General features: G+C 40.6%; 2 protein-coding genes, 2 long non-coding RNA genes and 1 pseudogene across 12 annotated transcripts; 3 read left to right on the forward strand and 2 right to left on the reverse strand.

Moving 5' to 3' along the window:
* Window positions 1–242,241: 242,241 nt before the first annotated feature.
* Grin2b (glutamate ionotropic receptor NMDA type subunit 2B) lies at window positions 242,242–703,437 on the forward strand. 6 transcript variants are annotated; one of them, XM_021259153.2, is made up of 16 exons: window positions 242,361–242,445; window positions 242,778–243,022; window positions 243,985–244,175; window positions 244,336–244,415; window positions 367,184–367,612; window positions 488,591–489,189; window positions 564,865–564,979; window positions 633,380–633,582; window positions 634,332–634,503; window positions 634,727–634,880; window positions 638,035–638,160; window positions 640,681–640,910; window positions 672,831–672,991; window positions 674,828–675,015; window positions 677,462–677,700; window positions 680,013–703,437. In XM_021259153.2, the coding sequence occupies exons 5-16, from the start codon at window positions 367,202–367,204 to the stop codon at window positions 681,864–681,866; spliced, it is 4,452 nt and encodes a 1,483-aa protein (XP_021114812.1). In that variant the 5' UTR covers window positions 242,361–242,445; window positions 242,778–243,022; window positions 243,985–244,175; window positions 244,336–244,415; window positions 367,184–367,201; the 3' UTR covers window positions 681,867–703,437. The 6 variants fall into 6 exon arrangements, with proteins under 6 accessions (XP_004845900.1, XP_087070196.1, XP_021114812.1 ...); XM_004845843.3 differs by having other exon boundaries at window positions 242,242–242,445; window positions 243,985–244,415; XM_004845844.3 differs by lacking the exon at window positions 242,778–243,022 and having other exon boundaries at window positions 243,985–244,415.
* On the forward strand, window positions 314,071–331,127 carry LOC147827509 (tudor domain-containing protein 3 pseudogene; annotated as a pseudogene). Its single transcript, XR_015452340.1, has one exon. The product of XR_015452340.1 is annotated as a tudor domain-containing protein 3 pseudogene (transcript).
* Window positions 703,438–998,110: 294,673 nt separating the features above from the next.
* Window positions 998,111–1,000,280, forward strand: LOC110349430 (uncharacterized). 2 transcript variants are annotated; one of them, XR_015452341.1, is made up of 3 exons: window positions 998,111–998,218; window positions 998,940–999,133; window positions 999,832–1,000,280. It is a non-coding gene; the product is annotated as an uncharacterized LOC110349430 (long non-coding RNA). The 2 variants fall into 2 exon arrangements; XR_015452342.1 differs by lacking the exon at window positions 999,832–1,000,280 and adding an exon at window positions 999,252–999,630.
* A 961-nt stretch (window positions 1,000,281–1,001,241) lies between these two features.
* Window positions 1,001,242–1,020,036, reverse strand: Emp1 (epithelial membrane protein 1). Of its 2 annotated transcripts, none has more exons than XM_004845847.4 (5): window positions 1,019,859–1,020,036; window positions 1,006,388–1,006,501; window positions 1,004,437–1,004,530; window positions 1,004,205–1,004,345; window positions 1,001,242–1,003,489 (listed from the first exon to the last, which is right to left on the reverse strand). In XM_004845847.4, the coding sequence occupies exons 2-5, from the start codon at window positions 1,006,463–1,006,465 to the stop codon at window positions 1,003,323–1,003,325; spliced, it is 480 nt and encodes a 159-aa protein (XP_004845904.2). In that variant the 5' UTR covers window positions 1,006,466–1,006,501; window positions 1,019,859–1,020,036; the 3' UTR covers window positions 1,001,242–1,003,322. The 2 variants fall into 2 exon arrangements, with proteins under 2 accessions (XP_004845904.2, XP_087070197.1); XM_087214071.1 differs by lacking the exon at window positions 1,019,859–1,020,036 and adding an exon at window positions 1,015,412–1,019,831.
* Window positions 1,020,037–1,053,796: 33,760 nt separating this feature from the next.
* On the reverse strand, window positions 1,053,797–1,086,433 carry LOC110349431 (uncharacterized). The gene is made up of 4 exons (XR_002395378.2): window positions 1,084,957–1,086,433; window positions 1,074,832–1,074,955; window positions 1,074,100–1,074,183; window positions 1,053,797–1,057,543 (listed from the first exon to the last, which is right to left on the reverse strand). It is a non-coding gene; the product is annotated as an uncharacterized LOC110349431 (long non-coding RNA).
* Between the last annotated feature and the right edge of the window lie 27,619 nt (window positions 1,086,434–1,114,052).

A 1,114,052-nucleotide genomic window follows, 5' to 3' on the forward strand; every position in this document is an offset into this window, starting at 1 on the left:
TGGTAATTGGCAGACTTAATATTGTGTGGTAATTGCATATTGTGTGGTAATTGTATTGAAATGAATTATGATAATGTAAGATAAGTGTGTGAACTGCCATCTGAGTCCGAGTCCTCTTTACCCATGGTACCTGCTCGTGACACCTTGTTCTTTCTGTAAGACCGAAGGCCTTACCAAACGCTCCGAGGAGCTGACTACAGTGAAGAACACCCGGGAAGGAACACACCGAGGAGCTGACTACAGCGATGAACACCCGGGAAGGAACACACCGGAAGGAACACACCAGAAGGAACACACCAGAAGGAACACACTGGACAAGTTGGAAAGTAAAACAGACCTTAGTCTGGCCAGATGGCACTCCCAAAGCAAAGTAGCTTAGAGAGGCGACTAGTCCAGAGTCCGAGGCTCTTTTTATAGGGGGTTGCAAGGGAAGTTAACAGGTGAAATTTACAGAAGAGGAACAAAGGTTAGTGGTCAGCTGACACATACTGATGGTCAGCAGATGTTTGTAGATTGTTCTATAGATAGTGGTGTCAGAACATCAGTTTTGAAGAAAGAGTTGAGTAATTTACTTTGGGACCTTATGGCCGATATCACTTATCTAGTGATCTTATCTAGTGTCCCTGAACTAACAAGCATCTTTATCTATTTACTCACATTCACAGTTGGGGCTAGGGGAGTTTTATGATTACAGAGTTATGCAGTCCCACATTTCATCCATGTTTGTTACATGACTCACTTCCCAATTGGACCACCATTACCTAAGTGACTGTCCTTGTAACCTTATTGGATGCTCATGGCTGTGGCCCATGTTGTACCCATGTGGGTTTCACCCTATAAAACTTCTCTGTAAAGTGGAGTCCTTGGGCTCCCCACTCAGGACCCCTCTTGCCCCTCAGGAGCTTTCCTATCAATAAATATCTTCCTACTTTTAACCTCTGTCATTCCTAGGACTCATTCTTTGATTTCTAGAGAACAAGAACTCAGCATATCATACAGTTAACAGGTTGGGAGATATAGTATTTCATATTACCCCTGACATTATATTTGTCACCCAGTGCTGTTTGCAAACAAGATAAAAGTCTGCCAAATGCTCCTGTTTGCAAACCAAATTGTTTGCAAACAAAAGCATTCATGAACCAAGGTATTACTGTACATATTTATAAACCTGTAGTGAGGTGGGAGTAGGCTAAAGGTGATGAGAAGGTCAGGGTAGGAGATCCAACATGCATGTGCTCTCACCTACAGCATTGGCAATCTAGGTTGTTATTTTATTTTCTGCCCCTCTTAGCGATAGGTCTCCCACCACCTCAGCAGCTATTATGTATAGTAGCTGCCCTCTTCCTATTGTGCCTTGCCCCTCCCCTGTGTGACATCATGTCAAGATGGTTGCTCCCACCAAAGAATAAACCCTTCTTCCCAGTATGCCCCTGTTCCTGCCTAGAAAGTAACCTAATACTCGCTCACCTCCTACCACCTAGTGACATCACCGGCTCCTCCATTCCCTAGTCACTACCTCACTCAACCCCACCTCTGCCCCTACAAACCCCACCCCAGTCTCAGGACTCTCCCTGCCCTGGCCATATTGCTTTTGTCTCTCCTTTGTTCAGAGACAGCCCAGCAGATCTATTCCCCTAATAAAGGCTTGTTGTGGCCTGGTCTGGTCTTGGTCTTTGGCCCTTTTACCTGACAACTATATTTGTTATAATCTTATTGGCTGACCATAGTTTTGTACCACTTCATGATTTCCCATTGGATCAATATTACCTAAGGGACTATAGTTATAATCTTATTAGTTGACTGTATTTTTGTCCTACCTTGTACCCACCTTGCCTCATGTCTTTGCTCAATAAAATACCTTTGAGAAGTGGGGTGGGTGGGCAACCCACTTTCAGGTCCCCCTTCTATCTCTCTTAGACAGAAGCTATCTTTCTCTCAATAAATTCTTCCTACACTTAACCTCCATGGTTCTAGAATTTATTCTTTGATTTTAGAAAGCACAAACTTGATGTTTCAGATATCTAGCAGGTTGGGAGTTAATATTTCCCTCATTGGATTATTTATATTATTTGGATTACTTGGTGCCCTGTATCAGTACCTGCCTCACCACTGTGTCTTTGAACCATGTAACTTTTTTTTAAAGAAAGGGTCTAACTTAGTTCAGGCTATTCTTGAACTCATTGTGTAGCTCAAGCTGGTCTCAAACTCCTGTCAATCCTCCCCTCAGCCTCCTGAGTGCTAGGATTATAGGCTTATGCCACCATGCCTGGCAGCAACTTGTAATTAAAAAAAACTTTCTTACATGGCCTCAGCATTAAATTTGCCTTGAAACTTGGAGGAGATTTCAGATATATCTATATCTATATCTATAATCTATCTATCTATCTATCTATCTATCTATCTATCTATCTATCTATCATCTATTAACACATGCTTGCAGTACATAATGATTACATTCATCATGGGGAACTGGTACATGTACATAACACATCTTAATTCTAAGATCCTTTTCTCTTCTCTACTTCCCCCTTCTATCTCTTGGTCCCTTTTCATTTGCAAAGGACCTATGGTCATTCCCTGTTTCCAATTATCTATCTTTTATTTATTTATACTTTGGGTTTTTCATATTAGAGAAACCATGAGATATTTAATGTGTCTGACTTATTTTACTTAACATGGTGCACCCATTTTCCTACAAATGACTCAAATTTACCCTTCCATAGGGTGGAGTAGTACTTAATTGTGTATAAATACTGCATTTAAAAAATTCATTTATCTATTGATGAACATACAGGCTGCTTCCAAGATTTAGCTATTATGAATTATGCCGCTATAAGCATGGGCATGCATATATCATTGTAATATTATGTCTTTAACTCTTTTGGGAAGATAAGTAGAAGGGGAATAGCTAGGTTGAATGAAATTTCTATTTTGATTTTTTTGAGGAATCTCCATAATGATTTTCATATTGGTTGGTGTATCAGAGATATGGAAAGAATTTAACTGGGAAAGGCTTGTGTAGCAAATGTAGTGGTTTATTCAGCAAAAGTAGGTGGATGGGCTCTGATCAGAACCAGCCACAAGCAACAAGAGGGCAAAGTTTTTAAAGGAGGAAATGGTTGCCAGGTGTGGCGATAATTTCTGGGTGCTGGTCTGAGATGTCACTGCCTTAAGGAATCTAGGGGGCAGAGGTAACATGGTCAGGGCCAGCAGTGTAGATTTCCTGGAACTGAGGGCAGTTTTATTTGGACTTCCTGGAACTCTGGAATGGAAAGAGTTCTGCAATGGGCCTTTGTTGGGGGACAGAACCCCATAATGGCTCTTCCTGTGGGCAGGCTTGTAACAGTCCTCCTGCTGGGCATGATATTCCTGTCTCTTTGTTGTTCTAAAGAGAAAAGAGTAGGAGGAGGTGGATGCTGTTTCTTAGGACTACTTAATGTGGGATGTGTGGAGGGTGTGGACTCCTTAATTGAGAGAGAGAGAGAGAGAGAGAGAGAGATGAGATAGTATGGGATGGCCAGAGCAATTGCTTGTCTCATTGACTGATTGGTTATAGCCTTAACTTGATTGTGGAGGAATCTTGGGAGGACCTTGAGGAAGCATGGCCTAAGGAGGAGAATACAGATGAGAGGGCTAGTTAATGGAAGGAGCCATGTGATCCAGCTCTAAATACCTATTCAAGAGTCAGATATACATTGTCCAATTTCTGCAGCTCTATCAGCCTTTTTTGTTGCACTTGTACTATGCCTGCCTGATTTGTATAAAAACAACAGTCTTTTCCTAAAAAGATGCATAAGCCTCCCTTCTCAGCTGTGAGAAGGTCCTGACCTCTGCAGTTCTGAAGAGTCACCATTGCCAGGGATTCTAACTAGTTCTGTAGGATAAGAATGGACTCGGCTATTTCTTTGAGGCATTAGAAAGATTTTGCAATAGGGAATGATAGATTAGTGAGGTAACTAATCTTACTATTTTGGTCCCCATGGCTGTGGCATTACCTAGACTGACCAGCAGGGTTACTATTATTAGGTCCCTATCTTGTCAGATGGGGGCTCTGATGGCAACAGGTAGGCCCTGGTTTCCCAGGACAATATCTATCTTTGTGCTGAGGTATGTTAGGATGCAGGTGCTAGTCCAGTTAGTGGGGAAGCATAAATAGGTGATGTCTCACAAAGCCAGAAAATGCTTTGGTTGGATAAGCAGAATTGGTTATTGATGCTAAAAAAAGTGTGAGAGTTTTTGTTTTCATTTTCTCAGACACCAAGAGTACTTGACAGGACAGCTCCCGTTGGAGGCTGGAAGGGTCCCTAGTGGGGGATGTTGCTGGTGTTTACTGTTCTGTTCTCCCAATGGAAGAAAAATCTTTTGGTATCTATTAAAAACCATTGTGAGGAGTAGGTAAAGGTAGGCAAGAGAAAGCAATCTGAGCAAGTGGGAGAATGGTTATAGGGGGACCATGGATATATTATCATGCATGGGAAGTGGCAGCCATTACAGAAATCTGACTGTTAAACAATGATGTGATTATAATTTTAGGAGAGCCAGAAAAATGAACAAGCTGAGTGAATGGGGCATCTTGAGCAACCTAGTAATTGATATGGTTAGCTGGGGCCAGTAATTGTAATGTATAGTTACATTGGTGGGGGAGTAGATGTCCTAGTGGTGTACAGATAGGTTACACTGAATTCAGGCAGGGGCTTAGAAGGTCAGACTGGTATCAGTAGTTATGGGGCCATGTATGGGCTTTGTTGAGCTCTTGTATATGGAGAGGTTAGTGATATAAGACTGAATGAGTCAGGCCACACATCCCATCTTTTTTTTTTTTTTTTTTTTTTTTTTTTTTTTTTTTTTTTTTGATAATTTCATTAATGGGAAAATCAAGTAAGGAGTTGGAATGGGCTTTTTATTTCATATTGGGGATGGTATGTATGGTTAGAGTGGCCATATAGGTGGCTGAAGACATGGAGATACAAAGCCAGTGATTTTTGGGTAAGGAAGAATTGGACTGCTTCAACAAGGAATGAGTTAACTGCAGGGTCCTGAGGAGATAATTAGGAACAGTTGGGAGAAGTAGTGGGGGGTGCAGCTATAAGGCACCATGAAAGGAACAGGAGGGTTAGGCAGATAAAGGAGCAGAGAGAAGAACCTAGTTGGGACAAGAATGAACATGAGCATAAAAAATGATTCCATCCCTGGGGCAAAAGACAATTGAGTTGAAGCCATAACAGGATCATAAGTAGAATCTACAGGAGAATGAATAGTAGAAACAGAGGATGTTTTAGGTCCTTGTTATGAAACATTGAACAGGAGAAAGGTGAGAAGGAAGGAAAACAATTCAAACTCCTTTGGGGAGAAGTCACACAGAGTGACCTGAAAAAGGAGATCTTCTATCCACATAAGAAATGACTCAAATGTGGGGGCTGCAGGGTGAAGCCAAGAAAGATCAAGGCAAACTGAATGAAGGAAGTAGGTGAAGCAGCAGGATAGGCAAGGCATTTAAGTGTCTTCTGGAATTTGGGTCAGCCTGAGAAAAGTTGGGGCGATTACTTATGATTTTCATAAGGAAGTCAGGTGAGTCATCAGCTGGACACAGCTTCACTCAGGAGTGATATGCCCACTGGGGAAGGTGTCGTAGATGGACGGTGGTCAGAGTGCTATAGATGACCAGGAAGGGTTCTGTCCACTTGTGCTGCAGGGACCAGAGGTTTAAATCTTTAACTAGGAGGGATGGGGATTTATCTCAGTGGTTACTCCACCTGCTTCTCAAGTGCAAGGTCCTGAGTTTGATCTCCAGTACCAAATAAATAAATAAATCTTTTAACTAGGACCAATTTATTACCCAGGCTATCTTCATAAGGCGGAGTGTCAGGAGAAGGGAAGAGAAGGCTAGCAGCCTGTCAGATCTCTTTTCAGGCTTGTAGAAATAGGAAATAGTCTCCACTGGGGCTGGCCTCTGGGCTGAGCTTTGGTCCAAACAGAAAGGTGTAGCCATATAAAAGTCAAAGGGGCTGTATCCTGTGGGCTCTCAGGGTGGCTTGGATGTGAAGGAGAATGATTGGGAGCAGGGAAACCCAGTCCTTATGTAGCTGGAGTGTAAGTTTAATGAGATAGGCCTTGAGGAGGCTGTTAGCCCTTTCTGTCTTTTCAGATGATTGAGGTCAGTAGCAGATGTGGAGGTTCTATTGGATACCAAGCGATTTGGACACCTCCTGTGTAATTTGACTAATGAAAGATGGGCCATTGTCTGAATGGATGTGGGAAGGCCAAACTGGGAGATAATATTAGCTAGGAGGAAATTAATAATGGCTGAGTTCTTCTCTGAGCCAGTGAGGGAAGGTCTCTCCCCACCCCCCCCCCCACCCCAGTGAATGTACCAACTCAGAACAGAAGGTATCTCAGCTTCTGTACTCACTGGGATGTTAGTGAAATCAATTTGCCAGTCTTGAGTTTGGGGAAAGCCCAATGCTTGATAGGAAGGGAAAGGAGGGGGCCTCATGGAACCCTGAGATGTGGTCACATGGCAAACAGAATTGAGCAGTGAAGGTTTTTCCAGGAGTGAAAGTGGATAAGAGGCTCAAGCAGTCAGGTTAAGGGTTTATAGGCTGTGTGGAAATTGTCATGAAAGGATGAAAAAATAGCATGGGCCTGTTATGCAGGAAGAAGGGACTTTCCCTAACTCAGAAACCATCTATCTTTGGTGGAAGATCCTGATATTGTTGGCATTCAGAGGAAGAATAGGCTGGAAAGGGCAAAATATTGACTCTTGGGGCTGTGAAGAGGGAGATTGGCTGCTTCTTTTTCAGTTTTGTCTGGAAAGGTGTTTCCAGCAGGTATGGAGTCTGAAAGTCTCTGGTGTCCTTGCAGTGAAGTACAGCTGCCCAGATCAGCAAGAGGGCAGCCTGGAGAAGAAATTTAAAGAGTGGGGCACTAATGATTCAATACCCTTGAGAAGTAAGAAATCCTCTTTCTACCCAGATGGAAGCATGATTGTGAATATATGGAATGTATACTTGGAGTCTGTATAGATGTTAACTTGTAAGCCCTTAGGTAGTGTTAAAGCATGGATCAGAGTGATTAGTTCAGCCTGTTGAGAGGTATTGGATGGAGGAAGAGTTCTAGCTTCTATGATAGAATCATGGGAGATGATAGTAATCCTGCACTGGCAGGGGAATTGAGGTGGCCTTGTATGAACTCCTGTCAATGAAGCAGGTGTTGTTAAGGTTGGGAAGAGGGAAGGTAGAAAAGTGAGAGAAAAGGGAGCTTGCTAGGTGTATCGGAGACAAGCAGTCACATGATTCAGGCTTTTTAGAAAGAGGTGATGTGCTGATAAAGTGAGAAGCTGGGTTGAAATTGGGGCCTAAGGCAATGGTAACCATGGGAGTTTCCATGAAAAGTGTATAGAACTGGAGAAAGTGAAGGATACAGAGAAAGTGTGAGGGTTGGGATGAAGACATGGGTCCCTGGAGGTTTGGGGAAGAGTGAAGAGTGACAGGTGCATGTTTAGTGATTTTGAGTGTTTCTAAGAATAACAGAGCTGCTGTGGTAGCCACTTGCAGGTATGGTGGCCAGTCTGAGATGGTGGGGTTGAGCTGTTTGGACAAGAATGTGATTGAATGTGGGTTGGGACCCTGTGTCAGAACTGCGGCACATCCTGCCTATTTTACTGTACAGAGGCTGAAAGGTTGGGTGAGGTATGGAAAGGCCAAGGAGGGGGCTGTCTATAGGGCCTCTTTTAAGGATTGAAAGGATGGATGAGGGAAGGTCTTGTAATCTAAGGGCTCAGGGGGATCTCCCTTTATAAGTTTGTAGAGGGGTTTAGTGAGGAGGGCAAAGCCAGGAACCCAGAGGCAGAGGTATCCTATTATGCAGAGAGAGGAAAGGAGCTGTTGTTTGGTTGTGGGAGTTGGGATTTGGGATATCAAGTGGATGTGATCTGGGGGCAGGGCTCGGGTATGTTTACAAAGAATGATGCCCAGATAGGTGACAGGTGGAGAACAGATTTGGGCCTTAGACTAGGATAAATGGTATCCCTTTGAATCTAGACGTAATAATAAGAAGGTGTTTTGGGCTGGGGATTTAGCTCAGTGGTTCTACTACCTGCCTTGCAAGCACAAGGTCCTGAGTTCGATCCCTGGTACAAAAAAAAAACAAACAAAAAAAGAGGGTGTTTTAATGGGATGTCTCATAGGAGGGGCTGCAGAGGAGGAGATCATCTAAAGACTATGAAATGAGGAGGAGGGGTGAAAGGAAAGCAAATCATGACCAAAGTAGTGGGGGCTATCCTGAAACCCAGTGGCAAGACAGGTTAGCTGTTGGGACTGAGTGTTAGGGTCTGTCAAGGTGAAGGTAGAGAGGCTTCTAGGATGGGTGCAGAAGAACAGTGAAAAAATATTTTAGATCTAAGAGTAATGAGTGGTAGATGGAGGGATGGAGGACAAGAGTGTGTAGGGGTTAGCCACCATGGGGTGTGTGAGAAAGACAATCTGATTGATAGTGTGGAGATCTTGAACCAGCCTATAAGAGCCATCTGCCTTTTGTACCACAGGAATGGGGGTGTTGTAAGGGGAGATGATGGGGATTAAGAGACCATGTTACCATGGGTGAGAGATGATAGATTGTAAGTCCCATAAAGCCAGGTCAAGGGTGGGATACTGTCATTGGGCAGGGTAGGGGTGGTTAGGCTTGAGAGAGATGAAGAGCGGTTGTTGGGATGAAGCTAGGAGTGGGGTTGAAGTCTTCCAGGCCCTGGGGTTGAGGTGAGAGAAGATGATGGGAGCTTTAGGGGGGTGCAGAGAAGGAGGCTGTAGAGCAGCTATAAGTGTTGGCTGTGTCCCAGTGATGGTCAGAGAGTAGCTGACAATGTGGTAAAGATGTCTCACCCTAAAAGGGGAACAGGCCAGGTGGGAATGACTAGGAATGAGTGTGGGAAAAGTTGATGACCCAATTGACACCAGATTGGGGGAGTTTTTAAAGGTCTGGAGACTTTGCTGTCAATGCCCACAACAGTAGTTGGGGCCAGAGAAACCAGTTCTTGGAAAGAAGGAAGGGTGGAATGGCTGGCACCCATATCAATCAGAAATGAAATGGGCTTCGGCCAGGGGTTTAGTTCAGTGGTTCCATTGCCTGGCTTGCAAGCTCAAGGACCCGAGTTTGATCCCTGGTACCAAAAAAAAAAAGAGAGAGAGAAAGAAACCAGATGGGATTATGTAAGAGTTATCCAGACTCCAGCATCTGAGATAGTCCAGGGAATCTCTGAGGCCTCTGGGTGGCATCAGTCATTGGTGGCCAAGCCAAGAAGGTCTGGTAAAGAACCAGTCAGTAGCCCCTGGGGTTGTTACCTGGTGGCAGCTGCTAGTTCTGGGCAGTCTGACTTCCAGTGGGGACTTCCACAGGAAGGACATGGCTTGGAAGGAATCCCAGGCTGTGGGCATTCCTTAGCCCAGTGACCATTCTGGAGGTATTTGAAGCATGGCCCTGGAGGGGTGCCTTGAGTCAGGGGCACCTTTGATCCCTTTGTGGTCAAGTAGGTGGTTGACTTTCGGGGGTTTCTTATGATGGAGGCCAGGGTCTGTAGCTCAGAAATGTGCTGCTTGTGAGCACTTTCATCCCTGTTATTAAAAAGGTTAAAAGCTAAATGGATTAGCTCCTGCTGTGGGGTTTGAGGGCCAGCTCCAGTTTCTGTAGTTCTTTACAAATGTCTGGGGCAGACTGAGTAATGAAGTGAATCTTAAGGAAGAGTTGTCCATCTGGTTTTTCTGGGTCTAATGCTGTGCACCGCCTAAGGGAAGTGGCCAGGTGAGTCATAAACAGGGCTGGATTTTCATCTCTGGCCAGTGTGGTCTCTTTGAGCTTTTCAAAATTAACTGCCTAATGGGCTTTCCTGCAAAGCCCCTCTACTAGGTATTCAACCATGTGATCTCGGTAGGCTATGTTCCTAGATACTGTCTGATAGTTCCAGTTTGGGTCCTCCCAGGGGACAGCTGCAATGCCTGACAGAAGGGTGGCCTGAGCAAGTTGGCATTTGTCCCCATTAGTTTGGGTCAGGGAGATTACTCATTCTTGCTCATCTGGGAAGAGCATGGAGGTAAGGATAATGTTTAAATCAGCCCAGGTGAAGTTATGTGATAAAGATAGGTATTGAAACTTTTGGATATATTGAGTAGGGTGTGAAGAGAAGGAGCTCAGATGCTGGTTAATTTGGGAAAGGTCTTTCAGAGAAAAAGGAACATGAACCCTGACTGTTTCATCTTTCCCTGCCACCTCATGGAGCAGGAACTGAGGACTAGAGGTTAAGGGTTTGGAGTCAAAGTGAGGGGTGAGGGGCAAGTGGCCAAACCATATTCTGGATCAGGTATGCGATAGAGTAGGGTTGGATGCAGTGTATGGAGGAGGGATAGAGTGAAGAGGTAGTGTCAGGTAAACAGGAGCCCTGGTGGGTGGCTGTCAGGGGAGAGTGGCAGAATGCTTGGCTAGGGGATGACTGGGAGTGGCAGGAGGCTCTGAGAGTGGAGGGGAGAAGGTTGCAGCATCTACAGCAGGAGGCTCAGGGAGCTGCCATGGGACAGTGAGGTCAGTTGGATTCTAGTCAGGGAGGAGTCAGCATTGGATGAGACCAGAGGGGATGTGGACAGGAGGGAGAGAAGGAGGATTTGAGAGGAGTCACTGAAGAGCACAGGGAGGGAAGGCTGCAGAGTGTAAAGAATGGCTGGACATAGAGTATCTTAGACCATATACCCAGTCTTTAGTAATAATTATCTAAGTCTTGCAAGATGGAAACATCAAAAATGCTGCTTTCTGACCATTGAGAACCATTTTAAAGTTTATATTGTGGCCAGGCAGTATTATTAAAAAATATCAGGCATTTGGGTTCAGATCAGGGTAGAGATGGAGAGGTTTTAGGTATTTTAGGAGATAGGCTAAGGGAGAGGAAGAGGGAATAGAGGGAAAGAGATTCTCCATGGAGAGCAGAGAGAGGTAATGAGAGCAGCAACCAAGTCAATAGCAGTCATCTCAGCTGGAACTCAGGGCTATACTGTAATGTGGTGGATGACCAAGGCAGTCATCACTACAGTTGGTCAAACACCAAGGGATGACAGTCTTCCTGGAGAGTGTCTGTGGCCAGCACCAGATTTAAGGAACATGGAAGGTAAAATGAGCCTCTCTCTATCTTGTTGGGTGAAGGGTTAAGGAGAGAGAAGTCTTGGCAGGTGAGGGTTAGAGAGAGAAGTCTTGGTAAGTGAAGGATAAAGGAGAGAAAAGCCTTGGCAGGTGAAGGGTTAAAAAAGAGGAGTCTTGGGGCCAGGGATTTAGCTCAGTGGTTCTGCTGCCTGCCTCACAAGTGCAAGGACCCAAGTTAGATCCTTGTTACAAAAAAAAAAAAAAGAGTAGTCTTAGTGAGTGAAGGAAAGTGGAAGGAGGAAGGTTGTGGGGCAGCCGTACCTCAGCAGGGAGGCAATAGTGAGAAGTGTCTCATCTGATCTGAGTCAGCTGTCTGAAATGTGGTCTGAGAGGCAGTCTGAGAAACAGATGTCACCGGGTGGTCTTGTCAAGGAAAAGGCTCGGGATAGGGCTAGAAAGCTCTCCAGGGGGGTAACCCTATCCATGGTATGGGTACCAGATAGATCGGAGATGTGGAGAGAACCTATCTGGGATAGTCTTGAGTGAGTAAATGCAGTTGTTTATTCATCATAAGTAGGTGGATTGGCTCTGATCAGAAACAGCCACAAGCAAGAAAAGGGAAAAAAATTTTTTTGTATATCCTTTTAGGTACATTTTAGGTATACAATATAATGACATTCATCATTGGAGATATGCACCTTTATATAATCTCTCTTGGTTCTTATTTTTAACCCCCTTCCCCTGCCCTCCCTTCAACTCCTCCATCCCTCCCTATTTACAAAGACTTTGTTTCCTTTTTTCATTTTCTCATATTAATTCCATTCCCTTCTTTCCTTTCCCCTACCCCTCCCACTTCCCCTTCCCCTTTGACCCTTTTCTTCCTATTTCACATTATCTATTATAACTTTTCATCCTTATTTACACTTTCAGCTTCTCACACTAGAGAAACTATTTGGTATTTACACATGTGTGTCCTATTTATTTCACTAAAGAGTATCACCTCAATGTGCATCCATTTAGCAATAAATGTCTCTAATTTCTCATTTTTGATGGCTGAATAGTACTCCATTTTACAAAAAAAACCATTTTCTTTATCCAGTCTCCAGTTGATAGGCATTTGGGCTGTTTCCAAGTTTTAGCTATTACAAACTGCGCTGCTATGAACATGGGTGCACATATATCACTGTGGTATGATTCTTTTAATTCTTTGGGGAAGATCCCCAGCAGGGGAATAGCTGGGTCAAATGGGACTTTCAGTTCTAGTTCTTTGAAGTACCTCCATACTGATTTCCACAGTGGTTGCACCAATCTACACTCCCACCAGCAGTGGAGCAGGGTTCCTCTTTCCTCACAGCCCCGCCAGCATTTGTTATTGGTTGATTTTATGATAGCAGCCATTCTCTTTGGAGGTGGAATCTCAGAGTTGTTTTCATTTGCATCTCTCGAATGACCAGGGATGTTGAACATTTTTTCATATGATTAGTTGCTATTTCTAGTTCTTTGTGTGAGAAATGTCTGTTCATTTCAGATGCCCATTTTTGGATTGGGTCTTTAAATTTGGGAGGTCTGATTTTTTTTAAGTTCTTTATAGGTTCAAGATAGTAGTACTTTGTCTGAGGGACCGCTCGTAAAAATTTTTTCCCACATTATGGGTTATCTCTTCACACTGCTGGTGGTTTCTCTTGCTGTGCAGAAGCTTTTTAGTAAGAAGAGATCCCACTTGCTGATTGTGCTAGTTCACAGGCAACTGAGGTTTTGTTCATAAAGTCCTTTCCTACACCAATGTCTTCAAGAGTTCTACCTAACCTCTGTTCCAGCCAGTTCAGCATTTCTGTTTTATTATTTAGATCTTTGATCCATTTTGATTTTAGTTTAGTGCATGGTGAGAGATATAGGTCTAGTTTTAGTCTTTGGCAAGTTGAAACCCAGTTTTTCCAGCACCATTTCTTAAAGAGGCTATCTTTCCTCCAGTGAGGGTGTTTGGCTCCTTTGTCAAAGATGAGGTGGCTGAGTGTGTCTGGCATTGTTTCTGCATCTTCTAATCTGTTCCACAGGTCCTCAAGTCTGTTTCTTTGCCAGTACCATGCTGTTTATTTTATCACAGTAGCTTTGTAGTATAGTTGCAGGTTGAGGATTGTGATACCCCCTGCCATGTCTCTGTTACCTAGAATTGCTTTTGCTATTCTGGGTCTCTTCTTGTTCCAAATGAATTTTTGGATTGTTTTCTCAAGGTCCATGAAGTATGCTGCTGGGGTTTCAATTGGGATTGCATTGAATCTATACAGCAATTTTGAAAGTATGGCCATTTTCACTATGTTGATCCTTCCTACCCAGGAGCAAGGGATGTCTTTCCATTTTCTGATATCATCTTTAGTCTTTCCTTTCAGAGTGCTCTAGTTTTCAGAGAAGAGGTCTTTGATTTCTTTCATTAGGATGATTCCTAGGCATTTCAGTTTTTTGGATGCTATTGTGAAAACAATTATTTGCTCTATTTCTGTCTCAGTGAGTCTATTGTTCACGTAGAGGAAAGCTACTGATTTTTTGTATTGACCTTGCATCCAGCTACTCTACTGAATTTGATTATTAAGTCTAGACTTTTGGTGGAGATCTTGCAGTCTTTGATATAGAGTATCATGTCATCTGCAAATAATGACAATTTGACTTCTTCATTTCCTATCTTTATTCCTTTTATTTCTTTCTCTTGTCTAATTGCCGTGGCTAATGTTTCCAGAACTATATTGAACAAGAGTGGTGATAGTGGACATCCTTGTCTTGTTCCTGATTTTAGTATGAAGGACTTCAGCTTTTGACCATTTAGTATGATATTGGCTGTTGGTTTTTCATAGATAGCTTTTATCAGATTGAGGTAGAGACCATCTATTCCAATTTTTTGTAGGGTTTTTATCATAAATGCATGTTGGATTTTGTCAAATGCTCTTCCTGCATCTATTGAGATGATCATATGGCTTTTGTCCTTTGCTCTATTGATATAGTGTATTACATTGATTGATTTGCCTATCCTAAACCATCCCTGCATCCCTGAGATGAATCCCACTTGGTCAGGGTGTATGATCTTCTGGATGACCTTCTCCCTTCTATTTGCCAGTATCTTATTAAGGATTTTTGCATCTATGTTCATTAGTGAGATTGGCCTATAGTTCTCTTTTTCAGTTGGGTCTTTCTCTGCTTTTGGGATTAAGGTGATGGTTGCTTCCAGGAATGAATTCGGGAGTATTGCTTCCCTTTCAATTTCGTTGAAGAGTTTAAACAGTAGTGGTAGTAGTTCCTCCCTAAATATCTTGTAGAATTCAACGGTGAAGCCATCAGGACCTGGGCTTTTCTTGGTTGGTAAGTTTTTAATTACGTTTTCAAATTCATTGATTGATATTGGGCTGTTTAGAATCTTTAGGTCTTCTTCATTCAGCTTTGGTAATTCATACATGTCTAGGAATCTGTCCATTTCTTCTGTGTTGTCCATCTTATTGGAGTATAGGTGCTTGAAGTAGATATTGATGATCCTCTGGATTTCTGCTAGGTCTGTTGTAATTTCACCCTTTTCATTCCTAATTGCATGGATGTGGGCCTTTTCTTTACTTTTTCTGATAAGGTTGGCTAAGGGTTTGTCAATTTCATTTATCCTTTCGACAAACCAACTCTTGGATTCATTGACTTTTTGTATTGTTGTCTTAGTCTCCATTGCATTGATTTCTGCCCTGATCTTTATGATTTCTTCCTTTTATGGGCTTTGGGTTTGTCCTGCTCTTCTTTTTCTAGAAGCTTGAGGTTCAGCACCAGGTTGTTTAATTGGGCTTGCTGTTTTCCTAATATGATTATTCACTGCTATGAATTTCCCTCATAAGACTGCTTACATTGTGTCCCATAGATTCTGATATGTTGTATTGTCATTGTCATTTAATTGAAGGAACTGTCTGATTTCTTCTTTAATTTCCTCTGTGACCCATTGGTTATTCAGAAGTGTGTTGTTCAATTTCCATGTGTTTATGAAGTTTTTACAGTTTCTTTTAGTATGGATCTCCAATGTCATTGCACTATGGTCTGATAATATACACGAGATAATTTCAATTCCTTTGCACTTACCTAAATATGTTCTATGAGTGAGTATGTGGTCTGTTTTGGAGAACAACCCCTTTGCAGCTGGAAAGAATGTGTATTCTGATTTTGTGGGGTGAAACACTCTGTAAACATCTGTTAAGTTCATTTGTTCAAGAGTTTGACTGAGTTCTAGTATTTCATTGCTTGTTTTTTGTCTAGTTAATCTTTCTATTTTGACAATGGGGTATTGAGGTCCCCCACTACTATTGTATCAGTGCTTATATGGTTTTTCATGTCTGTTAGTATTTGTTTTGTATAGTTGGGTGCACTAGTGTTTGGTGCATAGATATTTATGATTGTCATCTCTTCCTCTTGGATTGTTCCCTTTACAAGGATATAGTGTCCTTCTTTGTCTCTCTTAATCAGTGCTGGTTTGAAATCTACTTGGTCTGCAAAGAGGATAGCTACTCCTGCTTTTTTTTTGGTTCCCGTCTCATGGAGTATTGTTTTCTACTGTTTAACTTTCAGTCTATGAGTTTCTTTTTGGATTAAGTGTGTTTCTTATATGCAAAATATTGTTGAATCTTGCTTCTTGACCCATTCTGCCAGTCTATTTCTTTTAATTGTTGAATTGAGACCATTAACATTGATGGTTATAACTGATACGTATTGACTTATCATTGTCATGACATTTTCTTTTTGTTTGATTCTCCCTCTTTGCTTTTAATTTCTTGTCATGCCCAGTGGATTCATTCTGGTGGGCTTCCTAGTGTTGTGCTCCTCATTGTCTTTTCCTAGGATATTGTCTAAAATTTTTTGGAGTGCTAGTTTGGTATTCATGAAATTCCTAAGGTGCTCTTTGTCATGAAAGTACCTTATTTCACCATCAATTTTGAAAGATAGTTTTGTAGAGTACATCAATCTGGGTTGGAGGCTGTTTTCCTTTAGGGCTTGAAATACATCACTCCAAGCTCTTCTTACCTTGAGGGTTTGCATTGAGAAGTCTGTTGTGATTCTGATGGGCTTTCCTTTGTGTGTGATTTGTTTCTTTTCTCTAACTGCTTGTAGAATTTTGTTCTTCTGTTGTGTTTCTGGAATCTTAACAATTATATGCCTATGTGTAGATTTTTTTTTACCAAGGCTAAAAGTCCTATATGCCTCGCTTATCTGTATGTCAAGTTCTTTCCCTCTCCTTGGAACTTTCCGCCATCACTTCTGTGAGCAGGTTTTTTTTTTTTTTTTTTTTTTTTAGTTCTTTTATTGGTACATTTTAGGTATACAATTTGTTTACATTTATCATTGGGTGTTTGTACCTGTACATGATATGTCTTGGTTCTTTTTTCCCCCCCATTACCTGTGCACCCTTCACCCCCTCCACCCTTCCCTATTTACATAGATTTCATTTCCATTTTTTTTCTTTTCTCATAGCTTTTCCTTTCCCTCTTTTCCTTTCCCCTTCCTCTCGCTTCACTCCTTCATCTTTGGACCTTTTTTCCTATTTCAAATTATCAATTATTCATTTTAATCATTTTAACCCTTGTTTACACTATCAGTTTCTCACATTAGTGAAACTATTCAGTATTAACACATGTGTGTCCTATTTATTTCACTTAAGAGTATGGCCTCAATATGCATCTATTTAGCTATAAATGACTTTAGTTTCTCATTCTTTGTGGGTGAGTAGTACTCTATTTTATTAAAAAACCGCATTTTCTTTATCCAGTTTCCAGTTGATAGGCACTTGGCTGCTTCCAAGCTTTAGCTATTACAAACTGTGCCACTATGAACATGGGTGCACATATATCACTGTGGTATGATTCTTTTAATTCTTTTGGGAAGATACCCAGCAGAGGAATAGCTGGATCAAATGGGACCTCTAGTCCTAGTTCTTTGAGGTATCTCCATAGAGATTTCCACAGTGGTTGCACCAGTCTGCACTCCCACCAGCAATGAAGAAGGGTTCCTTTCTCCCCACAACCCCACCAGCATTTGTTATTTGTTGATTTCTTGATAGCAGCCATTCTTTCTGTTGTGAGGTGGAATCTCAGTGTTGTTTTCATCTGCATCTCTCGAATGACCAGTGATGTTGAACATTTTTTCCTATATTTGTTTGCTGCTTTTACTTCCTTGTCTGAGAAATGTCTGTTCATTTCAGATGCCCATTTTTGAATTGGGTCTTTGAATTTGTGGGGTCTGATTTTTTTCAATTCTTTATATATTCTAGATAGTAGTCTTTTGTCTGCGGTACAGCTGCTAAAATTTTTTTCCCATATTGTAGGTTGTCTGTTAGCTCTGTTGGTGGTTTCTTTTGCAGCGCAGAAGCTTTTTAATAAGATGAGATCCTAGTTGTTGATTCTTTCTGCTAGTTCCCGTGCTGCTGAGGTTTTGTTCATGAAGTCTTTTCCTATGCCAATGTCTTCAAGAGTTCTCCCTAACTTATCTTCCAGCAAGTTTAGTGTTTCTGTCTTAATATTTATATCTTTAATCCACTTCAATCTTAGTTTAGTGCATGGTGATAGGTATGGGTCTAGTTTTAATCTTTGGCAGGTTGAAATCCAGTTTTTCCAACACCATTTATTAAAGAGGCTATATTTCCTCCAATGATGGTGATTGGCTCCTTTGTCAAAAATGAGGTGGCTGAGCATGTCTGGAGTTGTTTCTGCATTTTCTAATCTATTCCACTGATCCTCAGGTCTGTTCCTTTGCCAGTACCATGCTGATTTTATCACAGTAGATTTGTAGTATAGTTTCAAGTTGGGGATTGTGGTACCCCCCCAGCCATGTGTCTGTTGCTTAGAATTTCTTTAGCTATTCTAGGTCTCTTATGGTTCCAAATGAATTTTTGGATGTTTTCTCTAGTTCTGTGAAGTATATTGTTGGAATTTCAATTGGCATTGCATTGAATCTATATAGTAGTTTTGGAAGTATGGCCATTTTCACTGTATTGGTTCTTCCTACCTAGGAACAAGGGATGTCTTTCCATTTTCTTGTATCCTCTTTGATCTCTTTTTTCAGAGTGCTGTAGTTTTCAGTGTAGAGGTCTTTTGCTTCCTTTGTTAGATTATTTCCTAGATATTTCATTTTTTTGGATGCTATTGTAAAAGGAATTGTTTCCCTAATTTCTCTCTCATTGAGTCTGTTATTTGTGTACAAGAAGGGTATTGTTTTTTGAGTGTTGACCTTGTATCCAGCTACTCTACTGAATCTCTCAATTAAGTCTAGAAGTCTTTTGGTGGAGTTTTTTGGGTCTTCTATGTAAAGTATCATATTATCAGCACATAATGACAGTTTAACTTCTTCTTTTCCTATCTTTATTCCTTTTATTTCTTTCTCTTTTCTAATTGCTGTGGCTAATGTGTGAACAGTTTTTTTTTATGTCATCTGCACTCTCTCCTTTTTCCTCATTGACTCCAATCAGTCTTATGTTATTCTTGTTTGCATCATCTAGCAGCTCCTGGATTGATTTCTCATGGTCCCTTACAATTTTAAAGAATTTTTTCTTTTCCTGGTCACTAACTGCAATCTTATCTTCTATATCTGAAATTCTGTCTTCACATTGGCTCATTCTGCTCCATAGACTTTCAGTGGAGTTTTTAATTTCCTGGAAATCTGTTTGCATCTGTTTTATGGATTCAATTTGTTTCCTATGTTGGGAAGGGGACAGGTTTTTAAAGGAGGAAATGGTTGCCATGTGTGGAGGTAATTGCTGGGCTTTGGTCTGAGATGTTGCCACCTTAAGAATTCTAGGTCTGTGGAGATAACATGGCCATGGGCAGTGGTGCATATTTCCAGGAACTTAGGGTAGTACAGTTGTATTCAGACTTCCTGGAGCTCTCCAATGGAGGGAGCTCTGCAGTGGAACCCCGTTATGGCTTTTGGGTGGGAGCTTCACAAGGGCTTTTTCTGCAGGCAGGACCTCTGTAATGGCTTTTCCCACCAGTAGACTTGTAAGGGCCCTCCCATTGAGCATGACAGTTTTACCAGTGTACCTTCCAACCAGCAATGTAGAAGGATTCCATTTTCCCCACAGCCTCTCCAGCATTTGTTATTTGATTTCTTGATGATGACTATTCTTTCTGGAATAGGATGGAATCTCAGTGTTGTTTTACTTTACATTTCTCTAATGGACAATAATGTTGAACATTTTTTCAAGTATTTATTGGCCATTTGTACTTCTGAGAAGTGTCTGTTCATTTCAGGTGCCTATTTTTTGGTTGAGTCTTTTATTTTGGGAAGTCTAACTTTTTTAAGGTTTTCATATATTGTATATATTAGTCTTCTGTGGAGTAGCTGGGAAAACTTTTTTCCTCCATTCTGTAGGTTGTTTCTTCACTTTGTTGGTTGTTTCTTTTGCTGTGCAGAAGATTTTAAATTTGATATAATCTCATTTATTGATCCTTAATGTTATTTCTTATGCAATTAGGGCTCTGTTCAGAAAGTCATTGGCTATGCCTATGAGTTTAAGAATTTTACCTATTTTATGTTTCAGCAGGTTAAGTGTTTCTGTTTTAATATGAAGATCTTTGATCTATTTTAGTATATGGTGAGAAATATGGATTTAGCTTTAATTTACTGCATGTGAATTACCAGTTTTCCCAGCACCATTTGCTAAAGAGGCTATATTTCCTTCAGCATATGTTTTTGAACCCTTTGTCAAAGATCAGGTGACTGTATGTGTCTGGAGTTATTCCTGCATCCTCTGTTCTGTTCCATTGATCCACATATCTGTTGTTGTGCCAGTATCATGATGTTTTTTAAATCACTGTAACTTTGTAATATAACTTGAAGTCCAGATGCCTCCTGCTTTGTTCTTTTTGCCCAGGATTGCTTTTGGTATCCTGGGTCTCTTCTGGTTCCATGTGCTTTTTAGGATTGTTTTTCCTATTTCTGTGAAGAATGCTATTGCCATTTTGATTGAGATTGCATTAAACCTATATATCAGGGTTTTTTCCCCCTTTGGTATGACTATTTTGACAATATTGGTTTAGCTTATCCAGGAATGGGAATATCTTTCCATTTTCTGATTTCCTGTTCAATCTCCTTTTTCAGAGTACTGTAGTATTCATTGTAGAGGTCTTTCACTTCTGTAGTGAGGTTAATTCATGGTAATGTTATTGGGTAGCCTATTTCTAAAAGTGGCTCACCAATTAAATATTACTGGGTTCTGGGTTGCTTTCCTCTTTCTGGAGTTAGAGTCCAGGGTCTTTTCATCTCAAACGAAGAATTGGATGAGATAAACCAAAAATGATGCCAAAAGTTTATCTGGAAAGTGAGGAGTGAAGGAGTATGGAGGAAACCAGCTCTGCAGAGCAAATTTGGGCAGAACAAGAGAAAAAGAAGATAAAAGCAAAAATAAAAGTACATGCTGCATCTGGTAAATGCAGCATGGACTATCATGATAAGTCACAATAGCAAGATCTTCTTGGCATCTGTGTCCTTTATATTATCCAAATCTTGAGGAAATTCATGAGAACTACATACAGGTCCTGAGAGGTGGTGCTGTGATCCCACATATCAGGCTGATGTCAAGTCTAGGCTATCCTATTGAAAACTTGCTTGAATTCTCTTGAGAAGGCCTTTGGGAACTATTCTGCACATGTGTCTGGGATCTTGTAATTAACAGGTCACATCTACTTCCCAGCCAACTTTGCCACACTCTAATCTCTTTTCTCACTATTGTAAATGTTATTTTTCTAATTTCTTCCTTGGTGGGTTCAATATTGGTATATAGATACATTATTGATTTTTCTATATTGATTTTCTGTCCTGCTATTTGTTGAATTTGGTTATTAATTCCAGAAGTCTTTTTGGTGGGATGTTTTGGATCAATGTGTAGGATGTATAGGATCACATCACCTGCAGATAATGATAATTTGGCTTCTTTATTTCCTATACATATCTCTTTTATTTCTTTCTCTTGCTTGATTGCTGTGGATAATGTTTTGAGTATTGTATTGAACAGGAGTGGTGATACTGGACATCCTTTTCTTGTTACTAATTTTATTTAATTTTAATTTTGTTTTTTTGAGATAGGGTCTCACTATGTAGTTCAGATTGGCCTTGAACTCACTATGTAGCCCAGGCTGGCCTCATATTCATGCCAATCCTCCTGCCTCAGCCTCCCAAGTGCTGAAATTACAGACATGCACCACCACACCAGGCTTGTTACTCATTTTAGAGAGAAAATGTTCAGCTTTTCTTCATTTAATACCATATTGGCAGTAGATTTGTTATATATGGCTTTCATCAGGTTGAGATAATGTCCTTCTATACATATTTTCTGCAGGATTTTGGGGTTTTTTTGTTATGAATGTATGCCAGATTTTGCCAAAGGCTTTTTCATCATTTATTGAGATGATCATGTGATTTTTGTTCTTGGTTCTGTTTAAGTGACATTACTTTTATTGATTTGCATATATTGAACCATCCTTGCATGACTAGGATGAGCCTACTTATTTATGATTTCTGATCATTTTTTGGCGGGGGGGCGAGTACCAGGTATTGAACTCAGGATCTTGTGCTTGCCAGGCAGATGTTTTTGCCACTGAGCTGCATCCTTGGCCTGATTTCTGATCTTTTTGATAATTTATTGCATTCTGTTTGCTAGTATCTTGTTCAGAATTTTCACATCTATATTCACGAAAGAGATTAGCTTGTACTTTTCTTTTTAAATTGGATCCTTTTCTGGTTTTGGAAGCAAGGTAATACTAGCTTCCACTAATGAGTTTGGAAGTACTCTTTCCCTTTCAATTTCACTGAAGAGTTTGTGGGGTATTGGGATTATACTCTGCCTCAAGTTCTTGTAGAATTCAGTGTTGAATCCATCAATTCTGGGCTTTTTATAGTTCATAGGTTTTTAAAAATTGCCTTGACTTCATTGAGTGTTATTAAATTATTTGTGTTCTTTTATGTCTTCATGGCTCAGCTTTGGTAATTCATATGTGTCTAGGAATCTGTCCATTTCTCCTAGATTCTCCAATTTGTTGGAGTACAATTTTTCATAGTAGTTACTAATGATCTTCTGGATTTTAGTGGTCTGTTGTGATTTTGTCTATTTCATTTTTAATTGCATTGATATGGGTCTTTTTTCTCCTTCTTTTACTAAGTTTGTCTAACGGTTTGTCTATTTTGTTTATTCTTTCAAAGAAGTAGCTCTTTGATTTATTGATTCTTTGTATATTTTTTGTCTCAATTTCATTAATTTATGCTCTAATCTTTATGCTTTTATCCTTGAAATGGATTTGCATTGTTCTTGTTTTTCTAGAATATTTAAGTGAATCATTAGGATGTTATTATTTTTTATCTCTATTTTTCTTCTTATTTTTTTGTGTCACTAGAGATTGAACTCAGGACCTTGTGCTTGCAAGGCAGGTGTGGTGCCACTGAGCTAAATCCCTGGCCTATCTCTGCTTTTCTAATGAAAGCATTCACAGCAATAAACTTCTTGAGATTGATTTCATTGTGTCCCATATGTTCTAGTATGTTGTGCTAGTATTATTGTTTGATTCTAGAAATTGTTTAATTTCCCCCTTCATTTCTTCCATGACTCATTGAGTGTTCAGGAGTGTGTTATTCAATGGGCAAATGTTTGTAAATTTTGGTGTTTTTTGTGATTGATTTCTAGCTTAGGACACTATGATCTGGTAGTATACATGGGTGATTTTGATCCTTTTACATTTATTGAACCAGGCTTTATGGAGTAGTATGTGGTCTATTTTGGAGAAAGTTTTGTATGCTTCTTTTTAACAAAATAATTTTAAAAAACAAAACCCCCCGCATATAAACAAGAAAGTAAATAAAGTTAGATGACATTATTATGTACATTCAAGAATCAGAACATGTTCTGGGTTAACATTTCATAATCCTGTACAATGTTTTCACTTATCACTGCTCAAGACAATTGAGAATTCTTTAAGACTATCAATAATGAATCCTAATTTTTAAAGATAAAATGATCTATGAATTCTCAACTAAATGGCTTAGTTTTACCTTCCCCCATCAATTTATATGTCACATGTAAATTTGTCCTAAAATTTAGTTAAATGTGTCAATATCAGGCCGAAATGTCCATCATTCCAAATTAAGCATGTTACACATATTTGATCTCTTCCAAGATTTTTATGATAGGATGTTTCAGAACTCAGGTATCACAACAGCATCATTTTTCAAAGCTAACCTAATTCTAAATTCTAACTAAGGTAGCACTCCTTCATTTTCTTCTTGCTCTCTCTATACGTAAAATACCATAGCAACTTAACCTAAAATATATTGCTAACACAGTAATACACATTTAGGCAGTAATTTCTGACAAAAGTGTAGTTTACCAAAAATGTTAAACTTTTATTTAAAAATTTAGCTCAAGTATTGTCATAGTGGTAGTACTTAAAATAATGTCTTCAATTTAGAGTTCAATGTATGAATTAAAACAATTCTAAATTAAATAGAAATTAAGTTATAGTCATATGGAGAAAAATCTCAGTTCTTGATAGATCAAAATACACTGTTTTATTACAATAAGTGTTATTACTTCAGTCTCTTTTTTGCTAATTAAATTCAGTTCACTTCTGTAAGATATATAAGACAGCCAGAATAGTTGTACACAATCTCAATTTTTATTTAAAACTAATTCTTTTCTGCCATTGCGTGCTTCTTAGAAGGATGTCTATTCTGTTGTAGTATGATAGAACACTGTACATATGTACTAATTATATTTGTGTGAAGGTGTGGTTAAGCTTTGATATTTCTTTGTTATTTTTTTGCTCAGTTTATCTATTTGTGAAAGCTGCGTATTGTAGGCCCCCAGTATAATTGTTTTGATATTTATTTGATCTTTTATGTCCAGTGGCATTTGTTTTATGAAGTTGAGCACACTGATATCCAGTACATGTATATTTAAAATTGTTATATCTTTTAGCTGAATCACTCTCTTAACTAATGAGTAGTGACTTTTGTTGCCTATTCTGATCAGTTGTAGCTTAAACTTTACTTTGTTTGAGAATAAAATTGTTACTCTTGCTTACTTCTGGGATCTTGATGCATGGAATGTTTTCCATTCCTTTGGTTTTTAGTCTATGAATTTTTTTTTTGGATTTGAATGCAACAAACAATTACAGTTATTTTTTGATCCAGACTGACAATCTGTATCTTTTAATTAGGGAGTTGAGGCCATTTACATTGAGAGTTATTACTGAAAGTAATTTACTTTTGTTATTGAATTGTTTCTGATGTTGATTCCTTTATTTTCCCCTTTTCATTTAGTTACCTTGTTTGTTTGTTTTTTTGGTACCAGGGATCAAACTTGGGTCCTTGCACTTGGAAGGCAGTTGGCTGAACCACTGAGCTAAATCCCTGGCCCAAGTTACCTTGTTTGATGTATTTATTCTATAAGATTTTCAGGTTTGTTGACTTCATTGTCTCTGTCTAGAACACACTTGAATTTTTTTGTAGTACTGGTTTGGTGTTCAAGAATTTCTTAAGAGTTCTGTATCATAAAATGTTCTTATTTCCTATTTATTTACTTATTTGATTTTTTTTTTTTGAGACAAGGTCTTGCTATGCTGTTCAGGCTGGCCTTGAACTTGTGGTGATTCTCCTGTGTTAGCCTCCTGGGTACTGGGATTAGAGTCAGGTAACACCATGCCAGGGTTTTCCATCAATTTTGAAAGATACTTTTTGCACACTGTATTAGTCTGGGTTGTAAGTTCTTTTCTTTTAGGGTTTGAAACAATTCACCCCTGGCTTTTAAAGTTTGGTCAGAAAGTCTGCTGTAATCCTAATATATTTACATTTATAAGTGATTTTTTGCTTTTCTCTCACAGCTTTTTTTGTCTCTCACAACTTTTAAGGTTATGTCCTTGGGTTAGACTCCTGGGATTTTGACTATGATGTACCATGGGGAGCTTATTCATTCATTATAATCATTTGGTGTTCCACAAGTCTCACCTGTATGTTGAGTTCCTTCCCTATACTTGTAAAGTTTTCTGCTACTATTTTTGTAAACAGATTTTTTTCATTCCATTTGTACTGTCCTGTAGTTTCTTTCTGTTTGTAATTAGACTTAGGTTAGTATTAGTGTCATCTAGTAGCTGTTGGATGAATTTTTGTTGATCTCCTATAGTCTTTAAGGTTTCTCTGAGTATATCATCATGTATTTCCATTTTTTTCCTTGAGATCTGAGACTCTTTCCTCAAATCAGTCATTTCTGCTCTTTATGTGTTCAATGGAGTTCTTTATCCCTTGGATTTCTGTTTGGCATCTTTTCATGGAGTCTATTTCCTTATAAATTTGTCACTCATGTTTTGAATAGTTTCATTCAGCTCTTTGAATTTTTTATTTGTTTCCTCAATAACCACATTCATCAGTTTGTTCTTAGTTCCACTGTGTTGTAGGTTGTATCATCTTGAGCTTGTCCAGTTTCCTTACCTCTTCTTCAATAATTTCATGCAGCTCAGGTATTTGATGGTTGATTTCCTCTCCATTAATTCCCCTAGGCTGTGCTTTGTGAGAGTTGAGAGGTTTTGGAGGCATTTTGTTGCTTTGTTTCTACATGTTCTCTCTCTCTCTCTCTCTCTCTCTCTTTCTCTCTCTCTCTCTCTCTCTCTCTCTCTCTCTCTCTCTCTCTCTCTCTCTCTCTCTCTCTCTCTCCCTGTTGTATGCATGCTGAGGATTGAGGTCAAATAGAGTGAAGAGAATTTGCTGTTTGTATGAAGGTCTTTTTAGTTAGGTTCTTCTTTCCTGTGATGTGATTTTGGCTTTGTTTGTCAAGAAGTACTGTTTTAACTTCAACCTATTTAATTTTATTAGGCTGGATCCAGTCACTATCGTGTAAGGAGAGAGAATTAATATTGGTTATAACATCATCAACAGATCCAACTATACACTAATCATAAACATTAAAAGTTGTTTTGATAATTTCACCTCTTATCAGTACTCTTTACAAGCTATATGATGCTGCTACTGTATTTGTAGTTTGTCTAGCATGTAGAAGGTGAGGGGAAGGAGAGAAGAAAAGAGGAAGGGGCCCTATCAGTAGGAAGAGAGGGAAGTAAGAGAAATGTGAATAGGTGAAAAATAGACAGGCTGTTGGACTCTATTGGAATTATTTTAATTGCTGGGGTAAAGGGGAGAAGGAGGTTTGGGAGAATATTTGTGTAGGCAAGAGGAGGTAAGGGGCTGGGGATTTAGCTCAGTGGTTATGTCGCCTACCTCGCAAGCTCAAGGCCCCGGGTTTGATCCCTGGTACCAAAAAAAAAGAAAAAGAGGAGGTGGGATGATGGGTGGAAATGTATTAGGAGATTGAAGGAGGCTGTGAGATTGTCGAAACCTTTTAATATATTTGTAGTTAGTTTTGTTTGGATTCTCTAAGCCCAGTTTTGTTAAAGATTACCCTGACGTGCCCTTGAACAGTATTGTTTAAATTGTAGCACTGGCTAATTCTTATTCTCTAGTGTATATATACAGGTGGAGAGGTGGAGAGTATGAGAGAGAAGGTAAGGAGGTGAGAAAATGAGGAAGAGAGGAAAATAAAAGAATAGGGAGGGAAAAAGTTTTTAAAAAGAGGACTGAAAGAGAGAACAGAACATAGGGAAAAACCTTATTGAAGAAAGTAAAATAATGGAACAATAACAATAAAGAACCAAGAACCAAAAGAAAAGAAAAGAAAAGAAAAGAAAAACCCAAGGTATTCCAGAACAAATAAACAAGGGAAAAAACAACAACCTTCACGCAGTTCTTATAATATTAACCCAGGATGTCCACATAGCTTCCTGGACAAATTCTGATTGCAAGCAGCCAAGTAGTTTCTCCTTGTGGATCACTCAGTTTCCTAATCAAAGTGGTGAGGGCTGTTACTTCTTCCAGACCTGTCTCCTGGATGCAAGCTATGCCCTGGGCATAGCCACTTGCAGGCCTCTGTGATGGTCTCAAGATCCTATTGTCTCAATTGATTTGGGAGGAAGCAAACATGGTATAGTTTGCCTGACTCCTGGTTCTCTGTCAATTTCCACCAGAAACCTTACACTTTTGTTCCTTTTGCTGCCTGGCAAATATCCTGGTTATCTCTGTATTTTCCCTCTGTAGGTTTTCCCAGAAGACTTCTGGCACTGGTCATTCTCCTTTTCTCTGCCTGCAGTCATATGTCTCTTGTCTCAAGAGCTTGCAGGACTTAGTACAGCCTCCAGGCTCTGCAGAGGGTCCACTTTGCCAACTAAGGGGAGCGGGAAGGGCTTCCTGCCATCTCAGGCCTTTCTAGTGTTTGGGAGAAGCAATAGGAGAGTGCATATTCTGTTCTGGCTTTGCTGAGTCACCTTCTGACCTAGGCACCAGTCTCCAGCTCTCCTCTCACAGTTCTCCCTTGCTCTACTTTCTGTCTGTGCACTTGTGGCAGTCACAAGTCTCCCTGTGCTCTGCAGTCCCTAAGTAGGAGCACTCTCCCCTGCAACACCCATGGGAGCCTGAGAGCAGTTGTGGGTACCACACCAAATGACCCAGAAGAACAGCATTACTGTTGTATGGGGGGAGGGGGGGAGCACTTCACTTTTTCTGTGTTGGGCAAAGCTTCTCTCTCCCCACAGTCCCACTGCTCTCAGGCACTGCAGCACCATTGTTCCCAAGACCCAGATATATGGCCTTGTCCTACGTCATTCTGCTTTGGGCTTCTTTTGGTACCTGGCTGGCATGTATCTCACTCTCTGTGCCTGGTAGGGAGGTTAGAGTGATCATGAATATATTTCTTTAGCCAGGTCCTGGAATTAGACTTTTGAGCAATTCTGGAAGAGATAAGACTTCAGATCAGCCTGCTGCAGACAGGCAGGTTTCCCCACACCCTACCAAAGTCCCCAGTCACACAGAATATGCTGAATCAGCCCGCTGCACACAGGAAGGTCTATGCACGCCCTACTGAGGTCCTGAGTTGCGTGGAAGACACCAAATCACCCTGCTGCAGACAAGCAGCCACCTGGTTCCACACTACAAAGACATAGAGGACACCAGACCACCAGACCAAGGTACTGAGCCGCGCTGTTCCCGGCCCAGAGGTAGGGGCTTCTGAGCCGTCGACCCACTGCTCCTGGCCCAGAGGAAGGGGCTTCCGGGCCACCATCCCTCCCACCACTCCCAGCCCAGAGGGAGGGGCTTCTGAGCCACCATCCCACTGCTCCTGGTCCAGAGGAAGAGGCTTCCTGGCCACCATCCCTCCCGCTGCTCCCAGCCCACAGGAAAGGGCTTTTGGGTCACCATCCCTACCGCTGCTCCCCACCCCTGGCCCACCTCACCCAGCTCAGAGGAGGTAATCCGTGCAGGCGCTAACAGCCCCCCACCCCAGTTGAAATGAGAAAACAGTCTCAAAACCAGACTTCCAGATCACCTACAGCAACCCCAAAGGGAAATGAGATGGAACCCTCTGATACTCAACCACCTGGACCCACTGAACTGGCAACAAAAGGGGATCTGGAAAAAATGAAATCAGAAATAACTTCTCAGATAACAGGAGAAATTGTGCCCTTAGTGCAAGACATGATTAATAAATCTAGAGAGGAGCTGAGGAACATGATGGAATCCCAACATAAGAAACAAATGGAATCCATAAAACAGATGCAAATAGATTTCCAGGACATGAAAAACTCCATTGAAAGTCTACACAGCAGAATGAGCCAATGTGAGGACAGAATTTCAGATAGAGAAAACAAGATTGCAATTAGTGACCAGGAAAAGAAAAATTGCTTCAAAATTATAAGGGAACATGAGAAATCAATCCAGCAGCTGCTAGATGATTCAAAGAAGAATAACATAAGACTGATTGGGCTCAATGAAGAAACAGGAGAGAGTGGAGATGACATAAAAATCTCTTCACAGAAATAATGGCAGAAAACTTCCCAAGCAGGGGAAAAGAGCTTGACATACAGATAAGTGAGACATATAGGACTCCAAATAGCCCTGATCAAAAAAAAAATCTACACATAGGCATATAATTGTTAAGATTCCAGATACACAACAGAAGAACAAAGTTCTCCAAGCAGTCAGAGAAAAGAAACAAATCACATACAAAGGAAAGCCCATCAGAATCACAGCAGACTTCTCAACACAAACCATCAAGGCAAGAAGAGCTTGGAGTGACATATTCCAAGCCCTAAAAGAAAACAGCCTCCAACTCAGATTGATGTACCCTGCAAAACTATCTTTCAAAATGGATGGAGAAATAAGATACTTTCATGACAAAGAGCACCTTAGGAACTTCGTGAATACCAAACCAGCACTCCAAAGAATTTTACACAATAGCCTAGGAACAGACATTGAGGATCACAACCCCAGGAAGCAAAGCAGAATGAACCCATCTGGCATGACAAGAAATTAAATGTAAATGGGGAGAACCCAACAAAAAGAAAAAAATCATGGCAATGACAAGTCAATACATTTCAGTTATAACCATCAATGTTAATGGTCTCAATTCACCAATCAAAAGAAATAGACTGGCAGAATGGGTCAAGAAGCAAAATCCAACAATATGCTGCATACAAGAAACACACTTAATTCAAAAGGAAACTCATAGACTGAAAGTTAAAGGGTGGAAAACAATACTGCATGTGACAGGAACCCAAAAAAAAGCAGGAGTAGCTATCCTCTTGGCAGATCAAGTAGATTTCAAACCAACACTGATTAAGAGAGACAAAGAAGGACACTACATCCTTGTAAAGGGAAGAATCCAAGAAGAAGAGATGACAATCATAAATATCTATGCACCAAACACTAGTGTGCCCAACTATATAAAACAAATATTAACAGACATGAAAAGTCATATAGGCATTAATACAATTGTAGTGGGGGACCTCAACATCCCACTGTCACAAATAGATAGATCAACTAGACGAAAAATAAGTAATGAAATACTAGAACTCAATCGAACTCTTGAACAAATGAATTTAACAGATGTTTACAGAGTCTTCCACCCCACAAAATCAGAATACACATTCTTCTCAGCTGCACATGGGTCATTCTCCAAAATAGACCACATACTCACACATAGAACATGTTCAAGTAAGTGCAAAGGAATCGAAGTTATCCCCTGTATATTATCAGACCATAGTGTGACGAAATTGGAGATCCATAGCAAAAGAAACTCAAAAAATTTCATAAACACGTGGAAATTGAACAACACACTTCTGAATAACCAATGGGTCACAGCGGAAATTAAAGAAGAAATCAGACAGTTCCTTCAATTAAATGACAATGACAATACAACATATCCGAATCTATGGGACACAATGAAAGCAGTCTTATGAGGGAAATTCATAGCAGTGAATATACATATTAGGAAAACAGAATGAGCCCAATTAAACAACCTGATGCTGAACCTCAAGCTTCTAGAAAAAGAAGAGCAGGACAACCCCAAAGCTCGTACAAGGAAGGAAATTATAAAGATCAGAGGAGAAATCAATGCAATGGAGACTAAGAGAATGATACAAAAAAATCAATGAAGCCATGAGTTGGTTCTTTGAAAGAATCAACAAAATTGACAAACCTTTAGCCAACCTTGTCAGAAAAAGGAAAGAAAAGGCCCAAATCCATGCAATTAGGAATGAAAAGGGTGAAACTACAACAGACCCAGCAGAAATCCAGATGATCATCAATACCTACTTCCAGAACCTGTACGACAATAAGATGGAAAACACAGAAGAAATGGACAAATTCCTAGATACATATGAATTACCAAAGTTGAACGAAGAAGACCTAAATATTCTGAACAACCCAATATCAACCAATGAAATTGAAAATGTAATTAAAAACTTATCAACTAAGAAAAGCCTGGGCCCTGATGGCTTCACTGCTGAATTCTACAAGACATTTAGAGAGGAACTGCTGCCACTACTGTTTAACTTCTTCAATGAAATTGAAAGGGAAGCAATACTCCCAAATTCATTCTTGGAAGTAAGCATCACCTTGATCCCCAAAGCAGAGAAAGACCCAACTGAAAAAGAGAACTATAGGCCAATCTCACTAATGAACATAGATGTAAAAATCCTTAATAAGATAATGGCAAACGGTATGCAGAAGATCATCAAGAAGATCATACACCCTGATCAAGTGGGATTCATCCCAGGGATGCAGGGATGGTTCAATATATGAAAATCAATTAATGTAATATACTATATCAATAGAGCCAAGGACAAAAATCATATGATTATCTCCATAGACGCAGAAAAAGCATTTGACAAAATCCAACATGCATTTATGATAAAAACCCTACAAAAAATGGAATAGATGGTCTGTACGTCAAACTGATAAAAGCCATCTATGAAAAACCAACAGCCAAAATCATACTAAATGGTCAAAAACTGAAATCCTTCACACTCAAATCAGGAACAAGACAAGGATGTCCACTATCACCACTCTTGTTCAATATAGTTCTGGAAACATTAGCCACGGCAATTAGACAAGAGAAAGAAATAAAAGGAATAAAGATAGGAAATGAAGAAGTCAAATTGTCATTATTTGCAGATGACATGATACTCTATATAGAAGACCCCAAGAACTCCACCAAAAGTCTTCTAGACTTAATAAACAAATTCAGTCAAGTAGCTGGTTACAAGGTCAACACACAAAAATCAATAGCTTTCCTCTACACCAATGACAGACTCACTGAGAGAGAAATAGGGCAAACAGTTCCTTTCACAATAGCATCCAAAAAACTGAAATACCTAGGAATCATCCTAACGAAAGAAATCAAAGACCTCTTCTCTGAAAACTATGGCACTCTGAAAAGAGAGATTGAAGATGATATCAGAAAATGGACAGACATCCCCTGCTCCTGGGTAGGAAGGATTAATATAGTGAAAATGGCCATACTTCCAAAACTGCTATATAGATTTAATGCAATTCCAATTGAGATCCCAGCAGCATACTTCATAGACCTCGAGAAAACAATCCAAAAATTCCTTTGGAACAAGAAGAGACCCAGAATAGCAAAAGCAATTCTAGGTAACAGAGACATGGCAGGGGGTATCACAATCCCCAACCTGCAACTCTACTACAAAGCTACTGTGATGAAAACAGCATGGTACTGGCAAAGAAACAGACCTGAGGACCAGTGGAACAGATTAGAAGATGCAGAAACAACGCCAGACACACTCAGCCATCTCATCTTCGACAAAGGAGCCAAACACCCTCACTGGAGGAAAGATAGCCTCTTTAAGAAATGGTGCTGGAAAAATTGGGTTCCAACTTTCCAAAGATTAAAACTAGACTTGTATCTCTCACCATGCACTAAACTAAAATCAAAATGGATTAAAGATCTAAATATTAAAATAGAAATGCTGAACCAGTTGGAACAGAGGTTAGGTATAACTCTTGAAGACATTGGTGTAGGAAAAGATTTTATGAACAAAACCTCAGTTGCCCATAAACTAGCACAAACAATCAACAAGTGGGATCTCTTCTTATTAAAAGCTTCTACACAGGAAGAGAAACCACCAGCAGTGTGAAGAGACAACCCACAATGTGGGAAAAAATCTTCACCTGCTCTTCCTCAGACAAAGGTCTACTATCTTGAATCTATAAAGAACTTAAAAAAATCAGACCTCCCACATTTAAAGACCCAATCCAAAAATGGGCATCTGAAATGAACAGACATTTCTCACACAAAGAACTAGAAATAGCAAATAAATACATGAAAAAATGTTCAGTGTCACTGGTCATTCGAGAGATGCAAATGAAAACAATGCTGAGATTCCACTTCACTCCAGAAAGAATGGCTGTTATCATGAAATCAACCAATAACAAATGCTGGCGGGGCTGTGGGGAAAGAGGAACCCTGCTCCACTGCTGGGGGGAGTGTAGGCTGGTGCAAGCACTGTGGAAATCAGTATGGAGATACCTCAAAGAACTAGGACTGGAAGTCCCATTTGATCCCACTATTCCACTGCTGGGGATCTTCCCCAAAGAATTAAAAGAATCATACCACAGTGATATATGTGCACTCATGTTCATAGCAGCACAGTTTGTAATAGCTAAAACTTGGAAGCAGCCCAAATGCCCATCAACTGGAGACTGGATAAAGAAAATGTGGGTTTTTTTTATAAAATGTAGTACTACTCAGCCATAAAAAGTGAGAAATTAGAGACATTTATAGCTAAGTGGATGTACATTGAGGCAATACTCTTAAGTGAAATAAATAGGACACACATGTATAAAAACTGAATAGTTTCTCTAGTGTGAGAAACTGAAAGTGTAAATAAGGACTAAATGTATAATAGGTAATGTGAAATAGGAAGAAAAGGGGCAAAGGGGAAGGAAGTGGGAGGGCTAGGGGAAAGGATAGAAGGGAATGTTATTAATATGAGAAAATGGAAAAATAGGAACAAAATTTTTGTAAATAGGGAGGGCTGGAGGGGTTGAAGGGAGGGCTGGGCAAGGGTGAAAAACAAGAACCAAGAGAGACTATGTAAAGGTGCAAATTTCCAATGATGAATGTCATTATACTGTATACCTACAATGTACCAATGATTAGAATGAATAATCGATAATGTAAAATAGGAAGAAAAGGTCCAAAGGGGTAAGGGTAGTGGGAGGGGTAGGGGAAAGGAAAGAAGGAAAAGGAAAAATGATGAGAAATGGAAATAAAGTCTTTGTAAATAGGGAAGGGTGGAGGGCATGAAGGGAGGGCTAGGAATGGGGAAAAAATAAGAACCAAGATGCATTATGTAAAGGTACAATTCCCAATGAAAAATGTAATTGTGTTGTATACCTATGATGTACCAATAAAAGAATTTAATACAAAAAATAAGAGATAAGACTTGAGAATTCTTGGGAAGGGACTGAATGCATTTTGCATTGTGAGATAGACATGAACCTTTAGTGGCTGGAAGTGGGATGTTGTGGTTTGCATGAGTGTCTCTCAAAGATCCATATATTAAAGGCTTGCTTCCCAGTGGGGTGCCTACTGGAATGTGCTAGATGCTTTAAGAGGTGGGTCCTACAGACAAGTCCTAAGTCTCTTTAGGTATGCTCCCAAAGAGCACTGTGGGACTCAATATCTCCCTCTTGCTCTCTTCTGTTTATTAGCTCATAAAGCTAGTAGTTTGCTCTGCCATGTGTTCCCACCATGATGTCCTGCCTCATCAGAGGACCAAAGCAATGGGGTCATTTAATTCTGAACTGAAACCTGTAGGGGACAGGGGAAGGGGACGTTACCAGAACCTCTGCAGTGAGTCCTGGTCTCCTGCGAGCCACGGCAGCACACGGCGAATTACAGGAAAGGTAGAAAAATGAGACTGAGAAGAAGCTGAGCTTTGGGTCTGATCAGTGCTGCTCTGGGCAGCAAAGACAAAAACCCCTAGCTTGCAGCACCTTTTATTTAGTACATCCAAAGAAACAAATGTAACAAATGAATAATGTAGATTTCAGTATCATATTGGGATGAACAAGGTGTAACAAAAGACTGGGCGGGGGGGAATCTAAGAACAATGAGGAACTATGCAGATGAAGATTTAGTTCCTCCCAGGAACTACACAGATGAAGATTTGGTTCCTCCCAGGGCGTCTCCCACAGGTGTGGTCTTGTCCTGGAGCATTACAGCATCATGGGATCATTGAAATCTTCCTTGTGACCTGAGGCCAAAATGGAAGTATGTCTTGGAGTGTTATTGCTGGCCTGTAAGCAGGAGAACTAGGCCTACTCAAATGATTTTTCCCTAGAATTATGTAGCATTGCTCCCAACAGAAACCCCCAAAACTATAAACCAAAACAAAGTTTATTTTCATAAATTAATTGCCTCAGCTAAAGCCGTTTCATTATATTAACACAAAGCTGACCAATATAGTGCTTGTGTTTCCTAAACTTGTTAATAATGTATATAATAACAGCATAATGCTAAACTAACTAGAGAATTCAGAAATCCTATATTCAATGACATAGCAAAAAAGAAGATGCTTTGCCACTGTTTCGATGTGGTGAAGACTTACTGACTACTGCCTCTAGAAACCTGGACATATATCTTAGCCCTACCACTGTTTAGAGTTATTTGTAAAAAGAAGATAAAAGATCATTAATGTCTATTTTTCCTAAGTTTTCTTAAGCCTCTTTTTTCAGAGACTTTAAAATTCTGAGCATGGAAATCACAGTTCATTCATGGAATCTTGGTGATTTTATTGCTGATCAGAATAGGAAATTTAAAGGCAAAAGTATAAAGGCTTGTAGATCTTTTTTTCCCCCATTGTTTATTGGTACATTTTAGGTATAAAATACAGTTAAATTCATCATTGGGATCTTGTAGCATTACATGAGTATCTTGGTTTTTATTTTTTTCCCCATTCCCCTGCCCTCCCTTCACCCCCTCCACCCTTCCCTATTTGCAAAGACTTTGTTTCCATGTTTTTCCTTTTCTCATATTTTTTCTTTTCCCTTCTTTCCTTTCCCCTACCCCTCCCACTTCCCCTGCTCCTTTAGACCTTTTCTTCCAATTACACAATATCAATTATACATTTTTAAAATTACAATATCAAGATCTAGGAGACATTACCACAGATTTTACAGAATTTAAAAGGATATATGTCCCGGCCCGCGGGTAAGTCAACGGAGACCCTAGAGGGGGAGCGAGGATGAGAGGGGACAGGGGACACGAGAGATGGAGACAAGACAGGTTTCTGATCAAGTCTCGTTTATTGCAGAAGCTGTTACAACATATATACCGTAGGGCTAGAGGGGAGGAGCAAGAGGAGAGTACTGGGGCTACTTCCTTGTTGCCGGGTAGATTTGCAGCAGGCCCGGATATGTCCGTAAAAGGCACTCAAGAGTTCTAGCGGGGGGGCAAGGCCCCCCACAGGTCCTCCCTTTAAAATTATAATTTTAGAAAGGCGTCAGGAGAGCCAAGCCTGCGGGGGCTGAGCCTGTCTTGGGTCAGAGCAACACACGTGTCTGCACCGTGCACCTTATCCGTCATCGGTTAACCAGAGAAGGCTCTGGCACCTGTCTTAGGCGGCACACGAGGGCTCTCTCATTGCATGGCACGCTTGCTCAGTTGCCCGTCATTGGCTTGCCAGCCCACTCACCAGGTGGGGCGAGAACACTTCGCCACGGCAAGGACCTAATCGATGGTCTGACATTCGTCCTGGTCAGCCATTGCCAATCTATTATAGTAGACCTGTATGGGCGCTGTTTTTATTGCCTCTATCTGGGCTCTAAGAAAGGCCATGATTTTGTTATAAAGTACGGGCCCTAAAGAAATGAGCAAGAGTAGACCCAATAAGGGTCCCAGCAAAGGGAGGAGATAAGGGAGGAAACCATTGAGGCCAGTCCAGAGGGGATTTTGAGTGAATTTTTGTCGTCATCTGTTTAAATCTTCCTGAAGTTCACAAATTTTTCCCCTGACGATCCCAGATTTGTTGGCATAAAAACAGCAATGTTCATTTAAGGCTAGACTGTGAATAAGAGAGTTAAGCTACCCTGATTAAGCTTTTGAAGATAACCAATGTGGACATGCTACAATAACATATTCAGAACTTAACCAATATGAACGTTTTGTAACAACATATTTAGTGCTTAAATATCAAGGACAACCAATACAATCAATTTATAACATATTTAGATAATATTCATTGTGATATGTCTCCCATAAGATTATATAATATAAAATTTACTAGGGGGTCCCTTTAATGAATTAAGACCAGAATAATCATTTTCTGGGTGGCCACTTCTATATTCATCAAAGGGAGTTCCCATCTATAATCGTTTTGACAAACAATTAAGAATATATATCTTTTTATTTTATAACTGTTAATTGTAATTTGATTGTTGCGTGTGGGTAACAATGCACGTCACTTTCATAAAATAAATTTCAGTGGTACTTTGATCAATTAACAACCTGGGAAGAAAAGCATGTCTTTAGTTTAATAATATTATCTATAAGTCAATTTAACAATAGGCGAATATCCTTTGAAGAGGAAGGAACATATTGAGCTCAACTGTACAAACACAAACAACAGACAATAGACAAACATATAAGACAGTGTGTAAAATTAGGGTGCACCCAAATATAACTAGCCAAATTGAATTATACTATACTCTTGATGATTATTAGATTGTAATTGTAGGTGCCATTGTTAACTGGTTAAGATTGGACAACGTCAGGTCATCGGCATCATCAGCACACCTATCAACTTGTTTTACTAGGCGTTCTGGGAGCCACCTGGCTGACTTCATTTCCTTGGAGTAAATACACACCGATCCTCAGCCCCAGATAAGTACAGGATCCGGCCCGTGCCATGAGTGGTCCAGGGGGTCTTTCCACATCACCGAGGCAAATTGTCGTTGCATCTCTGGTTGCCAGAAACGATTGGCTGCAGATAAACCTTTGGCATCCAAATTTAAGAAGTTAAGAATAAATAGTGCATGTGATATCAGATTTCTAGGAGACCCCTTAGTAGGATACCATTCCCCCTTTTTTATTTTGTCTAAAGTAATTTTAAGTGTGAGATTAGCCCTTTCTATAATGCCTTGTCCCTGTGGATTATATGGGATTCCCGTTATATGTGTTATTGTAAATTGTTTGTAAAATTTGGAGAAGCCAGAGCTGATATAGCCAGGACCATTATCTGTTTTAATTTGTTGTGGGCAGCCAAGCACTGAGAAGGCAGTGAGGAGATGAGCAATGATGTGTTTAGTAGCTTCCCCAGATTGCAGGGTGGCAAATATGAATCCACTATATGTATTAATGTTGACATGTATATATTTAAGATTTCCAAATTTAGGGTAATGTGTGATGTCCATTTGCCATAGGGCATTTGGAATCAAGCCACGAGGATTAACTCCCAGATGAGGTGTAGGAAGGTGCAGAGTGCACGTAGGGCAGGCCTTAACAATTTGTCTAGCTTGTTCTCTAGTAAGCTTATACATAAGGCGAAGCGTGTGAGCATTAAGATGATGGAATTGGTGTGCCTTCTGTGCTTGGTCAATCGGACTGGGGGCATCAGTATTTATTGAATAGGCAAAAGCCTGAGGTCTTGTGGCTAGGTCTGCTAAGCGGTTGCCCTCTGCAAGTGGGCCGGGTAGGTTAGAGTGGGCGCGAAGGTGCCCAATGAAAAAGGATTTGGATCGTTTTCTGATTAGATCTTGTAATTGGAGGAAAAGACCACCAGTCTGAGAGGCAAGTTTGATCAGTCCACATGTTTCTAATAAGGGAACAGATTGGGCAATGTAAGCACTGTCAGTAAAGAGATTAAAAGCTCGGGCAGGAAATGCGGTAAAGACCACTATGACTGCCTGGAGCTCGGTTAACTGGGCCGAAGAGTGGGCGGTTTGGAACTGGACAATGTTATCATCCCACACATAGGCAGCCATTCCAGTGGAAGAACCGTCTGTAAAAACGGGTAGAGCCTCTGGCAGAGGAAAGCAAGAAGTGATCTTCGGGAAAATGAAGTCATGTCTGTTGGCAAAGTCAATAAGTTTGCTGGGAGGATAGTGGTTGTCCAATAACCCTGAATAAGAAGCAAGAGCAATTGGGCAGGAATCGGTGGTTTGTATAAGCCAATCGACCTGGTCCTTAGGGTAGGGTTGGATAATGACATCAGGTTTTTTTCCAAAGTACATCTTTCCATGGTTTCTGCCCAAGATAACTAGGTCTGCAACTGCAACATAATAGGGGTAAAAGACCCGCTTAGGGGAAACTGGGAGATGAACCCACAAAAGGGGAGCGGTTTGCCAAAAGACAGCAGTGGGAGAGAGGGAGGTTTTGCAGATGATATACTGTAAAGGAGAGTTATAATCCATAAAAGTAATTGTTTGATTTTGAATGGCTTGTTCCACTGTACTGATGGCTTTGCGCCCCTCGGCAGTGAGCTGTCGAGGTGAAGTAGGGTGGTTATCACCTTGTAGGGTATCATAGAGAGGCTTCAGGTCATGTTTAGTGAGCTTTAAATAGGGCATAAGCCAATTAATGTCTCCTAGCAATTTTTGGAAGTCATTTAAAGTCTTAAGACCGTCCAGCCGCAAGGTAAGCTTTTGGGAGGAAATGTGACGTCCCTTCATCTGAAATCCAAGGTAGTTATAAGGGTCTTTTAGTTGAACCTTATCAGGGGCAATCTGGAGGCCATGAGATTCAAGTGCCCATCGAAGGTCAGCATAACAAGCTAAAACCTCACTTCCTAATTGCCCCGCTACAAGGATATCATCCATGTAATGGATAATATACATTTGAGGCCAATTGTCTCGGGTGGATTGGAGTGCCGCGGCTACAAATGACTGGCACAGGGTGGGACTATTGGCCATGCCTTGGGGCAGAACCAGCCACTGAAAGCGCTGCATTGGGGTACAGAAATTGGTCGCTGGAAGGCTAAATGCGAAGCGTTTTTGATCAGCAGGATGTAAGGGAATGGTGAAAAAGCAATCCTTTAAATCAATAATAATCTTGTAATACCCAAGGGGAATGGCTACCGGCGAAGGGAGACCAGGTTGTAAAGCTCCCATGAGTACCATGGTTTTATTAACTGCTCTAAGATCTTGTAAGAGTCTCCATTTTTCCGACCGTTTTTTAATGACAAAAATGGGAGTATTCCAAGGGGAGTGGCTAGGAATAATATGGCCAGCATGAAGCTGTTCCTGTACCAACTGTTGAGCTGTTGACAATTTCTCCTTAGAGAGGGGCCACTGATCGACCCACACTGGATCATCTGAGAGCCAGGTAATCTTTTCAGCATGGGCCGCAGGAGTGTCAATGGCCCCTATGGAAAATGGCCTAGCCCTGCCCGAGGGGGCCGAGGGACAGGCTCAATGGGGTGAGTAAGGTTTGTAGGGTGTTTCCCCAGTCCCGTTCCTGGAATGTACCCATTTTTAAACATCTGCATAGTGACAATTTCATTGGGGCTGGAAATAATTATCCCCATTTGTGATAGTAAGTCTCTTCCCCATAGATTAATAGGTAACCCTGAAATGATATAAGGTTGAATGGTGCCCTGATTACCATCTTGGTCTCTCCAGGTCAGATCTTTGGCACTTTGTTTAGGATTTTTACTCTGACCTATACCCCCGAGATGGGTGAGGGTGTCTTTTAATGGCCATGCCTGAGGCCAATCCTCTCCCTTTATGATAGTTACATCGGCACCAGTGTCAACCAGCCCAGAAAATTGTCTCCCATCTAACCACAAGGTCACGAGAGGCTTTTGTGCTGAAAGTATCTCTGACCAGTAAACATCAGATGAGCCGAATCCCTGGCTGCCTCGGGCGTTGTTTAGAGCCTTATTAGAGGTAGAGAGAAGGGGAAGGAGTAGCAATTGAGCAAATCTTTGGCCTGATTGAATGGTATTAATAACTTTGGGAGAAGAAACCATAACTTTAATTTCCCCAGAGTAGTCATTATCTATCACTCCTGGGTAAACCAACAGCCCATTTATGGTACTACTGCTTTGGCCTATTACGAGGCCAAAAGTCTCTCTAGGTAAGGGTCCAAAGACTCCTGTGGCGAGGGCCTGGACTCCCATTTCTGGGGTCAATACTGTGTGGGTGGTGGCACTGAGGTCCAATCCGGCACTTCCTTTTGTGGCTCTGATGAGGTCTGAAATGGATTGCTGTTTATTGGAGCAAAATTGAGCGCCCCGTAAATTTGTTTGGAGTTGGGGGCCTGGGGCTGGCCCCCTTTCCCGTTTCCCGAATTCGAATCCTTAAGAGGGGGAAGGGGTCGGCCCTGGGCATCAGTTTTGGATCGGCACTCACTCGCCCAATGCCTCCCCCGATTACATCGGGGGCAGGGCCCGGGGGGCGGAGCATTGGGGCCCTGCATTTTAGTGGTCGGGCATTCTCTAGCAAAATGGCCGGTGGCCCCACACCGGAAACACTTATTGCCGACGTGGCGTTGCAAAAATTGTTTGACTGTGAAGCCTTGCATGGTGGCCGCCATGGCAAGGCCCTGTTGGTAGGCGGCCCCAATCTCAGAACAAAGGCGAATGTAGCCGGAAAGGTCAGTTTTCTTTTTATAGGGGCGGATAGCGGCCTGACAGGCGGCATTGGCGTTCTCAAAAGCAAGCTGTTTAACAAAATCTGTCCCTGTCTCCGCGCTCCCAAAAATCCGGCCTGCCGCCGTGAGAAGGCGGTGGACAAAGTCCGCAAATGGCTCGTCTGGGCCCTGCCGAATGTTAGTGAGGGAGGCACTCACGTCTCCTTTGGAGGGGAGCTTTTTCCAGGCCCTAGTGGCGGCGGTCTGAATCTGGGCATATAACCCCGCATCAAATTGTATTTGTTGGTCGTTGGCGGCGTAGGCCCCCTCCCCAAGGAGCATGTCAAGCACCCATCCATTCCCCGCCTGAGCATTGCGCCTAGCAGTTTCTCGGCAATTTTTAACATATTTAGATTTCCATAATAAATAATCACCTCCTGTAAGGGTGGCGCGGGCCAGAGTCTGCCAATCAATTGGGGTGAGCCAATTTTCTGCCACCAATTCTAAAATAGCCATGGTGTAAGGTGCAGTGGCCCCATATTGAGCTGCAGCCGTTTTAAATTTTTTAATGACCTTAAAATCAAAACCACTGTGGTGTCTTCACGCCTGTCTCTGTGCGTCAGTAGTTTTAGTTACGGGAAAGGCTTCCGCATTTTTAAGTTTCAGGGATAGTCCCGACCCGGATGGCACCCTAGGGGCCGCCCCTCTAACGGGGGGTCGTGGCTTAAGTTTGTCTTCTCTACGGACATTTTTATGGGCTTTGCCTGTTCTTAAGCCTTCAAGCTGGGTAATAAGTTCTTGGTGTTCCTTTTCTAACCTTATCTGTTCTTTTAGAAATTCTATTTTGTCCCGGAGTTCCTTTTGGGGATCAACAACAGGACATGCCAGAGTGGGAGTGTCGGGGCCTGAAGAGATATAAGGAGGGGGATATCCGGAGTCGCCCCACAATGCTCCCCCCGCGGGCTCCTCCGACCCGGAGCCCTCTTGGGGCGGATCTGGGGGCGGAGGCGGGCCACGATAGGCTTGAAGGGAGGGATATAGGGGCGGAACCTTCCGCGAGGGTGGGGCTGTCCTAGAGGCGGTGGCGGAAAGCAAGGAAGCAGGGGTTCGGCGAGGCCCTGCCCTACAGGGCTTGGCAGGGTTCGTGGCCGTTTGGGGTTGGTCCGAAGGGACGTCATGTCCGTCGGGGGCGGGATCGTTGTCACTGTCAAAGGACATCAAGTCCTCTTCTTTGTCTGACAAAGAAGTCGTGGTCTCAACGGGCCTGGGCCCCGGCGCCATATTGGCCCGGGAGACTGCGTCAGAATCACTGGCGGGTGTCAGCCCCTTACCATCTCGGAGAGCTACCTCCCCAGCCTGTATAGCCTGTGCCACCAGTGGATCCCTCGCTTTATGAGAAATGATATCATTAATCAAATTCCAATATGAGAACGCCGCAATAGGGACCTTCCCGGGTCCGCAAGTGGCATAATAATCCTGGAGAGCTTCCCCCACCTTTTTCCATCTCTGTTCGTCAATGGTTCCCTCAGCAGGGAACCAGGGACAGAGATCTTTAATATAATCAAAAAATCTTAACAACTGTTTGACTGTAACCTTTACCCCTCGTGCCTGTAATGTCTTCTTGAGACCTTGCACAAACAATTCGTGCTGACTAATGCCCTGTCCCATAATCGCTGTTTAACTTACCGAGGTGCAAAAAGACGGCAGGTCCACGTCAATTGCAAGCCTCTCCCGTGTCGAGTGTGCTCTTTGTTCCTCAATCTTAATCTTAGGGCCCCTGAGCAGCGTCCTTCACTGGATCCCCCGTTCTCTGGCCCCACGTTGGGCGCCACTTGTCCCGGCCCGCGGGTAAGTCAACGGAGACCCTAGAGGGGGAGCGAGGATGAGAGGGGACAGGGGACACGAGAGATGGAGACAAGACAGGTTTCTGATCAAGTCTCGTTTATTGCAGAAGCTGTTACAACATATATACCGTAGGGCTAGAGGGGAGGAGCAAGAGGAGGGTACTGGGGCTACTTCCTTGTTGCCGGGTAGATTTGCAGCAGGCCCGGATATGTCCGTAAAAGGCACTCAAGAGTTCTAGCGGGGGGGCAAGGCCCCCCACAGATATAGAAAGCATATTACAAAAATCTGTTTTGAAATTAATTTGACAACTTCTAAGAAGTACCTTGGAAGACAAATTAATGAAACTAACTCTAGAGGAAATAAAATATTTGAATAGCACCTATTAAAGAAAGTATATTCCTAGCTTGAAAACCTACCTATATGACAACAGCAGGCTCATATACATTTTAACTGATAAATTATATCAAACAATTAAAGCAGAAAAAAGAAGGAACACTTCTCCCCTCATTTTAGGAAATCAACATTTTTCTAATCCTAATACTGGATAAAGAGAATAGAAGAAAAAAGTATGAACACAGAAATTTGTTTAACAAAACAAACTATTAGAAGTCAGATCTGGCAGGATGTAGAAAATGGTTTTGTTATAGGGATGGCAGTGTTGTTTCAGCATTGGAAGATCCACCCCCCAAAGTCATCATTTGAACAGAGGAAAGGAAAAAGCCATATGATCCTGTCACTAGTTGGAGAAAAAGTATTGGACTAAATTCTACAGCTGTTCATGGTAAAAGCTATCAGGAGACTAGTAGAACAGAACCTTCTCAACAGATTAAAGACATGTACTCCATACTTCCAGTGAGAACACCTTATATGAATGGAGAAGATACAATGCTTTCTCCTTAAGGTGAGGAACAAGGGCAGATATGCTTACTCTTTATCTGTCCATTAAACTTTGAAATCTAGGCCCAACCAAAATAGTCTGGCAATAAAATGACACAATTATGATAGGATTGGCAAGGTAGAAGTAAAATCTTTATATATAGATGAGATGATCATCTACAGAGAAAATACTAAGAAATCTCTAGGAGCCCCTAGAACTTGTATTTGAATTTAGCAGGATTAGAAAACACAAGGTATATATAAAAATTCAAGTCTGTGTATATGTGCTATAAATGAAGAATTGGATACTGAAATTTAAAAGTTATGTAGGAGTTCAAAGGACCTAGAAAAGTTTTAAAAAAGTGTTGGAAGATGTTTAGTACCTAATTTTAGGACTTTTTCTAAAGCTACAGTAATCAAGGCAGTGTTGGTGTAAGGAAAGACATATAGATCATTTGAATAAAACAGAGAATCTAGACATAGAACCACACATTTATGGTCCACTGAGTTTCGAAAGATTATTTAACATTAGCATTTTATAGAATATAAACTCAATTCAAGAGCTGAGGAAGAGATAGTGTTTTCAGCAAATGGCACTAGAACACCTGGTATCCATATATAAAAGATTAACCTCAACCCTTTATTTCCATACATGAAAATAATTTGAAGGGATCTATGAACCTAAATACGAAAGCCTAAAAGTGTAAAACTTTAAGAAGAAATTATAAGGGAAAATGTTTATGAATTTAGGGTAGGCAAGAACTTCCTAGGATACAAAAACCATGATGTAGAAAAGAAACAAATTAATAAATGAGAGTCCATCAAAATTTAGAACTTTAAATGACATCATTAAAATGAAAAGTAGTCCTTAAACAGACTATATTTACAATGCATATAACCTATGACTAGAATATATAAAGAACTCTTACAGCTCATTAATAGACAACCCAATTAAAAAGTAGACATAAGAAGATGATTAATAGCCAGTACAGCACAAGGAAAGGTGTGCCACTCTAGAATCAGAAAAATACTAATCAGTACAATAACAAGATTGACTTATACACTCATTAGGGAGATGAAGTTAAAAGTTTTAAAAGCCTTGTCATGACTTTTTCTCTTTGCTGGATTCTTCCCCTTTGCATTTAATTTGTCACGCCCAGTGGATTCATTCTGCTGGGTTTCCTGGGGTTTGGATACTCATTGTCTTTTCCTAGGGTATTGTCTAAAAGTTTTTGTAGTGCCGGTTTGGTATTCATGAAGTTCCTGAGGTGCTCTTTATCATGAAAGTATCTTATTTCTTCATCAATTTTGAAAGATAGTTTTGCAGGGTACATCAATCGGAGTTGGAGGCTGTTTTCATTTAGGGCTTGAAATACATCACTCCAAGCTCTTCTTGCCTTGAGGGTTTGCATTGAGAAGTCTGCTGTGATTCTGATGGGCTTTCCTTTGTATGCAATTTGTTTCTTTTCTCTAACTGCTTGTAGAATTTTGTTCTTCTGTTGTGTGTCTGGAATCCTAACCATTGTATGCCTATGTGTAGGTTTTTTTTGATTAAGGCTAGCTGGAGTCCTATCGGCCTCACTTATCTGTATGTCAAGTTCTTTTCCCCTCCTTGGGAAGTTTTCTGCCATCACTTCTGTGAACAGGTTTTTTTTTTTATGTCATCTTCACTCTCTCCTGTTTCTTCATTGACTCCAATCAGTCTTATGTTATTCTTCTTTGCATGGTCTAGCTGCTGCTGGATTGATTTCTCGTGTTCCCTTACAATTTTAAAGCAATTTTTCTTTTCCTGGTCACTAATTGCAATCTTATCTTCTATATCTGAAATTCCAACCTCACATTGGTTCATTCTGCTGTGCAGACTCTCTATGGAGTTTTTAATCTCCTGGAAATCTATTTGCATCTGTTTTATGGATTCTATTTGTTTCCTATGTTGACATTCCATCATGTTCCTCAGATCCTCTATTTTTTTATCTGTGTCCTCTCTAGATTTATTAATCATGTCTTGCACCATAAGAACAATCTTTGCTGTTATCTGAGTAATTATTTCTGATTTCATTTTTCCCAGATCCTCTTTTGTTGCCAGTTCAGAGAGTCCAGGTGGTTGAGTATCAGAGTGTTCCATCTCGTTTCCCTTTGGGGTTGCTCTAGGTGATCCAGAAGTCTGTTTTTGAGGCTTGTTTATGTGTCTTCTCATTTCCAAGGGGGATGGGGTGCTTCTGGCACCCATGCGGCTCACCTTCTCTGCCCTAGGAGCGTGGAATGGTGGTGGGGGAGCTTCCTTCTGGGTGCTGGGACCAGGTCATCTTCTGTTCCCTAGGAGCATTGAATGGAGGCTGCGGAGCTTCCTTCTGGGTGCTGGGACCGGCTCAGCTTCTCTCTAAAGGCTTCTAACTTGTACTTTCTTCAAGCACATGTGTTGGGAGTTTTTTCTTATTTGGATATATTAACTCTTTCATATCTGGAATGAAAGTAAGTGTGTTGGGAAAGACTAATTCAGGGAAAGACTTTGACCATCTGCCAATGACCGAGCTGTAGATGCAAGTTGTATGACTTAAGTCACAACCCCTTCCACACAGTCCCTTTTTTTTTGGAGAAAGTGTGTGAAATAAGGGAGCACTGAGCTGGATTTCAGTTAGACTAATACATAGATGTATGACTTTGAGTTAGCACTTCACATCATCTTGCATCAAGTTTTCTATGTGAAAAAGATGAGATGAATTAAATGCTCTCTAGGGCCTTTCAGCACTTATATTCTCCATCATCCTTCTTCTGAACTCCTGCCTGGGGTTCACCTCTCTTTCACACTACCCATGCTCTGTTCAGATTAGTGATATCCTGATTGGCACCTGCACCCCATACTTCTCAAAACCTGCCCCATCAAACTGTAAGCTGCTTGAGGTCAGATCATTTATTTTCTTCTCTTTCTTCCTTCCTTCCTTCCTTCCTTCCTTCCTTCCTTCCTTCCTTCCTTCCTTCCTTCCTTCCTTCTATACTGGGATTGAACCCAGTGCCTCACATTTGGGGCAAGGACTGTACAACTGAGGTACATCTTCAGCCCTTTTTATTTTGAGACAGGATCTTGTTTAGTTGTCGAGTTGCCCAGAGTGGCCTTGAAGTTGTGATCTTCCTGTCTCAACTTCTCAGAGTGCTGGGATTACAGGTGTGCATCACTACAATTTGGCTTTATTTTTTATTTTGAGACAAGATCCCACTAAGTTGCCCAGGCTGGCCTAGAAGCTGTGATGGGATGACTTAAATCAGCCCCTTGCATCAGCCTCTGGAGTAGGTGGGATTACATATATGTGGCACTGCACCTGGCTTATAATTAACTTCTATTACCACCATTGGATAACTTACATAAACAGGCCATGTGAAAATGCACTTATATAAATGAGGGACTGGTGAGGACAATAGTCTTTGGGGAATGTAGTTATACATTTTCCTGAGCAGTGGGGATAATTGGCAAAATAGGAAGAAAGGGAACACTTTTAGTGGGATCCTATATTTAACCATTAAATATTTTCATTTAGTACACTTGAGATATGAGATGGGTATAATGATTTTAATTCACAGTACATAACATTTACAAGTTTTTTCATTAATTTTATTGGTACATTTTAGTTATACAATATGCTGACATTCATTATTGGGAATTTGTACCTTCACATAATGTATCTTAGTTCTTATTTTTTTCCCATTCCCCTGCCCTTCCTTCAACCCTTCTACCCCTCTCTATTTACAAAGATTTTATTTCCATTTTTTCCTTTTCTCATATTTATTCCTTTCCTTTCTTTCCTCTCCTCTACCCCTTCCACTTCTCCTCCTTTGGACCTTTTCTTCCTATTTCACATTATCTATTATACACTTTGATCCTTATTTACACTTTCAGTTTCTCACATCAGAGAAAATATTGAATATTTACACATGGGTATAAATTATTTTAGAGCATGGCCTCAATGTGCATTCATTTAGCTATAAATGTCTCTAGTTTCTCATTCTTTATGGCTGAGTAGTATTCCATTTAATAAATGAAACACATCTTCTTTATCCAGTCTCCAGTTGATGGGCAATTGTGCTGTTTTCAAGTTTTAGTTATTACAAACTGTGCAGCTATGAACATGGGTGCACATGTATCAGTGTGGTATGATTCTTTTAATTCTTTTGGGAAGATACCTATCAGGGGAATAGCAGAGTCAAATGGGACCTCTAATCCTAGGGTTTTTTTTCTTTTTTTTTTGGTACTGGGGATTGGGATCTTGTGCTTGTGAGGCAGGCAGCAGAACCACTGAGCTAAATGCCTGGCCCTTTTTTTTGGTACTGGGGATCCAACTTGGGACCTTGGGCTTGCTAAGCAGGCTCAGAGCCACTGAGGTAAATCCCCAGCCCTAATTCTAGTTTTTTGAGGTATCTCCACACTGATTTCCAACAGTGGTTGCACCAGTCTATACTCCCACCAACAGTGGAGAAGTGTTCCTTTTTCCCCACAGCCCTGCAAGCATTTGTTATTGGTTGACTTCTTGATAGCAGCTATTCTTTCTAGGGTGAGGTGGAATCTCAGCGTTGTTTATTTTCATTTCCATCTCTTGAATGACCAGTGATGTTGAACATTTTTTTTGTATGTTTATTTGCTATTTCCACTTCTTTGTCTGAGAATTGTCTGTTCATTTCAGGTGCCCATTTTTGGATTGGATCTTTAAATTTGGGAGGTCTGATTTTTTATAATTCTTTACAGATTCTAGATAGTAGACCTTTCTCTGACAAACAGCTGGTAAAAAATTTTTCCCACCTTATAGGTTGTCTCTTTACAGGTTCTCTTGCTGTGCAGTTTTTTTCTTTTAATAAGAAGAGATCTCTCTTGTTAATTCTTTGTGGTAGTTCACGTGTGACTGAGGTGTTGTTCATGAAATCTTTTCCCACACCAATGTCTTCAAGAGTTCTATATAACCTCTCTTCCAGCCGGTTTAGTGTTTCTCTTTTAATATTTAGATCTTTAATCCATTTCACTTTTAATTTAGTGCATGGTGAGAGATATAGGTCTAGTTTTAATCTTTGGCAAGTTGAAACCCAATTCTTTCAGCACCATTTATTAAAGTGGCTATCATTCCTCCAGTGAGGGTGTTTGGCTCCTTTGTCAAAGATGAGATGGCTGAGTGTGTCTGGCATTGTTTCTTCATCTTCTAATTGGTTCCACTGATCCTTGGGTCTGTTTTTTTGCCAGTACCATGCTGTTTTTATCACAGTAGCTTTTTAGTATAGTTTCAAGTTGGGAGTTGTGATACCTCCTGCCATGTTTCTGTTGCCTAGAATTGCTATTGCTATTCTAGGTCTCTTCTTGTTCCAAATGAATTTTTGGATTGTTTTCTCAAGGTCTGTGAAGCATGCTGCTGGGATTTCAATTGGGATTGCATTGAATCTACATAGCAGTTTTGGAAATATGGCCATTTTCACTATATTTGTTCTTGTTACCAAGGAGCAAGGGATGTCTTTCCATTTTCTGATATACTCTTCAATCTCTTTTTAAAGAGTGGTATAGTTTCTGAGTAGAGGTCTTTGATTTCTTTTATTAGGTTGATTCCTAGTTATTTCATTTTTGGGGGTGCTGTTGTGAAGGAAGTTGTTTCTCCAGTTTCTCTTTTAGAGAATCTGTTTGTGTAGGGGAAAGGTATTGATTTTTGTGTGTTGACCTTGTATCCAGCTAGTCTACTGAATTTGGTTATTAAGTCTAGAAGACTTTTGGTGGCGTTCTTAAGGTCTTCTATATAGAGTATCATTTCATCTGCAAATAATGACAGTTTAACTTGTTTGTTTTCTATCTTTATTCCTTTTATTTCTTTCTCTTGTCTAATTGCTGTGGCTAATGTTTCCAAAAGTATATTGAACAGGAGTGGTGATAGTGGACATCCTTTTCTTGTTCCTAATTTTAGTATGAAGTATTTCAGCTTTTGACCATTTAGTTTGATATTGGCTGTTGGTTTTTTCACAGATGGTTATTCTCAGGTTGAGATAGAGACTGCATATTCCAATTGTCTGTTGTGTGTTTTTTTTTTTATCGTGAATGAGTGTTGGATTTTGTTGAATTCTTTTTCTGCATCTATTGAGATGATCATATGGTTTTTGTCCTTGGCCCTGTTAATATAGTGTATTACATTTTTTGATTTGCAATGTTGAACCATCCCTGCATCCTTGGGATAAATCCCACTTGGTCAGGGTGTATGATCTTCTTGATGGTCTTCTGCATTCTGTTTGCCAGTGTCTTATTGAGAATTTTTGCATCTACTTTCATGATTGAGGTTGGCTTATAGTTCTCTTTTTCAGTTGGGTCTTTTTGCTTTTGGGATCAAGGTGATGCTTACTTCCAGGAATGAACTTGGGAGTATTGCTTCCCTTTCAATTTCATTGAAGAATTTAAACAGTAGTGGCAATAGTTCTTCTCTAAATGTCTTGTAGAATTCAGCAGAGAAGCCATCAAGACCCAGGCTTTTCTTCTTTGGTAAGTTTTTAATTATGTTTTCAATTTTCTTGATTGATATTGGGTTATCTAGAATTTTTAGTTCTTCTTCATTTAACTTTGGTATTTCATATGTATCTAGAAATTTGTCCATTTCTTCTGTGTTTTCCATCTTATTGGGGTATAGGTATTGATGATCCTCTGAATTTCTGCTGGGAATATTGTAATTTCACCCTTTTCATTCCTAATTGTATGGATTTGGGTCTCTTCTTTCCTGTTTTTTTTTTTCCTGTTTTGACAAGGTTGGCTAAGGGTTTGTCAATTTTGTTTATTCTTTCAAAGACCCAACTCTTCATTGATTTTTTTGTATCATTGTCTTAGTCTCCATTGCATTGATTTCTGTCCTGATCTTTATAATTTCCTCTCTTGAATGAGCTTTGGGTTTGTCCTGCTCTTCTTTTTCTAGAAGTTTGAGGTTCAGCATTAGGTTGTTTATTTGCACTCATTCTGTTTTCCTAATAGGAATATTCACTGCTATGAATTTCCCTCATATGACTTATTTCATTGTGTCCCATAGATTCTGATATGTTGTATTGGCATTGTCATTTAATTGTAGGGACTGTCTGATTTTGTTCTTTAATTTCCTCTGTGACCCATTGGTTATTCAGAAGGGTGTTGTTCAATTTCCATGTTTATGAAATTCTTGCAGTTTCTTTTGCTATTGATCTCCAATTTCGTTGAACTACGGTCTGATAATATACAGGGGATAACTTCAATTTCTTTACACTTCCTTTAACATGTTATATGAGCAAGTATGTGGTCTATTTTGGAGACAGACAGGCAAAAAGTATGTGTATTCTGATTTTGTGGAGTGGAACACTCTGTAAACATCTGTTAAGTCCATTTGCTCAAGAGTTTGATTGAGTTCTGGTATTTTGCTGTTTATTTTTGTCTAATTGATCTAACTATTTGTGACAGTGGGGTATTGAGGTCCCCCACTACTATTGTTTTAGTGCTTATTTGATTTTACATGTCCATTAGCATTTGTTTTATATAGTTGGGTGCACTAGTGTTTGGTGCATATATATTTATGATTGCCATCTCTTCCTCTTGGATTGTTCCCTTTACAAGGATGTAGTGTCCTTGTTTGTCTCTCTTAATTAGTGTTGGTTTGAAATACATTTGATCTGCAAAGAGGTTAGCTACTCCTCCTTTTTTTTTGGTTCCTGTCACATGGAGTATTGTTTTCCAACCTTTAACTTTCAGTCTCTGAGTTGCTTTTTGAATTAAATGTGTTTTTGAATTAAATATACAGCGTATTGTTGGATTTTGCTTCTTGATCCATTCTGCCACTCTATTTCTTTTGATTCGTGAATTGAGACCATTAACATTTATGGTTATAACTGATATGTATTGACTTATCCTTGTCATGACCTTTTTTTGTTGTTGGAGTCTCTCCCTTTGCATTTAATTTCTTGTCTTGCCTGATGGATTCATTCTGCTAGGCTTGCTGACATTGTGATCCTCATTGTCTTTTCCTAGGATATTGTCTAAAATTTTTTAGAGTGCTGGTTTGGTATTCATGAAGTTCCGCAGGTGCTCTTTGTCATGGAAGTATCTTATTTCTCTATCAGTTTTAAAAGATAGTTTTGCAGGGTACGTCAATCTGGGTTGGACGTTGTTTTCTTTTAGGGCTTGAAATCACTTCAGACTCTTCTTGACTTGAGAGTTTGTGTTGAGAAGTCTATTGTGGTTCTGATGGGCTTTCCTTTGTATGTGATTTGTTTCTTTTCTCTAACTGATTTTAGGATTTTGTTCTTCTGTTGGGTTTCTGGAATCCTAACTATTATATGCCTAGGTGTAGATTTTTTTTTGATCATGGCTAGTGGGAGTCCTATATGCTTCTCTTACCTGTATGTCAAATTCTTTTTTTCCTACTTGGGAATTTTTCTGTCATTACTTCTGTGAACAGTTTTTATACGTTGTTTGCACTCTGTTTCTTCATTGACTCTGATCAGTCTTATGTTATTCTTTTTTGCATCATCTAGCAGCTGCTGGATTGATTTCTCATGGTCCCTTACAATTTTAAAGAAATTTTTCTTTTTGTGGTCATTAATTGCAATCCTATCTTCTGTATCTGAAATTCTGTCCTCACATTGGCTCATTCTGTTGGGTAAACTTTGAATGGAGTTTTTAATCTCCTGGATATCTGTTTGGACCTATTTTATGGATTCCATTTGTTTCCTATGCTGGGATTCCATCATGTTCCTCAGCTCCTCTATTTTTTTTTTAATCTGTGTGCACTAGTTATTAATCATGTCTTTCACTATGGACACAATCTCTGTTGTTATCTGAGAAGTTATTTCTGATTTCATTTTTTTCCAGATCCTCTTTCACTGCCAGTTCAGGGAGTCCAGGTGGTGGAGTATCAGATTGTTCCATCTCATTGGCCCTTAGGTTTGCCTTTGGTGGTCAGGAAGTTTGGTTTTGAGGCTTGTTTATGTGTCTTATTTCAACAGATGCAGCCTGCTGTGCCTTTGTTGAGGTGACTTTTCGCTTGTCCAGTGGGCTTCAATTCTGTGCAAGTCTCAGAGAGGCCTTCTCTCTGCTGCTTACCCCTGCACCAATTCCTGGGTTTAGAATGTTGGGCTTCTGGATCCTTGTGCTGCCCTGTTGTCTGGGCTGGCAGGGTTCTGGCTGGGGCCTGTGCACACTTTGAATGGTATCTGGGTGTGCCTCTAGCTGGGGCCTGCCCACCTGCATAGATGTTGTCTGGGAGGGCCTTTGGCTGGGGACTGTGCACCTGAGTCACTGGTGTCTGAGCGGGCTTCTGGCTGGGGTCTGTGTGTTCTTACTGATGGTATCTGGGTGGACCTCTGGTTATTGCCTGCATCCCTGGGCAGCTCTTTTTCAGGCAGGCCTTTGGGTGGGGCCTGCAGGCCAAAGCTGCTGGTGTTTGGGCAGGGCCCTGGCTGGGACCTGCACACCTGAGCTGCTCTGGTCCACACAGGCTTCTTGCTGGGATCTGTGCACATTTACCCAACATTTACAATTTCGTTCAGCAAGTGACCAACTGTGAAAATTATACCTAGGTTTCTCTTTGATTTCACAGTCCTGGTTCCCTTCATTGTAATATACCTTTAGTGGCAGTAATTGGTGGCATGGAATAAGGTTCTTGTTACAAATTTGGGAAAATAGAACCTGGGGTGTTTGAACTAGAGAAAGACTTTTTGAGATTTTGTTTGTTTAGAGATTATTTCAGCAGATTCTCTATTTCTAGGATTTATTCAAACAGCTTCAGAGATGAGATTGATACAGGGGTTGGAGGGATGACAGAGAATAAAGTTAATGTATGAAATATGATAAAAAAAAATACAGTGAATGTTTGTCTTAGTTACTTTTCTGTCATTGCCAAGACAAAATACCTGACACCCAAATGTTAAAGGGAGAAGGTTTGTTTCAGCTCACAGTTTATGGAGGTTTTAGTCCATAATTGACTGGTTCTAAGGCAGCGTGGAATGGCAGAGGGGCACCACAGAAGAGAAACAGTTCATGGCAAGCAGATGATAGCAAAAGCAAGGAAGGGGTAGTAACAGCATCTTTCTACTCTTTTATCTTATCCAGACTACTTAGGGCAGGTAGCAATCACATCCTTAATCCTAGTGCCCTTGAGCCTAGCATTGCACTATGAATCAATTTCAGTGTCATACATTCTAGATCCAGCCCTCTTGATAAATTCCCATTTATGACCACATGAGGCCTTAGGGGGGACATGTAAACACAAGCCATAACAATGTTTAAATTTTAAAAAATATTACAGTAAAATACACATTGCCATTAATCTCCCTTTGTCTTAGTTACTTTCTTGTTACTGAGGCAAAATATTTGACCCCCACAAGTTAAAGGAGGAGAGGTTTATTTTGGCTCACAGTTTGTAGAGGTTTCAGTCTATAGTCAGCTGGCTCCAAGGCAAGATGGCATGGCAGAGGAGTATCACAGGGGAGAAATAATTAATAGCATGGCAGGCAGCAGGCAGTGAGCCTTCCTTCTTTCCCTTTTTATTCCATCCAGGCTACACCCCTATTGGTTGGTGCCACTCACACCCAGAGTGGGTCTTCCCTCCTCAATAAGACCATCATTCAACTATGTTAAACCAATCAATGGACTAACCCAGTATCACACACCCATGATCCACACTTGATCTTAGCCAAAACGCCAACAAGTGATAAGCCCATAATCCAGTTACTCCCCAAAAAGCCCCACTTCTGAGTGCATGAGGCTTTGGGGGATATTTTATTTGAAGATTTCAGTGATAACTAAAACACCTATACAGTCTCTAGACAGTATTAGTATATTCTTTAAGTCAGATATTTCAAACTGGAAGTCCATTTCCCATGGAAACCATTTCATATAATCATAATTTTTTAAAAGTTTGTTTTGTTAATATTGTACTTGACATATGATCTTGCACTATTGCTAATACAGATGAACATGGATTCTATGTAAAACACCGTTTTCTGATGTAGTCTGAGGAGTTCCTTTGAGACCCTTTGCTTCATGATAGGAAACTCTCCCTAAGTCTAGTTCCCTGGGGTAGATCTTATGGCTGTAACAGGGCAAGTGATGAGTGTGGTGAGTTCTAGGGATGAGAAGAGATGTTATATCTGTGAGGATGTCTTCAGAAGTCTTGAATCATGAGAAATTTTAGTCCAGGCTGGCCTTGAACCTGCAGTGATCCTCCCAAGTGAGACTCCCAAGAGCTGGGATTACAGACATGTGCCATCACGCCTGACACTAGTGTCTTAATTATGTTAACAAGTATGTAGACTCTCAAATTTTATGCTCATCTAGCCCACAAATTGACTTAATTTCCAATTTAATAGCAAGAAAAACTTCCCTCTCATGTTTCATTGGCCAGAATGTAGTTACCTGTTCATTTCTGAGTCAACCAGTAGCAAAGAGGATAAAATTATGATTTATAATACTAAAATCTGGTATATAATGGATAGAACAGTCAATCTTAAATCCTATTTTAGTCCAGTTGCTGGTACAGTGCCTAATTATGGCTTTCAATCTATAACTTTCTTTTGAGGCTCCAGGATGGCCCACTTGTTTTCTTCTTCCACTAATATTGCATTTTGTACTTGCTCACTTCTATAGGAAGGGTCTTGCTGAACTGATAAATTGCCCAAGCTGGGCTTGAACACGTGATCCTTATACCTCAAGCTCCTAGAATGCTGGGATTACAGGTGTATGCCACCATATCCAGTTAGTATGGGAGTTCCAAGTGTGACTCTTTGGGTATAGAAAAGACCACAACATTTATTTGCACTTAGAGGACAGCCAGACCTAGAGATTCTCTTGGGTGTCCAAGGGTCAGGCATGAGGCACTACTGAGTATATTATAGTTATGTAGGGCATATGATGTGGACGTGGGTAGTGGCACAGGAGTCAGGAGTGGAGAAGAAAGTACTGGGAACTCAATCCTAGTTTCCCCTTTCCTATTGTTCTCGTTGGTTTCTAAATAGCAAAAACCTGCTCTGGTTAAGAAGCCGAACAGGGCATTGGCTTCACTGAGGTGGAAGTAAAAGTAATAGATGGAATTTTTAGGCAAAGGATATGGAAAGAAAGGAATTTCTGGAATAGTAATCAGGGGCTGCTACATGAGAACCTAAATAGCGTTTCAAGAGGCTCTATTGAGGTCACTGGGAAACTGCAGAGCAACTTGACTCTTTAAGAATGAAGACATTTCTACTGACCCAGTTTAAAGCCAATGACTGGTTTTTCCATTCTCATCCAAACTCATTTCTGTCAGTCCTTCAAGACCACACCCATGCACCTGGCACAAAGTAAGGTAATCTCAGATATTTGCAAATTCCCATCTGCCAGTGGCGCTCTCCTTCCATGATTACCCTAGTAAGTATACAAAGGATGCATTTTACTGCCACCATTGCTCAGAAAAGAACAAAACCTTTTAGACTGTGTACATGCAAAAGTAATCTGAAAAATTAATCTTTAGCCAGTACCTGAAAACAATGTGGAGAATTCTTCTCATATACACAGATTCAGGGATTATTGTAGTTTTCACCCAGGAAGGAAAAGAAACATTTCTAAATTTAATGGTATGTGATATCAGAGAAAGACTTACTTTTAAATGTTTCTTTTTTTGGTACTGGGGAATAAACTCAGGACCTTGCTGTTGTGAGTCAGGTGGTGGAACCACTGAGCTAAATCCTCAGCCCTTAAATGTTAATATTTTCAGTATAAATATACTGCAGTTGCCATTAGTAGTCACCTTTAAATGACAAAGGGGAATAACAAACCTGATACCAAGAGAATCAGAGCAGAAACAGCATCTGAGACCTGTTTTACTTACAGCAGAGGCAGAATCATCTTGACACAGGATATTCATATTCATGGTCTCCTTTCCTTGTTCCTTTCTGCAAATCTATGCTGCTCTTTCACTTGTTTTCTCTGTTTCTCAGAGTAAAAGAGCCAGTTAGGTCTGCTGCAGTGTTGGCTTTATGTGAGGTTTCTATTAAAACAAATTTTAAAAGACTGATTTAGGTCCATATGTGCAGTTACAAAATCCCAGGAGAGAATATCCCAGGAGATTAGTGCTTCTGGGGCCAAGAGGATGAGAGATATGTGGCAGCTGAACACTTAGAAAGGATTGTGTGAGCAGTCAGAGAAAGCAGGAAAATACTTTTAAGTGACATGGAAATGGAGAAAATAATGGGCATTTTGAATATAGAAATCTTATGGATCGTTATCTTCCTAGTGCCTGCAACATGTAGTCATGCCAAGCAAAGCTGAGTTGAGCTAAAGAGTAAAAGATAGGCAGTATATGGAGTGAACTTTGGATCCATCTTTGCTTAGCTTGTATAGTGGAAGCTGTGGTGTACAGCTCAGAAACCACTTCCTGTCCAAGAATTCTTCCAGCTGCTGGGAATACTGGTAGTTAGTAGCTCTCATCTGAGTCTCTGTTTTAGCATTGTCATTGGCTAAAGACAGTTCTCTAGCATAAGGTCATAACTCCTTCCTGAAGGCCATTCACATCCTAAAGCTTATAAATACCAGGACAAAAAGACCTAGTCCTACCTATTAATTCCAATTTGGAGTAATTCTGCAGGATCATTCCAATTCCAGAGCTCTAGGCTGGACCTTTGTTTTTGTCCACAGGGAGCCCAGCCCACAACAATTGATTCTAAGAATCCAGAGTCCAAGGCAGAATTTTGGAAATGGACCGCTCACAGGACAAAGGTCAATGGAAACTCCATCAATGGTGATAGGGAGGAAGAACACAGATGGCACATGTAGTAGTAGTGCAATATTTAGAACTCTCATTAGTGGCAGACTTAGATAGTATACCCATGGAAAGAATATACTGATGGATGCAATTTATGCATCATTTTAGAACAGAATAAATAGTAAATGTAAAGAGTATGAAATTGGATAACTTTTGTTGAGAGCCATTGAAATTCTGAAAAGACAATGACAAGGATCATTAATTGCCAGTTAATTAAAGGCTAAATGTGAAAACCAGAGGGCCTCCTTGGAAACATAAAAGAGACTCTCATATCCTACAGAATAAGAGTAGCAAAGTTCCAGGATTTTCTGCCCTGATTGGGAGCCCTCTTTGGGAAAGAGTGAAGCAGAGAATGGAACTATCTGGGCCATTTGAACATTTGAACATCTTGAGTCCTCAGATTCTTCTGGAAAGGTAATCCATTCCTCCCTTATAAAGATGAATTCTCCCCTTTCAGGTAAGCAGACAATGTTCCCCCTAAATAAACAAGTAGATAATAACTGAGCCATTTGATGTCAGGCAGTCTCTGTCATCAGCTACTTCAGTACTGATTCACTGGGTCCATGAATAAGTAGCCATGGTGGCAGGGATAAAGCAGAATGAGTTGCCACTTACCTAGGCTGATGTAGATATTGTTGCTGCTAGATGCTGTTCATATCAACCCTTTGCCCTGGTATAGCATATTCCTGAAGGTCAACAGTAAGCTGCATCATGACACATTAACTCTGTTGGATTCTGCTATGGTGTATTAGTCAGCTTTCCTGTTGCTGGACACAATCACCAACACCCACACCTTAAAGGAGGATGGGTTTTACTTGGCTCATGTTTTAAGGAGATTCAGTCTATGGTTGGCTGGCTCCAAGGCAGAAACATCATGACTGAAGAATGTGGTGGAACAACGTTGCTTAGTTCATGCCGATCAGGAAACAGAGCAGGTGAACAGTGCCAGAGAGGAAGGGGTGATATAGACCCCAAGTTCACACCTTCATAATCCAGATACACCCAGAAGTGTGCATCACCGATTCCCCAAGGCAAATCCACAGCCAATCAAGTCGACATGTCACCCTAATTACCACATCACGGTTGAATGTTATGTCCCCCCCAAATTTGTATGTTGAAATCCCAATTCTCAAGATGTGTTATGGATTGTATCTAGATGCCCCCCCTAGCCTCATTCAGTCATGGGTGGGGATTTTTGGAGGTGGCTGGATGTAGGGTGTGTGATGCTGGGATCAAGGATGTGATGCCCTAACTGTGGGTAGCCTGATAGGATATAAGGGACAGGACGGTCTCTCGTCACTTGCTGCTTGCTACTTGCTGCCTTGTTGCTTTCTGATTGCTATGAACTGCTTCTCCTCTGCGATGCCCCTCTGCCATGCCACCCGGCCTTGGAGTCAGCCAACTATGAACTGAAACCTCTACAAACTGTGAGCTAAATACACTTTCCTCCTTTAACTTTGGGTGTCGGGTATTTTGTCTCAGCAATGAGAAAAGTAACTAAGACAAGATAATGGTATTAGGAGATGGGGACTTTGGGAGGCTATCAGGTCATAAAGGCTGGGATCTCATGAATGGGATTAGTGCTCTTATAAAAGAGGTGTTGGAAAGCTTGTTTGCTCCTTCTCCCTTGAGAAGTAATTAAAAAGCCAGGAAGCAGGCCCTCACCAGACACCGACTCTTCCACAATCTTGATCTTAGGTTTCCCAGTTTCCAGAACTGTAGGAAATACATTTCTGTTGTTTACAAGTCACCTAGTCTGTGGCAGTCTGTTATGGTAGCCCAAATGGACCAAACTGATTCCTTTTCAGAAACTTGTCTGGATTGGAATTGTCACATACTCTGGGTATGCGTTAACTTTCCTGCTTGCAAGGGCTCACCTAGGATCACTATCTGAGGGCTTACACAATGTTTGATCCAGAGTCACGGGATCCTGGATGACATCTCATCTCACTGGAATCAGGGACCCAGTTAGTGGCACTAGAAGTATAGCAATTCCCACATACCCTTAATATCCACTGGTTCTGTCACGTGCCTTTCTACCCAGAGGTGCTGGTCAGTTGATGATGGAACAGCTTGGATGAAAATACTGTGGTGAAACCTGTTAAGTTACCAGCTTAAAGGCAAAACTTGGAGAGGAAGGTGCACCCTTCTCCAGAATCAGCATACATCTTAAATCAACAAGCGCTATACGGTGTTGTATCTCCAATAAGTAGGTATGCTAGATAAAACTGATTTATAACTGGACGGGAAAAGCTTTGTCTTTGTCTCTGTGGATGCCTGGATGTCTGAATTTTGATTATCAAAGATAAGAGCAGTGGAATTTTTGATGTGCCCTTTGAAGACTGAAACACCTCTCTTTACTGCTAGGGCCAGTTTCTGTACTGATGGTCTCCAACCTGGCTAACTGGTTTGACCAGTGTGGCTGAAGGTTCCTAAGAACTCCACTGGGAACTAATTCATTGAACTTTCCCCAAAACTAAGGTTTTGTTGCACAAATCTTGGTGGTTTGACCTAGACGCAGAGTGTGGTTGTGTGCAAATAAGGGCCCTGGGGAACTGTGCATGAGCTATATCTCAGACCTCCAGTGCTTGCCTGTTCTCTCCCTCTTGCTGCAGTGAATCATTTGCCTATAAATAGAAGGCTTAATTGAATCTGGTAAGTCCCTTCAAATATCTGAAATGGAGAAATCTTTGTGGTAGAATTGGGTTTGAGAACCAATGGATGGAAGAAGGAGCAGCTCCACTAACAGAGTCCCCAGTAACTCCCCGGGGAAGTAGTGATCACTAACTCTGCAAATCTGCAGATTTAGAAATACTGATCCCAAAGAGAGGATTTCCTCCAGAGGATGGAGCAAGTGTTGGCATTAAATCTCAGGCCATGGCTGCCATCCGGTTCCTTTGGATTCATTATGCCAAAACACCAGCAGGCAAGGAGAAGATTTACCATCATGGAAGAAGTAATTACTCTGATTGTCAATCAACAAAGAATATATTTGGCACCCATGCGATCCACTTCGTTTCTTGGCATAACTCCCTTGCTCAACTTAATGATAAATGAACAAGTACAACAGGCACATCCTGAGAAGGGGATGAGATCATTGTCTTAGGCCTCTCAGAGGTGGGGGTCTGGGTTACCCTACCTAGGTAACCACTGAGGCCAGAAGAGGTAAAGGGAATCTAGAAGGGCTGCAGAGGAGAATGTGGAGTATCCTTTATGGCCTTTAGCCTTGCTGCATGGCAGGTGCTAGAACTTTTTCACTAACCTTTCTAAGTCTCTCCAACTCCTCTCCCCTCTCTCCTGCAGATGCCCTGATAAAATCCTAGGGGAGCTAGTCTCAGAATAAGAATGAAGCACATGGACCCAGGAGGCTCAGGACTGGTCTATAATGAGTTCTATAATACACACCCAGCTCTCACAACCCCCAGACTCCAGAACTGAAATCCTTGTTTGCCAGCTGTTAAGAGATAGTCTGTGGCTCTCAGCTGAGTTTTTCAGGCCTTGGCTTTGGTTGAGTAGAGCTACCTTGCCTTTTCTCCAGGACTAGCTAAAAACCAATGTCTGGTTGTTGTGATAAAGATCCTATCCTCTTACCTGAATTTTGGAGCAACTCTGAAGTGTCATCCTGTCTCCGGAGCTTCCTTTAAGATTACCTGAAGTCTTTGTTAGGATTGTTATCAACTTCTCTGCTGCTAAACTGTGCTTCCTCACATCCTGATAGGTATTGCTCTAGAGACTATTCCCCAAAAACACTGTGTTCTCAATCTGTGTCTTAGAATTTGCTCTTCAGGGACCTCATTTTGTGACCATCTGAATACATCTTTCCAAATCCCAGTGTAATCTCCAAGTAGTCAGTAATTGCTTGCTTGACTTTTGGTCTAAAGTTGCAATGATTTACACATTGTGTTCCAAGGAACCCTTCTGTGGAGCAGCTATTGCAAATAACGCATTTGAAGGGCCAGGGCTGTAGCTCAGTGCTGCCATGCCTGCCTGGCAAGCACAAGGTTCTGAGTTTAATTCCTGGTACTGGAAAAAAAATTCATTTGAATTCAGTGCCTTTTCTTTTTCTTTCCTTTCCTTTTTTCCCTTTTCCCCAACCCTTTCCTCCTCCCCCCATCTTCCTCCTCTCTTTTCTCTTATTCTCTCTCCCTCTCTTTTCCCTCCCTCTCTCCTCCGCCCCTCTTCCCCTTCTCCTGTCTCTCTTCCTCTTTATTGCCATCTCCTCTTTCTGCCACTAGGGATTGAACCCAGGGGTGTTCTACAGCTGAGCTACATCCTCACACCTTTTTATTTTTTCTTGGAGACAGGATCTTGCTAAGTTGTCCAAGTGGGTCTCAACCATGGAATCTTCCTGCTTCAGCCTTCCAGAATGTTAGGATTACAGGTGTGTGCCACCACACCTATCTTAAATTTCATTTTGAAAATACGATTTTAAGCCAGGTGTGGTGGCACATGCCTGTTATGCCAGCACTCAGGCTGCTGAGGCAGGAGGATTAATTTGAGTTCAAACAATCAAACAATCAAACAAAAAAACTAACAATTTAAGAAATACTAAAACCAATAATACAAACTAACAAAACATGTGAATGTAGAAATGTAAATGTGAGAGCTGGGAATGTAGCTCAGTGGTGCAGCATCTGCCTGGCAAGTGTGAGACCCTGAGTTCAATTCCGGGTACCAAAAAAAGAAAAAGAAATGTAAATGTGTTATATCCTAATGTTGATATATTTTTAACAATGTACTCATTTGTGGTGCCAGTTTATATAATTTTTGTGTATAGAACCCAAGAGAAAATTTCACTTCATTTTGTGCATATATATCTCAACTTTTCTTTTTGCTTAAATTCTTTTACTGGTACATTTTAGGTATACAGTACATTTACATTTATCATTGGGTGCTTGTACCTGTACATGATGTATCTTGGTTCTTATTTTTTCCCCATTACCTGTGTGCCCTTCACCCCCTCCACCCTTCCCTATTTACATAGACTTTGTTTCCATTTGTTTCTTATAATTTTTCCTTTCCCTTCTTTCCTTTCCCCTTCCCTTCCCACTTTCCCCCTATCCCTTTGGACCTTTTTTTCCTATTTCAAATTGTCAATTATTCATTTTAATCCTTATTTACACTTTCAGTATCTCACACTAGCGAAACCATTCGATATTTACACATTTGTGTCCTATTTATTTCACTTAAGAGTATGGCCTCAATATGCATCCATTTAGCTATAAATGTCTTTAGTTTCTCATTCTTTATGGCTGAGTAGTACTCCATTTTATAAAAAGCCCACATCTTCTTTATCCAGTTTCCAGTTGTTGGGTTCTTGGGCTGTTTCCAAGCTTTAGCTATTATGAACTGTGCCGCTATAAACATATATCACTGTGGTATGATTCTTTTAATTCTTTGGGGAAGATGCCCAGCAGGGGAATAGCTAGGTCAAATGGGACCTCTAGCCCTAATTCTTTGAGGTATGTCCATACTGATTTCCACAGTGGTTGCACCAGTCTGCACTCCCTCCAACAATGGAGAAGGGTTCCTTTCTCCCCACATCCCTACCAGCATTTGTTATTGGTTGATTTCTTGATAGCAGCCATTCTTTCTGGGGTGAGGTGGAATCTCAGTGCTGTTTTCATCTACATCTCTCGAATGACCAGTGATGTTGAACATTTTTCATATATTTATTTGCTGCTTTTACTTGTTTGAGAAATGTCTGTTCATTTCAGATGCCCATTTTAGAATTGGGTCTTTGAATTTGGGGGCTCTGATTCTTTTCAGTTCTTTATATATTCTAGATAGTAGTCCTTTGTCTGAGGTACAGCTGCTAAAAATTTTTTCCCAGATGGTTGGTTGTCTCTTAGCTCTGTTGGTGGTTTCTCTTGCAGTGCAGAAGCTTTTTAATAAGATGAGATCCCAGTTGTTGATTCTTTGTGCAAGTTCCCATGATACTGAGGATTTGTTCATAAAATCTTTTCCCATGCCAATGTCTTCAAGAGTTCTACCTAACTTATCATCCAGCAAGTTTAGTGTTTCTGTTTTAATATTTAAATCTTTAATCCACTTTGATTTTAGTTTAGTGCTTGGTGAAAGAAGTAGGGGTCTAGTTTTAATCTTTGGCAGGTTGAATTCGTTTTTCCAACACCATTTATTAAACAGGTTATCTTTCCTCCAGTGAGGATGGTTGGCTCCTTTGTCAAAGATGAGGTAGCTGAGTGTGTCTGGAGTTATTTCTGTATCTTCTAATCTATTTCACTGATCCTCAGTCTGTTTCTTTGCCAGTACCATGCTGTTTTTATCACAGTAGTTTTGTAGTATACTTTCAAGTTGGGGATTGTGATACGCCCTGTCATGTCTCTGTTGCCTAGAATTGCTTTTGCTATTCTAGGTCTCTTGTGGTTTCAAATGAATTTTTGGATTGTTTTCTCTAGTACTGTGAAATATACTGTTGGGATTTCAATCAGGATTGCAATGAATCTATATAGCAGTTTTGGAAGAATGGCCATTTTCACTATGTTGGTTCTTCCTACCCAGGAACAAGGGATATCTTTCCATTTTCTTATATCTTCTTCAATCTCTTTTTTCAAAGTGCTGTAGTTTTCAGTGCAGAGGTCTTTTGTCTCCTTTGTTAGATTGATTCCTAGATATTTCTTTTTATTTTATTTTATTTTTTGAGGGTTTTTTCTATTTTTCTTTTTTCTTTTTTGGTTGTTTTGGATTTTTCTCTTAGATATTTCATTTTTTGGATGCTATTGTAAAAGGACTTATTTCCCTAATTTCTCTCTTAGTGAGGCTGTTATTTGTATACAAGAAGGCTATTGTTTTTTGAGTGTTGACCTTATATCCAGCTACTCTACTGAATCTTTCAATTAAGTCTAGAAGTTTTTTTGGCAGAGTTTTTTGGGTCTTCTATCATATCGTCAGCAAATAATGACAGTTTAACTTCTTCCTTTACTATCTTAATTCCTTTTATTTCTTTCTCTTTTCTAATTGCTGTGGCTAATGTTTCCAGAACTATATTGAACGGGAGTGGTGATAGTGGGCATCCTTGTCTTGTTCCTGATTTTAGTGTGAAAGTTTTCAATTTTTGACCATTTAGTATGATGTTGGCTGCTGGTTTTTGATAGATAGCCTTAATCAGGTTGAGATAAAGACCTTCTATTCCAATTTTCTGTACTTTTTTTTTTAAACATGAATGAGTGTTGGATTTCCTCAAATGCTTTTTCTGCATCTATTGAGATGATCATATGGTTTTTGTCCTTGGCTCTGTTAATATAGTGTATTACATTTGTTGATTTACACATGTTGAACCATCCCTGCATCCCTGAGATAAATCTGACTTGGTCAGGGTATGTGATCTTGATGACCCTCTGTGTTCTGTTTGCCAGTATCTTGTTGAGGATTTTTGCATCTGTGTTCGTTAGAGAGATTGGCCTGTATTTTTCTTTTTTGGTTTGGTCTTTCCCTCATTTTGGAATCAAAATAACACTTGCTTCCAGGAATGAATTTTGAAGTATTGCTTCCCTTTCAATTTAACTGATGAGTTTAAAGAGTAATGGTGATAGTTCTTCTTTAAATGTCTTGTAGAATTCAGCAGTGAAGCCTTCAGGACCTGGGCTTTTCTTTGTTGCTACATTTTTAAATTACATTTTCATTTTCACTCATTGTAATTGGGGTGTTTAGAATTTCTATATCTTCTTCATTTAACTTTGGCAATTTGTATGTATCTAGGAATCTGTCTGTTTCTTCTGTGTTTTCCATTTTATTAGAGTACAGGTTCTCAATGTAGGTATTGATGATCCTCTGAATTTCTGCTGGGTCTGTTATGACTTCACCTTTTTCATTCTTAATTGCATGGATTTGAGCCTTTTCTTGATAAGGTTGGCTAATAGTTTATCTATTTTATTTATTCCTTCAAAAAATCAACTCTTTGATTCATTGATTTTTTGCATCATTCTCTTAGTCTCCATTGCATTGATTTCTGCTCTGATCTTTATAATTTCCTGTCTTATACGAGCTTTGGGTTTGTTATGCTCTTCTTTTTCTAGGAGCTTGAGGTTCTGCATTAGGTTATTTATTTGAGTTCTCTCTGTTTTCCTAATATGGGCATTCATTGCTATGAATTTCCCATGTAGAACTGCTTTCATTGTGTCCCATAGATTCCTATATGTTGTACTGGCATTATCATTTACTTGTAGAAACTGTCTAATTTCTTCTTTAATTTCCTCTGTGACCCATTGGTTGTTCAGGAGGGTGTTATTCAATGTCCATGTGTTTGTGGGGGTTTACATTTCAACTTTTAAAGCTTATTTTTAATATATAATATAAATATATGATACAGAATTCAAAAGGCACAAAGGAGCATATGTGTACATATATGTAAATATACATATATATGTACAAGCACAAGCACACTTTTGCTTCCCATATTTACTGTAGCATATGTTACACTGTAAATAGTTTTTTTTGTTTTTTTCTAGCTTACTATGTCTTCAATATTTTTCTTCATGGAACAGGTCTTTTTATCCTTTTTCAGTACTGGGGATTGAGCCCAAAGCCTTTGCACTGAGCTATATCCTCAGCCTTTTTGAAATTTGTTTCAAGACAGCACCTGGCTAACTCACTAACTGGCTCAGGCTGGGTTCAAACTTGCAGTCCTCTGGCTTCAGCCTCCCAGAGTGTTGGGTTTACAGGCATCATCACCACACCCATCTTGGAACAGCTCTCAAATCTGTCAGTTTATTTACAACTTGCTGCTTTGCCTTGGTCTCTTATAAATATTTGTCTTTTAGATAGATAAATAAATAAATAAATATAATATAATATATACGTCTAATAATATATATAATATATAATATAATAAATTTGTGTATTTTAAAGAAAAGGTTCCAAATCTGTGTATGGATAGCATGGGTGGACTGAAGTTAGTAGCAGTTGGTAAGGCACTAAAGAAAGAAATGAGCTTAGAAAAAAAAAATAGCCTGTTTACAAGCAGAGCTGAATAGGAAGAAAGAATCCCGGAACTCCAGAATCCAGGAACTGTATTGAAAGATACTACTCTTTCTCCCTTTCAAGTACCACAAACTAGGAGAAATTATATTATCTGGAGATGTTAATTCAGCCTCAGGACAAAGACTAAATCCATGACATAGCTATCACACTAAACAAAACAGGTCCTGAGAAAGTTCTAAGGGCAAGGTCCTGTCGAAGCCTGATAAATCCAAGGACTTATAATTAAGTTGAAAAAGAAATTCATGTCTCAAAAAGAATTGTTTGTGCAATTTTTGGCAAGGCAGCTTACTAGAGTCATACAAATATACACATTTTGGAATGAGATGTCTTGCCAAAAGTGCCAAAAGCTTGTCTCAAAAGAGGAACTGCTTGCTTAGGATATAAAAAATCTTTGGTCGCCCAGATTTCCATAAGCAGAAGCAGGCTGGGAAATGTACCCATCTGCCAAAGAGGGCAAATTCTCCATTACCTTCTTCAAATGTGCCCAAAGCAGAAAACAGAAAAGGAAAGATCTCCTGCAAAGCGCATCTAGGAACCACAGAGAAAAGTGAACTGGGGGGAATGGAGTTTGAGGATAAGTTCAGGGCTTCCCCGAAACTGCAGGTGGGATCGGAAGGAGAGATGCCTGGGCCGGGGAGTAGCAGAGACTCAGCCTTCCTGGCAGCTTCCTTAGGAGCAGATGACCCCAGAGAGAATACTTGGTGTTTCCAGAGGGGAGACCACGGGGCTGGATGGGTCCTTAATTCCCCGTGGGGCCACGGTGACAGTAGTGGTGTACATCTGAGCTGCACCCTGTGCAGAGAGACTGATTAGAGTTAGAGAGCTAGAGTGGTTGAGGTTTAATTTTCATTTCTTGGGAAAGAGATCAAATAGTTTTGTCCCAAGCAGAAACAAGAGGATTTTATGCGTCAGCTTCCCCACTCAACTAGTTAACCAGACATTACACAGAAAATATCCCTCTATCTTATATTTAAATTGAGCCAGTAGTACTAACAGAGTTTTTGTTATATGCTCTCCCTTAAAAAATGAACAATCAAGCCGGGATTTAGCTCAGCGGTTTCGCCGCCTGCCTCAAAAGTGCAAGGACCCGAGTTCGATCCCTGGTACAAAAAACAAAACAAAACAAAACAAAAAAAATGAACAATCAGCACGCTGTAGGCTGAAGCAGGGAGACTGTGAATTCGAGGCCAGAAGGTTCCATGCCAGCCTGGATTACATAGTGAGACTGTCTCAAAAACAAACAAACAAACCGCACACACAAACAAAGTCTAAGTAAAACAAATAAAGTAATTACACAAAGTGTAGTGTGGTAATAACTTCACATTTAGATTGCAATTTTTTTTTCTTAATTCAACGAGATTATTTATTTGTTTATTATTTATTGTTAGTATATGTTTGTGATACATTATAATTGTAATCGCATCTTGATCATCTTTACTCTCCCTTCTACCCTCTGTCCTTCTCCAGACCCCTTCCCATCCCCACAAAATCTCCCTCACTGTTCTTACACATCTTTTATTATTATTTTTTATTAGTACACATTTGCAGTACATAATGTTTGCATTCCTTGTGTGATTTGGTACATGCACATAACACATCCTAGTTCCCTTTTCTCATTTCCTTCTCCTCCTTTCCCTTCTTCTTCCTCCATGTCTTGCTCCTCTTCTCATTTGAGAAAGATCTATCTCCATACTTTCTGTTATCTATCTTTATTTTGGTTTTTATTTATAATTTGGGTTTCTTATATAAAAGAAACCATCCAGTATTTAAACTTGCATCTCTGATTTATTTCACTTAACATTATGGTCTCAAGGTACATCCATTTTCCTATCAATGACTCAAGTTTATCTTTTGGCAGAACAGTACTGTGTTGTATAAATACTATATTTACTGTGTAAATACTACATTTTAAAAAATCATTCATCTATTGATATAGGCACTTCCAAGAGTTAGCTATTATGGGTTGTGCTGCTATAACATGGGTATGCATATGATACAATGTGATGCAATGTCTTTAATTCTTTCAGGAAGATGCCTAGAAAGGGAATAGCTGGGTGAAATGCAATTTATAGTTTTAGATTTTTGGGAATCTCCATACTGCTTTCCACAATGGTTGTACTAGTTTACATTCACACCAGCAATATACAAGGGCTCCTTTTTTCCCACAGCCTTTCTAGCATTTGTCATTATTTGATTTCTTGATGATAGCCATTCTTTGTGGAATAAGAAGGAGTCTCAGTGTCATTTTAATGTGCATTTCTTTAATGTTCAGTGATGCTGAAATTTCCTCAAGTATCTATTGGCCATTTGTACTCATATCTAGAATATATAAAGACTTCAAAATAATTAGAGTCCCCCCAAATAGAAGAAACAAAAGTAAATTGCAATTCTAGTCTTTCCTTTTCTCAAGTTTAGTGGTACTACAATTAATTAGAGGAATATTAGGCAGAGCAAAAAAAAACAAAATAAAAACCAAAAATCCTTTTCTTTTCCTCAGAGGATTGGGGAAAGTGAAAAAAGAGGAGAGAATATATGAATAAATATAGTCAGCCTAAAATAGAGTTAATATGACTACACATCTAAAATTACTTACTCAGACTGCTTTTTTTGATGAAGAACTCCAATAATTATCAGTATTTGGCAACAAGGATTGCAGATTGCTTTGTGTGAGGTTAATATTTAATTTTAATTTTCCTTAGAAATGATTTCTGAACAGAATGTCTATTTGTATGTTCTTGAGGGTATTGTACTGCTCATCTCTTTTATTAAAACTATTTTTGAGGAAAGCTGGAATTGTTCTTATTTATTTTTGTTTCTTTCTGCCGTGAATTTGATTGTGCTTTACTGTGTAATTTAATTGCTTTATTATAATATAATATTAGTAAGCAAATTTTTCACAATGGAAGCCTAAGTAAAACAAAAATTGGGGAACTATAGGTCATGGAAATGTAGCAAAATCCAGGGGCTTGAGAACAATGATTCATTGATTTAATAATAATCTCTTTTTTTTGGTACCAGGGATCTAATAATAATCTTTATAACCAAGTTCCAATGGTTGGGTCTAATCTCTTATCAATATGGCTTGGTTAATTAAATAATTCCAGGGTTTTCATAGTGAAATTGATTTACATTTTTGAAAAGACTCAACTAAATTTGGCTACTTGGATTAATAAACATGCTTTCTTACCTTCTACTTTATTCACTGAGTCATAACTGAGAGAATGTTTTTGTGTTTATTTTCCATTCATTCTACCCACCAGCTTCCTGGGACTCCAGCAATTTATGTTAATTGTCCCTTCTGTTGTTTTTAGTGTTTTGGTTTTTCCCTCAAAATCTCTGGCATTTATGAGGTCAATTTTATCAGCTCTCAAAGGTGTCTGGATTTCCGGGTCACAATTTCTGACCTACAAGTTTTTATTTTGGTTCCTAGGAAATGGGAGTTTGCCCATCTAGATATCACAAGACACCAAGAAACATTGCCAACACCAAGAAACATTGCCAACTCATAGTGTATGTTCTGCTTAATTTTTAAAATAAATAATAAATCCATGTGGTTTAAGAACCAAAAGATTTGTGCCGGGTGTGGTGACACATGCTTAGAATCTGGGTACCCTGGGAGGCTGAGGCAGGAGCATCATGTGCTTGAGCTCAGCCTGGGCCATTGAGTGATTTAGCAAGGTCTGATCCCAAAATAAAAAATAAACATAAAGGAATTGAGTATGTAGTTCAGTGTGGGGTTCAGTCGCCAACAATGGGGAAAAAAAAGGTACATAGTAAATGTCTCCTTTCTCATCTATCTCTGTTCCAGGTTTTATTTTCTTCTAGAGTTTTTATGCATATGCAAGTGCTATACAGATCAGGTGAGAGGTCTCCAATTTTTCCACATTCAAATTTCTTGTAATTCTATATATGGTTATGATTTCTTATCATCTCCCATTAAATATATGTATTTTTGGTGGTGCTAGTGATTGAACCCCGGGCCTTGCACATGCTAGGTGAGTGTTCCACCGATCCTTTTCTTAAATTTTATTTTGAGACGGTGTCTGGCTACATAACTAAGTTGACATCAGACTTGCAGTCCTCTTGCTTCAGCCTTCCAAGTTTCTGCTATTACAGACATATACCACCACACCCAGCAAAAACTAGTCTTTTTTAAAAAGATCATTTTAGATTTACAGCAAGATTGAGCACAAGTTACGGAGATTCTCAAATAATATAACCTCTGACTCACCATGTATATAGCCTCCCCTACTATCAAAATCCTGTGCTAAGGAGGCATAGTTAATGAACCCACATTGGTACATCATTATCATCCAAAGTCCATCGTTTACATTTGGAATTTGTTCTTGGTGCTCTACATTATGTGGCTTTTGACAAATGCATAATGACATGTATTCATTACTACAGTACCATACAGAGTATTTTTCTGTGCTCTTCTTATTTATCCCTCACTACAATCTGGCACTCCTAATTCTTTTAATATCCATAGTTTTGCCTTGTCCAGAGTTTCATATCATTGGAATCATACAGTATGTAGCCTTTTGAGACTGGCCTTTTTCACTTAGTAATACACATTTAAGATTCCTCTGTGTCTTTTCATAGCTGATGGCTCATTTCTTTTTAGTACTGAATAATGTTCCATTGTCTGGATGTATTGCAGTGTATCCATTCACCTACTGAAGGACATCTTGGTTGCTTCCAAGTTTTGAAAATTATGAAGAAAGCTGCTACACAAGTTGTTTTTCAGGTTTTTGCGCAGGTGTGAATTTTCAATCATTTGGGTAAATATCAAGGAGCTTGATGCTAGAGCATGTGATAAGAGCAAGCTTAGTGTTGTAAGTAAAAGGTAAACTGTTTTCCAGAGTGGCTGTACCATTTTGTATTCCCACACTTTAATGAATGAGGGTTTGTCACTTCTCAACAAATTAATGACACTTTCCCACTTCTGCCACCCAACCAAACTTCTTTTGCTGAGATCATCAATAGCTTCCTACTTGCAATCAATATCCACTTTTTAAGGCTTTACTTACCCTGTCTGTTGACCACTTATATCACTTAACTCATTCCTTGACCTCCAATGCTCATTTTTCTTGGTTTCTCTTGTACCATTTAGATGGGTCCTTCTGCTTGTCTTTCTCATTTGTGCATAGTTTTTTTTGGGGGGGGGCACAGTTTATCTCTAAGTGTTGATATTTTAAAATTTTCTTCTTCATTCTTTTTCTCACTCTGCAGGGGTAATTTTCAAAATGTCAGCTGCTTGTAGGTCATCTCTGCCTGGATGTTTCTTTGACTGGTAAAATTCGTGTATTATTCCATTCCTGACCACTAAACATATGGAAATAGCTGTCCTTCATTTTCAGTTATGCAAAATAGCCCTGCTGTCCAACTGTTCACATCTTAGATCTGAAAACTTTCTGTGAAAGTTGTCAGAAGATGGAGTCACTTGTATCAACCCCAACAAAGAAGTAAAGCTAGGAGGTGGCAAAGGAAGAGCTCTCATCTGTAACTGTTTGACGATGCCTATCCCAAAAGACTCTGATAGAACCACACCCCTCCCAAAGGCCACCCCAGCCTTACAGAGGAAATACTTCCCTCAGGACATCTGCCCAGTAACTGTCTGTCCAACTTTGAATTGTCACCACCCTTGTTGTTAATCCTCATAGCCAAGGATTATTGTTTCAAAGCATCCTGTGCAATCTTTCTCATTTTTGCCATTGAAAACTTCCCCTTGCCCCAACCTCTTTGAATATGCACATAGTTTACTATGGCATGTGTATTCCCATTATAATACTCTAAATATCAGTTAGTTGGAGCATCTCCCTCCTGTTATTATTTAGGTTGACACTTCTTAGATGCCTTATTCTTACTTGGAGCTCCACATGAATGAAACTGATTTGACCTCCAGTCTTCCCTTTGTTCTTATTGCTGCACACACTGCCTTAGATCAGCCCTCTTCAGTCATTTCCTGTAGTGATACAATAGCCTCCTGATTATTTTCCCTACTTCCTTTCTATTCTTTTCTCTCTGGTTTGGCCACACCAGTGTCTGGGTAATCACTTTTATAAATCAGCCCTTTACAAAGGGCATTATTTCTCAGCAGTTCTTGTAGACTTGAGAAAAAAATCTGCAGTCATGAGTGTGTTTTGCAAGGCCCTTCAGGATTGGGCCTGCTGTTCTTCTGATCTCGCTTCTCACTGTACTTCTGACACTTTCTGTGCCTTTTCAGGCTCCCATGGGATGTCATATCTGTCTTTGCTGAAATCTCTCTCTCTTGTTTGCATGGCCACTGTCTTTATTGTACAGGAACTCTTTTGTTTGTGATTTCTCCCTTTCTCATACCACTCTGATTTTTCCATCACAATGTCTTACGAATATCTCAGCAGTAACTTCTACGCCCAGCATTGTTCTCTCTCTAGTTTCTTATTCTAGATCAGTGGATTCTCTCTACCCCCAATTCCATGGACTTTATGACCATAGTGTTTGCTTAAGCACTTACACATGGCTTTCCTATATCCTATTTCATTTGCTCTTGAAAATATTCTTCTTGTGTTTCTTTTCTTTGCTTTATTTTTTTTTTAAAGATAGGATTTTGCTATGCAGTTTAGGCTCATCTTGAACTCCTTTTGTAGGCCAGGCTGGCTTTGAACTCATGGATATTCTCCTGCCAAGTGCTAGATTACAGGCATCTGCCACCATGCCTGGCTTCTTTGGTCTTTGAATTTTGAAAAAACAAAACCAAAAAAACCTCCCAAACTAGAGCTGAGACAAAGTTCATGTGCCATTGCTTTATTTATATTAGTGGACTTCCTGTTTAGCAAGAGTGAGGATGAAGGGTAATAAAGCGGGGAGAGACAGTTGGTGAATACAACACTGTGTATTACCAGGTGGGTCACTGCTTCAGAGACATAGTCAGTTACTCATCACATGGGCCATCTCTGAGAGGCAGTGAAGATCCATCACGTCTCAGTACAAACCATTAGGTGTAGGAGGGAGGGAGAGCAAGAAACGTGTCAAGTAGTTTCTGGTTTCCTGCTTCTCACTGGCCCAAATTCATCCAAGTATTTTTAAGTTTCCCTGACTTGGCCTCTGAGCAGCTGTTTGGGAAGCCAATAGCTCAGTCTGGCCAGGTGGGACTTGGGGACTGGAGCCCACGACTCCCGAGGGGCCTGGATGGTGGAGCCATGTAGGGAGCTGGTAGTGTGAGGAGCGGAAGCACCGTTCATGTTGCTGGCCCTCTGGTAAGCAGGCTGAGTCCTGCAAATTTGACACAGCACACAAAATGGGTCCAATTCATCCTGCTTTCCTCGTATTGCCGATGAAGAAACAGATTGGAGAAACAAAATTGGTCAAAGTTTCACAACTGTTATGGTTGAGCTGAAGGTATTTCAGGACATTTTCCCTTTGCACTGAACACATGTACTTGTCAAGTTTCTGTCATTTCTTTTTCTTTCTCTCCTTCTTCAAACGCTGATGGCTTTTGATTGAGTCAGCCAAATACTTGCCGAGCCTGATCTGTTCAAGTGAGCGAGGAAGGATGGCTTAGTGGCAGCTGATCACACAAGGCAGAATTTTGAGGGTGAGTAAATTGCTTGGTGATGTCCTATTCTAATACTTATTTGTACCTCTAGTCACTAAGTCCTCTGCAAGATAGTTTAAAGCAGGGGAGGTGGAGGGAAGTTGGGTTCTGGGTATAGGTCAGGGCCAGAGTGCTTGCCAACCATGTGGGATGCCCTATGTTTGATCCCTGGCACTATACAATTAAGGAAACAAACAAACAAAATAAAATCAGGGAGTTTCTTCTAGATTTTAGGTTATCCTTGCCCAGGATCCATGGAAAGTAGCTCCATGATTAAACAGTGATTAAAGATTAAAGATTAAGCAGTGATTAAACCCATAGAAACTAAATTCTAGACCTCTTAGTGGCTTATTTGATTGGTAATTACCTAGTCTACAAGTGCTCAGGCGAAACATCCATTTAGAGCAACTGGGACACTATTGCATTGTCTTGATTGGCTTTTGGATAGGATGGTTTTTACAGGTGGAAGGGAGGCTCTATCAGAGGAAAGTTAGAGGCAGGACAAATCGCAGGGAAACCCTGTTCAAACTGATGACAAGAGCCCATTCATCATCAACAGCTGAGCAAGACCTGAATCTTTAGAACTGTTTGTCTTTGTGACCGCTTCATCACTCACTCACAACAGATCTGCTTGGGTTTGTGAGTAAACAGAAAGGGGACTTCTGGGGGGAGCTGAGTCTTCCATATACAAGCCTGGTGGGCATGGAAATTCCAGGTGGTGGCAGCTGTGAAATAAGTGCTGGAAAATCCACAACTCTGGTGTCTGTGGCTGAGAAAGAAAGGAGGTGAGGGGGGCCTGCCGGCCTGAATGGGGGTAAACAGTGGTCAGGGTTATGCAGGGCTTCTTGATGCAGTGTCTTCATCCCCCCAGTTTTTCTTTCCTCAAAAGTATCAGTGCTAAATATAAAATACAACTGCATTAAGCCAGGTCCACTTGTAAGCCCAGGAGAGTGGGAACATTTCCCCATCCTATTACCGGTTTTCATTCTTATTCCTGCCCACTTCCATATAGAAAGCCTATATACTACCAGGAATGAAATAATAAAAGCTAGTCTTTGTTGCTGGCTCTGTGCAAGTGGACAAGGAGTTATTTGCAAGACAGCTGTTAGTGTGCTAGTGGGGACCCTGAAGGTGTCTAGTAATATAACCTAATCTCATATGGTGATTTAGGGAGACTGCAGAAGTGTGAGGCTTCGCAGTGTAAAATGCAATTCTACTGTCCTTGGGCAGTTATCTGCCTTCCTTGTCTGTTCTTCCTTTTCCTTGAGCCTGTCCTGAGGTCCCACCCAGTGTTTTCACACGGAAACACTTAGATGATGACACACAAAGATTACCTGCTTAGTCTGTTGAAATGTCCGACACTAGAAAGCCTCACAGCAGGGGTGGGCACCCAGTGGGACACCCATCTATTTTAAAAGCTAAGCTGGAAGCCAAGCTTAAAGTTTCATCTTGCAATAGGGTTTAAGTCATGTAGAAACTTTTAAAGCAATTCAATACTACTTTTATGTTTGTTGAATCTAATAGAAGACTTGGGCTTGTATTTCCTGTCTCATTTTTCATTTTCTTTTCCTATTGACTTATTTTTAGTGTATTTCATTAAAGTGTAGCAGGGCTGGAAACAATGTAAACTTAAAAGAAATAAAGGATAAAAAGAAACAACTGGTCCATAGATATTTGAGAGGCTATGGTCAAAGTTATACTATCTCTTCACATATTGACCCAGGGCTGTCCCGAATAAGGAATGGAGCGAGGACCCTTCAGTCCCCAGTGTCCCCTCTCTGCCTATCAACTCACTCCCAGGAAACTGGATACGTATGAAGAGCAGTGCCATGCTACTTTGGTTTCTTTCTTCCTCCCTTCCTTCCCATCCCACACTCCCTTAGGCCAGGAAGGGGAAAATGTTTCTTTAGCTTCCATTCCACCTAACTGATATAGTCCATTGAGTCTGGCCCTTGACATATTTAATGGGAGCTAAAACTTTAGAGAATCTTTTCTTTCTCAGCTGTGCCCATTTTCTAGTCTGTAATGCTATGACATTCTCTTGAATGATAACTCCTGCTTTTTTCATTTCTTCTTCCGCAGTCCCAATCTATATTTTTGTCTCCTCCAGGATACTTGAGGTTTTCTAGAGAGAAAGTCATGTTTCCAAAAAGGTTAAAGGTAAAGTTGCTTTTGTAGTTTGTAGTTTTCAAAGTGTTATTTTTCCTTGTGCAGCTTTATGTATCAGTTATGGCAACTCTGTCACTTCTGCCCTCATAGAGCCACCATTCATCCCATACAGCACCCTAATAACAGAAATATACAGCATGATTATTTTTATTGGGTTACTTGTAGTGTAGTGAACACAGGGTAGAGTCATTCTCACCTTTCAAATCTTAGCCTAAATGCTACTTCCTCAGCAATGCGTTCCTTGATGAGAGTCCTTTCACAGTTAACTTCCTCATTCTGTTTATTTTATCCAGAATTTTATCACAGCATATGTATTATGTTTGTTTGCTTTCTAACTGTCCTTATGGCAGTTAGGCTAGAGTGTGAACTTGATCGGCTTTGGGTCCATCTGTGGGGTTGGTGGAGCGTACTTCTGGGTGTGCCCTGGGGTCTATGCCTGGTGCTTTGCTTCTTCCTCTGTGGCACTGTTTCCCTGGTCTGCTTCCCTGCTACCAGGATTTGAGGACCTTTGCTCTGCCAGCCCCTTCTACCATGACGTTCCTTCCTTGGAGCCAGCTGACTAGGGACTGAATCCTCTGAAACTGTGAGACATGAAACCTCTCCTCCTTTAAGTTGTGGGTGTCAGCTATCGCGTCTCGGCAATGAAAAAGCTAAAAATACAGTCCTCACTATAGAAATATAAGATTTATGAGTCCAGGAATCCTTTGTTTTTATTCATAATTGTATCCCCAACATTGAGCACCGATACTGGCCTGTAACAAGTGTTTAAAAATCTTTATTGAATAAGTAAAGCGGCACTAGGAGCTCCTTGTGGACCCTGCAGTGGTAGAGACACAGATAAAACACAGCACCACTCTTGCCTTTGGCCCTTTGCATTTGTTTTTTTTTTTTTTTTTTTGGCCTTTTGCATTTGGAGGATGCATATTCTTCAGAAAAGGGCTCTAATTTCAGTTCAGAATGTTCAAGTGTCATAAAAGAAGCTGATAGGTGGTGGGGGTTTCCCATCACAGCTGAGGAGTAAGGTGAAGAAAGGGATGAATCACCATTCTGGGCTTGGAAACATAAAGGGAGCTAATGGAACCCAGAGAGAAGATAGGAGAGAGGAAAACTGTCATGACTCAGAGGTCCTCACTGTCTCTATTGTGTCAATAGCCTAATTGGAGGATGATTTTACAGTTCAGGAGCTGTCTGGGAAAGTGATCAAGGGAAATGGACATTGGCAGTGGACATTATGCTGGTGCTCAGGGCAGTGGCTACAGGGGAGGACCCAGAAAGTGCCACATTCCAGGGTACACTGACCCAGGCAGGCCACCGCTGTCTGGACTGCATGCCACTTTATGGCTGCAGTTAACTGTGACATCTGCTGCTTCCTCAGGGTATTTTGTGAGTCAAAGCCTGAAGCCAGCACAGCTGCTGCACTTCAGGGCTCGCCTTTCACTGCTTCAGCCAAAAGTCTGGGAGGAGCCCTGGTCTCTTCCCTCCTTTCTCTTCTACATTTGTCAGCAGCCAATTATATGGATTTAATCTTCCAACCGCATCTTGGCTATAACTTGCTTTTCTCTTCTCCATTGCCTGAGATCTGTCATTTTTTTTTTTTTTTGCCTAAGTGATTTGCAAGAGCTTCCTGTGAGTTTATTCCAGATCAAATTTAATTGTTTCTATTTTACTTTTTACATTTTAGTCAGCATGATCTCGATCAAGTCCCTCCTCAAATTAAATTCTACAGTGCATGCTCTGTTCTTCCACTGCTCAAAGATCCCCATCTTTCTCTCTAGCTTCATCTTATTTATTACACTTTCTTCTCTCTACTCAATACTTTAAAAAATTTACCTATTTTCAGTCCTAGAATTTATAGTGCTTTTTAAAAATAAAAGTATAATAAAAATAACACCATAGGAACATATAGTGCTTTTTAAAACTAAAATAAAACATGTGGATATTTACATTCTGAAAGCTTTCTAGTCTCACTTCTGTTTCAGAAAGCTTTATTTGAAAGATTCCATAGTATTTTCCATAGTATTTCATATGATATTTTCCATAATCATATTGCCTACAAACAAAGACAATTTTTCCTCTTTCTTTCAAGATTGTATACATTTTGCTTCTTTTTCTTGTCTTATTGTTCTAGCTGGAATCTCAAGTATAGCATTAAAGGTGAAAAAAAAGAATGTCCTTCCTGACCTTAGAGGGAAAAATTCAGTCCTTCACCATTAAGTGATGTCCTTTATTGAAAACATGTCAAGAAAACATTGTATTATTAGTTTGTTGAAAGTTTTGGGTGTTTTAAGAATCAGAAATTGGTGATGAATTTTGTCAAAATCTCTTTTTGCAGCTATTAAGATAGTCACATGATTTTACTTTTTTACATGGATTTATTTATTTATTTATTTTTTGGAGACAAGGTCTTTCTATGTAGTTCAGACTGATCCTGAACACATGGAAATCCTCTTGCTCAGCCTGCCTGAGTACTAGGATTACAGAAGTATGCCACCACACCTGGCCATGGATTGTTTTTCAAATGTGGAACTAACCTTGGATTCCAAGATAAACTACTTGGTAATTCTTTTTAAATACTGCCAGATTTGTTTTGCTGATGTGTTGTTATGGATTTTGCCTCAGTGTTCATAAAAGATAATGACACGTACTTTTTTTTGGTAATGTCATAGTCTGCTTTTGCTGTTAGGTTTGTGATGGCCTGATAAAATCACCTGGGAAGTTGTCTTGACTGTAGCCCAGGTATGCTGGGTCAGCGGGCCAGGTTGCCAAGAGACCAAACCAAATACCCAGAGATAGCATGTGAGATATAAAGTTTATTAAGACTTAGTAACAGGTACTAATAGGGGAGGGTATTAATACAGGGAAAAGTTTACTAAACATTTAGGTGTCCAACAGCACTACTCAGAAAGTCCACCTGTCGTGAGTATTCTTTAACGTGGCCAATTGGCAAAATCTCATAAGGTGTGTACTTAAAACAGCACTGCTCAGCAAAATCCACGAGGGTCATGCACTCTACAATACATTGTCCGGCAAATCTGTGAGGAGTGTGTATGTAATTACAGCACCGCTCAGTGGGTCCAGTGGTGGTGGGCTGGACACATACTTTGCGGAAAGTACTCACCCTCTCCAGTGGCAGCTGTCAGGACTATAGCACTTCACAGTGTTCTCTTCCACACCTCGTTATTCCTGGGAGCAGATTTTATAAACTGCATGTCAACGACATCATTACCTTGCTTTGTTCCACTATATGGCCAGTATTCCAAGGACCAGCTAACTTAGCAGATGGGCAGAAAGGCAGTTTCTGCAGACAGCACTACTTTGCCCAGTTCCCAGGGTCCTTTCCACAGTGCTTCTCCAGACACTTCTGCCCCTGTCAGCGTACAGCGTCCCCTAGACTTGGAAAGTCAAGGAACACAAAGAGGCATTTAAGGGATGACACAGAAGTGTTCCTTCATCTTCTGCTTTCTGTAAGAGTTTGTGTAGAATTGGCCTTCTTTTGTTTAAATGTTTCATAGCTTTCACTCCTATAGCCATCTGTACCTCAACATTTTTCTGTGGAAAGGTTTGCAGCTAGACTTAATAATGGACAGAGGAATGTTTAGTTATTAACTTCTTGAATGAGAGATGGCAATTTTAGTTTTTAAAGGAATTTGTACATTTCATGTAAGTCATTTAATTTATTGGTGTAAAGTTATTCATAATATTTCCTTATTATATCTCTAAGATCTACAGTGATGTCCTCTCTTTCATTCCTGATATTGGTAAGTCATAAAATTGTTTTCTTATGTCTGGCTAGAGGCCTATCAACTTTATTAAACTTGAAAGAAACAGCTTTTGGTTTTATTGGTTTTCTGTACTGTTTTTCTGTTTTCCATTTCATTGACTTTTATGTATTATTTATTTCCTCTTGTTCTGGGTTTACTTTTTTCTAGTTTCTTTTTAAGTATATGAGCATGTAATTTCTTTCTCTCTCTCTCTCTCTCTCTCTCTCTCTCTCTCTGTCTCTCTCTCTCTCTCTCTCTCTCTCTCTCTGAGACAGGGTCTTGCTGTGTAGCTCAGGCTGGCCTTGAACACACTATGTAGCACAGGCTGGTCTTGAACTCATGAAGATCCTCCTGCCTCAGCCTCCCAAGATCCTCTTGCCTCAGCCTGGGCATGCACCACCATGCCCAGCAGCAATCTACTTTTCTCTTTAAGCAGTGTTGTAGCTGCATCCTATAATTGAAACACTGTTTTTCACTCTTATTTACTTCAAAATATCTTCCAGTTTCTTTTGTGGTTTTATTCTTTGATCCTTGGATTATTTAGAATTTTGTTTGTTTGTTTTGTAGACAGAGTCTCCTTGTGTAGTTCAGGCTGGCCTTGAACTCAGTATATAGTTCAGGCTGGTTTTGAACTCTCAGCAATCCTCCTGCCTCCGCCTCCTAAGTGCAGGGATTATAGGTATACACTATCATACTTGGCTAGAATTATGTTTGTAAATTTTCAAATATTTGATAATTTTCCAGAGAGTATTCTGTTACTCATTTTTGGCATTATTCAGGTGTTGCCCAAGAAATAATCTGTGATTTTAATTACTCTAAATTTATTGAAATTTGTTTTATAGTAAAAAATAAGGTCCATTTTGGTAGATATTCCACTTATACTTGAAAGAAATGTGTTTTCTGCCATTGTTAAGTATCATGGTATACGCAAGTCAATTAAGTCAAATTGGTTGATAGAGTTGTTTAGGTCTTTTATGCCTATTTCCCTCCACTTACCAGTTACTAAAAGAGGCATACTGAGCTCTCTAAGGTTTCTCTGATTCTCTATAAATTATATAGACTTGTTTTATGCATTTTCAGGCACTGTAACTTGCTGTGTATACTTTAGAATTGTTACATTTTCTTACTAAACTGGCTCTGTATCTATAGAAATATTCTTTATCTTTGATAACACTTTCTGTTCTAAAATCTACTTAATCTAACATTAATAGAGACACTTCAACTTTCTTCTTTTGAGTAGCTTGTCTGTTATAACTTTTTTCTACTTTTTAATTTAAACTTCTGTGTCTTTATATTTAAAGTAATTTTCCTCTTGGTCCCCCCCTCCCCCCTTTGGTAGCAGGGATCGAACTTAGGACCTTGCGCTTGCCGGGCAGTCTCAGCACCACTGAGTTACATCCCTGCCCCTAGTAATTCTCCTCTTGTAGACAGTGTATAGTTGTCTTTTGAAAAATTCAACCTGGCAATACCCACTTTTAAATTATTCATATCATTTATATTTAATATGTTTATCTATATGGTTAGGTTTAAATGTCCTATTTTACTATTTGTTTCTATTTTTTTCCTTTTTAATTTTCCTGACCTATTTTGGATTGAGCATTTTTTAAAATTTCATTTTATCTCACTTCAATTTATTTAGGCTTATAGCACTTTTTTATTGGTCCACGGTTGCAATTCATGCAGTTTACAATCATCTTGGGGACTGGTTACATGTAGATATTACAGCCTGTTTCTTTTTAAAAATCCCCTTCCCTCCCCCTCCTCCTCCTTCCTCTATTTCCCCCTTTTCATATGGCTTATAGCACTTTAAAAATTTTTTTTTGAAGAGCTGGGTGTGGTGGCCTATGCCTGTAATTCCAGCACTCAGGAGGCTGAGGCGGGAGGATTGCCACGAGTTTGAGGACAGCCTTGACTATATAGTGAGTTCAAGGCCAGCCTGAACTGCATAGTGAGACACTGTCTCAAAACAAACAAATAAATGAACAAAAGTTTATTGATTGTCCTAGGAGAGACAATATATTTTTACAGCCTATTTGCAAATATGCTATTTCTCATATATGTAGCTTGGTCTGTTTTGTGTTTCTGTATGAGAATACCAAAGATTGGGTGATTCATAAAGAAAAGAAATGTATTTCTCACAGTTCTGGAGGCTGGGGAGTTCACTATCAAGTTCAAAATCTTGAAGTCCTTATCAGCACCAGACAGATGCCAGGGCCAAGGGCTAGGCCAGGGGTGGAGAAGCTTTCAGAGTACCCGAACTGCAACCCTAAACCCACTTAACACAAAGCGCCAACACTGCAATTAAAACTGGATACTGAGGTTTCAGTTTAGAAAAAAACAATTTATATATTAACATCTTTTGTCTTAAAAGGAAAACAGTAACAGCTTTCAGCTTTTTGCTGGAAGGTAGAAGTTTGTATTTGGTGTGCTTTTGCATAATTGATGTGATCTTCCCTGTTGTATGCACGCCGATAATTTATTAAACCTGGGCTGGGGTGACTTGGCTTGCACTGCAGCCCATGCGCCACAGGTCCGCACCCCTGGGCGGCGAGGGGATTAGAGAGCAAGGGATGAAATGCGTATTCTCAACCCTTTACAGCCAACATTGATGCATCCATGGAAGTGGAGGCCACACCTTCTGACACCGTTGTGTTGGGGATTAAATTCTCAACGTGCACTTTCAGGACACACGTCAGACCACACAGACACCGCGCAGATACCATGAGGTACTCCCATCCTTTCCTTTCCTTTCTGCTACCATGTCATCTATTTTATATTGACTTCTGTATATGCTACAAATCCACAATAAGTATTATTCTTAGTAGAACCAGTTATCCTTTTAAAATACAACTTTATTGAAATGTAATTCACATTGAGTAAAATACCCATATTCAAAGCATATAATTTACTAAGTCTTGACATAAGTTTACACCTGTGAAGATACCACAGTGACCACAGCGAACATATTCATCACCCCAAAAGTCCCTTTGTAGTATTTCACTCGTTCATATCACCCCTGTTAACATAGCTTTTCTTAAAGTTCATAAAATGAATTGCAGCTTTACTCCCCACACCTTCCTTATAGGTCTTTTCCCGGCTGTGGGTAGTTTTCTCTCACACATGCCTATCAGCGCCCCCTGAATACTCGAAGGACCATCTCCAGATCGCTGGCATTCTTTTGTGCTTTGGCTCTCTTCTCTCCAAGGCTCTTCCCTGTGTGTGTTAGCCACTGTGACCTTCATGGACAGCCCGCCCCATCTCCCAGTTTCGGCACATTACCAGGCCTTGCTTGTGTTTCTCTCCCAAGCACCGCAGCCGCAGCCTGGAGGCCGAAGGTTCTTCTCCACACTTCGATGAAGTAGGCAGAGTTGTCTGGCTGAGGCAGTGAGAATGGGTGGGGCAGCAAAGAAAGGAAGGACAGTGGATGTGGAGAGATGTGTCACGAGGTCCAGGACAGTTATTTGGAAAAGGAGATTGGATCCTGTGTACGGACCTTAGGGAAAGGAGCAGATTCTGAGACACGGGATTAAGGAAACAAGATGTTCAGTATTTACTGAGTGTGACACTGGCTGCACAGGCTGACGTGCATGCAGTCCTTTAGCCAGCCCAATAATTGCTTTGTCCTTAAACCCACTCTAGGCAATCTGAACTAGGTGTCCCTCTCCACCCCTTCTTTCTCTTCATGAAACTGTGAGTGACTGTGAGTGGCTCCTTAAAGCTCACTCTGCTGGTGTCTGGGAGGGAGACTGAGTTAATGCTCCAGAGGACCCTGATCCACTTAGGATTAAACTTATTATATATTTTTTTGGTGCTGGGGATCGAACTCAGGACCTTGTGCTTGCAAGGCAGGCACCAGAACCACTGAGCTAAATCCCCGGCAGGATTAAACTTCTTTAAGGACTCCGGGACCCTCTGGAATTGATTAGGAAGCCACACTCCTCAGGCTTGGCAGCTGTACATGAGTAGCCTGACTCTTTTTGCTTTTACTTCTCTAGAGAATCCTATTTTTATACCAGAATATTAACATTCCAATTTTCTCCTAGCAGAGCAGAGACTTGAGGGAATATTCTGCTGCAGGAGAGAGGAAAAAGGCTAAGCCGACAAGCAAGCATGGTCTTTGGTGGATGGTGCAGATGGGACACAGCAAGTTAGGCAGATGGCTATGCCGTAGACATCCAACAAGGAGTAACAAGTGGAACCCTGGCAACAAGTGGGGCCCCCGAGGGCCATCCAGAGTGCTGCAGATCCAGACGGCAGGCAGCAGCAAGGCTTACCAACAACACAGAAGAAATAAAGATCAGTCACTCTTGTGGGCAGAACATCACCTCTCCCAGGTGCCCTGCCTATGGTCTGCTCTGTGGACCCAGGGTTTTGAAACACAGGCTCACTGACAGTTGGCAGAGCCTAAATTATTCATGCATTCTTTGATTTAACAGCTTGTAGAAACTGCAATTTCATTCTTTGCACTTTTTATTGGAGTTCTGCTTGCATTTGACAGGGACTTTCACTGATGAAGGTTAAAACTAGGAACAGTAGGAGATTTGAGGAGGAGGACATAAGTCCTCCCTCTGCATTATGAACTTAAGATATTATGTTCAGGGGTAAATAATGAAGCAAGAAATGGATGTATAAACAGATTCGTTTTCCTGGAGTAAGCATGTGCTTTTCCTAGTGTCAGCATTTGATTGTTTTGGGGATTGTGCATAATACTCTGCGTACATCACCATCGGTGCATTCCCATATTATCTAATAAACATCCACTTATGCATTTGTCCTCCAGCCAGACTGAGCTCTTTGTGGATAGGAACTGAGTCTTATTAGTCTCTGTATCCCTGGCACCTCGCAGTGACGAATGATAAAGCTTTATTCTTTTCTTACCATGTACCTTTCTGTCTCTCTGTCTGTCTCTCTCTGTCTCTCTCTCTCTCCCTCCCTCCCTTCTTCCTTCCTTCCTTTCTTCCTTTCTTTCTTCCATTTTATTTGAGACAGAGTCTCACTATGTAGCCCAGGCTGGCCTTGAACTTGTGGCAATCCTCCTGCCTCAGCCTCCCAAGGGCTGGGATCACAGGTGTGCACCACCATGCTGGCTATTCTAGTAGTCTTTTACATTAGAATTCTTTTTTTTTTTTGGTACTGAGGTTCAAACTCTGGACTTTGCACTTGCGAGGCAGGCAGCAGAATCACTGAGCTAAATCCCCGGCCCTAAATTAGAATTCTTTCATAGCAAACACCATGTCTTTCTTTTCTAGTGTAAGTAGAAAGTAATTCAGAATAGCACCAACAGGCATTTAGTAACTGTTGATGATGCTAATGATGACATCTAGTTTCCATGGCAACAGGCACATCCTTCCAGTGTGTCTTGGACTATGAAATATGGAAAAAATATATATTTCTTCTCACGTTGTGAGAAAATCTTTTGTATTCTGGTATTTCCATTCTAATCTTTCCCCCTAAATATGTGTATTCTAAACTGTTGAATCTATTATCTCTATACTGTGGATTATAACAATGTTAAGTTTAGAAATGATTTTGGGTTTTAGGAATGGTATAGGAGAGGGTAAGAAGCAGAAAATAAAACCAATCTCTTTATATATCTGTTTCCTGTTTCACTATTTATCCCTGATCATAATGTCTTAGTTTTAGAATACAGAGGGGAGAGACTACTTATCTCTTCCCTCTAAATCTCCCTTGCTGCTCCTAGCAAGGTGGCTTGTTAAAAATATACATATGGGGGCCAGGGATTTAGCTCAGTGGTTCCAGAGCCTGCCTTGCAAGTGCAAGGTCCCAAGTTTGATCCCTGGTACCAAAAAAAAATATATATATACGTATGGCAGGGCCGGGGATTTAGCTCAGTGCTTTCGCCACCTGCTGCACAAGCACAAGGACCCGAGTTTGATCCCCAGTACCAAAAAAAAAATATATATATATATACACGTATGGCAAACCTGTTTTGGGGACCCTTTTTGTCTCTTCATTTTCCCACTCTGGTCCTCATCAATTTGATGAAACCTAGCTCTCTTTAGACCTTGAAATTTCTACTTCAGTTGTCATACAGGCCACACTAAACAGAGCAGAGCATCTGAGCCATTTCTGGAATATGTCCAGTGCTCAGTTGGCTGCACCACGGCAGCCCACGTTGGTAAATGCTGAAGTTCTGTGGTCGGTCACTTTCACAGTGGCCCTCAAGTCAGTCAGGGCTCTTCTCTGGAGACAATCTCAGTTAAGAGCTTGTGTTTTTTTCACTTTTTTGAGACAGGGTATGGCTATGTGGTCCAGGCTGGCCTCGAACTCACAGTGACCCTCTTGTCTCAGCCTCCCAAGTGCTGAGATTACAGGTGTGGGCCACCATGCCCGGCTAGTTAATAGCTTACAGCATTTTATGCATCCTTTTAGAGACAGTTTAGAATTGTTCAAACAAATATAGAAACATGTTCTTTTTCTTCCCCACAAATGAGATCATATTTTGCATACTGTTTTCTACTTTGGTATTTTTATTTAATAATATAGCCTAAAGATCTTTCTATATCAATTCATCAAGATCTGTCTTGTTTAATGGCTAGAGAATCCATGACAGTGGTACATCAGTTCACAGACTTGATTCTCTCCAGGATTCTGGTTGCAGACTGAATTGGACGAGAACCAAGTCAAATTCAATGGTGAGGTTTGATGTTGACCTTGTGGGGAAATTTGATTTGGTTCTTGACCAGTTTGGTTTGTGACCCAAATCCTGGAGAGAATTGAATTCATGAACCGAGGTACCACTATATATGGAAAGTCTACGTACCCAGCTTTTGCTGGGTAGCAATCCATCAGACAATATCAATAGCATATAAAAATAAGCATTTATTTTTCTCCCATACACCTATGAGGAGACTGGGGTGTCTCTGCTTTAGACTCCAGGTTTAGTGATCACTCAGGCAGATCATGGAGAGGCAGCAGTGCTAGTCTCGTGTTGATGCCAGATGCACACGTATTTATTTATTTCCTTATTGGTACCAGAGATCGAACTCAGGACCTTGCACTTGTGAGGGAGGTGGCAGCACCACTGAGCTACATCCTGGCCCCAGATGCACATTTAAATGATTAAGTCTGTGCTCAAATCACACCTACTAACATCTAATTGGCCAAAGCAATTTACATGGTTGAACCCATGGACAAAAAGTGTTTTTACCTGACCTACCTCAAGGTCATGTCCAGGTCATGGATGTATATTACCACAGGTAACAATTATACCAGTAATTCAGTCTTCCATAACTCTTGTTTTATTTTACCAACTATCTATTAATGGAAATTCATTTTGTTTTTACTTTTAGCATATTTATATATACTTTAATCCAACTTTTCCTTTAAAGTTGATCCAAATTTAAACTCCCATTCTACCAAGATAATAGGAATTCACTCCATCATTGCTAAGATTTTCCTTTGCTTCCACATGGTGCCCTGATGCCAGGATGATATGCAAGTCAAATACAGTATTAGAGAAGGCCCTATGAGTCTCTGTTATTGGTCCTACTGGGTACATGAAGGCAGAATCCAAGCGACATGATCTTTTTAGGACCTGTGACACTACTATTTCCATACTGGGGCCTGGTTAGCTCAGTGGTTTGGCTGCCTGCTGTGCAAGCGCAAGGACCCTGAGTTCGATCCCTGGTACCAAAAAACAAAAACAAAAACAAAAAACCCTCCATACCATGGTACTCTTTGGAAAGGCTTGAATCCTATGCCAATCTACAAGAATAGCCACTCCTTCTACAACTGCCTTGATATTACTTAGATGCAGATTAGCAAAAGTGGAATCTTTTGGGACAGGTGTTTTACAGAAAAAGGGAAGTATAAGCATGTATTTGGGCTCCTTTAAATTTTTTTTTTTTTTGCAACAGAGCACATTAGATAGCTTTACTGATGCAAAAATATTCAGATGGGATTATATAAAAAGAAGGTAAGGTTATATACATTTGCTCTGGGTGTATGCATTTTTATAGACCAGGTGAGTTTCTGGATGTATGAAGAAACTATCACTACACAGAATATGTTCATTCATGCATTCCCAAGACTGTATAGTCTTCATAAAAGAGAAACTGAAGGGTACAAATATAAAGAAATTGACTGCAATATTCTGCTATAGTAACAAAAATAATTTTAGACTTTGTCAAGTATATGGAAGCACACTTAGAATTCAGGAGATCATTCTGCCCTGATAGTCTGGGGCTACCTCTCTTTTAACTCTGAGGTTGTACATTCATTCATTTTAGGCATAAATTCTTTCTTAGAACTTGGAGCAGGGGAAATAACATGAATGATTGTGTTTTGAAAAGACCACTCTGAAAAATGTGGATGATAGGTTCGATGAACAGGAGGCTAAGATTGGCAGGAGACTATGGCATGAGACTATGCTAATCTCCTCACGTCAGTAGGTATAAGGGGAGCCAGGCATGCTGGTGTGCTTTTATGGGCTCAGCTACCTGGGAGGCTGAGGCAGGAGACTGCTTGAACCTAGGAGTTTGAGGCCAGCCTGGACAACATAGTGAGACTATGCTCAAAAACAAAGTTTTAGAGGAAATGAGCCTCATAATGATCAATCTTAATGTTTTGGACAAATACCATCATATTGCTCTCCCAAGTAAAGTTCTTAGGAGCTCTCATTGTCTTCAGGACACAATACAGGCTCATTTTGGGGGACATAACAAGTTCCTTTTGTTAAGGGGCTCCAGCCACTCTTCCTCCTATCTCCCAGCTCCCCTATTTTCATCTTATGCTCAGGCTCTCTTTGAGTCTCTGAACCTTGCTGGTCAACCTGCAGTAGGTTACATGATGAATTTATGTGTCTGTTTTCTTTAGACATCATCTTTCCTGGAGAATCACTTTGGATTCCTACTCATCCCTGGTTTCAGTGCTGACCCAGATGTTCCAGCACAGCCCTGTTAATTTTCACTGAATTTGGACCACCATACTGTTAACAGAATTTCTGTGAGCACAGTGGACACTTTGAGGGCAGGAGCTGTGTTTTTAATCTCTAAATCTCTATCCCTAATAACTCATGGCTAATTGAGTAGGCTCTCAATTAATGCTTCTGAGTGGGTTTGTGAAGAAGGCCAGTAATGCCTAGGACTCCTTATGCTCGAGTTCTACCTCTTCTGGAGTTGTTCTGATACAGTAGAGGAATGTGATGTTAAGATTCAAATCTGAGGAAAAGAGTCAGAACATGTAGGATTGCTAATAGGTCCAAATCTAAGAGGCAGCATCTGCCTCAGGTCTTGGCAGAATTCCTTGCCTCCCTCTAATCTGTTCTTTTATCCAACAGATGTCTGAGAACAGTAACCTGAGGATAATTAATAACTCAAGGATTGGAGAAGGGAGTATTTTTGTACTTCTGCCAGTACTTTGGACTCAAATCTTTCCATCCCCATGTGTGACATCAATTTTGTTTTCTTTTATTGAGGTGTATGCCTAAATAGGTTTAACTATGAATAACTTAGAATTTATACCTCCTAGTTATAGAAGGAATGACAGATGAGAAGAAAGCAGCAGAGAAGAAGGGGGACAAGGAGTCAGAATCAGTGATAGAGGACATCTAGGACGTGAAGGTAGTTGGTTTAGAGAAATCTGACAAGAAGAAGAAAGCAGCATAATGTGTTGAGGTGGCTTCTGATTAATCTCTTTATTGACTTGGGCAGTGGTTCTACATGTCTGACCATGATCCTCTAGGAAGCTTGGAATTACTGTACAGGACTTGAAATCCAAATGAAAACTTCCATTAACCAATAGGCAGTAAAACATAATTCCTGGCATATGAGGGTTTCTACACTTAAAAGATCGGGAATGGATCTTATTGACCTGGAAACTCTAATTTTATATTTGTATATTATCTCACATTATATCAAGATCTTTTACTTATCTGATTTATTATATTTACCATCAGTGGTGTATGATGGGGGAAATATCCTTATTTTTCAGATGCAAAAATGAAACTTCAGCTGTGACTTGCATGTCGTCGCTTGTAGTCGATTCAATTTAGATGAACTTGCAATTCCATGGGTCTTAATCCAGTATTTTCTTCTCTGCACCACAAAAGATCTCTATGGAAAGAAAACACATCCAGAACAAAGGCTAGAGAAAGATGGGATATTAGATATAATATACACTTCTTAGGAACTAAAGAAAAGGAAAAACAGGGCCAAGAGTGAGACTGGATCCTTTTGCTTAACACTAGTGTTAAAATAAAGGGATTTGGGAAGTAAGACTTGGTTAGGAACCTGAATAAAGGCACCTTAATGGTCAACCATAAATAGTACTGCTTTCACATCAAACAAATCCTTCACATTCATTAAAAAGGGCTTTCTTTTTTCTTTCAAAACAGACCCAAAATTATGTTGTTGAAAATGTATTTAAGAGAGTGGACACAGGAGATAATTGGAAAGGTAACATTTCCAAGATTGTAGATATAAGGATGAACTTCAGACTTAATTTAAGTGACAAAGGAAGGAGCAGATGCAACACATATTTAATAACAAATTTAGCACTCTTCTTGAATCTTTAGGATACTTATTTTAGGCAGTAATACAGTAAAAAATGGCAAAATTCCAGTAGGGAAAAATCTGCAACTATCAGAACTAAATTGTGTTAATATAAGCTTTAAAAATTGATTATCATCTTTTATTTATATCTGTTAGCGATGTAGGGAACCCGAGAGAAATGGATATTCTATGGAAGTCCTTCAGTAGAAATAACTATAATTTTTCTTATTATGGGCTATGTTAAGCACTCTATCTATCTATATTCATCATTAGAAAATTTCTATTAAGTATTCAAATTAACCATTTTTTACAAATAAGTGCCTTAAAGCTTAAAGGTAAATGACTTGTCCAAAGCTACATAGGAAAAATAGAAAATTAGAATAGAGATATTTGAACTCAAACTTTATAATCTTGACCTTATACTAGGTACTCTTTTTTTGTTTTTGTACCGGGGATCGAACTCTGTACCTTGCGCTTGTGAGACAGGCAGCGGAACCACTGAGCTAAATCCTCGGCCCTGGTAGATACTTTAAACATGAGCAAAGTACAGTGTTCCCTGCACTTCTCTGAAATTCAGACCTAGGTCTAGCTGTTTTTAGTGTACATTATCTGATTTGTAGCTGTCGATTCAAACAATCCAAATCTGTGAAAGTTTGGGTGCATTCTCTCCAAATGTCACTAGGTGGAGTCGGTGCACCAAAAAGCCACAGGGATTTTTGGAGACCAGAGAGGATTTATTCTAGGAAGTCAGGCAAAGTCGGGAAAGACTGATTTTGATTAGAAAAGTGCTAAAAAGCTCACTCCCTCTGACAGCTGGCTTTATTTCTTTTCTGGATAATGTAGATGAAGAAGAAGATGAGAGGCCTCTGGAGGTGTGGAGCATCGCTAGATGCCACGAGCTATGTGGGATGAATGCATAATCAGTGAATTCTGTTCTTTCCCAGGAGTGGTTTTAATAATCTGATGTGTGGCTGGGCTGTGAGTTGTGGAACCAAAACACACTAGAAACCTGCCCCGTGTGTCTGCCTTTCCTTAAAGACGCCAGCCTTTCACATCACATAACCGAGCGTAACCTACCTGGCGCATATCTACAGTTTCAAATGGAATAACTAACATGGCGATGAAGATGATAATTGCTATTATGGTGACATGCAGGTGCATGGTGCTTTATAGTGTATGGAGGTATTTCACTTGAGTTCTTTTTTTTCTTTTGGTACCGGGGATCGAATTCGGGTCCTTGCGCTTGCGCAGCAGGCGGCGAAACCACTGAGCTAAATCCCCGGCCTTCTTTGTTTTTTGTGGTTTTTTGTTTTATTTTTTTGGTACGGGGGATCAAACTTGGGACCTTGCGCTTGCGAGGCAGGCGGTGGCACCACTGAGCTAAATCCTCGGCCCTCACTTCCATCCATTTTTGAGGTAGATGGGTCCTGTGACTATGTAAGACCTTCCTGAATCAGAGGCCAGGAAGAAGTGAAAGACTGGGGAGAATGAGGTGGGGGTGACTCTTCCTCTACGTCCGGGAAAGACTTCTATAGAAGCCAGGGTTCTCTAGGGAAACAGAACCAAAAGGGTCTCTGTCTCTCTTCCCTCTGTGTCGCTGCTGGTCTCACTGCGTCTATCTCTATCTATCCGCCTATCATCGTTCATGTGAATGTGGAGACTGGCAAGTCAAAGCTAGCAGGGTGGAGACTCAGAAGAGCTGGCACTCCACAGGAGGATTCTCTCTGCTTCGAGGGGACTCGGTCTTTTGCTTAAAGCCCTCACCTAATTAGATAGGGCCTGTGCATATCACGGAGGGTAATCTGTTTCACTCAATAGCTACTGATTTAAGCTAATCTCATTTGAAAATACCTTCACAGAAGCATACAGATAGGCTTGACCAAAAAGCTGGGTCCTGTGGCCTGGGTGAGTAGAATCATAAGATTAACGATCACAGGTGTGTAACAGAGTCTCTCCTGGGCTTGACAGGAAATGGTATTTCTTTTTCCATTTTTTGCTAGCTTGCGGACTTGTTCATCTCAGCAATCTACTATCTTTCAGGCCGCTGAAATTGATGAATCGATACATGTTTTATAATTGTATAACATTTTTAATGTGCAACAATTCAAAATCAACAATTCCATAAAGGATGACTTCCAACCATATCATTCCATGTTATGATTATAAGGTGGTTTGAGATTTCTTTTCTGTAAAAGTATGTAAGAAGTCACATAATAAATAAAAGTACCTTCCAGTAAAGTAGAAGCATCAAATGTTTGCTTATTTATTTATTTGTACTAATGATTGAACTCAGGGATTTTGCACTGAGTTACTTCCCCAACTTCCCCCCCAGCCCCCTGCTATTATTACTTTTTTATTTTGAAATAAGTTCTTGCTAAGTTGTCAAGTTTTCCAGGGTGGGCTTCAGCTTTCCAGCCTTCTCCCTCAGCTTCCCAGGGTACTGGAATTTTAGGTGTCTGCCACCACACCCATCTTCAAATGTTCTTTTTGAGTTCCTAGTCCCTAGGCAGTTTTGAGTCCTGGGAGATGATGCGTATGGATTTCCTCATTTTTACAGATAAATGGAGACATAGATAAATGGAATGACTTGTCTCATAGATATTTAATGAGCAAACTGGGGTGAGAACCTAGGCCTATGACTTCCAGTTTTGCTGTTCTTCCTATATTACACCTTGCTTGCCCTCATGTACAGGTGTAGAGATAATCAGTGGGCTACAGATGGCCAACCATAGCTGTGCTGTGCAACAGGTGACTAAACAGGCCCAACAGGCATAGGAAGAGCCAGTGTCAAGTGGGCCAATGGTTAGTGAGAGAGGAAAGCATGAAAATGTCAAGGCCTAACCCTTCCATGTGAGGTAGCAATGGATAATCCTTACTAGACAGTGTGTCAGAGTTTGGGGGGAAAATCATGAAGGCTAGGATCCCATGGACTTTAGTTTTAGTAATGTTACTGTACTTTCTGAGCATGGCCCTAGAAAGTCCTAGCAAATGGCTCTGTGCTCTTTGCAGACTGAGATGTCTTAGGTGTATACTACTGTAGAAATCATATATATATGAAAGCATTTCTGTAATTCTACAAATATATCTACCTAAGGCTTCTAATTGAAGGCAATGGGGGGCAGCTGGTCAGTTAATTCAGCTATGGAATTTTGGTGTTCCATGCTAGCCACCAGAAATCCTATTTAGCTCATCATATCAGTTGGGGGAAATGATAAAGGTGACTTTGAAACTAATACTTGGGCTCTTGAAGAAAATGTTGTACCAGTCAAATATTTTACAACTTAGCCCCAAGAGAACTCATTTTGAAAATACCATGAGAAAATTGAAGGAGACTGAGAGAAAAGACACATTTTAACAGAGTTGAAATAGTAGTGAGGAAAGAGTAGCTCCCCATGAGAAATTAAGCATTTTGTTGGATGGAAGGGAGAGCAGGCTCAGGTTGATGAGTAGAGCCATGAGGTTAATGCAAACATTGTGGGATGGAACAACAGAATTAATGGGAGTGGTAATGGCAAGGCCACTCAGTATCAGTGTGACTGATAAGTACAATGCCAGCTGCATAATTTTGTTCATCAGTGAAATTCAATTTAATTCAGTAGGAAAATATTTACTGAGCTCCTGGTATATGCCAAATGCAGAATGCAATGTTTTCAGTGAAATCACAGATATTTAAGATACATAGAAGCTACCCAAAGAAAGGACATTAAGTTCACTGGATGATGAGGGAATAAGAGTAGACAATCCAGAAGAGATGCTATTGGTCTAGGCTTTGAAGAATGAAGAAGAATTTTCCAAGTTGACAAGGAGAAAATGAGTATTTGTAACAATGAAAACAGTAGAGGTATTTTTATACATATTGTTGTATAACAAACCATCAACTTTATGATGGTTAATGGACAGCAGCAATATTTTGTTTATGATCTTCAAGGAGCAGCTATACCACCTCTTACAATGCAGCCTAAGAAGTTATGGAGATCACTTCTACCACAGTCTTTTTCTTTTTTTTCCATTAACTTTATTGGTACATTTAGGTATACAATACAGTTACATTCGTCATTGGGATCTTGTACCTTTACATGAGTATCTTGGTTCTTATTTTTTTCCCCTTCCCCTGCCCTCCCTTTACCCCCTCTGCCCTTCCCTATTTGCAAAGGCTTTGCTTGAAATTTTTTCCTTTTCTCATATTTTTTCTTTTCCCTTCTTTCCTTTCCCCTACCCCTCCCACTTCCCCTGCTCCTTTAGACCTTTACTTCCTATTACACAATATCAATTATACATTTTTAAAATTATAATATCAAGATCTAGGAGACATTACCACAGATTTTACAGAATTTAAAAGGATATAGAAAGCATATTACAGAAATCTGTTTTGAAATAAATTTGACAACTTCTAAGAAGTACCTTGGAAGACAAATTAATGAAACTAACTCTGGAGGAAATATAAAATTTGAATAGCACCTGTTAAAGAAAGTATATTCCTAGCTTGAAAACCTACCTATATGACAGCAGCAGGCTCATACACATTTTAATTGATAAATTATATCAAACATTTAAAGCAGAAAAGAAAAGGAACACTTCTCCCCTCATTGTAGGAAATCAACATTGCGCTAATCCTAAAACTGGATAAAGATAATAAAAGAAAATTGTATGAACTTAGATAGAAATTTGTTTAACAAAACAAACTATTAGAAGTCAGATCTGGCAGGATGTAGAAAGTGGTTTTGTTATAGGGATGGTAGTGTTGGTTCACCATTGGAAGATCCACCCACAAAAGGCATCATTTTAACAGAGGAAAGGAAAAAGCCATGTGATCCTGTCACTAGTTGGAGAAAAAGTATTGGACTAAATTCTACAGCTGCTCATGGTAAAAGCTATCAGGAGACTAGAAATAGAACAGAGCCTTCTCAACAGATTAAAGACATGTGCTCCATACTTCCAGTGAGAATGCCTTATATGAATGGAGAAGATGCAATGCTTTCTCCCTAAGGTGGGGAACAAGGGCAGATATGCCTACTCTTCATCTGTACGTTAAACTTTGAAACATAGGCCCAAACCAAAATAGTCTGGCAATAAAATGACACAATTGAGATAGGATTGGCAAGGTAGAAGTAAAATCTTTATATGTAGATGAGATTATCATCTACAGAGAAAATACTAAGGAATCTCTAGGAGCCCCTAGAACTTGTATTTGAATTTAGCAGGATTAGAAAACACAAGGTATATATAAAAATTCAGGTCTATGAATACTTGCTTTAAATAAAGAATTGGATACTGACGTTTAAAAGTTATGTAGTAGTACAAAGGACCTAGAAAAGTAAAAAGAAAAGAAAAGAAAAAGGAACAGTGTTGTAAGACGTTTAGTACCTAATTTTAAGACTTCTTCTAAAGTTACAGTAATCAAGGCAGTGTTGGTGTAAGAAAAGATCATTGGAATAAAACAGAGACTCTAGAAATAGAACCACATATTTATGGTCCACTGAGCTTTGAAAGATTATTTAATATTAATATTTTATAGAATATAAACTCAATTCAAGAGCCAAGAAAAAGATAGCGTTTTCAGCAAATGGCACTAGAACACCTGGTATCCATATATAAAAAATTAACCTCAACCCTTTATTTCCATACATAAAAATAACTTGAAAGAAGTTATGAACCTAAATATGAAAGCCTAAAAGTGTAAAACATTAAGAAGAAATTATAAGGGAAAATGTTTATGAATTTAGGGTAGGCAAGAACTTCCTAGGATACAAAAGACAAGATGTATAAAAGAAAAAAATTGATAAATGAGATTCCATCAAAATGTAGAACTTTAAATGACATTGTTAAAGTGAAAAGTAGTCCTTAGATCGCATTTACATTGCATATGACCTATGACCAGAATGTATGAAGAACTCTTACAGCTCATTATATAGACAACCCAATTAAAAAGTAGACATAAGAAGATGATAAATAGCCAGAACAGCACAAGGAAAGGTGTGCAACACTAGAATCAGAAAAATACTAATCAGTACAATAACAAGATTGACTTATTCACTCATTAGGGAGATGAAGTTAAAAGTTTTAAAAGCATTGTCATGACTTTTTCTTTTTGTTGGTTTCTCTCCCTTTGCATTTAATTTGTCATGCCCAATGGATTCATTCTGCTGGTCTTCCTGGGGTTGTGATTCTCATTGTCTTTTCCTAGGATATTGTCTAAAACTTTTTGGAGTGCTGGTTTGATATTCATGAAGTTCCTGAGGTGCTCTTTATCATCAAAGTATCTTATTTCTCCATCAATTTTGAAAGATAGTTTTGCAGGGTACATCAATCTGAGTTGGAGGCTGTTTTCCTTTAGGGCTTGAAATACATCACTCCAAGCTCTTCTTGCCTTGAGGGTTTGCACTGAGAAGTCTGCTGTGATTCTGATAGGCTTTCCTTTGTATGTGATTTGTTTCTTTTCTACCACTGCTTGCAGAATTTTGTTTGTCTATTAGGTTTCTGGAACTTAATTATTATATGCATATGTGTAGATTTTTTTTGATCAAAGCTAGTTGGAGTCCTATTGTCCTCACTTATCTGTATGTCAAGTTCTTTTCCCCTGCTTGGGAAGTTTTCTAACATTACTTCTGTGAACAGTTTTTTATGTCATCTGCACTCTCTCCTGTTTCTTCATTGACTCCAATCAGTCTTATGTTATTCTTCTTTGCATGGTCTAGCAGCTGCTGGATTGATTTCTCATGTTCCCTTACAATTTTGAAGCAATTTTTCTTTTCCTGGTCACTAATTGCAATCTTTTCTTCTATATCTGAAATTCTGTCCTCATATTTGCTTATTCTGCTACCTTGAGTTTCAGTGGAGTTTTTAATCTCCTGGAAATCTGTTTGCATCTGTTTTATGGATTCCATTTGTTTCCTATGTTGGGATTCCATCATGTCCCTCAGTTGCTCTATTTTTTAATCTGTGTCTTCTCTAGATTTATTAATCATGTCTTGCACTATGAGCACAATCTTTGCTGTTATCTAAGAAATTATTTCTGATTTCATTTTTTGCAGATCCTCTTTTGTTGACAGTTCAGGGAGTCCAGGTGGTTAAGTATCAGATTGTTCCATCTTGTTTCCCTTTGGGGTTGATGTAGGTGATCTGGAAGTCTGATTTTGAGGCTTGTTTATGTGTCTTCTCATTTCCATGGGAAGGGCGGGGTGGGTGCTGCTGGCGCCCACAGAGCTCACCTCTCTGTCCTTAGGAGCAGTGGAATGGCAGAGGGGGAGCCTCCTCCTGGGCACTGGGATTGCCTCACCTCCTCTGTCCTAGAAGCAGTGGAATGGCGGTGGGGGAGCCTCCTGCTGATCATTAGGATTGGCTCCCCTCCTCTGTCCTAGGAGCAGTAGAGTGGCAGTGCGGAGCCTTCTCCTGGGTGCTGGGATTGGCTTGCCTCCTCTGCCCCTAAAGTTTTAAACTAATCTAGATTCAAGGGTTGAGAGCATAGACTCTACATGTCAATGGGAAGAATGTTGAATCTCATTGTAAGAAGATGTTACTGTGATCATCTTTGCAAAAATACAGTCAGCTAAGGGCATGGAGTGGTGAGACATCTTGATTCATTCAAGGAATGGTTGAATGTGTGTGTGTGTGTGTGTGTGTGTGTGTGTGTGTATTTCTGGTACCAGGGATCAAATTCAGGACCTTGCACTTGTGAGGCAGATGTGGCACCACTGAGCTAAATCCATGGCCCTCAAGGAATAGTTCTTAACATAGATATTTCTTCCTTCTCCAAACAGCAATATGCTTTTATGTTTATGGGGGTAAGGATTCCCATAGTAAGTCCATGTAGGTAAGTTTCTCAAAATCTTTGCACCTCAGTTTTTGTTTTTTAAACAAGTAAAATAATACTTTATCTATGATGCTTTTGAGATAAACCTGTAGAAATTATTTGAAAGTAGAAGCACCCATTCATGTTCATTTATTCACCCATCCATCCCCTCATTTGCCTAACTGCCACCAACCCCCTTCCATCTATCAGTTCTTTCACTTATATAACATTTACTACCCATCTATAATATTACAGGCCTTGTATTATGGAATGGGCCCAATATAAACAATTATTAGTTCTCAGATTTTTATTCCCAGATACTGTTTTCTGAAGTAATGTTAGATAATTAGAATTTCACTCTCAAACAACTGTTTAATTGGTATACTAGCTATTAACTGGCCAACAAAGATAACTGTAAAATTTTAATGTTCAAATTTTGTTTGTTTCAGCTTCTTTATCAAATGTAAAAATCTTTCTTGAATATATTCTCAGGGCAATTCTACCTTCTACAATAGCAACATAAACAAGCTCCAATAACCTGCTTTATTAGATTTATCACAAATAGCAACTCATCTGCTCTCTTTTTGGCCAAAATAATGGCTTTGTTATCACAGCATTTCTCAAGGCTATAAATCTTTCAGTGGCTCTTTCCCAACATATTCTTGAGTTCATGTTATAGTACAATATTATTCAATTTGTAAGCAAACAGAATTATTTACATCTTATTAAAAACATTATTATAGACCTATAGCACAAGTTGTAGTAGCCAAGATAGCAAATTCTACAGCATTCTGTTGTCTCGTTCATTACCAGATATAATTTATGCCCCAAACCAAACAAATCCATCCTCTATACATTATAAAACACTTAAGAAATTATATTTCAGTCCAGTCTGTCTTACAAATGGGTCTTTGCAAGAAGAACTGTAAAGAGATGTAACGTGTAGTGGTTAAGAATATGGTTTGGAGCTATGGTGATAAAAACAGCATGGTACTGGCAAAAGAACAGGCCTGAGGATCAATGAAACAGACTAGAGGATGCAGAAACAATTCCAGACATACTCAACCACCTTATCTTTGACAAGGGAGCCAAACACCTGCACTGGGAGAAAGATAGCCTCTTTCATTAATGATGCTGGAAAAACTGGCTTTCCACATGCCCAAGATTGAAACTAGGTCCATATCTTTCACCATGCACTAACCTAAAATTGAAATGGAACAAAGATGTAAATATTAAAACAGAAACACTAAATCTCCTGGAAGAGAGAATAGGTAGAATGCTTTAGGACACAGGAGTAGGGAAAAACTTTATAAACAAAACCCAGACCACATGGGAAGTACTACAAAGAGTAAACAACTGGGACCTCATCTTATTAAAAAGCTTTTGTACAGCAAGAGAAACCACCAAAAGAGTGAAGAGAGAACCCACAGAGTGGGAAAAAACTTTTACTAGCTATTCCAATAAAGGACTATTATCTAGAATATATAAAGAACTAAAAAAAGCCCAGCCCCCCACCCCCAAATTTAAAGAGCAGTGCAAAAATGGACATCTGAAATAAAAAGACAGTTCTCAGATGAAGAATTAGAAACAGCAAATAAATATATGAAAAAAATGTTCAACATCACTGGTCATTTGAGAAATGCAAATTATAACAGTGCTGAGATTCCATCTCACTCCAGAAAGAATGGCTGATATCAAGAAATTAACCAATAACAAATGCTGGAGGATAAAGGAACCCTTCTCCAGTGCTAGTGATTGGTGCAACCACTGTAGAAATCAGTATGAAGATACCTCAAAAAACTAGGATTAGAGATCCCATTTGACCCAGCTATTCCCCTGCCAGGTATCTTCCCAAAGGAATTAAAAGAATCATATGACAGCAATATATGTGCATCCATGTTCATAACAGCACAGTTTGTAATAGCTAAAACTTGGAAACAGCCCAAATGCCCATCAACTGCTGAGTGGATAAAGAAGGTTTTTTTTTTAATACAATGGAGAACTATTCTGCCATAAAGAAGGATGAGCTTCAGACATTTATAGCTAAATGGATGGACCTTGAGATGCTCTTAAGTGAAATAAATCCTACACATATGTTTAAATACCACATTGTTTCTCTGGTGTGAGAAACTGAATGTGGAAATAAGGACTGAGATGTGTAATGGATGTTGTGAATTGGGAAGAAAGTGTTCAAATGGGAAGGGGAACGAGGGAGGGTGGTGGGAGAAAGGAAGGAAGTAACAAGAAAAAAAGTGAAAAGAGAAGGGAAAAAATGGAAACAAAGCTTTGGTACATAGGGAGGGGAAGGGGCTTGAGGGAAGAATGGGATAAAATAAAATAAAATTTATAAAAACAAAAAATGGCTTGGAGAAAGACAGAAGAGGTTTGTCAAATACAAGCACTATCTGTTTGACATTGGACAAGTTACTTCTGTGAATCTCAGTTTCTCTAAGATGTACAGTGTTGCCTACTTGCAGGGCTGTTGAGCAAACAGAAAAAATAATGCATACACAGCTCTTAGTAAAATTTCCTGCATAAGATCTCCTTCCATAAATGTTGGTTTTAATATTTATGTTATTGTAACAAAGTTGAGATGAAGCAGTACCATATAGTTCCTTTTATGTTGCATTTAAACTTACAATTACTTGCGATTATATAATTTGTATATGTTTCATATAAAATTAAGTTCAGCTGTGAGTTACAGATGCTAAATGTAACAGTGGCTTTAAAAATAGGGACTTTTCCCCTTTGCCAAATCAAAGCTGGGAGGTGGGCTGTCCAAGGCTATTGTGACTTCTCTGAAAAGTCTTCAGGAATTCAGAATCCTTGGTTTGCCCTTCTATCATCTTGAAGCTATGAGGCTTATCCTCATGCTCCATAGCTTTAGCCCCTGTCATCAAGTTTACATCTGAAGAAGCAGAATGGAGAAATGCTTGACAAAGAAAGTGGATGGAGGAAACAAGGGACATCAGACAGCAGCTTTTAGGGAAGTCTCCAAAAGCTGCCACTCATTTCCATATCTAGTTGATTGTCTAGAATTTAGGCCCATGTTCAAACCTAGCTGCAATGGGAAACAGAAAATACGTTCTTCATCTGAGTAGACATTTGGGTAGCTGAGCACTGCAAGTCTTATTACTAGAAAAGAATTGGAAGAATGGATACTGGGGACATCGACACACATCTTTTTCCAGTGTTCAGCTTGTTTATTAAGTGGACTCAACTCATTATGTTATAAATATGAGTGATTTATTATTCAATAACATCCACCATCTTTTCTCTGCCAAACTTGCATTTCCTCTCAAGAACCAGCTCCCCTGATATTTCAGTTCTGATTCCTTTTATGGACTGTATTCAGCATGGTCTTTTTAACAGTTTTGAGCTCTAGTCTTATTCATTTTAAAACAATATATTGGTTTGTTCCTAGTGCTATAGCAAAATGCCTGAGACTGGGTAACTTTTTTTTTTTTTGGTATCAGAGATCGAACTCAGGACCTTGAGCTTGTGAGGCAGATGGCAGAACCCCTGAGCTAAATCCCTGGCCCCGAGACTGGCTAACTTTTAAAGAACAGAAATTTATTTCTCACTACTACAGAGGCTGGAAGTCTAGGACCAAAGTGTCAGTAGATATGGTGCCTGGTAAAGGCTCCCTCTCTGCTTCCAAGATGGCACCAAGATTTAAAGATGGGAAGATGGGAGATGGAAGATTCCAAGATGGGAAGCAATAAATTTCTAGGAAGCCATGGGAGAAATGAATGAGTTGAGGTATATAAAATTCCTAGCAAAAACACCTGTCAGTTCCCTTCCCTCCCCTCCTAAATTTCATTCAACATTTGCTGAGTGGCTACAGTGGTCTATTTATTCAACTTAGATCACCTATGAATCAAGAAAATGTAATATACATTTATATGCTGGATTAAAAATATTTGCCACACCCTTGGGCCATCTTGTCACTATGTCTTTTAAAGGGGGACAAATACTGTATCCTCACATGACTGAGGAGATAGAAGAAGGAGACTCACTCCCTCAAGCTTGCCTGTGTGTGTATGCATGTGTGTATGTATGTATGTATGTATTTGTAGTACTGATGATTGAACCCAGGGTCTTTCTATTGAGCTACATTCCAAGACCTTCTTGATTTTTTATTTTGAGACAGGGTCTTATGAAATTGCTACGTCTCCTAGTCTGGGCTCAAACTTGTGATCCTCAGACTGGATTAGTGGTTCCCTGAGTCCAGGGGGCAGGGGTAACTGTCATGTCTGGCTGTTTCCCATCCTCCTCTCTCCTGCTGGCCTCCCCAGACCGAGTCAGAGATGAGGCCGAGGGAAATATGGTGCCATCTCCCCACTTTCCTCTGGGCATTCTCCCTGCTTTTGATAGTTGCTTGAAAGGCCAGTGGGAGTAGTGGGGATTCCTCTAGGTGCTGTTGCCGAGACTCTGTCCCACTGCTGGTCCTTCGCAGCCTCTGTGGCCATCTCCCTCCCAGACTCCTGCTCTGGGTGTGCAGCCCACCTGGAACCTATTTTCAGAATACCTCAGCAAGCAGGGGCTCAAGGGTGCCCTCTGTGCCCTCTCCCATCTCCCTGCGCCTCTGTCTCCTGCTCCCTGGTGCCCTTTTCTGCTGTGCTGGGAGCAGTTTAAGTTCAGTGGCTTTAGACTTCATGAACACAGCTAGGGCAAACTCTGCCCCTTCCCCTTTCTTATTGTGGCAAAATATATATAAATAAAATTTGCCAAATGAAATACTCTTGAGTGTTATACATCCTGTGGCTGTTTATTGTTGAATTCTCTATGTCCTCTTGTCCCCGAGGATGGGGAACAACGATGTGAGGCGCAGAGCAGGAAATAAGCTCTAAAAACTGTGTCCTCAGTGATTGCCCTTGGAGGCTCCAAAAGATCTTAATCAGATTTTACATGAACCCATTTCATGTGTACACAGAATACTTCACTGGTAGAGTAGAAAGGAACCATAACGTTCATCAGGTGCAGCTCCATTGTTTTACAGATGAGTCCTCTCAGATGCTATAAGGTAAAGTCACTGTGCTCTTTCATTTGCTAGCTTAAAACTATATTTTTAAACATACTTGGTTTATGTGTCACTATGACAGGCTGCAAAAATATGACTTTAATTTTTTTTTTTGTAATCCGGAAGAGGAACACATTAGAGATAAGACCCATTTTTGTTTTTCCCTCTCCCAGTGATAGTGGTAAATTCCAGGTGAAAATTTTTTTCATCAACTTTAATATACGGATGGTTTCTGGGCTTTTGGGGGATCAGGCAACAATATTGCATGAATATAGATGAGCATCAAGCTTGTCCAGTGCCCTGTACTTTGCAAAACAACACAGTCTTACAACATTCTGACCACTGATGATCAGGTGTCACTATTCCTATTGGATGGACACATAGGTAGCCAGGGCCCTCAGGAAACTCCTGGCACATTTTGGTGTAGAATCCAGTGTAGGTAATCTGGCTGTGATACTGGTCACTGCTGATTACCAGAAGGATGTAGTGGAAAGAACATCAGGATGTAGAGAAGCAAGATTCATTTCCCAACTCCGCCCATGATGATACTTTCTTAGTCATGTTTCTTTACCTTTCTGAGTCTCAGTTTCCTTATCTGTAAAATGGAGACAAAAACAGTATCAGTCTATCCAGTTTTTATGGGAATCAAGGCAAAGTATGGCATAAAAGTCCTTTGTAAATATAGAGAATTGTACAAATGTTAGTGATTGCTATTATCTGGCTGATGAGGTAGGGGGTCACTCTGTGTATTATAAATATGACTCTGTAAGGTTTAAGGATGGTAGAAGCTTACCCAGAGCTTCAAAGGGCTGCTGAGGAGTAAAAGATGTTGCACTGTTCATCCTTGTCTTATCCTAACCCATAACCATTGTTATTTAGAATTCAACAGACGGAACAAGCTAGGTCTTCTTGAAATATTCCCAGCTTTGTAAATATAGCTTAGCTTGTACAGTTCTCTCAGCCAGGAAAAGATGCAATATTTACTTGTTTTACCTAGCATTTGAAGGGTCAGTCGTGAAAATCAGAAAATCTTTCCAACACACAGTATAGTCACAATGTTTCTATTATTAAAACCGTGTTACTCCCTGTGGCTTGGAGGATAAAAGGCCAAATGCCACAGCTACAAATCTTTTTCTCCTCCAATTGGACTATAAATATGCAAATGAATTTTTATTAGTCAAATCCCTGTCATTGACGGCCCAGGCCCTCACTCCTGCCTGCTCCTGTCCTAACCTCCTGCCTCCCTTTTCCATAGGCTCCTGCTCCAGGGCGCTGCACACCTGCTGGCTGGGGCTTTCTGTTCCCGTGGCTGCTGTTGCTGCACTGCAAGCCTGCTCCCTCCTCTGCTGCTTGCTTTGTCCACATTTACGTTTTAAGGCTGTGCTCAAAAGCCTCCTCCTCAGCAAGACCAGCTCTGACCTCTTCTTCCTCCTGGGAGGATTAATCATTCTTTCTCTCTGTGTGTCTGTGTGTGTGTTGGGGGCACAATCCACATGATTCTGCCTCTGTTCCATGAGAGATTTTGTCCAGCCAGTCATCCGCAAGCATTTGAGAGCTGGGGAGAATCATGCTCCCCACATGTCCGCACCCCAGTGGCCAGTGACAAGTGCCATACGTGGAAATGGCAGATGCTCAACATGTGTAGCTACAGGAATGTTTGTGGAAAACCAAAGGGCAAGAAACTCTGGTCAGGGGAACAGGGACCTGTTTATACTGTCTGCTTCCAGGCAAGTTTTAAATTCACCCACGATCCTTGTACCCTGAAACTAGGCTCATTATTGCTTTGGGTCTTCCTTCCCGTCTCTCCGAGATGAAAATATTTCACCATCGTTTAGTCCTATATCAGATAGAATTAGACAGTTAAACAGGCCTTGCTTTAGGGTTCCACCCCCTGGCCTCTGTTCGCTAATTAGCTCTTGAGCAGGAGATCCATAGTGTACCTGACATGCTGTGTGACTTCAGGCAGTCTCTCCTGTCTCTGGGTTGCAGGCTTTGGAACATCTGAGAATTAGAGTAAATGTTCTGCAGTTCATCTTAGTTCTCAGCCCTTCTCTTGATCGTGGGAAAGCTGAGTGGGGAAGATCCGAAGCAAATGCATTTCAGAAGGTCAGAGAGTAGAAACACTGGCAGGAGGCAGGCGGAGGGCTGGGCAGCAGAAGAGGGCTGCGTGCAGAGAGCCACACCACAGTGATCCATTGTTGCTTAAGCATTTCTCAAGCCCAGAACAAGTCCTCCTGTCCACAACACACCCTTCCAGAATGTGTCTCCTTGCCCAGTGATGTTATCTAATCTCCGAGCCTTTCCCTCAGACCTGAGCACACAATGCTTTGAATTCTTTACGCTCTTTCCCCACCTCCCAGAATGTCAACATGTTACTGCCAGTGAGCTTGGATGGGAAACTGCAGAGGGGGTAGATGAATTGAGCATGCGCTTGGCTGAAAGTAGAAGAGCCTATCAGGAGAGCTACAAAGCAAAGAGCCAGTTAGAGCTGTGGATCAAAGAGGGGACATGGGCAAAGAGGGCAATTTAGGAGCAGGACACATTTAGGAGTTTTACTGCAGCCTTTTTTTCTTGTACAGTGCTGTGGATTGAACACTGGGCCTCATGTGTGCCAAGGAAGCATTCTATCACTGAGTCACATCCCCAGCCCTCCTGAGGATCCCTTTACCTTTTTGTGCTGAGAGAAGATAAGATGTACAAGGGTTGCATACAGAACCCAAGTGAGGACAGAATAATTCAGGAGCATAAACTTAAATACTTTGCACTGTACTGACCTTGTTATGTCTTTTGTTAAGGATGACTAACGATGAATACAATTTTTAGATAAATTTTTTTTGGTACCAGGGATCGAACTCGGGACCTTGCGCTTGTGAGGCAGGCGCTGGAACCACTGAGCTTAATCCCTGGCTTTTAGATAAATCTTTATGTTTGTTGTTTCAAAAGGAGTAAAGTTCATGTTCCAGCCAGAACAGAGAAGAGCACCATCAAGGAAAGTGTTAAAAGAAAGAGTATTTTCTTTTAGAAATGATTATTACTAAAGTGAAGAAAATGGGGAGAAAAATAGATAAAGGAAAAAGAAGAAAAAATGAAAATAGGACACAAAAAACCCTACACTGAGGTGACCAGGGAGCAGCCGTTAGGCAGTGAACCTCAGGCAGGACTTTCTCCCAGATCTCCCATCTCAACTGTGTCTTTACATAATGAGAACAGGATAATGCACGGTAGTCAGAAAAATATCACTCAAAATTCAACTAAAGATAAGTAACAGCAAAGATATATCCAGTCCCTCAGCAAACTACTGATGTTGCGTAGCAACAACTGCCGGGTTTTATTTCTGTCACAGGATTGCCATAAGGAAGCTTTGAAATTAAGCTTTTTTTTTTTTTTCAAACAAACAAGGTAGTGTGCCTCACTGTACCCATCCTCATCACCTGTCTCCTTTTAAAATTAGAAAGCTAACCTCTCAACAGAAGAGATAATTAAGGGAGTAGAAAGGAAAACAGAAATTTATTAGGTCTCTACTAATCTCTTTCCCAGGATATCTCATTTAATCTTGGCAATAGCTTTGGGAGGCAGGATTTACTCCCATTTTGCAGATGAGGAAGCAAATTTCAAGGCATTGAGTGGCTTGGCCAAGGTGACATAAGAGGTAGAGTTAGTGTTTGAGACATTCCCCTACTCTCTTTTGGTTTCAATCCAGTGCCTCTTCCCTTTAGCTACACAGCAGTGAGCTCTGTGGAAATGTGTCTGGCTGGAGCAGTAACTCTCACCCTTTCTAAAGACATCCGGGGGCCACGTCTATAACAGGCTAGTTGTGCTTCTAGAAGACTTTTTGGAAGAATCTGGCCCCATCTAACCTCCTGGGCTGATTTTTTCATAGCGCAGATTTACCTAGGACAATATGAACTTGTGATCAGTCTAGTTCAAGAGACTCAGCGAAAGCCAAAGGCTGGAACCTGTGGAAACACAGCAGCTCCTCAGGATGAGTGTGTGCTGATCTATTTGAGGGGAGTCCTCACCATAGGTACTGGTCTTAGATATTTAGGAGCTATTTGAGAAACAAATTCTCAATGAATTGAGGCTTCTACTTTAATCCTTCTTGTCTTTTCTGATCAGTTGCTTCAGTGTCTATACGTGGGAATAATAGAACCACACAAAATGAGCCCATATAACAGGTATTTTGGGTATCCTCTGCTCATATCTTAGGGGTGGGCCATGGAAGGATCCCACCTCTAATTGCTCATCAGCTCTGTGGTTCTTATATGGAAGAGGGATTGAAATCTACAGATATTCACTGTGCATGTATTGTGTGCTGGGTATTGAGCCAGATAAAAGGGATAGAGAATTGTATTACATATGACCCCAAATGTCAAGAAATTCTTCAGCCTAATTGTGGAGACAAATGCCAAGCATATTATTCAAAGAGTTAATACTGCATGATAAACAGTAGAGACTTAAAGTAAGGCAATGGCACAAAGAGAGGTATTATCTAGCCTGGTTAATCAGAAAAGATTTTTATGAAGAGGGTCCACTTGATCATATTAGTTCAGGCCTTGGGATCATTGGGGCATTCCAGATAGAAGGGCAGCATGGAATCATGAAATACGGAACTCAGGGAGATCAGTGAGCCTGGAGTCTACATGCCAGAGAGGAAGGTGATACAGGCATGGTCTGTGTGGTATGGTGGGTGTGTGAGTGTTGTGTTGGAGCAGGTGATGGTCTGAGCACTAGGGAGTGATGTGCCTTCTATGGGTGATGGGGAACCATTGACAGATTTATCAGCAAGGAAGTAGGTTATGAAGTTTTGTGCTTTAGGAAGTTATATCTGCATCTCCTTCCAATTAGGAAGTAGATGCAGCTGGGCAAGATTAAATTCAGGAAGATCAGGAGAACACTGAGTAACAAATCGAAAGACGTTTCTTTGCCAGAGGTCTCTTAACAGTATTTTAATGTGCAAATAAGAACTGTGAAATGTCACAGTATTCTCCTTTTGCCTCTCCAGATCTAATCTACTCCTTTGCCCCAGAAAGCTGATCTTTTGGAACCATCCCAACCCAACTCTCTTGCCTCCTGTTTCTCATTAAGAAGCCAACGGGGGACACCAGCAGATCAGAGGGCGACAAGAGGGGACAGGAAATCCACACCCTTCTCACTGGGCCTCACTTTGTTGGTGACTCTACCTGAGATCATGGTTCTTGATGGGAGGTCCCTTCTCTTTTCTTCTTCTTCTTCTTTTTTTTTTTTTTGAGACAGGGTCTCACTATGTAGCCCAGACTGGCTTCAAACTCATGACGGTCCTCCTGCCTCAGCCTCCCGAATGATGGGATCACAGGCATGCGCCACCACACCCAGTGGGAGGTCCCTTTTCTTATTTACTTATTATTAAAGTTTTAAATTGACAAGTATTTATCTAATTTTCATACACAATGTGTTATTTTGAAATATGTGTACATTGCATCAATCAAGCTGGTTAATATAGTTATTATTTTGTGTTGGGAACAGGTGGTCCATTTTTTGTGGCTATAGCTCACTTTGGGTTCCACAGCTACAGTCATCCCACGGCCCCCATGCCTAGACATGGCAGTGACTGTCTTCTACTGCCAGGCTCAGAAGCAACCTCATTCCTTGCTGGCTCCCTCAGCCTGCTCATACCTGCATTGAGAGTCCTGTCGTCAAAGCGGGTTCAGTAAGTCCTTTGGAGCTGGACACCCAGCTTCCTGCCAGGACCCTGATCGACAGAGTCTTGGAACACTTGCCTTGAGAGACATTTGTCAGTTTAGAGGAACATGGTTGATGTAGGGGAGAGATAATGATAATTTAGATCACAACTGGCCTTGGAAATGTGAAGGGGAAGACACAGATTGGTGAGCTATTCAGGAGGAAGAACAGAAAATATAGCGCTCAACTCGGGGGTAGGAAAGGAGAAAAGGGGAGTCAGAGGTGGCTCCACATCTTTGGGCATAAGTGGGTAAATGGTGGTGTTATGTGTCAATCACTGAATATATCAGGAAGGACAGGTATGAAGGAGAACACAAGCAACAGCATTCGGAGCCCAGTAAGGCCAAGGTGCCTTGGGGCCGATAGGGGTAGAGACAGGCTGTTGACAACTTAATGGCTGGGACATGCATAGCTCAAATTCTTTTTTGCCTTGCTCCTTACAGTTTACTCTTTTTACTTCTGCTGGTCATTGTCTCACAATCCTCTTTGAAAAAAATATGCTTGGATGGAAAAATATGTAGTTTCTTATATATTTATTGTGACTTTATAACCACAAGACCAGATAGCTAGAAATAGTGAAAACATAGGGCTATACTGATCTTCATACAATGTCCACATTTATCTCTACCATCTCTTCACCACGTTAAAACAGGGGCCCTATAAGTTAGCGCTGTGGCTTGAGTGTGATTTGTCCTCCTGAGCCATGCAGGAGCCCCAGAGTCACAGGTTAAAGGTGCTGAGAGAGTTGAAACTTAATGCAGCTTTGGTGTTCAGCAGTGGAGCCTGTGGGAATTGGCTGGGTGAGATTAGGTCATTCAGGAGGAGCCCCCACAACCGAGTGCTTCTGGCTCTATAAGGAGAGGGAGAGCGACCACACAGAGGGATGCATGCACGTGTGCTCCTGCCATGATGTGATACAGGTGGGTAGGCGTGCTTGTCAGAGCCTGCATCACGCTGTTCAGACTTCCATCCACCCAGACCGTGAGCTAAATAAATCTGCTTCCTACAAAGTCAGCTGCCTCAGGTATTTTGTTATAATAGCAAAAAGATGACTTACATAGGAATGAAAACACTTAATTACCAGACAGTCAAGCACTGCTAAGCTCCCATTATTTCCTTTTTAAGCCAAGAACCTGGTATCCCTTGGCAGTCTGCTGGCCCAGTACTAGCCAGCCTTACGATTTTGGGCACATTCAGGGTAGTATGGCCACTGACCCATACATAACCCCTTCCAGTCTCAGCCTCCCACTTCAGAGGGCCTGCTGTCCATGCCTGTCACAAGGTGGCAGTCCTGCTCAACTGACACGAGACAAACCAGCAAGTGTCCAGATTAACACTCCTGCCTCAGTTCTTATCTTTGATATAAGCTTAGCTCAAAAACTTTCAACAATTATAACAATAGATTTCAAATTTCTTTGCCTGACAACCGCATCCCACCCAAAACAATAAAGGAGAAAGCAGTGTCTCCTGGGGTCTGGTAGTACTTGCAGTGGTAATGAATGGGATAACCCTGGGGGAAAAAGCTACTTTTAGGGAATGAGTAGGAGTTTCTAGGTCTCAATTCCATTGTCCGAGGGTGGGGTATGATTTTACTAGAGAACAGTGGATTTCCTTCATTCTTTCAGATTTTGGAGTCTATGATTCTTTTAAATATTTGTATAGACCCCGTCCCCCTTCAGTAGGTAGACATACACTGATTTCATTGTAACTAGTCATCATATTTGTTTTTTGTTTCTGATAAGATTACTAAATCCAAGCACTTTGTATTTCATATAACCCCCATATTTTGCTTAAATAGTTGTCAAAAAAGAAAAACAGCTTGTTGAGTAAATGGAAGACTACTTACCTAAGTACAGACCACCAATACAGAGCTCACCTAGAATGGAAAGGCCTGAGGCAAACACCCCAGTTTAGCTTTCAAGGACAGCTCTGGTTTCTTTTAATTTTCACTCAGCTAATTGTCTCAAGGTCAGTGAAGCCTGAGAGTAGGGAAAAGATTATTATGAAGAATCATATTCGATAGGTTAGTGCAAAGGCTCAGCGACTTGCTTGTTGTAGAATCTTAAGAAAATTACTTAATCTATTTGGACTTTATCTCTTTATCTATGAAATTACTCCATAATGGGAAGTCAGTGTAGTAGAGGGAGAAAAGCATTGGACATTAAGTCTGAAGATGTTGGTTCTACTCCTAGCTCTATTGAGTGGCATCTTAACTTCTGTCAGCCTCAGTTCTCTGTATATTAACCCTTAAACATCTCAAACAATAAAGTTCATATGTGTGGGGATACTTGCATTCATTACTTTTTGCTGTGTGATAGATTACTTTGAATTCAGCTGCTTAAAAGCACAGATCCTCATGATTTCATACAGTTCCTGAAAGTCGGGAATGGGAGTGGCATCTGGCTGGGCACTTTCCCAACGTTGCAGTCAAGCTGCTGAGCCAGGGCTGCACTCACTTTGAGATTCCATTGGGGCAGGAAAATCTGAGTTTTTAAGTGTATGATTTGTGGTAGGCCCCATTTCCCAGTGGCTGATTGCTGGAGGCCTCAGATCTTTTCCATAGGGATGCTCACCCATAGGAGCTGGTGTCCCCAGAGCAAGAGCAAGAGCAAGAGAAGACACTGGAATACTGACGTGGGTGCTGATGGATGGAGGGAGTTACCCAAGACTGAAGCTGCAATAGTTTATAACCTAATAATCTTGGAAGTGATTTACCATCATTTCTATCATATACTATTGGTCAAGTAGACCAAGGCTGGTTCAGTAGGGGAGAAAAATCACAGAAAGATGTGAACACCCAAGACAGGAATCAAAGGGGTCCGTCTTGAACTGCTACAGTGCTCAAAGCCAAATTAACAGCAACCCCAAGTGCTATTTCTGCCCTTTGTCATCTCATCTGACTGTCTTACCTGCTAGAGTGTAAGCTCCTTATTCTCATATTCCCACATGCCTGGTACATGTGCTGTGTGTATTCAATATCTTGAAATGAAATGAATGGATGAGTATTTTATCCACGCCTCAGCTATACCGTATTTTTTTTAATGAGGTGGAAGGAAACTTAAAGAGCCTCATGCATACCTCACCTCTTCACAGATGAGGTCCATAGAGGTCTCTTTATTTGTTAGCAGTGCAGCCGTACCTAGAATGTAGTCTCTAAACTCCTCATTCTCTGTGCTTTCTACTTTACTCTCTAAATTTCAGTCTTCGTACCTCAGAATTATCCTTGACACAGAATTTAGTAGCTCTGTTAATAAATCATCTACTTCTGCAGCTCTGCCTTTTGTGCTATTGCCTTAGTTTCTCTTCTGTTGAAATATTCAGTCATGCTTTCATCTGATTTTCCTTCTATCTAGTAATTTTCTTTTCCCATTCACCTTCTGTTTCCTTGGTCCTTACCCTAAATGTATTGAATGACCAGGGTTTCATTGATAGTAAGTTCTAATATTAACATACACAATCATCTTCCATGCTGTGTTTATTTTTATTCTTGTGATACAGTTAATAATTCTGCATCTGTCTGAAATGGCTTGTAGTTTAAAAGGCAAAGCAAAAATCTTTTGCCACAGAACACACTTAAATTACACAACTAATTTTTGCTTCCTTTCTCCATTTCTTTTCCTCCTTTAGTACTAGTCTCATTATGTTTTTTTAATTAAATTTTTTATATGAAAAGGATTAGGGAATAGGAAATAGGGAGATAGATCTTTTGCAAATGGGAAGGGGACCAAGAGATGTTGGGAAAATGGGAGGAGGAAGAGAGAAAGAGGATCTGAAAAGAATTAAGATGTGTCATGTACACGTGCCAACTACCTGCAATGAATGTATTCATTATGTACTGCAAACATGTACTAATTACATTTTTTATATGAAACCTCAACATTTCTGGAGTAAAGATGTCTCTTCTATACCTTCAGATATTTGAAGTGTCTTTCTCCACTCTTTAGTCTTTGATGATTTTACTTTGCCTAAAATCTGTTAAAGCATAGGCTATATTGAATGAATTATTACTTATGTGTTTATTTCCCCAGCTAGACTGGGCACCTTTAGGGTAGGCATTATGTCTTACTTATTTTCTGTACACTCTGGTATATCACGGTAAAGGTCCTAAGAGAATCTCCTTGGATATTTCTCATAATGAATCAACCAATTCTTGACGTCATTTCAAATATTAGATGAAAGCATTTTCTTCCTAATAGTGATAATTCTCACATAAGGCCTTTTTGTTTTGCTCACAGTTAGACATAAGGATTCCCCCACCCCAGATTATCATTTGCTATGCCTTGAGTAGTCTATATCCTGAAGCCTGACCTGAGCAGAGCTATTTGAAAGCCTTTCTACTCTAGACAATATCATTTGAGGTGTGTCTAGAAAAACCTCTCTCTCACAGGTGAGAGATAAATACTTTTTCAAATAAATCCAAACTTTGCTCATTTAGGGGGTTAGAAGTTTTTTAGTTTACAAGAGGCTTCTTTGGAAATCCAGATATCTCCAGGAAAAAGGCTGTAACCTGTCTTTCATCAGCAGACACCTTTGCAGGATTACCATTTCAGGAGAAGGATCTGGAAGACTATGCAAATTTCTGTTAGAGTGAAGCTCTGTGTTTGGAGTAGAGGTGGTGTGGTGAAAGGGGAGGTGAGAGGAGCAAAGACAACCAGCTCCCCACTAACCCAGTGCTGTGAGCAGCAGGTGATGCAACGCACTTGCTTTAGCTTTCCAGGCTTCTCTTTCTCTCATATGTGTTTCTCAAGCTCATACCCAAAGCTGGAAAATTAGCAATGAAGCTGCCTCTGTCTACTCTGCTTTAGTCACCAAAGCAGCCTAGAGGGTCACTGTTGCACACAGCAGTGCTTGAAAGGTGGTAGAGACTTTGCTCACCAGAGGGAGCTATGTAGGCAGCCTCCCTCAGGGCAAAGGATTGCTCAACCGTTCTCAAGTTAGCTGCTGGTTTTTAAATTTTGTTTTTCTGGTTTGCCACACATTATTGCTTATATACTGGGTGACAAATGTTTACTTTTTAAATTAAAGGTTAAAATGATTAAAGTTATTTTTGAGAATTTTTCTACTGTAAATCCTTGAATGGAATTAAAGGCTCAGATGATGGCAGGAAAGAGGATTGGATGTTGACAGCTTTCCTTTTGTTGTAGAAGGTGTGTTTGTTGTCCTTTATTAGGGTGCATAAGTCTTTACCCTCATGTAGACCACCCATAGAGCAGGGATGAATCTGGGTCCTAGGGTGTGTGGGTCTTTGAGGATTTGAGTATTCTCAGAGCACATTCAGGTTGCCCATGTCTGTCTTCAGGATGAGCCTCACTCAAGAAGAGTTGGGTGAGAAGTCTTTGTTGCTCTCCATGGGGGCCTCCGTGGCCCACATCTGCAGTTCCAGGCCCATTCAGATGACAAGTGTGCCTGTGTTAGTGCTGGCCTGTGACTGACCCCTGGTCACTGATGCGCCCTGGACAAACCCAGTGGCACAGCCAGCACCATGGCCTTCAGACATTGTTTCACTTGTACCTTGGAATTTCTGCCCTCCTATTCCCAGGAACTGCCTTGAGGTGGACACCAAGATCTTTACCCACTTGGCTTCTCAGAAATTTTTTTCCAGTTTTGTTTAGACTTCAAGAAACAGGAACTGGCAGAGCTGCCTAATGCTTCTTAGCATTCAGTGTTATTACATTTATAATGTTATTCAATTTAAAAATAAATGTATTTTCTACTTTGCAACCCTCTGTTCTCTTTCATTCAGCTGTTTAATAATGTCAAATGCTTAGAACCCAGATTAGAAACTCTTACAATGGTCTCTGATTAAACCCCCCATAAAAGCACAGTCAGGAAAATTCATAATATATGGGATGCTAACTAACTCTTGGCAGCTCGATTTGTATTTTGTAAGTCTAAAACTAATTTGAGGATTACATCTTAAACTAAAAAGCTTTATGGGTACTTTGGCAAAATATTAAAAATAAATGAATTAAAAACAAAATCTTGGTAGATTTGTTCATTCATTTACAGTATTTCCTTTTACCTTGTCTACTTTGAAAACATGATTTGTGATAATGTACCATAATTCTCTAAAATCAGTGAAATAAAAATGCAAGGAAAAGATCTGGCAATGAAAGGCATTGAATAATTACTCCAGAAAATCCAGGTTGAGGATAATATCTACTTTTAACTAGAAGACTTAGTAGTTAGGGCACAAAGGGAAGCAGGTTGGATTATGTAGCTCTCAGATATAATATAATAAATATATTGGACAAGAGTCTTCTTGGAGCTGAACTCTAAAAAATATTTATGCTGTGAATCTTTGGGATGTTGGTCATGATAGTAGATATATCTTTACAAAATAAGATGTTCTCTAGTATGTATTAGCTATACAATTTTTTGATATAAAAATGGGGTCATGGGATTAAATTATAATTTGTGAGGCTATTTCTCTAAAGAACCAGAGCAATATTCAGGTATATAACTTTCTGGTGAGAAGACATGACATTGCTTAGAATTCTAAAGAAATACAAGGTTAAAAATTTAAAATTGTTAGAGTCTATCATAAGTGTTAATGATCAGAACTGGGTTTCTGTTAGGAGTTGATAAAAAATACTCCTGAATTAAGGTTACTGGTGGGAATCTAAACTCCAGATATCCTGTGTTGTTGGAAATAATATTTATGTAATTTAGAGATGTGGTGAGTGCATGCTTTATGATTCCCTAAAACCTCAACTTCCTAGCCTGGTGGAAGACCACTCCAACTCTGAGTAAATGAAAAAAGATACCTGCAAAAATATAATAATCAATAAAGCACCTAGCAGATTGCTTAGGACTGAGAAGGCACACGACACATATAAGTGCCCCTCGGGGAGGCCATGTGGTAAGGGCTCTGGGCATTCCTACACAATCTTGCTAACAACCATACACAAGGCCTATCTATCTCCTGATACTGAATAATTTCATAACCAGTCACAGGCAGCTATGTGATTGTTTGCTTTTCAAGGGGGAAAGGGATTAACTTAATTTTTCCTTGGTACGAAATTGGCTTCTTTATCAAAAGTTCTGGCCTGAAGGACTTAGTTCCCTCTCTTCTAAAGCAACTTACTGTGTGTGCAGGTATCATGGGCTCCATCGAGTTACCCCTGTTGGACTTGGGGTTTTAGGGAGCTGGTAGAGTAAGCTGATGTTGCCCACTGAGTAATAGGGTCCTGTGTCTCTTACCCACACATCTTTTCTCTTCTGCCCATGGAACTGTAATAAATTACCTTGTTAGCTTTCAAGGAGGGTAAAAATCTCTGACCCTTAACAGCTTTTGACAGGCTTCTCATAATAAATCTTCATGTCCAAATCTTCCATTTTGTTCAGACTGCCCCTTTAAGGCAAATTAATTATTATCATTAGTTCTAAGAATGTTTCCTCCAATTAGTAAGTTTATTTTACCACTACTTCCCTTCCTCTCCCTCCTCCCCCTCCTCCTCTTCCTCCTCCTCTCCTCCTTCTTCTTCCTTGGTACTGTCCTCACTCACCTCTATCTGAATCTCCTTCAACTGGCTTTGGGCTGATCTAATCCAGTAATAGAGGAACAAAGGAAATTCTAGTACTACTACTTGGGAATCTACCAGCAGCAAGGGAATCCTTAGCGTTTACTCAATGAACAATGAGGGTTTTTTTTTTTTTTTTCCTTTTTAAAGAAATAGGTTTATTTGGCTCAAAAGTTCTGGAAATTTAAGAGCATCTGTTCAGGTCTGGTGAGGGCTTTGTGACCATAACACAACATGGTGGATGGCACCATGATGGGGAGTGTGTAAAAGAAGGAGAGTTCATGTGGTTTAAGACAGGAAGCCAGAGAGATTTAAAGATCAGGCCCAAATTCAGGGGCCAAATAAGAGCTATGTATTTTAAATATGTTTTTATTTTTAAATGGTGCATAATAATTGTATATATTTATGGGGTTTAAATGTGTTTATGATACTTTCAACACTAACTTCAACATACTAATTGCTGCTTCTCTTATTTTTAATTTCTTGTATCTATCTGAGTTTTTGGTCTGCACACTCAATGTTAAAACAGTTCTGTTGATGGTTGAAAGATGAGTCCCTTTATCTTTATCTTTTTTTGTGATATCGGGAGAGGTCACTTAGCTGCCCATATGGTAAATCTGATGTTTGTCAAGGGAAGGGTGGATTCCTCACTGTTGCATTTGGACTAATACCTTTAACTCTAAACAGAAAATAGAACTCTTCATCATTGTCCTACTTTCCCCTTTGAAATAATTCACAGCCACATGTTGATCAAGTCTCCTATCTCCAAGTATCCTAGATTCCTACCTTCAGATGTCCTAGACATCTTAGAAGTTACTAAGATTACTTAGAAGTTCCTAAGTATTGGTGCAAATTCAATCATTTCATATGTCCTGATTGCAAAATAATAACAATATCAATAATGATGATTATGATTATTACTATCACTATCACCATGACTTATTGAATAATGACTGTTTACAAGGGTTAATGCTAAGGTTTACATTATTCCCTTAGTCATTTCATTGGTGTATTGAAAGTGTATTATATTATTATTATTATTTATTTATTTTTATGTTTTTGATTTTTTGAGACAGGGTCTCACTAAGTGGCTTAGGCTAGCCTTGAACTCACTATGTAGCCCAGGCTGGCTTTGAACTTGAAGTGATCCTCCTGCTGAGAGCTGGGATTACAGGCCTGTACCACCACATCAAGCTATATTATTATTCATCCTATTTTATTGATGAGGAAATTGACTTAGAGCTCAAAGCTGTTCATTTAGCATGTGGCAAAACCAAAATTCCATCTGAGGTATTCTAATGTCAGAGCTTCTCTCTAAGCCACTGTGTTCTAAAATAATGGTTCATAAAGTACAGATCCAAGCACATTACATCAGTGTCATCTGAGAGCTGTTATTAATGCAAATTCTTGGACCTTATCTCATATCTGCTAAATCAAAAACTCTGGGTGTGGGGCCTAGCAATCTGGTTAAATAAGTCTCCCCAGTTAATTCTGATGTATGCTAGGACTTATAACCACCAACTCTAAAAATTTCCTCTCTCCATATAAATAGTGTAAAATTTCATTAACTTTGATAATAAGAGAGAACTTACTTTAAAAAAGTATATATGTTGACTATGAATTTGTTAAAATTCAGGTTGCCATACACAGCCATCAGTGGAATATTCTTAGAAAAATAAAACCAAACCTCTCTACCCTTCAGCAGAAAACAAAGTCCGAGTCAAATGAAACCTGTAGTTGTATCTGCCAGTTTTTAAGCAAGACAGGTTCTTGGTATCTTCCTGAAAGAGTAAAAACCATGATACCATGGCGATATATGCACAGCTATGTTTATAGCAGCATAATTTGTAATAGATCAATCTTAGAAACAGCCCAGGTGACCACCAATGGATTAATGGATAAAGAAAATGTGGTTTTTATATACAATGGAGTACTACTCTGCCATAAAGAAGGATGAATTTGAGATATTTTTAGGTAAATGGATGCACCTTGAGACCATACTTTTAAGTGAAATAAATTGGACACAAGTGTTTAAATATCACATTGTTTCTCTTATGTGAGAAACCAAAAGGGTAAATAAGGACCAAAATGTAAAATCAATATTGGGAAATAGGAAGAAAATGTTCAAATGAGAAGGGGAACAAGAGAGGGGGGAAAGAGGGAAGGGAAAGAAGGGAAAGAAAAGGAAACAAAAGAGAATAAAAGGAAAAAATAGAAACAAAGCTTTTGTAAATGGAGTGGGAGAAAAGGATTGCAGGGAGGGGAAGGGAATGGAAAAAAAAATCAAGATGTGTTGTGTACAGGTACAAATTCTCTATGATGAATATGACCATTATGTATATCAAAAGTGTATCAATAAAATTAATAAAGAAAAATAAGCAAGACAGGAGACAGAGGAACATGTTAAATACCAGGGGAATGCAGTCATCAAGATCCATACTGAGAAAGTCTATAGATTAAATGAGCTGGTTTCTTTGACAAATAAATTGCAATGAAAAAAGATATAGAGGACAAACATACACATTAAATAAGACCTAAGAGACATCTACCAAATATAGTGTAGCAAAATAAAACAATAAACAAAACAATATCAAAATTTTATAGGAAAATCAGGTATTGAGGGCTGTGTAAATGCTGATTGGACATTTGGTGATGATAACAAATTAATATTCATTTTAAAGCCATAATAATGGTATCGTGATTGCTATTTTTAAAAAATCCTTATTTTTTCAACAAATATACTGGAATGTCTATTGAAATAAAAGTTCCCAGGATCAAGTTGTTTGATTTAGTGAACGTTATGTTATGGTTGCTCATCTCAGCACCTTCTCCCTTCTAGAATCTACCCATCTATTCTGTGTAGCCCAAATACTGGGGTATGTAGTTTATACTTATTTTAGCCCAATCTTGAGCTCTAGTGACAATTTCTGTTTGAAGATGGGCCAGTTGGTAGAAAGAAAGTTTTCTGGAGACTTCTAGGAGCAAAGTTTCCTTGTGCATCTGAGAAAAGTACAGGAAGCCAAACAAAGTTGCTTCTTTATGACACAAATGAAGCAGCCAGTACCTAAGATGGTCTTGGTGTCCATGGCCTGTGTAGTCTTCTATGTTGACAAAGCTGGTTTGTGTGAGCAGCAGAATCCTGTGGATGTGATGATATGTGATTTTGTGGATTTCCTGGATTTCTTGCTCTGGTGAAACCCAAATATCAAGTCATAAAGACCTTTGAGGCCTTGTAGAGAAACCCCCAGTGACAGGAACCAACTTGCCAGTATCCATCTGTGGGTGAATCACCTTGGAAGGAGATTCTCCAGCATTGGAAATTTTTAGTAGCTGAAACTCAACTGACATTTGGTTGTAGCCTCCTGAGAGAAAATCTAGCTAGAATGCCATAAGCAAACGAGTCAAGAATTCTATATCAACTGTGAAAGAAAATAGGTGATTATTGTTGTCTTAAGGCCCTGTATTTGGTGTTGTTTGTTGTACAGAAATAAACAATGACTACAGTAGATCACCAAAATTATAGCCAAGAGAGTTATGGGTAGGCATCTTGTGATTATGGGAGGAGCCAACCTGGGGTAAAGCTTATATTCTGGAAGGCAAAGCAGAGAGAAGGGAAAGAAATTGATTCTTCGCTTGTTATCAATGAAACCTATTTCACTTCTGTGCTTTCCAGGTCTTAAGAAATGGATCTCGTTTACTGTTAAGGCCTACTTGGGTTTATATTACTTTTAACTGCCTGATTAAGGTACGAAATAGAATTTTCGTGGTATGCCTGGACTATAGAGTATGAGAAAAAACCAAAAGGGGTAATATATGGAAAGAAGAGTGATCCTGAACAGGTAGGTTATTGTATTAATTTCCTGGGGCTGCTGTGAAAGATTACTACAAACCGGACAACTTAATACAACAGGAATTTGTATTCTTACAATTAAGAAAGTCAGAAGAACAAAAATCACAATATTAGTAAGGTTGGTCCTTTACAGAGACAGAGCCTTGCTTGTCTACTAGCCTTTCATGGTTGCCAGTGCACCTTGGAGCTCTTCTGATTATAGATGGACCATTCCAGCCTCTGTCTCTTTTACCCATATGATCTTCCCTGTGTGTCTTCACACAGCTTTCTTGTAGTGGCACCAATCACTGAATTTAGAACTCACTCTAATCCAGCATGACTTCATCTTAACTAACTGGGAATACTCTATTTCCAAATAAGGTCATATTCTGATGTTCTTTGTGGATGTGAATTTTGGGGACACTGCTTAACTTAGTAGAATTATATTTTATAGTATTCTTTCACTCAGTGGGCCCTTTGAGGGCTAAAATCGTATAATGATAATTAGGAATGGAGTGATAAATAAGTCAGGTGCCACTTATGTCCTGTATGGGGTTTACATTCTATAAAGTCCAGTCTGGAAGGCATTGAAATGGTTGCATATATAGGGTGTGATTACAGTGACTGCTTAAATAAAAAAAATTATTATGGAAAAAGATACATTACTATTCATCCTCCTCAGAATACTCACACTCACTTGAAATACACATCCCATTTTTCTTGCCACTTTCTGAAGCTGCTCTGGAAGTCCTCTTTTTATATATTTTCCTGGCTGCCTCAATGTCCTGAATTAATTCAAAATGTTGAAGGTAATTTCTGTCAAATAAAAACATTACAATGTGTCCTTATCTACTTTATTCTACCTTATCTACCTTATTCACTAGATTTGGCATTATGAGACTTCTTCAAAATAATCATGAAAGGCAAAAGTTTTGAATCAGTTAAGGACATTAAGGCAGGCAGATGGCACAACTAAAGATAATCATGAAAGAAGACTTCCAGAACTTCTTCAGAAAGTGACAAGAATAATGGGATAAGTGTGTTTGGAGTGAGACAGGGTACTTGTTTGTTTGTTTGTTTGTTTTTTGGTACTGAACTCGGTCTTTGCGCTTGCGAGGCAGGCGGTGGAACCACTGAGCTAAATCCCCGGCCCTGAGACAGGGTATTCTGAGGGGGTTAGTGGCAATGTGTCTCTTACTATAATAAAAGCATAAAAGTTAAATCTCACCATATGTTTTCACTACGCTTCATATACCAGAAATCATGAAAGAGGAAGAACCAGATGTGATGGTATCATATGAAAAGAGATCTAAACAACCTGCGGTAGGAAGTGATCAGAAAGACTTCCTTCTGGAAGGGACATCGAAGTTTAAACAAAACAGCAAGTAGGTGTTAGTTGGGCGGAGAGTCCAAAGATCAGATTATTACAAACTAGTCTGGTATATAAGGATTTTCATTTTTACCAAGTGCTTCAATAATGCCCTTTCATGCTGGACTTTGGGAACCATTCCAAGACCTCCTCTCATCTAAACCGTACCCCAGTCTTTGCATCAAGTGTCTACAGGAGAAATTGTCCTCTTACTCAATCCTGTGAACAGGGACAGGGTGGACAGCCTCCTCAGAACAGAGCCCCCCTAACCCTGTGGACACACAGCCCCCTTTTCACTGTGGTGCTGTATCTACTAAAGAAAACACGTGGCTTTTTATCTGGTTTAGATTTTTCTCCTCCCACAGTGAGCATTCTCCAACTCCTCCCTGCCTCCAGCTCTGTTCTATTTTCTGCCACCTAGCAAACCTATTGCTTTGCATTTCAGTTGACAATTTCTTTTTCATTGAATTTCAGAAGCCCACCTTTCTCTTGAAAACATCTTAAGTGCATGCTGCATTCATTCAGTGTTTTATAAGAGGAAAAGACATTGACAATTTTTCATTTCTCATCTTCATCAGCAAAGAAAAAAATTTTTTAAAATATTTTATTTTAATTGACACATAATAATTGTGCATATTTATGAAATACAGTGTGACATTTCAATACATTTATAAAATGTGTAATGATCAGATCAAGGTAATTGGCAGATCTATCACTTCAAACATATATCATTTCTTTGTGTTGGGAACATTCAAAATCCAGCAGAGGAAAATTTAAAAAAACAATATCTTTTCTGTAGAAAACAGATAGAGATGGTTTGTGATAAAATTCCCAAATACCATAATTGAAAAAAAATTATAACAAGATTTGGGATTCCAGAAAACTCACCATTTGGCTCCTTTGCAAGGTTGGTGAAACAAACATTTAAAGTGATGTGGTCAGAGATTTTAGAGCTTTAAAGAGTCTTGAAGGTCACTGAAGTTTTGAAAGACCATTATCCCCTCCATTTTATAGATGGGAAAAATTGAAGCACGAAGGGATGAGTTACATAGTCATTCTTACCACAGAATTCAAAACTCTTATTCCTTTCCAATTCCTGTTATTTTATTTACTTTTAATGACCTTGGCTCTCTGTCTTATTTTGCGTGTGTAGCCACACTCCCCAGGCCTCGTCCAAGCTCCCCACGTTTCTCTTCCTTGTTCATTGCCACTTAACTTGTCAGAAACCCGGGTCTCAAAGCAGTGAGGGTCTGTCTCCTTATTGCTTCCTAAGGAACTGACCGTGACACCCCAGCTCTGGCTTCTGAGTCTTTTTCGAAAGGTTATGCATGTCTTAATCACATAGAAAAGAAAAAAAAAATGTTTTAAAGCCATTTTCATTCGTTGTCTCCAGTCTAAAAATAGGGTGACAGAGGGATCGTGGGATAAGCAGCCGGAGCAGGGAAGAGTCGGTTGCCACAGTAACCAATGAGCCATTTAGCTGCATTTGCCTTGACTGTGATTTCTGGGAGGTTTTTCCCCCCTTTCCTTCTCCTGTGCGTGGGGGTGGGGGTAGGTGTGGGGGCATTTTTAGATTATGTAATATGGAACTAGATTCCCTACTTCCGGAGGTAACTAGTTTTCCCGAAATTGCTGTTCTCTACTTTCCCCTCCACTGCAAACAGCCTGGGACCTGTTGACTTTGCTGGGGGCCAAGAGAAAAGACCATGACCACACCCATGTCTGCTCACAAAAGTACTTTTGGGCAACACGAGTTTTTGACAAGCTAGATTTACAGGAATATTTCCTCCCTCTCTGATCAAGTGCCCAAATGCCCCAGACCCCAGTAACCCACCAGGAATTTGCTGGGCCTTTCCTCCTCCCTAGAACAGAGAGGCAGCCGCATGTGTGGGCGGAGCCAGAGAAGTCACTCTGAAGCTGCCTTGGTTCTGAGGCCGCCACCTCAAGCTTCACCCTCTCCTTTCCTGCAGATCCTGGATCTGATGCAGGCCCACATTACTGTGTAAAGAGAGCTCCTTTTGGAGGCAAACAGACTTGTATTTGAATTCTGAACCCATCGCCACCTTGGGCTAATAATTACTTAATACTTTTGAGCTTGCTGTGTGGTTTTAAGAGATGAAGTACAAAAAGCAGCCAGTACAGTTTCTGGCATGTATTAGGTACTGAATAAATGTCAACCCAGTCCCCAGTTTCCCTGTCTGTCACCTCCTTCCTATTACAGGCCTTTGGTGGGGCACCCAAGGATCACTTCTAGGCAACATTTTGAAAGGGCCACCTATATTTTAGGGGTCACCCCTCTTGTCTTTTGATCTCTTTTTCGCCCCACAGGCCTCCTCCTCTCCTAACTGGCTGCCTTATGTCTTCACACAGCAACTCTCCTCACTTCTCACCTTCCCTGGCTCCTTCACATCCAAAGCCATCTACTCTCCAACCCATTCATGAAGAGCTCAGTGGGTGCCTGGATACCTAATAGGTTAAAATCAAAAGTAAAAATGTGCCCAGTGGATCCAAATGGATAAAATGATGCATGGCAAGCTTCAGCTTTACTGCTCATTAGGGTGAAGACGTATGAATGAAAACCTGAATGAGAGTGTATTAGTGACAAATAATTTTTAGTTACAGTGACAGAAATCCACCCTGAACTCAACTAAGCAAAAAAGTAAACAGAAAGTCCAGGATTGGAGCCATCCACAGGGATCCCAGACATTCAGCTACTTCACAACTGTTTCTGCCCCTAAACTTTTCTTTTCTCTAAGTGGATTCTCAGATGGGTAATGGGGGTCTCAGAGTTATATCTGTCCAGCTTCTATGACCCAAGAGACAAGACTCCTCTCTTCCAATGCTAAACTGGAAAACTCCAGAGAAGGGCTTTGATGGGCCTGGTTTAAATCTCATACTGACCTTGGGCCAATCACTTTGGCTAGGAGAACAGTTATGTTTCAGATCACGGTCCATGACAGATTGAAGTTAGGGACAGTCAGTTCCCCAAGGGAAGTCGGAATGCTGGTGGAAGGAGAAATAACAGGCTCACTTTGGGAGAAGACTGACTGAAAACAGTGCTGCTTGGTCACTTAGACGAGCACCTGAGGAGACACAGAGGCCAGCACAAAGCAAGGTTGGTCAGCTGAGGAAGAGGACAAGATTTTTGCCCTTGAGGAGCTCCTGAATTCAGTGCAGGGGAAAGACAGGTGGAATCTCAGATATACAGCGATATAGTTAGAGGGGAATTAAGAGAAGACTGAAAATGAAAATCTAAAACTGTGTACCACATCAAAAGAGTTCACAGAATTTCTTTTGCTTTATTTTTTGTTTCTTCTTTGTTTATTTTTTTAGACAGGATCTTGCTAAGTTGCCCAGGTTGGCCTGAAACTTTCAATTCTCCTGCCTTAGCCTCACAGAGTGCTGGAATTCCAGCATGTAGCATGGGCTAACTTCCTTCAAAACATCATCTCTCAAGCTGGGTTTCGTAGAACACTAGTGTTCCATTCGATCCTCCTGTGGGCTGAATGTTTATGTTGTCCTAAATTTATACGTTGAAATCTTACTCCTCCAGGTGAGAGTATTAGGAGGTGAGGCCTCTGGAAGGTGACTAGGTCATGGCGGTAGAGCCCTCATGATGGGATTAGTGCCCTTATAAAAGAGACAAAGAGGTCCCCTACCCTTTCTGCCACACGAGGACACAGAAAAAGCACTGACCAGACATCAAACCTGCCAGTGCCTTGTTCTTGGGTTTCTCAGCCTCCAGTAGAGTAAGGAATAAATTCTATTTTTTAAATAAGTTATTCAATCTATGGTATCTTATTAGAATAGCCCTGAAAGAACTAAGACAGGTGCTAACAGGTGTTATCAGAATAAAAGAAAAGAAAAGCTAAGAAAGAAAAGGAAAGGAAAAAAGAAAAAAAGCGGAAAAAGGACTCTGTGCCATGTTTTAGAAATGATGGGTCAAAGTTAACTAAATTTTAGCATTTTTGTTTTCCTTGTTATTATAATGCTTGTTTCACATGTATTTGACCCTAGAACCAGCCCTCTTAACCATAGATCCCTTACTAGCATCTCAGGTGGACCTGCTGTCCACAGATGATATTCTGGTAAATATTACCATGCAGGAATCTGCATAAATCACAGTGACAACTAGAATGTCAGATTCAGAAAGATCTTTAGAGACTGAACATCTGATGTTCTTTCTTTTTGGTACTGGGGATTAAACCCAGGGAGTGTTGTGCTATATCCCCAGCTCTTTATACTTTTTTTATTTTGAGGCAGGGTCTTGCTAAATTGCTCAAGCTGGCCTTGAACATGCAATTCTCTTGCCTCAGCCTCCTTAGTAGCTGGGATGACAGGCATATGCCACCATGTATATCGGGAATACTCTTTTAAAAAATTAAACCTTTTATTTAAAGATTATTATAGATTCACAGGTAGCCTATAATAAATTGCAAGAAATAATACAGAGAAATTCTGTGTAATCTTTCCTTGGTTTTCCCTAGTGGTAACATCTTGTAAAACAATGGTACAGTGTGACTACCGGGACACTAGCAGACACAATCACAATGCAGAACATTTGCATTTTCACAAGATCTTTATTCTGCCCTTTTATGACTGCACTTTCTTCCTTCCTCCTCCATTACCTCCTTGATTCCCGAAAACCACTAATCTATCCTGCATTTCTATAACCCTATCATTTCAAGGCTGTTGTATGCATGGAATCATATAGTGTGTAACCTCTTGGGATTGGCCTTCTTCTCTCAGCATGATTGTCTAGAATTATGTAAATCAAAAGTTCATTCCTTTGTGTTCCGTGGTAGGGATGGAACACAGTTTTAGAAGACATTTTTATACTGAAGACTATGGCAGCTATTTCTAGTTTGGGACTCTTATAAATAAAGCTGTAATAAATGTTCATATTCCAGTTTTTGTGTGCATATATGTTAATTCTCTGGTCTAGATATCTGGAATTGTACTTGTTTGGGTCATATGGTACTTGCATATATATATTTTGGGAGTTCTTTATGTTGTTTTAGATACCTGTCCTCTGTTGGATGTGCAGTTTGCAAATATTTTTATCCGGTCTGTATAGATTTTATTTCATCCTCTTAATAAGGTCTTTCATGGGAGCAAATATTTTTAATTGTGAGGAAATCAAATTTATCAATTTTTTCTCTTATGTATTGTGCTTCTGGTGTCAAGCATAAGAACTCTTTGCCTAACTGTAGATCCTGAAGATTCTCTCATATGATTTTACCTGAAATTTTTATAGTTCTATGTTTTACATTTAATTCTATTATCTATTTGGATTTCTTCTTATATGAGGAGTAAGTTTGAGTCAAAGTTTATAATAATTTTTTTGGTCTGTTGATATCTAAATAGCAGGTGGCTCCAATGCTGTTGTTGAAAAAGCCATCTTTCCTCCATCAGCATTGCATTTTCACCTTTGTTAAAAAGACGCTGGGCATGCTTGTTTGGGTCTATTCTGCTCCTCTGATTTATATATCTATCTCTATGCCAATAGCACCTCATTTTGATTACTATATCTATGTAATAAATATGAAATCAGAATAGTTGACCTCTCCCACTTTTTTCTTCCTTTCCAAAACTATTTTAACTACTCTAGATTCTATGTCTTTCCAGATGCATTTGGAATAATCTTATCTCCACCTACAAAAAACTTGGTAACATTTGGTAGAAATACTATTAATCTTGAATATTAATTTGGAGATAAGTTAACATGTTTACTATGTTCAGTCTTTCAAATCAGGAACAAAGTATGTCTCTCTGTTTATTTAGGTCTTTGATTTATTTCACTGATATTTTGTAGGTTTCAACACACATATCCTGCATTTGTTTTGTTAGAGCTACACTTAAGCATTTCTTTTCTTTTTAAAGCAATTATAAATGGTATTTTATTTTTAATTTGGGTGTCCATGTATTCATTGTTAGCATATATAAATATAATTTCATTTTGTGTATTTATTTTATACCCTATTACCTTAGTGAACTCACTTATTAGTTCTACGTGGTTGTTTTGTAAATTCCTCCGCATACAATTATGTCATCTGCCACAATGGATAGTTTTATTTTATTTTTTTCTGATCTGTATGCCTTTTGTGATTATTATTTGTTTTATTTTTGGCCTTACTCCATAGGTCAAGCATTATGTTGAATAAAAGCAGCAAAGCTAGGTATCATTACTTTGCTCTTGATCTTAAGCTTAAGGCATTTAGCTTTACTATAAAATCTAGTGTTAGTTGAAGGGTTTTTTTGGTAAACATTCTTTCTCAAGTTGAATAAGATTTCTACTCATCTCCATTTCTGTGAGTTTTTAAAAAATCATGAATGGGTGTTGAGTTTGTGAAATGTTTCTGCATTGAGTGATACACTACATAAATTTTCTTCTGTAGCCTAATTAATGAATTATATTTATTGACTTTCAAGTATTGAATTCATCTTGCAACCCTAGAATAAACCCCACTTGGTAATGATGCATAATTCTTTCCCCACTTGGTAATGGTGTATTTCTTTTATAGACATATTTTCTTGCTGCTTGGTAACATTTTGTCAAGTGTTTCAACGTCTATATTTATGAGAGTCATTGGTCTTTAATTTACTTTTAAAAACTGTTTTCTGGGCCAGGGATTTAGCTCAGTGGTGCCTCATCTGCCTGGCAAGTGCAGGGTCCTAAGTTTGATTCCTGGTACCTAAAAAAAAAGGAAAACTAACTGTGTTTTCTGGTTTTGTTTTTAAGCTAATAATAACTTCATAAAATGATTTTCAAGATAAACTGGGAAATGTTTCATCCTTTTGTATTTTATGGAAGAAATGCTATAGAATCAGTGTTATTCTTGAATGAAACCATGTGAGCCGAGAGATTTTGAGAGGTGGAGTTTTTCAAATTATGCATTCAATTTTCTTAATACTTATAGGTCTAATCACATTATTTTAATATCTATTTTGAGTTTTGGTAGTTTGTGGGTGTTTTTTTGGAGGGGTTGGGAATTGGTCCATTCCATCTCAGTCATCAAATTTGTGTTTAAAATTCTTTGCAGTATTCCTTTATTATCCTTGTAATGTCTATAGAATCTACTGTAACAGCACATTTTTTCTACTCCTGATATTTCTAGTTTATGTCTTCTCCCTTTTCTTCTTCATCAGCCTGGCTCAATATTTGTCAATTTTATTTTATTGCCATTTCAAAAAATCAAGTATTTTTAATTGATTTCCTGTATTGTTTTTCTGTCTTTAAATTCAGTGATTTCTGTTTGTGTTTGCTGTGCATATGGGGGATTGAACCCCAGTCCTTGTGTATGCCAGGTAAGTGCGTTACCACTAAGCTACATCCCAGGACCAAATTTCTGTACTTCTTTTTAACTTTTGCTTTTTTATAGTACATGCTTGTAGTACATAATGATCATATTGCATGTTGGGGAGTTGGGGAGTTGACATGTGTACATAACACATCTCAATCCTTTTTCACCCCTTCCTTTCCTCTGCATCCCCCCTCCCTCTATCTCCTGGCTTCCTTCCCATTTGCAAAAGATCTAACTCCATGTTTCCTATTATCTGTCTTTTATTGTGTGTTTCATTTATATTTTGGGTTTCTCACATAAGAAATACCATACAATATGTAAGCTTGTGTGTCAGATGTATTTCATTTAACTTTATGGTCTCAGGGTGCACCCATTTTCCTACAAATGACTCAAGTTTATCTTTCCTTATGCCACTGTCCACTCTATATAAATACTGCATGTTCTTTACCTATTCATCTGTTGGTGGACATATAGGTTACTTCCAAGATTTAGCTATTATGAGTTGTGCTGCTATAGATATAGGTATGAATGTCTCATTGTAATATAATATCTTTAACTCAGGAAGATAACTGGAAGAGGAATAGCTGGGTTGAATGGAGTTTCTAGTTTTAGTTTTTGAGAAATCTCCATGCTAATTTCCGTAATGGTTATAGTAGTTTGCATTCCTACCAACATCTTATAAGGGTTCCCTTTTCCCTGTAGCCTCTCCAGCATTTATTATCATTCGATTGCTTGATGATAGCCATTCTTTCAGGAGTAAGAAGGAGTCTCAGTGTTGTTTTAATTTACGTTTCTCTAGTGGCCAGATACGTTGAGCATTTTTCATCTATTTATTGGCCATTTAAACTTCTCAGAAGTGTCTGCTTATTTCAGTTGCCCATTTTGTAATTGGGTTTTTAATTTTGGGAGTTCTAATCTTTTTATGGTCTTTATATATTCTAGATATGAGTCCTCTGAGGAATAGCTGGCAAAATATTTTTCCTATTCTGTAGGTTGTCTGTTCACTCTGTTTGTTTTTCCTTTGCTGTGCAGCATTTTAATTTGATGTGATCCCATATGTTGATTTTTTTTTTTTGGTATCAAACTTAGGATCTTGTGCTTGCAAGACAGGCGGCAGAACCACTGATCTAAATCCCCAGCCCCCCATCTGTTGATTCTTAGTGTTGTTTCTTGTGCAACTGAGGCTCCATTTAGAAAGTCCTTACTTACACATATATCTTGAAGAGTTTTACCTGTCCTATCTTCCACTGCCAAGTGGAGGAGTTTTCCAGGCTCTTGTAATTTCTGCTGACACCAGAAAGGGTGATTTTCTATCTCGAAGCAGAGATGAAAGGGGTTTCTGTTTGGTCTTCTCTGGGATACAGCCTGATAGAGATGCTGGAATGCATCATTCCAGCCTGGAGATGGCAGAACTGTAGGTCTCTTAGTCTTCCCTGGCATGGCTGAGAGGTAGCTACAGCTTCTGTGCTGTCTGCTATAGTTGAACAGGGCCAGGGATTTAGCTCGGTGGTTTTGCCGCCTGCTGCGCAAGCGCAAAGACCCAAGTTCGATCCCCTGTATCAAAAAAACACCAAAAAACAAAACTGCTATAGTTGAACAGTACTGTCTTAAAGGCTCATGTTTTGCTTGCCCACCCCTTCCTGGCCCTTCACCTAGAGAAAGCAGGCTTCTGTTGGAGCTCATTTTATCAGAATCCATTGATGTTTCAAGGATTCCAGCCTTTTCAGCTTCATGTCCTGAAATTACTCACTGATCTTGCTTCTTCTATCCACTTTTTCTTCTTACATAGGTTTTACATATCAGGTAGAGTTTTTAGTTATACTTTGCTGAAGAGATAAGGAAAAGTATGCATTCTTCATCTCAGAAGCAGAAGTCCTCGACACCTTGATAGGTAAAATAATTAGGGGTAAGAAAGATTGACTGATCTAATCTGACAGCTACGTTCACACCCAACATAGATTAAATACTGGACCTCCTATTCCTTTCTTTGTTTTTATTTTCTGCATCACTTGAATTTCCCCCTTCAATAAATACAGGTGTAATACTTCTCTAATTCTAATACTGTTCACCAAACTCAGCTTCTTAAGGTGCCTGGATGATGAAATGATATAACTTGCAATTTAAAGCACCAACTAATCTCCACTTAGATAAGTATAATGGTGGTCAGTAAGCTTACTATTCATTTAAATAGAAGGAACATTTGAGAATAAAGTTACAATGTTGTGACCAAAAAAATACACTTTTTTTTTTACAGATTTGATTTCAGACTCACCCCCTTGAAGGAGTGTTTTCAGACTGTCGCTTTCTTTAGCCCATCCACTAATCCCTTTCACCTTTCTCATACTTCTGATCTCACTGAACTTCTATGAAACATCTTTTGTTCTCTACCCATCCTTCCCCGGCACCCTACTTCCCCTGCCCTCTTACCTAGATGGAACATTATAAGGTCCTTGGATATTTGGGCCTTGTTGGACCCAGCACATTCAGGAAGGCAACAGTGTCTTCCTTGTTTCCTAGGCAGGGAGGATTGTGGGTCCCCCACATCCATAGGATTGTGGGTCCATGTAACTGTAGTTGGTGCAAATGTTTCTTGCTTTTGTATTTAGATGAAAATTTGTTCCTTAAGAGCAGAGCCCCTAGTGACTTTTAAAAAAGTTTTGAGAAGAGCATGAAATTGTAGCCATCCCCAACTTGGTTTATGGGTAACCCGTATGAACAAATACAGCAGTATTTACCCAAGGAAGATGGTCCCAGCTGGTGGCCTGAATATTCTTGCCTTTCTTCTTCATTTAGAATTTCTGTACCTTGGTTATTTGCCTTTCTTTTGATATAACAATTCACTGTGCCTCAAATTTAGCTATAAAACCTGGAGAGACCACGAGTTTGGTTCTAGACTTTTTTTTCCCTGGTACCGGGGATCAAACTCAGGACCTTGCACTTGGTGGGGAGGTGTGGCACCACTGAGGTACATCCTTTTAGACTCTTGACTGTCCTCTATTTATACATTCTTCTTATCTGACCAAATCTAATTTAGTTGCTTTATATTCATTAATATTACATCTACATGCTGATGACTTGTACATTTATATCTCTATCCCTGATGTCTTTGTTGAGCTCCATTCTCATTCCCACCTTCCATAGCCTAACCATTAGCAAGTCTTGTTGCCTCTACCACAAGGAATATCTGAGTTCATCTTCTTTCCCAAGTTGACCACTATTACTACAGTCAAATCCAACATTTTCTTTGGCACAAAAAGTTTCAATGGCTTCCTAAGTCATCTTTTTGCTGCTCTGTTCTTGTATGCCTATAATCAATATTGTACTGGCAATCAGAGTGGTCTGTAAAATAGAAGCTAGAGGTCACTTCTCTTCCTGTTGTATTTAGAATAAAATACAATTTTAAAATAATGTACTACAAGGCCCTCCATGAAATAGCCTCTTCTTGCTTCTCTTATTCATCTCTGCCTCCTGGGCCAGTACCACTTTGTCATGTGGATCTTGCATTTGCTCCTTGATGCTCTAAGGTCCTGTTGGCCTTGGATCTTCACACTGGTTCTTCCTTCTGCCTGACATGTTCCAACCCCACATCCTGGCTCTGCCTTGTCATTGAGATCTCAGTCTAATTTGCACTTCCTCAGCTGATAGCTAGCTTATGTGTCTACTTAGCCAGGATATAGTGCTTAGTTATTTAATCAAACATGAATATAGGTCATTACTGTTGTAAAGGTATTTTGTAGATGTAATTAATGATTACAACATTTGACTTTAATTAAACATTTACAACATTTGACATTTCCCCCCTCCACAATGTAAGAGGACCTCATCAAATCAAAAACTTTCAGAACTTTTTGGAAGGCTTTCCTCAAATTACCAGGAGGAAGAAAAAGTTCTGCCTCAAGACTTCAGGGATAGCTCTTAACTGAGAGTTCATCTGCTGTATGGATTTTGGACTTGCTTGCCCTGTAGTCACGTCAATTTCTTGAAAATAAATCTCTTTGTGTTTAAGTATGTATGTATGTATGCAAAGATATAGACATACACACACATATATGTGCATATTTTCTATAATAAATGTATATGTTGTATAACATAACATACCTCCTTGGTCTGTTTTTCTGAAGCACCCTGATGGAAGCACTCAGTGACAGGTCATCCTGCTTCCTGTTTAGTTTGACTTTTGAATCTCCCCAAAGGCTGATGTGGGTTCCCAGAGTGGTGCTATGGGGAGTGGTGAAGCTTTAGGAGGAGAAACTTTGTGGGAGGTCTTTAGGTCATTGGGGAGTGTACCCCAAAAGTGACTGTGGGACCCCAGTTTCTTCCTTTTCCTCTTTTGCTTTCCTGTCATACACTGGCTGCCATGGCCATACAGCATCTCAACCAGAGGCCTAACACCAGTGGCTCTGCCTGATCACAGACTGCAAACTCTGAGCCAAAATAAACCTTTCATCTGTACAAGTTAATTATTGCAGGTATTTTGTTATAGTGATGGAAATTTGCCTAATACACTCCTGTTCTCTGTTCATCCCTCCTCATGACATTGCTTTTTATATCACCAATGTCTCTCCCAATCTCTTTTGATAATTTGATTATCTTTGGATCATCTCTCACACTTCCTGACACAGAACGTGGAAACAGTGGCACCTTGTCAGCTTTATTCATCCTTTTGTACCCAGCACCCTTCTCAATAAATGTTATTGACTGAATAGATGAATGCTGTGCTGCTCTCTTCCTAGAAGTTCTGGTCTCCTTTTTTGCCTTGATCTAGTGCCAACCCAGGGAAGGCCATTCTAGACCACCCTAGTGTATCAGGGTATAAACTAGGACTCATATCATTTAAAAATTTTATTTATTTATTTATTTATTTATTTATTTACAGTTATCTATTTATCTACTCTTTGGTGCTGGGGATTAAATCCAGGGCCTCATGTGTGCTAAGCATGTGCTCTGTCACTGAGCTACTCACATCAACCCTATTTTAATTTTGATTGGCACATAATAATTTTATATATACCTTGGACTGGGCAAGGATGTTTTTGGATGAAACTTTAAAAGCACAAGCAACAAAAGTAAAAATAGACAAATGGGATTGCATCAAACTAAAAATCTCCTATGTAGCTAAAGAAACAATCAGCAGAGTGAAGAAACAATCTGCAGAATGAGAGAAAATATTTGCAAACTATGTACCTGACAAGGGAATAATAAATATCCAGACTACCTAAAGAACTCAGCCCAGCCTAATAGCAAAGAAACAAAGAAAAAGCAAAGCAGGGCTGGCGATTTAGCTCAGTGGTGCCGCCGCCACCTGCCTCTCAAGTGCAAGGTCCTGAGTTTGATCCCCATTACAAAAAAAAAAAAAGCAAAGCAAAGCAACCCCCCCCACAAATAATCTGATTAAAAATGGGTGCATAGATATTTCTCAAAAGAAGACATACGAATGGCCAAATAGTGTGTGTGTGTGTGTGTGTGTGTGTGTGTGTATATATATATATATATATATATATATATGAAGCTCAACATCCTTATCATCAGGGAAAAGCAAATCAAATCCACAGTAAGATATCACCGTATCCCAGATGAGTGAGTACTAGCAAAAAGACAAAGACAGCAAATACTGGTGTGGATGTCTAAAAAGGAAAACTTATACACTGTTGATGGAAATCCAAACTAGTACAGCCATTATAGAAAATAAAGGAATTCTGAAAATCTGTTTTGGCTGAGGCCTGAAAAACTAGGTCAGTAAAGTGCTTTGAAAGCAGTAAGTCAAATGTTATCTCTGTATTCTAAAATGAAATGCTCAGCCACCTGTGCAGAGTTTCAGATGAGGTGTTCTCTACCTTATCCAGTCCCACCTTCCCAGTGAGGAGGAGTAAGGATGCTTCCTGTACACTGGAGGGTAGTTAAGGGCTTCAGGGTCCCTTCTGCTGGAGAAAAATAAAGGTCAGTGGCTGTGATGGGAGTTGCTGGGGAGGCTGGCAGTGCAAGGAGAAATGGTTCACGGGAGGCTGGTGTGTGCACAGAAATTTGCCAGAATAAAAGGATGAGAGTGTTTTCTACAGATTGTGCATGTAGCAGATGTTGGCCTTGCTGAGAGAGAAAACTGCCTGATGTGTTTGTTTATTTTCCTGCAAATTACTTTTACAGAATAGTGAGCTTTGTTTAGCATCCTCGTACATGCGTGTAGATATGTTGGTTCTATTTACCCCTATTATCCTCCTCCTTTCCTTCATCCTCTTCCCTTTCTCTAATAGTCTCCTTTCTACTTTCTTATCATCTCTCTTCCTGTGTTCTCTTTTCATTTTCTATTCCTTTTTCTTTTAGATTCCACATATAAGTGAAAACATGTATTTGCTTAATGTGGTGGTCTCCTGTTCTATCCATTTTCCTTTAAATGACATTGATCACCTTCTTCTTTATGGCAAGGAAAGAAGGGAAAAAGGAACCTTTCTACATTGCAGGTGGGAATGTAAACTAGTAGAGTCACTATGGAAAGGAGCATAGGGGGTCGCTCAAAAACTAAAAACAGATACCATTTGATTCTACTATAGCACTCTTCAGTATATTTCTGAACAAATTCAAGTCAGCATATTACAGTCATATGTGTATACCCATCTTCATTATGTTGCTAGTCACAATAGCTAAGCTATGGAATTAGGCTAGGTACCCATCAACAGATGAGTGGATAAAGAAAATGTGATATATATATACATAATGGAGTATTATTCAGCCATAAAGAGGGTTTTGTTTTATACTCTGAGTGGATCATGTGCATGGGGCAGAAAATCATAGCAGAAAGTGAGACATCAGTTGTTGAAACACCACTGAAGGGGAAAGGTTAGTGACCCATCAGAGGAGATACATACATCTAGCTAGGCTGGTTCTGACAATATGATCCCCCCATCCCAGTGGCTTATGACAGTAACACCTCTGTGTTTACATGAAGTCTATGCAGGTAAAGTTTCCCCCTTCATACCATGGTAGGGGAAGATGGAGAAGAAATAGTTACACAGTCTCTTAACTGCCTTGACCCAGAAGTGACATGTCCTTTCTACAGTTTACTAGGAATTAAGTCATAAGGCACAAATCTGTTAGGAAGATGGGAAATGAAGAGGAGAGAACACCTGGAATATTTGGTGAGCACAATCCCAGCCTTGCCCTCCCCCTCCCCCTTACTTTCCATTCCTCATCCTTTCACCAGGACATCAGGCCAATATTTAGCCTGTGCACACCAGGTAGCCACACTGGTTGTTAAATTCTTATTAGCTAGGTGATAAATGTGTGATGGTCATTGTCCCAGTCTTTCTACTTTCATATATGTTTGAAGAGTAGAATTTTGACAATTACACAGGATTAGTTTTCTTTAAAAATTGTTTATTAACTTATTATATTCTGAGGCCTTTACAAATTTTTTTTTCTTTCTTTCTTTTTTTTTTTTGATACTGGGGATCAAACTCAGGTCCTTGCGCTTGCGAGGCAGGCGGTGAAACCACTGAGCTAAATCCCCAGCCCTACAAATATTTTCTTTTGAGGCAGGTAGCAGAACCACTGAGCTAAATCCCCAGCCCAATATTTTCTTTATAAATTTTCACAAGCACAGAAATGTGAAGTAACTTGGCCATGAAGGTAGGTATGGTTTAATTGAAATTGAAATTGTGTATTACTTGTTTGTCAATTAGAATTTGGGCGAAGAGATAATTTTTTATTCATGTTAGTACCTGTAGCATCCATCCTAGGGCATGCTACAAAATAAATATGTAATCACTGGTAGGAGTGTAGTAATTTTAATGACTAAGACAGGAGTATAGTGTGACTTAAAAGTAACTTGAGTGACTGAAGATGTTTTAATTGGGTGGAATTGGAAAAGTCACAGAGCATGTTCTAGATTCCCCAAGGGGCAGATTTGAGTGGAATGAGGGCGTATTTTCTAGTTTACCATTTAGGCCCCAGGTAAACCCCATCCAGGTGACATTCAGTTGGGAGATAACTTTGAAGGACTCAGCTTGAATGCCACTGCCTCACAAGGGCCTTTCCTGAACACTACAGTTCAAGTTGTCACTTTAAAACTCAGGCCCAGCCCTTTGCTACACTCCTTTGTAGCTTTTACCACAACTTGAAGCTTTTCCACTTACTGAAGAAGAAGAGGAAGAGGAATAAGAAGAAGAAGAAGAACAACAACAACAACAATAACAAAAACAACAACAACACAACAACAACACAACAACAAAAGCCTCCTCCACTAGAATGTGCGCTCCATGGATGGGAAACCATGTCTCTTTCATTTACTATTCTATCCCAACCACAAGAGTGATGAACATGTATCATGGACTCAAGAATGTCTGTTAGGTGAATAACTGAATGTATCAGTCAGTGCTCACTAGAGAAACAGATTTAATGCAAGATATACAAATATATAAGAATTTACAAGATTGGCTTGCAGTGGCTGCCCGCAGAGTCAGGTGTGGAAGAGTTCAAAAGGGCTGTCTGTGTGCTGGGGATCTGAAGGACCCAGTCAAAGGTCTGGAGCCCACTGTAGTGTCCTGTGTGAGTCCACATCAGGAGGCCAAAGGGTCTGCGATGGCAGCCAGGAGACTATGTCCAAGGTGAAGGCAAAGACAGGAGCTCTTCTGAAGAAACAGAAGTGAGCCTGCCTTCTTCATCTCCTTTTTATACCATTTAGGCTACAAGACTGCCCAGTGAGTCTTCTGTCTTCAGCAGATCCCCTCAGCCACCCCCAGAACTATGTTGATCCAATTTAGTTGGGCATTTCTTACTCAGACTGACACAATCAGTTGACTGCCACACTAAAAGATGAATGAGGCCCAGTCCCCATGCTATCTTCCTGTCCTATACTTACACCTGGGCCTAGTAAGAGTGCCTCAGATTTAGCAAAGTCCTGGGAAGGGAGAGTGGCAGGGAAGCATATGACCCACATGCTAGCAGAGTCGCTAGTGCTTGCGTGGGTGGGTTACATGGTGCTCCATGTCCCAACCTGGGTGTGCTACATCTGCATTAATGGTCCTTTTCTTGGAGGTAGAGTGGGAAAGTCTAGCTTAGGAAACAGTATCAATTATAGTCATGTTTCTTTGGCAAAATGTGTTCAGAGTTTTAAACCAGAGATGTTAAATAGGACCTTTAAAACAGCTAATTTATAAATTAGGACCTGCCACTATATAATATTAATCTCATTAGAAACTTGTATATTGTTCACATTAGGCACTGTGGGAAATTGGAAATACAGAATAAAAGCCAAAGTTCTCTCTCTTAAGGCATGTACAATCTAGGGGGAAAGAAAGGTTTAGTTTGCCTATCCCTCTCTTGAAAAACTGAAAGGAAATTATTCCTTACCCACAAATGTATGTAATTCCATTGTTGAGAGACTGACACATGAAAATAATGATAATTTAAAGTTATTATTAATACTTTATATTTTACTTTTATAGAGAGTATAGAATACACAATGCAGTGGAAAATTAGGTGGTCATTTATGCAAAAATTTAAAATACTTTTTTTACCTCCTCCTAATATCTGCATAATTTGGCTGGGTGTTCTATATGTTCCACAGTTTATAACTCAATAAAATACTTGTTGCATTCAACCTTGTGCTATAGCTGGGGCTTACATGTCTGTCTTCCCCCAAAAAGTGAGCATTCTCTTGCTTTAAAATATAGCTTGCTGATCTTTATGCCCTCCATCTCACATACTAACTACTTCATGCATGAGCTATGGCAGACTTCCAGTCACCATTAATCAAAACATGAAGGCTTTGTTTTCTTTTCTCCAAAAGGTCCTTCACATACTTTGCGGTTATTCTTATTGTTGTTGAAAAAAAGAAAAGGAAAAGTATGTCCCGCAGGCTCTTTGATTGACATCAAAGGAAGCAGCTGTCACCCAAACAGAAGATGTTCCCATGCCTTATCTTTGAGAACCTGCTGGTAATTCCACATCCAATTATGCTTTTACAAAAGAATTACATATAATTTTTAGGCAGAGATAATTTCTTTTCATTTTTTAAAGGATGAAATACGAATCTAATCCAAGGAACTAAACTTTAGTGACAACAGTGGATACTTATCCTCATACCTTCAGTTTTGTTTTAACTCAGGAAGTATAAGGCAGTGGGAAAGTGGCATAGTTACATAGATTTGTTTCACAGAATTTTTATTATTTTGATTTGCATTTACCTTAGAACTTCTGATTGTTACCAAGTTTGGCTGGGGACCTACTTTGTGCTCTGAAGGCCTCTGTTACTGACTGTTTCTCCCCCCCACTCCCTTTCATATTGTGAAGCCCTAATGTGATGGTATTTGGAAGTGATGGGGCTTTTGGGGGGTAATTAGGTCCAGATCAGGTTGTGGTTGTGGGGTCCTCATGAGGGCATTAGTGCCCCTATTAAAGGAGATGGGAGATCTTGTTCTCTTTCTCTCCATACCATGTGAGGCTACAGCAAGAAAGCAGGTGGCTGAAGTCCAGGTGGAGGGGCCTCACCAGAACCACTGTTGGCTTTGTGACCTCAGAATTCCTAGCCTTCAGAACTGTGAAACATAAATGTCTGTGTGTAAGCCAATCAGTGTATGCTATTTTGTTTTAGAAGACAGAGCTGCAGCAGCCTTCACATACCACATACTGACTAACTGAACACTGACCCTGGGATAAACAATAGTTTCTTCTCTGTGAGAGTCTGTCTGTACCTATTGCCATAATGACAAACTACTGCTAGAGTGATTCTACTTCTACTACCCCCAAAATCAGTGGCTTAAAACAATGATCATTCACTTAATGAGCCTTTAGGTCAGAGACTGTTTGTCAGGCAGTTTCACTCACACATCTGCTCACCTGACTGTTCATTGAGGCGCCTTGGCCACCAGATCATGTCTAGGCCACATGCTCCAGCTGCTAAGTCAGTCATGCTCTCAAAGCAACAGTTGAAGTACAAGAGCAGGAGGACTTTTTCAACTTACCGTGGACTTCACATCTCATTAGTTAAAACAAGTCACATGGCCCAAGCAGTTACCTGGCAAAGCAGCAAAGCACAGAGGAAGTAAGGAATTGAGACAATCAAGGGCATTTATCTGTTGAACTCCTCTCAGTCATCCTCACATCTCTTTCATTGAAAAAAAACAAAAACAAAAACAAAAGAACCAAACCAATCAGTCAGGACACTGGCTGGATTTTACTGTGGAGGTTTGGGGAACATTTTCTTAGGTCCCTTAAGAAATCCTGTGCAGCCCAGGACCTGGAAGGAAGCTCCTCTGCCGCCATCCCATGCTCCTAGGGCAGAGAAGCCACTCGGGCACCAGAAGCAGCCCCCCCACCCCCCCACCCCCCACTGTGGAAATGAGAAGACACATAAATAAGCCTCAAAAACAGACTTCTGGATCACCTACAGCAAACCCAAAGGGAAACGAGATGGAGCAACCTGATACTCAACCACCTGGACTCTCTGAACTGGCAACAAAAGAGGATCTGGGAAAAATGAAATCAGAAATAATTACTCAGATAACAGCAAAGATTGTGCTCATGGTGCAAGACATGACTAATAAATCTACAGAGGACACAGATAAAAAAAATTAGAGGATCTGAGGAACATGATGGAATCCCAACATACAAAACAAATGGAATCCATAAAACAGATGCAAATAGATTTCCAGGCGATTAAAAACTCCATCAAAAGTCTGTGCAGCAGAATGAACCAATATGAGGATAGAATTTCAGATATAGAAGATAAGATTGCAATTAGTGACCAGGAAAAGAAAAATTGCTTTAAAATTGTAAGGGAACATGAGAAATCAATCCAGCAGCTGCTAGGCCATGCAAAGAAGAATAACATAAGACTGACTGGAGTCAATGAAGAAAGAGGAGAGAGTGCAGATGACATAAAAAAACTGTTCACAGAAGTGATGGCAGAAAACTTCCCAAGGAGGGGAAAAGAACTTGACATACAGATAAGTGAGACATATAGGACTCCAACTAGCCTTGATCAAAAAAAATCTACACATAGGTATACAATGGTTAGGATTCCAGAAATCCAACAGAAGAACAAAATTCTACAAGCAGCGAGAGAAAAGAAACAAATCACATACAAAGGAAAGCCCATCAGAATCACAGCAGACTTCTCAATGCAAACCCTCAAGGCAAGAAGAGATTGGAGTGATGTATTTCAAGCCCTAAAGGAAAACAGCCTCCAACCCAGATTGATGTACCCTGCAAAACTATCTTTCAAAATTGATGAAGAAATAAGATACTTTCATGATAAAGAGCACCTCAGGAACTTCATGAATACCAAACCAGCACTCCAAAAAATTTTAGACAATACCCTAGGAAAAGACAATGAGGATCACAACCCCAGGAAACCCAGCAGAATGAATTCATTGGGTGTGACCAATTAAATGCAAAGGGGGAGAATCCAACAAAAAGAAAATGTCATGACAAGGCTTTTAAAACTTTTAACTTCATCTCCCTAATGAGTGTATAAGTCAATCTTGTTATTGTACTGATTAGTATTTTTCCTGATTCTAGAGTTGCACACCTTTCCTTGTGCTGTACTGCCTATTTATCATCTTCTTATGTCTACTTGTTCATTGGGTTGTCTATTAATGAGCCATATGAGTTCTTTATATGTTCTGGTCATAGGTTATATGCATAGTAAATATGTTCTGTTTAAGGACTACTTTTCATTTTAATGATGTCATTTAAAGTTCTAAATTTTGATGGAATCTCATTTATCAATTTTTTTCTCATACATCATGTTTTTTGTATGCTAGGTAGTTCTTGCCTACCCTAAATTCATAAACATTTTCCCTTATAATTTCTTCTTAAAGTTTTACACTTTTAGGTTTTCATATTTAGGTTCATAGATCCCTTCCAGTTATCTTCATGTGTGGAAATAAAGGGTTGAGGTTAATTTTTTATATACAGATACCAGGTGTTCTAGTGCTGTTTGCTGAAAACACTATCTCTTTCTTGGCTCTTGAATTGAGTATATATTCTATAAAATGCTAATGTTAAATAATCTTTCAAAACTCAGTGGACCATATATGTGTGGTTCTATTTCTAGATTCTCTGTTTTATTCAAATGATCTATATGTCTTTCCTTACACCAACACTGCCTTGATTACTGTAGCTTTAGAAAAAGTCCTAAAATTAGGTACTAAACATCTTCCAACACTTTTTTAAAACTTTTCTAGGTCCTTTGAACTCCTACATAACTTTTAAATTTCAGTATCCAATTCTTCATTTATAGCACATATACACAGACTTGAATTTTTATATATACCTTGTGTTTTCTAATCCTGCTAAATTCAAATACAAGTTCTAGGGGCTGCTAGAGATTTCTTAGTATTTTCTCTGTAGATGATCATCTCATCTACACATAAAGATTTTACTTCTACCTTGCCAATCCTATCCTAATTATGTCATTTTATTGCCAGATTATTTTAGTTGGGCCTAGATTTCAAAGTTTAATAGACAGATAAAGAGTAAGCATGTCTGCCCTTGTTCCCCACCTTAAGGAGAAAGCATTGTATCTTCTCCATTCAAATAAGGCATTCTCACTGGAAGTATGGAGTACATGTCTTTAATCTGTTGAGAAGGTTCTGTTCTATTTCTAGTCTCCTGATAGCTTTTACCATGAGCAGCTGTAGAATTTAGTCCAATACTTTTTCTCCAACTAGTGACAGGATCATATGGCTTTTTCCTTTCCTCTGTTAAAATGATGACTTTTGGGGGTGGATCTCCAATGCTGAACCAACACTGCCATCCCTATAACAAACCACTTTCTACATACTGCCAGATCTGACTTCCAATAGTTTGTTTTGTTAAACAAATTTCTATCTATGTTCATACTTTTTTCTTCTGTTCTCTTCATCCAGTTTTAGGATTAGCACAATGTTGATTTCCTAAAATGAAGGGAGAAGTGTTCCTTCTTTTTTCTGCTTTAATTGTTTGATATAATTTATCAGTTAAAATGTATATGAGCCTGCTGTTGTCATATAGGTAGGTTTTCAAGCTAGGAATATACTTTCTTTAATAGATGCTATTCAAATTTTTCATTTCCTCCAGAGTTAGTTTCATTAATTTGTCTTCCAAGGTACTTCTTAGAAGTTGTCAAATTAATTTCAAAACAGATTTTTGTAATATGCTTTCTATATCCTTTTAAATTCTGTAAAATCTGTGGTAATGTCTCCTAGATTTTGATATTGTATTTTAAAAAATGTATAATTGATATTGTGTAATAGGAAGAAAGGTCTAAAGAAGAAGGGGAAGTGGGAGGGGTAGGGGAAAGGAAAAAAGGGAAAAGAAAAAATATGAGAAAAGGAAAAAATGGGAACAAAGTTTTTGCAAATAGCGAAGGGTGGAGGGGGTGAAGGGAGGGCCGAGGAAAGGGAAAAAAATAAGAACCAAGATACTCATGTAATGGTACAAGGTCCAAATGATGAATGTAACTGTATTTTATCCTGAAAATGTGCCAATAAACTTAATGGGAAAAACAAAAGAAATCCTGTGCAATATGCTAGGAAGAATGGAAACTGGAATTTGGGTTGGAATTCAGACTTACATTTTTGTTCCTTTGCTTAACTCATTTCACCTCCATGAATCCCTCTGTAAATGAGTTAATAATACTTACAATGGCTGATTTTAGTGTCAACTTTTCTGGTATCAAAGAGCACACATTACACATTATTTCTGGGTGTGTCTAGATGAGATTAGCATTTGACTGAGCAAAGTGGACTGCTCTCCTCTGAGTGTTAGGATCATCCAGTTTGTTCAGGGCTTGAATAAGGACAAAATGGCAGAGGGAGGAGGAATTCGTTCCTTTTGCTTTCTGTCTGTCTGCTTGTGCTGGAACATCTGTCATCTTTTCTTCCACTGGGATGTATACTGTACTTTTGGCCCCTTTGGTTGTTAGATTTAAACTCAGACTGAAATTTTACCACCTGCTTTCTTGGATCTCCAGCTTGTAGACAGTAAATGGTGGTCCATCTCAGTCTTTATAATCACATGAGCCAATTCCTCATAATAAATCACTTAATGTATATGTGTCTGTATACATATACACATACATTCACGCATATGTGTGTGTATGTGCTGCTTGCTTCTCTGGAGAACCCTCATACAGGTTTTGAAACCAAGTGTGATTCTAGAGAAACAGAATTGTAAGGATGACTCTTTTTCATATTGGTTTTGGGGCTTCTGGAATTAGCTTTCTAATCTGGTTAGATTTAATGATGCTAATGATTCTGTTTTCCAAGTAAAAAGAAGAGTGAAAGTCCAGAGTCTGAACTCTCTATAAACAAAATATCTTTATTGGATACTCTTAACTACTTAGAGAGGCAAGGAGCTAAGGGGTTTCATAAAAATGCTTTAGAACATTTTTGGAAAACTAAGGAACATAACATTGTTTGTTGGTTACTCTTAATATTCTTGAGCAAAATAGTAAAGAAAAAAAGATGAATCCAGGGTTTTAAATTCCCTGACTAATAAATACCTATTGCAAAGCATTTAGAGGATCAAATTTGATGATTAGCATATGTAGAGTGTTTGGTATAGCATCAGCTCAGTAAGTGCCAAAGATTAGCTAGGCTTTTATGTACACATGGTAAAGAACTCCTCTTTTACTTTTGCCTTTTACTTGTAAGACCAAATTATTCCTCATTTTAATCAAGTGGAGGGTACAGCCCTGTGTAATATTCATGCATATGCCATATTCAAAACATGTGACAAATGGTTTGGGAGCAGTAGTAAATTCATATCATCACAGAGCATTCAATATTATTATATTATTCTAACCCCTAAAACACAATGCTTATGAATTAAATTATTTTTCCAACTTAATACATTCATAATTTTTAAAATTTATATTATCTCAAAATAATTCACTGCAGCCAACCAAATGATTGTGGGATGATTCTTGCTCATATTTTAAGGTCCCAATTAAGGACACAGATGTCACAGTTTCTTCACTGCACAGGCAGGATCAAGACTAATCATCAGAGAAATTTAAACTTCATTAATTGCCCAGATACGTAAGAGGCTGCATAAAGAACAAACATGTTACATAAGTGAATATGTGTTCTCCAATAATTTGCACCAGATCCATTAAGGAAAATAATCAGGGATAGCTTTTTGAAATTTAATTTTAATTTTAGTGAAACTGTGGTAGGAACATTAAAAGTCATTTAGTTATAGTGCTTACAGATGAACACATTTTATCAGCCTCTTATAAAATATTCTTTAATGTAGTCTTGTCTGTAATTTTGAAGTTAACAGCAATGTCTAAATTTAAGTTGGTTTTTTACTAGCACTGCAAACCCCATCTGTGAGGTGTCGCAGCAGCTGCCCTTCCTGTTTCTTCATGGATGTGTCAGTGGGGCCCATTAATCAGGTGATAGGGGTAAATGGGGAAAGCTAAGTATTACTGTCAATTTTATTTTGCAGTGAAATAGGAATTTAATGTTATAGATGTTTCAAGTTAAATAGTCTAAGAAGGAATGAGATCTTTTACATTGTCACCAAAATCCCATTTAGATTTCTTGACAGCGCCCCCCCCCCCCATATTCCTGAGATGAGAAATAGAAATTGTGGTTGTTTTGCTGTCTGATTTAGTCCTTACTTCATTGATTGAAGTTTTTCATCCCAAGATTTCTGTTGGGTTCTTTTTTTGATTTCTCTTTGGTGAATTTCTCATTCCTATTCTGCATTGCTTCTTTCATTTTTTTGTATTGTTTGTCTGCATTCTTTTGGATCTCACTGAGTTTCCTTAGATCCATTATTTTAAATTCCTTTTCAGAGGGGCAAAGGGGAAGGAAGTGGGAGGGCTAAGGGAAAGGATAGAAGGGAATGGGATTAATATGAGAAAATGGAAAAATAGGAACAAAATCTTTGTAAATAGGGAGGGCTGGAGGGGTTGAAGGGAGGGCTGGGCAAAGGTGAAAAACAAGAACCAAGAGAGACTATGGAAAGGTGCAAATTTCCAAAGATGAATGTCATTATATTGTATACCTAAAATGTACCAATGATTAGAATGAATAATCGATAATGTAAAATAGGAAGAAAAGGTCCAAAGGGGTAGGGGTAGTGGGAGGCACAGGGGAAAGGAAAGAAAGGAAAGGAAAAAATGATGAAAAATGGAAAAAATGGAAATAAAGTCTTTGTAAATAGGGAAGGGTGGAGGGCGTGAAGGGAGGGCTAGGAATGGGGAAAAAATAAGAACCAAGATGCATAATGTAAAGTTACAATTCCCAATGAGAAATGTAATTGTGTTGTATACCTACAATGTACCAATAAAAGAATTTAATACAAAAATAAATAAATAAATAAATAAATTCCTTTTCGGGTATCTCATAGATTTCCTTCACACTGACATCTGTTTCTAGAGAATTGCTGTTTTCCTTTGGTGCTGTCATGTCTCCTTTCATGTTTCTTCTGTCCTTCCATTAAAGTGTGCACATCCAGTGGGGCTTTCCATTCTTCCAATTTCTTGGAGTCTGGGAGCTGAGGAACAGGGATGGGACAAGCTTGAGCAATGTTCAGGCTTTTTCCACCAGCAACTGGAGTCCCAAGGTTGAGAGCTGGGAAGGAGCCCTTCCCCAGGTTCCAGCAGGCATGTGCAGGTATTGGGCGGGGTTGTGGCCCTTGGTGGCCATGTTTGTAAAGCTGCAGGTCTCAGCCAAGAGCTCTCTCAGCTTCTGATGCACAGGTGTGAGTGAAAATGGGACTTTGCTCCAGTATCCATCATCCGGAGGCTGTGGAGGGGGTAGAAGACCTCCCCCAGATTGTGCTGGGGTGGGGAGTACAGGTATCTGGAGAGGCTGGAGCTGTAGGGCTTGAGCTGGGACTTTTTCCAGCTCTGGATGCATAGGCGGTTAGAACCAGGGCCTTTCCTCTCTATCCTCCATCCAGAGGCTGTTGCAGGGGATGACTTCTATTTCTAGACTCTGCAAGGTGAGTTCTGGAGCTACCAGGGCTAGAGCTGTAGGGCTTGGCAGGGCCATTTCCCAGCATGGGTGCACAGCCAGGGGTACTCCTGCAGATTCATTGCATCACGATTCACAGTAGTTAGAATATAGAACCAACACAGATGTCCTTCAGCAATGAATGGATAGAGAAACTGTGACATTTTTATTCAATGGAGTACTACTCACTCATAAAGAGAATGATACTCTGTCATTTGCAACAACATTGCTAGACCTGTAGAAGAGTGTGTTGAGTGAAACAAGCCAGGCACAGAACACAAGTGCCACATATTTGGAAACCAGTAAGTCAACCATGGACAAGTATGGAATGGAATTGGGTCATCAAGAAGGAGGAAAGGTAGTGGGGAGGAGGAAGAGAACCTGAGAGGAATATCTTGGGACTGGGAAGGATGCTGGGGAGAAGGGAGAGAGAAGAAAAGGTTGGCAGGTAGAAGTATGGATGGACATGATCAACGTATGAGGTGAGCATGTATGGAAATACCACAGTGAATCCCACTAAGTTATATAATTAGTATGTGTTAATGATTATAATAATAAAAATACATTTAGCTTTACCATATCACACTTGCTTACCAATCATAAAAGTTCATGTTTTCTTTTTAATCTTTAAATAGCTAATATAAAAGAAAGAAATAGATAACATAAAATCTAGGCTACTTCCAAATCTTGCCTCTCTAAGTATATATACAATTTCAAACAATGGATTTGCTTTCTATTATATGTCTTGTTACCTTAAATCCCTTGCTCCTTGTCCTACAATGGTCCACATGAAGTCCTTAGAAAGTATGGCTTTTATTGCTAAAACCTTCCTGTCGAGATGCTTGGGTAATACGTTATGCTGAGTTTCGGAGGTGATGTCAAACCTTTTATCATAGCAGCCACAGAAGTGCACAATTTTCTCCGCAGTGACAGCCTCAGTTGTCTATGTCCATGCTAACACTTTGGTACTGAAAGACTCTTAGTTTTAGTCACTCTAGTGGAGGCATAGGAACACCTTGTAGATTTAAGTTACATTTTTCTGATGACTAACAATTTGAACATATTTTTATGTATTTATGGACCATTTGGATATTTTTATGAAGTCTTTTTTCCACTAGGTGATCTTTTCTTTTCCTTTTTAATTAATTTTATTGCTATATTTTAGATATACATGATGATCACATTCATCAAGGGAATTTGTACCTGTACATAATATATCTTATTCTTTTTGCCCAGTCCCCTCCCCTCCCTTCAACCATCTTTCCTTCCCTATTTACAAAAGCTTTGTTTTCATTTTTCTTTTATTCTCTCCTTTTCTTTTTCCTTTCTTCCTTCTGCCCTCCCTTCCTTGTTCTCCTTCCAATTTGAACATTTTTGTTCTATTTCCCAATATCAATAATATATATTTGGCCCTTATTTACACTTTGGTTTCTCACACCAAAGAAACAATATGATATTTAAACATGTGTGTGCAATTTATTTCACTTAAAAGTATGGTTTTAAGGTGCATCCATTTATCTAGAAATGTCTCAAGTTTATCCTTCTTTATGGCAGAGTAGTACTCCATTATATAAAAAAAACACTTTATCCTTCAGCTATGTGATCTTTTCTCTTACTGAGTTTATAGGAGTTCACATAAATTTTAGATGTATGCCCTTTGTCTCTTATATGTGATATCATTTTCACTTTGGGTTTTTTTTTACACTCTCTTAATGGTTCATTTAAAAAACAGAAATATAAAAAATTAGCCAAGCATGGTGGCATATACCTGTAATCCCAGCACTTAGGAGGCAAAGACAGGAGGATTGCCTTGAGTTCTGGGCTAATAAACAAAACAAAACAACCCCAAAATTATATTGGGTGCATATATATTTCTAGTTGTTTTATTTTCTTGGTGGATTGACACTTTTATTATTATCATATAATGTTTTTCTTTATCTCTTGTGCAGTTTTTGGCTTAACATCTATTTTCTCTGATATAATCATAGCCACTTCTATTCTCTTTTGGTTACTATTTGCACGGAGTATTCTTCTCCATCCTGTTACTTCCAGCATATGTCTGTCTTTAAACCTAAAATGAGTCTCCTATCGGGAGCATATTTTTGGTTCTTCTTTTTATCCATTTAGACACTCTGTGTATTTTTATTGAAGTGTTTAATACACTTATATTTGAAGTTACTATAGGGAAGGATTTGCTATTTTATTAACTGTTTTCTGCTTGTCCTGTAGGTTTTTGGTCCTCTTTGTTTCTCTTGCTGCCTTGCTTTATGTTTCTTTGTATTGATATCTTTGATTCCTTTCTTGTTTTCTTTTGCATAACTTCTCTAGGTGTGTTCTTTGTGGTGCCCATGGGGCTTCCAGAAAGTATGATATAGTTATACCTAACCATTTGAAGCTGATAATATCCTTGCATCAAACTGCACTTTTACTGCTCTCCCAACATTATATATTATAGATTTCATATTTTGCACCTATTTTTGTATACTCATTAATGAATTTATTATAGTTATTTTTAGTGCTTTTGTCTTTTAACTTTTATACTAGAAGTGACTTACCACCATTAGAGTAATAGAATTCTCTGTATGTGTCCAAATATTTACTTCTACCAATGAGTTTATACTTTCTTATCTTACTGTATTGCTATTCAACACTTTTTGTTTCAAACTGGAGAACTTGCTTTAGTATTTCTTGTAAGAAGGTTTAGTGGTTATGACTGCCTCCACTTTTGCTTTTTTAGGGGAAGTCTTGATCTTTCCTTCATTTCTGAAATATAATTTTGCTGGGTGTAATATTTTAGGTTGGCATATTTTTTTTCTTTCAACGTGTTGAGTCTGTTGTTCCACTTCTGTATGGCATGCAAAGCTTCTACTGAAAAATCTGCTTGTCACCTCATACACACTCCCTTAGATGTGGTAATCACTTATCTCTTGCTGATTTCAAAATTGTCTTATTTTAACAGTTTGATTATAATATGTCTTGGTGTGGGTTTCTTTTAGTTCAACTTATTCAGCATCTTTTGGGCTCCTGGCTCTGGTCCCCATTTTCTTCCCCAGATTTGGAAAGTTTTCAATCATAACTTCTTTTTAAAAATTTATTTTAGGGGCTGGGAATTTAGCTCAGTGGTTTCATCACCTGACCCACAAGTACAAGGACCCAAGTTCGATCCCTGGTACCAAAAAAAAAAAAAAAAAGAAAGCAAATAAAATTTATTTTAAAAATTAGTATATGTATGTCATACATAATGATTACATTCATCATAGGGAATTTGTACCTGTACATAATATATCTTGATTCTTTTTTCCCCAGTCTCCTCCCCTCCTTCAATCCCTCTTTCCCACCTTATTTACAAAAGCTCAAAAGCTTGGTTTTCTTTTTTCTTCCATTCTCTTTTTTCTTTTCTCTTCCCCCTCCCTCTCCCTTTGTTCTCCTTCCCATTTGAACATTTTCTTCCCATTTCCCAATATCTATCCTCCATTATCTTCTTTATTTACACTTTGGGTTTCTCACACCAGAGAAACAATGCTATATTTAAACTTGTGTGTCCAATTTATTTCACTTAAGATTATGGTTTTGAGGTGTGTGCATTCATTTCCCTAAAAATAACTCAAGTTCATCCTTTATGGCAGAGTAGTACTCCATTGTATAGAAATACCACACTGTCTTTATCCATTCATTGGATGATAGGCATATGGGCGGTTTCTAAGATTTAGCTATTATAAATTGTGCTACTATAAACATGGACATGTATATGTCATTGTGGTATGACGCTTTTAACATTTTCAGGAAGATACTTAGGAGCCATTACTTCTTTGAAAAAACTTTCAACCCTTTTCTTGTTCTCTTTTGTCACTCTCATCATGCATACATTGGTGTCTCACAGTCCTTTAAATTATCTTTTTTTTTTTGGAGACAGGGTCTTGGTACTTCAGGCTGGTCTTGAACTCATGATGTAGCTCAGGTTGGCCTCGAACTCACAGTGCTCTTTCTACCTCAGCCTTCCGCTTCAGTTTGAAACATAGTTCTTTCTTTTTTCCCATTAAGTTTATTGGTACATTTTCGGTATAAAATACAGTTACACTCATCATTGGGATCTTGTACCATTATATGAGTATCTTGATTCTCATTTTTTTCCCTTCCCCTGCCCTCCCTTCACCCCCTCCACCCTTCCCTATTTACAAAGACTTTGTTTCCATTTTTTCCTTTTCTCATATTTTTTCTTTTCCCTTCTTTCCTTTCCCTTACCCCTCCCACTTCCCCTGCACCTTTAGACCTTTTCTTCCTGTTACACAATATCAAGTATACATTTTTTTAAATTACAATATCAAGATCTAGGAGACATTACCACAGATTTTTACAGAATTTAAAAGGATATAGAAAGCATATTACAAAAATCTGTTTTGAAATTAATTTGACAACTTCTAAGAAGTACCTTGGAAGACAAATTAATGAAACTAACTCTGTAGGAAATGAAAAATTTGAATAGCACCTATTAAAGAACGTATATTCCTAGCTTGAAAACCTACCTATATGACAACAGCAGGCTCATATACATTTTAACTGATAAATTATATCAAACAATTAAAGCAGAAAAAAGAAGGAACACTTCTCCCTTCATTTTAGGAAATCAACATTGTGCTAATCCTAAAACTGGATGAAGAGAACAGAAGAAAAAAGTATGAACATAGATAGAAATTTGTTTAACAAAACAAACTATTGGAAGTCAGATCTGGCAGTATGTAGAAAGTGGTTTGTTATAGGGATGGCAGTGTTGGTTCAGCATTGGAAGATCCACCCCCAAAAGTCATCATTTTAACAGAGGAAAGGAAAAAGCCATATGATCCTGTCACTAGTTGGAGAAAAAGTATTGGACTAAATTCTACAGCTGCTCATGGTAAAAGCTATCAGGAGACTAGAAATAGAACAGAACCTTCTCAACAGATTAAAGACATGTACTCCATACTTCCAGTGAGAATGCCTTATTTGAATGGAGAAGATACAATGCTTTCTCCTTAAGGTGGGGAACAAGGGCAGACATGCTTACTCTTTATCTGTCTATTAAACTTTGAAATCTAGGCCCAACTAAAATAATCTGGCAATAAAATGACATAATTAGGATAGGATTGGCAAGGTAGAAGTAAAATTTTTATGTGTAGATGAGATGATCATCTACAGAGAAAATACTAAGAAATCTCTAGCAGCCCCTAGAACTTGTATTTGAATTTAGCAGGATTAGAAAACACAAGGTATATATAAAAATTCAAGTCTGTGTATATGTGCTATAAATGAAGAATTGGATACTGAAATTTAAAAGTTATGTAGGAGTTCAAAGGACCTAGAAAAGTTTTAAAAAAGTGTTGGAAGATGTTTAGTACCTAATTTTAGGACTTTTTCTAAAGCTACAGTAATCAAGGCAGTGTTGGTGTAAGGAAAGACATATAGATCATTTGAATAAAACAGAGAATCTAGAAATAGAACCACACATATATGGTCCACTGAGTTTTGAAAGATTATTTAACATTAGCATTTTATAGAATATATACTCAATTCAAGAGCCAAGAAAGAGATAGTGTTTTCAGCAAACAGCACTAGAACACCTGGTATCTGTATATAAAAAATTAACCTCAACCTTTTATTTCCATACATAAAAATAACTTGAAGGGATCTATGAACCTAAATATGAAAACCTAAAAGTGTAAAACTTTAAGAAGAAATTATAAGGGAAAATGTTTATGAATTTAGGGTAGGCAAGAACTACCTAGCATACAAAAAACATGATGTATGAGAAAAAAATCGATAAATGAGATTCCATCAAAATTTAAAACTTTAAATGACATCATTAAAATGAAAAGTAGTCCTTAAACAGAACACATTTACTATGCATATAACCTATGACCAGAACATATAAAGAACTCATATGGCTCATTAATAGACAACCCAATGAACAAGTAGACATAAGAAGATGATAAATAGGCAGTACAGCACAAGGAAAGGTGTGCAACTCTAGAATCAGGAAAAATACTAATCAGTACAATAACAAGATTGACTTATACACTCATTAGGGAGATGAAGTTAAAAGTTTTAAAAGCCTTGTCATGACATTTTCTTTTTGTTGGATTCTCCCCCTTTGCATTTAATTGGTCACACCCAATGAATTCATTCTGCTGGGTTTCCTGGGGTTGTGATCCTCATTGTCTTTTCCTAGGGTATTGTCTAAAATTTTTTGGAGTGCTGGTTTGGTATTCATGAAGTTCCTGAGGTGCTCTTTATCATGAAAGTATCTTATTTCTTCATCAATTTTGAAAGATAGTTTTGCAGGGTACATCAATCTGGGTTGGAGGCTGTTTTCCTTTAGGGCTTGAAATACATCACTCCAATCTCTTCTTGCCTTGAGGGTTTGCATTGAGAAGTCTGCTGTGATTCTGATGGGCTTTCCTTTGTATGTGATTTGTTTCTTTTCTCTCGCTGCTTGTAGAATTTTGTTCTTCTGTTGGATTTCTGGAATCCTAACCATTGTATACCTATGTGTAGATTTTTTTTGATCAAGGCTAGTTGGAGTCCTATATGTCTCACTTATCTGTATGTCAAGTTCTTTTCCCCTCCTTGGGAAGTTTTCTGCCATCACTTCTGTGAACAGTTTTTTTATGTCATCTGCACTCTCTCCTCTTTCTTCATTGACTCCAGTCAGTCTTATGTTATTCTTCTTTGCATGGCCTAGCAGCTGCTGGATTGATTTCTCATGTTCCCTTACAATTTTAAAGCAATTTTTCTTTTCCTGGTCACTAATTGCAATCTTATCTTCTATATCTGAAATTCTATCCTCATATTGGTTCATTCTGCTGCACAGACTTTTGATGGAGTTTTTAATCGCCTGGAAATCTATTTGCATCTGTTTTATGGATTCCATTTGTTTTGTATGTTGGGATTCCATCATGTTCCTCAGATCCTCTAATTTTTTTTATCTGTGTCCTCTGTAGATTTATTAATCATGTCTTGCACCATGAGCACAATCTTTGCTGTTATCTGAGTAATTATTTCTGATTTCATTTTTCCCAGATCCTCTTTTGTTGCTAGTTCAGAGAGTCCAGGTGGTTGAGTATCAGATTGTTCCATCTCGTTTCCCTTTGGGGTTGCTCTAGGTGATCCAGAAGTCTGTTTTTGAGGCTTGTTTATGTGTCTTCTCATTTCCATGGGGCGGGGGTGTGTGCTTCTGGCACCCACGCAGCTCACCTTGTCTGCCCTAGGAGCTTGGGATGGCAGTGGGGCAGCTTCTTTCCAGGTGTTGGGACCAGCTCAGCTTCTCTGCCCTAGGAGCTTGGGATGGCAGCGGGGGAGCTTCCCTCTGGGTTCTGGGACCAGATCACCTTCTCTGCCCTAGGAGCCTGGGATGGCGGCACGGGAGCTTCCTTCCAGGTGTTGGGACTGGCTCCTGAAACATAGTTCTTTATCTTTTAATTTTCCATTGCTCTCTGTGTCAGTTTGTACACTAGAAAACATAGTCTCCTCTTGCAGTCCACAAAAGTGTCATACAGGTGAAGAACATCCTTAATCATGCTGGCCAGATTCTGGGTGCCTCTCAAATGCTTGTCAGTTCAAATGGGTCTCTTTGTTCTTAGAAACCCCCAAGAGTCCAGAGTATTTCAGTTCCCATCAGCATCCTAAGACAGGTGAGACAGAAGCTAACACCTTAGGTAGCAGTCAGAAACCCCGTGGGGGGATGTTGATTAGATATGTAGTTCAATTTCTTCATTGCATGAAGAGACACTTCGAGTTGGGACTCATTGCTTTCTCACTCTGTACTGAGCCAGGAGAGGAACTGTGGCAAGTACCCACCTGTATGCTCAAACTGCACACTTTTTCAAACTGACACTTTGCTGTCTGTCACTCTCATGGTACCAGTGAATGCCAGTCTCCATTAGCTCCCAGAGTCAGGCAAGTTTGAAGCCATTCCCTTTGGTCTCAGCCAGAAAAGTTGGAGTGCTACTTAGGTAGTTCAGCTCCTTCCACTGAGAAGCTGGGAGCTTGGTTTTATTGCCAGAATGAACCAGAGAAGGCACTATGGGAAGAGCCTCCTTGCCTGTTCAAAACCACTGCATTATTCTCTGCACCACCATGTGACTAGAGAATGTTAGGCCCTGCCAGCTCCCATAGAGGGGAAAGGTGAGGGATTTACAATTGCTTCCCATGATTATGAAAGCCGAGAACATCCTAAGATTTGTAGTTGGCCAGCAGGAGACCCAGAAGAGCTGATGCTGTAAGTTTCAGTCTGAATCCAAGTCTGAATGCAGCAGAATATCAGTCATCCAGGTTAAAGACAGAACAGACAGAGAATTCTCTCATTCAGACTTCCTGCTCTTTCGAGCCTTTCACAGACTGGATGGGAGCCACTAACATTCGAGAATTCACCAGTGCAAATGCTAATCTCATCCAGAAACACCTTTGCTGCCACATCCAAAAAATATTTAACTAAATATCAGGGCACTCTGTGGGCCAGTCAAGTTGATACACAAAGTTAACCATCACACTAGTGTGTAAGCACACTTGTTTTTTTCTTTCTTGCCCCTGTATTCAGTAACTCTGTTATACCCACTTAGTGATTCAATAATTTATCTGTAAATCTTTTGGGTTTTCTAGGTACACATCATGTTGTCTGCAAGTAATAATTTATTTTTCTTTCCCCACCTTTATGTTTTATTTATTTCACTGTACAATCTAAATGCAATGTTTATTAAAAATGATGAGAGCAGACATTATTGTCTTGTTTTAACCTCAGAGGGACAACATTTGCATTTTACCATTTACTAAAATGTTTGCTATGAATTTTTTAAGGTACACTTTATCACAAGAAAATTCTATTTTATTACTGGTACGCTGAGTATATTTGTTATTGATATTTGTTAAAATAGATACATTGGTTTGTTTTCATTTAGTGCGATGACTGTAATTTTTTTTCTTATTACTGTATTATTTATTTTAAAAATATTTTAACAAATAATAAACATTGAGTTTTGCATTTCTGGAAAAAGAACTATTTGTTATTATTGCTTTTGTATATTGCAGATTTGCTTGGCTTGCTCTTTTCAGATCTATGCATTCATGTTAATATATAATATTGGCTTATGCTTTTTCTTACAATATCTTTATTAAATTTTGATATCAAGATTATGTGGATCTGAAATGAGTTGAAAAGTATTTTTTCTCTATTTTCTAAGAAAAGGATGTGTAAACTTGCAAAATTTTCCTCTTATGTATTAATTTAAATTCATTTTCAAGAGTTTTTTATGGAAAGGTTTTAAGTTATAGAAATGAAAAATTTAAAGCATCATAAAATTAGTTAGATTTTCTTATTACCACTCTGGATAAGACTGTTTTCTTGTAGGTATTGGTGTATTTCATTAAAATTTAAAAATTTATTACCACAAAGTTTTTATGACATCTCATTTCATTATGTTTTTAATATCTCCAGGATATATTATAGTGTTCCTGATTTTATTAGCATTATTTGTCCATCATTTTTACTTTTTGTCTTAATTAGTCTTTCTTTTTTAATAACCACTTTATTGAGATAACATTAACAGGCCATAAAATTTACATTCCATAAAGTTGTAAAATGTACAATCCAGTGTTGTTTGGTATATTCCCCAAGCTTCCAACTATCACTGCTATCTAATTTCAGAATAATATTTGTATTACCCTAAAAGAAACTACCTTTTAGAAGTCAAGACACTCCATTTCCCTCTACTTCACTCCTAAGCAACCACTAATCTACTTTTCTTCCCTGAAATATTGGCTCTTCTGGACATTTTATATGGATGGAATCATATAAAATGTGGCTTTTCATGACTAGAGTTTCTCAGTTAACATGTGTTCTAGATTCATCCATGTTGTAACATGTACCAGTAGTTGCCAAATCATACTCCATTATGTGGATACTACACATTTTGTTTCTTCACCAATTGATACATAGTTGATATATATTTTCTTGTTTATTAAAATTAGGACTAGAATTGCTGGCCTGTCTGATAAGTCTAGATTTAACATTTGAAATTTTTCCTAAGTGGAGGCATCATGTTATAATCCCACTAGCATTGTTTGACAATTCCAATTTCTACACAAACTTGTTATTGTCTTTTTATTTTAGCCATGCTAGTGGATGTGAAGTCATATTTCACTGTGTTTTGATTTGAACTTCCTCAATCATCAGTAGCATTAAGCGTCTTTTCATGTGCTTATTGGCCATCTTAATGTCTTCTATGGAAAACAAGAAGATCCTTTCTTATTTTTAATTGGATTATTTGTGTTTTTATTGTTGAGTCATAAGGGTTTCTTAAATATTCAATAAACAAGAGGAGGCTTCTGGGCAGAAGTACCACACCCTCCTCCAGTGCACAAGAGGTGAGCCACACGGACATCAGCAATCCCCCCCATCAAAATGAGAACACACGTAAACAAGCTTCAAAATTAGACTTCCAGATCACCTACATCAACCCCAAAGGGAAACATGGAACACTCTGATACTCAACCACCTGGACTCCCTGAACTGGCAACAAAAGAGGATCTGGGAAAAATGAAATCAGAAATAATTTCTCAGATAACAGCAGGGTTTGTGCCCATAGTACAAGACATGATTACTAAATCTAGAGAAGACACAGATAAAAAAAAAATAGAGCAACTGAGGAACATGATGGAATCCCAACATACAAAACAAATGGAATCCATAAAACAGATACAAACAGATTTCCAGGAGAATAAAAACTCCATTGAAAGCTTACTCAGCAGAATGAGCCAATGTGAGGACAGAATTTCAGACATAGAAGATAAGATTGCAATTAGTGACCACTAAAAGAAAAATTGCTTTAAAATTGAAAGGGACCATGAGAAATCAATCCAGCAGCTGCTAGATGATGCAAAGAAGAATAACATAAGACTGATTGGAGTCAATGAAGAAAGAGGAGAGAGTGCAGATGACATAAAAAAACTGTTCACAGAAGTGATGGCAGAAAACTTCTCAAGCAGGGGAAAAGAACTTGACATACAGATAAGTGAGACATATAGGACTCCAACTAGCCTTGATCAAAAAAAATCTACACATAGGCATATAATTGTTAAGATTCCAGAAACCCAACAGAAGAATAAAATTCTACAAGCAGTGATAGAAAAGAAACAAATCACATACAAAGGAAAGCCCATCAGAATCACAGCAGACTTCTCAATGCAAACCCTCAAGGCAAGAAGAGCTTGGAATGATGTATTTCAAGCCCTAAAGGAAAACAGCCTCCAACCCAGATTGATGTACCCTGCAAAACTATCTTTCAAAATTGATGGAGAAATAAGATACATTCATGACAAAGAGCACCTTAGAAACTTCGTGAGTACCAAACCAGCACTCCAAAAAATTTTAGACAATACCCTAGGAAAAGACAATGAAGATCACAACCCCAGAAAGCCCAGCAGAATTAATCTGTTGGGTGCAACAAGAAATTAATTACAAAGGGGGAGAATCCAACAAAAAGAAAACGTCATGACAATGATAAGCCAATACGTATCTGTACTGGCTATTTATCATCTTCTTCTGTCTACTTTTCAATTGGGTTGTCTATTAATAAGCTGTAAAAATTCTATATATATTCTGGTCATAGGTTATATGTATTATAAATATGGTCTGTTTAAGGACTACTTTTCATTTTCTTAGTGGTGTCATTTAAAGTACTAAATTTTGATGGACTCTCATTGATCAATTTCTTTCTTTTATAAATCATGATTTTTATATCCTAGGAAATTTTTGCCTACTCTAAATTCATGAACATTTCCCCTTGTAATTTCTTCTTAAAGTTTTATAGTTTTAATCTTTCATATTTAGGTTCATAGATCCTTTCAAGTTATTTTTATGTATGGAAATAAAGGGTTGAGGTTAACTTTTTACATATGGATACCAGGTGTTCTAGTACCATTTGCTGAAAACACTATCTTTTCCTCTGCTCTTGAATTGAGTTTATGTTCTATAAAATGTTAACGTTAAATAATCTTTCAAAACTCAGTGGACCATATATGTGTAGTTCTATTTCTAGATTCTCGGTTTTATTCCACTGATCTATATGTCTTTCCTTACGCCAACACTACCTTGATTACTGCAGCTTTAGAGGAAGTCTTCAAATTAGGTACTAAATGTCTTCCAACACTTTTTTTTTCTTTTTACTTTTCTAGGTCCTTTGTACTCCTACATAACTTTTAAATTTCTAATTCTTCATTTATAGCAAGTATACATAAACCTGAATTTTTATATATACCTTGTGTTTTCTAATCCTGCTAAATTCAAATACAAGTTCTAAGGGCTCCTAGAGATTTCTTAGTATTTTTCTCTGTAGATAATCATTTCATATACATATAAAGCTTTTACTTCTACCTTGCCAATCGTACACTAATTGTGTCTTTTTATTGCCAGACTATTTTGGTTTGGGCCTATGTTTCAAAGTTTAATGGACAGATGAAGAGTAGGCATATCTGCCCTTGTTCCCCACCTTAGGGAGAAAGCATTGTATCTTCTCCAGTCATATAAGGTGTTTTTGCTGGAAGTTTGGAGTACATGTCTTTGATCTGTTGAGAAGGTTCTGTTCTACTTCTAGTCTCCTGATAGCTTTTACCATGAGCAGCTGTAGAACTTAGTCCAATACTTTTTCTGCAACTAGTGACAGGATCATATGGCTTTTTCCTTTCCTCTGTTAAAATGATGCCTTTTGTGGGTGGATCTTCCAATGCTGAACCAACACTACCATCCCTATAACAAAACCACTTTCTACATCCTGCCAGATCTGACTTCCAATACTTTGTTTTGTTAAACAAATTTCTATCTAAGTTCATACATTTTTCTTTTATTATCTTTATCCAGTTTTAGGATTAGTGCAATGTTGATTTCCTACAATGAGGGGAGAAGTGTTCCTTTTCTTTTCTGCTTTAAATGTTTGATATAATTTATCAGTTAAAATGTGTACAAGCCTGATGCTGTCATATAGGTAGGTTTTCAAGCTAGCAATATACTTTCTTTAATAGGTGCTATTCAAATTTTATATTTCCTCCAGAGTTAGTTTCATTAATTTGTCTTCCAAGGTACTTCTTAGAAGTTGTCAAATTAATTCCAAAAAGATTTCTGTAATATGCTTTCTATATCCTTTTAAGTTCTGCAAAATCTGTGGTAATGTCTCCTAGATCTTGATATTGTAATCTTAAAAATGTATACTTGATATTGTGTAACAGGAAGAAAAGGTCTAAAGGAGCAGGGGAAGTGGGAGGGGTAGGGGAAAGGAAAAAAGGGAAAAGAAAAAATATGAGGAAAGAAAAACTGGAAACAAAGTCCTTGTAAAAGGGAATGGTGGAGGGGGTGAAGGGAGGGCAGGGGAAGGGGGGGACAAAAAAGAACCAAGATACATCATGTAAAGGTACAAGATCCCAATGATGAATGTAACTGTATTTTATACTGAAAATGTACCAATAAACTTAGTGGAAAAAAATATTCTGTAAACATATCCTTTATCAGATACATGATTTGTAATTATTCTCTCTCAATCTGTTGGTTGTCCTTTTACTTTCTTGATGGTGTCTTTCAAAACACAAAGCTTTTCAAATGTGATAAAATTTCATTTGTCTTTATTTTCCTTTGGAACTTGTAATTTTTTGGTGCTATATCTGAGAAACGATTGCTTAATCTATGGTCATGAAGATTTACTTTTTTAAATATTTAATAGTTTTAGCTGATATAGTTAGATGTATGGTTCATTTGGATTTAATTTTTATATATAGTTTGAGGGAGGTGTATGGTTCTTTCTTTTGGACATGGACATCTACTTGTCCCAGCATTATTTGTTGAAAAGAATAGTCATTTCTCTTTAAGTTTTCCTGACAGCCTGCACATCAATTCACCATATATGTGGGGGTTAATTTCTAGACTCTCAGCAGGATTTCATTAATTTATGTGTCTCTCCTCATGGTGTTACCACGTTGTCTTGTTATTGCAACTCTGTAGTAAGTTTGAAATTGAGAAATAGGTGTCCTCCAACTTTTTTCCTTGTTTTAGAAAGAGTATTTGGCTGGCTGGAGATTTAGCTCAGTAGTTCCGCCACCTGCCTCGCAAGCAGAAGGTCCTGAGTTCGATCCCCAGTACCAAAAAAAAAAAAAGAGTATTTGGCTATTCTGGAGTATTTGCATTTACATGTGAATTTTAGGATCAGCTTTTTAACTTGGGCAAAAAAAGTCAGATGGGATTTTGGGGAGGTTGCATTGGATCTATACATTTGTTTGCATAACATTGTCATCCTAATAATATTATCTTTAAGCCTATGATCATAGGATATCCTGTCACTTATTCAAGTCATTCATTCATTCATTCATTTATTTTCAGTAATGTCTTGTAGTTTTCATGTTTGTCTACACAGGATTGTTAAATTTATTTCTAACTATTTTATTCTTTTTGGTGTCCCTGTCAATATTTTTTTTTTTTTGAGACAAGATCTCACTATGTAGTTCAGGCTGGCCTTCAACTCACTTTGTAGCCCAGGCTGGCTTCAAACTTGGAGTGATCCTCCTGCCTCAGCCTCCTGAGTGCTGGGATCACAGGTGTGCGCCACCACGCCCTGCCAATAATTTTTTTTCTTAATTTGATTTTCAGAATATGCATAGCTAGTTTACAGAACTACAATTAATTTTTGTATATTGATCTAGTATCTTGCAATCTTGCTGATCTTGCAAGGTTTTAAATCAAATTTTAGTAGAGTTTTCTTAAAACAGTTTCTTGTGTTAGTTCATTATTATACATTTTAAATTTATTTAATTGACCTCTTATTGTCCTAATTGTTTCTATCCTGCTGTGTTTTACATTTTATGTTCAAGAATTTCTTTTTTAAATTTTTAATTTTTATTAGTACATGTTTGTAGTACATGCATTGTGGGGAATTGGTACCTGGATATAACATACCTCGATTCTTTTTATCACCTTCCCTTCTCCTAAAAGAAATTACTTTGGACCAGCATCAAATTCATTTATTTATTTTAATAAGTCCTTATCAAGTTAATTATCATAAATACAGATTAACAGCCAGATGAACAAGCCAAAAAACAAAAAACATGCAAGACAGCTGTACTAAATAAGGTACACTTTTTGAAACATAGACCATGCTGTATTACAGTAATATTTCTCTCTCTCTCTTTTCTATTGTCTGTCTCATACCTTGCACTTTATTTGTTTGTTTATTTATTTATTTATTTTTTAATCTTTTATTTTTTTGGTACCAGGGATCGAACCTGGGTCCTTGTGCTTGTGCAGCAGGCAGCAAAACCACTGAGCTAAACCCCCAGCCCAGCACTTTATTTTTATATTGGGCTTGTAATGTAAGAGAAATCATGTGATATTCAAACCTGTGTGTTTGATTTACTTCACTTAACATTATGGTCTCAAAATGTATTCATTTTTCTACAGATGACTAGAGTTTATCTTTTTTTATGGTAGAGTAGTACTCCATTGCATATACATACTGCATTTTCTTCATTTATTTATCTGCTGATGAAGATATAGGCTGCTTCCAAGATTTAGCTATTATAAATTGTACTCCTATAAACATGGGTATGCATGTATTCTTGTGATATGACATCTTTAACTCTTTCAGGAAAGTACATACGAGGTGAATACCTGGGTCAAATGGAATTTCTATTTTTCTTTTCTTTTTCTTTTTTTTTTTTTTGGTACTGGGGATCGAACTCAGGTCCTTGCACTTGCAAGGTAGGCGGCAGAACCACTGAGCTAAATCCCCAGCCCTATTTTTACTTTTTTGAGGAATCTCCATACTGATTTCCATAGTGGTTGCAATTGAATTTTGGAGGGAATATTTTTTTGCTGTAGAATTTTTGGCTGCTGTTTATTTCTTTCAGCATTTTGAGGATGCAAGTCTATTGCATCCTAGAATCTACTAACTCTATTAGGAAGTCAGGTGTCAGTCCAATTGTAGGTCCTTTGTAGTGTTAGTTGTCCCTTATGGTTTTTCTTTTCATCAGATTAATTACTATGTACTTGGGTATGAGTTTCTTTCTGTTTACTTTGTTTGGTATTCATAAGTCTTTTAATTTTGTGGCTACATATTTTTAATGTTTGGGAAAATTGTCACCGATGTTTCTTCACATACTGCTTCTTTCTCAATGACTAAGTCCAAGAAATGTGACCCCAACATATTTCTTGAGCACGGTCTTCCTATAGGGGTAGAAATATAAATTTAAGGCACAGCAGATATTTTGGTTAGAGAATGTTCTTATGTTTTTTAGTGGCTTTATAGTATTCAGTTGCACTATTATTATAATTTATTTTAAAAGCTCCTTATTGATGAAAATGTATATAAACAACATTTCTTTGAATATATTTCTTTTGCTTTTTCCCCTTTTTATTTCTCCTTGATAATTTATCCCATCATTTATGACTAAGCTTAAATATGGGGCCCTAAAAATACTCCCTCAAAGGATTTGTTCTCTTCAGTGTTAATTTTGCAAACCCCTCTTTTGGCAGTTATTGCAGTAGGTTGTGATCTTTTGTTTGCATGTCTATATATTTTTCCTCACAATGTGAACATCTTATGATCAAGGGTCATGTCTGAGTTATTTTTGTCTGGCAGTTGCTTAGTGAGATTTTTGAAACCAGTAAACACTCAATGAAGGCCGAATAAATAAATAAGTGTCCTCAGAGATCTTCTATCCTTCCTACCCTGCAAGCTCTGTGCATTAATTAAATCAATTACCTTAAGTGTTCCATTACTGCTTGCTGAAACAACTCACAGGATTCAAATAATTTAACTCATGGAATAGTTATATTACAAGCAACAACATTAGAGAAAGTGTATGTATTTAAAATATCTGCAGATTTCACGTCCAGCTCTCTTTGTCCTTCCATTGCTGGGTCAGACAAGACGTGCTTTGTCTCCAGGCCTTAAACCATCAATGGTGTGCGGAAAACCACACCATTACTACCAGGAGGCCCATGGTCTGCTTCTGGTCCAAGTCATTTATAACAAGCTGGTCATATAAGGCCAGCTTAGTTATGTGACCAGACTTAACTGTCAAAGTTCCCTGACTCCACTAAAATCAAATACAGTTGGGCTTCCACATCCATGAATTCCTCAACCATGAATTCAGCCAATCAGAAAAAGAAAATGCAGTGGCACCTTGATTTAAAAACGTAATTTGTTTTCTGACTTTGGAGAAGATGGCTGCATTTGTGTTTGTGTGGGGGAAATGGCTATGTTCATGTTTGTCAGCCAATGTGGAGTTTGCAAAGAGAAGCAAAATGTTGCGAAATGTTTTGAATACCAAATTGTTTTCAAACAGAAGCATTCCTGAACCGAAGTATTACTGTATTTGAAAAAATGCTTCTATACTGAATATTTATAGACGTTTTTCTTGTCATTCCTTAAACAATACAGTGTAACAATCATTTGCGTAGCATTTGCATTCGTTAGATATTATAAGTAATACAGAGATAAGTGAAAGCATATGGGACAAGGTGCACAGGTTATATGCAAATACTACTTCATTTTATTTGAGACTTAGGCATCCTTGGATTTTGCTTTCCATGAGCCATTGTGGACTTAATCTCTCAATGATACCAAGGAGTGACTACATAAGTCATTATTATTACCAAGAAATGCAGACAGGCTGTGTGTCCTGCCCCCATACAGCCCACAGACTCATGATTATAGAACATCATTTGTTTTCAGTCAATATGATATAATGTGGAACAAAGGTCACTATTTTGCACCAAGAAAATTCAGAGATAAGCATCCCAGAAGAGCTGAGATTATTTTAAAAAACTGACAAGAAGCATAATGTCAGGATAGTTCTCCTCAGTTTTAGAGCACCACAGATTCTTTTAAACCCTAGACACATGAAATATCAGTTTTCAGCTAGGCTAAACGTAATCTTCCTTACAAAGAAATCCAGCCAAGCCTTTTTTTTTTTTTCAAGCAGCACCGGGGATTGAACCCAGGGCTTTCACACTGAGCTATATTCTTATCTCTTTTTTGGTTTTGGTACTGGGGATCGAACTCAGGACCTTGCACTTGCGAGGCAGGTGCAGTGCCACTGAGCTAAATCCCCGGCCCCTTATCCGTTTTTATTTTGAGACAAGGTCTCACTAAATTGTCAAGACTGAGCTTGAATTTGGGGTCTTTTTGCCTCAGCCTCCCCGAATGTTGGGATTACAAGTATGCCCCACCATACCTGACCAGGCCAACTTTGAAATGTTTTTGGGAAATAACTGCCTATTCTTGAAATCATAGCTAGCTATGATCATCAAACTGACTAGATGTTAAGTGGCTTGAAGGAAAGTAAGTCAGAACCAGAGGAAGTTAAAACTTAATTTGACCAAACTCCAGGTGTTACTCAGTTATAATCTCCTAGTTACCATCACCCTCCCTCTCACCTCTTTTCAGGTCTTGTCTAATAGTAGAATCTCAGGACTATAGGGAGCCTTAATTTATCTGAGTCTTACTTTCTTTTAACTGCTATACTTGTATCATTTGAATGCAATTACTAAAAGGCAGATCAATTTCATTTCCACTGTAAAAAAACTTCTCAAAATTTTCTCAAACCCTTTATATTTCAGTATACTTCTATATTCAGTTATATATCATTCTCTTTCACTCCATTATGCATAGTTCTGGCTTACAGTAGATATTTAATGTTTGCTAAACGAATTAAGAAATGTACAAGTAATTGTCATGCTAGATAAAATTCAGATCTTTCCCACTGTTAAATTTCCAACTTTGTTCTCCAAACTGGTAAACATTGCTAGAGGATGTGATCCAACTGAGCTGATATGGCTGTTCCCAAATGGATGGTATGTAATCCAGCTGGGTCCTTATTGCTATTGAATAATCTTTTTAGTGATATTTTGTCATTTCTGAGAACATTAACTGTAATACTTTATTCATCAAAACCCACGTCCATCCTGACCTTCCTTATTCTCAGTAGCAAAACTTTTTTTTTTTTTTTTGGTACCGGGGATTGAACTCAGGTCCTTGGCTTGCGAGGCAGGTGGCGGAACCACTGAGCTATATCCCTGGCCCAGAAACCTTTAAGAAAATTCTTTTTTTTTTTTTTTTTTTGAGACAGGATCTCTCTATGTAGTTCAGGCTGGCGTTGAGCTCACTATGTAGCCCAGCCTGGTCTCAAACTCTTGGCAATCCTCTGGCCTCAGCTTCCTGAGTGCTGGGATTACCCAGCACGCACCACCTTTCCCCGGCTACCAACTCTCTGACTTGTTGGGTGGTTTGCATGGCCATGTATGGTTGCACGACATGCCTAATTTTGCCTTCCGAAGAAGCAGTAAACTACTGCTTCTCCCAGCCTGCCTCAGAACCTAGTAAATATAGAGCAGTGGTTTTCCAATAAACTAAGGAAGTTTGTTCTGGTTATTTCTCATAACAAACCATTCAAAAGTTAGTGGTGTAAAATAGCAGCCTGTTCATCTTTTGTGAGTCAGGAATTTGGAAAGGGCACAGTGAGTGATTTGCCTCTGCTTCACAATATCCATATATCTCAGATGGGAAGACTCAGAGGCTGGAATCATTGCAAGAGTCATTAACTCAAGCCTGGTGTATGAGACAGAAGAACCAGGACAAGTACTGTGGACTGGAGGACCACATGTACCTTTTCCATGAAGATTGGCTTTCTTGTAAGCTGCTAGAGTCCAAGCCTTTGGACTTCTTGAATAGTGTGGGCTTAGGGCTTTGAGTGTGAGTGTTCCAGTAAGCAAAGAAGAAGCTGCATTTCCTTTTATAGGCTAGCTTCTCTCCTAGCTTTCATATGTGGTATACTGTATTGGTTGAAATACTCACAAACCTCACTCAAATTCAAGGGAAAAGGGCTATAGCTCCTACCTTTCAAAGAGAGGAACGTCAAAAATGAAATTGCAAGAAAAACATGTGGTGGATATTGTTGCAGCCACCTGAAGAAAATACAATCTGCACTATCATATACATTTCCTCTTCGTCACCTTGACCACAGTGTTAAAGGCAGCACTGTGTCCTCTCTTTGCTAAGCCTCCCTCTTTATTCTCATTCTCTTATTACTCTTGTTTTACCAGAGCCTCTTTAATATTTTTCTTCCCTTCTTTTCCACTTGCTCATATTTCCTTTTGTTTGAAACATGATTATTATCCATTATCATAAACATAGTTACGAAACTTAGTTACCCTTGTAACTAAGTTCTCTCCTTAATACTATTTTCCCTTTAAATTACTTGGTTGTAAATTTCTTTCTCATTCAAAGCAGATTCCCCTGTCTTATTTACATATAATTCATTCATTCATTCTTTTTTTTTTCTTTTGGTACTAGGGATCAAACTCAGGACCTTGTGCTTACGAGGCAAGTGCGGTGCTACTGAGTTAAATCCCTGACCCCATTCATTCATTCATTCATTCATTCTTTAAACTCCTGCATTTTAGCTTCTGTCCCCTCTACTTCCTCTGAAATTCCTTTGAAGCTCATTGACGTGTTCCCAATGATCAAACCACATGCAACCTTTTCAAAGCTCTCATGCTCTGCACCATGGTGGCATCATCTTGTATACTAATTCTGTTTGTATCTATACAATCGATCTAACTTATCTGGACCATTCTGAAGCTTTATTTGTTTCCTGCTCCTATCCGTGCTTAAGATGTTCTTTTAGAAAATGCTCTGCCATCATTTCTACCTATAACATTCTTCCTGTCCTTTAAAGTGTGTCTCCCTGCAGCCTTTGCAGTCATCCAGTCTTCCTTGTCTGACTTTGGAGTTCATTGCCTATGGTTATTGAAAACCATCAGGCATGTTAGAACCCTTTTTGATTCTATATCCTTTGTCCCTTTGTGATCTTAGACAAGGCAGTGTTGTTGGGTCTCAGTTTTTCTTATCATACAAATTCTAATTTAAATAATTAACAAAAGTTTATAAAAACATTGTAATGAATAAAATAAAAATTTAAAATTTCACTCTCGCAAAACTTCACTTCTGTTCTGAGTTTCCTTTGAATCGTTTAAGATATTTACAAAAAAAGATATTTTTATATTCCTACATACCTACAAACACATAAACATATATGTATTTCCCCCCTTATGATAATGAATTTATACTATATAACTTTTGTGACTTTTTAATAGTAAGCAATATATATTATAAATCTTTCCTCATTTTTATAGTGTTTATTACTTTAAAAAATTATACATATTGAATTTTCTGACATAGTTCTGAGTTTAAACATGTATAGGTTTGTGAACTTGTACAAATATATTCACAAATATTATATAATGTGAAACAATACATGTTCAAAATAGAGAACATTTACTTGATACCAAAAATTCCTTTGTGAAATTCCTTTTTAGAGTGAAAACTTCTCAACATCTATAACCTCGAGCCTTTTTCAGACTGTCATATGAATGGAATCATATAGTGCGTAATATTTGGAAATCAGGTTCATTTACTCAATATGATATATCTACATAGAAAATTGTAAGAGCTCTACTAGAACTAATATATGAATTTAATAAGACTATAGAATATAACATGAACATAAAAATCAATAACACTTTAATATACTGGTAATGAGCATTTGGAAAATGAAATAAAAAGACAATTTCCAATAGTTACATAAAAATGAAATATAGGTATAAACCTAGTATCTGCCAACTCTTTAAAGTTGGGTTGTTCATTTCCTATTGTTGATTAGCTCATCTTTTATGAATTGTTTTATTAACTGATACATGAAAACATAAAAATTGTACATATTAATAGGTCACCATGCTTTGTACTGGGCAGCTTTTTGTTGCTGGGACAAAATACCTGACACTCACAATTTAAGGAAGAGAGGTTTATGTTGGCTCATTGTTTCAGAGGCTTTAGTCCATGGTTGGATGGCTCCAAGGCAGAAAAAGCATGGGAGAAGGGCATGGCAGAGAAAAGCTGCTCAACTCATGGTGGCCAGGAAGTACAGTAAGTTTGAAAGAGCCAGAGAAATGGGCCAGGGATCAGATTCATTCTCCAAGGGCACATCCCCATGACCCACTTCTTCCAACTAGGTCCCACCTCCTAATATCCATTCAGCTAATAACCCATAGGTGAGGGTCATGCCCTCAAAATTCTATCACCTCTGGGCTAGGGATTTAGCTCAGTGGTTCCGCCGCCTGCCTCGCAAGTGCAAGGACCCAAGTTCGATCCCCTGTACCAAAAAAAAAAAAAAAAAGATTATGGGCTGGGGATTTAGCTCAGTGGTTCCGGCGCCTGCCTCGCAAGCGCAAGGTCCCAAGTTTGATCCCCGGTACCACCCCCCCCCAAAAAAATTCTATCACCTCTCCATGAGTCTGTTAATCCAGGGAAGTTGACAATCAATATTAACCAGTACATGCTTAAATCAGGTTAAATATAGGTATCTCCTTGTGATGGTTAAACCTAATTGCCAACTTGATTGGCTTGGGAGCTGCCTATGGATAAATAAAACACACTTCTGGATATGTCTGGGTGGGTCATGGAGGTGCAACCTTGGGTTCCATTTCTGGTCTTTGACCTCTTCTCTGGCCCCCTTTCTAACCTGATCCATTTTCTGGCTGTCATAAACTGAGCAACTTTGCTCTGCCACACTATTTGGCCCTGATATTTCTCCCTTGGAGTCAGATGACCAGGGACTGAACTCTTTGAAACTGTAAGCCAAATTATATCTCTCTCATTTAAGTTGTGAGCATTATGTAGTTTGTCCCAGAAGTGGACAAGCTGACCTTTACACAATATTGGTACTGAGATGTGGAGCCATTGTTGTGACCATGTTTGGCCATGTGGTTCAGAAGCTTTTGGAACTGGTTTGTGAAAAGAACTTGGAAAAGTTTGGAGATGTGGGCTAGAGAAGACACAGAATGCTGTAAGAACAACTGATTTTAGTTGGGAATGATGACTCTATTGGGAATTGGACTATAGATCATGTGTGTTACACTCTGGGAAAAATTTTTCTGCATTTTTCACATGGCCTGAGATTTTGCTGGAAGATGAAATTAAGGGTGACAGGCTATTGATCTGGAAGAGGAAATTTCAAGTATCTCAGTGTTCAGGCTGTGGCATGGGTATTGCTGGCTGGTATTAGACAGATAAGCAGTGAGAAATTGTAGCAAAAAGCAGAGCAGAAAAAATTGAAAAAATTAAATTTAGGCCCCCATGTGTGAAGTTGGGGACAAAGAAGATGTGGTTGCTAAGAGATTAGTGCCACTAAAAAGAAGCCAGGTATTTTGAACTAGATAAGAAGAAAGATGCCTTGAGGGTATCTTAGGAATTAGCAAGACCCCCACCCCACAGGATCAAATGTATAAAAATATAAATCTTTCATTTGACAAGAGAGACCCTGAGACTCCTGCTTAAGAAGGGCCTCCTAGGGAATCAGTTCCTTGGGATTCATTTCACCATACTCAGCCATCCAGACACCTCATAAGCTGCTGCAGCTTTGACCAAAGGGGGACAGTCTACTGCTTGATGCAGTGGTAGTCTTTGGCATGGTCTTTATAGACAGTTGTTCAGACATGCAGAATGCAAGAGTTGAGGCTCATGGAGGCTTCTGCCTAGATTTCAAAAGAAGATCTGGGAGGTTTGGCAAGGAGCCCCTGAGAATTGGGTGCATGGAGCTGGGGGAATGAAGCTGAAAGTGCAGTGGAGGTCCCAGGAAGTAGGAGATGTCAGGAATATGGAATGTCTGCTGAGGAAAGCTTCAGGCAGCAAGCACAGCCAGCCAAAGAGAGGTCATGTGGGCTGCAACCAGGAAGGACATGGGGTGGGGCCACCCAAGCCACTGGAACTCGCATCATACCATCATGTGCCCCAAGGCCGAATATGGGATGACAGGACTTAATTTTTACCATGCTGGTGTTTGGTCTTGCTTTGACCCTTTGCTCAGGGGATTGAACTCAGGACCTTGCACTTGCCAGGCAGGCGCAGCACCACTGAGCTACATCCCTGGCCCCCATCTTGTGCTTTTTCTTTCTATTCTTTCAGTTTGGAAGGGGAATGTTTACCCTGAGCCATTGCATATTGTGATTATGTAACTTGTTTTTGATTTTTGCTACTTTCTGTGGACTGTGTGTACAACTCATCTGAATTTTCAAAGCTTTTGGAACATTGCTTGAATCCTCCCCATGTATGCGGCACCCTGTGAGAAACCTGGAACCTGGGTGGTATTCTGCTTTGTAGTTTATTTCTTAAACTTTAAAATACTATTTAGGATCATTTCAATACATGCACATCTCAAGAGTGACCCCAGAATTTCATCATGTTATGTGTGATTTTTTTAACAGCTTCTCTTCAATCTCCCAACACTCTCTGCCATCAAAGAGTGCCTGTTTCTAATTCTTTGACTACTCGACTGGGAAGCAGAGGATTTGTTCTCCCTACGTGACCACACAATTCCTTCATCCAGGTCTGCCTCCACACCTGAGTGATGTATCCTCCACAGTCTTCAGATCACAGTTACTCTCAATCTCATATATATGCTGCTTTGCAGCTTTGGCACTGTGGCTTGCTTTGTGTCATGATTAGAAAAGAGGAAAAATAGGAGAAGGAAGGAATGGTAGAAAGAAAGTAGGAAGGAAGGAAAAACGAACAAATGAACCAGGAAGCTGCTCCCATTGGCTCTGCCCTACACAGGACCTCCTTTCTCACCCCGCAGAGCAGAGGGGACGACTTGGACTTCTTTCTCTCTGTACTGGGTCTGCAGCTCTAGGGCTTGGGTTAATTTTCAGTCCGGGTCTAGAAATAAGAAAAGAAAAACAAAAACGAAACAAAAAAAACAACCGAACAAAAAGACCCAAGAAATTTATCAGGTTCTTCCAAATTCTCGTCCTCCTTCCTGAATGTCTGTGATTCTTCTCCATGCATGTTGTTTATAATTTTACTTGTATTCAGTTTAGGGTTTTCAGATAAAATAGAAGACAACTTGTATACTTTTTTGGTGTAAGTTTATGTTAAATGCTTCACAGGACATACGCTAAAAAAAAAAATTCATTGTTTACCTCAAAATAAAATTTAAGTGGGAAACTTGCATGTGTTGGATAAATCTGGCAACCCTAATTCAGTGGTAAACGGGATGGCGAGTAATTACTCCCTTTTACCCAGAACAGAAACTTCACCTCATTATTTTAACAGCTGCCTATGATTTTCTTTTAGGCAGGAACGAAATGTATTTAGCCACTTCACTATTGATAGATGTGTAAGCAGTTTTCAGTTTTCTCCTCTTTTAAGTAATGCCATAGTGACATTCATTTACATTTATCTTTGCACACTTTTAATCTCAGTTTCTTTATGCCAAATAAGGAAGTGCAACTGCCTATCCCAAAGGGTTGTTGTGCGAATCAAATGCTATGAGTGTGAATATGCTTAGTAAGCTGTTAAACCCTATAGAAAGTATTTCTCAGCACTTGCTTTTTAGTTGCAACAAACTTACAAGCATATATGCTTAGCTTCCTATCAGATAAAAAAATTCCTTAAGCGGATATATTTTGTACCATACTGCCTTGCAATCAGTTCTACTATGTTCTATCACAGTATTTTATTTTTAGATGACTCTAAGTAAATAAGAGTTGAATATGAGGAGTAAACTTTTCTTCTTAATTTGTCTTCAGCTTCTAACATTTCCTTCTTTCTTAGATATAGCTCATTACGTTTATCTTAGATCCCTTTCTCAAATCACCTATGTTTTTGTTAAAGTAATTTCCTAAAGTCATTGATCTTCATATTTGACGTATAACTTTACCAAGTTTCCAAGTGACTCAACCAGGCCCAGGAACCTCTGATCTAAAACACTATACAATGCAGCCATTGACATTTTTTTCTACTGACTCCCATATCAGCAGCCATCTGATTTTACCTCACTATAGCCAGGATTTTAGGGGTTGCAAGTGACAGAACACAACAGCAATTAGCTAAGGTGTAAAGGTGTGTAGGCATGGCTGAAAAATCCAGAGGTATTGCCTAGCTTGTCCTAACAGCTCAAATGATGTCACCCAAGAGATAACGAACACTTGGTATCTCCCTCGATTGTAAAATCACTAAGGTACCTCTAGATCTCACATCTTCAAGCCATGCATTCCAGGAATATAAAGTCTCTTTAAGTTGCCCCTAAAGAGGAAAGTGACTTTCTTCTTCATAGAAGTTCCAGCAAATCACTCACTGACTCTGACTCCTAATCAAATTGCCATTGCCAGGGGATTGGAATATGCTCATTGATTTAAGTTTGGAAGACAGTGCTTGGGTGTGGGGGAAGTATGCAGAAAAGGTGCTGGGAGTCAAACAGTGCCAAATGTTCTCTCTAAGGAACCTTCTGTGTTTCAGTATTGTTTCGAAGATCCACTGAAAACATCCTTTTTTCCCTTTTCATTTCCATTACTCTATTTCCTTGTGTCAATACCAAATCCACTTGCCAGAAGCCTGCCTAATGGTAGATTCTGTTTCATGAAAATGTTTTTCTAAGGGTCAAGGAACTTCCTTTCAGGCACATGTAAATAGTAATTAATCATGTTAAGAAAGAGGTAAATCCCTTTAACTATTAACATTGAAAATCTCCTATCATTAAATGCTTTTGCATTTAATACAAAGTGAAAATACCAACTTCCTTATACAAAGGCAGGTTTAGCATATGTTTCCTGGTGGAGTCTCACTTTTAAACTGAATTTAATTATAACAATTTGCCTGGGCAACAATTATCTCAACTGAATGGGGAGAGGATAATACTTTTCATTAAGAAGAAGAATCAATTGGGCAACTGAAAGCAGCAGTCTTCGATAGGGGCAGATGAAATATCTTAGATTTTAGAATGGCCAAAAGCCAAGAATATGAAGTAAATAGTTCTCTCACTCCTTCTTAGCAACATCTTGAAAAATACTTAAAAATAAACAAATAGACAAACAAGCAGCAACAGCAGCAGGGATTTGCAGATCAGAAAAAGGATGGCCTGTGTCAGTATATGGACAGGTTCGCGGGCTCAGCAAGAGGGAGAATGAGCTACTGATAAGAAAATTGATGCAAATTAAAAGCATGGAAGTTCAAATGCTAACCTATGATTTTTCCCTTCATCCCATTTTTGTTATTCCTCAGATCCATTGGATCTCCTAAGGAGGCAGACCTACTCTCTCTATTTATTACAGAAAATGTCATTGTATCTGACAAAGAGCAAGTAACTACGGGTAAGTCAGTCCTCCTTAGAGTGTGTTCACTGAAGCATGTTGGCAAGTAGCCCTTGTTTCCAATGGAATATAGACTGAATAACTTCCAGGTTGTTGCTCTCTGGTTACTGAGCAACTCTGTCCCCCACCCATTAATTTTCTTGCATAATATCAAGTGATCTAACCATTCGGTCCTTCTGCTCCCTTCTTGGGTGTCCTATTTTCATAGCCACTCACTCTCATCTGCCACCCAGCCCTCCAGTGCTCCTCTCACTCCTGCTCTCATCTTCCATCTTCTCATTCTCCCACTTTATCTCCCTGCTTCTGTCCCCCTACAGTTTTCTCTTTCCCTTGCTGCACAATCAAAATTGTGCTTGAACCTTTGCAAAGGGCACAAGCATTCTGATGAAAAGAGTTGGTTTCTCTGAGTTGGGACTGAATATGGGTGGAGAGAGGTGACTGTTTCTTGTGAAAGAAGCAAGAAGAAAGGAAAAGTTCAAATAGAAATTCTTTCACCTATCCCAGCATCCTCCTGAATTACTACCTTGTTTCTTTGATCTCCCTTGTTTACCAAAAATATAGCTAAGATATTTGTGAACACATGTGTGCTGAAACTTCCTCTGAAGTGGAAAATTTTCAGTGTGTTGATGTTAGTCTTGGTTTCTGCCTCCTATGTGGATTTTTTTTTTTGGTACCAGGGATCGAACTCAGGTCCTTGAGCTTGCAGGGCAGGTGGCAGCACCACTGAGATAAATGCCCAGCCCTCATGTGGATGTTGTAAGGGGTTTGCTAAAGTGCAAATGTAAATCAATCCAAACATCAGATTGGTTGAAGTCATTTATAACATTGGGTTCATAATCATATAATGAATTTAGTAGTCTGTGGTCACCATTTTTGCTCCTTTTCTGTTTCCCCTCTCTGTTAAAATTTTCCATGTTGTGTTAATCAGAATTTCAGTGGAAAGAGACACCGTCAAATTAGGAAAATTGGAGGAGAGATTAATAAAGGGACTATTTACAAAGGTGTTGGAAGGTGTAGGGAACCAAATGGAAGACACAGGTGTTAGGGGAACCTTTACTAGCCCCAGGTTGGGGGAGGGAAGAACAGTAAGCAGTTACTAGAACTTTCAGGGAGATAATCACATAGAAAGAAGGCCTTTTGTGGGCATTGTGGCCTTCTATTGAGGGATTCAGCTTACTCCCTAGTCTCTTTTCTTTCCTGGGTCTTCTGCTAGCTCTCCCCATTGGCTGAGCCCAATTAAGAGCTGGAGGTGCCCAATTATGCAGCTCATACAAGTCTGTCTCTCCAAAGCACAGGTGAGGTTGGAGAAGGGGGAATAGCAGATCTGGAGGGTGGCACAAAAGAGACACGACATATAGGTACACCCTTTATGTGAGAGGAAGGCAAACTGAAAATACATAGAAATTGTATAGAACATTTATATAAATTTATCAGTTTAACATTTCATAACTTAGGAGACAATCTGATACAGAAATAGAAGAATTTTTGGTTGTGGCTTTTGATTTTTTTTGTTGCCGGGTTTTGAACTCAGGACCTTGCACTTGCAAGGCAGGCAGCAGCACCACTGAGCTAAATCCCTGGCCCTTTGGTTTTTGATTTTAATGTTAGACATATATAATTTTGAAAGCTATTTTTATATCAGTGGGCACGCAATTTTTTAAAATACATGCCAAGGTTTAGGTCATACATTTATGGGGAGAAAAGGTTAACTAAAAGTATACTCATGATTAAACATTGTATGTGTCAGCACTGAATAATTTTAGTAAATGAATGCAAGTACTTTAAATGCTATAGAGAACATCTATTGTTTTTAGGCCTTGTTATGATTTAGATCTAAAATGTTCCCCAAAGTCTCGTATGTTCATAGGTGGAGCTTTTAAAAGGTAGTTGGACCATGGGAGTGCTATATTAATCAGTGGATTAAAGTATTGATGAATTTACTGCTGAATATGCTGGGGAGGTGGGGCCTGGTCAAAAGAGGTGGATCACTGGGGTTGTGACTGAGAGGGATATATTCTTATCTCTGGCTCTTCCTTCATTCTTTGCTTTCTGACCACCACAAGTTGAGCAGCTTTCTTTTGCCATGCTCTTCCATCATGATGTTTCTGATTGGAGCCAGGTGACCATATGTGACATGCAATAAAACCATGAGCCAAAAATAAACTTATTCTTTAATTTGTGAGTATCAGATATTTTATCCAAGTATAAAACAGTGACTTATACATAAAATTGTTACTGGAAATGAGGCCATTTCTGTTATTGTACCTGACCATATCTTTCAGAAGCCTTTGGAACTGATTTGCAGGAAAGGTTTGGAAAGATTTAGAAATACAGACTAAAGAAGCTCTAGAGTGCTGTAGGTAAGCTTGATGGGGGATTCTTGGTAGAGCTCAGAAAACCAAAATGTTGATAGGAATGTGGGCAGTATTGGCCAGGCTCATAAACTTTTACAATGGTACCTCAGTTCATGAACTTAATTTGTTCTATGATTTTGGGAAAATGACCATGTTTGTGTTTGTGTGGGAAAGATGGCCATGGTCATGTTTGTCAACCAATGCAGAATATGCAAACAAGAACAAAATTTTGCAAAACACTTCTGTTTGTGAACCAAATTGTTTGCAAACAAAAGCATTCATGAATCAAGGTACCATTGTAGTTGGGAATGAGGATTCTACTGGAAACTGGACTAGAGATCATGTATGTTTCATTTTAACAAAATGTTATCTATGTTTTGCCCATGTTCTAAGATTGAGTGAGGCTAAATTTAAAAGTGATGAATTAATTGGCAAAAATTTTTTTCAATGAAGTCCAGTATTGAGGCTGTGGCATGGATACTGCTGGCTGCTATAGTGAGAATCAGGAGCAAAAAGCAGAGCTAAATGATTCAAAATTTTTATAGCTTGGCCCAAAAGGAAATGCTATTATGTTGGGGTCAAGGAGAGTATAGTTACTCAAAAGATTACAGCATTTTTATAATGCCAAATATTTTATGTTAAAAAAATAGGAAAGATGTTTTGAGGGCATCTCAGTAATTGGCCAAACCACATCCATTATGAGCTCAAGGCTGTAAAACGGTAAACTCCTTTAAACACTTTAGTTTAAAAAGAGAGTCCCAGGGCATCCTGCTCACCCAGGGGAGCCTAGGTGGTGCAGGGTTTTTTTTTGTTTTTTTGGTATGGGGATTGAACTTGGGACCTTACGCTTGCAAGGCAGTTGCCAGAACCACTGAGCTAAATTCCCGGCCTTGAGCCTAGGCAAGTTCAGCCATTCGGACACTCAGAGGCCAACATGGTCCCAGGGACCCTGGCTACTGTTTGAACTGGTGACAGACTTTGGTGTCATCCACATGGTTCTAGTTTTTTAGAAATACTGATTGCAAGAGTCATGAGATCATGGAGGGTTCCACTCATATCTCAAAGGAAGACCCAGAAGGCCAGGCAAGAATCCCCTGAAAGGCAATGTGTAAGGCTTGAGAGTAAAGCCAAGAGTACAGGGGAGACCCCAGAATTTTTGAGATGCCAGGAAAGTGAAATGTCTCCTGAGAAAATCCTTAGGCAGTGAGCAGAACTAGCCCAAGAGAGAAGCCATGTGGGCTGTCACTGGTAAGGCAGTAGGGATGAATCTTCCTAGATCTTTAGAGCTCACGTATTTCCACAGTCTACCCCATGTGAAGGACATGCAGTTACAGGGCTTAATGTTTGCCTTGTTGAATTTTGGTTTTCCTTTGGTCCAATTCCTTTCTATCCCCCTGATTCCTACCTTTTCAAATGAAAATGTTTACCTTATACCAAAGTATGTTGAAAAGATTTCACTGTATTTTTAATTTTTACAGGGTTTCATAGCTAAGAGATTGCCTTGAGTCTTAGAGAAGACTTTAAACTTGAAGTTTTCAACAATGACAAAACTGTTAAAACTTTGGTGCTTCTTAGAGATGAATTAAACATATTTTACATAATGAGATAGACATAAGCCTTTCATGGGCCAGGGATAAAACATTATGGTTTAGATCCAAAATGTTCCCCCAAAGGCTGGGCGAGATGGTACATGCCTGTAATCTCAGCACTTGGGAGGCTGAGGCAGGAGGATCACCATGAGTTTGAGGCCAGGCTGAACTACAAAGTGAGACCCTGTCTCAAAAAATGTATTCCAAAAGTCTCATGTATTCAGAGATGGGGGCTTTTGAAAGGTGATTGGATCATGTGGTGAATAATCTGTGGCTTAGTCATTGGTGAGTTCATAGCTAAATATATTGTTGGGAGTGGGTCTTAGTTGGAAGAGGTGAGTCACTGCAGGTGTGACCTAGAAAAGAATACTCCTGTGCTTGGCTCCTCCCTTTGCTCTCTGGTTCCTGGCTACCATCAGTTGAGCAGCTTTCCTCTGCCAGGCCCTTCCACCATTCTGTTTCTGCTTTGGAGCCAGTTGACCATGGACTGAATCTATTAAAACTATGAACCAAAATAAATGTTTCCTCCTTTAACTTGGATATCAGGTACTTGTACCAGTCATGAAAACCTACCTATTATAGGCCTCTTTCTCTATTCTTTTGGATGTCATTTCTTAAATTTCCATCAAGACCTTTCCTGTCTTGGACCTTGTGGCTTATAGGTGGACACATGGTTCAGTTTGGCCAAAAAGTGTATTCAGTCCCCTGGGTCACAGGGAAGTGATCAAGGATGAGCACCTAAAACAATTTAGGCCAATTGCGATGGAGCCCAGAACGTTGATTCTTACTCCACCTGAACTTCAGGGAGAATTAGGACAGGAGCTGCTGACAGTCATTTCTGCTGCCAAGTGGACATTGGCCATGACAGAGACATGAGGTGAGAAGAACCCAGATATATAGAGATATATGGTAGTAGAGTTTGGGTTCTTGAGTTAGTCTGTGTCAGGAGCCAGCTCTAAGGATGTTCCCTTTTTACTCATACTAGTTTGGGTTGGAGCTTTTGTCACTTGGAACTGAAAGTTTCTTAAACTCATACAAAATACTCTAGCAAAGTTACTGATGGGAGAATTTTCCTGAAAGGAAAAACTGTGTCCCATTAACTTCTATTATGCAGTTATGATTTTTTCTTCTCAAAAACAGTATCTCTGCAGTCTATCGGAAATCTCACATCCTAGTGCCCAGCAGTCTGTCAACAAGCATGCCTCCTCAGCTCAGTTTCTTAGATATCTCTTCCTTTAGAATGGTAAGTTGTCCACTTAGTCCTATGCTTGATATTTAACTTGGCTTTTATCTTGTTTTAGTGTGGATTTTTACAATGATTAACAATGGTGTTCTAGTCACAGATATTGCCACATACAGGTACATTTTAGACAGTAATATCTGATCACATAATGGGCAGTGAATTTGCTCCTCCCTTCATGGATCCTGTAGACTCGGCCTTTGGTGTAGTTTATATGAATGAAGCCTGTTTGTGTTCAGATACATACTTAATGAACTTGAATCTGGCCACTGTGTAACTTAAGGGCCGGCGAAGGAAAGAAAGAGTTTTGAAGAGCCGTGAAAGTGACCCTCAGATCCAATGTGCTTCTTGGATGATGGCAAGAGTTGGGAGAAGAGTAGGACCTGAATGGCTGCTTCTCAGTAGTCTAATCGGCAAAGGGAAGAGAGAGTCTGCCATGATGCTCTGGTCAGGACTCAGTTAGACAGGGCTCCCCGGGGAACTGCTCCAGGAGTGGTGCAGAGGCCGTGGCACTGCTCCTTCTGGCTCATCTGAGACAACTCTGCTTGCATGAGTAACCTGTTCTCAGTGACAAATGTGTAGCTTAGTGAAGGTGGTAGGGGATGAATCTTTTTTTCAAGCAACTTACAAAAAGTAGAAGGGTGTGCTATCCTTTCTTCAGCTAGAACAGCACAGTGATTTGGCTCTAAGATTCAGAGAGACTGGGTTCAAAGTCTAGCTCCATCTTTACAAGCTCCAAGATTTCTGTAAAGGAGGAGCAATTATAGTATCTATTTCACAAAGTCATTATAATTAAATGACGTACTTCTCACTAGAGTGATTAACATAGTACCTGGAACTCGATAAGTCATCAGTTGATGTTAGCAAGAAAAGGATAACAGGACACACAGTAGTTTTTTTTTTTTTTTAAGTAAAATATCTTTCTGAGATCAACTTCCCTCAACTCTCCTTTATGAACAAGCTCCACAGCATGATATTTCTTGTCACACAGTTGAAAAATGACTGTAGATCACATTGCATTTTAAATAATCCAAGAATTGTGCAACAAGCCTAGGATCTGAAATTAACTTTGCACTTATATTGTTCACGCTAGCTGCTCTTCAAGCATAATTATAATCAGAAAGCTGGTGCTAAAAATAGTACTGATTCTCATTGTTCCCCCTGAGTTATCTGCTGCCACTGTGTGTCCCAGGCATGTTTATTTACTTGACTCACAATGGCAAATCTTTTCTCCTATTAGCCTGCCAGCCATGAGTTGAATTTCACAGCCAATGCTTAGTTTAGGTAAAATCTCTATTACTGATGCCATCAGTATTTTTCCTTGAGAATCTCAGGGCAAGTGTAGGTTTACATGAGAGTTGAGAGATGTGGAAAACATAAGACCAACATGCATAGAACCTTCACTTGGGTAGGTCTGGAACTTTTCTCACTCTGCGAAGGATGATGTCCCCTTCTTCCTTCCTCTCTGCTCATATGTGCTTGGTGTACATGTGCAAATTTAGTGCTAGGCAGAGGGGCCAGATTGATAGCTTTCTGTGTGTCTCGCTCCCTCTCTGATGTCTCTCACTCACAATTTGGCAGTAAACTCTGAGGTGTAACTTGAGAATGCCATTTCTAATCTTTTTGATTGTTAGATGCCACTGTTAGATGTTTGACTGGCTAGGTAGAACAAAATGCTATAACACTAGAAGCATTTTACCCTGAGGTATTTGTGCCTAATTTGTCCATCATAAATTTAAAGAATTAGAATGATCCTGTTTAGAGTTCTAATAGAGATACTAGGTGAGAACCAGTGACTGTTAGTTCTAAAATTATTCAGTTCTTTCCCTCTCCCTCTCTAATACCTTTCCTCCATTAAAGAGAAGAGACAAGAAAGAAAAAGGAAGGAAGAAAGAAAAAGAAAGAAAGAAAGACTCCAAATGTCATCCGTGCAGCCAGCAGTCTTCCAGCCAAATCTACCAGTGAAGTAGCATCTGAAACAAGCTAGAAGTCAGGATGTGTGGGGAGGAGGGCAGAGGCCAGTGAGGTGGGAGGGAAGGGATATAAAGTGAACAAAGGGAAACAGGAGTAGAAGCAAAAAAATAAAATAAAATAAAATAAAACAAAACAAAGCAAAAACATGAAAAAGTCAGCCAAACCAAAGCAAGTATTTTTCTATTACAACTCTTTCAGTCTTGGGAAAGAACCCTGTGCAGGGCTAGAGGAAATGGAGAGGCGGAGAAGCTCTTACCTGGCACTAACAATCACTTCCTGTGAGAAGTGCACTGCACTATGGGCTGTGTTTACCAAATGGAGGATATTACAGCTGCCCAGGCCACCTCCCTGCATGGGTAGAAGCCGAAATAACTTGAAATTTATGAAATGGCTAGTACCAAGGGTAATGTATTATATGTTCTTTTCCTTTTTGAAAGAATGTGCATCAACGTACTCAAGCTTTTCTAAAGCTTGAAATTCCCTTCCTCAGAAAACATAGTGCTTACTTTAAGCCATTTTGGGCTCTGTCCAGAATCTTCCACTGTCAAGTTATATGCCATTTTAATCTTAGCAAAGAAGTAAAGGTATGGACCTTTCTCTGCCTCCAATTCCCAAAGATAAGGATAGCGTCAAGCATTTGGTACCATTTTGCCTCTGGCCAGGCTTTCCCACTAATCAGCTAGATGGCTATAGGTTATTATCCCATTGTCAGACACTCTCCGCCAACCTCCACAGAGGGCACATAAGGTAGTCATCCTTTTCTGTCATGTGCTGACATGGGGTCAGTATGGAGGGACATGGTTAGCATGTTGTAGAGCTTTGTGGTTCTGGAGAAATCCAAGTGGCTTAGATTGGAGCTATAATTAAAATCATTTCTTGCATTTTGACTACTGAGTAGGAGTCCTTAGCATACCCAACTACCTAGTTACAACCAGACTGTGTTGAAGTCAAAGGTTTAGAAAGTCTACCATTTTTATTCCAGAACCTGGTAAGATTTGGAGGCTAAAGTAACACTTTGCTCTTATTGAGACTGATGAATAGAGCAGGGACTTTTATAATCTTTCTTGGTATAAATACCTGGGGAAGATTTGGGCTTCTATAACTCCTTGGGAGTTTCTGTTCTCAATGGCATTCTGGGAAAGAAAGATACAGCATCTCAGATACCAACTTTTTTCACTAATCGTGGCAAGAGAATGTTATGTGCATTATAACTGCCTCAATAATCATGGTCTTCCTGCATTGTTTTATGTTTAAATGCTTCATTCACTCACATAACATTAATTTATTGATTGCCTATGGCACAAATAGCAACAAAAAACCCCAAAACAAAACATCCAACCCAACAAATATTTATAAAGTATCTGTAAGAACTACTAAAGGAGTGCCCTCAGGAGATTTTCATTGTCAGACCTGCAGCATATATTTCCATGAAGAATATGGTACAGAGAATCTCCCAGTGCCAAATGAGTGGTGGAGAAAATAAGCAGTATAGGAATTCAGAGGAGGAGAAGCCCCTACACACCAGAGTGGAATAGGAAGAGTCCACAGAGGAGGGGGACTTAAGCTGGCTTTGAGGGAGTACGAGGAGAAATTAGAAGACCTGGGGGAAGTGAAGGATAACTGCACTGGGATCCCAGCAGGAGCAAAGATTGCCCAAAGGCAGTTTTTACAGGGTGGAGACTGACTCAAGAGCAGAATGGCATTGCAGGGTGGTGACTAAGAGTAGAGGCTTCGATGTAAGCTGGTTGCCTCCATCTGGGACCTGGGAAAGTTATTGATCACCTCTTAGCTTCAATTTGTCACTTATAAAATGAAGATGATCATTCTTACCTTCAAGAATTGTCATGATGAGTAAATGGAATAATACATATAAAGTGCTTTGCACAGTGCCTGGCTCCATAGTAAGCCCTCAATTAATGGTAGCAATTATTAGAAATTCTGATAACAGGCACTGAATTGTGGAACTTGCCTTTGTTTTGGGGGAAAATGAGGGGCTGCTGAAGATTTTTGTGCAAAGATGTGCAAGACCAAAGCAATCTTTTTGAAAGACAAATGATGCAATGGTGTAAAGAATTGGTGGAGAAGGAAAGGATAGAAGACAGCTTCATTCATTCAACTGTGAAGTCATGACCCTGATCATGGTGGCGGCAAGGAGGATACAGGGACAAAAGGCCTTCACATCAATTCTCTTGACTGAGTGTGGGGGGATAAAAGAGTGGAAAAGTTCCAAGGTCAAAGTGTAAGCTTCCTGAGGACAAAACTGTGTTTTAATTCTCTTCATCCCCAATGCTTAGCACACTCCTAGTATACTGTAGTCATCAGTAAGTGTTTCTGAATGAGTATGTGTGAATGAAAGAAAAATGCTTCATGGGTTGTTGAAGGAATGCCAGTTGCCAGTGACCAAACTCAATCCTTTCTTGGAACATTTCTGGCACCTATGTACACTTTAGCCATCACACCTAAGCATGGTTTACAAACTACATACACAGAGCTCTAATATCCATGTGTAATCATTCCTTTTTAAGGAAATAGTTCTAACTTTAGTGTAGCTGGCTGAGAATAATAATTAGTCTAGAGCTTTTTTTTTTTTTTTTTTAATACTGGTGATTGAACCTAGGGCCTTTGTATTGAGTGACTTCCCTAGCCCTTTCTTTCTTTTTTATTTTGTCTAAATTGCCCAGGCTGGGCTCTAAATTGATCCTCCTGCCTCAGCCTCCCAGAGTGCTGTGATTATAGGTGTGTGCCACCATACCTGGCTACTGCAGAGATTTGTGTTTGATTTATATGTTTTAACTTGCTTAGTGATATTACATATGAAACGTGTTCTCTTTAGTATTACTAGAAATAAAACCATGCATGTTTATATGCAATTCCAAGAATCTCATTCAAGCTTCAAGATTTGTAAAGTGGAATTAAGAGATTTTCACATTTTTATATTTATACAGTTTTGCCCCCTCTAAATTATTTCTTTAGGGCAATAACTTGAGGAAAACTTGACTGAAAAATGGAAGAATTTCTACTATGATCAGAGCCAGGAATTTTGCCTTTATCCAAAGGTAAATATTTACTATCAATCTCTGGGTCACAGCTAGAAACCATTAATTAAAAGACACCAACTCCCTTAAGTTGTAAATGGACTTTACAGCTTTGTACATACTTGTTAAAGTATCAGTGAGACCTAAGCACACTGACACCTGGCACAGGACACTTGGTTTTGTTCTGGATTCATAGATTGCAAAAATGACCATGACATTGTGAAGTTCTATAAGTCACTGGCTGGACATTTACTAAGATCATTTCTCCTTTTCAGTTACAAAACCAAAGCAGTTCCGAGCCTTGTACTGAATGAAATAGGTGGAATTTCACCATGTGATTGTGTGAGCTCTTACTGAAAACAAGATGCCCTCAGGAGCTGTTTCAGCAGTATCCACCTTTCTGTGCACAAATGTAATAGAAAATGATTTAGTTACATGCAGTCTTTTTTTCTGGGATCTGAATTGTGATAATTATGTAAGATTCCAGGTCCTTTATCTCTTGTATAAATTAGGATAATATAGTCATTTGTAGAGGAATATAGATTTTTTTTTAATATGGTAGGAGACAAGGTTATATAATGGTCACACCTGTCCTTGTAGGAAGTGGGGAAAAGACCTTGCACAAAGGGCCACAGATCACCGAATACCTAATTTCCTGAGAAATCTATTACAGGTCTCATCGTCTTCATCATCTCTTCCTCCTACTGCCACAACCAAGTTGATCCTGACAGTGCAGGTCTGATATCATGTGATAAGAGCATGCAGCGGGAGGGATAGGAAGAGCTTGCATCAGTTAAGCCAGTATTGACAGAGGCTTAGTTTATATCTGATGTTAGCACTGATCTGGGCAGTAGATGAAGCATGAAAAAAACCTTGATATATCAGCTTCCCTGATCTCACTGTAAAATGAGACTATCATCTGAACAACTACATCCTTCTGGTCCCTGTCAGGTAGAAGATCAGGGGCCACTATCTCTTGAGGAATCTTTAGGGAGCCATTGTCTAGCCACCAGAAGGAAGCTAGCATGTCTGCTCGTAATTTAGATTTTTTAAGCAGCTAGGAACAAAATCAACTCAAGGTAACTTATGCAAGAAAGGGATTTTATTGGGAGAATATTAGACTATTCCACATAATTTAAGGAAGAGTTGAAATTCACTCTCCAAGAAAGGTAGATACAGGACAGCTCTGGGGACATCAGTGTAATGACAGCTTTCTTTTCAGGGCATTGTTGTTAAGTAGGGTGAGTTCTCAGAGGTTTCAGTCTCTGGGTCTCCATTCATATTTCAAATTCACCACAGACAGACTGCAACTGCCCAAATGGTACTAGGTTTGTCTATTCTTAGGCTAATTTGTTGTGTCGACTCAGATAAAGTAACAGAAAGATGGCTATCAGAAAAATCAACCCTATGCACAGTTAGAACAATTTGGTGAGAGGTTAACATAAGTTTACATTACCGGGTTACTATTATGTTGCAATAAATCTGGGGAACTGAAATAAAATTCCTCAAAAGTGAAGGAAAACGTATTATTTCCTGAGGCACTAAAAATGGCTTCTGATCTTCAGGTAATCTCTAGTGTTCCCACAAAATGAGGGACCATGCAATCCCTTATCATTAATGCATTGCTGTGTAACAAATCACCCCAAAACATAATGGCTTAAAATAATTATTGCTACTTGCTTATATTCTGTGTGTCAGCAATTGGGGATGACCTTAGCTGGACAATTCTGCCAGTGTCATATAGAATCTCTCATGTGGCTCAGAATCACTCTAATGGCATAACTGAATAGTCCACTTACCTGGAGTTAGGTGTTGCATGCAAATGGGCCACTTCACAGCTCCTCCATCCTCAACCAGGACAGCCCAGGTTTCCTCACATGACATCTGACATCACTGCATTTCAGAGGCATTCGGAGGGTAGGCTTGGTTCACTGTCACATCTACTGCATTTAGGATGAAAGAAACAAGATCTCTCTTGAGGATGAAAGAAAGAAGCTCTTTCTTTCTTCCTCTCTCTCTCTCTCTCTCTCTCTCTCTCTCTCTCTCTGGATATACATATATATAAATCGCAAAGCCTCAAACATATAGGGGTGGAAGGGATTGTTATAGACATCTTTGCAAACAGTATATCATGTCTGAATTTACCTGCATTAAAAAAAATTCTATCATTTAGAGCAATCATCCAGCCACTAATAAAACTGGATGGCCTGGCAGTACAAAATTCATGTGAGATGTTAGTAGCCAAAAAATGTCCCTTAAAATTTCTATAATTCACAGGACAGCTGGAAATAAGGCTCATCAGAAAGCATGGTGCATTGAGGTACAGAGGGATTATATTACAGACCTTCTCTTATTACCAATTTTCTCTATTTCATAAAACATTTAACATCTAAGGCTTAGATTCCTTGTAGATCAAATAAGGAAATATATGTCACATGACCATCATGTAGAGAGTTCTGAGAACTATAAAGATACTATACAAATAAAAAGTCATTAAAAATAACACAAATCATGAAATCTTGTTTTCCTCCTTTCCTCTAGTTACGTGGTTTAAGACAAGAAATAATCTCAGGCTTATGTATGTTTTCACAGAAATTTTCTTTCATCTAAACGGTTTTTGATGATTTGCCTGTGAATGCGGTGCAATCTATGGTTTTTCTAAGTGTACAAAAATATGTGGAATTAAAATACCCAAAGAGGAGAGTAATTGCATGTATCCATTGGGTGGGTGTGGGGGGGAAAGTGTGCAGAAAAGAAAATGAGCTTAAAAGCATAACAGAGACTGTGTCTGTTAGACTGCGTATGAATAATTAGGTGAGATTTCTCAGTGTGGCCAGTTGTAGGAGGAAATGACTTGAAATGGGAGTGTGTGACAAGCTTGGTATGAGTGCTGAATACATGGCTAACTTTGAAGAAGTGAAAGAAAAATAATTCTCTAAAATGCAATAACTAATTTCATTAGGGAATGAGTCATAACAAATAAAACTACCAGATTTTCATATTTCCAGAGTAAAAAGTGGAATTGGCAGAAAGTGTGAGGGTTTAGGACTGATTTGTGTGGTCATTTCAGTAAATAAACGAGGACATGAATCTATTGCCCAGAATTTCGTGATCTCAATCAGCCCCTTGCAGGAGATATCTGTGACTCACTGACCACATCTCCTTGCCCTCCCTGACTCAAGCTCACCTTGCTGTGTCCTAGGCAACCACTGTCCTACTGTCAAGCACATGTTGGGCATCCATTTGTACTTTCTCAGTGTCTATGAACATCCCAAACAAGGCACAGGCATTTCTATGAAGACAGCAGTGCCCCAACATCCCGGTGCTCTAGGGCAGGGGTTGGCAAATGGGCTGTGGGCCAAATTCAGCCCCCCCCATCTTGTAAATAAAATTTCATTGGAGCTCAATCATGTCCAATCATTTACTTATTGTCTATAGTTACTTTCATATGCCAAGGGCAGAATTGAATGGTTACTGCAAAGACTGCCCAGCTTGCAAAGTGGAAAATATTTAATATTTGGCCTTCTATAGAAAACATTTGCCAACTTCTGCTCTCGTGGGCAATTTTGAGGCACATACTGTATAGTTCCTTGGAGGATTCCCAGCAAGACTGAGACCCAGTGTCCACAGGGGTAGGTAGCACTTTAGTGCACATTATCTTGGCTTCTGGCTCTATGTTCTCTCTTGTTCCTCACACCCTCACATCTGTTTCTTAGGATCATGTTGTGGATAAGCTACCTGTATGTGAGATCTTGTCTACTATGGGGGAAATAAAAACTAAGACAGAATTCAATTCCCCTTGGAAGATCTTGTTTTATTATTTACATTATGACTCATCAGACATAGCATGCATAAAACTGGAACACACTTATGATCTATCACTGAAAGAATGTTCTATGAAATTAATTTACCTTTTCGTATATTTTCTATTTCATTTTACTCTTGTATTTCATTTAAAAAATTAGTCCAGTAATGATCACGTAAACTGATTTAACACAGCCCTAGTGGACTATTTACCAGCTTTTGGATTCATAGGTCTCTCAGTGACCTAAAGCTAAGATTGCTTGAGCTTGGGGTCTGCAGGCCTTGATCAGATTGTCTGGCTGAGGAAAGGCAGCCATTGAGTAGCAGCACTAATTTGTAAAAGATTCACTTTAGCTCCATCCTGAGAACACAGTGTGTAAAACGAGGGAATAAAGGAGTGAGGAAACAGAAAATTGCCCTTAGGATGAAGGAATAATTCAAAGGACAAGATAAAATCTGGTGAGAAAGTAAAGCTGAGCATCTCTTCATTCCCACAATGCATAAAACAGACACACCTGTAAAAGCAACAGATAATAATATTTGAAGAATATCAGTAGTCAGCTGCTGTCCTTTTTGTATTTGAAATTGATATCCTGTATCAATTATAATTTATACCACTGTCCTCTCTTTTCTCATGATTTCCTTCTGCTCAATACTATTCTGTCTGGATTCTTCTACCACTCTGATTACTCCTTGGTATCTTTTGCTGGGTTATCGTCTCTTATGGTCTTTGTTCTTAACTGTTATTTTCTAGGGCTCATTACTTTTTTTCTCATGCCACACACTTTCTTTTATGAAGTCTACCCACTCTCATGGTTTAATGACCACATCTATGTTCCCAGTGTACAAAATAAATGCCTCCAGCCTAAATCCCCCACTTTCAGATTTATTTAGCCAACTGCCTGCTTAATATCTAGACCAGAAAATTAACACATCCTACATTGAACTCATCATCTGTGACGCCTGCCAAGACTTCTCCTCCTCCTCTTCCTTGTTCCGTTCCCCATCTTCCCACCATCAGTGCAATCACCCAGACCAAGCCAGAGGATCTCCTAAGTCCCTTTCATTCTACTCCTCCATTTAAATGATCGTGTGTCCTACATATCTTTATCATTCTGCCTTTCTGTTTCTATTGCCATTGTCCTAAATTTGAGCTTCATCACTTAGCCTTTGTATTATTTATTGAAATAATCCATCTATTTATCTACCTGTCCTCTTCCATTTAATTCTTTCTTCACAAAGCTACCAGGACCAGTCTTCTAAAATGCTCCAGTCAGAGTCTGAATAGGAGAAACAGAAATCATGTGAAATATTTCAGCAGGGTTGCATTTAATACTGCTAACTGGTGCTTATGAAATATTGGAAAGGCTGGAAGATTGTAGGTCACAAAAAGCTGATGGTGACTCTGAAATTTCCAGTTGACTAAAGCATGGTAGTAGCTTTCTGGGAATAAAAGAAGCAGTTGTTATTGCCCAGGATAAGGACTCTAGAAAACCACTACTGATATTTACTTGTCTATTGCCCCAAAGTGGATGATGCTCCACATACAGCAGGATGAGAAAACTCTAATATCTGGCAATGCTCACAAGTCTGCCTGCCACTGTTGGGGGAAAAATTGAGACCTTTGAATTTTTTCTACCTTCTGAATATGGCAAGATTCCAAATTGATAGATTTTTAAATTGGGGTAAAGCTGACAAAGCATCTGAAAAATGTATTTCTAGATTTGCAGCTTATGCTGTGTGGAAGGGTGAGAATGGCTCTGAGGACCATGGATAATCTGACTACTTGTAGGATAAAACCCAAACTGCTCAACACAGATAAGCCATATCCTACACGAGCCAAAGCCTTCCTCCTCCAACCACCACTCTCACTCTTCTTTCTCCCTTGGTGCTGACCTCACTGAATGACTCACTTGCAGTCACATGACTATACTCTGCAGTTTCATGCCCCTGGACCTCTGCATATGCTTTTTCCCAGGTGTGGAGGTCCTCTTCCACCTCTACCAGTGGTCTTCTTGAAAAACTTCTACCTATTCTTTAGATCCCAATGCAAAGATTTCCTCTTCTTTAATGTTTCCTTGATTATCTGCAGTGGAGCTGGCCCTCCCTTCGGGCCTCGTTGTGCTTTGGGCTCACCTCTTTATTTAGTAGATGCGGTATTCATTTCTGTGCCTGTCTGCCACACTGTGAACTCCTTGTTTCTTCCTTACCTTTAGCCCCTAGTGCCCGGCCTAATGTTTGGCCTATAATAAGTACCCAATTCACATGGAACCAATGAATAGTTGAGTTTGTTTGGGTTTCTTTTTTGGTACCAGGGATTGAACTCAGGACCTTGAGGTTGTGAGCCCGGTGGCGGAACCACTGAGCTAAATCCCTGGCCCTTGTGAATAGTTGAAAGCTTCTATAAAGCGCTGTGCCTCAAGGTCAAAGTATCAGTAAAAATTGCTTGTAAGAGATATAAGAAACCAGACTCATTGTAATAGAGATGCATCTGCTATACTCACCCTATGGAAAACAGTGTTAATAAGGTAGGTTCCAGCTGTCTTCCTATAACAGCCTGTATTCCGTGTCATATTTAAATGATTATTCAGCAGCTCTCTGTATTTCTATGTTCCAATATCTTTTCAAACGGTTATAAATTTGGAAGTACTTTTGGACCCTGGCTGGATACTATTTGGCTTTAAAAAATTACAGTCACCTAGAATGCCTGCTTCCTTTGTTAGACTGTGAGATTTTTGAAGAAGGAAATGGTAATGGGGTTGGGGATGGGAAAAGGGAAAGCTGGCCATCTTTTTGAGCAGAGAATGAGGAGGAGTGAACTGGTTTCCTAGGAGATAAGGCTCTTTTTTATTTAAAGTTTTCCCACAGAAAGGTTTCCGTACTGGTGCCTTCTTGTTACTCATAAGGAGTAGGCCAACAAAAATGTGGCTCAGAATTGCATTCTGTCAGGAGCTATCAAAGGTGAACCTGATCATCTGGTCTTTGGTTCTTCACTTTTTCTGTTGTATCTAATAAAGGTAACTGTAGTACTAACTGCAGTAGATACTTTAGTTACTCAGTATCTCAATCACTAGCAAAGGAAACTTTAACATTTGATGTACTGGTAGAACATGAAGTTATCTCTCCTCCAAGCAATCTCTAAAACAGCCTCTCCCCCACTGCCTTTGAGACATTTCTTCCTAACTAGATTTTCTCAGATTCCCCAAAGGGAAGGGAGCACACAATACTCAGTCCAAGAACCTTCTGTATTATAGCACTTCCTTTCCAAGGGACTTCTTGGCTTCAGGGGAATGAACAGTAGCCCTTATTAAAAAGAGAGACTCTGTCTCCCTGTATGCATGTGGTCAGACAGAGCCAGATTCCTTTGTCCACAGATTTTATTTCTCTTGGTTAGTTGGGACTCTCAGACAGTCTTAGGTAAAACCATGCAGAACCTGGAGGTCACCCCAGCCCCTGTTTCTGCATTTTCCCCACCTTCAATGATGATTGCTTTCCCCCAAGGCCAAAGAAAGTCTATGTAGACAGCACTGAAATATTTCTTGGCAGTGAACATGTTTCCAAGTGTCTGTCCTCTTCATATTTCTCTTCCTGAGGACTGTCATCCTCCTTGGCCTACCAGGTGCCCTTTCCTTCACTGTTCATCTTTGTTCTATGAGTGCCTGGGATTCAACCGGGGCTTGAGTCTAACTAAAGGTAGGCTAGGTAATTCCCCCTCCCAGTGAGGTAAGTTGAGAAGTGCTAGTTTCTGTCTGAGCTGGCTCTGTGAGGGGGAACGGTGTGGAGAGATTTACAGCAGCCATGCAGTGGGTTGCGAGAGGGGAGATCAGAGGTACAGAGGACTGAGGTGCTAAGATCCTGAGGCAGCACCATGCTTGGGTTCCTGGCTTCTTCTGGTTCCGATCCCTCCCTATCTCAGAACAGCTGAGTTGCCTGGCTTGCTATTTTAAGCCAAGTTAAAGTTGCATTTTGTCATTTGCAATCCAAAGTTTAAGAAAGCCATGCACAAAGGAGAGGAGCTGTTCAAGTATTTAGTAGCTCATCTTCTGTATCAAGCCATTGAGGTAAGGAAGGCAACTGAGGAGAGTTCCAGAAAAGGATGATGTAATTGTCAAGTCTGAGATTCAGAGAAGCTGCCTGAGCTTTGATGGGAGATTGCTATGGTGTGTGTGTGTGTGTGTGTGTGTGTGTGTGTGTGTGTGTGTGAAAGATACACATGGAGGAGAGTGAAGACATTTACTGCTGCTTATTCAGATTCCTCAGGGAAGTGGTTTGTTGTTGTTACTGCTATTTCATTTCAGAGTCACACTGCAAACTGTGAAGATAGAGAGGTTCCTTGCAGAGAAAAGGACTATGGTTAGTACAAACCCTTCCAAGCCTCCCCCACTGCCCTTATTTTCTTTGGCCCTGGAATAACAAAGCAGAATTTGACACCTTCCATCTTAGAAAAAGTATAGCTTAAGCAGTCTGCCTGGACCCTATCTGTGGAAAACTTGATGAGGAAGCTACACCACTTAGTGATCCTCTAGGTCTTTCCTTGGAAATGTCATTTTGCCTGTATGGACAGCCCACGTGGGACTGAGGAGTACACAGCACAGCACACGCCGCGGAGAGTACTATTTCCTGCACATGCGGAAGGCTACTGTGGCCTTTCTTTTCACTGGGGGCTTCCGGCCTTCCCGTGGACTCTATCCTCTCTATTTTCAGGTATCTATTGTCTGTGCTTCTCCTCTCATCTTTCAGTACATCAAAGACCACAGTGAGGTTAGTTTTGTTCGTCAGTGTGAAATCTTCGTCAGTGCTAGAGCCATTGGAAGCACATTCCCAAGGACTGCTCAGCATAGCACCTGTGCTCAGAGGGGAGTGCTTCTAGCAGGTGGGACTTCAAGACTAGGATCTCATTCTGCAAGAGTGGTGCTCCTCTCATCACCTCCTACTCTCCCTTCTTTTACATCATCCCACTCCTCTTTTCCCCCAAGCTGCTATCTGAATCCATCTTAAACACATCCTCTGGGTTCTCCAAAGGCTGCTTTTGCCTAGCAGTCAACTTCCTCCCTAATCTTTCTCCTTTCTCCCTTCCGCACTGCTTTGTTTGATGAGTGGTGATCAAGTAGCACTGCCCATCCCAACTTGCTTCAGAGTTTCTGCCACTGGCCTCTGCCGAGCAGAAACTTTAAGAGGGAGCTGTGATCATTGATCTGCTCGGCAAGAAGTCAAAGATGGGACAGAAAGTGGTAGAACTCAGCAGTGTGGCCAGGAACAGCAAACACCTCAGCCTTGGGTCGGGTTGGGTTGACTTGGGTGGGGAAAGAGTGCTGGGACAGAACAGCTTCTGGCAGTTGTTTTGGAGCAAGGATTCTAATCTTTTAATGTTGCTAATGTGGACAATGTATGACATTTACAAAGAATTCAAAGCTAGGAATATTGGTGCAGCTTGTTAATACCAAATAATAAGCAGTGCAAAAGTTATGCTAATTTTAGAAATTTATGAGAATGATTTAACCTTTATAACTAACTAATTATTGCATACGTGGTAGCTATTATGCACATCATTAATAGATGTCATATTAGTTTTATCTTAAGTTTTGTTTAATCACAATGCTACATCCCACAGATGTGCATTCAGTCTTCTTGTCTTATGTAAGCTTCTGCTACAACTCTGAACAATGAATAGAAGAACTATTGGAGACTGAGTTAGGACCATGACCTCAATCTGTGCTTACTAAGGTCAGGTGAACATGGTTCTACCGTTATTGGTTTATTTAGCAATGGATATATATTGGAAAACAATACAGATGCAATTACTATATGTTTTTCCAATTCACTGACAAGATTGGACTTGACCTCTGTTCCAGTCCTCTGGAGCTGTGCTTCCTCTAGTAGCTAGCTGTGGTGGTTTACATCTGATTAATGTAAATATAGTAACTAAGTTAATTCCTCTGTACTAGGGATATTTCAAGGGCTAAATAGCCAATGTATACAGATAGTTCTCAACTTACTATGATTTGACCTTACAATGGGGCTAAAGCCATAAGCCTTAGTAGAAATCATACTTCAAATTTTGAATTTTGATCTTTTCCTTGACTAGTGATGTGCCAGACAGTATTCTCCTGGTGCCCAACCTGCCCTTCCCCATCAGCCACATGATCACAAGGGGACAACAACTAATGCTATGTCTAATGCTGTGTTGCTAAGCTATAATATATTAAATGCAGTTTTAACATATAATACATTCATATGTTGAACACATGATACTTTCATATGTTAAACATATGATACTTAGAATGCGTTTATCAGGATGTAACTTCATCATGCAGTGGAGGAAATCTGGATATAGACTGTTTTGTCCAATGCACAAAGTTCCGTTGGACATTGCAGTCAGAGTAAGAGTCCAGTTAGTGGTAAAAGTTTGGTCTATCATGTGATGACTATCAACTGGCTCTAGAATTTTCTGCATAGAGCTAGAAGTTGATTATCCTCAGAACCCCAGCTGTGGGGAATGGTAATGAGCAGTAATGAGATGTGTAGATTCTCACAGGAGAAAACTGTGATAGCATGTGAGGGCAATCAGACAGGAATTGAAGAGGAGCCACTATATAGGATATGGATCCCGTACTGTTCAGGGTAGCAAGCTACTACTTTTTACTCTTGCCTTGTCCAGTGGGATACAGATCCATCCTATCCAGATCAGCATGACTAATGGTCTTACAGTAGCTGGGTGAGTGTTGTTCAGTTAACTGTAGAGTGAATGAATGAATGAATGAGATGGTTAACTACACAGCAGATTTTTATAATGTCAGCAACTTCCAAACATACAGTTTATATAGGATTTTAACACATTTTCTCTTCTGCTCCTCATAACCATGCAAAATAGGCAAGAAACCCATTATGCTTCTCTTGCTGATGAGAAAGTCTGCTCAGACAATTTAAGATGTTTTCTCAGGGTCACTGAGCCAGCAAGTGACACGATTGTGACTCAAAATCTGAGTTTAGGATTTCAACTGTCATATTCTATGGCATTGCATGGTCTCCTAGGTGCTTTTCCAATAAGAGTATTTCCAGAATCAGATTGCTGATGTCAATGGATGCCTTTGACATTTAGGGTTTTCCAGAGACCAGCCACTTCAACTTTGGTAGATTTTTTTCAAGTTCTCTGCACGATGCATGGTTTTTATTTTTCATAAATTGTGCTTTCAGGCTTTCACACACAGATTGCCTGGCATTCTGAAGCAGTGGCTTTCACACTGTGTCCCACCAATCCCAATAGCACCACAGAGAGTTTGCAGAGGCTGCCAAGGGGGTGGGCCACAGTAGGGGGACCATGTGTTTGAGCTCTTCAGGGCTGATAGGCTTTCAACTATTTTTATATATTGACATTCCTCAAAAAATTACTTGAAAAAAAGATTCTTTTGCTAGCCATTTCAAAAAGAATCACTGTTCTGAGGATTTTTATGGCAGCTTGCTTCCTGGGACAAGAAAGTGGGGCAAGCTGAACTCTGCCCAGGCCTCATCCAGGAACAACATTCATCTGCAGAGCAGCTCTTTCTCTCTAGTCAGAAGCAACCCCTTGAAGTTCAGAGATTCCTACACTCTGTGTAGCCACCCCGAAGCAGGACAGAGGTAAAGGCCACTGTGCTGGGATCAGAGCCCTTATGGTTGTTTGATGGTGCTTCCCCACTGCCTTACTGTACCATTGTGCTCTCATTCTCCTCTTGGGGAGAGTCCCTCTTCATTGTCTGAGCCCCCTACATCTGCTGAGTCCTTCCCCTGTGACTGCACATTTCTGGCTTTAGCCAGAAGCATCTGCTGGATTGCTTCAACTCAGTGACCAGCACTCCTGGCCTCATCTGGCCTACTGCATATTGCTCACCTATTGGCAAGGCCAGGATTTTTAAGGAGGTTATAGAATTTCTTGACATCACCCTTTTGGATTTCCTGTTACTTCTTTGAATGTAAATATACCAAATTTGATGGAATAAGCCTGAATTTTTACATTATAATTCTGCCTCTGCTTGAAGTTTACTGTGTAATTAATCTTAAAGCTCTTATTTTTTCATTAATAGGTTTGAATAAGCATGACACTATTGTCAGCACAAAAAGAGGAAATGAAGTATGTCACATGGGAACTGGAAAATAGTGTTAACTTGTGACAGTAATCCTCAAAACCCTCACACATAATGGACGCTTCAGCCATCCTTAAAATGTACACATCTTGAGGGATAATCAAGAAATTGGGATCTATGGGACATCTGTGTGGAGACTGGTATTATATATAGCGAGGTGAAGAGTCTCAAGAAGACAACATGGTACCATAATTTTTTTCTGCTTTAAAATTTTTAATTGTGGCATCTATATCTGTATCTATATCTATATGTGTGTGTGTGTGTGTGTGTGTGTGTGTAATTTCTTTCTACTCTTGGCTACTTTTAAAGTACACTTCAGTAGTGTTAAGTACATTCACAATATTGTGTAGATAGTCTCTAGAACTCTTGTCATCTTGCAAAACTGGAAAACTACCCATTGATTAATACCTCCTCTTTTCTTCTTCCTTGGTCCCTGGCAGCTGGCCTTCTACTTTCTATCTCTGTGAATTTGATTTCTCTAGATACATTATATAAATGGAATGATCTAGCATTTGGATTTTTGTCTGATTTCATGGAACATCCTTGTCTTAATTACTTTTTTCTCCTTGCTGAGACAAAATAATGGACACCCAAAGTTAAAGGGGAAAGGGATTATTTAGCTTAGAGTTCATAGAAGTTTCAGTCCATAATTGGCTGGGCCCAAGACAGGGTGGCAGAGGGCAACAGTTCATGGTGGCAGAAGACAGCAAAAGCAACAGGAGACCTTAACAATGTCTTCTGCCTCTTTTATCCCATCTAGACTATTGGGATTAGGGTGGAGCCAAACGAGTCAGTCACTCAAGTGTAGTGGCTTAGTAATCACAGGTCCTTAATCCTAGCATCACACATTCCAGATTTAGCCACCTCTGGAAAAGAAAGTCCCACCTCATCTGCATGAGGCTTTGAGGGGACATCCAAACATAAACCATAACAATCCTCAAATTTCATTCAAGTTATAGCACTTTTCAGAATTTCCTCTCTTTAAGGCTGTACATATTCCATTGGCTATATATACCACAATTTTTATTCATTCATCCATTATCAATGAATACTTGAATTGCTTCTACTATTCAAGAAAAAAATCTACAAATAAGGAAAATTGAAAACTGAAAAAATTTTGAATCTTCTTTGAAGGGTAGTAAAATTGCCAGTCACCTAGTAGATCTGACCAGTCAGATATTGTGGGTCAGAGTATTAGTCAAGGTTCATCCTAAAGCATCATAGGTTTGATGTGGGTGCAAAAGACCAGGTGGACAAGGAGCAAATATCTCCCAAAGTTTTGTTTTTTGTATTCATTACCTATTGTTCCTTCAAGAAATTATGAATTAATGTCTTAAAACAACAGTACATTATTTCTCATAATTATCCTACTACCTTTGTTCTGATTCATACTCATCAAGTAGTTTTAGGCTTATTTAATTAAATCTACCAGATGATCTGTTACTAAGAAGGCTTCCTGTCTTGTAGACATGGATACTTTAATCATGGGAGAAAATGTCCCCAATTTACATTAACAGATTGACATTTTGATTTATATCAGGTCTCTCATGAATCTGTTTAACATAGGTCAGCTCTCCTGAATTCATTCTACTCCAGGGGTTCCAAAAACTCAATTAGTTATCATCTTCAGTTAATATTTTTCCTCTTCTTACTAACTACTGAGATATTCAATGATTTATTTAATGTTTATTGAAGGCTCTTACGATTCTTAAAGTTTCCCTAGCTCTGTAAAGGCAGAGTCATACAAATCTTCATACAGGGTTTTAAAGATAGACACTGTGCCTCAGAGTATTATTCAGGGTGGACGGTAAAAGGCCATATGTTGGATGTGGATGCAAAAGACTAGGTGCACAAGGAGCAGATATCTTCAAAAGTTTTGGTTTTTATATTTATTTTCTATTGTTGCTTTAAGAAAGAAATTCTTGACTTATGAATGCAATTCATTCAGGAGGGCTGGTTGTAATTCAAGTTGGTTGTAAGTCAAGACTATATGTCCCATAAGAAATAATGGAAATACCCTTAATACATTCAGAACCTCCCAAAGCACCCCTTAACTAACCTTTTCATAATAAAAGCATTGAATAATGTGCATAATTTACCAGAAACACCAATAATTTTCCTAGTGTATTCACCAAAATGTTATAAAATGTTCCTAGTTTACCAGAAACAACAATTTCATGCTGTACTCACCATTCAAGTTGACACTTTTGTCTTCCAGGAAGGGAGGATGAAATGGAAGGTGATTATTCTTTGAGAAGAGAGTCCTCTTCCATAAGAACATCAGGAATCTGGCTCTCTGGTGTCCTTTCTCTTCTAGGGAGAGTCTGTAGCCCACTAGGAGCTGCTTCTGGCTCATTAGGTCTCAAACTTTTCAGAACCAAAACTTGGTCTAAGGTTGTCTGTTTCTGTGTTTTCTTTCTTTGTTCATTTCTTCTTTCTTTTTCTTTTTTCTGGTACTGGGAAACAAATTTAGGACCTTGGGCTTCCCAGGCAGGTGCAGTGCCACTGAGCTACATCCCTGGCCCTCTGCCTTTTCTTTAACACTCTTCTGTAGTATGACATGACACTGTCATTAAGTAAATGATTGCAATGATTGACTTTTTCCCTGACTGGGTGGGTCTTCTCTATAAATGTTTATAGCTCTGTCCATTTTTTCAGGATTTCTTTTATTTCAGAAGAAAAACTCTGTGCACTGATTGTTGATACTCCCCCTCCCTTTCAGAAAGCTCTTCAGCTGCCATTCTCTGTTGCTCAACTAGAAGTTGCTGAAGTTCCTCTGTAGACAATTTCTTTGAGTTTTTCTCCACCAGTTTCTCAACATCACCACTATGTACCTGCAACCCTATGGACTCTGCTATAGTTACAATGTCATCAATCACAGGGTCAATTGAAGACCCAGGCTCCTCCACACAGCCTTTAAAGTCTCTTTCCTGTATAATTTTAGGCCATACTTTCTTCCAGGCAAATCTCAGTGATTGTAGAGAAATATTGACCCAAAATTTCTCAACCCCACCCAGGAAAGGATGTAATATTCTTTCCAGAACTCTAAGGGTTAAATCTGTATGTAAGACCATCTGGAAGCACTTCAAGAATAGTTCCTTGGTGTGTAGCTTCTTAAAGTTAGCCATAACCTGCTGGTCCATAGGCTGTTGTAGAGGGGTTGTATTAGGTGGGGGGAATTCAACTGAGAGCCATAGGAATTCTGCAGCCAATTATTATTCCAAATCTTGTGGGTGAGCAGGAGCATTGGCCATGATCAGGAGAACCTTGAGTGCTAAACCTTTGTTCTCTAGGTACTTCTTAACAGTAAGACAGAAAGCCTCTCTGATCCACTCAAGAAAAAGTACTTATTACCTAGGCTTTTGTGTTACATCTCCACATGACCCCTAGCCTATTCTTCATGACTCTATGTTTTCTGAACACTCTAGGGGTCTTAGAGTGATAAACTAAGAAAAGCTTTATCTTGAGGTCACACTCACACCGGCACATAGCAATAAGATTAGCCTAACCTTCATAGGCTTGTAGTCTGGCATTTCTTCTCTTCCTGGGTGATATATGTTCTCCTGGGCATTTTCACTGAAAGAAAATGCCAGTTTCATCACAGTTGAAAACTTGATGAGAGCAAAAGCCATTTTTCTGTGCCATCATTTTGAAGTAGTGTATGTAATTTTCAGCAGTCCTTTAATCAGCACTGGCTGCTCCACCATGCCTAGTTATGCTATGAAGCCAGTTCTCGCTTTAAAATTGTGAAACCACCCCTTACTCACACAAAATGTTTCACCATTATCACTCATTGATGGATTATCCTTTACAATATCTGCATTGATAGCCCTAGCTTTTTCACAAATTATAGACTCAGATAGGCTCTAACCTGCCATCTGCCTTTCATTTATTCACACTAATAGACTTTCTTCCTCATCTAACACTGTTGATTGTGACTTACTAATTTGAGTAACATCTTTAGCAACACTAGCTTCCTTGTATAAATCTTTTCTCTGTAAGATTGTCAAGATGGTGGATTTCAGCATGCTGTACATATTAGTGAGATTGGTCACATGAATGCCACTCTCATATTTCTCTACATTTCCTTCTTTTTGATTGTGATTGCTTTCTTTACTTTCCCTTCCTTCCTTAGCTTAATTTCTAGCTTTTGGGGGGCCATTTTGATAGCAGTGATTGCAGCAATTATATAAAGCACTAACCAAAATTATTTCCACAAACATGCACATGTGTGCTCAGACTGATGCTTACATATGCCTACATATGCTTTTCTGGCATCACAAATCTTGGTTTACAACTGCCCAAGTGGCCGGCATTTGGGTAGTAACTCAAGAGTTTGGTTGTAAGTTAAAACAAACTAAAATTGTTTGTATGTGAGGCTGATCATTACTTGAGGGTCCACTGTACCTTATAACAACACAGATTTATTATCTTACAATTCTGAAGGTCAGAAGTCTGAAATGGGTTTCCTGGATTTCAAATCAAGGTATCAGTAGGAATGCATTCCTTCTGGAGGAACTAGGGAAAAATCCCTTTCCTTTACTTTCTCAGCCTTTAGATACTGTTATATTCCTTGATTCAGGGCCCACTGTCAACTAGCACCTGCATCGCAAGTAGGTATATCCCTAGTGCAAATGATGCAGAGCCATATCCTTGCGCTTCAAGTATGCTAGACCCATTGGCAAGTCCATCCCCATGGTGAAGATTATATACTGGGCTAAAGGGTTTGGTCAGTGACCGTGAAGATGTATCTGCAGAGTGCTATTGTTTCATGAGATATTGGGAAGTATTCTATAAAGACGGGAGTCATAAACTGTGTTTTTGGAAAGCTGCTTACTTGAGTTCTAGGGGATTCATAGTGTACATCTGCAGGCCAAGGGAAATATGTGATGAAAGCTACCAATCTTGGCTTAATCCAGCATTTCTCAAATCTATTTAATTACTAAACCCTTTGTTGTTGTTGAAAGAGCTATTAAAACATCTCGTGGAACATAACACATTTTGGGAAACAATGGATTAAAGATTTGATTTATCTATACTGTGCTCACAAAGTCACTTTTGGATTTCCATATGGTTGGGCCACAAATTTAAAAAAATGTTTTGATTAGGCCAATGGGATAGTTTTCATACATGTGGTGTCATATTTCTCACTGTGCATTAATACAACTACCTTTTGATATCTACTTTTTTCTCATGTGCCTCTTACTGTGAGTCAATCTTTTTTGTCACCTGCCTTCCACTTACTTTCAAATGCCTGACTACTCACCATTATCTACAAAAGGAAAGGTAGGCCTAGCTTTATGCACTACCAAAGTAATGGGTGAGAAATTATAATGAGTTTTGCACTCTGAAAGCTTGTCCTGGTGGCCTGACATGATTGGAATTGCCTGGACTACTTTCGGAAATGACTGGATCTTGAATCTGGAAATCAAAAAGAAGCCCTAATATTACCATTTTTTTTGCCCTTAGGCAGTCACTTCAAGTTTTTCCTTATCAGCTGATGGGTAACAGCATCAATCTATTATTCATGGTTACTATGAAGTATATTCATACTACTGATCATAAAAGGGTCTTACAAAGCTTTGACAGAATGTACTTTCAAAGAGGGCCCAAAACAGGTCAAGACTAGCATGTAGTTTTGTTTGAAAAATCAATCTGTATCACCAAGAAATTGTTATTATTTTTACAGTAGCAAGTTAAAGTTTAAACTTTTGGATATTTCTCTTATTGTTCTTAGCTGTGTCTAGACTCTCATATATACTGTGACTTGTGCTAAAATCCTCAACAACACAGAAGAGAAAGAAAGCTTAGAGAAACTCAGATGAGAGTAATCAAATATTTGATTGAGAGTCATGGAGAAAGATGAAAAGACATAGTATAATTTAATCTTTAAAAAACAAAAGTTGTAGTAACTAAAATATATAACATGCTTTCATAATTCATTAAAATTAGTAAATTTAAAAGGACTAAATTCATGGTAAATTATACTTAATAATAGCCCTGAACATTTCCTTCTTGTTGTTCCTCCTTTTCTGAGTCCTTTATTTACCCAGCAATGATTTTTCCTCTCCAAAATACTGTACATCCAAATCCTGCCTTCTAACCTCACCCATCCTTCAAAGGTTCTTTTTTTAAATTCATTTTTTCTTTTTAAGACAATACATAATAATAGTATATATTTATGGGGTACAATGTGGTATGTCAATAAATGTATGCAATATGCAATGATCAAATCAGGGTAATTAGCATTTCTGCCTCATCATTTTGTTATGTTTAGAGACTTCAAGCTTCTTTCCTCTAGCTCCTCATAAAATATATAATTTTATATGTAACACTAGAATTTATTCTTCCATCTTATTTTATATTGGTACTCATTATCCAGCCTTCTTCTATCCCCACTTACACCTACATTTGTTAGCCTCAAGTAATAGCTATTATGTTCTCTTCTATTTTAAAATACATTTTTTAGCATCCACATATGAGAGAGAATATTCTGTATGTCTTTCTGTGTCTGGATTATTTTACTTAACATTAATATCTTCTAGTTCCATCTATTTTGCTACAAATAGTAGGATTTCATTCCCTTTTAAAGGCTGAGTAACACTCTTCTGTGTGTATATACCCCAAATTGTCCATTTGTTTGTTAATGGACATTTGGATTATTCCATATCCTGGCCATTGTGAATAGTGCTGGGATAAACATGGGAATTTCAGTATCTCTTTTATATACTAATTTTATTTTCTTTGAATATACACCCAGAAAGGGGACAGCTGGATCATATGGTAGGTCTCTTTTTACTTCTGAGGAATCTCCATACTGTTCTCCATATGGTTGTACTAATTTACATTCCTATCAGCAGTGGATAAAAATTCCTTTTTCTCTGCATCTTCACCAGCATTTGTTATTTTTGCTGTTGTTGTTTTGATAATAGCCATGTTGATTCTTCCAATGGGGTTGAATTACCACTGCATGGATTAAGATCTTAGACATGTTCTTTATCTGTTCCTTAGGAAACTTGAGAATTTCCTTTTTTACCAATCTATACTGGCCTAAGCTTACATTTTCTTTTTGTTTACTGCTTTGGTAAATTTTGTCCTGGTTTTCATCCAATGAGATAAAAAGTTTCTCACTTAAAAAAATTGTCATAAAAAGGAAGTTGAGCAGAGAATTCTACAAAGCACAGTTCTCAGCAAGACCAAGATATATAGAAAATAATGTAATGACACAAAGTCAAAGGAATACTTCTCTCATAAGTACTTTCCTATCTTTTGTATTTCCTATCTTTTGTGCATAGTTTAATTTTAATGCTGCATTAATAAGTGTTCTCATTTAATCTGTTTAGAAAATGTACAAACATAGGGAAATCTACAAGTGATTTTAGTCTCATGGCTCCAAATTTTAAAATAATTGTTAAATATTAATGTCAAGTTTCACAACATTTGAAAATCATAAAAGCAATCTAATGACCCTAAATTAATAGAAATTCAAAACAAGTTCAAAAACTTGAAAAAGCTGTACTTTGAATTTTTTGTTTTTTGGTACCAGGGATCAAACTAAGGACCTTGAGCTTGCAAGGCAGGCGATGGCACCACTGAGCTAAATCCCTGGCCCTGTACTTGAAAGTTTAAAAAAAAGATTTATTTGGTGGGTTCTTTCTGTGATCTAGACATAGATCCAATCTTAAATCTCTAAAAGTTCAGTTATTTTAGATTTACAACTTTAAAGGTTGAACTTCCTCTCTTGCAAAACTCAGAAGTAACTATATAAATGGTTTTAAGTGTTCACAATTCTTGTCTTCCTCCCCAATTATGAAAGAACTATACTATCAAAGATGATACTTAATTTCTGAGAGCTCAAGAAAATTCTATAGAGAAAGTTTCTTTATAAATATAGAATTCTAAGAGTTTAGAATACATTTCCCCTAATCAGGAATTAATACTAAATTTGTTTTCTTGGAAATGGCTTTCTTTTCAGATGTGTATTAAATTTTTTCATCCTTGCCTACAAAGCTTTTGAAGAAAATTCTGGAAATCTCTGTGGCTTGATGCCTGCATTTCTTTTAGTGGTTCTGAATATTGGATTGGAATGTTGGGGTTGTGTGTTGCATAAATTTTAATTTTCAGTAAAGCTTTGCTTTTGGTAGTTGTGCTGTCCAATACGGTAGCCATTAGTCAAATGTGTCTGTTGAGTACTTGGATATGTCAAGCACATATTGAGATGTGCTTTAATATAAGACACATACCAGATGTCATCCAGTTTGTATCAATAAAATAATATAACGAAATTGTATTGATAATTTATGTTGATTACAGTGAACATAATATTTTGTCTATATTGGGTTAAGTGATATTTATTAGTTGAATTAATTTTATTCTTTTAAGCTCTCTACTCAAATGTGGCTACTTTAGAAAGCTTAAGAGTACATATGTTCTTTCTATTTCTGTCTTGCATTTATATTTTGATGAGACAGTAGTGATCTACAGCCATTATGCAATGAAGTATTTTACATGTTTATATTTTCCAGATATATTTAAACATTAAAATGTTCACTGTGTATTTTGGTGGAAGCCACCTTAAATGTACTGTATTTCTTCATCCTTTTAATCAGAGAAAGCAGCTTCATATAGCACTTTTTGTTAAGCAAGTGTCAAAATTATAAAGCTGCATTTTTTATATTGTGTTTTATTGATGCCCTATGTAGTAATGAATCTTATAAGGCTACTGCTCTCACATAAAATGGCCTCAGGCTGATGTGTGATTATAATTGTGATAATTTGACTATGTTTTCCTCAGTGCTTATAATTATGTCTTAGGGATACCTTTATGCCCTTTACAGTGCAATATGGATGCCCCTTCCTTATAAATTAGGAAAACCTGATCATTTTCTAGAGAAAGCATACAAGCAGTTTATGAAGTCTGTAAGCGTTTGCAAAATTGTAGGTCACATGGTCCAAGGCAGGCTTTGCTTCTTCTTTAGATAAAGTTTGTGGGCTTTATTGTAGCTGGTTTCCTTGCAGGGCAGAGATCTTTTTTGGCTTCTGGATTAGTGGTTATGGATAAGATATCTATGGCTGCCAGAAGTCTTCTTACTAATCTATTATCTGCAGTGTGTGGTATTTTCAAAGGACATTAGAATTTATAATAAAATTGTTGAGAAAAGTCACATTATATATATAGGATTAATAGGTTACCACTGGAATTATTCTGTTGGCTTCTGTTTTTTAGGACGATGCTGTGGGTACAAGCCATGATTGCTATGCTCAAGTGTGGTTAAGTAGGGAAATATAGTGTGAACTATGAACATATGAAATTTGATTCTGGGTTAGCAGGTATATCCTTTTTTTGCTTCATTATTCACCTGAAGGCTTTTTTCACATTTTATTTTATTTTTTACAGTTGTATCCAGGGCTATGTGTACTGCTGCTATTTCCCAGCAGTCTACAGCTCTGTTGTATTGCTTGATGCTGGGCTCTGATATGTTCTTATAGCATTTATCCTACTCTCCTTGCTTGTGATTTTTCTGACTTATACAATAGCTCCTTGAGTGTCCTGCTGTCTTTCATTCTCTGCATACACACATTCCAAGGGTACATCAATACAAGGACTACCTCAATGCTAAGACTGACAATACTCCTTATGATGCTGGTGAGATCTGATTCTCAAGTTAACATTCTTCGATATGAGGTGGTATTGCTCTCCACCACAAAAATGTTTATTTAGGCTCACATTACATTGCATTATAAACAGCTATTTATTGATAAATTCTATCATTCAAATGAGGAATTCTAAGGTGCTTTTTGCCACTTTGTAATGTTGTGGGTATTCTGTTTTAGATATTACTGAATTGTGCTAAATTAATGAAACTTCTCAAGAAGATCTGTGTGGTTTGTCCAAAAGGTACAGGTCTTGCAACAAAATGGGAGTTTAGAATGCCTTCTTGCTAATGGAGCTTCAGTGTGTAATGTTAGAGTAATAGGTGCTTAGTTAGATAGAATGTGGTCTATCAGCCTCACAAAACACAGAATTAAAAATTTTTGTTTATTTTCTATTTTAGTGTCAATAACTCTTAGAAACAAATAGGTTTTTTAAGGCTCTTCTCAGTCCATTGCCCTCTTTTGAAAAAGACTTTTCATGATAAATCCATGCTACTTGGTTTTTATTCTCAAGACATTTGATGATGCTTATAACCTAGACATTACCCTTCAGCCTAGATCTATTGAAAAGGTTGTACAAAGCAGGTCATGCTACTACCTTGTTTGATTACTGATGCAGATCAGATTAGATAGACCACAATTTATTATTTAAATGACTGCATAGATCAACATTGCTGCATAACAAACAATGGTAAAAGTCTCAGTTGCTTGTAATAATAAATACTTTTTTTCTTATTCCTGTATCTGTCGGAGTAGGGTTGCAGCTAGGGTTTGGCTGAACTTGACTGAGCTCAGCTGGGCTTGTCTTGCTGAATACTGGATATAGATTTGGTTCATACTCCTTTATTTAGGATCTGTGTTTATCCAAGGTATGTTCTTCTGATGATCAATCAAAGGGGTGCAAGAGCCAAGCCAGAGCATGAAACTACACTTAAAGTCTCTGGTAATGTATCAATGGATAAAGTTAGTCATATGGCCAAGCCCAGTGCCAATAGGATAAAGAAAGTATATGCTTGCTAGTCTAGGGAGAGGTACTACAAAACCACACACAGAGGTAATTTTACCTATGATATTGTGAAGAAGTTAGTGAATCTTTTCTGCAAAAAGTCAAATATAAAACTGAACAAAATTTTCAATAATAAACATTTCGGGGGTATGGAAATTGACCAAAGGTAGATAATAATTGCAAAATACTCTTGAAAAATGACAAGGAGGAGTTTGAGTAAGAATTGTGGGAATGTGTCTTTTTTACTTGAGGCTGCTCCCTTACTCAGGCTGGTTGGTGAAGCTATGGTTTTACCATAGTAGCACTGGCTATGAATATAAGTAGGTTTACTTCCTCAGAAGCAAGACTCAACTTGGCAGGAAAACCCCTAAGTTCTTTGTATAAAAGTGGCAAACTCAGTCAAAACAAATGTAAAATCCGGGCTTTGGTAGCTTGGGTTCCATTTCTAGTTGAGGAAATGGTGGACCACCCAATAACATAACAGAGAGATCTTAGAAAAGAGAGAGACATAAAAAGGCTCAAGAATTTTTCCACACATTTCTGGCCAGGTGGGAAACTATGAACTATCCATATGCATGGGGGCTCAAAAAAGAATTTAGCAGAAAGTAAATGCCAAAGCATACTTGAGAACTCACTGAGCTTTGAATATATTTCCTAATATACAAACAGATTGATTGGCAAAGTATGGAAGTGCTTTTGGGTTTGAGGTGCTTAAGTAAACCTCTGCCTAAATCATGAGCTAACTATTGCTGAGGTATTAGTGACATGTGAGTGAACTCTAATATGGCAGGTTGAAAATAATTTAAAAGACACAATTTCATACCTGAGCAAAAATATGAGCAGCTGTATCCAATGTAGGAGACAAATTTTTCAGTTTAAGTTCATCAAAGTTACAAGAAAGGCCTTCAAAAAATAAAGCAATAAATAAAGAAATCTCTAAATTGCTAAAATATGCTACATAACAGTTTTCAATACAAATATGAAACTTGAAAAAAAAACAAGGAAGGTGATAAATATATTTTTTTTTCAGGAAAACAAATAAAAGAAACTGAATCTAAGTGGGCAAATTTTGAATTTTTCAGAGAAAAACACTAAAGCGTCTATTCTAAATAAATTTGAATTGAAAGAAACCATGTTCAAAGGAGTGAAAGAAAACATGGTGATAATGATTCAATGGATAGGATATATAAATAGAGAATAGCAACTATTTAAAAAGAGACCAAGAAAATTCTAGATTTGGAAAATACAATAATCAAAACAGAAATTTTACTAGATGGGTTTAACAGAAAATTTGAGAAGGCAAGAGAAGCAATCAGTGTACTTGAAGATGATAAATAGAAATCATCCAATCTGAAGTACAAAAAGAAAATAAGATTATGGGAAAATGAAGAGACTCAAAGTCCTATAGGATAATGTTAAAGCTACCTACAGTCTTGTAATGAGAAGTCCGAGAACAATGGGTAGAAAGAAGGGGGATAAATATTTAAGAATTAATGGGGCTGGAGATTTAGCTCAGTGGTTCTGCTGCCTACCTTGCAAGCACAAGGTCTCAAGTTTGATCCCTGGTATCAAAAAAAAAAAAAGAATTAATAGCTATAAGCCGGGTGTGGTGGTGCATGCCCATAATCCCAGCACTCAGGAGGCTGAAGAAGGAGGATTGTTATGAGTTTGAGGCCAGCTTGGGTTACACAGTGAGTACAAGGGCAGCCTGAACTACACAGAGAGATCCTGTCTCAAAAAAACAAAGAAACAGACCAACAAAAAAGAAAAAAAATATTAATAGCTACAAACTCCCCAAATTTCCTGAAAAACTTCAATTTTCATATGTAGAAAGATCAATAAAAATAAGTAGGATAAGCATGAAGGTACCCATTCCTAGACCCATTATAATAAAAACTTGGCCATGATGTATGATCTTTTAAAAATCAAATCATACTGGATAAAAGATCTAGATATAAAAACAGAAATGCTGAATCTGCTGAAAGATAAAATAGGTAAAACCCTTGAAGTCATAGTCAGTCATAGGCAAGGACTCTTCTAGACTCCCTGTTACATAAGAAATAATACCAGGAACCAACAAAAGGGATTATATCAAATTAAAAGGCAAAAGAAACAGCTAGCAGAGTGAAGAAAGAGACCAACTATAAATGGGAAAATTATTTTTTTAGTTACACCTTGGACACAAGACTAATATCCAGAATATATAAATAATTTTAAAAAATTAGAACCATAAAAATAAAACATTCAGTAAAAAAATGGACAATTGAAATGCGTGGCCACTTGTCAAAAGAAGTACAAATGGGCAATAAGTACATGAAAAAATGTTGGGCATCTATAGTCATTAGAGACATCCAAATCAAAACAGCACTGAGATTCCATCTTGCTCCAGAAAGAATGGCCATCATCAAAAACTCAGAAGACAACAAATGTTGGCAAATCTGTGGCAAAAAGGAACTTTTCTACACTGTTGATGGGAATGTAAACTAGCACAGCCAGTATGGTGATTTCACAAAAAAACTAAAAATAGAAATTCCATTTGATCTAGCTATACCTCTTTGGAGTATCTTCTCCAAGATTTAAAGACATCATATTACAGTGATACATGCATGCCCATGTTCATAGCAGCCCAATTTATAATAGCTAAATTAGGGAAACAGTTATAAGCCCATCAAAAAGTGCATGGATTGAGGGAATGTGGTGTATATATACACGATGGAGTACTGTTATAAAGCTATAAAGCTATAAAAAAGGGTAAATTTGAGTCATTCATAGGAAAATGGATGGATCTTGAAAATGTCAGGTGAAATAAATCAGACAGAAGGTTAAATAGCATGTATTTTCTCTTACATGAGAAACTCAAAGTATAGATAATTTAAAGAGCAAGATAAAAGGGATGATAGGAAACAAGGAGGTTGACTTTGTGGAGATGGAAGGGGATCTGGGAAGAGAAGAAAAAGGAGAATGGGAAGAGGAAGGGTAAATAGAAATGATTAAGATGTGATATATAATGTCCCAGTTCCCCAAAGTGAATGTAATTATTATTCATCATCAACAAATACCAATAAAAATGAAAAATAAAACTGAAGGTAAAAGAGATTTCCTTAGATAAACAAAAATGGATCTGCCCTACAAGAAATCTAAATCTAAACACAGTCCTTCAGACTGAAAGGAAATGAGGCAGGATAGTAACTTAACTCCACAGGAAGGAACTGGAAGTAATAAAAATGTTAAATTTATGGGTAAATGTAAAAGATTGCCCATTATTTTCTCTTCTCTTAGTTTCCCTAAAGACAAAGACTAATTGAAGCAGTAATTATAATGTCATGTTTTGGTGGGTGTATTGCATGCACAGATGCAGTATGTATGATGATACCAGCACTAAAGTGAGAGGGGAAAGTGGAAATATATTGCAGCAAAATTATTGATTTTTATTATCATAATGAATCAGATTATCATAAATTAATGACATATAATCTTTAGCCAAACTATTACAAAAATAAAATTTAAAATATAGTTAAAATACTAACAGAAGAAAAACTAAGATCCAGCTACATGCTACCAAAAAGACATGCTTTGTATTTAAAAACACAAATCTGTTGCAGTAAAAGAACTGAAAAAGTAAATCATAACTATTAATGAGCAGGATTGCTTTGCTAACACAAAAAATAAATTTTTATTACAAAAATGTACTTCAAGACAAAAAACACTGGAGGAAAAGAGAAAAAATTCATATGTTAAAGTTTTCAGTACATTAGGAAGAAAATCAATTATAAATGCATAAACACTAATAGCAAAATCCCAGAATACTGATAGAATTAAAGGATAGCAAATTCGATATTGCATTAGTTGGAAATTTCTATATTCTTCTCTTACTAATTGATAGAAGAACTAGACAGAATATCAGTAACAATACTCAAGACATGGACAACACTACCAACCAATTGACAAAATAACATATAGAATGGTCCATCCAAAAACAGAATACACATTTTTTTCAAGTGTATAGGAGGGATTGTCTACTATATATTATGACCCATAAACCTAGTCTCAAAGTATGTTTTCTAGCTGTAAAAGGAAAGGAAGAAAGGAAGAAAAGAAACCAATAACACAAAGCTATTTAGGATTGCCCAAATGTTTAAAATTTCACCAACATGCTTTTTGAAAAATGAGTCAAAAATGAAAATCAACAGAAAATATGCTCAACTGAATAAAAATTAAAACCCAACTCATCAAAATGCATAAGATATAGTAAAATCAATGCTTAGAGGGGAACTTACAACTTTTTTATTGCTTGAGTAAGTGATTTCTTTTTAACACAGGGACTCACTATGCAGTCTAGGCTGGCCTTGAACTTACTATTACCCCAAGCTGGTCTCCAACTCACAATGATGCTTCTGCCTTGGCTTTCTGAGTGCTAGGATTATAGGCATGCACCACCATGCCTGGCTGGAATTTATAATTTTAAATGCTTATATTACAAAGGAAATAATTTGGAGAGAAATGATCAAGTTTCTACTTCAAGAAGCTAGACAACAGCAAATCAAACCTCAAATAAACAGAAAGAAGGAAATAATAAGACAAGAGGAGAAACAAATAAAATAGAATTCAGATAAACCATAGATAAAAGTCACAAGAACAAAAGTTGATTCTTTTGAAAGAGTGACAAAATTGATAAACATTCAGTTATATTTACAAAGGAGAAAAAGAGCGAGGAAGGCAGAGTGAGAGGAAGAGGGAGAGAGAAAAAGGGAGGGGTAAGAAAGAGAGATTATAAAAGGAGAGAGGCAGATTAATAAAATGTAGAATAAAAGACAAAACACACAGAAATTAAAAGGATTATAGAGAACTATTATGAGCAACTTTATGCCAACAAACTAGACAATTTAGATGAAATGGTTAATAATCTGGAAGGATACAAATTGCCAAAATGATCTCCAGAAGAAATATAAATAGATCAGAATTAATAATTTAAAATCTTCCTACAGTGAATACCCCGGCCTAGATGGCATCATAGTAAGTTTTGTCATTCAGAGAAGAAATAATAACAATCCTATGCAAATGTTTTCAGAAAAGAAGATGAGAACACATCCCATCTTGTCAGTATAGTGAATATCAAAGGCAGACGGAAGTATCACAAGAAATCTTAACTACAAGAAATTATTCCTAATGAACATGGATGAACATAAAATGCCTGATAATATCATATTTGGGTAAGGATATGGACAAACTGAAAGTCTTATACAATGCTAATTGGAATGTAAAATTGAATATTGGCTTAAGAAAAATAGTCTCTTGACAAGTTATGCATATATTTGGCATGCTACCTAGTATTTCCACTCCTCAGTGTCTACTCAGGTAAAATAATAGCATGCAAAATACTTGGAGATGGCTAGCCATAGAAATGTTATTTCTAGTGGTCAATTCTAAAAGTCACTGGAAAAAGCCTATTTGATATATAATTATTTAAGAAGGAAGTGAAAAAATTGGAACAGTTATCCAATGTGCTATGGTAACTAAACATACTGTTAAAAGCATAGTAAATTTAATGTGGTGATGAATCTCTTGGGACAAACTTGAATGATTAGTTTCTACAGCTAAATCTGATATTACCTTCAGATTGCATTCATCTTCATCTAATTTACATTTTCATGATTCGTCATTGTATTTGTAGCAATTGGCATGTAGTATATAGTAGGTACTTAATAAAAATTTTTGAATGACTAAAGTAAGGATATCTTGATACTTTTACAGCATGCACTGCACAAAGATCTTTCAATTCATGATGGATTGCATCTATGACAATGGTCCCATTATACTATAATGGAGCTGAAAATTTTCTAGTGACATCATAGTTACAACAAGTGTCAACACATTACTCATTTGTTTGTGGTGATGTTAGCATAAACTGCTCTGCCAGTGATCTAAAAATACAACACATACAAATATGTACTATACATAATGCTTGATACTGATAAGAAATGACTATGCTAATGGTTTACATATTTACCATACTACATCTTTAATCATTAGAGTGTGCTTTTACACATAAAAATTAAATTTACAGTAAAACAATACAGCATGTTACACCAGCCGTAGTCTCCTATATCTGAAGATTACCACATCTCCTGATGGTATCAAGAGGCCATGACAATGGATTGACCCACATCGTTCAGGGTTATGTAAGTAAATTCTCTGATGTTCACCAACTATATTCCTGTGGGTAAACGATACATGAGTAGAAGATTTGATATCTTCTATGCAGCACAAACTATATTCCTCTTTCTTAGTAATACTTAGAGTTGCATCACAATTTCGTATTTTCTAACTTTTTTTTTCAGTTTTGATCTAGGCATAGTTCTTTCCAGGAAAGTTATGTATATAATTCAAATTATCCCAACTATGAACCACTAACCATGTAAGTATTTGGATCCATATAAAGTCCTGCCAGCAGTCTCTCACCCTATGTCAATTTCCAGCAGCCCAGAGGATTTGTCATGTAGTTTTCTACCTTGATATCCTCATTACTCTTCTGTAGAGTAGCTTCCCCATTTGGAGCATTTTCACTTTTCCAGGTACAGCCGATTGTGCTGCTTCTCAGTCGCCTCTTTGCTGCTCTGAAATGGTCACATGCCTGTTTAGTCAAGTCGCTGGGCCTGGCAGAGTGGCACCAAGCAGGTACTATGTTTGTCTAGATTGTTCCACCACTGGATGTTGTATACAGGGGCCATCCAAGCTTTCAATGCAATAGTGCTTTGAAGTGGCTGCTGTGGGATTGGAGAAGGTGCCTTCCTACAATAAGGTTGCCTGTAGTAGATTCTAAAGCAGTGTTTGTTCAATTTATTTAGTTTAGAGAGAGATTATCAATTTTTACTCATAGCTTTCTTTCTCCTTAGGATCCACCAAACAGTGTTGGGGGACAGATTACTTTGGTTCCAAACACGCTGTTTTCAGAATCCCTAGTCTCGTGTGTCATCATAGGTCAGTCCCATCATACTCATCTCCATCCTTGCCACTAAGGACTTCAGACCCCTTGAAAATAGTTATTTTTTTTTTGGTCAGGCTACTCCATCAGCATGACAAACCATCCAGACATGGCTCAAAACAGCAATGAATGACGGCTCATTATTGATCTTCACTACTTTTGGAGCTTTACCATTATTATTATTATGAAAGCCCATTGGCCATGGTGGTGCTGACCTGAAATTCTAGCTCCTTGGGAGGCTGAGGCTGGAATATTGAGAGTCCAAGCCCAGTCTTAGTAACACAGAGAGATCCAAAATAAATGGCCCTAAGACAGCACTTTGAACCATAAACATCCTTTAGTTCATTAGAATTGTCTTTATTTAAATGATTTATAATTTCTGTAGTAGAAGAGTTTCTTTACATTTTTGGATTGTGGATACTGAAGATGATGAATAGTGTCACAGTGAGAGGTATGTCTTGCATAATTACCGAGACCCTAAGCCTGACTTTCCTCAGATCTTGACCTATGGCATGTGTAGAACCTGCTGTGTCACAGGTTGATAATTGTTCTCTAAAATCTGTTCTCCTTTTGTTTCTTACTAAATCCTTGAAATGGGCTCAGCTGAAAACACCATTTCCCAGCCTTGCTTGGAGATTGGTGTGGCCAATAAGATGTTTGCAAGACCTATGAAGGCTCCTTAAAAGAACGGTGATTAACATTCTTCTTTCTTCATGGAGATGTGATAATGGGAATTGATCAACTGTATTAGAACAAGGAATAAATCTTGACAATGGGATCCATGCTTTGGAAGAGTTGAGAAGAAAGGTACAATGAACTTGGACCCTGAAGATATTGAGGAGCGATCATGGTAGCTTGGTCTGTCCCAGGAGATTTCTTTTCAGGCTTAATGGTTAATGGAGATAAAATTCTATTGTTTAAAATATTCTTTGTTTTTTTCCTGCAATACACAGCCAAGTATTATCTCTAAAGAATACACCTGTTAAGCATAAGCAAAAGATGAACTATCTCTAGTATCAGAAAAATAAAGGATCTCACTATCATCTATCGATTCAGGAATTGTTCTCATTATGGAATGACATTCAGAAGAGCAGCTGTTACAGGATTCAGTCTATCTGAAGCATTTCAGATATTAGTTAAAAATAAATATTTATGTTTATGAGTCACAGAATCATAAATGGCTCTAAAATGAAGCTGGGCTAAGTACCAAATTTCTGAGATTAAAGTCCAAGAGGACAATTCTGTTTCTCATGTTGTGTCTCCTGGGAGCTTTGTTGAATACTATGGTAAATAAACCACAATTCTGATCCATGAAATGGATCCTGTATTACCATGTGTCATGTATAATAATTGCCTTAATTCTTTTGCTTCTAAGGGAAGGCTATTTATGAAAAGCAATATGCCCATATAATAAGAAATTTGTACTGATAAAGGATAAGAAGGTATTCTTTAAACTGGGTGTCTTCAACACTTGGGCCATGGACTGCTACCAGTCTGTGGCTTGTTAGGAACTGGGCTGCACAGCAGGTGAGTGGTGGGTGGGTTAGCAAAGCTTCATCTGTATTTACATCCACTCCCTACTACTTGCATTACTACTTGATCTCCACCTCTTGTCAGATCAGCAGTGGCATTAGCTTCCTACAGGAGTGTAAACCCTACTGTGAACTGCACGCATGAGGGATCTAGTTTGTGCTCTCTTTAGGATAATCTAATGTAATAATAATAAAAGTAAAGTGCATAATGCAATAATAATAATGTAAATAAAGTGCACAATAAATGTAATATGTGTGAATCATCCTGAAACCATCCACACATGGGAAAATCATCTTCCACGAAACCAGTTCCTGGTGTCAAAAAGGTTGAAGATGACTGTTTTAAACTACAAAGACCTCTATATATTCTGTTCTGATAGATCCTAACCAAGATGATTGTGTGTGTGTGTGTGTGTGTGCTGTGTATGTGCCTAATAGAATGCCTAGTAAATTTTAGCCTATTAATTAATAAATTTAAATGCAAATAATGATGATAACACCTAATATTCCAACTAGATTATAATTCCCAAAAGACAAGAGCTATATCTGAAGTTTACATCTCAAACCACTGGCCTCTAAAAGTCATCTTAATAATATGTCAAACATAAATTAAAGCACAATTATAATTAAAGGCCCTCATAATGATCTAACAGGGTATTTTGGAATTCTGATATTGTGGGGTTTGGAAAAGTTGCATCCATTTATTTGGGTTGGAATACTCTGGCACCTAGAACTAGTGCATCCTGCCCAACAGGACTCTTTCGAATCTGTAAGTTTACAGAGGAGTGGAGTATTCTCCTGGGGGAAAATGAGTGGCACCTGAGCACCCTCTTTTTACAGAGCTTCACATGTGTGTAGTGAAATCATGTGTGCTCCGTAGGGTGGCTCTTGCTGAAGCTGGTTGCAAGAAAGGACAAGGGGACAATTGAGAATAAATTATCCACAAAGAAGAGGCCAGGCTGGGACAGGGGATTGGATTTGGGATGTAGATGTGAATGATTAAAGAGGCCTGACGGCTCTCGGAAAGAGTGTAGACTGGCAGCAGAACTCATTTTTGCCCAGGCTATTAGTTTCTTAAGGATGCTGAAACAAATTACCTCAGACTTGGTGGCTTAAAGCAATAGAATTTATTCTGGCCCAGTTATGGAGGCAGGAGTCTGAAGTCAAACTGTTGCAGAGCATGGCTCCTCTGCAGGATGCAGGGGGATCCTGACCGCCTCCAACTTTTGGTGACTTCCGCCTCTACGGTCCTGGCAGTGTAACTCTGCATCTGTCTATCCTCGAACAGCCTTTCCTCTGAATCTCTGTGTCTGTTTCTCTGTCACTTCTAAGAATTTCTTATTGGATTTGAGGCCTGCTCTAATCCAGAAGGATCTTGTCTCAAGATGATTTAAGTACCTCAGCAAAGACCCTTTCTCCAAACACTGTCAAATTCACAGGTCCTAGGTAAAGATATCTTTTGGGAGGCCACAATTCAACTCATTATAACTCACTCTCTGCTGGCTTCTTGGACAATTCATTTTTCTCATGCAAAATGTATTTGTCTTATCTCACCATTCCCCCAAATCTATTTTTTTGGTACTGAGGATCGAACTCGGGTCCTTATGCTTGCGAGACAGGCAGCAGAACCACTGAGCTAAATCCTCGGCCCTCCCCAAAATCTTAAGTCATTAAGCATCAACTTTTGGTAAAGTTTTATTATATAAACCAGGTACAAACAAAACTCTGGGTATGATCTGTCTGAGGACAAAATTTCTTTCCATGTGTGGACCTGTGAACCTAGAAAACAAGTTTTCTTCCAAAACAAGCGATGGGATGGCTATAGTATAGGTATCTCTGTACAAAAGAGAAAATCTGGGCGAAATTAAAGAGTCAACCATGCCAAACAAGTTTGAATTCTGGCAGAGCCAATGCCACCAGATTTCAAGGCAGGAAGATGACTTTCTGTGGCTTGTAGCTCTACACTCTGGCTCTGGCTCAGTCACCCTTTGTGTCCCGAGACAGCTCCATTGTGCTTTGTGCCCTTGGCAGTAGCTCCATTATCCTCAACCTCTGGGTCAACAGCAGTTTGGCACTCTGAGTCATTCTTTATTTCTTGAATTGAACATGTTTGCACCCAAAAGCACTGTAAGCTCATTTCCTGCTTGTAGAGTTTTAGGAGTTCAGTAAACTTCTCTTATTTTGTCCAGTCTTAATCTATTTCAGTCTAAACTGGTAATGTTTCTGCTGATACAATATTCTCAAATATCTTGTGACCTCTCAATATATGTAAAGGGATCCACACCATAGGTAAGAGGTTTCTTTAAAGATCCTTTGTGCTTAACCTAAAATGTTTAATGAGATTAATGAGTCACAGCCTTAATTTCTCTAGCAAATGGTTATCCAACTACACCCTGGGCTTTCTCTTCCAAAGAGGCTTTCTAGACAATGGAGTTCCAAATTTTATCCTTTTCCGTATGGGTAGGCTGAGAACCAACCAAATCATCAAGAGCTAGTTTATTTTTGCTTAACTTTTTGCTTCCTTGATTCCTTTTCTTCTTTCCTTCTTTCCCTTCCCTTTCCTTACCCACTCCCCTTTCTTCCTTTTTGGTGGCACTGAGAATTGAACCAAGGGCTTTGGCACTAAGCTAATCCTTAGCCCTTTTTAAATTCTTCTTTTTTTTTTTTTTTTGAGACAGTATCTTACTAAGCCCCCAAGTTTTACAACATAGGTTTGAACTTTCTATCCTTCAGCTTCAGCTTTCCAGAGTGGTGGGATTACAGTCATGCACCATCATGCCCAGATTTTCTTCTATTTTTGTAAGCAATGTGGATAAACAAGGCAGCACTTTCAACATTTTTCCTGAAGATGTCCTCAAGCTAAATATTCAGGTTTATGTTTTACAAGTTCTACTTTTCCAAAGTAGGACACAGTTCAATTTCTGCCACTTTTAACAAGGATCATCTTTCCTCTAGGTTTCAGTAACATGTTCCTCATTTCCTTTTAAGATCTCACTGGAATTACCTTTAGCATCCACATTTCCAATCATCTCTGCTAAGTAATCTAGGATTTTCTATCAAGCATGTCAAAATTCATTCAGACTCTACCCATAACTCAATTCCAGTCATTACCACATTTTTAGGTATTTATTATAGCAGCGCACCTCTTCCCAATCCCAAAATCTGTTTTAGTCAGGGTTCTCCCAGTGAAACAGAACTTGTAGGAAATGTAAAAATCTGCTTATCTATCTACCCAGCTATCTATTTCGAAGAATTGGCTTACATGGTTCTAAAATGTTTCAACAGGAGCTGAAGCTGTTGTCCACAGGCCTATTTTCTTCTTTCATTTTGACTCAATTTAACTTCTTTTTTTTCTTTAAAGCAGGTTCATTAAGATTTAACTCATATGCCACATAATTTTACCCACTTTAAAGTGCGCAATTGAGTGGTTTTTGGTATATTCACAGATGCACGCATCTATCACTATGTTCGATTCTGTGATTTTTATCACCACAGGAAGAAACCTTGTATCTGCTACCTATCATTCCCTGTCTCTCCATCCCCTGCATCTCTCCTACCAGCCTCAAGCAACCACTAATCTACTTCATTTCTCTACAAATCTCTGTATTTTGGGCATCTGGTCTCAATTCATGGCATCAGCAAGCAGTTGGCCTCTTCAGTCAGCACATGTGGTCATCCTCATTTGATTAATATTAAGTCCTGGAGACTCTTTCTCTCATTTTCTTTTGGACTAACTACCCTATTGTCGATTCTTGTCATTATTGTTTTAAGCCAGCCCCCAAATGGTCCTTTCTGCATAGGGTCCTATTTACCCTCTGGTGGATCCTTCACCCTGATGGGAGAATGATTTCTCTAAATCTTAATCTGACCAGCCACCATGCTTAGAAGCCATCATTCTCTACCCATTGCCTGGGGGCAAAGCTTCACATCTCATAGCCTGATGGACCAGGCCTCCACCGCTTCTATAGCTGCTTCTCTTTCTACTTTCTCAGCATCGTGTCCCTGTCTTCACCACTTCTGTCCTGCACAAGCTTCAGCACTTCAGCCCACCCGAATATTTGCGCTCCCCTGAACACTGAACACTGATTCATTTCCTGTTGTTTTTGCCTCTGGCTTTTCCTTCTTTTTAAACGCTCTCCCCTCCCACTGTATTTCTCTATTCACATAGGAGTGCATTTGCTATCTTTAAAAGATTATCTATCTAAAACAAAAAGAAGGAGAATCCTTCCAAGATGATTGAAGAAAAATTATGTATGAGATTATTTAAGAGAAAGTACCATGTCCTGGATAGTTGAGGAAAATTACATGGTTACTTAAAAAAATGATTGAGACATAAAACAAAACATTCTCTTGGGACTCTCAGAATTTGTTGAACTTTTATTTGCTTTGAGGCTTGTCCTTTATATGAGTATATTCTTATATACAAAGATATACACATACTTCATAATGCCCAGCTATAGATTTTGAAAGTTTAATAACTTGAGTTGTAGTGATGAGAGAAGCAGTGTATGCAGGTGTGTATTATATAAAGTCAAAAGAAATTTTCTTCTAAAAAGCAATATGGAATTAAATACCACAGCCAAAGTTATTTATTATCTTGTCTGTGATGGCCATTTGTGTTATTTGTCACAAAGCCTGCAAAGAGTGTCTATTATTCTAACTGCATAATATGGTTTTCCTGGAGTTTAATAAATTCACTTCTGAATTTCTATGTAGGTGATTTCTATCACAACCTCAAAGTAAGTCATTAAGGAAGCAGAATAGCACACATAAAGGGCTTTGTAAGACCCTGTGTGTATTTATGTGTCAATATGTGCATGCTCCACATGTATCTGTGCATGTAATTATCTACGCATACATAACACTTTATTTTCTGGTACAGTTTCAAGTCCATCTTTTTCCACCCATTACTGAGTAGAATGTAGTTAAGCTTGTCATCAACTTTCTTGGACTAAACATTTATACCCTTGAACACTGTTGGTAAGCCATCTCTTGCCTATTCACTGTGAAAGAAATATGTAATTCTTTTCATTTGTCTTCATTCTAGTTCCCAAATGGAAACTCATTCCCTTCTAGGGCATGCTGTCAAATTCATGGCACACCAAAATGGGGTTCTCAGGAAATAGCACTGAAAGGAACAACAGTGTAGGAGGATTATTTTCCCCAGGGTTTTCTAGGAGGTACTTGTATTTATCCAAATATTAAAATGATTTCAGCAATAATAGCACCATTTTTCATGTCAGATGTCTTTTGAGGAATTTTAAAACACTTAAAAATTCTTTGAACAGCACAATAAGGTCTAGTTACTTTGCAGTGCAGAAAACTGCAAACTGTAAACCTAAAAATTCTTCAATCCTTGTTTTTATTTTCTTTTTGAAGTGGGAAGTGGCCTGTGGCTTCAACAGTGTGTAGGAGGTAGTGTTTACTGATAAGCAAGCCAGACCGTAGGACCTATTATCATGTAAGATTGAATTTCAGGTGCTGCTCAAGTATATTTTTTATTATACAAACGTGCTTGTGTGATTTGTATTTTTTGACTAGTTTTAATATTGGAAGTACTTTACCCCAAAGATTTTAGTTTCTGGAGGACTTTCTTAAAAGAGGGGATATTTAAATGACAGAAAGGTCCCCTTAAGTCTGTGTCGAAATGAACAGACTTCAAGTGTAGCTCTGTACAATTACTGTGTACCAGGAAGTGGAAAGAAGGACCTGATACTCTGGTGTGACTTGTCAAGAATCAGTCCACAGTACAGATTTGAAACTTCTCTGTGGATGTACAACAAAATCAAAGTAACCTACAGAGAAATTGCCTTATATCCCAATCCCAGTTGGATCTACTCTGCCCATTGGTAGACTGAGGTATGTCTGGACATGGACTGAGAAGCACAGGAGGAAGAGAAAGAGAAACAGCTGTGTGTTTTCACACTTTGCGACCTACCTGGTTTCTAACATGCTACTTGGCCATAATAAGTGACCCTTGCCCCACCCCATACTTATAGCACAGAGATTTTGCTAAAGAGAAGGGCAGTGTATGGAAGAGTGATGTAAGGACACATGTCTGACAAATAGCTGTGAATATACTGGTGCACTCATCTTTCTTCCAAAAAGAATGTGAGGAAGTTGACATAAACAGTAGGCAAGGAAAACTAACCCGCTTTCCATGACTATCAAATGCCTAGCCTCAAACTCCTTATGATGAAAGTAGTCTTTGCCTTCCTATCCCATTTGAATATTCTACCAGCTTTCTTTGTAGTTCAAAAAAGATCACTAAAACCTATAGTACCATAAAACTATTGAAGCTCCCTTTTGCTCTTACAAAATCAGATTAAAACAAAAATGACGTTTCTCATTTCCACTTTTATACCACCCACTCTTAACTAGCATTGCTGCTATTGTGCCTGTAACTGACTTGATTTTCTTCTCAGCAAAGTTTTACCGAATGGCTCAGGAATGCTTCACACATGCAAGAGCAAGGGTAGCAACCCATTGGATTTCCTAACTTTTAAAATTATTACAGATTTTTAAGCCATACTACTAAACAAGAGTGCTATTCTCCCAGGCAAAAAAAAAAAAAAAAATCCAACCAGTATTTTTGTGAAATGTATGTGTACAGCTCAGAACTTTTGTATATTCAATAACAATGGATAGGATTTGAGGGGGCAAACAGTATTAAAGCAATGAATTATTTCAAAGATCTTACCCGATTTACCCTATTCTATGTCTCTTTTATATTGCCCAAAACTAATGTGACCTGACTTACATAAGCAAAGCATGGAAAAATAAATCAGATGGAAAACAATTGAGCTTACTTTACAGCTTTCAGGATTAAACATCCTTTTTAAAAAATTAATTTTATTGGTACATTTTCAGTATACAATATAATGACATTCATCAATGGAAATTTGCACCTTTACATAATCTCTCTTGGTTCTTATTTTTTCCCCATTCCCCTGCCCTCCCTTCAACCCCTCCATCCCTCCCTATTTACAAAGACTTTGTTTCCATTTTTTCTTTTTCTCATATTAATTCCATTCCCTTCTTTCCTTTCCCCTACCCCTCCCACTTCCCCTTCCCCTTTGCCCCTTTTCTTCCTATTTCACATTATCTTTTATACCTTTTAGTCCTTATTTACACTTTCAGTTTCTCACACTAGAGAAACTATTTGGTATTTATACATGTGTTTCATATTTATTTCATAGTATCACCTCCATGTGCATCCACTTAGCTATAAATGTCACTAGTTTCTCATTTTTATGGCTGAGTAGTACACCATTTTATTTAAAAAAACACATTTTCTTTATCCAGTCTCCAGTTGATGGGCATTTGGGCTGCTTCCAAGTTTTAATTATTACAAATTGCGCTGCTATGAACATGGGTGCACATATATTGCTGTGGTATGATTCTTTAAATTCTTTGGGGAAGATACCCAACAGGGGAATAGCTGGGTCAAATGGGGCTTCCAGTCCTAGTTCTTTGAGGTATATCCATACTGATTTCCACAGTGCTTGCACCAGTCTACACTCCCACCAGCAGTGGAGCAGGGTTCCTCTCTCCCCACAGCCCTGCCAGCATTTGTTATTGGTGGATTTCATGATAGCAGCCATTCTTGTTGGGGTGAGGTGGAATCTCAGCATTGTTTTCATTTGCATCTCTCGAAGGACCAGTGATGTTGAACATTTTTTCATATTAAATATCCTTTAAAAAATCTTTATTTCTTTTGTCAAAGAGAGACATTAGATACGTACTAGGAGAGATTATTTTAGGAAATATAGCGCTGAGTTTCATGTGTTTTTAACCTGGGAGTTTTTATAGGAATGATTATTAATTCCACTCATCTAAGAATAGGGAGGAAGTAATATGGGGATATGGTTTTGATGTAGGTTGGATGCCTGGAAGGTAAGGGTAGAGCACACAGCATCAGAGAACTATTCCTTTTGCTAAAAGCAAATCATCTTTTCACCTGGAACTGATCGAATCTCTGACTGCGGCCAGTCCAGGGTACTTAGACCCACAAATAAGAATGCTGATAAAGGTAAGGGACTAAAAGGCACTTATACCACTCAGTAGGGATTTGAAGCTCCCAGTTCAAAGTTAAATTGATAACAGAATTTTGCTTTTGTACTTTTCTCAACAAAACTAAGAGCCCAGCAAATACCTATCTTTTGTAATGAATTAAATAAAATAATGAACACGGGGCTGTTGAATTCTTTTCTTTCTTTCTAGTGTTTCTCTTGGGAACTGTGTGGCTTTGTTATACCCAGAACTTCTTTTGAGGGTAGAAAGGTAGAGGAATTACATAGGTGAATGAAGCTCAGAAAGGGAGGTAGGGCCTTGAAGCTGATGTACAAAAACTTCTTTTTTGCTTCCTTTACCTTCTCCAGAGTCATGCTGATTTGGGCACAAGAGAATAGAGGAAAAACTTCTGTTGATATACTTTTCTTGTTAGGAAGAGACCCAAGTGACTGTTCAATTTTTCCTTTAAAAAAATTCAAAAAGGTAACAGTAAGAAAAATGGCTTCTACCAAACCATTGACCAAGACAGTACCAGAACCAGACTCTCCATCAATTCTTTTGGAGCAATTGCATCCACTGTTCTTTTATTAAAAGTTCTTCTGTGTTTGTATTCAAATACAGCCTCGGTATTCAAACATGAGTAACAATTTCACATTTGCACACTTTTGGAAGACCTTGCTGAAATCTTGGGATTTAGTTTTACAAGCCCAGAGCTGTTCTTTTTTGTTAGCTGTTTTATTTTTGTCACTTGTGTGTTTTTCATTAACTTTGAAAAAATATCATATCGACATGTACTGTTAAATCCAGAAGTGAACAAGGAAATATTATAGTGGGTTGATTTATAAAATAATATTTCAGGTACAATTAGCTTTCAAAGTTCGGTGTGGCACTGAAGCATTAGAGTTTCATTTCTCTTTATAAACTTTTACTCAGAAGTTGATGCTAAAATTATTGAACAAATGTCAAACATGCAATAATTTTTAATTTTTAGTTTTATTAGTACACGTTTGTGGTTCATGCCATTTACAGTCATCTTGGGGAGTGGTTACGTGCACATATCACAGCTTGCTTATTTTTAAAATCCCCTTCCCCTACCCCCCTCCAATTCTCCTATCCCATTTTTCACTCTTGTTGATATTATTATCCTTAGCTCATGTTATGACATATAATGTTCACATTAACTGGGATTATTAGGTTCCTGTATGTGCGTATCTTTATTCTACTTATTTCCCCTTCCCCTCCACCTCTCCCTTGTTCTTTTTCAGCAGACCACTTCCTTATTGCAAGAGATCCATCTCCTTGTCCTCTTCTATCCATCCTTCATTAGTCTCTTTGTTTGGACTTTACCTCAATAAAAAAGTGCAATTATTGTAGAAGACTTTATAACTCCAGCTTTGGATAAACTTTGTAATTACATCTTTATAAAAATTGAGCCTCAAATCCCCATTTGGAGAATAAAATAAGGCTTGGTTTAGAGAAAATATTTTTGAAAGTTTTTCTGTCCTGTGAATTCTTTGCAGGGAGAACATCAGTCTAATGGTTAGCATCTCTGCATGCATTTCCTTGTCCAGCTCCTCTGCCACCTGATTTGTTAAAAGGAGCACAAGGAAAGAAAAGTTAAAGGGCAAGAAAAAAGGAAACCCTACAAAATTTAGAATTAGCCTCCATCATGGTCTTTCTCTGGTGCACGTTCAGGAGGAAGGAGTCATCCTAAAGATGCCACTGAATATTCAAAAGGTTAAAAACAAGAAGAGGTTTTATCGTATTCTGTTCCCTGAATATGACGGTTCTTTGCATATGTTTTATTTAAGCTAAAAAATACTAAAATGGAAAATCATTGCACTGTGGAAGGAAGAGAATAGGTCTTTGGAGTGATTTTGGAACATAATTTCATGAAGGTGAAGGATGTTTTGCTATTCAGTAATTAATAGCATTTGAAAGAAAAATGTTATGTGTGTAATTATTAATACATTTTGAAGGACCTCATTAAAATATGAAGAAGTCAACAAGACACTCAATTCACCAGTTGTTTCAGACTTTATTCCTCTTCCAAGCTTCAATGGTGATCGAGACATTGATTTTTCGTGTCATTGGAAATAATACAATTTTTGTGACATGTGATTTTACTATAATCCATATGTTACTGTGAGATAGATTTAACGCATCTTTTAGCATCTATAACATATTTCATGGCCACAGGATTAAAAGCATTAAAGTCTAATGTGTTGCTAAAAACAATGCACTATGGAGTTAATAAAAATCATCATAACTTATATAAATTTTGTAAGTTGCTCTCCAAAAAATATAGAAATTGGATTAGAGAACATAATTATTTCTGAGGTGAAAGCACAGAGAAATTCGGTACATAGTTATAAACTATATTACTATTTCCACTTAGACTATGTTATTAACCATAGGACAACTCACATGAGGGTGTGATTGATACAGTAAATTCACTATTGCAGAATCAACAATCCAAGTGCCTATTGGTAGGACTTTGGAAATAGTAAACATCCTACATATGTTAATCCAGTAAGTGACAAGAGAGAGTTAAAGGATTTTTTTCCCTGGTACCGGGGATCAAACTCAGGACCTTGCACTTGCCAGGCAGGCGTGGCACCACTGAGCTACATCTCTGGCCCTTGAGTTAAAGGATTTTTAAATGAGTGGTGGTATAATCAATGTATGTTCTTGTAAAGATCCCTCTAGTGTATTGTGCCCTCTGGGTGGGGGTCAAGTCTGGAAGATGGAAGAACAATTAGAAGTCTATTGTTATTTTAATCTCAAAAATATATAAGGAACTCTTGAAACAAAAAATGATTTTTGGAAATTATTGTACAGTGGCATCTGAAGCCATAACAGTAGATGAGATCAATTAGGAAATAAATTCCACAGAAGTGTTAGTATTGTTTCAGGGAGCTCCTTAAGGCAGAATTCTTCCTATAACAAGGAGCTTCAGAAGGCAACAGGAAATTCTTAAAGATGAAAATATATTGTTCCTAATGCTGGGCCGGAGATTTAGCTCAGTGGTTTCGCCACCTGCTGCGCAAGCGCAAGGACCCGAGTTTGATCCTCGGTACCCCAAAAAAAAAAGAAAATATATTGTTCCTTTAGCTTGGAAGGGGTGGCTGCCCTTTGCTGTTAGAGAAACAAGAGAAAGTTAACAAGAATATAGGCCTTTTTCAACAGTACTCAGTCTGAGTGGGTTATTATTTATCTCTACTTCCAGTGAGATGTTGGCCGGGTGCTTCTGGAAAGCTTCTGAAAAGTCCGGCCCACTAACGTGTCCTTGGAATAGTAGTGAGACTTTTGGTTGCCATGTGGTACCACAAATTATGTGATCCCTGCTCCATGGAAAGTCGCCACCCATGTTTGCCATGTCCACTCACGTTATTAAAGCATAAGCCCTGGTTGTACTTCAAACCTAACCTTGCTTGTCATCCATAATACTGGCTTTTTGGGCAATTCATGAAGTGTAAGTGCTACAGCTGCATTGTGAGGAAAGATAAACTTAATCAAAATTCCACAACTACTTTGAGGCTAATTTAGAGTATGGTAGGGACTTCTGTAATAAGTACTTTAAAATATTTTTATGGAAAAATCTCAAAATTAAAATATGATACTAGAGAACATATATGAAATGTAATAGATATAATTTTAATGTACAATGTAACAATGGTTATAGGTACATACATTAATATTTTTTTTTCCTCACAAAACAACTGGGTAAGGAAAAGGAGAAAACCATTTGTGTAGAAGAAAGAATGAATGGTAAGTCAATATGCTTGGTGGTAGCTAAGAAAAGTACATGAAGGGTCATAGGAAATGTTCTTCCTTGCATCTTATATAAACAAATATAAGTAAAATAATAAAACCAAGTTGTGGAGCAGAAGGAAAAGAGATACATATAAGATGTTGTAAACTCCTAAAATCTTCCTAGAGAAAATTGGAAATGAAGGCAATACATAGGGTAGGGTAGTACTTGGTGATCAATAATCCCACTTTGGGGAATGCATCCCACATAAATACTTCTAAGAGAAATATATATTTTTGTGTCCATATGTTCACATCAAATTATTCATCATATTTAAACACTGGAAACAAAACTCGAAGGATAGTTAGCAAATTTCAGCTTTTGATAAATATGTAACCTATGCAGATAACTAGATAATTATACAAAAAGTAAATTTAAACAAAAAAAGCAAAATGAATATAACCATACATATTACAATGACATACACATTTAAATATATACATATATACCTGTAAATATGAAAACAAATGGTATAAATGGGTAATGTTTTAAGGTTGAGGTCTAAAGTACTAATATGGAAGAAATATTTTTAAATTTTTATTAATAGTTGTAAATTTAATTTCCTTTCGAATAACATGTGGTCAGTCATTTTTAAGGATCAAAGGATAAGGTAAGACATGAAAATGAATGTTCTGCTTAACCAAATTTTAAGACACTTGTTGCCAGCAGTAAACTCTTTAAAACTCTAGAAAATCTATAGCATGACAGCGTCTCTGGAAGGTCTTAATTAAACCAATCTATTGTTCCTTCTGCAATCACGTTAGTTAATTGTTCTGCCCTCCTCTCTTTTCCTTTAGATGTTGACATTATTAGAGAGTTGTTTTTAGTTCTAACATTTATCATGCCATCAAATATGACTTCAAAGCATAGAAAGGCTCATTAATTTTTACCTCTGCCTTAGTCACTTTCTTGTCAGCAGGACACCATACTTGACACCCACAACTTAAAGGTAGAGAGGTTTATTTTACCTCATATTTTAGAGGTCTCAGTCCATGCATAGTTGACTGACTCCAATGCAGAGAGGGCATGGTGGAAGGCCTTGGGTAGAGGAAAGCTGCTCACATCATGGTGGCCAGGAAACAGTGAATGAAGGGAGGAGTCAGAGCAGGAGATCCACCCTTCTAGGTCATGCCTCCAGTGACCCATCTTTCTGCCCAGGTCCCAGCTCCCAACATCACATTTAATTATTGCATCCCCATAATCCAATCATTTTCCCAAATCCCTGCCTCTGAGCACATGAGGCTTTGGAGAAACATTATGGATCTAAACCATAAGAACCTCCTTAAATTGAAATGTGTGGTTATTTATGTAAAATACATTTTAGTAATCAACGTTGCATCATACTGAGTAGTTGTACTAGTAAACAGTCTCCTGACAAGATTTCTCAGAGATAGTAGAGAGACCCAAATCCACCCTCTCCAATGCCCCCCATCATTGTCTGTTTTTATGAACTGCCACTGCCAGAAATGTACCTTTTTAATATAAGGCTTTATCAATTAACATAGAACTCTCCCCAGTGAAGCACATTCAACCTGTGGTCATCATCCAGATACGGCCAAAGAGCATGTTTCATTTTCCCCAACTGGTCCCAGAACTTGAAAGCATTTTGACTGACCATATGCTTTTCAGTTCAACACATTCCCCATCATACCTACACCAGCTACTTCCTCACTTTTTTTTTTTTTTTTTTTTTTTTGGTGCTGGGGATCGAACTCGGGTCCTTGCACTTGCCAGGCGGGCGGCGGAACCACTGAGCTAAATCCCTGGCCCCAAACACCAACTACTTCATACACTCGGGTTTGCTCCTAGCTTTTAACATACTCTCATAAAACATTTCTGCGATAATCTATACCTTTTTTTCCCTGCAGTGATCGCAGGTATAGTATTTCCCATCAGAAACGCCAAGGTCACATATTTTCTGCTGATTTGCTTTTGTTTATTAACATCTCCTGAGCATAGCTTGGTTTCTTAATTAGACTATAACTTGTTGAGGGTAGGGACAGGCCTTAAATAATTTTCCACAGAGCTAGTAGAATGCGTTTCATCCAGATGCTCCATGACTGTTAAATGACTGACTAATGTGCAACTGAGGATAAACTAAAGATTAGACAGAACAATACTACCCATGTTGTACTTTGTAGTTTACAAAGCATAGGTATTATGTCATTTGATCTTTTCAATCTCTGAACAGCAGTACGGATAGGGAAAGGGAACAGAGTATGAACACCCCGGATCTTGAGAAGAGAGGAGAAAATTAGGATTGATAAGTATATGGGTATCCAAATATATTTCACATTAGTGAAGTAGATTGGGCTTGGTTGGAGTGACTCAGTTTTGTTCTGCATGATTCTTTCTCCTAGTGAAGCCAAGCATTAAGGACATTTTCTTTCATTTCTGTGAGTTTGATGGTCAGCAAGTGGGCTTTGAGGCAGCTACCCCCTCTAGCCTTTCCATTGTAGAATTTATTAGAAACTGCATGTGGGAAAACTCATCAGTGACAAGAATAGCCTGAAGAAATAAGGATATTTGTTCTTGAGGTTTGCAGAACTGAAAAGTATTTCATGACCAGGTGATTGGGATCAGCTGTGTATCATTTGGCCCACCTACTACGAGAAGGCACCCACCAGTCTGGAAATGCCCACCAACCACTTATAAAAGGCTCTGGGTTCAATCCCCAGTAACACACACACACACACACACACACACACACACACACACCTCCTAAACTGAGTATGGTGGCACACGTCTGTGATTCCAGCACTCTGGGAGGCTGAGGTAGGAGAATTACAAGTTCAAACCCAGCCTGGACAAATTAGCGAGATCTTGTCTCAAAATAAAAAATAAAAAAAGGGCTGGAAATGTAGCTTAGTGTTAAGGTCCTCTATTCAATCTCCAGTACTGCAAAACAAATGAACAAACAAACACTCCTAAACCAGCATCTTGGCAAGATGGGCTTTGAACAAGAGTCCTCCATCTTCTCACTGACTTGGATTCAAATAAAGTCACCTTCCTTGCCTCATCTTGGGTCTGGTAATGCTACAGGGCAAGCAGGATAGTCTAGACCTGCTCTTCTTGTGGTAATGACATAGATGTGAGAGATGAAGCAAAAACACACAGGTTCTCTAGACCTACAAGTGGAACTGGCACTTCATCTGTTTTGCCTTATTGTATTGGTTAAAGCAAATTGTATTGCCAAACCTAAAGTCAAGGTGTAGGGAAATATGTCCCTCTCCAAGTAGGAGAGCATTAAAGAGTTGTGTGCAAATAGGTGTGGCTATAGGAACAGAATTGGGACAAATAAAGCAGTCTTCCAACCTCTAGTTGGAAGGAATGGATCTTCTGGAGTCTTAAAAATTCACTCCTATCTCTATTATAGGCACTACATTTCTCTGCATTTTATTGCAGTTTTGTATAGATACTGGTTTTTTTTCTTTAGATTAAGCTATGGTCTGAATATTTGTGTGTCCTCCAAATTTGTATGTTGAAATCCTAACCCCTAAGATGGTGGTATTAGGAGATGAGAACTTTGGCAGGAGATTAGGTCCTGGGGGAAGAGTCAGTGCCCTTATAGAAGTTTGAGAGGGACCACTTGACCCTTCTACCATGTAAGGACACAGCTGGAAAGCATCATCTATGAGTCAGAAAGTGGCTCTCACCAGACACTGAATCTTCTGGGACCTTGACCTTGAACTTTCCAGCTTCCAGAACTGTCAGAAATGAATTTCTTTTGTTTATAAGCCACCTAGTTTATGCTATTTTGTTATAGCAGCCTGGGTAGACTAAAAGACTATAAACTTCTGGAGGGCAGGGAGGTGTTTTGGAATAAATTAGTTAATAACTTAGAGATGTGTTTTACCATTTTGTAAAAGGAAGTTGGTGAAATGTTTTTGCACAAATAAATTCATAAATTGCTTCCAAATAGTGGTTAAAGGATTTTTCTCTACAGAGTCACTAAATTATTTATGCACTGGTGCTCACAGGAATCAACCAATGGATAAGAGAGAAATTTTGCAAGAAGAAAATGTGGAAGGATTCATGAAATGCCTTAGTAAACATAGATGAAGGGGGAAGAGTATTTGTATTTGTAAGATATGAGAGAATACACATTTTGAAATTTTAGAGAAGGGCATAAATCTTGTACGTTAACAATAACTGCCTTATGTAATTATGTCTTGCCAAAGGTCATCATCAAGAAAGCATTTATTACCTTTTATTATTGATCAGTTATTACATGGGCAGCTGTGTAGTGATTTTCTAATTCTATCCTTACTTCAATGTTTAATAACTGGAATATTTGTAAAGAAGAGATTTTCTTCCCTTTGTTTTGCACTGTTTGAATATCACTATGGACTAGTAGGTTCCTTTTTTAGTCAGTGTATCATAATCTATAATAATAGTCATTTTTATGTTAAAATTCATTATGTTGAAATAGTTCCCAGTTTGACCAGTTGGACATACTTTTGACTGGCTCCTTTGTCCTTTTCCTATGTCTCCACTCATCCAAGAATATTCCCCTGCTTTTGAGCCAAAGAAGGTGATCAGGTGGTCAACTTTCCAGTGACCCTAAAATCTGGAACTTCTCTAAGGGTCTCTGGTTCTTTCTCATGGAAATGGTATTTAGAAACCAGGATCTGGGTGGTAGGAGTGAGTATTCACTGATACAGGAATGTTGTTAGCTCATTGCTGCACAAGTACAGCTGTCAACAACAGACATGATACCTGAAGTTTAAGAGCTATGTTCGATACTCTTTGCTGCAAGTTATTAAGAAACAGGAACATGGAGTCTCATCTCAAACTATCATCCAGTGGATTATTTGTTAATGAAAAAAGGAAAATTGTACTTTTTACAGTTCAGAAATCTGGTAGATACCTCCAAAGCAATAATCAAATTTGGACTCATCAATCGTAGGGCAAATAGCATTATGTGAGACCAGATATAATCCAACAGAGAAGTTTGCAGTATCACCTTCCCAAAAATGTTTGTCTTTAATCTGTTCATGAGAAAAAAAATCAGATAAAACCAAGTTGTGAAATAGTGCATAAGACAGCTGGCCTAGACTATCAAAAAATGTCAGTGTCATAATAAGACAAAATAAGTTGGAGAAACTATTTTATTGAGACAGGATAGCCAACTACGATACATGATAAAAGATATTAATGGGATGGTTTTGAACTCTAGGTATTTATTTAAGTATAATTGTGTTTTATATGTATTAGAGTATATAAGGATAAGAAATGTGTATATGTGTGGTACTTTAGAGCATTTTCTTTTTCATTTCCCATTAAGTTTATTGGTACATTTTAGGTATAAAATACAGTTACATTCATCATTGGGATCTTGTACCATTACATGAGTATCTTGGTTCTTATCTTTTTCCCCATTCCTCTGCCTCCCTTTACCCCCTCCACCCTTCCCTATTTGCAAAGACTTTGTTTCCATTTTTTCCTTTTCTCATATTTTTTCTTTTCCCTTTTTTCCTTTCCCCTACCCCTCCCACTTCCCCTGCTCCTTTAGACCTTTCTTCCTATTACACAATATCAATTATATACCTTTTTAAAATTACAATATCAAGATCTAGGAGACATTACCACAGATTTTACAGAATTTAAAAGGATATAGAAAGCATATTACAAAAATCTGTTTTGAAATTAATTTGACAACTTCTAAGAAGTACCTTGGAAGACACATTAATGAAACTAACTCTGGAGGAAATATAAAATTTGAATAGCACCTATTAAAGAAAGTATATTCCTAGCTTGAAAACCTACCTATATGACAACAGCAGGCTCATAAACATTTTAACTGATAAATTATATCAAACATTTAAAGCAGAAAAAAGAAGGAACACTTCTCCCTTCATTTTAGGAAATCAACATTGTGCTAATCCTAAAACTGGATAAAGAGAATAGAAGAAAAAAGTATGAACATAGATAGAAATTTGTTTAACAAAACAAACCATTAGAAGTCAGATCTGGCAGTATGTAGAAAGTGGTTTTGTTATAGGGATGGTGGTGTTGGTTCAGCATTGGAAGATCCACCCCAAAAGTCATCATTTTAACAGAGGAAAGGAAAAAGCCATATGATCCTGTCACTAGTTGGAGAAAAAGTATTGGACTAAATTCCACAGCTGTTCATGGTAAAAGCTATCAGGAGACTAGAAGTACAACAGAACCTTCTCAACAGATTAAAGACATGTACTCCATACTTTCAGTGAGAACGCCTTATGTGGATGGAGAAGATACAATGCTTTCTCCTTAAGGTGGGGAACAAGGTGGGGAACAGATACGTTTACTCTTTATCTGTCCATTAAACTTTGAAACCTAAGCCCAACCAAAATAGTCTGGCAATAAAATGACACAATTAGGATAGGGTTGGCAAGGTAGAAGCAAAATCTTTATATGTAGATGAAATGATCATCTACAGAGAAAATACTAAAAAATCTCTAGGAGCCTCTAGAACTTGTATTTGAATTTAGCAGGATTAGAAAACACAAGGTATGTAGAAAAATTCAGATCTATGTATACTTGCTATAAATGAGGAATTGGATATTGAAATTTAAAAGTTATGTAGGAGTACAAAGGACCTAGAAAAGTTAATAAAAGGACAAAAAACAGTATTGGAAGACATTTAGTACTTAATTTTAAGACTTCTTCTAAAGCTACAGTAATCAAGGCAGTGTTGGTGTAAGGAAAGACATATAGATCATTTGAATAAAACAGAGAATCTAGAAATAGAACCACACATATATGGTCCACTGAGTTTTGAAAGATTATTTAACATTAACATTTTATAGAATATAAACTTAATGCAAGAGCTGAGGAAGAGACAGTGTTTTCAGCAAACGGCACTAGAGCACCTGGTATCCGTATATAAAAAATTAACCTCAACCCTTATTTTCCATACATGAAAATAACTTGAAGGGATCTATGAACCTAAATAAGAAAACCTAAGAGTATAAAACTTTAAGAAGAAATTATAGGGGAAAATATTTATGAATTTAGGTTAGGCAAGAACTACCTAGGATACAAAAAACATGATGTAGAAAAGAAAAAAATTGATAAGTGAGATTCCATCAAAATTTAGAACTTTAAATGACATCATTAAAATGAAAAGTAGTCCTTAAACAGACCATATTTACAATGCATATAACCTATGACCAGAATATATAAAGAACTCTTTCAGCTCATTAATAGACAACCCAATGAACAAGTAGACATAAGAAGATGATAAATAGCCAGTATAGCACAAGGAAAAGTGTGCAACTCTAGAATCAGAAAAAATACTAATCAGTACAATAACAAGATTGAATTGTACACTCATTAGGGAGATGAAGTTAAAAGTTTTAAAAGCCTTGTCATGACATTTTCTTTTTGTTGGATTCTCCCCCTTTGCATTTAATTGGTCACACCCAATGAATTCATTCTGCTGGGTTTCCTGGGGTTGTGATCCTCATTGTCTTTTCCTAGGGTATTGTCTAAAATTTTTTGGAGCGCTGGTTTGGTATTCATGAAGTTCCTGAGGTGCTCTTTATCATGAAAGTATCTTATTTCTCCATCAATTTTGAAAGATAGCTTTGCAGGGTACATCAATCTGGGTTGGAGGCTGTTTTCCTTTAGGGCTTGAAATACATCACTCCAAGCTCTTCTTGCCTTGAGGCTTTGCATTGAGAAGTCTGCTGTGATTCTGATAGGCTTTCCTTTGTATGTGATTTGTTTCTTTTCTCCCACTGCTTCTCAAATTTTGTTCTTCTGTTGGATTTCTGGTATCCCACGTTCCTAGGGCAGAGAAGGTGGGCCAGTCCCAGCACCCAGAAGGAACCTTCTCCGCCCCCACCCCACGCTCCTAGGGCAGAGAAGCTGAGCTGCGCGGGAGTCAGAAGCACAACGCCCCCTCCCATGGAAATGAGAAGACATGTAAACAAGCCTCAAAAACAGCCTTCCGGATCACCTACAGCAATCCCAAAGGGAAAGGAGATGGAACAATCTGATACTCAACCACCTGGACTCTCTGAACTGGCAACAAAAGAGGATCTGGGAAAAATGAAATCAGAAATAATTACTCAGATAACAGCAAAGATTGTGCTCATGGTGCAAGACATGATTAATAAATCTACAGAGGACACAGATAAAAAAAATTAGAGGATCTGAGGAACATGATGGAATCCCAACATACAAAACAAATGGAATCCATAAAACAGATGCAAATAGATTTCCAGGAGATTAAAAACTCCATGGAAAGTCTGTGCAGCAGAATGAACCAATATGAGGATAGAATTTCAGATATAGAAGATAAGATTGCAATTAGTGACCAGGAAAAGAAAAATTGCTTTAAAATTGTAAGGGAACATGAGAAATCATCCAGCAGCTGCTAGACCATGCAAAGAAGAATAACATAAGACTGATTGGAGTCAATGAAGAAACAGGAGAGAGTGCAGATGACATTAAAAAACTCTTCACAGAAGTGATGGCAGAAAACTTCCCAAGGAGGGGAAAAGAACTTGACATACAGATAAGTGAGGCATATAGGACTCCAGCTAGCCTTGATCAAAAAAAATCTACACATAGGCATATAATAGTTAGGATTTTGGAGCATTTTCTTTTTGTTGAAATTGGACACAATTGTAGGCTATCAACAGATAATGATGAGCTAAAAATTAAAGGAGTAGCAATGTATGTCATTTTGAATTGTGAAGGTAAATGCCAAAAATTTCAACAAAAAGAACCAAAAATACTGGTCTTTAGTGAGTGAAAAATGGTGGTGTCCAGGAGATTAGAGGTACTGAGCTGCTTGATATTTTAAACTCTTTGTTTATGGAACTTTGATAAAACTGAAAAGTAAACTTAAAATAAACCTTAATTTAGAAACAAAATATCAAATGGATGCACTTTATGAAGAGATGCAGAGAGGAGGTGAGTTGAGAGCAGACTGGGAAGGGCCCAGCAGGTCAGTGAGAGTGTGGACCAAATCCCAGGGGTGGGTGGGGAGTCTGTTGAGCAGTTCAAGTAGGGTCACCACTGTGCAGCCACTGCAGAGCCATCGAGAACCCTTCTTCTCATGTTTACTGACCTCCTCCCTCTGGTCCTCTTACCAGGCTTTCATTTATTCAGTCAGATTCTGCTTGAGGTGCTGGAAATGCAGTACTGCGCAGAACAGCTCAGACTCCTGCCCTGGTGGGGTTTACCTTCCACAGCTCTTAGGGCTCCAGGCCTTTCCTAAAGTGAGCAGATGCCACCACCAACAACAGCTATTCTGGGGGATGGAAGGATTCGCTGGAGGGGGGTGAAAAAGAGATGGGGTCTCCCTGTAATCCCAGCACTCAGGAGGCTGAAGGAGGAGGATCATGAGTTTGAGGCCAGCCTGAGTTACATAGTGAGACCCTTTCTCAAAAAAACAAAAAATAAAAATGAGTAAATAAAAATGTACAGAATGAAGTGACATGACAAAAGGGAACTAGGGAAAGGAGAGCTATAACTCATCTTCATTTTGTTTTATCATTTGCATCCTTATTCAACTACCTTTGGTCATAAAGTGTTTCAAAATGCCTTTTGCTACACATGGAGTAGCTCACCCATATTGTCTGTAGTAAAAAAAAATGAGATATATTTCTTAAGAAACTTGAATTATTTGATAGTAAAGTACCAGAAGAATATGCCTTCCTTATATGATAGCTTTTTCTAAAGTGGTTTAATGGGGAAAAAAAGGAAGACTTATTCAGATAAAAATTAAGATTCTAAGGGATTTCTTTAGAAACACACACACAGCTGGATCAGATACAGTGTTATATCTTTGCTATGTGCGAGGGGTGAAAAATAAGACAGTGCCAACTCCAACTGTGCTTAATAGGGGGTTATTTCCATTCAGGGTGTGTTCCTGCAGAAGTTGAGTGATGCTAGAAATAGCAACACAAATTCTTCCCCTTCTCCAGTACAGAGAACACTTACTATCACATCGCATCCTGTATCTCCTCCTTCCTGGACTCCATCATTCTCTCTGAAACAGTCTTCTTTATTCCTCCCTTCTGCACTCCCTTCTATACTTTCCAAAAGAAAAGAACACATTTAACGAAAGAAGTTTCCTTGCGTACACAATGTAAATGTCTAGAAGTGTTTTGTCAAAAGTACACAACAAGCTCACTAAAATATACTGGATAATAAATAATTGTTCATTGTTGGAGGACAAGCAGGTCTTCAGACAAAGGGCCGAAGGTTTTTCAACTATCCCTTTGAAAAAAGGCTGCCTGACTTGAATAATTAATATCATTATGATAAGAACAAAATACACATTCTTTTAGAAGAGGAATGATGGCAGAGGCAGGATCTTAGTATGCTTGTGAGAGGTGTTAAAATTGCATCCCCTGCCTATGTTTCCTGTACACTCCAAGAATTGCAAACAAACGAAGATGGATTGGATTTAGCAGAAAACATTAACATGCCTGGTGTCAACTGAGCCTTTAATGAATTGTTTTTTCAAAGATAAAAATCACTCGAATATTTTCTCTAGAAACCAGAAACCTGCTTTACATTAGGTAAAGAGCTGAGGCAGACTGACTTTGAAGCTAATGCAGCTTCACATTCACAGCCCCTCACTTGGGGCCCCTTCTAAGGCTGTGTGAGAGAGCTTAATAATGTGTCCAAATGTTTTAGTGAAATTTGTACAAGTACTATATTTTAATTGCAATCTTTTAAATTACTATACTTTTACTGGATTGTTGTTAGAGTGGTGGTGAGCATTTCTGAGATGAAGCTGACTGGAAGAGGATGTTGAATTGGGACTACTTTAATTTGGGTTTAGTGAGATATGTTTATGAGACTTGCTGTCAGTTCCCTATAGTTAAACTATCATTAGCTCTCCCAGTGAAGGAAAGGCTGCCAGGTGTTACTCAAAGAGAAAGTCACAGACTGGTGCTCTATGGGTCTTCTTAGTCTTAGGGAAATAAGTTGTTGGCCTCTTTGGTATTATCTAACATCCTTTTTCCCTTTCAGATCTGTCTCACAAATAGCATATTTTAAACACACACGACGAGTTAGAATTATCTTTAAAGAAGCCTAGTGTAATTTTTCCCATTAGAAAATTGCTCAAGTCTTGCAACACAAGCCCATCCACATTGGGTTTCTAAAACTTTCTGTAGGCTGGAAAAAGTAAACTGAACACAGAGATGAAAAAAGTTTATTTAAAAAGTCTATGAAGATTGTTGTGGTACTTCAAGTGCAATCTAGAAAGACATTCTGGAACATTTTAATAAAACAAGTGAGAAATAACAGACTGTTGTTTAGAACATATTAGAAGAGTTCTTTCTTTTATTATCGACATTTATTTATTAAAGAACCAAGAGAAAACTCAGATGAAAAGTAATGAAATATTAGGGCTGGGGATTTAGCTCAGTGGTTCTGCCACCTGCTTCGCAAGCGCAAGGACCCGAATTCGATCCCTGGCACCAAAAAAAAAAAAAAAAAAGAAAAGAAAAGTAATGAAATATGAAACAAAAGAGATAAAGATGGGCACTGACATCAATAGAATTAACCTGACATGAAGGAATGAATTAACGTTTTTCCCAAAATCATATCAAAACTATTTTTTTAAGAAGAAAAGAGAAATTTTAAATAGAAGTAATGAAAAGGTTTCTAATTATTTGATAATTTAATGAAGAGGAGTGAATCATAGGAACACATAGGAAAAAATTTAAATTTCTGGCTGATTTGAGATACAATACTGACATTGATGAAGATAATGTAAAACTTATATTACATAGAAACTAGTTAATGAGGGTCATCAATTCAGGAGTCATTTAAAGTTAGTCACTGTATAAGAAAACTTGAAATATCTGTAACCTTATAGCTTATATTTAAAACAAATTTGAAAAGGATTTCCCCAAGTTTGACAACAATCCAAAAAATGTACGTTGCATTACTACCAATGCACTGCCAATAAGTAAGACATCATTCTAAATCATCTACACTGCAGAACTATCCTAAACAGCCCTGTTGAAGCACTCACTCGATTTCTTTTTTAATTCTATTACCATCACAGAAAATGATACTTTAAATCAACATGTGAAGAGGTGCTAAAAGATACTAGTTTAAAAACATACAAAAACAAATATTTCAGAAATGTTAGCCAATTAAATAGTAAAATTGTTGTTTAAATTTTTTGGTCTTTGCGTTTGGGAGTCAGTAAAGAATTTTTGAACTGTTGTGATTTATTTTCTCATTTTAAGTATTTACTTTCACACACATTTTAAAATTCTTTTTCTTAAAGAGGTATCCCAAATTGTACAAGCTTTAGGCCCTGCCCTTTGTTGTGTGTTTGATCTGAAAGAGGTGTCAGATAATATTTTTTATTTTTGCTGGGCCAGGCATGGACTTTGCCTCTGCCAATTGGGCAAAGGACAGGAGCTTGCATTTCCTGGGATCCTCTCTTTGGGTCAAGGGAGCTGGCAGAATACCTCCAACTGTGTCATTAGCAGCCTCAGGTAAGAGCTTTCCCTCAATGAACAATGCTGTGAAATATAATCCAACATCTTGTCTTGTTAGAACATTGCTTTCTGTACTGGCTGACTAGGAGTTAGGAAATGTATTATTTGTAACATCAAGAAATGGTGTTTTGAATTTCGTGAATCTGGGTGGTCCTTGAAATAGTTTTATTGAAAAGTTTGTACCCCATGGATGCAAAGGTTGTTTGTAAGAAGTGCAGAAGTGAGTGAGAAGTAATCAGAGAACTAAGAAGGGAGGTCTTGGTCCCACTGAATGCCTAAGGCAACAAACACAATGAGGAAGGAAGGATATCACTTTCTACATCACAAGCTGCATGGTTCCTAGAATTAGCTATCCCATAGTCAGAAAAACTGCTTGGGAAAGTGGTTTCAAACAGTAATTAGGAAAGCATTAATATTTACTGAACCCTTCTACTAAGAAGATAGACAGTGACTTGGGAAGACACACACACACACACACACACATATATATATATATATATATATATATATATATGAATACAATTTTTAAGTTGAACTGTATGAACTTTTTTACCATAGGTCAGTCAGTAATGGTTAATTCATATGATTGGCAATATCAAATGTCTGAATTATCAATAGTTTGATATGATTCAACATGACTAGCTAAGGAAGTATTACTGTTTCTTTTGCTGGCCAGTTCTTCATAATGCAGGACCAAATGTCCAATTTGGTATATTTAGTATGTCTGATACCTGGATAACACATGCAAGAAATATCACCCAGTCATTGTGATAGCTGATCAAACTCTTCTATATATTTCTCCCTGCAGGGAGTGAAGGTTGGAGTATGATAATGAGGTGCCATCCCTCATTTCAAAATTCTCAACATTGTTAAAGAAATCAATTCAGTCTTGATTAACTAAAAACTATAGCAAGAGGAAGTGGGACTTGATCAGGTACTGGGAATATGAGAGTTCATTTTGCCCTCTACACTTGCGAAAGTGAACAAGCTGGAAAGAAATTGGTGGGTTTGGAATTTGCAGGGAGGAAAAGAGCAGAAAACAAAAAAGAATACTGCACAATTTCAGTGAATGGGGTTGGCAATAGGTTGGCCATATATAAAAATACAATGTAGAAATGTAGGTTAAAGGTCAACCCATGAGGTGGTCCAGTGGGTTTGGATCTTGCTTTGAAGGTAAAGGCCTTTTCTGGAAAACCCAAAGAAGAAGGTTTCAGGGGAGCTCACAGAGCCCCGGTGCCTGCATCCTGTAATCCTCCTCCTGAAATCTGTGTTCCAGTGGTTGGACTGGAAAGCTGCTCTCAGAAGGGTGTGAGCTGGCTGTAGTGTAGGGAGAGGCACAGCAGCAGTGGGAGGTCATGTAGTCCTCCAAAGGGGCAGAAGGTCAGCCCCGGCCTGTCCTGGGAAACAGAGGCACTTTACTGAAGAAGAATGATTGGCATGTGGACACAATGTTTCGTAATGATATGTGTTTGTGTGTGCATCTTAAAAATCTTGGATGCCAAGAATAAGCCTAACAATAAGCAAGAAATATGAAAGGATTTGTTCAGATGTATTATGAATACTATCCGGTCTACAGGACAGCACAACATAAGATGTCCTTTGGAGAGAACAAAGCGCCAAGCTACTGGGTGTAACCACTTCACACACCATCGTTTTCAGTGTTTGTGTGGCTACTTCTCAAGACTGAGAAGCCCATATTATAACCAATATAAAAATGCTCCATTATTTTCGTCTTCTGGGTCGTTGAGAAGAAACTCGATGTGAATAAAAATGATGTACATATGACAGTGCTAGTATTAAAAATAAATAACCCTGCAGGCGATGATAGGCGCTATTACAACATAAAACGGTAAAAGGAAAGAAATGAATGCATGTTTGCCCTTTACAGGGTGGCTTTGCGAATGCTATGAAATCTAGTTTCTTATGGGGGATGTTCAGTTGTTTCCTTATCTTGTCAAAATCTTTAAATAACAAGATCCACCTTTAAAAAAATCCAAACTCCTCTAAGCATCACTACGAGTCAGAAAAGCACACATACAGCGTCTTCTGTACCACTTAGCCTTTAATTACTTTTACCTTGCCTTATTTTCTATTGTGTACTGGTCAACCTGGAACGCTCAAAATAGATCTGAAGCTCCTTGAAGGCAAGAACCCGGCACACAGAATGCGCGGACGAAGGAGGCTGATTTATGGAAAATAAAGCGAAGGTCTTCAATGTCAGCCTCGGCTGCGCCTGGCAGGTGCTGTCCGCGGAGCACGGCCCCCGCCCAGGCCCCTCTCGCTCCCCACGCGAGCAGCCCTCCCTCCTTGCTGTTCCCCGCTGCGGCCAGGAGGAGGCGCCACGGACACGGGCTAAGCCTTTCCCCTTCCTACCCCGCTTCCCCGCACATGACGTGGGAAGCTGCCTCCGCCAGAGTCTTAGCAATAGGAGTGAGGGGGTGAAGGGGTTTGGGGGTGGGCAGGGGTGGGGGGTTGGAGAAAGAGGACGCGCACAGTCTGGGAGCAGAAGCATCTTCCTTGTTCGCGGGTTTCTCCTCCCTCCACAGTCCGCGTGTGCGAGGTAGGGCGTGCGTGTGTGTGTGTGTGTGTGTGCGCGCGCGCGTGTGTGTGGCACGTTTCTGGGTGTGAGACGCCAGTCCAGACCTGGCAACCTGTGCGGTCCCGCCCTGCCCCCGTGGCCGTTGATTAATACCCATTTTTCCTACTCTCCCTTCCTCCCCTCCTCTTCCTCTCCTCTGCTCCCGCCCGCTTCCCCTCCCCCGGCTCCTCCCAGAACCACCAACTGGAATCTGGGCTCCTGCCTCTCCACCCCCCCCCCCCCCCCCGTTTTTTGAGAAAGGAAGGTCCCCCACCCCCTTGCAAAAACCACTTCCTTCGCTTCTTCACCTCTAGGAAATCTCGGGGCTCCGCTCTATCGAAAGTGCTCTCTGGGTGATTCTCGATCACCGCAACCCAGAAGTGCTGGCGTCCGAATGCATTTTCCTTTTGCTTTGCAAAGAAGAGCCGTGAACTTCAAAACCTCCGAGACGGGGAGACGGGTCATTAATCCTGCTTTGCAGAGGAAGAAAACCCTCAATCCCCCCGCCACCGGCCACCGCTCCCCGGAGACTCTGCCCCGGCGGAGGCGCTCCGAGCCGGTGCGTAAATCCTCGCCGTGGAGTCTCCTCTCGATTTGGGGGTTTGGGGGTGTCGAGCAGATAGAGTCGGAGCAGTGAAGCCGTTAACCAGCCAGGTGTTGGGTAAAGCTCTAATCCAGCGGAACACGGCGCTTGCTAATTTGGACGTGGCTTTTTGTTCTTAAGGCTTGGGGGGCGGGGGCAGGGCTGGCTTTGGTCTTTTGGAGGGGGTGAACCCCTCACCTAGCAGAGGCTGGGCGGCGGGCCCGGGGCCGGAGCCACGCGCCGCGACCATCCGTGCAATCGACACGTTGCAGGTGAAGCCGGAGCGCGGCACAGCAGCGCGGCGGCGGCGGCGTGAGTGTGCGCGGGGGCGAGTGTGAGTGCGCGCGGGGGCGCGTGCGCGTCGGGGGCGTGTGTGCGCGCGCGTGTCAGTGTGCCCCTTCCAAGAAATGCCCAGCGTGCACCCCGTGCACAATCGGAACCCATTCAGCACGAGCCCAAGGTGGGAGGAGGCGCTGCTGCTGGAGGCGCCGGGCAGAAAGACGGGTCAGCAGCAATGCAGATGGGGCTGGGGGCCGCACTTGCTGGCGAGTTCAGTGGGGATTGTGTTTCTGCGTGCGTGTGCGTGTGCGCGTGTGTGCGCGCGTGTGTTGCTGTGCGGTGTCTCTTCTCCGCTCTCCCTCCCTCCTTCCTTCCCACTTGCCTCCTTGGCTCGCTCCCTCCCTTTCTCCTCTTCCATTCAGGTTGGTTTCCCCACCTCTCATCCACGCCGGTCCCAGGAATGGTATAACCAGACCTTTTCGGAATTATTTATAGACCGGTGCCAGCTGTTTGCAATTCCTCTCGTGTGCACTCTGTGGGAAATGCGGGCTTTCCACCCCCTTTCCCATATAAAGAATTGATATCTTTTTCGGAATGCATTTTTCTCACCCTCCGGGGGACACTCGAGCCTAGCCTGACCGCCTCTTTTTTCCCCTTAGGAAGGGGACGCTTTGGGAATGACCATGCTCCAAGAAGGGACGGAGCCGGCCCCCAGCTTCTCTACACAGAGCCTTCTCTACTAAAGCTCCAAAAACCAAAACCCGTAATTGCCTGAAGAATCCTTAAAATATATACAGTACCAGCCACTAACCTCACATGCAAACGGAATAATTACTCTGGATTCTGCATGGTGAGCTGCTCTCCATACCCTGAATTACCTTTGAATTAAATCCTTTTTATTTGAATTTGCATCCTTCAAGACACAAGATTAAAACAAAATTTACGCTAAATTGGATTTTAAATTATCTTCCGTTCATTTATCCTTCATCTCTCCTATGTGGATATGCAAGCGAGAAGAGGAGACTGGACATTCCCAACATGCTCACTCCCTTAATCTGTCCGTCTAGAGGTTTGGCTTCTACAAACCAAGGTAGGGCAAATTCTGTTTTAATGTTTCCTCACCTGGGGTAGGGATCCCTTGTTTTGTCTCTTCCAGTCCCTCAAGTGGATGTTTTTGGGAGAAAAGATAACAAGATATCAAAATAATGCTGTCTTGGGAAAAAAGCTTATTACAATGAGGGAAACCTCCCATGACATTTCTTTCCTTTCTCTCATCAAACAGGTTTTGGGTTTTGGGGGGGGTTGTATGCAAGCACAGAGATGTTGAGGGCATAGGGGTGTCTCTATACAGACACAGCTGGCCAGGAAACCTGTGTGATCTTCTAGTTAAATAGCATTGTATTCATCCAGAGCAAAAGCTATGATTTTTATGGGATCTAGAATTATGTTTTTCCTTCTTGCCATCTTCATGTTTCTGTCTCTATTTTCTGACTCTGCCTTTCTAGGCATCCCTATGTCCTTTAAAAAAATAAAAATAATGATGGAGATTACTGTGGTTGTTGCCCCCAACCAAATCTGCTTGCTGTCTAAAGGGCCGACACTGGGCCCAGAGATCCCGGGAGGCCTATTGCAGAGGGGCAGGGCTGTGCAGGGAATGGGGCTGGTCTGAGAACACCTGGAACCGAAGGGTGCTGCAGATTAGGAGGACTTAACCCTTGGGCTTGGAAGGAAGGAATTCTGCCAATATTCTACATTTCATTTGTGTTTTTTTCCTGTGTGCTATTATTTTTGAGCTGTAAATTTCTCCTTCTGTCTACACATCTATTTATACCCGCAAATCCTCCAAGCAAACTGTTACTTCCACACTCTTGCAAAATGGCTATCTTGCAGAGTTCTAAAATGCTGTGTGTGTGGACGGGGTGCAGAATCTGACACGTGAGTCTTTGTGTTGAACAAAGAGATGTGCTGTGTGCATGTGTTAGTCTTGTACCCCCAAAACCAGAAGTAATACTTTAATTTTTGCCCTCTCAATAGTTTTTACACTATGTGAAGTGTGGTTAGGTAGTATTTTAATGTACTTACAAAGAAAAATAGCTGTAGAAATGGAAAAGACTTAGCTAATGACTCTTCTGCTAGTCATTCAGGCAACCCAAGGCAACTCTTGAGAAAATCAGACCATCTACGGGCTGGAGGGCCATGATAATGAGTAGGCTGCTCATCCTCCTGCTCAGCTGCCTGTAAATCCCCAAACTCTAAAGGCACTGAGTTGTTGGGCTGGAATAAAAGTCTTCATAAAGATATAGCAAAACCATTAGCATCAATAATCTTCCTAACAGTATTCCCTTTTCCCACAAAATGTTCTTCCCCCTGGCACTTATAAAATGACAATCTTTTGAAACAATCCTAAAATACTAACAGGATGTGAGGGAAGTGTTGGAAGATCCTTGTCACCCAACATCACAGTGGATGATAGTTCTTTATTGTCCAGAAAGGATGGATGTCAGCCAGATTCAAGGTCCCTCTCCCCAGGCTTCATTCTCTTGAGCTTTTATTGCTGAAATACTAATCTGTAACCATGGTGTAATCAAAGAGAGAGGGGTGGGGGATCTCGATTTGAACCATGTTCTCACCATGTCTACAAATGGCTGAGGTTATCTGGTGTGTGCTCACCTTAGAGACACCTGAGCTGGCTCCCCATCTGCTTTTACTTCTTCAAGTGGGAGGATGAACCCTTAATTTCACTTCAAAATAGAACAGAGGGATGGGTGGGAGAGGCAGCTCCTTGTGCAATGATTTCATACATGCAGATGGGAAAGAGAGATGAATATCCACAGGGCGCATGGCCCTTTTCATGTGCCTGGTGCCTGTGAAGTACTTGGCACCAGATAGGTCCTTCAAAAGGTTCGTTGGTGATGAGATCAACAAGAAGGCCTTTTGACAGGGTCTCATTCACTTCATTTGTCTTGACTATCAGTGGGATTAAGCCCAGTTCCAGGCTCTCATTAGTTGGCTCAAAGACTAAGCAAAGGAGGAGCTGTTGAATGCAGAGGTTACTGGTAAAAGAAGGATAAGGGGTGAGATGGCCATAAAGAAAGGTAGTCCAATAGGAACAAGCTCTTTTAGATGTGGAGAGGAATTGCCACAGGTGGTTTGTACCCTTTTGGCATCCAAAGCCATTCTGTGGAACCTGGCGGGGAGGCAGGTGTCCTCCATCCTCGTCAGCAATGTCCAGAAGATTGGGACTCAGTGGCCTTCTAGGCCATCCCTGGACCATTGTTCTCGCCCTCTTTTCTCCTCGCAGAGCAAAGAGCTGATGAGGTTCTATTCTGTCTCCCCTCCTCTAGCCACCCCCTTATAGTGTGGGGTACATGGGAAAGTAATGAGGCTTCATTTGAGGAGCCTCGGTGGTGTGCAAATAAAGACTTCTTGGGAAAACATGGTGACAGATGCTAAAGGGGTGATTTTCAAGGGAAGCAGAGCCACGTGGTTCTCTTCTGAGTCTGTTTCAGGTGAGGCATGGTGGACCTGTGCTCACAGCAGGATGTGGCAGTGCAGGCACAGGTGCTGGTGTGCAGGAGGGGTGAAGGGTGTGCTAAGAAATTGTTCAATTCCCTCACCTATTGCTTCAGCTTTAGGAAGCCTGTCTGCCTGCACACTCTTGTTCTGCTGTTGTATACCTGTGATTTTTGTCAAGGATGGTTCAGGTGGAGAGAATAAAGAGAGAAAATGACAGGACAAATGGAAAAGGGAAGAATTCCTCTAGTCACCACTTGCATCACAGGAACCCTTTTATTAAGGGTGATTGGAAGGGGCAACTTCTTTTGGAGGAGGGATGAACAGCAGCGACTTTGATTTTTGTGTTCCTGCTTTACCTCCTCTGAGATGGCTTCGGAACCTTACCTGTGTTTCTTGATGTTCACCTGCCTGTACCTAGCCTTGTGCCGAGAGGGAGGGGTGGTGGCCACCTGGAAGAAAGATCAGAGACTGAAATTGGTTGGTGGAGTGAGAGGTGTCTGACAGGGCGAAATGGGGTTGAGCGGGCCTAGCCGGTGGATGCATTGTTCTTCCTATTCCCTCACGACGATGATGAGCCCCAAGGAGCAGAATGCCCCTTTTCTTATTTAAGAATCAAATGAAAGTGATATATCCATTAGTATTAACAGGTGGGATGTCAAATTAGTATTTATGGACTATGAAATAAAGGAGGCAGGAGATAGGACAAGTTGTATGTGAAGAAACTATAGCCAAAAACTGCTATCTAGAAGCCAGGGGAGGGAAAGAAGCCAGGCTTGACTTCACCATTGTACAGGTTGGAAAGTGGCTGTTTTGATGGACCACCTTCTCTTTTCAGTACCGAAGACAGGGCTGATAAAACCGCTCATCTCCAGTGACAGAACATCTCATCTTGATGGGTTCAAGAGTGGATAAGCTGGAAAATTTAAACTTTTCCTTTTCCTCAGTGCCATTCTATACCCTCCTTAATAATTCTAGAGAGTTCTTCCTTTCCATGAACTATATTTTCAGCTTCTGCTACTGTACCCATGATTGGATACTAGTATAGTCTTTCTCTGTAAATAAATATAGATCAAATGAGTTACTGGTCTAATGAATTGCTCACATTTATTAAAGTGCATCTCCTCTTTCAACCACAAGAAGAAGTCTCCAGGGAGAGTGGATTAGTGGTTGAATTGATATTATCATCCAGAAGGAGGCCAAAAATGGAAGAACAGAATATAGTCAGTAGAGGGAGCACATGTAACTCAGAGGAGTGGGTTTCCCAGGGCCACCTGTGTCTGTATATCTGTGACCTTTGCACAAAACTCATTGGTTGGATGAAATGGTGGGGATTTGTGAACCAGAGGTGTGTTCAGGGCCTTTGGTTGTTTTCTTGATGTTCTCCCACCATCTTACTTTTCCCTTTTCACTTTCTAGCACTGTCAGCCACGGTTGGCAGAAAAGGGGGCCCATGTGTTGTCCCCGTGTTGAAATTCTCCACGACCGGCCCAAGCAGGGAGATTGCTCTGCCTTCTTTGTTATACCAGCATGTGTTCCTGCTTCTCAGTGCACTAATTTTATTGGTGTGCATTGTTTCCCCAAGAAGTTCATGAGCTCCTCAAAGGCAGGGAGAGATGTTTCATTCATCTTAGAATCATTTCTAAGTGACTGGCACATAATAGATACTTAGAAAATATTAAGTAAATGAACAGAGAGAGGAAGTGCGATATTCATTAGTCAATGATATTGTTTGGTGACTATGAGAAGGGTTGAAATTATGCTGTTAAATGAGATCCAGAGCATCAAGCTCTGTGATCCTTTAGAAGGCATCTACTCTGACCTTCTCATTTAATAGATGGAAAACTGAGAACCAGGGATAATAAGAGACTTCCTCGAGGTTGTGTGGCTCCAGTGCCAGTGCTTTGTGTAATATACCATTGATTGGAATGAATGTGGAGGTTATCTGTGGATTTCAGATAGCTACATCAGTACTTCTCAAACTTTGTTATATAAAAGAATCATCGGGGGATCTTGTTAAAATGCACACTCAGATTCAGTAGGACCAGGGTGGGGCCCAATATTCTGCATTTCTAATAAGCTACCAGGTAATGCCACAGCTTCTGTACTACACATCAGGAATCTACACCAACCCTGCACCTGACAATATACCATGGTTAGCATCAGCAATTCTGCATCTTTTCTACTTCCAGGTCTTCTAGAACCTCTGCTTTGTTCTTGACAAAGATCGGAAGGGAACCTGTGTGTTTAAATTTACTTTTCTCTTTTTTTCCCCTTCAACCCATATGCATCTTTTGCCTCTTTTCTATCCTTTGCTTTCATATTCTGTATATTTCTCATAGTTAATTCATTTCCTTCTTATGTTTCTTTTTATGTTCTCCTGCTTCTTAATTTATTTCTTTATTAATATCTCCTAACCTTTCACACTGTGCTCTTCTTTTAACTTACTTTTATGTCTTTTGCTTTATTCAATTATTTAATAAATATTTGTGAAGAACCAATATTCGTCAAGAATTGGGTTACACAAGAGCTGGCTCTGCTCCGTGCCTTCTAGTGGCTGGTGACATAGGGGAGAAGATGTGTGGGGAAATCATCACAGCCTTGGGTCAGTCACATATCAAGGACAGCAGCTGGGGCGGGTCGAGGGGGGACTCACAGAGAGGTTGACCTTTAAGCTTTGTCTTGAAGAATAAATAGGAGTCTTGTAGGAGAGGAGAGAAAGGCCATTTTACGAGGACCTCGAACACTTGGAGAGGGAGGTTGGTGTAGAAGGACAAGCCTCTTTCTCTTTTCTGTATCCTTAACTCAGGGAAAAGAGCAATGCAGGAATGTGCTGGTTCTTCACTTAGGAGCTTCAGATTCCAACTAATGAGGCCAGAGAATAAAGTCAGGGTCTTCATACAAAGAGAGCAAAAAAGCTCTAATTTCTGCTTTGGTGATGCTGTAGTTAAGAATCCTAGCCCTGATTATTAGATTTGCCTTGAGAATGAGCAAATGATACAGTTTACATTTGAGACCACTCTTTTGCAACTAACTTTATTGGTGGCCACTACAAAGAAAGGAACAGCTGTTAGTTGATTTGTGTGCAAGGAGCAAGCTGGATCCTAGCCCAGGCCAAGCTACTTGGAATGAAGGACCAGTCTGGCCCCTTGTGTTTCTAGAGTAGTGAGGTAGATGGTTACTGTGACATTGGGCCACTAGCTGCTTTCTGTAATGGCAAAGAGGAGCAATGGATGAAGGGACACTCAGTTATTCCCAGGTTATTTTCAAAGTGACCTTTTCTGTTGCCTTATTTGAGTGGCCTGATATTTTAGAAGATTTTACTTGTGGGGATGCCCAGGTGGAGAGATAGCAAGGAGACACCTTCAGTCGCTCGATTAAACTGTAACATTGGTGCCTAAAGGAAGAAGGGTGTGCATGGCTGTTCCCTTACATTTTCTTTGCATCCTTTTCTGCTCCCCATCCTCCTAGCTCTCTTTCTCCTCCTTCAGGATTCTTCTGTACATTGTGGCTTGTACTCATCCTGTTAGCAAAAGGAATCTAAGCTCAGCCTGGAGGAGTTTTAAAGTCCCATTACACATACAGAGAGCTGTGTGTCTGAAGACGTGGGGAAGTCAATGCTCAGCACTGGCTCATTGCAAGGTGACCTGAGGGCTGAGGCCATGGAGGCAGTGACAGGGCTGTTTGGTGGGGGCCAGAGGGGAGGGGAGAGGAGGGAGGCCAGACTGAACCTGTAAAATTTCAGCCCTAGAAAGAGAGACAAACTGTAGGTCGTATCTTCCCTTGGAGTGCAGTGTTTTAGGGATGGGAAAGCCAGACTCAGGGAGTGTCCTGGATGGGGCCCGTTTAGGGTTCCCTTTAGTTAACTCCTGCCCTACTAAGTCACCTCACGAAAGGCACACCTAGGTATTGGATGGCTTATACCTGCGTCCATTGACTCGCCAGGACTGATTTTTTTTCTTCAGAAGGGAACGTCAAGTTTAAAGTTCTCATTAATCTTTATATAGGTCCTTTCACAGCTTCAGCTGTTTAGATTTTCTTAGGAAATCAGATCTCCTTTATTTTTGAGAGGGTTGACTTGAAAATACAATGGCTGTATGAAAGCACTACATTGTTCGGGGAAGGGAGAAGAGAATCTGGGAAGAAACCTTCTCCTTCTGCCCATAGCTAATTGTCCTCTGAGAAAATGTCCAGACATTCTGAAGCAATGCTCCACACCTCTAGGTCTGGTCACACTGATACCACTACAGTTCGTGGGTCAGAGATCAGTGTATTCTGTGTGTATGGAAATATACGCACACCTATACACACTACACTCATGTATATATAATATGTTAGCAGTGATTCACCTACAAAAAACAGTAGTCCAAATAATCTCAACAGCATTAAATTTATAATTTAGGTACAGTAACTAATGTGTGTGTGTTTGAGTGTGTGTATGAGAGTGTATGTCTGTGTGTGTGTGATGGGATAATAAACATTAATACTGACAGTTACCTTGGAGACTATTTTATCCCCCCTTCAAAACCACCATTTTGAAACTGAAAATAGTCCTAACATCACACATGTGGGGTAAAGCCACGCACACATAACAAAATCACATCTCTGTGTCTACTGAATCACATTTCTGTGCTTTCCCTGCCTACCCCGTCCCTTGGGTCACCTTAGAATCCATGTCCCTTAAGTGAGCCAGGCCTGGCCTTTCCCTCATCCATGCATCTTCAGAGCCCAGGATGCTCCCTTTGTAAGTAGTGGGTCTTTAAACCCTTCTGTTTTCTGGTTACCAAGCAGCCATTCACCTGCCATTGGAAGAGGTGGTGGTCTTGGAAGTCAAAGCTGATATGCGATTCTGCTTTGCTTACTGTGTGCAAACCTTTGACCCTGAGCCTTGGTTTTCCTCATTTCTTTAACAGTGATGATGGTCTTTACCATGCTCCTTACCCGCAGTTCAGTGACAGAGTCATCTGCAGAACTTAAACAAAAACAAAATTCACAAAGCTAGACAGCAGCAATAAAAAACCAACAAGGCCCATGTCAGGCCAAAACAATTAAATTAAAATCTTTCAGGGAAGGATCCACACAGTGGTCATTTAAAAAAGTCTCCTCAAGGGCTTCTAATGTGTGGCCACATTTGAGAAACACTGGGCAAAAAAAGGACAAGGAACCTGTTAGCTCTAAACCTGACGTGTCCTAGCATTTTGAAATGTAAAGGGAGACACTATCACCGTTGCACTGTTGGAAGACTGGCAGGAGGTCTTGTGCCAGAGAGCAGACATCGAGATGGGGATAGGAGGGGATTTAGTCTACACAGTGTGGCCATAGGAGGGGAACACGTGGCTGAGTTAAGAGCAGGGTGTTTATCCAGCTCCTGGGCTCTGCCAACACTGAATGTTCGGGATGTCAGGAAGTGTAGGAAGAATTCCTTCCCGGGCCCTCTTGAAACAGGTGTGGCTATGAAATAGGGCAAGTGGCAAACACCATGTGTTCTATTTAATCTTTATTGAGGGCACCTCACTTCTTGTTTGGGAGAGAAAGCCTCATTTTCCTCCTTGGTAACACTGTAAATGTAGGAAAACTATTAATAAATGGGGCTGGATGAGCAGAGCCTGATTGACTGCTGAGGGGTGTGAATGGTGCAATTATCTTAGTGCTGGTTGGAATTCACTAGCCCCATTGCCCTCCCTCCCAGTGCCTGAAGTGGAATATTAAAGGCATGAAGAGGAGGAAGAGGGTAGGAGGCAGTAAGATGTCGCTCTTCCCTGACTGTAACTTGAATCACTGATTATTAGGCTGGCTGGGTTAACAGTTTTCTCATATCCTTCCTTTTGGGTTTCCTCCCTTCCCTGTTCTAAAATAAAATTGAAACCAAATGTACAGAGGCAAGAAACACCCCTCCCAGATTTATAGATCTGTGTGCTTTTAAAAAGACAGCCATTGTTCTTTTTTGGACATTTGCAAATGGTCCCTGGAGACGAGACAGAAGGGCTGTGAGTGCCGTTTGGATTCTCAGTGGTGTTCGGTGGGCCCTACATATTTAGGTGAAAGCCAAGAAATGGCCTCCTTGTTCTGAGCTTCCAAATCTGGGTGGGTTGGCCCTGGGTAGGCAGAGTGACAGTGTCTCAGAGCTTCTGCAGCTTCTGCCCTGGGGTTTGTTGTGCGTAGAGCAGGTCTACACTTGAGCTCTGTGGGGCCAGGATGGTGCTTGCAGGGCTGTGGCTCTTCCTCTTGTCACTTTGTTAGAGATTCCAGGATTGTTTCTGAGCATCAGGGAGGGGGGGAGAAAATTTTAGTCCTTACCTACTTTTGTTTACCTCTGTATCCTGGTTTTTCCTTCAACTCACATAAGAAGAAAAATTGCAAGAAAATTCTACTCCAGCCAAATACATGTGCTCAGTCTTGGGAGATCTTCCTTGGGTAGGAGAATGTTCTCTCTTTGGATTTTTGAAGACAGATGGGTTTTCTCAGAGCCTGTATGTAGAAGAAAACACTTTTTTTGCTTGATTAATCTGTCATTTTTCCATGAGCATGCAAGTGATGCTTTATGTCACTTTGCATCCTCAGTGCTTAGGAAAGCCCTCTCTGCCACGGTCAGCATGCACACAGTGATAAAGATGGTGGCGGGACGGCACTGTGCCCTGAGGATGAAGTGGTCACATTCTTTTATGTTTTCATTTTCTTGCCACTCAAGCACCTCTTGATGCTCTGGGTGAGATTTGCTAGAGCTGAATGGACGCAATTATCTTTAGATGCTGGCTGATAAAATGCAAGTGTCCCCATTCCTGGTGCCTCACCTCACTGCCCAGCTTCATTCCTCCTTGTGTTCGATGTGGACGTTTTCTTAAAAAGCTCCCTCTCATCACTACTTGCGCTGTTCTTTTTCCCTTCAAATTCCACGTCAATGCTGTTCCTTCCCCAAGGTCCATCTCAGAGGCCGGCTTCTCCGTGAAATCTTGCTCAGTCTCGCCAACTAGAAATAAGCTCTCCTGAGTCATCTGTTCACATACTCCTTTCTCTTCCCTTTCTAGCACACTTCTCATGAGGGCTTTGGGGACAAATCCCTTGAGGGCTTTTTCATCTCTTACCTCCAATCACTCTCTTTTTATTCCAGCTTTCTCAAATAAATGGGATCGTGATTACTCACCCTCCCAACCTCTGCTTTTTATTCTGTACCTATTTACAAAGATGCTGTGATTTCAACATGAAATTCAAGGCCGGCACTGAAACTTATTGAATGATCTTGCAAGAACCATTGCAAGGAATCTATTGTATTGATGAACCTGCATTTACACAACCGAGATGGAGATTAACAAGAAGCATGAGAAGGTCCTGAATTAGGTAGTCAAAATTCGTAGGCTGTTTCAAAGATAAATGATGGAAGGAAGATGCTAAGAATTATCACCGTTAGTCCAAATACAATAGTTACCTCGCCTCTGCTTGTGACGACTTTCCATTGAAATGGGGCTGTGAGTTGGCACAGTGGTGTGCTGGTTGTATTCTGGGTTATGTTAACATGTGTTATCTCATTTAATTCTCACTGCAAGGCTGACATTATTCTGTTTGTCAGAGTGAGGATTAGAGAGCTCAAGCTTATGCAGCTGTAAGCAGCAAGCTAGGTTTCCAAATTACACCTTTCACATCCAACCCTTGGCTCTTTAAGTGTAATAACAGATAAAGGTTCAGGTTGTATGTAGAGGAGCTCATGAACAACCTAGACTTTAAAACTTTAGCTGAAATGACTTTCTTTTAGACTCCTTCTCTCTGGGCTTTGCTCTTGGCAAAAGGTAAAGTTGTTTTAAAGTGGAAAAAAGGATTCCTACAAAACAGCTGATTTCTAGACCTGAATTTAATTTGATAAGGATGAAAGGTGAGAAATTCACGGCATTAGCAATGAGCATCTCCTTTACTTCACACGTGGCCGAGGCTTGGGGTCCACGTTCTTAGCCTACTCCTTGCATTCTGCAAATATACTTTACTTTTGAACTTGCAGACTCCAGTTTCCTAAGAGGAAACAGTCTACTCCTCACTGCTCATTTAACCTTGGGCATTTTGAAGATTGTGCATTTTCTTATATCTGTTTCTTATTCAACCCTTTGGTAAACTGCTCCTGGGGTCGAGACTAATGGGCAGAACTGGAGAACAGCAGTCAGGAATGCTGCTGCATTGCTGTGTTGTACCTTCCATTCAAAAGCATCATCCAAAAAAGACATCTGTGCCAGCCATTAACTCAGAGGGTAGTTGAATATGTAATAAACTTATAATACTAACATTCAATTCCTGATGATTTATTTTCCCACTAAGACAGAGGGTGTCTGCTGGTGCCTCACAGGGTCCTGGTTCCTTCGTTTTACCCCATGCATATTTTAAACTTCTTTTCAGTCATTTGAAGGAACATGATATTAAGGAAGGAACCCTGGCCTAGGTGCCAGCAGCTCAGGTCCCACCTGCTCTGTGTGATCCCAGCAGTTGTACAAACTTTCAGGGCCGGGGATTTAGCTCAGTGGTTCTGGCACCTGCCTCACAAGCACAAGGTCCTGAGTTCAATCCCCGGTACCAAAAAAAAAAGAACCTTGCGGAGCCTGCTGCTTCTTATGTAAAATGACATCTTCAGGGCAGGCAATTGTGTTCTGGATCGGAGGAGAAATGTGAAAATTCCCCTCAAACCATAAGTTTAATATATACACATAGGATATTATTATTAATAACTCCAGCCTGCTCCAGGTTTTCAATGTATTCTGAGGCCTTCAGCACAGCACGTCCACTCCCAGTGGCCAGGAGACTGGGACGTATTTAATGGGAAGACAGGGAGCAGTGGCAAAGCAATGGGCGTTCTGAACGCCATGTGGTGCTTAGGCATGGTGACCTGAGGTTTTTAATCTTGGCTCTGTGTCTCCTTTCCATGTTCTTTTTCACAGTATTTATCTATCTAGAAAACTAGGTAAACGCTTGTCAGAAAGGAAAGCATGACTAATCTTTCTAGCTTTATGTATGGAACTATTTTTTCCTGGGTTTATCTTTTACCTTTACATGATCCAAGAAGGGAGAGGCCTGGGGAGAGGAAGACATGGGTGGTAAATCGTACCCCAGCCCTCTCACTCTGTCTGCAGTGCCCTCCCTTCTCCCCTCCTGTGGGTCACACCCCACCAGCCTTTACACCCTCTGTTCCAGGTCCTCCAGTCCCCACGGCCCAGAACACTATCCTCTTCCTGTTCCAGATCCCCATCTGGATGCAGAGGACTGTGGGCATCTGCATCCCATTCATGGGAATTTCTCAAGGGCAAAGGCAGCTTTCGCCCTGTGACCTTGTGTGTGCCTCGCCCAGTGCTGGCACACTGTAGTCATTTGGTGAGTGGCTACTGACATGTCATGAGCACTTACCGCCCAGCGCTCAGTGCTCAACATACATCCCTGAATTCTACCCTTCAGCCACTCTAGGAAGTGTGTAGAACTATTACACTTTACAGATGAAGTTATTTAGACTCAATGTTAAAACCTAACAGCATATGTGGCAGAGCCAGGATTTGAGCTGGTGCTCATACTCTTCAGTTCTTTACTATACAGCTTTGTAGTAAAAGTTTATGGGCGACTTAGAGTCAAGGCTTCGAGGGAACATAATGTGTCCTTAGTTCTACCTAATAAGGAGAATGGGGAATGAGAAGAGGGTGCACAGTAGAATCTGAAGGGTGGTTAGGACCTGGATTTGCATGAATATGTGTGGACCTTGTTTTCTCAGTACATTCATTAGCGATGGGAGACACCCAGGAGAGTCTTCCAGAAATGCCTAGGAATATTACTAATGTAATTATTGTTGAGCTATGCAGAGGATGAAGTGGGTTGTATCTCTAGCATGCATAGTTCTTAGCTGCTTGCTGTCACCTTTATGCTTCTTAAGTTTTCCTAGCTACTGTCTCCTCCATCCTTTCTTATTGCAGTGTAACACAGTGGCAGTGCAGAAAACAGAAGTTGAGAACAGGAACTTGGGATTCAGATGACCAGTGTTTATGTTCTGGTGCTCATTGGTTCACTAGAAAAATGTCTGCACTTCTCTGAGTCCAGATTCCTTCTCTGTTAGGAGGTCTTAACAATTTCTGGCTCCTTAGAGTTGCTATGAGAATCAAGTGAGTTATTTCACTTCGAAAAGTCCTTGTTACAGAGGAAGCACTCTGCAGATATTCATTGCTCTGACTGCCCCTGCTCCCCACCCAGTAGTGGCTCAAATTGGAGCTGGTTTGGGTGGTGGAGGAGGGTTGCGCAATGGCCCCATGTATGGGGCCTACAGTCCTTACTGATAAGGAGGAGGCTGCCAGATCAAGACTAGCATCGACTTCTTTCAGTGTCTCACTGAATCACGCCTGGCAAGAGAAGAAAATATGGCTATGAGGTGACATGTTTTGGGAATATTTAGAGAATATGTTCTTAGCACCAAATAAATGCAGATGATACCCACAAATGAGGAACCAATTAATGGAGGATTTTAAGTTTAAAGTGAACCTGGGGCAAAATAACCATGAACTGATCAAACAGAATATAATGAAGAGCTGTAAGGAAAACTGAAAACATACACAATTTGAGAAAGGGAGGCTTTCAATGAAAGATGTTAAGAGACAGAAACAAAATGGGATACGGTGGTAACAATTGCTGGAGTGCTTCGTAGTTTATCAAGAGGGTTCTTATATATTTTCTCCCCTACGCATTATTGATCTCTCCAAGAACCTATCAGGAGCAATTCTGAATATGAACTATGATTCCCATTTTACAGTTGAGGAAATCCAGATACACAACGTTCTAAGGATTGTTTAACATTATATAATTAAGAAGACGGAGCTAGAGGCAGTAGCACGTGTCTGTAATCTCAGCACTCTGGGAGGCCGAGGCAGGCAGATCACAAGTATGAGCCCAACACGCACAACTTAGATACTTAGTGAAATTTTGGTTTGAAATAAAAAATAAAAAAGAGCTGTGGATATGTTAGGGTGAAGATCTTAGGTTCAATCTTCAGTATCACAAGGAAATAATAAAAGAAGGAAGAAGAGCAGGTCTGGAAGTCAAGGTGTCCTGGACTCTTTCTACTCTTGCTCTGCCTCAAGCTGCTTTTGGAGAGCAGCTCGGTACCTTTGGGGAAAAGCTCAGAAAGGACATCCAAGGGGCTGGGGATTTAGCTCAGCGGTTATGCCGCCTGTCCCTAGAAAGGACATCCAGTCTGGTTAAGAGAGCTTACTCTCCACAGAAAAGCATGTCAGGGGAAGGCAGGCGTATTCCAAACAGTGAACCTTGTGAAACCTGAAAAGGCAAAGTAGACCTATCATGCAAAAGATGTAAGTGTTAGGAGCAAGAGAATTATATTCCTTATATTTTGCTTTACTTTCCAAAATCTCCACAATAAGTTATATTTTCATATTCATAAGAGGTGTTTAGGAACTAAAAGTAACTCTATATTAGGAACTAAACAAAGATAAAGGAGTAAAAGCCAGTGCCATAAGGGCAAGAGATATATGATCTTCAATTTATGTAACAGGAACCTGGTTACTAATGTATGATCACACCCATGTGTGTTTATGTGTGTGCATTATGTGTGTATAATCTGGATTCTTGTAGGAGTTAAAGTACACAAAACAATTTAAAATTAGAGAGGATTTTAAAACAATAATTATGGAGAAAATAATAAAAACAACCTCAGGTCTTAATGACAGATTCTAAAATGTCTTTAACAAAGAAGTGGTCACTGCAGGGCTAAAGCTGCCTTTTGAGGAAACCATGAAGGTCTGGAAAGATATTGGAGGGCCAGGTCATAGCCTTTTCAGATAAAGAGTTAGTGGCTGGGGGTTACAAAGTCGTAAGCGTAAGTGGTAGGTTGGGAAAACACTGAGTCAAACAGTCGGTTACCAACACCGTGAAGAGACCAGGGCATAGTAACCATCATGCTGGCTTTTAAAAGGTGAAATCCTGTTAGATCTGAGGTTCTGTGAGAAAGACAGGCTTGGTAGGCAACAGAAAATGGGTCTGTGTAATTAAGGAAGAAGTAAGGACAGTTTTATATCTGCCTTCCGCAGTCTACCTCTGTCTACAGTGACAATGGGGTGGGTTAAATAGACGGTGGTCACAGGTGCCAGTGAGGGAGGGCATCCCAGAGGTGGGAGATTGTTCTCACCCGGCGGAAGCTTGGACCCAGCCAAGGGTGGGGACAGTGCAGTACTGGGCCTGCTTCTCATTTTGGAACCAGAGAAGGCTGGAGAGGACTGACGTGTTCAGTTGGGTCAGCACTGCAGCTCTGGCGCCTGGCACAGCCTCTGCAGGCCGTGCTGCCCCCCTGAGCCCCACCACCCACTGTGTCTTTGCCCCTCTCACTTCTATCCTTTCCTCCCTCCACACATCACTTGGTCAGGAGTGTGTGCCCTGGGTCTTTTTCTTAGGAAAATCTACTTTCGTACAGACTCCCCAGTTGCACACTGGAGTATTAAGGGAGTTTGCACCCATCCGTGGAAGTTGGGTTATTAGGCCCGACTTTGTGTCTCCTCTGTTTTTTTGTCTCCAGAAGGTGGAGGCTTCGGGGACACAATTTCCCTTGAGACCTCAACTCCTTTGTTCTTCCAGGACTGACCAGCTCATGGATTCATTCCTAAAATGTCTGTGAAGGTTGGCAGCCAGGCACTGGGGCTCTGCAGTGGGGTCAGGCTCAGTCCCTGTCCTCTAGGAGCCCACACATCAGGAGGTGCACCTGGACAGAAATGTCTAAAGAAGGAGGCAGAACAGGAAGTGGTGTAAGCCAGGTGGTGCAGGGGCCCTGACACGGGCATCGTCACATGGGCGGGGGTACAAGGGTTTTGGAAGGAGCAAATATAATTCAATAACAGGGAATAAAGGATTATTAGCTTTATTTATTGCCTTTACTAGTCAAGCACTTCTCAGCACACCCTGACAGATTTTGTGACTCTTGTCTGAGGGTCCAAGAATAAATTCTAGTCATTGCTCAGGATTCATTCTCCTTTGGGACCCCAGAGTAAGGAATTGTTAAGATTTCTGATAAGATCTTCCTCCCCTCCCTAAAATGCTGAGATTCAGTGGAGAGAACCTTTTCAGGCTTCTTGCTGCCCTCCCCGAAGCAGGAGATGCTTCTCTGTCCTGCCAGGAGCAGGCAGTGCCTACCCAGGGTGGCTCAGTCCCCGGAGCCCCAGGATTTCTGGGCTGGCACTGCTATGGCTTTTACACCAGGGCGAACCCAGATTTTGAGTAGTTCATCCTGGAGGTGAAGACTGAAGCCTTGTACCACTCTCCAGCCCTTGAGAATCAGAGGCAGATCTTTGACGTCAAAGGGCCTGAGGTCAGAATCCTGGATTTGCCACTGGTCGCTGAATGACTAAGGCACTTTAATTTTTGGCCTTCAGCTTTGTCTCTTCCGTCAAACCCAGGTTAGGCAAAGGTTAGGCGAGGTCAAGTATGTAAAGCACTGGGAACTCAGCTCTGTTGTCTGTCCTGTCCAGGTCCTGTGAGTGACACTGGCGATTTCTTGGTAGGGCAGGAAAGAGGAGCAGCAATGGTCCCTGCTGGCCTTCTCCATCTTCCTCTCTTTTCCTTTCTGCCCCTGTCTGTTCCTCAGGGATCCTCTGCTATGGCTCTCACTCACAGAGGAGAAGCACAGAGGTTGGGTGCTCTGGCTTCTGTGTATGAGCAGGGGAGAGCAAAGTGAATGAAACCCAGTGCCTGGGGTGACTTCAGAAAATTGGGAGTCCTCTGAAGTCAGGCATGTCTAGTGGGGTGGTGCAGAGACTTGGGGGCTGGCAGGAGTTATTAGAGGGAATGGCAAGGCCAGAGAGAGAGAGAGAGGGAGAGGAAGGAGAGAGGGGGGAGGGAGAGGAAGGAGGGAGAGGAAGTAGAGAGAGAGAGAAGAGAGAGAGAGAGAGAGAGAGAGAAGAGAGAGAGAAGTTTACGAAAGGAAAGAGGAACGTGCCCTATCCAAGATACTAGCTTCAGTCAGGTTCTTTGTCTTTTCTTCTACTTTGTGTGTTAAAAACCAGGGAGGGGTTGAAAAAAGGAAGAGAAAGGGTAAGGAAGGAAAAAAATGGCCAGGGAAGGGGGGAAGCAAGAGGTGAGTGGGCCGTGAGCCCAATGTCTTTGCAGGAGAGGTGGGAACAGAGTGCCTGTGCACCCGTCATCCCCAGGGAGGGACAGCGCCCCGCCCCTCCCTCCCTCTCAGTCTGGCTGCTGACGGAGTCAGAGGCAGTTTTGGCACTCTTCTAGGGGACAGTCAGAAGCGACAGCTGCTCTGCCACCCTGGGAAGTTCAGTCTGGACTCCAGGGAGCTTCTGTAACCTCTCTGTGGAGGTCAGCCAGCCTGCCTGCCTGCCTGCCAGCCCCTCACGGGCTCACTCGGTGGCATAGCCACCGTGACAGTCCAGCCCTCCGCCCTGCAGATAGTTGCTCCATGGACATCTCTTTGTCTTACTCCTGCCTGTAAATGGTGGCAAACAGACATTTTGGGAAGGAACGAAACATTGATCTTACAGAATGTCGAGCATTGAAATGGCAAATGTAGATCAATTTTGAATTTTTTCCTGGCTTTAGTCTATTTGTACCATGGTGCCTACTAATAGCATAGACAATTCAGGGTTAACTCTACAAAAACGAATGCAGTTTGCTAAAATCTGAGTGTAATAACTGCAGGTCGGTGGAAATACTGTTCTTGATGAAACCCTTTTGTTACTGTAGCAGTATAGGAGAAGGGACGGTGTGTATTTAAGGCACTGGGTCCTGATCCCCCTTAGGTATGTGAAGTCAGGGATGGAAACGAGGGAGGTGTGGAGACAAGAAAAGCCTTCCTCTGCTCCTGCCTGATTCCTTCGTGCATTGGGCTCAAACCCAGATGCAGCTGGAGGGCGAAGCTGCTGCCAAGTAAAGCCATGTTCCCTGCCACTCGCTGCATGAAGGAGCCAGCTCCATGCATGTGTGTGAATATGTGTGTGTGTGTGTGAGAGAGACAGAGACAGAGGAGACAGAGACAGAGAGACAATGGGAGAATATGTCTGGGAAGCCTTCTTCGCAGGGTGGGAGAAACTTTACAGAATGTTCCTAAGGGCATGACTCAGATCTCCTACTTGGCCACCAGCATCCTTGCTATGCTGCCCAGGTGGTTCTAACGCACAGCCAGCTTGAGTCTTGTGCTTGCTGACCCTCTCTGCTGGCTCTCCCACACCCCCTCTTTTGTCTTGTGTGTCACTCACCCTTCATCATCTCAGGCCATGCTGCCTGCAGCGTCGTCCACTCCAAAGGAAGAAGACAGCCCCCCCCCCCCCCCGCCGCCCCCGACTTCCTGAAACCCCTGGCCATTCTTGTCTGTCCTCCTGATCGGACTCATGTTTCTACACGATGTGGTGGATTGATTAAATAAATGCGCTTAACCCTGTAATTTTGTGCACATAGCCTCTCATGCTGTGGAAATAGCTGTTCTTAGATTTTTCATTGTAAGTGGATTGCCCAGATTGCCCAGAGGGAAAGAACTTTGTCTAATTTTAATAGAACAAGTGCTTATTTAGTTATTTGGTTAAAATGGTCGACAGTGCTGTTCTTCATCCCATTTTCTTACGTATATCTCGCGGTACACACCAAAGACACTTTTAATGTGTTTGATTCATGGGGTTTTCATTGCATGTTTCCATTGTAATCAACCACTTACCCCCAAGAAGTGCACTCTTCTTCATCTCTGCTGCACCTCCTCCAGGTAATCCTTCCCTAAATTACAGTGCCTTGCTCACCCCTTGCCCAAAACCTGGATTCTGGCTCCTGTGCCATCATACTTTGCTTCTTCCTCTTCACCAGAACTGCTGACCTTTGGCTCATCAGGGTGACATCTCAACTGTGAGAGCTCCCTGTGCCTTCCTCCCTCCACTCCCACCACTGTTTTGTTTTCTTAGTTGCGAATTCAGATGGTTCCCATTATGGATCCACCTATTTGCATTCGTATCTGCTTTGTCACTCATCTTGCTAAAGATAGATAAAGAAAGTTGTAGAAGTGAGTTCACCTGGCCTGCTTTAGGTTCTGTCCTTCAGGAACCTATTGCCTCTGTTGGCCTTTGATTATGAATCACATATATCTTTACCGAGGTCTTAAGATATCATCTCTCTAGGTATTTTCTCTGTTATATTCCTTCTCACAACAGATGGTCTCATTGCACCTTGAGGACAAGATCAACACTCTCTGATGTAAATGTCCACACCTCGTGTCTTTTGTTTGCTGGCAGCTTCTCTGTTCCAGATCAGCTCTTCTGTGCATTGGGGATTGGGTTCCCACATTCAATGCTTCCTACTTTCCCTGACATTATGAAATCTAGTCTCACCACTTGGTGAAGTGGTTTTCAAGGTGGTCACTCTAAAATCTTATTCAATCCCAAACAAAATTCATTCTTTTCCCCCATCCCAGGCCTTATTTCTGAGGCCCTTGTTTCATTGTCCTGGTGCCTCAGGCTGATTCCTCTCGGGGCTCCTGTGTCCTCCTAATATTCTTTCCCCAGCTCCTGTCTTCACAGTGCTTTTGTATGACTTCTATTTTCCACAGGAAGGCAGTAGTATCTTCTGGTAAAAAGCATGGGCCTTATGGCCAAACTGCCTGGTGTTGTCGGTTCCTAGTGATGGGAACTTTGATAATTATATAATCCTGGAGTCTTGGATTCATTATTTGGGAATAATGGGGAATAGCAATAGTGCAGCTCTTTCAAAATTTTGTTTTGAGAATTAAATAAATGAATACTTATAAACTACTTAGAACAGTGCTTGGCATGTTGTAAGTGTTCAGCAAATGCATATTGTTATAGTTACCTCTATATCGGTCCTCAGTTGGGGGCCTTTTATGGGGACTGGGCATTTGGCAATGTCTGGAGATATTTTTGATCATCATGGCTAGGGAAGAGGAAGACTCATGTCATTTAGTGGGTGGAGGTCAGGGATGCTGCCAAACATCTTACCATACACAGGATGATCTCCTGCCATAGAGAACCAACCAGCCCCAAATGCCCATCACTGTCTTTGTTGGCTCCAAATAGCCAGCATTTTCTCAAGGCTTAAACCAGTGTCCATTTCTGGCTTTCCTCAGTCCTCCACTACTTTGAAGGCTCATTTTCTCACATGGTTTCAGTTGCAAATGGATTTTGATGGCTCTGAAATCTACATTTCTGGCATTCTGATTATGTCTCCAGTGCTTTATAGAAAAATCTCCCCTGGCACCTTCTCCCAATATTGGAAAATGTTAAAGACACAAAAAGACCCAGTGTTCCTTGTCTCCATTTAAATGGCCACCCTTCTCCAACATTTCTATTGTTGCCTGGCTCCCATTTTCACTCTCTCCCTCTCCCAAAGCCCCCACTTCCTATCTATAGCAATTTCTGCCAGTTCTTCCTCTCTGTTTCACCCTGATCCTCATTTCCATTTCTATGACTCCTGCTTAGTGCAGGCCTCTAGCTGGCTTCCCATCCTCCACACAGCTGCTGGAATTGTCTTCATTAAACACTGTTTTCCTCTGCTCAAGAATCCATAGTGGCTCTCCATTACTGCTTATTAGCAAAAGGAAATCCCCCATGAGGCCCTTTTCTGCCTGACCTTCCTCCTACCTCTCCTGGGCCTCATCGCAGCAGCCTCCTGCCTGCCTGCCTCTGCTACTCCTCATGAAGGCCGGGCACTCACCTATCTGAGCTCCTCTTTTCCCTGTCCTGAGGCCTTCCAGTGTTACATTTCCTTTCTTGGAAAGCCTTCTCTCCTTTTTGGCCCTGCCATGCCTAGCATTTCTGTCAAACTCTCACTCAGTTTTGAACTTCCCTAGACAACCCTTTTGAATAATCCACCAGATTCTCCTTGTCCTATTATACAGTCTCATTTTGGACTTAAGTATTTATTAAGCTCAGGCTACTATAATTTACACTTGCTGATGTCTTTGAAGAATCCTTAAGTATTTTTCAAGCTTTTCCAAATGTGTATGATTTATTCCTTCTCTTCCTCTTCTTTGCTAGCACTTCTCTTCTTTTTAAAACTAATTCCCATGGCCCAAATAAAGTGCTCTGAATATACCAGAACTTCAATAAACAGTGCCTCTGTGACTGTCTTTTTTCTCCCTTCAAAGTCAAGGAGGAACTCCAAGAGCATATTTTATGGGTGACTTTAAAATAACTGACTCTTTTCATTGTGGATGTGTTGGTGGTGGTGCTGGTGGAGGAGGAGGAGGAGGAGAAAAAGCAGGAGGAGGAAGAGAAGGAAGAGGAGGAGGAAGAGGGGAAGGAGGAGGAGGAAGAGGAAGAAGAAGAGGAGGATCTAGGTTTGCCACGCACAGGCAACAAAAGACCAGTCAAAGTGCTGCAGCAGGGGAAGAGATGTGTTATAAGCAAAACATGCCAGTGCCATGTGCTGGGTACCTGTGATGGAGACCTTCGCAGGGCTAAAGGAGGAAGGGAGGAGCTCTCAAATACTGCCCACTCTGGATGTATGAGGGTAACACCTCATTTTGCTGTAGCATTTTGCCATGAATAGCAATTTTAAGTATATTTTAAATGTATTAGTTGTTTTATGAGTCTGATTGGTGGTATGATTGGGCTGTACGTCTGAAGAAAGGAAAGCTTCCTACTGGGTTAGGGAAGGCTTTAGGGATTGCCTGTCCAGTTCCATGTCCTTTTTAAAAACAAATTGAGTTGCCATTACAGGCCCTTATTAGTAAAGCTGGGACTAGAATTAATCAAAATTACTGCTCTTTTCACTTTATCACAATCACTACATTTTATTCCCAATCTAAGGTGAAAACAGACCTCTTTCTAGTAACCCAGAGACCAGCTTTGTCCAATAGAGTTTCTGCCATGATGGAAATGTTCTATATCTTTCCACTCTGATGCAGCAGCCACCAGCTACATGTCTCTGGTGAGACTAGAGAAATTAAATTAATTTAAAAATTTAAATTTAAACAGTCAGATGTGCCTGATAGCTTCCATGTTGAACATAGCAGTTCTAGACTCATTATATTCTGTGAAATGCTGTTTAGTGGTACTAATTTGCCCAAGCTGGGTTTTCACATAGCCCCTTTTTACTTGCTGAGAGGTTACCATATACAGTACCATACAGTACCATGAGGATTTAGAATGTGGGCTCTTGCTGGAGATGGCATCCACAGAGCCTGGGTCATCATCAAGAAAGATGAGAAAGATTTCCATGTTATTACAAATGATAGAATTTCCTTCTTTATTTGAGTATGTGTGTATGGGTGTGCATTTTCATGTTGTTATAGATGACAGGATTGAGTGACTGATTGATAGTAGTAGTGGAGATTGAACCCAGGGCCTTGAGCAAGCTAGGCTAGGCGAGTGCTCTAACACTGAGCTATCCCCCAAGCCCTGATTTAAAACAATGGCTGATTAGTACCCCATTGTGTGTGTTAGATGAAATATAGCAAGATAAATACTTCGTGATTTCACTCATATATGGAGTCCTGATCTGTAGAAGTGGAAGATAGAATTCTGGTTACCAGATTTTGGGTGGTTGGGGTGAGAATTTGGGAGATATTAGTCTAAAGATACATAGTTTTGGTTAAATAAGAAGAATAAATTCAGAAGATTCATTGTAAACATGATTACTGTAGTTCATATTATATTGTGTTCCTAAAAAATGGGAAATGTGGATATTTTAAGTGTTCTCATCACAAAAATGCTAACTATCTGAGGTAATTCATATGTTCATTAGCTGGAGTTAGTCATTCCAGCGTCTATGTACTTCAAAACAGCCTGTTGCTCACAACAATATATACAATTTTGTCAATTTAAAAATAAAATTTTAAAAAGAGAGATGAGTGAGCTGGCTGCTGTTTTGAAAAGTCCCCCAGGCGGGAAGCGTCTGAGGAGAAGACCCTGCCGGCTCCAGGTCTCTTCCCTGTGGGGCTCAACACCCACACCGGTGGGGGTTGCACCTCTTGCTTCCACAGGGAGACAGGGCTGGGAGGAGCAAGAGGCTGGTGCTGAGGAGCCCCACTGTTGCTCAGGGTGGTGTGGAGAAGGCTTTAAATTGGTGATGTCAGGGCCTGTGAAGTAGCTCAGTGGCGCCGCACCTGCCTGGCACAGGCAAGGTCCTGAGTTCAATCCCTGGTACCAAAAAAAAAGATGACGATGTTCCAATTTAGCTAGCCTTTGCCATGAAGCCCAGTGGAAAGTTATTAGTGAGGCATTGGTGAGTTCGTTGGATTCATTTGTCTTTAATTTCCGGTGAGAGACAACTCAGAAGTACCTTGTTTTTGAAGCCTCTCTCTCTCTCTCATTTGTGTGTCAGTGTGTATACACATCACACATGTCTTTTACACATTCTACTTGTTCTAAGTGTCTTTCTTCCCATATCTTGCCTTACTTTACAGTACTAGTTGTAGTATTGACTGGGGCTGGCCCTCCAGGATAGACTCCCCAAATAGGTGACTTGTTGCTGTGACAGAAAATGGCAGAAGCCCAAGAAAATAGCTAATGAAAGTGGTAGGTTGATGGTATGGCGTGGTGTGGTCTGACCTTGTCTTTGCTGGTTTCTTTTAGCTTTCCTTTCTTGTTCATATTCTCAGCTCAACTTGAATTTTAATCTAATCCATTTCTTCGCCTATAAGAAAAAAGATGCTGAACTCTCTTTAACTTATGGTATGTAAGGTATTAGAATTCTCACTCTAGGTAAATTGAGGCTGTTTCACATGGACATATATGGGTAGAGGAGGAAAGTACTTTCCTTACGAATTCAGTCTTTACTTACAGGACCAAGGTGAGGATTTTGATCTCTGAGTTTGAGGCCAGAGATATTCTGGAATATGATAACCTTGAGATGAGCTGTTTAAGGAACATAGATGGTCTTCTTCCACATCAGCACATATGCTTTTGGCCTTCATTGCCATGTATGTCTATGGGAAGTAGGTTTCATTCTGTGGCTCAGGGTCGCTGGTCCGTCCTCGGGAGACGCTCCAGGCTTGCTCCCGATGTTGAAGCTTGTTGCTGGGCAGGCAGATGTGATAGCACACGGGGCATCTGGAGTCCATAAGGAACAAACAGTTGGAGGCAGCGACTTGGAGAATGAGACACTTGTTTTCCCAGGCAGGTTTTAACAGAATGGGGGTAGGAGCATTCAGGGCCACTGTGACAGAGAGAAAGGTATTGCCCTGATAAGAGATTTTTACAAAATTTTCTCTGAGGAATATGGATTTGAAGAATAGAAATTACTATGAATTGTCTTTTAAATCAGAGATCTAATCATTCCTGCCTCCTTGCAAACTTTTAATGGCTCATTAGTGCATGCAGAATGAAATCTTGCTTCCTTCTCCAAAGGACCTGGGCCCATCCCTTTGGCTCTCCCCAGCCTCTGCAGCTTCCTTGGCTTCACTCAAGCTCTTCCTCTGGTCAGGTGCAGCCCTACCCAGCTCAGTCAAAGTGCTAGCCATTCGATAAGGTCCATTAGAATCTCACCACCTATGAAAAGCTTTCCCATGTCCTTCAAGCAGGGGACACATTTTCCTTTCCTGCAGTCTTATGTAGCACTTTATTCCCACTGGCACTTGTCACCACTAAGTCTTGCTTCAGATTATTATTAATATGTGTATCTGACAGCACCACACAGCTGTGGGCCCCTGGAGGGGCAAGCTGCATCTTGTTCATCTACACATCCTGCACAGAGTCTGGAGAAGTGCATTGTATACAGTAGGCATATTGAATGGAATTATTCTAATTGAAACTGCTGGCTGCTTACTTCTGAGTCTCCACTGGCCTTTCACACCTGTTCCATAGTTTCAGGGTATCATGTACTACGTACAGGCTCAAATACAGAACTTAGTGCAGAAAGCTGCTCCAGTGTATAAGATGGATTCTGTCCTGCTTGTCTCAATACCATTCAGATGCATATCTAAATTTAGCTAAGTAGAATAAGTACATTTTGCTTCAGTTAAAACTGATTCGGCTTGTTTCTCACTCTTTGAAAGCATCAAAGTAACATTTTGTATTTGAATGCCCTATAGGTTTGACTGAGTTCAAATAGAATGAAGGTGACGTAGGGAAGACCCTAAGCTGGCTGTAGGCAGGCCCGTGGAGAGACTTCGGTCCTTTTTGTTAATTTTTCAGCATCTTTAATGTTACTTCAAGGCACTGGTTTTGAAATACTATTTTACCAAATTTTGTTTTTGAATACTACTCAGGATTATTTACAGATCAAATCTTCAAACAAGATATAGCTTGAAAATCTCTGTACTACCAATGAATGCTAAATCTAAACATGTAATCCATTAGTCTGAAATAATATTCAATTGAATAGAATGTTTGGATTTAAAAATATATGGTCAAACTATTGACAGTTTTTTGTAATATTTAATTATTTTTGATTACCTTGAAGATATATTGTCAAAATCCACAATCAATTTTATTAATTTTTTTTTTTTTTTTTTTTTTTTTTGGTTTTCTTGAGACAGGATGTCGCCTGGGAGCTGGGATTACAAGTGTGTGACACTGTGCCTGGCAAATTTTCTTCTCTTGGAGTAGGAAGGAGACAAAAGCTCTTTGGGTTTAGGTGGTTTGGGCTTAAGTGCTTTGGGCAAAGGATCATGTATATGCACCTAGAAGTGTACCAAGATGAATTTGTATCTCTTTCTGTCTGCTTTGTCATGAAGTCATTTCTCTAAAGTGAGGTTGTCTTCCATGATGATATAAATGGCAGGCTCAGTTGCACAATTTTCCTTCACTTTTTAAATAAGCTATTCTCCTTTTGTGTCATAAGATATTTTTCCTTCAAAGAAGAAAAAATCCTTTACTGATATGGTTGTGAATGCCCCCAGTGTTCCCCTGGAACTTGGATAGGACTTAGTCTGCAGATGGCCACATGTACTTGTATGACAAGGGTCCAATTACAATGATTTCCATGCTTTTATCTAGAGCTGAGAAAGCAGAGCACTCATGCTAACCTGATGTGCTGGCCCTGTCCTCTCTGTTTCCACCCCAGGTGAGACATCAGGGGCCAGCATTGCCATGGACCTGGCTCCAGCACTGTCTAGCTTTGCCAGCATCCTTTGTTTTATCATTTAGCAAATTATGTTTTGTTGTTTGTGCTGAATATTTTTTTAGGGTCGAGTTGAGATGTTCAGAAATAAGGTCAGAGTGAATTAGGCCTGGATCTCATGGACAGATGATATCTGAAAGATACAATAATAAAATATTAGTGCCCAGAGGAACAATTCCATGTGTGGTTGAGGACACAATGGTGTGTTGGCTAAGTAAATATCAAAGAATAAATTTAGTATCTGGTCCAGGGCCAGACCTCAAGCAACCTGACTCCCATTCCAGGGTCTTTCAAACAACATCAATGGTCCACATATTTCTTGAATTCCCCATTTTGATCAGTAGAACATTTTGGGATATTTATCCTTAGTCTTTGTAATTTTTTATACACTCAGGAAAACAAAACCCAACTAGGTTGTTCAAAAGGGAGGATTAAATGTTGGGAATTCATTAGAAAGGGATCAGAAAACTAAAAAGCTGAACCGGGCATGGCCAACCTCATATGAAATTGCAGACCAGTGAGGCAGGAAAACAGTAGGAGCTTTTGGGTCAGGGGACAGGAGGTGGAAGTTGCCCACTGGGACCTGGGACAGGTGATGGTTACCTAGCAGGGAACTGAAATCATGAGGAGATCCAGCCACTGGGAAGATGTTAGATGACTAAACCAAGAGAAGGGGAGAATATTCTAGTTTCTCCTCTCTTCAGCATCTCCATCTCTTGGCAGTACGTGAATTGTTTAAAATTAGCCAGGATCCATTTGGCAAGGGAGCCTGGGAAATGTGGTTTGCAAGGCTTTTGCCCCCTTTGATGCCCAGCAGTGAAAAGAAAGGGGGTGGGGAACAGATCTCAGAGCAGACAGGCTAATTGGGGCAGATTATTTTCTGTAGGTGATGGTAACTACATCTCTTCCCACATCCTCTTCTGCAGGGTGACCTGATACTCCTCACCACAGGGTGGAAAATCTAGTTCCTTCCTCTTGTATATGGGTGGCTTATAATTACTTTGACCCATTAATATGGAGAAAGTGAGGCAAGGTGACTTCTGAGCCTCTGTCAGAAAAGGCTGTGCAGTTTCTACCTGGTTCTCTTGGTTCACTTGCCTTCTGGATATTCCAGGTGGCGTGCCAGGACAGGTCACAGTGGATTCCAGCAGTTCTGGCTGAGCCCAGGTGCCAGCCACATAAGTTAAGATGTTCCAGATGAGTCCAGCATCCATTCCTCAGGGTCAGTTCACAGATAATTGCTTCTTCCCAAAAGTCATGGAACTCACTCAAGTATCCCGGCTGTGCCTTATCCAAACTTCTAATCCTCAGACTCTGTAAGCATAATACATTTAATTTATGCTGCTAAGTTGTGAGGAAATTTGATAAACAGCCCTCAGAATTAGAACACCAATGATCAGGACTTTTTAAAAAGCTTTTAATTATATGTGTATACTCTCTAATAAGTTGTATTTGTTATAAATGCATCCACAAAACTAGAAATTAAAAATAAGTGAAATAAAATTAACTGTAAATAGAAATTCTAACATGTTTTTCACCCAGGCCTAGCTAATAGGAAGCTGGAGACCACACCTTATTATATACATTAAATGCATGGTCATAAAGGATGGACTATGATATGCATAGCCCCCCCCATCTCTTTCTTTTGATATTGAGGATCAAACTCAGGGCCTTGTGCATGCTAAGCAAGTGCTCTACCATGACTACTTCAGTGACGTCTGAGGAAAAAAATGTGGTGACAGGTATAGGACAAGGGCATCTTGGGGATATGCTCGGGGACGAATGCATCAGGAGGGTTAGGAAGATGCTGTTGAAGGGGAGGTCTGTGACACCTGGCTCTTAGGGATATAGGAGGTGTTCCTGCAGTACAATCAGGCTTTTCAGTTTTATTTCTGCAGTGTCACTCATGAGAGCCTTACGATAGAGGTGTTGTGATACAGTTTCATCGACCTGTCAGAAACTGTCATTGACAGCTGATTCTGGGATCGAGTGCCTCTTTGATCTGAATATTTTAAAGAAGAGATCAAACTGAGGTCCCACCCCTCCCCTGAATATTCTCCCTGCTTTTGAGGAAGCTCTAGTGTATTCCATGCGCATGCCTGACATGTGCATATCTGCACATATATGAAACTTTTACATAGGCTTTTATTTTTTATGTTGTTATATACATGTAGACCTCTTCCTTCACCCAACCCTCCAAAATTCAACAAAAATCTTTGATGGTTTTCTTTCTCACTGCTAGATGTACACACAGACCTACTGTTGACATAAAGTGTGCTTTTGTATAAAACTTACACAGATAAGCGTGTTTCATCTATTGAGAGAAATTAATAGAAATGGATTTCTTTCTTTTTTCCTCCCTTTTTCTTTTCCAACCTAGTCCCACTAAAGCCTATTTAGCATCTTCTTACTATGAATTCCCTTCCAGATGCCAACAGGTTAAACAGCTGTATTGTGTGGTAGCCAGATACTGTTAAGGGTGTGGTTTCACAGATAAACTAGACTCTGTCTCTGCTTTTGAGCAGCTCACAGTAGGGGGAGCAGAGAGACTGGTATTTATATTTTGGGCGATGAGGCTGGGATGGTATAGTGTACTTGGGAACACGTGGTCTGGACACTTGCTTTCCACGAAGCCTTCCTGGGGTTTTGACAAGTGGAGGCAATTATTCAGCTCTACCAACCATGCTTTGCTTGTGCTTGCTTTTTGAATACAGTGAGCTTTCTACAAACAGACTGGATTATTTGATTTGAATGTCCTGTTAACAAGACAAGCTAATTTTCCCAAGGAGACCTCGTCACCCCGTACAGTTAGGCTAAATGTTTTTTACATTGGATTGTCTTATTTGGGCTCCAAGGTTCCCATCTTCCCCTGAAACAAATTCTTTCTAGGCTGTCTACCAGGTCTAGACTGTTTGGGATCACTTTGACCACTCCGGTTTTCTCAGTATTTCTAGTTATTTGCCAGCTGTAATCAGTCTGCCTTCAGGAGGTTCCTGTGTAATGCCCAGGGTTAACAGGTTTAGCAAAGTAGAACACTCAGTTATATTTGAATTTCAACTAAACAGCAATGCATTTTTAGTGTATGTTCCAAATATGTGCATATTTAGCCTAACAATACTCATCGCCAGTCTCGAAATTCAAGTTCAGCTGGGTGTCCTGTGTTTTTACCTGGGAAGCCCTGTCACTCTCCTGTGACCTTGCTCTTCTTGGAATGTTCATAAAGGAGAGGCAAGCATTTGAAACTATCTCTAGAAGCACCACTTCTGGAGTGGAGATTTTGTCCTTCATTTTTTTCTTCCCTGGTCAAGCTTAGCTTTTTTCTGTTTCACGTGTGACCAGACCTGTCAGTCATGACTGAGCTAAGCTCGTTTGCGATATGGACAATGGTGATATTAAACATCTGGCCTTCGGTTGAGCTGCTTCCACCAAAGTGATGTTGTGCCTGAAACTTACTTTGATCTATAAACTTGAAGGGGAAACTGTAAGGAATCGTGCTTGAAGCATGAGTCAGAGTTATGAGTGTAGGCTCCGGGGCAAAGGGTATTTACTGTCGTGCAGGGAAATGAGACACCTCAGCAATCCTTTTCGTTTATGTCTTCATTGTTGTCTGCAACTGGGTAAACTAGATCCCTAAGTTTTAGGTAGGCAAGGAGTCAAACATATAAACAACAATAGCAATGATTATTGAGCGGGTCCCATGTGCCGGTGCTGGGCTCAGTGCTTAACACACATGTCCTTATTTCATCGTCACAATAATTAAATGAGGGAAGTGCTTTTTTCCATTTTCCGGAGGGGGAAACAAGCTTAAAGAGGTTAAATAACTGCCTACCCTGCTTTGGGTTGGGCCTGGACCGGCATCTCAGAAAATACACATGGGTTAGTTTAACTACTCTGTTTTATTTAATGATTTCTAACAAGGAGAGATACTTTTAAACCTTTTAATAACATCTTGTCGTGTTACACCCCGTTTTGACAGTCCACTTTTCCATATAGTAATGTAATATTTTTCCTCTGCAGCGTAAACAATTCCTTAGCCTCAGTGGAAGCAGCAAATTGACCAGTGCTTTCCCTTTAAAATGATAATTGTTGTCCTCCATCCATCTCTCAATTTCCCTGTAGGTTCTATAATCAAATCATGGTCAGAGTGCCAATTGAAGTTCCTTTGCTTCTGTCTTGAATTTCTATTCAATTAATGTAATATATAGGAGAATCATATGCCTTACATGTAGAAAATTCATAACAGATATGAATTTGATTTGTTTGGCTCTTGCAGACTTTTGTACTCAAGCACAGTGTAGCCGAGTACATATCTAAGGTGGGTGTCATTTTGTTGATTTTCTTCAAACTGTACTAGCTCTTGTTTGTCACATCGTCTGTCAATATGTACTGTATTGAATGCAGCTTTGGGTACTGTGGTTTGTGGTCTTACTCTACAGTATCAGGACATGCACATGTCCTGTGTCTACTGTGGGATGCCGAAGCCTCTGATGTAAAGGCCAATGAAGTATACAGATGGCAGTATAAGATGCGATCTTAAGACCCCAGACCTCCTCACAGCGGAAGCACCCCACGTCAAAGGCTTTCAGCTGACTGCGGAATGTCCCTGCAGCATCTGCATCTTAGGGACCTTAGCACCCCGTCTTGAGCTTCTGGTTAAGCATTCAGATTGAGATGCTCAGAAACCTGCAGCAGCCCTGGAAAACAGGGGCAGGAAGCAAGCAAAGTTTCTCCTGTTCATCTCGCAGGGTCTGGAGGATGTGGGAGAGCTTAGGATTGGATCAATTGGGCCTCTGTGAGATTTCTCCATAGCAGACAGGAGCTTCAGAGAGCTCTCTGACAACTCTTCCACCTACCTGAGATTTGCTTGCTGTCGAAATACAAACTACCATCTCCTGTTTCCCCTGATTTTTCTCCAGAAACTTGGAGATCTTTGGCGAATGGAAAGTCTGCATTTGTGTGCCAGAGGACTTTTAGGGGTGAAGCAAGAATCCTACAAAGTCCAGCAACCACACAGATTTTTCTGCCATCATCTGCAGCAGAAACTAATGACCTGCTCCCTGCTTTTGACCTGAGATTTTGGGAAAGTACTAGAGCCCTGGGAGTACTTTCTAAAGAGTGAGTTCACCAAACTCTCCTTTTTCTTCTAAAGAAAAGATGGTCTACAGCCATCTGGTAAGTTTGTGGTCCCTGGATTTCCTGAGTGGTTGCTCATCAGTTTAAAGGGACCAAAGTGCTGGTGGCTGTAGGTAGCCCGCCTGTCCACAGAACTCCCGTTAGTTACCAGCTGCTTTCCTTACAGTCAGAGTGTCTGTCTGAGTGCCACAGCTTTTGAGACTTCACTCAAAAGTAAATCAAGACATCATCATTTTGGGCTGGGGATTTAGCTCAGTGGCAGTGTGCCTGCCTCGAAAGTGCAAGGTCCTGAGTTGGATCCCCAGTACCAGAAGGAGGGGGGGAAGGAAAGGAAAGAAAAAAAAAAGAAGTAAAGAATTAAAAAAAATAAAAAAGACACATGATCTTTGGTACACTAATGGGAGCGATGCAACCTACATCCAGGGGAATTTCAGAAATTTTGTAACCGGAGGTACTGTTGCTCCTTGCAGAATCAAGGTCTCTCCCCTTTGGAAATGCAGCTTTTGAATGAGCAGTCTGTGTTAAGTCACCAGTGTTGGCTTTGCTACCACCAACCGTGTTAAGATCTTTGGCATCAGAGCAAAACCGGATGACTCTGGCAAAAATGAATTTGAGAGGATGTATAAAAAACACTAAGGCCCAAATCTGTAAGACTGGACTTTGTGTATAAAGAAAAACAGGGCTTCTTTGCTATTTACGGTGCTGTCTCAGCAAGGCACACATTTCCACATCTTTAGCTCCCCCGGAAGGCTAATAAAGGCCTTTTGTTCTTTCATCGGTTCATCTTTCTTTGGATTTAGCATTTAAACGTATGGGGCAGGGTTGGATTGATCCTTATGAAAGGAAAGCATTTTCCCCAAGGATCCCCCCTGGCAGGGACTTTCTTTAGGTTTTGTCTGTGAGGCAGTGTGGGTGTATTTGCCCCAGAACATTCTTTTTTTGTTTCCACTCAACAGCAGTTTGGCATTTTGCATTGTATTTGCCCATGTGCTAGTTTTAAATATCATCTTGTCCTTCTCTAGTAGTACTTTATTTTTAACAACTGGAAATCAGTTTATTCAGATAGTTGACTTAACCATCTGAAGGAGTGACCTCAACATTAGCTCTCAGCTCAGTTCTGATGGAAGTAACCTGCTGGACCATCGCTAGGACATGCAGGCTGGTGAGTCAGTCGCTCTGGGTTCTCATCTGGAAGCACCCCCCATCCTAGAATCTTCACCACAAGATGTTTTTCTTGTAGTGATTTTCGGAGTGTTGGTGGCATCTGAGCTGGCCCTTCTCTTTGAGGTTCTTTTCCCCTTTCTCCTCAGGTCAAGCTCACACCGTTGCCAGGGATTTTGCCTTGGCTGGGTAGGGCAATTCTAACCCAGGGAGTAGCCACCTCTGTGTCCCAGATGGTTAACCTTTTTGCTTGTTCATTTTATTATAGTACTGGCAGCTGAACCCAGGGCCTTTGCATTGAGTTACATCCCCACTCCTTTTCATTTTTCACTTTGAGACAGAGTCTTGCTCAGTTGCTAAGTTATGTGGGTTGGGTTTGAACTTTCAATCCTCCCGCCTGAGCCTCCTAGAGTGCTGTGATTAAAGCTGTGCGCCACCATGCCTTGCTGAAAACCATAGGTGTTTTTTGTGGAGAGGTCCCGAGGAGCATGAAGAACAACTTCAGTCTGAAAATAATCTCTGTCCTTGATTCTGGGATAGTCAGGAAGCCTACAGTGAGGTAGATTTCATGCATTTACAATTATAGAAGTGATTTGAATGATTCATGTTTCATCCTTACATTTTCACTATACGCCAATGATGGCACCATCACCATGGCAATATTTTGGTGTCATCAGCAGAGGATTTGGGCTGCAGCTGGGAAATGGACCATAGACCCACATATGTCCTGTTAGACAGACGGCCATTTTTTAATGCTTGGGTTTCATGTTGAAAGGGGGAAAATAGGTTATTGAAAAGATAAGATGCAAGATGGAAGATGTTGGTGAAGGAGCTGCAAAATCATGCTGCAGAATCTGGCTGGGACTGGTGTTGGATGTGTGGGGAAACCATGTGTAGGCTGCAGCTGTCTTTGTTCCATTCATGGGCCGGCCACAGTCTTCCAGTGAGGTGAGCATGATTCCTTGAACTGTATTGCAACTGTCCTGATAAAGGCTGGTTCACGGGTTTTGCTGCTCGCTGGGCCAAGCTGGTGCCTCTCCGCTGTTGGAAGATAAGGAGAAGAAAGCCAGCTTGCAGCCTCAGTTAGCATAACCTGGGACAGTTCCACAGTGAGCCTCAGGCTTTCCCTATCGTGGAGATGTTGACAGTGGGCGATATGTACATGTAACTGCAGTATTTGTTAGGTGCACTGACCAGATCAGATGTACAAAGTTCCAGAAGTTCTCAAACCCTGCAACTTTTGAACTGGAGAGCAGACACCCTGTCTGTACACGAGGGGGTTTGTAAGGAACATGAGGCATGGATAGTCTTACAACACTTAATTTCCAGGTATTCACTTTCTCATTTTCTCCTTTCCTAACATTGGTCTGCTAGAGAAAGTGCAACCTCCTCTTTCACAGTTGCCCATTTGTCACTTTACCAAAGAAAAGCATCTCTCTGATTTCATCAGAATGTTACTATATACATGGCCCTAAGGTATCAACACTTCCAGGGGGCCATATATATAAGGATAATAAGAAATACTAATGTTATGGGCAATATCTTTTAATCAAAACCGTTAACCACCCCTGTATTCAGCTTACTAAAAGATACATTTCTAATATTTTAATGTATGGTAGCCATAGTAAAATACACATAAAATACCTAATAAGATTTTACCACATATGTATAATAGTTATCTATCAAAATTTGTAATGTATTTATGTTTTTACAAAATGTTTACAAATAATAATTGTAGTGATATCTCAATCCAGAAAAAAAGCAGTTGAATACTTAGAGTTGTGTGATTACAGGAAATACAAAATAGTCATAATCTCCAATTTATATACACATAGAGGTTGCAAATAAGTGTGGTAGAATGTGATCAGTAAAATGCTTTCAAGCATCTTATATTACATTATGATAAAATTTTGTGGGGGGAAATGGGAGAGAAATACAATGTCAGGAAAATAAGTAATTATATCAAATTTATGACCAAAAGAGCTTAGTGTTATGTTTTAACAGTCGATGATGGTGGATATCAAGTTATGGTACTTTCATTCCATGGAATAATTTAAAAGAGTAATGGAGCAATTTTATTTTAAAATGTCAATATTTACTATATGCTAGAAATGTATATAGTCTGTAACCAGTTAGATTATGATGACAAAAATTTGGATGTCAGCCTAAAAATGGGCACAAGTGTCCATAGCTTTTAAGAACTTTTTCAGTGTGTAACACCAAATTTTTGAAGACATTATTCACCCTTCTCCTGCACACATAAGATTTACATATTTATACCAGTTTCAACCTATGTTCCCTTGTTTCCTCTTTTCATCAGTCAGTATTTGAGTGGTCTCCAGCATCAGTATCTCACAGAAGGTTGCCGTGGTTCCCAAATGAGGTTTGTTTATCTCCCTCCTTACATTGCTGCATTATGGCATGGTGTCCTAGGTTGCCATGTCTGTCACCTGTACAGTCGTTCCTTGGAATTCAATGTAGTGGTAGTGATTTATAAGGTGTGATCAAAATATATGATGAATGTTTCAATTTAAAAAAAATATAAATGACATATTGCATTAATCTCCCTCAAATTACTCTCCATTCGCTTTAAACATACTTATTCCATAGTTCTTGCCACTTGCCAAAGCAGTTCTGAAAGTCCTCTTTCATGAGGTCTGATTTAAAAAATACAGTAAATGATGCTACTGAGTGCCATCCAATGGAACTGGATGGTAAAAATATTACAGTGTGTCTTCATCCACCCAATCTGGCACCATGTGAGTTCTGGCTCATCCCTAAAGTCAAAATATCCATGAAAGGTCAACATTTTGAATTCATTCAGGACATCAAGGCAACCATGACAATGCAACTGAAGACCCTCAGGAAAGAGGATTTCCAGTGTTGCTTCAGAAAGTGGCAAAAACAATAGGATAAATATATTTGAAGGAGGAGCAGTATTTTGATGTGGATTAATGGCATGTATCTTTTACTATAATAAATTTAAAAATTTTTAAACACTCCCCATATTTTTGATCACCCCTCCTATGTCCATGTGTGGATGCATCCTACTATGTTTTGCTTTTTTTTTTTTTTTTGGTACCGGAGATCAAACTCGGGACCTTGCGCTTGCAAGGCAGGCGCTGAAACCACTGAGCTAAATCCCCGGCCCCATGGATGCATCCTACTATGATTCTGCAATGAAGTTAAATGAAGAACTAATTTTTTCTGTTCCCTGGAACTTACCATCTTCAGAGGTGGTGACTGAGCTGATTTGGCTTCCTCCTTTCTGCCGCTGCCTTCGAAGCTGGAGTTCAGTCCTCTTCGCTCTCACACATTCCTTCTTGCTGTTAGGAGCCCTCATGGAGGTACCTGTCCTGCCCCCGGGGCTCTGCGAAAAGCCTAGTTCAGGGAGGGAAAAGCAGCGGTGGTGTAGAGAAAAGCTGCTACCATCACGTTGTAGGAACTCATCCTTGTTCTATCGGGTAATGCAGTGGTGCTAGTGTGAGCAACTGTAGCTAATTCCTACAGAAGCTTTCTCCAGGATCACACAGGCAGAGCCTGACTCAAGCAGTAACACCCAGGAGTGTAATGGGAATCTGCAAACACAGCCTTCCGCAGGCAGTGTAGGTTAGTTAAAATATTGTAACACCTCATAAAAAATGCTTACCTCCCTTCCACTTCTCACTCTCCTTATGTCATAACAATGATACAATCAAAGGATTAAGAAACTGGAACAAGAAGAGTAGCAGGTGCCTAGCTGTATTTTGCTTTGTGAGTCCATAGTTTGTTTGGTTTTGTTGCTTTGATTTTTGCCCTGGCCCAATTTGTTTAAGACCCCAGACCTCCAGCCACTTCTTATCCATGCATTAGACTTAGGAACTTGAATCACTTTATTGCTAAAAAGAATCTATTACATGTTAAAAAGCACATAACACTCTTAGCACTCTGGGAGGCTAAGGCAGGAGGACCACAAGTTCAAGAACAGCCTGGACAACCTAGTGACTTAATGAGATCCTGTCTAAAAATTAAAAAAAAAAAGAAAAAAAAGAAAGAAGGGGATGTAGCTCAGTGCTAAGGCCCTTGGTTCAATCCTCAGTACCACAAGAACAAAACAAGACAAAATGAACAAACAAAAAAACCGCATAATACTAGAAAATAATTTACTTGTATAGTTGGTATTTATTTTGTATAGTCATCTGAGAAGTGAAGTGATTTTTGATAAACAACTCAACAGTTTACAGGCACCACACAAATGAATTTAACCCATAGTCCAGAGCTCAGGGAAAATTAAAACTGTGAGTGTGTAAGAAAACAGGTCACTGAAGTGATGCCCACAGTTTTCCCTCCTGTACATCTCATCAATATTCTAGATCACCTGTCATGATGCCAGATGTACAGTAACTCCATGGAAAAATACTTGATCACTTAGGAGAAAGCCTACCTCTTAAAGCTACAAGAAATGTTTCCTTCTTGGTCTCAAGTCAGATTTGAGTTCATGTCACTGGCCCTAAGTAACTTAAAGGCCTTGGGCAAGTTACTTGACTTTTCTGATTCTCAGTTTTATCATTTGTGTAGTAAGAAGTATGAAGCTTACCTTGTGAACTTCTGGGTGTACGAAAGCAACTGGATATAGAGTGCAAAGTGGGTGCTTAACAGCTGGAGCTGTTATCATCCCTTTCCTCAAAGGCATCTAAGCAAGTCTTTCTGGGTTCATGGAGCCATGCTAAAGTCTAGACATAGAAACAAGAGGTGGACCCCAGAGCATATAGGTGTGGGGAAGCTTCACAGTGGACATACTCAGACAGCTCTACTGCCAGGAAGCTCTTTCAGGGAAGGAGCAAGCATTTTGCCTGGAGCAACTCACTCTGGTCATCTGGTTATTTAGGTTATGAAATGCTGGGTTATATGACTGAGTTGGTGGCCTTGAAGTAGTCACCTTTCCCCAGCAGTATGTGGTTAGAGAGGGTTTTGGAAACTCACTGAGGGCACTTATAGGAAGAGCGCATGTGGCAGCCCAGAGCACAGCATCTGGTTTGATAGAAGACCTGGATGGGAATGGAGAAAATTAAAGTGGGTGATGAATAGGCCTCTTTACATACATTTGAGGTTGCCCTTTCTAGATTTATTTTATAAATGAAAGCTAAAGTGGGCAAATGAGGATATATTGATGAAGAAATTCGTGTTTGTTCATTTATTCATTAATTCTGCAGATATGTATAGAATGCCTACTGTGTGTCATGACCTTTTAGAGTACTAAGGATCTGGCTGAGAGGAGGGGGAGACTGGGTCTCTGTCCTCAGGGAGCTTTTGTTGTAACAGGAGAGACAACAAATGAACAGCTGTGAATGTAGTGAGAGCAGAGAACAATAGTCTGTGAGTAAAACTGAAGACTGGCAAGGGGATAGACAGTGATGAAGTTTTTATTTTAGCTAAGTGGGCAAGAAAAGGCCTTTTGGTAAGATGGCATGGAGTGAAGAGGCATGAATGAGGTGAGGCGGTAGATCAGGTAGATACTTGGGTAAGAACATCTTGGACACAGGGAACAGCACATGCAAAGGTCCTGAGGCAGGCATATGCATTTTTGTTTGAGAACTAGCAGGGAGGCCATGCATACGGAGTAAAAAGAGGAGCAGAAATGGGGGAGATGAAGTCACAGAGGGAGTCAATTCATAGAGGATTTGTAGGCCATGGCAAAAACTTGGGATTGTATTCTAAATTCAAGGGAACCAGTGGAGAATTTTGAGTAGGGGTCTTACATAATCTGATTTAATGACCCTTTATGTAATCAAATTATCATCCAGAAATTGCCTTCTTGCAAATTGCCAATCAATTGGTCTAGCCAGGCCAGTTGGCAGATTCCATTTCAAACACAAAGACAGCAACAGTTGGTAGCCTGATCTTACAACCCAGAGGGACTTGCATTTGAATCTTGACTTTACTTCTTTAGGTTTTGTAACTTTGGGCAAAATATTTACTTTTCATTTTGTTCTCTTTCCTCATCCTTAAAATGGTGGAATAGTAAGATCTAGCCACAGGATGTTTTTCAGGACTGAATGAGATCATAGTCCTGAAGTGCTGGCACATTGGTTGGCAAGCACATCCATGCTTAGTGCTCCATGAATGGCGGCCACTGCTCTTCTTGCCAGGGAGAAGTCAGGCCCCCTTCTTCCCTGCCACATCCCACCTTCCACCACCTGCCACAGGGAGAAGTGTTCTCCCAGGAACTGTGACCGGGAGAGGGCCTGTGTGGGGACCGAAGAGGTTGGGGAAATGGTCAGAGTGCAAGCCAACCAAGGTGACTTTGGCAGCAGCTTTCAAGATTCTCTGTGATTTATCCTTGAGGTGAGACAATGGTAATGAGATTGTGTCCAATCCCAAGTCTAGCGCTGCATACACAGCAGGTCCTGGATAAATATTTGTTGAGGATGAAAATCCTTTCAAGTGATTATCATCTGTATTGAAAGACACTGTATTATAACTTCCCATTAATTTGGATCCCTTTAAATTTTACAAATCTGGACCTGATCGTTGTACTTTGTGTTAAATGAAGAGTTGGAAACAAGTAACTTACTTGAGGATTTATTAAAAAAATAGATTATGACCTAATTTAGGCCTATCCGGACATTGTTAATTAATCGGTGTCATTTATTTTACTTATTATTCATATGTTTCTTTGTTTAAAGTGCTATTTGTACAGCAATTAAAAAAATTATCAAATAATTATTTCCAGAATATTTGAGTTTTCATTAATTTTGATAAGCTATTCTAGCATTTACAAATTATAAGTAACATAGATTTAATTACATTGTTCAGTTATAGAAGTTAGGTTCCGAAACAGTCAGGTCTTAGGCCTGTGGCTGAAGAGTTGAGGTAGCACCATATGCGGTGGGCTGAGATTGGAGGGATTTTTCTGAGACCTGGATGAACAATTACAGGATGATATGCAGCAGAGGGGAGTTGATATTTAAAGAGTGGGTCAGGGTACATTTGGAAGTTCTGGACTGTTTGCCCCTTGGCTCCCAGCATCCCAACCATTCCAGTGAATAACTCTGGCCCCTTCCCGACCGCCCCGAGGAAGGCTGTGGTGTCAGAAGCCTTTGGTTCCAGTGGGTAAGGTAAAGTGGTGGCGGTCCTGGGAGAGGGATTTGAGCCTGAAAGATGTCTGAGACAGGCTTTTCAGAGGTCTGTGAAAGAGGGAATTAGCGATTGACTGCCACAGGGCTGGAGAACTGGATCCAGCCCTCACTCACGCATCTGTGCCAGCCCTGACCTCTCGCCCAGGAGAGGGCAGTAACGGGCTAACATTTAAGCTTCGCCAGGAGTCCTTAACAGACTGCACTGCGTGAGCCAGCAGAGGATTAGTCACAGCTGGTCCTCATTTTCACTCTCACCTGATCAGAGCACAATCCCATGGTTAGTTGTTTTCAGTCCTTGGCTGCCACGGTCTGCACACGTGTAGATGAGAAGCGACGCTTTTTGTCTGTTCATAGGATAATAACAGGCTGAAATCTGCTGTGATCCTCTGCTGCCCGGTGCTGTGAGTAATGCATACCTTGGGGACAGCATCCGAATGGGTCAATTCGTTTCAGCTTCAGAGGTGGCTGTCCTACCCCTGACTTTCCTAGACTCACAGATCACTCTCCCAGAGTTGACATCCTCCACCCTACTGTAGGGCTTTCTGTGTTGGACCTAGAAACAAAAGGTCATGCCCAATTTGGTGTCATAGGTGGATTTGCATGAGAACTGCTTGTCTTACTTGTCCCTTTGTGCCCCTTCACAGCATGAAAAGCCTTGCCGTGCATGTGACTGGGTGTCAGCTGCTTTTTTGGAGAACTCCGTGGCCCTGGCCCCAGTGGTTGTGAAGAGTTACACACTAGTTGTGGGCATTTGTGTCTTTTTACCAGGCTGAATGTAGGAACCTACTCTAGTCCCAAAGTACTAAAACTAGGAGGAGGTGCCGAATCTAAGATAGTCAATATCTGGCGGTACTCTTTTGATCATTCCTGGTAATTGGCTTTGCTTTAACCAAGAGCCACAGAAAATTGAAATTCTGCCTACCCACTTAGCTTCTGCCCTCAGCCCACTGTGATGTGTGTCTGCTCCCCTCGGCAGTGCTGCCCACAGAGGGGCACCAGCATGAACACAATAGTCAGCGAAAGAAAATTTGGGGAATGAAGGGAAACTGAGAGAGAAGGAGGACAAGCAGGGTGGGAGAGGTGGGGAAGGCTGTGAGGTGGTGAATGTTTGGGACAGAGGAATTGAGGTGACTTGGACCCCGGAAGACTACGAGGTGCACGGGAGTCACTTAGCTCGCGTCCTGGTGTCAGAAGATGTGGAGGTGTTCATGGCTGTGAGATGGGCGAGAGGGGGAGAGAGACAGAGTGTGAGAATGAATACAGGACAGAAGCACTTGTCCTTTGAAGAAGAGGGGTCATTGAGCAAAGCGGTGCTAGGGTTTCAGTGAAATGGAAATGCCAACTCTGTTCCTTCTCCCCATCTAACCAGACCACAATCCCTGATTTCCTCCTGTTGAGCGGTTCATGGTTTCCAGCTGTAGGGTTTCTTGGGCTTCTCCTGAGAGCTGGCCGCACAATGTGTTGATTTTGAATGTTCCCTCATGCTCAGCCTACACTTCCCCTTGCTCGATTTCACCCCATTATCTTCTCTTCATACCCCTTGTGTCACCCTCATAAATCAATCTCTTCTCCCACTTTGTCGCGGTGGTAGTTTTGAGCCTGATCTTTCTGTGTGTGTGTGGGGGGGGGATAAGTTGTGAGGCAAATGGGAGGGTAAGAAGGAAGATGAGTAGGAATGCCTGCTGGCTGTGCTACATGGGGTCCTTTAAAGGTGAGGGGTTTCCTTCATTCATCCATAAATCACCAAGCAGATGAGCCTTGTGACGTCACCCTCCCAGCAGGGTGAGTGGGTCCAGGGCATCCGGGAGCTGAGGTGACTTATCTGAAAGGCGGGCCTGCTGGACCTCACTTATGTCTTGGTCTCCTTTATACTGGTGAAACTGTACATGGCTCAGGGACTGGTAAAATTTAGAAATAGAATGTGTAAATTTCTGCACAGGTTCATACATGCACAACGAACACCTGGGCTTTCTGGCTACGGTAGCTTCCCCCCTTTCCTGCCTTGAGGCTGCACCCAGCACAAAGGCTCAGCCAACCCTTTCTACTTTTGTACATCCCAGTGGGGTGGGAGTGTTTCTTGGATTAAGAGCACATTGTGTGGTTTTGAACTTCCCTGGATCTAATAGAATTTTAGAAACTAGATTTTTGGATAATTAAGCTCCATCAAAGATTAATAAAATTGACGAATGACCACAATAATAATGTTGGATGGTAACTCAAATGAAGACTGCAGTCAGGATAGGCTAGACAAGGGTAGGGACTGTTAAATTCTTTTGAGATGGGCTTTTAAAAATCTATTTATCATAATCATTATCACATATTAATTGAACACTCTAATGGGTTTCTTTGAGACATTTTCACCAAAACAAATAATGTATTTTAGAGAATAACGTACTTTGATCATATCCATCTTCCGTATTACCCATCCCCCTCCCCTGGTCGCCTTCCCCTCCCCTAATCTAGAAATGCCTCCTTTACCCATATTATCTCCTCTACTTACATGTCCTCTTTCTTCCCCCCATGGATTCCATACACAAGAGAAAATGTGGTACAAAAATGTGATACTTGTCTTTCTGAATCTGGTTCTTATTTTATTTGAGTCCTTGAGTTCTTGCTTCTTTCTTTTGTAAATGCGCATGAGTTGGTTACATTTGATGTGGATGGCAAAAAACAGGAGAGAAACATTTAATTGTTTGTATTTAAGAAATTAAACTTATTAAGATAAAATGTACACAAAACAAAAATGACATATTTTAAGTGTCCAGGTCAATGACTTTTGACAAATCTATGCAGTGATGTAACCGCCACTCTAATCAGGACCTAGGACATTTCCATCTCCTCAGAAAGTTGCCCTGTGGCCCTGTGAGGTCACTTTTACTCTCTGACTCCCCACTCTGGGCAACCTGTAGGCTAATCTTTATCTTTACAGATTAGTTTCGTCTGTTCTAGAATTTCATATAAATGGAATCACACTATATAATCTTTTGGATCTGTAAGATTTGTCCACATGATCGCACACATCATAGTTTGCTCCTTTTTATTGAATACTGCATTTATGAAATATCAAGATTTGTGTATTTGTTCACCTGCTTGTGGATATATGGGTTGTTTCCAGTTTGGGATTATTCTGAATATTGTGAAGAACATTCATCTCCAAATATTTATATGGACACATATCTGAGAGTACAATTGCTGGGTTATATAGTTGTATGGTATAACTTTTCCATCCTTTTACTTTCAATTCATCTATTCCTTTATATTTAAAATGCTACCTTGATAAACAACATATGATTGGGTCTTGCTTTTTTATTTAGCATGGTAATCTCTGCCCTTTAATTGGAAGATTGATATATTCTGTTTAATGTAGTTATTGATGTGGTTGGATTTATGTCTGTTGTATTTATTTGGATTTTATTTGCCTTTTCTGTCTGTACTTTTTGGTTGTGTTTTCTTCTTATAGATTAATAAAATTTTGTTCAGTACTTTCTATTTTGTTTATAACTCTGCTAATTATTTGGTTAGTGGTTGCTTTAGGGCTAACAAAGTGCAGACTTCATTATGGTAGTCTATCTGGGGTTGACATTTTATCTCTTTATACCTCATATATGATGGTGTATACTTTCTATTTACCGCTTCCTAGACTCCCAGTTTCCAATTCCTACTTTCTGTTTCCTGATTCCTCATTTTCCTATACAATAGTAACAACCTCATTGCAAAATAATTCCATTTAATTGTCTATTTTGACCTTTGCATGATTACTGTCCTATCTTTTACTTATATATATATGCCAGAAATTTCTTATACTATAATCATCTTTGCTTTAATGAAGTATTGCTCTATGTAAATTATAAGAATGCCAGGATCTTTTATAATTACTCATTTATTTTTCATTTTTTTATGCTTTTCAGTTCTTCTTGTATACTTGAGTTTTCAACTAGTATTATTTCCCATCAAGCCGAAGGCCATTCTTATACTAACATTTTATTTATCTTAAAATGTTCTTATTCTACTTTCATTCTTAAAGGATTTTGTTTAGCAATGGAATTCTGGGTTGATAGTGCTTTCGTTACTTTTTATTTTAGCATGTTAGAGATATTGTTCCATTGTCTTCTGGTCAGCAGCCATTTTTAGCTTTCCTGTGCTTTCTTTTTTTTTTGTTGGCTGCTCCTATGACTGTTTTATTAGTGACGTGTTTATAATTTTATGATGTAAATAGATGTAATTCCCTTTATATAAATACTTCTTGGAGTTTGCTAAGCTTCTTGAACCTGTACATCTGTGTTGTTCATTGTATTGCAGGAGTTTTTGGCTGTTATTTCTTCACAGTTTTTTTTTTTTTTTGCCTGCTTCAATCACACTTTCTTCCTCTTTTGGAATTCTATTTTATGTATGTTAGATGATTTGATATTGTGCCCAATATCAATATGCAGCTTTTTAATTTTTCTTCATTTCTCCTCCCCCTTTATTTCTCTGCTGTGCTTGAACTCTAGATCTTTTTACTGCAGTCTGGAAATTCTCTCTAGGCAGAGAGCCAGGGTATAAAAATAAAAGAATAGATCAATGATATTATTAATCTGTCTTCAAGTTCACCAACTCTCTGTCATCTCCAATTTGCTATTAAGCCCATACAGAGATTTTTTTAAATTTCAGTTATCTCACATTTTCATTCTAGAACTTTTATTTGTATCTTTTTTGTAATGTCTGATTTTCTGCTGAGATTTCCTCTCTGTTCTCACATTACGACCATAATTTCCTTTAATTATTTGGATGTATTTTCCTTTACTTATTTTATTATACTTATGGCTGTTAATAGCTTCTTTAAAGTTTTCACATGCTAAGTCAAAATTTGGGTCTTATTTCCCATTTTTTGTGTGTGCATGATTTTTTTAGTTGAATACTGGTATATATATACATATTTTTTGTACCAGGGATCAAACTCGGGTCCTTGCACTTGCGCAGCACGTGGAGAAACCACTGAGCTAAATCCCCGGCCCCAATTGGTACATTTTTAATATATGTGGTAGAGACTCTGGAGTCTGTTGTTTTCCTTGGGGAAGTGTTAATTCTTGATTTGTGTTACAGTTTAAATACTGGATGATTAACCTGAACTTGTGCAGGCTTGGTTTTATGCTTTGTTAATGTTTATTTACGGAGAACCCATGGAACAAGTCCCTCTACCTTGGTACTCAATGTCTAAATTCTGTCTCATAGCTATTTTTGGAGTTTGGATTTAGCCTTTGTTAGGATGAGACTACCATGGGTCTTAACCATAATGTGTAGTTCTTAATTGTAAAGTGTAGCATTTCTGGAATCTTAGATTGATGTTAGAGATAGTGAACTTGCCAGTCCAATTATTTAAATACAGGATGACCAAAATTGCTTATTTTTTCATTAATTTTTGTAAGATAATATAACAGGAAATGTAAAGATGCCAATTTTATTGAATTTATTCAATACAAGAATAGACTGGTTGAAGTGACACCTGCTGGAGTGACACTTGGGAGAGTCAGTGCAGCCCAAGTGATACTCAGGGTAAAATGTTGAGTGATTCACAAGATTTGAAAAAGACTGCTCTACTTTGGCAGGGTAGGGATTCCAAGTTCTAGCACTTTCTTTCTTCACCAGTGTCCAACACATGCTTTCTGCTTTACTTCCAACCAAATATGGGCCACTGTCTAGAAAATCTTGGGTGTTTGACCCCGAGTACAACCTGGACCTCAGTAAGAGGTTCATAGCAAACCTCTCTGATAATCCATCTCAAGGGTTCCAGCCTCTTGAGCTTCCAGGAACCTGACCTCTGGCTCCTCAGCATGTGACCACTGTGCTGGGTGTGGACTCCATCTAACTATTCCAGTCAGGAGGTTGTCTCTTGGCAAAGAACCAGGGTGATCCTAGGCTTATTTCATGAGTTTCAGTGCTTTTCGGACTCAAAGCCTTATGTTGCTTGTCGTTCACTGTCTGGAACTGTCCAGTATTATTTGTTTGCAGTAGGAGGATTGAAAGTAGCATTGCATCATGGCAGAAAGCAGAAGCTCCCACTAAGCTTTGTCTTTGGTAACAGCTAGTACTTACCAAATATTTACCTTGTGCAGGATATGTTTCTATTTATTTTGTATGTATAATTTGTTTTAATTCTCATGATACTGTAATATAGATATCATCATCATCATCGCCACAATTTTATAAGTGGGGAAACTGATATGCAATTCAGACCCAAACAGTTTGACTCAAGATTTCATGCTTTTAAGCCATGTACTCCTTGACTTGACAATAACTAGTGCTCTGGGACTATCATTCAGTGCATTATCATGGGTAAAGTGCTTTTCTCTTCTAAGGAAGAGATGAAGTGTTTTGTAAATGCAAGAATGATTACTGGGGTCCGGGGATTTAGCTCAGTGGTTTCGCCACCTGCTGCACAAGTGCAAGGACCCGAGTTTGATCCTCAGTACAAAAAAAAAATGATTACTGGTATGGGATTCCCAAAGGGTGGGCCATATTATGTTGTGAAATTGATGTGAAGTCAACTAATTTAGTGGGTTGGTTTTAGTGTAACAGTTGCGAACTATTTTTTACATTCAAGATGTGTATGATAAAGGGGTTGACAAGTTCTTAGGTGGTCCACGGGTGAGTGTTTTTAGCTGAGCCAAAGCCAAGCTCATTCTGCTGTGGCTATTCAAAACCCCGACTGTATCTTATGTTTTTGTATACTTTCCTATCTGTGTAGTACGTGTGCCTGCTGTCATTTCTCTATTAAGGGACTAGGACTTCCTGGCTGTCCATTCAGGTGAGGGAAGGACAGGAGAAATAAGACCTCAAACTGCTGATTTTGCTTGGGATTTTATCTGATTTTTACCAGAGCAGACACTGATTTCTGGCTGCTGTTCACAGCTGCTTTGACAGATGAGCAGGAGATGGGAATGTGTGAGCACAAGAGACTTTGGTTATATCAGAAGGGAGAGCCATGCTTTCCATATAGTGCCAATGGGTACTCCTGAGTGTGTGCAGCAGCCAGTGGATTCGGGATTCAGTCATGTGCACTGGAGTCTCGGCTCCACACCAGTGATAAGGTTGTGGTTTATGGCCAAGATACCCTGCCATGACTTCCCAGCATGTCATGCCATTCAGTAGCCTGTAGAGGAAAGAGTGTTAAACTCAGGGCTGGAGGAAAGATATGCCAATGGAGAAGCTCTGTGGGGTGGCCGACAGACACTTGGGTTTCAGCCTGAGTTACAGTCATTTACCAGGTCTGTAGTCTTGGGTAAATTACCTAACTCTTCTGAGCCTTTATTTCATTAATTCTAAAATGAGAGAAGGGTCATAGTGCCTACCAAATCCAACCTTAAGGATTATTGTGAGAATATAAATAATGTATATGAAAACTATGTTTTCTGGCCTTGTTTCCAAATAGTTTTCTGAAAGCAAGAGAATCAGTAGTGTGCAGATTCTGGCAATTTAATTAAGTGTAGTTTCTGATTTTGGAAAAAAATATAAATGAAACAGTTGCCTACGAGATTTAGACACTTACAGAGGAAGAACCTTGGCAGTGCTGTGGTTTGAATATAGTTTGTCCCCTTTGAAACTCATGTTGGAACTTAATCCCTGTGATGTTCAGAGATGTGCCAGAGAGGACCTTTAAGAGATGAATAGGCCTCTGCCCTTGTGACTGGATTAACCCATTAATCTATTAAAACCAGTTTCTCTCCCAACCCGGCCTTTATCAATGCAGGCAGCTCTGTCTCATCCAGCTTGTGGGATCTGGTACATGTCAGAGTGCTTCAGACTTGAGGTCTAGCAACCCCACTGGACTTGGGCTACACACCTGCAGATGCCCCTTCAGCCACTCTGGGGCTTATACTTTACTTTCCAATTCCTCTGCAGAGCCAGGGGCTCATTTCAGAGCCTTAGTCGCCTTGGCTAGTGCCTGATACCCCTTCTGCAGAGGTACTAGCAACACCTGGCTATGCTAGGGAATGGTTGCATTTGGGAAAGCAGGGTAAGTGGAGAGTGCAGTTAGGACAGGATTACAATAGAATTTTAAGTGTAAGCACATTCAGATGGGGGCTACCAACTAGATGTCTAGGGGAATGGCAATTTAATGGATAGTTAGCTAGAAACAAAAACAGATTATTGTTAAATAAATCTGCTGGTTTTGGAGTTCAAGTAGTGACCAATAAAGGAGATATAGGACAGAGACTTTAAACTGATTGGATAGAAAGTGCTGCCCCTGGGAAGGAGCCGTCTTTTAGGTCTTACTTAGCATTTCAGTCAGGGCTCTGGCAAGAAGTTAATAAGGGACTCAATATGAGCAGAGGACCAGTAGGCCAGAGACTAGCCATAGCTAGAAGCCATCATCACCCCTGGCTGAAGACCTAGGGGAGGAAAAGTGTCTCAGGAGTCTGGAGAGAGCTGAAGCCAGGAGAGAGGGGCTGCTCAACGGAGGTGCCCCTCCCAGCTCTTTTGAATGCAAACATTTACTGACTTCTTGGAATCTGAACAAAGGTTATTGTTCTCAACACAGACTTTCTCTTCATCTGATGCACAAAAAGGGTAGCACAGAAATTAGACTCTTATAGTCTAAGGGTTGACTGCTTCCTACTTCATCCTGGGTTTCACTGCTAGGTCTAAATCCAGAGTGCCTCTAACCCATTGGATTTTGACTAGCATTTCTCTGGATCTGTCCCAGTTCTGAAGACCTCCCTGAGCCAGTCTGACTCGTTCTGGTTGAAGGGTCAGAGACCCATTCTAGAAAGATGTCCCTGCCTTCCCTACCTCAGAACTTCTCTCCCATGTTCCCATCCAGTTTTTTTTTTTTAAGTGTAATACATCTAAAAGATGAACTTTCTTTAAACCCAAACAAAATAAACTCTTTGCTAGAGCTTTCCATCTTTTTCCTAGTTCAGCTCATACCTTCCCTGGAAATCTTGGTCTCAGAGTCTAGGCTTCTCTGGACCAATTCTGCTGCTGGGGATCAGTAATGGTCCCCAATCCTCAGCCCAAACTTCTGGCTGCCTCTCCTCTGCTGCTTCAGAACATGTCAAGTCTTCTTCTAAAGCCCTCCTTGACACCTGATCTTACCCTTTGAGCTAATAACTATATGGACCACTTTTTTCACCAACAGATGTCTACTTTGGCTGCATGTATTACCTCAGCACCCACTCAATGATTAATCAAGCCAGCTTCTGCTCCTGTCCATTTATTGAAAACTGAAATCATTGTCACTGGTTTCCTCTTCTCCAAATTTCAGTGACATTTTCTTCTAGTTCCCTTTCACCTCTCTGCATCCCATGGAGCATTAAGGAAGGTCAGCTTGGATGTTAGAGCTCATCTAGTCCCACGTCTCCTCTGATGCAGGAGCCCTTTGAATGTACCTCTCACAGACGAACATTCTCCGTACGCTTCAGTACTTTAAGAGATGGCAAGATCACTACCTGATGAAAGAGTAGTAATTGTTTGAATATTCTTTCTTAGAATATTCCTCTTTCCAACTTCTATGTTCCTTAGTTCTGGTTCTGTTTTTGCTCTCTATATTGAATGAATTATTCAGTTCAATTCAGTGCCCTTTTAACAGCCAACAAAAGGCTGCAGTGTACAGTGTGTTACGTTGCAGAATAATCATAGACACTAAGACTCCCAAGAGGACTTCTTAGACTATGAGAAGGAAGACATATAAGGAAACAGTTGGCTCAAAGTTTGGGCAAGATGATAGAAAGTTATCACACAGGTGAATTTGGCCCTTGAGTTTGGGGGCCAGTGTGATTCCCCTTTAACGAAGTGGAGGCACTTCATTAAATGGATATTTATTGCTGCCTACTAAAGGTAGGCATTGTTCTAGGCACTGGGCACATAGTGATGACAAAGCTGTGTTGTCGAACCAACTTGCTAATGAAGGACATAGATATTAAGCATGTGAAAAACATGGAATATCTTTAAATAAGTTTCTTAAATAAAATAAAGGGCTTTCTGAGCTCTTTTGAATAATCTAATCATGGGAGACTTCTTGGAGGAAGTAGTGTTTGCATAAATACCTGATAGATCAAAAATAGTGGGCCCTGAGGGAGCATGCAAGCACAGCATATGCTTTAAGATGGGAATAAATTGATATATTTGAGTAGCAATACAAAGGTTGGATGACTGAAGTATAATGAACATTAAGGATATTAAAAGGGTTAGAGACCAAACCAGATGACACCTAGGATGTGAAAGGAGGCTTGGCTTTTTATCCTAAGTGTGATGGAGAGAGCACTGGGGGATATGCTCTGATCTGTGTTTTAATCTAACTAGAGTGTGTCTAGTCTGAAGGGTACAAGCAACATTTAGGTGGCTGCTTTATAATCAGGGGAGACACGGTGGGGGTCAAGGAAGTAGCAGTCGGGGTGGGGCAGAGTTGGATTCTCCATAGACGTTCATTACCCAGCCAACCTCACTGGTGCGTGATTGCATGTGGCAGGGTGGCAGAGAGAGGGGAATCAAGGATGACGGTGTAGTTCGCTACACGGTGGCTCTGGTAGTGGACAGGGAAGACTTTGGGAGATGTCAGTTTGGTACAGAAAAACATGAAGTGTTTGTGATTTGAACTAGTTTCAGGTATTTCTGATTTAGAAATCTGTTTGATCCTTGATGTTTGAAGCGATGAAAATTTGGGAGCCATCAGCATAGACATGGTATCTAAAGCTCTGAATTTAGATGTTATCACTCAGGGAGTGAGCCTGGGTAGCTAAAAAAACTCAGGCACATAGTGAGCGCTCAAGCATTCCTCTTTTAGAAGTTGTGAAAAGGAGGAGAGACAGAGAAAACTGACCTTGGGTGTAGGAAGAAGCCAGGGGACCACAGTGCCATTGAAACTCCCCAAAACAAAACAAAACTATCAGGGGACAATGCAGATGATAGAGGGAAACGAGATGGTGAACTGACCATTGGATTCTGGGATCTGGGATCTCTGGTGACTTTTGTACCATGGTTCCCGTAGAAAGTGAATGAGAATGGAGTCCGAGTACATAATGGTCTGCTAGTGTTAGGAGGCAAATGCTAGAGTCCTCGGCAGCTGTGTACACTGGACATACTACTTCTTTCAACTCTTCCTAACATGCCATAATTTAAAATTTTTAGTTTATTTTTCATTTTTTCTGGTTAAGCCACCTCTAAGCAACCCCACGTTTCTGTTAATGCCCAGAACTGAACATACTACTCCACATGTGATCTGTTCCATGTAGACTAAGTACTCTATGCCTATTATTGTAACCCCAGGGAGATTGTATTTCTTTCTTTGACAAGCAAAGCACTTGGGGCTTCTGATTGATATTATCATCTAAGAGCTCTAAATCTTTAACACACATGCTATTTCAAAACAGTTTCTCTATCTTGGTATTAACAGAGGGTATCTTTTAGGGGGGTGGTATTTTTTTCCGTTTTTATTTTTTGTACCTAAGTGCTGGTTTGGGTGCTTGTCACTGTTGTAGTTCATCTTTTTTTTTTTTTTTTCAATTTATTTTTTATTTCAGCTGTGCAAAAACTGTTAAGCATTTTATATGTATTATTTTATTTCATCCTTTAATGTTTAAGAGAAGGTGTACAATGGGAAAGACAATATTTTTTAATCAGTAAGTGTTTATTGACCACTTCTGTGCCAGCAACAATGGCTATGGAATTCACCAGCCACAACTCCTGCTCTATAAAATCTCAGAGGGGAGACTACCATTATATAAATGGAAAAAAAAGTAGCTTATAATAAGTGAAGTACAAATAATCAAAGAGGGATCAGTATTGATTTCTAATCATAACTGATTTGTAGATAGGCATATTTTAAAACATTCACTATCTTACTTTGCAATTGGAAGATTTCTCAGGATTGAAAGTGTATAGGGCAGGGATGATTCACACCTCATGTGCAATCAAGACCTATTGATAATTGCTGAGAGAGGAGATGTGAGTGTTTCTCTCTCTCTTTCTTTTCTTAGTCACTAAAATAATCTTAGGAATTTCAGATAACTAAATTTTTTGGGGGAAGCAATTTTTGTACATGCAGAATAATAACATGCTTCATTTTTCTGTAAATAACTCTATTGGCTGGATTTTTTGTTTCACAGAAACAAAAAAAATGTTTAAAGCATAGATCATTGCATTTATATTTACAAAAAATCCATAGACAAACATGGATTTTTCCTTTCTGAGTGTTCTCACTACAAAAAATTAGTGTGTGAGGCAATGCATATATTAAATGGCTTGATTTAGCCACATTGTGTACAAATATCAAAACATCGTTTTACACACCATATATACTTATCAATTAAAACATAAATAAAACTATATTTTAGTCCAAAAATAACCTTATTGAATACAGACTACACATTTGGGCAAGTTATGCCAAGGCATGTGGTGTGCACAGCCATGCCCAAGAAGAGACATTCTGGAAGGGCCAGTGGCCTGGAAGGAAGCACATGTAGTACCTAGTTCTGCCTCTGTGAAGTCCCCTACTCCTCAGGACTCGCCTTCTACACACCAGTGGAGCCTAGAGGATGTGTTTCTGGTGGTGAGATTTCCTCAGAAGTGTCTGGGAGGGAGCAGGGGCCAGGGATTAAATTATCTGGGGTGATGGCCCAAGCCTATCCTCTGCCACAGACAGGGGGCGATCTCAGCAGAGAGCTGCTACTGAGGCTGCTGGTGCTTGGGATGGACTTCCTCACTGTTAGCTCTGCCCAGAGCTGGAGAGTGGCTCTTCGCGGGACTCAATTTGCCGCTTTCCCTAGAGAGAGCCCGTTTTCCCCTGACAACCTAATGGAGTGCTCTGGTCTGTTGTAGTTCATCTTTAATTTGGGTTGCTAGGGTCTACTTTGGGTCCAAGTTCTGTCACTCAGGGATTGAAGTCACCTTTTTATAAGCAAATGCTTTTATAGGCAATGCCTTTATCCAAGTCATTAATACACATGTTGGTGCCGGCTGCTTCATGTATTTTGTGGGAGTAGGCAGGCATAAATTATAAACTGGTACATAAATATAAATGTGGACAACTCAAAGGCTGTTTGTGAACAAAAGTCAACAGTGGGAAGGCCCCAGAGTCAGAAGGTCTTGTTCATAGTGGATCGGGGGCGTTGGATGCTGCTATTGCCAGGATACATCTGGACCAGTTCACCAAAGTCTCCTTCCAAGTAGTACTGGTTGTTCCTCTGATCTAGCTGCGAGCTTTCCTGCTTGCACCATTATTCTGCCCACCATTCTCTGTCATAGTCTCAAAGATCTCATGGGAAACCTGGCCAAGTATCCCATTGAAACCAAAATTTCATATATGTGCAAGATTTCTCTGGGTAAGCAATCTAGTAATCTTATCAGCAAAGACTGATAGAATGTATTGCAAAATGAGACTGATAATAATTTGCTAACATTTGTTTAGCATATGTGGCATTAAGATTCATTTTTCTCACTTAACCAAGTGTGTTCTAGGGTGCTTTATTTAGCAGATGAGGAAATTGATCAAAGAAGTTAAGTAGCTTACCCTGCGTTTCACAATTGTGTATTACAGCAGAAGTCAGATTCAAACGACTGACATGGGGTTTGGAAGTAGGACCTGGGCAGGTCACTGAGGCAGACTGTTCACAGGTGGGAGGGTATGGAAAAAAGCTGAAGCTTGATGTTTCACTGGACAGTTGGACACCCAGGCTTCCTTCAGACCTAGCATGGTGGCACCAGGCATAAAAATGTATTTGCAGATGACGGTTTTCAGATATCCAGCAATAATGGAAAAGCTCTTCTTTAGCATAAGGTGGAGCCTGCATTTCCCAGACTCAGGGTCAGAGCTGGGCCGAGACTATGTCATTAGGACACCACTAGTACTGGCAGCAGGGCAGGCTGGGGCAGAAATGGACCAATGGTGAACCTATGTTGATCCTTCGTGATCACATTTTTCTATTCTTCTTAAAACAGCCACATTTATTCAGTTTCATTTTTTTAGAGAGTTTCTGAATCTGTACAAATTAGAACTGGTCATATTTTTTGGATTTCATCATTTTTACTTGTGTAAAAATTATAATATATCCAGATCTCAACTGAGGGCACCTTTTTATTCAACATGATTTCTTAATGATTATTGATAGTGATTCTTGAGGTTGTTTAACATCTTAAAAGCAAGACTTTTGTGGTTGACATACTTGAATTCAAGACCTAGCTCTGTACTTATTAAATGCAGATGTGGACAAGTACTTTAATCCTTTGGTTATGTATCCATAAACGGGTAAATGATAATACATACAATATACAGTGTTGATTTGGGACTAAATTAATGAATGTATATGAAATGTTTAGCACAATGCCTTGTATGTCATAAGAACTCAGTAAAACCCTCCATTGCTAAATTATCATCACTGTCTTGGGTCAGTGTTTGATGTGTTTAAGTGATTTATTTTTTACTATTCTTTCCCCATATGGGATTTCAGTTTTATCTTAACCATGTTTTCTTCACCCTTTTCAATTCTCCTTGGTGGAAAAGATGAAAAGGAAGATAAAAGTTGAGTAGCATTGCCTTCTCTGTCATCTTTTAACTTTATATCATTATTCAAAGCTGTTTCTATTACTTCCTGTGTCATTTTCTTTTGAACATAGCTTTAACTAGTCCTTTACCACTTTCTCCTAAGCTTCAGCCACTTTTTTTTTTACAAGCTTATCCTTATATTTTTATAACTGTTTTTATATATTATGAATGCATCCTTATCATTTATATATTTGGTTATATAATCTGATTTTATCACAAAACTTTCTGGGTATCCATATTGTCTCCTTTAAATATCTTCTGTGTTAAGATAGCTATTACATAACATTTAAAGTTGTGCTTCTCTTTTGAATCACTTTGCCTTTTAAGAAGTATTCACAGATTTCAAATTTACTTTTTATTTTCTTTCAGAAGTCATCTTACTAAATTATACACCTGATTCTCCACAGCAGCCACTTTTATAGTTACTACAAACTCCAGGAAGATGTGATCATTTCCTCATGGGAATATCATTCCTTTCGTGTATCTATCTAGGGCAGGAGTTTACTAACTACCCTGCCGATGAATCTGGTTGGCTCTTTATTTTTGTAAATAAAGTTTTATTGGAACATTAGCATGTTCATTTGTTTACATGTTCTCTGTGGCTGCTTTTGCACTGTGGAGACAAAGGTGAATAGCTGTGACAGAGGCACAGACCATATGGCTCACAAATGTAAAATATTTACTGCCTACCACTTTATGGGAAACAATGCTAGTTCATTATTATTATTATTATTATTATTATTATTTTTTTTTTTTTTTTGGTACCAGGGATCGAACTCGAGTCCTTATGTTTTCGAGGCAGGCGGCAGAACCATTGAGCTAAATCTCTGGCCCGGTAGTTCATTATTAAGGCTTCCTTAAGATGCAAAATTAAGCCCCAGACAGCAGCTCTCCTTGAAGATTTCCGAACCTTCTGAGAAATACTGCTGTCAGAAGGCTAAAATCAGATGCCTTGTTTTAAAACAATTAAATTCTAGCATGTCTCAATAATTGAAATCTCATATTGCTAACATATTTTACCTTTCTGCCAGTTTTGTGGTTTCTTTCAGGAAATATTTTCAATGTCCTGTGTCAGCCTGAGATGCTTGGTGGTTTGTACTCTTACTGTGAGATTATTTTCTGTCTTTTTTATCTTTCACCCAAATGCTCTCAGCCATGTATCCTGGCCCATGAGTTTCCATAAACTTTTATGCCTCCTTAAATGCCTTCTTTATGAGTTTCTTAAAAATACGGGCAGAGCCAAGTAGGAGGTAAAGTCTCTGATATTGGTCATTTGCATAGGGTCGATCTGCTCCTTCTGCTGTTAACTGTTGGAATCCTTCCCTGGTGTCACCCCAGTTCTACTCATGGGGTGGAATGGTGTCAGGGTCCGCCTGGAGCGGGAGGGTCACTGTGTGAGGTATGAGTACATGCTTTCAGCTGGAGAAGGATCAGACTAACCAGGTAAGAAAAGGACGCACAGTGTTTAGGGGGTGTGGATGGTCGCTTGAGGTTATTAAAACAGGGAAGGGTCTGTTGCCTAGAGATTGAGCAGGGAATACAACTAGGAAGACCAACTTGGAGATGACATCTACAAACCAGAGCTGGCCGTTGCACTTTGTACTTGAGTGTTTCTTGCTGAAGTGGGAGTGGCATCTTAGAGAGGTTAGGTCATTCCACCTGTCTCTACCACCTTCTCATCATCTGCCTTCTGAATCTACATCTTCTTGGCCTTGTCCCTGATTGAAGTGTGCTCCTGCTAGATTTGTTTCCTTTCTAAACCACAGCTTCATAGAAACAAATTTTGGCCTTTACTCAGAATCTCTTGCTTATTCTCGCCTCTTTCCTTTGCCTCCTCTGCTTATTGGTCACTAAAATGTAGTCTTCAGATTGAGAGGAAAAATATTTTAATTTGGAAAGAATTATGAGAAAAGAAGAGTTAATGGATTAATGTAAAAGCAAGTCATCCTCTGTTTTAACAATAGGTCATTCACAGTATGCATTGCAAGAACCATTAAAATCATCAACAAGTCATTAGTGCTGACTTTGGACTAGCTCATCAAAATCTCACTATTAATAGCTTTAAAAACTATTTCAGAATGCTTGCATTTTAACAGTCAGTAATTAAAGGTTGAGCAAGATGGCTATTGGGCTGTGTTGGTTTAAGGTCCCAGGAGATAGATGTTCAAGGCACTGGGGATCCTTCCCAAGGTGTGAGGGAATTGTGGTGCTAATGTGGTAAAGAGGTGGTGAATGAGTTCTCCCATAAAACATATCCCGGTGCCACTGTCAGGGCAAAGACAAAGTGGAAGAAAGATCAGTCTGACCTGCTGAGCCAGACACATGTTCCTTTTCAAAATGGTGGAAATCAGAAGATGAAGTCATGCTTTGAAGATTCTGCCAGCAAACGTCTCAGAAATGACAGCTGTCCTACTTTCTTTTGCAGTCCTTTCATGACATAACCACTCTCATTTTGTTAGAGCTTCTTCCAACGCTGTGTTCCTAAATTACTCCTCAACGTCTTCCTGTTCTTCCTTCCAAAACCCGTATAATAGGATTTTTCAGAAACCCGCATCCGGGGCCAAGCTTCTACAGGAGGGTTTGGACTTAGTCTCTCACCAGAGCCTGGCAGGGGCAAAGCAGTCCCCAAGGTGGAGCCAGGCAAAGTGGTGGTCAGTGACAGTCAAGGGCAGTGCTGCTGCCTCAGCCATCTTTAAAAAAATTATCGTCACAGTGTCCGGATGGTTTTTGTTTCAGGCACACATTAAAAGGGTGCTTGGATGCTGCTCTTCATTTGTTGTTAAAGCACAAACTTCCTTTGTCCTCTGAGGTATTTGCAGGCAGTTAACATTTGTGACATTGCCTTCATTTTCCTTTGATATTATAGATTTAAGGAAGGTTTGGTGCATGTCTGTGCCTGAGTGTGGGTGGTGGGAAACTGGAAAACACCACGTTTGCACCCTACACCCTGATTGTACAACTGGAAATTAAGGAAAATGTAGCATAACATTTAGAGAGGGTAAGAAGAACAGCCATAGAAATGGAGGAGTTAAAAAGAGCATTGTTCTTTGGAGGACTATGTGGAAAGTTGTCATTGTGTGAGCAATACAGGTGTAGATGACACAGGTACAGACATGTATCTGTTTACCATTTCAGACCTTCTTCCCATTCCTTTCAGACCTTCTTCCCATTCCTTTCACTCTGCTTTGAACATCATGAGGCTGAACCCCAAAGACCTTGCCACTGACTGGATTCCCTACCCATCTGGTTGGCATTGGCCATACATGCAGTCGGGAGAGGGTGGTCAGGAGGAGAGGTTCATGGCTGTGCCCCAAGCCTCCTCCCTGCTGTGCTGTGGGCCAGGAATGGCTGCCTTCTTCTCCCAAAGGCCATAGACCCTTTGCAGGTGACCCCCTCACAGGCCTAGCTCCTGCTGGGTTGTATATTTCACCTTTCCTCTTCGGGGTGCCACCACTGGTAACAGCTCCTCTGACGGTTGCCAGATTGTGCCAATTGTGTCCTTGAAGTGCTTTTGCTTTTCTCCGTACTCCCTCAGTGAACTCCGCTCAGTCTCCGTTTGGAGTCGCCATTTCTCTCTGTTGGGACCATGATGGACCCTATACTAGACATCTTGTCTCTGTATATAATATATCTGCTTCCATGTACCCTTTTTCTGTGTACCCTGATCTTTCAGAGCGCCGGCCAGGATATGGCACTGACTAATTTCCTAGAGGCATTATTTGTATGTTCTGGGGGCGGGGGAAGAACAATAGGGCTGGGGCTCCTTGTAGGCTAGGAAATGGATTTTTGACTCTCTCCAGTGTGGAGGGAAAATGCCTTCTGTCCATGTGCTCCCTGCAAACAGAGTGGCCTTTTCAGTTGGGCAGCTTCCTTCTCCCGATCTCAAAGCAGTGTAAATGAGCTGTCAAGGAGACAGTGTAAAATGGGGGTTTTGGTTTTTTTTTGACAGGGTCTCACTATGTATTCTAGGCTGCCCTTGAAATTACTGTGTCACCCAGGCTGTCCTTGAACCTGTGGTGATCCTCCTGCCACAGCCTCCCCAGTACTGGGATTACAGGCATGCACTACTGTGCCCAGCTAGGACACTTTTTGAGTAGGCTGAGGGTGCCCTCACCTCTCCCTTAGTGTTCACCGCCCCTTTTGCACCTGAGTAGCTGAGTTTTTCTAATCAACAAATATGGCCATGCAGCATGGTACAGCTCTTAGCCTCAAAGAAAGACAGAGGCTCCTTCATCTGCTTTCCACCCAGGAAGGCAGGGCTGTTAGAAAAACAAAGAAACAAACAAACAAACAAAACAACAACAAAAAACTAGTGTGCCCTGAGCATCATCCCTTTGCCCTAGATGGCCTGATTCATTTTTAGTCCATTTCTCTGCTCAAAGAAAGCATGTACCTAAAAACTCAGTGTACCGTAGAGGTCATCTGTACCCTGTGAATGTCTGATGTATTTGCACTTTACCAATATGGAACTCTGGTGCCATGTAAAAGTGCTCATCTTGGTGCATGTCCGTAGTCCCAGCTACTTGGGAGGCTGAGGCTGGAGGACTGCTCGAGGCCAGGGGCTTGAGGCCAATCTAGAAAAAATAGTGAACCCCAACTAAAACACACACACACACACACACACACACACACACACACACACACACACACAAAAGACCAAAAAGAGAAGAGGGTAAAAAGTAAAAGTGTCTCATCTCATTGCGGTCTTTTGTTGAATTCTCTGCCTTCATTTCTGTTCTAAGATTAGGTGGTTTGTTCTGTTGTGTGAATATTAGGATACATTTCTTTTTCCTGGAAAAATGTCAGTGTGAATTTTCTTCAAGGTGAATCTAAACACTATGATTTTTAAATATCTTGCTTTGTCTATAGTAGTGTTTCTCACACTAATGTCTGAAACATATTTTGAGAATTGCTGAAGGGTCAGATAAATAGAATGCATACTCCTAATTTAGTAGAAGCTGCATCTCTATTGTAGCGTTTGTGTTTCTGTTTCTGTTTTTGTAGTCCAGGAAAACTGGCACTGACTATTTTCCAGGTTGGTGGTGGGGGAGGAGAATAGATTTAAAGAGAAAGAAAAGGAAAAAGCCAGGATACTTCCAAGAATCTAGATTGCGGGGGATATCTATCTATCTGTCTATATCATCTATATATGATGGGTTTTTTTCAGAGATAGGCTACTGGAATAAATAATGCTCCATTATTCAATGCCTTTTTGATGAAAATTTTTGTGATTCTCTGCTTAAGATTCCAATGCAGGAAGAGAGTGTCTTTTTGGCCCAGCGTGGGCCACCTGCCCTTCCTTTGCAATGGAGTTGGGTCTCCTCAGTGTCGCCTGGACTTCATCCGCTAGGGGAGGGCTTATTTCCCAAAGCACAACTTGGGTGTTGTTCCCACTGACAGAGATAAAGCACCTGGCAAGCAAAGCCAACAGCTGTCCACTCCGGCATCTCTCTTTAGTCTTCTGTTTATCTGTCTTCCAGATCATTAACTAAGATGTTAAATAAAACTGGACTTAGCACTGGTGCCACAGGCTGCCCACCAGGTGTTCCTCTGCCTCTGTACATTATCATTGATATTTGTTCATTCACCTTTAGTCAGGTTTTAGCCTCTATGATGGGCTTCACACTCCTGCCAGTTTGCATTTCATGTGAGGGGTAAAATTTCATGAGCTGTTGTATCAGTTTCTTTTTTAAGAGTCAGAATGTATTATTTCATTGACTGTGTGCTCCTCTCTACTAATCTTGTAATCCTAACCCAAATAACAATTCAGGTTGGAAGACTGCCATGTGGCCCAAATATCAGCTTTTCCCAGCCAACTTCCTTTGTGCCTGCACAGGGACAACCAGGGCACCCTGCTATCTGCTGTTGTGGCTAATGAACTGGGGACGAAATTTCTATTGCAAATGACCTACTGAAGTACCTCAGTGCTCTCTGGACCATTGAGGAAAGATTGAATTATACTCAGACTAGTTGTATAACCTAAGCATAGTTTAGGCCATTCAAATCCAGTGAACACTGCCAATGATAATAGCTGATAGGTAGCTGATAGGTAAAGGGAGACTTACTATGTCCTGGGCACTTTGGCAAGGGCTTTGCCTATACCATATCTTTTGGTACACCCCAAATCCTAACAACCCTATGAAATAAGTCCAGTTATTATTCTCAGATTCCTAATGCTGAACCTAAAGCTTACAAGCAAAACAACTCGGCACCCTTACATTTACATGTTCTTATTTTTTCATGCTTCCCATTCCTCTTTATTAATTTTATTGGTACATTTAAGGTATACAGTATAATGACATTCATCATTGGAAATTTACACCTTTACATAATCTCTCTTGGTTCTTATTTTTTCCCCATTCCCCTGCCCTCCCTGTCTACAAAGACTTTGTTTCCATTTTTTCTTTTTCTCATATTAATCCCATTCCCTTCTTTCTTTTCCCCTACCCCTCCCATTTCCCCTTCCCCTTTGCCCCTTTTCTTCCTATTTCACATTATCTATTATACATTTTAGTCCTTATTTACACTTTCAATTTCTCACACTAGAGAAACTATTCAGTATTTACATATGTGTGTCCTATTTATTTCACTTAACAGTATCACCTCAATGTTTAATAATAAATATTTCGTACATGTTAAGTCCTAGTCTATGTAAAAGCAAATAATTCAATGTGCTTTGACATGTGTGTTGCTGCTTGTGCTTGACCAGTACTTATCTACCTATCCATCTATCCACTAATTTGTCTATTCAGCAAGTAAGACCCATTGCAAGTCTTACTATGGACTAGACACTGTTGGAAGCTGCCACTGCAGAGTGCATGACTGATTAGAAGCGGAGTCTTCTCTGGCATTCTGAGAGATTAAGAGTGCAGAGCAAAGCAGGCTTCTGCAAAGTTGTTTTCTATTAAATGTTATATTTTATCGTATAAACTTATTTTAAATGCTTTCCCCCATATTTTAATGATTATTTTAATATAAGAATAGATCCCTAAAAGTAAAGTGCCTCAAGAATATGTTTCTACTTCTAGTTTCTCTTGGTTCATTGAAAAGAAAGTTTTGTGCTCTCATCTGTTTGTTTCTTTTTTGTAAGCGAGAATATTTTCTGTCCGTGTCTTGTATTCTGAGTAACTAATTTGAAGATAATGATACACTGTGTATTAATTATTGCTATTCTCTTATTATTTTGTTATGAAGTTTTGTTTTAATTTTCACATAAAAAGAATATGTACCCTGTTCTGTTATGGTTTTACATAGTCCTGGTGCCCTCAGGGGTAGGCACATAACCTAATTTGAGAAATACAGGATAGATTAATATATTAGGATTGGCAGAAGCCACCATGGGTATTTTGAATAGAAAATGGTTTAATACAGGGAATTTGAGGCTTACGCCTTTGGAAGGCTGGGAGAGTAAAGGTCCTTTCAGGAAGAATGTAAGTGAGTGATTACAGTGACCCAAGTGGGTGACTCCCAGGAGGTGTCTAATGTCCCAGGAAACCCCACCTTTGCCACGTGCTGACGCCCAGGTTCGGCCCTCCAGGTACACCTGGAACACAGTGGCGTTGCTTTCTCTTTTGCCTTTTCCATGTCATATTCATGCCCTTCCTGGCGTAATCTAGTCAGATACATGAGCTTCATAGATCTAGCACGCAAGAGAGAGCCCTGAGAGGTGAGAATAGTGTCAAAGACCAACAATGGCCCACACAATCATGAGGTGACGTTTTGTCCTAGGTTAAGGCAATATTATCCATTCCTTTTTTTCCCTACCTAGATTATGTGCTTTTAAACTTTCTTCTTCAGGAACTAAAAAGTACCTAGGAATAATATTTTCTGTGAGAAGCATAATAGAATTATGGAAATTTGGTTCTGTTGAATCTCTTTTTTACTTTACCTTCCCATTTTTCACCTGCTTGGCTCAGCTCTTCCAATCCCATCTCAATGAGGAGAAGGGCCTTCAGACCCAGGGCTGTGATTAAATTCCCCTGGGGGCTTTTTATCCGCTGAGTCCTCTGGAGAGATAAGCTCTTTAGAGGCAATGTGGGGAAGAAAATCTGAATTGAATGAAAGGATTTGTGTGGTGTTCCTTAGCGGGGATGTGAACTTCCTCCAGTGGCAAAGAGTGAGAGGTTTCCGCCCCTCACCTGCCCTCAGTTGAAAGGTGATTCTGATGTGAACTCAAGAAGGGGCACTGTTTTCCTTTTCACCTTTGGGCTCCCATCCGTCCTCAGAACGGGGAGCCACAGACTCATTCTAAGAAGCCCTTCCCTGTCCCTTCCCAGTATGCAAGCAAGATCTTGGCCCACAGCTTTATTGGGCTCATTTTGATGCTTCTTCACCTTCTTGTACATGGATATCACCATTTCTCAGTAGTAAATCAAAGGAATTAGTTTAAGGTGGTGGATTGTCTTTTAAAAACTGCTTCACATGTTTTTTGTTATTTTTAGGGTTGTCATTAAACCTGTAAGAAAAAATTTCCCTAGCCTCTATCTGGGATTTTTTGATGTCATACAGGTGGATTGTTTACAAAACATTAGAGCTGTTTCAAGTGTATATTAAGGAATGTTTTCAGAGTTTGAATTTTATTTTATTTATTTTTTGGTACTGGGGATCGAACTCGTGTCCTTGTGCTTGTGAAGCAGGCGGTGGAACCACTGAGCTAAATCCCCGGCCCATAGAGTTTGAATTTTAGAAAAATTCTGAGACAAATGATTTAATTTTTGTGTCTGAGTGTTTCACTGGAGTAATTAGAATAGGTTCCCTGAAGAATAGGTTGTTTTAGTCCTTCATTCTCCTTGTTTGCTTTCTGTGTGGATTGTATGTGGTGTAATAAAGAAATATGGTGTATTTAACTAAAAACCAATTTTATTACTGTAAAAGATGCATTGCCATTAATCTCCTTCAAAATACTCCCCCTCACCTTGAACATATTTATCCTATAGTTCTGGCTACTTTCTTAATCAGTTCTGGGAGTCCTTTTTTTTTTTTTTTTTAAGTGTTTTTACTTGTGCTGTCATGGCTGCCTTGCTGTCCAGAATTGATTCAAAATATTTAACTGTCATGGTCATTTTGACTGAGGAAAAGCCAGAAGTTGCACAGTGACAGATCTGGTGAACGAGGGAGATGAACGTAAACCATACTGTTTTTATGGCCTTTCCATTGGATGGTACTCAGCAGCAGCACTCACCACATCTTTTAATCACACTTCCTAAATGTAATAAAGAGCTGGTTTGGATGTCTGATGGTGAGTCCAGTGCTTTTTTCTTCAGAGGGTTGCCCTACTTGGTTCCGGTTTCTGAGGATCTGAATTCTAACACTGATACTGCCAGCTGACCACTGTGATGTCTTCATTTGGAAAAAAATCCACCCACTAGGTCCAAATATCCATCCAGCATGACCTAATTTGTCAGAAGTTGGGGGAAAAAATTCCTACAAAAAAATCTGATATGTTTCTAGCACACAGAGTAATCAGAAAAAAAAGGAGCACTTCTGTGTATAAATTATGAGCTGGTTTTGAATATGTAGTTATCAGTCATATTAAACATTTTTCTGTGAATATTCTCACTTTTGTTTGTACTTTGGGGTAAGTATGCCTTCTTAGGTTTTGATTTTCTAAGGCATAACTTAGAAAATCAATCTTAAACTCTCATAGTATGCCAGAAAAGTTTCCAGCTCATCTGTGTTGACCTTGGCCATTGCTGTCCCTTTTCTCTTTTTCTGCATCACTATTGTGCTGTACTCAATGGTACCTTGTTAGTCTTGGCCTTTTTCTCATTAAATTGTCATTAAGGGTCTCATCTCTTTTCTAAGAAATGTGATGTTCCATGACCCAGCCATCCCACCCTAACGGTCGGTCTCTACTCCCTTTGCAGTCTTTGGCTCATTGTTGTTTGGATACCTGGCTCCCTACAGCAGCAATGTGTGGTCTTTTTCAGGAAATAGCAAGCATGGTTCACTTAAGTGGTGGGTTCCTGAGGCTTTGCAAAAGAACAGGCAATCTCATGGGAGGGAGTATCACCATCCCCAACTTGAAACTATACTACAAAGCCACTGTGATAAAAACAGCATGGTACTGGCAAAGAAACAGACCTGAGTATCAGTGGAATAGACTAGAAGATACAGAAACAACTCTAGACACACTCAGCTACCCCATCTTTGACAAAGGAGCCAACCATTCTCACTGGAGGGAAGATAGTCTCTTTAATAAATGGTGCTGGAAAGACTGGATTTCGACTTGCCAAAGATTAAAACTAGACCTCTGTCTTTCACCATGTACTAAACTAAAATCAAAGTGGATTAAAGATCTAAATATTAAAACAGAAACACTAAACTTGCTGGAAGATAAGTTAGGTAGAACTCTTGAAGACATTGGCACAGGAAAAACTTTACGAACAAATCCTCAGTAGCATGGGAATCAACAATTGGGATCTTGTCTTATTAAAAAGCTTCTGCACTGCAAGAGAAACCATCAACAGAGCTAGGAGACAACTTACAATGTGGGCAAAAATTTTTACCAGCTCTTCCTCAGACAATTGTCTACTATTTAGAATATATAAAGAATTTAAAAAAAATCAGACCCACTAAATATAAAGACCCAATTCAAAAATGGGGATCTGAAAGGAACAGACATTTCTCAGACAAAGAAGTAAAAGCAGCAAATAAACATATGAAAAAAATGTTCAACATCACTGGTCATTCAAGAGATACAGATGAAAACGACGCTGAGATTCCACTTCACCCCAGAAAGAATGGCTGCTATCAAGAAATCAACCAATAGCAAATGCTGGCGGGGCTGTGGGGAGAAAGGAACCCTTCTTCATTGTTGGTGGGAGTGCAGACTGGTGCAACCACTGTGGAAATCTCTATGGAGATACCTCAAATAATTAGGATTAGAAGTCCCATTTGACCCAGCTATTCCTCTGCTGGGTATCTTCCCCAAAGAATTAAAAGAATCATACTATAGTGATATATGTTCACCCATATTTATAGTGGCACAGTTTGTAATACCTAAAACTTGGAAACAGCCCAAATGCCTATCAACTGGAGATTGGATAAAGAGAATGTGGTTTTTCTATAAAATGGAGTACTACTCAACCATAAAGAATGAGAAACTGGAGACATTTATAGCAAAGTGGATGCACATTGAGGTGATACTCTTAAGTGAAATAAATAGGACACACGTGTAAATACCAAATAGTTTCTCTGGTGTGAAAAATTAAAAGTGTAAATAAGGATCAAAATGTATAATTGATAATGTGAAATAGGAAGAAAATGTTTAAAGGAGTAGGGGAAGTGAAAGGGTTAGGGGAAAGGAAAGAAGGGAAAAGAAAAATACAAAAAAAGGAAAAAAAAGGAAACAGTCTTTGTAAATAGGGAAGGGAGGAGGGGGTGAAGGGAGGGCAGGGGAAGTGGGAAAAATAAGAACCAAGATATGTCATGTAAAGGTACAAGATCCCAATGATGAATGTAACTGTATTGTATACCTACAATGTGTCAATGAACTTAATAAAAAAAAAATAACAGGCAGTCTTGATGAGCAGAGTAATTGGCCTTTGTTAGTGAGATCTGATTTGGAGACTTCTCATAACAAGGTGTGACCAAAGGACCATGATGTGCATGAATTTGGAAGAGGGCCAAGGGACCAATGAAGGACTGGGAACACCGAGAGCTTCAAAATGAAGATGAGGCCAGTGTTTGGGGTTGCTTCCTAGTATACAATACTCATTCCTCCTCTTTACTTTCACCTTCTTCCTGTGATATTTTCTGGAAATCCTTGTCTGGGAAATAGAAATATTTCTATTTCCTCAAGTCCCAATCTGCAGGACACCACTTGGAAAAGACTTTCTTGACTTTTCTTCGTGGCAGGTATTGCTCTATTGTCTGTTTCCAGACACCTTGTTCCACGAATCTTACACGTGGTGGTAATTGCTATAAATTTGTCTCTGCCTGAGCTTGAACCCACACTGCCTTTGTGCCATTCTAGCACATAGTAAGGATGTGAGTGATGTTTATCAAATGAACAGATGAATCTTCCCTTCCATTCCCAACTTTCTCTTCCTTGGGCCAAGCTATATTGATTTGCTTTGCTTTTGTTCATGACAACCGGCTGATGACAATCTGCGCAACAAGCTTGAAGCCCCGGAGTAAAGGTTGTGAAACTATATGTGTCTCCTTCCTTTCAAAGGAGAGGGTGCATCTTTTCTCTCTTAGGGCCAATCTCCATTTGGCAAAGGTGATAATTTGTTTATGATTTCAAACCTAACAAACTTACTGATTTAAAATGAGAGGTAACAATATTCTATATTGCTTCTTGGAATCTGATCTTGGCAAGATTAACGTGAAATATTATAAAATAAGATAATTCTTGTGGAAGTTTTGACTGAGTGAAATTGAAATGCCAAGCATCTAATCTTCAAAAAGGTTCCCAGCTTTTTGACCCTTATCTACAGTCAGTGTTTAGGCTTTTAGTTACTGGCCCTTGGAGAGGCACCCTTCAGAGAAATCCCACTGCATGGGACTGTTAAAAGGATAATTCTGATTTATGTGCATTTCCCAAATATAACAAATGGAGGAGAAATATTGATTCAACTTGCATTTTAAAAGCAAGTCTTCTAGTTGCCTAGTGACTGAAGGGTCATTGGAAATAGCCATGGAGTGATATCATTTTCCTGCATCACCACGCCAGCCTTGATGGAAGTCGGAAAGTCCAAATGGAGATGTCAGTCATGTAAGTCAAAGATTCAGATGTCTTGCTTGGGAGAGTGACTGCTGTTGACACTTTGGCAATAACTGGACATGGCCATGAGGCTGTGGTATCCATTACAGTAGGTCATACGTGGCAATTAATATTTAAATTCATTAAAATTAAATGAATTTAAAAATTCAATTTCTCTGTCACAAAGCCACATTTCCAGTGCTCCATGGCCACATGTGGCTGCTGCATTGGATGCTGCAGCAGCAGGTATAAATTTGCATTGCTGCAGAAAGTCTTGTTGAACAGCACTGTTCCAGGGTATTGGAGGCCTAAGTGTCACCACTTCTGCAGTATGCCTGACTTTTCCAGAACAGTGAGGAGCAGTTCCAGAGGTGCAGCTTAAAATAGAGAGGGAGATGGGCAAACAGTTCTGAACTGCTTGTGGCTAGGGCTTGGGTGATGTCCATGGGTACGAACAGCAGCTTTGAAATGCAGTGGAGAGGGAGGAAAGAAGATGGCTTAGACTCAACTAAACATCGTGCAACAAACATATGTCGGGAACTACGTTGGCTGCTTTTGCCTTCGTTATCTTATTTCAGCCTCTAAGACAGTGGCCTCATTTTTACAAGTTAGGAAGTGGAGGTTCAGAGGAATAAAGTAGCCTGTAAAAGATCACAGGAATAGAGTCAAAGTTGGAATCTGGTGCAGCTAAATCTTAAATTCAGTCCTCTTTTGGTGTTAAAGATGGGGACATGAAGTGGGGAGCAGGTGGGAAAAGGACCAGTAGTTGCAGGCTGCCGCTGTGTGGAGCCTGGTTAGTGCTGAATCACCTTCTCAGGGTCTGTTGTCAAGAGCTGATGCTGAAGTGGGTTATTCTTCCATGGAAAGTTTATTCCATAGGATGAGCATCTGCTGAATCTAGAATCAAATATGAAAATAATTATGTTAGCAGGTGCTATTCTAAGCAGTTTTTATGTTAAGCCATATAATACTCATAAGTAACTTATGAGGTATAGATACTGTTATTATTCCTGGTTTATAGATGAGGAAGCTGAGATTTGGAAGATAAGGTTAGAGAAAAGTCAACTTTCTTGTTGCTGGAACAAAATATTTGACACCTACAAATTAAAGGAGGAGAGCTGTAATTAATTTGGCTCATGGTTTCAGAAGTTTCCGTCCATAGTCGGCTGGCTCCAAGGCAGGAACATCATGGCAGAAGGGCCTGGTGGAGCAAAGCTGCTCACCTCATGGTGGCCAGGAAGAAGCGCACAGGGAAGAGCACCAGTGATCTGAGGATGCACCCTCCAAGGCTGGCGCCAGTGACCTCCCTCTTCCGACTGGGTCCTTCTTCCAACAGCACATTCATTTGTGAACATCAGTGGGCTCATCTGCTGGTGAATGTAGCAGCCCCATGGCACAGCCACCTCTCTGGGAATCTCAGTCCCGTCAAGGTGACCATTAATCTTAACTGGCACACTGTCTAAGTTCATGCAGCAAGGAAGTGGCCCCTGAGGTATCTGTCTTACATGGCCGTGGGACTAAGTAGGTGATATAAATGCTTAAAGTCCTCGAATGTCTGAGAGAATGGAATATAGGAGAGTTAGAGCATGTATCCAGGCTATTGTTTAGTGTTCACACTAAACAGTAGCATTGGCTCATTGAGGACCAGACCAGATTTAGTTGCAAATGGCTTATTGCTGCCCAGCAGAGTATGCAGCTGTTCACTTTTCAAATGTGGACCCAGAGGCCTGAAGGAGTGAAGTGACACCCAGTGCCTGGAGACAGCAGCCTCAACAGCCCAGTGACCTTTCCCACCTCCATTATCACAGCTCTACCCTTCTTGGGATAGCTGCCTCTCAAAGGGACACTGCTTCTACATTTCTGGAGGCTTTCTTGTGTGAGACAGCATAGAAGAACTCTTTTCTCCCATGTGTGCCTTGTGTTGTACACAAGTAGAGTTCTACAGGGGAGGCATCAGAGGTGGAAGATTCTGGCTTTTGAAACCATGTTTCAATGCTGATTGCTTCAGAAGCCCTCTGTTTGAGACAAAGAAAAGGAAATGGTGTCTGTGGCTCCAACAGCAGTTAGGATACATGTGAAATCTTCCAGCCAGGACATGTGGCCTCTGGATATTGAGTTTGAGTCCTATTTACATGGAACTGTGGCGCTCTACTTCACTCCCGGCTCAGGTGGAATGCCAAGGGCCTGTTTGTTTGGAGAGCTCACTCGTTCATTTCGGACACCTGATAGGTGTGAGCAGACCCACCGAGGCATGGGTTACGGTTCTAGCCGGGAAGACCATCAGCCTGCCCACTTTCTCTTCTAGGCAGGGGCAAAGATGGAGCCGGGGCTTTGGAATGTGCATCCTGACTTCTGCACTTCTTTGGCCCCTTACCTCTCCATGTTGGAAGGTTCCAAAAGCTGATGCTTAGATTGTGCTTCACCAATGCCACCTGCATCAACTTCTCCCAAAGCAATTTATGAAAGATATTAAATTTATCCCCATTTCATAGATGAAGAAACTGAGACTCTTAGATGCTGTTTCACACAGAAAAATCTAATTTCAACTCAGTACCTCGAAATCCTGATGCCCTGCTCCAGCCACGCTGCTTTTGCCTTGACTCCTGTGGAGGGGGCTCAAAGTCAGACAGTCGGGTCACGTCCTCACCCTGTGCAGGAGGTGCGGTGGATCTGTTGCTCTCTCAGACCTGTGTCCTCTCTGGAAGCTCAACGGTGGGTTCCTGACTGACATATTAAATATGCAGCATCGACAGGAATATTCATTGTTTGTAGTATTGTTTATGCATCATTTCCCCCAAAGGCTAAACATTTGAAAAGTAATTCACTTTCCCTCTCACTTCATATATTGCTCATTTCCTCCTTTCTTCTTCTTTAACCTCCGCCTGCCTCCTGTCTTTCACACTTCTCTTTCTCCTGTTTCTCTGAGTGGTGAGAGACCTGATTGGTTATTATTCACTGCATACAGTGGTTAAATTGCGACCAGAGTGAATGTCAGCCTGTGATGGAAGAGCTGCTGCATCAGCTTCACCCTAATGAGGCCACACTGCGCTTCCTGGGCTGGGAAGTGCCCAAGGGCTGTCCCGGCCAAGTGGGATTTTAGAGCAGCGGCCCCTCTTTATGTGACGAGTGAGGGCTGAAAGGCGAGGTGGGCAGTGGGTGCCGTGGATTTGGTTAATTCCTGCTTCTTCACACAAACCCCCTGGCCCTGCCCTGGGGCGCTGCTTTCATCTCTGCCTCCTGCAGTGCCCGCCCATGTGGGAGAGCTCCGCCACAGCCACACTGAGAGCATGGGCAGTCAAGCCTGCCGTTTTTCAGCTAAAAGCTTTTTTTTTTTCATGCAAGATACAGTGTGGGGAGTTGGAAAAAAACAGAGAAGGCAGAGAATGAAAGAGCCTGACATGAACAGTTCTTGGATACCTTTCAGTGGGTGTCTGGGGTTCAGGCACTCCTGCAAGGACAGACCCCAGTGACTGACTGTCAGCGTCCCAGAGAAAATTCTTCATGCCATCCTGTCACTGTGGGGGTGCTTGTGTGTGTGCCTGGGTGGAGGCGAGAGTCTGATTGAGATTCGTGACATTTAAGTGTGGAAGGACCTAAGTCAGAGCCACAGCAGTTTCATCAGGGACACCACAGAATGTCAAATAATGAACAGAATGGAGCAAAAGATAATAGTCAACCAAGACATCTTCCTTGTAATAATACCGGGCAGCCAAGTAATGAAAAACCTCCTCGTTTTCAAAGACACATCCAAAATTCAAAGTCAATTTTGGATGGCAGTGGATTGCCTAGAAATAGAGTTTCTGAAAGACCAAGTATTTCTTCAGGATTTGAAGTATGGGCTGAGGAGAGAATCAAATGTGATAGACCATATTCTAGATATGACAGACCTAAAGATACTTCGTATCCTCTAAGTTGTCAGCACAGTGATAGTGCTTTTAACAAAAGAGATAATGCTATGCAAAACAGATCAGGAAAAGGTCCAGCCTATGCAGAGGCAAAAGAAAATCCACTTCCTCAAGAATTCATAGATTATAATAATCAAAAATGTGGGAAAAGAGAAAGCCAAACAGGTAATCCTGATCATTTTTATGACAGGAAATCATGAACAATAAATAATGAAGCTTTCAGTGGTGTAAAAATTGAAAAATGTTTTCATGTAAATACTGATTACCAGAATCCTGTCCGAAGTAATAGTTTCATTGGCATTCGAAATGGAGAGACAGAAATGCCACTGAAAGGGAGAATAGTAGGACCGATTAAGTCAGCAGGACCTGTCACAGCTATACCCTATGAAGATAAAATATTTTACAGTAGTGGGCCCAAAAGAAGATCTGGGCCAATTAAGCCAGAAAAAGTGCTGGAATCATCTATTCTTGTGGAGTACGCAAAAATGTGGAAACCTGGAGATGAATGTTTTGCACTTTATTGGGAAGGCAACAAGTTTTACCGAGCAGAAGTTGAAGCTCTCCATTCTTCTGGTATGACTGCAGTTGTTAATTTATTGATTACGGGAACTATGAGAGGTGCTATTAGGCAATGTCAAGCCCATTCAGACAGAGGTATGGGAAGAAGAAGGCACCTGTGACCAAGCTCTTGAGTTCCGTAGAGGAGGTGATGGCCGGCCAAGACGATCTACTCGGCCAACCCAACAGTTTCACCAACCTCCCCGGGCTCAAAACTAATATGAAAAGGGTCCTTGTGAAGAAAGGAGCTGTGGAAACCTCCTGGTCAAAACTTCTTGATAGACCTTCAACTTTCCCTTCAGAGTAAAATACAGCCATGGTGGATATTGTTATTTAAAGAACAAAAAGCAAATTTTTAGGGGGGAAAATTCAAGAATGGGAAAAAATGAGTTAAGCCTTTTTACAAGTGAAAGGAAGATTTTTTCTTCTGCCATCAATAAAACCATTGTGCTATTAAAAAAAAGATTCATGGGCTGGGGATTTACCTCAGTGGTTTCGTCGCCTGCTGCACAAGCGCAAGGACCCAAGTTCGATCCCTGGTACCCGCCCCCCCCAAAAGATTCATAACCAAAGAGGGGCCGTCATCCTCTCTCACAGCCATGGAAGACAAGGGACCCTCCAGAAAGCCAGGTTTTTGATTTATTGTCCGGGGTGAGCTAGTAGCCAAAGAGAATTGTGTGGAGAAGCATAAATATTGACACAAACTGCACAAAGGTTGGGGTTGACTCCTGTTTCCACCTTCTGAGCTCCTCTGCTTTCTTTGGCAGCAGCCTCCCCTTGCTTACTGCCCTGGTCTCCTCCTCCCACCCTCTAACAAGGTGTTGTTGTCCAGACTCTGGCATCATTTCTTTCTTAGCAACCCCCCCCCCCCCCCGCCACCAGGCTGAACTACCCAGCTGGTCATTCATTCACCCATTCTTTTATTCAAAAAGATCATCCAATTCTCACCAGGGCTCATTAGCCCTTATTTATTTTTTCTGTATAATTCTGCACTAAATGTTAGAGATACAAAAGTGAATGTGACGCAGCTGTTCTTCAGAAGAGTTCATGGTCTATTTGAGGAGACAGACAAGACTCGACCTGGTGCTAAGTGCCACAGTAAAGATGTAGGTAGGGTCTCACTGTGGAGCAGAAGGGGGCCCGGAGGAGGGGCCGGCCAGGGAAATGCCCTTTCAGTGAAGGTGATGCTTAAACTGGGATTTGAGGGCGAAATAAGGAGGGAAGGGAAGGGTGTCTCAGTTACCCCTTGGCACGAGAGCCATGTCATGGAGAAGTGAACAAGCAGGGCGAATTTAGGGGACCGGCGAGTGAACAGCAATATGTTTGGTGTGAATGGGCTCCTCAGGAATGCCATGAGTTGATAGTAAAAATCTATGAAAGGTGCAAAGCACAAAGATCATTGTACATCATGCTAAGAGGTTGATTTGGACCATATCTTGAGAGCTGCAGGAATATGCTAAGGAATCATTAAACGGAGGGGTGACATAGTGAGAAAACATTTCCTTGGGAAATGGTATGCAGGAGGGATATTCCGAGTGGCCGAAAACGGTGGCAGAGTTTATTCAAAGGCCCTTGCAGTAATCCTAGCCAGAAGAAATGGAGGCCTGAGCCACAGCAGTGGCAGAGAGCACAGACGGACAAGGCCTGAGTGGAGGGATGGGCTGTGGACAGGAAGGGCTGTGTGTTCTCTGGGAGAGAACAGGCTCCCCCTGGTAGCTCTGCTATAGTCATGCCCACGTGTTTTCCTCATTTCATAGAAGACTAGCTCAATTTTCCTCTTGCAAATAACACCAAGACATTATAAGCTGTGATGCTTGTAAATATTCTCTGGAAGAAATTTGGAGGTGTTTATGTGGGTCCTATCAGTTTTACAAGACACAAAGCTCTTCAAGGGAGGGCATACAACCTATTTATCCATTTACAATGTACAGAATTCAGCACACTAGGAATACTTAATAAGAATAAGATCTGAGCCCCGGGAGCATTATTACACTTGTCAGTAATGGAATAACCAGGTTTGAAATCAGTTTGTCTATGTTTAAATTTTATAAGGAAAAATAATCTCAGTTATTTGAACTTTTGAACATAGTGAAACCTGTTTCTGAAATATAACATAAAAGTGGCTTCTGCTCTCAGGTTTCCTAAGTAAATGTTTGAATTGGTCATAATTGGACATTGTTTCTCAATATCTAAATTTGTGGTTCAGTAATATCTGACAATTAGTCATTAGAAACAGGAGCTTCTTACATCCATGATTGGCATTTTCAAATTCTGGTCTCTTTTCTCTTTTCTCATATTTATATAAATCAGAATAACTACCATAGTCTGGCTGTTATTTGCTGTAACCTTTTCTCTCTGCTATTTACATCCCGGTCACATTTATATTTATACTTCAAGGTGTTTGTCTATACCTTGAGGCCTTTTCTTTTTCTTCCTAAATCTTTCTAGTCTGTTTCCCAATTTCAGGACAAGTAAAGTATCAGCTGTCAGACTCCTGGATGCAATATGTTTTCACAGAGCATTAGCGCTGGGCACCAGACCATGCCGTCCCCATCTATGTCTGTTATGTTGATATCTTTTCCTCAGATTTAGGTGAGCCTGACTGGAAAGTTTCACTGGACCTAAAAACAAACCTCATTATTTTCTGCCCTCTCCCTACATTTGGCTCTCAGTCACTAGGACACATGGGATATCTCTAGTGGCACTCACCTGAGGATACTGTTTTTATTAAGCATTTCCACTGGATTTTTACTTTCCTGGGATGAATCCAGGTAGTCTTTCTCAAAGTGAGTAGTGTTCAGTTTAATCTATTTTACTTGTTCTCAGAGAAGGTCTTGGGCTCCCATATGGATTTCTGTACATATTACATATTAAGTCAACTTTAAACAAAGCCCTAGTTAACATAGCCTGCTTAGGCCATGAAATTGAAGCTACACACTGCTATCTTTTGTGTTCCAAAATGTTGCCCTGGGATCAAAGACTCTGATGGGCTTGAGGAAGGCAAAGGGGAGATGGAAATTAGCCATGTTGCATTTTGGAGACTGCCCTCATTACGGAGTGTGAGCCAGGGGCCTTTAGTCCTGAGTGTGCTGTGTACCAGATCCCAAGGCTCCTCCTCCTCCTCACTTTTGCTGCTTCCCAGACAGTTCTAGAGTCCACTAAAGTGGCTCTTCTCTTCTGGAGCAGGGCAGTAGTAGTGGGCCTTGTTGTGCACTTATCAGGGCACTTTGGAATATGCTTCCATCAATTCTAAGCAATCATTGATACACTGGAGTGCATTTTGTGAAGTCTTAAGCAAGAGATGATGACTTGAAACAAGTAATAGAGAAAAATTTGGTAAGAGAAATGGTGTTATTTAACGTTTAGATGACAAGTTCAGGGCAGGACATGACAGTTGTCTTTAAGCATTTGAAATGCTGCCAGAGGGGAATGGATTAAATTGTTTCATGCCTCCCTATGGAGCAGAACTAGGTGCAAGGTAAAGGATGTCAGAGTTCAATTCATTATAAGGAAGGACTTTAGAGTGTGAGGGTTAAACATTTTTGCTTTGGGATCAGACTTCTTGAGTTTAAATCTACCATCTGCCAGTTACTAGCTATATCAGCTTGGATACATTTTTTAACTCTTCTAATCTTTAGCTTTCTCACCTGTAAAATGGGGATAATATTAGTATCCATCTAATTGCTATGTAGTTGAGTTGTTTCATCTGCTGGCATGAAGCCAGTTAGAGCTCTTACCATGATTTATACAGTGATAATGCTGGCAGTTAGCGGCAGTCTCACCTGTCTCAAGATAGTGTACATGTTTAGCAGCAGTTTCCAGAATTTCCTGCTATAACTGAGCACTGTAAGATGCTTTCCCCCCCGCCATTTGGAATATTTATGTATGATTTTCTTATTTTCCTCCCTTGAACAGGGAAGGCTGGTGAAAATCTAGGACAAAATATTTTAGTTTCCAGAATTATTTAAATGATATAAATATTCTTGTGATGAAAAGGAAAAGGAGGGGCATTATGAGTTCAAAAAGCTGGAACATCGGGTAGGATGGGTCAGGATACCATGCTGACTTGGTGAAAAGTTGAATTAGGATTTTTAAAAAAGTGATGAGATACTGTCCTAGGATTTTAAAATATTGTACTTATTTACAACAAAGGCATTCATGGACAGGAATAGATCAAATGCAATTCATGTACACTCTTTTCAAGAGGATGAATTATTTTATGCTGAATTTTAAGAAACATTGAAATATCTAAATAATACTTCTCAATTTCTCAAATCTTTATAATTTTTAAAAGAAATTGAGGTATAACACACAAAGGAGGTGTACAAATCTCAAGGGTGCAGATCAGTGAATTATTACATATGTATATGTGCATGTAGCCATACAGATAAAGATGTAAAACATTTCCAACAAGCCAGAGAATCCCTTCATGCCTCTTTGCAGGTAATGTTTTATAGCCCACCATGCGGGCTTCTGGCAACTGTAGACAAGTTTGCTTGTTCTTGAGCTTTATAGAAAGGGAGTTAGGCAGTAGTTCTGTTATGTCTGGAAGCTTTTACTTAACATGTCTGAGATTATTGCACATGATTAGTTTATACAGAAAGCTTCTTATTTCTAAATGATTTCCATTTAGAATAAATGGCTTTATTATAGATAAATCCTTGGTAGAAATGTAAGGCTAGGAAGAATCTTATACGATTTGTGTCCATGCCCTTGGATTGACAAACAAAGTACACGACACCGACAGATATTAAGTAACTTGCACAGTTCACTAGTAGCTAACATGATATGCTGTATTTTTACAAAGACAGATCAACTGGGAACATTCACATATATAGTGCCTGAATTATACATCAGAAGTCTGAATTATTTAAAATTACAAATTACCATGATACAAATTAATCCTGTTCACTGTTGGACTGGCTTCTTGCATTGTATACACATTTTGAAATGACATTATTATAACAGTTTGTTCTGATTGTCTGGATACAGAAATCATTGTTCTCATGCCCATTCCCACAAGTCATAAAACCATGTAAACAACAAAATGCAATGACTTAGACTATATTTTTTAGTGCTTCTCTCTCTCTCTTTCACACACACACACACACACACACACACACTCCCCTCCTCTTAAGCACACACATGCCACATAACAGCAGGCCATGTAAAAACCAACATTTCCTAGGATTTAACAATTCATCTCTATATCCTCAAGTGGTTAATAGTCTTTCCACAACCCTATTGTTTCTGAAACTCAAAAAATTGTTCTTGTAATTGATTGAATGTAGCATAGAAAGAGATGGAAGGGTCCTCTCCAGTCACCAGTGCCATTTAGGCTTTGACACTGCAAGGCAGGAGTTTAGTCTGTCAAAGTCATTGCATTTTGTTGTATACACAGTTTTATGACTTGTATACATGGCCACAATTGCCTGTGGATTTGTGAAGTTTTTTTTTTGTAGTTAGGAGGCCCGGTTCAAAATGGAATATATTAAGTGATTTAAGTATAAAAAAAGGCCATGCCATTTCTGGGAATATTGTAGTGTGGCTATTCAGTCCAATTCTCTGCTAAAACAAATGAAAATATTGGATAAAAAAGGATGTTGTCTTAAAAGCATCTAATTGCTATAAGAAAAACGAAGAATTATAAGGCTGAAATCCAAGTGAGAGGAAGGCATTGTGAGCTCCATTTACCCAGTGGTATTTTCTGATATTAGAAACTGAGCTTCAGTTTCGATGACCTGGCTGAAGAGGGCAGAAACAAAGCATGGAACTCAGCCTAAGTAGGGAGCCTAAAGAACTTCACTCCCCTTCATATTCGCTGGACTCTGAACCAGAACTAAACTGTGGTCACATCCCCAGGCAGTTCTATGGAGAGCTGTCTTGAGATTGAGCAGAAGGGTACTGAGAATGAAGTGAAAGAAAACCTGCCCCTGATAAGTGGTAACAGCTGGCTCCCCACTCATTGGAATACTTGCTACCTGTATTTGCATCTGTGGATTGTGGAGAACTTTGGAGCAGTGAATTTAGTTGGAGGCACTTGTATGTTAGTAGTTCTCCTACCCACCTGTTATGAGCAAATGCAGAACTTCTTTGGAGGAAGACACTCTCCCCTTAAACTTCTGGGAACTCCCTCCCACCCCTCCACTCTCAAGGGCAGTGAGCAGTCAGGAGTCAGTCCTTTGAGATAACTCTCAAGCCACAAAACCAGCAAGAACCAGGAGAAATGACAAGTGCAGAAACAGATCAGCAAACTCTTCAGACTGAATCATCAGGCATACATTATGAAACTATTCCTACCATATTCAAAGAAATAAAAGAGAAGCTTAAAAATATCTCCAGGCACTAGGAAAATATAAAAATATTCTATTTTACATGTATATCTCAAAAATATAAATTTAAATTAAATATTATAACATATTACAGCAGAAAATCAACTAAATAGACAATATCTTAAGAGAAGTTATAGAAAAATGAAAGATCAATATAAAGAAATAACAGGTCCACTAACTTCTACCTTCTCAGTTGCAATAATAGAAGCCAAATGATCATAAAAACTTTTTGGGTGGGAAGACAATAACTGGTACCTTAGAGTTCTATATCAGTGTAAACATTAGGCAAAGAGGTTAAGTAATTAAAGTGATCCTAAGACATTTATATTTTCTGAGAAAAAGGTAAAGACATTGATTAATTTTAAACTTTGAGAAATTAAGTACAAATGCTATAATTTTTTGGATAATCCCCAAAACAGTTAGAAACCAAGTATCTAATTTACAAGTAGAAGATGAGAAGTAAACATGATAAAAATATTCAGTCAAAGGGGTGAAGGGAGGGGAAGGGGAAAGGAAAGGAGGGAGGGGAAAAACTATGAGAAAAGAAAAAAAAACTGTAGATGATGTGTGTGTAAATAGGGAAGAGTAGACGGGGTGAAGGGCACACAGGGAATGGGGAAAAAACAAGAACCAAGATACATCATGTACAGGTACAAGCACCCCCTGATAAATGTAAACGTATTGTTTACCTAAAATGTACCAATAAAAGAATTTAGAAAGAAAAAAAAAATTCAGTCATCCAAATGAAGGCCAAAAAAAAAAAGAAAAAAAGAAGTACAGGAAGGAGAAGGAGGAAAAAGAGAGGAAAGGTGGCTCAAATAGAAAACACAAAAATAAATGATAAATATAAGTCCGGTAATCACAATAAAAATATTCTAAGTAAAAAATTATCAGATTGGCTTTAAAAAATAGTGTTAGGCTGTTCATAAGTAACATATCCAAATCATAAGAATACTGAAAAAATGAATATAAACAGTTGAAAAAACATATAGTGTGCAAACATTCATAAAGATTATATTGATATAGCTATATTAGTGTCAGAGAAAATGGAATTTAGATATCACTTCAGTTGATTAAAGTTCAAATATACTAGGAAGGTATAAGCATTTAATTAATTTGTTTATTTATTTATTTTGCCTGTCTCATTTCATTTATTTTTAAAATTAACTTTATTGATATCATTTAGATATACATAATGATTACATTCATCATAGGGAATTTTACCTGTATATAATATGTCTTGATTCTTCTTTTTTCCCTAATCCCTTTTCCTCCCTTCAACCCCTCTTTTCTTCAGAAGGTATAAACATTTTAGATTACATAATACTAGTAGCAAACTTGAAAATGTATGGCATCAAAATTAATAGTTGCATAGGAGAAGTGTAAAGTATTCATAGTTATATAGAAGATTTAAAAAATACTCTTGCCAGCCACTGATAAAATAGCCCAACAAAATATCAGTGTGCATATGAAAATTTAATGAATATTACTAGCAAACTTGATATAGGGATATAAACAAAACAGAAAAACTCCTAAATACAATTTTTTTCAAGCATACATAGAACATTTGAGAAATTTATCACTTATCAGAATTTAAATTATTTCTCAGTAAGTTTCAAAGGACTGAAATTAAGGTTAAAAAAAGACCTTGTTCTTTTTGATTATGGTGCACTGAAGTTAGAAATTTAAAAAAAAGGATTCTCCCTTCATACTTTTGCTGCCTTGTGCTCCCCATGTTGTTTCTCCTCTATGAGGCCTGTTTGCCATCCCTGCCTTGGTGCCAATTGAGTATGGACTGAAACCTCTCTGAACTGTAGCTTTCTTTTAGCAATTGTACATGTACTAAGATTTGGGCTCAAATCAAAGAAGCCAAAATAAGGAAAAGAGCTGAGGGAAGAGGCTTCACCTGTTGACTTAGCCAAAGCAGCTCTAATTTGATTGGATTCACCTTTTACATCTTGGTATCTGATATTGTCACAGCTGATATGAGGGTCAGTTCAAGTCTCCTTGAAAACATACATCAGGCCATTCCACCGCTCCCAGCCGGAGGTAGGGGCTTCTGGGCCACCGTTCCATGGCTCCCAGCCCAGAGGAAGGGGCTTCCAGGCTGCTCTTCTACCACTCCCAGCACAGAGGAGGTGAGCCTTGAGGGCGCCAAGAGCAAGACCCCCATTGAAATGAGAAGACACATAAACGAGTCTCAAAATCAGACTTCGAGATCACTTAAAGCAACCCCAAAGGGAAAGGAGATGGAACACTCTGATATGGAACCAACTGGAGTCCCTGCACTGGCAACAAAAGAGGATCTGGGAAAAATGAAATCAGAAATAATTACTCAGATAACAGCAAAGATTGTGCTCATGGTGCAAGACATGATTAATAAATCTAGAGAGGACACAGATTAAAAAAATAGAGGATCTGAGGAACATGATCGAATCCCAACATAGGAAACAAATGGAATCCATAAAACAGATACAAACAGACCTCCAGAAGGTTAAAAACTCCACTGAAAGTCTACACAGCAGAAGGAGCCAATGTGAGGACAGAATTTCAAATATAAAAGACAAGGTTGCAATTAGTGACCAGGAAAAGAAAAATTTCTTCAAAATTGTAAGGGACTATGAGAAATCAATCCAGCAGCAGAAAATTTCCAAAGCGGGGGAAAAGAACTTGACATACAGATAAGTGAGGCATATAGAACTCCAAAGAGCCTTGATCAAAAAAAAAATCTACACATAGGTATATAATTGTTAAGATTCCAGAAACCCAACAGAAGAACAAAGTTCTGCAAGCAGTTAGAGAAAAGAAACAAATCACATACAAAGGAAAGCTCATCAGAATCCCACCAGACTTCTCAACGCAAACCCTCGAGGCAAGAAGAGCTTGGAGTGACGTATTCTAAGCCCTAAATGAAAACAGCCTCCAACTCAGATTGATGTATCCTGCAAAACTATCTTTCAATATTGATGGGGAAATAAGATACTTTCATGACAAAGAGCACCTTAGGAACTTCATGAATACCAAACCAGCACTCCAAAAAATTTTAGATAATATTCTAGGAAAAGACAATGAGGATCAGAACGCCAGGAAGCACAGCAGAATGAATCTATCAGGTGCGACAAGAAATTAAATATAAAGGGAAAGAATCCAACAAAAAGAAAAAGTCATGACAATGATAAGTCAATACGTATCAGTTATAACCATCAATGTTAATGTTCTCAATTCACCAGTCAAAAGAATTAGACTGGCAGAATGGGTCAAGAAGCAAAATCCAACAATAAGCTGCATACAAGAAACATAATTAAAAAAGGAACTCATAGATTGAAAGTTAAAGGCTGGAAAACAATATTCCATGCAAGGGGAAGCCGATAAAAAGCAGGACTAGCTATCCTCTTTGCAGATCAAGTGAATTTCAAACCAACACTGATTAAGAGAGACAAAGAAGGACACTACATCCTTGTAAAGGGAACAATCCAAGAGGAAGAGGTGACAATCATAAATATCTATGCACCAAACACTAGTGCACCCAACTATATAAAACAAATACTAATGGATATGAAAAGTCATATATGCACTAATACAATTGTAGTGGGGGACCTCAACACCCCACTGTCACAAATAGATAGATCAACTAGACTAAAAATAAGTAATGAAAGACTAGAACTCAATTGAACTCTTGAAAAAATGAATGTAACAGATGTTTACAGTGTGTTCCACACCACAGAATCAGAATACACATTCTTTTCAGCTGCACACGGGTCGTTCTCCAAAATAGACTACATACTCATAGAATGTGTTTAAGTAAGTGCAAAGGAATTGAAGTTATCCCCTGTATATTATCAGACCATAGTGTGATGAAATTGGAGATGCATAGCAAAAGAAACTTCAAGAATTTCATAAACACATGGAAATTGAATAATACACTTCTGAATAACCAATGGGTCACAGAGGAAATTAAAGATAAAATCAGACAGTTCCTACAATTAAATGATAATGACAATACAACATATAGGAATCTATGGGACATAATGAAAGCAGTCTTATGAGGGAAATTCATAGCAGTGAATACACATATTAGGAAAACAGAGCAAGCCCAATTAAATAACCTGATGCTGAACCTGAAGCTTCTAGAAAAAGAAGAGCAGGACAACCCCAAAGCTCATACAAGGGAGGAAATTATAAAGATCAGAGCAGAAATCAATTCAATGGAGATGAAGAGAATGATATAAAAAAATTAATGAAGCCAAGAGTTGGTTCTTCGAAAGAATAAACAAAATTGACAAACCCTTAGCCAACCTTATCAGAAAAAGGGAAGGAAAGGCCCAAATCCATGCAATTAAGAATGAAATGGATGAAATTACAATAGACCCAGCAGAAATCCAGAGGATCATCAATACCTACTTCCAGAACCTATACGCCAATAAGATGGAAAACACAGGAGAAATGGACAGATTCCTAGATAGGTATGAATTACCAAAGTTGAATGAAGAAGACCTAAAAACTCTAAACAACCCAACATCAACCAATGAAATTGAAAATGTAATTAAAAACTTACCAACTAAGAAAAGCCCAGGTCTTGATGGCTTCACTGCTGAATTCTACAAGACATTTAGAGAGGAACTGCCAGTACTGTTTAAATTCTTCAGTGAAATTGAAAGGGAAGCAATACTCCACTGCCACTACTGTTTAAACTCTTCAATGAAATTGAAAGGGAAGCAATACTCCCAAATTCATTCCTGGAAGCAAGCATCACCTTGATCCCCAAAGCAGAGAAAGGCCCAATGGAAAAAGAGAACTTATAGGCCAATCTCACTAATGAACATAGATGCAAAAATCCTTGCTAAGATATTGGCGAATAGAATGCAGAAGATCATCAAGAAGATCATACACACTGACCAAGTGGGATTCATCCCAGAGATGCAGGGATGGTTTAAGATACTCAAATTAATCAATGTAATACACTGTATCAATAGAGCCAAGGACAAAAACCATATGATTATCTCCATAGATGCAGAAAAAGCATTTGAAAAAATCCAACATGCATTTATGATAAAAACCCAACAAAAAATTGGAATTGATGGTCTCTACCTCAATCTGAGAAGAGCAATCTATGAAAAACCAGCCAATATCATACTAAATGGTCGAAAACTGAAATCCTTCACACTAAAATCAGGAACAAGACAAGGATGTCCACTATCACCACTCTTGTTCAATATAGTTTTGGAAATATTAGCCACAGCAATTAGACAAAAGAAAGAAATAAAAGGAATAAAGATAGGAAATGAAGAAGTCAAATTGTCATTATTTTCAGATGACATGATACTCTATATAGATGACCACAAGAAGTCTTCCACCAAAAGTCTTCTAGTCTTAATATCCAAATTCAGTAAAGTAGCTTGATATGACGTCAACACAAAAAAATCAATAGCTTTCCTCTACATGAACAATAGACTCACTCAGACAGAAATAGGGCAAACAATTCCTTACACAATGGGATCCAAAAAATTGAAATATCTAGGAATCAACCTAACAAAAGTTATCAAAGACCTCTTCTCTGAAAACTATAGGATTCTGAAAAGAGAGATTGAAGATGATATCAGAAAATGGAAAGACATCCCTTGCTCCTGGGTAGGAAGGATCAATACAGTGAAAATGGCCATACTTCCAAAACTGCTATATAGATTCAATGCAATCCCAATTGAGATCTCAGGACCATACTTCACAGACCTTGAGAAAACAATTCAAAAATTCATTTGGAACAAGAAGAGACCCAGAATAGCAAAAGCGATTCTAGGTAACAGAGACATGCCAGGGGGTATCACCATCCCCAACTTGAAACTATACTACAAAGCTACTGTGATAAAAACAGCATGGTACTGGCAAAGAAACAGACCTGAGGACTAGTTGAACAGATTAGAAGATGCTGAAACAACTCCAGACACACTCAGTCATCTTATCTTTGACAAAGGAGCCCAACACCCTCACTGGAGGAAAGATAGCCTCTTTAATAAATGGTGCTGGAAAAATTGGGTTTCATCTTGCCAAAGATTAAAACTGGAACTATATCTGTCACCATGCACTCAACTAAAATTGAAATGGATTAAGGATCTAAATATTAAAATAGAAATGCTGAATCTCCTGGAACAGAAGTTAGGTAGAACTCTTGAAGACATTGGTGTAGGAAAAGACTTTATGGACAAAACCTCAGTTGCCTGTGAAGTAGCACAAACAATCAACAAGTGGGATCTCTTATTAAAAAGTTTCTGCACAGCAAGAGAGACCACCAACAGTGTGAAGAGACAACCCACAATGTGGGAAAAAATCTTCACTTGCTGTTCCTCAGACAAAGGTCTACTATCTAGAATCTATAAAGAACTTAAAAAAATCAGACCTCCCAAATTTAAAGACCCAATCGAAAAATGGGCATCTGAAATGAACAGACATTTCTCAGACAAAGAACTAGAAATAGCAAATAAATGTATGAAAAAGTGTTCAACATCACTAGTCATTGGAGAGATGCAAATGAAAACAACACTGAGGTTCCACCTCACTCCAGAAAGAATGGCTGCTATCCTGAAATCAACCAATAACAAATGCTGGCTGGGCTGTGGGGAAAGAAGAACCCTGCTCCACTGCTGTTGGGAGTGTCGACTGGTGCAACCACTGTGGAAATCAGTATGGAGATACCTCAAAGAACTAGGACTGGAAGTCCCATTTGACCCAGCTATTCCCCTGCTGGGTATCTTCCCCAAAGAATTAAAAGAATCATACCACAGTGATATATGTGTACCCATGTTAATAGCAGCACAATTTGTAATAGCTAAAACTTGGAAGCAGCCCAAATGCCCATCAACTGGAGACTGGAGAAAGAAAATGTAGGTTTTTTTAAAAAAATAAAATGTAGTATTACTCAGCCATAAAAAATGAGAAATTAGAGACATTTATAGCTAAATGGATGCACATTGCAGCCATACTCTTAAGTGAAATAAATAGGACACACATGTAAATACCAAATAGTTTCCCTAGTGTGAGAAACAGAAAGAGTAAATAAGGACTAAAAGTTATAATAGATAATGTGAAATAGGAAGAAAAAGGGCAAATGGGAAGGGGAATTGGGAGGGGTAAGTAAAAACAGAAGAGAATGGAATTAATATGAGAAAATGAAAAAATGGAAACAAATAGGGAGAGATGGAGGGGTTGAAGGGAGGGCAGGGGAAGGGGGAAAAATAAGAACCAAGAGAGATTATGTAAAGGTGCAAATTTCCATTGATGAATGTCATTATATTGTATACCTAAATTGTACCAATAAAATAAAATTTTAAGAAAAGGATTACTAGAAAATCTCATATATTTGTGTTAAATAACTTGCATGTTAAAGGAAAAAATAGAAGTTTAGAAATTATTTTAAATTGAACAATAACTATAATAGTGCAGCTCAGGGCTGGGGACCTAGCTCAGTGATCCTGATTCCTGCTTCACAAGTGCAAGATCCCAAGTTCGATCCCCAGTACCAAAAACAACAACAACAACAAAAACAACAACAACAACATCAATATAAATAGTGCAACTCATTATATGGAAGATACAGATGAAATAGTCCTTAGAAGGAAATCTTTGCTCTTTGTAGCTTATACTTTAAAAAGTCTTAACCCTGATAAACTAGGTGTCTCTCTCATCAAATTAGGAGGGAAATAAAGTAACCTAAAAATGCAAAAAAAAAAAATCAAGATATGAGTAGAAAGTAAATTGATGGTGAACACACAGCATAAAGTATTTAAAAAAATCTAAAAACTTTTTTGGATAAAAATGAAAAATAATGTTTACCAACTTTGCACAAGTATGGCCAACAAAATGTAATATGAAGCCCAAATGCTGTAAGCAATAGAAAAGAAGTTATCAGTATAAGTGCTGTATGAAATGAGGAGATAAATTATAAAATTTTATGCTGATGAATTAAAAATTTAGTTGAAATAGAAAAATTATTAGGAAATATGATTCACCAATACTGATTCATAAATAAATAGAAAACTCAAAGATTATGATTATTAAAGCATTTAATTGGTAGCAAAAAAATCTTCCTTTTAAAAAAGTAATAGACTTAAATGGCTTCATCGATAAGTTTTGTCAACCATTAAGGAAAAGACAGATTTCAGTCTTATACAGACTATTTCATAGAATAAAAAAAGGGATGATAAGCGCTAAGATTTTTGTTTTGTTTTGTTCTGGTTTTTTAAAAGGATTTTTTTTTTGTTACCGGGGATTGAACTAGGGTCCTTAGCTTGCAAGGCAGGAGGTGGAACCACTGAGCTAAATCCCTTTAAAAGGATTTAAATAATCTCAGTACCAAAACTCAGCAAGAGCACTATGAGAATGATAAATTACAGACCAGTCTCCTTCATGAATATAGCTGCAAAATTTCTTATGAAAATGTGCTATCAGAGGAAACAATCATATCATGACCAGCAATCTCCCTAGGAATTCATAGTTGGTTTAACATTTTAAAATCAGTTAACATAATTCATCACATTAACAGATTAAAAGAGGAAGTTATTTCAATAGATGACTGAAATATATTTGAAGTTCAATGTCCATTTATGATGATAAACTTTTTTTTTTTAAATACGGGGCATCGAACTCGGGTCCTTGTGCTTGCAAAGCAGGCGGCAAATGATGATAAACTATTTTTTTTCCCCATTAACTTTATTGGTACATTTTAGGTATAAAATACAGTTACATTCATCATTGGGACCTTGTACCATTACATGAGTATCTTGGTTCTTATTTTTTTTCCCCTTCTCTTGCCCTCCCTTCACCCTCTCCACCCTTCCCTATTTGCAAAGACCTTTTTCCTCTTCTATTTTTTCCTTTCCCTTTTTTCCCTTCCCCTACCCCTCCCAATTCCCCTGCTCTTTTAGACCTTTTCTTCCTGTTACACAATATCAGTTATACATTTTTTAAATTACAATATTAAGATCTAGGAGACATTACCACAGATTTTACAGAATTTAAAAGGATATAGAAAGCATATTACAAAAATCTGTTTTGAAATAAATTTGACAACTTCTAAGAAGTAACTTGGAAGACAAATTAATGAACTAACTCTGGAGGAAATATAAAATTTGAATAGCACCTATTAAAGAAAGTATATTCCCAGCTTGAAAACCTACCTATATGACAACAGCAGGCTCATAAACATTTTAACTGATAAATTATATCAAACAATTAAAGTAGAAAAAAGAAGGAACACTTCTCCCCTCATTTTAGGAACTCAACATTGTGCTAATACTAAAACTGGATAAAGAGAATAGAAGAAAAAGTATGAACATAGATAGAAATTTGTTTAACAAAACAAACAGAAGTCAGATCTGGCAGGATGTAGAAAGTGGTTTTCTTATAGGGATGGCAGTGTTGGTTCAGCATTGGAAGATCCACCCCCAAAAGTCATCATTTTAACAGAGGAAAGGAAAAAGCCATATGATCCTGTCACTAGTTGGAGAAAAAGTGTTGGACTAAATTCTACAGCTGTTCATGGTAAAAGCTATCAGGAGACTAGAAGTACAACAGAACCTTCTCAACAGATTAAAGACATGTACTCCATACTTCCAGTGAGAATGCCTTATATGAATGGAGAAGATACAATGCTTTCTCCCTAAGGTGGGGAACAAGGGCAGATATGCTTACTCTTTATCTGTCTATTAAACTTTGAAACCTAGGCCCCACCAAAATAGTCTGGCAATAAAATGACACAACTAGGATAGGATTGGCACAGCAGAAGCAAAATCTTTATATGTAGATGAAATGATCATCTATAGAGAAAATACTAAGAAATCTCTAGGAGCCCCTAGAACTTGTACTTGAATTTAGCAGGATTAGAAAACACAAGGTATATATAAAAATTCAGGTCTATGTATACTTGTTATAAATGAAGAATTGGATATTGCAATTTAAAAGTTATGTAGGAGTACAAAGGACCTAGAAAAGTTAAAAACAAAACAAAAACAAAAAGTGTTGGAAGACGTTTAGTATCTAATTTTAGGACATCTTCTAAAGCTATAGTAATCAAGGCAGTGTTGGTGTAAGGAAAGACATATAGATCATTGGAATAAAACAGAGCATCTAGAAATAGAACCACACATATATGGTCCACTGAGTTTTGAAAGATTATTTAACATTAGCATTTTATAGAATATAAACTCAATTCAAGAGCTGAGGAAGAGATGATGTTTTCAGCAAATGACACTAGAACACCTGGTATCTGTATATAAAAAATTAACCTCAACCCTTTTTTTCCATACATGAAAATAACTTGAAGGGATCTGTGAACCTAAATAAGAAAGCCTAAGAGTATAAAACTTTAAGAAGAAATTATAAGGGAAAATATTTATGAATTCAAGGTAGGCAAGAACTACCTAGGATACAAAAGACATGATGTATAAAAGGAAAAAATTGATAAATGAGATTCCATCAAAATTTAGAACTTTAAATGACATCATTAAAATGAAAAGTAGTCCTTAAACAGACCATATTTACAATGCATATAACCTATGACCAGAATATATAAAGAATTCTTAGAACTCATTAATAGACAACCCAATGAACAAGTAGACATAAGAAGATGATAAATAGCCAGTATAGCACAAGGAAAAGTGTGCAACTCTAGAATCAGAAAAATACTAATCAGTACAATAACAAGATTAAATTATACACTCATTAGGGAGATGAAGTTAAAAGTTTGAAAAGCCTTGTCATGACTTTTTCTTTTTGTTGGATTCTCCCCCTTTGTGTTTAATTTGTCATGCCTAATGGATTCATTCTGCTGGGCTTCCTGGGGTTGTGATCCTCATTGTCTTTTCCTAGGGTATTGTCTAAAATATTTTGTAGTGCTGGTTTGGTATTCATGAAGTTCCTGAGGTGCTCTTTATGATGAAAGTATCTTATTTCTCCATCAATTTTGAAAGATAGTTTTGCAGGGTACATCAGTCTGAGTTGGAGGCTGTTTTCCTTTAGGGCTTGAAATATATCACTCCAAGCTCTTCTTGCCTTGAGGCTTTGCATTGAGAAGTCTGCTGTGATTCTGATGGGCTTTCCTTTGTATGTGATTTGTTTCTTTTCTCTCACTGCTTGTAGAATTTTGTTCTTCTGTTGGATTTCTTGAATCTTAACTATTGTATGCCTATGTGTAGATTTTTTTTTGATTAAGGCTCTTTGGAGTCCTATATGCCTCACTTATCTGTAGGTCAAGTTCTTTTCCCCTCCTTGGGAAGTTTTCTGCCATCACTTCTGTGAAGAGTTTTTTAATGTCATCTGCACTCTCTCCTGTTTCTTCATTGACTCCAATCAGTCTTATGTTATTCTTCTTTGCATGATCTAGCAGCTGCTGGACTGATTTCTCGTGTTCCCTTACAATTTTAAAGCAATTTTTCTTTTCCTCCTCACTAATTGTAATCCTATCTTCTATATGTGAAATTCTATCCTCACATTGGTTCATTCTGCTATGCAGACTTTCGATGGAGTTTTTAATCTCTTGGAAATCTGTTTGTATCTGTTTTATGGATTCCATTTGTTTCGTATGTTGGGATTCCATCATGTTCCTCAGATCCTCTGTTTTTTTTATCTGTGTCCTCTCTAGATTGTCTTGCACCATGAGCACAATCTTTGCTGTTATCTGAGTAATTATTTCTGATTTCATTTTTCCCAGATCCTCTTTTGTTGCTAGTTCAGAGTCCAGGTGGCTGAATATCAGATTGTTCCATCTTGTTTCCCTTTGGGGTTGCTGTAGGTGATCTGGAAGTCTGTTTTTGAGACTTGTTTATGTGTCTTCTCATTTCCACGGGGGCGGTGGGAGGTGCTTCTGGGGCTCATGCTGCTCAGCATCTCTGCCCTAGGAGCTTGGGATGGCAGTGGGAGAGCTTCCTTCCGGGTGCTGGTACTGGCTCACCTTCCCTGCCCTAGGAGCCTGGAATGGAGGCAGGGGAGCTTCCTTCCAGCTGCTGCTGATAAACTCTTAATAAACCAGAGAGATATTTTTATTCTGATAGAGTACAAGAATTGCACATGATAATTAATTGTGATATGTGGAAGGCATTAACAATATGACAAGCTGGGTGTGGTGGTACATGTGCATAACCCAGCACTTTTAGAGGCTGAGGCCAGAGGATGGCAAGTTCGAGGCCAACCTAGGGAACTTAGTGACTTAGTGAAACCCTGTCAAAATAAAAAATACCAAAGGGCTGGGAGTATAGCTCAGTGAGAAGGCCCTGGATTCCATCCCCAATACTAGAAAAAGTAAGATACAGATGCATCACATTTTCACTTTAATTTAGCATCATATGGCAGTAAGGCAAGAATTAAAACAATAAAGAAATAAGCAATGCAGATACAAAACTGTGTCTCAAAAATCACAGAGAATAATTTGAAACATTTAATGTAATAGGATGATAGATACACTGTGTTCTCATATTGAAAGATTCTATATTTTAAACTCAGTTCAAAATAATGTAGGATGAAATTTAATCCAAATAAAAATTGAGACTTTTGGGGAAGACTTCAGCAAATATATTCTATAATTTACTTGCAAGTCCAAATAGCTAAATAGAGTCTTTACCATCTTGAAGAACACCAAAATGGGAGAACCCTCTCTACCAGACATCAAGGCTGATTTCAAAGTGTCATGGTGTTTAGCAAGGGTATACTAATATATCAATGGAATGGGATGCAAAGTTTCTGAAACAGAGCCCCATTTTGTGGATACTAGATAAATGATAGAAGTGGGAGGCAATTTGTTGAGGAAAAGATATACTTATTAATAATCAGTGCTGTAAAAATTTGGTATTCGTCTACCCAAAATGAAATAGATTCTTCACTACATAATGTATACAAAAATAAATTACAGATACCCTCAAAATGCAATTGTGCAAGGTAAAAACACTCATAGAATCTGGAAGAATATCTCATGAAATTGGAGTAGGAAAAAGTTTTTATGTAAAATACTCCTAATTGTTAAGGATAAATTTGATGCATTTAATGACATTAAATTTAAGAACTTTTGTTTATCAAACCACACCACAAAGATAATGGAAAGACAGAGCACAGAGTGGGAAAATGTATTTATTAAATATATAGCTGACAAAAGACTCATGCAGTGTTTTTCTGTTCAATATGGTAGCTAGTAGCCACATGTGGCTATTTAAGTTTAAATAAATTTAACTTAAAAAGCAGATCTTTCCCCTCACTTGTCATGTTCCAAGTGGTTAATAGCCATGTGTGGCTACTGGCTAGCATATTAGATTAACACTGATTTAGATTTGATAAAGAATGTATAAATGTCACATATTTATATCCATGTAACATAATAATAATTTATAAAGGAATGAATATTCTTGTATAATTTCTAACAGTAAAGAGGATATTCAGTAATAAAATAGTCAACTAGGCCCTTCCCAAAAGAGGGTATCTAATTGGCCAATAAATATGGAAGAGATACTCAGTCTCATAAGCAAGCAGAAAAATGCAAATTAAAACCACTCTACATTGCCCCAATATACTCAACTGGTTGATTAAACACTGTTTTGCAACTTGATAATACCAAGTGTTGGTGAAAATGTAGAATAAAAGAACTATTTCTATACTACTTGTGGAAACATGACTGGCTCAACTTGGGAAAATATTGACATTATCCACTGAATTTGAATCTTAGAGAAACACATGTATCATTGTACCAGGGTTCTTAAATAAGAATTGAGGTGGCAGAATGGCACCAAACCTGAATCCACCAAAAAGTCTTATCTGCACTTCAATATATATATATTAAGAAATTAAAGTAAAACTATGAAATGGAACAGTATATATCAATTAAGGTAACTCAGCCATAGCTGCACCCAACAACATAACCAAATCTCAGAAGGAAAAGAAGTGAAATAATACAAATAGCATGATTCTATTCATGTTACATTATAAGACAAAAATTGGAATATACTATTTAGCTATGTGTCATTAAGTGAAAATTACAAAGAAAAGTAAGAAAATAATTATGATAATATTCAGTAGGATTGGAGTTTTATTGAAAAGAGTATGGAGTGGTAAGGTATGTCCTTTGAAGTCCTAGAAGTAGTATGTAGGTACCCTTTTGGGGAATTGGTGCAAAATAAGGCTGGTAACTGGCTTAGGAATTGCCTTAATCACTTTCTTGACACTAGAACAAAATACCCAATACCCACAACTTAAAGGAGAGGTTTACTTTGGCTTGTGGTTTTTGGAGGATTCAGTTCATAGTTGGGTGGCTCCAAGACAAGAAGGACATGGTGGAAGGGCCAAGTGGAGGAAAGCTGCTCACATCATGGTGGCCAGGAATCCAAGAGAGAGAAGGGAGGAGCTGAGGAGGGAGATACAACCTCCTGGTTCATCCGTTCTGACTAGGCCCTATCTCTTAACAGCATATTCAGCTATAGACTAATCAGTAGATTAATCCACTAATTAGTACAGTGCCTCCATGATCTAGTCACCTTCCACATGCATGAGAATTTTGAGAGACCTTTTAGATCTAATCATGACAGGGATATATGGTGAGATTTTCAAAAACTTGAAGACAACCATGAAGTTATTCTTCAATTAAAAAAAAATCTCGTTACTTACATTGTCTTCCACAAAGTATGGCTGTGGATTCTTGAAGGAAAGCATGGCCATAGTTATATCTCCTTAGAGAGGTTTTAGCATCAGACAAAATAAGAAAAGTTTTCAACATCTTAACATGCCATTTTTTGTTTATGCTACCTAACAGGAAGTGGATAGTTGGCAATTTCTCCTTTTGACTTATTTAATTACAGATGGATCATTTGATTCAACTTATCATTTTGACATATGAAATAATCAAATCTAATATTTATAGATTCCTTAATGTGTGTCTGGCACTTCTAACCACTATGCTATATGCCTGGCAAGAATGCTTGGGGCAAAAGAGACACCCCTCTGGACACTCCTGCCTGTTTTCATTTTCATTGGTATTGAAAGTGGCTTATTAAGGCACCTCCTCGATTGCCCTGCAACTACTCTTCAACTTGGCACTGACCCACCTACTTTTGCCAGATCATGGTGTCTTGTCTTATTTCTGTTAAACATTACAAAGTGTCTTTTCTCCTTTTTTAGGACTGTTTTGCTAATTTGAAGGAAGCTACTTTAAAAGGATTTTCTTTTGCATTGAATTCGCAGGGTTCCTCCACAAGTTAATCTTGTAGATCAATTTGATTAATGTGGTCTTGATTTTAGCGTCCAAATTTGTCTTCGTGTATTTTGAATTGAGTCTATATTGGGTTCTAACTTTGTCTCTACTTTCTAAGCCAGTGCGACCTGAGGCAAGTTATTGGCTTTTTTGAATTTGAAATTTTCTCTTCTGAAAAAAATGGGAAAAATGATTTTGACCTAAACTGAGTACTGTCTCTACTAAGACATAATTCTCAGAAAGTGGTAGTAATAATAGTAGTAGTAGCAATAATAGCAATAATAGTAGTAGTTTTTCTTATTATTTGCCCCGGGGAATATTGCAGAAAATGAAAAAGATAGCCAAGGAAGGACCACATTTGTGCTCTACCTCTTGCATTCTCCCCACATCCATCAGGGAGGATGATCTGGCCTCATAGTGGCTATAGAATAGCACACAAGGGGCATGCTCTGCCCTGTGACCAAAACACCAAATTGGGAACTGGACAAGCCTAGGTGCAAATCCTTACTCTGCTCTTTATGAACGATATGGTTTTGACAAGTACCCTAGCTCTGATAATCTTTTGATTATTTATGCAATTATATGCATAAAAAGCATAGCATAGCGGCTGGCACGTCATTAAGTTTTCAGCAAGTGGTATTATATTCCTAAGTTTTATTACTCAGGAATATAAGGAGCTAGATAGAAATAATAATGTGGAAAATCCCCCTGTGCCAGGGTCTCATTTGTAGCTTGTAGGTTTGCAAAATCAATCCTCAAAAAGGAGAGGAGAAAAACACACTCAACCGCTGTGTGTGTTCATTGTCATTGTTCTTTTCCCATCTCTCTTTTTTTACTTGTAAAAGCAAGCCTTGTTGATAGAACCAATGCTGGCTTTGGTAGCCCCTTTCTTTATCATAAAGATGGCAGTGGGAAGTGGGAGGTAGGAGAGGTGACAATAAGGACTAAGTTATTAAAATTATCTGAACCCAGGACATAATTCCTCAGTAAAACTGAATAACGGAGTCATATTCATTTATTGTAATTTTCCCCCAACAAAACATGCTTTTATTACATGTCTGTCATCTATTGATTGTCTATCTAAAAAATATCTACCTATTAGCTCTTCCTGTTTTATTGATGTAATTTTAAAAGAGGCATTGATCACTCATAGAATGTTATTCCTGGGAAGGACCTTTAAGATTACCTAATACAACATCTGTGTTTTCTAGGCAGAGAACCCAAAGCTCAAAGAGTGTCTCACTTGAGATCACACAGTTATGTACTTCCTCGGTCCTAGGGCTCTGGATTCCGTGAGAGAGCCCACATTTTCTAGGGAATGAAACAGAATGTAAATGGCTTCAGTAGATCTTTCCTGTGAAGTGACAGATAAAGTGGTTAATATATTAATCAGTACTCTTATTAAATATTAAAGACTGGGGAGTCTCTTAGCCGATCATCTCCTGCAGTCTTTATTACACAGCAGTGTTTTCTCCCCTGTTCCTGCTCATTGGAAGCTTTTGGCTTTACCAATGCAATGGAAGTGGGTTTTATTTACAGAGTATGCTAGCATAGATCAGGAAATTCATTTAGACAAGTTTTGCCAGAGCTTTTCACTCTGCTGGGGCCATGGTTTCCCTGCCTGTGAGAGAGAGGCACGACTGAGGCTGACTAATGTAAGAAACAGAAAATTGCTTAGAAACTTTTCTAACACATCAGGCTTTCCCGTAGTCCTTGTCCATTTTTCAGAGGGTTGTGGCTAGGAGGGAAGGCCATGGAATGATTCTTCCCTTTTAGGGCAATGGAAAGGGTGAAGCAAGAGGACATTTACATATTTTAGGTAAGTAACATCGCATCATCATAATCATTATCATAACAAGTGTCTGTTATGGGGCAGATGTTCCAGGCATTTTTCTGCCTACATTGCATACATTATCTCACCTAATATCTCACTAATTCTGCAGGGTAGGTATGATTACTTTCATTTCACAGAAGGAGATGATGGCTCAGCAAGTTCAAACTGCTTATTCAAAGTTACCCTGCTAGTGTATGTCAAAGCCATAACTCTGTCAGCAGTCTTTGCTAGAGAGTGACCTATCCTATATGTGTGTTTGTGTGTATGAAGCTAACTTGCTCATAAAGTGATGATCATCTTTATGTTTTTAAAGATTGAAGGTTCTAGCCCCCAATATATTTTATATTCTAACCCTTTCCAAGGACTTCATTTGTCCACAGAGCCTTGAGATCACCATGTGATTATAATAGAGTAATGGAATGGATTTGTTTAAATATGACTTATGGAAGTCATTGCCATGTATAAATACATTGTATTTATTTTGGGGACATGTTTCAAATTTTTCAAACACTACTATAAATTTAATGATTTCTGTCCTGAACTGTCCATATTTTCAGAAGTCTGTATTCTTTGCATGCCCTCACTGGCCAGTGGTGATGCTGCAGGACTTTGTTCTTTTTGTGGGACACTTTATCCTGCTTCTTGATTCCACTCCAAATGTCTGTCTTGATCTTTAATTACAGTCCTCCATGCACTTGTCATAGCCGAGCTCATTCTGCACCTTAGCTTCATCAGCTCTGCACTCCTGTCCGAATCTTCCTCACTGTTACTCATTTCCCCTGGCACTATCTCGCTGTTCTCAGCTCTGAGTTTATTGCCAATTAAAGGAGCCTCCTTATTGGCAGGGCCTTGTACTATGCCTTACCTCTCCTTTGAAATCACTCAATCATCTCCGATTTGCATACTTCATTTTTATTTTATCGCCAACATTAAGTTTCTATAAGCAGAAAATATTTGTATATGGAGTATGGATGTAATAGAAAATATAGATAATATAGCACACACATCCACAGTGAAGGGCATCTGGTAAAGGGAGTTTAGATATTTGGCCAAAGTGGTCTAAGTTATGACTTCACCAACCTTTGCTGTATATAATAGATCCCTGATTATAGGCACAAGGACTCATAAGCCGAGACACCCCTTTTGACCCCAAAGTTAGAGGAATTGGCAAAACATGAAAAGATCCAAAGTTCTACACTAAAGAAACCTTTTCTGAAGTCATTGTAATAAAAAATTACCCTGGATAACTTTACATATGTTAATCATAGAGGATACTTAGTTTAGTGGTGTAGAAGAAAAATATTATCTAAGAGTTCAGTTTAACTCACTTTTTGGTCATTTCTCAGGAACTTCTGAAATTCTTGAACTTGCAAATTTTGGAAGGAGTTATTTTGATCTTAGAACACCAACTCAATAGATACTGCCATAGGTCTTGCTTTTATTTGCTTCTCCTAATTGAGATTACTTGTGACAACTCAAGAAAGTTAGTTACACACTTCCAGAAGTGCTCAGCCACATAACTTTTCAAGTTTCTTTAATGAAGGGACGTAGGAAATAGTTAAAATGAAAGTCAGCATTTCTTGGCTATGGTAAGAGTTGGATATTACTGCAACTGTATCTCAACTTTCCAGTTTTTATGGTCATCACACTCAGGTTTAAAAATACAACATAAATCAGTGAGAAATAACCAAGTGAGTTTCCACTGGCAAGGGATCTTAAGAAGACTCGTAATTCCTGTGGGTCTCATTTTCTTCATATAGTGAGGGGGGAGGTTGAGTTAAATTCTGGTACAATTCTCAGTGCTTTAATCTTCTTGGGTGTGTGTCCACACAATGCCTACATATTCATATTTATGTAGAGTACGGGACACAAAACACACCTGCACACAAAAGAATGTGCAGCACTTTAAACTTGATAACTCAAAATTAGATCATGACTTTCACTTGACAGAAAAATTCCTTTCTGAAATGATTCATTATGTGATTCCTTTAAATTAGGAGTAGGAAATATATGACCCCAGACAGATTTATGCACTTATCTTTATCCAATTAATGGGGTAAATATTTCATATGCTTGCAATTGCTAAATCAAAACATGGCCTTAAAAATTTAGTAGTACTATCAAAGGGGGCAGGAAGAGGCTGGTACTTCTTAATCTGATTCTTTGCTTCATTTCAGTTTCATTCTTCCTCTGTTCTCTATCCTTTTTTTATTAAATGACTGATATAAATACTTGAAATGTGCATAATATATAACTTTAACATTTTTTCTGATTATGAAAGTCACATGTCTATTGTGAATATTTGGGATAAAATTAAAAACCTTGGCTAAAAGAAAAAAAGTCACTCAAATGCCAACAGAGACAATTGCTGTTAACATCGTGATATTTTTTCAGCATTTTCTATGCATTTTTAAATACATGGAACCATAGCATCTCTTGTGCTGCTTTTTCGATTTAACATCACAGCATAAGCATAAGGATATTTCTATGTTATTAAAAACTCTTTGTAAACATAATTTTTTAGGCTCTTTAGCATTCTGTCATAAAGCTATAGCATAATTTACTTAACCACCTTCTTACTGTCAGCCATTTAATTACTTTCAATTTTTCACTATTATAAATGATGCTGCGATGAACATTTTGGCGTACATAGCTTTTCTGTCTGTATTTTACATTATTTCCTTAGGATAGATTCCCAGAAATTGAATTACAAGGTCAAAGGTATAAGCATTTTTAAGGCTCTTGCTCCATAATGCCAAATGGCTTTTCCAAAATGGTTTCTTTCAGTTTACATTCCCCATAGCAACATGTGAGTGTTGTGTGCCGTCATGTTCTTCTCTACTCTCCTTTAAAAATTACATAAAAATCTTTGTGATTTGGTAGGTAAAATTGTATTCTACTGCATGTTAGTTTATTTCTCTAATTACAGGTGATATTGAACAATGTCATATTGTTGTATTTTTTTGTTGTTCTTGGCTGATTTTTTCTAAGCCTTTACTTCCTCAACATCATAGCTTTAAATATTAGCTATCACAATGTGCTTCTGAATAGACATCTTTCAACTATCTCTAGAATAAATTTATGGAATTGAGTTTTCAAAAAGCATGGTAAATGTTTAAACTTTAAACATTTATTACAGTAAAGGACATATTGCCATACTCCCCCTCATTTTGAACACACTTATCCCATCATTCTGGCTACTTCTGAAACAGTTCTACAGTCCTTTTTTGTCAGTGTCTTAATTGTGCTGCCCTGGTTGCCTCAGTGTCCCGAATGGATTCAAAACATTTACTTTTCATGGTCATTTTAACTTTGGGGAAGAGTCAGAAGTTGCACAGTGCCAGATACAGTTAGGTGTGTAAGAACACACCATCATGTTTTTATAAGCCGGTCTTCCCATTGAATGACAATTAGCAGTTGCTTTCACTGTATTTTGGCCACACCTCAAAAAGATGCCTATAAAAGAGAACTACCAGAACTGCTTCAGAGAGTGGCAAGAATGCTGGGAAAAGTGTGTTTGAAGTGGTAGGGAATATTTTAAGAGGGATTAAAATCCATTACAATGTCTTTTACTGTAATAAACTTTTTAAAAAATTTAAAGATTCACTGTGTATTTTGATCACAGCTCAGATGTAGCTTTTCAGGTGTACATCTATTGAATAAAGTGAAATATGCTCATGCATGTTTTTTCACAGATTTCTGGGTAGCTGATGGAGGATATGCAATTTTCTTAAATTTTTGCATTAGTTTGGCATCAGTTAATAGTGATTAAATGATGAATTTTGAATAGTTGCTCTCCAGTATTTTGGTATATTTCTTGCCACCTTTCTTCCTAAGAATTCTTTGATTTGGAGTCACGGCTTTTTATGTAGTTCTTTTCTTCTGATATTGCAATTGCAGGGTTTCTCTGTTTCTAAAAACTTTTCTGGGAATATCACTGTAAAGATTTCTGCTTTCCTCTCCCCTCCACCTTCTGCTTCTTTCTTCGCCTCCACAAGAGAAGCTGCAGGAGCAGATGCATCTTTAGCTGTGGGTCATATGATTAGAAATCAATGTGTGCACAGGTCCTATGAATATTATATTGATAACAGTGGTGTAATAGTGTTTACTATTTTAAAATACAACTGTTTAGATGTAATTCAAAAGTTGTTCAAAACGATTTAATCAACTCTGTCCAAAAGCACTTAGATAGGGGTCAAGTGCTAGTCATTGATCAGGGTTGACCAAGTCAATTGGAATTTTGAGCAAAGCCCAGAAACAGCTGAATGGTTATCTAGGGAGGCAGAGATATTTTTTGGTCAGGTCATAAATCAGCTCTGATGACAGGTTTTCCTCCTACTCTGAGCCTTGAATCCTCTAGTTCTAGGAAAGAGTATGTCGCACAAATTCAAATTTAGAGCAAGCTTTAGAATTCATTCTCTAAAATTCCAGACATGTTTTATCTTTCTGGTGTGTGAACTAGATAATCTCCACTCCCCAAAGTGCTCAAGAAAACTCTGAGATTCGTGTGTGCCACTTTGGCCCTTGGGGAGCCTACTGCAAGCTTGGGGCACTGTATACCACAAGCCTTTCGGGAATGTTTTGTCTTCATAGAAAAGGTGCCTCTATCCAGGGTGACACTCTGCCTGGCCTGCACTGCTGCTTTGGGGCTAAGAGGGATAATGAAGTTGTTGGACCCTGGAGAGAGTGAGAGGTTTAGTTCTACTCTGCGCACTGCCTCAGCTCCCCATGCCTGGTAATCTGTGCCCTGACCATTCCCCGGGTCACTTAGGGACTCTCATTTATTCCACTCCCTACATAGGGAAGATAAGTCTATCCCGTATGATATTTCATTATGAAAATTTAACGTAGTTTAAAAAAATAATATTCTTTACAAAGAGAGCTGGACCAGAGAACTGTGAGGACGTTTTATTGAATTTGACCTATAGGCATGAAATACAAATTTGAAATGGGCCACTGGGAGATGAAACTTCTGATTTCTTTCTTCGCTTCTGTCATTATAACTTTGAATGAAAGACTTCTCTGAGAATTAATTTAAGGATCTCACCTTGGTTCTTTGGGACAGTTGTGTTTAGCCTATGAGATTATAATTCAATTCATTTCAATACTTATTTATATATGAGTCACAGGATAGTTTCTTTGGGTTTGAATCTAGCCTCTATCATTTATCAACTGTAAGAACTTGGTAGTAGTATGGTTGTCATAAAGATCAAATGACTCACCGAGTGTATTGTCTGGTGTAAAATAAGTGCTAAGTGTGTATTGGGTGTCATTGTTTTTAGACTGTCTACCTCTGTTTCTAGACTGTCATACCTTATCTTATGTTTATATTTTTAACAACTTAGGAAAATGCTTTTTACTTAGTGGATAAATAATTGTTGAATGTCATTAGCTTCTTCAGTAGCTTCACTTGGATCTAAATGCCTCTTGAACTCTATATAGCTTTGGTGGTGGTGGTGCTGGTGAATGTGCAAGACACATGAAATTCACTATTCTGAGGCAAAATGAGGATTCAATTTTGCAGTTGCCAGTCTGACACTTTTTTTACCAGCACCATTGTAAATTTCACTCTAAAAAGCTTTGTAAACTGCATTTTTTCCTTTAGAAAGGTTGTATGGCTGCATCTGTACAGTAGGTAAGAACATTTAAATTTAGAATTACTAAGAAGACTGTGAGATTCTATGAGGTTAAGAATAAAATTCCCAATTGGCATGGAAGTAATGTGAACCTCATTGCATTTGTAGCACACCTATTGAAAGGCAGTAAATAATGTCTTGGAATGACCATTATCATTTTTAATGTAATTCAGTGGAGCCTGTAATTTTCTCAGGGCTTTGAAGTTACAAGCTGGTCAGGACCTTGATGGAAGGAGGGGAAAGGCATTGATGCAGGAGGATGCAAGGAAGTTGCTCTTTCTTCTTGAATAGGAATCACAGTCCCATCACAAGAAAAATGCCAGAGTCTTGGCGGAAAAAACAGATTTGCATATTGTTCACATGTATTTGCATATTGAGTTCAAGAGGCTCTATCTTCAAGTATGTAAAATAGAGTAATCTACTGCAATTGTGTTCCAATCCAGTATCCAGGGCATTGCACAAATGAAATACATAACACATTTAAAAATCACATTCCAGAAGACGAAAGATGGCAATGAGCTGAAGGTGGCCATGCATCAGTAATACTCACAAAGAGACTGTCTGGCATGGCTGGAGTGTAAGATGGAAAAGCAACTGCCTTGAGTGACCTCATCCTCAGAGGAAGCCTGCTTAGGTGGGTAGGTCCTAGACCCACTGGACTTTATAGCTTCAGAGTTCATGGTGCCTGAGGTACCACCTCTCCCAAAGTGGAATGTCCCCACAGTACCCAAATGATACTGCCTTCTCTCCAATATTTACTGGGCTGGGCAGAGGGCCACTCTGTTTGTAGGGTATTGACCAGACACCCACCATCCATTCCATCACACAAGTTCCTCCATATTTGAGGCCAAATACCTAAGCTGGTACAGCAGAGAGTTAAGGGGTGACTGGGGTGAACATATTATTCTATGACATCTACAAGACTTAATAAACCACACCTTTTCCTCTGTAAACATATAAAGTAAATAAAAACAGTGTTGGTATGTAAATAGTGCTTTATAGCAAGCCTCCCGGGTTCCTCCTCCAACCAGATTGCTATCCCTTGACCTATTGTAAATAAAAATTCTAGTGCTGATCCTGGGCAAGTTGATGGGGGAAGTGGAAGGACCAATCCTCCAGTTAGCTCCAGACAGTCAAGTTTTGAGGCCCAGTTTAGGCTCTGCCATTTACAAATCTCCAATATGGGTTTTGGAAACTGTAGAGTAATTGGCAAGAGATTCAGGGTATAGGAATCCTTGATGTGGTTTGCTTCCTAGAGGTAATAATTAGGTGGGCAAGTTTCACAGGATGTAAAGACCAAAAGGGTCTGAAGGACAGACAGATAGGGGAAGAGAAAATTACTAGAGTGGCCTGTGATGCACTGGTAGCAAGAGATGACAAAACATCCAGGAAAGAGGAATACCCAGTCTGCACCAGCACTGAAATGGTGTTTGGAAGATTTACGTCCGTAGACCATAAAGGACAACTTCAAAGTGGCACTGAATCTTAACTGTAGGCATTGTGGAAAATGGGCCTGAAGGTACTGGATGGGACAAGTTGATGGCGTAGAGGCTGTACCAATTCTCAGGGTCCAGATGGGCACAAAGAACTCAGGGCAGGGTCATCTATTACTGGTAAGTGTAGAATCCCATGTTGCTTAGAAGGAAGAAACTGCCTATAGCAAAGCAAAGGGTAAGCACTCTGAGTGGGCTAGAGTTCAAGGCCAACTTCTAGCTGAAGTAGGGGATTGTAACAGTTGAGGAGACAAGGTAAGTCAGCCCTATGTGTAGTCAGGATCAGCCCAAAGAGGCTGGTGGAGCAGGATCTCAGTTCCTCTGGACACAGGGAGACAGAATGAGGGTAGAAAGACCATTTCAGTCCCTGTTAACTGCAGGGCCCCAACCTATTGCTGTGATCAAGCTTTACTTAATGACCTAGAGAAGATCAAGCAAAGCCGGGGGACAGCAATAACTGACGATGGGTTTCATTGTGCTGAGTGTACATCTGCCTACCTTTCCCCACTGAGTATTTCAGCTTCCTGGACTTGAGACTACTTATTGGAAATCCACTTCTTTTTTTCATAAAGTCAGGTGTATGCCAATTTTATTAGTACGGAAATCTACCTTCAGTGCCATTCCACAGCAGCTAGGAGGTTGAGAACATAACTTGATGGGAAAACATGTATCTGGCGTGGTCTTGGGGAACAGAGATGTTTGCTGCTGTTTACATTCTGATTTCACACACTAGCCTCTCTCTTCATTACTAGATTAGTCACTTAACCTCTTGCTCTTGGTTTTTCCATTTACAAATGGGTGTTTAATGCATGCATGCCTTGCAGAGGTTTTGTGAAAATTAATCAGGTAAAGATTATAAAGTAGTTGGAAAATGAACCATAAATGTTATTAAGTTGGGAAATTTATACTGTGCTTACCTAAAATTCCCTCAGCAGACTTGGATATAAAAGCATTTCTCAATACCAGTTTGGCTGTTTCATTGCTTTCTCACTGACTTTGATTTTTTTTGTGGTTCTGAGAATCAAACCCGATGAATGTCATTATATTGTATACCTAAAATGTACCAATTATTAGAATGAATAATCGATAATGTAAAATAGGAAGAAAAGGTCCAAAGGGGTAGGGGTAGTGGGAGGGGCAGGGGAAAGGAAAGAAGGGAAAGGAAAAATGATGAGAAATGGAAAAAATGGAAATAAAGTCTTTGTAAATAGGGAAGGGTGGAGGGCGTGAAGGGAGGGCTAGGAATGGGGAAAAAATAAGAACCAAGATGCATTATATAAAGGTACAATTCCCAATGAAAAGTGTAATTGTGTTGTATACCTACAATGTACCAATAAAAGAATTTAATATAAAAAAAAAAACCTAGGGCCTTGTTTATGCTAGGCAAGTGGTGTACCACTGAGCTACACCCCCAGTCCTCAACTGACTCGGATTTGGGACAAAGTAGCCAACAGCCTTATAGAATGGATGAAGGTGACCGCATCAGGCTTGAGGCTAAGTCTACTGCTACTAAGGCAGAGATATTGTCACTAGACAGTTCTGGGGCTAAGTCCATGCTGCTAGGAGCCATTACCACCATAAGTTTGAAGAGATGATACTGTGAAGGTACGCTGCAAATGTACTTCCTGGTCACAAACCAAGCTTCAGAACTAAATGCCTAAGAGACAGGCACAGTGATGTGTGCCAATAATCCCAGCTACTTGGGACATGGGAGGATTGCTTGAGTCCAGGAGTTCAAGACCAGCCTGGGCAACATAGCAAGACCCTTGTCAAAGAAGTAATGTCTAAAAGATACAGCCCTGGAAGCATTTATTGGTCTGCTTTTCTTTTCAAGATTGCTCCAAAGAAATAAAGTTCTATATATCAGATCCTCAGTCTCCCAGCCTTCATTACTCATTTTCCATAATTATTACTTGTCCTGGATGAGTAGATCAGTGTAACTAAGACTGAAATAAATCCCCAAAGTGTTTTGAAAGCAGGTCACTTTAAGTGAGAATTGATTTGTTCTTTTAGGCATTTGGATTTCTTTTTATTTACTTATTTTTCTGCTTCTATTCATATTATCTTTTGAAATCTTTCTGTAAGAGTTGTATTGAATTCTGTGCCTTTCCCTCCCATCCCTACATATTATTTTTTTCAGTTCTAAGGTAGAACATTCTTATTCTATGAAGATTTCTCTATACAGTACTTAATTAGAAGGTATTTAAAAACATCAGTGGTGGTTTGTTTTATAAACATTCATTGAACTGTATGTATACTTACAATGTATGTATGTGTTTGTGTAAATGTTACCTATGAAGGAAATATTTTTAAGTCACTTATGATATTCAAATTTTATAGTGTTTTCTGTGTTTTTGTTTCTTTTCTGTAACCTTGGAATTTTTTTCAAAAGGTTTTCAACTTTTTATTTTTAGCTTGATTGTTAATTCATTTTCCTGTGCTGCCATTGGAAAGGATCTATAGGGTAGTGATTCAGAGCATAAATGCCAGAAATAACTGCCTGGATTTGTGCCCCAGCTCCTCCATTTAGTAGCCCTATCATCTAGGGTTATACTTGACTCCTCTGTACTCAGTTTATTCATCCATTAAATGGGACTAATAATAGCATCTGCCTCCTAGGACTATGTGAAGAACAAGTGAATTGCTATATAGAGCACTTAGAGCATGTATATCATATAATGCATACTCAATAGGTATTTATGAGAGTGGACTTATTTTGTGGACCTCTACTGTGGAACTGTCATACTCTAAATCATTTGCTTAAGAAATGCATAAGCCCTTGGAGCTGGCCTGGGATGGGGACTACTGTAGGGTAAGGAATATGGAACCTCAGAGGAAACTGAGTGAGGTAGGAATGAGTGCCCTGAAGCCTGTAGAAACCAAGCAGCTGCTCTCTTGCCTCCTTCCCCGCTGGCTGTGGGAACTCCTGAAACCCTGTTGCTGTTTCTCCTTGTCACCTGGTTCTCTCTGCCTGTTCAAAAGTGCTCCTCTGTTCAAAGTCAGTCACCCCACATGAGCCCCTCAGGCAGCAAGTCTGGTTAGCCTTGCGAGTCCACTGCCCACCGCTAGCTTACCTGGCTTATCTGCATTCACATTCCAGTTTCCCTAAGTGGTTGAGTGTGGTGAATAGTTTGTCTTCTGAGCAAATTATACTGCAAAAGTCAGTTTCTGAGACTCTTGTTTGAAAATGAAGAATACTGCTACTTTTAGGAAGGTTGGTAGATTCCTAAACCAACACATAAAAGCCTAGGAAAACTTTCCTTTAGGTCTTGCCACCAGGACTTCTCAGATCCTATTGCTGGCAACACTGGACAAATGAAGTGGGGATGAGGATGTGGATTATGGGCAAGTGGGGAGGCCTTGTTCAAGGGAAGAACATTTATGTAGAAGGTAAAAAGGAAGGAAGAGAGTTCTCACACTGATGGGAGAAAAGGTTTTGTGTGTACGTGTGTGTGTGTGTGTGTGTGTGTGTTGGGGGCAGCTGGTAGGAAGTTCTCTTGGGAATGTATATTTGTGCTCTTGATTTAGAGACAGATGCCCTTCACACACTATCTTCATTTGGTTCACACTTAAGTCACTTTTTTTTGGCTCTGACTGCTCTGTTTCTGTAACTTAGTGTTTGTCTTTTATTGTCTACAGCATTCTCTACAATTTCACATATTTCTAACACCTGGGAATTGATATCAAATGCACAGAATTTATTCTCTAAATTGTCTCTCATCACTGACTTCTCCCTTCCCCACAGGAGATGATTTTAATACTTAATTCGTACTATCATCTTCTTACTATGTTTTATTCCTCATCAATTTCCGATCTATTATCTCCTCTTCTCCTTTGTTATGGCCTGATTGTCTTCTACATGAAGAGCTGTAACTCTTTTGGGGGGCTTCTTACCTTTTTTTGTCTTTCAGTTGAAAATCTCACAAACTCTAACCACAGCAATACACTGTGCATGCTAATTTAAATTCACCATTCTTTTCTCGAGTCTTTATAAGCAACCTTATAGAAGTGATCTTGAAGCATGTGCGAAAAGAGACTATTTCCAGTAAAAGAAACACACAACAACCTTTATATGTACACATTTATGATTTGGAAAATTTTATCAAACTAGAAATAGAAGGGAATTTCCTCAGCCTGACAAAGGTTGCAGAAACTCTGCAGATAATATCCCACTGAATAGGAAAGGCTGAATGCTCTACCTCTAAGATTAGGATCAGGACAAGGATGTTCACTGTTCTACTTTTGTGAAAAATTGTATTGGCGATTCTTGCCAGTGTTATAAGATTAAAAAAAAAGTGAATGAAAAAATATAAAGCTATTTTTATGCATGGACAACCTGATTCTCTGAAGAAATTAACAAATAATATGCTAAAAAAGCTACTAAAATAAATGTCAGTTTAGTAAGGTAACAGGGCATAAATCCCTATAAAAATTTTGAATTTACATACACTGCCAATGAAAAGTTAGAAACTCAAATGTAAAAAAAAAATCAAAACTATATTTTATGGATAAATTTTATAAGATATCTGACTCAAAATTAAGAATGTTTATTTTTTTCAAATATTTGTACAGATTGAACACAAGCACAATCAATATCCTGATAGACTTATTTTGTAGAAATTGACAGCTGGTTCTAAAATTTAATGGAAAAGCCAAAAAGCCAAAACAATATTAAATAAAAGAATAAAGGTGAAGGCTGGATGTCTGACTATGACATTTACTATAAAGCAAGAGTAATTAAAATGCTATGGTAATAGCATAAAGAGAAACACAGGGATCAGTCAGGTTGAAAAGACCACAATAGCACCACACACATATAGTTAATTGATTCTGTAAAGGTGACAGGTAGTAGAAAAGGGATAATGCTTTTGGGACATTTTTATGTCCATACACAAGACCCACATAGACACAAACACAAATGAACTTCAACTCATACCATGTAAAAAAAAAGTTAACTTAAAATATTTTATAGAAGTATAACTATAAAATTCTGAAACTAAAAAACTTTTAGAAGAAAACAGGAGAAAATATTTACGAAAAACAGGAGAAAATATTTGGTTTAGGCAAAGATTGCCTTGATATCCAAAGAGCATGAACCATAAAAACATTGGTAAACTGGACTTCATAAAAAAATCAAACTTCTCTCCTTAGAAAAACATTGCTAAGGAAATGGTATATATATATATAAAAAAAACCAAATGGGAGAGAAATTTATAAAATACAAATTTTAAAGGAATATGTTTTATAAAGGAATTATGTTTAGAATATATAAATAACCCTCACAACTCAATATTAAGACCCAGTTAAAAAATGAACAGAAAATATTAACAGACATTTTACCAAAGTAAAGATACAGATGGTAAATAAGCTCTTGAAATGATCCTCAGCATCATTAGTTGGCAGGAAATTCAAATCAGGAGCTCAGTGTGATACCATAAATATCCAGCAGAATAGATAAAATTAACCAAAAAAAAAATGGGAGAAGGAAAGAAAGGAGGGTGGGAAGGAAAGCAATCAAGAAGGAAAGAAAACTCACAAGACCTTGGTAAGAATTGGATGATAAGAATGTTGATAAAAATTATGGGAACTGTTGGTGTTAATTCAAGATGGTGTAACCACTTTGGAACAGTTTGGTCATTTCTTACAAGGTAATACTCTAACCAATAATTAATGTTTTCACCAATAATCCAGAAGACACCTACCTAAGATAAATGAAAACATATATCCACACTGAGAACTGTGAATGAATGTTATAGCTGCTTCATTCATGATTTTTAAACTCCCTAAAAGTCTATGAATAGTGAATCCATCAACATTTGTGGTACAGCTATAAAAAGGAATAGTATTTGACAATAAAAAGGATGAAGTTTTGACGTGTAAAAAAATATTGAGGAATATCAAAAGCCATTGTGTCAAGTGATGGACATAAAAGACTGCACACAGTGTGATCCATTTGTAGGACAGTCTGGAAATGGCAAAATTTTAGAGACAAAATCAGGTCAGTAGTTGCGAGGACAGCAGAGTGGTAAGGGGTTGATTACAAAGGAGCGCAGGAAACTTTTGAAGGGATGAAAATAGTCTATATCTTAATTATGATGATGTAAGAACTGTATAGATTTGTCAAAAACTTATTGAATTATAAACCTAAAAGCACGAATTTTAATATGTACAAATTATAATAACCTCCATTAACTGGACCTAAAAAGATTTTTGTTATTAGTTAAAATTAACATTCTGATGTATGCATGCATGAATAATTTATTTGTCAGATCCTTTTAGCAATAATGAATCTCCACATTTGCATAGTACTTTTCACTTTATAAACTACTTTCCTACCTATTTTCTCATGTAAGTCCTACAACCCTGCCAAACAGGCATTATATTCACATTTTAATGATGAGCCATTTCTGTGAGGTTCAGAGGCTAGCTAAGTGATGTGCAGAAATTTTCCACTATTTCTCAATGCTTCTCAAAAAACATAGCTCTGGACTGTGAATATAGCTCAGTGGTAAAATGCTTACCTACCATGCACAAGGCCCTGGGTCCAATCTCCAGCATGGGAAAAAAAATTAAATAAATAAAAAATAGATAATATTGGCTTGTTTTGAAGAAAAGAGTTGTTTGGGGTATGGTTGGTTTGGTTGCTGTTTTCTGTCCTTGATTGTCTGCAAATTCGTATTTTGAAGCCTTGTACTTATTCTTTCTTCCAATTTAATTCCAATGAGCTTTCTGGTAGTCTACTCAGCCCTCCATTGGAGTCCTTCTATTTTCTCCAAAGTAGATATTTCCTGGACAAACTCTTTATAAATACAGAATCACCTAACCCTCAAAAGGATGCTAGAACACACATCTTGTCCTGTTACTTTTGGTCATATTGCAGTTTTATTATATGTAATTAGTTAATGTCTACATTATTTCTGCATCTATCTCCTGGAGCTATTTGTAAGAAAGAGATAGATGGTAGTTGGAGCAATGGTGTGGGAAGAGACAAGTGCATGGGATGATAGAAGAATGAGTGAATTGAAATGCATGGATGATTCATTAGATGCAGGGGTAAAGGCTTAGGAGTTCCTTTCATTAAGCTCTGCGGAGCGCACACCGACTCAGTTACATTTCCGTTAAGGTTCGTCACTACATCTCTATGTAGATTCTTGAGAGAAGAGAATAGAAGAGAAAATGTCAGATTTTAAAGGGAAAAAAAGCAGGAGGAGTAAATGATTCTGATGAGAACATTTTGATGCAGAATGCGAGGAGAAGCCAGAAGAAGGATGGTTGTAGGAAAACCTCAGGGTATTGCATCACGTGATAAAGGAAGAATCTGGTGCTAATGTAGAGAAAGTAGCAGGGTTTGACTTAGACTTGAATATAAATTAGACAAAGGAAAATGACAAGGGCATGTGAAGAACTTGTTGAAACATTTTAAACGTTTAGCCTTGAAGTGAGGTCAAGCTCTAGACACATGGATAAAAGTATGAAGCCAAGTCTTTCTTCGTCAGTTAAGTATAAGTAAGGTTTGATTCAGTAACTCGGGTGGGGGAGGGGAGGGAGTAGGGACCATGATTACATCCTAGGTAGAAAGCAGGCCCTGAGGAGACAGGAAGAAGAGATACAGTGTGGCACACAGAGGGTTAAGAGAATAGAGGAAAGGGTGCCCAAGGAGATCTTTAGGTGCAAGCAGACCAGAAACACTGAGAGGTTAAATACTGAGAGAGATGGTAATACGTGGAGGAAGTGGGTGCCACATCTTGTCACACACAGCAGGGGAACTTAGAACAGCAGAGAAAAGAAGCAACTGGAGTTGAAGGTGAACATATTGTTAGTGACTTGTGTCAGGGTGGTTTTGGTAAATGGGAGGGATGAAAGTGTGAAGGCACTCAACGAAAAAACTGGAAGAGGAAATTTCAAGAAATAGAGAAGACAGATATAGGATGCAAGGTGAGGAATAAAACAGAAAGAGTGGAGTAGAAGAGGCAAAGTGAATGAAAATGAAACTCATTTTAGGGAAACCCACACAACACACACAACACACACACACACACTCTCTCCCTTCTTCAGATGCATTGAGCCTAGCAAACTCAAAAGCTGAACAAGGGCCACCTAAGGATGGAGGGTCGAGGCTGTGGGACAACCCTTGCATGAGTAGTAAAGAAAGGAGAAAAGCGAAGTCTTCAAATACAGGAACAGTTTGAGTCGGTGGCCCAGGGTCATTGTATTTAAGTTCATTTTACCACAGGGAAATGTTCATATGGAGATGAAAATTGTTCCCATGAATATTATTTCAATCAAAAACACTTTGGTGAATATGCTCTCACAAGCACTTAGGTTTCTTAATCATTATAAAATCGAGGTCTTAGCATCTCAATAGCAGTGGCATCTTTGCTATTATTGGGAGGCAGGGAAGGAATTTCTGTGCTGAAATAAACCAGTCCCAGTGACTTCCCAAACAGCTCTCCAAGGCAGCTACAGTTCCGTTCACCCTGGAAGTTGAGAATAAAGTGGATTTAGTGATCAGAGATCTATTCCTTCCCCTGACTTTCTTCCACTACTTCTTGTCGCGTCCCTAGCATTAAATCTAAGCGCCTTAGATGAGCACCCAGACTCCTCCGCATGCCTTTGCAGCTTTATCTCACTGCTCCTTGTTCTACAGACTCCTGCTTCGGCCCAGGCATCCCTGATGAGCTCTGTGCCTGGCTGCCTTTCTGACTTAGCACAGCCTCACTACTGTGCTTTTGCTCAAGCTGGGTTCCTCACCTCAGATAACCTCAGAGCCTCTTAGCCTGGCTTGAAAGCCCCTTTCCACTACAGCTGTCCTCAGGCCCCTAGCCCTCAGTGCTCTCCCCGTCCTGTCCTAATGCTGCACGCCCCACGAGCACCTCTTGAGAGTTCTGCCGGTCCCGGGTCACTCCTGTGCAGGGTGTCCGACCCTTGTGGTAGACGCTGAGTCTTGACTCTGATCCCCTTTGTGGAGATTCTCACAATGGGCACACAATTAGGATTTGTTGATTCATTGAACTTTTGTCATCTGAAGCTGCAATTCAGGTTTTCTGCTTTCAAAGTCTAATGGAGACCAAAAGTTGCAGATACCCTGTTCATACTCCTTGAATCCAGCTGGGGAGACTCTGCCCACAGTCTCTGTCCTGCTCACTAGGGTCTGGCGAGTGAGGGGAGCTTTGTGCAACCTCAGCAGGGTACAAGAGGCAGGCAGCATGGGCTGTGCCAGCCTATCCCCCTCATTTCTATGGTGATGGTGGACATGGTAATCCAGGCTTCATGTACACACTGTTCGAATGCTGTCAAAACATGGGAGTCAGAGACAGCAGTTATTTGCTTTAAAAAAACAATATAAACTGTGACGGATGATCAAATTCCAACTATAGTATTACTGTTAAAGGAAAGGATTCACAAACGTTTTCTCTGTTTTCACCAATTTAAATTTCTTTACTGCTTGTAAGAGAAAAAAGTTAACTCATGTATTTCCTTGATATATCACCTTTATGTTTTCTTGTGTTATTATATTTCTTTATGTTTTGGTTTGTAATGTGTATAGTCAGTGAAAATCAATTCTAAAACTCGGTGTTTTTCATGAAGCAGATTCTAACCTAATCAAAAAGAAGAGAAACAGGAAGGTAGGGCTCCATTAATGGGTTTGTTTCTTCAACAGTGTATTCAGTGACTATATTTTCTGTATTGAAAATGCTCTGCCTTTCTCTGAATTTTGTTTTGTACACAGTCTGATAATTGCTTGGTGTATTTTTTGACTCCTAGTGCTTTTCCGTCTCTCCTCAACAAAATGCAGGCTCTCAAGGCTGTTTCTGGAAGTTACTCTGTGGCTCTTTATCCTTTCTTTGGAGAGGGCCAGCACTTCGAGGCATTGCTACCTGCAGCCCTGCTAACCAGGGCTGAGGACACAGTGTGGGCAGAATCAGGAGCAGCCTTCCCTGTTCAGAGGCTGGTGGTTGCAGAACTCAGGTCTTGCTTTTGCCACTTTGAAACAGAGATGCAGTGGAGTGGGCAGGGGAGTGGAACTCAGGAGGAATTTGTAGTATTTATTTGTAGTCAGAGCAGGAAACAGATGGCACTCTCAACTGGTTCAACTGTGAAAGTGTTTGATGAAAGGACTGTCTGCTAGGGTTGGGACAGTGCACAGAGGCCACAGGCACAGTCATGTCCCCAGAGTCAGCAGCAGCTGGAGTAATGGCAGTCCCTGTCCCCAGTCCTGAGGGAGGAGGGTGGGAGCAAGCTTTGGAATCTGGAGGGAGAGGCAGAGTCGGGAGAGGATCTCTTAAGGGAGCTGTGACCTTTAGTTAGGGATAGAGCCAGTCCTCAGGAAGCCCAGCGGAGGAAGCCTATAGCCCTGCCTTCGTGTCCCTGTCCCCTGTCATCTCTCGCTGCCCTTCTCTGTGGGCTACGCCCAGCTGGAAGCCCTGGCACTGGGAAGCTTCTTGATAGAATCCACACAGATCAGCTGCCCAGGGCTCAGAGCACAGTGGAGAGTAGATCTGGAGCGGGAAATGGAAGACAGGAGCGCACAGCATTTTAACCAGTCCATTTCTCTTATTCCACAGTTAAGGAAATACAGCCACAGGTTTATTGGTACCAGACTCGTAATAGGGCCTACACATTTCCTGATCCTCAGTTCTGTGTGCCTTCTATGACACCATTCTGCTCAGACAGTAATTTGGGAGAAAGGAGGGAGAAGAGGAAGGGCAAGGAAAATTAAAGTGAAGTAGCAACTTACCATTAATGCCGTGAATACACTCTGAATTCCACATGTGATATCGGAGACATTCAAGAAGTTTAGAATTTAATTATGATTAGCTGTGTGGTTAACAAATAATACATTGGTGGGAATAATAAGGACAGCATTGAATAGTAGGCAATGTACAATTGCACTTAGGGTTGGCCTGATAAACAGCCAGCTTGGATAATACAGTTTTGTTCCCTATTGATTCTGGCCTGGCTGTCGGGCTGTGTTTGAAATGTGGTCTCAAAGGTTTTTAAAATTTAAACCTAGGCTTAACCTAGTAAAGGTTAAGTCATTTTTGGGTGCCATGTTTCAGCAGCAGAACCTTGTAGAACTCAGAGCCCAAGGGAAAGAGGGCTAATTTGCACATACATGTCTACTTCACACATATAGGCATTGATTTACACACACATGCACACAGGCAAATAAACACTAGCTATTTAGACAATTACCAATGAAGAAGGTTGACTCAGAATGATTCCCATGTAATATAAAGAAGTTGGAAATGGTATCGGTGTTTGTGGTGATAACCCTTGGGAAATGAAGGATTCAGAATAGTATTTATGTATCAGTAAAGGTAAAGTGGCAAGTCATCATTGGTATTGTTCATTTATTAATGCCATTAACAAATGTTTATCGAATCTCGACCAGGGTTAGTGACAGGGATAGATAAGGAAGACAGATGTAGTCCCTGCCTCACTTTATTAGGATTTGCAAGAAAAGCCATTTTACTAGCAAAAGTAGTGAGCATTGGGTTCTGCTTTTCCTATGCTCATGTCTTCTCATACAAGTGGGCAAAGACATGGATTCCAAATATAATGGATGATATTTTGATACAGTTGAAGAGGTCTTGTTACTTTTTATAAAATTTGGTAGCTGTTCAGTGGCTGGTGGAGTCGGGTAGGGATGGAGTAGGTCCCGTCTGGTTTTGGGATTAAAAATCTATTTTAAATATGGTTTGTTTCAGATATCAGATTATTACTTAGAGATTTTTTAAAAACAACCTATTTGTAAGATTAGTAGAAATTGCACTAAAGCTAGAGAGGGAGGTGGGAAGGAAGAAGCTCTTTGACTCCTTTCCAAGTAATTGAGTCAAAAGCAGCTCCTTATCTGCCTCTAAACAGAGTATATTCACTTTCAATGAATAAATATTAGGTACCTGTTATTTGCTAGATGCTTTCAAGTAAGTTGTTTAATATTAACAACAACTCTGTGAGGTGAGGATATAATACTCATTTTATAAGAAGGGAAATGAGATCCAAGTGTTGTAAGTTACTCTCTCCCTTCTCCCCAAGATAAGTAAGTGTCAAAGCCAAGGTCAATGCCAGCACTTTTGACTTAGGCTCTTCTTCACTATATGAACAGGCCCTCCTGGAAAATATTTTATCATTTTCATAATTTCAATTATTTTCATTTCCTGCTGTTTCCTATTCATCTCAAAGTGCTTAGGTGTTACCCTCTTGATCTAGCCCAGGTAGGGTTAGGTGATCCTAGACATACTGGGCATGCTCTGTTATAGCTCTTACTGTGTGATACCCCAGTTTCCTGTTTATTTTCCTGTCTTGCCTGCTAGACTACAAGCTCCTTGTAGACTAGATCCATCTCTTAGAACATTCTCACCACATGGAAAATGATCAATTGATCTTCACGGTAATTCTAAGAAGGCAGCTATCTCACATTTTACAGGTGAAGGAACTGAGGGTCAGAGAGGTGAAGAAACTAATCCAGGATCACACAGCAAGTTAAGAATAAATGTTAAACACATACATACTCATTAACTCTAAAGCTTCACTTTTTTCACAACAACACAGCATTGTTAATATTGTTGTTGGATCCTGCACTTTGCAGAGGAGACTTGTTGATGGTTGTAGTGGCTTAGAATGTGTGAGGGCTGTAGAACCCAGTCATTTTTGGGGGGAAAATTGAAAATAGCCTTCTTCAATACCCACTGTTTAAATCTACCTTAGTAGAGGCTGTTTTCCTGCAGATCAGAGCACCAGTCTTGTCCAGGTAGATTCCTATAGGCTTGGTGGTCCACTTCCTGCCCCTGTTCTCTGTTGTCCTTCCAGTATCTTCCCTTAACCTCCTTCTCAGTTGAAATTTTCCTGCTGCCCTGCTACTGTGCTTCTTCCTTTACCATCCCACCAATTTTCACTGTCCTTTTCCCCTCCTAATAGTCAGCAACAAGCCAATAATTTTTATTAACACTTGAAAATGCTATTTTGATGTTAAACCAATACACACAATTGCCCTAATCTGCTGCCAAATGGTAATAATCAGAATCAGGTTTCAAAAGGTTTGGATTTCAGCAGGGCTGCCTACACTGTCCTTGGAGGCATAAAAATTAATTATAATTAAGAACCGTTTGCAGATGTTAGAAGAGAAACTTTGAGCAGCTTTGCTGTCTGCTATGGCAGAATATTAAAGGAAATTAAAAAAAACATGAGTGGTTGCTGCTGGTGAGAGTTCAGATAATCGTCTACGTCGATATTACAAATGTCTATTAAATTTACAAAAGTAAAGTGAATCATAATCCTTTATTACTTATCTGCAGAAATCCTTGTGTCAAGAACTTGGGTGACAATAGAAGTGATACTTCTTTTTGTGCATGTGGTAGGAAAGAGCTGTTCAGATCAAGCAAACAAACAAACAAACACCTGGGTTTAGTCACTGGAAGTATGGTAGAACAAGGCAAGAGCTTAGATGACAGATCTGGTTGCTCAAGTGTGAACAAGAAGGGGCTGTTACTCAGTAGAAGTCCTAGAAAAGAGAAGTAACCCTGCAAATGAGTTCAAAATCGCCTTTGCCCTGGGCAGTGATGACAGCATCTTTTCCTGGGGCGAAGGGGAGCTTAGGTAGGGTGTTCTTCCCTACCTTATGTAGGAGGTCTTGATGGTTCATCGGCTGGGTCAAGAGTTTGGATAATTTTCGCCTGTATCTTCCCCACGTCTCCCTGCTTTCTTGCTCTTCTCCGGTCAAACATTTTCCCAGAAGCAACTTAACTTAGGGTCTTTTTTCTTTGATTTTCTATTTATATCATGTGTTGTGGCTATGATATGTTGAAGTGTATTTAAGATCGGCTGCCCACAAGAGTGTATTTAGTTAAGCAAATACCCTAACAGGATCAAGGAGCCTTGTTTGCTGCCATATAAGTTACCAAATTAAAACTAGATTTGGAATGCTTGTGGCATGTACAGGCACACACTTCTTTCTTCACTGGTTTCATAGGTTTCTTAACCTGGGGCTTCATCTCTGAAGAAAGAGCAGGGCCAAAGGAACTCAGGATCTCTAAAAGAGGAATGGGTGACAATCACAGAGTGAGAAGGAAGAGATCACAGCGCTCAGAAGTGCTAAGATCGAAGTCAACCAAAATCAAAGGTTATCATTTTTATGCATTGTTTCTGCGGATTTGGATGATATTTAGTAGTTTAGAAGACTGAATGCATTTAGAAGATTGAAATCGGGTTTTCAGATGTCCAGAATGTAATAAATAGATGCCCTTAAATTTTACGTTATGGAAATAAATATTAGCCTTGGACTTCATAATGACATTAGATAGTGGATATCTAATGACATTAGATATTAGATATTAGATAGTGGATATCTAATGACATTAGATAGTGGACATTAGATAGTGGATTTGGCCTTTGTGATACCCACATTCCCTGCTTCAGATTGCTGATTTTCACGTTCATTGCCTAGGTTAAGCATTCTGATTCCAGAGCATCTTTTTTGTTCTTGTTCCAAATATTTGGTATGGCTTAAAACCCGGAATTGATTTGGAACTTAAAATTTAAAAAAATATGTTAATGAAAAATTAGTTAGGTTCTCTTCAGCAAAGTTGAGTTAATCAGACTTCTTGGATAGTGGCATGTTTTCACTACTAGTTCAGGTAAGTACATCTCCTTTCATCTCCTGTAGCAGAGTTTTAAAATTTTCTCTGTGGATGTCTTGTTAAGACCTTTCTTTGTTAATTCCAAAATAGTTTACAGTTGCTTTTACTCATGAATATTATATTTTCTGGTTGGTTATAAAAAAGATATTGATCTTTTCTAAGAGCATCATTTATTTAGAAACCTTGCTGAGCTATATTAATTCAAGTAATTCTTAAATTCTGTTTGATTTTCTGTGTAGATAACTGCATTATCTTCATATACTACCACTTCATTCTTTCCTTCCTATTCTTAAAACATTCGTTTTCTTGACTTTTTTTTATCAGAATTTCCCATAGTATAATAAAATTAACCTGGCACTTTCTCAACATCAAAGGATATGAGATAACAGTTCCTAGTATGTAACCTTACCAGGCTGATGATCTCTATTATCTATCATCAAAGAGTTTTTCTCTTTAATTTTACCATTTCTATTTTGAATGAGTATTTCCATTAATCAAATGTATTTTATTCATTTTTGAGATTATTCATGTAAATATTTCCTTTAGTCCTTTAATGTGGTGAATTATTTTGATAGGTATATTTCAAAGTTCAGTCATCCTTGCATTTATGGTGTAAGGCACATCAATCAATATTATTTTAAAATATACACTGTGTATTTTGGTTAACTAATATTTTGTTTAGGTATTTTAAATTTGGCCTTATGTTCATAAGTGAAAGGGACCTATAATAGTCTTTTACTGTACTATTCTTACATGGATTTATAATCAAATTTCCTTCTCATTCTCTTTTGCTTAACTTGTATGAACAAGGCTCATTTCTTCCTTAAATTTGTTAATTCTATCTAAAACCACCTGTACCTGTTTTACTATCTTTTTTCCTGTTTTCCCACTCTTTTTTAATTGGTTCTACAGATTAATGGGTTCTATTTTGGCAGATCTGTACATGCACATAACATACTTTGGTGATTATGTTTCCCATCACTTCCCTTGCCCCATACTCCCCACTAATTCCACGTTCGGGGGAAGGGGTTTCAATGCATATATTTTGCTCATATTTACCCTCCAACTACGTAACGCCCCCCCCCCCCCATCTCCGCTCTCATTCCCTTTGTTTCTCTTTTTGTTGTTGTTTGTTTTACTGAGTCCTATATTTAGAGTGGCGGATCTCATGCTGCAGAGCTGGAGGGGTGACCCAGCAGTGCGGAGGGGATCCCCTGGAGCAGGGGCTAGGGCAGTGTGCTCTGCTCAGAACAGATCTCACCCTCTGATCAGCTTGAGTTTTTGAGATTGCAGTGTAGACAGTGGAATGAGGGGGGAAGGCGTTGGGGATTATGTTGTTAGATTAGGGGTGGGGTTTTGATACCATTTTACACTCTTTAGTGGTTACTATATTCACATTTTCTACGTTCTTTTGCCCCTTTTCCATTTGTTATTGTTATTATTTGTTGGTCCCGGAGATTGAACTCAGGACCTTGCACTTTCCAGGCAGGCGTGGCACCACTGAGCTAAATCCCCAGCCCCTCCATCTGTTATTTTTTAGATATTATACATTCAATTTAAAGCAACTATTTTCATGATATTCTTTTATTATTTTAAAATTTTCTTTATATGTGTCATTATTTTCTCCTTTTAATTATACATTCAACTTGAATTTTCTGTTTTTTTCCTAATTGGTCTTGTCAGAACTTTGTCTGTCTTTTAAAGGATTAGTTTTGTTTTGTTTTTTCTTTGTCTCGTGTTTCATTCATTTATTTATTGTTTTTGTCCTCCTTAGGGTCAACTCTGTTAAGTGTTCAGTAAGTGAAAATGTAATTATAATTAATTGTATTTTATTTTCTTATAAATGTGTCCAGAGGTGTAGTTTTCTCTACACTCAAACTAAAGTTATGATCTAGAAATTTTGATATTTAGTGTTTTTGTTGCTATTCTGTCAAAGGATTTGTTAGTGTTCTTTATGATTTCCTCTTTAAAGTTGGAGTTATTTAATAATAAGTTTTTGTTTTAAAATTTTTAGATATATGATATTTTAAAGCAACTTTTAAGAATGTATTTAATCTTGTTACTGGAAAATGATGGTCATAATGATTTTTAAAATTTATTGATGAAATTTTGTAGATTTAATATTTATATCTGCTTATAAAGATGTGTGTTCTCTGTAATATATGCATTTCTAAATATCTGAATTAGTTTAAGCTTATAACTCATGCTTTGCTTTAAAGTCCTTTATGTCTTAGTTAATTAGATATTTTATCTCCTCAATTTATGCCTCCCCCCATCATGGAAAGTTTAGCTGTTGCTTTAAAGATGTCAAGCCTGTAGTTTTTAGATTCACCTATGTTCATAGTTACTGTATCATCTTGGTACCAGTATGTGACATCCTCATTCTTCATTTTGATGTTTTTACTTTTGAATTTTATTTTGTCTTGATACTGAAATTTTGATAGATATTCTCACATTGACCACCAAAAAGGCCACACTCACATACTTCACTTGACTTATACTTGGCTTATGAAATTGTTTCCCCACACCCTCTTAATGTGACACATTTTAAGGCCCATATTCTAGATTTCTTTCTTTATTTGTAGTTTTGGAAATTGGACCTGAAACGCACCTGAAGTATATTCTGGCACTTTTAATTCGAATTTTGCTGCCTGTCATATTCCAACCACAGTGTCCTTAATTGAGTCACTCTGGGTAGCATCCTGACTACACTGAAGGATGGTGCTTGAGAATTTTGACTTAAAATTATTCATGTAGTCACATTTTACTCTTCCTGTTGGGGTTGCCCCAGGACCGTCATCTCTGATGACAGGGTTGGCCCATCCTCTCACATGGATGTGTGTCGCTTGGAGTCTGCTGTGAGAAGTGTGTAGACTCTTTCCTGCTGCAGTTACCCCTAACCATTTAAAGACCTGAGGATGGGCAGCTGTGGTCTTCTGCTTGCTGGATATCCAAGGGTCACTGAGCCCAAGCTTCAAGGAAGCAGAGGGCCAAATAGGTGAGCAGTGGTCAGTCTAATCCTGCTGCCCTGTTGCGGGTTCTATTTTTTGCACCTAGGTGCCTGAATTCATAGCATGATAGGAGAAGCTGTGCTCCACTGATTCCCAGTGCTGACCCTGGCCTGAATGACTCTTGAGTTCTGCTACATGTCTTGTGAGCTGTCAGTGGAGTCTGCTGTTACCCTGAGGCCATGATGTGACATCTTTTTCAGAAAGTTATATCGCTGAGGGAACTAATATCTCTTGCCCCCCATGAGGTTCCTCTTAACATTCCTCTCAGCCTCTGTCTGACATTCTTTCACTCCCACCTCCCACATGCTCACTTTGTGCTTTCATAAATAGCTAGGCTCCTTGAAAAGCTTCTAAAAGCTTAAAGGTAACATCCTTCGCTTCTGTAGAGTATTTTATATTCTTCAAAGCACTTCCATGTACATATTATCATTTGATCTTCACAAAACCTTTCATTTATGTAGGTTAGGTATATTATCCTGGTTTCACCGATGATGAAATACATTCCGTAATTAGGTGAATTGCCCAACCTCAGATACCTTGTTAATGTGAGACTGGTTGAAAGCCCAGTTTGGTGATTTTGTTCATTCATTATTTCTTAATTCGTTTATCCACTCATATTGAGAAGTGGTCCCAAAATAGAAAAAGAAAAAAGTTGAAGTCAGACAAGCTTGGATTTGAAACTTGATACAATTCTCCTACTTGTTATATAATGTTGATCATGTACTCAACTTCTTAGATCAGTTGCCTCATTTGTAACACAGGGAAAATGACTTATGATCCTTTAATCAAGACCAAATAATGCAAGAAAATTACCTGGCAATAATAGTACGTGGGACACAAGAAGTTGAACTGTTATAAATAAAAATGGTCCAATATCAGCAGTTTTATATATGGTCTAACTGAGTTGTAGAAACTTAATATTGTGCATCTTTTATTGAATAATTCTCTATTTATTACATGTGAGGTACTACTAGATCCCAAGAATGTGAATAGAAATGAGACAAGATATTCCGTGTGTATCTTCTGAAAGACCTTAGCCCCCAGGGTAGAGCCTGTATCTGCTGCACCCTCAGCACCAAAAACAACATCTTGAAGGTAGCGGATGCTTGATGGATAAATAATAAATGCTTCCTGAATTAAGAAGGTCCTTGCCCACGAGGATGTTACCAACCAGTTAAGATAGGCAGACACATGATCATATAATTCCAATAAACTGCCCACAAGGATGGTCAGCCATTTAAGATGGGCAGACACATAATCATACAGTATACTGGTGCTGTTATTTATTAGACATTTGCAGGCTTTTGTGTGAGTGCAAAGGAAGCCACGCTCAGCTCTACTGGGGGAGGATGAAATGCAGTGAAAAGGGGGGTCTGCAGCTTCAGAGAGCAGGTGCATTAAGACTTGTTGTGGTCCATTTGAGGAGGGGACCAACACCACTTTGCTTATCTTGGACTACGTGCTTTCTCTCAACCACTCCCTTTCTAATGTCTGAAATTGAGTTTGTATTCAAAGCAGCCTCTTTGTCTCACAGTCCCTCTGTTACTGGTATCTTCCATAATGTATTGCTTTGTAAAGTGCTTTGCGTCATCCTGAGTAGAAAAGAGATGCTCTGTAAAATCAGTCTCTTCTTTGAGTGTCACACTAGCCATTGCATAACAAAGTGTAATATATTGTGTGAGAAGCAATAGAGGAACACAAGAGATATTTTAAGGGAGCAAATAAAACCTCAAAGTTGGAGAGTGTAGAGTGCATTAAAGTTAATAAACTGTCATGGCAGACAAGACCAGTTTTAAATGTGAAGGAATCTAATTTAAGGATTTGTAACTGTAGGATTAGAATCCTACTGGAATGAAGTTAGCTGCTAGTTTTGCCAAATTCTACATCTTTTGGTTCTCCTGGAGAACCAGTCCTCAGTCCTTGGAATTGAACAGTATATATGTGTGTGTGTGTGTGTGTGTGTGTGTGTGTGTGTGTGTATATATATTCTCCAGCTCTTTGAGGTGCTAAATCTAACTCTTTTCCAGAATATTCAGTCTGCTCAACTCTCTCCATACGGTTGCTTTTCTTTAAACTCTGGGAGGATGAATTTAAGTCCTGGTTCTTCTGCTACATGGAGTGCAGACCATCAGCCTGAATTTTCAGAGCTCATGGAGTTATTTCCTCTTTCCATAGTGACATGGGGACCTGGGAACTGACAGGAGTCAGCTTTCACCAGGCGTGCACCACTGAGCTACTGGTCTGTCTTTTTACAAAAGTGAGACAAGGCAATCGATACAGGTCTCCTTCTTGGCAGTAGTGAAGGATGACTACAACCCCAAGGCTTCCAAAATGTTTTCTGCCAAGAACTGGATTGGATTTTGTGCTTCTTCAGCCACAAAATGTCCCCATCATCTCACTCCCGATTTATTAATGCTTTTTGTGGTCCGTGTCCTCAGCATGAATACTTCCTTATCCTTCTTTAACACCTTCATTTTTTTTTCGTTAGCCAAACTCACAATTTTTTGTTCTTCTAATATCTCACATTTTTATTGTTCAAACAAATGGGAGATATTAATGAGCATCTTCATCTTTGATTTCTTGCTCTCTTGATTTCTTGTGGAAGAAGAAAAATCCCCGATTCTGGTTCTGAATGCAGTTTGTAGCATGCTTCTTTGATGTATAAGAATGATTTGTTTCTATAGTGGCATTCTGACCCTGAACAATTACATAACTGTTTTGAGGTTCAGTTTCTACATTTGGGAAATGGGAATAAAATGTCTAATTTACAGGGTTCCCATGAGGACCAAAGAGAGTGCATATAAGAGGTACCTAATGCAGTGTGTATCACATGACAGGTGTATAATAAATGACTATTTAAAACAAAGCAACACATGCAAGACTCATTCTGTTAAAATAAGAGTGGCTTCTGGAGAATGATGAGAAACATAAAGAGAAGTGACTAGTGCTTAAATTCTGCAGAGCTCTTTATCTAGTACCTAGGTAAGATTTAGGGTCATGTGTGGAAGTAAAGAAGCAGGAATTCTTTGTAGGGAAAAGGTGGTAAGGTGTATGAAAATATAGAGTCAGTCATTTTAGGGAAGTCACTGCCATGAGATCTCATTAAAAAAAAATGGAAATTTTTCAAAGGTGGTTCTAACGTTACTTCATCTATTAATAATATTTGTCTAAGTTACCATATTTTCAAGTATAAAGAGATCATAATAATGCTTTTCCTTATAATACTGTACTTGATGATATAAAAGGAAATGTGATATAATGCAATGGAATACAAACTGTAAGACAAAAGTCAGAAGCTCTGAGTTCAAGTTTGTTTTGCTTAATTGGCTCATGGTCTTGAACAGGTCAGTCAGTTTTTTTGAACCTTGGCATGAATATCTATAAAATGAGGGTAATGATATTCTTATTTTTTCCCCACTAACTTTTTATAGGGACCAATTATAAGGTTCACTTGAAAATACTTGCCCACATATTGGCTGTTCTTGTTATTTGGTATCAGGGACCAGACGCTGGAAGTGTTCCTAAGCTTTTGCCAGCTATTGTCCTCTGCGAGGCAAACACAAGGAAAAGGCAGAAAGAATGAGGAGCTTCCCCACATGTGGCCCCTGTGTGCAGCTTTTCTGGGTCATGTTTTGTTGTGGTCTCTGCTGAGCCCCTTTTGCTGCTCACCGGGCCAGGAGCAGGTTCAGGGTGTGTTCTAACCACAGTTCGGGGGTCAGCAGCAGCGGCTGGGTGCTTCCCACAGACTCCAGGTGTGTGCTTGGCAGAACCTTCTCAGATCCTTGCATCCTCTTGTCCTTGTGTGTCTCTGTCCATTTGCTGCTGATGGCCGTTGTAGTAGCATCATTTATTGTCTTGCTCAAAGACATCTGGGACTTTGGAAAGTTTCTTTTTCTCCCATTCTGCTGAGCAAACACTAGCTATTAGAGACTGGGTTAGTTGATAGAAGGTGGGTTGGATAATCAGTAGAAGAAGATAAGGCCCTTGACTCGCAGTATTCACCCTCTTCAAAGACAGGTCATAGAGTGTGGGTCATATTTTAACCATTCTCTCTCTTTGTCTTTCCAGGGAGTCGACAAGTTAAAGATGAAGCCCAGAGCAGAGTGCTGTTCTCCCAAGTTCTGGTTGGTGTTGGCCGTCCTGGTCGTGTCAGGCAGCAGAGCCCGTTCTCAGAAGAGCCCCCCGAGCATTGGCATTGCTGTCATCCTCGTGGGCACTTCAGACGAGGTGGCCATCAAAGATGCCCACGAGAAAGATGATTTCCACCATCTCTCCGTGGTGCCCCGAGTGGAGCTGGTAGCCATGAATGAGACCGACCCAAAGAGCATCATCACCCGCATCTGTGATCTCATGTCTGACCGGAAGATCCAGGGTGTGGTCTTTGCTGATGACACAGACCAGGAAGCCATAGCCCAGATCCTTGATTTCATCTCTGCTCAGACTCTGACCCCTATCCTGGGCATCCACGGGGGCTCCTCCATGATAATGGCAGATAAGGTAAAGGGGGGGCTGCAGCAAGAAGAGCTGGGAGGGAGGCTTGTGTTGAAGATCAAATGATACCGTTATTTTAGGGTAAAAGTAGGTTGTTAAAAATAGAAATTAACTGGGATGCATTGAGTGAGTGGATCGGCCAGGTTGTTTTGAGATGAAAGAGAGAGAAACACATGGGTATATAGAGGCTTCTATAGTTTAGAACTGGTTGTGTCTCCTTTTGTTTATAAATGGACTTGCTGAAGTGATTGAGAGATGTTGAAGCTTGTAATTCTGATACATTTTCTTCAATTAGGTGTCTGAATAGGTCTCTCAATACTTTAAAAGAAAGCATGCTTATTTTCCTTATTTTCCCCACCGTAATGGTTTTGTGAAAATAAAAAGGCAGATAATTGCTTTCCACAAAGACACAGATGTCATAGGCAAGGGACAGCATCCGCATTCATCACTCACACTGGGCTATACATTCAAATGGACTGGAATCCCTGGAGCTGTCACTGCCACGTTTTCCCTATGCGTAGATCTGCAGGCAATGATTCCCAACCTCGGTTGCACACTGGAATCCCTGAGGAGCTTTCAGCACTACTGATGTCTGCTTCCCGCCCCCAGACACTCTGATTATTGGCCTGGGCTTCAGGGCTGTCAAAAGCTTCTTGGGTGATCCTAGCATGTAGTTAAGGTCAGGAATCATTGCGTTCAAGTCCCAGCTAAATCCCGGTCTCTCCTACATTAATATCCGATTGTCTACTGACAGACCAATTATCTTCTGAAATTCGTGCTTAGTCTCCAACTGCAGAGGAAGTGTATTGTTTTGTTTTTACATCTTTAGTCATTTGTTATTTTTCCTTGCCTTATTGATTAGTGGGCGCAGCACTTCTCACATATATACTGTCCTCTGAGTACATTTATATCCTACAATGATTCACTGCAACACAGGCCTCCGTTTTCACTTTTTATCTCTTTGTATTTTTAAACTTGTCTCTACTTAGCATTGACATCTTAAACTTCTTATTGTCACTTTCAAAACTGCCTTTAGTTTTGTACTGAAAAGACATGCTGTGGGGTTAATGATTCCCTGAACACCTCAAAACCAGAACAGATACCGCAAGTAAGTGTGCCTCTTGGCCACAGTGCCGCAGCTTGGCCTTGCGTGTCCACTGTCGCCATCTGTCGGCGGCAGGCAGAGATGACCAATTTGTGGCTCAGCTTTCCTTTATTCAGTCTAGGAGAGATCAAGTTCAAAGTATGGAGGATGGAAGGGAAGGGAGGGGAAGGAGAAAATAATTAGGATATATTATGTACAGGTACAAATTCCCTGTGATGAATGCGGTCATTATGTATGTCAAAAGTGTACTAATAAATTAATTTTAAAAAACAAAGCATGCAATGGAAAAATTTCAGAATCATATGAGAAAGATAATCTTCCATTCATGTGGGCACGGATATAGATGTTAGAGAACACGTGCAGGATAAGGAGCCCATGCTATGGGAAGAGGGATAAACTCTACCTGGAAAATGCCCTGACTGTAATTTTTGCTTCAGGTAGATATTGCTCTAAAATATTATTGTCCTTAGTAAATCATATTCTATTTTAGTAGTGGGATTTTGACAACATAATATTGCATTGAAATAATGTTGATATGGATAAGATTCAAATATTTAAATCCTAAATAAGTGCATACTTCTTTTGAGAGTACTAGAGGTAAAAATGATTTTTTCAAATACGGGCTATTGTACAATCTGTTTTATTTCCTCCCAGAAGAAAAGATTATGCCTAAACTGGTTGAATGTGTCTCTCTGGTACCTCTTACGAATTTATAATAAGAATATAAAAATATGAGCTAAAATGAAACCCACACAGAGAGGTCGGACTTTTGTTCTCTGGTGTAACCTAGGTGCTTTGAGAGTATTCACCACATGCTAGTCATTTTATGAGCTAAAACATTATTTCATCTGTCTCTTACAGTTAGGGAAACTGAGGCTCTGAGAGGTGAAATAACACATCCAAAATGATATATTGAAAGTGGCAGCCACACTTAACATTTGCTCCTGGCTTCAAAGGCCATGTGTTCTATTGTCCCTTAGAAAGTGGGACCTGAATTCACCAAGTCTCATCGACCTTTCTACCCTCTCCCTCCTCTGTATGTGACCTTGTGGGGGATGTCATGTGACCGGAAATTGATTCATAACCAGGCAGACAGGAGGGGGCTGATGAGAGCATGACATGGCACAGTGCCTAGTGTGGCACAGTCCACAGAAGGCCTGTTACCTCTAGGGGCAAAAGGCAGAACTGAATTCAGTGGTGGGTCTTCCAGGTCACTGTAATGAGACCTCATTCTTGTCACTTCTCCCTTCTTCCTCTCCCCATTGCTACTACACCCCTGCTTTTGTCCTATCTTTTTCTCTCTCCGTTAATAAAAGGAGGTGGACAATGAGTTTTAGATAATTTCTTAAAATAATCTACATTATATCTAGCTAGCATTAGATCCAAAAAGAAGCATTTCTAAAAGGTAGGCAGCAAGAGGAAAAAGAAGAAGGAAGTCTTGACAGCTAGAAAGTTGGATGCCTGCATGGTGGCTGCAGAGGAAACTACTGCCAGAGTCACAGGCAACAGGAGGGTTCAGCACCAAGATTCCCAGGAGCCACACAGAAGAGTGTTCACAGGGTCGAAGAATTTGCATGAAGGCCAAAACAGGGTCCCTCGGCAAGCTATGGTAACAATGTCTATAATCCCATCTGTTCTGGAGGCTGAGACAGGAAGATTGAAACTTCGAGGCCTGTCTGGGCAACTTATAGAGATCCTGTCTCAAAATAAAACTGTTAATGAGTCCTGGGGGTGTAAGTTAGTGCTAGACCCTTGCAAAGAATGTGCAAGGCCCTAGGTAAACCCCCAGTGCTAGGGGGAAGAAGAGTCTCCCAGATCTTAGAGAAAGCTTAGGAACAAATTTCAAAACTAAACCACCTCAAAATCTAAAGGCAGTTTTTTTAAAAAAAACTAGAAATGTGTTTTTATGTACCTTGACCATGACTTGTAAACATAGAATGGGGTCATACAGCTTGACAGCTGTTAATCGACAATGGATCAGTGGGACAAACATTTGAAAGCAGAGATAGCTTGGCTGTGTTTGGGACATACAGTGACCATCTGAAGAGTGCTAAATAAACCTTCCATTTCACTTCCTCTTTTAAGAGACAAGTAATTGCCACTTCATTAACATTTTTTTGTTGTTAGTTTGTTTAGCATAAAACCCACTTATTAAGTGCTCTTGTCACAGATTGCATAACAGGGATAAAGTCCCTCTTTTGAAAGAGTTTTTGATGTAGAGAAGACAGCACTGTTGTAAAAGACTTTTGATGAAATAATAGAGACACAGTTCAGCACTTCAGCATCTGGTCACATAGCATGTGTTCACTTTTTTGCTTGTGCTAATTAATCAGTAAAAACATTAATTGGTGCTCTGCTTTCTAGATGAAGAAATATACATTATACTGTGCCAGAAAGCAGTAGGGGAGGAGAGTAAAGCGGGTGTAAGGGCTCTCAATTTAGAGGCAGAGCTAATTTCAACCATCACTTCCTAGATGTGGGGCTCTAGCTGGCCACCAACTCCTTACTCACAGTCTTGGTTTCCTGGCTGCATAGTGGGGATAATAATGGAGCCATTATTGGGTTGTTGAGGATTAAATGCCTCACAAAGTCTTCAGCGTAGCACTCAGCAGCGTAAGCGAAGGCTATATGGAGCAGTTTGGAGAAAGTGAGATAGTTTCATGGTTCAGGAAAAGAATGAGAATCGAATAGTGCCTCAGACAGTTCTGAATTGGAGAATGCTAAGTCTGGGAAAGGGCTCTGAATTGTGGAGCTGAGTTCTTGGTCTTGTCCCACAAGAGAAGCTGAGGCTCGTTAGAAAATAGAAACTGCTATGACCAAAAACGACACATTCAGGAAAGCTGTAAAGCAGTGAACCAAGGGGTGCTTGTAACAGAAGACTGTTTACAGTACTAACGGAGAGGATGTTTAAAAATGTATGAGGTGCTTTTTGGCAGTTCCTCACCTGAGTATAAAGAACCTATTTTATTTTGCTTTGTTATAATTGCTTTTAGTCTCTCTGAGATCTTGGATTTAGGATGCCCATCTGAATTCAAATAATGAACTAAAACTAGATGTATTTCCACTTCTTTCTAGGGATATTCTCTATTCATTTGCTGAAATCTTTCTTGGATTTTCACAATTTAACTCAGAGAAGTTAAGTAACGAATCCAGGAGATCACAGCTCATAATTAGCAATGGGACTGGGATTCAAACCCCAGAAATACTTGTCTTGGAGCCCGTCCTTTCTATTATACAATTCTGCCTCATGAGATACTGAACTAAGAATTGTAGCTCTCTAGTTTTAATCTCCATTCTGATGAGCTTTGGAAATTTGGGCAATCAGATCATTTAAGCTACATGATAGAGTATGGTTTGTAAGATATAATTTTTGTTTTCATCCTACCCAATCTACAACATTTTGGAGATAAGATGAAATAAAATATGTGGGAAACGTTGGGAGAGCACTGTGCAAACAGACACTTTAGGTGAGGAAAATAGGGAGAGGTGGTAGGAAAGGAGAGTCCCTGACAATTGTTCTGTCACTGGCATCAGGACTAGATGCAGATGGCTTGGGCAGGAGGTGGGAAGGAAAATGGAAAGATGGAAGCTACAGTAAGATCAGGCAAGGGTATCCAGGATACAATCTAGTACTGCAAAAACGGAAGAGAAAATCGTGTGCTGGGTCAGAGTTGGAGTCTGGAAACGGATTAATCAGAGTGAAAGACTGTGGCTAAGTCATCAGCCTGTATGGTTCTCCCCATTAAAGGGTATGCACAGATATTCTTAGCATGGAATCTGTTGCTATGATTCTTTCCTTTCTAAGGTGCTTGATTAGAACTTGTTGTTTTGAAGAATACACTCATTTTCTGTGGAGAAAACCACATTTTGTAATGTAACTGGGTTTGGGAAGATGGTCGCTACTCTTTCTTTGTCCCTGTCTTATTTCCCCTTTCCTGCTACCTCGTATATCCCTTTCCTGAACTAGCAGCCTTTCATTTGGAGAGAGGGGAGGTGGTGTGTGGCACTATTGCCTTTCATTTATCAATGTGAATTAACATACCCAACATCATCTTGAAACCAAGATGGCTGTGTGTTACTCACACCTCTTCCGTGTGCTTCTTCCTGAGTCTCTAATGTGTCCTGGTGTGTTACTTTGCTTTTCTCGTCTTTGAAGTGGAATTTCTTGGGACAGACCTCAGGAGCAAACTCTGGTGTAACAGCCTTTCTTGGATGAGGAGAGTTTGATGTAGAGGTAAGAAAAGTGAGAGGGGAAATGTTCATAGAGTAGGCCAATCTTGTTGCAAGCATCATGTCCATGAGCATCCTAATTTTTCAGCAATCCTGTGAGCAATTAGTAGTGTTTCCTTTCTGTTGATGGAGAAATTAATCAGAGAGCTTATGTACATTGGTGAAAGTCACATAGCGACAACAATAGTAGCACTGGAATCTGAATCCAGGTATACCTGACCTTAAAACTTTTGCCCAGTTGATGCTCTGAGGAAGTAAGAACAAAAACCAGGATGGATTTGCCTGTACAGAGGTCAGTTTCCTCTACTGGCTGGAACTCTATGGTCAGCTCTTTCTCAACACTCTAAGCAGCAGTGACACAGCCCTTAAACCTGTGTGCTTTCCAGGTGCTCCACCTGCGTGTGGAATATGCTTCTTGTTGCCCAGCAATCCTCTCTTTTTAAATTGGGCTTTAAAGAGACTGGCCACCTGGAGTTCAGGTACAGTTTTAATGCTGTACAAACTGAAGGCCTAGAAATCGCATTAGCATTCACAGACTTCTTGGACTTCTCCAGGAAAATGATGGTGTGTTGGCAAAAGGGCAGCGACACAACCAGGACAGAACACAGGCTTGGGAGCCAATGGAATTGGGCTCTGCTCATTTTCCTCTCAGACTTGACACCTTAGCCATACTGGAGAAGCTTGCTGAGCCTCATAAGATTCAAATGGGACAAAACCAACACCAGGTTCGTAGTGGGTAGTGAGTCTTATGAGGCAAGGAAGCTACATAAGACAGACTTCATAAGACTTCTCCTTTGAGGAAAAAGGATCCTATTTTTTCCTATAAGGAGAAGAGTTTGAGATGTGGTACCCTTCACTGTAGACCTGGTGGATGAGCAGCAGCTCAGTGGGCTTGTCTGCATGGTAATTCAGCTGCTGTTTGTGGCATGATCAGAACTTACTCAGATTTGCAAAGACGTGTGGTGATCTCCATAAACTGATACACGTGGGATATTAGCAAAGAAGATAAGTCAAAAACATTTTTAAAAAGGCATAGCAGAGTAAGAGTGTTTGAATTCACAGTTATAGATTCAAAAGTGTTGATAAATAATAAAAAATTACTAGGTGGGTGAAATATTAAAGATATTAGGTAGGAAGGAGCAGTATGTTATAGACACAGGAGGACAGTTACTTTTCAACATATCACCAGCCACTTTTTAATAGATAACAGTAACAGAGCTGAAAACTTCTGGATTATGATTTCTGTGTGATAAGTATATTTTTATTCCTTTTACTGAGACTTCTGTGATTCTTTTTGTCTTATTCTTAAAGGCTAGACCTACATTTCATTCAAAATTATATTTTGACTGTGTAGTTTAAGAGTCCAGAATGCTGGATAGTAACATTAAAGGCTCTTTTTATTCTACTTTTCTGAGAATAAGAAAAATTTCCTGCCGTAACTATTTTTCACAGATAAAGAAGACCTGGTTATCTTAAGTCATCATGTAGTTGTGATGAGAAAGACTATATTGATGATATTTATTTTTGTCAGACTTTGAGCTAGTCACCTGTACAAGCTTGTCACTTTATACATATTATTTTAGGTTTTCATTGAATTTGTGAGGCATGTATTTTGTCTCCATTGTGCAGATGAGAAAACTGAAAGTCAAAGAGATTAACTACATTTCCAAGACCTTCTAATAATGATTTTCTCACAGTGACTTCCTCAAGTCAGTGTTGGTGTCTCAGAGCACGCAACCTGGAGGCAGAGCTTGTTGGAGGTCGTTCAGGGTTCAGGGTCTCAGTGATCTCAGGGCTGACTGATGTGCGGGGTTCTCCTGGCATTGGCATGTCTATAGTCAAAGAAGGACAAGGTGCATATCCTGATCTCAGGAGCCCAAACAAAGTCATGGGGCCAACTCTCTGGAGGTTGCCAGAGAGGGTGGCAAGGGGTTAGGGACGGGAATGCTTTGACAGCGTCTCTGAAAAGAAGTAAGTGACAGCCTGAGAATTCAACTAATGCATTTCTCATTTCTCCTGGCTCACATCCAATACTGCTTTTGTTTCCTTATTCTCATCTCCTCAATGTGTCCTCTAGGCAGGCATCTTGGTTCATCAGTTATTACTTATTTCTCTTTAATTATTAATTTATCCCTCTTTCCTGGCATTTTCCTTTTTAGGGCTTCTTAGGAGATGTTTGGATATGTAGTGCAGGGATTTTTTTAAAAGGTCAAAAGGACTGGTATGTGTGCATATATGCATATGTGTGCATTTATTTGTGTGCACCATAAGGCACTTGAAACATAAGAGCAAGCATGTTAACTGTCCTGCTATATGTGTTAGAACTCTATAGTCAAGAATAGTCTTACCCAAAATATTAACTGTACCTGCACTGAAAAATATCTCTGTGGCCCAGAAACCTATTCAGGTCACTCTAATATTAATAAACAAGCAAACATGAAAGCGTTCCTTGATCATCATTCTCCCCTCCCTCCTGTTTTAAAAAGTAGTCTGAAATTACAGTTTTCATTTTCATCTTTCACTTTCTTCAAAATGCAAAATTCGATGGATTTTCAAGTTATTCTTAACCTTCTGTAGGGAACACTATTGACCTTTTTAATGTTAGTTGCCAAATTTATGATATGAGTAATTAGACTTGTCATAGATTTGGTGACATTGGGAATGGGAATGAATAGACTTTAGGATAGGGGGTCCTATAAGTGGAAATGTCTAGTGAACAGTTGAGTTTGAGGTTGGAGGTAAAGACAGTGATTTGGGCTGGACATATAGATTATTATGTTTGTGTAGGCTATTATTATCTCTTCATCTATAATGACAGGGCAGTTGGCTGGATGAGATGACTCAGAGTCCCAGTGGAATGAGGATAGAGGTGGGTCATGGGCAGAATCTGGAGATGCACCATCATTTGAAGGTGGCCAGAGGGGCAGAGATGATAAAGGAGCTAAGACAATATAGAGGGGCAACACAGAAACCAAGAGAGCTCTCGGAAGGAAGTAGTTACCAGTCTGGGACCATTCCTTTCTCTCAAGCAATAATTAAGCTTTGTTAGTTTCACATCTTAGGATTGCCCTGGTCTGTGTCCACACTTTGCCTGCTGATATGACCTAAGGGTTGGGTCTCTTGCCCTTTTGTCTCCATAGCCAAGTCAAAGCTCACCTGGGTTTCTTTAGAGATTCAAATCAGATGTTTACATTTTCCCTTAAAACAGCCGCCCTGGTTCCCCACAGCTTGGAATATGATGTCCTCTTTGATCAGGTCCCAGGATGCCTCCCCAGGATTTCTCTTTACCTCCTTGCCCTTAAACTGCAATATCAAACCATGCTAAATTATTCACTGTTCCTTGAATGGTCCTGGCTGGTTCCCATCTTTGTGCCTTTGCTTGTGCTACTCCCACTCCTGAGACTGTCCTCTTCTTTGTTTTTATGATTTAAATCTAAAACGTTCCCCAAAAGTCTCATGTGTTCAGAAATGGAGCTTTTGGAAGGTGATTTCATCATGGGGGTGCTATACTTACAGTGGATTCATCCACTGATGAAATTCATTAGTTGAATGTGCTCTTAGGAGGTGGGTCCTGGTTGCAGAAGGTGAGTCACTAGTGGTGTGACCTAGAAGAGGGTATTCTTGTCCTTCACTATTCCCTTCTCTCTCTGCTTCCTGGCTGCCACGGGCTGAGCAGCTTTTCCTTACTGTGCCCTTCTGCCATCCCATTTTTGTCTTAGAACCAGTGACCATGAACTGAATCCTCTGAAATTGTGAGCCAAATAAACCTCTTCTTTAAGCTTCTCACATCAAGTATTTTGTTCCAGCCTCAGAAAGTGACTAATGCATTTGTCCACCCAGAAGCACCACTTCATTTTTCAGGAGAAGTCATGCCATTTCCTCTTGTCTTGTACCATCTTCATAGAATTTACCATTTCTTTCTTCATGCACCACCTGTGCCCTCTTTATGCTCTGTTGTGACTGGTCTTGTTTATATGTCCATCTCTTTTGTGCCTATTCTGAGACTGGACCATGCCTTATCCATTTTTGTATTCCTAGCACATACCATGGTGTCTGATGTACAACAACAGCTAACTTTATTTAAAACTTAACATCCACTGAATTGTGCACTCCATATGCATTGTAGAGGGCTGAAAGGTGACTCTCAAAAAGATATGTCCATGTCCTAACCCATGGATCATGTAACTATGAACTTATTTGGAAAAAAGATCTTTGCAAATATCATTAAGGATCTCATAATAAGATCACTTTGAATTATTTGGGTACCCCCTAAATTCAAGGCCAAATGGCTTTCTAAGAGACAAAGAGAGGAAGACACAGGCACAGAGGAGAAGCCTGTATAAAAGGAGGGGCAGGTGAGAGTTACTGGACCCCAGGCCAACAGAGCCACCTGAAGCTGAAAGAGGCACTGGAAGCACATCCCCTGTATCCCTGAGAGGAGTGAGACCCTGCTAACACCCCGCTTTGAGACTCTGGACCCCAGAAATGTATGAGAAAATACATTTCTGTTGCTGTGTCACCCAATGTGGTGATTTGTTAGGACAGACCTAGGGAAGTTATGTGCACACCACAGTTAAAAGGAAGAACAGCAGAGTTTCACAGCCTAGGTTCTTTCCTGACACTACTCTCCATTTAGTGACTGACCTTGGGCAAATTACTGTATTTCTCCAAGCTTCCATTTCCTGATAAAAGAGTAATGCAGAGAGGCCCTATTTCTAAAGATTATGAAGTGTTGTTAAAGGGCTGACAAATAGGAAATGGTAGGTGTTCAGGCTGTGATTGGTATTTAGTATACTTCACTGAATAAACAAGAGGCAAACAGACATGACACGGGCCACCACCGATGTGACCTGAGCTCACCTAGCTCTGTGGTAATGGAGCACTTGGGTTGCTCTATCTCAAAGCAATGCTCTGGGGTCCCCTTTGCTAGGGACAATGCTGAAAAAGTGATGTGTTGGCGATCTGCTTAGCTGTGGAGGCCACTGGTGAAGCTGTGGGAGTGACTTCTATCTTTTAGCCTAGGTCCTCCTCTCCCCCTACACTCATCTTTTCTTATTCTGCCTTTGTTCTTTTGCTTTTCTGTACATGCACAAGTGCTTGAAGGTAGGGGTGTGTGTGTGTGTGTGTGTGTGAGTGTGTTAAATGTAAATGTAGATGTCTTTGTATTTACCAGAGCCTGGATGGTAACCATCCCTCCAAGGCCTCCCTCTTGACCCAAGGTCCCCTTGTCTTCAGATGTTTCTTCCTCTCCACCTTCAAATCAAAACTCTGCTCCTTTTCCTCTTTATTCCCTTCCACTTTATGCTCATATAATCACAACTATGATTAGTCATAGTTATTTTAGCTCTCTTTCCTGCTAGACTACAAGCTTCCCAAGGGAAGGGACTATGACTTTTTCTTTTGTATGTTCCCAGAACCTAACTTATAGGGGTTGGCATATAGTAAGCCTTTAATACATATTTAGTAAATGTATGGATGAATTATTTTAGGGCAGCAGATGTCAGTTGCAATTAAGAGAAATGAAAATGGCTAATAGGATTAATCTCTCTAGTTACTGGCAAATACTTTCTTGATCTCTCTGTAGGCTGCTATCTCCATTACCCTGCCCTTCTTCACATCTGGCCAGATACCACCAATCAGCTTGGCATTGGCATCTGGGATTGTAACCTTCATGTCCATTTTATTTCTTCCAGACAGACATTGCCAAAGAGCTGTCTTGGGTTGACAAGTGGGGCCTGAGAGAGCAGAGCAAATCTTTTATTATTATGCAAAGCATTTGGGTACAGGGATGGTCTTGCCTTTTATCAACTCTCTTTCCAAAGAGAAACATTTTTAAAATGTTTGAAAGATAAACATGTAATTCATGTGCTAATCAACTAGGTATCACTCAACTTTACTTAATCAACACAATTAATTTGCCAAAGCTAATAGCAGGAGGTTTTGAGAACTTCCTTTAGCAAACAGTATCCTTTCTCACTTATTATGTCTGCTGGTGCCAGGAGCTGTCCCAGGTCCTGGAGAGTCAATAAGAGAGACAAGTCCTTATGAAGCATTGGCTGACAATTAGTAGACACATCATTGAACACAAACCACCACCACTATGACCTGAACTCACCCAGCTCTGTGGTAACTGGGGATGCACTTTGGTTTTCTGTGCATGCAGAAAGGTAGGGGTGTACATGGTTTTTAGGTAATGGTAAGTGCTTTAATGTAAATATTAGGAAAGGATATCCTGGGCTCTTTTGGTTGGGAATGGTCTTGGAGAAAAGAGCACTTGATATTTGGATGATGAGAAAAATCAAAGCATGTGAAGATCTCAGGGGCAGCACTGTGGCAGAGAGAACAGCAAGTGTGAAGGCATTGAAGTGGGAATGTATTCTATTGTTTTTGCTGGTTTGTTTGTTTTTTGTTGTTTCTAAGTAGTAGGATGGCAAGTTTAGTGGAGATGGAATAGGTACTCTGGGGCCAGATCAAGGTGGGCATGAGAGGCTTGCCATGGGGTCAGGTATTTTTGGACTCCTTCTGGGTATGAGTAGGAAGCGATGCGAGCTGATTTGCTGTTTCTGCAGATGGAGTCAGTGTCATCTGGGAATGGGCATAGACCTTAGGTCCATGTTGAGTTCCACTTTTCAGAAGCTGGGTGACTCTTGCCATGTGTGTCTTCTGTGCTTTATTTTTCTTATCTCTATTGTGGTTCAAACTCAAACTCAAAGAACGTTTATAAGGATTGAATGAAGTTACTTTTATATCATTCATGTTACTCTGCCAGGTACACATCTGGTTTTGAATAAATGGCTGCTGTTGTCATTTCTATTAGTATTTAAATACAAACTCCTCTTGGATCAGGCAACCTTCTCTTTTGGTTTATCTATGGGTTATGCAGTTTTTGTTTTGTTTACAAAATTTTCTTACAAACTTGTGAACACACTAATACAACAATGTAGAAAATTAGAAGCATGATGATTGGCTTTCCTGTAACTAAATAGCCTCCCTTCCTTTTACATCCTTGGAGTTCCTTGTACCAGGGTCCTTTGGCCAATCCTTTGGCTTGTGTCTACAGCTGCAGCCTGAAGTCATTTCCCCTCTTCCTAATGGGGTGATGCACTCGAAAGAGCACCACAGCAAATGGAGCAGCAGGGTGAGATTTTTCAGTGAGGTTGTGGGCATTAAGAGTGGGAGGTGTGGCATGGCTGGTCAACTGGAGTGGCCTGCCTTGAACTGAGGATTCCTAGCACACCCCCAAGTCCTCATGGCCTGCCACCATGTGTCTTGGATGCATTCTGTTGTCTTGGCAACATGTTGTCCAGAGTTGTAGGGAGCAGCAGCCTTTAACCTTTCAGTATCATGTTGCCAGGACAACAGACTTCATGGGAAGCCGGGCTTCACTCTCAGTGCATGTTGCTGCCACCTACCCCCCTCCTACTCTTACTGCCTACTCTTGTTTCCTCTGCCTTCCATCTGTATCTCTCTACTTTTTTTGGCTTCATAGGTCCACTGTCTGCATATTCCTTCCAGCTCCCTCTAGCCCCTATGCCTCTTATTTTCTAACCATCCCTGCGTTCTCAGTGCTTGTACAAAAGCAAATACTGTAAATTCTCAAAAAATAAACCTACATGGCATCATCAGTTGAGAGAATGAGGGGAATGAGGGGGTTTAAGAAACAGCAAAAAAAGGGGAGAAAAGAACTTAATACAGTTTATATTAGCTTAGTTTAGAATTTGGTAGTGATTCCTAAACTGACTAGACCATATACCAAACAGAGGAGTTTCTAATTTTATCATTATTATTTTAGTACAGATTCTCTGGCTTTATACTCAAGGATTCTGATTTTTAGACTTTTGGGAAAAACCCCATTGATAGCTATTTTTATAAGTTTCCTCCAAGGGATCCTAAGATACAGCCAATTTGGGGAACCAGTGGTGAGTGGAATGTGTCATGTTATTTTGATTATAAACTTTTGTGATGGGTCACAATCTTTGTTGAGCTTTACATTTGTGTGGCTGCTTAATAAAGATAAAGAAGGAGCAAGAAGAACTGGAGGAAGGTGTAAAGAAGCTAAAATAGATGAAAAATATAGAAAAGGAAGACAGGGGAGAGAACACGGTAAAAATGTTCAGAGGCAGTGGAATTGGAGAGGATGAAAAATCACATAAGATGTTGAGTTCCACAACTCTCTTGTCTTGCGTTTTCAGTTGGGGTACAGGGTACTAAGAGTCTTGGTCTGGAATTGATTAACATGCTCCTTGGAAAGATTTTGAATCTTGGATGCCATGCTTAATATGAGCCTGAGGAGGATCAGATCTGGAGTTTCAGAAGAGATCAGCTTCATTCTCTTTCCCTTTAAAAAAACAAGTGCCTCCAAATGTCAGGTGTTACACATTACGCAAGATAGTGCTTTGCCTGCATTTAGCAGTAGACCTAGCATTTAAGCAGTAGTTGTATTCTTCATTTCCAGATGATGAAACAGGATTAGAAAGGAAAAAGACTGGCCCATGGTCTACCACTAGCAGCAGCAGTGTGGAAACTGGAACCTTACCTGAATGACAGTAAAGCCCACAGATTTCATTAGGATGCTTCTCTTTTGCTTAAGCACTTTCATTTACTTGGTCTTCTTGGGCCATGTAGCATTTAGTGTGGGAGGAGGATATCCCAGTTGCTCAGACAACTTGGGCAAAGTTCATTCCACCTTTCCCAGTCAATCTTGATTGAGACCTAAATGTCCAGAACAAGAGAACAGCTGAAGGAGAGAAGAGAGAGAGATAAGATGAGAAAGTGGGATAAAAGACAACAGGAAAAAGAGAAAGTAAGGGGAGAACAGATGTGGGGTTGATAAGACTTTAGGGTCCATTTCAGTCTGACAAAACCTGTGCCTTCAGCTACACCAGAGGTCTACTTCCCTCCAAATTCTGGAGACCCTCAAGCCTAGAAAACTTGCAAGTGAATTCTCCAGGATTTGGCTCCTGGATCAGATCTAACTCTTCACTGACATTTCTGGGGTTTAGGGATATTTATTTCCACCATAGTATATATCAGGAGAAAATGAACTCAGATGCATGTTAATCCAAAGTCTAGGAGTCCATCTCATAAATGAGATGTAGACAAAAAGGAGTAATATTTTTGCCTCATTGTCCTGGATGGTTATAGGTCCTGGCTATAGGCTTGTGCTCCCTACTTCTTGAATAGTCTTAAAGAATCAGCTATAAATGTTGTTATCAAAGTCCTTCCCAGCTTCTAGAGGTGGCATGCAAAGGCAGCTTCTCTGTCCCCCTCCTCAGCACCTCTGTCCTTCCTGGGCTTTCAGGACTTATTCTCCTATTGTTTTCCTGATGATCAGAGCCCGGTTTAATACATACATGTACTACATACATGGTGGTGTTCGGGTGTGTGAAAGATACCTGTGACGAGATGGTGAGACCCACATTGAGGCATGCTCAGGCAATGCATGAGAGGTAAATTTATCACACCGTGAGAGCCCTTTCTAGAGGAAGAGAGCCTCTTCATGTCCTCCCCATGTGATTGAGGCAAGGTAGAATATACAAGGTGCGCTCAGTATGCATTTGTTGGTAATGATAGTTGCTTTGAAATCAGATGGGAACAGGCCATATGCTCTTGGAAAAGGGCCTACATGGCTAGGTGGGATGGATGAGTGAGATATGTTTTTGCAAGTTCTTGTTATCTCTAACATCTGTGATCCTGTGAATAATTCTCTTCCCCTTGGCCCTGCTGACTGCTTGCCTGGAGCCTCTGCCAGACCCTTCCCTCCACCACTCCTCGCAGTGAAGACCACAGGGGTTCTCCTGTTCTGGAAGGACAGTTCTGGAACCCCAGCTTTGTACTCAGAGCATGGAAAAAGATCTGCATTCTGGAGTCAGATGGAGCCTAGAAATAGTGGAATAGTGGATATTCCAGCCCCCAGAACCAGGCAGAAGAGGAGTGAGGAATGAATTGATGGCATAGCATCTCCAGCAGCAACCCTAGGTAAGCCATGCAGGGCCTTTGAATGGGCACAAGCTGAGCAGTAGGACGCACTGCAGGGCTTGGGTCCCAGTTCTTGTCCTGTCTACTTTCCTACAATGTCATTTTTTCCAGAGACATATAGCTATCTGTCAGAAACTACTTGTATTATGAAAGCCCTGGTCTTTGATCACTGTTGTTCTCTAAGATTAAATTGGTACCTAATTTTTGCCAAAGAAAATTATATAGCATTGCGGGGCCTGGGAGTTCTCCTATTGGGCCCTGCAATTTCTGTGCACAAGGGTAAGTCTGACTGGTTAGTGAAAAGGAAGAATCAATAACCCTGTAAGAAATGACTCATGTCATTTCTGTTTTTCCTGAGGGGAGACCAGTTCGATGATTATGATAAAAACTAGTCTGTAAGGCACAGAGGGGCTAAGGATGCAGATTCCTTCTATGGATGCTCTGGAGATGGATGCTTTTTCTCTCTTTGGTATATTCTGCTCTTGTGTTCCCTTAGACTCAAAAGATGTACCTTGTCATTGTGGTTGGAGGGATACTTCTAAAGGGCTAATCGTTACAAGTATCTGGGAGTTGGTTTCTTGTTTACTAGGAGACAGCATTAGGACTTGAGCAAGATTATGTTTTATGTTCCTGGAACTTCCAAGTAGCAACCACAACAACCTTTGTCACCCAGAACTTGAGAGTTAGCCTTGGAAAAAGTTATGCATCTGAAAAAAAACCCTTTTTTTTAGTCTATTTTGTCTCTTTTACTTCCTTGCCCCATGTCATGATTACTTTCTTGTTGCTGAAACAAAATACCCAACATCTCCAAGTTAAAGAGGAAAGGTTTATTTTGGCTCACAGTTTGTAGAAATTTCAGTTCATAGTCAGCTGGCTCCAAGGCAGGGCAGTATGGTAGAAGATGTGGCACAAAAGAAAGAGTCCATGGCAGGTTAGGGAGGAGACAGGAAGCAGCAACCCTGCCTTTGTATTCCATCCAGGCTAGGAGCCTATTGGTTGGTGTCATCCATACCCAGGGTTGGACTTCCCTCTTCAGTAATGCCATCACCACAATTATGCCAAACCAATCAGTGGTCTAATCCATATCACACACCCATGATCCAGCCACATCCTAAAAGCCCCACCTATGAGCACATGAGGACATCTAGCTATAAATCATAACATCCCATTTTCCTTGATTCATTTTTGATAACTCCTAGCTCCCTTTGGTCATTTAGTGCCCTTATTCTGCGTCTTGGTTATCTAGAGGACCCCTTTCCCCTTCTTCCAGCTTCCTGCATTGTCCACTGATGGAGTCCCCCAGAAAGCACCACTTGAGCTAGTCCTGGGTCTGTCCTCCATGCATCCCCACAGGTCCCTGTTTCATTTCAAACTGGGGTGACAATCTGTAAAACTAAGTCCTTGTCAGAGTCTAAGTAAATAGGAACGATGGATACATGACCCTTCTGTGGGCATTTTAACTTAGTGAAAGACATTTGTAATAGTGGGATTATAGATACATTATGGGACCATAAAGGAAATATATATTTTGAACAAAAAGAACTTTCCTGACTACCACAAATCATGTGATTCACAGGGAGCCTTTCAATCCTACCATAAGGCTTGGCTCAGCTGGGAGGCTTTGCTCTGGACAGAAAAACTAACAGGAAGCCACTTGAGAAGGATGTCAGTTGTCCTCCACTGAGCAGCAGATGGTCTAGAACCTCCTCTGGAGCCTTGGAGAGCAATGGGCCTATTACAGCACCAGGATTTCTGGAGCTCCCTGTGGGAAGCAGGAGAGAACAGAGGAGAAATAGGAATGCCACATTAGTTAGTGAATTCTAGACTGCTTTAATTTTCCACACTGTCGAAGAGGCTCAAATCCTGCTTTGTGCACTAAGAATCCCCAACTGGCTTTCAATATCCGCAGACTAAACTCCTAACCTGCCTGTACGGGTCCTCCTTTGGGTCTTCCTTTCTTGGATCCTCTTATTCCTTCTCTCTCTCCTCCTTTTCATTCTTAACCCCCTCTGCTCTCTCATCATCTCATTTCTGGTTCCTGTTTCTCTTCCTCCTCTCACCTTGTCTGGCCCTGCCTCCTGTGACCCACTCTTCCACGTGATGTCCGCTTTATGTGGTGCACACGGCCATCTTCATGCTTCATCCTGTCAGCGCTGAGGTCCTCAATGGCCTACCTTTGGACCTGGCATACTTACAAGTTCCCAGGTGGTCTGTGCCTGGTTTTTGGAGCTGTCACACATTAGTTTTATAGTCTGGAGCAAGTTGCTTCAGTTGGTTAGAACTTGACATTTAATGAGGCCAGCCAAGGACATGTGTCCTATCTAGGTAGAACCCTGCTAGTTCATCCCCATGCTGTGGCAGTGATGACCTCCAGCAGCTACCACTCATATTCACAACCTGGTCACAGTGGGTGTCTGGATAAGGAGCCTGGATTGGGTCAATGCTCATTTTTTGATATCTGTAATAATAATTTCATGCATATATATATATTCTGGTTCTCTTTCTCATTAGTTTTGAAATCTTCACCTCCTTAACCTTTGAGTTCATCAGTTTTCTTAGTTGTGCAGTCAGGAAAATAACAACAAATCCAGGCTATGTTTGGCTTCCTTCAGCCTCCCTCTGCCTGTATGCCTTTCTCTCCTGCTGCTAGGTCTATTTTGTGACACTGTCTTCTGTCTTGATGTCCTTTTATTTTTACCAGTACCACTAAGAATTGCCCTGCTCTTTCCTTCTCCCAGTTTTGTGCTTTTGTTTTTATTTTCTTAGCTTGTTCCTCTTTCTCAGGTTTTTTCTTTCTCCTTCATCATACCCTCATTGAATTTTTACTTCCTTTGCAAATGTGTTTCCTGATCCCCCCCTCCCCCCACCATTTACTATTTCTGGGCCCTTAGTGACTTCCAGGAGAATGTATGTTTCTTAATTATTTATAAGCATGGGAGAATAATTAAAGAAATGATTTAATTACTTTTCACATAGATCCTAATAACATTGTCTGGGCTAGATGATGGTGGAACTAGGGCATATGTGCAGCACACTGGATATGAGAATGGTTGACTTGGGTGGGTTTAATGTGAGATGGAACTGTCAAGAGTTTATAGAAATTTTGCTCTCATTTTTCAAAGACTGGGAAAAAATAGTCAATGGTACAGTGCTAGAATCACTTAAAATTGGAAGTCTGTGCTACCAATTTAAATAGAAAGGAGATGGAATAGGTTAACTATTATTATTTTAAAATAATGTAGGTCATATTTTGGCCTGTGCCAAAGGGCTGAATGGAAATATTAATTTAATGGCAGTAGACATTACACTGAGAAGAGCCTAAACTGAGCTATCAAGTCAGGAGCACTCCTTCTCGTCCTTACTTTACACCCAACTATAGCTATTTGAGCAAGCCCCTTACTCTATTGGCCTTTTTTTTAATATAAGAAACTGAAGAGCTTGGGTTTTGTAATCCACTCAAACAGTGTCTGATACATCATCTAAGAAAAAAGGACGTTGAGTAAAGGAAAGATGACAAAAGTATAGGAGGGAAGCCACCAAAAATTTACAGGGGTCAGAGTGAGGAGATTATAACTAAACAGAGTAAATGAAGAACTGTGGTGAGGTTTGAGGTTGTGTGGTCAAGTTCTGAGTCTTGTAGCTATATCTTGGGTAACAAATTTTAAGAGTAGACATGTGAAGAGTTATCTACAGCAGGGAAAGGACAGGGGTTCCTGGGAGGGGTAGCCTATTCCATCCCACCCCATCCCCTTCTCACCCCTGCACAGACATCTTGGTAAGCATGAAGTCTTGCTCTCCTGCATCAAAGATGATTCAACCTGGAAAGGGTTCAGAGACTCATCTAATGCCCTTATTTCATGGTAGAGGACACTAAGGCTGAGAAAGATGAAGTGGCTTGCCTGAGGCCACACCTCAGCTCTCCCACGGAGTTGGCCTACTTTTCTAGATTACCAGGTCAGACTCAGATAGGGCTTTAAACTCAACAAAATTTCTATCCTTTTTAGTAGTTCACAGGCAAGCAGATAATATGACATAATGAATTATCCTCTGTCCTGACTAGAGGTGAGAACAAGGGCACATTGAAAGTAGGATTGTTGGCTGCCGTACCACCCCTGCCAGCACACAGGAGGTGAGCTGCTCCCAGTGCACAAGAGGAGGCTTCTAGGCCACCATACCACCCTCACCAGCACACAGGAGGTGAGCCGTGCAGGTGCCAGCAGCACTCCCCCCCCCATTGAAATGAGAAGACATGTAAACCAGTTTCAAAACCAGACTTCCAGATCACCTACAGCAACCACAAAGGGAAACAAGATGGAACACTCTGATGGTCAACCAACTGGACTCCCTGAACTGGCAACAAAAAAAGATCTGGAAAAAGTGAAATCAGAAATAATTTCTCAGATAACAGCAGAGATTGTGCTCATAGTGCAAGACATGATTAATAAATCTAGAGAGGAGATCAGGAACACGATGGAATCCCAACATTGGAAACAAATGGAATCCATAAAACAGACACAAACAGATTTCCAGGAGATTAAAAACTCCATTGAAAGTCTATGCAGCAGAATGAGCCAATATGAGCACAGAATTTCACATATAGAAGATAAGATTGCAATTAGTGACCAGGAAAAGAAAAATTGCTTTAAAATTGTAAGGGACCACAAGCAGTCAATCCAGCAGCTGCTAGACAATGCAAAGAAGAATAACATAAGACTGATCAGAGTCAATGAAGAAACAGGAGAGTGTGCAGATGACATAAAAAAACTGTTCACAGAAGTGATGGCAGAAAACTTTCTGACCAGGGGAAAAGAAATTGACACACAGATAAGCGAGGCATATAGGACTCCAAAGAGCCTTGATCAAAAAAAATCTACACATAGGGATATAATAGTTAAGATTCCAGAAACGCAACAGAAGAACAAAATTCTACAAGCTGTTAGAGAAAAGAAACAAATCACATACAAAGGAAAGCCCATCAGAATCACAGCAGACTTCTCAACGCAAATCCTCAAGGCAAGAAGAGCTTGGAGTGATGTATTCTAAGCCCTAAAAGAAAACAGCCTCCAACCCAGATTGATGTACCCTGCAAAATTCTCTTTCAAAATTGATGAAGAAATAAGATACTTTCATGACAAAGAGCACCTGAGGAACTTCATGAATACCAAACCAGCACTCCAAAAATTTTAGACAATACCCTAGGAAAAGACAATGAGGATCACAACCCCAGGAAGCCCAGCAGAAGGGATCCGTCAGGCGCGACAAGAAATTAAACGCAAAGGGGGAGAATCCAACAAAAAGAAAAAATCATGACAAAGATAAGTCAATATGTGTGAGTTATAACCATCAATGTTAATGGTCTCAATTTACCAATCAAAAGAAATAGACTGGCAGAATGGGTCAAGAAGCAATATCCAACAATATGCTGCATACAAGAAGTACATTCAATTCAAAAAGAAACTCATAGTGTGAAAGTTAAAGGGTGGAAAACAATACTCCATGTGACAGGAACCTGAAAAAAAAAGCAGGAGTAGCTATCCTCTTTGCAGATCAAGTGGACTTTAAATGAAAATCTGAAACACTCTGATCCCAAGAATTTCAGATAAGGGATAGTCAACTTGTATGTACAAATCTATTGTGAACATGTGCTTTCATTTCTCTCGAGTGAAAACTTAAGAACAGGACTGTCGGTTCTTAAACAGTAATACAAAAAATTTCTATATATTGTTTCAAAAATGGTTTTATCATTTTACATTCACATTAGCAGTATTAGAAAGTTCTAACTGGTTCACACCTAGGCTGACATTTGTTCTTTTAACTTCGTCTCCCTAATGAGTGTATAATTCAATCTTGTTATTGTACTGATTAGTATTTTTCTGATTCTAGTGTTGCACACCTTTCCTTGTGCTGTACCGGCTATTTATCATTTTCTTGTGTCTACTTTTTAATTGGGTTGTCTATTAATGAGCTGTAAGAGTTCTTTATATATTCTGGTCACAGGTTATATGCATTATAAAGATGGTTTGTTTAAGGACTACTTTTCATTTTCTTAACAATGTCATTTAAAGTTCTAAATTTTGATGGAATCTCATTTATCAATTTTTTTCTTTTATACATCATGGTTTTTATATCCTTGGAAATTCTTGCCTACCCTAAATTCATAAACATTTTCTCTTATAACTTCTTCTTAAAGTTTTATAGATTTAGTCTTTCATATTTTAGGTTCATAGATCCTTTCAAGTTATTTTTATGTGTGGAAATAAAGGATTGAGGTTAATTTTTTTTATACGGATAAAAGGTGTTCTAGTGCCATTTGCTGAAAACACTATCTTTTCCTCTGCTCTTGAATTGAGTTTATGTTCTATAAAATGTTAATGTTAAATAATCTTTCAAAACTCAGTGGACCATATATGTGTGGTTCTATTTCTAGATTCTCTGTTTTATTCCAGTGATCCATATATCTTTCCTTATACCAACACTGCCTTGATTACTGTAGAGGAAGTCTTAAAATTAGGTACTAAATGTCTCCCAACACATTTTTTTTCTTTTTCTTTTTACTTTTCTAGGTCCTTTGTACTCCTACATAACTTTTAAATTGCAATATCCAATTCTTCATTTATAACAAGTATACCTAGACCTGAATTTTTATATATACCTTGTGTTTTCTCATCCTGCTAAATTCAAATACAAGTTCTAGGGCTCCTATTTTCTCTGTAGATGATCCTTTCATCTACATATAAAAATTTTACTTCTACCTTGCTAATCCTATGCTATTTGTTTCTTCTTATTGCCAGACTATTTTGGTTTGGGCTTATGTTTCAAAGTTTAATGGACAGATGAAGAGTAGACATGTCTGCCCTTGTTCCCCACCTTAGGGAGAAAGCATTGTATCTTCTCCATTCATATAAGGTGTTTTTGCTGGAAGTATGGAGTACATGTCTTTGATCTGTTGAGAAGGTTCTGTTCTACTTCTAGTCTCCTGATAGCTTTTACCATGAACAGCTGTAGAATTTAGTCCAATACTTTTTCTCCAACTAGTGACAGGATCATATGGCTTTTTCCTTTCCTCTGTTAAAATGATGACTTTTGGGGATGGATCTTCCAATACAGAACCAACACTGCCATCTTTATAATAAAACCAATTTCTATATACTGCCAGATCTGACTTCTAATAGTTTGTTTTGTTAAACAAATTTTTATCTATGTTCATACTTTTTTCTTCTATTATCTTTATTCAGTTTTAGTTATTAGCGCAATGTCGATTTCCTAAAATGAGGGGAGAAGTGTTCCTTCTTTTTTCTGCTTTAAATGTTTGATATAATTTATCAGTTAAAATGTATATGAGCCTGTTGTTGTCACATAGGTAGGTTTTCAAGCTGGGAATATACTTTCTTTAATAGGTGCTAGTCAAATTTTATATTGCCTCCAGAGTTAGTTCATTAATTTGTCTTCCAAGGTACTTCTTAGAAGTTGTCAAATTTATTTCAAAACAGATTTTTGTAATATGCTTTCTGTATCCTTTTAAATTCTGTAAAATCTGTGGTAATGTCTCCTAGATCTTGATATTGTAATTTAAAAAATGTATAATTGATATTGTGTAATAGGAAGAAAAGGTCTAAAGGTGCAGGGGAAGTGGGAGGGGTAGGGGAAAGGAAAGAAGGGAAAAGAAAAAATATGAGAAAAGGAAAAAAATGGAAACAAAGTCTTTGCAAATAGGGAAGGGTGGAGGGGTTGAAGGGAGGGCAGGGGAAGGGGAAAAAAATAAGAACCAAAATAATCACGGAAAGGTACAAGATTCCAATGATGAATTTAACTGTATTTTATACCTAAAATGTACCAATAAACTTAATGGAAAAAAAAAGTAAGTAAGATTTTTGTGAGGGGAAGGATAGGACATTTAAACAGAGTCTGAGATAAATGATAAAAAGACATTAACAAATATACCAGTTATTGATAAAAGTATCATTTAATAAATTTTTGAACTACATATAGTAGGAAACCTATGTGTTGCTTTTATGAGTTTATAGTAATAAAAAGAAGGCAGATGGAAAGGAAATTTAAATGAAGTAGATTTATGTAGGTCAGACTCTTCAGCAACCAGAGAACTTCCCAAACTAATGTGTCACACTGCTCCCAGGCCTGTGGTACCCTGAGGTTATCCCTTCCACTTCCATTTCAAAGCATTCCTCCTATGGAGATGCTTAGAAAAGATGGACTCAAATTTGCTGGGAAATGTACTTGCAGTTGAGGGATTGTGCTGAAACAGTAGAGAGCCTTCCAAAAAGAAAAGAGAAGGAAAGCAGAAGAGAGATCTGGAAGAAACTTCATATGTGGTTCGTGATGGGAGATTCAAAAGACAAGTCTTATATTTTATGATACTTTACAGTTATCAAAGTGAGCTTACGTACTTTGTCTTGACATAACATTCATCACAACTGTGCAAATTAGGAAATTGGGTTTCAGATTTTCTCTCTGAGAAGTGAGTATAACTATTATTATCTCAATCAATTTCCTAAGATGCTGAAAAATTAAATGATATATCAAAGATGGAGAAATTTTAATTTTAAGGAATAAGGAATAGATTATAGTCTTCTGGCCTTTAATACCTGGAAGGGAAGAGAACCAACCACCTGAGCTATGCTGCCCTGCACTCGTTGGTGATGTGTGGTGGACGATGTCAGGTCCAAACAGCGGAGCCACCCATATGCAGAGTTTGGTCGTACAAATGCTCCCTAGACCTTCGTCGATGGCATTTCAGTTAAATCAAGGCTTACCTGAGACTGGAGAGGATCAAGAAGTTACTTCTAGGGAAGAGAAAGAAGCTATGGACATGATTTTATGTGCATAAGATATTGGAAAGGTTTGTCAAATATCTAGGATGGAAATTCATAGATAACGGCCCACACAGTGGAATTTAAAAATAAAGACAACAAGGGTTAAACCTCAATTTGGTGAACAAAAGGGAACGCTATTCAAGCAAAGGATGACAAATCCAAGGCTACAACCTCTCACAAAATAAAGTCCTCTCCTAGGGAAAATAAGAACCACTATGAAAGTGGTTTACTGGGGTGCACTTGAACTTGTTCCAAACATAGCCCACAATGGTCTGGGACATTTTCCCTTCATTAACACTTCATTAAGCCTTGTCAGATAGACGCTTCCTAGCCAGATCCTGGTAAGGGACTCTTACCGAGGTGTTAATAAGGAGAAAATGTACTAGGTTTTTGACCTACTCCAGAGTTACTGGATGTAGACTACAATATATTGTGATAATATTGGCTTTAAAATGGGTATTAAGCACCACTTTGCACTGGGTGGTGTAAATAAAATACATAGGCACAAACAGAAAGATACGTGCTTGCCAATACAACATGACGCATTTCAGACAGATTTGATGATTTGTTGCAAACAAATTATAAAAATGTAAGTTGTGTTGGACTTTGAAAATGATGGGATCTTGATAGATTTGCAACTTGTACCTATTATTTTGAAAATGCCTTTTTCAAAAACAGACATAACAATTTTGTATGAGTCTTGAGTTGTTGGCATTTTTAGCTCTAATTGATGTCTTCTGGCTATTTAATATTTATCACCTACTCGGTGTTCTTACAGTTAAATAGTGCTCACTTCCTACCAGCTTTTCTAGTGTTCCTAAAAGTTTCATCACATAGATTTAATATTTTGTGAATGCCTGAAGGTGCAGACATTTTAAGAAGAAATATGTGGGGTAGGGGAAGGGAAAGGAATAAATTTAATCTTTACTTTGAAGAAGGTTTTGATTTGATCATCCATAAACAATTGGAAAAATATTAAAACTGGATCAAATGTGAATAGACCCTAGAAGTGGTTGATGTAGACACAGTGACCTGGAAGATCATACTCATAGTAGTCATCAATCTGATGTCAACTAAAATTTTGGAAGTGTGTGTGTATGCATGTATTTATGTAGTTTGTATGCATTGTATATATGTTTCTGGAGAACATAAAACAATGACAAAATGGAATTTCAAGGTGTTTTTCCTGGGAAAAGAATTGATATTACAGATTTTTAGAGATAGTATTAATGTATCAATAAAATAGATTTCCTTAAATAGAAAAAGATCAAGAGATAAAGACATATTACAGTGATACATGCATTCCTGTGTTTACAGCAGCACAACTCATAATAGCTAAAATTTGGAAATGGCCTGTAAGTCCATCAATAGAAGAATGGATAAAGAAAATATGGTATATAAATATGCAATGGAGTACCACTCAGCCATACAGAATGATAAGTATGAGTGATTTGTAGAAAAATGCTTGTACCTTGGGAACATAATGTTAAGTGAAATAAATCAGACACATGAGCTTAAATGTTGCATGATCTCGCTTATTTGAGAAACCCAATGTATAAATAATTTAGAGAGAAAAATAAAAGATAAACATTACAAAATAGGGAGATAGCTTTTCTGTAAATGGGAAGGGAGGTGAGGTGGAGGGAGAGAGAAGGGAGAACAAAAGAGGTGAAAAGAATTTAGATGTGCTATGTACATGTATTGATTCCCCATGATGAATGTAAACATTATGTACAGCAAACGTACTAATAAGCATACAAACATAAAACTAATAATCATAAAAAGAACAAATCACCCCAACATTCCAATAAGTAACTGATCATAAGAGAAGTTGAAAAGGGAAGGAGAACATGTCTGAAACACCTGCTATGTGTTAAGAGCTTTATATGTGTTACCTCATTATAATTCTCTTAATTATTTTTGTTAGCAAAAATCCTTCACTTCCTTGAATCTCACTGTTACCCTATTTCCATAATGAGCTTTAGAAGGCAGCTTTCTTTTCAGGCCCATTTTCACGGAAATGTCAATATTTGGATTAATTTCATCAAATTATCTTATGATTAACTCCTTGGAAAGTGCCCTAGAATTAGTCCATTCATGCTGTAGTATAATTGAGTGTCCGTTATGTGTTAGACATGGTGTAGGTCACTGAAGGTACAATAGTGAAGTTGGAGAAAGATAGATGTAAATAGGGTTTTAGTCAATGGCAGTGTGTAGAATACTTCACAGGAGAAAATGACACACAAATCAGATGAGGAAGGCTGGATTTGATAAGCCAAGATCTGGGAGGCTGTCATAAAGCCTTTGCATCAGCAGGCTACAAAAGCAGGCATGATCCTTTCAAACACCTTTAAAGGCTTGTCTCACCGGGCTATGAAAAATAATGCATATGGAAAGTCCTGATGACACTGACACTTAGTACATGGTTACCCATGATGCTAATTGAATGTGAAAAGTAGAAGCAAAGAAATTTAAACCAAAACACCATCACACAATGAAAAACCCATGAGTGGGGTGTCATATTGGATCATGCTTTTACAGAGCCCCTCCCCTCCTCCAAGTCCCTTGACTGCAGGCAGTGACAGTCCCTTGGAGCCTCCTCGTCTTCTGGGAGTGCTTCAGTCTAGTGGGGACTTTGGCACTTCCAAGAACACAGCCTCTGTTGCCCATTTCTTGTAAGAGCTGTTTCCTGGTTTCTTAATTCACAGACGGATTATTTTACAATGATGGTGGCAGTGTTCGCATGATGTACCATCATTAATCTTTATTTTCCCCATCATGGATTTGAAAAAATCCTATACCACATTACTTTTTTAAAGAAAGGATACTGAAAATAGAAATAAAACAAAACTAGAAAGTACATGATCTCAGAATAAAGGTCAGTCCTTTAAATTGAATACATTTAGTCATATCAACAACTCAATACATGGTTCTTATCATTTCTTCCTCTGTGGGACAGTGATAACTATTGTGGGGTGGTCATTGATCCTCTGGCCAGTGTTTGGGAAGCACTGCTCTGGATGTTATTGCTAGAGTCAGGATTTCCAAGGGAATTACTTGTAAGAGCTGTGGGGGCAGATGTGTCCTCTGAACTGTTGGTATGGCGCCTGACGGGTGGAGGGCTCTGCTTCTCCACCAGAAATTGCAGCAAGCACAAGCATGTTGCATGGAGGTTCTGTGGTATATCATAATCTCCTCCAGTGACAGCCTGATGAGGCTCAGGGATGGAGGGGAAGTGATCAATGTACTCTGTCTTGGTTTAGCAAGCCTTTTATTTCTGTCCTGTGTGACATAGTCATCAATAATCTGAGAAGGTTGGAAGGTTATTTCAAAAGTGCCCTATAGGGGAGAGAGGGCTTACTTGAGAGTTAGAGATGCTGGGTTAGACATCTGGCCCCAGCATGACTACTTGAATGAACTTGGACAAATAATTTCATCTATTGGGTCTCAGTTTCCTCATCCATAAGAAGGGAATGGTATGCCCTGCAGCATATTCAGTGGTCTTCTGGGTTAAACAATCCCACAGTAACTTTACATTTACCCACAAATAGGTTGCTTAGGCTAAGAGAAACGATATGTTTCTTTGCTTTGAGTTAATATTGTAACAGCTCATTGATGTACAGTTATCTCACACTGCTGCAATATCTATTTATAAAAGGAAGAAAGCTATGATTACTTAATAGACACTTGAATATGGGGCATTATTCATACTCATAATGGCGAGTGATTTTTCCTTACTTCTTGCTTCTGGCCCCTTGAGAATCAAGCTGAAGAAGTTCTTCCATTTGCTTTTTTTTTTTTTTTTTGTGATACTAAAAAAACTTTATTTTGCATAACAAGTTTATTTTTTTCAAGGCATATAGACCATACAAAGTAAACATTTAAACAGATTTTAACTTCTGCCCTAAAATTGTTCCATTAAGTGTCAGTCTCTAAACATTTTTAGTTCAGTAATCATCATCTTCATCAGAGTCCATTACTTTTCTTCTGTTGAATTTAACTGTTGTTTTCTTTTCTGTTTGTTGACTTACTTTTTCAAGGATTTCTATTAAATCTTGTTCTAAGACCTTCCCACTTTGCCATCCATATAAGGTAATTCTCTACTGCTTTCGTTTTTCAGGCTTTACAAGTGCTAAGTTACTTAACCTGGCCCCGGGCTGATTGATCCAGAACTTGCGCTAAAATACTGTTTCTCATTTCTGCTTCCCTGTGCTTTGCTTCCTGTTGTGCCACATCATTAGGATCTTTTTGGACCCCCAACTCCCACAGTAAACTCCGTCGGGGCGGAGGCGGCTCTCCCCGCGGTACCCACAGCACTTGGAGCTCAGCAGATCTTAAAATAAATGCTGCCTGCTTGGGACAGAGCAGCTCAATTCTACACCCTGGCGGCCAGCTCCGAGATTTGGTCTAGGGGTGCAGCCGGCCAGGCAGGCAGCCAGCAGAACCCCTGACCGAGCACGGGCTCCACAAGTGCCCGGCCCATTTGCCTTTTAGAAATACAAAAAAAGGGCCGGGGACTTAGCTGAGTGGTTTTGTCGCCTGCTGCACAAGCGCAAGGACCCGAGTTCAATCCCGGTACCAAAAAAAAAACCAAAAACAAAATCAGAGAGAGGTGAATTAATATCTTGGGCCGGGGATTTAGCTCAGTGGTTTTGCTGCCTGCTGCGCAAGCTCAAGGACCTGAGTTCGATCCCCGGTACCAAAAACAATAATAATAATAAAAAAAAAGAAATACGAAAAAAAAAAAAAAAAGGCAAGCCAAGCAATTTAAAGCTCAGAGAAGGGGGAAATGCCAAAGTAGCATATCAGCAACATGGTATTATTTAAAAAATAAATCAATCAAGGAACATCCAGTGATTTTTTTGACATATAAAAGGTAGAAAGCCATCTAACTTGTTCTGAACAAGTATTTTATTGTGTGCTTTGTATTATATTACATAGATTATATTATTTAGTTGCATTATATTAATAATATTACATCAATGAGGTTGTTTAACCCTATGAAGTATTATCCCCATTTTATATAGGAGAAAACTGAGGTCTGGAACTACTGAGTAGCTGTGAAGTTGGCATATCAGGTGAGAGGTGCATCCAAGACTTAATGGGTATCTTTGGCTCCAAATCTCAAGATTCTTTTTGCACTGACACATTTACCTTTTCCTCGTGTACATTAAGAGTCCAAGGCACTTTTCTCAGCCCTGGAATTTTTACTTCTCTTATTCTGCTGCTTTTCTTTTCCAACAAGATGACCTTGAATTCCATTCCAGCTATATGTTTCTGGAATGCTTGGATTCTTACTGAATGAACAGGTTCCAGAGGGAGTGAAAACTGGGCCCAGTGATATGGAAGGATGCAGCAGGGCAGAACTGAGAGGTACAGAATGAAATAGAGCAGTGTGTTATGCACTGTGGCAGCATGCATAATGTCCTCTTCAAAATGAGGGGAGCATACCGTACCATTTGAAATACAAGTGGTTTGGTCTTTAATTAGAGGCTAAGCTCATTTTCTTTTATCTAGAGGAGAAGAAACCAGCATATTTTATATTTAAATATTCAAGTATAAAACTATTCTATGGTTTCTGTACTATAAATCTATGGTTCTATAATATAATTATATAGTTTTCATAATATAAATAAATATACATATGCCGACTTTTCTGTTATGGAGATTTTTATGTTCCATAAAAATGTACTGATCCTTTCAAAAGAGTTCAGGCTCAACCTGGTTATTAATCACTAAAGGTGAATTTTTACCTAATCGATGCTTTGGGGTAGCTTTTAGTATACACATTATTCTCAGTTCTTTGGGCTTTTCTTGTGCCTATCTTTGTTTCTAAGAGGACTGTGGACAACAGCGGCATAAATCTGAGGCATAGAGTCACAAGACCTTTGTCTGACACCTGGGTCTTTTGTTTGGCTCAGCTCCTTGGGCAAATTCACTGGACCTCTCTGAGCCAAAGTTTCTTTGTCCATAAAATGATAATGGATGATGTGATGATTAAAATGAGGTGCAAAAGAGCACTTTATTAAGCTATAAGCACTGTCAGCCCTAGGTATTATTATTATTACTCTAGTTAGAAGGAACTGTAAAAAAAATCCAGGGATTTCATCATGGTGATTATGTGTGGTTACATTTCATCTGATTGAGCCACTTTCAAATTATCTTCATTTAGAAAAAATTCTAGCCTGAACATTTCCTCCAGATAAGTAAATCCTGGATAAGCCATTTCCGGGCTCCATCACCCTTTCTCAGTTGCTTTTCTACTCTTGTCCAACCTTTCTCTTTGTTCTGTGAATATCTGTGCACATTATGTCACACAATTAATTTTAAATGGTGGAAAATCTGCCTGCCAGGCTACTGTAGAGACCTCTGAATTCTCTGATGTTTCTCTCCCAGCTTCATTCACCTTTTTTGCTCAGATATGCTTCCCCTTGCTGCAGCTGACCTCACCCCAGAGTGTGATCACTAAGTGTTACAAACAAATGAGTTCTCGGTGGCACCTTCCTTGCCACATATTGGGAGAGTGAATGGCTGGAAGGACTGGTAGAAAGTGGTCTGGGTGCCGAGTCTCTCACTAAGTGACTGCCAACTTTCTGTGCTTTCCATAGCAGTGCTCTGAGTGGGCCAGGTTTTCAGTGAAGGTGAGTCTGTGAGTGCTGAGCACCTGCCTAGCACTGCAAGGAGGAAAGAAACAGGTTTTGTGTTATTGTGCATCAGTGGGATGCCAAGAGCAAGCTGGCAGTTCCCCCTGAGCCGCTGCTCTGAAATACGCTCCTCTCTTGAGCAAAACATCTGGCTCCTCCAATACAACCCTTCCCTGCTTCTTTCCTGGTGGAAAGCTTTGAGATTCTAGATTTATCAGGTGACGACCAGCAAGTGGAGTGAATGTTCTGACCCAAGGAGTGTTAATCTTTTAAGGGGTGACAGGAGAGGGAGTAGGTAAGATTGGAATAGAAGAGACAGACATTGCAGGAGGTGGAGGCCAAAAGGCTGACACTGTGATCACAAGAGGCCATTTTCTGTAATGTGATGAAACAATGCATGGACAATTCAATTATTTTTAAAATGTGGGTTAATTCAATGGAGGAATAAAGAAAGAACTAGGCAGGAAGAAAGAAAGGGCAGAGCTTAGCAGAAAAAACAGTCCTGGAGTCTTTGAGTTCTGAGGGGGTGGGGTGCTTCAGATATGAAAGTTTGTTTGGGAACAGGGTGATGTAAACCAAGAGCTTTCCCTCAGGGAATGAGGCATCCTGGGGAATTTTAGGGGCCTAAAAGGTGGAAAGTGGACCAAACAGGTACTTTGAGCTGTGTTTGGCTACGTTCCAGGCCTTGTCCTGAATAGAATTTTAAGTAGACAGGTTTATTGAACACTTCCCACTCTCTTCTCTCCTTTTCCCCACTCACCATTTATCTGTTACTCTTTCCATCCTCACCCCTCTGGTATACAGCCTTTCACTCATTTAATTTTGCTAAAAATAAATAGTTTCACTTTTCTTCTTATAACTCCCTCCTAAGTTTTTAAATCCATGGAGATCCAGCTACAGAAGAAGCAGAACTGCAATCAAGGAACACATGCTATGATATTTTCCATTAAACAAATATTTGATGCCCTTTATTAGAAAGTCAGTGTACCCATGGCAGCTGCAAGAAAGGCTGGCAAGGGAGCCTTTACCCTGTTCACAGGTTGCCACCAGCAGCTGAGCCACTCCGCCAACAGCACCATAGCCACCCAAAATAATGTGATTGACGCAGGCACTGTGCTCACTGCTGTGGATTGTGATCTCAACACAACTCCGAGAGCCCCACCTTCCAAGCAGACAGCCAACCCTAGGCCCTCTCCTGGGAAATTCCAAGGCATCATTGAGAGGAGGGTGGAGTTAAGAGTGGAGAATCTAAAAATCAAAATTGGACTTTGCTGGCTCCCACCTGTTTCAACTTAAGCAATTATTTAACCTTTGACAAGTGCAAGCTTCTCACTGATAAATCAGAGTGACAATAGCAACCTTGTGGGGTCCACCGAGAAGCAAGTGCCTCATCTCACCCAACACTGAGTGCAAGCATGGTGGGGAAAGGAGCCTTTCTCCTGGGAGCTGCAGATGGGTCAGGCACCACACCTCACTTCATCCTCACATCATCCCATCAGGGTCAGGGAGTTATGGTTTGAGCCAGACTGTGTGTGTGTGAAGTGGTGGAGGAGACACAGCTCAAAAATATCTATTCTCGTTTGGAGGGCACAGGGCAGGGACAGGGGGATGCGTAGTGGGAGAGTCCAATTTCCTTTATCTTGGGATCCATTGAGGTCTTCTGTGGACCCCAAGGACTCTGTCTGGAGACCTGAACAGGAGAGAAGTAATTTGAGCCCCTTCTGGGCCCTGGGGTGTTTATGGAATGAACACTTCCTGATGGAGCACAGCAGAGCAAATAGAAATTTCAGTGTCATATGCTAAGAATAAATCTATAGACAATTTGATGTAAGTGATGAACAGAAAGGGAGAGAGTGTAGGCCTGGGAATAGCAAGCCCATCTGCTTCTGTGACTGCTGTGGAGCTAACAGGAGCATGCGCTCTCCAATCCCCACATCTTGTGGAGTGTCAGGTTGCCTGGACACCTGTGACACCCTTGGCTACCCCTTCAGTGGTGTCTGAGTGGGCGTGAGGCATGGAGCCCCTCACCATTTCTCCTTCTCTGCCTTGCTCCTACCTGCTTGGAACTACATAGCTCACTCCTTGGCCTTATCAGAGGAGAAAAGGGAGAGGGCAGGGTGGGCAAAGAGGCCTGAAGGGACACAGGGAGAGACTTCGTGAAAGAAAAGGGTCCGTCCAAAGGGATGTGGCAGGCAGTGTGGTTGCAAACTATTTGTAAGGTAGAATGAATGCTGAACATTAAGTGCCTAATTTGGGTAATTAATGTTCCAGATGGGAGAACAGTTTTATATTCTTATTCATATTTTCCAAAGATTCGCAGCCACTCAGTAAACTGTTTCCTGATTGCTGTCATCACTGGCATGATCCCAAAGGGCCACACACGACATAATTTTATTTAGGTGTGGTTTCCAGATGGTTTTTAATTTTTGAAATAAATACAATTTCCCCTCCTTAAGCAAGAATTCCCTACTAGTGTGCCATGAATGGGTTACAGGTGTGGCCAAATTATTGCTCTTCACAACCTCTGTGCTCTCCAGTCCCCTCACCTCTGCCAAGAGGGTACAGGCCCTGTGAGGCTCCTGGGAGGAGGGAGCATCTGTTCACAGGGCAGGCTTGAGGTTGGGCTAGAAGTTCTGAGGATATTCTGGTATCAAAAAGGTTGAAAAGTAGTGGGTTAGCATCTATGTGTCTTGGAGAACATCTTTCTTAAGATACAGGTTAACTATATGCAAATACAGTCTCCAATGTGCCAGAATCAGAGAGACAAGATCCAGTTCAGAACCTGCAGCTTCACTGGTTGAAATTTCCCTTGAAGAATGGCCAGGCCTCAGGCAGCATCTCTCTCTGGCCCTCGGCAGGCTTCAGGCTTCTTCTTTCTCTCTCAAACCCCCTACATTCTTTCCTTTCTTCTTCTTCATAGTTGAACTATTTAACACGATGTTTAAAGGCATGCCTGGCTGCCTTGTGGAGATTCAGAGTTGCCATGGCAATGTGGCCTGTTTCTCCAAATTAGGACATATTCCTGCTGCCTTTAAAAAAATGCGGTATGCTTTCTCTCACTCATAACTCCTTTGCTTCCTTAAATCCTTCCCTGCCTTTCTCCCCCAGAGTGCTAATTTAAGTACCTGTCCCCAAAACTGGGTAGGTCCACTGGCCTAGGAGACACCTTCCTGATGCCCCACCCACCATCCTTGCTCTCTCCCCTCTCCCTGTGGGTCTGGCTCTGGATGGGGCCATTTAGTGGCCTTCAGAGAGTCCTTTCTGCTAGGTTTGCTCCTGATGCCTGTTGACCTGGGCTGGATTAATAGCACAGGAATTTCTGTGTTTCTACAAAACGTTTTTGTGCAGCTGGATGTGGCAAAGCATGCCTGTAGTCCCAGCACTCATAAGCCAGAGGTAGGAGGATCGCTGTGAGTTCAAGGCCAGCCTGGGCTACATAGTGAGTTCAGAACCAGCCTGAACTACACAGTGAGACCCTGTCTCAAAAAAAATTTTTAAATTAAAAATAAAGTTTTTGTTACTGGAAAGAGGTAAGGAAGGGACAGCTTGGGTTTTAAGTATTTCTCAGCAACTTCTTCCCAGCCCATGATTATTGCAGAATATCCTGACATGATCAATGAAGTCCAGATAAACAAGGGTGCAGGCACCTTGTCTCTTCCCATGTAACTTATTTAGAGTCCCAGGAAAATATGTACATCAAGAAAGTTTTATAATCTAAGGGTACAGAAAGTGGTCAATGCTAAAAATGAAGAAGGAAGTGAGAAAAGGAGGATGCAATAGAGGGAAGGAGGAGGGAATCAGAGAAGGTCAGGGACAGAGGACTTCCTTTTTTTGAAGGATTATGTCTATTCCGATGATTTTAGTTAGTCTTTAGCCACTTGAATTAGAGTCTGTGATGAAAATGAAAGAAGAAAGAGAATGAGAAGAGCAAGACAGATTTAACTTTCCTTTCTTTCATTTTCGTGCCTGTGGCTCTGACCTTGGCACGTGGAAGCCAGTTAGAAAAGGCTCCTTTGGCTCATACTCACAGCAGAGGCACATAAACATGGATGCACTTTGGAATAACCTGGGGAATTAAAAAAAAACACAGATGCCTAGGTTGCTGCCACAGAATCTGATATAATCCTTTTGGAGTGCAGCTTGGGCACCACAATTATTTTGAATGTTTTCCCATTGATTCTGATATCCAGCAGAGGCTGAGATTTACTGGCTTGCTTAGAGTCTGGTTTTGGAAGGTGGTAATCATGGCTTCTACCCATCTGACTATAAAGAAGCCATCTCTGAAATGGACAAAAGGCACATCATTCTCACACCTACTTAGCTTCAATCTCCCTTTCCTGCATATCATTTTTAGAAAATCCAAGGTCACCATTCGAACTTGATGAGACTTCACTGTTCTTTGCCCTGTGAAAGGGGTGAAGGGAGAACTCCAGTGCCATCAGCTAGGTTCACCGAGCTGGGCGCTGACACAGGCTGAGTTCCAACAGCAGGCAGGAGCAGAGGTTGCTGATGCGGTCGCACTTAAGTTGGAAGGTGACACTCTTAGTCGTGAACCTGAAGGAAGCATGCCCTGGTGACTTGATTTGCTTCTGAAGGCTGACCTACAGCTGTGGATGGAGCTCCCCATGGAGGACTCCTCTAATTCTAGAAGTTAGCAAGCGGCAGCTGTGTTTTCATCCTGTGCCTTTTTCTTGCAGTTGCCTATACATGGGGTGTAAGTTAGCTTTCAATTTGCAGAATTTTTACCATATTCAGAAACATCTAAAATGACCATTGATTTTGTCTTTTGCTCTATGATTTCCATTAGAGAGGAATCCAGGGGTGGTTGGGAGGGCCTGTCACTTGCTTTGCCATTAGCAACCCATGACACAGTGGAGAACTTCCTTGTCCTCTGAAACTTCTTTTCCTTATCTGTAAGATGAGGAGGCAATGCGAGTGAGGCAGGGGCTGCCAGGCCTCCTTAGTCAGAAGGGCATTGTTTCTATCGGTCTGCATGTTTGTGCCTGCCATTTATTTGTTGAAAGTTACTTGGCCTGCGCTAGGCTGGGATGGTAGATAAGGCGGAGGGAAGGACTTCCAGGTTTGGAGTATGTTAGACTGGGGTTATTTAGGAAAACCAATCAGAACACACCTGAATTTGTAACAAGACACATTCTCAATTAGCTTAAAGAATCAGACTTGAGAATCAGAGGAAAGCTAGAGAGCAAAACTAAAATAACCATAAAGGACAAAGGTCTATGTCAACAGAGGAAAATGGCTCCCATGCCCATGTTGATTGTAACTAAGGAAGGATTTGGGGTCCACCTATGAAGGCCAGGCCTGGACAGTGACCTGACAATTCTCATATTTGAGTACCTACAATGCTGAATAGATTGAATGAAAATGTGGGATGTCCCTAGTGTGGTGGGACACGCCTGTAATCCTGGCACTCTGAGAGGCTTAGGAAGAAGAATCATGAGTTTGAGCCAAGCCTGGGCAGCTTAGTGACTTTGTGAGGCCCTGTCTCAAAAAAAAAATTTAAAAAGGCCTAGAGGTGTCAGTGAGAAGGTCCTGGGTTCAATCCCCAGTACTGCAAAAAAAGAAAAAAAAAAAAAAGTGAAAAAAACCTGGGACATCTCAGCTGTCAGACATCTTCCTTCCAATTTCAAATTGGTGATAAGCTCATGGATTAAGGCAATCTACATCTTCTGTCTACTTTAGTTTAAGGGACAATAATTTTTACTATTTCATCATATACTGAGTACTGTCCTAGGTGCTGTTCTTATAAGAATATTCTTGAGACCATACTCTTAAGTGAAATAAATCTGAAACACGTGTGTAAACATCACCTCGTTTCTCTGTTGTGAGAAACTGAAAGCACAAATAAGGGCCAAAATGTATAGTAGATAATGTGAAATAGGAAGAAAATGTTCAATGGGAAGAGGCACTAGGGAGGAGGGAGGAGGAAAGGAAGGAAAAGAAAAGGGAAAAAATGAGAAAAGAAAGATAAAATGGAAACAAAGCTTTTGTAAGTAAGGAAGGGGAGAAGGGTTGAAGGAAGGGGAAGGGAATGGGAAAAAATAAGAATCAGTATATATCATGTACAGGTAAAAATTCCACATGATGAATGTGATCAATGTGTATACCTAAATTGTACCAATAAACTCAATTAATAAAAGAGGAATCTTATAACCCTAGTAATTACTACTTTATCCACTGCTATGTGTGTGCCATAAGTATGCCGAGCCATTTTCACATTATCCCCCTTGTCCCTCATGCCATTTATTCATGATATATTTTATCCATCAGAGTGACAATTTTTCAAAGAGTTAAAATATTTAGTGTCAGTGAGAATGTGGAGAAATAGATACTTTCATAAAAGCATGGTAAAAATATAAATTGGAATGGCCTTTGTAGGAGACAGTTTGGCAATAATATGTATACCCATTATAGCTATTCAGCTCAGAGAAATTGATCCTATGACAATGCAAACATATTTATTTGAGAAATAGTCATGACAGAATTATTTATCGAAGTGAATAATTTGAAGCATTCAAATTCAGTGATGAAAGGCTGTTTAAATTAAATTATGGTATAGATGCTAAGCAACCATTAAAAATTACATTTTAGAAGAAGAGAATATTAATGGGATGGGGAAATGTCATTTCTATAAATACATGAAAAACCACAGGCTGTCATAATAATCAACAAATGCTTATTGAAAGTACAGTAGTAAGTAAGACAGGCAGATCCCAGACTGTAGAAGGTTACATGTAACAGGGTGGAAGGCTTTGTCCAGCAGTGGTGGGATAGTGTGAAGGTGCACACTCGAGAAGACTGTGTCCAGTGTGGTGTGTATTCCTGAGGATGGGAGTCTGGTTAGGGAGCACATGTCTGTAGAAGTAAATACACTATGAAGATCTGAACACTTAAAAAAGGTTGACATATAGACACCAAAATGATGTTATCACTGAATGAAAATAGCACACCTGATTTAAATGTTCTTCGGGATGCTTTTTGTAATTTTTAAATTTCCTTCCATTAGTATGTATCATAATCCCCTTACAGTGAGAATATATATAGAAAAGGAACATACAGGTCTTAGGAAAGTTGGACTCCATTTTTATTCATGGATTTAATTTTTATTTCACATTTTTTCTTTACATTTGTCCCCCTGCTTCTACTGGCCAGCACCAATAAACAAAATAAACCGGTGAAAAAAGCATGTCTCCACCACTGTCAGGGAAAAATAAGACTCTGCATAGAGAAGCCTGTATTTTGGAACTGATATGTGACGTCTTCTCTTGTGGAGACTATTCTCTGGACAAGGTTATAGAACACGAATGAAAAGTGAAGTGCTGCTTATTGTATTTATTTGGGGCCTGCTGATTTCTTCTCTTAAACCCAGTCAGATTAATTTTTCTTTCTGGATATGTCAGCACACAGTCTTTTATAAGGTTGAAATAGAAAAGAGACTAAAAATATTTCGTGAAGGAGGCAGCATGGACTGTGTAGACTCAAGGCCTGTAACTGGTAATTCTAGAGGGAATTGTGAGTGGCAGTCCCTGAGCACCCACAGAAACTCCCTTTTCTCTTCTCTGTCCTCACTTATTGCTAGGGTGTTCCCATTCTCCTATTCAGTTGCAACCCCTTTGAGCCCATCTTGCTTATTAACTGCTGCTATACACTGGCATGGTGCTGCTCTCACCCCCTGTGTCCTTTGGTTCTGGTGACTCTGCTGTGCCTTCCTGCTGTTGGGCCTGAGTGGCACCTCCAGTGGCCAGTAAGGGTGCTGGCTCCTGACCTAGAAGAGAGGATCACTAGTAGTTAGGAGACACTGAATTCTCCCAGCTCTTTCATTGTCATTGGAAGCAACTTAAACTTGACTTGCACTAGTTTGATAAAGAAGCAGAAAATTAACTTACTTACCTGTATTTTTCACTGTATAGCTGTGATAGTGGTGGAAAGAGGGATAATCATGATGTTACATACATTGGGACTTCCTTACTAGGCCTTGTTTCCTCTCATCTTGTAAAAATGATTTTCTAACAAGGGACATTCAGGTTGGAATGTACCTGTGATTTAAACCTGCTTTGACAGAGAACAGAGATTTTGATCTGTTTTGTCATGTGCTGTTCCATGGTTTATTAGCTGGTGTGTGAGTGTATGTGTGTGTGCACATGCACGTGCTCACATGTGCAAATGAAAGGTAATCAGTATATCTAGGGTGCTTGTACATCATCATAAAGCTGGAAGTCATATATTGAAAAAGACCTATTCTTCAAAGTAGAAGCTTGAATAACTTAACTTTGTGCCAGGTTTTGTAACACTAACAGCTTTCTTATCTGAGAGTGCTGATGCATTATAATCCAAGTCACAAAATGAGGACTATTTAGTCATAACACAAGGTAAAAGAAAGACCTTCCTATCTTGATCTGGCTTTTGTTTTGAACCTCTCCCCGAGAAGTGTTGAATATCAATAATTCTATATTGGTTTAACATTTGAAAGTCAAGCAACGTAATTTATCATATTAACAAGAAAAAGAGAGAGAAAGAATAAAAACTATATGACCATCTTATAAAATATTCAACCCTCAGTTATCTTAAATACCTCCCTCTGCAAAGTCCCCTGTGTTTGTCAAATGTCTTGCTTGTGAGAGTCTAGATGTCTTCTCTCCACACAGTGACAGATAGTGGGGACCAGTACTTTGCAGAGTGAATTGAATCAGACACACTGGCTCTTTTCTTTGGTCACTCACCAGCTCACTGTACCACTTTACTCTTTTACCTTCTGTACATTGGGAAGGAGCAGAAAGGCTCTTTCTTTGAAGTGGATCCTTTCCTCAAGACAGCTGTCACAGGCACTCCACAGTAAGAGCATAGGTCAACTACGTGGATCAGAGACAATGTTCAGGGTCATGAAACAAGTTTTAGAAATTTATGCTGGTTGAAATCTTACAAACTACCTTCTGTGACCACCTCAGAATTAAACAGAATTGTATCTGGAAAATACCCAAAGTTTTTAAATTAAGCAATTAATTTCTAAACAATACATGGGTCAAAAGGAAAGCACAAAGGTCATTAGGAAATATTTTGGACTGATTTAAAATAAGAAGCAACATATTAAAATTTGTATAATACAGCTAATACAGTACTTAGGGAACATTTGTAGAATTAAAAGCTTATATTTAAAAAGACAAAAGGTCTGCAGTCAATGATCTAAACTTTCATATTAAGGATTTAGAAAAAAGAAGAGCAATATAAACCAAGAATAACCAGAAGAAAGAAAATTATAAGGTAAGGGGAAATCAATGAAGTGGAATATCAATAAAGGAAGGAGAAAATCAATAAAATCCAATGCTGAAACTTTGAAAAGATCAATAAAATTGATGAACATTATGCAAAAGTGACTAAAACTTAAAGGGGTAAAATATAAATTACCAATAACAACATGAAAAAGGGACACTACTATTGATTATACATAAATTAAAAAACCAATAAAAGAATATTAGAAACACCTTTTTCCCAATACATTTGACAACTTAGGTAAGTGGACAAATTCCTTGAAAAATAAAAACCTAATAAGCTTACTCATGCAAAAAAGATCACCTGAATGACTAGAAATCTATCAAAGAAATGGGATTCCTGGGTATAAATTTCCAAATGTAATGTTAGTCCCAGATGGCTTCACTGATGAATTCTATCAAATGTATGAAGGATCCTACACAAAAATTTCCAGAAGATAGAACAAAATGGAACATTTTCTAACTCATAGTTAGTATTTCCTTGGAACAAAGATGAGACAGAATATTACAAAACATCTATATACTGTTATTCCTCATGAACATGGAAGGAAAAATCTTCAACAAAGTATTAGTGTATAGAAATCCAACAAGATATAAAAGAGATCCAACATTATGTCCAAGAAGTGTTGAATATCAGTAATTCTATATTGGTTTAACATATGAAAGTCAATCAACGTAATTCACCATATTAATAAGAAAAAGAGAGAGTCTAAAACCTATTATCATCTTATTAAAAAATTCAACACTCCGTCATAATAAGGATTCTTAACAGACTGAAAAATAGAGGGGAGTGTCTTCAATTTCATATCTCTGAGAAGCCTATACCTGACATCATGCTTAATGGTGGAAGACTGAATACCCCAAGAATGTGAACAAGACAAGGATGCTGTCTTTACTACTTTACTCAGCATTGCATCAGGGATTGTAGCATGTGGAATAAGACATGAAAAGGAAATAGAAAGCTACTGATGGGAAAGGAAGAAATAAAACTATCTTCTCTCATATATGACATGATATTTTATGTAGACCATACTAAGGAAGTTGTATAAATCGCTAGAATTTACATGAATTAGGAAGGTCACAGAGTACAAAGTGAAAATATGAAAATCTATCATATTTTATATACTATGAGAGAATGATTATAAATTTAACAAACTTAAACAGAATACTATTTACTTGTACAGTAGCATCAAAACCAGAAAACATATATGGATAAATATAACAAAATACATGCAAAATCTCTACACACACCAAAAAAAACAAAACCAAACCAGAAAAACCTATGAAGCATTTTTAAGAAAAATTAGGGCCAGAGATTTAGCTCAGTGGTTCCATCGCCTGCCTCACAAGCACAAGGTCCCGAGTTTGATCCCCAGTACCAAAAAAAAAAAAAGACTTAAGTAAATAGAAAGATGTACTGTGTTCTTCTTATGGATCAAACAAGTTACCATTTAAGATTTCAGTTCCCTTCACCTTATTGTTTACATTCATCTTAACCTCAGTAAAAATCTCAATGGGACTTTATCTCAGTGAAGTATTTTTTGGTAGAAATTGATGTTATTATAAAAAGTTGATAGAAATACAAAGAACCTATAATATAATCAATGTATTTTTAAAAAACAGAAGTTGGAGAACATACATTACTTTATTTAAAACTTACTGTTAAAAAAAACTTACTGTTGAGTTACAGTAATAAGGACAGTGTGGTACTGGACTAAAGATAGACCTAAAGCTCCATGGGTTGGAAAGTAGTTTAAAAAGGGATCTCATAAGTTGTGATAAAAAAAGCACAGTGAATGTTTAATTTTTTTAAAAAGTTATTACAATAAAAGACACATTTCTAGTAATACTCCTTAAAGTACTCCCCCTTACTTCAAACACACGTATCCCATCACTCTTGCCACTTTCTGAAGCAGTTCTGGAAGTCCTCTTTTTTGAGTGTCTTTAGTTGCACTGTTGTGGCTGCTTTGATGTCCTGAATTGATTCAAAACATTTACCTTTCATAGTCTTCCCTAAAGTCACATGGTGCCAGATACAGTGAATAAAATGGACAGGGACACACCATGATGTTTTTATGGGCCTGCTTGTCCATTGGATGGCACTTGGCAATGGCATTCACTTTATTTTTGATCAAACCTATTAAAGACGCTCACAAAAGAGGACTTCCAGAGCTGCTTTAGGAGGTGGCAAGGATGATCTGATAAATGTGCTTGAAGTGAGGGGAAGTATACTGAGGGAGGTTAATGGCAATGTGTCTTTTGTTATAATATTTTTTTCTTTAAACTCATGCTGTATATTTTGATCAGCCCTTGTACTTATATGTTCAATTAATTTTCAGTGAAGATACCAGGGTAATTCAAGGGAGAAAGAAGGCTATTCAACAGGTGGTCCTAAAACAATTGGATACCCATATGGAAAAAAAAGATCTTCAACCCTTGAAAGTACCTTTAAGGAATCGAAACTAGGAATTATAGGTTGTGCCTTTTGGGTGTTATTCAGATAAGAAAGATTTAAACTTTAGTCACTAAATCAATAATCAAAGAAAACACTTTGTCCCTACATCAAAAGATGAATAAATGTATGCATATTTACATATTTTAATTTAAAATAAAATGCAAAAAGAATAAATATTTCTTACTTTAACAGAAGTTTTCTATTTGTCCCATCATGTTAGATAAGAGGACTTCTATCATAGTGCTTCTGTATAGTTATGAGACTTAATGGTGGTGTTATAAACTCCTTGGCATGTAGAATCTTCTCAAAAAAATTTAAGATGTTTTTAGTATTGTCACAGGTTTAAATTTCTTTTCTTTCTTAAATGGGGGTCTCACTAGGATAGTATTTGTAATCCTCCTGACTCAGCATCCCATATAACAAGGATTACAGTGTGCAACACCACATCTGGCACATGTTTTCATTTCGTGATGTTTATCCTTCTCAGCCTTTTAATATTTGGTCCTATCTGAATGGCTTTTCTCAGTGGGCATGCTGCATCTTACCAGATAGATCATAAGTGCATAGATTGTGTCCTGTATTTAGGTATTACCCCCAAGGTTACATTCCAGTGCTGACAGGTTTAAATCTTTGACTACTGCTTAACTAAGAGAGTGGAACTACTTACAGGTGCTTTAAAAAATCCATTAGATTATATGACTCCCTTTGATCAAATATTAGAACAGTGGTACCATTTTTAATCAAATGTGTTACAAATATGATTTCATCAATTTTATAAAATCTTCTGCCTCTCTTTTTGTACATCTAGATTCTTCTTGATGCTCCTGTGTTGAAAATTTATGAGATTTATTGGATTTAAAATTTTAAATCCAATGTTTTAGTAAATACTTATAATACAGAAAGCAGAATAGAGAGACTGAGAAAATTAAATTGTTTTTGAAACAAATTTAATTGTTGTGATTTTTTAAAATTGTTACCTTATATATGATACACTCAGGACATAGCTCATGGATAGGTTTGAGAATATTTGTAGCCAGCTGCACAAGTATTCATTGCTTTCCATACTTATTCTTCTTTTCTTTCATTTCTTTCTTTTTTTTTTTCTGGTACCAGGAATCGAACTCAGGACCTTGTGCTTGTCAGGCAGGAGCGGCGCCACTGATCTACATCCCTGGCTCTGCTCCTGTACTTATTCTTGTAATGGGAAAAGTTATTAATGTTTAGAAGTCTTAAATGATCTAAGGAAGACTTTTTTAGTTTTAAGTTTGGTTGGTAGAAAAAAATCTGACCCAAGATAGAATGATATGTTTGAAATTCCAGTAATTCATTAGTTCACTAGATTGTAAACTATTTCATCATAGTGGCTGGTTCTCATTGAGTCATATATGGCCTCAGAGGAATATTTCATGATGCAAGGCTCTAAATTTTTCCCAAATGATCATGTAATTCAGGTTACTACCTTGGACCAGGACTGGTCCCAGGCAGAAAGGAAAATTGTTGCATGTCCTTTCTACTTCCTTTTCCAAAGCACTTTTCTGCCTTCTGCCCTCTTCCCTGGTACCAGGCCCTTTCTATTGCTCAGCTAGCCATGAAGTAGCTCCTGATAACAATTAACTTAGCCTTTGCATAGGATGCATTTGTTTGATATTTGGACTTTAACAACAGCCACTTAAATGGAGAAGGATGTACTTCATAGTTCAAATTTGTGGCCAGGAATCACCTCTCCAAGTGTTTGGTGTACACAAAGTGTATGATGTACATAAACTGTACCATGTATGAAAGTGTGCAGAGCTTTATCCTGGGACTGGCCATTACTCTATTACTTGGTTTCAGGGGACCATAATTAGATTGCCTAAAGTGCTAGAAAAGCTCCATGTAAGAAATGCATTTGAGTTGGGCCCTGAACAATAAACAATGAGGTTATTTCCAGTTGGGAGGTGATTCAGGGTAGGTGACAGCAAGAGAAAGAGGAGAAACAAGAAAGCATTACAGAAAAATGGAACAACAGTATGGGAAGAAGTATAGAGATGAAACAGTTGGGTGTATTTTAGGAACATCAAGTATTTCTGGGTAAATGGGGCAACATTACAGAGCAGAAAGTGAAAGGAGATTAGAAAGGAATGCAAGAAAAAATCCATTTGGGGCAGATTGTGAAGAGCCATATATGTGATGCAAAGGAGCTTCATCCTTGTCCTGTGGGCAGTGGAATTTAAGAGGGGATTAGATATCTCTCCTTGGCAGTGGTGAGGAAGGTGAATTTTTGTGAGCAAGGAGGTCAGTTACATGACTGGTACAGCAATCCAGCCAGAAGATAGTAAAGGCGAGCCAGAGAGGTAAGGAGAAATAGCTAAAAGATGGGATTGATGGCATTTAGAGATCAAACTGTCTCTCACCCAGTTCATTTATGTATTAATCCAATCAGCTTTTCTCTGAGCCCCTAATGTAGGCCATACATTGTGATAAATGCTAGAAAAATAAATAGGACATTACTCCTTCCCATAACAAGCTCAAAGTTGAGTAAGACAGGTGGACATTTCACAATCAAAACACAGTAAGATGCTCACTGTAAGGGGGAGCAAATAGCACTGTCGGAATGAGAAGGAAAAGATTTCTAAGCCAAATTAGGGTAACTCAGTATTCCACTCATACTTGTACCCCTCGCACTTGGTTGAATTGGGGGAAACTACTAAGTGCTTAATAAATATTTATTGAATAAGTGAATGAGCTTTAGTCAGTGGGTATATGGTTAAGGGATGAAAATTTCTTTGCACTTTATTGTAGGATGAAGAAAGGAACTTTCTCTTGGTTTTATAGATGGGAAGATCAAAATATATAGGGTTGTATCCCTAGATAGTGGAAGGTATTCCACTCACTGTTTGGCTGTAGATCTAGTCTCTTCTCTCAGTAGGGTTGATGGGGACTTATTGAGGGTTGTAAGCCCCTGAGAGCTAGCTAGAAAGAGTAGGATCAGAACAGCTGTTTGTTTTCCCTTTGATATCCCTTAGAATTAAGCAATGTCTTTTGGAAAATCCAGGTTTATTTGATTGAAAATGAGGTAAACTAAGAGAGAGGCTTTGTCTAACCTAGAGATCCAAGGACAGTGGTATCCATCCAGGATCAGGAAACAAGGGGGAAGATCTGGTGTAAGGTGGAAACTCTCTGCAGTGAGTTTAGCTTGCTTATTACTGACCTTAAATGTTCTAGATTTCATTTTTAAAAATTAATTTTAGGGCCAGAGATTTAGCTCAGTGGTTCTGCTGCCTGCCTCGCAAGCACAAGGTCCTGAGTTTGATCTCTGGTACAAAAAAAAATTAATTTTATTGGTACATTTAAGGTATACAATATAATGACATTCATCATTGGAAATTTTCACCTTTACATAATCCATCTTGGTTCTTATTTTTCCCCCTTCCCCTGTCCTCCCTTCAACCCCTCCAGCCCTCCCTATTTACAAAGACTTTGTTTCCATTTTTCCATTTTCTCATATTAATTCCATTCCCTTCTTTCCTTTCCCCTACCCCTCCCACTTCTCCTTCCCCTTTGCCCCTTTTCTTCCTATTTCACATTATCTATTATACCTTTTAGTCCTTATTTACACTTTCAGTTTCTTGCATTAGAGATTTCATTTTATTAAGGGAAGTGGACCAAAAACACATTCTGAATCCCAAAGGATTTTTTTGGCAGTTCTTTTAGTGTTAAAACCTAACCTTATATAAAAATTTATTTGGCAACAAAATCTGATGTGGAAATACTCACAATCCTAACTTAATCTTAAAGGTACTCGTATTTTTATGCTTTGTGGGAGAAACATTTATATGCTAAGTTACAGTATAGTGTTTTGCCTCAGACACACATTGGATAGTATTAGGTAATTCTTGGTAAATATACCCTAATTACTGTTTTAAAATCTGAAAATTTTTGAAGTACTAAACACATCTTGCTCCTATGATCTTACTTGAAGGGCTATGGATTTATAATTCCTTTCTTAGATTAGTAAAAGCTTTGGGACAAGATGTGTGTTGATCCTTTGAGGTGCGTAGAACCTTGTCCTGGGTCTCAGTGGAAGGTGGTACTGTCTCCTGCATTAGTTTGCCAGACTGCTGTATCAAAATATCTCAAACTGAGTGACTTAAACAATAGAAATTTAGTGTCTCAAGTGCAGGAGTCTAGAAGTCCACAATCAGGACAGCTTTGGTTTCTCTGCAGGCCTCTAGTCTTGGCTTGCTGATGGCTACCTTCCCACTGTGTCCTCATGTAGTCTTTCCTCTGTGTGATCACATCCCTGGCATCTCTTTGTATGTCTACATTTTTTCTTTTTATAAAGATGTCAGTCAGATTAGATATGGCCCATCCTAATAGCCTCATTGTAAGGTAAAGGCCCTAAATCCAAATACAGTCACATTTGGAGGTACTGAGACTTAAGCTTTCAATGTACCAATTTCGGAGGGATACAATTCAGCCTCAAACTCCCATGAGGTGTTGGGAAATGTGTGTATGTATTCTTTAGAGGTTACAACGGCTATGGAATATTTCTCTCACTTAATGGGTAGGCCATGGCTGTTGCACCCTATAGCAGTGGTGGCAAACCTATGCCACACATGTTATTGTGTTTCTCTTTTAAAACAAAAGATGTTAATGAATGAGTTATTTTTCTAAACGAAAACATCAGTGTTCAGGTTTAATTGTAGTGTTGGCACTTTGCAATGCATAAGTGGGTTTGGGGTTGCAGTTTGAGCACTCATCTCTAAAAGGTTTGCCATGCCTAGGACCTGTAGTGTAAGATAGAGCCTTACTTCATGAATTGTGTGCTTCAAAGGCCAACAGTGTCAGTGTTGGTTGGGACAGTCCCTGAGATAGGATCTACCATGATGATTCTGTCTCATTTGGAAAGTTGAGGGCTAGAAATCTTCAGGGTCAGTGTTCTCCCCCTGAACAGACTTTCTAACTCTCCCCTCTTCACTCACCCTTTAGTTGGTTCCTTCAAGCAGAGTTCCACAACCCTGTGAAGCAGGTAATATAATAAACCTGCCATATAAGGGGGGAAATGGAATGTTGTCTCTTCAGTCTCTAGGAAGAATGAGAAATTTGTGCTTCATTTGTTTCCTGTAACTCTTACACTGAAATAACACCCCTTTTAGAAATAAATCCTGCCTTGCCTCTAGGCTTGTGGTGGTATGAAATGAAATTGCACACAGGGTTTAGCAACAGTGCTCAGACAGCCAGTGCATGAGTTAGAAGCCAGGAAGGTGCCTCTGGCTAGGGTGGGCTCTGGTGTCTTCCTGGAGAGCCCTTTGATTCCAGCATGCCCCCCTTTTCCCACTGGGTCCTTTGCTTCTTGCTGCCCTTTGGTAAAAATGATGGGGGCCGGACCATTCAAATCCCTTCACTTTTAGAATATTGAGATGTTTAGCAAATATTGTATTAATCATTAATGCCATCATAGGGTATTCATTAAATTGCAAACCAATGTTTCATGCATCACTCCAGTGATAGGAGGAATGGCAAAATGAGCCTAATTCTGCAGGCATTCACTGCTGAGACAGTGCTCCATTTAAGATTTCTTGAGTCATGCTGAATTATTCAGGCTTGTTTTTACAATTTCAACATACAGGAGAAACAGAAAAAAAAAACAGTAACAATTGCCACTACAATGCATAAATAAAAATGAATAATTCAGAACTCCTGTCTTATTTTACTTCCCCCTAGTCTAAGTCTGTCTGATCTTGACTGTGCTTTCCATTGCACAGTACTCAGTGAAGTAGGCAGAGGAAAATTCTCAGAGGAAATAGAGACATAGAACATTTTAGTGGTTTGCCCCCAAAAGACCCAGAAGAACCATCCTTGAACTACTGTAAACCCATGGTCTGGAGATCTCAAAACATTTCTTCCAATCAGCAATTTCCAAAGCTGTCCTTTCTTGTGGTCCTTTTCAACAAGTTCGCCAGCAACTGTATCCAGGTTGTTCTCAGATGCAATGCTTTTGTGCATCACACATGTGCTCGGGCCAGTGTCCCAGATTCATTTGAAATTAGGTTGGGAAAGAACTGAAAACAGGACTGGGAGTCTGGAGTTCCAGCTGCAATCCCCTGGCTGGTGTACAGGCATGCTGCTGGGCCTAGAGAATTTTGCTATGCCTTGTCAAGTTCCCAAGCATCTGCTGGCTAACAGGCTTCCTGACCTTTGGTTTGCTCCTGGTCAGTGGGCATTGCTCCAGCCCAGCTAGAGTGCATACTGCACAGCCAGATTCCAGACCAGTGCACTGCTGGCTGATTGTCACTCTCTCCCTTAGAGCAATCCAAAAAAAAGCAGGGGATGCAAAGCTTGCTAAAGAGTCCATGGTCTCTTCTGTAGGATTCCACCCCCCCCACCCCCCCCCCCAATTCTAGAAGGTCAATTCCTAACTTTTGCTCTTCTTTCACAATCATGACCAAGGGATAGAAGTGGAAAAAACCTTCAATTGCTACCAAACCTTCAATTGGCCATCAGTGGTAAAGCCTGTGGGAGAGCCTCTTAGATGGTCTAATGGCTAATTAAATCTTTTACATTTATTTGCTGGCATTTCAGGCAGATAAGAGAAGATACAGAGCCCAATGAATGAGATTAGTAGCTTCATCTTTTTAATATGTTACTTGGCAAGATTTTTTGATTTTGCAATTTAAGTGTTGGCTGTTAGTTCTTTGAGTTTTTATTTTTCCTTTCTTTACCCCCCCCCCATAAAAGAGGAAGAAACAGATTATTTTCACTTCTTTTAAGGACATTAATGTATATAATGATAACGGATTAATTGTTGGTTAGGACCTCACTTTCTCAACATAGTGTTTTATCATTTTTGAGAGATCTGGGGGCATTGTGATGTGGAGGTGGGTGTTGGAGAAAAAAGGGAGAGATACTTCAGCTTCAGAAGGGCCTGACAGCACAGAGTAGCTGAGAGCTGTTTCCATGGTAGTGCTATGGAAACCAGGTTCTGGTGCTCACTCCTTCTCAGGGTGGAATTACCATGCTTCATATAGCATGGCTCCAAAAAAGCCTCCTGACATCCTATCCAAACTGGGACTTTATCACTGCAACCTCACTGTAAGCTACTGTTCCAGCCTCTTAGAGGTGGTTTGGGGGGAGCAGAAAAATAGGACTCTACTCCAAAAAACTGAGAAAGACATAACCTTAGATTTTCTACATTCTTCTAATAGGATGGAGAGGAAAGTTAGTTGTACTCTATATCTGTTGTCATTTTCATAAACATCCACTTTTCTGGGTTCCCTTTTGTATCTATTGTTAAATCTGATAGTATTGTAGGGGTCAGTTCTCTGCACCTACATTTTCTTAGTCTGTTAACCTGGGGGTACAGGATCTTCTCCCTGAGAGCCTGTCATCTCTTATATGTAGCCACATATGGTGCACTCATCTTTCAGGTGAACATGTGTGGCAGTTTCCACAAGTAGGGACCAGATGAAAGATCATGGGTTAATCACTATAAATTCTTCTTTACTCTGCAAATGGCTCTCAAGTGTGTACCTGCTGGCAGCGGGATTGTGGAATCATTTCATACATTGAGAGGTTTAGGTGTGTGTGTGTGTGTCACTGTGTGAGTGTGTGTACATGTGCACAACATTAGGTTTCTTGACATAGGAGGTTGATTACTCTTGTAATTATCACCTACTTGTGTTCTTTTAATGGAAAGATTATTGTGTAAGGAGTGACGTCAAATGAAGCTCAGGAATACAAATACTAGAAGAAAAAAATGCTAAAGTCTACTGGCACAATTTTTAGCATGGGAGAAAAAAAACACATGAGTTTTTTAACCTTACCTTTTCACTTCAAAAATAAGCATCATGGGCATTCATGAAGAACATTGGGCAAGATTTTTTTTTACAGTGAGAGCTTATTTTGTTAAACTTTAAAAACTGACAATATTGCTTTTCCTCTGGTTTTCATATTACACAGGAACAACCCCAGAGGGCCTTTATTAGAATGTGAATGCATCTTTTCTACAGTCCATTCTAACCTAGTGTCTCTCTTTCTCTCTCTCTCTCTCTCTCTCTTTCTCTCTCTCTCTGTATAATAGGTACTTCTTTACGTCCTCATTTCCCTTCATGATATCCAACCTGCCCTTAATTATTTTTAATAATTTTCTGCTCAAGGAATTTGTGAATCCCTGACTATTCAGTGATTGTTTTACAGTTACAATGTGAGGAGTTCCTATATGGAGTTCTATCATCTGTTTACATAACGTTGTACTGTAGTTCTCTCTTTGATGTTTGAATGGTACCTGTACTGAATTCAGCACTGATCCATATTCCTATTGTGAGTGTCCGTACATGCACGCACATGTGTGTGTGTTTATTTGAGAGGTTGTTGCCTTGTGGTTTAATCTCAATGCTAATACACCAATTTGATCCAAGGAAAGGTACCTTAACCATTACTTAAACATTTGCTGCCAACCTGACTTTCTCATTCATTTATTCAACCAATATTTAGTCATCTATTCTTTCATTCTTGTAGCACAGGAAATATATATGGGTCATGTCAGAGAAACTTAGGATACATTATACAAAGTTGAACCATAGATAGTTGCTGATATTGTACTGTTTTTGACCTATAAAAGGTCAAATTTTATAAGATTTAACCTGAGATAAAAGTACAGTATAAACAAAATCTAGAAACACAAGGTTGACCTTTACAGATAGATTAACAAAATCAAAGAGATGGAAGTTAAGGGAAAAGTTGAAAATAATATTCACAGACAGGAAGGACTAGAAAGTAAGAATCCAGGGCTCTTGATGCTCTGAAGCTGCTGCAGTGACCAATCCAGTGGCCAGTGGTAACATGTGGAATTAATTAAATTCTCAGGTATATGGACCAAAGTTGAAATCCTCAATACTCATGTGTGACATTGGCTATGATACTGGACTGCATAAGTATAGAACATTTCTGTCATCACTGGAAGTTCTATATTGCATAGTCTAGGAGAACTTTATCCTGGAAAAAACAGGTGAAGGGAACTTAAACTTCTTTATGAAAATCTGCAGTGCTAAAGAAGAAGTTGCTTTAGTGGCTTGAAGGAGGCTTTGGTTAGTCACAGAAACTCAGTGGGTATCTTCTTAGCTACTGAGTCTTGTGGCTGTTTTGTAACTGGTAGTGGTTACAACAATTTGGATTTGGAATGTCCCCCATATGCAAGTGTGTTAAAGGCTTGGTCTCTACCCCATGGTGCTGTTAGGAAGTTAAGGAACCTATAAGAGGTGGAAAGTAGTAACAGGAACATATGTTATCAGGGCCATGTGCTCGGAGGAAATATTGAGCTCCTGGCCTCTTCCTGTCTCTGTTTCCTTCATGTGAATGGCTTCCAGGAAACGCATATTATGATGTGCTGCCTCACCACAAGTCCGAAAGCAATAGGCCAACAAACAGTGGACTGACACTGTGAGCAAAAACAAAACTTTCCTCTTTTTAATTTGATTGTTTCAAGTTTGTTACAGTAATAGAAAACTGACTAACACAGTGACCCAGTGAAATTTTTCACAAATCCTATAATATATAACATAAGAATCACATTGGGGAAAAAAAACATGCCTTGCAGTGATTTTTGTCCTTCACTCACCATCTTAGCCAACCCTAAAGACTTAATCTTACCTAGCCCTTTTCTCTCAGTCCCTCTCACTGAGAATTAGTGCACACCAAGAAACTCATAAATGAAGTTATTTGACTCTATGTTTGCATCTTTTGAAAGATTTTGTATGAAATATCAAGTTCCTGAGTCCAGACACTCCAGTTTCCCTGAAAACACTAACTCTAAATATCTGCTATTTCCGTTCTTAGGACTACTTGTCAATGGTAACTTTTCTATTTCATCTAAAAGGAGCCATTTTGGGGAATCTTGAAGTGGTGAAAGATGATCATTTTTACCTTTGATTCATTGTCTATGTTGTCCTAAAAACTCAGCCCTTTGTGCATCACAACCCACAGGCACAGAAATATGCACACTGAATCTTGTGGTTGTCATGCTTCTCAAAAGGGAAGGGTGCTCAGCTTAATTGGAGCAAAGAAAATTTCTTGAGAAAGGTACATTTTTTTCTCTGTTTTGTGAGATTGAATATGTTTGTTCATATGGATATAATCACTTCAAAAAAGAAATGTATTATAACTTGTTCACTTCTTTTACTCTACATCTTTCTGAATGAATTAGCACTTGGGAGTTAGGCAGACTCAAGTCTACCTCCTATATGAATGAACTTTGGCAAGTGTCTTCACCTTTCTGATCTTCAGCTTCTTCCTATGCTTGTAGTGTGTCCATTAAATGAAAAGAGAATATTTGTAAATCCTTGGCACATAGTAGGTGTTCAATAGTTAAGCTATTATGTAATTTTGTTGCTGCTGCTACTGCTGCTGGTATTGTTATTACTGATACCAAATATTTTATCCTCATCCCAGTTTCCTGTTCCTAGCATCTACAGTTCCAGAAGTGTAGGAATGTTTGGGATTTAAACCATTCTCACATAACTCCTTTGCCATCTGGTTCTCATTTTTGCCGCATTCTTATTCTACCCTTATATCACCATTCTAGTATTCAGTATTAAAATGGATAACTCTATGTAGCATTCTTGCTTAACTTTCACTTTTCATGATTTCCAGTTTTAAATAAAATCTTCCCAAGCTTCCCAACTCCTTGCCTCATTGTAGTAACCTGGATACCAGTTAACTAGCCATACTTCATGCAGTGCAATTACTGATGTTTATCCTTGTTACTTTAAGGGAGAGTCCATTATCTTTTCATTTCCAATGCAAATGGTTTCATAGTTTTAAAAATCGTTTCTATGGGAGGAGATGAACCTTCTGGAATGCAGTAGCACTGGCACAAGTGCAGAGAAGCAGAGCTGCCCCCAGGACAGAGGAGGTGAACCTTCTGGGCCACCATACCACTGCTCCAAGCATGGAGGAGGTGAGCCCTGCAGATGCCAGAACACATATCCTACCCCTCCTTGAAATGAGAAGACACATAAACAAGTTGAAAAACCAGACTTCCAGATCAACTACAGCAACACCAAAGGGAAACGAGATGGACCAGTCTTATACTCAACCACCTGGACTGCCTGAACTGGCAACAAAAGAGGATCTGGAAAAAATGAAATCAGAAATAATTTCTCAGATAACAGCAGAGATTGTGTCCATAGTGCAAGACATGATTAATAAATCTAGAGAGGACACAGATTAAAAAAAAAAATAGAGAAGCTGAGGAACATGATGGAATCCCAACATAGGAAACAATGGAATCCATAAAACAGATGCAAACAGATTTCCAGGAGACTAAAAACTACTTTGAAAGTTTATGCAGCTGAATGAGCCAATGTGAGGACAGAATTTCAGATATAGAAGATAAGATTGCAATTAGTGACCAGGAAAAGAAAAATTGCTTTAAAATTGTAAGGGACCACAAGCAGTCAATCCAGCAGCTGCTAGAAAAGGCAAAGAAGAATAACATAAGACTGATCAGAGTCAATGAAGAAACAGGAGAGTATGCAGATGACATAAAAAAACTGTTCACAGAAGAAATGTCAGAAAACTTCCCAAGCAGGAGAAAAGAACTTGACATACAGATAAGTGAGACATACAGGACTCCAACTAGCCTTGATCAAAAACAATCTACACATAGGCATATAATTGTTAAGAGTCCAGAAACCCAACAGAAGAATAAAATTCTACAAGCAGTTAGAGAAAAGAAACAAATCACATACAAAGGAAATCCCATCAGAATCACAGCAGACTTCTCAACACAAACCATCAAGGCAAGAAGAACTTGGAGTGATGTATTCCAAGCCCTAAAGGCAAACAGCCTCCAACTCAGATTGATGTAACCTGCAAAATTCTCTTTCAAAGTTAATGGAAAAATAAGATACTTTCATGACAAAGAGCACCTTAGGAACATCATGAATACAAAACCAGCACTCCAAAAAATTTTAGGCAATATCCCAGGAAAAGACAATGAGGATCACAACCAAGGAAGCACAGCAGAATGAATCCATCAGGCGCAACAAGAAATTAAACACAAAGGGGAGAATCCAACAAAAAGGAAAAGTCATAACAAAGATAAATCAATATGTATCAGTTATAACCATCAATGTCAATGTTCTCAAATCACCAATCAAAAAAATAGACTCACAGAATGGGTCAAGAAGCAAGATCCAATGATATGCTACATACAAGAAACACACTTAATTAAAAAAGAAACTCAGACTGAAAGTTAAAGGGCAGAAAACAATATTCCATGTGACAGCAACCAGAAAAAAAGCAGGAGTAGTTATCCTCCTTGCAGATCAAGTAGATTTCAAACCAACACTAATTAAGAGAGACAAAGAAGGACACTACATCCTTGTAAAGGGAACAATCCAAGAGGAAGAGATGACAATCATAAACATATATGCACTAAACACTAGTGCACTCAATGATATAAAACAAATACTAACAGACATGAAAAATCAAATAAGCACTAATACAACAGCAGTGGGGGACCTCAATATGCCACTGTCACAAATAGATAGATTAACTAGACAAAAAAATAACAATGAAATATTACAGCTCAATCAAACTCTTGAACAAATGAGCTTAATAGAAGTTTACAGAGTGTTCCACCCCACAAAATGAGAATACACAGTCTTTTCAACTACATATGGGTCGTTCTCCAAAATAGACCACATACTAGTTCATAGAACTTGTTTAGAAGTGCAAATAAACTGAAGTTATCCCCTGTATATTATCAGACCATAGTGCAGTGAAAGTGGAGATCAATAGCAAAAGAAACCACAAGAATTTCTTAAACACATGGAAGCTGCACATCACACTTCTGAATAACTAGTGGGTCACAGAGGAAATTAAAGAAGAAATCAGACAGTCCCTACAATTAAATGACAATGACAATACAACATATTGGAATGTATGGGACACAATGGAAGCAGTCTTATGAGGGAAATTCATACCAGTGAATACTCATATTAGGAAAACAGAGCAAGCCCAATTAAACAACCTGATGCTGAACCTCAAGCTTCTAGAAAAAGAAAGAGGAAGACAAACTCAAAGCTCATACAAGGGAGAAAATTTTAAAGATCAGAGCAGAAATCAATGCAATAGAGACTAAGAGAATGATATAAAAAAATCAATGAAGCCAAGAGTTGGCTTGAAAGAATAAACAAAATTGACAAACCCTTAGCCAACCTTATGAGAAAAAGGAAAGAAAAGGCCCAAATCCATGCAATTAGGAATGAAAAGGAGGAAATTACAACAGACCCAGCAGAAATCCAGAGGACCATCAATACCTACTTCCAGAACCTATACACCAATAAGATGGACAACACAGAAGAAATGGACAGATTCCTAGATACATATGAATTACCAAAGTTGAATGAAGAAGACCTAAAAATTCTAAACAACCCAATATCAACCAATGAAATTGAAAATGTAATTAAAAACTTACCAACTAAGAAAAGCCTGGGCCCTGATGGCTTCACTGCTGAATTCTACAAGACATTTAGAGAGGAACTACTGCCACTACTGTTTAAACTCTTCAATGAAATTGAAAGGAGAGCAATACTCTCAAATTCATTCCTGGAAGCAAGCATCACCTTGATCCCCAAAGCAGAGAAAGACTGAACCAAAAAAGAGAACTATAGGCCAATCTCACTAATGAACATAGATGCAAAAATCCTTGATAAGACACTGGCAAATAGAATGCAGAAGATCATCAAGAAGATCATACACCCTGATCAAGTGGGATTCATCCCAGGGATGCAGGGATGGTTCAACATATGTAAATCAATCAATGTAGTACACTATATCAATAGATCCAAGGACAAAAATCACATGATCATCTCCATAGATGCAGAAAAAGCATTTGACAAAATACAGCATGCATTTATAAAAACCCTACAAAAAATTGGACTAGACAGTCTCTTCCTCAATCTGAGAAGACCCTTCTATGAAAAACCAACAGCCAGTATCATACTAAATGGTCAAAAACTGAAATCCTTCACACTAAAATCAGGAACAAAACAAGGACGTCCACTATCAACACTCCTGTTCAATATAGTTTTGGAAACATTAGCCACAACAATGAGACAAGAGAAAGAAATAAAAGGAATAAAGATAGGAAATGAAGAAGTCAAATTGTCATTATTTGCAGATGACATAATACTTTATGTAGAAGACCCCAAGAACTCCACCAAAAGTCTTCTCGACTTAATAACCAAATTCAGTAAAGTAGCTGGATACAAGGTCAACACACAAAAATCAGTAGCTTTTCTCTACACGAACAACAGACTCACTGAGGGAGAAATAGGGCAAATAGTTCCTTTCACAATAGCATCCAAGAAACTGAAATACATAGGAATCAACCTAACAAAAGAAATCAAAAATCTCTTCTCTGAAACCTATAGCACTCTGAACAGAGAGATTGAAGATGATATCAGAGGTAGGATATCTCCTGGGTATGAATGATCAACATAGTGAAAATGGCCATACTTCCAAAACTGCTATATAGATTCCATGCAATACCAATTGAAATCCCAGCAGCATACTTCACAGACCTTGAAAAAACAATCCAAAAATTCATTTGGAACAAGAAGAGACCCAGAATAGCAAAAGCAGTTCTAGGCAACAGAGACACGGCAGGGGGTATCACAACCCCCAACTTGAAAATGTAGTACAAAGCTACTGTGATAAAAACGGCATGGTATTGGCAGAGAAACAGACCTGAGGACCAGTGGAACACATTAGAAGATGCAGAAACAACTCCAGACACACTCTGCCAACTCATCTTTGACAAAGGAGCAAACACCCTCACTGGAGGAAAGATAGCCTCTTTAAGAAATGGTGCTGGAAAAATTGGGTTTCAACTTGCCAAAAATTTAAACTAGACCTATATCTCTCACCATGCACTAAATTAAAATTGAAATGGATGAAAGATCTAAATATTAAAACAGAAACGCTGAACTGGCTGGAAGAGAGGTTAGGTAGAACTCTTGAATACACTGGCGTAGGAAAAGATCTTATGAACAAAACCTCATTTGCCCATGAACTAGCACAAACAATCAACAAGTGGGATCTCTTCTTATTAAAAAGCCTCTGCACAGCAATAGAAACGACCAACAGTGTGAAGAGACAACCCACAATGTGGGAAAAAATTTTCACCTGATGTTCCTCAGAGAAAGGTCTACTATCTAGAATCTATAAAGAACTTAAAAAGATCAGACCTCCCAAATTTAAGGATCCAATCCAAAAATGGTCATCTGAAATGAACAGACATTTCTCACACAAAGAAGTAGAAATAGCAAATAAACACAAGAAAAAATGTTCAACATCACTGGTCATTGGAGAGATGCAAATGAAAAAAACACTGAGATTCCACCTCACTCCAGAAAGAATGGCTGCTATCATGAAATCAACCAATAACAAATGCTGGCTGGGCTGTGGGGAAAGAGGAACACTGCTCTGCTGCTGATAGGAGTGTAAACTGGTGCAACCACTGTGGAAATCAGTATGAAGATACCTCAGAGCACTAAGACTGGAAGTCCCATTTGACCCAGCTATTCCCCTGCTGGGTATCTTCCCCAAAGAATTAAAAGAAGCACACCACAGTAATATATGTGCACCCATGTTCATAGCAGCACAATTTGTAATAACTAAAACTTGCAAGCAGCCCAAATGCCCATTAACTGGAGACTGGAGAAAGAAAATGTGTTTTTTTTTATAAAGTGGAGTACTGCTCAGCCATAAAAAATGAGAAATTAGAGACATTTGTAGCTAAATGGATGCACATTGAGGTGATACTCTTTTTTGTTTTTTGGTACCGGGGATCGAACTTGGGACCTTGCACTTGCAAGGCAGGCAGTGAAACCACTGAGCCAAATCCCTGGCTGAGGTGATACTCTTAAGTGAATTAAATAGGACACACATGTGTAAATACCAAATAGTTTCTCTAGTGTGGGAAACTGACAATGTAAATCAGGATTTAAAGGTATAAATGATAATGTGAAATAGGAAGAAAAGGGGCAAAGGGGAAGGGGAAGTGGGAGGGGTAGGGGAAAGGAAAGAAGGGAATGGAATTAATATGAGAAAATGAAAAAAGGAAACAAAGTCTTTGTAAATAGGGAGGGATGGAGGGGTTGAAGGGAGGGCAGGGGAAGGGGGAAAAATAAGAACCAAGAGAGATTATGTAAAGGTGCAAATTTCCAATGATGAATGTCATTATATTGTATACCTAAAATGTACCAATAAAATTAATTAAAAAATAAGTTTAAAAAAATCTTGTCTAAAACAGACCCTCTCATCAACTTATCTGATGTTATTACTCATTATCTTACTTTTTTTCTCACTTCCATTTTTTGCAGATATTATTATCTAATCTCTCATTGCTTCCTCAGACTTAATACAGTAAAAAAATATGAATTTTTTATTTATTGCATTTTTATTTTTGTTAGCTAGATTTTATGCTAGTCTTCCTTTATTGATTGCAATGCACTGTGGCAAAATTTTGTTCATGGAAATTGTTCAAAGCTGAAATAGGTTTAGTAGAAGACAAGAAGTCGGAAAATGAAAAAAAAGTTTTATGTACAGATGAAAATAGAGGTCAGGGAGAATATGTAATGGGAAATGCTAATATGAAAAGCAAATAATATTCAGTCAAGATGCCTGATCCAGAAGTTATTTTGGTGAACATTTTGCTAAGAATTTTGTTTTCACAGTAGAAGAAAAGCGCCTCAGCATCTTCTGGTCATTTCTTCCCTTGGGTATGCATCTAGAAGTGGTGCTGCATAGTGGCTTCTGTACCTTTGGGGCTTTGTAAATGTTTGTTGAATTGATTTTTATTGAGGTTAAACTGAATAGTTAACTGAAAACTCTAACCCTAAGCCTATGAACACTATTTTAGTTTAAGAGTCATAGAACATAGGTAATTTTTTGAGATTTCTAAGAAACAGTTGCACAAATCATTGCTCTTTGATAATCTAAAGGAAGATATAGAAGTCTCTTAAAGAAAAATATCCCTTACCGAATTCTGCAGTGTGAGAGTATTTGGAGATCTCATAAGGGCCATTCATAAACTCCAGGTTTAGTATCCCTGCTCCACCTGTGTTTTTCCCTGATGTTTCCTTAATTCCTTACCTCCATTAAAAGATGACTTCTCTGCCCAGTTGTACACAAGAAGCCTTAATGTCCTTTCCATTCTCTGCTTTCCAATCAGTTTAGTATGTTAATTGGCAGATCCCACAGCTTCATATATTAAATTCAGAGAATTCTACTGGAATCTAAGAGGGAAAATGCCTATTGTATCCCTCAGATAAGTAACATTGTACCGAATGTTATTGTTCAGGCATGGGGACAATGCTTCTTGATGTTTCTGTGGCAATAGTGATCATATTTTTTACAACATTAGGTCATTTGTAAATAGGACTGGTCCTTGCAGAATGGGAATAGGGAAAAAGAGAGTTCAGCTTTTATACTGCCAACTCTCTTTTGGCATCTTCCATATTATCCCTTTCTCAAATATTTATGTATGCTCAATGTCCATTTCAGTGAAGTTAGTCCTATGTTTTTGGCTAGTTAGCATTGGTGGTAATAGCTGATTATCAGATAAATCTTGTTATTTGGTCCAATAAAGTAATCTTCCTTCATGTAATATACAGCTTCTGTCCTATTGCTCACTGGTACTTTAATCTAATTTATAGTCAGACATTCAGACCAAGTGGTATACTGTTATTTGTGGAGACATGTTACATGTGTTGGGAAGGAAGTGAAGACAGGCTTTCTGTGACCTTCAATGTGAGCAGCTGGCCCAGAATTTGAGTATGTTGACAGAAGCAAAGAGTATTATTTCTTATTCCTTTGATTCATTTGACAATCAAGAGAAATCAACATTTTTTGAGTGCATATTGTGTGCCAGACAGTATATAGGCAGTGGAATTGCAAAAACAACTACTCAGAAGAAGAGTCTGGCTCCAGTTCATTTTTCATCTGGAACGGAACGTAGACATACAAACCAATTGTTCGTTCAGTAGTAACGGAAGCTCTTACTTCTCAGGGGCCTGTGCTAAGATAGTCAGGCTGCTGGAAAAATATCCAGGCTTCTTTCACCAATAATAAAACTCTTTCAAATGGACATGTATTTATTCAGCTGCATTTACTCAACAAATACTCGTTGAGTGCCTATTAGCAGATAGGTGTTAGGGCTCCTTAGTGGGCAAGAAAGAATCTCTGCTTTTATAAAACTTATTTTTTAGTTGGAGAGACACGAAAAATGGAATATCCAGAAAACATGACTTGAGATAGAATGACGTAGTAAATGGATTAAGAGGATTAAAGGAAAGAAGGGAAAGGAAAAAATATGAGAAAAGGAAAAAATGGAAACAAAGTCTTTGTAAATAGGGAAGGGTGGAGGGGGTGAAGGGAGGGCAGGGAAATGGGGAAAAATAAGAACCAAGATACATCATGTAAGGGTACAAATTCCCAATGATGAATGTCATCATATTGTATACTTAAAATGTACCAATAAAATTAATGAATTTTTAAAAAAGAAGATGAAGGATAATGGAAGTTTGGGAGGAAGTTCATTTCAGTAGGATGGTAGGGAAGATCTCTCAGAAGAGATGGCATGGAGCAAAGATCTGAAAGTGGAAGAAACAAGAAACTTTCTAGGCTCCAAGAACAACAAGCAGAGAAGCCTGGAAGGTGGAGTGAGAAGGGTGAGAAGAGCCCTGGCCAGCACAGACACATGGGGAAGATGGTGAGAACTGAGGCTGGGGAGGCGCACTGGGTCCCATTTGTCAGGCTGAGAGTCCTGGATCTCATTAGAAGTGTGGAGAGAAGCGATGAAGGGCTTTATGTTTACAAGAGTACTCTGCATGCCAAATGAAGACAGAGTGGTGAACGTGAGGGCCCCAAAGTGGAACAAAAGGCCAGGTTAGGTAGGTTTACTCACTCATTCCATATTCATATAGTTCCCCTATGTCACAGTTTATTCCTACTTTTGGGGGACTCATCTTCCCAGAGGCCTCACTTATTTCTCTCTTCCTTTCCCTCCGTGAGCCTAATTAAATCAAACCTTCTTGGTGGCTATATCAGAGGCTAATATTTCATTTTACGAGGTTTTTTGGGGAAGTGTTTCTCTGTCTTAGATTAGGACTTTAGGATTTTAACTATTTTTTAAACTTCTCCTATATAGCCAGATACCAGGAACTCATTATCTCTTGTAATTGTCATAAAAATCTTGCAATCAGTTTATTATTATTCTTATCTTACAAATGAGAACACTGAAGTACAGAGTCATGGCCATCCACTTCGAACATCATTACTAAAACTGTGTTCTTTCTGCAATACTACACTGGAAGGGAAAAAGGTGAGCTTATGTGGAAAGTTAGGAAATTGGTTTTTCTGAGACTGGCATTTTTCAGGAATAGCAGCTGACAATGGAGAGATGGCTTTGCCTCCATAAGACAGTTGGTGATGTCTGGTACTATTTTTTAATAATCACAACTTGAGATGGAGGTGCTACTGGAATCCATAGATTAAAAACCAGCGATGCTGTTCAGCATCTTACAGAACACAAGGCAGGCCTTCCACATCAAAGAATTAGCTTGCTCAAACTTTCAGTGAGGCTGAGATTGAGAAATCCTGTTACAGGTGTATTTTTCTGCATTCCTAATCATTCCACAATTTTAATTAATATATATTTCCTGTGTGCTCTAGATCATTGTCCTGCTTATGTTTCTTTGCTTTTATTCTAAGGGGAATTTAGGAACCAATGAAAGAAAATGGGCTGTGTTGTTAAGCTGCTTGTGTGTGTGTGTGTTTTGTTTTTGTTAACAGCTGGTTGTCTCCTTGCACTATTTTATCCATGAGTTGATGGTAGCCTGAATTCTGAGCTCTGGGGCTTAGGAGCCGCTCAGGCTTTTGGAGCCATTCTGGTGACTGCTGGGGCTTCAGGACTGAATGTCTTTGTTGCTCCATGCTGGGCTTCTGCTGGAGTGGTGTAGGTCAGGCTTTCAGCACTGAAAAAGCACTCCTTCTAGAATGTTCTGTGATCTGGGAGCAGGTCATTCTCAAGTCCTGACTGGGAAACTCAGTGAGGTCCCAACAGCTCTAAGATTGGGAAGCAAATTACCCCTGCCAGACGCACCCCTTCAAAGTTTAAATGTACTAATGCACACTAATGGGAAAGGGAATGACCCCTGTCCCTCTCTCCTACGCAGAGCACACATATAATCTTTGTAAAATTTCAATAGCTTTTGTACACACTAACATCACTCTGAGCTGCCAGAGTGTGTGACCCTAAAGAGATAGCAGATTTGCACATTTGCATTCAATTTACAGGATATGATGTTATCCATAATCCACTTTGTCTTGAGGTCAGGGGGCTCATGTCATTACTAGAAGAATAACAGGTTGTGCATTATCTTTCTGATTCTTAAACTTCCCATCAGAGGAGCAATCTGCAGCTACATGGGACAGCTGAAGTCGTGATTCCATCACACTCTTGTTCTAGAAGGATACGAACTCAGAAGCAGAGTGAGGATCCTGCAATTGGCACCCTTATTTCAGATGTTTCTTAATACCTTTACTTTCCCTCAGACTTGCCTGACTACAAAAAAAAAAAAAAATGCCTTCTGCCTAATAAACGTCTGCTTGTAATATTCTGAAACAAGGAGGCTAATCAAAGGCCCTGTTCTGCAGAACAGGGACGCTAAATGACAAGATTAATTTTTGTAATCAAGCAGCTTAATTTGGACATTTTTCCCCTCTCTGTTGCTGATTGAAATTGAGGCAAATTTCCCTGTGGTGAGATTCTGTCCTCGCCTAGGAAAGCTCACTTACTAGTTCAAGAAGAGGAAAGGCAAGGTGACTGTGGTCAGAGACATGAGCGGAGGTGAAAGGGAGGAGAAGGCCATCCCATGAGGTGAAATGAGCATAAAGGAGCTAAGGCAGAAGTCACTGGAAATTTTCTAGGGCCTCTTATATGAAATGATGTGAAGGACTTTATGTAATTTCCACCCAGTGACTACTCACTATCCTGAAATGTTCCCATTTGGGGAATTAGAGCACTGGAGCCACTCAGATAGCTGTGACATGTTCAGTCAGAAAGACACCACAGCAATCTTCCCATGCAGCTACTCTTTTCATAATCCAGCCCAAGAATACCAAGAAAAATTTCAAGACTGAAAGCCTAGAAAGTTAAGTGATCTAGTGAGATTTTCAGGAAAACAAGCAGTGATACAGTGATGGACGTTACCTTTGCATAAAGTATTATAATTTACAAGGCACTTTTAGTGCATTTAACTGACAGGCACTATTTCTTAAATTAGAATTTGAACTAAATATTTTTAATATTGATATCTCCCCCCATATCAAAATCAGATCCAGTGGATTAAAGATTTAAATGGAAAACCTGAAACTAAAAATACTAGAATAAAACATAAGTCAAAGATTTTTTTAAAAAATTATAACCTCAAAATTATAAGCCACCAAAGCAACAGTAGACAAATGGGATTACATCAAACTGAGAAGCTTCTACAATAAAGGAAGTAATCAACAGAGAGCATAGACAACTTACAGAATAGAAGAAAATGTTTACAAACTAGATGTCGGGTAAGGAGTTAATTATTAAACATATGTAAGGAACTCAAGCAGGTCAATATACAAGAATATGACCTGATTAAAAAATGGACCTTAAAATATTTTGCAAAAGAATATATATAAATAGAGATGAATGAATGGTTAACACTTCTAGCATCAGGAAAAAGCAGACTACAATGAGATATCACCCAATACCTGTTAGAGAGACTATTACCAAAAGACAAGAGTAAGTGCTGCAGGGAGTGTGTAGAAAAGTGAATCCTTGCACACTATTGTTGGGAATGCAAATTAATATAGAAATTTTGAAAAGCAATCTGGAGTATCCTCGAGGAAAAAAAAACTAAAAAATGGAATTACCACTTGATCTAGCAATCCTCTTTCTGGGTATAAAGGAAACAAAACCAATATGACAAAGAGATGACTGTGCTTCCTTGATTGTTGTTACTGCTGTTCACAGTAGCTGAGAGCTGGAAGCCATGGAAGTGTCCATCACAGATGAAGCGATAAAGAAAATTGGCATATACTATACAATTAATTGAATAATACTCAACCTTTAAAAAGAAAGTAAATCCTGTCCCTTGTGAAAACATGGGTGAACCTGGAGGACATGATCCTAAGTGAAGTCAGCCAAGCACAGATGGACATACACTCCATGATTTCACTTCTGCATGGGATCTAAAACAATTGAACTCATAGAAACAGAGTAGAATGGTGGTTACTGGGTCTTAGGGTGGGGATATTGGGCAGATGTTGGTCAAATAACATGAAATTTCAGCTAGACTGGTGTAATAAGCTGAAGAGAACTACTGTATAACATGGTGACTATAGTTAATAGCAATGTAGTATCCACTTGAAAATTGCTTTAAAAATTAGATTTTAAATATTCTTACCCCATTCAACAAAACAAGTACATGAGGGAATACATATACTCGCTGGTTTTAGACATTCTACAATGCATACATATATCAAATATCATATTGCACGTCATATGTATATATAATTTTTATTTCTCAATTAATGGAATAATCTAAACTGAACATTTTGTACTTTTAATAATGTTAATGATAATAACTCATGTACTTATTGTTCTTAGAAAAGCAAACACTTCACTGTGGGAGATTCAAGTGTTTTTCTTTCTTTGCCATAGTTGGCTTTGAACATTACTTTCAAGGAAAAACACAGTAACACTTTTTCAGTTTGAGATAAATATTTCAAGTTTTCCAAGATCCAACCTCACTCAGGTTATGTGGTTGTCTTATGCCGATCCAGGAGCCCTGATTTCTGGTAGGGACTGCAGTGAGATAGAGCCATCTGTGGGCATGAAACCGAGTAGCTGTAGGTTGTAACATTGGCCTCTACCCTCAGTTGCTGAACCTTGCTGGGTTCTGTTTCTTAATCATAAAACAGCAATGACAGTACTGATCTGCTCCACAGAGGACTAGTCAACGATAGCAAAGCTTTGGCCAAGCATAAAATACAGAATAAAGACTAAAAGATGAAATGAATTGAACCCTAAATAAACCATATAAAGGGAAAATTAAATCCAGGCTGAATCAGACTGAAATTAGAAATAAGGCACCTGAAGCTTTATGTGTGCCTGTGTGTGTTGGGGATAAAACTGGGGACAGCTTATTGCCCAGAAGATCCATACATTCTGGGTGAGCGAGAGAGGGACACATGCATGGGGACACCACTGTGTAGTGTCCATGACCCTCAGGACCAGTATCATCATGAAACCTGGTTGGAATCATTTTTAAAATATTCAGTAAGTCCCTACTATGAGCATTATTGCTACTAGATGCTCTTCCAGACCTTGTGGAGTTTAGAATTTATTGGAGGAGATAAGACATAACCAAGTGTACATAATATAAATCTCTAGGAGAGCCACAGCAGGAGCTGTAAAACTAAGTGTTATATATGACTTTGGAGGGAAGTTTTAATTAGTTTGACCAGAGAAAGTACACTGGAGGAGATGGCATTTGAATTCCATGGATTTCACAGGCAAGGACAAGGGCGAAGTTGGAGGGCAGAGTAGACAGGTGGATGTGCTCGACCGAGTATGAGAGGGTCATAATTTTCAAGAATGAGTTCAGATGTTTTGGTTTTGGGTTTGTATTGAAGACATGTAAAAGGGAGGACTAAATATAGGATAGATTATGAAAAGCCCTAAACAATGGTGGAAAATCCAAAAAGCATGAGTCTATATGAAAGTAAAACTTTGAGGAATAACAACCTGAAACACGAACAAAGCACTGATCTTCTTGGGATTTTGAAAAGAGCAGAGAGTGAAAATCTATGTAATACAATGTGAGCAATACACAGTGTAGGGTAATAAAAACCCAGCCGTAGAGAAGCAGAGCAACATTGAAAAGATTTCTCATCTAAAATAATATCTCACTAACAAAAAGAAGGGAACTGCTAAAACCACAAAAAACAGTGAGATCATAAAGAAGAGGCAAAAGTTTGTCAGGTTTAAACTTGACCACCCGGGAATGGACATTCCAGCAAAAAAGATGCAATTTGGCAGGTTCAGAGAAAGATAAAAATAGGTAAACAAGGAATAAGGCATATAGTGAAGTGACAATTCATATCAAGCACAGTGTAATTCCGTGTCCTATTCTTTAAATAGAAGCAGAAAGGGCTTAAGATAGCAAGCTGGTCCAGGCCAAGGTAAGTGGAGATTCACAGGCACCAAAGCAAATGCCTGTCTGGCTTGACTTCCTGTATCAGTTTAGACTGACTGACGTTGGCCTCATGTGAGGCTTATAACATGTGTCATAGGAGAATCACAAGTTCAGGCCCAGCCTGGGAATTTTGATGAGACCCTGTCTCAAAATAAAAGGGCTGGGGATTTACTTTAGTGCCAAAGCCCTGGGTTCAATCCCTAGTACTGAAGAAAGTGACATCCCAGGGAACAAGTATTTGGAGCAAGCATGATGGAGTAAGGGACAAGGGTTTTGTACGCAGCCTCACATCTCTACCCTGCTAGTTACCCAGTGTGTGGACGTGGTGAGCCACTGCATCTCAGCAGTGCTTGACAGGAACATGAATTACAGATCCTGTGTGCACAGATTGAGCCCAGTGTCTGGCATGACACATCATCTGTTTTCTTTTAAAGTTAAGTACAATTTTAGTTATTTTTTTTTTCATGTCACAAAGGCAATGCAAAACTAAAAGTGAAGAAACAATTAACCCAGCTATAACCCATCTCACCAGATACTACTTAGAACTCCAAACATCTCTCAAAGTGTGTTATTTAAAATAAAAATCAAGTCATATGGCACATATTGTTTCGTTATCCATCTTTTTCTATTTTGCAATACATAATGTTACTCTTTTCTATCAAAAACATCTTTCTACATCATTTCTAGTGGCTCCATAGAGTTCTGCAAATTAACTTTAGCCAATTTCCTATCATTCAGCAATTTATATTGTTTTTAAATTAGGGGATTTTACAAATAATAGAATGTTGGACATAAATCTTTTTGTCTGTCCTTTGGCATTTCTTTAGCATAAATTTGTGGAACTGAACTTGCTTGGTCTAATGATATCAATATTTTATAGCTTTGGATATATATCATCAAATTGATCTCTAGAAATTTTAAACTAGCATGTGTGCTTATGATTATTGTATGTTGGTACCCACTTTCCTTACTTTTGCAATAATGAAAAAAATCTTTACATATTTAAGAAGGTAAAATATCACTGTTTAGATTTCTATTTAGTTGATTTATGAATGAGATTGAACTTTAAAATATACTTACTAGCCACTTGATTTTTATTTTGCTTTTATGAATTGTGTGTTACTCGTGTAGGTACTTGCAAACAGAAGCTATATTTGTGTGTGTGTCTGTCTTTATGATTTCATTGAGTAAAGCATTATGGTACCCTTTGTTTACAAATATTTTTCTTTGGCTGGACTTCAGACTCCTTCAGGGCAGGATCATATCTTCTTCCTTTTGTATCCCAAGCATCCAACACAGGGTAAGGACTGAGTAAGCGTCTAGTAGGAGTGTGAATGCTTGGGTACCAAACAAATGGAAGGGTGTGTGTGTGTAGACCTACAGCAGTCTGGAGTGCAGGCCACAGCTCAGAGCACCACCTAAGCCTAGATTGAAGGGTTCAATCCAACAAAGTTCAGTGACAGGGAAGCTAGTGAAGGAAGCAGGAACTCTGGTAATGAGCAAAGTGCTCAGCAAAAGTTCATGTGAAGTCTGAATTATGGACAGGTCCAAACAGGGTTTGTTTTGTCAAGGTTTTATCAGTCTGATACCTTGGAATTGTTATGTCTGATTTCCTAAACTGATGGCCTCACCCTGAAAGAATTCTTTGAATTCTTTGCTATATTGATTATTGAGAAAGTAATTTTAATTTGGCCAAGACCATTTGTTCTCATCTTGGATGGTGGATTCATTTCTCCAGGCCTAACTGGGATGTCACCACAAGGTTCTCTGTTACTTCAGTCTTTTGGGAAGCAGGGCAGTGCATCCTGGAGGAATTCCCTTGATCTTGTGCTGTTTTTGGCAGTCTAATCTTTGAGGGTCCCAATATTTACAGGGGAAAATATAGGAATGAAAAAGAAGGAAAGACATTGATAGTAGGTAACAAGGGATTTATAGATTTTTTTTTTCAGCACTAGGGATCAAACTCAGGAGCTTCCCTTTTGAGGCAAGTGCAGCGCCACTAAGCTAATTCCCCGACCCCAGATTCATAGATTTATTTTTTTATTATTCATTAAGTTTATGGTACATTTTAGGAATACAGTACAGTTAGATTCATCATCGAGATCTTGTACCTTTACATGATGTATCTTGGTTCTTATTTTTTCCCCATTCTCCTACCCTCCCTTCAACCCCTCCACCCCTCCCTGTTTACAAAGACTTTCTTTCCATTTTTTCCTTTCCCTTCTTTCCTTTCCTCTACCCCTCTCAGTTCCTCTTCCTCTTTAGACCTTTTCTTCCTATTTCACATTATCTATTATACATTTTGATCCTTATTTAAACTTTCAGTTTTTCACACCAGAGAAACTATTTGGTATTTACACATCTGCGTCCTATTTATTTCACTTAAGAGTATGGCCTCAGTGTGCATCCATTTAGCTATAAAGGTCTCTAGTTTCTCATTCTTTATGGCTGAGTAGTACTCCATTTTATCAAAAAAACACATCTTCTTTATCCAGTCTCCAGTTTTAGCTATTACAAACTGTGCTGCTATGAACATGGGTGCATATATATCGCTGTGGAATGATTCTTTTAATTCTTTTGGGAAGATACCCAGCAGAGGAATCGCTGGGTCAAATGGGACCTCTAATCCTAGTGTTTTGAGGCATCTCCATATTGATTTCCACAGTGGTTGCACCAGTCTGCACTCCCACCTACAATGGAGAAGGGTTCCTTTCTCCCTACAACCCTGCCAGCATCTGTTGTTGACTGATTTCTTAATAGCAGCCATTCTTTCTGAGGTGAGGTGGAATGTCAGTGTTATTTTCATCTGCATCTCTTGAATGACCAGTGATGTTGAACATGTTTTCATATGTTTATTTGCTGCTTTCACTTGTTTGTCTGAGAAATGTCTGTTCATTTCAGATGCCCATTTTTGAATTAGGTCTTTAAATTTGGGGGGCAGGGTCTGATTTTTTAAAAATTCTTTATATATTCTAGATAGTAGTCCTTTTTCTGAGGAACAGCTGGTAAAAATTTTTTCCCACATTGTAGGTTGTCATAGATTTTTGATATGAGGGTACAGATGTGATCTGAACATAAGCAGAGTGCTTTGTATATTTAATGTATGTTGGAGATATTTGTACAATATGCTCTGCATAGTGTGCTTAATACGCATTTACTATTCTTTTACAGTCAACAAGTGTGATGATATGGGGGAGTTTGACTTAATATAAATTCTATGCATTGTTTGCCCACTGTTCCTTTGGTAGGGACAGTTTTATAAATCTCTCACTCATTAGACATTCAACCAGAAACAAAGATGAAAATAAAGCTCCTTAGAATTTAACCTTATTTGTATAAAATGCTAATATTTGCTGATCTACTAGAATATTCTCTTTGAGGATATATTTATATCGCATCTGATGTCATATGTCATTTATTCACATACTTACACCAGAATATGGCATGATATTTAAAATACATTTATGCAATTGAAGGTTAATTTTTTGATATTTATTTGGTTTATTGGGTCATTGTAGACATCCTAATTTTATGACTTACGATCATGGTAAATTTGTTAATGTGTGACATTCATTTGATCAACCATAGAAGCAAAATTAATCAACTAATAACTTGTTTCATTTTAATAATATCCCACACAGGGACACCAAGTTCATTTCATTTTGTAATTACCGTGCTTATGAGTTCAGAGATATAAATGTTATATGGAAGCCCCATGGAATAGATATAAAATGATAGTTTGAACAATTAATAGAAATTTAAATAATGGATAATAACTAAGTATAACTAAATTTGTATATGAAAAAAATTCAGAAGAAATACTAATAATTTTGAAGCAACTGTAAGGGTGATAAAATGGTCAAGAGTTTGGATAACGTGAGTCAGTTTGACACATTAACAAATATTGCCAATGAAGGTGGGGCTGGATAAAAATGGCCCATAAATGTGGCCCCAGCTGAGAGCACACATTGTGAATATTGCACAGTGCCCTGAAGGGTTGCATGGGATGAGGAAAGTAGAGACTGAAAAAAACTCACCTCCAAATCTAGTAAAGACAGCAAGAACAGGGTGGGCCTTCAAATCAAAATTGAGCTCACCCATAGGCGAGTCATCTGGTGTAAGATTGTTGCCATAGGGAATAATTTTTAAGGGAGCATGACGTGGATCTTCTGCTGGAGGAATTACAGGACACCCGGGATGACCTGCATTTGGTTGGGTTGGAGGGAGCTGGTTTGTATTCCTCTCATCAGATCCCTTTATTTTCTTTTTCTTTTTTGGTATCGGATATCGAACTCAGGACCTTGTGTTTGTGAGGCAGGAGAGGTACCACTGAACTAAATCTCCCGCCAGATCCCTGTATTTTCTAAGGCTGATCTTTCATCAACTCCAAAAGGATGGTTTGTTCAGTAGGGGCCCCTGGGAGAAATAGAGTAGTATAGAGCTGTGACATCTTCCAGGCAGGCAGGAAGGTCTGGAGAGTTTCATGTTAGAAGCCGAAGTTCTCTGTTCAGTGCATCCTCCTAAGGTGCCCCCTTCCTCACTCGCACCCCAGGTGGCGTCTTTAACTCACTGTATCCTTGCTGTCTTTTGACAGTCAGTTCTTCACAGAAACAATCCAGGATGCTCCTGACCAGCTCCCCTCCTCCTTCCCTTCTCCTTTTCCTCCCTCTCTCCTGCTGATTTGTTATTGTGTACTGCAGCTGCCCGGAGGATTTTAAATAGACCCATAATGGCACAGCAGCGCCTCTTGGAAGTTTAAATATAACCTTCTTGTTAATCTTGTCTGTGGCTGCAGCAGGAACAGCACCTGGAGAAGAAGGCAGTGGGCAAGAGAGGCTCTGGGGTTCCACACCGGGTCACTGCCTAGGACCTGAAGGCGTGTGGATGCAGCCTTCTACGGCTCTGCCTCAGCCTAAGTGGATGCGGTGGTGGACTGATGGCCTCTAGGGGTGTGAGCATAATGTAATACTAGAGCAAAGAGGTCGCAGAGAACAGCAGGGAATCCCTGAACTTCCTCTCTACTGTCCTTCACTGTCGCTCACCCTCTGCCACCCTCAGAGGCAGTGTGTTTGGTCTCATTTAGCCTTTGGCCCTGTGTGGGAGTCGGGGCTGGGAAGGGTGAATTAGTGTCAGCTCCATCAGTGCTGCGATTCTTAAAAAACAAGGGTAGAAATTCCAAGTCCTTCCAAGTGCAACACAAGACCTCAGAACAGCATCCGGGGGCTGTGATGGGTAGCTGTTCATGAAGGGAAGACAGGCTACAGATTCTAGCCCCAGTTCCCCAACTTGTCAATATTTTTTTAGATTTAGTAAATGTCGAACCATAATAGTAACTCAGTCACTCGGTGACTATTTATTGAGCACTGGTGACTATGGGAAGTATGTTGAGATCAGTGGAAGAGTGGGGCCACAGGGAAATGAAGTAGTTTGTTAAATTCAAGGACATCTTTAACATGGGAATGATAAGCCATTCAGATCAGTGATTTTCAGGAAGATGTGTCTCAGCATGGAAATATTCTGGGATGTACTGCTTATTCAAGAATGGGAATAAAAGTGATAACACACATAAAAATTTGTTGGTTTTTTTTTGGTACCGGGTTTCAAACTCAGGACCTTGCACTTGCAAGGCAGGTGGCAGAGACACTGAGCTACATCCCCGGCCTACACATAAAAATTTGAATTCCGTAGAGTTGAATGCTAAACTGAGTTTTGGTAGAAGGAACATAGGTAATATCATTTCTATCTTAAGGCAGTTTACATATGAGAGGAGCCCAAACAGATAATAATAAATATCAAATAGTTTGATAAATATCAAATAATAAAATATCAGATATTTTGCAGTATGTTTTGCAGTATGCCATGAGTTCATGTACATAGTTCTATTTTATACTCATGCTACCCTGTGAAGTGAATGTTGTTATCCTCATTTTACAGAAGAAAAAACTAGCACAAATGGATAGGATGGTTTCCTAAAGGTTAGTCAACTAGTGAATTTGGGACTGAGGCATCAAACTTCCCATAAGATTATGTTATTCACTTTGTATCCTGAAAGGCTGGTAAGATACATTACAAAAGGGCCACTTTCTTTTTCCTTAGTGATTAAATGAATGATACTGGATGCTCTTTTTCATAATTCTCTAATAATGTATTCATTTAAAAATAAACACACAAAAGCCATTTAAGCATTTTAGTAAAAAGGTTACTGAGGAAGGGGAATGAGTCGAAAATGGTTCTGATGAAGTAAGGCTTGGTGGTGTGCTTCTGTAATCCCAGCATTCTGGGAGACTGAGGCAAAAGGTTCACAAGTTTCAGGCCAGCCCGGGCAAGTTAGCAAGACCTTGTCTCAGAATCAGCCAGTCAGTCAATCAGTGGGCTGGGAGGTAGCTCAGCAGGCCCTGGTTTTAGTCCTCAGTACTGCCAAAAGAAAAAGAAAAAGAGCAGTTCTGATGGGTTGAGTATATAGTGCATGGGATGCATTCTAGAGGTTTCGTATTCAAAACATGGTCTGAGGACCAGTGGCATCTGTGTTATTGGGGACAGTGAAATGAGGAATTGTGGGCACTACCTCAGACCTTCTGTATCACAGCTGTAATTTGAAAGAAAGGTGAATGTGATTGATTAAGTAAGGAAGCTTTCTACAAATTGGCATCTGTAGGAGTTAGAAGTAGGACATGTGATGATAGTGAAGAATTAACTATTGCTAGAACATCTGTAATAAAACAGCAAAAGTAAGAAAGAACAGAAAGGGTCACTGAAAGGTATCTGTCCACCTTGTGTTTTCATGCAAGAGAATAGCTGAGCCACTCAGGGTGGGCTGTGTTATTTTTATAAGATTTCTAAGGATAATGATTATGGAAAGTCTGCTTACAGAAGTCATACCTGTTGAATAAGAACATTACTTCTGTTTTATGGACCATAAAATTCTTTCAATTTGTTTATGTAACAGTTCTTAATCTTATATGGTAATGGGAGACGAATTGGCTTTTACTTGACTCAGAATATGTAGCTTTCTACCCACTTGCATGAAACTGAGCCCATTTGAAAATGATTAGATAGCTCCTACCCATATTCTAAGAACTATTTGCAAATTTTCAGAAGTGTTACCGTAAGTTATGTCTAACTTGAGTGAAACAGAATAAGCCAATCTCTGCCCAAATAGAAACTGGAGTTTTCTACTTTCCAACATCATATTAGTAAAGGGACAACTGTTATTATTGCTATGGTCTGAATATTTATGATGCTCTAAAATTCATATTTTGAAGTTCTAGCCCTGAAGGTGATAGTGTTAGGAGGCAGGACCTTTGGGAGGTATTAGGCCATGGACGCAGAGCTCTCACAAATGGGACTCATAGAACGGTCCTGAGAGAAACCTTCTTGCCTCTTCCACCACATGAGGAAGTCACCATGTCAGAACCGGGCACCATGTCCTCAGCAGACATCAGATCTGCCAGTACCTTAATCTCAGACTTCCTAGCATCCAATAATAAATCTGTTGTTCATAAGCTACTAAGCATATTTTAATAAAAGCCTGAATGGACTAAAACAATATTTTTATCACCTAACTATTGGTTTGAGTGAGAAATACAAAAGCTAGATACTTTAACCTCTTTCAAGGGGCTGATAGTGTAATAAACAGAAGTAGAGGAATCATAATTCCATATCCTCATTAAGTCTGGAGGTATGGTAGGTAATTAGGAAAACCAGGAACAAAAGCTTTGCCACCAAGTTTCAGTTCTTGCATAATACCTTAATTTCTTCAGGTCTCAATCCCCATCTGTTTAAATGAGAAGCTTGGACTGGGCAGACTTCAGAGTCTTCCAGTTCTTGCTCCCAAACCTGCGGGAAAATGGCAAATCAAGTGGTGGAATGATGGATGGGAAGGTTTGGCTGGCCAGATGGGAGACAGTAGATGTGCTACAGAAAGAAGGTTTATCTCACAGAGGTTTCCAAAATGAGCTGATCTTTTTCTTTTTCTTTTATAAGGTGACTTAAGATTTGCATTACCAAGTGTCTGCCTTCAAGGTTAATGGACATTTTATTTTCAAAAGGTCTTAAAAGCTTTTCTGAACTGGGGAAAGGCTTGTTGTTGATTTTGAAGCCCAAGTGCAGTTGATCATGCCTGCGTCCTCTGGACACACTTGTGTTTCCCTCTACTCACAAAGTGAGGTGAAGACAGAAATACCAAGGGGTCTGGCTGCTTACCCAGGCTGAGCTTCAAAACGGGGTCAAGGCCTAGTCCACAGGTTATGGGTTTTCTGTTGGCCAAGTTTTCAGAAGAGTACACATTTTACAACATTTAATATAGCTATCACTCTCCAGAAGCCTTCTACATTTCCCCTTAGTGTTTTTGGTAATATCAAATGGAGATATCCCATTAATGGCTAACATTTATTGGGCTCTTACTGCTTACCACACACTGTGACAACACAATTATGTATTAGTTTTATGCCCATATTATAGGTGAGAAAACAGAAGTTCAGAGAGTTTATGCTAAGAGGCACAGAAGTACCCGGCCTTGTCAAGTCCAGTTCTTCCAAGTGTAAAACCTTATTTTCCTATTTTTGTACAGCAGCAACCTTACTTCCTTCTCTAGAAAAGATGTGATCCGTGTTTTGATAATGATAAACACTTTCCTAGAATTGCTTTGCTGTCTGAAATTGAGATTATCTCAATATAATAGCTTTTCCTTGTCTTATTACATTATAAACTTATTGTCCGCTAAATGTTCTTAGTTTTTTTTCCCAGTGCTCAAGGTACATTATCACAGCTTCTTTTGCCTAAGCATATTTGTCCTTGCTAAACATTTTGTTGCTGTTGTTTGGTTCTGATCATAACACAATTATGTATTCTAGTCATTCAGAATTCCAGTGAGTGAGCAGGGTTGAGCTCTGCTGCACTTTTAAATCCTGAAACACACAGTGACCCAATGAATCCTAGAGCTAATGGCCCTACCCAGCCACCCAGGAGCTGGCTCCAGGCATGTGACAGCTCCTTTCCTGGCCAGGCTAGCTGGCTGGAGAGAAACGGAGCTGAATTTCAGCACACACCTGCAGTGCAGTCTGGCCTTGATGCCCAGGAAGACGAGGTGCCTTGGTGTCCATCTGGCCTCGGTGGTTACCTCCTGGGAGAACCAAACCTGAATTAGATTGTCATGGCTGAACAGAAAGGGGCATTGTGTATTTCCGAGGGTTGGTGAGTGGAAAGCACTTGCCAGCATTTGGCTGAGTTATATCTTCCCACTTCATGTCTAACGTTATTTGTTTTTAGCTTCATTTCTTCTGATTACTCAATTGTCTTGAACAACTTTGTGAGAAAAAAAATGATACCTCTGTCAGACAATTGTAAAGGGATTTCTTACTGGAGTTATTGATATAAAAATATTTTCCTGGATGCTGTTGAATCTTCATGTGCCCTTAGAGGTTTTGTTTGTTTTTTGGAGGGGAGAAGAGTGTCACAGTAATGTAATTGACTGAGGGTGGACAATCGTGTTTTCTGGTGCTAGCTCATCCTAGTTGAACATTTAATTTAGTAGCTGGGTGCATTTGCAGATGTATCACCATGAAGGTAGTTACTGGCCTCTTGGCATAGAAATAGAAGTAGTCCTTACTCAAGAGCTTAGAAGGATGGGAACGACACACCTTTCATTGTGCTTTTTCACAGTGACTTTGAAGCCACTCCTCCCATCCTGTGACTTTACCTCTGGTAGTGGTTGGAGCTTATTTAATTTCTTCATTGTTTAAGGTCAGCTCTTCCCCCAGGGAGCTCCTCTATTTTGTACAAAAATGGACCTCTGGAGATCCCACCCCTCCACTTTCCAAGAGAAGCCCAAACATTGAGAATGCCAGTGCTGGCTCATGCTGAAACTTGACCTTCTTCAGGAAGCAAGGGACTGTGCCACCAGACCTGGCAAGCCACCGAGGCTTACTGAAGAGTGTGGCTGTAGAGTCTGTGAATGATGTAATCCTAACTTCCCTGCTAGCTCCGTAGTCTTCAGCCAGTCCTTAGTGTCTCTGAGGTTCAGTTTTCTCATCTTGACATTTGGGCTAAAAATTCTTACCTCCTAAAGATGTTAAAAAAAAAATGGAAAAGCAACAGAAGGTGGTATTCTTTTTTTTTGTTCCATTAAGTTTATTGGTACATTTTAGGTATAAAATACAGTTACATTCATCATTGGGATCTTGTACTTTTACATGATGTATCTTGGTTCTTATTTTTCTCCCCATTCCCCTGCCCTCCCTTCACCCCCTCCACCTTTCCATTATTTACAAAGACTGCTTCCATTTTTTTCCTTTTCTTGTATTTTTCCTTTTCCTTTCTTTCCTTTCCCCTACCCCTCCCATTTCCCCTGCTCCTTTTTTAGAGGACATTACCACAGATTTTACAGAATTTAAAAGGATATAGAAAGCATATTACAAAAAACTTCTTTGAGATAAATTTGAGAATTTCTATGAAGTACCTTGGAAGACAAATTTATGAAACTAACTCTGGAGGAAATATAAAATTTGAATAACACCTATTAAAGAAGGTATATTCCTAGCTTGAAAACCTACCTGTATGACAACAACAGGCTCATATACATTTTAACTGATGAATTATATCAACATTTAAAGCAGAATAAAAAGGAACACTTCTCCCCTCATTTTAGGAAATTGACATTGTGCTAATACTAAAACTGGATAAAGATAATAGAAGAAGAAAGTATGAACACAAATAAAAATTTGTTTAATAAAACAAACTTTAGAAGTCAGATCTGGCAGTATGTAGAAAGTGGTTTTATTATAGGGATGGCAGTGTTGGTTCAGCATTGAAAGATCCACCCTCATAAGTCATCATTTTAACAGAGGAAAGGAAAAAGCCATATGATCCTGTCACTAGTTGAAGAAAAATTATTGGGCTAAATTCTACAGCTGTTCATGGTAAAAGCTATCAAGAGACTAGAAGTAGAACAGAACCTTCTCAACAGATTAAAGACATGTACTCCATACTTCCGGCAAAAATGCTTTATATGAATGGAAAAGATACAATACTTTCTCCCTAAGGTAGGGAACAAGGGGAGATATGCCTACTCTTCATCTGTCCATTAAACTTTGAAACATAGGTCCAAACCAAAATAGTCTGGCAATAAGAAGAAACAAATAGCATAGGATTGGCAAGGTAGAAGCAAAATCTTTATATGTAGATGAAATGATCATCTACAGAGAAAATACTAAGAAATCTCTAGGAGCCTCTAGAACTTGTATTTAAATTTAGCAAGATTAGAAAACACAAGGTATATATAAAAATTCAGTTCTATATACTTGCAATAAATGAAGAATTGGATATTGAAATTTAAAAGTTATGTAGGAGTACAGAGGACCTAGAAAAGTTAAAAGAAAAAAAATAACAGTGTTGGAAGACATTTATTACCTAGTTTTAAGATTTCCTCTAGAGCTACAGTAATCAAGGCAATGTTGGCATAAGGAAAGACATATAGATCAATGGAATAATACAGAGAATCTAGAAATAGAACCATATATATATGGTCCACTGATTTTTGAAAGATTGTTTAATATTAACATTTTATAGAACATGAACTCAACTCAAGAACAGAGGAAAAGATAGTGATTTCAACAAGTGGTACTGGAACACCTGGTATTCGAATGTAAAAAATTAACCTCAACCCTCTATTTCCATACATAAAAATAACTTGAAAGGATCTATGAACCTAAATATGAAAGACTAAAACTATGAAACTTTAAGAAGAAATTATAAGGGAAAATGCTTGTGAATTTAGGGTAGGCAAGAACTTCCTAGGATACAAAAACATGATGTATAAAAGAAAAAAATTGATGAACGAGAGTCCATCAAAATTTAGAAATTTAAAAGACATCATTAAATAGATGAAGAGTAGTCCTTAAACAGAACATATTTATACATATAACCTATTACCAGAATATATAAAGAACTCTTACAGCTCATTAATAGACAACCCAATTAAAAAGTAGACACAAGAAGATGATAGCCAGTTCAGCACAAGAAAATGTGTGCAACACTAGAATCAGAAAAATACTAATCAGTTCAATAACAAGATCATATTATACACTCATTAGGGAGGTTAAGTTAAAAGTTTTTTTTTTTTGGTACTGGGAATCGAACTCGGGTCCTTGTGCTTACACAGCAGGTGATGAAACCACTGAGCTAAATCCCTGGCCCTTGTTAAAAGTTTTAAAAGAAGAAATGTCAGCTTAGGTGTGAACCAGTTAGAACTTTCCAGTAGTGCTAATGTGAATGAAAAATGATGAAACCGTTTTGGAAAACAATAAAGAAATTTCTTGTAGTACTGTTAAGAACCAGCAGTTCTGTTTTTAAGATTTTACTTAAAAGAAATGAAAACACATGTTCACAATAGATTTGTACACACAAGTTGACTATCCCTTATCTGATATTCTTGGGACCAGAAGTGTTTCAGATTTTGGTTTGAAATCTACTTGATCCCCAAAGAGGATAGCTATTCCTGCTTTTTTTCGGGTTGCTGTCACATGGAGTATTGTTTTCCGCCCTTTATTTTTCAGTCTATGAGTTTCTTTTTGAATTAAGTGTATTTCTTGTATGCAGCATATTGTTGGATCTTGCTTCTTGACCCATTCTGCCAGTCTATTTCTTTTGATTGGTGAATTGAGAACATTAGCATTGATGGTTATAACTGATATGTACTGACTTATCATTGTCATGACTTTTTATTTGTTGGATTCTCCCCATTTGCATTTAATTTCATGTCGTGCCCAATGGATTCATTCTTCTGGGCTTCCTGGGGTTGTGATCCTCATTGTCTTTTCCTAGGATATTGTCTAAAATTTTTTGTAGTGCTGTTTTGGTATTCATGAAGTTCCTAAGGTGCTCTTTGTTATGAAGGTATCTTATTTCTCCATCAATTTTGAAAGATAATTTTGCAGGGTACATCAGTCTGGGTTGGAGGCTGTTTTCCATTAGGGCTTGAAATACATCACTCCAAGCTCTTCTTGCCTTGAGGATTTGCATTGAGAAGTCTGCTGTGATTCTGATAGGCTTTCCTTTGTATGTGATTTGTTTCTTTTCTCTAACTGCTTGTAGAATTTTGTTCATCTATTGGGTTTCTGGAATCTTAACTATTATATCCCTATGTGTAGATTTTTTTTGGAGTCCTATATTCCTCACTTATCTGTATGTCAAGTTCTTTTCCCCTGCTTGGAAAGTTTTCTGCCATCACTTCTGTGAACAGTTGTTTTTTTTTTTATGTCATCTGCACTCTCTCCTGTTTCTTCACTGACTCCGATCAGTCTTATGTTATTCTTTTTTGCATTGTTTAGCCACTGCTGGATTGATTTCTCATGGTCCCTTACAATTTTAAAGAAATTTTTCTTTTCCTGGTCACTAATTGCAATCTTATCTTCTGTGTCTGAAATTCTGTCCTCACATTGGCTCATTCTGCTGCTTAAACTTTCAGTGGCATTTTTAATCTCCTGGAAATCTGTTTGCATCTGTTTTATGGATTCCATTTGTTTCCAATGTTGGGATTCCATCATGTTCCCCAGTTCCTCTATTTTTTTAATCTGTGTCTTCTCTAGATTTATTAATCATGTCTTGCACTATGGGCACAATCTGCTGTTATCTGACAGTTCAGGGAGTCCAGGTGGTTGAATATCAGAGTGTTCCACCTCATTTCCCTTTGCTGTTGCCTTAGGTGATCTGAAAGTCTGGTTTTGAAACTTGTTTATGTGTCTTCTCATTTTGACAGAGTGTGTGTGTGTGTGTGTGTGTGTGTGTGTGCTGCTGGCGCCCACACAGCTCACCTCCTCAGCACTGGGTGTGGTGGTATGGTGGCCTGGAATCCTCCTCCTGGGCTCTGGGGGCGGCTCACCTCCTCCAGAATGTGGTATTCTTATGGTTGACTCAAAAGACTGTAAGAAAACTGTACACCCCCTGATAAGAAATAAAACACAGTATATAAGAAATAAAGCACAGTATACTGTCCATGGTGCAGTCTTGCGGCTTTTTTTGTCATTAAAAATTCTGTGAACCTTTCACAAGAGTTGGAGTATTGACCCTGTTCTCATGAATAGTTTTCACATAAGCTCCTTAATTCTCTTTGCACTGTTATTTCTTTTTTCTATAGCTGTTACCTTGTGATCTGTGCCAAAACGAGAAAGAGCCACTCAGGGGGCTCCTCTGAGCCACCTTTTCCTCTCCGTATCTATGTTCTAACCCCTGTACCCTTGGGGACTTGGCATTCTATCTCTGGGGCAAGGTGCCAGCCTTGTTTCTCCTGCTGGAAAATCAGCCCTTGGCCTGGTCTGCCTCTCGTTCCTGGCTTCCCACTTTCAGTCCTTAGTTCAACCTCAGTCTGCTCATTTTGGGCCTTGCCTTCTATCCTGGCTTGGGTTTAAATAATGGTCTTAATTTCACCTTAATGGCCTGAACAAGAGCAAATGTCTTCTTTAGGTCTTAAGTTTCTACTCTATGTTTTATAAAATCACCGCTTGGGACCAATACCAGTGACCACATCCCTTCAAAAAAAATTCAACAGTTTTCCAGGTGATTCATGGGAGACAATTATTATGAAATGTAATTGCCCTAAAAGTCATGAAAAAATATAATGAGGGGCCTTGACAGGCTTCTTGGTGCTGTCTGTAGTTTTTAGTTATCTATTTAGATTCTCCAAAGGGGAAATCAAAACATTCTCATTTGGGTCAAGGAGATTTATGATTAGGAAACAGTGTTTTGAAAATGTAAGGTATTGTTTTCTTGTTTTTATTAATTGTATCTAATGTACAAGGAAAGCCCGAGATGATGAGCTCAGAGAGAGGTGACTCAGATTGGAAAGACCTGGGGATAATTTGGACAGGGAGGCTAGCGGAGCCAGAAAAGGAGAAGAAGGGAGTATACAGAAGAGTTAAAAGTCAGTGCATAAATATTGGGGTGCTGCTAAGGAGGTGAGTCCCTGCAGGGGCACAATGAGAGAGACTGGCTGAGATTAGAGAGATTTACAGCAGAGAAGCTGAGCCCGTGATAGGCAGGCAGGAGGAGGCAGAAGAGTTGAGGATAGATTCAGGTCTGAGTTGGACAATATTTTGCATCCTCCAGTGTTGTCAATGAGAACTGAGAAAACTAGGCTGATGTCTCAAAATTGGATCAGCCTCCAGCTGAGATGTCAAGAATCAGGTTCTATGTGGGGAGAGTGATGATAGTATGTTCATGCTTTAAACCCTTACCAGGATAAGTAACATAAAACTCTTCCTCTGACTCATATCATCTCTATTCATGGGTTCCTGGGGACCTTTTGCCCTTTAGCAAAGACCAGTTGTGCCTGTAAATACATTGCATCAGAAACTCTGTGATCTGAAGAGGGAAAGAGGGTTGTGAAAAGCAAAAGATTGTTTCTCCCATTTATAGTCTTCCCAACACCATCAAAACCCTCCTCCCAATGTACTTGTGGATGATAGCAATAGCAAGTTTAATCTCAATTGATACCAGCGGTATTGGGGAACTCTGAAAGACATCATATTCAATCAAATTTTTAAAAAGTAATAGCTAATCCTCATTGAATACTGCCTTGAACTTATAAATTTGCTAATTTCTAATATATAACCCTGAATCTTTTAATCATCACAACAAACATTGTACAGGGCACAATTATTGTTACCAGATTACATCTGAAGAAACTAAAACTGGTAATGGTTAGCTGATTTCTCCAAATATTTAGTTGTGCGGGCCTCCTGAAGATGGCCCTTCTTCTAATCCCTACTCCCTTTCTCCTCCATAGACTAGATAGGCAAACAGACTGTGTCTCCTCCATAGACTAGATAGGCAAACAGACTGTGTCTATTCGACTAAAATTGTAGAGACCTGGATGGCACAGCCCCAGGACACAGTTACATTATGTGTCCTTGTTCCTTAACTGCACATGCCCCAATCATGAGATAATCACATTCAGCCCAGGCCATGTGGGCTACATGGCACTAGTCACCCCACCTTCCTACACTATAAATAAAGAGCACACTGGATGCCAGGTGGCCATTAGCTCATCAGGCTATGGTTCCACCTGGTCCCAGCTATCAAGAATAATCAAGAATAATCTTTGTTGTCTTTTCTTCATCTCCCACCACTCTCCCCGGCTATGGACCCTACCGCTGTGCAGGTCATGGGAGTTTAGAGTCCCAAAAAACCGATGTTTTTGTTTTAGTTGACACTAAGGTACTTGCCAGCAAAATAGTCTTAGCCCAGGGGACACAAGGAAGTGGGGCACCCTCGGTTTTATCACCTTTTTTCCTCATCCAGCCAGTGTAAGCAGCTGCTATCTTTGAAACCCTTTTGTAGGAATGTAGAAAGCACATACACTTAGTATAATGGTAACATCTTTTGCAGTTATTGCCACTTATGGTATGGATTGCAAATGGAGTACTATTATTGCACTGTTGTCAGTGGTTTTTCATGTCATTCTGATCCTATGGAACGCGTCCTATAGAGTCTGTTGTTGAATGTAAGAGTTTATAACTTCCAACACTCCAAGTCTATGGATAAAACACTATTTGACTACTTTAAAAAATACTCTCTCGTTTAATGAGGTTTCTAAGTGTCGATAGGAAAAAAATTGAGACTTTTTAAGAAGTCTTTGGCAAGAAATTCCAGAGGTTTAGCTGGGGCTGACTTGGAATGTACAGATAAACTATTAATCAGATGCTCAGCAAATTAAGTGAGTTCTGCATTTGTAGAAGAGTTCTTGCTGTATTGCCAATTTTGTGTTCCAGTTGCTTAGAGGCAGTAAATGCTGAAGGTGTGATGATCAGGGCCAGCGATGGCCTTCCTTGGAGGAAAAGGAAGTGGTCTCTCTAGGAGCAGAGATGGGTGTAGCAGGTTTCTCAGAGTTCAAATAGAAATGCTTAGGCAGAAGCTGTTAATTCCCTCTCTCAGATAAACAGTTTCTGGCTGCAACCAGGTCTTCACCCTCATGAGAAACATCAATATAGAGAAATTCTTGGAAGGAGGGGAGGCAAAGTTTATAGAAAAAGCCCGTGAAATAATGTCCCCAATGGCCACCAGGAGACTTCTGTGTCTCAGTGACTAGAAATCACTTAATTTTTCCCTCCCTAGGTGACCTTATTTTTAATACAAAGGTGTTGGGATAGATGACTTCCAAGTCTCTCTTTAGTGGCCAAATTCTATCATTCTAGCAAATATATAAATATATTGGTAAGACCTTTCATCCTAGATTTTTAGAATATATTTTTCTGTAATTAGTATATGACAGTTATGACCATTAGAAATGAGAGAAATGTGTTACAGTTTTAATGATTGTATTTGTTGAAAACTTAATATACTCTGTCGAACACCAGAGGGACCTCTCTAATTTCCAAAGAGTTCAATTTTGTCCCTAAATTCAGAATCCCTAAATTCAGAATCTTTTTTTTTGTTACTGGGGATCGAACTGAGGACCTTGCACTTGCGAGGCAGGCACTGGAACCACTGAGCTAAATCCCTAGCCTAGAATCTTTTCTTATGAACAAAGTAGAAAGCTTCATCATACACCATCTTTTTCCTCTGATATTTGCCTGGTTTAGGAAGAAATATTACATCTTTCCACCTGTGCCTCCTAACAGCTGTTACAGAGACTACCCAGGCAGTCCCTCATATTTTTCCTTCCCTCGTCTCTCTTGGTTGTGTGGTATCAGGATACCAGTCCCAAAGGGGTTTGCCATTCAAGGGGGCTTCTTTGGCTTATGGGCCAGAGAGGCTGGGCTTATTATGGAGATGATTTCTGGTGTATGTGACATAAGTTGTATTTGTTTGTCACACTGAAATTGCAATCACCACTTACCAGGGATCATGGATCTGTGATGGATCACTTATCATGGATCAATGGAATTTCTAAGCAAATTTGAATTTTAAAATGACTAACTTAATAGTGAATGTTTAGAATGTGACACATTGGTAGACTGGAGACTTGGCCCACCTTATCACTGAGATAAACAAGTTGAAATCTTTATTTTTAGAAAGGTTTAATGAAAGATTGCTCCTGTATAAGTAGAATGGTGTGATATCTTTCCTCAGTCACCGTTAGGTTCATGGTCAACACTCCTATAACAAAAAACAGGTTTACAAAAGATAAGCATGACAACACATTTATGTTCATCAGTGTTTTAGTGACACGAAGTGTTCAGAATAAAGACCCAAAGACAACTCTGCATTTTTTTTGCTTAGATTTGATGAAGAATGGCTAACATATAGAAATATGATTGGACAAAAAAGTGTGATCTAATGTAATAGGTGGGAGGGGGAAACCCTGGCAAAGCCAGTTTGCCCAGTTTCTCCTTGGCCTCTCTGGATAATGTTCCTTTCTCCTAGATAATGTGCAGAACCTGAGGGATGAGGGTCTTAGCTATACTCTCATAAATTTCTTTATGGCCAGCTCTTACACGGAAAGGCAGGGGACCATTAGGGGAATTTCTAAGTTACGGTTGCTTTGCGAAGAGAGGGATTCTAGTTTCAATGACCTTTTAGGGGAAAAGGGATTCTTTATTTCTGCCGCCATCCTTGAGGGTGACAAGGGATCAAGAAAAAGGACAGGAGAAGGTCAAAGAGAGACTGTGCTTGCGAGGCCCTTCTAATGCTGTTGGTTTGAAGTAGTTAGTATGCTAAAGTGCTACACTGCAGAGTGTCACTTTCCGAGTCCCCAAACTCTGATTGTAGCTTCAGATTTGCTGATGGTCTTTTACATGTGTCGATGTTAGTAGTCTCAGTTACATGCCCAAAGGAGGCTAATAGATACCTGAAATCCTGGGATAATTTGGAAATCTCATGAACATTCAATTCTAGCTCTTTTCCTCATAAGATCTTTCTGTACCAAACTGGCTATTGTTTGTGTTTGACTGCCCTTGTACTTTGTGCCCTTTGGCAGAAGTGCTGATATCTCTGACATTGCACAGGGGAGAGAAGCAGTGGCTCTGTTAAGTCAAACTTTGAAGGAAAGAACTTTTGAAGTAATGCAGATGGTTCTGACGGGCAGTTGAACACCCCTAGAGTTTGGATTTCTTCAGCAGCAAAGACCCATTTTAAACCTGCCATTTCTTTCCTGTCTCCTCTACTGTGTAAAACACAATCTTCACCTCTTCTGATGCTACATGTGTGATAAGCAGTGAACATTTGAAGAGCTCAGGTATTCAGCTCCAGCTCATCTGCTTTGGAGCAGGGGCTTCTAATAAACTTATGCAAGTTTTTCAAATAATATTCAATGGATATTTTCCCTGGCCTAGGCTAAGCCTGACCCTGCATATCATCCTGTAACCTGTTTTGTCTGTTTTTATAGGTCTTAAGAAAAAAAATGCTTTAACTGCTTCTTAGGTGAGTGTTGGGAGGTGGAGGAAGCACATAAAACAGCAGGTGAGAAGTGTCTATCAGAGGCTCCTTGGAGGAGATGGATCACTGTACACAGTTTCTTTTCTCCTTTGAAGCCTGCATTTGTTGTCTCTCTTTGGTGGAGAGTCTCAAACTGGGAGGACTGAGCGCTCTTAAATAGCCCCTCTCCCTGTGCCTCTGAGGCCCCTGCTGGTCTCCATGGCAGCCCCACCCACTGTGAAAGCTGCATTGACAAAGAAAGGAATGGACAACAGGCTGCGGCAGCAAAACAAGCTGTCAGTTTCTCTTTATTTTCCTTCTAGTTGGTAAAAGAACTGTTTCTAAGCTTACACGGTTCACCGGGGTTTGCATTCAACCCAGGCTTTTTACTCTTTTTTCATTTTTTATTTTCCTCCAGCTCTGATACTTGTGGGCAAAATGTGGTCTATTGCTGGCTCCCAGGCCTGTATTTGCAGCCAGCTTAGAAGACTCGTCCCCACCGGCCAGCAGCAGACCCACTTCGTGAAGTGTGTAAATGCATCTATCACAACTAGGGGCTGTTCTGGTTGCCATTTTATGTGATTAAAAGGGCATACAGTTCTTGAAACACAAGCCAGTTCAGCTATGTGATGCTCTTTGAGCAATGAATACATAAAGCAGGATGGAATGAGATGAGCATGTTTAAGTCATCTGAGCTACATACAAAGTGTGATTGAAAAATATGGCAAATGTTTAAATTTACAAAATTCATTACAGTAGGACATTACCATTGATTTCCCTCAAAATACTCTCCCTTGCTTTAGGGCATTTATCCCATCATTTCTTGCCACTTTATGAAGCAGTTCAGGAGTCCTCTTTCATGATTTTCTTTAGTTGTGCTGTCGTGATTGCCTTGATATCCTGAATCGATTCAAAATATTTATTTTCATGGTTATTTTAACTTTGGGGAAGAGACAGAAGTTGCATGGTGCCAGATCCAGTGAATAAGGTGGATGAGTACACAGCATGTTTTCATGAGCCTGTCTTTCAGAATTTTTGATCACACCTAGTAAAGACCCTCACAAAAGAGGACTTCCAGAACTGCTGGAAAAAGTGGCAAGAATGATGGGATAAGTGTGTTTGGTGCGGGAAGGAGTATTTTGAGGGTGATTTATGGTGATTATTTATTGTAAAATTTTTTTTAAATTAAGCATCAACCTTATATGTGGTCCCAATGGAATCAGACACAATTGAGAATATGGGAAATTTAGTTCAGTTGTATATTTACAGGATTAATTAATTGGTAAACTTTTTCTGATGGTTTGAATCAAATTAAGCACCAAATTATTTTAATTTGGTTATAGACTATTTCCTCTTCTAGCTTTGGACCTCTGGCTGAAAAGCTATGAATGACTAGAGTAGTAGGAGAAAATGAAATTTACCTGCTCAATTCAGTTTAGGCACTCTTACTGGAAAAAATGGGCAAAAGAAAACTCTCAAGCTCTGCTGGAGTAATTATGTTTTCCTGGGTAGCAGAAAGTTAGCATGAAATTGAGAGATTCAAAATATTTTGACTCATGGTCTAGTCTTTGTCACCTTGGACAAGTCACTTAACTCCTTGGTGGTTTAGTTTAATATACTACAATAACCATAGGAGTTCAAGTGAAAACATGGCATTACACAGTGCATCCTCTCCTGGAATCCTAGATTCACATTTTAGCCCTGCAGCTTAATAGGTAATCATGCTGGATTGGTTAAACTTTTAAGTCTCAGTTTGCTCATCTATCCTATGTAGAAAATGATAATAGGAACTATGTCCCATGATTAATATGATCATTAAGAAATAGTGCACGTAGAAAGCCTTAAACAGTGCCAGCTCATAGCTCATGCTTGATAAACATGGTTGGTGTTATTATTATATCTTTTTATTACACAGAGATCTAGTGGAAAATTAAGATAGCTTCTCAGAGTGGGAGGCTTTGAATGGGATTTGGGTTAGTGGGAAATTGCAAATGCATAAAACAAGTTGAACAAAAATATGAAGGTGGAGAAGTAGAAGGTATGTTTGGTGAATGGTGGAGGCTGTAACATAAGGCATGTGGGAGTCATGGTGTGAGACTAGAATGGAGAAGGGTGGTTAGGCAAAAATCTGAGTGCTGACTGACCATATGAGTCGTTCACACTGTATTATGTGCACTATGTGAAAGGTTTAAACTTTCTGAGGAAGTGAGTGACACAATCACTCACACATTTTATGATGACAACCCAAACACATGGTGCAGACAGGGTTAAGACAAGGATGCACGCCAGGAAATTAACCAGGAACAGCTTAACAGAAAAAACTGAGAAGTAAGAGCAGATTTTATTAAGTAGTGGGAAGTAGAGAGAAAAAAGTGAGAACATAAAGAGACACAGTTATTACTGAATTAATGATGATTTTTTTTGCTGTTTCTTTGGGATTAAATTATTAGAAGCTAAAATAGATCATATGCAGTAAAAAATAAAGGTCAGTAATAAAAAAACATAAAAGCAATATTCAGTGGGATGTGTCCACTTGCTATTGTTGTATAATAAACTATCCAAAACTTAGTGGCCTAAAGCAGCAACCACTTATTTCTTATGGTTAGGAGTCCAGGGCATGGTTCTGTTCTCAGCTGGCTTCCCTTCCGGTCAGCTCTGGGTTGGGTCATCTTCTCTGCTCCTCTTGACTGTGTTCTCTCATGTGTCCCTGTGGGCTGGTGATAGGCTGGCTGAAAATAACTTCAATTGGGGCAAACTGGGCTCTTTGCCTTGTGCTCTCTCAGCCTCCCTCAGGATAACCCAGGATCACTGCCACATCAGGGCAGGTTTCTAAGAGAAAAGACAAAGGTATGCAAAGCTTCTTAAGGCTTAAGCTTTGAGCTAGAGCAAGGAAAATTTTATCATACATCTTTGGTTAAAATAAGTCATTAGGCTAGCTCATTTTAAGGTGTGAGGAAATAGACTATCTCTCTGAATGGGAGGAACTGCAAAGTCACATTGCAAAGGGGTAGATACAGGCAGGCCATTGAAGGGGACCATTGGTCCATTAAGCCTGTCAGATGTGGACAGCTCAAATTGAGCTATTGCACTTACATAAGAAATGTTTGTTGAGTACCTGCCATATTTTAGCACTATTCTGGGTCTTTCCTGCCTTCAGAAGGCTTCCTGTTAGGCAGGAAGATAAACATCTGCATAATTAATTATGACACAAAAAGTTATGTTCCATGTCAGGTATCCACTCATTCTTGCTTTCTGGAGACTACTAAGGTAAAAATTCTTAAAATGTAGATCCCTTGGGCTCTGCCTTTCCTAATTCCTACCAAGTCTGGCCAACAGGTAGACTCTAGAGTTTGGCTAATTGGAATGAGCCTTTTATTTAAAGTGATTCCATTTTACCCTTTTCCTCTGATTAGTTGTTGCATTACAATGAAACATATTTTTGTCCCATGGAAAATCCCATGGACCTTTTGGACCATTTCTTGGGAAATTCACAGACCTCAGTCAGCTCCTTTTATCCAGGTGCCCCAGATTCTTGTACCTAGATCATGGTGTCCTTATTACTGTGGTTTTCAGTTTTTGAAATATTTCTCTGTTAACACCCACCTACCTCTGCCTATTGCTTGGAACAAAGGCCTGCATTTCACCCTACTGCCCAGCTGTGGTTTTCTAAAGATTCATTGCTGTTAGGAATCCTCTTGTCCTATATTCTGGAGATCAATAGCATGTCTGTAGCTCATTACATATTAGGGAATCCTGTTGCCTGTAAAGCAGAAAGTAGACAGAATCACTGATTTTCTCTCTTCTTTTTCTCTGGTGTATAAGTCCTTATGTTTTTTTGGTGTCCTCTTCCTCAATGATTGGGATGGGAAAGAGAAGAATTTACCTGGAAGAGATTTGAATGAATTCTCAATAAAAGCTTTAAGTAAAATGAAACTTTTACTGTTTTATGGTAGCATATTATAAAATTGCTTAATCTTTACATTATTTAAATTTGACATTGAGTATGCAAATTAAGGGTTTCTTCATTAATAGAAGTTTTCCATTCAGCACTTGCAAAGTATTGTTTCTTTTTGACATGACAGTGCCCTAAAGTCCGAGCTTTGGGATTCTTTAGGTGTGGGCTAGTTCAGGTTCGCACACAGTGCAGGCTCTTCCCCCCAAACTGCATGGGTGCATCTTCCCCATCACTGTAGACTGAAGATTATACTCCTCCTGTGTCTCTGCCTTCACGGCCCCTGAGCAACAGCAGCTTTGACCATTAGTGAGGAGGTAAGGTGAGGTAACAATGTGATAGGAAGATGAGAATATATGGGTGACCTAAATCTAGAACAAAGAGTCCCCCCAAATTTGATTCACTAAAGTGAAAGGCATCTCAAGAATGTCAGCAGACTTGTCCTATAAATCAGTGAGAGTCCTTTCCTTAATATCTGCAAGAAATGGGTCTCATTATCCTGTGAGAAAGGGAACTATGTTGGGCCAGGGATGTAGCTCACCAACACAGCACCTGGCTGGCAAGTAGGAGGTCCCGAGTTCGATTCCCAGTACCAAAAAAGAAAAAACTTAAAAAGCCACTGAAAAAGAAAAAGAACTATGTTGAGTCATTGATCTTAAAATCAGAAGAGCCAAAAATTAACTTAGAATTCATTGTGTATTTTATTGTAGTGTCAACCCAAAGATAAAAGTGATATCTTACAGTCTGACAAATTTATCCCTTGAAAGGAGCAAAATATAAAGCTCTTCTTAACCTGTGGCAAAGATCATCTGGGTATAAAAGAGGAGGGTTTCCTCACAGCTAGTTGGAAATGTTGACAGTCACAGAAGCCTGTTCTCTGGTTATTGTTAGGTATCCACACACAGAAGTGTGTGTGTGTGTGCGCGCGCACACACGTGCGTGTGTCCCTTACCCTCCTGTCCCCTATGTGACTCACATAAGAAGGAGAACTAAAAACTTCATTTTTCTTCTGTAGCCTGTTTCCTTCCTTAAATAAATCTACTGATTGACTTGTGCTTTCTAATTGTGGTGAAAGTAAAGCCTGTTTCATCAAGATGAATAAAGTCTGACCCTGTTTTAGGTTCAGCCTCACCAGCTCAAAGTGTGGCACATAATGGTGTTGACATAATTGATCTACAGACACAAGAGCTAAGATTTCTCTCTAGTGATAGCACTCATACTCTGTATGTGTAATTGCCTCACATTATAGTTTCAGACAAAACTGACTTGATTTGTTTTGTTTTGTTTTGGTACTGGGGATCGATCTTGGGTCCTTGCGCTTGCGCACCCGCCCCGGCTTGATTTGTTTATATTTTATTACATACATACTATATTAATAGAGTATCCAAAAGAACCTTAAAGGTCACTTAGTTGAACTCCTCATTCAGTGCAAGAGTCTTTGACAGGTGGCCCTGTGAATGTTTCTTAGAACATTTCTTATGGCAGAGAACACACTTGAATGATCAAAAGAATTCATTCCATTCAGATTGTGGAGGTTTTTTATATTAAGGCAAAATCTACTGTACTGTAACTGCTATTTTGGGGGTCACATTCTATTCCATGGAGTTATTTTTAACCATCTTTCCATGCAGCTGCCTCCAAGTATGTTAGAACTCCCAGGCAGTTCTTGAGTTTTCTCTTCTTCAAACTGGAGTCGAAATTTCTTCTGCTTATTCTCAGGTTAAATAATTTTCAGATATCTCAAGCTGGACATTCCATCGAGGTACCAATGATCAGTCTCTGCACATTCTGTTTACTGTCGAATACAATAGTCACCATCTTCCTTGTTTGGTTTGCTGTCCTTTTATTAATGTGGTTTAAGGTAGTGCAAGTAGAAAGCAACAAGATGTGATATGTCTATGTACCAATTCACCACCATGAATGTATTTATTACGTATCATATACTAATAAAAAAGAGAAAAAAGGAAGAATCTGATAAAACAGAGATAGCATTAGCTATTTGGACAGCCTGATTTCCCAAATTTATGATGATCTGAAAGCCAAAGTAAGCTAAGCTTTTCTCATGTTCTCTTGATGCATTTGGTTTTAAATTTAACCCAGTTGAATACCATTTAATTAGATTGACCTTATCTTTCTAATCTGCCCATATAATTTTGAAGTTTGATTTTGCTATGTGATACCTCTGTTAGTCTTTTCATCTTCTTTTCATGTGCATATTTTGTAAATTAGTCAAAATATTTTTCTCTCAAGTTGTTGATTAAAGTGCAGAATAAAATAGGATTAGGTCAGGATCTTCCTCTACATTCCTTCTCTATCTTTTCACCAGAATTTCACAAGGGTCTTGTTGAGTGTTCTGCTGAAGTGTTTGACATCTGTAATTGGAAAATAGTCCTTCTTAGAAAAAAAAATATATAATTTTATACAATGTGTTAGAAATTGCTTCCATAGCTTTTCTCCTTTTCCTATTAAATATGCCTCTTACTTATGCACATATCTCTCATATTTCTTGGCAAAACTTGCCCTTATCTTTCTGAGCCCTTCAAAGAATCCATTTTCCTCTACAAATAATATCAGACAACCTACCTCTGCAAACAGGTTTGCTCTTGCATTATCTGACTCTTGTTTTTTGGCCTTCTTCTCTCCAAATTCTCCTGCTCTCTAGCTTTATAAACCTTTGCTCTCGGTTAATGATTTGATCCTCAGTAGAACTAATTTAATTCCTTTCAGACTACTCTGCACTCATTTCTTAATGGCTAATTCTCCAGTCACTAATGTCACTGTACTCCTGGCATCTACAAGCTTGTTTTTAAGGGAATTTTGGGAAACATAGGGTATCTCCTATTCTTGTGGTTGAAATGACGAAATGGCCAGGGATGGACATAGAGCCTGCATGAAGGCCAAATACATAACACCCTGTAATATTTGGGTGGGTAAATTATGGCGAGTGCTTCTTTCTGACCAAGCCTTCGTGACTGAGCTCAGGCATAGAGATAGAAGTGATTTGTGTAGGGACTTTTAAAACAGCTTTATGGCAAATATAACTCTTACTTCTCAGCATCCCTATAATTAGACTGTACTCAGCCAACTTCACTTTTGGGTGAACTTTGGTCTGTCTAGGCTGGGACCGACATTCTCTAATTAATAAAGATCTGGCACTGTTCTCATTTCTCCAACTAGAAAAAGTAATGGCTGGGAAATAAGTTCCAGGAGAGAATGTTCTTGATATGGTGACACCAGTTCTTTTGGATTTTGAGTATTAAAGTTGAAAAACTGGAAAGTAATATTGGGAGAGGAAATCACAAAATGACAACAACGATGATGATAGCTAATAATAGCTAGGTATGATGCCACATGCCTGTAATCCCAGCACTCTAGAAGGCTGAGGCAGGAGAATCACAAGTTAGAGATCATATTGGGCAACTTAGTGACTTACCAAGACCCTATCTCAAAATAAAAAATAGAAAAGGGCTAGGGATGTAGCTCAATGTGAAGGCCCTGCGTTCAGTCCCCAGTACTGCCCTGCCCCGCCATTTGACGTCTTATTTTGTTCCAGAAATTGAACTTTCTCATTCCTTTTTCATAATAGTCTCGTTGTGTGTGCATTCTATCATCACCCTTTGACAGATGAGAAAACTGAGGCACAGAGAGATCTTATTTGCCCAAAATCAAACAGCTAAAAAGTGACAGAGTTAGATGTGCCTGGGTTAGGTGATCTGGCTCCAGTTGCTGTGTTCCATATGGTAGCAACTGCTCACAAGTGGGAACTGAGCACATGAAATGTGGCTGCCCTGAATTGAGATGTGTGGTAAGAATGAAGTACACACTTGGAACTTATTTTCATGTGTCTACCAAATAATTTAAGGTTATCTATATGGCCAACATTGTATTTTTGTTGGAGCACTTACTCCTTTAAGACCATTGTTTAGCAAAAGCTCAAAAACAAAACAAACACAATCAAAAATTGGGGGTTTGGTAACATTTGTAGAACTAAAAAGGAATGCAGAAAGCTTCAGGACAAGGCAGCATGGCAAGTTGAGTAGCATCTTGCAAGGAACAGAGCCTGTTCCTAGGACATATTACATCTGGAACTTAGGCCAGTGTCCATTTTGAGTAACTTTGAATGAATTAATTTCTCCCTGAAATTAAAGGAAAACATTTAGGCAAAATGAATTTGTTTCCTAATACCCAAACACATCGCAGAGCACTGACCTTGACCAAAATATAAAACCCAAAGTGAACGATCAAGTTAAGGGCAAGATTACTTAATCAATTTCAGGTTTTACAACACAGCTGACTGAGGAGAGATGGAGTGATATTTTAGCCCAATAAAACAAGATCATTCTTGTTGAGCCACTGGACTCAAGTTCAACTGCTAAGCACTTGTGTGATTATGCTGATGTTACAATATGGAATTACACTCTGTTCTCTGTACCTCTAGTTCTACATCCATAGATTTAACCAACCATAGATCAAAAATGTTTTTTTAAAAAATTGCATCTTGAGCTAGGCATGATGGCACACACCTGTAATCTCTGTACTCAGGAGGCTTAGGCAGGAGAAGTGCTGTGAGGCCATCCTGGGCTACATAATGAGTTCAAGGCCAGTCTGAACTACATAGTGAAACCTTGACTCAAACAAACAAAAAATGCATCTGTACTGAATATGTATAAACTCATACACAATACAACATAACTATTTATATAACTTCTCCATTGTATTAGATATTGTAAGTAATCTAGAGATAATTTAAAATCTACCAGAGGATGGCCATGTTTTATAGACTATGAGAGACTTGAGTGTTCTTTTAATCACTTTGCCATCACTGAGACAAAGTACCTAGCACCCATAACTTAGGCAGGGGAGGTTTATTTTGGCTCACAGTTTCAATCTGTGGTTGGCTGGCTCCAAGGCAGAAATAGCAAGGTGGAAGAGCACAGAGAAAGAAAGCTATTCAACCCATGGCAGCCAGGAAGCAGAGAGGGAAGGAGCCCAAAAGAAGGACCCATTCTTTCAGAGCATACCCCCAGTGACCTAGCTCTAACCAGGCCCTCCTCCTAACAACAGGTCAGCAATGAATTCCTCAGGGAACTAGTCCACTGATGAATATAGTCCTCCCACGATCCAATCACCTGCCAAACACATGAGGCTTTGGGGGACATTTTAGATCCAATTCATAACAGGCATCTTCAGATTTTGTTATCTGTGGGGAGTCCTGGAATCAAGCACCCCGAGATACTGAGGGATGACCATAGTTCTGTACTAGCCGGTACTTGTCAGCTACGCTGAAGCCTGTAGTGCCCCTGGGTCTTTTCCCAGGATTTCCCACAAGGTAGCACCCACAGGGCTAATACTTGTCCAAGCCAGAGCCTAAGGCCCTGCCCCATCCCTACATCTGGCTTCAGTGCTGTTGGCTACTGAAGGTGCCATGCCAGTTGTTAAATATTTTTAATATTATCCATGCTTATGGGAAACTATACCCTGCACCTTCTTGAATTTTATATCATTTGAACCATTGTGTAAATATGATTGGAGAAAGTTGTATTCTCTAGAATATCTCTCAAGGATAGTAATATATTCTTTAGAAGAAATAATTTGAAAAATCCCCTTGGGGTAGAAGCTGAGAGTTAGAGGGTCTTCGGTATTGGAAAAGGTGTTCTGCTTGACATAGAAAAGCACTAGATGAATAAGAAAATAAAAGCATATACCTGATGCCCAGGAGTAGCAGGATGACAGAGGAAGACGGGAGACTGGGAGGGTGGTTCAGCTGTAGCAGTGGCGGAAGTCACTTTGTCAACACTGTGGCCCTTCCGGGTCCACCGAAGTCTGTGAAATGCCTAAGCTCAAAGGGGGATGAAATAAGTGGATTTCCACACTTTATATAGAAACTGCTTAATGCTTTACTTTGAATTTTAAAAGGACTGGGTTGAACAGCAGCAAACAATTGGGACAGACATAGGAACTCACAGAGAGACTGACAAAGAGTAAGCCACACCAGTTGTAAAAAGTTCAGGGGAACATTTTGACCGCGCCAGTCTCAGGTATGATGTTTGGACCCAAATCAGTAAGACTGCCAAGAATAAGGGCCACCACCTGACACATGTGGGCTATAAGCAAGTGTACAACACCTAAAATACAGGATCCATATTTTGAATGTCAGTGTTTTGTTGGGAAGACACCAAAGGAGAACAGCTGACGAACCCTAAGATGTTGGAGGAGAAAACGCCCATGTTCTGCCAGTGCTGGTGGTGGAAAGGCACCAATCAATGTGGTCCCTTCTCCTGTTTAGAAGCCTTTCATCCCAACCCTCATGAACCTTGCTACCACTTTATGGGTCTGCCCTCACCTGGCTTCTTTTTCTATAGAAGGATATTGCAGAATCCTTCAAGAGTGGGGACAATGACTCCCTTTAATTCTTCCTCCATGTCCTTTCTCTTGTTCAGCTTGAATTGCCTCAGTGCAGATTCCTAGTGGTGGACTGAAACTGACATGAAAGAAGAGAGTCCAAAGGAGGCTGGAAACTGTTGAGTGGTCAGGATGTAAATGAGAGTTTGGCCGGGTGATTGGGCAGCCATCTTGAAAAAGAGAGGAGTTCTCAAGAAGTTGGTGAAAGGAAGAAGCCCTTGGCTCCAGGATATATTGTTCTTGGCCCCATTGTTAACTTGGTGTTCCCTATGTTGTCCTTCTGTTCTTGGAGCCAGAAAGGGACATTCCAAAGGTGACTCGGTCTGGGTCTGAGGCATCCATATTCAGATGCTATTCTGTTTGCCCTTAGGTCAGGACAGGGGCAGGGCCACCAGGTTAATGGAATAGGGCTTGGGATTACCTTGGCTGCATATGTCTGAGACTCCCATTAGCATGCCCTTGTTCCCCCCTGCTTCATCATCACCCTACTGCCACCCACATCACTGCACATTTTGCAGTTCAGCAGTGTAGCTAAAGCCACATTTAGGTGCAGAAGTAGATGCAGTTAAAAAATAACTGGATATGTTATTTTAAAAGTTTTAAGGATTCATGTCTTATATCCCATTTTCTTTACCTGGCTTTGATGAACATTTTAACCAAAAAAGGGGCACGGTTTGAATAGTGTCACATTTCTTTCTGTCTTTTCATTTTTTTCTTTATTTTATTGCCCATATTATCATTCTGTTTTAAAGCTTTCTGTTTATTCTCTTGTCTCTGGTCTAATTCATATTGACTCGTGCTCTAAAAACCCCCCCAAACTTTCATTTGTGCTACTCTAGTTGATTTATATTCTTTCCCTAGAATAGAGATAAAAGTTATACTAGGTTATATACATAACCTAGTATGTATATACTGTAATCTAAGATTATGTTAATTTGTTGTTCTGTTTAGTAATTTTTAAAGACACCACATTTCCTGATTTGTTAAGTCCAAACCAGAAATCCAAGTTTCCCCATTTGTAAAATGGGAATATCATTAGATGAAGGAAAATATATGCGGCTAGCAAAAAGCCTTCCTCTAATCAAATATATGAAAATTAAGACATCAGTGACATATCATTTTTTACCTATCAATTTAACAAAAATTTTAAAGAACATACTAAGTATGTGAGATGAACTCTTTTTTATATTGCTTAACAGAGTGTGAAGCAATCTGACATTTTTGGAAAACATGTAAAAATATATTAATGACTTTGGAAAGTTAATGTCCTTGACTGATTCTTCCCTAATTCTACTTCTAGGAAATTATGATGTCAGATATAGGCTGAAACACAAACAAAGTATGTACCTCACAGTGCTTAGTAGGTGCCAGCCACAGGGTTGAGTACCTCATTGGCTCCATCTCATTTACCTATGAGGTAGATGCATTCCCAACCTATTTTACAGATAAGAAAATCTTTGCGTGAGAGACTAAGTAACTTGCCCGAGGTAACAGCTTGTAGACAGTAGAGTCCACTTCCAACCTAGACGTTCTTGCCATGGAGCCGATTATAACTTCCATGCTGTAATACTGTATTACACAGTATTTACTAATGGCATTACTTTTCTATTTTCCCCTTACTCCCTCACTCAAATGTGAAAGCTTAGGTAGGAAGCTCCTGTCTTCATCTTTAGCCCTCAAATCAGTGTCTGGTGTTTCTTAGGCAATTAATAAATATCTGCCAAAGAGACATACTAATTGAGCCTTCATGGTCCTCAGAACCAATCCCTGGGAACCACTTCAGTTGTTCCTATCAGTAGAATGGGCCTCTGAGCTTATTAGTAACCAGTGATCACCTGTACGCCCACTCTTACTTTTCTAAACCCTTAACATCTGTTTCTGATAATTACATTGCCCTTTGTTTTACTGTTACTTGTGTATTCCAGCTATCAGTACCTTAGCTCTATTAGATCAAGAGTATTCTCCCTTTGCATCTCCCATACTCCTTTGTACCTAGAACGGAGCCTTTTATGCAGTACGTATGTGCGCAGGAGAGACTGAAAGCATGTGATGTCTTTTGAAGTAATTATATAAGGGCAAGCAGCTTGTGAAACATGTCCCCCAAATATATATAGCTCTTCAGAAAATGACCTTATCAAAGCCTTGCACATATTATGGTACTATCTTTTTAAAAAGTATATTTACTCTTTGCACATTTGACTTTGCAAGATTAGTAACTCAGTGGAGTTAACAATTTCTGCTAGGCCCTGTGTCCTGCTCAAAACCTGTAAGATGAGATCAAATGCCTGTTTGACACTTAATGTTTCTACTATTTTCATGCATGGCATCCCTAGTTTCCACAAAGGGATGAGTTTTCTTTGATAAATCTAGCATGTAGCCACATTGATTTCTGAGTATTGGGACAATAATAATCAACTAGATGTTCACTTTCTCCACACTGCACCTCTATTTTTTCATGTCTTTATGAAAAATCTAGTAGCACAATTATCTAAACTGGACCCAAATTGCTTTCATCTTTGTCACCTGTGTACCTGATTTTGTACCCATCTGTATCAGTTATCATCTTGGAGTATAAAGAGGAGTCATGCCTTTTATTTTTCAATTTATTACTAAAACTCCTTCTTTTCCATAATAGCAAGGGGAAAATGTCACCCTTCCAAAGTCACCAGATTGCTCAAGAACACCAGGAGTTTACTCAGGTCATGGGTCAACCTGATTCAGATGGAGAGACATCTAGACAGTCTGAGAAATCTATTAGTCGACCTCATGCTAATGTTTGCATGTGGCTTGTCCCCCAAAGGTTCATGGGCTGGAAGCTTAGTCACCAATGTGGCCATGATTCTAAGTGGTGAGAACTTTGAGGTGGGGCCTAGTGGGAATTGACTGAGTCATTAAGTCACTGGAAGTGTGGCCTCATGAGGAAGTGATGCAATTCTAGGGTGACCCTGAGTTAGTTCTCCAAGAGAGTTGTTATAAAAGACCAAGCCAGTCTCCTCCCAATGCTCTGGCTTCCTGGCTTTCCATGTGACTCCTCTCCCCCATACATATAGATATAGGTATACACAGATATAGCTATTCTTGTCATTGTGATGTGTTCTATCATGAAGTCAGCATAGACACCATACTACTTGGACTTTCCACTTCCAAAATGGTGAGCTGCATAACCTCTTTTCTTTATAACTTCTTCAGCCTCAGGTATTTTGTTATAATAGCAGAATATAGGCTGATACACTATGCTTGATTTATTTTTTGCCTTTGCCTAGGCTTTGCAGTGCTTCAAGTTAATTAATTTTCTCATCTGCTGTTCCCTAGACAGGACCATTTTCCAGGGTACACATGTCTGATAGGATTTCCAGATTCAGCCTATGGTGGTCTAGGCTGGTCTTCTTCTATAAACCCTATGTTGAGCTGGATTCACTCACAGAATTTTTAGTGTCTCATAGAGAGCTCTAACTTTTTCCTGTGCTATTAGGGGTCTCTACATGAAAATGTGTATTTCATATATATATATATATATATATATATATATATACACACACACATACAGCAGAAGAGTGTCTAGTAAGTTTGAAAGAGAAACTTCTGTCCCAAGGTGATCTTCTGTGCCCACCTTATCAAAGAGGTGCTAGCAACTTCCCTTACCAAACACTCCTAAGTCCCATTGTGCCACAAACCCACCTCATTGTATGTTACAGATGTGTGGTCTAAAGAAAAGTCTTTCTGTGATGACTCCCTTCTTTTTTTGTGCATATACACAAATTATTGTGCAGTTCTGTGCATACACAAACTCACAGCTAATGACACACTAGCAAGTTTAGATAATGTAAAAATTGAATTTGAAAAAAAAGCAAAGAAAGTATAGACCTTTAGGGAAAATTTTCTCTTTCATAGACTCTCATAGTTTTTTTTCTTTTTTGGTACCAGGGATCGAACTCGGAACCTTGCGCTTGCACAGCAGGCATTGGAACCATTGAGCTAAATCCCTCGCCTGACCCTCATAATTTTGATGTGGATGGATGGGAAGGGACATGCCAAGCATGAATCTGTTAGTCCCTGGTTGGGAATACACAAAGACCAGTCACCTTTGCAATATTAATCATCCCCTCCAACCTGACACCCCCAGAAAATTAATATTATTCACGTTCCTACTCTCTTTGTGTTACAATGTGAAGTTCACCCATGACCACCATCAGTGACATCACTGGACCTTCCTGGATGACACATTGTAGAATATTATTTTACCAGTAATATTATAAAAAAAAAAAACAGAGATTGAGATTTTCCCAACAAAAATACATTCATATAGAGCAAGGAATCTTTGAAGTGAAGACAAATAGCATTGGAAAGTATGATTATTTTGTGCATCTGTGAAGATATTTAGAAATTAGATAATTTCTCAAAGAAAAAAAAATCTGTTAACAAGGGTGTTATGCTGCCTGTGTCAGAACTGTGTCTTAAAGTGATTCAGATATTTACAACCTCAATTTCTATTCTATATTTTATCTTCTTCTTAGTCTAGCTATATGCTCTGTTCAGGCATGACTTAAATGCTGCTTCTTTTTTAGTAGGTATTATTTTGCATTACTCTATGGGTGCCCTTGGAGAATTTTACTGTAAAACTTTGGTTAGATGGATATTCCAGGGCATATACCCTGCCTGACGAGTCATCAAGAGAATCAGAAGTAGGTGGAGCTGGTGGCTTAACCAGGGGACATGTATGAGCATAAGTGGCTCAGTTTAGACCTCCTTTATCCTCAGAATAAACAAGTCTGCAAATGGGCCAAAAACTGGTGACAGTCCTTAAATTGGGGGAAGAACTAAAATTGGGACAAACATAGAAAAAAGGTCTTGATTTTCACATGTGAAGAAAAAACGGTTTTCCTTGAGATAGTGAAGAGGAATTGTGTTTGGCAAAGGAAGGCAGCCTGATGGCAAAGAGCTATGAAAATGACACCTGCCAAGCCTACCCAGTGGAAGCTGTTCCATCTGAGACCAGGAGACCAGATGGTAGCTGGAAACAATAGCTGAAGAAGATGACCTTTAGGGAACAGTAGAACCAGTGTTGTCAGTGGGTTGTTGAATGTTCTACAGAACAGCAAGAAGCAGGAAAGAGCCAAAAGTGTGTCCCTTGGGCTGAAAATCATAGAAATCATCCAGCTAGTGCATGGCCTCAAGTCATGGAAAGAATCAGTGGGACCTCTGCTAAGCCTGTGACGTGCAGGTTCTTGCATATTAGAAGAAAACAACTCAGAAGCCCATGCTGCTCTGGGTTATAGCAAAGTCCAGTCAAACTTGGAAGCTGTATTTTATCCAATATGACTGATGCTCAGATGATGAGGACAATAAATGATGATGAGACTTAGCAACTTAACAAGCTTGTAGACCAGTGTGCTTTAATACTCTTCCTTTCTTGTAGTTTTGGCCATTGCATGTGATCAATACACTCGTAGTTACTGAACCAGAGAACCTACTGTGTGTCAGGTACTATACCAAGAAGTTTGGTGTCATTTAATCCTCTTTACAATTCTACAAATTAAGAACTAGCACTTTCACTTTCCAGAGGAAGTTGAGGCTTGGATAAGTTAAATAACTTGTCTAAAGTCACATTGTTAAGAAGTATTCAGATTTGAATTCAATTTTCTGATTCTAAATTGAGTTCTATAGCAGCAATATGCTTACCCCCCTTTTTTGTACTTACTGCTTTGTTATCTTGGCTTCTTAGTACATAATTCTTTCTTTTAAAACCATGTAGGTTTATAAGGAGGAAAATCTAAATTTCAGATTTTTCTCTTGTGGGGCCATTATGAAATGATGGTTACAGGAAATGAGCTATCAAAATCACCACAAAGGCTGAGGATTGGGGATGAAACAGGGACTGAATGTGTAGGGATATCTGGAGGTCTGCACCTCTTTTTTCTTGTAGGACAGAATCCATCACAGGACATCTTTAGATCATTACTCTCAGAATGAATAGGATACATTTACCTCCCTGTGTGATTAAAATAGGGGTTTGTGGCTTGTGGTGAGATTGTAATCCGAAGGGGTAAATTAGTGTTTTACTTTAATCTCAGCACTAACAAATAACTCTGTAACCTCTTCTCACATAACAAATTTCAGTGAACTCTATTAAATATTTCAGAAACTAGTGTTTGGACAGCTGTTCAGCCATCATTTTACAGAGGATAAACTTAATATTTTATCTGGTTATATTCTGATACTCTTAGAGTGAACCAAATTTGGTCAACATCGATGAAAATTAAACTCTTTTGAAATGATCATGAGAAGATAGGTTATTGTAAATTGCCTAATGATTCAGAAGAAACTGAGATCTAACTTTGGTGGCCAGAGCAAGTTTTTCCATCCTACACTCATGGAGACATGGGGAAATGACATGATTTGGACATGCAGACATGATTTGAACATTACAATTTTATATGCACCAAGGAAAAGCTGAACACTGGAGTGAATTTGACTCCATTAAGGGCCTATCAATAAAGTACTTGAGAAAGGTAGACTATGAAGAATGAGATGTAGTTAAAATTTTAGAAACCAAGAACCATATTCAGATGAGCAAATATCCAAATAAAATAGAAATTCAGATAAAATAAATATCTCACTTTCTGAAATGATTAACATTTGCCTGATGTTGCGTGGATATCCCTCTTTACGCCCTGATTGAGTTTTATGTGGGCCCCAGTGGCTCTGTACATCATGGGGTATCACGAGACTCTGCTCCTCATCTTTCATTAGACTGGTTCAGTCCCACCTTCAGTGGGGTTACTTATTTAACTCAGGGCAGATTTGGTTTGGAAACAACTTCTGATTAACCCTTTCAATGTTGTGAAAGGGAGGCGGTTTTGTTAGTGTCTGTTACTTAGCTTCCTGAAGCAAGCAATCTTATCTCCCAGAAAACTGCAAATCTTCAAGTGTATGATTTGACTTTATCTCCCAGTAAATTGTACCTACTTGCTGTGCCCAGTTCTATGTTAGCCATATGTCACAGACTGAATAAATACCAGTGGCTGGGGAGATAAAAGAACAGACGGAGGAAGGCTGCCAATGTGTATCTTGCACCTTCAGGGATGTGTCTGAGTCTTGGGAATGTGTGCACAAGACTTGGGTATGAATGTGGCAAGCTCACCATACATCTTTACTCCCATGTGATGAAAAGCCACACTTGAATGAATATTACAACCAGCCACTGGATTGAAGGCAAAGAGGGAAATAAGAAAAGGGCGTTGGCTGGAGGTGGAAGGATCTTATGTGAATGACCTTGTGCTACTGAAGGAACTCTGTCCAGCCACTATTTTTGCTCAACAGTCTGCCAGGAATGAGGCCTGGCCCTCACTATATCTCTACTCTATTGAATTCTGAACAAGGTGAAATTCTAGGCAAACATCTGCCTCATGAAAATGGAAAGCTGTAGAATAAATTCCAAAGATGATATTATAAAGTAAAAAATTAACACTAGTAGTGGCCTTTTTGTTTTGAGTTAGGTTCTTTTAATTAGCAAGAGTAAAGATCATGTAAATTATTAGAAACAAAAAACACAACAAAAACAAAATATCAGGCAATATATTATGAGGCTATATATGAAAAGAGTTGGAAAACTATGAAGATGAAGAACCCCCCACCAGTTTGTGTACTCTTTCCCCAGGAAAAGTATTTTAAAGTTATCTCTGCTTCTCCAATATGTCTGATCTACTTCCTTTTCTACTTTAGTCTTCCTCTGCTATCCCAAAGCTTTTGTTTCCTGTTATTTCCTAGTGCTCATGATCTTGGTTTGCCAAGGTCCTCACTCTGTTTCATGTCACTGGGGAAATATCAGCCATTCATTGATGGGTTTTGGTTTTGGTCTGATGGCCTGGGCTTCTTCTCCAGCCAGGCATAGACTGTAGGCCCTGGCAGCTGAGAGGTGAGCTGCTTCGGTCAGGCCCCCTCCTGCTATTGTCAGTACCTGTGCTATGCAAAGAGCAGCCAAGGCTGTGAGCAAAGGAAGCTAAGCCAAAAGGAAAATGGAGTATGATTACTCAACCACCAGAGAGGGAGGCTTATCTAACTAATTCTGATTCTAGAAACCCTTCACTGAGCAAAGTGGATAGAAATCCTCTTCTGGTACATATTTAATAAATAAAGCCAGTGAGGTATTCAAAAGGTTTTATTGTGGTCAAAGCAAGAGAAGCTTTGCCTTTATAGGAAGGGACAGAGATGGGAATCTGGGAATTGTTCTACCTTGCAGTAAAAAAGAATTAAGAAATTGATGGGCTGGGGATCTAGCCCAGTGGTTCTGCTGCCTGCCTCACAAGCATAAGGACCCAAGTTCGATCCCCGGTACCAAAAAACAAAAAACAACAAAAAAAAGAATTAAGAAATTGAGAGGATTAAGGAGAGATGAACTAACCCTTCATTTCCAAAGACTTCAATATTAAGAACTTACCACAACTAGGTTATTGGTCTGGTGGAGTTTCTGACTAGGTCTTTCGGGGGCTCTTGTGTAGATAATTTTGTTTATCTTTGTACCATTGTGGAACTCATAGATATAAATGAAAGGAAATATTTACTTATGAGCCAAACTGTCCTTTCTCTTTGTGTGAAGCATAACTTGGAAACCAAACCCATGATTTTTGGTAACTAACTGATGAAATATTGCTACATATATAACCAGTATAAACACTACCATACAGACAAGAACTTGTACCCCACTCAGTTTGCACTAGGCAGCATCTCTCACTCAGACTGTGGCATGCTTTTTTGGCAAAAAGTGAGGAACTGTTACCATGTTATTACCCAGGGATGGTAATACTACTATATATTCATTTAATTTCATGAGACTAAGAGTTAAAGTAGTTCTTAAAATTTACCCTTGATTAATCACCAAAAAGATAAAGAATCATATTTTTTAATAGACAAGGGGCAGTTTTGAGAACTAATAGCATTTAGATAGTCATCTATATATATTTTTAAGTACACAGAAACTAATAAATTGACGTGAAGAAAGAAAATTTGCTATCAGGCTACTTTTGTGAGATTCTGGAATACAAATTTGTAACCCAGGTTATTTTTACACAAAGAACATTTAAACAGTTGATGGATCTACTGACCAATGTGTCTGATTGAAAACTAATAGAAGGCCAGAGGAAAGAAGTCTAATGTAAAGAAATCAAATATATTGAGGGAAAAGAAGAGACTCAAAATGTTCACTCCCTTAGCTTTTCTGAAGGAATACTGAAAAGAAATCTTAACAAAATCAATTTGCAGTCATTGGAAGAGAAGAAGGATTTTAAACCAGGGAGCCTGACTTCATAAAGGACAAAACCTGTCATAGTAATCTAATCTTCCGAGATGAAAATGAAAGACTGAGTAGATCAAGAAAAAGCACTTATATATAATTCATTTAGACCCTGGATACTATTTGGATATGATGCTATGTGATGTGTCCATCAGCCCTGTCTTGCTGCCAGAGATAGTAGATATCAGAGGCTTCTTGTCCACTTGAGGACAAACTGAAAGTTGAGCTCAAGGCCCAGTGTTACTGGTGTCTCTACTGGTTACTGGTTACTGGTTACTGGTTACTGGTGTCTGGCATTTGGACTGAAATGAAAATGGATGTTTAGTTTGTTCACTATACAGAACTGGTGGAAAAGCAGGCAGAGACGAATAAGTAGGAAGAAGCTTCAAAAATAATGCTGTCCAGAATGCTGTCCTTTTCCCCTTATCATTCTGGTGGCACTTACATTCTAAACTTCGTTATAATTTAAATTAGCAAAATCATCAGTTATTTTGTATATTTTGATCCTACCTTCCCATCAACTCACCTCAAGATGAGAATCAGGATTTCTACTTCATTTCGACGTCCTCCAGTAGTACCAGATAAGCATTTAATAAAAATGTATTTGATAAGCAAGTGATAAGATTATAAAAAACCAATTGAATGTATGTCCAATAGAACGTGCTACAGGGCTGACACATGTAAAAGGCCATCACTAGTTAGCAGCACCAGTGTGCCAGTGGGAGGATGGATGCCTGGGAATGAAGCTTAAGGATTTTATGAAAATAATCTTTGTACTGCAATGGGCAGGTGCTAGACTTATACCAGACTTATACCAGAGAGCTGTGGTTGTTCTGTACTTCTCAATTAAGTGAGGATATGTGGACAATTTTAATGGGAGCTCCCAGAATTTAATGAAGGACACTTGAACGCTGTGTGGTACAGTGGTCGAGAATGTACGCCTTGAATCAGATTTGTTTAAAGCTTTCTCACCGGCAGTGACCTTGGAAAAGTGCTCAACTACTCTAAAATTCACTGTCTCTATTAGTAAAATGGAGGGCTGGGGTGTAGCTTAGTGGTATGGTGTGTACTCAGCATGCCCTGGATTCAATCCCCAGTGCCATACAAATGCAAAAAAACTCTACTGTTAAAATGAAAAGAGTAGATAATGGAGCTTTCTTTTTCATAAGGATATGGGAATTAATTTGCATTATGTATGGATGGCACCAAGAACACCATAAACAACTCAGTATATATTATTGACTTGGGAGTGTAGCTCAGAACTAGAATGTTTATCTAGTACATGCAAGCCCTGAGTTGGATCCTTAGCACTGGAACGAGGAGAAGGAGATAGAGGAGGAGGAAGAAGTTGGGGGGAGGGATTGTGGAAAGAACTATAAAAAAATGAAAAAGAAAGAAGATTGTTTATGTCTAGAAAGAAAAAGCTGAAATTAGGTTTAATAATAATCTTTGCACAAAACTATTGCAAACCATCATCCATCTTATCATCAGTTTGATAAAATTTTTGATGGCCTGTTCTGTACCTTTTACCAAAGAAAGCATGATACCCAAAGGTCTTCATCTGCAGTGAGATGGAATCAACAGTGGTTCACCTAACTGTGGAATTGTGGAATTTTGGACATTTGGAATTGTGGAATTTTCTTTGAAGACTTGGGGGATAATCTGATTCCACTTTACATTCCCCTAAACTGGCTTAGTGGTGGTCCTAGTCTGAGCTGGACTAGTGACTGCTCAAGCCACTCTGTTCTTTGAGGACTTGGACTAGTGTTACTTAACAGAGAGTTTCATCTGAGCTTATAAAAGATGAATATATTGGTAGCTTTCATCAGCACCAAATTAACATCATAATGTCACTGGTGAGCCATAAGGATGCCCCATTTTGTTTTGCTAGCACAGATCAGCATTCCCAGCCAGCTGATGTGAGCCTGATAGCTTCAGGTGGGTTGCCTGACAGTCAGTTCTAGAGATAATAAGACTGCATGTGAAGCTCACACTTGTCTGGGATGATTCAGAGGCCCCACTGTGAGGATCCAGATGAACTGTTAATAAATGCTAGTATCAGATTATAACAATGGCTGTGTAGAGAGTCTGACAAAGATGGGTGAGAAAAACCAGTCCTGACTTTTTGTTTGAAATAATAATTGGCATTTTCTTTGGAAGAGTCCCTTTCTCTGCTTACATACTTCTATCAGAGGAAAAGTATTCAGGTGAAATGATATGAACTATAAAAGTGCTGAACATCACTGGTGGTTTGAAAGCAAGAAAATAAGCAAATTTCAAAGTAAGAGTTAAGTAGACTATTCTTTTACTTGTCAAATTCTTATTTCTGGGAAAGATTTACCAATGTTGGTATTTTTCTTACGTGATTACAGCCTCTTGTGCCTGCTTGAATCTCCAGAGTCAGGTTGAGACATTTGACAGTGTTTCAGCTCTTCAAGGTCCCAAAGGGGAGAATGGTCCACTGGTTGGGCTGGGATTGGGGGTCAATTAGGACATTCCCATGGGAATGGTATCTAGAAACAATGCTGTGGGCAAAGGAGACAGAAAAGGAAAACATCTCAGGCCCAGTTGTAGTGCTGATTATAGCAACGAGGAGTTCCAGGGATGTTGGCAGGGTTTGTACTGGTAAATCAGAGGGGACTGGCTGGGTCAGAGAGAGTGACTGTTTTGGAAGCTCAATCCACAACATTTATACATTCTAAGTAGAACATTATTTTTTTGTGTGGATAAAGAAATGGGTAGGCTTTTTCTTAGGACTATGGATAAGAATGTGTGGCTAGAAAATTAGTATGGGTGCGATTCTCCATTAGTATGAGTGTGATTCTCTGCCAGTCTCCATTAAGGACTTGTATTTGTTCTAGAATGTTGTATTTTATTCTCCATGAGATTTTATATGTCTGTTCCCACCAGAGTTAAAGGGAAAGAGAAGGAAGCATAAGCAATTAGGAATTCTGAACTCTTAAAGATCCATTTTTTAAGTGCTAAAAGTCAGCAGGTTTACATGAGTCATAGACAGTAGAAGTTGAACAACTCTGGAAAAGGACAGCAATTTTCAGTATAAAGTAAACAAAACAAATCTCAGACTTGGATGCAACTAATCAAATATTAGATGCCATTTCCACTCCATTGTAGGCTATGCAGAAGCTAAATGATAAGCCTAGGGAGAGGCAGAGAGCTGAAAAAGATTGGACCTAACCCTTCCCTGGGCTTGCTTGCCACAGAGTGGAGGTCAGGAATCCCTGGTTGCTGTTTATGATCTAGCAACCTCCTCAGTGTGATTCATGAAGGTGGGGATACTCAGGGGGTCGATATAGAAGTAGACAAAACAACAAAAACATGTTGCTAATATTAATTTCCTAGCCACCTCACTGTATAGAACAAGGAAGATGGTGTCGGACCTCATCTGGAATCTGCAGATACAGGGAGCAAGGCCCTGCATCAAGAATTCAGGAAGTTAGTGATCAGCAGTTCAAAGTCACTGGAGGTCCTGAGTAGGACTCCTCATACAGTAGAGACTGGAATAAATGCCAGGACGAGGAAGCAGCTTTGTCCATTGATTGGTCACATCGCTTCACCTAGAGGCTGTGTCTGTACCCAGGTAGAGTCACAGCGGGTGAATCAGGTACTGGGCTTAGAGTGGCCCAGCCAACTTTGGAAGAAGGTGTTGGTGAGGGCAGTACTTGGTCAATCCTAGTTTTAAGATTAGAAGGCAGTGCCTGGTGGCTAAAATTCAAACTCCTATGATTCACTGAGGCTAGGACAGGCAGGTGCTGATAAGATGTCACAGATATATATATATATATATATATATATATATATATATATATATATATGTATATATGTATGTATGTATATTTTTTAAATCTTCCTTTATGCAATTTTATTTTTATTTCTGGAACCCTTCAAAATGCTTGCCACTTTTAGACAGATGACCAAATAGGCTTTGGAAATGTAAATATATTCAAAGCTGCTTTGCTTATGTGTGAGAAACTAGCGATTAGCTTTCCAATCTAGAGACCTAGGAAAACTGATCACTAGCTGTTTGGTGAAACAAACTTTCTCAGGAAATGTTTTTCTGGATTTAGCCATTGGAAACAATAGCTTGTTAATCTGCCAAAAGAGGGTGACTGATCCACATTCAAAATTCAGCTATGCTCAGTCCTCTTCACATGGAGCAGGGACATGAGGACAAAGAGCTCTTTGTTTTCCAGGGATCTTTTGAAGAGAGCCATGTAGACAAACATAGTCCCTGTCTCTAGCACTGATGCTTTTGCTATTTTTGGGAAGTGAGGGACTAGCACTCCTGGCTTAATCAAATATAAAATGTCTTTTCTACCCTTCTGCTCCCACGGGCATCTCTTCTCTTTCCTGCTTCCCTCAGTATATGAACATGATGTTCTGATCAAATGTGAATGAGGAGATGGAAACGTTAATTTATTTGAGACAAATGTCAACATCTTTACTCTGAAAAATGCTACTAGAACGTCAAGTACATCACTGGTTTGTACTTAACCCTGCTCTTTAATATTATTCACAATTCTGTAGCCTCTACCCTTCCAGCATAAGTTAAATGGAGAGATTTCAATGGCATAAGGTAATTTTGGATTTAGTATCTCATACTTAATTAGAAGTGATCTGTTTTCTCTTTAATTATTTAGTTTTATGATGCCTTTCTTTTTATGCTATAGATGTCTACATATATATTGGTGTTGAATACACATGATTTTGTAAATTTGTCTAAATAAACTGATTATTGATAACCCTCCTACTTAACTAACAATGTTATTTTAATATTTTCACTATTTTTCTCTACCTATTTCAATTTTCGAAAACTTCTCGTATTCCCCTACCTTATTTCCTTGCATTTTTAAGAGTGTATCTATTCAGTCACAGAACTGTATTGTTGCTGAACTTGTCAGCTTGCTCTTTTATAGAAAAGAATCTCTTAATAAAAATACAAGTCAATCCATCTGAGGGTTGTTTTGATCTGTATAATGGAGCGGGCCATAGAGAGGAATTTTAATTTAAGATGAGATGAAATAACCTTGTTAAGATTTTGGCAGTCTGGATACCTTACAGAGGACCACAAGCACACCCTACAAGTGCTCTTAGTGTTCCCTAGCCCTTTGCTCCCTTATTTAATTCTGTAATTCAGGTGGGTATCCTAGTGGAAAAGAATCTGCCTTTCTATTCTTTTCTTACCCTTCCTGTTGCTTATAAGCTTTCTTCTTGCTGTGTAATCATCTCTGAGACCTAAAATACGAAGAATTTTGTAAACATTCTCAAACTGAATGCCTTTAGTTTGTTTCTCAACTGTGGCTTTAATATGGGAATGAAGCATGTCCCAGAGGGAGAATCAGCCAGGAGAAGAGAATGGAGCTAAATTCAAGGAGAAAGCAAAATTATCTTCTGAAAGAATAAATAAGAAAAAGAATAATGGCTTCTGAGGGAGTCATTTAGTTATCGAGAGTGGCTCTTAAACTGGCCCAGGCTCCTCAAATTTCTGTTCTTGGGCTGTAGACTACCCAGTATTCTTTCTTTGTCATGTGCAAGGGTCTAAAGGAAAGAATGATTCTGGCATTTAACAAATGGGAGCGGGCCAGGGATTTAGCTCAGTGGTTCCACCACCTGCCTCACAAGCACAAGGACTGGAGTTTGATTCCCAGTACCCCAAAAAACAAAAACCAAAACAGACGGCAGCGATCATGAATATCCATCAGTGAGCTTCCTTGTGTGTTTCACTCATGATATTTATGATTAATGGTGATGAGATGCCTCCCATCTTGCAAGTCATTGTTCCCTCAAACACCCCTATTTAATCCTATCCCAAAGGTATGCAGTCCCAGCCTTCATCATCCGAAAACACAGTGGTGTGATCTGAAGTTGGATGGGTGGAGGAAACTCCTTTCCCTTATTCTGGAAGAAGAAAAAGATTTTGCGCCCCTCCCCAGTTGTTTCTACTCTGTACTAAATGTAGAAGAAATAAAGAAAGAATACCCAGAATTTCTCCCAGGGGAGTGGGGGTGGCCCTGGCCTGTCAGCTTACCATTTCTACACTTGTCTCGTGAATCTGGTGGCAGTGAAGAAAGTTTTCAGTGAAAGCCTGGTGGTTTGGGGCTTTTATGAGATATAGATTCCCCTCAAGAACTTAATGTGGAACAAAGGAGAATTTTCTTTGTGCATTTAATATGAAAAAAACTTCAGACTTACTTTATCTGAAATTACACAGATGTTTTAACAGGACCATAATGCCTAAGATGTTATAAAGTACTACAATTTTAATAATGTAAAAGACATTAGGATGTCGTAGTGTATAGTCACAAACACATAGCTAACAGAGATTTGAGAATTATCTGGCTGCAGCATCAGTTACCTCATTTGTTAAATTCAGCAAATATTTGCCAAGAGCCCGCTATGAACCAGGCCATATGCTAGGTTCTAGGTTACAACACTGAATAAACAACCATTCCCCTGTCCTCATGGAGTTCACATTCTAGCTGGGAAGCAACAGTGAGTTCATAATAAGTACATCAAATAAGGAATCCTTATTTGTAGACTGTTAGATGGGAATAAATAGAGTGATAAAAAGAGAGAGTTGAGCTGATTAAGAGGACCAGACCTGCCCATGACAAGGAAGGACAGGCTGTAGCACACCTTCGGGTGGTCAGCCCTGAGAGGGCTTTGTCAAGAAAGTGAAATCTAGCAGACTCGAAGAACATACACGTGTTTACCCTGTGCACACCTGGTAGCTGGAGGAGGAGTGTTTCAGGCAGAGGAAGTAGTTAGAAGAAAGTCTGGAGCAAGAATGTGCAGGTGTGCTCAGGAGAGTGCAGAGTGCACGGAGCAGAGTGGGGAAGAGGGAGGCTGCAGACCTGGGGCCTGAGGGGCAATGCAGGGTCTACATCATGAACATTAGCTGTTCCTTTTTAGCAAATCAGGAAGCCCCGTTGAGGGTTTTTGGGCAGAGAGTAACATCCTACAATTTAAGTTTTAAGAAGATATTCTTGCTTCTTTGTTGAGCATAGACTGGAGGAGATAGGGCAGAAGTCACCGCTGCTTTCACAAAAGAGACTTCAGTTGAGCAGTGGGGCTGAAAGTCTGATTGGAGTCTGTTTAAAGAGTGAACCGGAGAAAAGAGATTGGATTGGGTGAGTACAGTTGATGTTTTTAAGAGGTTTACTGCAAAGGGAGTAAATAACTGTCAGGAACATTTTCTGCCACCCTGGCTGGCTACAACAAGGATCCCCTCACATTTTATGAAAGTGTAGCTTACATATAATTTTCAATGGATCTTATTTCCACAAGGTGGACATGTATCATCAGCAAAGAAATTTGGAGCTGGATGAGATCATCAATGTCATTTCAGTTAATTTCCCACTTAATAAAAAAACTTCCCTATAATATTAATACAATAAACACTTTTTAAAAATCATGCACAGCCTAGGGATTCAAATATGAATAAGGTATAGCTACTGTTCTTGAGAAACAAATTTTTCATGAGGGGAGGCAAACACAAATGTATGAAAAGATGCTATGGTAGAAGCACATACACAATGTTGTAAAAACACTACCTTCACTGGGGTATTAGAAAAGGTGGCATTTACCAAAGAGCTGATATTTGAACTACAAGGTGAACCTAGGATTTTCTGGAGTCTTAGGGAGAAAACCTTTGTCTGATAAGTGGCTTCCACTTGAATGTCACAGTGACAGAGAGCTCACTACATTCTGAGGTACATTCTATTTTAAAAAGCTGTGATTGTTGCAAATGCATTATACATATTGATCCAAATAATGCCTCTCAGTTCTGCTCCTTGGTTCTAGTTCTCTCCCCTGGAGCTAATGGGGAAAAGACTTATCTTTCTACTGTTTTGGTATTTGAAAATAGATGTAATGTTCTCTTTTAAGCTACCTCCTTTGCATGTTGGAAAGGGAAGTAGAGTCAGATTCCCTGGCAAGCAGATTTCAAAACTGAGGTATGCAGGCTTATTAGGACTGTTTTTGAGATTAACCCCATGAAAGGGAAGGAAGATCAGGCACGACTGGGCAGAGAGAGAAATACAAAGCGATATAATTTAATCTCCACCTGATCTTATGGAGGACTCTGACGATAAGTTGATCCTTCAGAGTTGTCCTAAGTTAGAGCAGAAAGACCAGGTCTTTATATACCTGTTGAAATCCAGTTATTCAACTTTGTTTACCCCATGACTTTGGGCAAATGGCACTTTTTAGCTGACAATCCCAAGTCGGGGACTGAATTAAAGATTATTCCCAAGGGCATTTTCAGTAACTGGTGGACTTAATCCTTTATTTCAGAAGTGAATCAGTAGGAAATCTGGATGATGCAGAAGGAAAATTTCATGTACTGCTAATTCTTTAGGCAATTATTTTCTTTTTTTAAAATTTTTATTAAACTCTTTTATTGGTACATTGTAGGTATACAACACAATTACATTTCTCATTGGGAATTGTACCTTTACATAATGCATCTTGGTCCTTATTTTTTCCCCATTCCTAGCCCTCCCTTCATGCCCTCCACCCTTCCCTATTTACAAAGACTTTATTTCCATTTTTTCCATTTCTCATCATTTTTCCTTTCCCTTCTTTCCTTTCCCCTGCCCCTCCCACTACCCCTACCCCTTTGGACCTTTTCTTCCTAATTTACATTTTCGATTATTCATTCTAATCATTGGTACATTTTAGGTATACAATATAATGACATTCATCATTGGAAATTTGCACCTTTACATAGTCTCTCTTGGTTCTTATTTTTCACCCTTGCCCAGCCCTCCCTTCAACCCCTTCAGTCCTCCCTATTTACAAAGATTTTGTTCCTATTTTTACATTTTCTCATATTAATCCCATTCCCTTCTATCCTTTCCCTTAGCCCTCCCACTTCCTTCCCCTTTGCCCCTTTTCTTCCTATTTCACATTACCTATTATACATTTAGTCCTTATTTACACTTTCAGTTTCTCACACCAGAGAAACTATTCGGAATTTATTCATGTGTGTCCTATTTATTTCACTGAAGAGTATCGCCTCAATGTGCATCCACTTAGCTATAAATGTCTCTAATTTCTCATTTTTTATGGCTGAGTAGTACTCCATTTTATAAAAAACCACATTTCCTTTATCCAGTCTCCAGTTGATGGGCATTTGGGCTGTTTCCAAGTTTTAGCTATTACAAACTGTGCTGCTATGAACATAGGTGCACATATATCACTGTGGTATGATCCTTTTAATTCTTTGGGGAAGATCCCCAGCAGTGGAATAGAGGGGTCAAATGGGACTTCCAGTCCTAGTTCTTTGAGGTATCTCCATACTGATTTCCACAGTGGTTGCATCAGTCTACACTCCCACCAGCAGTGGAGCAGGGTTCCTCTTTCCCCACAGCCCCACCAGCATTTGTTATTGGTTGATTTCATGATAGGAGCCATTCTTTCTGGAGTGAAGTGGAATCTCAGCATTGTTTTCATTTGCATCTCTCAAATGACCAGTGATGTTGAACATTTTTTCATGTATTTATTTGCTATTTCTACTTCTTTGTCTGAGAAATGTTTGTTCATTTCAGATGCCCATTTTTGGGTTGGGTCTTTAAATTTGGGAGGTCTGATGTTTTTAAGTTCTTTATACATTCGAGATAGTAGACCTTTGTCTGAGGAAGAGCAGGTGAAGATTTTTTCCCACATTGTGGGTTGTGTCTTCACACTGCTGGTGGTTTCTCTTGCTATGCAGAAGCCTTTTAATAAGAAGAGATCCCACTTGTTGACTGTTTGTGCTAGTTCACGGGCAACTGAGGTTTTGTTCATAAAATCTTTTCCTACACCGATGTCTTCAAGGGTTCTACCTAACCTCTGTTCCAACTGGTTCAGAGTTTCTATTTTAATATTTAGATCTTTAATCCATTTTGATTTTAGTTTAGTGCATGGTGAGAGATATAGGTCTAGTTTTAATCTTTGGCAAGTTGAAGCCCAATTTTTCCAGCACCATTTATTCAAGAGGCTATCTTTCCTCCAGTGAGGGTGTTTGGCTCCTTTATCGAAGATGAGATGGCTGAGTGTGTCTGGTGTTGTTTCTGCATCTTCTAATGTGTTCCACTGGTCCTCAAGTCTGTTTCTTTGCCAGTACCATGCTGTTTTTATCACGGTAGCTGTGTAGTATAGTTGCAGGTTGGAGATTGTGATACCCCCTGCCATGTCTCTGTTACCTAGAATTGCTTTTGCTATTCTGGATCTCTTCTTGCTCCAAATGAATTTTTGGATTGTTTTCTCAAGGTCCATGAAGTATGCTGCTGGGATCTCAATTGGAATTGCATTAAATCTATATAGCAGTTTTGGAAGTATGGCCATTTTCACTATATTAATCCTTCCTACCCAGGAGCAGGGGATGTCTGTCCATTTTCTGATATCATCTTTAATCTCTCTTTTCAGAGTACCATAGTTTTCAGAGAAGAGGTCTTTGATTTCTTTTGTTAGGATGATTCCTAGGTATTTCAGTTTTTTGGATGCTATTATGAAAGGAATTGTTTGCCCTATTTCTCTCTCGGTGAGTCTGTCATTCACGTAGAGGAAAGCTATTGATTTTTGTGTGTTAACCTTGTAACCAGCTACTTGACTGAATTTGGATATTAAGTCTAGAAGACTTTTGGTGGAGTTCTTGGGGTCTTCTATATAGAGTATCATGTCATCTGCAAATAATGACAATTTGACTTCTTCATTTCCTATCTTTATTCCTTTTATTTCTTTCTCTTGTCTAATTCCCATGGCTAATGTTTCCAGAACTATATTGAACAAGAGTGGTGATAGTGGATGTCCTTGTCTCGTTCCTGATTTTAGTGTGAAGGATTTCAGTTTTTGACCATTTAGTATGATATTGGCTGTTGGTTTTTCATAGATGGCTTCTATCATTTTGAGGTAGAGACCATCTATTCCAGTTTTTTGTAGAGTTTTTATCATAAATGCACGTTGGATTTTGTCAAGTGGTTTTTCTGCATCTATGGAGATAATCATATGGTTTTTGTCCTTGACTCTATTGATATAGTGTATTACATTGTATTGATTTTCATACATTGAACCATCCCTGCATCCCTGGGATGAATCCCACTTGATCAAGGTGTATGATCTTCTTGATGATCTTCTGCATTCTGTTTGCCAGTATCTTATTAAGGATTTTTGCATCTATGTTCATTAGTGAGATTGGCCTATAGTTCTCCTTTTCAGTTGGGTCTTTCTCTGCTTTGGGAATCAAGGTGATGCTTGCTTCCAGGAATGAATTTGGGAGTATTGCTTCCCTTTCAATTTCACTGAAGAGTTTAAGCAGTAGTGGCAGCAGTTCCTCTCTAAATGTCTTGTAGAATTCAGCAGTGAAGCCATCAGGGCCCGGGCTTTTCTTGGTTGATAAGTTTTTAATTACATTTTCAATTTCATTGGTTGATATTGGGTTGTTCAGAATTTTTAGGTCTTCTTCATTCAACTTTGATAATTCATATGTATCTAGGAATCTGTCCATTTCTTCTGTGTTGTCCATCTTATTGGCGTATAGGTTCTGGAAGTAGGTATTGATGATCCTCTGTATTTCTGCTGGGTCTGTTGTCATTTCACCCTTTTCATTCCTAATTAGGCAATTATTTTTGGAGGCAGATAATAGCATGAAAAACTACTGGTTTTTGTTTCTTCTTATTAGCAAATAAACACTGTGAACATCAAAGTAATGAGAGTACAACATAAAGGCTGTGGACAGATTGAGTCTAATGTACAATTCTACCTTCCCCATGCTAATTGCTCATCTCAGTTAAGGTGGCATCTTACTCAGGAATACTTTAAAGATTCTCTCAAGACAAGTTGAAGAAGTACATTCATGCAATAAATTTGACTGGGAATCTTCAGTAGGAGGTGGAGGCTATTCCAAGGACCCCTGCATGTCAGTGTTTTGTAATGACATTAGGAGATAAAAATGTAAGTGACGAGGCACAGTGAGCTGCAAACAGAATTATGTCTCTGTCCTTCATCCTTGATCACTTATGGGTGATCACAGTGCATGCCGGGCGCTTGCAAAGATGGATGCAGGGCCACTAGTCCTTTCCACTCCATGCACACATGAAGATTGCACTTTGATTTGTGGCTGTAGCCATAATTTGCAAAGCCTGTCACCATTTGCCACTTATAGTTAGCCCAAAGCTTTGTTGAGAAAGAGCTGTCCATTCCCGACCACTATACACCAGATTGATGTGTCAACTAAATTAATAACACTGGACTACTCATTATGCCAGGAAACATTTGCCCAATCTATAGCTGTCTCTTGATTTCTGTTTGCCTTCAGTATCTTCCTCTTGGTGCCAGGTAAAATGGCCATGGAAAGCACACTTATTTAATGGAGGATTGGCAAGATAAGCTGCATGTGGATGGAGGCAGAGGAGTCAAAACCAGGATGAAGTTGTGCAGGACAATAGAATCAGAAGGAAGGATCTGAGAGTGGTCGGGGTATGATAGAGCTATGTTAATTTTCTCTTTTGTTACTTTCACCATGCATTGACTTTGCATAATAGCTGGTGATGTGTTTACAAGTTCATTTGTAAATTTGAGAGAGTATTTAAATTTAATCCCATTATCATGTGAGTATCTGCTAGGTACCCTCGTTGGTTTTGCTGAAAGCTAATTCTTGCTGTGTGTTTGAGCCACTGATAGTTTCACTGTATATGGAACTGTATATGGAGTCAAGAACCTTCTTATGATAATACCTGCTTATCTGTCACAGAATAGGTAGACTAACTTTATTTGCAGCTGGGAGCCCTTTCATCCCAAGCCCTGTATACCCTAAGGTATATTTGAAAGCTTTTGTGCTTTGCTATAACCACTGGGCTTGTAGAAACTCGTGGGATAATATTTCCCATTGGAGAATAACCCAAATTCCCTTAGCTAGAAGTAATAACAAGAAAAATTAAACAGATATTTCTTTAAAGCAATAGCTATTTGAAGTGAATTATTCTGTCACTGGACTTCTTTTACTGTTTCTGTAGTTTTGTGTGAGCTGCTGGTAAATCTTGGAATAATTAATCTTTTTGTTGTCTCATGTTCCCACTCATTTTAATCCTTTTGGGCTGCTAGAAGAAAACACTATAAACTAGGTACCTCACAAACAATATAAATTTGGTTTTCACAGTTGTAGAGGCTGGGAAGTCCAAGACCAACGTGTCAGAAGATTTGCCGGTTGGCAATGGATTATTCTGGTTCATAGGTGGCCCTTTCTGGTCCCACATAAGATAGGAGGGTCAAGGCAACACTTTGACCCTTTTTTTAAAAGATGGGCACTAATCCCATTCATGAGGGTTCCACCCTTGTAACCTAATCACCTCCCATAAGAACCTACTGCCTAATAACATCACCTTAGGGAGTTAGAATTTCAACATATGATTTTAGTGGAAACCCAGATATTTAGATCATAACATGACCATAGTATAAAGACAGGTCTGAACAACAGTTCTTATGTTATAGGAGAAGTCCACAAAGAGGGGTTTATCCTGATCAGGGCCTGCAATGAGCACACATGATATAATTACTCTATCTATAAATTAATTTCTTCCCCCTTACCTGTTTATTCTTGGGGCCCCAACCTCCCTACTTTTCTGAATTCCATGGTTCTTAGAACAACTGTGTGTTCTAGCCAGTGGGGGGGGGCAGGATCAGTGCCACTTCACCCTTAGTAGAAAGAATCACCGCAAATAAGTGTGCATCTACTCCTTCCTTTTGAGTAGCCTGTGGGAAATGTGACAAGTTCAAGCCATAGGGACAAACAGCTCTGGCATAGCCAATGAACTGCAGCTCACCTCTCTGAATCAGGAGCTTTCACACCAGCTGGATGTTTCCCACCTGGTATTTTTTTCAGTAGTGGCTGCCCAAGAAATACTCAGCAATTTCTCAGCTATACAACAATATGTTCCTGAACCAAGAAATCACTATATAATTTTGTCTAAATGCCCAGTTTCCTTGTCTCATGTCACTGTATTTTGAAGCTTTAGCTGGGGGATAAAAAGGAACTGCCCCTTGGAGAGAGACACAATTTTATTAGCCTGGATTGTTATAAAATGGAAATGAATCATTGGTTAAGAGAGGTGGGCACAGATCAAGAAAAGAGATGCCATTACCCAGGAGGAAATCAGGGGGAAATGGACTGAGAGAAAGACAAGGCTGAGAGGGTGTTCATTTTGCAGTTTCAGATTCTTGTAGCTATAAGGTGGAAATAAAATATGGAGCTTGACATTTCAGAATGGCAGGTGGAATGCAGCTTAAAATGGGGGAAACTTGAAATGGCTTCTCCCTTGAAAGGAAGGAAAAAACAGAAGAGGCTCAAAATCACTAGAAGGGTGAAAGTTTAGTGCTTAGCCCAGTCCAACACCTGTGGCATTATGGGTAGGAGAGAAAGAACAATATTCTGTTTCTCTAGAATAAAGAATCACCTCTGTACTTAAATACCAGCAGTTTTAACATGTAGCTTAGATATACTCTTTGAGCCTTATTCTAACTTTCATATCTTATTATCAGAGCAAAAGTGACAGGAAAAACTAAATTGATAGACAGCGGCACTAATTAACAGTTACACATTTACATATGCTTCTTCCTTAAGGTGTCCACACTTTAGTGTCGCCCATCTTGAGGCCAGATAGGTGGCATTTTAGATTATTCACTCATACTGAATGATCCACATCCGCAACCAAGACATTCCAACCTTCTCCAACAATGGGAAGTGCACAGGCGGCACCGTGCGAGCACGTGCATGTGTTTGGCTACTCTGATAACAAAACCTAACTGCAACTGGCATGAGCCTGTGAGAATCTTGATTCTACTTTATGTGGCTCTTCACATGCTTTGCTGTAGAAATAGTAACATATTTCATTTTGAGGAGCTGTTTTAGGCTCTAGCCTTAAGGATTTCAGACAAGGAGAGTGCAAACCTGTGTTGACTTTCTCTGAATTCTAGGAGATTCTTTTAGAAAGTTGTTATAAATGTTTGCAATTCAGGTTTTTAAAATACATTTTATTGAAAATAAAAATATCTATAGGTACTATATGAAAAGATAAATAATGGACACAAACCTTTATATCCAGTTGGCTCAAAATCTCCACTACCATCTTTGGTTTGATTTCTCTCTCTCTCTTTTCTTTTACACCCTTACTGTTCTAGGACGAATCCTCTATGTTCTTCCAGTTTGGCCCATCAATTGAACAGCAAGCTTCTGTAATGCTCAACATCATGGAAGAATACGACTGGTACATCTTTTCTATTGTCACCACCTACTTCCCTGGCTACCAGGACTTTGTAAACAAGATCCGCAGTACCATTGAGAACAGCTTCGTGGGCTGGGAGCTAGAGGAAGTCCTCCTACTGGACATGTCCCTGGATGATGGAGATTCTAAGATCCAGAACCAGCTCAAGAAACTTCAGAGCCCCATCATTCTTCTTTACTGTACCAAGGAAGAAGCTACCTACATCTTTGAAGTGGCTAACTCAGTAGGGCTGACTGGCTATGGCTACACATGGATTGTGCCTAGTCTGGTGGCAGGGGATACAGACACAGTGCCCTCAGAGTTCCCTACTGGGCTCATCTCTGTATCATATGATGAATGGGACTATGGCCTGCCCGCCAGAGTGAGAGACGGGATTGCCATCATCACCACCGCTGCTTCCGACATGCTGTCTGAGCACAGCTTCATCCCTGAACCCAAAAGCAGTTGTTACAACACCCACGAGAAGAGAATCTACCAGTCAAATATGCTCAATAGGTGAGTGTGGAGCAGGGAGCCTGTGGTGATGAAGACCAGGGGACACCTTCACAGAGCAGGGTTGGGGGTTTGGAGACTGTGAAGAGCCTTTCAGGATGCAGCTGGTGGAGGGGTGGCCTTGGGCATGGCAGTTGGTCACGATGTCGGGAGCATTGCATTTCCAAACCTTGCTGTCTTGTGCTCTTGTCTACACAGCTCCCGGTTATTGAGCACTTATTACTCTAAGAGCTTGGCATGATTGACTTCATTTACTCCTCAAAAACCTCTATTAGTTGGGTTTAAAATTTGTTTCAGCTTCGCAATATAAGAGAACAAGGCTGTAAATTGTCCACAGTCCTGCTTGGAGTTGCACCTGGGCCTCTCTGATTCCTAAGCACTTGATCACCAGGAGAAGTATACTAGGCTTAAGGATGAGAGGGTGCAGTCCTCTTTCCTCGGGAATATTGCTGCATTGGGAGGGAAGAACAGATTACATGGACCTGTTAGCCTATGAAGAATGTTTTTCCCTTAAAGGAACAGACTTTATTTTTTATCTCCTTTGCTTCTCTATTCTCCATCTTTAAGAGTAAGACTACTGCTCTTTGTCTGGTTTGGTTAGCAAAGCCTCATATAATCCAGCCAGGGTAGGAGCGCATCCTCCTAGATGCATTAATTGACTGTGTGAGGTAGAAAATCCTATACTGTGTTTTTATGGTTTTATTATTTGTAGAAAATGGCTGTGTAGGCACACTGTAAAAACTCAAACAAAACAGAACACAAAGAAGAAAATTAAAATGACCTTAAATCCAGCTAACCACAGATAATGATTATTGAAATTTTTAGTGAATATCTTTCTAGACATCTCGCTGTGTATATAGTATGTCCATTCTGATCTCAATCTAATATTTCACATAAATGAAAATACCTGCATTTCAATACCAGACTTTCTTTTACTCAACAATATGTTCTGGGCATTCATTTTAAGTTTATTTTGAATTATATCAGAGAGAGAAAAAACTATTCAGAAAAACAATGCATACTCAGGTACCCTACACCTAGCTTCTGGGATTCTGAGAATGTTAAAATACATTTGTTGGGGCTGGGGATTTAGCTCAGTGGGTCTGCCGCCTGCCTTGCAAGCGCAAGGACCCAAGTTTGATCCCCAGTACCAAAAGAAATAATAAAAAATTAAAAAATAAAATAAAATACATTTGTTGGAGGTTTCAGTGGGTACCTGTGTGTACTTTTTAGCTCTGGGAGGGAGCTGGACTGCAGTCTCTAGACCTAGCTCTTTTTTTTTTTCTAAGTTCTTTTATTGGTACATTTTAGGTATACAATTCATTTACATTTATCATTGGGTGCTTGCACCTGTACGTGATGTATCTTGGTTCTTATTTTTTCCCCATTACCTGTGCGCCCTTCACCCCCTCCTCCCTTCTCTATTTACACACACATCATTCACAGTTTTTTTCTTTTCTCATAGTTTTTCCTTTCCCTCCTTTCCTTTCCCCTTCCCCTCCCTTCACCCCTTTGTCTTCGGACCTTTTTTCCTATTTCAAATTATCAGTTATTCATTTTAATCCTTTTAACTCTTGTTTACACTATCAGTTTCTCACACTAGTGAAACTATTCAGTATTTACACATGTCTGTCCTATTTATTTCACTTAAGAGTATGGCCTCGATATGCATCCATTTAGCTATAAATAACTCTAGTTTTTCATTCTTTATGTCTGAGTAATACTCCATTTTATAAAAAAACCACATCTTCTTTATCCAGTCTCCAGTTGATGGGTACTTGGGCTGTTTCCAAGCTTTAGCTATTACAAACTGTGCCACTATAAACATGGGTGCACATATATCACAGTGATATGATTCTTTTAATTCTTTTGGGAAGATACCCAGCAGGGGAATAGCTGGGTCAAATGGGACCTCTAGCCCTAGTTCTTTGAGGTATCTCCATACTGATTTCCACAGTGGTTACACCAGTCTCCACTCGCACCAACAATGCAGAAGGGTTCCTTTCTCCCCACAGCCCTGCCAGCATTTGTTATTGGTTGATTTCTTGGTAGCAGCCACTCTTTCTGGGGTGAGGTGGAATCTCAGTGTTGTTTTCATCTGCATCTCTTGAATGACCAGTGATGTTGAACATTTTTTCATATGTTTATTTGCTGCTTTTACTTGTTTGTCTGAGAAATGTCTGTTCATTTAAGATGCTCATTTTTGAATTGTCTAGACCCAGCTCTTAATGTAGGGTTGAAACTAAAACCAGCTTCAGTGTGGCTGTATCTGTGATCTGATCCCAATACTCTCCTGCCTTGAGCTTTCTGCTCTTCCACCATTCCCAGCTGTCACCCCTTGTTTGGTGCAGACTCTGGATTTTCCTTCTTCCTGTCCAGTAGCTCCATCTCAGGCTTCCTAGAACACTCCTCTTTTTTGCACATCCCTTAATTGTTGATGCTTCTCAGGGTTCTTGCCTAGACCCCCTTCTTCTCACATCCATTTTCAAGGGTATGATTAATGCCTATATATTGCTTAAGTTCATATCTCTGGCCAGACTCCCTTCTTGGGGCCTCACGTTTGTACTTTTCACCGTGACTAGGTATGCTTCCTTGGGTGCCACAGTCCCCTAGAACTTAGCATACCTAAAGCTGAACTGCTTATCCTTTCTTCTAAGACTTTTCCACCTTCTCCTGGCCAAATAGACACTGCCTGTAATGGATACATCCTATTTCCAGGTTGCCTGAAACAAAAATTCCCGAGATGTCCTGGATTCTGTATCCCTGGGACCTCATAGTCAGCTGTGCCGTTTTCTATGGACTTTAATCTCCCAATAGCAATGCTTTGGCTTGTTTTCATCTCTTCTGCCCTATCTACCTCAGTCCATCTCTTCCTACCTGCATTGCTGCAGGGCCTCTTAAATTACCTCCTGCCCTCAGCTCTGCTTCTTTCCAATCTACATTGCAGCCAGAGTGATCTAAAATGAAAATGTGATTTCATCATTTGCCTGCTTAATATCTTTCAGTGGCTTTTCATTGTTCCCATCATAAAGGCCAATCTCTTTAACATGGTTATTAAAGTCTTCCACATCATGGGCCCCGTCTGCCTTTCCAAAATTACCTGGTGCTAGTCTCTCATTTGAACATCATCTTCCTGCAGTACTGAACTGACTGTAGTATTTTGAAGATTCTATTCTCTCTCATTTCCAGCTCTTTCCTTTGTCTGTCTTGAATGTGTTCCCCAGCACACCCCTTCTCACCACTAGACACATGCCGGTGGTCCTTTACCTGGCTCATGTTGTTCCTCCTCAGGCTTCTGTCTTCGCATCACTTCTAATGAAGTCTTTGCTGAGCCTTGGACTAACAGTAGCCTGTTATATGCCTTCAATGCATCTTGTACTTTTCCAATAAAACCACTCCTCAAGCTATGATAATTTTGTGCTGTATTATCTCCCTTTCCTGCAAGTTCTGGGAGAGCAGTGGGCTTCCTGCCTTTCTCATTTCTCTGTCCTTATTCCCAGCACAGTGTGTAGCACAGAGAAGTGAATGAATGATATTCTCCGAGACTCAGTACACACCTGATCCACAGAAGGGACCCAAAGGGTCCCATTGAAAATTTACTGTTGCTTCAGTTCTGTAGATGCCTGCTTTCTTCCATTGCTGTTAGTGTTAAATTCAAATCTGATTTAGATTATTTCCTCAAGCATTGCTATTTAAAACCAAAGCTAACTATGAAGGAATGAATACTGGGACTAAAACACCTTCCAAACAACACAAATCAAAGGACTGTTACATTAAAGCCCTTGTATATGGTACAGGAATGCCTTTTTTTGTTTTATCTTAAAGCATCTTCTGGGTCAATAGCAATTGGAGGTATTATTATTATTATTATTATTATTATTATTATTGATCAGAGTGTCATGTTATCTCTGAAGCCTGGTTTCTAATCACATGCCTCTGAAACCGCCATAGGTTTTAACCTTTATTCCCATCTCTCTGAGGCCTGAGAGGCACTCAGTGGCAGTGGCCCATCAGCTAAGTACCTCTCTTCAGTGCTCTGAACCCTTTCCATAGAAATTACTGTCAAGAGGACCACACATGCCCAGCTCCGTCTACTCAAGTGTAGCCGCCCCAGAAGCAATAAGGACTGTGCATGGCAGAGTATCCATCCATCCTTAGGGACCAGTGTAGCTAGCCAGAGCAGGAGTCCAGCTATCCTTGATTTCTCCTCTGACTTCTCCACTAGACAAGAGATTTCTGTTGCAAATTCCTCTCCTGCTCAGTTCCCTGATTTCCTGGGGCATCTACCTGCCTTCGGGACACCTTCTTTTGAAGGTGTCCCCTCTCCCTGTGCTGTACCTGCATTCCTCACTCATCTCCATTGTAGCTTTCTTCTGCTTCTCCCCACTGCATCTTCCAATGGCTCTGAACTCCAATCCTTAGCTTCTCTTGGGGATTTCTAATATATTATTTTCTCAGGATACTGTTGGGCTTTGGGTTACTTATGGGGGTTCTGAAGAGGTACCCCAGGCTGGAGGTGTCATCAGTGGCACTCTACTCTGGGGACATTTGTGGAATTCAGTTAGACACTCTCCCAGCTCCTCCTGCTTATGATCCTCTGAAATCAGATTCTTTCTTCTTCAGAGCTCTGGTCACACCAGGGTCACTCTTTTAAATAACAAACCAAGCAACCACACCATTTAGCCACGGCAGGGAGTCTTTGCAAATAAAATTGCTGCAAATGGTTGGTTGTTCTATGAGGAAGACTTTTCCTTGGGATCTCTCAGCAACAGCAGAGGGAGGAAGGCTCCTAGGAGAAGCCGCCCAACCCCAGGAGGACAGTAGGGATACAGAGTCAGGAAAGAGGCTTCTCCTCTCATTATGAGGGGAGGTAGGATTCGCATTTGTATCTGACCAGATTGTGGATTTCTTTCCATACATGAGAAGTTCGTAAGTCTAGATTTTGGGGAAAAGAATAAGAGGTTATATGATATCCCTGAATCTCAAAGACACACATGTATTTGAAGTGACTCACTTTTAGCAACCAAAGCAATATTTTAAAAAATAAATTACATACATACAGTCTGAGTGGACCCTTAAAACACACTGTTTCAGATCATTGTTAAATGAGCATTATTTATGAAGTATTAATCCAAATTCCCTACTGATAACTTCCTCACTCTTTGAAGCTCGGCCAGCTGGAGACGTAGTGATTATTTCCAGATAGGCTTGGAGGTTGCTGGAGAAAGGAATTTACCATGAATGCACAAAAGGTATAACTCAGTTATATTTGAATTTCAGATAAACTAGGAGTATTTTTTAGTGTAAGTCCATCCCAAATATCGGGACATACTGGTTCAAAAAGAACTATTCTTTATCTGAAATATAAATTTAACAGAGCTTCTGTCTTTTTATTTGCTAAATCTGCCCATTCTAGTTTGTACATTAATAAGAAGTAATTTTCTGTTGCAAGTTTGTTATATTCATTTATTCCTTATTAGTAAATACAGTTAAATGCCCTACCATAGCGCAAGGCATGCTGAGAGAGATTTATTCCAACTGGGAACTTTATTTGATTGAAAGAGCTACAGAATTTCTTATGCCATATATCCCCTAAGTGAAAGATCTTTGTTCCTGAGAAAAATCTAAAAGTCTCTTGGTACCAAATGATCTAAAAATGTTTAGAAAGTGATCAAATCAGTTGTCCAAATCCATCTTTATGCTCATGAATGAGGGAGATGTTAGCTATTAGCACATGTCTATGTTTTTCCTGTATCACTTCCCTGGGAAGCAGCTAATGGTTATTTTCCTTCTCAATGTGCTCTCTGAAATTCTGATGGCCTGTTTCTGTCCCTCAGGTGATGGCACACCTGCCATGTATTTCTGGGTTCCTTTTCTGTCCTGAGAACCCAATGAGGCTGCTCTGTATTCAGAGCTACTTACGGAACTTGTAGGAAGAGCAGATGCTATTTGAAATAGATGGGTCTTAATATAGTCATCCTCCATGAATCTTGCCTAATTATTTTTCCCCAGTGTCCTCAGTTTTCCTACTCAACATTTGTTTTGCTTCCTCCTCCCACATGCTTCCTTCCCAGTGAAAAGCACCAGCTCAAAAGGCTGGAGCCCTCCTTCTGGCCCAGCTATTGAGGGACAGGGATCAAATAGTGGCTTTGAATAGGTGATGTGAAGAAAGGTGCTTAGCTGGGTTGTTCTTAGCATAGCTGTGATGAACATGATCTTGCTGCAATCTTGAGGCCAATTCTCTGTCCTTGGAACCACTGTGTTAGTTGTATTGTCCCCCGGGGATGCCCACTTGACTCATTTGGCCTAGAAAGTGCTGAGAGGTTAAGAATTATATGAAGAATTGAGTCAATTAGTTTTTAGACATGATGGGCAAGAGCTACTTGGTCATTATCCATGTCTCAGCCGTTATAAAATACTCAGAGTCCCAAGCATAGGCAGATTTATGGTAAGACAAATGTGCATGATAGGCTCACAAAACTTAATCGCATTTACATGTGAACCAGTCAAAAAGTTACCTGAATGCATAGTTACAAGTAGAATAGTTGGCATAGTTGCCCTTCACTTTGTTAAAGAAATGCACTGCAATCTAAGGAATGCTACATTTTCATACAGAATATTTCATAAAGCAAGACACACCTGTTTATGCAGGAAGGGAGAGACTGTATCTGTTCAGGACATATACACTGGGACAAATGAAGAATCCAACAACTATCCTAAAAGACACATTTAATGTTTATAATGCAAGCATAACAAAGCAGGCCTTGCCTGTGGGAGAATGATTGAGTATAAGGATTATTTGAACTCTTGTTTCCTCCAGGCTTTCACACTCATTTCAGCAAGTGATCATTGCTATTTCCCTTAAACTCAGACTTCGGATAGGCATTCACTAATGCTAAACACTGAGACCTCGATATGATTCTATCCTTGATTGCTATTTAATTCTAGGGGTGACTCACGAGCGATAAGCTTACCCATGGCATAACTTGTGTTTCTTCTTTCTTTTCTTTTTGCCTTGTCCTCCTTTTCTTTCTCTACCCCATTTGATGTTTCTGTTTTCCTTCTTCCTCCTTATATGATGGTTTATGGCTGGAGTAGAGGGCCAGGTAAAGAAAGAGCGAGTGGGCTGCAGAGTGCAGAGGGTGCACATCTGGGCTGGGGGAGATCACAGTGGTTCACGGCCTCAAAGAGGAAAGAAGCAAAATCAGAGCAGGGCAGTGTCCCTCCGCGGAGAAACCTGACAGACCTCATTTGGAGGAAGAGACTGCCTCAGAAAAGATGTGGTTTGGTGCAATGATGGGGGTTGAGAAGGGATCATGGAGTCTGTTCTCAGGAAACATACCCTGTTCACCCTGTTTAAGAGGGCAGCTTGTCCTTTCCACCCTCCCAAATTCTCGTGTGCCCTGTCTTGCTTTGCTTTTCTCTGTGACACTTACTTGACATATTGTCTGTGTTTTTAAATGTTTTGTTGCCTTTTTTCCTCTCAGTTGAATTCAAATTCCGTGAGGGTTTTAAAAAATTACTGTATTTCAAGCACAGTATCTGATAAGTAGGCACTTGATATATATTCAATGGATAAAAGCATGAGTGAAAAGACAAGAATCACTATTCACACTTTATGATTTAGGACACTAGAGGTCCAGGGGTCCCCAGCTTAGCTATGTGATGATAAGGTCTGCACTGCCTCTGCCTTGGGGTTCTGGATTTCAGCCCCTAACTGTGCAGCTCATTAACGAAGATTCAGAGAAAGCTCTCCCTCCCTTAGTGACAGAACACTGGGATCGGGAGAGTCTTCAGTGCTCACCTAAACTAGTGCTTTCAGTCTGCATCTTCTTAGTAAAGAGACAGTGGGATGAGGGGTCATACATACATGAAAACGCAAGCTCAGGATCACTCATCACAGAGCCAGGCAGGCACTGGCCCCAGATATCCTGATGGGGGTAGCAGAGGTTCCCCCTAAAGCACACTGCTTCTCGGCTACTGACCACATTCTCAGAAGGGTTGGTAAGCAGCTATGTCTCTGTGGTTAACCTTCGCCCTGGCCTAGCAATGTCCCCACGACTTCTGCTCCCTTGGTTCTTACTCAGACAAGGGTGCAAATTCACAGTTGATGGGAATCAAAGCTGATATTATTTAGGAATTGAGTGGGAGTCATTTCTCCATCTGCTCTCTCTTCCCACCAGAGGATAAAGGCTAGCTGAGAGGGGGGAAGGATGGAGGCGAGCTGCCAGAGAGCTAGAATGCTGTCTTTTATGCTTACAGGCCTGGGCTGAAGCCTCAGTGAGGGCTGGACCACAGCTTACCAAGGTCAGCTTAACAGACATGGACCTCTGGAGGGCAGAGATGCTTGGGTGGCTTCTGCATCTATGTGAGATCCTGCAGCCATTATAGATAGATGGTGGTTTGAAACCTTCTCTTGGCTTCCTCTCCACTGGCTCTTTCAGGGAATGCATAGGAGTCCATGTCCTGGAAAACATTCTCCAGGACCAGATGTGGCCAGTGAGGATTTGGAGAGAGTGGGACATTCAGGATGACTGCTAAAATGTTTGAAACGGCACTGCAGATGGGACCTGGGTAGAAGCCAGGGGAAAGCAAGGGCAGGACCTGGGGATGAGGACCCTTCTCTCACCTTTCAGGGTTTTATTGTGGTCAGTCCTCTTCCTGGAGGGTCTGGGGTGGGGGTGGGAGTTAGCTCAACCAGACTGGCACCAGTGCCCTAGCTGGTTTGGCTGGTCACACATGAAGGAACTGCCGCTGACAGATTAGAGCGCCCTGCTGCTCCAATCTGTTCCCTCTTGTCCAGCTTCCAGCAGCAGCAGCCGGCCGGGGGCTGCCTACAGCCTGCCTCACTGCTCAGGCTGCTTCTGTTCTTCATTCATTACTGCTTCACACCCACCCCCTTTCTTTCTCTATTCTTTTCCATCTCTATAGAGTGTTCTGTTCATTGATCTTTTGCTGCCCCTCTCTTCTTTAAGCCAGCTTCCACTTAAAAGTTTTAAAGCTTTTCCTGCCTTTGGCTTTCTATGTACATAAGTGACCATATGTGTAAGTCTTACATGCACACACCCAGATTCACGGTGCATGTATTACACATGCAGACAGCACCTGTGTTTGTATGTGAATTTACATATGTCAAACAAAGTAGAACATTATTAAGAAAACTGGATAAAACAGTTTGCATGTTATATTTCCCCACTTTTTCCTATGGCCAAGAACATTCAGGTGTTTACTTGGGAAGGATCTAATACAAGATAGAAGTTGTGATGAGCCCTTTAAAACTAATTATCTAGAATTGATTCTGATGAAGATCAAGCTATTTCCTTCTGATGTAATTCTAGTTTTTAAAGTCTTGATGGCTGTAAGGAAGGTAGATGTATAACCTCAGCCCATCTATTGTTTGGATTTAGTAGTCAAGTGTCTGTATTTATTTCAGAGAAATCACTCTGTGACAATATCATACTCATTCTAAGTGGTCCTTTCCACAGTTGCCTGAAAGAGATTACAGACAGAACCCGGATGAGGTTATGTGTCAAGATACATTTAATGTTGGACATAAAACCTGGTGGTCAAAAAACTTCAGGTTGTTCATTATTTCGGCTAATTGTGATAATAATTAAAGTGAGCAATTCTTACAGATGATCTTCATGTATATTATCTCACTAAATCAATAAAACAAATCTCAGAGAGCTTTTTATTCATGGCATGGATGGGCTGTGGACATCAACAGAGAAAACTCAGGTACTGGTTTTTTACTCATTTTCCCAGCAGCATTTCCAGACACTCTCACCTACAAGTTTTGTTCCTCCTTGAACAAAAACCTACCAAGGACTTTTACTGAGACATGAATAGCACAATAGAAAGCTGTTGTAATATAGTTAATTATTACACTGATTTTACAAATGCATAGAATTTCCCTCATTATTGTCCATGTAGAGGAAAAGGCATGTGTGCGTATGAGTGTGAGTGTGTGCACATGTGTGGGAGTGTATTATAGACCATGACTGAAAATACGGGCCCAGAGGGTACACAGGGCCATGATTCGCATTCCTGTATCACCACATCTCATATGTGATGAGTCACACACGGACCCTGGCTTTTACCTGGGGAACGGTCGCACAGTCAACTACCCGATCTTCCTAGCACGTGACCAGCAATGAAGAAAGCAGGAAACAGCTCTGAGCTGAGATCACTCCCGCAAAATTCGTGCCCTGAAATGAAAGTGGTTTAACTTAGAACTCAGTTACTTCTGTTTTTCTTTTATTTATTTATTTTTTTGTTTGTTTGTTTGTTTGGTACCGGGGATAGAACTTGGGACCTTGTGCTTGCAAGGCAAGCACCAGAACCACTGAGCTAAATCCCCGGCCCTACTTCTTTTTTATACATACTTCTAGGTAGCATTTGGGGCAGTGGCACTCTATGGTGAAGAGCACCAGTTGCCCAATTTAAACAAAATACATAAGCGTATTTAGGGCAATCTGTCCCAAGACGGTATGGTCTCTGAATGATTCCTGGGCTCAGATTCCTGCTAGCTTTCTATTCCTTTATTCTTGGATGTGGTCTTCATCTCTGTGACCAAGATGGATGCTGTAACTCCAGTTTCAAGCAGATTGGTGTTAGAAAGGGGGAAAGGCCCAGTCCTTTGTTTTAAGATGATTCCCCAGAAGTGTTACACTTTCATTCAAGGCCATTGGTCAGGAATTAGTTGATGGCCACAGCTTGCTGCCAGGGAAATGCAGAAGTTTAGTTTATTTTTTAACCTGGGCAATATGCCCAATTAAAAAATCAGAGTTCTGTTCACTCAGGGGATCATCAAGCCATATTTCTGGTAAGTAATGAACACTCTCTAATGTACATGTTTGATTTCCCAGGAAACAATAGTTTAGAAATGACAAAATGGTTATGGAAATCAGGTAGACAGGTTGACAGTATTAGTAAACGACAACTAGAGTGGAGACAGGTAGATATCAGAAAAACCCAGTTGAAGACCTTGAAGAGCACGGTGCTCTAAGACCATTTGGGTGAAAACTGTCATATACTCCCAGGAAGTGTAAACCTCTTTAAAGAATCCTTGCCTGGCAAAATAGCATGGACATTGTTAAGTCATCAGTAAAAGTTTAAATTATATTGATTATCCTTGGTTTAAGAACCAGAGATCTCTATAATACCTTTTGAAATTTTCCACTAGAAGGCTCCCTATAGTAATAATAAAAAGGGGCTTGGTATTTAGAAATGGTAAGCTTCAGCAATTTAGAAAGCTTATTTGAATAAGGGTTATTGAATATATAACATATGGCAAATGCTTTATGTAGCAACATTAATCTTAAAAGTAATGGAGAAGGTTGTTATTGTCTCCATTTTTCAGATAAAGAAACTGAGACACAGAAAATTTAAGGCATTTCCCCACTTGCTGCACAGATGAATTTGGGTTTCAAACTCAAATCTTTATGCAGTTCAGGTGCATTCAGGTGCCCACCCTGAGAACTGTCTGCTGTGTGGAAGAGGCGGAGTTAATTAGGCATGAACACATTATTACACACAGGACAGAGTGGCTTTGTAATAAAGAGTTTTCTTGTTTGGATTCTCTGCTCAATTCTTGCCCATGTTAACCTCAGACCAACCTATGTTAAACTCAGAGTCAGCCTGGGAGAGCACGCAGCGCGCGCGCACACACACACACACACACACATTGAGGATGTCCGCACTGAGCCTGCTAATTTCACTGTCTGTCACCAACTGTGTCTTGCTATGATTTTGCTGATGCCTTCCTTTTCCCATTGGAAAGGGTGGTTTATTTTTCGTTATCCTATTCCTGTATATATGATGTCTGTATCCCATATGTGGAAAACCATGTGTAGTTTTCTCATACCTGAAAGTCATGGAACCAAAGTGGATGTGGCAATTCTGTTCTAAAATCTTCCAAGGTTCAGTGAGGTTACAAGCACACTGAAAATCCTGTCAGGGACATGCGGTAAAACAAAGCAAGACCTTGGCCTCTGTCATGAGTTACAAATGTCCTCCAGGGCCACTCTTCAGGTTTGACAGGTTAGGTAAGTTTGGATTTGTTTAAAGCCTATACTCAGCCAGAGATTGGAGAAAATAAGAAAATATTTTTAAAATGTTGCTGGGAGTGAAAGAAATGTGACTTCTGGGGGCCACTTTTCTATAGCTCACAAAACTACACTCATTCTCAGTTCACTTGGTGACACTTCCAGTCGGTGTTTGGACTCCCTGCTCTGTACTGAGCACTGTGTGAGGCACGGGGACACCGCAGTGCACAGCATCCCTTTTATTGGCCTCACAGGGGCAGGGCATCCGCAGAAAGGCTCCTTTACTTTGCACGTTTGGACTTATTTTTCTTAAAACATGAAGTGAATTGCCTAAGAGGCTGGTGCCGAAGCTTAAGGAACAAGTATGAGAATTTCAGAATATAGTGGCTAAGTGAAGCATGGTGGTGCACGCCTGTAATCACCTGTAATCTCAGCACTCTGAGAGGCTCAGGCAGGAGGTTCACAAGCTGGAGTACAGTCTGGGGAACTCAGGGAGACCTTGCATCAAAATTAAAAACAAATGAAAAGGGGCTGGTAATACAGCTCAGTGGGAAGGCTGTTGAGTTCACTTCCCAGTACCCCCCCCCCAAAAAAAGTTGGCTAAAACTATCAAGCATTTCCTGGTACTTCTGACAGAGGCCAGAAAGAATCGTTTCTGATTGAGACAAAGGTGTGGAGTGAAAGAAGAGGAAAGAATCATTCCCATACCTCTGATTGTAGTTTATTCTTTGATCTCATTGTCACAGATTATTAGCCACCTGCAAACTCAAAACTTGGTGAAAGAACGTTTTCCCGGGATACATTAGAGTTCCCTCCCCCATGCACACACGCACTCTGTGTGCTCGCTCACCACGAGCTTAAAAATAGGAGCGCTGGGGTTGCCATGACTACCAGTGCTACTCAGCAGCCTTCCTCTTCCCTTTGATGTGATTTCTCTTTAGAACAGGATTTAGTGAGAATCTGGCTCAGAGCGGCCTCTAGCGGCTCAATTCTTTGGGGTGCGCTTCCTTCCTTCCTTAAACCACCAAAGCCAGACTGAAAGCTTGCATGCTGTGGATCATTCTCCAGGTGATCAGCTGTTCCCAGCACGTTTCTCATCGGCCGCACGCGATTGGTAGCTACTATGTGCATGAAGCCATGGGGACAGTCCAGGTGCTCAGCAGCTCGCTGGCAGAGGGGACTCGATCCCACAAACCTTTACAGGGCAGTAGGAGAGACTGGGTGATGGCGGTAAGAGTGGTCACTGAAGTAACCAGATGAAACGGCTTTTTTCTATGATCATCAGAAGTTAACGTTCTTTGTTTTTCGATGTCTTCTACAATGTTGTCACCTGCTAATGCTGTCCCCAGCAGCTCAGGGGAGTATTGACATGCTGACTTCTTTCATGCTGCCATCAAGGTCTTCCGTTCTCTGTTTTCAGTTCCTGTGTCATTGCTTCTCGGTCCCAACTATGTGGTCGAGTCTCCAGGGAAGCTTTGTGAAGAGCCTAAGGCCCCACCCAGTACTCTTTCTGATTTAGTTGGACTGGAAGGGAGTAAGGGCTGGGAGTGGATGTGGAGACATATTAAAACCTCCTTAGTTGAGAGTAAAGGGTGGTGAGGGGTTGCAAGTCACTGTTGTCAACTCTGCTACACTTTGTGTAGCTCCAGTGAAGAAACTAGGATAAAGCCAGCACGTAATAGCATTCACATAAGTTTAAACACAGTGCTCCTGAAAGTACTCCTCCAATCCGTTCTCTCCTGATGACCAGTTTAAAAATTGTGAGCCCTGTAAGTGCTATGAGCTTCAGATCCTGGGAAGGGTATAGTAAAGGAACATTTCATCAGCCCCGATCCTCTTGTAGGCAGGTGGTTATGCTTTCCTCATATGGTTTTTACCTTCTCGTGCTGACACTTCTGTGTCTGTTTTATACAGAGAGATGAGTTTCTATCACTAAAGCTGGCAACATGAGCATCAAAACAAATTTGACTTTAAATGACATTTCAATTCCCCTGCACATAGATTACAAACCCAAAAGAAACAGAACTTTAAAGCTTCTGATTTGATGTGTGCTGGCCTTGATAAGAAATTGATGCTTTACTAAATTTTGGAACACACAAGTGGTTTTAAAGTGAAAGTTATTAGCCCTAGAAAATGATGTTCTTTGTATTACTACACTGTTATTATATTTAATGGAATTGCTCCCCAAAGTACTACAGAATGAAAGGGAAAACAGTGTTTAGAATGAGGAAGAAACAGGAGGGTGAGGGCTAAGGTAAGAAAAGAAATGTTGGGCTGTCCTTATTTTATATCTCCTCTCCTGGAGACAGGCAGGTCCTCTGTCGGGAGTCAGTTGAGTTGAGTCGGTCTTGGTAATGTTCTGGCAGAGGCTTCTAGGTACTTTTATAATGTATGGCATTTTTACAGTTCTGACTTGGCAATGTCAGCTATGAGCAAGCAAGGCTGTGGCTCAGATTTGGAACTGTACTAAGGAATACAATTAAGGAATATTGTATTTTCCAGAATAGGATAATGTAATCTATCTGAATCAAGACAGGAAACTTTATGTTTGTCCAAAGGAATAAGGAGAGAAAGAAATGCCACATTATTGTTAAAGTTGTTAGTGATTCGTAGCAGAGAAGCATGGCAGAGCCCCCAGTCACACTTACCAAGGAGGTGGTTATTAGGTCATTGCTATCATTGCTTTACCTAGTCTTCCACCCACCTCGCCATTTCTCCCACACATAGTACATCACAAAGGCACCTGGATGAACAGGCAGCGTTTTGCATCAAATCCCTAAGGCCATCAGATTTTGGCTTTGTGAAACGAGCAGGAGGGAATGACTCCAGATTCCACTTAAGCTTTCTGGCATCCTTCACCAATAGCATGAGAAGAGGGAAGAATTAATTACTCTTAAGTAAGATTTATTAATTGCTACACAATGCATGTTCTTCCTTTGGACTCAACCAGGCATTTCTTGTATAGCATATTGTACTATTGAGCTGGCTCTTCAGGATTTTATTGAAAATATCTCACACAGGCCTTCACCCTCATTTGACATGGGCCCAATGACTGGTGCTGTAAACAGAATTATGCATTTAGCCATTTAATTTTAAGTATATAGAAGTTTTTTTGAATTTATATCAGGGACACACAAGGCAATCCCGACTCCTGTACTAGAGGTTAAGGATAGTTGAAAGGGGACATGGTAACTACGTTGTACTCTCAAACAATTATAGACCTGGGAATTTTAGAGGCCAGAAGCCTGTGGTCATTCTTAATGCTCCTTACGCTTTACAGGGATTTCCTTTCCCTTGCTGGCATTATTTTCATTTTGACTGAAATGATGTCACCCTCACTATAACCTGGCCAATTGGTGTTGTCCTGAAAGTCAGGCAGGATGGAGAAGAGGCACAGTAGTTAATCTGAGCAGAGCAGGGCCCTCATGGGCCATCGTACTTGCAGGTTGAATCAAAGGGATGACCTCAAAATGCCATCTGTCCTCCTGAAGGAGCAGAGGGGACATCCAAGTATTGTGTGGTCACCTGGTATTTCTTTTCTTTCTTTTCTGTGGGAAATGGTAGCTATGTGCTTCAGTGTGAGGGAAACTGAGAAATGCTTCTTTTTCTATTGCAAAAGTGCAATTGAGATGTTGAAAAGACACCAAGTACTGCATTTGATTCCAGCTTGGAGATCTTTCGGGTCTTGTCTAAGGTACACAAATGCTAAGTCTGTCAGTCTGTCACTCCTGTCAGTGACACGTGCTTCAGATTGAGGTGATATTTTCCAAAAAAAAAAAAAAGAAAGAAAGAAAGAAAAGAATTCTATGCCTTCCATTTCTTCTGAGCCCTGGGAAAGCATCCTACTTCTCCGTACTTGGTTTTACCAGCTGTTATTCTGGTTATTAGTAAGCAGCAGGGAAATATGCCTATAAAAAACCAGAAATAGACAGGAGGCAAAGGAACAGGACATATCTGAGAGGAAGCAGACACTCCAGAAATGGATAAGATCTGGGTGAGGTGCTGCAGTGCCTAGGTGACGAGCCCCTGACGAGAGTCCCACAACATGCCCTTGGTCCAGCCTACACCAGCCCATTCTCATGCAACAGAGATGCTGCTGGAGAAGGAACAGCCTAGTGGCAGGAGAGCAGGCTGCCTTGGCTTTTGTGAGTTTAATTTAAGTATCAGAAGGTTGTCTCTTTGAAGGAATGCATTCAAAATTCCTCAAACATAGGACTAAGAACCATGGCCTGAGCAGACATCAGTTCCAAAAGCCCCAACAAGCACCTTCTAGGAAACTGATATCTGATAGTTGCATTAGAGGATGGACACCCCATTATGTTGACACCTGTATTTTTCTTGATGGACACATTGTCGCTGCAGACCTCAAAGTGGCAAAAGGAGTCTTTCTCAAATCAAGTTGGATATGAGGAAGAAATTTCAGTCTGTGCCTTCGAATCAAATGCAATTTGAGTATGCTACAAATAATAAAGAATTTGTTATGTATATCTGAAAACTAATTTTTCCACAAATCTCTCATGGCTCCTTTTAATTCACTGGCTGAGTTCCACACTCCTTAGGAAAGCATGCTTGGATATCTGGTCCTACTCTTCATGACCAGGCTTATCTTATCTAACTGGCACTTTCTTAAAACTCCCCACCTTACAGCCGCACATGTACCTTGTGATGTTGCAACATCAAATGACACGACTGAGCACTCTTTAAACATGACTGTCTTTTAGCACTCCTTGTGTTGGTTTGCGTGGGCTATTTTCTATCACAGTGTTCCTCTCTTTCAATTCCTGGGGAAGGACATGGATGTCCTTTAAGATCTATCTCAAGTGTCACCTCCTCCGTGAAGCCTTCTCTGACAATACTTGCCAGACTTCCTCAGCACTCCTTTTGGGCTCCCACAGACCTTTGTTCATACCTCTGATATAGCACATAGATGTCCAAATGGTTCAAAAACTATATATCTGGGAAGATTTAAGGCTTGGAACATCTCATTCATATTTGTAGCCACCCTAGAACTCAGTCCACAGTAGACACAGCTATTTTTTATTGAATGAAAATGTGAATGTATCAATAAAGACATGAAAAGTAGGGTTTGTACATGTGGAATGAGAAGCTTATCACTCTTTTTAAAGACTAAATAAGCTGTCTTTCCTGTATGAAGGTGATTTTTCAGACTCTTTGGCAGAAATATGTAAACTTTGAATTAATTCTCAACGTTTACTTTATGTGTGTTGAGTGTTTTCATGGTCCTATAATTTATAATTAGCAGTGCATATTTGAAATTGATTCCTCACCGCTTTTCATGCAATCTGTAAATGCAAGCAGTCAGACTCCCTGCACTCCTGCGTGATGCTCCTGTGTTAGGTCATTCTCTACTCTTCACTTCCATAATCAGCACCCTCATTAGATTTCAATAACAAGCTAATCTGGATTCCCTATCTGTACTATCACAAAAATCATTTTATCCACTATCAGTTTGACACTTTTCAAAATATCATTTGAATCATTTTACTCAAATGATTAAGGACCTACAGGGACTTCATTTAACAAATTGAAACTTAGCATGGCAATCATCCTTTCTGGATATCATCAACTGGGGCTCAAATTGCTTTCCAAACAAAACACTTCTAGGCACATTCCCTCTTTATTTACCATCCAGCCAAAGCAGTTGGGAAGAGCATTCTGCTGGAAGGTAGGAGAGCATAGCATTTGCTATTCCCAGGTTTGTTACTAATTAGCTGAGTTACCTTGGGCAGGCAAGTCATTTACCTATTTTCAGACTCTGACTTTGTCTTTCAGACTTTATTTGTCAAATAATGTCAGGAGACATGCTTGCGTGGAAAAAAGAAATTTGGAAGAAATGAGTCCTACTTTGCTTCTGATTCTGAAGCTCTTTGATTATATAAAGGATTGAACTTGAGTTTCCTTGCAACCCTGCTATCAATGAAATCAATAGGCTTGAATCCAGAACCTCAGCCTCATTCATACTGCACCATTATACTGCAGCCCCCCACACCCTGAAAGGGCAATGGAGATTAAGGGCCCCAGTGTCTGTCTGCTTCTTACATGGGTATGTACAACACCAGGCACAGTATTTTTGGATTGGTTTTAGTTTTTCATTCAGCCAAGCTTTTGATTCACTTGATAAAGAAAACTAAATAGGCTAGATTTGATTTTCTTTGATTGAAAAGATTTATTTTATATTCTTCCTGCCTCAGCGAATGCTAACATGCAGTTATTCACAGTCTAGTTACTCAATTCTGGGCTGTCTGAATTCTTGATTCTGCCTTCCTTTCCTTGGGCCTAATTTTCATCAGAGTTGTGACTTTTTAAAAAACACCACCTCAAGGTGACACGGGGTGAAAGTCAGGACATGGAGCTCAAACCACAGTATGTCATATCTGCTAGGTTCTGCTGACTGAGCTGTGCAGCATGCTCAAGGTTGGATTTTCATGATAGACTCCCATAAACACGTCCTCCACCACTCTTCTCCACTGCACAAGGTGGGAGGAAGGGCAGAGCTATCCATCCAGTTGTTACAGTTGTTCATCATTTTTATTGTTTCCTTTCCTTCATCCCCTTCATGTCTTTGTCACTATCTCATCACTGACACCCACAGCATAGAGGAGGAGAGATTGATTTTGGCTCACTGTTACAGTTCCTGGTCTGCTGGCTCCAAGGCAGAAAATGCTTGATGGAAGGGATGGGGCGGGGGGTGGGGGTGGGGAGGAAAGCTGCTTTCACACGGGGTGGCCAAGAAGCAGAGAGAGAGAGAAGGGAGGACCCAGGGAGGGAGATAGGCAGCTCCCAGTCATGTCTTTGGTGACTCACCTCTCCCAATCAGACCCCTCTTCCTAACAGCAGGCTTAGCTATGGATTCATCCATGGAATAAACCACCAGGGAGTACATTGCCCTGAGATCCAATTGACTTTCATACACCTGAGAATTTCGAGGATCATTTTAGATCTAAACCATAACACTTCACTTAATTTTCTAATATTACTACTTCTATAGCAAAATACACCCCAGATCTGCCCACTTCTTTCCATTTTCCCTATGGTTCTTGTTAAATCTCAGGTGTGTGTCTTCTCTGACTGGACTGTGATCTCCATGTTGGCAGGGTTTGTCTGTTTCACTCCTTTTAGTTGCATTTTCAGTGCTTAGAGCTGTCATTGGCTCAGTAAAGGCAACATATCTGTTTGGTGAGTGAATGAAATAACTTAAGCTATTGTGAAATTAAGATCGGCTGACCTACAGACTTGATGTCCTCTGTGATTTGGGGTTATCTGTTCTTTAAGACTTTGCACCAGGTTCTGTTCTTATATTCTTTACATTTCCAGAAAAGAGCACAGTAACGTAGTGTGCACAGAGCTGTATTCAGTAGGAAGGATAACATAACAGGAGAGACACAATGTGATTTCCTTCGCGGGTTTAGAGCGAGAAACAAAACCTGCCTATACAAATCTGTTGGGTAAAAGTAAAAGCTAGAATATAACTGAAGGTTTCAAATGAGTAGTACAATTCATATGCTACAGTACAGGGGCATAGTCTGTCTAGGCTGAAACAGCCCTGAAACATCTTAGAGAAATTTGAAGACAGTGGTACTTGACCTAGATTTTGGAGAATATAAAATATACAGGTCTGAGAGAAGGTGGTATGTCTCCGTGTGGGAATAATAGCATGAACAAAGACTTGGACTTGAAATTTGACACTAAATCATCATGGGAAAGTTATATTGGGATTAAGTTACCTGAATGGAATTGTGGACAATAACGGGAGATAAGTGCTTGGGTTACAGTGGGGACAAAGTCTTTTTTTTCAAAGGTAGCATCTTATAGTTGGAAGGGTACCATATTGGGAGTGGCATCTAATTGCATGACCTCAATCAAGTCACTTACTCTGTCTCAGATCTCTTTTTCACAAAAAATGGTGTAAGGAGCATGCATCAATACAGAATAGGGCTGTGTCAGCTATTATACATTATGTAAACAATTTGAAACAGAAACCAGGAATGTGTTTTTCTGCTTTAAAAATCTTCATTAGAGGGCCGGGGATTTAGCTCAGTGGTTTTGCCACCTGCTGTGTAAGCAAAAGGACCCGAGTTTGATCCCTGATACCAAAAAAGAAAAAAAGAAAAAAATCTTCATTAGAGGAAATCACCTATTTAATTTTTGAATTCCTGGTTTGCAATGAGTGAGTGTCACTACTGACTAGTAGGTCATGGAAAACACTGGAAAGCAGATTAATGTCATTTAACTTTATTCTGGAGGTGACCATAGAAAGTACTTGATGGAATGGTTACTTTTATTTTTTGGAATACTTTTTTTTTTTTTTAAAGAACATTAATCTTGCATCACTCTGGAGACAAAGCAGCAGGAATTAACCAAAATGGGGAGACAAGTAATCAACCTTTTAAAAATACACCAAATGTGAAATGACAAGGGCCAGAATGTTGATGGCCACAGGCATTACCACAGAATTTTGAGGCCTATTTCCTCTTTTTTTTTTTTTTGATGTAATCAAGTTTGTGTTTTATTTATTTTTTAAAAATTAATGTTATTGGTGCATTTTAGGTATACAATACAATGACATTCATCATTGGAAATTTGCACCTTCACATAATCTCTCTTGGTTCTTATTTTTCCCATTCCCCTGCCCTCCCATCACCCCTCCATCCCTCCCTATTTACAAAGACTTTGTTTCCTTTTTGCATTTTCTCATATTAATCCCATTCCTTTCTTTCCTTTCCCCTACCCTTCCCACTTCCCCTTCCCCTTTGTCCCTTTTCTTCCTATTCCATATTACCTATTATACCTTTTAGTCCTTATTTACACTTTCAGTTTCTCACACTAGAGAAACTATTTGGTATTCACATATGTGTGTCTTATTTATTTCACTTAAGAATATCGCCTCAATGTGCATCCATTTAGCTATAAATGTCTCTAATTTCTCATTTTTTATGGCTGAGTAGTATTCCATTTTATTTTTTAAAACCCCCACATTTTCTTTATCCAGTCTCCAGTTGATGGGCATTTGGGGTGTTTCCAAGTTTTAGCTATTACAAACTGTGCTGCTATGAACATAGGTGCACATATATCACTGTGGTATGATTCTTTTCATGCTTTGGGGAAGATCCCCAGCAGTGGAATAGCGGGGTCAAATGGAACTTCCAGTCCTAGTTCTTTGAGGTAACTCCATACTGATTTCCACAGTGGTTACACCAGTCTACACTCCCACCAGCAGTGGAGCAGGGTTCCTCTTTCCCCACAGCCCCACCAGCATTTGTTATTGGTTGATTTCATGATAGCAGCCATTCTTTCTGGAGTGAGGTGGAATCTCAGCATTGTTTTCATTTGAATCTCTTGAATGACTAGTGATGTTGAACATTTTTTCATGTATTTATTTGCTATTTCTACTTCTTTGTCTGAGAAATGTCTGTTCATTTCAGATACCCATTTTTGGATCGGGTCTTTACATTTGAGAGGTCTGATTTTTTAAAAGTTCTTTATAGATTCTAGATAGTAGACCTTTGTCTGAGGAATATCAGGTGAAAATTTTTTCCCTGGTGGGTTGTCTCTTCACTCTGTTGGTGGTTTTTCTTGCTTTGCAGAAGCTTTTTAGTAAGAAGAGATCCCACTTGTTGATTGTTTGTGCTACTTCATGGACAACTGAGGTTTTGTTCATAAAATCTTTTCCTACACCAAGGGCTTCAAGAGTTCTACCTAAGCTCTATTCCAGCCAGTTCAGCATTTCTGTTTTAATATTTAAATCTTTTATCCACTTTGATTTTAGTTTAATCCATGGTGAGACATATAGGTCTCGTTTTCATCTTTTGCAAGTTGAAACCCAATTTTTCCAGCACCATTTATTAAAGAGGCTATCTTTCCTCCAGTGAGAATGTTTGGCTCCTTTGTCAAAGATGAGGTGGATGAGTATGTCTGGAGTTGTTTCTTCATCTTCTAATCTGTTCCACTGGTCCTCGGGTCTGTTTCTTTGCCAGTACCATGCTGTTTTTATCACAGTAGCTGTGTAGCATAGTTTCAAGTTAGGGATTGTAATACCCCCTGCCATTTTCTCTGTTACCTAGAATTGCTTTTGCTATTCTGGGTCTCTTCTTGTTCCAAATGAATTTTTGGATTGTTTTCTCAAGGTCCATGAAGTATGCTGCTGGGATTTCAATTGGTATTGCATGGAATCTATATAGCAGTTTTGGAAGTATGACCATTTTCACTATATTGATCTTTCCTACCCAGGAGCAGGGGATGTATTTCCATTTTCTGATATCATCTTCAATCTCTCTTTTCAGAATGCTATAGTTTTCAAAGAAGAGGTCTTTGATTTCTTTTGTTAGGATGATTCCTAGGTATTTCAGTTTTTTGGATGCTATTGTGAAAGGAATTGTTTGCCCTATTTCTCTCTCAGTGGGTCTGTCATTTGTGTAGAGGAAAGCTATTGATTTTTGTGTGTTGACCTTGAATCCAGCAAATTTACTGAATTTGGTTATTGAGTCTAGAAGACTTTTGGTGGAGTTTTTGTGGTCTTCTTTATAGAGTATCATGTCATCTGCAAATAATGGCAATTTGATTTCTTCATTTCCTATCTTTATTCCTTTTATTTCTTTCTCTTGTCTCATTGCTGTGGCTGATGTTTCCAAAACTATATTGAACAGGAGTGGTGATAGTAGACATCCTTGTCTTGTTCCTGATTTTAGTGTGAAGGATTTCAGTTTTTGACCATTTAGTATGATTTGCCTGTTGGTTTTTCATAGATGGCTTTTTTTTTTTTTTTTTGGTACCAGGGATCGAACTCAGGTCCTTGTGCCTGCAAGGCAGGTGGCAGAACCACTGAGATAAATCCCCGGCCCTATAGATAGCTTTTATCAGATTGAGGTACACACCGTCTATTCCAATTTTTTGTAGGGATTTTATAAATGCATGTTGGATTTTGTCCAATGCTCTTTCTGCATCTATTGATACAGTCATGTTTTTTGTCCTTGGCCCTATTGATATAGTGTACTACATTTACAGATTTGCATATGTTAAACCATCCCTGCATCCCTGGGATGAATCCCACTTGGTCAGGATGTATGATCTTCTTAATGATCTTCTGGATTCTATTTGCCAGTATCTTATGAAGGATTTTTGCATCTATGTTCATTAGTGAGATTGGCCTATAGTTCTCTTTTTTGGTGTCTTTTTCGGGTTTTTTCTTTTTTCAGTCTGTTTCTTTTTTTGGGTCTTTCTCTGCTTTGGGGATCAAAGTGATGCTTACTTTCAGGAATGAATTTGGGAGTATTGCTTCCCTTTCAGTTTCATTGAAGAGTTTAAACAGTCTTGGCAGTAGTTCCTCTCTAAATGTCTTGTAGAATTCAGCAGGGAAGCCAGCAGGACCCAGGCTTTTCTTAGTTGATAAGTTTTTAATTATGTTTTCAATTTCATTGATTGATATTGGATTGTTTAGAATTTTTAGGTCTTCTTTGTTCAACTTTGGTAATTCATACATATCTAGGAGTCTGTCCATTTCTTCTGTGTTTTCCATCTTATTGGCGTATAGGTTATCAAAGTAGGTATTGATGATCCTCTAGATTTCTGCTAGGTCCATTGTAATTTCATCCTTTTCATTCCTAATTGCATGGATTTGGGCCTTTTCTTTCCTTTTCCTGATAAGGTTGGCTAAGTGTTTGTCAATGTTGTTTATTCTTTTGCAGAAGCAACTCTTGGCTTCATTGATTTTTTGTATCATTCTCTTCGTCTCCATTGCATTGATTTCTGCTCTGATCTTTCTAATTTCCTCCTTTGTGTGAGCTTGGGGTTTGTCCCGCTCTTCTTTTTCTAGAAGCTTGTTTAGCATCAGGTTGTTTAATTGGGCTCACTCTGTTTTCCTAATATGAGTATTCACTGCTATGAATTTCCCTAGTAAGACTGCTTTCACCCTGTCCCATACATTCCAATATGTTGTATTGTCATTGTCATTTAATTGTAGGAACTAATTTCTTCTTTAATTTCCTCTGTGACCCATTGGTTATTCAGAAGTGTGTTGTGCAGTTTCCATGTGTTTATGAAATTCTTGTGGTTTCCTTTGCTATCCATCTCCAATTTTATCGCACTACGGTCTGATAATATACAGGGGATAACTTCAATTCCTTTGCACTTAAACATGTTCTATAAGCGAATATGTGGTCTAGTTTGGAAAACGACCCGTGTGCAGCTGAAAAGAATGTGTGTTCTGATTTTGTGGGGTGGAACACTCTGGAAACATCTGTTAAGTTCATTTGTTCAAGAGTTTGATTGAGTTCTATTATTTTGTTGCTTATTTTTTGTCTAGTTGTTCTATTTGTGACAGTGGGGTTTTGAGGTCCCCCACTACTATTGTGTTAGTACTTATATGATTTTTCATGTCCGTTAGTATTTATATAGTTGGGCACACTAGTGTTTGGTGCATATATATTTATTATTCTTATCTCTTCTTTTTGGATTGTTAGGACGTAGTGTCCTTCTTTGTCTCTCTTAATCAGTGTTGGTTTGAAATCCACTTGATCTGCAAAGATGTTAGCTACTCTTGGGTTTTTTTGGGTTGCTGTCACATCAGTATTGTTTTCCACCCTTTAACTTTCAGTCTATGGGTTTCTTTTCGAATTAAGTGTGTTTCTTGTATGCAGCATATCATTGAATCTTGCTTCTTGACCCATTCTGCCAGTCTATTTCTTTTGATTGGTGAATTGAGACCATTAACATTGATGGTTAGAACTGATATGTATTGACTTATCCTTGTCATGACTTTTTCTTTTTGTTGGATTCTCCCCTTTTGCATTTAATTTTTTGTTGTGTCCAATGGATTCATTCTGCTGGGCTTCCTGGAGTTGTGATCCTCATTGTCTTTTCCTAGGATATTGTCTAAAATTTTTTGGAGTGCTGGTTTGGTATTCATAAGTTCCTAAGGTGCTCCTTGTCATGAAAGTATCTTATTTCTCCATCAATTTTGAACAATAGTTTTGCAAGGTACATCAATCTGGGTTGGAGGCTGTTTTCCTTTAGGGCTTCAAATACCTTACTCCAAGCTCTACTTGCCTTGAGAATTTGCATTGAGAAGTCTGCTGTGATTCTGATAGATTTGTTTCTTTTCTCTCACTGCTTGTAGAGTTTTGTTCTTCTGTTGGGTTTCTGGAATCTTAACCATTATATGCCCATGTGTAGATTTTTTTGGATCAAGGCTAGTTGGAGTCCTATAGGCCTCACTTATCTGTATGTCAAGTTCTTTTCCCCTGCTTGGGAAGTTTTCTGCCATCACTTCTGTGAACAGGTTTTTTTTTTATGTCATCTTTGCTCTCTCCTATTTCTTCTTTGACTCCGATCAGTCTTATGTTCTTCTTTGCATCATCTAGCAGCTGCTGGATTGATTTCTTGTGGCCCCTTACAATTTTAAAGAAATTTTTCTTTTCCTGGTCACTAATTGCAATCTTATCTTCTGTGTCTGAAATTCTGTCCTCACATTGGCTCTTTCTGCTGCATAGATGGAGTTTTTAATGTCCTGAAAATCTGTTTGCATCTGTTTTATGGATTCCATTTGTTTCCTATGTTGGGATTCTATCATGTTCCTCAGCTCCTCTATTTTTTTATCTGTGTCCTCTCTAGATTTATTAATTGTCTTGCCCTATGGACACAATCTCTGCTGTTATGTGAGAAATTATTTCTGATTTTATTTTTTCCAGATCCTCTTTTGTTGCCAGTTCAGGGAGTCCAGGTGGTTGAGTATCAGAGTGTTCCATCTTGTTTCCCTTTGGGGTTGCTGTAGGTGATTTGGTAGTCTGGTTTTGAGGCTTGTTTACATGTCTTCTCATTTCGAAGGGGGAGGGTGTGTGGCTGGCGCCCATGCAGCTCACCTCCTCTTCGCTGTGAGTGGTGCTTTGGTGGCCTGGAAGTCTCCTCCTCTCTGCTGGGCATGGTGCTATGGTGGCCTGGAAGCTTCCTTCTCTGCCTGAACATTTTTCTATGGGATCTGGAGGTGCCTTTTATACATAGGGATAAGACAGGTAAAATAATAAAAGCTGGCTTTCAGTTGTATGATTGAAAGGATAGTGGTGGTCCAGTGGATTCAGAAGTTGAAATGAAAGCTTGTTTTTCCAAATGTGTCAAGTCCTGAGCTGAGGCTGGACATGTTGGTAAAGGACACCTTGTAGTGCCTACAGCTGTGTGGTCTAGAATGTGGACCTGCAGACTTGAATTCCACCAGCACAGACTTAACATAAGTGTCAAGGATCTGCCTAAGAGACATGTTTCCTCAAAAGAGTCTATGGAGAAAAGGAAAGTGCAAATTGGCCTGAGCCTTGAACACCCATGATAGCTGGAGGAGCAGAGAAGGGACAGTATTCAGTGAGGGCACAGCCCTGGTAGAAACAGGAAGAACAGTTTTGGTGGCAGCTACATCCAGGCTTTTGCATACAGTAAGGAAAAAGAGTCAGTAGTGTCCAATGTGGTAGAGCACGTAGGAATATTTGGGTCACATGTATCTTTTCTTTCTTCTCTTTTATACAATTAACTACCATCAATCAGGAGTTGGTAATTTGGGATTTTTTTTATTCAAGTCACTTGCCCAAGTTTTGATCATTTTATTATATTTTTAAAAGCATAGGGTAGAATTGAATGGAAGGGAAGGATTCACAGCATTACCACCACCACTTCCCCCATACCAAGTAAAGAAAAGGTTAGTTGGGAAGAAATTAGTACTTACTATTGGCTACAACAAGCCTGGGCACTTATGAAGAGAAATGGAAGCCAGAGGGATCTATCTGCTTGGAATCCAGAGCCTCCTGCCCCATACTTGCTAGCTGAGTGGTTGTGGCCAGTCACCTAACCTTTCAGAGTTTGCGTCTTTATCTGCAAAATCAGATGTAACACTAAAAACCTACTATTTCTGTACTAACAAAGTGAAGATGAATGTAAAGTGATTAGCAGACAGCCTGCTAAGAGAGTACTCAAAAAACATAGTCATTTTTTATGATTATCTAATTTTGCATATTTTATTGGACTATCCCTGTTCATATTGACACTAATGACTTAGAATTGAATGAAAAATTTTATTTAGAACATATAATCATTAAAGATGATATTTTCCTCGTTTTCCAAGACAAATGAGCTTCTTTCATTATAGTTTTCCAAGACATAAATTTATATGAAATCTAGACAATTTTGTGTTCCTGAATTTTTCTTACCCTGCAATCCCAGCAGAGAAACAGCACATCTATAAAGATCACTGGGAAAGGGGCCTGGGAATGCTACACGCTGGAAGAATAAAGTCATTGCAATCCTCCAGTTTGAAGTGTTTCACTGGTGTTGGAATGGGGAATCATCCTGAAAGCAGAAAAAAAGGTGTATATTTCTCAGAGCAAAGATACATGTGCTGACAATTTAGATTTTTGCCCAGGGATGCTGGCATTTTGTTTCTGGGGGTGGTTCTTATGTTTCCAACAGTGTTCCCACTGCATACCATGTTCTCTCCTCCTCGCTTTTCTCCTCCCACCTCCCTCCCCATATGTCTTCCTCTTTGTCTCGCCCACCCTACTCCTGGTTTCTTTCTGTCTCTCTCTCTCTTCACTTGTAGGTTATTTCCCTTCAGCAGCAAAATCAATCCTGTCACCAAATAGAGTATTAGTTTCCCCAAACTCATTCTCTATCTCTTTAGCTACTTCTTTTCGGGAAGTTACCAAATGAACAAGAAACCTGAGAAACAGATCTGTGTATTTTATTACACTTACATATTATTCTCCCTAATGCTCTTTCTTCCCTCCACCCCAAGACTCTCTCTGTGAAAAGGTTACTCTCAGCCTAAGAATTACCTGGTTTTGAAAATCTTCATCATTATCCAAGTCTAGAACAGGCAGACAACCACACAAAACCTAGAGGAACAAAGAGAGGAATGGACCACCCTGAGAACGAGTTTGAACATAGCTAATGATAACCCAGACAGCAAGTATCACTGTAGAAATGACAGTGAGTGATTTGGGAGGAGGGATTATGTTATGTAGCTTGACCTCCATGGACCATTCTACCTAACCCCCACCCTATGCCAGAATGAATATTAGGTTATTGTTAACATGTTTTCCTTTCTTTTTGGAGCAAAAGGTAGTTAGTGCCAAATAAGGGACAGAACAGCAACAACAACAAAAACCCATCTGTCTTAGACTTTAACTATGTCTCTGATTTTTTTCTCTTACTCAGAAGGAGACATAGTACCTTAAATGAGAAAACCATTGTATTATATCGTGTGACTTGTTTGAGAAGATACTTGTGTATGTAGAGGGTTTTACTGCTGGGTAATGAGGAGAGGCAGGGGTTTATTTTCAATGATTGAATAAAGAACAGATAATAAATAGATACCAGTTCTGTGAAAAGTGAAGTCCAGAGAGGGAATTAATAGGTAAGAAAATGATTCTCAAGTCGGTAGTTTATGTGGGTTTTCTGTTCCAAGTTACACAGCTTATGGTGGCTCTTGATAATATGGGCAATAGCAAATCCTATTCCATATCCACATTCATCTATTTATTCAATTTTTATTGAGCATTGGCTTTGGGCATAGCTAGTACTAGGTGATATGGGCGATCTACCAAGTTTCTACCTGCTTCCGTCTATTAAAGAGCCCTCAATACTGAAGTACAAATGGGAAATGTATAACTTGGCATCTCTTTTCTCTGGGCCTTTTGTCTACACTTCCTCTCTTCCAGGATTTAAAAACATGTTTGAAGCTAAAAACTACAGCATTTTGAGTATCTCCTGAGAGATTAAAGTGCCTATAAGACAAAATGCTGGCACAGATTTCTAAAAATTGGTTGTAGTTTTTTTATTTTTGATATGTTTAAGGAAAATATTTTTATGCATAGTTAATGTTAGGTACCCTTTGGTGGTTAGGGGATGAAAAATTAGAAAACTAATGGACAGTAGTTCTTAAAAACTGTTTATAAAAGGTTTTCAGCCTCCAGTATAACTTTCCATTCTTCCTAAAAACTGCATCGACTCTCACATTTTGATATTAGTCCTACCCGACACAATCCCAGGAGGGCTACTCAGCGTATTGTTCTTAGAGAATATTCAGCAGTCAGGGACTACTGAATGAAAGCAAAATGATTACAATTCAAAGAGATCCAAAACTCATTCCTTCATTGATGATTCAGCTACATGAGTACCAGCCATATCACTGTCCATATTTTGTAAACAGAGATAAAAGACAAATTCCTGCCCTTGAAGAGCTTGTAATCTCCAGTAATAGAGGTGACTGAGAAAGCATCCTATACACAAAATGTGATCAGTTTTACATGAGGTTAATGATGCTACAGTAAGAGCTGATATAAAACAGTTAGCAGAACATTCTACCCATGCCCAGGGAGAAGGAAACATGCAGAGGTAGTTTCTGTGATCCCAGGATCCTCCATTATTACAGCTTTACATTTTGCCCCACAAAACTGTGACCCAAGGCCACTAATAACTAGGAACTTGGTTTGTATTTCTTTGCCTTTTACTTACTGCCTCCTCTGTCCCTAGCAATGATCACAGCACCAGGTCCTCCTACCTTGAGAAACAATGATCATCTGAGCCGATATCCTTGTTACTCTGCAGAAAGAATGAAAGAAGCATTGTCCTTTAAACAGTACTAATCATCATCACTACTGTAATAACAAGATTTATATACTTCTTACAGCTTACATGGTACTCTCAGATATAAGAACTAGACTTTCCAGAGAGTTGAAGGAATGTCCTGCTGTTTCACAGCTAGTAAGGGAAGAGATGAAACTCAGATCCCTACATTCGAAAGTCCCAAGTGACCAGGTGCAAATCCTTACAGTTCCAAATGATTTTTCTCCACAATCTCAATAAAGTGATGATCCGCTATGAAATCATGAATCTACAGATCAACTGAAGACATGAGGGAACCACCACTGAAACAGATTAGAGATGGAAACAGCTTCTGGAGCCAAGGCCATGTTGTATAGCAACAGAAACTGAGCTGGAAGTCCTGTCATTCTATACCCTACCTTGTCCCCACACAGGTCTTTGTGTTTTTATACTTCTCATGTGCAAAATGAAGGGAATAGGCTAAATCAACAATGGCAAACCTTTTAGAGATTGAGTGCCAAACTCCTACCACAAACCCACGTATTTATTGCAAAGTGCCAATGCTGCAATTAAACCTGAATACTGAGGTTTTAGTTTAGAAAAAAACAATTCATGTTTAGCATCTTTTTGTCTTAAAATGAAAAATACAATAACATCTGCACCATAGATTCAGCACCACTAGGCTAAACGATCCCTAAGGTTTAGGGCACAGAGTTTGGAGCCAGATTGCCTATCTTTAAACCCTGGCTCTGCCACTTACTAGTTGTTCTACTCATATTTTGCACTCAACTTGATGAAATAACTGAAAAGACTTAATCTCTGAGCCTCAGTTTTCTCATCTGAAATGGGGGATGAAAACTATACCTACCTGATAGGATTGCTGTGAATATTAAATTTAAAAAGTTAATAGTTTTAAGTAATTGCACAGAATATAGCTTAGGGTCAATGCTTTATAATTGTTTCTTCAACTTAAAAAATGATCTTTTCAGCTTTGTGATACTCTTTGAAGCTTGTTATTACTGGAAATGGAGAAAGAGTGTAAAATTTAACAAATGAACTGGTTTAAAAGAAGAATGCTGAAATGACAAAGAATTGTGGTGACTTCAGCAGGAAACCTGAGAAGGGACATAGTATAATAACAAATTCACTATTTCATAGTTGCTGGTGGAAATTCATGGGAAAAATCTTAGTAGGGAAACATACCAGAGCATTTGAAGATTCTCAAAATACTCAGTCTGGTAAAATTACCAGGGGAGCCATTGTTAAATTCATTTGGTAGTTAACAAGCTGGCTCACTCCTCTGCCCAGTCCTGCTTCCTGCCCTGGTCTCAGGGCTCCTTTCCAGCAATGTCACAACTTAGGGTATAGTGATGTTTGTGCATCTCCTCATAAAATTGGGTCAAATTCCATGGGAATTGTTTGATATGTATTTCTAGTCACCATTGTTTATTAACTAGAGGGAAATGAAAATATTCTGGTTGTCTGCATTCTAGTTCTAGAATGTTTTCCCATAAATTGGTATAGCCAAATAAATTCAGGCTTTCAGGAGGCAGAAGTTTAAAGAGATCTGTGTATCTGATCTGCTTTTTTCCTTCATTTTTGGTCGAAGCCCATGTCTTGCTCATACTATGGTTCCTGTAACTCCTAGTTGCCAGTGTAACTTAAGAATAAGTTGTTCATGTTGGAGCCATTCTACATAATTTTGGGGAAAAAATCATTTCACAATCAAATTAGGATTAGGGATGTATGAGGCCTAGTCTTCTTGCCTGCAGGCCAGCTATGGCATGCTGAAACATAACTCCATTTTGCCTCTGATCACAGCTGAGGCCTCAATGGTCCTGTGATGCTGTGATGCTCAAGGGCAAGAGTACATCAGCTGAAGACATCTTGGTTCTTTAAGAACCAAGTAGTAATACAAAAAGAGAAAGATTTCATCTGGGGAGGGACAAATTCCTTATCACCTTAACTCATTGCACCTACTGTTATAATAATATTTTTGCTCATCTTACTGTCCTAATTAACATAAGCTTAGGGCCAGGGATTTAGCTCAGTGGTTTCACTGCTTGCTGCGCAAGCACAAGGACCGGAGTTCGATCCCCAGTACCAAAAAAATAAAAAAGAAAACATAAGCTCCTCACCGACCTAAGATCTTCATCAGCATAAGATCCTCATCGTCACTGGATTACCACCACCCTCTGAGTCATCTGACATGTCCTCTTAGTATAAGATTCTCATCAATTTAAGATTATTGCTGCCTTCTGAGTCATCTGACAATCCCTTTGAACACAATAAATAGTGGCAAGCTTGGAGTGCCTTTGTTTTTGTGGTCTAGAACAGCACTGATCAGGCCCAAGACCCACCCTTTTCTCTAAGTCTCATTTCCAATCTTCATTCTTTAACTACCCTTGTGCTGTCATGGCTCACAGGAGACCAGGGCCCACTGCAGGGGTTCTGGTAATGTCCCCTTTCCCTTTCCCTATGTATATACATAATGAATATATTCATTATATATCACAAACACATGGTAATACAAATTTAAAAATAAAATATCTTCTTTGAAAAGAAAGAAGAGTCATTTGTTTAAAATAGGGACCATAAGCCTTTACTTCCTTGTGTAAATAACTAGACAATCACTTTACAAATGTGTTAGCATGATAAGCAAAATAAATTAAAGCATGTGCACTCATCAAATACAGTACTGGTGCTCTACTGCCTTACTCTTCTTCCTTCTACCTGCCTACCCTTCTCAGCCCCTTCCCACCCACATTCTTTCCTCTCTTTCCTTTCTTTCTTGTGTTCAAAGTGACACAGTCTGTTGACTAATTTCTAGTCTGTTCTTTGATTTTCCCAAAAGGTGATTTGATTCTTCCAGGGGACACAGCTATCCTGAGGCTAGGTGGTGACCACGGAGGAAAACTGAGTATATTGGAAATGAGGAGCTGAGCCAGGGCCAAGGAAGAGTGGGTTCAGAAGGGGCTTTTGGTAAATGCAGAGCAAGTTTGCAATTGCTATATTTGCATTCTTGTTCTGAATCAAGAAGTTGTTTGCTGTTAACTACTTTCTGGATTTACAGATGCAGGTGAAGAGGAAGAAGAGGAGGAAGAAATCATTTTCTCTTGAGGATCCAATGTGTCCTAGACACTATAGCAGAATGTATTATGTAGTAATTTTTGGAGGCAGTAGGGCCTAGAGCAATCTCGGGATTCTTTATTCTGCTTGAATTTTTGCTCCTGAGAAGCAACTTGTCTTAGTCTTTGTGTGAGGACTTTGTATACAAGGACAATCTTAGGGAGCAGAAGTGGGTGAGACTGGGAAGGAGGGAAAGCCTTGATGAGAGCTTTATTGAACTGGTCACCCTTGTTGATTAGCAGTGCTTGATTCCACCAGGCCTTCCTAGGAAAGCCTTACCTCAGGCATCTAGAACAATCAGGTAATGACTTGTCAGTCTCACATAGCACTTCTGTTCTAATATTCCCTCCTCCCTAATCTTCTGACCCCCTTTGCCAAAGTCATTCCATCATTTATCACCTCATTCACCATACCATCAACTCAGGAACATACCAGGAGTTCCCCTAGGAGTGTTTGCAAAGCATTTCATGAGAAAGTGCTTCCATGCTAACAGACTCTACCTCTTACTCTGCTTCCAATCTAACTTCCTCAAAATCCACTCCTGGGTAAGCTTCCTAATTGCTGTAATTAGGAAGCAATTAGCCAGGTCTTTCTATTGCAGTTCCTTTAACAGGTAAGCTATGCCTCCTCTTTGAAGGAACTGTATTTTCCAGCTTGACTCTAGTTATTGGCCTGGAGGAACATAAGGGAGACAAGGGCACTATCTGTGAGGACAGGAGCTATACTGAGAATCTCTAAGTAAGGGAAGGTTTCTTTCCTCTGGCAATAGGGGAAGAATTGTTCTTATAGAAGATTTCAGGAAAATCCTTTCTTCATGTCCACCTTCACATCCCCTTGTGGTCTCAGGGCTCCATTCTTTTCCTACTAGGATTTTCATATAGGAGGAATTCCAAGACTGAATTTAATCTCTTTGGTAGTATCACTATTACAGTTCATTCCTAGGTATTATTTGTAGCAGATTTCCCAGAGTTGATAGTTGTTTGACTTGACCCTTGCAGTTTCTTATTTCAGGGCTTGCAAATATATTGACAAAGTCAGCTACCTGCATGGATGTTGTTCAAATAATAGGAGTTCCACCCAATCCAATGCCTGATCTTTCTACCTCTATTTCATCCCATCCCATCTCAGGAGATAATTGAATATTTATAGTATTACTACATTGCCATGGGTTTCCATTACTGCATTTAACCTCAGCAGTGGGTCTTCATGGTACTCCACAGTCTCATATAGAGGGGCCTCCTGATACCAATGATCTTAATCTGAGTACCCTTGAAAACAGAGCATGAGGCAACGATTGATATATAAGATTTTTTTAAAAAAGTAATTTCAGGGAGCAGGATTTAGGGACTAGAAAAGTGAGACAAGGAAAAAGAGAAGGTTGATACTATGATACATTATCAGGTTGTACATTGCTAAGTTCAAGTGGTTCTTCATCCTGCCAGAATGCCTAAAGAGCCTTAAAAATTGTGTCTTAGAACTGTGTACTGAAAGTTGAAAGAGGAAAGCATTTATTCATGGGCTCCCATTTATTCTCCCACACTTCTGGGCTGCATACGTACACATATCTAACAGATGCTTCACCTGTGTCCCACATCTTGGTGACAAAGAAGCCCCAGGGCAGGAAGCTAAAGCTGAACAGTGTACACATAGATGTGATATTATGTGAAATTGGCTGAAACCTGAGTGGAAAGTTAGCAAGTCCATAACTGGAAGAGCAGGGGTGGCGAGATGATTTAAAAGGGTGCATGTTGGTGCCAGATACATAGGGTGGTTCAGCTAAATGTCCATTTCATGCCTACTCTGAAGCAACTGAACAAGTCCAGTTTCTCTTCCATGCTGGAGAAAAACAGCTATGATGACAGAGTCATCCAGTCCTCACCAGCACTCCTGCTACAATTCCTACCACGTTGCCTTCTCCCAGTCCAAAATAAATTCTTACTCTCTTGTCACCTTGAAACTATTATGTCTCTTGTCTTTCTAACTAGCATTCTTTGTAAGTCTGCCTCATAATTCATCAAAGAAATGGAGTTACTCTACCAGGAATGTCCTCATGTTCATACTGGTAGACCTATTAGCCTTCCAGCATTAGTTCCTCTGGCTTCTGCCTACACTCCTAGTGCTGTGGATAAAGTACCCCTGCTTCTACCAGAGAATAACCCTTTACAAATGGCAAATTTTGAATCTAGAGGAGGCAGATCTTGAATCCAGACCTTCTGAACACTTACATCTTTGAGCCCAGCCTTTTTTTTCCTTTTGAAGGTCTAGTGTTGTTTTCCTCTCTCCACTATATCATTCTGACCAGCCAAAAATTAGTTTTAGTATCTCCTATATTACAAATAAAAAACCCCAAATCCCCGATTACCTACCTGCTTTGCCACCTCCTAATGTTTCTGGTCTCTTCAATGGCAAAACTTGAGAGTTGCCTGTGTTCACTTTAGAGATCTCCTTGCTCATCTCTCATGTTTTCCCAAGCCTATTTGGATTTCATTCATACCACGAATGGAATGGCTCTGCAGGCCTCACCAAAGTCATCAGTGATCCCTGTGTGACAAATCCAGTGGTTGAGCCATTGTCTTCTTGTCATCTCTACAGCATTTGACACACCTGACAATTTTCTCATTGAAATGTTTTGTTTTCTTGGTCTTCATGAAACCGCACTCTGTAATTTAACTCTCACTTTATGGCCAAGTTTCTTCCAATCTTCTTTGCCAGCTCTGTTTTTATCTCTACCTCTGAATGTTGCTGCCCAGAGTGTTCTATCTTGGGTCCCCTTATTTATTATTTAATTTACATAAATTTCTTAAGTGACTTGATCCAGTCCATGGCTGTACATGTCCTTATGTGCAGTGACTCTAAAATATGCATTTCCAACTCAGACTACTCCTCAGAGTAGCTCCAGAAAGTGTCTAGTAGGCACCCGAATCATGGCAAAATAGAACTTCTCTTCTTTTCAAATTGTTCTATTTTCACCATTCCCATCTCAGCAAATGATAAACCAAAGTCACCTAGTTGTTCATATTTTCCTCAGATTACTTATTTGCCCACTCCCATATCCAAGACCCACGCCAATACTGTCGAGCCTGTCTTTTCATCATATCATCTATGCGCCTTTCCACTGAGCACCTAGCCCCAGGTACCACCGGCGTCCTCTTCCACAAATGCAAGCTTCTCTTAGTCACTCACCCTCTCCACACCACAACCACAATGAATTTTAAAAAAGCACCACACAATCAAAACCCCAAACAAAACCAACCAAGAAGCAAAACTAACCCAGGAAATTAGATGACATCACTTCAAATCTTCCAGTAGCCTCTTGTCATTTTTGGAATAAAATCCAACACCTCGCTTTATCTGTTGCCTTCTTTCCTCGGCTATTTTGTTGCACTTTCTTTCATCGACCTCCTTTTATTTTCTCAAATATCCTGTGATTCTTCCTGTCCCAGAATGCCTGAACACTTTCTTTGGTTTGCTGTTCACATAGCCAGGTCACTCTTGCCTTTTGGATCTCTCCTTAGCTATCAGAGTGATCTCCCTACCTGACACTAAGTACCTGCTTGGTCACCATCTATTGTATGGCTCGAATTGATTCTCTCAGTAGGTGCTACCATCAGTTAGTATTTTCATGTTTCAATTTGTACTTGTGCTTTATTATTTTTAGATATGTGTCATGAATTGATGGTGTGCATCTAACTCACTCATATGCATTTCTGAAGCACTTACCCCAGAATATAATATGCAATAGGAGCAAGTAAAAATCATATTTCTTCTGTCAGAGCATCTTCAAGATCTTTCTTTTAGTCCTGCTTCTTACTGGCAGATTTCTGCCTCTCACCCGCACCCCATCCTCTTCCTATGGGGAAATTCTGGAAGCCCCTTATATAAAGAAGGTGTGTGTTTGTTTAGTACTTTACTAAGTTTCAAGGGATGGAGGGAGAGAAATGATGAATTGCTAAAAGACTGAGCTTTGTCCTGGGCCTTTCTAGGCATTCTAGAATCTGCTGGCAGAAGGAAGTCAATCGAAGACTTTAGTTCATGTTTCTTCAACAGAGTAGACTTTGTTTGCTGCCATCAGTGTGAACCTTAGCCCAATGAAATATTGGTGGGCATTCATGAGGACATAAATCTACTTCTGAATTAAATGCTTTCCAGAAAGACCTTCAGGATGACTTCTGACCCTGGCCAATTTTACCTCTGATGTGTGTTTCTGTGATTCCCTTTCCATCCCAGTGAGTCCTGGTCACTGGTGTGGACAGTCTGACACACCGCTAGAAAAGGCTCGCCGTTTGTACTGGGGATGCAAGGGAAGAAAGACTGCTTGGTTGGCTATGCCAGAACTGAGAAGCCAGACTCCCTGTGACAGATGCCAGGCCACAGGTACCTGGGAAGTGACACAGCCAGGGGATTATCCACATGAGAAGGTTACTTTTTAATTAGACAAAAATAGGCTGCCTGGACATTTGCTTACATCTCCATTAGTCCAAGGGATTGAGACTCCAATTTGCCCTTTTGTATTCCAGTGCTTTTCCCCTGCTATTATTGCTGGGGCCGACTCTTCCCCATCTTCACCCAGAAACCCACGCTTTGGGTTAATTCCCTCCCCAGTACACCCTTTTATTAGTACTGGGAATTGAACCTAGGGCTTTTAGTATTAAGCTACATCTCCAGCCCTTTTTAATTTTTTAAATTTTAAGACACGGTCTTGCTAAGTCACCAAGTTGTCCAGGCTGGGCTTAAATTTTTGATCCTCCTGCCTCAGCCTTTCAGAGTGCTGGGATTATAGTCGTGCACCATCACACCCAGCTTTTTCCATCCTTTCAAAGGTGCACAGGGTGGCAGAACTGAAAGTCTTCTACAGTCATGCAGTACTGTTGTGATTCACCACTCTGGATGCTTGCAAGCAGAGGCTTCAGAATCTTCATGGGCAGGAACAATTAATGGGACTGATTGCCCTAGAAAATTGCCTTCCATTTCTGTGAAGTAACAAAATAATTACCTCCTGACCCTGTGGCCCTAAGATACCCATGCTATAAAGGGGACACATTAACATAAGAATAGATTTCTGAAATGATGCAATGTAAAGGTGCCAAAAGTAGCAATGTGAATTTGGTATCTATGTTTCGGGCTTATTGCAAGTTTTATGCATGAAGAAGACATCTTTGGACAATGAATAGAAATACTGGCTTGGCTTTGATAAGATCCCAGTATACTGTGCTGTGATGTGTCTAGCATCCTATGGTGACAGGATGCTAAATCAGTGTTACCACCATGCTAATTGTTAGGAAGGGTTCTCATAGTTGGACCTCTATACCAGAACAAATGTATCCTAAAATTTATTACAGAATTTAGACATTTTTCTGAAAAGGAACTATGTTCGTCTTTGGAATTTACAACACATTACAGTTGATGCCTGATTTATTTATGCCTATATGTTTATATGAATGACTCAATTAAAGAGTAGACCTATACTTGAGTGTTGGACTGAGAAACACTGATAAATTGATACCTTTTTTTTCCCTCAGTACTGGGGATTGAACCCAAGGCATTGTGCATGCTAGGCAAGCACTCTACTACTGAGCTACGTCCCAGCCTGATACTTATTTTATTAATACCTATCTGATCATTGATCAGATAGTTTTCTGATTGACATGAATGAGTGAGTTAAGGGGTAGATCTACACTTGAGTGTCCTTTCAGCTGAGAAAAGCAAACAAGATTGAGTTGCTGAACACACTGGGCATGTGTTTGTACAGGAGATTGGTTCAGAAGGCCAGTAGATCAGATCAATGTGCAGGAGGGAGAGCAGGAGAGGGGGGCTGCATGCAGGGGTGGACTCCGCTCTGCTGGATCTGGGTGCAGTCAGCTCCGGGCCCTTGGGAATGGGAGAGCATGAGAGATGATGGGTACAGTGTGTGTCTGTAGGTGATCCTGGTGAATGAGAGGCAGTTGGGGTGAATTTGTACAAGAGCAGCTGTGTAGGTGTGTGGCTGGTGGCCTCCGACCCACACTTTGAATAGTAGAGGCTTAGCTTGTGTTTGAGCAAAGTGGTGGGTCAATGATGTTGGATATTTTACAGTAGATGCGTTGGCACATAAGGGCATCTCAGTCAAGTCACGTGCACACAGCTGAGTTGGAAACAGGTACTCACTGTGTGTGTTTTTCCCTCTGTGCTTCTGTTTATGGCACGAAGGAGCCAGCGAGTGTTCCCCCTTTTTAAGCTGACAGAGTAAAGCCACATAATCCATGATAGCCTTATGGTGCATTATCCTCTCCACTAAGCTCAAGCTCATGTGACAGTTTTCCTACCTGCAGTGATCGACCAGAGGGGCACCCTGATCTCTGCAGAAGCTCTGGTGCAAGGCAGCAGGTTACAGTAGTTTCTCTTATTCACATTTTTATCATCTCCATTCCCACAGGAGTTTCCCAGAGAAGCCTCTCAACACCATAAAACTCTGTAGGGCAAAGCAAGTAATTTTACTTGGGCCTAAGCCAGCAGCAACTCCCTGCCTCCCTCACCCTACCCCTTTATCTGGAGAGTGCCTCCTCCGTCCAAGGTTTTGCCCTTATTCTCTTGGTACTTCCTCCCTAACACTTGGGGCTTGTGTGGACTCTCACAGCTGTCATTCTCTCCTTAAATATAAAAGAGCTGTGGCAGCTGAAGCCCTGCTAGGAGTTAGAGAGGTGGGGGGAAGAGGGACTCAGACTAGGAAGCCGGGGTCACAGGGTCATTCTGTCAAGCATTATGGTGGTCCGTGAAAGCCAAAGATGTCTGTGAGGAGAATCAGGGACTCAGCATTATAGACTCAAAAGACAAAGGAGGCCATGCAGGAGAGAGAAGTTGTTAAGGAGAAAGTAGAAGGAGGCATCTTTCCTGGTTGAGACTGTACCCCTACGCCTGACCCCCAGTCCTATGTTCCCTCTGGGACATGTTTACCTCCTTCTTCTGTAAGGGGAACTGTGGCCATAGGAGAAGTTACCCAGGAGACAAAAAGGAAAATAGGATTGTGCTTTGCAGCAGAAGGAGGAGTCTAGTTTCCACTTTGGATCCCCCCACCTACCCCCACGCTGTGGTTTTACTTCTACCATCAGTTATTTGTATATTTTCCACGACAGTAAAAACAAACGTAGAGTGGTTTCTGGGGTGGTAGTGGGATGGGAAATCCTCAAAAATAAGATTATTATTTGTTAGTAAGAAAAAGAAAATGGTGCATGTGGGTTCTCTCATTACTACTTCAATATCATTCAACATACTGAATGCGTATGGGGTAAAGATCTGGCACTACCTACAGGGCTAGGCATATTCACAAAGATTATATGGTGTGTGGTGCTGTATTGTCAGGTAGCTCTTATTGTCCCATTTGATAGTCCCATTTGATAGAAACTGAGGTTAATGCAGGGTAATTTGTCTCAGGTTTGGGGGAATGGGACTTTCTGAATTTAATTGTATTTGTTTTTCATTATTCTGCACTGCCTTGCTTTTACTGAAAATAAGATTTTTTTAATTATCGGAAATTGCCATATTCTTCCTGTTTTGTAAGTTACAGTATATTTTGAAGTCAGCCAGATTTGGTCATGAGTTCCAGTAGACTTGGGGATCATAACCACTTGCTAGGTATTTAACTTGAAGAAAACTGGCTACTCCTCAACTTTACCAATTGTAAAAGGTAGGTATTCCTAGTTTAAGGGTTTCCATGATGATTGAATTCCATGATGTCTGATAATTCAGACACACTTATCACATTGGAAGTGTAATGAAACACCCTATAATGAGAACACATTCTTCTTATTTTCTGTGGTTGCACAAAATCTAGTAATTTTCTATAGTTGTTATTTTTATGATCAGAGAACCAAAACCTTTCATACTTGGTGACATTGAAGTTGGCACAGAATGTAGAGGTGATAAAGTCATAAAGACCAAAGATTGTATAACTAAGACCCCTGTATGAGGAGAGGGCAGGAATAGAATAGCAGGGACACCTGACGCTTCCATAAGCTGTCTATTTTGTGTTCTCCTCAAGAACATCTTATTCATTCCCAGAGGACAAATTAATCCTTCAAGTAGAAAGGTGAAAAATGAAAGTTTTTCTCATTGAAAGCATTTCTTTCCTTCTACTTTTCCTTTTCACCTTCATCTTAGACTCCTCTTATCATTTTTTAAAAATTCAGCATCAACCTCTTACACGGTGATTCTTCTAAGTGCATTGCCTACAGAGAGCATCTTGTATTTCACCTCTGGATTCACTGTGAAAATGAAATGTGTGTCCAGTCAGCCAGGATCCTTCTCAAGGAGTAAGATGTTAAAAAACAGAAACCCTTGTATTAGTTACCTCTGTGAGGGCTGCTAATGACCTTGAAAGCTCATGCTTAGGTTAGTACTGACTTATAGCATAACCGTTATTTTATATATTGTTTAAGTCCCCTGTCTTCTGTGAGTCTGTTCTGACTTCACCTCCGCATGCTATGATCACTCATCTCTAAAGTTGCAGAATACTTATTTCCTGTTGTAGCACACTCATCTCATTCCTGCATTTAATCAATGGGCATTTATTAGAAGTCTGCTTTATGCAGTGCTTTGCCTTCAGCTTGCTGTAGATAACAGAGGTAAATTATGTATATTCTTATGCTCAAGGAATTTTTAACCTGGTGATGGCTTAGGTCACTAACTGCCCACTGAGGCTTTGTGGTTTTTTTTTTCTTTCTCTCTTTTTCTTTTTATTCTTTAAAAAAATGATCTTATAGAAAGAATTTTGTGGCTATTAGCTCAGTGATTTGTGGAGAAAAGGTAATGATTTGTAAGTAGGTATTGTAGGGAAAAAGCAAACGCTAGAAGAAACATACCTCCATGACCACTTGCATACAGATACACTTCTGCTTCTGCAGATGTTCTAGTTAAAATTTGGGGGAAATTTATAATGGATTAGACAAGGACTTGCTCTTATGACATCATCATGGCCAGGCTTATTTTACTGTGGCATCAGGGGATAACACTTTGCAGTATGTTTCAGAGGCTCGCATAATCTTAAAATGCTTGTTTGAAAGATCAAAGTTCAGATTCCCTGAGATAATTTTCTCAGAGAAAAGGCCACAGATTTTATAAGATGTTACTTTTATGTGTACAGTCAGTAGCTATTTTAAGAGGCAAAGAAATATAGTTCAATGAGCCACTCATTAAATCATTCACTCTTGTATTCATTTTATGTATATAATCAAAAATTCATTCATTCAAAACATTGACTAAGTGTTTATTTTATGGTACTTGTCTTGAGAGTTAGAAATGAAGACAAATTTTTAACCTTCTATGCAAGACTATTCTTGAAAAGCTTTATATTATGAAGAACTTTGGTAGTTGTTATTTTATTAATTCCCAACAGAAGGAAAAATATTTTTCAGGCTAATAGTGTAATCAGTTTAACTTGAATGTTGCTAACCAGACTCCTGCAATTCACTCTCTGCCACTCTAGAAGTATGACATGGAGGAAGATAACAGAGGCTCCAGAAATGTGAATGAATGAATATACGCATAATATTTATTTTCAGAATATGTTACTCTGTTGGGTCATTTCAAACACTTTTGGCTGAGTCTTAGTAGTGAACGTCACATTGTCCTTTTCATTATGGTCATCATACTAAAACTCTCACCACCAACAAGCCAGTGATACTTAACCCCATAAGATCCATGCCATACCATAATACTCCAGTAACATACCAGGCACCTTGAGTGGATCTGAAATTATTAGACCACTGTCTTTGAAACTTAAGTGGATCTTAACAATGTGGTGATAGTGTAATGGAAACATATTTTGAGAATTCTGAAATCTCTAGGAAAACTCTTTACTTTGGTTGTACAAAGGGCCAGGTGCTTTGTGTTATACAGTATGTCCTCAGCATCTTTGATCTCCTCAGTCTTTCTTATCCTTTTGGAGGGGAGTGGAAGCCTGAGTAGCCTCCCAGAGTCTCCCTTTGGGGCCTGAGATTAAGAAGAAGCATCAGCATTATTCATCATTGGGAGTTCAAAACCCACAGAATGCTTAAGACCCAGCAGGACTCAATAATAGGGACATTTTGTAGAAGAGATCTGACTTCCTTTTCAAAGAATATGGAGACTAGGTTAGCTTTAAATCATAAACATAGAAATGTAATATTTCTTAGAATCCCTAAATCCCCAGGGAAATGATTTCCCTCCAGTTTTTCTACGGAAAGAATTGTTCTTTGTTTAAAAAATCTCTTCCATATCAAGCCTCTGTCATGGACTATTTTCCCTCATCGTATCAGAGGAAGCATCTTTCTGAATAGATTTACTTTCCTCCTGTTTGCTGGGACTTATTAAAAGAGCTGACTGCAAACAGATTTTTACTGCCTCAGTGTGGTCTTACATCAGGTAGCACCCAACAAAACCTGACAAGCCGACATTTCCAATCCATCAACCAAGATGGCTGGGAGAGGGAGGACAGGAAGGAGCCAATCTTGTTCCCACCCACTTCCTGAGAGACGGACTTTGGCTGAGTGATATAGAGTCTATTTTTAGAAATCTGTTTAATTTCCCAGTTGGAGTTTTGAGGATTTTACTTTTTGAATGTAGGGCTAGAAACAGTACCCACCTTGCCAATGCTAAACAGAAACTGAAAATTATATACCCTTTGGGTCATGGACGAGAAGTAGAATGAATCCTTAAGAGGAAGAGGGAAGATTCCTTACAAAACACTAGTGGCAGAGCATCTTAAACACTCAGCATTACTCTCCAGGTGGTGAGCTTAACAGCTCAATGTAATTGATTACAACAGCTGGTTTTATGTTCAGTAGAAAGAATTACCTTGAAAACCTACATTTCTAAATATGTAGGCTTTATCAAAGCCTCAACTTTTTCCCATTCTTTCCCTAGTATTCTTTCTTAAGCATTGGTAACATTGATAGAAAGGAGAATGAAAAAGCAAAAACTGTAACCAGATTCTAGGTTGTTCATTTACAGAATTTTTGTTTGCAAATGTAGTGAATTATTGATGTCTGTGACTTCTGTTAAGAACATCTTATAATACTGACAGCTCATTCAAGAAGAAGAGGCTCATGGTTGTTCTTTAGGGGAAAAATGTAGTTACTGATTGGTGCTTAGCTAATATTTAGGATAATTTGATTCCATGATTCTTTTGGAAAGAAGTTAGTGCCTCTTCGATGGGAAATCACATTGCCTGACTTGTGTAAAGTGGGAATCTCTTTACTTGTGTAAAGTAGGATATGTGAAGTATAAGCCACATATGTTCTTTAAGATCACTTGCCAAAATCATTAGGATTAATAGGAAAGGGGCTTTAGTTGAATGAAACCATCAATGTCTGCTAATTATTCTTGCTTGTAGCATAGAACTGGTACATCAAATATGTTGGAAGTTAAAAAGTAATATCATTAACTTAGAATGGCTTTCAACCAAGGATGTTATAGGAAATACTTCATATTTCTCAAATTTATTGTACGTGTTTTACACCTTGTTGACTGTTATACTCTTTAAAATTTCTTATATTATGTCTATAGCTTAGTTGTTTGGTTTCTTATTTATTCTGAATATAAATTAAATACCCAGAGAAATTATCCCCCAAAGCTGTTTGAAGATGTGAAGATGAATGGAACCCTGGGAGATGTTAACCATATTAAGACTTAACAATTTTAGTTAGAAAACACATGTTCTCTATTTTATGCCACCATATTTCAAAAGTTATAGAAAATATGCCTTTTCCTAATGATCAGACACTCTAAAATATTCTTTAAAGATAACTTTCTAGTAAAAGCCTAGCACATTAAATATTTTAATACATACCTTAGGTGCCTATTCAGTGAGTTTTGACAGATGCTTCGAGTATGTAACCCACACCTCCATCAATGGAGAATTTCCATCACCAGTTTTGTCTCATGCTACCTCCTAGTCTATCTGGACCCACCCACCACCCTTTCTCCATAGATTAGTTTTGCCTGTTTTGAAATTTCATATAAATAGTCATAATATACATATTTATTTTGTAGCTGGCTTCCTTTACTCACCATAATATTTTGAAATTCATTTGTTGCATTTATCAATAACATGTTCCTTTTAAAGATGAGTAATATACTGCTGTATAAATATACTAGAATTTGTTTTTGTTGTTGTTGTTGATGGACATTTGAGTTGTTTCTAGTTTGGGGCTGTTATAAATAAAAATTCTCTAATTTTTTTGATGTCCTTCTATGGGCTTACATTTTCACTTCTCTTGGGCAAATACCTAGGAGTAGAATTGTTGGTAATAATATAGATATGTGTTTAACTCTTTCAAAATGCTTGTATCATATGATATTCTCACCAAATTGTGTTTCATAGATAGAAAGAATATTGGAAATTTGAGGGGTGAAAAAAGAAAGAGAAAATGCCAAGAAATGGCATCTGCAGGAACAACTACTATATAGAGTTAGGGTTGTGGTTATGAGGACTTAAGAGATTGAGTACTTGGGACTAAACAGGAAGTACTGCTCAATTCCTCTTGGTACCTTAACATTCTCTGACTCTTCTCTGTTATCAGTATTCTTGGTATACCTTCCTCTTCTGGGTGTTTTTCATTCTGGCTCCTATATATTTAGTTCTAAAATTTCCATTTGTTTTTCTTATGACTTCTGTGTCTTTGCTGATGCTTTCTATTTTAACTTTTGCTTCAAGTGTGTTTCTGATTGCTGGTTTGAGTATTTTTATAATAACTACTTTAAAAATCTTTATCAGATACTTTCAACATCTGTGTTATCACATTGTTGATGTCTGTTGATTGTTTTTTCCCATACAAGTTGAGGTTTCCATGGTTCTTTGTATGCTGAGTAATTTTGAATTGTGTTCTGTATATTTTGAATATTATGTTTTGAGATTGTAATTCTTGCTTAAAATCAGTAGTTGGATGATATTTTGAATTCTAGTCTCCTTCCTTGTCTGCCTATTGCTACTTGATTTTCAAAGACCTCAGACAGCTGTGTCAAACATTCTGTCCAGATTTTATGGTTGTGTTCAGTAGGGGAGAAAAGCTGGCATATGTTTACTGCACCTTACCAAATCAGAACTAGTGAGTTTGAATTTTGAATGTATTCACAAGATAAAAGAAAATCCACTTATTCATTTATGTGTCTAACTTAATCATTTACTGTCTCATTACTACCATTATAATTTAAATTTCACAAGTTTAAATTCTTTTCTATGTATGTCAAGTCCTCAGAACAGAGTCTGGAACTACATAAATATCAGAAACATTCAATAAGTACTTTAGAATGTATGAAAAAGAAGCCAATAAGCAATAAAGAATACACTAGTGCACAATAAACAGTCCATGATAAGAATGCCTATTATCTGTGACCTTGGACAAGTAGATTACCTCTTTGTGTATGGGTTATGTTTTTTCTTTTATGTAATGATAAAATGATGTTTATTACATAGGGAGAGAGAAAATATATAAAATATTTAGCACACAATTAAGTGCTCAAGAAACACAAATGCAATATTTTCTCTCCATTCCTGTTTCAATGCAGAGATAATAAAGCCAACTTAAAATGCAGCACAAGAAGAATAACCAAAAGAGAGGCTCATCTCATGGACAGTTGGTTTTATATAAACAGGTAACAGATGAAAGCAGTAACAGTCCACTCCTATTTTCATTTCATCTTCTATAATGAGAAAATGATCTTCCAATGGAAAAAGAGTAGATCAGAAGCTTTGAAGTTGAACAGGCTTCATAGCTAACAATTCTTAATCTCTCTTAGGTTAAACCCAGATCTTTCTATAGAATGGGAATAATAATGCCTATGCCACAGAGCTGGTTTTAGTGTGACAGAATAAAAATTCTGGGAGGAGGGGAGAAGGAGAAGACATAGCTCTTCTCATTTCCTAGTCTATCAAAAAGAATCTTATCATTGCCGACAAGCTGGGTAATTGGCAACCTTATTAGTTGTTCTGCTGTCGACCTTTAAGTCTGGTAGAACTGAGCTAAGTTCACCACAATGCTACACCTGCTGAGTCACAGCCTACTTTGCTTTACTGCCTGTGATTTCTTTGGTCCCTATACCAAAACCTTACATCTATCAGGCTTTTATCCTTGCTTGAAACTTGAGTGGGGATCCACACTAGAGCACCTGGAAGCTTTTCTCTCACTCATTACTGCCTGGGAACCTTGCTGAACATTTCTTCAGTTTTAACTTCTCAGTGCATCCTTTCTCAACCAAAGATCTTTTTTCTTTTTATTCTTCTTAGGTAACAAATGAAAATATCCCAATAGCTCTCTGAAAACCTAAATTAGTCCCCTTTTTTCAACTTTTCTGTCCACCAGTCAACCATGTTATATCATCCTCCCATTCTCTACCTATCCCATGCTCTGCAGTGAATAGGTGCTAAATGAGAAATTCAGGCTTTATACTGCTGTGCACTGATGCAAGAGATCTGGTAAGTATTAAAAAATAATTAGCCTTGACTGCCTGGACTTAATTACTCATTGATACCACACATTTATCTTTGCTTTAGACTCTCATAACCTTCTAGAAGTTTTCCCATAACCATGGGAAAATAATGTTAATTTCCTGGAAATTATTTAATTGAACAGCAAATAGGCATCTCTGAGTATCTTTAGCTGTTTTTAAAAACTCATTTAGCTGTTGAATTCAGGAAGAAGACATAACAATTAACTATAAATAGGGAATCAGAGGCCTCTCCTCCGGAGTCAAGGGCTATCTGTCTCAGTATATCTCTTAGAAAGTGTGAGGAGACCTACTAATTTGGGTGTTGTCTGTACCAGGTCTATGGTGCCACCTGATGCTTGGTAGATCTGCTCTTCTCTCTTGGTTGAATCTTTGGGCTATAAAAGACACAAAAGGGCCTTCCTTCATAGGCTGAGAGATGTCAGGGTTGACATTTAGTAGGTTCTTCAGGAATGAAAGCAAAATAGGCTTCTATTTGTCACCTCAAAGGGGAATTGAGAAACCAAAGCAAAACCATTAGAACAGTTTCATCTTTCTTACAGTCTTGTATTTTGAAAACTTGCTCCCACTTATCTATGTGCCTGTAGATTAAGGGAAGGCTTTCAGATAGAAAGTTTATGTGCTGCCAGCACAGACAGCAGGATGTGAAGAGTTGGACTGGTTTCCACTCCATAGTGAGGCTTGAGCAAAGACAGTAGAGCCTGGCCCAGGAGCCTGCATCCATAAAGAAGAGAGTTCTGGAACTCATGGGCCTGAGAAGATCCCTAGGGCCAGGTGAGCCAGAATGCCTCCTACTGTAGTTGACTTTGCCACTCTTAAGTCTTGGTAGTGATGTGGAGATGAGACTAGTTGAAATCACAGAGCTCTGACATTCTTTTTTAGGGAATTTGGGAACTCTTCATAGAGAAAGTGACATTGGAACAGGGCCTTTAAATGTGGCTGGGACTTGATGGCTAGACATGGGCAGGTTGGGAATTCTAAGCACAGACTAGAGGAAGGGGCATGTGTGATTTATTTGGGGAACATTGCTACCCATATAACAATACATACAGCATAAAGCTGGGGCTTTTGGTCCGTAGGAGGCATGTTGGTTTACTGGAAAATGTGATTAAATTCTGAGTCTACTTTGACCTTTTTATTTTCTCTGCTGATTGAGTTTTGCTTAAGTCACTGGAAGAAACTTTATTTCATTTTTAGCCATTTAGTCTCCCACTGAGAAAGTATGAGTTTATGCCTTTTTCTTTTGATCTCAACAGAGCTAGAATATGCTCATATTGAAGGATGGCACTTCTAATGTGTATTCAGTACCTAATCCTACCATTAATCCCTGCTTTTCCTTAGCATTTTTGGTCCTCAGCCTCTTGCTAGTTCCAAATTATTTCTGTGATCAATGAGATACCAGTAAACATTGTGAGATAGTCATCCAATCAAATAGTTGATGGGACCTCTGGAGGTCATTGTTCCTATAGGTAGACAATGGCTAAAGCCTGGAATGACACAGAGCTGTTTACTGTCTCCTCAAAGCACTCCAAAGGTGGAGAATGACAGATTCCCTCAAGTAGTTTACTCTAGCATTCAATCAACTGAAAGGTCTTTCTTTCTTTCTTTTTTTGTTGTACCAGGGATCAAACTTGGGACCTTGCTCTTTCAAGCCAGGTGGTGGAACCACTAAGCTAAATCCCCAGCTCCTGAAAGGTCTTTCTAATTGAAATATTTCTTAATATAACTTAGTTTATCTGCTCCTTTGTTGCCCACTGTGGATATGGATAACAAATGACTACTACTTCATTAGCAGGAATGCTTCATGAACTTGAAGACAAAATCTCATCGCCTTTCTGCCCGTCTTAGCTTGACTAAACAACTCTAGTTTATTGTACTGTTCACCAAAAGGTTTATCTCCTTGTCATTAGCCAACTTCAAGAGTTCTTCAAACTCCTGGGTCTCTCGCTATATTTTAAAAATAATTTTGATAGTGAATAGAATTTTAGACAGTACAAAATAACTACTTTGAAGATTTTATTGGTGATTTTTTGATGTGAAGTGGCTTCTGGACCATTTTTGGTGAAAAATGAAATGACTGGTGTTTGGAACAAGTTACCAGGTAGGGCTATTGGTGATACAGTGCAATTTTATTGTATTTATCTTTTTTTGTATCTTTTTGTCTTGAAATTACTTTTAAAATATAAACCTAGAGAAAACAAGACACTACACCCTCTATCATCTACTCTTTTCTTGTCTGGTCATTTTGGGGATTATTTGCTCAAATATATTTTAGAATATCTTGTCCAAAGAAGCTGACAAAAATTGCTATGATGATTACTGCAAGTAACACTGAGAGTGTATGGCATTTATTTCCTCATAAAATGGATGTGTGGTTTATGGAGAGGTTAAGGAGACAGTAGGTAATGGGAGTAAGCGAAGGTGAGAGAACAGGGGTCTAAAACTCAACATTCATTAATACTCCCTATGTTAAAGCATATGCTAGGTGCTGTGAATATGAAAACATGAATATACACAGCATATTACTATCAGGGGAAAGGAAATAGAATGGATAGGATTGTCAAATCAAGGTCTTCCTAGGCACCTGGGAAGTGGACAAGGAGCAAACTAAGGAGCTATCAATTTGGGGAATAATTCCTCTGAAGTCAGTCACGTGGCATCGATTTTTCAGACAGAAGGAAACTGTCTGCTCAAAAATTTGTGACTACTTAAGTGGTGAGAAATGAAATCATTAACAACATACATTTTATTTATAGATGTAAAAATAATTGTAATTATGGTTAAAATGTTTGAGCATTTACAATATTCCAGGCAAAGGACTCAGACACTCTTTGTAAGCATATTAATTCCCTTAGGCGTCACCACAGCATTCTGAGGCACGTACTCCTTTGTCTCCACTTGATGGAGACAGACGTGGAAATGAAGAAGATGTCACATGGGGATACGTGGAGTGGTAGATCGGCATGGAAGGAAGGAGTAGCTTGGAGATGGTGCCATTGGGACTTCGAGATATGGGGCTACTGTATTTAGGTTTCTCTCAAGGTTAAAATGTTACTGGGGGATGTTTTGGTGACAAAGAGGGACATAATGCTAAAGGAATTATTTCAGCATTTGTCTGAAAAGATGAATGCAGAGTGAGAGAACTCAGCTGGTTGTGTCAGGGTTTGGTTACAGTCATCCAGAGATGCTGGGTAAACTGCAGTGGCCGGGATTGCCATGTAGGATCCAATCCTCTGCCTTTCATCAACTCATGCCCTTCCCTTTCATTCTTTCTCCTCTTCCAGGGCTCTGTTCACTATGACCCTTCAGAGGCCATTTGTCCTGGCCAGCATTGGCTCTGCAAGCCCATAGGGTCCTCCCTGTGGGGCCCAAATCCTCCTCATGCATCTTACTCTCAGAGCATCAGCATCACTGTGGCGTCCCAGGCTCAGAATCAAGCTTTCTCTAAGAAAAGTCTGCCATACCTTCCTCTTTGCTCACACCCGGAAGTGCCATTCCCATGACCTCATTATTACCTTTCTCTACAACAGACAGTTCTAGCCTGATTTTCATTTCTCTCCAGCTTTCAGAATTCCTCTTCACCCACCCTTGTCTTTGCTCATCCCTTGCCTCATTCCAGCCTCTTGCTTTCTTTCAGTGACAGAGACAAGTGACTGTATGCAGAATCTGCATACTGGCCGGATTTCTGTATGAGTGTGAGCTTGACTCTGAATGTAATTGTGAATGAAAGTGACTGTGTGGAATCACATTTGTGTAAATTCCCTGGATCAGACAAGGCATTTGGGAGTAAATGGATTGAATTTGAAAAGATCCCTTGATCAATCTTACTTAAAATTTTAAAAAAGGTTATATACGCAAAGAGTTGCAGATGAGGGTGATTATCCAGTTTTTGTAAATTGAAAACATCCTAAATTTCCATGAAGAGGGAATTGATTAAATTTCAGTTAATCATTCAATGAAATATTGAGTTTCTAAAATGTTATGCTATATATTCACATTCATATGTAGAGACAGAGATTAAAGCATTAAGCTAACTAGGTTAGAGCAGTTTGTATAATGTGGTATATATATGTATATATAATCTACACATTTATATTTAGAGAATATCTGGGGAAATAATGTGGTTATCTCTGGAAAGTCAAATAATTTTTCTTAACTTCATGTTCTGATTTGTAGTATATGGTTAATAAACATGAAGTATATGAGTAGTACACAATACAAAACTGGGAGATGACCACAGAATATCAGGAGTAACACAAACATGAAGAGAGACTGCATAGGAAGAGGCTTATTATTATACCTACAGAAAAGAGGGACTAGGAGACCCCTCTTTCCTTCTTACTGGAATAGATTCACTTAAAGAAAACCCCACCAACTGCATAAAAGTTTTTCATAAAAGTTCTGGATAATTTAGTTTATTTGAAGTAATAAACAAATATCCCTGGAAGCACAAAATTTATCAGTATTTCCCAGAATATGTTAGCCCTCTGGGCATCTTTGCACAAATTAGAAAAAGATGTCCATTCCTTAAAGCATTTAACTGCTACATGCTGGGAAATCAATCTAATACAAACACTATGGACAATGTTCATGTTACGGTGAGCTTACAAATGAAGTAGTAATAGGCAGATCCCTTTCCTCTTGGTCTGGCTGAGGCCTTAGCACTAAAGGAATAGGAGTGCTGATGAGCACATAAATATGTGGTATAAAGGGAATGGAAATCAAACAAATGTGGAATACCTGGCAGAAGATGAATGAGTGAAGTCTGAATCCAGGAACTTTGGCCAACCTGCAATAACATGAGGACATAAAACTAAGGAAAAAGAGGGACTGTGATTCCAGGGCATGATGTGATAGAAAGGAAAGAGATGGAAATCTAAAAGCTGTGCTTGAAATTCTTAATGCCGGCCTTTGGTTTCCTGCACTGATGATAGCCCTGGAAAGCTGTTCTTTAGTTCTTTGGGGGGCCCTCCTTATGGGGTCTTTGGAAGTGAGCTAAATCCCTGATTATAATGGAGCTGTCTCCTGGGGATGGATGGATTTGTGCTAATTATGTATGGACCCCTATGGAGGAAGAGCAGATTAATGGGATCTATTCCTGTGTTCAAATCACAATGCTTGTTGAACAGCTGTGCTTCTTGGTGTAGTTTATAGCCACTTATGGCAGTTTCAATCCTAGATCATTTCATCTATCATTGACGCAGAGATATTTATTGATCTACTGAAGTCAAGAGCAGAAGGGCTGACCAGGAGGCCAACAGATCTCTGCAGAGGCAGATACCATGTGGCAGTTTTGAGTGCTTGATTCTGTTGTGAAGTGCTCCTTGGAACTGGGCAGCATATAGAGTTGTACTCTGTGATTCCCTTTTCAAGGGAAAGATTTGGGTGAACATTTAAAATTAGTAAAATTAGAGACGTTTTATCAGTTAGTATTGTTACTTTGGGTGAGATCATAGTAGCTGAGGAGGGATCAGGTGAAGGTCCGATGGGAAATACTTCTTGAGCATGATAATGGAAGAGCTATTATGTACATGAAAGAGATTCAAAAATTATAAAACATTCATTATAGAAATCTTAATTAATGTGGTTATTTGTTGGCAAATTGCTAAAGTTCTGTTATTGCTGAGATTGTTCAATGTAAAAAATAAAAGAGCCTTCATGGAGTTTAAATTGACCACTGCTGATTTGTAACCAGTGCTGATCTGTAGTAGCACAGACTCAACTTAATTGTATATGAATATTTCTAGTAGACCTTCAAGGATTCTTTTCCCCAACTCTGAACCTCTGCCTCACTTTGCATTTGTTTTGCATTCAAACAACAATGAATTGAGGCTGTGTCCGGGGGCATGAGTAGAGTTCTTGCCTGGATCTTGGAGTTTTCTACTCGAAGGAAGCCACAGGAATTGGTGGCATATAGTTCAACTTGCATTTTAGTTGTGTGGCTCTGGGTTTCTTGCATTAGGCTAGCCTTTACCACCAAACCAGAACTTTTCATTGCAATCTGGTCTGGGTAGTGCAGTTATAGTTCAGCAACACCAAGCATTGTAGCTGGTGAAATGATCTTAGATGTCCACCAGACCAGAAACTCTGTGATGGCAGCAACTGTCTGGATCTTATTTGTAACTGAATCCTCAGTGCCTCGCATAACAGTTGCTTGATAAATATTAAATGGTTTTTAAAATATTGCAGAGGAAGGCAGGTAGTCTATTTAAGCAGCACTTGAACAGAAATTATTACTTAGAATTATGATGACCCTGTGGATTTTTAAACTCTCAATCTAAATTTCATTTGTTTTCCCCAGGTTGTTTGGTCAGAGTTGAGACAATGACCCATCCCAACTGAACTCATAGGAGATTGAACTATGAACCATTTAGTAACATAGATTCTATAATCTATTGCTCCATAACAAATCTCTTCCAAGCTTACTGGTTTAAAATAATAGTAATTATTTATTTGCTTACAGGTTTATAGTTGAGAAAGAGTTCACCAGGACAGTCTATATTAGCTCCAAGTGATGTCAGAGTATTTGGCCAGAAAGGGAGGATCTGCCCCCACGGTGGTGTACCCATATGCCTCTGACTGGTGACCAGGTGCTAGAGGCCAGCTGGGATTCACCCAGACTCAGTGTTCTTCCTTGTTGACCTCACCATTTGGTTCCTTTGGCTTCCTCAAACACAGTGGCTGGTTCTACTTGGCACAGTGTCACTTCTGCTGCATTCTCTTGGTCAAAGCACTCACAGACCTGCCCAGATTTAAGGGTAACAGAGTGAGTGCTACCTGGGCTAGGAATGGACTACCTCTTGCAGGTAATGATAGAGAATTTGTAGATTTCTATTTGTTTGTGTTTCTATGGTGCCAAAGACTAAAGCCAGGGCCTTGTACATGCTAGGCAGATGCTCTACTACTGAGCTAACCCAAAACTCTGTAGCTCTTTTTTTAATGAACTCCAAATGTTCACTGCAAATATCTATTTCAAAGGTTTATCTATTATCTCAAGTTGATTGTCCATTATATTCTCATTCTTGTAGATGAATTCCACAGTTAGATGAATTACATAGGCCAAGATGTGGAGGATGGTATTTGGCCACCTTAAAATTTCCGTTAGTTTTCCTTCCAAATCCTGGCATGTAGGGCTGGGGATTTAGCTCAGTGGTTCTGCCGCCTGCTCCAAATCCTGGCATGTAAACATACTAAGTGAAACCAGTGCACTTACTCTACAGAGGATAATTAAAGAGAAGTCCCAGTGTCCTAACATCTCCCACCTCTCCCTCCCCAGCACAGACACCATACTGCTTCCTTGTACCTCTTCTTCTCTTGGAATGATGAAGTCACTCTGTCTTGATTGTAAGATTCCCTGTGAGTTTAGAAACAGGAAAGGAAAGGAAAGGAATTCCATAGTATGAAGGGCTGCATTCACTAACGTCATGATGTGTCCATCTCACACTGCCAAATATACTGGTTTGGGGAAAAAAGTGTTTTCTCTATCTTTTCAGGTGATTTTATTTCCCTTTACACTGCTAGAAAATTCACTTTTTCATACATTAGCTTTCTTCTACAGGTTTCAGAGATAAGTTTCTTTTGACAACCCAAGCTTTCTTCACATTCCTGTTAAGTAAATTATGTATGTTAATTCCTGCAGTTCTTTTACAGATTTCTTATATCACCAGAGCACCTTGATAAAAATTCTAGGTTTGTCTCACTCTGCTTTGATTTAGGAGACCCCAGCAGTAACTGTTTATTAATTACCTATTAATGCCAGGCAATATACATGTTATTACTTTGCAGCATGCCTCTGCATTCTGGGCTTTTGGAGTGAAGGAACCACAGAGAGGCCAACTTGACCAAGACTTGTGTAGTGGGCGTGAGCTCAGGTCTTCTTAGCTGCACAGCCTTTGCATTATTTTATGTGAGTTCAATGGATTGGTCAGGTTTCATTTAGTGGTTGGCTGGCTCCAAGGCAGAAACATTCCGACAGAAGGACACAGAAGATTAGAGTTGCTCACCTCATGGTAGCCAGGAAGCAGAGAGCGCAAGGAGGAGCCAGCAAGAGAAGAAGGTGCTAGGACAGGGAAAAGAACATACCCTTCAGGTTATGCCCTAGCAACCTGCTTCTTCCAACAAAGCCCCACTTCCTCACAGCCCACTCAGCCAGGATCACCAACATATTAACCCTTTGCTGAGGTTAGCATCCGGATGATCTAATCACCTTCTAGAACTCCCACCTGTGAACACATGCACCTTTTGAGGGACATTTTAGTCCAAACCATCATATCCACTTAATAGTTCATTCTCAGAGACAACTTATCTTCGTTACTTGAGATCCTCGTCTCTAATAAAGTGTCTGGAAGACCCATGCCACTGATTCCATTTTAAAAAGTAGACAGAGACAGGCAGAAAGCAGCAAGAAGGAAATGGCAACAAAAGAAAATTCACTTATATCCCCACCACCCTAACACAAGTATTTTAATTTTAATATATAATTGTTGATCTTATGCCTGCCATGCAGTTTCCATCAGTGTGTGCCAATATTTCATGCTTTTTCACATAATGTTTTGATGGATGTCAATTTCCCCAAGTTTCTGCACATTACAATAATAATTTTTATTTGTGAGGTAATACTCTATGTGGGTAATTAAAGTAGATCTAAGGATTTTTAATTTTTCCACATGTAAAAGAAGTAATTGTACATTGTAGAAACATTTGGAAATTGATTTAATTATAAGAATATGCAGATTTTTTTTATCACACACATAAAGAAATACTTGCTTATTTTGAAATATTTTCTTCCAGATTTTGAAAATACGTTATCATATATTTTATTTGCACAAACACATCTGTCATTTTATTGTATATAAAATTAAAGTTATGACATCACCATAACACTGATAGTTATGTGCTTCTACAAGAGAAAAAAATGGGCGAAATTCCCTGCTGCCTTGCGTTTCCGCAGGGACTTTTCCTTCGTGGTGGTGGTGGTGGTGGTGGAGGGGTAGGTTCATTGTTTCAACCAGGCAAGGATTTGTTGGGATTTGAAGACATTCCTATCTGTAAAATAATGTTCTATGTCCTGTATTGCATCAGTACAGAACAGCACATATGTGCATCCCTTAGCAACATGTGCTGTATGCTTATTGCCTCATATACCATGAAACAAGGCCCAACAGTGACAGAGGAGGTGACCTCCAGCTGAATGCCGAGGCTGGACATGGTGCTACTGTGCAATGGTGACACATCTGAATACTGTCCCAGCTTCTTATTTAGGTTAGGAATGCCACCTACCTAATGGACAAGAGTGGGAAGAACCCATTTATCATCTTCCATGTGAGATGCGAAAGCAGATTTTATCTGGTTTTTTGGTGCCTATCACAAGCTCCCCCACTGTACTGGGAATGGAAGGTTAGTTTCCAAAAGCGGAGTACTATATATTACAGCAAAACTCATTTATTAAGATTACCATTCTCAACCTTAATGGTAAAACAGTAGAGCTGGAGAAGGTTAATTGCCGTTTTGTTTCTTACAGTGAAATATTTTTAAGAAGGTAATTTTTTTAAATGCAAAGGAAATGCAGACAACACTAACTCGGGCACCATGTTTTCACTGCACAGATTTCATGATGTTAATATTGGCTGTATTTTCTTCAAATCTCTTTCAAAGACAGTATTTCATTGGTAGGTATATCTTCCCTAACTATAATGTTGGGAAAACCTTTTGTGTTGAGGAGCATGTATCTTTCCAGCCTTTCCACTCCATTTCATGCTTTCAGAAAGTCAGTGCCACATGAGATGAATTCCTCCCTAGGGACTACAGCACCCACAGAAGGGAGAACAATAGTAAGAACAGAAAGGGCCCGTGGAGTCAAGTGTCTCTTTAAGCTAGTGGGTGACAAGGGGGGAAGAGGGTAGGAACATGGGCTCAGCTAGATGTTAATTGCACCATCTGTGTGTCAGGAGCTCTGATAGACTCAATAGACTGTGCTATTTTTTTTTTTATCACATTTAGAGACAAGCTGCTTCCTGAATTGGATGAATTTTAAGGTTATGGTTGCACGTATAAAAATTGAACACTGAGGTTTTTCCCATTCTCTGCCTCTCTCTTGAGTTGTGTAATTCATGGCAACTAAGAATTTATATCTTGGAGCAAACTTGCTTGATGATTCATCACATTTAGGGGGAAAATAAGCCTCATCAAGCAGGGCCTGATTTTCCAAGATCCCATCATTCAGGCATCACTGTTATCCACTACTGTGAAGTTTCTAGGTCTTTTGCTTTTCACCCTTTCCCCTCCTGATGGGTTTTGGTCATTTTGCTGTTTGTTAGTACTTTTACCAGTAGGTGAGGAGGAGCAGAGAAGAGAGCCATGAAGGCATTATTAAGTTTTGTTTCATGACATGAGATCTGCAAAGGGCTCAGTGGGGGAGAAATTGGAGCCTTTTACATACAATAAGGTTTAGAGTTATCTGTTGATTCTGGTTATGTATGCCCACCCTTTCCTCCATTAGTACTAATAATGAAAAGTTGACTTCCAGGAAAACAGGCTGGAAGGGAACTGCAAAATGCAGCTGAGAGTTGCAGTGAGCCATGACTTCAACATGGCCCTGCAATATAATGCTGTAATGAGAGGGAGCCTGAGTCCTGTGAGTTCCCTATCGTATCAAATTGGTGTGCTATCTTTCTCCTCATTCAGCATAGGCCAGGCACACCTTGAACTAGAAGTTTTCAGTGGGGATTAGCCTATGTGCTTAGGGTAGATTCTACAATCACCTGGGGCAAACTTTGCAAACTATATGAACTGATACCTCTGCATGTCACAATTTGAAAGGAGGTCAAGCTGTTGACTTTGACAAATTTACTAAGGTAATCATCTTTTAATCTTATATCCCACTATGGAAAAGAAGTGCCCATGATTTTTGAAAGCCTAACCGGAACAATGAAAATAGCTAAAGGGACTCCAAAATGGTGAAACAACCTAAACTCGAAGACAAGGGCGCTCTCAAAGTATTTAAATAACTTTGTTACATATATAAAAGGTTGCCTGTTGGACACTGATACCCTCAGATCATGCTCCACACCCCTTCCAGCATGATCTTGCAATGTGCAAGGTGATTATGCCCACTGCTTCTTGGTCTTCTCTAATGCTCCAGGCTCCCTTCCCTCCTTGACTCTCTAGCCTTCCTTCTTCCTCTCCTTATTTTAGTAAGAATCAGTAAGTTCACCACTAATCACGAAGTTGTAGCTCCAATAAGAAAAGGCAAAAATACAAGTCTGCATGCCTTGAGGGTGGCCTGCCAAGCTCAGAGCTATACTTCTCCCTGTAATGAGGAGCAATTGAAGCATTTAAATCTAGTGCATTTCACATTCCACATCCATCCACTCTGCTCACAATAGACTTCTTAGATTGTCCTCCAACCTTCAATCAGTCCTTTCACTACTGTGGTTCAGATTCACATTGTTTCTCTTATCTAGACCAGGAGCCCCTTAACTTGTCTTTATACCAAGCATTACTTTTCTTAACAACAACAAAAAATTTAATTAGAAAATTAATTGGATCACTTATCTGCTCTGTTTGAAAATTTTTCTTAGATACCTATTTATAGGGGCACAGCATCACTTTTAAGACCTTTACAATGGGCCCTGGTCTCTTTTGCAGCCTTTCACCCTGCCACTGCCTCTTCCCACCTGGCTCCCTTATTCCCTTTCCTCCATCTTATCCTGCAGCTGCAACTTCGTGATCCCACAAACTCTTGCCTTTTTACAGCCTACACTCTCTGGACCCTCCATCTTTCTTCTTCCTTGCCAAGTAAACTACTCATTTTTAAAGACCCTAAATAAACTAGCTACCCCTTGTGAGGCCATACATTCCACCCCCGTACCGTGTCCTTCCCGGCATTGTCACTCACCTGTGAAACCGTTCTAGTATTTAAACCCTTATATTTGTGGGGTTTTCCTTTCCCCAGCCATGCTTCTTTGGGTTGCTCATTGCTATGCTACCTTTCTGAGCCTGTGTCCATGGTGGGCCAGTATTTGGAAGTGTAGAGAGGAGAGAAAGGGACAGGAGAAAGGAGACAGCTGTCTCACTGGCTCCGAGTCCTGATGGTTTCCTCTGGAGCTGTGGGAGTACACCCCCCAAATACAGATCGTTTTGTTTCCTTGATAAATGCTTCTTTCATGTCTGTCTCCTCTCCTTGGTGACTGGAGTGGGACAATGTAGAAACCATAGGGAGCCCTTTGCAGCTTTCCCTAAAACAGCAAGCTCCTTTTTCCTTGTCATTGACACCACTTAAAATCCCCTTCACTCTTCAAGTAACTTGCCTCTAAAGTAGGAGGTGCTCATTGCCTCAAGTCTTATAAAAGAGAAGAATGAAAGGAAAGGCAAAGAGACTTTAAAAATAATGTAATCCTTTACTCCACTCATGAGAAGATTGTCTTCACATTCACTAGTTCTGGAAAAAAAGAATCAGAGGTTTTCATCTCAGAAGAAGGCATGCATTTCTTTCCCATAATAATTTCATGTGCCTCTGGTACCTATTTGGGGACAGAAAAAATAGGAGCAATGTTAATTTTTATATATACTTTCTGTTTGCACATCAGCTTGTGGAAAAGAGCTAGTGCGGTAGGGTTCAAAAAGTATAATTTGGAGATCAGACAAACTTTTTAAAAATTCTAGTTTAGATGTATGTGTTTGACAAAATTAATCACCTTTCTGAGCTTCTGTTTCCTCATCTGTAACGTGGGATCACATCGGGGAACATTGGGAAAATCCCTGTAACAGAGTGAGTGCTTAGAAGATACCACAACTTCTTATCTCTGAATTCACAAAGCCCGTTGAACTGAGTGCATTCCATAAGCATTATTTAGTTAGTTTGGGAAGAGCTTCCTCAAGTATCTGGTTGTATAAATCTAAATCAGAAAGAGGTTGGTGTTATTGAAAGGTAAGAGAACTGAGGTTTGACCAAGTGGTATCAAGGGCTCCTTTGAGTTTTCCTTGATTCTCATGGCAAGGCTGTGATGCAGGGTGGACTGGAGAATGAAGAGTGTGTGTATTGCTCTGGCTATTTTACCTTAGGACCTAATTACTGTTATTTCCTGATTAGGTCTTCTGGTGGAAGCTAGATTTTCTTTCTCCCTAGTATACCTCTATTCCCTTTACCCCAATATTTACTAAAGAGTGAGAGCAAGCACTTCTACATCGGCATTGTTGAGAAGCAGAGCTGGTCTCAGACTAATTTTTTATTTTCTGGCTCAATGAGTGTCCAAGATTGACTCTCTGACAGGTGTGGTGATCCTGCCATTCGTGGATGTGAAGAAAGGCCAAGCAGAGGGTAGTGGAGTCACTAGAGGAGAGGAAGGAGGGATGTGTGCTTCCTTTCACAGTTTCCACACATGTCAATGCACAGAGCCACCCAGGGAGCTTTAAAATGCATATTCTTGAGATCTGCCCCTGGAATATTGAATCCCTGTCCTTGAGGTATGCCCAGGATTCCATCTTCTTAACAGGCTCCGCAGGCAAGTGTCAGGGACACAGTTCAAATTCTGGCTTAAACCTGCCAGGGGATGCCCTCTGCCACATGCCATCATGGTGATGCTGAGGATACCTGAAGATCTTGGGATGATCTAATGGCATAAAGGGAGGACTGTGAAGTATAGGATATGCTTTCATTTCTGTTTGCTGGGTGACTTTAAATGACTCAGGGAACATTCTCAAGCTCTTATCTCCAGGGACAGCTTGGCTGTATTTTTGAATAGGATTCTCCTACATTAAAGGGATAGATGTCACTAGCAGGCAGCCTAGTCCACTGCTGTAGGAAATTTGTACCTATCTTTATAGTGCTCATCTTTACACACATGATAATGTTTTTATTGATGTTGTTTCCACTCATTAAGCCACCTGGAAAATGAAAATAAATATTTTCCTTCTGTGCAAATTGCCAAAAAAAAGTTGGGGAAACAAGCTAATAATTACAGCGGAATATTTGCCTCACTCAGTTTTTCTCTTTTGGCTTCAGCTGAGAGTTCCTTAAGCTTCCTTCCTACCCTTCTGAGACCTTCCTGAATAAGGTTTGGATTTGGTGGCAACAATGCTGCCACTAAACTGGAGCTTTGGTTGTGGTTAGAAAAGGAAATGGGAAGAAGAGTTAAATTCTCAAGGTTAATTCATCTCTTCTAGGTGGTTTTTGTCCGTTGCCAAGCTCTTATCTTCCTTTCCACCGACACCTACTTATTTGGATCTTGACTTATTTTGGCAGTTCTCTGCACATGGAGTGTGGTTGCCATGGCAATGCTATCCAGCATGCTGCGTGCTGTTTCATCTTCTCTCCATTCTTCATTTCTCTCCAGTGTGTGCTTGTTCTCTCACATTTGATCTCTCATACACCCATCCAATCCTTTCTGTAACTGAAGAAATCAAACCACATTTCTTCAAGCTCTTTTGCTACCTTTCCCCAATCTTATTGAATGTGCTTTTAACTTCATATAATCAGAGAAACCTGATAGTGACTGGAAAAAAGGGAAGGAAATTGACTCAAATACTCAATTCCTCTCGGCTATGTAGGATGCCCAAGAATTTGAGGGAATTCAAGCAAGTGTTAATCAAATTAACTTCTGTTTTTACAAGGATTAAGTCTTTACTGAGGTTCAGAGAGACTTATGAGCAATACCTTTTTGATTTCTACCTGGACTACTTCTTCATGTCTTGACACTACCTACAAAGTAGAGCCTGAACTATGCTCAGCTTTCATTTCCCCAAGTTCCATGAAATATTCACTTTATGTATTATTTGCATGAACCCATAGATATCTCTGTAGACACTGACATCTCATGCTATCAAGAGTTGGGCCAAATGTAAAGAAGATTCTGGAATGAATATCAACTGTTCACCTCCTCTTACTGTGATGGTGTAGGGAATAGAGAATGGAAGGGGCTGAGGGAAGAGCTTTGCAGTTATGTGCACCAGACTATGTGAAGAGTGGGAAAGATTTTTATTTTTCTGAAGAGTTGAAAAATACTGGAAAACAAACAAATGAACTGCTCCTCTGTTTTACTGGTTCCTTTTCTAAAAGACTCTTTCGGTGTTATAAGGAAACAGGTTCTATTTCTTTCCATTTCCAAGCTAATAAAAGGAATTACATTGGTAAAACATATTCAACTATTAATTTATATATATATATATATATATATATATATATATATATATAGTACCTCCAATACTTTGATTTTATAAACTGTAAGAAAAAGAAATTGTCAAGAATGGTGAAGTCAGAAAGTTTATTTCTTCTTCTTTCTTATGGAATAAAACATTTCAGAAATAGAAATTATTTCATTTACCCATTGATCATTGATTGTGTGCCCTGTTGGTGTCAGCTTTCTCTAAAGGCCTATGACCGTGTGGCTGGGATAGGGATTTAGACAGGTTACCTGATCCTCACAGGAAAAGATAATGGGAAAACACTGAAAGAGAGGGATTTTTAAAAAGGATCTGACCAAGAATGACGTCAGTTCTATTTTTTGTGTCATTGTTTTTAGAAAAGAAAGATTACGGATATGTATTTGTTGAATATGTTCTTTTATAACTCGATTATTGGAGAAGTCACTTTTTTCCACAGGGAATCAATATTCAGTGCCTCTGTGTGTGTGTGTGTGTGTGTGTGTGTGTGTGTGTGAGAGAGAGAGAGAGAGAGAGAGAGAGAGAGAGAGAGAGACATAGACGGGGTGAGGATGAAGGTGAGTAGCAAGAAAGCAGCACAAAGGGCTTTCCAGACTAGAATGCTGAGAGCTCCTTAAGCTTCCTTCCTACCCTTCTGAGACCTTCCTGTATAAGTTTTGGATTTGGTGGCAACAATGCTGCCACTAAACTGGAGCTTTGGCTGTGGTTAGAAAAAGAAATGGGAAGAAGAGTTAAATTCTCAAGGTTAATTCATCTCTTCTAGGTGGTTTTTGTCCTTACTGAACACTTACCAAAGAAAGCACTAATTTGCATTGTGGAAGGGATAGCAGGACAAGATCTGACTCTTACCTTTAAACAATATATTGTCTCTCATGGAAGGCAAGACAGAGACATGTGAAAAGTTAAGCAACAAAAAGAAGAAAAATGGGCTAAGTTAGCAACAAATGAAATGCTGACATGTGGATTGCAGTCTAGAGAGGCAGAGAGAAAAGGGCTGCACCATTAGGAGAGTAACGAGAAAGGGTAAGATTTGATCTGAGCCCATGATCATAAGCAAAATCTGGACCTCACTCAACTGAGAGAAAGTGAAAGAGGCATGAAAGTGCAAGTGATATTCAGGGGCCAGTGAAGAAGCCACTTGGCTTTACCCAAGGATAGAGAAGGTGAGAGAATTCCAAATGCATAGATGGGGTCAGGATGTGTTGGGCCTAAACTGAGGGCTGACTTTCACTCTAGCTAGTGGGGAGCCACTGGAGAGTTTGAACTTGTCATAACACTAAGAAGTATCACGGAAGGTTAAACAGGAGTGTATTGCAACACTCTTGTGTTGAGGCAGAGGGCGCACATGTGAGCTAATGCAGGTATGTGGGTAAAACATGATAAAGCCTGGTAAGATAAAAGTAGAAAGGAACAAATTCTGCAAGAATTAGTTTTCCAAAAAAAAAAGTTGTTGTGGGACTATCTGGAAGGGGGAATTTAAAAAAGGATGGTGTCAGAGATACCTGGAAGTTTCAGGACTAAAAGAACAAGGCTAGTTAGTTCTCATGAGTGCCAGACACCTTTCTAGGGGGTCACTAAGCATTGCATCACTGAGAACAGGAATTTGAAAGTCAGCCACTTTGAGGGGGAAGAAAAGGCAGCTGTATTTCCACTACTGTGAGTTTGTAATAAGAGAAATGCAAGTGGAAAGGGCTGGAAATGCGGGATGAGATGGGGTCAGGATTAGAAGCGTAGTCTCCGTGGGGTTTGGTCACATAGAGGAGTTGGCTCCTTGAGAATACCCAACACCTATAACCAACATGTGCTGGGTTTCCTAAATATAAACAAGTAAATAAATAACAAGCAAAAATATACAAAAACAGACAGCAGAGGCTGTAAAGAAGAACCAATTGCAGATGAAGGAGAAGAACCAAGATAATACTGCAGGATAAGACTTAGGACAAAGGGATTTCCAAGGGATAGAGGGTATTACATAGTACAAATCTATGGTGAGATCAGACTATCTGTGTATCTGACTGTCCAGATCAGAAGTGTAGTTCTGCCTCCCTTATTTAAAGTAACTTAGAGTTGATTATAGCTCCAAAAATACTTTAATATTGTATTTTTTAAGTCCAGAAGGAACTTGAACATTTTGTGGCAAACCAAGATCAACTTTTTCCAATCTTAACTGAGCCAAATAAATATTCTAGTTCTTGTTGTCTGTCTCTAACAAAGAATCCAAGAATATAGTCCTATACTTCATAACTGACTTCCTCCTAGGGCGTGATCTGAGAATTAATTCCCCTATAAGTCCAGTCAAGCTTACTTCTTTGTGGTTTCTCTTCTGTTTTTCTTATAAGGCAAATTAATTCCATTTCTTTACTTTTTTTGGGCTAGTGCTTGTGAAATATGACAGACTGACAGCCTCTAGAGAAAGGAGTTCTCTTATTATTCTGTGAACATAACTCCTGACCAGCAATGTGCCTCCAGTTTTTTAGAGCTGTAGAGAACCTGTGAATTTTGTTCTATTCCCTGTAGATTTTCTTTATGTTGCTATATGAGGGACAATTAAAGCAACTGATGGACTTTTGTTTGGTAGTTAGTAGTTTCTCCTAGGCCTTGGAGACATTCAGGTCTAGATTTGGATTTTAGCTGTAAAATGCCAGAAGTTTGTGGATTATTTTTCTTTTCTTCTGACTATAGCTTCTCTTAACAATACTATTTTAGTGTGAGGCTATGGAAGCAACATGAGCTTCAGAATCACTCCAAAGTGGATGGGTTCAACTCCCAACACCAACCCCATGGGTCTTCATTATAATATAGCTATTATATAATTGCATGTAACATAGGCTATTATTGTATAGCATTTCTGAGAGAATTTGAAATGATATATAACATCTAGAAGAGATCCTGGGTGTGTTCAATAAATGGTGGTATTCACTGAGCAGGAAGATTGTTTAAACTGAGCAGCCAGGGCAGAAATTTCTAACTTACATGTTAGAAAGTTATGAGATTCATTTACCTTGGGGAGACATAACTCTGTAATTGTGTTGAAAAGGAAAAATAATGTCAATCAGTGTATTTTATACATGTGCTAAAGTGTAGTTGACTTTTTGGCTGATTTGATTGGTCCTGGGAATGCAGTTCCTAACAGCAGAGTTTATTCCCTTCTTCCATGTGATAAAGATGAAATGATGACAGAAAGAGAAACATCAAAGCTATACCAGACTTTTAAACCTGCAAGAGGTGGGTCTCATTGCCAAAAGAAAGAAGAACCTGTCTTTGATTTGGTCCTGTTCAGTTTGACTTGATAATCAAACCATTTATGTAGAATAATCCAATCAGAAATATTGAACTAAAGGTCAGGAAAGAGGTGGGACTATGATGGAGACTTCCAAAGCATTGGTGCAGGGGCGATTGTTGATGCTAGGGCTGCAAGTCAGCTCAGCATGAGAGCACACTGGCTCAAAACCGAGTCTTGAATTCCCCTCAAATTAGGAAGTAACAAGTGAAAATAAACAGAAAAGGAGAGGAGGCTGGCCTGAGATGTATAAGGGAGTCCAGATATTATCCTCTTATAAACAAATATGCAAATGCAAAAGGAGATGCTAAGAATCTAGGAGTGTCAACTGTGTATATTGATGCTGTATAATGCCAAGGAGAATGATTATAGAGCAAAAAATACTAATTTTATTTTTATTGACCTTGCTTTGATTACTAATAACTTTGTAAAAAGTTTTGATAGAAGCAAAGGCCAAGATTACAAGGGCTGAGGAGTGATATCTGCTAAGGAAACAGGGGCATCCGGTATCAGTTACTTTTTGAAAAAAAAAAACATTGTAATAAAAAGAGATAGAAAATAGAATTACTTTTCAGAGGGGTTGGAAAATCTTTTTGCAACCTGACATGGTCAGTGAAGAGTTAATGGTGTAAATGCACAGTAATTTCAGAGGCATTAAAGAGCGTGTTTCCATGGAAACATCAACCTACAGAGAGAGGGAAAAAGCTAGAATCCCCTGACAAAGAAGGAGCAGCAGAGTTCTAGCCCCCACACAGCACATCAGGGAGAGATGATTATATGTCTCTTTCCACTTCCCTGTGAAGATGCAGTTGGGGTCTATGGTGCTGCCTTCTTGAGTGTGGGGGAAGAGGGACATGGGGTTTGGTTCAAATAAACTCTTCTCATTTTGCTCGAAACTCTGACTCAAGGGTCAACTCAACTTAGAATACTGGAAAAGATCAATGGGTATCTTTAGGTAAGTAAATAAATAAGTTTGATCTTCCCCTTACCTCTAAATTGTGATTTAGAAACAGTTCCATGATGCACAGTGTGTCAGAACAGTACTTTCAGAAATATAAAATGTGGGTTTGGTTGGTAGTGCGACTAGTGCCTTTGCATGTGTATTGTCCTGGATTATATACACATGTGGCCTCATTGTTTTCAGATTCTGGATATTTCTTTTACTGACAAGTAGTGTACATTTCTTGAATGCTTAAAATCAACCTGACTTTGAGGGTTAGTGCCTCTCACTAGACTGTAGAAGCTGATCCTTAAACTCTGCCATACAAGCCACTTTACCAAACTCTTCCGCTAACACTTTTTCTACTTCCATCTTGTATTCCACTTTGCATCTCTTTAATTGCCCTTTCTTTCCTTGGATCCTTGACTTGAGAAATCATTTTCTGGTGAAATGATCTTATCCACATGTCAGAGAAGGTTCATGACTAGTTGCTTTGTTTTGCAGCACTGAAGATGGGCTCCAGGGTCTCTCCTGTATACCAGATGCTTTACCATGGAAGTACACCTCCAGCCCGCGACTAGGTTTGCTAAAGTCAGAGATGTATTCTTGAATGTTTCAACAGCTTCCACCACTCTCTCTGTCTTACATCTTTAACATGATGTAATTACGGGGTGCCCATTTTGCCTAAAGACGAAACCTTCACCCAGGCATCTGGAGTCCTCCATCTGTTGGAAATCTTCCCATGGCCTTAGAATTTCTCCCTCCTTTAACTGTTTCCCCCTCCGTGCAACTTAATTGCTTCCAGAAATCTGTGCCTGCAGAACTCAGCCAGCCATTTGTGGAAGGCTAAATGATCTCATGAGTGACAGTTCTTCATAATCTCTATTCCAGTGTCTACAGCTGAAGCCCTAACCAACTCATCATGAATCCATTCACCTATCCTCCCCCGCCAGTGAAGTTGTAGAAGGAATTATGAAATAAGTATATGGTCGCTACAGAAGAGGTAGGGATTGTGCTATTTTCAACATGTTGACCTGAAGTGTAGGTAAGAATAAAGAGAGGCTCTTGAAGAAGGAAGAACAAATCAAAGAAGGTCAAAATGAAGAGGAAAAACCTCCACATTATTTTCTTTGGCATCATTCCCAGGTCACTTTGGATCCATGGGTATATAGGTCCAGGGTTTCTTTCAGTATGTTTGGAAGTTAAGAGGAAGAGAAAGGTTTCTGCTCAAAGTGGGATATTCTAGAGAAATGTTTATCAGTTGTTATTTGGTTAGTTTTGGCATAGCTCCTGAGCTAACATGGTGGAAATGCAAACCTTCAACTTAAAATTAGTAGTAGGCATGAAGAATAAAAAGCAAGGTACTAAGTGATCAGCTGGCCTTTTACTTGTCTTGGCATTTTCTCTAGGAAGGTTTCACTGCTTAATTTTGATAGCATACAGTGGGCCACATTCCAACAAACACCTTATGTGTGGAAGAGGAAAGGGATTTCTTTCAGTATTTTTGAAAAAGAGAATGATTTGAGCTGATAGCATGAAAATATGAGCTAGAAGGAAAACAAATCCAGTGACAGTAACAAGCATTATGCCCACTGGAAGTCCCACCTTTCTGGCTATTTCTAGTAAGCCTGAGTTTCTCACAGGACCTTAGTAGGTCTCAGCCATAGCAGAAATGACAAAGGTTTGGTGGCCTGAGAACAGGAGGAATTCCTTTCCAATTGCTGAGGTCTCTGCACAGAACTAAATGAGAAAGAGCTTTGGTGTGCTGTACACTTGATCCAGTAGCATCAAAAGATGGCAGAGATAGTTCACTAAGGAAGTGTTGTCCCTTCACACAAGCAGGAGTGTGCCTTCTCTGAAAGGATTTTAAGAAAATTACACAGTGCTCAAAGCAGGGCTTCAGGAGATCAGACTGGGGGGATCTTGAGAGTTATTTATTCTGGACTAAAATTATGGAAATATGAGCTCATCTTTTGCCTTCCTCAGAAAGTGAACTTTATATTGAAGTAGCATGATTAAGTGATTTCCCACTGCAAAACAAACAAACAAAAACTTCCAGGGCTAATTAATGCTAGTAGGGAAAAGCAAGTATTTCTAGGCCATAATAGTTTGGGATATTGCAGGAATGAGAGGAAATATACTAACTGGTGGTATTATGAAAAAGCAGAAATTTGGGAATTGAGGGGAAATCCAGTCTCTGAGCTTAACAGTCCAAAGCATGGCAGCATGTCCCCAGGCCTCAGTGTGTTCGTCTCTGAATGTGAAAGGTTAGACTGTAATCCAACAGTCCCCGCACACACTAATGTTCTTTGACATCCAAGCATCATTTTTTAAAGGCAACAGTAACAACAATAGCAGCTCACACATAATTCTCATTCTGTGTAGGGAAGTTCTGAGTTCTTCAGGTAATACTGAATCATTAAATCTTCTCAACGACCTTATACCACAGATACTATTTCTATTTATGTTGTGTGTGTGTGTGTGTGTGTGTGTATTTGTGTGTGATAAAGAAACTGAGGAAAAAAGACTTGCAAAATAACTTGCAAGATCACAGGACCAGGAGAGCCAGAATGTGAGCAGGGGTCAAGTGACAATGAGGTCCTGGCTTTGTAAACATCTTGCCACATCGTCCCTCATAGAATGGGCATGCGTGTGTTAGATATTCTATATTCTTTCCCTCTTCACTTTGCTTTTTCTGTCTCTCCTTTTTGTTTTCTTTCTAGTCATCTCTCACTAAGGGGAGTCATCTTTCTCTTGGGGGCATTGTCTACCCTTTTTCATTCATTTGATTATAGGCTATCTTACTGTTATGGCTGTGTTTAGATGTCCTCACAACACCTCATGTGGATGAGGTGGGGCTTTCGTTTTCAGAGGTGGCTGAATCTGCAGTGTGTGATGCTGGGAGTAAGGGCACGTGATTACTAAACCACTACATGTGAGTGATTAGTTTGTCACCACCCTAGTCCTGGCAGTCTGGATGGGATAGAAGGGGCAGAAAGACTCTGTTAAGGTCTCTGGTTGCTTTTGCTGCTTCCACCGTGAGTTGTTGCCCCTCTGCTACCGTACCTTGGAGCCAGCCGATTATGGACTGAAACCTCTACAAACTGTGAGCCAAATAAACCTTTCCCCTTTAACTTTGGGTGTCAGGTTTTTTATCTCAGCAGCGAGAGAAAAGTAACTAAGATGCTTACCAAAGAGAATAGCTCCTGGGTTTGCTTCCAGGTGGAACCATGGGTAGTCCAGAGGAGAACTGCTCCCTGGCCACGGCTTGCCACACTGACTGAACTTGACGAAAAGCTACAGAAGTGTAGACAAGAGGGCAGCACAGCTGGTGGCAGAGCCAGTCAGGATTCTTGCTGACTTGGTGATCAGTCAGAAATAACATTTTTCCAGCGGAAAGTTAATGTTCTCTGCCTTCTTATATCCACACATAGATTGTTGGGTGAGGCTCAAATTCCTCTATTTTCTTTCAGTTCAAATAAAACTAATGCATGTTATGAAAATGAAAGACATTTTCTTTGCAAGAAGTGGCAAATTGACACCTCACCACTTACCCATCAAATGAATGCAGTTCAGCCCAAACCACTAAGCAGATAAAGCACATTCCTCCACCAGTGGGAGGGAGGAAATGTATTAAACTTTTATCAGTCAGTTTTCAAAATACTTAATGTCTCATTAACTTAATAATAGTAATTTAGAATTTAAATAACTTAGATATAGACTAGCCCAAACTTGAACTTCTTATGATTTGTGAAGAATGGCTTGCAAAACAAATTAATGATATAAACACCATTTCAGACAAAGTGTTTAATTCATTGGAAGAAAAACTATTTTTAACCTGTCTCAAGTAATTATAAATTAAAATTATGGTCTAACCTTTAAATTAGTTTTTCTCAAGTTTCTTTTGTAGGTATTGTTTTGCCTAAATAAGAGGAAAGGACAGTTTTAGAAACTGGTATTTGTAATTATTTTGTCCAAAGCATGGTTTAATATGACGTACATCTCAAAAACTTTTAAAATCTCTTCAGGTCTCTTTTCCTTAAATAGAGTCCATTGTTGACAAGATTAAATAATTCATGCACCACGAAAGCCTTGCCATTTACCTTAGGAACTGGTGGGGCCAGAATTTGAGCAGGGGTCACCGACCACAACTCCCTTGCTCTTAGACACCTTGATACATTGCCTGTGGTGGCTGCTGTGAGTGGTAAAGACCGTGTTTCTTTCCTCCTTGCTTAATTTTATTCCTATTTCTCCTTGTTTTCTTTCCACCAGCAGTTTGGATCTAGACATCTTTATTCATTTGAATGTAGAACATCTTACTAATGAGAAGAGTCTCCTAGGTTTGAACCCAGAAAGAATATATCCATAAGCTCAGAAGTCAGTTATTCACTGGTCATGACCTTCCCCACTGACCACACTACATTGAGTTGAAAATTTTGAATTAATTTTGATAATCATGAATTTCTAAGTTAAGAAAAATTCAGAAATTTCTGTTTGGTCTATCTGAACCATATCATTGAACATCTAATTTATAACTATCTTTGGTTCTTTTCTTCAATATTGGTCTCTAATAAGGTAGCTTATGAAAATGTTTTTGTTTTTGTTTTGGTACCGGGGATCGAACTCGCGTCCTTGTGCTTGCACAGCAGGCAGCGAAACCACTGAGCTAAATCCCCGGCCCTTGTGAAAATGTTTAAAGTCCACTATTTCTAATCCTGTGAAAAACTGTTTCTACTCTTTCTGAAGAAACTGTGGATACATAGTAATAATTTCAGAACACTACATTCTTATCCTGTGAAAGACTTCAAAGGATGTGTGGTCTTACCATCCAGATGATAGAATTAATAATTTAATAAGCACAGTACCAAACAGAAGTGAGAAGTGATGGCATGTCAACCTGACGCACTACAGTGATCTTTTTATGTTCTATGTATCTCATAACATCGTGTTGTATAGCTTAAATATACATGATAAAAGTTTGGTTAAAAGAAAAAAAAGAAATATGAAGATCAAAAACATGTCAGAGGACCTACCTATATCTTCCCACGTCAGGCAAATGAGGTAAGAACCAGTCTGTTTAATGGATGAGGGAGCTGAAGGCTTTAAAGGGTAAGAAATTTACCAATGACACAAAGTTGCAGAGTTGGAGATTTTCAGAAATAACACAATTGTATGCAAGGAGTCAAGAATTCAAGTCTGTTACCTGGAACTATGTTCCTTTTCAGTTTCTTTTTAATAGCTAGAGAATTAAAATAAAAGCTCTAAAAAATTGCTGCCGTCTCTAAGACATGGTGGTGAGAGAAGGCTGATGGGGCTGAGGACATCTGGACCTTGTTCTCAACCTTGTCATCTGATCTTGGTAAAGGTGCAAAGCCCTTCTTGACTTTAATGAAAGGATTGGATGAGATCAGATGCTATATCTCTCTTACTAACTCATTAATGGACATGAATTTTTAAAAATCTAGTGCTTTGTAAATATATGGAGGGCAGAGAAGCATTGTAGTGCCAGGGCTCTTGGTTTGTTGAGAAAATTCTGGCAGAGCTCCTCCAGGTGCCTCCTACACAGGGCACATTGCTAAATCATTTCACTGGTTGTCAGCGTGGTGCAGCAGATGAGCTCTGTGTGGCATGGGCAAAGTCAAAGAGGCACGGGGCTTGTTAACCTTAGCGTGACCCCATTAAACCCACTAGAGTGTGACTTCAGCCATATAAAGCAAATATGTTGGCTCTGAGCCCATCAGTATTCTGAGGTTCTTTCTCAATAAAGAGGCAAACAGGAAATGAGACAGGTTTTATTTTACTCAGGCTATATTAGGGGTCTGTGTAGTCCTGGGTGTGACACGTGACACAAGAAAACTAAACTGCATACCAGGAGATTTGTGAAACGGATTTCGCTTCAGTTGGTGACCTCCTGCAAAGATGCTGAGCTGAGAATCAGAAGACTTGAGTTCTAGACATCACTTGGGAAAAACGCTTAGCATCTTGGAACCTGTTTTCTCTAAAATAAGGGTTCTTAATGGATGATTTCTAATTTTTCTTCTAGTACTAGCGATATGAGATTCTGTGCAATATGAGAACTTTATGAGAGAAGCCATCAGGTTTCTTAGAGGTCAGACTACATCCTGGAGACAAATCAAGCAACTGTTAAAATTTATCATCCTAGCTTAGGGCTGGTAAATATTTGCAAGCTTCTCATTAATAGCTGAATGGCATCATATCATAGAGAATTACTCAGAAAAACACAGTGTGAATGATTAATCCGTATGCCGTGGAAGGACATAAATGATTAAGAGATACTTTGGAGAGGAATATTTTGTATACTGTCATAACATTTTATTAGTAATTTTGAAAAGTGAAAAATATTGGAGAAGTGCTTTGGTAGATAAAAGGAACTTGCACAGGTGGAAGAGAGTGAACACTATAGAAAGAGAACAATTTCTAAGGAAAATCTGGAGGACATGGAGCAAGAATAACTAGAGAAATTTAACTATAGGCCAATCACTTTGCCCAGGAGTATGGTTCATTTCTTGAAAGTTCAAATTTCTCATGGTTGTCCTCTTTAAGGGAGTCATCTTGAGAGCCTATATACTCATTCCATTCATGCTGCATATGAATAGAATTATTTCTGCAACTTCCCTTTTGTAATTGCCTTCTGAAATGGACACTTTCTTTTAAATATTTTAATGGTATTTTAGATAAAATCAGAATTATTCAGAGCCATAGCTGGTGAAAAGATGGTGCTTCAGCCAGGTAATTTACTTTCCTCCTTTCCTTCTCTCTCCTACCCCCACCATTTCTCTCATTCCCTCTCACATTTCTTCTCTTCCTTTATTCAAAAAAGAGCTGGGACTAATTATTTTGTCTGTCTTGTAATCTTTCTTTGAGGACTTTAAGAAATCATTCTGAATAACCCAATGTTGTCCTAGTAAGAACATATTTTCCAAGTTAATAATGGGTGTTTAAATTCTAGTTGCTTAGTTTAAAATAGGCTGTCTTGTGGCTTTGTAATAGTATTCCTTAGAATGAAATCTACAGGGCTTTTGGTTGAGTGTTAGAGTTGTTGAAGACTACAGGAGACCTGAATATAATCTTCAAACTAGTGATGGGTTTGAGCAAGCAGCATTGAAGCTGAGAAGCAGCAGGAGGAGAGGAGAAGGTGCTGATGGAGTCTTGGACAAGGGGAGCTCTACTCACTTGACTGGAGGTGTCCAGAGAGAGAGGGAATTTAAAGCCATGGTGTGGGACAGCTACACAAAGGAACAGGGAGTATTAAACTCATGCTGCATGTGAGAATCAGGATAGTGTATTAGAAAAGACGCGGGGCTGAAGATTTACTTAAAATCCTACTTCTGCTTCCAATTAGTAATGTCACTTTGGACAAATAATTTAACCTCTCTGTCCTTGTTTCCTAATTCATCAAATTAAAATTATAGAACTAAACAAATTTAGAGTTTTATTAAAGATTAAAATTTGTTTTATAAGGGATGCATGCTAAATGTCTTTAAATATTTGAAAAACTCATGTGAAAGAAGAATTGGACTAAGACTGTACAATATCTAAGGAGAAAACAAGTATTAGAAGTTTGAAATGGAGCAGGTGTCAGCTTTCAGTAAGATGAAACACCAATCATGAGATGGCTACCTTGAGGATGCTGGGACAAATGTCCCATCAGTGGAGGTATTTAAGATGAGCTGAGGGGACCAGTTTTGCGACGTTATAGAGGGGAAGTGTCAGATCCAAGAAGTGATGGGCTAGCTGATTATACATGTCTTTCAGATCTACAATTCTAGGAATCTCTACTCTTTGGGGATCATCTTTGCTCTTGATTGCATATGGAAAGATGGGCCTAAGAATCCCAGTTCTGGGAGTGAGAAATGATCTATGAGGGCTGGACTCATGCTGCCATCTTTATAATTGCCAAAAGGAGATGCATTCTAACCACATTCCTCCTTGGAAGACTTGGTGTCTCCAAGCCTCACTGAGTCAGAGTTAAAAGAGGGACCTTAAAGCTGCTTCCTCTGCTATTATTGTAAGATGCCTCTTGGTTGTTCAGCAGAAACACATATTATAAGCAGTACTGGGCCCAAAGCTCTGGAGTAGCTCATTATGTGAACATGGAGCTAATCGTTACTGATTACTTGAGCCAATATGGAAAAGGGGCATTAATTACCAAGAGGCCAGTTGCACTGATGCAGTTGTAATGAGCATACCCATGGGAGTTTCTAGTGACAGAACTGCTCATCACAGCAGGCACCAGGGGAGAGTGGGGAGTAGGTGTCCAGGAAGAAGATAATTTCATTATTCTGACCTTGGTTACCTCCAAAGTTTCTGCTAATTTATGCTCCTGTTCCCAGAACACTTTGTGCAATGCCTCCACCTCCTCCAAGGGTACTTTCTGTACCCTGTAAATAATGCAATAATGCTTGTTTTCAGATCCATCCTGTGGTATCAAAGTCCTGCCTAGTGGACTCACTTCACAACTCTTAGGCATATGGACTGGGCAAGGGATTAGTAAAAGTTTAAAATATATGTGTACATCTATAAGGAGTCCGACCCTTGCTCCAGCAAACCACCTTCCTTAGCAGAAATTTGTCTTAGTACTCATCCACTTCCTTTTTTGTTTTTGCCTTACCTACTCTTCCCCTTTGTTTCCTCTCCTTTTTTGAATAATAATTAACACTTAATGAGGGTTTACTATATACCAGGTCCTAAGGTGTATTGACCAATTATCCCATTTAAACCTAGTGAAGTCCATCCTTTTCTTATCCCACTTTCTGCAGAGAAGGAAAAACTCTGAAGTTCAGAAGGCTAAACAGTTTGCTCAAAGTCATAGCTATAGACTGAACTCAAACCAAGTACTTTTATTTTAAATTATATTATTTCCCTCTATTTTTGTTAGGTAAAAACATGGACGACTCTTGTATAATTGAATGAGCATTCAAGAAGTGCCAATTTCCTAATGGTATCTGTCTTTCCACTGGGTTGCCTCCATTTACCTTTCTCTATCCTTCTTGTTCTTAATATACTTTCTTCATGTGTTTAAGATTCTTTTTATTTTATCTTTACAGGTATCTGATCAATGTCACTTTTGAGGGGAGAAATCTATCCTTCAGTGAAGATGGCTACCAGATGCACCCGAAACTGGTGATAATACTTCTGAACAAGGAGAGAAAGTGGGAGAGGGTAGGACACGTCTTTGACAATTCTTGTGCGAAGTAGAAGGGAAAGGATGTAAAATTTTGACACACATTACAGGAAAAAACGTCCTTTGGTTTTCATCACTAGACCCAGAGAGCAAGAGATCAAAAGTTTTAAAGCACAGGAGAAGCCAGGTCTCAAGTTGTGCCTGCATTGTCTCGCCACTCTGATTAATCAAAAGGTTGTTTTCTTTATAAGTTCCATTTATTATCAGTAATTTCATGGCGGTCTGAATCAGGACTTTGTTTTATGAAATTATATGTGTTCAATGTGACATGATTTGATGGAGAAACCAAATAACTGCTACAATTCAGAAATCGTGTTCTACATAATGTCTAGGTAGACCCATAAAGCCTTGTTCATGAGCAGACAGATAGGTTGAGATTTACTACTACGTTTGAAGAGTGGCCACCCAAGGCTCTGCTCAGAATCTTAGCCACTGCCAGCTGATCATAGTGTTTGACATTCTATCATTAGAAATTGATTTCTGTGGGTGTCAGACTGCTCTGTTCACCAACTTGTCTGTTTAGAGCCTTGGGAAAGTCTTTTAACTACTCCATGCCTTGGTTTCCTCACCTATAAAAAGAGATTAGTAATAATAGGACCCATGTTACAGACATGAGGATTAAATATATTACTACCTGTAAAGTACTTGGAAAGGTTCCTGGCACACAGTGAGCAGAAACTAAATATTAGCTTTAGTTCTTACTGCTGACCCTCAAACACAAATGTTATAGAGAATAAGGTCGTGGCTGGCTTTTCTCAGTTATGTTCTGCTGGGCTTTTGGCCCTTGAAATACTTTGCTGGAAAAATGGTTTTGCAGGTAAATAATACTGGGAAATGCTATCTAGTGTTTCTAATTCTAGGAGACTCTCAGACCATATTAACATTAGGTGTCTTATTTTATTTAATATAGCATTTCCCTGCATTATTTTACCTCAAGGTCCTTTGTTCAGGATATTCATATCCCATGCAAAACACGTGAGGGTACTGGTTCAAGGTAAGGTCTGTAGAGTACATGGCCAGTTGGCTGTGAGCAGGCTTCACAATGCCAATGTGGTTCTGATGATAGAGGAAACTAGTATGTTAGTCAGCTTTCCATTACTGTGACAAAATACCTGAAATAAATCAACTTTTAAGAGGAAAGGATTATTTTGGCTCACCGAGGCAGAGGTTCCATTTTGTGTCCTGTTTCTTTGGGCCTGTGATAAAGAGCATGTGGCCGAGGAGACTTCTTAACTTCCTGGTCAGGAAGCAAAGAGAGAGAGGAAGGGTCTGGGGCCCATACCCCCTTCAAGTCAGGACCCCAATACCTAACCTTCCCCCACTAGGCCCGACCTTCTAAATATTCTATCACCCCCATATCACCACAGGCTAGGACCAGACCTTCAATGCATAGACTTCTGAGGGATATTCAAGATCCAAACTATAGCATGGAGCTATATATTTCTAGAGAGAATAGCCAAGAAAAGAGGACAGAGGGAAACGCCCTGAAATTCACCATCTTTTCCAAGAGAACCCTGGACAGCTACTTGTGTGACTGTTTACCTGTGAACTAGGCAGGTATGGCCCAGGTTAGTGCACCTGGGACCTGATTCTTCATATTGAAAGACCTCAATCTGTCATGCAATTGCTATCATCAGGCATAGCCATAAGGCTTACACTGTGTCTGATGTTTTTGATTAAAGTTATCCTCCCTTCTCTGAGTTATCATTTGTTCACAAATGGTTGTTCTTCAAGCTCCTGCTCTCCACCCCAATCAAGCTGCTTTTCACTGCTGCTGTGGAGACATTATAATTTCACAAGTGTTCTGGGCCCTAATGTATAACAGGCACTTCTGCCTATCTTCAGAAGAGGAGTTATTAATAACTGAGACTTCATGCATGGATCAAAAGACACCCAGCTGGGATGGCTCTTATGCAGTGGTCTCATGATTACTGTCTCAAGCAGGAAGCATCTCACCACTGTCCTTAAAGAGGCACCACTTACAGCCCTGCTAACTGCCCTAGGCTGGGATCTGAAGTGTGGGCTTTACCCCACCCAGAACTGGATGCTCTCTGTGGATTTAGATTTCTCACCTAATCAATTCTACCTTTCTTCCAGCTCCCCGATTTATTTCTTATTTATTTGTTTTAAACATGATCCAAAAACCATAGATTTTTAAATGGGCCTCTGTCCCTGATGCCAGCCTTTATCCACTCAGGTCTGCCCCACCTATAGCTGCCGGAATGAGCTCCTAAAATACAAATGTATATTCTTTCCCTGCCCAGAACCCCCTCAAGGGTTCTGTGGCTTATAGATTAGAGTCCACATTTTGTCTATTCTTACTTTCAAGGCTCTGTTCTACCTTCCAAGATCTGTCTTCTCTTCTTTCTCATTTCGTACACTGGACTCCCTTCTGTCCTGAGAATGTGCTCTTGTATGTCCTGCCCTCTGTACATGTTGTGAGGTTTTCCTTTCCTGGAATGCATTGTATGTTTATACAAATCATCCTTTGAATTGCAATCAAAATGTTGCTGCCTCCTTCCCAGATTTTTGATTGCAATATAATGTCTCTCAGGGGCTGGGGATTTAGCTCAGTGGTGCTGCCACCTGCCTCACAAGCACAAGGTCCCAAGTTCGATCCCCGGTACCAAAAAAAAAAAGCGCAATATAATGTCTCTCCCTTGTCCTGTGTAGCTTTGGTCCATATTTCCTTTGCAGCTCTCATCATACCTGCCATGTGTTAGAATTGTGTGCATGCATGCTCCCAGAGGCCAGAGTCTATATCTGTCTTCCTATGATTGTGTCTTCAGAGCACCCTGGAAGTGTGTATTTCATAGAGTCATTTGATAAATACTTGTAGAATGAAAGAGAACCATTACATACTAAGAGTCTAGAATCTACTGTTGAGAGTCCATGTTTATGCTATTGCCCTTGATACAATAGCTGTGGGGGGGGGTTTTGAAGAGGGAATAAAATCTCTATGTAGATTGAATTTTTATAGATCATACTTTAAATGTACTGAAGGAACTTTCTATTTAAAGAAATTCTGTGATTAATCATTTTGTAAAGCATTTTGGGAGGGGGTGAAATTATATAATGGAACATTTCCATATCAACTTGGTTAAGCTGGGGAACATTTCTGAAGAGAGATGTTTAGTGTCCATTGAGTCCATGCAGCTCCCAAATTTAAAAACCTCTACAGGGGTCACTTGAGAGCAGAGAGGAGGGGCAGGAACCAGTCAGGACTCTAGGACTTGGCTGGAATGTGGAGAAAATGCACTGTGGGAGGTTGTACCTTTTCTTCTACTGTTCCTTTGGCTCCAGGATATCATTCTCAAGATTCCCAATGCCATTCCACTAGGTCCGTGTAATCCAGAAGGCTTTTTATAGTGTCTGTGGACTCCAGGATCAGCGGCACCAGGCAGAGTCCAGAGGCAGGCACCAGGGTCAGCAGTCTGCAGGGAGGAGCAGGACACTGGAAAGTGTGAGGGGAAGATACATGGGCTAAGAGCTATGAGCATGGTCGCTAAATAGCTGTGTGACCTGCTCTCTTCACTTGCCTTGACCTTTACTTCCTCATCTCTAAAATGATGGCATGACACTAAGACCTCTAGGGACTTTACAGCTCTAAATTCTAGGATTACAAATTCCTGTTGTAAATGAATAGGAGCATGAAATGGAAATTGGGGTGAGTGCTGAAGTATACAAAGGGAGCTTGAGTTTGTTTTGGACAGTAGCTTTTAGCACATCTGTGCCATTCTTGTCACCCAGGTAAATATCATGTCCCCAAAAAGGGGGACATGACCAGTGCTAAAGTAGCGAACTAGCCACTGCATCATAACAGTTTAACTTTCTCTTTTCCCTTTCTTTCTTCTCTACTCATCTCTCTCTCTCTCTCTCTCTCTCTCTCTCTCTCTCTCTCTCTCTCTCTCTCTCTCTCTCTCTCCCCTTTGGTACTGGGGATTGAACCTAGGGCCTTCTCACTGAGGAACATCCACAGCCTTTTTTATTCTTCTATTGTGAGACAGGGTCTGACTAAATTTACCAGGCAGGACTCAAACTTGTAATTCTCTTGCCTCAGTCTTCCAGAGTGCTGGAATTACAGGTCTGCACCACTATGCCAGGCCAGTTTAATTTTCTTCCATATACTTACTGTCTCGTGTTCTGCTTATTTGCTTGTTTGTTTGTTCCTCGTCTGTCTCTCCTCACTGAGACAGATGTTTTATGGAGACAAGGACCTTGTTCACCTCTACAATGCTAGCTCTCAAGTAGAGTCCTTGACACAAAATGATCATTGAAAGATAATTGTTAAATAAATGAAGACTCTGTATACTTAAGAAAGTTAGATATTGACCAGCATATTCACTGTCACCCTGAAAATCCTCCATTTAAAAAGAGTGGTTTACTGAAAAGTGCATGAGAGCAGGTACCACCTCACCTTTGGACTGAGTACTCCAGTGCCCATGAAGGACTTTGGGGAAAATCTTCAGGGAGGCTGAACATCCTGCAAAGGTGTGAGGTGTGTGAAACTCCTTCTAACAAGGGCCGTTAGGTGGAGGAAGACGCATTGAGTTGTTGGTGTGAACCATGTGGTGGATTTCACGTATTTCTTCAGGTTCTTAAAAAAGTAGTCCCAAGGCTGCTGTCTTATAAATTTGATTTCTTTGCAATGGCTTGAAATCAACACATATAGTCTGTGGTTTTGGAAATCAGAAAGAACTGCTTTCAGTTCCCCATGTTGCCATTTTTCAGTTGTGTCAACATGGATGAGTGACCGATATTACCTGAGACTATTTCCCTTTAGTCAAACAGAGTTTTACATAGGCTGTTGTAAAGATTAAATGGGATTTTAGAGTCAAACACCAGTTAATAGTGACTGAAGCAGAGTCAGTATTCAACGAAGACTTTGTTGTTGCTATCCTTCATGTGTAATTTTTAAGATGATATTTGCACATGGCAAAATCAAATGGTACAAATGATCACCCAGTAAAAAGAAAGTCCTCTTCTTACCTGTAATCCTTAGCCTTTCTCTCCAAAACTATCATTCCCAATCTCTGGAGCCCTCCCTAGAGCAATCATTGTTGCCAATTTCTTATATATTCCTTTGAAAATACTCCAAACACATAAAAATGTGATATATTTGCTCAACCTGCTTTAAAAAGCAAACAATATCTGCTCTCATGAACCTTTAATGGGATCCTATATAAGTTCCTACTAGGAGGCATGGGAGGGCTACGATAGCAAAAATATCTCTGGATGATAAATATGCTTAAACCCAGAACATCTCTCTGGTTTTTAGGAATGTGGAGGACATTTACAAACAAATTCACACACACACACACACACACACACACACACACACACTGACGCAACAGTGAGTTGGAAGGGGTAGGCAGTGGTGAAAAAAGTGATTGTGTGCACAGTGGGCTCATTTGTGAGACTCTAAGTGGGGGACAGCGGCATAAACTTGCATTAAAAATAGTCCAGGAAAGAGAAGCTGCTCCAACCAGCTCTCAGGCTGCTGTCTCTGTCACAGCTTCTCATGATTTGCTTCATTGCAACTGCTCTGTGCTTCCATTTAATTGTTCCTAAAATGGGTATAATAAAAATGAAATGCAGTGGGGGTGTGTTCTGAGTAATGACTTCAAGAAATGATGATGGTGCATTTTCAAGCTGTAAGATGTAAACAGACCTTAAAGGGGCTGTCTGGGTCAGAATTAAAGGAGGAGCTGTAAATGTGATCTTTGACTCTCTTCTCTCCAAAGACACAAGTATGTGCTTTATAAGCCCACTCCCTCTTCTCTTTCTTCACCTACCAGAAAATGCCCTTCCTTCCGTAAATTAAGCAGTCTCAGTTTGTTTGAGTTACTTCTTGACTCCCCAGACACCTTATCATCTATGGTTTGCAATCCTGAAATATCACAGCCACATCCATCAGTGAAGGAAGTGCCAGAAATGAAAGTGCTTTGCATAATAGTACTTGTGAATTAGTACTTATGAATAATAGTATTTATGAATTAGTGGGTGGTCAGTGGAAGGGAGGAAAGGTACCCTAGCTGAGAAAAGAAAGACCCTCCCAAGAGCCATAGTAGCAACAACACAGTAAGACAGAATACTCTTCCAGCATCTGGATCCTGGGATAAATAAGATGGCTTAAAGGAAGCTAATGTGTCTGGGAACTTCATATCCAGGTGTGATGCTCTGTGATACTAGCACCGAAGGACAATAGTGACGATCTTTCACAGCGATCAATTTGGTGATAGTATAATAACGTTGATTGCTGCAGTGGCAGGTATCACTCAAAAGCTTTGAATGACAAAACAACCTCTCCATCCCCCCACATTCAGACCCTCACACATTCACGAGCAGACTGATGGACTTCTCATGGCACAGCATCCATGTCTGTTTACACCCCTGTGTCCAGGACAGTGCAGGACAAGGCACCACTGAGCAGGCTGATAAATATTTGGTGACTACCCCAACACATCTGCACACGCTGTGTTCTACTTCCAGCCTCAGGGGCATAACCATGCTTGCTCCAGGCTCCACAGAGAACACTAAAGAGGTGGAACAAAAGCTGCTCATGTCAGAGGGGTTTGTTCTGTGTCTCCTGATACAACATTTGATGACCTGCAACTTTTACCAACTTTGAACTGAGTGTTCATATGCATCATTAGATTAAGAGATTAGAAAATAGGATCTGTGGAGAAAAGCTACAGGAATTTCGGTTGTTAGGGAAAGAAGGAAAAGGCAAGTAGGTGATGACTTACTCTCCTTAAGTGTATGAATAATTATTGTACCGTGTGTAGAGATCAGCTGTTCACTTCCTCCTGAGACAGAACCAGAATAAATGGGCTTAAGATCAAGCAGAAAGGATTTATGTTGACTACAGGGAGAAGTGTTTAATAGAGAGAAATGTTGAGTACCAGAACTGCATCAGGAAATGACTGTGAAAGTCCTGAAAATTGCAAGTCCTCAACTTTCTCCAGTATATGGTCCTACCAAAGTAATGACACATGAGCTCTGTGGTGTTTTCCTTTCTTCCCTTCCCACCACCTTCTCTTCCTTTCCTGCCTTTGGCTTTTTTCCCACCCTATATACTTTCCTCCCTCTCTGCCTCCCTTCCTTTTTTTCCTTCCTGTCTTATTTTCTTCCTTCATCTCTTCCTTCCTTTCCACAGGTAATTATTCAACACTTACCATGAGCCAAGGATTGCCTCTACCAAATTAGTATCATAGTTTTCCTAGTGGCTGAAATTAAAAATGACAATAACAACTAACTGAAACCAAAGCAAAAACCAAGTACATTGCACAAAGAAAGGTATTTTTAAAGTTTCTCTAACCTAAGGTGATTTTTCAGTGTCACTGTTTGATATGACCTAACACTGGGTTGACAATTCATGTTGCTAGGCATGTAAAGAATCTCCTAACAAATTTTACGTATGTCAATGATTTACACACAAGGCTACTGGATTACACATTTTGGGGTGTTTTCATGACTTGAGATTTTCACAGATCTTCACATTCAGGAGCTCCCTTTTACTCACTGCCTAAGCTCCAAAAAGCACTGGCCCATCGTTTGCGCCTATACACTTTTCAGGGATTCTAGGAAGAGACTATTAGGGGGCAACCACCAGGATAAGGAGGAGATAGGTATATATCAACCCCTAAATTCTCAGCACTGCTGTTAATTTCAGTCCATTTTGCCAGGCTGCTTCCGCATATAGGACTGTGAAACAATTCAATGATCAGAGCAAGAAATTTGGGGGAACAAGTTTCAGAGAAATACCATTTCAGAAAGGCTAGTTGTCTTCAGATGCTTGTCATCAGCCACTGAATGAAAAGGATAAAAGAACAAGATAACCTTAGTTGCCTTTGTTTCTAAAACCTGTATTTGCTGATGGGGACAAAAAAGCAGAACTGAACTCAAGAGACTGAAGTGCTGGCTTAACCTTGGCTTAAAACAACAGTAAAAACAAAAGCATCTCCAAAGCCAAAAAAATTCTTCCATCCACCCTGTTTGGTTTTCATTGAGATTTTTATTTCATGACCATGATTTGTGGTTGGCTCTTGAGACTTTGGAACTATTTTTGTAATTTCTATTTATTATATTTTTCCAATAGTGGTATTTTGCACATGTGTTACAATAGAATTTGAACATCATGTATAAATAGTTTACAAACTACTTTTTTCTTTTATGATATTGTGGACATATTCTTATTTTATTAATGTTATTAAAAATACTGAAACTTAATAGCTGTCTGATATTCCTTTGTATACATGCATCATTCTTGTTCAAACTGATCCCTTATGGTGAGACATTTCATATGTCTGTTAAATAGAGACTCTATTTTTCACGTAAAAACAATTTCAGAGTTGTTGATGGTCCAACTTTGATGCCCTAAGGGTGATTTTCATGGTGAGATGAGTTGGTCAATTTTTTATTATTTAATGTCTTTAAATGTTAAAAGTGAAAACCTTCCTTTGGGAATTGTCTGGTTAGTATTGGTTTAGTAACAAGCAGTGGGCACGTGTGCAGTGTATGGAAGGAACTCCTTTGTTATTCCTGATCTGCTAGGAGTCATGGAAACCCTTCCCTCTGTGATCCAATGGAGTGTACTGCCTTCCAACTTTGCTGATAAGTATATCTCTTATCTTTGGGAGCGTTGGCCATGAGTTCTGTCTATCCACATTTTTCATCATATTGATTTCATTTGTTTGAGAGTTAGAGGCTTATAAATTCAGACCCATGTTCCTGAGAAACCAGTGGGGCTCATGCTTGGTGTGGGACCCTTTTTAGTGAGAAAAGGTGACCCAACAGGAGGGAATAATGCTCTTTTTTCACCAGAGCGGGCAGCACCTGGCAGCTGGTCCCCTCAGGCTGATATATACTGTTCTTTCATACCTTTATGTATTTTCCACCATATAAGCTACTTTGTGCATACATTAATAGCGTACTGACTTTAGCTGAGATCTAAAGTTTGACAAAAGCTATAATATCTGATTGTCCTTCCTATGCATTTGTTGCTCTAGCACCAAGAAATCTTATCCTTTAAGTTTTTCCTACAGTGATGATGGATTTGTACTAGTCCATGCACACTTTCTCTCTCCCCGGTGCCTATTTATGACAGCTGGCTAAGACCAAGGTAAAAGTGATTCGTGTGTTCAGGAACAGAAGCTCTGGCCTTGGCATGTTAATTCTGCTAAGCTGGTGATACAAAAGTTTAAGAGGAAATATTGGCCAGTAAAAAAATAAATTATCTTTATGAATGAAAGCCATTAATAAAAACCATGGACACAAATCGTCCATCATAGCCATAGGACATAGATGACTGAGGGTACTTTTATAATTTTCTCTATTAGAATTTTTTCTATTCATAGTTTGGTGAACACTTTCATTCATTCCGATAGAGAGGGATATTTTAAGATGGTTTCTAGCATATTCTGGTACTTTCCCTGAGCCCTCCAGCCCTGCCATGTGTTCGGGTGATCTCTGCTGTTCATAAAGGTGGCTGCTCTTCAGCTAGATGTTCTGAAGGTTTGAACCAAAGCAAAACTGTGTCAAGGGGATGGTGTGAGGGCAAGTAGGATTCTGAAGAGGAAAATAGAAGGACAAGAATTGTGCAGCAGTCACTCACTGGAGAGAGAATGACAGACCTCAAGAAGCATGGAAACCATACTCCGCTGCCACATTTTCCACGGGCCTGCATGTCCTCTTTATTCCAGACTTCCTCCAGACATGCTCCCACATGTTTATAGTCAAATGATTTGGTGCAGGGCTGCTTCTGAGGTTATCTTTGACTATTCCTAAAATATGCATCATTTTTTCTTCATCTAGCCCATAGGAAAGGGAGTTAGCCGGCAAAGGAACAAAATATTCTCTCTTATGTAGAATTTCTGGTAGATATTAAGCCACCTCAGCATTTTCTTTATAGAAAATATGTTAAAAAATATTTTTTTCCATATAAAAGCTGTGAAAGGTGTATAAATACTACAACAGTCTAGCTTTGGATTAAGGGACATTAGGCAGATTTGGCTACTAATACAGCTGATGTATTTATATATCAGGGTGGGTGTTTTTTGATACCCGGGATCAATTTTGGGTCCTTGAGCTTGCACAGCTGGTGGCCAAACCACTGAGCTAAATCCCCAGCCCTATATCAGTTTTTAACAATGAAGTTTATGGAGAAAGTTAGCATATATGCTTCTTTTTTGATTCTATTAAAGCTTTTTGTATTGCTTATTGGTACATTTTGGGTATACATCATGATCACATTCATCATTGGGAATTTGTACCTGTACATGATATATCTTGGCTCTTCTTTTTTCCTGATTCCTATTCCCTCTCTTCAACCTCTCCAGCCCTATTTACAAAAATCTTTGTTTCCTTTTTTTCCTTTTTTTTCTCACATTATTTATTTCCCTTCTTTCCTTTCCCCTACCCCCTTTCCTATTTCCCCTTCCCCTTTGGACCTTTTCTTCTTAGTTCACATTATCTATTAAATATTTTGGCCCTCATTTACACTTTCAGTTTCTCAAACCAGAGAAACTATTCGGTATTTACACATGTGTGTCCTATTTATTTCACGTAGGAGTATGGCCTCAATTGCATCCATTTATCTATAAATGTCAGTACTTTATCATTCTTTATGTCTGAGTAGCACTCCATTTTATAAAAAACAAAAACACATCTTCCTTATCCAGTCACCATTTGATGGCATTTTGGCTGTTTCCAACATTTATCTATTACAAACTGTGCTGCTATAAACATTGGTGTGCATATATTGGTGTGATATGATGCTTTTAATTCTTTTGGGAAGATACCCAGCAGGGAATAGATGGGTCAAATGGGAGCTCTAATCCTAATTTTTTGAGGAATCTCCATACAGATTTCCACAGTGGCTACATCAGTCTACACTCCCACCAGCAGTGGAGCAGTGTTCCTCTTTCCCCACATCCCCACCAGCATTTATTATTGGTTGATTTCTTGATAGCAGCCATTCTTTCCAGAGTGAGGTGGAATCTCAGTGTTATTTTAATTTACATCTCTCAAATGACCAGTGATGTTGAACATTTTTTCATGTATTTATTTGGTGTTTCTACTTGTTCATGTAAGAAATGTCTTTCATTTCAGATGCCCATTTTTGGATTGGGTCTTTAAAATTGGGAGGTCTGATTTTTTAAAGTTCTTTATATATTCTAGATAGTAGACCTTTGTCCAAGGAACAGATGCTAAACATTTTTTCCCATATTTTGAGTTGTCTCTTCACTCTGTTGGTGGTTTCTTTTGCTATGCAGAAGCTTTTTAATAAGAAGAGATCCCACTTGTTGATTCTTTGTGCTAGTTCACATATGACTGAAGTTTTGTTCATGAAGTCTTTTCCTACACCAGTGTCAAGAGTTCTAACTAACCTATCTTCTAGCAGGTTTAGTGTTTCTGTTTTAATATTTAGATCTTTGATCCATTTTAATTTTTGTTTAGTGCATGGTAAGAGATACGCATCTAGTTTTAATGTTTGATGAGCTAAAAACCAGTTTTTAAGCAACATTTATTAAATAGGCTATCTTTCCTCCAGTGAGGGTGTTTGGCTCCTTTGTCAAAGATGAGGTGGCTGAGTATGTCTGGACTTGTTTCTGCATCTTCTAATCTATTCCATTGATCCTCGAGTCTGTTTCTTTGACAGTACCATGCTGTTTTATCACAATAGCTTTGTAGTATAGTTTCAAGTTGGGGATTGTGAATATTGCTTAGAATTGCTTTTGCTATTCTAGGTCTCTTCTGGTTCCAAATGAATTTTTGGTTTGTTTTCTGTAGTGCTGTGAAATATGCTGTTGGGATTTCAATCAGGATTGCATTGAATCTACATAGCAGTTTTGGAAGTATGGCAATTTTCACTATATTGGTTCTTCCTACACAAGAAGAAGGGATGACTTTCCATTTTTCTGATACCTTCTTTGATCTCTTTTTTCAGAGTGCTGTAGCTTTCAGACTTTAGGTCTTTTACTTCTTTCATTAGATTGATTCCTAGGTATTTCATTTTGGGGGGATGCTATTGTGAAAGGAGTTGTTTCTCCAGTTACTCTGTCAATGAGTCTGTTGTTTGTGTACAGGAAGGCTATTGATTTTTGAGTGTTGACCTTGTGTCCAGCTATTCTACTGAATTTGGTTATTAAGTCGAGAAGACTTTTGGTGGAGTTCTTGGGATCTTCTGTATAGCATATCATGTCATCTGCAAATAATGACAGTTTAACTTCTTTATTTCCTATCTTCATTCCCTTTATTTCTTTCTCTTGTCTAATTGCTGTGGCTAATACTTCCAGAACGATATTGAATAGGAGTGGTGATAGTGGACATCCTTGTCTTGTTCCTGATTTTAGTGTGAAAGATTTCAGTTTTTGACCATTCATTATGGGGTTGGCTGTTGGTTTTTCATAGATGGCTTTTATCAGGTTGAGTTAAAGACCATCTATTCCAATTTTCTGTAGGATTTTTATCATGAATAGGTGTTGGATTTTGTGGAACACTTTTTCTGCATCTATTGAGATAATCATATTGTTTTTGTCCTTGGCTCTGTTAATATAGTGTATCACATTTATTGATTTGCATATGTTGAACCATCCCTGCATCCCTGGGATGAAGCCTACTTGGTCAGGGTGCATGATCTTCTTGATGATCTTCTACATTATTTTTTTTTAAGTAGAAAGATTTATTTTGGCTCACAGTTTGTACAGGTTTCAGTCCATAGTTGGCTGGCTCCAGGGCAGGGCAGCATGGCAGAGGGGAGTGACAGAGGAGAAAGAGATCATGGCAAGGCAGGCAGGAAGCAGCACTTGATGATCTTCTGCATTCTGTTTGCCAGTATTTTATTGAGGATTTTGGCATCTGTGTTCATTAGTGAGATTGGCCTATATAGTTCTCTTTTTGGTTGGGTCTTTCTCTGCTTTTTGGATCAAGGTGATGCTTGCTTCCTGGAATGAATTAGGAGTATTGCTTCCCTTTCAATTTCATTGAAGAGTTTAAACAGTAGTGCCAATAACTCTTCTCTAAATGTCCTGTAGAATTCATCAGTAAAGCCATCAGGATCTGAGCTTTTCTTTGTTGGTAAGTTTTTAATTATATTTTCAATTTCATTAATTGATGTTGAGTTGTTTAGAATTTTTATATCTTTTTGGTTTAACTTTAGTCATTCATATGTATCTAGAAATAAGTCTATTTCTTCTGTTTTCCATCTTATTGGAGGACAGGTTCTCAAGGTAGGTATTGATAATCCTCTAGATTTCTGTTGGAGCTGTTGTAATTTCACCCTTTTTATTCCAAATTGCATGGATTTGGGCCTTTTCTGTCTTTTTTTGATAAGGTTGGCTAAGGGTTTATCAATTTTGTTTATTCTTTTGAAGAACCAAACTCTTTGCTTCATTGATTTTTTTTGTATCATTCTCCTAGTCTCCATTGCATTGATTTTTGCTCTGATCTTTATAATTTCCCCCCTTGTATGAGCTTTAGGTTTATCTTGGTCTTTTTCTAGAAGTTTGAGGTTCAGCATTAGGTTGTTTGTTTGAGCTCACTCTGTTTTCCTAATATAAGCACTCACTGCTATGAATTTCCCACATAAGACTGCTTTCATTGTGTTACATAAATTCTGATATGTGGTACTGACAATATCATTAGATTGTAGAAACTGTCTAATTTCTTCTTTAATTTCCTCTGTGACCCATTGGTTGTTCAGGGGGATGTTACTCAAATTCCATGTGTTTATGGAGTTCTTGTGGTTCCATTTGCTATTGATTTCCAACTTTATTGTGCTGTGGTCTTACAGTAGTCACTTCAGTTCTTTTGCATTTACTTAAGCATGTTCTGTGAGCTAGCATGTGACCTACCTTGGAGAACAACCCATGTGCAGCTGAGAAGAATGTATATTCTGATTCTGTGGGGTGGAACACCCTGTAGACATCTATCAATTCCATTCATTCAAAAGTTTCATTTAGTTCTAGTATTTCATTGTTGATTTTTTTGTCTAGTTGATCTGTCAATTTCTGACACTGGGGTATTGAGGTCCCCCACAAGTATTGTATTAGTGCTTATTTAACTTTTATATCTGTTAATATTTGTTTTATATATTTGGGTGCACTAGTATTTGGTGCACATATATTTATGATTGCCATCTCTTCCTCTTGGATTGTTCCCTTTATAAGGATGTAATGACCTTCTTTGTCTCTCTTAATTACTTTTGGTTTGAAATCCACTTTGTTTGCAAATTGGATAGCTACCCTTGCTTTTTTCCTGGTTCCTGTCGCATGGAATATTGTTTTCCATCCTTTAACTTTCAGTCTGTGAAACTCTTTTTGAATTAAATATGTTTCTTGTGTCCCGAATATTGTTGAATCTTGCTTCTTGATTCATTCTTCCAGTCTATTTCTTTTGATTGGTGATTTGAGACCATTTACCTTAATGGTTATAACTGATGTTTTGATTTATCATTGTCATGTTATTTTCCTGTTGTTGGCTCTTTTATTTTTTTATTTTTTGTTTTTCCCCCTTTCCATTTAATTTCTTGCCTTGCCTGATGGTTTCCTTCTATTGTGGTTCATGGAGTTGTAATCCTCCTTGTCTCTTTCTAGGATATTGTCTAGAATTTTTTGGAGTGTTGGTTTGGTATTCATGTAGTTCCTAGGGTGTTCTTTGTTGTGAAAAGTATCTTATTTCTCCATTGATTTTGAAAGATAGTTTTGTAGGATACATTAATTTGGGTTGGAAGTTGTTTTCTTTTAGGGCTTAAAATACTTCACTCCAGGCTCTTCTTAACTTGAGGGTTTATGTTGAGAAGTTTGCTGTGATTCTGATAGGCTTTCCTTTGTACGTAACTTATTTCTTTTCTCTAATTGCATTTATTTATTTATTTATTTTTCTGATACTAGGAATCAAACTCAGAACCTTGTGCTTGGGAGGCAGGCATGGTGCCACTAAGCTAAATCCCCAGCTTTAATTGCTTTTAATATTTTGTTCTTCTGTTGGATTTCTGGAATCTTGATTATTATAAGCCTAGGTATAGATTTTTTTTATCACAGTTAATTGGAGCCCTACATGCCTCGCTTATCTGTATGTCAAATTCTCTTCCCCTGCTTAGGAAGTTTTCTGCCATTACCTCTGTGAACAAATTTTTATCTCATTTGCAATGTCTTCTTTTTTATTGACTCCAATCAATCTTTATTATTATTTTTTGGATCATCTAGCAGCTGCTGGATTGATTTTTTTTGTGGTCCCTTGATATTTTTTAAGAAATCTCTTTTCATGATCAGTAACTACAATCCTGTCTTCTATATCTGATATTCTGCCTTCACATTGGCTCCTTTTGCTGTGTATACTTTCAGTGGAGTTTTTAATCTCCTGGATATCTGTTTGAATTATCTTCATGGATTCCATTTTCTTTCCTAGGCTGGGCATTTATGTTTTCCATCACGTTCTTGAGCTCCTCTTTTTTTTTTTTTCTGTTGCTGTTCTAGAATCTCTAAGCATGTCTCTCATTTTGGTCTCCATCTCTGTAGTTATCTGAGAAATTTCTCCTTTGAATTTTTTTTTTTATTGTTTAAAAGAAAAGCTAATTTTCTTTTCTTTTTTTTATTAAATTCTTTTATTGGTACATTGTAGGTATACACCACAATTACATTTCTCATTGGGAATTGTACCTTTACATAATGCATCTTGGTTCTTATTTGTTCCCCATTTCCTAGCCCTTCCTTCACCCCCTCCACCCTTCCCTTTTTACAAAGACTTTATTTCCATTTTTTCCATTTCTCATCATTTTTTCCTTTCCCCTGCCCCTCCCACTACCCCTACCCCTTTGGACCTTTTCTTCCTATTTTGCATTATCGATTATTCATTCTAATCATTGGTACATTTTAGGTATACAATATAATGGCATTCATCATTGGAAATTTGCACCTTTGCATAGTCTCTCTTGGTTCTTATTTTTCACCCTTGCCCAGCCCTCCCTTCAACCCCTCCATTCCTCCCTATTTACAAAGATTTTGTTCCTATTTTTCCATTTTCTCATATTAATCCCATTCCCTTCTATACTTTCCCCTACCCCTCCCACTTCCTTTCCCTTTGCCCCTCTCCTTTGAATATTTTAGAGCCTCATTCATTTGTTTTGTCGTTTCTCTTGTTATCAGTTCAGGGAGACTAGGTCTTTGGCTTTTGGGTTGTTCCACCTCATTGCCCCCTATGTTTGTCTTTGCTTAGCTGGAAGTCTGGGTTTGGGTCTTGTGTAGGTATCTTCTCATTTTTATTTTTTTTTTGTTGATCTTTTTGTTTTAATTCCTGGGTTGATCTTTGGGTTTGGGGTCTGTAGTGATCCTTAGGTAATCTCGGTTTTGGTATACATGGAAGGATCACTAACTAGAACAATCATGTCACTTTAGCCAGAGTCATACAATAAGCATCAACAATAGCACCAAACACAGTTTAGAGAATGACAAATTGTGGTAATTATTAATCTGTCACTTTTAGCCCCATGAAATAGACTTGTGGTTATGTATCAAAATCTAGAACGAATCAGAAATATGTTTGCAATAAACAAGACCTTCAAACCAGCAAATTTTCCCTCTGGGGAGAAGACTTAAAAGAATTTAGGGCATGGATAGGGAAATAGGAGAGGGAGTGGATAGAGGTAAATCTAGAGGATGTAGGTAGATCATGCAAACTTTGGGAAACTGGTGAAGGCAGAAGGAAAAGAGAGGGGGAAGGAACAGAAACAAGAATAGAACAAACTAACAGCAACAGGGAAACTAGAAACCTTGTTCATACTCATAAAAATGGAAACAATGGAGAAAACACAAAACAGGACAAAAGCAGGAACAAGAAAGGTGAGAAATGAAGAAGGAGAAGGAGAAGAAGGAGGGGGAGAAGGAGGAGGAGGAGACAAAAAGGAAGTAAAAATGTTCCCTTCAAGGAGTGTCTCTGCTGTCACTTGTGGACAGCGTGGGCAATGTAGAGATCTGTGTCAATTGATCTCAGTGAGCTGGCTGTAGTCTGCTGAAATTCAGGCTGTGAGGCTGGAAGTGAGCTCCCTGACCTTCACGTTCGAACGCTGCACAGTTCTATTGCACATTTGAACAGCCCTTCCTCCCGAGGGAGTCCAGGTTGTGGCAGGAGGTGCTGACCCCAACAACTCACCAGCCACTGCTGTTGGCTGACTCTTTATTGGAGTGATTCTCTTGGCTCTCAGTGGGCTTCAATTCTCAAAAAGCCTAGGAGAACCTCTCTGCTGCTCACCACTGAGCCATCTCTCTGGCCTCAGAATGATAGGCTCTCTGCTCTCTGTCACGTGAGGTCTGGACCCCAGTGGTGCTGGACTCCTGGGGCAGAGCTCAGGCCTCACACCATGCTGCTCTCCAGGACAGCAATGGCAGGCTCCTGATTCTATTAAAACTTTCAGAAATACTTGTGTATATAAGTATGCTGAGGCCCTGAGACATCATGTGATTTGCCCAAAGTTACGCAGTTAAGATGTGACAGAGCAAGATCCATCTTCCAGACCCATTCACGTCCCATATATTTTTGCTGCAACATTCAGAGGATCAGATTATAACCAGACCAATAGGATTAAAAAGTAGCAATATCAGTGGGGATAATTTTGTAGACCAGAGGACAGTTAGCACCATGAAAGCATGGACGGGGATAATCAAGAGGTTTAAAACTGTGTTGAGAAATGGTTGCTATTCGGGCGGGTTGGCAATGTGGGATCAATTAATCCCAACTGTAACTGGCTATTGCAGTGTAATGTTTTCCTGAGATTAACAAAAACGGAAAGAAGAAAAGGAGAAAAGGAAAGGAGGGGTAAAAACAAGGGAAGAAAGCTTTTTTGTATCCTTAAAACCTAAACTTCCTATCTGTTATTAAACCACACATTACACAAACGCACACACACACGCACACATACCTTCTCTTTTTAGTTGAGAACAAGAACCTCTGTCCTCAGCTTGGGAGAACATGTGTCTTTGAATGACAGGGGCCACAGCTACTTACATAAACAACTGTCCAGGTCCTCCCTGCATAGAGAGAATTTTTCTGGGAAACTGTCATTCATTGCACTGAAAGGGCTCTAAATCAAGCCCTGATGGTCATGGCACTGTGGCCACACAGTTCCATGGATCAGACATCTGCTGGAGGTCTGAGAAAGCTGGGATGCTAAGGAGAATTTTAAACAGCTGACCTACAAAAAGCCCTTAGGTCTTAGTAGGACAGCAACATAAAAATTTAACTTTGTTTAATGTGATTCCCAAAATACCAAATATTTTATGAACTTGACTAGCTAAGGACAGAGTTTAAGATCTTATACAAAACAGAGTAACCAAACTAGATTAAGTTAAGAAAAAAAGTAGGAGCAACATTAAACAAAAAAGAGCATTAATCTGTGATTCTTCATTGCTACTTCTTTGTTTCCCCAAGTGTGGCTGTGGGTTTCAACTTTGGTACCTGAGTTAATTTAACAGGAATGAGTATTTTTTATTTAAATAAGAACCTATTTATTTTTATAATTCTCTTCTACTTTTGGCAAGTGATATTTGTCTCATTTATGGTGATGATGTGAAATTTTTAATACATGGCATTTTAAGAAGGAAAGTTATTTCAAATATTAAATTAAAATAATTTAGGTGGTACACAGATGTGGTGAAATTGTTTTAGTGGTTGGTATTTAAATGACTAAAATTTGGGAGGTGCTTCCACAGGGCAGCCTGTGCTCCCCACCACACCCTAGCCCCTAAATCACAGCATTTCAGGGGGCCCAGGCCTTTGTCTCAGATTCTTCACTTGTTCTTTGTGACAGAGTTTAAAAGGCTCCATGTCTTACTCACCTTTGCCTAGTACAGTGATTTACCCAAACAAGTATCAATAGATCTTTCTCCACCTTTTTGTGCCTCAGTTTGTCTGTAGATGGGAATAATAACAGCACTAACCTCAAACCATTTCTGTAAGAATCAAACAAGTTTTTAACCGCTGTGAAAATCTTATCACAGTATCTGACCTGTAGCAAGTGGTATGTACATATTCACTATTATTTTATTTGACCATAATTTAAACCAATAACAATGCAATTAAAATTAGATTGTAGAAAATAAGAAAGTGGAGAAAAAGACCACACATACACACACAAACACACATATACACAGAACTATGTTGAGTCTTGGCCTTAGTCATTAAAAGGAACTAGATGACAGCAAATAGAATCCTTGATGTGCTTGCTAATCAGTTGACAATGAGCAAGCTTTCTTCCTTCATTCTGCAATGACCTTTTGAATAGAGATTTTTAATAAAAATGCTCATTAATAATTTTTAATAATGATTATCATACATTTTTAGTAATAAATGATGGCAAAGTCCACAATATAGCACAGCAGTCTTTGCTTGGCCCATGTGTAGGAACTGGGAAATAAAAACATCCTAAGTTAGATTCAGCACTTTATGGGTTCTCGGTAAGCATTAAATAACAACCAGAACACATTAAGAAAAATAAGTGTTTATGAAACCTTGTAGTGTGTTATGGTGCTATTTGAACTGCTTGGGTTTTATTTTATTATAATAAATCACCACTTTGTAGTTGATAATAAGGAACTCCCCTTTATGGCTTCCTTATTCTGTGGTGGATAGATCAGCTCACAATTGTTAGAAGGATTCCTCCTATAAGGGAAGGTAGTTTAATGTCCAAAGACACAGACATATCCAGAGTTCTACATAAAAGGATGGCAGTGAAATGAGAGAGGAGGGGTGAATGAGTAACCACTGACACCTGAATAGTGTTTTACGTTTTACATCAGTGGGTCTCAAGACATGGCTTCTAGGCAACTGCATCTTTACCTCCTTCGGAGGGTTGATTCTTAGGCTCCACCCTAGAAGTTCCAGAGATAAGGCCCAGTAGTTCAGGTTTTAACCTATGAAGCACAGGGCAGTTTACTCTCCTTCTTCCAAGGAGAAGTATCTGTTTAATGGATATTTAAGACTGCCATTCTCTCATTGTCCTCTGTTCTCATTTTATTTCCCAGCCATTAAACTGTAAAATAAAACTGAATATTTATCCCTTCATAAAGAGGGGGACAAAGGCATAGCCCTGGCAGAAGACTTAAGGCTGTCCCGTTAGCTGCAGGAGATTTGAATGACCTGTCACGTTTGTAACACGGAAGAATCTCCTCAACTAGACTGATTACCTGGATTTCTTCATTCACCGAATATTTCTTGAGCCAGGCACTATTCTAAGTGTTGGGGAAACAGTATTGAATAAGACCAACATTTCCTTGGCCCCAAGGAACTTATGTCTTGGTAAGTGGGATCAGACAGCAAACTCATAAGCAAATAAATAAATGTGATCATTTCTGACGGTGTCAAGTGTGTCGAAGCTGGTAACACAGGGTGCAGTGGCCCTCAGCCACATGGTGCTAGCCTCAAAGGGGCTTTTGGAAATGGCTTTATTATCTTATTAAGTTGACAGCTAAACTTCTACAGAGTATGTCTAGGCATTGTTGTATGAAATTTAATTAGTAACTTGTTTAAAAACGTAAAGTTATGCCCATATGTCCTCTGCTTAAATTTTATATAGATATCATATTGAGACTACAGACCCACTTCCAAACCACAAAGAAAATGTGGTTAGTATTTGATCTTTCTTTTTTATTGTGGCTAGGTTTTAGAGAATAGGGTATGAATTTTTATAAGCTGATACGTCAGGCCATGAACCTTTCAATATTTATGTTTGCTTTTGCCAAAGAATCAAGGAGCATTAATGCTCATTTTTTTTGGAACTGTATTTAGTAAGCAGTTTACCTTAAACTACTATAATAGCCTACCCTATGTGATATCCTTTGGTATTCTTTTGCAGGTATTAATTATAGTGGGTATTTTACTTCCTTAATAGTCTTCATTTGACCCTGCACAGGACCTGCTGAGGAGTGATAGGAAAGGTCACAAATTGGCAGTCATCATAGACACGTTACATGTGGTCTAAAAGGAATACAGTACATTTAAGGGTTAAATTTGTTCCTGGCACTTATAAATTCATATCACCATAGATCTCTGGATTTTAGAATCTCCTACAAATTCAGAAGATTGGCTACACTGGGCTCACACTCGGCCAGGACTATGGATGGAATACATACTCTTCGGTTCACACAGCCCTTCTAGAGTCCCTTATTAGTTATTGACCCGCTCCTTGCAGACATTAGAGCATGCAACTCCCAGGACAGCAATGATTTCAGAAATATCTATTCCTTGCTTAAAAACTAAAATATATTCCTTGGAAATGAGTAGATTCGGATGAAGGAGTTGGGTTTCTACAAAGCTAGCCAAGCCCTTGCTCACAGCAGTTCACCTTGGAGTCTCTAGGGGGCAGATGAGGATTCTGTGCACTCTCTCCAAAATGCAGGATACGGAGTAGTCATGATTCTGCATTGTACCAGTTTCCAGATTCACCTTAGAACTGTAGAAGGCAAAGACACTGCCTGTCTGAAAGGCTTTGTGTTCTTCAGACAGTGAAATACAGAAATACCAACTTTTAATGCCTTACAACATTCAGGTAAGAAAGGAAGATTTCAGCAAAAGAAAATTTCAGAAGATGAAGAGCATGGAGGAAAGGAGGGTGAATAAATGAAAGGAGAAAAATGCCGAATAAGAAAAACTAAAATAGAAAATGAAGGCGGGGGCAAAATGTTGGCACATTTTACACATTAAGACAGAAAACTGACAGTGATTAAATAGAGTACATAGTTTGAGTGTAGAGAGAGAGAGAGCAAGGTGATTTTCAGTCACCCTGTTCTGGTCAACTAAGGGGAAGGAGAGAGAGAAAGAGAGATCAGAGTCAAGAAAAGAAGAGATTGAAGTTGTCCAGGCAGACAAGCCATACTCAGATAGGTTTTAAAATAGAAAGGAAGGAACAGTAAAATAGCAACAGTAACTGCACATGTATCTTTCCATGTGTGCAAGTGCTAAATAAAGGTGTAAAGGGAATGCTTAGTCTCTTCCTACCCCGGAGACACTGTATTTTAGATTCCCCCACACTGTACCCCTGAAGTCAGAAACATGCCATCTCAGAGTAAAGCTCACTACTACTCAGAGAGCTGTAGTGAATGTATTGTTCTCTTCTGCACACCTCAGCCAAAGCTCTTCTTCTTTAACCACCATTACAGATCTGTTTCCCAGGTGAGTCTCCTGCTTTCCTGCAGAACCTCAAGTTTATGGGAAGGAAGCATCGCCTGCTGCCATTGCAGAGTTATCATTTCTTTTATCAATCAGTCAGCTTCAGTTCAATCCAAGAACTATATACTGAAGGGCTTCTCTATGGAGGACCCTTGGCAGGTGCTTGGGAATCAGATATGCCAGTCTTAAAAACTGTGCCCTTTTAAGAGAGGGGATAAGAAAATTACACAGGTAGGGAAGAATAGGCTGTGTTAGGCTGCCACTGAGGTGACCCCCAAAGATCCACACCTCTTGGAAGCCATGCCCTTCGTGTAGTCCCCTCCCCAGTGTGAGCTGAGGTTAATAGCTCAGTAGTTAGGACTAGAATAGGAGAGGAATGATGAGATGACCTTGTTGAGATGAGCGTATAAAGACTGGCTTCTGTCCTGGGACCCTGTCTCCCTTGGACTCATACCTCTGAAGGGAGCTACCCACTCTGTTGTGAGCAAGCTTGCTCCAGTACCAAAGAATTAATATCTCTGACCAGTAACTGACGAGGGCCTGAGGCCTGCCACGCTGCATGAATGAGCTCAGAAGTGGATGCTCCCACATTAAGCCTTGAGATGAGGATGCAGTCCCGGCTGCAAGCATGATTGCTGCCTGGTGTACCAGTCTGACCCAGGGGATTCAGCTAGTGTGTTTCCAAATTCTTGACCAGTGGAAACTGTGAGATAATAAATATTCATACTCTATGTCACTAAGTTTTACACTAACTTTTGACAGAGCAACAGTTAACTAATAATAAGACAAAAGGAGTTATAAAAGGCAATAGCAACATGTTTTTACACATACCCATTAAATAATAGAAGTTTTCAGAGATCTTTAATCCTAGAATTTAGAACGCTATTTTAGGCAAAGAGAAGGGCAGGTGAAGTTTGATGATAATTCATACAATAATAGGTTTCCTAATTTGTCTGGATGATAAGGTACCAATAAGGTGGTACAGAGACATCTTTAAAGAAATATTAGGCCCAACAGCCATTAGAAACAAAGGCAGCTTCAATAAACTCAACAAGCAATCAGAAACCACAGAGTGTTTGTGAGAGGGAGAGAGACATAATCATAACTTCTGTTCAGAAAATTCGTCCAGTGGCTGTGATGAGCTATGTGGACTTGGGTTCCTCTGGGTCCACTGCAGTCATCTAAGGTCTGAATGAACACAGACAAGCCTGGTGCTGATGGGCACAGGGAGCAGGGATGGATGGAGAAAGATGGTAGAGGTAAAATCAACCCATCACATACTGGGGAGGTGAGACAAAGACCACTGGAGAACTGAGCCCCAGGGAATAGGATGTTTATGGGACCTAAAAGAAGGAACAAAATTAGTGATGGAAGAAGGGATTTCATGGGATCAGTTTTAGGCTTCTTAATTCTGTGTTGCTGTTGGGTTGGGTTGAGAGTGGAAATATCCATTGTGATTCTAATAGGATGCACAAAAATGCAGACTTAGCAGGTTCTCCATAGAGGTGATTGTTGAAGGCGAAGGGGGAAGATGAGTTTTCTGAAGAGCACAGAGGGAGAGAGAGAGAGAGAGAGAGAGGGAAGGGCACCAAGATCTACACACAGGACTATCCCCAAACCTCCATGAGTGCCATGTGGGAGAAAGCAATAACATTGGCAAAGAAAAGGGCGTAGTCACCCAAGAGATGGAGAAGAGCCAGGAGTAAAGGCCTCAGAGCAGGCTAAGAGCGTACAACTGTAAGGAGAAGGAAGAGAGGATGCCAATGTGACCACACAGCAGGCCTTATTTGCCCATGATGAGAACAGGATGCCTCACCTGGTCTCTGTCCCTCAAACACAGATCAGGCCGGGCAATCACAAAATAATTCTGTGTATCTTCTGCTCAGACATCTAAGGTTTTGATAATTTGGGGAATAAAAGGACAATGACATAATTTTACCTGAATATAACTTCTGATTGTTCTTCAATGATAGATCTCTGTATTTCAAATCTACATTTTTATTCTCCAGACAGATTATTGGCTATTAAAAGACTGCATAAATACAAGGTCCTAAAGGAGAAAAATTCTTTAAACTATGGTTCTAAATGTACTCGATACAGTTATGAGAACCTATTTTTCAAAATTGAGTAATCTGGTTCCATTTTGAGCAATAAACCTCTTTTTATGTAATAATATTTGTTAGTTATGATGCCAAAATTATATTACTGTACTCACTCATTAAAAGAAAGTTAATAAAATAGAGAAAAGCATGAAGAAGGGAATAAAATTTACTACTCATTCTATCACCAGAGGCACTTTCTGTTTACATTGACTTCTATCATTGCAATCTTTTTTCCTTTGTCTTCATATATGTGTGCTTTATAAAAATATAGGTGGATATATTTATAAAGCTTGGCTAATATAATTCATTCTATTTTGCAATCTGCATTTTTCCATAACAGTATGTTGTGAATGGTGTGTCATTAATATATATTATTAAAATAAAAGATATTTAATGATATATACAGATATATATCCTTAAAATAAATGTATTATATTTATTTTATAAGTATAGACTTTAATAAATTTATTTAATGATAAATATAGACATGATATATAAATATAACATTTTATATCATTAAATATCTTTATATATTTCTCTGTTATATATTACTCGTTTGCATGAATTATGTATCACATAGTTTTTAAATCTCTGCCTCTCAAACACAATACCCACCCCCGCTCCGCAGCAAACTCCTGGCCACGGCTCAGTGGTCTGAATGTGTTGATAGCAGGGCAGTGTGGTGTTTGTCGACTTTAGCCCTTGTATGGCTCACTTACCAGTGAGCTGCTAGAGGAGAGGTCACTGCCCCAACAGGTGCCTCTCAGAGCACCAAGACACCTGCCCGTGCTGGCTCTTCCCATATCGCTAATGTGAGCTTGCTCCTTCTCTAGGCAGCACAGCCCTCCTGGGACTGACATTGTAGCTGCAAACCTGTCTCTTGGTGCTCCTTCCTAAACACCTTTTTAAACATGCTCAGCAATAGATGAGCACCTGGGCCCTTCTTCATGAAGGAGAGCACAAGCAGTTTTTAGAACATGAAAAAGCTATTTGGCCCTTAAGAGCTGACTCTTGGAACATCCCCAGTTTCCCAGGACACAGTTTAATAACCACTCACTCCCAGGCAGCAAGTGGTTTTCCTGGTGGGCTTTGTTGCTCTATTTCCTCTTCAAGTTACTTTTTTCTGTCCTGGACTCAACTGTCCCTGAAGCTTTGCAACCATTGGCTGGCATACAGGCTCCCAATCCTTCCCTCCACTCTCTTTGCATGTCCTGCTTCATGGCACAGGTAGGATGGCTACACATGATTTGCTCTGATTGACCTATCCTAGTGTTCCAGAAATAGATGACCCTCTTCCCCTTGGCTTATCATGTCTTGGCTCTGCCATCAATCTACTGGGTGACCTTGGGCAAGTCATGAAATGTCCCTAGGCCTCAGGTTTTGTAACTAGAAAGAGGGTTGGAATAAATCTGTAAGGCCCTTTCCAGGTCACACAATTTGTGGCTTTAAGTACAGGTTTAGATTTTCCCTAGTCTTCTGATTATGGCATATATATGTTTAGTGACATCTGTTTATTGATTAACTAGTTATAAGAATTGCTTATATTTAGAATTTCATTTCTAACATGGGGTGGCTCATTCATTTGGCTCCATGGGCTTTCTTTCCAGCTACCTTCTGAGAAGGATGCTTAGAAGGGAGGTTGAATTTTTGCACTGCCCTGCTTCTTCTGCCTTTTAAGTAATTCACAGTAATAACAATCTGGAGTAGCCTTCTTTGGAAACTTGCTGCTCCATGATCAGAGAAAAACCTTTTGCTGTCATTGCCGTGTGCACTTAGAGCTTTTGTGTCCCCTCCATGCAGAAGACATCTGTGCCTATAGTGAGGCAGTACTGCCTTCATGCTGGTAGTCACAGTTACACACACACCATCACCCGAGTTCCCTATCCTGCTGCACAACAGACTTATTTTTTTGCTGTACTGGGGATCAGGTGCTCTATCACTGAGCTACATCCTCAGCCTTTATTATTATTATTTTTATTTTCAGACAGAGACTCTCTAATTTCCTAAGTGGGACTTGACCTTCCAATTTTCCTGCCTCAGTTTCCTTCGGTGCTAGGATTTCAGGCATGCACCACCACACCCTGTTAAACAAGTCTTTTTTAATTCTTTGTTTTGGGATACTGTTGATCAAGTGATCATTTGTCTCCTTATGTGAGACCCTTTCCTTCAAAATTAGAAATAATATACAGGGCCTAGTTGCTGTTTTTGTCTTCTTTTTTATGTTTTGAGATCCTTATGGCATCCGAGAATGAAAATCATGTTTATGGTGTGGTTTACCATTTATTCAGTCAACTTTTAATTCATTTATACAATGTCCTAGATTCTGTTCTCCAAGAAAAAGCGTGAGGAAGATAAATGGAGAAAAGTGACAGATTGGGGCCAAGGATTTAGCTCAGTGGTTCTGCTGCCTGCCTTGTAAGCGCAAGGACCCCAGTTCGATCCCCGATACCAAAAAAAAAAGAAAAGAAAAGAAAGAAAGAAAATTGACAGATTGGTGGAGAAAGCCAGAAAGCAGATGAAGAAAAGGATGAAGGAAGGTGATGCAAGAGAAGCTGGGGTGGAGGTTGGGAGGCTTTTGGAAGGGGCTAAACAAAAGTGCTGACTCCACCCAGCAAGAGGAAATGGAAAGAAAGGCATCAGAAGTCCTAGGCTCTAAGATTTAGGGAGTCACTATGTTAGCTTGTTCTAATTCTTCCTCTAAAGTCAATTCACTGAACCAATAGGAGCTTTGGATGACATGCAAGAAAGTATTAGTAAAACTATCACTATAATCAGTCCCTACTATGTCAGTGTTTAGGGTTCAGGCACTGTTCTAAGCTGATCCCTTCATTAATTCATAGTAATCCCTGCAACATCTTTATGGAGTTAATATTTAAGGTAAACAAACAAACAAGAAACACAAAGCCCAGAGAGGCTCAGTGACTTGCCCAAACACTTACTTAACTGGGTGGACAAGCCAAGGTCTGACCATGCAGTCAGATTTCGAGGACTTCACTGCCCCTCTCCACCGCTGAATGCAACAGAGAAAAAAGGTCTGGGCCATTCACATTCTGTAGGTGCTACAGGTTGTATAATGTGCAATAGCTTCTAAGTGTCCTGATGCCTGTTTCCCGTCTCCTTCAGTTCTTGCTGCTCTGAAATTCAAGACTCATGCTGAACGTTTGCTGAACATGGCCTGTATTTTTGCTTTGGCCTCAGGCAGGCCCGGGTCTAATTGTGAGTGGTTGGGCTGTGTGGACCTATTCTGGGCTGCAGCGGGTTAGGGCAACAAGCTGAGAAAAACACATAACATTTGACTCACAGATTTGCTTGTACATTGAAAGAAATATGCGAGTTGTATGGTTCTGGATACCTGGTGCCTGATGATTTTTCTTGTTTGAATGATGATTCTTTCAAAATGAGAGGCATCCACCACCCTGCTGAATTTTAGCCTTTCTGGATTTTTTGAATGTGCACTTCAGCTAACCATGCAAAAACACCTAGCCTAACTAGGGGCTTTCTGACTTCTTTTAATCATAAGGAGAAAGCTGTTGAAGACTTACTTTCAAGCCCATTCTTCTCAGTTGAAATGCTTTTGGTGTTATTCTTCTGGTGTCCTGGCTTCTGTGACAGCTGTAAGCCTCTCTGGAGCATAAAACCTTCTGGGAAGTAGCCTGAGCCTGGGGCAGAGTGTCACCCTTGGACTAAGAGCTGTTCTGACACCTCAGATCAAGCTTTGTAGAACTGGAGGTACGAGCAGCTTTTCCTGCCTGAAATTGCCATTGTAACCAGAGGACAGGACATCAGAACATTGCTTATCTGGACAGTACCAGCTCAGAAAAGCAAATATCAACAGGAAGGCCAGACTGGACACCAGGGCTTTTAGCAGTTACAGCTTCAAAAGAGAAGAGAGTCAACCTTTGTTGTATATAAGAAGCCTGGTGAAAGTACACTGTTAGAAGCAGAGCCCGTTGGCTCATTGGAGGGAGCAGGGATAGGAACACCCTGCACATACATCCTTGCCTTAGCATTACCCTGCCAGGTGGTGATCTGAAAGCTGAAGGCAGAGACTATCAGACAGAAAGAGTCAGCAGTGGATTTCTTAAAAGACACTCTTCCTGCAAGATTCTCACTTTTGCCTCCACATACAAACAAGCAAATGGGATTAGTTAACCATCCTGGGGGTCTTTCATTCTTGCTTTCTGCTTACTTTTCAACTTGCACACATTTTCAAATAGTTTCTTAGAGCTTCTTTGCAAAGAAACCAGGGAAGCTTTTCTCTCCTTTGCCACCTCCCCTTTTTTCTTTCTGGCCAACCCTACAGTGAGCTTCTCATTGCATCTCTTATCATGATAATTCCAGAAATAACATCTACCTTTTCTGCCCTGCTTTTTATCTGAGGATTCCCATGGAGCTGCTCTGGCAATGTAGCTGTTCAGCAGCCTACCTCCAGCCCAGCGCCTGTCTGCTTCTGGGTCACAGGGGGAAAGCACTGGAAGCGTAGCTTTAGCCTTTTGGTTTTAGGGAGGTAGGGAGAATGCAGAAAAGAGGTAACAGAATTGCATAACCCATTTGTGGTATGAGTTTTGACAAAATAATCAGATACTAAGTCCTTTGTCTGGCACAACGTATAGAAATTCTTACATAAAGGAACCATACGTCTCTACTGTAGAAAAAGGGAAAAATGGACAATTAAGTTACCAATCAATGGTTATAAACAAAACTTGCCTGCTGAAAGTGCATGGAGACACTTATTTGAAATGGTTAACATGAAGCCACAGTCTTTTGAGAGTACCTACCGTACACACTTGATGAGCAGAGCAGAAGTGTCTATCGGATTCACATGACACCATGTGCTATTGTCATTCTATTGTCATTGCCACCTGAAAGTTCTTAGCAGCAAGGCCTGTAAATGGGCTTATCAATTTACTGACCTCTTTGATATGCAGCACAGAGGATCTCTGTCTCTCTCTCTCCCTCCCTCCCTCCCTCTCTCCCCCCCATCTCTCCCACCCTCCTTTGAAGTCCCTCCTCCCTCAGCTGGCTTCCCTTCTTCCCTCTTACCGGTTGTTCTTCCTCTGTCTGCAGGCCCTGATTTACTGGTGTTCTCCAGCATCTCATTCCCAAGCCTCTCACCTTCTCACAGACCCATCCCCACAGCATTCACAAGCAGCACCTAGAAGTGGTCACTTTCTGATTTGCATGCCCACATTTTCCTCCTGGCCCTGAGCTTAGAGGTCCAACTACCTTCTTCTAAGCCTTTACTTTTACGTCCTGTGGAGACCCAACCTTCCCATACTCAAAAGTAAGGTCCTTGTCTTCTCTCCTTTCTCTCTACTGTGCTTCTCCTCTCATATCAGCCCTGGTACCACAATCTACCAGTTGCCTGGGAGTCATCACTCGGTTGCCCTTTCTCATCTATCAATCTCTTACATCTCCCTCCTTGTCTTCTCTTTGTTTCCTCCCGAATTGTCTTCATCATTTATTGTATGAATTATTGCAGTTGACTCCTTCCTCTGACTCTGGTGTGGCCCTATTCTAATCTATCCCCCACATGATGTCACACAGAGCCTCCTAAACATAAAATTCTTCCTGTCAGCTCCTTGGCTAGAACTCTGTGGTAGTGCTCCAGTGGCATCAAGATGAAACTCAGAGCCACACTGAGGAGCTTCAGTATTTGTTTATGGCTTTAGACTCCTACGTGCCTCTTCACCCTCATTTTCTATCATTTCTCAACTGACACCCAGAGCTCCATCCATGAGAAATTGATTGCAAAGCCAGGCATAGTAGCGTGCACTTGTACTCCCAGCTATTTGGAAGGCTGAGCCAGGAGGATCACTTGAGGGTAGGAGCTCAACACCAGTCTGGGAAATAATGAAATCCCATCTTTAAAAAGAAATTCTTTTGGGGGCCAGGGATTTAGCTCAGTGGTTCCTCTGCCTGCCTTGCAAGCAGAGGGACCTGGTTTGATCTCCGGTATCAAAGAAAAAAAAAATTATTTGGGGCCGGGGATTTAGCTCAGTGGTTCTGGCACCTGCCTCACAAGCGCAAGGTCCTGAGTTTGATCCCCAGTACCAAAAGAAAAAAAATTTATTTGAATCTGCCATGCTCTCACCTCTTTCCACATAAGTGTTTTGTTTTCCTTTTGTCTGAAGGGGGTCACTTTTTTCTTTCTCCATTAGACCCTTTCTGCTTGGCTAACCCTTAATTACTCAAGAAGGGTCAGTTCAATGTTGTCTCCTCTTATAAGTTTTCCTTGACGTCTCTGCAGGCCTCATGACAAAATGATTATGTGTGTTCTCCACCTGACCCCCACACACTTCCCCCTTGCATTTATCACTCTGTACAGTCAGCCCTCCTTACCCCCAGGCTCTGGGTCCAGCAATTCGACCAAGCACAGACCAAACTCATTCAGAAAACAATCTGTACTGAACGTGTGCAGACTATTTTCTTGTCACTGTTCCCCCCAAAATACAGTATAACAACTATGTATGGAGCATTAACATTTATTGCATATTATAAATAATCCAGAGATGACTTAAAAAGAATACAAGAGGATGTGCATAGGATCTTTGCAAATACTACATTATTTTATGCTAGGCACTTGAGCATCTTTAGATTTGGGTATCCAAGGAGGTTTTGTAACCAATTTTCCATGAATACCGAGGGATGACTCTATTAAACTATTCATTTTTACATGTTTTTCTTTTTTTGATTTTGAGTTCTGAAAAAGTATGAACTGGATCTTTAGTCTCTAGATTACTAATGCAAGATGCAGCCTTGAACATAGTAAATGCTCAATAGACATTAAATGAATGTGCAAATGAAATCCTGAATTATCTCACTCAATCCTAATGGCATCCCTTTGGGTAAACACTATCCAAGTTTGGCAGGTGAAGAACTGAGATCTGGACAGGTTAAGTAACTTGCTTAGGACCCAGGTATCGAGTCATGGAGCTGGCTGGACCTGTGGAGATCAGCATAGGCTGGTAGGCCAGTTTCTATCTACTGGCACTCCAAGTCAACCTCTGATATCACACGGTTTCTAGCTAGGTTATGAGAAGGGTAGGAAGAGTCCGTATGAAGGAGCTTAGGGGTAAACTTAGGCTGAATGAAGAAAATCAGCCATAGATTCTGAAGCCCTGTGGCATGGATAGGAAATCCTGTTGGCCTTTGTTTCCATCCCTGAATGCCTACTGATGCCTATGAAATCATACGAAATCCATACCAGCCAACCAGCTAACCTTCATTGACCTATCATTTTGTGCCTTATTCATTGGATGGTATAAAAGTAGTAATGCCATTTTTTTTTCTTTTCCCTAGTACTAGGGATTGAACCTAGGGAACACTGAGCTAGCTGCATCCACATCCCATTTATCTATCTATCTACCCATCTAGCTATCTAGCTATCTTTTTGAGACAGGGTCTTCTTAAGTTGCTCAGGTTGACCTCAAGCTTATGATTCTCCTGCCTCAGCTTCCTGAGTAGCTTGCACCATCACACCTGGCATAATGCCATTTTTAAAATGAAGTTTGCACAGCTGTATTTTTCCTCTTCTTCTCATTTCTGTCTCTCCTCACAAAAACCTTGTAGGTTCCCTAATCAAACCTTGTAGGTTCCCTAATTTCACTAGAATGAGAGGAAGGTGTTGGCAGCCTACCTGTCCACTCACGGCTACCTGATAACTGATTTTTCTGACTGTGTTCCTGCCTGTAATTGAGAACAGAACAACACTCCCTTTTGCCTTTCTGGATCCACTGCCTTTTCTCCTTATGTGAGAGAGTCAGGTCTTGTCCCTTCTCTTTTCTACTAGATGCTTGGGGTATAGCCCCATTGTCGGTTAGGAGTCTAGGCCAGACTAAGTCTAAGCTTGTGAAACAAAAAGATGCTATTGTTATCCCTTTTGTCCCCTTTCCTCTGACATTGGTGTGTCTGCTCCAAACTGGCCTTACTCTGACTTAGTGAAAAGATCCCACTCACAGATCTGTAAGGTAAAAAAGCAGAGAACAAGAGAATATAGTCGCCCTTTCGGTTACATGACATTTTCTAACACAGCTTTCACCTGAAAGTTCTGCATGCATTTATTCTCTCAAAAAATAGTAGCTGTTATAACCCAGTACCTATCTATTACACTAGCATGAAGACTCAGTAACAAACGAAGCAAACCAAAGTCTTGGTCCTTATGGACTATCCGTCCAGCTGGGGAGACAAAAGTGTTGGAACCAAGTAAATTATACAGTATGTTAACAAGAGATAGGTGCTAAAAAGAGAAAAGAAAGCAAGGAAGGAAGCATGAGAGGTTGTGAGAAGGCTGCTGGATATTTTAGGTGAGGTAGCCCAGGAAGACCTCATTGAGAAAATGGACTGGGGGCTCCTGAACTGAATGGTTCTTCACCTCGTTTTCTTGGGATGTAATTCCTTGTTCAGAACTCCAGAGGAAAGAAGGTGGTGGCTGGTAGTTTTATAAGCTCAAACACTTACAATTGCGTTGGAAAAGTAAATAAATACACATATACATGGAATTATCTGTCTTTTTATTGAGAATTCTTACATTAAGATCTTACAGTTTGTACGTGAGTAAGACGGTCCCTCCCACATGGCCAGGGAAGATATTTTATGGTCAGACTGGTGTTCTGAAGAAAGATGGAATTTATGTTGCGGGTGGCAGAAGGGCAGGTTGAAGGCACGATAATACTGGGAAAGAAGGAGGGGACACATGGCTGGGCATAATGGGAAGGTGTAGAAGATTTTAACAGAAGGAGAGCTTCCATATGGAGGAATGGAAGCAATGAGAAGTCAAGTTGGCATAGGATTTGGGAGAGACGAAGCATCTAAAATTTCACTAGAAGTCCTTGACTACCCAACCAAAGGGATTTCTAGTTCTCTTTTATCTGCGAGAAGACACTCTTCAGCCACAACAAATTGAGAGAGGCTGAAGTGTGCAGTGTGCCCATCACAGAGTATGCTGCATCGTAGGCGCTCAGGGAGCATCAGCGAAGGCTTCACTGAAGGGAAACGCTGCTTCTCTAGAGGGACGTGGTCACGCGTGTGGTTTTCAAGCAGGTAATCGTGTAGTTTTTGCTCACATAGAAATATTTTATAATAATAAATGTGCTTAGAATGTACATCTCCCATCTTGTATTTTACCATGAGAAAACAATATGGCCAGAGGTGTGATTCTCTAATGCAAGATCATACCACTCAGTTAATGGCAAAGATGGGATTTCCCCTTCAGGTTATTTTTCAAACAGCTTCCTTTGGACACATTTTCCCCCTAGCAGATCATGTGGTGTGCCTCACTTGATCTGTGGAAAGCTGGTTCCAGTCAAGGCTACTCTTTTACCATCTCAAGGAGCTAACTGCACATTAGAAAAATGTGGGCTCTAAAATTCCTAGAGTGAGGAAAGTTGTTTAACTTTGTAGTAGCATTTCTCTGGACAGATTTTACTATGACCTAAGGTTTGTTTTTCTTTTCCATTAATTCCCTCTAATCTTGTGGAACTGTTCTTAGCAACCCATCCTCAGTACTGGTGGGCTGTTTTGCCTCTGTGGCAAGGGAGGAAGACATTTGAGGAAAACCTAAAATAATCAAGGAAAATAAAGCTGTTGGGGAAAACATACCCCTCCTCCCTTTATCTTCCATCTTCTCTGTCTGCCTCCTTGCCTTCATTCCTCCCTTCTGATAATTACTATTGAGCACCCACTTTATGCAAATCATCATGCTACAGTCTCCACCTACATTATCCTGCTTATTCCTGACAGCTTCCTTGTGAGGTCAGTAGCATCATCATCTCCAGCTGAGGAAAGTAAACAGTGAAGTTGCCCAAGATCACACAGTGATATTAGTGGCATAGCCCAGATTCCTGAGTTAAAGAAGATACTGGATTCTCAAAGAAACCTAACAATAAGGTTCCCTCCAGTTCTCCTGCCTTTTAGGCATTTAATTTTGCATACCATTTAGTTTTCCTTAACTAGAGAAGGAGGTGCTCCAGTTCAAGGGTTTTTTCTCCATACTGTAATATCTTCCTTCTGCAGCTGCCAATGAGTGCCTTTTGCTTGGAAGATGAAAATGTCAAGTTGAAATATGTTCACTGACTTCATATTCCTTTGCAGCTGGATCCCACCTACTGTCATAGGAAGGGATTGCAGTAAGTAAAGCCTTTCATCAGAAGAGAAACTGCTTTTTCTGTGGCAGTGGGATGGAATTGGATATTTTAGGAATTCTTATAGCAAATGAAAACCTTTCACATCTGCCCATGGGCCTTCTAAGTGACTCGGTGTTACACAGTTGATGGCATTAGGACTGGGGTGGCTGCTCCCTTCACTGTTCTCTGTTCCAAAGAAGCAAATTTCAAATTCCTGAAAGATTATTGTATTAGCCACTTTTTCATTGCTGGGACGAAGTACTGTACCTGACATATACAACATAAAAGAGAAATGATTTATTTTGGCTCACAGTTTCAGAAGTTTCAGTCAGTGGCTAGCTGGGTCTAAGAAAGAAGCAGCTAGGTGGAAGGGCATGGTAGAGGACACTTGCTCACCCCGGAAGAGAAAAAAGGAAAGGACTGAGGGCAGGATGTACTTTCAAAGGCTTATTTCCTATGACCTGTTTCCTCAACTGGGCCCCCCTCTTAATAAGCCCATTTAACTATGAACTCATCAATGGACAAATCCACTGACAAAGTTAGCACCTTTGTGATCCATTTACTTCTCTAGGCCCTACTTCTGAACATGGCTACCTTGGGGATCAAGCTCTCAATACAAGAGTCTCCAGGGCACTTCGTATTTAAACCATTACATTTAACCATTATTTAGTTAGTGATGTGCATGTTTCTCTGTCCTACTGGATTGTAGACTCTAAGAGGACAAGAGCAACAACAAACTCAGCCAGTTTCTATCACAGCACTCAGTCCTGGACCTGGCATAGAACAGACTCTCAACTGTTGAGCTCTTTCTGAATCATGCTTTAGAAATTGAACATTATGACAGACTAGACAGGGCTTGGCTTTATACTGCTCCCTTTATGCACCCATGTAATTTGGCATGTCAAAGTTTTGATACACCTAGTTTATTACTGTTCCAGTAATTTAACCGAGGCACATATAAAATACAGTCCAACTCGGTCCAGCGACAGACAGGTCCAGCCAAGCCCAACCAATGAAATTTCAGCCTTCATAACCCACATCCAGCCAACAGCCCCTTAGGTATCTGAAGCAATACTTCCTGCCTCGTCAAGCTCAAAGTCAGCCTGCTGACAGCATTCTTTCATCCAACCAAACCAATAATATTGAAGTGAAGCTGCAGGGTGTAATGTAACCTGGCAGTAACCTCTGTACGGGAGCTTCTTCCTGGCCTCAGGGTTTTGCCTCTGCAGCATTCCTGGAGAGAGACCCATGATTGTGATCCTCAGAGCTCTTCCCTGGGTGGAGCACTGCTCTAATTCCCCATAGAATGGGTGTGGGCCTCTTAAGTGGTAGTCAGGCAGCCCCTCTCCCCAGCTCCCCCCCTTTCCTCTCCTCCTCTCTCTCTCAGAGGTGAGAGGTGGGCAGTGGTCCCTGACAGGGAGCCAGGTGAGAAGGGCATGGTGAGAGAAACCGACCACAGCAGTTCTTTCAATTGTTAGCTTCAACCCCATAGACATTGTAAATATATTCATAACTTCCAGATGCCATTTCATAACCCATATCGGTTATATTCAGTCAATAATGACAATTAATGAGCTGGAAATAGTGGCACACACCTGTAATTCTGGTGCTCTGGGAGGCTGAGGCAGGAGGATGGCAAGTTCCAGCCAGGTCTGGGCAATTTAGCAACCTAGGGAGACTGTCTCAAAATTTAAAAAAAAAAAAATCTTTAAAAGGAGTGGGGATATGGCTCATTTGGAAGGCCCTGGGTTTAATCCCCAGTACCAGAAAAGAAAAGGGCAATTAATAAAAAGGCAAGTATGGAAGCCAGGTGTGTATTGGAGAGCAGTTGACCTTTTGGGCTTTAGGGACATCTACATTTAAATCTGAGTTTTGTTGCCTACTGATTGTGTGACCTTGAATAAAATTAGGTAACTTTTCCAAGGCTTTGTTTTCTCCTTCATAAAACAATCAATTGTCTTAGTTTTTATTGCTGCATAGGAAATTCCCACAAAGGCAGGGGCTAGAACAGTGCATATTTCCTGTCTCACAGTTTCTGGGGTGGAGAGTCCAGGCAGGCCTTTGGCTGCATCTTGCATCCTGGGTCCCAATACACCGCAGTCCAGCCATCAGCCATACTGCTTCCTCATCTGGAGGCTTAAGTGAGGAAAAACTACTTCTAAGCTCATTCTTGGTTGGAAGACTTTATTCACTGTGGCTCTTTGACTGCGGTTCCTAGTGGGTATTGACTGGAGGCACCCCTCAACTTTTAGAGGTTACACATGGCTCCTGGATGTGTGTCCCTCTCTATAGGCAGTTGACAAGGTGCCGTTTTCTCCTCAAGGCCAGCAGGAGATTGGCTCTCTCATTTGGTAAGAATAAATCTTAGGTAATACAATATAATCATAGAGGCAACATCACATTACCTTTACCATGAAAAGGTAAACTAATTAAGGGAGTGACATCCTATCAGGTTTGCCATATTCTACTGGTTAAAAGCAAGCCATGGGGGAGATAATTAGGATGCATCCATTACCTTTTTTGGTTCTAGTGAGGATTCAAGGAGCCAATCTGTGTACAGTATATGAAAGAGTACCAGTTTCTTACTGTATGGTAGACCCACAAGGCAGATGGTCTGAGAAACTTAGAGAAGAGAAGAAAGAAAGGATGTAGTTAGAAGAGGAAAATTGAGTAACAAAGGAAGGGCTGAGCAAGGAAGGGCAGATGTTTCTGCTCATAGCCTGTCATTAGATCATGTGCATTTCTTTGAGTTTGCTTTTTATAATTTTGGGGAGAGGAATTTGCCAGTGTTAACCTCATGATTGGCTTTGTATAAGCTTCTTGTTTCTTATTCCATGTACCAGATATCCCCTCCTTCATTTTCATCAGAAAGCTCTGTCTGAGGAGTTCTAAAAGCTTTTAGTATCTTACAGTGACTAAGTAGAAGACTATAAATTTTTAAGGTGAAATGATCTCTTTGTGTTTCTTCTAATCATCCCTTTCAAATATAGCTCTTTCTTTTTACTCTTTTCCAGATTTTACAACTAGCTCTATAGACTCTCCCCTTTTTTCACCTGCTGTTAAGACATTTATTTATTTAGAAATTGCCTTGCAGGAGAATTCAAATGCACCAAAGAAATCCATGAATTGAAGGGGAGAAATGTTAGGGAAAGTCAGGGAAGAGACTTATTGATGTCCTTTCTCCTACCTGGAAGACTAAGCCATTGTCAAGGGGCAAAAATGAAGGTTTGGAGGAGGAAAATGAGGAAGGATAAGAAAGAGTGGTTTATCTAAAGAAATTAGCACTAAATACTCAACTTTATATAAATTAGGATTCTTTTCCAAACCTAGAGCCAAATATCTTTTAAAAAGCAATTGGTATGTTTTTCCTAAAGAAAGTTATTCACATAAGCCCAGTGTAAAAAAATTTAGACTAACTTTTGTCTCCAGGAGCTGAGTTGATGGTCATTTATCACTCAAAGAAACATAGTCTTCCATTGTGTGGTGAGGCATTTTAATTGAATGCTGCTAAAATTGATAGTCTTTTCTGTTGTAGCGTATACTGAGGGTGAATAATATGAGAAGACCAGGGGATCATGCCATATGGAAAGAGTTCAGAATTCTGTGTGCAAAACCCAAGTTCAAACCCCTAATCTGCCATAAACAAACTCCATGAACCTGGGCCATCACCAAAGCACTCAGGACATCAGTTTCCTCATTGTTCATATTAGAATTCTGAAATAGTAAAATATGGACAGCTAGTGTTATCACAAGGGAACGATACTATCAGAGCACCTCACAAATAACCAGCATCCAGAATATTTGAGAATGTATAGAGAAGGAATGCATAAACAGACTAACTTTTGGCTGATAAATTCTAGACAATATGAAAATCTAATCTAACCCTTACTTCTTTAGTGCATTCAAATGTGTGTGTATACACACATACACATAGTCATGACAAAGAATGCATATAGTAATTTGCCATTGAAATAATTAGGCCCTTACTTAAGAGAAAATCATAGCTCCTTGTATCTGGAAGGCACATTCAAGGCCATCAGATCCAAGCCCCTGTTTTACTGATGAGGGTAAGATCTAGCATGAGAAAGGTTAGGTGACTACCCAGGGTCATTCACTGAACTGAACATCACAGATAGAACCAGAAGCTGGGGCCTCGTTCTCCTACCCAGCGTTCCTTCAGCTGGGCAGGGTGTGTATGTACCAGTGATTCCAGAGCAGAATGGTGAAATGGTGACAATGAGTACAGAGACTGTTATTCATCATAATGAGGAATTTTTTTAAAGGTATATTTTGAGCAATGACTTTAATTTCAGTTGTAGGGAAATACACCTTTGAATTGCCAAAAAAATGTCACAAATCCTACATGAATGATCCTAGAGTCTGGATGGAGGCTTTATACTTTTAAAACTGAACTTCATTAAATCACCTGCACTTATTTTTCTCTTGACAAGTAAACACAAAAATGGTGTCACAGAGGGCTCAGTCCTGGATCCACTTCTAGTTAAGATTGTCATCAATGACTTGGATACCGCAAGAACACGCTCATTAAGTCGTAGATGAGACTGAATTTAAAGTGGAGGCTGAAGCCTTGGGGGATGTGATTAGAATTGGAAATGACCTCAACAAATTGGACAAGTAATCAGAAACTAACAGGATGAAGTTCAGTAAAGACAAGGGCAAAAAGGAAGTCAAAAACTCAGAGAAAATAAAGACAAGAAAAGTGTGAGACATGCAAATGGCAGGTCAGGCTAAGAGCTATGGAAGCTATGTGAATTACAACGAACCTCAAATTAACACGATATAATTATGTAACAGCATTTACCACAATACCAGTTGATGCATATATTTGGGTCTCATGTTTTCTGGGAAGGAGAACTGTGATTTTGAAGTTTTTATGGGAGGTGTACTCCTAAATCATTCTCCATACAATAAAATTGTGTCCATCAAAAAGGAAACTGTTGTAAGATCTAGTAGTTAATATTTCTCATAAATTTTTGAAAGCTTCCAGTATTTAAAAATCACCACTGTTTTCTGGCTACCTGATAGGTACAGAGTGTTGTCCTTACCTATTCATCCTGCATATAAGGTAGGCTCTTTCTCACCACACATTCAGTTCCTGGAGGTACAGGGTAAACTGCCCATTCTTTGCCCCTTAGTTCCCCATTAGTAAATTATCATAATCCAGAAATATTTAACATTATTGTTATTGCCATTTTAAAACCAGCATATCACTAAGATGCACAAACATTTCATCTACATGCAACATTCTGTAATGCATAATTATTTCTACTTAAAGATGAACTCAGTGGAGAAGCATAGGCCATTAGAAAAATCCAGCCAAAGAGAAATGGTAGCATGGTGAGAGGGAGCGAGCTCTGTGTAGTAGTGAAAGAAGATGGTGTTAATGTTTGAGAGAAGGTAGGTTTAATGACAGCCGTATAAAGATATTTAAAGTAGGAGTGTGCCTATCACTTTTAATATGATCATATCATATTAAGTTTAATATGATCATAATATCATATGAAGTTCTGGAAATGATCTGATTTAGGTTATCTAATTTATGTATATAGTGGCTGTGCACATTCTACACACGAGGACGCTGAGGGTAGGGGCAGATGTCCACCTGTCCAAGGGCTCAGTAAGTCGGTCAGGTTTGTGTGACTTCAGCCTCTGTGTTTTCTTAACTCAACTAATTTGCCTCAAAAAGTAGAAGAACACAAGAAGAGGTGAAGAATAACATGTGGAGAAGGTGATGGGAAATGTAAGTGAAATGATGGAGAAAGAAAGAGAAAAGAAGTAGAGGAAAGAGAAAAGGGAAGAAAAGAAGAAATGATGGTGGGGAGAAACAGGTAAGAAATAAAAGCTGTCATGAAAGGAAGGAAGCGAAGTGTAAATCCCCTACAGGAGACACACTCAGTTCTGATAAGAGTTCTCCAAGTGTTAATCAGAACATCTGTCTTCCATGGTCCACTGCATTTTTCCACTCTTCTCCAGTCCTGGATCCTATTGAGAACAGCAGAATTTACAGGAGTCACAAAGAACCTTGTGAACGTCTTTTGGAAAATAGGAGAATGATTAAAAAGGCAGTAAGTGGAACGTGTAATTTGAAGGGAAATGGGACTTTGAACCTTGAGAAGTGACCCATTAATGGTTTTCAGGTACAAAAAATCTATTAACACAGCAATCACTGAGAATGGCAGGATTTACCAGGTTTTAGAGTCAACCTCCTCAGTGTCTGAACACTGTGACTGCTTTTATTACCTCTACCAGTGCAGAATCCTCTTATTTTTAGGGTCTGTTCCAAGGTGCTATCTCTAGGGTCTGCTACTGACTGGTCGCCCCAGTCTTGAATCAAGAAGCATTGTTCTGGAAATTTACTGGGATCTTTAGTAGAATAGTCATGATGTGAACCAGATTCCCCTCCCTAAAAAGAATATGGCTTCAGGGGAGGCAACAGAGTCTGAATTTTGACACCCCAACTCAACTCTTTTGAGCATCAGTTCTCTTCTCTGTCAGTGGAAAAATGTAATTTACCTCCTTGGAATATATAGGCCTTCCTCAGGGCTTGAGAGGTAGCACACACTCCACAAATGTTATTTTCCCTTTCTTTCTGCCTTCCCTGGGGGTGCAACAAAGTCACAATGAGGGACCTCTTTACACGAGTTGTCTCACTCAGTGGAGCCAGAAGTAGGGACATTGAGCTCAGGAGTGGAGTGATGTCCAGAAAATTCAAACCCATTTCATCTCCATAGACAGGGAAGGGGAGGACAGGGCTTGTCATACTCGGGTTATCTGGAAATCACAGATCTCTGGGTGACATGACTTATCAAAAGCTCCCCTCGCCCTCATTAAAGACTGACCTCTATGCTCTTGTCCATGCATTTTTTAAGACAGGGCCATTTCGAAATGAGCAGTCAAATAGAGATGGACTGGATTTGCATTGAAATGAAGATCCATTTAACTTGCAAGTTAAAAAGTCTCTTGTGTTTTTGACTGTGGTCCAGATTGAATATTAGGAAGCCCAGCTCCAACTCTCCTTGCAGCCAAGGCCTGGCTGTCCCGGGGCTATTTCCTGCAGGCTGCGGTCAGCGCCGAGTGGCTGTCTCTGCCAGTTAACCTCCTTCTACCTGCATGTATATGTCCACCACACTCACTCAGCGTGTTCTTCTGCATGTGTATGAACATATCTTGGCCTTAGTTTACTTCTTGCAGAATGGAAGAACCCTGGGCATTTCCAGACCTTTAAATATAGTTTTATCATTGCCAGGTATTATGGACTTCTTGGAGTCCTTTCTAAGACTTCTTTCAGTTACCCTGTGAAACACAGTGTGCAAAAGCAGGATCAGGGGAGGTGTCCTTGTCAGGGAACTCATCTCTAGCGTGCTTAAAGCCATCAAAAGGAGCTTTTGGCCTATCTTTCTGAGCCGATCTTGTAGGTCACTTTGTTTCCTCTTACATCGTCTTTGGCTTAGGTCAAAGAGTACGTGACTTTTACCATCTGGGACAGCAGAAAGGTGACAACAGGGCTTTGTGAAGAGTAGAAAGAAGCCTTCCTTTCCACTTCAGTGAGAAATCTAATCTTGTTTCTTCAAATTCTCTTTGCCATTCAGACATGCACACTTATTTACAGGTCAGTAACATCATTTTGGTTTAAACTCTTAACCAAGCTCTGTTTGAGTCGAGGAAACAATTGCCTTATTACTAGTAAACAAGCAGAGCCTGAGTCTTACACATCTGGGACACCCAGTGGAAATAAAGGGAGAAAAGTGGTGGAATAGTCAGTGGGTTATTTGAACAGGCTGCTTAATTGTTATGGCTTGTCTGCCTATATTAAAGCTCTAATGTCCTCAGCAGGGAAGAAAACTAGTAAATCTTTTCATCAAGGCCCTGTTTACTCTTAGGTTATGAAGGATAATAATTTGTTAGCTTAGGGAAGGCCTTGTGTTGTGATTATCATTATCATCTTTGAGAAAATGCTCACTATGCCATTAACTGTTTCTTGCTATAAATGCAAACTGTATGGAAATTGTGACATTTCTCTTTGCCAGTAGATGCCAAAACTTTACTGGTGACAGATTATCTCCTTTAAAAAGCCCAAATGATGTTTTCCTTAAGGAAATATACACAGGTACATAATTAATTTTCTCATTGTCCTTTCTACTATTCACTTTTTTTAACCTGCTCAATATGGCCTACAAATATTATGACTAAAAATATACAAAGTGCAGCAGTGTACATAATTATGAAAGGAGGTTCATCCTTCAGGTTTCAATGTAAATATTAATTAACCAAATCTAGATTCATTCTTCATCTGCACACTAACCTGCAATCCTTTTTTTCTTTGTAGCTGTCAGAACTCAGATCATTTCTCATCAGTTGCCTGAATTTTCTTGATTAGGAAAAGATCATCCCTCGACTTGCAAAATCTTCTGCTTTTCAGGGTCTCCCAGATTTCTGTGTCCAGTCTGGAACTCTTACCTGAACCCTAGACTTTCATGTCTACCTGCTTACTCATGTTTCTACTGAGATGTAGGATTAGAGTCTCAAATTCACCTTATCTCCAAACTTTTTCCCTGCAAGTCCTATCCTCTATGTCACATTTTAATCAATATTTATTGAGAGCTCCCTATGTTACACACATTCTTCCAAGTGCTTTACCATTATCAATTTATTTGACTTTCATAATAACCTCAGGGATAGATATTATTACTAGCCCATTTCATAATGATTGAAACTGAGATGCACATAAAACTTTCCCCAGGTCACACAATTCCTAAATTGCAGATCTAGACATCAGTCTAAGTCCGTTTGTTAACTAGTGTCTGTACTGGCCCTGCCCAAATCCCTCTTCTGTACAAGTTCTGTCTCGGTACGTGGTGTTGTCATTCACCCAGTTCCTTAGGCCCCAAACCTCAGAGTCAGCTTTGATTCCTCTAACTCTCTTTTCACCCAGTATCAAATTCATCAGCAAATCCTAACATTTCTGCCTTCCAAATGTATTTTGAAACCGGCCAATTCACACTCCCTCTAGAGCCTTCATCACAGCCAAAGTCCCCATTATCTCCTCACTTATCTCCTGCATCTACTTCTGTTCCGCCATGTTCAGTTTTCTACAGTTGCAGCCCAAGTGGTGTTTTCAAAACCTAACGGTTCACATAAGTCCTTTGCTCCAAACTCTGCAACAGCTTTCCATCAGACCCAGACAATCTAAAGTCTCACTGCAGCCGGAGGCTCTCCCTGCTTTGCCAGACTCATTTCCCACCCTTCCTTGGGGCACCCTGCTCCAGCCATGCTGGCTGACACATTGTGCCTGAAACACTCAGAGCAAGGTCTCATTACAAGGTCTTTGCAATTGCAGAGTGCACTGCCTGCAACCCTCTTCCTTCAGATAGTCACAGCACTCTCATTATTTTAGTCTCTGTTCAAATGTCACCTCTTTAGAGAGGACTTCCCTCACCATCCTGCTGCAACCTCATCACACACCATCCTCTTTCCCACCTTTAATTGTCTTTCATTCTTTTTCTGTCCTGGTGCCAGAGATTAAACCTAAAAGCCGTGCATCCAAGGCAAGCAGTCTACCACTGAGCCCCTAGTCCCCTTTAATTATCTTAACTGCAGATCTCTCTATCTTAGCAATCCCCAACCTTTTTGGCATCAGGGACTGGTTTTGCGGTAGTCAATTGTTCCATGGACCAGGGGTAAGAGGTGGTTTCAGGATTAGATTCTTATATGGTGCACACAACCTAAATCCCTCACAGATGCAGTTCACAGTAGGGTTCATGCTTCTGCGAGACTCTAATGCCACTGCTGATCTGACAAAAGGCCAGCTAGCATGGTGATGGGAGTGATGGGGCTGAGCTGTGAATACAGAGGCAGCTGTGCACCTCCTGCCAAATGGCTGGTTCCTAACAGACCGGTACCAGTCCATGGCCTGGGAATGGAGACCTCTGCAGTAGCTGATATTTTATTACAGCTTATTATTCAGTCATACACTACATAACAACCTTGTGATTAACAACAGACCACATGTGTAACATGGTCCCGTAAGAGTATACAGTGGTATCTCAGTTCACAACACTTTTGTTTGCAAACAATTTGGTTTGCAAATAGAAATGTTTTGGCAAAATTTTATTTTTCTTTGCAAAGTCTGCATCTGGTGACAAACATGATCATGACCATCTTTCCCACACAAACATGGATGTGGCCATCTTTTCTAAAATTGTAGAACAAATTAAGTTCATGAACCGAGGCACCACTGTATCACCTAGTGATACCTATATCCTATGATGTTCACACAATGATCAAATTGCCTAATGGCACATTTCTCAGAGTGTATCCCATTGTTAAGGGATGCATTACTTTGTATTTACTTGTTACCTTTCTCTTTCTCTAGAATGTAAACTTTCAGAAGGCAGGGACTAGTTTTTCTTCTAGAAATTCCCATCACCTAGAAATTTCCTGTCTTCTGATAGTTGTTGTTTTAATGGTCCCTTTTCTGTTGCTATAACTAAATACCACAGACTAGGTAATTTATAAGGAAAAGAGCTTCATTCTTCACAACTTTGAAGAATTGATAGTGTTGCACCATCTGGGGAGGTTCTTCTTACAAGTGGGGACTCTATAGAGTCCTCAGGTGGCACAGGACATCACATAGTAAGCATAGCTCAGGTTTTCTCCGCTTCTCTTACAAAGCCATAGTCCCATTCGATTAAGCCCCAACCTTATGGGCTCACTGAATGTTCATTACCTCTCCAAGGTCTCACCTCTACACACTATAGTTGGATTAAGCTTCCATCTTCAGAATAGTTCACAGTGAGGATTCAATTTTAACATGAGTTTTGCTAGAAACATTCATACCAAAGTAGTTGTGGGATAATTGTTGAATGAGTGAAAGAACAAGAATTTGTGTTCTAATTAGCAGGTATTCATACATGCAGATTTTTACCTGAGCTTATGTCTTCAGCACAAAATGCCAGTGACATAAAATACAGTTCCTAGCATAATGCCTGGAAATCCAGCACACACTCATTCCTCACTCCTGCTAACTGCCCGGATGAGGCAGAATGTCTTGCTTAAAGTGAGCAAATGGCTCCATTCAGGGCACCAAGAGACAGAACTCATGTTCACATAGTTGCCAATCTTTCTGTGTTCATCCTTTGCCTTTTGATGACTGCTTCTCTCTGCTGCTTCCAAAAGGCACTGCAGACACTAAGTATTTGTCGATTCCAATTAGAAAAGTCTCTTTGCACAAAAGCAGCAGGGAGCCCAAGTACAGAGGTGTGCTGCGTATCTGTCTTCCTCTGCTCCTCCTTATACCCCTGAGCCGATACTGCTGCCTGGAAAAGTGATGGCAGGGTAGTGAGAGGGAGAAGAGAGGTAAGTATTCCTTCTTCATCCAGAGGGTGTTGTAAAGGGTTTATTGACATCCTTCCTCCGTAAAAGTCAAGAGAAAATGCAAATGATCTTCTCTCCATTTCCACCTGACTTTGTTCCATGCTCTTCTGTTTTCCACTGCAGATATTTTTCGCATATTCCTCTACATTCTCTATATTTATACTTGCTGTCAGCATTGACATCCCATCAGACCTTAATATAAACCCTCACGCTGGGTGAAACAGTTGGTGTCCTGCCCTACTGGACCCTCTCTTGGCCCAGGCACCTGAGTAAAACTCGTCACTTCCTGATGAGTGCCAGCACTGAAGTGGGCTCCATGCATGGGCATTAAGCAATGAGTCATTACCTTTTCAAAGAAGAGTTAAAGAGGTCAAAGTAGCATCATTTGAAAATCACTGCCCTACTTTTGTTAAATTTTTCCACAGCCTCCAATACCACTTACCAGTGCAGTGAACTCTACTATCCAGTGTTCCATAGAGCTCTAAGAAAAGTCAAGGAAGTTGCCAGGAGTTCAGATAATGGGATCTTCAGAAGTTATGAAAGCAATATATGATAACAAGAAGCAATGACATAAGGCAAGCCTATATAAAGAAAACCGTCCCTAGAATTCCCCTAGCCTCAAACACCTCCTTTAATCATGGCTAGTACAGCCATAACTGTGAGAGATCCTTGTCCTTTTCCCCAGCTATTTCCAAGCCTTTCTCCCAGCCAGCTGTGGCCATGTGACTGATACCTTGCCAGTACCATGTGACCACAAGTGTAGTGCCCCTTCCAGGCCTGGCCCATACAGCCTTCCCAAGCAAGCTCAGCTATCAACCATCCTCCCTTTGTCTTTTATTAACTGGGATGCAGACACCTCCTAGGGACCTTGGACGTCTCGTGTTGAAGGCAGCATCTCTACTGGCACAAGTCCCCAAATGACTGCATAGAAGAGGCTACCCTGCCAACCTCAATATGGTTACACGAACTAAAATTGAAATTCTGTGGGACTGGAATTATAATGTGTCTTAGTTACATTTCTCTTTGCTGGGACCAAATACTCGACACTCAAAATTAAAAGCAGAAAGGTTTATTTAGCTCAGTTTGTAGGGGTTTCGGTCCATCATCAGCTGGTTCCAAGGCAGGGTGGCATGGAAGACAGGCATCACAGAGGAGAAACAGTTCATGGTGAGCAGAAGGTAACAAAGCAAGGAAGCAAGAGACAAGACAAGCCTCTTTCTGTCCCTTATATTGTATCCAGACTACTGGGGTTAGGGCATGTCAAACCAGTCACTGGACTGATTTAGTAATCACATAATCCTGATCCCAGCATCACACATTCTAGATCCAGACACCTCTGAAAAAGCCCCACTTATGACTGCATGAGGCTTTGAGGGGACAGCTAGACCCAAACCATAACATTCTTCCCCTGGCCCCCGAAGACTCATGTACATTCCGTTACGCAGAATGCACTTAGTCCATCTCTAAGAGTTGCCAAAGTCCTAACAGTTTCAGCATTGCTGAAAAGTCCAAGTCCCAAGTTTCCTCTGAGATTTAAGGCAAACTCTTAGCTGTGACTTCCTGTACAAATGCAAAGAAAGCTAAACACTTCCAACATACAATGGCACAGGATAAACATTAAGTCCTATAGTTCCATGTGGAGCATCCAAGGCAATCTGTGGCAAGATGTGAACTCAGATGGGCTTGGGTGGCTCCGCCCCTACCACCGCTGGTGGTTCTAGTTCCCAAGGCTTCTCCCATGGGCTGGTTCTGCTTCCTCCTCGAAATTTTCCTCAGTCAATCCACATTCCTGGCTTCTCCAAACTTCTGGGGTCTTCACCCCTTCAGCTTCACACTCAAGAGTTTCACCCACTGCCCTCTCAGGGGCGCACTGCCTGGCCTCCCAGGCCTTCTTCTGAAATCTGAATGGAAGCCTTCCTGACCCCACAACTTTTGCATTCTGTACATACCTAAAACCAGCACCATGTGGATGATGCCAAGGTCTGCTGCCAGCTGGAGCAGTAGCTAGGCTTCCTTCTCTTTTAGTTGTAGAGGTCAAGTGCCTCTGAACCAAATCCCAAGGAACAACTTCCTTAGGCTACTGCCATTCTGAAACATGGTGCTTTGGGGCTCTCTTCTCAAAACAAAGTCTTTTACTTTTGCAATTTTGAGACTGCATAGGCTGGCCTCCTGCTGGTTTGTGTGATTCCCTCAGGCCATCTTTTCTATTTTCCTGTCCTTTCTCAGTAATCAAGATCTCCTCTGTTCTATCTTTTCAGTCCACAGCTTTACTGGAGCTTCCTTTTTGGCCAAACTCACAATGTTTTAAATCATTCTGCTGGGCTCTTTGCTCTTGATTCTCAATATAAATCTGACTAAAAGTCCCCAACATCAGCCATTCCACTGCCTCAACATTGGCCTGCCCTAAAATTTCTTCCACAAGATTAATTAGTCCACCACTCTTAATCTTAGTCTTAGCCAAAGTCTCTGGACAGAAGGAAAATGCAGACAAATTTTCTGCCAAGGTATAAAACACATTGTCTGGAGTCCAACAGCCAATGTGGTCCTTTTTCCTAAGCAGAAATCTTCTGTGCCTGGTCTTTACTGGCAAGATTTCTATCAGCCTTCTGATCTTCTGAGTTCTGACCAGAATCTCCCATTAAGTACAGCTTAAAGTATTCCAGCTCTACTTTTTCAGCTGGCATCTCTGAACTTTTCCAAAGTCTTCCCACAAGCCAGTCCCAAAGGCTCCTGAGCCACACAGTCAGGTATAGTCACAGCAAGGAGCCCACTTCTCTAGTACCAAATTCTATCTTTCTCATTGCTGGGACAAAATACCCGACACCCAAAGTTAAAGGAGGAAAGGTTTATTTAGCTCACAGTTTGTAGGGGCTTCAGTCCATCGTCGACTGGCTTCAAGGCAGGGTGGCATGGCAGAGGGGCATCACAGAGGAGAAACAGTTCATGGCAGAAGAAGGTAGCAAAGCAAGGAAGCAAGAGACAAGGCAAACCTCTTTCTGTCCCTTATACTGTATCCAGACTACTGGGGTTAGAGCCATATGAAACCAATCAGTGGACTGATTTAGTAATCCCACAACCTTAATCCCAGCATCACACACTCTAGATTCAGCCACCTCAGAAAAAGCCCTATGACTGCATGAGGCTTTGGGACGACATCCAGAGCCAAGCCATAACATAGTGCATTTTCCAGAGTACTTACTACAATAGTTATCCAACCCCAGCTACACCGATGATAACATTTGCTTTTCCATATATATATTTCTTTCTTCTACATCTGATTGTCAGATCCTTGAAAGCAAAGTCTGTGTATCCTCTTCTGTATCCCTGGAGGGCCTCCCTCAGAGACTAGCGCAAGACGTGCAACTGCCAAACAGTTATTGGTCACAGAGTTTATTTCTGCCCCGTATTCTAGGGTGAGTTAAAACATGAACATGAACATAGCCTAATTGTGTGGGTTTTTCATTTTGCTTAGAAATCCATCCTGGGTCTGAAGGCCCTCACAGTTAGGTACAGCAGCTCGGAACTGACAAGGTCTCTGAAGTGTGACACACAGTTCTTATTATTCATAAATGGATTATCTGCTGTGACCCAGCTCTTCCATCATCTCTGCACATTCCTCCTGTCAGCAGCTGTGTTGTAGGCGCTGAGAAGGGCCCTGAGCCAAGGGAGAAGCAGAAACGGGTGGGGGTGGCCTTGGGGGTGGTACTTAATGTTACCCATGAGATGAGTTATGATTCCACAAGTCCAATGAAACAGTGATTATCTTTTTCACTATTTTATGCATCTTCTGATTATCTACTATGATACATAATCAAGAATTGACAATAGGAATATATAAGTTGAACCAGGAAGCGTACTGAATGAGCTCCATCCTAGAAGCCAAAGGAACCTTTTCAAAATGGGAATTTATCAGTTTGTCATCAGATCTCTTTGAACAAACAAAAGACATTTTACTTTCACCAGCTTTTGGCAGGTCAGGCAGGGGATGCATGGTAAATATTAAAATCCTCATTATAGAAGGGATAGGATTTGCCTTGCAGTTCTGGATTACTGCTAAGTAAACTGCCTCCCTCCATCCTGGATTGTGAGGCAGTGTCCTCATGAACCCTAGGACTGTCACCTCCCACTTTTCTCCATGCATTTATACACTCAGTTTTAAAAAGTGACTGTATAGAGCAGTGGCCCTCAAACGTTAGCATGCAGGAGGCTTGTTAAAGCCCGGATTTCTCAATCCCACCTCCACATTTGCTGATTCGGTTGGTATGGAAGAAGGCTGACAATATGCATATCTAACATGGTCCCTTGGGGTGCTGCTCCTGCCTCCAGGCTAAGGGTCACACTTTGAGAACCCTGGTCTGAACCCTTGGGCTTCCCTCCACCTTGATAAAGGAGTCTTCATGGACATGGCGGGGCAACAGCCATAAGGGTGAAGGATTCCAGCAGCCAGAGGTCCTTTCCCATAAAGCAAGATGGAAGCTGTGAATGAATGAGGAGCTGCAGGGACTGAGGGCAGCTGAGTGAAATGTCACCTCGCACCATGGACCAGCACTGTCTCTCCCTTTGCTGCTTGTAATGTTCTGGTTGAGTATCCCTGTCTGAAGACCATGTTGGTGCTCAAAAAGTTCCAGAGTTGAGAGCATTTCAGATTAGGGATGTTCAACCTGTATTTTCTCATTTCCCCCACTAGTAAAATGGAGAGCTTGCTATATAGATGAGTGGTTCTCATTCCTGGTGCCTCATAGAAAATCTCCTGGGAGAGATTTTAAGTAATATTGTTGTTCAGACTGTATCATGCTTAGAGCTCCCAGTGTAGTTGTTCTGAAGTAGGGCCGAGGAATCAACATGGCAATGGCATGCAGGTCTGGGTCTCTGCCACATCTGACAGCCTACATTCATGCTCCTCTTCCCCATGGAAGGTCACCCTGTCCATGAGTCCCTCCACTCAGCCCCTAGCCCTCCACCCTTACCTGACTCCTTCCCCAGACCCTGCCCTCTTTACTGTGTGACACAAAGTCACTTCATACCTCATTAACTTCCTCCGCTTAATTAGGCAAAGGAGAGTCCCAAACAACTGCGGAATACATGGAAATTCACTGATAAATACATAAACAACAAATTAGGAGCACTTTTAGAACCTCCAGAAAATATTAACTCTGGAAGCAGATGAAGGGCTCATTTCTGGAAAGTGACTTACTCATCGAGTCTCATAAGGGCCAGAAAAGTGCCACGTCATTGGATGTTGGTTGCACATTATTTATTCTCCGGGGCTAGCCCAGCCCCATTTTGTTGTGATTCCTACAGATTCACAGGGATTTTCTATTTACAAGGGACCCAGGTAAGAGGACTTCTGTCCCTTCCCTAAACAGTCCCTTAAAGCAAAATGAAGTCCAAGACTGAGGCAGTGACCTGCATGCTCTGGAGTCCTTGGTGCCCTAGAGAGAGTTGATGAAGGCAGTGCCTTTTCCTGGTGGGGTTGAAAGTATTACCAAAGTTTTCCATTTTATTTAGCACAGGAAGCAGGTACAGACTTGGAATCCCGAAATGTGAGTGGGCTGTAACCTAACTTCTCTTGAGTAACTTGAACTAGAAGCACTGGCACTCCCTATAACTTCTCTGATGAACTTCATTTGAAGCTTTAGTTAGTAGCGCTTTTTCAGTTCAGTTATCATTTTCAATGAGGATTTCTTTTTTATGACTAAAGTTAAGGGGAGATTTAGTTAAGGTGAGTGGCATCGAGGCCATTTAGTAATTTAATTCCACCATGTGGTATGGACATGAACCCAAGGCCTGGGGACTGGTGCCTTTCTGTTAATTAATTCTTCATGTCAGACATCTGGAAACCTGCCTCTTCTGCCTCATCTGAGTTGACTAATTAATTAAGCTGTGTTTGTAAACAAGCATTTTGTCCCCCAGCACTTTTTCATCATCTATTTCTTTAGCCACAAGCTGGTGACCCTATTTAGTGGCAAACTACCTAGCCAGTAATTCTGTTGTCCTACAGGCTGAGGAGGTTTCTTTTGGAAGCTGCACAGCATGATGCATTGGAATAAGGTAGATAAGGATTTGAATCCAACTGAGCCATTTATTAATTATGTGGCTTCAGAAAATTACCACACATCTCAAAATGTCAGTTTCCCCTTTTTCCCCTCCAAAACCTATTGCTAAGTACAGTGCCTAGCACATCATTGGTACCCTCCAAATATTAGGTATGTTTTGCTCAATGAGAGTACTCATCTCAAAAGTGCAGGGAGCAGCTAATTTCAAGCCTCATCCACGTACCTTATCACATCTTTCTCTGAGGGTGCTTCTTACAAACATTGCCCCTCATATTTTACAGACTGTCAGTCTCGCAAGGTCCCATGACTGGTCAAGAGAATCTGGATATGTCTTCATTCTCCTGGCTCTGAGCTTTTAAGACCAGACATCTCGTTGACTTTCAGTGAATGGTGGGGAACTAGATTATAAGCACTGGAAGGAAGGTAGCAGGGTGGGAGGTGTTATACAATAGTTGCATAAGACAGGACCTCATAAAAGAAGTGGACATGTACTAATAGAAATTAAAAATGTAGAAAGAGAAACTGCAGAGATAAGTACCGATGCTCAAGGTGTTGTAATACCCATTAGAGAAGTGTTGCCTGATATATGGGAACATATTGACATCTCTGCTGAATTCCTCAATAGCATCCACCCTCCCCAGCCCACCAGCTCTTGATTTGTGATTATGTTGTTAGTAAGGGTTGTAACCCAAAGTTATTAACAAATTTCAGTAACATAAGGACTTACATTTGGACAATTTGATATACGTTCAATTCTCTTACGCAGCCCTGCGAGATTAGTAGAAGTAGTGTGTCTTAGTCACTTTTCTTGTTATTGGGACAAAATACTTGACACCCAAAATTTAAGGAAGGAGAGGTTTATTTTGCTTTATGTTTCAGTCCATAGTTGGCTGGCTCCAAGGCAGGATGGCATAGCCAAGATCTGTTCAAGGCATGGCAGGCAAGAAGAAAGAGTGAAGGGATGCACTGGGGACAGAGATGCACCCTTCCAGGCCACACCCCAGGGACCCACGTCTTCTCATCAGACCTCACCTCCTAATAGGAACTCAGCTCTAAGCCCCTGTAATCCAAACACTGCCCCAAAGCCCTGCCCATGTATCCATAAGGCTCTCAGGGGACATCTAGATATAAACCATAGCAAAGGAGGATATCAAGACAGATATATGTATGTATCTCCCTATTTTGATAATAAAGAAACTCAGATTCATAGAGGTTAAACCATTTGTCACATCCCTAGGGCTTGTCAGTGGCAGGGCTAGTCCTGAAATCCAGGACTTCCAACTCTGTGTTTAGCACCATTTCAACAGGACTGCAATTAAGAAATACTTACGTCAGTACTGTACTTATTTGTATGAAAGAGCTCTAAAGAGAGTCGTGCTATTGTGTCTTTTGAGTCTGTCCACCTGCTTCGTATCTCCGCCCTCGGCCTTGCCTGATGTCTGTCTAGCCTTTCCCTTGGGTGGATATGGGCCACTCAGCGCCTGTGGTGCTGAGACCACCACAAAACTTGATGACCGGAAGCATTTTCCCTCAGCCTTCCTGGGCTCAGCTGTTTGACCTGGGGTTAGCAGATGGGGGTTCATGCATCATCTAGGCTGACTGCAGGCTGAATAATAAAAATGGCCTCACTCTTGCATCTGGCTCTTGGAGCTGGTTCCCACCTGCTCCTCATGCTGTGTGTTTGCGTATCATTGAGGAGGCTAACCAGGTGTCTTCAGTGTTTCTGCCAGTGTTCACAAGAGGACAAGCCCTGTTGCACTTTCACTCAAAAGTCTATACACATGTCCCAGATTTTGGTGTCCTATTAATCAAGTGAAATCATGAAGCCAAAGTCAGTCAGTGTGACAGATGATTTCACAAAGGCATGGACACTGCGATGTATGATTCATTAGATGCCACTCATGTAACAATCTACCATGAATGGATGTAAAAATGTTATCCACCCATCTTATGAGGCAATTGTGAGGATTAAATTTGATAATGCCTATGTTTTATTCAGCATGGTCGCTGACACACAGTAAATGTTCAGTACATATTAGCTGGTATCACTCATAGAATCATCATCTATTGTTAGTTGGCAGGAGGTTTTCCTTTTGAAATCATGTTTACTTCTTTGCTCAACCAACATTTATTTAGTGCCAGCTGATATATTTCCTATGCTAGGTATCAGGGACATTAGGGATTGTATTGGTTAGGGTTCTCTAAAGGAACAGAGTCAACAGAATACATACACACAAACACACACACTGTGTATGTATATGTATATGTATATGCATTTATGTTAGACCTAGAGCATCAGAGGCAAAGAGTCCACAATGGCCATCTGGACATTACAGAGTCAGAGGATCTAGTAGCTGCTCAGTCCAGCAGCTGGAAGATCCAAAACAGAAAGGCTCAAGGACATTGGACCAGTCTGAGACCAAAGGCCTGGAAGCTCCCTGGAGAGTAGCTGGTGTGAGTCTGCCCTGGAACACTGAAGAAACCGGAGTCTGATGTCCACAAGAGACGGCTGCAAAAATGCACCTGGTTAAGCAAAATGGAGCTCTTCAAAACTGCACAACAACTTCCTCCTTCTCCCCTGCCCCCCCCTCTTTTTTTTGGTACCGGAGATTAAACTTGGGTCCTTGCGCTTGCTCAGCAGGTGGCGGAACCACTGAGCTAAATCCCCAGCCCTTCTTTCCCTTTCATGCCACCAAGAGCCCATTGGTTGGTGCCACCCACAGCTGGAGCAGGTCTTCTTTCTTCGGTTTGCTGGCCTATGTGCCAGTCATCTCTGTAAACACATCGCAGACACACCCAGGAGTGTATTTTACTGATCTGCTAGGTGTTTCATAGCCAAGTTGACATATGGTGTCATGATTAATAATCACAGGGATATGAGAAAATAATATCAGTCCTTGCCGTTAAACATCTCACAGTCTACTGGAAGAGATCAAGCACATAAGCAAATAAATATAACACACCATGACAAGTTCAGTGACTTAGAGGTGCACAAGGTATTTTGGAATTGCCAAGGAAGGATATCTCACCCCTTAATCCAGCCTAGGTGTGTGGTAAGCAAAGGCTTCCTAGTGTAGACACTACCTGAGCTGCATCCTAAGTGTGAGTGGGTGTCATCCAGAAGACAGGTTTAAAAAGGAGCATTCCAGCATGAATAAAGGCATTTAAGTAAGAAAAAGCATAGTATGTTGTTATCAAATGAAAAGGCTGGTAACCCTGAAGACATGGGCTGAAAAGAAACAAAGGCAGAAAGACAAGAAGGAGAAGGCAAGAAAGGGGAAGAGGGAAAAAGCGAAAAGGATGAGAAGGAGGAGGAGGAGATAAGGAGGGGAGAAGGAAGGGGGAGGGGAAACAGGAAGAAAGGAGGGAAAGGAAGGGAGAAAAAAGGAGACAAGGTGGGGAACAAATGTGTTCTTTTCCAAGGAGATTAATACAATCTTAGGTGAAAAGGGGGCTTTGACGGGCTTTGAGATCAATAAGGGTGAGATCAGTTCTGCATTTTGGAGAAGTCACTCTGGGAACTCAATGTAGGGTAAACTGGAAGAAGATAAGGCTGGGAGTGGGGCCAACAGAAGTAATGCCCCAATCCAGGCACAAAAGAGATAGAGAATCTGAGAATGGAAGCCAGGGTGAGGTCCTTCCTTCCTATTTCCAACCTCAAAAGCTGAAAAGGCATTTCACTGAGACATGAAGTGACCTTGCACATCCTAGTTTGAGACGGTAAATTCTATCTGGGGAAAATTGTTTTCTACATACTTAACAAGTATGCTTCTCCACTAAATTGACGAGGAAGGGGATAACCATGAACAATCTTAGAGCAAGTGCCACTGTCAGGGATTTTATAGTTCTATCTTAATGATCTTGGCGAGGTGTGAGGAAATTGTTCCATGAGTTTGAGAAAGAGAATTGTCAGTACCTTCTTTCAAGATCTTTTTCTTGTCTCTGTGGTCTAGTCTTCTAAAATTGTAAGATAATTTTAGTAATTTTGACTTCTTACATTCGTATTCCTTTAACAACTCAGTTATTGATGTATCTTTTCCATGTGTGTGTGCGCCTTGTTTCTTTTCATATAAATTCACAACCTTATGTTTTGGATTTCCTGGATGATCACACTTTAAATGATAATACTTCATTGCCCCAGAAAACACATTCATAATTACCGATGTTTACATTCAAATGTGTGGTCTGGAAAACAGTGTCATTAAAACTTGTGCACTGGGTCCCTTCTCCAAAACACTTCCCATTATTTTCCATTTGACACTTTAGCATGAACACCCTGCAGTGATAAAAACAGCTTTCTGCAGACTCATCTGATGAGGTCCTGCTCCAGTCCTGCTACTTTTTCTAGCTCTTAAAAATTTGCATGAGAGCCTGATTTTGCTGGTTTGGCTGGTTCATTAAACGTGTGACAATTTGCATCACTTTTCACTAGTGTCTTGTGATATATCTGATGGAATTGCTTCTATTGTATCTAAGGTATATGAGCAGATTTGTGTGTATTCCCAAGATCCTTTTCTTTAAACATATTGAAAACATTTGAAATTTAGAGAAAGACCATGAAGAAAGATGTGATGAAATGGATCAGAAATCCAAGAGCAGAACAGAAGGGAAATCAGTTCACTAGGCATCCTTTGAAAGCATCATAATCACTTCTGGTCCAGGGGTCACCACAATATATCAGTGCCTCTTAGATAGTGGAGCACAGGCACACAGCCCTGCTAGGGAGAGCAGGATAGATGGGCTATACTGGATCAGTACATGTATTGGGCATTTGCATCACACATTTCAGGTTGTTCTCTGCATTCTTACGTATAGAGGAATAGCAAAAATTAAAGCCTTTAGTGTCAGACTGCTGAGGCTTAGATCCTGTTTGTGTCACTTGTTTGGCTCAGGGAACCCTTAACTAAGGGTCTTTTGAAAACTAGGTACGAGCACTTAATCCTGGGTAAGGATTTGTGGAAAGGGTGCATGGAGAGCAGAAGGAGAGATGAAAGGCATGCAAATGACTGGGCCTGGCAGCAGGGCTTGGCATGTGCACCAGGCAGTAGGGGATCCCAAATGGCCTGCTGAGTGAGACTGGCTGCAACTGTAGACTCTGTGACTGTCCCAGAAAGCCCTGCAAGGCCTGGGAGCCAGGTAGGAGATGCAGCCGTAGGTCACTGTCAGTACAACAGGAACTCTAACCAGTTGGCCTCACCTAACCCCAAGACTCTGTAAGCTGGAGGGGACATCTCCTGATGCCCCTTCCATTGGCTCCAAGCAGGAGGCACTTGCTTAGGAATAGCCATGGACTCTGCCTCTCACTGGTGACCCAACGTACTTCTTAACTCCTGCAATGTTCATAGAAAGTTGATGATGGTAAATACCACTACTACCAACACAGCTACTGTCATTTACCCAGAGCTCAGCATGTTCAGGCATTCTGCAAAGCACTTTATGAATGCTGTTTCATTTAATTTTCACCAAAACCCCACGAAGATAGTTATTATTGATTGCTATTTATAGATGAGATAAACAGTGCATTGTAAGGACTGCTTTGATTATAAAAAATAGACACCCAACTTGAATTAGCTTAAGCAAAAGACCAATTTGTGCTAAGGATGCTGGATTGTCTCAACAGAATCCTTAATAGGACTAACATTGAGCCTCCAGAAGAGCTATAAACCAAGACTTTGACACTCTTGTATAACTCATTCCCTCTCTCACTTGTAGTTACTTTCCTGAGGCCACTGGCTTCATTCTTTTCTGTCTGCATTGCCAAGTTTCTCTATAGCTGTGAAACACATTTTCCCAGAGTTCCTGAGTCTTACAAGTGACAGTTTATGCTACTGAAACGACATGAACCTAACCCTTTTCTTACCTCTGAGTCTGGAAATCCCAAGGATGTGACCCAGCCAGTCAGGTGCCCACCCGTCACCCACTCATCTATGACTAAGTTTGGGGTGGACCAGGAGATATAATAACAGATATCCTGGTGACTTCCACAGGACCACGTGGCTGAAATTGAGGAAGAAAACGTTCACAAGAAAAGGAGATGCTGAACTAAGAAGAGGGGTAGGGAGAGAAAGAAAATTAAAGGAGAGAGGCACAGGATGGTGGTTGGCCGACAAATGGTAGACAGTCACAACACAGAATTTAAAAGTTTAGGTAACTCACCAAGTCACACACAGCCAACAAAATCAAAGCTCAAATTAGGCCTTTGGGACTTCAATGCCTGTGCTCTTCACTAACATGGCAAATTAGAATATAATAAGTGAAGAGAATGAATGAATACCTATACATGCATACATCCCACTTATATATATATGTATATGTGTATATATATATATACATATACATATATATATATATATATATACATAAATAAAATGAAGACCTTGTTAAGCCAGTGCTCAAGAAATCACAGGTTAGGATGGTCTGACATTTCACACATTTGTTCTAAGCTTACAACTGTCAATTGAGATTAAAGGTAGAAAGTAATGACAGGGTAACCTGATGGCAAGCAGTGTCTATGAGCCCCATGGCTCAGCCCCCAAAGAAGATTATAACAGCACCCTATAGTCCATTCATTGTCTACCAGTCAGCCAGCCAGCATCCCTGCTGAACTGTGTCCTGGAGCAAGTCAAGGCCTTGGGCATGGTGCCCACTGTCCGCAGCCAAACTCTGTAGGAGAAAGTGGATGCAGAGGGAGTGGAATTAGGCATGGTGCTAGGTGAGAGAGGCCCTGTAAGTCCCAAAGGCCAACCCCGGGCTTAGATTAGGTGTTCCAGAGGAGGTGCCTTTTCTGGAAGGAGGTACACTGGTTAATTGGATTCCTAGCAGTCCCAGAGGACTCTGAGGATTGGCTAAGGATGGAGTGTTGGGGTTTGGGAGGTTTTGATCCCTTGAGCCAGGAAGGCACAGATACTTCAGGAAAACATGTTGAATCTCTCAGCCTGTTTAAGCCTGTGTAGCAAACTATTTACAGAATGCACTGATGAAAAGGAATGAAGCTCTTTCTAACATATCTGTCTTGTCCCTGGGAGGGCTTTATGGAGAGACAGTGGGACTCCTTGGATTGAAGGCCTTTGGTAAATCCAAACACTAGTAGTATTTTTATTCCTGGGATTTCTGTTTTTTTACTTACACTTTAAGGAAAACAAAAGAATTGCATGTAATTTACCCTGATGTTTGAAATAAGTTTGGGAAGTTGGAGTTTGTTTATTTCCCTCTGCTACACGGGGAAAACATTACATTTCTGGAGGGAAGCTAGGCACAGTAAAGACTGCGCTGATGTTTTTAACAGTAATAGTTATAATGTAGAGGAGGAGGAGAAAGAGAGTATAGCATATATCAGTATATATAACATAAAGCTAGTATGGGCAAGGCACAGAAAGGTTGCATAACTCACCAAAGATCGCACAACTTGTCAGTATTTTCTGCGTCCTAGTGCCATTTGCTGCCATTCTGCCTGTCTGGGCCCACCAGGAACTTCAGCTACCACTTGCCACGAACCCTTCAGGCACAACCATCAGGGTTTCTATAAAGCTGGGGTAAAAATGAGAAACTACGGGAGTGAGACAAGCTCTTCTACTCCCTCAGACCACAGCAGAGTTGTGATGAATAAAGAAGTCAGAAGTCCTGGCAACATGGCATGGTGAAAAAAAATACAGGCTTCAAGAGTCAAATAGATCAGAAATAAAATCTTGGTCCCTCCATGAACCTTAAGCATTTTAATCTACGCTGAGGGCAGCTAACAATATCTACCTTTTAGGGAGTTAGTGACAATAAAATGATATAACTCTAAGAACTGCCCGGCACCAGGCCTGGTCCATTATTGCTACACTTACTCTAATATTATCACATCTTTGTTGGTGGTGTTATCTGAAATGACCATAACTACTGTCTGTCTGGTGTTGAGGAAATTAACAACTTTCATTCTTGGCACCTGATTCTCCTCACCTGCCCTGCTTCCCAACTCCTTCACACTTCAGAGCAGGAGATGCAGAGGGAGGGTGAGTAAACAGCAAGAGTCACCCAGAGGGAGATGGCCAGAAGCAACAGTGAATGTGCACAGCTCCCTGGGAGCCCTGGGCTCTCCTAGAGAGACAAGAGTCAGCCAGGGACACCACCTGAGGCCGGGATGACAGAGATATCTCTGTGTCCCTGGGAAAGAGCCACAAGGTTCAGGCAAGAACAGCCAGGTGGGCCACCTTGGGCATAGGTACCCAGAGCTACAGCTTAGAAGTGGCAAAACAGGAATTGGCCAAAGGCAGTCATGGATCAAATTTGAGTATGGAAATTACCGTATCTTCAAGCACATTTTCCAAACTTGAGATTTCTTTTTTTTTTTATTTTTAGAATTAATTTTATTGGTACATTTTAGGTATACAATATAATGACATTCATTATTAGAGATATGCACCTTTACATAATCTCTCTTGGTTCTTATTTTTCCTCCTTCCCCTGCCCTCCCTTCAACCCCTCCATCCCTCCCTATTTACAAAGACTTTGTTTCCATTTTGTCATTTTCTCATATTAATTCCATTCCCTTCTTTCCTTTCCCCTCCCCCTCCCACTTGCCTTCCCCTTTGCCCCTTTTCTTCCTATTCACATTCTCCATTGTACCTTTCAGCCCTTATTTAAAGTGTAAATAAGGACCAACTCCAGATTGCTAAACGTAGATGTCGCCTTGTATGTAAATGATTAGGAGAAGGAGCCTGGAGCTGTGCCAGTGGCCCTGTTAGACAGTCCAGGCAGATTCTGCCGTTATACTTGGCGCAGTTCCTGGGGAACTGGGTGTGTGCAGGGCAGCTTCACCATCAGAAGGCTGAAGAGGAACAGAGTGAAGAGGTGTCTGTGGGGCAGGCTTACCTCCTGCACCTTTACGCGGAAGAACGCTTCAGTGGGTCTAGCAGAGACTTTGGAGGGTCTGATGTATTTTTTTCTCAGTGATATCAGTCAGTAATTTACTGAGAACACACTTGTATAGGCCAGTGCAAAAGGAGGTAAAACAGCACAGTCCCTGCTCTCAATGCACTTAGAAACACACTGAGACATGAATTTGCGTATCAGAATAAAGTTAACATTTAATATGCTACCTGAAAGGAGAGGTTGAGCAGCCACATTCTTATGGTAGATCAAATAACAGCTTTTTTTGCCCTAGCTGAACTGATCAGGGACTGCTCATGGCAGTAATGATGCTGGAGAAGGATCGAGAAGAGCATTCCAGAAATATGCAAGGGCACGCAACACCCAGGCAGGGAAAGGGCTGAGGACAGGGGAGACTGCAGACAGCAGGCAGCAAAGTTGTATCTGGGAACACACAAAATACCAAAAGCTAAATGCACAGGTATGTTAAGAAAGACCAACCAAAGAAACATTTTGAAACACAGGTAGGCTTTCTTTTTTCTCCTTGGTGCATTATTGGACATTGAAACCAGAACACTGTCAATGAGCTACCTCCTCAGGCCCCTTTATAATTTTTTTTTATAAAATCAGATAGGATCTCACTAAATCCCTAAGTGGACCAGGCTGTGCTTTAACTTGAAATCCTCCTACCTTAGCTCCCAGAGTGCTGGGATTACAAGTGTGGGCCACCATGCCTGGCTGGTAGACTTTTTTTAAAGTAAAATATAAAACCAGAGGTTCTATTTAAAAATACATATTTTGCTTCAAAAGAAAACAAGTAAAGTTTTATATATAGGAAAAAGAGTCAGAAGGCATATCTCAGAATAGGAGCAGTATTTCCAGCATATCTAACTCATAAAGGGTTACTATTGCCACTATAATACCAGGACCTCTTTGCCATCAATAGATAAGAAAGACTAACAACAGCAATCAAAAATAAGTAAGGGACCTGGCTAGAGAGCTCAGGAGGAAAACAGATGTGGAAAAATTGCTCACACTCACCGTGAGTCAAGGAGATGAAAATCAGAGCAGTGAGGTAGCATTTTTCATTCCTCAGATTAGCAAACGTTTAATCGTGACAAACTCTTGGCACTGGTGAGAATGTAGGCAAGGAGCAATCGTATGCTTTCCTAGTAGCAATTTTAATTGCTGTGAACTTCTTTATTCTAGTGACATGGAGAACATTTAAAATACATATGTGCCCTCTTAGTTTGCTTTTTCATTCTGGAAATTGATGTGGAAATGTGGAAATGCCAACATACGTTTTTTAAATACCCTAAATATTTACCTATAGGACCGTGGCTGAGTAAATCAAGGCAAGTTCATCATGAGAGGTGACAGTGCTGCTATAGAAAAGAGCTAGATCTGCTGTCTGATGAATTGGAAGCAAATATATTGTGTAATGAAGTGGGAAACACAAGTGGGAGAGGAATGTATTGTGTGTTGTGACCTGATTAGAGAAACACACATACATCCCTTTTTTTTTTGGAAGTCTTTTGTGGATACAGCAATGGACGGCTACACACTGTGAAGTTCACTTGGTTACCAAGGATGGAGGAGAACTGATACAGCAAAATAAAGATTCAGCAAAATGAAGTGCTACCATACACTCAAACTTCTAACACCTCAGGGTGAAGATGTGTAACCATCCGCATGGAGAAAAGGGAGTATGCCCTATCAGCTTCGGATTTCTGCAGATTTCTCCCATTGGGAGTTTCAGGCACCAAATGTGGCTGGGGAGTCACTGAATCGGACACCTCTTTGGGAAGAAAGGGAATGCAGAATTCATATGCGTTTTCCTTCAGCTTGCCCGGGGAAATAACATGTAGCTTTAAGTTTTGCATTTTAAAGTCAGATAAAGACTTAAAATAAGCAGCAAGTGTTTTTTGTTAGATCCAGATGCCATCTCAAGCAAGAAACAAAAATGCTTTGATTTTTGAAAAATAACCTTTGACACCTAAAGAGGCTCTAATAAGTGCTTTTGTTCCAGGATCTTAAAAAGTGACTTTGTGTGCCGATGAGAGAGGCAGCCCAGGGAGATGGATGTCCTTTGCTTATCTGTGCAGTGACTGCTGTGGCCGCAGCAACTGCCCGGTCTCTTCTCCCCTCTCCCAGTGGCACATCACCCTGTTGCACACACCGACTGCTTGTAGGGAAGGGATGACTCTGGCGCTTTCAGAGAGGAGCACGGTCCCTGTGGTCTTTCTTTATGTGTGGCCTTGTCAGGGTGCTAGTCGATGCCAATTTCCCCGTGGTAATGAAGGAAATCTGTCAGCAGAAGGACTTTGAAGTCTGACATCGCCACAGATTTGTCCCTAGAATTTTCATAAGGGAAGGCCCGTGAACCAGGTCCCTCCCATGTGCCCCGGGCTTGGAAGAAACAATTCCTTCAGAGGAGAACTTCCCCCCGTTCAGATGTTCAGTTTGTACCAAAGGAACCAAACCAGAAAAGCTAAAGAGTGACTCTTTTTCGGAGGAAACCAAGCAAAGATTTTTTTCTTCTCTCTGAGAAAAATGATTTCAGTCCTGAAGAGACTTTTTAAATGTTAGAAAGGCAGATAACTGAATTTTTTATAGACATATTTCTGTTAAATGTGCTTTTGGTAATGATGTTTGTTTCGTTTTTATCTCCATGGAATTCAGAGTGCTTTACAGACTTTTTCTTCATTATTTTTTAAGGTTTTATTTTTCCTGATAGTATTTTAATCTTGCCTATGAATTCTTCATTCAGTTTTTCTTCACTGGATTTCCTCTGAAGTAGCTCCTGTTAACCTCATTTCCTAATACTCTCTCCATCTCTGGGATTATGTACTCCCACCATTTCAGAGTCCTAGACAAGCCTTCCAGACTTCTGCTCTCAGTTTCAAGCTTCTCTTGCTGTTTTCTCTTCTTTATTGTTGCTTCAAACTTTTCCATTTGTGATACTTCCTTCCCTTTGAAAGAAGACTTATTTGAAACATACCTCATTATTCTACATTAAAATGTGCCTTAATTTAGTTACTTAATTTTAGTTGTTTATCAACTAAACAACTGTGTTGGTCTAGAAAGAATCTGATGTAGGATTGGGGATGTAGCTCAGTGGTAGAGTACTTGTCTAAAATGTGTGAAGCTTGGGGTTCAATCTCCAGTGCAGCAAAAGAAAATAAAAAAGCAAAAAACACAAGAATTTGAGGTAACTAAACATATTCCCTAACATGAGTCTTATTTATTGGCACTGTGAATCTGATATTCATAGTAGTTATTTTTTCAAAAAAGCTTCTCCCTTCATGAATTTGTTAATTTTCCTTCTGATTGCAAACGTCCTTGAGGAAACAAGCTTAAAACAAGTGAATCTTTTGTATAAAAAATCAGATATTGCCTTTCCTTCAGGGACTTTTTCTAAGTGCACCTCTTTTGCGAGCTCTAATCTGCATAAGTACTATAGAGAACCCTTGATCTGAAGAGATAATGGGATTATGAATTATATACAAGGCACCTTAGACATCCTCTCACCTATTCTTAAAAATGCACAAACTGTGGCTCAGAGAGTTTTAAAAATTTGTCTGTGGCCTCTGAAATATTTACTGACATGTTTGGAATTTAGTTTAGAAAGTCACCTAGAAAGTTTTAAACCATCATTAAAGAAGGTAATCAATAGCACAGGATAATGAATGATTGGATTATTCTGGGCAGTGTGAGCTGGTAAATATTTAGCAGCTTGGTGAAGGGGCAGGGACAGAGGAAGCCCTGATTTGTAGTGTTGGCCGATTTTGTGGGGCCCACACCAGTTCCAAGCTGCCAACCTGACACTGTTGAGCAAGGACTTGGGAAGAAATGAGCACGATCCAGTTGGCTCTCCAGAGTGATAGCAATCATCAGATTGAGGAGGTCTTCAGGAGGAGGAAACTGAGCTAGTTCAGCGAATAGAGAACTCCTCACCTAAGCAGCGATCCCTTATGCTTGAAGGCCCAGCTTCAATGTGAAGGTCCCTGTGAGGCTTTTCTCTCAACCTTTTGGAAGCAATCACTTCTGCTCTGAATCCCAGAGTACTTAGTTATACTTTATGTGAGAGTAATTAGCAAAGATGATATTGACAATAGATAAGATCTTTCCCCTCCAGACTGTCCTTGGAAGACCTGACTATGCCTTAGTCCTAAATTATCACCTAAGCCTAATGGGTAGGAGCCCAAGCTGTGGAGTCAAACTGTCAAGCCTCAAACCCTGACATTGCACTTAGTACTCACTTCATTGAGATCTTGGGAAAGCTATCAGTCCTCTCTGCAGAATGAGACGTTAATTGGGAGTCTAGCTTATAGTTTTGCTGTGATAATTAATGAGATTTCTAGACCAGTTCAGTCAACCCTCACTAGAGTATTATTGGTTGAACTGAGTTGGCATGGAGCAAACTATGATTCAGCTAGCATGGCAGGAGGTTGGGATAGAGTGTGCTACAGCAAAACGGCGTGAACAAATTATTATTGAGAAAATGAGACTGGCATATTTAATAAAAATTAGTACATCATGGAATTATAGGATCAGAACTTAGTTTTCCTGCTGTGGAATGATGAACACAGAGCAGGGTAAGATCATCATGCCCTCCCTTCACCCCATGCGCTAGACGCTGTAAGTCTATAAATATAACATTTGTTGCTGCAACAGATTTTATAGACTGCTGTTGATTGAAATATCTCCTTTTCGGGGCTGTGCAGTTGCTTTTTTGATCAATCTGAATGCTAGACTTTAAGCATAAATACTGTTAACTTTCATTCCAGATTCAGTCCATTATTTGAATTAATTTGTTTTTTCCACACTCAACTCTGCAATGCATGTTGCCTTCTATCCTGTCTATCTTTTTGCTGTCTGCAATTCTGTGACCATGACTTTTACTTTGTTTTCTAAAACACTATATAGGTCACTTCCAAGAACAGGGTCCCCTGATAAGTCACTAAACACTTCTTTCCAGTTGGCATTGATTCATTTAACAATTTTCTTTTCTTTTTAGATATTTAACTCTTTTCCAATCTATCAAAGTAAGCCACAATCTATATTATAGTTCGTCTTGTTCACAAGAATGTCCTGAGACTTTGCCAAAATGTTTTGTCTGCAACATCTTTTCCCCACAGACAAAGTCTGTTAGAAGAGAAACTGCAGCTGGTTTGTTACAGTCTGTTCCTGATTAGCCTATGTTAATTCCTATACTGACAACATTTTTTCTGGGTTGAGCAAGGGATTCGTAATTCAAAATAGTGAATTTCTCCTCATCAAGGTAGGAAAGGGTTAGCGCACACATTTTGGGCACAATCCTGAGGGCAGTGAGAGGTTACTGAAATTTTTGAATTGAGATTATGTGACAAAGTTGTATTTCAAGAAAACCACCTGGCAACAATGTCTGTGACAAGCTCTGGAGAGAACCTTGTGTGAGGTTGGACGCTTCCTGGAATAATTCCAGAATGGGCTCCTGGACCACTTTGGAACATGCTGGGAGTAATGAAGGAGGAAGAAAATACCATTGGATTTAAAAGGAAAAAATCAAAAGGTACTATTGAGGGAACTTGAGAGGACTAAAAACAAACAAATAAAAAAGTATGTTAGGGTTTCACAATCCTTTCCACATTATTGAACATGCAGAAAATAATATCAATTTGGCCACAGGGGTAAATATGCCTGCTTGGGGATGGAGTTGACCCAATGTCATGGTCCCCCAAGGGTGGCTCTCTCTGCTCCAGGACTACCTGCTCCAACCACTGGCAGAGAACATTTCTATCTCCATATGCCTTGGAAGCCATTTGAAAATTTCTATTTTAGAAATAAGTAGAATTAGCAATATGAGGAAAAACAGACTTGGAACAAAATTAAAATCAACAGTGAAGAGACATCTGTATGGACAGTCATTACTTGACTCACGATTTTTTGAGTCTATGGTGCAGCAGAAGCAATGCACATTCAACAGACACTGTTTTGTATATTTTTCTGGGCTGCTGATATGTGATATGATACTCTCATGATGCTAGGCAGTGGCAGTGAGCCACACATCCCACACAAGATTGTGAGAGTGAACAACCAATAATCTGTAGCGCACTGTGTTGATACGTGATGGTATTCTGTAGGTCACAGGTTATTCAATGCATTTTCAACTTATGATATATTCAATTTACAGTGGATTTATTGAGATATAAGCCATCACATCACAGCCTGAGGAATATAAAGGAGAACAAACATTTGGTTCAATACATTATTCTGAACAAAGAGGCAAAATATCATTTATACACACTCAGAAGGAAACCAACCAGCATCAGAGTTAATGCCAGGGAAAGACTACACAGGTGCCAAACAAAATAGCCCAGGACACTAAATCATTGCCCATGTCATGATGGTGCAGTGATTAATTTACAGGATTAATTTAGATATGGAAGTCATCAGCACTGTGGGCCCAAGTGGAGGGAGGAACAAGCCACACCTAAGAGGACACCAGGTAGAAACCTAATGCAGAAAAAGGAGAAACAAACAAACAAAAAGAGTTTGAACTTCGCATTAATATGGAAATCCTTGCCTATTCACCTAAAACTTGGTGAAGTACTGCACTTTGTTGTTTCCTCTTGGTTCCTGTAGTTAAACAAACTAAGTGGTTTTGTAGTCCTCACTTGTTTTGTTTTGCCTTAACACATGGAAAAATCAGGAAAATGCAGGAACTTGCAGTCCATGATTTTTTGTGATAATCAAAGATCCTCAGTTATAGAAAATTAAAATGAGTTCTCTCTTCATTAAGCTCAATAGCAGAGTGAGAATAAATCCAAAATCTTGTAGATTCTGTCCTAAAATTAAGAATGACTGGTTCCTCTAAAAGACCATTGAACCCATGCACTTATCCCAGTGATCAGCAGCGGGGCTGCCATGTGTGCTATATCAGTCATGTGAAGGGTGCTATTTGGGGGTGTCTGGCTACGTGTGGCCGGCTGCTCACACAAACCTGTCTGAGCCACTGCAGGTGCATACATCTTCACTGACCCACATAGTCCTTACCAGCCCAACCTTCCCTTCCCTGAACAAGCCACATCTGTGTTCTTTCTTCCCGATTTACCATTATGTTCCAGTTCAGACCGAGCTGGCTCTCCATGCAGTTTCTGTCTGGACCTCTGTTATAAGTCAGGCTGATGGCCGCAGTCACTGTGTTTATCTTTCCAACATTATTTTCTGTTCTCACTATCATGTTCCTTGTTACAGTAAAATAAAAACAAAACAAAAAAAACCCTGACAGCCACACAAAACACAGGAAAGGGGCATCCTCACCGCACTTGGTTCAATTTTAGCACTCACCACATAGTGCTGTAAATAGTTGTTTGCATTTCTGACTTCTTCACCCAGCCTGATGTGAGCTCGATGGAGGGCAGAATGATGCTTCTTTGAAGTACAGAGCTTAGCAGGGTACCCACCACATAGTAGGTCCACATTCAATGCTTGGCAAGTGGGTGAGTGATTGAAAGTATAGCTTTCTTGGATTTGGAATCAGTAGTCTCCTGTTGAGCATGTGGTTTTAAAAGCCTGCTCTCCATTATGTACAAAGCTTGCACCTGTTTGCCTTCATTTAACTGTTTCTTGGAAAGACTCAGACAATGCTAGGGGAGGCTCTCTTGTCCTGGTCAGTGGTTTCTGAGTCTTTCATTCATTCTGTGCAGGTGGGGAAGTGGAAAGACAAGTCGCTGCAGATGAAGTATTATGTGTGGCCCCGAATGTCTCCAGAGACAGAGGAGCAGGAGGATGACCACCTGAGCATTGTAACCCTGGAGGAAGCACCGTTTGTCATTGTGGAAAGTGTGGACCCTCTGAGCGGAACCTGCATGAGGAACACAGTCCCCTGCCAAAAACGCATCATCTCTGAGTATGTGTAGCACCTTCCCCACAGGCCCCGGGTGGCATGGGAGAGTCACATTTGATGCAGCTATTAGCATCTGGCAAGCCTGGGACCTGGAGCATGGAAGGAGTTGAGCACTGTGTTCACTCTCACCTGCATCTGAGCCGCAGAAGCACTTGCAGCCTTGTGGTGTGGTGTCTGGCTCTGTCTGTCCTGATGACAACCTAGGAGAATGACGCCAACCACCAGGCCGAGGTGCCTTTGGCCTTGCCCAGCCGCAGGGCCTGGGACCTCCAGTTCACAGAGGTTTAAGTTCACTTTCGGTGCTGAAATATGTTTCCTTGCACCAGTATGTCCCCAAATTTTAAGATTTAGAACCATGTTTGGAGATAGATCAGACTTACCTATACTGTGAGGAGTCAGGGTGATCATTCTCTTTAGTAAAGAAAGGGAGTACCTGGAAGGAAGAATGAGAGCCTCTTAGGTGCTAGAAGATTTTCCATACAGTTAAAAGGTTGAGGTGAATTCAGTGTATGAAAATTCAGTGACCTGAACCCTTAGGATATGCACCCTTTCCAGATGTTTATACTTCCATGGAACATTAAAAATTGCTGGGAGATGTGGCAGTGGAATGAGAATACTGCAGATATGAGGGCTGATTTGTTTGGTTTGAGTGAAGGTGGGGGCTGCTTTGGGGGTGGAGTTTTAATGACCAAGAGTAATATTTTGTTTCTTGTACAGAGCTTTACTTTTTTTCCCTTCCTTTATATGGCTAGGAATAAAACAGATGAGGAGCCAGGCTACATCAAAAAATGCTGCAAGGGATTCTGTATAGACATCCTTAAGAAAATTTCTAAATCTGTGAAATTCACCTATGACCTTTACCTGGTGACCAATGGCAAGCACGGCAAGAAGATCAATGGAACGTGGAATGGTATGATTGGAGAGGTGAGTGTCAGGAAGTAAGGGGCATTTCCATTTTTCTTTTATTTTGCTTCACTGCAGTATTTCTTAAAATGTTCATGTCATGAATTTCTGAAAATATCAAATAGTAAAGAGAAGGTACCAGTCCCACTCTACAAAGAAAGTTACTTCTAGGCCATGCATATTTTCCTCACAGTGCCCCCTGCCTTCCTGCGTTCTCAATGGAACATTGCACCTTTCTCTCCAGGTGGTCATGAAGAGGGCCTACATGGCGGTGGGATCACTCACTATCAATGAGGAGCGCTCGGAGGTGGTGGACTTCTCTGTACCCTTCATAGAGACTGGCATCAGTGTCATGGTGTCACGCAGCAATGGGACTGTCTCACCTTCTGCCTTCTTAGGTAAAGGATGGGGAAGAAACAGATATACAGACAAGTGGATGGATGTGGGGCAGCTGCAGGAGCACATGGCCAGGCTCTTTCAGCCAGGAGGAGGTTGGCCAGATGCTGGGGACTTCATTTGGGGACTTTAGAATTGATTATTCTCAAACATGAAAGCTCAAGAACACTCAGAAAGACAGGAACGCATACTGCCCTTTGAGGAAGCCCTGCTGGACTGGTCAGCAGAGGCCTCCTGTAGTCCCCTCCATATCACTTAGGCATTGTCTGACCTCAAGCACATTGCTCTACCTGGGGACTCAGTTTCCCCATCCAAAGAAGAGGTCATTTCTACCAGCTAATCCCGAGGCTGCTTCCTTCTCTAATAATTTCTAATTCTGAATGTCATTGACATACTTATTTATTTTTAATTATCTTCAAGAGTCGGTCCTGACACTACCAAAATAGGTTTCCTGTTTTTCCATGAATTTTTGAGGCTTTGCCAGTTGGAGCTGATCTAAGGCTTCCTCCCACCCCACCCCATTCTTGCCCTTCCATCCTCTACTGCCCCACCTCCAGCATCACTTCAATGTCAGAAGCCTTAGATGTAATAGAGGCCTGGGTGAGATAAGACCAAGATTTCAATTAGATGAGGTCTCCTGTGAGCTCATACTCCATATGTTTTGCAGGGGCTGTGGAACAAGGGGTGGAAAATGAAATGTCACCTTGAAACCAGAACATTGACAGGAAGCCTGGGTTGGTCATAAACAAGCTATAAGCCCTTGGATGGGTCACAATTGCCCTAAGGGAAGTCAACATTTTCGAAATGAGGATGTTAGAATAGACAGTGACTAATGTTTCTTTAAACTCTCTCCATAAGAAATTAATTCAATTAATGTAGCACTAAGTGGAATTATAGGTTCCATAGAATTTTTCTGTAAATTACAACTGTACTCAAGTTTCTTAGCTAATCTTCTTATTCATAGAGAAGCAAATTCTGGCCTGCCAACCTCATGTGAAATGTTATTAGATAGCACACACTATACGCAGTAATCCTCATAGCTGCTGGGTGCAGTTTGTTTGCACTTTTCCTTTGTAAGGACAAGTGGAACATTGAAAGTACATTGTAATTCTAACTCTTGTTAGTTTATCACTAACTATAACTTCTAAAGAGCCAGCGAGCCCTGGAATGACAGAAATACCAGGCAGAGTATTTTGTGTGTGTTTGGAGGAGTCATTAATTACAAGGACAAGAAAAGCCAGTGGTTACTGAGCACCTAATATATGATGTGGCAGGCATTATTGTGCATGCTTTATTATTATTAACTCGCTGATATTATCATTATATAGATTTTATGATTTAGGAAGAATAGATCTAAGACAAAGTCCAGTTATGGTAGCCTTCAGAGCCTGTGCTCTAGACCACATTTGGCCATCTCAGAATTCCACCCCTAACCACGGAACCTGGCTGTGATGAGCACATTATTAATTCAGCATAGTCCAATGGGAAGAGCAGACTTTATCTCAGAGTCCCTCAGTTCATAACCTCATTGCCACTTTCTCAGTGTGAACCAAAAACTTTGGTTCCTCAGCCTTTAGTTTATGCCTCTGTAAGCAGGTATGGTAATCCGTAATGAAGGGGCTATTAAAAAGGTTATAGTTAACAGTGTGTGGTGAAAGAAAGCTTTGTAAATTGAGAAGACCAGCACCGATATTTATTGTAGTTTTTGTGTTGCTCTGAGCTTAATGGGGAAAGGGGTTGACCCAGAAGTAATGATTTTACTCAGTTATTCCCCAGTCTTAGAAAAAAGTGAAACTGAGGTAGGATTGTAATCCATTAGAGTCAAAGATGGAGGAGGTTTCCTACACTACCATAGAGAGGCTTTGAAATATCCCATCTATGGTTGAGACTGGCTGCCACTGAAAGGTTTTGTATTTCACAGTCAGTGTGTTAAGCTCTGGAGCTTTATTAAGGTTCTTTTTAAATTGATTAAGTGACCAAGCTTTTATAATTCCTTTGGAAGTTCAATAGTAAATTAGGTTTCAGAGTAAGAAATATATTTTCTAATTTTCAGCCAATTTTTCCCTTTTCTCAACTTCATCTTTATTAATGATTGGAAGATAGGGCAAACAGCATGTTAATTCACTTAGTTATGAGTTTACAATGTGATGTGACAGCTAAAAAGGCCAGGACTATTTTGAGACACAATGGAGGGAGCACTGTATCATGGGACAGAATAGCAATGGTCCCTTTGTGTACAGGGCTTCAGAGAGATGCTTCTAGAATATAGTGTTCAGTTTCTGGGCACCTCTAAGCCAGAGAGAGTTATTCAACTGGAAGGGAATCCACAGAAATTATTAAAGATATTAAAGAAATGATATATACCACATTCTTGCTATCATGCCTGGTCTTGTGCCACCAACCCTGTCATCTAGTAAGAGAAGAAATAATGGGGTATGGCTTGTGATTGTTTTGTGAATCTCTACTTGTGCATGTTCCCTTGTCACTTGTTAGATTTCTACTGCTGCAAATATTGATTTTCAATGTAAATAGATTTTAAACTTTGAATTGTATTCTTATATCCTAATGATGTGTAAAGAAATATACCAAATCAAAATGGGTTGAAAAAAGTAAATCTAGGCTGGAAAATTTAAGAGAAATGGGTAGGAGTATTATTCATAATTATTATGGAACCAATTCACTCTGATGCATTAAGAATTAATTTGACTGCAAGATTCAGTAGCAATGATGAAGGCTTTGGGGGTCACCACTTTGTAGTAAATGCATAGAGATGAGAACATAAGCCAAATCAGTCTGGAGAATTCATTTGCACCTCACCTGGTACTTCTTCCAATTTTACCTTTCACTGAAAGACCAAGCTGTGGATCCAGCAGTTCTAGAAGCTGTCTGTACAACCCTCAGAAGGTTCACAAGCATGAGGTTCTCTTCCTCATGTGTTTCAAAGAAAAACATCCTCAATATGCCAATCTGGGGAATGGATTTGCCAGACTATCTTATTTCTCTTTAGCCTAGTCCCTGGCTCCCTGAAGGCATGCAAAAGCCTTGTTCTTTGTTTCTCCCCAAATTTGTGTTTCCCTGAGCAAGTGAATCTGTGAGATAATGAGCATCTGTTTGTTCTCTGCTCTGACCCTGGGCGGGTTTTCTTTTCCTCCCCAGAGCCATTCAGTGCTGACGTATGGGTCATGATGTTTGTGATGCTGCTCATCGTCTCAGCCGTGGCTGTCTTTGTCTTTGAATACTTCAGCCCTGTGGGTTATAACAGGTGCCTCGCTGATGGCAGAGGTAAGGCCAGCTGGGACCACTGCTCTTCTGCATTTATTCTAATTTGTGAGTCCAAATCTTTGTGCCCTTCATTTGTTATGTGCATCCTTTCTAATTTATCCAGTTCTGGAAAAAAATAATCCCTCAACTTCTAGTTCACCCACCTATCAGTTTGAACTTCTATGTCCCTTCTTGGTACATGCCAGCCCTAAGTCAAGTCCCAGCCCCAGGTAAATGAGAGGAGAGATTGATAGTGAAGATGTGAAGTGTAAATATGTCACAAGAAACTGTTTGGATAACTGATGCTATGGGTAGTTGTTTGCTGGAACAGATATGACTAAAAAGGCAGATTGTACACTCGGGTTAAGAATATGGCAAGATGGGTCGCTCAGGGAATATGCAGGTGGCTATGGCTAGTAGATCTCCCTTCTGCTAAAAGATCACTGCTGAGGCACAAGGTCTCCAAAGCATATGTCCCTGGCTCAACTACCTTGCCAGGTAAGAAAAGTGTTGGATCCTTGAAATAGAATGGAAGGAACAGACCAGTTCTCACCCACAGCTATTATAGAGGATCCAATTTCCTGGGTAAATGGGCCCACCGATGAAAGGGTTGTCTGTGTGTTTGAAACATTAATAATACTTTTTAAAAGTTCACTGGATTTCTGAAGGGGGAAAGTATGAGATCCCTGTATGAGGCTCCCATAAAACTTCCCCAAAATCCCAAGATTAAGAAATATTCTACTTCCTCCAAGTCTTCTTCTTCCAGAATGGGAATTATCCTGGAATTACAACTCCAAGAGGAAAAATTCTTAACCCTGGGTCCTAATAAGAATTACCTATGGGGCACTTAAAAGATAAAGGTGCTGGGACCTCGTTTTCTGATTCACTACGTCTAGGGTGGAGCTTGGATCACTGTATGTTGCAAAAACAGTGATTCTCTACCTTGGTTTCACGTTAGAATAAGCAGCCCAACCCCATAGTGATTTAGTAAGAACTTCTAGGGGTGGGTGCGAGACAGCAATATTTTGTAAAAGTTCCCCTCATGCCTCCATTGAATTCACAGTCCAGGATAGGAGACCCCATTTCACTGATCGACTTCCAAGTGTAAACCTGGCTTTTTACTTGGACTGTATGTTCTGAGGCGGGATTGTTAACGTCCCGAAGTATGGAATAGTTAGTGGCTCTGCATCTGTGCTAAAGGGTCACCCAGAAGCCATGACCACTATCCCAGACTGAGGGGCTCCAGTAAGAAGTGAAACCACTGGGAATCCCGTGAGAATATGCACAAGTGGACAATTTCAAGGACTAAAGTTAGTGTGCAGTGGCCTCTTACCCTTGAAAACATTCCAGAAGGTGAAAAATCCAGATTTACAAAACCTAGGGCAAGCATGTACAGTTCTGTTACCATAGGACGCTTATTTTCACAGATGAATTCCTCACAATACCATTTTAAATATCAAGTCCCTCTAGAACATTTTGCAATTTACAAAACTTTGATTTATAAACAATTTTTAGTTATGCATCTGTTGCATGAAATAAGGTGCACATGCACAGATGTGTGCACACAGTTAGATATCAAGTTCGACATGTGTAGTCCCTGATGATTTTGTTGGCTGAGCAGATGCTGCCAGGATCACTGCAAACATCCTAAGACTTGTGTTAATATGTTGTAAAATTGTGCGAGCAGATGTTCGTTCTGCAGTGGAGGGGCTACTGGAGAGCCAGGCAACAGACAAGATCTTACCTTCACCTAGAGGAGATAGCAGTGAAGTGGGCAGAAGCCCTGACACTGTCTATATGAAGATCAGATGGAGGAAAGTGGAGTCAAGGACTGCTACTCCCTGCCCTAAGATCCATGTGCCTGGGCCAGGAGTCCATGACTTCCTCGCTGGGCTTCCCGATCACCTTTTACATAGAAGCCCCTACTGTAGGAAGCCTGTTGAGAAGTGTTGGCCTTGAGGGAGGGCAGGAAGGGAGTTAGGCTGTCTTTGACACATTGAGTGCTGAAGTGCTAGAAGCTAAAGAAAAACTAGCATACAGTGCATTCAGAGCCATCCAGCATCAGTGTACCTAGACTTGAAGGAGGGTTTTGACAATGGCAGAGAAGATTCACACAATTCTTGCTGATGTGTTGGACATTGAAATGTTTCCTTGGTACATACAAACATAAATGTTTGGAAAAACAGTAATAGTAGCCCAAGTATGAGCATAGTGATATAGTTGGCCTTTCTTTGCTGTTCAACTTCCACGTACTCTTGGTGGTCCCATATATGGCAGCAAGAGGATTGGTATTCAGAGAAGGATCTCATGCAGACCCCAAGGCTCTGGGTATTCCCCTGAGGAACTCTTCTGCTTTCCTGAGGCTCCCAGGAGAGGAGAGGCACAGACTCTCACATCATAAAATTGTCTATGAAAAGGCTCAGTCTTAGTTGAAGGGTTTTCTGCTCTGAGCAGGGACTTTCTACCTCTGGGCACGTGTAGGTTGAACTAGAACCAGTGACTCTGGCTTAACTCTCCATCCTCATCTTTTTCTTATGCCAGAGCCAGGCGGCCCATCTTTCACCATCGGCAAAGCTATTTGGTTACTCTGGGGTCTGGTGTTTAACAACTCCGTACCTGTGCAGAACCCAAAGGGGACCACGTCCAAGATCATGGTGTCCGTGTGGGCCTTCTTTGCTGTCATTTTCCTGGCCAGCTACACTGCCAACTTAGCTGCCTTCATGATCCAAGAAGAGTATGTGGACCAGGTTTCTGGCCTGAGTGACAAAAAGGTAAGAAACCCGTTTGAAACCTCCATCTTTCCCTTCATCCTGGTCTGAGCCCTATTCAAAGTTCTTGTGTACCTGTTAATTTTCTAAATCTTTAGACTCAATAGTTCTTTCTTGTGTTTTCTTCAATCAGGACACAGGAACAGAAATCAGTTTCCCTACCGAAATAATATTATTTCATGTTTGCTTTCTGACTTGTAAAAGTACACCCTGGGCTGCAAATAAGGGGCTTAGTATGGTCACAGCTTTCTGAGTATGTGGTAGCTCTTGTTGGATACAGTTGGGTGGCCTATCAGCTCCAGGTTGGCTCTTTGGTGTGTTATTAGAGGGCCGCCCCTGTGTACCCACTCGGAGGGGATGGGAGTGTTATGGCCTCATTTTCTCCACAGTGGTGTTTGGCTGTGGGCTCTTCCTTTGTTCCTCTACACACTCATGAGTTCCTAGGGCCAAGCAGGAGGATTGTTCACACTGTGTCTTTAAGAGAAGTAAGTGCCATTTAACCTAATGATTGCCCCGTGTGCTGCTGATGAATGGGTTGGCCTCCGTGCCAACTGCAGGCCTCCTTGTGGGCCTGTGCACTTGCAGGAAGTATCTGATGGTTTCCATCTTTGCTGGATGAGGATACACAAAACCCATTCTAAGTGCATTCGACTCTCCAGCTTTGTCTGGAGTGTCTCCATTTCCATGGGAGAGCTGTCCCCCAAAGCCTTGGGAATCAGGATGGTGGTCTAAGACAAATGGTGAGAGTTGTCTTTGTGAAGTCTCTGGTAAAGCTCATGATCAAAACAATGTTGGAGACTTTCACTTACAGCAAATCTCCTATTCACTGTTTCTTTCAAATTTAAGAAATGTGACTCCCCATCTCTGCTTCCAGGTTGAAGCCATGAAATACAGACAGATACCTTTAGATCAATAGGCAATGCCTCATCACCTGAGAGTGAGGTTTCCCCAAGATAAAATACTAACAGTTAGGCAGATGGTTTCAAAAGAGTGAAAAGGAAAAGATACTGTCTACAGGGCCTCAGGATCTGATTTTTTCCATCCATTTTTACTTCTCAAGAATATTCAAAAGCATATGGGAGATAAGTAGCTTCTTGGAGTGATATATATAATTTATCGTGCTTACCTTTTGATGTTATCTTTTTTCTGATTTGTCTTCCTTTTTACTTTTTGTCAATTATTTTTTTACTATTTAAAAAACCATTTCTTATGTTTTCTTCTCCCTTATTTTTAAGTTTTTATTTATACTTTCATCTAACTCATTTATTACAGTTTATCCATATATTCATCCATCTATGAATCAATCCATTTCTGAACATTTTTCTTTCTCATTATGACCCTACTGAAATTTGAATTAGATATCTTCCTTCATCCCATTACAACCACCTCCACCACCACATTTTTGTGGCTACTTCTGGAACCCAGGCTGTAGTGGGGTTAAAACTGCTTTTTTAGAGCTCAGTACCATGATAGGGCCTAAGGAAGGTGGACCATGTCCACCCTAAAATGTGGACATGGCAGCAGTTTGATGGGCCATGCCCCCATGTGTGGGTTTCCAGAGGTGTGGCAGGCAGTGCATTCACATCAGGGCACAGACAAGAGGTCGTGAATGTGAAACCACACAAAATATGACAAGGCCTGGCTGGGGATTTAGCTCAGTGGTTCTGGCACCTGCCTCGTAAGCGCAAGGTCCCGAGTTCGATCCCCGGTACCAAAAAAATAGAAAAACCAAATATGACAGGGCCTTGTTGCCTTGCAGTGATGTAGCAGAGGCTTGGTGGATCGTGTCCCTGCTCGTGAATAGCAGTGTTTGACAGGGCCTTGTCACCATGCGTCAATGTGGCAGAAGTGTGATGGCCCACAGCTTTGTGGGAGGCCCTGACCTGGTAAGAGGGGGACTACCATATATATCATAATTTTTTTCAAATGTCTCTGAAAATTGCTTAGTGCACTGTGTTATCTTTCTCATAATCTTGTGGGCCACTCGGCAACAACTGAATGCGTTTCTGTTTGAATTAAGCATAACTGGATGAGGGAAGATTGTTTCCCTTTCTGAGGCTTTGACAGAATTTATTATCGTAGGCTACCTCTAGAAGAGAAGATATGTATCTGTTTGTTCTCCATATCAGGCTGGTTATGTTCTGAAAAGTTGACCCAGTCACTTTCTGCATACAATAAAGGAAGTAGCATCTGACTTTTTTCCAGCCCTGCTATGCCTTTTAAGGCCTTGGCAAGTGATTTGCTGTGCTCCCCTGCTCTGCAGTGTTGGCCAGTGCTTGGGTTCCTTTGTCCTGTACTAGGGCATCCTCAACTCCTTATCTCTCTTGACCATGTCTCTATCTGTGGAGCTGTCTGGGAAATTTTTCTTCCCAGTCCCTACTCACCAACTCCTACAGAAACGTCAAGACTCAGACTAGAGACCACTTCACTTGCGGGGGCCTTCGCTTGGCTCCTCTGGGCAGCTAGTCACTCTTTCCTTTGTCATGGCAATTAGTCCCACTTTGTTGTGACATTTGTCCTTCATGTTCTGTCATAATAATCTGTAGATCTCCACCTTATGATTTCTCCCCCTCTTTGACCATGAGCTCCATAAAACCAGTGACCATAACTTACTCATTATTAAGACAAGAAGATAAAAATAAAATAAAATTGAATTTAAAAATTTAAAAAAAGACAAGAAGATAAATAAATAAAATTTCAAAAGTACAAAGTCTGGGAGAGGGTGTATTTAAGAACCTCCAGGGCCAACAGTGGACTCAGTGTTACAGGCAAAAAAAGCACCCAACAGCAGGAACCCTTTAACAGCTGTTTAATGTGGAAATGATTGAAGATGGTTATCTAGTATATTTCAAAATTTTGCAAATGACAAAATAGTAAAGTGTAAGCACCCTACCAGAAAGTGTCAACACAATTTACATAATTATAGAAAACATTTAAGTAACTAATGACATATAACTGTATATTAGTGTCAGGAATAGTTATAAAAATCAGGAGAGTATTTTAAAAGTGTACTTAGAGTGTCAAAATTTATATTAGTTTTACTTCAAAACACCTAAAGAAAATAAAGTCTTGGGACTGGCATGGTAATGCATGAAAGGAAATGTAGTCTCTGAATTTAGACAATGAAACACAATGCAGACATTGAAACAATAATGTAGAGAATAGAAATAAGATGATTTTGTAGATTGTGATTTTCTGTGTAATTACATTTTCATCAATCAGAGTAGCATTTACAATGGAGAAGGGTTCCTAAACTTGTTATGACTATCACGAATGACATAGCTTCTATGTAATTCACATCAAATGATAACTATCTTGCAGTGATGATGGAAAGATATTTGTAGCCATTAGATGTACAGCATTTTAAAAATTTGTCTTCAAGTTTTTTGGTGGAAAAAATGTACCAAGATTTCATGTATGTCAGGGTACAAAATGAGAATGTTCAGAGTTAGATTTCCAGCCCGTATTTGTGCTCTTTTTGACTGGATAGCTTTCATGGTAGCATTGTACAGTGAATTGAGAGTGGTTCCTCTATGCACTGTAACTAAGTGTGGGCGCAAGTGCTAACATTTAGCTACACACTGTGCAATCCTTCAGCTCCTTCAGGGGGAGGAGGGTATAAGGAAGCTGGTGACATCTTCCTTCTTTTCACCAAGAGCTCCCCACGCTGGCTCTCATGCTTCCCACCACCCAGATGGACTTTTCCTTTTGGCCATCTGCCACCCCTAGTATGAAGCCAGGTGAAGGAAGGGAAAGTATTTGGAGGGTTTTAGGTACATTACCTATGCCACATATTTGTTATTTTTATAATCTTCTTATAGTTGTGATTGTTCCTATTTCACAAATAGGGATATCAAGACTCTGAGAAGCTTGGTAACTTTGCTAGTTACACATTATCCAGTGACAGAGTCAAGGTTCGTGTCCCCTTGTGTTTGACTCTAAAAGTACTCTGCCAGGATGTTTCCCTTCAGCGAACAGCATGCAGCGTTATGACATAATAAAGATTGGTATTGCGATCCTGCCTCTGCTTTCTCCTTTAATTCCCTACCCTCTCATTTAATGACTTTGGAGTTGAGGGCAGACTCAAGACTTATCCCATACCACAATGGAACACGTGATAAATTGTGTGAGCTTTCCACCTCTGTGACAAAATATCTGATATAAATATCTTAAGAAAGGAAAAGTTTAATTTCTCTTGTGGTTTCAGAGTTTCCATCTATGCTCACTTGACTCGGTTGCTTCTAGGCCTCTGGTGCGGCAGAAATGTCATAGTAGAAGGGTGAGGTAGAGGGAAGCTGCTCATATGCCAGCTGGATAGCAGAGAGAGACTGAAAGAGCCAGAGGAAGGGGCCAGGGACAAGATATGGTTTCCAAGGTGGATTACCCATGACCCCTCCCTTCAACTGAGCCCCACCCCTCATTTCCATCCCCTCCCTTTAATGTCATCAGATTATGACCTCCTCCACTGATGAAGTGAGAACTATCATGATCCAATCACACCCCAAAAGCCCATCAGCAACCAAGTCTTCAACATTATGAGCCTTTTAGGAACATTTCATAACCAAACCATAATAGCTTCATTCAACCCAACCCTTCTTAAGGCACGGTATACTGTCATTATCATTACTACTAATAAGAGATTATCATTGTTGTTATTAATAGTGGTATAACTTCAACCATAATATCTCACCTAACGTTTTTCAGCTCTTTTAAACCAGGCATAATGCCAAATATGTTACACTGATTATCTTATATATGGTGCTACTAATATCTTTATTTGTAGATAAGACCACTGGAATTTAGAGAGGTTAAATAATTTGGCCTTCAGATATCCCTAGCAGCCTATAGATCTTAAATGGACCCTGTCATCAAATTTAGACCCCGAGGCTTTTTCCAGTTAGTTAATCACCTTACTTTGTATCCTCCCTTATACATTATCAAAGTATAACAAGTCAGATCCTTTTCCTGTGTTAAAAAATAAGCTATCTAATTAATTGAGCCATAATAATTAGATAGTATTCTAACATTTTAACTTTACTTAATAAGTCTCTTAGAAGCATTACTTTAAATAGACAATAATGGTAATTTCCATTACTTGGATGGGTTACTGGCTTTTCAATTGACTGTGTCCTGTGCATAGGGTGACCCTGACCTTTATGCCTCTGTTGGGTCATGGCAAGAAGGGCTTTGAGGAGAGAGAAGGGTCAGTTTTGCAGTCATGGGCTTGAAGTTGGATGGAAGGAAACCTCCAGGTATGTGGAGGCAAATGGAAAGTTTGCTGTGTGGCCGTCAGGCTCTGGACAGTATCTGACTACATCCTACCCACACATTCCTGTCACCACTGGATGCACCTATATTGTATTTTGCAGTTCTTCTTCTCAAGGAACTAGAGGAACTTTATTCACTTTCAGAAGTCAACAAGGTGCTCATCTTTTAAAAGAGGGCAGCTATCTTTGCCTCCAACACTGGAAGTACAATCAGGATGACCATATAACAGGACCTGTTGGCTTTTCTTTTTTAATCTTTATGTATTTTATTTATTCATTTTAATTTGTTTTTTTAGTACATGTTTACAGTACATAATCTTTACATTCTTTGTATGAGGTTGGCTTTTCTAAATGGCAAGTAATGCTTTTTCTAGAAAGCTGTATAGGGTCTGGAAGTCAATTTTATCCTTTTGGATATAGGCAGGTGCTGTGGTTAAATGTTCCCTCCCAAGCTCATACTGAGATGTAATTGCTGTTATAACAGCAGTAGGGGCAGAATCTTAGAGGTGATGATTAGATTGTGAGGACCCAGCTCTTATGAATGGGTTGTTATCATTACCTTGCAAGTGGGTTACTTTTAACAGCTGTAGCTTTGTTATAAAAGTGAGTTTAGCTTCCTTGATTTTTGTGCTGTCTGTCTTGAGTTAATGCTTCCTCGCCATATGATGCCTCTTACCATGTTTTGACATAGCAAGAAGGCCCTTGCCAGCTGTCAGCACCATGCCCTTGGACTTCCCAGCCTCCAGAACTGTGAGACATAAATTTCTGTTCTTTATAAATTCCTCAATCTGTGTTGTTCTGTTATGGTAACATAAAATGTACTAAGACAGCAGGGTATAACTTTTAAATCCACACGCAAACAAATAACTAAATATGCATTCTGGAAGAAAACCAGTATAGTGATATGCATTTTTATGCCGCTACTATCCTGAAATGTTTGAATGATATTTGAGCATTTGTGAGGGAATGGGGCCATGCTTTCCACTGTATAAATGTTTTCTTTGCCCTATTAACTTTAGGCTGCAAATCAGCAGGAGACAGCTAACCTCAAACTCGATCTGTCACGCCCTGGCCCTGGCTCAGACCATGTTGGTCAAACCATGGAATTGTGGGCTAAAAATAGCTTCATAGGAACCAGCAGGCATGACTAATCAGCCAGGGTGCTATCAAGAAGGGCTGGCATTGGACATCCAGGTAGCTGATCGAAATGTAAGGGGATGATTCATCCGTGGGAGTCCTCTGGGACTGTCAAGCGAATAGTCCTCTTGTAAAAGCTGATCACGAGCAGATCTGAAGGAAATGGTCCAAAAGCAAAAGTCTCCAAATCCAGAGAGTGTGTGAAATGTGCAGTGCACGTGGGTTGGGAAAAGGATACCTCTTTCTTTCTCCTACTTTGCCATCAATCTGACCCTTTGCACTGCCCCAAATACTGACCATACCTCATTCCTTCCAGGGTGACCACTATCTGGATGGATCTAGCACAAATTACAGGGTCTTGGCCAATCCCAGGTTTGTCCATCTGGGTCAGATACCACCACTTACTTCTTCTCTGGTTTTATTTAAGCATGGGTCTACTATGTACTGCAACAGATGCCCTTGAGCCCTGATTTCTGAAACCATCATCTCAACAGAGACAAAAAGTCACTAACCTCAGTTCAACATCTGGGCTTAACAGTGAATCTCAAGCTGGAAATGATTAGTGTTGACTACTAGGCTCCTGGGAGGAAACCAGCAATTCCTTTTTCTCCTCTTTTGTGTCCCCTTTCACCCTCTTTCCCTTGAATGACCACTTCCTTCCTGACATTCCCTGACTTCTCACACAGATTCCTTGCCTCTAGGCCCTGCTATCCCATGGGGCCTGCATGTGATACCTAAATGATACCTCCACATTCTAACCTGCAAAACCTATGAATGTTGGCCTTATTTGGAGAAAAAGGTCCTTGCAGATGTAATCAAGCTCTCAGGGTGAGACAATCCTGTATTATCAGGTTGGATGCTAAATCTGATCATGTGTCCTTCTAAGAAGAAGGCAGACAGATCTGACACAGAAGAGGAGAAAACACAGAGGGAAGGGCCTGTGAAGACAGAGGCAGCCATGGGAATGATGCAGGCACAGGAACACATGAGCTGCCAGAAGCTGGAAGGTGCAAGGAATGGAGTCTCCCCAGGGGCTTTTGGGGAGAACCCAACCCAGTTAACACCTTTAAGTTGGTATTTCCAGCCTTCTGAACCATGTGAGAATAAGTTTCTGCATGTAGTAATTTGTTATGTCAGCCATAGGAACCTAAGACAAGGACTGCAGGAGTTTATGGCCAGTATTTTGAGCTGGTTGCGTCCTTTAGATTTCAGAGCTTCTTCTCCTTGTGTCACTTCCCTTCCTCAACCACCCAGTTCCACCCTCTCAAAGTCAGTATTGGAGCAACATCAGAGCAGGTTTCCCATCTCCTTTGCCTAGAAAAACTGATCTACTTAACACTGGTAGTCTCCATGGGTACAGGCAGATGGAGTATTATCTTAATATTACTGAGACAGTAAAAAAATGTGTCACTGTGTGCTCCCTTTTGTTGTGCCCTTGAACCTGATCAATGTCATTTCCTCACAAAACGCAGTGAGCTACTTGTGTGTACACTTCTCCATACTTCCTACATGCCTCCGTGCTGTTGCTCTCAGAGGGGACTGAAGGCATGTTTCTGTATGGTGTATCACTTTCACAAGTCTTTTGTGAGGAAAATATTATTAATGGACTTTTTTCATATTCTGGATTTTGCTGTGTGGCTCCAGAACTGAAAGGAAATTTTTTTGATCATTAGGCACTGGTAACTTCTTGTAGATAAATATATTGTCTTTATTACACAAGAGTGCATATTCACACACATACGTGTATTTGTGTTCATTTATCCATCCTCCAAAACTATATAAATATAACAAGATTAGATAACTAGGAACTTACCATTCACAGAACTATGTAGGGAACACAAGTTTTCTGTAGTCATAGAACTTCAATTTTGTAAAGTAGACCTCAGAAAGGTTGTCTTTCTTACCTAGAAAAAGAAAGCAGATTTGCTTCATTCTGCCAATATTAGTGGAATCATCTTTTTGCAAATGAACTGAAGTGAAACTGAGGAAGGAGGAAAGACAGAGGGAGAAAGAGATGAAAAGAGGATGACAGGGAAAGGGAGGGAGGGAAGGAGGCAGAAAAGCATAAGAACATAACCTTGGGCTAGCTCTGCTGTTACTCTTCTTAGAAAAATATTCCTATGCCAAACACTACATGATCAGAAGCTTCCTGAGCTAATTTTTAAAATGCAACTGTGGAAACTAGAATGAGTATGAATTCAGTTTTCCCATCTGAATTGAACTGGACCCAAAATGGAAACCAGCAACACTCAACAGTTTTAGTGAAAGGTCAAAGCACGTGACATAGGATCCTATACTTTGAACTGGAGGTCCTGAAAGTGGGAGAAGCCCCCGAGTCCTGTTCAGAGCCATCTGGGTCATGGAGTACATCTGTGCTTTCCATGTCCAGCCCCCTGCATCAGGCCATTTCTCCCAGTTGGGAAGAGCAAGTGACTCTGGGCTTCCCACGGAGCTTCAGATCTGCTTACAGCAAGTCTCTGGTTCTCAGAGAGGAAATCTGTTACATTAGCTGGCTGCTGAAGATGTATTCATTCTGTAGTTTATTAACATCAAAGGAAAACAAGAGAGTTCTCCACCATCCTTTTCTCTGTGATTAAAAACAAAAATTATAAATAAGCGTTTTAGTCCAGAGAGACGAAGCTTTTATATGCTCACTAAGTCTTGTGTTGTGGGTCGGGGATGGATTAAGAATTAGTGTTTCACTTCTGAGCAACTAAGTTCGAGTCCTTTGAGACAAATTAATGCAGCATGAAAATTTATATGTGGCCAAAGGGATCCAGCCTGGAATGAATCAGGTTTTGGAGATGTCAGAATTGTATTCACAGTGACAATTACAGCCTAGGCTGGCTCTGGGCTTTTGTGCCTAGCTCAGCCTTCATGGCCTCCTAATGCCCCCAGCTCTTATGGTGTCAACAGTGGCAAAGGTTCTCAGTGGAATAACTGCAGCCTGTCATATTTTAGGAAGCTTTCTGCATAGCAGGGCATTTGCAAGGGTCAGTGGGGACCAGAAGCTGCCTGAAACTGGGGAATCCTAATCATTTTGTTTACAAATCCATGTCAAGATTTCCTTTTGAGCCTGGGTCACAAAGAGCCATTTAAACACTGTTTACACATGTAAAAACCATATAGTCTCAGACCTATCCTCCCATATTTTACTTCAGTCCTCTTTGAGTGGGAACTTCCATCCAGGCTGGCATGGGCATTGGCTCCACTCCAGTAGGATCCTGAGAGCCGTCAGGGTGGAGAGAAGAAAACAAGCAGACAAGCTTTCTGGCCAAGGAAACAGCTTGGATTTTCAGGAGAGTCTGGGAGTAGGAAGTTCAGGGTCTCAGATCCTCACTTTGAAATGACATGACTAGTCCATGGGAGATGTTCTTTCTGTTGGGGTACACGGGAAAGAGTAGCTGCCAGAAAAGTGTTGGGGCAAAGCAGAGTGCTGACACCAGCATCACAGACTAGCGCACTGTCCAACCAACTGCAAATGCAGGGAAGTGCAGCACCTTTCAGGAAGATAGCCAGAAAGCTGAAAGTGAAAACAAGGCCATGAGAGCTACTTTGGAGCACATTATCGGAAGGCTGTGGCACTTTCCTCACTTTTGTCTACTTGCTAACTCCTGAAGCTGCTTTGAGAAGATCACTTAGAGAGCTTGACATCACCCCTGCAGTTAGAATGGAGAAGAGGCTGCCATTTGGCCCATACACAAGAAGACTGACGATGCCAGGTTTTGGCTAGAGCCATTGCCTGTTAGGTGACCGCACACCCACTGATTGCGTCTCAGGTCAAAGTAGGCCACGTGGGAAGGAGAGAGTCAGTCTGGGCCTGGGACAGAAGGAGGTATTTCTCAAGTTCCCCTACCTAAAGTGCTTCCTGATCACAAGAAGGCAACCACAAGAGAAAGTCTAGAGGACCGTCACCAGAGGGAGAAGCTGCTGGAAGTGACCAACTTCATGGACCAGAGTTCTCCTGGAGGGCATGTCTGAGGAATTCCTGAACTTAGCTAGCAGGGAGAACATCTGCCGTGTTCGCCTTCATGAGTATAGATACCAGACTACTACAGTGACATCAGGAAAGTGCTTTCCTTCCCCACTGTCTCCTCTTCTGTCACCCCACACCCCTCTAGAGTGGGAGAAGAACAGATTGAATACAGGATCTATCCGAGCTGGCTTCACTTTGAATTTTATTCCTTAGTTAGGTGATAGCCACTGGGATCCCTGGTCCCAACTCTGACTATTTTTCTCTGTCCTTATTATCGAACTATCTCTAAGCATAAACTATGTGACATAGCTGGCTTCTTAGATTCTCAAGGTGTGATTCTAGGGCTCAGGAAGAGGCCACTATCTACCCAGCAGTGAATCCATAGGAACTTTAAATAGACTCTTGTTCACCACAGTCTAGAAACATCTCTAACAAGGGCCCTGCTGTCCTCATCTGTGTCCCCATGCCCATTTCAGAGCTTTTTATTTTTTTTAATGTCTGCTGATGGCATAAATGTATCAGAAACACTGAATGCTGTTGGCTGCCATGTTGCCTCTCTTATTGGTGGTAACCAATGTATTCAATTTAACTAAAAAGGAAAAAGATCCAGGAAACTTTCCTTTTGGGGAAAAGAAAGGAAAAAAATTAGAGAAAAGGACAATGTACCTACTCCATCTCATCATTCTCACGTTAGCTAGATAAAGCAAGAAGCATATTTACAGTTTCTGAAATATTTGTGCTAAGGAAACCTTGAGTAGCTTAAGGCTGTAAACCATATTGATATTAAACTTCCTAAATCCTTACTTCTGTGAAACTTCCTCATACATCTCCCAGTCTATCACTAGCAACACTGCACGTTCTGAGTCAAGTATAAGCCAGTTAAGTTTGTTTTTTTTTTCTTTTTGCAAGAACTGATTGCCAACAGACCCTGAGACAGCTGGGACTCAGCCCTTTTTGGACTGGGTACAAAAGAGATGTTGAGCTGGGTGTTATCCTGGTACTGAAACCAGAATGCTGTGATTTCTAATGATGTCTCCTGGTGGCCTCAAATACAAATTGAACAAGATGGCTAACAGCATTGCATTGCGAAGGACACTGCAGCCCAGAACCTCTGGGATAGAGACACGTCTGGGGAAGTGACCCCTGTCTTGCTTCCAGAAAAATAAAAGTGCACTTGACACACACGGTTATTCCCTCACACGTGCCTTTACAAGTCACACCCATCCACCGCTGCAAACACTCACTCATGCCCACCGCAGAGGGTGCAGATGTGGCTTTGACTTGGAGTGCTGAGCAATTTTCTGCTTTTTCCTTTCATCCTTATAAAAGCACGTCAAATTAATTGCAGCCAATTATGTGCAAATCCCTTTCTCTCTGCCAATCAGGGCTGCCTGAACAGCCGAGAGGCACTCTCACCTATTTCGTTATGCAAATTGATATTCAAACACTGAAAAAAATGCAGCCTTTTGAGCATCACTGATTCCAGGTTGCTAATGAGAAGAGGCTGCTGCTGGAGGAGTTGCTTTAACCCTCTGATGCTGCTTTGAGAAGGCTGGGAAAGCTTCAGGTGGAGATGGAGACAGAGTCAAAGCCAACACCAGCTCTCAGCACTAGACAGGCACTCCTGGAGCACTATCACCAGGGTGTAAATTGAGCCCTGACATGCAAGGTCACCACCCACAATTTGGACATAATTTGGTATGATCTAGAGTTCCAACAACATGGGCCGCATAGCTTATTTCTTAAATATCCCTGTAGTCCAGCAACCTGAAATATATTTTGCAGGGTGTGGTAGGCATCAGTAAGCATGGAATTAGTGTGTTATAAATGTGCCAATCCTCAGTACCTGCACTAAAGGGCAAGCATGACCATGCAAAGTACGTAAAAATGATCAACACTCACAAGGAAACCAATGAACACTAAGATCTCATGTCTTGAGATTAATTTGAGCAGAGCCTTACCATTCAAACACTCATTTGTTCAGAACCTACTTTATGCAGAGAAAGTAATTTTGTCCCTAGTAATCACAGTTGTGAAGACTTGTTTCTCTCCTGACTGTGTCACTCATTAGCTTGGCCTAGTTTTTCAGTTTCTTCTTGAACTGGAATTCCAATTTTACCTCTCAACCCCAAATCACTGAAAAGAGGCTTTTAACAATATTATACAGTTGTTACCCTGGTCCTCTGAGTTGGGGGTGGTGCAAGCTAGATGGTCTGCCCATCAGGGAGAGGCACTCCTGGTGGGCAGCAATGGTCTTGTTGACATGGAGTAAGGTGAGTAGGAGTTTAATGGTGGGAAGCAGGGTAGTTTTCCAGCCCCTTTCTGAAGGGATTATTCATAATGAACTTCAACTTTTAGCTGGAGGTGTCCTGAAGTTACACATCCCCCAGTACACTCATGTTCCAGGATGGGCCCTGGCCCCCTGGTTTGCAGGTACCCATACAGGTGGCTTGTCCACTTTCATCCACTCTTGGTGGTACCAGCACTTCCATGTGGGCTACTTTGAAAATAAGGAAAGGACAATGATCCAGTGAAGAAATAGGATTGGCTGAAGAAAAATGGTTCCCAAGGCAGTCTGTTACCCCAGGTGATTGGTCTGTGTGACTATTTTTCTGAAATACTTTGGTGTGTTTCTACTTCCAGTTTAAAGATTTAGATGCAAAAATTTAAACTATATGCTTCTTAAAATATATTTATCTTGGGAAAGTGGAATGACTATTTAATCACACATCAGTAAGATGTCTTTCCAAGATCATCTCCCTCTCCCTCTTTAAGACCTAGATGTGATCATTGGGACTGAAAAAAACAGGACTTTTGTTTCTGTGGACTTGGATCATGTGGGAAAATAGAGTTGGATGCTCCAGAGGGAAGCTCAGGAACGCACCAGACATGATCTCAGTGACTGTTCAGCACCTGGGACAGTTCCTGGTACATCAGAGAAGTTTGTTAAATGAATAGTATTCCCAGAACGCATGCAAATACTATTAGCTCTAAAGTTCTCCCTTTTATTGATTAAATTGCCTTTAATGAGCTAAGCATTTACACTATTGTTTCTCTGGGGAAGTGTATTTCTGTTTCTGAACTGATTTATAAGTGAACTATTGAGAATAACTTGACTGTAGGTTGGAATCTGCCTATTGAAAATTGCATTCCAAAGCCAAAAATAAATTAACCTTTGTATTACATGTTCTTTTGCAATATTAGCAATCATGGACATCGATGATGGTAATCAGTATATAAAGCCACATTAGCAGACTCTCAAGAGCACACCAGTCGTTACTGGCCATTCCCCCAGTGAAGTGCTTTACATTCTTCGTCTCATTTACTTATCTTCCCAAATTTTTTAGACAAACACTGCCTCTACTGTTAGGGGAGAAAGCCAACATGAGAAGCCCTGTGATTTGGCTAGGTTCTTAAACCCTCTGGTGCCTCAGTTTCCTAACTTACACAGTAGGGACAGAAGTTTTCTCTACCTGGTACCTTTTGTGCTGAGTAAAAGCTTATTACTTTTGAAGTGCTTAGCGAAGTGTCATATGCATTATAAGACCTCAGTAAATGTCAGTACCTGCATGCTACATGTTACCCAGGGTCTGCCCCTAACAAAGCACATGCTGTTGCTAATGAATGATTAGCATGTGTCTTGGAAGCCATAAGCAGCTATGACACCTCCCCAGAGCCCACCACTCCATCCTCCTTTCCACCCTCCCCACCTGTTCAACTGGACCCTCTGGGGAGGGTGCTCTGTTGAGGAGTTGGGGATGGGAGAGGTGGTGAAAGGAGGACTATGGGAGTTGCTTTGCAATCTTCAGACTCTCTGAAAGTAGTTCTGAGTCCAAGGATGCCTAGACAAAGGGCATCCATCATGGGCAAGAGCTACTTGCAACTTCTTTGCAGCCAGCCTGTGAGTGTGTTTAGAGAAGCTCCCAACGCTCTCCTAGGTGCAAAGGAAGAGTTCAGGAAGCATTTCTGAATCTGTACCTGTGCCCCATCACTGTGATGGAAACCAGTTGCTTCCAATGTGAGCTTCAAATACGATTCCATTTCACTGCTGGATCCTACTCTAAGCAAACTGTATCTTGTGGGATTGGACAAATTCTAACTGTGGGTCTTTCTTAAAGCCTTCTTTGTTCACATCATCTGTATGGTTAAAGAATTGTCTGTCCTTTAAGACTCTTGGGGGAAAAAGTACATTGATTTCTTCTACCTCAATCTGCCTCGCAGACTGCAGAAAGAGCTTTAGCCTCACTGCAAGTTATTGATGAAGCCAAGAGAGTTTGTAACCTCTCTCAATTTTTATTTTGGTGTGTCAATTAAGATCTTTCATTTTTATTTTTGATTGACCCATGATAATTGTATGTTTAGGGTTACAATGTGATGTTTATATTCACTTCTATTTTGTATAATAATCAAATCAGGACATTTTAATGTGTGAAATAAGCCAGGCACAGAAAGACAAACACTGTATGATCTTATCCATATGTGGAATCAAACTGTTTATAAATTGTTTTTTAAAGAAGTGAAACACTTCGAAAATTTTATTTACCAATGGAAGATGTACTTTTATTTTAAGAAAGAGCTGCTCCTCTGCCTATGATAATCTGTCCACTAACGGAGGCAGTGCTGACTCTCCCTCATTACCCCTTGCTCTTTGGGATGTTCATCAAATGTCAGGTTCTGTGGGGTTTGGGAGAGCCTGGGTCCCAGTGATTTCAGATGCTGAAGCTCCCATTCTTAGCCTGGGGAGCTCTCCGCCCATCACCCAAGCTCCTTAGGGTCTGCACTGGCCAACTCACCCTTAACATGTGCTACCTATTAACGTGCCTTATCCTACATGTCTGAACTGTAATGTAATGATGTTCTCTTTAAATAAGAGATAGATATGCCTTTCAGTTTTGTCACTTATTCCTTGTCAAGGTATGGAAAAATCAGAACAGCTCTTCATCATCAGCTATCTCTGATTTTTTGTCAGTTCTGAGCTCAGCCTTCCACCCTACAGTGTGACTCAGGAGTCCTAGGCCCTAGGAGTCCTGCCTCCCTGCTGTGGGTAAAGCCTAGAAGCCCTGGAAGAAGACAGACCAATAGCTGTGCTCCTCATGTACAACCTCTCCAGAAACCCTCTTGTACCCTTAGTCAACCCCTCGTTCAATATGGATTCTACCTCCTGTGAAACCCTGCTCCTCTCCTCAGGGCTTTGAAGTAAATACACACTCTGTTATGTCATCTGCCTGGTTTTTTTAACTTCAATTTTTATATACTCACTGCACTTGGAATACTAGGTACTATAAAATAGCAACTTATCCAGCAAATATTTATTGGATGGTTACTAGTTACCCTGTGAACAGGACTGCCAGATTTAGCAAATAAAAAGAAGGGCATCTGGTTAAATTTGGACCTTGGATAAACAGTGAATATGATTTTATATAAGTATGCTGCACGGGAACCCTCCTGTGAAGTATTGGAGATAAGCTGAAATAGGCTCATAGTCCAATGAGGTAAGCAGACATTTAGCTCTTAAAACACAGGGTGGGAAGAACAACCCTAGAGGGATCGCCTTGGGTGCTCCTTTCTAGGTTATGTGAACCCCATCTTTTAACCTTTCACCACAAGACTTGCTCTCCACACCTTCAATTATCTTCTGAACCTTCTCAGATTTCAGTTGGGAGTTATAGAGCAGAAGAGAGCACACTGTGGTCAGAAACCCTTCCCATTGCTGTTGGACAGTCTGATCACGTCCCTCTCATGTGCCATACACACTGCTCTCTATCTTCACTTACAGTCTCCTTGCTTCAGAACCACCCCGCCACTGGGCATGGTGGTGCAGACCTGTAGTCTCAGCACTTTGGGAGGGTGAGGCAGGAGGATTGCAAATCTGAGCTCAGCCTGGGCAACTTAGCAAGCCCCTGGGGATGTAGCTCAGTGTGAGGGCTGTGGGTTCAAACCTCGATACAACAACAAAGCAGCACTTCATTGCTGATGTGTGCAACTTGTGGCCCAGTAGGGTTCCATGATCTTTTTTGACCATGCTTTTGACAAGGCCATTTCCTTTCTTTTCTTGCTTGGTGAAGCATGGTTTTATGTCCTGTGAGAGTTACTGTGCATGCTTCCTAGTTGAACTTCATTCTTTTAAGATCCTCTTTCACATGCAAGACTTATTGTTTTGATGTTTAATTTTACTTCCCATCCAATCCAATCTGATGTCATCAGCAGCTTTAAACAGCAGCTATCAATTATTAAAGAAGCAAATTACCCAACATGCCCACCTCAGCTGGTCATTCCTACTTTCTCCCCAACTATCCCCCCTGCATCATGATAGGGGCTTCTTATTTGATAAGAAGAAACATCTTTCTTTGCAGCTTATTTCACTGTAAGCCAGACATCTTTCCCATGGTAAACTGATAGGAAGTTTCAAAAATACCTTTAAAGTAGACTAGTTTCTTTGTAATCTGTTGACAAAAGAAATTATGATTTTTGACAATTAGGACCATTAAAAAGATTCGGTGGCTTGGTCTCTTAATGGAATTATAGAGCTCGATAAGAAAGCTCCTAAGTAACTCCCTACTAGGTAGGTGAGAACATATCCCCAGGAGTGCATATATTTCCTTTTAATTAGGATTTTTAGAATACAAGTATGAAACAGATTCATCTCGTTCCCCAAATAAAATTCAAAGTCACCCTATCCTGTTAATGATCCTACCTCTTTTAAAGCCCATTTACTTACTCTAAAAAAAAGTCTCTGCTAAGTTTGGGATGGAATACAACTTGGATTTTAAGTGGCAAAAAATGTAATATGTTTCTTTGCTGCAAATTTGAAGTTGTTCTGAAAACTTACATCAGATCTGGTAGTGGGGCTAGATTGAAAGAGGGGGCCCTTCCAGGTGGTACATTCTGGGTGCCCTCAGGATGCTAGATAAGCATTGATCTAAAATTTGGAAGATGCTCTAAGTAAATTTATCCTTTCCTGTCCTTTTGTCTTTTTTACACTAATAGAAATTACAAGCTATGTAGTGTCATATAATATTTAAGATACTTGTAATGCTTATTTATCTCCTCTCCATACTAGACTATAACCCCAATAAGGGCAAGAATTTTTGTACACTGATGTATTTACAGTAATTATAGCAGAATCTGGCACATATGGGTGCTCAAAAAGCTACGGAAGAATAAATGAATGAATTATTTTGTAACTGAATGAATGAGTAAATGAGAAGGTAGTTATATAGCTCATATAATGCTCATAGTACAGGCCAATATTTTTCATTCTTTATTAGCCATTTGAATTCTAGAAAGAGTAAAAGATATTTTCATAACTTATGGTTGGGAGGAAAAGAAGACAGGGTAATGCAGATGAGACATATCTGACATTAATAGTCCCAGATAGTTTTCTCACCTTATAGTTTCTCTCCTTTCAAGCTATTTAAATTGGGCAGATATTTAAGAATAACATGGAATGAATGGGGTCTCCAACTGTGCTATGACTGTGGCTTGACAGATTTTGAATTGTAAAGTTCTTTCAGGATATACTTGGCAAGCTCTTTGACTTCTCCCGAGTCCCCGATCAGCCCTTGTCTCGTATTTGAGAGTAGCACAGTAGGCCCCACCATGCATGGGTTGGGGGTCCGTTTAGGCTACATCTTTCTCCGAATGGAGAGACCCAGCTTTTCAGGCAACCAAATGTTTGCTGAGCATTTCTATTTTCCAATATACCACTTATTTAGTGAAAGGAGGCCAGCCCTAAAGAACAGTTTCTACTTTTAGAGGGGAAGAGAGATCAATGACACTAAAACAAGCTCATATAAAGGGAAAAGTAACAATAGTTTCTTGGATTTTTCTAGAATAAGTATGTATTAAACATAGTTTCTCAAGCTGTCTGTGGCCTTTTATATCTAAATTCCAACATAGTTTCCTCATCCCTGAATCACGACACATAGCAGGTGCTCACTGGATATATTTGAATGAATGATAACCCGAAAATGGAATGCAAAACATAGTTTACAGTGATTTTCAACAAAAGGGTTGAAAGTAAAAGAGTTGCTTTTTTTTAGTTAAGCCTCAATCATTTGGAAAAATTAAATCCCATCTCTCTACCAACATGGCTGTCGATATTTTACTTTTGTACCAGTCATCTTATAAGGGATTATAATCGGAGGTCCATCTTGGTAACTTAGGCATATCCAACTTCCCTTCAAGGACTGAATCATGGAGGCATCTGCCTTACATTGTCATTAACGCTCATAGTTGCTGTGTAGAGTAGGCACCCCCAGAGGAGGGGACGAGAACAGGGAAGGCTGTTTTGTCTTGGACAGGTAACAAGCTGCCCACACCTGTCCTTTCTCTTTTTTTCCAGCATGGAGGTGGTTTCATAGACAGTTCCCAAATCTATTTTACAATCTACAAGTATATTGGGAAAGATCATGGGTATTCTTTTTAAAATTCCATGGCAGAATAAGTTCAGAAAAATAATGTGTCAAGGTTTCTTCACCAAAGGAGTGTCAGGGCCCTCTTGTGATGGTCCATTTCGAGCCCCAGACCGAAGGGGATTCAGTGTGTTCGGTGGGATCACTGGGCTCCCTCCCAACACTGACAGTCTGGCAACTGAAGTCCCTCTCTCGTGGAGCTGACTTTATTGAACAGAGCAAGAAGTTCCACTGTGCTGCAAATGGGTCACAATGTGACACTGTGCCCACATGCTGGCATTTCCACTTCTTGATTTGGAGCAGACTGATCTGATCAATTGCCGGGACCAGGGAGGTATGCCTGTCCCCTGAATTTCTGCTCTTTGCATCTTCACTTGCTCCAGCCCCTGCCTGGCACAGGCCTTTGCCAGTCCTACCTCCATCCCAGCTTCATGAATCTGAAGACCTTGATGCTATGTTAAGAACTGCATGTTTCACGGAGCACCCCTAAGATCACTGAGACATTTTTCAGATGGAAATCCTGGCAGTCCCTTCTGTATTCACTCCCAAAGCATGCGAGTCGCTGGAGTTTCTGATGCCACTTCAGAATCCTAGTTTCCATGGTGAATCCACTTGCATCCTTCACTTGAAATCTTTAAAGGCCATTTCTCCTTTCTTGCACCCACAGCTTTCAAAGGGTGTCTGAAATAATCTCCTGTACTCTCCCGGGTCAGTCCAGGTGGACCCGTCTGTAACAGTGTTGCCAAGAAGTAGGTTGAAGGAGGAAGGCCAAGGCCATGAGTCACACACAGGAGGACATGAGGACAAAACTCAAATGCCTCTGTCCTTATGCCTCTGCTTCATTTCATTCCATGTTATCATAATCATCTCCAAATCTGTCACATTTTTGGTGCCAAAGAAATATTCATACGCATTGTCAGGTCCTAAATCTGACAAGCTCTTGTGGGATCTCAGATCTGCTGTATTTTTTGAAAGGAAAATGGAGAAGGTGCCAGGAAAGATGTCCTCAACTGGCGCAAGGACAAATTAACTCTACATTTACCGGGATGCAGACTAGCACTGAATCTGAGGAGCGTTAATTCTCAACCATGTGTCGCACGATGATGCATTAGCCAGTAGGCAGTGGACTTGCAATGGGGTTTTTCGTGTAACACTTTATCCACATTTGTGCTGTTCAGTTTATTCCTTAATAGGTATATTCATTCACTCATTCATATTGAGAGCCAACTGCTCTCGGCACTCAAAATACAGCAGTGATCAAAACAGAAAAAATCTCATCTGTTATATTATGTTCTAAGTGAGGAGAGGGCAGAAAACTAGAAAGGTACTTACATACAGTATTAGGAGGTGTGAGATGCTAAGGATAAAAATAAAGCAGAGAGAGACAGTAGGTGTGGGCAGTCTTAGATGGGGTGGCCAGGGAAAGTGTCAGTGGATGGATCGTGGGATGTGGTCTGAAGTTAGTGATCGAAGGAGCCTGAGTGTGGATGTCTGAGCCTTGTGAACAGGGGGAGAGCATTCACAGGTAGGAGTGTGCCCAGGGTGTCCCAACACCCACAGAAGCCACAGGGCCACCGGGAGAGTAGCGGCTAGTGGGGAGGAGGCCAGCTCTGCGCCTCTCTCCCTTCATTCTGAATACAGGGCTTCACTCGGCTGCCCTGTTCCACTCATCCTCCCCTCTGTGTCCCCCTGAAAATAGTCCAGGCTCTTAGTGCTTATCCAGTAAACGGCGTTTCGAAAGCCATACCACTTTCGCTGAGTAATAATGACGTTGGTCATGGTGGGATTCAATGCACATCCTTCCTAAGCCTGACCACTCGTGTGCTCTGAGAGGTGGCTCCCAATCACGCTCCATCTTAGTGCTCCATGTTCACACGTGCAATATTCCAGAACAGACATTGTGCCCATGTACTCTGTGTGAGTGTGTGTATGTTTCTTTCTCTTTTTTTATGGTACTGGGGATCAAACTTGGGACCTTGCGCTTTCGAGGCAGGCGGCGGAACCACTGAGCTAAATCCCCAGCAGTGTGTGTGTGTGTGTGTGTGTGTGTGTGTGTGTGTGTACTGATGCTCAAACTCATCTTCACACTGAGCTACATCCCTAACCCTTTTTGAATTTGAGCCTGGATCTGGCTAAATTGCCCAGGATGGGTTCAAACTTGTGATCCTCCTTCCTCAGCCTTCCAGAGCACTGAGATTACAGATGTGCACCCCAAAGTCTGGCTCACGCTCAAGTACTTTGATATCTTTGTTCATGCCACTCAGCTGTTCTGATCACCCTCCCCAAAGTTCTGTGCTTGTGTAGTTGTGGCCAGCCTATAGGGGTCAGTCCCCACTGTGTCCTCTCTGTAGCCTCCCCAACCCCAACCCCTTCCCATGCTCCCTACTCCCTCTAAGCCTCTGAGGTCTGCACTTTCCTTTCCCCCAAAGGAATCTGGTGTGTTCACTCAGTCTGTGGATTCTTCATTCTGCATGTTGCCTGAGCCTCTGTCCTGTGTGCGTTGAACTCCATGGTGTGTCTTACAGTTACTTGTGAGGACTTGGGTTTGAATCCTTGCTCCGTATGACCTTGTTCAAATTATGTCTTTGTCCTTGTCCATCGAGTGGAGAAAATGATATGTGCCTCGTGGGGTAGATAAGAAGATTCGGGAGTTGCATACATAGAATTGTGGGATAGAGTATGCGCTGTGAGAAGTGTTAGCTGCCAGTGGCATACTTTATTCTTATTATCACTCCTTCCAACTAAACTGTGCCATGCGGATTGTATCTGCTGCCTCTTTTCATTTCGGGGCTCAGTAATCTGTCCATGGTTCATGCCTATTAACTGTGTGTTGATGGTGATGTTTTACGCCTGACACTAAAGCTTCAGTTTACAGGTTATGACATGGTAAAGTTAATAAAGTTAATCTGGGAATAAACCCATTTGCCAGGCTCTGCTAGCCTGGGGACCAAGTCTCAGCTATCTAACAGGCAGTAGGATGCCATTCTCTGATATTTGAATTATTTCAGGAAACATTTATTAAGGTTCAGGTATTAAAATTTTGAAAAATTCAAACAAAATGGCTGCTTTACTGTGTTAAGGTCATCAGTGTGGGAAAATCAATAATTAACTGAATTCTGGAATTTGAAGAATGGGTTGTTTATTTTCTGCAAGCCTTGTCTTGACCACAGCGGGGGAATGGTGATGGGAGGAGAAAGTGTTCCAGCCCCAAGCATTTGCTCTCTGGAGCCTGCATGAGCCTCAGTTCCATGCTGAGAACCAGTGTGGCCAGTGCAGGAGACAGGCAGACTTGCTGGTCTTCACACATCTAAGTGGAAGTTGCTCCACATGCCGACAGGACTCTGTCACCACTGTGGGCAGCAGCAGCACTTATACAGAGTCAAGGCGGCAGAAGTGATGAAGGGCTCAAATGATTAGTATACGCTCATTCACTTTCTGGCAACAGCAAAATGTCACTGGGTTCTTCAGGGACCCACGACAAGAAATGAGTTAGTTTTGGCACTTTTATTATACACCTGAATCTTCTAACTGCATTCTATAATGTTACTGTTGCTGTAATTCCGTCACTTCTGAATGAATTGCAACAGTATTCTCTCCAATGAATAATTTATAATGAAATGGAAAAGTAATTATTTATTTCTCTCTCCTCTACTCCGTATTGGAACTTTCGTGAAGGTGAAGAATCTACCTTTCTAATCGTCACAATGTCCACCACCAGGTTGGTCCCTTACACGTTTTGAAATGGAGGATTTATAAGGGGCTTCTGTACCCTATTTCTCATCTTGGAATATTGTTAAAATTCAGCTTCAAAGGGAAGTGGTTTATTTATTAAGTCACAGTTAATAAGTAGTAGAGCTCAAGGTTTTTGTTGTTTTATTGTTGTTTGTTTTTATCCAGTAGCCTGGATTAAACTCAAGGCCTTACTTGTGTTAGACAAACGCTGTATTACTGAGCTATATCCCCAGCCCTAGAGCTCAGTTTGGACTTGGATCTTTGGTGTATATAATGCTGTATGTATATTTTATCATTACATTGTCCTTTCAGTGTAAGCATGGACTACCTCCTTTTCACATCTGCCCCAAGCATTAGTGGCCATAGAACATGGAAGGCGGTCATTCCTTCACAAAGTCTGCTGTGTTGGCACCTGGCCCTCTTCTTCCTCCTGTGGGTCCAGCACAGGATAGCAATAAAGGAGGAAGGAGACTGCAGCCTCCATGCACTGCCTCCCTCTCCAGATGCTGCTCACAGCCTGGTGTCACACACATAGACACCCTCGATCCTAGTAGGGCTGTAGGATGTTTTTATAGAAAGGTTTAGCAATAGGCCACATGATTTGGTGCAATACCCTGGTGAATGAAGGCAATGATCATGGCTATGCTTGCGTTCTAGTCCCTGAGAAGATTAGGAAGTTCAAAAGAGAAAAAAAGATGTAAAAAGACTTTGGGGCAAAAATACCACTCTCACTCTTGAGTGTCTTAGAGAAATAAAACCTTATGCTCACACAAAGACCTGTGTATGAATGTTTATAGCTACTCTAACCATAATTACCAAAAGCTGAAAGTAAACTAAATAGAATACTAAAACAGAACAGAATACTATTCAGTAATAAAAAAGGAATGATCTACAGCATGGATGACTCTAAAAGGCATTACAATAAATAAAATAATCCAATCTCAAAAGGATACATGCTATATGGCTCCACTTATAAGACATTCTGGAAAAGACAACAATATGGGAATTACCCAGAAGTTAAAGGTGAAGAAAGAGTATTTCTAGAAAGAAGAAGCATGGAGAGGTTTGGGGTAATGGAACTGCTTTGTGTCTTGGCTGTGACTGTGAGATTCTGTACAAGGTTGAAATTCATAGACCTAGGCATCAATAATAATAATGAGAGTGGTAATAAAAGCCAATAATTTAAAAGTATTAGAATAAGAGAGCAATGACAATATCAATAGTGATGACGGGAGGGTGCTGGGTAGGTAAAGAGGTGATCTCTGAGAAATGCTGATGTTCTGCATCCTCCCCTTCATGAATAGCACAGACCGGGGGCTGCCCTTGTATCAGAATCCTGCCCATCATTTCTCTCGGGTGCCTAGAGAGACTGAATGGCATTTGAGCATTGATTCTCTTTGTGATTCAAATGTAAAATCAGGAAGAATGGGATGAATATTTATGCATAGGACTGTCAAGCTTTGAAGACAAAAGCCCCCTGCTTCCCTGTCTCATGAAGATGGATCCCTGCAAACAACAGGCAGGCCGATGTCCTCTTCTCTGCCAGGTCGTTGCACTCACGAATCCTACTCTGCACATGCTGATGGGGCTCCGATTGAAGGAGGAGAGTCATTTTTCAGGCCACCAACTGCCCAGGAGGGCACTTCTTTTCAGTAGAGCTGCTTTCATCTGTGTGTCATTCAGCAGCTCTAACTCTAATTAACCTCTTCATTAGAAGATAGCTTTGTCTGGTGGTCAGAACAACAGCCTGGACAGCAGAGGTCATGCACGTTTGGGAGATTTTTGGTTTTGATTTTAGAACTTGCTCTTTCTCTGTTACCATGGCCTCAAAGACTCCTCACTCCCGCCCTGAAAACTAACCTGATTAGAAGAGTCCTAAAGCGAGGGCTCTCACAGGTGGACAGACGTGAACACCCCATCTTCCCTGCCAGCCCCAGTCTGGCCTCCTTCCGACACCTTCCTGGTCTCCCAGGTTTGCGGCAGCCTTTCTTCCCTGGAATTTCTACAGCAGTGGTCCACACCCCGAGGTCTTGTCCGTTAGCTTTGTGCATGTACTGTCTCCCTATTCTAGGGAGATAGAGGCTGTGCCTCTTCCTTCTCTTCCTTCTTATCCCCTCCTCCCCACCCTGGTGCCCAGACTCTCCTCAGAGTTCAGCTCTTGTCTCTCCCCCACCTTGATCTTTCTTCATGCCAGCAATCTCAGGCTCTGTCCAACACAAAAGACCCACGCTTGTCGTTCTGACAGAATTCTTCAGTTGTTTCCAGTAACAATGATAATAACTGTTAAAACAGTGTACATATCTTGTGCTAGGCACTATATAAGCACTCTGGCCAGATTAACTGGTTGAATTCAAACTTAATGAGAAGACACAGTTAGGAGCCCATTGTGCAAGTATGGAAACTGAGGTGCACAGAGTTCAGTGAGTTGCTCAAGGTCACACAGCTATCAAGTGGCAGACACCTGAACTCAGGGAGGTTGGCCCCAGGGTTCTGCTGTTTCTCATGCCTTGGTGTGTGAACTCTACACTCCTTTGCACAGAATTCCGCTCCTCTTACGATCTGGGGCCTGCCGACCCCCAGCCACCATGGCCATGTGAGTTATTTGTGGTTTGCAGTCATGCCCAGCTCCCTCCCCATCTCTGGACAGGTTATTGCCTCCATCTAGAGCCCCTTTGCTCTTCTTGCCTGCATAGAAACACTGTTCCTCCAAGTCTTTGCCCAGTGCTTGCAGCCTCTGTGTTGCCATCTGAGACAGCCCCTTGGCCACACGGACCTGGCTGCTCACAGCTCCCATCACTTTGCTCTCTGCCCTTCATCACACAGAGCCCGTCCCCATGTTGGGACCTGGGTATTGGCCATTTCCTGGACTCCTATGCTTTCCTTTCAGTCTTCATGTGTGCTTGTTCTTCTCATTCAGGTGCCAGCTGAGACACCACCTTCTTAGACTGGCTTTCAGAACAGCCAGTCCCTCTTGTCCCATCACCCTGCTTCAGTTTCCCTGTAGCACTCATTTCTACCACATGAAACCATCTGTTTCCAGTTATCATCACACTACACACACACTGCCCTAACACTTAATGGCTTCGGGCAGGAATTGTTCATTGTCTTCACTGCTTTAAGGGTCAGATATTTGGGTAAGGCTTGGCTGGGGGGCACTGACTGAAGTCACTGGATTTTCAGCTGGGAGCTGGGCTTGTCTGGAGTGTCCAAAATGGCATGACTGTCATGCCTAGCAAGCTAGCTGGAATGGCTAGAAGATGGCCCCGCTGGGACTGTAGACAGGAGCACCTGCAGGCATCTTTCCCAGTGTGGTGGCCTCAAGATTGTTGGACTTCTCATATGGGAGATTAATTCCCTTGGAGTGAGGTTCAAAGAAGCAAGGGTTTGGGGGGAGAGACTACAAAGTGTCTCATGCTGTACCCTCAGAAGTCCCAGGATGTTGCTCCTGCCACTTTCTATGCTCAAGGAAGTCACTGGACCAGCACAGAATCAAGGGGAGGGGACATTGATTTCATCTGTTGGTGTGAGGCATGGAAAAACATTTGTGGATGAACTTTAGGCTAACACATATTTTTAAAAAATGATTTCTCAGGGCCAGGGATTTAGCTCAGTGGTGCCTTGCTGGCCTCGCAAGGGCAAAGTCCTGAGTTTGATCCCTTGTACCAGAAAAAAACATGGTTTATCATCGCTGCCTTTCTTTACTATATAAACTCCTGGAAGGTCAGATCCTCTTCTTCTGCAGTGCTAAATCCCTAGCACCTAGAATCTGATCTGTGCATGACAGGTACTAATAAATACTTGCTGATGATAAACATAAATGAAAGATTAAGTGCACGAACTGATGAATGAATGCAAGCATAAGTGAATAAAAAATAGAATGAATGTTAACTCTTCGAAAACAGGGTCTGATTTTTGCATCTTCATATCCTCTTTTCTTAATAGAGTCCTTCAACACTTATAGATGCTTGGTAAATATTTGCCGAATGAATTGATGAATCTTAATTATTATAGTTGCAAAAAGATAACGTGGGTTATTCCCTGCACATACATATGTAGTGAATAAGAGTGGCTATTATTACTGAATTAATCATCCCCTATACATAGGAAAATCAAGTTATATATGCATTTAACAATAAGAAAACGAACTGGGCCAGATCTCCACTTCTGTGCCCTGTCCCTCGCCTTCTCTCGGCAGCAGGCTGGATAACGGCTCTCTCCTGTGGAGGTGGCAGCCAGCACAGCCCCAGGCCCTGTGTGATAGTCTGTGGGTGGGCAGGGCTCCTCTGGGGCACTTTTCTGGCTGCAGGACCCCTGGGATTAATTCACTTGAGGTCATTAAGGTGGAGCTGAGATGGACGGGGCAGCTTAGAAAGCTGAGTTCTGACTCACAGCTGCTCCCCAGAGAGGAGAGTCAAGTGAGATGCCTTTCTCCTAGCATTCCACAGTGGTTCTGCCTGTGTGCAGACGTGGCCTTATAGTAATTGCTGGGGGTTATGGGTGGAGCCCAGGGGAAAGGGTGGGTTTTGGCACTTGATATGCCTCCCTCACCATGTGCCTCACTTACGCTGTATGCTTCCCTCTCCAGGAAGCAGAGTTGTTCTGCTAGCGTGAGAGCTTGCACTCAGGCAGGTCTGTTTGTCCTGCTACACCTTGTGGCCTTGAACATCTCAGAGACCTCTCCAAGCCTTTGATTTCCTCATCTGTGAAGTGGAACTGATCCTTAAAATTCCTTCCCATCTGTGTTTTTATTTCCTTATCCAAACCCATGCTTTGATCATCCCAACCTGGGGGGTTCCTAGAAAACAATTCCAAGTTCATAGAAGCCTTGTGATGGTCAAAGGTTATTTATGAGCACTATTTATGAGGAGTACCATTAAAAATATCCTATTTGCTTTAATGTAATTACTGGTCTCCCTGTTAATCGGGTTTTTAAAATTTTTTTTTAATTTTAAGGTCTTTTCTGTCATATTTTAAGACATTTTCTGGTGCTTAATGGAGCTAAACTTTATTCCTCTAAAAAAAAAAAAAAACCCAGAGAACATTGACTGCTACTCAGGTTAAGCAATAATGCCTTACAGCTTGGGATTAGTTTTATTATGAGGGCATCTATTGGAAACATCAGCATATTGGAAGATTATTTTTTTGACATTTTTCCCCATGGGCCTCTTTTAACATGTATTTCTCCATGAATGCAAATTTTAGTAAAGTTCAAGTTCCAATGACAGTTTTTGAAAATCTATGTTTTATTTAAACCTCACAGATCTTATCAAGCTAGGACAAGAATCTAAAAAAAAAAAAAGAAAAGAAAAAAAAGGAAATTTATTCCTGCCTCAGATGTGGCTGATTCTAGGGCAATGTACTCTCCCTGTTGGACCCCAGACTGGCCTAGTTTAAGGAACAAGTTTCCATCTGAGGAAACATTGCCTTACACAGGACAATTTTAGACATTGCAACTGCATTGCTGCAGAAGCTAACAATTTTGAAAATTCACCATGTGCTAAATATGGCGTTTAGTGTTTTTCTACATACTACCTTAGCCATTAAAATAGTACTTCCAGAAAAATGAGGCTCCACAAATTTAAGTAACTTGACCATGTTCCTGTAGCCAGCATGAGGTGGAGCTGGAACTCAAATCTAGAGTGTCTTCCCCAAAATAAATTTTTTCCACAGGACTATACCTTCTCATTCTTCCCAGTCCTGACTGGGTTGGTTTCTCTGATTATTTTCTTATGGAAGATGCTTCAACTGTATAAGTTTGCCATGTTATTATTTCCTTTGTTCCTTATTGGCCTTAATTCATTTTCAGATATTTCTCCCAGTTGGTGGCTTATCTTTTCATGATCTTTACAGCATCTTTTCAAGAGAAGTTCATAATTTTCATGAAGTCTAATTCCGTGGGGGGTAGATAGTGCATTTTGGTGTTGTATCTAAGAAATATTTGTCTAACTCAAAGTTACAAATACTTTCTCCTAGAAATTTTAGAGTTTTAGGATTTACATTTTAGGTATATTATCCACTTTGAGTTACTTTCTGCACATCTTATGAGGTTCTTTTCTGCATACAAATATCTAATTATCTCCACACCATTTGTTGAAAATGAGATCATCTCCACTGAATTATCTTTGTTCCATATCCGTGTGGGTCTGCTAGTGAGCCCTCTATTCTGTTACAATGGTCTCTTCATCTTATCTCTGTTGCAGTGCCTTGCTGTTATGATTACTATAGCTTTACAATGAAGTTTGAACTCACATAGTATAAATCTTCCTATTTCGTTCTTCTTTTTCAATGTTTTCTTGCTCTTCTAGATCTTTTATCATTTCCTGAGTTTTTATTTACTCAAGGATACAGTTGTAAAACAGCATCTAAAAGTCTAAAGATGACCTAAAATTAAAAGTGACTAGAAAGCATTATGGATGCTTTTTTAAATTTTTGCTTTTTTCTGTACATAATGATATGCATTCTTCATGGGGAGTTGGTACATGTACATAACACATCTCAAGTTTTATCCCTCTTCCTTCTCCCCTCTATCCCTTGCATCCCTTAGTCCCTTTCCCTTTTGCAAAAGGTCCATGTTCATATTCTTTATTATGTATCTTTTATTTTGCTCTCTGTTTATATTTTGGATTTTTCATACAAGAGAAACCATGCAACATTTAAATTTGTGTGTTCAATTTATTTCACGTAACATTATGATCTCCAGGTGCATGGATTTACCTACATATGACTCGAGTTTATCCTTCTTTATGGAAGAATAGTACTCCATTGTATATAAATACCACATTTTCTTTATCTAGTCATCTATCGATGGACATATAGGCCACCTCAAAAACTTAGCTATTGTGAATTGTGCTACTGTAAACATGTGTATGCATGTATTACTGTAATGTTTTTAACTCTTTGAGGAAGATATGTAGAAGGGGGATACAGTAGCTGGGCCAAATGGAATTTCTAGTTTTGGTTTTCTGAGGAATCTCCATGCTGATTTCCACAGTGGCTGAACAGGTTAAATTCCCACCAACAATGTAGAAGTGTTCATTTTTCCCTGGAGCCTTGCCAGCATTTGTCATTATTTGATTTCTAGTTTTAGTTTTTGAGAAATCTCCATGTAATATGGAAGCTTTCTAGTGTGAAGTCTCATTAGAAAGTGAGGGACTCTGAACATAGGATTCCATTTAGTTAATCAAAACTTTTTGCATGGATTTGCATGGATTACCAATTTTTTTTAAAGTTATAGTGCAGTAATTTATACTGGAACTATATTGAACATGATTACAACTTTCATTGATGTTTCAGAAAATACTTTGAGCCATAGAGTATCATAGTCATTATGAGCATCAGCTGTTGTTGCCTCAGCAAAGTGAGGATTTGCTGATTAGATTATTTGGTTACATTGCTGCCTGTCATATTATCTACTCTGTTTTTGATTTGGGGAATACCTTTATTCAAACATCTGGAGTGGTATGTTGGAAAGTTATATGCAAGGAATTCTGGTGTCTGTCTCCCCAGTAAAGCACATCCCAACTGACCTTCAACTTAGTATCTACTGGGAATAGTGGGATAACTATTAATCAGACCAGTTGGGATCCAATAATGTTAACCATCATTGCTACTGTGTGAAGGTGAGCCAATCACTTGTCCTGTCATTTTCAACTGAAAGGTTTCATCTGGTTAACCTTGAGTAATCCCTTCGTCCCTAAAACTCAGAGTGTTCTGCATTATCTTTATTCATTTAAAAGTTACAAACCTTCTAAAAATAAACCAAAATTTTTAATGTTAGAAGCACTGTTATGATCAGGAAGTGGTGGTCTTTTGATCCATCCCAAACTGTCTAACACCACGGCATGAGTCTACTTTGACTGTCAGCAACAGTGAGCAGTTAAGAGGGTACTTTCAGCTCCTGGTGTTGTGACATTTCGTGCCCTATGAAACCTTCAAATTCTGAAAAAGGAAAAGAATGGCTTCTAAGGCAGGCAATTCTGAAGGTTCAGAGTTTTCCTGAGTTAGCAGGTTAGATCTAAAAACTAAAATTAGAGTTTAGATTTTCAACTATATTTTCAAAGTAACTGATAGAGGGTTGAAATCATGAAGCCTAAATATCTTCATTTTTTCTTCTCCAAAGGCACAGCAGGCTACCCTAGTCATATCCTATAATTGCTATTCTTATAGAAGGAGAAGCTTGGTGAACCTAAAGTTTACTAGGAAATGCAGAATAGAGACATGAGTTACAATAATATGAGAACGCTTATTGAGCACTTATTGCATGCTAGGTGCTGGGTCAAGCCCTTCGTGTGTGTTATATTGTTTAATTCTCAAAGCAGTCTTGAAAACTAGGCATTATTAGCTCCTTCTTACAGAGGAGAAAATGGTAAACAAAGCATTTATGTGGTTTGCTCAAGGTCTCACAGCTCCAAGTGGCAGAGCTGGTCTTCAATCTGTCTGTTTTACTGTCTAGCCTAAACTCTTAATGACTGCATTAGAAACTGGCTCTCATTACTTAGCCAGCACATTTAGGAGTAATTAAATTTGTAGTATGAATTACAGTGATCTAAACCAGAATAATGTACTAATGGATCACTTTGGGTAAGCTTGATAGAAGAAAGAATTCACAGAATATTTCCTGAAGAAATTGCTTTGAGTTTTCTTTTGAAATGAAGGATATGAATTGGCCTAGAGGATAAGGTGGGTTTCTGTTAAGGAGCTGCACTTTACCAGGCATACAAGTGAATAAATTATGAATTCAGAGAGCAATATGAAGACTTACTCATTGTAGGATCCTAGCCAGAAATAAAGCTGATGTCATACAGGTGAAAATCCAAGAAGTTTCACTTTAATATAGTAGACACTAGAGATCTACCCTCAGTATTTCACCAAGGAGAGGACATAATTAATATGGTATTTGACCTTGAAATTTATCTGACACTTTATGTAGGATAAATATGAGCTTTGAATGCTTTGAAAGTCAAGAGAAAATTTCTTAGTAAAATGTATTTAATATTCAACACATTATCTTCAGGAATACAATGTACTCTCCTCACCAAGGCCCTGCGTCCTTAATAGTGCAATAACAATGTATTTAGATTCTTATAATAAGAGACCTGGATACAGCGTATCTCTTTCTGGGTCATCATCGCTGGTATTGTACAGTGTGCATAAAAGGAACACACAAGGTTATGGATTAAAGTCAGAGTTAGGCAGAGAACTCTCTCAACAATATTATTAAATAAGTTGAATTGAAGTCCACTTCTAGATAGCAATTGCCAATCCTGAGTGAGGGTAAATGTGTTTACTGAATTACCGCTGGGTCCCTTGCATTAAAAACCTGCTAATGCTAACTTAATGTCTCTTCATATTTTCTAAAGGATTTTACCCACCCGCTTCCTTCTCTTTCTCTCTCCAGTTCCAGAGACCTAATGACTTCTCCCCCCCTTTTCGCTTTGGGACTGTGCCCAATGGTAGCACAGAGAGGAACATTCGCAATAACTACGCAGAAATGCACGCCTACATGGGAAAGTTCAACCAGAGGGGTGTAGATGATGCGTTGCTCTCCCTGAAAACAGGGTAAGGACTACTTCCACGCACAGAGTGATGTGCTTCTCACATTTATTAAACATATATTGAATCAGACGTACCAGCAGATATCATCCTTGGTGCCGTAACATGTTAAATCAGAGAAGACTATTTGCTCTCTACAGATTTCCCAGTTACGTTGGAGATGATAGTTCAAGCCAATGTACAAAGATTCTCATTCTATTACTTCTGTGTATTTTTTCACACACTACTTTCTATTAATTGCATTAATGTAATTGTGGAGCAGAGATTAAATAGATATAAAAGTAGAAGGGAAGAGTCAAGGATAAGGCTCATACGGTATGCATAAAAAAGAACTATAGTCTCTAAGAGGTGAAAATGGTAGTTTTGGAGTATTATGGACAATGGAGAAATAAAAGAGAGAAGTATTAAAGATTTTAGATAACAAAAAGTGAGAATGTGCTGTCTGATCTCCAGTTCAGCTTTCCTTGGCTCTCTTTGGGAGCCAGCTTTGGATTCAAGGAGTATGTGCTCAGTAAAATGTTCATGGGGCACCAGTGTGCTGGCATGCCTCACAGCAGGCACCCTTGTCCCCTTTCTGTTTAGTTTCCAGAATCCAGAGCTGTGGGCCATGATAGCCACTAGAGCATTGCAGTGGGATTTGGGGGCCAAGGGATCTTGTCACGATTTTCCCGTTGTACAATGACTAGCAGCATAGGGACCTCCTTTCATTGTCCCCACAGTTCTGGGTCTGGAAGGGCCACCTAGACACATGGTTGCATAAAATACTATGGGATTCGTATTAAACATAAATAAAATCACAATAGATTTCAGGGGATGGTACAAGATCGCCTTGGGTAGTCCAAACCCTGGTATACCCAGAGTTCTCAGGCATATTGGAGTTTTGGGTTTTTGATACACTGCCTTCCTGAAGGGCACCTCTATAAAGTGTCCTGTGTCATATCATGTCAGGAATAGCTTATTTTTTCTCAAGGAGGGAGAATCCTACTTACCGTATAGAAGTGCAGGGGAAGAGGCATGGCATTTCTTTCAAACCTGTATGGCTTTGTCTGGATTTCTTCCTCTACCTTTGATATCTACTCAAATGTTGATTTTAAACATGGATTCATGCCTTTCTGGCCTTACTCTTAGTCTTAGGAAGCACAATGCATAAAATGAAGCTTGTGTATGTTTAGGAATTTGAGAGGTCTGGCCTCTTCCATTTGTCACCTGCTTTTGCAGTGTCTCACATTTACTCTCACACAGCCTGTGCTGCCACCACCCCACCGCTACCCTCGTCTTTGTGCTACACAGCAAAATATTGAAACCTTTCTGGCCACAAAAATAGCAGCAGCCATCTATCGAAACACACACACACCTACACTTATCCCCACTCTGGACTGTAATGAACTGAGAAATGAAAAATGTTATATAAATCTTACCCATGCTATTTGTTATCATTGTGGTGCTTACTTTTCATTATTTCTGTTATTATTTTTATTGATTCCTTTTTACTCCTTCTGCTTTCCATACGCAGCTTATGAGTTGGCTTCAGGCCCAACTTACATTCTTTTTTTTTTTTTGGTACTGGGGATCGAACTCATGTCCTTGTGCTTGCACAGCAGGCGGTGAAACCACTGAGCTAAATCCCCGGCCCCCACCTTACATTCTTATCATTCCCAGTGGGAGGCAAAGCACTCCTTTCAACCAGAAGTCACATGAAGAACAGCCTGGGATTCAGGGCTGAAATTCTGGCAGTGGCCCAACCTCAGCCTTACTTTCCACTGCTGCTTCATATTAATGGTCCCATAGGCAGTTTCATCCTAAAACTCCCCCTTTGGATTTGTTTGCCTCTTTCTTGTGCAGGAAACTGGATGCCTTCATCTACGATGCTGCAGTGCTGAACTACATGGCGGGCAGAGATGAAGGCTGCAAGCTGGTGACCATCGGGAGCGGCAAGGTCTTTGCTTCCACTGGTTATGGCATTGCCATCCAGAAAGACTCTGGGTGGAAGCGCCAGGTGGACCTTGCTATCCTGCAGCTGTTTGGAGATGGTGAGCTAAAGAAAGTCTTTACAAAAAAAGGCCACAATATCAACCTTTCTCACATCTCTATTCTTCTAACCTGTGCATTTCCAAAAAGCATTTCACAGCTTATAATGGGATTTGGGGTATATATTAGATGCCTAGGGCTGACATAAGATGGTACCACAAACTGAGTGACTTAAACAACAGAAATGTATTGGCTCCAAGTTCTGGAGATTAGAAGTTTAAAATCAAGGTGTCAGTAAGATTAGTTTCTCCTGGGGGTTGCAAGGGAGAATCTGCTTTATGCCTCTCCCCTGGTTTCTGACAGTTTTCTGGTAATATGTGGTGTTCCTTGGTTTGTAGAAGCATCATGACTTTTGCCTTCCCCTGATTCACATGGCCATCTGCCTGTGTGCATGTTTGCTCTCTCTACATCTATATGTCTGAGTTTGCCTTTTCCTTAAGACTATTCATATTGTGTTAGGTGCCCACTGTACTGCAGTAGGACCTCATCTGAACTAGTTACCTCTGGAGTGACCATATTTCCAAATAAAGTCATATCATAAGGCTCGGGAGGTTAAGACCTCATAATGTGATTTATGGGAGAAGAGGGACACAACTCAACCTATACTGTGTGAAAGGTGATGGAGGAAATTAAAGTTGTTGATCAAGAAAGTACATTTCATGATCCTGGAATAAAGTAGGTAAAGGCTCATGTAGATGTTCCAATCAGCCACCTCACAAGTAGCCCAAACAGTAGATGGAACTGTGGGAGGACTTGGCTGTCTATGTGCTCAGAAAAAAGGGCAGAGAAGTGAAAATGTGGCCGTTTACCCATTCTTCACATTCTCCCACCCTGCTTTTGTGTCTGGAAGAGGTGAGAGAGAAGGCAGGGTCTTCAGGGCCAGATACCACAAAGCACTGCTCCATGTTATTCTGGCAGCAGGCTGAGTAGCCAGCTTGCATTGAGAAAAATCTCTTCAACTTCATTACACCCAGGTTTCCTGTATTTTTCATCACTTTATTGTCCAGAGCACCTACTCTTCTTGTCATGCTCATAGAAACTAATCCAGTTACAGATATGCAGAGTCACCCTGCATAGCTCCAAAGACCATCAGCCAAGCGGCTTTCTAAATTGGGTGGCAGAACTTGGACTGTTAGGGATGAGATCAGAAGCAGAAGACCAGAGGTGGATTTTCAGACTATAGGTGAAGTTGACTGCTCCACTAGTTAACAGGCAGTTGTGGCTGGAGTGTGAACAAGCAATTTCGGTATAAGAGCTTCTGCAATTTTGTGGTTGTTATCACTTACAGGAAAAAGTGGAGCCTGAGAAACCATAGAAAGGATTTGTGAAAGTTGTCAGCTTTAATCAGATTATGCAAAGTTCAATTTCTTTCTTTCTTTCTTTTTTTAAACCAAACTGGAACTATTGGAACAGATAGTTTTCTTCAGGAGATTTTCAGAATATTGCTTGCTTATTGCTTGGGATGAGAGGTGTTCTTGGGCATGTGATTTTTTTTCATTTTCCTTTTGTCTAGCATTTCTACCTTTCCAATTCCTAGTACCCAGTGAAGTAGATAAAGACCATTGAAATCTGACAGAGCTGAAGTAATCTAAACATCCACAGGCAGTGTTAAGAGGAGGCAGGTCTAACTTTGGTGGTCTTGTTTTATTCAAGCGTACTCCTCTTTTGCTTTTTGTATTTTCCTCTACAACATGAGGTCTATAAATCTGAGGGACCCCAGGGAATAAAGCAGTCTCTCTGCTGATCTCTGCCTCTCTCTTTCCCCTTCCCAATCTACTTGGCACAATTTTAAGAGAAAGTTTCTGAGTCATGTGATTATGTCATTCTCCACACTGTCTACAAAGTGCAAAGTGCTTGGTCTGATACAGAAATCCTCAGAATTCTCCCATCAGTCTTTTATTCTGCTTCTTTTGCCAACTATTATTCTGTTCTTCATACTTTTTCCTAAATGAGCCTTGAATTTCCCACGTCCCCTCCACTGATCATACTATTCTAGCTGCCTGGAATACCTTTTCATATAATACAAAAAAATTACTCATCCATTGTGTCCATGTGTCCAGTCCCAAGTCTTCCTTGTGAAAACCCACTGATGACTATCCACACAGTGACTCTCAGCAATTTGAACAATTACCGATATCACATATAACTCACCATATACCAATTTATACTGGATAAAGGACAGCAATGGCAATGTGTCACATCTTTGTATCACCTGCAGTGCCCTCGTGAAGTTTTCATTGAATAGTGACTGTACACATTGATGAATTAATATATACTGTGGTGGTATTAGTGAAATTACTGTTAACTTTTTTCTATTCATTTGCTTTGTGTCTCCCTGTCTCTTTCTTGTCTTTCTTCTCTCTTCCTCAATATTCCTCTTTTCCCCCTTTTTCTACCCCTTTCCTCTCTTCCCCCTTTATCTGTTTTTCTTCTCTGCTCTGTCTCCAGGGGAGATGGAAGAACTGGAAGCTCTCTGGCTCACTGGCATTTGCCACAATGAGAAGAATGAGGTCATGAGCAGCCAGCTGGACATTGACAACATGGCGGGCGTCTTCTACATGTTGGGGGCAGCCATGGCTCTCAGCCTTATCACCTTCATCTGTGAACATCTTTTCTATTGGCAATTCCGGCACTGCTTTATGGGGGTCTGTTCTGGCAAGCCTGGCATGGTCTTCTCCATCAGCAGAGTAAGTGCTTTGATTTAGATGCCTAGAGCTTGTGAAGCTGGCTTACGAAGCACAGAGACTACACCAAGAGACCCAAGAGGGCACTAATTCCAGCCTTATGTTGCTAAAGCAAGAAACCACATCATGTGCATTTCCCCTAGGAGTTTGTGTGATGCAGTTTCAAGTGGCTCAAAATGCGGGTGAAAGTATATTTCCTTTAAGAAATATCTTTCTATGTGAGGTTTGAGCATTTGGTTCTCAATAAGAACTGGCAGATCTATCAAAATGGCTTTCTTCCCAAATGCTTTCATCACAAATTAGTTGACTATGTATAGACTTTATTAATCATTCAATCCTTTAAAAGAATCACATTTCAATTTAAATAGTGCAATGTAACATATATCCCTCTTACTCTAACATACAAGGATATGTTATTGGTGGTTTCACTCATCCTATGTTTTAACCATATGTGGGTTATGGGATGTTAAAGAGCTCAACAGGACCTTCAGAAATAAGTCCTGATAGATAAGAAATTTCTACCCCAGAAACTTCCTTAATCAGAGCAAGAGAATAACTCTTAGATCATTTTTTTTCTGGAGATCTCTTTATTTTTAGTCCAAAGTGAAGCATTAGGAAGACAATTTTGCACATGAACAACTAGTCACAGGGAGATGTTTTTAAAAAAGAGTGGGCTTCTTTTGATTTTGTTAATAAGGTTGTGAAACTCATGAAGGGTGAACTTAAATGACCTTTTAGGATTGAGATCCACATTCCAGATATGACCTACTTTGACTCAAGTGGAGTTATGAAAGAAAATGGCTATCTCATTAAATTGTTTCATACTCTGGTCATTTTCTGATAGTATTTTACTGATAGGGCACAATTTCTTCATTTCCTCTCTGGCTGGGAGTTAATTTGGGTCACTCAGTAAGGTCAGAACAGGAGCATGGAGCTTGTGGTGGCTTTGGTCCCTCAGATGTACCATTTCAGTTTGTGACCCTTCCCTTTGGTTCCAGATAGAGGGAGGACAAAATAAGCGGCAATCAGTGACCTTGGTAGCAATCCCTTTCATAAACCTCTGACATAGTCAGTCCCTTTACAGAGGAAAAATGCTTACATTTTCTCCTGGGCATCACCAAGAACAGTTAGAAAAGAGGAACAGGAAAGAAGGCAGAATTGCCTCACCTGGAAGATCTTATATCTTGTGATGCCCTCTGAGACAGAAGACTCATTTCTTAATCCTACCCAGCTGTCATTCTCTGCTCTCATCCCCATCCATTGGGACAATATCCTTTTCCAAATTAACCTTCTTCGTTGTAAAAGCAATCAAAATCCTTCAGGTACCTTCCCCTCCCAGAGAGAGAAGTCTACTTTTCAAAGCAGGCAGCAAAAGGTGAGCAGTAGGTTGGCTTCCTGTCAGACATGGACACAGCAGGCCCTCTGGGATCTCAAACTCTTTCCTTCTCATGGATGCTCTTCTTCAGTGCCCCATACAGGAAGTGTACAGAGGGAGTTTACATCGATACTAATTTGATAAAACTTTAATTATTTATGATAATATTAAGTGAGAAAGTGTAAGAAGGAAATCAGGAACTAAGGAGAGAATAAAGAAGACTATTCAACAGGGGAATTATTTATTCATATTTAATGCTTGATATTTGTCCCAATTCTTCCCTCCCACAGTGTAGAGCACAGCGGGAGAAAAATCCTTCTTTAACCCCAGGGCTTCTTAATTCTCTGTGTGAATTTGGTTCATGCTTGGCTAAAGAACAGAATTGCTCAGCTGTTATTTGGTGACCAAAATTTGTCCAACCCAGAAAAGAGTGATGCTTGCGAGCTTCTGAGCCCCTGCTGTGTGCTGCCCGCCGGGAGTGGCCAGCCGGGGCAGAACAGCCCTGGCATCGGTAGAGCTTTCCATTTACCTCTGGTGACTGGCAATATTTTTTTGCTATGGGTTCATATCATGGCCTTATTTTTACAATGCAAAAATCTGGCATAGATTTAAAAAATCAGGGTAAGTCAAGGGTGGACTTGAGGCAAGCACATCACGTTTTGCGATTCCAGACTGTGTGCTTAGGTCGCTTGGTGTAGTCATGCCCCCTCTCTGACAGCCACGTCATTAACCTTAGCTCACCCAGGAAACTTGCTGAATTCAGGAGACAAGACAGATGGGCTCAGGCCACACCCTAAATAAGTGCTCGAACCTTTGTGCTTCGAGCTCTCCCTGGCCTTTTCGGACTCCGCTTAGCAGTTGGTGGCGGGAGTACTCTGATTATGGTCATTTGTGGCTTCACTGCCCTGTCCCTGACCTGTCCCATCCTGTGTCACTTCAGGGCATCTACAGCTGCATCCACGGAGTGGCTATCGAGGAGCGCCAGTCCGTGATGAATTCCCCCACTGCGACCATGAACAACACGCACTCCAACATCCTGCGCCTGCTGCGCACGGCCAAGAACATGGCCAACCTGTCTGGCGTGAACGGCTCCCCTCAGAGCGCCCTGGACTTCATCCGCCGGGAGTCCTCGGTCTATGACATCTCCGAGCACCGCCGCAGCTTCACGCACTCAGACTGCAAGTCCTACAACAACCCTCCCTGCGAGGAAAACCTCTTCAGTGACTACATCAGCGAGGTGGAGCGAACTTTCGGCAACCTGCAGCTGAAGGACAGCAACGTGTACCAAGACCACTACCACCACCACCACCGGCCGCACAGCATCGGCAGCACCAGCTCCATCGACGGGCTCTACGACTGCGACAACCCACCCTTCACCACCCAGCCCAGGTCCCTCGGCAAGAAGCCGCTGGACATCGGCCTGCCCTCCTCCAAACACAGCCAGCTGAGTGACCTGTACGGCAAGTTCTCCTTCAAGAGTGACCGCTACGGCGGCCACGACGACCTGATCCGCTCAGATGTCTCGGACATCTCCACGCACACGGTCACCTACGGCAACATTGAGGGCAACGCAGCCAAGCGGCGCAAGCAGCAGTACAAGGACAGCCTGAAGAAGCGGCCGGCCTCGGCCAAGTCCAGGCGCGAGTTCGACGAGATCGAGCTCGCCTACCGCCGGCGGCCGGCCCGCTCCCCGGACCACAAGCGCTGCTTCAGGGACAAGGAGGGGCTGCGGGACTTCTACCTGGACCAGTTTCGAACCAAGGAGAACTCGCCCCACTGGGAACACGTGGATCTGACCGACATCTACAAGGAGCGGAGCGATGACTTCAAGCGCGACCCGCTGGGCGGAGGAGGGCCCTGCGCCAACCGCTCTCACCTCAAACACGGGGCGGGCGACAAACATGGCGTGGTCGGCGGGGTGCCGGCGCCCTGGGAGAACAACCTGACCAGCGTGGACTGGGAGGACCGGGCCGGGGCCAACTTCTGCCGCAGCTGCCCCTCCAAGCTGCACAACTACTCCGCCGTGGCGGGCCAGAACTCGGGCCGGCAGGCGTGCATCCGGTGCGAGGCCTGCAAGAAGGCGGGCAACCTGTACGACATCAGCGAGGACAACTCCCTGCAGGAGCTGGACCAGCCGGCGGCCCCGGTGGCGGTGGCGTCGAACGCGGCCAGCGCCAAGTACCCGCAGAGCCCGACCAATGCCAAGGCGCAGAAGAAGAGCCGCAACAAGCTGCGCCGGCAGCACTCCTACGACACCTTCGTGGACCTGCAGAAGGAAGAAGCCGCCTTGGCCCCGCGCAGCGTGAGCCTGAAAGACAAGGGCCGCTTCGTGGATGGCAGCCCCTACGCCCACATGTTTGAGATGCCCGCCGGTGACGGCACCTTTGCCAACAGCAAGTCCTCGGTGCCCGCTGCCGGACACCACCACCACAACAACCCTGGCGGAGGCTACATGCTCAGCAAGTCGCTCTACCCCGACCGGGTCACGCAAAACCCTTTCATCCCCACTTTTGGGGACGACCAGTGCTTGCTCCATGGCAGCAAATCCTACTTCTTCAGGCAGCCCACGGTGGCAGGTGCGTCGAAAGCCAGGCCAGACTTCCGGGCCCTTGTCACCAACAAGCCGATGGTCTCGGCCCTGCACGGGGCTGTGCCAGGCCGTTTCCAGAAGGACATCTGTATAGGGAACCAGTCCAACCCCTGTGTGCCTAACAACAAAAACCCCAGGGCTTTCAATGGCTCCAGCAATGGGCATGTTTATGAGAAACTTTCTAGTATCGAGTCCGATGTCTGAGTGAGGGAAGAGAGAGGTTACGGTGGGCATGGGAGGGGCAGGGCTGTGGGCCCCGTGGTGCGCATGTCACAGGGGGGTCGGGGATGAACTTGGTTCCCATTTGCTCCTTTCTTCTTCTTTTACTTTATTTACGGGATCCTGGAGTTCTGCTTCCTACTGAAGGCAACCCTGGTGACTAGCACCATCTCTCTTCCCTTTCACAGCCCTCCCTTCCTCCCCTCATCTGTCTGCCATTTCTGGTCCCTTGCGAGAGGCCGAAGCAGGCCCTCAGCACAGGACGGAGGAGGGGAGCAAGGGCGCACTCTGGGGGAGAGAGTCTTCCTAACACAGACAAGCTCTTTGCCGGGCACTCTGAGGGAGGCCAGGAGGAGCGCAGGGCCGCGTGACCACAGGATTAGCTTTCCCCAAACTGATCTTCTCATTTAGACGGGGGAGCAAAAGTATTCAAGTGATACCAGCCAGCATCCAGTTGTGAATGGAAAGAGCCTTTTGCTAAATTCTTATTGTATAGACGACAACTGCCTAGAGTTGTGTGGCCAGCAGAAGGTGAGAGACCATGCATGTTTATATATAAGCCAAAAAAAGAGATGTTTGCTTCAGCTCCATGAGACTCATTTGTGGTGAACTGGAGTGAAAGGTCATTGGTGGATGAGTGGATTCCTGAGCAGACTGGAGAGTTCACTTTGATGGTGTTCCATGGTGTGTTGGAAGCCAGGGCAGGGGATCGTGTGGGCGTGTGTGTCTGGGTACAGTTGCACATACCTGCGGCGGGTGCCTCTAAATTCATACCTTGACTCCTTGTATTGTTTTTCGCCCTATCCCTGTGCAATGTGCTTGTTTTGGCTTATATACAAACGGAGATGGTCATATGCTACCCAAATGTTGGCTGTCTTCCCCTTCACCTTCCTGAATAGGAAGAATGGAAGTTCTTGACAAAGATTGTGTACTGGAGACAAAACATATATATATAAGAAGAAGAAATGAGACGATCTTACAAAAGCAAGGTACAAAAATTATTTTTCAGTGATTGCCAATGGTTTCAACCAGTTTAGGCCAAGAACTTTCTAGGAAGTTTATAGGGAAAGAGAAGCAGCCATGATTCTTTTGCCCACACTTCAGGGCAAAAGATTCTATAAAGTTCTTTGAGCTTTTAGACCCTTGACTGGCCAAGGTTTGGGGAGTCACTCAGTAACACTTTGAAGAACAGGGGAGTCCTGGGTGTAGGGTAAGTGAGAGAGGGGGATGTTTTCAATGCTTTGATCCCTTCTTACTTAACCCGGAGCTAGAAGAACAGGCCTCTTTTGCCTGAAGTGATGACAACAGATAAGGGGGAACAGACAGTAAGAGAAATGAGCCCCCTGAGCACAGCACAGGAAGCCTGGAGAGAAGGGAAGAGATTTAGAAGTGGGAGAAGACTGACAGGAGACATTCTCCCGCCACCTCCCTGGGCCTGACTCCCTGGAAGTGTGACTTGCGCCCGATGTGAGCACTCTTGGTAGATGCCCTCCTACCCTCCTGTAACACCTCGGGTCCCTCTCACACTGTACTATTCAAAAGTAAATATATTTGTGTGTGTGTGTGTGTGCGTGTGTGTGTGCACATGAAAGTCCAGGGATGAGGGTACTGGCAGACATGTGCCCTCTTCACTTCAAGTTGGGAAATTGGGAAGGGAAAGGAATATCTGTCACTATCGGTCCTCTAACTTGGGGTAGGGTTGTTCTATGGGTCTGTCCCACTGTCCTGCCATCCTCCCCTCACTCAGGGTGGCGTCCAAAGAGCCCCGGGTCTGTCTGGAAGCTTGACTACAGGACCTGCCTTGTTGTACACAGGACACATAGACCAGAAAGGTGCTCATCCTCCTCTGGAAGAAAGCCACCATGTCTCTTCACGTCCACCCTCCAAGGCTGCTCTTTGCCTTCCTGTCCGCCATGCCTCGAGACCCTTCCTCATTCCCTGCCCACCTCCTTGAGTTTACCTCAGTATCTTTCATTTTAAAGCCAACTGAAGGCCTTGTAAAGCTCTGTTTTCTTTCTAAAACAAACGTGGGGGCAAGGGGCTGAACCTCTCACGGGTTTGGAGAGAGGAGCACGGAGTGCTTTACCTTAGATTCAAGGAAAGACTTTGAGAGAGAGGACAGAGGGTGTGAGGCGTCTCCAGGAGGAAGAAGGAGAAGGGCCATAGAAACATTGCTTCACCCTGGCTCTGCCCAAGAGCCAGGAGTTCATCCCCTCACTCTTCCTCTTACCTCACCCCTTAAAAATAAAAAACCAAACCAACTAACCTAGCGAACAGCAATCTAGAACACAGGGGGCTCTGTTGGTCTCCACTGGCGACTGAAATCAAGATGGTGTTTATTTCATATGTAAATATTTTGTTTTCTAATTAATTTTGTATAGATAAGGTGTTCTCTTGTGAGTATTCAGGGTGTTGGGCTGGAGGGAGTGGGGTGGGGATGGGAATGAAGGGGGAAAAGTGTTTTGTTATGGTTTTCCATTTTCCATTGGGGGAATTGTTTTGTATGGCCTTTGCTTCAGGGTGTCTGGAGAAAGTGAATGTGAACGCAAGTTACTATGGTGAGAAAGCCAGGGGAAAGTAAATTGTGTCAATGCCCTTCCCCTCCTCTAAAGCTGTTCTTTTTACTGGTGTCTGAAAAATGTTCATCCACTGGGGCCTGGGGACCTCAGGCTCAGTTTGGCTCTAAGCGAACCGCGGTCTGACTCCTATCTTCTAGGTAGACCATAGGGGACCAGCACTCTATAGAAGACAAGGTGTTGACACCAGATTTTCCCTGTCAGTACCTAAGGTAGCAAAGGTTCCTAAACGGGCTTAAAACAGAACTGAGGTAAAACTAAGTTCCCCTCTTTGTTGTGGCTGCTCAGAAAGCTCATTGCTGAGGAATCTCTGATATTCAGTGACCATTTCACCACTCTGACCCTTTTCTTCATAATCTCCCAGTCCCACCCATAAAAATCAGCACTGCAAGTCCACCCCAAAAATGTCCTCTAACTCAGCTTTTTGAAGCATGTAGTGTCTGGTTACAAAGAGATGGTGCGGATATGGATCTTTCGAATTCGCACACTTTTCTAGAAGAGCTTCCCAGATTGGCTCAAAACTCATTGACTAGGTGATTTCCTTAGAAACATTGCTGAAGTTAATTTTAGAGGTAGGAGGGTGAGAATGTGAGGGGTGGTGATGATGGTGACTTTATCTTTGCCTTGTTCTCATTACTGCCATCAGGAAGGTGCTATTTGCTTCAAGTCAGGTGTTCATAACCTGATCTTGGGTAAACCAGACAGAATTTCCTTCACTGGACTGTTGGCTTTGTGGAGGGCGGCAGACTCTCCCTCCCTCTCTTTACCATGGGATGAAATTTCCAAATCCACATGCCTAGCATATTTCATTTGTTCCTATCCTCCTATCATGAGACGCTGTCAGCTGGATAATTTGATTTTTCTGAACCCACTATCTGACCCAATTGATCACTTTCCTTCAACTGGATGTTTGAATTGAGACCAAGTAAGACATTCATGGCCTTCTCAAGAAAGTTTAAGGAAAGGAAAGCTGGGCATTGTCACAGTGTATAAATTACTTAACTCTAAAGTAACAAGCCAGTAAAATGCATGAGGAAGAATTCAGCAGTAAGCCCCATGTATATCACAGATGCAAATGGACCAAAACCTAATCCATCGAAAACTGTGAGATTCTGTAGATGCCCTCAGGAGCACCTGATGTTCCAATATTCTTCAGAATCCATGATTTCTCTTGTGTGCTCTTTATCCTACCCCTCCATTGCAGAAGTGGGTTGGTGGGTGTGGTCCTGCATCTCTCCTTTCAAAGCAATGCTGAACTCTCAGCATTTCCATGGACCTCAGTAATCCAACTCTTGAATTTGCCTGAATCAAGAATGTGCATACCCTTCAAAGTGACTGGTGTACAGTGGACTTTGTCATTTCAAGAGTTGTCACTGTGTGTCCTCAGCCAGATCTTGGGAAGCATCCTTACAATGTATTCCCCTGTCCTAGCCATAGCCATGTTGTGATTTGGGGGAGGGATCTCAAATGATTCCATTAAATGTTGGAGATGTCAGTAGTGCTAAAACACATGTGTAATGTTATCCAATAGGAGTTGTCTATACAGCTAAGTGAATGTCACCCACCCAGTCCTTCATGGCCATCAGGAGCTGCCCAAGGGGGAATTCTCTGCAGAGTGCTGGTCACCTGCACCTCTCACTTAAGAAATAGGGTTTCTTTGCTTTTAGTTTTTGTTTGTTTTTTAAAGAAATATAAGATATAAGGTAAAAATACCAGATTGTTTGGGTAATAGTTTTGGGAAAAGCTATTCCTGAACTCACTTTATTTTTTTTAATCATTGTCTTTCTAAAAAGGGCCTGTCATTGCTTGGCACACTGTGTGTGTTGTTTTGGTATGTTAGGAATGACTCATATGTGTGCATAAATGATGTAACTGTAGTGCTATTGATGAATGCAGTAGGCATTTCCAGTATTGTGACCATACCTTATGTGCTCTCTGAGCCCAAAGCCATATAGGAAATGTGCGTTCGGTGGGCTGCTAACAACTATGTTCGAGGCTTTGCTTTTATCACTCGAGTATCAGAGTTTGTTCTTCCAGTCTAAGATGAACAGTCATCGTGGAGCACTTCTGGCCTTACATGGTATGTACTCCATGATGTGATATCAGGGTCCTACAAAGGCTTTCAAACAGTGGCTTCCCACACAGACTTGTTGCTTTAGCACTGAGCTTGTCATCTGTCATTGAAATGAAAGCAATCCCAGGAAAAGTGACATATTAAGCCATATTAGGGATTTATACATTTAAACACCTAATCTACATTAGGATTCTCATTCCTTTCCCTGGGAATAGGCTGTGATGCAAGAAGGAGAAAACGGAACACAGAGTAACAGAGCAGGGAGCAAGAATTCAGGTTCCAGAGGTGAAGACATGTAAATCACACTTCTTCTCCACCCGCTTCTGTTTAGGGTTCCAGTGACAGTGGAATAGGACTTCTACTTAGGAATTATTTTCAATACACAGTCACATAGAGTGTAGTTTATAGATTCTAAATTCAACACCTTATAGGACAGGTTAAGGACTGTGACTTTACGTTGCTTCTCCTTCATTACAGGACACTAAGGAGGCAGCTAGAAGATCAAACTGCATAGAATAACAAAAGTTAATTATGCTATCTATTCTCTGCCCTGGTTCAGTTAATCTTTGAGTTAACCTAGTTGTTCTCTATTCTGTATTTCCCCACCTCTAAACTAGTTGCCCAGTTACCCCAGCCCATACACACCATTAAGGAGCCTTTTGACTGCCAGGTGCTACTTAACCTGTGGGACACATTTTTAGGTCTACCAGATGTTTGGGGCCACATTAAAATACAAACAAGTCAGTCTGAGAATTTCTAATATTGATCTAAATCTAGGATTCCATTCTAGCTTGGGGTTTCCATATTATATAGAATCACAGGATATCTGAATATGTCCCATCCTCACCCCATTTCAGCCTCATCAGTTCGATCACACAGGGCCCCTGTGAATTCTGTGACTTATGGTATGTCACTGTCTACACCCCTGACAAAGCCCCCTGCCAAAAATAATTCCTTAAATGAAAGTCAATGTTATTTCTGTGCCTTGGAGAGATTGGTGACATTTGGGGCCTCGAGTTTACAATACTGAAGCAAGGAAAAGGAATTTTGCTCAGAGAGTGTTAACATAGAAGTAACTGGGGGAAAGTGGGAAAAGTAATCTTCCACATCTCTCTGCCACTGTGTCCTTGTGTATCCATGTCAGAGCCGGTCACAGGGAGGCCCGGCACTGCTCTGTGCTTTAAAATATAATCATTGCTGGTGTGATTATGAGGGAAAGGCCTCCTGATGAGAACTGGAGGTGGAAAGTGGACTGAGTAGAATTCCTTGTAGTCGCAGGACTCTAGTGTGTAGCATCTGTTTTGGGAAAGGTGAATGGAACTCAGTGCAAGAATTAAGGGTACGATTAAAAAGCACAACACTAGGCCCATTATAAACTGTCACCCTAAATATTTATTTTCCATGCTTTAAACTTGAACTCTTTTTATCTGTAATTATTTTAATGTTGTGATTTAGGAGATGGAGCAGAATCCAGTACTATGCAGGGGAAAAAAAGCAAAAAGCTCTATTGAAATATGTTAGTTCAATTAAATCAGTGTCTACTAAGTATATACTATGTCACTGGGCTAGTACTGGGATGGATGTAAAAGGTTTTAAATAGAGTATATTATACTCATATAGAATATATGAATACATAAGCATAAAATATTTCAATGTATATAATATTTGTCTGTGGACTAAAGATTACACATGCACGTTTAATATTTGCTGGTTTGGGGGTATGAATCAAAGATATTTATTATGTTATTTTTAAAAAACACTACAGAGGTTCAACTCTCTACATCACAGCCAAATCTAGACCTCTTCTTCGGAACTGTTACAACTCCCAAAGCTAAAACTCTGAAATTCCCTCCTGATCAAGGGCTTGGACTTTTGACATCTTATCTACCTTCTTTCAAGCTCCTCTATGGTCAATCCATAAACCCATCTGGCTTCATTGACCTCCCTCTTTGGCCACAGGAAGACACAAGTGGCCTTGTGTCCCCCATGGCATCTGTGCTCTTCCCAGCTTTCTCTTCTTCCTCCTGTTCTCTCACTGCTCTCTTTTGCTATTTAATGCTATATCCTCACCCCCATCATCCACCACATCTCCAAGAATAGGTCTTCAACTTTTGTGGGAGAGCACAAATTCAATTCATGTAGTCTCACCTGCACCCCACCCACCTTGGACATCTGTTTTATTTCTGCTACGTTGACTGTGTCACATTCTCTGTTTGTTAGACTTGGTTTATTTTCCTTTTCTTTCTTTCAATGGGCAATATTTCTTACTGTATTACCAAGAGGAAGCATCCCATTTTGAATGGTCACATCACCTCTCTTCTCTGCCTTTCAGTGTCTCTTGTCCTTCTATCTGTCCCAGTTTCCCTTCCCTGTGTTCTAAATCCACCCCCTGACTTCTCTGAAGTGCACTCCATCCAGCCAATAGTACCTCTCTATGCTGTGTCTTTAATGCCTTGCACACACCTGCTTGCAACTATCTCAGAAACCAAATCCTACAATTATCTGTAAGGACAAATCTCTTGACTCAATTAGACTCATGAATTTCTGTCCTATATCTATTTTCTCTGCACTTCCAAACTTCTCAGACAGACGTTCCTTTCTGTCTTCATCACCTAGTTCTCCTGGATTTTATAATGGGGCTGCAACCTATTGTTTGGCAACATTCCGATGAGCTTCTTGTTACCAAGTCCAATAGCTTGTTTTTTATTTTCCCTGGTCTTTATCCTCAGTGACATGACCCTAGGCCAATCGTGTCAAGACAGTGCATTCTAGTCATCTTAGCTCTCTCATCCTCTCTGACCTCACTGCACCCTGCTTTTCCTTAGCAGTCACTTGCTATGGTGACCTTGATCCTCTCTACCTTATCTGCAAACAAGCTCCCTGTCTTGCACAACTTGATTAATTCAGAATGAAAATTAATTTTAAATCTTTATTCCTAGTCACTATGTGCAGTTCAGTTTAGTGCGCACATTTCCAATCACCTCACTTCATATTGACTCAAATACCCAAAACTATCCCTGCAAGCCAACACAATCAAGTTCCCCTTTTGGTTAATGGGACCACCCTTCCTTCTGTCACCAAACTAAAGCTTGACCAGACCCCTGTGCCTCCTCCATTTCTCTCCTTCTGCACATCTAATTATTTGGAAAAGTCTGTTAATTCTTATCCCTAAAGTTTTTCATCTCCCCTTTTCATTCAGCCTCTTCCCTCTGGTCTGCATTATTGCAATGTCTTATAGCAGTCTTCCAAGAATTTATATCTGAATCTATTCTTTCTAGTTTTCATTTCCCAAATACGAATTAGATCATGTCATCCTTCAACTCAAAAAAATAATCTTCAGTGGGCTTCACTTGCCACATTCTCCCCAGAACCATTACTTCTTGTAATTTGCCCTGTGTGTGCTTCATTCCAGGCAAGAAAAGTCATGTGTTTATGCTTTCATTTTCCTATAGCATCTGGTTTTCTTACTTGTGTCTTTCTTTAAATTATTCCCTTTGCCCAAAACGCTGCTGTCCTCATCTTCCATCTCATTCCCTTCTTGCATAATATCCATTCCATCTATATAAATCTCCAAAGACCAGAACAAGTAACCACCACATCTATTTTCCTTCATGCTCTATAAATTAAAAAATAGGCATTTTTTGAATGCTCATAATACTGACCATCTTATTTTATAGTTATTTAGTTACATATTCATCTTCCCTGATAGAACCTAAATGGGAAATATATTTATTCATCTTTTTATCTCTTGTAACACCTGAGTGCCTTGTATATGAAAGTCACCACTAAATATTTGATATTATCATAGATTATAATTGAAAAGGAGTCACTCTATTTTGCCCACTGGATACTTGAATCTGAAGTAAAACTTAAGGATGAGCACTCCCTTGTATCTCTCTTTCTTTACACAAAATCACAGCAGTGCACTGCATGCATACATTTCCATGCTGATTATTATTTCCAATGGGAATTTAGATTGCTCTAAATTGAACTTTGTCCTTGGAAATCATTCTGTGGCTGTTTTGTGGTCAGTAGAGTGTATTTGGAGAAATCTACATACAGAGACAAAGTGAGTGACAGAGAGAGAGAGAGAGAGAGAGAGAGAGAGAGAGAGAGAGAGAGAGACCCTGAAGCATATTGATCAAATCAAATGCTAGGCATCAGGAGCTATTTAGATGCCTTGAGTGGAGCTTGTACCCAGGCACTTCACTGCTGTGACTGAGTCTAACAAGCTGACCTATACTTGGATTGATCTTTGTGTTTAAAAACCTTGTCACAATTCAGGCTCACTAATCACACAGCCTTCTGGCTCCCAAATGGTGGTCTAACAGGACCAATGTATTTATGACCAAGCACACGGGCACTTCCCATATGTGTAGTAACTGTGTCAGGTCAGGCTTCGGGAGCTGTTTGTATTGCTCATGACCTTGTCTTGATAATACTCTATTTCTTTCCTGGACTCTGGATTCTTACTCTCCCTTTAATTTACAGGCGTCCTTCTCCCAAAGAGAAGATGAGACCTGAGGTAATGGAACATTACCTCTGATCTGCACAGTTCAAATGAAAATAAGTTGGGATTTAAAGGAGCTGGTTGAGAGAGAATTCTAGTCTCTAAACTCTTGCTTTGGAAATATGAAGGAATCCATTACCGTGAGTGAGAGAACATCACTGCTGATCTTATAGCCCTCCTGTTCTTTCAGTCTCTGAGCCCTGCTCACCATTCCCCTGGTCTTTGGGTTCTACATAGTGGGTCTGATCTATTTGTTCTAGTTAGTATCAGCTTCTGTTCACCTCTCTGAAGAAACTCACAGAGCTGGTACTGTCCTTTCACTTAAGCTGCTCTGGTAACTTACCATGTTTTTTTTCCTTCTCCTGGCCAGCCTTCTCTATAAATCTCATTATGTCATTGGCCATGAATTATTCTCCTTTGCGAAGCATCTTCTGTCACTGTGTGCTAATTTAAAGCATACTATAGAAAACTGAACTGAAATAAGTTACAGGCGGTGACAAGTCTCTTTTTCAAAAAAGCAAACGAAGCCCATTCTTCATTGAGATGGGATGGGGGTAGAGAAATTATTATTGGCAAGCTAGGGCAAAACTTGTGACAACTTGGGAGATACCTAATAAAATTTAAAATGTAAGTCTAGATGGATATTTTTTTTTCAAAAGTCCAATTATGTCTAATAGTCCCAATCCTGAGAATGAGGATAGTTAACATTTTAGAGCAAAATATATTTCATCATACTGGATTATGAGGCTTTTTAAAAAAAAAACAATGAAACAAATAGTCTGGTAACAGCTAGCAGGAGGGTGCTAAGCAGCTATTCTCCAAATAAAGACATTCATGAATCTCTGTTGGACCAAAATCTCATGCAGTTTTATCCATGAAGTATTTATGTCTGGTTTTTGCCTGTGAGTACCTGTAATAGATAAGGGAACATAGGAGGAAGGGAAAAACAGGAAGTATGCAATGAAGCCTCTTCTCATGTCCAAATAAAGCTGAGAGCTCATTGGTTACTGGCTTAGGTGACAGCTTCAGAAAGTAGAAAACTCCCAAAGAGCAAGGCCCACAGCTGATGGCATCCAGATATCCATTCCTGCAGTCACTTCCAAGGCGCCAAAAGCACTTTCTGAGAGCCACCTTCACTCCCACTTGTGGAGTGTAGCTTGCTTGATCCAATCCTAAAAGTTGCAGGGAAAATAACAGCTTCCCAGGACAGTGTCCAGAAAGAACTGTGCCCACCTTGTGAAAGTAAGGGTGTGACTCCAACCGAATCTGTGAGGTCTCTGCTGTTTGCAAGGCATCTGGCCACAGCTTTTCTCTGAGTCCGTATCCAGGCTCTTTGGTGACAGCACAAAGAGCCCTTGATCCTTACCTTGGGAAGAGAGGGAGGGACACACTCCACCTCTCGTCCCTACAGAGTCTGAGCTACCAGTCATAACTCTACCTACACATCCTTTTGCAGGAAGAGAATTGAAGTTCATGAGCTCTGATGGGAGTGGGGCTTTGGAGGATGTGACCACAGGAATAGGAATGTACCGAGATGCTTGCCTTTCTTAGATAAGGATATTACCTGTTTCCAAAAGGAATGTTTTTTCTAAAAAATAATAATAATGCCTGCCTGAAACCTCAGTCCTATTCAGAGTGATCTATGTAGTTAACTGCCATTGTTACATTCGGATTATCATTGATCATTTCTTTTGAAATCATGGCTATTGTAGTGTTCCCCTTCCAGGTGACACAAGAGACACCTGCAGATGAGTGATGAGGCCTCCCTGTTGCCTCTGGCTGAGGTACGCTCTCAGCAACTTATTAATTGCTTCCATCTATTCACCAATACAGCCCAACTGCACCTAATTAGATGGTCCCTTCGCCATGAACATTCTAAGGTTTTCATACCTTCTCATCACACACACACACACACACACACACACACACACACACACAATCCTAACTACATCCCAATTGCTAATATCACTTTATGAGTAATAAAAATATTTAATGAGTACTTTATGGGCAGGCATATTATAATTTATCTGGTATTTTCTCTCCTCCTCTACCTAGCTGTGGATCGCTGACATCTCAAGGTCTGACAGAAATATGCAGGCTTTACCTGAAGGGAGCACATTCTTTGTATTGGAATGACCTGGTTACCGTGCCAACTGTCTTATCTTACCCTTGGAATCCATGCAGTCTTTTGATGTCCCATTAGCGGATCAGTGCTAAGATGGTGGAGAGGCAGAAGCCAGTCTCTCTGAGAACAGACAGTCCTGTTGCTTAGATACTTTCATAACACGTGTATCCATATCTGCTCTTTGAAGCAACATGAGCGAAGTAGAGAGGTCTGTTCTTGGTCGTGACAGGAATGGGGATGAGTGTCTTGTGAGATTGGTAATTTGTGCATTCTACTTCTCTCAGGGTCAAGAAGAGGGAAAGTGGCAAGACTTCATGTAGGAAGGAAAGGGGGAGGGTAAAGAGGCAAACAGAACTTTTCTTGAGAAAAATATAAAATAGTTAAAAATACTTCTTTTTTGATTATGAATACAATTGGAAGTCCACCAGGGCACTTATAGCTGTGTTTTCCATCATTTCCTTTTCATTTCTTGCATTCTCTTCTCTTTCTCAGTGTATAGATCTCGGGGTATTTTTGTATCCAGTTAGCTCCAAGTAACACACACACACACACACACACACACACACACACACACACTCAATATTAGGATGAGAAATTGAGAAACCACAGAGTTTAAATGTGCACACAGTATTTAATGTTTCCAAATCAGAGCCCAGTCAATCAATTCTAGTGTATTTTAACAACCAAGATGGAGCCTGCTATACATAGCTGGACACCTTGGGCCATAGAAAAGAGAGTTATTTTATTACAAGATTATTCCTGAGGCTTCTGGGCACTTTCAATGGTCAGAGCATTTACTTCGGTTACTTCCTAAGAGCAAGCAAAAGACATGGATCACAAACAACAGTGAAGGGCCATTTCTTAAGAATTCTTAACCTCATTCTCATGTTACAAAGCTGTGACATTTTCTAGCCTGGCTCAGCCTGCCCTCCTTGGAGAAGGAGGGAGTTTCTAAGATCACCAGCAGCCTCCTGAGGCCACTGCCATCACTAGCCTGTGGCATATTCTGAGTAAATTAAAATACAGTGGTACCTCAGTTCACGAACTTAATTCTCTCCATGATTCTGGTTGCAGAATTTGTTCCATGATTCTGGTTGCAACCAAATTAATCCTTGAATGAATTCTGTGACCAGAATTATGGAAAGAATTAAGTTCATGAACCAAGGTACCACTCTAGCTGGTACGTAGATATGGGAGAATTGACCATCATCATTTTTCCAAATGGCCTCCTTTGACATGGAAATATGATGGTTTTTAATTTTATACATGAAAAGGTTTCAGGTCAGAAAAATTAGATAAGTAAAAAAAGTTATATTGAAAATTCTTGCCAGAATCATAACTTGTTGGAAATTTTAACTCTCAGTCCAAAACAAGAAGTAATGTTGCCGGAATTGTGTACCAACCTAAGTTTTCAACATGGAAAAATTTATGAAACCCAGGCAGCTTATTTAGCCAAATCTTTTAAATATTTTTTTCATGGATTTCCTTCCCCCTACATACACACATGCACACACACACACGCACACACCATATGAATCAAGAGACCAGTCAAAAAGGGCAATAAGAAAGCAAAAAATTTGAAACCAGAAAGGAAAGTTTTCTGTAATGAAGAAAAGTGGCAGTTTAAATAAAATCATTTGCATTTTGTGGAGTAAGACATTGTGAATAATTTTTTATCATTAAAATTTTTTATGTAGCATGTAAACCACACAAATAAAAAGCTCAAGAAAAATCTGAGACAGAGGGTCTTTTTTGCAGGATGTTACTTGGGGCCAGAAACTCCAGGGATGTGTTCAGGGCAGTTAGGACACTGGCAGTGTCAGTTTGGATCAGCCCATGGCGAGCCAGGCTACCTCAAGGGAGAACTTCTTAGATTCTTCTACATACCTCCATGTCATTTAGTCAAGTTGAAATAGAGCAAGCTTGCTTCCAATGTTAAAGTATGAATAGATTCTGGAAACATAAGCAGAAATAACAGGAAGTTCAGATACACAATGAACTTCCAAAGGAAGGACCTATACCCCCCAGACCCATAATAAATAATTATTTGCCACCTAAATCGTGAAGGAAACACGAACATTCCAAAGATCTGCTGAGAATACTTGTAATACCTTAATTTTGCCCCAAAATTGTAATGGTAAATTCTTTAATCATTGTAGACCAGGAAATCCTGCAGCTACCACCTGAGGGTTTATCCAATCCACCCTGCACTCATGTATGGCTAACAGGAAACATTCCATCTTTCCAAAAAGGGAGTATCTTTCGTTCGTGCCACAGAACAAATTTTGGTCCATTCACAGAGGATTCTGCTTATATCAAGAACAATGAAAAGAGGATCTTAGCTTAATGTTGGTTTGGGTTTTCTGTTTCTTTGTTTTGTTTTTTGGTCACTTTGTCGCCATTTTGGACCTAGATGAAAGGCAAGGGAAGAAGTGAGAAGGTGGAAAATCCCTTTTATCCCGTCACTTTTACAGTGCAGGAGTTCCCAGGCCCTGACCCAGGCCCTGATTTCAGGAGAGGACATGGGCAGAGGGAGGAGGTGACTGAGCCCCATGCATGGGGGAAGAGGGGATAGGCACCCGAATCTTCCTCAAGCTCAAAGTTGAGAGTCAAGCCAACTGCAAATATCATTTCTCTCCTGCCCCTTTGCCTCCACTATCATAATAGAGGAGCTGGGATTTAGCTCAGTGGTTCTGGTGCCTGCTTTGCAAGTGCAAGGTCCCGAGTTCGATCCCCGGTACCAAAAAAAACAAAACAAAAAGAGGGACGTATTATTCTACTTTGACACCATGGTGACTACATCTTTCTTATGAATACCATTACAGATAACTGAATCGTGAAGCTTCTTAATGACAAGTAACAAGGCCACCTGCTGATGAATGTATGGAACGTCTTATTCCCTGGAGATGACCCATGTGTTTCTTGTGTTACAGCTATATTCATGTGCAGTGCAAGGAAATAAGATTCATAGGGAAGCCAGGCATGGTGGCACAAGCCTGTGAAATCACCGCTCTGGGAGGCTGAGACAGGAAGATCACAAGGTCTTGCCCAGCCTGGTAAACTTAGCAACTTGGTGAGAACCTGTCTCAAAAAATAAAAGAAATAAAAATAAAGAGCTGGAGATGTGTCTGAGAGTGAAGGCCCTGGGTTCAATCCCCAGTACTGCAAAAACAAACAATTTGTATAGCTCCTAAGAGAATGAACAGAGAATTGTTTAATTGAAACCACAAAGCTCTTGTGCTTAGTATTAGATTTTAAAGTAGAAATGAAAAAGATAACCTCTAACCCTACCTGCCAAGAGTACAGCTCAGGGAAGCATTATGGAAGAAGTTTTATAAAGAAAATCCATACCAGTATCTCCTATTTTAAGTAGATATTAATGGGTCTGGGTGCTATGGAAAAGCAGAAAAAAACATCAATTTTAAAGACTAGGGCTCTCTCTGAAGCAGTTGCAACCACATCAGCTTAAACTCCCCACTGACTTTGTGGGAAGAATGTAATTCCCCTGATATTATTATGGTTTTCTTTCTTCCCTTTGGTCATTAGTACCTGGGCAGCTCACACCCCTCTTTCCTTCTGTAGCTTAAATGAAAGAATAATATGTATAACCCTGTTTGTATAAAGCCTATTGGATGAAGCCAGATATCTGGATGGAGTTTACAAAATGAACAAGGAACTCTTATCCCAGAGTTTCAACAATGTGTCTCTGATGAGAAGTCTCCTGGGGAAACTTAAATGCCCAGTAGCTTGTAACCTGATCAAGAAAGTTGATGGGTTTATGATCTTTACCAGCTCAATTGAGCTTTGACTTTCTTTCAATGAAATAAGCCTAACATCACTGTTCTCTTCAATATCTTCTGCTCACCAATATGCTAGAGCTGCTTCTATCTCCAGGGAGATGAATTAGACCAAGAACAAAATTCCTATCTTCTGGGCCAGTTACAATTGTTCTCTGCTTTCCTTTTTTCTTTCTTTTCCATTACTACATGGTGAAGAAATCTACCTGATTATCACCAAACATCCTAGTGGCAAACTCTGGAATGCAAATTCATGAAGAATGAGTACAGTCAGCATGTTCCATTTCATCCCGATAGTCTTTGGGAATTGTACTCTCTGTTCGGAGACCACCTGTTCTTTGAGGCATTTTCCTCTCCTGGAAGCCACGATTGCAAGATGAATTTCAGTGGTTGGTACAGGACAGAAGGCTATCTAAGCAGGAAAGTGTCCAAAATACCTATGTGTTTAGCCATTCCAAACTGGGTCTAATAGTTGAGAAGAGCTTTCCACATTTCTTTCATGGAAATTCTTCCTCACCTCCCAGGCTCTTGGCAGTTTTCCTGGTTCCCCTTCTTAGCTTTGCTTCCTGTCCCCACCTTCTCCGCCTATTATGGGTGAGTATATTCCTTAAACTGAATTTTTATCTAAACTATTATATTGTTAAAAAAAAGGATCATGATAATTTCTCATGGTTTTTTCCTTACTTTTTTTTAACTGGGAAAGATGGCTGGAGAAGGAAAAACTAATAAGTAAACAAACAGGACCTTGTTCCCAGATGCTCCAACTCAAGGTCAAGTGCTGAGATAGTAAGTGTCCTCCAATGAGAGCGCATGGTTCTGCTCAAGGAGAAAGGTGTGCTCTGGAATATTAAGCAACATCTGTGAGAGTGTGCACAACAGCTTTGGTCAAGATGTCTGTTGTGCCTGTGGAAGCATTTCTGCTCTCTCTCTCTCCCTCCTTCTCTCTCTCTCTCTCTCTCTCTCTCTCTCTCTCTCTCTCTGGGTTTTCAAGATGCACAGGTTTTACTTGGAGTATAGTGGTGACTGAACACTATCCTTGACTCTCCTTGGTCCTAGGGTCATAAGAAGCAAGTGTTTCTAAACATCTCAGGCCATGAGTCATTTCGTGTTACTTTTTTAACCATTAATGGAATGTACCTTCTCGAATGAGAAAGAGAAATTAGAATGGGAAATAGATTCAGTGACAAGCAGGCATAAAGCTTTATTCTAAAATATGCTCTTTCTTCACTGAGGTGAGAAATACCTAGAAACAAACAAGGAGGGGTTGGAGGTAAAGAAACAATAATGCTCACATCCAGGTGCTCTGAGTTACCCCTAGAAAGTTTGTCCCTACCTATAGGGTCTGGCAGGAGAAACTGTGCTGCCATTGACTGCTCCAAAATGATGACAGACTAACTTTAGAGAGAGGCATAGGCTTTCTTCCAGGAAGACTGATAAGTAATGCAGCTTGACTCTTCAAAAAACCCATCCACTAAACCTTTAGGGCAGCTTCTCTTAAATGATTTCCATTCTCCAGTCAAAAAATATTCAGATAGAAGAGCCGCATACTCACTGTGATTACATTTACTTAATTGGAGAAGCCAAAGGGCACTGAGAGAACAGAATACAGCATATCAGGAAATAGAGTTGCATTAGTTGAAACCTTTTTTTGGGTACAAATTTGAAATGATTTCGGATTACAAAGTTAGGTCACCTCTGAGAGAGAAAATCCTTTAAATAAAATTATATCTTCCCATCTCCAGTGAAAACACTGGGTTTCTAATCTGATTACTGTTTACTTCAGGAAAGGAAATTGGTAGGTTTGATTACAAATAAACATTTACAGATTGATTTAATCCAAAGCCTTACACATATCAACATGGACTTTACTGGCTCAGACATGATCTTTTAAGCTATGAAATACCGTTAATGGGTGGTAGATGGTATGTTCTTAGCAAATTAGGAAGACTAAAACATTAACTAACCAGTTCAGATATTGAGTCCAATTCCACTGTAGCCATAAGGGATTTGGGAGGAAAGCAACAAAGGAGAAAAGGGACAGGTACCAACTGCTTAAGGAGAGTCTTAAACATTTAAAAAAATGATAATAAACTCAAAGACAATGTTCACATAAGAAAAGGAGCGTGGCAAGTGAGCTCTGTCCTTGCCATTTAGAAATTTGGTTAAAGAACTCAACCAGGTTGTTTCTTTGCTTTGGGGGATTTTGGTTGCTTGGGTTTTGTTTAGTTTTTGAATTTTGCTGTTTTGCTTTTTTGTTTAGTGTTACTCTTACCCTTACTTTGGAGGGATTAGGCCTGTGGTTTCAGAGCCTGTTTGGAAAGATGACTTAATCCATGCAAGGATATGAATTGAATGAAAGCTCCATGCCAGTTTGCTCTAGGTGCTGGGGTACAAGTGTATAAAGATGGTGTTTGAAGCCATGAGACTGGATCTAAGAAATTAATGCAGGTGGAAGAGAATTCCCATATTGAACCCTGGGAACAGTCAGAGCCCCAGAGATGAATCAACTGGCAACAGTGAGTGAATAGCACCCCCAGGAAACATGGATCTCATTCCACTGGTGACCTGGAAGACAGTGTGTAGGGGACTGTGGGTAAAAAACATAACAAGGATGGTTCAAAGGAGAGTTTCAGGAGAGGAAGTGGTGCCAACATGAATAGACAATTCTTTTTAGGATCTCTGTTGTAAAGAGGACACAGAGATAGCAATGGAGGATTACGCAGGGTTCAAGAAATATTTTTAAAATGGGATAAATAGCCCATTTTATGCTGTCCAGCACGATACAGTAGAGATGGAAGATAATTTTTAGAGAGAGGGAACAATTGCTGGAGTAATGTCTTTGATGAGGTCAAATGGGGTTGGATCCAATGCACAAATGAAGAGACTGGCTTTAGAAGCCCAACTAGGTGTTTTTCAGTAATAGATGAGAGATGCTGTAATTGGGCAAGTAGGTTGATAAATGTGGAAGTATGCTTTTCTGATTGATGACATTTTCAGTGGTGAACTAATGGAATTCGTGAGCTAAGAATGAGTATTAGGGTAAGTCCTGGAGCTTTAAGAAGAGAAACAGCAATGAATTAGGCATATTACCATCTAGCAGGAAGAATGGAGTTATGAAAAAATGTAGGAAGCATGCTTGAGGTTCGTAGCCTTGAGTTTTAAGAAATTTAAGAAGTATTCTTCCATCAAATTCTGCTTAGACAGCAAGTTAGGTTTCAGGTTTGGGTTTAAACAAGTGAATGCAGTGAAAGCAGTTGGAGATAGGGAGTTAAGAGCAAGTGCGATGTAACAATGATCATGATTAGCCACGGAGTCTAAGCAGGATGAGGAGGAAAGTGAGGAGTTTTTTAAAATGTGAAATATTGAAGAAGGCTGGGGGCCAGAGACTGCAATAAAGGCAGAGGTTACCAAATTATTGAGTCAGAGTCCCAGAAAGAGTAATCTAGAAATTAGGAGCTGAGTCTGAGGCCGGTTGCATGGAGTTAGGATGGTGGAGGAGTTGAGGTTACTAAGAGAGAAGTGCTTTGGGGTCTCTTGTGGTGGTGGTGGGCTGAGTAAGGGAGGAAAAAGTTATGGAAGGAGCAGAGTTCAAGGAACTGAGAGGCCAAGATATGGGAAGGATTGTTTACATAGATATTGCAGTCAACAAAAATGCTGACTTGTGCATGATATGGGTGTATATTACGACAGGACTTAGGGAGAGAAATTCAAGAATATTTTAACTCTTGCATTAAGTAAGGAAGAACAGCTAATATCATCTGATGTGTTTCCAGGTGGATTTTATTGTTCATGTGTGGTTTTTAAGGAAGAGGATGGGAAGACAGTCTGGAAGTGACAGTGATGAACAAGGAAGGGACCCATTCCATCTGCAGGCCTAATGCTGTGAAAAATGTGTGAGGGCAGATGCCTAATACTCAAGATGGCTTCAGGGACCCCAGGGAGGGGTCAGGAGGGTGGAAGAAAATCAGGGTGTGTGACTGATGGCAAACCATGGAAAGGATTTGAGGAGTCAGTAAGGGATGGGAAACACGCTCAGATGGGGGATGTATTTGGGCACTTGAAAATGAAAGTCTAAGTGATATAAGAAATTCAACTGACCTGGGCTTCTCATGTGCTAAGCAAGGCTCATGGTTAGTCCAGGCTGGTTCTGAAGGACTTTGTCTGACTGAGGTGGGAAGGCTGCAAAGCACTGGGGGTAGGGCTCTACCAGCAGCATGAGGAACTCTCGTGCCTCATCGTCCATGTGATGTTTGCTTTTCCATCAGAAGCACCACTGCCATCTGTGATAGGTGAGCTACCACAAATGTTTATAAATGTTATTAAGTGTAGTCCTGCACTGTGTTTTGATTATTTATCCTGGAAAGAACATATTTTCACAGTAAATCTTGCCTTTTCTATTTTAAAGGTTTCTGCCTAAGTTGGTCTCTATGGAGGAATTTTAATTCTTTGTTCTTACTTACCTTACTCCTTGTTTATCTTTGGAAAAAACCTAAAGGACTGAAAAGCAGCTTAGCCTCTACCCAATTCTGTGAAATGAAAGGTTCTTCTGACTGGTCATTTTTATTTAGTATTTTCTTTTGTGTGAGAGAGGAACAGTGAGACAGGAGCAATAGAAAATTAAAGTCTTCAAACCTTTAGGGTGAGAATTTTGGAAGATCAGGAGAGGGTTTAGGAAAGAAAGGATTTTGAGTGTAGCCACATGAAAGGGAACAAACGAGGACTTTGGGGAAACTCCTGGAAAAAAATAAGAAATTTGGCCAAGGGAGGTAAGGAAAAAAATGTCCACTGTGTAGGCATTTGGAGATTTAGTGAGAGCAAACTAGAGTCCACCCCCAGGAGCACTTCACACACTTCTGACATAGATGATGAGCTGATTCTGCTTTATTTTGTGTGCTCTTAAAAATTGTAATTTGCAAAGAGACAAAACCTGTTCAGCCATTTCTCATGGACTAGGCCCCTGAACCCCATAGAATCTTGAACAGAGCACGAAAGAGATCACAACATGGCTGCTGGTGGTTCTCTGCCCAACTCCACCCCCCTGCAGTGTGGTTACGTCCTGCCTGGCATTTTCCCCCAAAGATTAGCTGGTGTTCATTCAGGCACATCTAATGCCTTCTCTTGAGCTCCTGTGTTGGAAGCGTATTACAACCAACTCAAGGGCTTATATGCTTTATGCACCGAGGACCAAGCGAAGTCCATTTAGGAAGGCAGAGGGAAGCAAAGGAAGCCAGAGATGGTTTTGTCATGACCCACCTTTGCTTTCTGACCTGCAGGAACCCAACCTTTTGCAAAAGTGAGCAGAAAACAACATGGTGTCTATTTACTCTACCTGGTACTTACCTTGCTTCAAGCTGTCTCCCACTGGGCTAATTAGGCACAACTGTTAGTTAAGAAAATTTGTGTGAAGTAGAGGCAAAATTGATAGAGGAGAGGGAATCTTCATCAGAGCTATGTTACCCAATGACCATTCCAGCATTCATACTTCCAAGTAGCCCTGATGTTCATGGATACTTGTCAGTGAGCTAGCTGGCATATGACAATAGATATCAGAGAAGAGACAGGAGGGGTCAAGGAGATCTTGTCCCCAGGGCAATCTCTTTTCCTCCACTTGACAGGAGCCAGTGCTCCCTCATGACAACACTTAGCCACAATGGCTGGTGCACAGGTGGGTGTGCGCCTGTGTGCATGCATGTGTGTGAGTGAGGGGGTGAGGATGGAAAGAAAAAACACATCCACAGTGGGTTGGGTTGCACTGGCTAAGCCACACCCTCCCAAAGTCATATAGTGGAGGGGAAATGGTCACAGCTTTCCCCCCATGGAGCCCCCCTGCCCAGGGAAAGTGCAGACGACTCAGGCTTGCCTTGACTCTGTGAGGCCCCGAGCCCACCCTCCTCCCCGGGGCTGGCTCGCCTTCCTCTTGACTCAGATCTCCAGCCCATCCACCTCTAAGTTCTTTTTTTGTTTGTTTTGTTTTTTGTTTTATGTAAATATATATTTCTTATTTTAGACATGCAGGGATCAATTGAGATTCTGGAGTGGGGGGAGGGGTGGATGACTGGGTCTTTTAATTTTTTCCTTTCTCTCTTGGATTTTGGTGTTTGAACTTAAAAAAAATACTTACAAGTATATATATAAGCAAATGACTTACCTTTAAAAAAAGAAATAAGTTGATTTCATTCTTTTGATTTATCTTGTTTCTCATTGGGATTGGGTGGGGGTGGGGGGTCTTTTGGGTGGAGGGCTTTTTTGTGAGATGTATAGATTTCCAGTTTGGACTTGTTCAAATGATGCAGGAACAAAAATTAAAATGAATTTAAAAAAAAGACAACATAAAAACAAGAAAAACTTTGTGATGTATAAAAGCTGTAAATAGTCAAAGATTCTTTCTCTTTTCTAATGGCAAATTATTTCTGTCACTTTATATTCAAAAAATAAAGAAACCTACCACAAATTATCAGGGTAAAAAATCCAGAATCGGAGTTTTTTCTTGGTCTTTGTGCTTTCTTTACTATACGTTAGAAAAAATTATTAAAGGTGCTGTTTGGGACAAACTCGGTTGATTATGGCTGTCAGTGGTATCTACACTGCAACTCTAGCTGGGTTAGAAACCTGTTTCAACTAACACTGAAGACTCTTGGTGATGGGTTGGGACAGTTTAAATAATTACTGGTCAAAAAGCAATTTTTTAAAGTTTCTGTTAAGATTATTTCTTAACTATATAACTATCCGCTGTTTTTTGTTTTCTTTTCACTATAAAAAATTTTAAATATATTCGAAAGTAGATAAGAATGGTGTAATGAACCTCCATGGATCCACCATGAAGCTTCAATAATTATAAAGTTGTGTCAGTCTTATTTCCACCATATCTCTACTCAATGTTCTCATATCGTCTTGAAACAGATCCAATAATTGGACCACTTCATCTTTATTTCATTATGTATTACTAAGAACTTTTGGTGTAATCACAATGCCACTATGACATAAAACTTCAGCATTAATTGCTCTACAGCAAGTATCTACGCAAATATTATCTCAAATATAATATTGTTTCCAGGGTTTTTTCCTCAATGAATTTTATTAAGTGATGGCTTAGGAGTAAGAAATTAGAGACATCTGTACAATTCAGTATCATTTGACACACCCAAGCCTTTTCAATTCCTAGTTATTTGAGAAAGACTAACTCATACCACAAACCATACCTAGCTTCATTCTTTTTACTGAATCTCCTTTACATATTCTTCCAAAAGACCACACTGCCTTCTGGCAGCCTTCTCAAGACAATCACAAAGGAGATACAAAGTAGGCTTCTCTTCTGTCTTCTCCATCAAGAAACAGCCTAAAATATTCTAGAGAATTCTGTTTTCTTCATTTTTATTTAAACATTTTAATTTTTCTTGGTACATATTTATGATGCATAATGAATGCTTTCAAAGTGAGGAATTGGTATGTGTACATATCACATCTTAATCCTTTTTACTTCCTTTTCTCTTGTGTTTCCTTCTCTCTCCCTCCATCCCCAGATTCCCTTTCCATTTATATTTAAGGGCAAATCTTTCTTGCACTATTGGTTTAAAAAAAACTTTAGAGATGATACTATATTGTAGGATTCCAAAAGCTTTTTGTGATTTAAGAAAGAAGTGCCTAGCCCCATTAGAGGAATTTGAGGTTTGGTAAAATATTTTGAAAAAGTCCCTTCCTTTCAATACACATATGTCCATAGCTTATTTAGCCTGCTTGACACAGATCCTCACATGTTAATGTATAACAATAACAGCATATTAGGAGCTGCAGAATGAATGTGCACCAGTTCAACAGGGCTTTATTGTTCATTCTTTTTTTTTTTTTTTTTGGTACGAAGGATTGAACTCGGGTACTCAGGTCCTTGCGCTTGTGAGGCAGGTGGTGGGACCACTGAGCTAAATCCCCGGCCCAATTGTTCATTCTTTTAAGGTCATAAAACCAACCCAGAAGTGCTACAATGAGGGTAACTTTGAGTTCATATTGCAAAATTTCATGATTTTTTAAAAACATAAGTCAAATAGGGTCAGTCCATACAATTGATTGCTTTTTCTCAAATTTATTTTTAATCTATAGGCTCACCACTCAACTCTTTCTTCTTCCTTGCAGTGTATTTGTTAAAAAAGTGGAACATTTTATCCTATGGTGGTTCTCTGAGCTCTATTTTGGGGGTTGACTTTCCACATTAATGCTAAATATGGGTCTCTGTCCTCTGTATTTCCTAGAAACTGGTAATTGGTTTACTCTTTAATACATACTTTAACTGGTTGGAGGTTACAGGAAATCAAACCAGCCCTTATTTTAACCAACATGAAGTGCATTTACAAGAATTGACTAGTCCTACATCAGGTGTCTTGCAGTTGAGCAGCAGTAAAAGGCATCTCATCCCAACACCACTGAGTGCCTCACACACCCGAGACAAAGAGCAAGACTCAATCTTCCTCTCCAACTGCTCTTTGAGCTACTGCATCTACCTGAGTGCTGGTTCCCCTTTCCCACCAGATCTGTCACTGGTGTTATGCATAGATGCAGAAGGATTTTGTTTTGGATACCTTAATTCTAAATTATTCTAGGTAAATGAGAGCATCTCCTCTTTTGCTGTTTCTGGCGATAAAATAAGAAAACAGCATAGAACTATCTAGCTTTCCAATTGCCAGTCATAAAGCACAGTCCAGTATCAATTTAGAGTGATATGTTCACCTATGATCCTAGTGACAGCAAATTCAACATAGTGTCCTTAGCGGACCCATGTGTTCCCCAATACAAGCCTGGCCTGCTAATCCATGCTTCGGGGAATCTTCCAACAACTGTTATCTCTTTGAGGCTATTGTCTCAAAGAGATTTTCTGCAAGATTTCTCCTATATTTTACTCCATACTGAAGGAAAAAAGACTCATTTTTCCTCGAAAATTATAGAAATAGCAAGCTCTAATATAAAGCTAAAGTTCTTTCTATATATAGTAACTCTCTTTACCTCTAGAGTTACATTTTTAAGCCCAAATTGTCCTCGGGCCATATAATTGCTTTAATAAGAATCTGAAAGTTATTACAATAGGTATGATTTTAAAGTCAGGAATATGTTTGTTTTTTTTAAAGTTGGGAGAAAGCAAGACTTCCACTTCAATCTCAGTTCTAGTTTCAAACAAAAAAGATTGAAAGCAGACATTTGAATTCTGGTGGGAACCTCCAGTAGGAACATAACTAAAACTCTCATCACAATCACAACATTTTCAATAAACCAAAGACCCAAATGACAAGGTGATTGTAGTGATTCCTGAGATTGTGGCCTGTGTCTGTTCTTACACTCCTGCCTCACCCACCACCTCAGACCTCTTAAAGTAATTGGCTCAGGATCTGTGTTTTGCATCCCTATGTGCCCCTGAATTCCACTGTATGGGACCAACAGAAAGGCCAAGGGAGCCCCCAGTCACATTCATCCCTGTCAGCCATCGGTCCCAGGAAGGGGCTCCAAGGTTGATCTCCTCTCCCTGCACACATCGTTGACACAGTGGAGCTTACTTCTGTCATTTGGTCTGAAAACAGTTGTCCCTCAGTATCTGTGAGCGACTGGTTCCAGGACCCTCCCATCTCAAAATCAATAGATGCTCAAGTCTCCCACATAAAATGGCACTGTATTTACATAGAATCTATCCACATCCTCCTATATAATGTAAATTATCTCCAGATTACTAATAATACCTAATATTGTGTAAGTGCTATGTAAATAATGGGTAATTGTATTGTTTAGGAAGTAAGGATAAGAAGAAAAGGTCTATACATGCTCAGTACAGATATGATGTTTTTCAAATATTTTGATCTGTGACGGGTTGAATCCAAGGATGTGGAACCCGTAGGCACGGAGAGCTTATGATGTTTCTATTTCCGCCCTTTTACAAGCATGAAGTAATCCTTTCATAAGTATGAGTTGTCTTCTGGAAGCAATTTCCTTGGAGAATTTTAGAATGATCAGGACAGTGGAAATGACCACTGGAAACAGGGTACTGAGCCAGTAGGGGAAGCCTGTCAAAAAATGCTGAAGCTTTCATTGTGGTCTTCAACAAACCATTAATTCCAATAGGCTTCTGCTTTCTCACTTCTAAACCTTTACTCCCTCCACAAAAGTTACTTTGAGCAGAACCTCTCTTTGCATATTGGAGTCACCTGGGTATTTCTCCAATACTGATGCTTGAGTCTCAGCTCTCAAAGATTCTAATGCAGTTGTTCTGAGGTGTAGCTTGGCCACAGGGTGGTTTAAAACCTCCCTGAGTGATTTTAATAAGCAGTCAAGATGAACACCAGTGCATTTGGGGAAAGGGGGAGGAGTTTCACACAAACCTCTAATTCAGCTCTATGCTGCAGCCACTGTTTGCTTTGACTTTCAGCATCACTATGGACCACTGCTTACTTCATGGATAGCATCACTGGTAGTGCCTGGACCCCTCTCCTCCTGCATTTGGAGTTGCAGAATGAACACAGGAAAGGCTCAATTGACTGTTCCAGCTCAGATATGTAATTCCGTATCTTACCACAACACATGATATACTGGCAAGTTAGTCTACCCAACAGAAATCTACACATAAATTTCAAATTTGACAGGGACATTAAATATGACTATTGCTATGATAATGAAAGGTAAATCAAGAGGTAAACCTATTGTAAGAGCTTAGGTCATGGGTATAATTCCTCAACTTACTCTCCAACGTAGAACCTATGATCTTCTAAGGATGCACCTCTTTTCAGCTTTCCATCGATGAGATCTTGCTTCTCTGTCCCTCTCGTCTAGGGAAGCATGTCCACAGAGCTGTTCTTTGCCTTGGAATTAGTCCCTCCTCTTCTTCTAGGCCAACCCCAAGACACTTTAACTCCCCCATGTATGTGCCCCATAATCTGAATGGTTTACACTCATCTGATATCACAGGGGCTTAGTCAGGGCAATCAAACATGGGCTTTGGCCCTCCACAATCTTTAAGTAGTTCCATGACAGTAGGGTTTTGTTTTTCCTAGTTAACCAGTACACACTTCTGGTATTATCCAATGTATAATAGAATCTGAGTTCAAAAACTGGTGTCCTGAAGGCTGATTCCAGCTAGCACACTGGCTCTGCTTAGCTGGCACAGTGAATTTGGACATTATATTTCAATTTCAATGTCTTTACTCAGTAACTGCTCCCCAGGTGAGTGTAGTTCCAGCCATCTCTCCTGACCTCTAACCTCAGGAAGCATTTGTGTTTGGAAGAAATTTTCCTTCCTCTGCCTTCCCATAGAACACACACATGCGCGCGCGCACACACACACACACACACACACACACACACAAGTACACCCATCCTCCTAATGGCTGCAGCACCATGCACAGTAGTGTCTTCACCAAAGGAAGAGTGGCTCTGGCTCCTGCTTTCCCTTCTCTTCTCAAACTACACACCAAGAAGTTCCCACCCACGAGCTACAAAACGGCCCCTATATGAGGCTGCCTATACCTCTCATCAGCCCACACCATGAGAGCTCTAAATGTCAGTGCTTCTCTGTTCTTCACCAAGTCTTGAAGATTAGATTAATTTTTTTATAGATCTTTCCCTAATCCCAGTACAAAGAGCAGTGTGATTATTTCTCTTGTCCAAAATACCCCCCAGAAATCATGGGAGAGGATGGTTTTTCCTTTAAATTATAGCTGATGGAAGTTATCATTTAATGTGGGCCTACTATATTCCAGACCCCTTCATTTATTATCTCACAGAATCTTCCTAATAATCCCATTTTCCAAATGTAATTATTGAGGTTAGGAGAGATTCACCAACTTGCTCAAAGCCACACCGACACCAAGTGAAAAGTCAGTAGTCGAACACCAGTGAGGCTGATTCCCAGAGCCACCCTCTACACCTAAGTCAAAGCCTTTCAGGTTGATTGCAAAGAGTCAACTAGAAAATTGATGTGAAGGCATTCTTCACATCGTAAAGTACTTGGGATAAATGTAATGTGATGCCATTATGCCTAGCAACGCTTCTGTATTACACACTTCTTTCTGATGCTCAACAATTAGTTACTTACACTTTGGCACCCAGTCTTGGAAAACCATGTCCTTTTGTACCATGCAACATTTTGCTTTATTGGAAAATGTCACCTTGTTTGGCCATTCTGAAAATGCCAATTAAAATGGTCTTTGCCAGTGAAACAAACCACCACTGGTGGTTGAAAATTACCAACCCTGTTACCAAAAAGATTACCTTTTGAAAACTTAATAATCAGCAGCATCGTGATTAAACATCCCACCTCTGTTATCTCATTTGCCCTTCCTCATGATGCTGGGACAAATCATGTTTCCCTCCCACATCTCACTTTGCAGAGAAGGAAATATTTTGAGGCCCCCAGTGAAGGCCTTCAGTGCCTCTAAACATGATTCCTGTGCCCGTCTACTCCTTGCCAGTCTGGTGCAGAGATTTTCAGCTCTGGCTGCATATCGGAGTTGCCTTAGGAGAGTTTGAAAATACCAGTGCTACTCGGTATTTAGTAAAAGCTCACTGGGTCATGCTAAAATAGCGTCCACATTGGGCTCAAATGGTGGCCTTTAATGGAAGAAAGAAAACTCAGGGCCACGAGATGGTGCAAATTTCCAAAGCCTGGGGAATGCAGAGGGCTCATGGTCAAAATATGCAAAGCCCAGCCATCTTTTTCACCCCATTATGTCGTGTAGGGGTGTTAGTTATTAATCTGCGGCCTCAACGTTTCAAATGTGCATCTTCTTTGTCCTGTCTGTGGTACCGAGCTGGACGTCCCCAGGGCTCTTTATCCCTTGCCAACCGCAGCGTGTTACTTCTACGGGCAGAGAGCCCCGAGGGGAATGGAGGCAGGTGGAGGAGGAGGAGAGCTTGATTTTGTCCACAAGGCAGCCTCTGCTTGGGCAGCTGGCCCTGCAGCCTTCCCACCCTGGCAGGCAGTACCTTATCTCCGGACGGTGTGAGCAGGATCCTCAAGGTGAAGCAGCCCTGGCTGTGATTTGGCCATTGAATCTCAGCTTGTAGAGCTCTCCGGGGCCTGTTATGTTTTTTTGCCTCAGTCTCAGGAAAAAAAATCGTTCTCTGCAGTTGTTCCTCATATAACAACTCAAAGTTCTCATTCAGCAAAGATACAGTAAACAATTTCCTTGTAAGCAATTTTCTAGGTTAAAATTGCTCTGCAGCGGTTTTGCACTGGTCAGTTTCCTCACTGGCTGCAGTAGGCACTGGGTTTCCTGAAAAATTTGTTTTCAACATTGAGTACCCACCCTTCATGCTCCTGCTGCCAGATCACCACGCGGGCATGGAGGCAAAGCTCTGCTCTTCCCAACTCATGCCAGGAGTTGTATTCCTGGAAACAAATCTCATAAGTGTGAGAGGAACAAAGGTGTCCACTTCAATTGGTGGTTTAAGAAAAGGCTTCATGAGCTACGGGCTTATTTCTTCTCTGATAGTTAACACTGGACTGTATTTTGCTTTCATAGGTATAGCACAGTGGCAAGTGAACTTCAGTTAATTAAATTGTAACCTGAATATAATGAGGAGACATTATTTCCTGACAACTTTATATAGATTATATTTACATAAGATTAGTTACATAATGTATCATTTATTTTCTACATTATCTAATAGTAATATAATGTACACAAGTAGAAGATCGTATGTTATTGTTTTATTTACTCTGGCGATTGTAGTGACAGTAGAGGAGAAATAAGGAAGTTTTATTTTGTCTATCTTTTTTTCTTAGGATAAACACTGGCAAGTTTTCATAAAGCTAGTCTGCTACAATTTAACAATGATCACAAAGGCTAGGGGAGCCAGCGGAAATGATTCCAGTACAATGCCTTTGTGAAGAAGATTCTAGGAAAAGAGCTCATTTGTCTTCACTCATTCATTCAGTTAAATACTTAGTCTCTATTATGTGCCAGATATTATTGTAGGAGTTCAAGATACACAGCTTGCAAAACAGAAAGTCTTGCCCTTAAAGAACACTCTGCTAGGGCTTCCTTTGGAAATCTTGGGAAATTACATATGCCCCCAGCAAACATGAGGATCGGATCCTAGGTGGCTGCATACACTTAAAGATGTAGAACCAGTCACTTATTCCAGGAAGTGTGACTATGCTTGCTGTGCTAGCTCCAATGGAAAGGATTTGGGGTCTGAGATGGATGTATAAATTCCTCTTCAGAGAAAAGAGTACTCATCTAGCCCGATTCATTTTGAGGAATAATTCCACAACAGATTATGAAAAGCCACAATTTAATTGCAATGAGAGTAGACACACTTACCTATGGGAGTATAATGAAACCATGCATAGTGACACACACCTGTAGTCCCAGCATTCTGGGTGGCTGAAGCAGGAGAATTATAACTTTGAGGCCAGCCTGGGCAACTTAGCAAGACCCTGTCCCAAAATAAATTTTTTTTAAAAGAGAATAGTATATCAAAATCTGGAATTGGAGGGAAGGAAGGAAGAGACAGAAAGAGGTAGGTGACTTAGGAACAGAAATTGCTCCCATACAATTATCTTTTTAAGTTTCATAACATCCATAGCAGGTAGACAGCATTATCATGTTGCAGAAGAAAAAGCGAGAGATGTTACATTTCCAAGGTCATGCAGTCAGAAAAAAGGGGATCCCAGGTTTTCCAAGCCCAGTGTTCTCTCCATTGCACCTTGCTCCTTTCATGATGATAGACATGGGTAATTGCAGGGATCTATGAGAAGAAAAATGTAACATAAGGTGATGAGGATGATGTGGCAGACACGAAAGTAAAATGGAACCAAACATAGAAACAGACATACGCCCTTCCTTATGACTTTGATTTAGTCATTATTACTGACACATCATGTGAAGAAAACAACTTGGCAGATCCTTTCTAAACATTTACCAGAAAGAAATGAATTGCATGAAGCCACAAAACGTGCTCTGGCTCCCCTTGCTTTCCCATCTGAGTGTCAGGACGCCAATGGATGGTTGCACTGAGGGATCAGAGGAAGTGCCAAAGGAAGAGATGTGGTTCAGCCACATTTCCGGCTGCTCTACAGCCTGACTTCCCATGGAGCTGAGCCTATCTCAGGAAGGTTGAGACTTCCCGTAGAATTCCTGATTGCACTATGTCCCTCTCCTGCCCTCCTGCTAAGTTAACAAACACAGGTATTTTCCTAGGGACAAAAAACTGCACCAGATTATTGGCCAAGGCACTTCTTAGCCATGACCTTCTGGTATTTCATACTCTAAACCATCTATCTCTGCCTTATTCCACTGGGTCTGTATTATGTCCATCCCTCTCCCACATTATTCTACAAATCACTGTCATTCTTATGTAAATGTGAAGGAAATATGAACCAGGGAGACATAGGCTGCCATGAGGTTACTAAGGAATTCATATCACCCTTCCTAACGTAGCTTTGGCCCTGGGAGGCTCTCACGTCACACTGACTGCCAAGCACTTCTACCCTAATTATCAGAAAAGAAAATTCCTAGACTCCTATAGCACTATTGCTCTGATGCCCCGAAATCCCTTGTACGGGGCTTGGCCATGGTTGGCCTTTATCATCAAGGGTGACCATCAGAGAAGCAGGATTCAAACTAGTTAACAAAAATGATTGAGAAAGGGAGGCAGCAGCTTGCTTGGTGAGATGGTTTCGATCTAAATTGTTTCCAAATGTCTCAGGTGTTCAGAGGTGGGGCGTTGGGAAGTGCTTGAATCATGGAGTCTCTTCATCAGTAGATTAACCCACTGATAAGTTCATGGCTGAATGTGCGGTGAGGAGGTGGCCCCTGGGCACTCAGGGTGGGACCTGGAAGGGTGTATTCTTATCTCCAGCTCCTCTCTTCTCTCTCTGCTTCCTAGCTTCATGAGTTGAGCATTTTCCCTTGACCATGCCTTTCCACCATGCTTTTCCTGCATTGGAGCCAGACAATCATGGACTGAAGCCCTCTAAACATAATCCAAATGAAATCTCCCCTCCTTTAAATTGTGGGTGGCAGGTATTTTGTCCCAGTGACAGGAAAGCTGACTAATACACCTGGGAGAGAGGCCTTCTCAAGAGAGTTTGGGAAATGGATTGAATGCTTTGCTACACAAGTTTGTGAGGATTGACAGAAGGGAGGGTAAAATAGACTCAAATATAGACAAAGACACACACCCTGCCCTGTGATTAAGTCACCATCTCAGGAGCAGAACAAAATGAGCACACAGAAACCTAAATCTTCCTCTGCTTTTCTACGTGATGCTAAATGTCCAGCTTTGGTCAAGTCTCTATTTTTGATTCAAACCTTTCTCTTCTTTCTTAATTTTCTTCTCTAACCTGCTTCAGCCTTAACTCCCTCATCCCGGACAAGAGTAGCCCCCAGAAGGAAGATGACAGCACTGTCCTGAGTGGCACCATCAGCCAGACACACAACCTCAAGGGAGTGCTGTCTGCCCACGTGGGCTCAGCCTGTCACCCTTACCTGCCTGGGAGGACACCAGCTCAGTTCTTTGCTCCAAACGCTCTTTCTTGGAGTGTTGGCTCCTGAAGCCCTGGAGAGCCCTTCCGTGGCCTGGAGGCTGTGTCCAACTTAATGGCCTCTCACCCTAGTTTCTCTGCCTGTGAAGTCTGGACCCATGTTCTCCTTCAATCTGTATTAACTTCCTCAGCCACTCTGTCAGCTAGGTTAGAGTCCCACTTTTCAGGGCCAGGATCATGAAGTGTTTACAGACTCGTGCCATTTCTACAGCAGAGGGCAAAAAGCTTGGCCTCCTGGCATCCTGTGGGAAAGGCAGTGTGCTGTGAGTTTCCATATCACAGCAGCAACTGCACTCACCTGGGCTCTGGGTCCCTGCAGGTGGTATTCAATCTATAACAATTTCCCCTTCTTTACCCAATTACGCAAAGTCAATAGGTCCAGTGCATGCTCAAAGCATAGGCCTTGCAATTTAGATGCCACACATAGCTTCCTTTTTTGATGGCGGAGAAAGGAAAAATAATAACCCTGCCTTGCTCAGGCCCCAGCAGTGTCCCAGCATCCTGGAGTGTCTCAGCTTGTATCTCTCAGGCCCATTTAGTGCCCTTTTCTCCTTTCACAAATGCAAGTCGTTCCCTGGTGGGGCCTGGCAGGGATGGACTATCTGCACAGGGATACAGCAGAGCCACTGAGGCCAACAGCAACAAAAGGGGATACATAAAGGAAACAGGAAAGCAGCAGGGAGCACTCACAGGGAGCCAGTAATTCATTAGCCGCGATCTGGCCTGATCCTGAGCTAACCCCACTCCACCCCTCCTCACCTATGAATAGCATGGCAGGACTTTAGTAACATTCCAGATGTAATAACAACTTGGTGCGGACAGACCCACTGTGTTTCCACCACAGTCGCTTTTAGGCCAGGAGTTCAGTGCTCAAGACAAAATTGGTCATCGTTCTTTCAGGTTGTAGAGCAGGTTGTTAAAAATCAGCATTGCCAAATTCCAACAGATTTACTTGAATATCTTAGTTCTAGGGCTTTCCTACTCAAAGTGAGGATGAGGCAATTAATCCAGCCCCTAGGGCTCTGCAAATTCCCCCACCTTGTACACCATTGCCATTCTCAGGCTCAAAACCAAGGTCAGATTTGACTGTCCACAGTTCCTCACCTCATTATAAATCAAGACCTAGCAAACCTCCCCCTGGAATGTGTGCAAACGCTCCCCTCATCTGCGTCAGGCCCTCCTTTCCTCTGTCAGGAAGGATCTTCTCCCCTCAGAGCTCCTCATGGCCATCCATCTTTCGTATCTGCTAGGCTGACTATGGTTAGGGTAAAGTGTCAACTGGACTGACTTTGGGGTTCTACCCCAGGGGCTGGCAGAGCACACTTCTAGGGGTATCTGGGTCGGTCACAGAGGCATGGCCTTGGGGTCTATGTCTGGTCCCTTGCTGCTTCCTCTCTGGCACCCCTCTCCTGCTTGGCTTCCAACCACCATGAACTAAGCAGCTGTGCTCAACCACAGCCTTCCATCATGGTGCCTCTGCCTTGGAGACTTGACTGGAACTTGGTCATATTAAACCTCCTCTCTAAGTTGAAGGTTTGGGTATTGCGTTGAGGCGTCATAGGAATACTGGTACAATGCAGTGACTATCTTTAGCACCCCATAACCCTGGCTGCCTACGACATCCAAGAATCTCTACCACCTCTAAACGAGTGTGAATACTTCCTTACAATCACACACACCAAAACTCCCAGTTATACTCCCACTGCTCCATAGAATGGCACCTCAATGTCACCTTCTCCTTGAAGTCTTTTTCAGTCACTTGAACAATGCGAATTTTTCTTCCTCTGATGCTCACTCTCTTTCTTATACCATTTGTTTTCTACTTAGTCCTTAGAGAATAACAAGAGGGAAAGGTCCTGACCATAAAGATCTGACCATGAAGGCATTTCTGTACTCAGGGTTGTGATCAGGGACTCAGCACAGAGAACAGGTGAAACTAAGTTTGCCAAATTGAATATCAGGTGACTAAGGCAATCTTACCTTTCTGTATATCTTCATTTTCCCTTTCCATCTTTTCCTTTCTCTCTGTCCAGCAAATACTGGAGCATTTCCTGTGTGCCAGGTAAACTCTCATGACTGAAGGTATAGCATTGATCAATCTCTTCCCTAATGAAGCTTAAGATCTAGAAAGATAAGGCAAGTGATTTTAAAAAGCCAGTAAGATTTGGTGTGCTGAATGGTGATTAATGCTATAAACAGAAGTAAAACAGGAATAATGGAAGACAGTCTAGGGTGGTGGTCAGGGAGGCCTCCCTGAGAAGGCCCCACATGAACAGAGAGAGAGAGGGAGGCAATGAGTTGTGTGGGCATCTTGGGGAGAAGTTCTGTATGCAGAAGGAACAAGCAGTGCAAAGGCTTAGTGGAGGACTAATAATGTAATGTGTTGGAGAAAGTTAGGTAAGAAAGATGAGAAATCATATATGTAATATCCTTTTTTCAACCTTCTGTCTTTGCTGACCTCTCACAGAAGCTTGATGTCATGGCAGACACCACTGTGGAAAACAGCATCAGTCAGAAGGGAGAAACTCAACTTGGGGGAAAAGGCATTAGCCCCCCAGTCTAATAAAGGGCAGTGTGCACCCACATGAATGTAAGAGACCGCAGTGTAATTGTGTCCCACAAAATGACAGAAGCAGGATGGTCAAACCAGCAAGAACCAGGCTGCTGTGGAATTCTCAAATTGGCGTCTGGAAGGGGCCAAATCTCAGGCCCCCTCTTGGCATTATGAAGGAAGATCCTACTGGTGGCCTGCCCTGCTGTGTTTCTCTGGCCCTTTTTCCTTGTCTGAATATATCTTCATTTCCATTTTCTTCCATACCGATTGTTTTGGTTCCAGACCATATACTTCCTATGAAGGTCTGGTCTATCACAAAGAAAAGAATTCTCTTCAGAGCCCCATGTTACCGGGTTAATCTGTCTTCGGTTCCTAAGTTGGCAGTCATGGAAATGCTGCCTAAAATGCAAATGGCTCTGCTTGATTTTAAGGAAAAGTGCCCTTTGGTTTTAAGGATTCTTATCTGGTCTTCAGTATAGAACCACACATCAGTTTTCCATCTCAGTGCAGCATCTAAGATAAGGACTTCTTACCTTACTAGGATTTTGGTCCTGATGGAAAAGTAGGCTGTGAGCATTTTCTAATTTGCCTTCATATAGCAATATTCAAAATGACCACAAAGAGGGACCTTACATGCTTGTATCGTGTTCTCCGTGCTGGGGGGCAGGTAGTAGTTATTCTTACTCCATTTTATAAATGAGAAATTGTTAAGTAAATGACCATAAACTACTATGGAATCTTGTGGTTCTTTGTGTTTATCATTTTCAAGAAAGCAGTAAATTAGTATAAGCTTGGGGATTACCACAGATGAGAAAAATGTTTATTGAGTGCTCACTGTATGTCAGGAAGTGGATTAGGAACTTTCCATTTTCAGATGTAATCCTACAATAATACTGTTGAGACAAAGTGGAACGGCTCATTATTACTGCCAAGTGTTACAGCTCCATGTTACAGCTACAGCAATTTGAAGACTTGTGAAGCTGAAAGTTTCTCAAAGAGATGGGGAAAAACCTTTTATTAGCCAGCTCAGAGGAGTTTGCCTGCTCTGAATTCTGAGCCCTGAGTTGCAGCAAGATTCCATTTATATTCAATTGGGGAAGGGAAGTTAAGAGGAATCTTTTAGGGCAGGGACATAGGTAGAAGCTAGAAACATCAGGTACTAGCAGTTACATTGTTTGAACAAAACACTTGATACATGCAGCCCAAATGGTTACATTTCTGGGACAGAAACACCGTAAGGGAAAAAACAAAAACAAAACACAGGGCAAAGCAAAGGCCTGTCCTATTGTGCATTATTGCTTCATCAATACCACAACATAGATGTTAGTCTTGTCTTCTCAAGGGAGGGAAGGAAGGCTCAAAGATTAAGGGATTTTCCAAATTTACACAGCCAGTTGCTGCCAGAATAGGAGTCAGTTCTACCTTGACTTCATACCTTTTGTGTTCCTGCTCCTGAATTTTGAGAAGGAAGACAGGATGTAGAAAGCATTGAAATTCCAGGTTGATATGAAAAACAAAGAGTTGGAACTGTGGGGTAAATAGCCAGCCACGTGATGGGGCCACTTCCCTTGGAATGTACCAACAGCACACTTCCTCCTTGGGTGGGCTGGGCAGCCTAAATCCAGACCATCTTGAGAAGACAGTGAAAAGGAAAGGAGCACAAACATACTCATGGTTTCCTAGCCCCTGGGTGAGGAGGAGCAAAGGCTGTGAGTGGCTGTCCACTCAATGACATCTCAAGGGCCCTCCAGTCTCCTTCAGGTCCTCATGCTGTAGATTATGTTTCTTCTCATTTTTCCCCATGTCCGAAAACAAGCTAGGCCTCTCTCATCGTAAGAAATGTACTCTTCCATCATGGGTTTGCTTTTAGCTGTGATCAGGTCTCTTTTAATTACTATAATAGACACATCTCTGGAAAAAATAGCCCACAGTCTACTTAACATAGTTAACACTTATTGAGAGATAAGTAGGTGTCATGCACAGAACCAAGTGATTGCTCACAGCTACCCAGAGACATCACTGACATCCGTGCTGTCATTGCACCATTTGATAGGTAGTAAACTGAGACTAACTTAGATTTAAAAATTTCTCAAGGCTACAGAAGACAGAAGTGACAGATTCAGGATTCAATCTCAGGTGAGCTGTGAATATAAGCTTTGTAAAGAAAAGAACTGTTTTCTTATTGTGCTCACTGATATATCCCTAGGATTTACTCAAGTGCTCAAAACCAAGTGGATGCTCAGTCAATATTAACTGAACAAATGAAACCGGCACCAGCATTTCCTTTTAATTATGATGCTATGTTGCCCTTTCCTCTGCTGCATTTCCACTCCCTCTGCTCCATCTCCCATTCAGCTCTGTGGCTTTCTCGTTCTTCCCACTGCATGCCTGTTCCCTCCTGCTGCAGTTCCCATTCCACCCCTCTCCCGCTGTTATTTCCCAACGCCCTTGCTGCATTCCCACCCCCACCCCCACTGCATTTCCCATGGTCCCCTGCTGTATTCTCATTCCCTTCTCCTGTTTTTCTTGTTGCTGGGATAACTATGCTGCCCACTCTTGCAGTCCACTTCCACCCTAGCACCACATATTTTGTCCCATCCTTGAACTTGCCAGCCAGCACTTGCCAGGCTTTCACTATGCTATTCAAGATTGTTGAAAATTCCTTGTCGAAATTCATTCCTTTGTGATATCCACAATGGCAATCATTCCCAATTCTCTTTCACTCCCTTTGTCTAACACTTTCAGGGATTTTTCTAAAAATGTATTCTTCCTCTTTGGGCCACCTTAAAACTTGGTAGGCACTGCCCAGTTTATTTTGCCCTCTTTTTGTTACTGCATACACACACCAATTCACACATAATGCTTCCACTACCAACTGGAACCTGGAACTCGCAAATCTATACCTGTCACCAGAAATATCCCTGAACTCTAGAACATCTGCCTGCTTGTGGTGTGTCACATCAGGATGTCTCTTGGTGGCCTCAAATGCAGCCTTCTAAATTAAAATTTACTAGTCTGTCTTGATTACATGCTCACTCTCCTTCAGCTCCTGCCTTGGAAAAGGGCACCGTCATCTGCCCGGATCCCTAAAGCAGAATCTGGATCCACAGCCCACTCAGCATAGTCAGTGACTCCTGTGCACTCTACTGCCTGCAGATTTCTCAATCCGCACCTCTTCTTCACTGTAGTTCCCACTTCGCCTGTCCTGTCTCACCACCACTCCTACACAAGGCCCTTGAAATCTTAAATACTACACTGCCTGTGCCACTTAACCGCCAAACATTCTTTCATGGCTTCCTGTCACCTACAGCGTGAATTGCAAACTCCTTGTAGGCCACAAAATCTTCGTAATCAACACTGTTCATTCTCCCTGCCGCGTGTCTCATGGATTCAGCACAAGCAGCCCGCATGCCACTCCAGGTGCCTTTTATTGAACATTTCATCGTCTTTCTTTGGCACTCCTTCCTTTCTGCTTGGAACATCTTCTCCCTGCCTCCCACCCGCCCCTGCTTCTCCAGCTGCTCTTTCCCTGCAAAATCCTTTTTGCTCATCAAGCCCAGCCTCAGCATCATCACCTGGCTGATATGTTCCCTGACTGTCTCCTTCAGACAATGCATGGGGTCCTCACTTTGTCCTCCCACCTGGCTGGAGCAGTTTTCCCTTGGGGCACTGGGACACTGAGCTTTAAACTGAAGCCAGGGCCCCGTCAAGAAAACTAAGCATGGTGCTTAACATTCACATTTAATAAAACTTTTCCAAATAAATGTGTTGGTAAATTGGTAACTGAGATGAAGGCATGAATGAGAAAAACCGAATTCAGGCTTCTACTTACTAACAACGTTTCTCAGTGTGATATAAATGAGAAGGGGTCCTTGGATGGGAGAGCCGTTTGCCTCAGAGAGAAGCTGACTTCGCTGAACTTAATTATATTTCTTTTTCAATTAGAATTGTCTTAACTAATCCTCCAGCAATTCTGTAGCTGGGTTACTTGTAACTCAGAAGGGAATATGTCATTTAACTTATGCTCAACACTCAGTAATTAAACAGCAGCTTCACTAGATGTTATTTCCTGTGCACATGGGTTAGGATAGTGCTTTTTTTTTTCAAAGAAATGAAACTTGAACCAGTGATTTAGGAAAAGTAGAGAAGGATAACAAATCATTCAACTATTCCAGTAAAGGGAAGCAGTAAAACACACTGGTTAGAGCCCCATTTTGTAGCTTGTGAATCTCAAACTATATATAAATTGTGAAATCAATTTAGGGAGTTCCATCTGGAATTTTTAGTGAAATAAAATAGAATAAAATCAAACAGAAAATATCAGAGTACATTGCATATTGTGGAAGTAAATATTTACTTGTGGAACTCTGATTCAGTTGTATGTCATGGATCGCAGTGTATTTCTCACTACATGTCACAACCCAAAAGTTAGAAAACACTAGCATTTATTGAATTTTTATTGTTAGTTATACTGCCAACTCTCTGTGTGACTTTGGATAATTATTTAACTTCTCTAAGTTTTCTCTTCTCTAAAATGGAATAATAATAACACTCAGCATTATCACGAAGATTCAGTGCATTAAAACATGTATTTAAAATAGTGCCTGTCATGGAATGAGCATTATATGGAACTTCATACAATTATTACTGTAGCATTATAATTATATGTTATATTCATGTCATACATGGATAGTGACATATAATAGGTCTATGTCACTATTAGAATCTATAATGAAGAACTGGACTGGACTTAAACTAATGACTTCATATCAAAGAGAGAAGAGATTCACTGGAACACTGGTTCGTAGATACATGAAAACAAGGCCAATGTGAGAAATATAAAATGATACTCCTAATGTGCTGAGTCATTAACTCCATTCAATAGATACTTATTGAGCATTTACTACACTGTTCCTGTACTTAGGAGATTAAAATCTATATTTTTTCAGCTCCTACTGGCAGAAAGATACAAGGCGAAGCCTGGGCCAGCATACCAATTGAAGAGTTACGGAGTTCCAGTCCTTGCTTTTGAGCACTTCAAACCTAGCAGAGTAGATAAGACACAAGGAGAAATGTCTCATTAAAAGGCAAAATGTAATAAATACAATCTGAAGAGTATAAATAGTACTGTAAGAGCATACAGAAAATAACTTTCTGGCTTGAGATGCCACTGATTTCCTAGAGAAAGGAGCTGAAGAATGGGTATGAACAATCTTAGTGAAAGACAGGAGAAAAAGGAGGGGCTGAGAAAGGATACTTCCGAGATGCAGAGTTGGGAGAAGGCAATGTATGTTTAAGGGACCATACGAGGCAAGAGTGGAAAGAGCAGGTGAAATGGGCTTTATACCTTTGACCTCGTGTCCCACAACTGTACTTCCCCACAGTTTCGTTTGCTACTATTTCATCACCTCCCCTCCTTCTGGCTCAACTCCTCTTCCTCTACCCCTGTGCAATGCTTTGACCTAGAGTAGTCCCCCAGTACCTGGACCCAGCAGTCTCCACCCTCCATCACCTCTGCTTGCTGCCCTGCCCAACACTGCCCTGCTACTTCCGGCACAGGCGTCTTAGTTCCTCTGTCTTCAACTCTTTCTGGAAATTTTCCAGGCAAAGCCTGAGCCTAGTCAAACCAAACTATTTCCATACTCTGTGCCTGCTCACTAACTAGTGAACTCTGAAGAAACGTATATACTGTGTCATTTCACCTTAAATTTAAGAGCATGAATTTTAAATGGCACCCAACATTGGCAATGAGCAATGCTACATCACTTCTGTAGTGGGTCCGCTCCTTCAATCACCAAAATTAATACCTCATTCTTGTTCCTCAGAGCTACTTCAAACAATGGTTTTATCACTTACTGGCACTGTGGATTTAATCCCAGTGTGCCTTAGTTTCCTCATAGGTAACATGGTGAGCTATCAGATAGAATGGCTATGAACATTAAGTGAGCTAATAGATATAAAAGTATACACTTGGGCTGGGGATTTACCTCAGTGGTTTCACCGCCTGCCTTGAAAGCACAAGGTTCCGAGTTTGATCCCTGGTACCAAAAAAAAAAAAAAATGTATGCCCTTGCTGGAACATAGTAAGCACTAATGCAATATGGTTATTGTTCTTTTCTCTCCTTGAAGTCTCTCTACTTTTTCTTTTTTCTCTGTTCACTTAATTAATAACTGTACTTCATATTTTATTTGGATATAAAAGCAATTGGAAGATTTGGAATAGAAGAGCAACAGCCACCAAAAATGTCTATATGTAGACAACAATTACACTTACAGACACTTCTTTGATGTAACACTTTTGGCGATCTGGAGTCTTTCCACATCAGAGGAAGTTTTGAATAGTAAATTGTAGCAATTTCAGCCAGTTTTTGCTCTTAGCACTGTAGTAACTATGTATCCTCTATTTCAGCCCAGGACAGGTAGCTGTCACCTGTTGCATGGTTTTTAAGAGAAGGGTGACAAGGGGCCCTGTTCTTTAAATTTTGGAAATCTCCATGCTGATCATTGATTGCTGCTTCTGCTAGCAAAGGCACAAGAGGTGAGCTGTCATTTCATTTTACCTCTTCCCGTTGTTGTGAGTCCTCCCTGCCCTAACTGAAGTGACATTCCAGGGGATGTCAAGAGCTGCCACCTTTCCCCCCCTTAATTTTTCTTTTTCCACTTTTGGGAGGGAGACATTAAAAATTAGGGCATTCAAAAACACCTACAAATTTGCAGAAAATTAGAAAATGGATATGCAGGCCCAGGAAAAGGCACAAGTTCACCAAAGATCGGAGAAGCCCCTCAGTTTATAGCTCAGGGTGATTCCTGGTACAAAGACAGACTATAATAATAAAAAAGAAATAAAAACAGAAACCAAAAACAGTAAATCCTGGGTCTGCTTCTAAAGTTGCCACATTATTAGATTCAAATGTCCAACAACAAAAATGAAGGCATATAAAGAGACGTGAAGGTATGTCCAAAGGAAAAAATAAATAAATTGACAGAGTCCAGAAATAACTCCTTGTCTGTATGACCAAGTGAATTCTGACAAGTGTGTGAAAACCACTTGGTGGGAGAAAGGATAGTCTTTTCAATGAATCATACTGAGACAATGATACCCAGAGTCAAAAGATTGAAGTTAGACCCTTACCTAGCCTTATAAATAAAGATTTACTCAAAATAAGTCAAAGATCTAACTGTAAGATTTAAAGCAATAAAATGTTTAAAAGAAAATGCAAGGCAAAAGCTTCACAATGTTGGATTTGACAATCCAAAGCCAAGTATAAAGCCAAGGGCACAGGCAACAAAATAAATATTGACAAACTAACCTTTATGAAAATTTTAAAATTGTCTACATCAGGACACGATACAAATGGGGGAGGTTATGCCTGTGTGGAGATGGAGACACATGGTAAATATCAGTACTGTCCTCTTGTTCTTCCTTTCTGGGGACAGAACCAAGGGCCCTAAGTTTATGGGGCACTCGCTGTATCACTGAGCTATATTCTCAGCCCTGTATCTTCTTGATAATTTTGTTGTGGACGTAAATCTGCTCTTAAAAACATATATTAGAAATCATCAAAGTTTAAAAAGGAAGAGTAAATATTAACCCATTAGAATGGAAGAAAATAACTACAAATCATACATCTGCTAAATGATTAATAACCAGAATATATAGGGAACTCCTAAACCTAAACAACAATTTAAAATGAAACAAAACATTTCAAGCACTCTGGGAGGCTGCTGCAGAACTGCAAGCTCAAACCCAGCTTGGCAACTTAGCAACTTAGCCAGATGTTAATTCAAAATTTAAAAGTTTTTCAAAAGGGCCAGGGATGTTCTTCAATGCAAGGCCCCTCAGTTCACTCCCCAACACCGCACCCACAAAAGAAACTTTAAATGGGCAAAAGACTTAAATAAGCATTTCTCTAAAGAAGATATGCAAATGACTGAAAAGCACATGAGAAGCTGCTCCACATTACTAATCATTAGGAAAATAGAAATCAAAACTCTACTGATATACCACATTACACCCAATGTCAGCTACCAGCAATAATGAGTGTTTGGTGAGGATGCAGACATTCCTTTCCATTTTTTATTGAGTATAATCAACAAATAAAATGATATATATTTAAGGTGTACAGCATCATGTTATGAGATACATGTACATTGTGAAACGATTACTACAATCAAGCTAATTAACATATCCCCCACCTCACATATTTATTATAATTCTTAATGTCCTCTGCTTAGAAACATTTTATAATATCACAAGTAAAAAATTACTTTTTGGGAGGTGTTACTGGGGAAACCCGGGGCCTTTGCACTAAGCTACATCCCCAGCCCTTTTTGGTTGGTTGGTTTGTTTGTTTGTTTGTTTGATTCTGAAACAGAGTATCACTAAGTCACTAAGCTTCCGAGGCATGTTCAAACTTGCAATCCTCCTGCCTCAGCTTCCTAAGTGCTGGGATTACAGTATGTACCACCATGCCTGGCTAATAAATATCCTTAAATGAAAAGAAAAATGTGCTCAGCATCTCACTCCCAGAGATCGATTAAAACAGTTAAATGAATTTCATTCTAGACAATTTTTGGTATCTCTATACATTAATGCACTTTAAAAATAAAAATTTGCCAATGACACATGTACTGGTTTGTTACCTACCGTTTCATGTAACATTCCACCCTTAGCTTGACATACAGTTCCCTGGGGATCAGCCCTCCACCGACTCCTCCTCCCTAAACCTTGCATGTGGTTACTCTTTCCTCAGTTCGTGTATTCCAACTGCACCTTCTGAGATCTTTCAGGCTCATTGCTATCATTGCCCTTGCTGCTCCTCTGACCGTAAAGACTCTGTAGAGTTGTGAAAGGGCTGGCTCCCTTTCATCTTCAGATTTCAGCTTCAGTACCACCTGTTCACTGAGGCAGTCAATGGCTACCAGTTTCAGCAAGCATTCGTTACTATCATTTTATTTTATTTTAATCCTCTGCATGGAACTTAATTCTAATGTATTTGGTTTTTAATATCTATTTTCCTTCCCCCTCTTCTCTAGAGAGAGAGTGCTACACAAATTCTTCTCAGTGTGCCCCTAGTCCTCACAACTGGAACATTCTGGGGATTAAGTCAATCTCTTGATGAATGACAGATAAAGGAATGGCTTTGGGGATTCATAATTCAGGCTATGAGGAGTGGGTGATGGGCTCAAAGGGGATCATTCTCCTTTCCCTGGATGTGATCTCATATCTGACAGCTCACACCCATAGAACCCCGATCTCCCCATTCCACCGCACCCCACTTCTCTCCCGATGCCTCTCACCTGGACTCTGCCACAGCCCTCTGAGGACAGTCCCTGCCCTCCTTCCCTTTGTGTCCCCGACTCAATCCACTCTACAGACCATCAGTCCTCTTAAAATTCTGCTGTCACTGTATTGCTTTCCTGCCCCAAAGCTTCATAGATTTTCTGTAGCTTATAGAATAAAGTTCAAAATCCTTAGCTTGAGCCAAAGAACATTTTACAATGCCTGTGAAAGCTGCCTCTGGATAAAGAAAGACATCCAGAATGTCTTGGTTCCAGCAGCTGGGAGCTTTCAGATGAGTTCTCTCTCCCCTTCATTTGCAATCCAAGCTACAACCTTGATTTCTTAAAGACTGTGGCTGGGAATTCAATACCAAGCATCCCCAGAGTAGCACCCACTGCCCCTCAACCCAAAATACCTTACCAGGGCTCCATAGTGAATTTCATCATAGTAGGCATCTGTGTGAAGCCAACCACACTTTGAGATGATTTTAAGAGTTTCACAAACAGAACCTCCTCTAAAATCAATTTGGAGTGTTTATCAGAGCTGATTACTTCCTTGGCAGGGACCTTTGGTGCTTTCTAGGGGGCTGGGACAGGGCAGCACTAGGGCTTGGATCCAGGGGCTTTGCTCTAAGATACATCTTCGTTCCTTTCATCCCTTTTAATTTCTCAATTTGAAATAGCATCTTGCCAAGTCATTAATTTGCTCAGGCTGGGCTTATACTTACAACCCTCCTGCCCCAGCCTCCCAGAGTGCTGGGGTTACAGGCCTGTGCCACCACGCCCAGCTAACTTTGAGGCATTTTTGATGACTTGTCTAGTATGTCTCCTCTCCTTAAATAACTTTGATTTGAATCTGTCTGGACCAGTGATTCGTATTCCTAAATGCTCATTACACTAAGATGGAAATAAGATGGGTAGCCTTTTAAAATGCCAATGCTGGAGCCTCAGAACAATAGAAATTAAATGAGAGTCTCTGGGCTGGGCCCCAAGCCTCAGGATGTTATAACCACCCTAAATCCATGACCCATGGACAAGACATGAAATAGAATAAACCTGCAGGAAGAAAGATTTTCTAACTCTTTCTAAAACATTAACTACCAAAGTTTAAGAACATACATAGGGGTGGGGTGGGACAGAGAAAGACAATGGGGATATGAAGAAGGCTAAGATAATCAGAATCGTGGCTAATATTTGAGAGTTAATGTATGTGCCAGTCATGGCTCGAGCTTACATTTACTGCCGCCGCAGAGATAAGTATTACTGCTGATCCCCATTTTAGAGAGAAGAATGCCAGGCCTACAAAGAAGGTTCAGTAATTGCGCATAATCTGCAAGGTGGAGCTTGGATGTGAATCCCGAAAATCTGACTTCAGAACTTGCCTTCTCTACCACTGTCTTAGTCACGTTTTTGTCAATGGGACAAAATACCCAATACCATGCCTTAAAGGAGGAGGGGTTTGGCTCATTTATATTAGAAAATTCAACCCATAGTTGACTGGCTCCAAGGCAGGACTGGGATGGTAGAAGGGTCTAGAAGAGGAAAGCTGCTCAGATTCTGGTGGCCAGGAAGCAAAGAGAAAAGGGAAGAGCTAAGGAGGGAGATAAAACCTTTTCAGGTCACCCCCAAGTGACCCTGCTCTTTCAACCAGACCCTATATCCTAGCAGCACATTCAGGTATGGACTCTTCCATGGATTAATGATCCAATCACCTTCCAAACTGCTGAACACATGAGGCTTTGGGAGGATATTCTAGATCTAAACCGTAACAACCACTAACAGTGGTAGCCATAATAACAGCATTTATATAGATCTCATCTAGTACAAGGTGATATTCTAAGTACTTCATGCATATTATCTCTTCTAATCTCCATAACAATCTTGTGAAATTGGACCTGTTCTAATTTGTCTGCAGGCTAAGCATGGGGACAAAGAAGCACAAGCAGGTGAAGGGATGGGCCCAAGATCACTGAGCACTCTTGAAGAGCAGGAAATCAGAATGTGCTATGCTACCTGCTCAGAGTTCCATAGATCAGCTGTTCTCCTGGAGATAAGGCACATGCACACATAGTGTGCCTATTCCCAAGAAAACACTCCACAAATCATTCAAACTACCAAAAAAATTTAAAGCCTGGAAGCCTGTATGTAAAGGTGACAGAGCCCGTAGCAGACCTCCAACCAGCTACAGTTCCTATGGAGTTCTGACAAGCAGAATCGCATCATCTCCTCAGAAAGGCATTTCCCTGAACAGAATTTTGAACTTGATCTTTCTACAAGTTGCTGGACTGCAGCTGTTTTAATGCAAAGGACTCTAAGCTCTTCAGAGGCTCCTGCATGGTTTCCTGGTCACTCTATTGTGGTGCAGAGTCTCTGTATGCCTTCAGAATAGGCTGCTCACAGCTTTCATCACAGCTCCTGGAATATTCTTTCCTGGCCCCTCTGTTAACATGCACCACCTTGAAATTGCTGATATAAAACTGCTTAAATGCATGGAGAAGGTGTGATTTTAAAAGGCTCACCCTGTGTCCACCAGGAGCCTACTTTCTGTCCAACTGTTAAATGCACCCACTGTTGAATTTTAGACTGATGCTAATGAGTGAATGTGTTGTCCTTCCCAGGTGTCATAATGGTTCATTATGACCATGGCTTTGGAGCCATTGCTGTGGGATGTTTCAGGTAACTTGGTCAAATTGAAAAGTTTGTATTCAATGGTATAGGCAAGAGGGAGCCATTGCAGGTTTTGAGCACAGAGTGACACGGAACCCACTTTAGAAAATTAATCTGGCAGTGATATGTAGAAGGACTTGGAGCAGAGAAAGGAACAGTTGGTTGGAACACGGTGCTGTGCAGCCAAGGGCTTGGAAATGCTGGCACCAAACATGGGGATTCATCAGCACAAGCCATTCTCACTGCTAAAAAGCTGGTCAAAGAGTGCATCTAACTGATGATGGATTTAAATTAGGGAGACAGCACGTACAATATGTGTCTACCCTGACTGCTTTTATCTTCAGATATCGTATTAAGAAAAAGCTTCCATATATCTGTCATTACTGAGTGAGTGGCCTCCTTGGTGCATTAAATCTTCTATTTTCAGGCGTGAATATGGGGCGAAAGCAACTCCACTTCGTAGACTGGGGCTGCTGTTTCATCTCTTCCTGGATGCAGAGCTGGATACAGCCAGACCTTTTTGAAGGAGAGCCTCGCTTTTACCACCTCCCCCAGGGTTTGGCTCTTCGCTCTCCTTGGTAGCTTTCTGCAGCACAGACCCCAATCAAAGCACTCAATACAGCAAGAGAACCACACTTTCTTTCCCTGCCCATCATCCTCCAACAAGGCTGTATACTTTCTGTACCAAATTAAGTGTTCATTAATTCATTAGGGTGCCATTGGGCTTTGACGCTGGCACAGCCATAGGGAACTTTAGGGCAAATAACCAGGAATCTTGTTCCCAGAGAGCGGCTTTTATTGCCCCTTGGCCAAGTCTTGCTATGATCTCCAAGTTCCAACACCTCTGCTGCATGAACAAAGGTTAATCATGCTCACAGCACAAGAAAGACACTGGCCCTGGCATGTGGGAATCTGGCTCCTCCTTTTTGAATATTTTTCCTCAGTTGAGCAAGGCTGGAAGGACTTTAATCAAATCCTCCCAAGTTCTTGGCTTCTGTGCATTAGCATAGAAAGTAGGATATGTTACAGTCCGTAGTAGCCAGATATTTTAATGATTAATTAAAAAATGCTCTGACATACTATCTACACAGCAAACTATTTTGCACTGTTACCCCGGAAATAGAAAAATGGCTTTCAAAACTCTCCCTCTGCTAACCACTAACTCAAGCAGAGCTCTGTCACCTCTTCCCTCACTGTCCCAGTCTTCTTTTAAATGCTAATTTTTAGTGTTTGCTTGCCATGTTACTGTCTCTCCCTTTACCTTCACCCCCAAACAATACAATAAAGCAAAAACATTCTTCCCCTTGTAGAGTGCTCCTTGGATCATCAAATGACAACATCACCTGCCCAGGAGCCCCAGGTCAGACCTGGAGGATATTCTACACCAGTCGTCCTCAAACATAAGCAAGATCAGAACCACCTACAGGGCTTGGTAACACACAGACTGCTGAGCACCCATCTTACATTTCTGATGGAGTAGCTGGCTTAAGTGGTCTGGGGCATCTCTCATTGCTGATAACTTCCTAGGAGATACCAACTGATGCTGCTGGTCCAGTCATCACACAGTGAGAACCACATGCTAAAAAGATCCTCTTTTCTTTTCTTCTCCTATGCAAGTAGTAATCAGTTTCCATTGATTTATGTCTCCAAATGTGCCTGTCTTCTCCCTACCACCGGCTCTGGTTCAGGTCATTGTCATTGTTTCTTAAACTGTTACAGTCATATGGTGGCTGCCATTCTCTACTCTAGATTTGTTCCTTCAGTGCCCACTGCTAGTGAAATGTTCTATCTAAAACATTGCTCACATCTCCTTGCCCTAAACCCTTCAGGCCTCCTCCACTATGATGCTTAGCTTCTTTAGCAGGCAGGCAATGCCCCTTTCTACCTATCCATTCTCTTTCCAATACTCTCTGTAATGAAGAAGAGCTAGAAACACCCAGCACATACCCTGCAGTTTCTTGTTCTTTGATTACTTTTAGACCACTTGTCCTTTACCTACATCTTGGCAACTAGCTCAGGCTCCCACTTTTCAGGCACCCTCCTTTAAATATCTCATGGTGAACAGTGACCCATGCTTTTCTCCCAGGACCACGACCACCACTTAACACGATTTCTTAGACATTATGTTGCAACCATCAACTTGCTTGTCTTCTTATGGCAGGAAATTTTGGAACTTTGTTTCCAGCACCTAGGTCAATAAATGCTTGCTGAATTGAATTTTTTCTCCCCCAAATTCCTTCTCTCCTTCTTGATCTAATGCCCTGTGCCCTGCTTGTTCCAATACCTGAACTGCTCTTGATCTTCACAGAAGAGATCAAAGGGCTCCGAAGGGCCAGGGATGGCTGAGATTCAACTCACCAGTGGTGTCTCTGTCACTCCAGGAAGCCTGGTTATATTCTCTCCTGTTTCCCTAATAAAACAGCAGCTCTTCAGTGCACAGAATCCCTTTCTCTTCAAAGAGTTGGGGGAGCTTTTCTGCTCTGGCTTGATATCCTAAGTGGAACCCTTAGCAGTGAGGAGAAGCCAAGAGATGAAAAAGGCCAAAGCTCGAATCAAATATATTTCTTTGGCTGTGTTTATGAGTCACTCTGGCTGCAGGAGTCTTCAGCTCTGCAGAATCCTCTTTCTACTGTTTCATTTCTAAACTTGAATACAGCCAGATGCGTGCATTCTGGCTCATGAGCTCCTGACCTCAGAGAAACTGGGTAGAGATAACAGAAAGAAGCCACAATCCTTAATGACAAATTGGTGTTTTTCTCCCTTGCTCCCATGTTTCCCTTTTTTCCTTTTGCTTTCTGGGTTGGAAATCACACACTCAGAAGAAGATGCCCATAATTTCTTAGTTAAATGTAAGGTATTAATAGACGAAAGCTTTGATGGTGAACACATGAGTGGAAGAAATTGGTAATAGTGAATGGTGGCTAATGTAATATCTGAAATTAAATTTTTTTAAATAGGCAAGATAAAAAGTTGGGAAAATTAATTAAACAACCAATGATGTTTCCCTAAATTATTTTAACAGACACTGCACATTCTCCTATAGGCAAATGCAAATGCACAACGCTCACATATTAAATAATAGACTGGGGATGAGAAGTGCTGTATGTAAATGAAGTGTTATCAATTTCATTATTATTATTGCAAACTTGAACACTCTTTTCTCTAATTTCATTATTTGCTGCTTGGAGAAATTGCTGAGCTTGGCAATCTTCCACTGCCGTTATGAAATTCTCTGTCAGGCAGCAGGGCCTCTGGCTGGAAAAAGGGTAAGTTATGCGGACAACTGGCTGGAAAAGAAGCCTGCTTATTTTCAGAGTGTCTTTGGCCTGAGTGCTGAATTTTTTGGCCATTAATTGTCTGAGCCACCTGTCCCAAACCTTCCTCTTCTGAGAAATAGTTGCTGTTTTCTCCACTAGGTTGTCAGGTGCTGGGAGAATAAGTGAAGAGACCTGAGGATTCTTTGCCAGCAGGCACTGCCTTGATCCATAGGCATCAGCTAGCAAGGAACTCTGCTTCTCCGCTTCTTTGTTCATACAGATTACTGAAGAAGGACTGTGGTTGCTGGCCCTGAAATATTGACAGAAACTCAACTCCAGGTGTGACACCATCCTCCGCTTTCCTGGCAGAGAATGCCTTTCTCCAGTGTGCTTTCGAAACAACCATGAACTGAATGCTGGCAAATACAAGCAATTTCATTCTCCCATTTTTTTGTGCTGGCGAATGAACCCAAGTCTTGCTGCACTGTAAGCATATGCTCTACCACTGAACTACACCCCTCGCTTTTTAGCTTCCTTTCCTGATGATAAGCTTGGAGTAGTGCTGTTCTTTTTGTTTGTGACCGTCTCACTTTCTAATTCTAGGTATGCAAACATGAATGGAAGAATATTCAACCAGGTATTTGGGGCTCCTTGTTTTATCAGCCATTGATCCAAATAACTAATGTCTCTACATACTGATGCCAAAGAGTCTACACCAAGCATTCACTTCACTTTGTAAAAGTTTCTGAACAATGTGGCATGGTTATTTCCACTAATGAACACGTTACAAACGAACACATTTTGGCTAACCTACTTGAAATTTGGCAGATCTGACCACTCCAAACTCAGCAAAGGGATAGTAAAAATAATAAATTTAATAAAGCAAGATTTTTTTTAAAACTTTCATAATTCAGAAATGTTTATTAACTTCATTTGGTTTTTCATTTTTTCCTTTTAAAATTAATTCCATTCAGGTGAAAGACCCGAATAAAAGTTTCTAATATATCAGGGGGACATCAACCTCTCCAAATCACACACATACAGTTCAGGCTGCAATCAGACAAGCCATGTTGCTTGGACTGCAAGATATACTTGAATCGATGTCTTGTGTCCATGAGCGAAGAGGCAGGAGAGGGCGAGAATACTTGCTTTGTATGAACAGTCACCCCAGAAAGTCTTAGACTGTACAGAACATAGTTGAAACTTGAGGAAAGATCTGCAACATTGCACTGTTTTACCAGTCTCTATGACCCCTTCTTTTTCCTCTCTGAGTCCTAAGACAGGGTATATTTCAACAATATGTATTTCAACAATGATCATAATAGCTATAATTTATGGAGCACCTATATTGTTCTACTCACTTGATATACATGAACCTCATTAAACAATACAATCATCATATGGGGTATAAATTATTTTACTTCCATTTTCCCATAATTAAACATAGGTACAGAGAAGTTACTTGTCCAAGGTCACATAGCGAGTAATATTTGAACCCAGGTAGTCTAACCAAAGAGAAATGAACAAAGTGCTGCTATTTTTCCTAGATATATTATAATTATCTCTCTTGGCTGATGGCCAATGGAGATTTTGGATCCTCTAGATAGACTAAAATGGTACGATTGGTCCACTTTCCAGATTCTGGGACCATAAGTAATCTGTCACCGCTCCATGCTCAGAAAATGTAGGAAATATTCTCTTAGGATGTAGTAGCCTACCTCCAGGTGGCCTCCAAAGATCCCTACCTCCTGGTGTTCACACTCATTCAGTTTCTCCAGTTTTGTTCCAGCGTTGATCTCCATTACCACTAGAAAACAGCAGAAGTGATAGTATGTCACTTCCAAGGAAGGCTATAATGGACTATGGTTTCTGCCTGGATCGTTCTCTTGTATATGTTCTCTCAGATCCTGGGCTTTGGGGGAAGCCAGATGCCATGTCACAAGGACATTCAGGCACCCTGTGGAGTCGCCATTCTGATGAAGAACAGAAGTCTGCAGCCAACAGCTGGTGAGGAGCTAAGGCCCACTAATTCCCAAAGAGCCAGCAGGCCTGGAAACGATGGCAGAAGCACCCAATCAACCACTCCCAGACTCTTGACCCTCAGAAATGGTGTAAGACAATAAATGTTGCTTTAAGCTGCTATATTCTTGGATAACTTGCTATTCTCCAGAGGATAACAAATGTGTAAAGGGTAAAGGAGAAGGCACATTCATGTCTGTGTGTGCCAGGGGCTAGAAGATAGGAGTAGGCAGCCCCAGGGAAAAAAGAAGGCCACTTTGATCTGAAGGAAAAAAATAAGCTCTTGATTGCAGAAGTGTGGCTTCACAGCTCAGAAGTTTGTATCCGAGCAGGTTTGCAAAGATGAAGGTGAGCTGGTCTGCTTTATGCAAATCAGTAATGATGAGAGAGGGTGGGATGAAATGTGTCAGGTGAGTGAGGTGCAATCTGCAAGGAACCACTGAAGGCACATGGCGGGTCCTAGGTGACTCACCATCTTCCCTCGTTTGCAGAACGCTCAGTGTTGAGGCATGAAGCTGTGAGCCCCGGGAATATGCAGAGCTTGGGCTGGAGTGACCGGTCTGTGGCCCCTGAGAGAGCATCCCTGACTTGCCAGCTTGCCATGGCCCTCACTTAGAGCAGAAGCTCCCGAACGTCAGGGAGCTGCTGAAGAGCGTGTGAACCATAATCAGAAGTGTCAGGATCACCCAGAGTTCAGCCCACTCCAGAGGAAGGGCTTAGGAAATGCTGGCAGCTGTGCCCCTCCCAGAGAGCCTGGCCCTGGCTTCTGAACTATTGCTGGATCCTGGATACACTAGCAGCCCAGGGCTGCTGCACACAGTACCACAACCCAGATGGCTTAAAACAACAGAAATGTGTTCTCTTAAAGTCTTGCAGGCTGCAAGTCCAAAATCAAGGTACTCATAGGGCCACGCTTCCTCCGAAGATGCGAGGGAAGAATTCTTGCCTCTTTTAGCTTCTCAGGGTTGCCTGTGATCCTTGGATTTCCTTGGCTTGTAACAATTTCATTCCAATTTCTACCTGTGTTTTAATATGATATTCTCCCTTGTGTGTCTGTCTCTTTGTCCAAATGTCCTCTGTAGGAGACACCTCTTCTGCCCAATGTTAGCAGGCTATAGTGGCACAAGCTTCTTGCCCCTCTATCATTTGGCTGTGTATTATTTCAGGAGTCTGATCAAAGCTTACATGACTCAAATGTGCATGTCAGATAGCAGAGTTGGGCTACTCCTTTGCTAATGGCTGCTACCGAGACTTAAGTCCTAGTCTGTGAAGTAGCAGGGCTCAGCCAAGTTCACTTCTAGCCAAGATCAACCGACTCCAACTAAATTCTTCCCCTCTGAATTAACCGTTTGCTCTTTTCTGCAGATATGCTTGTATCTTTGTTCTACAGTCCTGCCTTCTTGATACTTGTTATCAGCAGGTATCTTAAGGCTGGCCCAGCTTCCCCCCTCCTACACTTGTAATGATTAAACACTGGACATCCTGGAAGTCCTTTGTCTTTACTGTCTGGAGCAGTTTAAATAAGCCCAAGACTTAGTTTCTCTCAAGTCTCTGTCTTTGTGTTTCTTTTAATTCCTACTTTCCTATCTCATGAATGTCGTACTTGCTTTCAGGAGGCCAGGAGCCCTGCAGGGGTCTCTGGTCACTCCCATTACCCTTTCCCTATATCCTCTTCTTATAAGGAGCTTGACTTTATTGGACTAAGGGACGACTGTTGTAGTCAGGGTTTTGCAAGAGAAATAAGGACTGCAAGAGTTCTAGCCCCGCACTAGAGGCCCTAATCTAGCCGAGGGCCTGGATTCCACAGCAATGTCCCACACAAGTCCGGCTGAAGGCCTAGAGCCCAAGGCAATGTCCTTCATGAGTCCAGACAGTGGCCTAGAGCCCACAGCAATGTCTCATGCTTGCCCATATTGAGGATCTACACCCAGAAGGCCAGTGGTGGAAGCCAGGAAACCTGTGCTGTGGGGTGAAGGATTTGTGCCACCAGGCTGAGGGCTGTATACTGGAGCCAGGAAGTGACGCTCAAGGTGAAGATCAGAGCTGCCCCGGTGAGAACAGCAGCCATTCCCAGTGACAGAGAGGCCCAGAGCTTCTTCTCTTCCGAGAACATCCAAATTCACATCAAAAAGCCAACTGCAGCAAGATTTTCCTAGAAAACCAACAGCCTCCTGATCTTCCCCTCCTATTCTCTTTTTATGCTGTTGGCAACAATCCTCAGGTGGGTCTTCCATGCCCAGACCACGCTGATTCAGTTTAGCCAGGCGTTCAAAGTTGACCATTAGTTAGTCCACCACAACCACCCTATCTTAACTTGATTACATTTGTAAAGGCCCTATTGCCACATTCACAGGCTACCGGCAGATGTGAATTTTGAGGAGATGCTGTTCTCTCTAACAACTGTGACTCAGTTCTCAAATATGTCCCCTCCTTACCATCTGCTTCTGCGACTGTGGTCCTGGAGTACAGCAGTCCTGACATGACCCCTTCCACAGAGTCAGCTTCCATCTCTTCAACATCTCCTTACTGTTTTCCCGAACTTCCTATGCCCATCTCTTCACCCAGCCAGAAGAGCAGAGCGGCCAGTAGACATAGCTGTGGTCTGCGCTTGAGAGGGTCAGGGATGTCTCTTAGAGCTCTGTTGCTAAGGTGTGATTTCAACTTCCTGGGTCACTGGTTTTTCTATCTATAAATATATAGGTGTCAGCACAACCTCTGTTATAACTAAGCAGTTGTGGGTACACAGTCCTCGAGCTGTAAGGCCACAGGTTGTGCTGGAGAAACTGCCTCTTCTGTCCCTTCAACAGATTAATATTTTTGATTGATTGCCTCTATCTTAGACCTTCCCATCTCTCCTTCTTTGGCTACATCTTAGTAAGTACACACAAGGTTCCCAGTGGAGCAGTGCCCCATCATCACAACCAACTCCCACTTATGACAATAAAGCTTCTGGTCCCACATGCCTTTCCTGACTTGGAAACCCACCCCCTCTATGGGTCCCCATTCCTCCCAATCCTGCCTTATAGGCATCTCTCTTCTGCTATGAAAGGTGCTGAGCTACTACTTCTGTTAACCCTTCTCTGCCTGTTCAGCAGAACCCTGCTGTCTCCTTCCCTCCAGGTATTCTTTGTAAGCCAAGCCTGCAAGAGCTGCAGTCTGAAGAAAGCTCATTCTATTCTAGACCCTGAGTAGGGGATCTGTAGGGAGCAGCCAGCCCTGCCAGCTATACAGGCTGCTTGTGGTAGAACCACTGAGGCTTCCTGGGCCTCTAGCCTTCTCCAGGTACATTTTCCCCCATGAGGAGTAGTTGACAGTGGCTGCCATTAGAGTGGCCTGCACCTAAGCACCCTAGTCCAGCCTGGTAGTGGGGCCAGCCACTTCCACTTCCTTTGGGAGATCATGATCCACTGGCTCTCTGGTTTCTGGTAATTCCAGGTCACATTAGAGTGGGAGGACAGCATATGGCTTCCTCTTCATGGAAGCAACTTCTCAGCCAGCAAAGGTCCAAATTGTGAAGGCCAGGCCCACAAGGGACAAAGCAGGCAGTGAGCGACTGGTTGGACGGCCTTCCTGTGGGGTCACCATCACAGCCTTTACAGTCAGGAAGGGGGGTAAGGAGAAGAAGATTTTGCCCCTCCTTTGTGTAAGGAGAAAATATCTGAGGCAAAGGAGAATGGTCGTGTGGAGACCAGGTTACTTGGCTGAGGAGAAAGTGGAGCTCATCAAGAGGCAACCAGCATGCATAAATTAATCCTTCTTCCTTCAGGTAACTCATCCAGACGGTGTGACCAATAGTGGGAGTTGTATGTCACCTGCTTGGAAGTGATGGTGAGGTGGCCAGAAAAGACCCTAGGAGCTCCCCACAGTGCTGGGGGCAAGTTCAGGTGGGTTCTATAGGGAGACAAAGACAACCAAATCATGTCAATGAAGAGAGCTAACAAAATTTCATAGCACAGAGAACCAGGAAGTAGGGTTGTCAAATCCAAACCTACTCCTCAGATGACAGGGCTTATGGAGAAGATTCCATAGTGACCTGCCTGAGCCAGGAGCCTGCCTGCCTGGCCATGGCTAAGGTGTCAACACTGGTGGGGGTAAACCTGGCTGAGTCACCTACCAGGTGTGATGGGCTAAAGGGATACGTAGACATCATTCACTCCTCTCAGCTCTGCTTTCCTTCAGAGTTCTTACCATGAACTCTGTTACTCACCTTTCTCCCCTCTATTGGAAATGCCACAAGAACTAAAAAAAACATTTAGGGGCGGGGGGTCCATTTTGTGCCAGCACTTGCCACATGGTAGCTACTTAATAAATAAGTTTGGAATGTAAGACTTAATGAATGAATAAAAGATGCCTATAATTGTGAGATATTAGAAGCTATCTTTTTGAGAATGTAGTGAGAATTGCATACCATTTTATTCCTTTATAAATTCACTAGTACCTGATGACAGTGGTGAGAAGCTGTTTAAAAATGAGAAAAGCTAGAAATCCAGATTATAATGTCATTTCTCCACATTCAAAGTAGCTAAATTCAGTACCTTTACCCTGAAACTTGAAGAGCCATTTTGCTTCACAAAACATTACTTCTAGAATGAGAATTTGATCTCTCTCATTCTCTCCCCACCCCACTTTCTCCCTTTCTCCTTCCCTCCCTCCCTTTGAAAGAATTCAAAACTGAGAAGTTTTCTTTCTCTGTTAACAAGAGGTAAGCTTGATTAACATTATCATTGGAATCCAAAGATCCATAATTTGTTGGTTCAAAGACTTCTTTCACTTTTCAATAGATCTGAAACCAGGTTGCATCTTACAAACATGGTGTCTTATAACCTTGGGAAGCTGATAGCACCTTTGACATTGTTATCTTTCTGTTTTGTGCTAAGTTCCTGTTGGCAGTTTTTATCATTGCTATTGCAATTGGCTATTTGTTATTCTTTGTGCTACACTGTTGAGTCTAAATGCTTTTTGAAATATCTTCACAAAGAGTATACCATGATTTGGCTTTGACATGAAAAGTTATTGTGTAGACACAGAAAGGCAAAGAAACAGAACAACAGGGCAGAGAGTTGATAATGCTGAAGAAAATGTTGGGTACTGGAGCAATGGCCACAATTCTTTCTTTTCTTGCAAAGCAACACCCAAGTGCTTTAGAAGACATAAGGAAGGAAGATGCTCTGTTATGTCATTTCATTGATACATGCGCAAAACCTGACATGCACCAAGCAAGAAAGCAACCTATTCAAAATATAGCAGAAGATATCAACAGTTTAAGAGAAAATCCCAGAAGAAAATTGTTCAAGAAATTCCACATCCCAATGCTCCCAATGACAGAGAAGCTGTCACTGTGTGCAGAAACACAGATGTTGATGTCTCTGAGTTTAAAACAATTCAAAAAGGTCAAATTCTCCTTGTGTAGTCATTTTAGGAATTCCTGAACTAAATTATTTGGCTTACATTTTCTTTTTGATGTGTGCACATGAGTAATATAAAAATTATGTTTAAATAAACTAAAAGAGCTTCTTTTTAAAGACTTACATAAAAACTCAATGTGATGTGATAATATATTGTGTCAGACCGTAATTGGCAGCATATTTTTCTGGTACACAAAATCATGATATGTTTTAAAGTTTATGACATACTAGATTTGATGCAACACAGTGTAGCATATTATGTACTTTTTTCACTGCTATGATAACAGTTGCATTTATTTCTTTCAAAAACTGTTTAGATTCTCTAAAAATGGCCACAGTAATTGTTAATGCATTTAAATTTCACAAACACAATGAATACCCTGGTGAAATAATCATAGAGCAGTAGTTAACTACCTCAGAACTAATTTTGATATTTTGATGGTTATGAAATTGGCTTTTATATAGCGTTCATGATGAAATCTCAAGATTTTAACTCTTGAGTGAATGGGATATGATATTTTAATGAGCAAAAATAAAATATCTTGGTGAGAGTGTACCACCACAAGTTTCAACTATTACGGGGATAGCTCCAGTATAAATGCTGCAGTATTGTTACAGTTTAAAGTGCTCCCCAGAGTTCATGTGTTGGAAACTTAATTCCCCACTACAACAGTGTTGGGAAATGGGGCTTAGTTAGGTGATGATTGGATTATACATGCTACAAAATAATACAGGCTTCACCTACCAGTGAGAATAGGCCTGTTTTATGTATATTGTTTGGCTTGGTTCTTATTGGCTCAGGGACTGGGTAAAATGTGATTGTAGGCTATAAGGGCAGGGCAGCTAGAAAAGGGCAGCAACACTCCTAGTCATATAATTAAAGGTGTAGACAATGTTTAAGACCTGTACTGTCCAATATGGGAGTCACTAACCATCTGTGACTATTGAAGTTAAAGCTTAAATTAATCAAAATTTAAATTTCACTTTCACACCAAATTAGCCATATCATATTTCAAATGCAAGCAACCACATGTGGCTAGTCACCATCTTATTGGGCAGTTCATCTATGTAACATTTTCATTATTGTAGAAATTTCTGCTGGGCATCATTGCTGTAGACAATAGTTTCCAAAAGAAGTCTTGTTACCTGTGGAAATTGTTACAGAATACTCATTAAAATCTTTCAGAATTTCCTAGTTCCTATATCTTTTGTGAAGTAGTTCTGGCTTCTGAGTAACATTACTTGTCAATAGGAGGCTGTGCAATCAGGTGGAAAGAGAGTTACTTGAGGTTTAGTTTTAGTTCTGCCTCTAGCTTAATCCGTAATCTGGGCAACCTGCTTGAGCAAGACATTTTATGCCTCCCTTCCTCAGTTTTCTCAACTTTACATGCCTGAGTTGAGCTAGGTATCCAAATCATTGACAGTTTTTATGCTTGATGATTCCATCCAACTGCCATTGACTCTGTGCCGTCTACCATTTTGCAGTTCTGCACAATCTCAGCATTATCAAGGAAAGCAACCGTGGAAAAGGTGTCAACAACAGTGACTGCATTCTGTCATGATGTACTCTAGCAAGCTCAGAAGTCTCTGCTACAACCACTCCAAGGGGATCCCATGTATTTTGTACATATCTCCCTTGGTACTTACTTCACTGCACTATAATTATCACTCTCTCAATGATGAGTTTAAGGTGGACACCATTATTTCTCATATATCTAGTACAGATGAAGAATTCAAGCTGTGTGTGGATGTCTGAATGAAAATGGATTAATATTTTAAAACATAAAATCCACCCCAACAATACAAAACTTATAAATATTTCCCTCCTAGATTTCGCCTTCTCCTATAGCCCTGTAGCCTGGATTTCTATGACATCTCTCTGGCCTGTTCCTGTAGAGAGAATTTCCCCAGCTCATCATTTAGGATATTCTCCTTCAGTAATATCAATTTTTCAAAGCTAACCTTTTCCACTTGCTACTTCATCCCGTATTTTTACTTTCTGTTCTTTCTAACAAAGTGGCTAGAGGGAATCTTCCCAGTGCTATCTTTCCTTGACAAACTTTCTTTAATATAGCAGGGACTTCTGAAACCACAAATTACCAATAAATATCTTCTTCAAAAACTCATTTTGGATCTTAAAATATGTTCCTCTCTTATCATGTGAGGTTTTCCTCTAGTCTTTGGCTTATTTTCAGTGGAGAGATGTGTAACCTACCGTGGGCATAAAGTCTAATCAACCCTTCCTGAGAACCTTCTCCCTATGATGTCTCACCAGGGGTGGTCTTGAAGAATCTCCCAGCAAGGAAGGAGGCTCACTAGGCAAAAGCATGTTTACTCCACAGTTGACATTTCTAGTCACTAACTGAACTATGATCATTCAGAATTTGTAAGAGAACTCCATGGTCCTCCCCTGAAGATTAATATTTAATTCATGAATTATTTATTGAGCAACAACACTGCTTGCATTGTAGAGAATTTCATACAAGATAATGCTGGTCTCTACCTTAAAATGGCTTCTAGTCTGTTTAGCGAAGTGAGATGTATACACAAATAACTGCATTATGCAACAGAAAAATAGTGATTACTGTAGATGAGGTGTAACTTGCTAAGGAATCCTAGCTGAGAGGAAACACTTGTACATTTGTGAGAGTTAAACCATTTGAACCTGTACTCTAAAGGGTGGCTGATGTAATCATAACACTGCAGACAAAAGCAACTTCCCAAATGGAGATGTGGCCATTTGGAGGGAATGGTGAGACTTCCCACTGGGCTAGAACACGGGGCTGGAGGGAAGGTAGAAAGAGGAGATTGAGGAGGAAATTCATGTTTTCTTGAATGCCAGAAATATGAGGTTATATTTGAAGGTAATGGCAAACTGTTGATGGCTTTTGATAAGGGAACATTCTGGCCTGTGATTTAAGATGATTACTCTGGCAAGAGTATATGAAGAGAATTGGAGAAAGTAGGCACTAGATGTACTAATCAGGTTAAGCTAAAAAAGATAACAAAAATAAAACCAAACCTAAAAACCCCTCAAACCTCAGTGGCTCAAACACACTTACTGTTTCTCGCCCTCACACTTGTCCACAGGACACAGACTGAGGTTCTGAGCCCCACAGCCTCATCAAGAGTCACAGGGCACAGACTGCTCTCCAGAGCAACATGAATCTCCACTCTAGGAGAAAGAGAGTAGGCAGCAGAGCTCACTTTGCCCGCTTCTCAGCGGGCAAGGCAGGCACGTGTCTGCACCTTTCTTCCAAGAGACAGGAACATGGCAGCTTGATGCTGGTGACCAGTATTAATGTCTCCCTCCCTCAGGGAGGAAAGGTGAACCAGGAGGAGGGAAGCCCTGTCCAGGATAGAAGTGGTACGTCTGGATTAGAATTATGACAGAGGACACAAACAGAAAGGAAAGGAGTTTTGAAGCAACAGAGAAAGTTGATAGCATTTGAATGTATAGAGCCAAGGAGGGAGAGCCCTGGAGCTGCTATTTGTTGCAGATTTCTAGGCTACAAACAGAAGCATGTGAGTGCTGTCCTAGTATCTCCTGTGTTTCTCATTGGCACGAAGGAGAAAAGGCGCCTCCTCGTTGGAAAGGTACGTGTTTTATGTATTCACCAAAGGACAATGGAACTTTCAAAAATTTCATCTGAGGACTAAACAATTCTATTTACAAGTGATGAAGGTCATAATCAAAAATAGGTTTACAAAGAGAAAAAAGAATACCCATCCCAGAAGTGATATTTAGTTCTTGTTCATCTTTACTCACAGAGCCATGTAATAGTCATTATTTAGATTTGACATTCTTAAACTCATACTTGAATTAATATGAAAGAGGAGATGAAGGAGAAAGAACATCTGATATTTTAGGGCCAGTATAACTGTACTTTGTACAGAATAACAAATGATTTACTATTCTTTATATTTAGGGTGGCTATCATTTTTATTTTATTTTTGTTAGTACATATTTGAGGCACATGATGAATACTCTCATGGTAAGTGGCACACACATATGACAGATCTTAATTCTTTTTATGTCCCCTTCCCTGGCCCCTGGTCCCCTCTCTCTATCTTTCGGCTCTGTTTCCTTCTGCAAAAGGTCTATCTCCCTGTTTCCTGTTATCTATGTTTTATTTTGCTCTTAAATTTATTTATATTTTGGGCTCCTCATATAAGAGAAACCATATGACATTTAAACATGGGTTTCTGACTTGTTTCACTTAACATTATGGATTCAAGATTTAATTACTTTTCCTCCAAATGATGCCTATATCTTTCTTTATAGCATACTAGTACTCCATTGTGTATAAATACCACATTTTCTTTATCCCTTCATCTGTTAATAGACCTAGAAGCTGCTTCCAAGATTTAGCTATTATGAATTGTGCTGCTATAAACATGGGTATCCACTTATCGCTGTAATATCATGTCTTCCTCTTTCAGGAAGGTATTAGGGGAATAGCTGGGCAGAATGGAATTTCTAGTTTTAGTGTTTCCAGGAATCTCCATATTGATTTCCATAGAAGAATCCTCACTAACAATCCAGAAGAGTTGCTTTTTCCCCAGAGCCTCACCAGCATTTGTTATTATTTGATTTCTTGGTGATAACCACTTCTTTCTGGGGTAAGATGAAATTTCAATCTTGTCTTAATTTGCATTTCTCTAATAGCCAGTAATGTTGAAGATTTTTTTGCATATTTATTTCTTAGCCATTTGTACTAGTACTTTTTTTTGAGACATGATTTTTGAATTTTGGAATCAGGGTAATGTTAGCATCTGTGAATAAGTTTGGAAGTACTCTCTCCCTGGTGCTGAGCCTGGGTCCCAGGTCCCAAGCCCTGCTTTGGGGCGCCACCTGTAGCCGATCTACCCATGGCCAGCCTTGTTTCAGGACCTAGTCCCATTACTTTTTTCTCCCTGATTCAGGGGTAAAAGAGATGAATGACAGAGACCTGGAGTCAGTCTAACATGCAGGCAGCCAGGGGCTCTCATCTCTAGTAGGCAGAGGAGCACTTAGTGTCTGGCTCATCTTGCCTTTATTCACTCAAACAGAGGCACAAGCAATCAAAGTAACACAGGATTCATCTGCTTTCCAATATCCATTAGTATCCACTCTGGTAAACAACTTAATCTCAGGTATCTTAACTTTTCCCTAGAACATGCAATATGCAATCACCCCTGAGTGCAGCCTTTCTCCTTTGTGATCCCAGAGGAGGCCAATTAGGCCTCAATTCTCCTCTGGTCTCTGACACTTCCCTTCAATTTCACTGAACAGTATGAGAATTATTGGCATTATATCCTCCCTGAAGGTCTTATAGAATTTAGTGGTAAATCCACCAGGTCCTGGGGTTTTCTTAGTTGGTAGGTTTATTGTTACTGCCTCGATTTCATTGTCTAATTATTGCATTTTTCAGTTTTGCAAAGTCTTCTTGGATCAGTTTTGGTAATTCATATGTATCTAGGAATCTATCCCTTTCTTTGAGATTGTCCAATCTGTTGTAGTACAGTGTTTCTTTACTAATGATCTGTACTTTGACAGTGTCCACAGTGATTTTGTCTTTTTCATTTTTACTTTCATTGATGTTGGTCTTTTCCTTCTTTCTTTTGCCTAGGGTTTGTCTGTTTTGTTTTTCTTTCAAAGAACTAGCTGATTCATTGATTCTTTGTACTTTTTTAGTTTCAATTTCATTAATTTTAGCCCTGAACTTTATGATTTCCCTCCTTGTGCTAGGTTTGGGGTTTGGAATATTTTTGTTCTTCCAGTTTCTTGAGGTGTAACATTAGGTTATTTATTTGAACTCACTTTGTTTTTCTAACGCGAGCATTTATAGTAATAAATTTCCTTCTTAGGACTACTTTCATTGTGTTCCATAGGTTCTGATATGTTGTATTGTCATTGTTTAATTCTAAGAATTGTTTAATTGCTTCCTTGATTTCTTCTGGGACCCATTAAGTATTCAGAAGTATGTTATTTAATATCCAGATGTTTGTAACATTTCTGTGGTTTCCTTTGTGATTGATTTCTAGTTTTAATGCACTATGATCTGATAGTATACATGGGATGATTTTGATTTGTTTGTATTTAAGCAGTATTTATGGACTAGTTAGTATGTGTTCTATTTAGAGAAAGTTCCATGTGCTACTGAGAAGAATGTTTATTCTATTGTAATAGGATTGCACACTCTGTATATTCTATTAAGTATATTTTTTTCAAAGCTGTGTTTGCCTCTGATTTTTCTTTGTTAATTTTTTGTTTAATTTCTCCTTCTATGTGTGAAAGTGAGGTATTGAGGTCACCCACTAAGATTGCATTGGTATTTATTTGATCTTTTATATCCAGCAGTGTTTGTTTTATGAACTTTTGTGCCCTGATATTTGGTACAAAAATATTCACCATTGTTACGTCTTCCTGCTGAATTGTTTCTTTAACATGCAGTGGCATTATTTGCCTCTTCTGATCAGTTTTAGCTTGAAGTTTACATTGTCTGAGATAAAATTGCTACCCCTGCTTGCTTTTGAGGTCCAAGTGGATGAAACATAATTTTCCATCCTTTGGTTTTTAGTCTTTGAATTAGTTTTGGATTAAATAAATTTCTCATTTGCAACAGACCATTAAGATTTATTTTTTGATCCAGCCTGAAAATCAGTGTCATTTAGATTAAAAATTGAGGCTATTTACATTGAGAGTTATTATTGGCAGGCATTAACATTCCTATTATTGTGTTCTTTTTCTGTTGTTGACTTTTTTCATTTTTTATTTAGCTACTCACCTTGCTTGATGTATTCATTCCATCTGACATTTTGGCTTTGTTCACTTAGTTGTCTGTGTCGAGGATATTCTTGAGTATTTTTTAGAGGCCTGGTTTGGGGTTCATGTATCTGTTAATGTGCTGTTTGTCATGGGATGACCTTATTTTTCCATCAATTTTGAAACATAGTATTATAGGATATATTAGTCTGATTTGGAAGTTGTTTCTTTTTAGGGTTTGAAATACTTCACTCCAAGCTATCCTGGCCTTTCAAGTTCATACTGAAAAATCTGTTCTAATCATAATGGATTAGTGATTCTTTTGCTTTTCTCTGCCAGCTTTTAAGTTTCTGTCTTTTTGTTGGACATCTGGGATTTTTAACTATGATGTTTTGTGCAAAGCTTCTTTTTTCATCATGGTTATTTGGTTTTTTTGTAAGCCTCCATTGCCTGTATATTGATTTCTTTCCCCAATCTTGGAAAGTTTTCAGCTATGATTTGTGTAAACAGATTTTTTATTCTATGTGCTCTGTCTTCTAATTTCTCTGATTCCAATTAGCTTTAGCCTAGTCTTCTTGGTGTCATCTTACCAGATGTACCTGTTGTACAAATTTTTCTTGCTCTCTCATCTTTTTAAAGGTTTTTCAGAATAAATTAGCTTGTATTTCCATTTTCTCCTTAATTTCCGAAACTTTATCTTCACTTTGATCATTTCTGCTGTTTATGAATTCTATAGAATTTTTTTTAACCTCTGACGTTTCTGTTTGGCATCTTTTCCTGGAGTCTATTTCTTTAGTAAATTTGTCATTAATGATTTGAACCATTTTGGTTAGCTCTTTCAATTTTTTTGCTTCTTGAAAGCCACATTGGTCAGTGTGTTAGTTACGTTATCTTTTGATTCATGTCCTTTTTGAACTTGCAGAGTTTCTTTACTTCCAGAGTTTATTTATTTCTTCATCAATCATTTTGTACAGCTCAGTTGTCTGGTATTTGCTTTCCTCTCTATCCATATCCCTTGGTTCTCCTTTGGAGAGTTGGGAGTCTTTAGGAGGATTTTGTTGCCTTTTTTCATATTTGTGTGTGTGTAAGTGTGTGTGTGCACACACATGCGTACAAAAAGTTTGAGGTCAAGTAGAGTGAAGAGAGCTTTTGTTAGTTTGAGGCTCTTGCTAGTTAGATTCTGTTTTCCAGTGATTTGTTCTTGACTGTATTTGTCCAGAGGTATTGTTTTCCACTTTAACATATTCCGTTTAATTGGGTTGGACCCTGTCACCTTACTGTTGCCCTCCAGGCAGCCATCTTCTCTTCCTAGATTTAACGTTCTTAAACTCGTGTCTGAATTAATAAAGAGGGTCTGAAATCCTGGGGACAGGATAATTGTGTTAGTCACTTTCCTCTCCTTGCTGAGACAAAATACCTGACACCCAAAGTTAAAGGAGGAAAGGATTATTTGGCTTACAGTTCATAGACGTTTCAGTCCATAGTCTCTGGCTCCAAGACAGGGTTGACAAACAGGCCTCACAGAGAAGAAACAACATGGTGCGCACAAGGTAGCAAACAGTTTAACAGCATCTTTCTGCCCCTTTCATCTTATTCAGACTACCGGGATTAGGGTGGTGCCAAACTAATCACGTGTAGTGGTTTAGTAATCATACGCCCTTAACCCCAGCATCACGTATTCCAGATTCAGCCACCTCTGAAAAAGAAAGTCCACCTCATCCGCATGAGGCTTTGGGGGGACATCTAAACACAAACCATAACAGTAATCATACTTTCATGACAAAGATCATTTGAGTGGCCAACTAAGGAAGTGCTGTAAGGTTAACTGTCTTTCTCATCACTAAGATACAACACCTGACACTCACAACTTAGGGGAGGAGAGGTCTTCTTTTGGCTCACATTTCAGAAGTTCCAGTCCATGTTCAGCAGGTGTAAACACAGAAATTGCAAGGCAGAAGGGCCTGCACAGAGGAAAATGGCTCCTGTCGTGGTGCTCAGGAAGAACAAAGTGAAGGGAGGAGCCAGGGAGGGCCACATCCCAAGTGATCCACCTCTTCTAAGTGGGCCCAACCTTATAACAGTGCGTTTAGGTATCAACTCATCAGGGATATCCCCCTTATGATCCAATCATATTCCAATAGCCTCACTTCTGAATGCATGAGGCTTTGGAGGGGGCTGCATTCTTGATTTAAACCGTAACATTAATCAATATTTTCCTTTGGTTTTACATGTTGTGTCAAAAATTATGTCATTCTCCCAATTAGCACTTAGCATTATCCAGGATAATGGGTTTGTTCTGTTGTGTTGGGGTTTTGCTTACCTTTTCTAAATTGAATGTGAAATTTGAGTGGTGTCCAAGAATCTCTTAGAGTACAGGAAATAACAACAACAATGAAAAGATGTCATGGCTTACTCTGTTGATAACCATCTAAGCAATGTTTTCCATGATAATCCTACAACCTTGCAGTAAACAGTCAAGTAAAGGGGACATTGTGAGATTGGTTTCTTTTCCTTTTTTTCCCTGGGATTTCTAAATTACAAACACATTTCTAAGCTTCGTGCCTTTGTCTACTTGAATACAAGTACCTTGAACTGGGTGGCTTATAAGTAATGTGCATTTATTTATCACAATTCTAAAGGTGGAGAAGTATAAGATCAAGATGCTGGCAGATGTAGCATCTGATAAGGGTCCATTTCTCATAGATAGCAACTTCATGTTGCATTATCAAATGGTGTAAAGAGGCTTTCTTCTATCTCTTTTGTGAGGGATCTAACTCCAATCATGAGGGCTCTGCCTTTGTGATTTACTCCCTCCTAATAGCCCCACTTTTTAACACTGGGGATGTTTCAATTTATGAATTGGGGATGAGGGGATACAAACATTCAGACCATAGTACTACATAGAAGTGGATAAAGTTGATACTGCTTTCTGAGAAAATTTCGCTGAATGTGTTACTGGTTACCTTACATGGAACATTCCTCTGACTCATATGGGTTTAGTCCGGGACATTTAATTCCAGGACATTTCTGTCTAAGGGTGATACCAGGGAGGAAATGGAACCAAAGAGATAAATTGTATTCCTAGAAAAATGGAGGTGGCTCCTTCTTCCCACCTTTCCAGACTTGACAAGTAGGACATTTGCCTCATTGTGTAGGTAAATGGTCTATATCTCCTCCACCCCTAGCTGATGCCAGGAGGGAATCTCCTTCAAATGCTTCTACTGCAAATGCAAGGCCGTATGGAAAGTTGCTTCACTGCTGAATCAGAGTGTATATGGGACATGGGCCTAGACCTTGTTTGAGAAGTCACCTGAGCATAGCTACCAAAAAGAATCAGAGAAAAACACTACTTTTAATTGCCCTTTCTCAGAGGCTATCTTTTCTCTAAAGACAGACTCTGCTGAGGTATTTTCTACTTCTAGCCAACAGACCAAGAAAATATGGTGAATGAGAGAGCCAGGTTTTCTGGTAGGAAAAAAGAAGCAAGCTTTCCCGGTCAACAAGGGGTCTATCATAAATGAAGTCCTCAAGCATCATGCCACAGCTGAGAAAATGCAAAGTTTGTTGGAACCCATGGGCAGCTTTCTGATAGAAGTATTGTCAGAATTTGCCTTCACCATCAAGGCTGACCCAAACAGAGAGATCCTTCCACTCAGGTTGTAAGGTAGGCATGGACGCAAAGAGGCAGCAGACAAGGAAAAAAGGCATATTAAAAAAGAGAGAGAGACTTATATACATGTCATCAGTTTTTAAATGCACTTGCTATTCCTAAGACAAAGCAGGTACATCTGTCCCTGCTCCCCACCACTTCCTGACTTGCTGGCCATTCTGTTATTTCAGGGCCCTCTTCCACCCTGCCCTTCTGGCACCTTATTGTTATCAGCATATAAGGTAGTAAGGATGAGCACCCAGGATTATGCAGCCAGGGTTGTGTACCAGTCCAAGAAGAATCTTTGTTGTATGTCAACTAGCCCCACAGTTAATATCATGGAATAAGTGAGACACCAATCTACATGACTCATTGAGCTTGAAATCATTCACCTTGTTGCGGCAGTATTTGAAAATAAATCCAGTCACTTAGTCATTCATGGGTCTCTACAGAATCATTGTGGCTCCATGTAAATATCAGCTACATATCTTGGCCTTGGTTTCAGGCTCCATGAACCAGCTTGGGGTTGGCAAACTTGAGAAGTTAAACTTATTCTCCTATGTTAAGGATATTCATATATGCTCTATAGGGGTCTACGTAAGTGTCCAGCGGGCTATTTTTAAAATAGTTCCCTCATCTTTTAACCCTATTAGGAAAACCTCTTTAAAGTTCAGGTTATAAATTCAGGCCTATCATTAGCATACAACTCCTTATCAATAACTTTAATCCAGTTGTTTTCCTGCTGGTAAGACATAGATATTTTTATTGAGGTGAGCTGGTTTTGCCTAGTAGGACAGGCCTAGGGAGATTACCCTAAGATTGTCAAAGCTGCAAGTCAATGTGGGGTACTGGTGTTGCATTCTAGGGGGAAGAAAAGGGAATTACCAAGGATAGGCTTTGCTTACTCTTTAGTTTCACTTAAACTCTCATGTTTATACTGAATTGTGGCCCTTTATTTTGTTTGTGTGTTTACAACACTGCAGGTATTGGGTCCACTAGGAAGATGTAGCTACTGTCTTCTGAAAATATTGCCAGATGCTTTGCATCACAGGCACTTTTCCTGTAAGATCCATATAAAGCACTTTGTCATATGAGGCATTCTGGCCCTGTATCCAAGCTCAGCAAAGAATCATAACTTTATAAATACCTATGACTAAAGACTTCATTTTGGGCTGGAGTTACTCAAAATATTTCAAGAATATCTTGTCTGATGCCATGAAATGACCATCAAAAGACTTTCCCACCCTTGCTCACAAGAAATGCCAGATGTGTTAAACCATGAGTACAGCATTGTTGGGATTTAGGTGTCTCATAACCTTGAGTGGAACAAAATATGTCTGAGGCTTTCTTGCTTCTTGATATGGCCTTATCTTATTCTATCACTAGGACTCTCTGTTACCAAAGTACCAAAGTTAGTTAGCATTGAAATGGGCCCTCAAATTTTTCCCACTTTTCAAATGAGGAAATAGAAAGTCAAGAAGGTCAAATAACAGGCTGTTATGGTTTGAATTAAAATTGTCCCCCAAAAGGCTCATGTGTTCAGAGGTGGGACTTTGGGATGGTAATTAGAACATGAAGATTTAAAACTCATCAGTGAATTAACCCATCGATGAGTTCATAGCCAAATGTTCTATTAAGAAGTGGGTCCTTGTTGCAGAAAGTAATTCACATGGGCATGATCTAGAAGGGAATATTCTTTACTGCTTATCCCTTTCTCTCTCCCTGTGTCTGTCTCTTCCCTGCTTTCTGCTTCCTGCCTGCCATGGTTGAGCAGCTTTCCTCTCTCATCCCTTTCCATCATGCTGTTTCTGATTTGGAGCCAACTTACCATGGACTGAACCCTCAGAAACTATAAATCAAAATAAACTTTTTCTCCTTTAAGTTGTATAAACCAGGTATTTTTGTCCCAGAAAAGGAAACATGACCAATACACTTGTAGGTCATACAGCTAGAAGATTTCTAAGCTGGAATTTGAATTTGGGCAGACTAACTCCTGAATACATGTTCTTAACTACTCTCCTGAAAGGTACAGTCCAGTGAAAGATGGTCTTGTTGTTTATATTGACACTATTAAATAGGACTTACTGTATTTGGTAAAGTCTTACAAAATAATCTCAGAATGATTATTTTTTTCAAAATTGGCAGTACTGTACATACTACAAAAGTTGACCAGAATATTGAATTCCAATAATAAATTTAAGTGATAGTACTGACAGAAAGTTTTAGATAACTTGATAATTTGTTTCATAATTGGTGGCTGTTACATTGATAGTATTCAGACTGTATTTTCATAAAATTATATGAATGTGTTTCCAATTTCTAATGTATGTCTCTCACACACATATTTACATAAACATAAGTACAAAACTCATGTCCCTTGATTTTCTATGCAGGATCAGGACATTCATTCCTAACCACAGAGTTAGTATGAGGGAGACGCTGAAAGCCATACTTTGGAATCAGGCAGATAATTCTATTCTGGCTCATCTACTCCTCCTTGACATGGGCTTGTTACTTAACCTCTCTGAACCCTCATCAGCAATGTGAAATTTAAACAAGACTAAAGCATTGAAGCATTTAGCACAATGCCTGGTGCACATGTAAATATCCAACTGTGAGATATTATTGTCTTAGGAGTATTAGGAAGGTGTATTCCCCTATGAGCTGTCCACTCATACTTGATTTTGTTGCTGAGGATACATATGATGCTGAAAAGGTGCTATAGTTTGGATATGGTGTAAGGGTGTTCCACAAGCGCTCACATGTGGGAAGGTCATCTTCAATGCAGCAATGGGAGAAGGGGGTGGTACCTTTAAGAGGTGGGCTTACTGAGAGGTCATGTTACCCTCAGAAGGGATTCGTGAAGTTCTCATGAGACCCCACTTAGTTCCTGCAAGGGCAAGATGTTACAAAAGGGTGAGGCTGGTCCCTCCCCTCACCCTGTTGTCTTGTCTTGCCGCATGATAGCTCTTTCTGCAGGCTCTCCTACCTTCACGTCATCATGGCTCTCACCAGAGCTGAGCCAATGCCATGTTATTGAACCGAAAGAAATGTGAGCATAAAAACAAAACAAAGAAAAAACGCTTTTCTTTGTAAATTTACCCAGTGCCTCAGATATTCCATTGCATTAATGGAAAAAGGACTAATACAAATGGTACATCCCAGTATTTCCTCTACAATCATACAAACACATTTCCACCAAGTTTTTATTTTCGAATTTCAAACCTGCAAAATACTTGAGAAACTATTGCAATCAGGATTTATTTCTGTTTCTCTAAATTTCACCAATTAACATTTACCACATGTGCTCGCTTCCTCTGGGCCCCCTACCCTCAGGCACCTCCATCAAATCATTTGAAAGAAAATTACAGGCATCGTGATGACAATTTACCCCCAAGAACTTGAGCAGGTGTCTCCTATGAGCACAGGGATAATTGTCAAGAAAGACAACACTGCCATAAGAATATTTTCTAATCTATAACTCATATTCAAATCTCTCAATTCTCCCTATTAAATGTAGTATTTTTCCTTCATTTGGCCTAGAATCCAAAGTTCATGCAGTGTATTTTATTGATATATTTCTATAATCTCTTTTAATCAACATTCTCCCCTCCCCTTTAAAAAAGTCTTTAATAACACTGATATTTTAACTCATTCAATCCAATTATTGTGTGTATTGTACCATAATTTACATTTGTCTGGTTCATTTCTCATGATTAGATTCAGGTTAAACATTTTTGCCAGCAACACTTTGTAGGTGGTGTTGTACCCATCTTAGTATACCAAATAAGGAGACATTTTCAGTTTATCCCATTATTGGTGATGCAGTGTGAATTTACTTGGCTAGGGAGATGACTTCCAGATTCCTCCTCTGCAGTGTGTCACATTTTCCTTTGTGATTAACATGTACTCTGTGGATCCTTCTCTGAGGCTATGTGAATATATTATTTCAGTAATATTTACCCAATGGTTTGAGCATCTGTGGATATTGCTTACCTAAATTATTTGGATGATTAAAAATAGGTCCATTATAATTCTATCATCACTATAATTCTATCATCACTATAATTCTATCATTTGTCTATATCTATTAGCTGTCACTCTTGTTTAAAAAGAGCCCATCCCCTTTTGTAGTAATATTATGGACTCAAGGATTATTTGTTTTATTTATTATAATGCATTGCATTTTTCTTTTTGCTGCTCAAATTTTACCAAATTTTGGCTATTATTCCTCTCCTCAAGTTGCTTCTCTGTTCTTTTAACATACTCTAATCAAATTTTAGGCACTTCTTTGCTTTCAGGTACAAGATATTCTGGGATCACTATGCCCCAGACCTAGAATCAATCACCATGACTCCATGGTGTCCTGGTTCCTTTCAGTGACAAGTATTTTGTCTTAAAAGTACACATGCCCAATGAATAAAAATTTATTTCTATGTGGTATGTATAATAATGTAATTAAAATAAATTATTTTTAAAACCATTAACTTCTAGGAAAACAGATTTCACACTGAGGAGCCTTTTGGTTGCTTGGGTGGCATGTTTTGCTTTGTGAAACATTTCTAGGGGAATGTGGAACAAGATCAAGAGCAGAATGTAAAAATTTGACCTGTAACTGGTTTGTTTTGCCTCAAAGTTAATAAAAGCCTTGAAAAAAATACAGTGTGTTTGTTTATAATATGTACATTCTTAAACGTATTTTTTTCACTGACTGTTGAATCATGTGGAAGTTAAAAGTGCTCCCAGGCACTGTGAGTCTTTTAAATTTCAATCAACCTTGTTCAAATCTTTGGGCCAAGAGAAGCAGAGATAGGGGGTCTTCCTGTGTTGGCGATCTATCCAGGGCTTTGCTGAGAGCTGCTTTCAAAGTTCAAGTATATTCATACATTCCGCTATCAATCTTGCCAGCTCAGCTAAATGTCTTTCAGGCACCTCCCAGACATTTGCTTTGGGCATCTTATTTGGATTCCTAATGCAACTTGATTTCCCTGCAGTAGACAACTGGCGCCCAGCCCATCCATATTCTTGGAGGACAGTTAGGGATAAATATTCTCCTATCTTGTTCAGTAGTGAAGATTTTTCCCCCTTTCTCTGCTTGAGGCTGGCAGTGGATCTCCTCTACTTCACAGGACCCTCATTTCTCTTTGTCAATACTACTATCAGCTACAATTTTTTTCTCTGCATGTATTACTGAAAATTTTTATTTTTGGAGATTTGGTTATTTAGTAAGTTTACACTAAAATCATGAGCTCTTGAGTTAGTGTTTTGGCTGATTATGAAATTTTCATGCAGCACTGAACTCCAACATCTGGAATGACTTTGGTCATTTTCAAAGAAATTAGACCTAGTGTTTCTATCATCCATTCTTTTTTTATATTCTTTTATTGGTACATTTTAGGTATACAACACATTTATATTTATCATTGGGTGTTTGTACCTGATGTATCTTGGTTCTTATTTTTTCCCAATTACCTGTGCACCCTTCACCCCATCCACCCTTCCCTATTTACATAGACTTCGTTTACATTTGTTTCTTTTCTCATAATTTTTCCTTTCCCTTCTTTCCTTTCCCCTTCCCCTCCCACCACCCCATCCATTCTTTTTTAAAGAAAAATGAGCATTTTATTAGTTGTTGTTACGATTACGGATCATTTATTGGGCCCTTCAGCCTATTAGAATTTGTGTGTTCTTTTGTTTATAGTGATAACAGATTTGATTAAACTTAGAGTGCTTTCCAGTATCTTCCCTCTATATCTCAATTTTGAATTTTCTCTGGAATTTTACCAGATGAATTGGAAAGACTTAACACAGATCCCCATCCCAGACCCTGGAAGTCCCACTGAGTGCTCAGAATACTGTCAATAGATTTAAGGCTCTTTGTGCACCATGTGTCCAGCCTCTTCAGAAATCTAGGGAAGGTCTACCCTGCTTTCCTGCAACTTTTCTGCTTTCTTCTACCAGTAAGCACACTGCCCTGTCCTTCACAGTCCTCACTGAACCCTCACTAGGTCAGCCTGGGATTCTCTGTCTTAGAGGAAGACCACTTACCTGAGGAAACCTCCTAGCACTGCACCTGACCCAGCCATCTCCTGAGGCCTGACAATTAAGCCTCCCAGGTGGCATTAATAAAAATGGTCTCACTGTGATCTCAGAATTACGGGCTGCGGAGTGTTTCCCTGTGAGTCCAGGTGTGTTGTCAGGAGCACAGTCTGACTCAATAAGGTATTAATTTAACAATCTGCAGGACCCATGCCATACGTACAGTTACCCCAAAGCACAGCCTCATCTATATAAGCCCTGAAGTATAGGGAATTTAACTGTGTGCACTGAGACCACATGGTCACAAAATGGTTGAACACATGGTATACAGGATCTGAGAGGGGTCCAGGGAAGAAACCCTGTCTGGATCTCCCCACTGTAAAGAACAAACCAGCAGATATCTATCAAGGGTGCATAGCCACCTGCTAGTAAAAATGAGCCTGAAGTAATAGGAAGAGCACAGTGGGTACAAAAGAATGTCCTGGTGCTAGACAGACTCTCACAAGTGGATTCTCATGCAATTCGGAATGAAAACCTCAAATCTCACAAAGGATTTTCGGGGGCGTTGGGAGAAGATCCTGGAAGATTGCCCTAGTGGCCAATGGTGAGCAGCCCCTCAAGTGGAGCGGTCATAGGCGTACTGCCTGACAGGAGGTAGGAACAGATTAAACATGTGCTCAAGAAATGATAGTTGACAGAATATCTTACAACTCAGATGAAGAAAGTGCTGAGGGCTAATGAGTGATCAGCTTTGCTCAGGCATGTGTGCTACACCCATCATGGCACGAGCACCTTCCACCATCTGTGCGGGGCCTGGGATGCAGGATTTGTTCAGACAAAGAGCTCCCACTTGTCTTCTAGTGGGAAAAGGCCACAGATTCTTTTTCATGATGAAAGGGTGATTAAGTTTTATTAATTAAAACATAAGAACTGAAAGAGTATTATAAATAAAAGGAAACAAAGAAGCATACATATCTAGTTCAGTGTGAATCCACGCCCCCCGCCCCAAACAGTATTTCGGTTCTTCTGAATAAGCTGCACTCTAGCTCTCGCTCTCTGAGAATTGCTCCCTTTCCAGTTTCCAAGATGAAGATAAATGAGGCTCCAATGTGGTCATAAAAACCATGGTGAGGAAAGGCACTCAAGCCCTGGGCTTGTGGTATGTTCCTCTGAGGATCACCCCTGCATTTCACAATAGGTAATATGTCTCTCCTGAATATGATTACTCTTCCTTCTGCTGCCTCAGTGACAAATTTCTGTGATTATACACATAACATTTATAATGACAAATACGTTGATAAGAACCTCTTTTGGCTGATGACAGCAAAGAACAAGTGCACTATAATTATGACATAAAGTAAGATTACAGAAATTTCATTATATTGGCTAGAATTCATTTCTAGACACTAATGTGCCTGTGTCTTTCCAACCATTTCAAAGTAATCTTTAATGTTCTACGTCAAACCCTGAGATCAGGCCTGTTCCTCCTGCCCAATGTGGCAGGGAGAGGACTTCTGGCAGGCCCCACCACAGATCATCTTGTTAGGCACAGGGCTTGGAGAACCAGGAACTCAAAGCCAGCTCAGCTCTTGCCCTGCTGAAGAAGCCTGCTAATCTGCATGCTGGGAATCACCTTTCTGTGTCTGTCTACCAGAGTGTACATGCCAAGAAGGCTGTTCTGTTCATATCTGTAATTTCCCACAATTCTGACACGTGGCTTAGTGAGTGTAGGAAAAGAAGAAAGGATTGATCTGGCAGACCACAGAAAGGGACTGCCCTGCATAGATGGTGGAAGGTGATCTGGAACATGCTGCCTCACCCTCAGTTGCTCTAGAGCTCACAGGACCTATTCTATGTCCAAGAAGCTGAGGCCATCTCTTGGCTGACAGTCGATAAATCTCCCTGACAAGTTAGCTGACAGTGGGGCGTAAAGTGTAAGCCTTCTAGGAGAATCTCAGAAGTTCAAGGGAATGGACATATTTGTGGTATTGAAATTCTGGCACCAAGATCACAATATGAACATGAGCCTCAATCACACTGCGTAGGTAGACACCATTCAATTTTCTTAAAGTGCTCACCTGAACCCATGACTTAACCTTGCTGTGACTCCATCCCCCCCCCCCCCAAATATGGGGATTCTGCTCCCAAGAGGATTCCTCACTATATCTTTTTGCTTTCAGGAAACTCTTTACTGAAGTGTAATATACTTATAGAAAAGGGTACAAATCATAAGTTTAGTGCAATACATTTTCAGAGAAATAAACATATACATCAATAAATAGAACATTACCATGCTATAATGGGCAAGCCCCATTATAGCCCCATCTAGTTCCTAACCCCCCTTTTAAGAGAAAGTACTATTCTGACTTCTAACAGCATAGATTAACATTGCCTACTTTTTACTTTATACAAATGGAACCATGGAGTGTATATGATTTTGAATTTTTTGCACCATAATAAGTTGAGCTCAATAATAAGTTTGAGATTCATCCCTTTGTTGTGCATAGCAAAAGTCTGTAGAGTATTTCATTATATTAACATAATAATACTTATTTTTCTATCTTACTTTTGGAGGACATTTGAGTTATTTAGGTTGTTTCTAGTTTGAGGAAAGTGCAAATAGTGGTGCTCCTGTCATTTTTATGCCTGTCTCATGGTGCTGCAGACTTACATTGTTGTCTGGTACCTTGTTAGGACTGGATTTCTGGGCTGTGAAACAGATTGGGTTTCACTTTTGTGGATAATACCAAACGGTGTTGCAAGGATTGTGTCAATTTACATCCCATTAGCAATCTTTGAGGATTCATTGGTCCAGATATTCACAATACTTAATACCATAAGAATTTCTATTTTACCCATTCTGGAGGTGACTAGTTAAATCTCATTTTGGTTTGAAGTTGCATTTGTAATCTTTTTCAAATGGTCACTAGTTATTGGATCATCCCTGTGAAATTCTTATTCAAGCCTTTTATTCATTTTTCAAAGTAAATTTATCTTTAAAAAATGATTATTGTTTATTAGTAGGGGATTTTTTTGTATTTATGGAGATACAAGTATACAAGTATACTTGTATACAAGATACAAGTATATCTTTAAGTCTAAAGATATACTGTGAATATGTTCTACTGCTCTGTAGTTTACATTTTACTTCTTTTAGTATTTTTTGGCAAAAGGAAGTTTCTAATTTTTATTAATTTCAATTTATAATTTTCTCCTTTGTGGTTGTGATTTTTATGTTCCACTTAATAAAGTGTTCCCATGCCAACCTTATCCAGATACTTTCCCATATCTTCTTCTAGATGTGTTATAGTCTCAGCTTTCATATTTAGACTTGCAATCCACTGGAACTGATTTTGTGTATGGTATAATATAGGTTATAATTCACATTTTCCAAATTGTAAAATTCATTTGGAACCGGAAGAGACCCAGAATAACAAAAGTATTCCCGGGTAACAAGGACAAAGTGAGAGGCATCACAATCCCAGATTTGAAAATATATTACAAAGCTATAATGATAAAAACAGAATGATACTGGCCCCAAAACAGAAATGTGCATCAATGAAACAAACTAGAGAAAGCAGAAACAACATCAGGCACATTCAGCTGTTTGATCTTTGACAAAAGGGCCAAAAACATACACTGGAGAAAAGAGGCTATCTTTTCTTAAAAAATGATACTGGGAAGTTTGGCTATCCACACTCAGAAGATTGAGTGTGGACCCATATATCTCACCATGTACCAAACTAAAATCAAAACGGATCAAAGATCTAAATGTTAAAACAGAAACACTTATAGTAAAAGCTTGGATTGTGAGTAACTTGCTCATGAGTGTTGTGCAAGATAAGCAAACATTTCTTTAAAATTTTACTTGATAAACTAATGATGTCTTCCAATATGAGTACATCATATGATTAGAAGCGAGTCAGTGGTTCTCTCTCTCTCTCTCTCTCTCCCTCTCTCCAGGATTGTGGGTAATGGCCTCCAAATAGCAAGAGGTTATGGAAGTGATCCTGCAAAAGAGGAGGAGAAAATGGGCAGATGAATCCCTCACTTCAAATGAGATTAGGGAGGTGTGTAAAATGTGGGAAACTGCAAAATTTTCTAGAAAACCACCAACCAAATAAAGCTGTAACAGTGCAAGTGATGAATTTGTTTAATAACAAAGCAATGTCACATTTCTACAAAATCCTCAAGAGGAGACAAAAGCAAGTGTCATTGGAGAGGTTCCTTGTTAAAGTTGCACAAAAAGAAAAAGATTTAAATGGACCAATAGAGAGTAGCAATTCTGTTACTGATAGTGAGAGTCATCCTACAAAATAACCCTCCTCTCTCATCCCCCTTGTTATGGTTTGTGTCTAGATGATCCCCTAAAGCTTCATGCAGTGATAGGTGAGGCTTATCAGAGATGGCTGGATCTAGTGTGTGATGCTAGTATCAAAGTTCTGTGATTACTAAATTAATCCACTGATTGGTTTGCCAAAGTTCTGGAAGTGGTTAATGGGCAGGTCCACTACTGGGTGTGAGCGCTACCCACCCTAAGGGCATGTACCCTGGATAGAATGTAAGGGACAGAAAGAGGGACACTCTTGCCTCTTGTTGCTGCTGCTTGCTAATTTGCTGCTGGCTGTTTTCTGCCTGCCCTGCTTTGTCATGGACTGTTTCTCCTCTGTGATACCCCTCTTCCATGACACCTTATCTTGGAGCCAGCCAATATGGACTGAAACCTCTACAAACTGGGAGCCAAATAAACCTTCCTTTAACTTTAAGTACTGAGTATTTTGTCTCAGCAGCAAGAAAAGTAACTAAGACATCCCTCACATCAGGTTTTCAAATGTTAGTATAGGTAAATTTGTTTATTTTTCTTTATATCTTGTATTTTTTGTTATTTTGTATTATTATATTACAATGTTGTAATCATTTTATATGACTATTTTGGGGTTGTGTAATGAATCTTGTGAGTTTTCATTATTTTTTATAGGTAAATCCAATTTGATTTACCAGTGCTTTGGATTACAAGCATGTTTCTGGAATGAATTATGTTCACAAGCCAAGATTTTATTATAATCTGCTGGAAGATCAAATAGGTAAAACTCTTGCTGACATAGGTATATGCAAGGACTTCCTGAATAGAATCCCAATGATACAAGAAATAGTAGCAAGAATCAACAAATGAGATCATATCAAACTGAAAATTTTCTGCACAGCAAAGGAAATCACCAAGAGTGAATAAAGAGACAATTTAGAGAATGGAAAAAAATTTTGCCAGGTATTCCTAGGACAGGGAACTAATATCTCAAATATAAAAAATAAAAAACAAACATTAGACCCCCCTCAAAAAATAAAAGACACAATCAGAAATGGGCAATTGAAATGGATAGACACTTCTCAGACATAGTAGGAATGGACAATAAATAAATGAAAAAATGTTCAACATTGTCAGTCATTAGATATGCAAATTAAAACAACACTGATATTCCATCCCATTCAAGAAGAAATCAAATAATAATAAATGTGGCGAGGCTCTGGGTTAAAATGCACACTTCCACATTGTTGGTGAGAACGTAAACTAGTACAACCACTATGGAAAGCAGTACGAAAATTCCTCAAAAAACTAAAATTAAAAATTCCATTTGATTCAGCTCTTCTTCTACTACTAGGCATCTTCTCAAAAGAGTTGAAGATGTCATATTATAGTGATATATGCATGCCCATGTTTACAGCAGCACAATTCATAATAGCTGAATCTTGGAAACAACCTATTTGCCCATCAACAGATAAATTAATAATGAAAATGTGATATTTATACACAATGGATTATTACTGTGCCATAAAAAAGCATAATTTGAGTCATTTGTAGGAAAATGGATGCATTGTGAGTCCATAATATTAAGTGAAATAAATTAGACACTCAAGTTTAAATATTACATAGTTTCTCTTATATGAATAGCCCAAAATATAGATGAATAGCAAAATAAAAGATAGATAATAGGAAGTAGGGAGATTTGAGTAGAGGAAATGAGAAGATCAAGAGATAAAGGGGGGAGAAAGGGGAGGGGAAAAGAAAGAAAAAGGAATTGAGATGTGTTATGTACATGTACCATCTTTCCACAAGAGTTGTAATCATTATGTAATGGAAACACAAATAAAAAATAAAAGCTGAAAAAATTCATTTTTCCCATGTAGATTTTCCCTTACTTAAGCACCATTTACTAAAAGAGTTGTTTTCTCCCAATTGTACCGCATTGTTAATTTCATGAGAATTCAAGTACCTCCCATGTGTGGTATATTTTTGGACTCTATCCTGTTACATTTGTCTCTTTGTTTATCCTTTTGTCAGTATCACAGCATCTTATTACTATTATTTCATAAGAAGCTATAACCCACAGTGGTATAAGTGTTCAGCTTTATTCTTCCTTGACAACATATAAATTTTAGAATCAGTTTGTCAGTGTATTAGTTACTTTTCTCATTGCTGAGACAAAATACCTGACATCCAAAGTTAAAAAAGGAAAGGTTTATTTCAGCTTATAGTTTCTAGAGATGTCAGTCCATAGTTGACTGGCTCCAAGGCAGGGTGGCATGGCAGAAGGGCATCACAGCGGAGAAAGAGTCCATGGCAAAGCAGGGCATGCAGAAGGTAGCAGCAGACAAGCAGCAGCAGCAACACCTGCCCTTCTTTCTATCCCTTGATATTCCATTCAGGTTACCCAACCTTTGGGTGGTGCCACCCATACCCAGGGTCCCACCCTAGATTCAGCCAACTTCGAAAGAAACTCCACACCCATGATTGCATGAAGCTGTGGGGTGAAATCTAGATTTAAGCCATAACAGCTAGTTTATACACACACATACTCACAAATATAATCTTTCCAGAATTCTGATCCTGATTACATTCATCAATTCAGGGAGAATTTATATCTTTACATTATCTCCTTATATAAACATGGTATATACCCTTTCATTTGTTTAGATTTTTAAAATTTGCCTCAATAATGTTTTATAGTATATTGTACAGTAGAACTGCACAATTTGGTAAGATTTACTCATGGGTATTTTATAGTTTGATGCTTTTTAAATTGTAACTGTTACAAGATTTCAGTAAAAAAAATTATGTACTTAGACGGGGAAGTATATTCTAGTATACCACAGCACAGTACAGTGTCTGTACTGCCACTTAATACATATTTTATCAATAACTAGAAGAGAGGAGTTTGTAGACTCCAAACAAAAATGGTAAATGTTTAAGAAAAAGGGAAATGTTAATTATCATGATTTTATCATTACACATTATATACATATACACAATTATTGTGTTAATTAAAAACAAATTTTAAGAAATTAAGACATTTACAATTTTTTTACTTTACTGTTAAAAATTATTCCAAATATGGAAAATACAAAACAATTTTATCTTTATTATGAATCCAGTGTTCTTGCTCTTTTTACTTATATATTATTTGTATAGTTTTTAGACTTTCTATCTAAACTGTTTGCCATATAAAAATAATATAATTTTATTTTTCTTCTTTTCAATCCTTACATTTTATTGTCTTATTGTCATGGCTGAGGCCTGCAATGCAGTATTGACCACAGTGTGGATAGTGCCTATTGATTAATTCCCAGTTGCAGAGAGAGTTGACAGAGGTTTTAACCACCTGAGTTAAAGCAAGCCTTCCTCTCTTCCCAGGTAGAGAAATACGGCCTTTACCATATGCACTGGATGGTAGGTAGGATTTATCTCAGCAGAAAAAAAATAGGGAAAACACTAGGAATAAATTGTAGAGCCGTTATGCCTACATTTGCATACCTGTAATGTGGCTGGTACAACGTGTATGTCTGTGCTGAGGTCTGTGAGTCTGGGAGGTGAAGTAGAGGCCATCATCAGGAAAAATGTGTTGATCTATATAAGAATGTTATGGCTTGTATCTAGATGTCCTCTCAAAGCCTTATCTGGTCATAAGTGAGGTGTTTCAGAGGTCACTAGATTTAGGGTGTGTGAATGCAGATTAAGGGTATGACACTGGGATTAAGAGTGTGGATAATGGAAGCCCCACTCTGGGTGTGGGTGGCACCAATCAATAGGCTTGTAGCCTGGGTAGAAGATAAAAGAACAGACAGAAGGCAGACTTGCTGCTGCTGCTTGCTGCTTCACTGCTCCTGCCTAACCTACCATGGACTGTTTCTCCTCTGAGATGCCCTGTGTCCTACCACCCTGCCTCAGAGTCAGCTGACTGTGGACTGAAACCTCTACAAACTGTGAGCCAAAATAAACCTTTCCTTCTTTAACTTTGGGTGTTGGGTATTGTGTCCCAGCAATGAGAAAAGTAACTAAGACAAAGACCCTACAATCCCTTCAATTTGGTGAGAATCACCAAATCTTAGACTTGGGGAGCACCTCATTCAATCTTCCCACCTATGGCTTGATTACCGGGGAATATCTTGATACACTTGGGGCTGGAAGACAGGTGTGGCCATTTTCAAACCTAAGAATTTCTCCAGTACCGTCAATCTCATAAGCCTTCTGTGGTCCCTGCAGGTTCTTTCCTTCAGGTTAAGACCCCAAGGGGCCTGGCAGACCCTCCTCCTGCAGAGTGTGTTTTGAAGACTTGATCTACTGCAGGAAGACACTCTGGATAATGACAAGGTAATCTACATTATGTTGTTCCCTTCCACTGTTACTTGTTTCTTAAATCAATTGAAAGCTATTCAAACTTTGGCCATGTCCCCTTCAGGATTTCCACATTCCTTTTCTTCTCTCTGGTCAAGTCCAATGAGTAGTTTACAGGGTCAGCTGCTCCAACCCTGCCTCCCCTTTAGCACCCTTGTCTCTCTGATTTCCCACTGTGCTTACGCCCCAGGGAGTCCATCTGCTTTTGGAACTCCTTGTCTAACCCCACTGCATGGGGCTCAGGCTCTGAATGATAGGACAGGCGAAGACAGGGCATGAGGAAGAGGTGTGTCACAGGCTCTGTCACATGGGCATCATGTACCAGTGGCTTTCAGCCCCATCCTCTAGAGCTCCATTAGGTGGCACTCTCCGTGGCAGGAAGCATAAGGCCCACATTGCCAGCAGAATTCTTATATTCCCTATCATGGATAATTTTTATTCCTGAAGAAAAAGAGATCAAACAGGAATGACAGATCACAAGTTCACCCTCTCCATTTGTATCTTGTCGCTTACATCTCTCAGTCCTTTCTATGGCTGCTTTTAATTTCTTAGACCCTGAAGGAGGGGACAAAAGCAGCAACCTACTGGTCTACAGAGAACAAGCAGTGACTGGAGGGAAAGAGAGTGTGTGTGGAGGGGGTTTTGCATGAATGGATTTGAGATCTGCTCAGTGCACCAGGAGCCTAGGGAGGGTGGCAGGGCCACCCCGGGCAGTGCCACCCTGCTGGGCTCCTCCCCACGCCTTCATATGCATTCCACACACCGCCAGTGGGACATGAGCTGTGCATAATTAATTTTTATTGAAAGAGTTTTTTTGTCTGCAGACATTGTGTTCTGCTATTGCCGTGACGATAAAGTCTCCAGTACAATTTTGGATTTAATTATAGTCCTATTTCGAGGGAATGGGGAGGGAAAAAAAACCCTATGTCAGAGGCACAGATAATTGGTGATGCCAGGTGGAACCAAGACACAGATTCTGGGGCTCAGAGCAATTGCTTCCGGCTCATTCAAATCTCATGATCCATTCAAATGGCTTTGGTTGGGTCTGGCCTCCCCCCCCCATCCCCTTTCTCCAGAATCAGCACTGGCAGCCTCAAAGGATAGAGAAGGGAGGATGTGACTTCAGAGTTGTGCACATAATCCTTCTCAGCCCTTGCTACTCCCCGGGGTTGGAGGACCTTAAGCAGGACAGGACATTTTACTCTGGTGTTGTCAGTAGATTCCTTTGGCGTGACCAGGGCCCTCACATGGGTTTCAGACATGTGCTAGGGATTTTCCAGATCTGGCACATTTGGGAACCCTTTGCTTCTGAGGACCAGGCCGAGGCTTCTCAATAAGTTTCCAGGAGATGCAACTTCAGCTAGGTAGGATAGGTTGGGTTATCAGGCTGGCTTTGTGCAACTGGGTTGGAGCATGATGTTTCATGGATATGGAGAGAGCAAAGACAGGGAAGAAAGAGGGATCAGCAGGAAGTAGATATTCTTCCCAGAAGCACTGCCAAAGGAAGCAGTCAGAAGCCTCTGCCTTAGTGGAGTGAGCAGCCGGCTTGTACAAGGTGAATGTAGCAGCAAAGTAAAGCAATGACATGATTAGCTAAGCAAGGCATTTCCTGTATTTTAGTCTGACTGGTGGGAACTCCCTAGTTAGAAGTTAATTGGTGGTTTCTGATTGGTTAGGCTTTAGGGTTTTGCTGTTGTTATTATTTGCAATGGGCTTCGGATGACTTATGTAGGAATCCAAGGTACCACGTGAGACTCGCTGCTTCATAATTAATTTTTTTTTTCGATACTAAAAATTGAACCTGGGGCCTTTACACTGAGCTATATGTCCATCCTTTTTGGTATTTTTTTTGAGACTGTTTCACTAAGCCCCTATGTTGCCCAGGCTGGGCTCTAACTTGAAACCCTCCTGCCTCAGCCTCTCAGAATGATGGGATTACTGGCATGCAACATCACTCCTGTCTCACAATTTTTTAAAAACAATTTTTAGTGGAAGAATCCTGGGCAGGCTATGCCAGGACAGCATCCTGCAGCAGTGGGGACAGATTATGAGTACAGATATGCCACATTTTTTGAAAAATATAGTCATCCCTCTGTATTTGTGGGTTCTGCCTCCATGGAGTCAATCAACCATGGATGGAAAATATTAGGAAAAAACAATAAAAATAATAACAGAAAGAAAAACAATATAGTAAAACAACTATATAGCACTTATGTGCCATTGTATTAGGTAATTGTAAGTAATCTAGAGATCATTTAAAATGTACAAGAGGGTCTTCATAGGATACTATATATATTCAAATACTACATCACTTTATATGTGGAACTTGAACATCTTTATCCAATCTCTTATAGATGGTAAGAGATGACTGTAAAATATTCACATGAATGAACCCAGAACCCATGATTGGAGGTGAAAGTTGCCTCATGTTGTAATGCTTAATAAATAATATTAATTTCAATCATTCCCTATATATTTTATCTTCTCATTTAATTTGTAAACTATTCCAGGATTGGGCTCTATCATGTAAAGTCCTTTTAGGTGTAATTTTGTGTGAGTCTAAAATACCTCGAATTCAAAAAGTACATCAATAGTTTCCATAGTGGAATACTAGAGGAATTCAGCCTCTTAATAAAACATATACATTCATCCTCTAGGAATTTAAAAAGTAATATCATTTGATAGTTATAAGTAGCAGCTACAAACCCAAACATTACTGGACAAATTCAGCTTCTGATGATAGAGAGCTTTTCTAAGGAGAAATGCCCCTTATTTTTCTTCTCACCAATCATATTAGCATTAACATAGTCTTCACGCACATTCTCATCTCTGTGATTCTATGTTCTCCTCTGAAACCTTGAAGATCAGACTTTTGAGAGGTGACACAGGTATCTATCCCTATGATATGATGTCTAGAATCCAGTAAATAGCCCTCTTGCCCCTTACAATGATTTTCCCCTGACTTGCTTCCCTCCCTAAGACTCTAAAATTTATTCTGGACAACAAGCTCTGTTCCTTATTTTGAGCCAGAGCTTAACAAATGAAAGCACCAGAGAAATAAAACACTGACACAGATTTGAGACTAAAGAGCAAGCAAGTGATTATTTTATGAGAGGAAGAACTGGGGAGGAGACATTATAACCCAATCTATACCAATGGGGACACTGTAGCTGGGCTCCTTGGTCACCTCTTTGACTGAAAAGCCTTTCCTTCCATCCTGTGCCCTGAACTTTGGTAAACTGATTCTTAAAATTCAGATCTTTATTTCAAGTTGGTTTAAGTGTCTCTGCTTTGTGCCCTTATTGCTTCTGAGGTGTTCTTGCATGCCACCTCTGTCACATCATATTGAACTAATATTCTAGGGTATGTATCATGTGAGCCTTTCAAAGGCAAGAGTTTAAGCTCTTTCTCTTGTACTTCCTGGCTCTGAGCACATGCCTGAACACAGTGGTCACTTAATAAGGGCTTGTTTTGAGTTGAATTTAACAGTGTAAAGAGTATGGGCTTGGGATTCAGGGATGTAGTTGACTGATAGCCTCAGCATTTTGACTTAGAGACAGTAGTACAGCTCTGAGTTCCATCCTCAAAAATGAGCATAATAAAACAAATCTCAGGTGGTTGAAAAGATTTCATGAGATAAGATACTTCAGCAGCAGAGGTATTCACTAGATGTTTGTAATACTAAAGGAAAAGCCACAGTGAACGCATAGAATGAATCATCATCCCGGAAGGTATATGTGTTGTACCCACAGCTGTGTATATAGTACCTGAAGGAGATATCTTCACATATACCTGAGGGAGTAAAGAGACAGGAATATTGATTATGGGTCACAATCAGAAATGAGAATCAAATGCATCCACATATAAAACACCTCTGACCTCCTCTTCTTGGGTAGGTTTAACATCTTGGGTTGGTTTAATCATTCACAGGTTTGCAAAATTACTTTGAATTAAAAGTTAGATCTCAAACTTGAATTTAATGTTCTAACCTTCTATCTTTGGGAGGTTGAGGGATACTACTACACTGCATTTTTCACCAGCGGTTTTAGAGTGAGAAAATGTATTAGATTTCCTGTTGCTGAAACATAATACTTGACACCTACAACTGAGAGGTTTAATTTGACTCATGGTTTTAGGGATTCAGTCTATGGTCTGTTGGCTCCAAGGCAGGAAAATCATGACAAAAGAGCATTGTGGAACAAAGCTCTTAGGCCATAGTGACTGGAAAGCAGAGCAGGGGAACAATACCAGAGAGGAAGGGGTCAGCAATCACATATAGTATCCATATAATATGATATATGGTACCCTCCGTGACCCACCCAGACACAACCAGAGGTGTACTTTACTAATTGCCCAGGCAGCTCCCAAGCCAATCAAGTTGACAATTAAGCTGAACCATTACCCCTTGTCAACTTGACACCCAATTACAACTTCAGCTAACATAACTATTCTACATACAACAAAAAGTGCACTGAGGCCCTTCCCAAAGTCATAAGAGTTCCAGTGTTGTTCAAAAGAATACATCCAAGTCTCTCCTGAGACTCAAGGCAAACTACTAGCTATGAACCCCTGTAAAAATAATATCTAGTTACTTAATCCTGAAACACAATGGGACAGGTAAACATTTCCATTCCCAAAAAAGCAAAATGGGGGAAGGGTAGAAAAAATGGAGCAAACCAACACCAAAATCCAGTAGAGCAAACATTAAGTGGTATAGCATCATCCCAACATCTGGACACATGATAGTGTGATGTGAGGTCCAGAGGGCTTGGGCAGTCCCACCCCTATTGCCCTTACAAGTTATAGCCCACACGGTCTCTCCCTTGAGCAGATTCCACTCCCTGCTTAAAGCTTTCCTCAGCAGATATTCTGTGGTCCTAGCATCTCTGCTGGGGTCTCCAGTGCACCTTCAGCTCATTACCACAGCTTCACACACCCACCTCTCAGGGTTATATTGCCTGGTATCCAAGACCGTCTTCTGAAATTTAGGTGAAATCCTCCATGATCCCACAACTCTTGCATTCTGTGTGCCAGTAAAACCAGCTTCATGTGGAAAATGTCAAGATCTGTTGCCACCAGGAGGAGTAGTCAGGCCCCCGTGGACCATAACTACAATGTCCTGAGTGCTTGGATGGCTGAAATTAAACCCAGTGAACCAATTCCCTAGGTAACTCTCTTCCAACAGGGGTTCAAGGGCCTTCTTCTTAAATGAAAGATTTACACTTTTGCATCCTTGAGCCTGAAATGGGTGGGATTTTACTGATTTCTAATATGCTCTCAAGGTGTCTTTCTTGACCCTGTTCAAAGTAATTGGTTTCTTTTTAATGGCACTAATCTCTTCAGCAACAACACTTCCTTTGATCCCAACTTTACAACTTATTCATTTTGGGCCAAAATTTAAGATTTTCACATATTTCTATTCTGCCCTTGATTCTCCCAATAAATCTGACTAAGCAGCAAGCAGTACCATGCTACAGCCTAAATGTTGGGGTGCCTTGAAATTTCCTCCACCAAATCAATTAGTCCTCTACCCCAAAACCCCACTTTTCTAGTATCAATGTTCTGTTAGTCACCTTTCCTGTTACTGACACAAAATAGCCAACTCTCACAACTTAAAGGAGGTGAGGTTTAATTTGGTTTATGTTTTCAGAGGACTCAGTCTATGGTTGGCTAGCTCCAAGTCAGAAACATCATGGGCAAAAGGGCATAAAAGACCAAAGCTCTTTCATTTGTGGTGGCCAGGAAGCAGAGAAGAATAGCATCAGAGAAGAAAGGGTCAGGGACCACATATAGTGCCCAAGATCATGTCTCCATGACCCACCCAGAGACACCCAGACATGCACTTTGTTAATTTCCTAGACATGTCTTAACCCAGTTGAATTGGCAGTCAGGATTAATGGTCACAGCTGTGGACATCCCCACTCTTCTTTGAAGGTGAACTCTACTGGGGACCATAGTGGGCTGGGCTAAAAAAAGAGACAGTGGTGCCAAGTGGGGTGTTATAACTGGCAAGTTTGTGAAAGAGATGCCCCTGGTCTTTATGGAAAATGCTTGTGCTAAATCTCTGAGTGCACTTTCAGGCCAGTAGTGTTTTTGGTATGCATGAGAGTGATATTCCAGGCAGAGGAAACAACCTATGTAGAGGCACAGTGGCCAAACAGCCTCCCCAGCTCTAAAGCAGACAAGTACTTGGAAATTTCTAGGGAGGTACTGGGAGAAAGGTCTGGTTAAAAAGTCAAGGGTCATATCAGGTACAGGCAGAGCAAGCTGGGTGTTATCCAATAGACAATGGGGAACCATTAAAAGACATTGAAGCAGAACTGAGACATATCAGGAAAATCTCCCAGGTAGAGCTTGGAGGATGGATAGAAGAGGACAAGATGGGAGGGCAGGACACGCATCACATAGAACACCCTTCTGACGTGCTTGGCTCCACTGTGTTCTAGTCTACACCTTCCAGCAAAGGCACCAGTCCCTCAGGTCTTCCTGCCCTGCTCCTGCTTCCTTTCCAAAGTTGCCTGAGGGCAGGAAGGCCAGATGGATGGCAGATTTGGTGCTCAAGGCAGCTCTAGGTACTGGCAGCCAGAAAGGAGGCTTCTTTTATGGAAACCCTAAAATTCTTCCTTGACAACGCGCTTAACATCTTGCTTAGTAACGGAAGAGCCCCCTCCTGCTTGGCAAGTTCTCCCAACAGTGGCTCCCACGCAGACCCCACCAGCTCTCAGCTGCCAATGGCACCCCCTCCTAAGCTGCAGAAGGGGCTCCCAGCCAGGTCTGAAGGGTATTTGAATACCCTCTGCCACATATGTGCATACTCACAGGTACACACACACACACACACACACGGAACAGTTCTGACTCTTAAAATTGAAGGAAATACATATACATTTTTGGGAGCCCAGGGGACTGCATTGGACCCACTGCTGAAAGGTAGTGGCCCAGTAAGCTTTGAGACCACCCAAACCACACAAACTTAGGAAATGCAAACTGTCTCACATCTATGTGGTAAATTGGGTAAATGACTTACACTCTCAGAGCCTCGGTTTTCTCAACTGTAAAACAGGGACAGTACCTACTTAGATTTGAATAGTAGGCTTCCTTTATACAGTCCTTAACAGATCAGCTTGAATTTGATTTTTTGAGGGATGGGACAATACTGAGGATTGAAACCAGGTCTGTTACACTAAGCTACATCTCCAGCTCTTTTTTATTATTTGTTTGAGGCAGGGTCTCACTATGCTGCCTAGGCCTATCTTGAACTTGCAATCTTCCTGCCTCGGCCTCCCAGAGTGCTGGGATTACAGGTATGCACCATATGCCCACCTTGAATTTGATTTGTATGGTCAATGGTTCCCTATAAAAAAAGAAAAATTGTTTGTCTTAACCCTAAGCCAGATATTCTTAATATATAATTCTTGGGGGATTTTCAAAAGTGTGTGTGTGTTTATGCGTGTGTGTGCATATGCACCTAAATGTACATGTGAGAGTGCAAGAGAGGCTCGGGTCATTGAAAGACCAAGTCTGTGTGATGTCGGGGAGACTCCCCTCCTTGGGACATGGAAGGACAATTAATGAACACAGGCTCTTTGGGAGGACACAGGTATCACTGAAATGGCACTTGTAATCTGTTCTCAAGTCATGCAAGAGTCACTGAACCAAATAAAGTAATAGTCATAAATATTTCATAAAAGAAAATGCTAAGTCTCTAGCAAAAGGTGCTAGGGAAGTTGAACATAAGCCAAACTCTGTATGGGTAGAAAACAGGCATGTGGGATGGGGAAGGCACTTCAGGCTGCACACTTGCCAGGTGGTCGATCCTCCTGGCATACAGTAGGAGTTCAAAACCAGCAGCCCCAGAGCCTGTACAGAGAGGAAGAAAGCAGAAGACAGCATCTTTCCTGTCAAGTCCAGATCCCAAGCCCCCTTCTAATGCTCCCTGACTGACTGCCTCTCACCACCGCATCGCCTCTTCTTCCTTCCGACTCACTGACATCCTCCATTAGACTATCTATATGGGCTGATGTGGCAGGTGACTGGGTGGTTGCAATATCCTCCATCAACACTCTGCATACGAAGGTCTTCTAAGAGGGGGCATCCACTCCTTTGAGTTCCACAAAGCTCACGGAGTCCTCGCTTTTCTAACCAATAAGGACGTTATTACAATACTAAAATACTGAAGATCTACTATAGTCCAGCTCTCTTGGCTTATTCACTCTCCATAACTCTCCTATGAGGAAAATTCTATTATGACCCTTGCTTTATGGGTGAAGAAGCTGAAGCATGAAAATTAAATAACTTACCTGAAGTCATACAGTTACTAATTGGAAGAGCCAGCTCTGACACCAAAATCCATGCTCCTAGCCGCAGTATGAGCTGTGATAGAACACTACAGTGAATGTTTTAATTATTATAGTAAAGACACATTTCTATTAATCCCTCTCAAAATACTCCCCCTGTATGTGAACACATTTAGCCCATCTTTCTGAAGCAGGTCTGGAAGCTCACTTTCCTGAACTGCACATTCACGGCTGCTTCGACGTCCTGAATCCGTTCCAAACATTTACTTGTCATGGTCATTTTGACTTTGGTGCAGAGCCAGTAGTTGCATGGGGTCAGGTCTAGTAAATAAGGTGCATAAAGACACACTGTAAATTTTTTACAAGCCTACCTTCCCCTTGAATGGCACTTCATAGCAGCATTACTATGTTTTTTATCACACCTGGTGAAGACTCACAAAACAGGACTCCCAGAACTGCTTTAGAAAGGGGCAAGAATGATGGGATGGGATGGGATACATGAGTTCAAAATGGGGGTGGTGGTGAAGACGCACATTAATGGCAGTGTTTATTTTACGGTGATAAATTTTTAAAAATTTAAACACACACTGAATTTTGTGGGGCGGTACCAGGGATCCAATTCTAGACTTTGCACTTGCAAGGCCAGGACTGGAACCATTGAGCTAAATCCCTGACTGCACACTGAATGTTTTGATTGGCACTTGTACTCTTCTGACCACAGACTGAGAACAAGTGTGAAATCCCCTTGACTGAAGGTTGTCTTGAGATCATTAGGGGATTCAGACAGAGCTCTGGGAAGGAGAAATCAGAAGAAAGTGTTAATGGAATCTTCTTGCTCTAGAGGTGAGGGAATTGGAGAAACGGAACCATGGCTCAGTGGACATCCTGGTAAAAAGAACATTAGATCGAACCAGCAGGGACTCTTCTGTCACAGCTTCTGGGCAGCCTTGGGCAGGACAATCCTGTGGGCTTCAGTCTCATTTTCTGAAATACAAAAGAGCTAGAAATGCTGCCATTGAATCTCCCTTCTAATCCAGCTGCAAAATCATGTGATCTCGAGATCACATCTTTCTCAGGCAACCATGGAGGCCCCTCCTGTGGAAGAAAGATCTTCAATAACCTTTTTACCACCGCCTTGGGGTTTGGCTGCAAAACACGGAGTTGGCAGGTGTCATATAAATCTGGTGGACAGAGAGGATGAGGAAAGGGAAGAAAGGAAGAAAGAAATGTAAAAGCTCTTGTTTTCTTTAACTTTTCCTTCTGGCAGCCAAATAACACATCTTGTCTCAGAGAGGATTTCATGGTGTATAATTTAAGGCCTATAAATAGATGGCTGTTATTAACAAACACACACACATTCACACACACATACATTTTTCTCTCTATTCCGACATCAGCAGAAATATTGCAGATAGAAGAGATAAACTATTTAAAACGGGAGCCACCTTTTTCTCACCTCCCCCATCTGAATGGCTATGTCTGTCTCTTCCTTTTTCTCTCAACTCATTCTGTTATTTTAGGTTTTCTTTCCACCTCTGCTCCCCTTCTATCACCCCATCCCACTCCATGCTCTTGCTGTGACACTCAACTCCCCTCTGCCTCCTCTGTCTCTCCCTCTCATTCCTTCACAAATGTATATGAAAACTTTATTAGTCTTCCCTAGAATTCCGTAGGACACACAGGTATGCATGCAACCACATTGGTAGAAACAGCTAGAAGATAGGAGTTAGAGAAGTTCACATAAACAACCATACCAAAAAGACATGAATGATAATAAAAGGTGAGTGACACTATTTATCATAAGAAAATTAAAAAGAGGGCCAAATCTGATGGGATAACACAAGTAGAATTGATTTGTTGATAATTGATATATTACGATGTACATTTTTATACATAACGTAATTCCCAAAGAGCTCTTCTGCACACAATCTCAGCTGATCCTCAAATCAATATAGAAATCAAGGAGGACATGGAAGCCGAGAGGGTCTATCCTTGCCCCTAAAATACCATAGCTAGTGAATGGCAAGTCAGGACCGACACCCTGAAGGTATTCTGGCATGTCTTATCTTCCTATTCATCACAATAATTCATAATACTCTGTTTTCTTGTCCCTCTTCTCCACTCTTCAGTAAGTTCTTTGATTGCATCTCCAGTGCTATAAAAATGTCTGACTCAGAGGGAAGAAGTGAATAAGCATTTCTCCAATGAATAAATAAATGAAAGGATGGATAGATGGATCCACACATACACCCATCATTTCCCCAAAAGCAAATGTTAAACTCAGCGGTGAACAAGGCGAAATTTCACTTGGAACATCTTCTACACTTCACACAATCCTGTTTGTTTCTGGGCTCCTTGCTGTAATCATCATGGTCCCAATTCTCTAATAAAAACTCTCTCCTCTCCTTCCAGACAATCTCAGCTCATTTATCTCCCATCTCTAGCACTAGCTGCATTCTGCCCTGTCGTGTCATCAGATGCTATCATATGTCTCTTCCTATCATACTTGAAGCTTTTTAAGTAGCCATGTCCGATTCAATTCCCTCCTCTATAATTGGAGGAGAACTAGTGCTCATTTCAGTTCTAGTAAATTTCAGACATCATATAACCTCAGGACTTTTATACATTAATGCTTATTTTTATATTGAGGAAACTGAGGCTACAAGAGTTTAATTTATCATAGCACATAATAGGAGGTTAGCACATGTTTCTTTAATGGAGAAAGATAAGATGGTACAAGTGGTTGAACTAGAATTCTAGGCCAACTCTTTCTGATTCTGATGCCCAAGATTGCTCTAGTAGATTATTCTCTTCTAATTCTAATTCCAACTGTAATGTCCCTTGCAATTGGAAGGCAATATGAAGAACTCAAGAATCATAAATTAATTGAAAAAATCAATTCTTATGTAATCATCATTGTAATTCTTTGGAGTCATTTTCATCTTTTCTTCCAGAGAGCATAATGCATAGTGCTTGTCACTGGTACTGTTTTATTTATACACAGGGGGCCTTGTTATTAGTTCCATTTTTCAGGCTAAGACCTGAAGCTCTTTCCTGTGTGACCCACACTTATCGAGTGAGAATGGCTGTGGATAGAAGAGACTGCTGGGTGTGTAGACCCTGGTCCTTCTACTATTGCAATATTAAAGTACTGGTCTTGTCACCGAGTTTCTTTTATTTGATTTAAAACATGTATTTGCTTTTATGTCTCTTAAAGGAGACCTATGAATCGAAATGGATGCTGTCAACACACACTGTCTCTCAGCTCAGCTACGAGCTGGCACATTCTAATAATCTATGCTTCAGCACATTGCCTGTTGCAATCTAGAAGGATCCGGGAGTTCTGTGAACCCCTAATGAGCCCTCTGAGCAGGCAAGGAAAGATGAAATTATTTTCTTTCTTGTTTTGGAATTAACTATGACCTCCTTGTCACTTCTCCATTAGTCCTGTTTGTTCTCACTCACATTCAGGTGAATCCTGCCAGCCCTTCAAGGCCCCAGAATACTTCACCTCCTCCAGAACATCATCTGGCTACAATTCCCTTTCATTGCTGTCTTCTCTGAGTCCCAGTTTCCCTCATGGTCAAGGCTTCTTAATTATTACTCATAGTTTAGACTGCTTACCAACTAGATTTTAAACATCTCACCATATGGACATAAGCACTGGAAACATAGGATGTGAATAGTAAGTGAATTTTCTTCCCTTCGTAACCAGAAATGCACCAGTACAGTATTTTAAAGCCTAATCACTGTTAGTAGATTAACCTAAATCTTTATTAAATTAACCAGAAAGAAATCTCCTCTGCTCAAACTTAAGAGACAATAAAGACTTTTGGGCCAACTGGGCCAAGGTCGCTTTGAAAGTGTGCTTTAGTGAGGTGAGGTCAGACCTACTGAAGCCCTGGCCTGATATAAAGAGCAAGTGAGGCCCTGGGAGGCTCTGCTGCCCCTGTCACACCCAGCAATACACAGCTTCTGAAGCCACAGGGAGTGGGAGCCAAGGCTGACTCAGAGCTGCGACTATATTCAGTATCCTGGGCAGCATGCTGAATCATATCATTGCAAATTTAGGCCTGTGTTGAAAAAGGCAGGAAATTCACTACCTCCTCCTTCTCCACAGCCTGCCGGCTGCCTGACATCTGGACCACAGCCCATCTCCAGCATTGCTCCCCAGTGTGAAAGGACGATGTCTCTTGGACACAAGGTCCCAGTAAAGAGACTTAAAAACTCTAGCAGGCACCAGGGAAAGTGATATATTTGGGACACTGACATCTTTTCTCCAGGCTAGGACACAGCTCAGGGAGGATCATTTCCCCTGTTCTTTCTTGCTCGAGATTTTGTTGAACACCAGCTGCAGACAGTGGTCATATAGTTACAAGGCTAAGCTGCCTTGGATTTTTGAATTTTAATGTAGGAAATTATGTGTTTGCTAAAAATAACATTTTAATCGATGTCCTCTAGAACCAAATCTCAGTGGGGTTGTAGCATAGCAGAAAGAAAGAGGAGAGTCAAGATCTAGAATTCAAAGGCAGTTAGAGCCTCCTGGATTCTGTATTGGAAAGCTGTGGGAATCCTGTCACTACTGGCCTTGTAACAAGACTATCAGATTGGATTGCGCCCTCTCAACCACAGTTTAGGACAGCAGAAGATTCCCTGGGAAGTGTTCTTTTGCGTACCCAGCTTTTGGGGGGGGGGGTGAAATTATATATGCAATATTAGCCACCAAGGCCCAACAATGACTAGCAAATTGATAGATAATTCCTATTTTTGTTTCAAGGTAATGTGTTTTATTTTTTGGCTGTGTACTTGCTCTCTCTGTTTATATGGGTAAAATTCAATAGATAACAACTGCTGAGCCTAGAGAAGTGGGCAATTGTGACTCTAGTTACTCTTCTGGTTTTTTAATATATAACTTTGGAAAACATTCTTTTGAAATGTTAAGAGGCATGGAAGTATTAAGTAAACAGACCATTAGATTTGAGAAGCTAAGTATCAAACAACAAAGAAACAATATAGCAATTTCCTGTTTGGTAGACAGAATAGGAAGCTACCCTGAAGGAGACAAAAATAAGAAATAAATATTCTAATAAATGCTGGCTCACAACAGACCTTCCAAGCGGATTCTGCAAAAAGGTTATGTTACTACAACAAAAATGAATTCCACCGTTTGGAACAAGCTTTCCCATTTGAGACATCTTACACAAACATTCATCTTATAATAATGAAGCAGATAGGGGTGATCCTCAACAGGTCACAGATGAGAAAATTTAGGGTCAGACAGGTTCCATAACTTGCCTAAGATCACTTAGCTAAGCAGAGACTGAACCAATGCTAAAAAATCACATCTTTGTACTTCAAACTGAGTGTTATTCTTAGGATACATTGCTTCAAGTAGAAGACATTAGATTCCTCCAATCAACTTTTGAGTCCATTTCTGGGTAAACCTACCATAGGTTTTTGAGTGTCCCCACTTTTCTGAGTACTTCAGCTTTGGTACACTTACAAGATTATTATTACCATTGTTTTATTTCTACCAATTCTACTGCACAGACTCTTATGAAAAACCTTTTTGCTAAGGATTCTCAAGAAATTCTACCAAAGGGAAAAATCCAAGCCCTGAGGAGCCATATTACTTTACTCCAGTCCATAACGTATGCCATGGGAAGAGAAGAGTTATCTCCTCTTCCTCTCTCATCCCCTAGCAAATCCTAGATTACAGGTCAGCAGCCCACATGAAACATTCCGCCAGTCTGTATCCGACCTGGTGTTCATGCTAGGCAAACACAAAAGCAAAACCTCCTCTTCTCCTTGAAAAGTTGAGAAAATATGTTGATATTAATATTGATTTGAACACCATCAGATATTCCTCTCAAGAATATATTTAGATATTAATTACAAAATATTATTATTTAATATATGGCATTGTTAAACAGGTATAGTATTCTATACCTGTTTCCACCACTTTTCTTCAATGAGTACTTTATATTTTATTATAATGTGCATAGTAACAGAATGTAATTCAGCTCTTATCAAAAGAAATACAGGTATTTAATATTTACATTAAAAGGATTGCTTCAGAAGAAACATCGAATCTATATTATTCCACTTTAAAAAGTAAAAAAAAAAACAATTATAAGGCAGGCTAGCCTATTGATATTTTCTGATATTTTAGATGATTAATATTTTTGGATTTGTGTTGGTTTCCACACTATCATGCAAATTTCTGAATTGGTTTAACACAATAGCCCTATTTCTTAAAAATGAAAAGCTCTTAAAGATGGAAAGATCTTTTAGATTTTATGTAATTCGCCCATAATTGCAGCATGTCGGGGCTGGATGGGGTTCACACAGTGAATCTTACAAGATCATCCCTGCAGATGCACTGCAGAAAACTCCAGACATCCAGATCTGTCTGCATTTCTAGGGTAGACCTGTTACTTCTCAGTTATCCTCATGCTGCTCTCATCTCCCTACCTCTTAGTACTTTGCCCTTTCTTGGCAACTGTCCTTTGAAAGTCACCTCAAATGTCATCTCTTCTAGCAAGTCGTTCCCACCCTTAGACTAGCTTTCACCAATTGAAATCATTGCCTTGCTCCTTCATTTAGTCTAGGGGGGGTAAGTCTCTATCTATCTATCTATCTATCTATCTATCTATCTATCTATCTCTGTTTTTGCAGTACCAGGGATTGAACCCAGGGCCTTCACACAGTGCCACATCACCAGCTCCTTTTCATTCTTACTTTGAGATGAGCTTTTGCTAAGCTGTCCAGATTAGGCTCAAACTTGGGATCCTCTTGCTTCGTTCTCCCAGAGTGCTGTGACTGCAGGTGTCCACCACCATACATGGTGGTAAGCTTTTTGAAGGCCTTATCAGATTCTGTGTCTCTAGTATACAGCCTGGTACACTGATGGAGTCAATGTATGTTTGTTATATGACTGTATGTGGTAAAAAATTGTTGCAAGAAAAGCTATAATGATGAACAGAAGAGCCTGTATGGTTCCTTCTCTCTAAAAGTCTTATACAGATGCTGAGTGTCCTTGGCTCCCAAATGGACTCACGTGGGACTATTTTCCATGTATTTCTTTTGAGGACAATTAGCCAGGCTATTCAGCAACCTATGTGAGTCAAGTATATTCCATGGTGATCAGCAAATGGAAACAATCATGCAGGAATGGGAATTTAATCTCCATCCCCTCTTACTTTAAAAAACGTTATGGTGTATGGGCTCACACACATAAGTTCATAAAATATATACGCAGCTGGACACACAAATAAAATAAAGGACAAGTACCATGCTAAATGTCCCCTCTGCCCACCTCATAGTCAGTTCAGTTGGATCCAGTGTGTATCAGACATTTATTCACTTGTGTGACTCAGGAAGTAAAACACAGCAATTAGTAATTATAGTATTTCAATCTACCTACATGTGTGTGCCTGTGGAGATAGGCATTTATTGTTATTAAGCAGACATGTGAGTTTTCTTTAATTATTAAACTTAGGCTTACTTTATATCATTTTAATGCCATAGTAAAAATATTACAGGAAGTTTTGTTACTTATATACATTAACTGTATTATATAGTTTATATATGGCCCGAGACAATTCCTCTCCACTCAGTGTGGCCCAGGTATGCCACAAGGTTGGACATTCAAGATTTTTCCGAGTTTTCCTACTAGGTTGTTTGCCTTTTCTTAATATCTTTAGATATTTTTGACACTAGACTGTTGCTTGTTACACCTTTTCCCACCCTGTGGTTTATACTTTTACTTTTTTATCATGGCATAGCTTTCTTTTTGGATTTTCTGACAACCTATTGTCATTAACCCACTGAAATGAACGTTTTTAGTATGGTATGAGGTAAAGATTCAATTTCATATTTTCCATGTGGATACCTCATTGTCCCAGCAGTTTTTTGTGAATTTCTTGCTTTTCCCATTGATTTTCATTTGTGACAGTGCCAGCAAGTTCTACTTCTTCAAGGATGTCTTGGACTTTGTTTGTTTGTTTGTTTGTTTTTAAATATTATTTTGTTGGTACATTTTAGGTATACAATATAATGACATTCATCTTTGGAAATTTGCACCTTTACATAATCTCTCTTGGTTCTTATTTTTTCCCCTTCCCCTGCCCTCCCTTCAACCCCTCCATCCCTCCCTATTTACAAAGACTTTGTTTCCTTTTTTTCATTTTCTAGTGTTAATTCCATTCCCTTCTTTCCTTCCCCCTCCCCCTCCCACTTCCCCTTCCCCTTTGCACCTTTTCTTCCTTTGTTTGTTGTTTTGTTTCTGCAGTGCTAGAGAAAAAAGCCCAGGGCCTCCCATATGCTAGACCAGTGCTCTACCACCAAGCTGTGTCCCCAGCTTTTCTTGAATATCTCTAATCCTCTGCATATTGATATAAACTTTAAAATCAGCATTCAGAGTTAAAGAAAAAAATACAAATTCATGGATTTGAGTTTTGTTTGAAATTTATAACTTAGGTGAAATCTTTCCAAAACCAACTATTCTGATTCATAATAATAATTCTGATTCATAATTGAAATAAATTCCATTTATTTGATTTTCACTTTTTAATGCCTGTGAGTAACACTTTTAATTTTTATGATAGAGGTCTTGGACAAAGATATTTTGTTAGATTTATTCCCAAGGATATCATCTTGTTTTATGATATAGTAAATAGTAACTAATTTTATTTTCAATTTGTTACTTGATCATATAAATTAAATGTATCGCTTAAGTTTTGAATGTGAATACCACTACTATGTCAAATTCTTGTATTAATTATAATAATTTCTCTATGAATTCCTTTGGATTTTCTACACATAATTATATCATCTGTAAATAGTGATAATTGTTTTCCCTTACTTTTATATTCTTTTACCCTTTCTTTTTTGTTTTACTGAGGTGCTGAAGAACTCCAGGACAAGTTTGAACAGGAGCAGCAACAGTGGAAATTCTTGTCAGGGCCCAAGTTTCAAAAGAAGAGTTGTCTAAGTTTCAATATTAAATGAGATGCACTAAGATTGTAGTAGATACTCTTTGTCATATTAAAGAAATTTCATCTAGTCTTCTTTTAAAAAGTATCTTAACATAATAATTGTTGACTTTTGTGATATTTTCCTGCATCTCTGTGATAATACACCACTTTTCTCCTGCCAATATAATGAATTACATAAATTACTTTTTCAAAGTTATACTAATTCTGCAAGACTATGAAAACCCCAAATTAGTCATGATATATATAAATGTATGTTTTACCTTTACAGATGAGATTGGACTTTAATTGTCTTTGGTCTTTGACTGGTGTTAGAATCAAGGTTTCAGGTGGCCCCATAAACCATAACGGATGATGTGACTATATATGTTGTGTATAAACGGGAAACATTTCATCCTTGAACATTTATAGAATTTGCTGTGAAACTATCTGGGGCCAGAGAGTTCTGGATTGGAAGATTTTTTTTAAAATAGTGAAAGAACAATTTACTCTTATTTTTGCATGAAAGTGATTTTAGTAAGTTATATTTTCCAAGAATATTTGTTTTATATTTATTTTCAGTCATATTTGAATTACATTCTCATATACAATATCCTATTTTCTTTTTTAATGTGTTTAGTATCTGTAGTAATGTCCACTTGTTCATTCCTGATATTATTTGTACATTTCTTTTCTATTGGTTCAAATTATTTTTAAAGAAACAAATTTTGTCTTTTTTAATCTCTTTATTTTTATATAATGTTTTCTATTCCATTAATTTATCTCTTGTCTTAATTTTTTCTTTTTGTCTACATTCTTTGTTTTTCCCAATTCCTGAAGTTGGAACAACCAGGTTTTCTTTTTGGCTAGCTCATGCTTTTTAAGGTTATAAATTTATCTGTATGTAATGTCCTAACTATATCACATCGTGCTGGAGTAACTACCTTGAAAGAAAAAGAATAAAGAAAAGTGGGAGAGAAAATGAACAAAACAGAAAGGGAAAACGTCCTGACTTGTAGCATGCCAATTCCATATTTCTGTGCTCTAAACGTTCCTCCTCTTGTAATTTTACATTACCAGTGGTTTAACAGCCATTTGGAAAAGTCCCTGAATAGTAGCAATTGTCTCTTGCAGGCTGTTGCAAGCCAGCCACGGCAAACTGCTGGAGGAATCTCCAATTTTTAAGTAATATTTTCACTACAGTTCAGTTCAAAACATATTCCAGTTAACATTGTACTTTGGTGTTTTGACCACACATTTTCATTATTAAGTTTCCAATTCTATAGGAATATTTTAATTAATGTTTTTTGAAAATTCTGCTTAATTGCACTTTTATTAAAAAGTATTTTTGATATAAATTTCAACCTAGCTGCACCTGAGATTATCAGGATAGTTTTGTGACAATGGCAGCCACAGGGAACATCACTAATATTCTCAATCTGTGCACCTTGAGTTATTAGCACTGAAGCTTGGAGCAAGGACTTGCTCCACAACGGACAGTGCAATGGAAGTCTGGCACACAGGGGCGGGACTCCTTTCATTCTCCACCCCTTCCTCACGCCCAGCCAGTTGGGAGTACTATTGTCTCTACCTCTTACAAGTTTCCTGCCCAAGATATTTACAGGTAGTCCTCTGGTGATGCTTGCTACATTCCACCTTGTATCCCAGCTATCCAAGTCCTGTGGCATTCCAGGTTTCTGAAGATGAGATCCAGGTCACCTTCATTCTTGAGTGCATTTTCTGCATAGCTACCTTTAATCCTAACCAGATATCACCAGAAGTCTTGGACTTACACAGTAATATGCTAATATGTATCTAATAAATGCTGGGATGAGTGGCTAAGTAAATGAGGAAGATCAGTGAAAAGTAGGAGAAAGCACAAGCAAGATTTGGCAGGTGACTTACCAAATGAATGTGGGGAGGAAAGTAAAGAACAAGCACATGTTCGGGCTTCACAATATCAAAATTATGAGTGTTTAGGAAACAAGAGAAGGGCAATGTAAAGAGACAAGAAAAGGGACCAAGGCAGATTCTTGAAGATTCTTAAAGCCCTTGATAACAAATGTCACTGAGATTCAACTCTAGGCTGAGAGACAGCCGTGGTCTGCACCACTCTGCACGCCCAGCCCTGATTGTAATGGGAGAATTTTCACTACAGCAGAGAAAGCATGATGCGTAGCTTCTATGTCCTGTATGCAAGACCCCTCCAGCTTCCCCATAACCACACATAAGCACCAAAGAAGTCTCCAGAGAGTGAAACAAAGCATAGACGTGCCTAGGATTTCCTCAGCTAGTTTCCTGACCATCTACAGCACCCCAGGACTCCAGACTGAGCCCCCTTCTCTGACCTCCAAGGCTACCTAAGCAAAGCAGCACAGATAGGTGAATTCTAGATCATCAATGGGTCTTTTGTCTTGACAAGAAGGAGCTAACATGTACCTGCCACTTCCCAAGTCTGCCACCTCTTCCACAAAGCCCTGCCTATGAGAGCCCCTTTCCTGCCACTTGTCATTTTGCATTTATGTTTAGCACCTGTGCCGTCCCACCTTACAGTTACACCTACAGCTTATGTGTTGGCATGCACAAAGGTAGAAGAGTCTTATGGGTGAAGTCATGTCAAATTTGTACCATTGCAAGGTCTAGTTCAGTGCCACTCATCAAGGAAGCATCCAACAGTAGGCCAGTCGATAGTGTTACAGCTGAATGCTTCTTAAATGCTGGCCTCACTCAGAGAAGTTCTCTGGGAAGTAGGTTGATGCTGAAGGTTGATTACTGTATTCATTCCTGAGGCTGCCATAACAAAGTTCCACGTGGTGGGTGGCTCAGAACAGAAATTTATTGTTTTACAGTTCTGGAGGCCAGAAGTCTAAAATCAAGGTGTTGCGGTATTGATTCTTTCTAAAGTCTGTGAGAATCTGTTTCCCACCTCTCTCCTATCTTCTGGTGGCTTTGGGCATGCCTTGGCTTGTAGATAGTTCTCCCTGTATCCTCACATCATCTCCTTCTGTATGCGACTGTCTCTATGTCCAAATATCTGCTTTTTATGAAGATACCAGTCACTGCATTAGGGTACACTAATGATCTTATCTTAATGCAATCATTGTAAAGACTTAATTTCCAAATAAGGTCACCTGTACAAGTCCTCAGGGTTAGGATGTCAACATCTTTTGAGCCATAGATTTCAACCCATAACAATCAGTATTTGGGCATATGCAGATTCAGAGGGCAGGCATTTCAGTGTGGATGAGAAATAATGCAAGGCATGGAGATGGGAAAGGGTATAATGTTTGTGTACTTTAGAAGTGATTGGTTGCATTGAGTTCTGTGATTATGGTAATATAATGAACACTGATGCATCTGAAAAGGGTATCCACATACATAAAATTTGTTTGTTTAAATATAAATTCCAAGTGTCGACACTGACTTCCTTTATCTCTCAGCTTCTGCATTCCTTGATTTTTATGTTCCAAGAGGCTGCCATTGGTATGACAAGGCAGCATTCATGCGCATGTTGTGACAGGTTGGTGCCCTTGATGACAGGTTGGTGGGCACTTTGATGGGGAAGAGAAAGATTTGTTTGTTTGCGGCGTGGGGGTGGGGGGTACCGGGGATCGGACTTGGGACCTTGCGCTTGCGCAGCAGGCACCGGAACCACTGAGCTAAACCCCCGACCCCGGGAAGAGAAAGGTTGACATAGATGGGTTCTCAAAAAGGGAGATTGACACCTTGGCCATCACCTCCTCAGAGGACATTATGTAAACCACTCTCATCTCCCACCTGTGTTCCACCCTAGATTGACAGCTCCCAGGAGACTGGCATCTGCTAAGATTGGACAGCAGATGGCACAGTGGCATCTCCACTCAGGCAATCCTTCAGCATGCCCTAGCTGTGACACGGGTGCCACTTCTGAGAAATTCTATGGAACCACAAGTAAATGGATACTTCACAGTGTTTTAGTATTGTTGATGGTGATTGCAGTAATGCCCAAGGTGATGTTAGAGGTATTTGTGATGCTGGGAGAGCTCTGCTGGTGGTGGCCATAGTGCTGGTGACAGTGATGATGGGAAATGTGTGTCTTAAGCTATTTAGTGTCACCCACTGAAGCTTGCTGAGTAGAACCAGATGTGGAACTTTTTATATCCCTCCCAATACTTAGCCCAGGACTTCACCCACAGTAGATGCTAAGTCATCACCTGGCACACAGATACATAATTATTCAATGTGGTCATTCCCTAATGAATTCACAGTTCTTCACTTAGGAGTTGAATCCTCATCCTACCACTTATTAATTCTGTGACTCTACAAAACTTACGGCAACAAATCCTGGCACACTATTTCAGGATGGTGAACCTCTTAGAAATGAATGCCCAGATTGCAACCCCAAACCCACCTATTTACCACAAAGTGCCAACCCTGCAATTAAACCTGAATACTGAGGTTTTAGTTTAGAAAAACCTCACACATTAATGTCTTTTGTCTTAAAAGAAAAACACATAGCATGTGTGCCATAGGTTCACTACCACTGCTCTATCTAGATGTAGTAAACCCTCAGGCTTACTATGTTATTTTGACAAGAATAATAACAGGACTCTGTTACTATTATTTCTCTCATTATTATTCTAACTTAGAATTCATTTAAAACACTCTAACATTTCTAACAGGCTGTGAACCCTTCTGTCCACTGAAAACTCCAGCAGAACTGTGGGTAAACTGTGTAGGTGCTAACCCAGCTCTACAATCGTTACCCACGAGAGCCATTTGTCCCTGCCCTACCAAACACTAGCTGTGAGCTGCAGTGAGGATGTCAGGCTCATAAATAATGAACTTATTAAATGACTCAGAGATAAAGGACTGAAATTGATGTTATTGATTCAGAAAGCCAAACCTCCTTAGCTGTGAACAGTGTTTCTAAGCCCTTCGTCTTTGGGAAGGGAGGACTGAGGACTTGGCTCTGGTTCTGCCTCCACTGGCCCATTGCAGCATTTCTCAGAAGCACAGGGTGAGGAGGAGCAATGAGGAGTCAGCCAGTGCCTCATCCGCTGAGATTCTCTGGTAGCTTGGATGGCATTGCCTTTCCCCTTGTTTCTCACCAAGCTCTTCTTTCTGCTGATGGTCTGCCTCCTTACATCCCCTCCCCATTCCTGCTAAGACTTTAAACTAATTCATCTTGTTTCTGGCCAAATTAAAAAGGGACACTATATTTCAGGAAAAGGCCAACATCCATTTAAAATAAACAACATATAAATGTATTTTGTGTCTTTCAAGAAAGTGGTAAGTAGTTAGCTTGGAGAGAGGATTCCACCCATCTTTTTTAGGGCAGAAATTATTAATCAAGATGGAAAATTCTCCCTCTCATTCTGTCTGTCTGTCTGTCTGTCTCTCTCTCTCTATCTCTCTCTCTCTCTCTCTCTCTCTCTCTGTCTCTCTCTCTCTCTCTGTCTCTCTCTCTCTCTCTCTCTCTCTCTCACACACACACACACACACACACACACACACACACACACACTAAACATATAAGACCCTCAACTTTAGCAAACAGGCACTCAGCAGCCCTGGAGGATGAGGTGATTACAGAGGAGGAAGCAGGTGCAGTCCGAGGTCTTGTGTCCTGGGCGGGGTGACCAGAGCTCTGATAGAGGTACAAACAGTTTGCTGTGGAACCCGAATGAGTCCAGCTGGGAGAATTGGAGAAGTCAGCTGCAGCCCATTTCAATCAGGGCTTTGTTTCTCCCTGGCTTTGTTAGTAGCTGATTGTCTCAATCTGGGTTAGATCTGAATCAGCTGTTAGCATTGTGGAACTATCCAGACCAGCTATGCTTCTATACTTCTTAATAATAGCTCATATTTATTTAGGGCCACTTTTCTGCACAGCCTCCAACATGCATTATTTCATTTTATCCTCCCACTATCCCTGTGAACTAGTTCTGGCAGAAATCAAGGAAGGCCCAGTGCTGAGTTCAATGCTGTCACCCAGTAGGAACTCGAAGTGTTTTTGTTGAATGAGGTTGGCTGACCAGCTGGATGAAGGAAATTACCTATTTAGTTTAAGTGGCTTTCCTAAAATGTCATGGGTCTAAAATACCAGTCTGGGAATATAATTCAGCCTTTCTATGTTTCTGTTCACCATCCCCTCCCTCTGCCTTCATGTACTGAACAGCTAGGAGTCACCCCTTCACCAGGTGGGGTTGGTGCCCTTCCCTGAAATTCCCAGCCTTGCTAAAGTTGTCACGTTTTTCACAGGGCCCCGTGGTTATTTTCAAGCTCTGGGTTGATTTGCATATTTTCTGCAGAACAGCAAAAGAAATATTTTCTTCATTAACAGTATCACCACCGCCATTATCAAAACTCATTTGGAAAGAGTAGGAGATGCATAGGGCATTTGCCTTGATTAAAGTCACCTTTTTATACTTCCCTGCTTTTTCTGGCTAGACTTCTTATTACTAAGGACCTAAAACTACAAGCACAAGTGACTCATATATTTTTGTAATAATTATATGTATATATAACTTTTAACTCAAAAGATGATATAGTCACAGCCATAAAGACATAGACAAAAATCACTCAACCCCTGCAGCATTAGTACTAGGTTCAAATTTGCAAATTACCTTCCTAGCTTTGTATAGTAACAATTAAAAGTATAGTTTCAGGCCGTTTTTGTTCTTTCACCAGTTGCTAGTCTATTATAAATATTTCCATATTGCTCCATTAACCCAGTGATTACCATTTTAATAACTGTAACATTCTGTCGTGGTGGTGCACCATCATTTACTGAATCTTGCATCTCTTTGTTGGGCATGGTTGCCAGTTATTTGCTCTTACAGATAACATTACAGTGAATATATCTTAATTATAGAGCACGTGTTTTATTTTGATGCCCATAACTCATGCAGATTCCCAGATTGCAGTTTGGTGTACAAAATTCAACGATGTTCACTGTGTAGTTAAATGCATGCTTAATATTGTATTACAGATACTCAAATATTATAAGGAAATCCTTTCCCTCAAGAAATTTAGTTTTGCTGGGAATCAGCTAAGTGCTCATGAGAGCCCTAGAAAGAGTATAAGTACAGTAGGATATTTTCATGGTGGATGGGCACCAATAGCTCTGAGATCTTTGAAAAATGTGCAAGGCAAAGAGAATGGTTGGAAGGTAGATGACTCATGGGCTGGGTCTGCCCTCGCTGCTTCTCAGAGCAAAGCTATGTGTAAGGTACATGCTGACTGGTTACCAAGTAGAAAGGAATTAGTGATGGGAAGCGGTCCCAACCTGTCAGAAGAAGGAGGGAGTCAGGAAAGAGAGAAACTCACAGAATTGGGTCTCAGACTGAGGGACTACATCCTGTTACTGAGGGTGAAGAGATAACCAGCTAGTGCGCTGGACAGAGGAGCCCACACTAAGCATACCGAAAACACCTTTGGATCTAAGACATAGGCAGGATACTCCAGGGGACTTGGTATTATGTTTGCTTCAATCTTCCAGGAAATAGAAAAGCTGCCAGGAAGCACACCAGTCCCACTGAACAGTGCATCCATTTAATAAATGTGTATTAGATACCGGCAAAGCTACTGTGTCCTGGGATCTGTGCTAGGCTTTGGGGCTGCACATGTGAATAAAATGTGGCTATTTAGAAGGATCCTATAACCTGTTGAAGGAGACACCCTATGCCCTCACACAGGAGACTGGAGCATCTGCCTGAGCTTTATTGTGCGTCCATGTCCTGGGCACAAATGACTTTGCCTTCGCCAATGCTGTCCTAGAGGATGGAGCCCAGCATGCCACCAGCAGAGGGCAGAATAAACCCTGCGTGATATAGGTCATCATGGAACAGAGCCTCCACTCTGATCCTGGACCAGCATAGCCTCAGGAATGCAAACTCAGGAGGCTTCTGACAGCACATAACTGGCTCTGTGCATTTACTTCTCTAAGCCATGTGGCCTTGGGCATCATGCCCAGCATAAAAAGTGCATGGGTAGTGAAAAGGTCAGAGTCTTTTGGACAATTAGGAGCAAAGAACAGGAAAGGGCTGTTTTCCAGTTCTAAAAGCTAAGCCTCATTTACATGGTGTAAGTCTGGAAGGTTTGTTCACCTGACTAAATTTAATTGAGTAATTAGTATTTGCACCACATTGTATTGAATACTGTTTAGATGCGCGGGTGAAACTGATTCAGATCCTTTTCTGGGGAACATATAGTTTTCAAGAGCAATGAGAAAGCGCCTTAAGAGAAGATAGGTGAAGTGCTATATGGCCTTTGAGAGGAGAAATTGATTTCTTCCAACTTGGAGAGAGAAAAAGATGGGCCAGAATGAAGCTTCTGAAGGACAGTGATCCTTGAGGGGAAAGGGAGGCATTGAAGCATGAATGGAATCTGCAGAGATGTTGATGAGGTTGGAGAGAAGAGCGTTGCTGCTGATGGAACAGAAAAGTTAAAAGGCCAGAGGTGGGATCTGGAAGCTGCTTGAGCTCAGAAATGCATCCTTTCATTTCAGTATCCGCAGTGCCCTGCCCAGTGGTTCAATAAATACCTCGTGAGTCAATGAATGAATGAATAAAGAAAAAGTAGTCTGATTTAGTTGAAGCAGAGGAAACATGAAAGGAATAATCAGAAATAATGTTGCAAAGGCCACATCTTGAGTGAATGTGGACTGCATTCTGCAGGGAATAGAGGAACCACTGAAAGGTTTCAGCAGGGTTAGGACACGATGAAAGCTGTACTTCAGGCAGATTAGCTTGATATGTACGACTGATTTGAGTGAGGCAGAGAGACCATTTTGGGGGGTTATTGCTGCCATCCAAGCAAGAGGTAATAAGCACCTGAATTAGGGCAGCAACGATGGGAACAGAGGAGGGGACAGATGTGGGAGGTAACAGGGAGGCAGAATTGATGACAGACGGTTGTTGGCAAAGAGGGAGGTTTTGAGCCTAGGTGGCAAAAATAGGCAACACAGGAGGTGCTGCTGGGCTGAGAGGGAAGATGAGGCGTTCTGTTTTGCCCGCACTGAGATGAGGAGAAACTTCCTTTCCTGACTGTAACATGAGTCAGCCCTTTATCAGGGGAACGCATGAGAGAGGTGGATGGGCGCCCTGGGTCCCGCAGCCGCATCAGCCCCTTTTGATGGACTAGGTCAAACCTGAAGCCACTTCCTGAATACTGATTTTGCAGGCAAACTCTATGCTTTACACAGAAACTATTTTTGGGAAAAGCATATTCTGTTTTAATAAAAATTTGACATTAAAAAAAAAGCTTTCCAGCATTCTTCCTTTTCCTCATTATTAATGAATTAGGAGATACTCAGACCTAATAAAAAAGCACATAAAAAGCTCATAAGCATCCTTCAGATCTTCTTTACCAGTCCATCACTTTCATTTTATAAAGCTAGAATTTCCAGTTTTTAAATATCTCATAAGAGCAGAATTTGACTGTACTTTTAATACGCTACTTCAACAACCACAAAGAATGTGTTGGGGCCGGGGATTTAGCTCAGTGGTTCCGGCACCTGCCTTGAAATTGCAAGGTCCTGAGTTCGATCTCCGGTACCAAAAAAAAAAAAAGAATGTGTTGAATAAGCACACTCTATGGACTGGTACCACCATACCAAGCACTGTAAAACAGAAAAAGGAAAAAACAAAAATAAAGATTTCCACACTTAAGAAGACCACAGTAGGGGCCAGGGATTTATTTAGCTCAGTGGTTCTGCCACTTGCCACCCAAACACAAGGTCCCAAGTTCGATCCCCGGTACCAAAAAAAAGACCACAGTCTAGTACAGGGGGCAAACAAATAAATCAAAAATCACACATGGTATGATATGTATCATCATAGAAATGTAAGCAGGCACATGATAGTACCAGTTTGAGTCATTTATTCTATCTTTAGAGAAAGGATTTGAGTTGGAACAGTGGTCAAAGTCTTTCTAAGCAAAGATGGATGGTAAGGGGGACATGATCATACAGTGAGGGGAAGAAAGAAGAGTGACAGGAGAGCAACAAGGGGCTAGATCATAAAAGGCCATTGCATATGTCAAATGCTAAAAACATGGATTTTGAATGTGAGCGGGTGGTTAGATATTCACTCTAGTTGGGTCAGCATGGCATTATGGAGAAGAATGTCCTCTAGTGGTGTGAAATTAGGAGCAGTTCCACAGTCAGGGGACAGATAGTCAGAGTTAGAAGATAGTCAAGGATAAAGCATGAAGGGTGGTTTTAGGACATAGAATCAACTGGACTTGTTGATTTCTGAAAGAGAAAGTCGATCCAGGATAAATCTCAGATTCCTGGATGATGGTGTCTGTAGAAGAAGACAGTACAAAAGAAAAAACAACTTGGGACAAAAAAGGATTGAAAGACATGTCATATCTGTATTATGTGTTTTACATGAAGTCCTAGAACAGGAAAACTTGATTTGGGGTGAAATATCAGAAAAACATGGCTTCCTCTCGGGCTTGGAACTACTGGCTAGAAAAGAACATGAGAGGACTTTTTGTAATGATAAATTTATGCCTTGATAGAGGTATAAGCTTCCTTGTTATATGAATTTGTCAACATAATGACAGTCAAGTCAACATTACTCAGGTTATTGAAAAAATCTGAATATATAAATTAAGCACAACTATTATAACCATGTGAAAGTTTCTGGTTTTTCTTTTTGTACTGTGAGTACATAAGAAATGTTCTTGCTATTAGGAAATACACAGTGGAGTGTTTCATTGTAAAGGAACATGACTCCTCAACTTGCTCTTCAGTGGTTCAGAGAAAAAAACTCCACATATATGTGGGGAAAGAGAGGCGATAGAGAGGGAAGGGAGAGGAAGAGGAAGAAAGAGGAAAAGTGCAGTTAGTCTGGATAAATAGGGGAATTGTAAAGTTTAAATGTAAACTTTTCTGTAAAGTTTATGTACAAATAAAGAGGTCTAAACCAGGACTGGGAAGAAAAAAGAGGTGCCAAATTCCAAGGAGTACACAGGTGAATGGAACAGTACATGGAAAGAAACTAATTTGACTGGGTTACTCCTAGGTGTCGAATGGAGGAACTAGATGAGGGTGATCTTATACATAGAAGCAGATCCTCCGCCAGCAATGAAGGAGGTGGTGGCAGGTGAATTAATGAGCTCACCTGGGGCAGTGCTGAGTTTGATTGCTAGAGGGACATCTGGGTAGAGCTATGCGGCAGGCAGGTGGATGGGGTGGTTTCTGACTGCTCAGGAATTCCTGGAGGTGGGAAAAAGTCACATGCTCACCTTATCTCATTTGCTACATCCTGATTCAGTCATTCCAGGTCACAGTCCTGAGAATCTTAGGTGGCCCTGGGTCTGTAGCTCTTGGAGTCACTTTTTGAAAGCAGGAAGACTCTGGGGGAAGATGTGGACTGGGTGGAGCAGGTAAGAGAGGCTGGTGGTTCTTACAGCTTCTGGGATCTGGGGCCCCTTTTCCAGGATCCCAATATGCCCCCAACAGCCCAGCCACTGCCAGGAGGCCTCTGTCCCTCCTCTCTGTCTCCTCCTTGTTACTCTGCCACCTAGCCCAAGAGAAGTCACAACCTAAGAATTTCGGATCAGTGACAGAAAAGCAGTTTAGATCCCATGTACTTCCGAAAAATCTCCCTGAGCTCCACCCATCTGGTCCCATGAGAGCTCTGACTCTCACAATCCACACCCAGCAGGCCCCGTTTTGCTGTCAAATTATCCTCAGCAAAGTCACATTGACACTGTCTGCAATTCAACATTTAGTGGGTTTCTATGCTGTGCCGGACACAAAAGCTCTTTTTCAACTAACAGTTTTCAAGTTCTAGGTCAGGACTAGAATTCTGAAACCCACTCTAGCTGCTTTTAATAGGTTTTATGAAATTACTGAAGGTGTGTAAAATGTGTACAAAGAGTCATATTGAGTTTCCTATGTGTATTAGTGCTGTTATTGACAATATGCCACAGACTTAGAAACTTCAAACAATAATTTCAAACAACTCACCTACTAGCTCACAATTCTATAGGTGTTAAGTTCAGGCCCAATGTGGCAGGGTTCTCTGTTCAGAGCCTCACAATCATCAGATCAGGGATTATCCAAACTCATTATTTACCTGCTCTGAGGTTTGGGTCCTTTCCCAGGCTAAGCCACGTTTCTAACAGAATTAAGTTCCAAGGCCTCTGTTTCCTTGATGGCTGTCAGGTGGGACCACCCTCAGCTGGAAGAAGCTGCACTGGGCTCCTTGTCACAGTGGACCCCTTCATCTTCAAGCCAGCAGCAAAAATCTCCTTCATGTCAAATTGTTCCCAGGCTTCAAGTCTCTCTCACTAGGAAGAATCAAGTCCCTTTTGAAGAGGCTCAGCTGATCATGTTAGGCCCACGTAGGATAATCTGAAGGCCTATCTTGAAGTCAAGTGGTTTGAGGTCTTAACTATATCTGCAAAATCTCTTTGCAGCAGAAGAGATTTTATATTTGGATAACTGGAAGTGAGTGTGTGGGCACCAGGTGGCAGGAATCTTGAGGACCCTCTTAGAATTCTGCCTACGGCCCCCATGCAGCCTCCACTTGGCCAGAAAAGGAAAATATTCTAATAAACATGTGCTCTTGTATACCCCTCCCTTTGCCACCCTACCGAAGGCAGTGTTTATCATTTCTTCATGCTTTCCTCACATACACTTCACCAATGTATAGTTTTTGTTTTGCATCTTTTAAATCCAATATTCTTTGTATATTGTCTTCTACAACTCTCTGATTTGCTATTTTCCCTCAGCATTATATTCATGGGATTCATTTAGGTTGATCCACGCAGCTCTAGCAACCTTATCTCTACCGATGTACAATATTGCACTGTATGCCTATATGGGGTTTATTCATTCTCCTATAAATGAATGTGTAGCTTGTTTCCAATTTCAACTTGTTGTGATTACAAATGATGCTTTCATGAACATATATAAACACATATGATCATATATGGTTTTTGTATATATGTAAGCATATGCCTAGAAGAGTTTCTAGGTCATAGAACATGTATGTCTTTGCCTTTACTGGAGATCATCAAGTTGCTCTTCAAAGCAGTTGCATGCTGTACACCCATTCCAGCTGCTATTCATTACTAATATAAATGAGCAACTTATTGTGCATTCAGTATGTACCCAGTAATAACCTCTGTACCTATATTATTATATTTCATTATCACAAACTTATGAGTGAGGTATGAGTATGATTATTATCCCTATTTTACAGATGTGAAAACTGAGACTTAGAGGTATCTTTCCCAAGTTCACAAAGTCTGCAACAGGTACAGGATTCAAATCCATTAATCCAGAGAAGATCTTGATCCCTACACAACACTGACATTGTTCTCCCCTTTGAGAATGAGCTGGGATACAGGAGTGAGAAAGAGTGGGGAGAAAGAAAAAAGACTTGTCACTTGTGTGTTCTCATCTACCATAGCTTTTCTTAGCCAGATGTCCTTGGGCCTCCACCTGCTGGAACATGATGAACAAATTCTTACCATGTAATAAGCAAAGTTCAACATGAGACCATTCTGCATAAATGGGGCTGTTGGCTGGAGTCATGTCTTACCTACAAGGAAAGACACAAGCTGTACTCCCTTAAGGTAAAGTCGATCTTAACTTGAATTCATACTGCATCATAGCTTGGTGATTTTCGAGCAAGTCTTTTACCTTTTCTACCTCTCAGTTTCTTCATCTATAAAATGGGCTAGTGATTATATATGCTGAGGATCAGTTGAGAGAAACGAAAACATCTACCACTCAGCCGGGTGCATAATGACACTCAGCAAATATTGGCAAGTTGAGTGCATGGAGCAGGAGGTTCCAGAGCCTCATAAATTCTTTTCAGTACTTGAGATCTGCAGAAGTCAAGCACCAAGGTGTGGGCAACCCATGGACAGTAGGAAGGGCCCAGTGCTGTCAGCAGCCCCTGGGGTCTTTCATGAGGCACCATGCAGCTATGGAAAGCATGAGTAAGTTGCATAGCCATAGAAACTTTGATCAAGGGAACACTGTTAACTCCAGTCTCCAGTTCATGTCACTCCAGCCCAGACAGACCAGGTTCTCAAACACACAGGAGGGAAGCCATGGATATGACTGTGTATGATCTAGGGAGAAGGCACTGCAAAGCAGCAAGGAAACAAACATTAAGGCCTTGGAATTTTCTTTAGCTGAAGGCAGAGTATGCAGAATGTGTCTGTGGGGCAAGCAGAGTTCTTTATAAGGTGATTTCTCAAAGGCACGATTCAGAAATACACATATTCAGGTTTGTCTATGTTCCCTCCTTTTCTTAAAACCAGGGTAAAGGTGAGGCCTAGATTAGACCAACACCTATGCTGTTGTGCATGTTTGGTGCCACAGGGTCCTCGCTCTTGGGGAACTTGGCTTTGTTCATTACTCGGCCTGACAGCAGCCTATGGCCATGTGCTCCTCACTCCAGTACCCTCAGGGGTCTGTTTATTCCCCTAGGACTCCATTCATCCATTCATCATGGAAGAGCCAACTTCAAAAATGCACCCCTCTGCACCTGTAAGGTAAATGGTCTGTTATCCAGTTCTAACTACACTGTGTCTTTCATTAAGGAATGCTTCTTGCATTGAGAACTTCAGGTAAGAGAAAGAGGCGAAGTCAGCGAAATGATCTCTTGGCACAACTCTAAGAATTCCATTGAGCCCCGGTGATACCTAGGCTCAGAATAAGCAGGAGGTTCATTTTCATACATCATAAAGCTTTTCAAGAAGGAATGGTTATGAAGCATAATAGAATGGGATCTGAGATGGTTCACAATTGAACAGCACCCTCACCCTCAGCCTGCTGTAAGTTTCAGCTAAAGCTGGCCTCATTTGGGAAAAAACTAGCTCTAGGAGGAAAACAAACTGGAAAAGAGGCTCTAAATGCCCTGTACTGTCATGACGGTGAAGAAAATGGATTGGTACCAAATTCAGAAGTCCAACGGTGTGGAAGGGCTTGGTCAGTTATGTGCCTCAGTCATAGGAATAATGGAAAAGGTGAATATCTGATTCTGACAACAAAACGCTCTTGTAGTACATTAGTCAAGTTTTAAGCATCAAAAGCCATTAAAGACATTTAAAAAGGGAGAAGGGGGTAAGGAGATGAGAAAAAAGAAGGAGAAGAGAAGGACAAGGAGATGAGGAGAAGGGGAAAGAGAAGATCCCACTCCTTACACACAAGCCCTGGGACCTCAGTCCTACAGGGAAGACATACTGCCCAGGCACACAACCTTTTCTGGATTTGAATGGAGAAGCAGTTTGCTGTTCACAGGTTTCAAGTACTAGAACTTTTCCTGTGGGGACTGGGCTGGAAGAACTATGGTGGCCAGGGCCTTCTAGGTGCCCTCAATGCTTCTGTTGGAAAAAGTTCCAAGTGGTAAGCTTCCTTGGGGACTGAGCCCTTAAATGGAGCAGCAGATGGTCCTGGTTCCAAACTGCTTCTTTGTGGCTGTATTATAGCCTGGTTGTGGGTGAGTCACTTCCCAGAGCATTTCAGTTTCCCATCTGCAGAGACAGTCCTAGACCCTAGCATCATGAGGGAGGTGGAAGGATAGCCTGGCAAGAGGAGATGCAAATGCAGATTCAGCTTGGCACCAAGAAGGAAAAGGAGGCCACTGAGTCTGTTCTTTGGGTGAGAAGTATTTGCTGCTGTGTTGGGTGACAGATTTTGCCCCACCTCCAAACAAACCCAATTTCTCACCATAAAAATGCCTGGCCTATGTGAAGGGGGCACAGTTTAGAAATGAGTTTCCTCATAATAGCCTCCTGGGGCATGATTGGAATATATGCCTCAGCCAAACAAACAATGAGCACGTTCTCACCCTTTGGAATCTCTGCCAAAGGGTCAAAGCTATAAAACTGTTGGCCGTATTCACTGAATTTTTCTCTGATTATAAAAGTGATATGTGCACATCTTTAAAAATTAAATGTTCAAAACCCATAAAGAGAGTAGTAAAAATGACCCATAAACAACTGTTAATATTCTGGTGTATTTCCTTCCAATCTCTCTATATGTAAATAAGATAATGGGATCACATTATGTGAATCCAATTTTACATCTTATTTTTATACTTTATGCCATACTGTGGGCATTTTCCAAGGTCATTAAATATTCTTCAGAAACATGATTTGAAATAGTTTCATATAATTTCCTCCTATGAGCACAATATAATTTATTTAACCTTTACCCATTTGAGGACATTTATGTAGCCCGTTTCCCATTTTTTCTTTTATAAATCGTAGTGTACTTAAGTTTTTTGTATGAATTTATGATTATTTTCTTAGGCTAGATTCCTAGAAGTGAAATCAAGGGATCAAAGTTGGCCTGATTTCAGGGAAAAATAGCAGAAAATTAAACTCAAACCAGGAGGGCTAATGGCCACAAATTGGGCTATTGAAGTCTTTGGTCTCATCCAGTGGATGAGAGTACATTCCTGTTCCTGCTTTCCCAGCAAGAGGCTTACCCTTCACCCTGATTGGAATATAGGTCCTACACTCAACGCACACTGTGGATCAGCCCTTCAGATGCTCTGATTGGCTTAAATCAACCAGAGACACCCAGGAAGGGAGAGAAGGGGTCTTTTTTTCCTAATGCACATCATTTGGGTAAAGGTGAACAGTCAAGGAAAATCTTGAACAATATTCAGTACAAGAATATGAACTATAAGAATAAACTTTTAAAGGCTTTTACATGAATGTTCAGATTACTTCCTATAAAGATTGTACCAATGTAAAATCAGCAGTCTGTTGGAAGTTGTAGCTGTGCCTTCATCAGCACTGGTGATTTTATTAAAAATTTTAAAAATTAATTTCAACTTAAGACCCCCCCATAACTATTACATCATGATTTAAATTTCGATTTCCATGATTATTATTATATGCCTAGGGCCATTTGGAATTTCTAAACCTTGAACATTAAATATTGAGTATAAATACCCTAAAGAATTCCAAGACTTAGGCTGATCTACTACATCCCTGATCATTGAGAGACAAAAAGATGGTGTTATTTGGGGCCCTGTCTCCAACAGTGAGTGGAGTCAGATTTAGTCTTTGGCCCTTGATGAATGTTTCTTTAGTGAGTACTTGAAAGTTCCCTGTCCTCCTGGAATGACAGTTCTCCCCTTATCCCAGCCCCGGCTCCTAAATTTTACTCAGGCTTTCACTGGGATTAGAACTCTGAGCTTTGCTTCCAAATGGTACAGATATCAAGCTGGACTTTACCCCTATATTTTCATGAACAACCCTGTGTTTTTATTTTTTAATTTTTTTTTATTTTTTGGTACCGGGGATCGAAATGTGTTTTTCTTTTTTAAAGGAAGAATAGCCCTTGTCCTGAGGAGCTGAACTCCTGGGCTCTGAGAATTTCTACTAGGCTCCATCCAGGACTGTCCTCCTTGAAGTGCCCTCTCAGCATCTGAGACAGAGCCAGTACTTACTTTATTACCTAACTAGCCAGAAGGTCAGTCTCTCTGGAATGAGGCCTCAGGACCCCTGTTTGCCTCTGTGTTCCCCTCCCCCAGTCCACACTGACGTCTCAGCCATGTTGACCTGATATAGCCAATGACACTGAAGTCTGTCTCTCACCATAAACCATTATTTGGCCCCAATGGAAGCCTCCTTCCTGGGGGTTGGTTTTAGGATAGAGGAAAAGATGTGTCCTTAAAAGGTAGAAATGGGCTCAAGATTGCATTTTACCTTTCAGGAAAGGATTTCTAGCAGCAATCAGCAAGGAAGGAGGCCCTATCAAATGGGCTGTGGGGTTCATAATAATATATTCCAATGCTGAACTAGATTGTTCAAATAAGATAAAAGAGTTCATAGCTACTATTCTAGGTAAGTCTCCCAAGATGTTAGTTCAATGTGCTGAAAATCTTAGAGTAGTTCCTTAATGCATGGAATATTTCAGTCAGCGCAGACCTTAGAAATCACTTCCATTCATTCCACTTTTCAGCAGCAAGTGCTAGCTTTGGACTAGTTGTTAGGGATATAAATAAATCAGATATGATCTCTACTCTCAAGAATGGAAAGGCTGAGGTAAACAAATACAAAAACAATAACAAAAAACAAGTGATGTTGGTATTATGGCCGCCATTTTTCTTCTGGGCCACAAAAGAAGAAGGGTTCACAACAGCTCCCCAGAAGAGGAACCCTTAATCTGAGTCTTGAAAAGTTCACAGGGATTCTCCACATGGAACTGCTGAAATTGATCAAATAAACAGAAGAGTTTGATGCACATATTAAGGAAAAGGCATAGATATTTCTTTCAAATGTCTGCATGGAGATTGAATGAAGTGCCATACCAAAGGGAAACAAGAGATCACTGTCATAGCAAGTATAAGAAGAAAGGCATGCAAAAGACAGAGAAAATTATAACATACAAGGCTTGGTTACCAGTTCGATTTAGAGACTGGAGATAATGGGCAGCAAAGGAAAGCAACTAATTCATTCATCCATACATTCATATAGAGATTCGATCATTTATTTATCTTTTCATTAAATATTTGAGTTGAGTACATGCTAATTGCTAGTTAGGCTCTGGGGATATATCTAATCATGAGCCCTGTCTTTATGGAACTTCAGTGACAATTAAACAAATGATAATAATGAGAAGGAGCAGTGCTATAATAAGGGTAGTACAGGAGATTGAGATTGATTAATCTTTTCTAGGAGACAGACACAGCCCGGCTGAAGGAGTAATGTTTCCACTGATAGATAATGAATATGTTGAAGCTAGCCAGATAAATACAAGGGTGGAGAACAAAACATTCTACATGAAGAAAACAATTTATGAAGGCCCAGCATTAAAGACCACAGAACATCTGGGAATTTAGAGGGGAGAAATATGTTGAGATTCTTAAGAAAAGGGGAGAAGGAGTCACGCTGAAAACACTGAATCAGCCCGCAGCAATCCACTGGACCCCCCCCCCCCCCACACACACACACACTCCTTTAGCCTCTTCTCTCTACACCCACCTGGTTCCACACTACAAAGACGCAGAGGACATTGGACCACCAGACCACTGTACTGGAGCTAATCAAGTTCTCAGCATTTAAAGAATTCCTGCCCAGAGGTAGGGGCTTCTGAGCCACCGTCCCACTGCTCCTGGTCCAGAGGAAGGGGCTTTTGGGCCACCATCCCTGCTGCCGCTCCTGGCCCCTGGCCCACCTCTCCCAGCTCAGAGGAAGTGAGCCACGTGGACGCCAAGAGCACCCCCATGCCCCCCCCAGTTGAAATGAGAAAAGACATAAATAAGTCTCAAAACCTGGCTTCCAGATCACCTACAGCAACCCCAAAGGGAAATGAGATGGAACACTGTGATACTCAAACACCTGGACCCACTAAACTGGCAACAAAAGGGGATCTGGATAAAATGAAATCAGAAATAATTTCTCAGATAACAGGAGAAATTGTGCCCCTAGTGCAAGACATGATCAATAAATCTAGAGAGGAGCTGAGGAACATGACAGAATCCCAAATTGGAAACAAATGGAATCCATAAAACAGATGCAACTAGATTTCCAGGAGATGAAAAACTCCATTGAAAGTCTACACAGCAGAATGAGCCAATGTGAGGACAGAATTTCAGATATAGAAGATAAGATTGCAATTAATGACCAGGAAAAGAAAAACTGTTTCAAAATTATAAGGGAACATGAGAAATCAATCCAGCAGCTGCTAGACGATGCAAAGAAGAATAACATAAAACTGATTGGAGTCAATGAAGAAACAGGAGAGAGTGCAGATGACATAAAAAAACTCTCTGCAGAAGTGATGGAAGAAAACTTCCCAAGCAGGGGAAAAGAGCTTGACATACAGATAAGTGAGGCATATAGGACTCCAAATAGCCTTAATCAAAAAAAAAAACTATACATAGGCATATAATTGTTAAGGTTCCAGAAACTCAACAGAAGAACAAAGTTCTACAAGCAGTCAGAGAAAAGAAACAAATCACATACAAAGGAAAGCCCATCAGAATCACAGCAGACTTCTCAACACAAACCATCAAGGCAAGAAGAGCTTGGAGGGACATATTCCAAGCCCTAAAAGAAATCAGCCTCCAACCCAGATTGATGTGCCCTGCAAAACTATCTTTCAAAATTGATGGAGAAATAAGATACTTTCATGACAAAGAGCACCTTAGGAACTTCGTGAATACAAAACCAGCACTCCAAAGAATTTTACACAATATCCTAGGAACAGACATTGAGGATCACAACCCCAGGAAGCAAAGCAGAATGAAACCATCTGACACAACAAGAAATTAAATGTAAAGACAACAAAAAGAAAAAGTCATGGCAATGACAAGTCATTATGTTTCAGTTATAATCATCAACGTTAATGGTCTCAATTCACCAATCAAAAGAAATAGACTGGCAGAATGGGTCAAGAAGCAAAATCCAACAATATGCTGCACACAAGAAACACACTTCATTCAAAAGGAAACTCATAGACTGAAAGTTAAAGGGTGGAAAACAATACTCCATGTGACGGGAACCTGAAAAAAAGCAGGAGTAGCTATCCTCTTTGCAGATCAAGTAGATTTCAAACCAGCACTGATTAAGAGAGACAAAGGACACTACATCCTTGTAAAGGGAACAATTCAAGAGGGAGAAATGACAATCATAAATATCTATGCACCAAACACTAGTACACCCAACTATATAAAACAAATACTAACAGACATGAAAAGTCATATATGCACTCATACAATTGTAGTGGGGGACCTCAACACCCCACTATCACAAACAGATAGATCAACTAGACAAAAAATAAGTAATGAAATACTAGAACTCAATTGAACTCCTGAACAAATGAATTTAACGGATGTTTCCAGAGTGTTCCACCCCACAAAATCAGAATACACATTCTTCTCAGCTGCACATGGGTCATTCCCCAAAATAGACCACATACTCACACATAATACATGTTTAAGTACAAGCAAAGGAATTGAAGTTATCCCCTCTATATTATCAGACCATAGTGTGATGAAATTGGAGATCCATAACAAAAGAAACTCAAAAAATTTCATAAACACATGGAAATTGAATAACACACTTCTGAATAATCCATGTGTCACAGAAGAAATTAAAGAAGAAATCAGACAGTTCCTTCAATTAAATGACAGTGACAATACAACATATTGGAATGTATGAGACATGAAGAAAGTAGTCTTAAGAGGGAAATTCATAGCAGTGAATATGCATATTAGGAAAACAGAATGAGCCCAATTAAACAACCTGATGCTGAACCTCAAGCTTCTAGAAAAAGAAGAGCAGGACAAACCCAAAGCTCATACAAGGGAAGAAATTATAAAGATCAGAGGAGAAATCAATGCAATGGAGACTAAGAGAATGATACAAAAAAATCAATGAAGCCAAGAGTTGGTTCTTCAAAAGAATCAACAAAATTGACAAACCCTTAGCCAACCTTATCAGAAAAAGAAAAGAAAAGGCCCAAATCCATGCAATTAGGAATGAAAAGGGTGAAATGACAACAGACCCAGCAGAAATCCAGAGGATCATCAATACCTACTTCCAGAACCTATATGCCAATAAGATGGACAACACAGAAGAAATGGACAGATTCCTAGATACATACAAATTACCAAAGTTGAATGAATAAGACCTAAAAATTCTAAACAACCCAATATCAACCAATGAAATTGAAAACATAATTAAAAACTTAACAACTAAGTAAAGCCCAGGCCCTAATGGCTTCACTACTGAATTCTACAAGACATTTAGAGAGGAACTACTGCCACTACTGTTTAAAATCTTCAATGAAATTGAAAGGGAAGCAATACTCCCAAATTCAGTCCTGGAAGCAAGCATCACCTTAATCCCCAAAGCAGAGAAAGACCCAACCAAAAAGGAGAACTATAGGCCAATCTCACTAATGAACATAGATGCAAAAATCCTTGCTAAGATACTGGCAAATAGAATGCAGAAGATCATCAAGAAGATCATACACCCTGATCAAGTTGGATTCATCCCAGGGATGCAGGCATGGTTCAACATATGCAAATCAATCAATGTAATACACTATATCAATAGAGCCAAGGACAAAAACCATATGATTATCTCCATAGATGCAGAAAAAGCATTTGACAAAATCCAACATGAAAATGTAATAGATGGTCTCTACCTCAAACTGATAAAAGCCATCTATGAAAAACCAACAGCCAATATCATACTAAATGGTCAAAAACTGAAATCCGTCACACTAAAATCAGGAACGAGACAAAGATCTCCACTATCACCACTCTTGTTCAATATACTTTTGGAAACATTAGCCACAGCACTTAGACAAGAGGAAGAAATAAAAGGAATAAAGATAGGAAATGAAGAAGTCAAATTGTCATTATTTGCAGATGACATGATACTCTATGTAGAAGACCCCAAGATCTCCACCAAAAGTCTTCTAGACTTAATAACCAAATTCAGTTAAGTAGCTGGATACAAGGTCAACACACAAAAATCAATAGCTTTTCTGTACACAAAAGTGGACTCACTGAGAGAGAAATGGGACAATCAATTCCCTTCACAATAGCATCCAAAAAATTGAAATACCTAGGAATCAACCTAACAAAAGAAATCAAAGACCTCTTCTCTGAAAACTATAGCACTCTGAAAAGAGAGATTGAAGATGATATCAGAAAATGGAGAGCCATCCCCTGCTCCTAGATAAGAAGGATTAATATAGTGAAAATGGCCATACTTTCAAAACTGCTATATAGATTTAATGCAATTCCAATTGAGATCCCAGCAGCATACTTCACAGACCTTGAGAAAACAATCCAAAAATTCATTTGGAACAAGAAGAGACCTAGAATAGCAAAAGCAATTCTAGGTAACAGAGACATGGCAGGGTGTATCACAATCCCCAACCTGCAACTATACTACAATGCTACTATGATAAAAACAGCATGGTACTGGCAAAGAAACAGACCTGAGGACCAGTGGAACAGATCAGAAGATGCAGAAACAACACCAGACACACTCATACATCTTATCTTCGATAAAGGACCCAAACACCCTCACTGGAGGAAAAATAGTCTCTTTAATAAATGGTGCTGGAAAAATTGGGCTTCAACTTGCCAAAGATTAAAACTAGACCTATATCTCTCACCATGCACTAAACTAAAATCAAAATAGATTAAAGATCTAAATATTAAAATAGATACGCTGAACCAGTTGGAACAGAGATTAGGTAGAACTCTTGAAGATGTTGGTGTAGGAAAAGATTTTATGAACAAAACCTCAGTTGCCCATGAACTAGCACAAACAATCAACAAGTGGGATCTCTTCTTATTAAAAAGCTTCTGCACAGCAAGAGAAACCATCAGCAGTGTAAAGAGACAACCCACAATGTGGGAAAAAATCTTCACCTGCTTTTCCTCAGACAAAGGTCTACTATCTAGAATCTATAAAGAACTTAGAAAGATCAGACCTCCCAAATTTAAAGACCCAATCCAAAAATGGGCATCTGAAATGAACAGACATTTCTCAGACAAAGAAGTAGAAATAGCAAATAAATACATGAAAAAAATGTTCAACATCACTGGTCATTTCAGAGATGCAAATGAAAACAATGCTGAGCTTCCACCTCACTCCAGAAAGAATGGCTGCTGTCATGAAATCAACCAATAACAAATGGTGGCGGAGCTGTGGGGAAAGAGGAACCCCGCTCCACTGCTGGTGGGAGTGTAGACTGGTGCAACCACTGTGGAAATCAGTATGGAGTTACCTCAAAGAACTAGGACTGGAAGTCCCATTTGACCCTGCTATTCCCCTGCTGGGGATCTTCCCCAAAGAATTAAAAGAATCATACCACAGTGATATATGCGCACCCATGTTCATAGCAGCACAATTCATTATAGCTAAAACTTGGAAGCAGCCCAAATGCCCATCAAGTGGACACTGGATAAAGAAAATGTGGTTTTTTTATAAAATGGAGTACTACTCAACCATAAAAAATGAGAAATTAGAGACATTTATAGCTAAGTGGATGCACATTGAGGCGATACTCTTAAGTGAAATAAATAGGACACACATGTATAAATACCGAATAGTTTCTCTGGTGTGAGAAACTGAAAGTGTAAATAAGGACTAAAATGTATAATAGGTAATGTGAAATAGGAAGAAAAGGGGCAAAGGTGAAGGAAGTGGGAGGGCTAGGGGAAAGGATAGAAAGGAATGGGATTAATATGAGAAAATGGAAAAATAGGAATGAAATCTTTGTAAATAGGGAGGAATGGAGGGGTTGAAGGGAGGGCTGGGCAAGGGTGAAAAATAAGTTTCAAGAGAGATTATGTAAAGTTGCAAATTTCCAATGATGAATGTCATTATATTGTATACCTAAAATGTACCAGTGATTAGAATGAATAATTGATAATGCAAAATAGGAAGGAAATGTCCAAAGGGGTAAGGGTAGTGAGAGGGGCAGGGGAAAGGAAAGAAGGGAAAGGAAAAATGCTGAGAAATGGAAAAAATGGAAATAAAGTCTTTGTAAATAGGGAAGGGTGGAGGGCGTGAAGGGAGGGCTAGGAATGGGGAAAAAATAAGAACCAAGATACATCATGTAAAGGTACAATTCCCAATGAGAAATGTAATTGTGTTATATACCTAAAATGTACCAATAAAAGAATTTAAAAAAAAAAAGAAAGAAAAGAAAAGGGGAGAAGGCCAGGATATGAGGCTGTAGACAAGACTGGATCCCAAAACGTAAATACTAGGTGAGCCTTGTTTCAGTTTACACTGATCTTAAAGAGAAGCTACATTATGAAGTTTAGAGTACACTGAGAGGTTGTGCGATGTGTCTTATCAGGTGAGTGCCAGGTCAGAGACACATTTGGAAAAGATTTTATCTGAATTGTGGAGAATGGTTTGAAGAACATCAAGGCTTGAAGCAGGAAGGCTCAATAAGATATCATGAGATCAGAACATAATTAAGGGGAGCCAGTTGGGTAATACCCAGTAATGATGTAAGTAACACTTCACTAGGTTTCTAAAACATCCATGGAAATGCAGCCAGATGAAGATAATTTTATATCTCAGATGCCCTGTCAATCAGAAACATTAAATGATTGGAAAGAATGGTTTGATATATCACTATTATTATAAGGACACTTCCCTGCCTCAACCATTCCCTCTCAACCCTACTAAGGGACCTGGTTCACTCACAGCAGACAAATTATTTCATCTGTGAAAAGACACTTAGGTTTGGCTATTGAGAAGACACACATCATTTGGCTATTGTGGATAGTGGTGCAGTGAACATGAGCATATAGACATCTCTTGGCAAGGTGGTTTTGATTTTTGAAGGGTAAATACATAGAAGTAGGACTGATGAGTCACATGGTATTTCTGTTTTTAGGTTTTGGAGGAGCCTCTGTACAGTTTTCTGTAATGGCTATACTAATTTATATTCTCACTGGGTTTCCATAAGTTCCCTTCTTTCCATCCTAGCCAATATTTGCTACTTTTCATCATTTTACTAATAGCCATTCTGACAGGCCTGAGGTGATCTCTTGTTATGGTTTTAATTTACATTTCCCCAATTTTTAGTGATATTGTGCCATTACCATCCACAGATGAATGTCCATTCATAAACCATGTATCTATTAAAGGATGAGTAGTTAAAGAAAATATATTATACATACACAATGGAATATCATTTAGCCTTAAGAGAGAAAGAAATTTTGTTATGTGCAACCATACAGGTAGAATTGGAGAACATTATATAAGTGAAATAAACCAGGCACAGATAGACAAGTACTGTGTGTTCTCACCAATACATGAAATGTAAGACAATTAAATTCAGAGAAGCAGAAAGAATAGTATTTACCAGAGGTGGAAGAGGGGCGGATGGGAAGAAGATGTTCAGAGAGCACAAAGGTTCAGTTAGACAGGAAGAATAAGGTTTTTTTCTGATATATATTCCACAGCATGGTAAATAATAATGTACACTTCAAAATTGCTGAGAATAAATTTATAATACAAAGAGCAGCAAGTATCTGAGGTAGTGGATATGGCAATTAGTTGATTTAATTATTCCACATCACATTCAAAAATCATAACATCACTTTGTACCCTTTAAATATATACAGCAAGGAAGTCAATTTATGAAAATGCTAAAAATAAAAAAGACAAATAATTTCATGAGGAAATTAATGTGTGGCTCTGGAGTGGAATTATTTAGGACAATAGAATAGGATTCATCAAACATTTTCTGTAAAAAGCTAGGTAGTGGATATTTTAGACAGAAAGGGTCAGTTAGTGTCTGCTGTAATAGTCAACTCTGCTACTGTTGTGTAAAAGTGGTTATGGCCAGCACATAAGTGAGTGGGCATGGCTATGTTCCAATAACACTTTGTTTACAAAAAGTGGCCAGCTTACTGACTTTCATTTTCTAAACCTTGCAATAGGAAATAATGTGAGTGCTTCTTTTTAAAAATAATTTTAAAATTTGTTTCTGTCATGATTAGCACAAAAAACTGTACATATTTTGGAGTATAGTATAATAATTTCATGTATATATACAATGTGTAATGATCAAATCACTCATCTTTTATTGCATTAGGAGACTTCAACCTCTTTTAGTTCTTTATAAAATATATAAGAAGTTATCGTAAACTATTATCACCCTACTGTGATGTGAAACACTGGAATTTATTCCTTCTGTTGAACTGTATTTTGGGGCCATTATTCAATTTCCCTCCCTCCCCTCTTTACCTTACATTTCTAGGCCCCTAATGATCTCTATTTTTCTGCTCCCTACTTCTGTGAACTCTGTCTACAACCACTAAAAGCTTGAGTGTTCCTTCTCCGCAATTTTCCTCTAAATAAATGGTGACGACACACTCACACAATGTTGTTTAGAAGATGTGCCAAAACACTAGTCTCCTGGGAGACTCACAAGTGCTGCATCTTCCTTGGGTGACAAGTGCTGGCTGGTGACCAGAAGTGGGTAGGGTCAAGTTCTGTTTAGATGGTGGCATTACTAGAATTTGGTGATGTTTGCATGTAGTGATAGGTTTAATATGGAGTTAAGAAAGCTTTCTAACATTTCCGCGTTTGCTTGCTCATAGATTATGAAGCAATAAAGGAGAGAGAGCTAGTCTGGGGAGTGGGGATGAATTAAGCACTTGAGATGTTTTCTCTTTGAAGTCTGCATGTCACAGAGATGGAGATGTCTCCCTGGAAAGAAGTGGAATTTCTGAGCCTGGCATCCAAAACATACTCCTGAGTTGGAATATACATTTGAAAATCATCAGTAAGAAAATGAGAGAAAGAACTCAGAAGAAAGACTGGTAAAGGGCTAAGAACAAGCCCTGGGAGACACCAGGATTCAGAGGACAGATGAGGGAAAAGGAACCAGAGATAGAAATAAAATATGAGCAGCCCAAAAGATGAAATTGAAACCCAGCAAGTGTGGAGTCCCAGAAGCCAAGGATTCTGGGAAAGGGGAAATGGTCAATGGGGTTCAATTTGTAAAGCAGAGAGTGATAAAGGTGATCCAGAGGATTTTCTTAAAATGACAGAGACACAAACATTTCACAGCTTCCTCCTACCTCCCAAACAGTTTATTTTATAGAAAAGAAATTTCTCTCTTTAATCCTGGCTGCCATCTCGCCCTTCCTCTTTCCCCAGCAGAGCCATCTACTGAGCCAAAATAACCATCCCAGGCTTAACATTCAGGGCTCGGGGCTGATGGGAAGGAGAGGGAGGAATTAAGGAAGAGAAGCTTGTTTTCCCACCAAGAGTACATGGGATATCTGGAGATAAGTATTTAAAAAGAGGTAGACTTGGAAGTAGGAGAGCGGCCTTCCTGTATTCAACCACTCGACATGGCACCCCCTTGTCTATCCTGGGGACCAGGACACATTGGTGGACTCAGGCTGAGTCTCTGCTGCCTTCCCAGCCATCAGTGATCCCTACCATTCCTCAGCATCTCCTCCTTCAATGCCTCCTCTTCTAAAGCTTCCAACGTTTCCAAAACAGAACTGACATGCCAACCTGTTGAGATTCTTCTCTTTCTGCCTCAGCCTCCAGGAAGAAGAGAGGTAGAAATCCTGGCTGTCTATCCACTCCCCCAAAGCTTATCTTACACCCAGGGGACTGCAGAAACTTAAAGAGGCAGTTCAGTGAGCTGTACAGGGAATGAAATCAAAGCCCATTATTCCCATCAAGTTTGGGAGAGAGTCCTTGATTAGACTATGGCGAGATCTTCTTGGGTAAGGAGGAAACTTCTGAGTAGCAATCTAGCAGCAAAGACAAGACCTGAAAAGGGGTCTGTCTTCTGCCTAAGGTACCTGTGAAGTAAGCTCTTCCTTTGGGAACATTCCATTATTGTCCTTAGAGCTCCCTCAGATTTTAGTGATTCATGGTCCTGAGGACTCATCATTAAATATCAGATTTAATCACAGAACATAATGAGTAGAGCATTTAAGCTACCGCCAGTTCCAAGTCTATAAACTACGTAGTTATAGGATTGTCTCTTACCTACATTGTCAAGGTAACCAGCTGGCAGCCTGAGACAAATCCTGGCAAAGTTCCCAAGCATCTGGTGGGCAGAGGACATTGGAATCCACATGGAACCAATTCACTGAGTCTTCTGCACTCGAGGGTGGGGGTGGGGGGTGGAGGAGAGGTTGTGTAAAATAATTGTATTTTTTCCAGTCACCGCTTCCATTTTTGCTCTGTAGAAACTCCCTTTCCTAATAAATAGCACATACCTTAATGAGAACTTGGGCAGATTCCATCTTTTTGGTCATGTTTGGCTCATAAAGTGTAGCTCAGGTTAGAGTTTCAATCGTTAATGGACATAAATTACATCTCCCTCTCTTCCCTCCTGCACAGCTTTGAGCTTTGTGTTCGATTCCTAGGGCATACAACTCCATAGCTTAAATCAATAGGAATTTATTGCCTCAGATTTCTGGAGGCCAGAAGTCCAAGATAAAGGCACTGGCAGGGCTGGGATCCCTCTGCAGGGGCCAGGGAGGGATACTTCCTTACCTCTTCCAGCTTCTGATGGCCCCAGACATTCTTAGGCTTGTGGCAGCATCATTCCAGACATCACATGGTGACCTCCTTATGTCTGTTAACATGTCCTTCCTCTATAAGTCTGTGACCAAATTTCCCCTTTTTATAAGGACATAATTTCATTGGGTTGGGGCCCACTTTAACGGCCTTGTCTTAACATCTTGCCCTCTGCAAGACCCTATTTACACATAAGGTCACTTTCTGAGAAATCAGGAATGAGGATTTCAGTGTATCTTTTGGGGAATGTAACTCAAGCCTGAAGAAGCTGGGATACGGGACTGTGCTGTGGCTCTGAGCTGCGGCTCTGAGCTGCCTTTGGTATCCTAGCCCTGACTCCCTGGCTGATGGAAAGGTGGGGAGAAGGCAGAGCGAGGGCCCATGGCTAGCCACTGCTGTGGTCCTCTCATTGCTGACTGTGTTGCTTCTCTACTTTACACAGACTGGTCATAAGAGCCCTCCTTGAAACATGCTGCCGATTGTGGGCTCTCTCAGTATGAGTTCTTCAGTGTCCCAGGAACCAGTGCCTACTTCCCAACCTGTGCTTCAGAGGTCCTGAAATTCCAATTCCAGAGCAACAGGAAATATTTCACACATCTATCTCTTCATACATACATATATACATGTAGACATAGGGATCTATATATGTATATATACACATACTCACTTACATACACATATATGCATATTACAACTAAGATATTACTGAGACAAATCAACAACAAGCAGATTAATGTCTTGGAAAATGTAGGAAGCTTAGTAAATTGCCATCAGCCCAGAATTATTAAGATCACCTACAGGATAAACTGTCTTTGCCTTTACTCCTTTTTTCTAAGGACGATGATTGGTTCTGAACATCATTTTCATGAACCAAGAATTTCTCAAGGACACGGTTGAAAACATAATGGTCCCAGTTTGCTGATGACAGGTGGACATAAGTAGAGGGACAACACATAACGATCACCACTGCTCATTGATTACTTCCTATATGCCAGGCACCATGCTACATGGTTTTAGATGCATGATCTGATTTCTCTCAACACGCTGTGAGATAGAAACTGTTGCTGCCCCAGTTTCATGGGAAACTGCTTAGAGCATTTAAGGCCCATAATCAAGCCACGAGTGAGATCCAGAACTGGCAGGGGAACAGAGCCAGCCTGATTGCAAGTTCACGTTCAACACCACTGAATCCTGCTGATCTGGAGGCACTCATGGACCCTTCCTCAAATTTCATCCCCTCTCCCACACCTATGACACTGCTTTAAGTCCAGTGCATTCTAATCAGTGCTTAGTTTCTGGTTCTCCCCACACCAGCCTGGACATCTCACTGCTGCTGGCCTCTAAAGAATCCTGTGCATTCACATCCATCTGTACTGAAGTGAGCTAAGCTTTGTTAATGAATGCTGAGCTTGAAGTGGAATTCATCAATATTTTAGGTTTAAACAAGGGTGCAGGGGACAGGGAATAAAATTAGGCACACACAGCAATGGGAAAAAATATTTCCCTCAATAGAACTGAAGGGGGCCGAGATAGAAATGATCACAATAACTCTTTTTACCTTTCAGAGGTCAATTTGAGATATTCAGACTAAGAGGAGAATCTGCGTAATATAACAAAATCCATGTACAATGATAACTAGCTCTGGAAGTATTTTTGCTGTATTCAAAGCATCTTTGAATATAAAATTGGGGGATGCAATGGAATGGAAGACAGAGAGCAGGAAGCCGACAGAAGGGAAAGAGAGTCCAGATTGAGGTCAAGTGAGAGGAGGGACTGGATTTGTGTTAAAGTTCTGCTGGCATTTTTCTCAGCAGAGCATTGCCTGTCAAGTAAAGAAAACCATTGTCAAAGCTCCAGCAATGCTTGTAGTAAATGTCTGACCACAATACAAGGCTATTTATAAATGGGTGAAAACAAACAGTAGAGAGAAAGGCAAGGGAGAATTGGCAAAGTGAGATATAATGTACTGAAGTCCATGGTTTCCATCCCCCATGCCTTTGGATGAAAAAGATATTTCACAATTGACAATAAGGGATGTTGCTTGGTCCTCTTGTGAGGAAGAGAGGAAGTACATTCTACCTATAAATGGAAAGAGGGCTGGCATAATCACTGGAAACACAACTGCCATCTCATCTCGCTCACACTCATTGCTAGTGGCACCTTACTCCCCAACATGCCCAGGTTAAGGTTTACTGGAGACACATAAAGTCATTTGCCATGAGGAATGCAACAGAAGATATTAGAGGCTAAGTTTGGGCCCTGAGCGTGGTCAATAGGTGGTACCTAAACTCTCAGAAATAGAAGATTCATTCAAGTACAAGTTGAAAAGAAAGAAATGTGATACAAAGGTCTGAATCACTCTTCCCAGGGACAGGAAAAGGACTCAAATCTCAAATATAGATTGCTTTTAATTTTCCAAGCACTTTCAGAGATTTACCATTCATATCTTTTCGGCAATCTTACTCATATATCTGTTGGTCTTTATTGCTAGGAAGGGCTTCTGGCATCCAATCTAAGTCGCTCATCAGAACACAGATCCCTACTCTAATGCAATGGCCATTCACAGAAATGTAGGCTATTTCAAGATGCCCCCTTAGGTTTTACTCCTATCTTCCAATCTTATCTTTATGTATAGATAGTGAAAAATTCTTTCTGCTCCACTGAAATCACACTGTACTCTGAAAGCCCTCCTTCAGTTTATTTGTATAAAAAGTTATTAAGTACTTATCAATGTATTAGATCTTGCTCCTCATCCTCCAGAAGCTCCAAGTCTATAATCATTAATTGTTAGATCCCACTATAGAAATACTGAGTCCCATGAGAAGCTATGGCTCACTAGAGGCACCCAGTCTTCTCCAAGCTTTCACTTTGGTGCTGATGACATTCACAGAGCCACAGGTGTCTGCTGGCATAGACTAGGAGTTAGGTCCAGTACCCAAGTACCTTCCAGGTAAGTTGCCTTTCTTTCTCTACTCAGGGGACTATATCTAAAAGCAAGTCAGTAAATACAAAATTGTTATTTTGAGAAATGCAGTGTTCTTGATATAAAACTATGTTCTTAGTTTAAAAAGAACAAGTCACAAACTTCTACACTTCTGGACTTTGTTAGTAACATCACTGTGAATCTCTACACTGTATCAGCAGCTCAACTTTTCTTGAAAAACACTATAATTGGAACCCTTTAACTGATTTGATTTACTGCAAAGTTTAGGAGATTTTCTATGTTATGCATAACATGATAATCCACTCTTTGGCCAATAAGTTCCATGGCCCGAGGGTTCATCGCCTCACAAGACCCTCCATGGCCTTTTCTTAATCACTTGCAACCTTGAACTCTGCAAAGCAGCCCTATCTGCTGTTGAATAGTTGAAGATTCTCCATCCTTTGAATGACATACACTGTCCCAACACTGCCCTGACTGTGTGTCCCATCTTAGTTGATGTCTTACTCACTAGCTCTAGATCTGATTGTAGCCTAAGGTGCAGACTTCTGCCTCTCTTTGTTGATACAGTCTCTATGGGGGACATCTGCTTTAACTGTGGCCTCTACACCCTGCAATCCTCTTGCCGGCCTTTGCTCTGAGCTCACCTCCTAGGTCTGCCTTTGCATTTGGAACACTTCTGGGTGACAGTCCTTCCATTACCTGGAATCCTATTGCACCCACATTGAACTTCTACTTCCCTTTCCATACAGCTGAACTCTAAAGCCCCCTGCCTCCTGATTCCTAAACTTCTATCCATAATAGTCTGTTATTCCAGGAAGATAATAGGCTTTCTAAAATTGCTTATTGATTGTTATATGCGCTGCCAAAGCGAGAATGATTATTGAATATTTTTATACTGCTTTAGACTGTAAGAAATTTGAAGTCAAGAGTCCTATCTTATTGATCTTTGTATTTTCAACATCTTAGCCCACATCTGGCCATAGCAGGGGCTCCATAAACTAGGGTGCAAATGGGTGGGAATTACTGAATCCTGCCCAAACCCAAGCTTGAAATATTCAAGATATATGACTGGCCCCCTTGTAAAGCATCATACCCTACACCAAATCTGTAGTAGCACCTAATTCTGTGGAGGGAAATATATAAACTGTATAGTTTTCTTCTTTATTTCCACAATTCAGTTTTCTAATTTTTTATTTTCCTATGGTTCATTTTCCTCTGGTTTCCTGCCCTGCTTCTATACTTCTGCTTATGCCATTCTCTACTCTTCTTTCCTGATGATGTCTTCCGGCACCTTCCATCATCTTCTTAGCCAATTTCACCTAATCTTTCTACTCAAGTTTAAGTCCTATATCTTCTGAGAAGCCCCCTCAACCCACCTTTTTTGAACTGCTAAAGCTTTTATTGTCTGCATCACTCATTGGGCAATTAATCACACAGTGCTTCATGACACTGCCTATGATGCCATTGTCTTTAGCTGCTATTTATCTCTCATAATGTTATTTAACTTTTCACTGATTTATGTCATGTCTGTACAACTAGATTACAAACTTGCTAAGGGCAAGAACCTTGTCTTATAATTCTTTGTATCCTCCGGTAGTACTTAGTACTGTATTTTTCACACAGTAGGCACTCAATAAATATGTTGATTTATTCTCCTCCCATCTTTCAAAGTCCAGTTAAATTTAATTTCATTCATATCCCCTTTCCCATAAGACTCCAATAAACATTTATTTTCCTCCTTCCAGGTTCAATTTTACTTCCCGTATGTCTTGCTTAATGCACACATTAAGGATATAATCCTACTTACAGCATTTGTGTACAAAATTTGTTCATACAACTAAATAGTCTGAGAACAGAGCCATGGTCTCAAACTCTTCTACATTCCTCCTAGGATAAGTTCCCAATAAATATATTTTCATTGATCTAAAATACTTTCCAAATTCCATTTAGGTAAAGTACAATGAGACAGAAGTCAAACAAGGTCTGAATATTAACATAGATGTTATCACACCACAGCTTACTATACTTAATTTATAAGTAGGGACCTACAGTATAACATGTAATTTTGGTGTCTGGATTTCTACCGTGATGAAGATATTTCAAGTCACTTGCCTGGAATCTACTTGAAAAGTAAACCTAAGTAAACATACACAAACACAGAATGCACCCAAACTATGATTGGTTTGTAAGACCTTTTACCTTCTGTGAGTTGTTTCTTTAGACACCAGGTATTCAGGCAGTGGTTCTGATGACAAATATGAATGATATGTAATTCTTAAAACTTTTGCATTTTGTTTGATAATAGACTTATTTGATAACAGAATTATTTATTGATTTCTTTGAAATGGCCCTTTCCCAAAGAAAATGACTAAGCAAGTAATCATAAGACAATAGTGACAAATATGGAAAAACAACAAACTTTTTTCATGTGAGTAGTGTCTTGTCTATTCAGGCTGCTCTAATGAAATACAAACTAGGTAGGTTAAAAATAACAAAAATCTAGTTTTCACAGTTTTGGAGGGTGGGAGGTCCAAGATCAAGGCACTAGTAGATTTGATGCCCAGTAAGGACTTGCCATGATGTTTTCTTAGCCTTTCTTCATAGGGTGGAGGGGGTAAAAACGTTTTGGGGGCCACTTTTATAGGGCATTAATCTTTTTATTTTGGTACTGGGGATCAAACTCAGGAACTTGTACTTGCAAGGCAGGTGGCAGCACTACTGAGCTAAATCCCCAGCCCTAGGGCATTAATCTTATTCATGAAGGCAGAGTCCTCATGATGTAATCATATCTCAAACCCCCCATCCCCTAATACTATCACATTGATGATTACATTTCAACCTATGAATTTTGGGGCGGCACAATCACCCAGGCCATAGCAGGCAATAAGGGATAGTTCTCAAGGATGCTTTGTAACCCATGGCTTGATGGATGAAAATAAGACAGTCAAGAGAAGAATTAGGCAAACAGAGTTCCAGGAAACTACATGTGTAAAGATTCTGAGGTAGAGCCTTTAAAGAACTGAAGTAGGGCAATATAGCTAGGACATGGTGAATAAAAAGCATATATTTAAGACATAAAAGTCATGTGACTTAATACTTGCTGAGGGTCAGACTCCAAGACTTCACCAGCTATGCTCTAGATGTAGTGGCCCTGAGAGAAAAGCACCATAGATGACGTTGATCGTGATAGCTGGGGCAGAAGAAAGGCACAGACCTGTGTAACACAGACTGAGTTAGCATCACAATTTGACTGCTAGATGACTGTGGATAATTCATATCACTTCTCTTGGCCCTGTTCTCGTGCCTGCAATAAGTCTTTCATTCATTCATTCATTCATTCAATTCAACAACTATATGCCAAACATCTGCCCCTCTGGGGCATTTTCTGAAAGAGGAGGAGATTCGGATCCAGTGAACATTTAGAGAGAAGTGTTGCAGGCAGGAGGAGGAGAAGAGATGCCCTGAGGCAGGAGTAGGCTCCTTAGCTTCAAGACACAGCAAGGAAGCTGATGTGGCTGAAGCATAATGAGGAAGAGAGCAATGAGGGCAATCGAAATGGGTCTTACCATTATCTTCCCTCTGAGACTCAGGGGTTCCCTGCTAACCTACGAAGGGGATTATCCACACATAAATGATTGGAATCAATGTGCTGAGACCACACACACAACAACATGAGAATCACTGGATCCTTGCATTCTAATGACCAATCAGTCTGCCCCAGGAGCAGATGGTAACGGAGGAAGGTGATGGAGAGACAGAGACATGGCCATCAGCAGAGCTAGGAGGAGGAATGAGGGGTGCAGGAGGGGAGTGAGTGTGGCGGTGGCTAAGGCAAGAGCAGAGGTCAGATAAGCAAAGGCTGGAAAAGAGGGGGTACAATCCCAGGAAGACCCCAGTTGAGGCCTAGAGGATGGTAAAAATAACTGATTTCAGTCATTGTGTCTTCAGAAAGTATGTTTAGGAACTTTATGGATATTTTTTAAATGAATCAGAAATGAAGGGAAACAAAGGAGTCCCCAGCAAGGAAAAAATTGCTGGGAAAGAGAACCAGTGGGGAACCTGAGTCCAGATATAACCAGGGGGCCTTCCTGGCACACACCAGGCATTTGCTGGCTGCTGGGGTGCTATTCCTGTTACTGGGGCAGCCCTGTGGCATATACCCAGTGCCCCGTTTCTGCAGTGTGCTTCCCTGCTCCTTCTGCCTCCCTGGCCTGTGTGTGATGGGATTTGGGTGTGTTTAGGATGAATTCAAGAGGATGCTGCTCCTTACACTACTGGGACAGGTGCAGGCCCTGGGAAGTGTCCCCAGTGCTGGGCATCTTTCATCATTTATGTCTTTCACATGTAACATGAACAAGGTTGGCGTTCATCCCAAAGTTCTAGAAAAGAGAAGAATAGTCCTTCATGAGAGATAGTTCAGAGGATTTGGAACATGATAACAATGATATCAGAAAACATGTTTTTCCAGGGGTAGCATTTTTAGTGATGTAAACAAATTTAACTTACTGTTTTTTTACATTAAAGTTGGCTTCCCTAAAGTAATGCTCAAAGGCTGAATAGTGAGAGAAATGAATCAGAACCTGGAAACAGGGTGACTTTGGAGTGTTTCTGTCCTGGATCTTCTGCTAGGACAGAGCTTATGCACCATTTGCATAACAAATAGCTCACCTGAGGGAGCAGCTTCTGCAGTGGCTGGCTGATGATTCTTTTCTTTCTTTTCTTTCTCTTTCTTTTTTTCCCCCTGAAATGTATACACAAAGGAATAAGAAATTATTAGAAGTGTACTACATCTACAGTAATGGATCTTAACATTTTCTTCGTCTTAGCCTCCTTCAGGATCTGACACAAGCAAAGGGCTCCCCTTGCCATAAAATGCAGAGATGCCTGCAATGTTTTGCAAATAACATGTCAGGGAATGGTGTGGTGCATGAGGATGGCAAGGCCTACAGGACTCCTGAGACCTCCAGAGTTTTCACAGTGAGCCTCCTGGCCCACCCACATCAGAAAGATCCAGGATGCTAATTAAAAATCACATACTTCCACCCTACAGTTAGAAGAAACTATAAGAGTGATTCTCCAGTGGGCCAGGGATATAGCTTAGTGGTGCCACACCTTCTTGACAAGAGCAAGTTCCTGAGTTTGATCCCCAGTGCTGAGGGGAAAAAAAGAAAGATTCTCCAGTATCTACATGTTGTCCACTCTTTGAATGAGTCTTATGCACACTAAAGTTTGAGGATCTTAACCTACCTAGTATGTCTGTAAACCCAGGTCTAATACTCCTGCTTTTTAACCATCTAAAGCTGCTTATTAAAATGCAGATCCAGCCTCAGCACCAAGGAACAGAGCTGCCCCCAGTGCTGAGGAGATGAGCTGTGCAGACACCAGCAGCATAGCCCACCCCCTTTGGAATGAGAAGACACATAAACAAGTCTCAAAACCAGACTTCCAGATCACTTAAAGCAACCCCAAAGGGAAAGGATATGGAATGATCTGATACTCAACAACCTGGACTCCCTGAACTGGCAATAAAAAAGGATCTGGAAAAAATGAAATCAGAAATAATTTCTTACATAACAGCAGAGATTGTGCCCACAGTGCAAGACATGATTAATCAATCTAGAGAGGACACAGATTAAAAAAATTGAGAAAATGAGGAACATGATGGAATCCTAACATAGAAAACAAATGGAATCCATAAAACAGATCCAAACCGATTTCCAGGTGATTAAAAACTTCATTGAAAGTTTACACAGCAGAATGAAACATTGTGAGGACAGAATTTCAGATATAGAAGATGAGATTGCAATTAGTGACCAGGAAAAGAAAAATTGCTTTAAAATAATAAGATACCATGAGAAATCAATCCAGCAGCTGCCAGACAATACAAAGAAGAATAGCATAAGACTGATGGGAGTCAATGAAGAATTAGGAAAGAGTGCAGGTGACATAAAAAAAAATGTTCACAGAAGTGATGGCAGAAAACTTCCCAAGGAGGGGAAAAGAACTTGACATACAGATAAGTGAGACATATAGGACTCCAACCAGCCTTGATTTAAAAAAAAACAAACATAAACATATAATAGTTAAGATTCCAGAAACCCAACAGAAGAACAAAATTCTACAAGCAGTTAGAGAAAAGAAACAAATCACATACAAAGGAAAGCCTATCAGAATCACAGCAGGCTTCACAACACAAACCCTCAAAACAAGAAGAGCTTGGAGTGATGTATTTCAAGCCTAAAGGAAAACAACCTCCAACCAAGATTGATGTACCATGTAAAACTATTTTTCAAAACTGATGGAGAAATAAGATACTTTCGTGGCAAAGAGCACCTTAGGAACTTCATGAACACTAAACCAGCACTACAAAAAATGTTAGACAATATCCTAGGAACAGACAATGAGGATCACAACCCCAGGAACCCCTGAAGAATGGATCCATCAGGCATGACAAGAAATTAAATACAAAGGGGGAGAATCCAACAAATAAAAAGGTCATGACAAGAATAACTCAATACATATCAGTTATAACCAGCAATGTTAGTGGTCTGAATTCACAAATCAAAAGAAATATACTGGCAGAATGGGTCAAGAAGCAAGACCCAACAATATGCTGCATACAAGAAACACACTTAATTCAAAAGGAAACTCATACACTGAAAGTTAAATGATGGAAAACAATACTCCATGTGACAGGAACTTGAAAAAAAGCAGGAGTAGCTATCCTCTTTGCAGATCAAGTGGATTTCAAAACAACACTGATTAAGAGAGACAAAGAATGACACTACATCCTTGTAAAAGGAACAATCCAAAAGGAAGAGATGACAATCATAAATATCTATGCACCAAACACTAGTGCACCCAACTATATAAAACAAATACTAACGGACATGAAAAATCAAATAAGCACTAATACAATAGTAGTGGGGGACCTCAATACCCACTGTCACAAATAGATAGATCAACTAGGCAAAAAAATAAGCAACAAAATACTAGAACTCAATCAAACTCTTGAACAAATGAACTTAAGAGATGTTTACAGAGTGTTCCACCCACAAAATCAGAACACACATTCTTTTCAGCTGAACATGGGTCATTCTCCAAAATAGACCACACACTCGCTCATAGAACATGTATATGTGAGTGCAAAGAAACTGGTTAACCCTTGTATATTATCAGACCATAGTGTGATAAAATTGGAGATCAATACCAAAAGAAACTGCGAAAATTTCATAAACACATGGAAACTGCACAACACACTTCTGAATAACCAATGGGTCACAAAGGAAATTAAAGAAGAAATCAGACAGTTCCTTCAATTAAATGACAATGACAATACAACATATCAGAATCTATGGGACACAATGAAAGCAGTCTTATGAGGGAAATTCATAGCAGTGAATATTGGTATTAGGCAAACAGAGACAGCCCAATTAAACAACTTGATGCTGAACCTCAAGCTTCTAGAAAAAGAAGAGCAGGACAAACCCAAAGCTCATACAAGGGAAGAAATTATAAAGATCAGAGGAGAAATCAATGCAATGGAGACTAAGAGAATGATACAAAAAATCAATGAAGCCAAGAGTTGATTCTTCAAAAGAATTTAAAAAATTGACAAACCCTTAGTGAACCTTATCAGAAAAAGAAAAGAAAAGGCCAAAATCCATGCAATTAGGAATGAAAAGGATGAAATTACAATGGACCCAGCAGAAATCCAGAGGATCATCAATACCTACTTTGAGAACCTATATGCCAATAAGATGGACAACACAGAAGAAATGGACAGATTCCTAGATAAGTATGAATTACCAAAGTTGAACAAAGAAGACCTAAAAATTCTAAACAACACTATATGAATCAATGAATTTCAAAACATAATTAAAAACTTATCAACTAAGAAAAGCCCGGGTCCTCATGGCTTCACTGCTGAATTCTACAAGACATTTAGAGAGGAACTACTGCTGCTACTCTTTAAACTCTTCAGTGAAATTGAAAGGGAAGCAATACTCCCAAATTCATTCCTGGAAACAAGAATACATTGATCCCCAAAGCAGACAAAGACCCAACTGAAAAAGAGAACTATAGGCCAATTTCACTAATGAACATAGATGCAAAAATCCTTAATAAAATACTGGCAAATAGAATGCAGAAGATCATCAAGAAGATCATACACCCTGACCAAGTGGGATTCATCCCAGGGATCCAGGGATGGTTCAACATATGCAAATCAATCAATGTAATACACTATATCAATAGAGCCAAGGACAAAAACCATACAATCATCTCAATAGATGCAGAAAAAGCATTTGACAAAATCCAACATGCATTTATGATAAAAACACTATAAAAAATTGGAATACATAGTTTCTACCTTGATCTGTTAAGAGCCATCTATGAAAAACCAACAGCCAATATCATACTAAATGGTCAAAAACTGTAACCCTTCACACTAAAATCAGGAACAAGACAAGGATGTTCACTATCAACACTCCTGTTCAATATAGTTTTAGAAACATTGGCTATAGCAATTAGACAAGAGAAAGAAATAAAAGGAATAAAGGTAGGAAACGAAGAAGTCAAATTGTTATTATTTGCAGATTACATGATGCTCTATGTAGAAGACCCCAAGATCTCCACCAAAAGTCTTCTAGACTTAATAACCAAATTCAATCAAGTAGCTGGTTACAAGGTCAACACACAAAAATCAATAGCTTTCCTCTACACGAACGACAGACTCACTGAGAGAAATAGGGCAAATAATTCCTTTCACAATAGCATCTAAAAACCTGAAATACCTAGGAATCAACCTAACAAAAGAAATCAAAGACCTCTTCTCTGAAAACTATGGCTCTCTGAAAAGAGAGATTGAAGATGATATCAGAAAATGGAAAGACATCACTTGCTCCTGGGTAGGAAGGATCAACATAGTGCAAATGGCCATACTTCTAAAACTTCTATATAAATTCAAATGAATTCCAATTGAAATCTCAGCAGCATACTTTATGGACCTTCAGAAAACAATCCAAATATTCATTTGCAACAAGAAGAAGCCTAGAATAGCAAAAGTAATTCTAGGCAACAGAGACATGGCAGGGGGTATCACAACCCCCAACTCGAAACTATACTACAAAGCTACTGTGATAAAAACAGCATGGTACTGGCAAAGAAACAGACCTAAGGACCAGTGGAACAGATTAGAAGATGCAGAAACAACTCCAGACACACTCAGCCACCTCATCTTCAACAAAGGAGCTAAACACCCTCACTGAAGGAAAGATAGTCTCTTTAATAAATGGTGCTGGAAAAACTGGGTTTCAACTTGCCAAAGATTAAAACTAGACCTATATCTCTCACCATGCATTAAGCTAAAATCAAAATGGATTAAAGATCGAAATATTAAAACAGAAACACTAAACTGGCTGGAAGAGAGGTTAGGTAGAAATCTTGAAGCCATTGGTGTAGGAAAAGATTTTATGAACAAAACCTTAGTTGCCCATGAACTAGCACAAACAATCAACAAGTGGGATCTCTTCTTACTAAAAAGCTTCTGCACAGCAAGAGAAACCACCAGCAGTGTGAAGAGTCAACCCACAATGTGGGAAAAATTTTTCACCTGCTGTTCCTCACACAAAGGTCTACTATCTAAAATCTATAAAGAACTTTAAAAAGTCAGACCTCCCAAACTGAAAGACCCAATCCAAAAATGGGCATCTGAAATGAACAGACATTTCTCAGACAAAGAAGTAGAAATAGCAAATAAACAGATGAGAAAATGTTCGACATCACTGGTCTTTCAAGAGATCCAAATGAAAACAATGCTGAGATTTCACCTTACCCCAGAAAGAATGGCTGCTATCATGGAATCAACCAATAACAAATGCTGGTGGAGCTGTGGAGAAAGAGGAATCCTGCTCCACTGCTGGTGGGAGTGTAGACTGGTGCAACCACTGTGGAAATCAGTATAGAGATACCTCCAAGAACTAGGACTGGAAGTCCCGTTTGACCCTGCTATTCCCCTGCTGGGGATCTTCCCCAAAGAATTAAAAGAATCATACCACAGTGATATATGTGCACCCACGTTCATAGCAGCACAATTCATTATAGCTAAAACTTGGAAGCAGCTCTGTTGCCCATCAAGTGGAGACTGGATAAAGAAAATGTGGGGTTTTTTTAATAAAATGAAGTACTACTAACCATAAAAAAATGAGAAATTAGAGAAATTTATAGCTAAATTTATGCACATTGAGGAGATACTCTTAAGTACAATAAATAGTACACACATGTCTAAATACCAAATAGTTTTTCTAGTGTGAGAACTTGAAAGTGTAATTAAGGACTGAAAGGTATAATAGATAATGTGAAATAGGAAGAAAAGGGGCAAAGGGAAAGGGGAAGTGGGAGGGATAGTGGAAAGGAAAAAAGGGAATGGAATTAATATGAGAAAATGAAAAAATGGAAACAAAGTTTTTGTAGATAGGGAGGGTTGGAGAGTTGGAAGGGAGGGCAGGGGAATGGGGAAAAAATAAGTTTCAAGAGAGATTATGTAAAGGTGCAAATTCCCAATGATGAATGTCATTATATCATGTACCTGAAATGTACCAATAAATTCATTTAAAATTTTTTTTAAATAAAATAAAATGCAGATCCATCTTCAGAATCTGCAATGGAGTAGGTCTAGGATGCCATATAGAAAATGACAATTTCTGCACTCAAGTGAGTTTCATACTTGGAACAATGGCCCAGAAAACACCTCTGAAAAATTGATTTTGGAGTGTTTCACCACTTTTTGGTCCCCTATGTGCCTAGTGCTGGAGCTGACTCTTTAATATCCAGCCTTCTTCCACAAGACCTTCTCATTGAAATAATCTACCTAAGATAAATAACTATGGGGCATGTCATTCTCTGACCCCCTAACCCAGCTGAGACCAGTGCTGATTTGAAAAAATGTCAGTTTTACCATGCCAGGTAATGTAATTTCAAATGTGTTTATACTTGTTAGGCCCCAGTATGGACTGATAGTAAAGTGAAAGACAGATAACTTGACTGATGAATCCTACAGTGTCTCCACCACCACACTTAAAGTCGTCTGAAGGGGCAGACAGTGGAATGCTTACTTTGTGTGGGCAACTCTGATAAAAGCTTTAAAGCATAATTGATACTCAGTAATTGTGATTTGATCCTCATATTCCTTTAGTGTGGTGGGTACCTCCCCCTCCATGAGAGCTGTGTACTTGTGTGTGTTTGAGGAAGTAGATATAGCTGGCTAAAACCGAGCCCAGAGGAGATCACATGCCATCCTTCCCAAACCCAGCTAGACAATGTCTCAGTCACTAGTAATTCAGAGGAGAGCTGTCCCCAACGATTTACTTCTCCCTCTACTTCCTTTCCTCAAGGGAGAGAAGGTTGTTAAAAGTGGAAAGAGATAGATGCCATCACCCTGAGCAAGTCTCATTGCCAAATAAATGGCATGGCATGTTTGTGGGCTCCAAACCCAAGCCGCTGGAAGGACTGCAAGGGAGTAGACAGTTTCAATAAAGTAATTTGTCTCAGAAAGTTTTTCTGGAAATTTAGTTTAAAATTGGCTTGGACAAGGACCTACACTCATTGATTAAACACTGGCTGAAAAGCCATAGGGTAATGATAAATTGCCAAGAAGCTCATTTGAGAGTAAGTGTCTAATTGGTGCCACAGGGTTTGGGGTAAGAACCTGTCTATCTCCACAGCTTTATTAATGACCTGGAAGTGATTGGAAATGGTATATTTATGCTCATTTGGGAGCTAGTATAAGTAAGAGAACAGCAGAATAATAATACAAATAAACTAACACAGTGGAAAATAGCCCCATGACATTCAGTTTAGAAAAATAAACTTTCATAATTTTTTTACTTTCATTTTTTTAATAGGAAGATAAAAGGAGGCAAGAGGATTGAAAAGAAAGCATTTAGTGGGTATAACAAAACTGGAAATACTCAGGTAGAATAGCAAATGTAAAAACCCTTTGAAACGTTAGCCAGTGGTCAGAATGACTTTCAAGTCCATGAAGTAGTGTGGAAATAAGTCAAAGCTACTCTGTCCCCACATAATACTAAAGCTGGTCCTAGCAGTTCCAGGTTTGCTTAGTGGGATTCCTGAGTGTGCCTCAAGATGCAGTGTGACAGTCACTCCATGGCCGGGGTGTGGTTCCCGATACTGACAAAATTAAAGGAGGGATCCTGGGAGGAAAAAAAATCAGGAATTTAGAGATCAATACCTTATCAGTAATCAAAGAGGACCATGGCCAAGGCCAAAGTATCTCACAACCGGCAAGAAAACAGAAACAGAGCCAACCACATTTGGATGAGGATGTTTGTAACCTGGAGCGAAACAGTCTTTTGAGGAGAAAATTGAAGGGCACATTCATATCTAAAGGAAAGCACAAACAGGCTTTAAATGAAATTCAATGGAAGTAATCAAAGACATATAACTAAATAAAAGTTTCAGGGGCACATTGCCTATAATGTCAGCACTTTGGGAGACTGAAGCAAGAAGATCACAAGTTTAACTCCCACCTGGGGAACTTAGCACGCTCCCATCTCAAAAGAAAAAAGAAAACAAGGGTTTGGGTTGTAGAACAGTGCAAAGACCATGAGTTCAATTCCAAGTACCACCAAAAACAAAAAGGAATAAGGGAAATCATGGGTCAGGTATCTCAGTAATGCTCAAGAACAATGAACACAACAATGCCCACATAGATTCGCACAACTACTTTTGTCTGTGTTTCAGTGCACAGACTCAGGCCAAGAAATGAGGGGTCTTAGAATTTGTTATGAAAAAGTAAATACTACATCATTAGGATGATTGAAACCCAACTGCTATAAGCCAGTTAAATGACAAGAGTACTGGAATCAGCCAGGAGAACCGTCTTTGAGTTCTATGTCTGCTGCCAATCTGAATGTGGCCATAGGAAGTTGGATGCCTAGACCCTTGGTTAAGAAAGCAGAGGAAACAGTTTATGGACCCACCATTCTCTATCCAAGGCTTCTTAGCCAGAAGCTTCTAGTCCTTGTTCTGGGAAGGTCAGAAGTTCAATGTTTCGCTCTCTTTGGAAACATCGAAAGGCCATCAGTAAGAATTAAGCCATAGAGAAGAGGAAGTGGTTAGGGTAGAGGGGTGTTTCATGGTGCACTGTGTGTGAAACTTCGAAACTGAGGACAGAAATGCCACAGGGAATGTATAAGGTGGAATAGTGTCCTTCCAAAATTCATGTCCACCTAGAATCCCAGGAAGTGACCTTATTTGGAAATAGGGTTTAATGCAGGTAAAAATAGTTAAGATGAGGTCATACTGGATCACCACAGGCTCTAATCCAATGACCAATGTTCTTATAAAGAAACAGATATATCATCCCCAGAGGGAGAATGCCCCGTGAAGACAGGAAGACTGGTCTGATGCATCCACAAGCCAAGGTATGCCAAGGATCACTGGCTACCATCAGAAGCTACCAGAGGTAAGGAAAGATTTTTTTTTCCAAGATATGTGGCAGGAAGCACAGCTAAGCCTCACCTGGAATTTAGACTTCTATCCCCCAGATCTGTGAAAAGATAAATTTCTGTTATTAAAGCAACCCAGCTTGTGGCATCTTGTTACAGCAGTCCTAGAGATCTGATACAGAGAATGGCCCATTCTGTTCATGTTAAGGATAGGTAAGATCAAAGATAGTGAAGGATCCTCCATCCCTTATACACAACAGGGCATGCGGGAAAAGTTCAAACTGGAAACTTGGCTGGTGGCTATGAAGACTATGTGCACTGGATGCAAGAGACACTGACAGAGATGAGAGAGATTCTTAGTCTAAGACATTTACATTAGGAGTAGTATAGAAGTAGCAGTTTATTAAATCGCAAACCAATAAATCACAAACATATAGTCTGACATAGATTTTTAAATATAAGCATCATTTAAATGAAGTCTTCAGAAAAATAAAAACTAAAACATATCATTTTTATTAAATATATGTTTAATTATCTTTGTCAAAATAATAGTTATGCTCTTTTATAATAAGTTATTATAATAAATAATAGTTATGGTAGCACCTAGCAGCTGAAAAAAAAATCCAAGTGGAATCCAGGTGTCAGAAACCAGTCTTTCTGTGGTCCAAGGCATTGACCCACATTAAGTATCCACTGTGTGCCAGAAACACTGACAACTTCTGAAGTACATCAGGTGGCCAATGATAATGATCTTTCCTAAAGTCCAACATACTCTCCTAAAAAAAAAAGTCTACCCATACATTACATCTTCAGTAAAAGTTTGTCTCCCAGCAGTTCCTTGATAAAATGTAAACACCATGGCCCTGAAGGAAGTTTCCAGGAGTCCTAGCAGTGGTTGATCTATCAGATGATTTGCCATCTTGAAAGCAAGTGGACAAGAAATGAATTGAGGGGAAAGTGTGAGGGCGGGGATAGGGGTCAGGGTAGGGAATGGGGTGTGGACAAACAGACTTCAGAGAAGGAATTGTGGTGAGGGGCTCGGAGCAGCTGGGTCCCAAATGAAGATACCAAGCAGCTGAGGGAGGCCACACAAAGGGGAGGAGCCAGCGAAGGGAGCGGATGGAGCCTGTCAAAGCAAGCTTTGGCAACTTCATGATTCTGCCATCTGCAGCTTTGAAATTTCAGGTGCAAGCAACTCACAGAATCACGGCAAAGCCATTTTTAGTGTTGCTACCTTAAGGTCTGGTTTGCCTTGGTTTACTTACTAAGCTATTTTTCTCAGAACAAGAGCAGGCAGTGAATGCCACAAGTTATTTATATATGTTTTTAAAATTACTTTCCCCCTGCTACCTGCCGTCTGTTAGTCTCTCATTTTTTGTAACAAAGGGAAAGTAAAATAAAAACTTCTCTCCATAGCAGGTGCATCCCTGGGCCACCTTCTCCCCCTGAGGAGTTGGGTGGTCTGTTTGTAGATCAAAGTGTCCAGTTGCTGCTATTCCAAACAGACCTTCAGTGTTGGGTCTATCTATGTTCCAGAACCCAGCGTGGCTGGGCTCAGACAATCAAAGCTCAGAGATGCAGCTCAGCTGTCAGGGTGCAGAGCAGAGAGGTGAGCAGGGGCACCACAGAGCCCTTTCCTGGCAAGCAGGAGAGTTCAGCATTATGCTATAGAGTAGACCAGGCCTCCCATCCTGATCACAATTCCCCATCTGGAGAATCGACCAAGATATTTATTTGTGATATAAATTGTGGGTCTTTATCCCCAACCTGCTGAATGAGAATTTGGGGGGTGTCTGTATGCCAGCATCCTCCTTTGGTGACTCTGAGGATGAGGAGAGTCCTGGGAACACCTCCACAGCATCAAAGCGGGCCGGGGGGGGGGGGCGGATTTTAAACAGCCATGAACAATTAGTAGCTGCTGAGTATCAGTCCAGAAGGTGAGAGGAGATGGATTGGAAGTTCATAAGACCACAGGTGGAGAGATCATTTAGGGGCTGTTTCAATAATGCAGGAGGAAAAAAGATGAGAGTCTGAATGAAGCCAGAAGCCAGTGGGAGATCAAGGACTATAAAGGCAATAGAATCGATGAGACACAGCAAATGAGCAGGTGGTGCTCAGAGTTCCACTGTGTCATGCTGAGCACACCTCAAGGACAAGTCTTGATCTACTGGGTTCATTAAAATAAGGCCCTGTAGGAAGCAAGAGTCTTCGCAATACTCTGCAGAAAGTCTAAGTGTGCTGAGATGCATCCTTTAAGGTTCTGACCCATTTCCTGTCAGTCGTTCTTGCTAGTTTCCAAGTCACTTTTGCTTCCCCCCACAGTCACCCTTGCAAGTTTCTAGACATCTGCTGACTCTAGCCTTCAGCCCTCCTCCTCTGCCTTCAAGGCCGCCATTTCACTCTCCATAGAAGGTCCCAAGCCTAGAAGGGCAGGGATCTGGGTGAACCATCGCATAAAGGTTGTGACTGTCATTGTGACGCTCTTCCAGCAGCTGCATTAAGAGTGCGTGCATCTACCATGGTTGGGATGACAGATGCTCCCAAACTCTTGTGTGTTGAATACTTGGTCCTCAGGGTGGCACTGTTGGGAGGGCCTGGAACTGAGAAGATGTGAGGTCTCATGGGAATTTCGTAGGTTATTGGGATTGTGCCCTCAAAAGAGATTGTGGAACCCCACCCATTTCTTTCTCTCTCTCTCTCTCTCTCTCTCTCTCTCTCTCTCTCTGCTTCTGGATTCAAGATGTGACCACTGGATCCTACCACACACTCCCACCACAGTATGTCACGATCCACCACCTTCACACAAACTGAGCTAACGCAGTCACTGATGCCTTTGAACATCCAAACCTGTGAACTAAAGAGACCTTTTCTCTTTCTAAAGTTCATTGCTTGAGTATTTCATTTCAGTAATGTAAGCTAATGCAAGGCTTTATTCCTTACCTCATCCACATTATCTCTTCAAGGGTGCCCTTGTTTTCTGCCCCTGAGACAGCTTCTTCCTTGGGTTCTCCACTCACACATGTTCTGATCCTTTCCCAAGCTTTTTTTTTTTCCTTCTGGGCCCACTCATAATTTTTTGTGACCTCTGTTATTGACTCACTCTGTGACTGAATGTTTTAATCATATCACCACAAAATGCCTTTGTGAGGTTGTTTTCCTTAAACCCCATACTCACTGGTCACCGTCTGTCTTAGTTCACCCTCACCACACTCCCAGCAACCCCCAGAGGTGGTCTGCTATGACACAGTGACACAGCCAAGCTGGTCTGTCACATGTGTTTTTGCTCTCCTGGGATCCTGCCAGGTAGGTTACTTCAGCTTAGGACCTGGTACCTGCTTGGTGGAGAGAGGGAAACTTCAGAGTGCCTTTCTACTGTGCATCCCAGAAGAGGAGTGTGGTGGTATTTGAAGGGAAATGGTTCCAGGAAACAGTCCTGTTCCTGTGGGTACCAAATATCATGATGCTCAAGTCCCTGATATAAAATAGTACATAATATTTGCATAGAACCTATACAATCCTCCTGTAAGCTTTAAATCATCTTTGGGTTACTTCTAATACCTAATATATTGTGAATGTTGTTTAAATAGTTGTTATACTGTACGTTGAGAGAATAATGACAAGAAAAATGTTCAATACATGTTCAGTAAAAACACAAAATTTTTTCCCCAACTTTTTGATCCACAGTTGATCAAACCCATGGATGTAGAACCCATGGATACAGAAAGCCAATTGTAATTTGCTTTTCTTGTTTTGTTGTTTCTGCTGTTGCTTTCTTTTTTGACTTAACTTTGATGTGACAGCTGGGTGGAAAATAGATGGGAGGAATGTTTCAATATACAAAGAGCCAGGCTAGGATTAAATTCCCAGCACTCAGAAAGGGACAGGGTGTGGGGGGAGAGCAGTCGGAATGAGGGACAGCACCCAATGCACAGGGAGGCAGGACAGAGAAGAGAGAAACTTGGGAGGTGGTCTAATGTCATGCATATTGCTAGGAGATGTGGGCAGAGCAGTGGACTTGTGGCACCATGGCCGGAAGCTCATCCTAGAAGGTGGGTTGTCGGAGCTCATGCAGAGACACCGTGCGCTGGCTGGGACAGCCCATGGTAGCCTCACTTTGGGTCTATGCCTGACTTTCCTGCCACCCTCCAGGCACTGACAGCTGTCACAACTGTGAGCCGGATTCCTCCCAGCACACTCAGGCCTCCTCTTACTAAAGATGCCCTGGTAGTAGCCTTTTCCCATATGTAAGAAAATATACTTTTTCTTCATTTACAAAATGAGAGATAAGAGAGCTTTCTCTTTCTGCCATCTTCCCACTCATTTTTCTTCCATGTCTCAGATAAGGGAGGCAGAGTTATTTTAATTATCTTTCCAGTGTAAGAATTCAGACTCTTTATGCAGTTTTCAGAGCTCCCTTTGGGGCTGCTGGGCTTTTGCATGGGTCTGTTTTTATTGGGAGAAATGAAGAGGCGGCTTCTTTGTCACTGGGAATGATGCATTTGACCTTCATTCAAAGGCTCGTGTCCAAGCCTGGGGGCCCCAGGAATGGAGGAGGACTACCGGACAGTGGTCGGTGCTATTTCTGAAGGCAGAGTCTGAATTGAATAAGGAAATTCTGGATTTCCCAAACTCAATCTTGAGCCTACATCCAAAGAAATAGAAGTGAGATGAAGCTTTCTCCTGGCTCAGGCTCATGGGCTCTCAGGCTGGCTGTCTGGCTAGGTGACTAATATTGAGTAGTGCACTATATTTGTACAACCTTCTCACTATCAAAGCATCTTTGCCTCTGTGATCCCAAGTGAGTGTCCTTGGACATTTCAGTGAGGAAGGAAGGAAAGCATAGTTATGCTTGTTTTACACATAAAGAAACTGAGGCACAGAGAGATGAAGTGAACACATACACACTCACCAAAGATTAGGGTATTATTCAGTTTCTGTTGCTAGGACTAAATACCTGACATACACACTCAGAGAAGAAAAGGTTTATTTTGGGTCAGGGTTTCCAGGATTTCAGGCCTTAGGGTCAGATAGTGTCAAGGCAGAAATGTCATGGAAGAGTTTCCTCACCTCAAAGCAACCAGGAAGCAAAATGAAAGGGAAAGGCAAGAGAGAAGGCATGAGCCCTACTTCCCTCCATGGGACCCCCGCCTCCGAAGAGCCCCTTCAGCAACGAACTCATCAGTGAGTTAATTCACAGAACAGGTTAGAGTGCCCAAGATCCAATCACCTTCTGAAAGCCCCACATCCCCTACGTGAGAATCGGGGGGGCATTTTAGACCTAAACATAGCAATCCATGAGCCAGCAGTCAGGACTCAAGCACAGCCTTCCAAGTCCCTGCCTGCCTCAGCAGACATTTCAGCTGAGGGGGAAATGCCACGTCCTTAGGTGGCAAACCCTCGAGTCTCTCCTCCTTTGCTCTCCCCACCATCAGCCGGTCACAGCCAGGTCCTTCCTGTGCAGGGTCTTTCTCCCTTCGTGTCAGCTAAGGGAGGTAGAAATGTTTTGTAGACCCTGAATACTTCAACTTTTGGGGTGATGTCTTACCTGTTTGGTCTACATCTGGGATCCCCTCGTCTTGAGTACATCGGCAGTGCTTGCTTCAGCAGCACATATACTAAAATTGAGTGCATCGGCAACACCTCTGCCCACAAGATTCGTGCTCCTACAATCCTATTCTTTTGCCTTCCATGGCTTCCTCTTCCCTGAAGATTAAAATCCCAAGTCCCATCACTGACTGTTCAAGGTTTTTACTGCCTGGCCCTTGCTGACTGCCCAGCCTGCTTCTCAGTGAGTTGCTCCATCACACGAAACCTCACCTGCCCTTGTTGATTTTCCTCCATGTTCTTATCCCTGCTTCTGGATAGTTATTTAAGCCTACACTCATTAAAAACTGAAGAACTGATTCCCACCCTGGTTTGCCTCATAATGACTGTATAAGTTGGGTTACTTAGCCTTTCGAATCCTTAGTTTCTGCACCTGTGAAATGGGAATAGGAACTTCTATATACTTGCTCACAACATTATAAAAACAACCTTATCACAAGGGTCATCCACAGGAAGTTCTCAGTTTTTTTATTATAGTCTCCAATTTCCCCTCCTCAAAGCTCACTTTGCCCCTCAAGACTTCCCAGAAAGCCCAGTAATACCAATAACAACAATGATGGTAGATAGTAACTAACACTTTTGATCTTTCTCACATGCCAGGAATTATTTTATATGCTTTGCAAATAGTAACTCATTTGTCCTTCACTTCAGCTCTAACATAATATTATCGTACTCACTGTGATAAGAGGAAATGAGAGCTCAGGGATATTACATAATTTTCTTTGTTTTCCCAAGTAGGAAATGATGGAGGATGAGCCTCTGCTCCTGGCTCATCAAGCCCAAGGACGAAGCCTCAACACCAGTCACCCAGCAGGTGCTCAGGATTGAATGTTTTTGTCAGTGGTGACGATGTGGCTCCTAACATCTTTCCTGACTCCCACTCTAGTCAGGGCCTGTATTATTTCCAACCCTGCAGTAACAAATCATCACAAATCAAGTGATATAAAAAGTACATACTTACCATCTTAGCGTTCTGTAGAAATGAGGGCCAATGTGAGCTTCACTGGCCCAGATCAAGGTGTGGATTGGCCTGCGTTCCTTGCTGGTTGCTCTTTCCTGCTTTCCTGTCTTCTACAGGCTGCACCACACCTTGACTCCTGGCCACCTCCTTCCATCGCCAAAGCCAGCAACAGCAGACCTAACTCTCACATCACTCTGACCTTGTCTTCTGCCTCCTCTTCCACCTTGAAGAATCCCTGCGACTAGCTGGGCCCACCTCCATCATCCAGAGTGAGCCCCTTACATTGAGGTCAGATGATTAGCAGCCCTAATTTCATCTAAAGCCTTAATTCTATTTGACTACATAGCATAACTTATCCACGCATTCCAGGAAGTAACCTATGGTCATCCTTGAGGGATCATTTTCTACCCCCACAATTTCATATGGGGTTCAAAGTAAAAGCAATACCTAATCATAAAATAAGAATTAAAACTCCAGCAAAATGGGGGGGGGTCTCCATAATTAGCCATCTTGGTGACTTTTAAAGAAATTGTATGTTTTTTCTCAAAACTACATCAGTGCAGTGCTCTACATGTGAGCATCCTCAGTCCAACACAGACTGAGGTTCTGGACAGGGACCGAACCTGACCATCACTCTCCCACATCCCACAACTGCCCACCTCTTCACCAGGGCCTGGGGGAGATAGGAAAGTCAGCTCAAGGACCTCTCAGCAAGGAATGAACGGATTCAGGGCTGCAAAATAAGGTAGTGAGTGGACATCCCACCTCCCTGCACCCTGCCACATGCCAATGACAGTGAGGCTCATGGGAACAATCAAACCCTGGGAATGGAGCTGTAATAAGCCAGTGGCAGCAGGGAGAGAGTGATTGGTAGGATGAATACACAGAGAAGATAAAGCCATGGTCCTATTCATATTAAATGCTTTTCCGTTTTTATCGTAATTAAATGTTTTAAAAATGTTAATGGAGTAAATTGAACTTGACTTCCCTATTTTCTCCAGATCCTGCAATTATGCTCAAGGCCTATCTTGAAAAGATGCCAGAGGGTGATGGATTAACTCTAAAATAAATCAAATTTCCCTTGCCATGGAGTTAGGGAAATACAATAAGCATTCCATCCCACCTCTGGTGATGGAGGGATTGCACTGCTTCTACTTTGGTCATTCAGCTCAGAAGAACCTGAGGAGTAAGCTCACTAATGTAGTGTCATAAACCAAGCTCCACTGGGGCAATAAACCTCTGTTGCCACCGCTCAGTGGGTGAACAGGCCCGGGCAGCATTTCTGCCGAGCTGCCTCCCTTGCCAAACCTCCCTCCCAGTAAATATTCAGCTAGTGAGCTCTTCAAAATGAGCTAGGCATGATGCCAGCCTGACTCCCAGCTTGGCAGGATGGGCGGTGCGGAGTGCCAGGCACCTGCTCCCTACGCTCTGGGTGGTGTGGGGCATTGCTGACCTGGGGCATCTCTGGGTGGGATCCAGGAGGACCAGTGGTCCATCAGCACCCAGGCCTGGGGCAGCTGCAGAAGGTCCCTCCTGTCCCTGGAAAGGCTGAAGCCAGCGCCTGGCCTCAGAAGGAGGCACAGTGGAATCAGGACCCCCTTCCTGGGGTGAATGTGGGATCATTTGAGTTTATTACAAATAAAACCTTCCTTCATTCCACAGGATCTGATCCAGGCAAATGGAAATGGTACATGTCCCCCACAAGTGCATCCCCAATATACACCCATCCTCCTTGTCTTCACACCCACCTGTGACCTATTCCTAAGAACTTTTCACATTCATCCTTCATTCACATCTCTATAGGATTTACTGATGTCACTCATAAGAAACATTGAATAAGACAGCAATCAAAGTCTTAAGGTAAAGAGACAAATGCTAATGGGCAGATTAAGCCTAGGCCAGGAAAGATTTCTCTGGTCATGAAAGTTTCCCAAGAGGTTCTGAAACCAAATTGAGTATGGCACTTGTTATGTCAGCCACATCTGAGAACCTTTCTGATAATCTATCAGTTCTGTGTTGCATGATTTATCTTGTGCTCTACTGTAAGATTGGGATAAATCTGAGCCCAGCAACCCATTTCTGAAAAGCTTTCCTAGTCCTCAAGATCTTTCTGATTCCACCTTTGAGGATATCCTAGCAGTATTCAAACATTAAAACTGTATCTCCTGTGATTCCTAAAATTTCACATCTTTATTTCTTCCATCTTTCTCAACTGAAAATATTTCAGGTCACTTTTATAAGACTTAGCTTTGCTCCTCTATTCCAATTTGTCCCAGCTTCTTCATGTGATGTCCAGAATGGAAGGTAAAATTCCTAATGATATCCAACCAGTAGACTGGGAAGTAGAAGTCACCTCCTGTGCTGCAGACTCTCTATTTCTATTTTTACAGCCCAAGATCTGAGTAACACTAACAGAGACCTCATAACACAATTGTATATTCTGCTGATGCAAATGGCTAACCTTTCTGTATGAGCTTCTATTAAGCCACAGTCCCTCTTTCATATAGTCATGATATTGGACATGTTTGTTGCATATCATATTTCTCAATCGCACTCTTTAATCCAGCCTTTGAAAAGCCTGCCTATCTATCTACCATCTGTCCATCTCTCATCTATCTATGGAGGTATATGTAGGGAAAGGGGAAAATAAGGAGTTTTGATCACTTCCCTTTCTTGTGAAAATCTGCTTCCATTCAATCCATAGATGATAAGCTTGAACAAACAGGAAAAAGGAAGGAGTTCTAAACCAGACAACTACAGTTGGGTTTCTCCACATTCATTAAGCAGATGCCCATTCAGCCATTTCCCCAGATGACTACATACTATGAACTCATCTGATATGTTCCTGGCTCTCCACAGCCAGATCTCAAAAGTCCTTCTTTGACTGCTGATGTCCCGGTGTTTTATGCACTGTACTTGTTCTTGATTTATCAAGCATGACCTTGTCAGAGAAAGAACTGTGCTGATTTGCCATTACTAGACCCCTGTTGGATCCAAATGACCTTAGTGTCTTTTTCCAGATGCTTCTGAGCATATCCTTTACAACCCTAGAAGAATTTAGGCTGGGCTATGAATCAAGCTTACCCGTCTGTAGTCTATAGAATCAAGAAACAGAGTCCCATCCATGGAGACACATTACAGTAGGGATTGGTTTGTGGTCCTGTCACTCAAAATGGCAGCCTGCATTCTGGTTCATTAAAGACTGTGGCAGGCATTTAGTGACCAGACTGTCATTTGACTCTTCTCCCCTTCACTTTAGGGCTACTGCCTGTTCTGATAGATCTGCTCTTTCCTGGTGAGTCAATAGACTTCAAATTCAAACCTTCAGCTTCTTATATGGGGTCCCAACAAGGACCAGTGGAACACACACTAAGGGAAAGAGAGAGGTCAGTAATAGATGCCTATGTGCTGCCTTTGGGGGATCCAGGGCCTTACTACTGCCTTCTGGGTTTCTTGGTACACTGGATGACTATAAGACAATGTGAAATCCCAGAGAGCAGCATTTGCCATCACCTCTTGCATGCTTCTGTCATCTTTCCTGTTATGAGGCAGTGTCAATTTCAGCTTCCTCTTCTGAGGGCTTGTGTTAGTGTCCTCAGCAATATCCAGGTCACAGGGTGAGAATATGAGCCCCTAAGAAGGGACTGATGTGGGTCAAACTCATGAAATAATGGGGAAAAAATGAAGGCAGGCACACAACCCTGAAACCTTCCTGGGCAGGACTTGGGTAAGGATGAAAATATCCACTCTAGCTCCCTCATGAGAAATGAGGCAATGTTTGGGCACTAGAAAATGAGAACTATTATTAGCAAGGAGAGAGTAGGAGAGATGATCCTAGGGTTTCAAAGCCATGGAGCATTTCTCTTACTGGGGTAAAGCTTGGGGAGAAAGAGGCAAAAGAGAAAACAACTTTCCAGTTCCTTTTGAGAAAAATAAAAACAAAATCAAAATGAGTTTTGCATTTGGGAAGTCCATCCTCTTTACACTTTCCCCACCAATCTTGATAGGATCAACTGTGATATTTCCCACCCTAATCTGTTAGAAGGCTCATTTGAGGATTGAGTTTAAAGCAGAGATTAGTGCAGATTCCAGGGTGCAGCTGCAGGCAGATCCCACTTGGGAGTCCACCCTGACCCCAGAGACTCCTGTGCACCCACCCAGGCTGGGGCCACCCAAAGAGGAGCTGCACAGGTGCACGGGCTTCTGCCAGAGGCCCACCATACCATCAGCCACAGCCAGGGACCTGCCTGGAGAAGAGCTGAACAGGCACACAATCAATACCCAGAGGCTTGCCCAAAACCATTGATAAGTGCATGATGACCCTAGCCAAAGCCTGTGCAGACAACAGGAACTGAGGTGCACAGCCCACAGCCAAAGGCCCTCCCAGACAACAGCTACACAGGGGTGGTCCCAGTGAGAGGTAACCCTAGATATCATCCCAAGTGTGCACAGGTCCCACCCAGAAGCCCACACAAACAACAGGTCAGCTCAGGGATCCAGATGGTCACCACTCTGAAAGCAGGAATTGGTGTACTGGTGAGTAGCAGAGAAAACGGCACTTGGTGGCTTGCCAAGAATTCAAGATCACTGGGTGAGCAAAAAGTCACCTCAAACAAGACACAGCAGACTGCATCTGTTGAAATGAGAAGACACGTAAACAAGCCTCAGAATCAGACTTCCAGATCACCTACAGCAACCCCAAAGGGCAATGAGATGGAGTACTTTGATACTCAACCACCTGGACTCCCTGAACTGGCAATGAAAGAGGACCTGGAAAAAACAAAATCAGAAATGATTTCTCAGATAACACTAGAGATTGTGCCCATAGTACAGGACATGATTAATAAATCTAGAGAGGACACAGATAAAAAAAATAGAGGGGCTGAGGGCCATGATGGAATCCCAACATAGGAAACAAATGGAATCCATAAAACAGATGCAAACAGATTTCCAGAAGATTAAAAACTCCATTGAAAGTTTACATAACAGATTGAGCCAATATGAGGACAGAATTTCGGACATAGAAGATAGAATTGCAATTAGTGACCAGGAAAAGAAAAATTTCTTAAAAATAGTAAGGAACCACAACAAATCAATTCAGCAGCTTCTAGATGATGCAAAGAAGAATAACATCAAACTGATTGGAGTCAATGAAGAAAGAGGAGAGAGAGCAGGTGACATTAAAAAACCGTTCACAGAAATGATGGCAGAAAACTTCCCAAATAGGGGGAAACACCTTGACATATGGATAAGTGAGGCATATAGGACTCCAACTAGCCTTGATCAAAGCAAATCTACACATAGGTGTATAATAGTTAAGATTCCAGAAACCCAACAGAAGAACAAAGTTCTACAAGCAGTTAGAGAAAAGAAACAAATCACCTACAAAGGAACGCCTATCAGAATCACAGCAGACTTCTCAACACAAACCCACAAAGCAAGAAGAACACAGAGTGATGTACTTCAATCCCTAAAGGAAAACAACCTCCAACTGAGATTGATGTACCCTGCAAAATTATCTTTCAAAATTGATGGAGAAATAAAATACCTTCATGACAAAGAGCACCTCAGAAACTTCATGAATACCAAACCAGCACTCCAAAACATTTTAAACAATATCCTAGGAAAACACAATGAGGATCACAACCTCTGGAAGCTCTGAAGAATGAATCCATCAGGCATGACAAGAAATTAAGCACAAAGGGGGAGAATCCAACAAAAAGAAAAGGTCATGACAAGAATAACTCAATACATATCAGGTATAACCAGCAATGTTAATGGTTTTAATTCATCAATCAACAGAAATAGACTGGCAGAACGGGTCAAGAAGCAAGACCCAACAATACGCTGCATACAAGAAACACACTTAATTCAAAAAGAAACTCATACACTGAAAGTTAAATGGTGGAAAACAACAATCCATGTGACAGAAACCTGAAAAAAAGCAGGAGTAGCTATCCTTTTTGCAGATCAAGTGGATTTCAAAACAACACTCATTAAGAGAGACAAAGAAGGACACTACATCTTTATAATGGGAACAATCCAAGAGGAAGAAATGACAATCGTAAATAGTTATGCACCAAACACTAGTGCACCCAACTATATAAAACAAATACTAATGGGCATGAAAAATCAAATAAGCACCAATACAATAGTTGTGAGGGGCACACCCTACCGAAGTCGCAGTCTCATGAAACATGCCGAATCAGCCTGCTGCAGACAGGCAAGTCTGCACACACCCTACCGAGGTTGAGAGTCATGTGGAACACCCTGAACCAGCCCGTGCCTTGGCAACAATCCACTGGACACCACCACCTGCCCCCCGCTCCTCTGTACAGCCACCTGGTTCCACACTACAAAGACACAGAGGACACCGGACCATCAGACCATGGTACTGAGTCCTGGTGCTCCCAGCCCAGAGGTAGGGGCTTCTGAGCCACCATCCCTCTGCTCCTGGTCCAGTGGAAGGGGCTTCACTGCCACCATCCCTCCTGCTGCTCTAAGCCCAGAGGAAAGGGCTTTTGGGTCACCATCCCTACTACCACTCCCAGCCCCTGTCCCACCTCTCCCAGCTCAGAGGAGGTAATCTGTGCAGGCACCAACAGCACCCCCCTAGGTTGAAAGGAGAAAACACGTAAATAAGTCTCAAAACCAGACTTCCAGATCACCTACAGCAACCCCAAAGGGAAATGAGATGGAATACTCTGATACTCAACCACCTGGACCCACTGAACTGGCAACAAAAGGGGATCTGGAAAAAATGAAATCAGAAATAATTTCTCAAATAACAGGAGAAATGGTGCTCCTAGTGCAAGACATGATTAATAAATCTAGAGAGGAGCTGAGGAACATGACAGAATCCCAACATAGGAAACAAATGGAATGCATAAAACAGATGCAACTAGATTTCCAGGACATGAAACACTCCATTGAAAGTCTACACAGCAGAATGAGCCAATGTGAGGACAGAATTGCAGATATAGAAAATAAGATTGCAATTAATGACCAGGAAAAGAAAAATTGATTCAAAATTATAAGGGAACATGAGAAATCAATCCAGCAGCTTCTAGATGATGCAAAGAAGAGTAACATAAAACTGATTGGAGTCAATGAAGAAACAGGAGAGAGTGCAGATGACATAAAAAAAACTCTTCACAGAACTAATGGCAGAAAACTTCCCAAGCAGGGGAAAAGAACTTGACATACAGATAAGTGAGGCATATAGGACTTCAAATAGCCTTGATCAAAAAAAAATCTACACATATAATTGTTAGGATTCCAGAAACTCAACAGAAGAACAAAGTTCTACAAGCAGTCAGAGAAAAGAAACAAATCACATACAAAGGAAAGCCCATCAGAATCACAGCAGACTTCTCAAAACAAACCATCAAGGCAAGAAGAGCTTGGAGTGACATATTCCAAGCCCTAAAAGAAAACAACCTCCAACCCAGACTGATGTACCCTGCAAAACTATCTTTCAAAATGGATGGAGAAATGAGATACTTTCATGACAAAGAGCACCTTAGGCACTTCATGAATACCAAACCAGCACTCCAAAGAATTTTACACAATGTGCTAGGAACAGACATTGAGGATTACAACCCCAGGAAGCAAAGCAGAATGAACCCATCTGGCACAACAAGAAATTAAATGTAAAGGGGGAGAACCCAACAAAAAGAAAAAGTCATGGCAATGACAAGTCATTATGTTTCAGTTATAATCATCAACGTTAATGGTCTCAATTCACCAATCAAAAGAAATAGACTGGCAGAATGGGTCAAGAAGCAAAATCCAACAATATGCTGCATAGAAGAAACACACTTCATTCAAAAGGAAACTCATAGACTGAAAGTTAAAGGGTGGAAAACAATACTCCATGTGACAGGAACCCGAACAAAAGCAGGAGTAGCTATCCTCTTTGCAGATCAAGTAGATTTCAAACCAACACTGATTAAGAGAGGTGAAGAAGGACATTACAACCTTGTAAAGGGAATAATCCAAGAGGAAGAGATGACAATCATAAATATCTATGCACCAAACACTAGTGCACCCAACTATATAAAACAAATACTAACAGACATGAAAAGTCATATATGCACTAATACAATTGTAGTGGGGGACCTCAATACCCCATTGTCACAAACAGATAGATCAACTAGACAAAAAATAAGTAATGAAATACTAGAACTCAATTGAACTCATGAACAAATGAACTTAACAGATGTTTCCAGAGTGTTCCACCCCACAAAATCAGAACACACATTCTTCTCAGCTGCACATGGGTCATTCCCCAAAATAGACCACATACTCACACATAGAACATGTTTAAGTACATGCAAAGGAATTGAAGTTATCCCCTCTATATTATCAGACCATAGTGTGATGAAATTGGAGATCCATAGCAAAAGAAACTCGAAAAATTTCATAAGCACATGGAAATTGAACAACACACTTCTGAATAACCAATGTGTCACAAAGGAAATTAAAGAAGAAATCAGACAGTTCCTTCAATTAAATGACAATGACAATACAACATATCGGAATCTATGGGACACAATGAAAGCAGTCTTACGAGGGAAATTCATAGCAGTGAATATTGGTATTAGGCAAACAGAGACAGCCCAATTAAACAACTTGATGCTGAACCTCAAGCTTCTAGAAAAAGAAGAGCAGGACAAACCCAAAGCTCATACAAGGGAGGAAATTATAAAGATCAGAGGAGAAATCAATGCAATGGAGACTAAGAGAATGATACAAAAAAATCAATGAAGCCAAGAGTTGATTCTTCAAAAGAATTTAAAAAATTGACAAACCCTTAGCGAACCTTATCAGAAAAAGAAAAGAAAAGGCCAAAATCCATGCAATTAGGAATGAAAAGGATGAAATTACAATGGACCCAGCAGAAATCCAGAGGATCATCAGTACCTACTTTGAGAACCTATATGCCAATAAGATGGAAAACACAGAAGAAATGGACAGATTCCTAGATAAGTATGAATTACCAAAGTTGAACAAAGAAGACCTAAAAATTCTAAACAACACTATATGAATCAATGAATTTCAAAACATAATTAAAAACTTACCAACTAAGAAAAGCCCAGGTCCTCATGGCTTCACTGCTGAATTCTACAAGACATTTAGAGAGGAACTACTGCTGCTACTCTTTAAACTCTTCAGTGAAATTGAAAGGGAAGCAATACTCCCAAATTCATTCCTGGAAACAAGAATACATTGATCCCCAAAGCAGACAAAGACCCAACTGAAAAAGAGAACTATAGGCCAATTTCACTAATGAACATAGATGCAAAAATCCTTAATAAAATACTGGCAAACAGAATGCAGAAGATCATCAAGAAGATCATACACCCTGATCAAGTGGGATTCAGCCCAGGGATGCAGGGATGGCTCAATATACACAAATCAATCAATGTAATACACTGTATCAATAGAGCCAAGGACAAAAACCACATGATTATCTCCATAGATGCAGAAAAAGCATTTGACAAAATCCAACATGCATTTATGATAAAAACCCTACAAAAAATTGGAATAGATAGTCTCTACCTCAAACTGATAGAAGCCATCTATGAAAAACCAACAGCCAATATCATACTAAATGGCCAAAAACTGAAATCCTTCACACTAAAAGCAGGAACAAGACAAGGATGTCCATTATCACCACTCTAGTTCAATACAGTTCTAGAAACATTAGCCATGGCAATTAGACAAGAGAAAGAAACAAAAGGAATAGGAATAGGAAATGAAGAAGTCAAATTGTCATTATTTGCAGATGACATGATACTCTATATAGAAGACCCCAAGAACTCCACCAAAAGTCTTCTAGACTTAATAACCAAATTCAGTTAAGTAGCTGGATACAAGGTCAACACACAAAAATCAATAGCTTTTCTGTACACAAAAGTGGACTCACTGAGAGAGAAATGGGACAATCAATTCCCTTCACAATAGCATCCAAAAAATTGAAATACCTAGGAATCAACCTAACAAAAGAAATCAAAGGCCTCTTCTCTGAAAACTATAGCGCTCTGGAAAAAGAGACTGAAGAGGTTATCAGAAAATAGAAAGATATCACTTGCTCCTGGGTAGGAAGAATCAACATAGTGAAAATGATCATACTTCCAAAACTGCTATATAAATTCAATACAATCCCTATTAAAATCCCAGCAGCATACTTCACAGACCTTGAGAAAACAATCCAAAAATTCATTTGCAACAAGAAGAAGCCTAGAATAGCAAAAGCAATTCTAGGCAATAAAGACAAGGTAGGGGGTATCACAATCCCCAACCTGCAACTCTACTACAAAGCTACTGTGATAAAAACAGCATGGTACTGGCAAAGAAACAGATCTGAGGACCAGTGGAACAGATTAGAAGATACAGAAACAACGCCAGACACACTCAGCCATCTTATCTTTGACAAAGGAGCCCAACACCCTCACTGGAGGAAAGATAGCCTCTTTAATAAATGATGCTGGAAAAATTGGGTTTCAACCTGCCAAAGATTAAAACTAGACCTATATCTCTCACCATGTACTAAGCTAAAATCAAAATGAATTAAAGATCGAAACATTAAAACAGAAACACTAAACGGGCTGGAAGAGAGGTTAGGTAGAAATCTTGAAGCCATTGGTGTAGGAAAAGATTTTATGAACAAAACCTCAGTTGCCCATGAACTAGCACAAACAATCAACAAATGGGATCTCTTCTTACCAAAAATCTTCTGCACAGAAAGAGAAACCACCAACAGTGTGAAGAGACAACCTACAATGTGGGAAAAAATTTTTCACCTGCTATTCCTCAGACAAAGGTCTACTATCTAGAATCTATGAAGAACTTAAAAAGATCAGACCTCCCAAATTTAAAGACCCAATCTGAAAATGGGCATCTGAAATGAACAGACATTTCTCAGACAAAGAAGTAGAAAGAGCAAACAAACATATGAGAAAATGTTCAACATCACTGGTCATTCGAGAGATGCAAATGAAAACAATGCTGAGATTTCACCTCACTCCAGAAAGAATGGCTGCTATCATGAAATCAACCAATAACAAATGCTGGCGGGGCTGTGGGGAAAGAGGAACCCTGCTCCACTGCTGGTGGGAGTGTAGACTGGTGCAACCACTGTGGAAATCAATACGGAGATACCTCAAAGAACTAGGACTGGAAGTCCCATTTGACCCAGCTATTCCCCTGTTGGGAATAATTTTTTTCCCAAAAAATTAAAAGAATCATACCACAGTGATACATGTGCACCTCTGTTCATAGCAGCACAATTCGTAATACCCAAAACTTGGAAACAACTCAATTGCCCATCAAGTGGAGACTGGATAAAGAAAATGTGGGGTTTTCTTTTTATAAAATGGAGTACTACTCAGCCATAAAGAATGATAAACTAGAGACATTTATAGCTAAATAGATGCACATTGAGGCGATATTCTTAAGTGCAATAAATAGGACACACGTGTGTAAATACCAAATAGTTTCTTTAGTGTGAGAAACTGAAAGTGCAAATAATTACTAAAAGGTAGAATAGATAAGTGAAATAGGAAGAAAAGGGGCAAAGGGGAAGGGGAAGTGGGAGGGGTAGGGGAAAGGAAAGAAGGGAATGGAATTAATATAAGAAAAATAAAAAATGGAAACAAAGTCTTTGTAAATAGGGAGGGATGGAGGGGTTGAAGGGAGGGCAGGGGAAGGGGGAAAAAATAAGAACCAAAATGGATCATTTAGAGGTGCAAATTTCCAATGATGAATGTCATTATATTGTGTACCTTAAATCTACCAATAAAATTAGTAAACAAAAATAAACCAGAGATTGCCCACCAGGGTTTCTCAACCTTGGTTCTATATTATGATCACCAGGGAGCTTTTCAAAGTCCAGATACCTAAGCCAAAACTCAGTAAACCAGACTCTCTGGGGTTAAGATCCAGTTAGCAGTAATTTTTAAGTCTCCCCAGTTGATTCCAGTGTCCAGACAAGTCTGACTACCACTGTTCCTGAGTCTCCCCCAAAAACCTAAGGAATCAGACTCCTATACATACAACCTAGAAATTAGTATTTTTAACAAATATTCCATGTGATCATAATGATTACACAGACTGAAGATATTGCCCTTTGAGACTTCTTTCTCTTTGTAAGGATACCCTGAACACTCTGCATTTAAATTTTAATTTTTCACAAAATAGAGATAGGAAGGATATGTCTCTCAGCACATCGGGATGGGCCTGGCCAGACTGTGGCTGAGGGGAGACTTCTGAAATTCTGTAAGGGTACTTACTTGGGAGCCTAACAAACTGACTAATGATGCAATTCCATTTCAAGCAGAAAACTGAGATGAGAGCAAATGCACCTCACATGCACAGGGACGCACACACACACAGTGGAAGAAACAGGTTAGGGTTACTATAAGGATTAACCCATGGGCTTATCATTAACTACTGCAGGGACTTGGGAAAAGGGACAAAAGAGGGTTTGGGGCCACAGCCCACACTTCTTTCCCTACCCCAGGCTCTGCCATATGTACATGCCTGGAGATACCTCAGCTCCTAAAAGCCCTGCCTGGGGCCCAGGGCCACATCCCAGTAGCAAGGTTTACTCTTGAGACAAAAGACCCCAGAAAGAGCCCAATGAAAGCCCTGGAATGTGCTGAATGTCTTTGGGCCAAGAACTCTGGGTTTCACGTATAAAGCAGGACACATCACAGTGTACTCAGGAGAATGGTGTTGGGTGAGGCCTTCAGGAGCCTTGTCCTTCATCCAGTGGACTCCTCCATCCCTGAATAGAGACAGAGGTGGAGGAGCACTAGAGTGGGCCTTCAATTACAGGGCTCGGGACAGGGGTTGAGTTGCCCAGGCCTTTAGACAGTACTGCCAATGGACACAAAGAGAGAAACTGTGCCCAAAGACTGCCTGCTTTCTCAGAGTAGGCAGGGCCTCCACTAAGTATCTGAACTTCCTCTGCAGATCTTGTTTCTGGCAGGAGGCCAAGCACCACCAGAGGGTCCCACTAAAATCACAGAAGGAAACTAAGACTTAGTCCTCTTACTGGCTTCCTTTAGCCAAGGGGTACACTCCGCTGCTTTCTGTGTGGAGAAAGTCTTCTTCTCCATTGGGATTTTTCCGTCTAATTCTCTTGACGTCCTCTTGATGCTTTTATTCTCCTCCTGGGTCCTTAATGTAGACCACGGCCCCACACCACACCTGGCTTCTGCAAACTGCCTACCTGCCCTTCTCTTCCTCATGGCTGTGCACTGGGCAGCCCTCTGCATGCCTGAGAGCGCCCTTCACCCTTCAGAGGTGACCACGTACCTCAGGGCTCTTGAAGAAATCTGCTCTCCTTATCACTGTTGGTTAATATCCAGGCCTCGCCTCTGTTCCCTCGACCTTCTCTCTTTACCTTTACCTTCATCATTGAGAAGAGGCTAGTAGGCAATGTACCTAGGGTCTCTTATAACAAAACCAGAAATATGCTTCCAAATAATTGCTATCTCCAGGACAGTTGCCTGGGAAGAGGGTGCACTTATTTCAAGAACACTTTCATTGCCCCAAATGTTATTGCAACTTCTCTTTTGAAATTGCCTTTGGGAATTGCAGCACATACTTTTGAATATCCTAGGCCTAGCCAGGCTCTGTTCTGTGCTTGTGGGTTTAAGGTGTTGGAAGCAGCTTTTGATTTCCTTTGAGCATATTTGGTAAATAAAACACATACTTGGTAATTAAATTTAAAATTTTTTTAAATGAAGAGAGGGTGAGTTCTATGGATTTATCCTATGGAAATAGTCCTGAGAGGATGAAAAAAAGAGGAGAGAGAGAGAGGGAGAGAGAGAGAGAGAGAGAGAAGAGAGAAGGAGCTCAATAGCTCAATATAGGGTCTTATAATAGCAACCATCCCATGTGATATTATGAAAACCAAGGGAATATAATGGAGAGGGGTATTCATAGGGTGGAGGGTGTGGTCATAAAAGAGAACCTGAGAGATCCTGATGGACATGATCAGTATCTGACTATGATGAGAGATTAAAAAAACCTACTAGGCAAAATAAATATTGAGAAGAAAATACACACACAAGTAAAAGCAAAACTAGAGAAATCTAAACAAATTCTATAGATTTTATCCACATCAATATTCTGGCTAGGGCTGGGGATTTAGCTCAGTGGTTTCGCTGCCTGCTGCACAAACACAAGGATCCGAGTTCGAACCCCAGTACCAAAAAATATATATATATATATTCTGGCTTTAATGTTGTACTATAGTTTACAAAATGTTGCTATTGGGAGAAACTGGATAAAAGATAAAGGGATCCCTTTTTATTGTTTCATAAAAGTATGTGTAACAGCACAATTGTCTCAGTAAAAATTTTACTCACAAAACACATTTAGTCCAATACAAGATGATTTAAGTATCATTATATGAACATCATCTCTTTAATCTCAGAAATGAATTAGATAAACTCACCCATAGAGTGGTACAAATAGATTTTTAATAGAAGCATTTTAAGGGAAAGTGTATAGTTTTATAGGAATTAGACTTTGTTTATCTAAAGCTGAAGGAATACAGATTACCTTTATTTTGCAGCAGAGCCAGGACAGGGAAGCAAAGTCGCAAAGCCTGGACAGTGACTGGCTCCTTGAATTTTACAAACTGAGAGGCTCTCTTCCTTTACCCTAATCCCACCACTGTCCAACAATTTTTCTCTTCAGTGAGCTTGGGGCACATTCTGCTCAGGAAGGTGGCAGCCCTGTGATTTGTAATCCTGGAGGTCCCATGACACTGCCATGGTTCTCCTTACTGGTTTGTGGAGAGAAGGTATTCCTAGGGCGAATATGCTTAAAGAGAAAAAACAAACATAGCCTTTTAAAACTCTGCTGAAACGTTCCTCTTTCATAATAGCTTTTATAATCATTTATTGAATGCCTACTGTGTGCCAGGAATGTTTGTAGAGGAGGAAAAAACAGTAATGAACCACAAGTATAAAGAGGATGAGTTAGGAAGACTTCATCCATAAGATTTAAAAGCTAGGTACAAACTTCCCAGGTAGTAAGGAAGGGAAGGACAGAGCTGGCAGACACATCCATAGGAGCAAAGTAAGGAGATGCACCCAACAGTTTGGGACTTTGGGGTGAGGGCAGGCAGATCACTGTGGCCCCAGCCAGATTTCAAAAGCAGAGAATGGTGAGACTGAGGTGGAGATGGAGGACAAACCAAGGTCAAGGAGGCCCTGTCATACCATGCCTAGGAATGCATGTGTATCATGTAAGCAACAGGGAGCCTTTCAGGGCTCCTACAGAGTAAAATTCAAACTGACCTTTTAAAAAGATTTAGGGAATTATTTGGATACAGTAGAGGAAATGAACCAGAGTTGGACAGAACTGATCTGGGACCACTACCCTGATAATGATAAGAGCCCAACCAAGGCAATGGTAGAGGACAAAGAAGGAAGAGAGGGAAGGAGGAAAGGAAGGAAAGGAATCAAGAGATGTTTACAAGTTGTAATTCCAAGATCTTAGTACAGATAATATGTGGGTAAAAGGGAACATAGAGATTATTTTGAAGGTGTTAAAAGACCGCAGATAAAGCTGAGGCGCTAAGCACAAGGATTGTACATTTGAGCCCAGCCTTGATAATTTAATGAACTATTGGGCCCCTCCCTCAAAATAAAAAAATAGGAAAAGGGCTGGCAATGTAGCTCAGAGCCCAGGTTCTAGGTTCCATCCCCAGTACTACCACCACCACCACCACCACAAAAAAAAGACAGAAAGAAATGAAGCAGGGGAGAAAAGCCAATAGTGGGGGGCAAAGACACACACGAGCTTTAGGAAAGGTGTGAAGACCTGGGGGAGCGGTGATCATGTCTTTGAGGTACATTCTGTGTGTCTAGGTGCATGGGCCACCCCTGAACTGGTTCTGTGCAGCCCCACCAGAGTGGGCATCAGCTAGGCTTATGCCGGGTACAGGCAGGACACAGTCTCATAGTGTGCACATGGCTCTCCTCCCTCTCTCTGTCACACTTTCTAAAGACTCTCACAAGAGCCCACTGTTGGCAGAGCCACATTCAGAAGTCAAACTTGATAATTGATGCTGTAATCCCTGGATTCCCTCATTAGCAGCTGCTAATGGCTGGTGTGTTAACGATTCAATTAGGGCTCTAATAGGCCCATTGTAAACTGCCTCCCTTCAAAGGGAAGGGAAGGACTGGAAGAGATGACTGAAGCCAGCAGTGAAAGTCCCTGGCAGCACCCGAAGTTGTCCCACTGTCTTTAACTGGGGTGCCCTAGGTCTGGATTAACAAGAAGACAGGAGGGTGGGTGCATATCAGACTGTAGAAAGCAGTGGGCCTGGGACATGGGCAGGAAGCTGTAGACCTTCTCTGTTGCAAAAAGAGGCTCAATTCCTGCCTGCTCTCCCCAGCCTGTAGCTATGAGTGCTGTCTTTACCCCAAGCACAGAGGACCTGACTCAGAAAGGTGGCTGCTCATGCAGCCACCTCCTCCAGCCCCTGGTCCATTTCCATGCTCCCTGCCACCTTTTGCCTCCAAGATGTGCTTTTTGGTTAAAGACAGTTCAAGATTTGGAACTCACAGAGATGTTCAGTAGAGGAGTGGGCACACAGGTGCCTCACTCGATTCAAGAGACCCAGAGGCAAACTCGATGAATGGCCTCTGCCTGTGCTTTTCGGGACAAGCCCTAGAAAGGCAAGGCTATCAGAGCCAGATCCTCGCCAGCAACTTGACAGTCACCGAGAGCGGACAAAGAAGGACCAGCGTAATTGGCAATTGAATGGTAACTGAAAAAGAAGTAATCACAAATCTGCTTTTCTTTTTTTTGTTTCAAATATTTTTTTAAATTAATTTATGTCTGCAACAGGTAACAAATATATTCATCATGAGTTATCAGTGCATGTACATATCTCATCTTCATTGTTTTTAATTCCCTCCTCCTCCTCCCTGCCCTCCCATTCCCAGATCCCCTTCCTACCTCCACAAACTCTCTCTCTCTCTCTCTCTCTCTCTCTCTCTCTCTCTCCCCTTTTCTGTTTCCTATCATCTTTCTTTCCTTTTGCTCTTTAAATTATTTATACTTTGGGTTTTGCATATAAAAGAAACCACGTGATATTTAACTTTCTGTGTCTGATTTATTTCATTTAGCATTATGAACTCGAGGTGCACCCATTTTCTTACAAATGACTCCAATTTATCCTTCTTTATGTGTGAGTAGTATCTCTTAACCAGTCCTTTAGTTGGCCAATGGAGATCCAGCCAGATGAGATTTTTCTGAAAGGAGGGAATCCAGTCTCAGATTTAAAGATTGCTTCTTTGTTTTTCCATCATTTCCTCTATTCTTTGCTTAATTATTATGCTTAACTATTCTTTCTGAAAAAAATAACCAGCTAACATATATGCAGATATTCCTTAACTCTCCTATCTCATAGCCACCTGCTTGCTTGGGTCCTGCACTCAGACACCCCCCGCAAGACTGGGAGCCTCAGTCTCACCCCAGACCTTGGGCTGGCCTCAGGTACACAGTACAAACCTATTTGCACAGAAAAACTGGAAACTGGGGAATTAACTATCTTGTCTACTGTTGTCCACAGCTTCCTTCCCAGCCCTTCATATCTCTCTCATCTCAATTTCCTTTCACAGCTGGTGGAAGGCAGACTCCCTGGAGTGCCCAGTCAGAGCCTGCCAGCCTGATATTTGGACTCTGGAGTGCTCCTTGCTTCCTAGACCTGGATAATGTAGCAGTAACCCTACATGCTAGACTACAGGGCAGAAAACAAACTGAAGGCACTCTGAAAAGCTTTCTGAGATCACCTAGCGGCCAGGGCAAAGAACCAGCAGAGTAAGACATCTGACCCTTGTGGTGACAGAAGGTAGTAGAAGGAACACTCAACTAAGAGCTCTAACTACTCAATATTGGTTTTAAAACTTGTCACCCCTCTGGACTCATCTCTAAAAGGAGGAGAACACTGTGCTCATCATTCCTGTCTTTTCTGATAGCCCCAGGATCCCATGCCTTCTCAATGTGGGCAGCCTGTGTGAAGGGCCAATCTCTGAGCTCTCTCTCTGGCAAAGCTGCTATTGCTAGAAACACATGCTGCTGATGCTAGTACGTACCTCTGCCACTTAGATTAAAAAACAAAAGACCTACTGTGTGCCAAGCTGTTTCATCCATGCAGGAAGCTGGCAGAGGGAATGTGGCAAAAAGTACTTAGGGAGGTGTCAGTAGAGAGCCCTGTTGCCTTGTCATCAGAGGCACCAAGAGCAGGTGATGTGTTCTAGAGTTATTTGTAGTACGCAAGAGTGACAGACAAATTTCTAAGCTGGCCCCATGCCATAATCACTTTAGTGATTATGCTACATTGCATATCAAAAGGAATTTTCTGGTGTAATTAAAGTTACTAATCAGTTGACTTTATCCAGTGATTATCCATGTAGGTCTAACCTGATCACATGGACCCTTTGAAAGCAGAGAACTTTCTCCAAATGGTGGCAGAAAGAGGAAGTGAGTGAGGGATTTGATGAGAGTAAAGCTCTGTTGCTAACATGGAGAGGCCACAAGGAAGAACACCAAGACACCAGTGTCTTGAAACTGAGAATGACCATCAAACAATGACCAGCAAGAAAACAAGGACTGCAGTCCTGTAACCACAGGAACTGAATTCTGCTAACCACCCGAGTGGGTGTGAAAATGGATTCTTCCCCCAAGGACTCCAGACAACAGCCCAGCCCACCCAATACCTTGATTTCAGCTTTCTGAGACCCTGAGCAGAGAACCTAGATGAACCCACCCATACTACAAATCTCTGAGATAATAAATGTGTGTTTTTAAGCCATGAAATCTATGGTGACATGTTACACAGAAATTTAACAATTAATACAAGTAACTCAGACCTGTCTCCCACTCTGTCCTTACCAGGAATCTTGGATCTGGGGCTGATTCAAGGGCTGGTATCTCAAATGAGAAAACCTGATTTTGATGGCTAATTTTGTGAGTCATGTGCCACGATGCCCAGATAGCTGGCAAAATGTTATTTCTGGGTGTGTCTATGAGAGTATTGCTGGAAAAGATTAACATTTGAGTCAGTAGGTCTTGTAAAAAAGATGGCCCTCAGTGACGTAGGTGGGCATCATACAATCCATTGAAGCTGTGAAGAGAACAAAAAGGCAGAGGAAGGGAGATTTGCTGTCTGCTTCACCTGAGACAGTCATCTTCTCCTGGCCTGGGCTATCAAAACTACTGGTTCTCAAGCCTTAGGGTTTGGACTGGAACTATGGTAGTGGCTCTTCTTGGTCACCATATTGTACAAAGCAGATTGAGAGCCTTTTAGCTCCTGTTCCTCACAATAAATCGTCACAATTCCTTATAATAAATCTCTATCTGTCCATCCGTCTCCTTTTGCTTTCATTTCTCTAGAGAACACTGACTTATACCTGTACAGTGGAAATTTCTCAATGTGAAAGTCAGGAGCCTAGATCCCTGTTCCCATTCTGCCATTTACCATCCATGTCACCCCAGTGAAGACTCCCAGTACCCTCCTGTCTCTGCACCTCCGAAATAACAGGGCCAGAGCAGATCAGCTGTTCTCTGATCTTCCTTGAGATCCTCAGAGGCTGCACAAGTGAGTGGTGAACATGCCAGGCTCTGGATCCTTCCTTCAAAGACAAGCTCTGCTTTGAACTCTTCCACACACAGGGCTTCTGAGTAAGATTTCATGAGAAGGAGCTTTCCTGTTGCCAAATGAAACCAGAGAGCCACGGAGCTGGAAGATTGTTAGGACCCCTTCAGGCTCTCATTCTTCCTACACGCAGGTTGGGGGCATAGCAGCTGAAGCTGTAGAAAGGGATGGCACGAATCTGTGCTGCAGATGTCCCCTCTCACCCAGACTATCTGCATCCACCTCTTTTCTCTGGAGGCCTCAACTCTAGAAGCTAAAGGTTTAAACTAGAGAGACTTCAGTTCAAATCATGACTCTGCATTCAAACCATGACATTAGGTAAGTAAATAAATGTAGCAGATAGGGTGGCCTTTCAACTTGATTGGCTTTGGGCTCTGTGCCAAAGCTTAGTGGAGCACCCTTCTAAGTATGTCTGGGTGGCTCATGCAGGCATGCCCTTTCGGTCTAAGTCTGGTCTCTCATCCCTTCTTCTCTGGCATTCACCCTGTACCACCCCAGCCATTATGAAATAAGTTTTGTTCTATCATGGCCTTCTACCATATCTCTGCCTTGGAACCAGCCAAGTCCATCCATGGACTGAATCTCCTGAAACTGTGAGCCAAATAAATCTCTCCTCCTTTAAATTGGGGGCCTTGAGTATTGTGTCTCAGTGATAAGAAAGCTGACTAATACAATAAATTCTAAGAGCAATAAGTCTCTTACCTATAAAATGGTGACTTCACCTCCTTTCTCAATTATCATGTGTATTAGCTGATGTGGTCTAAATTGCTATAACTGGTAGAAAAGAAGTTCTTGGTTTTTTCTCTTTCCTATGAATGATCTAGAACAGGCCTGCTGGTGGGCCTTCTGCTCCAGACGTTCTTTCAAGAGCCCAAGCAGATGGTGGCTCTATCATTTTCCCCACGTGACTTGCAAGGCTCCTATGAAGCTGACTTTGCAGCCATCAGGAAGGTGAGGTGCTGAGGACATGGCACAGAGGAAAACCGGAACAAGGTCTCTTGGCCAGGTCTGGAAGTGGCTCACATCACGTCCACTCATATCCTACTGGCAAGGTCTTAGTCATACACCCACCCTTCATTCCAAAAGGAGGCAGAAATTAGTCCTTGTCTGGATAATTACTTCCCAGCTAAAATTCTATTACCTGGGGCTTGCTGAGAAAGTAGCATTGGTTTCTACCATACTACACACAGAAAGGTGATTAATACCAAGGAGGTTGGGCCTCAGCATCTCCCTACAGGCTCAGCTCTGTTAATGAAGTGGGTTTTCATATGCAGCCACATGGGGTAATCAGAAACCTCCTCTATGCTCATTTCAAACATTTTCATAGCTGCTTCCCATCTATTTTCCCTCAAAGATTCTCTTTGGCTACATCCCCTCATTCTGAAAGTGGATACTTTCATCCTCTGATTTGCATCTCAGGCCTCAGTCTCCCCTAGTTCACAGACTGGTGCCCATAGCCTGTCTGGAATTTGCCCTTTGAATCCTGCTAGCCCTGCTCTCCGTCACCGAAGGACTGGAGCAGGCTGCCAGCTAGATACAAGCAAGGCTCCCGAGGAAGATGTGCCAATGCGGCAGCAGAGAGTGTGGTTGCCATGAATAACTTTGCTAATATTTGAAAATTAGTTCCCTTGCTCCTTATCATGTTACTGGGTATTAGAATACTAGAGCCAGGACAAGGGCAATAGCAAATTAAAATGATGCTTTGCTCATATACTGCACAGATATGGAAGGGCAAGTCCTGAAATTTCTAGAGGCTCCCACTTCCATTGAACCAGACTTCCTTAGGGATAGCAAAAGGAAATTTTCTGAAATTTTCTTTTTATCAAGCAACTATGGATAGTGCATGTTCAAATTAAGATTCTTCAAATTCCAAACCCAGAAAACAGCTACTATGAGCTGTGTTCTGCTTCTCTGGTTTTTTAATTTTGCTCCCAGGAGGATAAGGCACTGGATATGCCCAGCTCTGGGATAACAAGAAAGTGTCAGCTTTCACTTGGGCACAGTTGAGCTTTAGAACTGGGCATGAGAGGGGCCGGTGATTTAGCTCAGTGGTTCCACAGCCTGCCTGGAAGGCACAAGGTCCCAAGTTCAATCCCCGGAACCAAAAAAAAAAAAAAAAGAACTGGGCATGAGAGCATGCCACTGTGCTGGCACCCAGGCCACCAGATAAATAACCAGTGGACACCAGCTTTGGACTGAAACGTGAAGGTGTTGTTTCCCTCCCATCTTTCCATATCTTCCACAAAACTGCTATCAGAAAAGATTTACATACTTGAAAGAGTCCATGACTGATTAGACCTGTATGATTGCTCTCATTTTTCTGACATCTTGGCAAATTTTCTTACAAAGAAAGAGGAATAAATAATCAAGGATAAAGTTTCAGGCCTTCATGAGATATTTGGAGAATGAATCCATTTCCATCTCCCCCAACACACACACACACACCCTAAATCACACAACTGAGGCAATGCCCTTCTCTACCAGTCTCTGGCCTGGTTCCACAGATGGGGCTGGAACAAGTCACCCTACTGAAGTAGGTGTCAGGGACCATGAGGGAAACAGAGACAATGAAGACAAACATAACCAGGGGAAACACATAGAATTGAAGAATCTTCTTGCTCCTATTAGAGAAGAGCTGGAAACCACAGATCTAGTTTCAGCCCCTTGTTTTCCAGATAAGGGAACTGAGGTAGTGTTGAGCATTTCTGGATATGGCTCATCCAGACAGTGTTGAAAGCAGGTCAGGACTGAGGGCTCTGACTGCCCTCTGGGCTCTGACTCTTACTGCAGAGGTGCCACCTCTGAGTATCCGAGGGCCACTGATTTGGGTAACATCTGAAGTAAGGAAACAAATGAGGAACCGTCCAGCTCTTCCTTTTTCTTTTCTTTCTCTCTCTTTTTTTTTTTTTTTTTTGTTACTAGGGATTAAGCCCACAGAATACTAAGCTACATCCTCAGCCCTCTTTAATTTTTTATTTTAAGTCAGCTGATCTCCACCTTGCAATTCTCCTGCCTCAGAGTCCTGCCTCCTACCTCATCTTTACCCAGAATTACAGGCAGGTGCCACTGTGCCCAGCCAGGGCTCTGGCTCACTAATGCCATTTCATATTGCTTTTCCATCTTTCTCAGTGTAATCAAAGGACAGCATTTCCTCGGAAAGCTCCCCTGATGCAAATGAGATGTGTTGCTGTTGCCCTTTTTTCCCTTTACCTTTAGTATTTTTGATTTTTTCCTGGATACTTGGGTATTCAAAGTAACATCCAGGGCTCAGGAAAGCACCACCTTTTGCTTATCTCTAGCAACAGCTGTGGAAACTAGGAAGCATTCCTTGGGACAGTCTGAATGCTCTTGGACACCTTCTGCTTGATTTCACAAGGTCCTCCCTAGGGGTGCCAGAGACCAACAAAATCCACCCAGAAATAACTGCTAGGAGGAGAAAGAGGCTCTTTAGCAATTGAACTGAGGACTCTTAATTGACAAGGAGCAGAAAATAAAAGAAGATGTGAGGCATCAGTGCCAGCAGACGACATGTGACAGGTGTTAGGTATATGAATCACACAAAATTTGTCATTTATACAGAGTGAAAAGAATCCCCAAAGACCTCTTCCATAATTCAGCATTAGCCAGCTTTGAAACACTCATATTTTTTACTTTTTCACAATCCTTACGCATCTCCAGCTTCTGTTCTCAGAGTGGCCCATCCAGTAAGGAATCTCCCCTCTACCCTTTCAGCTGAAAAACTCATGTTCCGTTGTTAACTGTCTTGCCCAAGTCTTCAGTGACATGATCATCATCTTTCATCCCAACACTTTGTTTTTGCAAATATTGTGCTCCCTTTTCCTATTTGTTCTGGTTTTTCCAAGGTGGTGACAGATTAGGAGATGTGCAAACTCCTCAGGTGCGTCTGCAACCTGCGTAGACACCACAGGCTGCCAGCCCCATGGGAGTTTGAAGACAGCTGAAAGGTTCCCATTTTCACTTGTCACGTTTGCTAGCACCAAAGAAAGCAGAACGGAATTTTGCAGCCTCTGTCTGAGTTTCTGAAGAGCTTTGGAATTTCAAAAGCATAGAACCCTGCCATATTTTTTCCTGTAGCACCATCAGGGGATATAGGAGCAGCCTAGTGAGGGGCAAGGAGGGAATTTACAAAGCTGAGAACATCTTATCCTAATATAGGTGGACGCAGGAAGAAGTTTCTGAAGGCAGACAGCCCTGCCCTCCCTGACATTTTTGCTGAGGAAGAGAATTTAAGCTAAAAGAACAAATATATACATCAGGGATTTCTTAAAGTTCTCCCTGTAATTATGTGGTCTTGGAAGATGAGGAATTGTAAAGTAGATATTAGGTTCAACATTGGATACTTTCCCAAAATGATATTGTTTTCTTTTCTTTTTCTTCTTACAAAAAAGAAGCAAATCTTGTTAATACTGTATTTAGGATTCAGAGAATCAGTAAGCTTTGTCTTAAAGTGTGGCAAGAATAAGAGACCATCTTGTAAGGTCAGCAGAACCTAGCCAGATACATAATTTTCATTGTTGCTCTTAGTTAAACACTAACTTCTTAAATAACATAGTTTCATCAATAATAATTAAACTCTAGTATTAAGAATAAGAAAGTCTTAGAAATGAAAAAGCCCGCATTCTGAGGAGGACATCTACTACTGACTGGTTCAGGGAAAAATGAAAAGGAGCAAAACCACCCCAAAAAAGCTGCTCTCTGGCTGTGGAGTTAGGGTCCCAGGCAGAGCACCTTTGTTCTCCTGTGGCTCTCAACATCAACCATTTTCCCTCTAAAACAAAAGAAGAGAATATGCCTTTCTTAGAACACCTGAAATATAATGTCCTGTAACTGTAAAACCAAAGGTAGGAGATCGGGAGCAAAGTGAGTGATTATCACTGTTTCTTCCTTTCATTTCCAACACTCAAATAATTAAGCTGCTTCTTCTCGTTTGCTTTAGAGTTTAAAATACTCAATGCAACTGAAATACTGGCAGGCTGGAGAGAATCTAAATAAACATGTCCTTAATTTCTCAGGGCAATCCTGAAGTCACCTGCAGCAGTGTGAAGAAAAATCCGTGGACAATTCTACCAACGCGCACACACATACACACATATACTTCATTTCCTCAGCCCTTCCTGGGCAAGAGGGAGTGAGAGAGAAACGTCAGGTCCTGGTCAGAGTCTCTGAAGACAGTTCCTTAGACATAGGTAATTCTTACACACTTTCTAAAAAGCAGCATAATCTAAAGACTTAATTTGGATCACTATGAAATGAAGCTCTCATCCCAGATTCAAATATGGTTGTATTTCTCACTGCAGCTCCCTTCACTGCCAAAGTGATGCCCCTCCTGGTGGTTTCCACTGGTAAGGACATATCCCTTTTTGTTCCTAGCTCTTCCCCTCAACTCTACCCTTCCTTAGAATGAACTGCCCTGTGGAATTCACTCTAAAATATGGCTTTGGGTGCAGAGAGGCTGCGTTCTGAGAGGACGAGGGTCTCATCAGAGCATGAAATATATTCAAATTCCCAATTATATTGCAGGCTCTGGCAATGCAAGTTCATTTCCTGATTCTCTCAGCTCCAAAACTCTCTTCTAACTTCTAGATCTGTCTACTCTAATTTCAGCATTGTGCTTTCCTGTTTGAAATGAAATCTGTTCTCTTCTGTGCCAATGATTATCCTATATTCTGTGTGACATATGCATCAAGCAGCAAACCTGAGACTGAATTCTACTTGCAGCCACAATTATGCTGTGAACCAGTTATGTGATGTCTCTGGACCTAAGTTTTCTCATCTTTAAGATAAGAAAGCAGAGCTATACTACTTTCCTAGTCTCTTTGGTTTTAATTTTTATTAGAAAATCAGTTGCTTGCTCATCTGGACTCCCATGGCAAATTCTTCATACTTCTCTGTAGACTTTTCACATTTTATTAGAGTTCATCTCTTTACAAGTCTACTTCTTCATTGAACTTGTCCCTCAAGAACAAAGATTATACCTTAGTTATCTTTATTATCTCTGTACCTGGGGAGGAAGGAGTAAAAAAAAGACAGGGAAAGGGGATGGTAGTAGTGTAATGTAGTAGCAGAAACGTTTTGCTGTCTATTAAGTGAAATGTTCTGAGCTACACACAGTACATAACAGACTTCTTTTAAAACTCACAGCATAACATTAGAATCACACATCTGCAGATGCAGCAACTAAGAGATCAGTTTATCCAGTCACAGAACTGGATCTGAAATACAATCCTGGTTTTTCCTGGTTTGCCTGCTGCCTAGGACTTACTATGGAACAGAAAGGCTTCATTACAATTCTTCAAATGTCTAATAGATGCTCAATAAATATACATCAAATAGATGTGAAATGAATTATTTTATTTGTTTTTTGCTCAGGCTAAGATATGCCTTTGATCCTGTCTACACTGAGATGAGATGAGGGCAGAGTTGGGGTAGAAGATAGTAGCATGGAATATAATTTTATTTCAAGGACTTCAGAAGTCCTTAATTAAGAAGTGGACAGGACGCTGCTCTTACTGGGTATTGGGAAATAATGATAAAATGTTATCAAGGTAACTGGAGGTCTCAAGTACTTCACCCTGAAGAATAATCTAAAGCCTAATTTGCATCATCACTCAACCTACAAATTCATAGAGAGGATTGTTTTCACAGCCCTGCAAGGTCACATTATTCTTTCTTGCTCTGGTGCCCCTCACAATTATGTACAGGTGAGCAGGCAGAGAAATCTATATTACAGCCTCAAAGTGTGAGGGCCCTCAGCTCAGAAGCCCACAAGGTGCTTGACCCAAATACTGCCCAAATGTTATGGGTTCCCATCATGTGGCCAAACAAGCAGTAATATTGGAATTGCAATGCATTATTGTCTTTAGGGTACTCTAGCCTGCTACCAACACCTGAGAAAAGCTCTTTGGTTCTAGTTAATTTATCTTAAGCACAAATAAATTCTAGGAGCCAACTGAGCTAATATTTGCCTCAGGGGAAAAAGAGAAAAGAAAGCAGATCATCTGTTCCTAAGGGTGCCTTGGGATTGTGCCTGAAGCTCTTAACCCATTCAGGAGCCACCTCAGTCTCTCACTGAAGGATCTGATCAAGTTTCAGCATGAAAAGCAGCTGGGTAGGGAGAAGAAAAGTGTGTGTTTCTGCCTAGTGGTGATTTAATACTGGTCTGCATGTAAAGTACAAAATAAATAGCATATTGCATTTCTTTCTTTTTAAAGAGAGCACTGCTTGGATAGCTGCCTGGAGGATGGGGCTGTTCGGTTTCCACCTCTGAAACAAACAGACCCTCACATTTCAGAGAGGTGGACTATCCTGTCAAGAATTTTATAATTCTGAAACATCACATAATAGAACTAAACTCTGACTAGATTTTTCTACTTAGTCATATGCTATGGTCGTCCCCCAAAAATTGTAAGTGTTGAAACTTAATGGTCAATGTTTGGTATGATTTTAATGTGCCTCCATAGTGCCATGTGTTGGAAGCTTGGAACCCAGGATAGAGGTTTTGGGAAGTGGTGTAGGACCTTTAAGAGATAGGACCTAGTGGAAGGTGATATGCTTGGGAAGGATTAGGGCAGTTCTCTTGCAAGTTTTGGTAACTCTCTCCAAAGAGGGTTGTTACAGAAGCCCAAGCCTGACCCCACCCATCTCTCCTGTCCCTGTTTGGCGATATGATCTTTTCCTCTAGCTTGCACTCCCACCATGATCAGTCATCATGATATGACACAGCCAAAGAGGCCCTCAGCAGAGCTGAGTCAATGCCAGTGCCATGTCCTCATGAGGCAGGAGATTAGGACATGTCAAGTTGGCTGGGTAAGTGGGCATGATCTGTCAACATGGAGATCCAGGACATGTGCAGACCCTGCCTGGTACCAATCAGACAGCACTATCTTCAGTCCTTCTGACACAAGATCAAGAGGTTTTTGATAGGATTGCCTAGATAAGATGTCAAAATGGGGATATAATAGGCTATTAAGCTTGTGGCCGCTCTGAGCCTTTTCACTGACCCACTCTGCACTCTGCAGTGTGTACTTCTTTTCTATTTCTTTTCCTACTTTAATTGGGCTGCACTTACTCTGCAGAGCTCTTCTTTTCAGAGCAGTCCTTCTCCCTTCTTTTCTTACCTTTAATGCCATTAATAATAAATGAAAAACCTTGCTACATTTTTCACTTGTCTTCTCCAATTCTTTGAACAGGACAATAAGAGCTTGGAAAGGGTCCCTGGAAAGAGTCCACAGTACTTCAGCATCCCACTAGCACTCAGACTTTCAAAGCTGTGAGCTAAATAAAACTTTTCAACCTGCCTCAGGTAGGTCATCATATTAATGAAAAATGGACTAATGCAGGCAATAGGTATGGGGTGTTTAAGAGGTGTTGGGTCAAGAGGACTCCTCCCTCTAATTACAAAGAAGTTTCACACAGAGTTCAGCAAGCTTCCCCTTCCATGTTCCACATGGGAAGACACAGTTCTCTCACCTCCAGAGGATGAAGCAACCTGGGAGGGCAGAGACTGAGTCCTCACGAGCCAGAGCCTTCGTCTTGGACTCCCAGGTCCAGGACTGTGAGAAATAAATGTCTGTCATTTATAACTTGGTCTAGGTTATACTTGTTAGACAGCAGCACGAAACAGACTAAGAAACCATAAAATCAATTCAGTTCATCCATTTGCTCAGCAGTTCCTGAATACTTGGCACTAAAGGTAGAATAACAGATTAATTAAAAACATAGACCTGGAACTATAGCCTGGCCTGAGTCCTGACTTAGCCTCTTACTAACTATGTGATTAATGGCAAGTCGTTTATGTTCTCTGACTCCCTTACCTTGTGTGTAAAATGGAAATAACAGTACCAATGTGAGAAATTTGCTGAGGACTAACTTAACTAATATTTAAAGTACTTAGAATACCTCTAAGACACAGAAGTGCTATGTAAGGTTCATTTTTACTGTTGCCAACAACTGGAACCAAACCTTCACTCAGGCTATCAAGACCTATAGGATGAAGAAAATTTACTGAATGGAGTGAATTTCTTGTCTAGGTGGAAAAGACAAAAGTCACCTATCTCAGAGGCTTAGGGAATCTTCAAACATAAACGTTTACCCCAAAGTTTTATACATGTATCCCAGTTGGTAAACCAGAGGGCTATACATAGTAAGGGGGAAAGTTTTCCTAAATCTTTAATAGTTACATATTTAAAGCCAAGTGTATTAAGAAAATATATCTAACACATGAAATCTTTATTTTGTGGATATTACTACTTAAGAATAAGTTAAAAGTCTTATGTTTATTCAGACAGAAGACCTTTGGGTTACCGCAAGATAATGGGAGCTGCCTAAATCTAAATTTCTCCTATCCTTTCCAAAAACCGAATAGACAAGTGAAACTAATATAGCTAAAACCCTAGCCCACAGGAGCATAACCAGGAGTCAAATTGTAATAAATTAGATGATTTGATTTCTACTCAGCAAATATTCACTATCACCCTCCTACCTAATAATCACCTCCACCACCGTTCCTCCTGAGTGTGGTGGTAAGAATCGCTCTTGCCAAAGGATTATTGGGACTGATGGAGGTAGAAGCTGAAAGTGTACTTGCACAGTGGGGTTTGGTCTGTTGCGCTCCTGTCTTTTGCCATGAGAAAAGTATGCCTTACTTAGCAGCAGGTCATTAAAAAAAAAAAGTAGAGACATTTGAAGAGGATCTGGATATAACTTGCACCTTTTAAGCAAATGTAAATGAACCCAGCCTAGATCACTTGAATCCCAGTCAAACTGCAAAAACATCAGTGAAAAATAAATGTAAATTGTTTTATGCTCCTGAGTTTTAAAGTTGTTTGTTTTGAAACAATAGACTACAAATACAGAAATTGGAACCAGGAGTAAGCTACTGCTTTAACAAGCATTTATAATATTTGATATTAGCTTTGGAATTAGAAAGTAGACAATGAGGAAACTGTTAGATAAGGATGAAAAATAGTGATCTAAATCATGCAGTGACAAATTATTTGGTAAACTATTACATTCAGTATCTCAGAAGACAGGAAACATACTTAATATTTCATGATGGATGAAGACATTTTAAGTAGATTTTGAAAGTGTGCATTGGTTGCTATTAGCTACATTCAGTAAGTTACTACATGAAGGAGATTATGTCTGAATAATACTAAGCAGTTTGCAAGCAAAATCTAGAGGAAAATTACAGGGTTGAAAAATAAAAGTACTGGTCAATCAAGAGATGCAAATGAAAACAATGCTGAGATTCCACCTCACACCAGAAGGAATGGTTGCTATCATGAAATCAACCAATAACAAATGCTGGCGGGGCTGTGGCCAAAGAGGAACCCTGCTCCACTGCTGGTGGGAGTGTAGACTGGGGCAACCACTGTGGAAATCAGAATGGAGATATCTCCAAGAACTAGGACTGGCAGTCCCATTTGACCCAGCTATTCCCCTGCTGGGTATCTTCCCCAAAGAATTAAAAGAATCATACCACAGTGATATATGTGCACCCATGTTCATGGCGGGACAGTTTGTAATAGCTAAAACTTGGAAGCAGCCCAAATGCCCATCAACTGGAGACTGGATAAAGAAAATGTGGTTTTTTTTATAAAATGGAGTACTGCTCAGCCATAAAGAATGAGAAATTAGAGACATTTATAGCTAAATGGATGCACATTGAAGCGATACTCTTAAATGAAATAAATAAGACACACATGTGTAAATACCAAATAGTTTCTCTAGTGTGAGAAACTGAAAGTGTAAATAAGGACTAAAAGGTATAATAGATAATGTGAAATAGGATGAAAAGGGGCAAAGGGGAAGTGGGAGGGGTAGGGAAAAGGAAAGAAGGGAATGGAATTAATATGAGAAAATGAAAGAATGGAAACAAAGTCTTTGTAAATAGAGAGGGGTGGAGGGGTTGAAGGGAGGGCAGGGGAAGGGGGAAAAATAAGAACCAAGAGAGATTATGTAAAGGTGCAAATTTCCAATGATGAATGCCATTTTATTGTACACCTAAAATGTACCAATAAAATTTAAATAAATAAATAAATAAAAGTGCTTATTACTAAATCAAAGGTGTTGGCATTATGACATAGCCTCAGAGAAAAGCCAAAACCCATGGTGCTTCCAGTAAAACAGCCCTCAGAATACAGATCAAATCAGGGTGTAGCTACAGCACTTGCTCATCTCTCTGGAAAGAGAGTTAATAACTAGTAGATCCTTTTATCTAAATAAAAGCACAACTAGAAAACTTGAGAACATGAACTCTTAGAAGCATAGTGTGTCCAAATTTGCAGCAATTTAACTCTAGAAAGAGACAGAGATACATCAGTGTGTGTGTGTGTGTGTGAGAGAGAGAGAGAGAGATAGAGAGAGAGAGAGAGACTTTTGGTACTAGTGTTAACAGAAGTCAAATAATTAAACAAGAAGAAACTCCTAAAGGGTAAATCTTCCCAAAATAGTGAGGAATGATGGATTTAGCAATACTCCTATACTTTTCTTCAGTCAACAGCATGTATTGCAAGTAGAGATAAATGTGTTCTCATAGAGGGTCTTGGTTTCTTGTACTCTTTGTTTTTGTCGTGAAAATGACACACTGTGGTGGCAATGACTAATAAGGTGGAGAATGAAAATGTACAGAGAACTGGACCCAACTCATGGTTTATAACTAATCTGAGTCAAGTGCAGCCCAGATCAGCCAAATCCTAGCAGACTGGAAGAAGGATACGCAAAAAATAAATATGTATTGTTAAATGTCCCTTAAATGGTTTTTTTACACAGCAGTAGTTTAAGCAGTATATTAAGAAAGATACAAACCTGATTTTTCAGGTAAATGGGAAAGTAAACATCTGAAATTCACAGTCGCAGCAGTGCCTCATACCTCAGCAGAGACTCAGGGAAAGTGTATGAAAAGGAGGCTCCAAAGCTATGGATATGCTAGGAAACACAAATTCACTTCCAAAAAGAGATGATTCCATTCCTCCAAATTGAGATTTACTGAGATAATATCTGAAATGGTAGATAACACCACTGGCAACTAGGAATGGAAAATACAGTGCTTGAAAGAGGATCATCTTAAACATAGCACAATGTAAGACTTTATCAAAGGAGCAAACTAAAGTAATTCTTCAAGGTGATAGCCACACAGAGGGACACTTCTCCTCCAGGTTCTAGTCTGCCATGTTCTTTCAGCATTGCAGTCTAGTGACCCTCACAGACTGGCATTGACTGTACCCCCAAGCTGCTCTGTGCCCATCTGGTGGCCACTGACGACTTACTCTAGTGGGTTTCAACCTTGGCAAAATCTCCAGCTGCATCCTCCAACTCTGTTTGGCCCACTTGGAAGCTGACTTTATGCAGCTTCAGCTACAGATTCAGCAATGGTGGCTCAGCTTGTCCCATGTCTTCTGGGAAGTCCTGTCAGTACATGCAGGCTGTTTGTTCCCCTTCAGAGAGGCCTGAATCGCATGTTCTTTTAGGTCCTGCATTCCCCACTACCATTTTTCCTCAGTCTAAAAATAATACTTAATTTTTTAATATGCTACTTCCTTAGAGTTTTATTCATATCTCTTTTAGTAGTCAACTACCCATTACTAATTAACAATTCTTTATACTGACTTTTCAATTTCCAGTTACCATTGCATTTTGTTTTGTTTTGTTTTTTGCCTTTAGTGTTTTCTGGAGTGACTTCGTGGTAGAGGGAAAGCAGGAAACAAGTTGTCAAAAATGAAGGAAGGGACAAATACAGAAATAATAGAAGGCAATCAGAAATCCAGGAGCCTCCTGCCCAAAGAGAGACCATTTGTCAAAGAAAATACACTTCATTGTACAAAATTAGAGAGATTGACCAAGTCATCTAACTCTTCTCACTCTTCCATAAGACCTGCTGCTATTGCAGCTCCAGAAAAACTAAAACACATTTTAAGACAAATGGAAAATATCAGAAAACATCCAAGCAAAGCAGTCACAAGAATACGGAGATAATCAAAACTTCTCAAGTAATTAAGAAAACTGTCCCCAAACAAAACACATGGAAGAGGAAAACTATAACACAATGTTCCAACATTAATTAAATAGCATTTTCAGAAGAAAGATATCCTTCACCCAGAAATTCAAAAGCTCATATCAGAAATAGATCAAAACTTTTAAAAAACATAAAATGAGATTGTCTGGACTCAGGAAAACTCAGGAACTGAAGAAAAAAAACAAAATCATCCAAGAATTGAAAACTAAATTATAAAGATCCCTGATGAAAACAGATTTTATTAAAAATATATTAAGTGACATTAAAAGGAGAAATTAAAAGCCAAGAGAATGAAAAGAAAATGAAGAATTTGGTAAAAAGTACTAAAAGTAATATATAAAAGATAAGACAGGAAAATTGAACATATATATAATAAAGCCCCAAAAGAAAAACAAGATATTAGAGCAGAATAAAATCTTTAAAACTATAATATAAAAATTTTCTAGATATTACAAAAAACTTCTTGAATTTAGATATTGAATGAGCCTGTAGTGTGGTAGTTAACTGTAGTGTCAACTTGAATAAGAAACACTGGCTGATTGGTTAAGCACACTTCTGGGTGTGTCTGGGTGATGGAGTGCTGAAGAGGGAAGACCCACTCTGGGTGTGGGCGGCACCAGCCAGTAGGCTTATGGCCTGGGTGGGAAAAAAAGGGACAGAAGAAGTCTTGCTTCTGCTTCTGCAGAGGAGTTGCTGTCTTCGCAGTCCCCTTTGATGCCTGTCTCGGGCCTTCCAGTGAGACTCTCCGACTTCTTGATACAGACTCACACAGGACTCTGCAGTGAGCTCCATGCCTTCCCATTTTCACTGGATCACCCAGCTCTCCACCATACAGAAGGCCCCTTTGCATTCTTCCACACCTGACTCTGCAGGCAGCCATTGTAAGCATACATATGTGTGTGTGTGTGTGTGTGTTTAAATCTGTTACTCTAGTGAACCCCAACTGATAGACATAGAGTACCTTAGAAAAATCTGATACCAAATAATTAGCACTAGGACATAGCTTAGTAAAATTACTAAGACACTAAATTTAATAGGAAAAAAAAGAAGGCTCAGACAAAAAGATTTAGTCACTTACAACTAATGGATACCGAAGTTAACCTCTATCATCCCCAAAACAATACAATAGTGGAACAATATTTCTAATTACTTAAGAAATTCAAACTTGGTGAGTTTTACATGTAAATTTCACCTTAAGACAATTAATTTTTTCCAAAAATAAGTTAGTAGAAGATTCTGGAAGATCAGTAGAGAGCAAGAGCATAGTTCTTTAATCTGCCTGGAATCATCTCACTGAAAGAAAGCAACTGGATGGCAAGGCCCAAAACTTACAAACTGACATGATATAGCCAACAGGTGCTCATTAGAAAGCTTGGCCGGCCAGGTTGAGGATGGCACGGAAACTGGGAGTGACTTTCTTTTTAGCTGTGGATGAGTCCAAGGGAGCTGCAGGGAGACCAGAGAGGACTGGAGAAGTCAAGCTGTAAATCCTGTAAACTCACAGAGCTGACTACATGGGGATCCCTTCTAGGAGAAGGCCTGAGACTTTGGAGAAACTGGAATGGAATTGAAATTGACCAGTACATGAAAAATAAAGGTAAAGAAAGAATGCAGATAGGATTGGAAAAATAACATCCGGGAAACCTTAAAAAGCAAACTGCTGCTTTTTTTTTTTTTTGGTACCAGGGATCGAACTCGGGTCCTTATGCTTGCGCAGCAGGGGGCGAAACCACTGAGCTAAATCCCCACCCCCAAATGGCTGCTTTTTCTCTGCATACTTCAAAACCACAGAAAAGGTTGCTCAGTGAAGTTAGAAAATGTACCTAGATCTGAACAGAGCTGTTTCCTAACAATTTCGAGGAAATTAACTTCATATAAGTAAGAGCATGAGTAATGTATTGAAGTTAAATCCCACACAAAGCAATAATCAGCAGAAATAAAAATAAAGAGCAGAATGATATCCTTCCCAGTGGAAAAAATAAACCATGAAAGAGATCAAAACTATAACTTTCTATTTCAAAACTAAAAGACATTTAAGCAGTGCTTTTAAAAAGATAAAAGAATAGCATAAATCAAAACTACAAGAAAGTCAGAAATGGGTCTGAGAAATCAGAAAAAATAAGATACAAACGAGTCATTACAGGAAAATGGGTGCACCTTGAGGCCACAATTGTAAGTGAAATAAAGCAGACACACAAGCTTAAAGTTCACATGGTTCCTCTTTCATGAAAAATGCAAATTATAGATAAAGAGCAAAATAAAAGATAATAGGAAATATGGAGATAGATCTTTCTTAAATGGGAAAGGGACCAAGACATAGAGGAAGTGGGAAAGCGGGGAGGTAAAGGGTTTGAAAAAGAGGAATTAAGATGCGTTACGTACACGGACCACCTCCCCACAAGGGATGAAAACATCATGTACTGCAGACATGTGCTATAAAATATGAATAAATACTTTTTAAATACCAAAAAATGAAAAAAAATCTTCTCAAAAATAAGGAAGAAAGAACACATGAATGAATAAATACACAAATAACTCCTTAAAAGAGCTAGAAGAAAAAAATTTTAATTCTAGTGGAAATGAAGAGGAAATTATTTGAGATAGAGACAAATATTGAAAATAACCAGAGAAGCTGGGCGTGGTGGCACATGCCTATAACCCCAGCACTCTGGGTGGCTGAGACAAGAGGGTCCCAAGCTTGACCCAGCCTGAGAAACTAAATGATGTAGCAAGACCTTCTCTCAAAATATCTCACTGCAAAAGCCCTAGGTTCAATCCCCACTACTGAAGAAAAAAAAGACAAAGAAAATGCACTACACTGATAATAGACATTCCTAAAACAGAAAACTAAAACAAAGGGAACATAACAATTACCAAAGATTATAATCCAAGGAAATATTCCTATAATTTAAAAATTACTATATATTGAAAGAGCACCACTCATACCTGAAAATATCAACTCAAAATAACACTTATTTATACAAGTACTTGATTTTAAAAAACAAAACATTTTGAGCAATAACAAAAAGGCAAATCACTTACAAAGAAAATTAAAATAGAATATCTTAAGACTTCTTGCCAGCAACACTATATGCCAGACAAAAATCATTAACAAGAAATGAATACCAAGTGAGTCTGTAATGTCTCCAAAAACAGCAGACAAGGTGATAACAATAAAATCATCCTGAAATTAATCCTTTCATAAGCTCAAGAAACTGAATACTAGCAAATTTTATTCCCTGTAAATTATACCTCTACTTTTCAAAACTGAACTAAAAAGAAAATGGTTAGTAGAAGATAATGGAGAAACATTAGTACACTCAGTGAAAGAAAACATGACCCAAGGATTTTATATCAAGCAACATTGGCCTTCAAGGATGAAGAGCACAAATCACTAGTAAAGTGCAAGAACCCAGGGAACATTGTCCTCACAAGTGCTTCCGAGACGTGCTAGAGAAGAAGCTTCAGTCAGCTAAAATGACCACAGCAACTTCTATACATGGACCCAGCATTGAGTATGTAATCACTTCAACAAGTATGAATAAATGGGGGCTGAAAAATAAAAAGTACAGTGTGAAATGGCTACATCTCTGACAATTTAGATGTAGTGTTTTCTTTTTCTCATTGCTAAGACAAAATACCTGACACCCAAAGTTGAAATAGGAAAGCTTACTTGGCTCATAGTTTGTAGAGGTTTCAGTCCGTAGTTGGCTGGCTACAAGGCAGGGTGGCATGACAGAGGAAAAATAGCCAACATCAAGCAGACAGACACTCTTTGTCCCTTATATTTCATGCAAGCTATCTGCCCTAGGATGGGTGTAGCACTCACACCCTTAACCCTAGCCAGAACTATGCCAAACCAATCAGTGGACTAATTTACTAATCACACGCTCTTGTTCCCAGCACCACACACTCTAGATCCAGCCACCTCTGAAAAGCCCCCTCTATGACTGCATAACACCTTGAGGAGAAATCTAGATACAAGCCATAGCATAATGTAACTGCAAAAAGTGAAGGTAGGGAGACTGGGAAGTGCATATAAAACAATTTTAACATTTTCTAGGTTTTTTTTAATGTAGTGTTAATATTATTCTGAGTGTTTAGGTCACTCTTCAGAGATAGGATGGACTCCTTTGCTATTAACAGGCCAAATGTGGACACTGGTGATGTCACACAGGTACAAAAGGAGTATGAGAACATTTATTACTCCCATTAACAGGCTTCCTGGGGAGGGCAGCACAGGCTCCAGCAGGTCCAAAACTGTCTTGAAGATGTAAGGAGAGGCGCCTGGCTTGGAATAAAGGTGAGGCTGCAGCTCAGAGTGCCCTGGGTGGTGAGGGGCTTGCAGGATTTGAACTTTCCATCAGCACCAAGGAATGGAGTGTGCAAACATTCTTAGGTTGCCAGGTCTGAGGCAAGAGGGAAGAAGGAGGAGTGGGGCTTGGTAGCTCTCAGCAGTCAAGCTTCAGAAGAAGAGTCAGACCCACTGTGGCACTGAGTGTGCTACATGTGTAATGTGAGAAAAAGGGAATAAACAATAGGGAGTGCTAATACTGACACTCACTGAGTCTTTGGGAAAGAGAATTCTCAGTGTGGAAGAAATGAGATATAAATGGAATATACAAAAGGTTGAGTAAAACTTCTACAGTCTTAGGTTGGAACTGGAAATGGTACAAATTCATGTGATATTTCATACTGAAATATATTTTAATATATGTATATTTAGTTGATTATTTATTCATTAGTATCCTAACTCTTAGCTCTAAAACTAGGACCAATCTTGTCACAATAAATCTTCCTAAAACCCAGATTACGGTCTTAAAGTATCATTTTTTTACTAATAGTAACAGGGCTTCTTAGAGAAACAGAAGAATCTAAGTCTGAGGCAGGATATCACAAGATAATCTTGGAGTATTTTTCACCTCAGACAGCAAGAAAGACATCAAACTCTACGCAGGTCATCGCAGAAGAACCCCAGCCAAATTGAACAGGCTCCAATAGGCCAAAGATAGAACATTCTGAGCTTCATTAAGTATAATAATTGCAACAGATATAAAACCTTCAAATACATCTTTACAAGTTTATAATGATAATAAGAAAAAACCAATAGGTCACTTGCAAAGAATAAAATAATATAATTAAAATATCATTGTTTTAAATGAATTAAACTATCTAAGCTTTGAGGTCAGCAGATACTACGTGCTTCCTCCCAGTGACAGAGCACAAAAGCACCTCTGCCACATGGGGTGAGCCCGACTCTAACCCAGCCTCTCCATCTAACCGCCAGTTGGGAGGAAATGTGGTAGATGGAGAAACTGGTTAAATTGTACCTTGAGATACAATCAGCAAAATCCACACTGAAACTGCAAGACAAACAGCCCAGATCTATGACCCCCAAAAAAGTACATAAATGATTGGAGGAAGAACCTGAGAATTTAAAAAAAAAAAAAAAAAAATCTTTAAAACCACATCATATTTTTTGCCAGGTATGGTGCCACATACCTGTAATCCCAGCATTCTGGAAGGCTGAGGGAGAAAGATCACAAGTTCAAGCCTAGCCTGGGCAACTCAGTGTCTTAGCAAGGCCCTGTCTCAAATAAATAAATAAATAAATAAATAAATAAATAAATAAATAAATAAACAAACAAACAAGTGAATGAATGAATGAATGAATGGAGGCTGGGGATACAGTTCTGTGTGATTTCCCAGGATCTAATATCTAAAGATTTATATTTTTTAAAATAAAGAGCAAGACTATCATATAGAGGGATGGACATTGTGGGAATAAAACTGTAAAAAAACAAGAGATAAAACTAAAGTGAAACACCCCCAAAACCAAGACACTGACTACTTGTCGGGGAGGGAGAGGGTTCCAGTTGAGAAAGGGCCCATGAAGATGATTCTGAGGTGAGTAGCAAATTCTGTTTCTTGACCTCATTGATGAACAGAAGGTATCTGCATCTACTAATTCGTTTGTGGGATTTTCTATATCTTTGTTCTGACTATAAAATGTTTTTTAAAGGGGAGATTATATTAAACAAAAAATAATTAACTAGATAGTAGCTGGATGTGGCAAAAGTTGTGAAGTTACTTGGCTGACAAGAATTCAGAAAACTCTAAACAGCATTTAAGAGCTTGGGCTCTGGGAAGCCACAAAAAGAGGTTCAAATCTCCATTCTGCTACTATTGGCTGTATGATCACTGAGCCTCAGTGTCCTTATCTATAGAACCAATATAGTAATAATAATCACCTCAGAGGGCTGTTGGAAGATGTAAATGATGTAAATATAAAACACTCACAAAATGCATGCTGCATAGTAATCAACACTAAATGCTGTTATAGTTGTTGTTGCTGCTATTGTTAGGAATGATGGAGGCTTGTAGCTGCCCAAGCACCTCTTTTATGGATTGCTGAGAACTTGCGTGAGGCCCCTTTCAATTCCCACCAGCAGCTATTGGGGTCCCTTTTCTTCTCTGCTGTTCCAATTATATTCCAGAGAAAATACTGACTTCATTTCTCTAAACACTAAGCACTTTGGGATACATGGGAAAATGAAAAGTGTTATAGACTATATTAAATCAATTTAACTTGATGCCCAACAGCCGTAGAGACCAGCATGGCAGTACCTGCTGGATTGATGAGGACCAAAGGATTTGTAGGCAGCACTAGGTTAGCCTGTGGCTGGTATTCCTACCATCTCCCCAGGTACTGAGACACAATAGTTATGCTGATTCTTCCAGGTTAGGTCCGTATTTGGAGAGGTGGCCTCTAAACCAATTACCTTTCTTGGTTTACTTTCCACTGATACATATGCACTTTCATTAGATATATATGTAAAGTTCATAGTCCACTTATGTTCATTATCCAGCTGGTCTAGTGAATCACTATTTCCTATTAATCCCCCTGGATCATTGCCTTTTGCCATTTCTAAGAGCAAGTAGGGAGATCCTTTCTGGAATGGAGTGCTTAGAATTAGATTTAGTGTCCTTTACCCTGAGGGGGATATTGAGTAGAGGGTGGAAATGCACCTCTACTTTCAGGGCACCTCTCCTTTCTATACACCCACCATTTGGGTCATAAACATCTTCTTTGCATTTCCCTTGGCTGGGTTTCCAATCAACTCAGCCCATCCCTCCTCTCCTCTTTCAGATATTTTACTTTGCCTGTTAAAATTTGCATAGTACATTCTCCTTCATCATTTTAACCATATCAAGCAAGTATTACTTCTTTTGGATTTTACAAGGAAGCATGACTCCCAGTAAGACTGCATATACATTACATACACAACTTGCCCACACTCCTCCAGTGCAGAGCTGGGTCAGGAATAGATTTCTTTCCTCTACAAGGGCCATGTCTACAGGTTTCTGCCACAGTGTCCTGTGGGCCACTACTTTCTCCCTTTGGAGAATTTGACATGTGTTTTCCATTTACTGTACTTATCTGTTTGTGAATATATTCATTGATCTATTTATTCACTGTCTCACTTTATATAAATTATCATCTTTACTCTATGTATCTCCCTAACAGAAAAAGAAGAGATAAATAAATAATTAAATGCAACTGTATAAAATAATCACGGCTTGGTCACATATTTAACAGGCAATGAAACTAGATTTGCAAGAAAACATCATTACAGAGAAAAAAAAAAGGTAGGTTTACTTCTAAAATTCTTCTATCCACCATCCTGACTTTTTTCATTTTTTTCTGGGACAGCCTTAATTTTATAAGCCATTTATAGTGATGTATGTGTAAAAATATTTCAAACACTCAGAAAAGTACAAAGACTAATATAATGAACACTTGTGTCCCAGCTACCCAAATGTTATTAACATTTTCTCCATATTGGCTTCAGATTTTTTCCTCTTTTGAAATAAAAGAACTTAGGAAAGATTGATGTCCCCTGTGTTCTATTCTCTAGTCTCCTCTCCCTCCCTCCAAGTGCAGAGCAAACTGCTATCCTAAAAGTGGTGTGTGTCCTTTCCTTATGTTTTAAGATATTTACTGTTCACATATTTACACAAAAACAATACTCATTAAAAAACAAAGAGTCCATAGATATATAATAGGTAATGATGTTTTGATCTTTACATAGATGATCTTATCATATATGTATATTACATTCATATATCACAATGCAATTTGCTATTTCCAGATCCATAAAAGATGAGATCAGTCTGGTTTCATATGCTGTGTATTCAAACTTACTTCTATCTTACTCTGCCTATTGTTTTCTATACTTTCTGCTTCATTTTTTCTCCTTTCCTGATCTTCGTTGAATCAATAAAATTTTCTATAGTCCTACTTTACTTCATTGGCTGGTTTGGAATTGTGGGTTACTTTTCTACTCTTCTGATTGCTATCCCCTAAATTTTTTTTTTCCTTTGGTACCAGGGATTGAACTCAGGATGTTGCTCTTCCCAGGCAGGCATGTCATCACTGAGCTGAATCCCCTACCTCCTAAAATTTTAACAAATATACTTAACTGTATTTTTTATTACAGCCTAAAGGTATTATTTCTATCCTCTTTAGCAAGACAAAGACCACCCCCTGAATAGATCTAAAAAAAAAAATGTCCCTTGGGGCGGGTAACCCTCTATCCGGTCCCCCTTCTGTCTCTCTTAGGCAGAAGCTTTCTTTCTCCCAATAAATTTTTCCTACTCTTAACCTCCATTGTTCCTAAAATTCATTCTTCAATTTTGGAGAACACAAACTTGTGTTTCGGATATCTAGTTTTGGATATCTAGTAAGTTTGGGAGTTACCTCTCTTCCCCCTATATCATTTTGGAGGTGTTCCACCAAGATTACTGGTTGGAGATTAGGAGCTCCATATCTAAACCTCTTACTCCTTTGGGATGTATTAAGGAGCAATTTAGTATTTCTCTACTAGCAATTTAGTACTTCCCACTCATGGTGTGCTCCCCTCCTAAAGCCAAGTACACAGAGGAAAGTACTATGATGCTATCTCACAATTAGAATTATACTTTAAAAAAGAGAAATGGTCAAAATTGTCGAGATTTTCTTTACATTAAGAAGTAATCCTTGCTTGTGTTCAAATGTAAATGAGGGCCATAGAAAAATAAGACACCTCACCCTTAAGGAATTCAATACCTCTAAGCCTGAGGCTACTCGTCACCCTTTAGAACCTGAGAACAAAGTTTCCAAGACAATTTTAAGCCTTGACCACCAGGTGCCGAGGGTGGAATTTCTAGGCCAGCCATAATTAATCTCTATGAGGCTATATCCATCCTTAGCTAAGTTGTTCAGGTCCTTCAAAGACAACATCTCTTACAGGAAGTACATGACAAATATGGGACTACCTATGTTCATGTGTCTTTTTCTCTCAGTGATCTAAGACAGATTAAATGAGACCAAAAACAGTTTTCAGATGACCCTCATATGTATACTGAGGTCTTTAGAGAACTTACTCAGACCTATGGACTAGATTGGAAAGATGTAACATTGCTCTTAAATCAAACATTGATTTCTAATGAGAGACAATTAGTATTACAAGCTGCTACAGGATATAGAGACATATTATCCTAATTTTGGAAGCTCAATAGACAGGCAACCAGGGGAACAACTGGTTCCTACTGGAAAACAAGCAGTTCCTATACAAGACCCCCACTGGCCTGCCGGTCAAATAGGTGATTAAATAGAAGACATTTTCAGGCATGTATTCTTGAAGATCTAAGAAACATGAGAACTAAGCCCTTCAGTTAATTTAAATTGTCAAGTATTTATCAGGAAAAAGATGAGGACATCCTCAGATCCTGATTTGATAAAAGGAAATACTATAGTTTTTTCCAATCAATCTTGCAATATGTAGATGGTGAGACCTGAGTGACTCCATTTTAAAGTTTTGGCCCCATTTTAGAGTAAAGGTGGCCTGGACATAAATTCTAGTTCCGAGAAAAACCACAAGATGCACTTTGGCCACCTGCCTGTGATAATGTCCAGCAGTCCCCTAGCAACTAGCCTAGCGACAGCTAATCGGTAGCTGCCTCAATGTCCCAGATGCTCTTCTCGATGGCCTGCAACAGCTAATCAGTAGTTATCCCAATACCCCAGTATCCCAGATGTTCTTTTCCATGACTTGAGCAGCTGTTTGCAGTTCAGCGCGCAAGGCCCAGCCAATTAGGTTTAAACTTTCAAAACTTGCTAAATGCTAGCCAATTGTGTGATTTGCGTGTGATTTGAAACCCCGCGCCCTTTTCGAAACCCCGCACCTTGCTGTAACCTCTATAAAAACCTCTGGTGTTTTAGAGTCAGGGCTCTCAATCTTGACCCGCTGCGTCGGTGACAGTTGAGAGTCCTTGCTCGAGCTTGAATAAACGACCCTCGTGTGTTTGCATCAGAATCGGTTCCTTGGTGGTCTTTGGGGACCTCGCGATCTGGGCACAACAATGGTATGCTGTTATGTGCCCCCTCAGAAGAGCTTTCTAGCCAAGACTTCCCGCTCTGCTGAATTTTCTGACAGACAAGTGTTACAATGTTTCTAGATCTAAAGCAAAACTTTGCAGACTTGGGGTAAAATATTTAGGCCTTATTGTATCTAAGGGAACCCAAAGACTGGGGGAAGAAAGAATTAAACCAATTCTTTCCTTTCCATATCCCAAGACTCTAAAACAGCTAAGTACATTCCTAGAAATTCCACGCTTTTGTGGCCTTCAGATAGCGGATATAGTGAGATTGCGTGACCCCTCTATTAGCTTATAAAGAAACCCAAAAGACAGATACCCATATTTTAACCTGGGAACCTCATTCCCAGACCACATTCCAGAAGCTCAAACAAGCACTTCTAAGTGCCTGCTACAGGACACTGTTTCAGTTTGTATGTTAATACAAGATGAGACCTGGCTTTGGGAGTGTTTCTACAACATCAGGGAGCTGCTCAACAGCCTGTCGGGTACTTAAGTCATAAATTAGATATTATAGATTCAAAATAATTTATTTAAAAATAAAAGCCCTAAACAATATAGTTAGAACACTTTTATTCTCTTTCAAGAGGCAAAAAGCAGCCATTCCAGTTCTTTGCTTATTGGTTTGATTTTTCTGCTTGGCAATGCAGTGGGAGTCAATCATAGCTTTTGTCTCTGGAGACATATTTTGCTAAGGATCAAAGATCCACTCTAGAAAAGTTCCTGATCCTAATTATCCTTCTACACCTGAGAAGGTTAAGATTTAGTTCTTGTGCCATACTTAAAGGCACTCTTCTGTCCCTTCTCCACGGCCCTGCCCCTGAGAAATTATACAGTTTGATTCAAGGCACTTCCCTCTTTTGTGGCTGCTGGACTTCAAGACAAAGATTCCAGAATGACTTAAAGCTATAAGGCTACCCAAGATGACAATGCCTGGTGCCTATGGAAGGCCTTTAGATAGACCCTTTGTAGCGTAACTCTGACTGCTGATCACAACTATGACCTTCTTCAGCCTGAAGTAACCACTTTGCCCTTTGCTCCCTCACAGCAGTTAGGGGTACTTCTTCAGAGGAGAGAATACTGAAGAGAGGTAACTTAATTAGATATAGTAGGCAGGTAGACAGAGCCTCCCTTAAGGCACCAGCCCACCAGGAGCCAATACAGCAAGGAGCCAACATGGAGAACAATTGAGGTACTTTCACTGGTTAGCATTATAAAAAGGAAAAGAAGTACTACTTCCCCTATGGATAGATAGCAGTAACTAAATCAATATTACCTGGGTGACTGTATTTGTAATCTTATCGGTTGGTCATGGTTTTGTCCCACCTCATGCCCACCTTGTAAATTTTCATTGGGTCTTATAGTTTTATCCCACTTTGTACCTACCTCACCACATGGCTTTGCTGTATAAAACATCTTTGAAACATGGGGTGGGTGGGCAACCCACTTTCTGGTCCCCCTTCTGGCTCTCTTAGGCAGAAGCTTCCTTTCTCCCAACAAAGTTTTCTTACTCTTAAAGAAAAATGTCCCTTATACTGTACATGTTTCAATAAGTCAGAATGTGTCTGTATATGGATTTAGTTTTAATCTGTTTTGTGTACTTCCAGTCAATTCTAAAAAAAAATGTTTTTCTGCTTTTCTTCCCCTTATCCCCTGCTCTTCTCTTCTCTCCTCTTCCTCCTTTTCTATTCTCTCTCTCTTCTCCTCCCCATCACTCTTCCTCCTTCTTCCTCCCTCTCTCTCTCTGTCTCTCTCTCTGTCTCTCTGTCTCTCTGTCTCTCTCTCTCTCTCTCTCTCTCTCTCTCTCTCTCTCTCTCTCTCGTAATACTAATGATTGAACCCAGGACCATCACACTGTGTTATATCCACAGCCCATTCTATTTATACTCTACGAGAGGTCTAGATAAGTTGCCCAGGATGGGTTTGAATTTATGATCAACCTCTCAGAGTGCTGGGATTATAGGCGTGCACCACCAAGCCCAGACACTATTACCTCATTCAACACTGGTTCTCTTTATCTCCTCTGTTCTTCTAGGATTCATATGACATGTGCCTTACTCACCTCTCTCATCTGTGCATTCATATTTTTATCTGCTCTAATCTGGATGCTTTCCTCACTAAATATCTTCTCTCTAATTCTCCCTTTGTGTCCAGAATGAGATTTATCTTGTTGAGATTTTTTTCCTTTCAATAATTATTTTTTAATTCTAGCATTTGTAATTATTTCATTTTATAAACATATCTTCTTGCTTTATTTCTGGCTTTTGTTATGTCCTCACTCACTCTTTTGAGGGTTATTCTTTCTCTATCTAAAGATTCAGTGTGCACATGCCCTAAAGTCCACTTAGAATTTTTCTCTGTATTAGTCCACTTTGAGTTGCTATAATGAAATACCTGAGGCTGGCTAGACATATAAAGAAAAGAGAGAATTTAGCTCACAGTTTCAGAGGTTGGAAATTCAAAGAGCATAGCACCAGTTCTGGTGAGGACTCTCCTGGATCCATGACTTCATGGCAGCTGGCACCAACACCCATGGCAGGAGTGTGTACAGGAGAGAAATCACATGGAGAAATGAGAAACCAGAGTGTGGGAGAGGGCTCTTTTTCGAACAACCCACTATCTTGAGAACTAATCCAGGGTCCAACAAGAGCTGCCTTAACCCCTTCAAGGACACCACCCTCAACCACCTAAGGCTCACCCATAGGGCTCCACTTTCTAAGGGCCCCCTACCTCTCAATTGACACACTGGGGATCATGTTTCCAACACATGAACCCTTGCAGCACACACTCAAACCAAGCCACAACACACTGTTTCCATTTCATCAAGATAATCTATCTCCAAATTGTTGATTTTATTATCTGTTTTTCTTACCATTACTTCCCCTTCATAGTTTCAGAATTTCAGTCTTATATTAAAAATATCTCTCTCCCTCTCCTTCTCCCTCTCCCTCTCCCCTCCCTCTCCCCTCCCTCTCCCTTCCTACCCCCTTTTCCTCTCTCCTCCCTCTCCCATCTCCCTCTCCTTGTGTGCTTCCTAGTTTAGGAATGTTATGGCTGTTTTCATGCAGCCTTCTGGGGCTCCCACTATGGAGTTAGAATCTGCACTGCATGTTCCAGACTAGACATACTTGGCTTTGAAGTTAGGTGGGTGTTTGAGTCTGCTTGTTTCTTCCCACCTTAATGTACTCCAGAGGCCTAGGAAAGAGTGAGACAATATTTTGCTAACCTTCTTTTGTAGGTAGTGTCCCTCCCTGACCTGCACAGGCTTCAGGACCTCACCTGGAGAAGAACCCACTTTTGTCTCTGTTATTCTTCAATATCTGAACTCGCTGGCTGATTCTGCTTATTTCTGAACTCAGAACCCAGCAGGTCCCAGCCTAGTTTCATGCCACTTTACATTTCTTGTTTTATTTATGCCACACAGAGATGTTTATTTTGTGTTTGAACATAACTTTGCCTTTGAATTGTGTTTTTTTAATGTGAGAGATGGGGAGACCTTTCTCTGTAGGAGAGGGAGACTACAAAGAGTCAACTTTCAATGCCTTCTTGAGCAGAAATTTCCTAAATCTGTTTATAGCTTAAGTCTACTTATCAGCTCTATCTTAGATCTCATTATTCAGAATGAAATGTAGTTAACCTTTCTGTGCAGGTTAAGCCCTCCCATTTATTTCTCTTTGAACACCTTCAGCTTTTTCTACTCTCCTTGAATCTGTGATGTCAGCTGAACAGCTAACTGTTATGCTTTGGATATTAAATGTTCCTCAAAATCTGGTAAGTTAAATGCTTCATTACTAGCTTGTGACACTACTAGGAGGTGTAGAACCTTTAAGAAGTAAGACCTGGTGGAAGAAAGTTAGGTCATTGGGAGCATACCCTCCACGGGGACATTGGAACTTCCTCACTCTCTTTGCTTCCCAGCCTCCATGAAGGGAACAGCTCTGTTCCACCACACACTCCCTGCCATGATGCTCTATCTTGCCTCAGGCCCAGGAGCCAACTGACCGTGGACTGAAACCTCTGAAACCATGAGCCAAAATAAATCTTTCCTCCTTTTACGTTGATTTTCTCATGAGTAACACATTCACTTTCCCCACTTATTAGTTCCAATACACTAGCATCTCTTTAATGGTTCCATCCATGGAATAACCCACTTAACTCGCCAAATCATTGCTCTTTTAGTGACTCTTATCCACTCGGATTCTCAGCTCTACTCTTGACGTATGCACAGCTTCTTAGATCGTGAAAGCAGCTGAAAGATAATTTTCTTTATTCCAGCCTATATTACATTCTTGATGACTTCAATATCTATCTTGAAGTTTCTTAAAATGCTAACTTCAAGGTTTCATTCTTGATGACATCACTGGTTTACATGAGCCAGCATGGCCCAGTCGCAGGCTGTTTCATCACCAGCTCTGACTCATCCCCAACTTAGACAGACTTCATCATTAATTCCTTTCCATGAAACACAGATTCCTTCCTGCACTCTGGAATTCTTCCTTCCCTCTTTGCCTAACCCTATCTTTGTCATTCTCAAATTGTGTCCTCTTTGTTATGTGTATTTTTACTTATTCCATGGTTCACAAATCTAAAACATATAGCAATCTTGCTATATTCTAGGTTCTCATTAGGCTCTAGGATGAGAAAAATACAGCAATGATTCAAATGCCATGCCAAGCATACTATGAAGAAGCATATAGGCTAAAATAGGAGGTAAAGCACTTTCAGAAACAAGAGTAATCAGGAAATTTGGAGGAGGAAGAAGCTTCATGGAAGAGCCATCATTTGAAGAGAGTCTTGAAGAATGGGAAAATCCTGACTTGAACAGATTAGGGGAAAGAGGTCCAGGTAAAGAGAAGAATATTAAATTAACAATTGCCTTCTCAACTGATTTCTATTCCTTAGGACTAGGAACCGTGTTTTTGTTGTTTTGTTTTGTGTCTCTCTAGAAGTGCTCTGTTCAGGTCCATGTATAAAGGATCTCAACAGATACTGAACAAATAATGTTATTAAATATGGTGAGAAGTATCTTTCCACACCTTGTTCTCTGCCTTGCCGCTCATGGAAGAATTACACCTCTGGTAATTCATCCCAGCAACGATTATGTGTGTCTCCTGTGTGGCATGTTAAGGAGAATGGTATAGAGATGAACCTGTGAACCATCCTCAGCAAAGACAGTATTTGGGAGTGCCTCGGGCTTGGAGCCCATCTAAGGGGAGCAAGGGAGTCCTTCAAGCAGTTCCCCTATCTAAGGTCACAGCCCCACAGCCCTGAAGCGTCCCACTTTCTCTGAAGAGTTTGTTAGGAATGTAAGGGATTTTCAAGTGAAAAGGTATCCTGGGGGTGCCTTCTCCTGGGCCTTCTTCCTGGAAAAAAGAATCAGATTTCTCCCTGAGAAGAGAAAGGTTAAAGGGCAGCCCTTGAGGCAAGGGCTTTGTCTCTGAAATACACACCCTGGCTTCTCCTGACACTATAGCCCTTCTTGTGTTTGAACCTTCTGTTCTCAGGGCCTGTCTTGCTCCCAGGCAGGCAAGGCAAACAATACCACAAGTCAAATGTGTTATTCATTAAGGAGAGAGAGAGAAAGAGAGAGGGAGAGAGATTGTTTCTCTAGTCTAAATCCTAAAAAAAATGACATGCTTCCCCCTATTTTCTACCAGGATTTATACACATAAACTCACAAATCATTGGCTCAAAAAATTCCTTTTCTATTTACTACAATGTTAAACATTTTGACCACCCACCATAATCCACACACACACACACACACACACACATATAAAAATAAAGAGTCAAAAATAGTTTTTGTACAATAGGGAAGTGAAAGTCCAATTAGGAATCAATCAAGTTTGAAACCTGACAGTGCAACTTTTTAACAACTGGGTATCCTGAATTCGGACTTTACCACTTAACAGTTTACCCTGAGCTTCACTCGGGTGGAGTGCCTCTCAGGCAGGGGTCATTTCAACCAGTCGATTCCAGCATTGAATAAACTTGATAAGGTTGTCATTTTTATATTTCCTTTATATTATCTTATAAAATGAATGAGAAATATGCAATTTTTGTCATCCTGTATTTAAATCATTGGACTGGTAAGTGGTTAAGCTCTCTGGACTTGTTTCTGCTTCTGTAAAATGGGAGCACTGGTGTTACCATGCCAATCGGGCTGTTGCAAGCATTAAATGCACCCCTGGCATGCCCTCCCTCACTGGTGACAATTTTATTTTTATTATGATAATTACCACAAACGTCCAGCACCAGGCCCAGTGGCTGCTGGAGCTGTGTGCTCACTCCCACTCTCCATCTGCTGCGTCAGAAGCAAGGAAGGGTAGCTCTGGAAAGGCAGCCAGGGCCGGGAATACACAGTTGGCTGTGGTGATGGAGCAGCACAGCCCTGTCTGCCCTGCTTGGTGTCCAGGCTGCATGCAGCCAAAGGCACGGGCAGGGCACAAATCTGGGCTTTGGAACCTGCTCCACCAGCCCAAAGACCTTCACTGGGACAGAGCGGTTTTGCTCTGCAAGCTGTAATGTATCCAAGGTGCTAGGATACGACCTTCATTTTCACATTCTAGAAAAGCTATCACTAGGTCTACATACAAGTGATTCAACTGTGACTTCCCAGACGCACACAGCCCCCTCTTCCTAGACAACCCGGGCAGCGCATCGTGTCATCCTGGAACCCACCACCATTCTGCTCTTTGGGGGTGAATGTGCTCATCAGGCAGCAGAAGGGGGCCCACAGGGAAGGGTTCTTTCTGTAACCAGCCCCCCTGGCCAGAGCTACTCACAGATGGGGTGCATCCTGTCTGCCACAGTCTGGACGTTGTGTTCTCAGCAAACCCAACACTAATTAACAGCAGACCTGGCTCAGACAACTTCTGTTTGGAAAATGTGTGCTCCTTCACTGCTCTCTCCATCTTCATCTTTTCACACGCAACCCAACCACTGTCTTCCCACCCCAGGCATCTTCACAGCCTGCCTGGTTAGACTGAGAAAAATCACAAGATGGCTTTGTGAAAACATCTGGAAAGCATCTGTCTGCCATCGTGTACCTGTTTGCAGGTAGTACTGGGAAAAAGGGCTAATAACACTAATGAATAAGCCTAATTGATTATTAAGCACTATTAGCCTGGCAATAATGCCACCTTGGAATTCTGCCAATTCCTATGACTCCAGTTGCATAGAATCTTAATTTTTCTGGGGAATGGGGAATGCAGGACAGATCAGGATATCTGAACTAGAAAACTGCAGGGGATTCTAGATCCCTAAAGTGATCAATGTGAGTAATATAAACATTTAAAATATGTATACCAATTGCATCCCCAAGCACCTGGAAGACTGAACTTCATTAAAAGTTTTCCACAAGGTTTTAGTCTCAGAGTAATAACCATCATCTACTCTTCCTAGGAGATGGGAAGGAGGATGACAGGTTAGGAGCAGCATCTAAACCTGAAACAAATCTCGATTATTCTTTCCCTCTTTTTACTAATAAAAGTGTGAATTCAGAAAATACATATTAAGACAATAGCCAGACATTCTGACTAAGGAGTATATGTTATGTTGTAAGATTCAGAATGCATTGGTAATATTTTGAAGGAGTATTCTGGTAGTATTTTATGTTATCATAATCCAGGCATTATGCTAGGCACTAGAGAGAGGTAGGCACAGGTTTTATAAAAGCTCATAGTCTAGGAAGGAGAGAGAGAGATACATAAAGACCAATTTCCTGCAATGTGGCCAGTTAAATATTCTGAAAGCACCTGTCTGCTATCAAACAACACACTTGTTACAGTTTTAAAGGTGGGGTGACAAGGACACAACACACTTTATAATGCATTACTGAACCCACAAGAAATCTCCAAGACATTCAAACCAACCATCCGCACTGCCCCTGAAAGAGTGAGCTGCCTACTGGTAGAGAAGTGCTCTACCCAGATGGAAAGATGAAGATACCCTACAGGCAAACCCTAACAGCACTGTTCCATACAGGTACTAACACAGACTTCTGTGTCAGGTCCCAGGGCCTGAGGGTGCCATGGTGCTGCTTTGAGCAATTCCACACAGCTATTTGCTTTGCTCTCATACACACGAACCAGTGGTTCCTCATTTGGAGCTATTGCAGGGTGATCAGTCCTCCAACTATCTAGAAAGGGGGATAGTGAGAACTAAAGAAAATAAGGCCATAGAGACTTGCGTGATTTCAAAGTATATGGGGGGGCCGGCGCAGAAGGTCAGTGCCTCAGAGTGGGCAAAGACAAAGACTCTGTGAGCTAGCCACTACTTATTGCAAGTACACACAATAACTGGAGGGAGCATCGGGTGACTTAGGGGACAAAGGTAATCCTATGTCATGTGAATCTTATGTTGATGAGGATCTTATGTTGATGAAGGTGGTAAGGACAGCGTTCTTACAATAGTAGGTGGGACAAAATAGCAGGCTAATAAAGTTGTCCTTCCCCCAGGTGAAAGTTTTCTTTTTTATTACTACTCATTCTTGAAGAACCAGGATGCCTTCAGCTGATGTACTCTTGCCCTTGAGCATCACAGTATCACTGGAACATGGAGGCCTCAACTTGTGACTAGAGGCAAAACGGAGTTATATTTCCATATGCCATAGCTGGCTCACAGGCAAGATGACATTGGGCCTTAGACAGCTATAGTTGTACATTTAATTATAAAATGAATTTCCCCAAAGTTTATGTAGAATAGCTCTCAACAGGAGCGAGTGTGTGTGTAGCATTTTGCCTCCTTAGACTCTTTCAGTGAAACAGAAATTAATAAGATTCTGTTATGCAAGAGCAGTGTGGCTCTGCCCTGCCTTAGTCATGAGGGTACTTCTATGTGGGCTGATGAGGAATATCCAGTCTCCACCACACAGGAGGCAGAGCACCCATGGGGGATGCCTTCCCTTTCCCCTCAAAGGCCAATGGTTGGCTTTGATACTAGAAGAGTCAGAGCTCTCCTAGGTGGCAAATGTCATGAGAGGAAAGGATAATGATGAGCTGAGACACAAAGGAGGGAAGAAGTAAAATCCTTCTTGGGAGTGTAATTCTACTGGGGAAGATGTAAGAGGATTTGGGGGAAAAGAGAGAATTTCAGATAAACCAAAAAATATTCAGGAATGGTTTCTTTACGTATGTATGTAGTCACTCCCACAGTACTCTCCTGCATTCATTCATTCACTCACAGGGATTATTGAGAAAATATATATACGCCAAGCATGTACTAAGCACAGGAAGATAAAGGAGAATATAACTCATCCCATTTGGGCAGAGACCTAAAGAATTGATTGGGTCCTTGGGTGCTAACTTCATCAATGGATTAATCTATTGATGAATTCATTCACTGAATAGGCTGTTACAAGGAGGACCCAGTTGGAGGAAATAGGTCACTGGAAGCATGCTTTTGGAGGGTATATCTTGTTCCCAGGTCCTTCCTCTCTCTGGCTTTCTTTCCAACTCTCTCTGCTACTCAGCTTCAACAACACAAGCAGCTTTCTTCCATCATACCTTCCTGCCATGTTTCTGCCTTCAAGCCAGAGAACCATGGACTGAAGCCTCTACAATCATGAGTCAAAGGAAAACTTTCCTCCTTGAGGTTCTGCATGTCAGAGTCTTTGTTCCAGAGACAAGAAAACTGACCAATACACATCCAGACCCAATTGTGTCATCAGTTTGAATGATCCACCCCTTAGCTAATAATCTTTATGTTGCTCTTCCTCTCAGTTGAGGGTTGAATTGTGTGCTCCCTCAAAATATGTTGATGTCCCAACTCCCAATACCCCTGAGTGAGACCTTATTTGGAAATAGGGTCTTTGAAAGTGTAAACAAGTTTCTTTAGAATGTAAACAAGGTCTTCAGAATGTCCCTGTAAAGGAGGAACATGTCATGTGAAGACAGAGGCGGAGAGTGACATGGTATACCTACCTGTAAGCCACAGTGTGCCAGTGATCAACCATCACCACGAAAAGCCAAGAAGAGGCAGGAACGAATCCACCCAGGATCTCCTGAGGATAGTGGCCCTACTAACACCCGGATTTTGGACTTGTATCCTCCAGACCTGTGGGAGAATACCTATCTGCTGTTTAAAGCTACCCAGTTTGTGGTAGTGTATTACAGCAGTGCCCAGTAGAGGTTTATGAGAACAAATGGTAGTTCACACAAGTTATGCCAGCCAGAGCACTATCTCACCAGGTCTATCCATCCTAACACTGGCTCCACCATTTTTCCTATTGTACAGGGCTCTGCCCACGTTACTCTCTAATTGGCCCAAACCTATCTGGATGTTTGCAGCCATACACTGAATTCTGAGGTTTAATCTGCTTGTGATGATGGTTGGAATTGGTCTATTTTCCTAGCTCCTCCTCTATAGAAACATTTATCCTTATTGCCCTTGTCTAGAAGATATGCCAACCTATCTGTCTTGTATTTCTCTTATTTTTTTTATTCTTAACTCACTTCTCTAGGAAACCATCTGGAGGAATGAGTCCTAATCTACCCAGACTATTTCTCTTTCACCTAGGAACTCTTGGATATGTAAACCTTGACCTACCTGAACATACCTCTGGTGGAATTTTGTGTTCTTCCTGTCAGATTGATGGAGAAGTACTTTGGGGTTGGCAGTTCCTTCTAAATCATCTTGACCTACATAAATGCAACTGACCCAGTTCAGAATCACAGACTTGCGGTGGTCCCTCTTGGCTTAGTCTTTGAAAATTGCCATGGTGCCTTGCATGGCAGTAGGTAGTCTTTTTAACTTTATGTTCTAAAGCATGTGCCAACAAACTGAAGCTAGTGCGTCAGTAACCCCAAGGATTAAAAAGAAGAATGGGACTGGGGAAGGAAAGGAAAAGGGAAAGAAATGTACATGGAAATCATAGATGGTAGACAAAATCCAAAATATTTACTGTCTCTTTTCAGAAAACATAAAGAAGACACTATTGTATCAAATTCATAAGACAGTTTGGATGAGAGTGTCTATTATCTTCAGGGATTTATTCAAAACAGGTCGGTCTGACTAGATTATCCTTTGTCTCTAGAAGAAATTGAAATTCACACTATTTTCTAAGACTGAAAGCTCATGAAGTTAGGAAGGTAATATTGTTTTTGTAGCATTGGGTAGGATTTTTAGGTGACCCCTCAAAGGTTACAGGCTGCTGTTCTTTGAAGATTCAGTGTCAACCTCATATCTTGAGCACCAGGATTAGGGGAAGACAACCACTTGGGAGTGGCCCAAGAGGTCCAGCAAAGCCTGTTGGAAGGAAGTTTGGGGGCACCACCTGTCAAACTGTGCCATCAACGTGAGGCTGGGGAGTCCCAACACTTTTGAATGTAACTTGAGAAAAATGATTGAAAGAAAGACCAAAAGCCCCTTCTCTACATACGTATCTCTATGCACCACCTCGATCTTCTTACACCCCAAATGATGCCAGCGCACTTCAGACACACATGCTAAGAAGAGTGCTGCTGCCCCAAGCTGCAACTGTCCCACCTTTCAATCACTGGGGTGGTCCCAAATTCCCCTTGAAGAAAAACCTGCACGTTATTCATCCCATGCAGTATGCCAATCCCACCTTACCACCAGCACTGCTATCAAAGGAAGACATTCCAAATTGTTTTCTGTGCCTCATCCTCAGATTCACACTCTCCACACAATACTGAGCTAATGCTGTTCTTCCTTCCAAGCCACAAGCTTTTTTCAGTTTTATTGTACACATGCTCATGGTCATGCACTAATCTCTTTTTTTTTTTTTTTTTTTTTTTTGGTACCGAGGATTGAACTCAGGTCCTTGCGCTTGCGTAGCAGGCGGCGAAACAACTGAGCTAAATCCCTGGCCCATGCACTAATCTTTTTGTATACAGCAACAAAGATAGAGAACCCTGCCAGATGTTAGAACATGAAGGGCAAGGATAAATGAGTAGCATATCAAATTACAGCCTATTGGTTACCCATCCTGTTCTAGCAGCTTCTGTGGCTGCCATGCTTTAGCAGTCATCCAGGACCTTGGCTGTCTTGTAAATTTGTAGCTATGTTGTTTGATTTTTATGCCCTCTCCTCCAGGCCCAGAAACTTGGCGCTGGCATTGCCAGCATGGAGAAGAGAGTATCTCATTCTGGGAGCCTTTCTAAGGACATCTATTCAAACAGAGCTGGAGTTCAGGCAGATTCTCGGCAGATTCAGCTACAGCCTTGCATCAGTTTGGGGGAACATAATCCAGGTCCCTCCCTGGCCTTTGGGGGCCATGCTCTGGTAGTTATTTTGCACATTTGGAGGGGGTTGCTTGGTTGCTTGCCCACCTTTCCCCTACCCTCTCCCTTTGACTTGCACACAGGGAGCTGCACCAGCTGTGATTCCCAAAATTCATCAGTGAGGATTGAAATGCAGTTACCTGGGTTTGTGCCTCTTGGCAGGCCTGAGTAGCCCTTCAGTGAATCTTTCTAACTATGTTAGAAGAGCAAGTCGGGGTGAAACTTCGGCCTGAAGCTTGATTTAAAAGTATGAAAGGTAATACAGCTGTTTCTGGTTACCTGTGGAAAGGATTTTTAAGAAAAGAATCTGTCCTTTTACTTACTAAATCATTTGGTGGGCATCTGTTGAGAGTCTACTCCATGCCAGACATTGTGCTACCCCCTCATAAATAGAGAGATGCCCAAAGCACAATCTTTAGCCTCCAGGAGCTCAAAGTTAGTGAGAAATCCTAAAAAAAAGAAAAAGAGGACTGCTGGAGACGCTTAACAACTCTACTAGTTTTAGGGATATCCTCATAAACAGTTCTCTCTTTCCTAGTACAAAGTAGGATTGCATTTTCCCAGCTCACAGAGAAGTTAGACATGACCTGTGGCTTGCTTTTGCCAATGAAATGTCAGTAGAAGTGTGGCGTATGCTTTACATGTGGAAATCTTTTAAAATGATGTGTGTTACCGTATCTCATTTCTTTCTTCTTTAGGAATGGTAGAAAAATATGCAGAAATGGAGCATTCAAAAGTCTGAGTCCCTGAGTGATTATAAAGCATAACCCTGGCCAATTCACATGAAATAAACTTCTGTTGTGTTAAACCAGGTACTTGGGGGTTACTCATTACCATAGCACAACTTAACCTATCTTGACTGACATACACTGGCTCTGTCAAATGAGGCTTTGTTGGCCTTAGTGATCCAAGAAGAACTCTGCATGTCAGGACCACAGTGTTATCTGAAGGACACCTAGATACTTGGTATGTGTTGGGGATCCTCTTGGAGCTAAACTCAAATGACACTCCCTGTAGCAGCCATGGGTCACAATAAGGTCCTTGCATGAACATTACTTTGTGTCACCTCTTGTAGGTTTCCTATCAAGACTGCCCTGAGTCATTAACAAATCTCCCAGCTATGGCATGCCCTGAGGGAAACCCAGAAATCCAGCACTTGAAGCAGCCTATGTTTCCCTTTATCGTGGCCCTTAGCACACTGTTTATTTTTCTGTTTGTCTCACTAGACTATGAGCACAAATGATGATAGGAAAGTCATAGTAGCCAGTGTTTATGTTTAATAAATGCATGCTGAATGAATAAATGAACCCTCTTGCTTCTACCTTTGCACACTATGTCTTTACCTGAGTAACAAGTCCTTCCCGTAAAGCATGACATAGTACAGAGACATTGAGGGGTGTGTCCTGTGATTACATTCATTTTCTCCAGGCTAACTGTACCCTGAGAAGTCTAGCGCTTGGCATCTGCTCTGCTTCTCACTCCTTAGCTGTGTGGTCTCAAGTAAGCCACTTAAGCTCTACGCATAAGTAGTTGTGAGATTTCAAATGGGATAATGGACATAGTTTATCGACTATCAGAGTTGGAAGGGACTCCCAGGTATCATCCAGTTTATACTTTAATTTATCTACCCAATGGTAAATTAGGAATAGTGCCCCAGGCTCCTAAAGCCCAGCTTGGAGTTTGAATATTTTCAATAAAAGATCGATAATATCATGGATATGAAAATAAGTACCTTAAAGAATAGTACCTTGATGTATTGTTCTGTGTTTTCAATTATCTAATCCTCCCATTCTTACTGGAATGGGAGTGGGGGGTTGCCTTCAGCCCACCCAGCATACACATGTGTTAATCACAAATTAAGTTCTGGGGAAGCCTAAAGCCTGCTTACAATTCTGATGGGCAGCTAACCCTTGCTAAAATGACTGGCTAAACAGATTGGTTCTGTATCCCTAGAGTGTATGCCCATCCTGTGACTTGTAAACACTTTGGCATAAATAATTCCATGCTAAAATAGAAGAGTTGATTGGAATTTAAATAACATTTGCAAAAATAGACATACTCTGCTTTAAGCATATAATGAACAACTAAAACCTCCTCTGCATCAATGAGTAAAATTACAGATAGTCACCTGGGGTGGGGGGATGGCCTGAATCTCAACGGAGACATCAATGAGCTGGGAAATCTCAGAGGCATGAGGATTAACATACAGAAAATCAGTATATGTACAGGTATTTAAGAGATCCTTACTATTGTAAGGCACCCTGGTGTGTATATATCATGAACTCTGTAATGTAAATAGATGTTAGAGTAGTGTTCCTCTTATAGGCATGTGACCCAGATGTACACATGTTCTCCAGCCTTTATGGATTCTCCCATTCCACTCCCCATCCACCTTTCTCTCTCCCTCCCTCTTTCCCTCTTTCTCTTCCATTTCCTCTTCTCCTCCTCCTCCTCCTCCTCCTCCTTTCCTCTTTCTTCTTCCTCTTCCTCCTCCTCTTTCTCTTCCTCCTCTAAGACAGGGTCTTGCTAAGCTGCTCGGGCTGGCTTTGAATTTCAATCCTCCCACCTCAGCCTCCCAAGTAGCTTGAATTACAGCCATGTGCCATCACACTCACTATAGGTTTCATTCTTAAATATCAATAATTATACTGACTCTTGGATACCACAGAAATTTATTCTTCAAGAGGTTTGCTTCTCCATATTGTTTCCCAGAAGCTTTAAAGATGTTCACGTGCTCTCCAAATCTACCCCTTGGCTGGACTTGCCTGCTGGAGGCAAACCCCCACTCCTATGCCAACAAGAATGGGAGGATTAAATAATAGAAAACACAGGTGCACTTCTGGAACTTGACCTCTTCATGGTGTTACTGCTTCCTCTGCCTCCTTTTACCACACTAGTGGGCCTTCTAATTGCAGCTAGGGATGACCTGTAACCATTTTTAAAAACTTTTGATCATTTATATCATGTTTATAGCTTGAAGAACCAAATAATATCACAATGCAAAGAATTAAAATAAGTGATCCTCACACTCCTTATCTTCTCTGATCAATGTCTCCCACCCACAGACAGCCATATATAATATATAATACTTCATATATATAATATTAATAACATGTTTACATTAATATATTGGTGTACATATTATATGTATTCACGTGTGCATATATATGTTAATTTACAATCATAAGTAACTAATATTTTACTCTCCTTAGTTACAACCTGTACCACCTACCTCTTATCCCATATACTTTTCCCATTCTCTCATCTTCTTAGCATAGTTACACAATCTTAGTTATAACAATCCTCAGTAATGACACTATTATGGATCTATAAATGTTATTTATATTTGAGCTACAGATTGAATATTTGTATCCTCCTGACATTCATATATTAAATTCTAATTTCCAACTCAATGCTATTAGGAGGTGGCAACTTTGGGAGAGATTAGGTCATGATTGGCTCATGAATGGGATTAATGCCCTTAGAAGACATGCTCCAGGAGCAAACTCCTTTTTCACTGGGTGAAGACCCAGCCAAAAGGTGGCCATCTGTGAACCAGCAGGTTGCTCCTCAGCAGATACCAAATCCGCTGGTGCCATGATCCCAAAATCTTCAGCCTCTAGGTCTATGTAGAATAAATTTCTATTGTCTATAACCACCTAGTCTGTGATTGCTTGTAGCAAAAACAAATACTTTTAAAAACATATTTGTTTTATTTCCCTAAAGTCAATAACTCTTTATTTTGGTTAGTTTTCTGAGTAATTATCACAATCTCTGCTTTAAACCCTCCACCAATTATCTAAATCCTCTCCTGAAGTGTTCTATCAATGTTGTCTTAATGAAATCTCACCTGGAGTCTTCTGATCTGCCCCAGTGTGGAACTGTAAGTCTTTGTATACCTGGTGCAGTTATCATCTTGAGAATTCCCTTTACTATCGCTGCTGCAAAGTGCTTTTGTCCCGCTCCCAAGATTCACATGTTGAAATCCTAACTCCCATGCGTTGCTTTTACAGGCAAGACCTTTGGGGAGGTGAATGTTCACAGCAGGCTCTGCCCTCATGAATGGGATTAGGGCTTGTCTCAGTCACTTTTCTTAGTAGGGACACAAAATACCAGTTATATGCAACTTAAAGGAGGAGAGGTTTGGTTTAGCTCAGGTCAGGTTTTTAGTCAGTAGTTGACTGACTGAAAGCCAGGAAGTTATGGTGGAAGAGTCTGGCAGAGGAAAACTGCTCACATCATGGTGGCTAGGAAGCAGAGAGTGAAGAAAACAGCCAGGAAGGGAGATACACTCTTTTCTAGGTCAGGCCCCTACTGACCCACCTCTTCCCCACAGATCCCAACTCAAAAGCAGTCAGTGATAGCACCCCCATGAGCCCATCACCATCCAAGCACATGAGGCTTTGGAGGTCGTTCCAGATGGTCCATACCAGGGCCCTTAGGGAAGAGCCCCAAGGGTCCATTCTTCTATTCTACAGATGAGGACACAGCAAGAAGATGCGCAGATCAGCAAACAGGCTTTTGACAGACACCAAATCTGTTGGTGCCATCATTATGAACTTTCCAATTTTCAGAACTATGAAAAATAAATCTTGTGTGTTTATAAACTGCCCAATATGTGAAAGTTTTTTTTGTTTTGTTTTGTTTTGTCACAGCAGCCAAAATAGACTCAGACAATCACCTCAGGAATTCTCTTTCCTATCCTATAATGTATTGCTAATCTCCTAGGTCTGATATCTTTATCTTTCTGAATTTAGACACTTGTTCATTTTCTGGATGTAGTCTCTTGTCATCATTTTCTAAGAAAGAGTATACAAAAGATAATTTTTTGAGACTGTGTCTGAAATGTCTTCATTCTTCCCCAGCTTCAATTTGTTTGGCAAGGTATTCTATGATGAAAGTCACTTTTTTCTTCAGAATGTTTAGGCATTCTTCCATTGTCTTTTGGAATTCCTGTGGAGGTGTCCAGGCCATCCTGATTTCATATCCCTTTGTATGACCTTTTTCCCTCTACTCTGGAGCCATTTAAAGATTTGTTCTGTTCCTGGTGTTCTGAAATTTCAGCATATACTTTGATGCAGGACTGTTCAATCTGGAAACTCATGTCTTTCAATTTAATGAAATTTGTTTTAATTATCTTTTTAATGATGTTTTCTCCTAACTTTTCTTGTGTTCTTTTCCCAAAGATCCTATATTTTGAGCGCTAGACATTCTGGGCTGATTATATATGTAATTTTTTTATCTCTTTTCTTTCTATTTTACATTTCTTTGCATCATTGTATTTTCTGAAAATTTGCTCAAACATCTTTCAGCTCTTCTACGTTTTTTTGTTCTTACATCATTTTTACTTATGACAGATTTCTGTTTGCTCCCTCAGTGTTTCTGTTGTATATGAAATTGTGTCCTTTTTCCATAGATACATTGTCCTCTCTCACAGCTCAGAGAATATCAAATATTTTAAGTGTCCTGGTACCTCTGTAATCTTGCTTCTTCCAAATTATTTTAATTTTCTTTGTGCATCTGCTCTTATCTATTGTGTCCTTGTTAAAGACATCACTCTGGCATACATGGTGATCTGGGTGTTTATATGTGAAAGTGAGAACTGCAAATGCCAAGGGATGGCTCTAAGTTAGTTTGCAGGCTGTTGGCAGCAGAGTTTCCTGTGGAGGGAATTACCGTGACCAGCATTCTCTCTCATTTACACTGTTCTACCACTCTCAACTGTGCCCACTGTCCTCCTGCTTTAATGGCTTTCTTTTTTTCTCCATTGAGTTGATTGGTACATTTTAGGTATTCAATATGCTGACATTCATCATTGGGATCTTGTACCTGTACATGATGCATCTTGGTTCTTATTTTTTCCCCATTCCCCTGACCTCCCTTCACCCCCTCCACCCTTCCCTATTTACAAAGACTTTGTTTCCATGTTTTTCCTTTTCTCCTATTATTTCTCTTCCCTTCTTTCCTTTCTCCTACCCCTCCCACTTCCCCTACTCCTTTAGACCTTTTCTTCCTATTTCACAATATCAATTATACATTTTGATTCTTATTCACACTTTTAGTTTTTCACACCAGAGAAACTATTTGGTATTTACACATGTATGTCCTATTTATTTCACTTAAGAATATCGCATCAATGTGCATCCACTTAGCTTCAAATGTCTCCAGTTTCTTATTCTTTATGGCTGAGTAGTACTCCATTTTATAAAACAAAATCTTCTTTATCCAGTCTCCAGTTGATGGGCAATTGGGGTGTTTCCAAGTTTTAGCTATTACAAACTGTGCTGCTATAAACATGGGTGTGCATATATCATTGTGGTATGATTCTTTTAATTCTTTTGGGAAGATACCCAGTAGAGCACCAATCTGCACTCCCACCAACAATGAAGAAGGGTTCCTTTCTCCCCACAATCCCACCAGCATTTGTTACTGGTTGATTTCATGATAGCAGCTATTCTTTCTGGTGTGAGGTGGAATCTCAGCATTGTTTTCATCTGCATCTCTCAAATGACGTTTCTGATGTACCTTCTCCCATCTTCCTCCATGGCAAAAGAGAAACAGTAGTCCCAGTGCACTAAGAGCTTCCTAGATAGATGGTCAACAAATTTTACTGTTTGTTATCCACTGCCATTTACTCGCCCACTTCCATAGTGACACCAATCTTTGACCCTCCGGGGAGTTCGTCACTGTAACTCTTGCTTTTTGTTTTACCTCTTGCTTTTTTTTACTTAATTCCCACATTCTCAGGTGTGCTAAGTCAGTTATCCAGCTTGTATCCAGCTTCCAAAATTTCTAGTGGGTCTCCTCTGTTCTTCTCTTCATTGATCCTTTCCTATTACTTTGGTGAGGTTTCAGAAAAAGGTGAAAGTAAATTCATTTGGCCAACCCATTGCTTTACCTAGAAGCTAACCTGCAATGATTAGAGGAAACATTTTTGAAGGTTTGATGTAGGTGATGCACAGTTCCAAGAGGAAGCTCTGTAAATGTTATGCTGCAGACACCCCAACTCCTGCCAGCAGCCAGCTGAACTCAACTGTCCAGGGAGGTCCAGACAACTTCTCATCAGTTTGAATCCTGACCCCAAACTCATTTTCAAGCCTCAGAAAGAAGATTTCCTGTTTCCAAAGCCTTCCTCTTTCCCTGCCTCAAGATGACCAATGGTAGGGATCTGCATTGTCTTCAGGGAAACCCCCACTCTCATCCATGGGGTGCGATCTTGCCATTGAGATCCAGACAAAACAGCTGCAATGCTCTGTACGTTTTCCTCACTAGTTGGTTCTCCAATCTTATCACACCACAGGCAGGGGCATCAAAATTTGTGTCCAAGCAGTGCTGAGGTAATTCCGTTCCAGAATACGTTCACAGTCATGCGTCTAGTATAACTGAAGGAAAACTGAAACAAGCACTCCTCCTAGCATTGTCTGCTGGCCCAGGATCTGTGAGCAAATTCTTTGCTGTATCTCAGCAAAATAAAGCCATTTTCATGAACAGTCCCATCTAAATCAACATGCTAAAAAATCTCGATTATGTAAAGTCAAATTTTGCTAGACACACATTTTAGATTACAAAATGGATTATTCAATTTCTGTCTGTATCTGAGTTCAAATTTATCATGAATCCTCAGTTCTCTGTAATATGATGAGTAGATATTGTACAATATATGCCAGATCCAGACCCTCGTTTGAGGATGATGATTATCTTGCCACCTATTGCATGAGCTATGGCTAAAGCACTGTGTGCCCGTGCCCTGCAAAGTTCTGCCAATTCTGGTTTGGGTGAACTGGAAATTGATGACCACTTTCTGATCCTCTACCTGATATAAGGGAACACTTCCTGAATGGTGCTAATCACAGCTGAAATCATGAGTCAATAATTCTGTTCTCTTGAAATTCAATAGTACAGATGTGTTACAGAAGTTTAAAATCACATAAAATTGCTGACATTCGATTTTTTTGACCTACAAACATAACAATTTCATATGATTCATCATAATAGTGAGAAAAGCACTCACAGTCAGGAAGCTTCATTTTGAATCCTGGCTCTCTTGCACAGTGGCTGTAAAGTTTTAGCAAGTCACTGAATATCTACTGGGCTCATGTTTCCAGATAAAGCCTGCTACCTCTGCTGCACTGGATTATAGTGCAGATTGAATGAACAATGGAACCTGCTAACTTCAATACATGGCCACTGAATTAATTAACAGAAAACTTACTCATTTATTGCATTATTTGATCTTCACAACAATCCTGTGAGGCAGATATGGAAAACAGTCTATTGTTGAATTTTAGAGAGAAGAAAATTGATGCTCATAAACCCTAAATGGCTCACACAGGAGCAGGTAAGCAAGCTAGAGCCTAGAGCTCGTGCTTCTTGATCTAGTGAGTGCTTTTTTTTCTCTCGTGTTGTCCTTCTTTCTGGCCAGCAGAGCACTGCAAAGATAAAACCTATAGGAGTCAACTAAGCTCCAAGAATCCTAATGTAACAAAACACACAGCACCAAACCAAAGATTCTTGAATCTTTTTTTTTTTTGATAGTTCAAGAACTGACAATGTAACTGATGTTCTATTATATTCTCATTCATTTAATCCCTACAATAATTCTTTGAAGGAGGTAATAAATCCCCATTTCCTAAGTAGTAAAGCTTGGGTCCAAAATGGTTTGGTAAATTACTGAATGTTACACATCTTCTCCCATTTGCACAGATCCCATGGTGAGACAATTTTCACTGAATAGAAGATGAATCCAAATTTTCTGTTCAAAGTCTAATGAGAACATAAAGGCTTGACTTGAAATTGCATGTTCTCTGAAGATCATATAGATATAATTTAATAGAGAAGAATTCCAGAGACCCGGTTTCCCTGGTTTGGCTCTTCGACCTTGGTCCAATCACTTCACAATTCTCAGCTTGTATCTTTGTACATACAAAGTTGTCTTCTTCTAGCTTTAATTTGCAGAGTCTGTCATTTAGAAGGCCACAGGACTTCACCAAACGCACTCAGCTGTCTACCAGAGAGTTACCATGGACAGCCTGCGCTCCTGTGGGAGGCCTTATGAGCCTGACTCCTGGCGTCAGCAGCTGTTACCAGAGCACTGTGAGCAGCTCCTGGAAGAACCAGTCAGAGTGGGTCAGTGTCAGAGGCTGGCACAGAGAAACTCAGAGCAGGATTCCAAGTGAATGCTCTTTCCATAGCCTTTGAGGGGTGATCAAATAAGTCCAAGAAAGAGAATCCCAAGTAGAAGTCCTCATCAGCCTACTTCTCCAGAGAAGTGTCCATTTCCAAACAGCTGTGTGGCGCTGTATTGTGACTCTGTCTGGAGAATCACCTCCAGGGGGTCCCACCAACACCTCCTGCCACCGACTTTCAGTGAGCATCCCTCATGAACTTCAGAACAGGGGACCTCAGACTGGGTTTTATTGGAGTGAGAGATGCAGCTGGGGCTAGAATAGCAGGTTCCCTTAGCATCCAGGGCCTCTTCTGGATCCTGGAATCATGCAGCTATTTTCTGGAGGGAAAAGTCCAGAATCCTCCGGAGTGCTCCATGGTAGCAACCCATCTTGCTTTGTTCCTTCATTGTCTCCATATTTCAGAAGTGTTGGCTCTGCCTAGACTCTTTTTCCTTAGTATCTACTTCTTATTGAGTAGATTTGATTTCTTGATTGATTTCTATGATCTTATTTAGCAGCTGGCATCTTGCTACCTGATCATATTTTTCCATGAGCTCCTACTTCCCCTTTTTCTTTCCTCCACAGATTCCTTGACTGATCCTGCTCATGGCATGGGCTGTCCCCATGGACATGGCCCTCTCACCTATGTTTGGTGACTGACCTCTTTTCTGTTTTTATCTGCAAGTGTATGACTCTGCATGGATGCTCCCACAGCACAGACACAGCATCCTGGTCACAGACTGTGCCATTTCTTGTAGCCCTTGGGGCAAGGAACCAAGCAAAATTTCAATCCCCAATCATGGCTCTGAACATTGAGAGGGAAGTCACCTCACTTCTGCCAATTCCTTGGCAGCACTAGGGCAGGACTGTTCCTTGGTGTAGCACTTTCTGCTAAAGTCATAATCCTGGGGAAGAATGAATGATATTAAGAGAGGTTCTGATCATACTAACATGATAATTAGACTCTTTTGGACAAAATTACTCTAAGCATAGATGGATTTAATTTTCTTCTAATTCCCTGCTTATTGTGTTTTATGTGAGGTCAATAAACACTCATATTTTTCCTTTAGTATCTGTCAGTTCCCTGGTTATTGCTAAATGTCTTTTCTTTCACTTTTGCTCAGAAATTCAAACCAGCAAATTCAAGTATTAGACTTGATGATTGGTTGATGTTAATTGGATGATGGTTGATGTTAATCATAATAAATCAAAAGCACCGTGAACTCCTGAAGTGATCTATGAATCATCCAAGTAAAAGAAAAGCACATTCTGACCCATTTTACAGACAAAGTTGTTACTCTTTGGTTCATTCATTTAATGCACACCTACTGTGTGCGTAGCATATGGAACAACCTAGGAGGCTGACAAGAGATGTTATCTGTCACAAATAACACATTCCAAAAAACTGATTCATACGGAAGATAAAGTTGGTGCTAATGAAAATAGTTTACAAGGGAAAGTCATTTCCCAAGGAATGCAGAGATCAGGAATATGAGATTTCAGAAGATGAAGATGCCTGTAAAACTGGAGGCAGGGAGAAGAAAGACAGAAAGGCTTCTCAAAGAGGAGAGAATTGGCCTGAGTCCCTAAGGGTAGATAGCAATGAAATAAGCAGAAACAGAGGAGAAAGTCATCCGGTGTGGGAGACCATGCAGCATGGAGAGAGGTCAGGGCATTTGCAGAGGAGAGTGGGAGGGGTGCGGATGGCAAGTAAATGGGGGTAAAATCCATATGTTGAGGTTGATCATGAATAACCTTGCGTGGCAGCTTTATCCATAAGTTATGGATAGGTTTTGAAGGTTTTGAGTTGGAGAAAAATGAGTTACTCTTCAAGATTAACCCAGAGAGAGATTGGAGGGAACAGGAAGGTCAAAAAGCTATGACTATCACCCAAAGAAGATGAATTTATACTCTGAAAAAATCCATTATGTGTCGATAGCCAGTTAATCAGAGTCCTGGAAATTAAAATCACATCTCCCTTCTTTCCTTTCTCCTTCCCCTCCCACTTCCCCTACCCCTTTGGACCTTTTCTTCCTATTTCAAATTATCAGTTATTCGTTTTAATCATTTTAATCCTTATTTACATTTTCAGTTCCTCACACCAGAGAAAAGAAAAATTATGAGAAAAGGAAAAAATGGAAACAAAGTCTTTGTAAATAGGGAAGGGCGGAGGGTTGAAGGGAGGGCAGGGAATGGGGAAAAAATAAGAACCGAGATACATCATGTACAGGTACAAGCACCCAATGATAAATGTAAATATATTGTATACCTAAAATGTACCAATGAAAGAATGTAAGGAAAAAAATAAAATAAAATCACATCTCACCAATTACTCTGGATAAAGGGAAATTTGCATAATTGGTGAAGTGTGGGGTAGTGAAAGGTTACACGTCCTGCAAGATGACGACTTTTAGTGAGCTAGAGGCATGTGTCTGAGTATCACAGTGAATTATGCTCTGAGTTATAAACACCTCCAGTTTTCACATTGTGTTTTATCTCAAACAATTATTTGGTCACCAGATATGAAAAGATGACATTTCATTAAGCAGGAGAGACTAAAAATGGTAAGTAAGGTAGATGAACCCAGGAAAGCGCCCTGTGACAATTACAGTTCAGAGGTGTGTTTAGCTATTGTTGCTGTCATCAAGAATAGCATCCTGCACAGCACCATGATATAAGGAATTTTGCTGCAACCATTACCAGTTTAACTCTTGAGTTTCTCTATCTAGCCTATATGTTGAAAATTTGGAGTAATAGCAACATTTTAAATAAATGCAATATATGACTGCATAATGATGTCATAGAATACTGTTGTTATTTAAAATAAATTAGCACTTTATATTTATTATATTTAGATTAGCAATTCTGATAATTACTTTTTTATTTTCATTTCCAATCCCATTCCTCTTCTGCTCAGCATGTTTCTGTCTCTGCCAGAACAATTTTCAAGATTAGGCCCTGAGGTACCAATTCTCTTTTTTAAAAAAATAGTAGATTTCCCCAACTAACTAGTTAATCTCCTGCTCTCTCATTACTTTCTCCCTTAATGACGACAGGTAGTAACATTCTCCAGAGACATCCTACCAACATTTATATTTTTCTTCCAAATTAGAAGAGTAGGTATCTCTCCAGATCATACAGAATACATTTATTTTAAGGTACAGTGGAGAGAATACAGAGAAATTAAAGTGTGTTTAATAAGAGCCTCGGTAGCTTGCAGAAATCCTGGTTTGCGGAGAAAGCCTCTGCTCCATGCTAATGCCAGCTCTGGCCTTTCTAGCCCAGTGCTATATTTCAGACTTTCCTCTAGTCCTCGAGTGTTAGGTCACAGAACAATTTGGGAGTTCATAGCCATGGAAAATTCAAAACACACACTTTATCTCTTGCCATAAATTTCTGTATCTCTCTCACATAGTCTGCCTTTAATTTGTGCATCTCTCTTACTCTCTCTCTCTCTCTCTCTCCCCTCCTCCTTTTATGTTGATAATCTCTATGTCACTACCTCTTTGCCCTTCTATTATTATCTTTAAGCTCTTGGGTGTTTTTCTGTCTCCACTGGTCAGAAGCTTTGATCTTAGTGACTCTGATCAAGAACCTACTTTCCAGGGATTGTGAAGTTCACAATCTTAATTCACTATGGACACTGCTAAGTGAATTCGCAAAACACAAGCTTTGTGTTTGGCCCTTAAATTTCAATATGGAAATAAGGGGATTGGTCCTATCATCGTCGGGTGCTATGTGGCCCTTATATGAACTCAGCCTCAATCTTATCAACCCTATGGGGTGTGTAAAGTTCATGTCACAGCAAAGGAAGCTAAACTATGCCCAATGAGATCAAGAGACTCACTAGTAGCAGAATTAGAAGTCACCTCTCCTGTCATGTTGTTGTCTTTCCTGCTCTAATCCACCTGTTTGTCTGTAGAAGTGTAAGCCCAAAATAGCTTGGGCTGCTATAACAAAATACCAATACCTGAGCATTTGGACTTAACATCTATTTCTTATGGTGGTAGAGGTTGAAATCAGGGTGCCACAGCAGGGTCAGGTCCTTGGTGAGGGTTCTCCTCATGGTTCACAGTCATTGGTCCTCCTGTCATATTCTCACAGGACAAAGAGAAATCTGGCTCTCTTCCCTCTTCTTATGGGGGCACTAATCCCAAAGCCCCCATGATCTGATTAACTTCCAAAACTCCCACCTTCTAATACCATACTGGAGATTAGGGCTTCAAAATATGACTTCAGGAGCTATATTGGCTAGAGTTTTCTGGAGAAACAAAATCAGTAGAAATAAATATATACACACATAAGTATATATGTATATTTATTTATTTATGCAAGAGGATTATTACAGAACCAGAGGTGGGAGAATCCACAATGGTCATCTACATGCCAGAGAGCTGGAGGATTCAGTGGCTGCTCCACTCAAGAAGATGAAAGCCACAGAACAAGAGGGATCAAGGATGAAGCACCAGTCCAAGGTCAAAGGCCTGGAATCTCCCTGGAGAGTTGCTGCTGTGAGTCCGTGTTGGAAGGCTAAGGAACCTGGAGATCCATGTCTGAAGGCAATGGCAGCAAAAGATGCACTCAATCAAGCAGACTGGCGCTCTTTAGGAAATGCACAACTTCCTTCTGCCTTCCTTTTTTATTCCATCTATAGGCTACAAACCTATTGGCGGTGCCACCCACAACTGGGATGGGTCTTTACCCCTCAGTTTGCTGGCCTACAGGCCAATCACCTCCACAGATACACCCAGAACTATGCTTTATTGATTTGCTAGACATCACTTTAACCCAATCAGGCTGACAGATCACATTTAATGGTCACAAAGGGGCACAGGCAGCCAGCCCATTGCACTTTACAAACCTTCTTCTAGAATGGTTCATTCCAATGGTTCATTCAAGACTTCAAGAGAGGCTGAGGCTTATGAGATTTGCCCTTAGAATGAGGTGGCATCCATATATTTTTACATCTAGAAAGTATTTATTATAGAAAAGTTAGAAATTCTGAAGGTGTGGTAGAGATGTCAGTAGTCTGATAGGAAGTTGGAGCTTATGGTTATGTTAGGGTCTTCAACAGCAAACAACAGAAATGGTCTCTTTCTAGCTTCACTTAAAGAGAGCAGAGCAAAAGAATAAAAGGAGGAAGATAACATGTTTGAAGGAGCAGTATCTTCCAAAATCAAAGGCTGTACAAAGGTGCCAAACAGATTGATGAGAACCAGAAGTCAAAGCATCCCTGGGAATCCAGTAAGAGACATGAGCTGGTAGTTTTGTTAGGGAGTAGCCATAGGATAAATGAGCTTCATCTTTTTCTTTTCTAACTGCCAGTGGTTTCAAGTTCTAGGAGAGAATCCATTGGGACATTATGGCTGAGAGACCCACCAACAAACATAATTGCAAAGTGCTTTGAGAATATTAAACCAGTTACCCCATTTCACCTTCTAGATTATTAAAATATATCTGTTTCCCATTCTACGTTCCCCTCCACCAGACTGGCACTGGCCTGATCCAGAAGATTCCTCCCCGATTACCTTCCAAAAGAGCAACACCTTCTAACACTATGTTAAGAAGTGTTACCTTTCACTAGCTCTCAACCTTCATGACGCTCATTTATTTTGTTTTTTATTAGTACATTATTGCAGTGCATAATATTTACATTTCTTGTGGGGAGTTAATACATGTACATGACACATCTTAATTCCTTTTTTCATCCCCTGTCTCTCCCTGCCCACCCTCTCCCTACATCTCTTGATCCCTTTCCCCTTCAGAAAGATCTCTCTATTTTCTATTATCTATCTTTTATTTTACCCAATCAAAAAATAGGCAAGTGAAATGAATAGACTCTTCACAGAAGAAGTATCAATGGCCAATAGGTACACAAAGAAACTCTCAAAATCACTGGCCATTAGAAAAATGCAAATCAAGACAACACTGAGAATCCATCTTACCCCAGAAAGAATGGCCATCAGGAAATCAAATAATAAATGCTGATGAGGCTGCAGGGGAAGGGGAACATTTCTACATGGTTGGAGGGAATGTAAACCAAAGCAAGCACTGTGGAAATCAGTGTGGAGATACATCAAAAACCTGAAACTAGAAATTCCATTTCATTCCGCTATTCCCATTCTAGATATCTTCCCCAAAAAGTTAATGATATCATGTTGGAGTGATCCATGCACACCTGTTTATAGTGGCACAATTCGTAATAGCTAAATCTTCAATGCAGCCTATATGTCCATCAGCAGATGAATGGATAAAGAAAATGTGGTATTTATACACAATGGAGTATACTCTGTCATAAAGAAAGATAAACTTGAGCCATTTGTAGGAAAATGGATGCACCTTGAGAACTTAATGTTAAGTGAAGTAAATTAGACACATAAGCTTAAATGCTTAAATATTGCACGGTTTCTTTTATATGAGAAACCAAAAGTATAAACAAAGAGAAAAATGATGCCCATTTTTGACCAAGTATTGGCCATAGAAGTTTTTCAAATGTGTGGTAATCCCAGCCCACAAGAGTCTGAGGCAGGAGGATCACCTTGAGTCCAAGGCCAACCTGGGCTACAGAGCAAAACCCTGTCTCAAAAAAATATGAAAAACTTTATGCTAATGTATTGCTCAATTTTTGTACTAGTTCCAAGTTTGTGTCACCATAAATGCATCAGAACAGATATGAAAGGGAGTAAGACTGGCAGGTTCTTACTGAGCACTGGAGGCTCCATTCACCATCCATTCACCTCTCTTTCCTCTCCCACTCAGTCCCATCCCACTTCCCATGCTCTGGGAGATCTCAGTGTGCTACCTGCAGCTGCAAACTGGGCTGAGTATTCTGATTTCTCAGTACTCAAAGATATATGGCCCAAGTTTGATCATCTCACAATGATGAAAATAATCAATCCTGTGCTACTGACCTAAAATACATAGCATTTTGTTATGTGTACTTTGGAGTGACACAACTCCTTTTTTTGATTTTTGTTCTCCTCTGGCCTCTGCTCCTATGGGAGCATTTTCTTCCATTTCCCTTTCCTTTATTGTCTCTTTTACACATCCTTCCATCTTTATCTTCTTGGCATCTTTGTCTTTTTCTCTTTCTCAGTGAAGATAAAGCTAAACTACAAAAGATAACTGTTTAAACCTGGTGAGAAGCCCTCAGTACTCAGCTCTGCCACCCAAGAGCCAGCTGCTGTACCCCTTCCCTGATCCCAAATCCTCTCTGGAGCTCTAGTGGACCTGGAGTCTACAGATTTCATACTTATACATAGTTGGCTTCTCTCTGAACCAATTTCTTCATGCATCACCAGGGAAATAAAACCTACAATGAAAATGATAGCATTGGTTTTCCATTTTACTTTACTGGCAATAAAATCCCAGAACCTCTCTTCACACAAAGAACAGCATGCTTATACCAAAACACATGGAAAAGGGAAAGCCGCACAACCTCACTCTCTGATACAGCAAATCACAAGCGAATCCAAAGCAGTGCTCATTTTGTATGCTCCTAAACTGAGTGTCATTTGCAACATATGAGGAGGAGACAGACTGAGAAAATAAAAATTTGCTGAAAGTGATTTGCAAATGAAATCTCAGAGGCTATCTAAACTGATCATCAACTTGAGAAATTCTGAATAGTAGGAAAGGAGATGTTTAAGCATTTTCGGAAGAATATATTAAGATGGTGAATCAATACAGAACTTAAGTGAAATTGAATGCAGAGAAAAAAGGAATGTTTTGAAATCCACTCACAACACTAACTCATTACGTGATCTTGATCATATAGTGTCACTTAATCTCACCTAGCCTCATTTTTGCTGTTTATAAAATAAAGGAGAAAGAAATGTTGAGATTGATGATTTCTGACAATATTTTTAGTTCTAAAACTTATAATTCTAATCAAGACTAGAAGATTGTGGTTAAAGCTAAGTGTATTTAGAGAGCTCTTCCCTGTAACCCACTGGAGCTCTTATGAGGATGACGATAATAACCAATAGGGAGCCTCTAATTATGGATGTCCTTCTCAGAATTCTGTCTTTCCTGTGATTCAAAAGTTAATGCACTTGGCTTTGTCAGTGACCTGTTGATTTTGGCTTGACCCTCTGATACCTCTGCTTCTGAACAAGCCCCTGAGGCAAGGACTGGCTAAATGAGGGTAGATGTCAAAGAGAATAAGAAGAACAATATGTTATGGTCCCAGATGGAGACTGGCAGGAGCATCCCCATAGGACTCAATGAATCTTCTGGAAAAAAGAATAATGAAGAACCTGAAAGCTTATAGTAAAATCTCACAAACCAAATAATTTGGCCTCCAGAACAAGAGGAAGTTTAAAGCAACCTTCTCCAGTTATTGGGAAAAGTTTCTAAGAGTGATGGGAGATTCTGAGCTGGTCATTTCCTTGTATGCTCTTAGATTCAGTCCTCATTTTCTCCGGCAAACTGTGTTTCCTGGGCTCCTTTACCAACTCTTCCCATTGCGCTTGGCTGATAAGAGGCTCTAACAAGGGGCTGGAGTTAGCAGGCAGAAAGAAGGCAAGAAGTGTCTCCCTCTGTCTGCCCTAAAGATGAAGCTTCATCCTCAAATGTCTTCGCTGTGATCCAAGTTCCCACAGACAGGTCTGGCTCTGGGAGTCCTATGACACCACCTCCTTCTCATTTGAGGTTGCAAGTGATGCCAATCTCTAAGTTTCCTCATGAGCACCAAGTTGACCTTTCAGCCCTTTGAGCACCTTTGAGCTCCTCATGCTTCGTGTCTTCTATTGGACTTCTTGGAATGGGCTTTCTGCTCCGACCTCACCCTGGCTGATACAGGTGCCTGATTCCAACCATATGCCCACACTGATGCACCATCCTTATAAAGGAATATTTCAGCTACAACTCCAGTAGCTTCTAGTGTACTTTCCATGGTCATCACCTCAGAGGGCCCTCTCCACATTGTTAAAAGCAATCATCAAGCTCTGTAGCTTCACAGTGAAGAACCCAACACTGACAGCAACAGGGACAGTTGGGTCACCATGGGTGCCTCCATCAGTGGCATACCAAGCAGCCACCTGGTGGAGCTGAGAAACTGCAGGGGACAGCTGCAGACAAATCTGCCTGGAGCAGGGAAGGGAATTAAAAGCCTCTGAAGGACCAGAGACACATATAATAACTACCACTGAAATTATTCCCACAGCCCTTAATTGTTCTCACAGAGTTGTTTGCTGGAGAAGAAAAGATAAAAACAATAATTTACAACATGCTTTCAAATGCTTACATCATTTGCTAATCACATTCCAGATAAAGATTTTAATATTCAGAATAGCTACACACTCATTTGTAACAAAGATCAGAGCAAACTCCAAGTTTTCAGACTCCAGTTCCTGTGCTTTATATGGAGCATACAGCAACTGGCAGTGAGGGATTCTACTAGTTGCTGAGAACACACCTGGAGAAGGTAGGGCCGTTTGAGGGAAGGCTCTTCCTCTATATATGTTACAGCAATGCCTGTCACACTAAGTGTGTGATTAGCTGCCCACATCTCTGCATACATTCTGAACTAGAGACCAGGGAACAAGTACTAGTCCACTCTAACTCCTATGTCCATCAGAACTTGAGATCAACTCAACAAACATTTGCTAACTAAATAGACGAATGAGAGCAGAGCAAGCTACTAACTGAACCAGAACAAATCCTGGTGGAATTGTAAATCAGAATCTGACAATGGAGTCTATCATATAAGTAGATCATATAGGAATAAGTGGCTTCCTATATGTTTTAAGTGTCTTAAGATCTCAGATAATATTTCCTCACAGGACTAGAATTCAGCCATTAAATGATCCATTCTTTGCTCTTTGAGAGTCTCTATAGCAAAACAAATATCTCTGAGACTTGATATGCTAATGAGCTTGACTTGAAAAGAGAAGAATAGAGAGCAAGTCTGTGAGTGCGTCCACTAAGTATTTTTCCCCACTGATACACTTGTACATATGTGAAATATTGTATACAATGGTGGATCCAAAAATACACTAATAGCAATCTGTTGGAAACATTCCAAATATCCGTCCATAAGAGATTTTTAAAATAAACTACAAGACTTTCTTTGCATTTATTAAAATTAATCAAGAAACTATTCTTTGACAATATAATCATCTCTGGGATTAATAATATGAAGAAAAAAAGCAAGAAGATTGTATGAACTACACTGACTTTTGCATAAGGAAAGGGATGAAGTAAAAGCATCTCTTCTTACCTGCTTTGTTTACATAAGGCCACCTTGGAAAAATGTATGTGAAATCCACACAAATGCTTGCCTGCAGGAAACAGGTGGAGGGAGTGGTATGGATGGGTGCATGGTGAGACCAAGACTTCTTCAGGTGTAACTTCAGGATTCGTTTGAGGTTCTGAACATTGGTATGTATTGACAAATCAAATTCTTAATATAAAAGAGAGGATCTCAAAAAAGAAATGGAAAGGCACCAAGACAAGCTACCACCTTCCAAGTCTTTGTCCCTCCTCAGCCTCCCAGAAATACTAAATGAGTACTGAGCCCCATTGTGCTGTGTTTCTCCTCATTAGCACTGGCTAGGTTGAGCTGATGCTGGATTCTGTCCAGGTCACCAGATTGTTAATCCCTGGAGAGCACAGCCCATGACTGACTCCGCTTGTTTCATCCCAGTGGTTCTAGGCATATATAAGTACTTTAAATATAAATAAATTTCTGTTAAGTGGAATTGAATTTTTCCTACTGCCAAATCTATTTCTGCCTTCAAAATACTGAGCATAAGCCAGGGATTTCTCCTTCCTTTTCCTCCTCAAAAAGTATTTCAGCATTCATTTAGTAAGACTATGCTGCTTGGTCTTTGAGATGGATTTCACAGTCACCAAAAGTGGACAGGGGGAGTCTTTATACACTCACACAGTGGTGGTGGAGGGAGGGAATGTGAGTCATCATGTTGTACTAAAGGGTAAGTGACTTGGAGACCCAGAAGTAGGAAGATTGGATCTGCTGCCAATGAGCCGCCTGAGCTGAGGAGGAGAGCCCAAGACTCATAATCTAAAAGGATGGTATCATTGTTTCAACCTAGATAGATGCTCTATTTAAAAAGGATCTCATTGATGAGTGCACATAGGAATCCAGGGAGTGTACTTGTTTATTCACTCATTCCTTCATTGACAATCTACTGGTTCTAGGTAGAATATAAGGCATTAAGACTTCATCAGTGAATCCTGCAGGTCATGCTGAAAGTCAAGTAGGCAGTTGTGGCAACATTATCAGCAATCAATCAGTTCATGTTCCCAACCAGTGCCTGAGTCTACAGAAAACAAAACCCATCCACCCTCTCAGGATGGGAACCGGTACAGGCTAGGTGGAGCATCAGGGTCCCAGGCAAATGGTCTGGTATTTAGGACAGGGCTCCAGATAGAAACCCAATCATATTGCTTGAGCACTGCAGTAATCAAAAGGGCAAGAACTTGATGGGCAAGTAATTTCTCTTTGTAGAACCAAGGTAGGTGCCTGGAGAGATAGGTTAGAGAATTGTTTGGGTGTTCTTAAAAGCTGCCTTGTTCATTATCTGTGACAATAATAGATTGCCTTTAAACTAGAATATTTCCCATGTTAAAGATTTTTGTTTTGATACCAGAAGCAAGAATAAGACACAAAAGCAGTCAGTATGTAAGGTTGAGGCAAGGCTGACTGCTTGGCGACTTCTGAATATTTTTAGCTCAACTCCACCACTTTCAAAGTATCTGCAGACAAGAGGCACAGATATATTACAGGCTCAGAGAACGGCTTCAAAAATAATTAAAACATCACATGCAGTATCAAGAAAAATTCAGAGATTTTCTTACAGGAGAACAGACTGTTTTATGAGCAAATAAAAAACACAAAAATCCAGAGTTATTGATGTTATGTCACAAAAAATCTCTGCCCTGAATAAATGCATATTACAGGATAATACTACAGAATGCAAGGATGAATTTCTCCCCTCCAGATACTCCCCTAGTTAGGCCTCTCACATCTTCGTTCAGCAAATAGTTTTTACTGAAAATCTCTTAGGCTTCAAGTACTATACTAAGCGTTGAGAATTCAACAATTAACAAGACAAAGGACCTACCCTCATGAAGCTGAGATTCTTGGAGAAGAGACCTAACAAAATGCTATGTGGTGACAAATATTACACAAACCGGGGAGACAGAGTAGAGAGATAAAGAGAAAGGGGCTATGTTGGAAATAGTTGTCAGGGAGAGACACTCTGAGGAGGGGGATTCCAGGAGGAAATCTGACTCTGCTTATGTTGAGGGAGGGGCTTTATACAGAGAGAGGAAAGCCGAGGAGTCTTGAGGCAGGCTTTGTTGCACACGTTCCAAAAAGCAAGAAAGCCACATCCAGGAGCAACCCCAGAGGAGTAGCATCATCCGACTTAATTTTGAAAGGATCCTCCAATCTCCAATGCTGTGAATAAGATGTAGAGAGACAGAGGGGAAGCGGGTGGGTGGGCTGGGAGCCACTGAAAAATCCAAGGAAGAGGTGATGGTGGCTTGGGTAAGAATGATGGTAGCAGAAGAGGAGGGAAGTGATTCGATTTGGGATATGTCTTGAATATAGAGATAATGAGATTCCCAGTTGTGTCCCACATGGAATACAAAAAACTTCAGGGATGGCCCCAAGGGATGGGTCCAGAAAGTTGGAGTTAGCATTTACTAAGATGAGGAAGAATTTAAAAGCAGTATGAAGAAGGATCAATGTATCTTAATGCTGCTCATGCCAAATTTCAGCTATGCGTTAATCATCTGATGGGAACACTGTGGAGGCAGTTTGAGGTCTGGAATGGAAATATTAGCTGGAGCATCATCAGTATATGGATTAAGTCTTCTCTCATGCCAATAAAGACCTAAGGAGTCCTTTGAAAGGGAGGAGAGATCAAAATGGAAAACTGAAATCTTCAAAAGCAGAATTAATAATATTTCTGCAGGATCTTCTCAAGCCACAGGGCCAATAGTTAAATAGCACTTGGGTTAGCTTGCTCTCTGATTTTGGGTTGGCCTAGGCTTGCCTTCCTGTCTGCCACACTTTTAAGAGTTTCTACTTTGTCAACAGACACAAAGCCCAAAGTTCAGAGTATGTGTGCCAGCATGAGGCCAGCACTGTCTGATTCCACTGCCGCATTCCTTAGGCTGCACTGCTGGGATTGTGGTGTTTGAAAGGAAGGGATACAGGACCCCCATCGTGTCTGGGCTAGAGAATGGGAGAGGGGATCCTCAGACTCTGGAGACCACCCTGGCAAGGGGCTGCCTCCTCAGTCTGTGGGCACAGCATGCTTTGAATATAGCTGTTAAAATCCTGCAACCTTAGGGGACAGGAAACCAATATAAGAACCAACACTGCCCTATTTCAAAGACTGTCCTATTTAAAAGTGACTCTCTTGTGCTGAGCCGAGCCACAAAGCTTAGAGGAGAAATCAATTGAGAAAGTGTAAGTGCCCAATCCATGGCATCGGATGATAATTTGAGAATAAATGCCCACAAGATTGTAAAATCACTACAAATACAATTGTTTAACACCTAAGAATAAGTTTAAAATCTTGATTCCCTTCTGCTGCTGTTATCACCGATCAATAGCCAAGAAATTCAGCCTCATAAACTTGAAAATGTTGGATGTAGTTTTAAAGATCTTTGTGGCCTAATAAACCAACATGGATTCCCAGGAACAAAAACCGACATTTAAATGATCAAAAACAGGTTAAAAGCTTGGGTTTAGAAGTTGGACAGTGCACACAAACTCTAGTAAAGGAGCGAAAGGCCACCGAAGAGACTGACTTGGAAAATAAGGACTGTTTCATATTGAAAAGTCATGAGGAAAGATCTAGGGCCAGAGTTGGATCACAGGTGGGAATCCTCCTCAAAAACATTTAACACTGTAAACTGACAGCTTGCTCATTTCTCTTTCACTTTGTACAAAAAGAGGTAGGTCTTAAAGTTGCATGGATGTGCTTGTACACTGCGACATTTTTACTACTTCTTAATTGTGATGGATCCTTGAATGCTCTATACAGCAAAGGAACAAGACTGCTTCTGATGGAAGTAAAGCATGGCCCTTCCCTCGGGAGATTTATTACAATTGGAATACAGGGTTACAGGTGAGGGGTGCATGGGCCCCAGCATAGCAGTGCCCATCTCAGGTCTATTTTCTTTGACCCTTTGCCTCTACAAAATTAAACTCCACTAAAGGAGATTCACAAAGGCAGCAGAGCACACCTGAAACACTCACAGCCTGGAGCATCTTGCAGGTATTATTTCAGTCCTTCTCCTGCCCAGCAGAGAAGGACAAATACAGAATGATAAAGACAAATGAAGGTGAGGCTGAGGTGGCTTTTAAAGAGTGAAAAGAATTTTGAGGAAAAGATCAGAAATGAACAAGGACACTGATTTTAGTTCAATGAAGAAACAAAAAATATTATGACAGAATTATTCAATAGATGGAAGCTTCCCAATCAAAAGCAGAGAAAGCAAAATTGCTGTTTTATTTCTTTTCTCTTTCCTTTCTCCTTCTTTTTTAAAAGATAAAAACATATTAAGTAAACTCCTCTATCATGTGCCAGGCCCTGTGTCTTGATCCACAGCAGGCTATTCCCCTCACTGGATGTATGGACCACTTGAATGTCTATGTATTGCCCTTCCCTGTCCTGAACACATTTGTTAATGTCTATTGCAGTGGAGAAAGGAAGAAGAGAATAAAGTATAGACAGGATTTCCATTTTGTTGTTATGGTTGGACTAATTGAAACTATTAATTTAAATCACATGAGCTAAAAGGATCACATAAACCAAAAAGATGTTCAAAACCAAAAAACCTCGAAGCACTTGATTTCAAACCTTGAGGAAGTGAAGGTGGAGTACTCCCCTCCCCGTCCATTCCACGCTTTGATTTTACAGGGTTCATCCTTTTTCTGCCAAAACAGCTGAGAGGAGTGCTGGCTCTTGGCCCACATTTGAAAAAGCAACACAGAGAAAGACCTAGTTTTCTCAGTCAGGTATCAGAATGCCACCATGTTCAGTCCCTAAAATGCCAGTCCGGCCTTACTGTGCCTGTTTGCCTCCTCAACTGTGATCCAAGTCTCTCTGGATAGAAAGGGGCCTCCTCCTTGGGAGCCATGGTGACCTCTTGGTTCCTCTCCAAATGGTGGAGAAAAAGCTCTGGTGGGGTTAGATATCCACACACAACCACTGGAATAAGCCCTGAGAGCTTCTGCTCCAAGATCCATATTTCACAGGCCACAGACTGAGCTGCAGAGCAAGGTTCCTTCCCCTGTGCCACAGCGAGGCCCTGTTTGCACACAACTTGGGAAGAAATAAAGGAGCCACCTACTCCCCCTTAATCCTCTGCTTCGCCAGCATTTTGACCTCTCTCCACGTGCCTTTTGCCAATGCTCCCTTGCCATGGGCCCCTCTACGCACGCTGCCGGGGAGTGTCAACTGCAGAACTGACTGAAAGTGAGTAGAGTCAGGCGATGATGAGGTGGATGTTGAAGTGAGGGATACCCTCCTGACCCCACCACCACTAGCAGCGATGTCAAACTAGAGAAGTGAGGGAAACCTCAGCTAATTGGCCAGAACTGCTACACTGCCTCCAAGCAGCAGTAGTGAAGAGCGTGACTCCTATAGCTCTGGCTTATTCCTTCTTATCCTACCCATATGCAATCCGCCATCTCAAACTAGGCCCATCATGGCTCCCCAGAACACACCTGCCTAACTAGGCTATTATGGACTCTTTCCACTACCCTCAGCCATCATTTTTACTTGTAATCATCTCTGCTTTCTAACTGGGTTATTACCAACGCTGCTGAGAGCAGGCTGGCTGCTAAATTAGTTGGTACTCCCTGTTCCTGTACTCCTTATACTTCCCTTCCTGTCACAGAGGATTCATGATAGGGAGCAAGCATTCGGTGACAGTCTGCAGAAGCTGGTGGCTGCAGATCCACCACCTGACTTTTCTCTAGTGGATGATCCTAGGTGTGAGGATGAAGACTTTCTATGCCTTTAGCAAGAAAAAGCAATAAACAACCATTCAGCAACCTTTCTCTGCCTTTTTGAGGTTACGCAAATGACATTCTCAAAACCAGAAGACTTCAGAATGCATTGTTTTATGTAACCTGCTTATTGCAGGTACAGGAGACTGATCTGGGAAGCATAACACAAGGCTCTTGGATTTATTTTGGATGCTACCACTCATTAAGGGGGGAAGATATCCAGTTGGAAATGAGCTGTCCCCATCATATCTTATGGAAATGAGGCGATGGAAGGGATTTCCTTATTCTCTCCCAGAGAGCAGGAGTTTTCACCCTCTTCGGACACGAAAGTGGTATCTAGTCTCTGGGATCTTCCCGAAGGCCAGGGCTGATCATTCTTTTTCTTTAGTCTTCATGATCCAGCTTTACCTACTTTTCCATCTTGCTTCCCAGTCTTTGTTTACAAAATGAACAAGTCAAGCTAAAATGTTCGTACTGTTCGATAAGTTAAGCCCCATACTCTCCCACCTTTAGGACTTGTTAGGCCTTGTCCAAGCTGTCCATGGTGTCCTTCCTCACCTCTTGGCCCATTTCTGGAGGTGTACGTTCCATTGTCCTTCAAGGATGGCAAGAGACAGAAACTGATTCAAAAGGAATTTGTTGGAAAGATAGAAGGCTATCTCATGACAATCCAAAGCACTAAGCACAAACAGACCCTACAAAGAACCAGAATAAGGAAGCAGAAAGCTGTAGGGAGCAATGATTCATTTCTCTCACTCTATTCTCCTTCCTCCTTCCTCAACAGTCAAATATGCTCTTATCTCTATTGTTTCCCACGGGTCTGATCCGTTATTTTTATTCTCAGCTTTCTTGAGTTTCTATGTATTTTGACCCGATGTGACCATGTAGAGCTCTTACATGTTTTCTGAGCTCCAAGCCCACTGACCAACTGGTTAGCATTTTATAGTGTATATCAATTTCCAGCATATGAGGAAGGAGGTCTCCCTGGGTCAACTTGCCCATTGCACTGACTCAGCTCTTCAACTTACAATAGAAAAGTGCTATACAATAAGACAGACCCTGGCCTTGCCTCCATTTTTTTTTCCACAGAATGTTTTATTTTGGAAATGTAAGTTTGTGCTCTGGGCAGTCCTCCTGCCCAATGTATCAAAATGGTTTGTGACTGAACCGCATGACCTTGGAAGAATGTTCTGTTAAACTCTGCCCCCTGTAAGGTTAGTTATTAAGCTCCACTCCCCTCAGGAATGTTCTGTAACTCCACCCCTTTACTTCAGAAATGTTCTGTAACTCCACCCCCCTGCTTCAGTGAGCATGCTTGCCTACCCTGTGGATTCCTATATAAGGAGGCTCTCATTTCTGGTAGAGTGCTCAGACTTCTCTGAGCCTGCTGGGGGCTCTCTGGCTTAATAAAGGGGGTTTTTTCCACCTCTTCTATTGACCGTCAGATTCTCGAGTCTTCAATTTATGAAAGCTGTGACCCAGAGCTGCCACTCTGAGCTGTATAGCCCAGCTGTGCTTCAGAGCTGTGGCACTTGGATGCAACACTGAGCTATAACACTTGGCTATAGTACTGAGCTGCTCTGCTCTGCTGCAACACCCTCAAACAGGTGAGGGTCATCTAATACAACTTGGCTGTGATTCTGTGTATTGTTGAGGGGAGAACATTCTCATAGTAGCAGAACATGACAGGCAGATAACTCCAAATTTGCCAACATCAAAAACTCAGCCCAAATTCCAACTCTTTCTTAAAGCTATGACTTGTAGGTGACAACTTGATGTCCTTTTCTGCCAAGTACCTTCCCTTCCACCTTTTCTCCTCCTAACAGGTTCTCTTTTCACTCTCAGATCAAGAAGCAGGCATTGACCCACACTAAGCCAAGCAGAGTGCTTCACTCCTTCTGCCTTGAATGTGACAGCTGCTAAAATGTGAGATAGTCTGAACTAATGAGATGAGCCTCTGCCCTCCAGGCATGGATCTTAGAGTTTCCTGGGCACTTCTGGAAGTCTCTGGTAAGATACTCTCAGAAGAACTAGGGATTGATACGAGATGGTCTGGACAGAACAGAAAAAGGAGTAGCAAGATGCAGTACGGTTGGGATTTAAGGAAGCATCCTAAGAATTAAGTCCACTGTCTTCAGTCCATTTTCTGCTACTGTAACAGAATAATGCCAATTGAGCAAATTATAAACAATGGTTATTTGGATCATGGTTCTGTAGTCTGGAAAGTCCAAGAGCATGGTACCACTTCTGCCTAGGACATTTGTGCTGTGTGATAGGATGGCAGAAGTCAGCAAGTGTAGGGCAAAGGGAAAATCAGACCAAACACCTCATTTTTCACAGGAATCCACTTTTGTCATAAAGACAGCAGTGGATTCATGAAGGTAGATATCTCCTGATCTAATCACCACTTAAAGTTCTCACCTCTTGACATGGTCACAGCAATTAAGTTTCTACATGAATTTTCTTTTTTATCCATGAAGTTTATTGGTACATTTTAGGTATATAATATGATGACATTCATCATTAGGAATTTGTACCTTTACATGATGTATCTTGTTTCTTATTGTTTCCCCATTCTCCTGCCCTACCTTCAACACCTCTATCCCTCCCTATTTACAAAGACTTTTTTCTGTTTTTTCCTTTTCTCATATTTATTCCTTTCCCTTCTTTCCTTTAGCCCTACCCCTCCCACTTCCCCTTTTCCTTTAGACTTTTTCTTCCTATTTCACATTGTCTATTATACATTTTGATCCTTATATTCACTTTAAGTTTCTCACACCAAAGAAAATATTCAGTATTTATAAATGTGTGTCCTATTTATTGCACTAAAGAGTATGGCCTCAGTGTGCATCCATTTAGCTATAAATATCTCTAGTTTCTCATTCTTTATGGCTGAGTAGTACTCCATTCTATAAAAAAAATCTTTATCCAGTCTCCAGTTGTTGGGCAATTGTGCTGTTTCCAAGTTTTAGCTATCACAAACTGTTCTGCTATAAACATGGGTGCACATATACCGCTGTGGTATGATTCTTTTAAATCTTTTGTAAGATAACTAGCAAGGGAATAGCTGGGTAAAATGGGACCTCTAATCCTAGTTTTTCCAGATATCTCCATATTGATTTCCACAGTGGTTGCAGTCTGCATTCCTACCAACAATGGAGAAGGGTTCCTTTCTCCCCACAACCCCACCAGTATTTGTTGTTAGTTGATTTCTTTTTGGGGGGGGGGTACTGGGGATTGAACTCGGGACCTTGTGCTTGCAAGGCAGGCACCGGAACCACTGAGCTAAGTCCCTGGCCCAGTTAGTTGATTTCTTGATAGCAGCCATTCTTTCTGGGATGAGGTGGAATCTCAGTGTTGTTTTCATCTGCATCTCTTGAATGACCAGTGATGTTGAACATTTTTTCATATGTTTATTTGCTGTTTTTACTTCTTTGTCTGAGAAATGTCTTTTCATTTCAGATGCCCATTTTTGGATTGGTTCTTTAAATTTGGGAGGCCTGATTTTTTTTAAGTTCTTTGTATATTCTTGATAGTAGTCCTTTGTCTGAGGAGCAGCTGGTAAAAAATTTTTCTCACATTATAGGTTGTCTCTTAGCTCTGTTGGTGGATTCTCTTGCAGTGCAGAAGCTTTTTAATAAGATGAGATCCCAGTTGATGATTCTTTGTGCTAGTTCCCCTGCTACTGAGGTTTTGTTTATAAAGTCTTTTCCTATTCCAGTGTCTTCAAATGTTCTACCTAACCTATCTTCCAGCAAGTTTAGTGTTTCTGTTTTAATATTTAGATCTTTAATCCACTTCAATCTTAGTTCAGTGCATGATGATAGGTATGGGACTAGTTTTAATCTTTGGCAGGTTGAAATCCAGTTTATCCAGAAGCAATTATTGAAGAGGCTATCTTTCCTCCATTGATGGTGGTTGGCTCCTTTGTAAAAGATGAGGTGGCTAAGTATGTCTGCATCTTCTAATCTATTCCAGTGATTCTCAGATCTGTTTCTTTGCCAGTACCATGCTGTTTTCATCACAGTGGCTTTGCAGTATAGTTTCATGTTGGGGATTATGATAACCCTATCATGTCTTTTTTTGCCTAGGATTGCCTTTGCTATTCTAGGTCTCTTCTGGTTCCAAATGAATTGTTGGATTGTTTTCTCTAGTTCTGTGAAATATACTGTTGGGATTTCAATTGGGATGGCATTGAATCTATATAGTAGTTTTGGGAGTATGGCTATTTTTACTATATTAGTTCTTCCTGCCCAGGAGCAAAGGATGTCTTTTCATTTTCTTATACCCTCTTCAATCTCTTTTTTCAGAGTATTGCAGTTTTCAAGGTAGAGGTCTTTTACTTCCTTCATTAGACTGATTCCTAGATATTTCATTTCTTTGGATGCTATTGTGAAAGGGACTGTTTCCCCAATTTCTCTCTCAGTGAGTCTGTTATTTGTATACAAGAAGGCTATTGATTTTTGAGTGTTGACCTTGTATCCAGCTGCTCTAACTGAATCTGTCAATTAGGTCTAGAAGTCTTTTAGCAGAGTTTTTTGGGTCTTCTATGTAGAATATCATATCATCAGCAAATAATGACAGTTGAACTTCTTCCTTTCCTATCTTTATTCTTTTTGTTTCTTTCTCTTGTCTAATTGCTGTGGCTAAGGTTTCCAGAACTATATTGAGCAGGAGTAGTGATAGTGGACGTCCTTGTCTTGCTCCTGATTTTAGCATGAAAGGTTTTATTTTTTGACCATTTAGTATAATGTTGGCTGTTGTTTTTTTTATTTATCAGGTTGAGATAAAGACCATCTATTTCAATTTTCTCTAGGGTTTTTATCATGAAAGGGTGTTGAATTTTGTCGAACATTTTTTTTTACATCTATTGAATTGATCATATGTTTTTTGTCCTTGACTCTGTTAATATAGTGTATTACATTTATTGATTTATGTATGTTGAACCATCCGTGCATCTCTGGGATGAATCCCACTTGGTCAAGTTGTATGATCTTCTTGATGATCCTCTGTATTCTGTTTGCCAGTATCTTATTGAGGATTTTTGCATCTATGTTCATTAGGGAGATTGGCCTGTAGCTCTCTTTTTTTGGTTGGGTCTTTCTCTGCTTTTGGAATTAAAGTAACGCTTGCTTCCAGGAATGAATTTGGGAGTATTTCTTTCCTTTCAATTTCATTAAAGGGTTTGAAAAGTAGTAGCATTAGCTCTTCCCTAAATTTCTTGTAGAATTAAGCAGTGAAGCCATCAGGACATGGGCTTTTCTTTGTTAGTAAATTTTGAATTATGTTTTCAATCTCACTGATTGTAATTGGGGTGTTTAGAATTTTCATATCTTCTTCATTCAACTTTGGTAATTTATTATTTATATGTATCTAGGAATCTGTCCATTTCTTCTGTGTTTTCCATTTCATTGAAGTACAGGTTCTTGAAGTAGGTATTGATGATCCTCTGGATTTCTGCTCATCTGTTGTGATTTCACTCTTTTTGTTCCTAAGTGCATGGATTTGAGCATTTTCTTTCCTTTTCTTGATAAGGTTGGCTAAGGGTTTGTCAATTTTATTTATTCTTTTAAAGAGCCAATTCTTTGATTCATTGATTTTTTTGTGTCATTCTCTTAGTCTCCATTGCATTGATTTCTGCTCTGATCTTTATAATTTCCTCCCTTGTCTGAGATTTGTGTTTGTCTTGATCTTCTTTTTCTAGGAGCTTGAGGTTCAGCATTAGGCTGTTTATTTGAGCTCATTCTATTTTCCTAGTATGGGCATTCACTGCTATGAATTTCCCTCATAGAATTGCTTTCACTGTGTCCCATAAATTCCTGTATGTTATATTGGCATTATCATTAAATTGTAGAAACTGTCTAATTTCTTTATTAATTTCCTCTGTGACCCATTGGTTGTTCAGGAGAGTGTTATTCAATTTCCATGTGTTTGTGAAGTTCTTGCAATTTCTCATGTTATTGATCTCCAATTTAATTGCACTATGGTCTGATAATATAGAGGGGAGAACTTCAATTCCTTTGCATTTACTTAAACAAGTTCTATGAGTTAGTATGTGGTCTCTTTTGGAGAATGACCTGTGTGCAGCCGAAAATAATGTATATTCTGATTTTGTGGGATGGAATACTCTGTAGACATCTAATAAGTCCATTTGTTCAAAAGTTTGGTTCAGGTCTAGTTCTTGTTAGTTCCTGGTATTCTTTTTTTTTTTTTTTTTTTTTGGTACCAGGGATTGAACTTGGGACCTTGTGCTTTGGAGGCAGGCGCCAGAACCACTGAGCTAAATCCCCAGCCCCAGGTCTAGTTCTTCATTGTTGATTTTCTGTCTAGATGATCTGTCTATTTCTGACAGTAAGGTATTGAGGTTCCCCATTACAATTGTACTAGTGCTTATTTGGTTTATCATGTCCATTAATATTTGTTTGATATAGTTGGGTGCATTAGTATTTGGTGCATATATATTAATGATTGTCATCTCTTCCTCTTGGATTGTTCCCTTTACAAGGATATAGTGACCTTCTTTGTCTCTCTTAATTAGTTTTGGTTTGAAATCTATTTTGTCTGCAAACAAGATAGCTACCTCTGTTTTTTTCTGGGTTCCTGTCACATGGGGAACTGTTTTCCAACCTTTTACTTTCAGTCTATGAATTTTCTTTTAAACTGTGTTTCTTGTATACAGAATATTGTTGGATTTTGCTTCTTAATTCATTCTGCCAGTGTATTTCTTTTGATTGGTGAATTGAGGCCATTAATATTGATGGTTATAACTGATATGTATTGACTTACCTTTGACATGATATTTTTCTGTTGTTGGCTCTTTTATTTTTTTTTATTTTACCCCTTTCTCTTTTAATTTCTTGCCTTGCCTGATGGCTTTGCTCTGTTAGGCTCATGGAGTTGCGATCCTCATTGTTTGTTTGTTTGTTTTTCCTAGGATATTGTTTAGAATTGCTTGTAGTGCTGGTTTTGTATTCATGAAGTTTCTCAGGTGTTCTTTGTCATGGAAGTACCTTATTTCTCCATCGATTTTGAAAGGTAGTTTTGAAGGATACATCAATCTAGGTTGGAGGTCATTTTCTTTTAGGGCTTGAAATACTGCACTCCAGGCTCTCTTTGACTTGAGTGTTTGTGTTGAAAAGTCTGCTGTGATTCTGGTGGGCTTTTCTTTGTCTGTGATTTGTTTCTTTTCTCTAACTGCTTGTAGTATTTTGTTCATCTGTTGGGTTTCTGGGATCTTGACTATTATATGTCTAGGTGGAGATTTTTTTTTAATCATGGCTAGTTGGAGTCCTGTATGGCTCACTTACCTGTATGTCAAATTCTTTTGCTCTGTTTGGGAAGTTTTCTGTCATTAATTTTGTTTACAGTATTTTATGTCATTTGTACTTTCTCCTGCTTTTTCATGGACGCCTATTGGTCTTATATTGTTTTTCTTTGCATCAACTAGCAGCTCCTGGATTGATTTCTCATGGTCCCTTACTATTTTCAAGAAATCTCTCTTTTCATGGTCACTAACTGCAATCCTGCCTTCTATATCTGATATTCTGTCTTCACATTGACTCATTCTGCTCTGAATACTTTCAATGGAGTTTTTAATTTTCTGAGTATCTGTTTGAATCTGTTTCATGGATTCCATTTCTTTTCTATGTTGGGCATTCATGGTTTCTATTTCTTTCCTATGCTGGGCATTAATGGCTTCTATCATGGTCCTGAGCTCATCTATTTTTTATCTGTTCTAGAGTCTCTAATCATGTCTTTCATTCTCCTCACCACCTCTGTAGTTATCTAGGTAATTATTTCTGTTTTGAATTTTTCTAGAGCCTCATTCATCAGTTTTTTTACTTCCTGTGCTATCAGTTCAGGATGTCCAAGTGGTTGATTATCAGATTTTTCCACCTTGTTTCCCCTGGAACTTGCCTTTGGTGAGCTGGAAGTCTGGGTTTGCACCTTGTTTAGGTGTTTTCTCATTTCAATTTTTGTTGTTGGTGCTATTTTTGGTTTAATTCCTGGGTTGATACTTCAATATTGCTTATTGTATCCTTATTGCTTGTATTTAGAACACTTATGGAATGATTGCTTCTCAGAAGTGTCTTCCAGGTATAGCTAGTCTTTATGTTTTGAGTCTCTAATGACTCTTAGGCAATCTTTCAGTATACCAGGAAGGACAACTGATTGGAGCAATCTTGAAACCTTAGCCAAAGTGATACAATCAGCATCAACAATATCATCATACACAGCTTAGAAAATGACAATTTGTGGTAGCTATTAATCTGTCACCTTTAAACATGTAAAGTAGGTCAAAATAGAGGACCAGCCCAAAATATGTTTATAGTAAATAAACCCTTCAATATAGCAAATTTACTCTTTGGGATTAGGATGTAGGAGTTGGAAGAGAGGGATAGAGAGATAGAAGAAGAGGGAAAAATTAGAAGTGAGGCTAGAGAACACAGGAAGGTGACACAAACTTTGAGAAACTGTTGAAGACAAGAGAAAAAGACAGAGTGAAGGAACAAAGACAAGAACAAACAAACTAATAGCAATAGGGAAACTAGAAGCTGTATTCACCTTAATGACAATTGAGAGAAGGAAAGAGAGAGAATAAAAATCTGAAATAGGATAGAAACAAGAACAAAAAGGGAGAGAAGTGAAGAACAAGAAGGGAGAGAGAGAAAAAGAAGAAAAAAAGGGGGGCTTCCTTCAGGGTATGTCTCTAGTGTCATGGTAGACAACGTGGGCAGCAATGTGCAGGTCTAAGTCGATTAGTCTCAGCAAGACGGCCATAGTCTGCTGAGATTCAGGCTGATTTCTGGCTGCAAGGCCCAAGTTGAGCTCCCTGACCTCCTGCAGGATTGAACTCTGCAAGATTGTGCCTCAGGTTCCAGGTGCCCTTCCCCCCAAAGTGAGTCCAGGTTCCTATGGGAGGTGCTGATCCCACCAACTTACCCACCCTGGTGGTCCAGTGTGCCTTTATTGCAGAAATTGTCTTCACTTTCCCAGTGGGCTTCAATTTTCATCAAGGAGCCTCAGAGAGGGCCTCTCTGCCGTTCACTTCTGTTCTACCTTCTGGAGCTGAGAACAATACTCTTTAGCCCCAGACACCTCTGTAGTTCAGATCCAGATAGCATCCCAGCCAGCATAGTGGTCTGGAGGCACAGCCCTCTGCATAATGGTGCCAGGTGCCAGGGAGGGGGGGTGGGTCAGTCCTGGGCCTACTGCGCCCTACATGAGTTTTCAAGGGATTATTTAGAACATGGCATCTACATCTATGGTTCCCAGGAGTTGTCCTGTGTCTGTCCCTCTAAGTCTTATTCTATAAGTTATCTCAGGAACCTAGTAGGTGTCTTTTGCTTAAGTAGTTAGCATGTAACCCATGAAACATGAAGCACACAGCCCTTTAAGCTTTGCTATGATGCTCATTTTCTCTACATTAAATTATCTTTATTTGACCAGTATCTGCTTTCCTCTGTGAGTCTAAGAGATTCCTGAAAATAGTGATCATATATCATTGCTTCTTTTTAATGTCCCCAAAGCCCCTAGCATGGAACACAAGGTCTTATAATATGTTTAGTACATTAATGAATAAATGAATGATTAGAAAATGCCTGTTGTCCTGTTCCCAAGATCAGATACTTCATAAACTTTGGGAATGTCTATCAATAAAAGGATTATTTTCTGCCTAAGTAATTGTTTTGAAGGATGGATGGTGCAGTCTTCTATTTGGGACCTGAGTTCTTTCCAGTTTCTTTCTGCTTGCCTGTGCCCAGCTGGGATGCATGGAATAAGGTGATGTGGCCTTTATTTAATAAGCCTAGTATTTGTCAGGCTTCCAGGAAAAGAGAGAAGAGAGAATTCCTTACACTGTGTCAAGCATCTTAGCAGTCTTGTGATCACTTTTGAAACATGGAATAAAGAGAAAGAGTTTACCTAATTCTCCTTATAAAATGCATGAATATTGCATCTTATAGAACCCCCCCTACTGAATCTGAGTACAGGAGTGAGCCAGAGGGGATGGCAACTTTGGCAGGCAATGTTAATGTCAGTGTGAGCACTGGCGCCTATAAGTGGCTTCTCTTCAGCCACACCAAAATCGAGTCCTCCTCTAAAGAATCTGTTAAGAGCTTTGGGGAACAGCACTTGAAGAGAATCGACCTTCCCATAGCTTCTTATCAAAACAAGATGACACTATATGGCTCAAGAAATGTCTGAAATACAGCCAATCCCCACCTATCTTGATTTTGCAGAACCTATGGTTGTATTTATTTGCTTCTGGAAATTTTTAAAGATCTAGGAAAACTTCATTGGGAATTTCAAAACAGAAATGGAATAGGAGTCCTGAAAACCTTGGTGAACACATAGTTGCCCATAGGCTTTGCTCCTCCTATCCAGTCAGTTGAAGACTCTTTGGGAGGATTCAGATTTGACTTTCCTTGGTTGAGAGGCTCCTCTTCAGGCCCAGAAGAGGCTGCATATTCTCAGAGCTCAAATTCATCTTCCAGTCTCCCTCATCATTGCCAGAGTCTAAGGCTAACAGGGCTGAGCCCTGAATTTTAAAATGAGCTTCACTCTACATTTCCCTAATGACATATCCTGCCTTTAGCTTGCTCTGAAACAAGCCCTAAGGCCACTGGGCAGCCCCAGCTTAGTCACTGTGTCACACTCTCTCCAGACCCTGGCAGGCCTTTGTCTCTCCCACATGTTTGCCACTTGACAAAGCTGTCTCTCATAGGACCATTTAGATGTGACATTTTCTCAACATGTCTTCTCCTTGTCAACATGACACAGGGCAGGCCATCTTTCAAAGTGAGAGAAAGACACCAGAGCGGCAGGTGTGTGCACACACAGAGAAGAAGGGGAAAGAAAAGACTAGGAGCTGCTGAAAGAGCAGCACTGAATTCAGCTCAGAGATGTGCCTCTTAGTAGCAGCAGCTCAAGTGCATGAATTTGCTGATGAGAAGTCATGGGAAGGTTGGGCCTCCTCATCCCAAAGGCCCTAAACAGATTCTTCAAACAGGACTCCATTTCAGTGTGGCAGTAGAGCACCCACTTATAGGGAACAGCACCCACACTGGCCTTAATGTTACCCCCCAAAAGCACCATCTCCAGATGACCCTTTTCATTCCAACACCCATGTCTCCCCTGGCTTCCGTGGAGCACATTGAACTTGGGTTTTCACTGAACACGCCCTGATCTGTTGTGTCTTTCTGCCTCTGCCAAGCTGTTGTTTTTGCCCAGGAAGCCACCCTTGCCCTGTCCCTACTTATCAACCAAAAGAAGTCACTTCTTTAAAAGTTAGCTCAATTTACTACTCATCTGGAATTCTCCAGACACCACCGGATGCGCCTAACTGCACCTCACACAGGCCTCCATTTGCAAACATCACCCTGTCTTGTGTTTGTCCTTTGAGGTTTCCATCCACCTGAAAGATTGTGCAGACATTAGAGGCACCAAAAAATGGCTTTTCTGTATTCCCAGCACTTAACACAGCTTCTCTCGTGTAGAATTTTATAAGAAGCAGAAATGCCAGGAAAGACTAAGAGAACCATTTGTGCTGAGTCGTGCTTTTCTTGTCACTTAAATATAACAATGTATTAAAATGGATGTCTCAAAATGCTGTCTCATTTTCCTACTGGAGAAGCCCACTGTGCTGTGTACAAAGGGAGCCATTCCTTACAGTGATCCTGACTTCCTTCCCCCATTGTCGTAAGCATAGGCACATGGCCCAGCCTGACCACATAGATTATTCCATCCCCTGGACCACAGTAACAGGTTTAGGGATGTGCATAGGACACAAGTAAGTCTAATTAGAGCTCTTCTGAAATATATGACCACTCTGTTTTCTTGGGTTGTAAATTATAATATAGATTTAGAGTTGCTCATGACCATCTTTTCTTTTTCTTGAGTATGAGGCCAAAACACGGGGGGGAGCAGATGCAGAGTTGCAGAGAGAGATGTAGGGGCAGAGCCCTAACTTGCTGTTACAGTGCCTAGATCCAGCTGTCCCTGAGGTCAGGCTGATCCTGTCCTTCTTAGCTATTAGGGTTTAGAACCAGCTCAAATTCCTGTCACTCCTTTTCACCTTTTTCCCTCTTCAGCTACTTGCAGTTGAATTTTTGACATTTGCAATCAAAAGAGGACTGATCTATACTATTTTTACCAACTTTAAAGTTATACTTTCTCCTCTACCATTAGAACTCTTCCCTAACTACTTTATTTCAAACAAAAAAAAACACCTTATTTTGTAAAAACCCATTAGCCTTACATGATCTCAGTCAATGGTAGTATTTAGTGCTTCCAGAACTTATTTGACATTGACCTGACATGATTTGTATAAAAGAGAACAAAACATTTTAACACAGATTTAGTAATTATTCTCAGAGGAATCCAAACTGTTCATTGTCATAATTGAAACATGTAAAGATCATTTTAGAAAGCAATATCTTTACAAAATAATAATGCTTTTGGAAGAACACATAGGAGAATACCTTTTGACCTTGAAGTATGTGAAAAAATCTTAAGTAGAATATAAAAAGCTCTAACAATAAAGAAAAAGAAACAGATAAATGACTACATTACAATGAAGAACTTTTTTCAAAAATATCATAAGACAGCTAAAAGTTAGAGTATAAAACTGGCATAGAAAAATATTTGTAATTGAGTTATCTGTTAAAGGACTTATATACAGAATACATAAAGAACTCCTACAAATCAGTAAGAAGAGGGTAGAAAACTCAATTGAAAAAATGTGCAAAAGTGAATATCAAGGGATAACAGGATTTGGAGATGCCAAGTGTCCAGGCTGATGAGCTGAAGGGAGGTCCGGTCAGGTGAGGTCCCCAAAGCAAAGCACAGGCATGGAGCATGGGGCAGAGATATAAAAAAAGCAGGAGCCAAACTTTAATTCCCAGCATCAGGGCAGCATCAGAATATGAGAGCGGGAGCTGCAGCTCCAGAGCTCAAGAGCTGCGTGTCTTTATCAGCTTTTCTGATACACAATTAGACAAAACAGCTGCATGACCTTGCATAGCCATGTGATACATGTGTGGTCGTCCATGCTGATTCATTATTAATATAACAAAGTCTGTCATGCACCTGCACTAAATGACAGAGTTGTGTCCTCAGGTGCCCTCACTGCCCTCAGATGCCTGGGCTTTGACACATCTCCCAGTGGCCCCTGCACCAAGCATGACAAATGATCAGAGAAATGTGTGTGAAAACCACAAGGAAATACCACTACAAATTCCCCAGAATGGCTATAGTGAAAGTAAGAATAGTGCCAGGTAAGGGAAAAATGTGGAGCAAGTGGAATTCTTGGTAGGAATACACATTGGGTCACCATTTGGGGAAATTATTTTAAATATTTACTATTTCATATGGGGTGCTAGTAAAGTTCTGCACCTTGTTGAGTGCAGGATACTTGGGTGTGTTTGCTCTGTGTCAATTTACTGAGCTGTACACGTGTGATCCTGCACATTCTGAATATAGATTTCACTTCGATGCCATCAGGCTAACAGCAGCATCCCAGGTCTAAGACCTTTAGCAAGAGCAGTGAAGTCAGGCCAGCCATGCCCTCTGCAGACAGGCTGTGCAATGGAGGCATTCTCTAGCCCAGTCCTCGAAGCTCCCCTTCAGTTCTGCCTGTTGTCCAATATCCTCTTTATTGCTCGGAGCCAGTTTCTATACCTTGCAACTCAGAACCCTGACACGTGTGACCCTTCAAATGTTTCTATGATCCATTTAATATAGATTAACAGTTTATTCAAAACTTATATACTCAAAGGGCCAAACTATATATTTTGTCATTTTTCTGATTGTGAAGATGGGTGGCCTTATATTTGGAGTTACCTTTGATCCAAGCATACACAGTTTGTGATTCTAGTGTCTATTCAAAGGCAGCTGGTGTCATGGTTAAATACTTAGACATTGATACGAAACAGCCTGGGTTCTGGTTTCCTGCTTGTGTACTTGCTAGCTGTCTGAACTCTGACCTTGGACAAGCTTTTTAACTTCTCTGTGTCTCAGTTTCCTCCCCTATGAAAGAAAGATAATACCATTCTTTGAAATGTTATGAGAAGATACATATAAAACACTTGAAAGCACTGGTTATCATTATAGTTTTCAACATTAAAAAGACTTGGGCTCCAGAATCACCCAAGCAGTGACCCCTGCCTTGAGGCAGCTGCAAACAGAAGAGTCTATCCTATATAAACTGGACCCATCTTAGAAGGAAGCAGTAAAGACACTGAGTATTCATGTCCCTCTTCTAACAATCCTCCATGGTTGATCCTCCCAGTTCACACTGCCATTCCTGTTCACTCTGTGTGATGAGAATGACTAACAATACCCTTCTCTGGCCTTACCATGGCCCTGACTTCCAGGCCTCAAGAAGTATTTCCCAAGGTCCTGCTTTAATGATGATTGACAGCCAGACTCTGGGGACTGGAGCAACAGTTACAGTGGTGGGTTACTGATCGAGTGGTTCCTCTCCTTCCTGCCCAATCTCCATCCAATACCTGCCCATCTCAGGGGCCTCCAGTACCCCACCCATCACACTGTGTCCCAAATCCAAAAGCCTGGTCCCATGTGTTCCATTATAGCACCCACTTCCAGAGGCTACTTTTAATCTGGGCCTTACCCTTTGCTCAGTTCCGTGGTTTACAGGCGTCTTCTACTGTTCTGCAATATGCCTTTGTCTATGTACAGTGGCAATTTGCATTCTTCTCCTCCTGATCCTAATTATGAGCTCAAACCTCTCTTTAAAAAGAAATTTGGATCCAGTCATGGTAGTGCACACCTGTATTCCCAGCATACTAAGAAGCCAAAGCAGAAAAATCACAAGTTCAAGCCCAGCCTGGCAACTTGGTGACTTGGCAAGACTTTGTCTTAAAATAAAAAGATAAAAATGAGGCTGGAGATGTAGCTCAGTGAAAAGGCCTGGATTCAGTCCCCGATGCAACAAATACACACACACACACACACACACATACATGCATATATACATACATGCATATATACATACATGCATATATACATGCATGCATAAATACATGCATGCATAAATACATGCATAATAAAAGGATTGGGGGCATTAAAATATCATAAACTTGAAAGGTAAGGAAATACTAAGAGCAAATGACCCTTAATATATTTACACACACACACACACACACACACACGCACACACACAAGCACTAGTCTCAGGAAGAAAGCTGTCTTTGGTTAGAAAAATACCCTCATGTCTTAGTCCATTTGTGCTGCTATAACAGAACATCTGAGACTAGGAAACTTATAAAGAACAGAACTTTATTCTCTTGACATTTTGGAGTTTGGGAAGTTTAAAGTCAAGATGCTGGCAGGTTGGACTAGGTCTGCTGTCTTTGTTTCCAAGATGGTGCTTTGAATGCTGTGCCCTCGGGAGAGGCAGAGTACCACATCTTCACAAAGCAGAAAAGTAGGCAGAAGAGAACATCCCCCCTTCCCACAGAGCCTTCCATAGCAGTGTTAATCTGTTCATGAGAGATCAGCCCTCAAAACCTAACCAACTCTCACTAGGCCCCACCTCCTAATACTCTTACATTGGGGATAAATATTCAAACATACGAATTTTGGAGGAGACAAAAACATCCAAGTTCTAGTACCTGATATGTCTACTGAAAACAGAAGATGGCCTTGAGGGCTGGATTTAAAGACTGACAGTCAGAGACAGCTGGATTTCTCTGCATAAATAAGTGACAAGACATAGGGTCAGATGAGAAAGAGAGGAAAGAGGAGCCTGTGTAACATAACTGGAGATGCCTGGTACCAGGAGCGGGGGCCAGTAGGAAATGTCCAAGGACGTTTAGGAACAGCATGTCTTACACAGTGAGCCTGTCGGTGGTCTGGCAATAAGAAGACTCCCTCCTCAGTGCTGAACTTCACTCAGACAGGCAGACATCAGCCTTGTGACGATGCCACTCTGGGGAATGAAGAAATCACTTAGTGCAGAAAAGGCAAGGCATGTGCGCACTGCCCAGATGGGTCTCGGCCCGGTGGGATTTGCAGTTCAGAAGACAGAGAGACTCCAGCTGGTATCCAGGTAGCATAGGCCTATGGATTACACTGCTCACATATGTCTGTTCAGGTGTATCTTTGTCACTTTCTTGTCACTGAAACACAATACCCGACACCTGCAGCTTAAAGGAGAAGAGGCTTATTTTGGTTCACATTTTTTTAGAGGTTTTAGCCCATAGTCATGCTTCAAAGAAGAAACAGAACGGCTGAAGGGCATGGCAGAAGCAAGCTACTCACCACATGGCTACCAGAAGCAGAGAAAGGAAGGGAAAAGCCAGGAGGGAGATACACCCTTCCAGGTCATGACCACAGGACCTGACCCTTCAAACACACCCTGCCTCCTACCTGCAAGCCAGCTCTACCGCCCCATAATTCATGCATGTTTCAAAAGCTCCACCAGGCTGTGATTGCATGAGGCTTAGGGGGACATCTAGATACAAACCATAACAAGGTATATGCTCAAGCCATCAGAGTGGATAGGAGACGCTATGGGGAGCAATTGCAAGACTTTTAAAAAATTGGTGAAACTTTTCAATGCAAACTTGTGGGAAGACATGCATCTACCATCCCTACCTCCTTAAAAATGGAGGAACTTCTGCTTCTGGTCCAAAGAGCAAGAGAGCTGAGGCACAAAGCAAGTGCAAAGGTGAAGCAAGTCCAGAGGTAAGCAGCGCTTCTAGAGTCACCTTGCAGGTTATTGACAAAGCCAGTCTTGGGCCTGGGCCTGCTCCGTTAGTGCCCTCCAACCAATAGCAGACTATTTGCTGTCTTGCTTCTGTCCTTGAGTATTTGTTCAATAATTGCTAGGACCTAGGGATAAGGAATAATGGGGATAATACTTTGAGAGATTTTTTTTAATATAAAGAGAAGTTCGTTGGCTTCACAAATTGCAATAGAATTGGAAACCCGCCACCTCCCAATCTCTTGTGTAATATCTTCCCTAGCTATTGGTAGGATTTTACTGGAAAGCTATTAATTCAATGAATTCTTATTAAATAGTAGGTCTATTCTGGCAGTGTGCTGTACTCTGCGGATAAAATGGTGAACAAGATAAGTTCTTTGTGGAGTTTATAATCTAAAGAGAAAAGACTGACCTTAAAGTATAATCACATCACTACCAATAATTAATTAGGTAATTACAGTGGTGAAGTGTTTTATGAGAATATATGGCAGAGGGACCTAACCTACCATAGGGTGATGGGAAAACCGTCCTAGAATAAGGGACGCTAGGCAGAGACCTAAAGTAAAGTGTGAGTCACCTCGATGAAGCAGGAGGAGAGGGAAGGAGGGAAAATGGCTCAGGGAGAAGAAACAGTGTGGCCCAGCACTGTAAGAACTGGGGACTGACAGGTGTGGTCGGGGTGCTAAAAGCCAGCAAAGTCTTACTGAGAGAAGTCAGCAGGAGCCGGATCATGCAGGGGGTCATTAATATGTGAGGGATGAATCCCAAATGCAGGAGGAAGTTAGTCAAGATCTTTTTATGAGTCAGAAGGATCCTCCATGTCTGTGAGCTGATTCCATCACAGAATCTAGGCCAGCCTCAGTGTGAAGTGTTGCCAGATGCGATGCGCTGTCCACTGGAAAGTGCCCCTGGGCTGCAGAAGCCTCTAGACTGTCTCCCGCACAGTCTGTCTTTCCTCAGAGCCTGGGTACACAGTGACAGATGGTGAGTGGCAGGAAGGAAGCTGTGAGGACCACGGGAGGAGGCCTGAGCAGCGGCCAGTGGGTCATCCCTCTCTTGGCCACTTAGGACTCCCCTATGGCGATTACAGAAAAGCCCAGGACTCCCTGTGTCACCATCTTTGTACTTCACATCTGAGGCTGCCTCGCCTCCCTAGGAGGCTAAAGGATTAATTAAATTAAGGATGTGAATTGTGACGTCTCTCAGGAGCTGAGGTAACAGCTGGCGCGTGTAAAAGACAGCGCCTCAGGAAAACATCCAGCAGCCACTGCACCACAGCCTCGACTGGGAGGAGCTGCCTGCTGCTGGGGGCCATGTCTGTGCGGTGGGCCTCAGCCCCTGCAAGGAAGGAGAGGTGCCACAGCTTTCCACTAAGGTTGTCTTGCTGACATTGCAGCCAAGAGTGTAGTCAGCAAGTATCAGATACATGCAGGCACTTGAAAACGAGCAAGACAGAACTGTGGCCCCGAGACATGTAGTGAATGGGTGTGACAGACATAAAAAACCAAGAGTCATGAAATTTCTCTGGAAATGTGGGGAGATATGCACATGACATTTTAGTCCAGTCCAGTATTTACAAACAAAAATGGGAGAGAGAGAGAGAGAGAATATGATGAATAATGGTGAGAATAATGGCTCCTCAAAGACCCCCACATCCTAATCCCGGGGACTTGTAAGTAAGCTACCTTACATGAAAGCAGGAGCTTTGCAGATGTGATTAAGGTTAAGGGCCTTGAGATTGGAGATTCTGTTGGATTATCCAAGTGGGCCCAGTCTAATCAGTGAGTCTAAAAAAGCAAGCCTTTCTCAACTTCAGTCAGCTGGACATGAGACAAGACAAGCAGGGGAAACTTGAAATATGAAATGCACTTGGCTTGCTGTTGCTGGCTTTGGAGATAGAAGAGGGGCACCAAGAACCCAGAATGTGTGTGACCTCTAGAAAATGGAAACATGGAGGAGAGAGGTTCCCCTCTGGAGTCTCTTGAAAAGAGGGCAGCCTTTCCACACCTGATTAAGCCACTTGAGATCTGTGGCAAGCTTGTAACCAGCAGAACCGTAAAACCATAAATTTGTACTATTTTAAGGCACTAAGCTTGTGGTAACATATTACAGCAGCAATAGAAGAGTAACATGACATATATAGATATACAGATATATAGAATTTGTATGTATGTTCTCAACTGGCATTATCTTTCAATCTTGAGCTCTTAGGTACAAATGACAATATCTGTTTAGTTAGCTAAAACATGAAAGAAGTGTAGTAGAGAGTACTAGTTCAGAGACACTGGCATGGCCAGCAAGACTTATTCTAAAGCAAGTTTGCAGCCAGAATGAAGCCCAATTGCACCGCAGAAGCCTGGCCAGAAGGAGAGGCCACTGCTGCCATTGATCCCTGGAATCCAGAAGGTCTAGGACTGGCCTCCTGCAGCTTTGACCTGCCATCCACATGGCCGGTGCCTTCAGCCAAGGCAGCCAACGCATGAGCACCCTGGTCAGCCCCCTTCCTCACACCACTCATACAAGCACTTACACCCTGTTCTAGTGCACATTAATTGTCATCTTGACTGGATTTAGAGATTCCTAGAGAGGGGTATGGATTATGGGGACTTGTGGAGACCCCATACTCATCAATGGAATCATCCACTGAAGTTCATAGCTGAATGTGCTGTTGAAGTCGGGGGCAGATGGCAGGGGTGGGTCACTGAGGGTGTGCCTTTGGAGGATATGTCTCTTGGAGGATATATATCATCCTTTTGCTGTGCTCTGCTTCCTGGCCACCATGAACTGAGCAGCTTTGCTCCGCCACACCTTTCCACCATGATGTTTCTACCTTAGAGCCCCTGACCATGGACTGAATTCTCTGAAACTGTGAGCCACATAAGCTTCTCCTACTTTAAATTGGAGCTGTTGGGTATTTTGTTCCAGCAATGAATAAGCTGATGAGTGCACGTGCTAAATCCAGAAACATTTTGTTTTTTCTGGTGGGACTCATAATGGGTGGAAATGACCCAAATATATGAACAACACTCAGATGTGGTCAGGGAACGAAGATGAGCAATGTCCCCTACAAAGGACATGGGGCAGCCTAGGCACTCTTCATGGTGCAGTTTTCAGGGCAGTTTTCAAACATTAATGTTATCTTCCTGGACCTGACAGCACCAGCATCTACAAACCAGCCAATGTGATATGCAAAATGCTTCAGTGGAATAGTGGACCAGGAGCTTTGGGAGCTCCAAAGAGGAAACAGATGCCTTAGGATTTTGGTTCTCAAGTTTTGAGAACCTTTATGGATAAGTAGGGTGAGGATACTCCAGGCAAGATGCAGTTACACAAAGATATGAAGCTACAGAAGAACTTGACCTACTAAGGAGGATAAAGGATAACTGAATATGAATGAGGTCCAAGGAGTGAAAAGGAGCCAAACGCGAGAGGTAGTTAGGGGCAGACTGTAAATGAGGTAATAACTGCTAAGAAATTTAGAATTCATCTTATAAGCAATCACAATCCACTGAAGATTTTTAGTTAGGGAACAGACCTTATTAATAAGCTTTAGATAATTCTGGCATTGGATGATAGGTTAGAAAGAAATAAAATATGGGACAGGGCTTTCAGTTGTTAAGAAATGAAGGTGAGGCAAACAAAAGCCATGGCAATGAGGGAGGGGCTCACTCAAGAAGTATCTGAAAGAACCAGTTGAATTCTTTCAACTAATGGATCTGAAGGGTAGATAGAAAGAGAAGATTCAAGATTATTAAGACTTTTTGGATTTAAACAAGGGGAGAGCTTTAGATAGTCAATAAAGAGGAAATTGAGAAATATAGGAAGAAGTTTGGAAGATATAATAATTTTGACTTACAGTTGTGAATTTCAGATGTCTGTAGGAAATGCAGATATCTATGAGAAAACTGGATGTAATAGTTTAGAACTTAGAGAAAAGCTAAGTTGGAAACTTAGAATTTAGAGTCATTGTGAGGATGACTGGAGCCCTGGACTTGGAGGGAGATGTCTAATCAAGAGTCTGTAGAAGAGAAGGGCTCTGAGGACTCATCACTGGACAAGTGCAACATGTAAAAGCAGTGGGAGCCACCATGGGCCTCAGGGGTCCTTGCCTCCCCAGCCAATGTGAACACTGTGTGTTTACATGGCACCAAATCCTGTATGAGAGAAGCCATATTGCGCGCTATGTGGGTGCTGCTGTAGCATGCCAAAAGTCCTCTCCATGTGGGCCAGTGCCTCCTTCCTTGGACACAGTCGAGCACACCAACCAAATCCATGGCTTCCCTAGAGTCCTGGTCCTAAGGGATAATTCCCTGCTTAGGTGGCCTTGGCTTGTAATGTTGCAGAAATCTTGGAAAGAAATACATGGAGACACAGAATTCGGATAAAATAATAAAATTTCTTCTCTCAAGCAGGCGGGAATGCCAGAAGCTGGTCTGGCTAGTATCTGTGCCCCCTTTGTTCAGCGTTTCCTTTTTATATCCTTTTTAGCCATTATCTCATCCCTAATGGTCTTTGATGTGTAAATACAATTCCAGTTCCTATTTACAAGTCACAGACACACGATAAGCACATATACATTGTAAATTCACCCTGGCGTGGTAACTTTGTTAGGTTAATGAAGTTACCAGTTAGAGTCAGATAACCATCACCTGAAACAAGGATTTATGGGAAAAGCAAATCTTAAAAGAACACATTACTTATTTTGCTTCTACAAGTACCTTAATATTCAATCTATTAAGTTATCTAAAACTTTTCCATATCAGTAACACATGGCACTGCCCCCTCTTGGCAAAGTATTTTGGACCAATGATTATCATAGTCATCTGACCAGCAACATATATTGTATGTCACCTTGCTTAAAAGACAGTTGTCTTATAGGACATTTGACAAAGACAACACTAGGAGACTGGGCATTTGATGTTTGGAGAAAATAAGAATACAATATCTAGGAACAAATTGAAGTCTTTAGGCCCAAAACTCCACAGGCATGCAGAGGACCTGGTTAGTAAAGAAAATGGAGCAGATAACAGAAACCAAGGCCCCTTGAGCAAGAAACCTTGTAGCACAGGGGACAAAGAAGAACCATTGCTCTGACAGCTTTTTGGTTATAGTCTTCATGCAACACTGCTCTGTCCATCTCACACCCATTTCCTCTTAGGTGATTCAAATACCACCCGAAAGAATATCCACTGAAGTAGATCTGCTTGCTGAAATTATGTTTATATATGTTAAATGTGTCCCCTGTATAACTGTTCACATTCCTAATTCCAGCAGCAGAATCTAGTCTATAGTAAACAGATAAATGTAAATGATAGCTTTCTCTAAAGGAACCCAAATTCTGAATTAATGAAGTCTGAATTAATGAGGTTATACAATGATATCACTGACACTGGGCTAATGTCTGTCAATAGCCACTGGCAATTTCATTAATTGGGGTCATGGTCTGGTCTGTATTTCTCATGCCAAATGCAATCAGTTATGCAAAACAGGATCTCCTTTGTTTATCACTAGCCTGTACTACTTATAAGCCATACACAGTGCACTTGAGCTTCTCAGGAACATTTGAAATAGGTAGTCTGTGTCTTTCAGGGAGGCCTCAGTGAAGGAATCCAACCACTGCCTAGGCTGACCAGGGACCACTCTAAAACCCGACCTCCAGCACAGCTATACCTGGGGACTCATATATCATTATCAGCCCTGCTAATGATAGCAACCACTTCTCCCTGCGCATTCCCAAGCCTCCTCCTTGGGCAACCATGACCCCTTGTATTTTCCTCAAGCCTTATTCTTGGCAGGTAGCCACAACTCCCTTTCACTGAACTGCCCCTCCATCCCATCATGACCCTATCTATAAAAGACCTGTATGAGAGGATTTGTGCTGGTGCCAGAGCAGCCTCTCTCAGCTTTGTTCTGAAATAAACCTGTTCTGTTGAGCTCATACCTTGGTTTTTTTTCTCCTTTTTTTCCTAACACCCAGTACCAATCACCTCATCCTGGAATAACAATTCCCACTAAAGCATAGAAACTTTCTTGAACTGGTGAATAATCTTTCATAAAAGAGGATATATAAAAAAGGCCTCTAAAAATTTGATTTACAACAATTAGTGACAAATTATGGCTATTAATCCAAAATGAAAGACTAAAGGAAGAAATTCTTCCAAAATGCTGGGGATAGAGACTGTTATGGCTTGAAACGAGATGTTCCCCCCAAACCCTCATGCACTCATAGGTAGGGCTTTTGGGAGCTGGCTGGATTTGGGCGTATGATACTGGGATTAAGGATGTGTATACTAAACTACCCCACTGATTAGAATTAGCATAGGTGGACTTGATGGCCACCCAAAAGGCTGGTAGCCTGGATGGGATAAAAAGAAAAGGCAGGTTCACTTCTGCTGCTACTGCTTTGCTGCTTGCTGCTCACTGCCTTCTGCTTGCCATGCCATGAACTGTTTCTCCTCTGTGATGCCTCTCAGCCATACTGCTCAGCCTTGGAACTAGCCAACTGGACTAGCTGGACTGAAACTTCTACAAACTGTGAGGTGAAATAAACCTTTCCTCCTTTAACTTTGGGTGTTGGTTATTTTGTCCCTGGAACAAAAAAAGTAACTAAGAGACATAGGGCTAACACTCCCCTAAGAAGCTAATAAATTGAACTTTGCCAAAATATGCCCATTTTGTTTAAAGGGGACAGGATGTGACCTGTGGTATACCCGCATCTATATTTATGATTATATTTAATAAATATGTGTGCAATTTAGCCAGCTAAGTTCAAGCCAGGCTATAAGTTCACCTCATTAAACCTGGACATAGAAATGAATCCACATGATATTCCTGACATATGCACTTACCAAGGAGAGATCTTTTTTAAAAAAAATCCCTGCTGGTATATAAATAGACACACACAGATAAAAAGATATACTTTTTTAAAGTGCCCGTGTGTCTGAGTATGTCTTTCACACACACACAGAGGCCCACAGACTCCTCTGCAGTTAAGACACGCAGTGTCAGAACTGAAGACAGAATCTCTGCACAAGCAGAAATAGAATCTCTTGTATTTACAACTTACCCTGCACTTTTTGGTGCATTTTCCTAAGTTTAGATCTTTTAAAATCACAAGTGCAGTAGGTAAGTTCTACAGATATCATTATGCAATTTGACAGATGAAGTACAAAGATATAAAACTGAAATACGAAGATGTAGCATTGAATTTGTCCTGGTTCAGCATAACCTTTGATTGCCAATAACCAGAAATCTGCTCTTTTCCGCACAGTTTTCCACACTGATGTGGCTCTGGACCGATGCACTAGGGTGAGGAAGGCCTATCTCATCCAGAGGCCAGTAAAAACATCTCCCCAAACAGTGGCTATAGTGCAGGGGGTTATGGGGTGCAGGATATCAAATGCTTGACTGGAAGCCAGCATTGACTTCCCCCAAAATAATTGCAAGGACTTAAGTATTTTGTTTGCTTTTTTTTTTCGGGGCTGGGAATTGAGCCAAGGGCCTTGCACATGCTAAGCCCATGCTCTGCCGCTCAACTGCATCCCAGTCCCTGGAACTTAAGTATTTTGAAAGAAGTAAAAAATATCTCGTGAAGCTGGTTTTAAACTGCAAGCGTGTGCTGAGAAAGGGTTGTGCTACCGAGAGCAGGCGAACTGTATGTATCTAAGCAAGATGAGACAGAGACCTTTGCTTTTGCGTGTGGGAAACAGTCATTTACTGAGTGTCTACTGTGTGTCTCCACAGCACCGGGGTGGGTATCACCCACAGCGTGGGAGAGTGAGACAGATACTCAAAGTGAAATTAAGCCTGCTCTTTGTCCTTGAGATGTGCAGGTTAAAGACAGAAAGTCCAACGGTACCTGGAAAATAGGAGCAATTGCTGCAAGGAGGCAACACTGGTCATCTGAGGCAGAGAGAGGAGGAGGCTGCATGGGAACTGCAGGGGAGGAGCCCAGGGAGGGACTGGCCAGGAAGACATGGGGCCGGACCTCGGGGCTGAGCCAGGGGTCACAGCGGGCAGCTGCAGGGAGGGAGGCCAGGCTTTTGCTCAGTCAGCAGGTCAAGTGGGTAGACACAAGAGGACTGCTATTAACTGACACCAAGTCAAGATCTGGCTCTTACCAGAAAGTTCTCTGAAGAGGAGTGATGCTGTCCCCAGCCTTCGACAGCAGGACACTCTGCGTCCCTGAGCTGAACTGACCCCAGCAAGTGAAACGACACCTAGCTCTGCTACTTTGTTCTTCCCACCCAACACACACCCGGGACTGGGGATTGAACCCAGGGCCTTCACATTGAGCTACATCCCCAGCCCTTTTTATTTTTGTATTTTAAGACAGAGTCTCTCTAAGTTCCCAGCTGAGCTTAAACTTGCCGTCCTCCTGACCCAGCCTTCCAGAGTGCCTCGATTACAAGGGTACTCCATCACACCTGGCTCTAACTCTGCCTCTTGTGATCCTTTCAATTTCCTTGCTTTCTAGGGCCCACAGCAGCTGGACCACAGTGGACAAGAAAGAGGGGAACAGATGACAGCCTGGGTGCAGAACGTAGCACATGGACTTCGCTGGAATAAGATCTTTCTCTATTAGGCAGTGCTTGGTGGAAGATTTGAAACAGACAGCTCCTGCCAGGCTTGGTGCTGGACAGCTGCAGCCTCAGCTGTGTGAAAGGCTGAGGCAGGAGGACTGTGAGTTTGGGACGACATACCAAGATCTTGCCTCAAAAGAAAAAGAGCTGGGAATGTAACTCAGAGGCAGAGCACTTGCCTACCATGCATGAGGCCCTGGGTGCAATCCCCAGGAAAGAGGAGGAGGAGGAAAAGGGGGAGAAAGGGGGAAGGAACAGAAGAAAGAAAGAAGAAAAAGAAAGGAGAGAGGGAGGGAGGGCAGAAGGAAGGCGGCTCTTCACAGAGTGTGGTCCAGAAAGAGACAGCAGCAGCACCGGAATTATTAGAAAAGCACATCCTCAGGCCTCTCCTAGGGCTGAGACCCAGTGATGGAGCCCTCCCTGGCCCAGGTAATTCTGATCCGCCCTGGAGTTAGAGGACCTGAGGACCAATACCCTCCAGCATCCTGCAGGGAAGGCATAGGCTGAGCACAGGCCAGCACAGCTAGGGCTTTGTGCTCTGCATCCTGATACAGAGCAGCGTGGCACAATTGTTACCCTGTGGAGTGATCCCGGAGCACCTCAGCAACCAATAGGCGATCCACTAGAAGATGGCAGGTTTAGGGCTTGGAGTGATCTTGGGGAAGCATCTTTAAGGGACCCCTTCTGGGAAGAGCGCTAGAGGTTTTAAGGATGACTAGAAAAAAATCCGGGCTCTGGATTCCCCTCCATGTCACCCTGCCAATCTGCAACCAGTGACTTTGGCAGCCTCTGGGCAAGAGATGATCAGGCTCACGTGTGACAATAAGGCAGGAGATCTTGAGTGGAAAACACATCCATTCTTCCCAGCCTCCGCTGAGTCTTCAGTACCATTTATTTTATTCATCCATTCACTAAAAACCGTGTTTTAAATGCTTAGATTATGCTCAGCAATTATTTATGTCTTTCCCATCCCTGGTTGGTTCTATACATAATTCACTATATCAACATAATTTATTTATTTACTCAACAGTTCTTTTAAGCATCTCCTTTGCACTAAGTACTGTGTAACTTACTAGAGGAAATGTGCAGGCCCAGAGCCTTGCACCCTACAATTGTGCTGGCCGTGCCCAACCAAGAGCCCCCAGTGAGAAAATAAAAAAGGAATGAAATTCACACACCAGCCCTTGACTCTGGCCTGGGGTAGTGATCACCTGTGTGGGATTTTTTCACATGTTTTAATTTCACAGAAGGAGAAGTTGGCAAGCAGATAGCACTTTTCTGCAGATTATGAAAAGGTGCCCTGCCTCTGAGTTGCCTTCACCCAGGGAGGGTAATTTTCTCTAACTCACACTTAGAACTAGGCGAGCTCTGCTATGACCCACAGGACCTGCGAGTCCATAAAGGTAGCATTCAAGAAGGGGCCTCACACAGGCAGAAGATGAATATGGCAGGGCTGTAGGAGAGGTGTTGTTGGAGCATGGAGAAGACAGGGATGTATTACGCCTCTTTTGTCTTTTAATTTCATGCTGCAGGAGCATCTACATTCTTGTGAAGCCTTCTTAGTCCCCCTAAGTCCCCAAACATGGTTGTGACCTTCATTTTTGGCAGCAGCCTTTGCCAAATCCTTTACCCAGGGCCATAAATCCTTTATGAGCAGGGCCTTCAGATGTGAATTTTCTCCTGTCCAAAGCCCCTCCGCTGCCCAGTTAACCTTTTGCTCCCCCGTCTCTGTTGGTGAAGCCTCACTTTTCCAGATCCTCTGCAACTTTGCCCCATCTCTTCTCCAATCTTTCGCACATGGGGCTTCACTTCTGGCTCTGCTCCCTGCACCAATAAGGGTAACTACCCTTCCTGTGTCTCCATACATCCCCCATCCCTGGCAATTTCTCCTAAACTACAATATTTCTCCCCTTTCCCTCACTGTCGAAATTCTGCAAATCTAATCTTTTCCAGTCTTCTCATTTTCTCATTACACCTTCACAAAAATAATAGCCAACACTTTTCTGTTGGCCAGTCATTACTCTAAGTGTTACATATGATGTACTAATTCATTTAATCCTCAACAATATTGTGCCACAAACACTACCTTTAGCATCTTAACATTTTAGCAGAGGAAGCACCACAGAGTGGCTGAGCTATTAGCCTAAGATCACACAGCGGGGAAGTTGTAAAGTGGGATTTTGACACAGGCACTCTGGCTCTAGAGTTTGTGCTCTTCGTCATTACGAAAGCTCAGAAGGCACACTTAGAAAGCCTCCCCTACTCCTGTTCTTGGAAATTACTGGCCTGCCCAAAGTGATAGGATCCAGACTGGACTGGTCCACTAACAGACTGGGCTCAACTAGACTCTCACTGTGATGAACAGGGAGTGGCTTTGGATTGCTGACTTTCTGGTTCCATTCTGGTTCTTGGATAACCACTAGACAGCAGCATGTTTAAAATAATCAGCCACTCTTCTCAGCTGAATGGTTTCTGTCCCTGTAACCCAATAATGCCGATTTAAATCACATCCTCCCAGCTGCCCTGAAGCCGATCTTTTAAAAGTCATTGGCCATCTCTTCTCAAACATCAACTCCACCAGCCCCTTGGCTCTGCCTCACCTTTCTGCAGCATTCCACACAGCTGCCCACTTCTGCAGACCCTGTCCCCCAATTCTGTCCTCTGAGACTCCTCTCACAGGTTTTGCTTCACTTGTTTAGGCTGCCTTTCATCCTCTAGGACCTGGGTTCATTTTTCTCTTCCAGGAAAGCTGTCATGATACCCTGAGGCTGGAAGTGCCCCACCCCGTTTTCTCATAGCACCCTCTGCAAAATTTTGTCTTTGCGTGGTCCATACAAAATGGATATGAGTGGATACTGCATACTCCCAAGCAAAAAGAGCAAGCTACAAAAGAGCAAGGATAGTAGAACCTCTTGTATGTAAAATTATGTGTGAACAAGACAAGCAGGTCATGCCAGGCACTTGCCTGAGTCCTCTGGTAGGTTTCTAGCTGTAAGTTTCCAGTTTAACAAAACGCAGAGTTGAGATCCACATTGCAAACCCTGGAGAATAGGGTGCCATCCACCTCTTTGACCCTTTGCTGTCTCTTTCTGCTGCTCTTACCCCCTCCAGGCTGAACTGCTGTCCTATTCCTCAAAATCACCTATGCTGTTCCCACCTGGAAAACCATCTGAGTCCCCAGATTTTGGCTGGCTCAGCCTTGTCGCTGAAGGTTCCCTTGAGGTCCCAGAAAACCCAGCTCACAAGATGCCACCCCTGCCATTCTCTTTCACATCACTCTGCTTTCTCCAGGAAGAACTTACTCACCAAAAGTGACTTTTCCATTTATTGGGGGTATTTTGTTTGTTTGTTTTTGTTTTTCTATCACCTGTACTTAGCCAAACTTTAGGGCAGATGGTACAGTCCTCCAGAAACCCATGTCTACCCAAAACTTGTTACACTAACTGCAAGTTGTGAGCTTCCCCCAGCTCTGCGCCCCCTCAGATTCAATAAGTGGCTGGAAAAATAGAACTCCCTAAAAGCTATTGTATTTGTAGTCACATTCATTATGGGAAAAGAATACAAATTAGGACCAGCCATGGATTAGACCCACAGGGCAGAGTCTCTGACAGGGCCCCAAATGTGGGCTCCTCTCTCCGTGGAGTTATAGGCTGTGTTACCTCCTCCCGGCCACCATATGCAGTGTTAGACACAGGCTGTTGCCTACCTGAGCTCAGATGTGTGCAGTGTTAATTGGGGCTTCATTGAGTGGGCATGGTTGATGAATCATCACCCATGTAACTGAATGACACCTGCCATTCTCCCTCCTCTCCAGGGGTGGGCTGACCTCTCCTGGCCTCAGTGGTCCACCTTGAATCACCTGGTTCCAGTAACTATCAGATGGGGCCTGTGGGGCCCACCATGCATAGGAAAAACCTCCCTAATACTGTGCTGGGGAATCCCAGGGATCAAAAGTCACTTCCCAGGACCCAGGACAAAGGCCAGACCTCCTTTAGGATGAGACCAAATCCCTTACAAAATATCTAGCTACTCCTCTGCTAGAACATGCGCTTCTGGGTTGCAGAGTACTGTTCTCCACTGCAGCCACAACAGTGCAGAAAATCACACACACACACACACACACACACACACACACACACGCATGCACTATATTCTGTTTTGTTTCATGCATTTGAGGTAAAGATCAAGTTGCATTTCATTTAGAAGCCAAATAAATGACTTTTAACTCTCATGTCATCCATCACAAGCAATTCATCCTTCCATCTCCGATGACTCCCGGGGATAGGTTCATACCGAAGCCAAAACGAGCACTTACTATTGTCCTGCTCAAGACAGAGATAAATGAAAATGGAAAGTCTGGTCCCCGTGCCAAAGGCCCAGTCCTGCAGCTGCAGCTGCTGCTGTCACCCCTGAGGACCTTTGCCTGAGGAGTCCCCGGTCCTGGGTCAAGACCTGCTCCCTGCCGGAAGCACCCTGCAGCCAAGTGGCTGTGCACGGCAGAGGTGCTGGAGCTACCCAGGCTCACAGCTGTTCTGGACACTGCAGACAGGATAGAAGGTGCCAGCCCTTTTTCCAGAGTTCTAGTTAGCTGGATCCACTCCGTGCTTAACAGGTCTGGGTTCCAACGTTGAAGCTTTTCGGGGACAGAATATCCTCAGTGCACATCCACACTCCTTTTCCCGGCATGTGATCAACTGTAGTCCCGGGCCAGCAGCTTTGAGGGCTCCAGGCCTCCCTGAATGTTTCTGTGGGTCTGACGGAGACATCTTCCTTCCATTTCTTTCTCTACTACCAGAGCTTCCATTAGTCTCCAGACGTGTGCTGATTACCCTGGTGGTCAAGTGAAAGTGGTGTTGTTCACCTTCCTCAAAAAGGCCCTCAGACTTCTTTACAAATTAACAGGAACAAAAAGACACAAGGACTTCGTGACCTAATTTCACCCACCCCTTTGTCTGAGTTTTAGGCTGTTGGAAAACCAAAACATATTCTACTTTTTCCCTAGAGCAAAAGACCTCTGGGCATTAGGCTTACATCCAAAACTTAAAAGAGATGTGAGTGGGTCTTAGAAAGGGAGGTGCCTGGGTGACTTGAAACAGAAACTACTAGGAATTTTTAAATAACTAAGGGCACCAAAAAGGTGCATGTACGAATATGCACATATACAGGCAGAGATGCCAGTCAAGAAGGAGCACAAAAATATTAGCATGGGCTATTTCCGGGCAATAGGATTTCAAGTGACATTTGTTTTCCTTGTACTTATTCTCCCATTAGAATATAATACATACCTAGCACTTTATAATAAAAAATAAATAAATAAAACTTTTTTATATTCAAGAGAAAAACTATGGGGATCTACCAGGCTGGGAAGATGGCTAAATATTCAGAAGCCTCCATTCATGGTACTAAAATATCCTGGCTTGATTGAGATAGCTGTCTTGTTTTATTTAAGTATCAATTCCTTTTTGTTCACATTCTCTACTCCTATTCTGCTTCACAGGAAACTGTTCCAATATATTTGATATATGTCTTCATATTTGAGTGTACTTTTTAAAAAGTGGATACTGCTGTTGTGTGAGCATATATATTTTATTTATGTAAACATTTTTATACATTTTATGCATCTATTTCCCCTAACAAACTATAACACGCACATCCCAAGAAAAGGTGAGAACTTATTAATATTTGGAGTCCATGTAAAATATGGGCTTAGCACAGAGGGTGGGTACAAGAAATATTTGTAGTACCGAACTGAAGGCTTAGCTCTACTTTTTCTCAAAAATCTCACAGTTCCTGAACTTCAGAGATCTGTCCTCCTAATTCTCCCCCTGCCTTTCAGCTTCCTGCGTGGCCCCCTCCCTTGTTCTAAGGACTTAGTCCTTCTCTCTCCTCTGCCCTCACTTGACTCACCCACCACAGTCAGGTTTCTATCATTTTGCCTACAGTTTGAATAGCTGCCCCCTGCTAAACTGCCACAGAAATTCAGTTGTCATAATAGTATCAGGAGGGGAGACCGAGACCATTAAGAAATGTTGAGGTGATGCAGTCCCTGCCCTCATGGGCTGGATTAATAAAGGGAAAGGAGAGGCCCTCTTTCATCTCTTCATCCTTCCACCTTGAGCCCTGTGAAGATGAAGCCTTCCTCCCTCGAAGGACCTGGCGTTCAAGGCATTATCTTGGAGTCCAAATCACCAAAGATGCCAGGGTCTTGATCCCAGACTTTGAAGCCTCCAGAACACTGAGCCAATCTATTTCTGTTCATTATAACTTATCCAGTTGAAGCTATTCTGTTTTAATAATGCAAAACAAGTTAAGACAGGCATTTTCCAAATCTATGTCTCTAACCTTAACCTCTATGCACATGTGTGTTTGTGAGAGGGAGAGAGAGAGAGGAGAGAGAGAGAGAGAGACTGAGGATTGAATCCAAGGTCTTTGTACTGAGCTACATCCCCAGATATTTTTTATTTTTCATTTTGACACAGGGTCTCACTAAGTAGCCCAGATTGTCCTCAAACTTGGGATTCTCCTGCCTCCACCTCCCAGAGTCCTGGAATTACCGCATGTTCCCCCACACCTAGCTCTGGCCTTAACTTCTTTTCCAAGCTATGGGCTTATAGCTGAGAGTCTCCAACACATCTCACCCTCACCACAAAATCAGCACTTTACTCACCTCCCTCGCCCAGGCTTCTGCTTTGTTCTTCATCACCTCTTACTGAAGCAGGTATTTACAGTCTTCCTGTTCTTCAGTCTCATCCGTAATGAAATTCTCCCTTCTCCTTCACTCGGTTCCCCATATGGGATAATTCACCAGATTCTTTCATTTCTACCTAATGTATAACATACTAGGTAACAACCAGGGACTTTGCTGAGTGCTGAGAATGTAGGGGTGAGCAAGACAGAATAATCTCAGGAGACAGACAATAGACAAGCACTGTGCTCAGAGCTGGGAACAGTGCTAAGAAAGAAGAAAGCAGGGCAAAATGGTTATCGAGGGCCATGAGGGTGGTCAGAAAAGGTGTCTCTATAGGGTGAGAAGAGACTGCCTTGTAAAAAGATCCAGGGGAGAAGCAAAAAATTCCTGGTTGAAGATCAGACAATTTCAAGGCCACAGGGAGAGAAAGAACTCTCCATATTCAAGGACCAGCGATGACAGCTTTGAGGTACAGCTTACTGAGGAGGAAGTGACCATAACTTCATGAGGGTGAGAGCCAGCAGAGACCACACCACGGAAGAAGTCCTTGAAGCCCACCGGAGGCACTGAACTTTATCCTAAATTGGATGAGAAATCAAAGGGCAGAATTGAAACAGAGGAGGAATCTGACCTGACTAGTGCTTTTTTAAGTTTCTTTTCACTGATGCATAAAGAATGAATTGTAGGGGACAGAGTACAGGGGAAAGAGGGAAAACAGAAAGACAAGTTCCATTTTTTTTTGCACCAAACTGAGGAGGAGGCAGTGGCGACTTAAACTACAAGAAAGCAGTGATCATAGTAAGAAATGAGCCAATTTGAGATATATGTTGAAGTGAGCCTGATAGAACTCGCTGATGGATTGGATAAGGAGATAGGGAAAAGGGAGGAATCAAAGACAAATCAAGGGTTCTGGTGTAAGGAACTAGGTGGAGGATAATGCCATTTCTTGTAGATGTGGTACATTTAAGGTTCGAATGAGCTGCTCTGGTGGAGATGTCGTTGATAGTTGGATATGACAGTGTGGGACCCTACAGGAAAAGCTCTGAGATGGAGACCCATCCATTCAGGAGACAGCACTACAGAGGTATACATGAAAAGATTCTTCACAGATGAGGTCTGAAGAGACAGGGAGGGGTGGCAGGGGAGGAAAGGAATCCCATAGCAAGATGCTAAGACACTTTAGCATTTGGAGATCCTGTCTAGAATGTGGAGCCAGAAAATTTCTTAAGAGGAGTAGAGGCCAGTGATATAGAAAACTCCAAGAGAGTATGATGTCATGAAACAAACAAAAAAGGGGTGTTTCGTGATGGAGGTTGGGCCAAATATGACCCAAAAAAACCATAAACCAAAAACTTTGGTTAAGGTCCAAAAAACATTCACTGGTTTTACGGTGGTGGAGTTGAAGAGTAATTCTGGTAGAGCCATGCTGTGGGCTCATTTGTCGGTTGTAGGTGAAGAAACAAAGCAGTTTGTGTAGACTTGGGAGATGTTTTGCTCTGGAGGATGCTGCAGGTACAGAAAGAAGGATGAGGCATCATGGAGGCTTCTGTGAAGATGGAGACCAACAGAGCATATTCGTGTGTGAAGCCCAGGCACAATCCCTGCTCCCAATGCAGCAATGAGGGCCCATGATCTTACATCCATACTACACCTACACCTATGGCCTCCTAACAGGCTCCCCATGCCAGCCTACCTCAGCCCCTCTATGCGCCATCTTCCCATCCTTCACAGGGGCCCCCTACACTTCAGATCTTCTGGGCCATGGGACCCTTTGCTGGGCTTCCCTCTGTAAAGACGCAACATTCCAACCCCTCATCTGGGCACCAAGATGTCTCAATTTCTGTCCCCACATTCGCATGCTTACGCCCAATACATCCTTTCCCCTCTGCCTTCACTGACCTGCTGTTGTGTGCCCACTGCTCTCCCAAATGCTGTGAAATCGCTCACCTTTGTGTCCTTATTCAGGCTCACTTGCTGCCTGGCCAGCCTTCTTCTCTCCTGCAAAAGTCTTATCCCACTCTCCAAGATCCACCCCAAAGAAAAGCACTAAATCCTTCTATTAAAATTAATTTCTCCTCCCATAGTGCCTTATTTCTTTAAAACTTAGTATAAAAGACCAAAGTCTGCCTTGTAGCATAAGAGTGCATGCGTGCGCGTATATGTATCTCTAGGTATTCTTGTGCCTGTCTCCAAAGAGAGAAGGGAATGAGGGAAGGAGGGGTGAAGGGGAGAAGAGGAAGAAAAACTGGAGGTGCCTCAAGGGCCCCTGAGGTTCCCCTTCACACCTTGTAAAACTGCTCCCCAAGCCTTGGGCTTCCCCTGCGCCTGGGCAGCATGGCAGGCTGGCCCAGCCTTCCATTTCTGGTCTGCTGCCTGCCCTCCTTCCGTCCAGAGCCTCCATCTCAGATGCTGGTCATTGCGTCAAATCTTAAGAAACAGCTTCATCTCCAAAAGCAGCACTGCGAGGGACTGGAGAGAAATAGGGCAGAGATGAAAACGTAGCGCTGAAAGATTCACGCTAAGAGGCACGCGCTGGGCCGCCCTCCTCTGCGCCCCATCTGATGGGAGTCTGGCGGGCCCACTTTCCAGGCAGGCGCAGAGACTGAGAGGCTGGGCCGTGACTGTCTGGGCTGAAGGGCTGAAGGGCTGAAGGGGTGGGGATTCTCCCCGGCGTGCAGGCAGCCGCGCCAGCTTCGGGGCCCGGCCCGGGGTATTGCTGCGGTACAGGACAGGGGTGGGTGGGGAGGGGTCCTCCTGGATGGAGACCTGCCCCTGCCCGGCCACCCTCCCCTCCCGAGGAGGCCAGGGCCGGCGGGCGTCGTCCTTCCCGGACCCTGTTCTCCTCAGCACCCAGGGCAGCGGGGCCCCTGGACCAGCGCGAGGTGCTGGCCCTGCCCCACTTCGTGAACCCTGTTTGCTCTGAGCCCGGGAAAGGAAGAGGGGAGGGAGCCGGGCTCTGGCTCCTTCCCCGCCCTGGCCTCTTTCTCCCCTCCCGGAGCACCGCAGAGGCTGCAGCCTGATGAAGGCAGCGCGCTGGTAGCGACAGCAACCGGGCTGCTGTTCCCGGCCAGCGCCCCGCTCCCAGCGCGCAAGAGGCTCGGGCTGCCCGGCTGCGACCCCTGGTGGCGACGGGGCGCTCTGCAGCTCGAGCAGAGCCCAGGGCCGCAGGACGCGGCCGGCGGGAGACCGCGCCTTCCCCAGAGAGTGCGGGGCAGATGGGAGCAGAGGGAGGGAAGCGAGTTCCCTTCCTATAAAATCATCAGGAAGGAAGGGAACAGTCTGTCGGGATGGTAGAGGCCAACGGAGGTAATCGGAGGGGGAAGGGGGAAATGCGAAAATCTGTCTACAGTTGGAATGGAATCTGTTCAATATGATGGGTACACAAAATATGACTTAGAAGTTTTTCCTTACTCTGATCCCATTTTCTCTTTCATATAATCTGGAAAAGGCATCCATTTAGGGAGATAAAACATGATTTGACTGTTTCCAGTGCCTTGGCTGCGCCTCCCAAGAGGCACTGTAATACGAGGGTTCAAAGCCTGGTCGTTGGAGAGACACTGCAAGTCCAGCACATGTCCAGCTGTGTGAGCTCCAGTAACTTGCTCGACCTCTCTGAACTTCTTTTTCCTTGTCCAGGAAACAATGCAAGGGAAAGGGGATGGAAAAAGGAATTAAGATGCGTCATATCCGTGTACCCACTGCCCACAAGGAATGTGAACATTGTGTATTATGCACAAGTACTAGTAAAATAATTTTTCGATCCTATATTTTTCCTAGGTGTAAATTATAAAATTAAATGCAGTTTTTAAAAAAGAAGAAAAAGCTCTTGCCTCCTCTCTACCTTCAGAACAGAGAAGCTGTCCAGTACTGGGTCTGCATTCCCATCTCTGGCGAGACCTTTGGGGGCATGAGAGGCTCAAGTCAAAGATAAGGACAGGTGCTTTCGAGTAGCAGGAGGATGAGTCCACCAACACTTTCCCTGCTCGTTCCTCTTCTTCCCTCTGTGCACACAGCCCTCAAGCCCATGCCTGACCCCGTGAGCCCCCCAGGTAGCACCTACAAAATGGTGTGCAAGGAACCACACTACTTCGAGCTGATCCTGGTGGGGGGTGGAGCCTGATGCCTTCCGTCAGCTCCTAAAGGCTGTAGATCAATACCTGGGTGTTAGCACTGCAAATATTTCATACTATGACACCCCCCGAGGCTCTCGGCTAGGGGCTCCCACATGAAAAGTTTCTCGGGGAGACCCCCACTCCTAAGGAGTGTGCTGGAGCTGAAGAGGTGTGATGTACACCGGGAAAAGCTAAGTAAGAGACAATACATAGAGATTATAGATGGCATGGCCAAAGAGCCAACTGAGAGGCTCCCTATGCAGTGCAGGAAGTCAGAGGGTGAAAAACTAAGTCAGACCAAAGTTGAGGGTTCACTTGAACCCCCAAGAGTTCAAGGTGCTGCCCTCTAACGAGAAGGGTACATCACACGTACCCCACCCAGCATGAGCAGAAGACCTGCCTCCTCAAAGACAAGCATCCCCTGAAGACGCTGCACCCTCGTTAGCATCAGGCAGTGACTCCCATCTGAAGACCCCTCTGAGAGTCTGGCTGCCCAGTGCCTGTCTTCAACTGAGCTGCAACTAAGTTTCCAGGGGTAAGCAAGAGGAAAGAAGATGGGGCCTGGTCATTCATGATACTTTATCCACTCATTCATCAATTCATGGACATCATCACCTGCCCATCCATTTATCTATTCACTCTTCCCTTCCATCAGTTTTTTATTTAGCAATTGTCATATACCCAGAACCGTATCCTATGCTACGAGGAGTGCAAAATAATTATGTCCTTCCTTTCTTTCTGGCCAAGCAAGATTCAACAATACCCTACTCAAAGCACTTTAAAGTATCTCCTCTTCATCCCACTCCATCTGTGGGAATGCTTGAGATTCACAGGGCTCAGTAAATTACAGAAGCGAGTCCCTGATCACACCGATCCCACTAGTCTGATGAGCAAACTCTCTCCCACGGACTCTTACTGTTTCGAGGTTACTGATCCATACACCCACTTCCTAAAGAGACAGAGGAGACTGGGACTCCATGTTCTGGCCCTGAGAACCGGGTACGAGTATGTCCAGCTTTGTCTCACCTTAGATGTCACATAACTGACATAGGAGCTTGTTCAGATCCGTTCCTCACACACGCCCACCCCCTGGGGTGTTTAACTAGAATCATTCCAGTAGTCTTTTCCCTGCCTGCTGTCTCTCAATCCCACCCCTACCTTCGTGGGATTTGTGGCAATCTGTGCTCTTTAAAATATTTTCTGGAGTGTATTTGTGTGTCCTTAGTGGTGGCAGAACGCTGTATAATTATCTCCCAATTCATCAGGCTCCTTAACAGGCAAATGTCTTTTTTTCCCAATAAGTTTCTCTGGCTGAGGCACCAATAGGCCTTGTTGCTAGGGAAACCAGAACGTTTCTCCCTCTATTTTAATGGTATGTTGCAAGCACTGCGTGTATGTGTGTGCGCACGTATGGTGGCCGCTCACGTACCCAGCCCTTCTTTCTTTTCCTACCTCTGCTGACCTGCCTGGAATTCTCCCGGCATTCCATGTTTCAGAACCTTCCCCCCTCGTCCACAGCCCTGCTTGGCCCCTTCCTGCCTTTCTCCCTGCCTCCACCTCCACCTCCCCTACCCTTCCATCTGGTGTTCTCAGCTGCTTAAAAAGAAATACCAGTTGGCTTTGCATGCAGTCAAAGAGGGAGAGGGAAATAAAAGGTTACTGGGGAAACAAAGCTTTGCAAAAGCCTTTGGCCAGCCAGGTGTTGCTTGCTGGAAGGCAGTGGCTTCCCTCACTTGACCACCTTCCTAGGACAGGGGGAGAGGGGACAGAAAGAGCTCAGTCCTGTGCATGTGCAGGAGGCAAGGAGAGCAGACCCTTCCTGGCGGCGCCATCTGCTGCTGCTGCTGCTCCAGGGACAGACAAGGGGCCTTCACCCAGGCCTCAGGTCAGGTTCAAGGTCTGGTCCAGGTGGGAGGGCTCTGTTGAGACTTCCTTGTTTCTTCATGTGTCTGATAAACATTTCCTGGGTGCTCAGTATGTGCAGGCTCTGTTCTAGGCACTGGGGAGACACAGATGGCCCCTGTCTGTAGGAAGCATGACTTGCTCCCAGCTACTTGCTGAAACCGTGGGAGAGGCAATGTGACATTTGGGCTCTGGAGAAACGCAACTGGGATTTGAGCCCTGGGCCACCAATCCCTAGCCATGACCTTGGGAAAGGACTAACCACCATCTTTAAGACTCACTTTCCTCTTCCCTACAAGTAGCATCACGTGTAAGCTGTTTCTGAAGATTAAATAAAATGATGACTATTTATCAGCATAATAAATGCTCATTGCTATTGCCATCATTCTTATGACCACTGTCAGAGTCATAGAATGACCGGGACAAAGGCAGGCAGAGCATCACAAAAGAAGCGTTTGAGGATTTTTAGGGGGGAAAAGCAGGAAGAAGATACTGCTGAGAGAAGAAAGAATGGTTATCAACAAGAAATCAAAAATAACACATCCTAGAGAGTCTGGGGGGGAAAAAAACCTTCTACATTGTTGGTGGGAATGTAAACTAGTACAACCACTATGGAAATCAGTATGAAGATTCCTCAAAAATGTAAAACCAGACATTTCATTGGATTCAGCTATTCCCCTTCTGGAATCTTCCTGCAAGATTTAAAGACATGGTATTACAGTGGTATATGCATGCGCATGTTTACAGCAGCACAACTCAAAATTGCTCTATCTTGGAAGTGCTCTGCAGGCCCATGAATACATGTATGAATAAGTGTTGTCTGTTCACACAGTGGAGTACTACTCAGCCATAAAGGATAGACTTGATCACTGTAGGAAAATGGATGCACCTTGAGACCATATGCTGAATGAAATTAATCAGACGCAGAAGATTTAATATAGCATGGTTTTATATGAGAAACCCAAAATACAAATGCTTTAAAGAGCAAAGTAAAAGAGGTGGCAGGAAGCTGAGAGGTTAGAGTCTGTGGAGCCGGGAAGGGGGTCTGGACACAGGGACAAGACCAAGCCTCAGCTTCCACTTACAGCAGTGAGCAGAGGGCCTTCAGCTTACAACAGGCACAGCCCATGAACTGTTTAGAAAGAAGAACGCTCCCTTATGAAGGGCAAAACATTCCCCACACCTTCACCGCCTGTAATCTCAGCACTTGGGAGGCTGAGGCAGGAGGATCTCCATGAATTTGAGGCCAGCTTGGGATACATAGTGAGTTCAAGGCCAGCCTGGAATACATAGCAAGACCTTGTCTCCAAAAGAGAAAAAAAGAAGAGTAAGACTCTGGTTCTGACCTAAAAAACAAACAGTAGTGCCCTGGGTCACATGGTACATCACCCTCCTCTCTCAGCTCCCGGCAAGCATTCTTTAACTTTGTAATCTAAAATGATGCCACATTTTCATCTTTCCTTGTGCCTAAATTAAGACAATAGTATTTCTGAAAATAAATCCAAAGGGAATGAGTGAACCCATACAAGTTTCCTATCTCTATCCACACCACAGCCACTGCCTAGAACAGGAGGTCTTCCTGGTATAGAGCGAATGTTTGTATTTGTAGGTGTTCATTTTCTCCTATGAACTCATAAAGGGCATCTTTCTTTGGACTGATTAGTATTCTGCAGTCTTTCAAAATTATTAGAATGGATTGTTGCTATAATTAATGGATGTATACATACATATTTTAATGGGTTTGATGAAGATTTAAAAGATATACTTAGGTAAAATATTTCTGAAGGAAAGGGCAAAGAGAATGGAGTACAACATCAGCTTCACTAGGTACAAGACACTGCGCAAATCTTACCATTATACGCCATGTGTGGGCCTCACAACACCCGCATATGATACTGTGTTGCATACTAAGAAATTGAAGTTGAGGTCAATGGAGAAACTTGCCAAGGTTATCCATCTCATCAGTGGTGGGGCTCTAGTCACATCCATGTTTGCCTGGCTTCAGAAGAACAAGACGACATTTCTTTGATCAGTAACAGGGTTGGATTTTGACACAATTCACTTAACACTTTAATCTCCTGGATCCCCTCCCCAGAGCCTAGTTGACTGCCAAGTTACTTTATTCTTGTCTCCGCCTCCAAATTTTCCCAGACTACAAAATTATCCTTTCCCTCTTTCCTTCCTCATCTGAATTCCAGTTCTGTCCATTTTTCTGAACCCTGGTGGTTAAAAAGTAAGCGAACTCATTTAACTGATACAAGAGTGTGAGAATCTGTCGTATTTTTATTCTCCTAATACTGTTTGCTTCATAAAATCTGATAGAACCAAATGACTGATTGATAAAGTCGATGACAGGGAGAGAAAACAAAGTAATTAATTTCAGGACGAGGAGAGAGAGAGATGTGGAATCCAGTGGGATTTTTTAACAGCTTTATTGAGGTATAATTGCCATATAATAAACCACCTATGTTTAAAGTGTACAACATGATAGGTGTTGGCATATGTAGACATCCATGAATATCACCACACCCTAGACAATAAACTTAGCTGTCACCCTCAAAAGTTCCTTCTCATTGGGGCAAGTAAGGTTTTGAAATCCCATAAATTGGGCCAGTTCCTAAACAACATGATTCTGTGTGTAAAGGTGACATCGGTAACCATGCAGGGCTCCCTGATATTTTTGTGAACTAAAACATGTAGTTTCAGAACCATTTCTTGAAATCTGTTTACAGTTCTGGAAGTAATCCTGGGCCTGGCTGTAGACCTGTTTGTTAACAAAAATCGTGGGGAAATGATCCTCTCCTGCAAATACACAGTACACCTGATAGCACTTCCACACAGGTCCTGGGCAGGAAATACATTTACATTTAGGATGGGGAAATTATGCCCTGGAAAATTCCAGCCAAAGCAAATTCACTATCCAGCTCCATGGACCACATGAACAAATGTCGAAGCAGATGACTACACTACAGATCCAACAGGGCCCCAAAGGGGACGGCCAAGGGGGCTCCCCACCCCGACAACCACAGACAACCCATGTGTGGGATGGGAAAAGTGAGGCCCATCACTGGAATACCAAGTCCCCAAGGACAGGAAGCACACACATTGATTTTGATGTCTTTAATACCTGTATTACACAGTAAAATTTTGGAAGTATTCTGTGGAAAGAAATGCTGAATAATTAACTGGGATACTTAATTCATAGGACGTGTTTTCTGGTTTCCCACACATATAGGACTTCTCAACGTGGCTACCCATGGAAACTCTACCACTCCAGAGGTCCTGGGAGGAAACTTCCTGGGAAGAAAGCTCTAACTGGGACCTGTTGGTATGCTATGGACTTCACACACCAGCATCTACTACTAGTAGACCCTGGGTGACATCATGCTTTGGTGGTGAGGACAGCCGGGCAGGGAGATGGGTGATAAGGTTGTAGCAGGGGAAAAACACACAGCACAGCACCCCAGAGGGGACACCTAACCTATTTGGGAGAGTCAAGAGGGACTTTCTAGCAGCTATGAACTCCAAGCTGCATCACAGCTACCTGGGGGAGTGCCATTTTCAGCTTGGTGGTTATATATTTTGTGCACCACGAAGCTCAAGCATTTAGCTCCCTTGCCTCAATCAGAGCCCACTAATAACTAATGTTAGCAATCAATATAATCCTAAAGTGAAAGTACACATAATATATATGTGGAATAACATCAGGAGACATGGATGTTGAGCCACCACATTGCCTAAAGATTAGGGGAGAAAAGAGATTCTCAGTAAAATATTTCTGTGTCCAGTTCTAGTTTTAATGAGAGAGCACAGAAGACTGTCTTAAAATATTGAAAATGCTTTGTGAAGAAGAGATAGAGGGAAAAGGATAAAGAAAAAAGACAATAGGGTGGAGAAATTAGGATGATAACAAGGGACAAAATTAAATGGTGGGTTAAACACAGACCAGGAAAGCTTGAGAGAGAAAAAAGCAAATTGGACTGTAAGGCTGGAAACTGGAGAATAAAAAAGCTGATGGAGAAGTAAAGAGGCAACAAATATAAAAGGGAGAGCCTATATTCATGAGTACACATTAGGAGAAAAAATCAAGACAAAGAACAGAGGAACTGAAGGTGTGAGTGAGCAGTGGATGAAGGAGCCAGCACCCCAGGGAGCCACCTACTGCTCCAAAAGATAAATACAGAACTCAGGAAACAGTGGAGGGATATGGTGGGTACCAGGTATCATGGTGCAGCCCATATCGGTACACATTTCCCACTGAGATGCCCTGGAGGCAAGCTGAGGACAGCCAAGTGTCTCACAAAAGCCTTGGTGAGCCATGTGTCCCAGGACCTCTCTCCTTCCCCAGTTCCCAGGGTGGATTCTGGTAAGACCAGGCAGCCAAAAGAGGACAGGGGCTTCCCCTTTATTCTGCAGTGAAATGTCTGCTCTGGAAGCTTCCATTCCAGACATGCAGACCAATCTCTGAAACGAGTTGCCTGATGAGGATGTTTTTGTATGTCCCTGGGGCAGGAAGACTGCCTGGGTCCATCAGAAATTGTCCTTTGGCCACTCAGATCTTGAACAGCAAGTGTTCTGCTTAACAAGTGGCTTAATTTTTTGAAAAATGTATTGTTTCCTTGGCAAATGATCTTTTTGTAGATGGAATGAAAGGCATCCCCTGAGTCATGGAGATGTTGGTTTTAAAACGCTTATGCCGATGGGGAAGAGTTTATCCCTAAGTCATCAGTGCAGACAAGAAACTAGTAACAAGAGATGAGTGATGCCGCTGTGTTGGAACAGAGCACTCATACAACCACCACAACTAAATTAACTAAATTGAAGACACTAATAGAATTAACCAAATTTACCAGGTATCAAGAGGCCATTGTTGATCAAATCCAAGATGCTCATAGGACAATTCAAAGTATGTGGTCCCACTCACTCCACCTCCAAGGAACATCAGAGATGATATTCAGATCAATATTAAGGTCAATATCGAAGATAATTTCAAGGTCACATAAGTAGGTCACCATATCCAGAGATGGAACTCTCAGTAGACAGAGCCGGGGTGATATCATTTCTGTCATTCACTCGGTTCATTCCTTCTCTTCCTAAGAGTGATTAAAACAATACTTTGGGCTTCCCTCTCTCTAGGATTTTCTACCTTGGAACCACCAGATGAGAACCAAGGGCTCTCAAAGGAGACAGCCCAGGTGACTGCAGCTCAGAGTGGCGGGAGACAGGTAGACTGAGATGAGCCAGGTGAAAGCCAGTTTGACTCTACCACAGGCCCTCAGCAGCCTGCTGCTTTTCCTGGTACCTCAGTAGCTTCTCCTCTGTCTTGGATGTGTTTGCTCAACAAGACTGCGTGAAAGCCCAGGACCCAGCAGAGCAGAGTACAGGACATCAGATTCCTTTCAATCCTAAGAATCTATGATGGGGAGATAAAGGCTCTTAACCTCATCTCCAGGTCCCAGGTAAGCAGTAAGTCTCAAGTCAAAGCAGAAAATAAAAAGTATTAATGCAGAAAAATCATGAAATAGGGAAGTCTAAATGCTATTCACCCTCATAATAAAAGTTTATTTTTAAATTAGTAATGTATTAACATCACATATACGTGTGTAATTTGGTGTTTAGAACTCTTCACGGTAGGTACTGCATTATGATGCCCAATTTACAGGTGAGGAAACTGAGGCTCAAAGGATTTGAATAACCTAAATTCTCACAAGTAGTTTGTGGCCAGGCTGGGTCAGTCTGACTTTCTGCTTGTGACTGCCATGCTTCCCCTCTTAGAAAATGTCCTGTAACATGATTGAGCCTGTCACTCAGCGCCCAGAGTACCTCCCCACAGCCTTATACAGCTGCACACACTTTTGACTCTCACTGGGGGAATTTTCCCCAGGCAGGTGTGCACTGGCTGGTCAAATGAGACATGATTGGGAGTAATTGTGACATGACATGGTCCAGAATGAGGAGCAGATGGGGTCTGAGGGCATGGAAACCCTTTGGGGTCTGATTTCAAGGGAAGGAGACATGGCCATCTTAATGATTTCCAGAGGAGTCAGACAGGAAGGGTGACAGCCATGGCTGATGTGGTTCAGTGATAGCTGAAGCTGAAAATCACCTCCTGCCCACAAATTCTGTCATCTTTCTCAACGTGACCAGCCCGAGGCCTGGAACCAAAAGGGGCTGAAGTGGAAGGAACAGTAAGAAAAGGCTAGGAAGGACATATCTGTGAAAGACAGGCCTAACCAGGACAAGACAGGCCTGCAGCATTTCAGATCTCTCAGCTGTCGTAGGACTGGAGACAAACCCAGAGAGAGAGGACAGGGCTGGCTGCGTGACCCTGGGGAGACCACTGAGTCTCTCTGAGCCTTATGCAAGGGAGTTAAGGCTCTTGTAATCCTAAAATATTCTGGTTCTAATCTGAGCCTATTAAATACCTGATCTAAAAATACCCCTTTTGTGTAAATGAAAAAGTACCTTTTATAAAAAGAGGGCTAGGGGTGTAGCTCAGTAATATAGCCTTGCCTAGCCTGTGCAAGGCTCTGGATTCAATGCGAAGAAGAAGAAAAGGAAAGACAAGGAGAAAGAGGAGAAGGAGGAAAGGGAAAGGAGGAGAGGAGGAGGAAGAAGAAGAGGAGCAAGAGCAAGAAGAAGAGGAGAAGGAAGAAGGGGAAAGGGGAGGTAGAGGAGGAGAGGGGGAAAAAGAGAACGAAAAGAGAGAGAAAGAAAGAGGAAAGGAAGGGGAAGGGGAGGGGAAGGGAGGAAGAGTTCACCCAAGGTGCTACAGGCATAGACTGAGGTTTATCCTCTAACCCAGAGTCATAAAGGAAGGGCTCACTTTCTTTCCTTCCCTTGCAGATGAGTCAGGAGGACTTTGGCTGCAAGTAAGAAGACCCCCTGATCCAACCGGCTTAAACAACATGGAAATGTGCTTCTTAAGAAGTCCTGAGTGAACCAGCTTGTCATCCCAGGTCCTTCCTGTCTTTCCCCTGTGGACATAGGTTCTCTAGAGGATTATAAGGACAGCTACTGGACTTCCAGGTGTCATGGCAAGACAACACAGTGTACAGAGGGAGGAAAGGGTGAAGAGCAAAGCAGCCTCTCCCAGAAGCCCTCTGATCCCTCACCATGCAGAACTGGCTCTTTTGTCAAGTCACAACTGTCCCAGCTTTAGGGAGTGGGGCCACCATGCCTGATCATTTGGGATTACCTGAGAAGGGAGGAGAAGTAAACTCTTGAGCACAGCCAGGGTTCCATCAGCAGGAAAAGGCTGGATGTAGCTATGGAATCCATGACTAGGACAGAGATTTGCTTCCCAATACCCTTTTTTCTCCTCTTCCTTTCTAACATAACTATTAATGTTTAAAGGGATAATTTGCCACCCAAGGTAAAGATTACATTTCTTTCTTTTTCATTTTCATTGATACATGTGGCTATGTGATTAAATACTGGCCAATGAGACATACACAGAGAAGCTGTGTACTGAAATTCTACTTCAAGGAGATACCTCTGCTTGGAGACCTAGCAACTATATTATGCTTTCCTCCTTCTTTTAGTTTTTAACACAAATGTGATGGCTGGATCTCCATCAGCCATTTTGCAGTATGAAGTGTCTTTAAGGATGGAAATCACACCCAAAGACAGTGAATCAAAAAGAAGGAGCTAGGGTTTCTGGTGACTCCAGAGCCCTACCTGCCCTCTTTCTTACATGACAAAATAAATTCATATGTGTTTAAGTCATTATTTATCTGGCGTGTTGCTTACCACTAGAGCAATTCCTAACTTATACAGCAAACCATAGTGTATGCTGGACCAGGAGCTAAATTAGGGGAGAAAGTTGACTTTATTCTTTCATTTTGGAAGTACATGAAAGACAAAACCAGGCAGTGGAGAGCTTTGGACTCAATGCAAATCCTGACTTTGCCATACACACTGTGACTATTAGATGATTTAGCTTCTCAGTTTTGCCATCTGTGAAAAAGAGTTGCATAATTCCTTCCTCAAAGGGCTACAGGACAGTTAAAAAGAAAATCTTTGGAAAACATCTTGCATTGCAATTGCACATAAACAAGGCACTGTTAGTGATCCTGCCAATTATGGAATTGCAAGGACTTAAAAGTCACATCGCCTAATCTTCTTGCTTTTGTCATGGAAACTCAGACCCAGAGAGATGGAATCAGGTTCCCAAAGCCTCTCTGAGGCTCCAGGTTGGAAGGCACAGTAATCACGATTATGCCTCACACAGAATGCTTTCATCATTCTGTACCCACTGCAGGGATCTCTTCTGGACATCATGTCCAGTCCCTGACGAGGGACAGATGCTGGCCCTGAGCACCGTGCATGGAGACGACATTCTTTTTCTGTACTGACATCATCAATCCCATCATGTGGCGCTGCTTTAATTGCTGTCCTATTTTTGGAAAAATAGATGGCTAAACATAAGCATTTTTTCTTAGTATTTCTTTTTTTTGGTTACTGAAGCAAAGTACTCAGTAAATAAGGACTGATTTGCATGACATTTTGCATGAATAGCGGTGTTGAATGAACAAGGTAACAGACTTTGAACTTTTGTAGGCATTCTATTCAATTTAAAATGACTTTTTGTTGTTAATTCCCAGTACATTTCCACTGCCATTAAAATCAGCCACAATTTGGGAGGCCTCTGGTGGTTACAGTGGTAAAAATACAAAAGCAGGTATAAGTCTGTCCATGTTTGTTTAGCCAGCTAAAGTCTTTATTCATGCACATTTGGCTGTGCAGATTTTCCAGGAAACGTAGTTGCAGGTTCTACTCTGAATCCCAGTCAGGGCTCGGAGCATTAAAGGGGCTCGGAGCATTAAAGATCTCTGCTAGGAGCCACAGAGGACTCACACCAGGCTTTTCCAGGTGGAAAATAATCAAAACAATACCCACAGAAATCAAAGGCTCCAAAGTCACCACAAAGGCCGAATAACCACAAATCTCACATTCCAGTCATTGTAATGTATTCTAGTTTTGGACCGTGTACTAAATAGATAGTGAACTCCACACTAAAATAACCAAATAAAAGGCAGGGTGTCTTTTTCACCAACCCAATCAGAGTGCTCAGTCACCCAGGAATCTTGCCCGGAGTGACTGCTTGTTCGTATAACTCACCCCAGGATATGATTGTAGAGCACAGCCATGATGAATGAGGAGGAGAGAACAAATAGATTACAATAATAATTCCACCCTGAACTTAAGTAACATTTCCTCCCCAGAGAGCTAAGTGGTTTCTTACAGATTAGAAGGTAAGATATTATTATCCCCATTCATCGATAAGGAAGTAGAGTCAGAGAGGTAAGCTGCTTGGAATAAAAGCCAATCAGAGGTCAATGATCATTTTTGACATTATTCATGAAACCACTTCACCTTGCAGATGCAGATACCGAAGTCAGGGTGCTGATGGGGACTGTGTGGTACTGTGTGGTCCAAGAACATCATATCCTTCACAGAGGAAGGAGAAAAATAAAAAGTGGTTCCTGGTAACCCAGGCAATAAGCTGTTTCCATCTTCCAGTCCCATTTGCCCATCAACGCTGCACTGATTCTGAAACTTCCAGCCTAGCAGTATGGAAGTCCTCCTCCCGGGGTTGTCAGAGTCACTGGGAGAGAACACATCTGTTTACAGAATCCTGGGGGGTTCTATTGACCTCACAAGACAGTAAGCAGCACAGTAACTCATAGGAGTAAGCTTTCTAAAAATTCATAGAAATACTCTGTCCATGCCATAACAGCCCTCACATTTCTAGTCCGATTGAACCTCCCCACCATCACCATGGTTACTCACATCCAGTAATAGGAGAGAGACTTTGTGGGTATTTGTCCTCAGGGAGTCTCTCCTCTGGGCTTTGATGGGCCATGATGTGTAGCCCCAAGCAATGACAGCCCTTTTCATCCCCCAGGAGGCTCTGCATTCCCCCTGGCAGGCTAGCTGGGGGCCGGTGGGGCTGTCCCTCATGGCCGTCTGCTGCCGTGGCATTGCTCCTGGGCTCTCAGGCTGCAAGAGGTCCAAGGAGCAGCTGTCAGAAGTGAGAGGCCTTGGGCCAGGCAAGGCCAGGCAAGGTTCTGCAAAGAAGTGCAGAGCCCACGGCACCTTCTCCTGCCTGTGTGCTTGCTGGCAGGACACAGATGAGCTTGGGCAGACGCTGCAGGGGCACAGAGGTCACCCTCTCTGCCCCATCTGGATGATAGTCTTGGCCTCTCCTCTCTCTCAGGCTCCCCTGACTTTTCCCACCTGCAGCACCCTCCTCTGTTGCAATAAGCTCCTCCCTCAAGAAAGGTCCGAATCAGCAGAGTGTGGTGGAGCCACCTGCAGTCCCACAATCCCAGCACTCTGGGAGGCTAAGGCAGGAGCATCCACACTGTAGGCCCAGCAGGGACAACGTAGGAGCTCATCTCAAAATAAAAATGTTTTAAAGGCTCAATGTGAAGGCCCTGGTTTCAATCCCCAGTATTACTGGAGAAGGAGAAGGAGGAGGGAGAGGGGGAGGGGAGGGGGAGGGGAGGAGGAGAAGGAGAAAAAGAGGGAATCGCTTGCCTTCCTCTCTCCAGCCCCTGACCATGTCACTTTCACTTACAACTTCCTTACTAGGCCTAAACCCACTTCCCTGGCTTATAAGAGAAAGCAGGGAGACTAGAGATTACACATCAGGCCTTTTCCTCTCAGACACCACTGTTCTGATAAGGTTCCTTACCTTTCCATCAAGAATAGATCCTACTTAGCAGAAATGAAAATAGTAAGATTTGATTCTAAATCACAGTATGTCCCAAGACCAAAGGACACACGTGACATCACCAATAATTCGGATATTAGATACACATTTAGCAGACAAGAGCCACTACCCAGAACAAAAGAGAAGAGGGATGGTGAGGCATATGGAGCCCTTCATTGAATTCCTCCACCCTTTCACTGGTGCTCCATTCATCTCCCCTCAATGTTGTACCTACATATGTTTCCCATCAAGCTTCCCTGAGAGGATGTTTTTTTTTCAGTTTTCCTCTAGTAGAATATTTTCCAAACCTCTTAGGCCATGTAGTCTTTGTGGGGTGCCCTCGAGTCTCTGTACTTTGGTGACATCTGCAGCTGTTATGCCCAATCTCCCTCACAGCACACCCCCCCACACACACACACACACAGTCACTGTGACCTCGGCACACCACATCCCTGCTCTCAGTTCCAGATCTCTTAGGAACTTAACAATAGATGGAGAGTTACCCAGCCCTCTGCTTCCCTTTCTTCTCCCTAATGCTGTCCATGTCTGGCCAGTTCACTGCCTATTAGCACTTCAGATGGATGACACGAAGGAGTAAGTGTGAAAATCTGATTGGTCAATTTTGCTGTTTTCTTGAAGCAGTGGTAAAAGATGGTTTGCAAAAGAAGAAAAAGCTACTAGGTATTGAAATATCTAGATTTCAATTAACCTTATTCCTCATAGATAAGGGAGAATTGACCCCCTGAAAGTTATTTTCTCTGCAACCTTCCTTAAAAATATATAATTTCTGATGCCATCTTTATGCTGAGTTGACCAAGGTTCGTAAACAATCTGGGCCCTCTGAGCAGTACCAAGAACTCAAAGCTTGACAAGAGCCCAACGCAAGGGTCTCTGGGCTCAGGTGGTGGTGAATCCACTGCTATGCCATCCATGTGTGCCAGCATCAATGCAGTGGCATTACAGTCTACCCATCTTGCATGGGCTTTGTGGCACTGCACCCCTCACCAGGCCTGATGCCCTCAAATGTTCTCTACCCTCTCCTGCCATCTCTCCTTGCTTCCTCCAAGATTCCTGCCTGAACACCTGACTCCTCTCCTGAGTCCACATCTTCAAGGTCGAGTTCAAGTCTTTGGCTCAGTACCTCCACCATAACCTCACAGTGTCCTCCAGGCACATAAAACAGGTGAGTCCAGTTGCTACCAGAGTCTCAGTAGCACCAAAGGCAAGGAGGGCAGCAATCATGTGCCCACCTGACTTCAAACCAGGTCCTGCAACTTCTTAGTTCTGTCTGCAAGTTAAATCAACCTCCGTTTCCTCTTCTATAAAATGAGATTGAAAATAAAATCTATATCCTAGGTTTATTTTGAAACCCCCCAAATAAACCTAGGTTTATTTTGAGATAATGGATGCAAAACACTTTGGCATAGGGCCAAGCAGAAAATAAGTTCTGGATGTGTGATGATTGCTACCATTATCAGCAATGCCCCCAAGGCCCGGTCACTGGATGCCTAGTCAGCTGTCACCTGGGGCTTGCTGTGGTGAGCCTTTGGATTCGCACTCTGCTAGAAGAGTGCCGGGGCTATGTGACTTGGACCTTCATGTTTTCTAGGACTTTCAGTCAAACATCTATTCCAGTTTTTATAGATTCCTCCTTTGGCCCTGTAGGATGTGGACGGTGTTCATGGGACTCAAGAGCCACTGCATGACAAGCACTTGAGGATCTGACACCAAACTCTTTCTCCCCAAGCTACGAAGCAGCTCCTTCCCTTGGGATGGGCCATGCCCAGAAGGGTCCTCAATTTTCCTATAAATAGACTTCAAGGAGATCCAGCTTGTTTCAGCTCATCATGTTTCTTGACAGTCCCAAACATGTGTGAATATACTTAGATGTAAGTACAATTAGAATGGAAATTATCCTTCCTTTATAACAACAGTTTATACTTTTTAGACCAATAGAACTGCAACTTCTGCCCAAGCTGGGTTCTCTTCCCTCTCCTTCCTGTCCTCCTTCCCTCCTCTTCTTTGACTCTCTTTGTATCCCTCACAGACTATCTCCCCCTTCCAGGTTTTGTAGGCAGTGCCACCTTCTGGTCACAGACTTAGGTGCACCTCCTCCTCCCAGAGGAGGAGGGGATGCTAGTAGTTCTACCCTGGGTAAAACTATGTCAACAGGGAAATTCCACCTCAGTTCTGTAGTGGTTAATGTTCCCTTCAAAAAAAAAAAAAAAGTGAAGGACAAAACATAAAAAAGATATTTAGGAAAAATAAATTCAATTTTAGACAGTCTTTTACCTTAAAAATGTAGTGTTAACTGTGATGACTGCATCATTTACATTTCTTTTTTCATCTTATTTTTTTTAGCAACCATTCCTGGGAAAGTGTCAGCTTTATAATTTGATATAATGACATATCTTTATGCCTTGATACAAAAATAATTACGAGTCCTAGAGACCTTTCCTAAGTGAAAGAGACAAAAGAAGATAAACCCTACTAGTAATATCTAGAAAGAGATCTAGGTTTTTCTCCCAATGGAAAGGCCTTGTTATTAAAGAAACACTCATATATGGATTCCTCTTCTCCCTGGGTCAGGATAAAATCCAGGATGATATGCTAACTATTCTGTTAACCTACAATTCCTACTTAAGAGTAAATCACCTAAGGGATGTTCTTTTTTTTCTCAAAGGAGAATTCCAGTTGCAGTTTTCCTCTTAGTTGGGTTGAATTTATCATTTGTAGTATCCTATGCTTTGTATATAAGTAAATATGTTAGTGCTGCTTTAAAATCATCCCTAACCATTTACTATAATACATTATTCTAAAATCTGTCTGCACCTTAGCTTATTTCATCCGTACAATTCAAGATGGGGGTACTAGTGTTATCTCCACCTTAAAGATAGGGAAACTGAAATATAAACAAAATTAAAAACCTAAAGGTTGCACAGAGGATTTGAAATGAACAGTCTGTCTCTAGACACTATAAGTTTAACTGTCACTATACGCTACCTTATAATAGATCAGTGTCTCCAAGGTGACATATTGGTGAACTTTCTAGGAAAAATGAAGCCACCATCCTGCCTCTTTCTTGTCCTCTACTTATCTATCCATCTATCCATCTGTAGTGTTTATCTTAATCTTAAATACATTAATCAAGTACATGGACATATATAGAGAAATAGAGGGGAGGGGGAGAGGGAGAGATCATGTGAGGAAACAAAGAGACAGCAAATGAGATTTTAAGTATTCTTAACCTGGAGTCCGCAGGGTCCATGAACTACCTAAGATTATATGCAAAGTGTCCTGTGTATGTACATTCTTCTGGGGAAACAGTTCTTAGATTTCTTTAGATCCTCAAAAGTACCTATGTGTCCTCAAAGACATTAAGAATTGCCTAAGCTGGGTGTGGTGGCACACACCTATAATCCCAGCACGCTGGAAAACAGAGGCACAAGATCACAAGTTCAAAACCAGCCTGGACAAGACTGTTTCAAAATTTTTAAATTTTTTAAAACAATGGAAATGTAGCTTAGTACAAAGGCTCTGGCTTCAAGCCCCAGTACTGCAATAAAATAAGATAAAAAATTTTTAAATTACCCATTTCAGGGCTGGATATTTGGCTCAGTGGTTTCACCACCTGCTGCGCAAGCAGAAGGATCTGAGTTCGATCTCCAGCACCAAAAAAAAAAAAAAAAAAAAGTTACTCATTTCAACAGAGAATAAAATGGTGCACACACCAGGCATCTTCTCTGTTCTTTCATCAAAACCAACACCTACACCATCTGTATTCTCCCTTTTGGTCAAAAATTGAAAGAAGACAAAAAGTTTAAAAGCCTAGAACATCAAGAAACTTTAAAAATATCTTTAGAATTAACTAACATGTTCTTGGTTATTTTCAATAGTTAATGCACCAAGCATTAGTTAAGAATTCAAACATGAATATGGGAAAAGATCAATTTGACTAAGGACCTACTATCTAAGCACTTAGTTTTTCTAACACTAAGTTATAGTTATTGCTATTGTTGTCCTCGTATTATTGATGATAAAAGGAAACCAGAATGGTTAGGGAATGTAAAACCTATACTCAAGTTCAGATAATCGGCAAAGGGGGGTACCACATGAGTCAAAGGTAGATCTACCTGAAACTGTAGACCTGGTTCTTGCCTCTGCTGTATTCTGCCTTAAGCAAGGCAAGCAGGGACTCATCACTGGATGCCTCTTACCAGACTTGGGACACTGCACCAGGGTCTGTCATAATGAAGATGAGTGTGTGCATACATTCATGCTTAGGACAGAGTGACCAGGTAAATCCATTAGCCCTGTTACATCTGTGTACAACAAATATTCAGGGGAAAAAGCTCATTATTCAGAGATCAAATAACTTTACACTATAATTATTTCTACCTTCCTATTGTTCCTATTAATTCACCTTATTCCATGGCTCACATTAAGCAACTCTCAATGGCCATTGGTTGAGCTGTACCAGGCTATCTGGTAATACTGCCTTCAATAAATCCCACTGTCCATGCCCTCAGAAGGCTCACTGTCTGAAAGAGATCAAAAGTATGTGAGTAATGTACTAATAGTACTATGGAATATGAATCAGAGTGTAAGAATGTGTTGAGCCCAGTGGTAGAATGGAGAAGGAGCTTGGTAGAGCCAAGAGGTTTAGACAGGACCTTTAAGAATTAGAAGTTCCCAGGCAAACTTTGTATGATAGTTAATGCTACTCTATGAGCATGTTTTTGGATGAGATTAACATTTAAATCAAGCTCGGAGTAAAGCAGATTGCCCTCCGTAATGTGGATGGGCCTCATCCTATCAGTCAAAGGTCTGAATAGAACAAACTATTGACTTCCTCTGAGCAAGAAGGAATTCTGGCAGCAGACAGCCTTCAGACTTAAACATCTCACACCACTGGCTCTTCCTGGGCAACCAGGCTGCTGGCCTGCCCTGCAGATTTTGGCCTTCCCATCCTCCATATTTGCTTAAGAATTGGGGTGGCAATCAGTCCAAAGGCAAAATTCCTTCTGGTCCATCTTTAGAGATGCCTGGAGCCTACTGAGATAATTCAAGATGATATCTCATCAACTTCTTTAAGCCATAGAGTCTCTTTAAAACACGCCCCTGTGTGTGTGTGTGTGTGTGTGTGTGTGTGCATGCGCGCGCTCGAGCTCCAGGGTCTCTGCACTGCAGGCTAAACTTGAGTTCATTATATATCCTAGACTGGCCTCAAACTTAAGGTGATCCTCCTGCCTCAGCCTCCCAAGTGCTGGAATTACAAGTGTATGCCACCATTCCTGGCTTGCTATCTAACTGCTGTACTTACACCCTTAATGAGATTCAAGAAGTTCATGAAACCTCTAAAAATGTTTTTAAATTTGTGAATAAGCATAAAATTCTCTGGAGAAAAGCTCTCCAGCTTTCCTCGCATTCTTCAAGAGACCCACAACTCACTCTCACCCAGCCCCAAGAAAAGATAAAGAATATGTGGCTTAAAAGGAAATGATCATGGGGGGGATTGAACATGGCTGAATAGAGGAGGAGCCATGTTGGAGCTACTCAGAAAAATCAACTAAAATCACAGGTAATGGAAGATGGGGGGAGGGTCATACACCCGGATGCCAAAATCACTCTGAAATTAGAGACTTGTAGATCAAACAAAACATAGGCATAGGACCTTATAAAACAGCGAAGCAGCCCACAGGGCTGCCAGGGGCACTGCCACCAGCATGCAGAACAGGGACCACCATTCTGGGATGATCTCAAAAACTGATGGACTGCAGAAATGTGGCAAACTCCATCCACACAGGACTGATCTAGGCTATAAGTCCCCTCACCCCTTTTGCTTTCCTGCAAACAGAAAATGCTGCGCCTAGCAACAAATTTCACAAGCACACAAAGGGGCAAGTGACCAGGAAGCTACTCCTTCCCAATGGACGACCAATTTTTAAAAATTTTGTTTTGTTTTGCTGTTGGTCACCATAGTGGGCTAACTGGAACCTCTAGCAACATCAAGGTTAGGGACCACAGCATCAGTAAAAGTAGTGAATGGAACAGCATGACTCTTCCTGCCCTATGACCAGTGGGAGTGAGAAAGGGATGCTGATGTGGGGGATTTAAGCAGCCTTGGGCAGAGACAGGACAACAAATGGGAAGTCAGCATTCCCCCGCTAAATAGGAGATTGAAGCAGGACCAAGCAGCCTTGGGCCAACTCCGTGGTGGTAGTAGCTGTAGCAATGGCTGTATGTCCCTGACAGCACTCTGCCAACCCTGTGACAAACAGTGTGGGAGAAGAGAGATGTCGCAGTGGAAGCTGTGCAAGGACCAGAAAGGGCCAACTGTACACAGAACAGGGAGCAGCCTAGGGAAATTTCAATACTAGTGATAAAGCTATCTGCCATAAAAAGCTTATAAGCATCAACACAGAATAAAAAAATAGAAAATGACAAGATGGAGAAGCAAAATACAACCCCAGACCTCCAGCCCACCCAAGACAAGCCCAGGGGACAAAAATGATAGAGGAAATCAGAACCTATTCACTTGAATTTTCTGAAATGATAGCAGCAGAAGTAAAAAGCAGATGCATGAGGCTATAGAGAAAATCAGATCAGAAATAATTTCCCAGATTTAAAAAAAAAAAAAGACATAATGATCAAAATGAAGGACTTGCTCAGTGAATATAGAGTAGACACAGATAACAAAAAATAGAGGAGCTTAGAAGAATGATGGAAACCATGAACACCCAACATACAAAAGAAATGAAATCCATGAAACAGATTCAAAGAGATATCCAGGAGATTAAAAATTCCATTGAATATATATGCCACCATTTGAACGAAGGTGAGGACAAAATATAAGATCTAGAATACAGGTTGTGGTTAGTGACCATGAAAAGAAAGAGTTTCTTAAAAATAGAAAGGGACTATGAATCAATCCAAAAGCTGCAAGATAATGCAAAGAAGAACAACATAAGATTGATAGGATTCAATGAGAAAGCAGGAGACAGAGCAAACACCATTAAAAACCTGTTCACAGAACTAATGGCAGAAAACTTGCCAAACATGGAAAAAGAATTTGACATACAAATAAGTGAGGCATATAGAATTCCAATTAGCCAAAAAAAAGTCTACACCAAGGCATATAGTAATCAAAATTCCAGAAATTCAGCTCAAGAATAGAATATTAAAAGCTGTTAGAAAAAAAGAAATAAATCATAGGAAAGAAATGGAATCCATGGAACACATTCAAACAGATATCCAGGAGATTAAAAACTCTACTGAAAGTATACACAGGAGACTGAGCCAATCTAAAGACAGAATATCAAATATAGAAGACAGGATGGTGGTCAGTGACCATGAAAAGAGAGATCTCTTAAAAATAGTAAGGGACCATAAGAAATCAATCCAACAGCTCCTACATGACACAAAAAAATAATAATATAAGACTGATAGGAGTCCATGAAAAAGCAGGAGAAAGTACAAATGACATAAAAACAAAAAACTGTTCACAGAATTAATGACAGAAAACTTCCCAAACAGAGAAAAAGAATTTGACATACAGATAAGTGAGGCATATAGGACTCCAACTAGCCATGATTAAAAAAAAAAAAAACCCTACACCTAGAGATATAATAATCAAGATCCTGGAAACCTGACAAAAGAGCAAAATATTACAAGCAGCTAGAGAATAGAAACAAATCACATGCAAAGGAAAGCCCATCAAAATCACAGCAGACTTTTCAACACGAACCCTCAAGTCAAGGAGAGCCTGGAGTGAAGTATTTCAACCCCTAAAAGAAAACAACCTCCAACCTAGACTGATGTAACCTGCAAAACTATCTTTCAAAATTGATGGGGAGCTAAGATACTTCCATGACAAAGAACACCTGAGAAACTTCATGAATACCAAACCAGCACTCCAAACAAAATTTTAAACTATCTTAGAGAAAGACAAGGAAGGTCACAACTCCATGAGGCCCAACAGAGAAAATTCATCAGGCAAGGCAAAAACTTAAATGGAAAGGGGGAAAAATGAAAATGATCCAAGAACAGGAAAATAATATGACAATGATAAGTTGATACTTATCAGTTATAGCCATCAATGTTAATGGCCTCAATTCACCAATCAAAAGAAACAGACTGGAAGAATGGATTAAAAAGCAAAATCCAACAATATGCTATATATAAGAAATGCACCTAGTTCAAAAAGAAACCCATAGACTGAAAGTAAAAGGATGGAAAACAGTTCTCCATGTAACAGGAACCCAGGAGAAAACAGGGGTAGCTATCTTATTTGCAGACAAAGTAAATGTCAAACCAAAACTAATTAAGAAAGACAAAGAAAGTCACTACATCCTTAAAAGGGAACAATCCAAGAGGAAAAGATGACAATCATAAATATACATGCACCAAATACTATGCCCCCAACTATATAAAAAACTCTTAAGGGACATGAAAAACCAAATAAGCACTAATACACTTGTAATGGGGGACCTCAATACCTCATTATCACAAATAGACAGATCATCTAGTCAAAAAAATCCACAATGAAATACTAGAACTGAACCAAGCTTTTGAACAAATGGACTTAATAGACGTCTACAGAGTGTTCCACCCCACAGGGGCAGGGGATTTAGCTCAGTGGTTCTGTTCCCTGCCTCGAAAGTGCAAGGTCCCGAGTTCGATCCCCAGTACCAAAAACAAAACAGAGTGTTCCACCCCACAAAATCAGAATATGCATTCTTTTCAGCTGCACATGGGTCATTCTCCAAAATAGACCACATACTAGTGCATAGAACAGGTTTAAGTAAATGCAAAGTAATTGAAGTTATCCCATGTATAATACCAGACCATAGTGCAATTAAACTGGAGATCAATAGCAAAAGAAACTGCAAGAACTTCACAAACACATGGAAATTTAATAACACTCTACTGAACAACCAATGGGTCACAGAGGAAATTAAACAAGAAATTAGATAGTTTTTAGAATTTAATAATATTGCTAGTACAACATGCAGGAATCTATGGGACACAATGAAAGCAGTTCTACAAGGGAAATTCATAGCTGTGAATGCCCACACTAGGAAAACAGAGAGAGCTCAAATAAACAACCTAATGCTGAATCTTAAGCTCCTAAAAAAAGAAGAGCAGGACAAACCCAAAGTTCATATGATGGAGGAGATTATAAAGATCAATCCAATGGAGACTAAGAGAATGATATCAAAAAAATCAATGAATCAAAGAGTTAGTTTTTTGAAAGAGTAAATAAAATTGATAAACCCTTAGCCAACTTTATCAAAAAAAGGAAAGAAAAGGCTCAAATCCATGCAATTAGGAATGAAAAAGGTGAAGTCAAAACGGATACAGCGTAAATCCAGAGGATCATCAATACCTACTTCAAGAACCTGTACTCTAATAAAATGGAAAACACAGAAGAAATGGACAGATTTCTAGATACATATGAATTACCAAAGTTGAACGAAGAAGATATAAAAATTCTAAACACCCCAATTACAATCAGTGAAATTGAAAGTGTAATTAAAAATTTACCAACAAAGAAAAGTCCAGGTCCTGCTGGCTTCACTGCTGAATTCTACAAGACATTTAGAGAAGAACTATTACCACTACTCTTTAAACTTTTCAATGAAATTGAAAGGGAAGCAATACTTCCAAATTCATTCCTGGAAGCAAGTGTTACTTTAATTTCAAAACTAGGGAAAGGCCCAACCAAAAAAGAAAACTACAGGCTCATCTCCCTAATGAACATAGGTGCAAAAATCCTTTGTAAGATACTGGCAAACAGAATACAGAGGGTCATCAAGAAGATCATACACCCTGACCAAGTCAGATTTATCCCAGGGATGCAAGCATGGTTCAACATGTGTAAATCAATAAATGTAATTCACTATATTAACAGAGTCAAAGACAAAAAACATATGAACATCTCAATATATGCAGAAAAAGCGTTCAACAAAATTCAGCACCCATTCATGATAAAAACTACAGAAAATTGGAATAGCTGGTCTTTATCTCAACCTGATAAAGGCTATCTATGAAAAACCAACAGCCAATATCATACTAAATGGTCAAAAACTGAAATCTTTCACACTAAAATCAGGAACAAGACAAGGATGTCCACTATCACCACACCTGTTCAATATAGTTTTGGAAATATTAGCCACAGCAATTAGACAAGAGAAAGAAATAGAAGAAATAAAGATAGGACAGGAAGAAGTTAAACTGTCATTATTTGCTGATGATATGATACTCTACATAGAAGACCCAAAAAACTCTGCCAAAAGACTTCTAGACTTAATTGACAGATTCAGTAGAGTAGCTGGATACAAGGTAAACACTCAAAAATCAATAGCCTTCTTGTACACAAATAACAGACTCACTGAGAGAGAAATTAGGGAAACAATCCCTTTCACAATAGCATCCAAAAAAAATGAAATATCTAGGAATAAATCTAATGAAGGAAGAAAAAGATCTCTGCATTGAGAACTACAACACTCTGAAAAAAGAGATGGAAGAGGATATAAGAAAATGGAAAGACATCCCTTGTTCCTGGGTAGGGTGAACCAATATAGTGTAAATGGCCATACAGTCAAAAGTGCTATACAGATTCAGTGCAATTCCAGTTGAAATCCCAACAGTACATTTCACAGAACTAGAGAAAGCAATCCAAAAATTCTTTTGGAACCAGAAGAGACCTAGAATAGCAAAAGCAATTCTAGGCAACAGACACATGGCTGGCGATATTACAATTCCCAACTTGAAACTATACTACAAGGCTACTGTGACAAAAACAGCATGGTACTGGCAAAGAAACAGACCTGTTCATCAGTGCAATAGATTAGAAGGTGCAGAAACAACTCCAGACATACTCAGCTACCTCATTTTTGACAAAGGACCCAACCATCCTCACTGGAGGAAAGGTAGCCTCTTTAATAAATGGTGTTGGAAAAACTGGATTTCAACTTGCCAAAGATTAAAACTAGACCCCTATTTTTCACCATGCACTAAACTAAAATACAAGTGGATTAAAGATCTAAATATTAAAACAGAAACACTAAACTTGCTGGATGATAAGTTAGGTAGAACTCTCAATTACATTGGCACAGGCAAAAACTCTATGAAGGGGAACTAGCACAAAGAATCAAAAACTGGGGTCTCATCTTTTTAAAAAGCTTCTGCACTGCAAGAGAAACCACCAGCAGAGCTAAGAAACAAAAAAAAATTTTACCAGCTGTTCCTCAGACAAAAGTCTACTACGTAGAATATATAAAGAACTCACAAAAATCAGACCCCCCAAAAAAATTCAAAAATGGGCATCTGAAATGAACAGATATTTCTCAGACAAAGAAGTAAAAGCAGCAAATAAACATGAAAAAATATTCAACATCACTGGTCAGTTAAGAGATCCAGATGAAAACAATGCTGAGATTCCACCTCCCACCAAAAGGAATGGCTGCTATCAAGAAATCAGCCAATAACAAATGCTGGCAGGTTTGTGAGGAGAAAGGAATACTTCTTCATTATTTGTGAGAGTGCAGATTGGTCCAACCACTGTGGAAACCAATATGGAGATACCTCAAAAAACTAGGATTAGAAGTCCCATTTGACTCAGATATTCCTCTGATGGGTATCTTCCCAAAAGAATTAAAAGAATCATACCACGGTGATATATGCTCACCCATGTTTATAGTGGCACAGTTTGTAATAGCTAAAACTTGGAAACAACCCAATTGTCCATCACCTGGAGACTGGATAAAGAAGATGTGTTTTTTTTACATAAAATGGAGTAATACTCAGCCATAAAGAATGAGAAACTAGAGACCTTTATAGCTAAGTGGATGCACATTGAGGCCATACTCTTAAGTGAAATTAATAGGACACACATGTGTAAATACCAAATAGCTTCTCTGGTGTGAAAACCTAAAGTGTAAATAAGGATCAAAATGTATAATTGATATTGTGAAATAGGAAGAAAAGGTCTAAAGGAGTAGGGGAAGTGGGAGGAGTAGGGGAAAAGAAAGAAGGGAAAAGAAAAAAATATGAGATAAGAAAAAAATGGAAACAAAGTCTTTGTAAATAGGGAAGGGTGAAAGGGGTGAAGGGAGTGCAGGGGAATGGGGAAAAAATAAGAACCAAGGTACTTCATGTAAAGGTACAAGATCCCAATAATGAATGTAACTGTATTGTATACCTAAAATGTACCAATGAACTTAATGGAGAAAAAAAGAAACAAATCACCTACAAAAGAAAGACCATCAGAATTACAGCAGACTTCTCAACACAAACACTTAAGTCAAGAAGAGCTTAGAGTGAAATATTTCAAGTCATGAAAGGAGACAACCTCCAACCCAGATTGAAGTACCCTGCAAAACTATCTTTCAAAGTCAATGGAGAAATAAGATACTTCCATGACAAAGAAAAACCGAAGAAATTCATGACCACAAAACCAGCTCAACAAAATGCTCTGAAGGATATTTTAGAAAGAGATAAGAAAGACCACAATTCCAAGAACACCAATAGAAAAAAGCCACCAGGCAAGGCAAGCAATCAACACAGGGGAAAGACAGGGAACCAACAGCAGGAAAGTAATATGACAAGGATAAGCCAATACATATCAGTTATAACCAACAATATAAGTGGTCTCAATTCAGCAGTCAAAAGAAACAGACTGGGCCAGGGATGGAGCTCAGTGGCACTGCACCTGCCTGACAAGGGCAAGGTCCTGAGTTTGATCCTTGGTAGAAAAAAATAGAAAAAAGGAAAGAAAGAGAGAGAGAGAGAGAGAGAAAGAAAGAAAAAAAGAAAGAAAGAACTGGCAGAATCAAGAAACAAGATCCAACAATATGCTGCATACAAGAAACACACTTAACTCAAAAAGAAATTCATAGACTAAAATTCAAAGGATGGAAAATGATGCTTCATGTGACAGGAACTCAGAAAAAAGTTCATTTGGAACCAGAAGAGATCTAGAATAGCAAGCATAATTCTGAGCAACAAAGGCAAAGCAGGGGGCATCACAATCCCTGACTTGAAATTATATTACAAAGCTACGGTGATTTAAAAAAAAAAAAAAAAGCATAGTATTGGCAAAAAAACAGACTACAGATCAATGGAACAGATTAGAAGATGCAGAAACATCTGCAGACATACTCAACTACTTTATCTTCGATGAAGAGGCCAAACACCTTCACTGGAAGAAAGACAGCTTTTATAAAAAAAAAAGTGGTGCTTGAAAAACTGGATCTCCACATGCCAAAGATTAAAACTAGACCCATGTTTCTCACCATGCACTAAACTAAAATCAAAATGGACCAAAGATCTAAATATTAAACAGGAATGATAAATCTGGTGGATGAGAAAATAGGTGAAACCCTTGAAGACATAGGTATACGCAGACTCTATGAACAAAACCCTGATTGCACAAAAAATATTACAAAGCATCAATAACTGGTATCTCACTGTATTAAAAAGCTTTTGCACAGCAAAAAGAAATCACGAACAGAGAAAAGAGACAACCAACAGAGCCAGAAGATTTTTCCCAGATGTTCCTCAGACAAAAGATAACTAGAATATATAAAGAAGTGAAAAAAAATCAAACCCCCAAAACATAAAGGCCCAATCAAAAACTGGGTATTGGAGATGAATACATACTTCTCAGGTGAAGAAGCACAAATGATAAATAAATAAAGGGAAAAAAAGTTCAACATCATTGGTCATTCAAGAGATGCAAATTAAAACAATCATGACTTTCCATCTGACTCCAGAAAGAATGGCTATTATCTAGAAATAAACCAATAACAAATGCTGGTGGGGCTGTGAGGAAAAAGCAATCCTTCTCCATCATTGGTGAGAGTGTACCTGGTGAAACCACTGTGAAAATCAGTGTGGAGATTCCTCAAGAAAACTAAGACTAGAGGTTCCATTTGACCTAGTTATTCCCCTTCTTGGTTTCTTCCAGAAAGAATTAAAAGCATCATACCACAGTGATATATCCACACCCATGTTTATAGCAGCACAGATTGTAATAGCAAAACTTTGGAAACAGCCCAAATGTGCATAACCAATGAATGGATAAAGATGTAATTTTTGTACAATGGAGTACTACTCAGCCATAAAGAAGGATAAACTTGAAAATTTTCTAGGTAAATGGAAGCACTTTCAGACCATTCTCTTAAGTGAAATAAATGGGACACACCTGTGTAAATATCACATTCTCTGGTATGAGAAATTGAAAGTGTAAATAAGGACCAAAATGTATAATAGAGAATGTGAAGTAGGAAAAAAAATGTTTGAATTGGAAGGGGCACTCTGGGGGGAAGGAAGGGAAAAAGAAAAAATGAGGAAAGAAAGATAAAATGAAAGCTTTTGTAAATAAAGAGGGGAAGTAGGGTTGAAGTGAGGGAAGGGAATGGGAATAAAATAAGAATCAAGACCTATCATGTACAAGTACAAATTCCCAATGATGAATGTGATCATTGTGTATAGCTAAAATGTACCAATAAACTTAATTAATAAAAAAAGTGATCATTTGCATATGAAAAGACAGATCCCAGTTAAAACTCCTAACCCACATAGCTTGAGCCATTCTAGGTGTGATTGAAAAAGACAGTGAATGCTTAAATTTTTTAAAAAAATTACAATAAATATACATTGCCATTTATTCCCCTCAAAATACTTCCCCTGGCTTCAAATACACCTAACCCATTGCTCTTGCCACTTTCTGAAGCAGTTCTGGAAGTCCTCTGCTGTGAGTTCCCTTAGTTGTGCTGTCATGGTTGCCTCCATGAACGGAATTCATTCAAAATGTTTACTTTTCATGACCATTTTAACTTTGAGGAAGAGCCAGAAGTCACGTGGTGCCAGATCGGGCGAATAAGGCCATGACGACACCCCGTATTGTTTTTACAAGCCTGCCTTTCCATTTGATAGTACTCCACAGCAGCATTCAGCACACCTCGTAATGACATTCTCTGGATGCAATCAGTGACTCTGACTTCTATCATCTGCCTTCATCAATGCTCTAGGCAGGCGACATCTCTTTAGGTTTTCCTTCTACTTACCCTTCTAATGGAGCTGACAGCCATGCAGATTAGTAAAGGCCATGAAAATTAAGTTGGCTGGGAAGGAAATGCTCTTCTGCAAAAAGAATCATCTGGATGTAACTCCGAATCATGAACTTACACCATGACTCTTTGCCCATGGATCCCCACTGTACTGGAAGAGGCACTCCTGAGTGATTAGCCATGTCAAATGACACTGATAATTTTACAGGACAGTTGGAAAATTGTTCCTGATTATTATTTTTTTCCTCATAAGATTCATTAAGGCTGTTTAAAAAAAATATTTCCACAAGAAGCAAACGGCCACCACTTTTATTAGCTTTGCCCCATCTCATATATTAACTATATTTCACACATCAGGAAATCAGTTACCACAATCAAAGAGATGCTTTGATGCAATGAAAAAAATATTAAACTGCAGGTCATGAGACCTGATTTGTGATCCCTGTCCATCCCATCACTCACTATATATACAAATCCATTATGATTACCAGTGTGCATTTACTATCTTCCTGTTCTCCATGAATGGGTGGTCCTCAGGGTCATAGGCCATATCTTACTTCATTTATGTACCGTGGCTTCTAGCACAATGTCTGTGACACTGCAAGAATTGTCAGTGTGTTCGCTGAGTGGAAGGAGAGGTAGATGGTCATAGGAATAATTCTCTTCAGGCCTCAATTTTCTTATTTGTAAAATGAGATCTGCCACATAAGAGGGCTTAGCCAGTGAAATGAGATACTGTATATAAAATTCATTCTGCTCTAGCATCAGAGGAGACCAGGTAATCTGAGGAAACCCACCTCTGCTAATGGACCAGGGTTGTTAATAGACCATGTGTGGAAGTCAATCCCAGGACTATTTGATCTAAAGGAGTAAAGCTGGATGTCACACTCCTGGGTTGAAGGAGATGCCTTGTTTAAGGACAGGTGTCTAATTACACCCCATCCGGGTGAACACTGCTCTGGGCCACTCTGTCTCCCAACCTGCATAAGTGCTTTTATCTCAGTTAATTCTAATTTAAATGACTGACCATCAAAGGCCAAAAGAAGGAGGGATCAAAAAAAGAGGAGGTCAGCGTGAAAGGCTTCAAGGTGGTGAAGACAGAGACATGCTGACCAAGATGGCCTGGACCGAAAGGGGAATCAGGACTGGGACATCATCTCACTTCCTCACCACTGTTGGCTTCCTTCGGTCCTCCTGCGGGGTCGGGCACTCCCTGGACTTACCCCTCCCTGGCAGGCTGTGCTAGGGTGACAGAGCACAAGGGCCAAGTTGGAGCCATGAATGCCATTAGCCCCACTAAGGCTACCTCGCTTTCTGAGAAGGCTACTGGGTCCTGGGGAGCCCCAAACTGTGACTTCAAGGTCTGAGAACAAGGCCGAGGGTGGTGTCTGGGTCTCCTTCATGCCTGGGAAGATGCAGCAGGGTGAGTCCTGAAGAATCAGTGTTCTGAGGTCTCAGTGAATGGCTCAGTGTGAACTGGACTTGAATTCACTGTCCCTTCCCAGCCCAGGAGCTTCTGTAGGAACTGGTCCTTGCCTGCTGGAGAATACCTGTAAATGACAGAAACCACTTCCTCTGGGGACACTTCCATGCAACTGGAACCTAAAAGCTTCCCAGCGGTGCATTAGCTGTCTCTCAATGCCCCTCCACTTTTTTCCCCCAGGGCATCTTTGAATATAGATAATAGTGTTCTACATCATTCACATTTCTATTTGGCACACACTTCATTTGTACAGAATTTTAACCACCCGTTTGTTCATTCATTTTTTTCATTCCATTCAAAGCTACTGAGGGACAGCATATCTCTTTATGTATTTTACAGAATAACAATTGGCATATTTTAGAACAAAGGATTTTGCTGGAAAGAGGAGGGAGAGGCAGGACTGTGGGAAGCGTGTGTCATTTCAATGGCTCCATGCAGTGGCCACTTAGGATGTGCAAATAGGAGCCCAAAGTTGGTTTTGAAGGCGTTTCCTCTGAGAGACTCCTCTGGGTTCTGGTAGTGGGCACTGGAGCTGCAGTTCAACATTCAATCCAACCCACCCTCTGTTCTTCCTGGGAACAGCCAGAGTGTTAGGGGTGGACAGACCTCACTTCCAGCTCTAGAGGTGGGTTTGATTAGAACCACTTCCTGTGAATGATTCAGTGCCTACCAATGAATGGAGGCATTAAGTCAATCAGCACGTCAGGCCCTTGAGTGTAAGGGTCACAAGATCCAAGATATTAAGAAAAAAATAATGGTTGTGGGAGTCTCCTCCTCTCTAGACCTAGAAGAAGCATCAGTCTTTACTGCAGCCAGGGTCCTCTGTCTTCATTCTTCCTTCTGGCCATGTTTGGTTGGTGCCAATCACAGTGCCCAGTGCTAGCAAGACCAAGCCACTGCCATCTTGGGTCTCCCAAGAAAATAGGTAAATGTATAAATATATTGTGTATGGTCAGGTGACAAGATCTAAGAAGAAAAACACAGTGGTGGGCTGTGATATTGCAGATGGTTAAGTAATTTAAGAAATATACAACCAAGTAAACAGACAGACATAAGTGACATGGCCTCTGGCTGAGGACACCTGGGAACGCATTGAAAGTCAGAAAATTTAAAAAGAGGTTGAATATAAAAGACATTTTGACAAGAAACCCACTACTCAAAGACTAATTCGATTTGGGGGTTAAAAGAAAAAGATGAATCAGACATTACCTAGAAGCAGTACTTTTGAAACTGTAATTCATATATGTTTAGTGGGTCAAGAAATCAATTTAAGGGGTCACAACTACTTTTTGTAAGTGGAATGAAATAGATTAGAATAAAATAGAGTGTATCACCCACAGTAAGGGTAAATACTATTTTATGAAATTTCTTTTCAGTTTTGTGTGCATGTATCTGCATATACACATATACACCAAGTCATAATGTGATTTATTCTTTGTTTAAAATTTTTTATTTTAATATAACACAATCAGATATTAATAAAGAAAACATAAAAACCATTCTATGAAAGAATAATTTTTGTAACAAGTTACTAGAAAAAACAATGGTAAATACACTGTGCATCATGATCTAAAAAGAATATATTTTCATTTTCTAATCTCTCAGCTCATTTTCTAATAATGCTATATCTTTTCTGCTTAAAACATTTTAAATATTCACAAATACCTCACATTCTGTATAATTTTGAACAATTTCTTCCTATTTCACTGTATTTATTATTTTTTTGGTCTGTATTTTCACTTTCAGTTTCTCATACCAAGGATTTTCACTTTCAGTTTCTTATACCAGGGAGACAATGCAATGTTTACACATGTGTGTTCAACTTATTTCCCTTAAAAGTATATTTCAAGGTGCATCCACTTACCTATAAATGTCTCAAATTTATCATTCTTTATGGCTGAATAATACTCCATTATATTTTTTAAAACACATCTTTTTATCCATTCATTGGTTGATGGGCATCTCGGTTATTTCTAAGATTTAGCTATTACAAACTGTGCCACTATAAACATGGGTGCACATGTATCACTGTGGTATGATGTTTTCAATTCTTTGGGGAAGATACTCAGAAGGGGAATAGCTTTATTCTTATCATAGATTTTTTAAAAAACTGGAACAGCCAGGCATGGTGGCATATTCCTGCAATCCTAGTACTCTAGGAGGCTGATGAAGGAGGATTGCAAGTTTGAGCCTAGGCTGGGCAACATAGTGACTTAGCAAGACCCTGTCTCAAAATTTAAAAAAAAAAAAAAAAAAGGACTAGGATGTAGCTCAGTGTGAAGGTCCTAAATTTATTCCCCATCCCACAGAAAAGAAGCATCTACTAGAGGTTTCAAGTCTGTGTCAGTGTAAGACTGTGATACCATCAGTAAAAAGTAAAAGTGGGCACGTTAACAAATACCAAAAATTGTGAAGATGAAGGCTTTGTGTTTGAGATTAAGGTTTCAGTTGAATAAATAAAAAGTTAAAAGACAGTTGAAAAGGTGACTACAGACAAGGGAAATGTCAAAGCTAGAGATGAATCTGGGGTTCATTTGCAGAGAAGTTTTACGTGAAGCTATTGCTACAACTAACAGCTAAAATGTACCAAGGGCCTACACAGTGCAAGGTATCCTAAGTACTGTAAATATTATTACCTTTTTTAATCCTCATAATGACATGACTGTCAGCCCCACTTCACAGAGAAACTAAAGTACAAAAGAGTAAGTAAATTGCTTAAGTCACATGACTAGGAAGAGCAGAAGCCTGAATTTGAAATCAAGAACTTTGACTGGAAAGGTTCTTATCTCAACCATGACTGTTCTCTATGTCTGTGTCTGTGTTAGCTTGGGAATTAAAGGAAGGACCTGCAGTGACATTTTGGCATGGAGTGGATCAGAAATGTTGGCTTAGCCCCTGGGGCTGATGGGCCCAGCAGAGGAAATTGGGAAGAAACCTGCAGCATGCACTGAGCAATGATATTAGTAGAGTATAAGCAATTCCTAGGGATGCCCAGAAGCAATAGGGAAGGACCCCAAGTTCCCGAAGAACTACGGGGCAAGGACTCTCACGAGAGAACTTTGCAAGTAAAAAAGAACAGGTCCGGCCTGTGATAATAAACTCACAGAGTCTTTCACTGTATTTGGATGCTTAGTAATTGGTCACTGTGCGTGCATATTAAGTCTTCCTGCTGTTTTCTGATACTCTTATTCCTTGAAGGGCAATCCAGGGCTTGCTCAATGACTGCAATTCAACTGAGATTCACCATTTACTACTTGCAGGTAAACAAGCTGACTCTGCCACAAGCTTCTCCTTTTCTATCAGTGTTATTTCTAAGCTGCAGCCTCCTAAGGTCCTATACATACTAGGAAATAATTACAGTTATCCACAGATAAACAGACCAGAGTGAAATCGGTTTTTCTCCATTAATAAAAAAATTTAGATGAATATTACTTTTGATCAAGGTCACTGAAAGCAAGATGGAAGAATTACAAAATTTATCTGAGAAGTTAGTAGTCAGTTCAGCAGAGATGCAAGTTTGCTAGACTAAGACAAATATTAGAGCAGTATGTGGTCATTTTGTGTCTTTGGAGGAGGAATCCCAATGAGAAACTTAGGTGTGGAAAGACAAGATAACCGCTCCTCCAACCCAAAAGGAAAATAAGCTGCTTATCAGGCATGGTGAGTCTATGGTATATGGTCAGCCTTATTAGCATATCTTAATTGGGAATTAGACTGTCATCGGCAGAACACATTGTAAGTTACAAAACTTGGGAGACAAACAATTCATTTAAATTCCGAATGTACATCTTGTCTCCTACCTTTTCCGTGAAGTGTTTTTGTTCCCTTTTCTTTTCCTTATTCATCTTTCTTTCTTCTACTTTCCTGTTCACTGTCCTAATCCTTCCCTCTCCACAATTATTTTTGTGATGTATTTCCACAATTATCCAGTTATTACTTCATTGCTATTCCTTCTTTCCTTTATATTGCTCTTCCTGTATCTCTCCCTACCATTATTTATTCTCATTCATCTTTTTCATTGTGTTTTCCTCTTTCCTCTCTTCCTCCCTCTTTTCCTTTGTACCTCTCCATCACTCATCCTCACAAGCTTAATCTCACATAAAAATTAATTTATAATAGTGATTTCCTTTGCTGGTTACGAATTCCATTTGTGCAGCTTATCCCCAGGACTCAGGTTTGCATAAGATTGGATGCATCTCCTAGCCTGTTGCTGTAAGCTCCAGTGTTTTGATGACCCTCTCCCTCTTCACACATCTAGAGGAATAACGTTATCCATTATCTCCTCAGAACAGGGACAGGAGGGACATTCCATTCCACTGCATACACACACATTTGTCCATGATGGCATCTTTTTTATGGAAGACACTGTTCACTCCCAGAACCAATGAGATCAGCACCATATCCACAGCCGCATCTGTTAAATGTGTTTCCATTGCTCTGCAGCTGCATAGCTCAGACCCTGGTGGGCAACCCTGCCTCTGAACTTGAGGGAGAATCACACAAGTCATTGAACTTGGTTCATATATAGCCTAGGAATGGGTACAGCAACTACTCCAGATCTGGGGGTAGTACTGGTGGGGGTATGTTTGCTAGAGAATTTAGACTAGAACAGAGCAACTACATATCATAGCATTGGCTGTTAATCTCACAGAGCTGGTTTGGTTGTGAGAGGAATGCTGTGAGATATGAAGTATTTATTTCCCAAGGTACACACAACGCTGTTGGTGGAGGCTATGGTAGTCTACACTGCAGAGCCATACAGAGAGGCTTATATTTGCCAGAAAAATGCTATTAACTATATACTGTCATCTAGGTAGCGTCTGGGACTGCTGGACTAACTCTTCTCAGTTTCATAAAAGCATGAAAGAGCTGGCCGAGGGTGGGTCTCAGGGAGCACTTTGTCCTCCTCCTGCTGAGCCCTGCCAATGCCAAGTTCTAGCTGCATCCCCAAGCCACCCCTGAGCCTCAGCCCAAGGATGAGTTTCAGCATCTCCACCCAATCAGTGCCAAATGAAAAGATGTCCTGGACAGCCCAGGAGAAACCACACTTCATTAGCCTTCAAAGCACCTAAGACCTAGGATTGATCTTGGGTTACTCAGAAACCTCAAGGAACATGAAAACCTGCTATAAATCCACGATTCCAGTGACCAGGAAAGCTTTGTGTGGTCATTTAGAATATGTTGCTCTACACCAGACAAGTCCAGCTCACGTGACCCTAGACAGCTAGTACTCCAGCCCAAGAAGATCATAAACTGTTAACATGACTTTGTGATCTTGGTAATATTTTGCATGACTCAGCTGTGCGGTGCTGAAGCTGGGACTGCAGGTGAGCACAGAGTGCTATACAGAGGAGGTGTACAAAAATGTACACAGGTGTACAAGGGAGGGCAGTACAGGGCTAACCCTACCTCCTTAGCTACCGCACAGTCAGTCCAATTCAAACCCGCATGGATCAGACTTCACATGTGCTTGTATAGCTTGGTGAGTAAAAGGCAGTGATTTGTTAATAATAGCATTTCTTTTTCTTTTTCTTTTTTGAGACAGGGTCTCACTATGTAGCCCAGGCTGACCTCGAACTCACAGAGATCCTCCTGCCTCAGCCTCCTGAGTGCTGGGATTACAGGCATGGTACTCCTGGCAAGACAATAATATTTCTGTCTATCGGCATGTGTGTGTGACTATGAAGACAGGCCTTTATTGTTATTAAGAAGATATATCAGTTTTCCTATTCAGTAATTAAATTTGAGCTTGTTGTCTTCCTACAATAATTTAATAAGTTAAAATAGTCTGTTAGCAGCAGTGATATAGGAAGTGGAGAAATGTACCGAATAGTTTTTTGCTCATGATATTGTTAAGATTACATATGCTACATGGCTAATACTAGAAATGGTGTAATAGAAAGGAAGCTTTGGTACTTATATATATTAACTATCTTATATCTTTTATTTATAAAAGGTGAACACAACAAAATGATCATTAAGAGCCACAAGGAAGTGACTTATGTATCTATGTATCTGATTTATGTATGATTTATGTATCTGGTTACTGAATCCCCCTAACTGTATTGGAGTCACTGGATATTTCTGAGTCCTTTGTCTCAAAATTTATACATCATTGTATCAGTCCTGTTCATCTTAGCTCCTTGTAATATACAGCCTCCTTGGGAAATAAACCAAGGAAATACAAAATTCAACTAAATTTGAAAAAGAAATAGAGTTGTAAGAATACATTCTCCCACACACATGTTAACTAATATTTTAATACTATCAACTTTTACACTTTGCCTTTGATACACCAGAGTGCATAAGCTATTATCCTAACACTCTCACTTTCCTTCTCCTGATAAAAAGGAGATCCTGAAATAATCATGTCCATTATTTCTCTAAGGAGCCAGGTGAGGCTCATGGAATTTCTACATCCACTTTAGAGTAATTATGCATCCCAGGTTCCCAAAGGCAGTTCCAGTTTCAAAGATTCTGTCCCACTGTCTTTATCCGTGGCTTCTCCTTTCTCAGACCGGCCTGACTGAGCTTCAGAAAACATGATGCCCAGTCTAGGCCTTTGCACTTCTCCACCCATTCTGCACACACGAATGACCTCCCATGCCCGTGCCACACACACTGTTGGAGTATATAGGATGCGACATCCTGCCATGGTGGAAATGTGAGCAGTGGTCTGTGGGCACAGGTAACCAAGAGCGTAGAACAGGAGGCAGCACATGGAAGCCCTCGGCCTGTGAGCTGGCTCCAAGAGGCATGGGATTCAACTGCCAGGTAAGAGCAGGGGAGAAGCCTAGTGGGTAGAGAGCCGCTGCAAGGCTTTGGTGAGCACATGCATATTTGTGAGGAGTGGTCATCGTGCTGTGAACACCAGTGCACAGCCATGGGGGAGACAGGAGAGGAGCAGAAGAGAGCAAACCTGGGGAGGTGGGTTAAATCCAGACTTCAAGGGGTCTGGGATGCCAGGCTGAGGAGCTGAGACTTTATCCTTCCTGTAGTTGAATGTTCTTGAGCAAGGTAGTGGGTTGAGAAAATATAGACTTCAGGAAAAGTGACTTTTTACCTGAGGAAGGAAAATATGTGGAGGAGAAGTCAGTTAGAGGCTGATGTCTCACACAGAGGAGGCAGTGGTCCAGAGGAGGTGCCAGGGCCCCAGCTAAGATCAGGCAGAGAGCTCATGGGAGGGTGCAGATTTTGGGGCCAATTGGATATAGAGACCATGATTTCTATGGTGTAGACTTTATTTGAGCTCGAGACTGGAGTCCTTCCTCTTGAAACTACTTGAAAATGAGCCATAAATAGGCCTCTGCTTCAATCACGTCCTCCCAGTCTCCACAATGGGTCTTATCAGAGGTGGCCACCAGGGGGCAGAGGTATTCTAACGACTGCAGTAGAGACCTGAAAAGAAGCAGATACATAAGGTGTAGATGCAAATAATTAGAGCAAAACATAGGTGGGATGAGGCACCATCAAGTAATCTAGGGGGAAACTGAGGACAGAGGTCTGGGATTCTTACACCATTAGGAAATGAGACAAGTATGCAAATTGAGCAACAAAACAGAAAATCAGTTATTGAGTGCCTAATATAGTGCATATCAAGCACATGCTTTTTTATTATTTCTAATCCACACATGAATTACACACAATAGCATACACAGATTCTCATTTTATAGCCAATAAGACCAAGTCTGGGGATTTCATTCACTGAAACGTTTATTGAGCATCTACTATATGCCAAGCACTCTTCAAAGCCCTTGGGATACAGTGAGTGGACAGACTTGAAACCCAGGTGACCTGGGGGAGTGGAGGAATCAGAGACCAAAGGAGAAGACACATGAAGGCGATCACTCGGACACCAGCAGCTGCCAGGAAAGACAAGCCTGGTAGCATGATGGAGTCCAGTGGGAAAGGGCAGCCGGGGACTGGAGGGTTTAACTGGTTGATAAAAGAAAATGACTCTGAGCAGTTGCTGCAGAGTTTCAACCTGACTGCAGAGACTGAGCTGACCAAGTGGAGACCTGGGAAAGAGAATTCTGGGCAGGCAGGGAAGACAGCAGGTCCAAAGGCCCCAGGGAAACAATAATGTTGGCGCCCCTTAGGACAGAAAGCCATCAATGGCAGGAGCTGAGGACAGTGAGCAAGGACATTTGGTACCAGACGCATGGGAGAAGGGGTGGGAGATGATAAGGAACTCGGATTGTATTTTAGCTCACCGGAAATTATTGCCACCTGTGTCCAGACCAGCACCTAACATCTGCAGGGCCTGCAACAAGAGTGGATAGAGAAGTACCAAATGATGTTATCAAGGCCTTCACCATCCACAGCTACAGGTCCAGAAGCTGTCCTGGAAAAGGCACACTTGAGGTCATGTTGCTAGTGACTCGCTGGCTAGTGAAGGGTGTGGTCCAGGGCAAGCGTGGCTCACTGCACTCTGCCTGGCGCAGAATGTACCATTAGAAGCAGAGACAAGGTAGAGCCAGGGTTCAACTGTGGGAGAAAGAATAGGTGAGGAAAGTATACAACTCACCTGTTGCTATGTGACAAACTGCCCCAGGTCTGGTGGCATAAAACACCAATGAATACTTACTATCACTCCCAGTTTCTGTGGGCCAGAGGTCCAGAAGTGCTTGGCTGAGTGGCTCCTGCTCTGGGTCTTTCGTGAGGTCGCAGTCAGGGTCTTAGTGTGGTCACCAGTGGAGCTGATCTCTGAAACTACCTTCCACAGCAAGTGAAAATGAGTATCAAGGGAGTAGACTCTAACTGCTGTGTCTCCTTTTCTCCCCACTGCTGTAGGAATCCCTTACCATCGTTCATTGTAAGACTACACTCAGAAGGCTAAGTCATCATCATCCCAAACTCACACTACTAAGTGGCAGAACTGAGAGTCGAACTGCACAGAATTCTCTTCCTGAGTGAAGAGGTAAAGCACAGGGTTATTGAGGAGAGTTCAGGGTGGTAGAAGGAAAAGTAAGTGAAATGGAGCCAGGATCCTAGCCCCAGTTTAAGCAAATATTTCAACCTCTTTGTGCCTCAGTTTACTTACATGGAACTCGGGACTAATACCAGTACCTACGTAGCAGAGTCATTGAAAGGATGAAATGGATTGACAATTGCAAAATTCGGAGAATGATGGCTGGCCAACTGAGTGATTTTATGAATAAATCAATAAATCAGTAGACACATCAGTGAATCAATAGTATGGACAGCTCTCCTTTGCTTTAAACCTTTCTGAGTAATCCTCTGATCTGAGCTATGCTTTGAAACTTTGATTTTTGTCTGAAAGTCCCAAGGGGACATCTTTGTGAGGATTGCTGTAGGCGAAAACTAGCAATCATTGCAGGTATCTGTTATGAACCCTGGGAGGTTTTTCAGCATGATTTTCTCCTGCTTCCCTGTGAGCCTCCAGAGAAGTTGTCTTTTCCTTTTCATGTTGCCTGAGCGTTGTGCAACATCCAGCTCACAAATACATGAAGGGCACACCCATGTGGTATTAATAATGCCATTTTGGGTGATGATATAATGGCTTCCAGAATCACCAAGAAGACTGCTGGAACCTCTTTCCACAGGCGGGGCTGCTCCACATGGCTGGGTGGGCCCCTCTCCCACTAAGGGCTCCTCTTACCACAGGGAGAGCTATTTTTGACCTTGGGCAGGGAGATGACTAGTTATTTCCAAAGGGTGAGAGAGAACCAGATGGCCATGACCCTTTGGGATAGGAAAAAAATGTGCATGGTGAGAAAAATCATGGACCCTGTTCTAGTTTTGTTCTTAACCATCATCCTAGCTGACTCTGGTGAGCTCATGTTGCCTGCTTTTGGGAAAGAGAGAGGGAGGGAGAGAGAGGGAGGGAGAGAGAGAGAGCACGCCTTAAATGTGCCACCCATAATAATGAAAAGGCACGTGATCTTTATTACCTCAGCAAACCTGCTAAGGGGCTAAGAGCCTTGAGAATCTGGCAATATAACTAAAGGAAGTCAAGATTTAGTTACTCTGCAGCAAAATCACATTTTTACTTAATATCATTTAAAACAAAATGCCATTTTTTAAAAAGGCTATTACAGAATATCAGAATGACCTTGTGAGACTTTTCATGTAATTTTTAACTGATTTGGCTATTTTCTAATTTACTAATAAAAAGGATTATAAGAATATGAGTGTTCCATCTTACATGTTCTTTAAAAGTAAAATTGGATATTTTTCATAATGAAACTGAAAGAGTAAATTGATGACTTTCATTCCTGCTCCCCCCTCCAAAAAAAATCTATTTTTATGAAATGACCTTTGACTACCTCATTTTTTAAATGAGCTCAAGAGTGATGTTCACCAGGGCATGAGCACAGTAGAGATGTCTTGGCATAAGAGCTGTGGCATCCCTGGTGGCTTGCAGCAGGCAGTTTGCCAGCTTCCGATTTCCAATCCCTGATCTCCCCAGGGCAGCCTTCTCCGCTGCTGAAGGGTTGTGAGGCCTACCAACAGAACACCAATCTTTCCCTGACATCTAGTGTCAGCATGGGAAATGACAGGCCGGGAAGCACACCTTCCTGAGGACAAAAATGCTGACCTTTGTTACCTGGCCTGACTGCATCTCCCTCAGGCCTGCCTCTTGGTCCAGAAGCCCCCAGGGTCCCTCAGAGGAGCAGATGCAACTCCACCCCTGCACTTAGCCGGGGACAGAAGGTACAAAGAGGCAGTGCAATGTGAAAAGGCATCATTGTCCTTATTGTAGAGACCCTGTGCTGATCAGAGAGCGATAGAGCATCTCTGTGTTTGTTTACCTCTTGGTTAAAAAGAAATCAGAAATCATTGCTTATATCTTGATAAACTGCTTCATTCCAAGGTCCTCTCCAATCCCTCCCCTCCGCCTTCACATATGACCTTTTTATTCTTGATTTTTCTGGCATATGGAATTTACACAGAATGCACAATATAGGTCAATTGATGCCAATGTCCAAAAATTTTAAAAAGTGGGACTAGCTTCTAGCTTTTGTTTCTCAGCACTTGCCAGGACCAGGACATTGGATTTTTGGCGGGGGGGGGGGGGGGGTCACTGGGTCCCTCTAACATTGCACTGCATTAGATGGCATCATTAATGTGTTTGAGGAGCCGTCTTTGCTCTGAAGAAGCATTTGCTAGTGCCGTACTTTCAACAGTGCTGCAGCAAGAGCAGCTCTGTACTGCAGGGGAGGTGAAGAAATTGGAATCATCTGGGAAAACAGGCGAGCCAGGGAGGGGCAGGCAGGAACAGGCACCTTCCTGAGAATCAGAGCCATTCCGGTCAAGCGAAGGAGGGCACCCTCCTCCTCCTCCGGGCAGCCCAGAGAAATCATTCCAGAAGTGTTGAAATTTATTATGACCACCCATCTCCTTAGATTACACACAACTTCCTCAGGAACTCATAGCAATATAACAGTATTGTCTGCCAAGAAATTTCCTCCCAGGTAACCTTGTGTTCCTGAAATCTCAGAACAAGTCCATCCTTTCTTCACCAAAAGCCAAACTTCCTGTATCTTTTTTATTTATCTCATTCATTCAACAAATGTTTACTCGGTGCTTAGTGTGAACCAGGCAGTGAGGTGGCTTCTTGGGAAAGACTGAAGGAGAAACACAGGACCAGCCCTCAAGGTACTTACAGTCAAGGGAAGCACAACCCATGTTAATTAGATGGTGTCTCAGGAGTCCAGGCTCTGCCCTTCAGTTGCCTCTCCCAAACCATCAAAGCGTCATTTCTTTGCCTTAAATCTCTGAGGTCTGTAATGCTTGACCTCTCTCTCTCTCTCTCTCTCTCTCTCTCTCTCCCTCTCTCTGCCTCCCTCTCTGGTAAGCACTGACCCCACCCTGTGCTCACTCACAGGTGGGATTATAGTTACCCAGCTGAGCCTGCAGTCCAAAGGCAGCCAAGGTGGAGGGCAAGAATTGCCAGCTCCCCTGTAATTGATGCCCTAGATCAGTGGTAGTGAACTTATGTATGGCACACGTGCCACAACAGGTTGTTTATATCATTGAAAGCTCTAAAAGGTTCGCTGCCACTGCCCTAGGTTGTGGGAACTGTGGTACACTTGTTCTCTCTGCAGTCTCGACTCAGGATGCTACCAGGGAGTTTTTCCTAGAAGATGCCACATGGCTGACTTGGGTGAGCACCGGAAGTGGCATATGCATGTGCGACAGACCAGCTGCAGGAGTCATGGCCCTTAAGGTCTGATGAAAACCTGAAGGTTTCTAATCATCAGCTTGATCAACAGTAACAAGGAGAGCGTCCTAACAGCAGGCTTATTAGCATGCATTTCAGGACTCCACTCCTTTCTTTTTTAAAAAAAAGGGGGGGGGGCGTGTATAATAAGGGAAAAGTGGGAAAACCAACAAATACTACAGGGTAACAAATCCCATAAATACAACAAAAATATCTCTGAAGACGTTTTGTCTTTTATTAGTTTGGGGGAGTGAAATTTCAAGTTAATCTATGTAAATATCTGACTTGGTAGGGGACACAGTGAAGTTGTCTAAAAACATAATGAGGATTGTTACTGACTTCACTGGAAGAAATGGCTTTTCAAAAGTTCTTTTTTATTTCTGTTTTTCAAATTTGGAGATTCAGGAAAATATGTGAGCCAAGGACTGCTGGAAAGGACTCTGCTCTTGAAACTTAGTATTAGAGGATTTTTAAGGATTTTTTTTCAAAGCAGAGTTTAGCTTTTTATTTAACTTTCATCCATTTTGTGATCCAAAGGCTGTCCTTTCAACAAAACAACCTACGCTAGTTATCATTAGAAAAGTTAGATAAATTTAACAGAAGGAAACTCAGATAGCACCACAGTGAATTACCAGTTACGCTTTTAATTGGCCTGATATATATCCTCACATGTTTACAACATATATGACAAAGATAGAAACTCAGTCCCTCAGGGAGAGAAGAAATGTATAAACAACAAAAGTTCAGATAGCGTGATTGGAAAAACAACATCTGTCCTTCTCATCAAAGGCTTCTCATAATTCACTAGGGTAGCAGCAAGTATTGATTTCTGCCCTTCAGCTTCCTGAGCGGCCATTTATCACTGTTCACCACCCAGAGACTCATGTCAGGAAAGCACTGCTCATCAGGTTTCTTCATAACAACCCATATATATGGAGCAACGGAGAGGTCGGTTAGCTTCATTAGGGCACCATGATGCCTTCCTCAGCCAATGAGTGCTCAGAATCTCCTAGGGCCCAATTTTTCTCTCCCAGCCACATAGTACATTCTATAGAAGGATCTGGTAGAAATCCTTTCCTTATATCTGGCTCCCCTCAATTTTTGTTGTCATTGTTGTTTGGCATTATAGAAACTTCTATGCTGCCTGTAAAGAATTTGTTTGAGAAGTCAACTAAAATTTATATGTTAAAACAGTAGCTAAAACTGGGCATGATGCCACATACCCATAATCCCTGCACTCTGGGAGGCAAAGATGGGAAAAGCACAATGTCGAGCCCAGCCTCGGCAACTGACTTAGTGATTTAGCAAGATTCTGTGTCAAATAAAAAAAATTTTAATTGCTGGAGATGTAGCTCAATGTGAAGACCTTAGGTTCATTCCCCAAAACACAAACACATACACACACACACGCACAAATCAGTAGCCAAATCTCCAATTGCTTCACTAAAAGCACCCCAAAGATGTTCTTGTTTCCACACAGCCTCATGTTCAGCCACAAATAAAGTCTACTTCTCATGAAACTCATTTAACCGAGTGAGTTAGAATCATAGGGCTGAAAAGAGTTTTGAAAAATCATCTGATAAAACCCCAAGCCATCAAAAAAAGTTCAATATCTAAAGCTTCAGTGAAAAATAAGTTTCTTCCTCAGCAAAAAGTTCAAAGGACTGGTAGAGGCTGCCTGGGATTCCAAATGGAAGATTTGGGAGATGGTTCTAACTTACAGGAAACAGTGTTGAGATTAATTAGTGCTGGGAAAGGGAAATTTCCCAGACCAAGCATTTTCTCTTCTTTTAGGTTCACTCCACAATTTTTCCCCATCATCCATTGTCAGGTTATATCTTTCTGTTAACCACCCCCTTATAAAAACCTGTCCAAATCATATCCCCACCTTAGTTTTCTCTTCTGGAGACAACAATAAAGCTTTTCATCTTTCATCCTGGACCTATTTTCCAACCCTTTAATCATCTTTGTTGCCTATTTCTTTAGTCGTACCGATTTCTTCACATCCCTTTGAACAGCAGTGATCAACACTGAGCAGAGTACTCCAACTCAGACCATAACCTGACTAATTCAGAACATAAAGGGATTATTGCCTCTCGTCTTTGTATTTCTTCATACCTCTGGTATCACATGGACTTTTCCATATATCACTGGGCCAAACTCTGTTCCAGGTCATCCCAGATCTCTCATTGATGAGACGTGTTCAGAAGTTCAGCATCAAAGCAAGACTCCCATAATGTCTCAAAGAAGTATCCATTTGGAGGATACGAAATTTCAGGCAAAAATAAAATATATTTTTCAAAAGAACAAAAGACAACTATTTTAAAAACAAAAATAGATGTTAAAAATGGTTGAAAAGGGAAATTTAGTAAAAGGAAATATTTTTGAAAGGCGAATCTAAGCAAATCAGATATTTTAAACAAGAAGTTTCCAAATCCAAGAGTCTCTCAGATCCATGCCCTCTACCACAGGGTCCGGGTTGGAAGCAACATAAACAGAAAATGGGATGCTAATTTGAGGATGTTAAAATTGGCAAGAAGACAGCTGATTTCACACAGGTATAAGGAAAAAGTCAATCTCAAGTAAGATGACCCAGGATGATAAATGTACACAGAAAAGTCATAGTTCAAACATGGTCAATTGGCAGTCTCTCGGGTATTTTCAGAATCTCCAGGATAACTCTGGAAAGGAGCCCTTCAAGATTATCCCAAAACATCTTTAGACTTGATACCCAAACGGTTAGCTGGCTTTGGTACTTAATAGTCCAGCTCTGACCTTATCCTCCTCCCCCTCAACACTTCCTCCTGCTTACTGGTTTCATTCATGGTTCACCAAAGTCATCTCGTGCCATCAGAATGAATGCCTTCTCCCTGAAATCTCTCTGAATCACATGGTGTCTAACTCATGGCTTCTGTATTCGTCTCTCCTGTTTCCATTCCACTCATTTTGTCCAATTACATCTCTTTTACTTATCCACTCAACTACTGCAATAAGTGCCCTACTGTCCCCTACCCTTTTCTCTCCGCCTGGAATCCTCTCTCTAATCTGCCAAATTCTTCCCTTCAGACACACTCCAATTATGTCACCCCTTCAATCAAAAACATTTTATCACTTCCCACTACCTCTCCAGATTAGTGTAAAACTCCTGACTTTGGGTATCAAAACCGCCTGCCGTAGAGATCTAAAACTATTTTTCAAACTGAGTCAATTGCTTCAGCCAGCTTTTCCATCTCTGTGATTTTTCTTGACCCATCTTTCAACTTCCAACTTTTTTACAACTTCCAAAATTTCATTCACTCATTGAGCTCATTTTAAATACATGTTCCCATGGGGCACAGCTGAATGAGAACTAGGGCAGATCGTTCTAAAGCATGGTCCTTCTTGCCTGGGTCTAAGGGTTACCTTCAGGAGAGAATCCACAGACAGTTGCAGGAGCACTTGTGAATGTCATCAATTTTATGAAAAAAAATATATGTGTACATCTTTATGAAGAAAAACTTTTATCAAATTTAATGACCCTAAAAATAGTAAGAAATATCTATGTGGAGATGGTTTTCCTCCCTTCTTTCAGCACTGATGGCTGGCCATGAGCACTAGAATGACTTCTACCCCTTTTGACGGGAAGCACTATAGGGCTGGGCTTCTGTCATCCACCATGGAATGCCTCAGGGCGCTCCCCAACACTTCTCCCACAACAGTCCTGAACACCTGCTCATTGCCAGGCATCGTGTTAAACACTGAGGGTGAGGAAGTGAAAGGGTCTTGCTCTTGTGGAGCTCACAGTCTATAAGGAAAGCACACAGTTAAACCCACAACCGAAATGTTTGGGGGAAATGGTCTGCTGGAGAATGCACGTGTGTTGTTATGTAAACATGGACAAAGCTCATCTCAGCAGGGCAGTCAGGCCACCCCATCCATGATGATGATGAATTGCTGAGTCCGGAGGAATCAGAAGGGGGCAGCCAGATGCCTGAGGAAGGGAGGAGCTTCAGGAAAGAGGAACTAGTGTGTGGGGTGACACACGACACACGTAAAACGCGGCATATATGGTATGTTTTAGCACAAGGATAGAGTGACCATGGGGGGAAAGGGGCAGAGACAGTCATGTGTAGGATTCTGAATTTTATCCTGAACATGATGAGGCCAGGATTAAAAGCAAAAGGGTGGTATGCTCGTATTTGCATTTTAGGAAAATCATTTTTTGCAATAGAGCAGTGAATTCCGAGAGCCTATTCAGTGACTTTCAGTAAATACTACAAGTCTAAACTAAGATCGCAGCAAAGGGCATGAGAAGAAGAGGAAAGAGTCTGGAGATATTTGGAAGTTGTAATCAATGAGAGACAGTTACTAACTGGATGGGAAGAAGGAGGAGAAGGAGGAATCCCAAGTGACACTTGATACTCGGGTCTCTGGTCTGTGCAGCTAAATCACGGTGGTTACTTCCTGAAACAGGGAAGGCTGGAAATGCAAGAGGTGCACAAATGAGTTCAGTTCAATTCATTTTTCTAATGGTCCTGGACCCAGAAAGTGGGTCTGAATCAAAATGCAGATTTGGGATCCATCACAAGATAGGTGGTCACTAGCATGTGAACTTTAATGTAGTCACCCATACGGAAGACAGAAGAAAGCACAAGCTAAGAGTGTTCACTGGGCTTGAGAGTAGTAAGTTACCATTGGCAGACCCTTGGGAGGGTCAGCACTTTGGAGGGCTGAAGGCAGACACAGGGGGACTGGGTAAGACCACAGAGAAAGTGAAGAGTGAGACAGGGAGCCCACATTGCAGGCCAGGTAGGAGGGGCCTTCTCCAAACCTGAGCTTTCATGGCTCTGCTCCAACCCTCGCAGCCACACCCCCACCATGAACAAGGAGTCCTGGGTGTTGGGGTTAAAGGAACACCCTCACTTGCAGCCTGCCACTCCTTCTAGACTGTATTTGGATCATCCAGAAGCACATGACCACCTGTCCAAGGGTCACTTGCTGTGCTCACTTCTGGCCCCCTTCCCTGGGTGAGTCATACAGAGGCAGACCCATGCTAATGAAGTGTATGTGCTCCTAGCCCAAGGACAGCCAGGAACTAGCCCTTTGCAGGATGAGAAAAGGAGAAGACTAGCCTTAGAGGGGTGTGCTGGAACACTCCTATATACACACTTAAGGTCCCTTAGGTTGATGGATAGAGCAGAGAAGTGAACAATCGGGACAGCAGGCTGTCAGCCAGAAGCCCAGCCCAATTCCAACATGGAAAACCATGTTCTCCCTCAGAACTCCAAGGAATTTTACATTGGATCCTGATCCTCACAATGTATTTACACATGGTGTGCGGGCCTCTGGGTGTGCTCTTATTCTGGGCCCCACAAATGTTAGGATAGGCCTGGGGGAGGCAGAGACAGTAAACCATACGTTCAAGAAGAAATGGCAAGAGATGGAGTATTAGAGAAGAAGGGAATGGTTTTTTGTTTGTTTTCTTTTGCTTTCTAAGCTTACGCATAGAATGTTTCCACGGAGAAAGTGGTTAGAGATTCAGAGGAAAGGGAAATTTACCTATGGAGCATCCCTGAGGAGCTAAGAGAGCATGGAATTCAAAAAACTGGTGGAGGTGGGTGGTAGCTACAGAAAGAAGGGGTAACATTTATCACCCTGAGTCAAGAAGAGCAGTTCTAGGGAGTAGGAGGTCTAGGCCAAGGTCAAGGAATGGATGACTAAAATGAACTTGACCCAAACAATTAATAATTGCTTGCATTTACCTTTTATCTCTCTCTCTCTCTCTCCAGAGGCTCTGACAAATATTAACTACAATGAGAAGTATAGAATTTGAATTACTGTAGGGAAAGGTATTAGTAGAATGGGTTCTGGTAGACCACCTTGAAGTGCATTCCATAATTTGGTTTATGGAAAGAAACCTGGATTTAAATGTTTCTGCCAGAATGGTTTTAACATTTCTAAAAACAAGATGACTAAGTGTCAGATTAATTAGTGTAATGTATTTCACTCGTAAAGTCAGTGCTATAATTCTCAAACTTAACTGCAGTGCTTGGTTACCTCAAGAGCATTCACAAAACTGTACCAACACACTCAAAACAGGTTTAATTTTTATTCATTTTCAAAACTATAAATACATATCTGCCCTATATTTGCATTTTATAAGACATAGGAACAGTTGTGAAATCAAACTGGAAATACTAAGACTTCAAAGGGCCCCAAAACCTGTAAATTATAATATTAAGGAGCTGGAATCATCAAAAATTCCATCATAAACTGAATTCACCTACTGATATACTAAGACAAGTGGGAGAATTAACATTGATTTGGGACCATAAGGTTAAGGGAGTGAAACAAACAGCCCTAGTTTAACAGCCAATTTACTAAGTTACATATTTATCCATGCAGACAGAGTCAGGCTAAACAGCAGGTTCCCCAAAATCTGATGGCAACGTGAACATGGCAGGCAAAAGCCATTCCTTGCCCTAAGAAAGCCGGGTTTTCTCAGTCAGGACCTACGTGCCCTTCCAACACCCCCTTCAGATCCTCTCCTCTTTCTATGAAAGATTTGAGGGGCAACAGAGGGCTCCAGAATTTAACTTGGATCCCACTAGAAATAAGTTTAGTGATTTTTAAGTTTCCAAGCTAGACTCCTAAAGTCTTTTTATCCTAGATCATAAGTAGAGTACTTCTAAATATTCCCTGTGGAAAGATACAATCTGAGTTCCAAGTAAACATTTTAGAAAAATAACATTTGCCATCAATCTATTCTTAAACCAGAAAGAGCTCTACAATCTATTTTTCCTCATCAACCTCCCTTGTTCGGTTTCTCTTTTAATATAATAAAGTCCAAAATTTGTCGTACGTAGGCAGTTGTTCTTGGATTGGGGCTCACTTAGTAGACTTTTGCAGGGCAGCATTTCACCTGCAGACTGAGTCTGAACCACCACAGGAATGTCCACGGTGACATCACCACGGCAGTGATGGAAGCATCCATTATTACCACCCTGATGCCAGCATAAAGCACAGGTTAGAGAGGCTATGGATGTAGGGAGGGAGGTTGTTGGATGTGCCTCCCCTGCAGGTATTTGAATACAAGACAATGAAGGCCTGAAACAAAGGACTGGGATTTGGGGCAAGGACATGTTTGTTGGCAAGTACGAGACACAGTTCAACCAATACACTCATACAGATTGGAGCTAATGACTCAAAGGGCAGGATAGGGTCCCAAGGGAGGGCTGAAGCCCTGAAAATCCTTCTATCCTGCCCCAGGTAGTGATGACCCAACTTCTCTCTGTCCTCACAAAGCCTTCTTCCATTCTCTCTAGGCAGATATTAAGACTTAGTCCCAAACTAGACTGCAGGCTGAAGGGAGATGGGAAACTTGTCTAGTTCATCTTCTATACCCCCAGCATTTAGGGACAGGATGAAGCCCCCCAGCAGTTCATGGATACCTGTCTCATTGGTCACCCTTTGCCCCAGGAGTTGGCCCCACATGGCAGAAATAAGATCAGGCAGAAGTCTCCTTCCCTTGAGCCCCACTTCCCTACCTGCTGCTTGCTCTGGGAAATGGATTTTCCTCTGAGAAAATGAGTCACTCTTCTCAGAATTCACACCAAAATTTCCAGGAAATTTTCTTTTTTTCATCCCACCTCTCTTCACTGTTCTCCTTGATTCCCCAGAATTGAGCCCATTTTTAAGCGCATTCATTTTCTGCTAGCGCACTTTATCTGAATTTTGGTATATTTTAGCTATTCCTTAGCAAACACAGGAGGGAGCTCTTTATTTTGTTCAAGTATGGAGTCCTGCTCAACTTCCTCTTAATTTACATTTGTCTACTTTCAAGACATTTCTGAATTATTTTTCTATGTTCAAAAGCTAGTGGAGTTCTTCAAAGGGACTGTAATGGCTGAGCCCAAAGCAGAGAGATACACTTGTCTACCATTTGGCACCTCAAGTTTATAACCTTGTGGGATGAATACACTAGCATGTGCCTGTGAGCCCCATCCTTGAGGGGCAAAGGAGAGCTCAGTATCTTATTTCTTTATTATCGTCATCCAGACTAATTTCAAGTGAGTATTTACTTAACCACTTTAATTCAATTTGACTGTACTTATGGCATTCAATCCAACACATATTTATTAAGCTCCTCTATCAGAAGGATTCTGACACCTTTCGTTCCTTTCACAGGATATCCAAGCTCTTCTTGCAACATAACCCTCATGTCTTGCTATATCACTAACTAAAAGACCCAAGTGTCAACTATAAAGATTTTTGTTGCTTGAGCTCATTTCTGAAAATGTACAGTAAGCCAGTATCTTATCCTTGATAAAAATATTCCCTCCATGATGGGAACATTAATTTTATGTGGCAATTTGGCTGGGCCATAGTTCCAGATATGTAGCTAAACATTATTCTGGACATTTCTGTGAATAAATTTCTATATGAAGTCAATATTTAAATCAATGGATTTTTAGTAAAATAGATTGCCTTCCAAAACATGAGGGAGCCTTCTCCAATCAGTCAAAGCCCTGAACAGAATTTTAAAAAAGGCTGACGTCCCCAAGCAAGAGGGTATGCTGCACTGGACAGTTTTCTGGATTGAAAGCCTGAGTCCCTTTCCTGTTGGCCCACCCTACAGATTTCGGCCTTATGTGCCTCCATAGCCATGCAACCCAATTCTTCAGAATAAACCTTTTTCTATGCATATCCACATCCTATTGGTTCTATTTCTCTGGAGAATCCTAATACATCCCCATTCACCACCCAGGGTGTTGAAGAAGAAAGGATAGGAGAGGAAGTCTTGGACAGGGCTTGGAGTTTTTTGGAGGAGTGATTAAATGCCTTTCTGGGGAAGGGCTAAAGGTATGTTTCATGATGGGCCACTGTGAAAACCAGGGGAGAAAGGTGGACCTCTTGTGATACTGTCCCAGAAATAGTTTAGGAAATGATTTGGGGCCTCTAAGAAGGCATCAAGATTCAATGCAATTTGATCAATTGATTTAAAATATGTTGAAGTTTTATTTTTAGGCTCCATGGTGTTATGGCCTATATCTAGATGTCCCCATAACGCCTCGTGCACTCATAGATGGGGCTTTGGGGAGGTGACTGGGTCATGAGTGTGACAGTGGATTAGTCTACTGATGGATTTATAGCTGGATGCAATATTTGGAGGCCAATGCTGAGGATTTAGTTCAGTGGTGCTGATGCCTGCCTCGAAAGCACAAAGTCCTGAGTTCGATCTCTGGTACCAAAATATATATATATATATTGGAAGGCCAAGCCTGGTGGGAACAGGTGGGTCACTTTGGGCATGGTCACCATTGGCATGGCCTGGGTATATCTCCTTCCTCCTCCCTTAATCCACCTCTGCTTCCTGCCTGCCATGCCATGGACTGTTTCTCCTCCACCATACCTTTCTACCATGCTGCCTTGCCTTGGAGTCAGCCAACTATGGACTAAAATCTCTACCAACTGTGAGGCAAAAGAAACCTCTCCTCCTTTAACTTGTGGGGGTCAGGTATTTTGTTCCAGCAATGAGAAAATAACTAAAACACGGGGTAAATTTTTGGCCCATTTCTCTGTGCTGATTTTTTGAGACCAGAGGGGGCTAGAGGACTGCTTGCTCCACATTAAATCCATGTTATCATATTGGTGATAAGTACAGGGTCTACCCTGCTTGTCCACTGTTGACCCCAGTCCTTATTTCTTATAAAGCAAGTAAGCCTGCCTTCCCTCTTAGGGTCCAGGCAGGGATGCCCCAGTTTATGCAGTGATGGGCTCCAGCAAATGTGTGTGATGCAAACCTTTGTGAGTCACTCTATATTCTGAAGACATATCAGAGGAGATGGCTATTTCAAGGAAACTTTACAAGTGGCACTCCTTAATGTCACAAGCCATCCTGATTTAAGATCATAACCTCTCTGTAATTTATTAGCTTATGAAATTCCTTTCCTGCCTAAGAGGTTTAATTAAAATAAGACAAAACTATATTAATAACATTCAGTTGCCTGAAAGAGTTATTGCAGAAATCCTTATGGTATTACAAGAAAGTATTTTAATATCCCAAATAAATGTCAAGTTCCCCAAATCAAACTGATAGGCAAATTAATGAGGGGTAAATGTCACTATTATCCATATTTCCCCATATTTTTAGAAAAGAAAACATTCACACAGCGAAGGGAATCAGAATCTGTTTTTATATCCCTAGAGTTATAAACATTTGTATCAAAATATTTACAATTATAGTATATGAAATAATCTATTAATGAAGAAGCCAAATACAGTACTAGAACATCCCACTAATGTAATGCAAATTACATGAGACATAAATGTCACAGAAGAAAAAGTAAAAGACAAGGGAATATATGGTTCACTCCAGTCATAATTGAACTTCTTAACAAAATGAGAGTATCTCTTTGGATATATCTGATATGTAGGTATGCTTTTGCCCATAATACAGCCTTATATAATCATGTGATAATCAAATCATAATTTTAAAAGTTCTTTACCCCATGGTTTCTTTTCTGGTCAATCTCTACTCTCAGCCCAGGTAATACAGAGCCTTGCCTCAATATTCCCTTAACCAGAATAAGCATAAAGAAATATACTTAGCAAACAGTCCCTTTACATAAATACCAGCAATTATGGTACAACAACTCCCCAAGAAAGAAAAGTATGTAAGAAATGGATGAGGAAGCTAAAGGAAGAAAAGTAGGCAAGATATCTCAGATTCTTCCCGGGGTAGATCTACAGACAATAAAGGGAATGCCTTCCACCAAAGACCCCTATTGGCAGAATCTGAGATGGCTTAAAATAGCTGCTCCAGGGTGGAGAGCTGCCTGCTGCACCAGGAATAGCAAAGACTTCTAAGTCCTACAGAGAAAGGCTCCTGCGGCCACAGACAGCTCAAATATGGCCTGACCAGGTACCCCAACAGTTTTTGGTACTTTTTAGAAGAAATTATCTGCCTATCAACTGTATTTTTATTCCTTTCGTGGGCTTCTCCCCCACCTAGGAACAAGCACTCTGTTTTTCTCATGACTGAAATATGGTATGCTTAATACTTCTCAATTATATAGCACCTTTCATCCAAGGACCTGGTGACTGGTTTTGTTTTGTGTGTGTTTTAATTAGCTTCCTAAATTGTCGAGCCCTCACCTGGGGAGGGGGCAGGCCCTCTGAGAAGTCACTACTGTAGCCAGTGTCAAATTGTGAGTGATCACTGAGTCTAGAAGCCCTAATCCCCAAAGTGGGTAATTAGATAAAACTTCCTCAAAAGTTCTAATCCAGAGGAAGAGTAACGGAATCATGTCACATCTCTCTCTTGTTAGATAACTTATAAGAAATGTTGACTCATTGAGGGGAATTCTAAAAACATAACTCGAACATAGTGCTATGTTAAGAGTGCCTCTTGCTCTTACAGTTTATGTAGTGCTTTCACTACTGAGTTGCTCATTAGTGGCTCTAGAGAAACTCCAGAAGAGCTGCCTTGGCTTTAAGCTAGAGCCTGACAGCATCCACAAGAAGTCCCAGTGAAGGACTGCTGTGAGGTCTGGCTGGGCTCTGCCCCTCCCCAGTCCTTCTGTGGGCAAAAGTTCTCTTTCTTGGTTTAGCTAACCGACCAAATTGGCCTTATAAATTATCTCTCTGCCTCCCCTTTTGTCACAGATGCCACTGAATTCCATGGAGCTAAATACCTTTTCTACAGAAGCATAGTGGCTCCCTGGCCAAAGCCCTCCTGTAGGCACTTCAGAAAGGAATGTGGTGTTTTGCCTTGGGTTGGAAGGTAAGATGGCTTCCAGGCTTAGCATAGTCAGCCCAGAGACAGGATCTGCTCTTACCAGAACTTGTACCGTTATTTGCTATTTGTACTTGGTGCAGCAGGTCTGCAAGACCTCAGCGTGTGACTCAGAATTCACTCTCAGAATTGGAGCCAGTGGTGTGGCAGCTAATGGGGCCCCAGGCTGTGCATGTAACTGAGGGCAGCTGGTGGCCAAGTCTGGTAGCTGCACGGAGGTTCTCTGACTGCAACATGGGAGCATCAAAGCACAAGCTGATGACCTTCTCCCCAGGCGGGCGCTGGACAGTAGAGAATCTCCCCGGGAACAGTTTGGGTTTGGGCCTCTCCCGCTCTTCCTTCCCCCTCCCCAACCCCCTCTCTTTTCTTGGTTTTTCCTACACAATGTCTTCCACTCCCCTCCCAGATTTGACTGCTTCTTCCTCCCCACCCCCCAGATATCCCTAGACATTAGTTCAGCCTCATTTCTTCCTCAGGACCAGATAGAGAACACCAATGATGAAGCTGAAGCAGAAGCAAATCCATGCCAGGATGAAGCAGTAACCATGGTGGTGGCCGGAGAGAAAGTTCTGGTTCTTATTGGCGTAACGATCAGTGTAGATGGACGCTCCGATCAGAATGCACAGCCCTGGGGGAGCAAAGGTGTTGCCGGGTTATTATTGATGTTTGGACATTAATAGCAAGAAAAGGTTTTCATGATTTTCAGAAGATCCTATGTCCCTCATTGGCAATGGAAAAATGAGCTCTGGTTATTTGTCCTGAAACAGCTATGCTGTTTGTTTGCTCTGGGCCAAGCTTGATGGCTGTGTTAATAAATTTGAGATGTCTGGGCTCTTACATCTGCACTGGTTTGTGTGGCTGCAAGTTTGAGATAAAACACAGAACATCGTGTTCAACACAGCTTTCCTGCCTGGATCTCTGCGTGTCTAGGCAGGCTACTTAGAGATGCAGAAGAACATGGCTCACCCCACTCCACCCCACCACTGGTACTAGGAAGAATAAGAGAAGAGTGAGCACTGCAATCATTGTGTGCACCATGACAGTGTTTGACTCTTTCTCAGGATTCCCATCTTCCTGTCTTCTTCAAGTGTCTTATACAAAAGTGTGCCCCAACCACACAGTGCATCCCAGGAGTACGGTTTCTTAACCAGTGAAGCAGATTAGAGGTCTTAATCCGAGTAGCAATCTCAGGTTCATGACAAGAGAACAAATCGCCAGAGGAGAAATAGGTATGAGGCAATTTCATGGAACTAATCTGCTGGAGTAGCCAGAAGCAGGGTGGCAAGGTCCACTTAAATCTCCTCACACGTAAGCCAGAGTCTTACCCACTGCCAGATACTCACAGCATGCCAGCATGGTGGCCCCTGAGATGAAGAACCGGTTTCCCTTCTCCATGGTGAAGAGCTGAAACACGAAGACCACGAGGGAGATGACGGAGAAGATGATGGAGAGGATCATGAAGGCCTGCACACTCTTAAGGGCATCTGTTAACACAGATCAGGAGAGTGAGGCCATTGGGCTGATGTCTCCCTAACCATACCACTGTCACTAGGGGACTGATAACTCTATACAGACCTTGGTTTCTATATAACAGGCTAGAGCATTCACCTCCAGTACAGTTTTTCCAAAGGCCTGCAGATGCATTGATCCCATCAGAAACCACCCACACCTGAAACCAGAAAGAAACAAAAAGCTGATTAAAATTGATCCTCTGCTTTCAAAAGAAAAAGAGAAAAGAAAATAACAAATCGCTTGCATTGGGGCCATATCTTAATCAAGACACCCTATGTAGCCATAAGTATGGCTCGCAGCCTATCTGTTGTTAGAAATAAGGTCCAATTAAAATCACAACTCCAAGAAATAAAAGAGAATGTGTAACCCTGAAAAATGTCACTTAGCTTCTTTGAACTTCACATTCTTCATGGCTTGAAAAATGGAAGTAATTCTACCGTAGTGGCTTAAAATTCTAAGGTTCTAAGAAACAAAAGCCCTGAATGAGGAAACTGGTGGTAAGTATGTACAATTCATACATCCTATCAAGACTGCTTCATTTAAGGGGAAAAAAGAGGAAAATGTCTAAGTGGTGACAATGAAGAAACCTGAGGGTTACTAGGAAAGTAATGTGGAATCTGGTACTCAATTAGCCACTTTCACCTACACAGAAAGATCAGACTTTGACTGTCACACAAGCAAAGTAACTTCATAACAAAATAGTGAAGCAAGAGCTTTATTATGTGGGCATCTGTGAGCAGAAGAATGACCAGAATGTATGTCTCCAGGCTCACGATGGTGCCTGCATCCCTTCTCACCCAGCCCAAGAAAAATAATTACCCTTCTGGAATAGAAAATAAATGAAGAACTTTGTCTATACACATACAGACATGTACATACTAGAAAAGCAGAGCTCAAGGTATGTAATCAATCACTTGCTCTCTATTTAATAAACAACTGCAAGCCCAGCCATGTATCTGGGGTTGATAACACAGATATGCAGCACATGGGCATCCAACCCTTAAAACACTCTCAAGTTTGCCAGACTTGCTATTCTGAGATACTTTGGGCTTGGCCTATAGAATGGATGGATTTCAAAATCTGGAGGAGGTGACATGGGCTAAGGTTTTGTCTTATCAGTTGTGCTTAAATTAGCCTTGCTTGTAATCATACCCACTAATGCTTGCAAAGCTCTTCTTTCCAAACTTTAAAGTATATTTATTCTTTACCTGAAGCAGGGACTGAAACAGATTCTGGAAGCTTCATTTGCCCACCTAATGATTACTGGCCTTGGGTTAGTGGTCTTGATTCTTGGTTTTATTTTGGAGGCAAGCATAACAAAAGCAAACCGGGTGCTAAAACTACCACCAGGGGTCAGAGTAGCCCCAGGTTCAGAGAGAAAAGACCACTACCTCTACATGATAGTTTTTGAGGTTGCTTTGTTTGAGTTAATTCGATGGCACCAGGTTAATCTTGCAATATTCCATTTTTACATGCTACTCTCTGCCCAAAAGTTGAGTTCATCAGTTTGACAACCAAAGACTCTCATCCTCTCACTTCCATCCACCCTTCAGAAGGAAGGGAAGGGCTGCTCCACCCACACGGGGGTCCTCATTATCCCTGAACAAAGTAGGTCCTTCCCAAGTGCACACCTTTGCTACACTCCTACCTGAAAGGCATCCCTAGCTTTTTCTACCACCCATCTTTCACCTAGACAGCCTACGCACTGACCAGTCCTTCAAGTTCACTTCCACTTTGCCTCTGCTGGGGGGAAGTTTCGCTTAGAGGCTGAGGAAGCCTCCCTGTATCCTCCTGCCCCTAAATGCCGGTAGCCCTGGCAGGATCACTTACACGGACGCTTGCTTTTGTCCTTTGGTTATCTAACTGTTTAATGTGTGAGTGTATTTTTATTTATTTCCACAACTAAGCCAGAAGTTCATAAGAGGGCGGACACTGTGGCTTAAATTTCTTTTGTAGCACATTATGAATTAAAGTAATTCCCCCGTGAATGAATGAACAAAAGAACATGACTCACATTGGAAATGGTGCAAACAAAGAGCATAATAACAGTGGCGATGTGGACCACAAAAATACCAGCCAGCAATACCAACATCTTGCCTTTTGTAGTGACTCGTTAGTGAAGAGAGTTCTGTAAAGAAAAAAATATAAAAAGATAAAATGTTGTCAGATTCAATAAGACAATTCAGCTTTCCCACATGTGTGGTCTTTCTGCTAAAATGGAAGCATTGCAATAAAAATCATCACAGTTTTGTTATAAATCCCTACAAACACCTTGTTAACCTAGTTCTCATCTCAATATGCCTAATTATCTATCCATCTCTGTACATACATCTAAATAGAAACAAAATTCTGGATTTTTTCCCCTCCTGGTATTTATAATCTCATTTCTCTAATATTGCCTATTTCCAAAAAAAGAACATTTTATGACAGCTGTTAATATTTCATCTTGTTTATGTTTTAAAGGCCAAGAGTAAAATTTTGGTTTTTAAAAGGCCTTTGTAATTTTCAGATCTCTGTGAAACAACATATAAATTTCCACTTTCCACTGGGGAAGTGTCCATAGTTCCACCAAATTGCCCACTCAGCAATTTTAACAGAAGTGATGCCTTGTGTAGAATAGCAGTTATTTCTCAATGTCTAGATACTGAATCAGCTAGTAATTTGATCCCCAGTGAGATATAAAGTGGGAGAGATACAACTTCTATTATTATAATACTCTTTGGTATTCAATAATTATAACAACCTAATTACAGTTTAATGGTCTGGGCATCTCTTGATTGAACGTTTCAGCCTAGTATTGCCATACCTGAGCCTTTGGCCCCATATGCCCGTGTACAGACCCTGCTGTTGGTCTGGGACAGAATTCTATTTCCAAGCTCAGTATGACAGCTCTAGGGCCCTAGAAGTAGAAAGCTTGAGATACCACCAGATGCACCTTCTACCTGTGTATGACATTTACACCAATTCCAGTCCTTCAGGACTCAACACAAAAAACAGGAAGATTCATAAATCATGGGCTGGGAGGATTGAGAATTAATATAGATTAAGAAAGTGCATGGTTAAACAAAAGCTTTCAGCCACAATCTCAGCAGAAGGGAAAAAGGGAGCCCATTGATCATAAAACCTAGAATCTAAAGGAAGTGTGAAGGATGCGCATGGGGGAGGCTGTTCTGATTTATGCCAGCTGCAGGAGTGCTTTGTCATGCCCACGACAGTTATGATGCAGGGCAGGCTCCGGGGACATGGAAAGGAAAGGGCTGGAGGTTACTCACAGCCCAGGCAGGGAGTAGAGAGCAGGGTGGAGGCCGCCGCTCTGCCAGGGAGGAGATGGTAGGGCACATCTGACAACTGCCCCACTTCTCTCTCCCTCCACCTAATGTAACTGATGCTTTGCATGTGCTTGAGTCACTTTCATGCCATACCAGATATTTATTGGAGAGCACTGATGCTACCACCATCCAACACTTCAAGTGTCTTTTATCTCCTCTCACTTTCCTTATTAGGCTCTCAAAGTCCAGCATGATCTACAGTACACAACGGTGCCGTGCTCTCTGCAGGCGAGGAACAGGAGGCAGACCCTAGATTTCACCATCCACCGACCCTCTCCAGCAACCCCCTCCCCACCTACGCCCTCCCCTCCAACCCAGGCCATCTTTTAGGAATGTGTCCAATATAACTATGAATTACACAAAAAGCATGAAGTTTCTCCTGCCGCCTCAGGGGAGAGCTTAGAGCTTTTCCCTGCATTGATAATCTCTCCACGCATTCAAATTCCTTTTTTGCTTTACTCAGGGTTTTGCACACCTCTACAATTTCCTGCTTGACTTTAATGTGTGGTGAGAAGAGGTTTTTCAAGAAGTTAAGTTAGGATCATATAGCCTTTGATCTGCCTCAGTTTCCCCATATAAAGTAGAGGCTGCGATGCCAATGGTACAGGGAAATGTGAGGACTAAGTTGGACTCCATATGTTGAACACCTAGCACAGGATCTGGCACATAGTAGGTAATAATACTAGGATTGCTTAGCCTGTGTTCATTATTATTGATACTATTCATATATGAAGCCCAGTGGCTGTTGCCAACCCCATCAAGTTTCTTAATCACCAGACTGTCCCAAGTTGAGTGCAAAGAATAAGATATCTGCCATCTCATTCATGAGGCAGCATGTATAAAGTCACTTTGGTCCTCCTAGCAACTGTCATTTTTGTCTAATCTTACCCCACGAGTGGGGAGATTGCTAAGAACACACCCTCAGGAGTGGCCAGGACAAAGTTGGAGAAACTCTTCTCATCCCATTCTCTTGATATCCCCAAGATTCATATCATACCTCACTCCATCCTGATCTCCCCCCTCCTGGCCAAAGGGTTAGGCTGATTGCTGGAAAACACAGATATTACATAATGGATATTTGTGTGTAATCCACCTTGGGCTCTTTAAACGATTCCCATAGTCCTTTTGCTTCTAATTTATAAATATTCTCGTCCTAATGGTGAGCAGTGACCAAGGGGCTGAGAACAGAATATAATACTCCAAATGAGGCCACTTAAATGAGTTGCAGAAGACATGGTGAGTTCCCTCTCTGACCAGCACTGGGATTCAACAGCACTTTCTCCTTGGGCTGCTGTGTGATCTTCTCCAGTCCAGCCTGACTTCCTTTCACCTGCACTCAAAGTCTCCATGGGGAAGACTGCCCATTGCACCTCCACCATGGCAAATTGCATTCTGGGGCCACTGATCTAAGCCACAGCCCCACTGGATCTTTATTCCCTTTGCAGCTGGAGGAGTGGGTGGAGGAATCAAGCTAAGAAGTGACTCTCTTTCAGTCTAGATATTTTTATGATTGGGCAGTGTCTTTCCACCATAGAAAGGAGCACAATGTCTTGGATTAACAAGTGTTTTTATTGTGCAAACTACACAATTCTCCCCACTCTGGCTGCTATGTTGAGCCAAAAGTAGAGGCTGTTTAGCTGGAGCTATTGCATCTTTTTTTTTTTTTTGGTACCAGGGATCGAACTCGGGTCCTTGTGCTTGCAGAGCAGGCGGCGGAACCACTGAGCTAAATCCCCAGCCCAAAGCAGAAGGCAGGTTTTTGTTTTTTTGGTTTTTTTTTTTTGGTATCAGGGATAGCGAGGCAGGCAGTGGAACCACTGAGCTAAATCCCCGGCCCTGGAGCTATTGCATAATACATATCACTTAATCTTTTCACTGCCCCAAATTTGTCAGGTTTTATCAGTACCATCCATTGTTAGTTTAGAGGGGCTTCCATTATTTGTTAATGGCCCTGTGCCAACACATTCAGAAACAGAATGAATGAGCTTCTTAAATTTCTGTGCTGGATCATCCCAGGTGAGATCCCACTCCTCACCCCAAGTAGAGAAACCCTCAGTCTAGGCAGAGGCAACCCTTGAGGTCTTTAGAAAAAACTATTAGTGACATCTAATTCACCAATGTCTGGGAATATACCAAATCTCAGAGTAGAATGGGTGTATATAGCAGACGTTCTTATGCCCTTGAAACTTCTACCCACCCATTATTTACAGCATAGTTTGTCGGAAGACTCATTCCCAACCCCACTGTGTATCTTGCTTCATACAAAGGTACTCAAATCATTTCTGAGCATTTAGATCATTAGAAATAGTGGCTGCTACAACTTTCCTTCTTAGCAGCATGTTTTACTAAAACAATAATAGAGTCCTCCCTCGCACCTCCCTAAAATGCTATGGGTGGCAACCCCTTGTCATAGCTGAGTAGCTAAACCAGGAAGCAGAGCATAACAGCATGGCAACTCTGAATGCAGCAGTATATCACCCGCTTCCCACAGAGTATTTGGGCCACCAGTAGTCCCACATGCATCAGTGGTTTTGGGGGACTCCTGTAACAGCAGCATTCTTTGCTGTGCTTAGACTCCGAAGCCTGGGCCACCAGACCTGGTTAATCCACAGTGTTTGGAGGGGTGGGGTATCCACTGGCTTCTCTCTGTGGGATGCCAGAGACACATTTCTGCACCCACCACTGTAAGTGAAGCAGGAGTCTCACCTCCCCAGTGAGCTTGGCAGAGGGTGGTCAAGGGCTGGGTAGGAAACTGAGAAAGGTACAGGAAGCATGAATGTTCACTCTAGAAAGAAGTGATTGTCTCGAGGAATGAGAATTAAAGGCACACACAGGTCTCTGCTAGCCCTTTTCTCTTCTTCCTGCCCTAATGAACAGGCCTGCTGCTTCCCTTTCATTTCTGACCAGTTTCTCCTCTTCTTCCCACTGCCGAGCCCACATGGGAGCAGCAGTCTCTTTAAGCTCCTATCTCTAATGTCAACCTCACTACTACTGGCCATTCTGTATTTGGATTAAGCTCTTTGCTGATAGAAAGTATATTACACTTAGTGAACATGATCCTGAGGATTTACAATTCCTGCCATGGTAGCTATAAATGACTAATATGGGGGAAGAGGGGAGAAGAAGGTTTGCCAGTCTCTCTAGCTGTCTCTAGCCACTTAAATCTTTACTGGGTTCTTGCTTTGCTCTTACACCTCCTCCCCTCCAAAAAGTGAATAAAAGGAAACATAGCCCTAGACTGTCTTGTACTGGGCATTGAGACTTCGTTGTGTAGTGAGACTTTGTTTTTCTGATGGGTAACTCATTCTGAAGAAACTTTGAGAAACTGACTTTTAAGGGACAATGAGGAAGTAGAAATGTGCAGTTTGACTACAATTGCTAAGCAAGTAACCAAATAACTCTTTCCTGTTGTGCGCTATGGGGGCTCAGAGGAAGAGATTTCTCTAAGGGTGATTGAACCACCGTAACTGGGAGCAATCAAACAGAAGAGAGAAACCCAAACCTCACTTCTCCAGCAGAGGAAGTGGTAGAGATCGGAAACCTGAGTCACTGGAGAATTTGCCTGAGGCTGGGTGCGTACAGCTCAGGCCGGGAACTAAGTGAACAGCGGAGTAGTCCCACGGCCCTCAAATTTCCATGATTCACTTGAAAGTGGGTGAGAGTCTACCAGATGAAAGGCAAAGTGGAGACATTCTCGCGGTGCCAAGATGGTGCAAGAGGATTCCTGAGGAGCAAGGCTGGCCAGCTGCAGCCAGTTTAGGCATTTCTCTGGTAGCCTAAGGTAGCCTGGGCTTTCCTGGGAAGAAGAAAGCAGTCATGGCAGCTGCCAAATTCCCTATCTTCCTTCCTTTTATTGCAGTTTTACTGCCCAGAACATCTTAGTTACATCGTGAGTCTCTATCTCCATTACTTTCCTGGCATTCACTTCCTATTTTCCACTCCATTGTCAAGGTCCAGTTCAGGTACTGGCTTGAATCCTGGCATCCTTCCATGATCCTCTCTGAATTCCTTTCCCCATCCATTCTCTATACTGCCACTGGGTTACCTGACCATGTCACTCCTCTGCTCAAAAACTTCCCAACACCACCACCACTACCAGCACCATTCACCAGGAAAGTGACTCCAACCCATCTCAGGCTAAGCCTGGAATCCTAGGAATCTGGTTTCCAAATATAAAACTTTTATATCCTTGTAGTAATTACCTATTCATTCTTTTCAACCAAGCTCAAGTCCTACCTCCCCTAAGAAGCCTTCCCAGATAGATACTTCCAAAATAGTCTTTTTCTCCCTGTCATTCTATATCCCTTACAGAGTCCCTTATTAAAGTCACTAATGTCAGACTGCCTAGCAACATGGTTATTTATGGATGTGTTTGGCTCCCCCGCCCCAAAGATTCTAAATTCCTGAAGGGAGAGCCTTATCCATGACAGATACCAAATCAGTATCGTTCAATGAGAAAACGAATGAGTTAAGGAAGGCAGTAGTTTCTTCTGTATGGAAAAAATATTGTCAAGGTGACTGACAGCTTCATAATGAACAGAAAATTTAAGAGGAAATATATCCTCCCTTAATATATATGAACTTCAGTCCTTTATTATTTTTAGAAATTGTTTAATACTTTACTATGTATTCAGCATGTTATTATATGCAAAATCTTACATATTTTCATATAAATACCAAGGCAAACATGACTATTTGGGGGGGTAACTTTGGCACCTGAATACACAAGTACCCACATAAATGAATGCAAAGATAATAACTTAAATGTCTAAACACTAATTTGTCTGAAGATTGACCTTTTCTATCTACTTCTTTGAATTACAGAATCTCTGGACTGAAGGAGGGCTTTACATGAACCTTCCCAGTACATGAACCTTCTCCACAGACCTGTAGCAAAGAATGATCTAATTCGTGTATACTCCTCCAGTCACGGGGCACTCACTATCTACCAAGACCTGCACTAGAAAGGTCCATCTGACAAAGCACTGGAGTCTGCTCTTTGCACAAACTATCAGTCATCTGAGCTCCCCCCAGAGGTTTCTGATCAGACTACTGCTTCCTCTTTCTGACGTGGATGTCTCTGCAGCAAATCTGGGCTGTCAGGGAATGCCCAGAAGAGAGAACCTCACTTTAGGTCCCAAAATATCTTTCACAATAGAACCCAAACTTGAGATTACTGCTAGCCCCTCCTCTGTCTTTACATTGACTGATGTTTTTCCAAGAATGAGTTTCTCATCTCCTTCTAGATAATTGCACATTTTGAAGAAAGCTATCTTACACCATCTGATCAAAGACCTGGTGCTTCCTCCAAGGCATGGTCATATGACCTCCATGAGTCAGCCCCTGACTCTGCAGCCCTCAGCGTGACAGTGACAGCAACATAAAACTCTGCAGCTGCCTCTCTTCTTCCTAAAGACACTGTGTATGGCAGCAGAAAGCCTTTCTAGCCTCCACATATCGGTGCCATTTTGTATTGGTCAGTTTGTTTGATATGTTTCTATCTCACTAAGGATCATTTTGGTTGGCAAATTGGTGTCCATGGAACACAAAAGTGAAAAAAGGAAATACTCGCCTTGGAAGCAGCCACAGAGGATGTGTCTGGAAGAGGAAAAGGCTGGATTAAGGGCAGGCTGAATGGATGAGAACTTGGATGAGCTTTGCTGACCATTGTTCTTGTTGTTTTGTGTCAAGTGTACTTTTCCATCCTCAATATTGTTTTTATGGGGGAGTGGAAAGAGGAGGCATTAATTTCTCCGTGGGAAACTCAGAGAAAAAGAATCCTAAAGGACCACTTCCGTTCTGCCTCTAGATAGTTAATGTTTGGCATGAGAAGAGAAAAACTTCAGGTTGCCCTTCACTTTGTGCACACCACACCAGGGCTTGATGTTTCAAGTATGGGGACATTTTCATAACCAGGAGGTAATATCAGCAAACAAGCAGCAGAAGAAACAGGGGTCTAAGTGATCCAGGAAAAATAAATTTTTTTTTCATTGCTGTTATTTGGAAGGAAAAAGAAAAAGAAAGAAAGCAAAAAACTGCCTACTAGAGAACCAGATTCTCGTAAACTTTCTGTCTCTAAATGCTGATGTGGAAGCTTTGCAACATCTCTCTGATCAGTGGCCAAGAGAGACAGAATACCAATTGATAAAGAGCACAGGTTCCAGGTTTAAATCCTGTCTCCACCACTTGTAACCACCACCTGTAGGATTAGCCTGAGGACTGAAGGGTTCCTGTCCAACAAAGAGCAATGTTGGATATTATTTTTATTTCTTTGTATAAAATTAGAGGCTTAGGCCAGTGAAATGGGCTTTAAGCTTCTTTGGTAGAATCAGAGGCCCAACAGTTATACTAAAAGCAAACAAGTAGCATGAATATTGTTTTTGCAGATGCTCCCATGGAGAATAACCTCTCCCTCCTATTTCCATTTGTGCTCCTTTGTGTGGATTTGGGCAACATCTGCAAAGGGTGAGGCCAGATGTGGGCTGTGAAGTCTAATCCCAGCCCGTGCCCCCAGACCACAGCCAGTCAAGTGATGAGCCAAATCCCATGGGTGAGGGCGGAAGCTTCAGCTGCCTTCTGCCTCTGACAAAGAAGTATTTTGGCAGCCAGAATGTCTCAAGGAGAGGCTGCCAAGATAATAACTAGGGTTTGGGAAGAAAAATCAAGGTGTGGCCCAGCCCCAGCGGCGCTTGGGTGGGTCCAACAGCAGATGGCGGCAACATGCTTCAACCAGCAAAGCTGCAGCCCTGGAAGGCGGTGGGTTGGGAGGGATACGCTCAGGCAGAGCTGCCCCAAGTGCAGTGGGTGAGTTGCAGGGTTTCTGTTTTGTTTTCTTTTCTTTTCTTTTTTAATAGCGATTGGTCTTTTAAAAGTTTGGAGGCATTGAGGTCATTCAGTCCAACCCTCCTGGACCAAGAAGGAAATGCAGTTCCCAGAAGTCAAGCAAAATCAAAAGAGAAGCCAACGCCTTGTATCTTCCAGCCAGGGCTCTTCCACTCTAGCATGGTTTTCTCTCCTAGCTTTTGTCTTCAGGCTCAACAGTTACAGTCACTTGGCTCCTCCCACCACCTTCACGTTAATCAGTCAGCACAGCCCCTCAGAATGGTGCCAATCGTATGTATAAGCAAAAGGTCTTTCAAGGCCATTGCTTCTTTGCCATATTGCTGAGAAGGTCTACCTAGCAGAACCAGTTCTGCCAGACCCCTCCCCGAAAATTCAGGACTGGCTTCCAACAATCAAGCCCAGACCCCATCCTCAGCACTGCTATCTCCTCCGCATCCAAGCTGGGAGAGCATCGTTCAGCGATGGGAAGCTCTGTGTCTAAGCTTCAGAACTCCTCCCCCGACCCCGAGATCTGTGTGAACACACCACTTGCCCCAAACTCAGTGTTTCTAGGCAGCAAACCTCTCTCCAACGAACCTTCTCCAGCTCCTTGGGGAAGGGACTTGAATTATATGAAACAATCAGCTCTGAGCCAACCTACGGATGAGGCAAGAAACAGTGCCTTGTTGTACAAACATTTACTAGAAACTAGAGTGGCACCAAGCACGTATACACCACACTCCCCAAAGTCAGATAAGGCCTGAGCAACAAAATATGCTTCACAGGAGACAAGGAACAGAATTTTGACCTCAGTAATCCTCTGTAACTTTCAAACTGGGTACCCCCCAAACAAGAGGTAAAGGAGTTAGAAGTGGAAACATCCTCACCATACCACCTCCTTGCTCTTTGCCTTCTTTGACTCTCTTTCTCTGTCCACTGAGCTTTCTCTCCCTTCGAGGCCTTTCTGTCTGCCTCTTCTCCAACACACAAGGTCCTACTCTCCCTCCCTTCCCTCCTCCTGATTTGTTCTTCCTCAGCCCCTGTCCACACCTGAGTGGCCACACCCTCACGCTGAGAATCGGGTGGAGTGTCTTTCCCAGGACCTGCTCAGTTTCTCTCTGAGCCTGATTTTGTTCCTGGTGAAATCCTTTCTGTTGTGAACGTCTAAACAAGCTGAGAAAGCATGCGGTCCCACAAGCCAGGACCTTCATGTTTCATTTACCAGGCCTCTGGAAACTTCCGGTTTCCAGGAGATGCTCGTGTGGTCTGAACTCCCACCTGGGGACTCTGGGGTGATGGTCAGAGAAGACTTCCTTGATCTTCTCAGCAGCTGGGAGTCAAGATTCCTCTGTAAAATGCCCACTTCAATGTGACACACTGCCTCCTTTCTCTTTCCTACCAATTTACATAGATTAAACTGGCGCTTAGCACGAACTCAGCATAGGAATAGCAGGATCTTAGAATTTCAAAGCTGCAAGAGGTCTTGGCGACCACTAAGTTCAGTTTTCTCAAGAAAGGAGTGACCTGCCCATAGTCACACAATGGAGTCAGGACAAGCCCACAGCCTTTCCTGTCTTCTTAGCCAGCCATTTTATACCTACTACAAAATTCTTGTCAGTTTCAACCTGGGCCAAAAGTGTTCACTATTTTAAGGCTATTTGAAGAATGAATTTGTGAACTGGCTTAAGAAATGCAAAAACAGCCACAGCTACATCAGGCAAAGAGCACCCAAAGCAGAGGAATTCCTCTTAGTTGCAAATTTGCCCTCTACACATCAGGGAAGAAAATGTTGGCCCCACTGCTTTGTTTAAAAGGCAAAGGGAGAACCAGCAACAGCCACAAGTGTTTGAGTTTTTGTCTTCATGCTTCATTTTCCATGAAATCTTCTAGTTAAATAGAGGGAAATGGCTTTACCAATCAGAGCACCAGAGACTGACATGTTATACACAGTCATCTTGGGGATGTGCTTTTGAGGGGTGAGGTTCTGGAAATTCAAATAAACTCATAACTGGATCCATATGTGGACTTCCTTCATTACTGAATACCAAGGACAGCCCAGAAATTCAGAGTAAGCTGGGCAGAACCAACAAGATTCTCTAGAAGCTATGATCAGAAAATTCCAGCTCTAAGAGAGTTAAGGATACAAGCTGTTCTCAAGCAACTGATGCCCAGATTGCCAACAATTAAACAGAAGCTACCTTTGATTGGCAGCCTGCTCCTGTAGTTACTATGATATGTGGTAAATACATAGGTGTAAACCACATGCACTATGGACCAAATTATGGGACAATTCACGAAAGGTCAAGTTAGAAGCTTGTGTTTCCGGCTGCACTGATTTAACCATGACCTGGTAGGTAATAATACTGGGTGTGCCCCTCTGAGTATGTACAGATGAGAGTCCCAAATGTCTCCGAGCTTTTCTGGTAGGCAGTTAGGCATAGACATGTGGTAAGTTACAGAAGGTAACATATTTGTATATATAGAAAATTAAATAGCTCAGAATCAAATTATATATATATGATTGACTAGGTATATACTTTCAAAATTTCCACAATGTTCTCTTTGAGGCTCAGGTGGAAGGAAAGAAGGAAGGAAGGAAGGAAGGAAGGAAGGAAGGAAGGAAAGAAGGAGAGAGAGAGGAGGCACTGTAGCTCTTCAAGCTGTATTAATTTAATTTTAAAGAAGAGTTAAATGGCTAGAAGTTAAAGAACATTGAGTGGAACAACAACAAAACCAAAATAGATATTTTCTGTGTCCTTTCAGCCCTACAGAACTTACAGAGGAAATGATTTTACCCAGCTTAGGAAGGGCTGATGATTAGAGCTGTCCAGCAAGGGAGGATGAGTGTGGAGGTACCCTCAGGTATCAGAGAATCCCCTGTGGGGAAATTTCAAGGAGCTATAATATGACCATCTGTCCAAGATGGTGTAAATACTGGATTTCTGCATATGGTAAGAGAATGAATGAGCTGATCTCCAAGATCCCTCCCAAATTTAGACTTCTACAAATGAAATCAAAGATGTAATAAAACTAATTCACTTTGTGCCCTTTTCTGTAGCTATTCTTCAGGTATAAAGTCTATCAGGGTGTACAAAATCTCCTGAAAAGGCAGCTTTACATCCTCTTTAAGCCTCGCCAGGTCTCTGATTGTACTCTTTCTCCAGTGCTCCTTGTGGGTCCAGCACTAACCTGAACCCGCAAGATCCACCCAGCACTCCCAAGGTGGTCTCCATGAAGCCTGTCCTCAAAGCTGGGAACTGGACAGGCTCAGTCTGGTCTCCAGAGGGAAACAGAGAGGGCTGAGCAAGCCACACTGAGTACTTTCTGGGTCTGTAGAGGGGAAGTCCTTCTTCTGCTCAGAGGACCGCCTGGTGCTCTGGGAGGGAGCCGGTTTCTGAGGATGTGATCTGCTCTAGACTGGTCTCTCATGGTCGTCTGCCAACTCCCAAGACAGCTTAGTGCCCCGAACAATGTAAGAGCTGGGGGCCCCTGAAAAGGCTCCAGACCGGATGTTCAGCAGCCTTGGACAGCACTCCGCCCCCACCCCATTCTTTAGCATCTGGGTGGACCTGGATTGCCTCTGAGGGTGGGAGGCCACAGGGGAAAACAAGCTCCTATTTCAGTGTGGTCATAGAAGACTTACAGCTGAAGTCCAGAAAAACTCTCCCGGCTGAGAGATTTTCCCAGTGCTTAGAGGAAAAGCAGAGACCAGAAATCAGATCAGAGGGAGTTTTTTTTAATTGCCCTTGAACTCTAGGGAAAAAAAACACTGCATATTTTCTCATTTATAAAGCTACAGTGTAATGTGAACCGCTCCACAAATAATGTGATTCCTAATGGTCACACTGTCAGGATTGTTGCTGTTTTCCATTTGCTCAATGGCTAGAGGTTGCTTATTAGTTTTATCCTGCACATAACTAAAAGAAAATTTGTATTATCTTCTGGGATACCATCACTATGAACTTAATAATGGCTTTCCTAACTTATATCCATGTAATCTGAAAATAATAAACATTTGAAGCCCTTGTAGGAATTCCCTGCTTCTTGAAAAGTTGCCCTGTACTTACTTAATCACCCCCTTAGGGGCAGTTTTACAAAGAGTCTTGCCTGTTCAATGCACAGGCTGATTACATCTAAATCTTCTCGCCCAACGAGCAAGCTGCATTTCTGAAAGAAAAGCCTAACTTCATCAGACAAGCTGAATCATGTCATTCTCCTGTCTTGTTTACGTGGGGGAAAAATACACCAGTGTGAGTGTTGCAATGGGCCACACCTCCATAGACACTCAACTGAAATGCTAAATTAATTAAACAAAAACAAACCGAAAAGGTACCTTTCCTCATTTCCCGTGGTTCTCTTCATGCTTACCATGACCATTTGCATTTCTACAACCACATTCTGGGAAAGAGTAGAAAGAAAAACATCCCAAAAACAATCACTGAAGGAAAATTCTACATCCACTTAGAAAATTCTTTTATCATTTCTTAGGTTGACCGTCTGTCTACTCAGCACTGAAGTGCAGCTCTTGCAGGGTGGACCTACTGGGCCATTCAATAGGTTTGCACAGGACCTGATGAAGTCCCTGTGCCCCACCCTCTCCTCCAAGCCTGGTTCCGATGTTCTCCCTCACTTCCACATCTGGCCAAGGAGAGGAAGTTGGAACCCACACAGAGCTCCAGATTCCACCAAATGAACCCCTCCCGGATTTTATTTGAAACACCATTTAGCCTCTCTCTCTTTTCCCCTAACGGTTTTCATTAAACAAACCAATCCCTTTTCCCAACCTTTGAGAAGAAGGAGGAGGAGGAGGAGGAGGAGGAGGAGGAGAGGAGGACTCAAATGTAAATAGAAGTGAATGTACAAGCAATAAAAGTAAAGGACAAAAATAAACTATATATCCATCATCACCTCCCAAAACACCAGCAAACAACCTCCAGGTAAAAAGAGACTCAAATCCAATTTGAATCAAAATAAAAGAGTTGAGAACAACATCTGGCCAGTTCAGTGTGCCATTTCTCAGGTATTCGGGTTCCCTCCATAAAGGATATCCCATCCAGGTTTATTCCAGAGTCCCTACTCCTGACATGCCTTCAGGGTGAGAACTCAGTTGCTCCGAGAAATAATTATAGCCCAGTCCTGCCGATTTCCCCTCTCCTCAAAATTAATCTCTGTGAATTTTCAGGGGAAAATGGGCTCAACATCCACTTTTAAGCAAAAGTTTCGAGGACTTTAGAGAGGCATAGAAAAGTGCCAGAGTAAAACCAAGGCTTAGGTGAATTCAGAAGAAGGAGGAGGAGAGGCTCTTCCCAGCTTCCCGGGTGGGAGCTGGCCTACCTTTACTTCCAGCGAGGACGGAGGCAGACACCGCAAGTGGCCCTAGCTGGCAGCTGCCCGGTCCGCTCTCCTGGAGGTAGGCGAGAGCAGTGAGGGGAGCGACCTGCCTCCCGAGGTTATAAATTTCCTCCTCTGGTGAGCTGGGGTGTGTGATGGGCGGTTTCTTTTCCCTGGGTTTTAAAGGAGTTTCTATGAATCAGTCTGGCTTTAAAAAAAAAAATTGTTGGTAAGCTACGCCCTGCAAAGTTGGCAGTCAGTCAAAAGTGGCTGGGAGTGAGCCATCAATTCAGACAAGCCCGTCGCAGGCTCCCTCTGACTCAGATGCACGGACCACAGTGGAAAAAGGAGTGACATTGCTGCAAATGAGTAATAGGAGTCACACAAATAGATCTGTTTACTGGAGTCCATTCCTCCTCACAGAAAGGAGGCTTGGTAACCATGAACAGGAGGCAAAATACAGGATCCAGCAGCGGAGGGGGAGGGAACAAGGACTCTCCTGTTAATTAAATGGAGCTAATCATCCAACAAAAGAGTCCTGCTCTCCCTCCCCCGTCAAATGCATCAGCTGCTGCTCATTGTCAGGAATTTATTTCTGGCTTCCCGCTTGACTGTCCTGCTCTATCTGCCCTATGGGTAGCTGAGGGGCCCACCGTGAATGCTTGTGACTTGCCTCTGAATGGCAGCAAGACAGTCCCTGGTCTGTAATTATGCTCCCTGGATCTGCACATCCAGGAACAAGTCCCCTAGTTCAGGACTTTGCTCTCTGATCTCCATGCAATCATCATCTGGACCTTGCTCCACAATTGACTTTCTTGAACCCAGCAGGAGCTTGATCATCTCAGCCACCTCCCTGTGTGTGCCCCTCCCTTTCTCCCTCCCTCTCTCTCTCTCTCTCTCTCTCTCTCTCTCTCTCTCTGTCTCCCTCTCTCTCTGTCTCCCTCTCTCTCTCCCTGGAGCTAGGAGGGGCCTTTGAAGGCATGGAGTCCCACAGAGAGCCTTCCACTGGAGATTCAGAGCCCTCCTGGGTTAAAGTATCACTTAACCTCACTTACCAGCTCAGTGACCGGCCAGATCACCTGCCCTCTCTCCGTACCTATTTCTTGTATATAGGAAATAGTGGGTAGCTATCTCAAGGAGTTATGGTGAGAAATTCCTGCCTGGAGCTTACAACAATGCACACCATAAGCGCTCAGTGTTAGCTATGACTATTTCACTGAAGAAACTCGGGCCCAGAGGGAGGTCAAATGACTTCTCCAAGCAGCCACAGTAGGCTCGCAGTAGCAGCTGGTGGCCCCAAGCAGTTCTATTTCTGTTCTCTGCTGTATCCCAACAACCTGTGTCAATTCAAAGTAAGCTCCTATACTAATTTATTCATTCACCCAGAGTGCTGCACATCAGCCTTCACTGAGTCCTGCACATCAGCCTTCACTGAGTCCTGCACATCAGCCTTCACTGAGTCCTGTTCAGAACTGGGTCACAGCAGTGAACCAGATCCCTGACCTCTTGGAATTTGAATTGTGTAAAAGGATAGAGAATGGACTGGTGGCAATTCAGCAAAATGTTGATACATTTAGGTGGTAAAATTACAGGTAAATTTTGTTGCTTCAGGCCACATTTCTGTATTTTTCGATTCTGCTACAATGAATCTATATTACTTCGGTGCTTAGGAAAAAATACATTCAAAAAGAAGAAAATATTTTCTAAAGTGAGTGAGGGAGAAACACCACACACACACACATACACACACACACACGCACATGCACACACACTCACCCAGAGTGATTTGATGCTGCTTCTCTACAATTTCCTAGGAGCTGAATTCAATCCTTATAAAAGTAACCAAGTTTAGATTTTTTTCATTAAAAACTGATGATGTGACAAAGATTGCATCAGTTTCTCAAGTATTTCTTCACCTCCCCCTCTCCCATCAGTCATTGGATAATAAAAGTCTGCCAGATGCCACTCCCAGCCCTGGGCAGATCCCTGGGAATCCCAGCAGCCCTGCCCTCGGGAGGGGAGAGTGTCAGCAGGTGAGGCTGAGTCCTCCCAGGCTGTGAGGACCTGCACCTTCTCCCTGCCAGAATCTGTCTCCTGGGACTTCTACCCTCAGGGTACCTCTCCCCTCCGAGACCTTCTGCCAATTGCATTTTTTAAAAACCCCTGAAACCTGGAGCCGGGGAATGTTGGAGGGCAGGGTTCTCCCCCCTCACCCTACCTGACCCCTGGATCCCTTTTTGAGTTAACAAAGGGAAAAAAGCAGAAACTTTTCTTAAAGTACGTGAGTAGAGGAGTCCTTGGTCCTTCAGGATTAACACAATGGATTCTAGAACAAGCGACAGAGGGAGAGACTCTGAAAGCAGCACCCAGAAAGCAGGAGTTCTAGTTTTTCCTTTCCTAATGCCAGGCTGGGGCAGGAGCAAGAGATCTGCCCTCCTGCTTTTCAGCCATAAAGTGAGTAGATACCACAGCCTTCCAAATGCGCCTAATAAATCACATCTTCCTGCATGCTTTGGAGATGTTTAGGCTTGGAGAGAAAACTGTTGAGCTCTTCACACACACACACACACACACACACACACACACGCACAATGGTGCCATACAGAGCCAAATATTTAGTGTAAATATGTTTTAAGATGGATGCTATTCAGGAATTTTAAAGTCTCATAATTAACCCTTGCAACATCAGGGGGCTCATTTTGTAAAATGTTTATCAAGTCTAGGAAAGAAATCAGATCTGTTCCAGCCAAAGGTCCCTTTTACTGTGCCTCTGGATGTGATTAAAACATTAACACCTGATTCTTTCACAGCTGTGAGCAGAGGATTATAAGACTTTGGGCTGTAAAGGGTTCAAGGGTCTAAAACACGTGGAGCTCGGAAATGCAGCTCTCTCCGGCATCTACATGGTCTTCCCAAACAGTCTGGAGAAATCTGCATTTCTGCTCTGCTCCTATTTCCCCCATTTGGAAGGTAGATGAGATGCATTCCTTTTCCACACAGGCAAAGGCTGGGCAGAGTTTCACTAGAGCTCAGTGAAGCCATAGGTTCTTAGGAAGGAATGTCCCTTCTTGCTCAATGGAACAGGGTCACTGGGGCTCAGGGATATGCCCTCTCCTTTGCAGCAAGAAGAATCTGCTTGTGGCATAGCACCATGGGGGCAGATTTTCAAGACTGAACTGGCATAAACACTTTTAATGAATGTATGAAACCAGGGCTTTTAATGACTGATACAAGGAGAAGACTCCAAAGGTAGGTCTGCCCCCGGCAACCCACAGAAAAGAAAACTAGTAATAGCTCAAACTTGTTTGTGCTCAAACTCAGCCAAAAAGAATCCCAACCTTGCAACATGTTCTCCCCAGCTATTATATGTGCAAGGGATGTCAGTGTTAATACCAGCACACGCTGAAAGAGAAATAGGTTGAAAAAGAAAAGTTATATGGTTTCTTCCAGTGTCAAATGAATGCTTGTCCCTTGCCACCCCTCCGAAATTTGAGAATTTCACAGAAATTCCCTATTCCTCCTGGCCCTTTTCTTCCCTTCATTTCTTTCCTCTGTGCTTCTCTTTGTTTTTCCCACAGGATGTTTTCATCCTCCTTTTATTGTTGATTTTCCTAAGTAGCTCTCAGTAACTGTAATTTTAATATGGCTTTGCAAACAAGAAGTCTCGAAACTATTCGTCTCCCCCATCTCTTGCCCCTTAGCTGGTCTGTACTGAAACCGCTCTGGAAAGACAACACTGATGGAATTCTGAGAGCATTCCAAGATCCTGGGCTGCTGGCCTGACACTTCCAGCTGAACAGACAGGAAAGTCTCAGTAACAAAGCAGTGCACCTTAGTACAGGGGAGAGGTAGCCACATCTACAAGGACATCTAAACTCAGCAAGGAAAAGCCAACCCTGCCATGTCAGTGACCACATGGAGATTAATTGCTGTCATCAATTCTCCGGGCAATTGGAGATGCCATGGATGATTGAAATGGCTGGAAGAAAAGACCTTCTGAGCCAGGCCCACAGGAGATATAGCTTCATGGTCAGAGAAGAACAATACACACACAAATAAAAAGCAGTTGTGACCAAAATAAAAAGTGAAAAGATTCTCTCTCCACCTAACGTCAACTATAATATTAGAAGGTAGATAGTAGGGGAATATTGAAGTTATGGGTTTTCTTTTGTACTTTGGCCTTCATGCTTCTGCGAGTGTTGCTCCCACTGTTTTATGGACCTTTGCAGCTAAAGAACTGATTATTCATAATTAAGAAATGAGCAACAGATCCAATAAGTAGATGCTGGCTCCATAGCAGGTGCTCAGTTAAAATGTAGTACAGTTAATCAGCCAAGGATCTAATACCAAGGGGTATTTTTGTAAATCTCATGTTTTCCATCAAAATTTCTTTCCCTCAAAACTCAGATTCTCATCCGAGCACTCCTCTAGGTAGGCCCACACAGCTTTGGGAAAAGCAGCTGGGACATGTCTATCAATCTGGCCAGAGAAAATTGTCATGGAAGGGGGCACAAATCCAAGCAATCCAACCTCTTGTGCTTATTATTATTGTTAATGTATGTTATTTTATAAATTAACAGGTTTCACTCTGACCTTTCCAAACATGCACGTGGTGTGCTTTGACCCCGTTCACTTGCCCTTGTACCTGTCTTTCTCTCCCTTTCCGTCTAGTCCCCTTCTCCGTCTTTAATACTCCATTTTACTTTTGGTCATCTTTCTGTTTGTTTGTTTCCACATAAGAGAGAAAACATGCTATGTTTGTCTTTCTGTGTCTGGCTTATTTTGTTTAACAAGATGACTCCAGTTCCATCCGTTTTCTTGAAAATGACATTACTTCATTCTTCTTCATAGGTCAATAATATTATCTTGCATATATATATACTACATTTTCTTTACCTATTCATCTGTTTGTGGGTACCTCACAGCCTAGGATCTTAAAACATATTCCTCAACAGCAAAGCACACAAGACCCAGGGACATGCTAGAAGTGATCTTTGAGGCCTAATTACCCCCTTGGAAAAGCGTGAATTGTTTCTCATGAGTCAAAAACAAACACTAAGGAGAATAACTCAATTATTTGGCCTCTTTGGAAAAATGGAGTATCCTTTCCAGTTACATTTTCGGATAATTGGTTGAAATGTAAACAAGACTTCTTTCAAACCTTTAAGTCACACACATGCGCACGCACACACACACATGCACACACAGAGGCGTGTGCCATTGCACATACACGGAGGCCTGGGCCAGCCTACTCTTGTAGATGCTGGGAAAGGAGGGCTCTCTATGCTACGCAGCCCTGGGCAGGGCTGGGTAAAGGCTGGTGAGTAGATAGCCCCTTCTCTGGACCACACTGTCCATCCCCCCTTAGGTTAACACACTACATCTTCAGCCAGACTGGAGTACTCCCCAGTGTGATTCATTCCACTTCATCTTTTCAGTTATAATTCCAGTCTCGGCCATGCCTACACACAGTATCTTAATGACAGCCAAGAGTTTCTAAATCTCCTCTGCTCCCTACTTACGACTATGGGTATCTGGTCAAAATTTTAATTTATGCATAGGGTGATTACATCAATAGATGCTCAAACCAACCGTTCTGTTCTTCCCAATTTTCATGCTAGAGGGAGAACCTACCTTAAAGTTCTGGGGACATGCTAGCATACCCCTGTACTAATCACTCTCACTTGAAGACCCAGGCGTCCTGTCCTCCACAACATCCTTCCTCTGGTTTGTGTGCCAGACCACACTTGCCTAACATTGCGAGAGAACTACACACCAACTGGATGTGGAAAGTTCACTCTTGCTGCCCTTTGAACCCCTGAAACCAAACAAGGGACCCATGACAAGAAAGGTATCCTATTACTGTTTATTTCTTATTACAGAAAGTGGCACTAGGAAATATAATCAATCTAAGTGCTTATTGATGGATTTTCAAAATGCAGCATACACACCATATCCATACACACAATGGAATACTATTCAATCTTTTTTTAAGAATGAAAAAACCTCATTTTTAATGACTCAACAGTATTTTATCATGTATATATACCAATTTTATTTTTAATTAGTATGCATTTGTAATACATAATAAATACATTCATCATGGGGAAAAATATATATATATCGCATCTGGATTCTTTTTTATGTTTTTATTTTGAGACAGGGTCTCACTGAGTCACTAAGTTGGGCAGTCTGGACTTGAATTCTGGATCCTCCTGCATCAGCCTCCCAGAGTACTAGGATTACAGGCATACCACCATCCTCAGCTGTTGTTTCCATTTTTTTTTTTTACCACCATAAATAATATGGTGGCATAACTCTGTGTGTATATCTGTACATGTAGTGACATATTTTCCATCTTTATTGAATAATCTGTCTCTCATTTATTGGACTAGCATATGGTACTGATTTCATCACATCATAGTGTGTAATTTTAGAAAACATACTTAAGCCTTCTGGGTCAGTTTCTTCCAAGGGATTGTTTCTCATGATCCTAAGTATCCCTTCTGGGTATGAACACTTTATGGTCACTTCCCCAACTCTGAAAACTCATGGGAAATGTGCCTAAGTGGACACCAGCTAGCCCTTTCTGGTCTCCTTCCTTCTCGGTTTAGCTCATGAACGATAATTGATGGTCCGTGTTATTGCCCTTTTGACCTCTCATCCAAGAACATGAAGCCAAATGGGATTGCCTAACCTTACACATGCAGGGCTAGGTGGTTGCCAGGAATTTGAGTTTTAAATTATCCTTTAGTTCTGGCAAAATCTCCCTAGACTGCTCCACTAGTGTCCTCAGTTCTAGCATACCCATTTCCTAAAATTCCAGACTTGGGGCATCATTTTATTTTCATTGAATGCCTTAGTCTCGTGGCTCTGGATGTGACCCCAGTCCACTCCACAGACTGGAGCCCACTCAGGTCTCAGAGGGGCAGCAGGAGATGTGCGGTGAATGGTCCCCAAGGAGGGTGTAGTTCCCAGTATCCTGCTACAGTGGGGCTCCCGCAGCAACCTGGGTGTAGTGAACCAAACAAAGTCTGCACTACTGGAGCCCTCAAAGAACTTCCAGTCTTAGCTCAGAAGCAGTAAAATGCAAGGTCCATGCTAGCTGGTGGCAAGGTAACAGCTGCGTAGATTCCTCAGCTCAGGGCTGGCTGATAGATGGGTAGGACAAAGGGTAGTTCACTGGGCATTGGCTCTTGTGTTATGGGTGGCTTCTAAAAAGTGGCTTGCCAACTAACAGTTACCAAGTTCTGGATTTCTTGCCTCTCCATCTGGAGTTGGATTCCAGGTTTTCTCACCTTGAACAAAGAATTAAACAAAACAAGCAAAGAGTAGTGGCAAAGTTTATTCAAGAAAGCAAAAATGAAGGGTGGTGGTGGGGGAACTGGCTCTGTAGAGTGAGCTTGGACTGAGTAAACAGAAAAAGAGGGTGAGAGCAAAGATAAAAGCACATGCTGTATGGGGGAAACACAATGTGGGCTATCATGAAAGGTATGATAGCAACGCCATCATGGCATCCGTGTGTTCTTTTATGTTGTTTAAAACTTGAGGAAACCAGGGAGAACCTCTACATCTGGGACCTGAGAGGCAGTGCTGAGATTCCACACCCCAGGCCAATGTCAGGTCTACGCATCCTACTGAGAACCTGCTGGAATTCTCCATAGGACTTTCGGAACTGTGCAAGGAATTCACATGCAGGACTTTGGGAGCTGTTCTGCTCATGTGTCTGGAATCTCATAATTAATTAACAGGTTACCTCTACTTTCCCAGCCAGTTTTGCCACACCCTAATCTCCTATCTCACCTGGACTGTCCTTGGCCTTCAAGGGAACAACTGAAGTCACCCTGCAGCTTCAAGTCCAGGTTAGTGTGGGCTCCAGGAAGAAGGCCTACTAAAAATGACAATAATCACAATAACAATAATAAAAACAACTTACCCTCATAAAGCACCTTATGAACACACATTTCTTATATGTCAAGCTTCATTTTTTTTAACCTTATTACAGGGTAAAGCTGAGACTCAGAAAAGACTAATTGCTTTATCAAGCCCACACAATTATTATGGAACAGAATTTTGGTTCTCAAGTTTTGAACTCCGTGCTGTAACTTTTCTGTTTCATCTATTTCATTTGCCTCCAGGGAAACCATAAAGAGTCTGCCACAGACCTGGGATGATCCAATAGGTAGAAGCCTCTAGGTGTGTGAGATGGTTTTAAACTTCTTCAGCCAAGTGCCACCCAAATCAGAGCTTCCTAGATCCACAGTTTATGACCCCAAGAGAACCTTGCACCCTGCTTGCTCTCTTGTATTCTCCCCACTCAATTGATCCCCTCAGTGGTCTCTGGGTTCCTCATTTCAGGCTTATCTTTGTGGATAAAAGAACTGGTTTAAGGCTAGAGTTAAATTCTCTTTCCAAAATAACAGAAATTGTCTTCAGAATCTACATAGGAACGATGACATTTTGAACTTGGGCAAAGTGCTAAGGTTCTATGTAAAATGGCGGAGCCGCAGTTGCCAAGAAACCAGCACCTGCTGGCAGTCTAGCCCGGGAGAATGGAATGGAGAGTCTCAGGTGGTGGAGAGAGCACAGCTGCACTTGGGAGAGGACAACTGTTCCGTCTGGGAGGGGGCCACCCAACGATAAATAAGAGCCCAATCATCTAAACTACAGGAAAGCCAGACTACCTGAGGGCAGGAGCCCTTCTTTATTCCCTGAAGTGTCTCAAGCACCCAGAACAGTGACTGGCACATAGTAGGCGTCAATAAACATGTGTTGACTGGATGAAGCAAACACTCATCTAGGTTTGAGAATAGGATGCATGACACTTGCAGGAGGCAGATAGAGTGATTAAGGGCACAGAATGTCTCCCCCATAACTAATCCAACATACAACAGTAACAATATCTGGAAGAAAGCAGATCATTCACCACAACAGTCATGAGTAAACTGAAGAAAAATAAGTCTAAGTTCATCTTACAAGTATTGCAACACCTAAGATGAATGGCAAGCAGGCGGGGAGGTGGGGAAGGCACAGCCAACGGCAGGAATGCCAGGATCTGCTACACTGTCAGCCACGTGCACACCTAGTGCTGCGTGTTTTTAAAGAGGACATAGGGAAAACATGACCATAAGAAAGGAATCTGTCATAGGAGTGGGCAAGGCAGCTGGACTTTGAAGTGTCACAAAACCAAAAGCATCACAGAGAGTATCAGATCACAGAACCAGCTGGGCCAAAGCTAAGACTCAGCTCAACAAATCCAAAGCTGACTGGTAACCTTCTCTCTCCTCCTGCACTTCTGCTGCATCCTCTCAGCACAGTCTTCCTTGACACCCATTCCCCAGGACTGGGCAGGGGCTTTTCCTGCATGTCCCCAGGTCTCTCTGAGCTTATGCTCTGACACACTCCCTCCCTCAGTTCTCAGCTCCGCCACAGCAAGGTCCTAGTTCTTATTGCCTCTCAGCTCCTAACAAAATGTCTCAGATACAGTCAGCACTCAATGAATAATTGCCCCCAAATGTGAATGAATTAATGCCTCCATCATCTTCCCGGTCAACCTAGACTCATCACCAAATACTATTTAACCTATTTACAATATATCTCAGAACCGACTACTCCTGTTCACCACAGCTGCTTTTTCTCAGGTCTTCTGTTCAGCTGCCTTTGTCAAGGTCTCCTTCGTTGTCTAAAGTGTCACAGTGGATGCTAAACACTGGTCTCCTCCCCAGCCCCCAAAAAGCCATCCTCCCTACTGGATGTGGCCAACTGGCAGCCCCTACACATCACCTGTGGTCCTGAGAGTCTTCTACAAAATTAACATCTCAAATTAGTTTCTTATATTATAAAATCAGGAAACTTCAGATTATATTTTGAGCTTCCAAGGTTTCTTGAAAACCAGAGGGACTGGCAGGAATGGGACTTCATTCTCACATGGCTACAGTCAGTGGCAAAGAGCAGAAGGTTGGGAGCCTGCGACCTTCAGCAAGGAAGTCCCTCCTGTAGGCCTTGATGTCTGTGGCTCCTACTCTATTCTGTCGCTAGAGTGTTTATAATGAAGCATGGATCTGATCACATTAGGTCACATGACTGCCATCTAACTCTGCTGGGGAAATCAAGTCACCCCAGGCCCATCACACACTGGCCTTATCCACCTTTCACCCACCCTGCACCTTGACCCTGCTGAGCATCTTCCCACCTCTGAGCCTTTGCTCAATTTCTGTGCCATGGTCGAGAGAATGAGCTGGAATCAGATGCTTACCGGCAAATCCTCTCCAAGCCTTCATTTGCTCATCTGTAATATGGAGATATTAGTTGATACCTCATGGATTATTGGGAGGGACAGATAAATAATGCTTGCAATGCTCTTAAGACAGGGCCCAGTTCATAGCAATGACCTAAAGAATCATACTGTGGTTGCTGTTGTCTTGGCCTTCCCCTCCCTAAAGAAATGTAGCTCTGCCTCCATGGCCAGTTCAAATGTCACCTTCTCTGTGAAGCCTGTCAACCTCCACCCTACCCTAACCAGATGAGTAATCCCTTCCTCGTGACCTGCCCCTACTGCACCTTCAACTTCACCTCAACCATGCCCATGCTTCTGGCCATCACTTGCTCCCCACAAGTCGAGCATCTTTGAACACCCACTGGGTACTCAGCACTTCTGGAATGAGTTGGGTTGGATGTGAAAACAGAAACAACCAGAAGCTTAGACAATTGTTTTCCCCAGAATTGTACTCACTAAACACTGTCCTGTGATGCCATTTGCCACCTAAGGGCGTGGTCTATAAAAGACAATAAAAAGTCAAAGGACAAGTTGAGAGCACTAAGATCAGGCTGTGCCACTTAACAATATATGACTTTGGCTTCTCTGACCCAATAGTTCCTCAGCTACAATGCGAGGATAATAATTTCCTGTCCACTTCTCAGGAATGTAGGAGGATTTGATGAGGGTAACATTAAAGAAAACATTTTGCAAACTGAAAACTTTCTTCTGGTAGCTGGCACAACCTTTGAACCTTATTTAATTATGAAGATTGAAGGGTATAAAAACACATTTCTTAAACGATCTGGATTACTAACATAGTTATAAAATGTGGGTGTGAGTAGAAAAGAGAAAAATTAGCCCTCTCTAAAACAAATGCCAAAAACTCACTTGATTTGAATCCCAGTTCTGTCACGCTGAAGGACTCTAGACCAGTTCTTAACATTTCTGCACTTCCACCTCTTCATCTATAAGATGATGATAATCAAATCTATCTTGGAAGGTTGACAGGAGGGTGAAGTTATGTACATGAGTAGGAACCTTGATGAGTACCTGCCACTGCACTATCGCAGCTCTCTGTCATGTTTGGAGACTCCACCAACATTATAATCAGTGGGCATTAGCTAGAAGAAAGAACTACAAATATGAATGAAAATACCACACTGAGGCCAGGGATGTAGCTCTGTGGCACCGCACCTGCCCGGCAGGTACAAGGTCCTGAGTTTAATCCCTGGTACCAGGAAAAAATTAATTAATTAATAAAATGAAATATCACATTGATTTTGTTAAGATAAAGGCAGAATATGTATTTCCTGATTTGAGGCAGAGAGTAACTGGGAGCTGGAAGCCCTCTAGTCCAGTGCTCCGTGGTCCTTTTCACTGGTCCCTCCTGGATCCCTGAATGCTCCTCCTCTCCTGTCTCCCCACTTCAGCCCCCTATTTGAATTCTTGTCTACTATTGTCACAGTGGCTTTCTAAAACTACCATGTCTTTCCTTTATGGAAATAGCATAGCACCCCCTTTTTTCTAAGATAAGGGCCACTACCCAGCCAGCCTGCTAGACCTTTCCATGGTCGAACTTTACCTACCTCCCCAGTCCCATCTCTTACCACACCCTTATCCCCAGCTCATGTCTTATATCCCAGCCATATCGATCTCACTCTGTGACTCAGCCTGAGCCTGACACCTCCAAGCCTTCAGTGCCTTGCCCCATGACATCCTCTTTCCCTGGCCTGATCTGATCTTCAACACTCAGGACTTCAGCTTCCCCAGGGAGACTCCTTGTGCCCCCTGTGGATTTGGTGTCCCCCCGTGGGGGTTCTCACAGCCTCTGGGCACATCTGTCTTTGCATTTGTCACAAGAAAATGCCAATATTCCTTTCCTTGTCTTCCCCCTTCCACTGGACAGCAGCATCCCAGAAGCCAGTGGTGATTTTTTATCACTGAACCCTCACCAATTACCAACCATGTCTTCATGGTTGGTCCTCTCTTATTGAATAAAATGTATCTATAAGTAAATGGAAGATTGTGAAAATTCATTGGCATAATATTAATGTATTATAAATAAACTGATCTCCCTACCCAATTTCCCTGACATCACTCATCTGCAGTCTGTAGGATCCCACCTTTAAAAACATAAACAAGTCAAGACTTAAACGATGGTGAATAGTGAAGCCACAGGGCACTGTGTTCAAGCATCCACACTGGTTCTAGGGAGAGCCTGAGTTTGAATATTGGCCCTATGAAGTACCAGAGCCATGGGGGTGAGCATGATACATAACCTCCCCCAAGGCTCAGGGTCCATGTGAGCAAAACAAATATGAGCACAGGCACCACATCATGTCTATGAGAACAAGATGAGATGAGGCATGTACAGCACAGTGCTTAGCATGTCATTAGCATTTAATGAAGGATTAAGAGTTAAGTAAATGCCTTGTTGATCAATGAATCAGCAAGTACAGTATTTGAATGCCTATTTATTAAACCTATAGGAAGACAAGCTCAGGTCACCGTTTTGATACAGGATCTAGACTGTGCAGGGAGGGACCATGTAGAGAGCAGGAGAAAGGCATCCTTCTGTGCTGAAAGGGAGACCAGGCCTCAGTGGTGGGCAGCCACCTGGCCAGGGACATCAACACTTAAGCACCAAAGGTGGCATTTGCAACAGGACCCTGTTGTCCAACCGACCAGAGAGTTTGCTCCCATCACACTCTGTGGACTTTTCACTTGCTCTGAAATGCTCAGCTTTCTCGGCCCTGTGCTCATTTCCCAACCTGCCTGGCACTTTCTGGCCAACTTGACTCACTGCTGTAGGTTCCCTCGGGCCTTATCCTGGCCGGATTTAAATGCCTGAAATTTCTCAGTTTCATGGTGGCCTTTTCAATGTTTTTATTATATGGCTGTTGAGTGCTCACAGGAGTTATATCAATATCATTAAGAGCTAGCAGTGATGGCACACTCCTATAACCCTAACACCTTGGGAGGCTGAGACAACAGGATCTTAAATCTGAGCCCAGTCAGGGCAACTTGTAGTGACTTAGCAAGTCCCTGTCTCAAAAAAATTTCTTAAATGCTGGGGATATAGCTCAGGGGAAAGACCTTGGGTTCAATCTTCAGTACCACCAGCACTACCAAAAACAAAATAAAACAACACTAAGAGAGGGAGAGAGAATGGCTGGGGAAGACAAAAGTCCCAGAGCCCTGTTCCCAGGCCTGTCCTGCGAGATGCTCCTTGAGATGAGGAACCAGCACATTCTGGAAGGCTTGCAGGAGCTGCTGGTCCCTTGGCAGATGTTTGCTTCAGACCTCCTCCTTGGTCAACCCACCCACCTACTCCCCAACTCCCCTTCCCAGAAGGCCCTCAGGCCCTCCTTTAGCTCCAGTACCAGGTGGGCAAAGTCCCTCACTTAATCCCACCCTGTCCGCACTTCATCACTGACCCCAGGCTGAAAGTTCCACAGTGACTGGTGGACACTGCAGCCTTAGGACAGGATTTCACAACAGCCGAGGGTCATCATCTTAGTTCACTAGTTATGTGGTATCATGATAATAATAGTGGGAAGGACATGCTGGGAACTTAATATGCGCCTGCAACAACCCTGTAAAAAATGAAAAAGATAATCTTCTCAATTGAGAGAATAAGTGGCTGTCAGGTCACAAGGTTAGGAAGTGCAAAGCAGGACTTGAACCTGTATCCCTAGGGCTGAAAGCAGAGCCACTGCCCTTCTGCCATAAAACAAGGACCACTCCCACCTCTGCTGCCTCCCAGGCCCAGGTGCGGTAACAGGGACCACTGGATGTTCCTGGGAATTCTGGATACTGATGTATTACCCAAATGGATGTAATTAGGCAAAATAATTGTTCTATAAAGTGTAACCCACAGCAAGCACTCAGAGAAGAGAAAATATTCGCTGCACCGAACAGCAGAGTTTCATGCTAATGATATTAATTCTGTCTCTCTTATTCTTTCATCTAATTAAATAAAGCTTTGTCAAGTCTCAGAGGTTTAGATTTCATCTCACTCCTGCAGGTTCTAATTTTAATTTTTTTATTAGTCCATATTTGCAGTACATAATGATTACATTCATTGTAGGGAACTGGTGCATGTTCCTAACATCTCAGTTCTTTTTTTCCCCCTTCTCCTCCACCCCTTTTAAAGAAAAGGTTTTGCCAGCACCAGATTCATTTATTTTATAAGTCCTCATCACATTAATTATTATACATACAGTTTAACACCAGATAACAGGCCAAAACATATAAAATACATAAGACAATTGTAATAAAATATACTAAATCAAGGTATACTTTTGGATACATTCTCCATGCTGCATTATAGTAACTTTTTGTCTCTCTCATTTGTTCTGTTGTCTGTCTTTTATTTTGCACTTTATTTATATATTAGGTTCCCCATATAAAAGAAGCCATGAGATTTTTAAGCTTGTGTATCTTATTTACCACTTAATATTATGTTTTGAAGTGCATCCATTTTCCTACAAATGACTCATTTATCTTTCTTTATGGCAGAGTAGTACTCCATTGCGTATAAATACATTTTCTTTAATCTATTCATCTGTTGGTGGACATATAGGCTGCTTCCAAGATTTAGCTATTATGGACTGTGATGCTATAAAGGTGGGTATGCAAGCATCACTGTGATATGAAGTCTTTAATTCTTTTGGGAAGGCTCCTAGAAGGAGAATATCGGGGTCAAATGGAATTTCTAGTTTTAGTTTTCTGAATAAACTCCATGCTGATTCCCACAGTGGTTGCACCAGTTTGCACCACCAACAGTGGAGAAGGTTTCCTTTCTCCCCACAGCCCCACCAGCATTTGTTATTGGCTGATTTCTTGATGAGAGCCATTCTTTCTGGAGTGGGATGGAATCTCAGTGCATTTCTTGAATTTCCAGCAATGTTGAACATTTTTTCATGTGTTTATTGGCCATTTGTACTTCAGATGCCATTTGTTGATTGAGTCTTTAAATCTGAGAGTTCTTTTTTTTTTTTTAGTTCTGTGTATATTTTAGATATTGGTCTTTTGTCTTAGGAGTAGCTGGCAAAAATTTTTTCCTGTTCTGTAGGTTGCCTCTGCTCTCTGTTGGTGGTTTCCTCTGCTGTGCCAAAACCGTTTGAATTTGATGAGTCCATTTGTTGATTCTTGGTATTATTTCTTGTGCAATCAGGGTTCTGTTCAGAAAGTCTTTTCTTATACCTATCTCTTCAAGAGTTTTACCTCCTTTGTCTTCCAGCAAATTGTTTCTGTTTTAATATTTAGATCTTTGATCCATTTTGACTTAGTTTAGTGCATGGTGAGAGATATGGGTCTAGGTTCAATCTTGGGCATATGGATGGCTGGTTTTCCTAGCACCATTTGTTAAAGAGGCTATCTTTCCTCCAGTGAAAGTATTTGGAACCTTTGTCAAAGATAAGGTAGCTGAGCATGCCTGGAGTTGTTTCTGCAGCCTCTATTCCATTCATTGATCCACAAGCCTGGGTTTGGTTTGGTTTTTTCCCAATATCATTGCTGTTTTTAATCACTGTACCTTTGTAGTATAACTTAAAGTTTGGGATTGTGATGCCCCCTGACTTGCTCTTGTTGCCCAGAATTGTTTTTGTTATTCTAGGTCTCTTCTGGCTCCATATAAATTTTAGGATTGCTTTCTCTAGTTCTGTGAAGAAGGCTTTTGGTATTTTGATTGGGACTGCACTAAATCTGTAGTTGGAAGTATGGCCATTTTGACTATATGTTTCTTCTTACTCAGTAACAGGGAATTGCTTTCCATTTTCTGATGTCTTCTTTGATCTCCTTTTTCAAAGTACTGTAGTTTTCATTGTAGAGATCTTTCACTTCCTTGGTTAGGTTAATTCCTAAGAATTTCATTTTGCTTTATGCTACTGTGAAAGGTATTGTTTCCTCAATTTTTCTCTCAGTGAGTTTATTGGTGTACAAGAATGCTATTGATTTTTGAGTGTTGATTTTTGCATCCAGCTATGCTGCTGAATTTGGTTATGAATCTAGGAATCTTTTGATAGAATTTTTGGGGTCTTCTATGTAGAGGATCATCTACAAATAATAATTTAACTTCTTCTGTTCCTAACCATATGCCTTTTATTTCTCTCTCTTACTTAATTGCGTTGGCTAAATTTTCAAGGACTATATTGAACAGAAATGGTGACAGCAGACATCTTTGTCTTGTACCTGATTTTAGAGGGAAAGCCTCCATTTAATATGGTGTTAGCAATTGGTTTCATAGATGGATTTCTATTTGGTTAAGGTACAGACCCTCTATACTTTTTTAAAATCATGAATGGATGTTGGATTTTGTCAAATGCTTTTTTGCATCTATTGCGATGATCATGTGATTTTTTACCTTGTGGAGTATTACATTTATTGGTTTGCATATGTTGCACCATCTCTGCATCCCTGGAATAAATCTTATTTTGTCATGATGTATGATTTTTTGATGATTTTCTGCATTCTGTTTCTCAGTATCTTATTGAAGGTTTTTGCAACAATGTTCATTAAAGAGATTGGCCAGAAGTTCTCTTTTTTGGCTGGGTCCTTTTGGTTTTGGAAGCAAAGTAATGCTTGCTTCCAGGAACGACTTTGGGAGTACTGCTTCCCTTTTGATTTCATTAAAGGGTTTGAGGAGTATTGGCATTAGATTTCCTCTAAAGTTCTTGTAGAATTCAGCAGTGAATCAATTGAGACCTGAGCTTTTCTTAGTTGGTAGTTTGATTTGTTTGTTTGCTTGTTTTGGTTTTTGGAATTTTTTGTTGTTTGTTTTTACTTGTTCATTTTCACCAACTGATATTGTATTATTTAGGATTTTTATATCTTCTTAGTTCAGCTTTGGTAGTTCACATGTATGTAGGAATTTATCCATTTCTTCTGAGTTTCCCATTTTATTAGAGTACAAGTTCTCAAAGTAGTTACCAGTGATGTTTGGGATTTTTGGCAGAATCTGTTGTGATTTTTCTGTTTTTATTTCTAATTGCATGGGTTTGGGTCTTTTCTTTCCTTATTTTGATAAGATTGGCTAAGGGTTCATCTATTTTGTTTGTTCTTTCAAAGGACTAATTCTTCAATACATTGATTCTTTGTATTTTTTTGTCTCAGTTTCATTAATTTCTGCTCTGATCTTTATAAAATTCTTCCTTGCACTAGCTTTGAATTTAGATTGTTCTTGTTTTTCTAGGACCTTGACGTGCATCATTAGGTTATTTATTTGAGCTCACTCTGTTTTTCTCATGTGAGAATTCACTGCTATATACTTCCTTCTTAGGGCTTAGGACTTGTTTCATTGTGTTCCATAGATTCTGGTATGTCATATTGGCATTGTTTGATTGTACAAACTAATTTCATTTTTAATTTCATCTGTGACTCATTGATTATTCAAGAGGGTATTGTCATTTCATTTATAGTTTTTTGCCATTCATTTCTAGTTTTATTGCACCATGATCTGATAATATGCATGGGATAATTTTGATTCTTTTGCACTTACCTAAGCATGCTTTATGGGCTAGTATGTGATCTGTTTTAGAGGAAGTATCTTGTGCTGCTGAGAAGGATGGGTATTCTGTTCTTGGGTGGAAGACTCTGTAGATATCTAGTAAGTCTGTCTGTTTAAAGGTTTGCCTCAACTCTCACATTTTTTTGTTAATTTTTTGTCTAGTTGATCCATCCACTGGAGACAGTGGAGTTATTGAGATTCCCCATTACAGTTGTATTGGTGTTTATCTTATTTTTCATGTCCATTAGCATCTGATTTATGAAGTTGGATGTGCCAGTATTTGGTGCATATATGTTTATAATTGTTACCTCTTCCTGTTGAATTTTTCCCTTAAACAATATGTAGTAACCTTTGTTGTCTCTTCTGATTAGTTTTGGCTTGAAATCTATTTTGTTTGAAATTAGGATATCTACTCCTGCATTTTTCCAGGATCCTGTTGCATAGAATTATTGTTATCTATCCTTTGACTTGTAATCTGTGAGTTTCTTTCTGAATTGAATGTGTTTCTTGTATACTGCCTATTGTTGGGTTTTGTTTCTTGATCTATTCTGCCAATCTGTGTCTTTTGATTGGATAATTCAGACCATTCAGATTGAGAATTATTACTGAGAAGTAATGACTTGTTATTGTCACTGAATTATTGTCCTGTTGTTGATTTACTTGGTTTTCGTTTGGTTGGTTGGTTGGTTGGTTTTATTTGTTTGTTAGATTTGGTTTGGTTTTTGCTTAGCTGCTCATCCTGCCAGGTATTTTGCTTTGTTTGTTTGGTTGGCTGTTGTTTATTTGTTTGTTTGTTTTGTTTGCTTTTGTTTTGTTTTGTTTTCAACTTATTGGCATTGTTGCCTTCATTGCCTCTTTCTGGACTGCTCTGAGTCTTAGTTCAAACAATTAGTCCTTCCCTGGAATGGGGTCTGACTGAGCACTCTCTCCAGGGGGACCGGAGTCACTCACTGACTGTTGACCATCAAGGACTCATGTGGCAGCAGAATCCCACACTCTCCCTGCAGTTCATAGCATCCTTGAGTCCATTCTACCATTGTGTTTATCCCTGAAACCCTCTGTAGTCCTCAGCTTTCACTCTGTCTCTGTAGGTTCTCCCTTTCCCACTGAGCCAGGAGCCAGGAGCCAGGGAGAAAGTGCAGATTGTCCTTTCCCTTCCCTGCATTATGTTCTGTCTCTTGAATTTCCCTATAGGTTTTAATTTTCCTGTCAGATCTTTCCTGGTACTCAGGGATCTATTTCTCTCCCGTTTTTCCTCCCCATGTTGTTATTTTCCAGTGTCTCGATACTGAATCTCAGAGAAGCTGAGATTGTTCTTCTGCTAGCTCTCTGATCTACCTCTCTATTACAGTATAGTTACACTCACACTATATAAGTTTTGTATTTTTGTTCTTGTATAACTGCATGTATTGCATCTGCAGATTCAGCTAATCATAGATCAAAAACTTTTGGAAAAAACTTGTGTCTGTACTTCTTTCTTTTTTTCCAGTACAGAGGATTGAATCTAGATCCTTTGCACGGAACTATATCCCCATACCTTTCTTAATATTTTATTTTGCTATAGGGTCTCACTAAGTTGCTAAGTTATCCTGGGTGAGTTTGAACTCCACAGTACTCCTGCCTCGGCTTCCCAGAGTGCTGGAATTACAGACATGCACCACCACACCTGCTTCAGTGTTATTAAATAACATAGCATAACAATTATTTACATAACATTTACATTGTATTAAGCATCATAAATACTCTAGGTGATGGTTTACAGCATATGGGAGGATATGAGCAGGTTATATGCAAATACATGCCATTCTACATAAAGGACCTAAGCACCTTTGGTCTTGGTGTTTGACAGAGGTTGTGGAACCAACACCCCTCAGAAACTGAGGGATGATCTTACTTGTGTCTTTCACATTTTTCACTCTTGTCCCTTTCTCAGTGAGAACTTTTCTTGTCATCTAAAGTTGCAACCTTTCCTCAGCACTTCCTTTCCCCTTTTGCTTCACTCTTTTTCTCCTTTCTCCTGCACTATCCAGCCTACTACATATCCTCCTTATTTGTCTTAATCATCACCTGCCTCCCATATTGCAACATGTTCTCCCTGAGGCCAGGCATTCATTTAGGGTTCTCTCTTCATGGCTGCATTCCCCAGAGCAGTGCCTAGTGGGTGCTCAGGTACTCACCACTTATCGATTGAATATTCCACATGTTTTTTCTCCAGTTTGCTCCAGCTAAGTAGTTCTCTCTTCCTAACCAAACTATGAAGTCATTGGTATAGTTCAGATATGAAATGTCCCTCAAAGACCTATGTATTAAAGGCTTGGTCCCCTACTTATGCTATTGGGAAGTAATAGAAACTTAAGGACATGGTACCTATCAGGAGGTCTTTTGGTGATCAGGATATCAAGACCCCACACCATCTTCTACTCTTTTTGCTCCCCCAGCCATTAGATGAGTGGTTTTTGTTTGTCACATACTTCCCCCTCGATGTGCTGCCTCATAGCAGGCCCAAATCAATGACGCCAACCAGTCAAGAATGAAACCTTGAAAACCATGAGCCCAAATAAACTTCCTCTTTGTAAGTTGATTATTGCAAAAATTTTGTTACAGTAATGCAAAGCTGATTAACATAGTCCTCAAAGACAATGAGCATATCTTATATATCTTCTGTATCTGCATCTACAACATTTTGGAGACGCCAAGCACATAGAGATTACTTTAAAATCTACTTATGCAATAGAGTAAGCCAAATTGTAGACCAGAAGCTATATGTTGAGGGATGGGGACTTTTCTGTCATTGTGAATTCCCCTGTGCTTTGGAGGATTTTAATCTGCACAGCAGGCAGTAGAACAGAATGCTTTAGGATTAAAATTGACTTTTTTTATTCCCCATAATTAACTATCGGTGGACCTCACTTACCTTCCCAAACTAATTTTCTTTTCTACTCACTTTAATTCCATTGGGTCCTTCTGTACTTGTCACTCCAACAGCTTCCTATGATGAGTGGAGTGGAGCATATTCTACAAATTCTTGCACCTGCCGGGGCCAGGTAGGGATGGACCTTCTCCGGACCATAGTAGGAGAGATTGGCTCAGGCAACAGAAGAAAGGTTTTGCCTCAAGACTTGCCTTCTGAAGCCAGGGTGGGGATGCACTGGCTGCACAGCACACAGGCTATGCCAAGGAAAGACACTGGATTTCCATGTCTGCCTCACGAGTGTGCACATGTTTGGTGAGCCATCTCTGCCTGGTTCACTGCCCTCTCGAGATGAGCTGGCTCCTCAGGGATACCTGGTGTTGAAATCCTTGTGGAGAGATCAGCCTCAACCCTATGAGAATTCTCAAGGTGCAGAGTCAGAGAATTAACTTCATCTGCAACCACCCAAATCAGGCCACAAGTTACAGTGGTTAGACAGTGAAATCATCTTTCTTCTAGCTTTGCTGGTTATTATTTTTAGCTTCGTTGAACCACCAGGATGAACCTGTGGGGAAGGTAGCCAGAGCAACACTGACCAGTTTCCTGGCCCAGGAGCCCACAGTCCTGGAATAGTTTCCCATTCACCAGAGGAGAGCTGTATTTGTGTGTTGGGGGAGGCCTGTTATTCCCTTACAGTTTTATGGTTTTGCAATACTTTAAGGAAGAGAAAGAAGAAATCAGCTCTGTTTGGGCTCAGACCTTTTTTAGGGGTGGAGGGGGGAGAAGGGGGTGGAGGTGATAGGCAGGAGGGGGAGCAGAATGGGAAAAAGTCAGCTTCAGGGAAACAGGATGTACTTAAAATTCTCCCTGTCTGTTATCCATCCAAAAACTAGCCTCTCCATGGATGTAGGAGGCCACTGCAACTTCATACATATTTATGGGATTTGGCAGATTTGTGGAGCACAATTCTAACGATGTATTTTAAATTAAGCTAAATGAAATACATTCCCAATCCATGGCAAGGGATCTTAAAATAATTTTCTTTTTTTTTTACAAAATATGGTGTGGAGACACTGTGCTGGGTGAAGAATCTTGGATAATCACAGCTTGTGAAGCAAATAGGAATCTGGAACCAGATGACCCATCCTAGAATGGAGATCCTGGAAGAGAGCCAGTCCCTTGACTGTTCCCAGATCCCAGAGCCCAGGAAGTGGGATGCAGCCCCAAGATGCTGCCAGTTCTCTGCCCACAATGTTTCCCAACTTTTTTGGAACCTGGTGGCTTTTTAGAACTTTTTGACTTTTTGATGACCCATGCACACAAACAAACACACACACAAACACACACACACACACACACACACACACACACACACACAAACCCCCTATCTGCCAGATTTCTCTGAGGATTGGGATTTCTCAAGGGTCAAGTCCTCTGGATTCTGAATACACAGGCCATAAGTCACAATTATACTACAGAAGTTTCTGTATCTGAAATGTTAAATATATTATTTTCTCTATAACATATACACCTGATTGAACTTCTTCAGCCTCTGTGTATGTCTATAGGCACAACTTCATTGACCTCACTGGACTTTGGTTTTTACATCTGTAAAATAAAAATATTGAATTAATGGCACTTCCAGCTCGAAAAATTCTAAGATGCAGTATAAATACATAAACTATCATTCCTCCAAGCCCATAGCCATTTCTTGGCTGAGCCCAAATAATTCCTTCTCTGCCTTACATCCTGTTTTAGAATGTTTTTCTCCGTTTCAGAGTTATCCACACTGGTTTAGCTTTTAAATTTCCCAGTGCTAGACTGTTAGCACTGTCTGCTTATGGGTTTCTTTGGTTTCAATAGTTTTTTATGCTAATTGATACCATATGTGGCTTCTCAAAACAACAGCTTCAAGGACCATTTCATATGTGGTTCAGAATCTGTGACTACCTGCTGACCCACCCCGCACTCTCTTTCAGCCTCCCCAGCACCTGCTACAGCACAGCATGGCCCTATGGCTCTAATTATGTTCCTTCTTATCTAGTATTCATTCATTCAAAAATTATTGCTCCTTTGCCTTAACAGTAGCCCAGTAGTGCCTCCCTCTCTCTCTCTCTCTCTTTCTCTCTCTCTCCTCTCTCTCTCTCTTCTTTCTCTTTCTCTCTTTCTGTTCTTTCTTGCTTTCTTTCCAGTGCTGAGTATTGAACCCATGGCCTGAGTTACATCTCCTGCCCTCCTGGTTTTTATTATTTATTTTGAGACAAACTCTCATGATGTCACTAAATTGCCCAGGCTAGGCTACCATCATCCTCCCTCGGTCTCCCAGAGTGGTAGGATTACAGGCATATTCCACCATGCCAAGCTAACAGTAGGATTTCTATATGATTCCTCTTCTCTCTGAACCAGTCTTTGTCCATCCTGCCTTCCAAACTGAACCTGGCTACACCATCAAGAGCCTGACGCCCATTCCCTTTAGTGGTCCCTTCATATTCTTTCCTTTGCTGTTTTGATGACATTCTCCACATCCTTCTTCACTGGCTTAATGCTTAGTTACTGACCACACTAAGCCAAAGTACAAGATTATACTTGTCCTCTCCTCTGTACTGGTTGTGTTGAAATGGAATGGTGTCAAGTATAGTACTTGGCATATAGATACTCAAAGGGTGATTGTTAATAATTAAAGAACCTACTTGACCTCAAATTGCAACTAACTCAGCCATGACAGGACTTGCTCCGTCCTACTCCTATTTTTAGCACAAACCCCACATACCCTCTGCAATAAGGGCACAGACTGAGGGTCAGGTTGAAGACCCAGCTCAAGCCCTGGACCAAGACTTGGTGACAGGCCAGGTTGAAGAAAGCTGAGCTGACCTTAGCTTGCTCTGCTGATGATTTATTCTTCAACTAGTGACTTCTCCTGGTCTTACTCTCATCCCTGCATGATAGGGGAAGGTGCATAGGCTAAGAAATCCTACACTGAAAGACTCCCCACAGAGTTATTTTATTTTTAGTAAATATGATGGCTTCTGTAAAGTCACCATTAAGGCCATTAATACATGATGATAAAGATTGTGAGATCCTGCCTCATATTTCATGAGCAAGCACCATGAACAACTAAGGAAGAAGTGGCTTTGGTCTCCCTCCTCTAACACTACCCTCATCATCGGTGAAAAACAGCCAGGCACAGTGGCACACACTTGTAATCTCAGCACTCCAGAAGGCTGAGGCAGAAGGGTCACAGGATCAAGCCCAGCCTGGGAAACTTGGCAATTTAGGAAGACCCTGTCTCAAAATAAAATAAAAAAATTTTAAACGCTGGGAACATAACTCAGTGTAAAAGCTTTGCATTCAACCCCCAGTAACACACATGCTTGCACACACACACACACACACACACACACAGTGACAAGCAGCTCAAGAAAAGGATTCTGAGAAGGGCATGGTTTTATCTCCTTTATTTGTAATTAATAAAGGAATGATCAGAGTATGGTATATGCATGAATGATTATGTCACCTTGAAACCCACTATTCTGTATGATTAATATAATGAATAAAAAAGAATGAAAATGTACTTTCCTAAGAACCTGTTTTGAGGGATTAGAATTTAAACCCTTTCCTGTGCAGTCTTTCTGGGTTCAGTAGTCTTGATGCCTTATGAGACATTTTCTGTGTAGCCTCCAGAAATGCCATTTTTGTGACAAGACTTCAGAGTTACACTGTGACTCTCAGCTTTGGGGCTTCTGGGAGAGGCTTATTTGATCTTCTCAGGTTGTTTGCAGAGATCCAGCAACACAGAGAAAATCCCAGTTGTCACTGCTGTGGCCTTGTGCTGTCGTTTGTACTGCTTTTGGGATGGGGGTAGAATGAAGGTATAAGTATATCCCAGGGCTGGGTGTTTAACTCAGTGGTGGAACATTTGCCTGGCACGTGCAAGGCGAAGAGTTTGATCCTCAGGGGAGGGAGGGAAGAAGGAAGGAGGAGAGAGCGAGAGAGCTCAAACATGCTTCTACCCTATATCCATGTAGGCTCATCCTCTCATGCCCCAGACAGTTTGTTCTTCAAGGCATACGGAATAGAGGAAGGAATCAGAAAACAAATTGGAGAATACTTTATATATATATATTTTTAGCAAAAATGCTATCTTATTAGCCGGGCATAGTGGCATGTGACTGTAACCCCAGAATTCTGGAAAGCCCAGCAAAAAGGATTAAAATTTGAGCCCAGCCTGGGTAATTTAGCAACTTAGCAAGAACTTGTCTCAAAAAAAAAAAAATGAATTAAAATAACTGGTGCTGTATATCAGAGAGAAGGCCTCAGATTCAATCCCTAGTACACCAAAAAAAAAAAAAAAACTATTATTAAAAGTTCTAGAATAAAGGTTACCCTTTCAATGGTTTGATAACATGAGGCTCAAGTCGTCACCCTTGCTGGTCTTGCCTTGATACCTCCAGTTTTTCATTTTGTCACTCAGAGCCTACCCTCTTCAAGAGCAGGGTCACGAACCAGGAAGGAATCTTCCCAGTCAGGTTCAGAGACACAGTTAAGTCAGTCCACCAAATTCAGAGGGCAGGGTCAAGTTTATACCCCTATGGCATTCTGAGAGAAACATCTGATTTGTAACCTGAAATCCTTCCTTTAATGTAGATGGGGTGATTTCTAAGCTCTCTGGCTATAGACTTTTCTTTCCTTTCACTTTATTATAGGTATAAGACAGATAGGCCTATTATTTTTATTAAAAGGAATTAAAATTGACTAGCTTGGGCATTTAAGAATTTTTTTTTGTTTTTTATAGCACTAGGATTGACTTTGGGCCTCACACGTGCTAGACAGTCATCTTACCACCAAGCCAGACCTCCAGCCCTTTGAGAATTTTCTTGACTTTACAGGGGTCCAAACAGGGTAATCTGAATCAGAGCTGGAAGACCCTGAAGCAGAGGAGTCTGAGAGGCCAGGTTTAATGTGACTTCTAGTTGTAGAGCAAGTGAATTAGCTTCTCTGAGCCTCAATTTTCTCATCTAAAAATTGGGAGCAACACTGTCTAGCTGGTTGGGTTGTTAGTGACAATACATGTGCTATATATACAAGTTGCTTGGCACACAGGCACCCAAGAAATGGTAGATTTAATTTAATATGTTAATATTAGAGGAAGAAGTATCATAGCACGCAGGGAAAAGACCAATAAGTAAACTGTTTATGGCGGAGGCATTTTCTCTAGCCTAGGTCACCATAGGATTAGAATTAGCAATGCAGGAGGGCAGATAAGCACAACAGACAGGTGAGAAGAGAGGTACGGAATAAGACAACAGAAGGAACATTCCTAAAGAAACTCCACCCTTGAACTCCAAAACCAAGGCCTGGGTGTTTGAGCTTGAGTCACTGCTGAGGATTAATGAATGACAGAGCACAGGGCTGGGATCCCTTCTCCAGCAGAGTCCTGAGCCGTCACAGGAGAATGAGCATTTCCCTTCTGTCTCAGCACTCACCAGGGAAGTCAGTGAACCAAAACACCTGCTCCCCTCTCTCTGGGTCAGAGGAAGAAGAAAGCCTAGAAATAGAGGCAGAAGCTCTTTATTTTCCTGATACCTGATCTCCATGCAGTGATGAACAGCCTGCCATGCAGGATTTGGGGGCAAAGGTGGGTTCACTGTACCACCAGGTCTTCTGGCATCTTTTCAAAATCATGATGAATATAATCAATTTACAAAAACAAAAGAACACACCGTTGCCAAGCAAGATACATGCCAAACAGAAATCTATTCAATTCAAAGGTATGAAATATACCAGGTTTCTAGTTCAAAGCCAGAATAAAGTATATCCATTTTCTTAACCACATACTGAACTAAACATAACTTATTTTCCTAAAAATGTAAACAGCAGCTCCAAGATGCAACACCAATTAGGCTAAGAACAAAAGGAAATGAAGAACTCACTGGTGGTGGTGATGATGAAGACGGTGGTGACGGTACTACACTTCCTGATACTTAATTCTCAGAGCAGTGGCATGTATCTACCCAGAGAGGTTGGTCTTCAGCTCAATGATCTATAATGATCTCTACAGTGATCTCCATGCTTTCCAACAGGAAAATCTGCCTACTGACTGGTGTGGCACTTGAGGAATGTGCTAGGCTGGAGATCACAGGGGAGCATTAGGCTTCACATTGGAAAGAGAAGACAGCTAACTGACTTTCCCAACTTAGCAATTATTGAATGTGTCATTAGCATATCAGCCAGGGATAAGCTAGTCTGTGTGCATGTATGTGCAATCAGTATGTAGATATTATTACATGCACACATGTTTAAAAACTGTCAATAATTAGCATCTTAAATGTACTTGTTTTGTTGGAACGTATTCATTAGATCATGGGAACCCTTAAAAAGAAATAAAAATGGACCAGCTGGACCAGTGCAGAGTGTATTATTTGAGCTGTTCAAAAACATAGGGGATAAAGAGAATTGAAGATGCACTCCCAGGATGACTTGGGAACAGTTGCACAATGGAAGAAGAAAGTCCTGAAAATGGGGAGGCGAGTGGACAAATACCTGTGTTACCTGGGCGATGGGGTCCGGGACAGGTTCCTAGGTTCTCGTGTGTGATGAACAAAGAATTGGATGCAGCCCACGATGGTAAGGAAAAAGGAGCAAAGTTTATGAAGGCAACAGTGGGCTCAGAGTGAGCAGGCTCACATCTGCAGATGGAAAACGGCACAAACACTGGAGGTGTGAGGTGTCAGTGGCGAAAATGTTGCACTGACTCTGGGACACCTCCCATCGGGTCCTCCAGAGCATGACTGACAGGATGCAGAGTCAGGTTAGCTGCACCTATTTGCATGTTCTTTCCCCAAATTCACTGTTATAAGTAGATGTATGAGATGCAGTACATATGCATTAAGCTTCAATGAGCTCCAGGTAAAGAAAGATTGTGCCAGGTCATTGGCACACATATGTCCTGGGTTGGAACTTTGGAATTTTCCAGGGCAGGCTTGGAATCCTTTGTTTTTCTTATCTCTGCCTTCCTATAGTAAGCTTTAGGACAAGGGTCAGGTGGTTGGCCCTGGGGTTGCTCAGTTTAGATGGGTGGAGGGGAGTGAAGAGGAGCAGCCCTGTAGCCCCAACTGTACTATCTGTATTAGCTGGAGTCGTAATTAGACAGCTCTTCCCAGAGAAGGTAGAGATGCTGGCAGTGGAAAATAAAGGGGCTTAATTCCATGCAGCAAGGAGTTTGACAATGGAACAGATTTACAGAGATGTGACAAACCTTAGGTGACTTGGTCACGAGGCCTCAATTTTCTGTGGTTCCAGATTTACTCATCTGAGAAAGATGGGACCTCCTAGTCATTGTAAAAGAACAGACCCAGTGTTCCCCAAGAGAATGCATTGCTGATTCAGAAACTGAAGAAAGAGAGGATTGTGCATTCCTGGCTCCCTCTCCTTCTGCATTCTGGGCTCAGTTCCCTCCTCCCCAGGGTAGGTCTCCCAGCCTGTCTCACTGGCTCTGCAGCCCTGTCAGTGCTGGACTGGAAGGCTCCTCCCAGGAGCCAAAGCAGGTTCACTCAGGTCTGAGAACAGTAAGTTCCTGCAGGCACAATGTCTTAGAGTTTTCCCTCCAGCAGCACTGTGTGAGGTTGTGGCCTCCATCTGTACCATATATTTAAAGTATCAGCCTGTGTGTGAACAATTCCTTTGAGTTAGCCCAGGCCCATGCTGAGGAGCTAACTTGGACTCCATTTCTCTTCTTCTTGTCCTACTTTCCCCTGTAGCTGAGAGAGGTTTTTCCATTTCATTTTGCAGACATTTGAGGCAACTCACTCCCCCACTTCTCCCACCCCACTCATCCACACATCTGGAAGACCAATGTCCACATCTGGAGACCATTCTCATCTGGAAGATTTCTTTCAACATTCTTTTCTTTGAAACCCAAACCATATAACCTCATGTTCAAAAGGGCCTCTGAACTACTGGAATCATTTGCAGAGGCTCAGGAAAAAGTTCTTAGTTTCAGCCAACATTATGTTTCTGACTGCTCTTTTAAAATAATTAGCTTTTGGAGTTTTGTGTTTAAAAGGAGTGGAAGTTCTAGCCTGGGTCACACACAAAAAGAAGGAGAAAAATGAAGTGTTCAGCAATCACAAGGGTGAGTCAAGTTATGAGGTGTGTGACCTTGAAAAAGATGGGTCATTTCCTCATCAATAAAATTGGAATTCATAATCCCTGCTTTATTTTCCCATAGGCGTGTTTGAGGATAAAGTGAGATAATGTAGCTGAACATGACTTGTCTCATACCCATATAAAATAAGGAAAGGTGGAGAAAGAGGAAAGGGTTTGTGTCAGGCTGAGACACTCCCTGGATTTGCACATACTCCTTCCTAAATCCAAGAAAGACCCCAAGGCTGATGCACCACTGAGGGGAAAAGCGGAAACCTCTGCAGGACATGAGCCCACTGATAGCCTTGCACACTCATTTTGACCAAGTCGGAGTATTTGGTCAGGGTTCTCAAACACAATCTCTGTACAAACTGTCTGGCCATTCTGCCAAATGCAGATTCTGCTTAAGGGCCTTGGATGGAGCAGGGGTCTGCTTGTCTAACCAGCTCCCACAAGGGTCTGCAGTTGCTAATCCCAGTTCATTTCAGAGTAATTTGGCATTAGGGAAGTGGACCCCAAATCAAAAAAAAAAAAAAATCCATCCTCTGCTAACAAGCAAACTCAGCATTCTACAGGGTAGAGTCTTATTCTCCACTACAGCCAGTGGAAGGGAGAGGCTTGGAGGGAAATTAAATTCACATTCCTGAAATGCACAAAGACCAATTCAGCTCCACCTTTACCCTCTCCTGCAGGAAGGCAGAAGCCCTGTGGCCTCTTGGGTGTGAAGGGAAAATTAACTGCCCTACTTTACCCCATTCCCCACCTGCAAGTGTTTCCCCTTCTGAGTCAGGTTTACACCTAGCACCTAGCGGAGAGTGGTGCCTTGGCTATGGATGGCTGACTTTGACCTTCAGTGAGTTGCCCCACTCCCAGCCAGCCTGTACCAGAGAGAGAAAAACACAGCTGCTATTGCAGCTGGTCACCACCAGCCAGCTCTTTATGCCCCTGAGCTATACTGCCTGGCAACCAGAGGGCAGGAGGAAGGAGGCATGGAGGCAGGAAGAAGGCCAGGGGGAAATAATGGTGACAGGAGAGACAGGCCTCAGGCCTCTGAGGAGCCTCACACAAGCCCAGGCCAAGGGTGGGGAAATGTTAACAAGTCTCAAAGGGAGGGCGCCAGTGGGTGTGAACCTAGAAAGCAGCAGGCTAAAGGCTTGAAAGCATTCGTTTTTTTCCATTGTATTATTTAAAAATACTAATAATGAAGAGTCTGAGGGAAAAATCCTACTTCTTAGATGAATTGGCAGAGCAGGGGGAAAAAACTGAAAAACTGCTTATAAAAAAACCAAGAGAATCATTGAGGGGTGTCAGGGGCGGGTGGAGAGAGGTTGGTAAAAATCTTGTGCTAAAAAGTAAGACATGACTTGAAAAGTGGGCCAAAGTAGTTTACAGAAAGGGCTAAAAAGTTGAAATGAGATGAAGGCTCAGGCAGGGGCTCCTAGGGCTCCTGGAGGAGGAGGGGCAGGAGAGTCCAGGTGGCCCAACCTCTGTCACCCACCTGCTGCCCATCAGGGTGTCCCTGGGCAGGGGCCACCCCACCAGCTAGAGGTGACAGATTGCAGACCAGTCCAAGGGAGCAGCTAACATGGTAGGAATAACTTCTATTCCAGTGGCAGCCATGGAGAGTCGGTTTCTATGTGGGTCAGAAACCTGCATCCAGACTCAGATTCTCAGTAAGAGCTGCTGTCACAGCCTCTAACCTGGCCCTCCTGCTTGGGGCCATTCCCACACTCCTAACCCTAGTCCATACTGCTGTAAAGATGATCCTTCTGAAGCACAGATGGAATCATGCAGCTCAAAACTTTGGACAACTCCCCTCTGCCAACAAAGGAAATTCCAAACTTCTTAGTGTGGCCTTAGATGCTTTCCACAGCTCTGCCCCAGCCTCCTTGTCCAGAGTCCTCTCCTGCTACTCCCACCCAGCACCCCCAGCCACCCCACAGTCCAGCCTCAAAACCACACAGTTCCCAACCAGCCACACATCAACTCCTCTGTTCCTTGTGCCTTGTTGTAACCCCTCATTTGGCTAATCTTCCAAATAAGCCCTATTCACCCTTTCAAAACTATACAAAAAGTTTTTCAAAGGGATACAGGCATGTGATTTAATTTTTAAAATTTTAATTTTTTTAAGTGCAGAGATTTAAAATGCAAGACAATAATCTCTTGCCAGAGCCTCTTACCTCTCCCTTTCCACTTGATCACACCATCTACCAAATCACTGTTCACTTTTTCTGGATTTTCCTTCCTCTTGGATCTTCATCCCCCTAGAAACGATTTCTTGATTTCTATAGGGCTATTTCTTCACTGAGCACTTTTACAGAGCATCTTTTGCATTCTGACTCTAGTAAGTGAGTGTTTAGTACCATGGAACATAGACTATCTGCATTTTGCTAGTGGAAGTCTTTAGTGACTTTAAGATAGGGACCAGGAGAAACACCATATGGTCTGAGATGAGAGAGCATGCCCAGAGTTGGTGAATGCAGATCCTTAACTTACTAGTCTGCTCTTGTACCCATGGCTTCCACATCCATGGATTCGACCAAACAAGGCTAGAAAATATATAGGAAAAATTTATATCTGTTCTGAACATGCACATGCTTGTTTTTCTCATCATCATTCCCTGAACAATACCGTACAACTACTATCTTTATAAAATTTACACTGTATTAGATATTAGAAATATCTTAGAGATGATTTAGAATATGCACAAGGATGTGTATAGGTCATACACAAATACTATGTTATTCTACCTAAAGAGCTTGAGCATCCTTAGGTTTTAGTATCTGACAATGTTCCTTGGAACTTATCTCTTGTGGATCTTGAGGAATGACTGTACTTACATGTGTATAATCTTGGTCAATGGATTTAATTTCTCTGTGCTTATGATGTCTTCAAAAATCTCTGAAAATACAAATTAGTATTCATCTATAAAATTTATTCTCATCTCTAGACCTGCAGCAAAACTGTAGTCTTGTGTTTCCCATCACTGCTGTCCTGGGTTCTAGAATTCCATGACCCTCCTGCTTCCTTTACTCCCTCATTTTGCTGGAGTGCCTTCTCATATGACTTTCTTTAAAAGGAGTGTGGAATTAGGCCTCCAACTCTTCATCAGTCTCAAAATGTCCTTACTTCTGCTTTCAAAATTTACAGATATTTTGCTGAGCATAGATATCAAGTTGAAAAGTCATTTCCCTTCATAATCTAAGGCAATTGAAAACTATCTTCTAGAAACCTGGGTTGCTATTAAAGGTCTTGGGTGCCTATTTACTTATAGATTGCCATTATATTCTCTCTCTCTCTCTTCTCTCTCCCTCTCTCTCTCTCTCTCCCTCTGAAAACATTAAGGTCTCTCTTTTATTTTTAATATCTTGGATTTTATAATATTACATTTGCTAACTTTTATTCACTGTCACTGAGGACCAGGTTAACAATTTTTTCTTAAATTTTGTATCTTTCAACTCCAGGAAATACTCTTGCACTATTTCTGTCCAATTCCTTCCCACAGCTTTTCTCCTTAATATCTCCTATCAGTTAAGTGTTGTGTCCCCAGATTATTTCACGTTGATTTTCTTGTTCATTTTTGTTTGTTTGTTTGGTGCCAGGGATTGAACTCAGGACCTCGCTCTTGCGAGGCAGGCAGCAGAACCACTGAGCTAAATCCACAGCCCCTCCCGTTCATTTTTTTATCTCTCTTTTCTCTGTCTCTCTCCCCTCTCTCCCTCTCTTTCACTTTTTGTTTCACTTTTCCTCTATTTAATTAACATTGCAGTAGCATCCTCTTTCTTTATTCTTTAACAGATAAAAATTATATATATATATTTATCACTTGCAACATGATGTTTTGAAATAAGTGTGCTATGTATCACACTAATTAACATATGCCTTACATCACATATTTTTTGGTAGTAAGAACACATAAAATCTATTCCTTTAGCAATTTTCAAATATACCGTATCTTCTCATTAATCATATTCACCATAATGTAATAGATCAGCATCTTCTTTTTGTTTAATTGAAGTGATGTCTTTTATAAATGTCTCTGATGATGCACATTAGTCTTTCTCTCAAGCTTCTTACATACCCTGAGTTACCTCTTCTTTTTCTGTGGTATCACTTCCCTGTTTCTCAGTCTTGTTTTGCATCTGTCATGGTTTCCACAGATACCTGCTGACTGTGACTTGGAACACACTGGCAGGCCTTGTTGACTGCTGGGCTCTGATGAGGTGGCAGGGCAGGAACGGAAGCCTGGATGTGGCTTTAGCTACTTTAGGAAGAACAGGTTGTACGATTTCTTTAGAAAAGAGTACTTCTTTCCCAGGTTCATCTCAGCCTATATCTTGCTCTCTACCAAATCTAGAGTTTTAGAGTCCTCTAATTTAGACTCTTTGAATAGTCTTCAAATTTAGAGTTTTGAGCACTTCCAGGGTTCAGGAAGCAGAGCCAGCCCTTGACAGCAGCTCCTACTGTGTGTATTCTTCACAATGTTCCATCCACTGCCTTCCACATACCCCACCACCATGTGGCTTCTGAACACCCTTCCACATTCCCACAATTGTTGGCAACTCACACCAGCTTTTATTCCTTTGATGTCATAACAAGAGAGGTCAAATGGCAAAGAAAATAAATGTGTGTCTCACAAAACCAAAATAAAGATGACAATTCTAAAGATTTCCAGAGAGAAGCTACAGATCCCTCGGAGTGGAACAGGAATCTTTAATATCAACATTGGATGACGAGCAAAAGAATAATATTTTTCCGTGTTGAAAGACAAAAGACAGGCCAAGCATGTAGCTCAGTGGCTCCACACCTGCAAGCACAGGTCCTGAGTTCAATCCCTGATACCAAAAAAAAAGAAAAGAAAGAAAGGCAAAAAGACAAGCTCCAATTTACACTTTTAACTCTGACTAAGTTATCTTTAAATTTGAGGGCAAATTAATGTTACTTTGGGCATATGTAAAACCTTTCTTAATATTCTCTTGGAAGTATACTCCAGTAAGAAAAGAAATAAATACAAAGGAAGACTATGAAACTTACATTAAATTAAAAGTAAATAAATACATACCATATAGATTTTAACTTTTTTCCAAAGAACAAAAATGAAAATTCAGATAATGGGGTAGAGAAGTAGAAGATTCACCAGAGGCTACAGAAAAAGACAATAAAACTAATGAAAGAGGGGTATACCTAAAGAAATAAATATTAGTTCTCTGAATTAAAAAAACATAGACTTCAATTGAAAGGACTTATGAAGTGCTATAAAATATAAAGGGCATCCTATAGCTAGACACATTATACTTAATTTGTAAAATGTGTCCATATTAGCAGAAGAAGAAATTGAAACTTTGCATAGATAAAATAACCATTATAGAAATTAATCCCCAGTACCAAAAAAAAAAAAAATTAAAATAGCAATCACTTTGTGAGGCTAGTAAATATCTTGATTCCAAAATTGGATAAGAATAATATTATAGTATGAGATTATCCATACATATAGATAATTATGTATCTAATATATTCAAGAAACTCCTGCCAATCAATATGAAAAATAAACCCAAAAAAAATGACCAAAATGTGCCTGCCTGGCAAGTACAAGGTCCTGAGTTTGATCCCCCATATAAAAAAAAAGAAGAAAAAGAAAAATGAGCAAAAGATAACATATTGAGAATAAATACCTAGTACAAAATGAGATATGAACCCTTCCAAGAAATCAGCAAAAATGCCAATTTAAAAACAATAATATACTATCTTACAAATATCCAGTATGTAAAGATTCAAAAACCAAGTAACACAAAGTGCTAGGGAAAAATCAGGGAAATAAATAGGCTCACTCATGCGATGTTGAAACAATATTTTATCAGCACTGCCATTTTGGACAACAAAGAGGAAGTCTTTGGTGAACTTAGGTATTCTTATTCCCTGTAGCCCAGCCATTCCCCCATGGGGCACATGTATAGAGACCTGCTGTCCCATCATTAGTGCACCATGTGCATCAGGGATGAGTGTGGGCATCAGCAAAAGGAACAAAGGGAATGGCAGTAGAAATCAAGGATGAAAGGCAAATGGCAAAGACCAAAATGAGCCAGAATATGCCCTTACACAACTCACTAAGGACAGTGTGCTCTAAACAGAGGGATGTGTTAAATTTAGCTCTATTTTTGTGGCACAAAACAAAAATTATCACACACACAGGCCTTTATTTACCACCAGGGATTCAATCAGTGGTGGTAGAAAAATAAATGAGCATCTCATATTGGGCTGCTTTGCCTCAAGAATGAGATGAGCAGTGGAAGTGACCTTCCACTGCCGACCCTCCCTCATTTCTCCAGTCACTTGGCATGGTGAGAAAGAGGGAGCCTCACCCTCTGTAAACATACTGCTCCCTGTCCTCCATCAACCCAGGCTTAGCTTATGCCAAGGCTGCAAGCCCATGCCCCACTCCACACTCTTTCCCTCCCTAGAGCCCTTGAGGAGTAGTTTCCTCAGCCTGAGTCATCCCTGCCCACTGCACCCTCAAGTCACACTGGATCCAGGTCAACACTTATCACCAGCACTCACTTGAGCATGGCCCCAGCTATCTTAAGCACCTCTGGCCCAGGGGCAAAGAGAATGCCAAGGAACCAGGCAAAGGAAAGGTCCTGTATTTGGGGGGTAAAAGAAATTATTTCAGCAGCAATAACATCTGGTCCTCCTAGAAAATCAAAATGAGCAACTGGACAAAGAAACCCCCACCCCCACCCCAGAAACAGTGACTTGTTGAAGTGACAGAGTAATATAGAGAAGACAGTGCAAAGGTGAACTCTAAGAGCAAGTGCAATTACAGGGGACAGATTTTTTTCAATAGGAACATCACCGGCACTTTGTCTTGCATGTGCCTGCACCAGACATGATCTCTTAGGACTAAAACTGTGTTTTTCTACTTACCCCTATTGCTTATTCCACAGATTCTGTCTTACCTGGTTCCCTGGCTCAGAGAAATACACAGCATCCTTTTCTCCCATCCCCTTTGACCTCCCAGAGTCCCGATTCTTAGTCTGGACTTCTCCCTGTGTACCACAGAATGGCTCAAAGGCCTTTCCAAATTCCAGGTCTTCAGCTCCCGACAGACGGTCAGACCACAGTAGTCATCAAGCTCACAGAGCAGCATAGCGAGGCCATATCAAGAAAAACCGGAGAGATAGAACTTAGAGGTTCTGTCCTTAAGGTGTGTAAGTTGGTATCTAAGGGTCTATTAAGTGGCAACAATTATTTTAAGTTCTTTTATATGCATTTCTTTATTTGTCCCCAAGAAGTGACCCCTAGAGTGAAAGCCTCATTTTCTGTTTTCCAGAAAATTCTGTAAACTGAGCCTCTCAACTCGGAGACGCTGCCTCAATTAACAGCTGTTGAACAACAAATCCCTGACTTCTGACTCCAAGCCCACAGCACTTTTCTGGACTCCCTATTTGAATTAAAGAGAATCCATCCCACCTGGAAATACAGAGCACTGTGCCCTGAAAAGGATTCAAAGAATTTTTAAAATAGCATGTCCACAAGAGCATGTGCATGAGAGAAACTCTGCGTGTGCTCTTGGCTCTTCTGTGGAAAGGAGGGGCTTAACAGTGAAAGATTCCTTAAAGAAGCAACTTTTCAAAGCTAATCTGAGAGCTGAGTAGGAGGATTCCAAGTCTGAGATCATCCTCGGCTACTTAGAGAGTTAATGAGACCCTGTCACAAAATTAAAAAATAAAAAAGGGCTGGGGATGTAACTCAGTGCAAAGGCCCTGGGTTCAATGCTTAAGACCAAAAAATAAAAATAAAAAAATAAAAAATCCAATTTGAAAGAACAAAAGCCTATAAAGTGGCAAAGGAGAGGAAATAAAGTCAGAATTAGCATCTTCTTTCTGGGTTAGACATTCCTACTGCTGTGGAATGAATTTTCCACTCTGTCTACCGGAGTGAGAAGAATCACAGTGAAATGTGTCAGGGTGGATTCAGGTCAGACAGCACAGAAAACATTTCTGGATGGGGAGGTAAAATACCAAGCTATTTCATTAAAGGAAGTGGTAAAACGTTGATTTTTTTTTTTCCTTTCCGGATGATTTTGGCTTGCTCCTGTTGGAGACAGGGGATAAAACACAGGAACTCAGGAAACATCCTCTGAAAATGGCAATTCTGTGACTACATGATAACTTTATTACACTCATGCTTAGATAACAGGATTCAGGGGAGCCCATATAGCAACAGGGCGTTGCCCAACCCTGGACCCTCCCAGAGAACCATAGCAAAGCCATTTCTCACTTTCCTCCCAGTTCCCATACTCTGGCAAGCAGGAACCAGAATGGGCCTGAGTCATCAGATCATGTGACTGAAAGTGCACACGGGGCCTCTCACCACACTTGGCACGGCCACGTGAAACTGCAGTCGCCTGTGCCCGGCAAGTTACAGATTTGTGTCAGAACCACTCCAGGGATGCTGCTCGGCCATCCAAGTTTAAGGAAAAGGCAGTTGGAAATGGTCCCCTCCAAGGGACAAAGCCTGGCTGTCGGACCTTCCCAGCTGGCCAAGTGTAATCATGGTTCATACTTGGAGCCTAGAGCTGCAGCTCCAGGATTGGCAGCTTTATTTCAGCCTCTGTCCTCTGTCCACGGAAGAGGATGTTTGCAAGCCATCTTTCCTGCACCCTGGCTCTGCTCAGGTGAAAGTCAGCAGTTGATTAGTTGGATATTTGTTGGGTTGGTTGGTTAGGTGGTTAGTTAGTTGGTTAATTACCTTGTTGATCAGTGAGCTAGTTGGTTGGCTAATTAGTTACTTTTGCAAATAGCACAGTATATAAGCTGCCCCCAAGAAAATGATGTTCTTTCACAGACCTATTAGTGTTTTTACTGCCCCTGTGGGAAAGAAAGGAAAAAAAAAAACTCAGACAAGAAGTCCCCAGAAAGAAATTCTTCTCTTGCTGCTCTAATGATCTCCAGTTCTTCACAGTCATGAACTTGGAGACTATGCTAGTTACTCAGACCTCAGCAATCATCTAGCCAACCACGTCATTCTCCAGGAAAGGAAGCCCAAGCCCAGAAGATGAAGGGACTTGCCCAGGGTCACAAACCTGGTCAGTGACCTTCACCTGGGAGTGGATCCACACACATCCAAGGAGAACAAGAAGGAAGTAGGCTGTTTCCCTCTGGTTTCAAGCCAGGCAGGTAGAGTCATAGACATTTTCCCCTCCTGTCCATGTCCCAACCCCCACTACCATTATCAGATGCAGGCTCTGCTTCTATTTCCATGACATCTTCAGTTGATATACACAATCTGTTCCTTCTAGCAGAAATAGGGTTGGCTTCGTGGCCCACAGGAGGAAGTGCCCCCACCCCTTGGCAAAGTCGGGCTCATGGCAAATACAGGCTTCTTGCCATCCACTTTTACCAGGCAGCTACTTTTCCATTCATCTCCCCAATCCCAGGGTTCACCCCCTCACCACCCAAGTGGATTAATCAAGTGTAGACACACCTCACCACCAAAGCAGACAGGTCAGGTGTAAATAAAGCAAAATGGTTAAAAGTACCTGGCTTTCAAATTGAAGACCTAAGTATGTCCTAGCTGCATGGTCTCCCGCAAGGCATTTCTTGATTGGCAGACTTTAAATTAGGGACAATACTGTGGCGCCGTGAGAATGAAATGAGATCATATTTTGGGAAAGCCCTTTTGAATTGCTAGGAAAGCATATGTCAGGTGATTTTTATGCCGGGCTTCCAGTGCCCTCGGCTTAGCCATGCAGAAGAGTTCACAGCCGCAGGGAGGGCACTGGAGGAAGGGCTGGACAGGAGGCGGGGCTGGGGGTGGAAACTGATTTCCCACCTGTGTATACAGGAAAGCAAGCGCCTCTTCCCACAGCACTCAGAGAGGTCACGCTGGGGCCTCCTGCACACACAATCCCAGGTGCGATGCTCTGTCAGCCCCTGAAACTGCTTCTCCCCACCCGCTTCTCTTTTTGATTCTCATGGCTTCTGGAGCATTTTAAAGAGGCTGTGTCACTCCGGGCCTGGCAGACAGGTAGATCGCTCCAGGGCAAGAACTCATGCCTCCTCCCAGTCTGAGCTTGTACAAATGGAGAATGCTGGGGGTCTGAGCCTGAATCTCTCTTACTCCACTTCCTTCAAGCACTCCGTGAGCCCCAGGCAGTCAGCAGACCTACCTAACCTTGGCCTTCCTCTCCATCTCAACACCAGCCCCCTGCAGTACAAGAGGGAGCATCCTATTGACAGAGCTGCATCACTTCTTCCAGAACCCTCCTCTCTTCACAAGTATGGCTGACCCTCCCCAGTTCCCTGCCCTCAGCCAAAAGCAAATCATAACCCTCCTTACAGACTTTCCCCTTCTGCGTACAAACACACTCAGGCATCTAAGAATTTGAGACACATTCCTTAATGTTCCTTCTACTGTTTGCCCTGTTTAGAATCCAGATTTTATTTCTTTGCATTGTCGCGCTTAAATCAGTGCTCTATACTGGCAACCTCTTCTTTTTCTAAAACTGGTATTTTGTCCCACCTCGTGTTCTACAGAAACTTTACTCCCCAGTCACCTAGGAACTGTCTGAAGGTCAACACCTAATTTAAGGTCAATGCTCATTCTTCCCATGCAGTACAGATTCTGCGCTCAGTGGAATCCACTCGCCACTGGCTTCTGCCACAGTACAACTCTCATGTCTCCATTTCTACCTCCACCTCACTATTATCAGCTTCTCTGCCTTGTACTGCCTCCTTTTAACACAGCTATCTGTAAGACTCAGTTCCCAAAGCCTTCACTGGTCTATTCTCTTTCCCTTGTTAATTACACCCACTTTCTTAAATGGATGGTTGTTCCATTTTGAAAGTATGTCCAAAATCTCTATCTCTGTATAGGACTACCCTGACCACCAAATGCCTGTTGGATATGGTTTTCCTTGGGATCTTCATAGCGATTTGATATATCTAAAATTAAATTTACCAACCTTCTAGATTTTCTCTTTCTGTTAACAGTCTAACTTCTCTCATTATCATTTAAGGTTCACACTTGAGATCCATTCCTAATTCCTCCACCTGTCTTGTTCCCACGTTTAGTCAATCCCTGAGTCAGTTAGCTCTTTCTAAAACCTTTGCATTCTGTTCCTCCCCATGTCACCTTCCCTAGTTCATATAAATCATTCCTTTAATAAATATGTACTGAGAGTGTACTCTGAGCCAGTCTTTGTGTTAAGAACTAGGTAAACAAAAAAGAACACAGACCGTCCATTCCTACAATAGAATTTATAGCTTCCCAGAAGGGACACGCATTGTTCAAGAAAACACAAATGAATATCATATATGACTAAAATTGAAATGAGTACCCTGAAAAAGAAGAACACAGGAAGGATGAGACAGGAAGCCTGAGTAGGAGTTTACTAGACAAATGGATGTGGCCTGCCGAGAGGAAGAAGAAAGTTGCTTACTGATGCAGCAATTTATTCAAAGACTCGGTCAGAGGGAGCATAGGAGAGTCCAAACACTGGGAGGGGCCAAGGAGGCTGGAGCTAAGAGGCCATGGGGCAAGACAAGGCTGGAGAGGAAAGGGACTGTTCTCATCAGGCCTGGCTGATCAGGGCAAGTTCTTTGGCTGGACTCCATCCTAAGATGAATGAAGAGCAAGTGAAGCATTCTTGCTATGCTCACCCTGATGGCAGCAATAGCCTCCCATCTGAGAGCCTATATTTTCTTACCCCAATCTATGCTGCATTCCATCACAAGAATTTTCATGGGCTGGTTCTCCAAATCTGTGTCTCTAGATTTACTCTGCAACCCCATCTTACACAATTCATGCATCACAGTTAACTGATCTACCCTTTGGTCCCTGGGTTATCTTGGGCTTTCCTGACTCTTTGTGCCTTTGATCTCTTCCCCCATGCTCCTTGCTGGCGATCCATTGCTCCTCTCTCTGTTATGCCTGCTCACCATTGAGAGGATCATGTAAAGCTATATTTTCTGGTTTCATAAAGCTCCTGGCCACCTTAACGAAATGACTCTCCATGCTCGACAACCATGGCACTTGTCACTGCCGTATTGCAAGAGCCTGGGCTTTGGAGCTGGAAAGTCTTGCTTTGATTCCTGGTTTTGAGCAAATCATTAATTCTGGAAGCTTCCGATGTGTAATCTACAAAATTGTACTTGCAGAGTTGTTGGAGAACTAAATCAAAATATATTCCTGAAGTATCTAAAAGAGTACTTGGTACAATGTGAACACTGAATACTTGTTACTCACCTGCCCCTTCATCTTCTCTTACTTTTCTAAGGAAATGGTAGACTTTTAGAAGAAAGGGACCATGTGTCACTTATCTTTGTATTTCTGCACTCAGCACAGTGCCTGATAAAATAAGTATCCAATCTATAATGTTGAATGATTTTAAGATGTTGAATATTGCTGCGGAACCATTTAATCAAATAGAATTCAACATCAGAAAAATCTTTTAAAGACCATACTAACAAATGAAAGGGGGAAAATTGGATCATCCTAATAGATGTAAAATAGCCAAAATTTAATTTTGTAATGAAATAATTTTATTAAGAATCAAATAGGATGTTCTTAATCCAAAAAGTATGCCCACCAAGATACAGTATTATAGACAACATCATATTTGATCATAAAACCTTAAAAGCAATTACTTTAAAGTCAAACATAAGACAAGGATGTTTGTTTCAGCATTTCCATTCAGGACTGGAACTGCCAATCAATGAAAGAAGAGAAAGATTAGAAAAGGAAGTATAAAAAAGTGAAAAAGGAATTTAAACAACTATCCCTACTGCCAGAAGACAGGTTTATCTGTAGAAAATCTACATAGAAAACTAGTGCCACTGAAATCAATAAAAGCATTCAGCCTTGTTATTAGAAGCAAAATCAATATATAAAAATCAATGGAGTGTATCCACACAATGGAATTATTATTTAACTTTAAAAGGGAATGTACTGATACATGCTCCAACATGAAAAAGCATTTAAAAATTATGCTAAATGAAGTAAGCCAATCACAAAAGACTGCATAGTAGATGATTGCATTCATACAAAAGTATAGAAAAGAAATGCATGGAAAGTCAGAAAATAGATTAGTGAATGTCTGGGGCTGGAGGAGGTGGAGAGGACACAAGGATGAGGGATGACTATAGAATACTGTGTTTCTTCATGTCATAAACATGTTCCAAAATCTACCATGCAAGAGTGGGGTGCAGCTCAGTGTCAGGGCTTAGCACACACAAGGCTAAGCACAAACCATAACAAATAAATGAAAATAAAATTCACCTTGAAAGTGATTGCACGTATTTCTGAATATACTAAACTAATAACCATTGAATAGTACATTTTAAATTGTTAAATTGTATGACAGAAATTACCTCAATAAAAATGTTAATGATCAATATATATTTAAGTAGCTGATAAGTAAGAGAAAACATAATGAAAAAATTCCTCTTACAAAGTTAACAAAAATTGTACAAGGTCTAGAAATCTAATAAATATTTTGTGAAAACATTTATTGAGAAAATTACAATAATGCAACAAATATCTGAATAAATAGAGAAATGAAACATGTACATGGATAGAAGACTCAATATTGAAAGGACATTAATTCTCCCTAAATAAATCTATGAAAGGAATATTATTTCATTTACATATTTATTTTAAATATGTAAAATTCACATGGAAGAGAAAAAGCTTGATAATAGCCAAGATTCTCCTGAAGCAGATAAATAAAGCAAAGGTCAAAGCTCGCTGTACCGAGATCAAATCTTTTTATAAACCAAAATTATAAAGATAGAGAATATTAGTAAAAGATGGACAGATAAACCAAGATAACAGGGCAGGGTGCTCAAAACTCAACTCCCATATAAACTGAAATTTGATCTTGGAAAAAAATGACCTTAGAAAATCAACGGACAAAGTAGTTATTTAATAAATGCTCCTCATAAAATTGAGTATTCATATTTTATCTCCCCCTTCCCACTAGTCTCACACATAAATTTCAAAATGAATAACAAAAATTTGGAAAGAAAACTTCACAGATTTTAGGAGAAAATTGGGAGAGTATCCTCATAACCACAGAGTAGAGATTTTCTTGAACAAGATAAAAACTATTAGCTTTATATTAAAACTTATAAACTTGATTAACCTTTAAAAAGTAAACTATTATAGATATGAAAACACTGAACTAACAAATCAGTAAGACAATATTTTAGGTGCATGCAAGGTATAATCAAAAATATATGGTATGTGTTTAAATAAAAATACGTATTATAGTAGAAGACAGATTGCCATTAATCCTCCCTCAAAATTCTCCCCCTCACTTCCAACACACTTATCCCATCATTCTTGCCACTTTCTGAAGCACTTCTGGAAGTCTTCTTTTGTGTCTTTAGATCCACTGCCTGATATCCTGAATCAATTCAAAATGTTTACTTTAACGGTCATTTTGACTTTGGGATGATCCAGAAACTGCACATATTGGACTGGGGCAGGGTGCAGCACCAGGAGGCAGAGTTAGCACTGCACCAAGGCACTGCTAGTTTGTGCACAAGCACCACACAATTGAGTAGTGAAAAATATTGCTAAGAACCATATAATAATATTAAAAGCTTATGACCTTGTGGGGCCACATTACTAACTTCTAGGGCTGCATGCAGGTCATGCACCAAGGTTTGGACAAACCTGTGTTAGAGTTAGCACACTGAGCCTTTTACAAATTAAGTACACAAAATGCACCACCAATAAATGAAAAAGTAACATGAACAGAGAAATCACAGAAAATGAAATATTACTAGTTAATCAGCATCCTTAAGTCATCATCAAAGAAACTCAACTTAAAAATAAATATATATAGGGCCAGGGATTTAGCTCAGTGCTTTCGCCGCCTGCTGCACAAGCGCAAGGACCTGAGTTCAATCTCCGGTACCAATAAATCAATATATATATATATATATCATTTTGACATATTAGATTATCAAAAATATTTTTATAATCTTTGCAATACTCAGTGTTGGCAAAGATATGATGAGGGCATACACTGTTGCTAAGATTACAAATGACTACTAATATTCAAGAAACTCTTTGGCAGTTTGTACACAGACATACATGATTTTTTACCTTGTAATTAATGAAACTTCTAGGTATCTGTCAGAAACAAAGCCAGGACTGTAATAAGGATTTATGTTCAGAGAAGTTATTTGCTACATTGTTTATAATAGAAAAAGAGAAAAAGAAAGAAAACAGTCATCCAATAGTAAGGAAGTGATTCTATAAATTATAAAGGTTTTATTTATCCATGAGAGAGTTTTATGTAGCCAATCACTTAAGATGATGTTTCTAAAGAATTCTTAGAGATACTGAAAAATACCTGCGACACAATGATCAGTTCCAGTACAAGGTGCAAAGCTATGTTACAGTGTTATCAGCTGTAGAAATACATACAGGGATACTTGTTATCCAAGTCTCCAGAGTTGCAAGATTTCATGAAGGAATGAGGGAGTTTGGTAGCTGCACAAATCACAAACATAGCCACTAGTGAATAAGAATCTGGAGAGTTAGGTCAGTAAAAAATTGGACAGAAAACCAAAAGGGATGACTGCAAGATGAGCAGTGCAAAAAGAAGAATTTGAGTATTAAAGTATTAGGACAGGGCCGGGGATTTAGCTCAGTGGTTCTGACACCTGCCTCAAAAATGCAAGGTCCCAAGTTCGATCCCCAGTACTCCCCCCCAAAAAAGTATTAGGAGAGGCCATTGAGAAAATTGACAAACCCATCAAACATCTTTGTGCAAATGTTCCTCTTTGGGATTGTGTTACAAGAAAAATCAAATGTGAAGTAGAAGATGGAGTATTAAGCTTTCATTTTCTTTGGAAAAACTGTCCTTCTATGCCACCCCAAATCTTTTTTAGTGATATTTTCTTCTAAGAATTGGTATAAAACTACAAGTATGATTTAAATTTTATTTTTTAAATTTACAATAAAATTTTATTTGTAATTTTTACATTTCAAGTTGAAAAAAATCACAATCTTTCTAACTAAAAATGAAAATTTACTCCTAGTTTAATTATTAACTTCAGGATGATCCTTTTCTAGTCTATTTACATAAGTAGCCAAAATATAATAATTCAACACATAATCAATATAAAATTATTATTGAGATATTTTTATCAAATCCTTATAATCCAGTCTGTTTTTTATGCTTACTGGACTTTTCAGTTTAAATTAACCACATTTCAAGTGCTATATAGCTCAGGTCTTGAAGAAAATGCACTGAAATATTTTTAAAATTCATACAAAATTGTTACTTATGAACAGAAAAATTAGATGTAAGAAATTACTTTCATAACTTAAAATCATTTTGAATTTTGGCATTAAACCATCCTATATTTTTAGCTTTCTTTTTTCACTTATGAAAAGTAATGTTTTTCTATAGGTCTCATTTATGTCTTAAGTATTTAAATAATGCATTGTATTTTTTCCTCTTTACATCCTTTGCTGGTTGCATTTTATTATTTGCTTTAGCTTTTCTAGTTTTCTGGGCAATTTATTTCAATATTTTTCCATTCTTCTCACTGGTAGCCTGGCAAACCTTCTACTTCTGAGCTCATTTCAAATTAACTCTTGGCCTTGCCAAGTTAATTTAATAATCTTCCTTTCCCTACCTTCCAGTATCAAGACTATTCTTACTTATGTTATTAGAACTGTATTGTTTTCTTATGGAACAAACAGTTTTCTTGGACTTCCTTTTTTTTTTCTTCCATACTGGGAAGTTCCATACTTCGAACTCAGGACTTGTGCATGCCAGGCAGGCATGGTACCACTGAGCTAAATCCCTGGCCCTCTCTTGGACTCCTTTGCTTTTTAAAAAGTCCTCCTTGGGGGTCCTTTAAGCTATTGGAAACCACAAGGTTGATATTCACCCTTTTTCTCCAATAGGTTGTCTCCCTTCCTGTCATGGGCATCATGCAGTTCATTGTACACCAATGTATGGTCGCTTTTAACTAGGCTGCCAAGCTTAAATTCCCGAATACAGCCTTGAGCATGTATATCTATCAGGAATGATCTCTCTACCACCTGCCATGAAAGGTTATGTCTCCTAAGGCGCTCTGAGAACTAATTTTACATCCTTTCAATGCCATGTCTTTTCCAAGCAGAAATAAGCAGGAATTGCTGGGCTGGGCTGTTGCATTTGGCATTGTAGAGCTGTGAGTAAATTGTTCAAAGAAAATTATAGAGGTTGGCCAAGGGACTCTATCCATATCATATTCTTGAGACTAATCACTGAATACACCTTTCTAAAGTTCTTTAAAACCCCTGAGGAGGTCAAGAACAGAATTGTTGGTATATAACACAATCTAACTAATTTTGAGATCTCTGGGTATCAAGCAGCTTCCCATCACTGTAAGAAAGTACATTCTCAGAAATTAGAAGTGTTCATTTAGGTAATAGAATTGAACTGAATGAGAAAAAATAAGATAGTGGGAGGAGTCAAGCACTCAGGTAGCCACTACTAAAGACAGCCACAAATCTATGGATGCTAAAAACTAATTCCCTAAACATCTGTTCAGGAATCCTCTCAGGTCACCCACAGAAAACTAGAGACTGTGTTCATTGGAGTGGGAGTGGAAGACTATGAATAATGCTTTTTAATGCAGAAAATGGGAAAATAAAGTAGAACAGACCTTAAGATTTTCCCATGGAATGAATTAATGATTGTTTATGTCTGATATGCATTGTGGGTAAAAGTGGTGAAACTTACAGATCAAAGGAGATTATTTGGCAGAGATTCCTTAGGTAAATGCACTTCCCTGGAAGGGGCTTACAGCTCTGAAAAATGGTAACATTCTACATAAATGTTATAGAGCTATAGAAAGAGGTGAGGAGGAAAAAAAGAGAAAAAAGAGCTGGGGGAAGGAAGGAGAAAAGAAAAGGGGGAAGAAGAGGGAAAGGGAGGGAGGATTTCATTTAAATGTACTTCCCTTGTAGAATAGGTTTCCTGGAGGGGAAAACAAAACAAAACAAAACAAAGCATTGGTTACAATTCAGTTAAATTCAACAAGGACATGAATAACTGTGATAATATGTGCTGGAGCTAAGGAGAGTCACAAGACACAAGACTGATTAAATCTCTACATAAAGCCTAGCCTCTAGTCTCCCCATACCCCCTGGGAGGAAAATTCCTTTCCTTCCTTTCTTCCTTCCTTCTTTCCTTCTTTCTTTCTTTTCTTTTTCTTTCTTTTGGAAGGGTCTCACTATGTAGTTTAGGCTGATCTTGAACTCACTATGTAGCCCAGGCTGGCCTGGAACTTGCAGTGATCCTCCTGCCTCAGCCTCCTGAGTCCTGGGATTACAGGCATGTGTCACCATTTCTAGCAGACCTGACTTTAATCACGAGTTACTGTAAGTTCACCTTGAAGTGGTGGTCTCTGGTTAGTCCTAACATTCACTCTGCCTTTTCATTTATTTCTAAGAGACTAGATAGGAACTCTGGGAATGACCAAACCCAGAAGAAAGTGTTTAGGGAGTGTGGCCTCCACAGCCTGTACAAATATGTTTCTATATGGACTGCTTGTAGCAGAGAAAGAGCAGAGACACCATAGGTTAAGGGAAAGCCTAGTGTCTGGAGCTGAAGAAAAGATGGAGAGGCAGGAGGAAGCCCAGAGAACCCAGGATTGGAAGCCAGTTCCTCACTGTGTGCTGCCAGATAAACATCTCGACCAATCTGTACCCATTTCCTCAGCCTCCGGAGAATGACGGCCTTACCTACATCCCAGGTCCCAGCGACGATTAAACAAGGGCCCTGGACATTCTGGAACCTCTGACACTCTAGTGAGCATTTATAAAATTAAGAAAAAGAATACTTGGGCAGGTGAGGGAATAAACTGAGACTCGATGATTGAGAGACCGGGCCCCTCCTAAGAGAGTCCTGAGAACAGAGAAAGCACCAGGCTCAGAAAGGCAGAAGGAATCGTCCAGGTTAAGCAAGGCAAACATCCAGATCAGAGGCCCCAAAACCGCCCACAGACTGGTACCAGTCAGGGACCGGGCTGTACAGCTGGCGGTGAGCAGCGGAGACCAAGGAAAGCTTCCTTTGTATTTATAGCAGCTGTATTTATAGCTGGCCTTACCTGAGCTCGGCCTCCTGCTAGATTCTCCTAGAGTGTGAACCTTGCATGTGAACTGCATGTGGGAGGGACCTAGGCTTCACATCCCTTTGAATCATCTTGAAATCATCTCCCCACCCAAAATTGTCTTCCATGAAACCAGTCCCCAGCGCCAAAAAGGTTGAGGACCACTGATCTGGATAACCAGCTTCGGCCCTTCACTTGTGGAACATATAAAATTGAGCCTGGACTCCACTTGCCGCCTGTGTGGCAGTCCTAGTCAGCGGACCTCGGAAGACTGCCAGAAATCCACCGCCGTCCTGGGCTTCCAAGGGGGAAGAGTGTTGTTTCTGAAGCCATAAACATGGGAGGGAGAGGTGGCCGCAAGGGGCGGGAGCTGGTGGTGCACAGACATCTGGCTGCAGTCCGGCCACACCCTCATCTCCATCCTGTCTGAAACCGCACCCCAGGGCTGGCCTGAAGCTGAGCCAAACTCCACACAAGCGAGGGTGCCAAGTGCCTGTCCTGGTCAGCCACCCAGGGAAATCGAGTGTTCCTTCTCCGGTCCCAACTGAGTTTCTTTTCCCCTTCTCTGTTAATTTCTCCACATACCCTGTTGCCTGTTTTGAGCCTGCTGTAATAAAGCTGTGAGGAGACAACGGAAGGGCTGCGTCGACAAGCAGGGCAACAAGACTGAGCTAAAAGTGATCCTTTGGGTCTCCGTCCTGGTAAATCCTAAACCTACCTGGCTTTCTCTCACATCTATACTTCCTCCTGCCAATTGAATGCCCATAGTCTCAAAAATGTACTTTAGGGCTGGGGATTTAGCTCAGTGGTTTCGCCGCCTGCTGCGCAAGCGCAAGGACCAGAGTTCGATCCCCGCTGCCAAAAAAAAAAATGTACTTTAATACTTGCAGAATTTCCAGACAATATAGGAATTCTGAGCAAAAACAAAATAATAAACACCAATAATAAACAGCATTTTGCTTTGGACAATTAATCCAGGTCAATAATAAGATGAATATATATAATAGATTAAAATCCACAAAATGTTTTATATCATTGTCTTATTTGATAATGAAAGCTACCCAAGGAGGCAGGTATTTGTGGTAGCCAGCATCCAAGTAGCTTCAAATGGCTCTCACCTCCTGGTATTCAGAGCCTTCTACTACATTGAGTAGTGCTGTCCTGTACAGCCAGTAGGATGTTACTGAAATGATGGCGCATGCCTCCCAATGTTAGGTCATAAAAGATATTTCGACTGGGCCGGGGATTTAGCTCAGTGGTTCAGCCGCCTACCTCGAAAGCACAAGGTCCTGAGTTCGATCCCCAGTACCAAAAAATATATATATATATATATAAAAATATATATTTATATATATATATATATATATATATATATATATATATATATATATTACAGCTTTCACCTCACTCTCTCTTGGGTCTGCCATTTTGGGAGGATATTCAATGGCCCAATGGGGAAATCCACATAATGAGGAAATCATCTTCTTGACAGCAGGGAGAGCAACTCAGGAGTAGACCCTCCATACCCTATCGAATCTTCAAATAACTGCAGCCACTCTCAACATAGTTTTTTAAACAACAACTGTATTGAAATATAATTCACGTACCATATACTTTGCCCACTAAGAGGGTATAATTCAGTTTTCAGTATATTCATACACGTGTACAACAATCATTGTGGTCAAATTTAGAATATTTTCCTCATGACAAAATGAAACCCATACTCTTTAGCTATCATCTCCTTGTTTCCCCAGTTCTGCAAGCCCTGAACAACCTTTAAATTGCTTTCAGATTTGTCTCTATACAATTGCCACTTGTGAACCTTTCATATAAATAAATTCAAATAGCAGGTAATATTTTGTGACTAATATCTCATATTTAGCAGAATATGGTCAAAGTTCATCCATGTTGTAGCATGTATAGAACTTGATTTTATTTTATGGCTGAATAACATTCCACTATGTGTGTACACATCTTGTTTATTCACTCATCTGTTCATGGACACTTGGATTATTTTCAACTTTGGGCTACTATGACTATGGCTGCTATAAACAGTTATATACAACTTTTTGTATGGATATGATCTAACTGCTCTTGGGTGTACACCTAGAATGGATTTCTGGATCATAAAATAACTACACTTAGCCATTTAAGGAAATTTCAGCCTGTTTTCCAAAGTGGCTGCACCACTTTACATCCCCACCAAGAGTATATAAGGGTTCTGATTCTTCCACATACTCTATCACACTTGTTATATGTGACTTTTTTTTTTTTTGGTACCAGGGATCGAACTCGGGTCCTTGCACTTGCGAGGCAGCCGGCAGAACCACTGAGCTAAATCCCCACCCCACATGTGACTTTTTGAGTCTAGTCATTCTGAATAATATGGAGTAGGATCTCTTTGTGGTTTTGATTCACATTTTCCTGATGATTTATGGCGTCAAGTGTCTTTTCATGTGTTATTGGCAATTTGTATACCTTCTTTGGAGAAATGTCTGTGAGATCTTTTCCCCATTTTTTAGAGTTTGCATTATTGAGTTGTAAGTGTTCTTTAGACATTCAAGATACAATCTCTTATTAAATTATTTGCAAATATTTCCTTTCATTTTGTACATTGTCCTTTTACCTTTTTAATAACATCACTTGAAAATGAAATATTTGAATTCTGATAAAGTTCAGTTTGTCTGCTTCTTTCTTTTGGCTTTATGTTTTGGTGTCTTATCAAAAACTCTATTGCCAAATCCGAAGTCATGCAAATTCGCCCCTATGTTTTCTTCTAATAGTTTTCGGTCACTGATCCATTTTGAATTAACTTTTGTATATGATGTGAGACAGAGATCCAACTTCATTCTTTTGCTTATAGATATCCAGTGGTTCCCACACTATTTGTTGAAAAAACTGCTCTCCCCCCTCCCTTAAATTTATTTGCACCCTTTTGAAAATCAGTTATTCATAGATACATGGGTATATTTCTGGACTCTCAATTCTAGTCCATAGATCTATATATATCTCTACCATTAGGTCAGTACTCCATTGTCTTGATTACTGTTTTATACTAAGTTTTGAAATCACCTAATGTGTGAATCCTCCAACTTTATCTTTCTTTTTCAAGATTTTTTTGGCTATTCTAGACCCTTGAAATTCCATATGAATTTATAAGTCAGTTTGTCAATTTCTACAAAGAAGCCAGCAGAGAATCTGATGGGGATTTCATCTATAGATCAGTTTGAGGAATATTGCCATGTTCATAGTATTGAGTCTTCTGGTCCAAGAACATGGGATGGTTTCCGTTTATCTAGATCTTGTTCAGTTTCTCTCAACAGTATTTTGTACTTTTCAGAGTATAAGTTTTGTACTTCTTTTGTCAAATTTATTCCTAAATATTTTATTATATTCGACACTATTATAAATGGAATTGATGAAAGTGTATAGAAATGCACTAGATTTGGGGGATTGCTTTGTTTGGTTGTCACTGTACTGGGGATTGAACCCAGGGCTTCACATGTGTTAGGCAAGTGCTCTACCCCACTGAGCTGTACCCTCAGTCCTGGATTTTTGTATATTAATTTTGCAATCTACAGTCTTGTTTAATTCATTTATTGGTTCTAATAGGGTTTTTATGGTGGATTCCTCAAGATTTCCTGTATAGAAAATCATGGTGCCTTTGAATACAGTTGATTTTGGATCTCTCTAATCTGAATAGCTTTTGTTTCTTTTCTAATTCCTCAGGCTAGATCCACAATGCTGAATAAGAGGTAAGAACAACATTCTTGATTCTGCTTTTCAGAGGAAAGCATCCAGTCTTTCATCATTAATATGATGTTAGTGGTAGGTTTTTTATCGATACCCTTCACCATGTTGAGGTAATTCTCTCCTCCTGGTTAGTTCAATGTTTTGATGATGAAAGTGCATAGGATTTGCCAGGTGCTTTTTCTGTATCTCCTAAGATAACCGTGGGCTGTGTGGGTTTTGTTCTGTTGATATATTGTACTCTACTAATTGAACCAACATCTGACAATGACCTTATGAGAAATCCTGGGCCAGAATCAACCAGTGAATCCACTACTACACTCCCAACCCCCAAAAACCATGCGACAAATAAATGCTTCAGCTGTTGAATTTTAGAGTAATTTTGGAGTAATTTGTTATTCCACAACAGGCAACTAACGTGATATTCTGATCACTGTTTTCTAGAGAAGAAAGTGAGGTTACTGTGCTTATCTGTCTCCTTAATCTGCTCTGCATTAGAGTGAGGAGTGGAGCTGATTTGAACCAGGTCTTCTGACTTAATTAGTAGGTTTCCTCCACCAATTTCTACAACATTTAATGACTCAGCCCAAGTTTGCCTCCGATTGTTGTCCCTTTGGTTAGCACACCCATCCTCTATGGTGAGTCAGGAAGTTCACAGCACAGGGTCAAGTGAGTGGCCGAGGGTACAGATGGGGCCTCACACCAGGCCTCTGCTTCTGCTAAGCTGTGCACCCTGGCTCAGAGCTGCCTCTGCCAAGAAGAAATGACTTTTTTCCAACTGTGCCCAAAAGCACAGACTGATTGGCAAGCTGTATGCCTAGAAGGCTGATACTCCTTTTGAAATCTGCACAATGGCACTCTATGAACCCTATTAGATTGTTCCGATGAAACAATGCAACTAGACAAAGTCTCTTATTTCCCTGTTATTGTTTTTAAATGCCATTCAGTCAATATTAGTCAGTGGGACTAGTTCCAAATTTTTTAATCTATGGAAAGATTCATTCTCACCGTCCTCTGTTCTCTCCACCATCACATCCCACCCAGCCTCTTCTGTGGGATCTGACCCTTAAAAAGGAGAAGAAAAAGGGGAAACCTCCTGTTATGTGTGTGTCTTCCATGGGTTGATATAAGTTTACATCACAATATCATTTAATGCCCATGAGTTTGGGAGTGTACAGGTAAGGCACCCACTGAGAGAGGTCAAAGAACCTGTCCACATTACACAAATGATAAGTGATAGAATCAAAATTGGGACTCAAGGCCATCAGACTCCAAATCCAATGCTCTGTCTACTGGACCTTGCTGTTCCATCTTACCAGTACATCCAACAGTGGTGTCTCATGAATAACATCAGCATTTTCATATGGAACTACTGCTGAACAAATAACATTCAAGACACAAATGAATTAGCCTAAAATGCTGGACTGTTGATCCAGCATCTATGGGATTATTTTGGATGTCAATAGCCCCAAGATCCTTCAAAGCATAAGTGACCTCCTGAACTAAAGAGTAGCCCTACAGACAGGTAATCTATTGAAGTACGCGTCCTAGATCTCACAGCTTGGTCCACTTTCTAGCTCTGAGATGGAAGAAAAGCTGTGCTGCTATGGTTTGGATCTTGCATGCCTCCAAAGGCCCATTGTTAAAGACTTGGTCAGCTCCTGGCACAATTGAGAAATGACAGAATCTTTAGGAAGTGACACCTAATTAGAGGAAGTTAGGTCATTGGGGGAATGCCCTCGAGGAAGACAGGGGAAAACTGGCCCTTCCATCTCTCTCTCTCTCTCTCTCTCTCTCTCTCTCTCTCTCTCTCTCTCTCTCCCTCTTCCTCTATCTCTATCTTACTAGCTAGCTAACTATCTATCTCCTTTGTGGCATCATAAGATGAGCACATTTCTCCTCCACTCCCACTATAATGTATGACCTCGTCACAAGCTCAAAAGCAACAGGGCCAACTGACCATGGATTAAAACCATGAGCCAAAATAAACCTTTTTCTATAAGTTTTTGGCCTCAGGTGTTTTGTCACATAATGGAAAGCTAGCATACTAACCATGAAGTGAGTAGTTTTACTCATGTCACCATGTGGTGCCCCTCTAGCAGCCTTAAAACAACAGGGCAAATCAACCATGGACTGAAACCTCCAAACATGTGAGCCAAAATAAACTTTGTCTCTTTACAAGCTGATTATCTCATGTGTTTGCTTTAGTGGTGGGAAGCTGATTAACACAATGTACTGACACACTATGGCAACATTCATTCATTCCTTTAACCAATACAGTATTTGCTGAGTGTTGACTATGTAAATATGGTAGATATGTTTCCTGACCTCATGGAGTTTAGACAACAATAGAGCTCCTAAATTTGCCCTTTGTCCTTACACACACACACACACGCACACAGCATGTGGCCATCTGAGATAGGAAAAAAACTACACACATAGCTGTCATCATAACCCCTACAGTAGAAAGCTCAACTGACTGGATGGAGCTTGGTGATTTAATAGCAAACAGAAGTTAGGAAATTAAGGCAAAAACTTTTCCTCACCTTGTCAAGTGAACAACCATAGAATAAGCTGATGCTCAGCAGGCAGAGTCTTCAAAGGGGTTAAGACCATCTTTTCTACCTGAGCTGTAGGTAAAGAGAAGTACGTGGCTGAGAGGAAGGGAAAGAAGCACAGACAGCTCTTGGGAAAGTTTGGCTGTAAAATCAGGAATGTCCCTCTTTTATTGCTACAATTTAACCAAGAACTCTCAGAAAGTGGCAGAGTTTGATTCATTCCGAACAGCATGTAGAAAGCAGTGACAGGCTATCCACAACCTTATCTGAACCTAAAATGTCTCCAAAGCTGGGCAACAAAGTTCAGTAAAACAGTCTTTTCTTGGCAGACTTTTGATACCAAAACCCCTTTCAGCCTGGTTGTAGCTGAATAAATACAGAAGCCAAGGAAATTAAATGGAATATTTGGAACTTGATCTTCGGGTGTCGTAAGCCAAGGATAGAAATATTTGGGTTGATGAAAGAGGCCATGGGACTCATTGCTTTTGGGTTCTTCCCTCTCTACTGAATCTTGTCTGGTATTACAAGCTCAAGCTGGTCTCGGGCTCCTAGGAAAGACAAAATTCAGGGTGATCTGTCCAAAATCCTCACCACTTACAAAGCTCCATGTGGAGAATATTAGTCAACACCTCCTTGTAAGAATAGCTTCAAAATTTCTAACTAGGAATACGGGTTAAAAAAAAAAAAAAGAGTTTGAAACCATGTCAAAGAAACACATACTTGTAGTGATAAGATAATGTGGGCAGTCTCGAGGGCAGCTAAAGAGGGAACCAAAAGGCCACAGCGCCTCTTCCACCCACTTCAGCCAGAGCAGATCAGCTTTCCTTCTTCATAAACTGTGGATCTGTGAAAGATTTAATGGGAGAAGATTCAGATAATGAGCTAGACTAGACAGATAGGCTGATAAATAGAACGGTAGACAAACAAAGACAGACAGATCGATAGACAGAGATAGAGAGAGAGATGATAGACAGATGATAGGTAGGGGGAGAGAGAGAGAGAGAGAGAGAGAAGTAAAGTACATAATACCTGAAAAGCCCTGGTAGATAGCGAGAGTGCTGCATCGGGGCTTAGAGGACGGCTTTTCCTCTACACTGCCAGTAGTTCTGGCACCATAATCTGTAAGTCCCTTCATTTTTTTTTTTTCATCTGATGAATGTCCTTTTAGGCTAAATGATCTCTAAGGACTCTGGCTCCGACATTATTTGGTTCTCTGATTGTGAGAAAGCTCTAGAAGGAGTTTACAGTTCCTCTAATGAGCTTGGAACCTACCCTAATGTCCTCCTTGTGAGGAAATTGAGATTTGTGGAGATAAAGCTGAGAACAGTTAAGTCAGCTCCTTGCTGAAAAGACTCCTATAACTGAGCAGAGAGAGCAATTTAGAGGCAAAATCTGCACATTACCCCAAAGAAGACTGTACCACACCCTGAGTCACAATACTGTCCCCAACAGTGATAATAACAGAAGCGTACTGCTACCAGGCACTCACAACCAGTCAGACCTGAGGCCCAGAATTTTCACATATTGACTCATTTAATTCCCACAAGAGCTCCGTGCAGTGGGAACTGTAAGTGTTCCCATCTTACAGATGAGGAAACTAGGGCTCAGAGGGGTCAAGTAACTCATCCAAAATCAGTGCTACTGATAGCAGAAACAGACTTCAGCCCCAGGTGATCTATGTCAGCGGTCTTAACCACGATGCTGTGAAAAATGGAGATGCTCTAATGTTGGAAGCTTCTTGAGGGAAGGGGAAAGAAGCTATCAAAGCAAGGAAATGCATTGCCTGGTAGATGGTAGCTGTGAACAAAAATAGTAATAAAGTGCTTCAGAGATGCTTCAGACTGGGCCGGCCACACACTCAGTTAAGAAGGGGCAGTGGCTCCATGGGACAGAGGAGGAACATACTGAAAAGTAGCTCCCCAAAGAGATGATGAAATCAGGTCACTGTGTAAGACTGAACAACAGTTACTCCATCTCTGTAATAGGGCCCCAACTTTCTGCTTCTGTTACGGATCACCAGGTAGACATCAAGTTCCAGAGATGTGTTTGTTGTTGTGCCAGAAAGATCTGTTGTGGGCATAGTGTTCTGTCTGCTTGCCCTCTTCCCCTGCGGTCTGTTTTATCTCTCTCCTCCGCTTTTGTATTTCTGCTTGCCAACTTCCCCTGCGACCCCCTATAAAAACAGCTTCGGACTCTGAGCCAGTTGCCTCTCTAAGCTACTTTGCTTTGGGAGTGCCGTCTGGCCAGACTAATAAAGGTCTGTTTTACTTTCCATCCTGTCCGGTGTGTTCCTTCCCTGGTGTCCTTCGCTGCAGTCAGCTCCTCGGAGCATTTGGTAAGGCCCTCAGTCTTACAACTGGCCATTGGCAGGACGGGGAAAGACAAACAGGCAGGTCCTACAAACATGGTAAGGAGTATGTTGGCGAGCGAGGCTGCCAGAAATGCATGCCAAATGTCCAGGAGTCGGTCTGCATTGCTTCTTGGCCCTGGAACTATTTGAAAGGATCTTGCACACTGCTGAATTGCTGCTATAAATCTGAAAGGGTCAGTTCTGGGTCAAGTAAGCTGAGAGAAGGCTCTGCCTCCACCAGCCAAGGTAGCTTTTCCTCCATACTTGTGCTGGTTCCATGTGGACATGAGCTAGTATTTCCATTCTTTACTCCATAAACTATTTGACTCGGTCTCCCAGGTATCCCTGTTCTATTGTCCCTCAGCTTTTACTGCTTTCTCCAGGGTTTCTGGAATCCCACTCTCTCCATCTGCTCTTCTGTCTACAGGGCTGGCTCCTATGGCTGACATCTGCCTTCTTTCCTCCCTAAGAGTCTCGACTGCCTGCTAAGCAACATCAAAGCATCCCTGTCCCTTAGAAAAGATTCAAAAGGCTGATCTACAGGACAGAGGAGAGGAGGCCGTGGGGAAGAAGAGCCACGTGAGGGCTGAAATTACCAGGCGCAGCAGGCCACATGCCCCCTGCCCTGCAGAACACTCAGCTGATCCACGGTTGGAAGGAAGGAAGACGGAAGAAAAGGAAGGAAGAGGAGAAGGTTACTATGATTGATAGTTGTATCTGATCGGAGGGTTTGGAGACTTCCAGGCTGCACTCGGGCTCTGCCAGTAGCCACAGAATTTTTTTTCTTTTTTTAGGAAATGAGTCAGATGATGCATTCTGTTAGGGACCTTGGTGGCTTCTCCATAATTTTGTCTTTTTAATCCCCAAGTCTTTTTAAAAGCTCTGCTAAGTAGGGCCGGGATTTAGTTCTGTGGTTTTGCCGCCTGCTGCGCAAGCGCAAGGACCTGAGTTCGATCCCCGGTCCCAACAACAACCAAAAAAGCTCCACTAAGCAATCTAAATAACTACCCCATCTTATCCTCCGCAGCTCCCAAGGGGAACCCTCTACCCCAATGAAGTCACCTTGACTGATCTTATCGTCTCTGTCTTTTATTGGAATTGTGTGCACATCAGTCTGTCTCTGGAACTAAAGTATAAGCTCCTAATTTGTGTCTTAAGGTCCACTTTCCACTCCCACCACCCTGCCTTTGGGAGGCTGGACTGTGGGACCACATTACCCAGGCTCCCTTGCACAGAAGAAAGACTGCACGTTTGGAGGAGAGACAAATCCAGGCACTTCCTCCTTCTCTTTGCCCCTTCAAACCAGGAGATAGTATGTTCATACTTGTCTACTACCACAGGTGATGGCTTCCAGGAAGTCTCTTTATAAGACAGTTGTCTGATGCCTTTTCCCCACTTATTCACTGTCTCTTCGTTCTTCCTGCTACTTAGAATGTGGATGTGATGGCTGGAGCTGGAGCAACCACCTAGAGCCTCCTTTCCTGGTTCTCTCAACCTCGCTCTACAGTTTTGAAAATGTGGACTCATTACACCTCCTGCCATGTGGAATGATCTCCTGTCATTTCCTATGGATTAGTCACTTGGTATGGAGCTGAAACTGTCCTAGGTGCGTGCCACTTTGGTAAAAGTGAGTTTCACTGTCACCTCTCTGAGCCCTGGAACCCTTGCCCCGCAGGGCCACTCCTACCCATTCCTCTTGCTAAAATTCTCCTGAAGGCAACTAACTTTAGTGTACATATTAAATCCAGTTTATAATAGACACATCTCTTACCATGACTTCTAGAAGAAGCACACTCTTATCTTGACTGTTGTGGAAGTAAATAAGTTCATCAGATTTGTTGGGGAGAATAAGCAAATATAACATATTCTGAGAACTTAACGATTTACCAGCCATTCCATTCTCTAAATGTTATCATTTATACGAATCCCTAAAGACAGTGCAGGAGAGATTGTTTTTAATTTGAACAGAGGGAAGGAAATATTGTTTGTGGCGATGTGAAAACCCCAAGGGAGGTGACCAACAGGATATAAGGACATGAGAACAAATGAAGGACATTGTGTCCAAAACTAGGGAAGGGCCTCAAGAAAAACGGGATTCGTTGGCATGTTCCTACAAAGCTAGCCAGGCCTCACCTACTTCCTCCTCCTTCTCTACACCCACCATTACTTCCCTCTAAATACTGCTACTTTCTCCTCCTCTCTCTCCTCCTTTTCCCGCTGTCCCCCTGGTCATGACTCATAAATGCACTCCTCAGGTTACAAAGGAAGTTCATGTTCACTATTTTGCCAAAAAAGATGTCAGGTTACTCTTATGTAGCATCCAAACTCCTGAGGGTCTGGAGAAAAAAATATGGAATCTGAGAAAGTAGTTTCCTAAAGGCCCTACCAATCACAGCACCGCCTGGGATGAAACTCTAAGAGGCAAGATTGTCCATGTTCATATTCTAAAGAAATCCAGAGGACCAGTGTGGGGGCAAGTTGGGGTGACCCCTCTTCTCCTTTGCATTTCACCAAGAGGCAGAGAGAATCAGACCTCAACCTTCTGGGTATGAGAGGTGGGGTTCATGACTCTCGAGGGGCCCCTGCCACTGCTCTGTGGTTCTTGGAGAAGGTTCAGGTCTCGTTGTCCCCAGGGATAGGGGACAGGTAAGGATATTTCAGTTATGATCACAGACACAGTGCTACAAATACTCTTTCTCTCCACCCACCATTTCTTCCCTCCAAGAGCTGCTCTTCTTGGGATTTGTAGCAAAGACTGACAATTGCCTAGTGCATTATCCATCCATTTCTCATCAGAAATTTCCCAGCCTCTGCTAAGTTCAGGCCAATATGTGATAAACACAAGTGATGTGTGGTAGCTTCCAAGAAATAATAAACAGTTGTCAGGTGCCATTTTTCCCCTTCTTCATCGTCTCTTCCTTCTTCTGCTGCTTAGAGTGTGGGTGTGATGGATGGAGCTCGAGCTCGAGTAAGACTATGAGGTATAAGCCACATCAAGAAGATAATAGAGTATTGAGACTGAAGTCCGGGTCCTGGACAAGTTGCATAATCATACCAGCCCAGACCACTTTCCTTTAGACAGTTGTCTTATATTTGAAAGAAAAATTATATTCTGTTTTGTTTAAAACACAGCTATGCTTGTTTCTTTGTTATATGTGAGTGATCTGATTCTAACTGATAAAGCATCTCTCCTGGCTTTAGGTATAACACAGGAGTCATCTTGAATGAATGTTAGTCCAGAAATCCTACTGTCAATCCCTTAATGTCTCCAGAGGTGTTTAAATATGCAAATCATTTTCCTTCTCTCCAGAGGTGAAGGGCACACATCCAGGTGCCCTGAAGATGTCCACTTCATGCTCTAAATGCCAAAGCAGAAAGCATAATATCATCTAGGTTCACATCCAAGCCAAATCTTGGTTCATGGGTGTCCTGAAACCAGCTGTCCCACAGCCCAACTATTAAGTAGAAACATGAGATCCACCTACATCTAGAGCCAAAGAGAGATTAGTAATTAGGGGTTTCGTGTCTCCCAATTACTTGGTGATCCTTAGATGAAAAGAGACTTAGGAAACAGAAACACACCCTGTCTTTGGTTAGAAAATTCTCCGAATCAGAGCCAACACCACACAGCTGAAACAGAGAGGGCACATCTGGCACTTTCAGGAAGTAGTTAGCAGAGTGCGGAAGTAGAGGGTAAAGAGAAAGGAGTATGGAAGGCTGGCAAGCATGGACTTCCTGTTCCCAATCACTATTTTCTCCTACGGTGTCAGCCCTAGGGTGTGTTTTGTATGCTTCATGGGTCCCACTAGCACACACCATCCACAACCTCCCCCAGACATAAGCTCTAGATCACTCCCTGAGGAAGCTATGTTCTTCTTTCTGTATTTAGAAAGGTCTTAACTATCCACCAGTTCAAAGACACCTCCTTCTGAAGCCTTCTGAGATTTCCTTGGACAAAGTTAGAACATTTCTCCTGTGTGCTTTATATATTCAAGAATTGTTAGGCATAGCCAAAGGGCTGTATCATGTACATGTTTAACTTGCATACATTTCATGGTCAGTGAAAAGAAAGAGGGAAAAGAAAAAAGAAAAAAGAAAGAGAAAGAGAGAGACAGGGCCAGGGATTTAGCTCAGTGGTTCTGGCACCTGCCTCGAAAGTGCAAGGTCCCGAGTTCGATCCCTGGTACCAGAAAGAAAGAAAGAGAGAGAGAGATCTTTTATTCCTGTCCCCTACAAAATATACCTTGGCCTGATTTTCTAAAATCAGGGGTTTTTTGAGACACAGTCTTGCTATGTATTACAGGGTCTTAAACTCATTATGTAGCCCAGGGTGTCCTCAAACTTCCTGCATTCTTTCTGCCTCAACCTCCTGAGTGCCAGGATTATAGGTGTACATCACGACATCCAGTTAAAATTTTTTTTTTCTTAAAAGAAGTTTGACTGAAATACAAAGGAAAGCAAAAGAAGTTCCTTAGAGTTGGTTTGTAGGATTTACGGGGGGTAACTTTCTGTACTACTTGTTTCACTTTGGGTGCTGATATTGGACTAAATCTCAGAACATGATGGACTTCTCTACCCAGTGCCATGTGATGACCTCTCTGCCTCTTTCCTTTCTTGGTTGTGAGCTTCTGAAGGCCAGGAACCTGTACATCCATTTTGGGATCTTCCAGGCCCACCACAGTGCCTATGACATAGTTGGTACATAATGAAATTTTGTTGAAAAAAAAAAAAAGAAATTTCATTGAAAGAAAAAAACATGGAATGATTTCAGCATTTCCCACTGGCCGCACCCTGGTTAGGATTTAAAGGAGAGGGTCTTATCCAACTCAGACTTTTCAAACTGCTGTCCCATCCCTTCTCTGAAGACACCTAAGCATGAACTCTTCACATTCCAACACAGTGAAGGTTGCTGAAGATAAGCGGCTTTGTTAGGAGATGAGGAATGTCCAGAGTGCCTGCTGGCACCCTGAGCAACAAACTTTGGTGACTTTTGCTGCCACTGCTGCCAACACTAAGTCACTAATGGACCCAGAAACCCAATGTGGGGTTTGTAATTATGCTGGCTTGGACAGGCAGGTGTTGAGGCCCATTCCATTGTCAGCCATGTCCCTGAGAAGTCAAGCTGTTTTCACAGCCAGCTACCCAGAAATCAGCCTTCCGAAATCCTCAGAATGGCTAGGAACAAAGGAGGGAGGAAAAGCTTGGTGGTGAACTAACTCTTGACCACCTGCAATAGTAAATCAAAAAGACACAAGAACTTGGAGGTGGCAGGATGGTGATGGCTCAGTTGTGCCAAGAAGAAATAGAGCTCCAAAGCCTAGCATGGTGGCACACGCCTGTAATCCCAGCACTAGGGAGTCTAAGGCTGGAGGATCACTGTGAGTTCAAGGCCAGCCTGGGCTACATAGTGAGTTCAAGAATGGCCTAAATTATAAAGCCAAACCCTGTCTCAAAAAAATGGAGCTCTGATCATTCGTGACATAGAGAATGTGTATGTGCCTTTGCAAGAAGAGGCCATCTTCAATTGATTTCAATTTCTTATCTCCTCCTTCCATTTCATTTTATAGAGAGATTAAGAATTTCATCCCTTCATCCAAGGAATGTATTTTGATCAAATTCTCTGTGCCAGGCCCTGTGCTGACCATTTGGGTTCAATGAAGGGTTAGACAGGAATACAGGTAAAGGGCGATTATACATTTGAGTGTGGTAAGTGCTAGAACAGAGTGGCAATCAGTGTAATGGACGTATATATGGAAGGTACTGGATGAGAAAATAACAAGTCAATGAGGGGAACAACAATAATAATTAACACAGTGTTTACTACATGCTAGATACCGCTGTATGTATTTTATATATATTAACCTTGTCAACTCTCAACTTGATGATGGAAGTGAGCTTAACATAATCCTTGCTTTCTACAAAGACAAAAATACAAAACAAAACCCGAGCTGCAGAGAAAGTAAGAAATTTATCTAAGATCATACAGTTAAAAACCGGCAAAGCTAAGATTTGAACACGATCTGAATTCTGAGGTTGTGCTCTTAACAACTGCCCTGCTCTGTCCTCTGGGATGTTTGACCTGGGGCCTCTAGGAGAAGTGGGTCTTAGCATGGTCAACATAAAGATAAGTATGGGAAAGGGACTGGGGAGCAGTGAGCGGTGAGTCTGGAAAGGTAGCCAAGACCAAACCAAAAACAGCTATGCGAATTGGCCTTCATTTTGAGAAAGAGGAGGAACCATGGAAGAACAGCTTTGCATTTCAGAGAAGTCACTTTGGCTCTAGTAGGGACAATGGATTAGTTGAGTTTAAACTGGAGGCAAAAAGATCAGAGAGAGGCCAGGGATTTAGCTCAGTGGTTTCAGTGCCTGCTGCATAAGCACAAGGAGCCAAGTTCGATCCCCAGTACCAAAAAAAAAAGATCAGAGAGGAGTCACTATAGTGATGCCCCTGAGAGCTGACTGCCGCCTAATTACATGATGGCAGTGAGGGGGAAGCCTATGATCAGGGGACGGGATGGTGGGCTGGATGTAAGAGGGTGAAAGGAGAGGGAATCTCCTAAGGGGACACCTGAGTTTGTGACCTGGGTGACAAATGAGTGGTGGCGCCTGTCTCTGACAATCAACAGAGCATTCCACTATCAAGAAAGAAGGGGAGAAGTCAGAGTCCTCCTACTGTCTCAGTTGTCTACCACAGTTATTGGTGTGAAGCCACTCTACTGCCATCTGCAACCCACTCGCTCTGGGTGACTGCTGTAAGGGCCATCTGCAGAGAGAACGGGAGAGGTATTTGTGGGAATAGAAGAGACACACAGTGTGAGACAAAAGACAGACACTGCTTAGAGACAGACTGACCAAGGGCCACACAACTCCCCTGGAGTCTGTCCACAGCCATTCGGAAAGCACCCTTGCCGAGTTTCAGGAAATAGTGGAGCTGGAGTGGATCTCTACAGTCCCCAGCGTAGTGAATATGCAGGCTATCCACCAGGTGCCGGGTACTAGCTAGATCCTGAAGGTTCAGGATAAAAAGCCTCTGTCACCCTACAGTTGGAAGCATTGGCTTCTAAACATAAAAAAAAATAAAATAAAATAAAACTGTAATTTACTGTATTGATTATGAGAATGGAAACAAAAGAAAGAGACAGAAAGAGTCAATATCAAAAAACCTGAATTTTTGTAGCCCAGGCTGGCCTTGAACTCTCCCTACCTCCTGAGTGCTAGGATTACAGGCATGCACCGGGACGCCTGGCCAGGCGGGCAAATTTTCATATAGAGAACACATTGGTGCTTCCTGATGGAAACCAGCAGAGAAGATCAGGAGGTCAGGAGAGCAATTAAGGAAATGGCAGAGGTGAGCTTTGGTGGAAGCCAGATAGAAATGTGGAGAGAAGCATCCAGGAATGAGAAACTTAGTATGTAAATGTGCTCTTCTTAGAGATTAGGTTCTTCTTGGTGGCAAAGGCAGAGAAGTCTTTAAGAACTGAGGCCTAGAGGGGCAGGAGGGAGAAGATCTACACAGCATAGAATGTCAGAGAGAGGATCTGAACAGTTAGATAGAAGGAAAGCTGACAAAACACCTGGCCCTGGCCATTTTGTGACCACAGGTAGGAAAAGGAGCATCTGCCATAAGTGGTATTAGTAGAAGAGGTGGTATGGGTGGTGGAAAGTGGAACCTAGTCAAAAATTAGGGCAAGCAGAACAGAGAACTAGAAGTGAGAGAAGGCAAGAAGGTAGGTGGTAGCACAGATGAGAACTGAGAGGGAAGGCAGCTTGGGTGGAGGGATGGGCATTCATCAAAGGAAGCTACAAGGCTGAGAAGGGTAGTACAGCCATTGGTGAGTTTAAGAGAAAAGACAATCTGGCAGGGGGTAAATGCTACCCTCCCAGAAGCATTATTCATGGAGAAAAACCACAGTCCTCTCCACAAAATTCACATTGGTCTCACCAGCAGCAGATAGGTGGGTCTTGGGAGCCCACCTGGTGGGGATTCAGTGAAGTGTGATTCAGGGGGCTGTCAGAAAAGGAGCTTGCAACAGAAGGTCATCAACAAACAACTACCTTCATCTAGATCAGAGGTGAGTAAACTACCATCTTCTCCTCCCACACAAAGCTGTGTCAGATTTCGTGGGGAAAAACAAATAAAAAATAGTTGTATTGGCACACAGCTGCATCCCTTTGCCCCTTGTTTTTGTATGGTGTACAGCTGCCTTATTGCTACTTAACAACACTGAGCCATTAAGACAGAGACTATCTGTCTTGCAAAGCTGAAAATACTGACTCTGCCATTTTACAAAAACAACAGTTTGCCAATTTGATCTGAAAGATCTTATTTTAAAGAGTCAAAAGAACCTAAAGGTCTGCTCAGGGACACAGCTAGTTTACGTTTTGGTGCAAGCTCCTTCTCCGGTTGTGGGCTGGTAACAACTTGTGGACTGGCTTTCGTGGCCAGCGTCAGGTGGTGCTGTCCACAGAGCAGTGGAAGAGGCGGCCACACCTACCTGTGGCACAAGAGTCAGGCAGCCGGAGAGGCATCCACCATTCTCCCTCCTTCAATTCGGGCTCCCAGCACTACAGGTGCCTAAAAGAGACTGAAACCCCAGACAGACTCTGTATCTGAAAGGTACCCAGAAGCCAGGAACAAGAGGCCCTGCCTAGAGGTTGCTTCAGTGAGAGAAGCACTTACGTGTATTTATGCTTGTTTGTCTTCATTATAATTAGACTGCTAACTCCTCCAGGCCAAACTTGTTTAACCATGAACTTCTGAGCGTACACTTCAGTACTAAGGGTAAATAAAGTAAGTAATAGCAGGAAACCATCAAATCCTTTACTAGGAAAATGAATATTTATTTTTATTTTATGGAAATTTTTGAAAAGTAGTGGACAAATGTTAAGTGTAACTTGCTGTTTCTCTCTTTAAGTCCATCCATCCATCCATTGACTCATTCATCCATTCAACATTACGGAGAAGTTAACTCACTCCAGGCACGACGCTAAGAACTAAGAGTACAATGATGAGAAAAATACAAAGGGGAAAAAAAGGCTGTGGTCAGAATAAGGGAGCGAGGAGAGGCCACAGGCACGGATTGGTGCTGGCTCTGGCCCTGATTTGGGTCCAGCCTAGCTATTCTTCAATTCCATTGCCTTTGGCCTGTTGGGCTCACCGCATTCTGTGACACAGAGGTGACCCTGCCAGAATTCTGAACCGATCCCCAACTGGGTCAATTCATCTTCTGGCCTTGGCACCCTGGGGGTCTTCACTCACTCCCAGCCAGTGCACAGCGGGGTGCAGGTCCCCGAGGAACTCTCTTACAGCCGCCCCTCCCGCAGGCTTTCCAGAAAGGCCCCCAGGACTCTGGCGTTCCAGCAACCAGCCCATCCAGTTAGGCAGACATTTCCTGCCCTGGCAAGCGAGAGGTATTTTGTTTTGTTTTATTTTAAATTCACAGTACATCCCCAGGCAGCCCCACCCTCTGTTCTTACTCCCTTAATTCTGTTCTTTGGGATCTTTATTTGTGTGCATTAGAAAGGGAGCTAGGGAAAGAAGATGGCAAAATGAGGGCTCTCCATAAAAAGTAGAAAAGAAAACTGAGGGTCATGTGTATCCCCGTTCTGTGTTTTACTTTCTCCTCCCTTAAATGTGTCACCTCCAAACACTCTTGAGATAGTTCCCAGTCTCTTCACCCCAAGGAGTGGTAGGCTGCCTAATTGAGCTGATACAGTATATATAATGTCACAGGCATCGGCAATAATGAAAGAATAAGGCAGGTATCTGTGTCTTCAGACAACAGCTTATATGCATACTGCTTTAAAGCCAATAACAATGTTATGCTAATATAATTAATGTCTTGTGTACTAGGTTTTACAGGGAATAAACTGTTCCTCATAATTGATTCTCCTAAATTCTTGAAGCTCTCAATTTTGGGGAATCAAATTATTTAAACAGTCTCAATTCTTATGGAAATCTTTCTAAATATATTGCACTATTCTCTATTTTTATAAGTAAAGATCATACAATATAATTTATTACCCTCCACAGGGACAGGACTGTGTCTGTTATTATATACCCAGTGCCTCATAGAACAGACTCTTAATATATGTTTGCAGAACAAATAATTATAACCTCTAATCTGGAACTTTGATGAACAAAAAAATAGTAAAGTCTTGGGCTTTGGTATTATGCATGGAAAGCGGTTTGCCCTTACCTCAAATTACTATATTTTTTGCATTCTTACTTGTGCTTCTACAATTCTCCTGTCTTCTTGCTTCCATTCTATAAAGTCCTCTTCACCCTGCCCGAGTAATGCAGAGATTCTAACCTGCTGGAGATCAAATTAAGCTTACTAGGTCATATCTGAAATAAAACTGCCTCTCTAGTATCTAAAAAAGACAGAATAATGTCACAAACTTTTTATGCACATGGTCACCCAAGGCCTTTTTCGCTTCTTTCTGATTTCTCAGGCACATTAGCAATTGTACCTGCTAAGCCTGAATAACCCCCAGATAAGTCGCATGCTATGGTAAGAGGCACCATACAACTCAAAATAAATGCATCATACGTTGCTTATAACATCTCATGTGTGTCACTCAGGTCAAAGATCATTTCTAATGACAGAATCTGACATCTAAATCGAGTGGTTCTTCCACCCTTGTCAAAGCCAACCAGACAAGGGGGAGCCCCTGACAGAGCTGAAGGCTGCAGCATTCTCACAACTCAGGGATACATTTCTCCTGGTACATGCTAAATGTTCCATTAACTGGTGCTTTAGCTCCAACAGTCTTCCCCTCTCCGGGTGCCTGAGTATCTAAATTTACTGCATAATCAATCCAGCAGAATGGAGTTCTCCGGCATTCCCTCTCCTTTATGCTCCAAGCCTCTCTTAAAACAAATGAAAAGCAAACTGATGAAAAACCTGATTGTGAGATCACCAAGAAAATCATTTGGGCTTCAGTAATGCACTCTGTCAGCCATAAATCGTTCAATGAATACAGGAGTAGGGAAAGAGAAGGAAGGAAATGAGCATCAGATCCAGTGCTCCCACCTTTGGTGTGGCCTCTTTCTTATACCATGTTGGTTCCAAAGCAAACTGGTTAAGCCTTGCATTTTCTTCCCCCAGTGAGGTCTGGTTGAGAGCCAGAGAGCTCTCAGTGGGTTGGAGTAAGTTAGGGCAGGGCTGGGAGACAGAATTCTTAAGCCTCACTGCTTAGTCAGCAGCCACCTCACCAGGTGACCTTGGGCATGGTGTCTGAGTCCTTTTGGATTCCACTTTGCCAACTATAAAACAACTGATGATTGCATCCTTCTGCTCATAGCACTGTGTGAGCTTTTTTAAATTGGTGTTTGGGAAAGCTTATGTCTTCAGATGAAACCATTTATAAGTTTGGAGCTCTGTTCTTAGCTAAATCTTTGTACAGTTGGATTTTATTATATATATATATATATATATATATATATATAGCAATGGCATTTCTATAATTTCCCTTTGGAGAAATAGTTCTATAACACCATGTATCAGGTGAATAAATGCACTTTAAACCTCTTATTTTCCCCTCTGACTAGTTTTCCACCCAACAGACCATCAACATGGACTCCAACTCTAAGAAAGACTCTGAAAAATGTTTAATTATAAAAACATTTGGTATAAACTAAATATTTGGTATCATCCAAATCAAACTGTGGATTGAATGCAGTACTGCCTCCTGCTAGCTTAAAAAAAGTGTAGTTTTGAATCTTTTAGAAAAGATTGTGCTTTTCAAAGTGAGTAACTAGCTACTGACATCAGTATCTTTTTTTAATAGCTTTATTGCAGTGAAATGACATATAATAAAATACTCTTTTAACTGCACAATTTGAAAAATTGTGATGTATATATATCCAAGCAGCTGCAATCAAAATAACAAATATATCTATATCCCCACAACTTTGTTTTGCCTCTTTGTTATCCTTCATTGTCTTTTCTTCCTCCATAGTCGGCATTTTCTAGACTTTTGTGTAAATCAAAGTATAAAGCATTTGCTCTCTTTTGTCTGGGTTCCTTCACACAGCATAATTTCTTATAATTCATCCATGTTTTATGTGTATTACAGCTGGTCCCTTTTTATTGCTGACCAGCAGTTCATCTGTAGATTATCACAATTGTCCATCTGTCTACCAGTTGATAAACATTAAGGTTGTTTCCACTTTGGGGCTATTATAAATAAAGTTACTGCAGACATTTGTGCACAAGTCTTTGGATATATCCTTTCATTCCTCTTGGGTAAGTACCTAAAATGAAATAGCTGGGTCATTTGGCACAATATGATCTTTTCAGTGGGATCCTGAATAAATAGATATTATACTATAGAAAAACACAATACATGTGAACCTCTGTGTACAATTCTCTCTATGCCTGCAAGTATTTACCATGGAATCCAAAAACTTGTTTTCTTCCTCTTTCCTTTATAGTATTGATATAGGAGGAAGTGATGTAACTCCCAAACCTACTAGATATCTGAAATGCGAGTTTGTGTTCTCTAAAATCGAAGAATGAATTCTTGGAACAACGGAAGTTATGAGTAGGAAAAATTTATTGGGAGAAAGAAAGCTTCTGCCTAAGAGAGACAGAAGGGGGACCAGAAAGTGGGTGGCCCATTCACCCCACTTTTCAAAGATGTTTTACACAGCAAAGCCATGTGGTGAGGCAGGTACAAAGTGGGACAAAACTGTAAGACCCAATGGAAATTTACAAGGTGGGCATGAGGTAGGACAAAACCATGACCAACCAATAAGATTACAAGTACAGTCACCCAGGTAATATTGATTAAATGGGGATCAAATGGGAAGACAAGTCACATACAAGGAATTTCCCATTTAGAATATCAATCACTGGGGGCTGGGGATTTAGCTCAGTGGTTATGCTGCCTCCCCTGCAAGTGCAAGGACCCAGAGTTAGATCCCCGGTGCCAAAAAAAAAAAAATAGAATATCAATCACTGCTATCTATCTCTAGGGAAGTAGCATTTCTTTTCCTTTTTATAATGCTGACCAGCGAATGTGCCTCAATTGTTCTCCATGTTGGTTCCTTGCTGTGCTGGCTCCTGGAGGGCTAGCGCCTTAAGGGAGGCTGTCTAACTTCACACAAGATATCTAATTAACTTACCTATCTGCAATACTATGATAATAAGACAAATAATTTGCTTTTGTGTTATACAATGAAATTTACAAAATACTTATCTGAACATATCCTTACACATCATTTCTTCTTCTCTTTCTCTGATTCATTCCAATTGTCTCCCTAAATGACACCAATTTTCAGAGGCTGAATGAAGTGTTCTAGCTGTCTTCTTAAAAGAACAACGCATGTTTCCCTGAAATTAAGACCTAGCCAAGAAAAGGATCAGCCTTGAAAACTAGAGATCACAAAAGCCAGCATGAATCAGGCTATCCTTGCCTTCCCTGCCATTTCAGAGCAGCCACCTAGCGAAAGAATAGTGAGGTGTAATCTTCGGTGTGACATTGGCCATCACCACAGTCACAACCAGCTAGGGCTCATTTCCAATCGGGTCTTATTTTGGGGGAAATGCGTTATATATCCAATTCCCCCTTTGTTGGCAATACCAAATGGCAACACCTACCCTCGGCTATTCTCCTTTGTCAAAGGCAGCCTGTTTCTGCCTCCAGGGTGAATCAGCAAAATGTAAACCAGGCCATTCGTTTGCCTGTTCCTGACTACTCTGTTCTTTCCCCTTCTCATGGGGAGGTGCATCCATCACCAGTGCTTCAGTGTAAAGCTTATCAATTTCATATCTTGACTCCAACTCTTTCACAGATAACTCTCCACTAAAAAGATAACCAAAATTTTTCCTTATCAAATTCCTAAGCACTGAATCACCTTACTGTGTTATCTATATTTGAAAAAATATTTTTCAGGTGATACTGTTGAAGATGAAACTTGCATTTTCATTCCTTTATGCCAGAAATAACCTCATTCAATTGTTGCATAAAACTTTTAGTGAGACCATCACAGTCTTCACTTCAAAAAGCTGTTCCTGCCTCCCCCTGCCCTCCTGCTGCCTTTTCTCCCTCTACTCTTCCAACTTCCTCTAAGTTCCCAAGACATTCTCCAGTGGAAGACTATAGCAGATAATGTAAGAACTTTTTACTTTGGGACAACTGGTTTCTCATCACAAGTTAGGTTTTATCTCTCCCTACACATAATTTTATTTGGATTTTAGAAATTAAAAATCAAACTCTCAAAACATTGAAAAAATAGAATTCCTAAAATAACATTGGGATGGGTAAAGTCTTCCTAAGAAAGATGCAAAATCTAGACTCCATGAAGAAAATTATTGACTGTATAAATTTTTCAGTTCTAAATATGAAAGATATCATAGCAAGTTAAAAGCTGTTTTCCTGCTCAGATTTGGAGAAAATACTTGAGATATATATAAAAGGGGAAATACTACTGCTCACTGTATAAAAAGCTTCATATGTTGAATTATACCTTAAGATTTATGCATTTTACTGTATGGAAATTTTACCTCAAAAATAAAAAGGACTATAAACAAATATTGAATTCTGATACTGATAATTATAAAAAATATTTACCATATTAACATCTGCAAGTTACTTTGAAATGCACAAAAATAAGTTATACTGATAAATGAAAAAAACGGATAGATAAAAAGATATTTGATAAAGTCAATATAGCACAATGTTATAGATTCCAGATGGTAGATACACAGATGACCGCTATATAATTCTATAATTCTTCCAATTTTCATAATAAAACATTGGAAAAGAAGCCTCCTTCTTTAATCAGAAAATATATATAATATATATTAATCAGAATATACATATATAATGCCTAAGAGCAGTAAACAAAGCAAATTAACAGACAATTTAAAATAGAGAAAAACAAAGAAATCAGAAAAAGGAAAAAGAAAACTGCCTGATATCCTTGGACTTAGTAAAATCTTCATAAAACTTGAGAACACCAGCAGAAATACATATAGGAAAAATATATGTGCAAGGATATTTATTGCTTCATTTGTTTGAAACTGAAAAGGAAAAAAAGAAATGATCCAAACAAGGCTCCCCAGTGCAATGGTTAAGTAAATGACAATGTCGCTATGTATTCAATGATGAGAGTGAGGAAGTCCTGTATGCCCTGATGTGGAAGATGTCCAAGCTCTATTGTTTTCTGAAAAAATGAACGTCATAAATGAAGTATATAAAGTGACTGTTTACATTAAGATAATAACAGTGCTATGAGTGCATGCAAATACACAACAGAAAATTTCCCCAAAGCCACATATTTAATCCATGAATTCATCTTGAGAAAGAGTGAAATTGGAAGCAGAAGGAGAGAAGACTGTGGGACACACAAGCTTGTACTCTGAAGAGTTCTGTATTATTTATATTTCTTACAACCATGCAATCAATTGATAACTTTTTAAATTACCTAAACTGAACCAAGACACCAAGAATTTCCAGTATCTAAATATCCCTAAAACACCCTATAAAAGTTTCAAGATCCAGACAGGAATGCACATATTTTTCTCACCTAACATCAAAAGTTTCAAATCTTGTGGGTGAAATATCTGGTGATCTTTCATGGGATTTTTCTTTACTTTTCATGTGAATGTCTCAGCCTTCGTGTCTGTAATTCAAATGGTCACAAGCCTATAAATCATGTGAATGTTCTTTCTTCTCCCAACTTCACTCTCCGAGGGCTCAGCCCAACTCTGGATGCAGAGCCTGGTCCCAATAGAAGCTTCATTGAGAGAAAAGTGTTCTTCGACATAATGGAATGCATTTTGAGCTAAATGCCAGGGATTAAATAGGGGCCAGAGAGGGGAGAATTTCCCAAAAACACTGCAAGCCAAAGAAAGGCAAAGATGAGAAGAAAAGAAAAATAAAAACAGAAGGGTGGTCAAAGTGACAGGAGAAGGATGCAAAGAAAGAGTTTGATAGGAGTTTGCAAGATTTCAACCCAAGAAAGAATTCAGAAGGAATTTTACCACTAGACATACACATGTCTGTGCACATCCAGTTCCATTCCGGAAAAGAGAGAGACTCCGTGGAGGCAGACAGAGTGGTAAACTGTTCCTCCAAAGTGAAGATTGTAGCCAAGTGAAGTGCAAAAATGGGAAGAGGAGCTAGAAGAGCTGAGTCCCACACACTTTAAAAGATTAGATGCAGGCAGCAAACATGTTTTCTGCTCACACAGACCATCAAAGCATTCTACAAACATTTTGCCCTGACGAGGTTGGGCATTCAGCTGCTTACTCCCCTGTCACTTCTCTGGTGGGGAATGGGCAAATTTCCTCCAGGCTTGATCAAAAACATCTGTGTCCAGGTAAGGGTGGAATGTAGCCAATACCAGAATGTTATTCATAGAACATGTTTGTCAATATCTCTGCTGAAGGAAACCCCCCCATGCCTTCGAGGGACGCACAGGTGACAGACTCACCTGTGTCCTAATTTTGCACTTTCAGTTCACTCAACACAGATGTACTAGATACCTAAATAGTGCCAGATACTGCGCTTCACTCTGGAAATGCAAAAATGAGGCAAGACCCCCTCCGTCAAAGACCTCAGTCTGGTATTTAAATATTTGCAATGTGATCAATGTTTGGATGAGGTACAGTAATGGCCAAAAAGGCAGTAGTAATCAACGAGTGAGGAAGAAAAGAGGCAGCCCCTTGTCACAGAAAGTAACCATTGACTATACTATAAAAATAAGTAGGAAGTTGAGAGAATGGGAAGCTACTGGAAGAAATATTTGCAAACAGCACATCTGATATCCAAAATATACAAAGAAATCGTAACAACAGGAAAATAATCTAATTTTAAAATGGGCAAAAGACCTGAACAAATATGTCACCAAGGATACACAGATGGCAGATAAGCATTTGGAAAGATGTTCCACATCGTGTCATTAGAGAATTACAAATTAAAATGAAGCACCACTGCACATTTATTAGAATGGTTACAACTCAAAACCACCACAATCCTGTATCAAGTGCTGACAGAGGTGTGGACAACAGGAACTCTCTCACATAGCTGGCAGGAATACAAAATGGAGCAAGCACTTGGGAAGGCAGTTTGTCAGCTTCTTACAAAACTAAACATACTCTTACCAAATGATCCAGCCAGTACACTCCTTGGTATTTACCTGGAGAGTTAAAAATGTTAACTCCACTCCCAAACCTGAACAGATGTTATAGCACATTTATTCAAAATTGCCAAAACTTTGAAGCAACAAAGATGTCTTCTAGTAGATGAACGGATACACAAACTGTGCATTCAGACAATGGAATATTACTCAGGATTAAAAATAATAAGCTCTTAAGTCAGAAAAAGACATGAAGCCAACTTAAATGTATATCTCTAACTGAAAGAGGCAAGTTTGAAATATTGCATGACTCCAACTATGTGACATGGTAGAAAAAACAAAACTATGGAGACATTGAAAAGATCAGTAGTTTCCAGGAGTTAGGAAGGAGGGAGGAATAGGTGGAGCACAGAATTGCAAGATAGTAAAAGCACTCTGTGTGATACTATAATTGTGGACACATGTCATTGTATATTGGCCTAACCCTACACAATGAACAACACCAAGAGTGAATTCATTAACGTCCACTATGGATGTTGGTGATATGATGCATCAGTGTGGCTTCATCAGTGAACCTAAAACTGCCCTAAAAACTACAATGTAGATGAGGCCACCATAACATTTTCTTTTGTCTATAGCTAACTAACTCTTCACCTTATCTTTTTCTTGCTCCTAAATAAAATGTGTGTTTAAAAAAAAAAAACTAGAATCTATTGAAAAGGAAAAAATGAGTAGGAAAAGCAGCACTACCACACACACCAACACGGGCTCCCCTTGTGGGTAAGAGACACAAACAAAGTCAAGCTCCCTGGATTACAAGAGAAACACTCGTGTAAATAAACCCAGTACATCTTTAAAGATCATAATTATATTTGATGAGTTCACCAGAGGGCCAAGGTTGGCCAAGGGCAGACGATAAATGTAAGACACTGAGTCCAGAGAATGATATATTGGAAATTTCCAATCCATGGGACCTGTAACTGCTATTATCATCTTCCTTTTCTTCATTATAATGAGCAGCAGCAATAGGTGCAGCATACCTAAGGCTAAGAGACCAGAAATCCCACAAAACTGTAAGAGATCTCCGAATGCACTGGAATCAAGGTAAGAGCAGAAGAGATCAGATGTTGCAGAGCCATAATTACTCCCAAAGAAATGTGGCCATATCTTGTAGGTAAACAGGGCATCATTAGAGAGTCTTTTGCAAGAAGGTGCATGGTAGCAGATTTGTGTTTCTGAACGATTAGGGACTGGAGTCAGCCTAGAGGCTGCTTCCTAACCACAGTAAGAATGCGGCTGCTCCGGACTAAGCAGTGAGAGTAAGATGAGTGGAAAGGAAATTGAGCTGGTAGAATCCACAGACTTTAGTGACTGCTTAGATGGTGGCAGTAGGGGAGAAGGAGAAAGAGAAGTCTAAGATGGCATTTGGATCCTAGCTTTAGTAAATGAGAATGGTGAGAACATTAAGGGGAGGCACTGGAGGGACAAGACAGTGTGGAAAGGAGGAGGAGAAATGAAGAGCACATGAGTATTTGTCCATTCTACTTCCTGCATGGCCACAGACTTCATGGGACCATTGATGACTGATGCAGGCAGTGTCGGCGAAGCCCATGGCTTCCGGCCACTTGACCTCACGTGATCCTTCCAACAACATTATGAAATAGGTCTTATTATTGTTGTTGCTGTCTCTGTGCTTGTTTTACAAGGGAAGAAACATATTTATAAATGCCAAACCACACAGAAAGTATAGGGCAGAAATCTGACTCTATCTGCCTGTGTGCATGCATCCTTTAAATCACACCTGTCCAAACTTTTGGCCTGCCTGGGCCACACTGAATGAACAGCAATTATGTTTGGCCACATATAAAATATATAATATAGTTGACGTATATAAGTAACAAAACTTCCTTGGTTTTTAATACTTGCATTATAACACACAAGTTTAGTAATTAAATATGAAAACCTCTATGTCTGCTTAGCAACAACAAATGCCTGTTTTCACAGGCACACACACGTGTAGGTAGTTCAAATACTATTATTGATAATCCCTGAGTTTTACTGGCCAATTCATGCAAACACATGCAAGGATGCAACCAACTCAACTATGCAGTGACTCAACTGATGGTCTGTGGTTGTCACTGGGGGCAGAGTTAGTACCGCACTGTTCCCTCCCCTGCAGTCTTCTGCTGTCACCTACTCAGTCTGTGCTCGAGCACCTCACAACAGAGTCAGGAAAAATGCTCAAAATCACATAACAAAGTTGAATGTTTACAGTCTTGTGGGACCACATCACTAGCTGTCCAGAACCACATGTGGACACACCTGCTCCAAATCAACGCCCGCCACTGACTCACTGGAGGAACATCCAGCCTGTTCTCCTTCATGGACCAGAAACATGTGGCTTTGTCTTCCTAGCAGATCAGACCCCACCTGGGCACAGAGCTTGGGGAGAAAGAGGTATAATACACCACTGAGGTGAGACAGGTGTAATATGCCCACTCCTGACTCAGCTGGTGTGCCTATCCGACTGTCCTCGTGTCCTTGCGCCCCGTTCCCTAAGGACAGTCATGCATGGCTTCTGCTTTTCATCCCAGAGCAGGAGAGGGCAGCTCTAAAGACACCATAAATCCAAGACAGGATTTCTGCTGCAATAGCAGGTTATGTTCCACCTGGGTGATGGAACAGCTCCCCCCAGGAATGGTCCTCATCCACGTACGCTGCTATCTCCTTTCCCGGTCAGTGTCAATGTCCTGGGAACTAAATAATCCACCACAACAAGATGGGGATTTCATTTCAATTTTTTTTTTAAAGTCAGACTAGGGGTAAAACTTGAGCCAAGAGGAAATAAAATATGGACATACGTTTGATAAACTTGTGCTGAAAACCTTTGGAACTCTGAAGTTTGCTTTCCTCAGCAAAGTAGAGCAATGGTAATTTCTACAGTTAATTAATGGCTGTGACTTTTAGGATAGCCATTTCCAAATGTCAGTTCTTGGACTAAGTAGGTCTCTGATGAAGTGCCACTGCAAGGTGCAGTGGGAAAAATAAGGGCAAAGTGAGATGCTTGGGGATAGGTCGGTATAATGTGGGCTATATAAATATGTACATGTCAGTAAAACTTCTCTTATTGCATGTCTTGAGAAGAATCCTCCTTTATTCTCAGACTAGTCTCTTCTGGTTTTTAGAATATTTTTATACCCCAAGCAGCAACTCCAAAACTGGAATTACTACAACAGTTAGCAAACCTTCCTCAGCCACTTAACCTACATTAATTAAGCATCCGTGCTCTGCCAAGCCCTGGGGATGTTCCATCAAACAAGACCAACCACCTGCCACTCTTACAGAGGTAACTTGGTGGGAAAGTTGGGTGCTGGTCTTGTTACAAGGAGCACAGGGAAGATGGTAAAGAAGAAGTTCCAGGCTTCATGGGTGCATTTGGCAGGCTGCCTCGCCTGCTGCAGACATCTGAGAAAGCATCCCCAAGAAAACAACCTGTCAGCTGTGACCCAAGGGTGGCCAGGAATTGGCCAAGTGAAGATGCTTCAAGAGGCAGCAAAGACTGAGGTGTTTTTTGAGGAATGGAAGGAGATGTGAGGCTTCAGGCTGGTAGGCTGCCTACATCGCAGGAGCACTTTATGGTTTACATCTAGATAGTCAAAGGCTAAGACAGGAAAGTGGCCCAGCATGGTGTAAACCAGAAGCAAAGATGTGCTCTGTGTCTCCCAGGCTTCTGATTCCTGGCAGCAGTCACCAGCTACTTCGTATCTGGCTGCACACTATTAGGCACTGCTTGATAAATAACAAGTATTCCGTGAGTAATGTGCTGTCACCTCTGGCAAGGTTGGATAAGCAGGCCGCATTGCTGATCCCTCCATGCTTCATTTTTTCTCTTATCTACCGTATGAAGGTTAAATATGTTCCTAGGTCCCTTCTGAGGCTAGCGCTCCATAAGGGTAAGGATAGAACAGCTACCAGTTACTGCACCTTTAATACTTGAAGTCACTGTGTCAAATAGCTATCACTAATCCTAGTAACATCTGCCTAAGGTAGATAGTTTTGTTGTGTCGTGTTTTGTTTTTCCCTAAGATAGGAATTATTATCACACTGTTCTAGATGAGAAATTCTGAGATATAGACTCCAAGTTCCAAGGTCAGATATCTCGCATCTAATAGATCCAGAATTCTAAACCAAGAAACTCCACAAGAATGGAGCCCCAGGCCCATAAGCCCAAGTCTTGGCCACAAGGGACAGAGAAAGAGCATAAACACTGATGTGGGGGTGGCCCATATGAGCCAGGCTGGCCACAAACAGGAAGAGAGATGGTCTCAAAATTGACACAGATTTGAGTCTGATGGTCTTGAATAAGAAGCCAGTGAGACCACGATACTTAACCGTGGCTTCCTTTGGTTCCAGTCCTAGCCCAGATGTTTATGAGCTGGTTGGTCAAGCTGCTGGGAAATAATTCTCTCTGGGTTCTTCACGTTATTCCATGTCGTGCACTGATGACTCTTTGTTCCAGATTATCTTTCTGAGGATGCTTGTAAACTAAACAGCTTTGGGAGGTAGAGGCAGTATCTTCCTTTGGAACAGAAGTCAAGCCAACCTCCCACCCATTGTAAAAGAGTTAGGTTCCCTAACTCCAAGCTTCTAATAAAACCCACTTTGCCTACAGGTGTCATTTGGTCCACTTTGCATATTTACACAACAAATTTTATTTCCTCCTTCCACTTCCTATCCCAGAGGGATTATGGGGCTCACTGTAAATGCTAATGTATTCTGTTAGAAATCATTATTATTAATACTACAAACTTTTACCTTCTTCAAAGCCTAGCACATCTCTTTATCTCCATGATGACATTTTCAAATACTTGAGGAATGAGGATAGTCACATCATTTATACATATTGTCAAAATTTTGTATACTTACTTCTTGAGTGTTATTTTGAGCTCCCAGGCATGATTATTCATGTATGAGGAGGACAAGGGTCACCATTCCCATCTCTTGTGGCCCAGGCATCTACACTTAGCCTATGGGAGAAACTCAAAAAATACTTGCCATAAATACTTGCAAATATTGTAAACTGGTTGCATCTTACATGTCACTATTCGACACACTGATGAAAAAAATAGGAAAGAATGTGAATTGATTTTAATCAGTTTGACTGTTTCTGTGATAACATGCTTTCTATCCTGGAAAAAAAGCTGGCTCCTAAAAGCTGCTTGTAGGGCTGGGGATTTAGCTCAGTAGTTCCGCCCCCTGCCCTGCAAGCACAAGAACCCAAGTTCAATCCCCACCACCAAAAAAAAAGCTGCTTGTGGTATTGCAAGCCCATGAAATTTATCTGAGGCTGATTGAACAGTTAGTGTGTTCATGGGATATTTGCATCAAGTGTATTATTAAGCACAAATTTAAGTGTTATATATGCAAAGTAAACTGCAATAATTCATATTCGGGCTTTCCAGCAATAAATACATCATGAGAAACAGGCCATCTGCTCACCCACAGGAAACAGGCAGGGGCAAACCTCAGAAGCCACATCTTCCCCCTGTTCCTGGGGTCACCAAGCCACAAAGCATGTCATCTATTCTAATAAGATGTTAATGGAATTAAAGTCTAAGTGATTAGAGTCAGTAAGCAATAATTCTTACGAGCAAAAGCAAAATTAAGGCAATTAGGAACCAAAATAAAGCTGACACCACAAATGGTTATTATGTTGTTTGGGGTAGATAAGAAACTTACTTCTCCAAGATATTTGTCCCACAAGGTGACGAGTGGTCCCTTGGTACTGGCCTCATGATCTCACAGCTATATATGATCTTCAGACACGCGGATAACTGAGAACTAAGCATGCTTGCTCCCTGAGTTCTGCTAAAGCTCTAAAGTATTTCTGCAGAGTCATCAGTACAATCCAAGTGCCACTGCTATTAGGTGTGACCATCCACAAAACAAAATGGAGCTACCATTTCACAAACCCCCAAATTGTTCCCTAAGTCCAGAGTGATGGCTAATGCCTATCATCTCAGCACTCTGGAGGCTGAGGCAAATTCAGGCCCAGTCTGGGGAACTTAGGAATTTAGTGAGAGTCTGTCTCAAAATAAAAATTTTTTAAAGGCCAGGGATGTAGCTCAGTGTGAAGGCCCTCAATTCAATACCTAGTATTGTTAAAAAAAAAAAAAAAAAAAAAAAAAGGAGAGGGGCAAAATATAGAATATCAATGTTAGAATCTGACAACACAACACGTCAGCACTGCCATCACCTACGAGCAGAACGTACCAAGGAGGCCAACTAAAGTCTGCCTGTAGGGAATGTGAGCATTCCCTGTGGTCTAGTGTAACTACATATCACACACACACACACACACACACACACACACACACACCACACACACACACACACTCCTTAAAATGGATTCTTAAAAGAATCAGTGCCCTCAGATGTCATTACAGCCTGGGAAATTAAGTGAAATCATGTAGGAATGCAACAGGTTCCTACTGAATATTAATTTACTCTTTGCTTTCCATCTCCCTAAGAATACCAGAAATTAGAGGTAAGAACACAGTGACAGGGGAGAACACAGCCAGCTTCATCAGGGGCTACTTCATCCCTACCAGCCTCACTCTGTGCACAAGGCAAGAGGAGAATCCAGGGACATCTGCTGTCCCTGGAGATGGGAACACGTGTTTTAAAAGCCTGTGTTGTGAAAAGATCTGCCTGGATTAACTGGATCTAGTCTTTCTGACAGGTTCAATTTATCTGGAGGCAGATGACAGATGCCCTAATCAGAGTGTTCACATGGATGATCAGGAAATGAAACATTGCCATCATTTTCATCAGAGCATAAGGCGTTCGCAATGCAACTGAGTGCTGGTGAGTTAGACCAAGAGTCAGCCCCTCACTGTTCATGGTTGTACATGCGGCAGGGTCCAAATGACCCGCCATGTGGTCCTTCCAGTGGATATGGCCACACCCACCATGCTGCCCAGGACTGGGACTAAAGCAGATCTTTCATCCTTGACTAATGAACATAGCTGAATTCATCAAAACTCAGAAACAGTGGACTGAGCTTTTCACAACCCAGTACATTACGATGGCTGTTGTTTGTGTCTGACAGGTGAACTTCTAAGCTTGGTCAAGTCCAAATTAAACACAACCATGCCTGACAGCACATATCAGATATGTTGAGTATAAATAGCTGTGAGATGTGAAGATGAAAGGCCCAGTTCTCTCTGTTGTCTGTAATATTATTTTGCAGGAACCCAGAGTTATGCTCCTCTTCCTCTTTGGTCCTGTGGGGTTTTTTTCCACTTTCCTCATCTGAGGAAACAGAACTGGAGAAAATGCTTGGGCCAACCTTTTGTCTCTAGTTTGTCAAGGGAGGAAGGAAAGAAGGACTGGAAAGGTAGCTCTGAGGTAAACTCTTCGGGTCACTGAAATGCAGAAATGACTTAGGATAAGCCTGCCTTTTAAAACCACTTGAATGTTTCAGGCGATGAGCATGTTTGATAACAGGAGGTACCAGGAAGGCGTGTTGTACCTGCTATACGAATGTTAATGTTTTCATGAATGTTTTGCTTCTTTTATTCAAGGGCCATGAAACCCTTCAGGATGAAGGGCCCAGGAACCTGAAAGGGATTAATGATAGGCTTGAGGTGTTATTATCCTCCCCAGAGACACCTGCAGTCTGGAGGGAAGAGGTTTTCAGCCCAAAGCACTCACCTGACATGCAGACTGCTGCTCCAGAAAATCTCCCCCTAATGACCGACAGGCCAGGAGAAGAGGAGGGCAGGAGGGGCCATGACAATCACAATGACTTTAGCTCAGGTTGAGACTTACCATGTGGCCAGATGCTGTTCAAAGACTTTCTTTTTGTTTTTCTGTTCTTTTCTTTCCTTTTTTTTTTTTTTTAAGACAGGGCCTCCCTATGTAATTCAACTGGCCTTGAACTCACTGTGTAGCCCAGGCAGGCCTTAAACTCATGGTAATCCTCCTGCCTCATCCTCACAAGTGCTCAAATACTTTCAATTTAATTTTGACAATGACAATATGATTTTATATTTCCCAAATGAGAAAACGGAGGCGTATACAGAGAGCAAAAAACTTGCTCAAATTTAAAGCAAAACAAGACAGGACTGGAATCCAAGTAGTCTGATTGGGGAAACTAACACAGAAAAAAGAGACAAAGGTATTTGATCCTGTCCAATTCATAGAAGATATGACCAACGCAAGCGTGACTAGGTCTTTGACACTGCCACCTTGTTCAGGCCTTTGTAGGTCTGGTTTGTCACTGCCAATCCTATCCACTATACTCAGATGAGCTACCAGTTTAGCAGAAGGCCAGGAAATGTAAAAGTATATACAACCAGCTAGCAGACCCTCAGGTGTCCTTGTGAGTAACACGCACTTTCACTTTCAAATAGCCCTGGTCTGGGTCTGAAGGGCTGGTTCCTGGAGAGAGAGAACACAGCCCCTCCAATTCCAGAGAAGTTGTGTAGGCTTCAGAAAGAACATTTCCAAGCATGTGATTTTTTACATTTGGATAAACAAGATTTTTGAGATAGTAATCCTTTAAATAATTCGTGATGACATGGTTTGTGCTTTATATCTACCTCTCCATCACACCCATGGTGGTGCTTCAACATATATTCATTCTTTCAACAGTTTGCTCCATTTTCCTCTATCCTGAGCTCCAGGCCGGCAGAGGAAACAGCTCAGGAATGCTGTGCGGAATGGAAAAGGCGGGAAAGCGCTGTTTGACTTGGAATTCTTAGGCAGGAGCTGGCAAGCTGGAGAAGTCCTGGGTGGTCGGAACAGGGTGTTCCCTGGGGCCTGGGGACTTTGGTGGGGAAATTTGAGTTCAGAACAAATGAGTGACAAGGGTGGCTGAGGCCAGTAGGGTGCAAATGTAGAGAAAGGGCAGACTAGCGTCCCCATGGGCCAGGTAGGAAGCAGCATCTGGGTTACAGCTGTCCTTTCATATTACACTATTGCTCTGGTTTTCTTTTTTCTTTTCTTTTTTTCTTCTTCCTTAAGAAAATGTTTTAGCCAGTGGCTAAAACAGCTATTTTAATTATAGCTTATATGAAGGGAAAAATGGAGAGGAAAAGGTGAGCAAAGAGGGAGAAAGAGAGACTTGGGAGAGACCTCAATAAAGGAAAGTCATAGAATATGAAGTAAGTACACCCTCCTATGCTCCGAGTAGCAGTAGATGCTGCCTCAGTGAAGGAGTGAAGGGAAGCCTCATCACTGTCCTTCTCCTGTGAGATTCTTTGCTTATTGGAAAGGGAAACTTCAAGTCCAGTGCTCTGTGAGCAAACAGAGAGCAATTGGATGGGAGCCCTTCCTCCCTCTGTTCAGCCACAGTGACATCAGAGAGTAGGGTGTGGCAAAACTGGCTGAGGAAGTAGGTGTGACCTGTTAATTACAAAATCCCAGGACACTTGCACAAAACAGTTCCCAAAGCTCTGCAAGTGGACTCCTCACATGACTCAAACAGGTTTTCAATAGGATGGCCTGGACCTGACATCAAATCAGCCTGAGACATAGGATCCAGGCCCCTCTTCTCAGGACCCGTATGTAGTTCTCTCGGGTTTCCTCGAGATTTGGAAAGTATAAAAGGACACAGATGCCAAGAAGAGATTGTTTGCTATTGTGGCTTTCCTCACAATGGCCTGCCCTGCTTTCTCCAAGGTGTTCCTTTATCTTGGTTTTTCCTCTTTTATTCAGCCCAAGCTCGCTTTGCAGAGCATTTCTCCTTCACTCTTCACTTTTACTTTCTCAAATAAACTTTGCCACTGCTTTTTGCTCATTTTGTTCAATTCTTTGTTTGAGATGAGAAGAGCCTAGAATCCAACCCCAGAAGGAGAGGCAAGTAACCCAGAACCTGGTAACATTTATTAGGCAAGTCACTTTTAGAAGGAGCTACACAATAACAATGAGACCTCAACTAAACCACTTCAGGTGCACACATGCTCACATGAAGCCTTTAGGACAGGTGACCCAGGATGTGAGCTTAGAGGAGCTTGTAACTGTCCAGGTCACACCTTCCTCCAGGTAAAGTAATTAAGTGGAGAGAGCACCCATAAGATGAGTCCATGAGCTTCTTGAAATGTTTGTAAAAGGAACAGAAGCAGCCAGGAGTGGTAGTGAACACCTGTAATCCCAGCACAGGGGATGCCAAATTCAAGCCCAACCTGAGCAATTTGGCAAGTTAGTAAGACCTTGTCTCAAAATTAAAAAAAAAAAAATTTTAAATAAAAAAGAGGCTGGAGATGTAGTTCAGTGAGATGGCTCTGGGCTCAATCCCTAGTATTGCGAAAGAAAGAAAGAAAGAAAGAAAGAAAGAAAGAAAGAAAGAAAGAAAGAAAGAAAGAAAGAAAGAAAGAAAGAAAGAAAGAAAGAAAGAAAGGAAGGAAGGAAGGAAGGAAGGAAGGAAGGAAGGAAGGAAGGAGAGAGAAAGAAAAAGAAAGAAAGAAAGGAAATAAGGAAGGAAAGAAAGAAAGAAAGAAAGAAAGAAAGAAAGAAAGAAAGAAAGAAAGAAAGAAAGAAAGAAAGAAAAAGAAAGAGAGAGAGAAAGAAAATAAAATTCAGAGAAATGCAATCAGGAAAGGCCCTGGGCTTTTCCAGGGGCTCGGTTACCTCAGTCCAACTCCATATTTTATGATTACCAACAAGAAGAGCAAAGGTAACCTCAAATGGCCTTATCTTCTGGAAATTTCCCCCAAAATAGTGCAGTAGATGTAATGGTGAGAGCTGATCAGGTCCCTTTTCCCTACTGATCTGAGGAGGGACAGATAGGAGATGTCTTTGGAGTCAGCAACTGACTTTGTCACTAATTATTATGGCTTCTATCTAGATGTCCCCCCAAAGCCTCATGGGGTCACAAGTGGGGCTTTGGGGAGGTGGCTGGATCTAGAGTGTGTGATGCTGGGATAAAGGGTGTGTGTTACTAAATTAGTCCATGGATTGATTTAGCATAGTTAGATGTGGATGGTCAGAAGATCCACCCTGTGTGTGGATGGTACCACCCAAAAGGCTTGCAACCTGGATGGGATAAAAGGGAAAGGGAAACTTGCTGTTTTGCTCCTTTGCTTCCTTCTGCCTGCCCTGCTTTGCCATGAACAGTTTCTCCTCTGCGATCCCCCTCTGCCATGCTACTCTGCCTTGGACCCAGCCCACTATGGACTGAAACCTCTACAAACTGTGAGCTGAAACAAACCTTTCCTCTTTTAACTTTGGGTGTTGGATATTTTGTCTCAGCTGCAAGAAAAGTAACTAAGACACTAGCCAAGTCAGGCATAAAGCTGTATGGGGTCCTGTGCATCAGTATCATAAATTAAAGCAGAGAATCTAGAAGGGGAAATCTGGCAAAATGCAAAATGGACAGGAGAGGTGTCCATGTAGAAATAGTCACAGGAGACTTAGAAAGCCAGAGGAGCTGGGATCCCAGGGGAAACTCTTCTGGGCTCCTCAGTGGCACTCTATGTACAGTGGCTGCCTACACACTTACCAGCAATCCCAAGGAGCTCTGGCCAAACAGTGCCGAGTCGGTGCAAACTTAGAAGCTTCAGGGCTCAGGAAACACATCTGTTTACATCTCCTTTAACTGGTGAAGGACACCCAGGTTTGTTTTCTGCGCTGCCTAGGAACAAGAGAAGGAGGGCCACCCAGGGCTCACATGCTCAAGTGCCCTGTACTGCTCTGCACAGCCGCTCCATCTGGAAGCCAGGGTTTTTGATGTTTTGAATGTAGCTGGTTGTCATCTCTAAGGCAAAACGCCTCCCATGAGGACCCAGGCCTTAGATGAGTAACATCGTAATTGCACCTACCACATGTGTCATGCTTTACAGTGCGCATAGCTCTTAAGTGTGTTATCTCATCAGATGCTCACAGCAACCCTATAAAGCAAACAGAACTGATATCACTCCTGTTTAAAAAGAAAACTGAGGCTCTAAATGACCTAATGACATGCTCAAGAGTCAAACCAAGGACTCTGGCTTCTAAATTAATGAAAGCCAGCACTTCAAAACAGAATAAAAGAAGGCATAACCAATCCTCTTTGCTTATGGAATTTACTTTCATTCACGCCACCCTGTTATAAGCCCCAGGGAGAGAACTGTACTCACATTCCATTCTAAGGGGCTCCAAATCTCCATAAATCAAGAGCCTCTCTTGCTCCTTCTGCTCCCTCTGCAGCTATGCTACTCCCAACTCTCCGGGAATCACATGGCATGGAAATGTTAACAACAATTCTAGCTTCCCTTGGGCACCAATTAATACTTAATATATTGAACACCCACACAGTCCTCACCAAGCCTGTAGGCTTTATGGCCACAGAGAAAATGCTGTCTTTATTCTCAAGGAATTTGCAGTCTTAAGAAAAAGGAGATGATGATGCACTTCAAGTCATGCAAGGTATAAAACACTCCACAAAGTACCAATACATGACATCTGAATATAGGTGAACAATGTCTCAATCTGGGGAAAATCATTAGAGTTGGTCATACTTCTACATCTAACACTAATTGCTTGAACAAGCATATTTGCCTTGCTTACTATCATCAGCAAATATAAACATGTTTTAAGTGTATGCTGTAGTTTCACTAACCTTGCATGTGAAACAACATACTACATAATTCCTTTTTACCTTTGTAATTCCTTTTATATAAATTATGATTATTAAGAGTGATGGCTCCTATTAATTAAATGTTTACTTCGTGACTGGTACTCTTAAAGGCTCTATATTTATTATCCCATTTACTTCCCTCCAAGACTCTAGGAAGTAGCTTTTATTATCTCCATTCTTCAATTACAGAAATTGAGGACTAGGAGATTTTCAATATATTTGCCCAAGGTCATTTAACTTATAAGTGGAAAGAGTAAAATTTAAACCAAGACCTGTCAATAAACAGTGCTACCCGCAGCACTAGCAAACAGGCCTGCGCCTGACACACAGCACACCCCCAACCCCAGCAAGGGAGCACCAACCACCACTTCAAGCCAGCTCTACATCTTGCTTCCCCTTGACATGGTAGAGCAGGGGTGTGGACTAACCAACAGACCTGATCCTGGACAATGACAATCCCTAAGGGAAAGAAAAGGGAAGCCCAGAAAGCTAGCCGACCTAAGGAGGAAGAACGAACCTGGCCAGCAACTTCAGGGACTTCAGTGTTACCCTCCCAAAGTGACTGAATCACAGGCGACCACTGCAGAGAGAGACAGTGGGCCAGAATTAGAACTCCGACAAAAGTGTTAGCTCAGGCTGGGAATGATCTAGGTCTTGCCTTCTGTAGGGAGCAACCAGACTCCACAAATGTCAACAGAAAGTCCAACAGTCTGCCTGAGCCCACCCCATGGCTTACATCCTGCAGTGACCAGAGGGCTAATGGCCTTTCCCATCCACCCACAAGAACAACGACATGCCTTGGCTTCGTGGATGACCACAGTCTGCAGGGAGGGCACCTCAATGATCCATAGACCCTACAGCCAAGCAGAGAAAATCATGACTGGGTGGATTTAATGACAGCAGGGGATTTAGCTCAGTGGCACTTCACCTGCCTGGCAAGCACAAAGTCTTGAGTTTGATTCCCGGTACCCACTCTCCCCAATCAAAACAGGCATTTTTTTCTTTGACTGAATCTTTTTTATTTCTCTACTTTTTATTTATTTTGTCTTTCTTTCATTGGGTTTTTTGGGGGTTGAGGTTCTTCCCTCCCTTTTTTTACTTTTTTCTCTTTCAATTTCTCTTCTCTCCTTTCCTTCTTCAACTTTTTTCTCTTTCTTCCTATTTTTCTTATTTCCTGTATTATGCTCTCTTTCTTTTCTTGTTTATTCTTTCCTGTAGCAGTTCTCTGTTATTAATTTCCTTTTACTCCTCAGTAGGACCCCCTGTCTCACTATTCTCTCCTCTTTCTCCTATCCCACTGATTAACTTTTCAAATTTTGCCTTTTTCACAGTCTAGCTCCCCACCCCCTCTACCTTTACTAGTATAACTACTAAGCTTTATGAATGTCTAGACAGCTGGTTAAATTTGTGATATTGCTGTTGAATACTGTTCTACTATTTGTCAAGCTAAAGTTGTTCCATTTAGTAGATATTTACTGTAGGCCAATAGCAAGTCAATATTTGGTTTGAGTTAGTGTTTGGACTATAATTATAGATGCCTTTTCTATGAGTAAATATGATACATCATTAATCTTTAGGATTTGTCAATACTCAGTTTATCTTTGATGGTATCATTGATGCTGATTTTATTACTATAGCCAAGGTGACAGAACTATTGCTATTGATTGGTTTTCTTGGGATGCCCATATCTGGATTGCCTTGAGGTTATTAACAATACTGCAGCCTATGCCTATAGAACTAGATAATGGGATAAATACAATTCAACCTCCCATCCTCTCATCCCAAGTAAACAGAGATAGTTGGATCATGGGACAGAGGTAAAGACCAATAGCCACACCCAGAAGACACCACTGCAAAGTAGACACTAAGTAAAGAGGTCTCCATTCTAGAAACAAAACTTTCCACTATAATCAACCCACAGGCCTCAACACACTGAGAGAGAGAGAGAGAGAGAGAGAGAGAGAGAGAGAGACCAAAACAACAAAAACAGAAACATGAGAAGATAAGCCAATAAAATGCCTTTGAAAGCATCCAACTTCCCCAAAGCTGATCTAAGCATCAAAAGAGAGGAAATAAAAAGCCACATGACCAAATTCTTCAAAATGATATCATAGAAGACAAAAAAACAGATCAATAAGACAATTGACAAACTCACAGAAGATATAAGTAAACAGATAATGGGTCAAATAAACAAAATGATCAGTAAGTCTATAGAAGACACCAATAAAAAGCCAGCAGAGCTAAACAAAACAATGCAAAGCATGAACGGCTAACAGAGAAGAGAATTAGAGTACATGAAAAGTCTCCAAATAGACATTCAGGACATTAAAAATTCTATCAAAAACATGGCAAACAGAAGTGATCAGTGTGAGGACAGACTGTCAGAACTGGAAGATAGGACTGTATTCAATGACCAATTAATGAGAGATACCTTAAAAACAATAAGAGAACACTAAAAAATGGATCCAACAGCTCCTAGATTATGCAAAGAAGGCTAATCTAAGATTAACTAGAATTAGTGAAAAATCAGAAGACAGCACAAATGGCACTTAAAAAAAAAACTGTTTACTGAAATAATAGCAGAAAACTTTTCAAATAAGGAATTTAACATACAGATAGGTGATGCATACAGAACCTCAAATAGTAATGATCAGAAAAGAATCATTCCATGAAATACTATAGTCTAAATCCCAAAAGTCCAACATAAGAACAGAATCTTAAAAGCAGTTAGAGAACAGCAAAAAATCACTTATAATGTGTGAGCCCACTAGAATTACAGCAGACCTCTCAACACAAACTTTAAAGGTCAAGAAAGCTTGGAACAAAGTGTTTCAATCCCTAAAAGAAAACAATTTCCAACCCAGGCTGATATAGCCTGCAAAACTATCTTTCAAACTTCATGCAGAAATAAAATATGTTCAGGAGAAAGAACACCTAAACAAATTCATGACCACCAGACCAACACTCCAAAAAATTTTCAAGGATATCCTAGAGACATGAAACTAATAATAACAAAAGGCCTATTAGAGTGACTACACCAAAGAGAGTGAGCAGTTAAGTAGAAGGGGAAAATGGGGAATCAGCAACAGGAAAATAAGACAATGTCAGGAATAAGTCAATATGTATCAGTAATAACTTTCAGTGAAAATGATCTCAGTTCAGCAACCAAAAGACACAGACTGGCAGAAAAGATCAAGAAACAAAATCCAGTGGTGTGCTATATACAAGAAATATATTTAACCCAAAAAGAAACTCATAGATTAAAAATCAAAGGGTGAAAAAACATATCCCATGCAATGGAAACTTACAAAAACTTGGGTGTAGCTGTTCTATATTCAGACAAAGTGAACTTCAAGCCAAAACTAATCAAAAGAGGCAAAGAAAGTTCCTAAATACTGGCTAAGGGAACAATCCAACAAGAAGAAATAATAACTATTAACATATATGCACCAAAGAACAGTGCACCTAACTTCATAGAACAAGTACTACTGGACATAAAAGACCGGATAAACATAAACACAATTTATAATAAGGAACCACAACACCCCACTATTACAAATAGACAAATATGCCCAGGGATTAAGCTCAGTGGTTCTGCTGCCTGCCTTGCAAGCACAAGATCCAGAGTTCGATCCCCAGTACAAAAAAAAAATAGACAAGTCAACTAGACAAAAAAGTTAACAAAGAAATATCAGAGTTGAAAAATACCTTCAAACAAATTGACTTTGCATTTGTCTACAGAGTAGTCTACTCAACGACAGCAGAATACATTATTCTCAGCAGCATATGGAACTTTCTTCAAAATGCACCACATGCTAGCCAATCAAACAAGCTTAAGTAAATGTAAAAGAATTGAAATTATACCACACATATTATCAGATCATAGTACAATAAAACTAGAAATCAGTGACAAAAGAAAACACAGAAATTATGCAAAGGCATGGAAACTAAACAATAAACTCTTAAATATACAATTAGCTACCAATAAAATCAAGGAAGAAGTAAGACAGATTCTACAACTAAATGATGCCAATACAACACACCAGAACTTATAGGAGACAATGAAAGCAATCCTATAAGGAAAGTTTATAGCTGCGAATGCCCACACCACAAAAGCAGAACAAGCCCAAATAAATAACCTAATGCTGTAGCTCAAGGCCCTAGCAAAACAAGAGCAATACAAACCTAAAGCTAGTACAAGAAAGGAAATTATAAAGATCAAGCATAAAGCAATGAAATTGAAGTTACAAAACAGTACAAAGGATTGATGAATCAAAGAGTTAGTTCTTTGAAAGAATAAACAAAATAGACAAACCCTCATCCAATTTAACTCCCCAAAAAGAGAAAAGACCCAAATCAGTGCAATTAGAAATGAAAAATGTGAAATCAAAATTGTTATTGCCAAAATTAAAAAGATTATTAACAACTACTTTTCAAACCTGTATGCCAATAAATTGGAAAATTCGGAACTATGGATAGATTCTGAGATACATATGAATTACCAAAACTGAACCAAGAAGATTTTAAAACCCTGTATAATTCAATAACAGACAGTGAAATTGAAGCAATAACAAAAAAACCTAACAGCTAAGAAAAGCCCAGGTCCAGATGGATTCACTGATGAATTCTACAAAAACTTCAAAGATCTAACACCAATACTCTGAAATTGGAAGGGAAAGAGTACTCCCAAAATCATTCCTAGAAGCTAGCATTACCCTGATTCCAAAACCATACAAGGATTCAAACAAAAAAGAAAACTATACACCAGACTCTTTAATGAATTTAGATGCAAAATCTTCAACAAGATACTGGCAAACAAAATACAACAAATCATCAGAAAGATCATGCATCATGACCAAGTGGGCTTTAACCCAAGGATGCAAGATGGCTCAACAGAAACAAGGACAGAAATCACATGATCATCTCAATAGACACAGAAAAAGCCTTGGACAAACTCTAAATCCTTCATGATAAAAACACTGAAGAAGATAGATATAGAAAGATCTTATCTTAATCTGATAAAAACCACTTATGACAAGCCAACATCATATTAAATGAGGGAAAAACAGAAAGTTTTCCATCTAAAATCAGAAACAAGACAAGGATGTCCACTATCACTATTCCTTGAGTACATAGTACTCAAAATGTTAACAAGAGCAATTAGGCAAGAAAAAGAAATAAAAGAGATATGTATAGGAAAGGAAGAAGTTAAATTATCTTTATTTGCAGATGACAGGATCAGCCACACAGAAGACCAAATAAAAACCAAAATATCCATGAAAAGACTCCTAGAGTTAATAACTAAATTCAGTAATGTAAGGAGACACAATATTAACACAAAAAATCAATAGTGCTCCTGTACACTAGTAATGAGCCCATTTAGAAATTAGGGGGAAAATACCATTAACAATAACACAGAAAAATTAAATACTTAGGACTTAAGCTAAGGAAGTGAAAGACCTACAACAAATACTAGAGTACTCTGAAGAAGGAAATCAAAGAGGACATCAGAAAATGAACATATATTCCCTGTTCCAGGAGAGACAGAACCAATATAGTCAAAATGGTCATACTGGGACGGGGATTTAGCTCAGTGGTTCCGCTGCCTGCCTCACAAGCTCAAGGACCCAAGTTTGATCCCCAGTAAAAAAAAAAAATGGTCATACTTCCAAAATTGATGCACAGATTTAATGCAATCCCAATCAAAATACCAACAGCACTTTTCACAGAACTGGAGAAAACAATCCTAAATTCATATGGAACCAGAAGAGACTCAGAGTAGCAAAAGCAATCCTCAGTAACACGGGCAAAACAGGAGACATTACAATTCCAGACTTGGAGTTATGTTCAAAGCTGCAGTTGTGGGACTGCATAACCTTTGTTCCTTTTCTCCAGCCCCATTGTGATTAAATGTGAGTTAATGGAGAAAGATGCTTGTTAGTTTTGGGACACTAGATAAAAATCTGTAACAGACCTAAAGTCCCAGAGTAAACTACTCAACTCCTTGTTTGCCCAGAACTGATGTTCCGGGCACCACAATTTTTAGAACAAGCTGCAAATGTCTGCTGACCATCAATACGTGACAGTTGACCACTAACCTTTGTCCCCTTTTCTTTAACTCTATAGGTTAACTTCCCCCTCAACCCCCTATAAAAACAGCCTCGGATTCTGAGCCAGTTGCCTCTCTAAGCTATTTTGCTTTGGGAGTGCCATCTGGCCAGACTAATAAAGTCTGTTTTCCAACTTGTCCGGTGTGTTCCTTCCCGGGTGTTCTTCGCTGTAGTCAGCTCCTTGGAGCGTTTGATAAGGCTCTTGGTCTTGCATTCTAAAGGCACCCCTGGGATCCCTGGGTGTGCTTCACTAGTCAGCTCCTCGGAGCGTTTGGTAAGGCTCTTGGTCTTACATTCTGAAGGCACCGCTGCAATTCCTGGGTGTGCTTCACTAGTCAGCTCCTCAGAGTGTTTGGTAAGGCCCTCGGTCTTACACAGTGATAAAAACAGCATGGTACTGGCACAAAAGCAGACATGAAGATCAATGAAACAGACTAGAGGATGCAGAAACAACTCCAAGTACATTCTATTTGATCTTGTTTTCTTGTTTTTGGGGGGGGGGGGTTGGTACCAGAGATCGAACCTGGGTCCTGTGCTTGCAGGACAGGCGGCAGAGCCACTGACCTTCTATTTGATCTTTGACGGGCCAAAAACGTACACTGGAGGAAAGATAGTCTCTTGAACACATTCCTGCTGCCTTGAACCACAGTAGTATATGCATGACTGTCTCAGCTTACACCACTGGTGGTACAAACAGATCTAATCACCTTTATCGGTCTTTTTACTAATAAAATTAGTGACAAGCCACCCAGTGAGATAGTCATGCATGTACCACTGGTAGTTCAAGCCGCCCAGCAGTGAGACATTAATGAGCCCCTCATTAATGTGTTAATAAATGGTATTTGGAAAACTGGCTATCCACATGCAGAAAATTGAATCTAGAGTCATATTTTTCACCTGCATATGGACCTCCAATATAGGACAGAGGTGACACTAGTAATAAAGATCACCTTTATCTACAGGATTATGTAGCTGTGTTTATTTCTTGACTGACTAATCTGTTCCATTGGTCTGTTTTTCTAGTCATGTATCAGTACCTCATGGTTTTGATCTATTAAGGATAGTCCTGCCCCTCAGCTCTTCCTTTTCAGAGTTCTCCTACCTGGCCTTGTGCATTTTTACCCATTTGATTTTATTTTTGTTTTTTTTTTTGGTACCAGGGATTGAACTCGGGTCCCTGCACTTGCAAAGAAGGCGGCAGAACCACTGAGCTAAATCCCCAGCCCCCATTTGATTTTAAATATCAAATGGTCATGGTCTTTAAAATGCTCGTTGTGCCAGGCATGGTGGCACACACCTGTAATCCCAGCACTCTGGAGGCTGAGGCATGAGATTCACTGCAAGTTTGAGGCCATCCTGGGCTTCACAGTGAGTTTAAGACCAGTCTAAACAATATAGTGAGACCCTGTCTCAAAAAACCAAAACAAAAAAATACTCATTAATGTTGGTATTGAGGTTTCATTAAATTTATAAATGAACTTAGAAAGAACTGACATCTTGATCCACATGTAAAAACAAGGCGTTTTCTTTTTGTTTTAATGTAGTCAAATTTATCCACCTTTTCTTATCAAGTATCTGGCCATCCCAGACCTGAGGATTCACATTTGAATAACCTCCCAGGTGACATGTTTTGGGGGTTAGAAATTGGGTGTTCAAGTATGTTCCCTTTTTTCATTTTGTTGTTGGCATTTCTTGTTTCACTTTCTTTTATTAGTTATACAGATTAATGGGATTGATTTTGGCAGATTTGTACATGTGCATAAAATA

The sequence above is a fragment of the Heterocephalus glaber genome, unplaced genomic scaffold (assembly GCF_053883595.1).
Source record: "Heterocephalus glaber isolate CG9 unplaced genomic scaffold, H.glaber_assembly_v1.0 deba00001444, whole genome shotgun sequence".
In the NCBI taxonomy this organism is placed as follows: Eukaryota; Metazoa; Chordata; class Mammalia; order Rodentia; family Bathyergidae; genus Heterocephalus; species Heterocephalus glaber.

Bases quoted from the DNA above. Each gene is read 5' to 3' on its own strand.
- Grin2b (XM_004845843.3), top strand. From the start codon at position 367,202: ATGAAGCCCAGAGCAGAGTGCTGTTCTCCCAAGTTCTGGTTGGTGTTG. The intron at 489,190-564,864 runs GTGAGTGTGGAG...TTATCTTTACAG, and splicing joins CAGTCAAATATGCTCAATAG to GTATCTGATCAATGTCACTT. The intron at 638,161-640,680 runs GTAAGGCCAGCT...TTCTTATGCCAG, and splicing joins GTGCCTCGCTGATGGCAGAG to AGCCAGGCGGCCCATCTTTC.
- Emp1 (XM_004845847.4), bottom strand. From the start codon at position 1,006,465: ATGTTGGTATTGCTGGCTGGTATTTTTGTGGTCCACATCGCCACTGTT. The intron at 1,004,346-1,004,436 runs GTCTGTATAGAG...CTGTGTTAACAG, and splicing joins CCTGTTATATAGAAACCAAG to ATGCCCTTAAGAGTGTGCAG. The intron at 1,003,490-1,004,204 runs GTGAGTATCTGG...TTGCTCCCCCAG, and splicing joins GGCCACCATGCTGGCATGCT to GGCTGTGCATTCTGATCGGA.